The 1,056,326-nt window shown below is 42.5% G+C and overlaps 2 protein-coding genes and 2 pseudogenes across 5 annotated transcripts; 2 read left to right on the forward strand and 2 right to left on the reverse strand.

Moving 5' to 3' along the window:
* Positions 1-36,997: 36,997 nt before the first annotated feature.
* On the reverse strand, positions 36,998-37,115 carry LOC126189070 (5S ribosomal RNA; annotated as a pseudogene).
* A 16,157-nt stretch (positions 37,116-53,272) lies between these two features.
* LOC126188683 (fatty-acid amide hydrolase 2-like) lies at positions 53,273-494,557 on the forward strand. Its single transcript, XM_049930290.1, has 13 exons — positions 53,273-53,462; positions 53,547-54,375; positions 103,522-103,625; positions 307,729-307,913; positions 421,313-421,529; positions 443,312-443,529; positions 452,039-452,150; positions 452,242-452,399; positions 452,495-452,638; positions 458,386-458,487; positions 462,799-462,966; positions 472,781-472,963; positions 494,346-494,557. Exons 1-13 carry the CDS (start codon positions 53,354-53,356, stop codon positions 494,445-494,447), a joined length of 2,631 nt encoding a protein of 876 aa, XP_049786247.1. The 5' UTR covers positions 53,273-53,353; the 3' UTR covers positions 494,448-494,557.
* Positions 494,558-496,705: 2,148 nt separating this feature from the next.
* On the reverse strand, positions 496,706-929,676 carry LOC126189000 (myosin heavy chain 95F). Of its 4 annotated transcripts, none has more exons than XM_049930805.1 (26): positions 929,605-929,676; positions 838,466-838,529; positions 689,260-689,294; positions 602,473-602,678; positions 592,341-592,414; positions 589,802-589,931; positions 589,251-589,415; positions 584,393-584,655; positions 584,083-584,232; positions 583,091-583,350; positions 570,926-571,083; positions 570,657-570,821; positions 570,331-570,554; positions 569,285-569,482; positions 568,947-569,171; positions 563,559-563,766; positions 556,412-556,536; positions 554,581-554,697; positions 544,208-544,428; positions 538,271-538,361; positions 536,536-536,678; positions 523,351-523,398; positions 515,592-515,712; positions 508,811-508,928; positions 497,742-497,966; positions 496,706-497,635 (listed from the first exon to the last, which is right to left on the reverse strand). In XM_049930805.1, the coding sequence occupies exons 4-26, from the start codon at positions 602,666-602,668 to the stop codon at positions 497,481-497,483; spliced, it is 3,780 nt and encodes a 1,259-aa protein (XP_049786762.1). In that variant the 5' UTR covers positions 602,669-602,678; positions 689,260-689,294; positions 838,466-838,529; positions 929,605-929,676; the 3' UTR covers positions 496,706-497,480. The 4 variants fall into 4 exon arrangements, with proteins under 4 accessions (XP_049786762.1, XP_049786760.1, XP_049786763.1 ...); XM_049930803.1 differs by having other exon boundaries at positions 523,351-523,401; positions 929,605-929,675; XM_049930806.1 differs by lacking the exon at positions 523,351-523,398.
* On the forward strand, positions 699,789-699,906 carry LOC126189142 (5S ribosomal RNA; annotated as a pseudogene).
* Positions 929,677-1,056,326: the final 126,650 nt, after the last annotated feature.

A 1,056,326-nucleotide genomic window follows, 5' to 3' on the forward strand; every position in this document is an offset into this window, starting at 1 on the left:
ATGAAGATATGAAGACACCTACAACTTTCGCCTTTTTGCCGTATTTTGGTGACATGTCGTCAAGAATCGGAAGAGTCCTCGAAAGATACGGAATTAACTGTGTTTTTCAACCACCTGCAAAACTGAGAAAACTGTTAGGTTGGACTGAGGAAATGTGGTGTGTACAAGATTCCTTGTCAGTGTGGGGCAGCGTATATAGGCCAGACATGCTGCACAGTACAAGAACGCTGCGATGAACATCAGCGTCATGCACGCCTTCGCCAACAGGAAAAGTCGGTAATTGCGGAACACTGCCTGAATACAGGACATTGTATGATTTATGAAAAGACGGAAGTTTTATCCCCGTCATCATCTTTCTGGGACTGCGTCATTAAGGAAGCAATACACATCCGTACAGCCAATAATCTCATCAACAAGGATACGGGATTTCAATTGAGCACAGCCTGGAATCCCGCACTGGTTGCTATTAAATCACGACGTGAAAATCAAGATTCTTCGATAACAGGTCTGTCATAACACTGGACTAGTACGGCCATTGGCGAGTAACGTCTTGACGCAGTTGACAAACGCAGCATACAGCGCACGCGCGGGATAGCCGCTCTGCGATTTTCGGCAGAGGCAGTTTGAATATGGCAAATCACTGCGCATGCGCGATTTCCGAGGCTGCGCATTCTTAGTGCGTGTGTTCTGAAAACAGGGCATCGGTGTGCGGATACCGTCAGTCGTACCTAGCCACGAGCAAGGTTGAGCCACCTGAAGATATCGGAATGTTGCTCCGAGGAAATATTGTGGAATTTGCACAACGTGATCCGACGGCAAACCCATGAAGACTATTTACAACACATCCGCCGAGAAAGCTTGTAGAATCATACATGCTTATTATAACATTTTTACTACTTATTTTCTCTTAAACAACACCCCCAGTTTATTGTGTCGTTTTGCCCGACCGAACTATGTTGCAGGAAATTAAAATAATTTTTGAATCCATACCGTATCTGGGTAACACTATTTACGGACTTGGCTCTTGTATGAAGAAGGTATTGTAATGGCATCTCCTCAGTGTCTTCATTGCAAAACAACATTGTATAATGTCTGAGAAAACTGCACAAGACACAAGTGGCAAGATTCACACTCTCTGTATGTTCTGGTCTGAGACAGATCTTGTGGTAGTAAATCCTAATTTTTGGCACAATATTCCGAAAGCATTTTCTAAAATACTTCGAACTCTGTTACGTCTGTAACTGTGTATTTTTTTGATTGGCTAAGTACCAGGGTAAGATCTCATCAATTCGGTTTTTAATCAGAAAGGTTCATCTCTAACAACCACATGAGGCAGTCGAACCCTCATGCCTGGTAATTCTTTTAGCTCTGGCGTATTCAGACATTGGTTTCCAGTTTTTCTGCTAAATATGACCCTGAAAAGACCACTGTATCCAAGGTCACCAATTTTCACATATATAACTTTATTCTTATCTTCTGCACATGTCCTTTCACTTTCCTCCATTTTGCTCGGAGGTTGACAAATGACTTAAGTAAAAAAATTCCTACATGTTGTCAAGTCGCTGCAGTTCAAATGCAGTATACTAAACAGAATCGTATCATGCTACGCCGCTCTGCTGCAGTGCAGTTCCGTTCATGTAGTCTTTATGTAAACACAGAAATCACGGAGTCATTTGTCTGTGACCAAAACATTGTGAGCAGTGCATGTGTATTGCAGTGTTATTCATCGAAAACTATGTAAAAATTATGAAAATATGGTTATTTGTGTTACCTGCAGATGCATGAACTGAAACGGAGAGTCTGTTGTTACTTCTTGTAGGTAAATGCATTAGCTAAAATAATACTTTTGGTTAAAATATTGACTATTCGTTTCAATGTTTTCACTCACTAACTTTTATGTTTACAATATGTAGGTTCACAAAGGACAGCACAAGTAAAAGCTTGTGGACTGGCTTTGCAAAGAAAAATAGCACATCAGTAAAATATATCACAATATGTTCAGAGTCTTACATTTCTTTTATCATTTCTCTCACACATGCAGAATGTAAGTTGCAGCAAATTTTTCATAAATGAATGTATGATATCTATTTATTTAACAGAATTTGATGTTAAACTTGTTTTCATTTGTCGCTGGCAGCTGGGGTCACAACATCTATCACGTTGATGTAAGTGTGCAATAAGTGCAGCAGACTGTGTCTGTAATTGGGAGGGTTAGGAATAACACTAATGTTAGGGAGAAGAGAGTACTGCTGCTAGGTGTCAGTCTGAGCAGATGAAGTTAGGGGTGGAGTATCGGGTCACCAGCATTTTCAAGCCAAATACTGGGCTGGATCAGTTGATCGAGGGTTTAGGGCTTTTGTGTAAGAGTTTCACGAAAGATGATCAGGTAATGATAGTGGGAGGACCAAGGAACAGCCTGGACAGGGCCAAGGCATGAAACATAGGTGGGGTCTTGAATAGATAGCTTCCCTACCTGGTGGCTCCAACAGTGGCATGACCAGCTTCATCTTAGCAGTGCTGTAAGGCATGTCAGCTTCGAGCTGGAGGTGGTGATGAGGACTACAGGCTGGGCACACATGTCTTGGTGCCAGTGGGGACTACCAGGAGATGGGGCTACATTAGACATGGTCTGATCCTCAGCGGGTTTGGGAAAGAGTGGTTGGTGGAATTGATTAGTGAGAATATAGTAGAAGGGTGTCAAGGCACACATGATCAAATATCTATTAAAGGACATCATCAAAACACCATGAGCTGCACTTGAAATGTTTGTTTGCCAGACTGGGTTTTTGGGTGTATAATACATCACCAGTGGCATCTGATACAGAGGAAAAGAGCGAGAAAGTAGAAAAAATTAAGTTTATAACCTTAACATACTGGCGTCACGTTTCTGATAGATTAAGCAGTTTGCTTCGAAAAATATCCTGAAAATTGGCTTCAGGACAGAGTACAAAGTAAGATCATCTCTTATACATGATATAGATAAGAGCAAATAATATAACATGTCAGTTGTATATAAAGTAACGTGCAATGAACATGATAAATTTCATGTTGGGCAAATGGTGAGAAGCTTCAAAACGAGATTTAGAGAACATACGAGGGTTGGAAGTTGAATAGTGGCAACTATTTATTCACAACCGATACAGAAGGGTTACATGTTTGCACCTGTTACTGTCCTTTGAAGTAGTCACCAGCATTGTGTAAAACCCATTGACAGCAATGTGGAAGGCGTAGTATACCGTTAGCAGAGCCTGTTCTCGTGTACGACTGTGATGGTGTTATCCTAACACATTACGTTCCTCCACAACAGACCATCAATGCACAGGATTACTGTTCGTTTTTAGAGCATCACCTGCGACCAGCTTTGCAAAAGAAGCAGCGACACTTTCTGTGCAACCCACCCATCATTTTGCACAACAATGCGCTGGTGCATACAGCACAAGCTGTGCCTACTCTGTTCGGTTGATGGGACTGGGAAGTACTGTACCATCCACCATACTCCCCGGAATTAAGTCCTTGTGACTTTGATTTTATTACGACGATGAAGGAACCACTTTGTGGCATTCGTTTCAGAACTGTTCCAGAAATTCGACAGGCAGTAGACCACTCCATTCGCAACATCAACAGAACAGGCTCTGCTAACGGTATACTATGCCTTCCACATCGCTGTTAACGGATTCAACACAATGCTGGTGACTACTTTGAAGGACAGTAACAGGTGCAAACATGTAACTCTTTTGTATCGGTTGTGAATAAATAGTTGCCACTATTTAAGTTCCAACACTCATATTAATATTAGTGAAGCCAGTCCCTCAGCAGTGAGTACTCATTTAGGACAATACAAGCCTTCTGCTAATAACATTAATAAAAATAAATCACCATTCTTCATAAAGCAGAAAAGGCAGATTATTAAATAGTCTAGAAGAAATTGAAATATACACCCATATGATGAAACAACCAAACAACATACTTTGTGAACAAACTGAGTTCACTATAAGATGTGTATACAAAACTGAACAATGTTCAATGTTTTAACTGAATAAGTTCGCTTTGGAGTCTCCATATTCTGCGTGTAAAACTGTTTAAATTGACATATTATGTTGGATTATTTTGCAATTTTATACGCTTTGTGTTCTACCTTCATGTATCAACAGTCCAAAGATTGTACTCCACATATATGAATGTATGTCACAGATGTATATGATCTTAGAAATAACAAAAGACAGGTAGTCCCTTTGACTTACCAGTTCCGTATTTATGTTACATGTCAGTTATGTCAGATCTCATCAAGACTTGTCGTTATCTGACTGTTCCTATATATATAAAGTTGTCTTGTTGTAGAAAGTGATGTACATACAGTTGTTTGTTTGTTGTATCAGATGTCACTGACACCTGAATACTGGTTTGGCCAACAAACATTTCAAGTGCAGCTCATGGTTTGTTGAAGATGTCTTCTAATTAATGTCTTAAAGCGACACAGCACCAAGCATTCAAGATTTTTGGTCGAATACCTGTTGCCATGGGTAGAAGAACTAGGCCTTTTTTGTAGAATAAACAATGACAATAAGATCTCCTCTCTTAAAAGTGTCTCAACCAGCTTAGAGTTTTCTACACCATGTATGTGGGAAATAGAATGCACCACTCAAGAGTGTGTAAGCAGTACAGAACTTCACTCAGATTTATCTGTTATTCATCAAAATGTGCAGTTCAGTAAAAATTAAGTGCATGAGCTTGGAGCTGTCACATTCTTTGAGGAGCACAGTAGCATGCATTACAGAGATGATGAATTGCAGCATATAGTATAGATAAATATTTTGAATTGTCATCCATTGAAGTAACAAAGCTAGATGCCCATAAGAACTGTTCATTCCATGTCTTGTCTGATGATAATGGGAATACATTTTAGAGAAATTAAATGTAGGCCTGGAAAAGGTCTCAGGCTTCAAGAGTAGCATAATAATATGTGGAGGCATGAATATTAATACATGTGTTGAGGGCTCCAAAAGCCCATATCGATGATGTTTTGTTGAATGGTTCACACACTGACATTTGTTGATGACCCAGATTGAAATCTGTCATGCTGAAAGATTATCTTCAGTCGCCGTTGGTCCCATTCTTGCAGGGTCTTTTTCTGGCCACAGTGATGTCGGAAATTTGATGTTTTACCGGATTCCTGATATTCATGGTACATCTGAAATGGTCATATGGGAAAATCCCCACTTCATCGCTACCTCACAGGTACTGTGTCCGATCGATCGTGCACCGACTATAACACCACGTTCAAACTTTCTTAAATCTTGATAACCTGCCATTTCAGCAGCAGTAACCAATCTAACAACTGCGCCAGACAATTGTTGTCTTATACGGGCGTTGCCGACCACAGTGCCGTATTCTGCCTGTTTACATATGAAGGGCTTATTTCAATAGTGGTACAAGTCCATTACCTCCACTTTCCTGTCTACAATGCTTTTGCAATTAATGATCCAAACAAACAGACAGAAAGGTTCATCTCTAGCTAGAAGCCATGTGCTTGGATATTTTTGGTATCTCATCTGCAGATTTTTCAGCTCTCATTTAACGTTAGGACTCTGTATCTCACAATGAACAAAAATGGACTTGTACCACTATTGAAATAAACCCTTCATATCTCTGTATTTGAATATGCATTCCTTTACCAGTTTCTATCGGGCTTCAGTGAACATGGATAACTGCAAATATAAAAAGGTCTTCATAGACACTTAAATTTCTCAGTTCCTTGCAAAAGTACTGCACTTGTCCGCAGCTCCTTGGATACTATCATAGGTATAAAAATATGTAGGTGTTTACTGCAAAAAAACGTTCAGTGACAAATTAAGATGCAATGAAGGAAATAAAAGCAAAATAGTGTGGGATCTTATAAAACACGAAACTAGAAAATGTAACCACAAGTATAATAACATGCAAGTTAAAACAGGGGACAGACTAATAGAAAGTTCTCAGGAACTGGCAAATTTTGTAGACGATTATTCCTCTGCTACTGTGGAGAAACCGGGATGGTTCCTGTGAAAGGGCGTGGCCGACTTCCTTCCCCATCCTTCCCTAATTCGATGAGACCGATGACCTTGCTGTCTGGTCTCCTCCCCCAAACAACTCAACCCCTTTACTGTGGAGAAGCTGCTCTTTATTTTTTGTTTTCCTTTCTAATACAAAATTGACAAAATGAATACCTAGGCAATGCCGAGTTTGACAGCTAGTAATAATAATAAAAAAAGATCTTAAAATGTTCTGAACATAACCATAATTACAATAAAACTAGCCATGTGAAGGCAGAATAACTCATTCCCCATCATTACGATTTATCATGTAAGTGATGAAAATACAATTAACTATTAGCAGCCGCAAAAAAAATAGCCAACTGAAGGGCATCTCACCATCCCACCACATTGTCAGTTAGTGATAATTCCAGATGTTAGTAAAAATTACGAGAAAAGTATTAGACATATCTGTTTTTAGTCTAGAATATAATGGAGTACTTTCCTAACAAAATTCTTACCAGCTACTACTAAAAGAAAGTTATGCTACAAGAAAAACTGAAGAAAATTTTTTTATATTAAATCTGTGGAAAGAATGGAATTACTGAGATATTTGGAGTGAAAATAATATATGAACATTCTCAAAGTTTATAGATTCATGTTACTCATATTTTATTGTTAAAACATGAAAGTATTCAGAGTTAAAAAATAAAATATCGCAAGAGTTGAGAAACTGTTCCACCTGTGTAACGAAAACTGTCTTTACTGACGAATTTGCTCTCTGTTGGGTCTTGTACAAACTTACAGCGAGAAAATTGTTAAGAAAGCTATGAAGTTAATTTTGATAATATATAAGACTTTATTAGGGTATTGGAGCAACTGCATGCATGCTTGTTTGCTGCCACTGGGATTTTAGTACTGACAGCTCTCTTTGATAGGACTGAGAATATTCCCAACCACCCAAAAAATTATTTGCACCTCTTACTGACCCTTTGTCCTTCCACCCATCACCCATATCGCCGATGGATGCTATACAAGAGTAACTGTCGGTACTCTCAGGACAATATTTGCGTTAAAGTAGAGAAAAATATATTTTTTACATGTAGTTCTGTAAGACCCAAGTTTTATTAAAAGTATACCACAATACTGTTGTCCTTAGCAGCAGTCAGTGTGAGGTACACAAACTTCGTTCTTGATGCTGCAATGTCTTCATTAATATTTTCGTCTATTTTTACACTTTCTGAATCAAAAACCAAGTGAGCAGAGAAGAGAGAACAGCGGCCCCTGAGCCAAAATAATTAATTTCTTCATGGAGATCGCTCTGTATTTTTCTCCTCTGTTGTAGTATCGAAGTATTGTTCTAAACTCTCACATTTTATCAAAATCGTAAAATTCTGTAATTTCTGTTTAATTTATATCCCTTGGAGAATCAAAACTTGTGCTCATATGTAGAGATTCTGTCGATGTTACTACACTATTAATATTGAATACAATCCATTCGGAAATACCACAAGTTTTTAACTTTATCTTACGAATTTGCGGATAATTTATATTGTTTCTGGCTTTTTCACTGTTGGCCAAATCAGTAAAAAAATCTTCACTACATTCGATACAACAATTTTAGAACTTTTCGAGTGACTTTTCATCCTTTATGCACACTGGCGAGAGCTGCACTACATGTGGGACCATGCTGCTGTATTTCGCTCATGAACACACTGAAACCACAGATGTACGCATGATACTGTACAGAAACACAGAATATTCAGGTGCTTACCTGTTACACTGTTAATAGTGTACATGTGCTAACAAAGCTATGAGGCAGACGAATCACAGTGCTTAGTGTTGGTGAGCAGCAGTTAGTGGGTGTGACCTTGAGTTGTCTAACTAACTACCTAATTACAAGTCAGATTTTTAAAAAAAATTAGTTATTGTGACTTTTGGCCTGAAGGATACAAACCCATCTCTCCAGATGATTGTGTAAACATCACTGACTGGAAGTTATATTTGGTGTTAGTTCAGAAACTGAAATGTGTTCATAACTCTGTTGTATTGTGTAGTTCTTAACTTGGATCCACGAAAGGAGTTGATTTGTTGATCTAAGTTAGAACAAAATATGCCAGGCAACCAGTGCTACCAATTCTAAAAAGTATGGTGTGCCAAATCTACACTTTTAAAATGCCAAAAATATGCTAAATTTTATGGAAAAATGCCACAATAATTACCTTAACTGCCATAAAAACTATACCAATAAATAATCCTAGCAAATATTATTTGTACCCAGTAACATCTGTACCATTTATGAAGATTACTGCACGAAAATTCTACCATAAGCATCTCTACCATTGAAACCTCTATCGAATACAGTATCCACAATAAATATGCCTACAACTTTTACACTCTACTAATCACAACCTTAGCATAAACATGTCTGCCAAATAGTAAACCTACCAACATGAGACTTCATTAGAATAATTCTATATTGCTAAACATCTTTACAAAAAAACCCTAGCTTAAAGTAACTTTACTGCTTTCTAGCTCTACCATAATTCAAAGCAACCAGAAAATCCAAATTTTTTTATCATACATTTGTGTATCATGCAAGGAAAAAGCAGAAAATATTAATTAGCTTGTGTAAGAGAGAGAGATATCACGATATACAAATTTTATTTTGTAAACTGAAACAAAACTTAAATATGCTTGTTGATTAAAAATAAGCATAAGAAGTACATATTTAATGTCTTTTAATAACTGAATTACCTAAAAGTTAGGATAAACAGTACTTCCTTAATGTTTTACAGCAACTGAATTACTTGAACTTGTAAAAAAAATTTTTTATTAATTTATTTTATGTAGACCTGTTACACTTGTAAAATGTATAAAATATTCGACATAAAATTAATAATTATAAATAATGATTCACTGTAATATATTATTCTAATAAATAAGTACATAAATGATACTAAACTTTTATCACTCCACGAGAATAATGTTCATTTGTTAAAGTGCAATATATTACTTTATACATAATTTCGACTGACATCAAAATCTTATAACTAAAATAATATTTATCTTCTATTAACATTTTGGGGTGCATCTATAGCCTAAGCCTTAACATTAAAATCTGTCATTTTATGATACAAATAAAATATTTAGACCCCCATTTGTGTTTTCTTGAATAGATGCAGCTGATGGGTCTGCTGCAGAAGACATGGACTCATACATCTCATGTGTTCCTACAATTTGTAAGACAAAGTTCATGACATCAAAAGTGTGATAATATTTGTTTATCCTTTTAAATCCAAATTTTATGTATAAAACTGCATTTAATGTTGAGGTTGACAAATTGTTCCAGAGTTCAGTTTTAACCAAGTTGACTGGGCTGAAGACACACTCAGTTTTCACATCTGAATGTGTTGAAGTTAATAATTTTGGTACAAATCCATCCAGTGCTGAAAATGGATTGCTTTCAGCACCATCTTTATAGTTAAGCATGCCTCAAGAAATTTCAGTAGTGATTGAAATACACTGCCATTATATATGGACAATGTTTTGTCATTGATATGTAAGTTCAACAACTGTCACATCCATTTAAAATTCCTGCGATATTTCGACAATTGATGGTTTGATAACCTTCAGGCTTTCTTGTACAAAAGGGATTGACAGTTTTCTAGAACAGCAAAGTTAGTAGGCAATCTTGCTTGTAATTCGTTGACAAATTTTGGAGTAAAATTTACATATTGTTGTTTAATGTTTTGCACCACTTCATGTGTTAGATTATATTCACTTAACTTTCTCTCGAAAGCATACCCATATACAAAGGTGGATCAGGTAATAATGTAATGTTAGTGCATTAATTTGTAATTTTTCCTCCTTATCTACGTAATTCTGTAGCTCTCAATTCGTTCGAGCAATCAGTCATTCATGATATGAAACACAGTCATAGCTCAGTCACTCAAAATGATTCTGAAATTTTACTTGTTAGAATGAAATCAGGCGATGATTCTTCTTCTCTGCAGGCTCGTGCTTTGCGGCAGTCTGCTAATCTGTACAAATAAAATGCCTCGTAATTTTGGGAGCGTTGTATAATCAGTCGGGAAACCTCAGATCAAGCGGATATTTGGCTTTGATGAAGTTTAACCTCCCGAAGAAGCAATGGAGCTCTTGGATTATTAAATGCAGGTTCGTATCCAGTCTTTCGGAAGTCCCTTCTGATTAACAACTACGCAATATATCGATAAATATCATTAATTCCCAAATGTCACATACACACCTTTTTTTGAAGGAGCAATATATATATACATTTCCTTTTTTAATCGTACAGTTCGTATCAGTTATCTTCTGTGATAAATCTCAATAATCAAATTACAGTTCTTCCAAACCAAGCTCATGCTAATCGGCACGAAGACAATCTCGGAAGCTTCCTTCTTTCTTTTCTTTCTTTCTTTTTTTTTTTTTCAACAACCACCAGAGAGAGTACTACAAAGAATAATTATGCGCTCATGACATAGCTATTGTATGAAACTATTTTGCGCATGGATTCTGCGAGTATGAAGATAGAAAATTTGTAAACGTCATTCAAGGGTAGAATTGTATCAGAATAATTCATCGAATATAAAGAGATATTGCAATTGCCCCTCGCAGCGAGCAAAGTTAATGATAATACACTTTGCGAGCTAACAGGAAAAATTTGTTGGGTTGTTTATTCAAAAGAGGAATATTTTGAATTAATAGAATTTTACTATAGAGAGTATGGGTAACATGTTAAGACAATAAGTTACGAGAATACCTAAGTTGTAGCTTTTACATGTACCGGGGTATACCCACATCCCGAGTACATAACCAGGGAAGATGTAGATTGCTGTAATTACGAAAAAAGGTCTACCCATTTGGGAACTGGCCTTCACAGGGAAACCCTGGAAAACCCGGAAGAATAGACCCCAGCTCAGGTATTAAAGAAGATAGGAAAGCCTAAATCCAGTAATTTTGAAATATATAAAAGCTCCATAGATTAGATCGAAGGAAAAGTGCCTCATAGCCAAAAAAAAAATTTACAATATCGCTCAAAAAAAATTTTCAAAATTCTTCTTTCGACGATGTAGCCGGCGATCTCGTTGTGAAGTCGATGGAACAGGAACACTGGGTACGGACACCGGGTAGGCGACGTACAGCGTTTGGTGGAGGCGGCACGGACGACAGGCGATGGCTTATGGTACAGGATAGAAGCTGGTAATGTGCCGTAGAACAGGAAGATGATCTCAGGAACATGAAACAGGTTTAAAGTGGAATAAGAAAAAGTTCTGACTGAATAAATCCCTGGAAGAGAGTGGATTAAGGCAACGAAGTCCATATTTCATCGTTGAACTCAAAATCGGAGTGGATTCTTATATTCTTCTATCTGTACTAGACTGGAACATCCATCAGTCCTGACAACCGCAAATTTTTTTGTAGTCATCAATACCAAAGTTGTTTTGCATTACAACTGCTGATTGTCCAAAACATTGCCAAATAGACTGTGGGCATTTAAATTTTGTTGTAGCTCATATCGAATGTATTCCTCTCAAAAAAGTTTTTAGATCTAATCTTCGGTTCGTTATAGTGCAGGTGGAAGTAGGGCATTGAATCTCTCCAAGGTTTGCTTTCAATTACGAAATTATGGATAAAATTTAAGTTTACACCTGATGAAAAATTTTAAACATAGGCATATGACACTGACTCCACAAAAGGAATAATTTGAAAAATTTTCATTATTCTTATAATTAACTGATTTATAGATCCACTTGCAAATAAATATTATTACTGATGACGTATGTTCATTTAACAAATCATCCACTCGCAGAATCTTCTTCATCCTCTCATGAACATTTATGGAAATATATTTCAACAATTATGTTCATAATATGAAACACACAAACTGCTATTCTTAAAATGTTAATTAAAATTCTTAAATTAATTCTCCTGGTAAAGAAGGCATAATGAAAAATCTAAAAATTATAATAATTTTCTCTCGCGCAACCAGAGAGTTTCTTCAATTGTTTGCAACAGTGACATTATCGACTGTTGCTTCATTTCACAGTTCATTTGGTATCTTGCGCGAACAGCGCACATCATACATACAGCGTATTTACCTACATATCCCACACTGTTCAAGTTTCACACGCAATTCTCACATAAGTGCCATGTCTTGAGGAAATGTAGATGCACTTTCATTCTATATCACTGTGGCTTCTGCTCATAGTCCACACTTACAAACACTAGTAATTAACAAATTCTTCTACCTATTTTAAAATTTTTGTGCTAAACTATCACAGGAGTAATCTCACTGTCTCTTAACCTATCACAGGAGTAATCTTACTGTCTCTTAACCTGTCACAGGAGCAATCTCACTGTCTCTTAACCTATCACACGAGTAATCTCACTGTCTCTTAACCTATGACAGGAGCAATCTCACTGTCTCTTAACCTATCACAGGAGCAATCTCACTGTCTCTTAACCTACCACAGGAGTAATCTCACTGTCTCTTAACCTTTAGACAACATAAACTTCTTGATATTTATATACACATTCGACTCATAGTCAAATTCCACTCTAAATTCTTCTCCATATTTGGTATCACAGATCTACGATCCTTCAAAAAATTTCTTAATATCATTATGCGGAAATAATCCCTTTATTCTTTTCGATTCGGGATATGCCAACAAGTATGATCCAGGATTTGGTATATTTACAATAACATATGGTCCGGTATAAATAAGATTCCATTTCTTTATGTTCTTCATCAGTTTCGAAGAATGGATGTGTCGCCTCAATAAAACCTTTCCTCCAAGATGAAACGTCTGAATCCGGTGAATCCATTTATCATATGTCAATTTCCGTTGTATTGCCCTTTTAGTTAAATTGACAAGTGCAAGTCGAATCTTTTCCTCCCATTTTAAATTCTGGTCTTCATACTTTGGCAGATGGTTTATACATAAGTTCTTTTCAATCTGACTAAACATAAGCTCTGTTGGAGTAAAGTTAGTTGAGGTATGTGTCAGATTATTAAATATTTGTTCAAATTCTGACAAATAATCAGCCCATGATGTTTGTTTACTGTGACAGTATTTACGCATAAATCGGTTTAATTCTCGAAAAACTCGTTCTATTGGACTACCTTGTGGATGGTAACATGATGTCAAAATTTGTTGAATACCAAGTTGTGTTAGTGTTTGCTTCCATTTAAATCCAGTAAAAATTCTGGCATTATCTGTAATTATGGATTTCGGTAAACCTACATGCGGAAGATAGTCACGCACCAATCTCACTACAACAGCTCTGGCAGTAGCACACTTTAATGGATATAGTTTTACATATTTTGTAAACACGTCAAAGAATCCAACAATGAATTTGACTCCTCCTCTTGATCGTGGGAGAGGGCCGCAGATATCACACGCAATTAACGCCCTTGGCTTTTGTGGAATAATTGAATGCAGAACATACTTACTACCTCTATTATCCGGTTTTGCCTTTTGACAGAGTAAACAGTTTTGTATGTTTTGGTGCACTTTTCTCCGAATATTCGGAAAATAACAGTATGCTCCTATTTTATTGGCACATTTAATTACACCAAAATGTCCCCATGATAAGTGGGTAAACGAAATTAATTTTTCCTCATATTCCTTCGGGATACATACACACCACCGTGGATTATTGTCCTTCCCACGTCTGAAGAATAATACTCCATTTACTAATTTATAATGATCTAAACTAGCCCTTGAATTTTGTTGTTCCTTTAGCTGAATTATCTTCTTCCATCGAGGGTCTTTTCGTTGTAAATTTCCCATATCTCTACAAAGATGTACATAATAAGTCTTGTAGATATTGTCCAGCAACAGTAATACTGGAAAATCCGAAGTATTTACTGATTCTATTTCCGGCGTTAAACCTTCTGGGGATCTTGACAGCGCATCCGCAATAATATTTTCTTTGCCAGACACATGAATAATTTTAAATTGGTACTGTTGTAGTGTCATTGTCCAACGTGACAGTCTAGGATGTAATAATTTACATGTTTGCAAAAAGGTTAGTGATTGATGGTCACAATACACAATCGTTTTCGAACCATATAAATAATAGTTAAACTTCTTGAATGCCCAGATAACCGCAAGTGCTTCAAGTTCTGTGGCCATATAGGCTCTTTCACAGGGCGATAACACTCGACTAGCAAATGCTATCGGACAGAATGTTGGTACCCCTTTTATTTTCCTTATTTGGAAGATACAAGCACCTAATCCAACATCCGATGAATCCGTGGACAGACAGAACTCACAATTCATATCAGGGTGATATACTAAGGATGCGTTAACGAGTTGGTCTTTAATGTCTCGAAAAGCTAGTTCACATTCTTCAGTCCATTGCCATGGCACATCCTTCCGTAGAAGCCGGTTTAATGCCTCAGAATTCATGGCTTGAGTCTTTATGAAACGACGGAAGAACGATGCCATACCTATAAATCCCTTCAGCTGTCTTTTATTCCGTGGTGATGGAAAATTTCGAATTGCACTTATCTTCTTTTCGGTAGGCAGGATACCTTTCGCATCTATCATATGTTCTAAGAACTTAATTTGTGGTAAAGCAAAATGAGACTTTTGTAAGTTTACTGTAATTCCGGTTTTCTTGAAAACAGCAAAAATCCTTTCCAAAATATGCATATGCTCTTCCCATGTTTTCGTGGCTATTAATAAGTCGTCAACAAACACAGTTATACGACTACGTAATTCTGGTCCAAGAACATAATCCAACGCTGAAATAAATATTCCGGCACTAATATTAAGTCCAAACGGGACAACTCTAAATTGGTAACTTCTCCCATCATAGATAAATGCGGTATATTTCCTAGATTCTTCATCCATTTGGACCTGCCAGTACGAACTTCTCAAATCAACACTAGTTAAGTACCAAACATCCTGGAAATTTTGAATTTATTCATCTATATTTTCCGGATGAGTTTTTACAGGTACTATTATTTTATTAATCTCTCTCGCATCCAGAACTAATCTAACGTTACCTCCAGGTTTTGGGATGACTAAGAGCGGAGAACAATATGGACTAGTTGATGGCTCAATCAAGTTCCATTCTAATATTCTATTTATCTCCCTTTGAACAGATTGTTTTAAACGCCAGGAGATCGGATAGTGCGTGTAACAGTAAGTCTGATGTGGCTTCACTTGTAGGTGACAAATATACCCTTTAATAATTCCTGGTTTTTCATCAAAAATCTCTTCATATGCCTCTAACAAATAATGAAGCTGCTGCCTTTGTTCTCCGGTAAGCTGATTTGATTCACTAGCATTTATCATTGTTGTTTGGTTAAAGTCCTCCTGTTGTATCAAATCCTTTGAAAGCTCCTTCCAACGACCGTTTGTAGTGTCAATTAATTGAATTATGGCACCGCGACAATATTTCTCATGCACCGTTCCCTTTCTATTTAAATCCAGTGCTATCTCTTCTCCATTTAATCTAAATTAACTATTCCTTCCGAAAAATCAATCTGACAATCGTACTCCTGCATACTCCCAATACCAAGAATACAGTCCACTAATAACTTCTCCACTACAAGGAATGTGCATTGTATTGCTACATTTCCCATTTTCATCTCTAATTGTGTTTGTATTTTGACATTGGGAGAGCATGCTCCAACATCTCCGATGATTTTGCAGTTCTGTACTGGCAAAATTGGTACCTTCTTCATCCTAATAATTCTCCGAAAAAGAGCGCCTGAGATGACATTGGCGGAAGCGGCGGTGTCTAATACCACATTCGTTGGAACTTCCTCTATTTCAACAAATACTTCCGATACCGGAACACTCGATCCGTCATTATGACACATTATTAAATCCTTTGTTAACTCTTCAGTTAACAGCTCACCATCATTATATCTTAACAATTGTAATTTTTCTGTTTCGCCCCTAACAGATCCCCTGACCGCTCCTCCGGGGCACGATGTGGTCATGTTTAGTTTGACTGATTGTTGGTCCGATTGGTATTTGTCTCTTCAGCTACTTCAGTGATTATCGGTTGTTGTGGTGAATTCCGTCCATGTTGTCTTGCTTGATTCGTGTAATTATTGTTGTTGTTCTGCTGGTGTTGGTAGAACTGTCCTGTGTTGCCATACATTGGATTATATCGATTAAAATTCCTATTGTTCCTAAAATAGCCCCTCGCTGCACCATTACTAAAGTTTCCATTATGGTAATAATTATTGTGTGCATTTTGTCCATTTCTAAGTCTCCTCGGAGAGTGTAGTTGGTTATGATTATTGTTACTGCTACCATTACTGCCATTCCCATTCGCATTGCATCTCGCATTCGCTTCTATTACTCTTCTTTGATATGACATTTCTCTTGCCCTTTTATTGTCCTCTTCAATTATATCAATATGATCAACCGTAGTCATAAATGAGTCTATATCCTTATCATTTATATATAACAGTTGATTCCTTATACTGGTGGGTAGTCTGGACTTGAGTATCCTAAGTATATCCGGCAAAGGAATCGGTACATCCCAATACAAAGATTTATTAATGTATTTCTCAAAATATCTCTTTAGAGATCCTCTAGAAAATGAGAAAGGCTCAGGATATAATACTTCTTGCCTAAGTCTTTCTTGTATTCCAGCAGACCAATGTTTTGCTAGAAAAGCCTGCTCAAATTCTTTGTAACATTTACAAGAAGATGTTTGTTCGGATACCCACAGTGCTCCTGATCCTAGTATATATCCAGATACAAAACTAATCTTTTGCCATTCTGTCCAAGATCGTGGAAATAGACCTCTGAAACTTCGAATAAAGACTACAGGATGAACATTCTTTTTGTCAGGGTTAAAGATTTGAAATTTTCTCTGTTTAATCATCTTTTCCTCAACGGTACTACGATTCCAAAAATCATCCTGTTTGTACTTTTCCCTGTGGCTATCCGTTATATCGAATCTAACTTGTGACGTTCCAGTTCTGTCTACATCGGATCTTGACGTGGACGGAATGTCACGCGCAAATTGAGAGTTTTGTTTCCTACTTCTCGCTGTTCCTAAATCCTGCTGCGAGAGATTTAGTGATCTTTCGATATTTTCTTTCCAACGCGAGAATTCATTGCCAAGTTGTTCACGAACTTCCTTTAACCCTTTGTTGAAAAAATTCTCCTCGGAACTCTCCGAAATCGACTGTAAAGCTACTTTCACAGTTTCTTCTATCGTTTCCGAAGGAAAATTTTGCCGCTCTAATTTCATTTCTGAAAACTTTCCCGCAAGTACATTCATTCTATGTTCCACTGTCTCCTGTTTTTCCTTCACTTCGTCAAATTGCTTCTTTAGATTATCTTGGGATTCTATAATTTCTGGTATCATAGCTACGGAACACTGTATGTCCTCTTGAGCTTGTATTACTTGAGGAAACAGTTCTACTTGTTTTTGTATCATGTCAATTTTGACGGATACATATTCGGTTAGTTCCGCTTTTAATTTACTATTGTTTTCTTGGTATTGTTGGCGGACGTGCTCAATTTGAGCAATCATATTCTGTTCGGTCTTTTCTGCCTGTTCTGTTATTTCCTGTGTCTGGGTAGTTAAACTCTGATCTAATTTGGTAAAGGTTGCTCTTAATTGATTTTGTAATTCTGTTTGATTTACGGCTAATTGATTTTGGAGGTCATTTTGTATAACGGATAAGTCTCGTTTTACCTCCGCTTGGCCTTTGGCTAATAGAGACAACTGTTGCATAATAACAACTAATGTGTCAACAACAGTCTGATCAGCTGTTGTATGACTGTTTTCTGAACCAGCGGGATTATTTATATTGCTACCGCTAGCCACAACAGTCTCAGAGTTGCTATCCGTGTCCTCTGCTTCTGCGCAAACAGCTGAAGGCTGTTGCACGTCTCGTTGCTGATTCAATGACATTTTAAATGCCGCTCTAGTTAATACCATTAAATAACTGTCAATATCAGGTTCTAATCATTAAATACAGTTTCAAATTTACTGTCGTAGACACACTTAACTTTCAAATTACTTCACAGATGGTATAAAGTTCAATGTCCAGATACGAAAATCACACAATATATAGTTCTACAATTTAACTACTATCTGGAAAAAAGTCCTCTCTAAATTTATTTCAAACTATTTTAACTACAGGATAAAAAATTAGATTTCTCTGGCCTTGTTCTGTAGTCTCGGTGTTGTCCAATAGTTGAAATCGTTTCTTGGTATCAGCAATCTTTTACTATGGGCACCGAATCTCTCTTCAGATTAGCTACCTCTCGTTCTCGTTGGTTTTCATGAAACAAAAAAATACATATATTATATAACAATCCAAGAGAGTCCTGTCACACTGTCGCCACTGTAATTTTTCCTCCTTATCTACGTAATTCTGTAGCTCTCAATTCGTTCGAGCAATCAGTCATTCATGATATGAAACACAGTCATAGCTCAGTCACTCAAAATGATTCTGAAATTTTACTTGTTAGAATGAAATCAGGCGATGATTCTTCTTCTCTGCAGGCTCGTGCTTTGCGGCAGTCTGCTAATCTGTACAAATAAAATGCCTCGTAATTTTGGGAGCGTTGTATAATCAGTCGGGAAACCTCAGATCAAGCGGATATTTGGCTTTGATGAAGTTTAACCTTCCGAAGAAGCAATGGAGCTCTTGGATTATTAAATGCAGGTTCGTATCCAGTCTTTCGGAAGTCCCTTCTGATTAACAACTACGCAATATATCGATAAATATCATTAATTCCAAATGTCACATACACACCTTTCTTTTGAAGGAGCAATATATATATACATTTCCTTTTTTAATCGTACAGTTCGTATCAGTTATCTTCTGTGATAAATCTCAATAATCAAATTACAATTCTTCCAAACCAAGCTCATGCTAATCGGCATGAAGACAATCTCGGAAACTTCCTTCTTTCTTTTCTTTCTTTCTTTCTTTCTTTCTTTCATTTTTTTTAACAACCACCAGAGAGAGTACTACAAAGAATAATTATGCGCTCATGGCATAGCTATTGTATGAAACTATTTTGCGCATGGATTCTGCGAGTATGAAGATAGAAAATTTGTAAACGTCATTCAAGGGTAGAATTGTATCAGAATAATTCATCGAATATAAAGAGATATTGCAAATTCTGACAGGAGGTTTCAGAAGGCGACCACTTATAAATTCTGTTAAGGCTCTCAGGTCTTTGTAAAGTCTGGCTATTTCAACATCAGTGCTTTAAAAAAGTGTGTTCACCACTTGGAACTTGTGTGCTATTGGCTTGATATAAATGATATATAACGGGTTTTTAAGGTCACTATACATGCTGTACAACATATCTGCCATGTAACACTGTTCATTTCCTCTGGCAACTCGAAAGGAAAGTTTTAATTCATTCCACTATTCCAAAATGTGACATAAGATGGCTCAATGGAGATCCATCTAGTGTGTATAGTTGAGGAATATTTTATAGACCCTGACCCACAGTTTATGGTTTTATATAAATCTTTGTAATCTAGTTACCACTTCAATGAGTGACTAAACCATTTATATATTTCCCAAACTAGAAAATCAATATTCCTGGATAACCACTCTTCCAAGGCATACAACATAGCTAATTGTAAGAAATGGGAGAAACAGTGTATTAATATTAAGCTTCAGTTACTGATCTCATTTTTAAGTAATTGCTAGACGCTGTTGTTTGTTCTTGTCATAACAAAGGCATTGTCTGTACCAATGCCAATTAATTTTTTGATGTTAAAGTTTAATCTGGACAATTTTAGCTGGACAAATAGTGAGTATTGTGACGAATACAGGGATTAGTGACCACAAGGCAGTTGCTACTAGGATGAATACCGTAACACCTACAACCATAAAAAAGAAACGCGAAGTATATCTATTTAAAAAAAGCTGATAAAAATGCTCTTAACGCCTTTTTAAGAGATCTGATCATGTAAGTGTAGAAAAGCTGTGGAATGTTTTCAAAGAGATAGTATAGACAGCAATTGAGAGATACACTACTGGCCATTAAAATTTCTACACCAACAAGAAATGCAGATGATAAACGGAAATTCATTGGACAAATATATTATACTAGAACTGACATGTGATTACATTTTCACGCAAATTGGGTGCATAGATCCTGAGGAATCAATACCCAGAACACTACCTCTGGCTGTAATAACGGCTTTGATAAGCCTGGGCATTGAGTCAAACAGAGCTTGGATGGAGTGTACAGGTACAGCTTCCCATGCAGCTTCAACACGATACCACAGTTCATCAACAGTAGTGACTGGCGTATTGTGACGAGTCAGTCGCTCGGCCATCATTGGCCAGACGTTTTCAATTAGTGAGATATCTGGAGAATGTGCTGGCCAGGGCAGCAGTCGAACATTTTCTGTATCCAGTAAGGCCCGTACAGGACCTGCAACATGCGGTCGTACATTATCCTGCTGAAATGTAGGGTTTCGCAGGCATCGAATGAAGGGTAGAGCCACGGGTCTTAACACATCTGAAATGTAACGTCCACTGTTCAAAGTGCCGTCAATGCGAACAAGAGGTGACCGAGACGTGTGGCACCCCATACCATCACGCCGGGTGATACGCGAGTATGACGATGACGAATACACGCTTCCAATGTGCGCTCACCGCGATGTCGCCAAACACAGATGCGACCATCACGATGCTGTAAACAGAACCTGGATTCATCCGAAAAAATAACGTTTTACCATTCGTGCACTCAGGTTCGTCGTTGAGTACACCATCGCAGGCGCACCTGCCTGTGATGCAGCGTCAAGGGTAACTGCAGCCATGGTCTCCGAGCTGATAGTCCATGCTGCTGCAAACGTCGTCGAACTGTTCGTGCACATGGTTGTTGTCTTGCAAACGTCCCCATGTGTTGACTCAGTGATCGAGACGTGGCTGCACGATCCGTTACAGCCATGCGGATAAGCTGCCTTTTATCTCGACTGCTGGTGATACGAGGCCATTGGGATCCAGCACGGCGTTCCGTATTGCCCTCCTGAACCCACCAATTCCATATTCTGCTAACAGTCATTGGATCTCGACCAACGCGAGCAGCAATGTAGCGATATGATAAACCGCAATCGCGATAGACAGAAATCCGACCTTTATAAAAGTCCGAAACGTGATGGTAAGCATTTCTGCTCCTTACATGAGGCATCACAACAACGTTTCACCAGGCAACGCCGGTCAACTGCTGTTTGTGTATGGGAAATAGGTTGGAAACTTTCCTCGTGTCAGCACGTTGTAGGTGTCGCCACCGGCGCCAACCTTGTGTGAATGCTCTGAAAATCTAATCATTTGCATATCACAAAATCTTATTCCTGTCGGTTAAATTTCGCGTCTGTATCACGACATGTTCGTGGTTTAGCAATTTTAATGGCCAGTAGTGTAAAATATTGGTTAATAAATTAGCCACATCCTTTTAATAAACAGACAAAAATAACTTCAGTGTTCTTCAAGATAATTCAGCAATTAAGAAGATTCCTGGGAATTGTGAACTGTCAATGACACCTATTGGGAGTGAAAGATACTCTGTCAGGCAATGACACCACAAGCCAACGTCCTCTGCACTGGATACCTGAGATGCAGTGTATCTTCAAAAAAGTAAAAGCAAACTTACAGAAAGCAATGCTGTTCTCTCACCCAGTCTAAGATGCACCATTAGCTGTAGTGGCAGATGCTAGCCAGTAGGCTATCGGCACAGCTCTCCACCAGTTCGTCGGAAAGAGTTGGAAGATCTTGGGTTTTTTCCTTCTGTAAGTCCACGAAGGCTCAGAAGAAGTGGATCGCATATGACAGAGAGCTGTCAGCCATGTACAAAGCTGTGTGGCGCTTCAACCCTTATGTTGAAGCTAAACCATTTGTAATTTATATGGACCACAGACCAGTCACATCTGATTTTAGTACGCTCAAGGATAGCTGTTCTCCACGACAGTTTCGTCAGCTAGAATTTATAGGCTAGTTTACAACAAAAATAAGGCGTGTAAAAAGGGCAGAAAACAAGGTAACAGATTTCTTTATCGAGAAGTGGAGCCATCTTGTGTGCCATTAATTACAGTACTCAGTGGAGAGCAAGCTATGTATACTAAACTGCAATAATATTTACAGAGCAGTTCGACCACTCTGTAGCTTAAGCAAGTGCAGTTATTAGTTGGTGAATACTTTACTTGGGCTGATATTTCCAGACCCAATCCCAGACCTTTTGTCCCTGAAACACCATGTAAAACCGTTTTTGACATATCCAGAACCTCTCGCCCAGCCTAGTACAAAAGCAAGCATTAAGCTGATGATGGAGAGGTTTGTGTGGCCCAATAGAAGAAAGTTGGTTAAGTTGATAAAGAGTCTACAACCTCATATTTTTAATTTCTCCAATAATTCTACAGATGGTGCTACATGCATTATGATATTGCTTCCTTAACGCGCTCTGCAGGTATGTCTGTTGAATTAGAACCACGTGGTCATTTTGTTTTGTTGTGAAGAGGGGCTTGGAAGTGGATAATGTTTTTGTAACAATTTTTCCGAGAGTTTAATAAGCCCCATATAAGTAATACTTTTATTTTAATGAATATTAGATGACCCCTCTTAAGCCTTACAAGTTTACAGATGCTTTAATGAAATTATTCCTCTAAGATTTTGGGTGTGTTTAAGTCTGTATCCAAAACGTCGACTGCTGTTAAGATGGTGAATTAGCAGAGGGTAAGATGACGAATTCATCGTCTTATTTGTCTCTTTCTATTGTCATGCTTCTAATTCCTATGTTATTGTATAGTCATGTCAGTTAGATTACAGGCTACATAATAAACAATGGGGAAAGTGTATATAAGTAAGACAGATCGAAAGAAATGGGACAAGGAGTCAATTAAAAAGGCAATGCAGCAATTAATAAATGGAAATATTATTAATACTGCCGCTAGTAAGTTCAGCCTCCCTGAAGCTATGTCACGTGGCTAAGTAAAAAAATATACTGATGAAGCTACCATTGCTTCTATTCACATTTAAATGAATTTGGAAATCTCATTTAAAATTAACATTTTATCTATTTATTTTTCATTTAAAGCAAAACTAAAATAGAGTCTCTGTCATTCAATTTTTCTAAAATCTCATTGAGGACCTAATAATTCACACTGATTATTTGATTTCAGGATTTGCCACAAAATGCAAACAGGCATAAAAATACATTTAACGATGACCATTTACAAGAACTGAAGCAATATGTCATCGGTTTGTAGAGAAGAACTTTTGGACTGACAAGGTCTGACTTCACTCGAATTGTCTACAGTTATACTGAATTTAAAATATACTGCGCAAATTCAGCAAAGCTAAAAAGATGATGGGGAAAGATTTTATTCAAAATGTCATGATACAGTTTAAATTTTCTTTTCGGAAGCCAGAATATATGACAACAGCTATATTGGCTGCATTTAATAAAGTGAATGTAGAGGGATCCTTTAATGGTAGTAGAGAAATAAGAACAAAATACAAATTTAAGCCCACCAGATTTTTAATGTTAAGGAGACAGGATGTTCAACTGATCCCACAAAGATACATCAGTACAGAGTTGTATTGGCAAAAGAAGGGTAATAAAGGTTTCCTCTACTGAGAGGGGAAGAAATACTTTACCATCGTCACCTCAAGCTGACCAAAGGGAGGTCCAAGAAACCGAAGAAATAATTTTCGATCTCCAGACATAACCAGCATATCCGAGAAATTCTCTCCGGAAGAGACAAAGGAAAGAGGACAATGAGAAGAAGAAACAGGAAAGGAAAAGACAATACAAACGCCAAGGCAAAAAAGGAAAGGTCCGAAACATAATCTTGTGGGGGAGATTTTGGCATGAAAGAAAGAAAGGATACTAGAACAAACTCCTGCGATTCATCTTCAAACTAATCCAACGAAACTGAGTGCTGTGACAGTGGTTCCGATTCAGTCGATGAAAGAGGCTGCATGTTTTGTGGTGAGGTTGGAAAGACAGAAATGTGGTAACAACGTCTCCGATGCCAAGAGTGGGCTCATGGTCAGTGTACAGGCTTAAATTACAGGGAAGCCAAGGAGAAATGTTATATTTGTGACTTTTGTGATAAATAGGTAATCATCAATAAAATGTCTTTTATTTGCTAAATAAAATGTTCATTTCGTCATCTTATCTATATCCCAAAGTCATCTTACCCTCCAAATAGTGTAGTTGAAGACTGGTACTATTACTAACAAAGCAAGTCCATCCAAAAATCTTTAGTTTCAGGAAATGTTTAAGAGCTTGAATCTAAAGGGAATACATGAATTAATAATTTTTCCATAAATAGGCAGTTTTACTTCAAAGTAAAGGCCAGAAAAATCGTATTATATCTTAATGTCGTCAACTTACCTGACCTTTCTCTATAAACAAAGACTGCTGTGAATGGGTGAGAACATGCGTAGCTTGTCATCGGTGCAAAGTGCGCATATATCGACAAAAAATGTCTGGAGAATTCCCAGAGCCTACAGATCGTTTCTCCCATATCCACATAGACATTGTGCGTCCCTACCGCCATCAGAAGGATATCGTTACATACACTGAAGAGCCAAAGGAACTGGTACACTTGCCTAGTATCGTGTAGGGCCCCTGTGAGCAAGCAGAAGTGCCACAACACGACGTGGCACGGACTCGACTAATGTCTGAAGTAGTGCTGGAGGGAACTGACACCATGAATCCTGCAGGGCAGTCCATAAATCCGTAAGAGTACGAGGGGGTAGAGATCTCCTCTGAACAGCACGTTGCAAGGCATCCCAGATATGCTCAATATGTTCATGTCAGGGGTGTTTCGTGGTCAGAAAGTGTTTAAACTCAGACGAGTGTTCCTAGGGCCACTTTCTAGCAATTCTGAACGTGTGGGGTGTCACATTGCCCTTCTGGAATTGCCGAAGTCCATCGGAAAGCGGATTGGACGTGAATGGATGAAGGTGATCGGACAGGCTGCTTACGTACGTGTCACCTGTCAGTGTCGCATCTAGACATATCAGGAGTCCCATATCATTCCAACTGCACAAGCCCCACATCATTACAGAGCCTCCACCAGCTTGAACAGCCCCTGCTGATATGCAGGGTTCATGGATTCATGAGGTTGTCTCCATACCTGTACAAGTTCATCTGCTCGATAAAATTTGAAACAAGACTCGTCCGACCAGGCAACATGTTTCCAGTCATCAACAGTCCAATGTTGGTACTGACGGCCCAAGGCGAGGCGTACAGCTTTGTGTCGTGCAGTTATCAAGGGTACACGAGTGAGTCTTCGGTTCCAAAGGTTCAAATCTGGTTCAAATGGTTCAAATGGCTCTGAGCACTATGGGACTTAACATCTGAAGTCATCAATCGCCTAGAACTTAGAACTACTTAAACCTAAGTAACCTAAGGACATCACACATATCCATGCCCGAGGCAGGATTCGAACCTGCGACCGTAGGGGTCGCGCGCTTCCAGACTAAAGCGCATAGAATTGCTCGTCCACAGCGGCCGGCTCAAATATGGTGATCTTTGTGGCCACGTAGTTTCGAACAATCGGCCAGTGATACAGTTTTCCCCAAATGTGTTGCGGAGTAACCGAGTAATCCCATGAACAGTGTGAGGTGGAGCTCCACCGTGCATCAAAACAGTAGAGGCCAAATCATCTCTCTCCCGTGGAGCAGGATCACATGCAGGCGAAGCAGATGACAGTAACGTGTGTCATTCACGCTGCATGTCCTTGGTCCTTATGATCTGAAAAATGGACCGATTATCAACTGTGTCATGAAGCCACACCACACAGTGGCTTGTTCCCTGTGGAAGGGAACTTCACGAACGTCCGTTGGCGGTGACGATCCCCAAACGCAACAGTTGTGAGTCTTCACTACCTCAGTGAGCGTAAAGTGTACTTCATCACTGCACAAAATGTTCGAAGGTCACATGTCGTCAATTTCAACCCGCGAGAGAGACATAAGAGCAAATTCTACTCGAACGACTGGGTCCTGTGGCAAACGTTGGTAGTGTGAAGTTTGTACAAATAGCATTTCACAATCGTTCGCAGCAGTTTTTGAGCGGTGGACCATGAAATGTTTAGCTGTCGTAAGACAGCTTGTACACTGTTTGAAAATCGCACATTATCTCCAGCATTCTCATCCATGGCAATAGTAACTTCTTCAACAATTTGTGGTGCAATTGGCCGATGGCCTCTTCAAGGAGCTACTGCCAAATTGCCAGTTAATTTGAACTTCCGAATCACGTCTTCATCCCCGGAGCGGAAGGAGGACCTCTCCGTATTCCTTTAATGCATCGATCCTCGCGAAGACCAGCAGCGCTATTGCTGTCGTTTTGATTAAATAGCTCCACGAGTAAAGCTGTGCTCACTTTATTGACTGCCTGTAATTATAATGCACACTGATGCTTGTGTTTCTACGTCGCCATACCAGTACCGGCACTAATGGCAAGTCATGACACGTACTAAAAACGCATATCATGCCGCGTACGGTCTGAACAGCGTCGACACTGGTTCAAGTAGCGAATGTTTAATTATAACCAAATGGTTCAAATGGCTCTGAGCACTATGGGACTTAACATCTGAGGTCATTAGTCCCCTAGAACTTAGAACTACTTAAACCTAACTAACCTATGGACATCACACACATCCATGTCCGAGGCAGGATTCGACCCTGCGACCGTAGCGGTCACGCGGTTCCAGACTGAAGCGCCTAGAACCACACGGCCACTAGCGGCCGGCTTAATTATAACCACCCACAGCATAGATACCGGATATCTCTCCCATGGAACGTCAGGAGCAAATTCCTCTGATGGTTCGGCAGATACGTGCAATTTAGTTTTGCAATGTGTAGCTGGAGTTAGTCCAAACAAATCCTGCTCATGTCTTTCATACGACGTTCAGGGTCGACAGGAAGTTCGGTTTGTTTCCCATTACAAACGAAATCATTTTTAAAATGAAAATTTACGAACATATTTGATTGTGCGAACCCAAATTATGATAGTGTGGTACTTGTTTTACCGATATGTATTAACAGGGACAGCAAAAGACGAAGAACAACCCGAACTCCAGCAGCAACCGAGTAGCGCTGTTGCATGGCGGTAGCAACCAGTGCCGGCCAGGGCGGTGCTGTCGCTACTGGAATACTGGTTATTCTGTGTGTTTCACTGGCTCTGCTGGTACATATCCATAAAACAAATATCACACTACGCTAATCTGGGACCGCTCTATCAGACTGGCAGGTAAAATTCCTCTACAAAAATAATTTTGTTTGTAATGAGAAACAAACCAACTCGTTCCGTCTACAATGGGCTTTGCATGAAAGACGCGATGAGTAGTATTTGTTTCGTCTGAGTCTTGCTACACATTGGGAAAAAGAAATTGCAAAGATCTGCCGGAACACCAAAGAAAATGCGCAGGAGTATATGGTAATTGTGAACTTGTGATTACTAGCCTCTACTGTCTTCCGTATGAAATAATGTCCTAGTTAGCACACACGTATTTGAAATGTTAGTTAGTCGACTAAATCCCCAGCTAATTGGGCTCAGCCGGCCGGAGTGGCCGAGCGGTTCTAGGCGCTACAGTCTGGAACGGTCACAGGTTCAAATGGTTCAAATGGCTCTGAGCACTATGGGACTGAACATCTTAGGTCATAAGTCCCCTAGAACTTAGAACTACTTAAACCTAACTAACCTAAGGACATCACACACACCCATGCCCGAGGCAGGATTCGAACCTGCAACCGTAGCAGTCCCGCGGTTCCGGACTGCAGCGTCAGAACCGCTAGACCACCGCGGCCGGCGGTCACAGGTTCGAATCCTTCCTCGGGCATGGATGTGTGTGATGTCCTTAGGTTAGTTAGGTTTAAGTAGTTCTAAGTTCTAGGGGACTTATGACCTCAGAAGTTAAGTCCCATAGTGCTCAGAGCCATTTGAACCATTTAATTGGGCTCAAATTTCCCCAACAGATTACGTTGAGGAATGTTCTACATGTACGACAGGGGGGGGTGGGGGGCGGCAGATTTTGCTGCTGATATACACTGAAGCGCCAAAGAAACTGGTACAGGAATGCGTATTCAAATATAGAGGTAGGTAAACAGGCAGAATAAGGCGCTGCGGTCAGCAACGCCTGTATAAGACATGTGTCTGGCGCAGTTGTTAGAGCTGTTACCGCTGCTACAGTGGCAGGTTAGCAAGATTTAAGAGGGTTTGTACGTGTTGCTATAGTCGGCGCACGAGCGATGGGACACAGCATCTCCGAGGTAGCGATGAAGTGTGTTGTAACTACGACCGGAGCGGTCGCGGGGTTGAAGTGACGGAAGTGACGGAAAGCGCGGCGGGACCCGCGGAGCGGCCCGCGAACAACACAAACGGGAGAGGACGGACACGACCAACGAAGGACCTTACGAACTACAACAACATCGAAACAACGGAGCCACAAGACTAACTAGACAAGTACGTCCACTCGTACACAGAACAAGAAAGTAAATTCGCTGTCTAAGGCGAGGCGATATTTCCAGCGACGTACGCAAGATTAGACTGGCCGGCTGACTCAGTCACTTAATGCACGGACTGAACATCGAGTCCGAAGGTGCAGGAGTCTAAGCAGCGAAGCTGCTGTTCCTCCATGGTAGGCAATGGTGGTAACGAAGGCCTCTGGTTCGGATGGTCCTCAGGCTACTTTCGAAGATTTTCGAATTAGGCGATTGCGGCTGCGTCCTCTGGGGCAGGTTGTTTTCTGCCACTCCTCCTTCAGCCACTTCTCGGCGACCTGGTAGACTTGCTACCAGTCGTCGGGGGTTAAAATGGGGAGGGCGTTGATTGCTCGTAGCTCCTTCCGAGACACCATCTCGTGCAACAGGCCACGAGTGTGGCGGAGGTCGCACGGGCGGTGGGGAAGGGGTGGCTTGGATACGTCTGGCGGCGTAAAAGGATGTGGGTTGTCCCCGTGATGGTATGACCCATCCTTTATGGACGCCGCGATATTCTTAAGGAACGGCTGCACACTGCGCTCATCTGGGAGTGGCAAGCACAGGGGCAGCTCCTCCTCCTCGAAAGTCTCTTCCTCGACGTGGGAGGTGACTGGCGGCGCCTTTTTCCTGGTTCGTGGGACTGCCACCACAGCGGGAGGCAGTCCAGGTGACTCGACGTCCATCGCCACCCGTATTTCTGAAGGTGGCGAGTCGATGGGCGTCTGCACGGCGGCGTCCACCCCCACCGGGCGCCCCGCAGGGGAGGCGGGCGCGGGAGCAGGCACCTTCTTCTTCAAAACTCGCAACTCCTCACGCAGTTGCTGGAGCTGGCGATGAACACTTACGAGCTTTTCCTTAAGCGCGGTCCGCAAAGGCTGAGCGAGAGGCCGGCGCTTAAATACATGATCGGGGGGGGGGGGGGGGGGGGGGCGCTATTGGCCACCGGGACCACGTGTCCCACTGCGACGCCCTCACACTAAATGTGGGCCAGGAGGCGCGCGCTGCCACGGCTTACGGTGCAGAGACCTCTAGGGGTCTTCGACGTCCATGTCGTTTGGCGCGGATTCAAATTCGGCGGCGCGCGCTACCAGAAAGTGGGGATTTTCCCGTACGACCATTTCACGAGTGTACCGCGAATATCAGAACCCCAGTGAAACATCAAAACTCCGACATCGCTGCAGCTGGAAGAAGTCCTACAAGAACGGGACCAACGACTACTCAAGAGAATCGTTCAACGTGACAGAAGTGCAACCCTTCTGTAAACTGCTGCTGATTTCAATGCTGGGCCATCAACGAGTGTCAGTTTGTGAACTATTCGACAAAATGTCATTGACATTGGCTTTCGGAGTCGAAGGCCCACTCATGTACCCCTGATGTCTGCACGCCTTGCCTGGGCCCGTCAATAACGACATTGGACTGTTGATGACTGGAAACATATCTTGGCCGGAAGAGTCCCGTTTCAAATTGTATCGAACGGGCGCACGTGTACGGGTACGGAGACAACGTCATGAATCCATGAACCCTGAACGTCAGCAGGTTACTGTTCAAGCTGGTGGAGGCTCTGTAATGGTGTGGGACGTGTGCAATTGGAGCGATATGGGACCCCTGATACGTCTAGATACATCTCTGACAGGTGACATGTTTGTAAGCGTCCTCTCTGATCACCTGCATCCATTCGTGTCCATTGTGAATTCCGACGGACTTGGACAATTCCAGCAGGACAATGCGACACCCCACATGTCCAGAATTGCTATAGAATGGCTACAGGAACCCTGTTATGTGTTTAAACACTTCCGCTGGCCACCAAACTCTCCAGACATGAACATTATTTGAGCATATCTGGGATGCCTTGCAAAGTGCTGTTTTACAGCCCCTCATACTCTTATGGATTTATGGACAGCTCTGCAGGATTCATGGTGACAGTTCCCTCCAACACTACTTCAGACATTAGTCGAGTCCATGGCACATCGTGTTGCGGCACTTCTGCGTGTTCGCGGGGGCCCTACACTATATTACGCAGGTTTCTTTGGCTCTTCAGTGTAAGATAACATGTAACTGGTCAGTACGGTCCAAGATAGAAAGGTCGATGGAGGTCTGCACCTTGACTTCCAAGCTCACCTGTCTGCAGTCCTCTGGGTCTTTGCGTCTGCGATTATCTCAAAAATGAAGTGTACAGCATTTCCGTTGATACTGTTCAAAAAATGGAGGAGCCAATTGTACAGTCTTGTTAGCATTTGAGAGATGATCCAGGTTTGTGTGAAAAAATTCATAACTGACTGCAGTGACGAATGCAGTGTTATGAAGAAGAGGAAGACACGTGGAACGCTTTTTAAACCGTAACATGTAACATGCTGAAATTAAAGTGTATTTCTTGTTAACGTAGACCTTGGGTGAAATTCGAAGAAAATTAGATCAGGACTCAATATAATAGTTTCTACTTCAAATACAGGTGTACTGACCGGGAAAATGTTTTATACTCAAGACATTGGCGGCTCATAACAACAAATTCGCAATCGTGATCCCACAAACGGCTCGACTGCGGACCCCTGTTTACTGGAATGTTTTTGGTTCTCTTATGGTACAATTCCGGCCGTGTCGGTTTTCGCTGTTAATTATCATACATCCTGTATATAAACTTAGCACTCCCAGCTTAAGGACCCAAGTGGTCGCTTGTTCCTTAAACGGACCTGTTTTTATAACTTATTTCTAGTGGCCAATTTGAAAATGGTCTTACAAAGTACTTCACATTCATCCAGGCGTATATTGCTCCTTAGTTACACGTTATAGAAGCGAGTAAAAATGACTTCCAACACTTTATTTATGATTTTCAATGTTAAAGAATAGTAAATGGAAACTGTGCAGTAAATCCATTTACATGAACAAGGGCGAATGTTTGTAAGCAGTATCATGGACAGATGGCCATGGAACTGAATAAGTTTCCTGCCGTTTCAGTTTTGAGAAATATTGATCAAACTCACTTTTGACTCGTTATTTTTGCTGATACCCAAAAGATTTTTCTCATTGTTTTGATTTTTTCTGTTTCCAGTTTTTAGTTTCAATCTAACATTCATGGTACACAATTAAAAATTTATTTTCTTAACATTTTACTGTTTTATTTCCAACGTCATTTGTCATTTTCTTGGATACTTAGCAGGCTTAGTTATGCTATGGTTAGATAGTAAACTTAAAAATGTTTCACCTTCATATTATTTATAGTTCTTGTGGAGTTATAAATTTCCAAACCAGCCAACTCAGTTATATAAAAAGTAGCAACTTCGAAGCCTTCCCCTCTCCACCTTTTAGATAAATTTTTGCGAACTTGCATAATAATAGTGTACACAGTGTTGCAAAGAGAACGATTCATTCTGGAAGACGCTGCACTCATTAATTTTAGCTGTGTGGCACTTCTTTATCTTTCTCTAGTTGTACACCGTGTTGTAGTTGCGAAGAATTTACAAATTAAAAAACTTCTAGTGCAAATGCAGACAGTGCTCAGAAAGCTAACAAAGAAAGATTTCGAAAGTGCCAGCTTCGCTGGGACCGGAATCTAGAAGCAAAAAGGTTTTGTGAATGTTGTACTGTTGAACAACATCTGGATAGGGTGTAACGGTTGTTAATTAATATCGCGAGAACTTTTGGATAGTATATCATAGTGCAAGAGGACAACAAAGTAAGGTATATACCTTGTTTCTTTGAAGTAGACAATCCTGTTAATACTACAACATGCATCCAGAAAACAAATATTTACATTTAATAGTTCAGTTTATCGAAATATCAAATCATCAGAAAATATTTCTGCAGCCACTGACCCCTTGCGTCACTTACGAAGGCCAGTGTAGTCACATGGTTGGAACGCAGGCTGTTCACAGAAGATCAATATTTCTTGTTTGACAGTATTTTGTCGGCACCACTTCATCTTGCTTGTTGACTGCTTCTCCAAACATCGACAGCAATGGACCGAGCTCTGTTCTCGGAATTCGCGTGTTTCTGCTAACAATCTCACGCACGCGTGCTGTTTGCACTGTCAACTGTTAACTCTCAAATATTTTGCAGGCATAATTATTTAAAAGAACATTTGACATCCACCTGCTATGGAATATAGCGACAAGCAAAGCACAATAGTGTTACCAGTGGACAAATAGTTGTTTCAGGGAGGAGGACTACTCACTTAAAACTTTCTCTGTCAGGCGATTATCACTTACTAAGCATATCCCTCCGTCGTTTACTGTCCTTGTGGATAATATTCTGCACTGCAGCTTATTATTCTGTTTTGTTTACTGCTTTATTATCCCCTGTCCTCCTCGAGACAGACGACAAGCTCCCGGTATCTGGTAGTTACCATTTCTGGCTGCTGAGAGAATTCGGTTGTCAGTGACATCTTCAGATAGATCAGGAGGTGGAATCTTTCTAAAGGAGTCCTGCAGCGTGGAAAGGATAAATGGAGCCTCGAATTAATTTGCTCTAAACAGTGGACAACGCTACCATTTTTCTTTTCTCCTATTTGTTAATGAATGAAGTAGGAGAAAATTGCCGACTCAACGTGAAACTATAAACAGAAATTCTGAAAGAAGGTTGAAGTGTCGTCACAGGAAGCTAACAAAAGTTGCAAAAGAGCAATGAAATACGAGTAGCCACTCACTTTCCGAACTTTCAAATTCAGTGATTTCACGAAAGGTAACTCGCCTCTAGATCCTTCCATTGTTAGGTATGATATGAAGTAAATAGTTATTATACGCCTGCGTCTTTCTGTAGATCATCACTCTTTCACCTGGTTTGGTGCTGTCGTCCATATATTCCTGCCTTGTGTTAATCTCTTCGTACGTATTACATACAGCATCTTCGGTAACCTGTTACGCATTTTCTAGCCTTAGCCTGCATCTATTTTTTCCTCTTTGCTGTTCCTTCCAGAGCTAGGTTAACAATTCCTGCAAGTCGTGGAAAACGTCCCATTAATTTGTCTCTTCTTCTGGTAACAGACTTATAAACTCACTCTTTTTTTTAGTACTTCGTCCTTTTGTACTTTATGCGTCCACTTAAATTTTAACGTTCTTTGTTGAAATGATTCCAGGTTCCTCTTTTCCTGACTCCCGATGATCCACGCTTAATATCGATAACTGTTTGTATACTAAACTATTGCCTGAATACGTACTGAATTGAAACTGTGCGTCTTTGGCAAAATAAAAGGCAAAATAAATCGTAACACTTACAGGAATGGAAGTTGCTGGAAATATGTTAATAATGATACATGTTACTACACGGCCTAAATGGTGCACAGTGCAGGGGCACATGGTCAGTTGCAGGTGGCCTATTTAACGGCTTCCAGAGGCAACAACAATTTGATTTTCAATATTTCATACAATTATTGACAAAATTTAAAAATTTAAAATGCTGTCTTAACCTATTCATTAAGAGGTATAATCTTACGATACTGATTTAAAACAAAACTCAACTGTTAAAGTTTGAAACTGTGAAAATGTTTTGAGGCAGCGCAAGTGACGGCGCAAAAATTGCCCCGACTACTTTCATGCGATGAAACTTCCTGGCGAATTAAAATTGTGAGCTGCAGAGTGAAAATTTCGTTCTGGAAACATTCCCCAGGCCGTGGCTAAGTCGTGTCTCCACGACATTTCACCCATGAGTGCTAGACTTGCTAGTTTCTCAGGAGAACTTCCGTGAACTTTGGAAGGTAGGAGACGAGGTACTGGTGGAAGTAAAGCTGTGAGGATGAGTCGTGGGTTGTGCTTGGGTAGCTCAGCCTGTTCGAGTCTGCCTTTGGTAGTGTAGCGGCACGGACGTCTTGCTTACATCCTCGCCACAGGGCTCGCAATCGGAGGTGTTTTTGTGATTCAGCCATCTTAGTGCGCTATATTTTCTGAGAAGAAGAATGGCTTACTCCCACCGCAAATCCACACTGAAAACCAGCTTTTATATTGAATATGCAACGACTGTAGGCGCTTGAAATAGTACAGATCATCAGATGTGAGGTAAATATTGGTTACAACGATATCATTGGCGTCCATCTGTCTATAGTAAGCAGCGTGGTGTATATGAATCTGTTTAAAGACGAAGTATGTCACAGAGTTTTACGTGCAACTATAAGTGGTCTCAAATTCCATCACTCGGACGGACACATCAGTATGTAACTGTGGAACATGAGGGACGTGGACTGCGGACAATCCGTGTATCTGAACTCCCTTCTCAGGTCCCTTCAGAGATTGTGGTATCCGCATTCTGATCATATGGTAAGGTGATTTGCCATACAGCTGAAAAGTGGGCTCAGTTTACCACACATCCAGTTCTCAACAGAGTGCTACAGATCCAAATAGTGCTGACCAAACATGTGCCGTCCTTCTTATATATTGGTGGGTGCCTTGTCATTATAATCTCTGATGGCCAGCTGAAGACATGGTTGGGATGTGGTCAAGAAGGACACCTCCGCCCTAGCTGTAATCCAGGCTCACACAGTTGCCACCTAAGGAAGAGCAGGTCATGACCGCCCCAACGGCGCTTCCACTGGCGCTTGTCAAGGTTCTCCAAAACGACCTCCAGTGGCAGTCCATGCTCACTCTTATGCTGACCCATTGCCATCTCCAGTAGTATCTCAGGGTGTTGTGAACAGATCAAAGCCTACATCTTTACCCCCTGCTACACAGTGTATCTTGAGTGGTAGTGACCAATATCCAGCGGCGGGGATGAACCTCGACTCTACGTCCATACCTACTGGTGCTATCATTCCTGACTGTGAGGACTCCCAGGTGCCTTCGGGCACTGAAGACCACATGCGTAATCAACAGTCGCCGAAGTGACATCGGAAACGTCGGATTGCACTGTCTAACACCTGCCAGACACAATGGATGATTTCCTGACAGAACAAAAAGCCCGCCCCCTGTCGAAGGAGAAACCTTCATCGCAAGCACCCAGGGCTGCGCCTATGGACGTTGAACAACAGCTGGGACACCGACAATCTCTCACACAGACACAACACTGCCTTCTAACTCGACAGGGGCTCTGCAGGATGCAGTGGATTCACGCAATTCTGCCTGCTCTTATGATGCAGAAAACGAAACACCCGTGCTAGTCACAGTAGCGAAACCTGCTGCTCTTACCCACGACTGTTAATCGACAGGTACTGTATGGGATGAGCCGCCTGCTGGGGCGACAGTTATGTACTTTGCTGATCTTCCTGTTTCAATGAACGTCTCAATAGTCACAATTCCGCGACAAGCTTACAGGATTGGCTCAGTCAATGTCAACACCATCGGTATGCCTGCCAAACTGCGATTGCTGTGCGAAGTGTTGCGGGCGAAGGACCTCGATGTTGCTCTCCTGCAAGAAGTTCGCCTGCCTATGCTGTTTATAACTGCCATGTGCTGCTAATGTTAGTGTGACGGCTATATTCCTAGAGGAAATCATCGAGGTTAACGAAGTGGCTTAACTTCAATCGGCTAGAGGTCTTGTGGTGACCTTCCATAGTGCCCGAATCATCAAAGTTTACGCTCCTTTGGGCGTGGCCAAGTGGTGGGAATGGGTGCAGTTCTATTCGGAATAGGTCGCCCCTTGTGGGCCGTCACCGCCATATTACAGTGAGGTGACAAAAGTCATGGGATAGCCATAAGCACATTTACAAATGGCGGTAGTGTCGCGTACCCAAGGTATAAAAGGACAGTACACTGGCAGAGCTGTCATTTGTACTCAGGTGATTCATGTGAAAAGGTTTCCGATGTTATTATGGTCTCAAGAAGGGAAGTAACAGACTTTGAAGGCGGAATGGTTGTTGGAGCTAGACGCATGGGACCTTCCATTACGGAAATCGTTTGGGAATCCAATATTCCGAGATACACAGTGTCAGGAGTGCCAGACGGCTTTCAATATATGACCGAGAGCAGCTGCGTGTGCGTGTTGTTGTCAGACAAGTAACACTGCGTGAAATAACCACAGAAAACAATGTGGGACTCCGAAGAACTTATTTCTTAGGACAATGCGTGGAATTTGACGTTAATGGGCTATGGCAGCAGACGACCGATGCGAGTGCCTTTGGTAACAGAACATCACCTGCAGCGCTTCTCATGAGTTCGTGGCCATATCGGTTGGACTGTAGACGACTGGAAAACCGTGGCCTAGTCAGATGAGTCCCGATTTCAGTTGGTAAGAGCTGATGGTAAGGTTCGAGTGTGACGCAAACCCCACGAAGCTATGGACCCAGGTTGTCAACAAGGCACTATACAAGCTAGTGGTGGCTCCATAATGGTGTAGGCTGTATTTAAATGGAGTGGACTGGGTCCTTTGGTCCAACTGAATCGACATAGCTCTCCGTCTTCAGGCCACGAGTGGCCTACCGGGACCATGCGACTGCTGTGTCATCCTCAGTGGAGGATGCGGATAGGAGGGGCGTGGGGTCAGCACACCGCTCTCCCGGTCGTTATGATGGTATTCTTGACCGAAGCCGCTACTATTCGGTCGAGTAGCTCCTCAATTGGTATCACGAGGCTGAGTGCACCCCGAAAAATGGCAACAGCGCATGGCGGCCTGGATGGTCATCCATCCAAGTGCCGACCACGCCCGACAGCGCTTAACTTCGGTGATCTCACGGGAACCGGTGTATCCACTGCGGCAAGGCCGTTGCCCGAATCGACATAGACTGGAATTAATTTATGTTCAACTACTTGGAGATCAATTGTAGCAAAACGATTGAATTTTTATGGATGACAATGCACTAAGTCACTGGACACGACTGTTCGCAGCTGGTTCGAAGAACATTCTGGACAATTTGAGCGAATGATTTGACCATCTAGATCACCCGAAGTGACTCCCATCCAACACATATGGGACATAATCGGGAGGTCAGTTCATGCACAAAACCCTGCACTGGCAACACGCTCACAATTAAGGACGGCTATAGATGCAACATGGCGCATTATTTCTGCAGGGGACTTCCGACGTCTTGTTGAGTCCATGCTACCTCATGCTGCTGCACTGCACCAGGCAAAAGGATGTCTGAAATGAATTAGGGGGTATCGCATGACCTCTGTCAATTCACTGTATTCTTGGCGGTGGCTTCAGTAGTGTGTTAGCCCAGGAGGACCAAAATTCCCACCATACCAGGAACTCAAGATTCTAGCATACTAACAGAACCTTGCCAAAACTTGAGACCACATGCATGGTAATTGGCCCAGCTATATATATGTCAGCAGCCATTCAGCGAGTCGTCTTGGCCGTGTCTATGTTTCCCAAGGACTCACATCCGCCACACCTGATGTTGAGTTGTAGCTGACAGAGCTGACAGACTTCTCCGACCATGTCGCCTACATTTACACTGTTCCCTCCGGCGGCAGAGGATGGGCGAGTTTGAGGTACTTGGAAGCTGCTGACTGGCACCTACCTGCAAGATACAGAATGCTGGTGGTTCATAGAAACTACTTGGAACATCGGCAAGAGACGTCTATCAACATATCCCTCGATCGTCCAGTGATGGCTTGACTACATCAAGCCTGCTTTACGTCGATCGACCATAGATTAGGGTCGTGACAAAATGCAGTAACAACAACATACGACGTTCCATGGAATACTATTTCACTTTACTCCACGAGCTCCCAGGCCATGCCCGCTCTATTCAATATCTTGAAATTCAAGACATTAAGGAGAAAATAATTTAGCTTAAACATCGCCACCTTGATTGAACCATAGATGCCAAGACTAGGTGTGAGGAGAAGCCACGTCCATCCTTCATATTATCCAATCTGAGAGAAGCAGAGCTGTTGAGAAACGTTGGTCCATGCCAAATGGTCGCCGATTGAGCCCCAGAAAGATATCACAGGCGTGTTTGCGGACCTTTACACACAGTTCTTTACAGCAGTAGACCAGGACACCACAGCAATGGCTGATGTCTGTGTACCGTTGACGGGCACCCTTGATGGAGTGACTGTGGAGATTTTCACAGTGACGACTGCGGATGATGATTTCGCTGAAATTCTCCCAAAGGGAGTAGTGAACAAATCCCTGAGCATGGGTGGCTTTACATTGGAGTTCTACCGCGCAATCTACGACATCATGGGTTCACACTGGACTGAGATGTATCAAGAACTGATGACTCCTGACATTCCCCTCCCATCTGGATTCGTAGAAGGTCTTATCCTGGACCCCAAGCCATCAGGGTGTCAGAGAGTCAGATATCATTGGCGGTTGACCATGTTAAACAGTGACTTCAAGATTTTTATACGGATTCTCACCACCCGCCTTCGGCGGTTCCTCGCTCAAGGCATCTCTATGGATTAAACGTTCTTTGGTGTTGAAAGGAACATTCATATGGTGCTCAGCATTTAACGTGATATCACAGCCATGGAAGAGGCCTACCTTATACACAGTGCCTTAGTGACAATGGACTTTGACCATGCCTTTGACAGATTTAGTCATAACGTTCCTGAGACAGTTCTCCGACAGATGACCACCCACCGCACATTTATACACATCATCTTACAACTTCTGTGAGGTGCCACTTTGTGGGTGCTGGTCAATGGCCATGCAGCGGGCCCTGCTTCGATCACTTGGTCAATCCGTCAGGGATGCCCGCTGTCGATGGTACTTTATGCCATTGCCCTTGAGTCACTGTTATATGGTTTGCAGAAACGGCTGACAGGGATCACAATGATGGAGCATGCATTCATCTGTCGTGTGCACACAGATGACTTTATGTTCTTGGTTCGACTGGGGGATGAAGTGTGAATGGCACTGGACTGGTTCAACCAATATGGGACTGCTGTGGGAAGCCACATGAATCTGACAAAGTCATTTGCAGAGCGTCTGCTCTGTTTTCTGTATATCTGTGTATGTGCTTGTACAGATATAAAAGATAACTGCACTGTTTGTGTAAAATGTGTATATATTGTAGTGTAATGTTACTGTGGCTTATGTTGTGGCATGACCAGAGAAAAAGAGTGTGTGTGACCTATCGCAATGGACGTATAGATTCAGCACAACAATAACTGTGAGGGGATGATAGAGATTTTAATGTGGAAAATTGTGTGTGCTACAGATACAGAGATTCGTTCCAGAACCACAGCTGTCAAGAGGAGAAATTACCTGTAAATCGATCGGTGTCAGACTGCAGCAGCAATTGTAATATTTAATTGTAGTTACACTGTAAATATGTTCCTGGTTCGCAATATTCTTGTGAGTCTTGTATGTATTTGAAAGGGTGGACAGTGCTCCCACGCCGGCAACAGCAGCAGTTTGACAGCTAAGTTCAGTGACGGACAGGCTGTCCTGTTAGGATTGCTAGGAAGAATGCACCCTGTGGTATTCTGGGAAGCACTGCAACATCTCTCTTGGCGCTGGACCCGCACTGCAGCTATGCATCATCATGCCAGCAACACTGCCTAGGTTAACAGGTGTTTCAACAGGAATTTCTAAGGTGTCGAGTATGAAAGAGATGCCATCGCTTCATCCTTGAGGGACCCAAATTGACATCAACGCTTCACTTGGCAGCTCACGACCGTGGCATCAGTTTGCGGGGACCACTGGTGCATCCCAACTCCTGGGTACGGGTACAGAGTCGGTGGTGTTGGGCATCGAGTGGCAGGATATGTTTTTTATTAGCTATCTTTTGTTTAAACTATATTCCATCAATTTCACTGACCAATGGGATGGCGTGAATTAAAAAAACTACCCCATACATGTGAAGAATATCGATTTAATTAATTTGTATAAATTTTTTATATCAATGTGGTGTTAGCTGCACAGTAGTTAAGGTGAAGATGCGTATGAGTGGGTGACATGGAGCAGAACAGCAGGTTAAGTGCAGAACGCTAGGTAAATTTTCATAATTTTTTTATGTAAAATGCAGTACAATAGTTTAAGGGGGTGGGTGACAAAGAAGAATGCGCCAGAAATGGCGTTCAAAAGCATGTGAAATTCGAAAAGTGTACCATAAAATGGTGGGAGGACATAACTAATTACTTAATTTGGTATTATGGTGGTACACTAGTTTAAGGAAATGGAGGTGATATGGAAAACCCTTTAACAGAACAATAGGTTAAGTGCCGACAAAGGACCAATCATTAGGTTAAGACACCTGGAGTACAATGCCAAACATTAGATTATGCAACATGTTTGCCCCATGTAATTACTTCTTACAAGACCTACATGTTTCCAAACAGCACATAATGATGAGCAAGAGAAATCCAACCCGCCACAAACTTAATTTTCTTGTAAATAAACAATATACCATAGAATTTCCTGTTATGAGATTCTTCCTCTCCACCACCAGACCGCCATCTTGGATTACATCACAGAAGGGATAACAGTGCCCTCTGGTGGTCATACTGTGTACTAGGTCAGTTGGACTCCAGATCTTGGGGTGAACACACTTGATGGAGGTATTGCCTCTAATTGTTTAAATAAAGACAGAAAATAAAGACTTATGTCCAGCACAGGCCGAGTCCTTTTCCAGCCAGTTCCTAGGAAGTGGTGACGGTTGAATGACTTAGGTTAGTGGAGGTAGCCCGAGTGCCCTTTTTCCCACCATTTTCTTAAGTTAGTGGAGGTAGCCGTGGTATGTTGCATTGTCCTTATGGAATTTCAACTTCCGCCATTTTCTGGAGGATGGGGGGGGGGGAAGCAGGATGGGAGGGGCTTTACCAGTGGGTGGGAGGTTAATTAATTGATCAATTTAACTAAGTAGTCAATCAAATTGGTAAGAGAGAGAGAGGGGCCTCTTCCAATAACTCAGGCCTGAAAGTGTTCCTGTAGCAGTGAGGGGGGGAGGGGGTTGGGAAGGGGGATGGGGTGGGGGAACAATAGGTTAAGTGCCTGTCAATCAAAAGGAAGGATCCTTTTAGCAGATAAATACGTTAAGTACCTGTCAATCAAAGGAGAACAATGGGTTAAGTACCTGTCAATCAATAGAGAACAATAGGTTTGCCCCTGAGTGCATACCTGCCCCTGATGTAAGCAACCCACACTAACAAAATAAGCTGAAACGAAGGTAGTACCTCTACTCTTGCTAAGTGCTTCAGGAAGATATTTCGCATCTCAAAATTCTGGATAATGCTTCCCAATGTTTGTAACTGCACATCAAAGGATGGTCCAAAGTTATGATGGAAATTAGCTTTTACCTTCTGCGAGGAAAAGTTAAGTTTACGTTGTTGTCTTTCTACGTTATTACTGAATTGTAATGCACACATTTCTAAGACGAATTTTGACAGTCTCCACTTCTTGACATATCAATTCTAGCTTTCCCTGAAAGAGACATTCTCCATGTTTCTAGTGATGCAGAACAATTAATATTAGGTCGTCAGCATTACGGATCTGTGTTAGGGAAGCATTGCAGAATTGTGTCGGGGAAGTAGGTGATGTACAACCTAGAGCTTTTTGGAGGCAATACAGGACCTTGAGATAATCTCTTTTTTTACTATGAGTTACTAATTTGAACTACACCCACTGCTGGTTTAGAAAGAGCGATCTGTAAGCATGTTATTTACGAGTGTGATCAGAGTTTTGTTTGATTCTGGACTCCTGAATCCATATAAGATTTGTCAGTGCCAGTATCTATTCCAGGATTTCTTATATCAGAAACCGGATTGGTATGCTGAAGCTGCTTTTTTAGTATTCCCTGAAGACCGATGGCTGTTAAGCGTTCCAGGTGTTTGAGACAGATGCTAGGTAATGCTTTGGTACTATATTTTGACGTGTCATTGTATGATTTACCACAGTTAAGGATCTTTATGCTAAAAGCTATCTTGAATTCTGAAGGAATATTCCCAGCATAAAAAACACAATCGATTATCTCTTCTGGAATTTTCTACCACACATCCCAATATGTCGAATAAAAGTCATGATAGTAGTTGGGCAACAAGGGCATCACCCCACATTGGGGGTTGCCTACATCAGAGCAAACCTATTGTTCTCTTTTGACTGACAGGTCCCTAAACCTATTGTTCCTCCGCCCCTCCTCCTCCCCTTTCCCTCTGGAACTCCCCTCGCCAATACAAGCTGACTTTTGATATCACATTGATTGACTAATTAATCAAATCAATCAATTAATTAAACACCCCCTCTGGGAAACCGTGCAGGCCTCCCCCTGCCCCACCCAGAAATTGGCGGGAAAAAGGCTTGGTTGATTGGCCATTTGGAGGGAAATGGATTGGCAGTGCATGGAATATTGTTTAAACAATTTAGACAATCTGCAGAAAATTCTTTATTTAAACAGTTTATGGGCTGCAAGACTATGTATGAAAATAGTTTATTTATTTATTTAAAGAATTTGATGGAAAATCGATTGAAGTGTATGGAATATTGTTTAAACAACTTAGAGAATATGTGGAATATTGTTTATTTGAACAATTTATGGGATATGAGGTTATGTATGGAACATAGTTTATTTATTTACGTAAAGGATTTGATTGGAAATCGATTGCAGTGCATGAAATATTGTTTAAACAATTTAGGCAATGTGTAGAATATTGTTTATTTAAACATTTTATGGGATGCAAGGAAAATGTATGGAATATTTAAACAATTGCGATGCATTTTCGTTCCGATTGTGTAAGGAATCACGTATTTACGCTTTCACAGACCGCTTTAATATGTACGAGAAACTTTCTCGCATCTTGCCATGTGCGCAGGCTGGGATTTTGGAAATGCCAGAAGGCTCGCCCCACCGCTGTAGTCTGTCGACTGCCGTCTTAAGTGGCCTGTATTTGTGAACCAACCTGTCGGATAGCGGCGCATGCGAGAGACACCTTCCTTGCAAAGCAAATAGCTGATTGGGTATCGATCCTGAAATACTGCTGAAGTTAATAAAAATTAATTTCCGGTCACATGATCCTGATGTAGGGAATATAAAGCGGACACGGTAACTATTGTACACACACACACACACACACACACACACACACACACACACAAACTGACGACGTCACAAAAACTAGTATGTAGGAAGCTGACACGAAATACACATAACAAATGGATCGTTGCATATAAAAGAGAGAGGAGAGAGCTGTAGTTTGCTTTGCAGACGACATAGGAACTACCATGAGATATTTCATTCCACCATGGACCGTAAACTGTCCCAGCCTTCCTGCCGCACTTCCTTGTGGTGCAATTCACGAACTGCTTCAGGAATTATTGAATCCAGTGTGGAATATCACGTCTTGAAGATGTCACAGATGTTGTTTCCGAAGATGTGCCACGGGAAATATTAACTAAACAGTGTTTACACGGTTTGTTTCACACAGTTTAAAACTACTCGAAATAAAAAGAAAAAAGATCGACACTGGACAGTAGTTTGCTTGCATGAACAACAGTATTATGTTTTTGACGAGAAATTACATTAAATAATCCAAATCTATTATTATTTGGTGGCCGGCCGGAGTGGCCGAGAGGTTCTAGGCGCTACATCTGGAACCACGCGACCGCTATGGTCGAAGGTTCGAATCCTACCTTGGGCATGGATGTGTGTGATGTCCTTAGGTTAATTAGGTTTAAGTAGTTCTAAGTTCTAGGGGATTTATGACCGCAGCAGTTAAGTCCCATGTGCTCAGAGCCATTTGAACCATTTTTATTATTATTCGGTGTCACGATTGGAAGCGATGAAGTGTGAAATGATAGTTGGAAATTCAATTTTCGAACTGGTCACTTCGCCGGCCCTCACTGCCGTGGGCAAGATAAGACAGGTCGGCGCATTCTTTGCACTCGTCACAGGCTGAGCTAATATGCAACTTCCGGTCGCTGAAGGCTCGTGACCATCCTTATAGGCAGCCGTGGTGCACTGCAAAACAAGCAGCTGCAGCTTGGACGTGTACACTGTACAGTAGTTCTAAAGAATTCCATCCCGACATAGACCCATCAGTTTAAGAAAACCTACTTTACCCAATCTGAGGCAGCGATGTTGTTGACCATACATTCCGAATTTCTCACTTGACGTGTAGATTCTCCCTTTTATACGAGTCATTTTCGAAGGCAGAGGAAATCGAGGCATACACGCATTCTCACATCGCTAAAGTATCTTTACTTGTGAAAATCCTGAAACAGTATGGCATAGTCTACATTTAATTTTGTCATTAGGTAGGAAAAAACCTTTTCTTATCTGTTACGTCATGCATCACAGCACTAGAATATTAAATATTTTGACTCATGACAGAGTGCTAAGGTCTACCTCTATCACAGGACGCTTCCTCAGTTTCGAGCTCCCTTAAAGTAACCAAATGCCTAAAATTCAAATGGCTCTGAGCACTATGGGACATCTGAGGTTATCAGTCCCCTAGGCTTAGAACTACTTGAACCTAAGTAACATAAGGACATCACATACATCCATGACCAAGGCAAGATTCGAACCTGCGACCGTAGCAGCAGTGCGGTTGCGGACTGAAGCGCCTAGAGCTGCTCGGTCACAGCGGCCGGCCCATATGCCTCGCTACATATCGAGAAGTTGTAAATATCAGGTTTATAACACGTATCATTTTATAAATTCGGTAACACATCTTATTTTATTACGATGGTCGTCTCCCCATGTGAAGGAGAGAGACTGAAATAGCGCTAAAAGATATCGCCGCAACGAAAAAAACTCTTGTTTACCCTCCAAGTCAAGAATCATATCTGCTGTTCCCTAGCCTTCACTTCCACGCGCCAGGTGGCACGTCATTGATAGGCTAATTAATTAAATTGGTCTGAGAGTCACTTTTCATGGTGAGTAATTTTTTCCAGCAGTCGGATTACACTCACCAGGTAGCTCATATGGGAATCCCTGGAGTGAACACTAAGTTCTTTTCGAGGAATACTATTGAGAACCGACATTTGAAGCTGACTGCAGCAGAATTCTACCGCCGGCAACGTACACTTCGCTTAATGATCGCGTTATTAAAAACACGATCACAATGACTATAGTGTTGTCACCTGCATAAAAAGCGGTCTTGGTTCTACAGTCACACACAAGAGCCGCTAATAGTGTTACGCTTTCTGGTACAAATGCTGTCCGGAATCAAGTCTAGCCATTCAACCACATGGTTGCGTTGGATTCTGTGGAGATGTCTTTCAATGATTACAAAAAAAATGGTTCAAATGGCTCTGAGCACTATGGGACTTAACTACTGAGGTCATCAGTCCCCTAGAACTTAGAACTACTTAAACCTAACTAACCTAAGGACATCACACACATCCATGCCCGAGGCAGGATTCGAACCTGCGACCGTAGCGGTCACGCGGTTCCAAACTGACGCGCTTAGAACCGCACGGCCACACCGGCCGGCTCAATGATTACAGCCACTGATAAATCATATTCGTGGCATTCTCATATCTAGAAACGAGTCATCGTTTTTCGAACCAACAGGGTGACAACTATTGAACTATATGAAAAAACGTAAATTAGTTACGAACTACGGCGTGCACACTCTTTATTCAACATGTAAACCTCACTACAGGAATTCGGATTTAGGTTATGACATGTTCGATATGCCTGCCATCATTGGCGATGACGTGGCAATTCTGCATGACCCACCGAAGTGTCGGAACATGGATGCTGTCGATGATCTGAATGCCTGGTTTCAGCTCAGCAATGGTTTTGAGGTTCTTGCTGTACGCCCTGTCTTTAATACAGCCCCACAAAAAGGAGCCATTGTGTTCAGATCCAGAGAGTATGGCGGCCAATCGAGGCCCATGTCAGTGGCCTGCATGTACCCCAGAGCCATAATGCGGTTCTCAAAGTGCTCCTCCAGGACATCAAACACTCTCCTGCTTCGTTGGGGTCTGTCTTACATGAACCACATCTTGCCGAAATCAGGGACACTGCGGATAATGGGGATGAAATCATCTTCCAAATCCTTTACTTAACGTTCGGTAGTCACCATGCTCTCAAGGAATATCGCACCGATTATTCTGTGACTGGACATTGTACACCACACAGTCACTTGTTGAGGATGAAGAGACTTCTTGATCGCAAATTGCGGCTTCTCAATCCCCCAAATGCTCCAATTTTGCTTATTTACAAACCCATCCAAATGAAAGTGGGCTCTCTCGCTAAACCAGACCATAGTCGTATTCTTATCTGGCGAAATACCCTCATACTCCAAGAAGAAAATCATAATTCCAGTTCCAAAGAAACCAGGTACTGTTTGTAATTGTTACTGCAAAATACTTCTCTGGTAATAGTAAGAGTCCACAGATTCCCTCTAGGAAACTTTTTGTTATTTATAGAAGCCTAGATGTATTATTGAGTTACCTTTCAGATAGGAAGAAACAGTTAGTAGTTTTTGGAGCTTTCAGTGTAGAAACAATGAATTGAAATTATTATTTGGGTGTTTCATTCTAATTTCAGTACTGAGTTTTCCGTCTCTTGTGCAGCAAAATAGTAGGACTGATTGATTACATTTTTACAGACAGCGCTCAGGCTGAAACAATTAATATGTACCTAACTGCTAACTTCCAAAAAATTATTCAGAAGATCCTTTAAAAAACAAGTAAGCTGTGGATAACTAAGGGAGTTAAAATCTCGTGCAAGAGAAAGAGTTAAATTCATGTAAAGGCCAGAGGAAGTCAAGATTTGATATTACTTGCATACCACAAAAAATACTGTATTATTTTAAGGAAAGTCATTACAATGTCCAGAAGTATGCTTGTCTTAACAGAAATAAATAATGTAGATAACCAGATGAAACTGTGCGGGACATTGCCAAATTGGAGATTCAAATGGTTCAAATGGCTCTGAGCACTATGGGACTTAACTTCTGAGGTCATCAGTCCCCTAGAACTTAGAACTACTTAAACCTAATTAACCTAAGGACATCACACACATCCATGCCCGAGGCAGGATTACAACCTGCGACCGTAGCAGTCGCGCGGTTCCAGACTGTAGCGCCTAGAACCGCTCGGCCACCCTGGCCGGCTCAAATTGGAGACTGGACAGCCAGTCAGAGTACGAGATTTCATAACAGTTACACTAAATGACAATTTTATGACTGATGATTCACAAGCTGTAAGGACTTTTAACAATCATTTTCTAAACGTAGAGCAAATATCGGATTAAATGGTTCAGTTGAAGAAGCAAGAGAATATATTAAAAGTGTCATTCTACAAAACTTCAAGCGACTGGAAGTAGCACCAGCAGCCTTCTCTGAAATTAATATAGTTATAAAAATTCTAGTTGAAAAGCTGTTCCAGCTTAATAAGTAATGTCCTTAGCGATATACGCAATGCGTCACTGGCACAGGGACTTTTACCAGATAGATTAAAATATGTAATTGTATGAATATCAAGAGCTCAGATGGAAAACCAGTTCTAAGCAAAGAAGGGAAAGCAGATAGGTGGAAGGAATATATAGAGGATCTATACAAGGGCGATGTAATTGAGGACAATATTATGGAAATGGAAGAGGATGTAGATGAAGATGAAATCGGAGATATGATACTACGTGAAGAGTTTGACAGAGAACTGAAAGACCTAAGTCGAAATAAGGCCAGGGAAGTAGACAGCATTCCATTAGAGCTAGCCTTGGGATAGCCAGCCCTGACAAAACTCTACCATCTGGTGAACAAAATGTATGAGACAGGCGAAATACCCTCAGACTTCAAGAAGAATATAATAATTCCAATCCCAAAGAAAGCAGGTGTTGACAGATGCGAAAATTACCGAACTATCAGTTTAGTAAGTCACGGCTGCAAAATACTAACGCGAATTCTTTACAGACGAATGGAAAAAACTGGTAGAAGCCGACCTCGGGGAACATCAGTTTGGATTCCATAGAAATGTTGGAACACATGAGGCAATACTGACCCTACGACTTATCTTAGAAGATAGATTAAGGAAAGGCAAACCTACGTTTCTAGCATTTGTAGATTTAGAGAAAGTTTTTGACAATGTTGACTGGAACACTCTCTTTCAAATTCTGAAGGCGGCAGGGGTAAAATACAGGGAGCGAAAGGCTATTTACAATTTGTACGGAAACCAGATGGCAGTTATAAGAGTCGAGGGACATGAAAGGGAAGCAGTGGTTGGGAAGGAAGTGAGACAGGGTTGTAGCCTATCCCCGATGTTATTCAATCTGTATATTGAGCAAGTAGTAAAGGAAACAAAACAAAAATGGGAGAAGGAATTAAAACCCATGGAGAAGAAATAAGAACTTTGAGGTTCGCCGATAACATTGTAATTCTGTCAGAGACAGCAAAGGACCTGGAAGAGCAGTTGAACGGAATGGACAGTGTCTTGGAAGGAGGATATAAGATGAAAATCAACAAAAGCAAAACGAGGATAATCGAATGTTGTCGAATTAAGTCGGGTGATGCTGAGGGAAATAGTTTAGGAAATGAGAAACTTAGAGTAGTAAATGAGTTTTACTACACTCCTGGAAATGGAAAAAAGAACACATTGACACCGGTGTGTCAGATCCACCATACTTGCTCCGGACACTGCAAGAGGGCTGTACAAGCAATGATCACACGCACAGCACAGCGGACACACCAGGAACCGCGGTGTTGGCCGTCGAATGGCGCTAGCTGCGCAGCATTTGTGCACCGCCGCCGTCAGTGTCAGCCAGTTTGCCGTGGCATACGGAGCTCCATCGCAGTCTTTAACACTGGTAGCATGCCGCGACAGTGTGGACGTGAACCGTATGTGCAGTTGACGGACTTTGAGCGAGGGCGTATAGTGGGCATGCGGGAGGCCGGGTGGACGTACCGCCGAATTGCTCAACACGTGGGGCGTGAGGTCTCCACAGTACATCGATGTTGTCGCCAGTGGTCGGCGGAAGGTGCACGTGCCCGTCGACCTGGGACCGGACCGCAGCGTCGCACGGATGCACGCCAAGACAGTAGGATCCTACGCAGTGCCGTAGGGGACCGCACCGCCACTTCCCAGCAAATTAGGGACACTGTTGCTCCTGGGGTATCGGCGAGGACCATTCGCAACCGTCTCCATGAAGCTGGGCTACGGTCCCGCACACCGTTAGGCCGTCTTCCGCTCACGCCCCAACATCGTGCAGCCCGCCTCCAGTGGTGTCGCGACAGGCGTGAATGGAGGGACGAATGGAGACGTGTCGCCTTCAGCGATGAGAGTCGCTTCTGCCTTGATGCCAATGATGGTCGTATGCGTGTTTGGCGCCGTGCAGGTGAGCGCCACAATCAGGACTGCATACGACCGAGGCACACAGGGCCAACACCCGGCATCATGGTGTGGGGAGCGATCTCCTACACTGGCCGTACACCACTGGTGATCGTCGAGGGGACACTGAATAGTGCACGGTACATCCAAACCGTCATCGAACCCATCGTTCTACCATTCCTAGACCGGCAAGGGAACTTGCTGTTCCAACAGGACAATGCACGTCCGCATGTATCCCGTGCCACCCAACGTGCTCTAGAAGGTGTAAGTCAACTACCCTGGCCAGCAAGATCTCCGGATCTGTCCCCCATTGAGCATGTTTGGGACTGGATGAAGCGTCGTCTCACGCGGTCTGCACGTCCAGCACGAACGCTGGTCCAACTGAGGCGCCAGGTGGAAATGGCATGGCAAGCCGTTCCACAGGACTACATCCAGCATCTCTACGATCGTCTCCATGGGAGAATAGCAGCCTGCATTGCTGCGAAAGGTGGATATACACTGTACTAGTGCCGACATTGTGCATGCTCTGTTGCCTGTGTCTATGTGCCTGTGGTTCTGTCAGTGTGATCATGTGATGTATCTGACCCCAGGAATATGTCAATAAAGTTTCCCCTTCCTGGGACAATGAATTCACGGTGTTCTTATTTCAATTTCCAGGAGTGTATTTGGGGAGCAAAATAACTGATGATGGTCGAAGTAGAGAGGATATAAAATGTAGACTGGCAATGGCAAGGAAAGCGTTTCTGAAGAAGAGAAATTTGTTAACATCGAGTATAGATTTAAGTTCAGGAAGTCGTTTCTAAACGTACTTGTATGGAGTGTAGCCATGTATGGAAGTGAAACGTGGACGATAAACAGTTTAGACAAGAAGAGAATAGAAGCTTTCGAAATGTGGTGCTACAGAAGAATGCTGAAGATTAGATGGGTAGACCACGTAACTAATGAGGAGGTATTGAACAGAATTGGGGAGAAGAGAAATTTGTAGCAAAACTTGACTAGAAGAAGGGATCGGTTGGTAGGACATGTTCTGAGGCATCAAGGGATCACCCATTTAGTATTGGAGGGCAGCGTGAAGGGTGATAATCGTAGAGGAACACCGAGAGATGAATACACTACGCAGATTCAGAAGGATGTAGGTTGCAGTAAATACTGGGAGATGAAGAAGCTTGCACAGGATAGAGTAGCATGGATAGCAACATTAAACCAGTCTCTGGACTGAAGACCACAACAACAACACAACAATTGTTAAACCATTTCACAAGAAAGATGACAAGACAGACTTAAATAATTATCGTCCAGTTACTTACTGATATCTTTTTTCCAAGATATTCGAAGAATTAATTTGGTAAAGAGTTGTCACACACTTAAGTGGAAACAATCTACTTAACGTAACAGCGTTTAGATTCGAGAAAGGCCGACGACTGAGAACATCATTTATACATTCCCACATCAAATAGTACAAGCCGTAAATACTGTAATAATATATTGCCAATTGGCATTTTTTGTGATCCTTCCGAGGCGTTTGACTGTGTACATAATATTACTGTCTTAGAAAGACTCACTTTTATGGAAGTGATAACATTAAACACAGCTGTTTTGAATTATAATTAACAAACATCATGAAAAAGTGGTGCTGAATAATCCAGACATAGACAGAAAGGTAGAAAACTCTAGTGACCGGGGAAAAATCAAAGGGTTCAATTTTGGGTCCACTCCTATTCCTTATATACTTGCGTGTACTTCCACTTAATACTCAACAAGCACAACTGGTTCTTCCTGCAGACGAAACAAGTACTGTAATAAATCCCATTAGAGAAAAGCAACGGAAGAGTTAGCAAATGATGTTTTACAGAGAATTATTAAGCTGATCTCTGAAAATGGACTCTCCCCAATTTTGAAAAAGCACACTACATTCAGTTCTGTGCACTGAACAAAACTTGAAGTGGAAGAAGCATGTTACTGCACTTCTCAAACAAGTTCAGCTACTTCATGTAATTTCAAACATTGGAAACAAACGTATCAACCTCCTGACCTATTCTGCATACTACCATTCAACAAAGTCTTACGAAATAGTTTTGGGGTAACTCACAAGTTAGAAAATACTGACTGTACAAAGTTGAGCAGTAAGAATAATATGTGGTATTCACCCACCGACGTCATGCAGGAACCTCTTCAAGGAGCTAGGCGTTTTAACTAAGCCAACACAATGCATATATTCGCTAATGAAATTCGTCATAAATAATACATCACAAGTTGAGGGGGACAGTGATGTTCTTGAAGGAACTCTCCAGGCAACAAGACCATTGGGCCGATCTCGTACAAGGTGGAAAGATGACATAGAGAAGGACATCGCAGCATTAGGAATACCCGCAGGGTAGAGAGAGGCTGCGAGAGATAGAAGGCGGTGGAAGCAGATCGTTGATGCAGCGCGTGGTCTACAGGGACTGTGATCGCTAAGAAGAGAGAGAGAGAGAGAGAGAGAGAGAGAGAGAGAGAGATGTTAATACCTACAACACTATAGGAAACAATGACCTTAATTACCCGTTGTTAAGGCTGTCAGTAGTAGTCTTGCGCATAATAGTTCGCGACTGGGAACGTTCAGTTTAGTTCGCGGTTCCGTCGCTCTTTTAGTTCGTTAGCTCCCATCTCGATTTCCAGAAAGACAGTTCGCTCGCTTAGCTACCGCTACTGCACACGCTCTTTATTCGTTATGCTAGCCTTTTAAATAATGGTCAGTGTTGCCAATGCCTGTATTATTACAGTTTTATGTCGAGTAATTAGACTTCGAAAGGGCAAATAAACCAGTTATTTACACAAATGGGTAAAATGTGGTAGTCAATTACTTTACTTTACATACAGTGCACTCATAGTATTTTAATTTTAAAATATATTTATTTATATATTTATTTATTAGTTCATTGTAGGAATATTACTTACAGAATATGCTAAATGCGGTTTTTTGTGAATAAAAATACACTTTCATAAATAATCGACTTTTTTAAACTTTTGGAAATAACCAACAAAAAATATTTCTGCTTTAGGTACAGGTTAAGTACTATATGGCACAAACAATAATACCTTTATCATTAACAGAAAAAACACTAACTCTTATAATTTGTTACCAAACAATTAGACATAGAAAAAATAACTATGAGCCCTGAGTGAGATCGTATTCTAAAGCATACTTTTTGTGCTTTGCAGTATCATTCTTTAAATAATCAGTCTTCTAATTTTCAAGTGAAATATTACAAAAATTTACATATTATTATGTAAAAACATTAATTTGGAAACATTGTTCGTTGATAACAGTGTTCTTCGTTCATTAAGGATTTGTCCCGTCGCCGAAAAAACGCGTTCGCAGGGCACTGATGTCGCTACTATGCAAAATCTCTTTAACAAAAAAAATGGCTCAAATGGCTCTGAGCACTATGGGACTTAACATCTATGGTCATCAGTCCCCTAGAACTTAGAACTACTTAACACATTCCGGTCGTTGCCCGTAGAAACTACGAGCGCGCATTTATTGCCGTAACAGTCGGCGCTCGGAGATTCTCCGAGCGCCGCCTTCTCGATTATTATTTCAGGTTGCGGCGCATTATATCCGTGCAGTGACATCTGGAGTTGAGTGTTTTGGTCTTGTAGTACATCGGACGACCTCTAGATGGTGTTCCTGCATCCTCTAAGTGCTATGTCACTCAAAAAAGGCGCCAAAACAATTCCCGCGCATTCACTCTTGCAGTGTGCTTATGTAGTTGTCTTTATCGCAAACGTTTGTCGTAAAATGGGGGACAGTTTGACTGAAGAGGAAATTCTGAGGCTGCTGGAAGAATCTGGATCTGAAATTGACGATGATGGATTTCAAACTGAAAATAGTTCTTCTGAAATAGATGGTAATTATAATGGTCAGTCATTGTGTTTACGAATCACAATTATAATCTCGGCAGTTTCACTGACTTATGTCATTTATTTCGAAGGTAACAACGAGTGGTCCGAAAATGAAAATGAGCCATCAGACGTATTAGAAGAGTGTGAAGCTCCCATTCAAAAAGGCAGAGGCAGAATACAACAACAGCAGTCCCAAAACAACGTTGTTGAATGGGTAAATGACGATGTCCTACAACAATTACCGCTCTTTGAAGGCGTAAGTAATGTCTTGGCACCTTTGAGCGCCGAAAGCACTGAATTTGACTGTTGGAGCGTCTTTATTGACGCAAATGTCATCAAAAATATAAAGACAGAAACAAACCGCTACGCTGCAGCAACAATTTCCAAATTGCGGATGCAAAATAAAATAACTTCCAGGTCGCTTTGGGCCAATTGGTCTGCTGTGAAGCTACATGAGATGTATCAGTTTTTTGCTATAATTATTCACATGTGCCTTGTACACAAACCAAATATTACGGACTATTGGAGCAATGACCTAATGCTAGATTCCTCCTTACCTGCAAAAATCATGAAAAGAGACAGATTTAGGTCAATTTACTTTATGCTTCACGTAAATAACAACGACAATTATGTACGAAGGGGTCAACCAAACCATGATCCTATACACAAAATCCGACCTTTTTTTGATAACTTTGTACTGAAAAGCAAGAACAGTTTTTCTCCTGGCGAGAATCTCACAGTTGATGAAGGTTTATGTCCATTCAGAGGGAGAATTCGATTTCGAGTATATATCAAGAACAAACCGAGCAGGTATGGTATAAAATTTTTCATTCTAAGTGATTCAGCAACAGGATATGTTTTGAACTGTGAAGTGTACACCGGTGCAGGTGAAAAAGACAACAGTGCAGATTCAGTGGTGCTACGTTTGTGCAACAGTTATCTATGTAAGGGTCATACATTGTACATGGACCGCTTTTATACTTCTGTAAAATTATTTGAAAAGTTGTTTGATGAGGGCACATCTGCTGTTGGCACAGTAATGAGAAACAGAAGAGGCCTACCACAGGAATTCAAACAGAATAAACTAAGAAGAGGTGAAATCGTATTCAAGAGAAAAAATTCCGTGCTAGCAGTTCACTGGAAAGATACTAGGGATGTGTTTGCCCTTTCTACCAAACATAGAATGACAAGTAGTGTTACTAAGACAAAATCTAAGGCTGGAATGGTAGAAAAACTGAAGCCTGATCTCATACTTGATTATAATAAAAATAAAACTGGTGTTGATCATGGAGATCAGCTGGTGACCTACTATTATTTTCAACGACGAACAATGAAATGGTGGAAAAAGGTATTTTTTCATGTATTTATGATGTGCGTGGTCAATTCTTACATTCTGTACAAGAAACTTCGGCCTGTCTCTCACAAACGAACCAGCTTGTTTACTTTTATGGTGAACCTGGGAAAACAAATACTGGAGAAATCCGGCGAAGTTTTCAACGAAAATGAAAAGCAGGGTTCAGCAGCAAACAGGCTAACAGCAAGGCATTTCCCCACTCACGTCCCATCGACAACAAGCAAGAAATATGCATCAAGATATTGCCTTGTTTGCCCTGAGAAGGGCGCACGGAGTACTGGCAAACGAGTGAGAAGGGAGACGAGATGGTGGTGTGAAGAATGTAATGTAGGATTGTGTCTACCTGACTGTTTCAAGCAATATCACACAAAGACAAATTTTACTCAATGAAAAGAGTTGTAAAAATTCAATGAAATAATTTTGTACATTTATTTTATAATAAATTCTGATTTCTTGCAATTTCAAACTTTTTTTCTACCTCTGAATCATCTAATTTTCAAAATATAATAATTCTGTAAATATATGATATCTTACAAAAAACTTTAAACAAATGTTTAGATATAGGATGATAACACACACATCAGTTAAAAGGTTTTGCTTTCCTTCATTACCTTTTGGTCAGGAGCCATGTAAAAAAGGCGCAAAAGTCTACGACTTCTGAGGGATTGCAGTAGTATCTGTGGCCCGACTGCAATGTGTTAAACCTAACTAACCTAAGGACAGCACACAACACCCAGCCATCACGAGGCAGAGAAAATCCCTGACCCCGCCGGGAATTGAACCCGGGAACCCGGGCGTGGGAAGCGAGAACGCTACCGCACGACCACGAGATGCGGGCTCTCTTTAACACATATGCATATACATGAGGATATAACTGACGACACTCGTGCCACCACTCGAGCGGATCTTTTTCTCGATCTAAATACTCTTCATTGAGGTATTTATCGAGTTCGCGAATACCAGCAGCAAGTTGGTTATCTGGTCTAGTGATTTTTCCTATTTGTTGGTCATACTCGTCCCACATAGAGTCTTTTTTATTTTCATTACTGCTGCTACTAGAACAAGACGCCGAAGGGTCGCTAGCAGTACGATCAGCCACTAAAATATCTCGATTCTCCGTCTGAAGTAACTGCACTCTGCCAACTTTATTTTTGAAGCGTTGCATTGCAACTTCACAAGCTTTTTGATTTCTAAAACATCTCTGTCTAAATCGGGGGTCCAGAATATTACACTCAGCGTATAGGATGTTATTCTCTAAATCTTTAAAACGGTCTTCCATGCCTTTCTTGAGCACTGATTGCGCAGCGACAATTTTTTTATTGTTAGAAGCATGCTTCTGCAGAAAACTGTTGAGCAGGTTACAAAACACAATAACATTTGACAAAGTCACATTTCTTTCGGCACTTATTTCTACCGTAATTTCTGTTATTTGCCAGTCACTTTCTTTTATTGTTAGGTCAGAGCGCAGAAGTGCTAACGTAGCAATCACTGCATCCTTTACCTTCATTATTTGCTGAAGCATGTCAAAAGTAGAATTCCAGCGGGTCTGGACGTCCTGTTTGAGCTTTAGGACAGGCAGATTCATTTACTGTTGTGTAGCAATCAGTTTTTTTTGGCCTTGTGTACTACGATTGAAAAACTCGACAATATTTTTAACTTGCGCCAAAACGTCAGGTATTTCTTTAGTAGCTTCTTGTACAACAAGATTTAGAGAGTGCGCGAAACATGAGACTGATCGCCACTCACCAAGTCTGACAGCAGATAAGCTATTTGCAGCATTATCGCTAACAATAGCAGCAACTTTGTGGGAAATATGCCAGTCTGTCATAATGTGTTTCAGGAAATTGCACAAGTTTTGGCTGGTATGCCGCTCTTTATAATTAATACAACCAAGTAATGCCGACTCAAGTTTAGTCTCTTCATCTATAAAGTGGGCTACAATGGCTATATAGCTTTCATTATTCCTCGACGTCCAACCATCAGTACTGAGAGATAACGCAGATACAGCTTGCACCTTCTTTTGTACTTCAGCCATTATATCATTGTGAACCCTTGATATTAAATTTTCCGATAACGTTTTTCTTGATGGAAGTTTTTTGGCCAATGAGAAACTAGTTCTATCAGTTTTCGAAAATCTTTTACTTCCACAATTCGTAGAGCTTGATGCCCTTTAGCTACCATCTTGACAACTTGTCTGTCTATTTCTTTAACCTTTCGGACTGACGGTAGTCTTCGAATATATTGGTTCATTGATTGTTAGGAGGCTGATACCGAAATAACATTCTGCAATAAGGATGTAGTTTGATTTGCTTGCAGTCAGTTTAAACTAGACATTATCAGTGGTTGTCTTTCCATCGTTATTGGGATTAAAGCGTGTTTTGTTTTCATATGCCGGGTTAAATTTCCGTTTGAGCCTCCTGCAATACTTCTTAATGTTGAACAGTGGTTACATTTTGCTTTTCTTTTATCTGTCTTCAGTGAAACGTGTCCACAAGGAACTATGTTTCCTTTTTGATGACATAGTAATAAACAGCCTAAAACAAAACATAGTAACCCTACAATCAACCGATACGCATTACCGTATGTTATGTGATGATATCATGTTACATTACACGTTTTAGGCACTTACCTAACGCTGTGTACGATTTTACTTCTTGACACTATGGTTATATGTCAGACACTGCAGTGCAGAATACCGTAAAACAGAAAATTCGCAGCACTGCAACTATGTAACTGCAGCTGGCAGACGATCAGCACGATATGACGCTCATTGGCGTGGGGGGGGGGGGGGGAGGTCGTGATTTTCTTGAAGCCTACTGCCTACTGCGGGCTCTCGCTCCGTCGATCTTCGTAAAAGAGCGAACGAACTAAGTAGCGAGGTTATCCGTGAACTAGTTCGCGTAGTTTGCCTGTGGGAGTGCTCTTCCGAACTAGTTCGTTCGCCAACTACACAAGACTAGTCAGTAGCTCAGAAGGAGTTCAGTCTGCAGCAACAAAAGTTTTTGATCATTTTCTCAATAATATAAAAAGTCTGACAGGTAGCGAAGCAAGTTTTAAAGCTAATTTAAAATCGTTTTTCCTGCCTTCCATTTTATTGAAGAATGTGTACTTAAAAACTGACGGCCACTAAAAATATGTAGTTGCATAAGTAGGACTAAAAAAAAAATAAACATTCATTAATGTGTTAACACTAATAATTTATACAGATCCTGTAAACTCACTCGTTCCACATCATTTCCATAAAAGAATCATTCATATGATCTACGGAACATGTTACTAACTAACTGAGAGGGGTGAATATTACCGAACTGTTAGTTTAATAAGGCATGGTTGCAAAATACTAACGCGAATTCTTTAGAGACGAATGGAAAAACTAGATGTAAAATGTAGATTAGCAAGAGGCCAACCTCGCGGATGATCAGTTTCAGTTTTGGAGAAATGTAGGAACAAACGAGGCAATACTCTATGACTCATCTTAGAATACAGGTTAAGGTTAAGGGAAGGCTAACCTACGATTATAGCATTTGTAGACGTAAAGACAGCTTTTGACAATGTAGACTGGAATACTCTCTTTGAAATTCTGAAGATATCAGGGATAAAATACAGGGAGAGAAAGGCGATTTGTAATCTGTACAGAAACGAGATGGCAGCACAAGAGTCGGGGGGCATGAAAAAGGAGAAGCAGTGGTTGAGAAGGGAGTGAGACATCTCTGACGTTATTCAACCTGCTCATTAAGCAAGCAGTACTGGAAACCAAAGAAAAATTTGAAGTAGAAATTAAAGTCTAGGGAAAAGAAATAAAAACTCTCAAGTTTGCCGATGACATTGTGATTCTGTCAGAGACAGCAAAGGACTTGGAAGAGCAGATGAACAGGACGGGCGGTGTCTTTAAAGGAGGATGTAAGATGAAAATCAGCCAAAGTAAGACAATGATATCGAATGAAGTCACATTAAATCAGGTGACGCTGAGGGAAAAAAATGTTCAAATGTGTGTGAAATCTTATGGGACTTAACTGCTAAGGCCAGCTTACCCACTACTTAACCTAAATTATCCTAAGGACAAACACACGCACCCATGCCCGAGGGAGCGCTCGAGCCTCCGCCGGGACCTGCCGCACAGTCCATGATTGCAGCGCCTGAGACCGCTCGGCTAATCCCGCGCGGCGCGCTGAGGGAATTAGATTAGGAATTGACACACTGAAAGCAGTTGGTGAGTTGTGGCATTTGGCCAATAAAATAACTGATGATGGCCGAATTAGAAATTGGAAATTTGTGGTAAGTTCTATGGGACCAAACTGCTGAGGTCATCTGTCCCTAGGCTTATACACTACTTAATCTAACTTAAACTAACGTACACTAAGGGCAACACACACACCCATGCCAAAGGGAGGATTCCAACCTCTGACGGGACGGAGATAAACCGCCTCAAGGCGCCTGAGACCGCTCGGCTACCCCGCGCGACGCCGAAGTAGAGAGGATGTAAAATGTAGACTGGCAGGAAAAGTGTTTCTGAGGAAGAGAAATTTGTTAAAATCGAATGTATTTTTAAGTGTTTGGAAGTCTTTTCTGAAGGTATTTGTATGAAGTGTAGCCATGTATGGAAGTGAAACATGGACGATAAATAGCTTAGACAAGAAGAGAATAGAAGCTTTTGAAATGTGCTACAGAAGAATGCTGAAGATTAGATTGGCAGATCATGTAACTAACGAGAAAGTACTGAATAGAACTGGCGAGAAAAGAAATTTGTGGCAAAACCTACTAGAAGAAGGGATCGGTGTAGAGGGCACATTCTGAGACATCAAGGGATCACCAATTTAGTAGTGGAGGGGAGTGTGGGAGGTAAAAATCGTAGAGGAAGACCAAGAGATGAATAAGTAAGCAGATACAGAAGACTGTAGGTCGCAGTAGTTATTCGGTGACGAAGAGGCTCGCACAGGATAGAGTATCATGGAGAGGTGCAAGTCTTCAGACTGCAGACCACCACAGTAACATTATTATTAATTCAGTTCCCAATGAAAGGACTGATTGGCAGTTGGTATAAAACGTTCTTCAGCCTAAATTTAACAAAACGTTTAACTATGTAGAACATGAGAAATAAATTTTGCAAAATATATACATTAGCGAAAAATTTTGTAGTTTTAAAAATTTTAGGTGAATTTGCGCAAAAATCAAAATGTAAACGCAGATGATGTTAACACTGTTACGCTATAATGTTGTTGCTGGTGGATCAAAATGGTCATGTTCATAATGGGTGTGGAATGTTGAGTTATACAATGGGACCCTGTGAACCGGAGAAAGCAACTAACAGTTATCGAGGAGGAGGTTGGAGGAGGGAGAAAATGGAAGGATGGACTGAAGTGGAGCGCTGTTGACTAAGAGTGGAATAATACATTTCTCACGACGTATTTCATCGTTGAGTATTGGGCGTTGGTTGAAGTTATGGTGGGGTAGCATAATGGGTGCTGAGTTAAGATTTTTCTGATTAACGTATTGCGTCCGAAGGTGCTCCTAGAAGAGAAGAAGGTACCGGAAGTGGATAGGTTGGTTGAAGGTGCGAGATGGGAAAGAGAGGTGGATGCTGAACGCGATGTAGTCACCTTATCTTTGTAGCATTTTAAGGAATTCGTAGAGTGCAGGAAGGGTGATGATTCAGGCAATATTAACGTAACTTAAGATGGGATAGGTGAGGGATTTATAGGTTCAAATGGCTCTGAGCACTATGGGACTTAACTTCTGAGGTCATCAGTCCCCTAGAACGTAAAACTACTTAAACCTAACTAACCTAAGGACATCACACACATCCATGCCCGAGGCAGGATTCGAACCTGCGACCGTAGCGGTCGCGCGCTTCCAGACTGTAGCGTCTAGAACCGCTCGGCCACTCCGGCCGGCGGATTTATAGGTGAAGACAATAGTAGAAGCATGTAGGATACATGTGGGGTCTCTTAGCAGTTTTAGTTGTTTTCGAGCTTTGTACTGGTTGACAAGCAGGAATCATTCCCAGGACAGCAGTATGTGGATACAGAATTATACATCAACGACGAGCATGTTTTTGGCTTTTACATAGGCAATTGATCCCTGTGCTGTTGTGACGCTGTTCGATCTTCCAGTTCCGTCTGTGACTGCGGGAGGTTTTCGTTGGTTCCAAGTTAAATGACAAGAATGGAAATCCGTTAAAAATATTTCCCATCGGCGGTCGCCTTGCGCTCACTGCCAGTTTCACAGTTAAACAGGAGCGCCATTTTACGAATAGGATAAAGAATGAAACGCGAAAAAATTAAGGCATACCACGGAATAATCTCGTATTAGCAGTTCGCTGGGAATCAGCCACCGACGAAGTAGAAGCAAAGTAATGGAACTTACATGTTCCGCCTGCCCGCTGCTAAATCTTTCATCAGGTACATTATAACCGGACATTGCAGCAATGAGATGTTGCAGTAATGAAACTGGTATGACGAGATGTTTGTCTGTGGGATTTTCGCAGTCCCTGCGGTAGGCATTTGTAATCTTCAGAGCACAGTACCTTTATAATTGCCAGCTTTGAGAAAGGAAGTTTTCTCATGAAACAGCCAAGCATACTCTGCCTCTGTATCTACGCAGGTTGGGCTACGCTACCTTAAGTATGGTTTATGTTGTTAGAAAAATCAGTAACGTGTCTGTTCCGATCGAGAGTAACTAATATTCGTTACTAGCCTCTTTCACAGCGAACAGTCTGTTGTGCTCGCAGACGAGCCTTGTCTATGTTTCAGCATTCTGTCCACGAATTTCTGAAGGTGTGCTATAGAGCTGTAGGGGCTTTACTCATGAAACGGATTTCCATGCTATCTTATCGGTTCACTGCATGCAGTCATCCATTTTGGAATATCAGCTCATATGCTCTAAACATTATTGAAGAGATTACAGAAGTGGCTCCCTCCCTCTCTGTGATAATGAAGATATCATGCACCAGAGTACTGTATATTGCCTCGTCCTGTGATATTTTTTCTTAAAAAAGAGTGCTCTGTTGAGTTTTGCAATACTAAACTGATAGTTCAGGAAATTATCGTTACTTAAGGTTTAGTTAGCCATCTAGTACGTCAGCGTGCCTGGTTCGACGTATTGCTTAATTCTTTGCCACTAGACTGGCCTTCAAAAATACACTACGTGATCTTTTGATCCGGACAACCCTGTATACTGCGGAAGCAAGATGTCACAAGAGGCAGACCAGCCAATATGTAAGGAGGCGTAAAGCACTGTGTCGTCAATATGGAAACAGTAACAGCAGTACTCAGTGAATTCGAACGTGGACAAATCATTTGATGTCGCCTTAGTAAGAAATCCATCAGGGACATTTCAACTCTTCTAGAGCTGCCCAGGTTGACGGCTGGTGACGTAACTGTGAAGTGGAAACGCGAAGAAACAACCACAGCTAAACCAAGATCAAGCCGACGTCATTTACTGACGGACATGGACCGGAGAGTGGTTGTTAAAGGTCGCATGAAATTAGCGAACTAAACCATTTGCGAGTTCGAAATTGCAGCCGGAAGTCCATTTAGCACAAAAACTGTGTGCAGGGAGTTAAAAAGAATGGGGTACAATGATCGAGCAGCTACTGATAAGCCACAAATTTCTGTGCCTGCAGAGGATTGCTTGCCATCATGGATGTGTACTCCCAACAGTGAACTACAGAAGACGTGGTAGTACAGTATACGGAGGCTTTTTATGAGTAGGATTTGGCCCTCTTATTGAACTTAAGAAAACTCTAAATGGAGAAGGATATGAAAACGCTTTACAGCGTTGTGTGCTGTCTACAGTCGAGGAACAATACTTAGACGATGAGCGTTCTTATCAGCATGACAACGCATCCTGTCATAAAGTAGCATCTTGAGGCAATAGTTTGTGGATAATAGCATTCCTGAAGTGGACTGGCCTTCCCAGAATCCCGACGGAACCCAGTGGAACGCCTCTGGGATGGGCCAGAACGTCTACTTCGCTCCAGATCCTACCATCCAACATCACTACCAAATGGTTTTTTGGCTCTTAAGGAAGAACTGGATGCTAATTATCCATAGGCATTCTTACACCTCATTGACAGTGTCCCTAGCACAGTTCAAGCGGTCATAAACGGAAGAGCCAAAAAATCTGCACACCTGCCTAATGTCGTGCAGGGCCCCCCGCAAGTGCGCAGAAGTGTGGCAACACGGCATGGCATGGACTCGACAAATGTCTGAAGTATTGCTGGAGGGAACTGACACCATTAACTCTGCAGGGCTGTCTATAAATCTGTAAGAGCACGAGGGGGTAGATATATCTTCTAAACAGCACGTTGCAAGGCATCTCAGATTTTATCAATAATGTTCATGTCTGGGGAGTTTGGAGGCCAGTGGCAGTGTTTAAACTCAGATGAGTGTTCCTGGAGCCACTTTGTAGTAATTCTGGACGTGTGGGGTGTCGCATTTTCCTGCTGGAATTTCCCAAGTCCGTTGGAATGCACAATGGATATGAATGGATGTAGGTGATCAGACTACGTATGTGTAACCTGTCAGAGTCGCATCTAGACATATCAGGGGTCCCATATCACTCCAACTGCACACACCCCAAACCATAAATCCACCAGCTTGAACAGTCTCCTGATGACATGCAGTGTCCATGGATTCATTAGATTGTCTCCATAGGCGTACAAGTCTATCCGATCGATACAATCTGAAACGAGACTGGTCCGACCAGGCAACATGTTCCCAGTGATCAACGGTTCAATGTCGTTGTTGACAGGCACAGGCGAGGCGTAAAGCTTTGTGTCGTGCAGTTATCAAGAGGAAAAAAGTGGGCCTTCGGCTCCGAAAGCTTAGCAGCCTCACACATGTTGATGGCTTAGCATTGAAATCTGCACCATTTTTCTGAAGGGTTGCACTTCTGTCACGTTGGTACGATTCTCTTCGGTCGTCGTTAGTCCCGTTCTTGCAGGATCTGTTTTCGGCAGCAGTGATGTGGGAGATTTGATGTTTTGCCGGATTCCTGATATGCACAGTACCCTCGTGAAATGGTCGTACGGGAAAATCCCCACTTCATCGCTACCTCGGGGATGCTGTGTCCCATCGCTCGTGCGCTGACTATATAACAGCACGTTCAGACTCACTTAAATGTTGAAAGCTGCCATTGTAGCAGCAGTAACCGATCTAACAACAGCACCAGACAGATGTCTTATACAGGCGTTGCCGACCGCAGCTCGGTATTCTCCTGTTTACATATGTCTGTATTTAAATACGCATGTCTATACCACTTTGTTTGGCGTTTCAGTGTAATAGCGTAGTATTCGAGAATAACAGATAATAACTATAATATTGCAAAAAAATTGAGATTAACTTCCTTCATTTTCGTCCTGCTAACCACCTTCTTTCATCAGACAACTGTTAAATTAATCCTACGTATGGTCAGTGGAAAACGAAGAAAGAAGAAAGTTTAGTGGTTCGCGTTAGGAATGGAAAAAACCAACCGGTTAAAACCGATTCGGGTAATTTAGTTCTGGATAATCGGTAGTTTATGGTGTTGGTTTTGTCTCAGTTTTAACAGATATTTCCATTTTCAATAATAACTGGGTAAAAGCAGCAGCTATCAACATGAAACAGCAGCAGTGCAAAAACATTTTTTTAACTTCCTCAAAACTTCTTTTTTAAACGAACCATGGAACCATGGACCTTGCCGTTGGTGGGGAGGCTTGCGTGCCTCAGCGATACAGATAGCCGTACCGTAGGTACAACCACAACGGAGGGGTATCTGTTGAGAGGCCAGACAAACGTGTGGTTCCTGAAGAGGGGCAGCAGCCTTTTCAGTAGCTGCAAGGGCAACAGTCTGGATGATTGACTGATCTGGCCTTGTAACAATAACCAAAACGGCCTTGCTGTGCTGGTACTGCGAACGGCTGAAAGCAAGGGGAAACTACGGCCGTAATTTTTCCCGAGGGCATGCAGCTTTACTGTATGATTAAATGATGATGGCGTCCTCTTGGGTAAAATATTCCGGAGGTAAAATAGTCCCCCATTCGGATCTCCGGGCGGGGACTACTCAAGAGGATGTCGTTATCAGGAGAAAGAAAACTGGCGTTCTACGGATCGGAGTGTGGAATGTCAGATCCCTTAATCGGGCAGGTAGGTTAGAAAATTTAAAAAGGGAAATGGATAGGTTAAAGTTAGATATAGTGGGAATTAGTGAAGTTCGGTGGCAGGAGGAACAAGACTTCTGATCAGGTGACTACAGGGTTATAAACACAAAGTCAAATAGGGGGAATGCAGGAGTAGGTTTAATAATGAATAGGAAAATAGGAATGCGGGTAAGCTACTACAAACAGCATAGTGAACGCATTATTGTGGCCAAGATAGATACGAAGCCCACACCTACTACAGTAGTACAAGTTTATATGCCAACTAGCTCTGCAGATGACGAAGAGATTGAAGAAATGTATGACGAAATAAAAGAAATTATTCAGATAGTGAAGGGAGACGAAAATTTAATAGTCATGGGTGACTGGAATTCGAGTGTAGGAAAAGGGAGAGAAGCAAACGTAGTACGTGAATATGGATTGGGGCTAAGAAATGAAAGAGGAAGCCGCCTGATAGAATTTTGCACAGAGCACAACTTAATCATAGCTAACACTTGGTTTAAGAATCATGATAGAAGGTTGTATACATGGAAGAACCCTGGAGATACTAAAAGGTATCAGATAGATTATATAATCGTAAGACAGAGATTTAGGAACCAGGTTTTAAATTGTAAGACATTTCCAGGGGCAGATGTGGACTCTGACCACAATCTATTGGTTATGACCTGTAGATTAAAACTGAAGAAACTGCAAAAAGGTGGGAATTTAAGGAGATGGGACCTGGATAAACTGAAAGAACCAGAGGTTGTACAGAGTTTCAGGGAGAGCATAAGGGAACAATTGAAAGGAATGGGGGAAAGAAATACAGTAGAAGAAGAATGGGTAGCTCTGAGGGATGAAGTAGTAAAGGCAGCAGAGGATCAAGTAGGTAAAAAGAAGAGGGTTAGTAGAAATCCTTGGGTAACAGAAGAAATATTGAATTTAATTGATGAAAGGAGAAAATATAAAAATGCAGTAAATGAAGCAGGCAGAAAGGAATTCAAACGTCTCAAAAATGAGATCGACAGGAAGTGCAAAATGGCTAAGCAGACATGGCTAGAGGACAAATGTAAGGATGTACAGGCTTATCTCACTAGGGGTAAGATAGATACTGCCTACAGGAAAATTAAAGAGACCTTTGGAGATAAGAGAACCACATGTATGAACATCAAGAGCTCAGATGGAAACCCAGTTCTAAGCAAAGAAGGGAAAGCAGAAAGGTGGAAGGAGTATATAGAGGGTCTATACAAAAGCGATGCACCTGAGGACAATATTATGGAAATGGAAGAGGGTGTAGATGAAGATGAAATGGGAGATACGATACTGCGTGAAGAGTTTGACAGAGCACTGATAGACCTGAGTCGAAACAAGGCCCCCGGAGTAGACAACATTCCATTGGAACTACTGACGGCCTTAGGAGAGCCAGTCCTGACAAATCTCTACCACCTGGTGAGCAAGATGTATGAAACAGGCGAAATACCCTCAGACTTCAAGAAGAATATAATAATTCCAATCCCAAAGAAAGCAGGTGTTGACAGTGTGAAAATTACCGAACAATCAGTTTAATAAGCCACAGCTGCAAAGCACTAACGCGAATTCTTTACAGACGAATGGAAAAACTAGTAGAAGCCGACCTCGGGGAAGATCAGTTTGGATTCCGTAGAAATACTGGAACACGTGAGGCAATACTGACCTTACGACTTATCTTAGAAGAAAGATTAAGGAAAGGCAAACCTACGTTTCTAGCATTTGTAGACTTAGAGAAAGCTTTTGATAATGTTGACTGGAATACTCTCTTTCAAATTCTGAAGGTGGCAGGGGTAAAATACAGGGAGAGAAAGGCTATTTACAACTTGTACAGAAACCAGATGGCAGTTATAAGAGTCGAGGGACATAAAAGGGAAGCAGTGGTTGGGAAGGGAGTAAGACAGGGTTGTAGCCTCTCCCCGATGTTATTCAATCTCTATATTGAGCAAGCAGTAAAGGAAACAAAAGAAAAATTTGGAGTAGGTATTAAAATCCATGGAGAAGAAATAAAAACTTTGAGGTTCGCCGATGGCATTGTAATTCTGTCAGAGACAGCAAAGGACTTGGAAGAGCAGTTGAACGGAATGGATGGTGTCTTGAAGGGAGGATATAAGATGAACATCAACAAAAGCAAAACGAGGATAATGGAATGTAGTCGAATTAAGTCGGGTGATGCTGAGGGTATTAGATTAGGAAATGAGACACTTAAAGTAGTAAAGGAGTTTTGATATTTGGGGAGCAAAATAACTGATGATGGACGAAGTAGAGAGGATATAAAATGTAGAATGGCAATGGCGAGGAAAGCGTTTCTGAAGAAGAGAAATTTGTTAACATCGAGTATAGATTTAAGTGTCAGGAAGTCATTTCTGAAAGTATTTGTATGGAGTGTAGCCATGTATGGAAGTGAAACATGGACGGTAAATAGTTTGGACAAGAAGAGAATAGAAGATTTTGAAATGTGGTGCTACAGAAGAATGCTGAAGATTAGATGGGTAGATCACATAACTAATGAGGAAGTATTGAATAGGATTGGGGAGAAGAGAAGTTTGTGGCACCACTTGACCAGAAGAAGGGATCGGTTGGTAGGACATGTTCTGAGGCATCAAGGGATCACCAATTTAGTATTGGAGGGCAGCGTGGAGGGTAAAAATCATAGGGGGAGACCAAGAGATGAATACACTAAGCAGATTCAGAAGGATGTAGGTTGCAGTAGGTACTGGGAGATGAAGAAGCTTGCACAGGATAGAGTAGCATGGAGAGCTGCATCAAACCAGTCTCAGGACTGAAGACCACAACAACAACAACAGTGTTTATCTGTAAAATTCCATTGCCTTCCAATACTGTATTATTATAGAAACTGAGAAAAGCGATCAGCATTTTGATAACAACGCCTGCAGTTAGAAACTAGCAACAAACACGTGACATGAAAATCGATACAGCACTGCAGAGACAATAGTAAACCTGTTGCCGTCTGGTGTGGCCTATTAGAAGGTACAAGTGTATGTGCAATTTGCAAGACTTGTACAGACGTGTTTCATACGATAGTTTCGCGCTGTCGTCCTGAGACATCAGCTGCAGAATGGTATCATCCCTAGTTTGGAAGCATTTTATGGAGTGGGGTAGCAATGACGTACAATGCTCGATTTGCTTTAAAAGATTAAAAATTGGAGAAGCCACAACGAATTTGCGACATCACAGTAAGGAGAAAACATCCACAGTGTTACACGTCTAAATAAATACTCCGGAAGCCACCATATATGTATATGGTGCGAGGTGGAGGGTACCCTGTACCGCTACAAGTCATTTTCTTTTCTGCAAATACTCCGAGAGAAAAACGACTGTTTACATGTCTCTGTACGAACCATAATCTCTATAGTCTTATATTCAGGGTCCTTAATCGAATCGTTCGTTGGAGGCAGTTGAATCGTTCTGCAGTCAGCCTCAAATGCCGGTTCTCTAAATTCCCTCGAAAACAATGTCGCCTTACCTCCAGTGATTGCTGCCTGAGTTCCCGAAGTATCCCCGAAATACTTATGCTTTGTTCGAACCCATCGATAAGAAATCTAGCATCCCGCCTCTGAAATGCTTCTGTGTCTTCCTTTAATCCGTTGACCGCACTTTACTAAAATGCTCCCAATAAACCGAAGTTGACCATTCAACTTCCTTATAACAGTCCTTATATCCTCATTCCATTCCATATTGCTTTTCTACATTAAGCCTAGATATTTAATCGACGTGACTGTGTCAAGAAGCGCACTACTAATGCTATATTCGAACATTATGGGTTTGTTTTTCCTTCTCATCTGTATTAACTTACATTTTTCTACATTTAGAGCTAGCTACGATTCATGACACCAACAAGAAAATTTGTTTAAGTCTCTTGAATCCTCCTACTGTCACTCAACAACGACACCTTCTCATACACCACAAAATTATCAGCAAACAGCAGCAACCTGCTGTTCACCTTGTGCGATAGTTGATTTATGTCTATAGAAAAAAAAAAACAGCGCTCCTATCACGCCTCCCTGGGGGCACTCCTGACGATACCCTTGTCTCTGATGTACACTTGCGGTCGGGGACACTGGGTTCTGTCACTTAAGAAATCCTTGGAAGAAAAATTTGATTGATTTACTTATAACTTTCTTGTCATGCTAAAAACTATGCATAACGACTGAACCTTTAATTTTATGGTTGCTTGAGAGCGAAAAATTGGTAACATCCAAAGTGACGGTGCAGGAAGTGATCAGCTTGTGACCTTTCGCTCTCGCTGCCACCACACCTCCATCACATGGGGACAATGAGACATTTCTGCCGCAGGCTGAACTACGTATCGCTCGCGACCTCCTTGTCCTTCACCTTCATTAGAGTTTTTCATTCTTTGTTAGAAATTTACTTTTATTACAGGATTCTATAGCAATAACAAAACCGAAAATCAATTGTTTCAGAAATCGGTTATTTTGAGCGAATTTAATAGTCAGGTTGAACTCGAGAGGAAAAGACCCAGTGTAATGAAAACCGCCTATTCTGCGATAACCACCATATAGGGATGGGAAAAACTGACCGATTACAATCTATACTAGTACAGGATGTTTATAAATGAATATCGTGGTTTTAACGCTTTACAGTATTTATTACATTAAAGTTACAGTTATAAATGATATGTCAAATGAAAGAGCAACTCAAACAGTTGTGTTTCACGCCAGTTCGCATGCGCAGTATGTAATCCGCTAGACAGCGGTAGTAACGAAGATGGCGACTAGTGAACGGAAAGCATTTTGTGTTTTGCAGTTTGGAAAGACCGAATCTGTAGTTACTGTGCAACGTGCATTCTGGCTGAAGTTCGGTTGTCATCCTCCAAAAGTCATAATAACATTCGTAGATGGTATCATCAATTTGAAGATACCGGCTGCCTTTGTAAAAGGAAGAGCACTGGACGACCAAGAGTTGACGAGTGAGAGAATCGTTCACTCGAAGCCCAAAGAAATCAGTCCGGAAGGCTAATCTTGAAATAGAAGTTCCCATGTCGACTGTTTGGGAAGTTTTAAGAAAGCGCGTGCAACTACGTCCTTACCGTTTACAGTTGTTACAGGCTCTAAAGCCGGCAGACCATGGACTACGTGCCAACTTCGCAAAGGAAATGTTGTTTCACGACGATGAAGGTTTTCTGAATCATGTTGTCTTCAGTGATGAATCGACCTTCCACCTTAGTGGACATGTTAACACTCACAATGTGCGCATCTGGGGCTCAGAAAAGCCTCACGAGGTGGTACAAATGCAACGAGATTCCCCTAAAGTGACTGTTTTATGTGTCGTATCCTGGCAGAAAGTTTATGGTTCCTTCTTTTTTGGTGAAACTACTATAACTGGCACTTCTTACCTTGATACACTAGAGCAATGGCTCTTCTCTCAGTAGGAAGAAGATGAGCCAGAGAACTTCAATTCCCAGCAAGATGGTGCGCCACCTCACTGGCATAGCGAAGTACGCGATTGGTTGAACTTCACTGTACCCAATCGCTTGATAGGCCGCAAGGGACCCAATGACAGGGCTTGCTTTGCATGGCCTCCACGTTCACCCGACCTAACGTCATGCGATTTCTTCTTTTGGGCCTTCATCAAGGATCATGTGTACATGCCTCCGCTACCAGCAGACCTCCCTGAATTAAGAAACTGGATTGAAGCAGCTGTTGCTACAATCACTGCAGACACACTTATCAGTGTTTGGGAAGAGCTCGGCTATAGAATTGATGTGTGCCGTGTGACAAATGGTGCTCACATTGAACATTTATAAGATTCTTGGTAAAACTGTTTGAGTTGCTCTTTCATTTGACACATCATTTAAAACTGTAAGTTTAATATAATAAATATTATAAAGCGTTAAAACCCCGATATTCATTTATAAATACCCTGTATTTTAGTACTGAATAATTGGTATTTTTCGGTATTTGTTTGGCTTTGGTAGAGAAGTCATTTTCATTTTTTAAAGATAACTGAGTATAAAACCGATAAATCAATTTGTCATAGCAGTTGTGCTACAATTTTTGGCTTTAAATGCAATTTTGTTTTTTAAAAAAGTGTTTCATAGGAAGTTCTTTGGTTTCTGAAAGTTTCGTTTCGTCTTTGAATTATATTGGTGAAAGGAGTCAATTTAATGGTCAACGCATTATAGAATAACTATTTGTGAACAGATTGGACCATAAATATTGGCCAATGGATTAATTTATTATTGAAATCTTAACTATTGTCATGTAATTGTTACTGTTACTATCTAAATTATTCAACTGAATTTTTTAAAGAGCAGTTTCGGTCTTGTCAACAAAAAATCAGTTGTATTCAAATCCCCAGTATAAAGTAAAGACATATATTTGAGTAAAACGTCGATTTTTCGTTCTAAATAACAGAGGAAAAAATAATGCTACAAGTTTTACACAAAATCTTATTATTTGCCTGTCATTTCCGTGAAATAATAAAAGTGAAAAGAACTTAGTCGCAGTAATAAATAAAAAACCTAATTCATTCATAGCTAACAAAAAAAATTGAAAGTAGGCAGTCTGCTGCTGTTTCTGCGTAGTAATATGCCTTAATCTGCGTGCAGCACTCGGAAACGGACAACTTAACACGTAAAACATTTTCCACCTTCAGTTTTCATTCTTTAGCACAGACTACACGTAATTCCCAAATCCTTAATTACAACATGTTTTTTGAGCACAAATTTAAATCATTGGAATCAGTAGGGAACGTAGAATGCGAAAGTCTGACAGAGTCTTAGAATCCTTCAATCTTTTTTCGATGTCTATGTTTATTTCTGAAAAAATATCAATAAGAGCCGAAAATTGGTTATTTCAGAAAACTGTTATTTCGAGCGGCTTTAATAAACTGGTTGAACTGGAGACGAAAAGAACAGATGCAACCGAACACCGGTTATTCCGCCATAACCACCATCCGTAGTCTTCCCGTCGTCATCAGAGGCGGAGCACAAGCCCATATTCTTTCGGGGATGGGGAAGAAAATAGGTCACACCCTTTCAAAGGGACCATCCTGGCTATTGCCAGGAGCGACTTTGGGAAATCGCAAAAAACCTATATCTGGACTGTCGCAGGCAGATTTGAATGGTCGTCCCGCCGAATCGCTCGGTTCGCTCGGTGCCATTGAGATCTCAAGACTGACGACGAACGAAAGAATATGGCTGGCCATTAAAATTGCAACAGCAAAAAGGATAGCAAGCAACGAAAGTTTACTTCTTGTAGGTACATAATACAGGAGGAAGCATTACTGATTAAAGCTGTAGCTGATAAGGTATTCCAGAATTCGAACTAAGAACAACTGGCCACATAAGTAACATATAAGTAAGCCCGCCTGCGTTAGACCGCACGGCTTTCCGGGCGGGAAGAAGCGCCTGGTCCCCGGCACGAATCCGCCCGGCGGACTTGTGTCGAGGTCTGGTGAGCCGGCCACTCTGTGGATGGCTTTTAGGCGGTTTTCCATCTGCCACGGCGAATGCGGGCTGGTACCCCTTATTCCGCCTCAACTACACTATGTCAACGATTTCTGCGCAAATAAGTTCTCCACGTACACATACACTACCATTACTCTACCACGCAAACATAGGGATTACACTCGTCTGGTGTGAGACGTTTCCTGGGGGGTCCACTGGGGCCGAACGCACAGTAACCCTCGGTTCGGTGTGGGGCGGCGGAGGAGTGAAGTGGACTGCGGTAGTGGTCGTGGGCTTGTGGACCACTGCGGCTGCGGCGGGGACGGAGCCTCTCCTTCGTTTCTAGGCCTCCGGTTCACATACAATATAATACAATACAATATATAAGTAGATGTCCTCGGTGTAGCGAATCAGCCTAAATCTGTTGATAAAGGAAAGGCCTCCAGCCCAGACTGCATACCAGTCAGGTTCTTTTCAAAGTATACTGAGACAATATCTTCATTCTCACTTGTCGAGTGATCCGTACCTACAGATCGGAAAATTGCACAGTTCACACGAATATCCAAGAAAGGAAACAGTAATAATTCTCTGAATTACAGACCCATATCGCTAAAGTCGATCTGCAGTAGGATTTCGGAACATCTACTGTGTTCGAACATTATGGTGTATCTCGAAGAAAACGATTTATTAACAAACAGCCAACACAGATTCCGAAAATATCGTTCTTGTGAAACTCGACTAGATCTTTATTCTTTCGAAATAATGAGTGCTATCGAAGGGTATGTCAAATTGATTCCATATTTTTAGATTTACAGCTGGCTTTTGACGCCGTTCCTCATAAACAACTACCAACCAAATTACGTCCATATGAAGTATCGTTTCAGTTGTGCAACTGGATTCGTGATTTTCTGTCAGAAAGGTCATAGTTCGTAGTGACTGACAGGAAGTCGTCGAGAAGAACAGAAGTCAATCTGGCGTTCTGCAGAGAAGTGTTATAAACCCTCATGAGTTCCTGATCTACATAAACGACATAGGAGACAATCCGCATAGCCCTTCCAGATTGTTTGCAGACGATGCTGTCATTTTCCGTCTTGTAAATTCATCTATTGATTAAAAGCAATTGCGAAATGATTTAGACTGGTATGATGCAAAAAGTGGCAATTAACTCTAAGTAATGAAAAGTGTAAAGTCATCCTCATGAGCACTAAGGGAATCCACTAAATTAAAAGTTACACGACAAAACACGCAAATCTTAAGGCTATAAATTCAACTAAATACTTAAGATTACAATTACGAATATCTTAAATTGGACGGATCTAGTAGATAATGTCGTCGGCAAAGCAAAGTAAAGGTTGCAATTTTTTTGGCAGATCACCTAGAAAATGCAACAGGTCAACTAATCTGACTGTTTTCACTACGTTCGTCCTCTCCCTTTTGGAGTGCTTCACACAGCAAAGGGCCTGGAAGAGCAGCTGAACGGAATGGACAGTGTCTTGAAAGGAGGATATAAAATGAACATAAACAAAAGTAAATCGAGGATAATCGAATTTAGTCGAAATAAATCGGGTGGTGCTGACGGATTTAGATTAGGAAATGAGAAACTTAGAGTAGTAAATGAGTTTTACTATTTGGGGAGCAAAATAACTGATGATGGTCGAAGTAGAGAGGATATAAAATGCAGACTAGCAATAGTGAGGAAAGCGTTTCTGAAGAAGAGAAATTTGTTAACAACGAGTATAGATTTAAGTGTCAGTAAGTCATTTCTGCAAGTATTTGTTTGGAGTGTAGCCATGTATGGAAGTGAAACGTGGACGATAAATAGTTTAGACAAGAAGAGAATAGAAGCTTTCGAAATGTGGTGCTACAGAAGAATTCTGAAGATTAGATGGGTAGATCACATAACTAATGGGGAGGTATTGAATAGAATTGGGGAGAAGAGAAATTCGTGGCACAACTTGACTAGAAGAAGGGATCGGTTGGTAAGACATATTCTGAGGCATCAAGGGATCACCAATTTAGTGTTGGAGGGCAGCGTGGAGGGTAAAAATCGTAGAGGGAGACCAAGAGATGAATACACTAAACAGATTCAGAAGGATGTAGGTTGCAGTACGTACTGGGAGATGAAGAACCTTGCACAGGATAAAGTAGCATGGAGAGCTGCATCAAACCAGTCTCTGGACTGAAGACCACAACAATAACAAATATTTAGTTGAATTTACAGCTTTCAGATTTGTGTGACTTATCGCGTAATCGAAATTTAGTGGATTTCTTTTAGTACTCATGTGAATAACTCCACACTTTTCTTTATTCAGGGTCAATTGCCACTTTTCGCACCATACAGATATCTTATGTAAATCATTTTGTAATTCGTTTTGGTCATCTGATGACTTTACAAGACGGTAAATGACAGCATCATCTGCAAACAATCCAAACCGGCAACTACATTGTCTCCTATGTCGTTACTATAGATCAGGAACTGTAGAGGGCCTATAACTCTTCCTTGGGGAACGTCGGACATTACTTCTGTTTTACTCGATGACTTTCCGTCTATTACTACGAACTATGATCTGTCTGACAGGAAATCACGAATCCAGTCGCACAACTGAGGCAATATTCCATAGGCACGCAGTTAGGTTAAAACACGCTTGTTAGGAACGGTCTCGAAAGTCTTGTGCAAATCTAAAAATATGAAATCAGTTTGACATCCCCTGTCGATGGCACTCATTACTTCGTGAGTATAAAGAGCTAGTTGTGTTTCGCAAAAACGATATTTTCTGAATCCATGCTGACTGTGTTACTAAATCGTTTTCTTCGAGGTACTCCATAATGTTCGAATACAGTATATGTTCTAAAACCCTACTGCAAATCGAAGTTAGTGATATGGGCCTGTAATTCAACGGATTACTCCTACTTCCCTTTTCGGGTATTGGTGTAACTTGAGCAATTTTCCAATCTTTAGGTACGGATCTTTCTGTGAGCGAGCTGTTGTGCATAATTGCTAAATATGGAGCTATTGTATCAGAATACTCTAAGAGGAACCTCACTGATATACGATCTGGACCGGAAGCCTTGCCATTATGAAGTGATTTAAGCTGCTTTGCGACACAGAGGATATCTACTTCTATGTTTCTCATATTGACAGTTGTCCTTGACTGGAATTCAGGAACATTTACTTCGTCTTCTTTGATGAAGGAGTTTCGGAAAATCGTGTTTAATAACTCTGCTTTAGTGGCACTGTCATCAGTGACTTCACCGTTGTTATCGCTCAGTCTAGGGCGATTTGCCACGGTTCGCGCGGCTCCCTCCGTCGGAGGTTCGAGTCCTCCCTCGGGCATGGGTGTGTGTGTTATCCATAGCGTAAGTTAGTTTAAGTTAGATTAAGTAATGTCTAAGCTTAGGGACGGATGACCTCAGCAGTTTGGTGCCCTAGAAGTTACCACAAATTTCCAAATTTCGCGCAGTGAAGGTGTTGATTGCGTCTTGCCAGTGATGTGCTTTATGTTTGACCAGAATCTCTTTGTGATCGTTCACATCGGAGTCTCCTCTCACGGGTACGTCCACAATGACGTATACCTCCGACTGGAAACAGATGTCTTGTTGATCATAATATCTATGTGATGTCGCTTATCACCATAGTCGGGTCAAAATAAACTTGTGCCAAAAAATGGCTCGCCAGACATCGATGGCTAATCAGTTTAATGAAGATTTGCTGAAGTGTATTGGCACGTGGTCTGAGTTCTCATCTGCTGTTAGGCTGCACTACACCTCTTGTGTAGAAATTAAAAGCTGAGTGTCTTAATCACCAGGTGCTGATCCACTTAGAAACGACAGACAGAACTACACTCGGGTGAAAAGGGTCATGGGATACCTCTTAATATCGTAGCTGACCTCCTTTTGCCACGCTTACTGCAGCAATTCGTCGTCGCATGAATTCAAAACGTTGCTGGAAGACCCATGCAGAAAAAATTGAGCCATGTTGCCTTTATATTCGTCCATAATTGCGAAAGTGTTGCGGTGCAGAATTCTGTGCACGAACTAATCTCTCGATTACATCCGATAAATGTTCGATGGCATTCATGTCGGACGATCTGGGTGGCTAAATGGCTCTGAGCACTATGCGACTTAACTTCTGAGGTCATCAGTCGCCTAGAACTTAGAACTAATTAAACCTAACTAACCTAAGGACATCACACACATCCATACCCGAGGCAGGATTCGAACCTGCGACCGTAGCGCCTAGAACCGCACGGCCACTCCGGCCGGCAGGGTGGCTAAATCATTCGCTCGAACTGTCCAGAATGTTCTTCAAATGAATCACGAACAATTGTGGCCGGGTGACATGGCGCATTGTCATCCACAACGAATGCCTGTAAATGGTCTCCAAGTACCAGACATGACCCTTTCCAGGCAATGAACGGTTCGGTTGGACTAGAGGACCCAGTCCATTCCATGCAAACACATCCCACACCATTATGGAGCCATCACCAGCTTGTACTGTGCCTTGTTGACAAGCTGGGTCCATTGCTTGATGGGTGCGCTATTCTCGAACGATACTATCAGCTGAAATCGGGACTCATCTGACCAGGCCTCGGTTTTCCAGTCGTCTTGGGTCCAACCCACGTGGTCACCAGCCGAGGAGAGGCGCTGCAGGCGATGTCGTGCTGTTAGCAAAGGCGCTCGCGGCGGTCGTCTGCTGCCATTGCCCGTTAACGCCAAATTTCGCCGCACTGTCCTAACGGATATGTTCGTCGTATGTCCCACATTGATTTCTGTATTTATTTCACGCAGTATTGCTTACCTATTAACACTGCCGCTGCTCTCGGTCGTTAAGTGAAGCCCGCCGCCCGCTGCGTTGTCCATGGTGAGGGGTAATGCGTGAAATCTGGTATTCTCCGCACACTTTTGACACTGAGGATCTCGGAATATTTAATTCCCTAACGATTTCCGAAGTGGAATGTTCCATGCGCCGAACTCCAACTACCATTCCGCATTCAAAGTCTATTAATTCCCGTCGTGCGGCCATAATCATGTCGGAAACTTTTTCACACGAATTACCTGAGTACAAATAATAGCTCCGCCAATGCATTGACCCTTTATACCTCGTGTGCGCGGTGCTATCGCCATCTGTATATGTGCATATCGCTATCACACGACTTTTGTCACTTCAGTGTAAACACACGCAGGTTTGTCTGGAAGCTGTAACTCAAGTACAGTTGGTGACACAAATCGCGAGATCCCTCGACTTATCGTTATACTGAACGGCATAGCTCTGCCGTCTGTTAACACATCGTAAGATGCAAGGAGACGAAGTGCTACCAACATAATAGTGTATTTAAACGTGAAGTCGAAAAACTATACGAACATTGTCAGACTGTTTTAGATAATGTGCGAGACTATATTTCTGCTAATTTATTAATTTTATATGTTTGCAATTTTCAATAAACTTTCAAAGAATGCTGTTTAGTATGCACTGTACTAACACAAATGAATTACAATTTATTATGACAATGTTATGATAATAATGATTTTTAAATATAACAAAGTATCCCAAACTATCACGAATTAGCAGTATAACACGTACTTTCGCCTTCGAAGCGATCTGTCTCTACGTTCAGTCGACAGTCATATTGAAGTAGTGTTACAGCAATACCACGGAAGTATGCAAACGTAGCAGTGGGGTAGAAACAACACAAAATCAAGATAACAAATTATTCAGTGTCACTCTTTTGTCAATGCAGGTGACAGAAGCAGAGAAAGCAGACGCTAACAATTGTACAGTTAAGCACATCTTTCACCTTTAGATCTACAGGGTTCAGAATCAAGGTAACGAAAACCATGTATGGGACAGGATTGTCTCAGGATTTCTTTAATGATTGTCCAACAGCCTGGAATTTCCTCTCTCACAGAAGACGCCAGCATACAACTGTGTCAAACAGTGCTCCCTTCTTGTCTCAATGATCATCAAGACAGAGAATTCTCAACGTAAATGGCGGTAAGTTGCACTTTCTATTGGAACGACTTTCCTAGACTCAAAACAATGAAATTCCTAACAGCGAAAAGCGCCTGATGAACGAGTTTTCAGGCAAATTAAGACAGAGATGAACGAAAGTAACACGAACAGGTTATCCTTGATAAGCGTGGGACGGAATTTCTATATGGTATCACGAAGTTGGCGCATTTCACTGTAATTTATTTCTCTGCTGTTTCTCACTAACGACCCTTCTAAGCTATCACAACGTTCATATGCGAATTATCGAGGTGTAATCGTTAAAATGGTCTGCTCTTTTAAATATTAATGCACTAGTGGACGGATCTGACTCAGTGGACAATGCTAATTGTAATCTTATTTCATCTTACAGACTATTGGAAAGGCTTAATAACGCTTTCAAGATGTTCAGTCTGCACATGAACTTGCTTTCTGAAACCATTACTCATTGGCTCTTGCTTCACGAAAACGTTTAGCGTTACATGAATAGGGTAAAACCAGATGGACAAATTGGCATGGAGACTAGACAGCTCATTCTTCATTATACCATGGAATAACTTACAAAGTTAAGCATTGGTAAGCCAACGAATTTAGATGAAATAAGATTGATGAAATAAATTAAACATTTCGAAAGGAAACCTAAATCATTTCTTCCTTAAGTATTCCCTTTTTGAAAAAAAACGCCAAAGCCTTGTAACTTAAGACCTCTTCGAGTCGTTCTAAACATTTTGCTAACTCGAGGTCACAGTGGGGAGTGTCTGCTACCCGATACTGTTGTCATTCCAGTCCCGGTGCGATGCGATCCCCAAAGAGTATCCTACAATTCATCGAAAAGCTGAGCAATGATATAATTTCAGGAAGAGAGTGAAAAAGAGAGAAAAAAAGTCCATAACTCACAGGAGATGAAACATGTCAGTTTCCATGGAACTAATATGATTTAATGTTACTTTAACAAGTCTAATTACATTATAGTAGTCCTGTGGAATGCGGGTTGCGATGATTAATTTCCATAGAATATTAATTTTACATGGCCAATATTTGGGGCCCATAAGTATTGGCCGAGCAATGTTTCTGGTGTGGAAATACTGCAAGAACTCCATGTTCCATATGCTTCACGCACGGACATGGAGTTACGCTAGCAGTTAAAAAAAAGAAAATGTTCAAATGTGTGTGAATTCCTAAGAGACCAAACTGCTGAGGTCATCGGTCCCTTGACTTCCACACTACTTAAACTAGCTTAAACTAACTTACGTTAAGAACAACACACACACCCATAGTGGTACGCAATAGTTACTACGCGCGGCAGCTGTTTCCGGAAACCATATCTTACAAGCACGGGCGGCAGTATGTCGCTCTCCAATACAGTCGAAACTTTGCTTGGCGAAAGTAAATGGATACTTATTATATCTTAGGTGCCAATAGTTAGTAGTATCCGAGGAAATGACAGTCAAAGTTTTGATTCTACTGTGAGGTTGCAGTATGGTGCCTAACAGCACCGGTTCGAGTTTTTGCACTCCGTGTACAAATCCAATTTTATGTTGCTATTTTTTTTCCTTTGGTTGTCGCTGAAGTATGTGACATTACTGACGTCAGTGTTTTTGTGACATCGAGAAATACGATGCATTTATTTACAAAATAAATAAGCGTTTCAAATTATCATCACAGATCTTATGCATTGACTGAAAAAAATCGCAAAACCAAAAAATAGTTAATGTAGAATAATGAAATTTCAGGAATACATTTCCCTAGGTAACATACTGTATTTAAGTGATAAGCGTTACAAGATCACGGGTTAATTTAAGTGCGAGAGAAGCCGTTGCAAATGTGAAATGCTGATACATCAATAAGCGGTGTAACTGTCAGAATGTTGAATGCAAGCATGCAAACGTGGATGCGTTGAGTTGAACACTTGGCGGATGTTAGTTTGCGGGAGTTCCATCTCTGTTGAACTTGGTCGGTCAATACAGGGACTGTTAATGCTGGTTGTGGATGATGTGCTAGATTGGAGAAAGATCTAGTGATCGAACAGGCCAAGGGAAAATGTCAACACCCAGTAGATCATGTCGTTCGTTCTGGATGGTTGATTGGTTTGGTGGAAGGGACCAAATAGCGGGGTCATCGGTCCCATTGGATTAGGGAAAAATAGGGAAGGAAATCGGACGTGCCCGTTCACAGGAAACATCACCGCGTTTGCCTCAAGCGATTTAGGGAAATCACGGAAAACCTAAATCAGGATGGCGCGTCGCGGGTTTGAAACGTAGCCCTCCCGAATGTGAGTCCAGTGTGCTAACCACTCTCTCGGTAGTACATCGTGTCAGGTTACAACAGAGGTATGTGGGCGAGTGTTATCCTGTGGGAACACATCCCCTGGAATGCTGTTCACGAATGGCAGCACAACAGGTTGAATCACTAGAATGACGTACAGATTTTCAGTCAGGGTGCGTGGGACAACGAGAGTGCTCCTGCTGTCTTGAGAAGTCGCTCCCCAGGCCGTAACTCCAGGTGGAGGTCCAGTGTGTCGAGCATCAGGCAGGTTGGTTGCAGGCCCTCAACTGGCCCACTTCCTACCAACACACAGCCATCATTGGTGCCGAGACAGAACCAACTTTCACTAGAGAACGCATCAGATCTCCACCCTGCCCTCCAATGAGCTGTCCTTGAAGTAACCGATTTGTAACAGTTCGTTGTGCCACTTCGGTGCCAACTGCTGCTCAGGTTGCTGCTACATGAATTCATAAGGTTATTATCTCCATACCCGTACAAGTCTATCCGCCCGATACAATTTGAAACGAGACTCGTCCGACCACGCAACATATTTCCAATCATCAACAGTCCAATGTCAGTACCCTATTGTACAGTCCATACTGTACAGAAACGGCTCAATTTTTATGTAAGGTCATAAACCTTTGTCCAAAAATTGATGATAGGTATTATTTGCGACCTTTCAGATTTTGTAGCTGTTGCGTACCACTACGATGCTGTTCCATTGGCTGGTTTACATCTTGTTGCATTCGACGACCAATTTTGCCACTAACTTCTTGGAGGCAAACAAAAACTGTTAGTAACAATTTTTCTGGAAGTGTCAACTTGTACTGGGACGCGAACGAGCGCGTAAGATCGCAAGTACAAAACAGACATCCGCAAGCTTTCACTTGACACCTCTGAAGTTGCAAATGATGATGGTCTGGGGTCAGGGCATCTGGCTCAGAGCTGTGTGCAGTTATAGTGATATGGGACCCCTGATATGTATAGATACGACTCTGACAGGTGTGCATTCCGACGGGGAATTGCAGCAGGACAATGCGACACCCCACACGTCCAGGATTACTAAAGAGTGGCTCCAGGAACACTTCCGCTGGCCACCAAACTCCCCAGGCATGAACATTATTGATCATATGTGGAATGCCTTGCAACGTGCTGTTCAGAAGAGATCTCCAGCCCCTCGTACTGTTTCGGATTTATGGGCAGTTCTGCAGGATTCATGGTATAAATTCCCGCCAGCACTACTTCAGACATTAGTCGAGTCCATGCCACGTCGTGCCACGTCATGCTCGCGGAGGCCCTACACGATATTAGGCAGGTGTACCAACTTCCTTGACTCTTCAGAGTAAACACGCCCTTTTAACTCCATGATTCATAGAATCCTAAAGTTACTACTGGAATCAGATTGTACAGCCACCGAAATGCAAGTTGCCGCATACCTTATATAAAAATTTGAAAAAGAAACTGAATAAAGGTGCAGCGGTAAGGTTCCCAAAAATAAAGTGAAGTTCACTAAAAAATAAATACCTATGGTTTATAAAGGAAATTTTCTGACATAATTGAACGGCAATTCCATAAATCTAATATTTCAGTAGTTTTTCAAACAACTTCAATATTTTAAATGACGGCATAAGATCGGAGAAAATAATGAATATAAAAAGTCTGATGTGTATAAGCTAGAATGTGGTCAATGTAAAGAGTTCTATGTTGGTCAAACAGGTCGATCTTTACTCGCCGGATATAGACAACATGCTGGGAAACTTAATAATATATATCGGCGATCGTCTGTGAAACTCAAACCGCAGCATTACCAGCATCAGTATTAATATGGAAAATCTTCACAATGCCCCTAAAGACAAGAAGTAGTAAGATATTCTGGAGAATTTACAAATGCGGGTATATAGTCATAAAAACGATAGAGAAATAATGTTCTTACCTGCCATTTACATTTTACCGGTAAAAACTTCGTTAAAATATTTAATAATATACTATAACTGCAATTTCTTTTGCTTTAGCTCCTTTTTTTAGGCTTCATGAATAATAGTCATAAAAATATGTAATTAAATGCTGTAGCATATTTAGCGCCTTTTTTGGTTTTCAAGTGTCATCAAACGAGACCATGAGCTATGGATCACGTAGTATTCTTGACATTTCACGATACCTTAGAGCTGAATGTCACCCTGTTTCATGCGTCTTAAGCTGGACTATGCATGGACTTATCAGTCTGCTGTGACCTTTATGTACCTATATCGTGCTTTTTGTCCTTGCTTGTATCCACACAGGCATTATATCCCGTATTTACGCGTCATTCTTATGACTAAATTCCTGCTTCATATAACTCTTTTAGTGTCTCAGAGAATTTATTTGTCACCACTGCTGTACTATTATTTTGTTTCGAGAGTTCAGTGTTTTCCCATTTGTAACGATTGTTGAGAGTCCAAAATCAAACGTAGACTGCGAGCTACGTACCATGTATTATATCTAAGAGCTTTTTGGTGCTGGTGACTTTTAGTTTCTAAAATAATTTTAGCTTCTATCTGCTACAAAAAATTATACAGTTGTGTATCAGTTACCACATATTTATACTGCAGTTTTAACAACGTGTTTTATTTTTAGATTGATTGTTTCACCTTCATGGTTACGTAGGCTCTTTCTGTTTCTACAAAATATTTTATCACGGCTACGGCTGACTGTAGCCAAAAGGGCATTCAGCTGTTCGCGAACTGAGGCCAGCTCCTCCTGCATCCGCAGACAGCATGCACACATTCTAACCATCCTAGCAAGACTAACTAAAGAAGCAAAATATGAAAGCACACAGAAAACTATTATACAACTTGCTGCCCTCAAGACTTGCCACTAATTGACGTTGATGCCTTAATGCGCTATATAGATGGCTGTTCAGAAAAAATGAAAACTGCGCTACATACTTCCTGAACTTAAATTTTACAGTTAAAAACGCGATATTAAGCCTCTTAAATAGAAGCACACGCACAGAATTTAAGAAATATATTACTAGGAAAATGCAGGAAAAGTTAAATATGTAACTTTCCGAACTGTAGATATGTGACAGGCGACAATTGTAGCCTGGCTGGTGTATGATAAAACCTGGTTCTGATACAGAGCCTACTTCTTTTGAATAGCACCAAGGGGGCCAACGGTCTTTACGTCGCTATCTGACAGACGAATCACCAGTAACAGTGTCACTTCACCTCATTCCATGACACATTCCGGAGAGGTTTGGACTTTAATCCAGGCTACTGGCACAAAGTTTGTTGATGAGGAACTGTACGTCACCACTTCCCCTCATCTGCTCGTCAAATACTGGCGGTGAAAATATCACCAATCGCAAGGATTCGAACCCGATACCTCCGAATCGAGATCCAATACTCGGGTGTACGAAGTGACCTCGGCTACTATGGCGACAGTGTTGATACAAAACTACACGCCTCTACGTGGGCTGTGTTACTGCCCATGGAGGGTATATCACAGATCTTTGTATCTACCTGGTAGACGACTCCTCCGCATACCGGACAGGCCGTGGTTGCAGCCGCCCCACGAGGAGAACGCGTGTAAACGGATCTCATCAAAACAGAGATGTTTACCTTGGATGGACTGGGATGTTTACCACGGAGTTACACGTCACCTCCACAGCATCTGGGGGCGACAACTAGCAGACGGGCAGTGCGCCTGTCGCGAAAGGACGTTGTCGGCAGGGCAGTGTCTTGCTACGGCAGGTCACGTGCCCTCGTAGCACCACGCGGATGTCCATCCGTGCCCCACTATTTAGGCCGACGGTGGACCATGCGAAGTCAGTTACGCTCTGTGCCTCAACTCACAGTACCAGCAATCCCGTTCGGCTGCATCAGCCGTTCAGTTTCAGCACTACCAGTTGGCAGTTTCGTCCGATGCTTTGTGTCAGCAGACCGGGCCCAGTTCGTAGTGGTCTTCACGAGCAGCATGTCACCCGTCACACGCTGTCAGCACTGTCCCATTAATGTCCCAGGTCTTCACGCCACCGCCTACCACGACTCTAGGGTTCGCCGTCACAGGAGAGAAACTTGTTTTATACAGATGTTGGATATTCGTTCAGGACATTATAATTGAGTTTCGTCTGTTAATAAAGTTATTCTTTTAAAAGTGTCTTCGATAACTCCTCAGTATGAGCATGCGTCGCAGACCATGTGTAATATCCCCAAATCGGTAATGTTTGCATCTAGTAAAATTGGTCCATGACACGACCGCTGTAATCATTCACACGTCATGGACACAGGAATCTGCTGCCAGATCAAGTGCATCAGCACGCGTGCAGTACCCTGCTGGAACGGAAGCAGGGAATGTTTAGAGACAGCGCAGAAGAGCGTAATGGAGGATGGAAAAACACATCGTGGCCCCATTTAAGAAACATCCTGGTTTCCGCTCCAAGGTTCTTGGAGAAAAGAGTAGAAACGTAAATCATGAGAGCCAGATAAGATTAGAATCATATTCCTCACATAAACGAGTCCAGTACTTAACCACCACTACCTCGTTCGTTGGGACCTCCAGGAGACCTGAGCGTTCTGCAACAGAATACACTACGTTACTTTCTGCCGAATTCAACCTCTACAAGGTACCTTGTACTATAGCTAATCATTCCCTTTTCTGTTCCATTCGTGAATGGAGCGGCGGTCCTTAAGCGAAATGTAGGTTAGCAGCAGTGAGACTTTTCTGCAGTCAGCCGCAAGCGCCAGTTCTCTAAACTTTCTGACTGGTGTTTCGCGAAAAGAAAGTCGTCTTCGCTCCAGGAATTCCCATTTGAGTTAACGAAGCATCTGCACAATACTTGTGTGTTGATCGAACCTACTGCTAATAAATCTAGCAGCACGTTTCTGAATTGTTTCGATGTCTTCCTTTAATGCGACCTGGTGGGGATACCAAACAATCGACCAGTATTCAAGAATGGGTCGCACTAGTGTTGTACACTCCGTCTCTTTTATAGGTGAGCTACACTTTCCTAGAATTACCAGTGCCTTAATGAAATCTCTACGGCTTTAAAGATAAATGCCTGATCCTTGACGTCGTCTACCGTTAGAATGGTTGATGACAACTGGGATGCTATCAAGAGGACTATACTAACACTTGAAATAAGAACAACTGAAACAGTATTTGTAAACAGCAGATACAGCAGAAACAGCAGAAACAGCGTCTCACATTGGCGTCTCGGGCTCTAGTGGTTCGGAGTTGGACAAAACACGTGGAACAAACAAAAGATTTATTAATACTAAAATCGCTTGTAGTTAAGTTCATACCTTTAAACGACTTAAATTTTACTCCGAGGTAATCCCGAATGGCGATTACAGCAGGGCCCATTCTCCCGCACTCCATCTTAAATTTTTCCCTAGTTTTATATTTTATTTCTCTCCTTAGTTTCTCTTAGCTACTTTTAATCGAGTTATATCAAGCTTTTCAGAGACGGGCAACGCCGTGATCGGCGTGAAGCTTGTCAAGGAAGATTGTGCACTACTTGACAAGGGCTAAGGAACAGACATTGATGGACAGAAATAATTAGAGGCAATTATTGACGATATGAAACACAGTACATACGTAACAGGGGTGGACTGGTATATTTTTAACGAAAAATGAGACTCCCATCATAATGCTCGATACCGGGCTCTCAGTAGCCTAAGGAATAATTCCTCCTCGGGCACTGCTGCACGTATTCCACCGTCATTCATTCTGGCAATCAAACTACTGAATTGTCCTTGGTGGCTATTGTACCATCCCTCCCTGTTGTTCTTGAACAGTTCGGGCAGGGGTGTTCGTTGAGAAACTCGTCTGCCAGGAGCATCCCATGCATGTTCAATAAGGCTTAGGTCCTGGGAGCACTCAGGTCATTCCGTACGTTTGATATCTTCACTTTCCATTGTGTCCGGTGCCCTGTGTGTGTGTGGTGGGGGGGGGGGGGGGGGAGGGAGGGAGGAGGATAGAGGGGGGGGGCTTGTCGTTCATAAAGTCGAGATCTACCGCACCCCTAAACAGATGGACACCATCCAGAATAATCTCACTCCAGTACCGCTGTGTTGCAACGGTGCATCATGCAAAGATATGCACTGGAATTCGGCCATTGTGCGTAATGCCTGGCCGCACCATTAGGTCTAGGCCATACCGATGACGTCTTTAACATTCAGCGATATGTAACCTGTTCCCGTCTCTCCCCACACTAACTGTTGGCCAAAATCACTTGCCACAGTGCAGCTATATTCGTCAGAGAACGCCACTCTGCGCCACAGTTGCTGACCCCGTCCAACATGCTCCCTACACCAACGAAGTCCTTTTCGAAAAAGACGTGGGTGAAGTGGGGTGCATTTGACAGGCCTGTGAGCATACAAACCAGCCCGATGTAACCACCGTGCAGAAGTTGTGGCAGAGACATATGTACCGGCAGCAGTTGGAAGATCTGCAGCGATCTGCCTAGTGCTAAGATGATTGTTCTTTTTCGCCACTAGGGCTACGAATCGAGCCTCTTGCGGTGTGGTGGTTCGTCTATGACGACCGTCATACTTTCGCATGGCGTTTACACCTTCAGTGGCCTTTTTTAATCGCGAGATGACAACTTTAGATACACTGAAAGTTGGACGTTAATATTTATTTGCAAAGTTGACCAGTGATTATGCTGTGATGTGCATACACAAACTCTGAGTCTGACATGCAATTGAGAGGAGTCGGAAGCGGTCAGAAGTAGGAAGCAGACTGCGGTGGTGAGAAGCCGCGCGACATGAGAGGTAGCAGCTTGCCGTGGAAATGAGCGTACGGCATTGTGGGCCGGGAGTCCCCCATTCGGGCAAGTACTTATTGCATTCGACGCCACAATGAGCGACTTGCACGTCGGAGATGAGGATGAAATGATGATGAGGACAACACAACACCCAGTCCCTGCCCGTCGGGAATCGATCTCGGGCCCCTTGGCGTGGCATTCCGCTGCGCTGACCACTCAGCTAACGGGGGCGGACGCAGCTTGCCGTGATCGTGCTAGTAGCGGAGGAGGAGACTTTGGTATTAATTGAGGCTTTTTTGCCTTTTGTTGCAAGAAGTTCTTGCTTGTATGCGCACTGGAGGGATTTTGTCAGATTTGTGTACGCATACATTGAGAGTAATATTCTTATCTTTGTTGTGGCCATCGACGTGTTTATTGAGTAATAGGCATTGTGGACTAATTGAGGTCTGTGTAAAGTCTGTCAGTGTTTAAATAATCTATTTAGAGAGTACAGTAAATTTAAGTCTTTATTGGTTTCTTTCATTTTTTACACAGTTTAAGGCTAGTTCAACGGCCTTGTCGTAGTGGTAACACCGGTTCCCGTCAGATCAGCGGAGTTAAGCTCGTCGGGCTGGGCTAGTACTTGGATGGGTGACCATCTGGTGTGCCCAGTGCTGTTGGCAAGCGGGGTGCACTCAGCCCTTGTGAGGCAGACTGAGGAGCTGCTTGACTGAGAAGTAGCGGCTCCGGTCTCGGAAACTGACATACGGCCCGGAGAGCGGTGTGCTGACCACATGCCCCTCCATATCCGCATCCAGTGACGCCTGTGTGTGAGGATGACACGGCGGCCGGTCGGTACCGTTGGGCCTTCATGGCCTGTTCGGGAGGAGTTGAGCTTTAGTTTTAGTTTAAGACTAGTTGACCAAACTCCTCCTTATCATTGAATTTCTATATAAAAAAATGGCAATAGTTGTTGCAGTTATTATGACCATGCATGGCGCTCTGCATGGATTGCAGTATTGCTTTTGAAATATTTTTAGCATCTTGTTGACCACGCAATTGCTGCGGCAAGACGAAGTAAGTTCTCGGTTGTGCACAAGAGCATTGCACGTTAGAGACTATTTTAAAACTTAGTCAGATACTTGAGAACTAATTCCTTTATGATTTGTAGGAAGCGTAATTAATTTCTGTTTCTTTTGTTCTCAACCAGAATTGTATTATTGTCAGAGATGCAACGTCACATATTTCCGTACGTCTTTTAAACTTGGCAGGTTCAACACCTCTTACACTGGCTACAGAAGAGACACTTTGACCGGCTTCGATCCGTCCAACTGCTCGTCTGCGACCGTAAGCACTCAAATGACGTCTTGCAGACGTGTTGTCGTAACACACGGAATGTTGTATCCATCGATTCCACAACAACCTTCGCCCAACACCGTAAAGCATCAATTGTCGAATGCATACAAAGCGTTCGAGCTCAGGCTTCGCTGCAGTCAACACGTTCCGCCATTTACTATCACTGCCCAGGTGTTCCGTAGCAATCGTCGGGTGCTCCCTAGTAACTGGAAATTGTTCCTTAGCAAGTGTCAGTTGTTTCTTAGCATTTGCCAAGCAGTGTGACGTTAGTGGCGTATTTACATAGGCTGCAGGAGTGAAAGGATTTTAAAATAGGGGGAAAAAATAAAAAGAATGAAAATAGTTTGTATTCTCATTTTCGTTTGGTTTTCTGACTGTTTTAATTTAGCAGCATTCTCCTTTGATTTATATGTACTTTGTTTTATAATCTCTAAGGAGGAGTGTACTACTTTACAATAAGTGCAGCTTTCTACGCTGAACGTAACTGTATTTAGGTTTATACTATACTGAAACGCCAAAGAAACTGGTATAGGCATGCGTATTCAAATACAGAGATATGTAAACAGGAAGAATACGAGGCTGCGGTCTGCAACGCCTATATAAGACAACATGTGTCTGGCAGTTGTTAGATCGGTTACTGCTGCTACAATGGCAGGTATCACGATTTAAGTGAGACTGAACGTGATGCTATAGTCGGCGCACGAGCGATGGGACACAGCATCTGCGAGGGAGCGATGAAGTGCGGATTTTCCCGTACGACCATTTCACGAGTGTAACGTGAATATCAGGAATCCGGTAAAACATCAAATCTCCGATATCGCTGCGGCCGGAAAATGATCCTGTAACAACGTGACCAACGACGACTGAAGAGAATCGCTCAACGTGACGGAAGTGCAACCCTTCCGCAATTTGCTGCAGATTTTAGTGCTGGGCCATCAACAAGCGTCAGAGTGCGAACCATTCAACGAAACATCATCGATATGGGCTTTCGGAGCCGAAGGCCCACTCGTGTACTCTTGATGACTGCTCGACACAAAGCTTTAAGCCTCGTCTTGGCCCGTCAACACCGACATTGGAGTGCTGCATGGGGGCTTTATTATAATAAAGATATAAGAATGCAATGCAAATACTTTTTAATTTTCTGTCGCTGTATGTCCGATTACGCTGTTTCGTAAACGGCTGGCCCTGACTAGTTTTTGTACGCAATCTGACTGCATGTAACAACCACAAAGAATGAAATGAAAATTTCAGTTAATACAAATAATTAATTAAGTCCCCAGCAACTATAAAACCTACGAAACCAACAAGGCACAAGTGTAGCTGTTCTGTATGTGGTAGTATGACTCAACGCACATCTGGCACGGTTCTTCTTCAACAAGACAAGAATTTTTAAATACCAATTATCCTGACGTGATAAAAGAAAATTACAAATACTATAATTGTGCAAGAAAACCAAAATTACACTCTAATACAAGAACACACGCCAGATGCTTTGTTGACTGAACCTGTAATGACACATTATTCAGGTCACTGAAAGAATAAAAGAAAATACCTCCATATATATTGACGAAATGCACTCTGACCATTACAATATCTCCATTAGAACATCATCATCTCTCCCATCAAACCACTGCATAAAACATGGAACAACACTCTCCACTACCGCATCTCACTCTGACTTCAGCTACAAGCAGTGTCCACCACAACTTCTCGGCAAGAACTGCTTGCCGCTACGTCTCAATAATCACTGCCGGTGGAGGCGGCAGAACAATACTCTCTGGCGCGATTTCTGGCGCTGTGGCTCAGTGTAGCCACCTTTCATATGCCCTTCCTCCACGGGCTAGAATTTGATGGTATTTTTGCCAGCATTGGTGGTGAAAATACCACCAAATTCGTCAAAAAAAAATACAGACAAAAATAAAAGATAATATTAATACGTAAGTATCATATAACTAGATAAAATTTTGGCTTTGCACTGACCTTTCAATAGCCTAATATATAAAATACACTAAGCAATACAAATTCTTTCATACATGTGACTTTACATAATAGTTTACACAAATATCATGTGGTTAAACAGTTCAATCAATAGCGTCAGCAATGACGAATATGTACAGGTAAGAGTCTCATAACTTTTCACAAACAGTAATACACAAAAAATCAGTTTATACAAATATTCACAACAAGTAGTTGACAGTTCCAGCAGTAGCACCCAGCACTGTTGAATAGGTGCTGCAGCAACAAGTGACATCATCTCAGTAGAAGCAGTTCATCAGTGGACCCAGCAATGTCGAGTAGGTGCAGACTCCAACAGGTGACATCATTTCAGTAGAAGCAGTCCATCAGTGGCACCCAGCAATGTCGAGTAGGTGCAGACACCATCAGGTGACATCATTTCAGTAGAAGCAGTCCATCAGTGGCACCCAGCAATGTCGAGTAGGTGCAGACACCATCAGGTGACATCATTTCAGTAGAAGCAGTCCATCAGTGGCACCCAGCAATGTGGAGTAGGTTCAGACTCCAACAGGTGACATCATTTCAGTAGAAGCAGTCCATCAATGGCACCCAGCAATGTTGAGTAGGTGCAGACACCATCAGGTGACATCATTTCAGTAGAAGCAGTCCATCAATGGCACCCAGCAATGTTGAGTAGGTTCAGACTCCAACAGGTGACATCATTTCAGTAGAAGCAGTCCATCAATGGCACCCAGCAATGTTGAAGAGGTACAGACAGCAAGAAGTAACATCATTTCAGTAGAAGCAGTTCCATTTGTGGTACCCAGCAATGTTGAAGAGGTACACACAGCAACAAGTCACATTTCTCAGTAGAAGCAGTTCATCAATGGCACCCAGCATTGTTGAGTAGGTGCAGACACCGACAAATGACATCATTTCCATAGAAGTAGCTCCATCTGTGGCACCCAGCATTGTGGAGTAGGTGCAGACTCCAACAGGTGACATCATTTCAGTAGAAGCAGTCCATCAGTGGCACCCAGCATTGTGGAACAGTTGCAGACTCCAACAGGTCACATCATTTCAGTAGAAGCAGTCCATCAGTGGCACCCAGCAATGTTGAGTAGGTGCAGACAGCAGTCCATAATATTCACTATCACTGATCACACAGTTCATCAGCAGAAATTAAACATGTCCTAGTGGCACCAATCATGTAGAAAAAGTACAAGTAACAGTCCATAATATTTACTATCACTAATCAGACAGTTCATCAGCAGTAATTAAACATTTCCAGGTGGCACCCATTATGTTGAACAAGTGCAGGTAACAGTCCATAATATTCACTATCACTGATCAGGCAGTTCAAGCATGAACAATAGTTTGAATGCACATACAAATGCTTTTACAATGCTCTTACAATGCTCTTACACTAAACATACAAATCATAACAAACACACAAATGATATCAGATAATTGTCATATTACTATTACAAATACACAAACATCAGTAAACCTATAATATTTATGGGTGTCAGTGCAAGCCACTACAAACAAATAAAATAATATTTAGGAGATAGGTGGGTAGGATTAGGAAAGGAAAACACACAAAACACGGTCACTCATCTTTCATCCACATTAAGTACTACTGTGTAATTGAATAGTGTTAACTGTGTGAATCCACTTCTGTCAAAATTTCATGTTCATCATGTGTATCAAGTAGTAGTGACAGCAATGTATAACAGTCAATAATAGTTAAGTCAACGCCATAGTCATCATGTCAAGACCAATGTTTGCCAAGCCAGATCAAAATGTACGGTTGCTGAACAACTGTCAGTGCGCCAAGATATGCAACTTCCTCTCTCCAAAAAAAAAGTACATACTGCTTAGTGATTTAACAAAGTGTGTGTAGACAATCTTCCTTCCATTTTAGTGTTCTAGTCTGCTATCTTCATCCTCCTTGTTCCATATAGACCAACAACAAAAAAAAAAAAAAAAAAAAATATGCACCTCACTTATTTTACCTCTTATACACCATAACTCCAATCAACTTCATATAATCTCAATACCTCCATAATACCTCTTCAATACGTCGATACATATAAACCTTATTGCCAGTATCATTTCACTTCCATAACAACTCTTTCCTCTAGTCAGTCTCCTCGATCGAGTACAGATAAAATCCTAATGCAAACCTCCTCATCCCATACAATCCGAAGACACACTGTCAACACACAACCTCTGTGTAATCCATCTGACCAAAATCTTCTACTCATTATGAATTATAAACAAAGAATGCATACATGACCTCTAACAGACTTAGTTCGAATAACTCTCAGTAATTAAGTACGATTACGGAGTGTGAATGATCCTAATATTTCACAGTGTGTACACCACTTCAAGAATTATGGCAAACAGAAGCAAACATGTGGAGTATTTCTTGTGTCAAGTGTCACTTCCTATTTCAATTGCTCACGAAAAATGCAGTGTAATAACTGTGTTGGTATGTCATGTCGTTAGCTTCCTTCCTATTGGCATACATTTATACAGCTTTCATAAAACCTCCAGCTCATGTGACTTCTATGATGTTTCTTGTACTAAAGTCGCTCGTCGAATTACTGCAGTTCATTTTCTTATGTTAAAATATAAAGCACTGAGCGTAAGCAAAACAAGCAACAGCGAGTAAATATACCAGTAGTGAACAGAATGTCAACAAGTGGATGCAGCACAATTTCTATAATGAGGCTTCGCCAAGCGAACAATCCGTAACCCATACCAAATCGTAACCCACACTCCATGTCCGTAAACTGTACATCAGCATTGCTATATACCAAATTAAAGTATAGTTATGACAACAAGCAGAAATGTGTAAATGTGCAATCTATACGCATAGCAGTAAACATATATCTTACGTACTAAACAGGTCATTAGCATCGTATCTTAATAAGTGAACATGAAGGCGCAAGCAGATAAATCACAAAGTATAACTTACATACCTAACCACATCAGCACAATTAATCAGGTGACAATTATAATTTAAATAAATAGGCACAGCAGGCACATAATTAAAAATATGACATCAGTGAAAAAGCAGTGCAGTCAAGCGATGCATAATATACACAAGTTACAACCCAGTTCATTAATAATCATTGTCAAAATCAGTTAACGTACGCAAGCACGTCGCTTCACAAGTAAATTCATAGAACATGAAATTAGTACAAAGTATGAATCACGTAATCGCGAGCAGCAAATTACGTCTAAAGTACGTACCTAAGTGGAAATATGTTACCTGAAAAATAAACTCAATTAATAATTACCTTTTTAGTTTATTACTTTCTTCTTCGAAATGACATTTTTCCTGAAATTTCCTCGATAGCAAGTCGTCTTAACGTCGGACACGCACAGAATTTACCTGAAGTTCTTAAATATTTTATAGAACCGTATCCTGAAAAATACTGAATGTTAATAACAGAATTCATCAAGTCACTATAGCTTTATACTGAATTTAGTCGGAGAAATTAGACTGTGTATTTATTTACGGCTGTCAGTGCATTCGCACTGAGCGCTCGATCAGCTGTAGGCGTGTGACGTAGGAAGTGATTGTTTGCGGTCAACGACTGCCTTGTGCGGCGCGCAGACTTGACTGTTGCTTTGAGTATATGCCGCCGCCAAAACACAGCGCGGTATCCTTGTACTCTCCGTGTGTTTACATACAACTGTTAGTTTCTCACAAGTATGTCATTCTACAAAAATTTTGACGTTTGATATATGATGTATTCCCTTAGAGCGTCGTGATTTAAGAGTTTCTACTTCGACAGTGTTATCATGAATAATTTTGCGAATTCTATATGGGCCGCTATAAAGCAGAAAAAATTTGCGACACAAGCCTTTTCCTTTGTGAGACAAACGATGAGACTTAATTAACACTTTCTGACCAACTGACAAGATTTTTAAACGACCAGGACGCTTAGCTGATTTCTCTCTTCTAGCAGCCGCAGATGCAATATTTCGTAGAGCCAGGTTGACAACTTCAGAATGCCGCAGTTTCCGTGAAGGCGGAAAAGGAACGATTTCAGAAATGCGATTTGTCGGTGCTTTGTTTTTTAATATCAGTATAGGTGGTAAAGAAGTTGAGTCGTTAGGAAGTTCATTCGGAATGTTTTGAAAAATATGAAGATACTGATCCCAAGTTCTGTGATTCTGATGACAATAAAGACGACACAATTTATTGATTTCCTTCATCCATCTCTCTGAAGCGTTAGATTGAGGGTGAAAAAGTGAAATGAAAATTGGTTTAATTTTACGACGCTGTAGAGTACGAAGCCAAATTTTAGAACGAAACTGTGATCCATTATCTGATATAACCTTATCAACATGACCCACTTCTTTAAGAAAATGTTTGATGAAAGCGTTAGATACTGAACGAGCTGTTGCTTTGCGTAACGGTGTAAAACACACATATTTTGATGTCAACTCCACTGCTACGAAAATGTACGCAAAACCATTAGTAGATCGAACCACTGGACCGAACAAATCAACTGCAGCCATGTCCTTTAATTTTGCTGGAATGATAGGAAACAACGGTGCTCTGTGAGAAACTGTCGGCGGCTTAGCCTTTTGACATAATTTGCATTTGGCAAGAACAAATCGAATACGTTTTTCCATATTATTGAAGTAGCAATTTTCTCGTAATTTATGAAAGCATTTTCTGGGACCAAAGTGTGCATAACTGAAATGCGTATACCAAATCAGCTTATTAACCCACTCATCAGGAATACAAACTAACCAGACAGAGTTGTCGACCGATTTTCGTTTAAAAAGAATGTCATTGCGAACTAAATAATGCTGTCTAATCGCTACGCTTTCCTTTCTCTTCCACTTCTCCTTAATGTCCTTCCAGATTGGATCCTTATTTTGCTCCTTAGCAATGTCCTGGAGCGAAGACGAAATAAAGTTCTCAAACGCAACACCTTGAATATACATCAACAATAATTGTTTTCCTTGCAGTCCTCTTCAGCACTTTGTTTCAAACCCATAGGTGCACGTGATAAAGCATCAGCAACAATATTTGAAGAACCCTGTATGTAAACAATACTAAAATCAAATTCCTGTAGGTACAACACCCATCGTGACAATCTGCCATGAGTTAATTTTGTCGACATAAGAAACTCCAGAGCTCGATGATCGGTGTAAACCTTAGTATGTCTGCCAAACAAAAATGTGCGAAATTTTGTAAAAGCCCAAACAACAGCCAAAGCTTCAAGTTCCGTAATCGAATAATTCTTTTCTGATTTCGAGAGAACACGACTTCCAAATGCAATAGTCTTTTGTACTACAACGCCGTTTTCTTCTATCTCTTGAAATAAATGTGCACCTAGGCCTTTGTATGATGAGTCCGTCGCCAAACAAAAATCTTTAGATAAATCCGGGTGTGAAAGAAGTGGAGCAGCAACTAAAGCATCACGGAGTTGTTCAAATTCTGACTGAGCTTCCTCATCCCAACACCAATTAGATTTCTTTCCAGATAGTTCACATAAACGAGGTGTGGCCAAATCGTCCAATCTAACAAAGCGTCTAAGAAAATTACAGACACCAAGAAAACTACGAACATCACGTTTTGTAGTAGGAACAGCATAATTACGAATAGCGTCTAATTTTTCTGGATCAGGAAGAATACCTTCTGTAGAAATAATGTGACCGAGAAATTTCACCTGAGAACGACCAAATTCGGATTTTTCTAAGTTCACTGTAATGCCAACTCTTGCAAAGATACGTAATAATGAATCCAAAATTTTGTTGTGCTCACTCCAAGAATGTTTAGCAATAAGAATGTCGTCAACATATGAAGTAATATTGTCACGAAGACAAACAGGTAAAATTTCATTTAAGCTGCGAATGAATGCTGCTGAAGATACAGTAAGTCCAAACGGTAATTTCCGAAACTGGTAACAGTTACCAAAGGCTAAAAAGGCAGTATATTTTCTACAATCAGGGTGGAGTTCTATTTGCCAAAAACTTGCGCGCATATCAATCGTGGATAAAACTTTAATTCCATGAAAATGTTGAAGAAGTTCATCTAAATTTTGTGGACGGTCAGTTTCAGGAATGATGATATTATTTATCTGTCTGGAATCCAGAACTAAACGAATTGACCCATCCTTTTTAAGAACAACGTGTAATGGGCTAGTATAAGGACTGACTGCAGGCTCAATAATCCCCTGATCTAACATGTACTGAAGTTCATTCTTAACCTTGTCTCTGTAAGCCAAAGGAATAGCGTACGTTTTCCTGCGAAATGGTGTGTGTTCTTTTACTTTAAATAAATATATAAAATATAAATGATGATATTATTTATCTGTCTGGAATCCAGAACTAAACGAATTGACCCATCCTTTTTAAGAACAACGTGTAATGGGCTAGTATAAGGACTGACTGCAGGCTCAATAATCCACTGATCTATCATGTACTGAAGTTCATTCTTAACCTTGTCTCTGTAAGCCAAAGGAATAGCGTACGTTTTCCCGCGAAATGGTGTGTGTTCTTTTACTTTAAATAAATATTGTAAGCCTTGTATAGTTCCCGTGTGATGACTAAACACTGTAGCATGTGAAGTCAAAATTTGGTGCAGCTCTTCTCTTGCAACGTCATCTGGCACTTCAGCTTTCTTAACCTTTTCATTAATCAGTTCTTCGCTATTAATTATATCATCCATCGCGTCTCTGTATCTATTGTCATTGTCATTGTCATGAATAAACACATTGTCGTCATAATGCTCAACGAAAACATCAGAAGTAAGAAACCTTAAACATTTTGTATCTGACTCAGATCTTGTTAAACACTCGAAAAATTTCAAACATTTCGGCATTCCGGCAACAGTCAAATTCACACTTCCCTCTTTAAAGTTCAAAATTGCCTTATGTGCGTTAAGAAACTCCATACCTAATATAATTTGTGTACTGAGTAATGGAACAATAATAAAATTAGCAGAAAATTCGTATCCTTGACAATTGAAATTTAGGTTGGTCTGTTGTTTAACTTCTACACCCTTTCCAGAAATCGCTCCTCGAATTGTAGTTTTAGAAATAGGTAACACAGGACAGGCAATAGTTCTTTCACATATACGAAAAACTGATTCACTAATGACATTCAAAGGGCTCCCAGAATCTAAAACTGCAGTGAACTTATTCTTACCCACACATACTTCAATAACAGGATGTAAAAATGCGTCTACATTATTTTCCTTTTCGTCTAACAAAATGTCTCTCATGTCTTCCAGGCGTACGTAGTGTAAAGCCGTAGTGTCATTACTTTCTGAACCGTCTATATTGCTGCCAGAACCCGAAGCTGCTAGTCATTGTCGATTGTTTGCTTCACGTCTTTGATTATTCGCGTCATTTCGCGGATCCATTTCTACGACTTGCACTTGTCTCTCTGAAGTTCTGTCACGTGGAGGATGCCAATTAGGTCCCTCCTGTCTGTTAGATACAAATTCTTGGTTGTGTCTGTTATTAAAATTTCTGTTTTCCTGTCTGTCTGCATAACTACTTGTTGTATAATTTCGACTGTCACTTCTGAAATTATTGTTGTATCTACTACCCTGATTATTTCTGTAGTAAGAATTTCTATTACTGTATGAATAATTTCTGTCTTGGTGATACCGATTACTGTTTCCATATGATTGATCATTCCGGTACGAATTACCGTTTTTTATACTTGTCTGTGTAATTTCTGTTAGAACGTCTGTTATTGTCATAAGGCTGGTATCTATTGTCCTGTCTGTTACGTCTGTCATTGTCAAAATTACCCATATAACGCCCGTTCCGATCACTATCCCTTTTCTCTGAAAATCTATTGTAATTACTGTTACTGAAAAAGTTACAAGAAGTTCCGTCGTCGTTGTCATACTCAAGTTCTTGCAACAAAGTCTTAAAAGTCTCAATGTCGTCTTTACATCGTCCGGCTAAAGCAATTTGTCTTATGGATTGTGGCAGCTTAGTTAAACAAATGCGAATTAATTCAGTCGGGCTATAAGGGTTGGAAAGGAACTGATTCTTTCGAATCATGTCTTCAAAATATTCCGCTAGCGTGCGGAATTCAGACTGTTTGAAATTACGCTGCATGATAAGACTGTGTTTGACTCTGTCTTGCGTGTTTTCGGACCAATATGCCGATAGGAATGCATGATAAAAATCATTCAGATTATTACAATCTCTAATGAGTGCGCGCATCCGCGTCGCCGGTTCGTTTTCTAAATATCCACACACAAATTCCAGTTTGTGACTTAGTGGCCAATTTGGTGGAAGTGCGTACATAAATTGATCTAACCACGCACATGGATGTATGTCATTCTTAGAATTGCGGAAGATCTTAAATTTCCGAACAGTCAAAAAGTGTTTATAGTCAAAGTTTTCGTCTCGTGGCGACAAAGACCTACCGCGTCTGTCCCAGTCCCAATGTCGATTATTGTCAAGTTCGCGCGCCTGGCGCTCTCTTGTTGCATCCCGTAAATGAAACAAATTACTTTCTTCAAACCCCTCTGGTATCTGTGATTCTAAATTTCTTTTGCCGTCTTTTCCTACGATTTCGCCTTCAATTTGTTTGACTTGCTTTTTTAATGCCTCAAATTCCCTTTTCACGCGTTCATTAAATTTTCCCTGATTTTCAACATGTTTATTTATGTTCTGGTACTCTTCGGTTTCTGAAAATGGCAATGGAGCTGTATCATCTGAATCTCTGTCCCCATTTAAGCTAAGACTTGTCAATCTAACTGAAATCTCCTCAACTCTTTCCGGTAAATCACCTAATTGTTCTTTCTGTTTATTTACGTCTTCCGTAAGTGTCGCGACTCGGGTTTCGGTATTGTCACATTTAGTCGTTAACTGTTCACACTGTTGCGTTAGGTTATTTATTCTGTCATTTGGTACGGATTCCTCGATTCTCTCAAATATTTCTTTCTTATCGTGTGCACGTTGTAAATTTAACTCTGAAAATTTTTGTACTATCACGCGATCTCTTTCTTCCTGTTCTCTATCCTGTTCCCTTTGTCTAATCTCTACTGCAATTAATCTATTATTGTGAGAGTTCAAAATCGGTTGTACTTCTTCTCTGATTTCTTTCTTTAACTCATCTTTCATATTTTTGAAACATGTCCCTATTCGTGAGTCTAACCGTGTTTCCATTGTTCCCATTTGTGATCCCAGTGAGTCTAACCGTTTTTCCATTGTTTCCCTATCTGTTTTTAATTCAGACCGTAACTGTGATCCCAGTGAGTCTAACCGTATTTCCATTGTTTCCCTATCTGTTTTTAATTCAGATCGTAACTGTGATCCCAAATTTAATATTGCACTCATCAACTGCTCCATATCAGCCGGTTCGAAATTCTTTTCGCCCCTAACATTTCCCACAAAACTAACTTCCTTCTGCATAGCTGTAAAGCTATCTGTGTTCGATACTATTCCAGAATCTTCTATCGTCAATCTCGTATTCTGTGAATTTTCTGAATGAGAAAAATTTTGAAATGGTTCCGGACTATTTTCCCGACTTATTAAATTGTTTTCAACTTCATTATTCATCACACTGTTCTCCTGTGTTGGCGAGTTCGCCATATCAACAATTTCGTCATTCTCACTATTCATCATTTTTGCCTTTTTCATTGATCGCGTAATCATTTACAAAATATACAAAACTCGTCACTATATGAAAATTACACACAATGACACTTTATCATCAACAATACCATTCACACGAAATATTTCCCTCAAACACGATTAATCGAACAATTGAAATAATTGCACCAAATCGTCAAACGCGTATACAAGGCAATAAAAATTAAATTTTGAAAAATATCATTAGAAGAATGCCAATTACCAAATCTGCACATGCAAAATAGACTACAGTTACTAAACCACAAATTACTACAACAATACTACTGTCTACTATTTTTACAATCAGAAGAATTCCAAGGGACGATCCGAAGCAGCGGTCGCCACGTGCATGGGGGCTTTATTATAATAAAGATATAAGAATGCAATGCAAATACTTTTTAATTTTCTGTCGCTGTATGTCCGATTACGCTGTTTCGTAAACGGCTGGCCCTGACTAGTTTTTGTACGCAATCTGACTGCATGTAACAACCACAAAGAATGAAATGAAAATTTCAGTTAATACAAATAATTAATTAAGTCCCCAGCAACTATAAAACCTACGAAACCAACAAGGCACAAGTGTAGCTGTTCTGTATGTGGTAGTATGACTCAACGCACATCTGGCACGGTTCTTCTTCAACAAGACAAGAATTTTTAAATACCAATTATCCTGACGTGATAAAAGAAAATTACAAATACTATAATTGTGCAAGAAAACCAAAATTACACTCTAATACAAGAACACACGCCAGATGCTTTGTTGACTGAACCTGTAATGACACATTATTCAGGTCACTGAAAGAATAAAAGAATAAAAGAAAATACCTCCATATATATTGACGAAATGCACTCTGACCATTACAATATCTCCATTAGAACATCATCATCTCTCCCATCAAACCACTGCATAAAACATGGAACAACACTCTCCACTACCGCATCTCACTCTGACTTCAGCTACAAGCAGTGTCCACCACAACTTCTCGGCAAGAACTGCTTGCCGCTACGTCTCAATAATCACTGCCAGTGGAGGCGGCGGAACAATACTCTCTGGCGCGATTTCTGGCGCTGTGGCTCAGTGTAGCCACCTTTCAGTGCTTACGACTGGAAACAAGTCGCTTGGTCGTACGAGTCTCGTTTCAAATTGTATCGAGCGGATGGACATATACGGGTATGGAGACAACATAATGAATCCATGGAAGCCCGCCTGGTTGGCCGTGCTGTCTAACGCACGGCTTTCCAGAGCAGGAAGGTGCACCTGGTCCCCGGCACGAATCCGCTAGGCGGATTTGTGTCGAGGTCCGGTGAATCGGCCAGTCTGTGGATGGTTTTTAGGCAGTTTTCCATCTGCCCGGCGAATGCGGGCTGGTTCCCCTTATTCCGCCTCAGTTACACTATGTCGGCGATTGCTGCGCAAACAAGTTCTCCACGTATGCCTACATCACCATTACTCTACAACGCAAACATAGGGGTTACACTCGTCTGGTGTGAGACGTTCCCTGGGGGGGGTCCACCGGGGGCCGAAGCGCACAATAACCCTGGGTTCGGTGTGGGGCGGCGGGGGGTGCAGTGGACTACGGTAGTCGTCGTGGCGTTGAGGACCACTACGGCTGCGGCGGGGACGGAGCCTCTCCGTCGTTTCTAGGTCCCCGGTTAACATACAATACAATACAAATCCATGGAACCTGCATGCCAGCAGGGGATTGTTCAAGCTCATGGAGACTGTGTAATGCTGTGGGGCGTGTGGAGTCAGTGACATGGGACCCCTCATACGACTCTGACAGGTGACACGTACGTAAGCGTCCTGTCTGATCACCTCCATCCATTCGTGTCCATTGGGCATTTCGACGGACTTCGGAAATTCCAGCAGGACAATGCGACGCCTACACGTCCAGAAATGCTACGTAGTGGCTCCAGGAACACTCTTCTGAGTTTACACACTTCCGCTGGCCATCAAACTCCCCAGACATGAATATTATTGAACATGTCTAGGGTGCCTCGCAACATGCTGTTCAGAAGAGATCTCCACCCCTCTCGTACTCTTACGGATTTATAGACAGCCCTGCATGCTTCACGATGTCAATTCCCTCCAGCACTACTTCAGACATTAGTCGAGTCCATGCCACGTCGTGTTGCGGCACTTCTGCTTGCTCGCGGGCGCTCTACACGATATGAGGTAGGTGTACCACTTCCGTTTTGGCTCTTCAGTGTGTAGTGTATTTAGCTTTACATTATTTAAAGAGCTGCGGATAGTGATGTGTTGGCAGATGTGCCAACACCTTGTAGTTAGAGGAGGCCGAAATGCACGCTACAATCTAACGCAGACTGGCGTGAGGTCTGGAACAGGATACGTAATGAATGCTATAAAGAAAAGTACGTAGCTGCTGGAATACTTAACTTTAATCCATCATTTGTATACAGCATTCTTGATGATACAAGTGAGACTCTCTCTAGACATGGTTAATGGCGCCTTGCTAGGTCGTAGCCATGGACTTAGCTGAAGGCTACTCTAACTGTCTCTCGGCAAATGAGAGAAAGGCTTCGTCAGTGTAGTCGCTAGCAAAGTCGTCCGTACAACTGGGCGAGTGCTAGTACGTCTCTCTAGACCTGCCGTGTGGTGGCGCTCGGTCTGCAATTACTGACAGTGGCGACACGCGGGTCCGACATGTACTAATGGACCGCGGCCGATTTAAAGCTACCACCTAGCAAGTGTGGTGTCTGGCGGTGACACCACAGATAGCTTCCTAGTAATTGCGCTGTACGATTACGCTTCGTGATGATCTCAAAGACGCCTTAATCGTCGTCATAGGCAGTTTTCCTGAATTTTCAATCGTTTAAAGACTACTGCTTTACGCATCTGGTAAACTGCGAAATTTTTATTAAAACACCCCAAGAATGCCAGTTTCTTTCGCGAATATCAACACTGAGATAGTTGCCCTGTTCCTACCCTAAACGCAGATGCTGTGCCGGTGGTAGGATTGCCTGAACGCTTGAGCTCGTGCGCTAATCTGCCTAACACTACCTCCGTGGCCTGTGCATGGTGCGCGTTATTACCCGTCGCCGTGGATGCCGCTACGTCCTTTGTACGCCGCCGCCGCTGCCGCTGCCGCTGCCGCTGCCGTAACCACAACCGCCGCCGCCCCGCCAGTTGTCGGAGGCCTTCTGGGAGGCGCAGCGAGGAGGTGAGCTGGTCGCGGAGGGGCCCCCAGTCCACTAGTCCACTGCCGGGCGCCGTCGCAGCAGCAGCAGCAGCAACCGCCGCGGCCACACGTCACAGATAGCAGCTGGACTCGCAGCTACTCGGCGCCTCCCGGTAAGTCGGCGGTCAGTGCAGCCGGCAGCGCGAAACGCGCGACTTTCGAGGAACTGGACACAGGCGGCACCTGGACACGATTACTTTAGCTTGCGACAAAATTTCGCGTCGGAGGCCAGCGACCATTATACGCAAACATGGACAGGACTATAGTGATATATCGTGCATCTAATATTTATAAACTGGCCAAATGCGAGTAGGACTCGCGCATTGAGGGTTTCTATATAGTTCATCTATCCTGGGAATCGAGAATCTCTACGATTTTTGCCTGTTATCGATATCGATACTGCCGGCCGCGGTGGTCTAGCGGTTCTGGCGCTGCGGTCCGGAACCGCGGGACTGCTACGGTCGCAGGTTCGAATCCTGCCTCGGGCATGGGTGTGTGTGATGTCCTTAGGTTAGTTAGGTTTAAGTAGTTCTAAGTTCTAGGGGACTTATGACCTAAGATGTTGAGTCCCATAGTGCTCAGAGCCATTTGATATCGATACTGGCAAGATACTGGTCCCGGTAATTCCGAGACCGTATCAAAATCTCTACAGTAGTTCCTCAGGCTAGAACGGACATGCAAAAAGAAGCTAGCAGGAGACTACACTGTATATATGTAGAAAGAGGAGAGATAATAAAACGTTGGTTATCTGCGTACTAAAACGTGACTGCAACTTACATTTTATATTTGCATGCAGTAATGTTCGCCTGTTATGCTCTTGACGGATGATGAATGCAACTATGTTCAAATGACAAGAGATATTTTTTTATGTTATAATCACAATTTTAACAAGATTCAGATTTTTTACTATACCATTACTGTGAAATATTGCTTCTTGCTGAATTTCATGGATCTAGTAAACATACAGATTTTGATGAGTGAGTTTGCGAGTATCAAATCATATGACACAAAGGGCCATATCTTTTTACTAAATTGACTTAGAAGCTTGTAATTTTTACGCCGCCAAGGGACCGTAGAGCTTAGTGTGTGACATGAATTTGAACTTGATACGCCAAACTGTTCCAGGGAAAGACGGTCTTAACAAACGAACAGAGAGACAGATGGTTAAAAAAAGACAAAAAATATTTTTTCGTGTAATACAACTAAAATTAGCAATTTTCGGGCTTTTTCCTTTACTTGTACTGTGAAATCTTACTTCTTGCCAAATTTTATGATTCTAAGTCAACAGGAAGCACCCTGTCGGTTTTGATGAGAGAGTTTTCGAGTATCAAAATATACGAGGTAAATGGCCATATCTTTTGAGTGAAGTGACGTAGAAGCTTCAAATTTTTACTCCTCCAAGAGACCATAGACCGAAATGTGTGATACAAGTTAACTTGATACGCCTGCTCGTTGCTGAGAAAAAAGGGTTCTTAACAGTCGGACAGATATACAGGTTGACAGACAGACGGAAAACGAAGTGATCCTATAAGGCTCTCGTTTCTATAAGTTTAGGCACGGAACCCTAAAAACCAATATTTCTTTGTTCATCTCCTATGCGTACCCATATTATTCGTTCGATTGCGATGAAACTTTGGAGAGCTGTTGTGACATGCTCGCGAATGTTTCTGTGGGGGGAAGAACCACCTGCCACCACTAGGGGCGGAGACGAAGACGGGGTGACATGAAAGCTAAACTCGGGAACTTCTGGAGCATTTTCAGTTAAATTTTGTATATACATGACTCGTTATTTGTGCAATTATTTGTATAAAAATATTGTTGCGATAATATAATACAACCACTCTTAGGTGTGGAGGTGGGGTAAGGATATGTGACATGTAAAAATATTTGATAACGATCGATATTAACAGGCAAAAATAACACCTTTCGGGGTCACTACACTTACTAGCTACAGTCACGATGATGGGCTCAAATGGCTCTAAGTACTATGGGACTTAATATCTGCGGTCATCAGTCCCCTAGAAATTAGAACTACTTAAACCTAACTAACCTAAGGATATCACACACATCCATGCCCGAGAGTCACGATGATGTTTCATGCCTACTGCTGGGGTAGGGGGTGAGAGGGAATGCCACGATATTGACATTTCTCAGCATCTCTCTGTAACGCCTGAAAGAATTTGTATCAAAATTGGCACACGTATCAGTTGCTGTCTGTAAAAATTTACGGCATCACCCCGTGGCTGAGGGTTTGGGGTGAAAAGGCGTCACAGAAAATCACACCTCAGGAACGTCAGCAGCAATTTCAACCAAATTTGGTACATCCATTACTCACTGTTTACAATGTAGCAGTGAAGTATAAAAAAATTGGTATCTAAATTTTTATATCTACTACCGTTGGTGGGACGGGAGGGGAGGGGTGGTGGTGACGATGACAAGGGATGACATTTAGAAACGTCTGAAAACCATCTGTCGGCATTTCTTTCCTGTAATTAATTGACTTGGAATACAAAAGTGTAAAATACAACCTGTCCCTCATTTACGATTTTCAACGTATCATCCACATTATGGTCCGGGACCAAAAGTCATACCACATGACTCAGCACGTCAGATACATTTAACGTCGTCACCAAAATGGCATGGTGCAAAACAGCAGAGAATCAGAGAGTTACCAGTGATAGTTCTTTTTTTCGAGACGACAATCAGTTACTGGCAGAATTTAAAGTTTCCTCAAAATTAAGATGAAACGCAGGGCGAATTCGCTAGAGATACGTATTAGATATATATACAAATATGTGTGAAATACGTTAATGTATGTGATTTCCTTTGCACATCCATTGCATGCGTGTACCAACTTACAATGCATGCCGGGCACGCTAGTAATATTTAAAAAGTATATCCCATTAAGGTTACACCATCATGCCTGTACTAATAGACGCAGATGACAATTTGCGCAAGCTGTAACAATGAAAATGTCTGCAAAAATGAGATAAATATAAATTTGGCGTCTCCTTGGCACCGCACGATACGCAGTGGAGTTGATATTATTCAAAGCGCAAAACAGCCTCGATTTTAAAGAGAGACTGCATTTCAGTGACTTCGATGTCAGTATGTTAGATGGTTGCCGTATTACTGAACTGTACTACGGGTATGCGTATCATTGACACTTTACGGTACATGTTTCGTTGTCTTCTTTATTTTTGTTGACCATGTAACACTTGAATGGAGGAGCTGCTTAAGGTAACATTTCTTGTGATTCGGAATCAGCGCAACAATTGAACTACTACCTATCGGCAGCATTATACAGATGTACAAATACTATTTGCATTGTAATGCGTTGTCAGTGTCGTAAAATATACAATGCGTCACGTTTCGTGATCTTGCTGCCTCGCAATGTGAAGGTCATGGGTTCGAGTTCCTCTCGGTCATGGGTGGGTGTTTTAAATGCGCCGTTATTGCGTCAGTCCTATGACAGATACAAAATATGTGATGAGAATAAGAAAATTTGTAAGTATTAATGCGTCCAGAGAGACAAAATTGCAGTATGCTATGACTGTGATTTAAGATATCAGAAGCCAAATTAAAAAAAGAACCCTTTACAGTTACATTCAGTCAAGCCCGTATTTAGGCATGGTAACAAAATCCTCGAAGTGGTCAAATTTCTAGATGATAAAAACAATGCGAATGCAGGCAATTCAGAAAGCAAAAGGGAAATAAATACAGACTTCTCATCTTCTCAGCGCCACCCTATATACCGGTAAGCTGATGTAATACACAGAATGAAACAACCTCTTTCTTAAAGAATCGTCGCACTTCCACCAGATAACTTCAACATTACTTCTGTATAAATCCACTAGAAAGTTACTATCGTAGGGAACTGCAATGCTGGTTAGCGATTAATCAATTTTAGCGGTATTTTTACAGTGAAGCTTATATGCATATACCGCAACCAGTGTCAATGTTTATGGAATTTCAGTCTTATAAAGTTGACTTATTTGCCGCGAATTTCGAGCCACTGATGCTCATCTTCAGGCATGATGGCACAATGCGAAAGAGAAACGTGTGTTAGGAAAGTGTTGCAAAGTGAGGATAGATAGCCGAGCAACGCAACAGTCAGTGGGCGTACATGTCTTAAGTAACCAGTATAATATTACCAAAAAATATTTACAGATCGCCACGTCTTTTTGGCAAGAAATATACCACACACATTATTCATTTACTATATAACGAGACGTACCACAAGGACCTAATGAAGACTCTGGCAACTCAACAAAATGGCGATAATACAGTTAATAGACTTAGAAAAGTATGCTTTATCTCCTGCAGATGATCGCCCATGACTCTAAACACGTCTCAAATAAATGAATAATCAATAAGCATTGTGACTGGTTGCAGTAAATACATACAATCTCGTATGCATATCATATTTATTTTAAAGTCTCGTTCTCCGTTCTCTTTCTCCGTTATTCTTGTGATACTGTAGTGGAGGGAATTTCTCAGAATTGTATTTCCTGTGCTACAGCTGCAGCGCGGAAGCTGATACACGGTATTTCGGCAGCCTTATGCACACTGGTATAAATTATTTGTTTATTTCCTGTTGTAGGGTGTCATCAATATTACTGAGGACAAATCGCCGTTCATGCACCGCATAATGGAAATTGTGAATGCGAATTCCGCCCGAGTATGGATGACAGTTTTAAATGCTCCATTACTTCGTCATTTCCGCATTGACACAGAATATGAGACGGAAATAAGGAAATTTAAATAGTGCACTCACAGCTGACGAGATTGCAACAGCTGTGAATAATGTGTGATTTCGGATATCGAAGGCCAATTTACAAAAGGACTGCCATGTGACTCATGGCATCGTGCGAGACCTAGCGCTACTTCGGAAGTTTGTGGGTCAGGTGTCTCAAGTGTAACTACTAAGTGGAGGTGCTTATGAAGATTGCATCAGCAGTGCACTGGCGTGTTTGTGTTGTTGACGGTGGGAAGAAAGGGAGAGCGGGGCTACCGCTGCCGGCACACCCTTTCGACTTTCAACAACGGGCCGCAATGCTTAACGCACACGTCATACGGACGGGTTACTGCCAACAGTCGCACATTCCCTCAATCTGTGAGACACTTTGCAGAGATTTGGACTTACATCTAGAGTCTTGGTACGCAGAACCTACCCATCACTCCCTCTAATTTCTCGCTCCAATTCTACATCTACATTTATACTCCGCAAGCCACCCAACGGTGTGTGGCGGAGGGCACTTTACGTGCCACTGTCATTACCTCCCTTTCCTGTTCCAGTCGCGTATGGTTCGCGGGGACAACGACTACTGGAAATCCTCCGTGCGCGCTCGAATCTCTCTAATTTTACATTCGTGATCTCCTCTGGAGGTATAAGTAGGGGGAAGCAATATATTCGATACCTCATCCAGAAACGCACCGTCTCGAAACCTGGACAGTAAGCTACACGACGATGCAGAGCGCCCCTCTTGCAGAGTCTGCCACTTGAGTTTGCTAAACATCTCCGTAACGCTATCACGCTTACCAAATAACGCTGTGACGAAACGCGCAGCTCTTCTTTGGATCTTCTCTATCTCCTCTGTCAGTCCGACCTGGTACGGATCCCACACTGATGAGCAATACTCAAGTATAGGTCGAACGAGTGTTTTGTAAGCCACCTCCTTTGTTGATGGACTACATTTTCTAAGGACTCTCCCAATGAAACCCAACCTGGCATCCGCCTTACGAACAATTACTTTTATATGATCATTCCACTTCAAATCGCTCTGTACGCATACTCCCAGATATTTTATAGAAGTAACTGCTACCAGTGTTTGTTCCGCTATCATATAATCACACAATAAAGGATCCTTCTTTCTATGTATTCGCAATACATTACATTTGTCTATGTTAAGGGTCAGTTGCCACTCCCTGCACCAAGTGCCTATCCGCTGCAGATCTTCCTGCATTTCGCTGCAATTTTCTAATGCTGCAACTTCTCTGTATACTACAGCATCATCCGCGAAAAGCCGCATATTACAGAGGACAAATCGCCGTTCATGCACCGCATAATGGAAATTGTGAGTGCGAATTCCGCCAGAGACCTGTAGAGGACCGACGCTTGCTCAGGGAGTGGCAATTGACCCGCAACATAAACAAATGTAGCGTGTTGCGAATACACAAACGGACAGACCGTTTACTAGCGTTGAACATTTCTTGCAAGGCATGGATGGTACAGACCACCTCCAGTCAGCAAGGCGCGTTATAACTGTTTGTCGAACCGAGACTCGACCGTGGACTCTCGAATTTTGTGGGAAATTCAGGCGAACCTCTGGGAAGCTTGGCAATCAGAAGACGGGCAGGGACGGCGAGGCAGGGCTGGTTACATCAGCCAGTGCTATCGCCGTCTACACCTACGTTAAATTTTTAAGTTCGTGCCCCGGTCCAGAACACAGTCTTCGTCTCTCACAATGTTTTCACTGCAGCGTACGCTCCGGAATCTAAGAAGCATTCGTAATAAATTTCTGATATTAGAGTAAGAAACTACAGAATTTATTTCGTATGAAACTGATGGTGACAGTTACTGCTAGAGTGGTCATTAAGACAAGGAGACAGTAGCATTTAGCGCATCTGATACTCTGAAACATAAGAAAAATATCTTAGGAATCCATGTTTAGATCTATACATATTTAAGTGGGATTTATTAAATTAGAATGGAATAAGAAGTGTGGGTCTGCGCAAGAACGACTGTATCGGGGCAAAGATTTGTCTCAGAAGGTCTCTCCAAAATGAATCAGATGAACGAGAACTTTTTACGAGAAGTTAGCAACAAAGATTCCGCAAACGACGACTGTCCGAAACCCAGCTCGCTCCTCTGTTTGTCTACGAGACGAGCAGTACTGACGCCGTAGTAGAGTCCGTGTTCCTTGACTTCCGGAGGGCATTCGATGCGGTTCCGCACTGCCACCTAATGAACAAAATACGACCGTATGGAACAGCGGACCAACTGTGTGATTGGACTGAAGCACTTCGAGCACACAGAACGCAGTATGTCATTCGGAACAGAAAGAAACCTTCAGACGTAAAAGAAACTTCGGGCGTGCCTCAGGGGACAGTTATAGGACCACTGCTTTTCACAATGTATGTAAATGATCTCGTAGAGAACGACAGAAGTTCCATGACGCTTTTCGCAGATGATGCTGTTCTATATAGAGAAGTCGCGGCACTAGAAAATTGGAAGACCTGTAGAGAATCGACGCTTGTTCAGGGAGTGGCAATTGACCCGCAACATAAACAAATGTAGCGTGTTGCGAATACACAGACGGACAGACCGTTTATTATGTGGTTAAACAATTGCAGAACAGTCACTGTAAGAAGCTGCTTCCATAAACCGTGTAGGAGTAGATGTACGGAGCGATTTGGAATGGAACGACCACATGAAGTTAATCGCGAGTAAGGCAGATAGCATATCGAGATTTATGGAAGAATCCTGAGGAAATGCAGTCCATCAACAAAAGTAGTTGTTTGCAAAACACTCGTTTGACCGGTACTTGAATATTGCTCGTGAGTATGGGATCTGTAACAGTTAGGACTGGTAGATGAAATAGGGAAAATCCAAAGAAGACAAGCGCGTTTCGTTACAAGTTCATTTAGTAAGCACGAAAGAGTCACAGAGATGATCAACGAACTCCAGTGCGTTGCGGTGTGATCCAGTGTCAATGTTCCGAGAGTGAATGTTTCTAGGGGAGTCAACAAATATATCTCGTCAAAAGACCATGAAGATTCGAACGCACACGGAGTATTACTGGCAATCGTACTTCCCGCGAACTATTCGCGACTGATACAGGAAAGGGGGGAAGTGACAGTTACACAAAGTACGCTCCGCCACACACCGCCAGGTGGCTCACGGAGCACATATGCAGATTTCGACGTAGAAGATCAACCGCTTTATTCTTGAGTTTAGGCTGCAATTTCTGATCCTCTTTTAAGCTATTCGGAAGGACATAACAAATTGCGACCACTGAGCAGCAGATAAGTGGAAGAGCACTAGAGCAAGGATTCTGCATGAAACTGATCGACACTGTCGTACACAGATTCAGACGAAATTTTTCTGGGCCCAGAGAAGCCTTCGTTATAAATGGACCTGCATACTTGCTGCCAGATTAAAACTCTATGCCGGACCAAGAGGCGAACACAGAACGAAGCCGTTCTCTGTCAATAATTTAAGCGGCTGGACTATCCAGGCACGACTGACGACCAGTCCTCACAGCCTGTCTTCCGCTAGTACAGAAGATAGGGTGAGTCAGGAAGAAAGGTACCTGCTTCGAGGGGCGACAGTATTGGTGATTCTGAACAAAAACTTGAAATCAAGATATGCCCTTTTTTTAATCATATCCGACGTACAGCTGTTTGAAAATCACGAACGTCAGTCGCATTTCCTTCTTCACCAGCACTGACGTGCGAATAAAATAAAAAAGACATTAGGTTACGTAGTGTATTCTCTACGGACCACATCAATGTGCACTAATTATTGGTGACCAACTCATCGGTCCAGTTATTTTACATAACCGTCTCAATGGAGTATGATATCTTGATTTCCTTCAAAGCGTGTTACCAAAATAATTGGAAGACATCCCTTTGGCAACACAACGTCGTATGTACTTTCAGCTGGACGAAGTTCCTGCACATTCCGTACGGCCAGTGACACAGTACCTCACTGAAACGTATTACATAATCTGGGTGCTGGATCCGTCTCCGTCTTACTCCATTAGATTATTGTTTGTAGGGTTGGCTTAAGAGCGAAGTGTACAAGCGCAGAGTGGACACAAAGGTAGAGCTTCTCACTTGTGTTTTACATGCGCGTGCTCCAGTAAAGGATACTGTCGCCTGATAAACAAAGTAAGAGCCTACGGAATATCAGACCAACTGTATGGCTGGATTGAAGAGTTTTTAGCAAGCGGAACACAGCATGTTGTTCTCGATGGAGAGACGTCTACAGACGTTAAAGTAACCTCTGGCGTGCCACAGGAGAGTGTTATGGAACAATTGCTTTTCACAATATACACTCCTGGAAATGGAAAAAAGAACACTTTGACACCGGTGTGTCAGACCCACCATACTTGCTCCGGACACTGCGAGAGGGCTGTACAAGCAATGATCACACGCACGGCACAGCGGACACACCAGGAACCGCGGTGTTGGCCGTCGAATGGCGCTAGCTGCGCAGCATTTGTGCACCGCCGCCGTCAGTGTCAGCCAGTTTGCCGTGGCATACGGAGCTCCATCGCAGTCTTTAACACTGGTAGCATGCCGCGACAGCGTGGACGTGAACCGTATGTGCAGTTGACGGACTTTGAGCGAGGGCGTATAGTGGGCATGCGGGAGGCCGGGTGGACGTACCGCCGAATTGCTCAACACGTGAGGCGTGAGGTCTCCACAGTACATCGATGTTGTCGCCAGTGGTCGGCGGAAGGTGCACGTGCCCGTCGACCTGGGACCGGACCGCAGCGACGCACGGATGCACGCCAAGACAGTAGGATCCTACGCAGTGCCGTAGGGGACCGCACCGCCACTTCCCAGCAAATTAGGGACACTGTTGCTTCTGGGGTATCGGCGAGGACCATTCGCAACCGTCTCCATGAAGCTGGGCTACGGTCCCGCACACCGTTAGGCCGTCTTCCGCTCACGCCCCAACATCGTGCAGCCCGCCTCCAGTGGTGTCGCGACAGGCGTGAATGGAGGGACGAATGGAGACGTGTCGTCTTCAGCGATGAGAGTCGCTTCTGCCTTGGTGCCAATGATGGTCGTATGCGTGTTTGGCGCCGTGCAGGTGAGCGCCACAATCAGGACTGCATACGACCGAGGCACACAGGGCCAACATCCGGCATCATGGTGTGGGGAGCGATCTCCTACACTGGCCGTACACCACTGGTGATCGTCGAGGGGACACTGAATAGTGCACGGTACATCCAAACCGTCATCGAACCCATCGTTCTAGCATTCCTAGACCGGAAAGGGAACTTGCTGTTCCACCAGGACAATGCACGTCCGCATGTATCCCGTGCCACCCAACGTGCTCTAGAAGGTGTAAGTCAACTACCCTGGCCAGCAAGATCTTCGGATCTGTCCCCCATTGAGCATGTTTGGGACTGGATGAAGCGTCGTCTCACGCGGTCTGCACGTCCAGCACGAACGTTGGTCCAACTGAGGCGCCAGGTGGAAATGGCATGGCAAGCCGTTCCACAGGACTACATCCAGCATCTCTACGATCGTCTCCATGGGTGAATAACAGCCTGCATTGCTGCGAAAGGTGGATATACACTGTACTAGTGCCGACATTGTGCATGCTCTGTTGCCTGTGTCTATGTGCCTGTGGTTCTGTCAGTGTGATCATGTGATGTATCTGACCCCAGGAATGTGTCAATAAAGTTTCCCCTTCCTGGGACAATGAATTCACGGTGTTCTTATTTCAATTTCCAGGAGTGTATATATAAATGACCTAGTAGATAGTGTCGTAAGTTCCATGCGGCTTTTCGCGGATGATGCTGTAGTATACAGAGAAGTTGCAGCATTAGGAAATTGCAGCGAAATGCAGGAAGATTTGCAGCGGATAGGCACTTAGTGCAGGGAGTGACAACTGACCCTTAACATAGACAAATGTAATGTATTGCGAATACACAGAAAGAAGGATCCTTTATTGTATGATTATATGATAGCGGAACAAACACTGGTAGCAGTTACTTCTGTAAAATATCTGGGAATATGCGTACGGAACGATTTGAAGTTGAATGATCATATAAAATTAATTGTTGGTAAGGCGGGTGCCAGGTTGAGATTCATTGGGAGAGTCCTTAGAAAATGTAGTCCATCAACAAAGGAGGTGGATTACAAAACACTCGTTCGACCTATACTTGAGTCTTGCTCATCAGTGTGGGATTCGTACCAAGTCGGGTTGACAGAGGAGATAGAGAAGATCCAAAGAAGAGCTGCGCGTTTCGTCGTAGGGTTATTTGGTAAGCGTGGTAGCGTTACGGAGATGTTTAGCAAACTCAGGTGGAAGACTCTGCAAGAGAGGCGCTCTGCATCGCGGTGTAGCTCGCTGTCCAGGTTTCGAGAGGGTGCGTTTCTGGATGAAGTATCGAATATATTGCTTCCCCTTACTTATACCTCCAGAGGAGATCACGAGTGTAAAATTAGAGAGGTTCGAGCACGCACGGAGGCTTTCCGGTAGTCGTTCTTCCCGCGAACCATACGCGACTGGAAAAGGAAAGGGAGGTAATGACAGTGGCACGTAAAGTGCCCTCCGCCACACACCGTTGGGTGGCTTGCGGAGTATAAATGTAGATGTAGATGTAGACAGCACGAATGAACTAAGATCAGCCAAGCAGCAGCTGCCTACAAGAGCTGCAAAGTGCATTGTAGTTGACAGTGGACTTTTCAACATCTTTTGTGAGGAAAAGTAACAATTAAAGCATTAGATCACAACTTTTCATTTACTACCACCCACATTTGTCCTATTTCCCAGTTTTCATTAGTTCACTCAGAAACTGTTAAGAGCAGTACATATGTTCATGTGACGTTTTTTGTTCAGAAAAACCCCTAAAAGCATGTACCTCTCCTTCTGACTCGCCTCGTATGTACAGATATGGGTGCATGTGGTCCGACACAAAGTTTTAATTTACCAACGAGATTCAACTTTTTTTATTCTTCTCTTGCTCGCCATCAGCAATGGGTGCTAGCTTTTGTTGCAACCAGGCTGTCTCTGGATCCGGAAGTTGGGGCAGTTACATTGTGGTGTGTACGCCGTGAAGTGTTGGTTCCGCTCTAGGTAACGCACATATTCATGGCTACTCCGTCCTTTCATTTTACGTTGCAGGACAGGTCTCTGACTATGATTCCAATGATGTTGCCGAAATATGGCGTCTCCTTTCTCCTGATATTTCTGAGCGATCACCAGCTTACCATTTAACCGCCTAGCACTAAGTCATTCCTCGTGTGGTGTGTCGAAAAAATTATTAGCATTCGAGGATGTCGCCATAACTAAAAGACGTTGTCGGTCACTGTCCCACCCTCGGCGCCACATTTAAAAACTGCAGGCACCAACACCAGAAGAATTGCATGTGGGTTTAGAGTCCTTCACACTGATTTCTCAGGTGGATAAAAGCGCAGTGGAACTTCTCGGTGCAGATGTTAATCCCATGAGAGTTACTCCCGCTATTACGTACAGTGTATCTCAATTAATTACATGTTTTTGATCTTTAGATTGCTCTTACGTTGCAGGATGAGTCTCTGAAAGTGATTTCCCATGACGTGGAGGAAACGCTTATTTTCCGCTTCTTACGTTTAACAGTTTTGTATTAATGACATGTGACGTAATCACAGTGAATGTCACAGTGACCCAATGTTGAAAATTTGTAAAATTCCGAACAGTCTCTGATCGCTTAATGTGGCATGTCCACAAAATTGGAAAACGTTAAAGTGTCGCCATAACGGGGAGACGTTAACGGTGACTGTTTTTGCTCAGGCACCACAATTTGCAATAAATGGCAAATTGGGAGTTGTACAAATTTTGTTTTAAGTAAATGCGGATTTCAAATTTTTGCCGACATTTATCGCTTAATCTGTTCAGTCCTCCTGCAATACTCGTCATTAGAACTGTACCAACTGCGTGCCTGGTATTTCATAGGGAAATGTGTATTCTTATAGGACGACTATCCAATGAGTTCCACCCAATAATATTCGAACACAATTTATTAAATTGCCAATACTAAACACTTTTAAATAACAACAAATTCATATAACTTACAAAACTTAACAAATGGTTAAAGAGTGAGCTTTAAAAACAGTAACGGCGGCTTGCCACCATAAAATCAAGAATTTTTTACAATAGTGCTTTTAGAGTTTATCCAAAAGACGAAATCCAATAATAAGTTAACTTGGCAATACAATTTAAAATGATTTATATAAAAAAACTTTGAGAAAGATAATGGCGCTTGGCGCCATAAAATGAAAGAAACGCAACACACAACCAATAAATATAATAACAAAATAATAATTTGATACAACCAAAGGGCGAGGGCAACTCCCAACGCAATCGCTGACGAGCGAGCTCTCAACACTTCGGAGCCTTCCCACTAGAAACGGTCCCCGAAATAAACCGCTGAGAGCTCCCCGACATGCCTTCCACAACTGCCCATCACTTACGCACCCTGGTTATGTTCTGTAACACGCGACAGATAATAGCAACACAAGATAAAATTCAAAAATACAGTATAACATCCCGACAGCACATGATAACCACAGCGCCGTTAACTCGGGCGCTCTTAATAAGTGCCGGAAGCCAACACACACAAATCTCAAACAATTCTCGCTTCCTAAAACGAAACAATAAAAGCCAAACGCACATGAATAGTCAAACCACAGTCTTAGAAGTGCCTTAACGACACCAAACGCGACTATTCCACCAAGTTAATAATAACACAGTAAAAAAATACAGAACATACTACTAAATGCTGATACACAACCAAATTGACTAGATCGTGTTGTTTAGGTCCCAGAAGACCACATATACCAAGCAGCAGTAATTCACTATGTATATACTGTACAAAACCGCCCTTCTTAGGCAGACTTTACCTAACACATCGACTGCCAAATGTACCATACATGAACGCAACTCCGGGCAGGACTACAGTTGAGCAATAAATTAATACCAACAAATATCGTAACGAGCCACACACACAGCAAAAAGTTCCAACAACACTGTCCTACATCAGAAAAGTTCAGAAACCGCTGCTGGAGCTTCCAGGGGAAAATCTGAAGAGCCAACCGAGCCCACACCCTAACCTGGAAGACGACTCCAAAATTCAGCAACTAGTTGTCTCCGGGCCAGAGTATCACAGGACCCCACCGGACCTCCACATCTGACAGGCAGAAAGAACAAGTACGCCGACTCCAATTAATCACCACCGCATGACCAGCACAGCGGCGAGTCGTCTCCGCCTCAGACCACTCTGCTCATATTGCGAGACACAACCTTAGCGCTAGTCACTAGCCGGTCAGGCAGAGCGAACTTCACGTTCCGTGCAATACCCGGAAAACCAACTACCCCCTCGCTTTCCGCCAGCCACCGCAAACACACGCCAGCGGCGTCATAGCAAATCGCCACCGGAGCGACACCCGCACCAGGACAGCGAACTATAATCGATTACAGTGCGCGCTCTAACCAAGATCACAGGTTTGCGGCGAGCGCCATATCACATAGGTACGCCATTCACTAAGATACTGTTGAGCAGTAGATATCTCACTGCTTCTCTGGACATCATGAATGAGCTCGATGAAGAACTGTGAGTTTAGCAGACAAGATGATAAGGCCAGCTGCCTAATACAAAGGTTCATGCCAGCCCCGTTATTGTTGCTTGCTAATGTATTGAAACGTCCCCTTTGAACAATTATACATGACTGTGTTTAAACTGACACACAATATTTTTAGCGCAACGCAATCTGACTTTCAAAAATCCCTACAAAAGAATGGCCCTGACTAACATTAACCTATACGTTTCAGAAATCACTTACCTCACAAAAATCTTGGTTACTCGAACTACTGCAATACAGCGAGCGCCACTACTGCCAGCTAAATAAAAGATTCAAACTACTGAAGGCACTAACTACTGATAGGCATAGTTAGCAAATGAAAGATTTTAATAGAGAACAAACAATGTATTTACCTTAATCGTGTTGAAAAATCATAATATACATAGCAGTTCATGACATCCAGTCTTACAAATTTCAGAACTCCGCCATTTCTCTCCCCACATCCACCACTGCTGGCGGCTCACCTCCAACTGCGCATTATAGTGATGGGGAGCTCGTGAATGAGTCGTTCAAATGAACGCTTCACTCCAGTGAAGTGTGAACTAACCACTCAATTTCAATGAACTGGTACTTCAAACTCTTCACAGATAGCACACTCCACACTTTTTTCTAGTTCACTCACTCTCTCCCCCTCTCCTTCTCCCACTACATCGGCGCTACGTCATTCATCCTCCCGTCACTTCAGTCCTCCCTATACTGCCTGTCGAAGAATCGCGCGGTGTTTATGGGGAACGATAGTTTTTCGAGGGGTTGGGGTGGTGAGGGCCGAGGGGAAAGCAGCGTCAGTTGCTTCCTGCAGTGCTGGCATCATTACCCGTGACTATCGCGTCTACGGGTAGCCTACCGTTGGCAGCGCTTGCAAACAAATGAATATTAAAGATACATACGAAGAGGCTCGCTGTGTGAGCACGCACAGCCAACATGAAAATAAAAGGTTTGTTAATAACACTGAAAGAGGGATTTTACCTGAAATCGTACCAATGACTACAGGTGACAGTTTACGTTTTGAATCTGGAGGGTTATTATTCCCAACAAAAATAAAATCTACAGGAAAACTTCTGAATAATTACTTAACGTAGGTATATAGACTTTGTGACATTGGTAAACATACTCATTCTATTTTGGATTAAATTTTAAAAGGAACATAAAATTGGACTGCATTTCGTTGGTAGCCCTAGTTTTCAGTCCATGAATATAACAAATAATGTTTCATTTGGCAGATAGACTTTTTTGGGCGCTTCATGAGAAAATGCCGAGCAAGATTAAATGTAATACCTTCTTTATATGTGAGAGGCTTCTCCGTTTATCTTTCCTTCGTCCCCTTCCACCATGCTCTGTTTAAATCAGACGCTGTAAGAGCGCAAAACGTTGCGTGTACGTTACTGCATAGTTCGGTCATCTGTTGGTAAAATTATGAAGTATTACGAAGCTATATTATACGAGCGAGGCGAAGCGAGCGTAGCCGCGGCTGAGCGGCGAACTGGGCAACTTCGCCAGGCTTCCGTACTTCATGAATGAACTACTTCATTTGAACGCTTCACGGCAAAGAGTGAAATGAATGAAGTAGTTCACGGGAATGAACGAGTTCGACCCATCTCTACTGCGCAACGCTACGCGCTGTTCACATCCAGCTGCGCAACACTACAATGGCAGACAACAATGCAAACTAGCCACAGACTGCACACAGCACAGCCAGTGATGTTCACATCCAGCTGCGCAACACTACAATGGCAGACAACAATGCAAACTAGCCACAGACTGCACACAGCACAGCCAGTGATTTTCATACAGAGCGCTACGTAACGTTGCCAATAAGAAAACATAAACAGCCTACTTACAGTATTAGTAATGTAAAGTCTCGAGTGTTTCGTCATACATATGGATGCCAATTATGATCTATATGTCTCTCTGTGTGATGTCCCATTTTGTCTACCTCCAGCGGCCTTGCCTCCTGCTCAGCACGCAGGTTTAGAGGCCTGACGATTTTATTGTGTAGTGTGATATACAGAGGTATACAGTTGTGTACTGGTACACGAAACTCGGAGGACAGTTAATTGCGACGGCGCCAGGAAACTTGGAAGCCTATTGCAAATAGCCAGGAGGAGAGTGGGACGACGTCACTCTCACGTGAAGAACCACGCTACCTACTGTGAAATGTTCTCTCTCTGGGTCGTCAAGACATCAGCCCGTAGCAGCAGCAGCAGTGGTAGCAGTCATAATGTGCTGAAGGATAATGACAGGAAATATATCCCGAGAACCAAGGAGATCGAGCTTGTTGTCCAAATGGTTCAAATGGCTCTGAGCACTATGGGACTTAACATCTATGGTCATCAGTCCCCTAGAACTTAGAACTACTTAAACCTAACTAACCTAAGGACAGCACACAACACGCAGCCATCACGAGGCAGAGAAAATCCCTGACCCCGCTGGGAATCGAACCCAGGAACCCAGGCGTGGGAAGCGAGAACGCTACCGCACGACCACGAGATGCGGGCACTTGTTGTCCCAATGTTAGCATACTGTATGAAAGCCATTTCCATGACGAGATACACAGCCTCTGCAAAACTATAAGCCGAACAACTAAAACAACAGTTATAATAAAAGTAATAATAATAACAATATTTTATACACTGCTAGAATAAATAAATATGAATAATTCAATATTTTAATGGATCATTTCGAATAAACTAATCAAGCAATAAAGGAAACAAAAGAAAAATGCGGAGTAGGTATTAAAATACATGGAGAAGAAATAAAAACTTTGAGGTTCGCCGCTGACATTGTAATTCTGTCAGAGACAGGAAAGGACTTGGAAGAGCAGTTGAACGGAATGGACAGTGTCTTGAAAGGAGGATATAAGATGAACATCAACAAAAGCAAAACGAGGTTAATGGAATGTAGGCCAATTAAGTCAGGTGATGCTGAGGGAATTAGATTAGGAAATGAGACACTTAAGTAGTAAAGGAGTTTTGCTATTTGGGGAGCAAAATAACTGATGATGGTCGAAGTAGAGAGGATATAAAATGTAGACTGGCAATGGCAAGGAAAGCGTTTCTGAAGAAGAGAAATTTGTTAACATCGGGTATAGATTTAAATGTCAGGAAGTCGTTTCTGAAAGTATTTGTATGGAGTGTAGCCATGTATGGAAGTAAAACGTGGACGATAAATAGCTTAGACAAGAAGAGAATAGAAGATTTCGAAATATGGTGCTACATAAGAATGCTGAAGATTATATGGGTAGATCACATAACTAATGAGGAGGTATTGAATAGAATTGGGGAGAAGAGGAGGTTGTGGCACAACTTGACTAGAAGAAGGGGTCGGTTGGTAGGACATATTCTGAGACATCGAGGGATCACCAATTTAGTATTGGAGGGCCACGTGGAGGGTAAAAATCGTAGAGGGAGACCAAGAGATGAATACACTAAGCAGATTTAGAAGGATGTAGGCTGCAGTAGGTGCTGGGAGATGGAGAGGCTTGCACGGGATAGAGTAGCGTGGAGAGTTGCCTCAAACCAGTCTCAGGACTGAAGACCACAATAACAACAACAACAATGTAAACATATTAACACATTAACATACGTAATCTGTAGTACACTAGCACATTAGTAAAACAGTAGCCGCAGGGCATGCAAATGTATTTTCAATTCAAAATGATCGACAGTCACCTGAAGTTGTAATTTAGACATAGGTTTAAGTGACTTGCTGTAGTACATAGACAACAGGTTAAACACCTGCAACTGCAAATACACAAACGAAAAGGACCTCGCGTTGACAGCAAAACTCTGCAATAACCCCTCGTCGTACATGCATACGCGTTTATTTAATTAGAATAAAGTACCTACGATGTGTATATTTGTTTCCTCCAGGGGAAATCGTGAGATGTTTGTGTTGACGCTATTGGAGATTAACTGCACTATGTAAATCAACAAATTGGATATCTCAGACCGCCTTTTAACTCAAGATGAGTTCTAATCTACCAGTTTTGCGTAAATATGTGTCGTACCTCAGGATACAAAATAAAATTACCTTTAAAGTTTTTGTCTGTTTAACTTTGTAGTGGAAGTTCCCATTCGTCGATTTAAGAGATTATCAAATGAAAGAAACAAGAAAGGTTAGAGTTTATGCCTCACGAATGCCGAGGCCTAACTTAATCGTAAAAAGAGAATGAAACACCATGGGTTGTCTGAGCAAACATTCAGACATTCGTCTAAAGTGATTTCGGGGAATCACCAGAAACATAAATAACTGAGGGGAAAAGGGCATAGTTTCGGCCGGAACTTTTTGATCACACTGAAACAAGTCGGGACCGGAGATTTAAAATAGTACACGTGCATTAAATGGCAGCATGACTATAAATTGCCCCTGAGACTCTTGTACGGAAGTTCGTGTTCAAATGTATTGCTTATTTGTAGAAATGAATAAGAACTTAAATCAATCCAGTTGTAATACAATTCAACGAGCAAAAGACAAATGGCGTTTAAAGCATTTTCTAAACGTCTAACTCAGTGTGTCATGACACACCGTGTTTTGTTTTTCCCAACTCTTCGAGAAATCGAAGTTATGCGTGATCCCAATAGGCCAAGAATATTTTCATCATCGTTCATCGCTAAATGCTAAATCATCTATTAATTAATACTGGTAACACATTCACAGAACAGCTAAAATGCAACTGAACTTTGTGGCAGACAGCAGATGAAGACATGTCGTCACTGGTACGAATACTACCTTATTGTGCCGATATCCATCTAGCAGAACTTGGGAGCATAGCAATACTGCTACGGGAACAGACGGTAGCACATGTTGTTTATATTAAATCTTGTGGTTTTATTGTTTTGATTTTCCATTGTAAGTTTCATCACAGATTTTCAAAAATCGAAACTCGTTATTTCATGGTTGAGGCAGGAGATGGCTGTGTCATTGAAAAGGTGGGTTCCGGTACCTAAAATTTGAGAAATTAAACTCTGGTGGCGAAACTCGTGGACATGAATCCACCTGGCTTTGTGTAATTCACAGTTATCCTTTTTAACGACTCCTAATTCATGTATTTCGAAGTTAATAACACTGTACGACTGTTAAAGTAAACTGGAATGAACTTCTCTTACGACTCTCAGTGCATCAAACCACTCTTCGGTAGTGAATGCTTTTAACAACGTAGTTTCCGTCTCTGTTGCACCATTATAAGACTATTCGAGAACAAGACTTTATGGGAGACTAAATCTGTGTGCCGTACCGGTGCTCCAACCCGAGTCTATACGTATCGGCTGCAGTATTCTAACTGACATCAATACAGGTACGACTCGACTTCACAGCTTGAATTCTTCTAGTGTTGTTCTCTGTAGCAACAAAACAAACAGGGTGCTTTCTGTGAGCTTTGGAAAAAGGGGAAAGAAAAAATGGATAGATCTGAATCTCGTGAAAGTTATCTGTAGGTTGTTAGTTGTATGCTGAAACTTCGTGTAGGTGGATTTCTCGCTAACAATCTGAAAACTGTCTGATTTTTTAAATTCCAATTACAGATTCAGCTTTGGAATCGGCGTAGCTACCGTACTTTTGAACATGAACTTATTTATGCCACTTTTTAGGAACGTGATTTTAATTAATCTGAAATGCATCTGACTGTCTATAACTTATGTTGCATAAAAGAATGATTCACAAGAATACTCAGAATGACTATTATGTAATCTAAATCTACGCCATTACAAAAACGCATCGGTTAAATTTACATTAAATTCCACTGTTTCAAAACTGTTCCTAATGTTATGTCAAAAATGTTCATTTAGGCCCCACAAGAAAGTCTTTTCTTGCAACAGATAACTTGACTGTGCCTTGGCTGCACTGCAAATGATAATTTGAAATGAACCACTTGCCCGCCGTTGGCCTTCTTCTTTCTTTTAAGTTGATGTTTTAGCAAATTAGTTTCTGATTCTCTTTTCGAAACTATTAATTATTATTCATGCAGAAGTGCAAGGCGTGACAGTTCATATTTTATCGAACATTTTGCACTGAACTGTGGGGATATGCTTTGTGGATTATCTATAAATGACAAAAGGAAGTTTCTTGAAATTCAGTCCTTTTAACGACAAAATTAAACTCCAACTAATATGAATAATTAGCAATATGTCTCTTTACATTGTCATATACGATAATGTCTTCCTCTACAAAACATTTCTATTACAAAAATTTGTTTACTTGAATCCTTAAGTCAGTATTACGTCAGTAATCCAAATGGGGGAGGGATAGTTAGAATACTTAACACATGATTGATAGTTCTCCCTTATTGTGGGCCGGAGTGGCCGAGCGGTTCTAGGCGCTAGAGTCTGGAACTGCGCGACCGCTACGGTCGCAGGTTCGAATCCTGCCTCGCGCATGGATATGTGTGATGTCCTTAGGTTAGTTAGGTTTAAGTAGTTCTAAGTTCTAGGGGACTGATGACCTCAGAAGTTAAGTCTCATAGTCCTCAGAGCCATCTTCTTTATTACGAACATGTATATATTCTTGGACACAATGAAGCCTTTGCACAGCAATAACTTGCGCTTGCCGCTAACAAGCTAAAAATAAGTTACCGTTTTATGAAGTGCTGTCCCTTTGTACAATCATCTTAAAAATCATCCTGCATGCTCAGGTTACACATCATGGAACATCTAAGAATAGAAAGCTCTGGGTATCACCTCCATTATCCAAATTACTCATTCCGCCATGATACAACACCCTCTGTCCACGACTACTGCTCTGCAAGGCTGCGATTCAACTCGACTATTACTTACTAGCTTGCCCGCGCTTTCCTCAATATTGCAACTTTTGGAAACCAGAGACTGTGTATTGCTCTTGTGTTTAGCATTCAAAGATATTTTAAGTGTTAATATTCCGAATAAACAGAATATTTTTATTATATTTTCATTGAAATATGCACCAAGTAGTAATATAATAAACTAACTATGATTTACTCTCATTTCTTTCAGTGTATTAACCTTTCAGTACGAAGGCGAGTCGGTAAGAGCATTATAGGAGGAAGCAGTAAATCCTGATTAGAGCTTCGTTCTGGCACACCGTTTTAATGTCACAAAGGGTCATACTTCCTGTAAAAGTGGAAGATTCATCTCATTGCAGAGTAATTTAAACGTATCCATACTGAATACGTGTTACTAAACATCTAAAAGGTTCATCTGGTCCCAGTTGCAGGTAGCCTAATTAAGGCTTCCAAGGGTAAAAAATTTAATTATCAGTATTTTATATAATTACTAACTGAACTTAAAAATTTAAAGTTCCGTCGAAATCTACTCATGAAGAGGTATAATGCTACGTTAAAAAGTTAACACAATCAGTCGGATATTAAAGTTACAAATACTATATGTCTTGAGCAGCGTTAACTCATGGCGCGCAAAGTAAGGAGACTATATTCATCTTGATTTTGAGAATGAGAACACTTAGCGACTTTCAAACAAATTATTTATTTTCAAACCTTTTCGAAAAATTTTCTCGCTGACATCTCCCCCGCCCTCACACACACACACACACACACACACACACACACTCACACACACACACACACACACACACAAAATAATGAAAGAGAAAAAAATTATCAGGACATTTTCGCTGTTCATATAGTAAGGCTTCAGCATTATGCAACACGTTTCAATGTATTACTTATGTACTACTTATTCTGGTCGCAACACATTTTACGAACGGTGTCCTTTCAATGTGCGGGGGTAGTTACTAGTTTTGAAACAAATTACAAATACATCCATGCACACATTGATCTATTTCACCGCGCCACATTTTGATTGTCTAGTCGTTTATCTTTTGTGAGATAATTGGTTTTTTTGAACAGGAACACAGCTATAGATTCGGAAAACTTTAGCGAACCGCTCATTATTCACTTTCTTTGTCGCATTGGAAGTACTTGTAAGCTTCACCGGAAGAACAGTTAACGTACTGCTTCAACTAAGTATGTGATGCTTCCACAAGGCCTCACAGCAATAAATCAAGTGATGGCATGATGCCAGGACTATAGTTGCAGCCTTGAAGGATAAATTAGTGGCATTGTGCGCTCGTCGGCCATGGTAAAATTGAAAAATAATGTATTAAACTTTTCTCTTCTAATGGAACCCTATGTCCTAGCGACAATTAAAATATTGTTAATTATTGACGTAATAGAAGTACAGTTACGGTTATAGAATTGATTAAAATTAATTGCGAAGCATGGCTCCTAATCTCTTTTCGATACCGCTGAATGCTGTGGAAAGTCATTTATTGAGAACAATATTCATGAATTTTCAACAATATTCATCTTTCTGTTCGACACCGTAGTTGGCTGATGCTGTAGTTGCTGTGGCGCGTTGTTCTGAAAATAAATGGGGTATAATTTCGCCGAGAGTTTTCCTGGACCTTGAAAGTGTTTACGAAGAATACGTTAATCTTCAACTTTTGTGGTCCTGTTGCCCTCAGTTGTATGTAACATTGCGATATGTTGATAACTTTTACTTTTGGACCGTCTCATTACAACTGAATAAAACACAATTTTCGGCCCATACCCGTTTCGCCTTTATTCTTTGCATGGCACCTTCAGTGGCTTGGAATATGTACATATTTGTGTTTATATTTAGCCTGCAAGTAGAATTTAAATTATTACTACGTCATAGAAAAGCCAACCATCAGAACTGTTTATAACCTATACATAAATTTTCCCGAAATGTAAACTAAATAATATAAACAAAAAGATGTACATATTCCAAGCCACTGAAGATGCCTTACAAAGAATAAAGGCGAAACGTGTATGGCACGAAAATTGTTTCATTCAGTTGTAATTATACTGTCTAAAACTAAACATTATCAACGTACCGTAATTGGAATATGTTAATTAATTAGAATATGTTAACCGTCTTCTCACTCTCAGTATTTTGGCGTAATTGCTTCATTCAGTAAAGTCATCAAGAAAGCATTTCTGTCTTCTGCTAAAAACGTCTTTAGCAGGTATTAAATGTAACTTCTTTGAAATGAAACACCAGTTAGACTCATATTCATATTATTCTTCACTTTTAAATAACCGCAAAACTATTTTTCCATGTACTTGTAAGTTGACAATGTATAACCCACAAAAGTACATCAGAAATCAGTTACATTTCGACTTCTCTCCATCACAGCTCACAACCAACTCTCCGCCTATGCTAATAGCCAGAGAAAACATAAACCAAAGATACATAAGCCCTACATCGATACTTATACAGTACAATACTCATCGATTTTTAAACACAAATAAAACTTAAATAGAATATGTTACGTCATATTCTAATTGCATTATCTTAAAATTTGAACAATGAATTAATTTTGCAGTCTTTCATAGTAAAAGAAGATAAACACGAAATAAAAATAATGTGTCCCTAAAAATAGAAATAAACTAAGAAATTCACATCGAGAAAATGTGTATTACCAACGTAACAAAAAACAAAGGGCAGAAGTTGTATCGCATCTACTACACTCCAGAGTCACACATGTGTGGCCTACTTATATCTTGATTTCCCCTGATAACCTTAAGTAATTAGTGGAACCTCGATCCATATTCGTCACGTTGCCTGCGGCGAAGATCAATTGCCTGAACTCAGCTCCGTGTAAATAATCCAGTTTTATTGATCGGTTCAGACAACGGGACACTCCTTGAATTATGAAATGCTGACCTTTCCAATATGACGTTAAAAAGATTGTGGATTACAGTTCTCACTGAAGCTCCATTACATTTTTCTACAGACAACATTCATTACTACAAAAATGGGGAGTAAACTGGCGTAACTTGTACACACCAACATTTTAACAGCACTGCATCCTTCCCATCAATGTTTATTTCTTGTCACTTGGCGTAATTAGCTTTGCGAGTTGAGTACAGCGATCTTACGAACTTCGGCACATCTGGAACGCCAAGCGTTAGTCAAATAACACACAATGCCTGACCGTTGGTGAAAGTCATTTTTACTTTCGAGCTGCGTCGCCTCCATCTGAAGCCTCGAGCATGAATCACCTATGTGACAAATTTAGAACAACGTTACGCGGCGGAAGTCGCTGGACTTCATGTTGGGGGGAACAGAGTTCAAACTCTGGCTTCTTCATCTTCAGCTGATATCATGTGGTTTTCCACATCAGCTTCAGGTAAATATTTGCTTGCTTTATCGTCATCAGCATCACTAATCCCTCCTCCAGCCTTCCGAATTATATTTCCCTTCGTTAATATGGCCGGGCTTTCGAGAGCAGCGCGGTTCAAATATACATTCTGACATCTTGACTAAAATTTTCCGTGATTTATCTACGTCATTTACAGCGAATGCCGGAATAATTCGTTCCCTAAGTACACAACGTATTATTTTCAGCCGCGCGGGATTAGCCCAGCGGTCTGAGGCGCTGCAGTCATGGACAGTGCGGCTGGTCTCGGCGGAGGTTCGAGTCCTCCCTCGGGCATGGGTGTGTGTGTTTGTCCTTAGTATAATTTAGGTTAAGTAGTGTGTAAGCTTAGGGACTGATGACCTTAGCAATTAAGTCCCATAAGATTTCACACACATTGAACATTTTTTCATTATTTTCATCGTCCTTCTCCAACAAATTTAAAATTCCTCCCCTATTGACCTTGCTGTTCTTCCTGTCCTTCTTTCTCCCATCCCTTACTTCTAGAAACAGAGCCATGGGGTAATTAGACCGCGAAGGTAGTGAGAGTAGGGCATAATCTTGTTGCACGTACCAGACGTTCGCTTAAAATGATTTAGTGAAACGATTTAGAACCTGAATTAAAATATATCCACAGAGAACTGCAGCCACCCTGTTATGAGTAATTGGATATGAATCAATGTACCAACGCACCCGATTTATGAAATGTCATGTCGTGAACAACTACAGTGCACTGAGAATTCCCCATACCGCTAGGTCAGTGTACTGAATACTGTAAATTGCAGTGCTTAGAAAAAAAATATCATGTCTCCAGCGGACCTGTGTATCACACAGAGTTCTATGCGTTTCCATGTCCTTGACATCTCGAGGACCGTCCCAGAACTTAAGCTTCGAGGGGCGTTCTCCACACTTTTGCTCTATTCTTCGATAGTCTTGAACCGACGAGTTACACGAGACTTGCGTATTCCCTGTAACGAGTTGTATGGCCCGGTGACCATTTTAGTGTTCCTGTTGTAATACAAACATCCGAATAACCGAGCGTGCTGGAGCTCCGTTCTGGTGTAACCATAAATGAGGATTTCCATTCATACATTCTGCAAAAAAATTTGGTCCAAACTGGTATCGCAAGGACATCCTGGCCCATATCACAATTTGAGGCGTGTTCCTTTCCAACTCTTGCACACAATGAGCGTACAGAGGGAGGCACGATTCTGTTTTGGTAACAAGGTTGGTACCACTTTGGTCCACTTTTTCGCTGGCCAGAGATGGTGTTTGCTCCCTCTGGCTGTATCTCTGTTTTCTCGCGGCTCCGGGCGGTGGCAGAGAGACATTGCTGTGAGCCAAACAGAGTGCGAGCAGCAAAGGACTCCAGCACTAGAGGTAGTTCGCTCTCCTATCTTCGCAACGCACACTTGACGTTTTAGAACGGTGGCTGAGAATTATGACATTTTGGACCCTTAATTGTGTGACCCGCAAGTGTATGGCTCAGCATGTGCGCCTGAAGATTGATTTTCGACCAAGTACTTTAAGCTGGTGTCTGCTATTATCCGCGCAAACGAAGTTGACACTCGGCGCGGTGGATAATGGGAGCGACTGTAAAGGCATTTCCCATTTACAGTCGCTCCCATCAGCCAGCGCGCCAAGTGTCAACTTTGTTTGCGCGAGTAGTAATTCTGCCCTCGCCTTCGTGGCTCTGAGCACTATGGGACTCAACATCTTAGGTCATAAGTCCCCTAGAACTTAGAACTACTTAAACCTAACTAACCTAAGGACATCACACACACCCATGCCCGAGGCAGGATTCGAACCTGCGACCGTAGCAGTCCCGCGGTTCCGGACTGCAGCGCCAGAACCGCTAGACCACCGCGGCCGGCCTCGCCTTCGTGGAGTGACTTAACTTCGGTGATAATCTGTTGTTAGATGAAGTGGCCGTTATTTATCAGGCCACATGTAGCAATGAATATTAATTTTGTTGCCTGTTAGAATGTGCTACTATTGTAAATCGCTTCTCAGACGACAGTGTGTGCTGATTTGACTAACCACATGTTATATGAATTACGTCTTTGTAAGAGGTTTCTGTTCCATTTTAGCTATTTGGAGTCACCAGAGTGGGGTACGTTGAAAACTGACGTTAATATGTTGTGTCCTGTGTCTAATATTAAAATGTTTCAGTAATTTTATATATGACATGAATGATTTAGTGTTGAACCAAATTACAAAGCATGTCTACTCAAATCAGGTAGATGTTTAAAAGTAGCCACCTTGAGCAAGATACGCTGGGATCTTCATCAACATCTACATCTAAGTACATATACCACAATCTGGATTACTAACATTTTCTTTACTGTTCCACTCGCAAACAGAGCGAGGGAAAAACGACTGTCTACTTGACTCGTGTGACACATAATTTCTTGTACCTTATCCTCACGCTCCGAAATGTATGTTGGCGACGGTAGTATCGTTCTGCAGTCAGCTTCAGATACCGACTCTCTGATTTTCCGCAATAGTGTTCCTCGAAAAGAACGCCGCCTTCACTCCAGAGATTCCCATTTGAGGTTCCGAAGCTTCTCCGTAACACTTGCGTGTTTTTCGAACCTAGCAGTAACAAATGTAGCAGCTCCCCTCTGAACTGCTTCAATATCTTCCTTTAAGGGGAGTTGGAACGCTCTATCCCGACAATGTTACATTTAGTGACTCGGATGCCCTGTATTTCAGGAACCACTGTAGCCACTGACATGAAACTTTTACAGGACATTAAAGTGTATGTTCTGAGTCTACTGAACTACAATAATTACATTTCAGCCACTGCTTTGGGAAATACAATTTTTTAATTACACGGTTACAATTTTGCGTACTTTTCTGTTCGTTATCCTAAATAATTTTAATTATATATAACATTATGTTCTTTTAGCTCAGTAGACTCAGGATATGTATGTTATTACTCCCTGAAAATTTGAATGCTCTACTCGAAGTGGTTTCTGAGATTTAGGGGAAAATGCAACAGCAAATGTAAATTTTCAGGAACGCCTTCTAAAGTTTCAGAAGACTGTAACTCACTTAATGTATGCATAATTTTTTATTTTTAGTCACTCAGGAGCACGCTGCACCGTACTGTATACCATCCTCTTAATCTTTTTCCAAGTTTTCTCTTCTTTTCTTCTTTCTGGACTCTTTAGCGGCCAGCTATGCTGCATACTCTGCTTTATCAATGCGAATCTTGTCCATCCGTTCAAGTTCTCTGATGCAGTTTACTCCAGGGTTAATTCCCATATGCTGTAGCACTCACACCCTACCAATGTTGCCATCATTAAAAGCAGTAGCAGCATCATTGACTCCCTACTTGAGTGTCCAACGAAAACATTTTTTGGTAAGCGAATCCATATAAGATTATTGAACGACCCATTGGGATTTTGAGTCTGACCATGCAGACACTTCTTCATTAATTCAGGATTTGCCAGGTCTCTGTAAATAGGTTTTATGATATCCATGACTGCTACTGGGATGGAATGTGTACGGCTGTATGAACAGTCTGAGTACTAGTCATTGCGGTAATTGCATCATGAATCAGGTCCAGGAGGGCAAAGGTGGTGTACTGGTTTTTCATCAATTGACAGTCTGTGGAGGAAAGTTGCCCATACTGCCTGCTTTATTTTCAACAAATCCTCAGTATTATTTCTAATGGCCATCCTATAACACTGCTGTAGCTCGTCAATCATTTTGTCTGTCAGCCTGCCTCTTATAGTTTTACCTTCAGAAAGTTTGTTGTCTCTCAAACTTTGTTTCAACTTCCTCAACCTGGTTCCCATCCTCTTCTGGACATGATCTTTATAACACAGCAATCCATACCCTTCTATATAAAAAATTACCAATTTTATTAGATCTTGAAGTAATGCACGTAAAAATTTTAAAATTAATTTTTATATTAAAAAAAAATACTTCCCATGTGACTTTATAAGTGATTTATATATATATATATATATATATATATATATCATTATAAAATTTACAATTTTCCGAATAAAATGATATATATATATATATATATATATATATATATATATATATATATATATATATATATATATATCTCATTTTATTCGGAAAATTGTAAATTTTATAATGATATATATATATATATATATATATATATATATATATATATATATATATATATAAATCACTTATAAAGTCACATGGGATTTTTTTAATATAAAAATATATAATAATATATATATATATATCATTTTATTCGGAAAATTGTAAATTTCATAATGAGATAAAAATCCGAAAATGTAAAAAAATTCTTTTTTCAGCTCTAACTCCCCTTAAAGAGAGCTCGTGCGGATCCCAAACGCCCGAGTAGCTCTCAAGAATACGTCGCACCATCCTCTTTTACAGATGAACCATACACTCCTAAAATTCCCTCAATAAACCGAACTCGACCACCTTCCTACAACAGTCCTAACATGCTCGATCTATTTCATATCGCTTTGTAACGCTACGCGCAGATACTTAAACGACGTGTCCGTGTCAGGCAGGACACTACTAACGCTATATCCGAACATCAGAGTATATTTTTCCTACTCATTAGCATTACCTGACATTTTTATACCTTTAGAGCTATCTGCCGTTCATCACGCCGACTAGAAATTTTATCTAAGTTATTCTTGTATCCTCCTACAGCCACTCAACTTTGACACCTTCCCGTAAACCGCAGCATCAGTAGACGACCGCAGATTGCTGTCCACCATGTCCGCCAGATCATTTATGTACATAAAAAATAGTAGCGGTCCTATCGCACTTACCTGGCCACTCCTGGCGACATCCTTGTCCGTTAAGGGGAGGCTGCCTCCTCTTGTCATCTTCTGTAATTATTTTCATTTTCTGTTTTAATATTAATTTTGTAACTATAAAACTATATTTTAGAAAGTTGTGGTTTTTGTCAGTGTTTCCAAGTTAAACTCCATTGGTACTTTCTAGCGGTTTGAGTAAAATATTTGTGAGCCTTGTTTTTACTATATTGTTTTAAAGTATAGTTACTGGAGTTGAAATCGTGTGTTTTATGTGCTGTGGTCCTACTTGAATAAATTTTCGAGATTTGTAATTGATAACTCAACTCATTCAATCGCCTCTAACCACCTTTCTTACTGCCCATGGGGATTTTCCTCAGACTAGAAACTTTCATTCCTTCTTTGTGATCTCCGATGTATTGCATATTCATCAGAGTGAGAGGCATTTGGCGACTGTGCCAACACGGAAGGCTGTGTACGTGTCAGAATGGATTAAGGAGCGTAAGAGGAATCTGTTCACTCTTGCATATGGAATGAAACAGAGCGCTGCCAAAAAAAAGTAAATAAATAAAAATTGGAGATTTATTCTCCTTCTCCTATTCTACGGGGTACACTGAGTCTATCGTCTGCTACGACCACATAGGGAACCGCTCATGGTGGCGGATAGCATTTCGCACTCAATGGAAGGAGCAGGTGGACACGTCCATAGGGTAGGAGGGCTGGTAAACAAGAGACAGATTCACTGCTGCGGCCACTGTCTCGCCTCGCAACCCGCACACCCCACGTGACCGATCTCTACTCTCCCATTGGTTGGCTTTGAGCCTTCTGAGGGCGTTACTTGGCAGCCCCGGAGACAGCGACCCTAACTCGGCGGAACCGAGCGTGGAATCCATCTCTGTTGTCACAGAGCTGCTTACGTAACCTACATCATGCCATTGAGATCCAGTGGTAGCAGCAAAAAAAGTACTGCAAAAATTGAAAAAGAAAAAAAAAACAAAAAAAAAAGGAAAAAATGCTGCCGGCCAGAGTGGCCGAGCGGTTCTAGGCGCTTCAGCCTGGAACCGCGAGACCGCTATGGTCGCAGGTTCGAATCCTGCCTCGGGCATGGATGTGTGTGATGTTCTTAGGTTAGTCAGGTTTAAGTAGTAGTAAGTTCTAGGGGACTGATGATCCAGACAGCCCCATAGCGCTAAAAAAAAAAAAAAAAAATGCTCTTTTCTATCCTTAACACCACTTTGGGCTGCACAGCTGCAACTCGCTGCTCCATGTCGTTATCAGATAATTCATTCACAAACGTCGGTCTAAATCCTTTCGTTTTCAAATCATTGCTGTAGTCATTCAATGTTGACTCTAGTACTTGAAGCTCAGTGAATCTTTTGCGTGTAGCTTTCACTGGACGCTGCTTAGCTGACTGAGAGACGGTGAAACACGTTTCCTCTCGTGTTTCCTTACGTGGCACTACGCGGTCTGTCTTTGATACCGCCTGAAACAAAAGCACGTTTCTCACAAACAAGTATGATTGCTTTACAAGGTGAGATCTTGCCAAAGTGGTCTCATTACCTCTGTCACTGCGGACGTTCGTGCGCCTACACACACGCCATTAATCGCTCGTCAGCAGTGTAGCTGTGTCCGCTCGCATCAACCGTGGCTCCATGACTAAAAAAATTCAGTACTGAAACAGAACAATACAACAGGCACCTACTGTCAACAACACTCACCGCCAGCTTAAAGGCAATATACCAATAACACAATTACTTATTTCTCCTTATGTGTAAAGTCGAGAGGAGTACGGGACTTCTTGGACGCCATATACGATACCATCAATGTGTGGTTCGGGGAATTTTAACCCTTGGCGATGACGTTTTGAATCTGCTAAATAACTCATCTAAAAGACATTTACAATGAAGCGAGATGTTGTTCATTACTGCCGCCGGTGATTATCGTTTCGGAGACACTGCATTACCATCGGAGATATCTTCTTAATTTGTCTGTAAGAGACTATAGGTGTGGTGTCAACGCCAGACACCACACTTGCTAGGTGGTAGTCGGACCCGCGTGTCGCCACTGTCAGTAATTGCAGACCGAGCGCCACCACACGGCAGGTCTAGAGAGACGTACTAGCACTCGCCCCAGTTGTACAGCCGACTTTGCTAGCGATGGTTCACTGACAACTACGCTCTCATTTGCCGCGACGATAGTTAGCATAGCCTTCAGCTACGTCATTTGCTACGACCTAGCAAGGCGCCATTACCAGTTACTATTGATGCTGTAAAACATGTACCGTCAAGAGCGATGTACACCAATTATGGATTAAAGTTAAGTATTCCAGAAGCTACGTACTTTTCTTTATAGCATTCATTACGTATCCTGTTTCAGACCTCACGCCAGCCTGCGTGAGTTTAAGCGCGTGCCTTTCGGCTTCCTCCCATTGTGTCTAGGCTGTCTTGTCTAGACACAACAATAGGAAGGACCATATGTAGTATATGAGACAGGTCGCTATTGATGTACAAAATCATCCGATCTGATGATCTAGTTTATAACAGAAACCAATATCCTTTCGAAAATTCGAATGTTGAATCTTAGTCTTGTGGCTGTCCACAGTGAAACCTGTCGGTGTTTTACTGCTTGTGATTATTGATCTGAGCTACTGACTGATGCACAGTATTTTAATTGGTATTTCATGCCGAGAACGAGGATGAAATTTGAGAGAATAATGTTATGTTATGACAATATGAAGGCGATGGCACATTGTTAAGCACACAATACACATTTATTGTGTACAGAGTGAAAAAGAAATCTATCGATAAAATTTCAGAGACTGTTCATGGATATTTTCTGAGTATTTTGGCATAAGGAACCCATGATCTCCGATGCCTCGTCACGGAGTAATGATGTGATTATCACTTTTCAGTATGTCTCCCTATTAACGTTATTTATGGAAAAATATTGGGTCGGTGCATAAGTTCCTAGCGTTTTACCATAAGTTTAACAAACACAACAAGTACACATAACACAGACTTTAGTCACCAATAATACATTTTCCTTCACTATTTACAACAGTCTTCCAAGGCTGGGGCAGCTTTTCGATTCTGCGACTGTAGAAATCACGTGGTTTTGAAGCCAAAAACTCATTGAGCTGTGTTAGGAGCGCATTTTCATTCGGAAAGGAAGTTCCTTGACAGCCGTTCGATACAGAGCGCTAAAGGTGAAAATCTGAGGGTGCGGAGTGAAAGTTCACGTGAATAAAGTAGGTGCGGAATGACCTCCCAATCCATCTCCAGTAAAGTGTTCTTGAAGTCTAGAAGAATGCGGACAGACGTTATGGTGGAGTACCATCACTTCATGCACTATTCATGGTCGTTGTTCTTGGATTGCTTCTGCAAGACTTCTCAGTTCAAATGTTTCAAATGGCTCTGAGCACTGTGGGACTTAACTGCTGACGTCATTAGTCGCCTAGAACTTAGAACTACTTAAACCTAACTAACCTAAGGACATCACACACATCCATGCCCGAGGCAGGATTCGAACCTGCGACCGTAGCGGCCACGTGGTTCCAGACTGTAGCGCCTAGAACCGCTCGGCCACCCCGGCCGGCACTTCTCAGTTACTGACAATAAATCTCAGCAGTAATAGTTCAACCTCGGGCAAACAATTCCTAGTACACCACACCGCCGCTGTTCCATCAGATGCATAACATTATGAGGATGCGCGCATGTCTTCTTACGGCTTTGCTTGGGCTCAGCCATTCCTTCTTTCCCTTATATTAGCATAAAGCCACGATTTCTCGTCACCAGTAACGATACAGACTAGGAATAGTCGGTGTTGTTCACGAGCCAATTGATGACGGGCGACCAGAGATGCACGTATGGCCACCCTCTGATTTTTGTATAATTTTGGTTTAGAGCATTTTTTAACCTTCTCCATTGCACGCAAATGTCGCACGATGGTAACGTGATCAAAGTTCATAACATTTACCAGTTCTCGAGTACACTGACGTAAATCATTATGGATTAATGAGTTTAAACGACTTTCATCTACATCTGCATGATTACTCTGCAATTCACATTTAAGTGCTTGGCAGAGGGTACATCGAACCACAATCATACTATCTCTCTACCATTCTACTCCCGAACAGCGCGTGGGAAAAACGAACACCTAAACCTTTTTGTTCGAGCTCTGATTTCTCTTATTTTATTTTTATTATCATTCCTACCTATGTAGGTTGGGCTCAACAAAATATTTTCGCATTCGGAAGAGAAAGTTGGTGACTGAAATTTCGTAAATAGATCTCGCCGCGACGAAAAACGTCTTTGCTTTAAAGACTTCCATCCCAACTCGTGTATCATATCTGCCACACTCTCTCCCATATTACGTGATAATACAAAACGAGCTGCCCTTTTTTGCACCCTTTCGATGTCCTCCGTCAATCCCACCTGGTAAGGATCCCACACCGCGCAGCAATATTCTAACAGAGGACGAACGAGTGTAGTGTAAGCTGTCTCTTTAGTGGACTTGTTGCATCTTCTAAGTGTCCTGCCAATGAAACGAAACCTTTGGCTCGCCTTCCCCACAATATTATCTATGTGGTCTTTCCAACTGAAGTTGTTCGTAATTTTAACACACAGGTACTTAGTTGAATTGACAGCCTTGAGAATTATACTATTTATCGAGTAATCGAATTCCAACGGATTTCTTTTGGAACTCATGTGGATCACCTCACACTTTTCGTTATTTAGCGTCAACTGCCATCTGCCACACCATAGAGCAATCTTTTCTAAATCGCTTTGCAACTAATACTGGTCTTCGGATGACCTTACCAGACGGTAAATTACAGCATCTGCAAACAACCTAAGAGAACTGCTCAGATTGTCACCCAGGTCATTTATATAGATCAGGAACAGCAGAGGTCCCAGGACGCTTCCCTGGGGAACACCTGATATCACTTCAATTTTACTCGATGATTTGCCGTCTATTACTACGAACTGTGACCTTCCTGACAGGAAATCACGAATCCAGTCGCACAACTGAGACGATAACCCATAGGCCCGCAGCTTGATTAGAAGTCGCTTGTGAGGAACGGTGTCAAAAGCTTTCCGGAAATCTAGAAATACGGAATCAACTTGAGATCCCCTGTCGATAGCGGCCATTACTTCGTGCGAATAAAGAGCTAGCTGCGTTGCACAAGAACGATGTTTTCTGAAATCATGCTGATTACGTATCAATAGATCGTTCCCTTCGAGGTGATTCATAATGTTTGAACACAATATATGCTCCAAAACCCTACTGCAAACCGACGTCAATGATATAGGTCTGTAGTTCGATGGATTACTCCTACTACCCTTCTTAAACACTGGTGCGACCTGCGCAATTTTCCAATCTGTAGGTACAGATCTATCGGTGAGCGAGCGGTTGTATATGATTGCTAAGTAGGGAGCTATTGTATCAGCGTAATCTGAAAGGAACCTAATCGGTATACAATCTGGACCTGAAGACTTGCCCGTATCAAGCGATTTGAGTTGCTTCGCAACCCCTAAAAAAAAGGTATCTACTTCTAAGAAACTCATGCTAACAGCTGTTCGTGTTTCAAATTCTGGAATATTCCATTCGTCTTCCGTGGTGAAGGAATTTCGGAAAACTGCGTTCAATAACTCCGCTTTAGCGGCACAGTCGTCATCAAACCCGGAAGGTTTTCCTGAACGTGGGGAGTCACTAATGTCAATACGATCCTTCTTAAAACGAGAAAACAATTTTCTTGACGTTCTCTGTCTAATGGCATTGTCCCCATACAAGGCGCAAATGTTTCTGTCTGCCTCGACTTCACCCCTCTACTGACTGAAACAGAAGAATATGTCGGAAATGTTCCGATTTCTCTACTTGGAGCTCCATTTTCTTGTGCCCACAGTTCCACTCACTATCTCTAAATGACAAAATGACAACATGTTAACTCAAATAGCAACAAACAAAAAAATGACAATCTGCAAACAAAACCTATAACAACCGGAATACCAACATGCAAAACAAAAACGCTACGAACTTATGCACCAACCTAATACCTTCACAACAGTGAAAAAGTACGTTATGCAACAACTCAAATCAAATCCATACCTTCCCACGTGCAACTAACACACTACACACTTGGCATTAACGTACCACCTTACCTTGCAAAGTTCCTACTTGATGGGAGCGTAGCATCGTTGTGCCTTTCTTCCATTGCACTCAGCGAACCCGTTCACGAGTTGCATTTCGACAAACTCGCCGTCAGTAATCCTCTTCGTACTGCTGTGTATCACTGTTAAAGAGCAACTAACTCTACTGGAAAAATAAAACGAGACAGAACCGAGCAGTACCGATTGCAGTCGTGAGATAGAAGAGTAAATTGGGCTTTAGTGTTGTCGACAAGTAGCGTGAGTGAAAGTAACTAGTGTTTTCAAACAAGACGCACAGTGCATATCGTGAATATTTGCAATGTTATGGAGATACTTTCAATGCAATGAAGATGCAAAGATAAAGGAGGGCAGTAAAATGCAATTACTATGTAATGAGCCAAAGGAGACCCCCAAATATACAGAAAATATTCCTGACCACCCTCCGGCATTTTGTCGAAGGAGTTCTGGTTCACTCCGTGTAGTGCAGGTTAGACAAGGATATGAATGGACGAGATAGTGATGAATCTGTCGACATAGTCACTTGATCGAGCGACTGAATACAGTTTGCAACTACTTGCGAACCCGGCGGAGTCCCACGGCTTCGCTCGCTACACAATGTTTGTGGACCAAAGAATGAGGCTAGAATGAAATTTCTGGCCACACGTCATTCCTGCATATGCGGTAAACATGGACTAAACATTACCATTCCACCATGTGTCTTTCTCTTGCTTCAGTGATACAGGGTGTTTCAAAAATGACCGGTATATTTGAAACGGCAATAAAAACTAAACGAGCAGCGATAGAAATACACCGTTTGTTGCAATATGCTTGGGACAACAGTACATTTTCAGGCAGACAAACTTTCGAAATTACAGTAGTTACAATTTTCAACAACAGATGGCGCTGCGGTCTGGGAAACTCTATAGTACGATATTTTCCACATATCCACCATGCGTAGCAATAATATGGCGTAGTCTCTGAATGAAATTACCCGAAACCTTTGACAACGTGTCTGGCGGAATGGCTTCACATGCAGATGAGATGTACTGCTTCAGCTGGTCAATTGTTTCTGGATTCTGGCGGTACACCTGGTCTTTCAAGTGTCCCCACAGAAAGAAGTCACAGGGGTTCATGTCTGACGAATAGGGAGGCCAATCCACGCCGCCTCCTGTATGTTTCGGATAGCCCAAAGCAATCACACGATCATCGAAATATTCATTCAGGAAATTAAAGACGTCGGCCGTGCGATGTGGCCGGGCACCATCTTGCATAAACCACGAGGTGTTCGCAGTGTCGTCTAAGGCAGTTTGTACCGCCACAAATTCACGAAGAATGTCCAGATAGCGTGATGCAGTAATCGTTTCGGATCTGAAAAATGGGCCAATGATTCCTTTGGAAGAAATGGCGGCCCAGACCAGTACCTTTTGAGGATGCAGGGACGATGGGACTGCAACATGGGGCTTTTCGGTTCCCCATATGCGCCAGTTCTGTTTATTGACGAAGCCGTCCAGGTAAAAATAAGCTTCGTCAGTAAACCAAATGCTGCCCACATGCATATCGCCGTCATCAATCCTGTGCACTATATCGTTAGCGAATGTCTCTCGTGCAGCAATGGTAGCGGCGCTGAGGGGTTGCCGCGTTTGAATTTTGTATGGATAGAGGTGTAAACTCTGGCGCATGAGACGATACATGGACGTTGGCGTCATTTGGACCACAGCTGCAACACGGCGAACGGAAACCCGAGGCCGCTGTTGGATCACCTGCTGCACTAGCTGCGCGTTGCCCTCTGTGGTTGCCGTATGCGGTCGCCCTACCTTTCCAGCACGTTCATCCGTCACGTTCCCAGTCCGTTGAAATTTTTCAAACAGATCCTTTATTGTATTGCTTTTCGGTCCTTTGGTTACATTAAACCTCCGTTGAAAACTTCGTCTTGTTGCAACAACACTGTGTTCTAGGCGGTGGAATTCCAACACCAGAAAAATCCTCTGTTCTAAGGAATAAACCATGTTGTCTACAGCACACTTGCACGTTGTGAACAGCACACGCTTACAGCAGAAAGACGACGTACAGAATGGTGCACCCACAGACTGCGTTGTCTTCTATATCGTTCACATCACTTGCAGCGCCATCTGTTGTTGAAAATTGTAACTACTGTAATTTCGAAAGTTTGTCCGCCTGAAAATGTACTGTTGTCCCAAGCATATTGCAACAAACGGTGTATTTCTATCGCTGCTCGTTTAGTTTTTATTGCCGTTTCAAATATACCGGTCATTTTTGAAACACCCTGTATTAGCACGACGGTGGCCGATGTCTTTCTAAGTACAAAGAGGGAGGACTATTTAACTAAGAATTTATATGTGTGTGATCAAAGAGCGTGAGATATGATAAAACGAAATGAAACATGGTGAAAGAAACTGAAATAGACTGCTTTCAGTACCCAGCGCAGCGGCTGGCTGGAGGTTCTGTATCGAGTTTACTAAAAGAAAACATTGTTTGCAGTAGGCATTAATGAAGACAATCTTGATTTAAATCGCGCGATTAGCTAATTTCGATGACTTGTCACTTTCAAGCATATGTAAAACCATAATGAAAGAGAACCACATTTTCTGCAACATCTCCACACCTTCCCACGTGTAACTAATACACTACACACTTGGCATTAACATACCACCTTACCTTGCAAAGTTCCTACTCACATATGTAATATTACGTATTACATGTCGTAATTGTCAAATTCTTTTTCACTACACGTAAAAAAATAGACGTTATATTGCATACTCACATGTGAATGGATCCACACTAACGTGACAACCTTAAACATCATATTGCGAACTTTGTTCTAAGTACCACAGCCTGACAACTGACAGCGGCTGATTTTTCGTTGTCAAAGATACACATACATTCAAAAACCGTAAGACTATCGACAGCAGACGTCAGTGGTACAATACACAGGCGTGCCAGGCTTAGTTAATGTGTTATATATAAGACAATTAGCGATCAAAGACTACTTAAGGCCTTACAAAGAGACACAATAAAATATTTTATACTGTACATTAACAATAATGTATGAAATGAGTACAAATTTCACAAAATATTGAAAAATAAACAATCCATCCATTGCCGGCAATATGATGTTTAAAGTTGTCGCGTAAAGACGGAGATGTAAAGACGGAATATAACGTCTACTTTTTCCACGTGGGGAAAAATATGTTGACAGTTACGACATGTAATATTACATATGTAAGCAGGAAATGAAATGAAAGTATCCTGTGGCACTGTAGGTTCAAATGGCTCTGAGCACTATGGGAGGTATCTGCGTGTCACCAATCTCGAGAAAACTGATCTCATGTGGCACACTCATTTGTGATCGCGCCGCGCCAGCGATAAAGACAGAGTGAAATATCTACATCATTCCTCATATTTCATAAACGGTTTCAGTTATCGAAATGAGATTATGGAAAATGGTTCAAAATGGTTCAAATGGCTCGAAGCACTATGAGACTTAACATCTGAGGTCATCAGTCCCCTAGACTTAGAACTACTTAAACCTAACTAACCTAAATCGTTTCAGGCAAATGCCGGGATGGTTCCTTTGAAAGGGCACGGCCGATTTCCTTCCCAATCCTTCCCTAACCCGAGCTTGCGCTCCGTCTCTAATGACCTCGTTGTCGACGGGACGTTAAACACTAACCACCACCACCTAACTAACCTAAGCACACCACACACATCCATGCCCGAGGCAGGATTCGAACCTGCGACAGTAGCGGTCGCGCGGTTCCAGACTAGCGCCTAGAACCGCTCGGCCACACCGGCCGGCTGTGGCACTGTTGGCGGGTGACGCCACATTGGGCGACTTGCGTGTAGGTGATATTGAGATAATGAGGACAACATAACACCCAGTCTACGAGTGGAGAAAATCTGCAGTCCGGCCTGGAATCGAACCTGGACCCGCTGCAAGGTAGGCAGATACGTTACCACTTAGCGAAGCAAGCGGACATGAAATCAGGAATTTTGCATAGTAAGATGATACGTTAAAGTGAGGTGTGTGATCTGTTACTTATATATGGTGAGCATGGAAATGTATGCAGACAATGCAATACTCTTTCAAGTTGGTTTTACAGGCGCTCGGAAATGACTGACAGTCTTTCAAGTTGGTTTTACAGGCGCTCGGAAACGACAAGTCATCGAAATTAACTAACCGCACTATTTAAATAAAGATCGTCTATATTACAGTCTACTACGGATCATATATTTCTTACTAAGCGTTCGGAGGCTGTGGATAACCACAAAAACAAAATTCTATATCAAGTCACTGACGATTATACATCTGCTATTCAGATGAAAAACAGCCGACCAGTTGCAAAGGATAAAGTAAACTTTACCTAGGTTTCAATAGGTTTAAACCTATCTTCTTCAGAAGACGGCCTGAGGAAAATGAACATCATGTTTTATATGAAAGGTATACACATAGGTCAAGTTTAGAGTTTAACATATATTAGGAGGCACTTGTGTTACAAAATACGAGATAAATTTCTTGTACTTACAGTATTACATTAACATGGCATGATACGTCGTTGCAATTTTAACAAACATCTCCATAGCTCCTTTAGTTCAAATACAATATAGCCCTACGAGTAGGGTTCGTCAAATAAATAAAATTAAGTACATGGAGGTCGGAGCGCGTATAAGCAACTGAGTAAAATCGGCCTGCGTGGTAGCAATGCGGCCAGGGCAGGTGGCGCTCATGTCGCGTACAATGTGCCGATTGGCGTACTGAAGCAACATGTAAAATATAAATATTAGTTGCGTCTTTAGAAGAAGTGACAGTGAACAAACTGAAAGCGTTTAACATTCCCATTATAACAATGTGGGAGCCTTAGAAATAGTAACGTAGAAACATATATCAAAAGGCAGGTGGCGCATACGCCATGAGTTACATACAGTGGCATATACAGCCAAAATAAAATTATATTACCACATTAGTGAAGCACACAGAACCATATAAGTCAAAACGTTAAGCATAAACAGTAATGGCATCTCAAGACATAAATTACGAAAACTGGTGCACAGTTTAGTTATTATACATTCACTGGGATCCGAGGCTTTAAGATAAGCGAGAATTACAAGAGGGCTAGTGTAGTGGCAGCCATACATCATGAGTAAATCACATTGCATAAAAGGTAGTGAGCTTAGAGATATAAAAGTGCATTATAGCTTCCTGAGGAAAAAGACTACTGAGGTTAACAACATTAAAGTTATGAATTAAATAATACGGGTTTAAAGCCTTCCAAAAATTGTCTACTGGCAAGGTTCAACTGATCGTTGAGTATGTTGCCGTCTTTTAGCTCCAGATGTTTAAAAATAAATAGCTCTTCCCACAGATCTAATCTCCGTCCTTTAACTTGTCTGTGTAGGATAACCGTGTCTTCTAACTGTTTAGGCGTATGGCCGGCTAACCAGAGGTGTTCAGCAAAAGTAGAGTTGTGAACACTAGTTCCTTTTTTTCTTAATAGATGTTCTTTATATCGTGTTTTAACAGCTCTGCCTGTTTGACCAATATAATATGAGGGGCAGTTACTACAGGTTATTTTGTATACACCTGAATTAGAAAACCAATCGTTAGCAATTTCTACTGAATGTATAAGATTTCTTTTTAAACTGTTGTCTGTAGAAAAGGAGACGTTACAGTTATATTTTTTAGTTAGAAGACGTTTAATCCTATATGATATGTTACCCAAGAAAGGGATGGAAATAAATTTTTTAGTTTCTGTGGTATCAGTGGGGAGGTTATTACTCAAAGTCGAACAATTTTGGGAAGATTTCTTATTAAGCAGGTGATCGATCATGTTCTGGTTGTATCCATTATTAACAGCGATCGTTTTGATGACATTCAATTCTTTTTGTTGATCCGCAGGTGATAAAGGTGTGGTTACCATTCGGTGAATGGCGGAATGAAAAAATGCCAATTTATGCGATTTAGGATGAGTCGAGTCAGCAGGAATGACATTATCTGAATATGTTTCCTTGCGGAAGATATTGAAATGGAAGGTATTATCTTGTATAGAAATTGTTAAATCTAAGAAATTCAGTTCATGTTTATCATTTTGAAGTTCTTTAGTGAAGGAAATTTTTTCATGTAGACCATTGAAAGTGTTGAAGAGCTGCTCTAACTCATAGTCAGTGCCATCAAAAGCAATGAGAATGTCGTCCACATAACGTGTATAATAGCGGATTTTTTGATGTAATTCTGAACTAGACTTGAAAAATGCTGTTTCCAGGGCGTTAATGAAAATATCTGCTAGAATACCGGCAAGGGGGCTGCCCATAGCTAGACCATCTGGCTGTATATACATTTTCCCATTAAATGTAAAATAATTGTATTTTAATATGACCTTAAGCAAACCAATAAGTTCAGCAATCTGAGTTTCACTTAGTTTTTTATGCTTCAAAAGATTTTCTTTTACAAGGCCTATGGTTTCATCAACCGGGACATTTGTATAGAGGCTGACGATGTCGAAGGACACCAGTCTAGTATCAGGTGTACATCTTACAGATTGAATATTATTAATTAATTCCTTACTATTTTTTATAGAAAAATTATTTTCAAATGTGAAGGCATCTTTAATTTTAAAATGGAGGTGCCTAGCAAGCGTGTGATGTGGACTACCTATACCATTCACTACAGGGCGGATCGGATGATTTTGTTTGTGCAGTTTAAACTGGCTTCTGAGCACAGGTGGTTTCGGGTTCATATTTATAAGCCATTTCTTTTGAAACTTATTAAACAGGCTGACGGAATTAGATAGGGTACGCCGGATTTCATTTTGCAGTTCAGCAGTTGGATCTACGGTAACCTCAGTGATGTCGTTTTCCTCAAAAAACTTTACAGTTTTCTCTATATATTCGTTTTTATAAGCCACGACAACGGTATTACCTTTGTCGCTCTTAGTGGCTAAAGCGTCATGCTCTCTAAGTTTATGATTAATGCTTTTTACTATACTATATTCTCGCGACTGACAATTAGGAGATAATTTAATTTCTTTCTCTATTATGTTATTACATTCGTAAGCAAATTTAACTTGCTCAGTTTTCTCTAATTTCAGAGAAGGAAACATATTCAGATAATGTCATTCCTGCTGACTCGACTCATCCTAAATCGCATAAATTGGCATTTTTTCATTCCGCCATTCACCGAATGGTAACCACACCTTTATCACCTGCGGATCAACAAAAAGAATTGAATGTCATCAAAACGATCGCTGTTAATAATGGATACAACCAGAACATGATCGATCACCTGCTTAATAAGAAATCTTCCCAAAATTGTTCGACTTTGAGTAATAACCTCCCCACTGATACCACAGAAACTAAAAAATTTATTTCCATCCCTTTCTTGGGTAACATATCATATAGGATTAAACGTCTTCTAACTAAAAAATATAACTGTAACGTCTCCTTTTCTACAGACAACAGTTTAAAAAGAAATCTTATACATTCAGTAGAAATTGCTAACGATTGGTTTTCTAATTCAGGTGTATACAAAATAACCTGTAGTAACTGCCCCTCATATTATATTGGTCAAACAGGCAGAGCTGTTAAAACACGATATAAAGAACATCTATTAAGAAAAAAAGGAACTAGTGTTCACAACTCTACTTTTGCTGAACACCTCTGGTTAGCCGGCCATACGCCTAAACAGTTAGAAGACACGGTTATCCTACACAGACAAGTTAAAGGACGGAGATTAGATCTGTGGGAAGAGCTATTTATTTTTAAACATCTGGAGCTAAAAGACGGCAACATACTCAACGATCAGTTGAACCTTGCCAGTAGACAATTTTTGGAAGGCTTTAAACCCGTATTATTTAATTCATAACTTTAATGTTGTTAACCTCAGTAGTCTTTTTCCTCAGGAAGCTATAATGCACTTTTATATCTCCAAGCTCACTACCTTTTATGCAATGTGATTTACTCATGATGTATGGCTGCCACTACACTAGCCCTCTTGTAATTCTCGCTTATCTTAAAGCCTCGGATCCCAGTGAATGTATAATAACTAAACTGTGCACCAGTTTTCGTAATTTATGTCTTGAGATGCCATTACTGTTTATGCTTAACGTTTTGACTTATATGGTTCTGTGTGCTTCACTAATGTGGTAATATAATTTTATTTTGGCTGTATATGCCACTGTATGTAACTCATGGCGTATGCGCCACCTGCCTTTTGATATATGTTTCTACGTTACTATTTCTAAGGCTCCCACATTGTTATAATGGGAATGTTAAACGCTTTCAGTTTGTTCACTGTCACTTCTTCTAAAGACGCAACTAATATTTATATTTTACATGTTGCTTCAGTACGCCAATCGGCACATTGTACGCGACATGAGCGCCACCTGCCCTGGCCGCATTGCTACCACGCAGGCCGATTTTACTCAGTTGCTTATACGCGCTCCGACCTCCATGTACTTAATTTTATTTATTTGACGAACCCTACTCGTAGGGCTATATTGTATTTGAACTAAAGGAGCTATGGAGATGTTTGTTAAAATTGCAACGACGTATCATGCCATGTTAATGTAATACTGTAAGTACAAGAAATTTATCTCGTATTTTGTAACACAAGTGCCTCCTAATATATGTTAAACTCTAAACTTGACCTATGTGTATACCTTTCATATAAAACATGATGTTCATTTTCCTCAGGCCGTCTTCTGAAGAAGATAGGTTTAAACCTATTGAAACCTAGGTAAAGTTTACTTTATCCTTTGCAACTGGTCGGCTGTTTTTCATCTGATTACGTGGAACCGTTGCTGTTACGCAGCTATGTTTAAAATAATAAAATTAAAAAAAAAAAAAAAAAAACATCTGCTATTGACTAGGCGCTGCATTCGAACAAAAATCCAGTCTTTGCAAAAGGAAATCGTTTGCTCGAATTTTTAACTTTTTACATTAAGGGCTGTATCTTATTATTTATTCGAATCGGAAAAAAATATAATACATGGTTTTTACCATTAGAAGCAAATGAAAGACAGAATAAACAAGTTACTGTACTCAAAATCTTGCAACATGAATTGTGCTTGAGTTGCGAGATACAGGTCACAATTGACAGTCCGATATGTGATGCATGGTCTGTCGTTCTCCGCAGTCACAGTTAGTGGTATCCACAGGAAAATACTATTTGTGGAGGATCTTCCAAATCCACAACGACGGCTGAGTGACCTCCATACGAACAAATTCTGTTCCTGCCCAGGTGGGAGGGTTTCCGAAGGGAGGCACCATGTAGAGTTATTTTCACGTCGAGAAATCCACAGTTGTTTCGTTACTGCAGCAGCTGTTGTTTGTAAGACTAACGTGGTCTTAAGGAAACTTGTTCTGGACCTCAACCTCTGGGCTGCTGCGTCGTACTCATGTAACGGACGGATTTCCTGATGAGCCTGATGTATACTCCCCGCGTTAGCAGCTACTTCACGATGATTGTCTGATGACGCTATGACTGCGAGCTGGTAGAGTTTCACAAGTGACGTGAGTTTCAAACAGAATGGAATGAGCTTACACGTTTCGTTTAGCGCCTTGTCAACTATGTTTGCGTGGGAAAATTTGTATCAGACTGTGCACACGTACTCTGCTGCACCATAACATGTGGCCGGCCGAAGTGGCCGTGCGGTTAAAGGCGCTGCAGTCTGGAACCGCAAGACCGCTACGGTCGCAGGTTCGAATCCTGCCTTGGGCATGGATGTTTGTGATGTCCTTAGGTTAGTTAGGTTTAACTAGTTCTAAGTTCTAGGGGACTAATGACCTCAGCAGTTGAGTCCCATAGTGCTCAGAGCCATTTGAACCATTTTTGAACCATAACATGTTGTTAGTGCCGTCGTCCTCGGGTTCATGGTCGATAGCCCTGCGAGCTACCAGTGATCTTGCGGAAGATATTACACTACTCGCCATTAAAATTGCTACACCACGAAGATGACGTGCTACAGACGTGAAATTTAACCGACAGGAAGAAGATGCTGTGATATGCAAATGATTAGCTTTTCAGAGCATTCACACAAGGTTGGCGCTGGTGGCGACACCTACAACGTGCTGACATGAGGAAAGTTTCCAACCGATTTCTCATACACAAACAGCAGCTCACCTGCGTTGCCTGGTGAAACGTTGTTGTGATGCCTCGTGTAAGGAGAAATGCGTACCATCACGTTTCCGACTTTGATAAAGGCCGGATTGTAACCTATCGCGATTGCGGTTCATCGTATCGCGACACTGCTGCTCGTGTTGGTCGAGATCCAATGACTGTTAGCAGAATATGGAATCGATGGGTTCAGGAGGGTAATACGGAACGCCGTGCTGGATCCCAATGGCCTCGTATCACTAGCAGTCGAGATGACAGGCATCTTATCCGCATGGCTGTAACGGATCGTGCAGCCACGTCTCGCTCCCTGAGTCAATAGATGGGGACGTTTGCAAGACAACAACCATCTGCACGAACAGTTCGACGACGTTTGCAGCAGCATGGACAATCCAGTTCGACGACGTTTGCAGCAGCATGGACAATCAGCTCGGAGACCATGGCTGCGGTCACCCTTGACGCTGTACCACAGACAGGAGCGTCTGCGATGGTGTACTCAACGACGAACCTGGGTGCACGAATGGCAAAACGTCACTTTTTCGGATGAATCCAGGTTCCGTTTACAGCATCATGATGGTCGCAGCCGTGTTTGGCGTCATTGCGGTGAACGCACATTGGAAGCGTATATTCCTCATCGCCATACTGGCGTACCCAGCGTGAGTGTATGGAGTGCCATTGGTTACATGTCTCGGCCACCTCTTGTTCGCATTGACGGCACTTAGAACAGTGGACGTTACATTTCAGATGTGTTACGGCCCGTGGCTCTACCCTTAATTCGATCCGTGCGAAACCCTACATTTCAGCAGGATAATGCACGACCGCATGTTGCAGGTCCTGTACGGGCCTTACTGTATACAGAAAATGTTCGACTGCTGCCTGGCCAGCACATTCTCCAGATCTCTCACCAAATGAAAACGTCTGGTCAATGGTGGCCGAGCAACTGGCTCGTCACAATACGCCAGTCACTACTGTTGATGAACTGTGGTATCGTGTTGAAGCTGCATGGGCAGCTGTACCTATACACGCCATCCAAGCTCTGTTTGACTCAATGCCCAGGCGTATCAAGGCCATTGTTAAGGCCAGAGGTGGTTGTTCTGGGTACTGATTTATCAGGATCTATGCACCCAAATTGCGTTAAAATGTAATCACATGTCAGTTCTAGTATAATAAATTTGTCCAATGAATACCCGTTTATCATCTGCTTTTCTTCTTGGTGTAGCAATTTTAATGGCCAGTAGTGTATTTCTGGTTTCCCCCTTCATTCTGGAACTGTTGCAGTGCCTCTCGTAGGTAGAGTACGATCCAGAAGCAAGTCAATAATCAACGTGGTTAGTAAAAATGCTGCTTTGAGGAAAAACGAAATATCATCACAGACAATATTGATGGTCTTTCATCCAACAAGGAAGGCGTACGAAGTCAGAATTGTGATTTAATTGGCATTCAGGAGCTGTATCTGTTTCCTTGCATGGATATACAGGGTGATTCACCTACCCCTACCATTGGGTTTTATGCAACCTGCAAAGCCTTCAAATACCACGTGAAAGATTTTCATAATCTCTCTGCTCGCTACGCGCACCCTGTTACACCTACAGAAAAAATGAACAGTACCTTTTTGTTGGAAATTTAATGTAGTTCAATTTTGTACTGAAATGCGTTTTCGCTAGAGGTTGTAGTTTTGGAATTATTCAAGAAAAACGTACAAAAGTGACCTTCAAAGGCGTTTTTCTTGAATAACTCAAATCCATGGCCTCCAGCGGAAACATATCCCAGTGAAAATTTAACTACATTAATTGCCTACAAAAGATCCCGTTGATTTTTTCTGCAGGACGGAACCACGACGAATCTCTTGGACAGACCCCTTGGAGTTTAACGTTACCTGTGTACTACGCGTTACCTTGTACAACGGCAGCAGACATAACGCTCGCAGCAGAAATTTGCAGTATATGTAACTCGTAAGCTTGTGAAACGTGGTGACGATAATCTCACAGTGGACCCACGGGAACTAGTTTGATTACAGGTGGCCTGTAGCTATAAGTATTCGTCTTCGGAGTGTGAGACCCTTGACGATAGTGATTTTCCTGGGATAGTTTCCGACGCAGTGCGTGGAAGTTATGGTGATAGGTTAAGTCAGACATGATTACAGAGTGATTGAAAGTGTAAAGACAGAAAATTCGTTTTGATCCCGGGTTGTTTAGTTCCAGGTACAGCTCTGGACGGTCTAAGCTCCTCTGTAAATGAAAAAAATGATATTATGGGATACTTTTCGGGGCTAAGCACATTCGCGTACCATCTTAGTTTTTTAGTTACCCATTCATATATGTGTTGCCTCGTACCTCAGCGACAGTGTTAGAATGGGATATTCAATTGACGTTGGAGACGCAAACGTCACAAACGCATTATAAAGACACTCCACACATCAAAAAATAGTTGTGCATTACCTCGGTTCCGAGAGTTTCGGAACCTGTACAGAAAATTGGGATAGAGATCAACATAAACATCATTTCCGCCCTTTTTATTGCTCACGAAAACCACACATTGCGTGTTGCACCACCATACAATGAGCCCTTCAGAGGTGGTGGTCCAGATTGCTGTACACTCTGGTGCCTATAATACCCAGTAGCACGCCGTCTTGCATTGATGCCTGCCTGTATTCGTCGTGGCATACTATCCACAAGTTCATCAAGGCACTGTTGGTCCAGATTGTCCCACTCCTCAATGACGATTCGGCGTAGATCTCTCAGAGTGGTTGGTGGACCACTTCGTCCATAACAACCCTTTTAAAACTATCCCAGGCATGTTCGATGGGGTTCATGTCTGGAGAACATGCTGGCCACTCCAGTCAAACGATGTCGTTATCCTGAAGGAAATCATTCACAAGATGTGCACGATGGGGGCGCTAATTGTCGTCCATGAAGACGAATGCTTCGCCAATATGCTGCCGATATGGTTGCACTATCGGTCGCAGGATGGCATTCACGTTTCGTACAGTCGTTACGGCGCCTTCCATGACGACCAGCGGCGTACGTCGGCCCCACATGATGCCACCCCAAAAACAGCAGGGAACCTCCACCTTGCCGCACTCGCTGGACAGTGTGTCTAAGGCGTTCAGCCTGTCCGGGTTACCTCCAAACACGTCTCTAAGTATTGTCTGGTTGAGGGCATATGCGACACTCATCGGTGAAGATAACGTGATGCCAATCCTGAGCGGTCTATTCAGCATGTTGTTGGGCCCATCTGTACTGCGCTGTACGGTGTTGTGGTTGCGAAGATGGACCTCGCAATGGATGTCGGGAGTGAAGTTGTGCATCATGCAGCCTATTGCGCACAGTTTGAGTCGTAACACGACGTCCCGTGACGGCACGAAAAGCATTATTCAACAGAGTGGCGTTGCTGTTAGGGTTCCTCCGAGCTATAATCCGTAGGTAGCGGTCATTGACTGTAGTAGTAGCCCTTGGGCGGCCTGAGCGGGGCATGTCATCGACATTTCGTGTCTCTCTATATCTCCTCCATGTCCGAACAACATCGCTTTGGTTCACCCCGAGACGCCTGGACACTTCCCTTGTTGAGAGCCCTTCCTGGCATAAAGCAACATTGCGGGCGCGATCGAACCTTGGTGTTGACCGTCTACGCATGGTTGAACTAAAGACGACAAGAGGCGTGCATCTCTTTCCTGGTGGATGACTGGAACTGATCGGCTGTCGGACCCCTCCGTCTAATAGGTACTGCTCATGCATGGTTTTTTACATCTTTGGGTGGGTTTAGTGGCATCTCTGAACAGTCAAAGGGACTGTGTCTGTGATACAATATCCACAGTCAACGTCTGTCTTCAGGAGTTGTGGGAACTGCAGTGATGCAAAACTTTTTTTGGTGGGTGTGTAACTGCTGTTGTCAGTTTTCAATGAAAAAAAAAAGAGCTGAATCATGCTTATTGGCGATTCCCACAACACAAAGAGGGTGACTAGAAGACAGGAAGAAAAGTTAGACGTTTCTTCAATAGAGACCGAGTACATGTCTTTCTACTAAACAAAAGGAATCACTGTGAACACATTTTCTTAAAAATTAGCTATTCAGTGCTGAAAGTATGAGCCTAGAGTCAACCTGTTTACCCACATGGGCAATAACAGCCACAAAAGCTACAGACAAGCCATGTATCAAACAATGATGCTGTTGAGCTTTCAGGCCTCGTAATGTGTCATTCAGCTTTAACAACTTAGTAATTTATTACCCATGTTTGATACACTTTCAGCATTCTATGAATTTAACATAATTTTAGGTAAGTATCCAATACCGAATCTAATAGAGGAGTTTGTTATATCAAATGTCGACAATTCTAGGCATTACTTGTGTCTCTGAAATGGCGCTGTCAGTATATTTTCTATGCTAAACCACTCTCATCAGCTTCCTCACTATTAGTTACTATTAGTGATGTGCTTGTCCAAATCACGTGTTTTCCGATGGCACACGTCGTTCATGGAGGGCCGAGAGGAGATCACCGACGAACCTCGCAGTGGACGGCCATCAACCGCACGAGTCGACGAAAATGTGACGCGTGTGCGCGATTGTTTGAACTCTGACGGACGGCTGAGCCTTCAATTGATAGCACAAATTCTAAAAATGTCTAAAACAACCGTTTTTAGCATTGTGACCGAAGATTTGAACGTGAGAAAGGTTTGTGCCAAAGTCGTACCAAAAGTGTCGACCGATGAACACAAGCACATGCGAGTGCTTCGGTGGCGAGAAATGTTGAAAATGTGTGAAAATGATCCTCATTTTTTAAACTCAGTTATCACTTGTGAATTTTTGAGTACGAGTCTGAGACAAAAAGGCAGAGTTCAGAGTGGCATACTCCATCTTCGCCCTGTCGCAAGAAGGTCCGCATGAGCAAGTCCAGGATCAAAACCATGTTCTTTGTCTTTTTTGACGTCAGAGGCATTGCCCACCACGAATTCGTACCTACCGGGACTACAGTGAACTCAGCTTTTTACTTGGAAGTGCTCAAAAGACTGAAAAGGAGGGTCTCGCGCTTCCGAAGCGACATCAAGGACACGTGGAAAGTTCACCACGACAACGCGCCGAGTCACAGCGCCTTCATTGTCAACGACTTCCTGGCCAGGACCAAGACCCCATTGGTTCCCCAGCCTCCCTACAGTCTTGACCTGGCTCCCGCTGACTTTTTTTTTGTTTCCTCGGTTAAAAGGAGTCATGAAAGGAAAACATTGGGACACGATTGAAAGCATCCATCTAAAGGACATTCCGGAAAAGGCATTCCAGGATGCCTTCCAGGCATGGAAACACCGCCTCCAGAAAGGTATCGACGCAAGAGGGTGCTATTTTGAAGCTTTTTGATTATTTGTACGAATATATTCGATAAATGATTTCTTATGGATTTGGTCGCATTACTTATGGATCGCACCTTGTATATACGCGCACCAGAGTCGCACTATGTTGCATATGCGCTTCAGCAGCGCTCTCAAACGATAAATTTTTGATCGCCCCTTACACCAACATCAGGTGATGTTTCATCCCGATGAACACGTATACAGTCTTGTATTCTTTGAGCCATGAAAGCAAAAAGCCTCCGAATGTTACCTTGTTCAACTTTTTTCTCATGTCTGTGTCAGTTCATGAAAAGTGTTAGCTAGAGGCCGGTATGAAAGTATGCGTCTTCCCATCACATCACATATATGTTTTATGGATGACAAATCAGGGGACGTGGGAAGCCAATCAAGCTCCATACATTTCTAAAGGTTATCTGCGATGTGAACTGTAACGTAGGGGCTTGCATTATCCAGCTGGACTATGCCTTTTGATATCCTGGTGATGAAGGGTACGACAACTGGGTGTACCATTATTGCCACATACTGGCGAGCATTCAGCCACCCATCAACAATTACCAAATAAGTCTTGTCATATCCAGTACCACTCTGATCCCAGGAGTTGGAGAGGTATGGGTCCCGAGAATCGCAATTTCCTGCGACCTTTCACGGAGTCATTGTAAGAACTCGTTAGTGTCAGTGTGGTCGCCACAAGGAGAAGCAAGGCTCATTGCTGAACACCACAGATTGCCACTCAGTGTCGCGCTTCACGCTGGCTCTACATCATGCAAGTCTGGCGTCAGTGGTGAAATACGGATGACAACTCGTGATCTCAAGCCAGCTTTGAGTAATCTGTTACCGGCAGTTTGTGGCGACACACTGCGTGCAACCTCTGCCCGGAGTTCAACTGCTGTCATCTAGCCGGCCGCTGTGTTCGAGCAGTTCTAGGCGCTTCAGTTCGGAACGGCGCTGCTGCTACAGTCACAGGTTCGAATCCTGCCTCGGGCATGGATATGCTTGATGTCTTTAGGTTAGTTAGGTTTAAGTAGTTCTAAGTACAGGGGACTGATGACTTCAGATGTTAAGTCCCAGAGTGCTCAGATCCATTTGAACCATTTTTTTTTTCTGTCATCTGTGTACTTGTCAGACCCAGTTCAACAGTGCTACGTTCTCGTGGTGTAGTTCTTCTCGTCAGACTGTTCTTCTGAGTCCATCTCGTCACTGCTTGTTCTTCAGCCATTTCTCTATAGCCAAATGTCTGTACGATGTTTTGGTATGATGCTCCCATGTTCCTCCGACCAATGGACGAACCTTTCTCAAAGTTCGAAAGATGGCGATAAGCCACACGTGCACGTCCTGTGAGCATGTTGTGTTGCGATCTTCATCTAGAAAGTTCCAGTAACGTTGGACATTCCCAATAGCCGTCATGTATTCACACAATTCTTCATCCTTAGGAAAGACTTCTTCCTGTAGTGACAATAAGCTCATACCCGGATGCAGTTTCGATGAACATATCCTACAGCATGAAAATACTGATGTATCAGTATGGTGGCATTCGGTCAAGCTGTTCGTCGTGTGACATTCCCCGTCAGTGTATATTCTCAAACGTTAAGTTTTATCGTTTTTACTAGCTCTGATCAAGAGCTACTGAACCACTGTTCATGTAAGCCAATGTAAGTCGCAGTACGCAAGATTGATGATCTTAGCCAATAAAAATAGTAACACTCAGTTGAACTAAACAATACAGCAGCCTCGCTACATCGAAATATCCAATTACAAGTAGCGATAATAAGAGACTTCAGTATCTCCGCCGAAGCAAAACTGCAGTTCGTATTACAGTTAGAAGCTTTAACTCGATGCAGTAAATCTTGATTAGATAGCGAAGTGTGTATCCTCGTAGAACTGGTAGAGTAATTAAGCACATCTTCTAAACAAGACAAACTTGTCTCTGAAGTAACCTCGCATGACGATGAGGTGCAGAATAGACAAGTAGGAGGAAACGGGTATGCAGATCTGATTGCGTAGCGCGAAAGGCGAAGACGTATAAATTAACAAAATGTTAGCGTCCTTCAGTTGAAATGGTGTGTTGTGCAACATGGTCTGGTGTGACCATGGCTAGGAGATTAGAGTTTATCGCATTTCAGTATGTAGTGATACGAGAAATGTAGTCTACCGTATACGTAAGTTATTTTCACATTCCTCGACTCACAGTGTCAAGTGTATCTGGCAGATAGTGCATCGTTGAAGAGAATGACTAACCACCTCTTTTGCACGACCTCAATGCCCACGTCGCTGTTGCCTCAATTTGGCCTGATAATGGTCTACTGACAGAAAGCGCTCACGACAGTAAAGTAAAGCGACTTAGACTGGTTTTTACAATCTATTTCAATTACGTTTGAGTAACTAGGATAACATTACACACTGGAGTCAGTGGTGGCTTGTAACCACACATTCTGCTTCTAATTTCGTGAACCTTCATCCGTGTCAGCATTCGCTGTTAATTGCGATACACCAGTCGAAGGTTGTGAAGCAGGAAATAAAACCTGTTACAGGTTTTAATTGAGGTGTAGGAAACAAGTATTCAGATATGACAGCGTAGCGCTAAAGACGTATAAAAGAGGAGTCTGAGAGCGTAATTCGGATGAAATTGTCTGTTGTGTAACATGGTTCACATTCCTCGACACCATATACAAATTGTGGTGTACATGTTAATGAAGCACATGCTCAAGAAATTTTACAAGGTATGTTATCGATAGTAGACATATTTTAATAGCGCCTCAGCAAGATATATGATATGGACTCTACAGAAGTTTTATTTATATTTGTCAGATAGTATGGATCTGAGTCCAATAACTGTATGAATTTTGGTCCCCCCCCCTCCCCCATTTTTGGGCACCCACTTCTTCAGGCTACCCCCCCCCCCCCCTCCCTCTCGATTCTCCTCCTTCCTTGTTACCACTGCCACAGCCACTACTATCCAATATGAATAATGTCTCATGTTCTGTTACCTCCACAGCTGCATCCATATTAATTTCCCCTCCCCTACCATTTCGGCACTATTGCGTTGTGGTTTTCCTGTTTGAGGCTGCTGGTGTAAGGACATTTGGGAGTATTTGCGTACTGCTGTTGCAATCTGTTACGATACATATTAATACTCACCTATTTAATGCACCATGTTTTACATAATTATCTGTATTTCAAGACAGAAAGTTCATGCCTGTCACAAATATATTACGCTAACATACTTCACGATGGTTACATGTGAACTTTATTGGTCGACTGTACCAATGTAAGCAAAGATAATGTATTTATCACGCAAAACAGTTCACCTACCTTGTTCCCTAACACACCGCAGACTGCGTTTTGCAAACTGATGTCTGTCCAAGGAGATCTTTGGAAGATCGTTCCATCTACTTCCATGTCACCTGTTGTTCAGACACAATAGTGTAGCGTATACCTGTTTATTGGTTAGCAGTTTCGTATAACAGCTGTGCTATATGGTCCACAAATGAAAGTTTGCAACATATTTAGGCGTTTTAAAGGTGTTCTCACTTTTACAAGTGATAGATGCGCCCTGATATAAGTTTTCAACAAGGACTTGTATTTTATACTAGTCTTGTGTGTTCTGATACTCAAATACGGTAAAGAATCGTGGGTGCCCTGTTTCCTGCTTTTGTGAGTTATACTTCTAGTATCTATTCCAGTTTTTATACTTGAAAAAGGCCTATGACCTAAGTCTGGATCCTGTAAGAATAAAATACAAATTATTGCAGTCAAATGGCGACAGCGTCATTAAAGAAGCCAGTATCAAGTGTTTTAATTGTTGGTATGCTTACATTTTGGTAGTGCAACGGTTCTTTTTTTCTAAAGGATACCTTCGTTATGCAATCAAGCATAATCATTACTGTTCCTAGACACACACACACGGGATAAATTTTGCTAATATACTTCCTAACATGAAATCAGCAAAATCGTTTGTCCCAACAAATTTATTTATAGAGCCTACAACAGAGAAGAAAAACATATAGTTGTAACGTTTCTTCACTAAAGAAAAACTAGCCGTGTCTGTAGACGAGTGCTGGAAGATCGCAGCCGTGGCCACTGAGAAACATCCAGCATTGGTCTTCAAGTAATTTGGGGAATCATGGAAGCCTAGGTCAGAGTCGCCAGACGGGAATTTGGACCCCCCTCCCCCTTCCCCCCCCCCCCCCTGCTTCCGAAACCGAGTCCGTTGTTGCAGTTACTGCGCTGTAGCTCTATAGTTGCGGTTCTTTCTCTTGTTAAACTCAGTTCTGTGTAACCAAAAGGTTTTCTGAATATCCAGTGAAGAATTTCACTGGATAAGACGCTTACGACGTACGGCATTTTCTTATCCATGTTGTTGATTTTCCAGAACGAATTTCCAGAATGAATACGTTCACGATTCGAGCAGACAAAGTTTCCGTATTTTTATAATCAACCAGGTTAATAATTAAGTCGATAATAGTCGTACATGCGTGAACGACAGAGAGAGAGATCTATTGTTCTGTAACAGATTTCATGCACAAGCCTGTGCTGCCCTCGTTGTGCCGCGAACCTCCACATGTTGGTAGATAACAATCATGTAGGATACACATCTCGGAGACTGGTCACAATATCAGCTACGGTACTCCGTTGTAAAAAAGATGACTAATATCTTATGCACTATCTGACCAAAAGTATTCGGATGTCTATTGATATTAATAAGAGGTTGTGTTCACCATTCAGCTTTATAACGGCCTGAAATCTGCTGGGGACACTTTCAATGAGGCATCTGAATGTTTGTGGAGGAATGGCAGCCCATTCTTCCTCAAGAGCCGAAGCGTTGGTCGTTTAGGTCTGTAGCGAAGTCGATGGCCTAACTCATCCCATTGGTATTGCACTGGGTTCAGGTCGGGAATCTTAGCAGGCGAGTACATTTCAGCAAATGTTATTGTCCACAGATGCTGCTTTATGACAAGGTGCAATGTCGTGCTGATACAATCATCGTCTTCGAACTGTTTTCTACTGTACCCGGCACACAAGATTCAAAAATGTGTTCCCATCCAACGTATTTAGCGTTTTCTTAAGCGCAAGAAGTGGACGACACCCTATTCTCGCCCGCATCTCGTGGTCGTGCGGTAGCGTTCTCGCTTCCCACGCCCGGGTTCCCGGGTTCGATTCCCGGCGGGGTTAGGGATTTTCTCTGCCTCGTGATGGCTGGGTGCTGTGTGCTGTCCTTAGGTTAGTTAGGTTTAAGTAGTTCTAAGTTCTAGGGGACTGATGACCATCGATGCTAAGTCCCATAGTGCTCAGAGCCATTTGAACCATTTTTTGAACCCTATTCTCAAAAATACTCCCTCACCGTAAACCATCACCTCTGTACTTCAGTTCCAGTTGTACATGAGGTCTGCCTAACCTTCGGTTAGCTGCTGTTGTTCCTCCACGTTTCCACTTCACAATCAGATCACCAACAGCCGACTTGGACAGTTTTAGAAGAGTTCGAATGTCCCTGACTGGTTTCTTAGCCACTTGACATCCAACGACTGCCCGCAGCTCGTGGTTGTGCGGTAGCGTTCTCGCTTCCCACGCCCGGGTTCCAAGGTTCGATTCCCGGCGGGGTCAGGGATTTTCTCTGCCTCGTGATGACTGGGTGTTGTGTGCTGTCCTTAGGTTGGTTCGGTTTAAGTAGTTCTAAGTTCTAGGGGACTGATGACCATCGATGTTAAGTCCCATAGTGCTCAGAGCCATTTGAACCATTTGAACCATCCAACGACTAGTCCACGTTCGAAGTCATTCGCTTCTCTGTCGACAACTCAGCCCTTTTACAGTGACTAGTCCGTCTCTCGTGGTATCTGGTGATCAATTTCAAGTTACATATTGATGTTCAGACATCTATGATCAGAAAATATGGTTTTTGATGAAACCATTGCTCGTTATCGTACTGGATTAAGAACCAAACCTATTTTGAAACGTCTTTTGGAGTAAGGACATAAGAACACTGTTCTTAGCAATTCATCTATCGGATGGAGAGTTGAAGCATGAAAACATGTACAAGGTTTCTCGACAGGAATAGACTATGTGCGTGAAGCCATTTCGTTCTCCGTCTATTGTAATGAAGTTTATCACATGCTTGGATATGCAAATGACTGGCATTCCATGCGTATTCAAATACAGAGATATGTAAACAGGCAGAATACGGCGCTGCCGTCGGCAACGCCTACACAAGACAACAAGTGTCTGGCGCAGCTTTTAGATCGGTTGCTGCTGTTACAAACGCAGGTTCTAGAGATTTAAGTGAGTCTGAACGAGGTGTTACAGTCGGCTCACAAGCGAAGGGACACACATCTCCGAGGTACCGACGAAGTGGGAATTTTCCCGTACGACCATTTCACGAGTGTGCCCTGAATATTAGGAATCGGGTAAAACATCGGACCTCCAACATCACTGCGGCCGGAAAAAGATTCTGCAAGAATGGGACCAAAGACGACTGAAGAGAATCGTTCAAAGTGACACAAGTGTCGCAAATTGCTGCAGATTTCAATGCAAGCCATCAACAAGTGTCAGCCAAGAAACATAATCGATATGGGCTTTCGGAGCCGAAGGCCCACTCGTGTACTCTTGATGACTGCACGACACAAAGCATTACGCCTCGCCTCGGCCCGTCAACACCGACATTGGACTGTTGATTACTGGAAACATGTTGCCTGGTCTGACGAGTCTCGTTTCAGATTGTATCGAGTGGATGAACGTGTACGGGTATGGAGAAAATCTCATGAATCAATGGACCCTGCTTGTCAGCAGGGGACTGTTCAGGCTGGTCGAGGCTCTTTAATGGTGGGGGCGTGTGCAATTCGAGTGACATGGGGTCCCTCATACGTCTAGATACGACTCTGATAGGTGACACCTAAGTAAGCATTCTGTCTGCTGGTCTCCATCCATTAATATCCATTGTGCATTCCGACTGACTTGGCAATTCCAGCAGGACAATGCGACATCCCACACGTCGAGAATTGCTACAGAGTGACTCCAGGAACACTCTTCTGAGTGTAAACCCTTCCGCTGCCCACCAAACTCCCAAGACATGAAGATTTTTGAGCATATCTGGGATGCCCTGCAACGTGCTGTTGAGAAGAGAGCTCCACTCCCTCGTACTCTTATGGATTTATGGACAGCCCTGCATGATTCATGATGTCAATCCTCCAGCACACAGCTCGAATCCGTGACACGTCGTGTTGCGGCACTTCTGCGCGCTCACGGGGGCCTTACTCGATATTGGCAGATGTACCAGTTTCTTTGGCTCTTCAGTGCAGTGACGGATACATATGGGGCCGCTCGCATTGCCACACGCGCCGCCCTCCCCACTCAGCCCGCACGCTATTCGTTCGTTTCTTTCGTCAGTCGACTCGACTGAATCGAGTTATCGAGTAGTTGTACTTTCCTATGTACCACGCGCGTCCGCGTCATCGTATTTTATACGGTTCTGTCTGGCACATAGATAGCTAACACATAGCTACGAGAAAAGTCGCTGCCATTCTAATGATCTCGATATGTTATTCTCTCTGGCATTTGTTCGAGAAAAGTTGCAAATATTCTACTGTTTTCTTTTGCAGAAAACCTTCGATAGGTAGGGTTATAAATACGGACTAATGGCTCTGAGCACTATGGGACTTAACTGCTGAGGTCATCAGTCCCCTACAACTTAGAACTACTTAAGTCTAACTAACCTAAGGACATCACACACATCCATGCCCGAGACAGGATTTGAACCTGCGACCGTAGCGATCGCACGGTTCCAGGCTGTAGCGCCTAGAACCGCTCGACCACACCGGCCGGCTAAATACGGACTATTCGCTCAATGGGAAGCTAGTTTACATTCAGAAGCAGAAATATTATGACTGAAGAATGATCAAGTAAAAACTCCTAGTTGTAGCAACTGAAAGTGTAAAGATTAGTCAAGAGTGAGAGTGATCAGTAGATTGTGAAGTATTAATAATAGTAATTCATAGTAAGTTCTCAGTAAAAATATTGTTATGAGACTCGCAACAATACTTTTACTAATAACGTAACAGTGGTTTGCCATACCTAACTCGTTAGGTATGGGAAACTATTGATGCTTATATCTCCGGTAATAGTGATTTTCGAGAAGATTCCTAAAAACGCATTGTTACTAAAAAGGAACAGAACCGACAATAATACTTCCACACACATGAATTGCCGGACGACGTCATCATTGGAAACTCGCCCTTATATCATGCGACGTAAGGTTCATATTGGCTTGTCACTTTCATAGTAGGTATTTGTCCACACTCTATAGAAGTCTGGAAGCGAACATTCTGGCAGCGAAGTTCACGAAGCAACCGAGGAGAATGGAAAGCTTTTCTCTGTCACTGCCTGGTAGTCAGTTTGAAAACAACAGTCGTCATAATAACTTGGAAGTGATAAAAAGTGTACTGCGATTATTGGCTATTACCACGGACTTCAGTCAGTGTTGTGCTTAGTGATATTAGATATACGCGGAGTGTGACGGTGGGTGTTTTAGTGTTAAGTGTACTAGTGTTGCATTTTTCAGTGCGACTAAAGTGTTTATTCGAGAATAATGTTGATGGTGACGGCAATTACACGAAAGATTTTTGGGTTTCGTTGACATCCATTAAGACAATGATTGTAGTGGAAACATTGACGATGAACCTCAAGAAAGTCAAGATGAAGAGTGTAGCGTTACTGGTGGAGTACTAGGTACTACGATTCTAAGGAGAATGGAAAGCTTTTCTCTGTCACTGGAGAACTCTGTGGGTATAGGCTATGATGGTTGCTCACTTAATATGTCAGAATTGAAAGGACCTGTCGCTGCAATAAAAAAGAAAGTTATCAACGTGCAAGTAGCACCGCATCGAAATCATCAGCTCAACTTCGATGTCTCTTGCAGTTGCAAAGTAAAAATTGTGAGAAACTCGCTTGGTACTATTGAAGAAGTAGTATCGTTCTTTACAGCGCCTAGCAAGCGGTTCGCAACATTTAAGAGTCCCCTAAAACGCTGCAGTCACATTGTCAAACGAGATGGATTGAGTGACATGCTGTTATTCAATTCGCAGCTGATCTCGGAACAGTTTGCAAAGTTCTTAAAGAAATACAGTGTTGGAGGGAACGAACAACGGCTGCCAAAGTCAATATTGTCCTTCGAGCTCTCTCTAATTGCGAGTTTATCATCACTCTGTTTACTCTGAGTGACATTATGAGCACAACATACCCAGTCAGCAAAATCTTACAAGACCCTAGCTTTGACGTTGCGATGGCAAAAGCAAAATTAGATTCGACGTTCAAGGTGTACGACGGCATGAGAGCTAATGCTGATAGCCATTTCGCTCGTATTGTTGAAGAGGCGAAGGCAGTTATGGAAGAGTTAGACGTGGAGATGAGTGTTCCTCGTGTTACAGGCAGACAAAGAGACAGAAAAAACTTCGATCATAATGAAGATGCTATGACATATTGGAAAAGAATTGTTTTTATTCCAGTACTATACCATGTTACGAGTGACATGAGAGAACGTTTTGCTGAAAAAAATATTTATCATTTAAAATTCAACATACTTTTTCTGCGCCGTGACATACATAACGTCTGCAGACAAACTAGACTGGGTACAGAGCATCACAGGAACATTTGACGTATTCATGTGTCTCTCACGTGCGACACCTTTCGACGGATGAGAAATCATGTTATCCTATATTACTCGAATATTGTGTAATACCCTAAGTTCACCTATCGTGCGGAAACTGGTGCAGAGGAACTGACAAACTACAACTGAAGATAACCACCTCCGTAATGATTCACTGGTCCGCGAGATAAAAATTTTCATTCTTCTCTGAATTCTAGAAACATTGTCATCTCTCGATTTTAGTCACTAATGCAATGAGAAATTACTTTGTACAACGCTGGATACCAGATTTTACTCATGTGTCGTAGACCAGATTCATAGGAACGTGGCGTTGTTGAAAGTGATTGGTTCAAGTGGCTCTGAGCACTATGCGACTTAAGTTCTGAGGTCATCAGTCGCCTAGAACTTTGAACTAATTAAACTTAACTAACCTAAGGACATCACACACATCCATGCCCGAGGCAGGATTCGAACCTGCGATCGTAGCGGTCGCTCGGTTCCAGACTGTAGCGCCTAGAACTGCACGGCCACTCCGGCCGGCTGTTGAAAGTGAACTGACCATCGTAGTTGGACGTTAAATTGGGTGACCACAAGGTGAACGAGTTACAGTGGTACCGGCGTTCACCATCTCAATCTTCCTTTCACTCATAGATTTGCACCTGACACAAGTGCAACGCTAAATGCTACAAGACTTCCTTGAGGTATTTTCTCCGTATAGGTTTAGCTTCGCTGAAGAAACCAGTTTTAGATCTAAGCGCTTTCACTTGGTCGGGTAATTGGAATGCGATCCACTGTGCCTTCGTGTGCAGACTGGAAAGACTATCCCGATTTCTGTAGATTACAAAATTACTGAAAACGACGTGTACTGGACACTTTATTACTTTACCGAGACAAATCTGCATCAGAAAACTAGCGACGCTGGAATACATTCAAATGTTCCTCAGTCGTCCGCATGGTCCAGACTGTGTCGTTAGTCAGTGTTTTTATTTTTTACTCGTGTCAGAAACATAAACTATAACTTACAGGATATCACAAACATTAACAAAGATGCTCCAAACAGATTGAGATTATAGGCGTTATTGTTTTTACTAGCAGTTAACGGTATGGGCTGATTATTTACTGCACAAATACATACTACAAAGGGCGCGACCAATGTGCAGCTAATTCTCATGGTTCTTTGGTAACATCAGCCACATTCTTTAGACACCATGTAGTCGGACACAACTTGCAGACCAGATGGTAGCTCATTGTCTCATCTACACAACATTCGCATAAGGTAGAGTTGCAGGCAAACCAGCTGTTTCCTCATCTTGACCTTCGTTCTGCCAACTTCAGAGCGCAGGCTGTTGGCGCTTTGTGTATAAGCCAACTTTACTCGTGACCTAAAGGAACGTTTTCAGAAGACATCGTCCATAGTGCAACGTGGCTGGATATAGACTGCCATGAATTTATTACAATGTGTGAGGATGGTTCAGTGAGACTTTCTGTCACATGAACAAGGCTCTTCCTCGCCTTGAACCTCTGAGTTATCTGTTGATACCCATTTAATGTATGGGTCCTAAAATTAATATCCCTTAGATTTCTCCAATCTGGATGCGTACTCTTGGCGGGTACCTGGTGGTGGTGGTGGTGGAAGACCTACTAGGTAGTAAACTTTTTCACGTGGTGTAGATCTGTTATGAATCAGCAAGTCTCATCAGAAGCGACATCTCCTTGATTGGCGTGAATGGTTAGTGTTCTGAGACCGACAGAATGCATCTCGTATGGGAAAAATGGCAGAAGTGTTAGTAACAGAAACATCTGTAATAGAGGGCTATTGGCAGACTGGAGACGAACTCAGGTAGACGTAACCAGCCGGCCGGAGTGGCCGTGCGGTTCTAGGCGCTACAGTCTGGAGCCGAGCGACCGCTCCGGTCGCAGGTTCCAATCCTGCCTCGGGCATGGATGTGTGTGATGTCCTTAGGTTAGTTAGGTTTAATTAGTTCTAAGTTCTAGGCGACTGATGACCTCAGAAGTTAAGTCGCATAGTGCTCAGAGCCATTTGAACCATTTGAAGACGTAGCCAGGTTATAGGATTATCGGTAATTCTGTTGTAGCGAGAATGTGACAATTGATGACCGCAAGATTGACGTTTGACATGCTGAGTCAAGAATAAAAAAAACCCTACACAAGTGCAACAAAGACGGCTATTAATTCTACATGTACATCGAGACCTGTACACCGCAAGTCGCGCGGGATTAGCCGAGAGGTCATGGGCTGTGCGGCTGGTCCCGGCGGCGGTTCGAGACCTCCTTCGGGCATGTGTTTGTCCTTAGGATAATTTAGGTTAAGTAGTGTGTAAGCTTAGGGACTGATGACCTTAGCAGTTAAGTCCCATAAGATTGCACACACATTTGAACATTTTATGGATGTGTGTGATGTCCTTAGGTTGGTTAGGTTTAAGTAGTTCTAAGTTCTAGGGGACTGCTGACCTCAGAAGTTAAGTCCCATAGTGCTCAGAGCCATTTGTACACGACAAGCCCAGCACGGTGTGTGCCAGAGGCCGCCCCCCCCCCCCCCCTCCGCACCTTCCCTTTTCTATTCCATTCGCGTATGGTAAGTGGGCAAGAAGACCGTTGGTGGTACCTCTCCATAGGAGCTCGAATTTTTATAATTTTGGCGTCGTAATCGTTATCCGAAATTAATGCTGGAGGGATTGGTATGTTTCTTCATTCGCTCTGGAGCGTGGGCTTTGGAATTTCGTAATCAACGCCCTTCGCTAAGAATGAACATGGACGCATAACTTTATACATGAGGAGACAAAATTCCAAAATTGGCATTTTTTATGTAAGCCATTCGATGAGTTTCAGAAAGTATCACGCTCGAACAACTAAATTGGACAAGATGAACAAGAAACTTATTATACACTGACGAAAAAAATCGCAACACCAAGAAGGAGTTGTGCGACATAAACGATGATTGGTAGGCTTGTTTCTACATCTGAAAAGTGGTGTCTGTTCAGATTTCGCACCAGTCGCATAAGAGTGGTGCTAGTAGCGCCGCTATGAGGATGTCAATAAGGCTTGCTTTAAATACACGTTGTAATGGTCGTGAGCGAAGTTACCTTTCAGATTGGATGCGGTGAGTTGATGTTATTCAAGAATGACTAAGGCGACAAAGACGTCATTAACACCACCTCGATGAGTTTGAACGAGGTCGTGTAACGGAATCATGACAAGCTGTACGTTTCTTCAGCGATTTGCAGGAAGACTTGGCAGGAATTTAGCCGCTGTACACGGCTGCTGGCAGCGGTGGTCACAAGACTGTACAGTCGCAAGGAGACCAGGTTCCAGACTGCCACGTGGCTCTACAGGGAGAGAAGACCATCGTGTTCGGAGTATGGCTCTGGTGCATCGTACTGCACCTGCAGCAGTAATCTGAGCAGCAGTTGGCACCACTGTGACACAACGAATTGTTACAAATCGGTTACTTAAAAGACAGCTCCGAACCAGTCGCCCTATAGCGTGCACTCCACTGACCCCAAACCTGTATGTAGTATCAAGTGAGGGCTCACTGGAGGGCAGGGTGGAGGTCTGTTGTGTTTTCTGATGAAAGCTAGTTCTGTCCCGGTGTCAGTGATGGCCGTACGTTTGTTAGGAGGAGGTCAGTTGAGGGCTTGCAAACAATCCGACTGCGTGCTGGACACACTGGACCTACACCTGGAGTTATGGTCTAGGACATAACAGCATTCCAGGGGGTGTTTTCCAACAGGATAACTCTCTGCTGTAACCCAACATCCTTTACAGAGTCTCTGTTGATCCATTGTGGATGTGGGACAGCGGCTGGTCAAATATTTAACGAAGAACGAAATTCACCAAATAGCCGTGCAGAACTCCGTACCACAAACTGACATCCGTCGCCTGTACAACACAAAGCATGCACGTCTGCATGCTTCCATTCAACATTCTGGCGATTACCAAGTTATTAATGTACCGGCATTTCACATTTGAAATGGCTTACCTCGCGCTTGCATTTACCTGTCATGTTGCATTGCTAATCACTTATTTATGTTATATACACAAACGTATTCTCGAAATTTCATTACTCTGCCGTAACTGTTTTTTGGTGTTGCGATTTTTTCTAAGTCAGTGTATCTCAAATGTTTAGTAACTAATCAACAATTCTTTTCAGTTAGACTACTTTGATGCCTGAAACGGTAAATATAATATTTAGGATATGCAAAGTACGTCGTTTTTATGTTAGTAATATGAGTATGGACACTACGTTTGTCAATTAACAGCCTGAAATTACATCCTTGTGTCATTAAACCAAATGTTCCAATGAGTTGGTAAATAGAAAATAATCACAAAAGTGATTTTTATTGATACAGCTATAATTACATGGAAAATTAAAAATCTGAAACAGAAAACAAGTCTAATCTATTAATGCAATACTGTTAGATAGCAACAAAAATAACCCTCATAAAATGCCAATAGTTGATTCTAGAAATAGACTCTTTAAAAAAAATTCGATTCAATCTTTAGCAATTTTTCCTTCCTTCAAGACTTAACATGTCATCATGTTAATAGACCGATGCATTATTTTCATGTTTCCTATATATTAATGCTGACTGGCGTAAGAAAAGCTGAACGAAATGTTTTCCATTTCTTTGGTTGTTTGGGGTAAATTTAACCCAGGACCAGCATTCAACGAGACGAACGTGGAAAACCCTCAAAAAATGTCTCAGACTGGCTCGTAGACCCGACGTAACAGCCGAGGCCTGAATTAGGATGCTGCTCCCCAGTTTGACATATTATTGTGAAGGCTTGCCAAATAGACAGCAGAATTCGAAATTACACTGAAGCGCCAAAGAAACTGGCATAGGCATACATATTCAAATACAGAGATGTGTAGGCAGTCAGAATACGGCGCTGCGCTCGGCAACGCCTATATAAGACAACAAGTGTCTAACGCAGTTATTAGGTCGCTTACTGCTGCTATAATGACGGGTTATCAAGATCTCATTGAGTTTGAACGTGGTCTTATAGTCGCCGCACGAACGGTGGGGCACAACACCTCCCAACTCCGAAATAGCGACGATATGGGGATTCCCCGTACGACCATTTCACGAGTGTATCGTGAAAATCCTGAATCCGGTGAAACATCAAACCTCCGACATCGCTGCGGCCGGAAAAAGATCCCTCAAGAACGAGACCAATGACGACTGAAGAAATTCGTTCAAAGTGACAGAAGTGCGACCCTTCCGCAAATTCCTGCAGATTTCAATGCTATTCATATTTTTTTTATTTTTTATTTATTTTGTAGTAAATGAACATGATTCTTCCTGTACTGCACCACTTATGAAGCAAGAGCAACTTTTTTTTTGGGGAGGGGGGGCATCAACAAGTGTCAGCGTGCGAACCATTCAACGAAACATCATCGATATGGGCTTTCGGAGCCGAAGGCCCACTCGTGTACCCTTGGTGACTGCATTACACAAACCTTTACGCCTCGTCTGGGCCCGTCATCACCGGCATTGGACTGTTGATGACTGGAAACATGTTGCCTGGTCGGACCAGTCTCGTTTCAGATTGTATCGAGCGCGTGGACGTGTGCGGGTATGGAGTCAACCTCATGAATTCATGGACCCTGCATGTCAGCAGGGGCTGTTCAAGCTGGTGGAGGCGCTGTAATGATGTGGGGCGTGTGCAGTTGCAGTGATATGGGACCCTGATGCACCTAGATACGACTCTGACGGGTGACACGTAACTAAGCATCCTGTCTGATCGTCTGCGTCCATTCATGTCCATTGTGCGTTCCGACGGACTTGGGCAATTCCAGCAGGACAATGCTACACTGCACACGTCCAGAATTGTTACAGAGTGGCTCGGGGAACAGTCTTCTGAGTGTTCTTCCGCTGGCCACCAAGCTCTCCAGACATGAACGTTACTGAGCATATCTGGAATGCTTTGCAAAGTGCTGTTCTGAAGAGATCTCCACCCCCTCGTACTCTTACGAATTTATCGATAGCCCTGCAGGATTCATGGTATCATTTCCCTCCAGAACTACTTCAGAAATTAGTCGAGTCCATACCACGTCGTGCTGCGGCACTTCTGCGTGCTCGCGGGGGCCCTACACGATATTAGCAGGTGTACCAGTTTTTTTGGCTCTTCAGTATTTATGACTGCATGTAGCATTGTGTTGCATCTCAGAGAGTTGGGGAATGTTCCAGCTCTTACAAACGTCATATATTCCACCTTAAAAATTCACTGATTTTTTTCTTCTCTACTAGTGCAAAAAATGGTATTTATTCTTTTCGTCTGATTCACATATGAGCACTGCACTGTGTAGCAAGGCGGTGTCCTTCAGAGGCCACTTCAAACGTTCTGCCACGAATGCATTCTCAGCTCGCCTAGGAACATCTTGTTTGTCAACAAACAATTGGTAACCGCAGTTGTGATAAAGTTGTGCAGCATGAGAAGGGTAACGGTACCATGTTTATTTTGTGAAGGGTGTTGAAATGTTCCTTTCTGCAACCTGATAAGTGATTTGTGAGCACGACGCTTTCCGTCGACTCTGGACATCGCATGAAAGACGTTACGAGCAGTATTTTTTGGGGCGACTCCAGCTACTCACTGCAATAAATAAATTGCAGATATCTGCAGAAATACCAGAGAAAAAATGTCTGACGGCTCCTGAAAGATACACTCTGAATAACAGTAAAAAAATTAAGGAAATTGTGTTCGAGTTCCAAGTGGACTGTCGTAAAGTTAACAATTGTATGCAAGTAATAAGAAACAGAGATAGTGTTATACGACGTTTCGTCTCATTTTTCTAGATTTTTATGGGGCAGAACGACACTAACCACTGGGATAATAGTGTTGTAATCACGCGCGGATCTGTCCTGGAACTACTGGGACTGAAATGTTTGTTTCATAAACAGTGACCGTATTCAAACATTTAGTTCGTATGAATTAATGAATATAAACCATGGGCTTTATACCGTCTTTCAAATAGAGATGACTATTCTTGAAACTACACTCCTGGAAATGGAAAAAAGAACACATTGACACCGGTGTGTCAGACCCACCATACTTGCTCCGGACACTGCGAGAGGGCTGTACAAGCAATGATCACACGCACGGCACAGCGGACACACCAGGAACCGCGGTGTTGGCCGTCGAATGGCGCTAGCTGCGCAGCATTTGTGCACCGCTGCCGTCAGTGTCAGCCAGTTTGCCGTGGCATACGGAGCTCCATCGCAGTCTTTAACACTGGTAGCATGCCGCGACAGCGTGGACGTGAACCGTATGTGCAGTTGACGGACTTTGAGCGAGGGCGTATAGTGGGCATGCGGGAGGCCGGGTGGACGTACCGCCGAATTGCTCAACACGTGGGGCGTGAGGTCTCCACAGTACATCGATGTTGTCGCCAGTGGTCGGCGGAAGGTGCACGTGCCCGTCGACCTGGGACCGGACCGCAGCGACGCACGGATGCACGCCAAGACCGTAGGATCCCACGCAGTGCCGTAGGGGACCGCACCGCCACTTCCCAGCAAATTAGGGACTCTGTTGCTCCTGGGGTATCGGCGAGGACCATTCGCAACCGTCTCCATGAAGCTGGGCTACGGTCCCGCACACCGTTAGGCCGTCTTCCGCTCACGCCCCAACATCGTGCAGCCCGCCTCCAGTGGTGTCGCGACAGGCGTGAATGGAGGGACGAATGGAGACGTGTCGTCTTCAGCGATGAGAGTCGCTTCTGCCTTGGTGCCAATGATGGTCGTATGCGTGTTTGGCGCCGTGCAGGTGAGCGCCACAATCAGGACTGCATACGACCGAGGCACACAGGGCCAACACCCGGCATCATGGTGTGGGGAGCGATCTCCTACACTGGCCGTACACCACTGGTGATCGTCGAGGGGACACTGAATAGTGCACGGTACATCCAAACCGTCATCGAACCCATCGTTCTACCATTCCTAGACCGGCAAGGGAACTTGCTGTTCCAACAGGACAATGCACGTCCGCATGTATCCCGTGCCACCCAACGTGCTCTAGAAGGTGTAAGTCAACTACCCTGGCCAGCAAGATCTCCGGATCTGTCCCCCATTGAGCATGTTTGGGACTGGATGAAGCGTCGTCTCACGCGGTCTGCACGTCCAGCACGAACGCTGGTCCAACTGAGGCGCCAGGTGGAAATGGCATGGCAAGCCGTTCCACAGGACTACATCCAGCATCTCTACGATCGTCTCCATGGGAGAATAGCAGCCTGCATTGCTGCGAAAGGTGGATATACACTGTACTAGTGCCGACATTGTGCATGCTCTGTTGCCTGTGTCTATGTGCCTGTGGTTCTGTCAGTGTGATCATGTGATGTATCTGACCCCAGGAATGTGTCAATAAAGTTTCCCCTTCCTGGGACAATGAATTCACGGTGTTCTTATTTCAATTTCCAGGAGTGTATATTTAGATCCAACAGGAACATGTGTACACTTTCCCATGTTTATCTGCATGTGAGTTCTATTGCCTTCTTCCATAGATCGGAGGAAGGCAATAGCATCTACCTCCAATAGGATCGTGCGTAATAAAATACTGTGGTATTCAAACGGACTTCAGCTTTATCTGAAGAATTTCGACCGATTTTCGTAAAACTCAAAATGTAATTATTTATTTTCTACAAATAAATAAACCCAAAGGCTACAGTGAGAAGATTTATTGATCTATTGGTTCACAAATAGTTTCGTGACATAAAGAGGATGCAAAACAACCTTTTGTTCAGCTACATAAGGTAAAATGTATGACAAAATTTTAATAACACTATAAATAACAAAAGGAAGACGTGAGACCTCCTCTTAGGCATGAAAGCCGTCTCTCAATGAAACATAAATGCCCCTTATGCTCATGCTGACTATAGCGTAAAAACGCAACGGTCAAAAAACTTGATAGTGAACTGCATCCGAGATGTAATCTAAAACACAAAGGAATACTAAGAACCCAATCAAATTATAACAACCGGCCGGAGTGGCCGAGCGGTTCTAGGCGCTACAGTCTGAAACCGCGCGACCACTACGGTCGCAGGTTCGAATCCTGCCTCGGGCATGGATGTGTGTGATGTCCTTAGGTTAGTTAGGTTTAAGTAGTTCTAACTTCTAGGGGACTGATGACCTCAGAAGTTAAGTCCCATAGTGCTCAGAGCCATTTGAACCAAATTATAACAGACTCCCAGTGATAAATAATGACACCCAAAGGAAATTGAAAATACATTCTAAGAACCCCCAAAAATAAATTTTATGGCGGCAGCTGTTGCTTGCTTTGCTTACTTAGTTCCTGTCGTTCCCTCTGGAACATAGGGCCGTGACGAAATTCCGCCACCTGGTACGATTTCTAGCAAGTCTCTTCACTTCACTCCACGTTTCCCCAACCTCTGCAGCTTCTCTCTCGATCGTCCTTCTCCACGTCTGTTTCGGACGACCATGTTTTCTAACTCCGCCTTAACGTAGCACTGTCCGAGCGGGTGAGGAGGTTTGCGTGCTCTGGATCCGGAGGGCTATGCCGCCGATAGCGTAGCTACCAGCAGGGTCACCCATGTCGGACAGGCCGAAGGGGACGAGTCAGACCAAGTGTGTCCCACAACGACCTATCGAAAAAACCTATCTCTTATCTTTTTCCCATCCCTAGCCCATCCTTTTTATTTTCCTTCCCATTTCCCCCACATAACCGGTGCTGGCATTAAACCATGTATAGGGGTGCGGAGGAAATGCCAAGCCCATATGTCGGACATCTGACAAATCTTCAGTGCCTGGGCGATAAGGTGGCAGCCCCACCAAGGCAATCGGAAGCGGTCGGCCAATCACCCGCCAATCTTAAATAACCTGATTACTGAAACCGAGACGAGAATACAAAACCGGATGGATAAACTGGCACCTGCTGCGGTTGTTTATTTATTCAGATAGATTTAGACAGCCGCGGCTGCCCCACTCAACAAGGGATCTGTATTCATTTTGTGCCATCTATAAAATGTTTTCGTCAGAGTCTCTTTTTTTTGGTGGAAGTGGGAGGGGATCCGTTCCGTTCCGTTTTTTGCGCGTTCAGTAAATAATGCAACACATTTTTTTCTCGGCCAATTTCCCCTTCAGCCATTGTACTTTCATGACGTTCCGATTGGTGGCGGTTCTACACGTATCCTTCAAAATGACGTCTGCAAAGGAGGTGTGTTCCAAGCAGAGACGTGCCATTGAGTTTCTTTAAGTGGAAAACCAGAGCATCACAAATATTCATAGGCGCTTGCAGAATATCTGCGGAGTCCTGGCAGTGGACAAAAGCACGGTGAGTCATTGGGCGAGGCGTCTGTCATCACCGCAACGAGGTCGCGCAAACCTGTCCGATCTCCGTCGTGCCCGCCGGCCGCACACAGCTGCGACTCCTGCAATGTTGGAACGTGTGGACACTCTCATTCGAGGTGATATACAGATCACAGTCAAACAACTCGCTGCTCAATTGGACGTCTCTGTTGGTAGTGCTGACATACACCAGTTCGGATACTCAAAAATGTGTGCCCATTGGGTTCCTCCCGCCTAAAAGATGCCCATATAGAGCATTATCTGTGCGGAATTGCTTGCGCGTGACGAGGCTGATTGTGACAATTTTTTGCCGAACATCGCCACAGGCGATGAACTATGAATTCATCACTTCGAACCGGCAACACGACAATCCTGGGAGTGGTGACAAGCCACTTCTCCTCCTTAGAAAAAGTTCAAAGCCGTTCCCTCACCCGGTAAAGTCATGGCGACCATCTTCTGGGAGTATGAAAGGCTTATCCTGTGTGCACTCCCTCCTGACTTAACAGTTGTAAGTAGGCTGTTTAGGTGTAAGTAGGCTGTTTAGGTTTTTTATGTTGATAACGCCACGTAGCGCTCTGTATGAAAATCACTGACTGTGCTGTGTGCAGTCTGTGGCTGGTTAGCATTGTTAGAATATTCGCTATTGTAGTGTTGGGCAGTTGGCTGTTAACAGCGCGTAGCGTTGCGCAGTTGGAGGTGAGCCGTCAGCAGTGGTGGATGTGGGGAGTGAGATGGCGGAGTTTTGAGAGCGGATGATCTGGACGTGTGTCCATCAGAGAGAGTAAATTTGTAAGACTAGATGTCATGAACTTATATATATATATATATATATATATATATATATATATATATATATATATATATATATATGTGTGTGTGAGTGTGTGTATGTGTGTGTGTGTGTGTGTGTGATAACTTTTTAATATTAATAAGGTAATTACATTGTTTGTTCTCTATCAAAATCTTTCATTTGCTAAGTATGTCTATCAGTAGTTAGTGCCTTCAGTAGTTAGAATCTTTTGGTGTTGTCCTCATCATTTCATCATCATCCAGGAAAGTGGCGAAATTGGACTGAGCAAAGGTTGGGAAATTGTACGGGCGCTGATAACCACGCAGTTGAGCGCCCCACAAACCAAACATCATCATCATCATCATCATAGAATCTTTTATTTAGCTGGCAGTATTGGTGCTCGCTGTATTGCAATAGTTGGAGTAACGAAGATTTTTGTGAGGTAAGTGATTCATGAAACGTATAGGTTATTGTCAGTCAGGGCCATTCTTTTGTGGGGATTATTGAAAGGCAGATTGCGTTGCGCTAAAAATATTGTGTGTTAGTTTAGTGTTGATCAGATAAGGAAAGAGAGAAATGCCTGAGTACGTTCAGTACTGCTCAGCTGTTTGAAAATCAAATAACGTAAGAGGTTTATTAGCACAATAATTCACTAATTTTTCTAAGGGGACGTTTCACAGTCAACTCTGAATTGTACTGCGCAACCGTCAGGAAACTGAGGAAGCGACTTCAGTGTATTTGTTGCCACAAAAATGCAAACGAACTCCTCCTTTTCCACGACAAAGCAAGGCCTCACTAAAGTCGGTGCACTCTAGAGGAGCTTACAAAGCTCATTGGACCTGTTCTTCCACTTTCACCCCATAGCCCGTATCTCATACCATACAACTTCCACCTATCTGGCCCAATGAAGGATGCATTCCACGGGACGCAGTGTGTGGATGATGGGGAGGTTATTGATGCAGCAATACGTTGGCTCCGACGTCGACTATAACATGAGGGCATAGAGGCCCTGCCAGTAACGTGGCGTAAGGCCGTCGCAATGAAAGGAGATTATGTTGAAAAATAGGATTTTATAGCCGAAATAGCGAGGAAAGGTGGGAATTTAAGGAGATGGGACCTGGATAAACTGAAAGAACCAGAGGTTGTACAGAGTTTCAGGGAGAGCGTAAGGGAACAATTGACAAGAATGGGGGAAAGAAATACAGTAGAATAAGAATGGTTAGCTTTGAGGAATGAAATAGTGAAGGCAGCAGAGGATGGAGTAGGTAAAAAGACGAGGGCTAGTAAAAATCCTTGGGTAACGGAAGAGATACTGAATTTAATTGATGAAAGGAGAAAATACAAAAATGCAGTAAATGAACCAGGCAAAAACGAATACAAACGTCTCAAAAATAAGATCGACAGGAAGTGCAAAATGGCTAAGCAGGGATGGCTAGAGGACAAATGTAACGATGTAAAGGCTTATCTCGCGAGGGGTAAGATAGATACTGCCTACAGGAAAATTAAAGGGACCTTTGGAGAAAAGAGAACCACGTGCATGAATATCAAGAGCTCAGATGGAAACCCAGTTCTAAGCAAAGAAGGGAAAGCAGAAAGGTGGAAGGAGTAGATAGAGGGTCTATACAGGGGCGATGTTCTTGAGGACAATATTAAGGAAATGGAAGAGGAGGTAGATGAAGATGAAATGGGAGATATGATACTGCGTGAAGAGTTTGACAGAGCACTGAAAGACCTAAGTCGAAACAAGGCCCCGGGGGTAGACAACATTCCATTAGAACTACTGACAGCTTTGGGAGAGCCAGTCCTGACAAAACTCTACCATCTGGAGAGCAAGATGTATGAGACAGGCGAAATTCCCTCAGACTTCAAGAAGTATATAATAATTCCAATCCCAAAGAAAGCAGGTGTTGACAGATGTGAAAATTACCGAACTATCAGTTTAATAAGTCACAGCTGCAAAATACTAACGCGAATTCTTTACAGACGAATGGAAAAACTGGTAGAAGCCGACCTACGTTTCTAGCATTTGTAGACTTAGAGAAAGCTTTTGACAATGTTGACTGGAATACTCTCTTTCAAATTCTGAAGGTGGCAGGGGAAAATACAGGGAGCGAAACGGTATTGACAATTTGTACAGAAACCAGATGGCAGTTATAAGAGTCGAGGGGCGTGAAAGGGAAGCAGTGGTTGGGAAGGGAGTGAGACAGGGTTGTAGCCTCTCCCCGATGCTATTCAATCTGTATATTGAGCAAGCAGTAAAGAAAACAAAAGAAAAGTTCGGGGTAGGACTTAAAATCCAGGGAGAAGAAATAAAAACTTTGAGGTTCGCCAATGACATTGTAATTCTGTCAGAGACAGCAAAGGACTTGGAAGAGCAGTTGAAGGGAATGGACAGTGTCTTGAAGGAGGATATAAGATGAACATCAACAAAAGCAAAACGAGGATAATGGAATGTAGTCGAATTAAGTCGGGTGATGCTGAGGGAATTAGATTAGGAAATGAGACACTTAAAGTAGTAAAGGAGTTTTGCTATTTGGGGAGCAAAATAACTGATGATGGTCGAAGTAGAGAGGATATAAAATGTAGACTGGCAATGGCAAGGAAAGCGTTTCTGAAGAAGAGAAATTTGTTAACATCGAGTATAGATTTAAGTGTCAGGAAGTCGTTTTTGAAAGTATTTGTATGGAGTGTAGCCATGTATGGAAGTGAAACATGGACGATAAATAGTTTAGACAAGAAGAGAATAGAAGCTTTCGAAATGTGGTGCTACAGAAGAATGTTGAAGATTAGATGGGTAGATCACATAACTAATGAGGAGTTATTGAATAGAATTGGGGAGAAGAGGAGTTTGTGGCACAACTTGACCAGAAGAAGGGATCGGTTGGTAGGACATGTTCTGAGGCATCATGGAATCACCAATTTAGTTTTGGAGGGCAGCGTGGAGGGTAAAAATCGTAGAGGGAGACCAAGAGATGAATACACTAAGCAGATTCACTGCAGTAGGTACTGGGAGATGAAGAAGCTTGCACAGGATAGAGTAGCATGGAGAGCTGCATCAAACCAGTCTCAGGACTGAAGACCACAACAACAACAACAACAATATGATATATTGAAATTCTGTACAAAACCAACCTGCTTTTAAAGAAAAATGTGTTGCATCATTTATTGGACGCCCCTGGTATTTATGATGAGGACAGCAGGCCTTCAGAAAAGGATCTTGCTCTTCAGCCATGTCAATTTCGAGTCCCATTTGCGGTTTGGAGATTAGGGCTAGGCCGATGAGGTATCTTATGCAGATGGACCACCTCCCAGCGCTGACAGCAACACAACGAGCGCTGCCTTCACGGGCCCGGCACGTAGCGACAGAGTTACGCAACTGCCTCCCGTTGTGCTCTGACCTCGGTGATTGCATCGGAGGTTGATTTAACGTTAGGACCTTTTTTGTGTGTGTTGCGTAGGGCAGTGGCAGATGAACGTAATGCAGGCACGCGCTTCCTGTGCCTGTGTCACTAATTGTGGGAGATGGTCAGATTCGTCTGTCAGGCATTCACAGAGGCCGGAAGTCACGGAAACAATGCAGACTAATTCCGAGAAATTTCTAGCTGCAAGCACTGGACTCGCGGTCTGGAGGTGGGATCCGGTTCGAGCCTCACTCTGGTCATTCTTTCTTTACATTCTTACAATTAGAGGTTTCCCTCAGTAAACCAAAGGAAGTGGCGCGAGGGTTCTGTTGAAGAGAACACGGCTTTGCTCTTCTACTTCGTTCCTAGTGAACTCGAGATGCTTCTTACCTTCCTGCATTCCTCCTAAATGCGAATGGAAGACCCTAAAAAGATAATACACGCCTATATTTGGTCAGTTTGCTTGGCTTCCAGCGAACCGGGTCTCCTCGAGTTGAATAACTGGCAATATTTTTGGACGCCAGAATGGTAGCCTTTGAACAGCAGTGAAATTTGGGATGAAGTAAGATGTACAAAGAGAAAACTGCAAAGAAACATAGAAGAAATACTTCGGTTGATCGGCGAATGAAAGAAGTACACCACCGCACAAAAAAACATAAATACATCAATATAGACCACTTAGTGATGAAATGAGGAGGAAATGCAGGGAAGCTAAAGCGAAATAGCATTGGAAAGACGTGAAGTAATCGGAAAAAATGGTCGCAAGAAGCACAGATACAGCATACAGAAATGTCAAATTAGAACAAAGGCGAGAACGTTAACATTGCGTGAGCAATTTCATTACCAAACACATACGAGACAGCCGGCCGTGGTGACCGAGCGGTTCAAGGCGCTGCAGTCCAGAACCGCGCGACTGCTACGGTCGCAGGTTCAAATTCTGCCTGGGGCTTGGATGTGTGTGATGTCCTTAGGTTAGTTAGGTTTAAGTAGTTCTAAGTTCTAGGGGACTGATGACCTCAAATGTTAAGTCCCATAGTGCTCAGAGCCATCATACGAGAGAGTGGATATGTGGAAAGAGAACACCGAAGGCCCTTGCAAGGGGAAAGAACTGCCTGATGACGTAGCGAAAGAAAAGAAACTGGCGTCGATATGGAAGACATAGGCGATCCATTAATTCCGTCGGAAGTCACCGTCTAAAGTCACCAAACGACTATTGAAGTTAGTGTGTACAATCTATGAGACTGGAGACGTACCATCAGACTTTCGAGAAAAATACCATGAACAAAATCCCGAAGAGAGCAAGGCCAGATAAGTGTCAAAGCTGTCATAGAATCAGCTTAATAGTTCATGCATCGAAGTTGCTAACAGAAATTATGTACAGATGATTGGAAAAGAAATTTGATATAAATTAGATGACGATCAGTTTGGTTTTACGAAAGGCAAAGGCTCCAGAGAGGCAGATCCGATGTTGCGCCTGATAATGGAAGCCAGACTTAAGAAAAATTAAAACATGTTTATAGGTTTTCAAGAACGAAGAGCTGGGATTAAAATAGGTGTAAGACAGGGGTGTAGTCTGTTGCCCCTACAGCTCAATCTGTGCATCGAAGGACAAATGACGGAAATAAAAGCAACGTTAGATAGATATATTAGTTTTTCGTTCCATAGATCCGTGCTGAGGAGATCCTCGTGGATGTGGAACATGTCAATTTTTTTAAAGCTGAAGTAACAATACTAATAGTATGAGTATATACAATACATCATTTCTTAAAAGCTGAAATAACAATACTAATAGTATGAATATATACAATACATCATTTGTTCCTATTAAAAAATTCGTCAATGGAGCAGAAGGAGTTGGCCACTAGTAAGTCTTTCAGGCTCCTTTTAAACTGATCTTTATTTGTAGCTAAATTTTTTATGTTTGCTGCCAAATTATTGAAGATGAGTGTTCCTGAGTAATGGACCCCTTTTTGAACTAAAGTAAGTGCTTTTAAGTCCTTGTGCAGATCATTTTTGTTCCTGGTATCGTATGTATGAACTGAGCTGTTTGTTGGAAAAAGAGATATATTATTTAGGACAAATCTCATTAAGGAGTAAATATACTGAGAGGCAGTAGTTAGTATACCCAGTTCTTTGAAGAGGTTTCTACAGGACGTCCATGAATTTACTCCACAAATAATATGTATTACACGCTTTTGGACTCTGAAAACTTTTGTTTGATTTGAAGAGTTACCCCAAAATATTATACCATATGACATTATGGAATAAAAGTAGGCAAAGTATGCAAGCTTTTTCATTTTTATGTCGCCTATGTCTGCTAACACTCGAATTGCAAATACAGATTTGTTAAGGCGTTTTTGCAGTTCTGTGGTGTGCTCCTCCCAACTGAATTTATTATCAAGTTGTCATCCCAGGAATTTAAAAGACTGTCAACCTCTTCTATCTGCTCTTCTTCATACTTTATGCATATGCTGGGTGGAAACCTCTTACAGGTTCTGAACTGCATATAGTGAGTCTTTTCGAAGTTTAATGTCAGTGAGTTGGCTTTAAACCATTTATTAATATCCATGAAAATATCATTAGCAGATCTTTCTAGAACTACACTCGACATACTATTTATTGCAATACTTGTGTCATTTGCAAACAAAACGATCTCTGCTTCTGGCTGTGTAACTGATGAGAAATCATTAATGTACACAAAAAAGCAATGACCCTAAGATGGATCCTTGTGGGACACCACATGTAATTTCTTCCCATTCTGATGACGACTGATGACTTAATTCACTAGTCCCTTGCACTGACACCCTTTGTTTCCTGTTAGCGAGGTATGACTTGAACCATTTTGCAGCACTGCCTGTGACACCATAGAATCTAATTTATTTAAAAGGATGTTGTGGTTCACACAATCAAATGCTTTTGACAAATCACAGAAAATACCTGCTGCTTATAATTTGTTATTTAATGAATTAAGTACATTTTCACTGTAGGTGTAAATAGCCTTCTACGTATGAGAACCCTTCAGAAATCCAAACTGTGTTCTTGATAGTATGTTATTTGTGGTCAGATGGTTGAGAAGCTGCCTGTACATTACTTTTTCTAAAATTTTTGAGAATGCTGGCAAAAGTTAAATCGGTCTGTAGTTTGATGGTATCTCTTTATCCCCTTTCTTGAATAGAGGTTCAAGAGATGGATTAAAATTCAGGGTGACAAGATATCAATGTTAAGATTTGCTGATGACACTGATATCCTCACTGAAAGTGGTGAAGAGTTACATGACCTGTTGAATTAAATGAACAGTCTACTGAGTACAAAGTATGGATTGATAACAAACTGAGGAGTAATTAGGGGTAGTAGAAATTAAGTTAGCGATAAATTTAACATCGAAATTGGTGACCGACGAAGCAAGGAGGACATAAAAAGCAAACTAACAAAGGCAAAGAGGGCACTTCTGGTCAAAAGAAGTCGACTAGTTTCAAACATCGGATTTAATTTGAGGAAGAGATTTTTGACAATGTACGTCTGGAGCACAGCATTGTATCGAAATGGATCATGGACGACAGGAAAACTGACAGAAGAGAATCGAGGAGTTTGAGATGTGGTGCTAAAGAAGGATGTTGAAAATTAGGAGGGTTGCTCAGAAAGTAATGCACCGCACTTTTTTTTTCTTCAACAATTCTTGAGAATTACACGTTTGAGAGAATGGTGTTTTACCCACACACCCTATTTTTCCACGTGATCTCCATCCCGTTCTATGGCATCCCTCCAATGCGAAACTAGGGTGTGTATGCCCTGTCGGTACCAATCGTTGTCCTACTGGCGGAGCCAGTGCTTCACTGCGTGAATCACCTCATCGTCCTCAAAATGTCTTCCGCGAATGGCATCCTTTAATGGCCCACAGGGGAGATAGGTCAGGGCTGTAGGGTGGATGGTGTAACACTGTCCAGCTCTGTTTAGCGATGTGTTCAGCAGTCCTCAGACTTGTGTGAGGCTGAGTTATCACGTTGCAGCAAAACATCTCCTGGGCTGCTGTGGCGCCGAAGTCGCCGGAAGCTCGTCTTGAGTTTTGTTAATGTGTTGACATATGCTTCTGAGTTAATAGTGCCGCCTCTTGGCATCACATCAATGAGAATCACACCTTCACAGTCCCAGAACACGGTGATCATGACCTTACCGGCTGAAGCAGTTGCTTTGAATTCTTCCTTCTGTGGGGAGTGGGAATATCGTTATTCCATCACCTGTCACAATCCGGGACAAGAAGGCCTCCCCCTCAGCTTCAAAACTTTGCAACAAATCAAGACAATTTTTTTTTTCTGTGCGATTTGTGATCCACCGTTAGACACTGTTGGACTCATCTTGTACACACTTTTGAATATCGAAGAGTGCGGATAATTGCATCCGCACTTGCTCTGCTGATTGACAAGATGCAGCGCCAACTGCCGAGTCGTAATGCGTCTGTCCTCGCGAATGACAACATGTCAGGTGTGACAGCCGTGGATGGTTTCCCGGACCGCTGCAAATCGTGGAGATCCACCGAACCGCCTTCTGATGACCTCACCCTCCGTGACCAGCGACTAAAAGCACTTCACCCGCCCGGTTAGCCGTGCGGTTTCACGCACGGCTTTCCGGGTTGGGAAGGAGTGCCTTGCCCCGGCTCGAATCCGTCCGGCGGACTCGTGTCGACGACCGGTGAGGCGGCCAGCCTATGGATGGTTTTTAGGCGGTTTTCCATTTGCCTCGCCTAATGCGGGCTGGTTCCTCTTATTCCGCCTCAGCTACACTATGTCGGTGGCTGCTGCGCAAACAAGCTCTCCACGTACGCGTACATCACCATTACTCTACCATGCATACATAGGGGTTACACTCGTCTGGTGTCAGAGGAGGGGGTGGGGGGTGGTGGGGGGCGGCACCGGGGGCCGAACCGCACAATAACCCTGAAAGAGTGAATCGGTGTGGGGCGGCGGAGGGGTAAGTGGACTGCGGTAGTCGTCCTGGGGTTGTGAACCACTGCGGCTACGGCGGGGACAGAGCCTCTCCGTCGTTTCTAGGTCCCCGGTTAACATACAATACAATACAATACAACTGCACTTCTGTCGACAGCAGATGCTCCATAGACTTTGCACAAGCGTTTCTCTGCAGAGGGAAGTTTAATGACGGCACATTGCTTGTAATGTACATCACCTACAAACGCCATTTGGAACTGTCCTTCAGCTACGGTTTCTGTCGGAAGTGACGGAATCTTAGCGAGCTCACTCAGGAGACTTCCAATTAATACACACGTAACGTTTCGCATTCGTAACACTGTTTTCACCTGAGGAAAAAAACGTGGTGCAGTACTTTCTGGGCAACACTCGCAGGTGGTCTGATATGGTAAAAACTTAGCAGTTTATTCGCAGATTTGGCGGATATAGGATGATATGGAGAACACTGATAAGAAGGAGGATAGGATACGTGTTAAGAAGTCAGGGAATAACTTTCACGGTGCTACAGGGAGCAGCAGAATGTAAAAACTGTAGGGGAAGACAGAGATTTGAATAACTTATTGAGGATATGGTGGGCAAGTGCCCCTCTGACATGAAGAAGAAGAAGTCACAGGAGAGGAAGTCCTACCGGGCCGCATCAAACCAGTCACAAGACTGATGACGCAAGAAAAACCTCCTTACTAGTTTCTAGGATTCTGGAAGGCATACGTCAGCAACTGTATGGTTTACCAGATTATTCAATAAATTGCAAAAAACCGTCCAAGTTGCAATATTAATTTTCTTTACTGATGACTAGCTCCGGCCCTAAGTTCATTATCAAATCGTCCACTAAGCTGTACAAAACCATCCATTACGACAGTCACATGACTGTTCATTTTCGTTAAATGTATCACTGTAAAATAGCTCAGGACTGAATTTTATTTATCTAACTAGGTAAAATGACACAAGACGTCCAAAATTCTCATAAAAATTGTTATAAGCTATAGAGAAAGCTGGGGAATACACAGTATATACAAAACCGAGAAGATTAAGAATGGAAGACCGAGAACGAAAAGCTCGGGTTAAAAAGGGTGTAAGACAGGAGTGTAGTCTTTCGCCCCCACGACTCAGACTAAGCATCGAAGAAGCAATGATGGAAGTAAAAGAAACGTTCAAGAGAAGAATTAAAATTCAAGGTGAATGTAGTTCAATCCTGCACTACTTTGTAATGCTATTTTTAACTGAAATGAACAGTCATGTAGTTGTCGCAATGGATGGTATTGCATAGCTTCAATGATGATTCGATAATAAGCTCAAGGCTCGAAACAAATCATCAATAAAGAAAATTAATACTGAAACTTCGACAGTTTTTTTGCAATTTATTGCATAATTTGGTAAAATAACCTCTGTTGTAATGAGTGCCCTTGGTAAACACTTTAAATCTGTACACAGTTCCGACAAAACGACTATATTCGCAATCGTCTCCGTTAGGAGAGTAACCGTCTGTCAAAAAGATGACGGATTTAAATGCTGCAGTGGACGCACTCTATGAACAGAGATTATTTCGGTGTCAACGCTAACACGTCCTCCACAACATTGTATTTCATTTGACAGACTACCTCTGCATCAAGAGCACGCTTCCAAAAGTTGCTGAGCAACGCGAATATGTAAGAAAGCTGACAACACACATTACAATATCCGCGGCCTCTGTGATAACTGATTGCCAATACTTTGAACCGTGACCTAGAAAGCATTTCTGCACAAGCAAAATCTTGTTCTTGTTCTTAAGGTTGAGTGTCGCCAGCGCTTATTTTTCGGTATTACTGTACTTGTTGTGAACTGGTATTTGGTACAGCAGTTACTGTGCGTTAACAGGGAAAGACCACAATTGACCGAATTTGGATATCCAGCATCGACTTTCTAGAGGACTGGAGAAGAGGAAGACTGCAAAAATGCCATGCCTGGGAGAACAATAACGAGACTGAGATTCATAGTAACAGACAAGCTAGATGGAGTTGTAACACTGTTGTGACAAGAGGGCAGTTTTTAGTTTACGACTAGTATTCTTCGAGGCACTTGTCGGACGCTACAATATTTGATGACATCTGTGTTCCATATTAAGGGAGTTTTGATTATAAATTCCCTGTGGTTACACTACAGTGTACCAGTTGTTAATATACGTTAATTACGTTCTAACATATGTTTCCATAATATTTAACCAGAACATGCTCAGTTATCTTTTAGTAACAGAAATTTCATTATACTGTAACGTTTTTAAAACACATACTTAACAGGTCGACAGATCTCACTGCTCGAGTTTTCGTACTGGTGGGCAGAGGAATTCAAGTCTTGCACCCGTAATCCTGATTTAAGTTTTTCATGTTTACCCAAGCTTCTTCAAATGACTGCCCTCCATCAAAAACAAGGCAGATTTCCCTCCTCATGCTTGTCCACTTGAACTAGAATCAGTCCATAAAGTTATCGATGGGACTTTGAGCTGCAACCTTCCTTCTTTCTTTAACAAGGACGCTGCTTATCTTTCCGAGAATTAGAGCTTGCGAAGTTGACTGAAAACCGCTCCACATGATCTTCCTCCAGATAAATCTGAATTAGTCACCGCCACACTCTGCCATTAGCAACGCGGGCTGCTAATTACCTAGAAAACGGCGCCGTGGAACGAGTAAAAGCTGCGGTAATGTGTATTTGTGTGTAACTGTAGCCTACTGAAAAAAGAGCTAAACAGAGTTCAGGATGCATATACACAAAGACAATGTTACTGTAACAGTGGCAATGCAAGAGAATTTATAAACAAGAATTAGATGCCCATGTACTATCAAAAAAGGCTCTTGATATTGAACGATAACACGCTTGTTGGCAGGAGCGCCCTGGACTTTTGGAGTAATGGTTTTTACTGTTCTTTGAAAAAATACACATGGGTCGCATCCCTTCCATTTTCTTTTGAAATCTGCAGATACGGTTATTATTTATGCCTCTCTGGTGCAAATGGATAGGTGTTTAATCAAAGTTGGCATGCATTCTTACCAGAATAGTTACAAGTTCCTGCTCGCCAAAACTTTTTGAAACCATCAGGAGTTCATAAATACTCTTGGAAAGATTGAAGAAATCGGCAACCAGTTGCATTACATAGGTTTACTAGAGCCCTTGACCTAGGTTTCGATAATTACCAAATTATTTTCTACAGAAGCAGATGTAATGCCTATAAATTACGCGTTAGGTTTCTAAATACAGGTTGTTTTACAGCTTTGTACTCCCTTCTATGGAATGTTGAAATTCATGAATCCATAGCCCCTTTTTCACCGTCTTATTTGCGTTACCTCGTCGTCCAGTTCAGTATAGTGCAGGGGATGTGCCAAAAATCGGAGAACGGTCAAAGACAGTGAGCGGCCCTGGGACATTGTTCCCTTGTGATGGACTCAAACGGCGGCGAAGGTTCCTAATGACACTCCCCAAATGCTGTGGCCATACTGATAGAATGCAAGATATTATTCAGCGGAGCATCACTATCTACAGCTGGATACTGTGCCCGTGCGACGAGTACCTGGTGACAGTCACGTACTGCGAAAGGCATATATCCAGCTGTTTCTCACGTAATGTCCCAATAATGACTGCACTATCTACAGGGCCGATTATATGATGAACTCACGAGTCGGCAGAACGAGTATCTGGAGCGCGAGAAAGGCCTAGTGGCAGCGTATGAATGCCCTTTATTCGCCAAGGAATGACACCATGCCAGATGTCTTTAAAAAAAAAAAAATTGTTCAAATAGCTCTGAGCACTATGGGACTTAGCATCTGAGGTCATCAGTCCCCTAGAACTTAGAACTACTTAAACTTAATCTAAGGACATCACACACATCCATGCCCGAGGCAGGATTCGAACCTGCGACCGTAACAGACGCGTGGTTCCGCGCCTAGAACCGCCCGGCCACAGCGGACGGCTCGAGTGTTTCACGCGAGGCCCGTCGTCAACGGTTAACGTCGTGCAGCAAAATGTCATATAAAGTGTAATTTTGTGCATTCAGTCAATAGAATAGACTCAAAGCTATACGGGATGAATCACCTAAAACTTGAACTGCAAATATTGCTGAAATGGAAAGTGCTACTGATGTGCGGTTTCATAGAATGTATTGGTAGTCAGGGACTCGTGCTGTTAGCCAATAAACAGATTGTAATAATACTTAGAAAGCGAATTTTTTGCGTAAATATAAACTTTTTTTAAAAGGAACAGTGCTGGATAAATTTGAATGTAAGTGGTGTTTATAGCAGGATTCTAGTGCGAGTCGTTTACGAGATATCGTATTTTGAAAAGTCTCCACATTGACACTTGTTTGTGCCATTTAACATGCATAGTTGCTAGATACGATGTTGTTATGTTTGCTTACAGTGTGCTTGTATGTTCCTTGAGTGTATTGCGATTTGCCAGTCAGTTATAAGCGCTACAGTCCAAGCAGTAGGTCCTGAGTGGGCAACGGGATTTAACAATGCAGAAAAAGCCGACCTGCTCGGAGTCTATGGAGAGCGTAGGAAGAATTCAGTTCGTTCTTGTATGGTGTATTCGGAAAGATATCCAATAGATGTCAACCATGTCGGCAAATATTTATCACCTCTCCAACCAGTTACGTGAAAGTGGTAGTTTAACACCCAGACAGTGTAATAGAAGGAAACAAGTGGCGACAGAAGAGCGAGAAATTAAAGTTCTTGCAGCTATTCCGGTGGATTTGCACGTTAGCTCCCGCGCAATTTCACGGAGAAGTGGCATGAATCAGGCAAGCATTCTACGCTACGAACCTTATTCTGTTCCACCCAATCACACTCACATATTACGTACCATGTTGAAAAAAATAATACCATAGTAGTGAGACACCCGTAACACCTCTACGGTTGCAGGTAAAAGAGATTGAGAATAAAAATAATCATAACTGGAACACCTAAATATTTTAACCAAACTTATCACACTTACGTTGTAAGTAGGCTGTTTATGTTTTCTTTATGTAAGTAGGCTGTTTATGTTTTCTTATTGGCAACGTTACGTAGCGCTCTATATGAAAATCACTGGCTGTGCTGTGTGCAGTCTGTGGCTAGTTTGCATTGTTGTCTGCCATTGTAGTGTTGGGCAGCGGCAGCTGGATGTGAACAGCGCGTAGCGTTGCGCAGTTGGAGGTGAGCCGCCAGCAGTGGTGGATGTGGGGAGAGAGATGGCGGAGTTTTGTAATTTGTCATGAACTGCTATATACACTCCTGGAAATTGAAATAAGAACACCGTGAATTCATTGTCCCAGGAAGGGGAAACTTTATTGACACATTCCTGGGGTCAGATACATCACATGATCACACTGACAGAACCACAGGCACATAGACACAGGCAACAGAGCATGCACAATGTCGGCACTAGTACAGTGTATATCCACCTTTCGCAGCAATGCAGGCTGCTATTCTCCCATGGAGACGATCGTAGAGATGCTGGATGTAGTCCTGTGGAACGGTTTGCCATGCCATTTCCACCTGGCGCCTCAGTTGAACCAGCGTTCGTGCTGGATGTGCAGACCGCGTGAGACGACGCTTCATCCAGTCCCAAACATGCTCAATGGGGGACAGATCCGGAGATCTTGCTGGCCGGGGTAGTTGACTTACACCTTCTAGAGCACGTTGGGTGGCACGGGATACATGCGGACGTGCATTGTCCTGTTGGAACAGCAAGTTCCCTTGCCGGTCTAGGAATGGTAGAACGATGGGTTCGATGACGGTTTCGATGTACCGTGCACTATTCAGTGTCCCCTCGACGATCACCAGTGGTGTACGGCCAGTGTAGGAGATCGCTCCCCACACCATGATGCCGGGTGTTGTCCCTGTGTGCCTCGGTCGTATGCAGTCCTGATTGTGGCGCTCACCTGCACGGCGCCAAACACGCATACGACCATCATTGGCACCAAGGCAGAAGCGACTCTCATCGCTGAAGACGACACGTCTCCATTCGTCCCTCCATTCACGCCTGTCGCGACACCACTGGAGGCGGGCTGCACGATGTTGGGGCGTGAGCGGAAGACGGCCTAACGGTGTGCGGGACCGTAGCCCAGCTTCATGGAGACGGTTGCGAATGGTCCTCGCCGATACCCCAGGAGCAACAGTGTCCCTAATTTGGTGGGAAGTGGCGGTGCGGTCCCCTACGGCACTGCGTAGGATCCTACGGTCTTGGCGTGCATCCGTGCGTCGCTGCGGTCCGGTCCCAGGTCGACGGGCACGTGCACCTTCCGCCGACCACTGGCTACAACATCGATGTACTGTGGAGACCTCACGCCCCACGTGTTGAGCAATTCGGCGGTACGTCCACCCGGCCTCCCGCATGCCCACTATACGCCCTCGCTCAAAGTCCGTCAACTGCACATACGGTTCACGTCCACGCTGTCGCGGCATGCTACCAGTGTTAAAGACTGCGATGGAGCTCCGTATGCCACGGCAAACTGGCTGACACTGACGGCGGCGGTGCACAAATGCTTCGCACCTAGCGCCATTCGACGGCCAACACCGCGGTTCCTGGTGTGTCCGCTGTGCCGTGCGTGTGATCATTGCTTGTACAGCCCTCTCGCAGTGTCCGGAGCAAGTATGGTGGGTCTGACACACCGGTGTCAATGTGTTCTTTTTTCCATTTCCAGGAGTGTATATTATGACTATTAAGGTAAATACATTGTTTGTTCTCTTAATATCTTTCATTTGCTAACTATCCCTATCAGTAGTTAGTGCCTTCTGTAGTTTGAATCTTTTATTTAGCTGGCAGTAGTGGCGCTCGCTGTATTGCAGTAGTTCGAGTAACGAAGATTTTTGGTGAGGTAAGTGATTTGTGAAACGGAAAATCACTGGCTGTGCTGTGTGCAGTCTGTGGCTAGTTTGCATTGTTGTCTGCCATTGTAGTGTTGGGCAGCGGCAGCTGGATGTGAACAGCGCGCAGCGTTGCGCAGTTGGGGGTGAGCCGCCAGCAGTGGTGGATGTGGGGAGAGAGATGGCGGAGTTTTGTAATTTGTCATGAACTGCTATATATATTATGACTATTAAGGTAAATACATTGTTTGTTCTCTATTAATATCTTTCATTTGCTAACTATCCCTATCAGTAGTTAGTGCCTTCTGTAGTTTGAATCTTTTATTTAGCTGGCAGTAGTGGCGCTTGCTGTATTGCAGTAGTTCGAGTAACGAAGATTTTTGGTGAGGTAAGTGATTTGTGAAACGGAAAATCACTGGCTGTGCTGTGTGCAGTCTGTGGCTAGTTTGCATTGTTGTCTGCCATTGTAGTGTTGGGCAGCGGCAGCTGGATGTGAACAGCGCGCAGCGTTGCGCAGTTGGAGGTGAGCCGCCAGCAGTGGTGGATGTGGGGAGAGAGAGATGGCGGAGTTTTGTAATTTGTCATGAACTGCTATATATATTATGACTATTAAGGTAAATACATTGTTTGTTCTCTATTAATATCTTTCATTTTCTAACTATCCCTATCAGTAGTTAGTGCCTTCTGTAGTTTGAATCTTTTATTTAGCTGGCAGTAGTGGCGCTCGCTGTATTGCAGTAGTTCGAGTAACGAAGATTTTTGGTGAGGTAAGTGATTTGTGAAACGTATACGTTAATGTTAGTCAGGGTCATTCCTTTGTAGGGATTTCGAAAGTCAGATTGCGTTGCGCTAAAAAAATATTGTGTGTCAGTTTAAGCACAGTCGTGTATAAATGTTCTAAGGGGACGTTTCAACGTCTAAAATAATTGAGAAAACTTGCTGTGGGAGCAGGACAAGCGTATAAACCTAGAAATCGTCTAAAACGATCAATATTAGTGTAACATTGACGGTTTGTGGTCGTTAGTTTGACTGATGGCAGTAGAGATGACACTGAAGTATAATTTTAATCGAACAAAATAAATAAAAGTTTATAGGAATATCTGGGTAGAGCCTACAAGAAGAAATTAAACGTGTAACAAATTGTTTTCCCAGACCATTATGTTCTGAAAATTCTGTCTGCATTTTATACATATACCCCCTAACAATGACATTTACAAATTGAGGTACGATAGGAAATGAAGTGGAGCGGGGGATAAATATATAAATCTAAACTGCCAGATAATCCTCTAGTTCGTATGAATGATGCAGTTGATATCCAGACCATATTGCATAACTTACGTACCTCGGACGAAGTAATGCCACCTTTGAAAATCTTGTTGTTTATGAACGTTGCCTGTACTCACGGCCTTGGCCTTATGGAGCAGCTTGCAGGCTAGAGACCATGGAGGTCGTCGGTGCGATGTTCGGCTTAAGGATATTGATTGACCGTAATAGCAAAACACGAAGAATAGTCAATATCTGCTGCAGCGTTTGAGGAAGTTCACTGCCCGTGACACGACATCTACATCTTATTCATCTCTACTGGGAATATCGATTGTTGCTCCTGTTTTGCTGATATCGTTAATAAATATCCTTGAACTAAATGTCAAACAAGAACATACAAATTTACAATTTAAGTTTTGTTTGTAATGTTAATAAAAAAGACGTATCTCGTTAGCAAATGCCAAACTGGTTTCTGTGGTATACCATCGAGGTGTCAGTAAACACCAGTGAACCCTCGAATCTTTAAAGAATCGAGCCTCCCTGTATAGAACTGTTTCAAAGTCTGATAACTTCACAAATGTGCTAATGTGTTAAATATTTGACGTTAAGCATGTAATCGAGAAAAAGTTTAGAAACATACGAAATTATGTTTAAAATTTGTTGAAGGTCGCTAAATGTTCCTATTAAGAAGCACCGCACCGTGTGAGTAATTTGAGCACCATTTTTAGCATAGCTAGTTTTTCACGCATCTCAATGCTTATTACGTGATCTCTCCTAAGCTATGTATCGTATAATGCTGGTACATTCAATGGTAGGATATTGTCTGCAAAACGTGTTGCGATTAGAGTTAGTAGTAAAGATGTAATAAATTAAAAATGTCACTCCTGATACTGAAGTACCACTGCATTTTCCCCAGCGTTACAGAGAAACAGTTCAATAAAGGATTGAAATTATACTTAAAGTTCGTTTGAAGTAGTTAAGTACTCACATTCTCAAATACTGGATGAATGCAGTCGGCTAATCTGCGCGTAGTGAGTTACGCTGCATTAATCCACACACGCAGTTCGCAACACTGGCCTTACTGTGTCGAACCTTTAACAAAAGACTAGACCTGTTAATGAGGAGAGTATGACAGTATTTTACACTTTTAAATTTGGTCAATGATTATGTGAAATACTGAAAATCAAATTTTTGTTGCCCCTGGAAGCCGTTACAGTGGCTATCTGCAACTGGACCTTGAACCCTGAACCATGAACCGGATTACTAAATAACTTATAAAAACAGAGTTTAAAAATCTGTTTACTTTATAGAAAACACTGTCCATAAAGATTATTAGTGTTACAGATGGGTTCAATTGCTGCCATTACAAACATTATTGTCCAATTTATTGTAGCATTGTTGCGGTCTCTGCCAAAAACCACTGAATATTTCATTCTGCCTGCAGTGGTTTACCTTGTGTTGTGCGTTAGACATAGACAGTCACACCAACATCTTGTATGGCCACTATTACGAAAACACAAACACTGTGCGCAGACGGAAATATTCTGCATCTTTGTCACGCAGATGACTAGAACTCTATGGTAAATGGAATAGCAATATTTGCAAAGACAGCATCGGATATAAAACCCATAAATTTATTCTTTTGTGTATACAGTAACGCACAATTTAGGTTGAGTGTTACTTAATTTTTTTTATATCTCAGTTGTGTGGACCGCCTGAGGTTATGTTCCCAGTTAGTAAATTGGTGGTGTTCTTTGCTGTTACCAGTCTGTTATGAAGTCATTAGAGACAGAGCCTAAGCTAGGGTTAGAAAATCCGCCTTGCCCTTTTGAAAGGAACCATCCCGGCATTTGCCTTAAACAATTTAGAGAAATCTCGGAAAACTCAAATTTGTGTGACCCGACGAGGTTTTAAATTGTCGTCCTCCTGAATGCGTGTCCAGTGTGCTTAACAAGTGCGGTACCTATCTCGTTAGTAATTCCTAAAATTAATGTTTTAGTTTACGTACTAATTAGTATTGGGTACTGTAATGCAACAGTCTTTCGTAATGTTAATCACATAATTGTAATGCAGCTGACTAAAATTTACATCTTTGACTTCTTCCCATATCCGAATTAGCTCGCTGAATGAGAATTCCTTGTCGTCAGCTGTATTATGTATATGTCTACTGCACAATAGTGACAACTGAAAATTTGTGCCGGAACGGGACCAAACCCGAATTTCCTGCTTGTGGTGTCGGCTATCCGTGAACGCTTCCCGGAGCGACCCAAGCTTCCGTACGGCAGGAACTCCCAGTTGGGAATAATTAAGATGGTATTTACAACTCCTGCTTGCGCCTGATAACCAATGAAAATCTTGCGAAAACCTTACAAGAAACCAACTTACTTTCATTTATTTCTGAGAGAATAATGTCCATTATGTATGTGTATGTGTATTTTGAAAATCATGATAGATGTTTTTAAAAATTCTATTCCTTCTCTACGGAGAGTGGTGTATTTGAGTAACGACCTATTTAGAGTCAGGGACTTTACAGCCAAATTCTGGGCGAGCTCATAGTTTGGCAGAGAGAGTTCCAATGCGGAATAAACGAGGGGAATCGTCAGTCCGGGAATCTGACTCACAACCAAGGGAAACATCGTGGAAAGTTTGATCAGAACCGGAAGATTGGATCTATTTTTAATTTAATTCTGTGACAGTATTTCCAAGACAAAATATTAAAGCATATTGTAAGTGAGAATACACTTGCTAATGATTATACAGATTAAACTCGATAATTTGCCCAACACATACAGTGTAGCTACGTCACTGACGACGCTACAATACACTTAAAAAAAAAGCTACTTCTCATTCCTTACCTTTAAATGTAGAATGGTCTGTGCCAGTAATGATCGTTTTGAGAGTCAGGGACTTTTCACCAAAATATCCTGCCTAATAAAAAGCATCTGGACACCGTATGTAATGCAGAATAAACAACTGAATGTCACACGAGACGGACCCGCCAATTTGAAAGGGAGCGGGGAATGTTGTGTTGTGATTAGTAAGTCAGTGGCGCGGTAAGAGTAGCTCAGTGAATTCGAAGTGGAGCAGTCATTGGGTGTCGCCTGAGTAACAGGCCCATCAGCAACATTTCACATTGCAATCCTCTTCTACAACTTCCCAGATCGATCGTTCGTGTTGTGACTGAAGTGATTATGAAGTGGGAACACGAAGGAACAACCACACCCAAACCAATACCAGTCACGCCCCATATACAACAGGGGCCGTGACGCATTGTGGAGAACGACTGTACGCATTTTGGTAGCGAATGCTAAACGACGCTTGAGATGATGTAAAGAGCGATTCCACGGGAGAGTGGACGACAGTGGATGGATTTGGACTGTCCAATCAAGCCGTTCCCTGACAAATACGATGGAATAGTTTGGGTTTGGCAAGTGCTTGCTGAACTTCACCTGGTATCATGTGTACTGTCAACAGTGCAGTACATAGGAGGTGGTGTTATGGTATGGGGGAGTTTCCCGTGGTTAGGGCGTGGTACACTTATTGCTCTTGAGAAAATGCTAAATGAGCAAGGACATGAACACATTTTACGGCACTGTGTACTGATTACAGAAAAGGAACAGTTCGAAGACGATCTTTGTATCAGCCTGACCATGCACCCTGTCATAAAGCAAGCATCATGTGTGTTGCATTGACTGGTTGACAATAACATTGCTGAGAAAGACTCGCCTGCCTAGAGTCCCTACCTGAAACCAATGGAACACCTCTGGGATGAGTTAGAATGTTGACTTCGGTGCAGAGCCGAGCTTCACTTGAGGAAGAATGGACTGTCACTCCTCTACATACATAATCGGTCAGCTCACTGTAAGCGTCTCCAGCAAAGTTCAAGCCGTCATAGAGGTGAAGGCTGTACACAACCCGTATTAATGTCCAATAAAAGGTGTCCAGATACTTTTGTTGGCGCGCTGCAGGCTGGTGTTAGGCGGCGTCCTTTTCAGTCAGCTGTAATTAATGCTGTTTTGGTACTGTTTATTTGTAATCTTAGGTTCCTATTTTGTTCGGACATAATATGTGAAATTGATGGATTGGGGGAAGATGTTCGTGGCATTCGCATTGTGGCCGAAGAAAAACCTCCTTTAAGAAAAATCACTGCTGGGACTGTTCTTTTATGCCAAACAAAAATTGTGTCTTGTTGCTTTGGTTGGTCTAATGAATATATTAATAATCCCTATTGTCGGGACCTCTGATCTTTTCTATGCCTCGTTAGATCATCACACGTTCCAGTTGGTGTACCTGGTACATGAAGGATAACGGTTATGTACGACGTAGCTTCCAGAATGACGTGAGGGGCGTATATGCATTTGAAGTGTGTTTAGCTGGAGGTCCTAGTTTCGTGCTGAAGGAGAGATTTCATTGATCCAAGGTATTGTTACAATATGCACCACTGTCTCTGGTTTTAGCGATTTACCTGACTTTATAGTACTCTGTTAAGTTCGATTAAGGCGAATGGCGATCACAGTGTGGAGGCAGTCAGGAGCACGACGCGAATTGGAAGCAACGCAATTTACCTGAGACCAGTCGAGCGTAGGGCACATTCAGGAGCCACTTAATATTGTCTCCTTACACAACGGAGGTCGATACAGAGACGGTCGCGTGCGGCGGTATGTAATATTTTATGATTAACCCTTATTGACGCACTCTGAAGTCTTAGCCCATGTCTCTCTGTTTTACGAAGACTGCAGAGAGCTTGTCTGAGTGATATCGTACTATTTGAGCCTCGCTTTAAAGCTATTCGTCTGTACTAGTTACGAAGACGAAGACATATTTTACCACAACTTCTCACTGATATAATACACCGACTACCCTCTACCAGGTATACACAGGAATACACTATCGGATCAAAAGTGTCCGGATACCTACTAGTGGACATTGAGAAGGGGCGTATCCACGCTTCGCCTTTGTGAGAGCTTGAACCCTGCTGAGGACATTTTCAGTGAGGTGTCTGAATGCCTATGGAGGAATGGCAGCCCATTCTTCCTCGAAATCCGAAACCAGAGATGGTAGTAATGTTGGACGCTCGAGTGTGCAGCGAAGCCGACGTTACAACTCATCCCAAATGTGTTCCATTCGTTTCAGATCGGGACTCTGGACAGAACAGTACATTTCAGGAATGTTATTGTCCACGGACCATTGCCTCAGAAATGGTTCAAATGGCTCTGAGCACTATAGGACTTAACTTCTGAGGTCATCAGTCCCCTAGAACTTAGAACTACTTAAACCTAACTAACCTAAGGACAACACACACATCCATGCCAGAGGCAGGATTCGAATCTGCGACCGTAGCGGTCGCGCGGTTCGAGACTGTAGCGCCTAGAACCGCTCGGCCACTCCGGCCGGCGACCACTGCCTCACTGGAACTGCATTTTGTCATGGTGCGTTGTGATACTGATGCAAAAAAAATCATAGTCTCCTAACCATCCCTTAATTGTATGCAGAACACAAATGCGTAAAAAGTGTTCACATCCTTTCGCATTAGCTTAGTGAGGAGAGCAAGATCTAATCATAAAAAACACCGTCAAGCCATAATACCACGTCCTCCGTACTTCGGTGTTGGCAATACACACAATAACAGGAAAAGTTCTCCAGATATTCGCCAAACTCAAACCATTCCATTGGATTGCCCCAGGGTACGGCGTCATTCATCAATCCAAATCACTCTTTTCCAGTGATCCACTGCCCAGTGGCGCCAATCTCCACACCAACTTAATGGTTGAAATGTCCCTAATGGACTTTTACTCAGCTGACATCCAACACCTAAGCTCTCCTAACCGATCATTCTGCTCTTATTGCTCCTCTATTGACAACACAAGGCGCCCCACCTGCTTTTGTACTGGAATTGGCCGGCCGGAGTGGCCGTGCGGTTCTAGGCGCTACAGTCTGGAACCGAGCGACCGCTACGGTCGCAGGTTCGAATCCTGCCTCGGGCATGGATGTGTGTGATGTCCTTAGGTTAGTTAGGTTTAATTAGTTCTAAGTTCTAGGCGACTGATGACCTCATAAGTTAGGTCGCATAGTGCTCAGAGCCATTTGAACCATTTTTTTGTACTGGAATTGTCTTACGAAGTTCATTCTCTAAATGTCGTTCTGTGTGAGAGTCGTGATACTGAAATCTGGTTGCCTACTAGTATTTATTATAGCTTTAGATCTTGTAGCCGTTTTTCCCTTGAATGCTGTAACCTTTGTTTTGTTAGGTGTTCGTGTTTTGAAGCCAACAAATTACGTTTGTAAATGGCTCTTTGAAGATGATCTTCATTTTCTTCAATTATTATTAATCGTTTACATATAGTACAGATATATTGTTTTCAAGCCACGGTATGGTCATCTACGTAGAAATTAAATAAAGTTGGAGACAGCCAACATCCTTTTGTAACTCCCTGTGTTGCTGTTAATTGTTTAGACAGGCTGTGTTAATATTCGGTTACAATTTTGTCTCTTTGTAAAGAGCTTATGCAGGGTTGATTAAATACGTGTAGTTCCGTAATGTGCCACAATATACGTCTACTGACTTTGTCAAAAGCTTTTTCATAATCTACAAACGCTATGTGCATCCTAAAAGTTAAATCCTTCCTTTTTCTCTACCACTTGTTTTAGACTGAAAATACTATCAATGCAAGATAGTTTTTTATGAAACGTATTTGGTTTTCTAATACTTTTGCGTTAGGTATAGGGCGCACTCAGATAGTGCTATAGACTTTATAGCCTGTGTTACCGAGACTACTATAGTTGTTTCGGCCACTTCTGTTGTCATTCTGGAATATGGAGAAAATTTCAGCGATGTTTCACTTCTCAGGTACTTTAACCGATGTCTGTCACAGGTTAAAGAGATGTAGCATAAATTATTCCAATGAAAATCCTTCGAATTTAAATAATTTATTCCTGGTGGTTTTATTGCTTTTCTATTCTTGAGTCTTTGCGGTCACACGTCCAGGAACTTCTCCCAAAATATCACACGAAAAAAATACAGTTAAAACTATAACTAGCTAAAAGCAACAGGAATCGTGAGAACGTTTCATAAAATAAACTGAAAATGATATACATGGGCGACTGTCAATAGCATACAAATTAATATAATAAATGAGCCGAAATGATAAAGATACAGCCAAGATAAATAAAATAACTTTAGAGTAGTGGAACAGCATGACAAAAATCTCTTGGTTGACGATTCAGTAGCGGGGGAGTACTCTGAAAACTGTTCAGTCACCAGAAACAATTTGTCTAAGAGGAAAAGAACACTACGACCAATATTTATAGGCTTTTATAGTTACACAGAAGTGATAATTTAGTAGTTGCTGGCTTTTATAAGATCTGACTGTGAATCGAAATGCGATCTGCGAAGAGTACATGAAGCATAATGAATGTTCACAATTTGAAAAACTGCTCATTACGGACTAGAAAATTTGGCAATGTACGACAATGATACGTAAATTAGGTGACTGACGAAATAAGGTAAATCTGTGAGAATGGAGGCAAAGTGAGAACTGGGGAACGAAAAGTGCTGCTGCTACTGGGTGTAACTGTGGTACAGGATTTGAAAATGGTTCGTTCTCTACAAGTTGAAACGTTCGATACTAAATTCTGTTGTCAACAGAAATCAAACTGATGACCGCCACATTCCCACATTTCTGGTGATTTCTCAAAAATCGAGAGAGATTGTCTAGTCGATTTGTCCACCTTACAGTTGTGACTTCCAACATCAGGTTTCCTTTTGTTTTCATACCAACAAAATTATCTTAATGATGTGAAGTTCACTTCAGAAGAGTGCTGTGTAATAATGTTTGCAGTTTTTGGAATTGCTGCCTGAACAAGTGAGGGATTCTGCCTTTACAATCGCTCTCATCAGCCATCGCTCCGAGTGCCGGCTTGGACTGCACGAATAATAAATGGTTTTCCTGCTCCGTTTTGCAATCGGCAATATAAATGCAACTAAACTGTAGGCTTTGAAACACGCTGACCACCTCGAAACTACCGGTTCATGTTACTAATCAGTTATGAAATGCATTTTGTTCCGCGTATCGTGCCAAAACTATGACAGGTCTACAGGTCGTACGAAATGGGTTCAAGTGCTGCTGACAACCGCTTTAAATGATTTACTGCATCAACGTGAAACCTGAACATTGAGGCCCTGCTGCAATTTTGAGAGCTGCTTGTCCTTAATGCCAGGCAGTGAGACTGCGAAGAAAACTCGGCGCGATGCAACATCCTCAGTGATACGCTGCTGGAAATGTTAGCATGCTTGCTTGCTGATGCCCCGTTATTGAAATGATTATTTCACACGACAAATCCGAGGTTTTCCTAACAACTGGCCGGACAAAATTATGGCTGACACATCATTTCGTTTGTAATAAATAATGAAAACGAGGTACGCTTTTGTCATACGCAGTCTTTGTCTGCACTGACTCTACAACTACAAAACTGCAAATAGTTGAAAATAACATGAAACGCCATATACAAGCGTAGGATTCTACAAGGGGAGGAGAAAAGGGGGGGGGGGGCTAGAGGTTGCCTTCGGCCCTCATGCAATCTGAAGATACAGATTTCATCCTTTTTTATAAAATTATCGCCTATTTCGAAGAACGATTGTCTACGACACAACTAAATCACAGCAATAGCATTGCTGAGCGTGACAGAAAATAGTTTATTTTTTAAGTTTATTTCTTTTTTTTTCATTTTGAAGAGCATTAATTTGTTCCTGACCATCTTTGTTGCTGTGTAACAAAATTAAAAAATGTAACAAATCTCCTAAAGAGACTGCCTACACTACGCTTGTGCGTCCTTCTTTTAGAATACTGCTGCACGGTATGGGATCCTTACCAGGTAGGACTGACGGAATGCATCGAGAAAGTTCAAAGAAGGGCAGCGCATATTGTATTATCGCGAAATAGGGGACAGAGTGTCACTGAAGTCATACAGGATTTGGGGTGGACGTCATTAAAACAAAAGGATTTTTCGTTGCGTCGGAATCTTCTCACGAATTTTCAATCACCAACTTTCTCCTCCGAATGCAAAAATATTTTGTTGCCGCCGACCTACATAGGTAGAAACGATCATCATAATAAAATGAGGGAGATCAGAGTTTCCACGGAAAGATATAGGTATTCGTTTTTTTTCCGCGCGCCTGTACGGGATTGGAAAAATAGAGAATTAGTGTGAAGGTGGTTCGATGAACCCTCTGCCGGGCACTTAAATGTGATTTGTTGTCCATGTAGATGTAGTAGGAGATTGATTTGCTCAATGGTTCTGTCATTTTCTATTTCAGATTGTAAATTGGCGGTGACAACACTATTGGTGTATAATACAAATATTACCTGTGAATAACGTGTTTAAAATTCTGGTTTTAATCATAAGAAGGATGGAATGTCATCTCGGTAAATAAAACTGATTGCATTTGATATTAATCATTAGCATACACTAATTGCTTGCTATTTCTGTATCAACGTAATCTACTTAAAAACATTCCATGGGCATCTGTCAGTTATTTGGCACAAAACGTTTTGGATAGTTCGTGTCAAATTTAGTTCCTGGGACACTCTATACGTTCTCAAATTCATCGAATCAGTTATATAAAAAATGGCATTTTTAGAACATTGTCCCCTCTTGCATATATTTCTGCGGAGTCCCGTGGATATCTATAGAATAGCGCCACATATGGTGACCATAAAACGGTACTCGAAATTACGACGGCGCGCAGAACAATTATGACAATCATTTTCGGAGCGACTTCTTGTCGAAATTCTGCCTGTGGCATACGTTATTAGGAAAGATGTCTATAGATGGGCGTTACATAATGTGAATCGCGCTGTACAAACAAACGGCGAGAAAAGCTTTCACGAGATGTTGTTTACTACACAACAGCCATCCTCTTGCCTAGAGGAATTTGGCACTTGCTCAGGTGATGGGAAGTTCGAGCGCAGTTATCAAACAGGGCCGATATCGGTACACGTGCTCTCACATCTTACCAAGCTCAAAGGAAAAAAGCTGGGTGGAGATACTTTCTACAGAGGATACTCAAGTTCAAGAGGTGGCGATAAGACAAGGTGGAACACTTTTACGACATTGCAATAAGAACTTCTGCCAGGACTAATAAAATGCATGAGCAATGACGATGATTTCGTAGGAAAGTGGTTAAACAAACGTTCTCTTAGTAAATGAAGTTAACACGGAAAGGTAGCGTTTTAGGAATTTTCCTGTGTTTTATAACATCACTTTTCGGTAAACCATTGTAACGTATAATTTTAGAATGAAATGATAATTTGATTACATGTACACTCTTTGACATAAAACTTGACCGGCGGCCGGCCGCTTCAGAGGCTAAATCCGCGCCGATCGCGACATGGGACAAAGAAACTGGCCAACTCGCTAATTCTCTAAGTCCGGTTATCTGCACAATCTGGCAACACTGTAGACTGCGGCACTTCCTGGAGGAAAACTTGTCCCAAGATAGAGAGACTCTAGGCTGATTACGCCTGTGGTCTAGCGGTAGCGTGCGTTGTTTCTGTTCATAATGTCAGTGGATCGAGAGCAGCTGGCATAAAATATTTTTATAGCCTCTTCTGTCTGAATGCTGAAGACGTGAATGTAATGGTAGCGCAGATTCAATCTATTTCGCTTTGTGACACACCGATATCAAAATTTTATCTAGTAACGATTTTGCGGCAGATTTCCTGCAGACTGTCCTCCTCTGGACGCCGTATGCGGCAAAGCTCCGGGATCCATTTGCTGGCTACTGGCAGCGGCCGTGGCGACAGCAGCGGCGCTGCACTCCCCCGTTCTTTATCGAAAGCGCCTGCTACCGCTCATCGCTTTTGATGATTTGAAACGCTTTATTATTAAATGTTGCTCCACAGAAAATTTCTACAATTTCCATTCACGCTCAAAAGCAACGGAGACAGACGCCCTGATTAGTAGGCGGGTAATCGGCAAGAGCTGAGTATGGCCCGAAATTAATTTTATAGACTGGGACGAAATTAAACCACCTCACTACATTCGATGAATTTATAAATGCTTCATACCTCGTTTCTTTTCCTTTCAAACTTAATTATTTGTGCAACTTTTGGTCAATGATTGGATGTTTTCGTCAAGCCAAAGTGAGCGTCTGTGGTGTAAAATGTATTACAGTTCTTGTTTCATTCCTTATGGTAAGTCTATGCGATAAACTGTGTGAATACCTTGCAATGCATGCTCTGTAGCAGTGCAGGCACACTGCACATTTGGAGTTCCATGTATGGGTTCATGAAGTATTTATTGTTGATCGGAAGTGATAGTTAAGGTCATCAGATTTAATCCAGATAAATTTGTCGTTTTGAAGGTTCAGAGAACGGAAAGGAATTGCTAACGCCGGTGTTAGAAAACGTCTACAGTTAAATGCTATTGCAAAAATTTAGAAGATGTGAACTATATTAATGAACATGTGCACTTCATAAACAACCTTCTGACATGTTAGACCTATATGACGAACAAAGCTCAAATTTATATCGTTGACAGTCGGTTTGAATCTTTTCAGGACCAATTTTACAGTGAAGCACCTTGGAATTTGCAAAGCAGAAATCCATGATATTAACTTAATTTACTAAGTCGAAATCGGACGAAGATTGATGTTTAAAGGCATTCTTCAGATTTCGCATAAGAAATGTTTACTAGCAGTTTGCAACTCCATTAATTAAAATGGAAAATAAAATGTTTTAGTCAGCGGCTTCTACCGTGATTCGAACTTATAGTACAAGCACTGCAACGCACAAGGGAACCTCTGAGCTAACGACACACTGGCGACCAGAGGCGGACTATAGTCACTGCGATGTTGCCTGAGCCTCAAAACGCAACCTTAAACACAGAAACAGAGGAGGTGGAGATTACTGTTTTAACGTCCCGTCGACAACGATGTCATTAGAGACGGATCACAAGCTCGGATTAGGGAAGGATGGGGAAGGAAATCGGCCGTGCCCTTCCTAAGGAACCATCCCGGCATTTGCCTGAAGCGATTTAGGGAAATCATTGAACACCTAAATCAGGATGGCCGGGCGCGGGATTGCACCATCGTCCTCCCGAATGCACACACAAACAGGTGTTACTTATGTGAAGAACGCCGTTCTTGGAGTCCAGAAATTAAATATACTTTCTAATTGTGTCATCTTGCAGCGGATTATATCGTACGAGTCTTCGATGTGGAAAACGAATGTTAAGTGAATTTAGCGAGGTAACGCCGACCTACACCCGGAAGTAAATGCACTATCAGAGTGTTGACAAATACTTGCTACGACGCTGCCATTTCTCGGCTCTCTGACGAGGCAGCTCTTCAGCGAAATGCTTGCCGTGATTCTCCGATACGGTTCTTCAGAGTGGAGACGCGCGCGCACGTTTGGTTTTTATGCGGCATTCTCCCCTGGTGGTTTCTGACGTCGCCTTGTGGGCTATGTATACATATGAGACATTCAATTATCATTAATCCAGAATGATACAAGTTTCAGCTTCCGGCGTGGAAGAAGGCTGTTGACGCCGACATTATATCATTTCAACGTAGGGAAAGCAAAACGGATCATTCAATGTTTCTCATTCAACATAAAGCATGTGAGATAAATTTCCGTAACGTTCATAATCATCTAAAAATACAAACGAAGTAAAAATACACCGGAATCTTATTCGAATTGAATATAATGTAAGATACCAAACGCTTTGCACCTCGATGTCGAATTTGTCCACTTGCAATCGTTTGCAGCATGCACATAGATTGTCATGATTACCACGAGAATGAAGAAATATGTTGGTAAGGATGGAAGCAAGAAGAGACGCAGTCAACAAATATTCTATTCCTCATGGCATTCATTTCATTTGACACGTAAGAAGAGGTAAAGCGGGAATTTACTTTCGTTAACACGAAAGATATGCCGCACATATTGATAACGAGGAAGTCTGCGTCTTCATACGTTTCCTCCTTGAAATCTGTATGCTCTATTATATACTAAGTAGCCCGATCATTGTTTCAGTAATGTGACCCTCTTGTTTGACCCCGTAACGATGAACAGATTCCAAATGCATGTCTCTGCGTGAAAGTAGCTGTTCGAACCCTTCCTGGGTTGTTTTTTGTGTTTTATTGCTTGGAATTCCTGAAGCAGACCACTGTGCCTTCCCCCCTCGTGGGTTAGGTCTCAAAACTAAACCGCTTTGTGTCCAATGGCATAATTTATTCATACAGCATCAGCATAAGACTCTTGCGAGTGAGAGAATGACAATAACAATCGTAACAAGAACAAGCAAATAATGAATGATGTTTATTCCAACGCAGAACGAGAATGGCTTTAAATATAAAAATCTATATCTATATCCATATCTATTGATCTTTGAGTTGGCACAATGAAAATATATTCTTAGCATTTAGTTACTGAATTTAGTTCTGGATGTTTGCAGAGAAAAGGAAAAGTCGGTACTTCTCGCTAGTGTAATATAATGTGAACCAGCAACTACCCTTTCCTTAGAACACGACTCAAGCAGGTCCTCAAGTAGGCACTGCTGCACTCTGTTCCCTGACATTGCTCTGATGACGGTTAATGCAGATAGTTCCGATTATGAAATACAAAACGTATTGCAGGTTAGTTCCTAAGATAGTAACATTAAATTTGCGTTGTAGACGGCACATGAACGTGACGACTATCCATATTACTCATCAATATAAAAAGACAATATTTTGGGAATTTAACAGGATTACTCAAAATGAATTCTGAAATTGGGTGACTGACCGCACAGGTGCTAAACGTCGTCAAGAGTATACGATGTCCTAATCGCATTAGGAATATGAAGATCGTCTTCGACAGCTCGCAACTTTCACATTGCTATCCCCACCCTACTCCAGACAGCTCTCGGTGGAGTTGCACTACGTTGCCGATGTTATGGAAGGCCTTCAAACCGACAACAGACCACATATTGAAAAATACAAGCGAATTCTCTTGCAGCGTAAGCTCATTGTAACTAATCTAAAAATTATTGGAGAGGAACATTGTCCTATTCAAAAAAGTAAAATGTTACACACTGTTGACGTCAAACGGACATTATCTATGTCCTGTCTTGTGTCCTACTCATCTATAATATCAAGTGTACTATGAAAATGATTATATATAATGGATTATAAGGTAATGCATTGATACCAGATGGTGGGGGCCGGCCGATGTGGCCGTGCGGTTCTAGGCGCTTCAGTCTGGAACCGCGTGACCGCTACGGTCGCAGGTTCGAATCCTGTCTCGGGCATGGATGTGTGTGATGTCCTTAGGTTAGTTAGGTTTAAGTAGTTCTAAGTTCTAGGGGACTGATGACCTTAGAAGTTAAGTCCCATGGTGCTCAGAGCCATTTGAACTATTTAACACAAAATGACATTAAAAATTTAAGTTATTCACGAGCAGCTAGTTGAGAATATGTATGAACATTAAATGACACGACGAACCGTCATGTTCTGCATATGGATTCAAACCCAGCTCATGCAGACTAAGCAAAGATTTCGTGACTGACGGAAACTAACAGTCATTCCTGATTAGGCATACAGAGAGTGATATACCTCGATTTTAGACAGTATCAGTTAGCGAATATCAACTTTAAATTGCATAACGCAAACATTTTTAACAGACGCGAATTCCTACCCAGCATCTATTGTCCCTGTTAACGAACTACGAGAGATGTTAAATATTGCTTCTTCACAAGTAACTTACTTGAAATGCCGTGAGGTAAAGCTGTGTGTTGGACACGGATTCGAACCCGGAACCTAATCGGATTGCTATCGAAGCACAGTCAAATGTGACATATCGGAATTTCGCGGCAGTAACTAGATGTTATAACTGAAATGACCAGACGAAAAATTAATTTTTTCCTTCCCAGGACTCCAACCCGGCACCTATCGCTGTTATATTCTAGAGAAAACTAACGTTAAATATGGGTTTGTTGCACCAGCAGTGACATGTGAGCATGTTTGAACTGAAATAATATGACGAAGAGTTCAGCGCTCACTGGGAATAGAGCCCCACACATATCGTTGTTGACTACACACAAAGAGACGTCAGCTACCGAATTTTTCTCCACCAGCTGCTCAGAATAGCATCTTGAACTTACAGTCATCTCGCAAATAGTTCTGTGTCTCACTGGGAGTTAAAAACGTCAGATATCGTTAGTGTGACAGCGAATGAAAATACATTAAAAATCAAAATTATTATCCACCAGCAGACAGGTGTTCTCATGCTAGAGCTTGATAATACATAATTAAATCTTTAGTGCCGGGCCAGGATTCGATCCCATTCACGCATAATATGTGAAGGTGTTGAGGAATCTGCAGTTTTGAACAAACAACAAATTGTAGCCGAGCTGTATTGCCACGAAGGGATCAAATTCCGCGTTAAGGGCGGTCTGAGTTGCATTCCCAGTTCAGAACCAATTTTATCGACATACAGAAGCTCAAATAAAAGATGGAATAAGTGTCCTGTGACCATACATAGCGTTTGTGTCGTCACTTGAAATAAATAACTAGTATAAGAAAGGTTACTGGTGGTAGAGTTTCTACATGTCGCCACTCCAGACTTTATTGTGGTTCAACCTACCGTCTACTTGGTAAAGAAGGAATATCATCTTTAATGTGAATTTTCTGACCACGCAGCCATTATATCTCCTTCACTTGGTGTAGCCAGGAGAGAATGGAATCTGTCTCTCCCTATCTAAAATCATTGACAGAAGTGGGAATCGAACCCAGACCATAGGTATAACAACCTACCATCCGTCCAACAGACCACGAAATCCTCTTCTCTGCGAGTCATTTTTCTATCGTTACGCAGTTGTGCCACACTGGATGAGAATTCTGACACACAGGCTCCCTGTAGTAATTTGCAGCATGTTCAGTAAATTCATTTACTTGGTTGACCGAATCACCATGAACTAGCTGCCTCGGCTGCCCAGTGCATACATTCGACTATTTTGTAATCACAGAAATAAAATCACGTTACTGCCACCTACACACAACTGCCAACATTGTAGGATGCAGAAGTTTAAATAAGAAGTGTTCCTTTTCACTTGAGCTATTCTATTGCGCTATCTGTTACTAGAAAACGTCGTTCAGTCCAAAAGAAAAGCTGTAACTGTTTGTCTCTCAGAAGTCAACACATGGCCATATGCATAATCTCACAGTGCTGTGGAATCCAAAAGTTCTGAAGGAATAGTTGCCGAGCTCTGGAGCTGTTGTAGTTCCGTGTCAGCTTGTAGCATAGATAAGATGTCGCGAGTTCGAATACATTCAGTGCTACATTTTTTAAAACGCAATTCTGCTCTCTGCTGAAGTTATCAATCTAATGGAACTTTGAACAAATTCCCTTCACTTCTCAACCCAAAGTAGTCGCATGTGGAAAAAGGACTAACTACTGTGACATTTTGTCCTATTCAGGTTTAATAGACAGCAGGCAGCAGATGCATCTCGAAGATGTGCAGGGAGAGCGCATCGTGCCATAATATGTCAGAAAAGTATTTTCTACATTAGCCGTCGTGTGGTAGTGATATTTTATTCTTCTTCAAACTTTGATTGACAGCTTTAACTCAGAACAAATTTTCTACATGCATGTAATCAATAAACTGCATGTGCATTGTCAGACTGTCATAGGTAACATCAGAGAATTCGCATATATCGTTGATGATTAATTTCTCTCTCATGTTTACTATTGTTTTAACAACACTAAAGGAAACCTTACGAAAATTGTGCACTGTATTATAAGAAATGAAATAAAACTAACGATGATAACCTTACGACGAAAGTATCTGTACACAAGCATGCCTCTATCGACACGAATTAGTAAAATACTACTCACTTAGATTTTGATAGGGTCTGTGTTTAATTGGTATGCTGTGTCATACTCAAGAGGTATGCAAATGTGGCATTTCATAAATATAGTTACGTATTCCTAGAAACCCAAAATTCGCTTGTCAGCAGCGGAAAGAGGCGTTACCTGTTGTGCAGCATTGTAAGTTTTTCAACATTGCACTATGAGCTGAAAGCATTTTCTTGCGATTTCCGTATTGATGTTTGATCTGACTGCTTGTAGCTCTTTCACAGAAGGGATAAAAACGTTTCAGTCAGTGAGACTGGAACTGCGAACCGTAACAGACGCTGTTTCACAGGTCAGCACGTTACCACAGAGCTGGCGAGGGGGAATGGGTCTCAGCTTCCTATTACGACGGCAATAGTAACTAGAACGCGTAAACCGCTATTTAAAGGTCGAGATTAGTTGCGATTTCCACCTGCAACGACTTTCTTGGGCTGAAAACCGTAAATTTTCAATCTTTTGTTACCCTTCAAGCTATAATAACTCAGATTATTCAATGGAAATGACAGGTAAAATCAAGTGAACTTTGAGGCTTAATTCCGTGCACACCAGGAAGTAACTCGTCGATCACAGAGTTGCCAAACATACGTTGCCTTGTTGCCAAATCTCAGTTACAGTACCAGCAGGAAGAAGACGAACCGATGTGATCCTACAGCGGTCTGGGAAGTGACCATAGCTGGTGTCTCCAAGTCGCGGCTGCTACGGCCTGGAATACGTAATGCGTCTGATTCGCTTTCTGTAACTAGGTTTAGGGACTGGAGCGTAGTTACTAATAATACTCAGAACTGACTGCAAACTGAGCATCATAAATCAGTAACTCTCATTGTTGTTTTTATATTTCTTTCGTAAGTGCACTCAAAACTAAGAAAGTCATTCACAGGCGTTTTCCTGCCTCGCCGATAGTCGAGCAGAACATACAAATAAAAATAAAAAAGAATGTGTGTGTGTGTGTGTGTGTGTGTGTGTGTGAGAGAGAGAGAGAGAGAGAGAGAGAGAGAGAGAGAAATAAAAAGCAATGAGAGAGTGTGTAAAAAATTGTTGTAAAGAAATTGAATCATGGTATTTAAAGAAATCTTTCATTAAAATGACACGTTCCACATCATTACGAAATGTCGTATTCATGATCTATGGAACAAGAGTTAATCTAATGTAATGTAATCTAATCTAATCACATCATATTGATTATTAGCCATGAAGAGTCATGAACTACCGAAAGTTTTGCCAATACCAGTAACCAAATCTAAACTTGAAAATAAAAGACGACAATTTTTGTAATAAACCGTGACTCCTATCAAGACCCTTTCATCCCTGTTATCTAACCACGAAAGATGTCTGATATACCTCCATTCTGAAGTAACAAAGTGTGCATGCATTTCAAGATGAAGTGCATGATGTGAAGTTCTGTGACGGAGATACGAACCCAACACGTAATCCGATTGTTAACTAAGAAAAATCAAATGTTACGTATCGGTTTTTCTTACGAGCCGCTAGGTGTCTGAATCTAAAATAAGGATACAAACTTTTGTGCCTAAGCGACAATCGAACTGCACACCTACCGCGCATCCACGAATATAGCTTAAGTATCAGTTGCTTACTCATGAACAGTAAGATGTGTGCGTGTTTGACCAGAAATAACGACACCTGTTGCGATTGTTGGCAACACATGAACAGACATTGAAATTGCGCGTTAATTTTCACTAGCAGGTGGGTGTGCACTTGATAAAGCTAGAAATGAAATTATGAATATTTTTGTACTGGATCAGGTTTCAGACCCACATATTTACCTTTGGAAGAGAGCTAGAGAAGATTGCAGTCTTGGGAAAAGGAACGAAATGACTGAACTATACTGTTCCGAGAGATTCAGATCCTCGAAAGAGGAGATACGAATTCGAATCACAGTCCAGCACCAAATTTTTAAACGTCTCTAGTTCAATCAAGTACAAGTAAAATAAGAGCCCTGTCCCTTTAAATGGCTATCGGTTCATCAAATAAAATAAAATTTTCTAATGTAAGTAAGTTTACTGGCGACTATATTTCTGTTTACCATGACTTCCGCTTTGTCATTTCCCAACGAAAACTGGCTCTGCTCAGTTGGTTATGAAGGAACGTGATGTTTAATGCGGATTCTGGATTATAACGTCTTTCTCTTGAGGTTACCAGAGGTAAAATAAATCTGTTTGTGCCTCTTAAAAGTAAATGCCTGAACCCACGCATTGCACCTGTGATAGCTCGTTCCACCAGACCATTGTGGCCACATTACCCAGCCCCAGGAGTGTGCTGTAACGGATGATGTGCTTAGCTTACAAAATTAGTCACGGTGGAAAAAATGCGAGTCTATTAAATGGTCAAGTAGAAGCAAGCTTCCGACGCAGAGATTATGCTATTCTCATGTCAGCAGGATGTAAAGACTCTTCTAGGCATCATAGGCTGGATGTGAAGCCATTTTGATTTTTCCAAAACCAGCAAATTTCTTAGTTCGAGAAAATCCACTGTGAAGTGTGAAGTTGCCGGATAATTCGATTATTACTGTTATTATTAATATCATTTTATTCGTACCGCTGATGGAACACGACCGTAGTCTTGAGGTAAAACGCGAGACCAGCTAATATGACGTCTGGCGACCGAAAGCACATATCTACAAAATTTTTATCGCCCCTTTCCTCTCGGTGCTGAAGCTATGAGTGTAATTCAAGCGAATCTACAATATCATATTAGCTGGTCTCGCGTTTAACCTCAAGACTACGGTCGTAGTCTAGAGTAATGTACTAAGACTGGTGTCAAGACTTCCTCTGGGTAGTGCCGCAGTCTACATGTTGCTAGATCGAGCATATTGCCAGACATAGAATTCTGAGAGGAGCATGACTGTATTGTCCACCTTACGTGAACGACTCGGCGGTCAATTTTTTGGTCTGAGACTGTATCTACAACACATATTGCTCGCTTAAGACCCAGAAGAATTTAAAAAAAAAGTAGTTTATGAGAGCAACGTTAACCATAGCGTTCGAAGTATTCATAGTATTGTATACGTGTGTGTAAACGCCTTCCAGTGACCACTCAAGAAAGACAAGGATACACAGTCTAGCTTCAATATTATAAATACGCCTCAGTTTGTGGATGAACTCAGACTTAAGTTGATAATAATTTTGAAAATATAGCAGCACTGTACCCATTGGTGTTAAACTCGTTTTCAACCAATGATTCCCACAGCTACAGGGATACTACTTGTGATACCTCTTAGACAAAATACTTAAGCAGTGTTATCAGACGAAAAGATCAACCTGACACAAACTGTGGGAAGTTTGTTTTACAACCTTCGTACCTGGATATTCAGCTTTTTCCTATTTGAGATATCTGTGAACGTTGCTGCTTAAGACGATTTAAGCAGAAAATAAATTCCCTCAGCTTCGACAATGTTTAAAGAAATCGTCTTATCGGCACTAAATCGTGATTTGTGATTTGTTTACCGGCTGTACTCTTCCGTATTTTGCCGGTTGGAAGGCGAAAGCTTATTGACAAATTTCACACAGAAATTACTGTTACAGTGTACTTATGGAGCCAAATGAGTCAATTGCGTATTTTCCGGTGAGAAAGAGCACTGGCAAACAGTCTTCGCTACATTAGGTTATTTAAACTGGTGTCACTCTGAGCTAGAATTTATGGTCAGCGACTAAGTGTAAGGTCAACGTTTCGGATGCGAGTTTTGCGACTGTGAAATACTTTTATACATTATAGAAGCGAATATTAAATGTGCACTAATATTGCGAAAATTTTGTACTTGGACAGCTTAGAATGAAAATACTTCTGTTTATTGCAAAGGGAAACAATAGATTTTCTAAAACACTGTCTGTCATACACTACTTGAAACAGGTCATGTCGACCAAATCATGTGGAAGAACTAACAGCAACGTATATCGGAAGGCAGTAAGATCTCTTGCCTTTTGGTTTGTCAGTACTCAATAGCCACTTCTAGGCGAAAGTAAATGAAGAAAGGCAGTGCGTTTTTGTTACCAAGTAACGTCTTCGTCAATTACTTTAGTTTTAATGTAATCTACGAGTAATTGCTGGTGTTTGATATTAACATGAAAAGGATTCCGTAGACAGGGAAAGAACCTGTTCTTGGGAAACTACTTCTATAGTGACCAAAAGATACTAAATGATGTTCAAGCACTTGTGTTACAGCAGCAGTATGAATAAAATGATATTAATAATAACAGTAATAATCGAATTATCCGGCAACTTCACACTTCACAGTGGATTTTCTCGAACTAAGAAATTTGCTGAATTTGTGAAAAATCAAAATGGCTTCACATCCAGCCTATGATGCCTAGAAGAGTCTTTACATCCTGCTGACATGAGAATAGCATAATCTCTGCGTCAGAAGCTTGCTTCTACTTGACCATTTAATAGACTCGCATTTTTTCCACCGTGACTAATTTTGTAAGCTAAGCACATCATCTGTTACAGCACACTCCTGGGGCTGGGTAATGTGGCCACAATGGTCTGGTGGAACGAGCTATCACAGGTGCAATGCGTGGGTTCAGGCATTTACTTTTAAGAGGCACAAACAGATTTATTTTACCTCTGGTAACCTCAAGAGAAAGACGTTATAATCCAGAATCCGCATTAAACATCACGTTCCTTCATAACCAACTGAGCAGAGCCAGTTTTCGTTGGGAAATGACAAAGCGGAAGTCATGGTAAACAGAAATACAGTCGCCAGTAAACTTACTTACATTAGAAAATTTTATTTTATTTGATGAACCGATAGCCATTTAAAGGGACAGGGCTCTTATTTTACTTGTACTTGATTGAACTAGAGACGTTTAAAAATTTGGTGCTGGACTGTGATTCGAATTCGTATCTCCTCTTTCGAGGATCTGAATCTCTCGGAACAGTATAGTTCAGTCATTTCGTTCCTTTTCCCAAGACTGCAATCTTCTCTAGCTCTCTTCCAAAGGTAAGTATGTGGGTCTGAAACCTGATCCAGTACAAAAATATTCATAATTTCATTTCTAGCTTTATCAAGTGCACACCCACCTGCTAGTGAAAATTAACGCGCAATTTCAATGTCTGTTCATGTGTTGCCAACAATCGCAACAGGTGTCGTTATTTCTGGTCAAACACGCACACATCTTACTGTTCATGAGTAAGCAACTGATACTTAAGCTATATTCGTGGATGCGCGGTAGGTGTGCAGTTCGATTGTCGCTTAGGCACAAAAGTTTGTATCCTTATTTTAGATTCAGACACCTAGCGGCTCGTAAGAAAAACCGATACGTAACATTTGATTTTTCTTAGTTAACAATCGGATTACGTGTTGGGTTCGTATCTCCGTCACAGAACTTCACATCATGCACTTCATCTTGAAATGCATGCACACTTTGTTACTTCAGAATGGAGGTATATCAGACATCTTTCGTGGTTAGATAACAGGGATGAAAGGGTCTTGATAGGAGTCACGGTTTATTACAAAAATTGTCGTCTTTTATTTTCAAGTTTAGATTTGGTTACTGGTATTGGCAAAACTTTCGGTAGTTCATGACTCTTCATGGCTAATAATCAATATGATGTGATTAGATTAGATTACATTACATTAGATTAACTCTTGTTCCATAGATCATGAATACGACATTTCGTAATGATGTGGAACGTGTCATTTTAATGAAAGATTTCTTTAAATACCATGATTCAATTTCTTTACAACAATTTTTTACACACTCTCTCATTGCTTTTTATTTCTCTCTCTCTCTCTCTCTCTCTCTCTCTCTCTCTCACACACACACACACACACACACACACACACATTCTTTTTTATTTTTATTTGTATGTTCTGCTCGACTATCGGCGAGGCAGGAAAACGCCTGTGAATGACTTTCTTAGTTTTGAGTGCACTTACGAAAGAAATATAAAAACAACAATGAGAGTTACTGATTTATGATGCTCAGTTTGCAGTCAGTTCTGAGTATTATTAGTAACTACGCTCCAGTCCCTAAACCTAGTTACAGAAAGCGAATCAGACGCATTACGTATTCCAGGCCGTAGCAGCCGCGACTTGGAGACACCAGCTATGGTCACTTCCCAGACCGCTGTAGGATCACATCGGTTCGTCTTCTTCCTGCTGGTACTGTAACTGAGATTTGGCAACAAGGCAACGTATGTTTGGCAACTCTGTGATCGACGAGTTACTTCCTGGTGTGCACGGAATTAAGCCTCAAAGTTCACTTGATTTTACCTGTCATTTCCATTGAATAATCTGAGTTATTATAGCTTGAAGGGTAACAAAAGATTGAAAATTTACGGTTTTCAGCCCAAGAAAGTCGTTGCAGGTGGAAATCGCAACTAATCTCGACCTTTAAATAGCGGTTTACGAGTTCTAGTTACTATTGCCGTCATAATAGGAAACTGGGACCCATACCCCCTCGCCAGCTCTGTGGTAACGTGCTGACATGTGAAACAGCGTCTGTTACGGTTCGCAGTTCCAGTCTCACTGACTGAAACGTTTTTATCCCTTCTGTGAAAGAGCTACAAGCAGTCAGATCAAACATCAATAAGGAAATCGCAAGAAAATGCTTTCAGCTCATAGTGCAATGTTGAAAAACTTACAATGCTGCACAACAGGTAACGCCTCTTTCCGCTGCAGACAAGCGAATTTTGGGTTTCTAGGAATACGTAACTATATTTATGAAATGCCACATTTGCATACCTCTTGAGTATGACACAGCATACCAATTAAACACAGACCCTATCAAAATCTAAGTGAGTAGTATTTTACTAATTCGTGTCGATAGAGGCATGCTTGTGTACAGATACTTTCGTCGTAAGGTTATCATCGTTAGTTTTATTTCATTTCTTATAATACAGTGCACAATTTTCGTAAGGTTTCCTTTAGTGTTGTTAAAACAATAGTAAACATGAGAGAGAAATTAATCATCAACGATATATGCGAATTCTCTGATGTTACCTATGACAGTCTGACAATGCACATGCAGTTTATTGATTACATGCATGTAGAAAATTTGTTCTGAGTTAAAGCTGTCAATCAAAGTTTGAAGAAGAATAAAATATCACTACCACACGACGGCTAATGTAGAAAATACTTTTCTGACATATTATGGCACGATGCGCTCTCCCTGCACATCTTCGAGATGCATCTGCTGCCTGCTGTCTATTAAACCTGAATAGGACAAAATGTCACAGTAGTTAGTCCTTTTTCCACATGCGACTACTTTGGGTTGAGAAGTGAAGGGAATTTGTTCAAAGTTCCATTAGATTGATAACTTCAGCAGAGAGCAGAATTGCGTTTTAAAAAATGTAGCACTGAATGTATTCGAACTCGCGACATCTTATCTATGCTACAAGCTGACACGGAACTACAACAGCTCCAGAGCTCGGCAACTATTCCTCCAGAACTTTTGGATTCCACAGCACTGTGAGATTATGCATATGGCCATGCCTTGATTTCTGAGAGACAAACAGTTACAGCTTTTCTTTTGGACTGAACGACGTTTTCTAGTAACAGATAGCGCAATAGAATAGCTCAAGTGAAAAGGAACACTTCTTATTTAAACTTCTGCTTCCTACAATGTTGGCAGTTGTGTGTAGGTGGCAGTAACGTGATTTTATTTCTGTGATTACAAAATAGTCGAATGTATGCACTGGGTAGCCGAGGCAGCTAGTTCATGGTGATTCGGTCAACCAAGTAAATGAATTTACTGAACATGCTGCAAATTACTACAGGGAGCCTGTGTGTCAGAATTCTCATCCAGTGTGGCGCAACTGCGTTACGATAGAAAAATGACTCGCAGAGAAGAGGATTTCGTGGTCTGTTGGACGGATGGTAGGTTGTTATACCTATGGTCTGGGTTCGATTCCCACTTCTGTCAATGATTTTAGATAGGGAGAGACAGATTCCATTCTCTCCTGGCTACACCAAGTGAAGGAGATATAATGGCTGCGTGGTCAGAAAATTCACATTAAAGATGATATTCCTTCTTTACCAAGTAGACGGTAGGTTGAACCACAATAAAGTCTGGAGTGGCGACATGTAGAAACTCTACCACCAGTAACCTTTCTTATACTAGTTATTTATTTCAAGTGACGACACAAACGCTATGTATGGTCACAGGACACTTATTCCATCTTTTATTTGAGCTTCTGTATGTCGATAAAATTGGTTCTGAACTGGGAATGCAACTCAGACCGCCCTTAACGCGGAATTTGATCCCTTCGTGGCAATACAGCTCGGCTACAATTTGTTGTTTGTTCAAAACTGCAGATTCCTCAACACCTTCACATATTATGCGTGAATGGGATCGAATCCTGGCCCGGCACTAAAGATTTAATTATGTATTATCAAGCTCTAGCATGAGAACACCTGTCTGCTGGTGGATAATAATTTTGATTTTTAATGTATTTTCATTCGCTGTCACACTAACGATATCTGACGTTTTTAACTCCCAGTGAGACACAGAACTATTTGCGAGATGACTGTAAGTTCAAGATGCTATTCTGAGCCGCTGGTGGAGAAAAATTCGGTAGCTGACGTCTCTTTGTGTGTAGTCAACAACGATATGTGTGGGGCTCTATTCCCAGTGAGCGCTGAACTCTTCGTCATATTATTTCAGTTCAAACATGCTCACATGTCACTGCTGGTGCAACAAACCCATATTTAACGTTAGTTTTCTCTAGAATATAACAGCGATAGGTGCCGGGTTGGAGTCCTGGGAAGGAAAAAATTAATTTTTCGTCTGGTCATTTCAGTTATAACATCTAGTTACTGCCGCGAAATTCCGATATGTCACATTTGACTGTGCTTCGATAGCAATCCGATTAGGTTCCGGGTTCGAATCCGTGTCCAACACACAGCTTTACCTCACGGCATTTCAAGTAAGTTACTTGTGAAGAAGCAATATTTAACATCTCTCGTAGTTCGTTAACAGGGACAATAGATGCTGGGTAGGAATTCGCGTCTGTTAAAAATGTTTGCGTTATGCAATTTAAAGTTGATATTCGCTAACTGATACTGTCTAAAATCGAGGTATATCACTCTCTGTATGCCTAATCAGGAATGACTGTTAGTTTCCGTCAGTCACGAAATCTTTGCTTAGTCTGCATGAGCTGGGTTTGAATCCATATGCAGAACATGACGGTTCGTCGTGTCATTTAATGTTCATACATATTCTCAACTAGCTGCTCGTGAATAACTTAAATTTTTAATGTCATTTTGTGTTAAATAGTTCAAATGGCTCTGAGCACCATGGGACTTAACTTCTAAGGTCATCAGTCCCCTAGAACTTAGAACTACTTAAACCTAACTAACCTAAGGACATCACACACATCCATGCCCGAGACAGGATTCGAACCTGCGACCGTAGCGGTCACGCGGTTCCAGACTGAAGCGCCTAGAACCGCACGGCCACATCGGCCGGCCCCCACCATCTGGTATCAATGCATTACCTTATAATCCATTATATATAATCATTTTCATAGTACACTTGATATTATAGATGAGTAGGACACAAGACAGGACATAGATAATGTCCGTTTGACGTCAACAGTGTGTAACATTTTACTTTTTTGAATAGGACAATGTTCCTCTCCAATAATTTTTAGATTAGTTACAATGAGCTTACGCTGCAAGAGAATTCGCTTGTATTTTTCAATATGTGGTCTGTTGTCGGTTTGAAGGCCTTCCATAACATCGGCAACGTAGTGCAACTCCACCGAGAGCTGTCTGGAGTAGGGTGGGGATAGCAATGTGAAAGTTGCGAGCTGTCGAAGACGATCTTCATATTCCTAATGCGATTAGGACATCGTATACTCTTGACGACGTTTAGCACCTGTGCGGTCAGTCACCCAATTTCAGAATTCATTTTGAGTAATCCTGTTAAATTCCCAAAATATTGTCTTTTTATATTGATGAGTAATATGGATAGTCGTCACGTTCATGTGCCGTCTACAACGCAAATTTAATGTTACTATCCTAGGAACTAACCTGCAATACGTTTTGTATTTCATAATCGGAACTATCTGCATTAACCGTCATCAGAGCAATGTCAGGGAACAGAGTGCAGCAGTGCCTACTTGAGGACCTGCTTGAGTCGTGTTCTAAGGAAAGGGTAGTTGCTGGTTCACATTATATTACACTAGCGAGAAGTACCGACTTTTCCTTTTCTCTGCAAACATCCAGAACTAAATTCAGTAACTAAATGCTAAGAATATATTTTCATTGTGCCAACTCAAAGATCAATAGATATGGATATAGATATAGATTTTTATATTTAAAGCCATTCTCGTTCTGCGTTGGAATAAACATCATTCATTATTTGCTTGTTCTTGTTACGATTGTTATTGTCATTCTCTCACTCGCAAGAGTCTTATGCTGATGCTGTATGAATAAATTATGCCATTGGACACAAAGCGGTTTAGTTTTGAGACCTAACCCACGAGGGGGGAAGGCACAGTGGTCTGCTTCAGGAATTCCAAGCAATAAAACACAAAAAACAACCCAGGAAGGGTTCGAACAGCTACTTTCACGCAGAGACATGCATTTGGAATCTGTTCATCGTTACGGGGTCAAACAAGAGGGTCACATTACTGAAACAATGATCGGGCTACTTAGTATATAATAGAGAATACAGATTTCAAGGAGGAAACGTATGAAGACGCAGACTTCCTCGTTATCAATATGTGCGGCATATCTTTCGTGTTAACGAAAGTAAATTCCCGCTTTACCTCTTCTTACGTGTCAAATGAAATGAATGCCATGAGGAATAGAATATTTGTTGACTGCGTCTCTTCTTGCTTCCATCCTTACCAACATATTTCTTCATTCTCGTGGTAATCATGACAATCTATGTGCATGCTGCAAACGATTGCAAGTGGACAAATTCGACATCGAGGTGCAAAGCGTTTGGTATCTTACATTATATTCAATTCGAATAAGATTCCGGTGTATTTTTACTTCGTTTGTATTTTTAGATGATTATGAACGTTACGGAAATTTATCTCACATGCTTTATGTTGAATGAGAAACATTGAATGATCCGTTTTGCTTTCCCTACGTTGAAATGATATAATGTCGGCGTCAACAGCCTTCTTCCACGCCGGAAGCTGAAACTTGTATCATTCTGGATTAATGATAATTGAATGTCTCATATGTATACATAGCCCACAAGGCGACGTCAGAAACCACCAGGGGAGAACGCCGCATAAAAACCAAACGTGCGCGCGCGTCTCCACTCTGAAGAACCGTATCGGAGAATCACGGCAAGCATTTCGCTGAAGAGCTGCCTCGTCAGAGAGCCGAGAAATGGCAGCGTCGTAGCAAGTATTTGTCAACACTCTGATAGTGCATTTACTTCCGGGTGTAGGTCGGCGTTACCTCGCTAAATTCACTTAACATTCGTTTTCCACATCGAAGACTCGTACGATATAATCCGCTGCAAGATGACACAATTAGAAAGTATATTTAATTTCTGGACTCCAAGAACGGCGTTCTTCACATAAGTAACACCTGTTTGTGTGTGCATTCGGGAGGACGATGGTGCAATCCCGCGCCCGGCCATCCTGATTTAGGTTTTCAATGATTTCCCTAAATCGCTTCAGGCAAATGCCGGGATGGTTCCTTAGGAAGGGCACGGCCGATTTCCTTCCCCATCCTTCCCTAATCCGAGCTTGTGATCCGTCTCTAATGACATCGTTGTCGACGGGACGTTAAAACAGTAATCTCCACCTCCTCTGTTTCTGTGTTTAAGGTTGCGTTTTGAGGCTCAGGCAACATCGCAGTGACTATAGTCCGCCTCTGGCCGCCAGTGTGTCGTTAGCTCAGAGGTTCCCTTGTGCGTTGCAGTGCTTGTACTATAAGTTCGAATCACGGTAGAAGCCGCTGACTAAAACATTTTATTTTCCATTTTAATTAATGGAGTTGCAAACTGCTAGTAAACATTTCTTATGCGAAATCTGAAGAATGCCTTTAAACATCAATCTTCGTCCGATTTCGACTTAGTAAATTAAGTTAATATCATGGATTTCTGCTTTGCAAATTCCAAGGTGCTTCACTGTAAAATTGGTCCTGAAAAGATTCAAACCGACTGTCAACGATATAAATTTGAGCTTTGTTCGTCATATAGGTCTAACATGTCAGAAGGTTGTTTATGAAGTGCACATGTTCATTAATATAGTTCACATCTTCTAAATTTTTGCAATAGCGTTTAACTGTAGACGTTTTCTAACACCGGCGTTAGCAATTCCTTTCCGTTCTCTGAAACCTTCAAAACGACAAATTTTTCTGGTTTAAATCTGATGACATTAACTATCACTTCCGATCAACAATAAATACTTCATGAACCCATACATGGAACTCCAAATGTGCAGTGTGCCTGCACTGCTACAGAGCATGCATTGCAAGGTATTCACACAGTTTATCGCATAGACTTACCATAAGGAATGAAACAAGAACTGTAATACATTTTACACCACAGACGCTCACTCTGGCTTGACGAAAACATCCAATCATTGACCAAAAGTTGCACAAATAATTAAGTTTGAAAGGAAAAGAAACGAGGTATGAAGCATTTATAAATTCATCGAATGTAGTGAGGTGGTTTAATTTCGTCCCAGTCTATAAAATTAATTTCGGGCCATACTCAGCTCTTGCCGATTACCCGCCTACTAATCAGGGCGTCTGTCTCCGTTGCTTTTGAGCGTGAATGGAAATTGTAGAAATTTTCTGTGGAGCAACATTTAATAATAAAGCGTTTCAAATCATCAAAAGCGATGAGCGGTAGCAGGCGCTTTCGATAAAGAACGGGGGAGTGCAGCGCCGCTGCTGTCGCCACGGCCGCTGCCAGTAGCCAGCAAATGGATCCCGGAGCTTTGCCGCATACGGCGTCCAGAGGAGGACAGTCTGCAGGAAATCTGCCGCAAAATCGTTACTAGATAAAATTTTGATATCGGTGTGTCACAAAGCGAAATAGATTGAATCTGCGCTACCATTACATTCACGTCTTCAGCATTCAGACAGAAGAGGCTATAAAAATATTTTATGCCAGCTGCTCTCGATCTACTGACATTATGAACAGAAACAACGCACGCTACCGCTAGACCACAGGCGTAATCAGCCTAGAGTCTCTCTATCTTGGGACAAGTTTTCCTCCAGGAAGTGCCGCAGTCTACAGTGTTGCCAGATTGTGCAGATAACCGGACTTAGAGAATTAGCGAGTTGGCCAGTTTCTTTGTCCCATGTCGCGATCGGCGCGGACTTAGCCTCTGAAGCGGCCGGCCGCCGGTCAAGTTTTATGTCAAAGAGTGTACATGTTTGGCTTGAATTCTCGTCTTTCGTGATGAGTCGGCCGTTGTGGCCGAGCGGTTCTAGGCGCTTCAGTCCGGAACCGCGCTGCTGCTACGGTCGCAGGTTCGAATCCTGCCTCGGGCATGGATGTGTGTGATGTCATTAGGTTAGTTAGGTTTAAGTAGTTCTAAGTCTAGGGAACCGATGACCTCAGATGTTAAGTCCCATAGTGCTCAGAGCCATTTGAACCCTTTTTTTCTTTCGTGATGGAGATATTCAGTGAACAAAAGGCTAACAAATAAAATAAAGAATGTATGCTGCAACCTGTTGTCTTCAACAAGAATCCTTTTAAGGACAAAAATAATTTGTGTAACAAAAATGTCTCCGTTCATCACATTCAATTATAGATGCAGACCCTAAGATTATATGCAGTTATCATGGTTCAAATCAGACAGTTCTTAATGTAAACCTTTTGTAACAGAAATATTTTAAAAATGCAATGCATAAAGAACTATCTATTTTCAAGCAACGCCTTTGGAAAAACTCTTTAGTCCCCAGTAAATGTCGACCGACAGAACTTCATAAGTTGCTGAGGTATTCGTTGTGGGAAATACGCAAAACATTCTTAAGAAACACTTAAGAAAACATGCAGTCTGTTGTTAGCATTATACAAGCTTGATTTGTCACAAATGGTAAATGAGTGAATAAAAGTAAACAATATCAACGTCATGGAGCTAACGCTAAATAGCAGCCGCAAAAAATGAGGAGTACATTTGTTTTTTGTGTTTCATATTTTGAGTGCTGCATTGTGAAAAATCCTGCTCTTTCACAAAGAACTAAATTCTGAAAAAAAATCATTTAGAAAGGAGCGCTACAATACGATTCAGAGTAGAAAACTTAAACAGGTGTACCGGCTTTCACAGACAATTGTGCAAGTCAAACAAACACATGCTCGCTAAACAACTGAAGTGAAGATGCGAAACCTGCTTTCTAGGAAGAAAGGGAAAGGATGGATTGTAAAGAAGATTTGTATCTTGTATTGTATCGTATGTTAACCGGTCACCTAAGAACGACGGAGAGGCTCCGTTCCCGCCGCAGCCGCAGTGGTCCACAACCCCACGACCACTACCGCAGTCCACTTCAGCCCTCCGCCGCCCCACACCGAACCCAGGATTATTATGCGATTCGGCCCCCGGTGGACCCCCCCAGGGAACGTCTCACGCCAGACGAGTGTAACCCCTATGTTTGCGTGGTGGAGTAATGGTGGTGTACGCGTACGTGGAGAACTTGTTTGCGCAACGATCGCCGACATAGTGTAACTGAGGCGGAAAAGGGGAACCAGCCCGCATTCGCCGAGGCAGATGGAAAACCGCCTAAAAACGATCCACAGACTGGCCGGGTCACCGGACCTCGACACAAATCTGCCGGGTGGATTCGTGCCGGGGACCAGGTGATCCTTCCCGCCCGGAAAGCCGTGCGTTAGACCGCACAGTCAACCGGGCGGGCTAGATTTGTATCTTAGTATGCTTCTCAACAATGTAGAGCGTCGCACATATGACAAATTGGTGCACCTTGTACATGAAAGTGCTCGAAAGAAGCCAATACTTTTTTCTGTACATTATTGTCATCGAATAGCACTATTTTTCCCAAAAGCGTTAGTTAATAGGAATTTCGAAAATATAGGCCACAACACAAATATCTTTCCATTTTGAGTGATCGCTGGTCGCAATATGGAGAAGGTACTGCTGTGGAAAGGGTCTTCAGTTAATATCATTGGTTATTTGTGGGGGCGAAGTGATATCGTTGCCCAACTGTTTTCCGAGCTCAAGAACGTATTATATCGACACTAAAAACTTTATGTAAACATTTCGGTATTTCTAGACGCATTCTTATTCGTGACTAAAAATTTTCCTGCTGTTGGCTTCGTGGTGCTGGAACAACATCGAAAGAAAAACCAGTTGACCGACCTCGGAGCGTTAGATACCCTGAAATGTAAAGGTTGTCGAACAAAAACTCTGCAAAGCGGTTTGCAAATAACAAGTCGCTGCCCTTGATACAACCGTTCGAGGTATTTGGCTAATGTTGCTCCAGCATCTTGAGATACTGTCCAGCGGAAATATTTTAGCCAGGAAACAGCGAGATGAACTACAAAACCCACGAAGCTCTTGTCTTGGAAGATGAGCAATATGCTTTCCATATATCTGTTGTGTTGTCTACTTACGAGAAGCGAACACAAAAAATAATACACAATGATTAGTACGTAAGCCTCTTAACTTCGCGGAAGTCCGTCATATATACTGTGTGTCAGCTTTTGGTGCACAATCGCCAAATTCAGTCGCCTCCGTAAACAAGGTCCCTAACGGAAGTATGGAGTCACTTGTCCCGGAGGTGGGGGTTTCGTATCTGGTGGTGGAAAAAAGTCATCATCAGTATTTTTTCAAGGAGAGACAGAATGTTAAATTGTTTATGTAGATACGTTCGTTGGACGGGTCTGTTGAACTCAGCGGATTGTTAGCTGCTTTTATTCATACAACAGAGCAGACAGTCAACGACTTCTCTGCGCAATAGCAATGGACATACTATCGGCGACAGTGCTGCGAAAGTGAAGTTACTGAACACAGCCTTTCGAAATTCCTTCATCAAAGAAGACGAACTAAATATTCCAGAATTCGAACCAAGAACAGTAGGTAACATGACTAACTTAGAAGTAGATCTCCTCGGAGTAGTGAAGCAACTTAAACCATTTAACAAAAGCAAGTCTCCTGGTTTAGATTGTATACCAATTAGGTTCTTTTCAGAGTGTGCTGATGCAATAGCTCCATACTTGACAGTCATATACAATCGTTCGCTCGACGAAAGATCCGTACCCAAAAACTGGCGAGTTGTACAGGTCACAGCAATATTCAAGAAAGGTAGTAGGAGTAATCCACTAAATTACAGGCCCATATCATTAACGTCGATATGCAGCAGGATTTTGGAACTATATTGTGTTTGAACATTATGTATTACCTGATAAAAAATCAACACGGATTTTGAAAACTTCGTTCTTGTCAAACACAACTATCCCTTCACTCACACGGTCTAGCGGTTCTAGGCGCTCTGTCCGGAACCGCGCGACCGCTACGGTCGCAAGTTCGAATCCTGCCTCGGGCATGGATGTTTGTGATGTCCTTAGGTTAGTTAGGTTTAAGTAGTTCTAAGTTCTAGGGGACTGATGACCACAGATGTTAAGTCCCATAGTGCTCAGAGCCATTTGAACCACTTGAACCTTCACTCACACACGAAGTGTTGAGTGCTATTGACAAGGGATTTCAAATTGATAGCATATTGCTAGATTTCCAAAAGGCTTTTGATACTGTTCCACGCAAGCGGCTTGTAGTGAAACTCCGTGCTTCTGGAATATCGTCTGAGAAGTCACAGTTCGTAGTAATTGATGGAAAGTCATCGAGTAAAACAGATGTGATTTCTGGCGTTCCTCAAGGTAGTGTTCAGGTCACAAGTTTTTTCAAACCTAGTGCTGGACTGGGGCAGGTTACAGAGGATTTAGGTTCACTATGTAGAGGCTTTACTAAGGAAGATACCGTGGTTATTGTGGGTGGGCCGGGCAACAGTATTGACAGAGATCCGGGGTACAGCATAGAGTGTGCCTGGCAAAGATTGCATCAACATCGAGTCATACCAGTGTTGGGTTTGTGTCGGTTCTGGAGCGCCACGACCAACCTCATTTGAGCTCTTCTATCAGGAGAGTTAATTTGGAGTTGGAACGGCTACTTGGATCTGGTGCAGGGTCACACATTGGTGTGGTTCCTGTTGATTCACTCTGTAGGTGAGACTATACTAGACATGGCCTTCACCTCAACAAGAAAGGTAGGGTAAACTGGCTCGGCTGATAGCAGGAAATTTAAAGAGGGGAGGAACTACATCTCATGGTGGAAACTCTTTTTTAGTGTAAGACCAGTGTCCAGTGGGAAACTCAGCCAGGCAAGTACTAAAGATGTTAAAGAAGTTCAAGATACTCTCAAAAGTAAAGTGAAAAATAATGTTAATATATTTCATCAAAATATTGGGGGATTGCAGAATAAATCTGATGAGCGTCTGCTTTGTTTAGAAAATATAGAAACTGAGAATGTAATAGATCTACTATGCCTGTCTGAGCATCACATTGTCACTGATATTCAAAAGGTTAGCATCAATGGGTACAAATTAGCTGCACATGTAAGTAGAGATAATATGATGAGAGGAGAAGTTGCCATATATGTCAAAAGCTTCCACAGTGCAAAAAATTTAGAAACTAAAAAATTTTGTGTAGAGCAACATATGGAAGCATGTGTCACTGAACTAAAACTTAATGATGGCACTTGCATAATAGTAACAGTGTATAGGTCCCCCTCAGGGAATTTCCAGCTATTTCTAGAAACCTTGGATGCTTTGTTGTGCTATCTGTCCGACAGGGGGAAGCAAATTATCATTTGTGGGGATTTCAATGTTGATTCCTTGAAAGAGTGTAATAGGAAGAATGACCTTGTAGTATTACTCAGTTCTTTCAATTTGAGCTCCGTCATTAATTTTCCTACTCGGATAAGAAAGAACAGCAGGACATTGATAGATAACTTTTTTATAGACCAAGATAAGTTTAAGGACATAAATGCTTATCCTGTTGAGAATGGTCTTTCAGATCATAGTGCACAGCTAGTTACAGTACATGACATAGCTCCATGCAGTATATCAAATCAGAATTTCAAAGCAGTTCGTTCAATTAACAATATAAATATTGCAAACTTTAGGGAAAGCATAAAGCAGCTAGACTGGAATGAAGTGTATAAGGAACCCGATGCAAACTTGAAATATAACTTATTTCACGATACATTTTTAAGGGTATTTGAAAATTGTTTTCCCAATAAAATGGTTAAACATAATTCCAAGAAAACATATAAAAAAACATGGCTAACTAAAGGAATAAGAATATCTTGCAACCGTAAAAGAGAACTGTATCTAACAGCAAGAGGGAGTACTGACCCTGAAATTGTTCAATATTATAAAAACTATTGTGTGGTACTAAGAAAAGTTATTAAAAAGTCCAGAAGCATGTGTATCATGTCTGAGATCAGTAACTCTGATAATAAAATTAAAGCAATTTGGAATATTATTGAAAGGGAAACAGGGCAACCAAGAGCACAGGAAGACTTTAGTGCCATAAAACTGAATGACAAGTGTACTAACAAACAATCAGAAATTGAAAATATTTTCAATAATCTTTTTTAAATGTTGTGGAGAAAATAGGATCTAGATCTTCACTAGAAGAGGCAAGGCTTCTAATAGAAGAGGCCATACCTGTGCAGTTTGAAACAACTGTATTTCCACTAACCTCTCCCCCTGAAATCAGTAAAATAATAAACTCACTGAAAAGTAAAAGCTCTTAGGGAATTGATGGCATTTCCAGCAAGATACTTAAAGTTTGTTCCCCACAGATAAGTAGGATTCTCAGCCTCGTATGTAATAGCTCTTTGGAGCAGGGTGTTTTCCCCAATAGACTGAAATATGCCATTGTAAAACCATTGCATAAAAAGGGGGATACGTCGGATGTCAACAACTACCGCCCAATCTCTCTTCTGACAGCTCTATCAAAAATTTTTGAGAAAGTAATGTATTCAAGAGTAGCCTCCCATATTTGTAAAAATAAAGTACTAACAAAATGTCAATTTGGTTTTCAGAAAGGCTTTTCAACAGAAAATGCTATATACACTTTCACTGATCAAATATTAAATGCTCTGAATAACCGGACATCACCCATTGGTATTTTTTGTGATCTCTCAAAGGCCTTTGATTGTGTAAATCATGGAATTCTTTTAGATAAGCTAAATCATTATGGTTTGAGGGGGGCAGTGCACAAATGGTTTAATTCATACTTAACTGGAAGAATGCAGAAAGTTGAAATAAGTGGTTCATGTAATGTTAAAACAACAGCTGATTCCTCAAACTGGGGGGCTATCAAGTACGGGGTCCCACAGGGTTCGGTCTTAGGTCCTTTACTGTTATTGATATACATTAATGACTTACCATTCCACATTGATGAAGATACAAAGTTAGTTCTTTTTGCTGAGGATACAAGTATAGTAATAACATCCAAAAACCAAGAACTAAGTGATGTAATTGTAAATGATGTTTTTCACAAAATTATTAAGTGGTTCTCAGCAAACTGACTCTCTTCAAATTTTGATAAAACACAGTATATACAGTTCCATACAGTAAATGGCACAACTCCAGTAATAAATATAGACTTTGAACAAAAGTCTGTAGCTAAGGTAGAATTTTCAAAATTTTTAGGTGTGTCCATTGATGAGAGGTTAAACTGGAAGCAACACATTGATGGTCTGCTGAAACGTCTGACTTCAGCTACGTATGCTATTAGGGTTATTGCAAATTTTTGTGATAAGAATCTCAGTAAATTAGCTTACTATGCCTACTTTCATTCACTGCTTTCGTATGGCATCATATTCTGGGGTAACTCATCGGCGAGTAAAAAAGTATTCATTGCTCAAAAACGTGTAATCAGAATAATTGCTGGAGCCCACCCACAGTCATCCTGCAGACATCTATTTAAGGATCTAGGGATCCTCACAGTAACCTCACAGTATATATATTCACTTATGAAATTTGTTGTTAATAATCCAACCCAGTTCAAAAGTAATAGCAGTGTGCATAGCTATAACACCAGGAGAAAGGATGATCTTCACTATGCAGGGTTAAATCTGACTTTGGCACAGAAAGGGGTAAATTATGCTGCCACAAAAGTCTTTGGTCACCTACCAAACAGCATCAAAAGCCTGACAGATAGTCAACCAACATTTAAAAATAAATTAAAAGAATTTCTAGATGACAACTCCTTCTACTCATTGGCTGAATTTTTAGATATAAATTAAGGGAGGGAAAAAAAAACAACTTAAACATTTATGTCATGCAATATTTTGTGTAATGTAATATCTTGTACAGACATCTTTTATTAACCTGACACGTTCCACATCATTACAAAGTGTCGTATTCATGATCTATGGAACAAGTATTAATCTAATCTAATCTCTAATCTATAGGTCCTCTGCTGTTCCTTATCTATGTATAAGATTTAACAGACAATGTGAGCAACCGTCTTAGGTTGTTTGCAGATGATGCTCTCGTTTATGTCTAGTAAACTCATCAGAAGATCAAAACAAATCAAATAACAATTTAGAAAAGATATCTGAGTGGTGCAGAAATTGGCAATTGACCTTAAATAATGAAAAGTGCAAGGTCATCCACATGAGTTGCTAAATGGAATCAGTTAAGCTACGGTTACACGATAAATCAGTCTACTCTAGAGGACGTAAATTGAACGTAATATCTCGTAATTGCAATAACGAACAATTTAAATTGGAAAGAACAAATAGAAAACGTTGTGGGGAAGGCAAACCAAAGACTGCGTTTTATTGGCACAACACTTAGAAAATGTAACAGATTTACTAAAGAGACTGCCTGTTTTGGAGTACTGCTGCGCAGTCTGAGATCCTTACCAGATACGATTAACTCAGTACATCGAGAAAGTGCAAAGAAGAGCAGCACGTTTCGTATTATCGCGGAATAGGGAGAGAGAGTCATGGACATGATACAGAATTTGGGATCGACACCAGTGTAACAAAGGCGTTTTCTTTGTGGCAGAATCTTCTCACGAAATTTCAATCACAAACTTTTCCCTCCGAATGTGAAAATATTTTGTAGACGCAGACCTAATAGGTAAAAAAGAACACCATAATAAAATAAGGCCGCGCGTGATTAGCCGAGCAGTCTAGGGCGCTGCAGTCATGGACTGTGCGGCTGATCCTGGCGGAGGTTCGAGTCCTCCCTCGGGCATGGGTGTGTGTTTTTGTCCTTAGGATAATTTAGGTTAAGTAGTGTGTAAGCTTAGGGACTGCTGACCTTGGCAGTTAAGTTCCATGAGATTTCACACACATTTGAACATTTTTGAATAAAATAAGGGAAATAAGAGCTCGCGCGCTATTGGAGAGTGGAATAATAGAGAATTAATGTGAACGTGGTTAGATGAACTCTCTGCCAGGCACTGGTCGTAGACGTAGAGGTAGAGGTAGAGGTAGAGGGAGCGGAGGGGAGAGGAGAGATCATACCAGCTCCGGCTTTGTCCATTTGTAACGTACATTTTATGTATTGCTACATGTAAATTATTGTGTATTTTTTTATCTGTTGATTTAAAAAAGAATATATTTGGTGCTTGAAACAGCTTCGATAGAAAGTTCCTATATGAAATAGATAACCCAAACACTAGTCGCATGTGAAGATATAGACCCTGGCTGAATGATATGAAGCAGGAGAAAAAAAAAGTGGCGTCTGGAATAGCGCTCTAAACAGTCAAATGTATGTGTCATTGCAATAAAGTTTTGGAAAACTGTTGAATTCACTAACGTGTTTGTATTGCGGAATCGGCCAAAGTAAAGTTGTGAACATTAAAAAGTAAATTATACACTTGTGAAATGTGAATTTTCGAAACTCGCCGACAGAATATGCTTGCAATGGGCGAGACTGTTTCATAGCAAGAATCGGTGAAATATGTAAAAGCTAAACGAGCAAATACTCTGGATCCTCTACATTGCTAGAATCATTTCTCATCTCTTTAACTTATTATATTTAAATAAAAAATCACCTGACAAATTTACAAAATTGCAATAGCGTACATATCGAAGAACAAGGCCAAAGAAATTATTACCGCTGCACAATTGTTCTCAGTCTTAAGGTAAACGATAGCCTGAATTTTCAAGACGACGTGGGTTGTAATATTCCCATCGTAAACAGCTGAAGTATCTCACGACGTGCACAGGAGTCTAATAAAAGTAATTCCAACACAGCAGTTACAAGTCAGTCAGCCTTAACTCGATATCCGCTGCAGAATTCTGCCATTTTAGGACTTTTAAGTGTTCTGCTTAGTCCGGGTCAATTGCTATTAAAAGTACACTGAAGCGCCAAAGAAACTGGTATAGGCAAGCGTATTTCAACTGCTGCTACAATGGCAGGTTATCAACATTTAAGGGAGTTTGAACGTAGTGTTACAGTCGGCGCACGAGCGATGGGACACAGTATCTCCGAGGTAACGAAGTGGGGAATTTCCCGTACGACCATTTCCAGAGCGTACCGTGAATATCAGGAATACGGTAAAACATCAAATCTCCGACATCGCTGCGGCCGGAAAAGATCCTGCAAGAACGGGACCAACGACGACTGAAGAGAATCGTTCAGCGTGACAGAAGTGCAATCCTTCGGAGCCGAAGGCTCACTCGTGTACCCTTGATGAATGCACGACGCAAAGCTTTACGCCTCGCCTGATCCCGTCAACACCGACAATGGACTGTTAATGACGGGAAACATGTTTGCCTGGTCGGACGAGTCTCACTGCAAATTGTATCGAGCGGATGGACGTGTATGGGTATAGAGACAACCACATGAATCCATGGACCCTGCATGTCTGCAGGGGACTGTTTAAGCTGGTGGAGGCCCTGTAATGATGTGGGGCGTGTGCAGTTGGAGTAATATGTGACCCCTGATAGTTTAATTGCTACTCTGATACGTGAGAAGTACATAAGCATCCCGTATGATCACCTGCATCCATTCATGTCCATTGTGATACCGCAGGACTTGGGCAATTCCAGCAGGACAATGGGACACCCTACACGCCCAGAATTGCTACATAGGGGCTCCAGAAATACTCTTCTGAGTTTGATCACTTTCCTTTGCCACCAAACTCCCAAGACATGAACATTATTGAGCATATCTGTGAAGCTTTGCAACGTGCTGTTCAGAAGAGACCTCCACCCCCTAGTACCCTAACGGATTTATAGACAACCCTGCAGGATTCAAGGTGTAAGTTCCCTCCAGCACCACTTCAGGCATTAGTCGTGTCCTTGGTACGTCGTAATGTGGGGCTTTTGCGAGCTCGCGGCGGCCCTACATGATATTGTAGGTGTACCAGTTTCTTTGGCTCTTCAGTGTATTTTTGGTCAACCATCCTACAGTTATGTTTCTCGGAAAGTGTGCTAATGTTCTTTTCATTTTCGTTCTGAAATTTTGAAATTTATTAAAGCTAAGTCATAAAATGAAAGAAGTCAGATGAGTTGCGGATCCTTTGGGATTATGGTTGAGAAGTTACATCTGCAAAACCGAGTTGGTGCTCTTTATTTGCCTGATAACATTACTACAACGCTCTACGCTACGAAATAAATTCGTGGATAAAAGAGACCTTAATCATTTTCACCGAACATGGTGACTTAATATTTCGGAGGAGCAGAATGAAAATCTCTGTTCGGTCATTCTAATTTAGCCTTCTGTGGTTTCCCTGGATGACCTCATCCCGATACCGTGCTGGTTCCTTCAAGAAGACCACGGACGAGTTTCATTCCATCGTCCTTGTCCAACATGGATAATGTTTCTTTGCCTTGATAGCGATGTGAATTTAAATTGTAAGGTTTATACCTATTTTCTGGTGCATTTTCAGTTACGTGTTCCTGCTTTTATTTCCTCAGCATGTTGCGGAAAGCTGTGCAGGACCCACCTTGTTCAGCAAGATTCGAAACCTTTTTTCTGTATTTATATTAATTCGAAAAAATTCATAACATATACTCTCTTTCCTATTAGTCTGGCTTAGCGCGCGCACACACACACACACACACACACAGTCAGAAGTATAGAAAGACAGACAAGAAAGACTTACAATGTTCGTTACTGCAATTGTTTCTCGGATATGTTCTAAATCGATTCGTTGATATTAGCTTTGATCCCATATTTTGTTGCGTGCGCCGCTTCAGGATGTGTGTGCCCTTTCTGAAATTATTTGCGCTTTCGAGGACAGATCTTTCGTCAGTACGAGGCACAGACATGACATTACATTCCGCATGTGGATGGTCAGCCAGAAGGTGATAATCGATGGTAAACAACATATGCCGAATGACCATAGGTAATAACCTACCAATGCTCTTTGGAAACGCTGGGCAGAAACGAGCAGAATTTACTCTCCGAACTCTTCGACTGCTTGGAGATCGTCGGGTATATTTACTTACCTGGGTTCGTCGTTTAACGACTCGTTCGCGTGTGTGTCATAGGATAAAAACTTGTTTCTTCCTTTCGCTGTGCTTTAACGCCTCGTCGGTAGTGAAGTCATCTCGCACCTACCTCATCACAAAAAGAAGGAGTAAGAAATCTGTCATACTAATAGTGAAGCGAATTTTGAAAACTACTTAAAACGTGATTTAAGAAGCGCATTTTCATGTTTTCGCTGCGCAATTATTGATCCATTATTATTGTTGTAGTCTTCAGTCCGAAGACTGGTTTGATGCAACTATCCATGTTACTTTATCCTGTGCAAACTTCTTCTTCTCCGTATAACAACAGCAACTTGCATCCGTTTGAATCTGCTTACTGTACTGATCTCTTGATCTCCCTCCACAACTTTTACCCCCAATACTTCCCTCCAGTACTAAATTGGTGACCTCTTGATGTCTCAGACTGTCTCCTATCAACTACTTCCTTCTTCTAGTAAGGTCGTACCACAAATTTCTTTTCTCCCAATACCTCTTCATTACTTACGTGATCTACCCATTTTATTTTCAGCATTCTTCTGCAGCGTCACATTTCAAAGTCTTCTATTCTCTTCTCGTCTAAACTATTATCGTGCATGTGCCACTTCCATACATGGCTACCTCCCATGCAAACACTTCCAGAAAAGAGTGCCTAACACTTAAATCTATATTCGATGTTAACAAATTTCTTTCTATAGCCAGCCTACATTTTATATCCTCCCTACTTCGACCTTCATCAGTTATTTTGTTCTCCTAATTCCCTCAGCATCATCTGATTTAATTCGTCTATATTCCATTATCCTTGTTTTGCCTTTGTCGATGATCATCTTTTATCTTCCTTTCAAGACCTCGTCCACTCCGTTCAACTGCTCTTCCAAGTCCTTTGCAGTCTCTGCCAGAACTACGAAGCCATCGGCAAACCTGAACTTTAATTCCTACTCCAAATTTGCTTTACTGCTCGCTCAATCTACAGACTGAATAACATCGAGGACTGGCTACAATCCCGTCTCACTCCCTGCTCCATCACTTCTTCCCTTCTCGTGCTCCTCGACTCTTATAACTACCATCTCGTTTATGTACAAGTCGTATACTCTTTATACTAATTCCACCTTTCATCTTACCCTTCTTTGCTCAAGAACTTCTTTTCTACAAGAACTCTTTAATTTTCCTGTATGCGGTGTCTACCTTTCCCCTAGTGAAATATACAAACATTTAAATTTATCCTGTAGCGATTCCTGCTCAGTCATTTTGCACTTCCTGTCAGTCTCATTTTTTAGGCGTTGATATTCTCCTTCTTCTGCTTCATTTGCTGCATTTTCATATTTTCTCCTTTCATCATTTAAATGCAGTGTCTCCTGTGTTGTCCAGTGATTTCTACTAGGCCTTTTTTCGTACCTATTTGATCCTTTGCTGCTTTCACTATTTCGTCTCTCAAAGCTACTCATTCTTCAGTTACGTATTCCTTTCTCCTTTTCTAGTTAACCGTTGCCTAATGCTCCCTCTGCCCGCGGGGTAGCTGCGCGGACTAGGCGCCTTGCCACAGTTCGCGTGGCTTCCCCCGTCTGAGGTTCGAGTCCTCCCTCTGGCATGGGAGTGTGTATTGACCTGATCGTAAGTTAGTTTAAGTTAGATTGAGTAGTGTGTGAGCCCAGGGACTGATGACCTCAGCAGTTTGGTCCCATAGGAACTTACCACAAATTTGGGAAAATTCCGAATGCTCCCTCTGAAACTCTCAACAACCTCAGGTTCTTTCAACTTATCCAGGTCCTATCTCCTTAATTTCCTACCTTTTTGCAATTTCTTCAGTTTCAGATCTACAGTTCATAACCAATAAATTGTGGTCAGATTCACGTCGGCCCCCTGGAAATGTCTTACAGTTTAAAATCTGGTTTCGAAATCTCTGTCGTATCATTAAATAATCAACCTGAAACGTGCCGGTCTTTCCAGGTCTCTTCCATGTATACAACCTCCGTTCATGATTCTTAAACCAAGTCTTAGCGGTGATGAAATTATGCTCTGTGCAAAATTCTATCAGGCGGCTTCCACTTTCATTCCTTTCCCCAGTCCATATTCAGCTACTATTTTTCCTTCACTTCCGTTTGCTACTGTCGAATTCCAGTCTCCCATCACAATTAAATATTCGTCTCCCGTAACTATTGAGTCATTTCTTTTATCTAATCATACATTTCTTTAGTCTTTCCATCATCTGCGGAGCCAGCTGACATATAAACATGTACTACTGTGATGGATGTGGGCTTCTATATCTATCTACATCTACGTGGTTACTCTGCTATTCACAATAAAGAGCCTAGCAGAGGGCTCAATGAACCACCTTCAAGCTGTCTCTCTACCGTTTCGCGCGGGAAAAACGACCGCTTAAATTTTTCTGTGCGAGCCTGATTTTTCTTATTTTATCGTGATGTCCGTTTCTCCCGATGTAGGTAGGTGCCAACAGAATGTTTTCGCAATCGGAGGAGAAAACTGGTGATTGAAATATCTTGAGAAAATCCCGTCGCAACGAAAAACGCCTTTGTTTTAATGATTGCCACTCCAATTCACGTATCATGTCTGTGGCACTATCTCCCCTATTTCGCGATAACACAAAACGAGCTGACCTTCTTTGTACTTTTTAGATGTCATCCGACAGTCCCACCTGATGCGGATCCCACACCGCACAGCAATACTCCAGAACAGGACGGAGAAGCGTGGTGTAACAAGTCTCTTTAGTGGATCTGTTGCACCTTCTAAGTGTTCTGCCAATGAATCGCAGTCTTTGGTTTGCTCTACCCACAACATTATCTATATGATCGTTCCATTTTAGGTTATTTGTACACTACTGGCCATTAAAATTGCTACACAAAGAAGAAATGCAGATGATAAACTGGTATTCATTGGACAAATATACTAGAACTGACATATGATTACATTTTCACGCAATTTGGGTGCATAGATCCTGAGACATCAGTACCCGGAACAACCACCTCTGGCCGTAATAACGGCCTTGATACGACTGGGCATTGAGTCAATCAGAGCTTGGACGGCGTGTACAGGTACAGCTCCCCATGCAGCTTCAACACGATACCACAGTTCATCAAGAGTAGTGACTGGCGTATTGTGACGAGTCAGTCGCTCGGCCACCATTGGCCAGACGTTTTCAATTAGTGAGAAATCTGGAGAATGTGCTGGCCAGGGCAGCAGTCGAACATTTTCTGTATCCAGTAAGGCCCGTAAGGACCTGCAACATGCGGTCGTGCATTATCCTGCTGAAATGTAGGGTTTCGCAGGCATCGAATGCAGGGTAGAGCCACGGGTCTTAACACATCTGAAATGTAACGTCCACTGTTCAAAGTGCCATCAATGCGAACAAGAGGTGACTGAGACGTGTGGCACCCCATACCATCACGTCGGGTGATACGCCAGTATGGCGATGACGAATACACGCTTCCAATGTGCGCTCACCGCGATTTCGCCAAACACGGATGCGACCATCATGATTCTACACTCCTGGAAATGGAAAAAAGAACACATTGACACCGGTGTGTCAGACCCACCATACTTGCTCCGGACACTGCGAGAGGGCTGTACAAGCAATGATCACACGCACGGCACAGCGGACACACCAGGAACCGCGGTGTTGGCTGTCGAATGGCGCTAGCTGCGCAGCATTTGTGCACCGCCGCCGTCAGTGTCAGCCAGTTTGCCGTGGCATACGGAGCTCCATCGCAGTCTTTAACACTGGTAGCATGCCGCGACAGCGTGGACGTGAACCGTATGTGCAGTTGACGGACTTTGAGCGAGGGCGTATAGTGGGCATGCGGGAGGCCGGGTGGACGTACCGCCGAATTGCTCAACACGTGGGACGTGAGGTCTTCACAGTACATCGATGTTGTCGCCAGTGGTCGGCGGAAGGTGCACGTGCCCGTCGACCTGGGACCGGACAGCAGCGACGCACGGATGCACGCCAAGACCGTAGGATCCTACCACCACCACCTAAAGAGAAGGCCGCGGCGCGCTCTTGTGACGTCACGCAAAGCGGGCCAGGCTTGGATTGGCGCTGCGCTTAAAGAATCGAGACGCACGGCCTGCAAATCTTTGTTAAACGGTTTTACAGAACCTATTCCGTAAAAAAATAATTAATTTCTGAAATATTTTTAGCTTTATATGGCAGCTTCATGATGAAGTGCCAATCATTTCGATAATGGTCATAACTATTGTGGTATTTCACAGATGAGTATCAAATTTGAGAACGTTGCCATCAAAAATTGAGGTCGCTATGAATTTGTGTTTGATGCATATTACACATTCTATTGCTGAGTATGAAATACAGATGAAGTTTTGAAATTTCCGTAAAACTTTGGATCAATATCTGCTTCCAAACTCGAAAAAATGAGCATCTGCAGCAACTTCACTTCCGATCGCAACGCACGGGAATGAAATATTCATAACGCCTGTCATATCTCGTAAACCGCTGGAGATAACGAAACGAGATCTTTGCAAATGATACCACGCAAAGAGGAGAGTACTTTGCCGAATGGTTAAAATAAGTAACTTTATCAATCGCGATATAGCAGAAACATTAGTTTATAATTCTTTTTTACCGGTACTGTAATTGCATAAGACTTATCAATAGCCAGTGAAAACGTACGAGTGCGGGATGTAAATAATATTGCGATATACATGGTAAAACACGGTACATTTGTGAAAAATGCACTGTGATAAAGTACATTCTTTCTGGACCAGACAACTGTTATTTACACTCACTTGAAAAATTCTGCACTAATACAGTGTATAATATTAAATTCCTCTGCCTTCAGTATCCTAAATAAATATTGTGTAGCTGTTTATAGAGCTCCCTCAGGAAAGCTGAGTACATTCCCCAAGCAAACAATCACTTTTAACTCACCTCACAAAAACAATTATGCGTTGTTATTGTAATGTCAATTTTCTTTCTTGTAAAAATATGGCAGATTTTGAGCATAAGTCAACAGTGAAAATCTACAAACCTTCAGCAGACATTTGCAGCAGTTGGAATGAGACAATGTGTCAAGCTAAAAACGTCAATAATAAATTTAACCTATTTCTAGATTAATTTGTTCCATTGTTTGACACATCGAAAAATAACACAGATATGCTTCATACAGAGAGATAGCTTTTTAAACATGAAAACAGCAGTTTCAACATTCGTTAGCACTCATGCTAACTAATGCGAGGGTAAAAAACAACACCCACTCACAAATAGAGGATAAAACGTATCGGTAATGCGTAACAAAATACGAACTGCAGAGAAATTTAAACACGAATAAAAAGTAACACGAGCCACAAATTAATATTTCGTTTTCAAAATCAAAATAAAGCCACTTGATAACGAATACTAGGCCTACTTACTGCGAACTTTTGCTCACAATTTTAGTCTAATGTATCCAAAATGCAAGATATTCCACCAGAAAAAATAACAATTGTACTAGGTATATAGTTTTTACATACCTTCGTGTGCTCAGTGGGTTGGAAATTGTCCCGATGAATCGCTGAAAGACATTTCCAACGCAGATTCGCACCTTTCGGAAAGGAAAACAACATTACTTTCGGTCGAGTTCCGTAATTCCCACGACACCTTGGCACATAGCACTTGTAAACCATGTTCACAGTAGCTTCAATACAGGCAAACACTGTAATCGCTAGTTTTAAGCACGAATATAGCACTCGATCCAACAAACGTGTAGATAAACAAACGCTTCGAAACACAACATGGTGGCCCGCTTGGAGTGACGTCACGACCTGCTATGAATTTCGCGCCGCGGCCTTGTCTCTAGGTGGTGGTGATCCTACGCAGTGCCGTAGGGGACCGCACCGCCACTTCCCAGCAAATTAGGGACACTGTTGCTCCTGGGGTATCGGCGAGGACCATTCGCAACCGTCTCCATGAAGCTGGGCTACGGTCCCGCACACCGTTAGGCCGTCTTCCGCTCACGCCCCAACATCGTGCAGCCCGCCTCCAGTGGTGTCGCGACAGGCGTGAATGGAGGGACGAATGGAGACGTGTCGTCTTCAGCGATGAGAGTCGCTTCTGCCTTGGTGCCAATGATGGTCGTATGCGTGTTTGGCGCCGTGCAGGTGAGCGCCACAATCAGGACTGCATACGACCGAGGCACACAGGGCCAACACCCGGCATCATGGTGTGGGGAGCGATCTCCTACACTGGCCGTACACCACTGGTGATCGTCGAGGGGACACTGAATAGTGCACGGTACATCCAAACCGTCATCGAACCCATCGTTCTACCATTCCTAGACCGGCAAGGGAACTTGCTGTTCCAACAGGACAATGCACGTCCGCATGTATCCCGTGCCACCCAACGTGCTCTAGAAGGTGTAAGTCAACTACCCTGGCCAGCAAGATCTCCGGATCTGTCCCCCATTGAGCATGTTTGGAACTGGATGAAGCGTCGTCTCACGCGGTCTGCACGTCCAGCACGAACGCTGGTCCAACTGAGGCGCCAGGTGGAAATGGCATGGCAAGCCGTTCCACAGGACTACATCCAGCATCTCTACGATCGTCTCCATGGGAGAATAGCAGCCTGCATTGCTGCGAAAGGTGGATATACACTGTACTAGTGCCGACATTGTGCATGCTCTGTTGCCTGTGTCTATGTGCCTGTGGTTCTGTCAGTGTGATCATGTGATGTATCTGACCACAGGAATGTGTCAATAAAGTTTCCCCTTCCTGGGACAATGAATTCACGGTGTTCTTATTTCAATTTCCAGGAGTGTATAAACACAACCTGGATTCATCCGAAAAAATAACGTTTTGCCATTCGTGCACCCAGGTTCGTCGTTGAGTACACCATCGCAGGCGCCCCTGTCTGTGATACAGCGTCAAGGGTAACCGCAGCCACGGTCTCCGAGATGATAGTCCATGCTGCTGCAAACGTCGTCGAACTGTTTGTGCAGATGGTTGTTGTCTTGCAAACGCCCCCATCTGTTGACTCAGGGATCGAGACGTGGCTGCACGATCCGTTACAGCCATGCGGATAAGATGCCTGTCATCTCGAGTGCTAGTGATACGAGGCCGTTGGGATCCAGCACGGCGTTCCGTATTACCCTCCTGAACCCACCGATTCAATATTCTGCTAACAGTCATTGGATCTCGACCAACGTGAGCAGCAATGTCGCGATACGATAAACCGCAATCGCGATAGGCTACAATCCGACCTTTATTCAAGTCGGAAATTTGATGGTACGCATTTCTCCTCCTTACACGAGGCATCACAACAACGTTTCACCAGACAACGGCGGTCAACTGCTGTTTGTGTATGAGAAATCGGTTGGAAACTTTCCTCATGTCAGCACGTTGTAGGTGTCGCCACCGACACCAACCTTGTGTGAATCTCTGAAAAGCTAATCATTTGCATATCACAGCATCTTATTCCTGTCGGTTAAATTTCGCGTCTGTAGCACGTCATCTTCATGGTGTAGCAATTTTAATGGCCAGTAGTGTAATTGTAATCCCTAAGCATTTAGTTGAATATACAGTCTTCATATTTGTGTGACTTATCCCGTAATCGAAATTTAGCGGATTTCTTTTAGTACTCATGTGAATAACTTCACACTTTCCTTCGTGTCTATCTTGGCTACGATAATGCGTTCACTATATTGTTCACAGTAGCTTACCTCCATTCCCATTTTTTATTCGTTATTAAATCCATTCCTGGATTACGCCTATTTGATTTTGTATTTAAAATCCCGTACTCATTTGGCTAGAACTTCACTAATTCCTATTATATCTAACTTCAACCTTTCCATTTCGTTATTTAAATTTTCTAACGTACCTTCCCGATTAAGGGATCTATCATTCCACTCTCCAGTTTTGTTGCTCCTGATGACGACATCCTTCTGAATAATCCTCGCCTGGAGATCCTAATCGGGAACTATTTTACCTCCGCATTATTTCACCCAAGACGACGTCGTCATCATTTAGCAGTACAGCAGAGCTGCATGCTCTCGGGAAAAATAACGGCTGTAGTTTCTCCTTGCCTTCAGTTGCTAGAGTACCAACAAATCAAGACCGCTTTGGTTTATGTTACAAGGCCAGATCACTCAATCATCCTTACTGCTGCTTCTGCAGCTACTGAATAGGCTGCTGCCACTCTTTGTGAACCACGTGTTTGTCTCGCATCTTAAGAGATACCTCCATTGTAGTTGCACTATCTGTATCGCTGAGGTACGCAAGCCGCCTCGCCAACTGCAAGGTCCATGGTTCATTGGTGGGAGGGGCTGTTTGCATCAGATGCAATATTTCAGCCGAATACAGTATCTGATTACAAGTAACCGGACACCTATTGGTGGACTTTAATATGGGTTGTCAATCCTTCATCTTGAAGATGGCCTGAGCTCTGCTAGGGACACTTTCAGTGCAGTGAGGTGCCTGAATGTCTGTGGAGGAATAGCAGTCCTTTATTTCTCAAGACTCAAAACAGTAAAACCTAGTCATGTTGGGCGTCTGGGCCTGGAACGAAGTTCTAACACGTCCCAAAGGTACTCCACTAGTTTCACGTCGGGACTTTGGGTAGGCCAGTCCATTTCAGAAATATTATTGTCCACAAACCATTGCCTCAAAGATGTTGTTTTATGAGAGGGTGCATTGTAATGCTTATGGAAAAATCGTCTCCGAACTGTTCCTTTATTGTACGTAGTACACAATGCCGTAAAGTGTGTTCGTATCCCTCCGCATTTAGCATTTTCTTAAGCGCCATAAGGGGACCGCACCCCAACCACGATAAACGCCTCCATACCGTAAAACAGCCCCCCTCCGGACTTCAGTGTTGGCACTACACATGATGGCAGGTAACATTCTCCAGGCACTCGTCAAACCCGATTCACACCATAGGACTTCCACAGGGTGCAGCGTGATTCACCACTCGAAATCGTCGCTCATTACACACCTTAAGCATAGCTTAGCATATACGACAGCTATGCGCGGTTTATGAGGAGCTGCTCTATCACAGTACCCCTTCTTTTTAACTCAACACGCGCACTCATTGAGTCAACTGGACAGCTCTTAGCTGTTTAAAACCCACAAGTGATTCTTTGCGCCGATTTCATGAGATTTTTTGTTGGAATCAACGACCGCGATGCTCGACGGTCCGTGTCCATCAGTAGGTGATGATGAGCTCTTGGTCTAGATTTAGCTGTTGATGTTCCTTGGCGCCTCCACTTCACAATCACGGCACCAAAGATCGACTTGGGCAGTTTTGGAAGAACTGAAATGTCTCTTATGGATCTACTGCTCAAGTAACATCCATCGGCTAGTCCACATGCGAAATCACTCAGCTCTCCTGTCGCTGCTTCTTTTGAGATAACGCAGACGCTGACGCTGAAAAGACGAGCCTATCCTTGGCTCGAGATGGTGCAGTTTGGAGAAAAGTTTGTTATTCCTGCGGTTCCTCTGGGGGAGGGGGGGGGGAGAGAGAATAGATCTTACCATTCTTGTTGATTTGTCCTTGCTGGTGGAAGGGATTAGTAAAACTTAATCCGTCAGCATATCAGGCCAACGCGTAGTTGGCCTGTGATGAGGTTGTGTGCCGCTTTCTCGTATAACTTCTTGGCGATGGCGAGAATCCTGTCTCGGAGAGGCTGGATCCCGGTGTCCTCGTGGAGTTGGCGCGTCGAGAAGTGCCTCGGAAGATGCATGGCAGTCCTCGGGGCGCGGTTCTGTATCCGCTGCAGAGCCACAGTGTGAGGATCTGCGGCTTTCCCCCAGATCACAGCCGCATACTCTAACAGTGAGCGGGCCAGTGTTAGGTACAGTGTGATGCCGTGTTGCAGTGGGAATGACGACTGCGAGTTTAGCAGCGGATACAGGGCGCGGAGGCGTGCTATTGCTCTCCCTTTCACATCACGGATGTGAGCCTGCGGTCTAGGGTGACCACTAGGTATTTCGCCGTCCCACTCCATGGGACAGGTTCTCCCAGGATTGTGACTGGCGTAAGCGCTGGCGGCAGAAGTCTTCGGATGAAGACAACTGCCTGGCTCTTCGTAGCTTTGAATTTCAGCCCCCATTTTGTTGCTCATGAGTCAAAGGCGTTGCACCCGCGTTGGAGACGATTTCTCAGCACTTGGGCGTTCGTGTTGCTAGTGAACAGGACCGTATCATCCGCGTACAGCGCCAGTTCAACTCCTGCCACGTTCGGGGCGTCGGCAGTGTACAGGGAGTACAGCGAGGGGTTGAGTACCGACCGACCCCTGCGGCACTCCTGCACGTATCTGCCGGTCTGTGGACGTACCGTCGTCGGCCCTCACGTGAAACATTCGTTCAGACAGGTACGACCGCAGTAGCGTCATGTGGGACGTCGGTATCCCTTGTTCAAAAAGTTTGAACTCGAGACCGTCGTGCCACACCGAGTCAAACACTCGGGAGACGTCGAAGAACACTGCCCCAAGGTATTCCCTTGTTTCCAGTGCCCTCATCGCTGGTTCTACCACCCGCAGGAGCTGGTGGGAAGTGGCATGTTCTTCTCGAAACCCGAACTGTTCGTTTGGGATGATGCCCACCTGGGTGACGTGTCGCATCAGTCTTCTCGCGTACAGCCTCTCGAAAACCTTCGAGAGGGACGGGAGCAGGCTGATGGGTCGGTAGCTTAGATGCCTGGCTTGAGTCTTTGCCGGATTTCAGAATGGCCACAACCTCTGCGTGTTTCCACGCAGAGGGGTAGACACGTGATCGGAGGATCTTGTGACAACGCGATACTCCCTGCCTCCTTTTATACTGGCGGGTCCGCGTCGCATGACATCTAGCAGTCAAGTCCGCGTTACATAGAGGTGTCCGGGTACTTTTGACCAGATACTGTGTAGCTACATTGTGAGGGGATGTTTAGATGGAGAGCTGGTCACCTCATTTACTAATAATCCCATTAAAGTTTACGGTAAATTCTTTACACTGCGAGAACAGAACAATTTCATTTAGTTGAAGCAAACGCCTGTTTCGCCGTTCACGAGTAGTACTTCTGCTACCAATGTCCTGCAGCCGAGAGCCAGCTGGAAGCAGATAGCAGTGGCTTATGTCTTCTTGCCTGACGAATTTTCCAGTTTCGCAAGGACTCAAGGAAGTTGAATTTTATCGAGCACTCGCTCCAGTCTTTCGCTTTTGTCTTTAGGTTACAGAGAGCTGATGGAATCTTACACAACGACATACTTATCGATGATGGAGGGTGGACCTGAAACACATGCACTACGGGCAAGGAGGTATAGATGAAAGCGACAGAGCAGCTACACGGTTTTAGAAGGAGAATGGTACTTTGTTGCTTATAACTAAGGTACTCTTATCAATAGAGTGGAAATAGTTTTATTAAATTGTGAGGTTTTATAAGTACAAAAAGGTATCATGCCTATAAAAAATTATCGATATCAATGTTTACTTATAAAGATCTGCTCCTCTTTCTGATTGATTCCTTTACATTTTCAGAGTGCGTCATTGTCTTGACTACCCTTTTAGTCTCTGTAGCGGGACTTCAAATGGTTCAAATGGCTCTGAGCATTATGGGACTTAACATCCGAGGTCATCAGTCCCCTAGAACTTAGAACTACTTAAACCTAACTAACCTCAGCACATCACAAACATCCATGCCCGAGGAAGGATTCGAACCTGCGACCGTAGCAGCAGCGCGGTTGCGGACTGAAGCGCCTAGAACCGCTCGACCACAGCGGCCGGCTTGCAGCCTTTACGGTGTTGTCTCCTTATCTGCACCCTCAATGTTTCTCTTACTCGATTCCTCACATGTTAAACAGTGCCCGCCTTCGTAACCGAGGACGCTAACGCACGTCTGCGCGGTGGCACCCGACTCGGGGGTAAGCCGGCAAGAATCCCGGCCGGATTAAACTGCCACTGCCAGTAATTGGCTGGCAAGGAGAGGACAGGAGAGATCGTGTGGCGTAAAGCTCCTCATCATCAGACTTTGCGACAATGTTCAGGATTGAATTCGAAACCTCTTCGCAGTGTCTCATGAAGTGAGGGCTTGTGTCACTGTTGATGTGATGAAACAGATCCAACCAAAACACTTCTAGAACACATTTGCCTCGTAAATCATGGAACCGCTTGAACAGAATCAGGAAAGGGCATACCAGAACGAAAGCTATGCTTTTTAAGTGGAAAATGTCTGAAAATCTTCAATACGACTGTGGTCCTGCAGAACTAACAGTACAACACTTAGGACTGGAGTGTCCACACAGGAAATTCCAAGGGGATTCGGGACGACCTGCAAGCAGAAACAATTGAAGCAATTAAATGACTGAATTCACTGGACGCCGCGCTGTAGCAGACACATAAGAAAAATTAAGAGCTACATAAAAACTAGATTTGAATGAATGTTTAAATAATATATCACTACTAAACATTCAGTATCTTTTAAATTTTATTTGTAATACCTGTCTTTTTGCCAATGCTTTATAGTCCTCAGTACATACATGTTTTATTACCTCCGTAGACACCATACGATAAATAATATAAAACTGTTCATGGTGACACGTCCGTCGGATAGGGACTTCGTGTTATGAGAGAGGAGAAGGCTATTTGCTGGAACTGGGTTTCACTCTCTCCTTTCTCTCACCACCACCACCACCACTACCATCATCATCACCATCACCATCATCATAATTGTCGTCATACAACACAAACATAACATTATGCTTTCCATGCATGCATTATATTCATCTACAATCTACAAATACACACAAGACAAACATCTCACGTGTTTGCACGGAAAGGAGCCAATATGTGTGTCCGCATCTATCCCTTTGAGACTCCCGGCCAACAATGCCAAACGACTTTAGTTTACTGTGTTAAATAGTAAATAAATTGTTACATAGTACTACTGAGCTAGTTATGGAGTGATGTGATTCCTTTCTTAGGCACAATTGGTGGATATGCATTTGTAACAGAACAATATCCACAAAGTTCGAATGGTTGTAGAGTAACAAATGGAGGATAGGAACCGATATCCGGAAACATCCAGTGACGGTACTGAGCGCCGAAGTTACTGAGGCAAACGCCTGTCGCTAAATTACCATTTCAGGCTACAGATGACTGGTGAAGGACTGCTTCGGAGATGTGTACGCAAACAGATGTGCAACTCGAGCAACTGACCGCCCAACTGAACCAAGGGGCAACAAACAGTGTCTCCTTAATGACTGTTGAGCAAACGTTGCTGTGTATGGGCCTCTGCAGAAAGCGCCGGTTTGATGCATCCATGGTGACTACTGTTCATTGGCGACGAAAGCTTGGAATTTTCACGCTAATACCGCGACTGGGCAACCACTGAGTGGCAACAAGTGGCTTTTTCAGATGAATCGCGTTTTCTGCTCCATCGAACAGATGGCCGACACCTTGCAACAATCGTGGGAGGGTCCAGGCTAGACGAGGGAGCATTATGGTCTGTAGAATTCCCTGGGTGATTTAGTCGTTCTGAAAGGCACAATGAATCAAAACAAGTAAGCATCTTTCCTTGGGGACCATGTCCATCCTTACATGCAATTTGTTTTTGCTCGGCTCGACAACGTCTACCAGAACGACAGTGCAATGTGTCACACAGCTCGCAGTGTACTTGCGTGGTTCGGAGAGCACCAGGATAAATTTACCGCTCTGCCCTGGCCACCAAACTCCCTGGATTTAAAACTAGTGGAGAATCTGTGTGACCACCTCCATCGGGCTGTCCGAGCCACGGATCCTGAAGTGAGAAACCCATCACAGCTGGCCACGGCACTTGGCACGGCTCCACGTCCCTGTCGGTACCTCCCAGAACCTCACTGACTCTCTTCCTGCACATCTCGCAGCGGTCCGCGCTGCAAAAGGTAGTTGTTCAGGGCTTAGACAGGTGGTCACAATGTGACTAGACGAAGTACCGTGTCATCAAAAAGTCAGTATAAATCTGAAAACTGAATAAATCACGGAATAATGTAGATAGAGAGGTACAAATTGTATCGAGCGGATGGACGTATGGAGACAACATCATGAATCCATGGACCCTGCATGTCAACAGGGGACTGTTCAAGCTGGTGGAGGCTCAGTAATGGTGTTGGGCGTGTGCAGTTGGAGTGATATGGGACTGTTGATACGTCTAGATGCGACTGTGACAGGTGACCTGTACATAAGCATCCTGTCTCAAATGGTTCAAATGGCTCTGAGCACAATGGGACTTAACATCTGAGGTCATCAGTCCCATAGAACTTAAAACTACTTAAACCTAACTAACCTAAGGACATCACACACATCCATGCCAGAGGCAGGATTCGAACCTGCGACCATAGTGGTCGCGCGGTTCTAGACTGAAGCGCCTGGAACCGCTCAGCCACACCGGCCGGCTGCATCCTGTCTGATCGCCTGCATCCATTCATGTTCATTGTGCAGTCTGATGGACATTGGCAATTCCAGCAGAACAATGGGACTTCCCACAGGTTCATAATTGCTACAGAGTGGCTCCAGGATCACTGTTCTGAGTTTGGACACTTCCACTGGCCACCAAACTCTCCAGACATGAACATTATTGAGAATCTGGGATGCATTGCAGCGTGCTGTTCAGAAGAGATCTCCACCCCTTTGTACTCACACAGGAGTCATGGTGTCAACTCCACCCAGCACTACTTCAGACAATCCGCAGCTCGTGGTCGTGCGGTAGCGTTCTCGCTTCCCGCGCCCGGGTTCCCGAGTTCGATTCCCGACGGGGTCAGGGATTTTCTCTGCCTCGTGATGACTGGGTGTTGTGTGATGTCCTTAGGTTAGTTAGGTTTAAGTAGTTCTAAGTTCTAGTGGACTGATGACCATAGATGTTAAGTTCCACAACGCTCAGAGCCATTTGAATCATTTGAACTACTTCAGACATTAGTCGAGTCCATGTTACGTCGTTTAGCGGCTCGCGGGAGGCCTACACGATGTTAAGCAGGTGTACCAGTTTCCTTGGCTCTTTGGTGTATATTAGCGAGCGAGCTGATGTTAGCTGTAGTGGCGACAGGAGTTTCATAGATTGACTCGTGGCGGAATAAGGAAATGCTGTTCGTCAGTGTAAATGCGACCCACTGTATGCAAACGAAGTTCTAATAAGTACAGCGTAGTCAACATTTAGCAGTTGCAGCGATCGGTCACGCGGCCTTGATATTACCGTTTACTTCCTGACATTGTTCAGTTACCGAGTTTACTCATATCGTGATCGTATTCCGTTCGTGATCGTCAGTGTTAATTCTTGTGTACGTTTGTCAACGCTATATCTGTAGTGTGAAGGAAAAGTATACTGCTGTGGAACCATACCCAAAAAAGAGTACTGTCAGACTGGAATTTTCAAAGGACAACGAGCGGCCAACACCGCAGATATCCAGAACTGGGTAACTACCATTCTCAAACTTAGTAAAGTTCAAGTGTAAAACTCGATACTATTGAGTCTATGCTTTTTTTCAAAATTTAGTCTAACTTAACTGACGAAAGTGTTGCTCAGGAAGGTTGAGCCAACTATAAAATGATACTTACTTCCATATTTGCAGTTTTCTGTCAGTGCAATAGAAAGCAACTTGATTAATGTGAAAGTGTTTAATATACCAACGGAATTTCCAAACAAGGTTTCAAAACAAAATTTTAAAGTTTATGATAATATTTGTGGTATTCGGAACAAGGTATGGGTTGACTTCTACCTGTTTCCCCTTCCAAACGGTCTACGATTAGTAAAAATCGATTAAAAACCCAATAAAAGTGATAAACATAGGTGGCCATCAGAGCTATGTAACGTACATGGGTCAACCCCCAGCGCGTTTCATATGCAACAAAATCGAACATCGCGTTTCATATGCAGCAAAATCGAACATATTAATGGGGACTTCACGAAACGAAAATTTCGTATGGAAATGGTGCGCAACATCAGCGTCTATTTTCAAATTTGATTACGGGCACACACAGAGATTCGGTTATTAATAAGATACTATCCTAGATGGGAACAACGAGGAGGCTGTTAGTAATCCTGTTGATGGGGTGAGTAGTTTAGAACATCACAATGACGGAAATAATGTTTTAAATGGGCACCCACCGTTGCCACGAACATAGCTTGCAAAGAAACGACCCGACGTTGGTAAAAATAAAACAATTCCGGCAACTAGACCTCGAAATCAGTGTAGCAACGTACAGGGGTTTGGCAAATATATGGAAACAGCGAGAACTGCATGCAGGAACATAAATGCAGTTACTAGGAAAAAAACGAAGGGAAGATTGGGTTTAATGTCCCATCGACATCGAGGTCGTTAGAGACGGAGCACAAGCTCGGATTGTATTAAGTATGGGGAAGGAAACCAGTCCTATCCTTTCAAAGGAACCTTCCTGGCATTTGGCTGGGGTGATTTATAGAAGTCAGAGAAAACCTAAATGTGGGGGCCGAACACAGGTTTGAATCGCCGTCCTGTTGAATGAAACTTTAGTGGCTAGGCAGTCATAGAGGTTGCCCTGTTGTATTCACCACGGACGGCACCTGTACAATATTCTCAATACGTTGCAAGTATCAGTTGCCGTCAGAAAAGTGTTCTGTGTAGTTGTTAACGTATTATGTCGAGCTACGTGACTTCAAACTTGGGAAAATTGTTGGTGCTTGTAGGATATCACATGAGACATTCGCCCTTGGCATGGTCACAACACAAAGTCCCTCGGGAAAACAACTCAGGTGCGACGCATCTCAAGCATAGCCGAACACAATGACAGAAAAAAAAACACCAACCACACTATCAGTGAGCGAAAAGATGACCAAGTCTTGGAAAAGTAAAACAAACCAGACGTCCATAACATGGAGTAGCATGATAACTTCTCCCACATAACAGTCAACCTAATGAAAAGAAAGAGAGCATACTTCTATGTGATCATGTCAGAAAAAAATTTATTTCCGATATAATTATGATGAGTCTGCACCACATCTGTTAATCCTTTCTATCAAAACAATATGATAAAAAGACAGGTTCAGAGATTGTAAATAACGTTCACGTCCTTATGAAGTGAATGTCTACCTGTGAGCGTCTACTTGTGAACTGAATTCTAGTTACCAATAACAACATTCCGATATTTTTTTTAATTTGTGGTAAGATCTTATGGGACAAAACTGCTGAGGTCATCGGTCCCTAAGCTCACACACTACTTAATCTAGCTTAAACTAACTTACGCTAAGGGCAACACACACACCCATGCCCGAGGGAGGACTCGAACCTCCGACGGGGGGAGCCGCGCGGACCGTGACAAGGTGCCCTAGACAGCACGGTTACCCCGCGCGACAACATTCTGATGATGCTCATCATTAACTAGAAGGCAACCACATATTAAGACCATCTTCCAACTCAATTTTTATTATACAATAACAAATAAACTGTTGTTGTTGTGGTCTTCAGTCCTGAGACTGGTTTGATGCAGCTCTCCATGCTACTCTATCCTGTGTAAGCTTCTTCGTCTCCCAGTACCTACTGCAACCTACATCCTTCTGAATCTGCTTAGTGTATTCATCTCTTGGTCTCCCCCTACAATTTTTACCCTCCACGCTGCCCTCCAATACTAAATTGGTGATCCCTTGATGCCTCAGAACATGTCCTACCAAACGATCCCTTCTTCTGGTCAAGTTGTGCCACAAACTCCTCTTCTCCCCAATCCTATTCAGTACCTCCTCATTAGTTATGCGATCTACCCATCTAATCTTCAGCATTCTTCTGTAGCACCACATTTCGAAAGCTTCTATTCTCTTCTTGTCCAAACTATTTATCGTCCATGTTTCACTTCCATACATGGCTACACTCCATACAAATACTTTCAGAAATGACTTCCTGACACTTAAATCTATACTCGATGTTAACAAATTTCTCTTCTTCAGAAACGCTTTCCTTGCCATTGCCAGTCTACATTTTATATCCTCTCTACTTCGACCATCATCAGTTATTTTGCTCCCCAAATAGCAAAACTCCTTTACTACTTTAAGTGTCTCATTTCCTAATCTAATACCCTCAACATCACCCGACTTAATTCGACTACATTCCATTATCCTCGTTTTGCTTTTGTTGATGTTCATCTTATATCCTCCCTTCAAGACACCATCCATTCCGTTCAACTGCTCTTCCAAGTCCTTTGCTGTCTCTGACAGAATTACAATGTCGTCGGCGAACCTCAAAGTTTTTATTTCTTCTTCATGGATTTTAATACCTACTCCGAATTTTTCTTTTGTTTCCTTTACTGCTTGCTCAATATACAGATTGAATAACATCGGGGAGAGGCTACAACCCTGTCTTACTCCCTTCCCAACCACTGCTTCCCTTTCATGTCCCTCGACTCTTATTACTGCCATCTGCTTTCTGTACAAATTGTAAATAGCCTTTCGCTCCCTGTATTTTACCCCTGCCACCTTTAGAATTTGAAAGAGAGTATTCCAGTCAACATTGTCAAAAGCTTTCTCTAAGTCTACAAATGCTAGAAACGTAGGTTTGCCTTTCCTTAATCTTTCTTCTAAGATAAGTCGTAAGGTCAGTATTGCCTCACGTGTTCCAGTATTTCTACGGAATCCAAACTGATCTTCCCCGAGGTCGGCTTCTACTAGTTTTTCCATTCGTCTGTAAAGAATTCGTGTTAGTATTTTGCAGCTGTGGCTTATTAAGCTGATTGTTCGTTAATTCTCACATCTGTCAACATCTGCTTTCTTTGGGATTGGAATTATTATATTCTTCTTGAAGTCTGAGGGTATTTCGCCTGTTTCATACATCTTGCTCACCAGATGGTAGAGTTTTGTCAGGACTGGCTCTCCCAAGGCCGTCAGTAGTTCCAATGGAATGTTGTCTACTCCGGGGGCCTTGTTTCGACTCAGGTCTTTCAGTGCTCTGTCAAACTCTTCACGCAGTATCGTATCTCCCATTTCATCTTCATCTACATCCTCTTGCATTTCCATAACATTGTCCTCAAGAACATCGCCCTTGTATAGACCCTCTATATACTCCTTCCACCTTTCTGCTTTCCCTTCTTTGCTTAGAACTGGGTTTCCATCTGAGCTCGTGATGTTCATACAAGTGGTTCTCTTATCTCCAAAGGTCTCTTTAATTTTCCTGTAGGCAGTATCTATCTTACCCCTAGTGAGATAAGCCTCTACATCCTTACATTTGTCCTCTAGTCATCCCTGCTTAGCCATTTTGCACTTCCTGTCGATCTCATTTTTGAGACGTTTGTATTCCTTTTTGCCTGCTTCATTTACTGCATTTTTATATTTTCTCCTTCCATCAATTAAATTCAATATTTCTTCTGTTACCCAAGGATTTCTACTAGCCCTCGTCTTTTTACCTACTTGATCCTCTGCTGCCTTCACTACTTCATCCCTCAAAGCTACTCACTCTTCTTCTACTGTATTTCTTTCCCCCATCCCTGTCAATTGTTCCCTTATGCTCTCCCTGAAACTCTGTACAACCTCTGGTTCTTTCAGTTTATCCAGGTCCCATCTCCTTAAATTCCCACCTTTTTGCAGTTTCTTCAGTTTTAATCTACAGTTCATAACCAATAAATTGTGGTCAGAGTCCACATCTGCCCCTGGAAATGTCTTACAATTTAAAACCTGGTTCCTAAATCTTTGTCTTACCATTATATAATCTATCTGATACCTTTCAGTATCTCCAGGGTTCTTCCATGTATACAACCTTCTATCATGATTCTTAAACCAAGTGTTAGCTATGATTAAGTTGTGCTCTGTGCAAAATTCTACCAGGCGGCTTCCTCTTCCATTTCTTAGTCCCAATCCATGTTCACCTACTACGTTTCCTTCTCTCCCTGTTCCTACACTCGAATTCCAGTCACCCATGACTATCAAATTTTCGTCTCCCTTCACTATCTGAATAATTTCTTTTATTTCATCATACATTTCTTCAATTTCTTCGTCATCTGCAGAGCTAGTTGGCATATAAACTTGTACTACTGTAGTAGGTGTGGGCTTCGTATCTATCTTGTCCACAATAATGCGTTCACTATACTGTTTATAGTAGCTTACCCGCGTTCCTATTTTCCTATTCATTATTAAACTTACTTACTTACTTACTTACTTACAAATAAACTGAAACATAATAATCCTAGCGTAGCTGAGCCTGCATGATATAACTTAACATATGGTCTAATATGACATATGTGATGTACTCCAATCAATTTCTTGGTTTTGGTGGATTCCAGTTTCACTGCATTTGGATGCACGACCTTCCGAGTATGCATAGGTCCATTGCAAACTGAAAAGAATCTGTGCCACAGTTTTTTTTTTTTTAGTTGGTAGCTGTAAGGACTTTCCTAGAACTTCTTGACCAACATGGAACTCGCTTAATCGTGCCTTCTTGTCTTAGCGTTCGTTCCATTTCCTGGCCACAAAACGGATCTTGTGGACTGCTTGCACATCTCTTTATGTTGCTCTCTTGTCTTTAGCGGGAAGTCCACGACTTCTCTGATACGATCTCTTGCATGACTGTTCCTTAATACTGTAACAGAAGTCAGCATCGAGGCACCGTGGGAACCTCATTCATTACCTGCTGGAAATCCCTCAGGAAAATATCTCATGTAGTGTACCGCTTTGCACAGTACATTCTACAAAAATGGTCTAGCTCTTTTATTACGCTTTCTGGTGGGTTCAAAGCCAGGTGATGTGAAAAGATGCAAATCGGTTCTATCCTGTGCCTCTTCGATGTAGGCTTTCATCTTTCTGATCTAAATTGAGGCCCTTTTTCTAAAATAATCTTATCCACATGTCTTATTAATGCAGGAAGTCCTTGCGTAAAGCTCTTGACACAATCACAGCCGTTGGTCTCGGCAGTGATATAAGAGTGACGAATTTGAATGTCAGCTCCACAACTGCCATTACGTAGCAGAATCCTCCGCATGTGTACAGAAGAGGCCCCATTGTTTTAGTTTCTTGAGCATGATAGAGTACAATGCCTCCTGCTTTTTTATTGTTGATGGGACTGAAGATATCCTGCCACCATGACAATGTGCCCTAGAAATTTTACTCTGTATGACTATATATTCAAGTCTATAAACCGTGGAGTACACGCGTCAGAAGTGGTTTTGTTAATGTGTACACTGCAGCGTCTGTCATTATGTGAGATCTGTGAGCCTGACAGATTTGGTGAGGCACCTATAATTATCAGTGCCGGCCCGTGTGGCCGAGCGGTTCTAGGCGCTTCAGTCTGGAACCGCGCGACCGTTACGGTCGCAGGTTTGAATCCTACCTCAGGCATGAATGTGTGTGATGTCCTTAGGTTAGTTAAGTTTAAGTAGTTTTAAGTTCTAGGGGACTGATGTGTCCAGTTAACGGAAGTCTACATATGTTCTCTGTGATCAGGAAGTTTTGTAATTGACTCCCATTGTTGTTAGTCGTAGTGTCACCAAGCAGGATACGTTTGGGCTTGAAGTCTTCCATTATGATATAATGTTGAAGGTTTGTCACATGGCGTAGAAGTCAGTTGGGATATCGATCAGTGGTCTAACGTAAATGCTCAGAGCCATTTTTTATAGTTATCAGTCTGTGCAGTAGCCCTTCATGCCAGATCTTTAAAGAACGCACCTTCAATAAGTCTCTCTGCGGTGCCGTATGACTGTTAGCCGCTCGTGCCGTATGCCGCAGTGAATATACCGAAATGAAATTCAGTGAAATACAAGTTATTAATTTATTGAATATTCCTTTTTACTGAGATAAACGAAACAGTGGAATGTTGGGAGAGTCCACGTGAAGGGAAGTAATCCAGGCAGGCGAACAATCATATGGCACGCGCGGCTAACAATCATACGGCACTGCGGTGAGACTGTTTGAACACCCCGTATATCTAAGAAGAATGCCGGTGTGCAACGTATTAAGTTTGATAGACTTGGTAGTAAGTCTGAGTATGTGGTCACTAGTTGATTTGGGTTGTCTGAAGCCTGCTTGGTGATCAGGGAGGAGGTAGTGTAGTTTTGCAAATTTGCTGAGTCTGTCGGCCAACATCCTTTCAAAAGTCTTCCGAATGACATCGAGGAGGGAGATAGGATGGTAGGACTTTCGGTGTGTAAGAGGTTTACTTGGTTTGAGAATTATTATTGTTCTGGACTCATTCTAGGGGTATGGTTTCGTTTAATAGATAATAGTTTAAGAGTGTAGTCAGAAGTGGGATGATGATAATCATTGGGGCTTTACTAAGGTTTAGGCAGATTATGCCACTGCCCGCAGGGGAAGCATTTCGTCCTGATATGTCTGTCACCTCGTCCTCTGTTATTTCGTGAGTTAAGAGGTCGTCTGTCTCTGTTGTGTGGCAATTGTTCGAATGCATGGAAGTTCTCTAGTCACTAGTTGTCTGATGTTGTCGTCAAACTGGTCGGCCGCGCGGGATTAGCCGAGCGGTCTTAGGCGCTGCAGTCATGGACTGTGCGGCTGGTCCCGGCGGAGGTTCGAGTCCTCCCTCGGGCATGGGTGTGTGTATTTGTCCTTAGGATAATTTAGGTTAAGTAGTGTGTAAGCTTAGGGACTGATGACCTTAGCAGTTAAGTCCCATAAGATTTCACACATTTTTTGAACAAACTGGTCGTCCTGCTGGAATGAGTGAAAGGATTGCAGTGTCTCTCTAAAGGCCTCCGCTTTTTCTTTGTCGTTGGCGGGTGGAGCGCTGTTGTTTCAGCCTACATCATTATCGTAGATAAAGATTAGACTCAATACGTCTCAAGAACATCGGCTGTAAATGTTAGGCTTGTCCTGTCAGGGTTTTGAATTTCTTCCAGAATTTTCGTTCTTCCTTAAAGTCGAGTATTTGACAGGGGTCGTCCCACTGTTGCGTTTAATTTGGGCGTTGAGTCTGTTCCGCGTGGTTTTAGAATCTGTGTTATTAGTCCTTTTAATTTGCCGTTATACTCGCCTCTTTTCTTGGATTAGTCTGAGGACGTTTTACGGTATAGCCGGTCTGTAGTTTTTTTTTTAACAGTGATTTTGAGAACTGCTTCGCCCGTAGCTAATTGTAGTGTCTGTTCTATCTTCTTATTGATTAGTTCCATGTCTTGGTTGTTGGTGATGGTCACGAGGAATTGAAGCTGTTTTTGTATTATGCCTTCGCAGGTCTCCCAGTTTGCTGCTGCTAAATGCCTAATTGAACGTTCAGTGAGTTTTGGGGGGGGGGGGGGGGGGAGATACGTTCATAACTGTGATTTTAAATATTATGAGTAGATGATCACTAGTTATGCTGTTGGCAGTTCTCGGGTCAAATGGTTCAAATGGCTCTGAGCACTATGGGACTTAACATCTGTGGTCATCAGTCCCCTAGAACTTAGAACTACTTAAACCTAACTAGCCTAAGGACATCACACACATCCACGGCCGAGGCAGGATTCGAACCTGCGACCGTAGCGGTCACGCGGTTCCAGACTGAAGCGCCTAGAACCGCACGGTCACAACGGCCGGCGTTCTCGGGTCATTTATGTGGTGAGTAAGTTCAGAGCTGAAGAGGATGGGTCCTGGTAGGGAATGTTCTCTGTAACTTACGAAGTCTGGTCCAGTTAACAGAAGTCTACATATGTTCTCTGTGATCAGCAAGTTTTGTAATTGACTCCCATTGTTATTAGTCGTAGTGTCACCAAGCAGGATACGTTTGGGATTGAAGTATCACATTACGATATAATGTTAAAGGTTTGTCACATGGCGTAGAAGTCAATTGGGATATCGGACAGGGGTCTAACGTAAATGCAGATTAGCATTAATTTAGGTCTTCGCAGTTTGTTAATGCAAACCATTATCGCCTCAGTGTTCCGGAATTGTGGCAGCTGGGAACGTCAATAGCTGGGGGTTCTGTTTGGGTATAAATTACCACTTCATCTCAGTTGTCTCGCCTGTGAGGGGTCAGTCGTTACAGTGTGCGCAAAATGCCGCTAGATGCGTAGTCGGCTGGGGAAGCGTGGGGAGTGCGGCAGTGGTGGGGGGTAGCTCAGAGCGCTGTACGGGAAGTGCCTTTCTAAACGGAAGCCTACGCTCACATTTTTTGTAAATATTAAGTGGGGCCCCTCCATGCCCCCATCTGCGTGGTGAGCATTCAAAAAGATCCATTGTCACCCCTGCTTTCGTTAGTATCTAAAAAGAACTCCGCCGAATAAGCAGCGATTTATTTTCTCCTTTCAGAGAAGCGTCATGAGTGGCGAAATTTGAGTAAAGCCTACGTCCTACACATATCTCTGGTTGCCATGTCAAAATTTGCATCGTTTCTCAAAACACAACGGAGCTACATTGTCTCACCTCACTAACATGTTGGGCAGACACAACTGAGAGAGAATTCTGAACAGTGGTTTATTAGGTGAGGAACTGAGGAAAAAAGTCAATAGCTTATGAAAATGCACATCCTTGCTAAAAAAAAAAGGTTTAATGTCTTCACGTATGTTGTTCCAAAACCCATAGCATTTCTCGTTTCACCGGCTATCGATGGCCCTTAAAAAGTACGTTCTTTCACCGAAAAAGTTGTAGTTATTGGAATAACACGGTAGATAATGAAGTTTTACATAACAACGATATGGTAAAATAGTCTCCTCTTTGCGTGCTATCATTTGCCATAATCTCGCCAGCCGTTGTGGCCGAGCGGTTCTAGGCACTTCAGTCCGGAACCGCGCTGCTGCTACGGTCGCAGGTTCGAATCCTGCCTCGGGCATGGATGTGTGTGATGTCCTTAGGTTAGTTAGGTTTCAGTAGTTCTAAGTCTAGGGGACTGATGACCTGAGATGTTAAGTCCCATAGTGCTTCGAGCCATTTGAACCATTTGCCACAATCTCATTTCGATAACTGAAACCGTTTATGAAATATGAGGAATGTTGTAGATATTTCACTCTGGCTTTATCGCTTGCGCGGCGCGATCACAAATGAGTGTGATACATGAGATCAATTTTCTCGAGGTTGGTGACAGGCAGATACCTCTAACCAAGTCTAAAGAAAAATTCGATATGTTAGCTAAATTTCATATGCAACAACATATCATGTAATATGCACAGACACAAAATCATAGCGACCTCTATTTTTCATTGCACACTTTTCCGAATTTCACGCAGATAACTACGACCATTAACAAAATGATGGTCACTTCATCACGAACCTGACATATAAAGCTACAATTGAAGCAAAAATGAATTTTTTTTTACCGAAGAGTTTCCGTAAAATTGTTTACAAAAGATTGTAGGGTGCGCGCCTCGATTCTGTCGTCGCTAATCGACCGAAAGGGGAAAACACAGTCGGCCTCCCCTTCGGAATAAACGAATGAACTTCCCCAGCGCTTTGGACAAAAACTGGTCATTGTGCATCGGCCACTGTACATACTGTCCGCCCCTGGTAGCTGGGTGGTCAGCGCGACAGAATGTCAATCCTAAGGGCCCGGGTTCGTTTCCCGGCTGGGTGGGAGATTTTCTCCGCACAGGGACTGGGTGTTGTGCTGTCCTTATCATCATCATTGCATCCCCATCGACGTGCAAGTCGCGAAGTGGGGTCAAAACGAAAGAATTGCACCCTGGCGGAGGCCCTAGTCACACGAAATTTACATTTACTGTATACAGGGTGAGTCACCTAACGTTACCGCTGGATATATTTCGTAAACCACATCAAATACTGACGAACCGATTTCACAGACAGAACGTGAGGAGAGGAGCTAGTGAAATTGTTTAATACAAACCATACAAATATGGACGGAAGTATGTTTTTTAACACAAACCTACGATTCTTAAATGGAACCACGTTAGTTTTGTTAGCACATCTGAACATATAAGCAAATACATAATCAGTGCCGTTTGTTGCATTGTAAAATGTTAATTACATCCGGAGATATTGTAACCTAAAGTTGACGCTTGAAACCTCCGACGTTCAGTTGCGTGTTGTAACAAACACGGGCCACGGTCGGCGAGCAGCATCTGCAGGGACATGTTTACGATGACGACCGTTCTCGTGATCTTACACCTCTGGACTTCTTTCTGTGGGGTACGTTAAAGGAGAATGTGTACCGTGATGTGCCTACAGGGTTAGGGTTAGGGTTTTTTTTTTAACGTCCCGTCGACAACGAGGTCATTAGAGACGGAGCGCAAGCTCGGGTTAGGGAAGGATGGGGAAGGAAATCGGCCGTGCCCTTTCAAGGGAACCATTCCGGCATTTGCCTGAAACGATTTAGGGAAATCACGGAAAACCTAAATCAGGATGGCTGGAGACGGGATTGAACCGTCGTCCTCCCGAATGCGAGTCCAGTGTGCTAACCACTGCGCCACCTCGCTCGGTGATGTGCCTACAACCCCAGAAGATATGGAACAACGTATTGTGGCAGCCTGCGGCGACATTACACCAGATGTACTGCGGCGTGTACGACATTCATTACGCCAGAGATTGCAATTGTGTGCAGCAAATGATGGCCATCACATTGAACATCTATTGGCCTGACATGTCGGGACACGCTCTATTCCACTCCGTAATTGAAAACGGAAACCACGTGTGTACGTGTACCTCACCCCTCATGGTAATGTACATGTGCGTCAGTGAAAAAGACCAATAAAAAGGTGTTAGCATGTGGACGTAATGTGCTGTTCCAGTCTCTTCTGTACCTAAGGTCCATCACCGATCCCTTTGGATCCCTACGTAATTCGGTGCTCTCCGATACACACGATCGAACAGCGGAGGAGTGATACTCAAGCGTCAACTTTAGGTTACAATATCTCCGGATGTAATTAACATTTTACAATGCAACAAACGGCACTGATTACGTATTTGTTTATATGTTCAGATGTGCTAACAAAACTAATGGGGTTCCATTTTTAAAAAAACCGTAGGTTTGTGTTAAAAATCATACTTCCGTGCATTTTTTTATGGTTTGTATTAACCAATTACACTAGCCCCTCTCCTCACGTTCGGTCTTTGGAATCGATTCGTCAGTATTTGATGTGGTTTACGAAATATATCCAGCGGTAATGTTAGGTGACTCACCCTGTATACTGGTCACTTTGGTCCAAGTATTGTGTCAGTCGTGCCACATCTACGTTGTTTTGATCACGACTCTGGGATGTATTGTATGTTGTCGACCTTGCAGTCGTAACGTTGTGGCATGTCAGAAACACTTTATGTGCCTTCGAATGATGGTTCAAATCATGTAAGCAAATAAGGTGCCGGATTTAAAGTTGACTTACATCTTGGAATTTTAAAGAGTAGTAAAGAATGAAATTTCGTTCAGTGGCCTTCTTACGTCACTAACGTATGAGTACAGTCTTTCAACTGCTACACACGATTTCAATCATCGTTCAAAGGCATATCAAAGTTTCTCTAATCTGTTCACCGTAACATATGGTTTCCAAGTAATGGTTCAGGAGGGGGGGCGAGAATTTCACTGAGGGATGAAATTCTAATTTTTTTACATAATGGATCCATGTAGCATTATTAACAACCGTGGAATAGGTCTTTAAAACAATATAACAGTGAAACAAACGTGTACATGTTTAAAGAAGTGCCCTGAAAAAGAGATTGCGTGATAAACATGTGGTTTAAATCGGTCGACAACGACAGTTTCAATTTATTTAGAAAATTTTTACGTGACGACAGAAATGAAATTGCTCTGCGCCTGGTAACGTTAGTAGACACTATATTTTGCTAGGCAAGGCATTTCATTCGGTAACTGAACGATAAGCAGTTGTTATCATCTTATTCGTACTCAGACAATGAAAGGACATCATTTAATTCCAATATGAGGGACGTAGTGAATTATGGCAGATTTTAAACTGAATGTTAATCGCGCTCTGGAGAAGTATATAACGAGTTAAATAGTTTAAGGACGGAAAAGGTCCACCGTAGTTTAGTAACGAAATTCGAAAAACGCTTAAGAAGACGAGATTGTTGCACACTCGGTAACAAAAGAACGCAGAAATGTCGACTGACAGAAGTTAGTAGAAGTTCGTGCGTCTGAAAAAGATCGATGCCAGAAGCATACAACAACTTTCACCGTCATACGTTAGCCGAAAATCTTGCCGAGCACCTGAGAAATTTGTCGTCCTACGTAAAAGCATTCAGCAGATCTAAGGATTCCGTTCAGTCACTCGTCGACCAGTCTGGAGTGCCAATAGAAGACACCAAAGGAAAAGCTGAAGTTTTAAATTTCGCGTTTAAACAATAATTTATGTAATGGGAGCATCCAGACGTACCATCGTGTCTCTGTCGCACAGACTGCCCTATGGAGAACACAGGCATAGGCATCCCTTGTGATGAGAAGCAACTGAAAGAGTTGAAAACATACAATTCACCAGGCCCTGGTGGCTTCCCAAATCGGTTTTACAGAAGTGCACTTCGACATTGGCCCTTTACTTAGCTTGCTTTTATCATGAATCTCTTATCCAGCGCAAAACCCAAAGCGGCTGTAAAAAAGAGCAGGTGACTCTTGGACGATGGTTGGAACTTTAATAGTGGCAACTATTTATTTACAGCTCGCACAAAATAGATACATGTTTCAAAGTTTTACTGACCTTCAGAGGAATCACCAGCATTGTGTATAACCCGTTGCCAGCGATGTGGAAGTCGTAGGATATTCTTAGCAATGCCATTCGTGTTGGCAGTTCGAACGGCCTCGGTCTATTGCCCGACGAATTTGTAGCAGTTCTGAAGCGAATGCCGTGAAGTGTTTCCTTCAGTTTAGAAATCGAGTTGAACTCACGATAACTTAAGTCAGGAGAGTGCAGTAGATGGTACAGCACTTAGCAGCCCCATCAGTCAAACAGATCAGTAACAGCTTGCACTGTACGTGCTTGAGTATTGTCCTCCAAAATGATTGTTAGGTCCTGCAGAAAGTGTCATTGCTTCTGTCTCTAAGCTAGTCGTAGGTTGTGTTCCAAAAATGAACAGCATGGAGACAGAAGAGATGATACTTTCTGCAGGACCTGACCATCATTTTGCAGGACTATGCTCAAGCACGTACAGTGAAACGCGTACGTCGCGTATGTATTCTGTAACAGCGATGGCGAGGCATGACAGAATCTCTGACCAGAGAGTTTTTTATCGTTGCTAGTCTGCGCTTGACCGCGCGAGTGCGGAGTTGCACTCTGCAGTAGTAGTCAGTCAGTAGTTGTGAGTGAGGAGTCGGCGGGCGTCGACATGGGTCTCTGGTCACGGTTCTGGACGAGGTATATTGTTATCGAAGGTAATGAAGCAGCATTGCGCCCAGCTAACAACAAATGTTAATTGTAATTAATTTGTTTAAGAATTGCCCCAATAATAATTTTCTTTTAAAGTAACTGTTTTAAACAAAAAGATTCATTTCAAGTTAAATAATATTTCCCATGCATTCCCTCCAAGAATCAAAATTAAACATGGGCCAGCATTGCACAAAGCTGTGCCAAAAATGAGAGCAGATAGACATACAGTTTTACCGAGGTAAGAATTTATCAGGTTTGATTATTTCACAGGGCCGTAGATCAGCGCTGCTGTGCCTATAAAATTTATCAGGTTTAATTATTGCTGTTCAGATGTTACATTCAGTTCATGCTTCATTATTTAATTAACATTATTGTGAGTTTAATGAGCAATCTTTATTCCGTAATTTTGTGGGAAGACAACATTTGGCTCATTTACATTTTTCTTAACATTGACTTTCATAATTTTGCTGCGAGGTTACATACATATATTACTGACTTTTTAAAATTTTGCGGAGGCGGAGAGGTTACAACAGTGCAAGCTGTTGCTGATTTGTTTGACTGGTGGGGCTGCTAAGTGCTGTACCACCTACTGCACTCAAGTCCTCGTGAGTTCAACTCGATTTCTAAACTGAAGGAAACACTTCACGGCATTCGCTTCAGAACTGCTACAAATTCGTCGGGCAATAGACCGCGCCGTTCGAACTGCCAACACAAATGTCACTGATAAGAGTATCCTACGACTTCCTCATCGCTGGCAACGGGTTATACACAATGCTGGTGACTACTTTGAAGGTCAGTAAAACTTTGAAACACGTATCTATTTTGTACGAGCTATAAATAAATAGTTGCCTCTATTCAAGTTCCAACCCTCTTATATAAGAAAGTTAAAAGAACGGACCAGCAAAATTATAGAGCACTATTGTTAACATCAGTTTGCTGCAGAATTATGGAGTGTATTCTCAGTTCGAATATAATAAATTTCCTCGGCGCAGAACAGCTTCTGTCCACAAATCAGCACGGATTGGAAAGCATCGCTCATGCATAACTGAGCTTGCTCTTTTTTCGCACGATATTCTGCGAATCATCGATGATGGGTAATAGCCAGATTCTGTATTCTTAGATTGCCGGAAGGCGTCTGTCACAGTGCCCCAGCGGGGACTGTTAACGACGGTCCGAGCATATAGAATAGATTACCACGTATGTGAGTGGCTCGAAGACTTCTTAAGTAATAGAAAGCTGTACTTTGTCCTCGACGACGAGTGTTCATCAGAGACGAAGGGTATTGTCACTAGTGCCCCGGATATGTGCGATAGGACCGCTCTTTTCCTCAAAACAAACGATCTAATGGATAGGGTGTCCAGTAATCTGCGGTTGTTTCTGATGACGCCGAATTGTACGGGAAGTTGCAGCTTCGTAGGGTGACTACAAGAGGATACAAGACGGACAAAATTTCTAGCTGGTGTGATGAATGGTAGGTAGCTAAATGTAGAAAAATGTAAGTTAGTGCAGATGAACAGGAAAAAGCAACCACGTAATGTTGGAATGCAGCATTAGTAGTGTGCCGCTTGACACAGCCACGTCTCTTAAATAACTAGGCGTAACGGTGCAAAGTGAACTGAAATGGAACGAACGTGTGAGGATCGTAGTGGGGACGGCGAATGATCTATTTCGTTTCATTCGCAAAATTTTAGGAATGTGATCCATCTGTAAAGGGGGCAGCATATAGCAAAACTAGTGCGATCCATTCTTGACTACTGCTCGAGTGTTTGGGATCCCAAACTGCTCGGGTTAAAGGAAGACATCGAAGCAAACCAGAGGCGTATTGCTAGAAATGTTTCCGGTAGATTCAGTGAACACACGAGTATTACCGAGATGTTCCGTCAACTCAGCTGGGAGTAGCTGTAAGGAAGACGTCATTCTTTTTGCAAAACTCTATTGAGAATATTTAGAGAACTGGCATTTGTGGCTGACAGCAGAATATTTCTAAAGTCGCCAACGTACGTTTGACGTAAGGACCGCGGAAACAAGATAAGAGAAACTAGGACTCGTACGGATATTTTCCCTCACTCCAATTCGGAGTGGAACGAGAAAGGGAATAACAAGTAGTGGCATAAGGTACTCTGCCTCATATACCGTATGGTGGATTTTGGAGTTTGTATGCAGATTCTGATAAGTCAAATACGATAAATATTTCTGCTATTACGTACTAGTAAACACAACGAAATGCAGATACTGACCTGAGAATGAAAATATTTTGAAGCAGCCCAACAGAAGACATTACCTGTCAAGCTATACTGTTATGAAACGAAAGAGATACCGTTTGCGAGAAACAGCTTATTACGGAAAACCACGCAGTGCTAATGAGATGTTTAACCGCGAACGCTAAAAACTTCCACACCCAAAGCGGTGTATAGCAGTCCCATTTGGCGGTAATGCCTACAGGACATTCCTTGGCTCAGCTGTAGTGTTACGTGTGCAGCAGAAACTGTAGCTACTACATAACCTGTAGACCCGAATCGACCTTCTATCTACAAAACAGCTTCAAACTTCTGGGTACTTTACAGCTCAATTTAAGAGTAAAATATTTGACGTTCAGCATAATAAGTGAGAAAAAGTTTTAAAAAGTTTTGATAGTATGTTTAAAGTTTTCAGGGGATTCTTTGATGACACTGATCATTATTTAATCTGCAGTGAAATTGGGATTGTGAGGCCGAAAGTGCAGGAGGTCAGGTCCATATGTAGGAGGATAAGAGTGGAGAAACTTCAGGATAAGGAAATCAGGCACAAGTACATAACAGCGATCTCAGAAAGGTACCAGTTAGTTGAATGTAGTCTATTACAGTCATTGGAAAAGGAATGGACAAGGTACAGGGACACAGTACTAGAAGTGGCTAAAGAATGTCTTGGAACAGTAGTGTGTAAAAGTAGGATGAAGCAAACAGCTTGGTGGAATGATACAGTCGAGGCAGCCTGTAAAAGGAAAAAGAAGGCGTATCAAAAATGGCTACATACCAGAACCCAGGTAGACAGAGAAAGTTATGTTGAAGAAAGAAACAAAGCCAAACAGATAATTGCAGCATCGAAGAACAAATCGTGGGAAGACTTTGGAAACAGGTTGGAGACTATGGGTCAAGCTGCTAGAAAACCATTCTGGAGCGTAATTAGCAGTCTTCAAAAGGGAGGTAAGAAGGAAATGACAAGTATTTTGGACAGGTCAGGAAAACTGCTGGTGATTCCTGTGGATGCCTTGGGCAGATGGAGGGAATATTTTGAAGAGTTGCTCAATGTAGGTGAAAATGCGATCAGTAATGTTTCAGATTTCGAGGTAGAATGGGATAGGAATGGTGATGGAAATAGGATCACATTTGAGGAAGTGGAAAAAATGGTCAACAGATTGCAGTGCAATAAAGTGGCTGGGGTGGATGAAATTAAGTCGGAACTCATCAAATACAGTGGAATGTCAGGTCTTAAATGGCTACACAGGATAATTGAAATGGCCTGGGAGTTGGGACAGGTTCCATCAGACTGGACAAAAGCAGTAATCACACCAATCTTTAAACATGGAAACAGAAAAGATTGTAACAACTACAGAGGTATCTCTTTAACCAGCGTTGTGGGTAAAATCTTCTCAGGTATTGTTGAAAGGAAAGTGCGAGTATTAGTTGAGGACCAATTGGATGAAAATCAGTGTGGGTTTAGGCCTCTTAGAGGTTGTCAGGACCAGATCTTTAGCTTACGGCAAATAATGGAGAAGTGTTATGAGTGGAACAGGGAATTGTATCTATGCTTTATAGATCTAGAAAAGGCATATGACCGGGTCCCTAGGAGGAAGTTATTGTCTTTTCTACAAGATTATGGAATAGGAGGCAAACTTTTGCAAGCAATTAAAGGTCTTTACATGGATAGTCAGGCAGCAGTTAGAGTTGACGGTAAATTGAGTTCATGGTTCAGAGTAGTTTCAGGGGTAAGACAAGACTGCAACCTGTCTCCACTGTTGTTCATATTATTTATGTATCATATGTTGAAAACAATAGACTGGCTGGGTGAGATTAAGATATGTGAACACAAAATAAGCAGTCTTGCATATGCCGATGACTTAGTTGTGATGGCAGATTCGATTGAAAGTTTGCGAAGTAATATTTCAGAGCTAGATCAGAAATGTAAGGACTATGGTATGAAGATTAGCATCTCCAAAACGAAAGTAATGTCAGTGGGAAAGAAATATAAACGGATTGAGTGCCAAATAGGAGGAACAAAGTTAGAATAGGTGGACGGTTTCAAGTACTTAGGATGCATATTCTCACAGGATGGCAACATAGTGAAAGAACTGGAAGCGAGGTGTAGCAAAGCTAATGCAGTGAGCGCTCAGCTACGATCTACTCTCTTCTGCAAGAAGGAAGTCAGTATCAAGACTAAGTTATCTGTGCACCGCTCAATCTTTCGACCAACTTTGTTGTATGGGAGCGAAAGCTGGGTGGATTCAGGCTACCTTATCAACAAGCTTGAGGTTACGGATATGAAAGTAGCTAGGATGATTGCAGGTACTAGTAGATGGGAACAATGGCAGGAGGGTGTCCACAATGAGGAAATCAAAGAAAAACTGGGAATGAACTCTATAGATGTAGCAGTCAGGGCGAACAGGCTTAGATGGTGGGGTCATGTTACACGCATGGGAGAAGCAAGGTTACCCAAGAGACTCATGGATTCAGCAGTAGAGGGTAGGAGGAGTCGGGGCAGACTGAGGAGAAGGTACCTGGATTCGGTTAAGAATGATTTTGAAGTAATAGGTTTAACATCAGAAGAGGCACCAAAGTTAGCACTGAATAGGGGATCATGGAGGAACTGTATAAGGGGGGCTATGCTCCAGACTGAACGCTGAAAGGCATAATCAGTCTTAAATGATGATGATGATGATGATGATGATGATGATGATGATGTTTAAAGTATGTTGGAAGTAGATAAGAGCCCTCGTTGGCAAACACTGAATGAGTGTATTCAGGGTAATTTGCGCTCCAATTTAAGCAAAAGCTAGTTTTTAACGCATCTCAATGTTTATGACGTCATACCTCCTGACCCAAGTGTCGTACAATGATACAATTTTGCAAGTACACCCAGTGCTACATGTAGACACTGTCCGAAAAATGTTTTGTGAACACAACTCCTAGCAATGAAGAAATACATTAAAACGTCATGGCTGATACTGCAGTTTTACTACATCATCAGAGAAAATTTAGTAAGCAGTAAGCTTTTCTTCCTTTTATCATTTTGTGGGTCGTTCCAGCGAGAAAAAGTTTCATAAAGGTTTACAATAACGTATAAAGTCTGTTGGAAGACCGTAATTGCTCTCATTATAAAATACTGCACGGATATAGTCTGAGTATTAGCGCGCATTGAATTACGCTGTTACCAAGACATATGCACAGTTTATAACTGCAGTACTTGTCTTATGGGTTGAACTTTTCATGTAAGATTATACCACTTAATGAGCATTTACGCGAAATATTGAAAATCAAATTTTTGTTGCCCCTGGGAGCCGTTAGATCTGATACCAGCAACTACACTCGTGGAAATTGAAATAAGAACACCGTGAATTAATTGTCCCAGGAAGGGGAAACTTTATTGACACATTCCTGGGGTCAGATACATCACATGATCACACTGACAGAACCACAGGCACATAGACACAGGCAACAGAGCATGCACAATGTCGGCACTAGTACAGTGTATATCCACCTTTCGCAGCAATGCAGGCTGCTATTCTCCCATGGAGACGATCGTAGAGATGCTGGATGTAGTCCTGTGGAACGGCTTGCCATGCCATTTCCACCTGGCGCCTCAGTTGGACCAGCGTTCGTGCTGGACGTGCACACCGAGTGAGACGACGCTTCATCCAGTCCCAAACATGCTCAATGGGGGACAGATCCGGAGATCTTGCTGGCCAGGGTAGTTGACTTACACCTTCTAGAGCACGTTGGGTGGCACGGGATACATGCGGACGTGCATTGTCCTGTTGGAACAGCAAGTTCCCTTGCCGGTCTAGGAATGGTAGAACGATGGGTTCGATGACGGTTTGGATGTACCGTGCACTATTCAGTGTCCCCTCGACGATCACCAGTGGTGTACGGCCAGTGTAGGAGATCGCTCCCCACACCATGATGCCGGGTGTTGGCCCTGTGTGCCTCGGTCGTATGCAGTCCTGATTGTGGCGCTCACCTGCACGGCGCCAAACACGCATACGACCATCATTGGCACCAAGGCAGAAGCGACTCTCATCGCTGAAGACGACACGTCTCCATTCGTCCCTCCATTCACGCCTGTCGCGACACCACTGGAGGCGGGCTGCACGATGTTGGGGCGTGAGCGGAAGACGGCCTAACGGTGTGCGGGACCGTAGCCCAGCTTCATGGAGACGGTTGCGAATGGTCCTCGCCGATACCCCAGGAGCAACAGTGTCCCTAATTTGCTGGGAAGTGGCGGTGCGGTCCCCTACGGCACTGCGTAGGATCCTACGGTCTTGGCGTGCATCCGTGCGTCGCTGCGGTCCGGTCCCAGGTCGACGGGCACGTGCACCTTCCGCCGACCACTGGCGACAACATCGATGTACTGTGGAGACCTCACGCCCCACGTGTTGAGCAATTCGGCGGTACGTCCACCCGGCCTCCCGCATGCCCACTATCCGCCCTCGCTCAAAGTCCGTCAACTGCACATACGGTTCACGTCCACGCTGTCGCGGCATGCTACCAGTGTTAAAGACTGCGATGGAGCTCCGTATGCCACGGCAAACTGGCTGACACTGACGGCGGCGGTGCACAAATGCTGCGCAGCTAGCGCCATTCGACGGCCAACACCGCGGTTCCTGGTGTGTCCGCTGTGCCGTGCGTGTGATAATTGCTTGTACAGCCCTCTCGCAGTGTCCGGAGCAAGTATGGTGGTTCTGACACACCGGTGTCAATGTGTTCTTTTTTCCATTTCCAGGAGTGTAGATTGAGGCTCACATCACATCCCAGACACACACACAACGATGACACACAAACACACACACACACACACACACACACACACACACACACTTTTGTTTTTACTTGTGACTGGGACAACGAACAACATTGACCCAGAAGTAATTCTAATGACCCAGTTTCAACCAAGGCTCCTGGCGGGTTTCCTTCCGTTGTAAGGCAGATACTGGGACAGATAATACTCTCCTATTTTATTCCCAATTTGGGAACTCTTCTGCTCCACTATTAGCTCGTCTTGTTTTTGTCTGAAAAGAACCGGGGCTTTACGATGGTTCAGAATCAAAAAGTCCACTCTACCCTGTGGTGGTTCTAAGTTCGACGTAAACAAACTGTTAAATTATACCATAACACGACAAATCCATTTCTGTCGGTTTCAGCAACAAATATTGATGAATTATGCTGGCTGCAGTTCATTCCAGGAGTTTGATCCCAGGGTTCACCTGTGCCATGTCCCATGAGCCAAATAGTAGGCAAACACATGTCTACTTAGAATTACATTTACTACCTAACCACAATTCACAAACACATTCACAAAATCAACAGGCACAGGCCGTATTTTCCCAGTGATGTCATCCTAACTTGAGAACGCAGTCACAAAAATAAAGGTGTCAGTCACAACGACATACCTCAACATTTAGTCTCTTAAACTACTACCACTAATCGTTCTGGCATCTCAGCAAAATAATTAATCTAACTTTTAGAAATTTAAAACGACATGTGTGAAAGATTTCATGTTAAATAAATTTTTGTGCTGATTCCAAAACTGGTATATGATTTCGTGCATCTGTAATATTTTCTAAGTTATGAAGAATTTAAAATTATAATTAATATTTTATTAGTGTTCATCTAAAACGTTAGGTTGCAGTTCTATAGTGTAACACATGATCTTTTGTTCTCTAGTATTACGTGAATGGATGTTAGTTTTTAAAACAGTCCTTTAATTGCATTTCAGTATCGCATCATAAATTTTCTCGTTGGTATTTGACACAATTTTGGAACAAGGAAATGAACAGGTCACCCCATGAAACACATTCCCTATTAAGATCTATGCTTATTATAGATTCTCAATTTATGGTAGCTGAATTTAACAGGTTCTTACATGATTCCTAGAATACAATTTTAGAAGGAATATTTGGTGTATATGGAATAATCCAGTATTAAGCAATGTTGTGCTGTTGTTATACACATCTCATATATAAAAAATAGATTTTTTGTGACGTCAGTTTAGGTTAGGGTCAAAGAGGCTATTGCTAGTGCTCACGATTGACTTTCGTTTAATAATCGATAGTCGACTATGAACTTCGTGGATGAATTCATCTCACAACCAAATGAATGAAAAAAGGAGACTTTTCCTCGGCTTCCCTACATAACGTTATTGACTCATGGTGACAGTAGTAATGCAGAACAAACACAACGGTTAGCTCCTGATCAAACGACCATAAGACGCCTTGACGGCTATCACCCACCGTGCGGACTACAACAATTCTCAAATCGTCAACTTTTTCATTATTTACTGTGGTAAAAGAGAGACATTCACTGTCGAGGTAATAAGAGTAATATAGTCTGCTACCATTTTAATTCCTCTAACCGAATTGGTCTCTGAATTTACTTGCAAATAAGTGAGCAATCACAGAAAATATTGTCATATTTGTTATCATTTCAACATCGGACACTATTTTATTTGTTTACTTACGGAATTCATATCGTTTGAAGGTACAGAGAGGTCAAATAAGTACAGTTATTTGCTAGCTGAGGCAACACATGTAATGCAGGTCACCGGCTGGTGCAACTCTTTCGAGTTGACGTCACTTCATCGTCCTTAGTTTCAATGTGACTGCTTACTTACTCATGGACCTTTTCATTTGTCCTCACATGATTGCAGGAATCCAGTTACATACCTTCTCACCAGTAACAAAACAACAGTTAGAGTGTATCGCAGCAACCACTACTGTATCTGTGGCCAACGAAAATGACAGGTTGAACAGAGACGTTATCGATTGCTGAGGCTAACTGAATATAATAACAATAATTTCAAAATCGAAAGGTACAGCGAAAAACCACCCAGTCTCTAGAGAAAAAAAAATGCGAAAGGATATGATCTCTTGCACTGTCTAGTTACGAATGAACTTTACAATATTATATTTAAAAAAAGCAGTGTAATTTATATTGCGAAACAAAGACACAGAACATACTTTGGAGGAAATAGCTTACTTGTAACCGCCTAGAACTTAAATTAGACAGAAATGTTTGGGCAGCGTGGCTGTCCAACATCGAGCTGAAAATCTTAGATCACAGGAATGGCGGCTTAGTCCACTGACAGTCATTCAGCCAACTGTAATTTAACGATTTATCTGAAACGTAGCTGCATATGAAGAATAATTTTGATGTTAAATGTAATAAATGTGCACCTGTTTTTAGAAAGAACTCCCAGTTATTTCATTTGTGAAAAATAACAACAAACGAAGAGCACTGCTGTAAGTGAAAGCCGTGTCGTTAGTTTCACGGGTCACTTCTCCTACTATTCTGTAACGGATGCAGTCAGAACTGCTTAATATCCCCGTAACGAAAGAATGTAAAAATTGCAGTTCTTGTTTACGCGACAGGTCTTTGATTCGTTGAAACAGTTAAAGATAAACTTGCAGATTCTAGCTGGGCCTCAGACGTGCGTGTTGCCATTTTTTATGGTCCTGTGGTGATAATTACGAAAAGAATTGCAATAAAAAATATTTCAAAGTCTTTATTTAATATCCGATATGCAAAATAAATTATTATCGCCATCTTAACATTACTAAGAGGGTACTTCAAAAAGTAATTTCGGCGTGTACTCCCACATTAAGACCACTACGCTACAAGAGTGGCGCATTGTCAGAAGAGTGTTCTACTACGGTATGCATAACAGGTGTACCATCGTGTGGGAAGTGGAATGGTGCGCCAATTGGAAATGCACACAGATTCACCGAGAAATCATAATGGTATGTGCAATTCCTCACCCAGCCTTATTATGAAATGATGCCAACAATTTGACCGAAGCCATGCAGACGTGGCTGATGTTGTTCAAGACGGAAAACGTCGAATCGGCAACAGACGACAATTACTATACAATTGAAAAACTGATTCACAGCAAATGCAGCTCTTCCGAAGACGAAGACACAATGGTTCTCGAATGATTCCCTGACCGAGGAGAGGATTTCTAGCGTCGAGGAACTGAACAGTTCCAGAACGTTCCGATCGTATTCTAGAGGGACTTGCTGACTGTGCTGAAAAACAGTGTCAAGTATCTGTGTTACTCTGAAAAATAGTGCAGTCTTCAGTAAAGGTTACTCGGACTGCCATAATATTGTTTAACTTACTTTTTGAAGTCCCTTCGTATTATTCGGTTTTCAGCACATAAAGTTCCTAACTCTAGTCATAATGGAGATACATCCATACACGTCAGAAAGGACAGGGCATCGTACTTCTTACCAACACACGCACTGCAATATCGTATTTATCCGCCGGTACCAGGCTAGATTTCAGATTAAATGTCTCCCCTGTACGGAAATGGACGAGTGCAGGTTTATGACACATGTACGAATACATGTGGAAGTTTGGGTAAGACCGTGAAGCGTGCACGGATAGCCGATATTGCTAAGGCGATAAGGCGCTTGCATTAAGCGGGAAATGCAGGTTCGAATGCTGGTTCGGCACAAATTATCAGTGTCATTCCAGTCCACATCTAGAGGTTGCCTGTATTCGCAACTGCGAATACATTTCCTTTCTTAGAGAAAAAAGTCTCAGTTATAGCAGCAAACATGCATTTTCCGTGCAATGCGAAATATGTCGTTGATTCACTTACCAATATTTTGTGCGCTTAAATCAGCACAATCATTGATGTTTCGAGAGAGTGGGTCGCCATTAGCTCTTGGACACAGAATAGCGTCATTTCACATCAACGCTCAACAGTTGATTAAAAGACAGATGAATAATATTTTCCAAAGCGGTGGTGGCAATAAACAAAAAAAAAATGCTATAAAATACACTGAAGAGCAAAAGAAACTGGTACAACTGCCTAATATAATGTAGCCCCCCCCCCAAGCACGCAGAAGTGTCGCAACACGACGTGGCATGGACTCTACTAATGTCTGAAAAAGTGCTGAACGGAAATGACATCATTACTTCTGCAGGGCTGTCCATAAATCCGTAAGAGTACGACGAAGTGGAGATATCTTCGGAAAAGCACGTTGCAAGGCATCCCAGATATGCTTAATAATGTTCATGTCTGGGGAGTCTGGTGGCCAGCGGAACTATTTAAACGCGGAAGAGTGTTTATGGAGACAGTCTGTAGCAATTCTGGACGTGTGGGGTGTCCCATTGTCCTGCTGGAATTGCCCAAGTCCGTCTGAATGCACAATGCACATGAATAGATACAGGTGATCAGACATTATGCTTAAGTACGTGTCATCTGTGAGAGTCGTATTTAGACCTATCAGGGCTCCCATATCACTCCAACTGCACACGGCCCACTCCATTTCAAAGCCTTCATCAGCTTGAACATCCCCTGCTGACATGCAGGGTCCATGGATTCATGAGGTTGTCTCCATACCACGCAACATGTTTCCAGTCATCAACAGTCCAATGTCGGTGTTGACGGGTTCAGGCGACGCGTAAAACTTTGCGTCGTGCATTCATCAAGGGTACACGAGTGAGCCTTCGGCTCCGGAACCCCATAGCGATGATATTTCGTTGAATGGTTCGCACACTGACACTTGTTGATGGCCCAGCAATGAAATCTGCAGCAATTTGCGGAAGGATTGCACTTCTATTACGTTGAACGATTATCTTCAGTCCTCGTGTGACCCGTTCTTGAAGGATCTTTTTTCGGCCGTAGCGATGTCGGAGATTTGATGTTTTATCGGATTTCTGATATTCACGGTACACACGTGAAATGGTCGTAAGGGAAAATCCCCTCGTCATCGCTACCTCGGAGATGCTTTGTCCCACCTCTCGTGCGGCGACTATAACATCACATTCAAACTCACTTAAATTTTGATAACCTGCCACTGTAGCAGCAGTAACCGATGTAACAACTGCGCCAGACACTTGTTGTCTTATATAGGCGTTGCCGACTGCAGCGTCGTATTCTGCCTGTTTACATATGCCTGTATTTGAATACGCAAGCTTATACCAGTTTCTTTGGGGCTTCATTGTGTATGAATAATTCAGTGGGTTGAAGCTGCTATAAAACTTAACCTACCATACAACCCCAGAGCCTGCAAAAGTCGTCTAATGACAAAATTGCTTTCGTTGTTGTTGTCTCCTATAATAGTGTCTTTTCGTCCATTCGCAGTTTGAGATGTGATGGTTCAAAGCGCACTTTAAAAGTTCGGTGAATGATCTCAGGAAATAAAGGTGACATGAGTTGCACACAAAATACCTTCTCCGAGCTTCGAAGCTGTCTTCGGTTGTAAAGCTGAACCTGTCAGCAAACGCTTTTTGTGGAATCCCTCGAAGCACCGTGGTCATGTATTGTTGGATATCCTCCGTATTACAGGAGATGAGACCTTGTGTTATCAGCACGATCCGGAGACTAAGTGACAGTCACTGTTCATCGTCTACCCCCTCCCAAAAAAGTAGACTGACAAAATCCAATATTAAGACGATATTAATCGTCTTTATCGACGGCAAGAGTTTGGTCCAACATGAATTTTTACCCTGGGAGGTGGGGAAGAACATGAACACCATGCCATTTACTGATGCTTTGTCGCCAGACCTTATTGGTATCTCCAGGTCTCCTCACCTACAGGTGGTGCTGATATCCAGCAACGAGTGACCACGGTGCTTCGTGAGATGCCACAAGAAGCGTTTGCGTGATAGGTTCCAACGGCTTTACAATCCATATCGGAAGTGTGTTGTAGCTAATGCCGATTACATTGAAGGCCGTTTTTTCCCCTACATTTGAGGCTTTAATGAAACAAATTGGTTACACATGCATCATTCAAAGTATTTTCCATCGCTGGCCACTACTTTATCACATTTTTCGGGCAGAGTACGAATCCCGTGTGGAATAAATTGTTCATCTTTTGAAGCGATCCACAAATCGATCCAATTTGTGACTTCTTGATGAGATCGGAAGTGTTGATCAGCCAGGCCATGCGCCATTGATCTAAACAGGTGACAGAGGGAGCAATGTCTGGAGAATACGGCGGGTGGGGCAGGACTTCCCAATTTAACGTTTCCAAGTACATTTTGATCTCTTTTGCAACGTGGGGTCGGGCGTTGTCGTGCTGCAAAATCACTGTATCGTGCAGTCGTTTGTCTTTCAATGTTCTGATCAAACGCATTAACTGCGTTCGATAACGAGCACCTGTGATTGTTTTACTCGGTTATAACACCTCATAGTACACGACGCCGAGCTTGTCCCACCAAATGCAGAGCATGACCTTGGAGCTGTGAATATTCGGTCTGGCCGTCGACGTGGAAGCATGGCCGACATATCCCCACGATTTTTTGCGTTTAGGGCTATGGGAAAGAACCCGTTTTTCGTCCCCGGTCACAATGCGATGCAGAAATCCCTTCCGTTTTTGCCTCTAAAGCAACTGTTCACAAACACACAAACGCCGTTCAACGTCTCTTGGTTTCAGTTCACACGGAACCCAAGTTCCTTCTTTCTGAATCACGCCCATACCCTTGAGACGTTTTGTAATGGCCTGCTGTGTCACTCCCACTAATCGTGCCAATTCTTCTTGAGTTTGACGCGAGTCTTCACTCAGCAATGTCTCCAATTCTGCATCTTCGAAAACATTCTCTCTTCCACCACTAAGCCTCTCTACGACGTTAAAATCACCGTTCTTGAAGAGTTGAAACCACTCACGACACGTTCTTTCACTAATAGCGTCTTTACCATATGTACTTCAGAACATTCGATGAGACTCATCCGCTGCTTTCTTCATACTGAAACAAAACAGTAACACCTCCCTCAAATGACGAGAATTAGGCTCGTAAACTGACATTTTCAATCAAGAAGAACATTATGACGCAGACACAAATCGACTAATGTTTGAATGAGGTTATGCTGACCGAGGTCCAAGCTAACTGTCTGACGTCTGCCATCTGTTTCTGTCGAAAGCTACTTACTGTTGTCGCCACCTATCGGCAAACGGCGGAAGCAAAGTTGTACACCTTGTATTTTGCTTATAACTTTTGTTTCCTTTATTTTCTGAAACCATTCATCGATCTTTTCAGACCCGTTTTGTAAAATGACGCCCCTTTAGATATGGCAAAATTACTGGCTCAAGACAACGAATACTAGAGAAAGGAATTAATTCTGTTTTTGAATCCAGGTTTAAGTTCTGTCAATGGACTATGGTGTAACGATGCATTGAGACTGGCAGTATCTCTTTGAAGAGTTGCTTTGAGTGTAAATACTTGGCTAAAGGTTCTCATCGATAAAATTTGGATATTCATTCCCAACTATTAGTTCCTTATCTGAAAATAATTTAAAACCCTCTACTCCGTATAAAATCAGAAAGTAAATGAACGCCACTGTCGTGGTCTACGAGGACAAAACACTGCCTTCCCTTTTGCTTGTGCCACCTTTTGAAACCCGTGACATTATTTATTCCTTTGGTACAATAGCAGACGGCCCCGCGAAGCTAAGTGGGCCTTGTTCCAGTTTCTCCGCCAAGGAAAAGTCGCCGGAGAAGCCAGAAATCGCACTCAAGTCCTTCATGTGGCAGTCTACATCCAGACCACGCAGTTACGAAGTGCTCTGTATTTATTAAAATCATGACCTCATTAGTGCCACTAGGTGATTGTGCAACAAGGAGATCAGCAGGTCAGTATAAAATGCGGCTCAGTGACGCGCTTCTCAGAGCAAGCAGTCGTGTTGAGGCTGGTCGTGAGGTATGCCTTTAATCTATTCGTTTTTGTCGTAATACTTTATCGTTCAACACGCAACAAGGCAGTTTGTAGTTGAATTTAGTTTTTCCTTCGTATCTTGACTCAGACTACTCATTTGAGCTTTTTATTCTTTGTTACTGGATTCTAAATACTCAGCTCTGATTTCACACTACTGCTGATTTTAGTTCGCCTGAATTTTGGGCACAATATGTGGATTCAATATGGCACGCCCACATGCAACAGAGTTTTCTGCACAGTCTGACTTGCCACTAGTCCTGAATCATCGAACTACTCACTTTCATGGACTGATACTTCTTCCTGCTATACTTTTCTATTCAAGTTACCATCTTCCCTGTACACTATCCTAGCCAGTTGGTTAAAAGCAATCAACAAAAAATATAAGTATTCTTGACTTAACTTACGCTGTCTTTACCGACGTGTGATGCCGGAACACGCTACCAACAGACGAGATTCGACGACATGACATGACTGAAGCAGCAGCACACACTATCTTCTGGTAAACCTTCCGGGATGTAAGGTCGTGGTCCATGAAACTCTTCAGCTCGTAACGTTTCGTCCAGAGCTGCGCTGGACATCTTCAGAGGAGAAACACCCCTCTGAAGATGTCCAGCGCAGCTCTGGACGAAACGTTACGAGCTGAAGAGTTTCATGGACCACGACCTTACATCCCGGAAGGTTTGCCAGAAGATATGTCATCCGGTCGTGAAAGCCTTCATACTATGAGCAGCACACACTGTTGCTTCGTCGACTGGTGCTGGGGTCGCCTACTGCAGTAAGAGGTAGTCTACGCACTTTCGCCTTATACTTACTGTCCACCAAGCAACAAGGCAGCTTGACGATGAATCAAGTTGTGCCTTCATATCTTGATTCAAACTGCTCATTTCAAATTTTATTCCTTCTTTAATCCCTCCTTACTCATTGCAACTTAAAATTGAAACTGTTCAGTTCTGATTACGCATTGCTCAGTTCTGATTTTCACTAGTGACTCCCAGCCTGAATTTTTTGGAATATCGTACCTGAACCCAACTGGCATCCCCAATTAGTGACAGTTGTTACGGGTGTTTCTTATCAAACAACTGTTACGTTTAAGAGTACTTTAAGGGGTGTGCTGGTATTGCCTACTGCAGTCGTGAAGGGGCAGGGGTTGGGCACTGGCGTAGCCCTCCTATTGGACCTGTAATAAAATAATTCTACACTAATGGTCATTAAAATTGCTACACCACGAAGATGACGTGCTAAGGACGCGAAATTTAACCGACAGGAAGAAGATGCTGTGATATGCAAATGATTAGCTTTTCAGAGCATTCACATAAGGTTAGCGCCGGTGGCGACACCTACAACGTGCTGACATGAGAAAAGTTTCCAACCGATTTCTCATACACAGACTGCAGTTGACCGGCGTTGCCTAGTGAAACGTCGTTGTGATGCCTCGTGTAAGGAGGACAAATGCGTACCATCACGTTTCCGACTTTAATAAAGGTCGCATTGTAGCCTATCGCGATTGCGGTTTATCGTATCGCGACATTGCTGCTCGCATTGGGCGAAATCCAATGACTGTTTGCAGAATATGGAATCGGTGGGTTCAGTAGCGTAATACGGAACGCCGTGCTGGATCCCAACGGCCTCGTATCACTAGCAGTGGAGATGATAGGCATCTTATTCGTATGGCTGTAACGGATCGTGCAGCCACGTCTCGATCCTTGAGTCAACAGATGGGGACGTTTCCTAGACAACAACCATCTGCACGAACAGTTCGACGACGTCTGCAGCAGCAAGGAGTATCAGCTCGGAGACCATGGCTGCGGTTACCCTTGACACTGCATCCCAGACAGGAGTGCCTGCGATGGTGTACTCGACGACGAACCTGGGTGCGCGAATGACAAAACGTCATTTGTTCGGATGAATCGAGGTTCTGTTTACACCATCATAATGGTCGTAATCCGTGTTTGGTGACATCGCGGTGAGCGCACATTGGAAGCGTGTATTCGTCGTCGCCGTACTGGCGTATCACCCGGCGTGATGGTATGGGGTGCCATTGGTTACACGTCTCGGTCACCTCTTGATCGCATTCACGGCACTTTGGACAGTGGACGTTACATTTCAGATGTGTTACGACCCGTGGCTCTACCCTTCATTCGATCCCAGCGAAACCCTACATTTCAAATGGTTCAAATAGCTCTGAGCACTATGCGACTTAACTTCTGAGGTCATCAGTCGCCTAGAACTTAGAACTAATTAAACCTAACTAACCTAAGGACATCGCACATAACCATGCCCGAGGCAGGATTCTAACCTGCGATCGTTGCGGTCACGCGGTTCCAGTCTGAAGCGCCTAGAACCGCACGGCCACACCGGCCGGCTAAACCCTACATTTCAGCAGGATAATGCACAATCACATGTTGCAGGTCCTGTACGGGCCTTTCTGGATACAGGAGAAGTTCGACTGCTTCCCTGTCCAGCACATTCTCCAGATCTCTCACCAATTGAAAACGTCTGGTCAATGGTGGTCGAGCAACTGGCTCGTCACAATACGCCAGTCACTACTCTTGATGAACTGTGGTATCGTGCTGAAGCTGCATGGGCAGCTGTACCTGTACACGCCTTCCAAGCTCTGTTTGACTCAATACCCAGGCGTATCATGGCCGTCATTTAGGCCAGAGGTGGTTGTTCTGGGTACTGATTTATCAGGATCTATGCACCCAAATTGCGTGGAAATGTAATCACATGTCAGTTCTAGTATAATATATTTGTCCAATGAATATCCGTTTATCATCTGCATTTGGTCTTGGTGTAGCAATTTCAATGGCCAGTAGTTTATATAAGTCATTTTCAATATATAACTCATTACCATACAAATGATAATTAAAAAATATTAAGTCCTAACAAAATAGTGAACGTGTTGAAACGAATGTCATTTACTTCGCCCAAAACATCGATACAACAGCGTGCATCGAAAATAGACTTTTGCAGATATCTCAAAACGGCTACGTACGCTGATAGAGAATTCATTTTAAAATGCTGGCATCAAATTGTGATCAAAATCGTATTTACCGTTTTCAAGTTACTTTTCATACCAGTCTGAAAATAAGGTATCGAGAAAAAAGCCTTTAATCTTTTGCGTCACTTTTTTTGTAGTTAAACATACCTTCAGTCAGCGATCCCTGGACCATACGGACACCCTTCCCGATCCAAATCGTGATGCTCTTCATCTTCTTCATGGTCATGGTAGGCCTGTGGGCCTCTTCGACAGCTTCTGTCACCCGCTGCTCTGCTCCCTCGATACTTTTCCCTCCCTTTTTGCAAAAGCTGTAACATGCTGTCCCTAAAGTTCGACCATGATTTCCATAATGCGTTTTTGGGTGTCATTGAAATTACACGCTGCCAAACAGGCCGCGATGTCCACTGTTTTTTTCCCGCGGTGAGTGTTTTCCGGAGACACCTTTTCACAAATCGTCTTGCAATTCGATTATGGATTTTCTGGCAAACTTGGGATGAACTCTGCAATGAAATAGACATCCCGGAGAACATTTTAAGCAAAAAAAAAATCGAAGAGGAGTACCCCCTTAAGTAAATCATGGAGAACCCAATTCCGAGTGGCCGGCCGGAGTTGCCGAGCGGTTCTAGGCGCTACAGTCTGGAACCGCGCGACCGCTACGGTCGCAGGTTCGAATCCTGCCTCGGGCATGGATGTGTGTGATGTCCTTAGGTTAGTTAGGTTTAAGTAGTTCTACGTTCTAGGGGACTGATGACCTCAGAAGTTAAGTCCCATAGTGCTCAGAGCCATTTTTGAACGAATTCCGAATGACCGGTCGAGAAAATAAGCACATGTCCATTGAATGCGAGCATCAGTACTTTTATTGCGTCTGCGTTTGCTTTCCTGGATTATAATTTTCAGTGGAGTTAAGCAAATTCATACAGCTTTTTATGGAGGGTAAAGATTATCTTTAAGACAAATTTAAGTTTGGTCTTATCACAGCTGAAACTTCACGTCTTTAGAGAAACATCCCTAGAGTAGGTTTTGCGAAGTGCAACTATTATCTTGACAATGAATTCTCTGGAGATCAAGAAGGCGCAGTTGTCAAGGTACTAGACTCGCATTTGGGAAGATCCTGTATTAATTTCCCATTCAAATTTAAATCGTCTATCTTTTCCATTAATAAGGCAAGGCGAATACCGCCATGGTTCCTCTGAATATATTAGCACCGACTTCCTGCTGTGATCCTGTTCAAATGAAAACTGACTGTTGCAACTTACAAAATTACATTATCATAATGTATGATGAACATGGTACTACGTAGATATGATGTCAGTGGTTAAATGGCGGGAAGCTATTTACGTCACCCTTAGTGGGTAGGTGGGCGAGTATTTTCTTTAACATAAATAGAGGTTAACATTATCAACTACAAACCTAAAGAAGCTGAGGTGTTAGCGTTCCAATTTTTGCAACGAATTTTATGAGCCAGTATCATACTTTTCTTCTTTCGTGCTACCAGTATCTTTTATACTTGAAACGAGTTCCCCCATAACACCAAATAGATTCGTGAAGAAAAAAGAAAGTAAATGATGTGGCAATCAAGAAGAGTATCGGAAATGGAGTGATATTTGGGATATACTGGATGAGTGAAAGCGATGTAAGCATTGTAAAATCCGAAAGCAATTCACAGTATTTCAGAAGAAAACGTTCCGAAATTGTTTATCATGTAGTCGGTAATTGTAATGTGATTTTTCATGAAACGTTAACATGGCATTTACCAAGTATGCGGTGTACGGAAGTGAAACTCAGTTGCCGAGCTGTTTGAGGCGCCATGTTACAAATTGCGCGGCCCTTCCCGCCGGAGGTTCGAGTCCTCCCTCGGGCATGGGTGTGTATGTTGTTCTTAGCACAATTTAGTATAAGTTAGTTTAAGTAGTGTGTAAGTCTAGGGACCGATGACCTCAGCAGTTTGGTCCCTTAGGAAGTCACACTCATTTGAACATTTTTGAAACTCAGATCTGGAAAAAAACATAAAAGTAGTGTGCTAGCGAAAGCCTCTAGTCTGTAAGAATTTAATTGTTGATTATGAGACATGCCATCAAAGGTAACCGCATACGTCATACTCAAAGACGTATACAACATTCGATGTGAATTTACCAACCACTTAATTCCCTTGAATTGTAGAAAAGAAATATGACTGTAAATTTTTGTATTTAATTTGTTAGTAGAATAATAGTGATTACTTGCTTTATTTCCTCGTCACATTTCTAATGCATTGAAGTATGAACAAATAATCAAACAAAAATTTTGGTCGGATATTTAGATTTCTTTAAAACATTCACTTATAAAAGGACAATAAATGTATCGTATGATCTACTTCTGCACATATTTCGAACTCAGTTCATACACGAGATGTATTCAATGATCAATGATGTCGGAGGAGCTTAATAAATGTCTGGGAAAATGAATTATTTATGCAAACTTAAAAAAGGATCATGTTTGTTCAAATGGTTCAAATGGCTCTGAGCACTATGGGACTTACCTTCTGAGGTCATCAGTCCCCTAGAACTTAGAACTACTTAAACCTAACTAACCTAAGGACATCACACACATCCATGCCCGAGGCAGAATTCGAACCTGCGACCGTAGCAGCAGCCCGGTTCCGGACTGGAGCGCCTAGAACCGCTCGGTCACAGCGGACGGCACGGCCCTCTTCTCTCGACTGGTTGCACATACGCTGTTGAAGCAGCGTCCTCTATTGGAGCCGCAGGCTCAAGAAACGACAGACCCATCTCCTGGAGACCAATCATTCTGCCCCGTTCGAACGCACTTACATGCCTGCATTTCACCCTGTGATGTCGGCGAGGCATTGTGGCACTTGGTTACGTTTCCACCTGATATGACGCCTCCGCACCAACGGAGTGTTGCGTAACACTGACCTGTCCGGTCACAAAAAAGAGGGCGCTGTTGGGCCTACAAGCACACCACCTCGCTGCCATTTAAATCACATATTATAGTTCCGCTGTTCTACATGTCTTCTTATCGTGGCCTATTGCAGACGATTCCTTCTGAGCGTTTCACTTATTACAAGCAGAAGTGTATACACTATTGGCCATTACAATTGGTACACCAAGAACAAATGCAGATGATAAACGGGTATTCATTGGACGAATATATTATACTAGGACTGACATGTGATTACATTTTCACGCAATTTGGGTGCATAGATCCTGATAAATCAGTACCCAGAACAACCACCTCTGGCCATAATAACGGCCTTGATATGCCTGAGCATTGAGTTTAACAGAGTTTGGATGGCGTGTACAGGTACAGCTGCCCATGCATCTTCAACACTATACCAAAGTTCATCGAGAGTAGTGACTGGCGTATTGTGACGAGCTAGTTGCTGGGCCACCATTGACCAGACGTTTTCAATTGGTGAGAGATCTGGAGAATATGCTGGCCAGGGCAGCAGTCGAACATTTTCTGTATCCAGAAAGGCCCGTACAGGACCTGCAACATGCGGTCGTGCATTATCCTGCTGAAATGTAGGGTTTCGCAGGGATCGAATGAACAGTAGAACCACGGGTCGTAACACATCTGAAATGTAACGTTCACTGTTCAAAGTGCCGCCAATGCGAACAAGAGGTGTCCGAGACGTGTAACTAATGCCACCCCATACCATAACGCCGGATGATACGCCAGTATGGCGATGACGAATACACGCTTCCCATGTGCATTCACCGCGATGTCGCCAAGCACGGATGCGACCATCATGATGCTGTTATCAGAACCTGGATCCATCCGAAAAAATGACATTTTGCCACTCGTGCACCCAGGTTCGTCGTTGAGTACACCATCGCAGGCGCTCCTGTCTCTGATGCAGCGTCAAGGCTAACCGCGGCCATGGTCAACGAGCTGATAGTCCATGCTGCTGCAAAAGTCGTCGAACTGTTCGTGCAGATGGTTGTTGTCTTGCAAACGTCCCCATCTGTTGACTCAGGGATCGAGACGTGGCTGCGCGATCCGTTACAGCCATGCGGATAAGATGCCTGTCATATCGACTGCCAGTGATACGAGGCCGTTGGGATCCACCGATTCCATATTCTGCTAACAGTCATTGGATCTCGGCCAACGCGAGCAGCAATGTCGCGATACGATAAACCGCAATCGCGATAGGCTACAATCCGACCTTTTATCTACGTCGGAAGCGTGACGGTACCCGTTTCTTCTCCTTACAGGAGGCATCACAACAACGTTTCACCAGGCAACGCCGGTCAACTGCTGTATGTGTATGAGAAATCGGTTGGAATCTTTGCTCATGTCAGCACGTTGTAGGTGTCGCGACCGGCGCCAATCTTGTGTGAATGCTCTGAAAAGCTAATCATTTGCATATCAGAGCATCTTCTTCCTGTCGGTTAAATTTCGCGTCTGTAGCACGTCATCTTCGTGGTGTAGCAATTTTAATGGTCGGTAGTATATTACTTGTTAGAAATGTAAATGGGGAGTCAGGCAGGTGGTTATATAGGCGAGTTCGGGAAATTGCATAAAACCACACTTAGTCTGAGGTTATATCACCAGCGTTTCTCAGTTCGGTGCACGCATTCGATCTGAGTCTGCCACACCACTCTGTCTTGCAAAGACGGTGCTCTGCGCTTTAAACCATACGAGAAGTTCTTAAAACAAGTTTCTTGTTGACAGCAGTACACTCTTCTTCCTCTTTCTTTCTCCGTTATGTGCAGTTAAAGAGCGCATCTGAACTCGTTATCGTGCTCTGACAGCATCCTTTTCCTCTTCTCTTTCCAAAATCTCTTTTTGAATTCGCTGTATTGTTTCTCGCGCTTTTTGCAAACTGTTTACAAATGGTTCAAATGTCTCAAATGGCTCTGAGCACTATGGGACTTAACATATGAGTTCATCAGTCCCCTAGAACTTAGAACTACCTAAACCTAACCAACCTAAGGACATCAAAGGGCATCACACACATCCATCCCGAATCCCGACTGAAGCGCCTAGGAACGCTCGGTCTCAACGGCCGGTCAACTGTTTTCCAGTGCTATTTTTAGCTTTCCCTGTGAATGTGCGATTTGCAATTAGGGTTCCAAAGGCTTTGCGTTCCATGGTGATATCTTCTGTGGCGTTCATTTCTCGTAAGTTCTGCTTAATTTCTTCTAATCCTTTTTTAGGATTCCGTCCCTCAATTTTTAATATTCGTGTATTTAGCCTGTCCTCTCCAGCCGATTTGTTATTGTTGAGTGGTTGAATTACCTCTTCTATATCTTGAATTGTTGGTGTAAGGGGCTCTGGGTTTGGTATGGATTTCTCAGTATGTGACTTAAGAATTACAATTCAGTAAATTCTGAAGGTGATCAGTTCTCTTTGTTGTCTGTCCCCAGTTTTCCATTAATTTGACGAATGCAGAATGTTAGTAGTTGGTACCCAAATAAATCATCTACATAAACTATTATTATACATATCGTGGTTTTGTTTCATTGTGAGGCTCCACAATAATTACGATTAACACGTGATTTACCACGTGATGTGAAGGACTGAGTTCCCTGCTTGTAACAGCAGTGCTGGGCTCCACGACTAACTGTCCGCGCCGATTTAGGCTACAGTTGTTAGCATTTAAGTTATTCTTCACATTAGGGGGACGGTAGACAGAACGATCAGAATGCAAGAGTAATCTTCCACTCGGAATATTTCCGTATTTGTGTTCGGGGCAGATACATCGGTGTTTTTCGAAGTCGTGCCTCCTACTTCATCTCCTTCTCATCTCATCTAATTCCATCTGAGACCTTCGCTGCATGCCAGATAACGTAATGGAATCTCACGGATGAATAACAGATTGTAAGGAGGAGAGTACTGGTGGTCTGTATCAGCGTGGGGAGAGTTGTAGTGTACGAGTCGCAGGGTTGCAAGACCGTCTACGACCACAAGCAAAGAGCAAAGGATTTCCATCATCATTAAACTCTAAAAGCATTTGACTAAGGCTAAAGGCTAGACAGATTTCTTCACCAAAACAAAACTCGTGAAAAGTGCTCCAGAGCCACAGAACAGTATTTGGAAGTACTCTGTGGAAGGTGGTGGTGTATTCTACCCATCGTACCGTCCAGAACTTGCGCCACGTGACTTTGTGCTATTTGCTCGGCTGGAAAAGCGTTTAAACCTGGGTCTGTTTACGGAGCTGGGAAGGAGAGGAAGGGATAGATAGTTTCGTCGATATTACATCATTAGATGGATGGAGGAGAGGATGGAGTATTAGAGTTTAACGTCCCGTCTACAGTAAGATCGTTAGAGACGGAGAAAATGCTCGCATTTGGAAAGGATGGTTAAGAAAACAGGCCGTGTCCTTTTTCAAAGGAACCATCTCGTAATTTTGGAAACCCACGAAAAACCTAAATATGTACTTGTATGGCCGTACCGGAATTTGAATCATCGACCTCCAGAATGAGATTTCAGTGTTTTACCTCTGCGTCACTTAGTTCGTTAGGAAGGAAGGAGTATTAGACCAAACATGCCTCGTTGACAGCGCAAGAAAACGCGCTCGGACGTCACACCCACTCACTTACCGACAGAGGGTTCAGAGGTTAAACTGCTGCAGCGCAGAGCACCAACCAGAGGCAAGCTGAGTGCCACGTCAGGTTTGAGGTGACCAGGAAAAAGCCACCCCCGATTCCTTAAAAAATCGAAATCCCTTGTGTAACACATCATATCTCCCAAACTATGTGCCGTACAGTGATATAATTTTGTAGGTACTTTCAGTGGTGTACGTGAGTACTGCCTGCAAAACGTATTACGATTAGAATTAGTAATAAAGCAGTAATAAATTAAAACGTTATGCCTAATGCAGCAGTTTTACTTTACGAAAAGCAAAAATGTAGTAAGCGACAAATTTTTCCGTCCATCATTTTGTGGAGGGGGTTTCAGCGAGAAAATGTTTCTAAAAGGTTTGAAATTATATGTGAAGTTTGCTAGGAGTCACTAAGTACTCTCATTTTCAAATACTGGATGAATATATGTCTCAAGACATATACACAGTTTTTACCTGAAATACTTGACTTATTGTGTTAAATCTTTAACGTAAGAATGAAGCTCTTACAAGAGAATTTAAAATTTTTAAATTCTGTTAGTAACTGTATTAAACACCTAAAATCAAATTATTGTTCCCTTGGAAGCAGTTTAGTATACAGGATGATTCGAACCTAACTGTACACACTTAGTGGGTGTAACGTATGCATCAAAATAAGCGTAAAATGTTAAATAAAGTTTTGTCTGAGACTACTTTATTTCGGAGTTGTGTTGTGTAATGTCTTTGGTGGTAGGCATTACATCATGGACAAGTACAGGGTTCTGGCGTATCGTGTTCACCTGCTGGTGCTTTTTCGAGGGCGCCCCTACACATTTCAGTTAGGAGGCAAGAGAATATCTCAGAGTCGCTCATCCCGATAACTGCACAGGTCGTGCCGGACTAGTTGCTAAGCCCGCCAATCCTGGACTTCTCTCAAGGACCTCGTGTACGGTGTTGCAGTTTAGAATGTAGCACGACTACAACTACGAATTGAAAATTGCTGTGTAAAATGGGATGAACGGAGCCTGCTACATTTTGAGAGGATTAAGAAGTCGAGCATTAAATTGTTTTCGTCTACACCGACATCATTTTAAACATGTCCTGGGGTAAATGTACACTACGTAATTGAGCTGAATTTCGGGTCTCTTCGTGCCGTTGCTTTCCGAGAAGAATTAAATGTTTTTTGTGTTGCACTTGTGATCACTACTCACCTGCATAACTCCGAAATAAAGCAATTTCAGACAATACTTTATTTAACTTTTTATTCTTATTTTGATGCATACATGACACCCACGAAGTGTGTACAGCTGCTTTTGGCATCACCCTGTACAGATTAGCCGAGTGCTAATCTAGCCGTGTGCGGCTGCTCTCGCCTCTGATGCAAGAGAGCGCCTCGCCTCATTAAGTCTCTGTTAAACGCGTTAAGTGCGCTCAGTAAATTAGAAAGTACTGTCGGCAGTACTGTTATGCAAGGACGCTTGGCTAACAGCGGAATATTCCTCAGATATGGGTGGGCAGCAGCGTTCCCCGCAAGTAGCCTTAAAGTAAACCCTTGAGGTCGCAGTATAGATTTGGAATTTCGATCTCACCGATCTGATTCTCCTTAATCATTTTGACATAAATGTGATAGGTTAATGTTTCGTGGATGACAAATCTTAGCATATTATACGCACTATTGTTGCTATGCCTGTGTCGGAGCGAGTTAAAGTTAGTGACAACCTTGATGAACACTTTGGGGGCATCTTGTGGTGGAACCTCTCTTTTTGTCCGTGCTTGTTTCCTTATATGCGATTATGGAACAAAACAGAGGGCAATCAACACTAACACAGACGAAACGCAGCACGTCTCGATTCTCTTAACATCATTATTGATCATATCTGGGACGCTTTACAACGTGCTGCTCAGGAGAGATCTCACCCCTCGTACTCTTACGTTTTTATGGTGTCAATTCCCTCCAGCACTGCTTCAGACATTAGTCGAGTCCATGCCACATCGTGTTGCGGCAGTTCTGCGTGCTGCCACCTGCTGCCAGGTACTCCATATCAGCGACCTCAGTAGTCATTAGATATCATCCATGAGCAGAATGGGGCGCTCCGCGGAACTCACGGACTTCGAGTGTGATCAGGTGATTGGGTGTCATATGTCTGTACGCGTGATTTCCGCACTCCTAAACATCCCTACGTCCACTGAACTGGGAACGTGAAGGCACACGTACAGTACGAAAGCGTACAGGCCGACCTCGTCTGTTGACTGACAGAGACCGCCGACGTTTGAAGAGGTTCGTAATGTGTAATAAGCAGACATCTATCCAGACCATCACACAGGAATTCCAAACTGCATCAGAGTCCACTGCAAGTATTGGGCTATTAGGCAGGAAGTGAGAAAACTTGGATTTGATGGTCGAGCGGCTGCTCATAAGCCACACATCACGCCGGTAAATGCCAAACGACACCTCGCTTGGTGTAAGGAGCGTAAACATTGGACGATTGAACAGTGGAAAAACGTAGTGTGGAGTGACGGATCACGGTACACAATGTGACGATCCGATGGCAGGGTGTCGGTATGGCAAATGCCCGGTGAACGTCATCTGCCAGCGTGTGTAGTGCCAACAGTAAAATTCGGAGGCAGTGGTGTTATGGTGTGGTCGTGTTTTCCATGGAGGGAGCTTGCACCCCTTGCTGTTTTGCGTGTCACTATCGGAGCACAGCCCTGCACTGATGTTTTAAGCACCTCCTTGCTTCCCACTGTTGAAGAGCAATTCGGGGATGGCGATTGCATCTTTCAACACGATCGAGCACCTGTTTGTAATGCACGGCCTGTGTCGGAGTGGTTACACAACAGTAACGTCCCTGTAATGAACTGTCCTGCACAAAATCCTCGCCTAATCCTATAAAACACCTTTGGGATGTTTTGAAACGAGGACTTCGTACCGGGACTCATCGACCGTCATCGATACCTCTCCTCAGTGCAGCACTCCGTGATGAATGGGCTGCCATTCCCCAAGATACCTTCCAGCACCTGATTGAAAGCATGCCTGCGAGAGTGGAAGCTGTCATTAAGGCTAATGGTGGGCCAACACCATACTGAATTCCAGCATTACCGATGGAGGGCGCCACGAACTTGTAAGTCATTTTCAGCCAAGTATCCGGATACTTTTGACCACAAAGTGTAGTTACGCTGGCGACGAACACGTTTCTCCCAGCGAGAGACCAGTTTGTTGATAACGCCACTGTTGAACGTTTGACTTCGTTGACAGAACCGCAGCCTCACCTCTGCTTGCATTGCTTCATCACTATCGAAGTGAAGTCCTCGGAGATGTTCTTCAAGTTTTTAAAGCATATGAAAATCGGATGGGACCAAGTCGGGACTGTATGGGGGACGATCGATGACAGTAATCCAAGGCGTCGGATGGTTGCAGACGTCGAAGTAGTCATGTGTGGTCAGCCATCGTCATGCTGCAAGAGAGGGTGCTCCACGTGTTAACGCAGTCTTCGAATTCGAAGCTCAATTACAGCACTTTGTATCTCACGCGCCGACATAGTTACGATGCACACCACCTTGTTACAAGCTACAATTATGAGACCTCTACGAGAGAGTGCTGGAGGTAAGTACACTACAGGCCATTAAAACTGCTACACCACGAAGATGACGCGCTACAGACGCGAAATTTAACCGACAGGAAAAAGATGCTGTGATATGCAAATGATTAGCTTTTCAGAGCATTCACACAAGGTTGGCGCCGATGGCGACACCTACAACGTGCTGACATGAGCAAAGTTTCCAACCGATTTCTCATACACAAACAGCAGTTGACCGGCGTTGCCTGGTGAAACGTTGTTGTGATGCCTCGTGTAAGGAGAAGAAATGCCTACCATCACGTTTCCGACTTTGATAAAGGTCGGATTGTAGTCTATCGCGATTGCGGTTTATCGTATCGCGACATTGCTGCTCGCCTTGGTCGATCTCCAGTGACTGTCAGCAGAATATCGAATCGGTGGGTTCAGGAGGGTAACAGGGAACGCCGTGCTGGATCCCAACGGCCTCGTATCACTAGCAGTCGGGATGACAGGCATCTTATCCGCATGGCTGTAACGGATCGTGCAGCCACGTCTTGATCCCTGAGTCAACAGATGGGGACGTTTGCAAGACAACAACCATTTGCACGAACAGTTCGACGAAGTTTGCAGCAGCATGGACTATCAGCTCGGTTACCCTTGACGATGTATCACAGGCAGGAGCGCCTGCGATGGTGTACTCAACGACGAACCTGGGTGCGGAATGGCAAAACGTTATTTTTTAGGATGAAATTCAAATGGTTCAAATGGCTCTGAGTACTATGGGACTCAACTGCTGTGGTCATAAGTCCCCTAGAACTTAGAACTACTTAAACCTAACTAACCTAAGGACAGCACACAACACCCAGCCATCACGAGGCAGAGAAAATCCCTGACCCCGCCGGGAATCGAACCCGGAAACCCGGGCGTGGGAAGCGAACAGTTTTAGGATGACTCCAGGCTCTGTTTACAGCATCATGATGGTCGCATCCGTGTTTGGCGACATCGCAGTGAACGCACATTGGAAGCGTGTATTCGTCATCGCCATACTAGCGTGTCACCCGACATGATGGTATGGGGTGGCATTGGTTACACGTCTCGGTCACCTCTTGTTCGCATTGACGGCACTTTGAACAGTGGGCGTTACATTTCAGATGTGTTACGACCCGTGACTCTATCCTTCATTCGATCCCTGGGAAACCCTACATTTCAGCAGGATAATGCACGACCGCATGTTGCAGGTCCTGTACGGGCCTTTCTGGATACAGAAAATGTTCGACTGCTGCCCTGGCCAGCACATTCTCCAGATCTCTCACCAACTGAAAAAGTCTGGTCAATGGTGGCCGAGCAGCTGGCTCGTCACTATACGACAGTCACTACTCTTGATGAAGTGTGGTATCGTGTTGAAGCTGCATGGGCAGCTGTCCCTGAACACGCCATTGATTTTTTTAAATATTTTTTGGTGGGCGGAGGGGGGGGGGAGGGACCTAACAGCGTGGTCATCGGTCCAATCGGATTAGGAAAGGATGGGGAAGGAACCCGGCCGTGCCTTTTCAAAGGAACCATCCCAGCATTTGCCTGATGTGATTTAGGGAAATCGCGGGAAACCTAAATCAGGATGACCGCACGCGGATTTGAACCGTCGTCCTCTCGATTGCGAATCCAGTGTGCTAATCACAGAGTCATCCCGCTCGGTGCAGATAAGAAGACTTGAAGGATAAAGTTGTAGAACGTTAATAACGTTTCTTTACTTAAAAAGCTCTATTTCGGTGGCATTGATTTTCAGCGCGCCCTCGTACTGTTTACAGCGTTCCAAAGTCATCAGTGTGATTTTTGAAAAGGGTGACTAGTATTTTGTCCGGTGAACTTGTGTTATTTAACAAAACAACATTTAGAGAAGCCTTTAGCCCTAACCTCATCGTGGTCTCCCATTGATTGCCGTGTTTTCTTAGGATATACTGTCTCATGATACTACATCTACCTCACTTTAAGAACAACTTTAACGAAGGAAAAATATAATTCAGAAAAATTATCGTTGTGTAAAAGTGTGCAAATTTTCCAGTTTAAAGATCTGTACTCCCAATGTACAGAAAAGCTTCCTAAATATTTTGGCATTGTCATTTGTTTTACGTTCCGATCGGCATCGATATTACGGCTGTTTGTTCCTTGAAAACATCTGAACGACGTATAGCGTCTGCAATTTATAAACAATGGTAGACTTCCGTGTCCCAGTAACGGAAAGAAGGAGCGATGTTCATTTTCCGATGTTTCCAATCCGGTTCTCGTGAGTAGCTACAGAAACTGCTATTCGTCTGTTCCTTTCATCTATGAAATGCGGACGCTAAGTCGCGTGTGCAGAAGATAAGCTTGCAAGTAAGTGCTGATAATTTCAAACACATACAGTACGAGTTTTCCAGTGGTCATTGTGTGTTCTATCTGTTATGAGTTCGAGTATGATAATGCCTCTGCTTTTCGCTTAAATCTTGATGGCGATGTATGGTGACTATAATTTTGAGCGTACCCGCGTTCTAGATTAGGAGAGAAGAGTGGTAGCAAAAAGTTACGAAAATGTAGCATATGATACGTAACCTTCATTTTATTCTTGAGTTGCTGTAAAAGATACATTCGAATTTAAACGGGCTGAACATCAAAAAATGAATACACTATTCATACTGAGAAATATGCAAATGTTTTACGGTTTCCATAAAGATGAGGAATGAGTTTTCACATCAGTTCTCCTTAATAATTAACAGCTAAATATGTTTACTTTATATTATTATTGAAAACTTGTTCTAGATTTGATGTCTATTGTGCAGTAAGTTAAATTTGTTTGTTACTCGTCAGGAGCCAGTATGTGTAATAGTTCACTCATGCAGAAGGCGTTTTTATGGGTCAAATGGTTTAGATCGTACTTACGTAATTTAATGTGGTATCGAAAGTTATTTCTATTTTGAAAAGAAATGCTGTCAGTAAGGCTTCCATTTCCTCTCGCATTTTAGTGCTAATCGTTTTGATCTAGGCCTACACTGATTATGTACACTACCGGCTCTGCAACAGTATATTACAGATAATTGTATAAAATATCTTTCTAATTTTAAAAAGAGTTAAAACTCTTGTTTTAAATTCTTATTGGTGATTTACTATGAACTATAAAACACGTAAAAAGATTGGAAGTTTTTGTTAAAATTCGAAGAATCATAGAGCGGCGCATAGAATTTTATGATGGGAGTACCATGGTATGTTGAGCTTATGGAAACAGATAAGACATGCTATGAATTGACAATAGGATTTTTGTGTTAATAAAGGCACATTTTCGAAGTAGACTGCGGAAGATGGCTCACCAGTCAAAGAAAATCAATATTTGATCATTTGTGATGAGCAAAACTATGTTGATATGTCACTGCGATGCAGCGATGGATCTGCATGGATTTTGTGGTATAGGGCACTGACAAGCCGCCCGTCCCAACGGTAGGTGCAACTGCATTATCAATGTCTTGTCAATCAACAAGCTACTGACAGGCAATGTGAAGTGATGTTGCTGTGTATAGTTATAATATAGCTGCAGAATGGTTAATAAGTGTTACTCCGGAATACGTCGTAGCATCTTCTCGTATAAGCTCACGTTACTGTGCTTCAGACTTTCGCAGAATCTTCTCAGACTACATATGTGTTCCATCCACCCTCCCTGAGACTGATTTGAGAAGTCCATCCCATTTTATATTGGAGGCTCTATGTCCTAGCTTTTGTCCGACATTTGAAATGACTTAGCCAGACAGATGCAGGGAGACCTACAATTTAATGTGGACTCCAATGCACGATCCAGCACCGCACTGTTCACATTAAAAAATCGTTGCCAAAGATGAATCAATCGATAGGCGACACAAAAATCTCCTAGTAGCGAGTGGGATTCAACCCCAGACTACAGGGTTGCGGTTTGGCGCTAAGTGATTGCGCAGTCACACTTACCCTGAGGTTCGAGATATGAATTATAAGACTCCTTTAGTACAGATCAAGTAGCTTCTGTCACCTTCGCTTTCCTGTCAGTATTCGCGTGTTGCCGTTAAGCGTTGTCGGGCTTAAATATTAATGGTGTTTTTCAGGATGGGCATTCGCGCATAATCACTTCGATAAAGGATATTACGTTGTCGCCTCTCCCTTTTTGGCGGCTACATGATTTGGTACTTACCGGCCATACCGTGGCAACTGCACATAGCATTGTGCCTCTTTGCTACTCGAAAAACACCTCAGGCCGTAGATGCTCTTCCTGTGTGAGGAAATCATTAATGCACAGATGCGCAAAACTTAATACGAAAGCAACTTTCACATGCCAAGTAACATAGCTCAATGAAACTTGGACCATACATGAAAAGAGCTAATGCAGTATAATACAGAAGGTAACTGAGACGAACAGAAACGACACTTTGATTCAAGGATAATAATTACACTGGAGTCAACGTGTTTTCTATGGTCAGCTGGACATAACGAAGGCTAGAATATGGTTCTTAAAAAGCGATGCGATGATCATGAACGGGAATGCATACCCTGGAACGTGCTCCCATGATGATCATAAGCTTGGTAAAGAGTTCGTGTCGTTGGACCTTCAACTCCTCCACCAGCGTGGTTGATGACTAGAGCAAATGGACGTGCTGCATTATGTCTCCCCAACGCATCCCATATGTGCTCTATGGGATTTAAGTCATGGGAACGGACAGGCCAGTTCGCTCGCCAAACATCGTTTCGTTGCACGAGCTTTTCCAACTGCACAGTTCGATGCGGTTGCGCGTTGTCATCCAGAAGAAAGAAGTCAGATTTGAATACACTCCTGAAAAGACGCACTTGCGGAAGGACAGCAGTGTCACAATAATACTGACCTGTGAGTGTACTGTGTTCAAAGATTTGGGTGTCAGTACGCTCACGCAACATTATGCGTCCCCACATCATAACATTTGGACCTCCAAAATGATCACGTTCGACAGTGCTGGATATACCCCCTTACGGCGAGAGGCTGGAACACGTAATGGACTTTGAGATGTTACCGAACATGATCATTTTGCTGGCCCAGATGTTTTGGTGTGGGGAGGCATTATGTTTCATGGGCTTGCTGACCTTCAAATCTATGAACACGGTGCACTCACCGGTCAGCATTATTGTGATACTGTTCTTTTTTCCCGTGTGCGTCTTTTCAGTGGGACTTTCAGGACAGATCTCGTTTTTGTGGATGAGAGTGGACGGGTGGAAGAGCTCGTGGCGAGACGATATTCAGCGAATCGACTGACCTGCACGTTCCCCCGACTAAATCCCTTCGATCACGTTGGGGATACTCATTGTAACACCTCCACATGCACCAACGAACATCCAGCAACTGTCAACCAAGCTGGTGGAGCAATGGAACATCCTTGCACAAGAAGTTGTGGCCAGCATGAGAGCGCGTTGCAGAGTATGGGCTCACAACTGAGGTCATCACCCATCTTATTGGCAATCATGTCCCGCCGTTTTTAATGTCCAGGAAACTATCACGAACCACGGTGACTTCAGTGTTGTTATTATTTGAATAAAAGCGTCATTTCTGTTTCCCTTATTACGTTTCAGTTACCTTCTGTACTACACTGTATCAGTTCTTTCTACACAACTGGCCATTAAAATTGCTTATCACGAATATGACGCGCTACAGACGCAAAATTTAACCAACAGGAAGAAGATGCTGTGATATGCAAATGATTAGCTTTTCAGAGCATTCACGCAAGGTTGGCGCCGATGGCGACACCTACAACGTGCTGACATGAGGAAAGTTTCCAATCGATTTCTCATACACAAACAGCAGTTGCCCCACGTTGACTGGTGAAACGTTCTTGTGATGCCTCGTGTAAGGAGGAGAAATGCGTACCATCACGTTTCCGACTTTGATAAAGGTCGGATTGTAGCCTATCGCGATTGCGGTTAATCGTATCGCGACACTGCTGCTCGCCTTGGTCGAGATCCAGTGACTGTCAGCAGAATATGGAATCAGTGGGTTCAGGAGGATAATACGGAACGCCGTGCTGGATCCCAACGGCCTTGTATCACTAGCAGTCGAGATGACAGGCATCTTATCCGCATGGCTGTAACGGATCGTGCTGCCACGTCTCGATCCCTGAGTCAACAGATGGAGACGTTTGCAAGACAACAACCATCGGCACGAACAGTTCAACGACGTTTGCAGCAGCATGGACTATCAGCTCGGAGAACATGGCTGCGGTCACCCTTGACGATGTGTCACAGGCAGGAGCGCCTGCGATGGTGTACTCAACGACGAACCTGTGTGCACGAATGGCAAAACGTCATTTTTTCGGATGAATACAGGTTCTGTTTACAGCATCATGATGGTCGCATCCGTGTTTGGCAACATCGCGGGAACGCACATTGGAAGCGTGTATTCGTCATCGCCATACTGGCGTATCATGCGGCATGATGGTATGGGGTGCCATTGGTTACACGTCTCGGTCACCTCTTGTTCGCATTGACGGCACTTTTAACAGTGGACGTTACATTTCAGATATGTTACGACCCGTGGCTCTACCCTTCATTCGATTCCGGCGAAACCCTACATTTCAGCAGGATAATGGACGATCGCATGTTATAGGTCCTGTACGGGTCTTTCTTGATACAGAAAATGTTCGACTGCTGCCCTGGCCAGCACATTCTCCAGATCTCTCACCAACTGAAAACGTCTGGTCAATGGTGGCCGAGCAACTGGCTCGTCACAATACGCCAGTCACTACTCTTGATGAAGTGTGGTATCGTGTTGAAGCTGCATGGGCAGCTGTACCTGTACACGCCATCGAAGCTCTGTTTGACTCAATGCCCAGGCGTATGAAGGCTGTTATTACGGCCAGAGGTGGTTGTTCTGGGTACTGATTTTTCAGGATCTATGCACCCAAATTGCGTGAAAATATAATGACATGTCGGTTCTAGTATAGTATATTTGTCCAATGAATACCTGTTTACCATCTGCATTTCTTCTTGGTGTAGCAATTTTAATGGACAGTAGTGTATATTACTTGGCTGTGACACATGAAGCGAAACTGTTTTGTCCTTAAGTTTTGCATACCAATACACATAGCGCTCGCCGTTCACAGCTGTGTGAAGTGAAATTACAAATACTAATGTGACCGGATAAGATAGTAAATACTGCTAAATGAAATAAATTGGAAAGGATTCGTCATAAGGCATTAGCATTAGAATTCTAAATAAGACGTTAAGGCATATCGTAGTCAAAACATTTGTGGTGCATAGCCCATCGCCTCAGCAATCCATGACTTGCGTTCGTACTATCCCTTTTTCAACTACGCTAGGAGATGAAGCGATAGTGTGAGGTGCAGCGTACCGTTTCTGGCTGGAGTGATGGCTCAGAGTTACGATGATCGCTTTACGCTTATGAGCCATTGATTTAGAAACATGTCGTTAGTAACGCGTGCCTTTTTGCCCTAATGATAGCAGCGGCGGGTTACCGCATGGAATCTACGAGAAGCCGAAGCACTGGGATGCCTTCTTGAGCCATAAACACCCAATCGCTGTCCGCAGTTCACTGTCAAGGCCGTTACGGGCTGATGTGCTCTCTTCTACTTCGTTCACATTTATAGGCTTTGGAGGTCACTGCCCAGACATCAGTATCCTAAAGTAGTACGACGCCATTCTCTACAAAACTCGATAAAACCGGCTTTGAACATTTAAAGATTTCAGAACTCATTGAAATACAAAATATTTCAGGCAACAGAGCCGCCAACATCTGAGTGGTAGCTTATAGGTCTTGTAATCGCAAAGTTGTTGGTTCGTATCTTCCTGGTACTAAAATTAGGTAAGTTGTGTTTTGCGATAAGTGAACTACTCTCATGAGCTGTGAATGTTAAATCCTTTAACTTTGAAGTTATGCATTAAGTATGAACTTCCGAGTCCCCGAATGAAAATTGAGACGCAATTTGGCCCTTATTGATTAACGGAATAGTCTAACACACTCACAGTCTTATATAATTTAGCGCAGCTGCAACTGGGTTTCGCGTAGTAAGTAATAATTCACTAAAAAACTAAACGTATATTAAATCAGTGTTTGGTATCTGCTTATGGCGTCCAACAGTGCTCATGAGGATGTCCCCTCTAGAACGTAGTCGATGATTCTCAGCATGAAAGAACAAACTAATTCATCAAAATTAACACATAATTTATGAATTGCATTTGCATCTAATATCTCCGTAAGGCGCTACATCATTCCACATTGCATTTAGCAAGGGCCGATCGCCGTAACCGCAGTCGGCGACCTACATTTCTCCAATTGAAATGAAATTTCGTGCTAAGAGAGAATACGTATTTTAGTGAGTGGCCGCTGATGCATAAGAATATTCACGAACCGTGATTATTATCAGTAAGTTAAAGTGCAGAAATTTATCAGGCAGCCTCGAAATAACCTAACCAATTCACCTACGCTTCACCACGGCAAGTAACTGAAATAATCTCAATTTCTTCAGCAGCAAGAATATCCAAACCAGCTCAGATCGTCATCAGACGCAGCCAGCCTCCTTCCAAAGGCAGAACTCTCACCAGTACAAGGACAGAACGCAGCAAGCCAGTGATTCACAATCAGAATGGCGGAAGTGCACTCTAACAAGGAAACCGTCGTGGCTTCCAAACCGCGATTGTTTTCCATTGGCTAGTAAACAAACCGACCTCCCAAAGATCCGAAAGGTGCCTCGGTGGCAAAGCAAAGAGTTTTCTCAAAGAGCTTACTTCGATCAATCAAAGCTGAGTATAGAAGAGACAGGCACAGTACTCCAAAGGCAACTAAAAGCAAAATATAGTGAGTAAAAAATGAAACTGCCGTATGAAAAGGAAACTTTTAATATCTTTTTTTCTTTCACTTGAATTCCATATTTATTATCAAATGGAAAGTTAATTAACAAATACTGAATCACAATTTTTTTTTGAAAAAGGAATCATTTCAGTTTAAGTTACTAACTGCATGAATGTGAGTATTCAGAATAAATTAAAATTTGAAAATCTGTCCAAAATCAGACACTATAATTCCATCATAAAATAAGAAACATTTAAAGTTTTGGAGTGTCTTATTTTAATTAAAAAGGGAGAGTTGCAGAAACTTGAAAAGAAAGAAAGGAAGATTCTCGGGAAAATTAGGGGACTACAGAAGATTACTGATGGGACTTGGAAGAATAAGGGAAACGAGAAGCTCTACAAGTACACCGAAAAGATCAGGGATAGAGTGCGGAAACGAGGGTTGAAATTTTATGGGCACCTAGTAAGAAAGGACGAAAACAGACTAAGCAATAATATCTTCAATTACATCACGTCGTTAAAGTCCACTTCCAAGTGGACAGAATAATTTAAAAGAGACACGCAAGAAACTGGTATTATTACACTATAGATTGTCCGAAACAGGAAAGAATTCTGAAACAAGGATGACAGCACAAAAGCATTTGAAGAGAAACCACTAAAAAAAGAAGGTAGATGTATTAAATTTCCGGGTGTGGGAGATTGAAAACAGGTGAAAGAATGAAGAGGTTTTGAGGACAGAAGAAAACAAGTAGCCTTAAGATCTATGCGATCAGTATTAGTAAAAAAAAAAAAAAAAAGATTTGACCATAAGGCCATAGCTCGAATTACGTTAGCTAAGGAAGATTTCAATAGAAAGAGAAGCTTACTACGTAGAAAGCTAGATAAAAAGCTCAGGAAAAGACTAGCTAGGTGTTTCGTTTGGAGCGTGGCACACGATGGAGGTGAAACGTGGACACTGGAAGAGAGGACTAAAGGAGGTTGAGATGTGAGCGTGTGGGGTGGAAAGGATCAGTTAGGTGCAGAAAGAAAAAGACAGATGAATATACACACTTGTTTCCAGGGCTCTCGGGTGTGCAGCCGAATGCGATCGTTGAAGTCCCACGATATTTCGTCGAATAACCTTTCCGCCATCATCAGGTGGTTCTGATGGAATGGTCTGTCTGCGACAATGAGCTGAAATATCGTGGGACTTCAACGATCGCATCCGGCTGGACACCCGAGGGACCTGGAAACAGCACGTACGTCTGGAAAGCCTCCGATCACATATCAAGAATATACTTGGTCATGTTGCGACGGGACTGTGGGACTATTTGATCGCGGATACATTGGAAGGATGGATGTGCGAGAAGAATCAAAGGAAAGAGAAAATACAAGATTTTAGATGACGTTAAAGCAAGTGCAAGCCACTTGAAACGAAGAGAGCAACAGAACACAGAACGACGCGCAGAGAAATCTTGTGAGGTGCTGACTTAGGACAAAACACACAATAATTATGATACAAAAAAGTGAAACTTCAAATATGAAATAAAATACACTGTTATATCTACAGATTGAACAGCATTATTGATATAAATATATTTTCGTTGACAATACGTCATTTCTCATTTCTGTACCAAATTTTTATTGCTTTATGCAGTTGGTAATTAAAAGTAAAAATACATTGTATCTGCATGGTGCGAAAAGAGGCAGGTGACCCTGAACAATAAAAAGTGTGAGGTCCTCCACATGAATACTAACAAAATATTGTGCATACATAGAAAAAAAATCAATTACTGCAAAACTACACTATTGATGTGATAAATTGTTGGAAATAGTATTTATCGTAAAATAGTGGAATGCCCACATAAAACAAAATAATATGGAAACTGATGCCAGTCTGAGGTTCATAGGAAGAATCTTATGGAAATAATGTAACTAATTCACAAAATAAGTTGCTTACGTAGAGCTTGTTCGGCCGATTCTCGAGTTGTGTTTATCATTCTGGGGCCGTTACCAGGTAGGAGAGAGAGAGAAAGAGAGAGAGAGAGAGAGAGAGAGAGAGAGAGAGAAGATCCAAAGAAGAGCGGCGCGTTTCGTCACGGGTTTGTTTAATCGGCGCGAGAACGTTGTGGGGATGCTCAACAAACTCCAGTGGCAGACGCTACAAGAGAGGCGTTGTGCATCACGAAGAGGTTTACTATTGAAATTTCGGGAGTCCACTTTCGGGGAAAAGTCTGACAACATGATACTTCCTCCAACTCCAAAATACATCTCGCGAAATGTCCACGGCGATGTGCTCAATAGAATAGAGATCGGTGAGCCACACAAACATCCTGCAGTTCTTAGAGTTTTCCCCAAAACCATTATCTCTCATTTTGGAAGCGAGTTGGTGGTTTAGTGTTTTACTTAAGTTACAAATCGCCTCCAGGGTTCTTTATCGTTTACCCGTAGGAGACGATGGCAGACCTATTAGAGGGCTTTTCCCTTCCCGTGTAAACATCCTCCATATATGTAAGAGAATAAACAATTCCTGTATTTTCAATGTTTTGTAAGAAGTCTTTTTCGGAGTAGTTGGCGTCTATCTCCCAGTTTCTGACAGTTCAGGTTTTTCAGCATTCCGTGACGCTCTCCAGCAAGTCAAGTAAACCTTTGACCTATCATGCTACCATCTTTGCATGCGTCTCTCGTTAGTCCTATTTAGTATGGGTCTCACACGCTTAAGTAGTACTCTAGAGTAAGTAGCACAAGAATTTTGTAAATAATCTCATTTACGGACTGACTGAATTTTCTCAATATCCCACGAGTTAAATGATTCCATTTGTGACTTTGTAATGTTTTAGCCGTAGCACATTGAAACGATGGTGATTTTCCCCGAATCGAGGTCCTAACGTTATACGCTTGACACTGCGCTACGAGAAAAGCCAGTGCTTGCCTGACCTCGGAGAAGGAGTATCGTTTGCGTCAGGCAACCACGAGCTGGTGGCAATCAAGTAAGCTGATATCAGCCGTCTTGGTCATGCCGCACTAGCTGTGCAGGGTCCAGTAGCGTGAAACGCTGAAATATCCCATTCGCTGTCGTAAGATGAGCGCTGTGCCTCTGACATAGCAGCAGCTATTTCTAACTTAGCTGCTCACGAGTATTCCAAGAGTGCGTTTTCTGATCATGTCAATGGATTTTCTGCCTGCTAGTATAATTCTTTGGTTAGTCTCTCTACCCATCCTATCATCTCTATGTATTGCTCCAAACATTTTTCTGAGGATTTTACGGTCTATTTTTTCTGTCTGTGTGTTACCTAATAATCCAATTGCGACCGTTTCTGATGCGCAGTGTTCTTCTGGTAACACAACTGTATTGTAGAACCTGAGTTTGGGCTGTTTTGATATGTTTTTTTACTGTAGTTTGTCCATATGAGTTTGTACGCTTTTTGAAGTTTTCTGTTCTTTCTGTGTTGGATGCTTTTTTTGATCCTCCTATTATTTTGTATTCCCCTGGATATCTGAATTTTTCCATTCTTTTAACTTTTCCATATTGTACGAGGCGGGTTTTTAAGTAAGTACCGTTTTGAAACTAAAAAAGACGTGCTAATATATCTCAATAATTTTATTTTTACATGAAAGCCTTTACCTTAATCTACGCATTGACGCCATTACAGTCTGATTCTTCCTTGTTTACGTTGTGTACTGAGTGTTTAAGATGTCTGCGATAATCGTGAGTCCCGCCGACTGTGAAGTACGGGCTGTTATAAGATTTATTCGTGCTAATGGCCTAAAAGCGATCGATATTGATCGTTAGATCTGTGCAGTATACGGAGAAAATATTATGAGTGATGGAATGCTAAGAAAGTGGGTGAGAGCATTTAAAGATGGCCGCACAAATGTGCATGATGAACAACGGAGTAGGCGTCCTTCGGTCGTTAATGAAAGTTTTGTGCAGGAAGTGGACAATAAGGTGAGAGAAAACAAACGCTTTACGATTTCCTCCTTGCGGGATGACTTTCCTAATGTTTCTCATAGTGTTTTGTATGGCATTGTGACCGAGCACTTGAATTACCGAAAATTTTGCGCACGTTGGGTACCGAAAATGTTGACGGATGTGCACAAAACCAAACGTTTAGACAGTGCATTGACTTTCCTTGAGCGGTACCACAACGACGGTGATGATTTCTTAAGCCAAATTGTAACGGGTGATGAAACATGGGTGGCCTACGTCACACCAGAATCAAAGCAACAGTCCATGAAAGTTGAGCAAGGGCATCGTTTTGCTGCAAGACAATGCCCGCCCGCAGTGGCGAATCAGACCAAAGATCTCATCACATCTTTTCGATGGGAAACTCTAGATCATCCTCCGTACAGCCCTGATCTTGCGCCCAGTGACTACCATCTGTTCCTGCACTTGAAGAAACACATGGGCGGTCAGCGTCTTCAAGACGATGACGAAGTCAAAACAGTGATGATGCAGTCAGTCAAGTCAGGCGGCAGACTACTATGAGGAGGATATTCAAAAACTGGTACAATGTTATGACAAGTGCCTCAATATTGTCGGAAATTATGTAGAAAAGTAGATTAAGGTACAGGTTTTCATGTAAAAATAAAATTATTGAGATATCTTAGCACGTCTTTCTTTAATTTCAAAACGGTACTTACTTAAAAAACACGTCTCGTATGTCAGGGGCATGTGCGTAGGTATTCTTTCTTTCCTTGTAATAAGCTTTTGATTTGTAGTAGCAGAGACTTTTTGTAAGTGTTCCAGTGCTTCTCGTTTATGGTTCCTGAGTATTGCCAGCTCATCTGCAAATGCCAGGCAGTTTATTATTTATGATATTAAAACATTTCATACATAAGGGGTGATCAAAAGGTTTCCGTTTAAGGGCGTTGCTGCAGCGTATATGCAATCGATCGCGACTCCGATGCGGGTATACAACCACCGACGTGTAGGCAAGGGATCAGTGTGGTCTTCGAACGGAAACTTTTTGAACGCCCCTTATATATTACGAGGGCGTGTTGAAAAATAACGCCTCCGAATTTTTTACGTGAAAACTCCCAAAGCTTTTTAAATAAAACCAACGGCATTAACAATCTACATTTTTATTGTTCATTCTACATATTTATTACACAAAATAGTCTGGTGACGAACACATTTCTCCCAACGAGAGGCCAGGTTTTGATATCGTCAGTGTAAAATGTTTGACTTTGTTGACGGAGCCACAACTTCACGTCTGTTTACACCGCTTCATCACTATCGAAGTGAGGTCCTCGGAGAGGTTCTTTAAGTTTTGGAAAGAGTTGAAAATCGGATGGTACCAAGTCGGGTCTGAATCTACATCTACATCTACGTGATTACTCTGCTATTCACAATCAAGTGCCTGGCAGAGGGTTCAATGAACCACCTTCATGCTGTCTCTCTACCGTTCCACTCTCCAATGGCACATGGCAAAAACGAGCACTTAAATTTTTCCGTGCGAGCCCTGATTCCTCTTATTTTATCGTGATGATCATTTCTCCCTATGTAGGTGGGAGCCAACAGAGTGTTTTTGCAATCGGAGGAGAAACTGGTGATTGAAATTTCATTAGAAGATCCAGTCGCAACGAAAAACGCCTTTGTTTTAATGATTGCCACTCCAATTCACGTATCATGTCTATGGCACTATCTCCCATATTTCGCGATAATACAAAACGAGCTGCCCTTTTTTGTACTTTTTCGATGTCACCCATATGGAGGATGCTCGATGACTGTGAATCCAAGGCGTCGGATTGTTGCCGTGTATAGTCTGCCACTGCCATGTTGAAGGAGAGGATTCTTCATGTGCGGACTAACTCTTCGGATTCGTGCTTTCAGTTTTCTGTGGGTCTCCCACGTGCCGACATCGTTATATTACACACCATCGCATTAAGCGCTTCAGTTTGGAGTCCTCTAGAGGCAGAGGGTTGCAACTTGCGTCAGCAATGCAGGAAAGTCGACCGAGTAATATACGTGACATGCAATACCACAGTCGATATTGAAAACAGAACAAATAACCCAGAGACATTACTTTTCAGCACGCCCTCGTATATTGTTATACTCGAAATTGTCATAATGTAAATCATGGAATCATAGAATACTTCTAGATAAGCTCAAGTACTGTGGTATGAATGGGACAGCGCTCAAATGGTTTAAATCATACCTTACTGGAAGAATGCAGAAAGTTGAAATAAGCAGTTCACATAATATGCAAAAAACTGGTGATTTCTCAAACTGGGGAACAATCAAGAATGGGGTGCCGCAACGTTCGGTCTTGGGTCCTCGACTGTTCTTAATATATATTAATGAATTGCCATTCTATATTCACGAAGATGCAAAGCTGGTACTTTTTGCCGATGATACAAGTATAGCTATCACACCCAAAAGACAAGAACTAATTGATGAAATTGTAAACGATGTTTTTCAGAAAATCATTAAGTGGTTCTCTGCAAATGGGCTCTCATTAAACTTTGACAAAACAGTATATACAGTTCCACACAGTAAATGGAATGACACCATTAATAAATATAGACTTCGATCAGAAATCGGTAGCTAAGGTAGAATATTCAAAATTTCTAGGTGTATGCATTGATGAGGGGTTGAACTGGAGAAAAAAAACACTGAAGAACTGATGAAACGTTTGAGTTCAGCTACTTATGCTACTAGGGTCATTGCAAATTTTGGCAATATACATCTCAGTAAATTAGCTTACCACGCCTATTTCCATTCTCTGCTTTCGTATGGCATCATATTCTGAGGTAACTCGTCATTGAGTAAAAGAGTGTTCATTGCACAAAAGCGTGTAATCAGAATAATTGCTGGAGCTTATCCAAGATCATCCTGCAGACACGTATTTAAAGAGATAGAGATCTTCACTGTAGCATCACGATATACACTCCTGGAAATGGAAAAAAGAACACATTGACATCGGTGTGTCAGACCCACCATACTTGCTCCGGACACTGCGAGAGGGCTGTACAAGCAATGATCACACGCACGGCACAGCGGACACACCAGGAACCGCGGTGTTGGCCGTCGAATGGCGCTAGCTGCGCAGCATTTGTGCACCGCCGTCGTCAGTGTCAGCCAGTTTGCCGTGGCATACGGAGCTCCATCGCAGTCTTTAACACTGGTAGCATGCCGCGACAGCGTGGACGTGAACCGTATGTGCAGTTGACGGACTTTGAGCAAGGGTGTATAGTGGGCATGCGGGAGGCCGGGTGGACGTACCGCCGAATTGCTCAACACGTGAGGCGTGAGGTCTCCACAGTACATCGATGTTGTCGCCAGTGGTCGGCGGAAGGTGCACGTGCCCGTCGACCTGGGACCGGACCGCAGCGACGCACGGATGCACGCCAAGACCGTAGGATCCTACGCAGTGCCGTAGGGGACCGCACCGCCACTTCCCAGCAAATTAGGGACACTGTTGCTCCTGGGGTATCGGCGAGGACCATTCGCAACCGTCTCCATGAAGCTGGGCTACGGTCCCGCACACCGTTAGGCCGTCTTCCGCTCACGCCCCAACATCGTGCAGCCCGCCTCCAGTGGTGTCGCGACAGGCGTGAATGGAGGGACGAATGGAGACGTGTCGTCTTCAGCGATGAGAGTCGCTTCTGCCTTGGTGCCAATGATGGTCGTATGCGTGTTTGGCGCCGTGCAGGTGAGCGCCACAATCAGGACTGCATACGACCGAGGCACACAGGGCCAACACCCGGCTTCATGGGGTAGGGAGCGATCTCCTACACTGGCCGTACACCACTGGTGATCGTCGAGGGGACACTGAATAGTGCACGGTACATCCAAACCGTCATCGAACCCATCGTTCTACCATTCCTAGACCGGCAAGGGAACTTGCTGTTCCAACAGGACAATGCACGTCCGCATGTATCCCGTGCCACCCAACGTGCTCTAGAAGGTGTAAGTCAACTACCCTGGCCAGCAAGATCTCCGGATCTGTCCCCCATTGAGCATGTTTGGGACTGGATGAAGCGTCGTCTCACGCGGTCTGCACGTCCAGCACGAACGCTGGTCCAACTGAGGCGCCAGGTGGAAATGGCATGGCAAGCCGTTCCACAGGACTACATCCAGCATCTCTACGATCGTCTCCATGGGAGAATAGCAGCCTGCATTGCTGCGAAAGGTGGATATACACTGTACTAGTGCCGACATTGTGCATGCTCTGTTGCATGTGTCTATGTGCTTGTGGTTCTGTCAGTGTGATCATGTGATGTATCTGACCCCAGGAATGTGTCAATAAAGTTTCCCCTTCCTGGGACAATGAATTCATGGTGTTCATATTTCAATTTCCAGGAGTGTATATATTCACTTATGAAAATTGTTATTAACAATCCGAACGAATTCAAAAGTAATAGCAGTGTACATGCCTACAACACTAGGAGAAAGGATGATCTTCACTACTAAATCTAACTTTAGCTCAGAAGGGGGTAAATTACGCTGCCACAAAAGTCTTTGGGCACTTACCTAATAGCATCAAAACTCTGACAGATAGCCATATAGCATTAAAAGGAAATTAAAAGAATTTCTGAATGGCAACTCCTTCTATTCATTAGATGAATTTTTGGATATAGTAAGTGGGTAATTTCCCCACGCCCCACCCAACAAAAAAAAGAAAATTAACTGTCATGTAATATTTTGTGTAATGTAATATCTTGTATAGACACCTTTTATTAACCTGACACGGTCCACATCATTACGAAGTGTCGTATTCATGATCTATGGAACAAGTACTAATCTAATCTATACACGTTTATGGCACCTTAAAAGTAGGGACGATGAGGTGGATCCGCACCCGAGCGGAGTCCAAAGTTTTTATCTTTTAGACTTACATTTTACTGCATGTGTTGCAGGAGAAAAAGCAGTCATGGAGATCGGGGTGCGGCTGATCGGCCTGCTGCAGCTGCTGTTGCGGCTGATGTTGCGGCCCCTGCAGTACCTGCGTTCCCTGAGGCCGGCTCCTCGCCTGCCGCCTATACAGAGCCGCCTGCTCTTCCACAGCGCCTCGCAGCTCGCAAAGCTCATCCGCACGCAGCAGGTAACGTCACCACTGCCAGCGACCAGACGCACACACATAGATAGCCTAAAAGAATGATGAACCTAATGCATATTTTTGATATACACTACCGGCCATTAAAATTGCTACACCGAGAAGAAATGCAAATGATGAACGGGTATTCATTGGACAAATATATTATATTAGAGCTGGCATGTGATTACATTTTCACGCAATTTGGGTGCATAGATCCTGAGAAATGAGTACCCAGAACAACCACCTCTGGCCGTAATAACGGCCTTCATACGCCTGGACATTGAGTAAGACAGAGCTTGGATGGCGCGTACAGGTACAGCTGCCCATGAAGATTCAACACGATACCACAGTTCATCAAGAGTAGTGACTGACGTATTGTGACGAGCCAGTTGCTCGGCCACCATTGACCAGACGTTTTCAGTTGGTGAGAGATCTGGAGAATGTGCTGGCCAGGGCAGCAGTCGAACATTGACTGTATCCAGAAAGGCCCGTACAGGACCTGAAACATCCGGTCGTGCATTATCCTGCTGAAATGTAGGGTTTGCAGGGATCAAATGAAGGGTAGAGCCACAGGTCGCAACACATATTAAATGTAACGTCCATTGTTCAAAGTGCCGTCAATGCGAACAAGAGGTGACCGAGACGTGTAACCAATGGCACCCCATGCCATCACGCCGGGTGATACGCCAGTATGGCGTTGACGAAAACACGCTTCCATTGTGCGTTCACCCCTTGTCGCCAAACACGTATGCGACCATCATGATGCTGTAAACAGAACCTGGATTCATCCGAAAAAATTACGTTTTGCCATTCGAGCACCCAGGTTCGTCGTGGAATACACTATCGTAGACGCTCCTGTCTGTGATGCAGTGTTAAGGGTAACCGCAGCCATGGTCTCCGAGCTGATATTCCACGCTGCTGCAAACGTCGTAGAACTGTTCGTGCAGACGGTTGTTGTCTTGCAAACGTCCCCATCTGTTGACTCAGGGATCGAGACGTGACTGCACGATCCGTTACAGCCGTGCAGTTAAGATGCCTGTCATCTCGACTGCTAGTGATACGAGGCCGTTGGGATCCAGCACGGCGTTCCGTATTACCCTCCTGATCCCACCTATTCGATATTCTGCTAACAGTCATTGGATCTCGACCAACGCGAGAAGCAATGTCGCGAAACGGTAAACTGCAATCGCGATAGGCTACAATCCGACCTTTATCAAAGTCGGAAACGTGATGGTACGCATTTCTCCTCCTTACACGAGGCATCACAGTAACGTTTCACCAGGCAACGCCAGTCAACTGCTCATTTTGTATGAGAAATCGGTTGGGAACTTTCCTCATGTCAGCACGTTGTAGGTGTCGTCACCGGTGCCAACCTTGTGTGAATGCTCTGAAAAGCTAATCATTTGCATATCACAACATCTTCTTCCTGTCGGTTAAATTTCTCGTCTGTAGCACGTCATCTACGTGGTGTAGCAATTTTAATGTCCAGTAGCGTACATCGAGTTGACAAAGGGCATGGGATACCTCCTAATATAGTATCGGGCCTTCTTTTACCCGGCTTAGTGCAGTAAAACGACGTGGCCAGGACCCAATAACTCGGTGAAAGTCCCCTGCAGAAATATTCACGCATGTTGCCTCTATAGCAGTCCACAATTGCAAAAGTGTCACCAGCGCAAGATTTTGTTCACGAATTGGCCTCTCTATTATGAACCATAAATGTTCGATGTAATTTATGTCGGGCGATCTGGGTGGCCAGATCATTCGCTCGAATTGTCCAGAATTTCTTCAAACAAATCGCGAACAACTGTGGCCCGGTGTCATCTACAGAAATTCCATCGATTTTTGGGAACATAAAGTCCATGAATGGCTGCAAATGGTGTCGAAGTAGCAGAACACAACCATTTTCAGTCAGTGATTGGTTCAGTTGGACCGGAGGACCCAGTCGGTTCCATATTAACACAGACCACACTATTACGGAGCCACCACCAGCTTGCACGGTGCCTTCTTGGCATCTTGGCTCCACGGATTCTTGGGGTCTGAGCCACACGCGAACCCTGTCAGCAGCGCTTACCAACTGAAATCGGGATTCATCTGACCAAAACACGGTTTTACAGTCGTCTGGGATCCAGTCGATATAGTTATGAGCCCAGGAGAGGTGCTGGAAGCGACGTCGTCCTGTTAGCAAAGGCACTCGCGTCTCTCGTCTTCTGCCATAACCCTAACATTAGATTTCGCTGCACAACCCTAGCACATGCGGTAATCGTACGTCCGATATTTGTTTCTGCGGTTATGTCAAGCGTTATTGCTAGTGGGTTAGCGCTGACGATCTACACAAACGCCGCTTCTCTCGGTCGTTTAGTAAAGGATGTCGAGCACTGCATTGATCGTGGTGAGAGGTACTGGCTGAAATTTGGTATTCTCGGCACACTCTTGACACTATGTCAAACTATGTCCAAATTCTGTATTCCCTAACGATTTCCGAAATGAAATGTCCCATGCGCCTAGCTCCAACAACCATTCTGCGTTCAGAGTCTCTTAATTACCGACGTGCGGCAGCATCGCACGTTTTCACGTGGATCACCTGTGTACAAATAACAGCTCCGACAATGCACTGCTATTTTATACCTCGTGTACGCTATATTATGGCTATCTGCATGTGTGCATATCGCTATCCCATGAATTCTGTCACCTAAATCTAAGTTTCTGTTTTGCTAACTAGGTTATGATGAGACCAGCGATAATACGCAGAGATCGGAAAGTGATCTACAACTTCCATAAAAAGCAGCCTGCAGGTATGGGTTGGCAAAATAAATCTGTCCTAGAAAATATTTCAAGCACCCATGGACAGGAAAATCAGACTTGCATCACCCGAATCAGTTGCAAGTGATACAAGTTGGATTGCCTATCTTAAGTTCTATTAAATGTCGCCAAAAAAACAGTAGATGTGATGTACATATACAAACAGATGATTACAATTTCAGAAAACCGAATAAAAATGTAAATGTTGTGTGACTAGGTGTAGTCTTATAGTCTTATACCGGGTGTCATGCATAGTTCCCAAGATTAAGACGGCTGATTTATTTTGGTATCTAATAATTGGCAAATATGAATACTAATTAAGTACCTAGGCATTAAGTTGACGTTGGAACCAAAATTCTGTTACAAGAATCAAGTTGGTTGCATGGAAGAACAAATGCTTTTTCATGTTGAATCACAGCGATACAGACATAGCAATACAGCCATTCAACACCAATATTATTGTTGGCAATCTTTATACGTCAGGAGTCCTCAGATGCATGATCACTAGTGCCATCGCTGTAATAATTGTAAGTATTCATGACTCTGTAAAGTACATCGATATGAAAAAATTATTTTAAAGCTCGTTACAGGACTGTGTTCCGCCTTTTTTAAAAAGCAGACATTCTTTCTACATTAATAATTGTCCCCAAAACTTTTTCACTTCGTCTATGCCAACTTCATTAAGCTCTTGTTTTATTGCAATCATAATTACTGGTTGATTAGGTTTTTAGAACCTTATTAACTTGCTGGACAGCTTGTCGTAATTTGTTTAGAGATTCTTGTCATCATGCACATGTTCCTCATGTGACGATGGAGACGTGACAATCGCTGTACATGTTATTATTAGTGGAAGCACCCACATGATTTTCATAATCATTAGCTTCAAACAAACGAGTATAAACTATGTATTTCAGTATGAACATTGTGCCTGAAGCTAAAGCTTGACAAAACTTGTTAGTAAAAATAACATATACACGAATGTGAACCTCCATCGTCACAGAAGAAGTATGTGCATGATGACAAGAACTTCAAAACAAATTCTAAAAATTTATCCAACCACTTAAGAAAGATTCTACAAAACCTAAGCATCAATAGTTAAGATTTCAATAAGTCACGTAGCCCATTAACTTGTTTTGAAAGGACAACTGCTCTTAAAGCATCGGAAGTCAAAGAATGATTATTTTTAAAAGCATTCACTAACGGAATAATTTAGGAGGGAAACCGAATATCTTCAAGAAGTTTAAGGCTGTGTAGCATCTAATACGTCGTTGCCAAAATTCTAGGGAAAGACCATAGACAAATAATATGCGATTCTCCGTTGACAAAAAAAGCGCTTAATTGAGACAGTCTGCCAGAATGCGATACGGTGAGATGAGTTCAAAAATGGTTCAAATGGCTCTGAGCACTATGGGACTCAACTGCTGTGGTCATAAGTCCCCTAGAACTTAGAACTACTTAAACCTAACTAACCTAAGTACAGCACACAACACCCAGCCATCACGAGACAGAGAAAATCCCTGACCCCCGCCGGGAATCGAACCCGGGAACCCGGGCGTGGGAAGCGAGAACGCTACCGCACGACCACGAGATGCGGGCTGAGATGAGTTCCTGACAAGCTTCGCGCCCTGGTGTGACCGTGAAAGGAAGCCATGTGGCAAAGGCCAATGAACTACTCGGAGCACGTTAATGTGACCTCATTTTATCTGAATGACTCAAGAGCGTCAGGGTCGAGTGGTCGGTTTAGCGTTACGAATCGTATTGTCTACCACTTCCAACCGCTTAAACTGCAACTATCCCCAGCAGTCACTTCACAGGATGTAAGTCCATTCTGCATTGAGACACGATGAATGTGCTTTCGTCCGCTGTATCTGATCGTTCTTATCACGGACTTACATGTCTGTGGTGTCCAGTCAACAATCAAAAAATGTTGCGTATTGCTTTATTGTCAATACTGGGCATAATAGAAAGAAAGCTGATTTTGTCCTTTCAGTAAGTCAACAAAAATAAAGAAGATCAACACATTACCACTTGATAAACACAAGCAAAAAAAGCAAAAACAAAACCATACAAAAGATTCCACTGGAAGAACCACACTTTCTTCTTACTGTCGTCTTGCGTAACACATTGTTTATGAATAATTTGGCCATCCTTGTCACAGGAGACACATTATAAGTGGTTAGGCATATCCCTTACCAAATCATCCAGAGAAGACTGTGGAATATTTTCTCATTCCTCCAAAGCGACCTCTAAGGTGCCCTGTAAGGTCTCTGACGGGACAGAATGGTTGCAAACCGCTCGTTTTTGCGTGGCGCGTGCATTTTCAATGCAGTTGAGGTCTGGAGAACATGGAAACCATTCCATCCGACTGATTCTGCGCTCCACTAATAAGGTGTTCACAAAACGTTGGCGATGTGGGTGTGCATCGTCGTTCCTCGGCGTGAATCCCAATCCCATATGTACACCAAATAGAGGCACAATGCTTGCAACAGTGACGTCCCAATACTTCACACCACTCATCCTTCCATCTATTGGAGCAAGGGGTGTTCTGCGGCCATGCTTGATTCCACCCCTAAACATGACTGAACCGCCTTCATAGGGGCGGTGGCCTACGATAGTGTTAGGGTGCCCGTTGTCCTAGTTATCTCCACACACCAGTATCAGTATTGTCAGGATGGAGACTGATACGGGTGTCACAGAGTTGTGTCTCACTGCTGCCTAGCCCACAAAGAATGGTTTCGTGCCATTACGACAAGAGCCCCTCTCCAAACCCAATTTGGAGGAGAAGCCGGAAGAGGTCTTTTGGCACGTAATCCCTGCTCGTGGAGCCTATTTCGTATCTTTTGTGTAGACACCTGCTCTCCTGTAGCTGCTTTGAACTGGGGCCCTAGACGTGCATTACGTTGAGGGTTTCTGAATGCTGTTATTCGCAGATATATTGGTCCTGCACACTAGCTTTTTTTCATCAGCTGTCATTTCTGTGATGATCCTCAACTGATCCTGTCGCTAGAAACTTGTTCCAGACTCTAGAGACATCACTTTGATTTACACTAACATTCGCTGCTATGTCCACCTGTCTCAATTCCTTCTCCATTGGAGCGACTGTACGGATACTCTGACCCTACTTAAAGCTGTCCGAACCATCCTGAAGCAATATAGCTCTCGTACTGGCACACAGCACAAGTACTGCAATGTTTACAGGTGACGCGGTTGCCGCAGACTGCACTTACTGCCCCTTAGCAGTGAACCATAGACTGTTTCAGCTAGAATTACATTACAAACAAACCAATGTGTTGATATCACAGTGTATTGCTAGATCAATAGTTCAATGATAAAGTTACGGGAACATGCATCATTTATTTTGACCATTGTATATTGCTTCCTCTTCTAACAACCCCACCACAACAAAGGTCAAAAATTAATTATGATTGTAGTGTTGCTCACGCTGCTAAATATTGCATTTTCGGGCAACAACAAAGTTATATTATGTGACAGGTGTCATTAGAGCACAGTTAATAAAGTCATTTCTTGAAATAATGGATAAACTAGGCACTCATCTTTTCGTGTTTCCCACGCTGGTCTCGTTGTGAACTCATGGCTCAATCGTCGAAAATCTAGGTAGTGATGATTCCAAGCTCAGATGCAAAGAGGCCTAGTTGTCATTCTGCGATATTCAAAAGTTTTATAGATGTGTTTCATAAACCATTCTTGAAGATTAAACTTTTGCAAGTTAGGACAATGGTGATGTAAAAAAGTAATCAGTACTCCGAATTTAAATTACACTTCTTTTTCATTACTTTTGTTGCAATATCACTTAACTCGTTCCAAAACATCACTTCACAATATAAAACATACTTGAAAATATCTTCCTCACTGTTAAAGTTCACATTTCATAAACTGACTACAATTTGCGTCTTTTTAACATGACGACCAGAGCTTGACTCTCTAGTAACCGCTTACGCGCCCAAAAATCAATTACAAGTACGTCAAAGATCATAGTGACAAAAGAAAGAATACACATAAGAATAATATCATTGGAATATATACATATCGATGTATCGAAGTACCTCTACATTAATGAAATCAAATCTGAATGTTGTCACAGAAATATGTTAACTATTTTACAGAAACACAGTGGAATATTGCTGGTATGGAGAGGTTGAGGTGAGGTGCCGTAATGGTTACGTAATTCAAGTACCATTACACTTTCAACATAAATTTAGTATCGTGATTTCTACAGCACTTTGTTGTCGTCTCATGAAACCTGCCTTTAAAATATGAGACGAATTTTGTAAAAAAAAGTACGGCGGAAATTATGTCACTTCCGCTGACCACTGATCACTATTTGTACCCAAATTTGATCACTGACTGTATATGATGCTAACGATTTGTGCTGGACCGAAATTCAGACAAATATTGGTAGCAGCTGTGACGTGACTCCAGTATGACACTGCTTTTCATCATATATATAAAAGACCGAAATGAAGAAGATAGACTCTTGGTGGAAGGAATAGCAGTTGATTTTCAAAATAAGTAACACATTGCACTTAAATACGCGAAAACACTCGTTATTGGTTCAAATGGCTCTAAGCACTATGGAACTTGACATCTGAAGTCATCACTCCCTTGGACTTAGAACTACTTAAACCTAACTAACCTACGGACATCACACACATCCATGCCCGAGGTAGGATTCGAACCTGCGACCGTAGCAGCCGCATGGTTCCGGATTGAAGCGCCTAGAACCGCTCGGCCACCCGTTATTATTTGACTACATAATTGCAGAACAATCACTGTAACAGCCAAATCATTCTATACCTGGGAGTATGCGGACTAAAGTGGAACGACCACATGAAGCTAAACGTATGAAAGACAGAGCCCACACTAAGATTCATTGGAAGACTGTTCAGGAAGAGCCGTCCACCCACTAACGAGAGGTAATTTACAGCATTATCATTCAACCGATACTTAAGTGTTGTTCTGTAGTTTGCTACCCTTATCAGATAAGAATCATAAAGGCAACAGAGAATAACCAAAGGAGGACAGTGTTTTCGTCACAGTTCCGTTTAGTAGCTGTCACGGAGATGCTAATGCTCATTTGACTCCAGTGGCAGAAGTTATAAGTTGTGCATCACGGATTGGTTTACAGTTAAAATTCCGAGGGTGAATGTCCGTACAACATCAGCTGCTGAAAAACCATTAAGGTCAAAAATGAGCGTTCAGAGCTCAAATGAAGATTTACCAACAGTCATTCTTCCTGCGCGCCCTTCCTGGCTGGATCATGAGAGGGGAAATGAGACAGAATTAACACTGTCACAGGAAATAATCGAGAACTAGATCTATTAACATCGAATTCATAGTTTTCTAACCTTCTGCGCTGATTGATCACAGACCCGACGATACTTAACCGTTAGGGATGGGTATGGTGATACGAAGAGCTGGCAACTGATGTATAGCCTGGAACGGAAGGAGAAATTTGAACCAAAACTGGTACACAAATGACTTAGTGTCTGGAACAGATAGCACTTCTAGAGATAGATGCGTGGACAGGGGAGGTAAGGGGGCGATTATGGGCGTTCTTGAGTTATGCTACCACAAGACAGGGATAAATAGGCAACCGATCAGTGGTGGGTAAGCAATTAGTAACTTCATAAAAATGGAAGGAAGTCTTTAAGACATAATAAATCAACGCAGTTGGGTGAATGAATAACCCGTAACCTACTCACATAAACATCTTGGCATTCGCAAGACGTTACACTGAGGGAAATGGGATACCATACACCGTGAAACATCAGTCTGCTATTTATCAAATTTTGTGGAGATCTTCATCTCATAAAGGGCATTAATGGTCAGACTTTCTTTCCTTTTGGAACAAATGTCCGTCTTCAACAATCGTAAGATGTGAGACTCCCAGGGGCACGAATGCAGTCTTTTATTCGCCGTAGCATGAAAGCAAACAGCCCCCGAATGTAATCTTCAGTAATTTCTTGCCATGCTTGAAACATTTGCTGTGCCAGTTCATGACTATTGGTGGTTGGAGGCTGATATGAAAATATAGTCTCCCCATGGCGTCCCAGACATGCTCTGTGGGTGACAAACTAGGAAATCGAGAAGGCCACTCAAGGACTCGAACATTCCTCAAGGCATTTGTGCTGTGAACTACAGTGTGAGAGGTGGCGCAGTGGTTAGCACACTGGACTCGCATTCGGGAGGACGACGGTTCAATCCCGTCTCCGGCATTCCTGATTTAGGTTTTCCGTGATTTCCCTAAATCGCTTCAGGCACATGCCGGGATGGTTCCTTTGAAAGGGCACGGCCGATTTCCTTCCCCATCCTTTCCTCACCTGAGCTTGCGCTCCGTCTCTAATGACCTCGTTGTCGACGGGACGTTAAACACTAATATCCTCCTCCTCCTCCTACAGTGTGAGACCTTGTATTATCCCTCTGGAATATGCCATTTTGCTCCCTGTTCTTGAGGAGTATAACAGAGTTCAGCATGCTTGCAACATACTGGCGATCATTCAGCCACCTCCTAATTAACAAATTAGTCTTATTACCATATCCAGTAGCACTCCTTATCATGATTCCAGGAGTTCGAGAACAAGAATCCCGAGTTTGCTGCATCCTGTGACCTTTCACCAGGTCGTCTGCGGACACATTGGTGTCTATCCCACTACCAAAAACAGGAACAAAACTCATCACTGAACGCAACAGAGAGACACTCAAGGTCCCAGTTCACTCCGGCTCTATCCCATGCAAATCTCTCTTGTTTGTGGTGTGTTATCAGCTGTAAACGATGCATTTCACCCTATCTTCCAGTAATCTAATCTACACTCCTGGAAATGGAAAAAAGAACACATTGACACCGGTGTGTCAGACCCACCATACTTGCTCCGGACACTGCGAGAGGGCTGTACAAGCAATGATCACACGCACGGCACAGCGGACACACCAGGAACCGCGGTGTTGGCCGTCGAATGGCGCTAGCTGCGCAGCATTTGTGCACCGCCGCCGTCAGTGTCAGCCAGTTTGCCGTGGCATGCGGAGCTCCATCGCAGTCTTTAACACTGGTAGCATGCCGCGACAGCGTGGACGTGAACCGTATGTGCAGTTGACGGACTTTGAGCGAGGGCGTATAGTGGGCATGCGGGAGGCCGGGTGGACGTACCGCCGAATTGCTCAACACGTGAGGCGTGAGGTCTCCACAGTACATCGATGTTGTCGCCAGTGGTCGGCGGAAGGTGCACGTGCCCGTCGACCTGGGACAGGACCGCAGCGACGCACGGATGCACGCCAAGACCGTAGGATCCTATGCAGTGCCGTAGGGGACCGCACCGCCACTTCCCAGCAAATTAGGGACATTGTTGCTCCTGGGGTATCGGCGAGGACCATTCGCAACCGTCTCCATGAAGCTGGGCTACGGTCCCGCACACCGTTAGGCCGTCTTCCGCTCACGCCCCAACATCGTGCAGCCCGCCTCCAGTAGTGTCGCGACAGGCGTGAATGGAGGGACGAATGGAGACGTGTCGTCTTCAGCGATGAGAGTCGCTTCTGCCTTGGTGCCAATGATGGTCGTATGCGTGTTTGGCGCCGTGCAGGTGAGCGCCACAATCAGGACTGCATACGACCGAGGCACACAGGGCCAACACCCGGCATCATGGTGTGGGGAGCGATCTCCTACACTGGCCGTACACCACTGGTGATCGTCGAGGGGACACTGAATAGTGCACGGTACATCCAAACCGTCATCGAACCCATCGTTCTACCATTCCTAGACCGGCAAGGGAACTTGCTGTTCCAACAGGACAATGCACGTCCGCATGTATCCCGTGCCACCCAACGTGCTCTAGAAGGTGTAAGTCAACTACCCTGGCCAGCAAGATCTCCGGATCTGTCCCCCATTGAGCATGTTTGGGACTGGATGAAGCGTCGTCTCACGCGGGCTGCGCGTCCAGCACGAACGCTGGTCCAACTGAGGCGCCAGGTGGAAATGGCATGGCAAGCCGTTCCACAGGACTACATCCAGCATCTCTACGATCGTCTCCATGGGAGAATAGCAGCCTGCATTGCTGCGAAAGGTGGATATACACCGTACTAGTGCCGACATTGTGCATGCTCTGTTGCCTGTGTCTATGTGCCTGTGGTTCTGTCAGTGTGATCATGTGATGTATCTGACCCCAGGAATGTGTCAATAAAGTTTCCCCTTCCTGGGACAATGAATTCACGGTGTTCTTATTTCAATTTCCAGGAGTGTATTACAGACGGTCTTTGGTGAGACTCCGCCTGTACCCTCTACCCGGATTTCAGCTGATGTCATCCGCCTATGCGTCAGAGCCAGTTCATGATCTTCTGTTGTTTTAGTCCATCTGGGAGCAGCTGTGTCTACTCATTTTGTCTTCCTGTTGTCCTGAGAGCCATCTCGTCACCATTCATTCTACAGTCATTGCACTACAACCAACTCTCTGTGCGATCTGTCGCTAAGTTAATCCAGTGTCCCTCAAGTTAGTGATTCAGCCTTTTTCAAAACGGCAATAAGCAAATTTGTATAACTTCTTGGCGGACTGAAAATACTGTGATGAAATTTAATCATCATACGTCAGAGGTCATGTTGCTACAGGAAAAGATGGCAGGTGGTCAAAAAAAGAACTAAATTGGAGCGCAATTTACCAAAAAAGACAAAGGCGACGATCGCCGGATAGCTGGGACAAAAACGTAAGAAAGATAGCCAGATTGAACTGGCAACGGGAAGCTCAAAATCGGAAGAAATAGAAGAATCTGCTGGGACCTTATGTGCCACTCCGACTCAAAGAAGCCAAATCACTAACTGATCGAACTAGCTTATGAACATGATTATGATTATGATCTCAGAGGTATGGAACTATGGAGTACATTTTGGGAGCACTCTATCAAGGCGTCCGAGGTGTAACACTTCCCATTTTTTTAATTGCTTCCTATGTACCTACTGTCTCCTTTCATGTAATAGGTCGTGTTTATAACATTTTTTGCAATTTAAAAGACGCCCACTGTTTTTTGAGTATCCAACACGCCTAAATGTTGAACTTGTTGTCTTGAGTCCAAAGACTGATTTGATGCGGCTTTCTATGTTACTCTACCCTGTACAAGCCTCTTCATTTCCGAATAACTACTGCGACCTACATCCTTCTGCATCTGGTTGCTGTGTTCATCTCTCTACAATTCCCCAATTCCCCCCCCCCTCCCCCCCACACACACACGCACACACTTCCCTCCAGTACTAAACTGGTGATACAGTGATGTCTCAGAATGTCCTATAAACCGATCCCTTCTTTTAGTCAAGTGCCACAAATTTCTTTTCTCACTAATACTATTCAGTAGCTCATTATTAATTATTTGATCTACCCATCTAATCTTCAGCCTTCTTCTGTAGCCCCACATTTCGAAAGCTTCTATTCTGTTCTCGCCTAAACAGTTTATCGTCCATATATCACTTCCATATCTGTCTACATTTCAGAGCAATACCTCCAGGAAAACCTTCCTAACACTCAAGTCTATATTCAATGTTAACAAATTTCTCGCCGGCCGTTGTGGCCAAGCGGTTCTAGGCGCTACAGTTTGGAACCGCTACCGCTACGGTCGCAGGTTAGAATCCTGCCTCGGGCATGGGTGTGTGTGATGTCCTTAGGTTAGTTAGGTTTAAGTAGTTCTAAGTTCTAGGGGACTGATGACCTTAGAAGTTAAGTCCCATAGTGCTCAGAGATATTTGAACAATTTTTTGAACAAATTTCTCATCTTCAGAAACGCTTCTCTTGCCGTTGCCAGTCTACATTTTATATGCTCTCTACTTGGGCCGTCATCAGTTACTTTGCTGCCCAAACAGTAAAACCCGTCTACTACTTTAAATGTCTCATTTCCTAATCTAATTCTGTCAGCATCACCTGAGACAATTCGACTAAATTCCATTATTCTGGTCTCGCTTTGTGACGAAGCAAGCTGGGATAGTTTTACTTCCTCTCTTGTTTTGCCATCTGCCTTCTTAAAATTCATTTTTTAAATTTTTGACTAACTATTATTAACATACGTGAGTATAATCTGCATTTCCATAAAAGAGAAAGGTTGTCCCTCAGTTTAAAGAATATAGTACCAGATCTAATTTTGTGATAAGTTTTATGTATGTAATTGATTTCCTAATTTATTTTGACTATTCCTAGTTAGTATTTTTCGTTATAGGGTGAAATCAGTAATTGTTTTATAACAATTCTATTGTTGACTTACAAACAAATATAAATTCTGTACTAATTATAAACATTTGGAGGAACAACTAATAGTATTCTTAAAGGATCTATTTGGCTCTATTCGAAAACATGTTAGCAAAGCCAGCTCTTAATTAATTCCAAAGTAACTACCAGTTTTGTTAAAAGTATTGTTTGCGTAACTATATCTGTTAGTTTCATCATTTAAACAAATAATTCTGCTTAACCCTCATAGTAGAAGAAACAATTAAAAAGAACCAATTTTTCGATGTATTCACTTAATTTAATGAGTTAAGTTTTAATTGTAATTTCTTTAAATTAAACATCAAATAATGTGTAGTTTTAGTACCTATTAATGTGATGATATATAAAGGCCCGATTTTTGGTCCCGACACTGTCAGTCCACGGCCGATTTTCAGGCGAGAAACTCGTGCTGGTTAGGTCAACCACAATGCATCAACTTCACTGTGAAATAAGTGTAAGGCAAATAGGCCATGTGTTAAAACAATGACAGTGTCTGTTCAATACGTACCGTATTATTCTGCAAGAACTGTGTGGTTAGGTTTTTACTGCTCATAGATATTCAACAGTAAACTATTGTAGCAGTATGTCGATGTCTGCTTGCAACCCATTAATGAGGCTTATCAAAGTTAACCAATAGTGGACTGGCCATATAATTGCGTATTATTGGGAGGGAGGGGGGGGGGATGTGAACAAGGAAAGTAATGAACTGTGAAAACGCAAATGTGCACCTGTTGGCTACATCATTTAAAGTAGTCAGTGTTGAACTCTCCCCCCCCCCCCATTTTTCAGCCAGTATAGCAACGCAGTACGTCGACACCGAGGACAATCAACAAGGAAATAAAGCAGGCAAACGTCACAGCTTTTGTTGACGTTCATCTTACAGCCTCTTTACAGGAATCTGTCCAGTCCGTTTAAATGCTCTTCCAAGTCTTTTGTTGTCTCTGTTAGAATTACAATGTCATCAGCAAATCAAAATATTGTTTGTTAAGTCTTTGGTGGGGCTATCTTTCATCCTATAATACGGACTTTCCATAGCAGCGAGTTTCCTATTGAAGAGATACATTCTCTGCCTTGTCCTGGGTGCCAAGTCATCTGAATTCTCAGAAACATTAATTGGCTTTAGCACTAGCTTCTATCACAAGGAACAACGCACCACAGAACTCTAACTACCGGACTTCAGATCAACTGATCAAGGATTGAATTTTACTCAGTGCTTCCTGGTAAGTTTCTCTTGCAGGATACATGACGTGAGTGACTGCAGGAGAAAGGATAGCGTGCTGGTATGCATATTGGGACAAATTTTAAAGAACTAAATTGAATCTGAGAGAATATTTCTTCAAAAGTGGAGTGCACTCATGAACTGCATTAAACATGGAACATGTACAAAATCCTAACACTATGGTTCCGTAAGAGCAAAGTGTACTGATCGTTATTTTCAGCTGACATTAGACTGGGACAGAAGGCGCAACCTGGACACACGTAAACTAATATGCAAATTCTCAGACGAGGTAATATTCACCATTCTCTAGCCAAAGTTGAGTCGTCAAAACTGGCTTGTGCCTCGCAGCGGCAACAAAATACGGTGCGTAGTGAGAATCAAGAGGCACGGAGCGAATCGTGACTGGGTAAAGGACTAGTTCTACTCCATCTGAATTTGGTTAAATAATCGCAAAACTGTCACTGGAAAGAGTCACGTAACGATTGTAACAAATGGCTTCAAAGTTACAGATGGCTCCCGATTAGAAAAATCTGAACTGATTCCCGTTCAAAATAATCATCTACTTGTGCACAGAAGTGACACATCGCATTCACGAGCACAGAGACTCGGCTCTTCTGCACTTTGATAACTTCTGCTTAAAATACAGTCTGCCTATCCTCCGGGCACAGAAACCGAAAAAAAACCTGTAGGTGGTGAATTGACCAATTAACAACACGAGTTCTTTCGTGGTGCCAGGCATCTCCTCCAGTCAGAAGAGAGGAGAGCAAGACGTCTGTTTACTCATGTCCAAAAATTTTCCATCGATTCGACGTCTGAGATTTGAACGAACGCGTCCCTCGCTCGTAGCTCTGAGAGAACCAGTCACAAGGGCGCCCATTACGAAAACCCGCGCAGAGAACAGTCCGAGGCGCCGCCTCAAGCCAGCTTTGAAGGCTGAACTCAACTGCTGTTTCCAAGCCGCCGCCACAAAGCTAGACCAAGAAAGTCTACCCGAATTCGCCCAGTTACATGGGTTTGCAATTACACCGACATTCAGTCAATCCAGAGATCACTTCCGTTAAGAACGGGTTTACAGTTACATGTTGTGGTGAATAACAAATGTAATGAAAGTGAGAATGAAACACACTCAATTTAGGTACCCAGCGTCGTTTTCCTCCCTGGCATGGAAAAATATGAAAAATAGCAGGCAGAGAAAAGACGATCTGGCGTGCTTGATAAAGCCATAGAATTATAAAAACCCCAAAATTATATGAAAGGTGGATCGACTGCCGCCTTTCAAGTTATTCCATGTTTTGGCTGATTACAAAGTTCTTCTTCTTCTTTTCAGGTATTAGGCGAGGTTGCCTATTACGATACCCATCGTTGCCAAGGTCTTCCTTTATCTCCTCTTCCTTGGAACTTATAATTTCTTTCCTTTAAAGGGAGTCTCTCACCCTCCATTCTTTCTACGTGTTCTTTCGATTTTCTTCTGTATTCTAGATTTTTACCATTTAGTCAAATGAAACTGTGTTGTTCCAGAGTCCTTTCCAAATCTCCAACATCTATGCTATATGTATGCAGACTGAAGAGACGAATGAAAGTTTGTACCGAGGCCGGGATACGAACCCTGGTCTCGTGTTCACAAGGCAGATGTGCTAACCACAATGTCACCGTGGCACAGTAGCTTCACACGGAGCCACCGACTAACCTAGCACGCCTCCCTCCTCAATACAAATTCCCATTCGCTCCTCAGCCAACTTGGTATTCTCCCTACACTCGAACAGTATTGTAGAGGCTCTCCAAATTGGAAAAGCACCTCAGCATGTAACGAAACAGGGGATCCATTCTGAAAAGCAGGCATAGGTGATTGATTTTAATCAAATGAAACTATGTGAGTCCAGAGACCTTTTCAAGACTCAAATATCTATGACGTATATATGCAGTCCCGGGTTCAAATCCTGGCCATGGTACAAATTTTCGTTCGTCTCTTCATTCTGTATATATACATCATAGGTGTTTGAGAGTTAAAAGGTATCTGGAACCATATAATTTCATTTGATTGAAAGCATTTGTGCCTGAGTTTCAGGCAGGATCATCTATTTCGTTCGATGCTGAGGTGTTATCTCAAAGAGTTGGAGAGCCTCTCCAATGATGTTCAATTTTAGGGGGAATACCAAGTGGAATGAGGCGTGAATGGCAACTAAGGACAGAGGCATGCTAGGGTAATCTGTACAGCTGTGCAAAGCTGCTGTGCCAGGCTGACGTAGTGATTAGCGCGTCTGTCTAATGAGCACGAGACATGGGTTCGCATCTCGGTCTTGGTGCAAATTTACATTCGCATGTATTTGTTATTTGGACTAAAGAATTTTATTTCTTCTGTAACATCTTGATTCCTTAGTCTGTCGTCTATTGTACAAGTTTGAACTCATCGCAGGAATTTCATTTCTTGAGCCTGAATATGACTTTCTTGCTTTTTGCTAATCATCCAGGTCGCTTCCATAGAGCAGTGTGGGGACTGCAACTGTTTTGTAGAATTTAATTTGAGTATCTTTCCTACTTTTGCTTTTAAGTTTTCTGTTAATTGCTCCACATACCCGGTTGAATTTACTAAGCGTAGTTTCTACATTTCTACTGTAGCCATATGTCTCCTCAGGTCCTAGGTAACTGAAGTTGTTCATTTGTTCTAAAATCTTATGATTTTCTATTATTTTGGTTCTAATTTCTTCTTTCTCCATGAAGGCCATTGCCTTAGTTTTTTTTCTCTTGAGATCTCTGTGTCAAATTTCGCACTTATTTATTTCAGTAAGTAAATTCCTTTCTGAAGGTTCTCTTCTTTATCTGTTAGGATCACTGCATCGTCAGCATCTAGCAAGTTATTTAAAAGAGTCCTCCTGTCTGTGTGTGTATCTTTTTGAAATTCTGGTTTCCATATATTCATTTTGCTTTCCATATATGCACTATTTCATATATGCAAATGTGAAACAAAATTGGGGAGATATAGCAGCCTCCTCGTACTCCTTTGTTAGCTGGTATCTCAGTAATTATTTTTCCGTTGAAAACTAGAATGATAGTCGTGTTATGGTACAAGCTTTTCATCGCATTTATTAGATATTTCGTATACCAGCGTCATTATATTCCAAGTTTCTGTCTATTGACATTGTACTTTTTTTGCATTTGTTAGATGTTTCGAATATCCGCGTCATCATATTCCAAGTTTATGTCTATCGACATTGTCAAACACTTTTTTAAAAAAGATCGATAAAAACAATGTGTGTTTCTTTATTCTACTCTCTTCGTTTTTGTACTACCTGCTGTAGAATAAAAACTGCATCCATCGTAGAGCGTCCTTTCCTGAAACCCATTTGTTCCTGAAGCAAGTCTTTTGTTTAAAATCTTAGCATATATCTTCTATGCTGAATCCAGTAAACTTATACCTCTGTAGTTACTGCATAGGCTTGTGTCTCCTTTTAAAAAAATTGATATCGCTCTAGCGATCTTCCAGTCTTTGGGGATATTCTTGCTCTTCCAATTACAAAGTTGTGTCTCGGAATGATAATATTAATAATAACAGTTTCCATTTCCGTCATTGTATTTAAGTAAATAATAGAAATTCCCAAGTAAAGATGGCCAAACTATGATAAAAAAAATACGATATCTGTAGCACCAGGTCGCTTTGTGTGTGCTAATAAAATATTCTCTGCCATTTTGGATGTGCGGGGAGAGTCAAGCAACGCCGAAGCATCATCACTGATGTGAGTTACTATCTCCCTCGCCAATAATGATTTTCAGTGGGATATATGTGTTGTTCCTTCTGCACAACGAAATGGATGGGACGTTTGCTAAGAGTTTGTAGTGAGGTAACTTGTACAGCTCTCTAGAAGGGGAAAAACTATGTCAAAACTTAACGTGAAAATTCATTTTATACCTGTGTCTGGCGGTTGTGATGCTCGCAGAGTTCTTGTAACACTTGTGCGCATTCGAATGTATTGTGTTACAATTTGCGCATGCGAAGTATACCTGCTGATGAAATCCGATGGTGCTCAGAGACACTTCGTGAGACATCTTGCAGTGTTCCGTTTAAATTAGCTGGCATTTGACATCGAGCTGGCTTAACTTCCCTCGACAGCTGTAAGCCTTTGGGAGCCTCACAGTGTCGGCTCCCACTACGTTGTCACATCCGCTGCGCAAAACACACTACCTGCCAGCTGTTGTTGAGTAGCAAATTTTTCCGGATTCGAAAATCTCTCCAACTTCACTGAAAATCATAACGTAACTAACATCAAGGACCTATTTGCCTATTTAAAAGGAAATCATAACCTTAATAAATATTAAGGGCAGAATTTTTACACACTGAAAGACTTTAAAGAGTTCCATACAACAGGTTAATTTCAGAATTTTTACTTGATTTTTTTAGGAAATATTCTATTAAAAGCCTGTACCTCCATATACGTCGGTGCACGGTGGTAGCTGCCTGCAGACAATACCCGTCAGACAACACCATAACTTAAGACCCGAAAAACCAGATTCCAACTAAATTAAATCATAGTACTGTAGCAGTAGGGGAAGTGAGATGCCACTGCAGGCAGAGATTTAAACATCTTCAACAGAAAACGATTTTATACAACTGAAGGCTTGCTGTAAATAAGGGACTTTTACTTTGGGAGAATCTTTACTTAGCAGATGAAATACACTGACAGAAGCGAATTCAAAGCAACATAGGGGTACTTGTTGGACAAGAACGTCATAGAACTGAAAACATGTTCCGTGGGCGATAGGGCTGTAAGTGGCTGCTTCTGTGTTGGCAGCGCTGTGTAGCGCTTTGCATAGGATCTCTGGCTACGCTTTCTTTGTAAGAGACTCTGTGGCTGGTCGGAATCGTTGTTGTATGTTAATCGCCAATAGTGTTGGGCAGTTGGAAGTTAGTCGCCAGCAATGATCGTTCAAATGGCTCTGAGCACTATGGGACTTAACATCTGAGGTCATCAGTCCCTTAGAACCTAGAACTACTTAAACCTAACTAACATAAGGACATCACACACATCCATGCCCGAGGCAGGACTGCCAGCAGTGATGGAAGTACTGTTGGGCAGTTGGAGGTGAACGGCCAGCAGTGATGGATGGGTGTTAGATGATGGAGGGTAGATCTCTGAAGTGTTAGCGTAGGCTAACGATCTGTACATGTTCGACTTGGAGACTGAACATTATTCATGATTTGTACTAGATGTCAATGACGATTTATGTTTGTGTCTGAACTGGATGTCACAGTATTAAGGTAAAAACAATACATTATTTGGTTTGCAACGAAATCTTTCCTTTGCTAACCACGTCCCTATTAGTAGTTAGTGGCTTTAGTAGTTAGAATCTTTTATTTAGCTGGCAGTATTGACGCTCGCTGTATTGCAGTAGTTCGTGTAATGAAGATTTTTATGAGTTAAGTGCTTAATGAAACGTATAGGTTATTGTTAAGATTTCTGTTTAGTCAGGGCCATTCTTTTGAATTAATTATTTGAAGTCAGGTTGTAATTTTTTTTAGCAGTCAGTTTGCGTTGCGTTAGAATATTGTGGATCAGTGTTGACATGATAAGAATAAGTAAAGAGAAAGTAGGTTCGCTTGCATTCAATTTCACTAAGCAGTTTAAGTAAAATATTTTAATAAAGAAGTTTCAGGGCTTGCCACAAAGTGCTCAGGCTTCGAGGACGAATTTACAACGACAACGACGGCAATTAGTCTGCGTTTATTTCGCATAAAACCAAAGTGAGCTTCAGCAGACCTCAACTTGCGCAGAACTTGTTTTCAGTTACGTGACGTCCTTGTACAACGTAGCGCCTTGTGCAAAACCTGCTAAGCTGCATTTCAAACCTTGTAGCCGTTTTTGGAGTATAAAATGTTTTCCATGTTCTGAAGGCTAGTGGCATTCCAATTCTTCTCCACATTGCATTATGTGCAACTTTTCTCCCGTCATTGAGATTCTTAGCAATAATAATAATAACAGTAAACGCAAATGCCAATCATGGATTAGGTCTTCGACCTGTTCCAACTGGCCGACTGCAGCCTTTAAGTCAATGCGAGGAGCAATCTACGATCGTGATCAGCATGTCACCAGCTTCTCCAGCCATTATTGACAGTAGATGACTTCTGATGATGACGCTACTTTATTCAAGTAGCCCCTCATTTGGCTTCACGAAGCTCCCTACCTCAGAAATATCCGAGGAGGGGCCGTGAATACAACCTGGGCGTTTCTGCGCTGAGCGCAGCTATGCCAAGCATTTGGCAAAAGAGGCAGTCGAAATGACAGTAATAATTATAATAAGACTTGAATTGCAACGAAAAATACACTCATGTGCGAGGAAATATAGAATCATAAAAAAAAATTGGTTCAAATGGCTCTGAGCGGTCATCCGTCCCCTAGAACTTAGAACTACTTAAACCTAACTAACCTAAGGACATCACACACATCCATGCATGAGGCAGGATTCGAACCTGCGACCGTAGCGGTCGCGCGGGTCCAGACTGAAGCGCCTAGAACCGTTCGGCCACACTGGCCGGCTAGAGTCATCAAATACACAGATTATACTCGTATAGATTCACTGATTACTTATAAAGTTTTAGATAATACTTGCCATGGCGGCACAGACGGAAAACAAGTGCCCAGAATATTGTTCGGTGGCACTGAACACGAAATTTCTCAACGGACTGGAGATTTGACTGCCCGTCGACATTGGATATTTCAGCATTGCTGAATACGAGTATCATGTGACCGATGTCTGGTTATGGCAGCTGAAACGTTCCTTTTGAAAAATTAAGAATGACTCTGCTGGTAAACTTCTACGTTATTTGATTTTCAAACAGCTTAGCAAAACTGAACGTACTCGGACATTTCTCTCTTTACTTATTCTGATCATCACTAAACTGACAGTCTGGAACCGCGCGACCGCTATGGTCGCAGCTTCGAATCCTGCCTCGGGCATGGATGTGTGTGATGTCCTTAGGTTAGTTAGGTTTAATTAGTTGTAAGTTCTAGGGGACTGATGACCACAGAAGTTAAGTCCCATAGTGCTCACAGCCATTTGAACCAACTAAACTGACACACAATATTTTTCGCGCAACGCAATCTGACATTCAATAATCCCTTCAAAAGAATGGCCCCGACTAACAATACCCTATAACTTTCATGAATCACTTACCTCACAAAAATCTTCGTTACTCGAACTACTGCAATACAGCGAGCGCCAATACTGCCAGCTAAATGTTCAAATGTTTGTGAAATCATATGGGACTTAACTGCTAAGGCCATCAGTCCCTAAGCTTACACACTACTTAACCTAAATTATCCTAAGGACAAACACACACACCCACGCCCGCGGGAGGACTCGAACCTCCGCCGGGACCAGCCGCACAGTCCATGACTGCAGCGCCTTAGACCGCCAGCTAAATAAAAGATTCTAACTACTGAAGCCACTAACTACTGATAGACATAGTTAGCAAATGAAAGATTTTGATAGAGAACAAACAATGTATTTACCTTAATAATGTTCAAAAGTCTATTCATTACATCCATCTTCACAAATTTTCTTTTTCTGGCGGACACACATCCAGATCGTTTGCTTATAGTAACCTCTCGAAGCTCTGGCGTCTCTCTCTCCACATCCACCACTGCTGGCGGCTCACCTTCAACTGCCCAACGCTACGCGCTGTTCACATCCAACTGCCCAACACTACACAAGCGAATATTCCAACAATGAATCCAACCAGCCACAGACTGCACACAGCGCAGTCAGCGATTTTCATACAGAGCACTACGTGGCGTTACCAACATAAAAACCTAAACAGCCTACTTACACAGCTTAAATCACTCAGTCCTACTAGAAGACACATTAGCAATCTAGACAAAATTGTTGCAGACCCATACACTTTCTGACCACAAGTATGCGGAATTGATCAGTAGAGGTCACGAGAGACGGACATGCCAGTGTAAAAGGAAGCCGGAACTATTGTGGTGGCTGGCCAGAGTGGCCGAGCGGTTCGAGGCGCTACAGTCTGGAACCGCGCGACCGCTACGGTCGCAGGTTCGAATCCTGCCTCGGGCATGGATATTTGTGATGTCCTTAGGTTAGTTAGGTTTAAGTAGTTCTAAATTCTAGGGGAGTGATGACCTCAGACGTTAAGTCCCATAGTGCTCAGAGCCATTTGAACTATTGTGTTGTCAATATACGAGCAGTAACAGCAGAATGGATCGTTCGGTAGAGCTCAGTGACTTCGAACGTGAACTAGTCATTGGATGTCACTTGAGATACAGTAGGGACATTTTAACCCTTCTGCAGCTGTCCAAGTCGACTATTGATGGCGTCATTGTAAATTGGAGCCTTGCGGGGTAGCCGCACGGCCTACGGCGTCTTGCCACGGTTCGCGCGGCTCCCCCCGTCGGAGGTTCGAGTCCTCCCTCGGGCAAGGGTGTGTGTGTTGTCCTTAGCGTAAATTTGTTTAAGTTAGATTAAGTAGTGTCTAAGCCTAGAGACCGATGACCTCAGCAGTTTGGCCCCACAGTAACGTACCACAAATTTCCAAAATTGTAAGTTGGAAATGTGAATGAACAACCACACTTAAACCACGACCAGGCTGACCTCATAACTGACGTACAGGGATCGTCATGCATTGCAGAGGGTGGTTGTAAAAAATTGCATAAAAATCAGCAGAAGGAGTCACTGTGAATTCCAAAGTCCTGCTAGCAGTACAACTAACGCAGAAACTGTGCAGACAGTAAAAAAGGATGGGGGTTGAATGGTCGAACAGCTCCTCATAAGCCAAGCACTTTTGTAGTGAATGCTAAGCTTGAGGTGGTGCAAAGAGCGTCACTACTGGAGAGTGAATAATTGGAAACGAGTGTTTTGGAGTGATGAATCACACTATACCTTGTAGCAATCCGATGGAAGGGTTTGGGTTCTGCAAATACCTGGAGAACGTTACCTGCCATCAGTGTAGTGCCAGGAATGAGGGACGGAGGAGGCGATGTTATGGTATGGAGTTGATTCTCGCATCTGGCATTGTGTACTACCAGCACGACAACACGCTGTCATAAAGCAGCATCTGTGGAGCTGTCATTTGACCTTCGCCGAGTCCCGAGCTCAACTCAGCGGAACACCTTTGGGATGAGTTAGAACATCAAGTTCTTTCCAGACCCCAATGTCCAGCAACACTACCTTCTCCGGTTTTCGGCTCTTAAGGAACAGTTATCTCCTATTCTTCCACAGACATTCACACACCTCATTGAAAGTATCAAAAGCAGAGTTCAAGCAGTCATAAAGACGAATGGTAGACACACCACACATTAATGTCCGCTAATAAGTGTCCGGGTAATTTTGAGCAGATAATGTATAGGGCTATTACAAATGATTGCAGCGATTTCACAAATTCACTGTAGCTCCATTCATTGACATATGGTCACGACACACTACAGATACGTAGAAAAACTCATAAAGTTTTGTTCGGCTGAAGCCGCACTTCAGGTTTCTGCCGCCAGAGCGCTCGAGAGCGCAGTGAGACAAAATGGCGACAAGAGTCGAAAAAGCGTATGTCGTGCTTGAAATGCACTCACATCAGTCAGTCATAACAGTGCGACACTTCAGGACGAAGTTCAACAAAGAGCCACCAACTGCTAACTCCATTCGGCGATGGTATGCGCAGTTTAAAGCTTCTGGATGCCTCTGTAAGGGGAAATCAACGGGTCGGCCTGCAGTGAGCGAAGAAACGGTTGAACGCGTGCGGGCAAGTTTCACGCGTAGCCCGTGGAAGTCGACAAATAAAGCAAGCAGGGAGCTAAACGTACCACAGCCGACGGTTTGGAAAATCTTGCGGAAAAGGCTAAAGCCGAAGCCTTACCGTTTCGAACTCATTGATGGGGACATGCTGCGCCGAGTGTGGGAGGAACTTGATTATCGGCTTGATGTCTGCCGGATCACTAAAGGGGCACATATCGAATATTTGTGAATACCTAAAAAAACTTTTTGAGTTTTTGTATGTGTGTGCAAAGCATTGTTAAAATATCTCAAATAATAAAGTTATTGTAGAGCTGTGAAATCGCTTCAATCATTTGTAATCACCCTGTATATACTCGTATATGTTCAAGCCACTGACTGGCAACGCACGCCTAATTTTCCTTATTTATCTGAAACTTGCCTCGAAAGTATCGTCAATACAGTCACACAAATTAGCTATATTACATTATTTCTTCATTACGCGGTGTCTCGATATTAATCAACACAAAAAGCTCAACTTACTAGTATAATAACTATAATTAGATCTTCGTGGTACTTACCTATCAAAGTATTTTTTTTTCCTTTGACGAGTTTTGATACGTATTCGTAGCAGCAACAGTTCGCAGTGGGAAACAGGGCAAATGTGTGTAATATTTAGGATTTAGGTCTTAGTGCAAAATGCAGTCAACGGCGTCATACCAAAGTAAAGTGACTATTTAGGTATGATGCTGCGGACCTAGTCCCTCCATAGGTACCCCTGCCTTATGTGCGGGGTACTAGAGAACTTATGTTTGATAGTACACCAGAAGTAATTAATAAAGTCTTGATGTTACTAATACTAGAAAATGGGTTTGGAACTGAGATCGTGCGAAATAAATGCACATCTACACAAACAGTTGAGCTTTCTTGTGTAATATTATTTATATTTCCTTACACAGTCTTTTAGTCGGTTTCAGTGTCTTCGCCTGAGTATTTGTATTCAGAAGTCATGCACAGGTGTGTGCTGTCTTCAAACATCATCTGTGACCGAAAACCTGCAAGAAGCGATACTAAAATGCTGCACGTATTACACCAATATAAATGTGGGTACATTAATTTGTGTACGAAAGTTATCCCTTGAATTTAAGCTAGGAAGGTATGTAATGAGTGCTACAGTGCGCAGTGAGAATGAAGAATAGCTGCCAATATAAGCAATTTGGAAGTTGATACTCTCGGTGTAAGTCACATAATAAAGGCAATTTTTTTCTGTCCAGATTATATACCTATTAGGTTCCAATCGGAGTATACTGATACAATAGCTTCATTTTGAGGAAGCAATTTCAATCTTTCGCTGGACGAAAGACCTACATCAAAGGTTAGAGGCGTGCACTGTTCTCACCAGTACACTAGAAAAGAAAGACAAGTAATCCGCTGAATACTTGTAGAAGGAGTTTAGAACATACAGTCTAAGAAAAAAATAAAGATGCACTGTCAAGGAATTATCCGAATGGAACAGATATCTGTAGATATGATGATTACAATCAGAAGAAAGAGCTTCACAAATTGAGCGAGTCAAGAAAGCTTTGGTCCACCTCTGGCCCTAAAGCAAGCAGTTATTCGACTTGGCATTGACTGATAAGATTGTTCGCTGGTTATCGGTTTTCGAAGCGAGACTCATCACTGAAGATAATTCTACTCCTGTCAATGAGATTCCAGGTCGAAGACGTGTATGGAGACGCCCTGGACAGCAGTGACGTACCAAACTGTCTGTCGCCCGCCATACGGCTCAAGAACCAGGAGTGACGGTGTGTGTGCTGTCTCTTTTCGTAGCAGGACCTCTTTGGTTGTCATCCGCAGCGTTCTTACACTACAGCGGTACGACGACGATATTCTACGCCCCGTTGTGTTGTCCCTCATGGCAACCCATTCTGGGCTTACTTTTCAGCAAGATAATTGCCGTCCGCACACGGCGAGAGTTCTTACTGCTTGTCTTCGTTCTTGTCAAATCCTACCTTAGCCAGCAAGATTGCTGGATCTCTTCTCAATGAGAACGTTTGGAGCATTAAACTAGGGCCCTCCAAACTGCACAACCTAAGGCGCCAATTCGGCATGATATCGCTCAGGATCGCAAAGTTTTGAAGAGCATTTGAGGTAACTCAGCCCCATCTACTTCGGTCTTCTGCTATTGTGTACTAGTTACTCGGATCGATGTTCAAGTTTTTCAGATTTTTCTTGTACTGATCCTTATAACGTTTGAGTGGGGCACCTCGTGGCCTTTTACCTGTGCTCACTTCGCTGTACGGCATTTGGTGTGGAAGTCTGTCATTTTTCATCCGCTGGACATGTCCGACCCATCTGAGTTGATGCCCAATGATAAGAGCTTCCATGCTATACATTTTTGCTTTCTGAAGAACAGCCGTATTGGATATGAAGTCATCCTATTTCAGGTTCATGATATATCTTAGCTTCTGTTGGTTGAAGCGTTCTATTTTCTTCAGATCACAGCGATATAACGTCCAGGTTTCGCAACCATATAGCGGGGTGGAAATGACTACAGCTTTGTACACCATCAGTTTGGTGTACAGTGTTAGGTCTTTATTCAGGAAGATACGCTTTGTAAGACGTCCTAATGCTACATGGGCAGCGCGTAATCTATTCTCCACATCTTTTCCAGATGAGCAGTTAGATGACAGTATGCTTCCCAGGTAGAGGAAATGGTCCACTTGTTCCAAGGGTGTATCATAAATGGATATGCTGAAGTCAGGAACGGAGGAGCCAGGAGCTGGCTGCGCCATCACCTTTGTCTTTGGAATATTGATGGAGAGACCAAATCGTTCGTACGCCCTGCTGAAGGAATCAACTGACAGCTGCAACTCTGCAGGTGAATGAGCTGGAGAAGCATTGTCATCAGCATACTGCAGCTCTGTCACACGAGTGGTACTGGTGAACCTTTTTGAATGGAGTCGGGACTGGTTGAATAATCCTCCATCAAACCTGTACTTTAGTTCTATTCCTGCACTGTTTACGATTGTCTCGTAAAGCATAGCTGCCAGATACTATGCAAATAACGTTGGTACGCATCCTTGTTTAAGCCCACTTGTTATTGGGAATTCACTAGTCGTTTCATTTTGGCAGAGGACCTGTCCAGTCATATCATCGTGGAGAGCTTCAATCAGGTCAACAAAATGTTCAGGGCAGCCGAAGCGTTTTAAGAGCATCCACATGGCTTCTCTGGGAACTGTATCAAAGGCCTTTTCTAGATCGTAGAAAACAAGTAGTAAAGGCTTTTGCTGTTCTCTGCATTTCTCCTGTAGTTGTCATGCACAGAAAATCATGTCAATTGTCCCTCTTGAAGGTCGAAACCCGTACTGAGACTCAGGTAGTATAGTCTCTGAAAGTGTCTGGAGGCGATTTAAAAGGATTCTTGCAAAAATTTTGCCAGTGACAGAGAGTAGAGATATTCCCCGGTAGTTACCACAGACGCTTCTGTCGCCCTTCTTGAAGATGGTGACAACTTTGGAGTTCTTCAAGTCTGCTGGTACCTTGCGGGTTTCCCACATTCATAGAATGAGTGGGAAGAGTCTAGTTTTCAAAAGCAAGCCGCCACCCTCAATAAGCTCCATCGGGATGCTGTCAGGTCCAGGAGCCTTCCCAGGTTTCACACTCTTGAGTGCCTTGCAAAATTCTTGAAAAGTTGGAGGATCAGCCATCCAGGGTTTTGGAGGGTGCTGTGGGACATTTTTGAGAAAATCTCCAGCGGCAGTAGAAGGGCGGTTTAACAGTGAGCTGAAGTGCTCTTTCCAACGATTTAAGATGTCCTGACTTTCAGTAAGAATGGTGAAGTTGTCAGCAGTGTTCCTGATGAGGAGCGGATAGGTCCATACAGCTCTTTAATACCAGCGTAGAAGCCACGCAGGTTCCTTGCACCGGAAAGATTTTGGAGTTCTGTGGCTTTCTGTTGCCACCATTTGTTCTTGATTACTCGTATTTCACTTTGACATTTCTGCTTGAGTTCTTGAAAGTGTGCTTTCTTTTCTGCGCAGGACGGATCTTGAGCAAGGGGTAGGTAAGCATTCCGCTTTGCATTGATGATGGCTTGGATTTCTCCATGGTTGTTATCAAAACAGTCACTTCCTTTCCGTGCACTAAAACCATCAACATTCTCAGCAGTTTCTTTGATGATGTTCTTTAATGTGGTCCATTCTTGTTCGACGTCATCTGTGGTTGCTGGAGCTTTGTTAAGTTGTTCAGACAGTATGTCTTGGAAGTGTGAGCGAACGTTTTTGTTGTTCAGGTTGCTTATGTTGAATTTTCTGCGTGGTGGGTTTGAAAAGTGGGATCGCGGCTTGCGATACTTTGGTATTCTCAAACGGCTGACTAAAAGTCTATGGTCAGTCCAGCACTCATCGATGTTTAGTGCTGCTTTTGTGATGAGAATGTCTTTCTTGTGCTGTCCTTAGGTTAGTTAGGTTTAAGTAGTTCTAAGTTCTAGGGGACTGATGACCATAGATGTTAAGTCCCATAGCGCTCAGAGCCATTTTAACCATTTTGCCTTTCTTGTCACGCTGTCGCGTAATCACGTAGTCTATAAGATGCCATTGTTTGGAGCGTGGGTGCATCCATGTAGTCTTATAGCGGTTACGCAAACGGAATTGGGTATTGGAGATGAAAAGCTCGTGCTCAGCACATAGACCAAGAAGTAACAACCTATTTGGATTCCAGTTTCCCACCCCTTGTTTACCCATGACGTCTCTCCAAAAACGGTTGTCCCTTCCCACTCTGGCATTGAAATCACCAAGTAAAATTAATTTATCTTATCAGCTGGAACGTCGAAGAATGGAGAATGACAAACGCCGGTGACGTAAACTCCTCCAGGCTCAGCCACGTCCTCCACCTCCCATCAGCTGTAATGTCTGTGGCCGCCTGTTCCACGCTATGATTGGATTGCTAAGCCATCAACGACACTTCCACGCCTGAACCGCGACAAAGGAAATCTCAGGAGAGAAATGAAAACTCGGATACGAGTATCAGCCGACGACGCTCAGGAAGACATCCGACAATTATATCAGTCAATACCAAGCCGAATAATTACTTTCATGAGCGCCAGAGGTGGACCAATACTTGTTGATTTTCTCAGTTTGTGAATCTCTTTCTCTTGTATAAATCATTCAATTTCTTGCGAAATTGTAATCATTTATTTGTCAGTACATGTACATTACATCTAAGTATTTCCGTCCAATTTGACAAATTTCTTCGTGGTGCGTCGTTTTGTTTTTTTTTTTCCTTAAGAGTGTATATAGTATTCCTGCATTATGAGATACCAAGAAGAAAATGATCTAATGATGACACATAACCAGCACGATTTCAGAAAATATCGTTCTTGTGAAACACAACTGGCTCTTTATTCACACGAAGAAGTAAGTGCTATAGACAGTGGAACTCTAGCAGATTCCATATTTCTAGATTTCTAGAAGGCTTCTTTGACACTATTTCTCACAAGCGGTTTCTAATGAAATTGCGTGTCTATAGAGTAACGTGTCAATTGCGCTACTGGATTCATGATTTCCTGTCACAAAGGTCACATTTCGTAGTAACTTACGGAAAGTCGTCCAGTGAAAGCGAAGTGATATCTAAGGTTCCCCCAAGGAAGTGTTCTCTGATGTTATTAATCTATATAAAAAATTCAGGACACAGTGTGATCTGCCACACTGCCTAGTAAAGTCGTGGAAAAAATTGACAAAGTTACTAGAAGATCAAAATAAATTGCAAAATTATTTAAAGAAATATCTCTATGGCACGAAAACTGACAATTGACCCTAAACAATAAAAAGTGTGAGGTACTCTACATAACTACTAAATAAATTCGTTACATTTCTGTTATACCATATATCACACTAATTTAAAATTTGTTGACCTAATTAAATGTCTAAGTACTGAAACGTTCGCTTAGAAAAATTATTAATGACTGTGTCGGTAAACTTCTACGTTATTTGATTTTCAGACGGCTGAGCAAAACTCTACATACTCAAACAGTTTTCTCTTTACTTATTCTGATCATCACTAAACTGACACAATATTTTTAGCACAACGCAATCTGACTTTCAATAATCCCTACAAAAGATGGCCCTGACTAGCAGTAACCTATAACTTTCATGAATCACTTACCTCACAAAAATCTTCGTTACTCGAACTACTGCAATACAGCGGGCGCCAATACTGCCAGCTAAATAAAAGATTCTTACTTCTGAAGGCACTGATAGGCATAGTTAGCAAATGAAAGATTTTGATAGAGAACAAACAATGTATTTACCTTAATAGCGTTCAAAGCTCATATATATGATTGTGTGACATCCAATTAAACAAATTTCCTTATTCTGACGGACACACGTCCAGATCGTCCGCTCAAAACTCTGGCATCTCTCTCCCCACGTCCACCCCTGCTGGCGGCTCACCTCCAACTGCACAACGCTACGCGCTGTTCACATCCAACTGCCCAACACTACACAAGCGAATACTCTAACAATGAGTCCAACCAGCCACAGACTGCACACAGCGCAGTCAGTGGTTTTCATACACAGCACTACGTGGCGTTACCAACATAAAAACCTAAACAGCTAACTTACAGTACTATTATCACAAACAACTTAAATTGGAATTATCACATAGAAAATACTATGGGGAACGCGAACCAAAGACTGCGCTTTATTGGCATAACACTTAGGACATGCAACAAATCTTGAAAAAAAAAAATGCCTATACTACACTTGTCCGCCCTCTTCTAGCGCACTGCTGAGCTATATGGGATTCTTATCATACAGAGTTGACAGACGACATGGAAAAAGTTCAGAGAAGAGCAGCGCGTTTTGGCTCAAATGGCTCTGAGCACTATGGGACTTAACTGCTGAGGTCATCAGTCTCCTAGAACTTAGAACTACTTAAACCTAACTAACCTAAGGACGTCACAAACATCCATGCCCGAGGCAGGGTTCGAACCTGCGGCCGTAGCGGTCGCTCGGTTCCAGACTGTAGCGCCTAGAACCGCTCGGCCACTCCGGGCGGCGCAGCGCGTTTTGAATACAACTAACTAAATTGATGAGAGTCACTGATATTATACGAGTGTTGGGGTGACAATCGCTAGAACAAAGGCATTTTTCGTTGCAAAGCGGCGTTTCACGAAAATTCAGTCACTAACTTTCTCCTCCAAATGTCAAACTACACTCCTGGAAATGGAAAAAAGAACACATTGACGCCGGTGTGTCAGACCCACCATACTTGCTCCGGACACTGCGAGAGGGCTGTACAAGCAATGATCACACGCACGGCACAGCGGACACACCAGGAACCGTGGTGTTGGCCGTCGAATGGCGCTAGCTGCGCAGCATTTGTGCACCGCCGCCGTCAGTGTCAGCCAGTTTGCCGTGGCATACGGAGCTCCATCGCAGTCTTTAACACTGGTAGCATGCCGCGACAGCGTGGACGTGAACCGTATGTGCAGTTGACGGACTTTGAGCGAGGGCGTATAGTGGGCATGCGGGAGGCCGGGTGGACGTACCGCCGAATTGCTCAACACGTGGGGCGTGAGGTCTCCACAGTACATCGATGTTGTCGCCAGTGGTCGGCGGAAGGTGCACGTGCCCGTCGACCTGGGACCGGACCGCAGCAACTCACGGATGCACGCCAAGACTGTAGGATCCTACGCAGTGCCGTAGGGGACCGCACCGCCACTTCCCAGCAAATTAGGGACACTGTTGCTCCTGGGGTATCGGCGAGGACCATTCGCAACCGTCTCCATGAAGCTGGGCTACGGTCCCGCACACCGTTAGGCCGTCTTCCGCTCACGCCCCAACATCGTGCAGCCCGCCTCCAGTGGTGTCGCGACAGGCGTGAATGGAGGTACGAATGGAGACGTGTCGTCTTCAGCGATGAGAGTCGTTTCTGCCTTGGTGCCAATGATGGTCGTATGCGTGTTTGGCGCCGTGCAGGTGAGCGCCACAATCAGGACTGCATACGACCGAGGCACACAGAGCCAACACCCGGCGTCATGGTGTGGGGAGCGATCTCCTACACTGGCCGTACACCACTGGTGATCGTCGAGGGGACATTGAATAGTGCACGGTACATCCAAACCGTCATCGAACCCATCATTCTACCATTCCTAGACCGGCAAGGGAACTTGCTGTTCCAACAGGACAATGCACGTCCGCATGTATCCCGTGCCACCTAACGTGCTCTAGAAGGTGTAAGTCAACTACCCTGGCCAGCAAGATCTCCGGATCTGTCCCCCATTGAGCATGTTTGGGACTGGATGAAGCGTCGTCTCACGCGGTCTGCACGTCCAGCACGAACGCTGGTCCAACTGAGGCGCCAGGTGGAAATGGCATGGCAAGCCGTTCCACAGGACTACATCCAGCATCTTTACGATCGTCTCCATGGGAGAATAGCAGCCTGCATTGCTGCGAAAGGTGGGTATACACTGTACTAGTGCCGACATTGTGCATGCTCTGTTGCCTGTGTCTATGTGCCTGTGGTTCTGTCAGTGTGATCATGTGATGTATCTGATCCCAGGAATGTGTCAATAAAGTTTCCCCTTCCTGGGACAATGAATTCACGGTGTTCTTATTTCAATTTCCAGGAGTGTATTTTGTTCGTTCCCTCATATTTAAGGAGGATCGCCCATCGTACTAAAATAAGGAAACTTAGAGCTCTTATAGGAGAAACAGGTGTTCGTTTTTCCTCACCTGGTATTCGAGAGGAGTACAGTCTGAAATTAGTTCTGTGAACCCTCTGCCAAACATTCAAGTGTGAATTGCTGTCATATAGATGTAGTAGTGCACTATCTGATTAAAAGTATCTGGACCCCGTATGTGGTGCGGGATTGACCATCAGATGTCACTAGAGGCCGATTCATCAGTATGAATGGTGACGGGGAGCGTTGTGTTGTCAGTAGAGATACTGCTTCAGCAGAATGGGTCCGTCAGAAGATCTCAGCGACTTCGAACACGGACTGTTCACTGGATCTCATCTGAGTGAAAATCCATCAAGGATATTTCAGCCCTTCTAAAGCTGCCCTAGTCAACTGTTGGTGGTGTGACTAAAACGCGGAAATGCGGAGGGACAACCACAGATCTCGTGTAACGACAAACACAGACGCTTGAGCATTGCAGAGGATGACTGTAAGAAATCACATGAAATCAGCAGACAGAATCACTCGTGAGTTCCGAAGTGCTACCGTGCAATCCAAGTAGCATAATGACTCTGAGACTGGGAAGTTAAAAAAAAAAGTGGGGTACTGTGGTCCAGCAGTCCCTCGCAAGCCACACATTTCAGCATTCAATGCTAAGCGACTCTTGATATGGTGTAAACTGCGACGTCGCTGGACACTGGGTGACTGGAAATGAGTGATTTTGAATGATGAGTCATGCTATACCCAGTGGCAATCCGATGGAAGGGTTTCAGTTTGGCGTCGGCCGCGGTGGCCGAGCGGTTCTAGGCGCTTCAGTCCGGAACCGCGCGACTGCTACGGTCGCAGGTTCGAATCCTGCCTCGGGCATGGATGTGTGAGATGTCCTTAGATTAGTTAGGTTTAAGTAGTTCTAAGTTCTAGGGGACTGATGACCTCAGATGTTAAGTTCCATAGTGCTCAGAGCCATTTGAACTTTTTTTTTCAGTTTGGCATGCCATCATGTGGAGTGCCAGATGTGAACTATGGAGGAGATGGTATTACGGCATGACGGTGTTTTTCTTGGTTAGGGTGTGGTTCACTTACTGCGCTAAATGCGGAAGGACATGAACACTTTTTCAGTAGTGTATGCTGTTTGTAGTAGAGGAACAGTTGGGAGACGATGATTGGATCAGTGTGACAATGCATCCTGCCATAAAGCAGCATGAGTGAGCCAGTGGTTTGTGGTCCTGAAATGGTCTGGCCTGCCTAGACTCCCGACATGAACCCAATGGAACACCTTTGGGGTAAGTTGCTATACAGTGTGTTACAAAAAGGTACTGCCAAACTTTCAGGAAACATTCCTCACACACAAATAAAGAAAAGATGTTATGTGGACATGTGTCCGGAAATGCTTAATTTCCATGTTAGAGCTCATTTTAGTTCCATCAGTATGTACTGTACTTCCTCGATTCACCGCCAGTTGGCCCAATTGAAGGAAGGTAATGTTGACTTCGGTGCTTGTGTTGACATGCGACTCATTGATCTACAGTACTAGCATCAAGCACATCAGTACGTAGCATCAACAGGTTGGTGTTCATCACGGACGTGGTTTTGCCGTCAGTGCAATGTTTACAAATGCGGAGTTGGCAGATGCCCATTTCATGTATGGATTAGCACGGAGCAATAGCCGTGGCGCGGTACGTTTGTATCGAGACAGATTTCCAGAATAAAGGTGTCCCGACAGGAAGACGTTCGAAGCAATTGATCGGCGTCTTAGGGAGCACGGAACATTCCAGCCTATGACTCGCGATTGGGGAAGACCTAGAACGACGAGGACACCTGCAATGGACGAGGCAATTGTTCGTGCAGTTGACGATAACCCTAATGTCAGTGTCAGAGAAGTTGCTGTTGTACAAGGTAACGTTGACCACGTCACTGTATGGAGAGCGCTACGGGAGTACCAGTTGTTTCAGTACCAAGTACAGCGTGTGCAGACACTATCAGCAGCTGATTGGCCTCCACGGGTACACTTCTGCGAATGGTTCCTCCAACAATGTGTCAATCCTCATTTCAGTGAAAATGTTCTCTTTACGGATGAGGCTTCATTCCAACGTGATCAAATTGTAAATTTTCACAATCAACATGTGTGGGCTGACGAGAATCCGCACGCAGTTGTGCAATCACGTCATCAACACAGATTTTCTGTGAACGTTTGGGCAGGCATTGTTGGTGATGTCTTGACTGGGCCCCATGTTCTTCCACCTACACTCAATGGAGCACGTTATCATGATTTCATACAGGATACTCTACCTGTGCTGTTAGAACATGTGCCTTTACAAGTACGACACAACATGTGGTTCATGCACGATGGAGCTCCTGCACATTTCAGTCGAAGTGTTCGTACGCTTCTCAACAACAGATTCGGTGACCGATGGATTGGTATAGGCGGAACAATTCCATGGCCTCCACGCTCTCCTGACCTCAACCTTCTTGACTTTCATTTATGGGGGCATTTGAAAGCTCTTGTCTACGCAACCCCGGTACCAAACGTAGAGACTCTTCGTGCTCGTATTGTGGACGGCTGTGATACAATACGCCATTCTCCAGGGCTGCATCAGCGCATCAGGGATTCCATGCGACGAAGGGTGGATGCATGTATCCTCGCTAACGGAGGACATTTTGAACATTTCCTGTAACAAAGTGTTTGAAGTCACGCTGGTACGTTCTGTTGCTGTGTGTTTCCATTCCATGATTAATGTGATTTGAAGAGAAGTAATAAAATGAGCTCTAACATGGAAAGTAAGCGTTTCCGGACACATGTCCACATAACATATTTTCTTTCTTTGTGTGTGAGGAATGTTTCCTGAAAGTTTGGCCGTACCTTTTTGTAACACCCTGTATAGACTTCACTCCAGACCCCAGCATCAAACATCACTAGCTTCTCTGGTATAGGCTCTTGAGAAAGAGCATCTCACTGGCAATATTCCCAGCAAGGTTCAATCATTAGTAAAGGCGAAGGGTGGTTACACCCTATATTAGTCCACAATTAGGCATCCCTGGATGCTTTTGATCAGAGAGCGAAGATTATTGTTCTCCCTGTAGAAGAGCGAAGCTGTCTCTAAAACAGATCTGAAGCTAGGCCGAGCATGCAGCTGGAGCGCGGTGCGGTCGGGCGCGTTATAACTGGCGGCCCTTCGCGTAGGCGAGCACACAACAGCTGGCCTCTCTCAATTGGAGCTTCCGCTCGCCGCCACACGCTCAATCTCCGCCGGCTTACCGACGCTGCGGCACACCGCACATCGCCGGGCATGTTCTGCAATCCTTCACTATCTCAACACATTAGCTCTCGGCTCATCATATATTTTACTTTGATATGCCACACGTGACCTCTCAAGTTTTCTTGGCGTAATTGATTAATTGGATGCTTTACGTCTGCAGCCGGAAGGAAGATTAGGTTTTAACGTCCGGGCCGGCCGGAGTGGCCGAGCGGTTCTAGGCGCTGCAGTCTGGAACCGCGTGACCGCTACGTTCGCAGGTTCTAATCCTGCCTCGGGCATGGATGTGTGTGTTGTCCTTAGGTTAGTTAGGTTTAAGTAGTTCTACGAGGGTAGTTCAATAAGTAATGCAACACATTTTTTTTCTGAAACAGGGGTTGTTTTATTCAGCATTGAAATACACCAGGTTATTCCCCAATCTTTTAGCTACACAACATTATTTTTCAACGTAATCTCCATTCAATGCTACGGCCTTACGCCACCTTGAAATGAGGGCCTGTATGCCTGCACGGTACCATTCCACTGGTCGATGTCGGAGCCAACGTCGTACTGCATCAATAACTTCTTCATCATCCGCGTAGTGCCTCCCACGGATTGCGTCCTTCATTGGGCCAAACGTATGGAAATCCGACGGTGCGAGATCGGGGCTGTAGGGTGCATGAGGAAGAACAGTCCACTGAAGTTTTGTGAGCTCCTCTCGGGTGCGAAGACTTGTGTGAGGGCTTGCGTTGTCATGAAGAAGGAGAAGTTCGTTCAGATTTTTGTGCCTACGAACACGCTGAAGTCGTTTCTTCAATTTCTGAAGAGTAGCACAATACACTTCAGAGTTGATCGTTTGACCATGGAGAAGGACATCGGACAGAATAACCCCTTCAGCGTCCCAGAAGACTGTAGCCATGACTTTACCGGCTGAGGGTATGGCTTTATACTTTTTCTTGGTAGGGGAGCGGGTGTGGCGCTACTCCATTGATTGCCGTTTTGTTTCAGGTTCGAAGTGATGAACCCATGTTTCATCGCCTGTAACAATCTTTGACAAGAAATTGTCACCCTCAGCCACATGACGAGCAAGCAATTCCGCACAGATGGTTCTCCTTTGCTCTTTATGGTGTTCGGTTAGACAACGAGGGACCCAGCGGGAACAAACCTTTGAATATCCCAACTGGTGAACAATTGTGACAGCACTACCAACAGAGATGTCAAGTTGAGCACTGAGTTGTTTGATGGTGATCCGTCGATCATCTCGAACGAGTGTGTTCGCACGCTCCGCCATTGCAGGAGTCACAGCTGTGCACGGCCGGCCCGCACGCGGGAGATCAGACAGTCGCGCTTGACCTTGCGGCGATGATGACACACGCTTTGCCCAACGACTCACCGTGCTTTTGTCCACTGCCAGATCACCGTAGACATTCTGCAAGCGCCTATGAATATCTGAGATGCCCTGGTTTTCCGCCAAAAGAAACTCGATCACTGCCCGTTGTTTGCAACGCACATCCGTTACAGACGCCATTTTAACAGCTCCGTACAGCGCTGCGACCTGTCGGAAGTCAATGAAACTATACGAGACGAAGCGGGAATGTTTGAAAATATTCCACAAGAAATTTCCGGTTTTTTCAACCAAAATTGGCCGAGAAAAAACATGTGTTGCATTACTTATTGAACTGCCCTCGTAAGTTCTAGGGGACTGCTGACCTCAGAAGTCCCATAGTGCTCAGAGCCATTTGATGTTTTAACGTCCGGTCGACATTGAGGTCATTAGCGACAGAGCACAAGTTCGGATTGTGTCGATTATGAGGAAGGACATCGGCCGTGCCCTTGCAAAGGAACTATCCCGCCATTTGCCTGGAGCGGTTTGGAGAAATCACGGAAAACCTAGACAGGGTCGCCGGACACGTATTTGAACCGTTGTCCTCCCGAATGTGTACAGCCGAGTTACTGATTCCATTTTATGCGCGGTGTTTCGACGACGGATCCAGTCGTCTACTTCAGGTTCTGTGATTTCTTCATAAGTTTGGACAACTTGGTCCAGAGGAGTAAAAGCGATCTGGTGATACAACTAGGTTAAAACAATAACCTACGCAAAGGTCTTTGAAGATACCGAGCTGTACCGTTACTATCACTACAGTCGGCGTCCCTGTTTGTACTTATCTGATTTCTTGGCTACCATATTGGTCACTGGTTACCTTGACAAGAGCGTCACTTCAAGTACCCAATAGAGGGCACTCATTTAAGTTACGCACATTATGGAGCCAGAAAATGTTTTCTTATACTGAGACAGAACTGTTATTCTGCCAACATGGGGAAACCAGTTTGACGAGTTTTATCGTCATGCAAAATCTGCCAGAAAGCTAAATCAGACACGTCTTCACATATTGCTCCGCTACTTCCCATTGTACCGGTTAAATTGAGACACATGTCCGCTGTAGGCATTTTTGATCCGATTCCTAGATCTAATACAGGTTTTTGTTACATCTTTGTCGCTGTTGAACTCACTTCGAAATTTGTTACCTTCACTCCGTTACGAAAAGGTACTGCTAAATCTATTTCGAATGAGTTTGTAAAACATTTTCTATTTCATGTGGGGCAGTTACACTGCGTTATCTACATATTTATTTTCGGAATCGAATGCAGTTATTTTCTAGTTGTGTGTCACGTTATGCCAGCAGGTATATAAATATTACTTTTTTTATTTTATTCTTTTGCTTATTGGTTGAAAACTGTTAAGAACGACATCTTTGTAACTCGTACCAATGCCATTAGGCAGCGGTTCAGCTTCTTCCAATCTGTAACCTCACTAATTTTATCATAAGGAGGCTACATGTCTGATGATATGTAACTATTTACCAAACTGTCTACTCGTACCTGGTGTAAGATACCTTATTTTGTAAATTCGACATAACATCAACATCTCACATTCTGTGAAAGTTTTACCCTTAGTTGGGGCAGACGTAGAACGTTTTCGGCGCGAAATTTGCACACTACTTAGTCCATGGCTCCGCAGTCATCAGTCAGCAATTTACAGTCGTCTTGTCGCGTGTGCATCCGAGAAGCCGCCAACAGCAGCCAGATGGGGAAATGCTATATCGCTGCTTCACTACACTTTTCTCTAACGCCATACTCATCAGACATTCTGTAACTCTTATGTTCTTGTTATTTTCTGAAGATGACTTCTATCTGACGTCGAAACCGGTCATTAATAAAATGTTATTGCAATCTAGACTGTTGTCGTAACCCAGTCTTTGAACTGTGTTGTCAAGCGTATTTTCTGTCTGGACTCCAACCAGTATTTGAAGTATTCTTGTTGTGGTGTCGCTGCTTACAACCGAGTTCGATTCCCGGGCTAGATTTACAATTTAAACAAGGCTTGGGATCCTGCTCTCAATTTATTAAGACCTTCTTAGCCATTTTATCCACCAGAGCTGGAAAACGCTGAGAGACTGAGAGTTTCGCGAAATAACATTGAGGAGGCTGAAAAACAAATGAGAGTTGAAGGGCGGAGAGGGTGCCAGTAATCGAGCTCTGCAATGAGACAAACGGTGCTTCAAAAAATAAGACAACGGCTCGGACTTTTATCAAAGGACACATCAACAGCTATTCAAACGAAATGTTGTTGTTGTTGTGGTCTTCAGTCCTGAGACTGGTTTGATGCAGCTCTCCATGCTACTCTATCCTGTGCAAGCTTCTTCATCTCCCAGTATCTACTGCAACCTACATCCTTCTGAATCTGCTTAGTGTATTCATCTCTTGGTCTCCCTCTACGATTTTTACCCTCCACACTGCCCTCCAATGCTAAATTTGTGATCCCTTGATGCCTCAAAACATGTCCTACCAACCGATCCCTTCTTCTAGTTAAGTTGTGCCACAAACTTCTCTTCTCCCCAATCCTATTCAATACCTCCTCATTAGTTACGTGATCTACCCATCTTATCTTCAGCATTCTTCTGTAGCACCACATTTCGAAAGCTTCTATTCTCTTCTTCTCCAAACTAGTTATCGTCCATGTTTCACTTCCATACATGGCTACACTCCATACAAATACTTTCAGAAACGACTTCCTGACACTTAAATCTATACTCGATGTTAACAAATTCCTCTTCTTGAGAAACGCTTTCCTTGCCATTGCCAGTCTACATTTTATATCCTCTCTGCTTCGACCATCATCGGTTATTTTACTCCCTAAATAGCAAAACTCCTTTACTACTTTAAGTGTCTCATTTCCTAATCTAATTCCCTCAGCATCACCCGACTTAATTCCACTACATTCCATTATCCTCGTTTTGCTTTTGTTGATGTTCATCTTATATCCTCCTTTCAAGACACTGTCCATTCCGTTCAACTGCTCTTCCAAGTTCTTTGCTGTCTGTCACAGAATTACAATGTCATCGGCGAACCTCAAAGTTTTTACTTCTTCTCCATGAATTTTAATACCTACTCCGAATTTTTCTTTTGTTTCCTTTACTGCTTGCTCAATATACAGATTGAATAACATCGGGGAGAGGCTACAACCCTGTCTTACTCCTTTCCCAACCACTGCTTCCCTTTCATGCCCCTCGACTCTTATAACTGCCATCTGGTTTCTGTACAAACTGTAAATAGCCTTTCGCTCCCTGTATTTTACCCCTACCACCTTCAGAATTTGAAAGAGAGTATTCCAGTTAACATTGTCAAAAGCTTTCTCTAAGTCTACAAATGCTAGAAACGTAGGTTTGCCTTTTCTTAATCTTTCTTCTAAGATAAGTCGTAAGGTCAGTATTGCCTCACGTGTTCCAACATTTCTACGGAATCCAAACTGATCTTCCCCGAGGTCGGCTTCTACCAGTTTTTCCATTCGCCTGTAAAGAATTCGCGTTAGTATTTTGCAGCTGTGACTTATTAAACTGATAGTTCGGTAATTTTCACATCTGTCAACACCTGCTTTCTTTGGGATTGGAATTATTATATTCTTCTTGAAGTCTGAAGGTATTTCGCCTGTCTCATACATCTTGCTCACCAGATGGTAGAGTTTTGTCATGACTGGCTCTCCCGAGGCCATCGGTAGTTCCAATGAAATGTTGTCTACTCCCGGGGCCTTGTTTCGACTCAGGTCTTTCAGTGCTCTGTGAAACTCTTCACGCAGTATCTTATCTCCCATTTCGTCTTCATCTACATCCTCTTCCATTTCCATAATATTGTCCTCAAGTACATCGCCCTTGTATAAACCCTCTATATACTCCTTCCACCTTTCTGCCTTCCCTTCTTTGCTTAGAACAGAGTTGCCATCTGAGCTCTTGATATTCATACAAGTGGTTCTCTTCTCTCCAAAGGTCTGTTTAATTTTCCTGTAGGCAGTATCTATCTTACCCCTAGTGAGACAAGCCTCTACATCCTTACATTTGTCCTCTAGCCATCCCTGCTTAGCCATTTTGCACTTCCTGTCGATATCATTTTTGAGACGTTTGTATTCCTTTTTGCCTGCTTCATTTACTGCATTTTTATATTTTCTCCTTTCATCAATTAAATTCAATATTTCTTCTGTTACCCAAGGATTTCTATTAGCCCTCGTCTTTTCACCTACTTGATCCTCTGCTGCCTTCACTACTTCATCCCTCAGAGCTACCCATTCTTCTTCTACTGTATTTCTTTCCCCCATTCCTGTCAATTGTTCCCTTATGCTCTCCCTGAAACTCTATACAACCTCTGGTTCTTTCAGTTTATCCAGGTCCCATCTCCTTAAATTCCCACCTTTTTGCAGTTACTTTAGTTTCAATCTGCAGTTCATAACCAATAGATTGTGGTCAGAGTCCACATCTGCCCCAGGAAATGTCTTACAATTTAAAACCTGATTCCTAAATCTCTGTCTTACCATTATATAATCTATCTGATACCTTTTAGTATCTCCAGGATTCTTCCAGGTATACAACCTTCTTTTATGATTCTTGAACCAAGTGTTGGCTATGATTAAGTTATGCTCTGTGCAAAATTCTACAAGGCGGCTTCCTCTTTCATTCCTCCCCCCCCCCCCCCAATCCATATTCACCTATGTTTCCTTCTCTCCCTTTTCCTACTGACGAATTCCAGTCACCCATGACTATTAAATTTTCGTCTCCCTTCACTACCTGAATAATTTCTTTTATCTCGTCATACATTTCATCTATTTCTTCATCATCTGCAGAGGTAGTTGGCATATAAACTTGTACTACTGTAGTAGGCATGGGCTTTGTGTCTATCTTGGCCACAATAATGCGTTCACTATGCTGTTTGTAGTATCTTACCCGCACTCCTATTTTTTATTCATTATTAAACCTACTCCTGCATTACCCCTATTTGATTTTGTATTTATAACCCTGTAATCACCTGACCAAAAGTCTTGTTCCTCCTGCCACCGAACTTCACTAATTCCCACTATATCTAACTTTAACCTATCCATTTCCCTTTTTAAATTTTCTAACCTACCTGCCCGATTAAGGGATCTGACATTCCACGCTCCGATCCGTAGAACGCCAGTTTTCTTTCTCCTGATAACGACGTCCTCCTGAGTAGTCCCCGCCCGGAGATCCGAATGGGGGACTATTTTACCTCCGGAATATTTTACCCAAGAGGATGCCATCATCATTTAATCATACAGTAGAGCTGCATGTCCTCGGGAAAAATTACGGCTGTAGTTTCCCCTTGCTTTCAGCCGTTCGCAGTACCAGCACAGCAAGGCCATTTTGGTTAATGTTACAAGGCCAGATCAGTCAATCATCCAGACTGTTGCCCCTGCAACTACTGAAAAGGCTGCTGCCCCTCTTCAGGAACCACATGTTTGTCTGGCCTCTCAACAGATACCCCTCCGATGTGGTTGCACCTACGGTACGGCCATCTGTATCGCTGAGGCACGCAAGCCTCCCCACCAACGGCAAGGTCCATGGTTCATGGGGGGAAATGTTAGCTCATACATATGTTAGCTCATACATATAAGACGTTCTTTAGACCAATTCTCGAATATGCAGTGCCTATCTGGATTGGTAAACCAACCAAATAAAAACATTATCCGGCACAGGAAGAAGAGTTCTAAAAATAGCTACAGGATCAAGTACACTTACTCCAAACCCCGCCGCATCTGAAATAGCCAACATAAAACCTTTAAAATACCGACTCACCGAACTTGCTTGTAAAATCGGACTGAACAGACTGAGTACCAATATACTAACAAGGGACCTACTTAAAAATAAAACGATACCTTTCAAATTTCCAATATTTGATTGCAGTTACCCGCCACACATCACAGTCCAATGCATGCAGAAAACAGGCGAATACTACAACGAAAGAGAACAGCTTACAGGAGGATAAACCATGTCATATTAGAAAACCGAGAAAGAAAAACTAGGCAACCTAACGTCCACAACATACACAACATAATTCCCTGTGAGGTTTTAGTGGCTTATCAGCACCACAAAACCAAAATAAAGAAATAGTATCAGAATCAAAATAGAAAAAGAATAATAGACGATAAATTTAAAAGTCTGTTTTTCCCCGTTTATAAATATATGGAGTCCAAATAAAACAAACAAACCTGCATCTGAAAAGAGCATAAGTTTTCTTCAAGAGACGGAACGAAAGATTTTTAAAAAAATACTGTCTGGTTGCTTTATAGGGCACCGAGTACGTCGAAATATTGTGCGTGAGATGGGGTCAATAACTCCGCTCTGCACCCTAAAACACACCTTTAAAGTACCATGTTTGTGTATACAGGTATTTCCTGCAGAAATGATCTGTACATGCGACATGGTCTGTGAGCAAGACTTCAATCTCGGATAAACTGACGAAAAAATAGATCATTGTATTCTTTCGTCTTTTTTCTCATTTAGTTACGATTTAAATATTGGATATGTCAGCATCATAATAGCAAAAGTCAAATATAAAGTGAATATAACACATAACATTTTACGTTGGTCTTCAATTCAACTTGAAAAAATAACTAAAAACTTTAGATGTTTCAGCTCCAAAGGCTTGGTATAAATGGTGCTATTTGATTCGGCACTGAGAAGTTCTGTCCTCTGCTTGTGCGCACTTGCGTTTAAGGCGAGCTGCATTCAATCAGTCAAGTGGATACTACCTTTCGGACGTTCTGTTTCCTTACAGCACTCAAAGGTGGTTGTTTCCTTAAATAACATAATCGTTTGGGAACAATTTGATAGTCATCGTTATAACGCTGTGTAATACTGAACCATCCATGATGAAGCTGTTACAAAATTTGTCGCATATGCGTGGTTAAAACAGAACGATTTGATGATTTTGCAACGTTAAATAGGAGCTGACATATTGTTACTTCTCAGGGCACCATTGGTTATGACCGTTATTGTCACTGGATTGATTTTCTCCCCACTCTCCTTGATAAGCTCTGCTGCTGTTTCAGCGGCTCACGTGTGAAGTTTAGTTTACCTTATGCACAACGAGACGTTGTCCATTAATGGCCCGCATATTGCCGTGAGCCGATCGCAATTTACTCCTGTATCACCGCATGATGTAGGCCACAGACAATACCAGTTAACTTGTACGAATGTGTAATTTCCCGGAACCGCGCGACCGCTACAGTCGCAGGTTCGAATCCTGCCTCGGGCATGGGTGTGTGTGACGTCCTTAGGTTAGTTAGGTTTAAGTAGTTCTAAGTTCTAGGGGACTGATGACCTCAGCAGTTAAGTCCCATAGTGCTCAGAGCCATTTGAACCATTTTTTTTGTAATTTCCCTTGCCTCTCTATGCCAGTGTTCTCACTTAATGAGCATCAGGGAATGACCCACAACCAGCCTTTTCCGCTTCAGTTCTGCCAAACTGTCTGACCCACGTTCCAAACATCATAGAAGCTCTCCTGCACGTCTGCAAAAGTTAAGGTCCCGACATCGGCTCACGGTCGCCAAACACAAACTCAGGGCGGAACAATAGCAGCTCTTAGCTGCTTACTTGCATTTATCTTCCATTTCCATTTTTAGAAGTGAGATGTTTATTGTATTATTGTTTTACATACATATTGTGTCGGTTGGAGGAGGGGTGGTACTTCTCAGCGTAGTGAGTCCTAAGGGACCCCTGTCTGCCTCTGGAGTACACGCCGTCCCGATATTGCCCCCTTTTTTTACATTTCTTGATATTGGTCGTTATTCTCAACACTGTCACTGCTGTAGACGACTCTGTCCTATTAATTTACATATGACATGGTAACAGTTTTATAACCTTAATCGAAGAAATTATAAATGGAAAGCTCCTGGTTACAGTGAAACATACCAGATAAGTTTCATTATCATCAACTAAGATTCACAAAGGTATCAAAATGGCGAGAAGATTCCCTTGAGCCAACCATGATTCAGATCACAGCTTTCTATTAGCAAACATACAAACAAGGCTGAAGCATATTAAAAGAAGACAACCGACAACAAAACGGGATGTAATTTGAACCCAGAAGATTCTAATGATCATGCTCAAACCATTGAAGAAAAACTGGAAAAATTCGACAAACATACCAGTGTAAGAGAACAAAGGAACAGGATAAAATTATAATTTTGAAAACCTTAGAAAAAATAATAGGAGAAGCAAGGAATGGAAATAATATAATACGTCAAGTATGATAAATAAAAAGGATGAAAGTATGAAGTGAAAGAATAACCATCTATGGATTGGAAAAAAAGGCAGTGCAAAAAGACTAACAGTGAACTAAGAACATTGATCGCGGTAGACAGCAACAGATAAAAGACAGTTTGAGAAGTAACTGAAAAGGCAATGTAAATTAGAAGAAACTTACAGACAATTAAGAAACTAACAAAGATCCAAGGAAAGTCAGCAGACAGTGTTTACTCAATAAAAATGGAAAAATGGCAGCGTGTGTAGAAAGGAGTAAATAGACATAGAAGAAGATAATACAGAACTAAGATTGGAGGAAATAAGCTTACACTCTACTTAATCCAATTTAAACTAACTTTCGCTAAGGACGACACACACACAGTCATGCCCGAGGGAGGACTCGAACCTCCGACGCGGACCGTGACAAGATGCCTCAGACCGCTCCGCTACCCCGCGGGATATATCCCAAAATGGAACCTTGTGGCACGCTGGCGCTTATAAGGTAGACACCAGAGACGGTGTCAGTATTAATGTACTATCTGTAAGATATCGACTACTTAATCTAACAACGTACCGTGGGAATTGCAATTTGATTAGCTTATACAGTAAACTATTATGCCATACTACGTCGAAGGCTTGAGCAATGTTCAGGTATATAACTGCCATGGATTGAGCATCATTATAACCATCTGTAATTGCTTCCACAAGCCATAGTAACTCTGGAGGAGCTGAATGTTTCGAACGAAATCCAAACTGCCTATTGGGTGAACTGATATTTTGTTGCTTGCTTTGCGGAGTCGAAGAAATATGACCCACTCCGCTACTTTAGAAGTGGATGATAAGAGACGAATTGGCCTGTAAGTTTCGGGATACCTATAGTCTTTGGTTGGTTTGGGTATAGCAGTGACGTCGGCTTACTTCCACTGTAACGTCCCCTTAGAAAAATTATTGAATAACTGTACTGATAAACATCTTACGTTATTTGATTTTTAAACAGCTGAGCAGAACTGAACGTACTCAAGACATTTCGCTCTTTACCTATTCTGATCAACACTAAACTGACACACAATATTTTTAGCGCAACGCATTCTGACTTTCAGTAATACCTACAAAAGAATGGCCCTGACTAACAATAACCTATAACTTTCATGAATCACTTACCTCACAAAAATCTTCGTTACTCGAACTACTGCAATACAGCGAGCGCCACTACTGCCAGCTAAATAAAAGATTCTAACGACTGAAGGGACTAATTACTGATAGGCATAGCTAGCAAAATGAAATATTTTGATAAAGAACAAACAATGTATTTACCTTAATAGTGTTCAAAAGTCATAATATATATATAGCAATTCATGACATCTAGTCTTACAAATTTACTGTCTCTGATGGACACACGTCCAGATCATCCGCTCTCAAAACTCCCCCATTTCTCTCCCCACATGCATCATTGCTGGCGACTCACCTCCAACTGCGCAACGCTACACGCTGTTAACAGCGAAATGCCCAACACTGCAGTAGCGAATATTACAACAATGCCAACCAGCCACAGACTGCACACAGCACATCCAGTGATTTTCATACAGAGCGCTACGTGGCGTTGGCGTTACCAATATAAGAACCCAAATAGCCTACTTACACCACTGACTGGGAAAATGCCTTAATTTTAACACTGGATTAATGATGATGACCAACACTTTTCGGGCGTTGCGGGGGTGGGGGGCAAGTTTCGCAACATCATGTTGCTTATCCATCAGTACCAGACGGTTTCGTGATTTTAGGTGAGACAGGATTTTGTTAATTGCCCACAGATTAGTGAAATCGATGCGCCTATTTTCAAGGTCGATGTAATTGGTGAAAGAATTAGTAACAGCAACAGTGTTGTATGTATCGAAGCCGCAGAGCTTAGAGTAAAGGAGCCTGTACATTTTCTCTTGATGAAGTAGCCACAGTAGGTCCGTCATAAAGTGGTGGAACAGCAGTCGGCTTGTGAAAGATTTTCCGAGTAATGTTCCACACAGAATTTGAACCTGGGTTGATCGGTTTAAGTCTATAGTACCAAGCGTCGTTTCCTGATTTCCCTAGTTAGCCTATTTAATTGAGTTTTTACTGCTGGATTATGTGTCTGTTGGCAGAGTTTCCCTATGTAATTCTTAGTTTTGTTTAACCAAAGAAATTTCGGAAGAAATTCGGGGGTGTAATTTGTGCGATAGGTTCCAGGTCTTCAACAGTCTGCATATGAGGAACATCATTCGTTGTTTCAAGCCGCTGGTTGTAGAGTTCCCAGTCAATATTCCTATGCAGCTTCATTATCTCTCTGCCATACGACGTATCTCTGTGGGTACTAATCATGAGTTATGATCAGAATTTAGGGTATAATGAGATTCATGAATGTCAGCACATTTTTATAGAGAACGACGTCCAGAACGTCTGGTAAGAACGCAGTATTTGCGGGTTAATAATAATTTGGTGAAAAAGCCGCTAGATTGAAGGTATTATAATAGGCAAATAATATATTTCCGTTAGGGTTTGTAGGGTCCGCGCAGAATACCGTGGGCAGTAGATGCGCAGTCGACGGGGCACACTTTGGGGAGAGCGTTAGTGGTGAGGGCTGCGGGCAGGCGCTATAGGGGAAATGCTGAGTGCTGGAGGAGAAGTATCTTTCTAAGCTGAAGCCTACACTCACATTTTTGTAAATATTAAGTGGGGCCCCTCCACGCCCACACTTGCATGTTGACATACAGAAAGATCTGTGACTCTTACTTTGGTTTGTATCCAAAAAGAATTCCGCCGAAAATGGAGCCATTTATTTTCGCCTGGCTTTTTAACCATTTGTATCCTTCACAGAAGTGTCAAGAGTGGGGAATTTTCGGAAAAACCTACACATTTCACTTGTGGCCATGTTAAAATTTGCTTCCTTTGCCAAATCACAGCGGAGTTTACACTAACAAGTAGTGCAGACGCAACTGCGAGAGAATTCTGAGACAGTGGTTTATTAATTTTAACTGACGAACAGACGAAATGTAACGACAGTATTGTATGAAAAAGCACATCCTCGATACGAAATAAACATGTAACGTCTTCACATATGTTGTTCCAAAACCACAGCATTTCTCTTTTCACTAGCAATCGACGGCCCTTAAAAATTACATTCTTTCGTCGAAAAAGTGTGTAGTTAGTGAAACAACTCGGTAGATAATGAAATTTTGGGTAATAGTCATATAGAAAAATATTCTCCTCTTTGCGTGCTATCATTTGCCAAAAACTCACTTCTATATCTGAAACAGCACATGAAATATGAGGAATGTTGTGGATATTTCGCTCTGGCTTTATCGCTGGCGTGGCGCAATCGCACATGAGAGTGCTATGTGAGAACAATTTTCTGGAGGCTGGCGATGGACGTCCACCCAAGTGTAAAGAAAAATTCAATATGTTACCTAAATATCATACATATAATTAAATATGTACCAAACGCAGAATCATAGCGACTCCTATTTTTCATTGCAAACTTATTCAAATTTCGCGCAGTGTCATACTTCCACGTAAATATCACAATAACTATGGCCATTAACGAAATGATGAGCACATCAAAATTAACCTGACATATAAAGCTACAAGAAAAGCAAAAATTTATTTATATAAAATCGTTTGAGAAAGATTTCAGGGCGTGCGCTCCGATTCTGTCATCGCCGACCGGCCAAAAGGTGACAGACAGTGTTGTCCTCCCCTACTGAACAAACGAATGAACTCGTCCAGCGTTTTGGTCGACAACTGGTCACTGCGAATCCGCCACCGTATCCTGCACAGACTCTAATACATTACTGGCCATTAAAATTGCTACACCAAGAAGAAATGCAGATAATAAACGGGTATTCATTGGACAAATATATTATACTAGAACTGACATGTGATAACATTTTCACGCAATTTGGGTGCATAGATCCTGAGAAATCAGCACCCAGAACAACCACCTCTGACCGTAATAACGGCCTTGATACGCCTGAGCATTGCGTCAAACAGAGCTTGGATGGCGTGTACAGGTACAGCAGCCCATGCAGCTTCAACACGATACCACAGTTCATCAAGAGTAGTGACTGGCGTATTGTGACGAGCCAGTTGCTCGGCCACCATTGAGCAGACGTTTTCAATTGGTGAGAGATCTGGAGAATGTGCTGGCCAGGGCAGCAGTCGAACATTTTCTGTATCCAGAAAGGCCCATACAGGACCTGCAACATGCGGTCGTGCATTATCCTGCTGAAATGTAGGGTTTCTCAGGGATCGAATGAAGGGTAGAGCCACGAGTCGTAACACATCTGAAATGTAACGTTCATTGTTCAAAGTGCCGTCAATGCGAACAAGAGGTGACCGAGACGTGTAACCAATGGTACCCCTACCACCACGCCTGTTGATACGCCAGTATGGCGATGACGAATACACGTTTCCAATGTGCGTTCACCGCGATGTCGCCAAACACGGATGCGACCATCATGATGCTGTAAACAGAACCTGGATTCATCCGAAAAAAACGACGTTTTGCCATTCGTGCACCCAGGTTCGTCGTTGAGTACACCATCGCAGGCGCTCCTATCTGTGATGCAACGTCAAGGGTAACCGCAGCCATGGTTTCCGAGCTGGTAGTCCATGCTGCTGCAAACGTCGTCGAGTTGTTCGTGTAGATGGTTGTTGTCTTGCAAACGTCCCCATCTGTTGACTCAGGGATCGAGACGTGGCTGCACGATCCGTTACAGCCATGCGGATAAGATGCCTGTCATCTCGACTGCTAGTGATACGAAGCCGTTGGGATCCAGCACGGCGTTCCGTATTACCCTCCTGAACCCACCGTTTCGATATTCTGCTAACAGTCATTGGATCTCGACCAACGCGAGCAGCAATGTCGCGATACGGTAAACTGCAATCGCGATAGACGTACAATACGACCTTTATCAAAGTCGGAAACGTGATGATACGCATTTCTCCTCCTTACACGAGGCATCACAATAACGTTTCACCAGGCAGCGCCAGTCAACTGCTGTTTGTGTATGAGAAATCGGTTGGAAACTTTCCTCATGTCAGCACGTTGTAGGTGTCGCCACCGGCGCCAACCTTGTGTGAATCCTCTGAAAAGCTAATCATTTGCATATCACAGCATCTTCTTCCTGTCGGTTAAATTTCGCGTCTATAGCACGTCATCTTCCTGGTGCAGCAATTTTAATGGCCAGTAGTGTACTTGAATGCCGCATGGGATGTTTATAATTCGGATCACCGTTACTATTACCGTTCAATAGTGCCATCCAAGACGCTATTGACAAGAGCCGGTAGAAGTTTTCTCTGGGGTGGCTAGTATATGGAAACTAATGTAACGTCACGTTTGTAACTTCACAGTTGTTGCTTACAGGTTAACTGTCTGCAGCAAAAGAATTTCTCAGTGCTGTATGTTTTGCTGGTCGGGTATGGCAGTGCCCACCCCTCGTCAGAGCTCTGTCAGTGCGGTAGCGTTTAAATCGTGATAACTTGAAAGTTTCTGAAGGCCGAAAGTGAGTTTCACTGAGCAAGATTAGCTCAGGTAAGATTTCACTGATGAAAAGTTCTAGTTCGTGAACTTCGTTTTTTATGCCGCTTGCATTCCAGATAATGACTTCAAGGTTTTCCACTGCTACAATAACATTGTTTGCCATTTAAGGATTATTGATCAGTAGATGTAATAAGATTTCTGAAACTGACGTATTTTGCGGTGAACTGATAATTGTTGCTAGACTTTTACAGAGTCTTTTTAAAAGATCTTTTACTCTGGAATGCGCTAATATTTGTAAAAGATTTGTTAGATTAGTATGACATCGTGATATTTTCTCAGAGGAGGAGTAGAAATATATAACAGTTCGGGAGAACGCAAGTTTGGCCATGGAAGGTGTTGGTCACCTGACCGTTGCGGGAGACTGCCTTTCGTCATGTCGGCATATGATGCACTCTTCCAGGACAATGAGTTATAACTCGGTTACTAAGCCGGAGTGGGCATGTTTTGTATGGTACTGGTGGCTGTTCGTGGCAGTATGGCTGCTCCTGCTGCGCGAATGCGTTTACTTAGCGCGAGCGCAGTTGCTGGTAAATAGCGCAAACTTTGTATGACGCAGGATGGCTTCCGCAACAGTTAATGCAAGAGGCTGGAGTGTCTGTGTTTTTTACAGTCTGAAGCCAGGTGACTTCGAGTGCATTTTACACAAATTAATTCCACATTACAATGTACTGACGAATGATTAAATCACTTACTGCAAAGGATGGGACCACGTGATCTGTAAACTTTTACAATTAGACCTCAAATACAACATAACTTTGGCAGGAAGTATATGTCTGCAGGTTTAGCATTACGAGATAATATTACTAAGAATAAGAGATATGGTCGTTTGTCATATGGCGAATATATTCGTACTACAGAATCTATTTCATGTCCTTTGTTAGTAAATTCAACAGATATCTCCTCAGATGTTGCGATTTGTAGCCCCCTGATGACTGCTTTTAGCGGTTTGTTGGTCAGGTCTATTTCATAAGAGTAAAATTCTATGTGGTTCTCTTCCAAGAAACTAACACAATTCCTGTAATCGTCACGGATTTCAGTCACAATGCTTATAGCATCACGTCGTGATCTATCCAAGTACGGATGAAAAAGGACCCTCTACAAATCATTTGCTAGACCTTTCCACTTTTTACTGTCGTATATAAATACTGGAGGAATCTTGGCTTTCGAAGGTGGCTGCAAAGGATTTTTATTGACAGGAGGTTCACTTTCTCTGGCACAAGAATTTGCAATAACTTCAAAGCGATTTGAACTGGCAGGTTATACTGTACTCCTTGATGCCACTGCCAAATACCTGTCGAATGGATAGCTGATGTCTGTCGTAGTTGAAGGGGTAGTTGCTGAACCAGTTGGACGTTGTGGGAAACTGGCGGCTGACAGTGCATCTCCATGTCGTCGGTTGGCGACGGTTGCCTCCTAGTAGCAGAGGCTGAACGCACTGCTGTTGATACTGGATGCTGTTCGGATCTTGAACAAGGTGAAGCACCAGTGCAGTCGGTTGTACGTTGTCGTCACGTTGTTCTGAAAAAATGGCTCTGAGCACTATGGGACTCAACTTCTGAGGTCATCAGTCCCCTAGAATTTAGAACTACTTAAACCTAACTAGCCTAAGGACATCACACACACCCATGACCGAGGCAGGATTCGAACCTGCGACCGTAGCGGTCGCGCGGCTCCAGACTGTAGCGCATAGAACCGCTCGGCCACACCGGCCGACCACGTTGTTCTGAGAACATGTGTGGGCCTCGATGCTGTTGGTAGTGTGGACGTGGTCGTGGACGGCATTACGGTGAGAAATACCTTCCGGAAAGTACGCAGGATTATTTACATAATCGCTATCTTCGATAACTTTCGTAGTTCCTTTACGCTTTGTTAACGGATCACGCATGTGCACCACTAAATCTGAAATTGATATCGTGGATATGACATGATTTAGTGAACACACTTGCTTAAAGGCGTTAGCGAATGGTAAACAACCTTGCAGTCAACAATGTGCACCTGACAGCTACTAGACCCGGGTTCGATTCCCGGCGGGGTCAGGGATTTTCTCTGCCTCGTGATGACTTGGTGTTGTGTAATGTCCTTAGGTTAGTTAGGTTTAAGTAGTTCTAAGTTCTAGGGGACGGATGACCATAGATGTTAAGTCACATAGTGCTCAGAGCCATTTGAAGCCATTTGAAGACTCGGAATGGGTTTATATTCTAGAAGTGAACGAATAATGACGTCCGTGCCGAAATGACAGCTCCCTCGCTTTCCCAGCGCTTATCCTGTCGTACAGGGTTGACTAATTTCATGATTTGGGGAATTTACTTTGATTTAATGTTGCCGCCGCAACAGTCTTCAGTAAACCAAGGGAGGCTGGTCGCTTGATTTGGGAGAGGTCATCGCTCCCATCGGATTAGGGAAGGATGGGGAAGAAAATCAGTCGTGCCCTTTCAATGGAATCACCCCGGCATTTGCCTGTAGTGACTTTGGGAAATCACGGAAAACCTAAGTCAGTATGGCCGAATGCTTGTTTGAACCGTCGACCTACCGAATGCGAGTCCAGTGTGCTAACCATTGCGCCAACGGTCTCGGTTAACCAAGGGGGGGAAATTTTGATCGCCGTCTGTCTGCATATTGTATAGCCTTCGTTCTGTTGCCCATATTTAAATTGTTTGGCTGCAAGCCCAGCCTTTGCCTAAACGAGCCTGTAAAAGGGCCTAAAAACAACTCTCAGGCTGACCGGTTGCACCGGACCAATGACTGTTAATCCGCAGCCCGGGTTCTATTCGGGGTCTGGTTTACCTTCCTTTCTCTCAAGCTAGTGCAATCCGTGTTAAACTGCGCCAGCAGCTCTTGTTCCGAAATGACTGCAGTCCTTACAAAGAAGATGGGCGTATATAAATATCTTTAACAATATTTCTGTAAGCTCATTGCCACCAAAGCAGCATATAAATTGACAATCAAATTTGATTCATTGGCAAACTACGCATTAGTCACGTATGCCATGTCAATGAAAGAAGAATTTCTGGTGTGGTGGATATATTATTCAATTTTAAACAGTTGTCCTGGTATATAGTGGGGAAAAGTAGTATACTTGATATCCGTAAACTTTGCAACCCATAAATAAACCATGCATTTTAATAGTGGGCACTGTATGAAATTTCTGAAACCGGTACACGCATCTTCCCGTAATTTCCGGTGGATGGTGTGAACAGTACGTCTAAAATTCGGAAGCTTAAGAAAGGAAATAGCCCACCATTACTTTGGAACTGTTGTTCACAATGATCAGAAAACTTTATTTTAATAACAAGCAACTTCTGACGAGAACGAATATTCAAATAAATCATTACTGAAATAGCGAGCCAGCCGCAGTGGCCAAGCGGTTCTAGGCGCTTCAGTCTGGAACCGCGCGACCGGCTACGGTCGCAGGTTCGAATCCTGCCTCGGGCATGGATGTGTGTGATGTCCTTAGGTTAGTTAGGTTTAAGTAGTTCTAAGTTCTAGGGGACTGATGACCTCAGATGTTAAGTCCCATAGTGCTCAGAGGCATTTTTGAAATAGCGATTTTATTCCACCGTGACTAAAGAAAAGTGTATCATTCATAATGACAATAATATGCTGGATAGTTACAGGTCTATTATTTACATTTCTCTGCAACTGTTTACCAAGACAGTTCAGTATTCATATGCAACTCAATTATCTTTACAGCAAATGCTCTTTGTTTCTGTTAGCCGGCCGCGGTGGTCTAGCGGTTCTAGGCGCTTCAGTTTGGAACCGCGTGACCGCTACGGTCGCAGGTTCGAATCCTGCCTCGGGCATGGCTGTGTGTGATGTCCTGAGTTCTAGGGGACTGATGACCACAGATGTTAAGTCCCATAGCGTTCAGAGTCATTTGAACCATTTTTTGTTTCTGTTATTACGGAGACATATGGCGCTGCAAGTGATGATTTATGTTTGTTCAGTTTCTTGTAATGTGAGCTTAGTATTTTTTTTATTTTGTGCTTGTTATGTATGAACGGCTTCAATTTTTTCAAATTTATTTTTTTTGTCGTTACGTATGTTTTAAAAAATCACCGCATCTACATCTGCACCTACGTCTAAACTCCGCAAGTCTCCTACGATGTGTGGCGGAGGACACTTTGTGTACCCCTGTGATTTTCCTCTTTTTCCTGTTCCAGTCGCGAATGATATTCATGAAGAACGATTGCTGGTAAGTCTCCGTGTGAGCTCGAATCTCTCTGATTTCGCGTTCATGGCCTTTTATCGAAATTACGTATATTCGTTGGCTCTTCTTGGAACGTACGGTCTTGTAACACAGTGAAGCAGAACGTCTCTCTTCCAGCGTTGCCACTGGGGTTGGCTGAGCATCTCCCTGAGGCTTTAGTGCTTATTAAATGATCCTGTAACGAAAGGCGCTGCTCTTTTTTCAATCTTCTCCATTTCCGCTATCAGTCCTACCTGCTACGGATCCCGTACTCACGAGAAATATTCAAGTATTCGTCGAACGAGTGTTTGGGAGCATCTTCCTTTGTTGATGGACTACATTTCTGAAGATGCTTCTAATGAATATCAGTCTGGCATCGCCCTTACTCGCGGTTAATTTTATGTGGTTGTTCCATTTCAAATTGCTTCGTACGCATACTCCGAGGTATTTTATGGAAGTAACTGCTTCCAGTGACTGTTCTGTAATTGTGTAATCGAACAATAAACAATATTTCTGTTTGTGTATTCGTAATACGTTACATTTGTTTATGTTGGGTATCAGTTGCCACTCCTTGCAACAAGCGCCGATAATCTGTAGCCGGCCGCTGTGACCGAGCGGTTCTAGGCGCTTCAGTCCGGAACCGCGCTGCTCCTACGGTCGCAGGTTCGAATCCTGCCTCGGGCATGGATGTATGTGATGTCCTTAGGTTAGTTAGGTTTAAGTAGTTCTAAGTCTAGGGGACTGATGACCTCAGATGTAAAGTCCCATAGCGTTCAGAGTCATTTGAACCATTTGATCCTCTGCAGGTCTTCCTGCGATCCGCTACAATTTTCTAGCATCTCCACTTCTCTGTATACAACAGCATCACCCGCGAAAAGCGTCATGGACCTTCCGTAGTTCTGTACTAGGTCATTTATATAAATTGTGAAAAGCTGTTGACTGTTACGTCCCATTGGGCACGCCTGAAGTTACACGCCTGAAGACTTCTCTCCGTTCGGGATGTTCTGTTTGCTGCAAATGCTTCAGTCCAATCACACAGTTAGTCCGATATTCGGTACGCTCGTACTTTGTTCATTAGGCGGCAGTGCGGAAGCGTATCGAACGCCTCCCGAAAGTCAAGGGAACCGGCATGTACCTAGGCACCTGTATTTACTGCTTTTTGGGTCGCGTCAACAACCAGCTCGAGCTAGGTTTCGCACTGTCATTGTTTTCGGAACCCATGTTAACTTCTACAGAGGAGATTTTCGGTCTCCAGAAATATGATAATACGCGAACATGAGCACCTTCCAAAATTCTACGACAGACCGCCGTCACAGGTATTGGCCTATAGTTTTCTGCGTCTATTCGACGACCCCTGTCGAAAATGGGAACGCACACAGATCATTTGTGCAAATTAAAAGCGGAAACATAGACAACATGACACACACAGAAAATGAACACGTAGAAACGCAAATAACCAGAGATGTAATCTCACAGATCATCAACAGAGAATAGATATTACTTACTCATAGTAGGCAACATTTTTGTAATACACTATAAAGAATATTGACAGCGCTCATATTAATTACATGATTTCTTTTCTACACACTATTAATTTTGCAAGTCTTATTAATATTATTGAAGCTTCTGAAGGATTTCAGAGTGTCACTTTCTAGTTTTCATTTAGAACTTTGGTTTCATATTTTTTCTTATTTCAGTATATCTCCAGTTGTTTCTTCAAATATTTTTGTTGATTATGTTGAACCACTGTATTTCTTTAATATTTTTCCCGTTTCCAAAGTTGTGCCCAGTGTTGGGTGCACGCGTGTCTATAGCAGATCTCGTTTGTCATATGTGAAAGCACTTTCCGTATTCTGAATACCTTATGTGGAACTCCCGGGCGCTTTATCTCAGACACAACACGGAATTTTCCTTGCATTTGATTTTATAGATTCCAGCATCTAAAAATGGATAATGAACAAAGCGTACAGTGCTTGTTACCTACTGCTGTAATTTGTTAGACGAAGAGAATCCTGAAACTTCCTGGCAGATTAAAACTGCGTGCCGGTCAGAGACTCGAACTCGGGATCTCTGTCTTCCGCAGGTAAGTGCTCTTCCGACTGAGCTACCCGAGCACGACTCAGATGCCGTCCTCACAGCTTCAATTCCGCTAGTACCTCATCTCCTAACTTCCGCTGCAGAGTGAAAATTTCATTCCGGAAACATTCCTCAGACTGTGGCCAAGCCATGTCTCCGCAATATCCTTTCTTCCAGGACTGCTAGATCCGGAAGGTTCGCAGGATAGCTTCTGTGGAACATAGAACACGAGGTACTCGCAGAATTGAAGCTGTGAGGACGGCTTCTGAGTCGTGTGTGAGTAGCTCTGTCGGAAGAGCACTTTCCTTCGAAAGACAAAGATCCCGAGTTCGAGTGTCGGACCGGCACACAGTTTTAATCCTCCAGGACGTTTCATATCAGCAAACATTCCGTTTCGGAGAGAAAATTTCATTCTACAACAGAATCCTATTTTTTCTGCGTTTTCGCATGGTTTGCAATCTTGTGCCTCGAGTATCTATGTTGCTAACATCGTTTCTGTATAAGCTTACGAAACCTCGCGATCACTTCTTTGAAATACATTCGCACGAAGAATATTATTGTGTTGCTGTAATGCGTACTCATAGACAATAAGACACAAAAAAGAACTATGTGAGTGCTTTATTTGCAGTAGCAGGAATAATACGTGTGCATGCTCAAGTGTTTCATATTGGCTAGTCACTTCATTGTCACAATACCAGAATGCCTCTGGAAAAAAGCACTGGATATTTCTCTAGTTTGACCCAATGGTTTCGGAATTATCATTCTGTATTCTAGTGCAAGTATTGAGAATGTAGTGGACAATAAAGAGTCAGTATCAAAACCATATTTTTACAAAATTAAACCTCTATTGTGTCCGCAAAGCAGTTGATGAGAAAACCGTGCCAAGGAAAATGTTAGTGGGATAGCTACGTCTATGCAACATCGCTGCATACCTTGCAGCGAGAGCCGGACTGAGTAGGTAGCCTACGTGTTGACCTAGGCATCCGTGTTGCATAACGTGCGGCATTGGGGTAAGCTACGCGTCGAATGCAAGAGCAGCTGGCCGCATGCAGCACGCAGTCAAAACACGCTGTGCGTCACCTCACTCCGCCCACGGCGCTGGGAATTCTGTGATTACGTTGACCTTGTCCCTACTGCACGTTTCTGTCCCCTTAGGTCACGTCTGTCCTCATCTCTCTCACCCACTGACACATACCACAAAACACGTCAACACGTAGTAAGGCATCCGAATGTACGCTCACAACAACGAAAGTATTTGCAGGAAAAGCTGAATAGGGATTATTTGTAACAACGTAGCAAGCTCTCAGGGAAGATAGAAGTACAGTGGGAATGATTGCATGATTAATGTACAAACTGTCACGGCACTATCGAATTAACGGCGAGTGACTGCCACTTATCAGTGAAATTATTTTTACTGGAAATAAAATCGGTTGGCTTGCTTGACTGGGAGGCCGTAGGTGGATAGGTTCAACTGCAGAACGTTTTTCTAGCTGCACAATTTTTAGTATCCAGCCGATTTAACGATTCCACTATTGTGCACAATATTGCAACTTCTTCATGTGGCATGAGTAGTAGTCGTACAGCGAAAAGGGACTACCAACATCCACCGAAAGACTGAACGCTACCTGGTGGCGTTGCAGTCGCGTAACACCCTGAGGAAAGTACACTGACGGAAAAGAAAAGAACAACACAAATGTGAAATGTTGGTACATTAATAACCGGTGTAACCATCAGAATGTTGAAGGCAAGCACGCGAAAAACATGCTTGGATTTTGTTGTATATGTGCCGAATGTCAGTTTGTGGGATGGAGTTGCCGGCAGCTGTGACCGTGCGGTTCTAGGCGCTTCATTCCGGAACCGCGCGACTGCTACAGTCGCAGGTTCGAATCCTGCCTCGGGCATGGATGTGTGTGATGTCCTTAGGATAGTTAGGTTTAAGTAGTTCTAAGTTCTAGGGGACTCATGACCTCAGATGTTAAGTCCCATAGTACTCAGAGCCATTTGAACCATTTTGGGATGCAGTCCCATGCCTTCTGCACTTGGTGGGTCAATGCAGTTAATGTGGATGACGCTGGAGTTGTCGTCCGATGATGTCCCAGATGTGGTCGATTAGAGACACATCTGGCGATCGCACATGCCAAGGCAACACGTCGACACTCTGTAGAGCATGTTGGGTTACATCAGCGGTATGTGGGCGAGCGTCATCCTGTTGGAAGACACCCCCTGTAATGTTGTTCATGATTGGCAGCCAGCAGGTTGAATTACCAGATTGACTTACATATTTGCAGTCACGGTGCATGGGATAACCATGAGAGTTCTCCCGCTCCCAACCGAAATCGCACCCCAGATCATAACTCCATATGTAGCTGCACTGTGTCTAGCACGCAGACAGGTTTGCTGCAGGCTCTCAATTGACCTCCTCCTAAACAACACACGGCCGTCACTGGCACCGAAGCAGAAGCAGGCTTAATCAAAAAACACAACAGAACTTCACCCTGCCCTCCAATGAGCTCTAGCTTGACGCCACTGAAGTCGCAAATGGGGGTGGTTTGGGACCAGTGGAATGCACGCTACAGGGCGTCGGGCCCGGAGCTGTCCTTCAATTAACCGGTTTGTAACAGTTCGTTGTATCACTGTGGCGCCATCTTCTACTCAAATTGCTGCTGCAGACGCAGTACAACGGACCAAAGGCATACGCCAAACACACTGGTCTTCCCCCTCGGTAGTGCCATACGACCGTCAGCAGCCCGGTCTTCTTGCGACTGTAGCTTCGCGTATCTCTAACACATGACCTCATTTAAACTCAGTGAGGTGTTGATAATAGCGTCTTTGTCGCCTTAAAGGCGTTCCTTACTAACATCAACTCACCACGTTCAGTCTCAGAGATAACTTACGCTCACTAGCGCCACTCTTATGTGACTGGCGCGAAATTTGAATAGGCATCATCTTTGAGATGGAGAAACAATCCTAGCAACTTTCGTTCATATCGCATAACTCCTTGTTGGTGTTGCGATTTTTTTTCCGGTAGTGTATATAAGCAGAGTTGAGAATCATCCTAACGACGATACAGGTTCCAGATACGGCCTACTGCAGCACTTTCAGCCCTAGGAGGAAGTTGTGCACCTACTGATAATTCTGAACAACGTACAACCATACCATTTTCTATCTTTGGCTTTGTACACAAAATGACTGGTGAGGTTACCACCCAGCCGTCATATCCGTGGGGCAGCTTAGTATGATAACCCAGAGCACATTACTGACGTAGTAGTATGGGGAATCTGTTGTTAAGAAACAGCTAGAGCGCTTTTCAGAACCAACAAATTTTGATAAATGTGTATGGTCTGAAGAAACCCAAGTCCGAGGGTAGAATAATACATATAGTCATAGGTCCACTGTATTTAACATGTTTCGACAACATTTATGTTCTCGCTCGTCTCTGATGGTTCCAAACAACTTCAGAACATGACGCATCAATTGTCCGCCCTACATATTTCGGTCTTATTGATCCCGTAATGGAGCATCAGACTAAGGGTTCAGCGAATGTGGTACGGACAAATTCTTAAAACGTGAGTATATTAAACTGTGTAGCTTTCAACCACGATATCCAGATTCGATGATAGGAATATTGCATGCAAAAATATTCCTAAAAATTATGGGAGACATGAAGTGGAAAGTTGAAGCGAAAATTAACGTGAGACTGCGTTATAGGACTTGAAGCCGTGAATTGAAGGTTAACAATTTTGTTGTGGTACCGGTCTGTTTCTGCGTCTCCCGATCAGAATCCTTACTAGCAGATACAAACCCCTTTCCAATGGAAGAAGTTCTGATGTGAGACTTTTAGCCTCAGTTTATTCTGTCTTATGAAATTTTGTCACACATATAACATGGAATAGCAATACGAAATACCGTTCATTAAAGGAGACCTGAAACATATCTCAAAAATTAATAAGCATCAATATGAACACGGCGACATTTCGCTTTCGGATTTCCAGTTTTATTTTCTAAAGAGTTTAAGAGTCGCTAACATATTATGGAAACTTCTGTAATTCCATATTGTGTAAATGCAGTGGGCTGGCAAAGACTTGAAGAAAATAGGCACCAGCAGCTGTAATTTTATTTAATAATTTTATTTAGGCCCCAATACTTTAGCTACATAAATCGTCTAAACGTTTGTGCTAACGTAGAGAACATTATATTCGACTGGTTTCTGTAGGCTTCTTTTCGGTAGACGTGGATCCTGACGAACAAATAGGGGTCTGAAGATGGTGCCAATGCCCGGCAGCTAAACAAAATAATTAAATGGAATTACTGCTGTTGGGTCTCCTTTCTTCAAGGCATTATGAACACATTTTGTGGTTTGCTTCTAATATTGTTTACTAACATCTCCGGAAAAAATAACCGTAACCTAACTTGCTCTCTGTTTAGTAAATAATCTGACGGAAACGGAAGCCCTGGACTGATATTTATCAAACTTCGTGAACATCTTCATCATATAAAGTGCATTAAATGACTAAACATTGGTTCGATTTGCAGCTAACGTCCATCACCAACATCACGACAAGGTGTGACCCCAACGGGCACGAATACACTCTTGTATTCTCTGTGGCGTGGAAGCGACAAAAGCCGCCGTATGTCATCTTCAGGAGTTTCTTGCCAGGCCTGAAACACACGCTGAATCAGTTCATGCATATTGCTGGCTGTAGGGATGTATGAATGTGTACGTCTTCCTGTAGAGTTCCAGACATGCTCTATGGTTGGCAAATCACAGGACTGGGCAGACCAATGACATATCCATATTTCCCTCACGTTATCTCTGATGAGAACTGCTGAGCGGTCTAGCATTATCCTGCTGGAAAATATCATTTTAGTATTATGCTCGTAAAGGGCACGACAACAGGGTTCAACACTCTTCTCACATGCAAGCGAGTATTTAGCCACTCTACAACGATAACCAAACCGTCTTGTCATATAAAACAACTCCCCGTACCAAGGTTTCAAGAGCCGGAGAAGTATACAGCTCGCTACTTTCGGTGACATTCACCAGCACATTTACGAACCCGTTGGCATCGATCTGACCACTACAAAGAGAAGCGAGCATAATCCTCATAAAATGCCACTTAGTGTCCCAGCTGACTTTGGCTGTACTCTAAGCAAGTCTCTGTCGTCTGAGATATGGCGTCATCGGTAAACGATGTATGAAAACTGGAGATCTAAATCCAATTACCAATACTCTGTTCCCGATATTTCGTAGCCTCTGCCTGGATTTCAGCTGTTACCATCCATCTATTGGACAGAGCCAGTTGAACAAAAAAAATGGTTTATATGGCTCTGAGCACTATGGGACTTAACAGCTGAGGTCATCAGTCCCCTATAACTTAGAGCTACTTAAACCTAACTAACCTAAGGACATCACACACACCCATGCCCGAGGCAGGATTCGAACCTGCGATCGTAGGAGCAGCGCGGTCGCGCGGTTCCAGACTGTAGCGCCTAGAACCGCTCGGCCACTCCGGCCGGCGGATTTATAGGTGAGGACAATAGTAGAAGCATGTAGGATACATGTGGCGTCTCTTAGCAGTTTTAGAGCTTTGTACTGGTTCCCGGCCGGCCCAGTCGAACAATTCTACGATATTCTGGTTGTGCAGTCTTCTTTATGGATTCTTCCGTTACTTCATGGTAGAACAATTCCATACTTAAGGTTGAATAACAAGTACACAGTTTTTGTTCTACTGGTTTTTGTTTATTTCGAACTACTTTTCGGCTTACTGGCCATCTTCAAGAAACATCAGGCTAGCGTCTGGAAGAGACCCAGATTCTAAGGTAGCCAAAAAATATAGGCGAAGATACAAGCATTTGCATAAAGTGTTGTGCATTGTAACGTTGTTGCTTTATTTTGTTGTGTAAGCGGAACTGATAGACAATAAAAGCGGGTTAAAAGCTGTGAGCTGTCTGGGGAAGTTAACCTTGCATTACTGCGCAACTGTTTCACCAGGTATCCAGTCTAGCTTACCAAATTCCCAACCAGACTAACATTAATTATAATCTTTTAATAGTCATACGACATCCAGTGATATATATATATATATATATATATATATATATATATATATATATATATATATATATATATATATATATATATATATATATATATATGAGAATTTAAATAAAAAGAAATAAATCAGTTTATATTTGGAAATTTATTTTAACATTGATCATTAAAATTTCAGTATATTAAACGTGAGTCATAACTAAGCTGGTGCCTTATTTAGGACTGTGAAATGTGGGTTTGTAATCTTACGGAACACATCAAATATGGAGCCAAGATTGGGAGACTGCATACAACACTGCATTCATAAAATAACACACGAAGAACGTTGAAACATATGCAAGAGGAAATTAACCACAACCAACCGATTCAATTTTCACCCAAAGAAATTACGTTCGTAGCACAATCCTGTCCGTCAGGTAATTACCACACACTGGTATACTAAATTCATACTAACTCTCTGTGAAATCTTCCCAAAAAGAATAGCTGAGGGCTACTTTGATGATTACACCACATGCTTCATGTGGTCAACTTGGTTTACACAAAGCGTGTAACTCCACAATAATTTTGATAATTAAAATAAATTAGATCGAAAAGCAATTTACAAAAGAAAAACCTCGAACTGGTTACTAACGTCCTACTATTAACGTGATGGGTCAAACAATTATATAAGCACGTGGTAGTGGTCTCACAAAGTACACCCCACGTGGGTTGAACATAAAGAAAAGTTGCTATATTGAAAAATATTGTCAAGACAAGATGTTATAATCTCACGCACACTCACATTTAAGATTGATGATCTTAGTTAGAGTTACTGATCAACACGTGGTTCCACTTTACTCACAAAGTAGTAACAAAGCAACTACCAGAAGATATTCTCAACTTCACACGCAAATTAAACTGCGTTGCAATTTAAGATAACATTAGATATTTTAGAGCTAAACCTGAAATAAAGGTGATTAAATTTTCAGTTAGGCTGAACTTAAGAAATCCATTGTCTTACGGACTTAGTAGACACGCTCTTAGCTGGAGATCTTACCACTTCAGACGCTCGCCACGGACAGACTGACCTGGTCCCTTCCTGAGGGGGGGCTCACAAATACAAACGGAAGTGGCCAGAGGGGCAGCTTCCTATACCAACATGACAAGCGACGGACAGGACCATACTAAGGATAGAAACCTCTTTGCTTTTAGAAAGCGTAGCTACCTGTTCCGACGTTGGTCCTACTGTTCTCTAGCAGACAAGCTTGTCTGCTACCCTCAAGCATGCAACTAGAAATACATTTGCTCATTCATCCTCTCACACAGAAGGGGAGGGAGATGACAGTATCTTATCATATACAGTATATAAAAGAAAGCTGATGTAGGTTCCGTATGAGACTGTGTTACATGAATTACATATAAACTGTGTTTTAAAGTGTAGTAGTGTGACAGATCGTTCTTGTTTATGTGTAAAAGTAACACGTTCCACTACTCAGTCTCCTCCCAGATAGTCAGAAACGCCACAGTAAATTTAGAAGAGGAATTTATGCCGTAAATGACAACAGATTTAAGAAATTAACGTGAAAGGAATCCAGCAGAGACCTTTCAGCATCAAACTTGTTTCTTAATACTGAAATTATACTTTACACAATTGACAATGTTAAGCTCAATAAATAATTAAGCCGCACAGTATTACAGGTTAAATGGACTTTTTAGGTACTGTTAAACTGAGTATTTTTCATTTATGTTGTGCAACAAACGTGGTTTTCTTATGCAGTGGGCAATATTGAACACAGTACATCGTTAAAATATGCAGTTTTAAAGTATTGCAAGTTATATTGTTGAAGTTTGTGGGGTAAGGAATAGGAAAGTCTGTTACATTTTAATCTGGTGCAACTATATGTCATTCTGGCGGTTTTTGGGTATGTGACTGGTTGATAGCATCATGTGAAGCTTAAAAGTGGAGATGTGCCCATCTATAATTGATCATTTAGAACCAGCTGGAGATCTTGGGCTAAATGTCTGTTTATCTCAGGTGCTTCTAATAGGATTAACTTCCTTCCTTTGTTGGCTACATGTAGTATTTCTGTGTGCAGAATGAGATTTTCACTCTACAGCGGAGTGTGCGCTCATATGAAACTTCCTGGCAGATTAAAACTTTGTGCCCGGACCGTGAACTGTGAGGACGGGTCGTGAGTCGTGCTTGGGTAGCTCAGTTGGTAGAGCACTTGCCCGCGAAAGGCAAAGGTCCCGAGTTCGAGCCTCGGTCCGGCACACAGTTTTAATCTGCCAGGAAGTTTCATATTTCTGTGTGGATTTGGTATTTGTGTCCTTCCTTCAGCACACGTTCGGAAAAGGTGGAGTCTAATTTGCGCAATGTCCAGCTGCGTTTGTGTGCAATCAGCCTAGTTGTGATGTCCCTGCCTGTCTGACCAATGTTCAGTTTGTTGCAGTCATTGCAAGTGATTTTGTAAACACCACTGTTGTGAGTCTTCCTGGAAGCAGCTGTGCTTTCTCTTCTTGCCGCACTGTTGTCCAGGGCCCATATCGTCAGCACTTGTTTGGCGGCTACTGCACTGCAGATGGTCTGTGCAAAATGCTCACTGCTCACTTGCCTCCCCCTCCCCCCCCCCCTCCCCTGCACGTGATTCGACGTATCTCAGATGTCGAAACATGGCAATAAGTTGCACGCGCACGTTGCCTAGGGATGTTGTTGAGTGATTCCCATATGGGAAGTTCCAGTAATTTCAGGCGCCCATTAGCCATTAATTACTCGCGTCGTTGTGCGTATGTAGGTATGGCTTCTTTTTGTTCTGAAAATAAGCTCACGAAATGGTAAAATTTTCGTTACTGCAATTTGTAAATATATGTATACTGTAGAGGGCAGAGCATAAATATCAATATAAGAATTAATTGTAAGTTTAGTTTTGTAGCATTGATTACTGTAACACTTTACATATCCGTCGGAGTATAATGAAACATCTTACACGCACAAATTACCTCCCCCCCCCCCCCCCCCCCAGGAGCATCCTGTCGTCTTCCCCACCGACTAAGCTCGTTTCCAAACAGAAGTCCACTGCATTATCCACTATGAGCCTTTGCACGGTGCCGCAGTTGGAGACTCTTCTGTAACTGACTATCGTGGCGTGCAATACGCTGTCTGATCTATACAAAGCAGGAGGTACTGTACTTGCGCGTGGCGAAACGAGTCTAGGTTTCTTGCGGAAAAAGCATTTCCGTGTTCCAGAACCGGTTACTGTCTTGTCAGTTCCTCGTCAACCTTGGACGCCAGCATGTAGCAAACCAGCTCGCAGTTCCTCGAACAGAAAGTTTCATTAAATAAAGTTACCAGAATGAGTTCTTTACTATGCAGCCGGGTGCACATTGCAGTAAAATTTCCTCGCAGATTTAACTTTAGTTACAGGCCGAAGGATAATTTTTGGCGGAGTTGATAATGTAAAACAGAGGCACTGAAAGAGCCTCGAATCAGACTAGGGAAGCGCGTTCGCGTCTGTTAGTTATAAGAGAATTACTTGCGAAAGGCACAGCTTCAAGCCACCATGTACCACATTCATTTAATCTGTAAGGAAATAGGAAATATAAACGTGTTTTTGAGGGATGACTTATTTATTTAAGTACTATCGAAATGCTAATCATGACACACCTCTCTCTTACCATATTTTTTAAAAAGTATGCAACGACTGTAACTGACAGAGCATCCACATATTTTCGTTACTGCAATTTGTAAATATATGTATACTGTAGAGGGCAGAGCATAAATATCAATATAAGAATTAATTGTAAGTTTAGTTCTGTAACATTCAAAACTATTGCTTTGGGGATAAAATTACAGTTATATTTTACACTAGTTCGTCTCCATAAATTCGGCAACAGAAAAATAACATCAATTGATGACATAAAATATGTAAATGAGTCCACGATTGTGTTATGGCACTTTATTTGTCTTGGTCACGTAAAATATACAATTCGCAGTTGCCGGTTTCGGCAATTGGGATCTTCGGATCTGTTACAAATAGAAAAACAGTGCTGACACTGTAAGCTGAATTAGCTGAAGCAGTTTCTACAACATGGCTAGTAATACATAGGAAAAACAAAAAACTACTATGGTGATTAACAACAACAGTGCTGGAGTATTAAATTGGTGACCTTTTTTTTTTTTAAATGAGCGTGTTAATTTATTGTTAAGTATGCTGCGTATGTACCTTACATTGTCACAGCAGCTATTCTGTCTCTAAACTTGTCAGATGAATGCACCCGCTAGTGGGGATGTATTGAGAATACATAGAAAGAAGGATCCTCTATTGTATGATTGATTATATGATAGCGGAACAAACACTGGTAGCAGTTACTTCTGTAAAATATCTGGGAGTATGCGTGCGGAACGATTTGAAGCGGAATGATCATAAAATTAATTGTTGGTAAGGCGGGTGCCAAGTTGAGATTCATTGGGAGACTCCTTAGAAAATGTAGTCCATCAACAAAGGAGGTGGCTTACAAAACACTCGTTCGACCTATACTTGAGTATTGCTCATCAGTATGGGATCCGTACCAGGTCGGGTTGACAGAGGAGATAGAGAAGATCCAAAGAAGAGCGGCGCGTTTCGTCACAGGGTTATTTGGTAAGTGTGATAGCGTTACGGAGATGTTTAGCAAACTCAAGTGGCAGACTCTGCAAGAGAGGCGCTCTGCATCCCGGTGTAGCTTGCTGTCCAGGTTTCGAGAGGGTGCTTTCTGGATAAAGTATCGAATATATTGCTTCCCCCTACTTATACCTCCCGAGGAGATCACGAATGTAAAATTAGAGAGATTCGAGCGCGCACGGAGGCTTTCCGGCAGTCGTTCTTCCCGCGAACCATACGCGACTGGAACAGGAAAGGGAGGTAATAACAGTGGCACGTAAAGTGCACTCCGCCACACACCGTTGGGTGGCTTGCGGAGCATAAATGTAGATGTAGATGTAGATGTGATGATCACGTACATCATTATTTGTTTCAAATAGATATCGATCCTTTTTACAGTTTTACTGTCTCCAATACTTTCATGCATAGGATAGACAGTATCCTCCGTTTTTTGAAGTTAGGCGTACGTGGCAATCGTATTATGATCTTCAGAATCGTTTTGGCCTGTAAACTATTTTCTTTTGTACTGACTGCAGAAAGGAATGTCATATGAAATGGCAGAGTTAACGGAAGCAAAGTACACAACTGTAATGGTAGTCAAGTCACATTTTGGACTGAGCACTCTAAAAGCACATCAGTGGCCGCTCAATTTAGATAGCAGTTTATCTCAGTTTATACCACGAACATTTCTTTTTCTTTTCGGAATCCTTTCCGCTGTTGTAATACACGAAAATAATGACACCGGGTTACGTGGACCAATGGTTAAAGGACTAGATTCATGCTGGGACGAAGTAGGCATCGAATCTTGATTCTGTCTATATCCTAAACTACGCCAAGACGTCACTGATATAGGTAACTCAGCAGGTAAAACGAAATAATCTTCTTGCAGTCTAGATGGTGCCCTGCCTTAGTACCAAAACCACATCGAAATTTGTAATTTGCTATTAATGGACCAATTCAAAGAAAAGAAAAAAACGTGGAAGTAGTTTAACCCTTGATTTTTAGGCTCAGAACTGGTACTATTGCCTCCATCTTTTGGCAAAGTACGGTATGTGCTGAATAAGGCCGGCTCCCGTCGACGGTGAAAGGTCTTTTGCCTTTGCGTGATCAGAAAATAAACCCATTAGCCAAATAACGTACAAAATAACAATTTATGATTTGTCTCTTCACTTTCATAAAATTGAAACTAAAATTTTCTGTTTCCATCGGAAGTACTTAGATACAATCTTTTACATATTCAGCTCCTCAAACTTGGCCAGAACGTGCTTTTAAATTGTTTTTAAATGGTGTAAGCTACTGCAGTACTGTCACTGAGGCTGTGTAACGAGTAACGACGGTGAAATGTGTTTGACGCCAATCCTAATCATTACAATGATATTCTTCTCTTCAGTACTCAGTTCATTTAAAAATATTTTCATTTTGCACCTTGGTGTTGATTTTGTATAACTTTCTAAAAAGGGGCATTCGCCATTTCTCGACGAACAGATTTCTGCGGTTGCTATGCATTGAATTCTCTTGCCTTTCTGATCAGCTCCGTCAGACCTTCCGGTCAACAGTGACCTAGTTTGCTACATGTCACCGTAGTTTCAAAATTACCACCTCGCAGTTACTGTGCGTGAAATTAACTGCGTTTCTCATTTCATTGGTACATTTCCGACATCTTTTGTTGGTCTGTTCTTCTAATTAGACAGTGAATTAACGTGATGTTTTCGACAGATTCTAAACAAATAATTATTGTTATTCCTTGAAGCTTTTTAGAACTGGGTCGGTAATCAAACTAATAATTTAAGTGGGTGGATTAATCATAAGTGGCATACCTGACGATTAATAAAAAGCGTGTTAAGGGCATCGTAGCAGCGTACCATGGTTGCAACTATTAAACATAATTATCGAGGAAAAACGTAGGAAACAGTACAAAGACATTTATATCTTCCTAAGCGAAACTGCTACAAAATCTTCCACTTATACTATAGATTCGCTAAAGTAAAGATTAAGCACGACATAGATATAACATTATCGTCCGACAGATGGTTCGTGGGATGGCTCAGAAGTCTTTCGTAAAAATACAATTAATTATATGTGAAGGTTACAATATCTTAAAAATTTCACGATGAATCTGTTCCCTGTATTTCTCAATGCGAGGATAATAGTGATATCATGTAGTGAGAAATTGGTGTATGATCTTGGTTAGTGGCTTAAAGAAAGTGAGTCTCTGAACGCGATAGGCTCACAAGAAACGTGATTTAAATCACTTTCTAATGTTCATTCACACGAACAAGTAGTCTGTGTACTTAGCTAATCGACAAATTCAACTTCCCATTTTTGCAAAATATGTTAAACTTTATTTAAAATATTTTATAACACATTAATATTCACTTAACTTGTATGTTATTCTTGTGCAGCACAGATACAGGTATTCTCCTTTCAAACACTTTCAACATTTTTTCGGTTGAAAACTAAGCGCAATCTAGAAGAAGGAAATAAAACACTCTGGGAGACTAGTCTCTTATGCAGTATGATACGTGTTAGTTTATCCTTGGAGTATAATACTTTTACGTATTTCAAGTGCACTTCATTACTATCGATTTACCTTCAGAGTTTCTATCTGTTAGTCTGTATAAATGCACTGGACTGCATTCATGTAGCAATCGAATTCGAACTATAGACGTAATGTAGAATGAAATATTCACTCTACAGCGGAGTGTGCGCTGATATGAAACTTCCTGGCAGATTAAAACTGTGTGCTGGACCGAGACTCGAACTCGGGACCTTTGCCTTTCGCGGGCGGAATTAAAGCTGTGAGGACGGGGCGTCAGTCGTGCTTGGGTAGCTCAGTCGGTAGAGCCCTTGCCCGCGAAAGGCAAAGGTCCCGAGCTCGAGTCTCGGTCCGGCACATATTTTTAATCTGTCAGGAAGTTTTATAGACGTAATGTTTTCCAAGTATGATTTTTCTGAACTTGACGATTAACCTTAGCGGGAAGGGGGCGGGACAGGGGGGCTGGGGGCCAACAGATAATCACAGGAATTAAGGAAATACGTCAAATGTTAGATATGGATGAGTCTAACGAGTGTTTATGAAGCACATTTCGAGTGTTGATGCAGGTGTGTGTAGAACGAACGAAGGGGAGGGGAGAGGGAAAGGAGGGCAGGGTAGAGGGAGACGGAAGGAAGAGAGAGAGAGACTGAAAACCGAGTTCTGGAAAGTAGTATGCTCCACTCAAAACTAGCCAAAGAGTGGGCCGAGCTTAGCGTCCCCATCTGACGGACTGATGGCCATCAATAGTGTCATTGTATTCACTCCATGAGACTTTGCTAAGAAACGACTAAAATGTATACACCACTATGACTTTTCTTGCTACAGCCAATTACCCGTGAATATTTATACCAGGATCTGAATTAGAATACCCACCAATGGGTCGAGAGCTATAGTGTTCAAATGTGTGAATTCCTAAGGAACCAAACTGCTGAGGTCATCGGTCCCTAGACTTACACACTAGCCGGCCGCGGTGGTCTAGCGGTTCTAGGCGCTCAGTCCGGAACCTCGCGACTGCTAAGGACGCAGGTTCGAATCCTACCTCAGGCATGGATGTGTGTGATGTCATTAGGTTAGTTAGGTTTAAGTAGTTCTAAGTTCTAAGGGACTGATGACCACAGATGTTAAGTCCCACAGTGCTCAGAGCCATTTGAACCATTTGAACTTACACACTTCTTAAACTAACTTATACTAAGAACAACACACACACACACACACACACACACACACACACACCGATGCCCGAGGGAGGACTCGAGCCTCCGGCGGGACGGACCGCGCAGTCTGTGAAAACTACAGTGGTAATGAAACCTTAACCTGATATAGTCTTTTTTCGCATGTCAGGTAAAGAAATCCTTTTTACGAATGTTGTCTTCGCCTTTCCGATTGGACGATAAACCGTCAAAGTCTGCCGTAACTTTCTGACTGGGTAAAGTTTAGGGTAGTAGCTTATTCAATAACATGATTTCTTACTTAACGAATGGACACCAAAATTATATGTTTAACTGTTACACCATGGGGAGTACCTATCGGTGCGTGGAAGTAAAACCACTGCTTGGACGCAGTAGCTGTCACGTTTTTCTCGTTTTGTCTGACAAGTGAGACGAAGTCAGCAGTATGGTTACATCTGATCTGTATAATTATCTCTATTATCGAGACTCCAGTTTCGGGAGGTCAGGCTGCGCCTAGCCCACCGCCGTGTGTTGTGTCTGCCTGCCGGTGATATAACTGCTGCCATTTCCCTAACGGGTCTGGCGACCTTGGTTTTGTAACGATCCGTCAACAACCGTCTAACTAACTGGACCCGTGATACACCCAACAACGCGCGCAAGACGAAACTCGCTTGAAGTTCGCAAACGGCGGAGTTCGCACTGGTTGCGAGCGCCATTTCAAGGAAAGAGTGATTTGCCTGAATGTATATGACGTAATTTCACACAAGAGAGGACACTTGAAGCATCGAGATCGGTTGCACTGCTAGTTTTCCTAACTAATCACTGAGTAAACTTCATGTATAGACTGTTCAAGCCCCTCTATTGACAGCTTCGTGAAGGATTGGTCCTTCGGGTTGCAAATTTATTGATGAGTCTCCAAGTTAATGGATAAGCAAGGAAACCTAATGCTGGATTCTTCCTGGAAACTTATAATATGGGAAGAATATACAAAATAAGTTTTTGAAGACGAGATACGAAGGGAAAGAGGATGTAGCAGTGTATGGTCCACCCGTTGTTAAAATTGAAGTGGAATGTGCAAAAATTGAGGAAATCGTCCGCTCCAGATGCCATGCCAGTGAAACTCCTAAGAGTGGAAACTGATAAACTGCAGGTACTTGCTGATGTAATTAGTACTTTGTACGAAGCAGGGCTCATTCCAGCAGAATGCCTAAAATCCACTTTTGTAATGGTGCCAAAAAAGATTAATGCTAAAGAATACTCCGAACATAGAACGATAGGCTTAATGTCGCATATTTTAAAATTTTTTCTCCGTATCATTCACAGTCATATATACAGTGTACTATAATACAATTTAAGTGAAAATCAGTTGCAGAACTAGCACTCCTGGAAGAAAGGATATTATAGAGACATAGCTTAGCCACATAGAAATATCGTTTCCTCCAGGAGTGCTAGTTCTGCAGGGTTCGTAGAAGAGCTTCTGTGAAGTTTGGAAGGTAGGAGACGAGGTACTGGCAGAATTGAAGCTGTGAGGACAGGTCGTGAGTCGGGTTTGGGTAGCTCAGTGACAGAGTACTTGCCCGCGAAAGGCAAAGGCCCGAGTTCGAGTGTTGGTCCGGCAAATAGTTTTAATCTGCCAGGAAATTTCATATCAGTACACACTCCGCTGCAGAGCGAAAATCTCATTCTGCACTCAATAAGTCTTTGGACGTCCTCTACAGAAATATTGAGCCATGCTGCCCGTGTAGCCGTCCATTAATTGCGAAAGTGTTGCCAGTGAAGGATTTTGTGTACAAACTGACCTCTCGATTATGTACCATACATACTCGATTTGATTCATGTCGGCAGATCTGGATGGCCAAAACATTCGCTCGAGCTGTCTGGGATGTTCTTCAAACAAATCATGAACAACTGTGACACGTTGACAAGGCGCATTGTCATCCATAAAAATTCCATAGTTGTTTGGGAACATGAAGTCCATGAATGGTTGCATATGGTCTCCAAGTAGCCGAACATAACCACTTCCGGTCAACGATCAGTTCAGTTTGACCAGAGGACCCAGTCCATTCCATGTAAGTACAGCTCGTACCATTATAGAGTCATCACCAGCTTGCTCAGTGCCTTATTGACAACCTGGATCCACAGCTTCGTGGGGTCTGCGCCACACTCGAACCCTACCATCAGCCCTTCTATCTGAAATCGGGACTCCTCTGACCAGGCCACGGTTTTCCAGTCGTCTACGATCCAACCGATATGGTGACGAGCCCAGGAGAGGCGCTGCAGCCGATGTAGTGATATCAGCGAAGGCTCTCGCGGCGGTCGCCTGCTGCCATAAACCATTAACGCCAAATTTCGCCGCACTGTCCTAACAAATACGGTCATCGTACGTCCCATATAGATTTCTGCGGTTATTTCATGCAGTGTTGCTTTCCTGATAGTACGTCGGCCGATACTTTAACTCAACGTGGTCTTTTCGAATAGGTTTGTACTTCAAAAAACTTTACATTTGAAACTATAGTTACATTTGTTTCTACTAGAGGGGATAACGTATCGTCTTCCTCCAGCGAAAAAGGGCGGCTAGGGGAGGGGAGGAAGGTCCCTAATGAAACGTATTGCCACGCAGAGTTCATTGGCCACTGAACTATAATCAGTTGGTCAAGCATAGTGGAGGAAATTTGAGTCAGTGGTGTTATATAAGGGATCATCCAGCCTTTAGCGTGAGGAAAATCTAAATCAGGATGGCCCGATGGAGACATGAGTAGCGCTCCACCCCATCTCAAGTCTACTTTCCAATGGCTTCATATCTACGCAGCTTCTACTGGGGACCTCCAATTTAAAGAAAGGATGGAAGAAGGAAGGTTAAGGCTTACCTCCCATAGAAGTCTAGGTCAACAGAGGCGAACGCAAGCTCCTGTTCGTCGAAATGAATGTTTGTGAGAATCTAGTTATGTTCGTGCGGCTGGATCTCCCAGTCCCTTCATTAACCATGAAAATTCCGGACTGAAATGAAAATTAAAATATGGTAGTCAATAAATATGAAAACAACAAAAATCTCTGTAACCAAAATAAGGTATCACAACCGTCTTTCATATGGGATGTCGTTGTACATGTGCACTTCTGACTATCCGCTAACTCTTTGTTCACTTCAAAACGCAATTAAGCGTTTTAGCAAAGTCATGGGAACCACTGTATGTACAGCCTTAAGTACTGCTGAGTAGATTACGACTCCCTGATACTCTAGCTCGCACAGTTCACCTCCCAGCTTCAGAATCTGGACGCACGCAGTTCTCTGACTCGCTCATGCTTTTGATGACCAATAAGAATTCTGCCTGTTCTCAAATAACTAAGAAAATCCTTCAGCTGGCCTATCACAACTCTTAAATAAAATTGATGTTAATTGTCAAAATATTATTGCCAGTGTGTTAAACGTACTCGAAAAAAAAAAAAACATTTTTACTCGTCATATCGACCGGCGTAAAGCTAGTGGTTTACCGATATAATCACTGGCTGTTTTCAGATTATTCCTTTCACACAGTGTATGTGACCCACTCCACCACTGCAAAACCTTACGAGTATTTCACACACTAAGACATTCGTAATTGCTCACACATTCAAGATTATTTCTTCCCATTCGCTCTAAAAACATTCTAATAATGCCGCGCGAACCGTGGCAACGCGCCCGAGACCGCAGGGCTAGCCCGTGCGACGCTACTATGTACCCTATCCGTTATAACCTGTACTACCTGGCCCAAAGTAACGTAATCTTCATGCAACTAAATCATCCCTTTCGAAGATTTGGCGGAAAATGGTCCTGGTTTACATTTAGAAATAGTTCTTTCTCGGGAATTAATTTTAATGCATACCATGCCTACAATAACATCGCCTGAAACATCGGTGTTGAAAGTTAATCATTAATTATGCTTTGACCTGTTGTTGCATCTACGCGGTTTTGTAATTCTCTTTGGGTTTCCAGAAGCACACTGCAATTTTGATAACTCCAAATAAATTTCTGTACTGCGCCTTGTTGTAAACAAGCATCGTCCGGCAGGCTGTCCGTAGTCCCTCGTCACGAATTTGCAGCAGTAATTCTTTTCATGTAAAACAGCTTAAAATTTTAATACTTTACTAATCCGAACCACTCAGCAAAATTGTTTGCCTACCTTTTCATTATTACTTATTGATTTCCTGGTTAGCCCTCCTATTCCTATCAACACGGAAAAAATACAAATAAAAAAACTGCAGACTATATTGAGACTTGAACACCGGTTCTCTGCTCCCCAGCCGGATGTATTGATAGCTACACCAGAGGCGCTTACCTTGGTAAGCGTAAGGGCAGTCGTACAGTTTCTTTCCTCTATTTTTAAGAAAATATTGGCTTGCCGGCTCCTGTTATGACGACGAAAAATATTGAGTTTTCAACTGTTTATCGATTCTGTTCATTTTAAGTGGATTACGCGTCATCCAGCTTTAGGCGTATTCTCAAAACCGAAGCCGCGTTGAGCTAATATACCTTAGTCTTCCATTTTGGTTTGTACGCTAGCGGTCTGCCAAATATGAGCCGAATCGGTTGGCCGTGTATGAGTCCTTCCCCTCGGCAGCCTGTGGACACGTACGGCTGAGCACAAACACCAGTACGTGCTGGATCTGGGCGCCAGGCCCATTGGCAGCGGATGGGAGTTACACCGTTAAGCAGGATGGCTCTGCTTCTAAATGCTGTCGTCTCAATGAATGCTTCCCTCTACAGAAAGATGTGGCGCAATGCACAAATGTTGACTTTCATCAGCAAGACATCCTATACGCCACTTTCGACTTTCTTTCTTCAGTTCTCAAAACAGTACAAGTTTCGCTATTAATGCACTGACAGAAAGATAACCACAACACCAAAAAATAATTAATGTAGGGTAACGAAATTTTGGGAATACATTTGTCTAGGTAACACATTTAAATGGCTAACATTTCAAAATCACAGATTAATGTAAGCGCGAAATAAGCCATTGCAAATATAATATGCTGGTACAATAATAGCCTGTGTAGCCGCCAGAATGTCGAATGCAAGCATGCAAACGTGCATGCATTGTTGTGTACGCGTGCCGTATGTCAGTTTGTGGGATGGAGTCCCAGACATGCCGCCCTCGGTCGGTCAATACAGGGACGATTAACGTGGATGTCGCTCGAGCTGTCATCCGATGATGTCCCATGTGTGCTCGATTGGAGACACATCTGGCGATCAAGCAGGCCAAGACAACTTGTCGACACACTATAGAGCATGTTGGGTTACATCAGCGTTATGTGGGAGAGCGTTATCCTGTTAGAAAACAACTCCTGGAATGCTGCTCATGAATGGCAGCACAGGAGGACGAACCACCAGATTGACTTACACATTTGCAGTCAGGGGATAACCACGAGAGTGTTCCTGCTGTCACACGAAATCGCAGCTCAAACCATAGCTCCAGGTATAGGTCCAGTGTGTCTAGCACGCAGACAGGTTGATTGCAGGGCCTCAAATGGCCTCCTCCTAACCAGCACACGGCCATCACTGGCACAGAGGCGGAACCACCTTTCATCTGAAAACTCAACAGACCTTCGCCCTGGCCTCCAATGAGCTCTCGCTTCCTCGCTTGACACCACTGAAGTCGCAAATGGAGATGTTTTGAGGTCAATGGAATGCAAGCTGCACGGCGCCTGGGTCGGAGCTGCCTTGAAGTAATCGATTTGTTAGAGTTCGTTGGGCTGCTGTGTGCCAACTGCTGCTCAGATCGCTGCTGCAGATGCAGTACGATGTGCAAGAGCCATAAGCCGAATGCGATGGTTTTCCTTCTCGGTAGTGCCACGTGGCCGTCCGCAGACCGGTCTTCTTGCGACTGTACATCCTCGTGACCATCGCTGCCAGTAATCACGTACGTGGCCACATTCCTGCCAAGTCTTCAGCAGTATCGAAGAAGGAACGTCGAGCTTCTCGTATCCGTATTGCACGACTTCATTCAGTGATGTGTTAATAATCGCGTCTTGTTGCCTCAAAGGCATTCTTGACTAACATAAACCACCATGAACAGTCTCAAAGGTAACATACCCTCACGACCGTTACAGCGCGTATTTAAAGCAAACTTGATTTGCGTCATCATAGTGGCGCTGCTAGCGACACTCTTATACGCCTGGCGCGAAATTTGAATAGATATCATGTCTCGGATACAGAAACACGACTTCCAACTTTCGTTTGTGTTGCACACCTCCTTCTGGGTTCTGCGATTTTTTTTCCGTCAGCGTAGAAAGGAAATTAGAGACTTAAGTTTTTCAGTCGATATAGCTGCCACCATGCTTCCACAAAATAATTACACGACTATAGTAATTGTTTCCGTGCCTGAAATCACCGCGAGCCTTTTCGTTTCTTCTCGTAAACGATCGGTTCTCGCTTCCATTCGGTTTTATTTCTCTTTTCCCTCTCACTCCTCCCCACTGTCTTCTCATATGGTTCCTCCATACCCACGATTCAGCTACCCTCCTTTCCTCTCCACCCTTTTCCGGTCCCTTCGCTCCGTTCTATCACTCACACTTCCGTTCACGTTTATTTCTTGCTCCTGTACATCTACTTTCCCGTTTCTTCTCTGGCTGATAGATCATCATGTTCATCCACTTCATGACATCACTGCTTATCAGTGTACAATATCCTAAATCAGCGTTTAACGTCCCGTCGAAGAAATCGTCATAGAAACTCGGAATGATGGGGAAGAAAATCGACCGAGGCCTCACAAAGAACTCATCTCGTCATGTGCTTTAAACGATTTAGAAAAATCACATACATTTGGATGCCAGACGGGGATTTAAACCACTGCTCTCCAAATAAGTCTAGTGTCTTAACACTACGCCACCTCGTCTACATCTACATTACTATTCCGCATTCACATTTAAGTGCCTTAGAGAGGGTTCATCGAACCACCGCTCTCCAAATAAGAGTCTAGTGTCTTAACACTACGCCATCTCGTCTACATCTACATTAATATTCCGCATTCACATTTAAGTGCCTTAGAGGGGTTCATCGAACCAACTTCAGACTACTACTCTACCGTTCCGCTCTCGAACGGCGAGAGTTAAAAACGAGTACTTAAATGTCACCGTGTGAGCTCTGATTTCTCTTATTTTATTACGATGATCATTCCTCCCTATGAAGGTGGGCGTCAACAGATTATTTTCGCATTCGAGGAAAAAAGGTGATTATTCAAATTTCGTGAAAAGATCTCGTCGTAACGAAAAACAGCTTTGTTTCAATAATTACCATTCCAATTCACGTATTACGTCCGTGAAACTCTCTCTCTCCTGTTCCGCAATAGTACAAAACGCGCTGCCCTTCTTTGAACTTTTTCGATGACCTCCGTCAACCCTATCTGAAACGGATCCCACATTGCACAACAGGACTCCAGAATATGGCAGACAAGCTACTGTAAGCGGTCTTTTTAAATAGACCTGTTACATTATCTAAGCGTTCTGCCAATAAAACGCAGTCTCTGGTTCGTCTTACTCACAACATTATCTATGTAGTCGTTCCAGTTTAAGTTATTCGTAATTATAGTCCCTAGATATTTAGATCAACTGACACTCTTTAGAATTGTGCGATTTATCTTGTAGCCGAAATTTAAAGGAGTTCCGCAGCTACCGAAGCACACATCAATTATTAGGGGTCAATTACCTGTTTTCGCACGATATAGATATCTTGTCTAAATAATTTTGGATCTGGATTTTATCTTCTGATGACTTTACTAGACTGCAAATTACAGTGTCACTTGAAAACAATCTAAGATATCTGTTCAGAATGTCTCCTAAAACATTTATATAGATGATAAACGGCGAAGGACCTATAATACGAGCTTGAGAAACGGCAGATGTTACTTCTGTTTTACTCGATGACTATCCATCAATTACTATGACCATCTTTCTGACAGAAAATCGCGGTCCAGTCGCACAACTGAGACGATAATCCATAATCACGCAATACGATTAGAAGTCGCTTGTGAGAACCGAACTCCCATTCACTGCAGGTTTTAAATTAATCGAAACACGTGGCATTTACTTTGCACGCTCCACTTCTCTGATCTACGCCATCGCTAAAGATCCAATAGTCAGATAGACTGATCAGACCAGTCACGTGTTTTATTTCCCGCTGTCAGTAACCACGTTGGTGACTCAAAGCTCGAGAACATTAATTTTGAAGGAGACAGTCATCCACGTATCTGGATGCGTAGAGTCTGGTGTGGAAGGTATCGTCAATACCTTAATATTTCACTGTATGTTCTTTGCTTGCATTTTTGAGTCACCAACATGACTAATTCCAGCAATAGTTTTGTGTAAACACACATTTTTTGAGAGTCGCGGAAAGCGCATACGAAGTTTTCTTGTTGAATCTCCAATGACTTGGTTTAACCAATGATACTGCAACATGTCGTTAACGCCTTGAATTGTTTTAACCATAGGATTTGTAATTCGTCGCTAATGACTATATCAGGAGATGGACCTGTACGTGGTCCCTTGCAAACGTATTTAGTCTTAATTTATATTTAGCACATGGGAGAGTTTACACACAGTTGAAATTCATTTCCCTATTCAGGTCAAATACAGTATACTGCAGTACTTTATCGGTCACATTAACTGATACACATACATTCACTTGGCCTTCACATCTTTGTCTGGAACGAAAACAACTAAAAACGGACTCCAGTCGCCATTTCCTACCAGGTTTTTCCGGACGATAGTCATTTAAGTAATGAAAATCAGAGAACAGTTATTCCCCTCCCACACATTCCGAAATGGGAATCCCTTTGCCTCGCCCCAGCTCTTTGAGGTTTGGGTGACAAGAACCGAAAGTTCTTCAATGGTCTCCGCTCCCCTGACCATTTACGCAGGAATCAAAGACGCCGAAGCTATCCATTGGTCGCCAGGTTCTTTGTTTTAACTTTAGTGAAGAGTCTGTAGCTGTCATTCACTGATTACATTGCTGCTGTAAAGTTCTTGGTGTCGCGAGTATATTTGTTTCGAATTTTTATATGAAAAGTACTACACATGTAGTTGTTCGAAGAAAAGAGAGAACATGTAAAGCAGTTATTGAAAGAGCCATTGTAAGGCAACTAGTATTAAAATTCTAATTCTTTATAAATCCAAGTTATTTGAAAAATGTATTTGCCCATCTTGTTGTTATTCCTTATTTATTTCCATTTAACCCTCCTATTCCTACCAACTTTGATACGGAAAAAAATACGAACAAAAAAACTGTAGACCGTGTTGAGAATCGAAAACAGGTTCTCTGCTCCCCAGCCAAATGTCTTGGTCGCTACGCCAGCGGCGCTTTCCTTCAACAGTGTTTACTTTATGAGTACATAATCGGCAGTCGCAACAGTTTTTTTACTGGATTTGCGGACGTGATGAAAAATCCTGTTTTCAGTTACCTATCGATTCCGTCAATTTTGAGCCGTTTCAGCGCTATAAACTTTAGGGACGATTTTGTCAAAAACGGGGAGATGTTGACCCAAAATATCCTACTGTTTCATTTTATGTTGCACACAAGTTATCTCCCAAATAGAGCCGAAGCGGTTGGCCGTGTCTGAGGCTTTCCGCTTGTGAGAATGGGCACTTTTAACCACGTAGTACACTACATGTAATGTTTAATAATGTTGATTAATGAAAAATACTTTCTGTTATATATAGCAAAGAGAGAGAGAGGGGGGGGGGGGGAGGGAGGATTTTGCAAAATGTTAACATCAGGTGCCGCACATCGATAAGAGGATAAATTTCGTCTGTGTAATTGTATTAAGTATTTCCTGTCAAATAGTAAATGTCTGACCCATGTTGGATTCCCTATGACTGCCAAGGTTGAACTCAAGAACCAAGTAGGGGAATTCCGACTATGTATTAGCTGATAATCGCCCCATCGTATGATGCAATATCAGTGCGGGTAAACAAGTGCTAAATGCTCTGCAGGTATAAGACGACGTAGAGGTTGCACTGCTGTGAAGTGAAGGTCACTGAAGACCACTTTAAGTGTAGTAGCCCGTTTCAAAACTCCTCCGAATATGAAAATATTTTGTTGACTCCCGCCTAATAAAATAAGAGAAATCAGAGTTCTCACAAAAGACTTAAATGTTCATTTTTCTGATGTGTTGTTAGAGGGTGGAACGATAGAGAAATAGTCTGTAAGTGATTCTATGAACCCACTGTCAAGTACTTATGTGTGAATTACAAAGTAGTCGAGTAGATGTAGACGTAGACGAATTTGAACGCGGTGCGAAGGGCACGTGGCCAAACGTTATTAGCGCCAGTAGGATGCAAGAAAAGCCTTTCTGCATGCTGCACATGAATTTTTCATTTTATTTAAACACAGAGACGCGTTTCCCCCTTTTAACAAGACATCTTCAGTGGATGTGCTGGGATATTACATGTTTTTTGATATTTATTTTCATATATTCGCTTTAGATTTAAAATAGTTCATGGAAATATAATAAAATGAAAACGTACTTACAGTAAAGCGTGTAATTTATTATTTGAAAACCGCGAAGTTTTCCCCCGCGTGGATTGATCCGTTGAAACCTGTATGATTTTCTAATAGTAAATTAGATGTTTTACTGTAAGTATGTTTCCATTTTGTTATAAAATAATTTCGTGAACGGTTTTAAATCTAACGACAAACATGTTGAAATGAAGAAATCATATGATATACCAGGAACCCCACCGAAGACACCTCGTTTTTTGGCGAAACGCGCCTGGATGTATAAATCTAAAAACAAAAATCATGTGCCACATGCAAAAGGTCGCTTTCTTGTAAAGTGCTGCAATTTATTATAACTGCTGCCACTACAAGAAACTCACTGTTATTTGCGGTGGAAAGTAAATCACGCCCGGAGCAGTTCCGCCATAGTGATATTCCTTAGTCGTTTCTTCCGAGAAAGTCTATCTGTCCCTGGATTCGAGTCCATATGACATTATGTCTTTTACTCTGTTCAGTCCGCTTTCGACTCTTTTTTTCTTGTACATCAATAACACGTGAGATTTAGCTTTGAATGGCTTTAGTCACAGCCTCAAAGTTTCCTCAGTATGAAGAGAAGCGTTGAGCTAGGGGAGAATCATTAGCAATCTGAAGCTTCTGGCAATTTTTATATGGCTCACTCGATAAAGGCATTGTCCGTGAAAGACATACAGTCAATCTCGAGTCCAACCCGGCAAATGATTTTAATCGGTCCGGTAGTTTCACAACAAAGTACACTCCACAGGGGAGTGAAACATTCATCCTCTATCTAATTACTATCCAAAGATTTGTTGCAGTCACTATTTTATGCCAGCTGCTCTCTTTCTGGGAAAGGTGGCTTTGAAAATTCTCACATAATCCTGCTGGAGTTCATAAGGATATCTGATGAAAAACGATAGCACACTCATAGGTGCAATACGACCGGAAAATGACCAGTATTTTAGTAAATATAGTACATTTTTATTCGCAATACGCTTTGTAAAATGTAAGACCTGGTTCACAGTTGAGTTTGGCAGCACAAGTATTAACTGTATGAAGCTGTCGGAGGTTGAAAGACGTCAGCACCTTCTCCCATGTTGCCTGTTTGTTAACGTTATTTCGCACTCCGATCCTCCATTAGCTCCGAGCAAACTTCCTGAGTGTCAGAACACTAAGGCAACATCCATACTGTTTCCTTTAGTTATTTGGATACGTCAGCGTAAGGCTTTTTAGCAGGTCCTCTCGTTGTCACGCGGACCATAAACGGCCTGTAAGCTTGCACAGAACCGCGCAAATTGATTAGACTCACTGAAGCATGCATGCTATTTCATCCCTGTGATTAAACATCCTCTCTACAGATTTCAGGAAATGGAATCGCACCATACCTAGTTGAATAACATTCTGCAATGCAGAAAGGTAATTAGTACTCTCGATTTTGTTGCCAATTTTCGCAACGCATTTCGGGGAGAAATTAATGTCCGTCTTCGGGTGACATTCTTTTGATTGCTTCGTATGCAAAACAGCTTTGCTGTATCAGTCCATTCTTTTGTTGAGTTGATCTTTCCAGCTCCTTTTTACATGTATAAAGATTCTTGATGGGATTACGGGTTAAACACTCTCTACTTCCAGCGACTGCAGGAAAACAGTGACGCAAATCTGTGTTGATCTGTTTTATGTGTATGATATTGCTGCTGTTTGAAATTGCGGAATGTTTGGCTGATAGCCTTATCTTTACCAAAAAATTTTACACTCATGGGAAGGGTTCGGAATTGGCAACTCAATAAATAATAAAACATTTACAAAATTGTCTAAGTGCAGCAATAAAAAATAAAAAATAAACATTGGATTAACCCATTCAGGTACATAAGAAAACTAAAGTGCTAGTGATTAAAATTTTTGTATCTCTGTGGTAACTGGAGGTTTTATAAACAAAATATGTTATTATTTCAAACATTTTTATTTGTACTACTAAAAAAAAAGCTGGGACGTATTTGTCCCTGTGGTCCTTAAAGGATAGTTGCAGAACACATTACACTTAATACATCGAAAAATTGCAGAGGCTGTGTATATGTTGTCTATTTGATGTGAAATTCTGCAAAACAGTTTCTGATTGAAGTAAAGCATAAATTAACACCACACTGTTCACAAATATTGTAAGTGCGATTTTCAACACACTTTGAAGCACAATGAACACATCTCTTCCTTACGTCTCATTTTATCATTCAGTGCTCTGGACTCTGAATTGCAACTGGTCTGCAACCTTCTTGATGTTTTCACTACTGTTAATAAATTCCTTTGTCAACTTGAATAATTTCCAATTAGATTTCTCGCAGTGCATTGTCTGAACTCTAGGGATGATAGTGCTGATTTGAATCCTGATTCTTCTGCCAATTTTGAATATATTACATACGTATTGTTTACATCAATGTCAAGAAGATCAAAGAAAATTCTCAGGTAATACTTAATCTTTGCCTTCCTGTCGATCTCATAAGTCACTTTCTTCTGGTCCATAAGGTGCACCTCTTCCATCCACTTGTTGTACTTTCTTATCATAAGAGGACACTGAACATTGACCTTTTCAGAAGAACCAGACTGACGCCTCTTCACTCTCGTACATGGTATTGGGGAAATAAAATTAGTCAGTAGAACAACTGGCTTGTTATTCATCCATTTGAGGATTGTCAGACCATTGCTACTGAGACTGTATCAATCACCTCTTTTCATTTCCTTGTCTGGAGGGAGTGTCTTTGGGATGTTTTTACGATTGGTGTGCACTGTTCCACATGATCTGATATTTTGTAAACCAAGGTAATACTGCAAAGCTGGAGAGTTAAAAAAGTTATCTATGTAAATTTCACATACCAGTCCGGATAGTGATTTTGTCAGTTGCAGAACTACTGACTCACCAAGCCCTACTTCAAGACCTGAGTGTTTTTTGGCTGTGTATAAATCACACTCAGACAGGTAGCCAGTTTCCGAATCACATCTGCACCATATTTTGAAACCCCATTTGACTGGCTTATTTTTGACATACTGTCGCATAATATTATGTCCTTTGAATCTGATCATATGCTCATCTACAGATTGAGCCCTAGTTGCACTAAGAGATTCCTGGAAGGTTATGTTCAAATGGGTAATTACAGGTCTCACTTTGTATGTGCGGCCTTCCTTTATTGACTGATCTGCATTGTTGGAAAAATGTAAGTACTTTCGAATCTCTTCAAACTGATGTAGTGGCATAGTCTGAGCTGTATAAGGAACACCTAAATCGGATTCAGTTGCCCAGTAGCTTCTAAATGTAGGCAAAATATGGTACCCCATTACCAGGTTCATACCAAGAAATGCCTTGATTTCATCTTCATTTGTGCTGAATGCGTTGCATGATTATTCTGCATACCGAATGCGTACAGGAATTAATATATCATGCACCAAATCTTTTAGGCCAATAGTGGAAGAAAAAATTTCAAGTAGCTGTGGCATTTCACGATTTTCACTGACACTAAACAAAAGCACTTTCCCAAATGCGTGATTCATGTTATCACTGAACTGTCTTGGTTGGTAAGTTCTAGACCATTTAAATTCTGGTAAATCTGGAAGGGAATCAGGTACCTCAGCATTTGGTTCTGATATTTCGTCTGTATGCCTTCTTTTGCTAGGTGGGCTACGTATTTCTTTTTCGGGATCTTCTATAGTAACATGCTCTCTTTCATCTTCCATATCTCCCTGAAGAAAAATTTTATCTTCTTCATCCAGTAACAGATTATCTTCACATCACTACTGCAAGCCTCCAGAATCTGCATAACACTTTCATGAAAAATTCTCTTTTTCTGGAGCACATGACCTAAAAGCAGATTTGAAATTTTACCAGAACAAATTTTTTCCGCTTATTTAATAAAATGAAAGATAATATATTTTCAATCGAATTTTAAATACCATTCTGCTCGTTTTTTTACGTGATAGTAACAATTTCATGACATTCAAAAACAAGTACACAAACTACCATTGTGGTACATTGGGACAACTATGTCCCAAACAATGAAAGTAAAGATTTCCACTGATGAAATACAGTTATTTTCTAAATGAATGGTCTATAGTAAATGAGAAACTTACTTGAATATACTTTCAAGCTTTGAGAGTAAGGCAGAGAACACAATACGCACACAATAAGTGAATAAATTTGTATGTCTGCTCTAAGTGAGAACCACCAACAATAACCGACGACTAATGGTAGTTATAGTAATTGTTGCCACCAAAGATGTACGATATTAAGAGAAACAAATATCTCTGCTTCAAGTAGAGCATCTGCAGCACATCAACTGTGATTACAGTCCAATTAGTAAGGTGATTTATATGTGGGGACAAATGTGTCCCATGTACGTGAAAGGGTAAACGTGGCAGGGCCGGCCGGGGTGGCCGAGCGGTTCTAGGCGCTACAGTCTGGAACCGCGAGACCGCTACGGTCGCAGGTTCGAATCCTGCCTCGCGCATGGATGTGTGTGATGTTCTTAGGTTAGTTAGGTTTAAATAGTTCTGAGTTCTAGGGGACTGATGACCTCAGACGTTAAGTCCTGTAGTGCTCAGAGCCATTTGAACCATTTAACGTGGCAGGCAAAAGCACAATTGAATTCAGAAGCGCTGTCGATGCCAAAAGTTTGCCTGAATGCTCCAAACCCCTATTTTTCCGAACAGCGGGAAACTACCAGTTACTGTCCCTTTTTCATCTAGTGCAGTTTTGATGAACGAAAAAATCTAATGCGTTTTACGTTTTATAATCGATAACAAAGATGTGAAATTGGTCAGCAGGTCTGACCGCCATGTGGAGGACCTGAGTTCATTTGCTGGCAGTGCCAGGGATTTTTCCTTGGTTCAAGAACTGGAACAGGATCCCCACATCTTCGTGATGCCAACTGAGGTACTGTTTGAATGAGAAGTAGTGCTACAAGGTCTGGAAAGTCGATAACAGCCTAGAGAGCAGTGTGATGACCCCATGCCCCTCCATACCCCATCTCCATGGTGTCGTATGGCAGAAAATGACACGGTGGTCAGCACGGTCGTCTGGATCTAACCTGCATATGCTTTCGATACATATATTGCACATCCTCCTCCCGCTCTCTGTGTACGCATCCTCCTCCTCCTCCCTCTCTCTCTCTCTCTCTCTCTCTCTCTCTCTCTCTCTCTCTTTCTCTCTGTCCACCTCATCCACCTCCCTCTGTCTGTCTATCGCCTCCTCCCCATTATCTGTGTCTCTTCTTTTCTCCTCCTCCTCTCTTTGTCCATTTCCTCCACCCCCCTTCAAACCATATCTTGTTCCCCCCTACTCTGCCCTTATCCTCCTCCACCTCTCTCTTCCCATCTCTGCTGCCTCCTCTTCCATTTGCACCTGCCTACTACGCCTCTATACATTTCATCTGCCTCATGCATCTACTCCTCTTCCACTCTCTCTGTTCATTATCTCCTCCACATCGCTCTGTCCATCACATTCTCTAGGCATATCAACCCATCCCCAGCCTTGCTCATTGGTACATGTAACCCCTGAAGTACAGGTCAGTAAAGCACTACTCCCACAACCCAGCTGTCGTGTAGGGCAGACAACACATCACATGAAAATCATTTATTTGTCCATGATGTACTGGTAGCCATGCAAAGCCGATACTGTTCTCACACAACATGGCTGACATGCAGGGCAGTCTCTTCACCAGGGTGTTGAAAACACGTTTTTGTCCATATCACTGCTCCGGTCTGAGCTATAATTTTATAAACCCCACAGTGCTGATACTCGTGAGGCCTGCTGTTTCTGTGTCGAGTTTGGTTGAAATTGATCGAGCGGTCTGGAAGGAGATCCCAGACATACATCCATAAACTCTGCTATATATACCTGTACAAAAGATAATGGGTACAGCACATAACTTTTCTGCACCTCTTTGGTCATTTATCATTAATTTAATAATATTCAGGGATAGGTTGTAAAGTTTCTGCTAGGAACTTATTTCATTTACAAGGCGAACAGTAATCAAACCAACGAACTGCAGGGATGGATTCCCGACTTGAAATAGATGAAGAAAGGTCCTGTGAACATGTGTCTGGAAATTGATGTGTTCCATGCAACAAAAAATTGTCCCATAACACAGAACAGAACTGCATCGCACCTACATCACAACAACAGCGGCCTCCATGGGATGCAATGCACACGACCTCACGTCACATCATGGATTGTCACACTCTTTCGTACGTTCTGGCCTCTCTCTGAATAGTGTCACAGAGTCGTGAACACGCTATTGAAGGGTCTGTACATCAGGAACCGGTTCAGCACACAAAACGCTTTTCAGATGGCTCGGAGATAAAAATCCATGGGGGTGATCTAGCATGTATGATCTACAGGGCCTCTGCGTCCTATCTAGCGTCCGGTGAAGATATTGTTGACGTGTTGGCGAACTGTAATGCGACCAGGGAAGATGATGTTGAGGTGTTGACTAACTGCATTGCTTCATCATGCAGAAACCACATAACGTGTCGCTCTGCCAAAGGCATATTCTCAAGCAACCCAGCCAGAGTATACCGCAGGAAGACCAGGTACATTCCTCCACGAGGGGGTGTGCAATAATAACTGGTCCAAGTATGTGGTCGCCAAGAATTCCTGCCCACACACTGATGCTGAACCGATGCTGACGAGATGCATCAACCATTCCCCAAGGATTGGCTGTGAGGCACAGATAACGATTATAAATTACTGATGTTACCAGTTCTGATAAAGGCTGCTTCATCGGTAAAGAAGACTGGTGACAGAAATCCCGTAATTGTGATGGTCTCTCCAAAAACCACCGAAAAAATCTTTCCTGTAAAGGGAAATCCGCTGCTGATAATCCTTGCACTCGTTGCAGGTGATAGGGATAATAGCGGGTGTCATACACATAATCGTAATTTGGCTTACACCGTGTTGGCGGAGCATTCGCCTGGAGCAATTTCTAAGTTCGTCTCAATATCCTGTAGAAACTGGAACTCCAAATCTAGTGCACGCACAATGTGCCGCCTCCCGGCACGTTCGTCTGTCTGAAAGGACCCACGATCACACAACCGCCCAAAAAGGGCTTGAAATGTGATGTGGTTGGTGTCTTTGAGGTTACTTGTTTTGGTGTAGCTGTGCTACCTCTCGACTGTTTCCATCTGCTTGGCCGTACACGAACACCATCTCGCCTTGTTCACGAAATGAATACCGGACCATTCTGCTGCTTACAGTACGCTGTGTCAACCACACACCCTGCAACACACGGCACGTCGTTACAAGAACTGTCATTCGTCAGCGCCATCTACCGTAGCGACGATGCATTTGGTTCAAATGGCTCTGAGCACTATGCGACTTAACTTCTGAGGTCATCAGTCGCCTAGAACTTAGAACTAATTAAACCTAACTAACCTAAGGACATCACACATATCCATGCCCGAGGCAGGATTCGAACCTGTGACCGTAGCGGTCGCTCGGTTCCAGACTGTAGCGCCCAGAATCGCACGGCCACTCCGGCCGGCGACGATGCATTTCCGGACACATGCTCATCAGACCTTTTTTCCTCCATTTTCAGTCAGGAATCTGTCGTCATTGTGTCGGCTATATTAATGTTCACCCTGTATAAGCTACACCAGTACAGCTACAGTTTGCCTGGCTCTTGCTTTGCTTACTGCGTAATGTTTGTGCTTTTATATGACTCTGATAAGAGACCTTAGAATATTTTACTGATTTGACTGTTTCATTGAACTAGGCTGATGCACTCGAGCGGCATCAGAGCTTGTCACTAACATCAGCTTATTGCTTTACCCAGACATATTTTTTACGTCCACTCACCTGTCACTTCAGCCTCTAATTTCTGTAAGCTAGACAGTTTTGTGGGGACAACACCTCACAATAATCAGTAACGTGGTCAGCTAACAAACATATACAATTAAATTTCAGCCACTTGCGGCTTATATAAAAGACAATGTAAGACCTTTAGTCAACGACATGGTTATCAAAGACGCAGTCAGAGTTCGAACTAGACAAAGAAGTGGAAGAAAATCAGCCTTATTAATACTGCGATGCCAGGTGTTCTGCCAGGTTGTTGTTTCCATATTATGTACAATGTTTCGATGACCGACCCTGCGAGAATTGCTGCTGCCTACTCGCTGCTCTGACTCCACCCAAACCGCAAGTGCACATAACAGCAAAACTCGCAGCACCTGAAGAAGATGAAATACTGTGAATGAAGTGGAAACAACATCTCGATGGAGCACACGGAAGCACACCATTAATCAGTAGTTCAACCTAAGAGCTCAAGCCAACCGTACTCTTTCTTTAAACGATTTAGGGGAACCGACTGAAACACAGCTCTGGATGGTCATAAGGGGATTTAAAAACCGTTTCCCCGGAATGCGAACTTGAGTGAACTAACTGCTGTTCCACGTAGCTCGATTTATGGATTATTAGCATCATGAACAGAAATAGGTACCGTCATGCTTACGGGCAGGCTTAATTTTACACATTTGTTTTTGTAACATATCACATTGGAGCAAAATCCTCTTTTATGCAAGCAAACTAATCCACAACATATTACACATCATCCAGTTAAGCAGTCTTCAACATTTGAAGTTCTGTTCCAATGCATTTTATGAACGTATAACGTAACGTCTGAAATCCACATCCACGTCCAAGGCGGGTTTCGAAATCATAATCTGAGCTTTACGAGGCAGAAACTTTATCTCCAGATAGGTTAGTCGGCGCCCAGTCAAATATTCGATAGGTATCTATTCTATTTCTCAAACAACTATATACAATTGGCCAAATGTCTTCAAGGAGTTCAGATTCGGTGAGCCTGTATGAGTCAGTCTATGATATTATTTTGATGTATTCGTGCCTTTCGAGCATCACCACCGAATATACTCTGTGTATTATTTACAAAATGACACACCTTCAGTTGCCGTCAGTGTTGCGTTCCTTGGAAACATAAATATGCACATCGAGAGCTTACCTCAAACCAAACGTTCGCACGTCTACATCTGCTTTTTTCGAAGCATATATCAAGGGTCCTCCTCTGGTCAAAAGAAGGTGCTGCTGACGCAGGCCAATGGTTGAAGCCAGTGTGCCCTTGAAGCCTTCTTCACCTGTTAGCTGAGAAAACACGGTGGTATTCGTGTGTTTGATAAGTGGCTTCAGAAGCATCCTGTTTGAGCTCTCCTCGTCATGAAGAGAAGACTTTTCAATATAAGACAGCAGACAGTGACAAATGTTAAGTGTTTGCACTGACAGTCGAGGACATATTACGTAGGAGCTGTCTGAGATGAAAATAGCGTTTTCACTATTGTGCGCCACAATGATACGTAGTAGCACCTGTTGCTCGAAGCTGCCCTATCAATATTGACTCGACGGAACATATTACGTGTAAAGAGAAGAGCAGAGCATAGTGCTCTGAGCACTATGGGACTTAACATCTGAGGTCATCAGTCCCCTAGAACTTAGAACTACTTAAACCTAACTAACCTAAGGACATCACACACATCCAGGGAGGATTCGAACCTGCGACCGGAGCGGTCGCACGGTTCCAGACTGAAGCGCCTAGAACCGCTCGGCCACACCGGCCGGCAGAAGCAATGACGATGCTCATTCTTCAGGCACAGAAGACTGATCCAAAATGGCTTAAAACATCTCTTTAATGTTGTTCAGAATGAAGATGAGCTATTACTTTTAAAAAAAAAGCAGTTTCCGTTTTACGTGGTTTCATTAACGGAAAATAAAAAATAAAGCAAATAAAGGCGACTACTCCGTTTGACAGGCCGAGTCATGTGGTTGAATTTCAGTGTTACAGATATTAGACGAACACTAGGAGTCAAAAGGATCGAAAAGTGCCCGTGGGCGCGAGGTTTTGATAACGTAGCACTACTCAGTTGGGAAGAAATACGATATGAAATAGGCTGTGAGCATTTTGAAGAACCCACTGTAGCGTTAACCTGAAGAGATCCAGGAAACTACCACGGAAAACTTACGCGAAAAGATTCTATTCCTCCAGAAGTTGAGTCAACCCCGCCCGGCGGCATCGGAGTTAGCTGGCGCAGCTACTGCTTTCCAGTAAAATGGAGGACCCGCAACTCTTGACCTCTATAGTTGCAAGCCACTCAGAAAGATGTCGATGTTCCTCGATAGCTAAAAAGATCGAAACTAGTCACGCCAGTACTGTGACAAATCCGTCCCTGCCAATGTCTATCGCCTGATACGTTTACCAAACTGTTTTCTGTCATTGGTTACCTTCATATGCAGTTTAGACTCAAAACTACGTCAACCACCAAATAATATGGTCTTTGCGCATCGGTGATACAGCACTTGTGAGAATTAGAGTATGTACGTACTATGATCATCTACATTTTCAAAATATCGATGTTGGTCATTGAAACGTGAGTGTGACAGTACCAATATTTACATCCTTGAAACAGTGAAATATCGAGGTCAAAAACAATATGTTGTCCTTGATGTTGTAAAAGAAATAGTAATTGTTAAAATGGCTAATATTTTTTTGTCGCTTAATCGATTCTTCTGTGAACAAGTTTCATTCCAGTACAAGAATTATTATGGTAACTCACGTGTTGAATTCAAAAATATCCAGCATGAAAACACAACAGGTAATGAAAGTCTGAGCAATAGCAACATAACAAATTACGACGCACGTAATATCAACTGAATACGTTACATTTACCCAGATCAGCGTTGATTGATACTAGATTCAAAATCATACACCTTCAAGATGCTTCTACATTTCATAAGGAAATCAAAACCGTTATTTATTTGGTTGTAACTACTGAGATGACTCTTAGCGAAGGCTAATATCATACTGATATATTCTAGAAAAAAATGAAACTGAATTCAATTTGTGAACTAAGAAGTATATAGCACAACCAAAAATAATTTTCAAACTGGAACAGAAATGAGCGTACCATCATAGATTTAAATGCTATCTGGAAGACCGCCTTCTCGGCGCTAGACATCCATTAGAAGTACTGTGGCTTGTCCCTGCAATTACCTTACCATAAATACAAAACGTGGTAGTAAATATTTGCCCTCTGTAATCAAATCGGTAGCTTTCGAAAGACCGTTCTCAAAAGCGGGATGAATTCCACTGTCTATTCGATTCTACATACAATATGCTAAAGAACTGCTCCACTTCTAACAAGGATCTATCGTAGATGAATAAAGTTTTCAAAATGATTGAAAAAAATGGGCAAATCATTTCAATTTTCAAAAAGTGTCGTCGAAAAAATGCTTACAACTATAGACCTATATATCTACGTCAGTCTGGTGTATAATTTTGGAATGCGTCTTATGCTCGAAAATTATAACCGTTCAGCCGATTGAAAATATCCTCTTTGAGAATAAAAACGCATTTCGTCCGCCTCCATAGCTGAGTGGTCAGCGCAGTAGAATGCCATGCGAGGAGCCCGGGTTTAATTCCCGGTCGGGTCGGAGATTTTCTCCCCTTTGGGACAGAGTGTTTGTCGTCCTCATCATCACTTCATCCTCATCGACACTCAGCCGGCCGATGTGACCGAGCGGTTCTAGGCGCTTCAGTCTGGAACCGCGCGACCGCTACTTTCGCAGGTTCGAATCCTGCCTCGGGCGTGGATGTGTGTGATGTCCTTAGGTTAGTTAGGTTTAAGTAGTTCTAAGTTCTAGGGGACTTATGACCTCAGATGTTAAGTCCCATAGTGCTCAGAGCCATTTGAACCATTTTTGAACACTCAAGCCGCCCAAGTAGCATCAACTAAAAAGGCTTGCACCAGGCGACTGGTCAACCCGGCGGGAAACCTAGCCACACGCACATTTCGTTTCAACACGAATTCCGCAAAACAAAGTTCGCGTGAAACCCAGTTCGCTCCGTCCGTAAACGACGGTGACTGGTGATCAGATTGCTGTCGTTTTCCTAGATTCCGTAAGGCGTTTGATACTCTTGGCTAATGAATGAAATTTTAGAGGACGGAATACCAAATAAGCTTTGTTAATTGAATTGAAAAGCTCTTAACAAATAAAACACAACAAGCCATTCTTAAAGCATAGAAATCTTGGGGCGTGTGCTTTGGGCATACCTCAAGGGAGAGTTAAAGGCCGCAATTTTTAAATTATATAGTGCAAAACATCAGAAGTTCCATTTGTCTTTATTCGACGTCCACGTGCAATTATCACTCACGGACGGCATGTGGCAGCACTTGCAATGGAGGGTATATAAAACGTGTCGGGGGAGGGGGAGGGGGGACGCGAAAGCAGTGCACTCATTCTAATGCGGAAACGGAGCGATTTATCTTACGCCCAAAACGGCTAAGTTTGTGCACTGTTCGCGTGCCACTGTGGTAAAAGCATACTGTGCATGGCGAAATGGCGCTATCCAAAACAGGCGCTGAGGGAAGTGTGGTGCACCATTGGCCATATGGGCGAATAGACGTGCAACTGTTGAGCAACTGACAGCCCCAACAAGAGGCTACAAACAACGACTCTATAGCGACAGCTCAGCGAACTTTTCCGCCTATGGGATTCCACAGCAGCTAACTGCTGTTTATCGGCAACGAAGGCTGGAATTTACAGGCCAGTACCGCAACCAGTCATCTTGCCGAAGGCTGGAATTTACAGGCCACTAACGCAACCAGCTGTCTTGCCGAAGGCTGGATTTTACAGGCCAGTACCGCAACCAGACATCTTGCCGAAGGCTGGAATTTACAGGCCACTAACGCAACCAGACGTCTTGCCGAAGGCTGGAATTTACAGGCCACTAACGCAACCAGACGTCTTGCCGAAGGCTGGAATTTACAGGCCACTAACGCAACCAGACGTCTTGCCGAAGGCTGGAATTTACAGGCCCCTAACGCAACCAGACGTCTTTCCGAGGGCTGGAATTTACAGGCCACTAACGCAACCAGACGTCCACTAATTGGTGACCAGTGGCCTTTTCAGATGAATTACGTTTTATGCTCCATCGGACAGATGGTCGTTGGCGTATACGGTCCTGCAACAATCGTCGGACAGGTCCAGGGCAGATGAGGGAGCGTTATGGTCTGGGGAATAGTTTCGTGGCATTCACTAGATGATCTCGTCGTTCCGGAAAGCACAACTGATGCTATATATGACGGTAGTATCTGTTCCCGAAAGAACAGTTACCGTGGATGACCATGCAGCTTTGCTAGAAATGAAATGATAATTAAATGGACACCCTAGCTGCAAACAGGCGTTGATGTACTTCATTGGGGACATGTTGAAAATGTGTGCCCTGACCGGGACTCGAACCTGGGATCTCCTGCTTACACGGCAGACGCTCTATCCATCTGAGCCACCGCGGGCACAGAGGATAGTGCATCTGCAGGGACTTATCCCTTGCACGCTCCCCGTGAAATCCACGTTCCCAACATGTCCACACCACTACATTCGTAGTGCCTAATAGATGTTTGCCCATCATACTCATTACTCGTGGCAGATTCTACCAAGTCCCGTACGAGTTCGGGCATAGCGTGTGCGTTCGCACAAGAAGGTCAATTGCCGGGAAGCCATATTTTAACTATATATGACGGTAGTATCTGTTCCCAAAAGAACAGTTACCGTGGATGACCATGTAGCTTTGCTAGAAATGAAATGATAATTAAATGGACACCCTAGCTGCAAACAGGCGTTGATGTACTTCATTGGGGACATGTTTTTCGTTATTATTCTTATGGCTGTTTTTTGGAGTTTGAAAATTGTGTTCATATTTTGTGCACTTGTTCCCCAAATAGAACGTCATAGCTAATAACTGAGTGTACATATGAATAACATGTAACTAATTATCTATATACAAAATTAAGTTTGTGCGGAACCCTCAGTGCGGGAGTCCTTCTCGCACTTGGCCAGTTTTTACTCCAGCCTAAAAATCATTATTTAATCTCCATATTAAACGACGTCGATAGTTTAGATTCGCTTATTATCGATCATAATTGTTTAGATGACGATGTAGATATCGAAATCCGTATCAATGACTAACCAACTTCGCACATCGCTAATTTCGACGCTCACTTGCGCCGACTGTTCGTGTGCATGCCTCCAGCATCTGCTGAAGGAAGTCTGACATAACAAAGCGAAGGAGATAATCGTTCAAGTCCAAAGCCGCGACAAGTCATCGCTGGTGGCAGGGGAACTCGGAGGCTGCCGCGTGGCGGCAGCACCTGTTACGCCAGCAAACGGTGCCGCTGCTCGCGGCCTTGGCTGGGCGGCCTTGTCCCCACTGCGGGTAGCGTGCTCCGACATCCCAATCAGCTGGCAGTGCGGCCCACCGTACCGTGGCCTGTAGCCGTCCAGCTGTCGCATTCTGTACTCCGCCAGTGACACCTTTGCAACGGAAACGTTTCTATTTACATCCATACCCCATCACCACCACTAACCGTACTACTGGATGGTTATAATTATTAAATTACGGTTACTCGTGGAGGTCCTATATGGGCAGTAATTATCGTATGACAGGGAAACTAGATAGATATTGTAGTGCGTTAATGCGGAACCGATTTACCCTGGAAAAAATAGTCCTCATTTTTGCCACCAGGTGCAATTCTGGCGCTATACAGCTGCCCGAGATTAGGGAGCCTGTATAGGGAGAGAGTGGCCAACCGGACGATACGGCGGCCATTTTTCTGCCAAACTGCGGGCGGGACTTTTGAATGGCCAGTAGTGGAGTACATACTCACCGAATCAAAAACACAAGACAATATGGCGAAATCATTCGTTAAATGCCTTTCTTTACAGCTATAACATACTCATAGTAGCCTACTACGTACAGCACAGGAGAATTTGATACAGTGGCTGTAAAAATTATTCGTTACTTGCATTTATCTCCTTTGAGGTTCGTTTACTAGACATATTGTAATGAAAGTAACGTAAATATAAAAATATAGTGTATAGCATTTGTTATGTAGCGGAAGTGCATAACGCTAAAGATTTAACGTACGTGTATTACGTCAGATGAATGAAAGTCGTAAGCAGTTGTTTACTTGTGACATGCAAAAAGTGTGAGACGTATTAGTTATACTGAATACCTCTTGTAGGCCGACCGGAGTGGCCGAGCGGTTCTAGGCGCTATAGTCTGGAACCGCACGACCTCTTGGGTCGTAGGTTCGAATCCTGTCTCGGGCATGGATGTGTGTGATGTCCTTAGGTTAGTTAGGTTTAAGCAGTTCTAAGTTCTAGGGAACTGATGACCTCAGAAGTTAAGTCCCATAGTGCTCAGAGCCAATACATCTCGTAGATAACAAACGAGAAAGATTACAAAAATCGGGTAATGTTAAATGTAGGCTACTGTAATAACGACCAAATATAACAAGAAATCTACCGTATCCCTTCTACCCCACAGTAAGTAGGCTTATTAAAAACTGTCTTCAAGAGTACCTACAATTATTTACTACGAATAATGTTTCAGCAACTGCAAAAAACGTGCTTACAACTTGCCTGCGTCAACAGTCAGACAATAATACTGAAACCAAAATAATGCCTAGTGTTATTCGGAACGAAATAAAGTTTGACGCTACAAAGTTGAATGAGCATGGCACAACAATTAGAGGAACTTTCAGTTTCCACCAAGGACTGTCATATATTGGCTTCATAAAAGCTTGTGATGCTACAAGTATGCACGAACTGTTAAAGAAATAAGAGCTTAAAAATGCAGTAAATTGTAATAGGCCTACCTGTTTTGCGTGACTAAAAATATTTTTAAAAACTGACACCTTAAAATGCTAACATGCGAAATCCACCTTCGCCTCTATTGGAACAACCAAATGCAGCACAACCTAGCATCGTTTACGAACGTCTGCAGAACGAATTACAGATGTTAAAAACAATACTGTACAACTACTAACGTGTCTACTTCAAACATGTAGGCCTACCGACTTCATCACAAAACTCTTCATTATTTCAACTCGTATTTAAGATCGCAAACGCTAATTACGTACTAAAAAGATATACAACTAAATCGAACATGCATGCACAACGCATAACAAGTCTCTCAATAATTCAAATGTCTTTTAATCGTTTCCAAAAGTCCTCTGAACTTCAATTCAACTCAAAGGCGCGGCGAACACAGGAAGCGCGAGAGATGTTTGGCAGAAAAATGGCGCCAAAGCTAATCAACCAATCACGGGCAACTTCACCTATGGCCACTCTCTCTGTATACAGGCTCTCTAGCCCGAGATAAACTCTGCAGCCCTTTTTATACGTTTGGGGCCAAACGTAAGCAATTGCCTGGCGAATTCCACTTAAAAGGCAATGTGTGTAATGTCCAGATTGGTGTTATTTGCAATTAAGGACAAAGCTTCCTTATATGTTTCATATTTTTTGTTTGGGAGCAAAATAATACCAAGGGGAAATAGGTTTTTCATTTACGCCATGAATTATAAATATTTGATGGAAAAGCGTAGGCCACTTTTTGAGCGTCCTATCTATAACTGACATGAGAGACTCACAGTATCCCTTTCAGAGTCGTTCACAAATAAAAAATTTCACACCTGTTCGGGTAGAAAACATTTCTCGTCAGTGCATCATGTAATTCTGGTAAATTATCGAGCAACTTCGGACGTTTATCGGTTGTGAATCCTGGATACATCAATGTATACTACACATTGCTCGTCACAAGTAAAGCGGACCGTATCTCAACATGTATTGGTTTCTGAACATATTATAGGAACTTTTCTTCTAGTTTTGATCAATACTAACTCCTACAGGAAATGTGACACTTTATTAAAAATACCCTTATGTAGAATTAAGTAATATCTTTGTAAACTTGTCGTAGGAAGTCCAGTTAAGCTGTTTTAAGAGCAAATTTTTCTGTAATGTTCGAGCTCTTTTCTTGTAGTATCACCCATGCACTTTCTTCTGGAATATCTCTTTCTTATGTACAGTCAGTTTGGCGATTGACTTTTGCTAGCGACCTCCCTCGACATTGAATTACACTTCCTTAGATTCCGTCGCTAATGATGTGGTCTCGATGAGGAGGTAAGTCTTCATCTTATTTCTTTTCCTATGATTCTTCCGATCATTTTCAGTCTGCCTTCACCGATAACTACACTTTGGTCTTTGAAACCAAGGAATGTCTCTGATTAATCCATTCTTGGTTGAAATGGCTCTGAGCACTATGAGACTTAACATCAGTCCCCTATAACTTAGAACTACTTAAACCTAACTAACCTAAGGACATCACACACATTCATGCCCGAGGCAGGATTCGAACCTGCGACCGTAGCGGTCGCGCGGTTCCAGACTGAAGCGCCTAGAACCGCTCGGCTCCTGCGGCCGGCAATCCATTCTCGGAGGATGTGCAGAGCAGAACACACGCAATAAGTAACGTACTGAAAAGATTCGTTTTATGTAAATTTCAGTCACAAACACACACACAAACGAAATGAACGTATAAAATCAGATGTCATTATGTATTTTCGATATCAAAGATCGTACAGTTGGCTTGTGAGTGAGTCCAAACGATGCAAAATGGTCAGTCCTTTAGGATCGAGTTTTCCGTATCATTGTGGCCTGCACTGGCTGCTACAAAGAAGGTGGGTCGCTCTATGTAAGAAATGGCTCTGAGCACTATGCGACTTAACTTCTGAGGTCATCAGTCGCCTAGAACTTAGAACTAATTAAACCTAACTAACCTAAGGACATCACACACATCCATGCCCGAGGCAGGATTCGAACCTGCGACCGTAGCGGTCGCTCGGTTCCAGACTGTAGCGCCTAGAACCGCACGGCCAATCCGGCCGGCGCTCTATGTAAGAGGGTTACACACAGCGACAGGAGGATACTTGACCACGTAATTTGGCTATAGCACATGTTGGACACTGTTTTATCAGAAGAAGCGTAACGGCCCATGAAGCTATGTCGTCAGCGTTGGCGAGACTCTTGAAGCAACGCAATGTTTGTGGCCATCAAATGAGTTGACAGTTTGACACGGTCTACTGGTGGCACACATGCGTTGGCTCCAGTTATCAACGACCAGAAACCATAAACTTCTCAGACTAGAGCTGTTTAGCAGATGCTCTTAACTGACGAGTAGAGTGCGTACAAAATACCTCGGCTCGTACCTGCGCAAACGGCGATAGGATTTAAAAATCCCGTCCACTTTCTAGGGTCATAAAACAGCATGGATTTGAATTCATGGGCTGGCGTTCTGTCAGGACATCTGTGTACCTCTGCTGTAGCACAGAAAACATTTTGGCTGCGGTAGTTTAGTGTCTCTGCCCACAGAGGACAGTAAACAACAGAGAGTCGTAATCAGTGGCGGCTCGTGAGTATACATTCTGGGTGTTCACAAATTTTTAGATTCAGATAAATTTTTGGAGTGTGAAATTAATAGCATCTGCTGTGCAACAGCTATGCTTATCAAAAAGTTTATACAAGTACAGCCACTGCCAATTTTGATGACAACAGTAATAATAATAATAATAATATTCATAACTTCTCTGACAAAAGAAAGAATTTTTTTGTGGATTTTTATTGTTAATTACAGTTTAGGGCAATTACTACGAAAGTGTAAGCTTTCGCAACTCTCCATTTCGGATTTTTCTGTAAGTGGGAGTTTTCGTACTGTTCCATTTTTTTGGTTAATTTTTTTAAGATCCCTAACAGATGTATTAGTCCACGAACTTACTTCCGGGCTGAAAATCAGATATTCTTACGCTGCACCCACACAACAGCTTGTGGTAACTGTACACTTCCATGTTAACGCTCGCTTGTAATCACGCTTATTTGATATCGTCACTCTTGCAATCAAAGGATCTGTCCTCGAAGGCCTTAGTTCCTTTGCGGCTTACTTTTCCCGGTAATTTACTTTTCCGTTCCCAGAATGACATTTTCACTCTGCGGTGGAGTGTATGCTGATATGAAACTTCCTGGCGGGTTGAAGCTGTGTGCCGGACCGAGACTCGAAGTCGGGACCTTTGCCTTTTGCGGGCAAGGGCTCTACCGACTAAACTACCCAAGCACGACTCACGACCCGTCCTCACAGCTTTACTTTTCTGTTAGTATTGCAAACGGATTCAACATAGTTCCTGTTTACACTGCACACGAAAGCCGATTCCCGCACAGTAAACAATCAAAACCAAACACAAAGTGCCGTTTTTTGGAAATGATTAAACTCATGTAGTAATGCCAACAAACGAGGGCAATTGATTAGAATACAAATGAGCCGCTGAGATCGATGAGGGCCTAAAGCACACTGCCGTCGATCCCGTATTTAAGTGAATATCAGAGAAACCAGTGGTACAGCGTTTCGTAAGTTTTCATTAATACAATGTGGGCCTACAGCACGGATAAACCTGACTTACCGTAAGATCGATAGATGTCAGAAGTGTGAATAAATGTACAATCTTACAATCACCAGAGATGTGCTTTAGGCCATTATGATTCTCATCGCCTCAACTGGATAACTGTATGATAAAATTCATAACTTAATATGCTATAACTCATTCAGAAACTCACAAAACAGGTTTACTGCCAGTACAGCTTTAACATATACTGACGTCGTATCTAATTTTACTACAGTATATAGTGAGAGAATTAGCCTATCTGACATGTGTACTGTCATCCAGCAGGATTTATGCCGAGCGAACGGGGATAAAAGTCTGGCGCAGTGCGCTACCTCCTGGTGGCATTGATGTAAACTTCTGCTTGAGTGGTAAGGGCTAGCTGTGCACACTGTGGACCGTGCACATTGTTTATCAAATCATAATGTATTTGGCCGATAAGGCAATTACGTCACGCGAGTTGCGTATGCGCAAAAGCTCCTTAAAATGTGCACAACTGAAGGTGTGCTCACGACTGTGATGCCAAGTTTCGCGGACTCTAGAGAGGCAGTAGCGCTGTAGATTGAAGTGCTGTATCTTTCCGATTGCAGCATCTACGTTACGTTTAACAGCATTCAGAGAAAAATAACCAATAAATCCGTAAGGCGTCGAAAGTTATGGTGTTCACATGCCCTTGTCCTCTTACACAGCAGCCACCACTGGTCGTAATGCTGTGTTGCTTACATCGTCCTAAGAGTTTGTTGGCCCTAATGACGTGAAAGAAAGTTATTGTATGTCGTTTCACGTTACAATCTGGTTTTGCATTGTTTTAGTTAATGTAAACTAATAATAATGAAATAATGTTCTTTGAATTTAAGTAACGTTGTAAAATGTGTAAGGATATTTCTAGTACTGTCAGGACATCAAAGACATTTTTGTGCACGAGCGTTTTTCATTGCACGTGGCTTTTTTCGCAAATCACGACATAGTTACATGCTTATCACTTTGCTTGAATTGTTTATTTATCACTTACGTTAAATTAACATGTTCATTTATCGTGGTACTATGTTTTTTTCCTCAGATTCATTAATGTTACGAGAAGAGTAATTTTAAAGCTGACAAAACGTACGAGGAACAAAAACTCAGTGGTATATTTCGATAATTACGTCCCTTCGTTTGCTTGAAGTTCTGAAAGCATACGACAGTTAGAACAGAAAGAAATGGTATGCCTCAAATGACAGAAGACACATAATTAAAATGAGTTGGCTTTGACCATAGGATTGCTAATTTGGGTATATCTGTGTTCAAGTGGAAGGACAGTAAAACTTTTGACACTTAACTCCTATCGCCATGGGAAAGAAACAGCCACTGCTGCTAGAAAGCAAGAGTGGTGCAAAGGTAAATATTCCTTGTCTCAGCTTAGAGATTAAATGAAAGAAGCGAGAGGGGCAGATTATGCAGATCAATTCAGATCTTTGCACATTGTTGATCTTAAATCGCCATAATTGTGGCACAGAATATTCTGGGCTATTATTGATACAGTATATATCAATGGATATGCAGTTTATTGTAATTTGTATGAAACAGTGCCTGTCTTACAATCCAGAAGACAGGTTCCTCTGGGGTTGATCGGCAAGAAAAAACTGGAAGTGGTGGAAGAAAAGGGAAAAAAATTTGAAGGGCAGCACCAAGAGACAGTCCTGGCATTATGAGCCAAAGAAATGGTAAAATGAAATAGTTTTTCTCTGCCTAAGTTTGTTACCCTAAAAAATCAGAGGAGCGCATTGGACGGTGTATGTGAAAAACAGAGGACGTTGAGAACAATATTTAATCACTACCGCACATAAAACGCAAAATGTGTAAAGTTTTCCTGTGCTTGACTGAGAAGAAATCGATTTTCGGTGTATATCATGATATAATAATAACTATGTTCTCTGTTTTTCATAACTACTTCCAAAGTGTTACTAAGTAAATAACGTTACCAGATACGATGATTATGTCCTGATTGGGCGCAGAAGTCCCACTTGTGCTTTGTACTTAAGCAAAATATGTGTATTACAAGGCACTACTCTATTTTCAGTTGCTTTGGTAATGTTCTTACCAAATATAAAATCCTTTATCACAGTTTTTCATAGATGGCCAGGAAAGGGTTAACAGGTTACTTCAGCACAACAAAATATTCGACGAAAACGTACATACTTTCAAAGCCAACAGTTTCTCACTGCAGCACTGAAAAAAGGGAAAGGACCAATCAAAGAAAGTCTGACCACTTGGTGTCATCAGGAAAAATCACGAAACAAAAAAAAGGTAAAAAAATGTAGCGAAGCAGATAACCTTGCTTACTACAATGCTAACAATGTAATATAAAGAAGCGGAATGATGTGGAAATCTTGTGTCAGTCCCTTGGCAAGCTGTACATTAATGTCACGTAAAAATAAAATGTTCTTCCTTTTGGGCATCTTTCTGAAGTATCGAAGCCTTGGGAAGTATTTGTACCTATGTTCCTCCTCCCCCATTACTTGTTCTCTTTATTGAGTGACTGGAATAATTAGCGGCTTGTACAGTCCTCTCAAGCAGACTTTATAACGAAATTTCGCTTATTCCTTTGTCTCTTCCAACAAAAATGTAATAGTGTTGCACATAATCACAGGTGCCTGAGTGTGAAGAACTTTCACTGGGCCTATAGCGCGTAAGACTGCAGTCCCATGATACGTAGTAAAGAGACAGCAGCAAGAACGCTCAAGAGGTGCAGGTCACTAGATGACACTCAACTGAGGTAGTGTCCCTTTCAGAACAACGGGATGAACTCACCCATCGCTCATGATAAGAATGCGTTTCTGATGGGTTATCATATTATTTTGCGCGAACTCGTAAGTATGAGGTTGCGATTAGTGTCTCCCTCCAGAAAGCTGGTGCTGACTTAGGAGGCAACGAGGAAATTGGAGCAGGCCGGAGGAAGCGGAGGTGGAAGTCGTTTGTCCAGAGTAGAGCAGCAGTAATTGTCAGCTAGTAATAGCGTAAACTCTATTCAAGAATCACAAGAGGAGGAGGTGTACTTGGAAAAGGCCTGGAGACACAGGAAGATTCAATCTAGATTCATCATGGTCAGACAGAGAATTCTGAAATCAGATATTGGATTGTAAAGCGTACCGAGGAGCAGATATAGACTCAGATCACAATTTAAAGGGGAGATCGAAAAGTTTCCGTTTGCGGGCGTTGTTGCAGTGTGTATGCAACGTTGCACGACTCCGATGCCGGTATCTAAGAACCTATATACAAAGGTTCAGTGTAGCGTTCGTGTCTTTCTAACGTGCATGTGGTTAATGCAGAAACGTGAACTACGGCGATGTTATTACCAAATGCGTCCGAACAGGACCAACATGTTGTTTTTTCTTTTCTTGGCTACCAAAGGACAAAAACCGTGGTTCGACACAAGACGCAACACTTTCCTTGCCCACACTGCTGCAGGCGAAGAAAGCTGGTGGGAGACACTCAAGCACCCGCCTATAGCCCTGGTCTCTCCCCATGCGATTATCACGCTTTCGGCCCCTTAGAAAGGCCCTGAAGGGGCTGTAGAACGAGGATGTGCAGCAGGTAGTTACGAACTTCTTCACGTAGTAGAACATGGTGTTTTACCAAACGAGTATCTTCAAGATCGTTTGTCAGTGGGACGATTGTTTCAATGCTCATGCCGATTTGGCCTGATTGGCATACCGATTCTGGACTGTACGGCCTTCGAACGGAAACTTTTTGATCACCCCTTATAGTAATGACGAAGAGTAGACTGAACGTTAAGAGAATATGCTGGAAGAATTGGTGTGGAAGGAAGTGGGATACCGAAGTACTGAGGAACGGTGCTAAAAACGTGGCTACTCCCAATAGGAATATCACAGTAGGCAGTTCAGTTGAAGAGGGGCGGTCATCTCTAAAAAGAGTAATCTGTATACACAAATGGAATGTTCACTCAGAGTCTAGGTATGGTCGCTAAAATAGGAAATGTCTCGTAGTGCCCAAAAAAAAAAAAAACGAGTCCCGCGAGGCAATGGTCAGTGGTAAGCAGTGGCTCCACATTACGACGGCTGAGCAGTTCGACGACGTCCAGAGAGGTCGTGGTCGGCGGGTGAGCAGCGGTTGTACGGTGACGGCAAATCAGCTCGCGAAGTGCACGGAGATGGACCCACGATGGAAGGCAGCGACCGCTCGGGAGCGACGGCGAGGCGACTCGGTAGCGTGCTGCAGGCAGAGTCCTTCGAGGCTGTGGTCAACGGTTGGCTTGTCCTCGGCCGGCAGATTGTATGCACGCCCGGCGGAAGACTACACGGTCGGATTTTAGGGGGCACGTGACCGGCGTAGGAAAATAGTACGGTGATTGTGGTGCCTCCTTGACGCCGCTGTATTGTGCGAAGCTTCCCGTAAGTCTGTCGGTATATATGTTTATGTTTGCCGACAGTGGATGTGGAGTCTCTTAGTGCTATAATCTGTGGCGAGCCAGTCGCTGGCAGGCTGAATGTCTTGCGGTACAGCCGAATTTCAAAGGGGCAACGCAGTGGGATAACCACAGGTACAAGGAAGGTGATTGCGAAGAAACCTTGGGTAACAGAAGAAATACTCAAACTGATATGCGAAAGAGGTAAGTACAAAAACATTCAGGGAAATACGGGATTACAGCAATATAAATAACTCAGGAATGAAATAAATAGAAAGTGCGGAGAACCCAAGGCGAAATGGCTGCAGGAAAAATGTAAAGAAATCGAAAAAGAAATGATCGCCGGAAGGATTGACTCAGTATAGGGTAAAGTCAAAACAAACTTCGGTGGTAACATTGAGAGTGCAATTGGAATTCCGCTATTCAACACAGATAAGTGAAGGATAGGTGGAAAGAGAACACTGAAGGCCTGTGTGAAAGAGAAAAATTGTCTGATGACGTGATGAAGAAAAAACTGTAGTCGATATGGAAGACATAGGAATCCACTATAACATAATTTAAAAGAGCTTTGGAAGACTTGAAATTATATAATTTCTAAAATTATTGGAGGAAGTGGCAACCAAACAACTATTCAAGTTGGTGTGTAGAATTATGATACTGGCGGGATACCATCAGACTTTTGAATAAATGTCATCCACACAATTCCAAACATAGCAAGAGCAGATAAGTGCGAGAAGTATCACAGTCAGCTTAGTTCGTGCATCGAAGTTTACTGACAAGGATAATATACAAAAGAAAGGAAAAGACATGGAAAATATTGAGGCGATCAGTTTGGCTTTAGGAAATGTAAAACTCCACATAGGCAGTTCTGACGCTTGCTTGATAATGAAAGCAAGAGTGAAGAAAAATCAAGACAAATTCACACGATTTGTTGATCTGGAAAAAGCGGTCGACAGTTTAAAATCGTGCAAGATGTTAGAAATTCTGGAAAAAATAATAGTAAGCTATAGGGAAAGATGTACAAGAATAAAAACGGAACAATAAGACTGAAGGACCAAAAACGAAGCCTCAGATTAAAAAAGGTGTAAGGCAGGGGTGGCGTCTTTCGCCTCTACTGTTCAATCTATACATCGAAGAAACAAGAACAGAAATAAAAGAACTGCTCAAGAGAGGTATTAAAATTCAGAGTGAAAGCATATCAATGATAATATTTTCTCATGACATTACCATCCACAGTGATGGTGAAAAAGCATTAGAATATCTGTTGAATGGAATGAACAGTCTAATGAGTACAGAATATGGACAGAGGGTAAACCGAAGAAATACTAAGGTAATGAGAAGTAGCAGAAATGAGAATAGCGAGAAGCTTGGCATCAAACTTGGTGATCACGAAGTAGACAAAGTTGAAGAATTCTGCTACCTTGGAAACAAAACAACCCATGACAGCCGAAGCAAGGAGGACATAAGAGGCGGACTACCACAGGTATAGAGGGTGTTTCTGGTCAAGAGAAGTCTACTGATATGGAACATAGGCCCTTAATTTGAGGAAGAAATTTCTGAGAATGTACGTTTGGAACATAGCATTGTATGATAGTGAATTATGCACAGTGGAAAAACCGGAACAGAAGAGAATCGAAACGTTCGAGATGTGGTGCTACAGAGGAATGTTGAAAATTTAGTGGACTGATAAGATAAGGAATGAGGAGGTTCTCCGCAGAATTGGTGAAGAAAGGAACCTGTGGAAAACACTAACAAGAAAACGGTACAGGATTACAGGACTTTTCTAAGGCATCGGGGCATATCTTCCATGGTACTGGAGGGAGCTGTAGAAGGTAAAAACTATAGAGAAAGACAGAGATTGGAATATACATCCTCAAATTATTGAGCAGTAGGGTGTAAGTGCTACTCTGAGATGAAGAAGTTGGCACAGGAGACGATATCGTGGAGGACTACGTCAAACAAGTCAGAAGACTGATCGGATGCCGACTTGTTGACTAGTAGTGCTCTGAAACCAGAATGACACTGTCGTTTTTTTTTTTATAGGAGACTATGAGCAAAAGGGGGTGGCGCTCAGTTGACAAAAAAGAAGCGAAAAATACTTCTACCGTTCCTCTGAAACATTTGTTGCATATCTGAACATCTATTTGTAAGGTAAGCTGTCTTCATCCTCAAATCATTGCCAGAAGTGAAACAAACGGTAAATAACGAACAAAATCCTGGGACCTGCTGGGTATCGAACTCCAGAGCTTTGTATTCGAAGTCTGGTACTTACTCACAAAGCCATGCCATTTCTTTCTTTTTTTTTTTTTTTTTTTTTAATCTCATTTTGTTCGTGTTTGTTCGTTGCTTCTGCTCGTGGCGGACGTCGCAAGACACCCGTTTCAGTTCGTCGTTGATCAATTAACTCAGTTTTTTTTATTACAGAGGGCAGCTAACCCTCTGACCGAACACGCTGAGTTAACCGTGCCGGCTTATTTTGGAAATGATTAAGCGACACCGTTTTGATGTAACTAAATGTAATTTATACCCAATTACGACTGTAAAAGTACTCTCAGAGAAAATCCCTCTGTATGTGGCACGCGAAGAATACAAAACCACAGCCGCTGTGAATTTCTTGAGGGAAGACATTTTACTGCGTAGGCTTTTTTATTTTCAAATAATCAATTTACTTCATAATTTAGCAATTAGCTAATTTCGTCCCCTTTGGCATTTATATAGCATCACACCAGGTGCAGACGTATGAAACCGGAATTTCCATGTAGATGGTGCTAGCCGTCAGTGTACGGTCCGTGACACCGCGTCTGCAGCGCCTTCTGCTCCAGTGACGGCTAACGACGAATGTCAACACACATTAACCCAAGTTCCATACTTCGGTATCCGTTTCAAACCCATAAGCATGTCGAGTTTTGTGCCTACGAACTACGATTAGCGGACAGCATTATTTTTCTGTTATCATTTGAAGAAAACTGCAGCAGAATCGCATCGAATGCTTATCGAGGGCTGGCCGCTGTGGCCGAGCGGTCATAGGCGCTTGAATCGGGAACCGCGGTGCTACTACGGTCGCAGGTTCGAATCCTGCCTCGGGTATGGATGTGTGTGATGTCCTTAGGTTAGTTAGGTTTAAGTAGTTCTAAGTCTAGGGGACTGACGATCTCAGATGTTAAGTCCCATAGTGCTTAGAGCCATCTGAAACATTTTGAGCTTGTCGAAGCTCTCGGCGAACATGCTCTTCGGAAAACACAGTGTTTCGAGTGGTTTAAAAACTTCAAAAGTGCTGATTTTATGCGAGAAACGATGAACGCGCGAAACCATCGAAGAAGTTAGAAATCAACGAATTGCAGCATTATTGGATGAAGATGATACTCAAACTTAACAGCAACTCACGGAACAATTGAATGAGACGCAGAAAGTCGTTTCTCTTCTGTTGAAAGCTTGGGAAAGGTGCAGAAAGTGGGAAAATGGGTTCCGCATGAACTGAATGAAAGACAGCAAGCAAATCGAAAGACCACTTGTGAAATGCTGCTCGCCAGATCCAAAATAAAGTCGTTTCTCCATCGAGTAGTGACAGGTCATGAAAATGGATATATTTTGAGAATCCCAAGCGTCTTAAGTCATGGGTGAATCCAGGCAAACCATAGACATACACTGCAAGACCAAATCGCTTTGGAAGTCAATGCTCTGTGTTTAGTGGGATCAGAAGGGTGTCATCTATTATGAGCTGCTAAAACCTGGTGAAACCGTTAACACTGATCGCTACCAAAAGCAAATGATTGATTGAAATGGAGCATGACTTGAAAAACGACTGGAATATGGAAAAAGGCAACACAAAGTCCATGATAACGCCCGATCACACACAGCAAAAAGGGTCAGGGAAACGTTCGAGGCGTTCAGTTGGGAAATACTAGGGCATGCGGTTTATTCTCCAGACTTGGCTCCGTCCGATTATCATCTGTATGCATCATTGAGACACGCTCTCTCTGAACAACGCTTCAATTCGTATGAAAATGTACGAAAATGGCTCGCTGAATGGTTCGCTTTCTAAAGAACTATTTTTTTGGCGTGGCATTCATAGCCTGCCGGAGACGTGAGAGAAATGTATAAATAGCAATGGAGATTATTTTGAATAAAATACTGTTTATGACTTTCATACTTCTACATCTGGTATATTGCACAGGTGTGAGACAGGTGTGCCCTATCACGACTGTGAGAAGCCGTTATTAAGAATACCATCACATGTTGCTTCCTCCACCTTCCTCCACCCAGATGTGTTGAATACATGATGCTACGTACGTATATGCTTACGATGTTTTACTGTGAAAGAAGTAACACAGTCAGCATGAAAATGCCCAAGCAAGCGAAATTAGCTAGTGGATATATCATGAAATAAAGTGATTATTTCCAAATAATACTGCTTATGCAAGACATTAAAAAGATTTCAGATAATTTCCTTCTGTTCTGCATGTCTAGTCCCTCTGAAGCGCAGAAAAAAGGATAACTTCCAAATATTTTTACAGCCAAATGTATTTTCAGCCGGAAACAGAAGGCAATCGGTTCATTTCATCTGTTTGAACATCTCGCTTTTCGTGTCCAACTGGAACCGAGCCAGACTGTGCATTGGTAGGACACTGAACTTGTAGTTGGCAGGACGGCGGTTCAAATTCCAATTCGACCACGGAGATTTTCCTGAACGGCTCGAATGCCAGAATGGTTCATTTGAAAAGGGGAAGCCAATTTTCTTCCCTTTTCTACCCCCATCCAAGCTTCTGCTACGTTTCTAATTACGTCCTCCTCAATGCAACGCTAAACCCTTATCTTTCTTCCTTCTTTCCTTTGTCCAGCCAGAATAAGTCGGAGACCATGACTGAACACGGGCAAAACCTCTGCTCCAGGAAAATTCTTTCCATGACGAGCACTGACTCAAGTTGCAGTAGACATGTGAACGTTATCGCCAGTAGTTTAGTGAGTGCCTAAATATGGCTTCTCGGACGAATACTGATGTAACCTATCATACGGATACTTCCACATGTGTGTTACAGGGTTTCGTGATGGTAGCAATCTAGGAGGCTGCATTGTTGAGAGACGTGATCATTAAAATGGTTCAGTTGCTTAGCAACGATCGTTCAATATAAATTGCCAACTAAGTTCGCTGAGCTAATCGTCTTGAATTACTTGGATTAATCTAGAGCAAAGTGCTCGATCTATATCCTTGCTAGAATAGCCATTCTTCCCCAAAGTTGACTGTAGATGTTCAATCTCATCTTTTAAATAAACAGGTTCACAAATTTTGTACGCCCTGTCTACCAAGGTTTTCATTATACCTCTTTTTTTGCCTATGGTGGTGGTTTGAATCTTTATGTAGATAACGATCAGTATGTGTGGCCTTTCTATACACCTTATGGCCCAACGTTCCGTCCCGTCGTTTAACCACAGACACATCCAAGAAATTCAATTGCCCATTCCCTTCCGTCTCCATAGTAAATTGGATTTTCGGATTAATGCTGTTTAAATGTGTCAGGAAGGCATCCAACTCCTCTGCTCCGTGTGTCCATACTACGAACGTGTCATCGGTATAGCGATACCATCTGGCTGGCCTCTTACTGGCAGTTTTCAACGCCCGTTGTTCAAAAGTCTCCATAAATAAGTTAGCCACAGCAGGACTAAGAGGACTGCCCAAAGCCATCCCGTCAATCTGTTCATAAAAGTTATTATTGTGTTGGTTGTGGTGAGGCCGTGTCAGAATAATGCCACAATATCGGTAGGAAAAATATCCGCCACGCATAAGATAGCTTCGTTTACCGAAATCATGGTAAATAACGAAACAATATCAAAACTGACGAGGATATAATCCAGGCCCACGCTCTTTTCCTTTAACTTGTAAACGAAATGAGCTGAATTTTTAATATGACTGTCTGTCCTACCAACATAAGGCTGCAGCAATGAGGCAAGGTGTCTAGCTAACTCGTGTGTTGGTCCGCCTATAGCGCTGACAATTGGCTTCAACGGAATCTCAGGTTTATGCACTTTGGGTAAGCCATAAAGTCTAGGTAGATACGCTTCTGTTTTACAAAGCAGCTTCTTATCGTCGGAGGCGAATGAAGACGCTTTCACCAGTCGATTGGTCATTCTTAAAATCTTCATAGTCGGATCTTTCTGGAGTTTTTTGTAATTGGAGGTAACCAAAATATTGATTTTTCCATGATAGTCCTCACTGTTCAGTATGGCGGTGGCCTTACCCTTATCTGCATTAAGGACAATAATGTTTTTATCAGCATTTGTATCCCTCAGCGCCAAAGGAAGGCGGTCGATTGCTTTCAATCGAGAATGTTGGCATTACCAAAGACATTAAATTCCATGGAGAAGAAATAAAAACTTTGAGGTTCGCCGATGACATTGTAATTCTGTCAGAGACAGCAAAGGACTTGGAAGAGCAGTTGAACGGAATGGACAGTGTCATGAAAGGAGGGTATAAGATGAACATCAACAAAAGCAAAACGAGGACAATGGAATGTAGTCGAATTAAGTCGGGTGATGCTGAGGGAATTAGATTAGGAAATGAGACACTTAAAGTAGTAAAGGAGTTTTGCTATTTGGGGAGAAAAATAACTGATGATGGTCGAAGTAGAGAGGATATCAAATGTAGACTGGCAATGGCAAGGAAAGCGTTCCTGAAGAAGAGAAATTTGTTAACATCGAGTATTGATTTAGGTGTCAGGAAGTCGTTTCTGAAAGTATTCGTATGGAAGTGAAACATGGACGATAACTAGTTTGGACAAGAAGAGAATAGAAGCTTTCGAAATGTGGTGCTACAGAAGAATGCTGAAGATTAGATGGGTAGATCACATAACTAATGAGGAGGTATTGAATAGGATTGGGGAGAAGAGAAGTTTGTGGCACAACTTGACAAAAAGAAGGGACCGGTTGGTAGCACATATTGCGAGGCATCAAGGGATCACCAATTTAGTATTGGATGGCAGGGTGGAGGGTAAAAATCGTAGAGGGAGACCAAGAGATGAATACACCAAGCAGATTCAGAAGGATGTAGGTTGCAGTAGGTACTGGGAGATGAAGAATCTTGCACAGGATAGAGTAGCATGGAGAGCTGCATCAAACCAGTCTCGGGACTGAAGACCACAACAACAACAACAACAACAACCAAAGACAATCATATAGCCGACGCCACGTGATCGACAGTGGCGCCGTCTGTACTGCCTACATAATCAGCGCTTCCTTGCGTTCTCTTCGTAGTTCGCCGCTGTACCTCCGAGAATGTCTCCCGCAGTCGGAGACGAAACGTCAGGGGAGAGTTTAATACTTCGACCACGGCCTGTCAACCCGAAAGTTTTAACTGAAGACAGTACCGGCCGTGAAAGCTTACACTGTATGATCAAGAATAGTAAATATTATAGAATATTACACCAGTGTCTTGTGTGTTTTCATTCGTAATGTAAAAAATTATATATTTTTTTTTTTTAAATAGCGTGTATCGTGTGAGCAGCGGCGACTTGTTTCGTACTCAGGTGAGCAGCGAGGAGGTGGTGCGGGCGTACGTGGAGCGTATCCGCGCGGTCAACCCTTTTCTGAACGCGTTGGTGGAGGAGCGCTTTGAGGCGGCTGTGGAGGAGGCGCGGGAGGCGGACCGCCTGGTAGCCCAGCGCGGTGCCGCAGGTGACCTGCACAAGCTACCGCCGCTGCACGGAGTGCCCTTCACCGTCAAGGAGAGCTGCACACTGAAAGGTAAGACTGCAGTACGACCACGATGAAGGCCATGGACGGCTGAAGGCTAACGCAGCCGCGGGGGCCGCAAGCTGCGGGGGGGGGGGGGGGGGGGGGGGAGTGCGGGCGGACTTGAGCCCTGTAAATATTTCTTCACACTTCATTCACTCTTGATTCCCGTTAAAAGAAAGAAGTTCTTCAAATTTAGAGTGTTAACAGGCCCCATTCACACTAGCCCTGCCAGAGCGCTTTGATTGTTGATTCTACACTACTGGCCATTAAAATTGCTACACCAAGAAGAAATGCAGATGATAAACGGGTATTCATTGGACAAATATATTATACTAGAACTGACATGTGATTACATTTTCACGCAATTTGGGTGCATAGATCGCGAGAAATCAATTCCCAGAACAACAACAACAATAACGGCCTCGATACGCCTGGGCATTGAGTCAAACAGAGCTTGGATGGCGTGTACAGGTACAGCTGCCCATACAGCTTCAACACGATACCACAGTTCATTAAGAGTAGGGACTGGCGTATTATGACGAGCCAGTAGCTCGGCCACCATTGACCGACGTTTTCAATTGGTGAGAGATCTGGAGAATGTGTTGGTCAGAGCCGATTTTACACTGTCTCACCTCACTAACATGTTGTGTGGACACAACTGCAACAGAATTCTGAAACAGTGGTTTATTAAGTTTATTAAGTGAGGAACCAAGGAAAAGTAAAGTCAGTAGCTTATGAAAAAACACATCCTCAGTGCAAAAAAAAAGTGATATTTTCACATATGTTGTTCCAAAACCCATGGCATTTCTTGTTTCACCAGCTATCGGTGGTTCTTCAAAATTACATTCTTTGACCGAAAAGGTCTGTAGTTATAGGAATAAAACGGTAGATAACCGAGTTTTAGATAACAATGATATGGTAAAATACTCTCCTCTGTACGTGCTATTGTTTGCCAAAATCTCATTTCGATATCTGAGCCGGCCACGGTGGCCGAGCGGTTCTAAGCAGTTCGGTCCGGAACCGCGCGACTGCTACGGTCGCAGGTTCCAATCCTGCCTCGGGCATGGATGTGTGTGATGTCCTTAGGTTAGTTAGGTTTAAGTAGTTCTAAGTTCTATGGGACTGATAACCTGAGATGTTAAGTGCTATAGTGCTCAGAGCCTTTTGAACCATTCGATATCCGAAACTGTTAACGAGACATGAGGAATGTTGCAGATATTTCACTCTGGCTTTATCACTGGCGTGGCACGATCGCAAATGAGTGTGCTACATCAAATCAATTTACTTGTGACTGGTGACAGATACCTCCACCCAAGTCTAAAGAAAAATTCAATATGTTAACTAAATTTCATATGCAACAACACATTATGTAATGTGCACCAAAAGCAAAATCATAGCGACTTCTGTTTTTCATTGCAAACGTCCCGTATTTCGCGCAGTCTTACTTTCACGTAAATATCACAATAACTGGGACAATTAACGAAATAATGGTCACATCATCATGAACCTGACATACAGAGCTATAAGTAAAGCAAAAACTATTTTTTTTACAAATAGTTTCTGTAAAATCGTTTGAGAAAGATTGCAGGGAACACCCCCTCGGTTCTGTAATTGGTGACAGCCAAAAGGTGGAAAACACTTATCGGCCTCCCCTTCGATCAAATGAATGAACTCGCCCATCCCTTCGGACGTAAACTGGTCACTGCGCATCGGCCACCGTATCCTGCTTGAGCTATAATCCATGGGCAGGCGCATTGGACTAAAGGGACAAAGTTTCCTGTATCTTGGTTCAGCAACTTAGTCAGGTGTGAAGTACGAAGGCAGTCTATGGTCTGTGTCTGGTGCTATCGGAGCCTGTGATTTGTGTTATGCTAGAGTGTAGAATGGATCACAAATACACTACTGGTCATTAAAATTGCTACACCAAGAAGAAATGCAGATGATAAACGGGTATTCATTGGACAAATATATTATACTAGAACTGACATGTGATTACATTTTCGCGCAATTTGGGTGCATAGATCCTGAGAAATCAGTACCCAGAACAACCACTTCTGGCCGTAATAACGGCCTTGATACGCCTGGGCATTGAGTCAAACAGAGCTTGGATGGCGTGTACAGGTACAGCTGCCCATGCAGCTTCAACACGATACCACAGTTCATTAAGAGTAGGGACTGACGTATTATGGCGAGCCAGTAGCTCGGCCACCATTGACCAGACGTTTTCAATTGGTGAGAGATCTGGAGAATGTGTTAGTCAGAGCAGCAGTCGAACATTTCCTGTATCCAGAAAGGCCCGTACAGGACCTGCAACATGCGGTCGTGCATTATCCTGCTGAAATGTAGTGTTTCGCAGGGATCGAATGAAGGGTAGAGCCACGGGTCGTAACACATCTGAAATGTAACGTCCACTGTTCAAAGTGCCGTCAATGCGAATAAGAGGTGACCGAGACGTGTAACCAATGGCACCCCATACCATCACGCCGGATGATACGCCAGTTTGGCGATGACGAATACACTCTACCAATGTGCGTTCACCGCGATGTCGCCAAACACGGATGCGACCATCATGATGCTGTAAACAGAACCTGGATTCATCCGAAAAAATGACGTCTCCGAGCTGATAGTCCCTGCTGCTGCAAACGTCGTCGAACTGTTCGTGCAGATGGTTGTTGTCTTGCAAACGTCCCCATCTGTTGACTCAGGGATCGAGACGTGGCTGCACGATCCGTTACAGCCATGCGGATAAGATGCCTGTGATCTCGACTGTTAGTGATACGAGGCCTTAGGGATCCAGCACGGCGTTCCGTATTACCCTCCTGAACCCACCGATTCCATATTCTGCTAACAGTCATTGGATCTCGACCAACACGAGCACCAATGTCGCGATACGATAAACCGCAATCGCGATAGGCTTCAATCCGACCTTTATCAAAGCCGGAAACGTGATGGTACGCATTTCTCCTCCTTACACGAGGCATCACAATAACGTTTCACCAGGCAACGCTGGTCAACTGCTGTTTGCGGATGAGAAATCGGTTGGAAACTTTCCTCACGTCAACACGTTGTAGGTGTCGCCACTGGCGCCAACGTTGTGTGAATGCTCTGAAAAGCTTACCATTTGCATATCATAGCATCTTCTTCCTGTCGGTTAAATTTCGCGTCTGTAGCACGTCATCTTCGTGGTGTAGCAATTTCAATGGCCAGTAGTGTACTTGTATGGCACCGACGTTTATCATCAAAAGTACGATCATATGGGGTATCAAGCGAAATTTGTGACTGGATTGAGGGCTTTTTGGTAAGGAGAACACAGCATTTTATCTTGGGTGGGAGTCATCGACAGATGTAGAAGTGATTTCGGATGTACTCCGGGGGAGTGTGTTGGGACCCTTGCTGTTGTATATTAAAGACCTTACAGACAATATTAGTAGTAAAATCAGGCTTCTTGCAGATGATGCAGTTATCTATACTGAAATACTCTCTCAGAGAAGCTGCATAAATATTTAGTCAGATCTTGATAAGATTTCAACATGGTGCAGAGATTGGCAACTTCTCTAAATGTTCAGAAATGTAAAATTGTACACTTCACAAAACGAAAAAACGTAGTATCCTATGAGTATAATATCAATGAGTCATTGTTGGAATCGGCCAACTCGTGTAAATACCTAGGTGTAACACTTTGTAGGGATATGAAATGGAATGGTCTCATAGGTTCAGTCGTGGATATACCAGGTTAATTGAGTGCAATCAGTCTACTAAAGAAATTGCTTACAAATCACTAGTGTGACCCATCTTAGAATATTGCTCAAGTGTGTGGGACCCGTGTAACGTAGGACTAACAGAGGATATTGAATACTGAAGAAACTGAAACGACAGACTCTTGAAGACAGACGTAAACTATACCGAGAAAGTCTGTTAACAAAGTTTCAAGAACAGGCTTTAAATAATTTCTCTAGGAATTTACTACAACCCCTTACTCATCGCTCACACAGAGATCATGAAGATAAGATTATAATAGTTACTACACGCACAGAAGCATGCAAACAATCATTCGCCCCTCGCTCCATACGTGAATGGAACAGGAAGAAATGCTAATAACAAATATAATGGGACGTCCCCTCCGCCATGCACCTCACGATGGTTTGCAGAGTATAGATGTAGATGTAGTGTCGATTTTGGGTGCCAAAAAGGTGTGACAACATAAAAGAGCGTTGTGGCAGAAGTGTTCACCAAATAAATTTTTAAACTGAATTAGTAGTGCTTCAGTGAATATACAGTGTGATGTGAAAGGATGTAGTGATGCTGAAGTTTCATCAGTTGATAATGCTGAAGAATCGTACATTTCAAGCAAGCAAGAACTAGTGGCTGATGAAACTGTTCCACTAGCAGAAATAGTTGACAATAATGTCACTGCAGGAGAAACCGAAGCAGGCCAAGATCTTCAAGACGAAAGAAACTCATCTAAAGAAGGTAACAGCTTTCAAGCTGTCGATGATCTTGGCGATATGGGAACCTGGCCAGATATTATAAATGATTATTTTAGGATGAGACCAATCAAAGAAGGTAGGCAAGATATTGGTGAAAAAATGTCCTATGGGTAGAGAGATAAAGTGTTTTACTGTTTTTCATTGCTTCTGTCATCTTTCAAATAATGAAAAAGTTAAGCGAATGTGCCTTGTATATTCTCCAACAAAAGATGCTGTTGGCTTTGTTGCAAGTTGCTCAATTCGAGTGCTGGCGCTATCACAACAAATAATCTCAGAGATTGGCAAAGCTTATCAGTAGTTTTCTCTAATCATAACTACCCCACAGCCACATTACTGAAATGTGCAAGTGGAAAGTGCTTTCATAGAGCATTAAAAACTCAAAATTAATTGATAAGGCAACTCAAGATCAAACTCATCAAGGAAAAGAGAGGTGGAAATGAGTTTTGTTAAGATTATTTTCCGTAGACGTTTCCTCATAGAAAGAAATCTTGTATTAAAAGGCGACCATGCAAAGTTGGGATATGCAGGCAATGGACACTTTTTGGATGAAGTAGAATTAATGGCCAAGTTCAGCCCTATATTAAGTGATCATAGTAATAATGTGGATAAATCTGTAAGGTTGGTTAATTTCTTACCTAAGTAAGGACACACTAAATGAAATCATTATCATGTGATGAGATTGTATCTATCATGAAGGATGCCATACTCAAAAATAAATACACTCATGCCCATAAATTAAGGATAATTGCAGAATGTGGTGCCACACAACGTGACACTACACAATACTGGCGCTAATAGCATATGCACATAGAGAACACACACGACACAGATCTGTAAGTCCATGGTATTGGTGATAAGTTGAGAAAACTGTTCCGAACCACATGTGCTACAAAACGCCACTGTTTCCTGCGCATGTACCCCAACATCAATATGGGATATGATCATCATGCACACATACACAGGCCACACGAGTTGGCATACTCTGGATCAGGTGGTCGAGCAGCTGCTGGGGTATAGCCTCCCATTCGTCTCACTATGATACTGAACGGGCGCTGAAGACCTTGCTGTCGTGCGCTCACACAACCCTTCTACTACTACTACTACTACTACTACCCATTCTTGCACCAGTGCCTGTCGGAGCTCCTGAAGTGTCGTAGGGGTTTGAAGACGTACAGCGATACGTCGACCGAGAGCATCCCAGATGTACTCGATGGGGTTTAGGTCTGTAGAACAGGCAGGCCATTCCATTCGGCTGATATCTTCTGTTTCAAGGTACTCCTCCACGATGGCAGCTCAGTGGGGCCGTGTGATATCATCCATCAGGAGGAAGGTGAGACACACTGCACCCCTGAAAAGGCGGACATACTGGTGCAAAATGACGTCCCGATACACCTAACCTGTTACAGTTCCTCTGTCAAAGACATGCAGGGGGGTACGTGCACCAATCATAATCCAACCCCACACCATCAAACCACGACCTCCATACAGGTCCCTTTCAAGGACATTAAGGGGTTGGTATATGGTTGCTGGTTCACGCCAAATGAAAACCCAGCGAGAATCACTGTTCAGACTATACCTGGACTCGTCCATGAACATAACCTGGCACCAATGTTCCATTGACCATGTACGGTGTTCTTGACACCAGGCTTTACGGGCTCTTCTGTGACCAGGGGTCAGTGGATCGCACCTTGCAGGTCTCCGGGCGAATAAACCATGTCTGTTCAGTCGCCTGTAGACTGTGTGACTGGAGGCAATTGTTCCAGTAGCTGCAGTAAGGTCCCGAGCAAGGCTACCTGCAGTACTCCGTGGCCGTCTGCGGGCACTGATGGTGAGATATCGGTCTTCTTGTGGTGTTGTACACTGTGGACGTCCCGTAGTGTAGAGACTGGACACGTTTTCTGTCTGCTGGAATCGTTACCATAATCTTGAGATCACACTTTGTGGCACATGGAGGGCCCGTGCTACGACCTGTTGTGTTTGACCAGCCTCCAGTCGCCCTAATATTCTGCCCCTCATAACGCATCAGTATGTTTTCTTTGAGCCAGTTTCAACACACAGTCACCATTAGCACGTCTGAAAACGTCTGCACTTACTCGCTGCACCGTACTCTGACATGCACCAACACGCCTCTGCGTATGTGGACTGCTGCCAGCGGCACCGTGCGACGACCGCAGGTCAAATGCACAGCATGGTCATAACCTGAGGTGATTTAAACCCGCAAACCGCCCACCCCACCAGAGCGTTGTTTCACCATGTATCAGCATTATCCTTAATTTATGAGCATGAGAGTATGATTCAATAATACTGGACAGTACACTACACTTAAGTGACAAAGAACAATTAAGTGCGATCTTAAGAGCGATAGATGTGTTTTCCATACCAGCTGCAACAAGAGGAGTTTTTTTTTATATTTTTTAAAGCGAGTGACTGTACTGCAAAAGGTCTTGCATAGTTGTTGCTTCAGATGATACACAACCTTACCATATTGCTTACAGGTTGTAGGCGATAATCTTACGACAATGGGAGCAACATGAAGGACAAGAAGAGTGGAACTCAAGCTCGTATCATCGAAGAAAATCCAAGAGCTCGCTATATCCCTTGCTGTGTTCATAGCTTGAACTTGGATGTTAGTGATTGCAGTTAAATAATCTATAACTGCGCTGCTTTTCTTGGTGTAGTTCGAAGATTGTTCACATTATTTTCTGCCTCTGTGAAGCGCTGAGAAGCGCTCAAGAATCACATAAGCCTAACTCTGAAGCTGCTGTGTGTTACAAGATGAATGAAGTGTTCGGATTATAAGTTCTGAAAAGACTTGCCTTGACAGAGTTAAATAACGCATGTAAAAATGATCTGTTGTGTTTCAGCGAAGAATCTAGTCTCTTGAAAGAAATCTCAAAATTTAAGTTTTCTTTGTGTGCTATGATATAGCATAACGTCCTTTGCATGTCAACAGAGTCAATAAAGCAGTTGAGCAAGAAGGTAGGCAGTTAGGCACTACAGTGAAAATAATAAAATCAACGCTTAGTGTTATGGAAGAATATAGAGCCAACCGTTTTGAAAAGGTTAAGGAAGAAACAGAGGTATTAGTTGCATCTTTAGGAAATGTTGCTAAGTTAACAGAACCCAGATCTGCAACCATTAAAAGCGAATTTTCTTATGAAAGTAAGGAAGAACCGCTTAAGAATAAACTTCTTCTCTGTTGTGGCAGACACCACTGTTGTCTTTGAAGGAAAAGTTTCAGCAGCTCAATAACTGCTGTGACGTGCTGTGACGTTGAGTATTTGGCAACAAAAAAATACTATATCAACATATGAAGTAGAAATATTGCAGAAGCTTTGAAAAACTTTAAATGTATTCAGGAGACATAAATTCGGAGGATTTTGAAAACTAATTGGAACTGTTGTCTCCTATGCTTCCACAAATTGCGAACACGTTTAAAATTACTTCACTACATCTTCGAAATGAACATTCAGGACGTTTTCCCATATGTAACAACTACGAGAAGAATATTTTTGTACATGCCGGTATCTGTGGCTTCTGCAGAACGTAGCTTTTTCGACTTAAAGATAATTAAAAACTGTCTCAAATCTTCAGTGAGAACCAGCCATAATGACAGCGGGATGGCAGATTGCACAATTGCTCGACATGGAGAAATTAGTGAAGATCTTCGCTGCTCAAAAAGCAAGAAAAGTGAACATTTAGAGGAGTAATTTTTAAAACAATGTCTCTACAATCTAGTAGGCTTATCCCTGTTGTATTTAACGTAGCCAGAATTTATTCAATTTATATGCCTAATTTTCCATGGTTTTAGCTCTGCATTTAAAAGTTACTACTACCATTGCAAACGGGCTTTGCTCGCAACTATTGTGAACTTATACTAAAGTATGCTCATCAACGATGAAGGATGACGAAAACAAAATTTAAGAACGCACAGTTTATTTCTACGGCAGCTCTCACTGGCTGTTTGTCGTGAATGTAAAAATACACTCCTGGAAATAAGAAAACCGTGAATTCATTGTCCCAGGTAGTGGAAACTTTATTGACACATTCCTGGGGTCAGATACATCACATGATCACACTGACAGAACCACAGGCACATAGATACAGGCAACAGAGCATGCACAATGTCGGCACTAGTACAGTGTATATCCACCTTTCGCAGCAATGCAGGCTGCTATTCTCCCATGGAGACGATCGTAGAGATGCTGGATGTAGTCCTGTGGAACGGCTTGCCATGCCATTTCCACCTGGCGCCTCAGTTGGACCAGCGTTCGTGCTGGACGTGCAGACCGCGTGAGATGACGCTTCATCCAGTCCCAAACATGCTCAATGGGGGACAGATCCGGAGATCTTGCTGGCCAGGGTAGTTGACTTACACCTTCTAGAGCACGTTGGGTGGCACGGGATACATGCGGACGTGCATTGTCCTGTTGGAACAGCAAGTTCCCTTGCCGGTCTAGGAATGGTAGAACGATGGGTTCGATGACGGTTTGGATGTACCGTGCACTATTCAGTGTCCCCTCGACGATCACCAGTGGTGTACGGCCAGTGTAGGAGATCGCTCCCCACACCATGATGCCGGGTGTTGGCCCTGTGTGCCTCAGTCGTATGCAGACCTGATTGTGGCGCTCACCTGCACGGCGCCAAACACGCATACGACCATCATTGGCACCAAGGCAGAAGCGACTCTCATCGCTGAAGACGACACGTCTCCATTCGTCCCTCCATTCACGCCTGTCGCGACACCACTGGAGGTGGGCTGCACGATGTTGGGGCGTGAGCGGAAGACGGCCTAACGGTGTGCGGGACCGTAGCCAGCTTCATGGAGACGGTTGCGAATGGTCCTCGCCGATACCCCAGGAGCAAAAGTGTCCCTAATTTGCTGGGAAGTGGCGGTGCGGTCCCCTACGGCACTGCGTAGGATCCTACGGTCTTGGCGTGCATCCGTGCGTCGCTGCGGTCCGGTCCCAGGTCGACGGGCACGTGCACCTTCCGCCGACCACTGGCAACATCATCGATGTACTGTGGAGACCTCACGCCCCACGTGTTGAGCAATTTGGCGGTACGTCCACCCGGCCTCCCGCATGCCCACTATACGCCCTCGCTCAAAGTCCGTCAACTGCACATACGGTTCACGTCCACGCTGTCGCGGCATGCTACCAGTGTTAAAGACTGCGATGGAGCTCCGTATGCCACGGCAAACTGGCTGACACTGACGGCGGCAGTGCACAAATGCTGCGCAGCTAGCGCCATTCGTCGGCCAACACTGCGGTTCCTGGTGTGTCCGCTGTGCCGTGCGTGTGATCATTGCTTGTACAGCCCTCTCACAGTGTCCGGAGCAAGTATGGTGGGTCTGACACACCGGTGTCAATGTGTTCTTTTTTCCATTTCCAGGAGTGTAGATCAAATTTTCATACAGTCTAGAAACACAGCGTTGACCCTGCCGCTATTGCTTCTTTAAAGTTAAAAATTACGATGAAATGCTCAGTCGCTGCAATATTTGTAGTAATTTGTGATTCCCTCAATTTATATGAAACACTGTAAATAATTTTTTTTATAAATTTCAAAATCGCCATATACTTGCTTGCTGTTAAATCTGTGAGTTAAAGAAAAACATTATATCGATCATTATTATTCCGGACGTACTTTTCGGGGATTATTTTGCAAGTGACATTGCGACAATGAAGTTGTACTTTCTACCATAATTTGACATGGAGGGGATTTTTCCAGAGGTGAAAACTATTTTGACATATGGAAGGATGGCCGTTCTGAAAGAGTTAGAAAAATGTGTAGTAATTTACCATAACATACACAACTAAAATCAGTTCATAATTGGATCAGTATCACTGTAATGTCAGGAATGACTAATAAATTTTTAGATTTCTGTTTTTCCAATTCTATTTGGTGTTGGTTTTAGGTACAGGCTCATTCATTTTAAGTGCATATTCCTGGTGTATATTTTCCTTATTTTAGTGCTTATTTCGGGTGTTTTTGTGCATATTTTAATGCATAAGTTCTACCATTTTATACAGCAAAGCCAACTGGCCACCTAGCCGGAGCAGCAGCACCATCTGGTCTACATTTAAAAAAAAAGATGAGTGGAGATGTGAAATCTTACACTATCCGGTAAGCATCAAAGAAACCGGCATAGGCATGCGTATTCAAATACAGAGATATGTAAACAGGCAGAATAAAGTGCTGCCGTCGGCCATGTCTATATAAGACAACAATTGTCTGGCACAGTTGTCAGATCGGTTACTGCTGCTACAAAGGCTGGTTATCAAGATTTAAGTGAGTTTGAACGTGGTTTATAGTCGATGCACGAGCGTTGGGATACAGCATCTCCGAGGTACCAATGAAGTGGGGATTTTCCTGTACAAACATTACACATGTGTAGCGTGAATATCAGGAATATGGCAAAAAATCAAATCTCTGAAATCGATGCGGCTGCGAAAAGATCCTGTAAGAAACAGACCAACGACGACTGAAGAGAATTGTTCAACATGATGGAAGTGCAGCCCTTCCACAAATTGCTGCAGATTTCAATGATGGGCCATCAACAAGTGTAAGCGTGCGAATCATTCAACGAAACATCATCAACATGGGCTTTCTGAGCCGAAGACCCACTCCTGTACCCTTGGTGACTGCATGACACAAACCTCTACATCTTGCCTGGGCCTGTCAGCACCAACATTGAACTGCTGATGACTGGAAACATGTTGCCTGGTTGGACGAGTCTCGTTTCAAATTGTATCAAGCGAATGGACGTGTATGGGTATGGAAACAAACTCATGAACCCATTGGATCCTTCACGTCAACAGGGGACTGTTCAAGCTGGTGGAGGCTCTGTAATTGTGTGGGGCGTGTGCAGTTGGAGTGATATGGGACACCTGATATGTCTGGATACGACTCGGACAGGTGACACGTACGTAAGCATCCTGTCTGATCACCTGCATCCATTCATGTCCGCTGTGCATTCCGACGGACTTGACTAATTTCAGCAGAACAATGCAACACCCTACACATCCAGAATTGCTACAGAGGGGCTTCAGGAACACTCTTCTGGCCATCAAACTCCCCAGACATGAACATTATTGAGCATATCAGGATGTCTTGCAAAGTGCTGTTCAGAAGAGATCTCCACCCCCTCGTACTCTTACGGATTTATGGACAGCCCTGCAGGATTCATGTGTCTCTCCAGGCATTAGTCAAGTCCATGCCACATTGCATTATGGCAATTCTACGTGCTTGCGGGGGCCCTAAATGACAGACAGGTGAACTAGTTTCATTCGCTCTTCAGTGTATAAGCAAAAATCTGAAAAAAGTGCGAAAATTTTGATATCTTTTTGAATTTTTCGTTGTGAAGCCGACCTGCTACAAGGCACCAACTATGAAATTCGGATTCAACACCCCCAGGAAACACAAAGAACAGTTGGGGAAAAAACTTCTGCAATATTGCTATTGGAAAACCACCATTTGACTGGACTATTCAAGACTGCAATTTGCGACTTCGTGACATTACTGCTCATTTTGGTAGGGATCCTGTGACTGTCATGGAAATGTGGATGGAATCAATGGCTTCTACATGTCCACACTCACAATACCATGCATGTAGCACCTGAGGGAACAGACATATAGTTCTCCCAGCTGTGTAGAACCACACAGGTAAATCATGTAAGTTTACTCAGTTAAACGGGCTTGTTTGAAGCAAGGCAAGTGCAGAAACAGACTGTGTGATGCCAGGAGCAAAAGGGACTGTCAGTACGGTAGTCACTGTTGCGATTTCATTTGACACAGAAGCAGACGGAGGTGTGCTGACTGTGGTCCACCCAAAGACAACATTGGACACAGAAGTGATACCACATTGCATTTTCTGATGGGTCCTGGTACTGCTTATAGGATCACAAGGGATGTATCTGTATGTGGATCTGAAGAAGGTTTTGGCCGAAAGCTAAATGTGTAACAGTCTTTTCGTTGTACCGCCTCTAGTTCAATGTGTCATCTTTACAGTGAGTAGCAATCTACCCTTTTCCTAATACTGTTATAGAGAATACATTGCATTTTTTATTGATTCCCAGTGTGCTGCGCACAGCTTTCTAGTCTGTATTTTGTGGATACAGCTATAACACCTCAATTTCTTTTCAAATCACTGGCCTTGCCATTGAAATATAGCTTTGCAATCTCAATGTGTCTATAAGAGTCTTATAAATAGCAGTGCTGCTGGTTCCCTCAAGTCTTGCTGTAAATCGCATGAAGGGGAGAGAGAGATTACCTATACGAAATGGCAAGGGACGTAAGTATTTCTGTAAAATAGGTACCAAATGGCTCACAAAAATCAAATTAAAACTTTCGCTGCACATTATCTCATTATGAATAAAAAAAAGGTCAGTTGGAGTCCTGTTTTTTGTAATTATTACTACTGACTTCCCTAGAATCTCTGCTTCCCTAAGGCAGAGGCTTCAGAATGCTGATCACTGTAAAAGCAGAGAGTATCAATGTTTTTTATTTGTATGGTAACCCTTTTTTAAAGTAAGTGGCAACTAGTGTTTTGACTCCACTTTTCAGAGTGGTTTTAATTTCTTGAATAACTCTATAAATTGACATAAAGCCTTTACTCACCATGGCCACAGCAAAACAAAACAAAACATCAAAACCACAGTTAATAGGTACATAGGCCACAGCCAGCTAACCATATTGCCATACAGGACTATGAATGATCCATCAGATTGCACATGAAATACAAGCAATCAGCAATTTACACACATATGTGTAATATATTGATGAATCACATGACTGGCAACATATTGTTGATATCTGTCACTCGAGAATAAGGCACTTCGATAATGGCACTGCCATTGTTGTAGACTCTCATCATAACAGCAACTAAATAATTCACAGTTATGATTTCATGTTTATGAACATACAGTAAAGCTTAATTTATACGTTTTTCACTTTACATTTTTCTCACTTACACATTTATTTTTCATGTCCTGGCGAAATATTCACAGTGAGCACAAGTTATGATGCAGTGTTTCAGAGTGGGTTGCCAGGAAGTGGATTGGTAAGGTCAATATTAGACTACAATAAAATTTGATAGTATAATAAAGAACTTTTTCAAAGTTAGGCGTTGGTCAAATTTTCTTTGATCAAATCCAGCGCCTCACCTTATATTTGATCAAAGGAAGCGTTCGTCTTATGTTTACTGCGTAGAGAAATCAATCACTGCATCAGTCTGACACACAATGTTTGTCAATATGATTCCCAAATTTACATGGCGCGTCGCATGGTCGATTGATAGTGACCGGGCCAAATATCTCATGAAATAAGCATCAAACGAAAAAACTACAAAGAACGAAACTTGTCTAGCTTGAAGGGGGAAACCAGATGGCACTATGGTTGGCCCACTAGATGGTGCTACCATAGGTCAAACGGATATCAACTGCGTTTTTTTAAATAGGAACCCCCATTTTTAATTACATATTCATGTAGTACGTAAAGAAATATGAATGTTTTAGTTGGACCACTTTTTTCGCTTTGTGATAGATGGCGCCGTAATAGTCACAAACATATGGCTCACAATTTTAGATGATCAGTTGGTAACAGGTAGGTTTTTGAAATTAAAATACAAAATGTAGGTACGTTTGAACATTTTATTTTGGTTGTTCCAATGTGATACATGTAGCTTTGTGAACTTATCATTCTGAGAATGCATGCTGTTACAGTGTGATTACCTGTAAATACCACATTAATGCAATAAATGCTCAAAATGATGTCCATCAACCTAAATGCATTTGGCAATACGTGTAACGACATTCCTCTCAACAGCGAGTAGTTCACCTTCCTTAATGTTCACACATGCATTGCTACAACTGCCTCATGATTACTGATACCAGCTTTGATGCCGACATACTCAAAGAGGTTAGGTCTATTTTTTTGCCATTACATGTAGTATAATACCATCGTGAGTGTGGTTCCAAACCATCCATCCTAGGTAATTTTCAGAGAAGACATTTAGTAATGTTTCACTGGATGTCTTCTCATTTCAACCATTAATAAAACTGTAATTATCCCTGTTGTTTATTGAATGATTAAAGTCTTTTCCAATGATCACAGTATGATTGGGGAGTGTATGTACTATTGAATTGAGGTTTTCTTCAAAATTTTTGTTTCGTCAGGAGGTGAGTCTGGTGGTTGACAGAAGGATCCAATTGTAGTTTTATGCCCACACCTGGTACTGAGCCTTACTGAAACAATCTTGGTTGTACCTTAAATTCCTATCTTGATAGATGTGAGTTTTTTATCTGCTGCAGCAAATGCACCACCTTAATTTCTCATTAGCCTATCCTTTCAATATACAATTAAACTTTCCTCAAAAGTCTCATTGCTATCAGCTTTGAGTCTTAACCAGCTGTCTGTATCTAGTATTATATGAGCTTCATTGGCTTTTTTATGGGACCACTTCAAGCTCTGGCACTTTGTTACCACTGCTTTAACATCTAACCACTTGAATTTTAATATTCTCACCTATGGTGGGCATTTCTTTGGATCTTACTCTGATACTGCTGTATATCCTATTACTATCAATATTTGGACTGGATGGATATTGCCTGTTCTAAGAACCTCTGTGTGCATCCCATAAACAGTCAGCTGCCTTTGTAGCAACCTCTGATGTGTAATGCACACCTGAACCATTTAGGGGAATCCTACAGTGATCACAGCCTACCTTTTCACAGAACCTTAATAGCGTCTGGTTCAAGCGTTCTTCCACTTCAAATCATAATCAGAGACACTGGACTCACTTGTGGGAGGACAACATTTCAAACCCACGTCCAGCCATTGTGATTTAGGTTTTCCATGATTTCCCCAAATCACTTCAGGCAAATGCTGAGACAGTACCCTTGAAAGGGCATGGCCGACTTCCTTCCCCGTCCTTCCCTAATCCAATGGGACCAACGACATTGCTGTTTGATCCCTTTCCTCAAGCCATCCAATCAACCATAACCAGAGGACCACCATCTGTTCTGGGGACAATGACACAAACTGTGAGCTTTGTTGAAACTCCATGAGCTATGCTGGTATCCTCAACATTCTCTGCCAGTTTGTGGAATGATTCAAATATGACCTTGGAGCTCAGACTACGCACATCGTACATCCAAACACGAGCCAGAATCTGCAGTTGATTACACTCGACTCCTCAATGGCTGCTAGAATAGTCTATTCAGCATGCTGAATGAGGCACCTGTGCATATGCACTAAGTGCATATGGTGTTCCTTCCCATCCCTTACTGCCATTCCAAAGGGGTACCACTATGCACCATACATTTGAACTTCCAATGATTAATAGACCCCCCACTTTAGTGTTTGCCTCCCTTTGGCATGGGACTCAGAAGCTTTAGAAACAGGTGAAGTGAGTCCCACTGGCTTAGTTTAGGTTTCAATGGAAGATATCGCCTCAAACTTTTTAGTTATGGGTGTGTGTGTAACATCTTGATTTCTCTCTGGTCACTGTCTCCCCTGTATAGGATGCCTAGGTCTACCACTAACGTGTCTGTTACTGTCAAATCAATGAATAGTGGTACATCCTATATTGAGACAATGTCCACAGAGAGGATAGTACTTGAGATACCTTTCATGTCTCTGATACGTGACTCTTGGTAGCCCTCCCAACATGCCCATTTACAGCGGTTTCCAATTGCATGACAGTAGTCAGGACAATTTCCATCTCCTTACAAACAGCAAGTAACTCATTCCATGCCTGAGAACATCATTCACAGTGGGGCTGCATTATTCCTGGTGCAATATTTTACAGAACAGTAAACAAATAACCTTAAACTTCGCTTGCTGATTATTTTTAAATTTATGGATCAGATATGCTACAAATGTTAGGCTACCAGTAGCCTTTTAAAAATGTATTGATTAACTGTCAAAATAAGGTAGCTACTACATAACAGAAAAACTAGCTACAAAGTTTAGTCTTTCTTTGAAACGTTTTCCATATTGTGGTCACTAACAAATTCAACAATAGTGTTAATTTACCAACATTGTAGGCAATATACACTCCTGCTCAAAGAGAAAACTGATATGACATGACATGTTAGTTATTTATAGTAACTGCAAATCACAGACACCAATTTCCTATGAAATTGGTTATGCACAATACCCACACTGTATAAAAATTCACGAAAATTTACATTTGCAAGCATCAAAAAATTCTCAAAAATATACCATACCTTTCCCACAAATATGTAATGAAATTAGGGAAGGATTTGTTTTTAATGAGGATACAGTGGATAAAAGTTTCTAAAAGGCACAAAATAAATTTACAATTCATGACATGGTACAAGTTTTTTCACTGAACTCACAAATGTTTGAAAAACAAATAAACACAATGCTGACACAACAATGAAAGATTATTTGAAAATGACACAAACAATATTGTACAATGTTAGAATCTAGAACTTAAATTGGACTCAACTGGCACACGTGGTCTCACACAAAGGAAAATTCATAAGTCTGCTTATATATGTAAATAAGTGCAAATTGCACAGATTTTTAACTAAGCTGGATCTGTGACAACTTCTACACTGGCATGCCAAAGATGAACTCTGCAGCATCAGTTTACCTCAGTGAAAATCACAAAAATTGTGGAGCACCAGCAAAGCATGTCTTCTGCCTGTGGCAGCTAACAAGCATAAAACTCACAGGTTTCAGTATTTTTTGTGATATCAGCTTTATGATTCACCCTCAGTGAACATAAGTGTTTTCTTCAAGAACATAGCTTCAATAATAGAGAAACTAATAAAATAAAAATTGTCTCGGATCTTAACTGTAAAATTTTTATGAGTTAATACATCTGTGATCTGGAGGTTAAATGCTCAACCAGGCTAACAAATCATAGTAAAAGTTGTCTTGATCAAGTAGCTCATGACACAAAATGCACTGCATGTTCCATGAACTTAGGATTCTCTGACCTCATTGCATCAGTTACGGATAAATCTGCCAATGAGCAAGCTCTAAATTTAAAAAAATTGTAAACTCCTGTGAAACAATTTGCACATAAGTGGGATAACTGATAAGACCCTGAACCAGTCCCAAACAGTAAATAGCAAATCTGAAGCTTCTTGAAATACTTTCTGCTATTACTTCAGCTACCTCTTCCTTCAAAAGCAAATATATTCATATATGTAACAACAGTAAACATTTAAAGTAGACCACCATAGGTATCATCAAATCAGATAAAAGAAAGAGGTACCTTCTTTCCCCGAGAAAAACCAAATTTGTCATTTGTGAAGAATTTAAGGGGAACTGCAGTGCATATAATAATATCTACAGTATGGTTACCTGCTGAAAATATCATCAAAGAAAATAAATTCATGTGAAACCTACAAGTACAAATACTGGTAGAAATAAACAGCCATCAAGTAGCATTAATGTAAAAGTGAATTAGGAGACTAGCTTACAATAAAAAAGAAATTGCAGATAAATTCAACTCCTACTTCACTAAAACTGTTGAAAATCTATCAATACCCTCAAAAATAATTATCTCTCAGAACTGGACCACACACATTTCTTACCTGCAACATCAGAAGCAGAAACAGAAAAAATAGAAAAAGTGCTATTGGTCATGCCCACATCTTGGTCCATCCTTATGTCACTTTCATTCCCTACCATTTGCTACAAGGGTCATATCCATGTGGAAGACCCAGATGTAAGATCTGCATGATTCACTCAGTCAACACATCCTATTCTTATGTTATGTTATTATGTTATTCATGAGAGGCAGGGCAACTTTTGAAAGCTACCATGACATACACCAGCTCTGCTGCAGTCTCAGCACAGCATTTTACATGGTTGTGATCATCAGTCAGCTGCCCACCAGAGTAAATGGCGACTGCCAAACTGTGACAAAGAGCAGATTTAACTGCCCAGTAGGCTATACATGCTGCTAAGCACAACATTGCTGTTTCACAACCCATGCCATCTAGATCTTTCCCCCAGCACCAGCTTTTCTGAACTATGTGGATGGGAGTTATTCTTGTGGCACATCCTTTGTTTTCATAATCCTCCTGGCCTCGATCTCCACTAACCCAATGTACCCACACCTTCTGCCCAGCAGTCTCTCTTTTCTCTTTCCTGTCATTCCCTCCCAGTCCACTTCCCCACATCATCATTGTGTGCCTGTGTGAACCCACTGGCTCTGTTGCCCGTATGTCACATTCCTGTCCTATGCTTCTGCTGCCTCTCCTTCCCACATTTCTATTCCACACACTTGCTACCTCCTTCTGAGTCATTAGCTACCATTCCCCAACCCTCCCTTCCACTTCTCCCTCCACTCACCTGATCCGACATAATCCTGCATCCCAGACTACCTGCCAAACTGCAGTTCTGGCACTGTGTGTTCAGCCATCACATTGTAGCTGCACAGGGGTGTGTGTGTGTGTGTGTGTGTGTTTGTGTGTGCGTGTGTGAGAGAGAGAGAGAGAGAGAGAGAGAAAGAGAGAAATAGCAGTGGAACAAGTAAACGTGCCTGACAAAATACTGGACTACAGTGCCCCAGTCAGACTCTATCCCTCCCCTACATTATTGCTTTTATCCAAAACTATCTTCTGTGTCTGTTTTTGTGGTAGGATTTTAACCAGTTTCTCACTGCCTCTGTGACACCATAAGTGTGCTTTGTGGAAAATATTTTTGTGATACACACAACTGAAAGCTTTTAAAAGATCACAAAATATACCAACTGCCCTTTTTTTTTGTCTGTAATGAAGATGGTGCAAGAAGAGCCCTGGCAACTCATAGCACTGTTGCCAGCTTTCGACTGTAAAGTGCTGAGAGCTGCAGGTGGAAACAATGGCCATTTACAGAGTTGTGACAACACTGAGACATTGCCATAGAGACATTTACAAGTGTGTTATTGGTTGAGAAAGGACCACGGTGCTGCCATGCCTAGCCCACTGCAACTGTCAGTAATTGATTTACGGTGACTCAACTACAGGGATTCCAGTAAATCATTCATGAAAGAAAATACAACTTCAGTTGTGAATATTCCTTCGCAGAATCACAACTAAGTTTCATTGATGATATCAAAGTTTCAGAGGTGTCTCACACTTCTGAAGTATGATGTCTTCTCACAGACCTCTGTGAACGTGGTCATAAAAGAGATGCAACAGTAGTTCGTTACTTGTGTCATACCTCCTTTCTGTGGAAAGGCTTCTTTATAGCAAGTTTTGCTTAACTGATCTGAGCAGGGTTTTAGAACCTTACTGGAAATATTTTCTACACTTGATGATCCTTTGGTTTTCAAAGAGGCCATGGTTTTCTTTGCTTCATTTCTAGTTATGGAGGATATTCTTATATCCCACTTATAGGATTATGAAAATGGTGCTTCAGTAGTCCCATGGCACTTGAAAAGGAGTCATTGCTGCCTATTTGTTCATCAGAATATAAAAAAATGATCATTGAAAATTTTACAATTATCTCTTGGTTGCTTATTCACTAATGAGCCAAAACATTATGACCACCTGCTTAATACCTTGTGTGGCCATATTTGGAATGAAATACTTCACTGATTCTGCATCTCAGGGATGTGACAGTTTGTTGGTAGGTATATGGAGGTATTTGGCATTAGATGTCTATGCACAGGTCATGTAATTTGCGCAAATAATGAACTAATGATTTGTGTAAGTGGTGATGGCACCCAATAGCAACCCACATGGGTTCCATAGGATTTACATCACGCAAACTTAGTCATCAACACATCAATATGAGTTCACTATAATGGTTCTCAAACCTCTGTAGCAGGGTTGTGGCTCCAAGACATAGACTATTACACTGCTGAAAGATGACATCAGCATTGGGGAAGACATCAAGCACTAAGAGATGCATACAGTTCGCAGCTGTCAGCATGTCTTTGTAGGTCCCATGCAAGTGCAGGAGAATGTCTCCCATAGTATAATACTGCTCCCTCTAGCCTGCATCCATGGCATGCTGCACATTTCAAGCTGCTGTTCAACTTGATGATGGAGAAGACCATTGATCTAGTGTAGCAAAAATGTCAATTCACTCGAAGAGCCAACACATTTCCATTGATCAACAGTCAAATCCTGATGGTCCTGTATCCACTGCAGTCGTAATTGACAATGTCATTGGGTCAACATGTGAACATATAGGGGTGGTCTGCTGTGGAGCTCCATGTTTAACAATGTACAATGAACGGTGCACCCCAAAACACTTATGTGTGCGCCAGCATTGTGCTCTTTCAGCAGAGGTGCTACAGATGAGCATCTACCCTACTTTACAGAGCAGACAAACGTTCAAATCCCACATTCTTTGAAGAGTCATGCACATCCAACCATTTAGCACCTATTGATAGTTTCGCTGTCCTTTTACCTCTTTCTGTAGATGCTCATAATACTAGCACTGAACATTTGGCCAGCTTCACCATTTTTGCAATACTTGTTCACAGGCTCTGCATAATAATAATCTTCCCTTTGTCAAAGTCACTTATCTCAATTGATTTTTCCCATTTGCAGCTCAAATCTTTGCTAGGGTGATCCCCTGTCTGTATCTGCACTGCTTACATGCTTTTGTTACTACGTCATGTGTCCACAAAGCCACCAGGTGGTATCCAGTATCACGATGGGCAGTGGTCATAGCATTTTGGCTGATCAGTGTGTATTTCTCATCAGTATTTAAAACTGCCTTTGGTAATCAACATAGATCACTAAGTTTAAGTTTGGTGGCAGTGTTGTAACACTAATATATCCACGAGACAAAAATGGCTCAGAAATACTTCTATGTGGGATTTCACAGCTGATAATTTTGCATGTATTTCACTGTTAGGGTCTTCCCTTCATTTTTATAACATACTTTGGCATACTCTCATCTATCAAACAAATATCTTTTGTGATTCCCCTTACACCAGAATTGAAGGCCTGAGATAAATCTAGAAAAGTCCCAATGGCTTTTCTTCACTTTTATTCAGTCAAGAAACCTCTCTCAATTCCCTCACCCCACCTCAGTTTATATTTAGAAAGTTATTGCATGAAAACATAATTCATGTTTTGCAACTGATGTTTCATTGTGTACATTGAAGTATGTGTTATTTTATATTATATTGTTTTGTTTTTGTTCTTTTTTTGTATGGTTGTGAATTTTTCAGACACTGTCATGTTCTATTTTATTGTTTTTGTGGAGAAAAAAACTGAATTCATTTGATGATAGATGCCATTGCTTAACTGCCATTAATTAGCACATATATTATATGGTGAAAATAGTTTCAGTCATCTAGCAATATTATACTTTCAGGAATGAGCTGCTGTGTTGGTTCTGTCCCAAGAAAAGGTATGAAGGCAGACAAAGATGGACAGGTGGTTGCTCTAATGAAAAAGGCTGGAGCTATTCCATTAGCAGTAACAGCCACACCAGAACTATGCCTTAGTTGGGAAACAAATAATCTCATCACAGGAAAAACATGTAATCCATATGATCTTCTCAGAACCAGTGGTGGATCTTCTGGGGGAGAGGTACTATGCATTTATAATACATGCAGGTGCTTAACTTACAGTAAAATTTATTAATTTGTTTGTAAAAAAGTAATGGTCCAAATAATTAAACAATGGGTGGTGGAGAGGATAACAATTAAACTTTAAAATGTTATGATGATACAAATTTTAACCACTTTCTGTTTTTAAATTTATATTTTAAAAATATGATGTATCTCCCTGCAACAGTCCATTCACAACATTAACCATTAATTTTGTTTCAAAATTGAACAATGATTCTGTTTTAGTGACTTAGTGACTGTAACACTTTGTATCATAGTTCTCTTACATCATACTTATTATAAAAATTTTACACCACAAATTTGTTTTCATTAAAATTTGTAGACTTGTCTTTTGTAAGGAAGGTTTAGAAGTGCATACTTATCTTCAAAATAGTACCAACTACAATAAGAGTGGTGGAACATAAATTAGTTTAAGAAGACAAATACTAATCTACTGGATCTTGAAGCCTTTTCATTTCAAACCAACAACAAAATTTGAGATGTGGAATGCAGTCTAGCATACTATTAGAAGAAAGCAAAAGTTACTTAAGCTGTTGGATCCAAAGTGAATGTGTACCTCTCACCTCCTCTTGGCATTTTTTTAAGTTCATTTCCCTTTTCACTTCTCATAAAAATATTCGTTTGTGAAAACTTCATTTTTTTGTGGTCCTCTCAGACCTCCTAAGTGCTGCTGTTCGTGAGTGCAGGCAAGTGGCTCTCAGCTATTTAACACTGATTTGTACATCCAGTAATTATTTTCATCTTTAGGAGTTGCAACTTTTGCCCACAATTAAAAATAAATAGTCAGCTTGGAAGTTCAGTACCAGATCATAGTTCCTTTCCTCAAAAATAATTCTGGTATTACACCTATATAAAAATTTGATAATTCTGACCAAGTGTGCATTCACTCATTATATTATATATATCCCACTGTGAAGCACAACTTATGGATATGTGAAATGAGTCAATTTACATGTTGGCAAAAGAAAAGCATTTGTTTTAAGTATGTATGTATGTATACACTGCATTAAAAATAAGTTATCACTACACCACAATACTGTATCTATGCCCACTCAAATTACATTTGAAATACTAATATAGAGGAACCTCACTTAGCAAGCATAATTCATTCCAGAATCTTACTTGTAGTGCCAAACATTGGCTAAGTGAATCAATTTAGTCCATATTAATTAATATAAAATACGATAATGCGTTCCATGCATAAAAAGTGCTAGAAGTGTTATCTTATTCAGGCCATTTATGTTAAGAAAATTATACCTGCAGTATACAGTATTATGTACTTTATTATTCTGTATACATAACTAATACTTTTTTACTAGGAAACTATCTGTAGTCATTTGTTTGTGCTGATGCTTCAACGTTTGGCCAAAATGTGACATGGCACTGTTGTCAAATAAATTTGTAGCACGTGTAGCGGCTGCTTTATTGGGACGATGATCTTCAGTGTACGATGCAGTGGATTCTCATGCTTTCAGCATTTCTCTTATTGCACCAGAAAATTGCTGCTTTGCTGTTACTGCCCCCTCCTCCTCCTCCGAAGAACTCTTCTCCACAACTTCCTGCTGTGATCTTCCACAAACTCATCGATATCATTGTTATCCACTTCCAGTCCCATGCTCTTGACCAAGAACACAATCTCATTGATTACACTCCACAGGTACTGACTCAAATGCCTCAGAGTCACATTCACCATTGCAATCTGGCCAAAGATTTTTCCAAGCAGAAGTGAGAGTTATCTTGGTAACCTCTTCCCAAGCCTTTTCAATTATCTTGATGCAGGCAACAATGTTGACGTGATATTTCCAAAACTTTCTAAGAGTGAGGTTGCTAGCTTCAGTTAACTCAAAGCAACACTCAAAGAGGGCTGTAGTGTAGAGCTTCTTAAAGTTAGAAATAATATGTGTGTCCCCTTAGGGGTCCGCCGGCTCTTTCTAGGGGGTCCACGGCCACCTTTCACCAAATCAGGTAAAATAATGAGTAAAATTATTGAATAAAAATGTGAAAATCAAATTCATCACTGTTTTTTTTTTCATGTGAAAAACATGTGTACTTTTACTTCAGGTCGTATCCCCAAGCAGCCTTTGCAGTTCCTCAGTGAGAACGTATACACAGTTTAGTGCCGGAGAATGCAGCTTCTCTGATCGACTGTTTAGCAACAATACGGGGTCGTTTGTGCGCTGGCTCACAGCACTAGATGCGCAGAAACCTTTTACGCATGCGCGGAGCAAGCTTTGTCGACCAATCACATCTCTCGCTGGCACGTAAGCGGCCCCAGGCATCATTATATGTTAAACTTGCCTTGTCAGTGCACTACCCGTTACACAAGTCAATTTTTGACCAGTTTATTACTTCTAACATCGATCGGTGGCTGAAGTCAGGATCATTGAAGAAGGCTGCAGTTTCTCCATTGCCTTCACAACAAGGGAAGTTTCCAGTTGAAATGAATGAGGAGGGAGGATGACCAAAGGAAGACTTTACATACATTTGAACATTTTTCTTCGGATTTCACGAAAAACCACACACACACACACACGACTGTTGTGAAATATGCATGCTCCTTACACAACAGTAGCCAAACAGTCAAAGTGAACAGACCATAAGCAGCAGCTTGTCAGCAGCGAACAGTTTGGATGTGACGTTGATTGCTCTTGGAGGAAGAAAGCTCCATCGTGTGAAATTTCAATTACCAAGTAATTTTAAACAGGCTATAGTGTGTTGAACAAAGAGAGTAAATCCACTAGTAAGTGTCAGTATACAGTGGGAATTCAAATTGGATCGTTAATTTCAAGTTGTTTTCATTCATCTCTAAACCAAAGACTATTGATACTTTGGGGGGGGGGGGGGGGGGGGGTCATTGGGAACATGGCACCTGCATTAAGAAGCTTTCAGTTCCCATGGGTTTCGCCCTGAAATTTGAAGTTACTGTGCTGTTGACTGACTAGGAGGTCTGCCATGGATTTTCGACTGAAGAAGGGGTCCGCCAGCTGAAAAGCTCGGGAAGCCCTGGACTAGAGTAACAGAGTGGTGTTGGGAGGCAGAAATTGGAACTTGATGAACTGAAATTTTTCAAGGAGGTTTTCCTGTGGGCATGGAGAATGGGCAGGAGTGTTGTCCATAACAAGCATGACATGGAGTGGCAGATTCAGCTCAAGCAAAATATTTTTTCACTGAAGGACCGAACACTTCATTGATCCAGTCGTGAAAAAAATCAGGTGTCACCCAAGCTTTGTTGTTGGACTTCCACATCACATTTAACTTGCTCTTCTGGGCTTTACACTTTGTGAAGGCTCGTGGAGTTTCTGATTGGTAAACAAATGGTGGTTTAATTTTCAAATCACCACTTGCACACTTGCATTGGCACAGAGTAGCAGTGTGAGATGGTCTTTCATTGGCTTGTGACCAGGCAATGTCCTCTGCTATTATAAATGTACGCTTTGGGGCATCTTTTTCCAGAATAGACTCATCTCATCATAATTAAAAACCTATTTTGGTAGATAACCCTCAAAATCTATGAGCATTTGAAGTTGCTGATGAAGTTCTCTGCTGCCTTTGTGTCAGAGCTGGCTGCTTCATCTTGCCTCACAATGCTGTGGATGCCGGTTCTTCTCTTAAACTTCTTGAACCACCCATGGCATCCCTTAAACAATTCTTCAGCCACTGATGATCCTGACATCTTCTTAACAAGGTCAGCAAAAATCATTCTCACCTTCTCACAAATAATTGACATTGTTCAGAATATGAAACAATTGTTTAGATACTCTTGTTACTCCCTTTGAAGCATCTCTCTGCTTAATCTTGTCCTTGATCTTGCAGATAGTAGATGTAGATCGATTGTATGTGCATGCTAAATCAGCAATGCTCATATTATGTTTTTGTTTTTCAATGATTTTATGTTTTATTTCTAGGGTCATTTTCTTTCTTTCATGGTCATCTTCTTGCAGCTTTATCTTTGGGGACATTTCTACAAAGGGTATTAAAATTTGCACACAAAAAACACACTGTGTGAACACAAGTTTAGAAAAATGTGTGATCACAAGCAGCACCAAGATGGTAGCAGAAAGATTGCTAAACCCACACTGCAGGACATACTAAAGACATTGTTCATATGCCGCTGCCGACATTGAAAGGTGTCCACATTGTTGAATGTTTCCCCCTTTGCATATGAACGGCTAGTGATGTCACACTAAATTGTCATCACTTGTTATGCAGAACATTTCTCATTAAGTAAGCACTTTTTTACAATTTGTTTTGCTTGTTATGCAAATTGTGCATTATGGAAGGTGCTTATTAAGCAAGGTTCTGCTCTGTTAACATCAGAGGCATAACTTATAAAAAAACCATTGCTTCCCCATATGTATTAAACTATTGCTGATTGTATCCTAGAGCTGACTTAAAACAGGTGTTCAAAAAGTCTCTCCACTGTGCCGTATGATTGTTCACCTGCTTGGGTTTTTCAATGAAACAATAAATGCACAATGATACTGCAGTGATATTCTGTACCCATTCATAGGAGAACTTGTGTCAAGTGAAATACTGAATGATTATTTTCAACAAGATGGTGCACCCACACACACAGCTCGTGTTTCAATGTCAGTGCTAGCTGATGTTTTGGTGATTGCATAATTTCACAAGGACTTTGGTCTCCAACATCACCTGACCTAACACTACCTGACTTTTTCTTCTGGGGTGCAGCGAAAGCAACTGTCTGTAAAAACCGTCGAAAATCCATCGATGAATTGAAAACTGCAATATTTACTTTCACTGCTTCTGTTACAGAAAAATGGTAGAGCTTGTGTTTTGAAACTTAATTAGATGAATTGAATTGTGTATTCAACAACAGGGGGGAACACTTTCAACATTTAATGTGAAAATTTGTAAGTAAAAATGAATATTCAGTCAATTAATAACTTGTATTTCACTGAGTTTCATTTCGGTATATTCATTGTGGTATACGGCACATGCAGCTAACAATCATACGACATTGTGGAGAGACTTTTTGAACACCCCTTATATGTACGACTACATTAACTTTTATTGAAGAATCGCGTAAAGTTGGATCAGCAACAACAGAGGACTAGAGGTGTTACTACTTGTCATGAATTTAACAGGTATCTTCAATCCTTGACTGTAGATTACCAGATAATATGTAGAGAAAGTGGTTAGTAAGGCATACTTTCCATTTTGTTTTGAATTTAATAGAATTTCCAGTTTCTTGTTTTATGTTCAGTGGGAGCTCATTGGAAGCCTTTGCACCAGAATACACCCAGCTCTAAGAACTAGATAAAAAGCCAGGATATACGTGGAAATTATTTTGTCTTGTTCTGTAATTATTCCAAGCTACTGGAAAAAAAGAAAGGAAAAAAACACTGTAATATGGTGGTTATGTATTACATGCAATGTTCTTACTGCTCACTGTTTTCTGAATAGATTCTTTATTTTTTTTGCTCCATACAGAAGTAATAGTATGAAATGCAAACATCCACATGTGTCCTAAAGTCAAAATGTGATTCATTCACTCTCTTCCTGGCGCCAACAGGTCTCTGTTATTTCTTTGAATCTGCATAATGAGAGTAATGAGTAGTATAACAGGAGAGCAGGTTCCCTCCACTCCATAAGAGCAGCTTTTCTTAATTATTTAATGCACTAACTGGCTGCCTTTTCACATTTAAAATAGGAACAATTTATGGTATGTGGCATAAATAAATAATGATAGATGTGCACCTTTAATGATAATTATTATTGCAGCCTAAAAGAAGGACTTATCATAGCTGCATATCTGCTGTTCCACTTTCCAGTGGATTCTCTCTAATCATGAGAGCTATGAACATGGAGTGCAACTAAATAATTAATTAATTTTTGAATGAAAATCCACTCAGTTATAGCTAAATAGGTGAGTCACTAGACAGGTACCAATATAAACTATCACAGTGATACTTGTAGTAGCCTCTGCATCTTTATAGACTGTGAGAGGAGCCAGTCAATAACTGATTGGCTGCAGTTTAAAATATTTATGGCACCCTTTTGTGGAGAATTACAAGGAACATATAGGGAGTCAGATATTTATCTCCTGACGATGAGAAAAGTGGTAAAGATTCTCAAAAGATGGAGTACAGAGTTTAACTTGATTGGGCCTTTATATAAAAAAAACTTTATGCTACTAGCTGCTTCTTTCTTTCTTTATTTGTTTCTTTATGTATAGAACTTCTTTGTGTTATGGGAATAAAAAGAGTAAACACTCTTGGTTATCATCTTACAACTAGTGTCAATAGTAAGTAGTGTAGCATTCTTAAAGAGCTTATAACACTAATTTATAATTCAAACCATTCCATATTCTTGAAAGATCTCTTTTATGAGAGAATCTATGCAGCCTGATATGTAATAAATACAGCAAGAAAGTATTGCTGCAGACAACAACACCACCAATTTTTGAACAATGAACAACTGTCAGTTCAATATTATTCTTTAGCACTTGGCCTGTACTCGTTGGAAAGTTCATAACAAAGAATAAATTACATGATAGCACCAGTGGCTTGTATAATATGTTGCAATTGCTGCTGTAGTTTGTTAAGAAAACAGTTATTATATTGTCAGTGGGAAATATCTTTTTACAGTAAGCAGGTACATAGCCAAGGAAATTATTAGACTGTAGGAAATATTGCAGTCAGCCACAAGCTTTTCAGAAATGATTTTATTGTACCATTACTAGTTTCTGGTGTGAGCCCATCATCAGATGGTAGTGTTGATTTCTTGGCAAGTTTAATATTTGTCACCTACAATATAACAGAGTTTTTGTGATTGCATTGTTTACAAAAGGTTTTACATTGTATATAAGCTCTATAAATTATACTTACTCCATGAAAGCTCTCTATTACATGTTGTAGGAGAGAGGTTTCTCTTTCTCTATGCATGCTGATCCATGAGCTAAACTAAATAGAAGATGGCAAATACATTTGTATCCATCTTAAGATATGTAAAGAAGTACTTTTCATGAAGTACATACCATTTAAAAGCTTTTGTAAACTATGTAATCATGAAAGTTTTATTTTAGGACACAAATGTAAAACTTGCCAAAAAATCAGTGCTGCTGTCTGACAATGGGTTCAGGCCTGAAACTAGTAATGGTACAATAAAATCATTTCTAAAAAACTTGTAGCTGTTACAGTATTTTCTACAGTATAATTTACAAATACAGATGTGGTGTTACCTAACCATCATGGATAAAATAAAATAAATGAAAAGCACCAGTTAGCTTTTGTTCTACAATATTACTTTTATTGTAAACTGGTTTTCGGCTTACAAGGCCATCTTCAGACATTTACTGAAAAATACATTATTATACAGGCTTAAGTTTTAGTCATAACAATAATGGAAATTCGTGGATGAAAAAATATGTAAAATAAGGGAAGGGCAGCCACTGTTGTAGTGGTCTGCTATATGTGAGTGGTTGCCTTTCCCTTATTCTACCTAAGTTTTAGTCACTCTTTTCGAGTATGTTAACAAGTACATAGCTTTCAGGCATATGAGGTATGATAATAGAGTTTGTGGACTGATTGTATTGTGGGTACAATAGCATCATGTTGAATGCAGTAACTCTGTGCTTGTTAAGTCTCCAAATTATCTTTGAATTACTGTCTGATTTTTAGTGAACATAATAGTGAAAGCAGTTCTCTTTTTGTACCAGTATTTTTTATTAATTTATTTATTGGCAAAGGAAAGTGGTCACATTTTTTAAGATTCTTCAAATGATGAAACCTCCATATGGAAACTGTTGTTTGAAGAAGAGAAGTTAGTTCTTCAAGTGATAGGAAATTCAGGCAGGAGACAAGCTCAGTATGGGATGGGTGAATGAACAGGGCATCCAGCTACCAGGCATATAATCATCTTTTCATCTGTGTGGGAAAGGAATTGTTTTTCAAGAATGGTTTCTTGGAGGTCAGTTGGTCTCTTCTAATTACAATTAGGAGGTAAAGAAATGTTTACATGAAAGAGACCCAATCTGCAACAAGTCAAGTAATGGATGCTTCACCAAAACAAAGCACCATCTTACATGGACATTACTTAGTAACAGTTTGCAGCCAGAACAGGCACTGCTGTTCTCAGCTGCCCCTACACACTGGATATATTACTGTAGTTTGTCTGAGAAGTCACCATATCTTGATTCTAGAAGCTGTTTAGAAATCAATGTCAGAGGAATTGTTGGGGATAGCAAAAGAACAATTTTGCAAATGCTTCAAAGACTAAAAAGTGAATGGAGAAATCAATTAAAGTGCAGGAAGGAGGTCTTGAAGTTGTGATGAATAAATATACAACATTTTTGACAAAGTGTGTTTTCTATCACTATTCAGCAAACTTCATTGTGATATCTCTAGTACTTCAAGTATTCAATGAACTTACTTTTTCCATAAGTAGTGATTTTAGATGACTATCAGTGAAATAAAATATCTGATATTTTTATAATATTCTCACAGGCTGCTCTGTTAGGAGCTGGAGCATCTGTTATAGGTGTTGCTTCTGATATTGCTGGTTCTATCCGCATACCTGCTATGTACAATGGAATTTTTGGCCACAAACCTACTCCAGGTAATTTGTAAGATGTGATGCATGAAAATGATTATTTGATACAGACATGCAGAAGCAGCTTTAGAACAGTATCTGCTGTTTTATTTTTCAGGGTATATATCAATTGAAGGACATTATCCAAGTGCTACTAGTGATGAGTTCAAGCACTACCTAACTGTGGGGCCACTTACACGTTATTCTGAAGATTTGAAACCAGTGTTAAAAGTAATGGCTGGTGAGAAAGCATCTGGTCTTAGACTAGATGAGGAAGTATGCAACATTTTATTTTCTAATGAAATGAAACATTTGTTATTACATATTTTTGTATATTAAGTGTATGAGGTAAAATATCCTCTCCTTTTTAGGTTAACATGAAGGATTTAAGAGTCATTTATATGGAAGAGGCAGGATTCTCATATGTTATATTACATATAGACAATGAGATCAGAAAAGTATTACAAAAAGCTGTTAATTTTTTGCACAAGAAATTTGACATACCTGTTCAGAAGGTAAGTTTCCTTCTTAGAAGTATAAGAAATAGTGTAGTATCTGCTTTCATTTTCAGATTATGTTGCTGGGGTCATCTTGGATACCAATAATTCTGGCGTCACTGTCTTATTTTTATCTGCATTTTTGATACAAACCATTTCTGAAATTATGACAGAAAGCTTGTGTAATGTTGATCAACATTAATTTTTAGTGGTAAATTTTATTTGAATATTATCCTTTCCTTTTATTTATTTTCTTAATAAATTTTATAGATCTTACTCTCTGGTGTTTTCTCTATTGTTTATTCTTGTAGAAGAAAGAGCCATTATGTTTCATGCATGTCAAAGATGTCAAAGAACCTTTCCTTTCATTAACCTTCTTTTTTTAAAAAAAAAAAAAAAAAAGGAAAAAAGAAAAGTTAGAGTCGCATACCTTCCATCTGTAAGAAAGGAGGTTAACAACTCATATGCAATTTCCAGTTAATGTTTAAGTTTTTTTACATTAATTTCTTCACCATTTTTTCAGTCATCAGGGAAAAAGCATGTAAAAGATTTGTAGAACTGATTTAACTGGTTAACATTCTCAGAATTCACTCATGTGTTATAAGAATTTTAACTGGCTTTCGTTCTAGAACATCGAGCAGGTGCCTCTTGCAAAAAATTGTTATTTTGAGAACTGTTTTGCATCCGTTCATTAATGTCTTTAGTTGTTGATTTTGTGTTGCCCAAATTAATGTAAACTGCATGCATATAATACTAAGTTCAAAAACAACTTCTTGAGCTTCAATGTTGCTGCAGAAAGGAGTCAGGTATGCCAATGTACCAGATACTTTTAAATGACTTGAAGGTGATGAACTGAATTTAAGACTGACTCAGAGAACTTTTTATAGCATAACTCTTTCTACTCCATCAGAAATTATCCTCTTATAAACTCTTAAAATGTGTTAAGGTACAATATAAGCATTACAATACTGTGAATTTTCATAAACTTAAGTTGTTTCAAAGTATAACACTTAATTAAAATATATGGCTTTGATTTCTTCCCAAATTCCAGAGACTTCTCTCAGTGAGGTTCATTTAACATGATTACTGTAATACAAAGAATGTAAAGATAGGGCCATCTCCATTATTGTTTCTCCCTCACATTAATAAGCTGATTTTGCTTGTTATTTTGAATATAATATAACTCTGTAATAATCTTTATATGATTTCCTTATTCTTCCCTATCTTTTGACTGATACTACAAAAAAAGTAAATAAATTTAGACAGTATGACTAATATGAGGATTGGGAACAAAGTAAGTTTCATGCAAGTAATTTCCATTAATTTATTAAATCCCATTCTTGTACAATAAAACCTGGATGAAGACAGAACCACAATTCACAGGTTGAGTGATGAGGAAATTGGAGAAGTTTTGACAAACAATATCAAATCAAATGAAAATCATAAATATCAAATAAAAAATGAGAAAGGTGCCAGTAGCCTGTAATGTCCTAAACATGTGACAGTGTGCTGAATGCAGAAAAGGTGTCAGTACAGTATCATGGAAATCCAACACGAACACAAATACAGGAATGGTGTATAGAGCACTGCTCAGTTAACAGATTCCGCCAGGAATGAATAGCCTTCTGCTATTTAATTTGTGCGTTATAAAGGTTCAGCACAGTGAAAGCATGTTTCTTACAACATCAAATCTACAAATGGGATCTAAAGTTTGTAACTGGTACAATAACATATTGCATCATGACTCTAGAAAACACTAGCCATAACATCCACTATGAAGGAAAACTGGTGATTGACATTGCAACATCTGCAAAGACACTATTGGGTATTACAACCAAAATGCCATTAAGGCAGTATGCAACAAACCTCAAACTGTTACAAAGTGTGCTACATGCTTGGATATGCAAATGACTAGTGTTTCAGCACAACTGCACTATGCGGATAGGAATAACACCATCTACATCCTGTATATAAAGAAAGAATACACAAAGGTTTCACATTCAAAAATCACATTTGAATGTCAGTTGTTTGTGAAAATGTTTCAGAATCTGACAATGTTAGGATCATCACCTAATGAGACATTGTTTTACCATTCTGTGATACTGCTGCTCATGTTGCTCACAACCCCACAGCTATAATGTGAATATGGAATCAATGGACGTAGGGGGCTCACGCTCACTGCCATGCAGTGCCTCAGTGACCCCACACAAGTAGCACTCAAGAGGATAGATTTATAGGATTTACAATCATTGACACCCACACCTTGAGTCAGAAAATGGGCTTGTTTGCAGTAAGACACATATCTACATCGACAATATGATGAAGTATGGAGACCATGGACTGTCAGCACAGTAACCACTGTTTGGCTTCCCTGTACATGGCAGCAGAACTTGGCATGCCAACAGTGGTGTCCTCAATGACAATGCGGGGCACAGGAGTTGCACTACATCTTTTCTTCAGCTGGGTCCCATTACAAATATATGGTGCCATGCCATTATTATTGATGAACTCTTCCATAGACTTTAATCAGCAAGAACTGACATATTTATATCTTTCACCCAAGTTCAGTTCAACTCATTGCTGAGTTGTTGTTTCTGCCAGATGTGGAAGCTCTGTGAACTAAATATCCCTCTCTCTATATCCCAGATCACCTACAAATTTAAACAGGTTTTCTCTCCACTCAACTAAATATACAAGTAAATTTTTGTTATTTGCTATCCTTGTTAGTGCTGCAGTTTTAATGGTCACCATGTAGTAGTCATGGTTTCAAACATCACAAAGTTCATGATGTCCTATTTCATTGTGTGTTCATAAAGCAGCTGCCTAGTACCTGACTCCTCAACAGCAACAGGTTGGTGCAGGCGATCAGGTCTTATAGTGCATGATAAGGTAATCCCTTCCTTGAAAGAATAACATACTGGTCCTCTACTACCAACCAGAAAATTTAGGTGTTGAAGTTCTAAGACCAATCATTAACAAGGAAGGTTAAGGTGACTCCTGTTAGAGATAAAAAGACATTAATTTGGAGCATTACATGTTGCAATGAATTGCTATCACAGAGACATCATACTCAGATTTAAAAATTTATCTTTTCTCCAGAATAAAATCAATCAGACATGGACTGATGAAAAATTTATCTTTTCTCCAGAAAAAAATCAATCAGACATGGGCTGATGTGTGCAAAGTTTCTGTTGCAACATGACACTACATGGCTCATGCAACAGTTGTGACAATCCCAGACCTGAAGTTACTATATTCTATCACATTCAACAGACATTTTCTCAAGTGATATCCATATATCTAGATCACTCAAAAGAAACACTGGGTGACAGTTCGTTCTGATGAACAGGTATACTACGCAGCATACAAGCAGTTATGTGGATTTCCTAGCAAATTCCTTACTGTGGTAATCCAAGCATTTTTTAAGTGTTAGTAAACCTGCTTCAGTTGTGAGGGGTATTATGTAGAACAATTAAACAACTATAATAATCAATTTTTGACAAACATATCAGGGGTACAGCCATGGGAACCAGGAGGCTTTTTCCTGTGTCAACCTTTTCAAGGGTCACTTGGAGGGGGTTTCCTGTGATCCATCAGCCTTCAGCCCCTGGTTTGGTTGTCATCTTTGTCATATGGACTCACAGTGAGGCTGACCTGTTAAAATTTCTGGAGCCTCTAAATACCTTCTCTCAATGAAATTTGATGTGGTCCTATTCTCAACCCCATGCCACTTTCCTTGACGTTGATCTAATCCTTACCAAAGGCCAGTTACACACTTGTGTTCACATTACACCTACTAACATACAACAGTACTTACATTTTGACAGTTGCCATCTTTTCCATGTCAAATGTTCCCTCCCATACAGTCTTGGCATTCAGGGCAAATATATTTGTTCAGATGCAGACTCTTTACAGCAATACACCATCATTCTCACCTCAGCCTTCACTAGATGTAATTATCCCACCAGCCTAGTTCAAAAGCAGATTTCCCAGGCCATCACATCCAATTCAAGTACTGCTGATCCCTCCAAAAACTAGCTTCAGGGCACATTACTTGTCACACAGTATTATCATAGTCTTGAATGTATTAATCAGCTACTTTGACAAGGCCATCACTTTCGAAACTCATACCCTAAAATAAGATCCGTTCTATCTGAGGTTTTGCCCACCACATCTAGAGTAGCTTTTCGTTGCCCTCCCAATCTCCACAGTATCCTTGTCAAACCCTATGCTCCTTCTGCGTCCATCTCCCTACCCTACAGCACCTACCTCTGTGACCATCCCTGTGGCAAAACTTAACCTACGTACCCACCTTCCCCACCTATACCAGCCATGTAACTGGCAAAACATATACTATCACCTGTGAAATGACATGTCATAGACCAACTGTTATGTAAACACTGGCCCTTTGCATCAGCATGACTACCACCAAGTTATCATTTAGGATGAATGGGTTAGGCAGGGGGGGGGGGGGGGTGTATACCAATAACACACAGTTTCATGTTACAGAGCATGCATTAGTCTTGCAGAGCATGCTCTACAACATGACAGTCATGACCTCGGTGCCTGTTTCACCACAAGCACCCTCTGGGATTCTTCCCCCAGACACCAGTTTCTCAGATCTCCGCAGGTGGGAACTAGTGCTACAGCATGTCCTTGGTTCTTTCCACACACCTGGCCTTAATTTGTTAATTTCTTTTGTCTCAGCATTTCTTCACAGTAACTTCTTCTTTCTTCATTCTGTTTTAATTCTCTATATATTTCATTTTCTGCTCCGTCTATTTTTCGCCATCCCCCTTCCACATCTATTATATACAATGCACTTAGCTTTTCACTCTTATTAATCCATGCACAGTATTTTAGCAGTAATGTCTGTCTTAATAATGCTCTGTCTTCCACCTTTAAGCTCTCACGTTTTCTAATCTCAGCTGGTGCAGTCCTGAACAATTAGTCTTTCCTTCTCATCCTGTCCAGTAAGTCTCCCATGACCTGAGGTTCTGAGTGGCTTTCCTGAACTCCTAAACCTTTTTTACAGCCTCTCTAGTCCTTTTCCTTCACCCCTCTTCCTTCCCCTTCAACCCTTCTGCCAGAAGAAGGAGAGGAGCCACTGGCTCCAAAACCTTGCACTTGTAAAACCGTTTTTATATGTGTGTTCTCCTGCCACTATTTGGTGAGTAGATTTTTTTATCTATCCAATTACATTAAATTGTACAACTTTGTAATGCATGTGAACAATCCGATTCTTCCTCACAGAACAGATTAAATGGTAATTTCTTTTCTAAATCTTATGTAGGACACTTCCATTTTAAAGGTGCACAGAACCCAAGCAGTTTCATTCTTCATGCTGATTTAGTTTTGGCAACTGACTTATCTGCCATTTCTAAATTTTTAGGTTTTTTAATTTTATCTGTTGAATTTCATTTTTTATTTTCCCCCTCAAATTGTTCAAGTGTACCTCTTTCAACCCAATGGCCTGAGATGTTTATGCATGTAATCTCTGTACAGTTTTATTTCTTCAAAATTCCCCCTGGTTCTCAAAACTAGCTAATTTGCTATATTTCATTCATGTTTTTGTTTCTCTACTTTTTTACTGTAGTTTCATGTTGAGGTACTTTTCTGTACTATTCTAATATTGTATTATGCACATATGTTTCTTCATGGTTTTATAAATGACATTTTTGTTGTTTATCACCCCATGTATAGTGTGTTATCATATTATCTAATGATTTCATGAAAAAATTTAGCAACATTTTCCTTTATTTTAGGGGAATATTGAAGAAATGTCAGACTCTGTAGAAATGAGTGCAGCTGTTTTCTTTGGAATGCCAGGAATACCAAATTTATTGCAAAATGAAGATAATCCAAAGGTAAATTATTGGTAAATAAAACAAATGTAACATAAATTTTAAAAGACCACTTCCTCACCTAAAATATCTATTTTTTTTATTAACTGAGTAATTTAGTCCACCTCTGAAGTAATCATCTATTTCTTCCTTCCTCATTTACATTTTTTATTTGAAATGTTGCAGTTTCTCTGTAACATCATTACTTTTAATATTAGCGTATTTTTCCTATGTGACCACTGAAGTCTTAGGTATCAGTTTAAACCTTTATTTAAGATTCCTTGCTAAACTAAGTTGCACTGCACTGTTAACAATATTATGTGACAGTATTCTGTGATATTAACGGAACACCAGTAATGTTCACAAAGTTTAGTACTAAATAAAAATATATCATTTTCAAATTATCATGTTATCCTGCATGGACTGTTAAAGCATGTGGCATCAGTCTCCAGAAGGTCACGCAATTTCGTCATCAGCAAACTTGCCTCCATCTCCCTTCTAATTTGAAAGAGGAAAGCTAACTACTCACTGTGTAGCTTGGCACTGAGAAGTTGAAATGCACATAAACAAGAATGAAACTGTTGCTGAGCTTTCAGATAAAACACACTTTACTGTACTTTCCTGGCCAACTACTCAACTCATCAACCAAAACAGATAAGTTTAGCGTAGTAACTAATATCCAGAAATGTGCCACTTCCTCACTACATGCAAAATACTGCAACACACATTCAAATCTCCCACATTTTTGGTGCCACTGACTAAGGTGTTGTGTATCATTCACTGATTACTGGGGGTCCCATCCCCACCACTGGTTTGTTTGCATATCATTCAGTAGAGTTTGTGATGTGTGTTCTCATCAGTTGTGTCTTGCAGCAGTGATAACAGCAACTACCAGCACATGAAGATGTCAAGCAGTTGTGTCAGTGAAATATTGTGGGATTTACACAATGCAATCCAGTGGCAAACTCAAAAAGTGTATTTACAGTTTTATTTCTGCTTTAATTCAGTTGTCAGTAGTCAACACAGAAACACCATGTGCCATCCTTATTCTTCACAAGTACCAGAGGAGAGGATGAAAGATGCTCCAAAAGTTCAATAATATCATCTTGCAGGATCTTCTCTACTTCCTCCTCAATCACCCATTGTTCATCCAGTGACAAATTAAATGAGCACTGGCTAATTTGTAGATGATCCCAATGTTGACAGCGTGTTTTATCATGGGACACTCAGTCTGTCTTTCTTCATCCCAGATGTGAAAGCATCCAAAAATTGAAACAGAATGGCCACCACTTGCCAGTGTTGTTCCTCGGTCAGGCCAGATCCTATTGGCAGTTTGATAATAGCTTCCTCACCCACATTTTCTGCAGTGATAGCGAAGCATGATTCTTTGACAATGACACTGAGATACCCTTCCTGGACTAGTTTGGCTGTCCCTTCACACATATCTTTAGAGATGAGTTGTGGTTGCTTATGACAATTAGTGATCCAAAATTCTCCTTGAGCATGCATAATGCTTATGATCATCACTGGCATGTAGATTTCTTTTGTGAGACTGAGTAACATTCGGTTAAAATGACACCTTCAAAGGCCCATTTTCTGTCATTGATATCTACTCATGCAATATGTGTTCCTGTCAGTTGGACGTATTTCCCATTTGTGGCTTTCAGCCAATCAGTTTCATATCATGGAACATAGTCATTTTTTGCTGATGATGATAAGCATCTGACATTACAGAAAAGGAAGCCCCTGAGTTGACTTAACACCCAGAGAGGTTGGCTGTCAATGATGATGTCAATGAGATTTTTTGATATCTTAGTGACTTTCATCCAGGGAGGATAAGCATCTTTTATGGTCTCTCCTCCACAGCTGATCAGCTTTGCTTGGTTTTCATGAAGTTGGCAGCTAGGCAAGTAGCCATATGGTGAGGGAGAACGGCAAAGACATGTTGGGGAGTGATCTCGTCCTGGGTATTGCACGGGGTTTTATCCCACAGTTCTACTACAGTCATCTGCAGCTGATTGATGTGAATAGAACTGATGTGTTGATTGATGTATGGCTGTTGAAAACTAGACTTCTATCTCTGCAGCAGCACACAATTTGTCCCATGTATCAACAGTGGAAAAACAGCAGTGTGTTGCCCTCTGTCCTCCAAATGTCTATTCTTCTGTGGGGCATTCTACTTGGTTAGATCTGCATTGATTGGGTGCTGGGTTGTCATTGATGGCTGCAGCATTAGTGTCAGTTGGCTGGTCCATTCTTCTCAGTATGTTCAGCTGGTGCTAATGACTAATACGCCTCCTCCTCAACATTTTCTATTATCTGCTGACATACCGGCTTGACATTCAAGGCTGCTGTCTCTTGCTTACTTGGTCTGATATTTCTAGATGCCATACACTGTTGTATCTGTTCTCATACTATCTGATGTTGGAGAGAGGTGGATTCGTGGTGGTCATCTCTAACTGCCATAGGGACCATATTTAGAGTTAATCATATCTCCTTTGCCCAAGACTTTTCCATTGCATTTAATTAATTCACTGGTGCTACTTGATAGATTCCTCTGTTGTGGTGAAATCCTTTACCAGAAGAGCTTAGTTATGTCTTCAGTGACTCCATTCATCAAGTGTGAGATTTTGTCGACTTCTGTCATGTTAGGATTCATGATGTTGCATAGGGCCGAAACGTGTGTATGACTGTGTCATTCCCCAGTGACATCAGGCTGTGTCCTTCAAATGTTCTTCTGCTAATCAGACTTGCTGCCAGTTCTTGCGAAATGTTTTCTTCAGTTCAGGCTGGAATTTGTCCCAGCTATTAAGCTTCTCTTCATTGTTTCTTGAATCACTGTTGGGCTGCATCAGCCAAGTAAAAGTAGACATTTGCCAAACACATGTCATTCCACTTGTGGTATTTGGCACCCCAGTCAAATCCTGTCAGCTATTTCATTGGGTCCTGATCAGTGCCTCTAGAAAATATTGATTGATGCCGGATGTGCAGCTGACTTACTATTATTTTTGAATCTACCTGCCTCCTGAATATACAGAGCTTGGTAATGATATACTACTTGTATTCTATACATGAAATGTAATTGCAGTTGCAAATATGGACAACCATCAGCTGTATAATGGAGTGACAACAATGAAAATTTGTGCTGGACTGAGATTTGAACCCAGATTTCCCATTTATCATGAGTGGCCACCTTACCATTAGGCTATCTGAGCATGACTTATGGCCAAACCCAAACTTCCATACATCATCAACCATGTGCATGCATGTCTGAAGGAACATTGTGTCATATTTCTGAGTAAAACAGGCACTACAATATCACATTTTTGTATTCTAGTTTCTGTCCATTTAGTTGGCAGTTTTCACATTGCTTAATTGTAGCTTTGATGATGTAGAATTCTGAAGTACTCACTAAATCCACCAAACAATTTCACACCTGAACCACACTCAAGTCCAAAACTGAAAGGAGGGTCTTCAGTGAAATACAATACTTAGCACTCAAAGCAAATTAATTACTGACACCAGTCAACAACCAGAACACAGCTGACCTCGTGGACAGAGAGTGCAGCTGCTTAGACATATAAGATATTCCAGAATGCTGACACTGAATAATCCAGAATATACAAACATTACAAACGTAGTAACAAATAATTGCTTGTGATCTGTTTTGAACTGATGGCCCACAGCATGCCAACCAGTGATGCTAAACCCTACACACACTGCATGCACCACAGCTCATGGCAATATCATTTTCATATAAGAAAGCAAGAAGTACCAGAAGATGTGTTTGCTTAACAAAACAGTTAAACTAACTTTGTCTTTCCCTTCTGATGAAACACAATTTATGTTTCACTGATGACAGTTAATATATCACTTCCACACATAAAATAAATAAGTTGACAGTAAATGTACCACTTGAAAATATCAGCATTATCTGTATACTGTTGCATTCGGACTCACAGATCTCTACCTTCAGAGGTATCTGACATTACAAACATTAATACGCAGAACACTTTCAATAAAAGTATAGACCTGGTATTTGAGACTGTTACTTTGCTTTATTTGCTACAACTTGAAAATACATTTGCAGAATTAATTGGTTAAAGCATTAAATTTTTTGGAAGGTACTGAATGAACTCACCACATTCACTGTTGTAATATTTTCATTCACATGACTGGTTTTGAAATTTTGAATCTCATTCTCGTTGCTTCATAGATTATTTAGCCATAATGACAAATATTAAGATATCAAAGTGCTGTGTTTAACAAAGAACTACAATTAAGTTCTAGGTTAACTTCATAGTTTATATTTTATATCTATTCTTTACATTTCAGGAGAGCCATAATCTATTTGTGGAAATACTGAAGTCAATATTTGGTATTTCAAAGTACTCGCCAGCAGCACTGGCCTTCTATTTGTTGAAGGAAATGAATGTGTTAATACCACGTTACAAATACAATGATTACTGTGCTCAGAGAAATGCTTTAAGGAAGAAATTTGTGGTAAGAAAATTGGCTTCTTTATAAGATTTTTCATACAACCAGTTACACATTTGGGAGAGATATTTTTAAAAAAGTCTGATCCATTTTTATAACCCTCTTTTTCAATAGCACAGACTTGTTATAGATGTGATAATTTTTTGACCAATATTGTTGTCTTATAACAACATTTCAAGGCAATTTAAACATATTGTGGAAAGAAGTCTCTGGCCATAGACTTAAATGTTGCTTTCATCTTGGATATTTTTGTGTTTATTTATACATCAAGATGTTGTGAATTGTATGGATGTTGTCAGCACAATAATGTACATAATACATAAATATAAGTGTATACGGACGTGTACATAGATACATGACATATTATGAAAAGGATAGATTGCTACTTGCCATGTAGAGGATATATTGAGTCGCAGACAGGCACATCGTAATGACTGCTGTACATTTAAGCTTCTTCTGAAATGGAAAACACACACATCCACAGAAGCCCAACTCACAGACACATGACCACTGTCACTGGCTGGAGGCAGTGGTCTTGAGTGTGTGTGAGTTGTGCTTGTTTGTATGTGTGTGTCTTCTATTTTGGAGGAAGATCTTTTCATTGTGGCTGTCTTGACTCAACATCTCTTCTATACAGTGATTAGCAATCTGTGCTTTTCATAATATTTTTGTTACTCCATCCTTGTCTTACCACTGTTTAAGTAGATTTGCTTTACTATGTTACATGTTTGTACATCATATTTCACTATTCTATTAAACATGTCACAAAATTCTTCTTAAATATAACAGTTAATTATTAGCATAATTTTCAGCATTATTTACATATCATTTCAGGTGATCTTTGACACTATAAGAATGCTTATCTAACAGATAATTTTTCGGATCATGTTTGTTGACATTGTCAATGTTAGAGATGAAAGATCTACATCTACAGCTACAGCTGTATTCTGCAAACCAAACCACTGTGAGTGCATGGCAGTTATTAGGATTTCTTCCCATTCCATTCGCATATGAAGGACAGGAAAAATGATTGTTTTAATCCCTTTGTGCAAACTGTAATTATTCTAATTTTGTCCTCATGATCCCTCTGTGAGCAAAATGTAGGGGGTTGTAGTATATTCCTAGTATCATCATGTAAAGCTGGTTCTTGAAACTCCATTAGTAGATTTTCTTGATATAGTTTATGTCTATCTTCAAGAGTCTGCCAGTTCAGTTTCTTCAGCATCTTGTGACATTCTCCCTTGGGTCAAAGAAACCTGTGACCATTCATGCTGCCCTTCTCTGTTTATGTTCAATATCACCTGTCAGTCGTACTTGGTATGGGTCCCATACACTTGAGTAATATTTTAGAATGGGGTACATGAGTGATTTGTAAGCTATCTTCTTTGTAGAATGACTGCACTTCCCCAGTATTCGACCAATAAACTGAAGTCCACCACCTGCTTTACCCATGACTGAGCCTATGTGATCATTCCATTTATTCCACTTCATGTCCCTACAATGTGTGATACCCAGGTATTTGTATGAGTTGGTCGATTTCAACTGTAACTCATTGATATTATAGTCATAAGGTACTACGCCTTTTTTGTTTTCATTTTTTGAAGTGCACAATTTTACATTTCTGCACATTTAAAGCAAGTTGCCAATCTCTGCACCACTTTAAATTTTATCTAGCTCTGACTAAATATTTGTGCAGCTTCTTTCAAACAGCACTTTGTTATAGATAACTGCATCATCTGCAAAAAATCTGAGGTTAGTATTAACATTGCCCACAAGGTCATTAATATATAACATGAACAGCAAGGGTCCCAACACACTTAACTGTGGCACACCCGAAGTTACTTTTACATCTGACAATGACTCTCCATCCACGATAATGTGCTGCGACCTCCATACCAAAAAGTCAGTCCAGTCACAAATTTCATTTTATACCCCATATGCCTGTATTTTTGACTGTAAGTGTATGTGTGGTACTGATTCAAATGCTTGTTGGAAATCAAGAATTAGTTATCTACCTGACTGCCTTGATCCAAATTTTCAGTACATCATGTGAGAAAAGTGTGAGTAGTGTTTCACATGATCAGTGTTTTCAGAATCCATGCTGGTTGGCATGGAGGAGGTCATTCTGTTCAAGATATCTCCTTATCTTTGAGCTCAGAATATTCTCTAAGATCCTACAGCAAATCAATGTCAAGGATGCTGGATGGCAGTTTTCTGGATCATTTCTACTACCCTTCGTGTAGATGGGCGTAACCTGAGCTTTCTTCCAACTACTGGACATGGCTTTTTGTTTGAGGGACCTACAAAAGATTATAGTTAAGAGGGTCTAACTCAGCTGCAATTTTAGTATAGAATCTGATGGGGTCCTATCAGGCCCTGGAGCTTTGATCAGTTTTAACGATTTCGCCTGACACCACTGACACCAATACTTATTTCATTCATTTTTCAGTGGTATGAGAATTAAATTTGGGAAATTCTCTTGGGTTTTCCTTTGTAAAGAAGCAATTGAAAATGGAATTAAGAATTTCAACTTTCGCTTTGCTATCCTCATTTTCAGTTCCTGTCTCATTCACTATGGACTGGACACTAACTTTGGTACCACTAACGCCCTAACATATGCCCAAACTGTCTTTGAGTTCTGTGGAAGATCATTTGACAACATTCTCATATGGTACTCACTGAAGGCTTCACACATTGCTCTGTTGACAGCAAAACTCGTTTTATTCAGCATCTCTTTATCTATAGCCCAGTGCTTTGTTTTACAGTTATTATGCAGTAGTTTCTATTTCTCTAGTTTCTTTACAGTGACTATATAACATGGAGGTTCCCTCCTACTATGAACTTTTCTACTGAGTACGTTCAATAATCCTTTTAAACTTGGACCATAGTTCCTCTATATGCTTCTGCCCTGTGCTGGAAGTTTGAAGTTTCTCATTGAGTTTTCATCTAGTTTACTGAATATAAATAACTTCCTGCTTGTTTTAGTTACCCTTTATACTTTGGTAATCATTTGCTACAACCACATAATGGCCACTGATACCAGTTTTGATGAGGACATCCTCCAAAAGGTCAGATCTCTTTGTTGGCATTACATTCAATATACAGGGTTATTACAAATGATTGAAGCGATTTCACAGCTCTACAATAACTTTATTATTTGAGATATTTTCAAAATGCTTTGCACACACATACAAAAACTCAAAAAGTTTTTTTAGGCATTCACAAATGTTCGATATGTGCCCCTTTAGTGATTCGGCAGACATCAAACTGATAATCAAGTTCCTCCCACACTCGGCGCAGCATGTCCCCATCAATGAGTTCGAAAGCATCATTGATGCGAGCTCGCAGTTCTGGCACGTTTCTTGGTAGAGGAGGTTTAAACACTGAATCTTTCACATAACCCCACAGAAAGAAATCGCATGGGGTTAAGTCGGGAGAGCGTAGAGGCCATGACATGAATTGCTGATCATGATCTCCACCATGACCGATCCATCTGTTTTCCAATCTCCTGTTTAAGAAATGCCAAACATCATGATGGAAGTGCGGTGGAGCACTATCCTGTTGAAAGATGAAGTCGGTGCTGTTGGTCTCCAGTTGTGGCATGAGCCAATTTTCTGCGGGCTATGCGTGAAACTTGCCTGCACGCGTTCAACCGTTTCTTCGCTCACTGCAGGCCGACCTGTTGATTTCCCCTTACAGAGGCATCCAGAAGCTTTAAACTGCGCATACCATCGCCGAATGGAGTTAGCAGTTGGTGGATCTTTGTTGAACTTCGTCCTGAAGTGTCGTTGCACTGTTATGACTGACTGATGTGAGTGCATTTCAAGCACGACATACGCTTTCTCGGCTCCTGTCGCCATTTTGTCTCACTGCGCTCTCGAGCGCTCTGACGGCAGAAACCAGAAGTGCGGCTTCAGCCGAACAAAACTTTATGAGTTTTTCTATGTATCTGTAGTGTGTCGTGACCATATGTCAATGAATGGAGCTACAGTGAATTTATGAAATCGCTTCAATCATTTGTAATAGCCCTGTATTTCCATCATGAGTGGGGTTCTGAACTACCAGTTCTACGTAGTTTTCAGAGAGGGCACTTACTAATGTTACCACACCCACCATTAACGAAACTGTAATTGTCATTTTTTTGTATATTAAGGATTAGAAGTCCTCAAAGTCAAGACTGCAAACAATTTTTATTGTGATTACTAGTTTCAGCTGCATACAAACAATGTTCAGATCTAAAACTTAAAGTTAAATATAAGAATATAGCAAAGTCCAGCAGCATACAGGAATCAAAAGTGTAGAAACTGCACGTAAAATTACAACAGTGTCCAACGAGATGTAAGAAAATGTTTACAGAACACGTACCACAAAAACAGTCTTGATTAGTGTAATTACCATAACAGCTTAACACATTGTCATAAAAGATTTTTGAATGACAAAATTAATACAGAATATACAGTTGGAATAATCTGACATGTCATTCGTCTTCCATCAATTAGAACAGAGGTCATAAAATTGGAAGTTGGAAGTTGGTTAAGGAAGAAGCAGTGAAAATGAAAGACTCATATTTACAGAAGTCAAAATTATCGAATGGAATAAGTTTATATGCAGTGAGGTATCATTTTACCTGAGCCATTACATCATTAAAGCTTAGTCACTGACACATTCAGTCTGTATTTGTGTTGTTTCATAGCAGAGATCATTGTGAGTACGTTATTACACCATGATATATGAAGATAGCATTACAGTTGATGACCAGTACAGCAGACAAGTAATACAATATTTGTTATACACACCATGTAAACATGAGTGGCCAGTATTATTGTGAATAGAAAACACAGTCTCTAAGTTCAATAAGCTACTTGAGATGATGATTCCTAGATGGCATTAAAATTGAATTTGTAATTTACATATGATCTTAATATTATTATGAATTTATGATCTTAATATTATTATAAATTTAGCTGAAATACAGGATACCAATGCGCTTATAGCTAAATTATTAACTTAAGTGCAGTTCATATTAATAACAAACAGGACATCAACTCATAATATTATAATAATTGTAGTAATTTACAAAGGTTTACTGGCCATTGTCACAGTTTTGATTTTTTTAACTAGTGTTCAGTGTAAAATATAACAGCGGATTACATGTCTTCTTAATAAACCAAAGTGTGGGGAACATACAACCTTATGGAACATATCTGGGATCAAAGTAGTGTTAAACTAATTTCATCATATTAAAAGCACTACATAGTTATGGTGTCAGATTACTTAAATATTAAAAAGGAAATAACACAAAAGATGTGAAATAATCCAAATAATATAAAAGAAGTTTATTATTAATGTAATACAAACAGCATGTAGTTCAATATCTAGATGACTATCATTTGCAGTTTGCTGTATAATTTAATTATATAGCACACTATTTTGCATTTTTGTTTTGTATTTCCTACTGACATGTAAGTGGTGAGTGGATCTGGTTCCATATTCATGTAGAGACCATTCATTGGATACTAGTCGATGTCTTTCTTTATGTGGATCGCATGAAACAGTCAGGATTCTCTTACACCTAAACAGCTCAGTGCAGCGAGCTCTCTTGCTACTTTTTATTATAATTCATATAATCCTTTTTTGTAGCCTAAAGATTGTTTGTATATTCCACGTGTTTCTTCACTAGAACGTTATGCCACAATCAATTATAGAATGAACACATGCAAAAAATATTGTTCTAGTGCTATTATACATTGAATTTATTATTCTAAGTGCACAGCATGCTGAAGCTACTTGCTTCATGAGGGCACTGAGGGCAATTATCACTTTTGGTTTGTTCCCTACAGTAATTTTCCCTACAAGAACAGTAGGGCATTTTTATAAAATATAGATGAACTCATAGCAAATGGTTCAGGTGAATATAATGGTCAAATGGGAGTGATAAAGCATCCCTCTCAATTCTGTTCAGCTAACAATGGCAAAGCCTTGTTAAACCGAATTATAAATGCTGGCCCAGTTACAATGTTAAAGAGAATTTACTGGATGAACACTGGGAAGTAGTTTACCAAGGCTGCACACTAGATGACAAGATTAATTTTTTCCTAAAATATTCTTACAATGCTGTGAATTCAGTTTTGCTGGTTTGGTGGGTAGAGGTAGTAACAGTGGAATCCATGAGAAAGGATGGTTATTATCTATGAACCAAGTATGTTGTGGCAGCAAAAGAGAGTTTTATTTCTTACAGAGAATTATTTCTAATCAATACCAGTAATATTGCAAAATTGTGCTTCATCCCACAAAAATGGCACAAAAATGGCATAAAAAATTAAAAATTTTAAGAACAGAGGAAAAATAATTTGTAGATTACCAAGTACAATTGCAACTGATGACAGTAGCAGAAAGACAGATGAATTAAACTGAAATCATTGTTCACTAAATTAGATGACTTCTTCTTAACAGTTGCTGGAAAAAAAAGCAGATCTAAAAAATGGATCACATAATGCTGATCCTTTAGATTTATTAAGACAGGCATTGCATACTTCACCACCTGAGATCAGCCTTGCCAAGTCAGTGATACCACAAAAATCATTGGGCTACTGAAAGATTGTAGCACTTCTATTCTTGATTGTATTTCATCCAGACTACAGAAATCTTGTGTTTACTTGATGTTGCCGCCTTTGAGTTAGGTTTGTTTCTAAGCCAATGAGTCAAGGCACATTTCCTGAAACACTGAAATAGGCAATAGCAATATATGTTTAAAGTGGATTTGTGAGTGCTCAGAAGTTACTGAAAAGCTAACTTGCAATACTGGACCACATATCTGATACTGACCTTTTAACAGCATCTCAGTTTGGCTTCCATAAAGGCTTCTCTATAGAGAAAGCAATATATGATCTCACAAATTCTGTCTTGGTACAACAAAGCAAGAAAAATTATCATATTCACATTTTTTTATAATCTTGCTAAGGCCTTTGATTGTATAATGATAAAATTCTACAAAAAAAATCAAAATATTATTGATTAAAGCAATCCCATTTGCATGAATGGAGTCATATCTGGATGAGAGGAAACAGATGATTAATATAACAAATAGAGGTTCAGTGCTGGTTTGTACCTGTTCTTCACCTCCATAAGTGAATTACTATTGGACTTTTGGAGGCCTCCTCAAAATTGTAATGCTGGTAACGCAAGTATCCTGTTAAAAGGCCTAAACACTTCCATACTTGAAACACCAGGAAGAATAATGGAACAAGCTTACAGCAACTTCACAGCTAACTGCTCAATTATGTTCCCACAAAGACTCGCATTACGTAATTCCAAGCAAATATATTATTTAAGGTACCAGAAGAGTGTTTCAGTGGACACATGTTGGGTGAGGCTTCATGTTTGAAGTTATTATGTACCAGTAGAATGCAGAGAGTTAAATGATTCAGGGTAGATAAGTAATCCAGCATATTCAGAGTGAAGAGAAATCGTATCACTTTGCTATAGAGATTAGTATTGAGTCTGCTTTCATTTGTGTTGTATAAATGTGATCCTCTCTTTGCTGAGAGTACATAGTGTAGAGCCACTTCAACAATTAAAAAAAAAAAAAAAAAAAAAAAAAAAAAAAAATTTGTTGACAGTTCTGAATTGATTCTCAGAAAATGATTTGTCACTAAACACTAAACTAGAATAAAATTTAGTACACTCAGTTATGAACCTTAGGTATGACCATGCACACCTCAACAGGATTGCACATCAAAAATTAAGACCTAAAACATCATTTACAAAATTTTTGAGTATGTATGTTGAGAATAATTTGAATTGCAAGTAATATATTATAAGGACTTTGTAAATGTCCTAAGTTCACTTTCTTTTGCATTATAAGCAATAATACACTTTGCAAATGAAACTGACAAAAATTAATACTTTTTATCTATTTCCTTTCACTAATTCTTCACTGTGTAACATTGTTTTCCTTTTCACTTATGAATAAAGTAATTATTGGACCAAAAGATGTAATAAAAACAATGTTATTTCCATGCTAACAGATATAAAAGCCAACTCCTTCAACAGTCAGGCATACTTAAAACAGTTTCAGAACAAAATTATTCTTTTGTGAAGTTTGTTGTCAACTGCCAGCTACAGTTAACAATAGTTAAGTTATACAAACATAATACCCAAGGTAAACTGACCCACACTGTTAATTTACACAGCTTCTGTGTGTGTGTGTGTGTGTGTGTTTGTGTGTGTGTGTGTTTGTGTGTGTGTGTTTTCCTACACTAGCAACCCTAAAATATAGTTTTCATAATTATTCAATAAGTACAAATATTTGACTGTCTTCTAGTGACCAAAGAAACTCTTGAAAAAGGTATGGGGCACATTGGCCTTACAACACACTGCAACATTCAACATCATAATGAATTATTAGATATTTATCCAAGGAATAAATAACAAACGGCTAACTTTATCTGTCTGTCTATGCCTGCATTGCTGGCCAAAACCTCTCATGCTGGTTTTTAGCGTGTAGTGTACATTTATAGTGAACTTGGTTCCAATTATAAAACACATTTATGCATACATACCTATTCAAAATTTTTCCATCCATGGCTTATAATGGATGACCTACACTGATGCAAATTTTAATATTTTCCCCCTTGTTTGTCACCTCTTTCAGTTCACTGGAGAGACTGTGAATGAGTGTTGTGGGTTTTGACTAATAAATGCAAACAAAAACATTGACATTATTGTTTGAATTGGTTATCCACATTACAATAAAGCAAAAAAGAGGAAAAAAGGTATGCTATGTGACTGTGCCCCAGACATTTTATTAACAAGTCAACACACTGCAGAATGTAATTTTCACTCTGCAGAAGAGTGTACACTGATATGAAATCTGTCTTCATGGCTTTAATTCCACCCACCAGTACCTCATCTCCTACCTTTCAAATTTCACAGGAGCTCTCCTGCAAACCTTGTAGAACTAGCACTCCTGGAAGAAAGGAGTTTGGAAGGTAGGAGATGAGGTACTGGCAGAATTAAAGCTGTGAGGATGGGTGGGGAGTCATGCTAGTGTAGCTCAGATGGTAGAGCACTTGCCCGTGAAAGGCAAAGATCCCGAGTTCGAGTCTCACTCCGGCATACAGTTTTAATCTACCAGGAAGTTTCAAGTCAACCCATTGATTACTGAATAAAATGTTATGATTATAAGTTTCTCCATCATGTAAAATAACATGACATGTTTATTTCTGACTAACTATTTCAGTTAAAGCAGTTACCTATTGTTATATTAAGCTATACTTATTTTTGACTCTTCTAAAATACTGAATTATAAAATAGTTGAGTGTATATCATTTTATGCCAGTTATTGAATATGTATCTACAGAGATTGAAAAATATTTTTGAAATTAGAAAGAGAAGCATTTGGTGCCAAATTGTTTTGTATTCATGTAATTGTGAGAAAAACTCATCTAGGAATGGTTTGATGTACCAAATAGTTTCTTTTTCTACTACTGCTCATAAGTCTAATTAAAATTTATGTTTAAGCTTCTTGCCATTCACAAACTGACCCTCAGTGTATGACCAGCAATGATTTTGGCCAATGCATAGTCCTGCAAAATACCTTATTTCACTAAGCAGCAAAATTTTTTGAGACCCAAAGAATAAAAATAACGTATATAGAGTACATGCAGGAGACATAGTGCCAACAGAAAGCTCTGCAGAAGATTTCAGATATAACTTACATTATATCTTCTACAAGTTGTCCCTTTTTTCCTCTTCTTTATCTCATAATTATATTATTTATAAAGCAGAATAATTATTTTTGATGTTTTTCATTTTTCAGGATATTTTAGGAGACAGTGGGGTATTTATATACCCAACCCACCCAACAGCAGCCATATATCACAATGATTCATACATAAAGACTGCTGGTGTTTTGTATACAATGGTATTTAATGTCCTTGGTATGCCAGCAACACATGTACCACTCGGACTTAACAGTGAGGGACTCCCAATTGGCATACAGGTAACATTCATGAAAATAACTTTTTGTGGATAGAAAACAAGAGGAATAATAAAAAGATGTTTTGGCTGCTGAGTATACGGTGATCTGGGACTGTTTGACTGACCTGTTACAAAAAATGTTGTATGGGTATTGGAGAGTCATGATCTACAGGGTGGAGATTTACCAACAACAAGATATTAACCATAGAAATATTTTCTTCATGATGAGTGCTGCAGTTGCTATGTAGCCTACAGTGGAATTGGCAACACATTGATTCCAGTGTAGGTGCACTGCTTCTTTATTTCTTTCCCATAATTAGTTCTGGGCATTACACATTCTCCAGCAGTGATGCAAAAATTATCCGTCCATAAAATAAAAACTAGTGACATTAGTTGGAAGAACATAATGCCCTGTGTTTTTGATTAGTCATCTGATCTGTCCTGTATGTTTGGTAGTCTTGTAATCAATGATGTTGTAAGCTGCACTTTTCACTTCAGTTAGAAGGTTAGTTATCACCCAAACTCAAAAGGAACTGGAGAGGAGATGTGTGGGGAATATAACACCATGAAAGAAACTGAAACAAAGCCAGAAAAAATAGTGTAAATAGAGATAAGGTGGATAGTGGGAGCCAAACTCATTTTGGAGAGCCAGTTTCCTTTTCTGAACTCTGCAGCCACTTGTATAAGAAGTTGGGATCCAAGTGATAAAGTGGTATTTATGTTCCTGCTGAGACATGATGCCTTAAAATTACACAGAATGACTTGGGTACATAGATCTTTTATATTTCTGCCCAGTCTGAATGATACCCTACCTGAAAATGAGAGGAGTATTCCTTCATTTCATAATTACATCCTGGACGGAAACATGATCAGCTGGCACACCAGATGCATAACTTTCTAAACTCATGCTTTGGTATTAAGATAAACCAATCAAACTCCTTGGTACATGTCCTGCAATAACCTTCCTACCAAATGTTCAGGCTCATTGCAAAACCTACCTTGCACATGCTGCTATTACCACATATGGTTATAATAATTATTGTACAGTTCAAAACATAAAGTTACCATTCGGCTGTACATTAACAATCAGAAGGAATCCTTACAAGCCACTCTTTAAGTATACTTTGGTTGTGTTGAAGTCTGTCACCTTCCAATTTTTCTTTCCATTTTGTTTAGTCCATAATTTGCACATTTACATTTGGTTGTCAATTATTAGTATACCTTTAACTCCTACATAAATTAAGTGCTAATTAGTCTGCCAGCAGATCTGGACTTCTATTAGCAATTTGATGGATTTCATGTCACCATTCCCATCTGTGGCAATTCTGGGATTGCTGCACTTTACTGTAAAAGACTCATACAGTCTCCAGAAAATGCTCACTGAGATAGAGATACATAGTGGCAGTTACACAGTCAAGAAGTCCCTTGGCAAAAAGCATGCCAATAACACTGCATGATTTCATACTATAAATGTGAGCTCGAAGTGTCAAGAAACTGCGTTTCTCCCACACTAGTGCAGCATACTCTAGCACTGATTAAAGCAGAGACTTGTACACAGTGATGCCAAAATGTTTCAATAATTATGTTGGGTGTAGCAGTGAGTATAGGTGCTTGATGGAACCCAGCACCTTCCCCTGTAGTTACTTTATGCACTGGTGCCATCTTAATTAAGTGTAGAATGTGACATTTGGGTAACACTCAGTTCTGCTCCATTGCACTAAGTTTCTAGAAACATGGACAGTCTGTAGGTTGTCTGTGATGTTCAGCCAACTAATGATAATGGCTTGACTTTTGTCTCTGTTGAAAGGTAGATGCCACTACAGGGTCAAAGATGTTATGTGATCAACCATATTTTGGTGTTAATGAAGGTGCCAGGTGCTCATTTATAGTCCAAAGACCACTTTATCATCTGCATACAGTGCAGGGTGCATGCGGTCTGCAGTTCAGAGATTGGCTCCAGTACTGACCCTCACTGTGCATTATCATTGATGTTGCTGTGTGAGGAGGATCTGTGCTGGATATGCACAAGGAGTGTTCTTCCTTGGCAGCATGTTGAAAGCAGATAGATGCCTGACACAGAGACCTCATGACAAAAAGGTGTGAAGAGGCAGCTTTCATGTCACATGCTGTTGAATGTATGAGAGATGTCCAGGAAGACTCAGAGAATTCAGTACTCCACTGAGTCTATCACCTCCTCCACCAATTGCAGAAGTTGATAGCTCATGTAGCGGCCTCACCAAAATCTGAACTACTGCCATTTCTGGCAGTAGGCTGATTAGTCAACAACTCTTTGGAATCCACAAATTTTTTTCTGCCTTTTGAGGTGGCCACCATTAGGCACATTTCCAAACCTTCATATAGTACACAATATGGAGCATATCACTGGAGGTGGCTGTGATATATTGGACCACATTCAGGAGGAAGTAAGATTAGGGATTTAATGTCCCATAAAGTCATTAGAGATGAAGTATAAGCTCAGATTATGGAAGGATGGGAAAGGAAATTGGCTGTCACCTTTCAAATGAACCATTCCATCATTTGCATCAAGTAATTTAGGGAAATCACAGTTAGTTGAAACCTGGGTGTCTTGACAATAATTAGGTCCATCATCCTCCTCAGGGCATGTTCTGAGGCATTAAGGGATCACCAATTTAGTATTGGAGGGCAGCGTGGAGGGTAAAAATCGTAGAGGGAGACCAAGAGATGAATACACTAAGCAGATTCAGAAGGGTGTAGGTTGCAGTAGGTACTGGGAGATGAAGAAGCTTGCACAGGATAGAGTAGCATGGAGAGCTGCATCAAACCAGTCTCAGGACTGAAGACCACAACAACAACAACAACATCCTCCAGAATGTGACTAGAGTGTGCCAGCCACTGCACCATCTGACTTGGTGCTGCATTCACGGGCAGCTGCTATAGATATTGATTGGTCAGCTAATCGGTACCTGGAACCTTTTTGGCATTCCACCTCTTGTGACGAATGACATCTATTACATTGGCAGCATGCTGTACAGCTAAAAAATGTGGTAATCACTTTTTGACCAATTGTGTGCTCTGGTTTGTTGATGTAGACGAAATTTGTGGCCTCAGCAACTAGCTGAATCACAGACTCTACTTCCTGAGGTGATGGTATCTTCTGTTGGTGTTTATGGAAATAAGCCTTTATTGTCTGCCAGCAAATATGTTTTGGGAGCCTTCACCTGATTCCGTTGTTTGTCAACAGTGTTTTCTTTTCCTGTCACAGCTGATCCATTACCACTTCATATGACAGTAGTATCTGTTCCCAAAAGAACAGTTACCGTAGATGACCATGCAGCTTTGCTAGAAATGAAATGATAATTAAATGGACACCCTAGCTGCAAGCAGGCATTGATGTACTTCATTGGGGACATGTTGAAAATGAGTGCCCCGACCGGGACTCAAACCCGGGATCTCCTGCTTACATGGCAGACGCTCTATCCACCTGAGCCACTGAGGGCACAGAGGATAGTGTGCCTGCAGAGACTTATCCCTTGCACGCTCCCCGTGAGACCCACATTCACAACATGTCCACACCACTAATATGGCTTCCCGGCCTTTAAACTTCTTGTGCGAATACACATGCTATGCCCAAACTCGTACGGGACTTGGTAGATTATTCTGCCATGAGTAATGAGTAAGATGGGTAAACATCTATTAGGTGCACTACGAATGTAGTGGTGTGGACATGTTGGGAATGTGGGTCTCACGCGGAGCATGCAAGGGATAAGTCCCTGCAGGCGCGCTATCCTCTGTGCCCTCAGTGGCTCAGATGGATAGAGCGTCTACCATGTAAGCAGGAGATCCTGGGTTCAAGCCCCGGTCCGGGCACACCTGTTCAACATGTCCCCAATGAAGTACATCAACACCTGCTTGCAGCTAGGGTGTCCATTTAATTTTCATTTCATCACCACTTTGTTCCTGGGTCTCTGGGTGGGTGAGATCCATGACAGTCTTAAATTGTTTGTAGCTGTCATCAAGCAGATGTGGTGACAGGTGTTGTGAGCGGTCTTGCCTGACCCCTTGTAAGTGGTGGTAATGCTGCCTCTGCTGCTCGTGTTGTTATCTCCCTTAGGTAATTAACTGATTGCTCCACCTCAGCATTTTGAAATTGAACCATGTGTCTCATTTTGTGCCAAAATGTGAAGCCTCTTAGATGACACCTTCAATATGTTGTGGAAATATCATTTGGAATGGGCTCAAAGTTGATGTTGAAAATTGTCAGCAAGTGGAGAGAAAAATGAGTGTTCAGATTTGTTGTGTACAAATACTTTGGCAGCACTTAATGATACCAACATCAGCCATGTTTGGCCATGTGCTGCCTGTTCAGTAGATGGTTGGCTTTTTATGTACAGTACGATGGTGTTGTTTTGCTTCACAATGCACAGTCGTGAGAGCAGTTGATGATGTTTGTTATTCTGGAATTCCAGTCTCCATGATCTGCATTAACATCTCCACCAGTGAAAACTTCGCAATGGAGGGACAGTAATTTCATAAAGTCAGCTAGTTGGAGTAGACCAACAGGTGGATAATACACACCGATGAAGGTAATTTGTCAGTGTTATGTCTCAACAGTGATGCCTGTTGTTTCCATGGCCTCTAATTGTCATCGAGAAATTGCATAATTTCTTCACATCGCACATGAATGCTGTTTGAATTCCACACACAGATTGACCTCTTATTAATTATGGTAGACATGCTGGACTGTTTGTTGCACCCTAACAATTGTCTTGATGACTGTCTGTGCACTGCAGATACTATTTCCTATGGAAGATCCAACATCAACTGTGTGTTGGTGTTTAGTAACACATTGTTTTGTGGCAGGGTTACTCTGAGGTCAGAAGATGTAGGTATCAAATTGCTGTCGAATGTGGGGTCAGTCAGTTGAAACTACAGCTTTGAGATTAGAGGGCATTATTTAAGGTATTTTGAGATTTTGCTGGCACTGCTGCTCTTTAGGACCTCTATGCTACCACCCAACTTCTTGAGCCTTCTTCCTAGTTTGTGTCAAGCAGATGCCACCAAACTTTTTACATGGTGCTCCCAATGACTGACAAAATAACAAGCCTGGGTCAAATTATTCTTGTGAACAGTATTTACAAGCCAGAACAAAACATCTGTGAAAAAAGCTGAAAAACTAAGTTCAAACTTCCGTGTTACTCATGAGCAAGTGGCATGCAATGCTTAAAAACAAGAAAAAACAACAGATTTATTTTGCAACAAAGTTATCAATGAAGGCAATGTTAGTAAAAACATAGTACCATCAGATATACTATGCACATAGCCAAATATGACAAACTAAGCAGCAAAAAGAGTTGGTGAAATGTGAATAACTGACATTTGTCTGCCTACATATCACCAATGTTTGGTTTGGTATTACTTATCGAATCAAGAGAATTGCCTTCAGATGTTCATTAGTCAATCTCATTTGATGTTCTGACTTCTGAAACATTATTTTTGAAAACTTTTACTCATGGGCATAATTTGTTTCAAACATTAATGCACATACCACTAGCAAATTCCTTCAAGTTTCGGAAACTCAATATCATGTAAACAGCAATAAAATTCAACAAGTTTTTTCTCTTTGCGCTTCTCTTTCAGCAATGCATTTGCCTTCAAAACAATGAGATACAACTGCAGTCCAACTGGCACATCATCTAGGTTACAATCACAGATTCTGGAATGTCACTCTCAATTCTGTCTAGATCTGAAAATCTCTCCAAAAATGCTTATTCAAGTCAGGATATTTATTTATTTCTTTTTTTTTTATTTATATACCTAAAAACAAAGATGATGTGACTTACCAAATGAAAGTGCTGGCAGGTCGACAGACACACAAACGAAGACAAACATACACACAAAATTCAAGCTTTCGCAACAAACTGTTGCCTCATCAGGAAAGAGGGAAGGAGAGAGAAAGACGAAAGGATGTGGGTTTTAAGGGAGAGGGTAAGGAGTCATTCCAGTCCCGGGAGCGGAAAGACTTACCTTATGGGGGAAAAAGGACGGGTATACACTCGCACACACACACATATCCATCCACACATATACAGACACAAGCAGACATATTTAAAGACAAAGAGTTTGGGCAGAGATGTCAGTCGAGGCAGAAGTGCAGAGGCAAAGATGTTGTTGAATGACAGGTGAGGTATGAGTGGCGGCAACTTGAAATTAGTGGAGATTGAGGCCTGGTGGATAACGGGAAGAGAGGATATATTGAAGAGCAAGTTCCCATCTCCGGAGTTCTGATAGGTTGGTGTTAGTAGGAAGTATCCAGATAACCCGGACGGTGTAACACTGCGCCAAGATGTTCTGGTCGTGCACCAAGGCATGTTTAGCCACAGGGTGATCCTCATTACCAACAAACACTGTCTGCCTGTGTCCATTCATGCGAATGGACAGTTTGTTGCTGGTCATTCCCACATAGAATGCATCACAGTGTAGGCAGGTCAGTTGGTAGATCACGTGGGTGCTTTCACACGTGGCTCTGCCTTTGATTGTGTACACCTTCCGGGTTACAGGACTGGAGTAGGTGGTGGTGGGAGGGTGCATGGGACAGGTTTTACACCGGGGGCGGTTACAAGGGTAGGAGCCAGAGGGTAGGGAAGGTGGTTTGGGGATTTCATAGGGATGTACTAAGAGGTTACGAAGGTTAGGTGGACGGCGGAAAGACACTCTTGGTGGAGTGGGGATCCATCCTTCATGAAATCCTCCCCACTCCACCAAGAGTGTCTTTCCGCCGTCCACCTAACCTTCGTAACCTCTTAGTACATCCCTATGAAATCCCCAAACCACCTTCCCTACCCTCTGGCTCCTACCCTTGTAACCGCCCCCGGTGTAAAACCTGTCCCATGCACCCTCCCACCAACACCTACTCCAGTCCTGTAACCCGGAAGGTGTACACAATCAAAGGCAGAGCCACGTGTGAAAGCACCCACGTGATCTACCAACTGACCTGCCTACACTGTGATGCATTCTATGTGGGAATGACCAGCAACAAACTGTCCATTCGCATGAATGGACACAGGCAGACAGTGTTTGTTGGTAATGAGGATCACCCTGTGGCTAAACATGCCTTGGTGCACGACCAGCACATCTTGGCGCAGTGTTACACCGTCTGGGTTATCTGGATACTTCCTACTAACACCAACCTATCAGAACTCCGGAGATGGGAACTTGCTCTTCAATATATCCTCTCTTCCCGTTATCCACCAGGCCTCAATCTCCACTAATTTCAAGTTGCCGCCACTCATACCTCACCTGTCATTCAACAACATCTTTGCCTCTGCACTTCTGCCTCGACTGACATCTCTGCCCAAACTCTTTGTCTTTAAATATGTCTGCTTGTGTCTGTATATGTGTGGATGGATATGTGTGTGTGTGCGAGTGTATACCCGTCCTTTTTTCCCCATAAGGTAAGTCTTTCCGCTCCCGGGACTGGAGTGATTCCTTACCCTCTCCCTTAAAACCCACATCCTTTTGTCTTTCCCTCTCCTTCCCTCTTTCCTGATGAGGCAACAGTTTGTTGCGAAAGCTTGAATTTTGTGTGTATGTTTGTGTTCGTTTGTGTGTCTGTTGACCTGCCAGCACTTTCATTTGGTAAGTCACATCATCTTTGTTTTTAGGTATATTTTTCCTTCATGGAATGTTTCCTTCTATTATAACCATATCATTATTTTTTTTATTTATTTTTTATTTTAAAAATCAAGGTTGAAACTTCAGGTATTGTAGCACTAAACCCTTGAAAACAGTGAAAATGGGAAAAGTTTTCTCCTTCCAAGTGTGCTTCAAATAACGACAGTTTTTCCTAAATCCATTGATGATTTTGTAGAGGTCAGAGATGAGGTTATCTTTTCCCTGAAGTTTCAGATTCAGGTAGGGTTTGATGTTGACAAAAAATAAAAAAATGACAACTTCAACAGCCAGGTAGGATCCAGCAGCAGTGGCCCTGTTCTACCTTTTTCAGTGAGAAAGACAGCTACAGTATTTCATTTGGAAGAATGTGAAAATGAAACAGGACTTTAGTTTGCACCTGAGCCACCTTGCTGCTGTGTGATTAGGAAATCATAGAATTAAGAATCACTTTCTTCAAGAAAAGCTTGAAGCAGATGGTGATTGAGTACATGTCATATGAATTTCATGCAGGTTAACACGGGCAGGAGACCATGTACAATGTTTGCAACAGTGGTTTGACAGAGTCTTTACATAATATGACATGATGACACATCCATAGATCCTTGTATACAAAAATATTTGGACCCATATAACAGGCAAATTTTGGAGATGCAACTCTTGACTTACTGTAGTAGGAACAGAGGTTCTTGTGACGGGTGGCAATGTTGCTGCTCAAAAAATTCTGAATGGAGTCTGAGTGGTTCACCATACATGAATTCTGCTGTAGCAGCCCCAGTGTCAGGTTTAACAACTGCACATAGTCCTAGAAGCACAGGAGTAGGTCAGATACACTGTATGTCTTGTCAGATTCAATGAAATTCAAGTACCATCGATGGGCTGGATGAACTGACGTTGCGGGCCAGATAAACTGACATCATGGGCTGGATCAGGTCTGCAGGCCATAGTTTGGTGGCCCCTGGTGTAGAGTATTCTGCTCGCTGGCTGCTAGCAGTTCTTGTCAGCTTAATCACTACTGAGTGCAGGTCGATTCATTTTAGTGAGACTGCAGCTGTTTATCTTACCCTGGCCTTAGTTACAGCTGTCTTCCAAGCAACTTGTGCCAGAGTATGTTACCAGTGGTGGTTTTCCCACTCCTTTTGTTATGTTTGAAAGCAACTGGTCACACTTATGATCTGCAGAACATGCTGATTACTAACTAGCATGCTCTCCTTCCTGGAATGCCTTCTATTGTAATTTACACAGCACTTCAGCAGGATGCAGAGGCATACTACGTTTCCAGCATCATGGTAGCTGTAGGTTTGAGGTGGCTCTATATAGCCCATAGCATTTCAATAACAACTACCAGTAACAGTGGAATGTCCTCCTTTGTCTTTGAGGGTTTAACTTACCTTGTTCTATCAATAGTGGTGGCGACAGAGTACCAGTTTTATTAGCTTCATGGGTGTCACAGTATGCATGTAGTATAGCAGTTGCTCTAATATTACCACCTCTGTGACTTGCAAGTAACTGTTGGACAGCCTTAAGCAAACCTTATATGTATTTTTTGCTCATCAGTTTGACATCTTCACAGTCAGGCTCTAAATTTTGAGCGATTTGCCACAGCAAGCTGTCTTTAGCAGTAAGTTCTAATGCCATGTGGCTGAACACACTGAGGAATGCAAGGGCAGGCACTCAAGTAATTTTTCCAATGTTTTTATCACCGGGATTTTTCTGTGCTTTTGACCCAGTATCTACTCTTATTTTAAAATTTTTGTAAATTTGTAGGTTGTTTTGTGCTGTTACACATTTATTATTAGTTTCATACTTTTTATGTATTCAGTTCAGTTTATCTCGCCTAGCTCCTCTGGTCACCATTCCTTCCATCCTCTTTTTTTTCTGCTTTTCTGTACATGAGGGGAAGTCAAGCTAAGACCTTAAATATTTTTAAAAAATATTTATCAAACGAAAATGGGGCACAAGTGTATCATTTTTTGACATTGGCTCCTTGTCATTCAACACACATCTTCCGACACATAGCAAGTGCAGGGACTCCTCCAAACAAGAAAATTCTTCTGGTTGTTTGCACAGCCACTCATGTACTGCCTACTGCGTCTCTTCATCGGAATAAAATTTCTTTCCTACCATCACCTCTAAGTGGTCCAAATATGTGGTAATCACTTGATGCGTGGTTTTGTTGGTGTGGTGGATGTGGCAGAATATCGAAGTGTGAGGCCGAGCATTGTCATGTTGCAAAATGACAACATAGTCAGAGGTCCATGTCACTTTGATCTTATTGCATGCCATAGCTGGTTTTTTAACATATTGGAATATGATGCACTGCTGGTGGTGTTTCTGTTAGTTGAGTAGTATTCCAAGACAGTGTCTCGTTCATCCAAAAACAGAAGTCAGCAAAACCTTCACAGCAGATTGCTGCATCCAGAACTTCTTGGGTTTTGATGATGAAGAATAGCACCATTCCTTGCTTGCTTTCTTTGTTGTGTGTTGGTGGTAGTGTACCAAAGTTTGTCTCCTGTAACGATTCTCACAAAGAAGCCATCATCTTCTGATCCAAAGCACCACAGATGTTCTTCACAGACATCAATGCATCACTGTTTCAGTTCTGGCGTGAGCTGCCATGGCACCTATCTTGCAGACACTTTGTGAAACTTAAGCACTTCATGGATGGCGTGATGTGTTGAGCCATAACTAATGTTCAAATTTGCGACTATTTTGTCCACTGTCACAAAGCAATTTTCCATCACAATCTCTTCAACTGCTACAGTAGAGTCTGGTATCACAACATGGTGTGCCAGACCCAGGCACTGAGTGTCTGTTGCAGAAGTCATGCCATTTTCGAACTCTCTATTGCACTCATACATTTACTCCAGTGATAAACATGCTTAACCACACTGGACCTTCATCCACAGATGGATTTCATACCTCCACTGCTCAAAAAACATATGACAGAACACTGTTCTTCCTTGATGCAAACCTCAAATGGGGCAGCCATTTTGAACTGGTATTGTGCCTGAGTTTCACTTGTCTATAGTATGCTGCCACCTGTAGGGCCTTCCTTGCATCATTGGTAACTGTACTGCCAACTTAGAGAACAATGGCACAAAATGATGATTTTTTTATTATATTTTTACAGTTTTCATTTCACTTCCCCTCGTATTTCAGTTTCATCTGCGTTCTACAATCTCTTTCAACACTATACTTTGGCCTTAAGGAAAACATTAGTAATTGGAAATTTGAATCCTAGCTGCCAGTCTTGTGTTCATTGTGACTAATTTTTTCAGGCACTTGTAAGACCTGGGTACAGTCCCCAGTACTGCCACAGAAATTATCATAGAGGAAGGACTGCAATAGAATACTATTAAAATACTGGAATTAGAAATATGGGTTTGAATGCTGACATTAACAGCTAGGAAAGTGGCATGTAGATCATGTGGCCTGTAGTACCATTTTCCAATGACAATTTCAGCACAGGATGAAACAGTGGGCACTTGGAGGGTTTGTGGATCATGGGATCACAGTAACATGAGAGAGCATACTTTAGTTTACATCTCCTTGCTTTGATTATCATCATTCCATCTATTCAGTACATATACAGATCTGCTTTATTTTTCCTGACCTTCTGTCTAGAGCAACTTCTTTTGCATGAATCAAAGTATTTTCAGAAAATAAACATCTATTACCTGTTTAGCCAACTTCAGTTGTTTCTGACCACATAGTTCTTCATAGTAACATTCTTGAATAAATGCTTCGTGGCGTTCTTGTCACATCACATTTGTCAATCACAAGCTTTCAACAACTTCCTCTGTTGTCATCGTACGGACCTGAGATTTTAGTATGCTGTTAGGTACTTTAGTTGGCCAGATTATGTCATGGAGACATCACGAATTCACGGAACTTCCATATTCTACCTGATACTATGTTAATGTCTATGACTAAAGAATGTTCACAATAATGTTGATTTTATTGGATGGAGGATGACTCAGTTGATTTCTCTATTACCTTACATCATCAAGTGCCCATTTCCATGCAGCACTGAGGATGTAGCCACTGCCTCAGTTTAAGTTGAGATCAGTATGTTTAACAATAACTTTAAACAAGACAGAGGTTACAACCTCAGTGCAGCAATGAAATGGGTGCTTGATGCTGAAAGGCAACAGAGAAATCAATTAAGTCATCCACCGTCTAATGAAATCAGCATCACTACCACTGTTCTGCAATCAAAGACATCGGCACAGTCTCTCGTGATGCATGGAAGATCTGTGATGCCTCCATGACATAATTCAGCCAACTAAAGTATCTTATTCCCTTATGATGTCAATGGAGGAAGTTGTTGAAAGTTTGAGATAGCCAAATCTGATGCAGCAAGAACCCTGTGAAGCATTTACTCAGTTAACCACTTTTGATAACATTGTTGGAAACACTGGGATCTACAATGAAATTTAGAATAAATAATAAGTCTTGCTCACTAAAATATTTTTTAAATATTTTATTTTAATGATGACTGGTTTCAATCTTGAAGATTATCATCAGGCCGTTACATGTCTCTGGAATGGATATAACATTTTCCTTAGAGGGAATTAGGAAAAAAAGTTAAAACAACATTTACAACAAAAGTTACAACAAAATATAGAAAGATTTATACTCTTAGATGGTATACAGAGGTGCCGAGTGATGCATGAACATGTCAAGAGACGTATTCGTCAAATGGTAGAGAATGGAGGAATATTAAATTGGTGGAGCCCCACCAATTGCCTACTGCATGACTACAGAAGGAGCCAACAAGATACAGTTATATATGTAAACAAATAATGAAGAATAACATAGAAAAACATTAGAAATCTGTTATGATGACCGTGCATAGAAACATGACACAAAGATGAATGTAGTAGTAGTAGTAGTAGTAGTAGCAGTAGCTTTATTCATCCATAGATCTCTTTTTACAAGCATATAGGACATGTCAAAGTATTTACAAGTTTAGACCAATTTAAAATAAGCTAATTCATATACACATACAATTACAGACTAGTTGGAGACATTCATTAGATTTACTCTTGGTATACAATACTTTCGTTACAAATAACTTATTACATCATGTAATGCCACACTGTTCACTCGTATCTCACTATCAGTCACTGCACACACTATACTCACTCACTCATTACACACACACACACACACATACACACACACACACACACACTTCAGACCCCTACTCTATTTTGTCTAAGTAATCCTTCAGTGTACAAACTGTATTGGATAACAGGTACTTCTTAGCTGCCTTTTTAAATAAATGTATGAAATTTCTTTAATCTCTTTTGGCAATTTATTGTACAGTTTTATTCCTTGCTAGAAAACACTGTTTTGAGTTTTATGTTTATTTTTCTTGGTAAATGTAAGTTGAGTCTAGCTCTTGTTCCATGGTCATGGACAGAGCTGTTCGTGCAGTAATTACCAATGTTATTTTTGATGTGTACAACTGACTGGTAAATGTATTCACACACAGTGTTTTGAACAGATCTTTACAATGAGCTCAACTATTATTTTTGGTTATTATTCTTATGGCTCTTTTCTGGAGTTTGAAAATTCTGTTCATATTTTGCGCATTTGTTCCCCAAAAAAGAATGCCATAGCTAAGAATTGAGTGTACATGTGAATAGTATGTAACTAAAAGACACTGCATGTTACACACTGATGATAGGATTCCAAGGGAATAACATGCTGCTGACATTCTGTTTGCTCATACCTCTGTGTGTTCACACCACTTCAACTGGGAATCAATATTGATTCCTAGAAATTTGCAAATGTAGACGAAACCATCAGTTTTCATGGAGATGGGTGGCATGGGGCTTATTGACAAACTGCTTAGGTGGTAAGACAGGCAAAAAGTCAGTGATGTACTGGCAACAGACGCCATCGGTCACCATCGAGAGAAGAATACCAATGAGCCAAAGACGTACTGGCAATGAGCCAACCTGTTCCTGTTGCTTCAGAAGTAGTCAGCCTAGAACTCTATGATAATGGTGTATCAGCAGCAAAAAATTGTCTATTAAAATGTCACATTAGTCACATTGTTAGGATGATGAATATTGTATAAGTTCTAGTTAAAATTATTTAAAACAAGAGATAAAAGAACAAACGAGTAGCAATCTAATACAGCAAATCATCAAATAGGTGGTAGAAATGTTTCTCTCCAACAGGAGTCCAGGAGTTTGTTTCATAAGTTAAACAGATGCTTTTAGTAATGTGCTTAGATTTAGATTTCTTCAGGGTTGTTTAGCAGGTGCCCCTCAGGAGCATTATGCAAATATGCAAAAGACCAATTTGCCTGTTGCTTTTCATGTGCAACAAAAGAGCAGGCTATATTGAATTAAATCCAAAATTATGGCGGCCTACAAATCTACATATATCTTAAATAACAAAATGCATAATGTGCACTTCCTTTTAGTAATCAGATTTCTCCTCTAATTTATTCAATGTTGCTCATATTTACAGAGGAAAAGCTAAATCTCTTGTGAAATTTCACTTGTGGTAGACACCACAAGAAAATTAACTTTCTGATAAATAGAGTAATGCTATGCAGGAATCTACAAATAACGCACAAGTTTAATTCTAAAGTCATTCATTGCACAGATGTGTAATTCAGTAAAGCTAAAGACAGAAATTAACACCAATTTTAAACCAGAATAGTATAAAACATATAATTCCTGAGGTTAAAGTTGCAACTAGATCTACAACACTCAACAAGTCCACATACTAACAAAGAGAAAAGTAAACAACAGTTAAATAGCAATCTTCATATTGCAAACAGCTTAAATAATAAATTGCCATCGGTAAAGCTATTGTAACTATGTATGGCAGATAAAGTGAATACCCTTGTCATCACTAGAGAAGATGAGTATTTATCTGAAACTATTCAATTTTTTTAACGAAAATGAGTTGAATGAAATTAATTAGCAAAGGTCCAACCTGATAAGTTTGAAACTAAACTTAAGAAGTTAATTGATATTAAAAATTCTTTATTCCTGCCATGAGAAAAGGTCTCTTTGAAAGTAATGAATCCACAATTATTGAACCTTAGGCCCAGATAAAATCACGTGAACAAAATGAGCCAATACATCCAATCATTAATAATATGTTGTCCATCTTACAAACTTACACAACTGCTTCAAAATTTGTTAAAATGATGTGTACAGGCAATCTGATTTTAAAAAATGTTAATAAATACAGGCAGAACTTAAGCATTTACCATCAGTAACCTCCTCCAAAAAGAGTTTAAACATACATTTGGCAAGATAGCATATATTTCAACTCTGGTGCCAACAATGTTCTTTGTACGACTGTACCAACAACGCATTGGACAAACAGGTCATAACTTTCTCATCCATTTTAAAGAGCATACAGCGGGTGCTGCTTGAGATAAATTATTGTTTGGCCTGCACAGGAATGAACATTCTATGGCCCATTTGATGATTTGGTGTTGTACATTACTGCTCTTGTTATTGTAAATACTTTTACACTCCATTTTATTCTTCTCTTACATTTACGCATTTTCAGGCATTAAGCTTGTGTATCTTCATTGGTCAGTTGTATACTCCCTGGCGAGTATTGTCACTTCAATACATACTACCAATACTTTAATAAGTCCTCCCCCCCATGAACCATGGATCTTGCCGCTGGTGGGGAGGCTTGTGTGCCTCAGCGATACAGATGGCCGTACCATAGGTGCAACCACAACGGAGTGGTATCTGTTGAGAGGCCAGACAAACGAGTGGTTCCTGAAGAGGGGCAGCAGCCTTTTCAGTAGTTGCAGGGGCAACAGTCTGGATGATTGACTGATCTGGCCTTGTAACAATAACCAAATTGGCCTTGCTGTGCTGGTACTGCGAACGGCTGAAAGCAAGGGGAAACTACAGCCGTAATTTTTCCCGAGGGCATCCAGCTTTACTGTATGGTTAAATAAATGATGATGGAATTCGAGTGTAGGAAAAGGGAGAGAAGGAAACATAGTAGGTGAATATGGATTGGGGGTAAGAAATGAAAGAGGAAGCCGTCTGTTAGAATTTTGCACAGAGCATAACTTAACACTTGGTTCAAGAATCATAAAAGAAGGTTGTATACATGGAAGAATCCCGGAGATACTAAAAGGTATCAGATAGATTATATAATGGTAAGACAGAGATTTAGGAACCAGGTTTTAAATTGTAAGACATTTCCAGGGGTGCATGTGGACCCTGACCACAATCTATTGTTAATAACTGCAGATTAAAATTGAAGAAACTGCAAAAAGGTGGGAATTTAAGGAGATGGGACCTGGATAAACTGACTAAATTGGAGGTTGTGCAGAGTTTCAGGGAGAGCATAAGGGAACTATTGACAACAGTGGGGGAAAGAACTACGGTAGAAGAAGAATGGGTAGCTCTGAGGGATGAAGTAGTGAAGGCAGCAGAGGCTGAAGTAGGCAAAAAGACGAGGGCTAGTAGAAATCCTTGGGTAACAGAAGAAATATTGAATTTAATTGATGAAAGGAGGAAACATAAAAACGCAGTAAATGAAGCAGGCAAAAAGGAATACAAACGTCTCAAAAATGAGATCAACAGAAAGTGCAAAATGGCTAAGCAGGGATGGCTAGAGGACAAATGTAAGGATGTAGAGGCTTATCTCACTAGGGGTAAGATAGATACTGCCTACAGGAAAATTAAAGAGACCTTTGGAGAAAAGAGAGCCACTTGTATGAATATCAAGAGCTCAGATGGAAACCCAATTCTAAGCAAAGAAGGGAAACCAGAAAGGTGGAACGAGTATATAGAGGGTCTATACAAGGGCGATGTACTTGAGAACAATATTATGGAAATGGAAGAGGATGTAGATGAAGATGAAATGCGAGATATGATGCTGCATGAAGAGCTTGACAGAGCACTGAAAGACCTGAGTCGAAACAAGGCCCCGGGAGTAGACAACATTCCATTAGAACTACTGACGGCCTTGGGAGAGCCAGTCCTGACAAAACTCTACCATCTGGTGAGCAAGATGTATGAGACAGGCGAAATACCCTCAGACTTCAAGAAGAATATAATAATTCCAATCCCAAAGAAAGCGGGCATTGACAGATGTGAAAATTACCGAACAATCAGTTTAATAAGTCACGCCTGCAAAATACTAACGCGAATCCTTTACAGACGAATGGAAAAACTAGTAGAAGCCGACCTTGGGGAAGATCAGTTTGGATTCCATAGAAATATTGGAACACGTGAGGCAATACTGACCCTACGGCTTATCTTAGAAGCTAGATTAAGGAAAGGCAAACCTACGTTTCTAGCATTTGTAGACTTAGAGAAAGCTTTTGACAATGTTGACTGGTATACTCTCTTTCAAATTCTGAAGGTGGCAGGGGTAAAATATCGGGAGCGAAAGGCTACTTACAATTTGTATAGAAACCAAATGGCAGTTATAAGAGTTGAGGGGCATGAATAGGAAGCAGTGGTTGGGTAGGGAGTGAGACAGGGTTTTAGCCTCTCCCCGATGTTATTCAATCTGTATATTGAGCAAGTAGTAAAGGAAACAAAAGAAAAATTCAGAGTAGGTATTAAAATCCATGGAGAAGAAATAAAAACTTTGAGGTTCGCCGATGACATTGTAATTCTGTCAGAGACAGCAAAGGACTTGGAAGAGCAGTTGAACGGAATGGATAGTGTCTTGAAAGGAGGATATAAGATGAACATCAACAAAAGCAAAATGAGGATAATGGAATGTAGTCGAATTGAGTCGGGTGATGCTGAGGGAATTAGATTAGGAAATGAGACACTTAAAGTAGTAAAGGAGTTTTGCTATTTGGGGAGCAAAATGACTGATGATGGCCAAAGTAGAGAGGATATGAAATGTAGACTGACTGGCAATGGCAAGGAAAGCGTTTCTGAAGAAGAGAAATTTGTTAACATCGAGTATAGATTTAAGCGTCAGGAAGTCGTTTCTGAAAGTATTTGTATGTAGTGTAGCCATGTATGGAAGTGAAACACGGACAATAAATAGTTTGGGCAGGAAGAGAATAAAAGCTTTCAAAATATGTTGCTACAGAAGAATGCTGAAGACTAGATGGGAAGATCATATAACTTCTGAGGAGGTATTGAATAGAATTGGGGAGAAGAGAAGTTTGTGGCACAACTTGACAAAAAGAAGGGACTGGTTGGTAGGACATGTTCTGAGGCATCAAGGGATCACAAATTTAGCATTGGAGGGCAGCATGGAGGGTAAAAATGGTAGAGGGAGACCAAGAGATGAATACACTAAGCAGATTCAGAAGGATGTAGGTTGCAGTAGGTACTGGGAGATGAAGAAACTTCCACAGGATAGGGTAGCATGGAGAGCTAGATCATACCAGTCTCAGGACTGAAGACAACAACAACAACAACAACTTTAATAAGTCATATGCTTATGATGGGGCATATGATCTAATGTTTCACTAAATACTGACTTATACAGCATTCATCAGCCTAACAGCAAGTAATATGATATTTTAACAGACTCTTTCTTGCCACTGTTACACTAACATCGTCAAGTTCTGGGCTGACTACATATGAACCAACAGAAACTTCTGGGCTTATTGATGTTCTCGTCTCCATGCTGACCAACAGTGTCCTTTGCTGGTACATCTTTGGTTCATTGATGTTCTTGTCTCAGTTGTGTCTGACAAAATCCATTAACAGTATATCTTTGGCTTGTCATCTGCCTTATCGCATAAGTGCTTTATCAATATGCTCCATGCCACCCATCTCCATAACAACTGATGGCATCATCTACATTCATCTTTACATCACATTTCTATGACTTTGTTTTTATTTTCACTTACTGCTATAAACACTCTTTTAATTAAGAATGATGTTGTCAGGCTTAGTTCCACATAGGGGAGAAGTGATTGATAATATCAGAAATAGTTAATGGCATTGAAAAAGTTTTAATTAAAATTATCAATATATAATCTCTCATCAGAGTAACGCCCGCAGGAAAGCAGCACCTCAGGCAAATCAAAGAGGGTTTAACGTGGCTACTTTTGTTTATAAATCCTACTATATAAACCATTAGGTGGTATTGTTAGCTGTCTTGTCTTGTGTTCTGCACCCAGAATAAGTCTACATATCTGCGGCATACGATGTAGTGGACATTTCTGTACTGTATGCTACGGAAGGGATCAGGACACTTTTGTTAAATAGGATCTGTGGACTATACGCAGGGACGTTAAATTGAATATATGAACGGAATTGGATACTTAACTTTGAGAAAGTAATGGCATACGAAGTTTGAATAACTGTATCGAAGTATAGTAATGGACCACAGTCCTTGCTATAATATATCTGAGTAACTATAAAAATCACGGACATTGTAGTTGCCATAATTTCTGAGAGTAATTGTAGGATCAACCCTCCTTTTCCCTCTATATATAATGCAATCATTCATGATCATTTAATTATTATTGAATATCGTTAATAAAAAACTAAAGTGATTTCCATAATTACTTGTGTATTAGTAATTAATAAATAACATATAAGACATTATTATCTATCTTGTATTTGGTAATGTAGCAACAAATGAAGGGTGATTGACTGAGCAAAAATTTAACATTAATTATCTTGAAAACCCAAAATTTAGTAGACATTACAGGGAAGATGTTTGTGGCTGCTCAATCTGAGTTACAGATATAACAGTGAAGAATATACAGTAGATAACGACATAAATATTGTACGTCAGAGAAGTTGACGACAGCAGATTGACAGAGGGTGGCTACATTGCCCATAGGTAGCAGTTATTGTTTTCATAACCAATTTCTATTGGTTATCCACATAATTTTTAATTACTTTTTAATAAATGTAACTGTAGTGTACAGTGGTCATTTTATGTATTTTACCTGCTATTTTATATTTTTTCATTTATAATGCAATTGGGTTGATTATTCTAAGCTTTTTCATGTTATCATCATACATCTCACATTAGACCTATTGGCTCTTTCTATGGTCATGTTGTATCTCTTGACATACATTCCTGCTCCACTCAGCATCTCTGCACATAGCTTTCTAAACATTGCTACAAAATTTATTGTACATGTTGTTATTGCTTATTTCTCCTTGTTCCTGATCAACTCTAAGGAAAATGGTATTTACATTTCAGAGACATGTAATGATCTCACGATGATACTAAAGACTAAAACCTGTAACCATTAAAATAAAATATTTTAAAAATATTTTTGCAATTAACACTGATTATTTATTTTAAATTTACTCACATTATTTCTGTTGGTGTTTCTTCTTTTTTATTCAAGAAGTGTTACACAGGCCATAATCTTAATTCTGCAAATAGCATATCGGTTCTAGGAATCAATATTGATTCCGAGTTGAAGTGGTGTGGACACACAAATAGCATATTGATTCCTAACATCTTTTAATCAAAGGCTGTAATGACCTGATAAATGTATACATGATGTTTACAAAACTTCCTGGCAGATTAAAACTGTGTGCCGGACTGAGACATGAGACCTTTGCCTTTCACGGGCAAGTGCTCTACCAACTGAGCTATCCAAGCACGACATGCGACCTGTCCTCACAGCTTCAAAGCATGAGATGAGGTACTGGTAGAATTGAAGCTGTGAGGATGGGTCATGAATTGTGCTTGGGCTGCTCAGTTGGTAGAGCACTTGCCCATGAAAGGCAAAGGTCCCGAGTTCAAGTCTTGGTCCAGCACACAGTTTTAATCTGCCAGGAAGTTCCATATCAGCACACACTCTACTACAGAGTGAGAATTTCATTCTGGATAAAGATATCTTTACAGTTTGGTAATTATTGGGTTGATGCATAAGTTTTTAGCATTTTTCCATAAGTTTAATAAACACAACAGATACATGTAACAGAGACTTTAGTCATCAGTAATATATTCTCCCTCACTATTCACAAGTCTGCTCACACTGGCGTAACTTTTCAATTCTGTGAAAGTAGGAAACACATGGTTTTGAGATGAAGAACTTGTCAAGCCCTGCTTGGAGTGCATTTTCATCAGGCAAGGAAGTTCTGTTGTGATTTTGGCTTACAGCATGCCATACTCACAAAACATTCCCCCATTGCATGCAGACGTCAAACAATGTGGAATGATCACAGTTCATCACATTTGCCAGTTATTGAGTACACCGACATGGATCACTGTGGATTAATGTGTTTAAACCATCAAATCCCAAAGGTCTTCCTAAATGTGGACAGTCACTAATATAAACATGATCCTCCTTAAAATGAGAAAATCATTTACGTGGCATGCTACGTCCAGTGGCACTAACCCCTTACATGGCGCAAATGTTTTGGGCTGCCTCCACTGCAGTCACTGCTCTACTGAACTCAAAACAGAAGAATATGTTGGAAATGTCCCAATTCCTCCACTTGGCACCCTATTTCCTAGTGTCCACAGCTCCACTCATTATCACCAAATGAAAAAATGACAGTATGTAAATTCTAATAGCAACAGTGAACTACAAATAAAAAATGACAATTGAAAATAGACCCATAGAAACCAGAACACCAATATGCAAATCGAAAATGCTGTGAACTTATGGGCCAACCTATTATTGTCCTGACTGATTGAAACAGTTCAGAAGAGTTACATCCATATTGGAGAGTGCTATTAACTTTCTTTTCATTTTGTGATGGAAGAGGACACTTTTTTTAAATCTAATCTGCCTAAGGAGATATACAACTGAATCTAATGGAACCTTTGTTTCAATGTAGGTGGTCGCAGCTCCACACCAAGACAGGCTGTGTATTGCTGTAGCACAAGAATTGTCAAAGGAATTTGGTGGCTGGGTACCACCACCTGAAAGCAGTTATTAACATAGTATTTCTGCACATCACAATGTAATTATATTGTAAATAATTATATATAATCTGTGTGTGTGTGTGTGTGTGTGTGTGTGTGTGTGTGTGTGTGTGTGTGTGTGTGTGTGTTTAGTGTGTGTGTGTGTGTGTGTTTGTTTTGCTGCACATGTGCATGTGTTTTTGTGCAAATAAAATAATAAAATGTGTAAAACACCAAAATTAAAAATTGTGTACCATGTTTGCGTCAATAAGTGTACTGTGGTTGTGTCAATAAAATATGTTTATTTAGACTGCTGTTTGTGTCATTTGGATTGAAAAAGAACACAACACTGACACATATGTGAAGAAAAAACATTAACAGTCAGTCACTTTGGGCAACAATACTCTGTCCTCAGTGTTTGAACATACTGTGGATCTCCTCATAATGTCTGAGGAACTGGAACCAAGGATCTCACACACCCGACATTAGCATTAGGTACCCAAAATGAACAATGTTAAGGAATTACTTACTGACTGGAGCATTACTGTAACTGCAAGTTCTTTACTTTTAAGAAAAATGCAAGAGCCTGTTATTTTCATATTAATTACATTGATAACAAATGCGTAAACAAAAACCATACCAGCTCAGTGCCTAAAAGGAGTAACGGCTTGGTGGCTGGAATGTTCTGGTGGATAAATGTGGGCACTTTTTTGTTTATGCAGGATTAGCTGATACTTACTTAACTCTTCGTTGTAAGCTTATACAGAAGGGTCCAAAAAAAAAAGTCCATAACTTGCAAACTAATTGACAGAGTTGTCTCATTTTTGGTGAAAGTGTAGCTTAAAGTCCAACTTAAAGATATCACTGTAGATGTTCAAAATGGTCACCATTAACATCCACACACAAACTATGCCGCAGAACTGCAGCACGAACTACTGACTGCAACGTGTTCAGTTGGATATTTGCACATGAATGTACGATGGATTCTCGAAGTTCATCCAATGTGCGTGGCTTTTGTTGATAAACGACATCCTTTGGTGTTCCCCACAGGTAAAAGTCCAGATGAGTTAGGTCTGGGAAACGTGTGGATACTCCACACCACCTCTATGGCCTATCCATCCTTCCTGGTAGATTTCCGTCGAGATATGCCCTAACACGATTTTGGTAGTGGGCTGGGGTACCATCTTGTTGAAAGTAAACTCTTCTGTCTCCACACAAGTCTCGGATGGCAGGTAAAATGGATGTCTGAAGCTTCTGAAGGTACACCTCACCGGTAACTGTGCCGTCAAAGAAGAATGCCCCAATCAAGCCCTGGTAAGACAACCCACATCACACATTTACTCCTGGCAAATTCATGGCTTTGTTTACATGGATGTTCAGATTTTCGGTGGCCCAGTAGATGCAATTGTGGCGATTTACTGTACCATTGAGTTTGAACTGTGCCTCATCAGACCATACAATCTTCTCTGCAAACTCTTCATCGTTGCACACCACATTAATAAACCATTCGCAGTACTGCATTCTGCGATATGGATTGTCCTTGTTCATTGCTTGTAGCAATAATGGGATGTAGCACTTCCACTTTGCTGTCTTCAAAATTCGCCGAACACTTGAGCGACTCACACCAGTTTCACGGGCACACTGTCTCACAGACTTCTGTGGTGAGTGAGTGAAATGTTGAAACACACTTGTTACTGTTACAGGTCGTCCAGATCATTGTTTGTGTACATCTTTAGCACAGCCTTCGACTTCAAATTTGTCTCGAATGCGACGAATCGTTAAACATGTTGGTGGCTCTGTTTGATACTCATTTCGTCATTGCCGTTGAACCTCATTAATATTTTCGTACTTCAAATATCACTTCAAAACTGACTTCCTTTCATTGAATGTAAGCCTTGCGCCAGCCATGTTTACTCAAGTAACTAGGTGCAACTAAGAACAAAACAGTGACTATCTGGCGACTGTCCTCTGACAACACAAAACAATGCAATACAACACTTGTGTGGCGATTGCCGGAACTAAAAGCTATTACACTATCAAAGATGAGACAACTCTGTCAATTAGTTTTCCAGTTATGCACTTTTAAACAGTGGATACATTTTTTGGACCCCTCTTTTACAATACCAGAGTTTAACATTTCAAAATGATGTACAGTGTTTTAACACACTGGTATAAAAACCACTCACTGCTCCATGTGCTGTGTGCTCATTAGGTTTCATGTGAGATGCCAAATTACCAGGTATTCATTAATTCATAATCACAATATACCTCAGCTCAAAAGAAAATCAAGGCATTTTTATAAACTCAGAAAGTCAAATTTATTTAGATTATGCATAAATACATGTTCATCAGACAGATAAATAGTATAGGTGACTAGTTGAATGGAATGTTTAAATATCAAAACTGTCTAACTTTAAGAAAGATTTGTTGCACACCTGGCTTTTACGTCTTAGTGTAAAACAACAGCATCTGAACAATGACAACAAAAATTAATGTACAATCTTTCAACACACAGTATGTTTATCTTAATACACAGTCACTTTAAAAAATAAATTATTTCTTGATACATAGGCCTTTTTTGACTTGGCAACAGTATTACAATGATTAGCTTATCAACGTGCAGCTCATGTGTGAAAATAAGGTGACCTCAGAAAGTACTAAATGAATGACAGGAATAGAGAGATGCAGTTCTGTTACAAGCTGCAGCATGTCATTTTATGCTGTAAAAATATTTTCTAAACACACACACACAGGCTTAGGAACCAAATGCAGTGTACTGCCACACCACACAAAGGTGCAATGTCCCTTAAGTAACAGGCAAAATTAAGTCTGTTCTCTTCAGTAAACTCATAATGTCAGATTTACTTATAGTTTAATGGTCTGAAGTGCACCATATATTTATTCCAAAAATATTATAAATCTATTTTACTCTTTCAAATGAATAAGCAGTCATAAAAATATATTTACATCCATAAAACTGAACATTGCAGAAACAAAGCCTTCACCAAAAGCACTTCTCATGTTTCAAGGGACACTGCCATACTATACAAAGCAAACTAGTTTTGAGTTTACTGCCTTCTACGATCAGCAGCTTTAACATATGGCTTGCCACCATTGCGTTCCCATTCTTTTTCAAATTCTTGCTCTAGAATTTCAGCACCTCTTCTGCGAGTTAATCCAGTTTCTTCAAGGCTAAGTTCACACATCTGCATATCATCAATGCCTGCAAACAATATAGTAAATGTTCATGTATTTAGCCCAATGCGTAAGTACACATTAGTACAAACTTAATGAGAATTAGTTTTAAGAAAAGTGTTTCTGCAGCCTACCTGCCACAAGAAGTATAGGTGGTTTGTCAGGATGTAGCTCCATTTGTCTTGCAACATACTGTCCATCAAAGTGTGCATACCACAATCCACGTTTATCTCCAACAGATGTTGAGGCTTCTCCCTGATTATTGTTGACTGTAGGAGGCCGAATGAATGGAATGCGGAAGTAACGTTGAGTACTTGTTGATATTGGTGCTTTCTGTACCACTTTTGGGGTTTTTGTTGCTGCAAATGAAAATTATAAATAAAGTAGGTGGAAGTAATCTTATTTTCAAGAAAAACCAGAAAAAATGACAATATATGCCATTCATTTTAGACTTCTCTTATGTTACTTTGATAACAATAATATAAAGAGGCACAATTTATTACATTACACAATAAAAATCTAGGCACTTCGCATTAAATTCTATCAGTCCTAGTTCATATTTTTCAGTTAATGCAGTCTATTATACTATCACACCAGAAGACAAAGATTTAATCTCTCCTGCAGGAAAATTTCACAGAACAAACCATTGACTGATATCTGCACTGTGTATCTGCACTGTGCTTAAATTGTGTCAGCCACAACAATAACGAAATAATCACTTAACAGACTGCAAAAATGAAGGTAATTATTATGTTCCTAGTCAGCTAAAGACGAGTGAAGGACTTTCACACTCGTGCACAAAATTTTCCACTGTTTCCATAACAACATGAATTTCTCAGGATGCTAACTTCACTGATGGCTTTGAATTTTAATGCAAATATATTGCTGTTGGTGAAAATTAAACATTTGCAAGGAACACAATGTCAAACATGAAATTTACATTGTAAAACATGACGTTTTCTAGATGATTGCACTACAGCACTACCTGGACATGTACTTACAACAAACCACAACCTTTGAACTATTTAAGCACAGGTCTAAATACTGTAGAAACTGCTATATTTTAAAAGAGATAAAGAAAAATTTTTCAATTTCACGCAGCCTGTTTCACTTCAGGCAGAGGATGTATTGCAAATAAGTAACAGACACTGAGTGACATGAACAAGCTGTGAGTACAATCTTGAAGATGATAAGTTATCCAATTATCTGAGCAAGGTAGAACAGTGATTAGCATACTGGACTTAATTTCAAGAGGGCAATGATTCAAATTCCCATACAAGCATTCAGATTTAAGTATTCTGTGACTTCCCCAAATCGCTGCATACAAATGCAGGGATAGCTGTAGTTTCTTGGACCACGACCTCACATCCTGAAAGGTTTACCAGCAGCTGTGTCATCCAGTCATGAAAGCCTTCATTCTAAAATACAGGGATGATTCCTTTGTAAAGTCCATGGCCAATTTCCTTCCCCAAACTTCCCTATCCTAAGCTTATGCTCTATCTCTAAATGACCTTGTTGTCAATAGGATGTTCAACTCTTAACACCACAGTTATCAGCTAAGATAAGTACAGTCACAATGTGGCATCAAATCTTTCCACAACAAAAGTGATGTGAAGGTGTTGCATTGCCATCACAGGTTTCTTAGTAACAATCACTGGGATATATGAGTATACAACAGAGATAGAGATTGTGGTATGTTAATAAGCATGGTTTGATATTATGACTTACACAAAGGACTGTTGCTGTTCAGCATATATTAAATCTGGTTATTAATCTCTGATACCTCCAGCTGCAGTGAACTGAAAACTAAAATAAAAGTGGTGATGTGCTGATGTATCTGTTTGATGAAAAGAGGAGGAAGACCTAGAAACAGGAATTCAGCAGTGTCCTAGTGTTGAAATAATTATAATATAGTTTGCAATAAAATAACACATTTGATCGACGCACACTTGTTGATCCCTCATTACTTGCAAATACAAAGGCTATCCAGAAGATAAACTGTTTCCATGGCATCAAAAGAAGTGGAGGGAATCTAGCAGTTGCTACACATGACTCATACAGTAGTTCAGTGTGCTCAGAACTGTGACAGTGAAAAAAGCCACATTGCATCTCATTCACCACAGCAACCATGCCAAATGAACATTGTTTCTGAAATGTTAAATTTTAAACGTGTTCTGTAAGATGGTTTATAGTGGGGGAAAAAGAAAAAAAAAGCTATTGACATCCATCACTAAATTTGTGCTGTATATGGACAGAATGGGATGACTGAAGGTGTTGTGCATCAGTGGTGTCATATGGTTAAGAGTGAATGACAAATGTTCATGATAATTCTGTTTCCATGGTATCAAAAGAGGTGGAGGGAATCTAGCAATTGCTACACATGACTCATACAGTAGTTCAGTGTGCTCAGAACTGTTACAGTGAAAAAAGCCACATTGCATCTCATTCAACCACAGCAACCATGCCAAATGAACATTGTTTCTGAAATGTTGCAGCGAAATGCAGGAAGATCTGCAGCGGATAGGCACTTGGTGCAGGAAGTGGCAACTGACCCTTAACATTGATAGACAAATGTAATGTATTGCAAATACATAGAAAGAAGGATCCTTCATTGTATGATTATGTGATAGCGGAACAAACATTGGTAGCAGTTACTTCTGTAAAATATCTGGGAGAATGATTTGAAGTGGAATGATCATATAAAATTAGTTGTTGGTAAGGCAGGTGCCAGGTTGAGATTCATTGGGAGAGTCCTTAGAAAATGTAGTCCATCAACAAAGGAGGTGCCTTACAAAACACTCGTTCGACCTATACTTGAGTATTGCTCATCAGTGTGGGATCTGTACCAGGTTGGGTTGACAGAGGAGATAGAGAAGATCCAAAGAAGAGCAGCGCGTTTCATCACAGAGTTATTTGGTCAGCGTGATAGCATTACGGATATGTTTAGCAAACTCAAGTGGCAGACTCTGCAAGAGAGGCGCTCTCCATTGCGGTGTAGCTTGCTGTCCAGGTTTCGAGAGGGTGCGTTGCTGGATGAGGTATAGAATATATTGCTTCCCCCTACTTATACCTCCCGAGAAGATCACAAATATAAAATTAGAGAGATTCGAGCGCGCATGGAGGCTTTCCGGCAGTCGTTTTTCCGGCGAACCATACGCAAATGGAACAGGAAAGGGAGGTAATGACAGTGGCACATAAAGTGCCCTCCGCCACACACCGTTGGGTGGCTTGCGAAGTATAAATGTTAATGTAAATGTAAATAATAACATCAGTGGCCATCATTTTATAGTCAGCAATGAACTCATAAGGAAAAGTGACAACAATATTTGCTGTAATTCACATTTCTTGATAACTCACCTGTCAGACAAAATTTCACAGATTTTTGATATCTCATCTGTCAGGCAAAATTTCACAGATTTACCAGACACTTTTGCATGAGATCATGGCTAAAAAATTAGGACACCACTTGTACGGAGGCCCGAAAAATTGTTTTTGAAAACTACAAAACTAAATGGATGACTGCTTCTTTTTTTCATTACAGTGCTGAAGGAGAAAGCCTACTGTGAAAAATAGTGACCAATGATGGATGAATTAAGGTTTTCTTATGCTGGTGAGGTGGAAAAACACCAATCATTTACATGAAGTCTTGCCACCTCACCCAACAAACAGCCAAATTCTCACAGCAAGCCAGATTATGAACACCATTTTTTGGGACTCTAAAGGAACCTAGTTTGTGAATTTTGCTGAATATAAAGTTCTGAAGCCTAATGAGAGTCATACCATCTCACCCAACGAACATACAAAAGCGTATCAAACTCTGACATCACTCGTGCAACTGAGACAGACAAAATAAAAAAAAAAAAAAAAATCTATCAAATTTCCTCAAGAAAGGAAATGAGAGGTTAATATGAGAAAAGCAGTACTGTGTGCATCAAATCCATCAAACATAAACAGAACAAGACTCATAAAATGGAGATTATAAAACTGCTTCAAAAGGACATTCAGACATTAAAAGCTGAAATATTAACAACAAAGGAAGAAAATGATAGGCTATTTTTAAAAAAGCTGTCCTATGAGTGTGGAATCCATCAAACAGATATACAAGACCACAAAAATGTGTGCAAGTTTACGAACTCTAAAAACACAAACAAGCCAAGAATGAGCAGATAATAATACACTAAAGTGACAAAATTATGGGATAGCAATATGCACATATACAGATGGTGGTGTAGTAAAGTGTACACAAGGTATAAAAGGGCAGTGGGTTGGTGGGGCTGTCATTTGTACTCAGGTGATTCACATGACAAGATGTTCGACATGATTATTGCTGCACAATGGGAATTAACAGGCTTTGAACACATAGTGGTAGTTGGAGGGAGACACATCAGACATTCCATTGTGGAAATCATTAGGTAAGTCAATATTATTCTGAGATCAACACTGTCAAGAGTGTATCAAGAATACCACAGTTCAGGCATTACTCCTCACCACAGATAATGCTGTGGCCCATGGCCCTCACTTAACTACTGAATGCAGCAGCATTTGTGTAGAGTTGTCAACGTTAACACACAACTAACAATGCATGAAATAACTGCAGAAATCTATGTGGGATATAGGACAACTGTATCCATTGGGACAGTGCAGCAAAATTTGGTGTTAACAGGCTAGAGCAGCAGACATTGCCTGCAGCATCTCTTCTTGGGATCAAGAGCTGGCTGAAACACAAAGCAGAAAGCTCAGAGATATTTAGCAAGTTAGGGAACCTATAGTGGAAAAACTCAAGGCCGTAGAAGGAGTGTTCATTTCAGTTGACAAAAATATTGTCTCTATTCAGGTCAAAGTTCAGTGTGACAGTGAAGTTATCTGGTCATGTATAAAAGGTCTAGGTGAAACCAAGTTCATTGTTGGATGTTTTTACTGGTCACCCGATTCTGCTGAGGCAGTTCTAGTCATTCACAGGAAGTCTATGGACAGTAGCGTGTAGGGACCCAGATCATGCAATACTACTTGGAGGTGACTTCGATGTACCAAGTGTAAACTAGGATAATTATGGATTCATTGCAGGGGGTACAGACAGACTTTCATGCAAAGTACTCTTGAACACTTTTTCTGAAAACTGTCTTGAGCAGTTAGTTCAGCAGCCTATATGCAAAGGAAATATCTGAAATCTTGTAGCTGCAAATAGGCTGGGCCTTATTGACAGTGTCACTATAGAAATGGGGAATAGTGATCATGATGTCATCATAGCAACTACGGTTATGAAAGTTAATAAATCAGTTAAGAAGGCTATAAGAGTGTTTCTACTAGAGAGAGCAGATAACCAGTTGTTAGCATCTCCCATAGACAGTGAACTGACAACACTTAGTTCCAACAGGATGGATGTAGAGGAATTACAGGCAAAGTTTAAGCAGACTACAAATTTTTTCCCATGAAGTGTACAACAACTTCCATCATTATACATTAGCAAAAGATCTGGCAGAAGATAAACCGAGAAAATTCTGGTCTTGTGTAAAATCACTTTGTGGATCTAAAGTTTCCATCCAGTCACTTGTTGACCAGTCTTGTGCAGCAGTTGAAGGTAGCAAAATGAAAGCCAAAGTTTTAAGTTTCACATTCAAGAAATCATTCACACAGGAGAATCATAGCAACATACTATCATTAACCCAGCATAGTGTCCTCAACAGTGAATGTTCATCATGGACAAGGGTATCACCACGAGTGTCCCAGAGAAGTGTGGTACGACTGCTGTTATTTTCTATATGCATAAAATATTTGGTGGAGAGTGTGGGCAGCAATCTGCAGTTCTTCAGTGATGCTGCTGTGGTTTACAGTAAGGTGTTGAAGTTAAGTGACTTCAGGAGGATTTAAGTTGACTTAAAAAAAATTTCTAGTTCGTGTGATGAACGGCAGCAAGCTCTAAATGTAGAAAAATGTAAGTTAATGCAGGTCAGTATGAAAAACATACCCATAGTGTTCAGATACAGCACTAGTTGTGTCCTGCTTGACACAGTCACATTGTTTAAAATTACAAAGTGATATGAAATGGAACGAGCATGTGAGGATTGTGGAAGGGAAGGCAAATTGTCAAGTTCAGTTTTCTGGGAGAATTTGAGGAAAGTATGGTTCATCTTGGGTACTGCTCGAGTTTTTGGGATCCATACTAGGTTGGATTGAAGAAAGACATTGAAGCAATTCAGAGGCAGGCTGCTACTAGATCCATTACTGGTAGCTTCGAACAACATGCAAGTGTTCCAGACGTACTTAGGTTGTCTGCAGAATAATTTTACTGCCTCCAATAAACATTACGTGTAAGCACCATGAAGATATGATACAAGCAGTTAGGGCTCATATGGAAGCATGTAGGCAGTCTTTTGCCTCACTCTATTTGCGAGTTGAACATGAAAGGAAATGACCAGTAGTGGTACGGGGTACCCTACAATATGCACCGTATGGTGGATTGCAGCATATTTATGTGGATATAGATGTAGATGTAGATGGACAATTCAAGTGCAGATTTAGCCATGCAGATCACCCAACGTGAATCCCACTGAACATTTATGGGACATAATCGAGAGGTCAGTTTGTGCAAAAAGTCCTGCACCAGCAACACTTGTGCAATTGTAGACAGCTATAGAGGCAGCATGGCTCATTATTTCACCAGGAAACTTCCAATGACTTGTGGAGCCCATGCCACCATCGAGCTGCTGAAAATAGATATGAAATAATAATTGAATCTTTCTAGTATGCACATCTGTAAAACATAAATGCACAAGTAAAATTTTATAAACTTGTGCTTATTGTGATAGAAAAGATTTTCCTGTATCAAATTTCATTGACAAACTATTTCTTCATCACAATTAAAGTCTGAATGTATAATCAAGGGAGGTCACTTGGTCCTAACATGTTTTGAGATTAGAGTTTTGTTTCTTATTCAGATCGAGCATAGTGGTTTTGCTCGAGGATTGAAGAAAGACATTGAAGCAATTCAGAGGCAGGCTGACCAAGATCCCTATCATCAATTTTCTGCAGATTGTTTGAACAGACTCTCAGATAGAATATAATAAATTTTCTTGAGTCTGAGAATCATAATGGTTTTAGAAAGCATCGCTTTTGCGAAACTCAGCTTGCACTTTTCTCACACGATATACTGTGAATGATGGATGAAGGGAAACAGTGGAAGGGAAGACTTTAACAACAATGCATGAGTCATTGGCCTGCAGTAGCACAAGCGAAATGCAAAGACATGAAAGAAAAGTGTAAAACTGCAGGTACCAGTGTCTGCTAAGCTCCCAATGAACCATTTAAACCATCATTACTCATGTGTACTTAACCATTTATAGTCACAATCTTGTAACATCAAATGTAAAATGATAAATTGTGATGACATGTAAAAAGAAAAATGGAAAAAGACTAATTGATAAGCTCCGCAGAATTACTTGTTGGTACAACACCAACGGACATAATAACAATGCACGAGTTGTTGGCCAGCAGTAGCATGAGCGAAATGCAAAAACAAATCTTGGTGACATAAAGTGAAGGAACCATAATCACAGTTCACCACAAATGAACAAAACTTGAGTATTCGAAAATAATAAAGCAGCGAACGGACTGCATCTAAATGCTATTTCACCATGATAAATGTTATGAGAAGAAAAAAGTGCATATCTGGAATAACAGAGACTGGTCCACGACTTTACGTGCTTCCAGATATTGTGAGTGTTGATAACTGTCTTATGCCATTTTTGATTGTTACAGGTTCGCTTGCTGGAGTACCAAAAGCTGTCCATCACAGGCTACCAATTATACAACGAGCAAAAGCCATAGAGAAAATGATGCCACTGGGCTCAGCTGTTAAGCCGCCAGCCACAGACCAAGTGCGTTGGCCCATCTGTGCACTCAAACTTCTTGAGATCATCGATCTGGCTACTACAAAAAGAGGACAGTACAAGAAGTGACATGAAAGAAAAGTGTAAAACTGTTTGTAAAATAAGAAATAATTGAAGTTTATAGTAAGCAACCTTACGGGCTCATTTAGTTTTAAGTTGCCATACTTAAGGAATGAAAATTTTTAATAGAGCAAATTGTTAGGCTCACAACAAACTTTGAGAGCTTAGCCTAAAATTTAATGAGTATGATATCATGGCTCCTTCTGGACTCAGGCCAGCAGAACAATTATTCACTGTCCCCAGTTGGGGAGCAAATGGAGCCACTCTTATATGGCCATAAGCCATGATTTTAAATAACTTGATTAATATTTTTGTATAATTGTGAATTATTTGAGAATAACCATTTCAAAATAATAAGTAGTGTACTTAAAACTTTTAGGATTAAGAAGTTATATTTACATCAACTTCTGTTTTGTATAAGTCTATAAATAGTTGAGACAAAAGTGTCTCACTGTCATTTTGTCTCAGCTCATCTTGTCCCATGTAGTCTGTACTGTGTTAGCTTGTGTGAGCACTTAATTGTGAAAATATACAGAATGAAAGTAATAAAAACTTTAATTTCAGAAGTACATTCCACCTACCCTGAAAGTAATCGTCTTTGTGAGAGGGAAAATTTTTATTGTTAAAAAGAAGTGCTAATTCATATTTTAAATGAGATCAGGGAAGTGAGATAGGGAGTTTGTGTGGACAGGGCTTAATTCAAAGCTTAATCTGTGATAACTTTAATTATTTTCGATTGCTATATTACACAACACAATGCAGCAATTGGTATTTTTTCGTCAAATCAAACAAAAGTTAATGTAGACATAGATTCTTTGGCTGCCAGCATTAATGAACACTGACTTTATAATAACCCACAAAAATAACATTTGACATGCTTTTAACTTACGTGCAAGAGTGTAAAATTCTTTTGGACATGACTTGCTTAAAGATTATTGTCCTTATTCACTGACTGATCCATCAAAGTTAAGGAGCAAAAGATGCTATGGAACATTCATTTACACTACAAACCCTCTACTATGATGAATTTTAAGGATACTAAACTGTGGCATCTTCTTGCAAAGAAATTAACAATTACCATGCCTTGAGATCAGACAGAACAACAAAGAAACAATGGCTAACCACTATCAACTAGTCAATAAATATCAAGATTATGAGAGCTGCCCCAGAATTAACATTTATTGCTTTGAATGCAAGGCTTAGCAGACTGCTAGCTATTGCTGGTGTTTAATGGCTGACTCTGGAGATGTCTTATTAGGCTGAGGACACAATCAACCCAAGCTGGAGTGTGGCATGCCAATGTTTTTGATAACACTACCAACATATGACTAACAGTCTGAAATTGGTAAATTTATCACTTTCTTAACTTTTCCATTAGTCTGCGTGTTGATGCACACAGACTGTCAACCATGTTTAGTGGAATTTTTCTATCTGTACTCATGCAGAATCTGTTACAATTTCTCGAGAAGCGCTGAAGGATGGTAAAAGGATCGTAATTGCTTTCCCATAACTGATAATAAAAAAGGTCAACAGCTTTCATCAGGGCTATGTGCCTACCTATGAGGATGCTTTGGTAGTGGGAAAAGAGGGACTAAAGCATGAACTGTTGGAATATCCATACTGTTCACCAGATTTGATACTTGTAATTTCTCTCTCTAATTAAATTTGTGAGTGGAAAACATCTTGAGTGCAATAAAGAGGTAATGGTAGCCACAAATTAATATTTTGCAGATCTTCCAGAATCGCACTTCAGGACTGGAATTTATTCACGTTGAATACAATGGACAAAGGGCAGTGACCTAAAATGTGCAATTTTTTTTTACAAACAAAGCATAAATTTTCTTCTTGCTCTTGTTATATGTTGCTCTTGTAGGTGATGTTTTGCTTTGAATGTAACGGTATAAGGACATTCGATTTTCAGGAAATATTTGCTGTAATTTTGTCACAAAATAGCTGCTATGTAACTACAGAAGACATAATTATATCACTGTTGGTATTGATTGGGTGTCTCCCTATTGGTAATAGCATGAAAGCAGATCCAATGAGTGAACAAGCAGAATCCAGTAATCTTTCATGAGAAAATGTCAAGAAGTTCCAAACCTGCCCAATGAAATTGCATCTCTCACCAAAAAGCAAATCAGATTCAGAGATTCTCATTGATTAAAGTATATTATCACCTGATTGGCTGAGAATCGAGCAATATGCAGGATCAGTATGCCAACACTGTAACTGAACTTTTTCTCAACTTGCCCATTTCTGTGTATCAGAGAAAAACACTAGCACTGCATAAAATATATGTGATGTCAATATAATAGGATACTAAATGACAAACTCTGGTGGTTGTAGCACAGCCATGCTAGGAACCAGCCCAATACCAACCTTATAGTCAACTGGCATTAAGAACCGAAGCTAGAAAGGTGATGGAAATCACTTGCCCGAGCAGAATATGGCACAAGAAGAAAAGTATAAAATAAAAAAATAGTGTATGGTCATTTTAAATAGTTATAAATTAGTAAAAAAGTCTCATTGATACTGTGTAGTGATATCTTCATAAAGGCTCAACATGCTACATAAAAATGATACTGCATAATTAAAAAGAAGGTTTCAGATACCCTGTTATTATAAGATATATCAATAATAACATTAAAATTACAGTACATGTTGTAACTACAGCAGAAGAATCTCAAGAGACAATTACTTCATCTTCATACCTAAACATCATAATTTTACACAAGTGAGTTTTTATTCCTTTTCCACTTTTTGATAACCACTCCAGGGGCATAATATTACACCTATTTTAAAACCATTATCCTTCTTGTAATCATTGTAAGAGAGTCACTGTTACAAGTTACCATCTCCAGTACAAGTATTTAACTCAATAACTACTTCATGCATTTGAGGTTCTGTAAGATCAATCAGTAGTTAACCTCAAAATTTCATACATCCATTAAATCTTGAGAAATTTTAGGTCTATGCCATCTGAAATAAGTATCTAAATGGAAAAACTTTTAACAATGAAAATAAAATAGCCGAACAACAGAACAATTAACTATCATAATAGTATTTCCGCTACAAAAATTGTGCACTGAATGAAGCAACAAAATGTGCCTCATAGTGTAATATCTTTTGGTTTTCCTTCTAAATTAATATTACAAAGAACGCTGAAAAAATTTTGTATAAAAAAATCTAGAGATATGGAAGTACTGACACATTAAAGAGTACTAATAATGCTTGAGAAAATCATTTAAAGGGCTTACCTGCATCCATAATTGAACGTGGAGCCCTTTCATTTTCCATCATTGTTGTGCGTTTCCTATTTTTTGCTTTCCAAGCATGATAAACCTTCAGACGGCGATGAAATTCCACTCTACATGCCTGGGAAAATGTTGAAAGGATTAATCACGCAAACTGGCATTTTTATATGTGTATAACACTGAGTTATAATCGTATGCATAGAAAAGTGTGTTTGCAATGAACAGTCTTTAAAAAAAAAGAACATTTGGATGCTGGACTGCTCTGACATTGACTAAAGCTGACCTGAGTGCCTTCAGAATTGTAAGCCAGGCAATCCGAAACTACTGGCAATCTTGTAAACTGTAGCATTTCTTTAAGGTAAAGATTTCTTCAGCTCTAGGTGTATATTCTAGTGCTGCAAATGCTAATTGTCTAGTGGCAAGGTGCATGTAAGTTGCGTAAAGCGCATCACTATTTGCATAATTTTTTGACACTAATTTCCTCTGTACGCTAAAAGTACTTGTCTAGTGGGAAGTGTAATCACAATTTCACTTTCTGACATAAAAAATGGTCATCATTAATAGCAGATCCATCCCAAAGTATTTTTGTGACACAGTTCCTGGCTTGCATTCCATCCCTAAACTATTTATACTTGTGGGTTTGGGGGAATCTGACACAGGACTTTGTCTGATAGCGTAATAATACCCAGCTGTCTACTTTTAAACTTGCCTGTCTGCCAATGAACGTTCCTGTATGTGTTGATTAGCAGTCTACTCTAATCCATATTGTTGTTAACATTACAAAATATGAATACTTGATGCTAATTAGCAATATATTATTTCAGTATTAATAGATTGCAATTTACAACCCCAGTCACCAGCGTAATGATGCTGAGAATGGTTTATCAGCCAATAAAAAATTAATCTTATGCCTATGATGCTAAAATCACTTGATTGCAATTTGATAGTACATCTGGGTGATGGTTATGAGGTCACTACCACCTAGATCTAACAGTACTGGTTGTCTCTGGATGAATAATGAAAATAAATGAATAAAAGTAATTTAGTATATTAAACATACACTGTGCACTCTTGACATTATCACACTTGAAAGGCATGTGATGAACAGTTTATAAAGACACCATGATTTGTTTAAGTAGACAGAGTAGCTCTAATGTAAAACAAAACTGATGATTGTGGCTTAGATAATCATGCTCTGTGCAGCCTTTGACTTCCCAGAAATTGAGTTTTTATTTCAGGGATGGGGGGTATATGAAACCAGTATTATATTGTAAGTCATCAGAATCTTCTCCACTGAAAAATTGTACTCCAGGATTCCTCAGAAAGCAGAAGAATACAAATTTATGAAACATAAGAAATAAACTAGGGGACATTCCAAACTCTGGAGTTTGGAAAAGACAAGTGAGTTTCTTGACAAAGACAGATAACTTATGTAGTGATAAAGTGACAAAATACACCCTTTAAGGGTTCTTCAGCTTAATATGATATGTAACATTTACAGCTGGTTCTGTTTGAAGCAAAAAAAGCAGTTAGATTTGCATGCTACCACAAAACTTCCTATATCCACACATACAATCTTACCACTTTTAATTTCTTATTTATGGTATTGAAGATATTATGCTCTTTGGAAAATTAGCCCTCAGTAATTTTACTAACTAATGAAATAAGCAATTCAGAAATTATACGTAATTTTACTAACAGATGGACTGAAATTGAAACTGACACCACCAAATTAGTCACATTCAGTCACAAGTGGACAACCAATTAATTACAATGAACAATTTCTGTATGAATAATCAATCAGTTCATACTAACTATGTCTTAGAGCCTATGGAACTTCTATCGGGAACTAAATTCAAAGAAGACCTTACCAACTATGGGTTGCTATGTAGAAATCATACCCCAAGCTCAACTTTGTAAATTTACTGTCCTCATTGTTGTTTCAATTTCTTTCTGTCATAAAAGTACTGAATGGGATATACTGGAAATTACTTCCAGTGTTTTGTGTCCTTTTTTAAATGTTTTGATAAGTCCTGTTTCTCCTTCTATTGTCTCAATGAACATAACAGGACATGCATTGCCTTTTACAATAATCAGTGTGATCCACATTTAGTTGGCATATTCAATGTGAAAGGGGTGCTCAAATGGATCTGAATACATCATATGAATATAATACCTAAAGCATTAAAATAATGTCAACTGCTTAAGTCCTTATCTGTCACTGTAACATGCATTTAGTACACTATACTTGTGCAGTGAGGTACTCTCTAGTAACTAGATTAGATTTATTATGGATGGGCAGTACATGCCACTCACTCATAATATGAAACACGAACCAGGTCTACAAACACTGAAGAAAGAAAATATATGGTACAGGGTAAATGCTACTCACTTCAGAGCCACTTCCTTCTGCGACACTATTTTCAAGTGGGCTGTGGTTCATGGAAGTGTAACTGGAATCACCCAAGATCTAATTATATTTTCCATATTACTAAAATTAAGCTCACTTTTTCAGGCTTCCCTAACAACGGTTTTTGTGAGGCATACAACATTACTCCACTCTTCTGGCATTATTTGTGCCACTGCTCTTCCTAACAATTTCTAAATTTCTACCACTGTGAAGCTTTTATTATTAGCTACCATGTAATGTTTGATCTATACTCAAACTATTTTGATAGTGCTAAACTGGCAGTGGTATAGTGGAAGCTTGAGAACATCTCATCAACAACTTACAATTAAAACTGTGATTTACATTGTTTCATAAATTCCATGAGTTCACTGCCATCACTGGAGCTTTACCTTAAATAAATGAACAGTGTGAGATATTATCCATTACAAAGAAAGATGGCTGATTTAAATTTTTCAATAGTTGCCCCTTGAACCACTTCAGAAAACTATCATGGTTCATCTCCTCATGGTAGTTACTTGTTTTCCTCAATTTGTAACCTAGAGACAGTTCAGTACAAAACCAGAGAAAGTTCCAGCATGTAGGACAATAAATCTTCTGTCCTATCCCACAGGAACAGGAAGTTTCACATGCCACATATACTGTCATCTGTCCAGTCTTTTCTGATGGACATGTTCATTGAGCCACACAATGTCTTCAAACATCACCTCAACAATCTCTCTAAACAACTGACAATGCTATGCAATGATATCACTTCTCTCCACTGTAATTACACATCAATTAATTTTTTTGTACCTGAAACCAAGAGCTCTGAAACTGTTAAAAAAGAAGTCCTACTGACATTGAATAATTCTGTCTCATGAAGAAGCTTTTTTATGACTGGTTGTTTTTTTTCTCTTGTAATATCCATGTACATGGTGGCACACGATAAGTCACCTGATTTGTTTCATGAATAATACATCTGTTGTTGATAAGCTTTGTAATTTATTGATGTAGAAGTAAATAATACAGCTTGAAAATACAACCTAATGTATCACATGTTCAACATGACTGCAATTTTGGTCTACAACTTCTTCAAGTTGCACACATGCATTTGTGACGACTCTCAGACATGAATCTTCTGGAATGGTGCAGCATAACTCCACAATGATGGCTCTAAGTTGAACTGCATTTTCGCGTTTTCTGTGGTACACCTTCTCTTTAAGGAACCCCCAAAGGAAGAAGTCACATGGGTTAATGTCCGGGCTATGGGGTGGCAACATTACTCCTCCTGTATAACATTCTGGAAATCTGTTTGACAATACCCTAAGGCCAAGTCTTTCATGTAGGATATCAAGCACAACACTGGCAGTATGGGGATGTGCTCCATCCTGCATGAACCATTGTGTCTGCAACGGAAGACATGAGGCCATGAGTTGAGGAAAGAACTGGTTTTGCAGCATGTGTAAATAGCATTCACTGGTTACTTTAGCATTGAAGAAGAACAGACCGATGATTCTATGGCTTGACATCACTACCAACATGCACACTTTCTTCCCTGTAGGTGTCTATCATGTGGATTATTCAAGAAGGTTCACATACCCAGAATCGAACATTCTGTTTGTTCACAACATCGATCACATAAAAATAAGCTTCGTCAGAAAACCAAGTGTTGTGTAGCACTGCCTCTTGGTCTTGCTCGATCGCTCACCTTGCTAACTGCAGTCTCCGCTCCTTATCTCCCGCAGTAAGCTTATGCGTCAGTCATCTTGTATGGATACAAGTGAAGGTCGGATTCAATAATTCTTTGTGTAGTACAACGTGTAATTCCCATCTCGACACTGGCTCTTCTTGTTGATTTACTTGGACTACAAGTCAAAGCCACTCAAAGTGCTACAATGTTTTGCAGCGAATGTATTGGTACGTGCATGTGGTCGCTGACACTCCAAAACAGATCCAGTACCTTTTGATGTAATCTGTGTATTGTCTATGGGCTGGGAGCTCACTGTGTGCTGAAATAAGCATGAAACCTTTTCTGTGTCAATGTAATGCCATTCGTCACTGCGAACAATAACACAATCTGCAACTCTTGTGCAACAGTCAACCGTCCTTTGTCCACCATCGGCAAACTGAAATGGCGCACTCACAATGGAAGTGATGAACTTGCAATGGTATCTGGCATAATTTCCATGAACTGCATGAAGTTGAGCGCACAATAGTATAATTGTAAGATCAAAATTCAATCAGGTGACTTATCATGAACCACCCTGTATCTGAGGATTCAGAGCATCTTTTTTGATTGAGTCCAAGTTTGTAACTCATTGGTCTGTCTTCCTCTTTTTACTGGGTGTCAGCATCTTTGACTATACAGCCCCTTCCTGGACTGCACAGTTTTGTTCCTTATAAACTCTAAGGACAGTAATTTTATGAATCTTCAAAGCATCTGCAATTCTTTCAACTACCTTGGTTGGAGGCAGTAGAGTCACATTATTGTTTCTCTCCTCCTTGAAATATTCTGGTACTAAGCATACAAACTCACATCTGTCCATGCAAAATGTGAGCACATCATTGAACTTTCCATTTAGCAACCATACTTTTCTGCAATATTCCGCTGAAAGCTTCTGGGATTTTGTAACACAAAATAAATTTTCTGCACACAGAAACAAAGCACACAATGAAAACAAATCATAACTGTTGGGTTACCAGCTACAAAGGTTGCCTGAAACTAACTGAAACTAACTATTAGCCACTGCAGCCACTACCTGCCACAGCAGAGCAATTTGTCAACAGTGAACAGAACATATCACTATCAGTTTACATACTTCAGGACTCCATTCCACTGAAGTCAGAATTAGAGAGTCTGTGTGATTTTCCATTAAACTTACCCTGTGCATGGTATTCACTCAGTTTATTGCAGAAATTTTCCATGGGCACTCACAAAACAAAAATAAATACCTTAACATTTGTCGAAATCGGAGCAGTAGCAGACATTCTATATCACAGATGCTAACTGCAGTACAAAGTGAATATCCAGACAGTAGTTAGTGGCCATAAGATGGAGTCTGGCACCCACAGCATCAAAGGTAAATTCTCATGTACAAATGATTCACAGCTGGACTATCAGCAAGGAACTATGTCACAGAAATATTTTTAAATGGTCATGTTATTACTCTCGTGTGAGAAAGAGAAATACACTGTGACTTTGCTTGCATTAGAGATGTACTTTTAATATACTGATCAAATGCGGCATAAAAAATGTATGCAAACAATTGCCTCAAGCACTGGCCTTGTGAATGCTTAAGATCACACACTGAATTTGCTGTTTACACTGTACATCATTTGCCATCAGACCACTAGGACAAACAGCACTTGACAACTGGAGAAGAAGAAAACTTTACCTAACAAATTGCTGCAGCCTAGAATGTCTCCAGCTTGTGCATACTGGTGGACTTAGTGTGTCTAAGTGTGGTCATTTTTATTGTCACATAATTAGTCAGGTAAGCCATTTTCAAGGCAGCAGCCAGTTTTTATTTTGAATAATGTACATAATGAAACATAGTTCACTTTTCAAGCACAGAACATTTTAATACTGGGTGATTACCTTTTACTGTTTCCAATGAGTAAAACGAGACAAATAATTCAATTATAGAGCTGCACATAGCACTAAATCCTGTTCCCATCCATTAACTACAAAAAGTCACTGCACTGGGATCTGCACAAATTATCCACCAATACACCAGATGTACTAGATACATAGGAAATGCCCAACTAGGCATAAAATATGAAATCCAGCATACTGAACTCACTTGCTGTGTTTACTGTTATAATAATAATAACATGATTTATTATCAGAAGATGTATCAAGAGGATTTGGTTATGTCATTTCTAGTAATTACAGACCTGTTCCAACTGTACAAAATTTTACGGTTTGCCCTGTTTCTTCATCTAAGTACAGAGAGAAAAAATTAAGTATTCTGTTTGAACCAGACATTTTTTAATTTGGAGACAGAGGCAGATAGGCTTACAAAATTGAAAAGAAAACAAAAGATAATTCATGAAACTACTTTTGGATGGAATGGCACTTGACAAAATTATAGACAAGGATGCAAAATGTACAGGTAGTATTTTCTCCAAATATATTTTCGACCTTGATTTCATTTTTACTAGTTCAGCATTTTCTTAGTAAGCACTTGCCCTCTGTCTTGCACAGTGTGCACCCAGGAGGAAACCATAGCTGGCTCTTCTCAAATTCTTAGCCTTAGCAATATGACATCAAAAGAGCACTTTTGCAAAACCTATAGCCAAAGATACCCGACTAGTTTATTTACTCTGTAGTTAAATCATGAGGCAGACGATGGGAAAGAGAACAAAAACAGTTATATTACGAAAAATTCTCACCTCCAGTAGTTCAATATCACATGAAGTATTAATTGTGTCTCTTAGTTCTGAATATTTCCACTTTGAAAGATCATATTTCTGCTTCCCTTGACTTCCTTGTATTGAACGAGCTAGCTCTGACCTGAAATTATGGAAAAAACTAAGTAATATTGTAAATAACATACATAAAACAACAACAATAGCACTCCAAACTTCAGAACAACAGGTTATTCTTCATGTAGGAAATATGCATTGATTGGCAAAGGCATGGGACAGGAGAGGGAAGGTCTACCAACAACTAGGCCATTAGAGACAATGCACAGGCTGAGATTGGGGAAAGAAGATGGGCTGCATCCTTTTCAAAGAAATGATCCCTAAATTTATATAGTCATAAGGGGACTTTAACCATCACCTTCAAAAATGCACATCCAGTATCTTACTACTGCACAAGAACATTTGGTCTTGAGCAAAATGTGTGAATCATCAGAGCAAACATACATGTAATAGTTAGTCCACATCATTTTCTGATATTCTGTACCAGCAAACAATACCCAGGTGCAGATATTGAGACAGACAGTGTAAAGCTGAACAAAAATGACAAAATTTCTGAGGTAGTTCCAGGATATCTTCTGAGTATTCTATTTTAAGTGACACGTGGTATCCACTAGCTCATTACAGAGTAATTGCATTCCATTTGATTTCCTATCATCATTTAATTTGTATCTGCATTACACAGAAAATACCTACACTGAAAATGTCAATGGTATGCACAGTGCATCTTGTTTGGATGTGAATTTGTTCCATTCACTCGTGGTACCTGCTGTTGACAACACTAATAACCACTTTACTCTTCATCCTCAAGCCTGTATTCAGTGCTGTTTTGTTATCCCTTGAGCTTGTGTCTATGGCAGTGTTAGTTATATGTTAACACTGATGTGATGCATAATAGTATGGGTAGGATTCACTCACGGTACCTGCTGTTGACAACACTAATGCCCACTTTACTCTTCCTCCTCAAGCTGTATTCAGTACTGTTTAGTTAAGCCTTGAGCTTGTTTCTATGGCAGTGTTAGTTGTATCTTAACACTGATGCATACTAGTATGGGTCGAACTACTGATGAAGATGTGGCTGTTGTGCACAGTGTGTATTGGTTCTTTGAATGCAATGGAACAGTGGCACAGTGATGTTACACAGTTTGTTTCCACACAGTGGCAGCGACTATATCACAGCAGTTTTATATTTGTACACAGGCCCCTGTGAGAAGCCAGATGGTTCCTGTGTTAAATGTGGTGATTGCAGATTAAAGTCTTTTCACTGTTGTAAAAGCATTTCCACAGAAACAAAGGTAATTAGGATAACAAACTGAATAAATCATTATACTTTATTACTCTGTAATGAGCCACCAGAGATCGTGTGTCAGTGGAGTGTGGAGTTCAGGTTCACTCCGTATTCAGAGTGAGCTGTAACAGGATCTTACTTAGATGTCCTGTTGTAATTTATTAACCATATAATTGGTTAAGTGATGGCTTGTGACTTGACAAATACAGTAAATTTGCTGCAGCCCACAATTTTTTTTTAACTGAACACTGATGCATCACTATTTGGTGTAATAGCAACCTAATTTATAAGGCATCTTTCAGATTTTTGATTATTATTTTTATTTTCCACTTCATAAACATGGGAGAAAATTTCACTGTATCTGGTAAGCCAAAGAAAATAACACAATTATAAAAAGAGAGAATAATGAAATTCAGGGAGGGTTGTAAATTTCAGGAAGTAAATTCAAGCTCAAAAGAAGAAGAAGAAGAAGAAGAAGAAGAAAATGAAAAAAATTCCTTGCATAAAATAAAGTACATACATATTGGTTGATTCCTGGATTACAAGTTGTTCTATAACTATTAAACTGAAAAATATTTTCTTGCAAAAACATAAACTGAGGATTCCAAAAGCATACGAAAATCCCCAAGGCATTTAAATGATACTTCCACTAGTGTTCACTTCATTCACAGTACCACTCACAGTTACATTCCCGAGAAAAATAATGCTTTTAAAATATAATGTACATTATACAAGATGCAGTGACAAGGTCTCCAAACACAAATATGCAAACATTTGCAAAGCATGTTTCCCAATGTAAATTTTCCAACAGGTTGAAGGATATTGTGCAGCAGCCATTGACAGTTTGTTTTCAGACTCAGTTACCTTCTAATTGGCTTATCTGATCACATACATTGAGGTGACAAAAGTCATGTGATACCTCCTAATATCGTGCTGGACTTCTTTTTGCCCAGGGTAGTGCAGCAACTCCACATGGCATGGATTCAACAAATCAATGGAAGTCCCTTGCATAAATACTTGCTGCTTCTATAACCAAACATAATTGTTAAACTGTTGTTGGTGCAGGATGTTGTGCACAAATTGACCTCTCAGTTATGTCTCATAAATGTTTGATGGGATTCATGTAGTGCAATCTGAATGGTCAAATCATTCACTCAAATTGCCCAGAACGTTCTTCAAACAAGTTGCGAACAACTATGGGCCAGTGCCATGAAATTGTTGTTTCAGAAAGTGAAGTCAATGAATGGCTGTAAATGGTCTTAAAGTAGCTGAACATATACATTTCTGCTCAATGATCAGTTCAGGTGCACCAGAGGATGCAAATCATTCCATGTAAACAAAGCTCACACCATTATGGAGCCACCACCACCTTGCACAATACCTTCTTGACAACTAGGGTCCACAGCTTCGTGGGGTCTGCACCACACTTGAACCCTACCATCAGCTCTTACCAACTGAAATCAGGACTCGTTTGACCAGGTCATGGTCACAAGCCAAGGAGAGGCACTGCAGTCTATGTCATGCTGTTAGCAAAGGCACTCTAGTCAGTCATCTGCTGCTAGAGCCCATTAACACCATTTTCTGCTGCACTGTCTTAACAGATACATTCATTGTACATCCCTCATTGATTTCTGTGGTTATTTCACACTGTGTTGCTTGTCTGTTAGCACTGACAGCTCTACGCAAATGTTGGTGCTCTTGGTCGTTATGTGAAGGCTGTTGGCCACTGCATTGTTCGTGATGAGAGATGACACCTGAAATTTGGTATTCTCAGCACACTCTTGACACAGATGATCTCTAAATATTGAATTCCATAATGATTTCTGAAATGGAATGCCCCCTGCAACTAGCTCCAACTACCATTCCACTTTCAAAGTCTGTTAACTCGCATTGTGTGGCCATAATCACATTGGAAACCATTTCACATGAATCAACTGAGTACAAATGACAGCTCCACCAATGCAGTGCCATAGGCATTATCTCACATTTATCCGCATTTAAACTACATTTATCCACGTTTAAACACAGCTGCTGTTTATTAGACAGTGGAAATCTAGTCCAATGCTTCCTGCTAATCCTTACAATTGTCTAATAATGATACTGTCCTGTACACAGCAACATCATCATTGAACAAATCTTATAGTACTGCTGATCCTGTCCAACAAATCATTTAAATATACTGATAACATTAGAGGCACTTCTTCGAGAAACACATGACGTTACTTTTCTTTCAGTGAACATACTTCATTCAGTACTGCATACTAGTTTCTGTTAGTGAAATTTCATAGAGTCACTCAAGTATTCTTCATGTTATTGTATCTTTTATAGTAGTCAATGATGTGGCACAGTGCAGAACACCTTTTGGAAATCTGTTACTTGTCCACCTGCATCTATTGTTTGTGAGATGCCATGTTTCAAATGATTGGATTTTCCTGAATCCATGCTGATTCTCTGAGAGATGTTTGTTTTCTTCTAGGAGTGTCTTAATGCTTAGAATGTGCTCTAGGATCTTGCAACAGACAGACATCACAGAAATTGCAAAGGCCACCTCTTCGAATAATGTCACTGTTAACCAAAACCTGAAACTTCCAAATCATAAAGAAGTAGAATCATCTTACAGTGAAAACGAACAGCACAATACCTGTAACCTATAAGCAATGCCATTTCAGAACAGCATGTTTTCTGAATTCATCACCAATCCACCATTATTTAGCATTCATGGAATCACTTGCACAAAGCATGTAAACTATCTAAGTGTGGTGTGGGTGTGCAATAACAATAATTACAGTCATACCATCATGAAATGGTCAAGCTTTACAATCAGTTGATTTCCAGGAAAGCTTCAACATTGTTTCTTGTTTTCTGCTTTGCAGTATATTAATATGGCTTCCCTTGCTTTATTCTGTGGTCAGATTAGGCTGTTTTCATGCGTGGTGATGCTAATGTGCAATAACAAAACTTGGAGTGGTCTACGCCCACTTGCAATGGGTGAACACTGTCATCAAGTGACCTTTAATGATAACTTACAGGCTGGCATTGTCAGCAAGAACCTCACCAGATTCTTTTTCATCCAGTTCTTTTGCCCATCTTTACTGATAATTTTTAGAGGACATACAGCCCATTCATTTGGAGGTCATGGATTTGTAACACACTAGCATCTCTGGTACCAGTACTACAAAGACTGTGCACACATCTTAATTTACTGGTCCATTCTGAGCCATTACATACTTCAGTAAAATATTGGATACATGACAAGTCAAATTTGATAAACAGAAAGTGTTGGTTAGTGCTAGATAGGCAAAGGGATACCAATGGGGTGGCCCCCACATTCCTTATACATGACACTACCTTTTTTTAAAGCCTCCTCAGTATATTTCTATATAAGACCCTGCATGACACATATGTTGAACTTCACAAATAGGCTACTGATATAGTTCCTATCATTTACAACACTCACAAATCTGTCATGGCATATTATATATACAGCTCACCATAATTTCTGCACCGAATCTGGTGTTGACTACTTTCAACAGTTAATGTACATCACACCTACTGATTCGAACATGGCTGGCAGAAGTGGCCACATTACTAAACTTCACTCTCTCAAAAACTGTTAGTCTCAAATTATTAAGTATTAGATCACATTTACAGCATATACACATTAACCTGTATGAAATTTTGTAAGAAAATAAAATGTCCAAGAAACATTATTCATAGAATTGGCCTATAACTGCATACAGGTTTCAGCTAAATACATTTGCAGTGTGGCTGCTACCCTTGTGAATTGCTATACCGTGTTTCACCTCCAAGCATTTGTACCTATGAGTCACAAGCACCCTGATTTGCAAGTAATTATATGAACATATAAATAAATTCCAGTATCTTTTCACTTCGTGGTAATCTAATACAACTAATATCAGTGTAAAATGATCAGTTTATAAACATCTACTACCTCAATTACTGTTGCCTAAATGACATGTTTTCTGATAAATAATTTCATATCCTGAAATCAACACTACACTACCCTGAACTATGCTAAGTGGTGAAATATAAGTAATTACAGAGGGAGCATGCACTCAGATTGGGCAAGAGCAAAGCAACTATCCCATCATTTGCTTTAGTGAGAGTGCAAGTTTTGCAAATGAACACATACTAAAAACATGAGCCAGACTGTTGTTTCCTCTGTTTATGTGTCTATGTATTGCTCAATATCTCACCTATGTTTTACTCATATCACAATTAAATATTTACACAGTCATGAATCAATTAGATACTGAAGTTATCACGAGTTGCCTATCTAAAACCAAATGTACAAAAGCATTTGAAATGTATGACAGAAATTCACTACAGCTTTGAAGCCCAAATACATCCATACAAAAATAGTTTACTCAGTATTATCTACTTAGAGTATAAATTCCATCTCTGTGACTAAATGAAAGGCAGTTTGTTTAGCTGACAGATGTGTTTCGCTTTCCAGTCTGTGATATACAGATTACACATTCTAGCTCTAAATCAAATGAGTACTATCACAAACTTGCTATATTAAAACAAGTAGCTGTGACTAAAGATTAAAAACCAAAAGACGTCAAAAACTTGCATAAGAAGTTAATTAAGAAGGTAGATGGGCAGTGTAGATGGAAAAAAAGAGTAGTTCTCCACACTGACAGCCAACATAAAATTTGGCATAAAGAGTTGTTCATAATAAATACTCAAAGTCAGACATATACAAGATAAAATCTGGTGCCTGTCTGAAAGTTTATGCAGGCTTAATGAGCAGATTTTGTAAGTCAGCTTTAGAGAACATTATAAAGTAGGTAATAATAAAACAGCAGACATAAAAGAGGATGCATGGATCAACATCTTGATATTTATCACTATGTTCCTTAAGGATGCTATTTGAATGTACTTTAAAAGCTTGAACTTTTCACTAATTTAAAAATTGCCCACAACAGTTGTTAAATTAATAAAGAGGTTTTTTAAGTATTTTTTGATCTTTCATGATGTTCCTTCTCCAAGTTTTTTGTCTTTTTCCTAAGTTGGGGTTCCTTTTTCTCACAGCTTGCATTGGGCTAACAGTAGCTTGATTCACCAGTTCTTTCTTACTGGATGTTCAGTGTAAACTTGTGATTGCCAGATACTAATTTATTACTCACAGATTGTGCCTGCAGATGGGTGTCATCTATCTTCTAGTGCATGTCTAGATAATCTACACCAGTAGTCAAGTAATTTTTTATTATTTCTCAGTTTGAGAAGACTTTTTCTTGAAAATCAATTTTACATTTACAATTGAAGAGTTACCAACCTCATATTATTACACAGTCAACTATAGGTTTCTGTTTCAATAATAAGATCACCAACATATTTGCACTGTGAGCATCTCTCTTGTCCTCCTCAGTTTTTTAGTATTTTACTACTCTTTTTTTCTTTCACTTTAATCAGAAAATCTAATGATATTTTGGTAATAAGTTGAAATTGGGAATGATACCACTATTGTGACCTGAGGCTGAAATATAAGATCTCCCCCTTCGCCAATATGGTCACCAAGTTTCCCCTAAGAAAGCATTCCTACTCTGTGACACCAAAATGTGACTGGAAACCAAACAACCTGCCTTCCATTCAGTCAAAAAGAAGGAATTTATATTCAAAGGAGGTGCAAATATTCTACTTCATCACTGTGCAATGACAAAAGCTACATAATGACAAGTTTATTCATGCTGGAATGTGCAGCATATGAACTGTGAAAATGTTAACACAATAACCCCACCACAGTTGCACTGTATTTTATTTATTTCGCTACGGCTAGTTCTGGGAATTGCTATTATCAAGCAGTGTATGCACCGACCATGTGTAAGACTTTAGAATGTAGATGGTACAGTCACCATGTCACGTAAATGCTTCACTAAGAATGGGTTTCTGTACTTAAACCTTGATTACAAAGCCACTGAGTGCCAAACCTGCTTGCAAGCCATAAAATTGCTCTTATGTTCAGGGACTTCTACACTCATGGATAGTTTGTGCATATTTCACTTCAGAACGAGCAGTAAACATGAAATAAATAAAGAAGTAGTGCAGCTTGGGTACGGGTATGGTGTATCTTTCTCACAAATACTTAAGTACAAGGAACACCCATTCAATAATCCTGGCAATCAATTAGGGCTGTTACAAGACCATGACAGGAAAAAAGAGAGAGTTAATGGCAACAGTACAACAACATTTTACAAGTGTGCGGTAAAATTAGCAACAAATGTTACAGCTTTTGCAGCAAGTGAAAAGAGAGCTAATCATTAGTGCAAGGCAATAGTGAAATGATATTTTTTACAAATGTACAAAAAGTAGTGACAAAAAGAGTTAAAAGAATCACCAGAGACAGTAGTAGGACATGCAGAGTGCAAGAAGCTGTGTCACTATACATATAGCACAGTGCAATGTGATGGTATCTACCTGTTGAGTTTACTTGGCGTTGGACTTCTGACTTCATTGTAGACAGGCCTACTGTTGGAGAAACAACCATACATGGAACTGTACACAGAATATTTTTACATTTCAGTGTTTACAGAACATCACAGAATAATTCATTGTCACACTGCCCACATGGAAACACAAATATTGCAAGCAGGAAAACTGCAATGAACAAGCTATAGTCACTTATATACTATAAATATTGAAGGCATCACATAACAGTTGTAGAAGTAATAGACAGACAAATTAGATATTTTTCAGGGGGATAAATTTCATAACTTATTACCAAGATTCATTACATATTACCAAGAATTTCTGATAAAGACTGCAGAATTTCTTGACTCAAATTGATTATGTGTATTTGTATCTATTTTATCTAATACTGCATTATTCTCCCAGACTGTTATATTCACTGTTTACAGAAAAAGTGAACTGCAAACAATGAAGAGTTAAAAATATTTTTAAAATGTAATAAAAATATTTCTTATAGTTGAAAATTCTTGATTTATTTAGTCATCCCTGTGTTAAGAAACATAAAAATATTAAAATGTCAAAAACATAACTTCACAGGCTCAACACTTTTACAACATGTATGCAGAAGCAGTAAGGACATACACAATGATCACAGCCACCTCTGTTGTGTTCACAACCACTGCCACATCAAGAAGTAGCACCTCTTGCAAGCTAGATAATTGTTAAGGGTTATCTGAAAAATAATGCCTAGTTCTGTCCCTTTAAACTTTCTGCGACAGTCCTTATCTAAATCCCAAATGTAAAAGTAAAGCAGTCTGTGATTCAAGACATTGTGATCAACCTGTAGAAACACTTTAAACAGTTTCTACTAATATAACCTACTAACTCAAGTATGGGATATGACTTTTGAATGGAAAAAAATTCTATTCTTTGAAACCAAGGTTTGTGCTGATTTGAGGCTTACAAGCTGAGAAGAGAGACTCATTATTCATTAGCACTGATGCATCAACACGCATGTACACAAGACTAACAAGAAATCTGGTGCACCCTACTGTATGTTACATTGATGAGTCAATCCTTTTTTCAAACTGTTCATATTTGAGTTCCCCTAATTCATAAAAATACTCTAAGCTAGGACTGGAAACTTCAGAGAACAGGAACTGTTGAACCACAATTAGCAAAAATATGGATCATCCTCAACACCATTTACCATGTATAGGAATCAGACAAAGAAATCTAAGGAAATCTATTTTGATACCAAATGAATGTTGAAATCCATGTGGTTTATCATACCAGACACAATTCCTTACATATAATGTCCTATAAACTGCCTTTTCCTTCATTATATTTTGGCTAAATTTTGTAATTCTTGAGGGCGTCTTGCAACATGTTTGTTGAGTCTGCTTTGGTGATCTGTCACAAAAGATTAGATGTAAATCATAGCACATCATAACTGCTGTGGAACAGGTCACTTTCTCATATTGCACTGCTTACATCATATCCATTGCTTACATAAGTCTGCTCCAACATTTTGGGTTACTTTTTACCATATCAGTGGATATGTTGCTTTTCTATGTGATTCTTCTTTTAGTTTGTAACTAACATGACAGTCGCTTATTGCTTTCATGTGGGACTTTATGAATTTAATAGGATGCTTAGTAGCTAAACCCAAATCATAGCTGGAGTTATCATAGTGTGCTGGGTACTAAAACAGTTAATGGTTTAGCACATGTCACTTGAACATTTAAGAAAAATCTGTGCAATAATATGAAGTTATGACATTTATTATATCCTGACAACAGGCAATATCTTAGGACAAATATTGTTAAGCTGTAGCGATTATTGAATTAATCAAACCATATATCAAAAATCATTTACTCCAACTATTTTCCCACTTTTGATGGACACAAGAACTTACAGATCTGAAACTAGCACTTTTTATGACTGCAAGTCTGTCTGGCACCACTACATCTTAAGAAGTTTTCAGTCTATATTCTCTTGATGTTCCACATTAGAAATAAGTCTCTTGTGGATAGTTACATTGGTTAAACTATCTAGTAAAACTAGATCATAGTGTTGAAAAGATTGACAGGAATCCTGGTCACAGACAATAGTCACACTTGTTTTCTGATTATTGTTAGTTAGTTCAAGTAGCACATAATGCTGAAAAGACAGACAAGAATCTTGCTCGTACACAATGATCACATTTGTTTCATGACTATTGTGAATTTGTTTATACACTTTTAAAACACTACAATGAAGGGACATGATCTTATTAATACTTCACTATATCAACTAATCAGCTAGAACACACACACACACACACACACACACACACACACACAGAGAGAGAGAGAGAGAGAGAGAGAGAGAGAGAGAGAGAGAGAGAGAGAGAGAGAGAGAGAGCAGTTCAGTAGGTTTAGAAAGAAACAGGAAGAGCTAGCAGCTTGGAGGAAGACAGCAGAGCAGGTGGGCAGGCTAAGAATGTGGGAGGAAGTGGTGTCAGGTACACAGGCTAATGACGCAACACCTGGGTACCAGAGTTAGTGAGGTGGGGCATGCAATGGTGATGTGGAGGCATGGGCTTGGAGGGTGACAGAACAGAGACAGGAGAAACTGTTGGGTAGAGGGTGTGAAGTCAGTGGGTTAGTGGAGATTGAGACCAGGAAGATTATGGGGGTGAAGGATGTCTTGCAAGGAGAGCTCCTGTTGATACAGTTCAGAAACACTTGTTTGAGGGAAGGATCCAGATGGCATGAGTTGCGAAGCACCCATGTTGTGCTCAACAGTGTCACATACCTATTCCTCAAACCATGCCCAACACTCAGCTGTAAAGGAGCACAACACTCAGCTGTAAAGGAGCACTCCCCCCCCCCCCCCCCCCCCCTGTTGCCCAATATTGTTCCGATCAGGAGCAAATGAATAATATCCCTTGCCAGAGCTTTGATTACCTATCATCACGTCCAAAAATGTGGTACATGCTATCCAAGCTCCTTCCCATCCCTCCTAAAGTAAAACTCTGTTGCCCAGTTCCCCACTCAACCTACACAACATCCCAGTCCATTCCTACACCACTTCCATTCCAATCCCTTGCCGAATGGGTGCTACACCTGTGGAAGACACAGGTGCAAGACCTGCCACATCCTACATCTTTTCAGTCATCAGTCTTCTGACAAGTTTGATGCAGCTCACCATGAATTCCTCAACTGTTCCAATCTCTTCATCCCAGAGTAGCACTTGCAACCTACGTCCTCAATTATTTGCTGGATTTATTCAAATCTCTATCTTCCTCTACAGTTTTTGCCCTCTACAGTTCCCTCTAGTACCATGCAAGTCATTCCCTGATGTCTTAACAGATGTGTCCATCATCCAATCCCTTCTCATTGTCAGTGTTTTCCACATATTCGTTCTTGGCCATCCGCCCTTATTATTCCCTCTTGGCTCTTGTACATATTGTACATTACCCATCTCACCCTATAGCTTACCCCTATTTTTCTCAGAATTTTGAACATCTTGCACCATTTTACAGTGTTGAACACTTTTTCCAGGTCAACAAATCATATGAATGTGTCTTTATTTTTCTTTAGTCTTGCTTCCATTATAAACTGCAATGTCAGAATTGTCTCTCTGGTGGCTTTACCTTTCCTAAACTCAAACAGATCATCAACTAACACTTTCTTAGTTTTCTTTTCCATTCTTCTATACATTATTCTTGTAAGCAACAGCTGTTAAGCTGATTGTGAAATAATTCTTGCACTTGTCAGCTCTTGCACTTCTCCCAATGATTTTAGAAATTCTGATGGAATGTTATTTATTCCTTATGCTTTATTCAATCTTAAGTTCTCTGAAGCTCTCTTAAATTCTGACTCTAATACTTGATCCCCTGTCTCTTCTAAATCGACTCCTGTTCCTTCTTCTATCACATCAGGCAACTCTTCCCCCTTATAGAGGCCTTCAGTGTACTCTTTCCACCTATCTGCTCTCTCCTCTGCATTTAACAGTGCAATTCCTATTGCACTCTTACTGTTACCACCCTTGTATTTAATTTCACCAAAGGTTGTTTTCACTTTCTTGTATGCTGAGCCAATACTTCCGACAATCATTTCTTTTTTAATTTCTTCTCATTTTTCATGCAGCCATTTCATCTTAGCCTCCCTGCATTTCATATTTATTTCATTCCTCAGCAACTTGTATTTCTTTATTCCTGAATTTTGCTGAACATTTTTGTACCTTCTTCTTTCATCAATCAACTGAAGTATTTCTTCTGTTACCCACAGTTTCTTTGAGGTTACCTTCTTTGTACCTTGTTTTTCTTTCCACCTTCCATGATTGCCCTGGTTAGAGATGTCCATTCCTCTTCAGCTGTACTGCATACCGAGCAGTTCTTTATTCTGTATCTGTAGCCTTAGAGAACTTCAAGCATAAATCGTCATTCTTTAGCACTTCTGCATCCCACTTCTTTATGTATTGATTCTTCTTGACTAATCTTCTAAACTTCAGCCTACTCTTCATCACTACTACATTGTGATCTGAGTCTATATCTGCTCCTGGGCATGTATTACACTCCAGTATCTGATTTTGGAATCTCTGTCTGACCATGATGTGATCTAACTGAAATCTTCCCATATCATCCGGCCTTTTCCAAGTATACCTTCTCCTCTTGAAATTCTTGAACAGAATATTTGCTGTTACTAGCTGAAATTTATTACAGAACACCATCAGTCTTTCTTCTCTCTCATTCCTTGCTCCAAGTCCATATTCTCCTGTAACCTTTTCTTCTATTCCTTTCCCTACAACAGCATTCGAGTCCCACAAGAATATTATATTTTCGTCTCCATTTACATACTGTATTACCCATTCAATATCCTCATATACTTTCTCTATCTCTTCTTCTTCAGCTTATGATGCTGGCACGTATACCTGAACTATCATTGTCGGTGTTGGTTTGTTGTCAATTCTGATAAGCACAATGCTGTCACTGACCTGTTCACAGTAACACATTCTCTGCCCTACCTTCCTATTTGTAACAAATCCTACTCCCATTATACCATTTTCTGCTGCTGTTGTTATTACCCCAGTTGACCAGACATGCGTGTCTCTCTTTCCAATTCACTTCACTGACCCCTATTATATTTAGATTGACCCTTCGCATTTCCCTTTTCAGATTTTCTAGCTTCCCTACCATGTTCAAGCTTCTGAAGTTCCATGCCCCAACTCATAGAATTTTATCCTTTCGTTGGTTATTCAACATTTTTTCTCATTGTCACCTCCCAAAGATCTAGTGGGAGACTATTCTGGAATCTTTTGCCAATGGAGAGATCATCATGACACTTTTTCAGTTACAGACCACATGTTCTTCGGATACACATTATGCATCTTTAATGCAGTGGTTTCCATTATCTTGTGCATCCTCATGCTTTTGATCAGATATCAGATGACAGCACCACATCAGGACCTGCGTGCACCGCTAATGGTCAGCATCACCTCAACTCACCAATCAAGAAACTAACTTCATATAACCTTGGAGCAGAGAGCATGCTATCTCATTGCATTATTTTATTTTGTTGCAGTAACTTGGACTCCACTCTTGTGGTGAACTGTGATTTGTATCATGTACTCGACTTAGCTTGTATCCTGACTTGTATGAAATACTGTAACTGCGTTCACATTAAAATGTTTAGAACTTTGTGTACATTCTTATTTCTGTCTGGAATTACTACACAAGTGGCAACAATAGTAGTTGAGCTTTCATGTTTGTTTCTGGCCAATTTGACAATGACAACTGGTGCACACGTGGAGGTGGTGCTTCAACGTTTACTCCAGCAGAAGCTGGAATTCCACTGGCATTTGGAATTGCAACTGCAGGGACACATGGCCATGTTGGACAGGCTGCTGACCAGACTGCTGGCAAAGCCACAGCAGCTGCCAGCCCATCTGCCTCCCTTCCCCACCTTATGACGAGTCTGTCGAGGACAGGGAGGTGTACAAGTAGCATTTATAGCATCACTTTGCCATCTGCTTCAGGAACCCGTTTTTCTCTCATTTCAAGAAATGTGTCCCTTACTGACAGCTTATTACCACCAATCTGCTCATGTTATTTCCTCAAGGGCTGAGTTTAACAGTGAAGGCAGCACCCCATGAATTGTATCATGCTTGGGTTGCCGAGTTGCAGGGTCTCAGTCAAAAGTGCCGCTTTGTTACCTCTCACAAGGAATCCCATGACTGTGAGGTCACAAGTTCAGCCTTTAGTAAGGCTCATTTGAAAGTGTTGTGCTAATGATTAGGACAGGAAAAATATTAGCTGCTAACGACTCACCATGTGCATCAGGAAGGCGACAGAAAATGAGTGTCTGCGAGGTGGAGAGATCAACCTTCTATGGAATGTATGTATTACACTTCACAAAATGGACATTGTCTACATTCAAGAAATGCTCAAAACAAACCATTAACTTACACCATGAACACTGAATGAAAAATAGAATGCCACAGTGATCCAAAGGTTCACATTATCAAGACTGAAGACAAACTCCTTGGGAGTTACAAACCATGCAGGGTGTTCAGCTATGTATCCACTCTTAGTAAATGCATATAGAATCATACTCATGTAAGGGGCTGATGAGAACTGATGGCCTGTGATGGCTTGTAACTAAATGAGAAATAGTCTGTCATGGACACAAACTTGGTATCCTTTTAGGTGTACCTGTAACAGTATGATAGTATATGTCTTATAGGCACAGAGAAAACAAACATCCAGGGCCTGAATTTGTCCAGTGATTATAGGTGGTATAAATTGTAATCTCACATTTCAGGAGGGACAGTTTGCTCTAAAGGAGTACGAATTTTATACACATTCCAGGAAACATGCAAAGGCAAGTTATTTTGATGAGCTATTGGCCAAAAGCAGTTGTAGATCTCTTATGCTCACTTTTCCACTCTCACTAGCTGTGACAAAATCTTCCCTACTGCTCTTGCAAGGTCATGCACACAAGAGACAATCATAGGGGCAGAGCAATTCCACCTACCAAAACTTTGCTTACTACATCCAAAAACAAATTTCTATCTTAAGAATCAAATCACTCTGCAAACAGACTAACAATAATTACAAATTTTGAAGGAATGTTGTATGTGGTTCAAGGGCAGTTCAGAATGGAAGAAAATAAGAAGTACCTGTTAAATTTATTTACACCATATTCATTAACAGAATTTTCCATCAGTACTCAGCAGAACACGGTAACTAAATTAAACAGGAATTTGGATAAAAAGAAATTTCGTTTCAGAAGACAGTGATTGACTTTTTATAAGGTTGTGTTTATTTCTTGACACAATCACTTCATTATGGCACAATCATAGGCAGTGTCTGCCACAATAGCCACCTACAGATGTCAAAAGTGCCGCTATCATACACAAAGTATTTCCCTTTAAAAGACTCATCAGCTTTAAAAAAGCAAGATTGTAGAGTTTTAAAGAAGAACTAGACCAAGAAATTGTGCTGTTGGAACATTGTATCAATTTGTCTGTTAACTTCGTTCTTCCAGTAAAAAAAAAATACAGGAAATACAGGCTGAGGGCCAGCAGGACTGAATATATTGTGGACCTTGAAGGAGGATCTAAAGAACTTCTAGAGCAGTATCAATCAATGTTCAATGATGATCCTTTCTCAGAAAACACTAATCAAACAGGCAAAGAGTTTCTACAAGCAGTATCAACAGTGTGAATGGAAAGATGGTCTAAACTGAGATGAAGCAAAATAACTGGTGAGCTTGGAAGTTAGTAAAAAGTATCTGCAACAAACCTATAACTCCAGAACCTAATCTCATTGGGGTACCTACTGACAGAAGAGGAAATACTATCTAAAGTGAAAATTCAACATGATATGAGTAATGAAGTGGACATCTTTGCCAGACCATTCAGTATTGGAAAGTTAAGATGATTGACTCACCAAGTGCAAAGCTGGCTTGCATGATATCCACACTGAACAAATAAAGCATTTTGGGCTTGCTGCCCTAAAATTGAGTGTATAGTTAATTGGCAGTGGTATCACTATCATGCACATTCTCTGGAGAAAACCCAAGGTGATAGCCCCTCTAAAACCAGGGAAAGAACCTAAGGATTCACAAAACTTCAGGCCTGTGTCTCATCTTCATCATGTCTACCATGCATTTGAAAGTATGGTCCATGAGAGAATTTTTGGCTCAACAGAGATGAAAGTCATAACAGAACTAACAGAATCTATGCCTCATGTGTCATGTAGTGGCCAAATACTCCATCTAACCCAACACAAAAAGATGGCTTGAAATGGAAGCCGATAACTGGAGTCACTTTTATAGACCTCTCAGCTGTCTATGAGATTGTCAGGCAGCAACAGCTGCTCATTAAATTTTATAACATGACTGAGGACTTCCAGATGACAAAATTTGTGGAATGTCTCCCGCAAAACAGATGTTTTTATGTGGCACTACATGAGAGGAATAGCTGCCAGAGAAAGCAAAAGAATGGCCTACTTCCAGGCCGTGTTCTGTCACTAATTTTATATAACAACCATACAAATGACCAGCCTATAAACACTGATACGAGACAGTTTATATACGCCAATGATACTGCCATGACTGCACAAAGAAAATCATTTGAGGAAGTGGAATGGAAACTTATGTAGACTCCTGAAGACTTAGTTACCTACTACAGAGAACAATTCCCCAAGCCAAATCACTGTAAAACTCTGGTGTGTGCCTTCAACCTCAGAAATAAAGACACACATAGGCAACTGAAAGTAATGTGGCAGGATCAGGAGTTGAACCATGATGACTTATCAATATGTTTGGGTATCCAACTTCACAGGACTCTCGAAATTTCAGATGCATGGTCAAAACGCTAAGGGAAAAGTACGTGTGAGGAATAATACCATCCAAAAACCAACCAGCATCAAATGAGGAGTTCAGTTTCAGAATAATGGCACTTGCGCTATGTTTCTCTGCACCACAGCATGCAGAAGCTGTGTGGTACAACTCTGCACACACCAAATACATCATATACATCTATGTGCCAATAATGAGACTGTGTGCATAGTTATCTGGCTGTCTAAAACCAACGCCAGTTCAACAATTTCACCCCACTGTCAGCATAGCTCCAGCCACAATCAGAAGGAAAGTTGCAGCTGAGTTCAAAAGGAGAAAACAGTCTGATGATCACAGACACCCGCTATACAGCAACCAAATACAGCACAGGTGATTAAAGTCCCAGTGATGTTTTATGTGAATAACCAATTCTTTAGATGAATCAAATGAAATATAGTGAGTATATTTATGGCAAACCAGTATTAATCAGACACTAATAAATCCCAAGGAACATCTGGCTGCTGGGAATCATCCACCATTTTCAGCATGGATGGCACTTAACTACTTAGAAACTGGTATCACATGGTACAGAACCAACCTGAGGAAATGGGGCTACGAAGAGAGTGACTCTTGTGAGTCTGGTGTAACACAGGATCATCAACATCCATCAATATACCCAAAAATAGGTAAAACTTGCACAGTGACAGACTTTATCATAGCAAATGAGAAAGCCATCCATGTGGCTGATTACTGCAAATATGCAGTGTAGCTGGTGACCCAGATATGTAAAGTAAGTAAGTAAAAGTGGCATTTTGTGAACATGTTCATGTGTTATCAAACTGACAAACGGTCAGTTTGACTATCTATGAACATGTGTTCACCAAATACTGCTTTTAGCATCTGAAGATCACCACTGTGATCAAAATTGGTTATGATTGTGTCATAAAATGGTTTCTTATTTAATATTATTATATCATATTCCTTTATCTCAATGGCCATGGAAACAAATTCTTGAAAACTGCCACTAGTATGGTCAGTACAAAAAATTTTATATAGAAGACCCTATTTTCTCATATATTTTCTCTTGAACTCTCACGCTGTTGAACAGACATAGATGTACTTTGTCATTATGGTGTATGTGTATCAAAACAGTGTTACTGCAAGTCCACCAAGGTGCTCCTAGTCTACATCTGGACACAAGTGTCAATGGGTAAAATATGACCAGTATAGAGAACTACTTTAAACATTGCTGAGATCTGAAGACTGTAATATCACACAGCTGTAGAAGTCTATAAGGCAATAACAACAATAGTTAGAAATAAAAGTTTGAGTTGATTTAAAAATAGATGATATACATGCATCAATGAAACATAGTAAAATGTCCAAGACAGTTATATGAAATAGCTTAAGGTTAAAACACTCTTATGCCACATAATCATTACGTTTTATAATCTTATGTCATTTTCCTTTCCCCATTCATCTTACCAGATTTCATAAAAGCTATTTCAGGCATGAAATTCTGTTAATTTGCAAACCTCTTTACATACCCTGGTGTCCAAAATTGAAGCATAACCAGGAAAATTAAAAAAGAAAGGTACAGTAAGTGACCACTGGATAGCAGTCAATATTTACCCTTATCTGGAACTGTGCTTTGGGTATAGAAAAGGAGAAGATTCTGCTTTGAATAAACATTTGATCCAAGGACAATAAAAATCAGTTCATAAGGACCAATGGGTGTCAGGTATGGTTGCACTTCTTCTGAGAGCAGCACAATGCTGTAGAGATTCCATATGGATTTTGCTTTGTGAAATAGAATCATTGCACACCCTGAAGCTGTCAGACGCACATTTAAGTCTCAGTAGTAGTAGTAGTAGATGAAGGAAAAGAAGAAGAAGAAGAAGAAGAAGAAGAAGAAGAGAAGAGAGTGAGCACAAAGTGTTATTTCAAGATTTTGATGATAGTTTTGAGATACAGGAAATGTTCCCCAGAGGCAAGGTTGACCAAGGAGGGATTAGGCTACAACACAGCCAATATCTAATGTTTTGAATACAATTTTCAGCAGAGTTTACAGCCGAGATAGCAGTGAAGTGCAGTTTTTCCAAAAAAGTGTGTACTGGTCCATGTGCCTGATGTCCAGCAGCAGGTGTCCCCTCCACAGGAGTGCAGAGACAAAATCGTTCAATTTAAAAGTAGTACATTCAGAAATGTTCATGAATTAATAGAGTAACAAGCTCTTTAAGATGAATTCTGTTCTGGTTTTGCAGAATGATCCTTGTGGTACATCTTGAGGGATAGTGGTAGCCAATAAAATCACATTAACAATGTGGAAAGTTACCATTTTGGTAATGTTGGGGCCCTAGCATGGGGAAGCATCATGCTGGATGTCTGTTTGAAGTTTGACATCTTGAGGAATACCTTTAATGCTCAGAGGAGTAGGTATGAGGTACTGCAACCAAATGTATGACTTATCAGCGGTGCAAGTAGTCCATACTTCCTTCTCATGATCAGTCAGGACTCTCCAGCTTGAGCTGCAGTGGAGGATCAGTTCCTTGCAGAGAAATGTATTTTTAACATATATATGATGACCAAGGTTGTGAGGGGTTCAAAAGGTCTGCTGTGGTTCTATAGCTACACTATGTGATCAAAAGAATCCGGACACCTGACTGAAAATGACTTACAAGTTTGTGGCATTCTCCACCAGTAACGCTGGAATTCAATATGGTGTTGGTCCACCCTTAGTCTTGATGACAGCTTCCACTCTCGCAGGTGTATGTTCAATCAGATGCCGGAAGGTTTCTTGGGGAACGGCAGCCCATTCTTCATGGAGTGCTAAACTGAGGAGGGGTATCAATATTGGTTGGTGAGGCCTGGCATGAAGTCAGCGTTCCAAAACAGCCCAAAGGTCTTCTATAAGATTCAGGTCAGGACTGTGTGCAGGCCAGTCCATTACAGGGATGTTATTGTCATATAACCACTCTGCTGCAGGTTGTGCATTATGAACAGCTGCTCAATCATGTTGAAAGATGCAATTGCCACCCCAGAATAGCTCTTCAACAGTGGGAAGCAAGAAAGTGCTTAAACATCAATGAAGGCCTGTACTGTGATAGTTCCAAGCAAAACAACAAGGGGTGCAAGTCCCTTCCATGAAAAATGTGACCACACCATAACACCATTGCCTCTGAATTATACTGTTGGCACTACGCACACTGGCGGATGATGTTCACCGGGCATTCGCAATACCCACACCCTGCCATCAGATCACTACATTGTGTACCAAGATTCATCACCCCACACAACATTTTTCTACTGTTCAATCGTCCAATATTTATGCCCCTTACACCAAGCAAGACATCGTTTGGCATGTACTGGTGCGATGTGTGGCTTATCAGCAGCTGCTCAACCATGAAATCCAAGTTTTCTCACCTCCCACCCAACTGTCATAGTACTTGCAGTGGATCCTGATGCAGTTTGGAATTCCTCTTCCACTGTTGGCAGTCTCTGTCAGCCAATAGACGAGATCGGCCTGTACGTTTTTGTGCTGTATGTGTCCCTTCAAGTTTCCACTTCACTATCACATTGTAAACAGTGGACCTAGGGATGTTTAGGAGTGTGGAAATCTCATGTACAGATGTACGATACAAGTGACACCCAATCACCTGACCACGTTCGAAGTCTGTGAGTTCCGCGGAGCACCCCATTCTCCTCTCTCACAATGTCTAAAGACCACTGAGGTCACTGATATGGAGTACCTGGGAGTAGGTGGCAGCACAATGCACCTAATACACAAAACATATGTCTTTGAGGGTGTCTGGATACTTTTGATCACATAGTGTATGTCGGTAAGTTGCTACAAAGGCAAAGAGTGCTTCATTACTAGTTTAAATGAAACAAAAGTCTTGTTGACATCAGAAGTTGAACGAAGCCCAGATGAATAAAAAGGAACTAATGCAAGAAGCATTCAGTTAATTGAATTTAAAAAAGAAAAGAAAAGAAAGAAGCTGAAAGATCTATCAGTTTACCAAAAATTTGAGAAGATGTGCATCTAACTCCAAAGGCACACTCTACAATAGATGTGCAGAACAGAGGTTTGTTGGGAAAGACATTATTTGGTTTAGTGATTTTTTAAAAATTTATGCTTTGTTTTCACAGCTCTTTTAATTACTTTAATTGGACACTGTTGTATGCTGTAGTCTTTTGATTAAGACTTACCTTGTTGCTCTCATTTCACACATATATTTAAGTTACAGACACTAGCGTAGTTGTATCCATTACTCCTTCATAGCAACTTATACACCATAATTTTATCCATAGTTAATGTATCTACAGAACTAAAAATTTGCCTCACTGAGCTAAAGAAACCTACCTCGCAGCAGATGGTTGAGGCATATCCTCAATCTGTTCATTTGTTTCCTGAGCCAGTCTGAGTGCCAGCTCATGGTCTCTCTTTTCTTGCTCTAACTGTTCACGGTACTTTGCATCTTCCAAAGCTTCTTTTTCCAGTTGCTTCTGCAAATATATTTATTTTAAGTAGTTAATAATGGAACTATAATTTAGTCAGTAAATTGAGTTTTCACAAGAATTGGCTTTTGTATCAACTACAAAAGGTATAACATTCATCAGTTTCCATATCACTACAGACATGAATCTCACAAACAATAACTGGTAAAATTTTCTAGGTAGTTGGAATAACAACAATAAGAATTTTGCAGGTGCAAACTCTCCCTGCAATATATCCTTTTTTCCTGTTACACCCTGGCCTCAATCTTCACTAATCCCTGTCCTTTACCCACCTATCTCCTTCACTGCTCCCACTCCAGCACTGAACAGCCTTCTGTTCCACTAATGCATCCAATAGTTCCTCCTCTCCTCCACTACTTCTCCCCTTTTCTGCCCCCCCCCCTCATACCACCCAACTGCACCAAGATGCCACACCCTGTCGCCGCCATGTAGGTGCATGCTCCTACAAGCAACACACCCTCCCCCATCCCTACCCCGCTATTCCTCCCCCTCTCCACCCCAAACACATCCTGAACCCCTTCATACATGGATTGCTTCTCCCATCAGGTGCAGCTGCTGCAGTCTAGCCTCAGTGACCAGAGTTAGTGGTCCTGCACGTGTGAGATTGTTCTTCCGTGAATGGGTGTGTTTTCTACCTTAGAAGAAGGCCTTTTGGCTGGAAGCTTAAATGTAAAGCAGTCTTTTTGTTGTGTCTGTCTGCAACTCAACAGCTCCTCTATTGGTGAGTAGCAATGTATACTGCCACTAAGCCATCCTGGGTTGTCAATATGAAATAGATATATTACTACTCACCACACAGAGGCGGCACTGAGAACCAAAAAGGCATGTACAAAAAAAGTCTGTTAGATACTATCAGCTTGGACTAATTCCTTTTGTCAGATGTAGCGAAACACACACACACACACACACACACACACACACACACACACACACACACACAGCCACTGTCATCTGCAGATGGTAATATATAACTAACAACATACTCTTACAAATGGCTGGCAATAGATTTATCACACTTGACAAACTTTTTAGGTTTCAGTTTCAACTCAGACACAACTGACTTAATGTTGAGCATAATTATTGTCTTTTTCTGTCCCTGTGCCCTCCAAGAAAACCAAATTCCTTTTCCTGCAATTAGTTGCAGAGGGGTCTTCTAGGGGATTCTTAAAAATCCATTGGGAGATGGCACTTTAAGCAGACAAGAAATAGTAATGGTGCTTTTAGCATCTCTAAATTCAGTTTCTAACAGCAATGGATCTTTACACCAATTTCCTCAATGTGTATAAGAAGTAATAAAGAATCAGTTGATTTTCTGCCACCTAAAGGAAACGTATGTACAGAAAAATATCTGCAACTGTTTCTTCAGTACTAAAGTAAAAATATAGAGGAATTCTTTACACATGTATTATATGGCTGTTACTAATTATGTTTTGTAATTCTCTATGTGAAGGACAAACATTTTTTTCTTCTTCAAAGCATAAAGCAGTATTAATTTGATTAACACTTGATAAAGAGATGACAAGTAATTCACAGAAAATGTTACACTAAAGAATGAAAATTTAACTTCTTTTAGCATTCACCTGAAGTGCTGCAGCAGCTCTCCTGTCTTCCTCCTCTTGTTTTTTCCTTGCTTCTTCCTCAGCCTTTCTCCTAGCTTCCATTTCAGCCTTTCTGAAAATTTCAGTGAAATCAAGAGTGTAATGCTTAAATTAATTTCATACTACAACAAAATGTAATAAAGTTTCTTAGCCCTTACAAAATTATTATTGGTATAAAATATAAGGTAGATTTAATTATTTCAAATACATGCATTACACATTCTCCCAAAAACATTACAGTTATACATACATATAAGGTGACATCAGGCACACACATACAAATAAAAAAACAGTCTACAATTTGGAAACAGAGGTTTCTTCACACAGATGAAGTGTTTTACAATAATATTTGATTGTACTTTCATTTTGTAAATCCTTTCTTTGCCATTGTTTTCATAATGTTTATAGAGTACCACTCTACTGAGGAATAGCAGTTATAAAAATAAAAGACATGAAAAAGTGGGATTTGATGATGAGAAGTGTGGCTGTTGGAAACAGCATGCTGTTGTGCCTTTTTCTATGTGCTTATACAGTACTCATGGGTGCAGAAAACAGTTAATATAAACTTTCAATGAAGTGTAACAAGTACAGGTAAACATGCCAAGGGAAAAAGCAGCTTAAAATTGCATTAATAATTAACTATCATTAAACTACTACAAATCATGTGTAATTTTTCAAGGTAATGTTGATATAACAAAACCAAAAGAAAAGCTGGTACTTTTAAAGAAGATGTTGCTTCCTCAGTTATGATAAACAGTTGCCATTTATCTCACACTATTAGTGTAGCAACAAAATGATTATATTGATGTTTATCACATAAAAGTTACACCTACATTTTTAGCAAATGATGCACAATGAAAACAAAAATTACAATTGTTTCATTGTTAGCAGAGAATTTTTAATCCTTCTGTCTAGATTATTGTACAGTTTTAAGGAATAATTACAAATCATGTAACTGATTTTTATTTGAAACTATAGAGATTCCCAATTCCAGCTTTAAGTCCAACTGGAGCTTGTTGGTAGTGAGTTGCTTGAAAATAGATGTTGATAATATCTTTATAAAAAGATCTAATCAAAACCACTAGTCAATGGCCTGTAAGAACATGACATGTAGTTGCATATATTAAATGATAATACTGATAATGATAGAAAATTTACTAAATTTGAATTTAGGAGGGTAATCAGTAATCCAAAAATTTGGCTATTTTAGGAAACCTCTCAAAGGCACGAATTGGAGTGGTTCAAAGAGGAAAATGTATGCCATGTCAACAAATACAGCATATTTATTAATAAATTTGTCTTTATCTGAAATTAGAGTAAAGGTATCTTGTGAGATAAAAAGGAATTGTATCTGTCAGTGAGCTCATAATTAGACATACTCCACACATATACACAAATTTATTATGAGCGGAACACAGTCCCACCAAGTACAGTAACAAAAGAAAGACAGCATGGGCATAGTGAAGGAGGAGAATGGTAGAACAGAGACAGGAAAATGTATGTTATGTTGATCATTGTTCGGGCAGATATCTTTTAACAGTAACTGATATGTTGGCACCAGATGTGTACAGTATTGTAAAACTTTTTAACAAGCATTTTGTAACTTTTACTCAAAATATGGGGATGTCAGGCTCACTAGATACCGCCATGGAATGTCTTGGAAAAGCTGTTACAAATAACTTCAGTAATATGAATATGATCTTCACAACATCAGGAGAGGTAATGTTCCCCATGAAATCTTTAACACAAAAAGAATATCTAGTGGTTATAGCAAGTATAAACAAAGTTTATATGTTAAACAATGAAAAACCCAGGTTGGAATATCAACAATATTACGAAAAGGATAGATTGCTACTTACCATAAATATGACACAAAGAGTTGCAGAGAGGCCAACAAAAAGACTGTTACACATTCAGTTAAAGCTTTCCTCAGAAAGGAAAACACACACATTCACACAAGCAAGTACGCCTGAAGCACACATGACGACTATCTCTGGCTGCTCTGGCCAGAATGCAGCTTTGTCACATCAAACAGAAGCAGTAATCCTGAGTGGGGTGGAGAAGGGGGATGGGCTGCAGGGTATGAGTAGGTGAAGAAAATTCAGTGTACCCTAGAGCAAAATGTAAGGTTTAGATGGTAGTCAGACAAGGCTGCCATGTGTAGCATGTAGGAGAGGAGCAGATAAGAGGAGAAAACTGCATTGTCAGACGGCAGCACACAATGAAGGTGAAGGGACAACATGGATTGGGAGGAGGTGATAGGACAGAGTGGGTGGAAACTGTTGGGTGGAGGTTGTGGGGATACGAGATTACCATGAGTTGTGGCTGGGATGATTTCAGGAACAGAGAACCTGTTGTAAGGGTAACTCCCATCTGGGCAGTTCAAAAAATCTGGTGGTGGAGGGGAGGATCAAAATGGCTTGGGTTGTGAAGCAGCCATTAAAATCAAGTATGTTATGTTTGGCTGCATGTTGTGCCACTTTGCTCTTGGCTACCATCTGGCAGTTGTCATTCAACCTGGTGGGCAGCTAGTTGACAGTCTTACCAACATAAAAAGCAAACAATTGCTGCATAGCTGGTATATGGTAGGCTTCTTTCACACATGGTACAGCCTCTGATGGAGTAGGGTAAGTCCGAGACATGGCTAGAATAGGAAATGCTGGGCGGATGGATCGGGCAGGTCTTGCATCTGGGTCTTCCACAGGTATATGACCCCATGGCGTGCTTCCCAGCAAACTTCTCCCAGAGGCTTCTTCAAAGATCTACGAATTTCAACACTTCGTTCTCAGTGCATTTACTCTTTGATGGTATTTGATGCATACAACAAAAAACAACAGTTTCACTTAATTTGTGGTTTGCACAACCACAATACACAATAGAGAAATATACAACTTTTTTATTTCCTTTCCTACAGTTTAATGGTTCATAGTGGACACAGTTGGATTCTGGCCAGAGCGGTCAGAGATAGGGGTCATGTGTGTGTGAGGTGTGCCTGCTTGTGTGAATGAATGTGTGTGTTTTCCTTTCTGAAGGGGCTTTGGTCAAAATCTCATTGTGTAACAGTCCTTTCTTTGAGACTGTCTGCAACTCAAAGGTATCATCCTTATGGTACATAGCGATCTATCCTTTTCATAAAATTGTTTGAAGCTAATTTGTTTTATATTGAGCTTAGTAAGACATTAAGCCAGTAGAAACACTACCAAAATCTGAGTAAATACCTACTGTTACAAAGGAGAAGAGACAGGGAAACATGCGTCACTCTGACCATAAATTGATCACAACTAATGAATAACCAATGTCCTGTTATGAGGACACAATTTGCTTTATCATCTTGTATTTTGTTTATATCTGTCTTATTTTCACCAAGTTTCCCAGCACACATCTCCTAGAGGCCTCTTCAATGATCTTGGAATTCCTACACTTACTTCCCAGTGTATTTATGCTTTGATGCTATTTTAAGCAAATAATGATAATAATAAAAATAATAATAAACAGTTTCACTTAAATTGTGGTTTACATAACCATAATGCACAATAGAGAAAAATATTGGTTGTAGTATTTATTTCCTTTCCTATGATTCAGAGTAGGTTTGGTATTCTGGTGGAAAGGTGTTCAACAAGGTCCCATCAACATAAAACAAGAACTTAGGAGTCCAATATACTCAGAATAAAATCAACAACATATCTCATTAGCTATTCCCCTTACAAATTATCTGATTATCTTGATTCAAGACTCCTGTTAGCTACATGACAAGTAGCAATTTTTATCGTAATTAGAGCTCTACCATAACAACTCATGGATAGTTACCACTGTATGATAAATATCAATGTGACCATGTAGATATAGTAACGTTCACAAGAGAGATAAACAACAGCTAATAACATCATGGAAGAGCACCAGCTCCCAATACCTCCTAAAAAAAGTGACTTTTCTGTTTATTCTACTGCTTTACATTTGTTTGGGCAATTACAAATAATTTATATTAGTTTAATGGTAGTAAAGTATTAAATCAGTTTCACTTTGATGATTATACTTTGACTCATTTCACATGTATGTATATTACCCTGCACGAAAGGAATAATAAAACTCAGTGAAAATACTTATTGCACAACAAATCAATTTGTAAAATTTTCATTAAGAGAAACGTGTAAGTTTTCGGGGGATAAAAACGATCCCTATGTACTTGATATGTAGGGGACCGTAGAATATTCCTAGAGTCATCATTTAAAGCCAATTCTTGAAACATCGTTAATAGACACAACAAAAATCAAAACTTTTTTTAGTAGGTTAAAAAATGTATTAACAGATAAAAGTAACAGTATCAAATTGTTATTATCACGAGTGGACAACAAACAAATGTGCCTCAAAGCTGTTGCAAATTGCAATTTTATTCCCATGTTTTTGTGTTGGTATGAAGATCTGCGAGAAATAAACTCAGACCATGTTTTATTTAACATGCTAATTGTTATTCAAAGCTGTCAGAACATCAGCATATCATGTAATTATTAGACTGTGTGTTTTTATCTATTACACAGAGTCAGATTTGTGATTCATAATTTCAAATATTTCTTTAATATGCTTTTCGCCAAATCACAGCTCTAACAGCTGTGTGTGGGACTATATTCAGCATACAATAACATTTGCAAGTTTTAATACCACACAAAAGTGTGGTGATTCTTCAGGAAAACACTGGTGGAACATCAATATAGTCAGAAAGCCAATATGGTGGAAAGGTGCAAACAAAAGAGCACATAGAAGGAGGAGAAGGAGGAGGAGGAGAAGGAAGAGGAGAAGGAAGAGGAGGAGGAGGAGGAAGAAGAAGAAGAAGAAGAAGAGAGCGAAAAACAGGAAACTGATACCACATGGGTAGTAATAGAAAAAGAGTACAAACCAATCCAAAATTCATCACATACTTCTCTATATCTACATCTACACTCTGCAAACCACCATGAGGTGCATGACAGAGGGTTTCTTCCTGTTACATTCACATATGGAGCGCATGAAGAATAACTGTTTGGATGCCCCTGTGTGTACAGTAATTATTCTAATCTTATCCTCATGATACCTATTTACGTGATATGTAGGGGACTGTAGGATATTCCTAAATTCATCATTTAAAGCCAATTCTTGAAACATCATTAATAGACTTTCTTGAGATAGTTTATGTCTATCTTCAAGATCTTCCAGTTCAGTTCCTTCAATATTTCTGTGATACTCTTCAACAGACTAAATAAACCTGTGACCATTCATGTTGCCTTTCTCTGTATACATTCAACACCCCTTGTTAGTCCTATTTCTTATGGGTCCCATGCACTTGAGCGATATTCTAGAACCAGTTGCAGGAGTGATTTGTAAGCAATCTCCTTTGTAGACTGACTGTACTTCTCCAATATTCTGGCAATAAACTGAATTCTACCACCTGCTTTACCCACGACTGACCCTATCAATCTATTTCATATCCCTACAAATTGTTACACCCATGCATTTATATGAATTGGCTGATTCCAAACGTGAGTCAGTGCTATTTTAGTCATAGGATACCATGTATTTTCATTTTATGAAGTGCACAATTTTACAATTTTGAACATTTAAAGCAAGCTGTCAATCTTCGCACCAACTTGAAATATTATCAAGATCTGACTGAATATTTATGCAACTTCTTTCTAATAGTATTAAATTAGACATAACTGCATAATCTGCAATAATCTTACTAATAATCACAGAATTTTTTCTCACAACAATCACATGCAGTACCAACAGGTAAAAACTTTGCTTGTTGAGATATTCTGAAACAAAGATTTTTCGTTCACTCTTGTATTCCCTTCATCTTTATTAGAGTTTTCCATAATTATAGGAGGTACTTTAACATGAAATGTAATACTTTTTTGTGCATTCACTTTAAGAAATGTTGTTACTCACTTCCTTCTATTTTCCTCCTCTTCTCTTTTCTTTCTTTCTTCTTCCTCCTTGCGCTTTCTTTCTCTCTCCATTTCTTCTTGAATCTTGCGCAATCGTTCTTGTTCTTCTGCATTCTTTTGCTGTTGCAGTTTTGTCTGTAATTGGCTCATTTGCTCATTTATTCGATTCATCAGCTGAAGGTGTAGACTGTCCACCTGGGCTGTAGTGATTGAGTCATCAGTCTGGAACAGGAGCATATTTAAAAGTAATAATAGAATTGTGATTTGCTATTTAGTTATACCAGTTTACTTGTGTTGTAAAAATAGTTCTTACCAGCATACATGTTTCCTCACATGTTACTCTATATCAAAGTTGCTTAGTCAAAGTTTTTTAATTTTTTGAACAATAAATTCCTTTTAAAACATTTCACCATGAAATTCATTCGGTAAGCTGAGGATGAGTTTGCTATATTGGCAGCAAAATGACTGATGATGACTGATTTAGAGAGAGCATAAAATGAAGACTGGTATTAGTAAGAAAAGTGTTTATGGAATTGAGAAGTTTTTACATTTCTTGTAAATTTAAGTGTTATTTCTTCTTTTCTGAAAGTGTTTGTCCAGAGCGTAGCCTTGTATGAAAGTGGAACTTGGAAAATAAACGGTATGCACAAAAAGAGAACAGAAGCTTTTGAAATTTGGTGCTACTGGGGTGCTACTGAATAAGGTTGGGGATAGATAGGTAGATACAATAGCTAACGAAAAGGCAATGAGTTGTGTCATGGAGAGAAGAAATTTCTGGTACAATTTGACAAAAAGGAGGGCACATTTCATAGGCCACAGCCTGAGCCATCTATAAATAATCAAAACAACCTTCCCCAGCTTGGTGTGGATAGCACTAAGTATCTAGTCAGACAACTTGTCTGGCATAGCAGTTATTTTGTTTATGGGCCGCTGAATAGAGTTACGATTAAAATTCAGACAACAATGTTAGCTAACTGAATATCACCATTTTCATACATCTTAGGAACTCTTCAAGGAAGGAAAGTTCTCTGGAGGCTGAATGTCACCTGTTCCCCACTTCTGGAGCGACACCTCATGGCAATAATGGAAGCTGTGAGCTACCATACAACCCAGTCTGCCCAACTGCAGTACCAGTTTGACACGAGCTATGGCCACTTGCTGGCTGCCCGACTCGAGCACCAGTCCAGTGTGAGTCACATTCCCTGTGTGACCTTTTACTGCATTTTCCTTCACGTCCCTTAAACATTAACTCTGTACCAATAAATCTGTTCTTATCAGCTTCTTAATCAATACACGCTGCATCTTAGTTCAGTCAGGATGTCGGTGGCAGCTCACAATGACTTCCGGGTAGTGGCAGCTCGTACCAGCCTGGCACTGCAGTCAGGCAACCTTGCACCTATCTGCTGGGCCTACAAAACTTCATCATCAACCAAACTATTTATTAGTTAAAAAATTGGTCTGATGTGAGTACAACATGCACTCTGAAGGTTCTATGCACATTAGTTATGTATACAGACAGCTCATCCATCCTGGGAATCAAGAATCTCGACAATATTTGCCTGTTATCAACATTGATACTGGCAAGATATTGGTCCCAGGGATTCCAAAATTTCTGAGAAAGTTTTGATTTTAAGTTTTACTTTGGATAACAAATGAAAAAAGAAATCTTTTGTGTGATTTAATTACAAATTAACAATTTTTGGATTTTTTTCCTTTACTTGTCCTGTGAAACAATGTTTTCTGCCAAATTTCGCAATTCTAGGTCAATGGGAATTGCTGATGATGAGATCCCATCATCCAAGGAGCATAGGGGACAATCCAGGAGACCTGCACCACCGACTAGGCAAGTTCCTAGCGGAGGTGGTTTGCCCTTGCCTTCCTCCGACCATAATGGGGAGGAATGATAATGATGATGAAGATGACACAACAACACCCAGTCATCTTGAGGCAGGGAAAATCCCTGACCCCACTGGGAATCGAACCCGGGACCCCATGTGCAGGAAGCAAGAATGGTACTGCAAGACCACAAGCTGCAGACCAATGAGAACTACCCCATAGATTTTAATGAGTAATTTGCGAGTATCAAAACATGCGGCATCAATGGCCACATCTTTTGATTGCATTGACTTAGAAACTTACTTTCATTCCACCACCAAGGAACCTTAGGTCTTAGTATGTCATACAAATTTCAACTTGATATATAAACCCATTCCTGGAAAAAAGGCATCTTAATAGACAGATGGACAGACAGACAGTCAGACAACAAATGACAAAAAATACTTTTTTCGTGTGATATAATTAAAAACTAACACTTTTCAGATTTTTAATTTACTTTTACTGTTAAACCCTGCCTCTTGCCAAATTTCATAATTCTAGCTCAAAGGGAAGTATCCTATAGGTTTTGATGGTGAGTTTTCAAGTATCAAAATACGTGACATAAATAGCCATATCTCTGGACTGCATTGACTTAGAAGCATAATGTTTTCACAGCAACAAGAGACCATAGGTTTTAGGATGTGACATAAATTTCAACTTGATAATTCTACCCATTCCTGAGAAAAATGGGTTTTAATAGACAGACAGACAGACAGACAGTCGGTCAACAAATGGCAAAAAAATTATTTTTTTTCTTTTGAGATGACTACAAATTAACAATTTTTGAGTTTTTTGCTTTAGTTGTGCTGTGAAACCTTGCTTCATGTCAAATTCCATAATTCTAGGTCAAAGGCAAGTACCATACAGGTTTTGATGAGTGTGTTTGCGAATATCAAAATACATAACACAAATGGCCATATTTTTCAACTGCAGTGTTTTAGAAGCTTACTTTTGTTACACCACCAAAGGACCTCAAACCTTAATGTGTGAAATAAATTTCTACTTGATATGTCTAAATGTCTCTAAGGAAAAGAGGTCTTAACAGACAGATGGTCAGACATTCTATAGAAAATTTATATCTTTCCATCAGTCCCTATACCAGTTCCAAACTGAACAATCCATTGCCCTCACCCACCTAATCCTTCACCTACACATCAACTCAGCCAATCAACACACCCTTCAACTCCTATCCTTAATAAAAGTCCTCAGTCTTTCCTCTCCCACATCCATGCTGGCTGTTCAGAGCATCCTCCTACAGGCCAACCGCAAATTAGAACAGCATGCCACCCTCCACCTCAAAAAACTATCCAATCTCCTGGTTTCCCACCTCCGGAAAGGCAACTCACTCACCCTTCACAACCTTTCCAGCAAACCTCAACCTCCTCTCATTGCACACAGGCCCAGTCTCTCCCATCTACTCAATCTCCCACTTCCAGCTCCACTCCCCCCAAAACCTCAAAATTCCAATCAACACAATCTGGAACCACAACACCCTAATTCAGTAGTTAACCTTTCCTCCAAACCTCTCTCCCAATCCGACACCTCTGTCCTATCCAAAGGCCTCACCTTCAGCCCCACTCCCAGATTCAACCAAACAGCCCTTGTCAAAGATTTACTGTCCTACACCCGTACTCTCTGCTGGAAATATCACTTTGCCACGAAGAAAAATGATCCTAATCCTACTCCTAATGATCCAACTCCCAAAGACACTATCCAAATTGAACCCTGCCTGGAACAGTTCCGTCCTCCGTCACAGCGGGACCCACCTCCTCTTCCTCAAAATCACCCTATCCAAACTTTCCAGGAATTTCTGACTTCCAGCCTAGCCTCTCAATCCTTCTTAAAAAACCTTAATCCTACTCCCAACATCACCACTGCTGAAGCCCAGGCTATCCGTGATCTGAAGGCTGACCGATCCATCGTCATTCTTCCGGCGGACAAGGGTTCCACGACCGTGGTCCTTGATCGTCGGGAGTATGTGGCTGAGGGACTGCGTCAGCTTTCAGACAACACTACATACAAAGTTTGACAAAGTAATCCCATTCCTGATGTCCAGGCAGAGCTTCAAGGAATCCTCAGAACCTTAGGCCCCCTACAAAACCTTTAACCTGACTCCATCAACCTCCTGACCCCACCAACACCCCGCACCCCTACCTTCTACCTTCTTCCTAAAATTCACAAACCCAATCATCCCGGCCGTCCCATTGTAGCTGGTTACCAAGCCTCCGCAGAACGTATCTCTGCCTACGTAGATCAACACCTTCAACCCATTACATGCAGTCTCCCATCCTTCATCAAAGACACCAACCACTTTCTCAAACGCCTGGAATCCTTACCCAGTCTGTTACCCCCGGAAACCATCCTTGTAACCATTGATGCCACTTCCTTATACACAAATATTCTGCACGTCCAGGGCCTCGCTGCGATGGAGCACTTCTTTTCACACCGATCACCTGCCACCCTACCTAAAACCTCTTTCCTCTTTCCTGACCCACAACTTCTTCACTTTCGAAGGCCAGACATACCAACAATTAAAGGGAACAGCCATGGGTACCAGGATGGCCCCCTCGTACGCCAACCTATTCATGGCTCGCTTAGAGGAAGCCTTCTTGGTTACCCAGGCCCGCCAACCCAAAGTTTGGTACAGATTTATTGATGACATTTTCATGATCTGGACTCAGAGTGAAGAAGAACTCCAGAATTTCCTCTCCAACTTAAACTCCTTTGGTTCCATCAGATTCACCTGGTCCTACTCCAAATCCCATGCCACTTTCCTTGACGTTGACCTCCACCTGTCCAATGGCCAGCTTCACACGTCCGTCCACATCAAACCCACCAACAAGCAACAGTACCTCCATTATGACAGCTGCCACCCATTCCACATCAAACGGTCCCTTCCCTACAGCCTAGGTCTTTGTGGCAAATGAATCTGCTCCAGTCTGGAATCCCTGAACTATTACACCAACAACCTGAAAACAGCTTTTGCATCCCCCAACTACCCTCCCGACCTGGTACAGAAGCAAATAACCAGAGCCACTTCCTCATCTCCTCAAACCCAGAACCTCCCACAGAAGAACCCCAAAAGTGCCCCACTTGTGACAGGATACTTTCCGGGACTGGATCAGACTCTGAATGTGGCTCTCCAGCAGGGATATGACTTCCTCAAATCCTGCCCTGAAATGAGATCCATCCTTCATGAAATCCTCCCCACTCCACCAAGAGTGTCTTTCCGCCGTCCACCTAACCTTCGTAACATCTTAGTTCATCCCTATGAAATCCCCAAACCACCGTCCCTACCCTCTGGCTCCTACCCTTGTAACCGCCCCCGGTGTAAAACCTGTCCCATGCACCCTCCCACCACCACCTACTCCAGTCCGGTAACCCGGAAGGTGTACACGATCAAAGGCAGAGCCACGTGTGAAAGCACCCACGTGATTTACCAACTGACCTGCCTACACTGTGAAGCTTTCTATGTGGGAATGACCAGCAACAAACTGTCCATTCGCATGAATGGACACAGGCAGACAGTGTTTGTTGGTAATGAGGATCACCCTGTGGCTAAACATGCCTTGGTGCACGGCCAGCACATCTTGGCACAGTGTTACACCGTCCAGGTTATCTGGATACTTCCCACTAACACCAACCTGTCAGAACTCCGGAGATGGGAACTTGCCCTTCAGTATATCCTCTCTTCTCGTTATCCGCCAGGCCTCAATCTCCGCTAATTTCTAATTTCAATTTGCCGCTGCTCATACCTCACCTGTCTTTCAACAACAACTTTGCCTCTGTACTTCCACCTCGACTGACATCTCTGCCCAAACTCTTTGCCTTTACAAATGTCTGCTTGTGTATGTGTATGTGCGGATGGATATGTGTGTGTGAGCGAGTGTATACCTGTCCTTTTTTCCCCCTAATGTAAGTCTTTCCGCTCCCGGGATTGGAATGACTCCTTATCCTCTCCCTTAAAACCCACATCCTTTTGTCTTTCCCTCTCCTTCCATCTTTCCTGATGAAGCAACCGTTGGTTGCGAAAGCTTGAATTTTGTGTGTGTGTTTGTGTTTGTTTGTGTGTCTATCGACCTGCCAGTGCTTTCGTTGGGTAAGTCACATCATCTTTGTTTTTAGATATATTTTTCCCACGTGGAATGTTTCCAAACAAAGATGATGTGACTTACCAAACGAAAGCGCTGGCAGGTCGATAGACACACAAACAAACACAATCATACACACAAAATTCAAGCATTTGCAACCAACGGTTGCTTCATCAGGAAAGAGGGAAGGAGAGGGAAAGACGAAAGGATGTGGGTTTTAAGGGAGAGGGTAAGGAGTCATTCCAATCCCGGGAGCAGAAAGACTTACCTTAGGGGGAAAAAAGGGCAGGTATGCAGTCGCACACACACCCATATCCAATCGCACATACATGCGGTGTATGTGCGAGTGTATACCTGTCCTTTTTTCCCCCTAAGGTAAATCTTTCTGCTCCCGGGATTGGAATGACTCCTTACCCTCTCCCTTAAAACCCACATCCTTTCTTCTTTCCCTCTCCTTCCCTCTTTCCTGATGAAGCAACCGTTGGTTGCGAAAGCTTGAATTTTGTGTGTATGTTTGTGTGTCTATCGACCTACCAGTGCTTTCGTTTGGTAAGTCACATCATCTTTGTTTTTATATCTAAAAAGAAAGATGATGAGACTTACCAAACAAAAGCGCTGGCAGGTCGATAGACACACAAACAAACACAATCATACACACAAAATTCAAGCTTTTGCAACCAACGGTTGCCTCGTCAGGAAAGAGGGAAGGAGAGGGAAAGACAAAAGGATTTGGGTTTTAAGGGAGAGGGTAAGGAGTCATTCCAATCCCGGGAGCAGAAAGACTTACCTTAGGGGGAAAAAAGGATGGGTATACACTCGCACACACACACATATCCATCCGCATGTACAGAGACACAAGCAGACATTTTTTACAAATGTCTGCTTGTGTCTGTGTATATGCGGATGGATATGTGTGTGTGTGCGAGTGTATACCCGTCCTTTTTTCCCCCTAAGGTAAGTCCTTCCGCTCCCGGGATTGGAATGACTCCTTACCCTCTCCCTTAAAACCCAAATCCTTTTGTCTTTCCCTCTCCTTCCCTCTTTCCTGATGAGGCAACCGTTGGTTGCAAAAGCTAGAATTTTGTGTGTATGTTTGTGTTTGTGTGTCTATCGACCTGCCAGCGCTTTTGTTTGGTAAGTCTCATCATCTTTCTTTTCAGATATATTTTTCCCACGTGGAATGTTTCCCTCTATTATATTTACATCTTTGTTTTTAGATATATGTATTTATTATTCTGTGTGATATAATTACTCAAAGTCGACATACTTCAGAAGGAGGCCAAACAAACTTATAACTTGGAAACATCCTAATTGGAGAAAAGGAGAATGGCAGCTGTATCATGTATTTATGGACAAATTCTTTCACAGAGAAATCTACATTGTTAAAGTATTAAGAGGGGTAGATACAGGTTCAGACATTACATTGTCAAAATCAAAATTAAGCTCACACCACTAAAAAAGAATCCAAAATGCAATAAACAAAAGAGGAACTTCGATCCCCACCAATTAAATAGAAATGATAAATATTATGAAGTCACACAAAACATAAAACTGACAGATAATTTAGAAGAACTGGTTCAAATTCTCAGGCAACAAGCAGAAAATTTAGACTCATTGAACCCACATAAAAGACATGTCTGGTGGAACTCAGAATATGATAAAATTCATGAAGAAAGACATCATGCATGGTTAAAATTTCAAACACACAAAACAGAATAAAATGCAACCAACCTCAAAAATATCAAGAAAAAGTTCACACAGATTATCAGGCAAACCAAGAGACAATCACAGAGACTTTTATGAAATGTCCATAATGACAGTCAAGGTGTTAGATTAAATAACTTTGATAAAAAAAAGGATTTCTAAACTTCTTTTTTGATAAAATTGTTTAAAAATGAGAATTATTTTGGACTGTCCTTGGATCAAACAATATCTGTGTGCAGTCTTTTCAGTGACCTCCGCAAAGTCCATGGACTTGCAACAGTGTCTCCATTTACGGTGTCTCCTCCTTGTCTTCCACATAATTAATTTTGTCAGTATCAGCCCACACATAAGGTCAACATAAGTATTCAAGAAGCTAGCTCCAAATTTCATTTCTACTCAAAGGAGCTGGTATCCATGTTGTGGATTAAATCCATATGTTCACACCTCAATTTATTCATTCTGTGCAGCACTTTTTGGTATTATGGAGGAGAATGTCAGCATAAAGTTGTATATTTACAGTGGAAATGATGTTACATACTCTGTGATAAGTCTACTTGTCATGTTTAAGGCGATTCCACCTATACTGTGTGCACAGACCTATACTAGATAAAAGCAGAATACTGCCTTGCCAAGCAGATTGTTACGGTCTGGAGGCTCGACATGAGCATTTCAGAAACTGCATGACTTGTTGGGTGTTTGAGGAGTACTGTGGTTGATGTCTTCAACATGTGGTGAAACCATGTCCAGACATCATAGGGTTGGGCAGCCACCCATCATTAGTGATGTCGGATGTCGTAGGCTGGGCTGACAGGGACCGGCGGCAAACTGTGCCACAACTAACATCAGACTTTAATGCTGGGCAGAGTGCAAGTGTGTTTGAAAACAATGCACTAAACACTCCTAACGATGAGCCTCTGCAGCTGATGACCCAGGTATGTGCCAATGTTAACACCTAGACATTGGCAACTATGACTGAAATGGGAACGTGACCATCGGTACTGGACATTGGCACAGTGGCAGAGCGTTGCATCTTCTGATAGGTCATGCCAATGGGAGGGCACAAATTTGCCATCCTTCAGGGGAATAGCTCCTTGACACCTTTACTGAGGGACGGAGGCAAGCTGGCGGCAGCTCTATTATGCTCTAGGAAACACTTATATGGTCATCCATGGATACAGTGGAGCTCATGCAAGGCACCATGATGGCCATGGAGTATTGTAGATTGGTGCAGAACATGTACACCCATTCATGACGATCATGTTTCCCGATGGCAGTGGCATTTTTCAGCAAGATAGTGTGCCATGACACAAGGCCAGGAGTGTGATGGAGTGGTTCAAGGAACAGAGTGGTGAGTTCCAATTGATGTACTGGCCCCTCAACTCACCATATCTGAACCCGGTAGAACACATCTGGGATGTGATTGAATGTGGCATCAGAACCCATCGCCCCCTTCCCAGAATTTAATGGAATTAGGTGACTTGTGCATGCAGATGTGGTGCTAACTCCCTCCAGCACCCTACCAAGGCCTCATTGCTTCCATACCATGACAAGTCACCATTGTTATCTGGCCAATGGTGTACATCCTGGCTGTTCGGTAGGTGGTCATAATGTTGTGGCTGATCAGTGTATATTCTTGTACTGAAAACATCAGATTGTCAGCATAAGAAAACTTCCCATAGCACCCACACTTGTCAGCTATTTGTAAACACATTAAAGAGGTTAGGTGAAAGCACACTATTCTGTGGGAGTACATATTTTTGGTATTTCCACTGACTTTGTTGACCCTCTGGTCTTTTTGTAGGCTTTTATGGAGTGGTATGATTTCTTCATGAAAGCTGTTTGCTTTATTGTGTCCTAAGCTGCAGTCAAATGTACAAACATAGCTTCAGTAAGGTTCTTTTCTAGGCATTCTCACAGGGCCAGTGCTGCATTAGATTGAGGATTTGGATTTGTGAGTTCTGTGGCTGAATTTTTTTTTATATGAGGAGGGATTCTATTTCTACTGATTACTGCTTCAGAATCAATCATCCAATCACTATGTACAGAAGCTCAGCAAAGATATTGACCTACAGTCATTTGGATCAATTATAGGCTCACCTAGGTTCAATACATGCATAACATGGACTTGCCTCTAGATGTTCCCTATATCGAATTTATTCAGACATTCACAGTTAAACTGAAAACTATTCCTTTGTTTTAGGGACAAAATGTTTGGTCCACTTGATCTGGATTTCATCAATGCAGCCTCTTTTTCAATTCTTGCACCAGTCTATTGTAGATCCTTCTTTGTGTGCTGGGTTTCATTCTTTTTTCTTATTTCTTAGTATTCTTGGTTTCTACTTGTCTAACTGGTCTCATTTGTATTCAGCCTTATGATTTAAAAGAACCTAATATGCAATTTTATGTGTACTGTGTAGTGTTTATTTGTCTTCATCAACAGCAGCATAACAAACCCAGTCTGCAAACTAATCAGTCCACTGATTACATTTAAAACACAAAATACAGCTGTTAACAAACACCAGCAAGATGTAATTTACTGTCAATCCCCACCCCCCTGCCCACTGACTTACACAACAAAATTACTTGCTATTGGTGTTTCATACCCACAGAGAGAGAGAGAGAGACCACATTAAATATTTCATGCCTCAATAAATGACAAATAACAGAATGTTTCACAACTGATACACCTGTAAATACTACCAACCTTAATTTTTTTCAATGCTGTCTCAATATCACTGTGGAGTTTTTTTACTTCTGCTGCACTGGATTCTTTGTCCTTTTTGAGCTGAGGAATAATTTTCTCCATCCTACTAAGATTGTCCTGAAAAGAGACAGAAACAGCTTATATCATGTTGAATAACAGTGGCTCATAAATCATTGCATAAATTAAATAGCAAACAAGAACTTATCTTAACCAGATAAGTGATGATTAAGAACAGTGCATTTCTTAAGCAAAAGAAGAAATAATAACAGAAATAGCAGAAACGAAGATATTAAGAATTATGCATCAGAAGGCAAAGAATGAGAAATCAGGAACAAAATTAACAGCAGAAAAATGGGTCAAGCACATGTTATTGGCTATACAGTCATTCTCTTCAGTTACTGTTGATTCATCTAGAATGCACTCATTCATTTAGAAATCATGTTTCAGAAATGTCATTGAGAAAGAGCGTCATCGAGACTGTAATGAGTGAAGTTACGAATTAGCAGGCAGAAGCTGCTAATGTAGGCTTGTAGTGTCATAAAATTGCTTATACTAATGTTCGTACTCCTGCAGCTAGTGCAGTCACAGGTAATGGCTTATTAGGGTCTTATTTTTTTAATGGACAATTATTTAATACATTAATTTTTTTCTTTCATGAGGAGTTGATTCTTGTCGATCTTTATTTTAATTTAATGGAAGGCTAAATCAACAAAAACCATATTAAACAATACTAAAAGCATAGAACATTCAGGCTTCCTATTACTGTCCTGGCCCAAAATCTGTAAATCCTAAACTTGGATTGCAATGGAGTGAAAACAACAAATTTATATTGTTGAAAAGTGAATGGATCCTATATCTCGTTCTCATAAACTCATCAGTGACATTAAATACTAACGGAAATGCATATTTTGGCCCATTTCCACAGATGATGCAACATAAGATTATTAATTTGATGGGAGTATGTACTTCCAATTCAGTCTAGTATACAGATGTAGCTTTGAAGATTCTTTCTGTAAGAAGAAGACCCAGTATTAATAATATTGGGTAAAAATTCTATTAACTGAGACATTATAGGACTGATGAGGAGTCAGCTAGAGGTTTGTCAGTTTCAGATGCTAACAAAATGCTAATCAGTCAAGTGCTGAACTTGATGGGATACCCATAGGAAGAATTTTACTGCAATGTAATGAGTGTTGACATGTCAGATGAGACTGTCAAGTGCTGTTCCCTCTTTGTGTGTCAAAGGTTAGTGCACAGATGTGTTGTCACTCTAACAAATATTAAAAACACATAAATTTGTGTTTGAAAGGATTCTGCCTTGAGCAAAACACAGTTATTCCTTTACTTCTATACCCTGACATGTTTCACTGCAGTTCAGTATCATCAGTGGGCCTTTATTTTTACCAAATTTTGTTATACATTAGCAAAAGAAAAACTTGACAGGTTTTACACAGTAGCAAAGGAAATGAGATGGCAACAATTTTTTCTGAGTTAGCTGCCTTTTCTCAGAATGGATTAAACCTGCTACTGGAAAAAAAACCTCAGAAAGACAAATACCACATGTTAGTTCTGAAAAGTATATTAACAACCAATTATGAAGAGTGGTAATCCACTCACAATGATAATTATGTGAATTACTTCATATATAGAGGGTAGCTGCTTTACAAAAACTGCTGGTATTTCTATTACACAATTCAGCTGCTATTTTTTTCTACTAATTCGTGTTAGCTGTAATGGTAGAAACAAACAGCAAATATTTTTGCAACATGTTCAGGAGACGATCTGAAAGACTGTACAAATCTATGATAATCTATATATCAAAATGTTTTACCTTTAGCCTGTTGATTTTGGTGAGTCCCTTTATTCTAGGTTGATATTTCTTCTTAACCAAAAACATTCGAACATTCTTCTGTATTACAATTAAGCAATGTCTTCTATATAATATTTTATATTTCACTGAAACAGTTGACAATAAATCAGTACAGGATATCTCGATTATGTAGTAAACTGGTACGATAAAGGCTTATAAATACATTAATCTATGTTACTAGTTGGCTGGCTTTTGTTCAACTGCATTTCATTTTCAGATACAACATACAAGAATTCACATTCAGCACAGACATTCATTGATGAAGGAACATGAAAACCTTTGTTTTTACCTACATTGTTCCAATTTCAGGACAATCTTTCATATTAAAACTAAGTTTAAGGTATGTGATTGTACGTACGAAAGAGCACTTAAACATTAATCATTTAAAAATGAAATCTTAAATTTTAAATCTCAGAAAGGAAACTTGAATTATTTATCTCTTTACCTGTACATAAGCACCAACTGATGGTTAAATCTTTTAGTTTGTTCCTGTTCGAGAATTTACAAAATCACAGGTATATTCTGCTGCTTTACCTGTGACCAGCTAATTCAAATGTTAGTAGTGAAAACAGTTTTCATTGTTGGTGTATAAATCATAGGACATGACAAACAGCAGCAGATGGGGTCATTCCATGTCAAGTGGTCTAGGGCTGCCTGCTCGATCCTCTTGGATTTTGCTGAAATTTCGTATGTAGGGTACCACATGTCTCAAATGAACTTTGATTATGTTTAGATTTTCCAGTGGAATATTTGTTGAGATACAGCCGTTTGTTTGACCCCATACCCTGACCATATACAGTACGACACTGAGCTTTCACCAACTTTGAGGCCTGATATCTCTCTTGGTACTTTTTTTTTTTTTTCAAACATGAAACTTAGCTGGTTGGTGCTCTTTTTGACACTGTATGCCAGTGTTAGGATGTTCAAAACATACTCATTCTAATAAGAGTGGTTCTAAAACATTTCTAAAAGACACTTTTGTGCAAAATGGGATTGAAAATACCCTATTTTAGCCATTTTACAAAAATCGTCAACTTTACACTAGGCCAACTGTGACACAATTTATCTACTTATGGCACACACAGAAATAATAATTGTTACTACCATAAAATAGACTGCAAAATGTTGTACAAGCTAGCCAAGTTCCATGCTTTAAAAAATACCAAGAGAGATATTAATTCTCAAAGTTGGTAAGGTCTCAAAGTTGGTAAGTGCTCAGGGTATGGTGTCAAACAAGTGGTTGTATCTCTACAAGTATTCCACTGGAGAAATTAAAGCTTGATCAAAGTTCGTTTGAGACATGAGGTACTCTATATACAAAAATTCATCAAAATCCAAGAGGGCAAGTGGGTCACTTTCAAAAAATTAGACATGAAATGTCCCTGTAGTTTCTAGCCATCAACCTACAAACATCACCCTACATTAAATCTACAGCATCTTGAAGGAGAAAACATGAAATAATGTTGGTAATTCTTTAGTTCTTGCTGGGAGTGTTAGTGCTTGTAGTGCTCTTTAAAGGATAAGTTGCAATGAGTATTTCATACTGCTTAAAATGATTTTTAAAGCTCATCAAAAATTACATTCATCCTAATGGTAAAAATAACAACTCCCCATGTGGCAGCAGGAGAACACACTGTCTCCAACAATCAGTCTTTCTTTTTCATTCCATCTGGTAAATTCCCTTGACTCAGGGTTCTGGGCAACTTTTCCAAACTCTATCCCTTTTTCTAAACCTCTCCAGTCCTCTACCTTTACCCCTCTTCCTTCCCCTTCAGAGAAGATTTTTTTTATCTATCCAATTACATTACATTCATCGTAATGGATATCCTTACAACAATATCAATCCAAATTACAAGGATTTTGAATTAATAAGTGGAAAAAATTGTCAGTTCCCACTTTATATATTTTAGAGCCTTTGGCAGACATTTACTCAAAATGAAAGAAAAAATGGGCACTAACAATAACTGCAACAGAACAGGTTAGTCCTTTGGGCAGCTACTAAAAGTATAATAAATATATATTTTAGTTCTACTGCCTTCATCAATACTGAGGCCAAAAAACAGTACAAGGGTTATGAACAGATGCAGGATGGGTTATTTGCACCTCTCTCAAGCTAAGGCAATAATGACTTCCCTTCCCTTCCACATCTAGTCCACTCCTATATATCAGTGATCATAGGAACTTAATTATTACAATAAATAAATTTATATTTTGGATATCAAATACCATATTATATACTCCTCATAGCAAAAAAAAATTTACAAGCAGATTATAACAAGAGTAACAACAAAATGTATTGTAAGAGTATAAAGTACACATACTCAAGCATTCTTTTACTAACATACTGTGCTAGAGAAGCCCAATGGCACCACTCCACAGATTAAAAAGCAATAAGCTCAACTTCCTCTACTTCTGCATAGCTTTTGTACATAACAAGATGTAGGAAGACAAATAACCCCCTAACTGACAAATCAAACTGCAACCAATCAAGAATATATACTAAACACAATTAATTGTTTTATTTTATACACCAGCTTCTGTTTTATCAGTGGTGATTGGCGGATGTAGCTAGATGTTGTGGTTTATAGAGGAACTGATGTAGTTTCTTAAAGAGACAGGTACAATGTATTGGTATGAGTGTGCACATGCATTTAACACATACCTGTAGAGTGTGTAGCCCTTCCCAGACAAATCCTTGAGCAAGGTTTTTATTAGATTCATTGTGACTCAATTCTTAGCTGCATAAAAAGTTCCATACAGAGCTTTACGATGTCAGCATACTGGACCAAAAATTAGCCATCCTAAGGAGACATCAAGCTAATACTGTGTAACACTCCCTCTAGCAGTAATGGCCTTCACTCAGTCTGAAGGTTTCTTCAGGTATGCCATACCCACCCAAAGCCATTCACTGATGGTTGGATCTTATGGAGTTACCAGACTGCGGAGTGCTGATAACTCTGTTCCACTCACTTGACCAAATAGCTCCTACACGTTTTCTATGAGATTAAGACCAATGATTTAGCAAGCTAGTTGAGGTGCAGTAGGCTGCCTGAGTGCGCATCAAACCATGAACATATGCTTGCATCTCTGTGAATAGAGATGTTGCCATCTTAGAAGACTCATTTTGAAGATTCAGAAGAAAGCACAACATATGGTCATTAAGGATGTTTAAATAAACATCTTGGTTCTGTTCACGGTAACCTGAATAAACAGGACCAAGTTATGGTGTGGGGGGGAAAAAATAAAAAAAAAAATTTAAAAAAATTGTCAGTAATATGATGGCCATTACATATTACTGAGTAACAACTCTGTGTTTACGTTTTACTATGTATGTCAGAACATGTCCCAATTGTACTGTAATTCATTTCCATGCCTAATTTAATCAAAACTGTATTGTTAACAGTACTCTTACTGTTTTCAACTGTTGAGAATATGTAAAAGCACTGGTGGCTCCGCCCTTCCAGGTGGTATGTTAAGTGAAAGTTTGTGTTAGGGTCAAAGTATAACTGTGAATGTACTATGGAAAAAGTATTTGGTTTCCATTAAACTTTAATCAAAATCAGAAGTACTGTGTACATTATTGTTATCAATGTGCTGAACTAATGTTCCAGTGAATTACATGATCAATGGTGGAAGATGCAGCAAACAGATTTTGACATCCATTATCAGCATTATAATGAAGGTACAAGTTAAGTAATATGTTACATTATTGTAACATCCCACTACTGCTTTCACTAAATTTGTAGTATGCTTCATTTTCTTATTTTAAAGAATCAGTAAACAAATAAATAGAAATTATGACTCATAGAGTTGCATTGGTAGGTGTGTAGTTAAAACTTGATTTACTGATAGCAGCATTCCATTGGGTTTAACAATCGACAAGGTGTGACACATGTCTCTGGTTAGTTATAATCTGTTTACGACCACTATTCTTATGCCATATTACATAGCTGTGAGTGATGCTCCATTCCTTGTAGACAGGAACTACTCTACTTTGATACAAAAACAAATGAAGCAATTTCATTTAGGGTGTGGTCATGGATGCATCCAAACATGATAGTTCCTTACTGCACTGATTCCATACAACCTACAGATACATACACATCATTTCAGTCCCAAGACTTATGTCAGAAGTGGAGAATCACACAGATAAAGTAACCAATGTGCCCTTTTAATGGGATGGGCTTTGTCTGGTGACCTTATTTATTTGGTTTTAAGACAATTACTGCCTGAAACACACATGGATAAGAAATTTACTCTTGCCTTCATCGATGGTAATTTCTTCAGAGAGGGTATCTGAACAATGGGCATTAGCACTAACAATTTCCAGTAGAAGTCTACCTTGTGCAGTGCATCACATAATCTGTACTGAAATAGGAAAAAAGACTAGATCTGCACTGTTCTCATCTACACTGGAGATGCTGCACTGTCCAGATTTTCTAAGCAGACTTCAATAATGGTAGCATGGATGGTTTTAGTACAATCTCCCTCGGAATCTGTTTGATATAAAGTTCTCACTCTCTCCCTTAGTTTTCAACATCTTGAGGCACAATATCAAGAAAACTCTATCTAATGCTTTGTTTTCAACATTCTTCAAGAACACAGTCCAAGCTATCCTCCAAATTATCCACATTATCATCTTCAAAAATATCAAGCCATTTTCTGCAAAATCACAAAATATTTCATGAACAATTTCATCATCATATCAAACCTTCCCTTGGCATGTTGATACAAGTGAGCTCATGCAGCAGAAATGTGCCTCTGCACTAATGCACAAGGAGAAAATGTACATACTTCCATACCTTGACTGTACGACCTGTGGTCTTTCAAAATTACTTTACGAATAACAGCTACAAAGGAAAATTGGTGTATGAGGTCCATCAAGGCAAACAGTTTGAGCATTATGTACCTACAGCATCAACAATTTTTGTAGAAAATGATGCCAAACATTCTGTTGTTACGGACATGATGCGTAGTATAGCAGAAGTGAAAAAGGACACATGTACCTTCAGCTCAAAACACTGAAGTAAGTGATAAATTTAAAAAGCAGAACTTAGGATCTAATATCTCTGAATAAACCACAGTTCCCCATATACTAAATCTATGTGCTGACAAAAGCATACAGCCATACAGTCATTAGGCTGTCACCTTTTTCACTGTCATTTCAACCCAACAGAATTGTATTGACCCAGTTTAAAGGATATGTAGCCAGCAATAACAATCATCAAAAAATTTGCTGTCTGCAGTTCAGGCACTCAGCAATGAAGCTGTTAGGGAAGTCATCTGTTATGCAGCACATAATGGAAAAAGCATAGTAAAATGGAGTATTTTAAAAAATTATAACAGGAAGCGATATGTTAGTGAACATTGGCTGTGACAATATTACTTCAAGCATAAATGCAACGAGAGTAATGTCAATATAGTTTTTCCATTGTTATCACACAGAAGATCAACAGGTGGATTCAACTGAATTTTTGGTATGTGCAGATTAAATGCCTGAATATAAAAAATATGTTTTTATAAGTTGTGATCATTATTATGAAATCAAACAGGTTGCCAAAGAGGTTCTGATGCATGAATGCAGCATTGTGCATCACATTTACCTCAAATTATAGCATGTTAGAGATCTCTGGGTGAGTCACAGTTTAGAGCATATGAAAATATGAATATTCTTAAGATCTCATTTGCATAACGTTTCATTTAAATTCAGTAACAAAATAGTGTCCTGCATGTCAAAAATCACCACCAGAAAATGGTTTTTTGTAAAGATTCCGTATGTTGTCTAAAAAGTTTAGTGTGACAAGTAGAACCAAAATGAAAACATACTGCAGCTTTTCCAGAAGATACTGATGCTACTTCCAACTCTGCAGACCGAATAGTTTGAACATGTGAGTGAGTTGAATGAAATGTAAAATTACGTGTGTGTTCTGTGCAGGATGTGGCAAGTCAGCTTCATGCCTTCACATGTTCCTACTAAAATGTCAACTATAAAGCAGCTTTGAATCAATGCACGAACTACAGTCTCCACTGAACAGCTCATAGAAGGTAGATCTGTAAGTACATGAATAGGAAGAAATAAAATCACTAAGAAATTGTGCCAGAAAAATTATGGGCACTGAACTTTTAGGCAGGCCAACTGTGCCCAAATTTTTAGTGGTCCTGGGACCAGAGTGGAAACTCTTTCTCATTTGTGAGTAGAACCCTTCTCACCCTTCTATAGTATATGTCCACCTTTGTAGCTGACTGGTCAGCATGACTGACTGCCATGCGGGGTCCCATGCTTGATTCCAGTCATGGCTGAGATTTTTTGCTGGTGGGAGGATTGGTACAGGATGTACTCAGCCTCATGAGGCCAACTGATGAACTACTCAACCAATTAGTAACAGTTACAAGATCAAGATACACAACAAAGACTGGGAGAGCAGTGTGGTGATCACATGTCCGTCCATACTGCATCTGATGATGCCATTGGCTAAGTGTTACACAGTGATTGATCGGGCCTGGTTGGTCTGTCTAGTGACAGAAGGCAGAATTTCACAATTATATTGTTTATCTTGCTACATCTCAATTTACTAGTGCTTGTGTAGAACATATATATTCTTAAATCCTCCATGACTGTCAATCTCTTTTATTTCAGTGAGCCCTATTATTTTTTCCCTCTGTCAATTTTAGTTTCTTATTATCAGTGATAAAACACATTTTTATGACATACTTATGTAACAAGCTGCACACAAAAACAGAGTGTCAGCTTTGAATGGGAACTGCTGAATTCACAATGTAAATAAATAAAACGTTTACTTATTCACTGCATGGCATGAATCAATAATGGCTTTGTCGATAAGGTGAGTTATATGCTTCCCACATCTACAAAATTGTTTCACAGAAAACAGACATCTGTTCTACTTAAAAATAACATTTAACACACAACTATCTATTTTATTTGGTGTTAATTTGCAATAGTCAGCTATAAAGGAAAATTTTTTGCTTCAGAGGTCAGTTGGTTAGTGCTGTTTAAAAGCCTGAGAGTGAGGTACAGGACAGAAATACTACTCATGCAAAGCTAATTTGTGAAGCAAGTCATGCACGAAACACAATTTGATATACATACACTTTATCACTGACAGTGAACACCATTGGGCTTTCTTCCATTGTGAACTGAGTAACCATTTCTTAATTTTGTTCACCATTGCTGATATGTTTTCAGGATCAGATTTCATAACTGCATCAAATTCTGAAAACTTGCCTGGTCTGAAGAACACTTTTGTTACACCAAAGCGGTAATCATCCTCTGTCATTCCTAAAGCCTTGAGCAATGCCTGTGAAAGTAGCCAAAATTACACATAAATACACAACATAATGTTAGTAGATAGATACCTCATTTGAAAATTATTATCTGCAATGCATAAATTGATACAGTGGATGGACATACGTCACTGAATGATGTTTCTTAAGAGCAACAAGTACAATAATGGTGTGGGCTACTTAAATTCAGGGCAACCATTTACTTGTTCTCCACCTAAGAATGTGATTTCAGCATTAAATATGAGGATCAGCACTTACAAGCAGATGAGCTTCTGTTTATTGATTTTTGGTTGCTACTTTGCAACACACAGTGCAAACTTGCTTCATATCCAGGGTTACAAAGTACTAACCAATTTAAGAATTTTTACCTCTACTTCATGCAAGTCTAAGGTTATAGGGTAACATTTCTTACAAATTTTTCCCTGCTTGTCATTTTTTAGTGACATTCAGGTTAAATTTATTGGTGAACAACACATTTAAACTCAACACATTTTGGGAAATGAGACTCCCTCCAAGAAGAACTTTCAATCTAATACTGTATGCATGTTCCCCTACTCATTTCTCCTAAGGACTCTATTCACAGTTAACTTTGAATACTCTACTGTAAACTGCACCTTCCCTGATCAAGGATTTAGGTTTCTCATTACAAAGGAACATTACCAGGTCCTGAGGTCTCTGTTAAAATTGTTTCTTTTTTTAAGGGCTGGTAAATACACCATCACCTTCTGTTTCATTTATTTTTATTATTCATTTTTATTCGAATTTTATGTTATCAAATTATAATTTGTTTATTTCATTAAAACTTTTATTTCAAATAATACAATAATTTTTTAAAGTATTTAACATTGATTACCTATAATCATGAAAATATTTAGAGCAGATGGGTTGTTGTGTATACCAAAATTGTGGGACAAGTGTACTGAAATAGTGACATTATGAGCAATACAACACTGACTGTGTAAAGCCCATTCAACATGCCACAGGAATGAGAGATCAAATTTTGTGGTTGTATACTGCATATAACTAATCAGTATTAAAAAATCGCAAGAGAAGAAGGTATACAGAAAAAAGCCTGGATGGTCCAACAAAGATTCCAAGATCGAATATTCGATTTTAAAGTGTACCCAGGAGCAGGTAAAACTTCAGATGACAGCTTAGTATTGGTGAAGAGAATCTTCCAGGAGAATCATTGTGGAAAGAAATGAGATACTGAAATACTGAGTAATGATGAAATCTGTCTTAAGGTCTCTTAGTTTGTAGATACTGCAATAATGAATACCAAATTAGGCAGTTCAGTTGAATAGGAATGGACATCTCTAAAACAGGAAGCCACAGATATTGGACAATCATAAGTACAAGGGTGAACACTTGATGGGTTTGAATCTAACGCACTTGCATGAGCCAACCTTGAACCTTCATGTGCATGCATGAATTTTTTCACGCCTGTCAATAACATCAGTTGCTGTTGAGTGAGGTGTTGTGTAGTACTTGTGTCAATTTTTCATTGCAAGGAAAATAACGGAACGATTGCAGCAGCGCTGCTGCATCAAATTTTGCCAGAAACTGGGAGACAGCCAGATGGAAACCATTCAGGAAATTCAGATGGCTTTTTATGATGATGTTAAGAGCGTCACATAGATTAAGAAATGGTACAACCAGTTTAAAGATGGCTGCAAATTGGTGGAGAGTAAGACAAGCTCTAGTCAGCCATCAACATGCAGAAATGACCAGGTCATTGCCAACGTGAACACTGTGCTGATGCAGGACCAACATGTGACTATCAGAGAAACTGTGGAAGAGTTTGGCATCAGCACTTTTTCAGCACATTCCATTGTGACCGAAGATTTGATCATGAAGAGACAGTCAGTGAAATACGTGCTGGAGCTGCTGATGGCAGTGCAAAAGCAGCTTCATGCTGAAGTTTCACAGGATATTGTGGACTCCACAAAGAGAGGCCCCAACTTTGTGAACACCACAATCACTGGTGACAGGTCCTGAGTGTACGGGTATGACCCGGAAATCAAATCCCAGGTGTCATAGAGGAAGCACGGCTCATCACCTAGACCAAAGAAGGCCTGCCAGGTATGCAGCAACATCAAAGTGATGCTAACCACTTTCTTCAACTCTCATGGTGTGGTACTACCATGAATACACACCACAGGATGAAACTATCACCAAAGAGTACTACAGGGATGTTCTCCTTTGCCTATGTGATGTGCAGTGCAAGAGACTGGAGTTGTGGTCAACAGGAATTGGCACCTCCATCACAACAATACTCCAGCACAGTCCTCGCACTTGATTCAGACTTTTTTGAGAAAAAACCAGATTCCTGTGCTTCAACAGGCTTCTTACTCTCCTGGTATGGCCCCCTGTGACTTCTGGCTCTTCTCCAAACTCAAGATGCCATTAAAAGGAGTGCTATTCCAGACAAGAGAGGACAATATGGCAGCAGTGGCAGGTGAGCTAAACTCCATTCTGAGAGAGGCTTTTTCGGTATGTTTCCAACAATAGCGGCACCACTGGGAGAAGTGTGTGAAGTCCCAAAGGAACTACTTTGAGGCTGATTAGGTGTCCAATGCTCCAGATCAGCCAGTCCCCCCCCCCCCCCCCCAAGCCAAGGGTCAGATACTTTTCTGGCAGATCTTGCATAAAGTACTTAGATATGAAATAGATAGAAAGTGTAGGGAAGCCAAGGTGAAATAACTGCATGAAAAATGTGAAGAAACTGAAAAGAAATAGCATCAGAAGGACTGATTCAGCATGTAGAAAAGTCAAAACAACCTTCAGAGAAATTAAAAGCAATGCCATCAACATACTGAGACCAGTGGGAATTTCACTATTAAATGCAGGAAAGGAAGCAGATAGGTGGAAAGAGTACCCTGTAGGCCTCTATTATGGAGAGGAGTTATCTGATGACATGACTGAAGAAGAAATGGGTGTCAGTATGGAAGACACAGGGAATTGAGTATTGCAGTCAGAGTTTAACAGAGCTTTGGAAGACTTGCGGTTAAATAAGGCAGGTGGGATATAGGCAACACCTACTCAAACATTCTAAAATCATTGGAGGAATTGGCAACCAAATGACTATTCAAGTTGGTGTGTAAGATCTATGAGACTGGAGACATACCAACAGATTTTCAGAATAATGTCATCCTTACAGTCCCGAAGACGGCAAGGTCGTCTAAGTACGAGAATTATCACACAATCAGCCTTGCAGCTCATACATCCAAATTACTGACAAGAATAAGATACAGAAGAATGGAAAAGAAAACTAAGGGTCTGTTCAATGATAGTTTGGCTTTTGGGAAGGTAAGGATACTAGGAGGCAGTTCTGATGTTGCAGTTTATAGTGGGAACAAGACACGAAAAATCAAGACAGTTCACAGCATTTGTTAACCTAGAAAAAGTGTTCTGAGAAAAATAGGAGCAAGTTCCAACGAAACATGGAAAATATACAAGATGTACAAGATCAGAGAGGGAACAATAAAAATTAAGGCCAAGAATGAAGTGCTTAGGTTAAAAAGGACGTAAAACAGGGATGCATTCTTTTGCCTCTACCGTTCAACCTAAACATCGAAGAATCAATGATAGAAATGAAAGAAACTTCAACAGTGGGATTAAAATTGATGATGAAAGATTATCAGTGATAAGATTTGCTGATGAAATTACCTTCCTCAGTGATGGGGAAAAAGATTAGAGCATCTGTCGAATGGAATCAACAGTCTAATGAGTACAGTATATGGACTACGAGTAAACTGATGAAAGACAAAAGTAATCAGAAGTAGCAGAAACAAGAACAGTGTGAAACTTAACATCAATAAATGACCGTAAATAAGACAAAGTACAGGAATTCTGCTACCTCATAATCAAAATAATATGTGCCACATGAAGCACAGAAGGTATAAAAAATTGACTAGCACAGGCAAAGAGGGCATTCTTGGCAAAAAGAAGTCTACTAATACCACACATAGGCCTTAATTTGAGAAAGAAATTCCTGAAAATGTATGTATGGACCACGGCTTTTATGGTAGTGACACATGGACTCTGGGAAAATTGGAAAAGAAGAGAATAAAAGGGTTTATGATGTGGTGCTATGAAAGAATGTTGAAAATCAGGAGGATTGATAAGATAAGGCATGAAGAGGTTCTCTGCAAAATTAGAGAAGAAAGGAATGTATGGAAAACACTGACAAGAAGAAGGGCAAGATGACACGATATTTGTTAAGACACCAGGGAATAACTAACATGATACTAGAGGGAGTGGTAGAGGGTAAAACTGTGAGGGAAGACAGGGACTATAATACATATTAACAAATAAATGAGAATATGGGATGCAAGTGCTACTCTGAGGTGATGAGTTTGGCACCACAAGAGAGGATTTTGTAGTGGACCAAATAAAAAAGGTACTTGTTGTGTAAACTTATCACGTAGGACGTAGGTACAGGAGAGTGCTGATGCATATTGATCAATTTGTGCAACATATACAGCTTGGAGAAAGAGTCCTGCCCACTCATTTCTTTCTGCAGCATTTAAAATGAATTTGATGTCAGTGCAATGTAACATTCAGCGACACACCTGTACTGCTGCAAATAATGGAATAATTATAAGGTACAATCCTGTAAGTTTCCATGAATGAGCTGCCCCTTACTGTGAGTTTCCATGCATTACCCTTCCAGAATTTATTGCTGATTTCCCTGTCTTTTCAGTCTTCCGCGTCTGCCTTAATTCAGGGTTATTCCTTTTACCAAATGAACACTAGCATTTTTTAAGTAATACGTCTGCTGCTATTTGGCAAAAGAAATCTTTAACACATTCATTTCATCAAACACTCTGTAGTGAGAGATTCAGCATGAAATTTGCCAAATTTGTGCAAAATACTGTGTATGGGCCACCAGAAATAGTGTGTCAACAAAAAATTTAAAATTTTCAAGTTTCTTATACAATCATTACTTCAGCATTGAACAACAAAACTAAAATTAATCATAGGTGGTGTACTTCTTTATATCTAACAAAACAGATATAAAAGGAGCATTTTTTTCATGACATGGAAAGGAAATATGTGAATAGATCATTTATGGGCTGTACCTACACCATATAAATAAGAAGGCTAAAAAATCTTTGTTCAAACACAACTTGCTGAAATGAAGACATTCACTGCTGATGCATGTAAGAATTAACTGTGAATGAATACATACCTTACAGAACATACGAGGTGGTAAACTTCTCAGTTTTTCTGGTAAATGTTTGTTATACATGCTGTGTAGTTCACTGAAGGGAACTCTTGATGGAAAACCATTCTGCATCAACTCAAGTACAGACACCATACCAGAGCACTCAAGCTGTGATAGTACTGAGCCTCCTTCAAATTGGTGATCAACCATCTTTTGATTTGGCTTGATACATCGAATGAAATTAGTACCCTGAAAAAAGAACAATATGTGGTAAGTAATTACTTCTACAATGCAAACATATTAATACTATGTCTAGTTTTAAATTATATGACTAAAAAGGTTCACTTCGAATGACTACTTACTGTGCTCTTAAGCTTTTCCATCAGTTCAGACAACTGATTTTTGAATTTCATTCCAACACTGTCAAATGCTAATTTTCCTTTTTGATGGCCAATATCAGCTGTTGGAAACAGACCTTGAAGAAATTTGTTCTTGCACTCCAGAATCAGTCCTTCCAAGGAAGCATGCAGAGCATCATTGTTCTTTTCTACAAAGTGTGCCTTTAAAAAAGAAAAGGTTGTCACTCATTGATTCATTGTGTTCCATAGATTCCACCATAAAGAAGAATCTGCAGAACTATGTAAAAAATTGAGGTACATACTGACATAGAGAAGCACCTGTTTGGGGCTCCATTAATAATTTATAATTGTCATAATTATAATAATAATAATTATTATTATTATTATTATTATTATTATTATTATTAATTGCTATAAATCATACATGTTTCTTGCTTTAAACCAACAAGTTTATAATGATATTTAGCAAAGAATATTAGCTGTCAATATACTGTGCAGCCACAGAATTGTAAACAAAACACAGTTATGAGATTGGTTGAGGCAAATGTGTGAAGCAACCACATCAGGCCCACTTTTCTATTAGGGATTTTCTCTCATCATACAGACTATAGTCATGCAGTTACCAGGAAATTCAACTGAGTTTCCGTTAGTCAGTCATAAAATATACAATTATTAAGCAGAAACAAATAATGTCCTAATAAAAAAAATTAAAAAATGTTCACTTGGCAGTAGGAGCACTACAATTAATATTTCAGTGTTTCATTCATGGTTTATGGATCCGAATATTTCTCTTTTTTTAACTACCAGTACTTAATAAAATCCTAGTTCATCTAATTAATTACAGAATGAGTTCAAAATTAGTTGAAAGACAAAACTGTATATGAATAAAGAGAATGAATAACAACAGTGTTGCATAATTTAATAATAGTAGTACCAGTGCTGCATACAGAATGGAACAATGGACAAAATACACTCTGCTTTAATAAAATTCTACAAATGTTATAGTCTGTAGTATAATATACAAAAAATTGGTTTTACAAGAAACTTACAGTCTGGTAACAAACAGCACCTGCAAAATGTCGGATCATGAACCCTTCAGAATCTCTAATTTCCCTATGTGCTTTAAGTTTGGAGTCGCGTGTTTTCGCTAGTCGGAAGTGATTGGCCCAGTGTCTGTGGACTTCATTTGTGAAATGTTCTGAAGATGGCTTTGGAAGTTTAGATTCCTCATCCAAAAGGTTAAATATTCCAGAAGCTTTTGTTTCTATGAGATCTGGATAAATAGAAATACAGGTTATACAATTAGACATATAAAAATAAGACAGAAGAAACATTAAATTTGCAAATTATGGAAGTTTTGTTGTAAGGTTCTTACCAATACAGTCTTGGTTGTCTCTAAATTCAATCTTTGGTACATTTAAACTCTCCTTCTGATATAATTCTTGTTCATCCTTCAATATCCGTTGATTGAAAAACTGCTGCAGTTTCTCATTGCAGTAGTTAATACAAAATTGTTCGAAGCTGTTGACAGTGAAGTATTCTGGAATGGTGTAAGATTGGAAACAATGCACAAAGCATTATTAATGTTTCAGTCAACTGACAAAAAAAGTGACTTCTTTGTGTAAGGTAACTCACTTTACTTACCAAAACCAGCAATATCTAGGACTCCAATATAATAGCTAGATGCTTTGAAAGGGATTGATTTATTAATTCTCTGAACTATATAATCAAACAGTTTGCTATATAATGCTTTAGCCAAAGCATCCCTGGCATTATTGGCTTCATAGACTTTAAGTGGCACCCTGTTAACAAGAAAAGAGAATCAGATTACTGGGAATAACGCTTAACCTGTATCTTCGATAGATCATATTTTTCCTAGATGAGATGGAGTTTGTAAAGAATAAGACAGACCACCTATAATTCCTACATAATAGGTAGAACCATAAATGTAGGCACATGAACAAAAGAAAATTACTGAATGCATCAAGACATGTGACAGTAATGATACATAAAAGTCCAAAGTGGAAGAAATTTCCAATAATAGACACTACAAATAAGTGAACACTGAAAGTACTAATTGAAACTTAATATGTAAGAGAGCAAATAACTGAATAACAATCAGTTAGAAAACAGTGAACAAAGATGTCCGACATTTGGCAGTGGTATCAGTATAATCACTGTACGGATATATTAATTTCAGTCTTCTCACAAGCCTCATTTACGTGGGGTTTAGTGCTTGTTACCAAGAAGTTATCTTCATATAAAATGGTAGTAGTACATTAACTGACTGTACAGTGAGATGCAACCTCACTGTGACAATAAATGACCATGTAGAACAATTGCTACTTAATTATTTATCCATCCATCCCATGATCATCTTACAATGATTTGGATTTGTCATCATTACACAATGAAAATAAATACGTCAAAAATATACATACACACAGAATACATAAGTATGCTTTACAAGTATAGAACACACAGCATATATATTATTACAATGATTTTGGTGTATACACTAAATAAATTATTACGCAGTTTCAGCTGGAAAACAAAAAGTAGAAAATGTAACCAAAGCACAGGTAATAAAATGACTTTGTGAATGTCAGTTCCAAACACAAGTCTACATCTACATCTACATACATACTCAGCAAGCCACCATATGGTGCATGGCAAAGGATGCCCTGTACCACTACTAATTGTCTTCTTTCCTGTTCCGCTCACAGATAGAGCGAGGGAAAAACCACTGTTTACATGCCTCCGAATGAACCCTAATTTCTCATATCTTATCCTCATCGTACTTACATGAAATTTAAGTTGCCGGCAGTACGGTCATTCAACAGTCAGCTTCAAATGGCAGTTCTCTAAATTTTCTCAGTATGTTTCCTCAAAAAGAACATTGCGTTTCCTCCCAGGATTCCCATACGAGTTGCCAAAGCATCTACGTAACACTTACACGTTGTTCGAACCAACTGTTAACAAATTTAGCTGCCCGCCTCTGAATTGCTTCAATGTCTTCTTTTAATCCAACCTGATGCATATCCAAAACACTGGAGCAGTACTCAAGAATAGGTCGCACTAGTGTCCTGTATGGGATCTCCTCTACAGATGAACCACACTTTCCTAAAATTATCCCCATAAACCAAAGTCAATCATTTGCCTTCCCTACCGCAATCCTTACAAGCTCATTCAATTTCATACAGCTTTCCAATGTTATGCCCAGATATTTAAAAAGAAACTTCAAAACAGAACACAGGAAAAGACCTCAAATGACCGCACTGGAACATGTTAACAACTGTCTGACTTGTAAGCAATCTTATATAACCTTCACTCCTAGAAACTGCTTGTTCATGGTTTCAAAGAAGGTTTTTCATGACTCGTCAAATGTTTGACAGTTCTGATTTTTAATAAATTCTGTGACACCTTTCTATAAACCAAACAAGCCAGTCACCAGTGGCACCAATCTCTTTTATGTATGCTAGATTCTCCCTATTATAACAGTCATATACAGTTCCCACATAACACACTACTTTCTGTCTGTCCAGAAATCCTTCACTTAATTACAATTTTAACTAGATATCCCACAAAAATGTTTGTTCTTTAGCATCTGTCTGCACAGCATGGACCAAAAAGCTTTTTGCAAATGAAAAACACTACTTCAAGTTGCCTATCTTGATTCATGACTCTAAGTATATCATGTAAAGAACACAGGTTGGACTTCAAATCACCAGTGTTTTTGGAATCCGTGCTGGTTGGCACGGAGAAGACTATTCTGTTTAAGGTAAAATGTTATAGAAATATATTATAGATAAACTTCAGCATGGTGATTTTTCAGGATCTACTCTCCCTTGAGGTAACAGATGACCCATGCTGTCATTCACTAACTGGGAACTATTTTCTGCTCAAGGAGTCTGAGTGTTGTTATTGTTAAGGGTAGAGTTAATTCACGTGCAAATTCCGTATAAAATATAACAGACATTCCACTGAATCCTTGTATTATCCTGATGATTAAGAAGTTTGGTTTAGTTGTTATTAATCATCATTGGTTTGATGTGCACATTAACATTTTTGGAATGGAACGCTAACTGAATGCTAAACTGATTACTGCTTCTCTTTGCAAAGAATGGTTGAAAACATTGTCTTGTTTAAAGTTAGCTGCTCATTACAGCACAGTTGCTTTCAAAAGTGCTTTTCAAATCATATAATATCAATCTCCTCCTCAACACCCACCTCCTAATTGTTCAGCTGGGAACTATTTCTACAAAGGATTGTAGCACACAAGTCTTGCACTTTCCAACTCTCACTGATTCTGCTCATTCAGTCTTCCCTTCTTTCCCAGTTCTGTTTCTATTTCTCTCTTTTGTTGTTTCTGTTTCTTTTATTTTATCTTCATTATGTTTCCTTCGGTCATTTGTGCCATTTTTTACCCAGTTTCCTGTTTCATGTCTGCTCATACACCCTTCTCCCCCATGAAATGACATCCACACCAGACCAAAGGCAGAACACCAGCATGTAGACATCCACATCAGACCAAAGAAGGAAAATCTAAGGACACTTTAAGTGGGAGAGGACTGCAGATGGAAAGCCTGGAACAGATCATGGAGGAGGGGAATAGCCTTAGATATAAATACTGGACCCATTTCACTCAACAAGCTGTCTCAGGTGGCACCTGACGAAAATAATGAGTCACATTATCTGGCAGAATACCTGATACCTCAAGATGTCAACAGATCACCATAGGTAGGATGGGGAGAGGGGAGAGGGGAGGGGGGGGGGAGGGATACCTGAAGAATTACACCAAGAGATTCTACAGGGAGGAGATGTACCAAAATGTAAAGAAGCTCGACAAGCTTTGATGGAGAAAAGGGAGGGTGCTGAGTACTCTCAGATTCATGTTGAGATGGAGATGTAGTACCAGTTTTCACCAGGATTGAGCATCACACTTCAACTCTAGAAATGTAAAAAGTCAGGTCAGCTTGTCACTTGTGAGAGAGAAGATACGAAGTATGTACCACAGGCCAGATGCAGTAGCCAGTAACTTTTACACCTCCAAAAGTATATGGTAGCCTCCTTAGCAGGTGAAGACTCCAACTAGGTCACTGCCTCTTTGTCTCTAGTGGAGTGCACCAGGAAAATTGTCTCAGTGTGCCAGTCTTTGAAGTTTGACCGCACGAGTAAGAAGGTGCAGTGGATGGAGGACACTGACACTGTGATTAAAACCTAAGTGGTACACAGTTTAACACAAAGAGCATCAGAGTGACTCCCGATTAAGATTAAAACAGGGAACTAAATCAACCATTACCAAGCACTGTCTCGAACTACATCACTCCATGAACTATCATGAAATGAGGGTTCTGGCACAGACTTTCAGATACTAAGGCAGTGATATAAGAGAGCATAGAAATATAGGTGATGGACAACCTCATGATCATGACACTGAGTACAGACTCAATAGAGCCTGGGATCCTGCGCTGGAGTTGCTGAAAATGCAATGGGGGCAGCTGCAGAACCGAAGATGGAATGCCAGCACACTGGACCAAAGGAGGACCTAACAATCCTTATAGCAGGAGCAGACTACAGATGGAATACCTGAAATGGACCATGTAGGGGGAAGGCCACAGGTACAATACTGGACCTGTTTCACTCAAAGAGCAGTCTTAGGTAGCAACTGATGAAGATAATGAGTCATGTTGTAGAAATATGTGCATGAACAACACTGATATTTGGTAGAATACTCAACACCTCAAAATGTCAACAGACAGCCAGGAAAGACTAAAAAAAATGACAACTGTTTTCTGTTACCTCTAGGAGTCATCCCTGCATTCTGATATCACATGTTGTCCTCCTCCCACTCCTCCTCATCCCTTCTACAACCACATCCCTCACTTTTGCAGTTTTCCCAATTCCACTCATCCTATTCTGAAGAAGAATATGATTTCAAAGGCTTGTAAGTATCACTATACAGGGTGTTTCAGAATGAATAGTAGATATTTTAGTTGGTAGTAATATAGAAGAGAGGAAGATTAATGTTTAACATCCCATCGAGACTGAGCTCATTAGAGACAGAGCAAAAGTTCTGAATGTTTTCTTGGATGGGGAAGGATATTGGCTGTGCCCTTTCAAAGAACCACCTTGGCATTTGCCTGGAGTGATCTAGGGAAACCATGGGAAAACTAAATCTGGATGGATGGAAACAGATTTGAACCATCATCCTCCCAAATGTGAATCCAGAGAGCTAATCACTTATTTCAGTGAAACATTCAATATAACATGTGTCCAATTTGTACTGGTTACAAACATATAGCTGGAGAATGTAACCTAAACAAATACTCACAGAATTTGTTAAGCAAAGGCAAATGATTAACTTCAAAGTTGATTTTCAAAAATTCCACCTCCAATATCAACGCACTTCCAAATTCTCTTCAAAACACCACAGCTGCTCTGAGGTTGTTTGAGTGTTATTTTATTATGGCAGCCCTATTCATAATCCAAATGATCAATTTGTCTCTTGCGTTTACCTTTTATATTTAAATGTCACCTTTCCTCCAACCCTACAGGCAGAAATCTAAAGTTGCAAGGTGTGGGGAACATGGTGGCTAAGAAATGTGACCATATCTGCTAATCTATGTTCCAAGGAATGTCAGAATTAAATTATGTCTGAACGAGTGCCAGAATGTGCAGGGACCCTGGCACACTGGAAGAACATACTCATCGTTGCATTCAAAGGAACTTCTTTCATTGATGCTGGAAGCTCTTTGTCCAGAAAGTCTTAATAACAGGGCCCTGTAAGATGACATGGTAACACAAAAGCTCCAATCAGTTAATTGCCTATCACACCAGACCACACATTTACAGAGAAGCATTCCTAAAAATGTGTTTTGACAAAGAGATGTGGGTTTTCATTGGAAAACTAATGTGAGCTGCAGTCCATGCAGAATATATTGTCTGGTATGTATCCAAAGCACTGGACAAGTTTATTCGTTTGTTTGCAAGGGGAGATCGACATTTTCTGCATGCTTTTGGCTGGTTAGCAATGTGCTGCACAAACGGAAATGAGGTCCACATCCTGTAATCTTTCTCAAATGATTTTACAGAAAGTAATTGGCAAAGAAATTAATCATTTTTGTATTACTTATAACTTAATATGTCAACTTCCGATGATGTAAATATCATAATTTACTTGTCACAGGTATTGTAATATGGTGTTTAAGTAAGGCACTGCACAAAATTCAAAAATGTTTATATGAAAAATAAGAGTAGCTAAGATTTTGCATTTGGTGCATATTACATCATATGTTGTGTGTATGTGATTCACTGAACATATTGAATTTTTATTTAGATTTGGGTGGAGGTCTATCTGTCACCAAATTTGAGAAAATTTATTTTACATAGTGCACTCATTTGCAGTAACGTGCAACAGCAATAAAGAAAATATGAAATACCCATAACATTCCTCGTACCTTATAAATGCTTTGAGATATTGAAACAACATTTTGGCAAAAGATAGCATGCAAAGAGGGGAGTATTTTGCCATAAGCTTATTGCACAAAACTTATTTACCTACCATAATATTCCACTAAATAAAGACTTTTTCATTGAAATAATGGAATTTTTAGGGGCCATCAATAGTTGTTGAAACAAGAAATGCTGTGGATTTTTGAACAACGTAATAAGTAAAGACATTACACATTTATTTTGGTATCAAGGGTGTGCTTCTTCATAAGCTATTTACCTTACCTGTCCTCAGTTAATATACTTAATAAACCATTGTTTCAGAATTCTGTTGGAACTGCACCTGCACAACATGTTAATGAGGTGACATTGTGTAAATTCTGTTGTGTTTTGGAAAATAGGCAAATTTTAACACAGTAACAAGAGAAATATACGCTTTACTCAAAATTCACCACACATGATGCTTCTCTGAAAGTTATAAATGGTTAACAAATGAGGCAAAAATAAATTGCTGTTTTTTCTGCATTTTCAGCAGAATTCTTTTTAGGTACTAACCAAAGCAGAGGTTACAGTAGATCATTTTGGATGTTCACCATGCTAGTGCAGGTGTGGGGAGAGTCCACTTAATATTTACAAAAAATGTGAGCATAGGCTTAGGTTTAGAACAGCATTTCCCCTCCAGTGCTAGACATTTCCCCTACAGCGCACTGACTGCCTGCCCACAACCCCTACAAATACCATAACACTTTCCTCATGCTTGCCCAGCAGACTGCACATCTTTTGGCCATGTTATTCTGCATACACTCTACAAATGTATTAGTACCATAGTACTATAATGAGTGAAAGTGATTTCATCAATAAACAGTATTCATGGGACTACTTGGCAATCGGAAATTAGCCAACAACAAAATTCCAATTGTCTACCTTCATCTATTTCTTGAAGGTATCGAATATGCTGTAAATTACAACCATAGAGGCCATGTACAATTAATATCCACCATATTTAAGTGTCAGGAAGTCATTTCTGAAAGTATTTGTATGGAGTGTGGCCATGTATGGAAGTGAAACATGGACAATAAATAGTTTAGACAAGAAGAGAATAGAAGCTTTCGAAATGTGGTGCTACAGAATAATGCTGAAGATTTGATGGGTAGATCACATAACTAATGAGGAGGTATTGAATAGGATTGGGGAGAAGAGGAGTTTGTGGCACAACTTGACAACAAGAAGGGATCGGTTGGTAGGACATGTTCTGAGGCATCAAGGGATCACCAATTTAGTATTGGAGGGCAGCGTGGACGGTAAAAATCGTAGAGGGAGACCAAGAGATGAATACACTAAGCAGATTCAAAAGGATGTAGGTTGCAGTAGGTACTGGGAGATGAAGAAGCTTGCACAGGATAGAGTAGCATGGAGAGCTGCATAAAACCAGTCTCAGAACTGAATAACAACAACATATTCTTGTATGTGGGACACCAGTACTTGGGGCTTGGGATTCTCCAGTGGGTAAATGAGGGCCAATCCAGTTATGTTCAGTTTGGTATCAGTGGATTTATTTATTCAATCTAGTCTATAACAGGTGGGGGAGAGGCATCAAATCCTTAGACCCAGCAGTGAATCATTGTCACATATACACCTATGATCGCCATGCTCAGTGTGTCTCAGTAGTAGGATGAGCTTGTACAGTAGACACTCCAGGTGGACCTGCATCAAGTGCTGGAGCTGCAATCAAGCACAGCAGAGCTACTAGCAGGTAGAGGGTGGAGGCCTGCCCCAGCCTTGGTTAGTGACAGATGCATAGATATCTGGGGAATAAACATAGCTTCAATCTCTGGCAGGCAGTGACTGGTGATGGTGGCTGCCCAGCAGATTGGCAGCTGTTAGGATTTCTTTTCATCTCTTGGCCCACTGGTACAGACGCTGGACTCCCAAGGCTTGTGGCCCCATAGGATGGCGAAAGGGGGTGACTGCTTCAGTGGATGGTGGGTGACCAGTGTTGCTTCTGAGCCTCATGACAGTAGGCCACTTCACAGGAGTCATCAATTTGATACCTATAGCCACCTGGACAGCCGCTATATATATGTGTCAGGATCACAGTGTTGGTAAGCTGATCCTCAACTGTCACACATAGACCCCTTACTGCAACATTGGTAAAGTATCCCGGATTTTGGTAACACCACTGATAATCAACAGAGTGATCATGTCAGTGTACCAAAGCATGTGCAGTGATGAAACAATGCGACCAGCCATCACTGTTACATTCTACCCTTCTTTGAAGAATACAACTATCTGAATCCCACTCTGTGATCAAATCTGAAACTTTTCTGCATTCTACACATTTCATGGTGGATACACTTTTTGCAAAGTCTTGAACTCCTTATTTACATTGGTCATGCTATTATGTATTAAAGAGACATACTGGGATTTTCCCAGCTATCATGCCATTTCTTCGTGACTGCTGACACCGTAGGTATATGCGGGAGGACAGTGAGGACAGCATTTGGATGACTCTACGCTTGTGGCAGTAACAGACAGGGACCTTTGAGATCAGGGCTCAGAGTTTGGCTGACATAGACATTCCTAATACAAGTCAATGCTGAAGCTCTCTGCAGTACTCCTTTATATGTCCCAATAGTTGTTCCATCACAATTCAATTATCTTGGCCAGCTGCCATTTACTCTTGGAAGGAGAGAAGCATTGAATCTAAGGTGGTGTTTACAGAGGAGAGATTTTTGCTTGGCAGGATCTCTAATGGAAGGTCAGGCAGGTAAGATAATGAATAGGTGTTGTTCACTACCATGGTTCCTGTTTATGTTTGCAGGCAGTTGAAAAGAGGGTCCCAGTACACCACAACTAATACCATTGATCATCAGACCCTTACCCTGTAGTTACAGGCATTGCGTTTTACTTAGGTGAGATTATATGTAACACATGCAAAGTGTGATTACCATTTCTGCCACTGCAAAGAGTAAACAGCCCACCCATTTTACAACAACTTCCTGCACCGAGGTTTCCTGAAGTTGCGCCAAACATGACCACAGTGATAATGTGTCACTTCACCATTTAAGACCACCCTCTGGATATGGTCATTGTATCTATTCCTGCCAAAGACATTGTAGTTGCCACAGCTTCATTTAAAGACTTTGGAAACTCTGCTATACCTTGTGGGAAACTTCAGCTGACGACCCCTGCAAGATTGGACCTACTGCCCTCTGCTCTGCATCCTGCAGAATGGCTTTGTTGGCATTGTCATTGCCTCTAAGTTCACAGGTATCAACATTTAATTTCTTAATTCTGTCCCCAAAATTTTCTATGGACTCCCTTTCTCTCTGTGCTATATCATTTAGCTGTATCTAAGGGTATTCTTCCCCCAACAGTATTCCAACAACCCTTCCTGCGAGGCATGCAAGGGGAGCATTCTACAACTTTTCATGGTACATGACATATGTCCTTGCATCTCCTGTTATCGAGCCATACTCGACAACTGCTCATGATTCCAACCCGCTATTCTGCAGCCATATATAGGTCATCCAGAAAAGTCAGAATATCCATCCCTGGACTACCACAAAAGGATTAACTAATGTAGCAATGCTAGTGTGTAGGAGAGGTAGACACAAATAGAAGGGGACAGTTCCCTTCTCTAGTTCCCTGTGAAACTAAGTTGTCAGCTTACATTTCAGCAGCTTGATCCAGTTTAATACACTTGATTACCTTCTGGGTACAAACCTTCTTGCCCCAGTACCTGATGGAATCTTGCACAAAATCTGTCACTACCAGAAACCAAAATAAATAAGCATAACATATTACTTAGTTCTGAAAGGGAAAAGGAAACAAATGATCCTGTAAGCCCATACAATGCTAATAACACTAGTCAATAAATGCAAACTTTTATCTCAGTGCTTCTTGGGAGCGGAGCGACTTTGCATGGTTTGCATCCTAAGCAGAGCTCTGTCAAATGCTGGCACTGGGATCAGGCACAGCTAAGTTGCTATCGATGTGGGCTGGTGGCCTGCACCAACCTTGGTGAGTGACAGAAGCATAGAAAACCGGGGAACGATTATCACTCTTAACGTCTAGCTGGCAGTGGCAATGGTGGACAAACAGCAGATTAGTTGCTGAGAGGGTCTCAGTTCAACCTGTTAGTGTGGACGCTTGACCTCCAAGGCAAGTGTTCACAAAAAGAAGGCAAACAAAGACAGCTGCTTCACAAATGGCAGGTGAGTGACAATATCTCTTCAGCCTCACAGCGGTAGCCTGCTCCTCAGAGATCACCAATTTGATACCTCTAGATGGCAGGATGAACGATTTGGCACACTGCTAAGCAGACACTCCAGCTGCCACGTAGACCCTTTGCCGCAATGTTGCCGAAGCATCCAAGATTTTAGTAATGCCACTGGTCATCAACTGAGTGGTCGCACCAGTATATTGAGGAAGGTGTTGTGGTGAAATGCTGCTCTAGCATTTTACCGCAAGCAGCATGATTATGCAAATGAGTGCTTACACTGGCCAGTGCCATTACAATGTCTAAGAAGTTATTTATTTGCTTGTTGAAAGACTACATTGTACAGTCTGAGTAATCTTTTACTTTATCCACACTGTTCATTTGCACATTCAGTTGAGATATGACTACTGAGCACTGCATCAGTCTCACACAGTTTAGTGGAAACACAATAACCACTCTTGAACCAGGTACTCCACAGTTAGGAAGCAGTTTACCATATTCTCCACAAGTAGCTGTGTTTCCATTACAAAACTAATGCACAAATACCATGTCATCATGCACTGCATTATTAAATATTTGGCATGGTTAAATGAAACAGTCGAATTATTCAATAAACCACAATTACAATTGAAAAATTCAATTACGTAAACTTGTGTACAACTTCACAAGTTGAACTTCAAAACAAAAACGACAGCCGATAAATAAACCCCATAACAACTGGAGTATTAATGTGCAAAACAAAAGCTTATCTCTAACCAGGTGTATCTGTTTAAAAATTAAAAACCGAAAATACAAACAAGTGAAAATTCATGATGGAATGTAACAATATAATGAAAAGGATAGTCGCTAGTCATCATATTGCGGAGATGCTGACTCTCAGAAAGGCACAACAAAAACACTGTCAGAAAGTTAGCTTTTGGCCAACACAGCATTTGTCAAAAATAGACAAAACACAAACACACACACACACACACACACACACACACACACACATATGACCACAGTCTCTGGCAGCTAGAGCCAGTCTGGCTAGAGACTGTGGTCATGATGTGTGTGTGCATTTCATTTGTGTGTGTGTGTGTGTGTGTGTGTGTGTGTGTGTTTTTACAAAGACCCTGTTGACCAAAAGCTAACTTTTTGACAGTCTTTTTGTTGTGCCTTTCTGAGAGTCGGCATCTTCGCAATATGGTGACTAGCGACTATCCTTTTCATTATATTGAAAACTGGAAACACTTAAATAAAAGGTTTACGATTTTGAAATACCCTGTGTTTTAGGTGCCTGTTTGTGGTTAAGCATATTATTAACAATGGTGAGTTGTGGTCCATGATCTCAGTCATTATTTATATCCCATTCACTATGTTAAAGTGCCATAATGATTTATAATAGGCCACTGGAAATCAAGTTGAGCTCCTGACTCACAGAGGCACTGCAGCGAAGCCATTTTGAGCATGTGCCATACACCGGCTCTAACATGCAACATTTGGAGTTAGTTGTCAGCTGTACACAAGTGATAACATGCATAGATAATGATGGGAAAAACTGAAACTGCCACAAATGTCAGAAACAGGCAACAATTTTTTTTAAAAAAATATAGTGAACAATACAACAACAGATAGTTACTGTCAGATGAGACTAGTAAAGAGGTTGCATTTGTTTGTTATTTTTTAAAAAAGTTTCCATTATTACAGCACAGATTTTTCTGATTGGCAGTCATAGATCCTAGTCATTACTTTGCATGGCAATTCATCATGACAAGTACTGCATATCTAGACAGCTTCAAGCACAGCAGAACACACAGTTTCCACAGTTAACTATGACATCTTTGGGAAAAAAAATGAAATTCATTAGCACTTAGAAATTATTCATGAAAACAACTGAGAATATTTATACTTGTAAAAACATCAAAAGTATGTAAATATTGTATTACCTATTTATTTCACAGTTACCACAGAGCTTGTGTTTCTGTCACTTGTAAGTATTAGAAGAAGCTATAACTGTTCAATATTAAACAGTAAATACAGCTAAAGTGTAATTTAAAAGGCAAAATAAAGGAAGATAGAAATTATCACAATTTATACTGAAATATTATTGCAGAAAATTAAAAACTAACAGTATGCATTAGTGCAAAACTCACATTATAACAGTTCCTTTGAGGCCACCACGACTGGTCTGCATGACTTTAGAAACAAGGGCTTGTCTAAGTTCCTCTGGATCCATTCCCATCAATTTAGATGCTATTGTTAGTGATTTTTCTGATGCTGCAGTGATCCTACAGCCTCCTTTTGTATCCTCTGGGTTTTCTTCAAAGGAGACATTTCCTAGATGGAGCACTGATGCTACTGTTGTATATATGTTTAGCCTTTCTGCATCATCCAGACCTATTCGAGATAATGCCTAAACCAACGGAATATTAAAAATGCAACTTAGGTAAATATACAAATTATAAAATTTGTAATGGAAGGCATGATGTCTGTAATCGCCCAAAAGAGAACATGATCATACAAAATAAACCACTTTCACATTTTTATCTTCCTGTGAACAACAAGCTTTTCATAGTTATGCATAGTCATGTATATAGTTGTGCATACGAATAACTCTTTCTGGGGCATGAGAATTTCCTTTCCACCGACTTTTCTTGGAAAAACTGCTTCAGTTGTAAAACTGAAGTTCTCCAGATCAATTAACTTCAAGTAACAGCAAAATTACAACAAATTTATGTGTTTCTGTTGTCCAGGTAAATACATATTACATTTGTGAACTGAACTATGAATAGAAAGGACACTTAACCTCTTGATTGCTGATGATGCAGCATACACGCATGAGAAACTGGTAAAGTAAAGTAGTACTTGTGAAAATATATTTTAGAACACTCCCAAAAACACTATCTGTCCTCCAAAGGAAAGAACAAGTGATAAAAAGAAACTCGTAACCCCCCCCCTCCCCCCTCATGCTAGTTTCATTGTTTGCAACTTTTATTTCAATTAGAACTTCATGAGATTGGTGTCTATCATACAGAGGTAGAGGTATAAATTTATTGCGAAATAACCATGAGTACTCTTTTGAGATACAGGGATAAAATCTCTTTTAATGAAATGCACGAATTTAGAAAAGACAATATTAACATACCTGATCCAGGGTAGTGAAGTCCTGCACATCATCCAGTAATGGATCCTTTAGGCCTCCCTTTTTAATTTGACTCTGAGATTTTTGACTGTTGTTCAGTTTCTTCTCTGTTGTGTTGTTTACAAAATACTGGGTGCATCCTTGCTTTAAATACTGTTAACAATGATAACAAAAATGGAACACTAATTTAAAATCTGCAGCTCTCTTTCACACGACAGGCATGAGAAAAATGTGTGACCACAAAAGTTTCAGCTACAACAAGAACAAAGTAGCTGAGCTATAAGCTAAACAAAATCCTCAATAAGAGACTTACATGGAAGTCATCAGGTTTGGTGATATTTAGCTGGGCTCGAAGTTGGTCAGGTGCACCCGCACACAGTAGATAGAATACATGGTAATTTCGCTCCTCAGGGCCTTGCACACAAATGCGGGATTTCTCCAGAAGATAATGAGAGATGTAGCCACCAACAACCTGATATTTGTTGTCAAAGTGGACTTCCATGAATTTTCCAAACCTACTGCTGTTATTGTTTCGTGTTGTTTTTGCGTTTCCAAAAGCTTCCATGATTGGATTTGCTAGAAATGTACAAAGAAAATGTTAGTTTTGCTATCAAGTACGGCTGATGCTGGCAGGACACAAGTGCAACTAATTAACAAAGATGAATTCTTAATCAATAGTTCCCAAAGAAAAAATTCTAGAAGACCACCAGACCCCTTTTACAGTACTTTGGAAACATCTCCACATATTCCCCAATTGCCTTTCTAATTGCATACAACATAGCACTTAAACTGCGTTAACATAATCAGTGTGCTCATTTACTTAATTCTGTCGATTCACTGTTTTTCATCAGCAGGTGACATGTTTTAATATGAAGCAGTGATTAGGCATCAGTTTGTCACAGTATTAAATGCTGGAAGCCCGATGATAATATCACAGTCACACATCATGGATTTTCTCTTCCTTAAAGCACCCACAGCAGACTTAACAGCAGGCCCACTGGTTGCACACCCAGGGCTGGGATTCCTGGGAGGTTGGCAAAATAATTATAAACTTTTGCCTATTTTCTGCACACCACCCCACTGTTTGTGGTGGAAGTATTTCATGTATCACTGTCACTCCCCCCCCCCCCCCCCCACTTCCCCCTCCCCCCTTTCCCTGACCCAGTTGTGAATGGTGTACAGGAAGAAAGAGTGTTGAATAGCTTCCATATGGATCTCTCTGAGTATACCTTCCTAGCCCTTTTTGCAAGATAAACACAGAAGGAAGGGATATGTTGACAGACTGTTTTATGAATGTGTCCTGTCAGGATTTTAACTCCAAATCACACTGTCATGGACTCTTTGATGATTTTACACTTGCTTAACCAACCCATGATGAAACATAATGCACCACTTCCTTGCATCTACGAGGGGCGTTTGAAAAGTCCGTGCAAAGTGCAAGAGACAGTGGGCCTGCTGCAAAGTCCGAGAGACAGTGGGCCTGCTGTTAAGTCTGCTGTGGGTGCTTTAAGGAAGAGAAAATCATGATGTGTGACTGTGATATTATCATCGGACTTCCAGCATTTAATACTGTGACAAACTGATGCCTGGAGACTAGAAATCTACTCTGTAGGAATCAGCATGGGTTTCGAAAAAGACGGTTGTGTGAAACCCAGCTTGCACTATTTTTCCACGAGACTCAGAGGGCCATAGACATGGGTTCACAGGTAGATGCCATGTTTCTTGACTTCCGCAAGGCGTTCAATACAGCTCCCCACAGTCGTTTAATGAACAAAGTAAGAGCTTATGGACTATCAGACCAATTGTGTGATTGGATTGAAGAGTTCCTAGATAACAGAACGCAGCATGTTATTCTCAATGGAGAGAAGTCTTCCGAAGTAAGAGTAATTTCAGGTGTGCCGCAGGGGAGTGTCGTAGGACCGTTGTTATTCACAATATACATAAATGACCTTGTGGATGACATCGGAAGTTCACTGAGGCTTTTTGCGGATGATGCTGTGGTATATCGAGAGGTTGTAACAATGGAAAATTGTACAGAAATGCAGGAGGATCAGCAGCGAATTGACGCATGGTGCAGGAAATGGCAATTGAATCTCAATGTAGACAAGTGTAATGTGCTGCGAATACATAGAAAGATAGATCCCTTATCATTTAGCAGGTCAGCAACTGGAAGCAGTTAATCCCATAAATTATCTGGGAGTAGGCATTAGGAGCGATTCAAAATGGAATGATCAAATAAAGTTGATCGTCGGTAAAGCAGATGCCATACTGAGATTCATTGGAAGAATCCTAAGGAAATGCAATCTGAAAACAAAGGAAGTAGGTTACAGTACGCTTGTTTGCCCATTGCTTGAATACTGCTCAGCAGTGTGGGATCCGTACCAGATAGGGTTGATAGAAGAGATAGAGAAGATCCAACGGAGAGCAGCGCGCTTCGTTACAGGATCATTTAGTAATTGCGAAAGCGTTACGGAGATGATAGATAAACTCCAGTGGAAGACTCTGCAGGCATCAGGTGGCTTGCGGAGTATGGATGTAGATTTAGATGGCACCACCAACACGTATCCAGGTCATGTTTAGTTAGTAGCATCTTTGGAAAGAATGCACACTAAGTTTCAGCCATATTGGTCTATTTCTTTGTGTTTGGCATTCGTGAGAATCAGGGAAGCTGAGTGATTGTCAAAACATGGACGAAAAAAAATTTCATATGGAGATTAAACATTACTTTATGAAAGGAAAAACGCCTCAGGAGACTAAAGGGAAGCTTGATAAACATTATGGTGACTCTGCACCTTTGATTAGAACAGTTTATAAGTGGTTTAAAAATTTTTGGAATGGCCAAATGGGCACAAGTGATGCTGAACATTCTGGACGCCCTGTGGAGGTTGCGACTACAGAAATCATTGATAAAATCCATGATATGGTGATGAATGACAGAAGAGTTACGATGCGCGAGATTGCTAGTGCTGTGGGCATCTCGAATGAATGGGTATATAATATTTTGCATAAACATTTGGACATGAGAAATCTATCCACAAGATGGGTTCCACGACTGCTCACGCTTGACCAAAAACGGAATCATGTGAAGTGTTGCAAGGATGGTTTGCAGCTGTTCAGGAACAATTCGCAGGACTTTAAGCATCGTTTTGTCACTGTGGATGAAACATGGGTACATTACTATACTCCTGAGACCAATCTAACCAATGGGTTACCAAGGGTGAATCTGCACCAAAAGAGGTGAAGACCATTCCTTCGGCCGGAAAGGTTATGGCGACTGTCTTTTGGGATTCACTAGGGATAATCCTTATCGACTATATGGAAAAGGGTAAAACTATTATAGGTGCATATTATTCATTGTTATTGGACTGTTTGAAAACTGAGCTCCAAGAAAAACGCCGGCGATTTGATAGCAAAAAAGTCCTTTTCCATCACAACAATGCACCAACACACGTCTCAGCAGTTGTGGTTGCCAAATTATTGGAAATAGGATTCCAACTCGTTTCACATCCCCCCTATTATCCAGACTTGGCTCCCTCGGACTACTATTTGCTCCCCAATTTGAAGAAATGGCTGGCGGGATAAAGATTTAATCAAACAAGGAGGTGATTGCAGCAACTAATTGCTATTTTGCAGACGTGGACAATTCCTATTATTCGAAAGGGATCAGCAAATTAGAACAGTGTCAGACGAAGTGTAGAGGTCTAAAAGGAGACTATGTTGAAAAATGAAAAAGGTTTACCCCAAACACGTCAATAGTTTTTATTTTTGCACAAACTTTTCAAATGCACCTCATAATCTATTTCTTCTCTCAATCCTACTTGGTAGTGGTCCCAGACTAAAGGGCAATACTCTAATAAGGATTGAATAAGTTGGTAGAGCACTTGCCCGCGAAAGGCAAAGGTCCCGAGTTCGAGTCTTGGTCCGACACACAGTTTTAATCTGCCAGGAAGTTTCATATCAGCACACACTCCGCTGCACAGTGAAAATCTCATTCTGAAAACATCCCCCAGGCTGTGGCTAAGCCATGTCTCCGCACTATCCTTTCTTTCAGGAGTGCTAGTTCTGCAAGGTTCACAGGAGAGCTTCTGTTAAGATTGGAAGGTATGAGATAAGGTACTGGAAGAAGTAAAGCTGTGAGGATGGGGCGTGAGTCGTGCTTGGGTAGCTCAGTTGGTAGAGCACTTGCCCGCGAAAGGCAAAGGTCCCGAGTTTGAGTCTCAGTCCGGCACACAGTTTTAATCTGCCAGGAAGTTTCATTGAATAAGGTCTTAGCAAGCTACTTTCTTCATGTGTCACCTACACTTCCTCACAGTTCTTCTAATGACTCACAGACTGCCATCTGCCTTTCTTATGGTTAGTTTTATACAGACACTCCTCTTTAGCTAGCTTCACTTGCATATCTCCAGATGCTTGACAGATGTGATTGTTCCATCACGTAATCAAACAGTATTGAAACATTACACCTATTTTTGTTCAGTATGCTATATTTGTTTATGTTAAGAGACAACTAACAAAGTCTGCATAAATTGTTCATCCAAAAAAATATTATCGTTTTTACATAGTATTTTTTCCCAACAAGCCTCTGGCTACATTAAAATCAAGTTGTCTAGAGTTATGTCCAATTGTTTGACTCTCATTGCTCAGAAAATTTGAAATCTGTTTCTTATCAAATTTGCTAACAAGACATATATTCCTACTTTTCTTAACATTTCTATTAACACTCATAGTAAATGTTGTTATAATGGCCTTATCATCAATGATTCCAAGTTTTTTGATAAATTAATTGAAAAGTTTGGCACTGTTTGTAATCTCAGTAATTGCTCACCCTAATCACTTCATCTCCTTTACTATAACTGTTGAGTTCTTCCCTCTAATCTCATTCAGCACCAAGATTCAAAATGGTGAACTGCTGCTTGAGCATGAATGTAATATCATTAGTGACGTTGATTGCAGAGGCTGCTATAGTCCTTTGGAGACATGGAAAAATAATCTTTGAGACTCAGTGACCCCACAGGAGACTACTGGTCTTGGAGAACTATGCTATGAAAACTATGGATTTATGTGTATGACTGTTTTGCTCTGCTTGTCTCAAACTGCATTACTGTATCATAACCAAACTGAAATACAGTACTATAAACAAGAGTTACTAATTATTTTATTATATATGTTACCATCCAGAATCTTCTGTTCAATTGGCCCTGCTGTCGTACCCCAGAGATCACACAAATACCGCAGCAGATATTTTGTAGATTCAGTCTTCCCAGCACCTGATTCTCCAGACACTATTATTGACTGTGATTGCTTCATGACCTTCATGTCACGGAATGCTTTGTCTCCTGTGAATAGCAGAAGCAGCATTAGAAATTTATTCTCAATATATCAGAAGCTACAATAAACAAATAAAAAGATTATCATGCAATTACTTGAACTGCCTTCATTTTGGGCCAACTTAAAAAACCCATATGCTATTCCTTAACTATTTGAAATATAAGTTTCTGCATGTTGTTTCAAACTGTATATATTATGCAACAATACATTCTGAGATACAGCTCCATCATCTTCAGATAGTACTGTATGAGTTCTTGGGTTCACAAAACCCAAAGTTGCTAAAGAATTTAGATTTGTAATTATGTAGAAACCTTTATGTGTCATTCCAGAAAGTTAAAGGATTGCATCAAGGATGCTAAACAGTCCAGTAAATAGGAAAGGATATCATACATACCGATTGCAAAAACATGTGGAGGCATAACACCTAACGACTTTCCCTGGTAACTCTTTATAGTATTTTTTGAATAAAGATCTTTGATTTCAAAGTATGGATTCACAGCGAGAAGAATATTGGCGACATATGTCTGAAAAAGAAAGAGAAAATATTTTTTAAAAGAAAATTTTACAAGAAGACTAACCACTCTAATTGCAGTCTTTTATTTAATCATTTGCAACTTCAGATGGCAGTTTTCACTTTGTTCTTCTTAAGGTAATTTGGGTCAAATACACTATGTAATGAAAAGCATCTGGACACCTATTAGTGAACATTAATATGGGGTGTTTCCACACTATGGCTTTGTGATGGTTTGAACTCTGCTGGGGACACTTTCAATGATATGTCTGCATGTCTGTGGAACTTTCAACAACATATCTGCATGTCTATTGAAAAATGATAGTCCATTCTTCCTCAAAAGTCAACACCAGCAAAGATAGTGACATTGTACACTGAGGTCTGAAGTGAAGTTGACATTCTGACTTATCCCAAAGGCTCGGTTCATGTTGGGACTCTGGGCAAGTCAGATCAATACAGACCTCTGAATCATAGATGCTGCTTTATGATTGGGGCATTTTCACACAGACAGAAGCAGTCACTCTCTCTGAATTGTTCTTCTATTGAACTCAGTATGCAATTCTGTAAAACGTGTGCATATCCACCTGCATTTAGCTTTTTCTGAAGCCCAGTACTCCACAATCACATCACCAACAGTTGACTTGCGCAGTTTTAGAAGGGTTGAAGTGTCCTGATGTATTGTTACTTAGGTGACATTCAGTGACTGTAGTTGAGTTGGCATTAAGTTGATCCCTGACATTTACAGTGGACTGGGCACAGCAGCTTCAGTCATCTACATCAACCAATAATGTAACCCGATCTTGTAAAAGTCTCTATGGCAACACTTCATTGTTGTCACATCCACATAGACAGTTACTGCTGTCACCTGCAGCCATTAATGCTTTGCAGTTGAAAGCTGACAAGAGAGCTACACCTCGTCACAGATCATCTCAGGCCGTCTCAACTATAGTCCATGTTTGAAGCCAGTGAGTCCTCCAGTTTGACCCATTCATCTACAATGCGTGCCTTGATCGACTTTACTATCCAAAGCCCTGGAAGTTAGCAAATGTGATCTCTTTGCCTAAGCCAGGCAAGCACTTACTGCTTCTGCAAAATTATAGGCCAATTTCCCTCCTCTGCTGTCTCGGTAAAACCCTCAAATGCATTCTGCAGTCCTCCAAGACTTTCTGTCAGCCAGAAACATCATCATTACTCAGCAGTTCAGCTTCCACAACAACCACGTAATGGTTCACTAACACTTTAACTGGCTGAGTATATTGTTTGACTTGTCAAATCGAGCTCAGTACTGGTGCTGTATTTCTATACATATAAAGAGTTTTTGATAAAATTTGGCACATCAGGCTTATCTATAAACTTATCTTTCAAGACTTCCACTTCATTAAAATCACCTTTTGCTTCCTCTGCAACAGGCACCTCTACTGACGACACAATACTCCCAGCCTCCTTTTACACTGGCACCTGCCTCTCTTGACATCTAGTGGTCAATTCCACATTATAAAGGGGTTTCCAGACACTTTTGACCAGATAGTGAATGTCTGTGTTCTGTGGCATCAGCAGTGCCCAACTGCTGAGATACTGCATGGCAGTAGTATTGTCCTCCTGACTCTATTTTACATTCTCATGACAGCTATGGCATTCATATCAACATGAACAATGATATCACGGAATATGTATATTGCAGTCTCTATACTGCCACCGACAGGCTGGTTCATGTTTATCCCTCTTATAAGAAACATAACATGATCTTCTCACAAGCAATCTACAATTCAAATGTGATATCTGAATATACAATGTTGCATAGTCTTTCCTTACATACAGACTGTAAATGCTGTTTCTGCTACACACTTTCCCCAATTGTACTGAGACACTAATCATTTGCATATACAAACATGTAGCACACTTTGAAGTTTGTTGCATGAGTTTCAACTTTAATGGCCAATATATCATATGTAAGCTTGAGGGCATAGTTAATATTATTTTCTTGGTGGTTAACCCACAGATATTCCATAAACATTCTGAATTTGATCTGTGTCTATAAATATCTCCATGTGTAGGAGAAAATTTTCCATTATGTCTCTTGAGAAATTCTCAAGGTAATAAAAATTCAGGTAATGACACATATGGAGAAAGCTCCACAATGGTTAATACACACAGAACTCTTGTGTATACAAACATTAAGAAAACCTACAGTATTGTCTACAGAAATATCTTGGAACAGGAAACAAAATATGTATTCCCTACATGACATTGTTCACTCGGTACAAAAAAGTGTACAAATACAAATTCTGTTCTTATCCCTTTATGTGGTTTCCTGTATGGAAAAGCAATAGGCAAACCATAAATATAACAGACTGTTTACTCATGTATGTAGTATGGGGAATTCGTTTACAAAATACTACTAATAGAAATGGACCATACTTACATATATCTTGTCTTTGTAGTAACGAAGGCGAACATTGTGAAGCAGTGTTGCTGGATTTAAATACATTAACCCACCTATAGAAAAAAGAACATAACATATATCTATCTGTCATCATAGAGAAATGGTTATTTGAAGAAAAATTTATACACAAACAAAAATTGTTAGTGGCCTCATAATGCCAAGGTATTTGTACATTTGACTCAATAATGCAGTCACAGAAATAACATCACATATCCTCTCAACCTGTGAAGCTTCAATACATTTCATCCTCATATTCTGGGCACTTAACTTTTTTTTGTCAGGTAGTACATTTAATAATTCGTATCAAGGCCAAGTGCAGTTCAATACAACCATAGTACTAAACATATTATGACACCAGTCAGATGACACTGTCCAGTCGAGATTAACAGAACAAACTATTTCCAATGCTCTGTTTATGAATAAAACGCATAAGTGATTAGTGTTTGTCATGGCACATAACAAATCATAGCCATTTTGTAGACTGAAATTGTTCAAGGTATTAGTCTTAGCAGTTGCTGTTTTGATGGCTGAGTCTGGGTCCATCATGGATTCTAAACTGTTCAACTAGCCTACATACCAGAGATCACTAACATACACTTATGCAGTGGTACTCAACACTGAGATAGCCAGATAGAATCTCGGTGGTCTAAGAAATTTTCGTTGCCAGTTCTTGACCAGGAAGGGGAAAAGTGACATGATGACATGCAGTTTATGATAATCAGACACTGTTCTACTGTCCTAGATTACATTCCAAACCATTACATAGTGATGGTGTGTGAGTTTGTTGACTGTGATTCGTCCGCCAGATGAGACCATTAAGCTCAGTGCCTCCTGGTGCTATTTGTGAGGAGCAGACTGTGTGCCAAGACAACAGTTCATCCTCTCTATTCCACTCATTGTCATCAAGAACAGAAATATGACACTAAAACTCCACATGCTCTCATCAGAATCACCTACATTGGACAGATACACCATTTGATCAAAAAGTTCGGAGGCATGTAAGTAACATCAGTGCAGTAGCTAAGGTGGCAGCTTCTACTGAGAAGTATAGAGTGAGGTAGCACATTGGGCTCACATTCAGGGGAATAATGGTTCAAATCTGCATCTGACCAATCAGATTTAGATTTCCTTGAATTCCTTAAATGCTCCAAGCAAATGCCAGGATGATTCCTTTGAAAGGGCACAGCCAATTTCCTTCCCCCTACTTGAAACTGTTTGAGTTTGTGCTTCAATCACCTCTAATGATCTCAATGTTGGTGTGATGGTAAACCCCTAATATCCTTCATTCATTCCTTGAACTAAGAAGTGCAAACAACAGGTGTGCAAGCAGGCAGCTTTAAGCAGTGGACATGTAACCATTGTGTGTCAATGTCATTGTGTCACAACTACAATATGGAGCAACATCTCTAAAACAAAAAGACATAATCTGGAATGTTCCAAAGAAGAAAAAAGTATGCACAAAGTTTTCCCGCACAGCCTGACTACCGAACAAAAACAAGGAAGCATGGACACCTGCTGAGACTTGACACAAATGCAGAATGCACACACTTTTATGGAAGAAATCATCATGGGTGACAAGACTTCTTGTTATCAATATGAACTGACCACAAAAAAACAAAGTGCAGAAATTTGCATGAAGGTTCAACACATAACATTATGGACCTTATTGTAGTGAATATTTACATTTTTTGTGTAAAGTTAATTGTTACCTATTAAATGAAAATATGTTTAAAATTCTTTTTTACTGATTCCACATCCGAGAGGGCTGGGATCTGTGGAAGGTACATTAGCGTATTTATGTTTTTTATACATATTTATTGTGTATTCTTGTTTTCTGATATGTTCTACATCCTAGATGATCTCCTCACAACGGATCTACTGGAATGAAAACTACATACAATCTAATCAAATTCTCAAGCCAATGTGACGCACAAGTTGAACAGCATCCCAAAGAAGGACTTTTCTGACACTTTCACATGGCTGTATGAATGTTCTCTGGATGGTACTCAAGTAGAACACATCAAGCATTAAAATCACTGTCTTACCATTTCTCTACTTTTTTTTTAATCCCGTCTCAAAGATTTTTGGACTGACAGGTTATATTAACACTTGTGAAGGAAGAACAACCTCTCAGTTCACTTCCAACTAACAATGTCTTACAATTTTAATCTGCCATGAAGTTTCAAAATAATTTACCCTGTGTTGTAGAATTAATGATTTAGTCTAGTACGGATTTTATCTTTTTGTGAATTTACTGACATCACTGACATGTTTTTGTGTTACAGTAAAATGAGGGGCAACGAAAGAGATGTTCAACCTTTATATGAGCTTCACTTTTCAACCTGGAGACATCTCCCTCTACATCCATACAAGGCAAACGTTTTTATAATATGTGGCAAAGAGTACTACTTCTATCACTACCATTCCACCTCTCCTCACCCTCTTTTCCCTGTTAAAGTCGTGAATGAGAAGTGTGGAAAAACAGCAGTTAGTAAACCTTCTCATGAACTCTATTTTTTCTCATTTTTCTAACAATAACCAGTTCACAAATGCAATCTACTGATCAAAAGTACCTGTACACCATTGTGTAATGTGGACTTGACCACTAAATGTCATGAGAGGTGGGCCTACCAGCATAAAAGGAGGCAAGCAGTATTGTGTCACTGTAGAGAAGCAATAACAGTAGTACAACGGGTCAGCCAGGGGGGCTTAGTGACTTCGAACGTGGGCTAGTCATTGGATGCAACCAGTTTAACAAATCCATAAGCGACATTTCAACCTTTCTAAAACCAATCACGACAACTGCTAGTAATGTGATTATAAAATGGAAATGTGAATGTGAAGTTGAAACGTGAATGAAAAACCAACAGCTAAACCAAGACCAGAAAAACCTTATGTACTGACAGACAGCATTGAGGAGGGAGACTGCAAATTATTACATGAAATTAGCAGGAGGAGATTGTCAGTTCTGAAGTCCTACCAGTAGTCCAGCCACCACAATGACTGTGTGTATAGAGTTAAAAGGAAAGGATACAATGGTCTAGCAGCTCCTTATAAGCCACACTTTCCTGTAGTCAGTGTTAATTGGTGTAAAGACCAACACCATCAGACTGTGGGTGACTTGTAACAAGTGATGTGGAGCAATGAATCACTTCTGATGGAAGGCTCTGAGTTTGGCAAATGCCTGGAGAGCGTTATCTGCCATTATGTGTAATGATTACAGTGAAGTACATACCGGTTAGTGTTGAGGTGTGGGAGTGTTATTCATTGGTAGGCTCTGGTCCCCTTATTACACTTAAGAAAACACTAAATGCAGAAGGATATGAATACATTTCACAGCGTTGTGTACTGCATACGATGGAGGAACAGTTCAAAGACTACAAGACTGTCTACACCAAAATGACAATGAACCTGTCATAAAGTAGCATATATGAGACAATGGTTTGTGTACAAAAATATTGTTGAAATTGACTGGTCTACCCGGAAACCTGAGTTGAACACAGTGTAATACCTTTGGGATGAGTTAGAACGTCGACTTCATTCTAGACCCCCATCATCCAACATCCCTACGTTCTCTGGTTTCAGCTCTTGAGGAAGAATGGATTGCCATGCTTTCACAGGCATTCAGACACCTCACTGAAAGTGTCCACAGCAGATATGGAGCTGTTATAAAGGCTAAGGTTGGACACATTCCATATTTATGTCCTGTAACAAGTGTCTGAATACTTTTGATCAGAAGGTATGGAAGATTAATATTAACCTGACTCTTCTTGGGACATTTGCTATCACAGTTTTAATGGTAAACCTCTCCTTGCAGCACAACACTAAACTAGTATTGTCTGCATTGGAGTATGAGCACCTCCATAATGGATGAATCACAGTTCCTGAAGATTCTTTTAATGGACCTCAGGGTATTATCTGTTTTTTATGAAACTAGTTGTATGTGACCATTCGACTTTAGGATGCACGGGTCGATTAGTCCCAAATATTTCATAGTACATTATGTTTATTTACATTAAGGGTGAAATGCCAGCCCCCACAGATCTTCCTGCACTTCACACCACAACTGGACTATGGTATGATCATGGCACTGTATTGATGTATCAAGAAACTGTGAGTATTCATTTGAACATGTTGGGACTGGAAATCAGGATGTGAAGATAATAGGTTTTCTTGGAATCCATGGCTGAGAAGTTTAGTAATTCATATCCATTTCTTTCATTGCTATGGGCTCAAACCAAGTGTCTATAAAGACAGTTTGAGGAAATACAGCCTTCACTTGTGTAGCATCTTCAGAAGGTGTAGACATGAGGAACAGTCAGTTTTGGACCTTGTATGGAACTTGTGCAGTGATTTCTTCAGGATGCTGTAATGTTTGCACGGCATTGCAACAGCTGTATCCAGCACAGCTTATCACTACCATATTTCAGAAAGTATCACTGTGTAGTTCACGCAGGACTTTTTGCCTGCCAGAGCTTTCATCTGACTTATCTGCCTTAATCCCCCTTCAATAGAACAATGTGAACACATGAAGAGTGGTACGCGTAACTTGAATAGCCATGACAGCTGATGACAACCAATGATGTGTCTCACAACGTTACACAATCCTGACGTGTTTGACAATGCTGTAGGCTCACTGCTGGGAATGGCATTAAAATCACATAATTAGGCTCAGGACAGAGTAGTTGATGATGTGTTGTACGCAGTTGATCATCACATTTGCGGCACCAGGAAGGGAAGCAGATAACGAGATTTCACTTACTGTGCATGTACTGTATAATAGCAAGAGCACAAGATTAAATTTGTAGGTGATATGGCAGTACACAGGGTGCAAAATTTAGACACACAGCTGCTACCTCTGGTAGCAACAACAGCTGGGCCTCAAGTAGAATTAAGCTAGACTGACACATTCGGCTACATCACTCAATGCTGCTTCAACTCTGCTCCAAAGTTCATCACTCCTAGAGGCTGATGAGTGGTGGTGTCCCAGTCTCTCAGCCACTTATGACCAGATGTTTTCGATGGGCGGCTGATCTGGAAAATGTTCTGGCCAGGGCAATAGTCAAACACTGTCTGCATCAAGGTAGGTCAGGACAATACAGGCAACATGCGATCTCATGTTATCTTATTGAAAGATAATGTCATGGAGAAAATGATGATATGTCACAGCCACCGGTCTCAACAGTCAGCACAGTAACGGGTGCTGTCCAAAGTACCAGCTGTGTAAACTGGTGGTAGCAGTCCTGTGAATCTAATGGCACCTCAAATCACTATGTCAGGCAAATGTCAATGATGAATACAATTTAGAATCATTCATTGTTCTCAGAATCTCTACACACAGATACATCCATCATAATACTGTATATGCAGAACAGGAACTCATCTGAAAATATGATGTGTTGCCTATCCTGCGTCCAGTGCTGTCATTAGGTGCACAACTGCCTTCACACCTCTCTGTGTTGCTGTTTTAAGGGAAATGCCAACAGTGATTTCTATGTTGACAGTCCTTGGGGCTCGACACATTGTCTATGTGGACACCTGTCTTACAGGAAAGAAGCCCATTTCGTGACGAGTTACATGACATGGCTGTTTGATCCTGCATGTGCAAATGAATTATACATCTGTCCTCTTGGACACTAGTTGCAAGGGCCACTGAGATCTTTCACGGCATTGAGTTGGCTGTTCTAAGCCAACCAATTCCACACCCACGCGGCAGCTGCTGGATCTTGACCATTGAGAGCAATCACATCATTGCACTGTAAATTGCAGTCTCTATACACCACAATTGTGCCACTCTCTAATTCCAACAAGTCCGGTCTGATGTTTCTACTGCTTACTATACATGAGGCATTACCCGTTATGCAATCTTTCCTTATATACAGAATGTGTATAACATTATTTCTATCTCTTTTGTGCAGTTGTGCTGAAATGTTAAAAATTTGCACATCAAAGCAAGTAGTACAGTTCAAGCTCATTTCATGTTTGTTGCATACGGTCTTCACAGTGCAGCAGTTTTAACAACCAGCAGTGTGTATTTATTCTAACACATTTAACAAACTATAATTTGCCTATGGTTGTTGTTATTCATTCTTAGAACCTTACCTCATCAGCATAACTCAAAAGATGGGTTGAAAAGATACATTACTTAATTTTAAAAAAATATATTCATTGCATGTACAGCCTACAGTCCCTCAAAGTTTGTGGCTATGAGGTCGTGAAACATCCTTGTGGCACAAAAAACACAACTGTGCTCTGTTGCACCTGGATATTTATTGGCTGCTGAAGTTCTTTTCATCCATAACACTTCCAGTCTTTTTCCCTTTCCTCTCTGAGGTGAATGATTTATTCATACGACTAATAACAAAAATAATGACAGGTTCTATTTAGTGTTTTGCAGTCTGGTGACACACCTATAGACTTGTGGATCATGAGTTTCATCACTTGGAAACAAAATCCAAGTTTATTGGATGATGGTCGAGACTTGTGATAAGATTCATGATTTCCTAGCTGATAGAACTCAATATATTAACCGTAACAGAACAAAATCAATGAACGTAAATTTAATTTTGGTAGTATTCCAAGGCAGTGATAATTACATTGTACCTGATTTACATCATTACCAATCTAGTGCATAAAGTTGCAAGCTCTGTGAAGCTATTCACTCACACTATTGTCTTTAAGAATGTGAAACAACAGAAGACTGTAGTGAAATGCAGGAAGATCTGCAGAGGATCAGTGATTGGTGCTTATAAATAGGTTAAGATATCCAGTACTATCAGTTAAGTGAGGTTTACTGCTGCATGTTCCAAAAAGAAAAAGGCAACATATTATTTCCTTCCACATACATCTCAAGAAGTAACCACAATAAAAAAAAGAAAATTTATGTCACATGAAGAGGTTTACCAATAGTTGTTGTTCCTACACACCATGCAGGAATGAAACAAGGATGAGGAGAAATAGTTGTACTCTTCATCAGACATGGTAAGGTGGCTTGCACAGTATAATGTAGACATGGATGAAACTCAAATGACTGATGAAGACTGGGAGTGTTTATGTTGATAAGGGAGACAGCAGCCATTCTTCCAGATTTCCTTAGCACGCTGGGGTGCACTTTTTTGTAACTTCATTGAAAAAATTTTATGCAGGCATCAGTTGTAACGTGACACAGGTCTAAATGATATTCTCTTTCAACCCTCTACCTGCGATTGTTGTCAGATGTTACAGTTAGAAGTGGATCCACTTTATGAGGTCACCATTGGGTAATCTTCTTTACATATAATTGACACTCATAGGATGAAATGTGAATACGAGGTTTCACTATGTCTTTCATTATCGGATGCTTTTCCTGTGAGGTATAATGTGACCGTCACTCCAAGGAAGCAGTATAGCCACTGTGCAGAGATGTAGCGACCAGCAGGCAGACATCAGCATACAGTCGAAATGCTTAAAAGGGCTCCAGGATGACCATGACCAAATGCTACCTGTTTGCAGCTACTGATCATCACTAGCCCTGGGAATGAACAAATGAACAGTCTCCTGGGGTGAGTGAGACCCATCATCTGTATGACATATAACATTGTCAGCTTCTCAGATCTTAGAGCCGCTACTTCTCATCTGAGTAGTTTGTAACTTGTCAACTGGCCTCATACGGGTCGGTAATCTCTGCCTCAGTCCTCCCACCAATGGAAAATCCCTGGCAGTTCTGGCTATTGGGCATGGGTCATCTGCATGGAGATCAGCTCTGCCAATCAATTATCAAAGCGGACATAGTATATATGACGCACTTACAACAATCCCAAAATACTCTCTACAGTTCACATTTTAACGTCATGGATTTGCAATTTCTGATTATGTTTTGAGTAAATTGATCAGCATATTGAGAGTATAAAAACAGTTTTAAACTAAGCTGACATGTGGTGATAAATTAGTACACTGAGATGATAAAAGTCATGGGATACCTCCTAATATCATGCCAAACCCCTTTTTGAACAGCATAGTGCAGCCGTTTGACAGCCGCTGCAGAAAAATTGAGTCATGCTGCCTCTATAGCTGTCCATAATTGTCAAAGTGTTGCTGGTGCACGATTTTGTGCATGAACTGAGCACCCAATTATGTCCTATAAATGTTCGATGGGTAGCCAAATCACTCACTTGAATTGTCCAGAATGTTCTTCAAACTGATCACGAACAGTTGTGGATCTGTGACATGGCACATTGTCATGCATAAAGATTCCATTGTTGTTGTGGAACATGAAGTCCATGAATGACTGCAAATGGTCTCCAATAGCCAAACATAACCGCTTCCAGTAAACGATTGGTTCAGCTGGACCAGAGGATCAAATCCATTCCATGTAAACACAGCCCACACCATTACATAGCCACTCCGTTTGCACAGTGCCTTGTTGACAACTTGGGTCCATTGCTTCATGGGGTCTGTGCCACACCGGAACCCTACCATCAGCGCTTTCCAACTGAAATTGAGATGTATCTGACCACACCAAGGTTTTCCAATCATCTAGGGTCCAATCAATATGGTCACGACCCGACGAGAGGTACTGCAGGCGATGTCATGCTGTTAGCAAAGCTACCATATGTCTGCTGCCATAGCCCATTAATACCACGTTTTGCTGCGCTATTCTCATGGATGCATTCATCGGACATTCCACATTGGTTTTTTGCGGTTCTTTCATGCAGTATTGCTTGTCTGTTAGCACTGATAACTCTATGCAAATGCCGCTGCTCTCAGCTGTTAAGTGAACACCATCGGCTACTGCACTGTCAGTGGTGAGAGGTAATGACTTTTGGCACCTCAGTGTATAAATTTTTGTATCAGGGCTGAGTTACATATAAGTGTTTCAATCCCAAAAGTTAAACTACTCTTATGTGAAGTGCAACTGCATTGCAGGATACAAATTCATATTCATTTATTTTTAATCTTTCATTCCCAGATTGTGAGAGCAGGGTGGGCCATTGTAGCCCTTTATCTTTTTCAGTCAAATATTCCAACAGGTTGAGGGTGGGCCAGAGGCAATCCCAATTAGCAATATTTGGGAGCGGGTTTCCAATTTTGACATTCACCTGATAACCACGGAAAATCTCCCAAAACCTTTAGTCAGATTGGAGAACCAGAAATTCTTTCCTCCCTGTGGATTTTGAAGGGTAGTGTTATATGCAGGTAATGTAGCATGCGAGAGAGGCAGTCAAAAATTGCATATTCACAAGGTACAAGTACAACTGCATTGATCTGGATACTAATGCAGTGCATCAGAAGATATCATTGCTACTACTTGTCAAGGATGCAAATTTTCTACTTGTTAGGAATTCACACAAACTACTTCAGTGAGCATTGTGAATCATGATATTAAACTTCCAGCAAATGGTAATGCTTGAAGGCAATTACTAATCAACTGACATCATGTAGCAACAATAGCAGCATGAAGCAGCATCAAAAATATCATTAAGCTTGTCCATATGCAATTTTTCTCAGAGACAAGTAGTACGCAATGCTTTTAAAAGACAGTGGACAGGAGAGGTTATCATTCATGCACTGCTGCACACCTGCCTTGTTGCATTCAGTTCAGGAGCCACTCTGAGCCTTAACCAAGCGAGGTGACACAGTTGTTATAGCACTTGGTTCTCATTCACAGCCAACCATCCACATTTATATTTTCCATAGTCTCCTTAAGTTGATGAAGACCTTATCATCGATGGGATGTTAAATCCTAATTCTCCTTCCTCCAAAACTACAGACTTACAGAGGTGAGCCAAGCATCACTGGCCGTGCTGGAAGAGACTATTTGTCTTCCTTTGTTGGTAACCAAAAGGCGAATCAACTTCATATACTTGAAACACAGAATGTATGCCTGGTCTATCAGGACTTATCATAACTGAACTGTACTGTGCAACTATAAGAGCTAAACAGCCATAGAACATGTTACTATCTGGGCAATAATTATTTTTAATTACACAGAAATTATTTATCTTTATGTGCTCCTGAAACACTTTTCAAATTATTGAGTCTTTATTTTCTTTGTTAGTTTTGCAACTTACAGTAGATGAGATTTGTAAGCAGGCAACACTAGAAAAACAGCATGGAAATGTTGTTAACTTACAATTATCATCCACTTCTTTGCTGTCGTTGTCTTCTGCATAATGAATTCTGTCTAAGCTGCATGTCTGCTTGGAATGTTTGCTATCAAATGGTAACACTGTTGCTTGTCCACTGTAGCCAAGGTCAATGATCTGCCCCAGTATAAACCCCTCCACGGGGTCAGGGACCCACACTTTCTGCTTCTCCATGCTGTTCATTGCTTCACACCTACGAGCATAAGAATGACACAAATAAGTAACTGTTACATTTATGAAATGTGAGGAGGAAGACTTGACAGGTATCATTTATTTATTTATTTTGGCTGTAGGCAACAATGAGCAAACAGCAAGCAACAGTTAAAACTGCACAGAGTTAACATAAAACTTTGAGTTACAGTAAACTGACAGAATAAGCTCAGCCTTGTGGATAGTACAATATACTAAACTAAGGAGATTACATTATGAAAGATACTATTCTTAGAATAGTTTCATATGCAGTAGCTTATTCAAGATTGTGTGGGTCTGTAGATACAAATGTAACTTCTATATTAAAAAGTATACTAAGATGTGACAGTTTCTGTCCTTACGTACAATTATATGTTCTTAATTCAAAAAAATACTCGAACCAAGTGGACTTAAAGTGCAAATTTTAAAACTGTGTAACAGCTTCTTTTAAGTATTCCGATATCACATTGTATATATTCACATCAAATCTGCAGAGTACGGATGTAACACACCTATGTAGGGAAAACTACTTGAAACCAGTTTGCAGCATAGCACTTCTTATGCTTCCTTGTACTCTGTGTGTGCCAGTATTATATGATTAAGATTGGCCACGTCAGGTTGATCCTGATCACAACTTTCAGAAAGTAGAATTCATATTCGCTGTGACTGTGTAGAGTAAACTCTGTCATTTTGCCTTGCTTCTTTGACATTCCCAATATATCCAATTTATATCTGTGAGTCTGCTTGAAGAATTTTGGATTTTTCAATTCTTGCGAAACACTATGGCCGTTCATGAGTATCAATATACAAAAAACGTACATGAAATGTATTCGCAGTTGTGAATGTGGAGAACCATCACCTGTATAATGGAATCATGACAACAAAAATTTGTGCCAGACTGGGACTCGAGCCTGGATTTCCTACTTATTGTGAGTGGTTTCTGAACAGGAAGCAAGTTAAATAAAACATATTTATCTGTAAAAGCATCAAAACAATGTAAAGGCTGCCCTTCCATCAGAACAAACATTAGACACAACACCCGAGCAAATGTGCAAAAATCTTTCTTAACAAAGGCCTGGCCACGTTGTCCCCAGTACCACTACCGGGTAGAAGCGCACAAAATGAGGGCGGAAGCCAAGGAGGAGGGGACAGTAGAGTTGTGGGAAATCCCAACTTGGTCTGGTATATTACATAAAAGAAAGGGGCATGTGTCCATGCACCTAACCGATCATGGAATACGGTATAAAAATGTAGCATAGGGAGGGAGTCTCAGACATCATCTGATGCAGATGGAGGGGGGCAGTGCCAATCAATTGTCCATCCACCTGAGGGGGGGGGGGGGGATGTAAAGATCGTGCAAAGGTAGTTGGCAAAGAAAGTGCAGTAGTACGGTTAGTGCTCAATTTCTCTGTGGGGGGTTTGTAAGTACTGCCAAAAGTCAAGACAAAATGTATTGCCATCAGTGTACAGATAAGTGATCATCCATCCCTTTGACCCAGTTTCTAGATGTCACTGGTGGTAGCACAAGTCAGGTGGTGGCCATCGTCATCCACTAGGTGGCAAAGGGGTATGTCCAACAATCTGACTGCATGAAAACGTTGATTTGTGACGAATTTTCCACATGCGATGTGGTGCCATGTTATCCAGACGTTGGAAGGAAGGAAAGGCTGGTGGACATGACACATAACCATGGGCCACTGCATTGATGGATATTTGACATCATTGTGGGTTTGCAGTGAGGCAGTGGATGTAGTGTGATACAGAAGTCTTTGGTTTGAGGAAGGCGCGTGCTCAATAAGTGAATGTGAGAGTAACCGAAGTCGACAATGAAATCAGAAATGTGCACCACATGGGGCGTGATGTGACCTACTGGTACCAGTGGGGATATGTACATGAGCATAAGAATGTCCAGAAACCTGTAAGGGAGGCATCCCTGTTTCACTGCTTATGCATGGAGGGCATGTACAAGGATGCCGCTCAAAGTCACACATTGGCAAGGCCAAGGAGTGTGAGAATTTTGTAACGGACCTTATAGGGTGTATCAGCCATTAGAAAGTATCCAAACGCAACCTGGAGACTGCGGCCGATAGCTGATGGCAGTGAGAGTGCCTGTGTGATGTGGACCCATCTTCGACCCCACATATTGACTGAGGTATCCGACACGTTGTAAATAATTGAGTCATCGGAGGAGATCATGTCGAACTGCCATGCGGCTGAGTTAGAGAGCATGCGGAAAACAGATGGCAGTGAAGTGTCACACAGTGAACGTCAAAATGATACAATGGTTTCATAGGTTCCGTACGCACGAGAAAGGTGATAAGTCATTATGTGAGAGGCCATGTCCAATGGGCATCGATGAGGATTTAGCCACATTCATGGTAATGCCCGCTGAAGTTCCGTGCGTTGATACCACATCAACTATCATTAGGCTATACAAGCATGACAGCCAGACTCAGACTTCCGTATGTCATCAACTATATGGCTACAACCTGTACCAAAAAGAGGAAGAAGCACTTTCGAGAACAATTGACATCGGGAAAGTGGAAGCAAAATCAGACGACATAAAACAAATTGAAATTCGAATAGACAATTCGCGACTCGAGGAAGCAACAGGAGCGATAGAGAACTACTAAGACATGCCGCTAATCCCAGGTACAAAAGAAGAGCAAAAAAATTGTTCAACACAGTGTCATAGTCTAACAAAAGGTACCTGAAAGCCTGCAACAACTAAAACGGCGTGCAGGTCTTCCGTCGAAAAACGAAATATATACGAGGGTAATCCCAAAAGGGAGGTTTCCTATTTTTTTAACAAGTACAGAACTCTATTTGTGTGGCAGTTGGTCACACTGTTATGAAGAGTGCTTCACGCGCTGTGTGTAAACATGCGCGCGTTGAGGCGCTCAGTCTTGGGTTGGCAGCCGTTGAGAATGGAGCTCCCGTTGGATGTTACCGCCAACTGCGAATTGCGCGCATTTATTCGGTTTGTGAACGCAAAGGACTCAGCGCCGACTGAAATCCATTGTCAATTGACGAAAGTGTATGGTGAGTCGTGCATGGATTTCAAAAATGTTCGTAAGTGGTGTAGAGAGTTTGCAGCTGGTCGGACCGAAAATCACGACTAAAAAAGGAGCGGAAGACCGTCAGTTTCTGAGGACACTGTGTTGAAAGTTAAGCAAAGCATGCGCGAAGATCGGCCGATGACCCTGGATGATCTCTGCACGTTGGTTCCTGAGGTTTCCCGAAGCACCGCTCACAGAATTTTAACGGAAACATTGAACTACCGGAAGATGTGCGCAAGATGGGTACCACGCATGATACCTGAGGACCCCATGTGGCAACGAGTTGATGCTTCCCGTGCATTTCTTCACTTCCTTGCAGCCGAACAGGAAATCTTTCTGGACTCAACTGTCACGGATGACGAAACCTGGGCATACCACTTGACACCTGAGACCAAGCAACAATCACGCCAGTGGCGGCATCCTCCTTCGCCAAAGCCGCGGAAATTCAAACAAACACAGTCTGCAGGTAAAATCATGACAACCGTTTTTTGGGATCGAAAAGGGTTATTGTTGGTCGACTTTATACCCACTGAGACCACAATTAACGCTGACAGTTACTGTGAGACTCTGAAAACACTCAAACAGGCAATTCAGAACCGGAGAAGAGGAATGTAGGACAAGGGCGGACACATTCTCGATGACAAAGCTCGCCCACACATCGCTCGGCAAATCGTTGCTCTCCTGCAACAGTTTCAGTGGAACATAATCATTTACCCACCCTATAGTCCTGAATTGGCGCCCAGTGACTATCACTTGTTCCCTAGGTTAAAAGAACATTTGGCCGGAAAGTGATTCAGCTCCGACGACGAGGTGAAAGAAGATGTTCATAACTTTCTGAACAGAATGGCGGCGAGCTGGTATGACATGGGCATATAAAAACTGCCACAGCGTCTACAAAAATGCATCGACAGAAATGGTGATTACGTCGAAAAATAGCTAAATGCTCAAGCTGTAAACTGATGTAAACCAAGGTAGAAATAAACAGGTCTATGCACTTATAAAAAAAATAGGATACCTTACTTTTGGGATTACCCTCGTATAAGAATATCTTCTGTGTAAGAGAAGGAAAGAAACTAGTGGAGGAAGCCTCAAGAGACCCATATATTGGGTTATGCCCCAGAAAACGAACTGAAGCACATTACATCTATATGAAAATGTAGGAGACGCACTTCGATAACATATGAACAAGGAAGGACTAAAAGGGAGACCAGACGGTAGACAGGACACAACGCGACAAACAACTACTGAATGGGTCCCATTGGCCACAGAAGAGGTCAAAGATGTCATTAACAGCACCAAGAACAAAAAAGCTGCACGCCCTGACAGACTTTATAGCGAACATTTATAAGATACTGCCCCAATACTAAAGCCAATATGGACAAAACTCTACAATAAGTGCTAGAAACAGCCTCCACTCCAAAATACGTGAGTGAAAACGTTAAGTGAAAACAACATATGGACCCGAATCATAGGCGCAATACTGCGATGGAACGAAATATGGATCTCGCATAACTTCTCCCTACCGGAGCCTATATTCCTATCAAACGGAGTCCTTCAGGGAGATCCACTGAGTCCTCTGTTATTTATCCTTGCAGCGGAAGAAACTGTGAGAATATCACAAAGGGAGGGTGTAATCTCATATGCATATGCAGACGATATTGTAACAAGCCCAACGGACATTGCAAAGTTACAAGAAGCTATAAACGATGTGGAAGACTGGTGTGTCGAACACGGCTTCGAAATAAATGTGGAAAAAAACAGAAATGATGACACTCCGAAATGTAGGAAGAGCACCTGAATCAGCCGAGGTCTTCATACTGAAGAGAAAACTGAATATCGTACCAGACTTCAAGTACCCAAGGGTGACAATATAAACAACCGAAAAATGTTTCGCGAAACATGTGACAGGGAAGGCAATGCAAGCAATAATGGCAATCCATGACATACAATACATTAGATCCCTTAGCCTACGGACAGCAACGGCACTACTTAGAGCAAAAATCTTACCAATACCGACACATAGTATAGAAGTTATAGGACCACATCTTACAGCGAAAAAACTACCGACACTAGGAAGAGTAAAGGCGACCTATATAAAGAAAGCAATAGGAGTGTCCAAAACAACACGATCCAGACTTTTATACTTGCTGGCGGGGGAGCCCTTCCTCATTGACGACCTACGGATAAGCCTAATGTTATCCAACACGAGCGCTTTGGAAAGTCTACAAAAACACTGAAGGAAAAAACCTTCAAAATTTTTAGCACAGGCGCCACGATTGACCAAACATGGACAAAGGAAAACTTCTTAATGAGACACGTGATCAACAGAATGGCAATCCATCTTAAAAAGGAGAAGCAATGTGTTCTATAACTAACTTCACAAGAAATCTGATGCAAAGGTAAGCGCTGTCGGATAGCACATTTAGCGAATTCAAATGGAAACTTCGACAGAGCAGAGGAAAGTTAACTAAATACAAGTGAAACTTCCTGGCAGATTACAAGTGTTTCACTAGCCGAATCCTAACTACAGGGCACACACCACAAGGCACAAACACTATCTGTGTACTTATTTAAAGAGCTAGGGATCCTCACTGTGGCCTCTCAATATATATATTCACTTAAGAAATTTGTTATTAACAACCCGAACGAATTCAAAAGTAATAGCAGTGTACATGGCTACTACACTAGAAGAAAGGATGATCTTCACTACTCAGGGTTAAATCTAACTTTGGCTCAGAAGGGGGTAAATTATGCTGCCACAAAAGTCTTTGGTCACTTACCTAATAGCATCAAAAGTCTGACAGATAGCCATATAGCATTTAAAAGGAAATTAAAAGAATTTCTGAATGGTAACTCCTTCTACTCATTAGATGAATTTCTGGATATAGTGAGTGGGTAATTTCCCCAACCCCCACACACAAAAAAATATTAAGTGTCATGTAATATTTTGTGTAATGTAATATCTTGTATAGGCACCTTTTATTAACCTGACACGTTCCACATCATTACGAAGTGTTGTATTCATGATCTATGGAACAAGTACTAATCTAATCTAATGAATCACAATAGGCTGGAATGTTCTGAGAAGGAGGCTATCCACGACACGACGACCGGACACTTTAATCACATCGCATATCGGCCATCTTGAACAACTCTCGCAAATATGACAGCACTGGTGTAAATCATGGAATTACTTTAGATAAGCTAAATCATTATGGTTTGAGGGGGCAGTGCACAAATGATTTAATTCATACTTAACTGGAAGAATGCAGAAAGTTGAAATAAGTGGTTCATGTAATGTTAAAACAACAGCTGATTCCTCAAACTGGGGGGCTATCAAATACGGGGTCCCAAGGGTTCTTGATATACATTAATGACTTACCATTCCACACTGATGAAGATGCAAAGTTAGTTCTTTTTGCTGATGATACAAGTATAGTAATAACATCCAAAAACCAAGAACTAAGTGATGTAATTGTAAATGATGTTTTTCACAAAATTATTAAGCGGTTCTCAGCAAACGGACTCTCTTTAAATTTTGTTAAAACACAATATATACAGTTCCGTAGAGTAAATGGCACAACTCCAGTAATAAATATAGACTTTGAACAGAAGTCTGTAACTAAGGTAGAATTTTCAAAATTTTTGGGTGTGTCCACTGATGAGAGGCTAAACTGGAAGCAACACATTGATAGTCTGCTGAAACGTCTGAGTTCAGCTACGTATGCTATTAGGGTTATTGCAAATTTTGGTGATAAGAATTTCAGTAAATTAGCTTACTATGCCTACTTTCATTCACTGCTTTCGTATGGCATCATATTCTGGGGTAATTCATCGTTGAGTAGAAAAGCATTCATTGCTCAAAAACGTGTAATCAGAATAATTGCTGGAGACCACCCACGGTCATCCTGCAGACATCTATTTAAGGATCTAGGGATCCTCACAGTAACCTCACAGTATATATATTCACTTATGAAATTTGTTGTTAATAAACCAACCCAGTTCAAAAGTAATAGCAGTGTGCATAGCTATAACACCAGGAGAAAGGATGATCTTCACTATGCAGGGTTAAATCTGACTTTGGCACAGAAAGTGGTAAATTATGCTGCCACAAAAGTCTTTGGTCACCTACCAAACAGCATCAAAAGCCTGACAGATAGCCAACTAACATTTAAAAATAAATTAAAAGAATTTCTAGATGAAAACCCCTTCTACTCATTGGCTGAATTTTTAGATATAAATTAAGGGAAAAAAAAAAACAAAAAAAACAACAACAACAACTTAAACATTAGTGTCATGCAATATTTTGTGTAATGTAATATCTTGTACAGACATCTTTTATTAACCTGACACGTTCCACATCATTACGAAGTGTCGTATTCATGATCGATGGAACAAGTATTAATCTAATCCGATGTTGTAATGATATGCAGATCGATGTCCTGCAGTGCAGTGCTTCACTGTAGAGTAGTGGGTCTACATCGGATTTTTTAGTTCCTTCTGCAGCCAGGAACAAACTACTGAAGTCTGTTCCAGCAATACCTATTCCATGGGCAGGTCATTTTTCCGCGATGACAGATCAATTTCTCCGAAATATCTCGTCGTTGCACACAGTATGATGACCGGCGAGCAGGGAAGCAGCAGGTGGGAGACTCAGAATGGGCTGTTTCAGCGGGAATCCCGTTAACGCGGCACGGCGTACGGCTTCGAGCGACAGCTACACCCACGTCACAAGCCTGCACCGTCTCGCCTGCACCGACGACGGCCGGCGGCGACCACAGCGCACCTTTCGACAGACGTGTTTACCCCTCAAGACACCAAGACCGCGACAGTTACTTCCAAAATTGGCAGGGACTTTGTTACGTACACTATCTAATCAAAATTATCAGGGTAGCTATCAGTGGTCATTAATATGGGGTATGTCCGCCCTTCGCCTTCGTGATGGTTTGAACTCTGCTGGGGACACTTTAATGACATTTCTGAATCTCTGTGGGGGAATGACAGCCAATTCATCCCCAAGAGCCGAGACCAGAGAAGGTACTGATGTTGGAAGCTCTGGTCTGGAGCGAAGTCGACACTGCAACTCATCCCAAAGGTGTTCATTGGGTCCAGGCCTCTGGATAGGTCAGTCCACTTCAGAAATATTATTGTTCACAAACCATTCCACCGCAGTTCTCGTTTTCTGACAGGGTTCCTCGTCATACTGACGCAAACAACCATCGTCTCCCAACCGTTCCTCTACTATGCGCAAGTACATAATATTGTAAAATGTTTCATAACCTTCCGCATTTAATGTTCTCTTAAGCGAAGTACCAGAAACACCACAATTCCGTGACATCACCTGTAATAATGTGTGTGTGTGTGTGTGTGTGGTGTATATACGAGGGGCGTTTGAAAAGTCCGTGCAAAGTCCGAGAGATGGCACCACAGGCGCGTATACAGGTCATGTTTAGTTAGTAGCATCTTTGGAAAGAACGCACATCAAGTTTCAGCCATATTGGTCATTTCGTTGTGTTTGGCATTCGTGTGAATCAAGGAAGTCGAGTGATTGTCAAAACATGGACAGAAAAGAATTTCGTGTGGTGATTAAACATTACTTTATGAAAGGCAAAACGCCTCAGGAGACTAAAGGGAAGCTTGATAAACATTACGCTGGCTATGCACCTTCGATTAGAACAGTTTATGAGTGGTTTCAAAATTTTCGGAGTGCCCATATTGGCACAAGTGATGCTGAACGTTCTGGACGCCCTGTGGAGGTTACAACTCCAGAAGTCATTGATAAAATCCATGATATGGTGATGGATGACAGAAGAGTTAAGGTGTGTGAATTGCTAGTGCTGTAGGCATCTCGAATGAACGGGTACACAATATTTTGCATAAACATTTGAGAAAGCTATCCGCAAGACGGATTCTACGATTGCTCACGATTGACCAAAAACGGAATCGTGTAAAGTGTTGCAAGGATTGTTTGCAGCTGTTCAGGAAGAACCCGCAGGACTTTAAGCGTCGTTTCTTCACTGTGGATGAAACATGGATACATTACTATACTCCTGAGGCCAAACAACAATCTAAATAATAGGGTACCAGGGGAGAATCTGCACCAAAAAATGCGAAGACCATTCCATCGGCCAGAAAAGTTGTGGCGACTGTCTTTTGGGATTCGCAAGGGATAATCCTCATTGACTATCTGGAAAAGGGTAAAACTATTAGAAGTGTATATTATTCATCGTTATTGGACCGTTTGAAAGCCGAGCTGCAAGAAAAAACGCCAGCGACTGGACCGCAAAAAGTCCTTTTCCATCACGACAATGCATCAGCACACACCTCAGCAGTTGTGGTCGCAAAATTAATGGAAATAGGACTACTATTTGTTCCCCAATTTGAGGAAATGGCTGGCAAGACAAAGATTTTGTTCAAACGGAGAGGTGACTAAAGCAACTAATAGCTATTTTGCGGCCGGCCGGAGTGGCCGTGCGGTTCTAGGCGCTACAGTCCGGAACCGAGCGACCGATACGGTCGCAGGTTCGAATCCTGCCTCGGGCATGGATGTGTGTGATGTCCTTAGGTTAGTTAGGTTTAATTAGTTCTAAGTTCTAGGCGACTGATGACCTCAGTAGTTTAAGTCGCATAGTGCTCAGAGCCATTTTGAACCAGCCAGCTATTTTGCAGACTTGGACAATTCCTATTATTCCGTTGGCATCAACACATTAGAACAGCGTTGGACGAAGTGTATAAGTCTAAAAGGAGATTATGTCGAAAAATGAAAAAGGTTTACCCCTAACACGTAAGTATTTTCTATTTTTGGACAGACTTTTCAAACTCGCCTTGTAGTGTCTTGTTCATGTTGTACATAATGCGATAAGGGAGAGGGTGAAAACCAGTACTGGCACATATTGTACTCCTCTCGAAAAGTATCGAAGGCGCTTTCGAGCTTAACGTTCCCATCCGACGTACGTATCACCATCAACAGTATCAAATGCCCTCACTTCGTGACACAATGCGGAAACGTTTGGAATTTAATCCAGGACGTTGGTACAACGTCAGGTGATTAGGGACTTTACACCGCCACCCCTCCCGTCTCCCCTGCCGTAAATGCAGACGGCAAATTGCCAACAGCGAGCGACGTACCCGAAAGGTCACCCATCCAAGCACTGGGCAAGTCCTATGGCGCTCAACTTCGGTAATCTGACGGGAACCGGTGTATCCCCCTTTGGACGGCCCATATCTCAACAGGTATTGGTTCCTTGACATATAATTGAGGGAATTTTTCTTCTGGTTTTTGCCAGTTCCACCTTCTACAGACACTTTTTCCTAAACATACTATATACCGATTGAATAATGAGGGGAATATTATACAATCCTGTCTTAGTTCCTTGTCAACTATGGCCCCCCTTTCACGTCCTTTGACTTTGAAATTGCAGTTTGGTTTTTTTGTAAGTTGCAGATAACGTTGTGCTCTCCGTATTTTATCCTTGATGAATTTAGAATTCCTAAGCAATTATCGAAGTGAACATTGTCTAAATCTCTTATATTCATATATTTCTTCGGAACCGAAAGCGATCTTCTCTCACAGAGGCTTCTAAGCAAGCATTCCATTCTTCTGTAGATAATTCCTGTCAATATTTTGCAACAATGACTCATTCAACTGCTCAATGTAATGCACCTGACACCAGCTGCCTTTACTGGTGTTAGAATTATTACACTGTTCGTGATGTCTAGAAGTATTTCGCCATCCCATGTATCCAGCATACCAAGTGGAACAAGTTTTTTAATTGTTGGTTCTTCCAGGAATATTAATAAAAAAACGAACAAACACCGACCGAACAGGCCTTGAAGGCCCAACAGGCCGACCGGCCGCCGTGTCCTCCTCAGCCCTTAGGCGTCACAGGTTGCGGATACGGAGGGGCATACGAGATGCGACAATAAAGTAATGAGACTGATGTAAAAAAAAATGTTGCTTACCGTTTTAGTCAAGTTTAGTATTGTCTCCTTCAAAGTAGTTCACTTCTGATTGCATACAATTTTTCCAGCGTGTCTGCCATTGATGGTAACTTTTCTGGAACTCATCTTCTGTAATATCCTCCAAGACCCTCGTCATAGCTTTTTGGACATCTTGTGTTGTTTGAAAATGGTGTCCCTTGACCGCCGTTTGGCTCTTGGAAATATAAAAAGATCGCAGAGAGCGATATCTGGTGAATAAGGCGGCTCTGATAGTACTGAAATTTGTTTTGAGGTTAAAAATTTCTGTACTGACAGAGCAGTATGGGATGACGCAATATCGTGATGCAGAATCCAATTATCAGCTAAATGGCACAGACACAAAGAAGTCTTTTACGAAGTCTTTCTAAAATTTCTTTGTAATAATATTGGTTAACTATTTGTTCAGGAGGCACCCACTCTTTATGAACAATTCTCTTGGAATCAAAGAAGCACACAAGCATACGTTTAACTTTTGACTTTGACATGCGAGCTTTTTTTGGTCTGGGTGAGCCCTTTGAGCACCATTGTCTGTGGATCGTACTAAAAAAACCAACTTTCATCAGCAGTGATAACACGGTTCAACAATTCTGGATTGATTTTCGTTTGCTCTAAAGATGGGCTGCAACATTTTTCCGTGTTTCTCGCTGTTGTGGTGTGAGATTTTTGGGGACCATTCTTGCATAAATCTTTTTCATACCAAGATCTTCAGTTGTTATTACATGAACCGTTTCTCGATTGATGTTCAGTCCTTCTGCAATCATTTTCACAGATAATCTTCGATCAGATCGTACGAGTTCACGCACCCTGGCCAAGTTGACATCCGTCCGTGAGGTTGATGGTCGTCCACTGTGGTCTTCATCTTCAACATTCGTTCTGCCTTCACTAAACATTTTATGCCAACGAAAAACTTGAGCTCCTGACATAACCTCCTCTCCAAAAGCCTTCTGAAGCTTGCCGTAAATTGTCGTCGCGTTTTCATCCAATTTAACGCAAAAAGAAATGGCATACCGTTGCGCAATATTATGCGGTTCCATTTCCGTGACGAGAGAGACAAACACGTGTTAACTTACCACAGCACAACTCACGACTGGGCAGTTGCATCGATGTGCCACTTGGACTAGAAGCAGCTTATTTACCAAGGTCAAAGATATTGTGCCTACGCAAGCCTGCAGGGTTGCCACATCTCGCAAAGAAAATCAGTCTCATTACTTTATTATCGCACCTCGTATTGTCATCACACCACTTTCCTGGCCGTTGTCAGTTTTCAAGACCGGCGCCGCTACTTCTCAATCGAGTAGCCTCACAAGGCCTGAGTGCACCCCGATTGCCAACAGCACTCGCCCGACCCAGACAGTGACCCATCTAATTGATAGCCAAGCCCGACAGGGCCTAACTTCGGTGATGTGACGGGAACCGGCAGGGTCGGTGGCTCAGGGCTCTAAATACCATCTAAAATTCTGTAATTTGGCCTTTGCAGCAATTGAATAGCCGTGTTTGAATGGCCTAGATGTAAGATTACGGCTGGTGTGGCGGCGCCGTGAACTGAAGCGGCGCCGTGAGAACTATGTGCAGCCCTGCGGTCTCGCGCAGCGGTTTCGGGTTGTGCGCGGAGTGCGACACGCCACGCCACCACAGAGCAGCAGGCAGCTAGCGACAACCCGAATAATAATACCCCGCGCAAACCACAGCGCGAGGCGGGCAGAATGCGGCATCGCACAGAGCGCTCCACAGTTCCTGTTGTCTAGAGTATTCAGTATACAAAGTTTTGATCACGAACCCATGTCTGAAAATGTACTGATTGGACATAACATGAGGTACGATGAAAAAGAAACGGATTATTTTTGTTTTTCTTAAAAGAATATTTATTTATTCATCATCAACTTTGTGCCCTTCAAAGTAATACCACTCAGATGTATTACACTCATGCTCATAAATTAAGAATAATTGGAGAATGTGGTGTCACACAATGTGGCACTACACAAAACTGGCGCTAATAGCATAGGCACATAGGGAACACACACGACACAGATCTATACGTCCACGGTATTGGTGATAAGTTGAGAAAACCGTCCCGAAACACAAGTGCTACAAAACGCCACTGTTTCCTCCGCATGTACCCCAACTTCAATATGGGATATGATCACCATGCACACGTACACAGGCCGTACAACGGGTTGGCATACTCTGGATCAGGTGGTCGAGCAGCTGCAGGAGTATAGCCTCCCATTCTTGCAGCAGTGCCTGTCGGAGCTGCTGAAGTGTCGTAGGGGTTTGAAGACGTGCAGCAATACGTCGACTGAGAGCATCCCAGACGTGCTCATTGGGGTTTAGGTCTGGAGAACAGGCAGGCCATTCCATTTGCCTGATATCTTCTGTTTCAAGGTACTCCTCCACGATTGCAGCTCGGTGGGGCCGTTCGTAATTATCCATCAGGAGGAAGGTGGGACCAACTGAATCCCTGAAAAGGCGGACATACTGGTGCAAAATGACGTCCCGATACGCCTGACCTGTTACAGTTCCTCTGTCAAAGACATGCAGGGGCGTACGTGCACCAATCATAATCCCACCCTACACCATAAAACCACGACCTCCATACAGGTCCCTTTCAAGGACATTAAGGGGTTGGTATCTGGCTCCTGGTTCACGCCAGATGGAAACCCGGTGAGAATCACTGTTCAGACTATACCTGGACTCATCTGTGAACATAACCTGGGACCACTGTTCCTATGACCGTGTACTGTTTTCTTGACACAAGGCTTTATGCGCTCTCCTGTGGCCAGGGGTCAGTGGAATGCACCTTGCAGATCTCCGGGCGAATAAACCATGTCTGTTCAGTCGTCTGTAGACTGTGTGCCTGGAGACAACTGTTCCAGTTAAGGTCCGGAGCAAGGCTACCTGTAGTATTCCGAGGCCGTCTGCGGGCACTGATGGTGAGATATCGGTCTTCTTGTGGTGTTTTACTCTGTGGACGTCCCGTACTGTAGCTCCTGGACACGTTTCCTGTCTGCTGGAATCTTGAGAGCACACTTTGTGGCACACGGAGGGCCGGCGCTACGACCTCTGTGTTTGACCAGCCTCCAGTCGTCCTAGTATTCTACCCCTCATAAAGTCATCAACATGTGTTCTTTGAGCCATTTTCAACACACAGTCACCATTAGCACGTCTGAAAACATCTGAACACTTACTCGCTGCACAGTACTCTGACGTGCACCAACACACCTATGCGTGAGTGTACATTTGTACCAGCGCTTTTCCCAATCTTGGAAGCACTTCTGGGACTCACTTTCGTTATGGTATTCTGCTCCTTCAGCCATTCTGTTTTCATCTCATCTGTGGTGCAAAATAACGTCCTTTCGTGGAAAAAGAAGTGGTGGGGGCCATGTCCGGTCAATACGGTGCCTGAAGCAGCATAACGTTGTTTTTCTTCATTATATTTTTACCAATAGATCACGAACAAGCATTGAGGTTCAAATGGTTCAAATGGCTCTGAGCACTATGAGACTTAACTGCTGTGGTCATCTGTCCCCTAGAACTTAGAACTACTTAAACCTAACTAAGCTAAGGACATCACACACATCCATGCCCGAGGCAGGATTCGAACCTGCGACCGTAGCGGTCGCGCGGTTCCAGACTGTAGCGCCTAGAACCGCTCGGTCACCCCGGCCGGCAAGCATTGAGGTGTGGGCGAGAGCATTACGGTGATGCAATTTGCCACATTTCTGATCGTTTCCTTCCGACTGCTTGACGGAAACGGTGCATAACTTCCAGGCAGTATTTCTTATTGACCGTACGACCATTAGGCACAATCCTATGGTAATCGAAGAAAACGGTGAGAAGAACCTTCACATGTGATCGAACTTGACGAATTTTTTCGGCCTTGGCTCTACAGACAGTTTCCATTGGGACTATTGGGTCTTGAACTCTATGTCATATCCGCATATTCATGTTTCGTCACCTTCTTTGCCGGCCTCTGTGGCCGAGAGGTTCTAGGCGCTTCAGTCCGGAACCGCGCGACTACTACGGTCGCAGGTTCGAATCCTGCCTCGGGCATGGATGTGTGTGACTTCCTTAGGTTAGTTAGGTTTAAGTAGTTCTAAGTCTAGGGGACTGATGACCTCAGATGTTAAGTCCTATAGTGCTTAGAGCCATTTTCCACCTTCAAAAGTTTTCGATTATTGCTGACTTCACTCAGCTGTTCCTGAGCGATGTCTAAGCAACTTCGTTTTCGTTCGAAATTCAACAATTTCTGAACAAACTTTGCTGCTACACGTTTCGTGCTCAAAACATCCGAAAAAACTGCTTGGCATGTGCCAACATCATCAGCAAACCTCTCTGTTGGTAGATCGGCGATTTTCCAGTACCATTGTCTTTACATCTTCCACATTGTCGTCGTAATTGTGCTAGAGCGTCCAGGCCGGTCGTCATCTTCAACGTCTTGTCGGCCCCCTTTAAAACGTATACACTACTAGCAAACTCTTGTCTTACGCATTGTAGCTCGCCAAAAGTAACAGTAAACATTCCGGACGCGGTGCTGCAGTTTATTCCATTTTTCAAGCAAAATTTAATGTAAATTCTCTGATAAATCTGTTCCGAAAGTAAAAGTTCGCCCCAACACTTGAAAACACACATAACCTTTTCGACTGTTTACAATAAACTAAGTATTAAAAGAGCTGAAAACGCAAACAGTCATCACGAACATCTTAATCAATGATACAGATTACCCTCCCAAGAGCCCTCATATTGCCAAACATTCGAATACTACAGTTTGATACTAATTATTATGCGAATTACGCAGCAGTTAATAAGGACGTTCTGATTAGAAGCCAAATAGGAAGATCATGACTACATCAGATTCAAGTATACTTAATATCCAGACAATATAATTAGTAGGAATATTTTTTGTTAAGACTGAAGCCACTAATTAGCTAAATTCCTTAATGACTATCAATGTTCACTAGAATTTACATTTGCTTCATATTCTGTTCGCATTGTATGCACTTTTTCATCAAAGTCTGCAGTATAATAGGGGAGCAACGTAAAATATGTGCATCATCGCTTGTAAGTAAAGAGAAATTATGCAGTCCTTTATTACAAATGTATATTTTCAGCCCTAGCAATAATTTGGAACATTATGGCACACTTAATTTGTAGCTCCAATGTGTGTAAGGAAACGATGCAACTTAGATTTTGCTTATAAATTAATCAAATGCAATTCGCGTTGTTAATTTCCGTATAGTATCTTGTTTCAAGCTTCTAAATTTTTTATTTCGCAAACTATCTATACATACTTATCAGGAAGTAACGCACCTAAATTACGCTATCCATAGTTTATCTCTGAGTATTAGTTTTGTAAATTTGCATCTTAAACAACACTATTCATTGTTACTAAAAGTATAAATACACGTGCAGCAGCACTGTCATAACGCAGATTGTAGCCATTTTTAACACCAGATCACTTTAAAACGTCCCGTTTCACAGCGCGCACACAAAATGAGACAAGGGCGCGCCGTTGTCAGGCACTGTTAGGGTTGTGACGTCACATATCATATTCGTCCGACTACTACAAAGGCTGCTAGAAGTCTGCAACTATAGGAGGGTTCACTGTGGGGCTCCGCAGAAGCGCCGCACTCTCGACTTTGAAGAGGACGTCCTTCGTCACGCACGAGAGAGCCCGGAGACGAGCACTCGAAACTATACACATGTAGTCGGCTCTTGTAGAGCAAACAGCTCGTTCTACATCTACATACACACTCCGCAAGCCACCATATGGTGTGTGGCGGAGGGCACCTTGTACCACTACTGGGGTGGCCGAACGGCTCTAGGCGCTACAGTCTGGAACCGCGCGACCGCTACGGTCGCAGGTTCGAATCCTGTCTCGGGCTTGGATGTGTGTGATGTCCTTAGGTTAGTTAGGTTTAAGTAGTTCTAAGTTCTAGGGGACTAATGACCTCAGAAGTTAAGTCCCATAGCGCTCAGAGCCATTTGAACCATTTGTACCACTACTAGCCACTTCCTCTCCTGTTCCACTCGCAAGATGAGCGAAGGAAAAACGATTGCCTGCCGTCAGTTTGCCCCGGCAACAGCAACGCTTCCTCCCTAGGCTGTCAGCAATGGAGGTTGGGGATGGCCTTAGCCCTCAATACATTTTATCACAGACGATCGCACATTCGTGAGTCAGAAGTTATAATGGATATAAATGTTGGGAGTGGCTTTATTCGGTTTAAATAGAACCTCTAATATTTTGACTTGAAGCACCTGAAGACGCAAATTTAATTTGCCAAACCGGTCTTGTTCTCCAATCAAGAATTATAAGAGTCGCAGCAGTCTTGTTTAGCAACCCGCCTCCGAATTGTTTCGATGTCTACCTTTAATTCGACCTGGTGGGGATCCCAAATACTCGAGCAATAGTCAAGAGTGGGTCGCCCTAGTGCTCTATACGTCGTATTCTTTACGAATGAACTACACGTCCCTGAAATTGTCTCCGCTGTATGCGTTCCGTGAAGCGAGAGATTTGAAAGATATCCGATCTTCAAACTTATTTTAGATCCAACTATACATCTCCGGACATGGGTTCCTTGCCGAATGTTATCTACAAATTCCCCTTTACAATCCATGGAGCATGTAACAGGAATTGTGAAAAACCCGACTTACTGCCGCGTCGCAAATAGATTCTTTTCATATTAAGGGAGTTCAATTAAAATTTTCATTTCCAAGAATACATTTTTAGGGCGAGCTATTAAATTACTTTTGCCGACTTCGCAACTTCTCCGTCAGTGACTGCGGGCTCTGCGTCCCATCTGTGAGGGGAGAACTGTTGCATTATTCCAGGTACGGCTACTGTAAAGCGCTTGACCCAATGTATTATACGTCTCTGTAGAGTTTGTTTCGGAATATATTTAGTGGTCTACAGAGTGTATTTCTCTTCTAAGTAGCCAGTTGCCACACCACTAAATCTATTTCATAGTTCCTACAGAGGGATTGTTTCTCAGGGAAAACACCTAAGGATTCTGCTGGTAGGTGGACAGTTGGAGTGATTTTCAGGTGACAACCCCACCCGTCTAAGCTGCCCCCGTGGAGTGTGAAGGAGAGTTCGCACTATCGTAATTTCGAACAGCGACGAAACAGAACGGCGTGCCTCCTGCTACTGGCTGTTTCTTCTCTGAAAATGTTGGCTATTTTTCTGAAGAGAAAACTTAACTTTCTTTCTGAAGGATTGGTTTGTTTTATTTGCTGAGAGGCAGTATAATACAACATATCCGTTTGTTTTCTAAATAATGAACATAAACTGATATTATAATTAGACAGGCAAACACAGCCCCATTATAGGATCAACAGGAAGTTCCCGTACCTCTGCGTATCTTTTTCACTTCATTAATAAATAATAATTGAATATCATAGTCGTAATCAGTGACACTGTTGGACAGTTGACCACAGTGTAGTACTAGGAAGAGCCATGCATCCCGTTTGGCTTTGACGTGTTCTTTCGATGGTTGTCTCTGTTATCAACCTCTAAGTCTCATTAAGAGCGCTGCAAGAAGTTCTAGTAATAACAGGATTTTATATACTAGATAGTTTATACAGGTTTGTCGGACATCGATATTTCAAAAGCATTTCCAGGCATCAAAATTAAGCTTTCACGAAATGATGAATCTGGAAAGGCGTGAGTAGCTTGTTGCGTAACTACCGCAGTTTACCAGCCAAAATATTGATAAAATTATGCCAGTCGGTGTGGCCGAGCGGTTCTAGGCGTTTCAGTCTGAAACCGCGCGATCGACACGGTCGCAGGTTCGAATCCTGCCTCGGGCATGGATGTGTGTGATGCCCTTAGGTTAGTTAGGTTTAAGTAGTTCTAGGGGACTCATGACCTCAGATGTTAAGTCCCATAGTGCTCAGAGCCATTTGACGAAAGTGTGATTTTTCCCTCCAAAATAACATTATGTACTTAATGACATTCTAAACTACTTGATGTTTAAGAACTTTCCAAAACTATCTGGTAAACGTACTAAATGTGACGCCAAAGTCTGTCGACACAACGCAGTTTCGTTAATGTTATTGTTTTCAAGCAACAGAAGATCAAGGTCATACTATTGCAGCTCCCTTGTCATGCGACAATGGTTATTATAGATAGAGTTGTAGTTCCACTGAAATGTCTAGTGGCGTTGCATACAGTACAGCACTATCAACAGATGACCAAAAATATCATCGTAAGTAGTATCTTTTTAGATATGTTTTCGGCTCAAAATATTTTTAAGTTACTGATGGAATCCAGTACGCTCTGGTGGAATCCAGTACGCTGTACTGGAAGGTGAATGAATGTTCAACAGCAACTGAAGTGATATCGACAGTGCTGGAAGAAAACATAATACGACCGCTCAGTTCTCAATATAGACTGCCTACCAAAAAAAAAAAAAAAAAAAAAGTTAAGCAAGCAGAAAGGGAGCAGGAAACGAAATGAAACTTCGTTCAGAGGGTATGAGGTATTGTCTCAGTGATTACGAAATTGAGTCCAATTTACAAAGAAGTTGGCAGCAAGAGCCCACTTATTAGTACGATGTTTATCCCGTCTGGCCTGGATGCATGCAATGATTCAATTGGGAAGGCTGTCGCAAGCCATTGCGTGCTCTTGGGCAAGCTAACCCTTAACTGTCATATTTGACCCTTGATATTCTGGATTTCAGTATCTGATAACTAATCTTTGGTTGTTATGTTTATCCAAGGAGCTTAGAGTGCATTATTTTAACCTCCTAGTGTTTATCTACGCAAACATCTGTGTCTTCGTTCAAACATCGTGTACTTCGTGTCTGCACGTATCGTACACCCATTTGCCACATGGGAAGCTTCGTCTCGTGCATAAAGGGTAAGTAAAGCATCCATCAGATGCTTATTCTTAGTAACAATCCCGAATAAGTAATTCTTACAGGTATATTTTATGTTCAGCGGATTTTTCACAATCAAATACTCGACCGTAAAAGCTAGATAGATAAAAATGTAAATTAACGTGGTAACACGTCATTATGAAGACTTGCTCGCTAAACATACTGTATAGTGCCATTACGTGGCAAAGATATAGTTGCGACTCGTAGAAAACAACCAAGTTGTGATTGTTGTCTTCAGTCTGAAGACTGGTCTTATGCAGCTCTCCACGCTACTCTATTCTGTGCAAGCCTCTTCGTCTACGAATAACTGCTGCAACCTACATCCTTCTGAATCTAATTACTGTATTTTACCACCCACACTTTCCTCCAATACTAAATTGCTGTTCCCTTGATGTCTCAGAATGTCTCTTCTCAACCGATCCTTTCTTTTAGTCAAGTTGTGGCGTAAATTTCTCGTATCCCAATTCTACTCAGAACCTCCATAAATTGTAAATACTGTCGCTGACCTTGTGATGGAAAGATATTCAGCGAAACTAAGTTTAAGGTATAGCGGGAAACACCAGTGTCTGCTACAGTAAACGACATTGTGAGATAGATAGAGACTTAAACCAAATGTTTCAATTTCTGACTTCGGAGTTTTACATATTTTGAGTTCAGTAAATTTTTGAACCTACTGCGCAAGAACTGAACTGCTGCTGGACGTTTCTAAGGTAAGCAACGGAGTTTATATTGAACAAAAATTTTGATCATTGAATCTCCAATGACATGAAGTATTTCTTCCTATATATTCTTCTTCTTTTCGTTAGCGTTCACATCGTCTAGGATGGGTTCCACAGTACTAAATTTCTGGCAACGGCTTTTTTTTCGTATGGCCAACGGGTCTTTGTCTCAAGACGGTACGTCTACGTAGCACACATTGGAAGAGTTGCAGCACTGAGCTAACAGCCACAGTTTATTTTTCAGGATTTTGGACAGGTATCAGTTCTTTGCATCGATGGCTTAGTGAAATGTTAGATATTCTGAAGAACAAATCAGCCGAGCTATCCAAACAGTTATTCACACGATAACAATTGAATCAACAGTTGCGAAAGCCCAAATAATTCGATTAGTTCTGCGAATTTTTCGTAGATAATCTCCCGACGTAAAGACAACAGGAGCGACTGGATGCACCATCAGAATCGGATTCGTCGCGGATTCTCGCACGGCTGGTCTGAATTCCACCAGAAAATCGCGCCACGTGGACGGTTTTCTCTGCCGTAACCGTGACGTTTTTGTTTCGTTACAGGAAATACATTCCGCAAAAAGGAAATCCGTTTAGTTAGGTACTAGAAAGTCAGATTGCGTACCAAGTGGACGAAACACCAGCGTGCAAAAGAGTCATAATCAGACATCAAATTAGATTTTTAAGGCTGTATTTACTTAATTCGGCCTCCGTTTATTTTACGAAGCCGCTTAGATACTGTTCATATTATTACATGACTGACCACAGTATCTAGCGATTCTGAAGATCTTTCCTCTTTAATCGATATAGTCGTTAACGGATGAAGAAGCAATTGAGAGTTACGTCAGTATAATCAGACACTACCTGTAACAATCTCTGTTTGAGAAAAAGTAGAGCCTCTGGAAATCCACTTCAAGACTAGGCCATGCCTACCGAACATTTTTTACGTTGTTCTGGCACTTCATCTAGCCCGCTTAGTGTTAGTAAGCGAGATTAATTCTGGTTCTCTTACACTATAATTAGTGGCAATATGGCAATATTTCTGTTTTTCATGTGGCATCCGTTTAGTACCATAAGTTTTGGACCCTTGACACCGCCTTCGTCGTCACTATCAAACGAGTCGCTCGCGAGCTTGGCGAGCACTGAAGCATAACTAGCATGGAAAATATATGTTGTAGCAGTTTCTATTTTTGGAATGCTATTACTGTTACCGAGGTCTGATCCCATCTATGGAGATCAATATAGAGAGAAAATTTTGCCCTCTTGCGCTGTGAGACAATACAACAGGCTTTCGAAATATGAGGCAAGATGTCGAAGTATTGATAAGTTCATCTCTTGGGTCCTCTTGGTCTATATGTCACAGAAACTAACGAATGAGGCGCTCATCCTCTCGTATTCATGTGTAGTAATTTTAAAAGACATAATCTACATGATACGTGTTGAACTCGGCACTTACAAATGTTACCAGGGCTAAAATGATAACGTCTCTTCTAAATTATCTAGATGTAGAGAAGCTTTTCGCTAGCAAAATATTTCAGCGGATTTACAAATAGGGATAAGCACTGTACTAGCACTGTTAGTTTTAGCGAATTTAAATACAGTTATTTAAGAACAAATAGAATTGAGATCACTTCTCAGTTGTTTAGTTATAGAGGAAATATCAAGGTACAAAATATGCTAGAATTATTGCTTAGAGCTTTAGAGGGTCTAATGTAATGGGGGAAAAAAGGAATTATCACACAAGATGAAGTTGAAATGTTTATTTTAGCAATACTAGACGTTACTACTGATACATTTTGTGTCGTCGTGAAAACCTACAAAAAAAATTATTAATTTAGAATTATCTGCATTACCCTCTCTGACATATATAGTGTACACATGTGAAGTTCACCCTGCTACAGGGGAGACATATACACTGATGAGCCACAACATGGTTAGACACTGAACTCGCATTCGGGAGAACGACGGTTCAATCCCGCGTCCGGTCATCCTCATTTAGGTTTTCCGTGATTTCCCTAAACCCCTCCAGGCAAATGCCGGAATGGTTCCTTTGAAAGGGCACGGCCGACATCCTTCCCTAATCCGATGAGACTGATGACCTCGTAGTTTGGTCTCTTCCCCCGAACAACCCAACCCAAAACAGCCTACCGCGAGGTTGAACGCTTTCTGGTGGCGTTACGAACACGCGACGCAGTAAGGAAAGAATGTAAGCGAAAGAGAGATGAATGGGCGCTCATTCTAGCGAAGATACGGGCCGCAAATGCGGAAATTCACTGATATAAGCGGGTTTGACAAAGAGCACATTGTTATGGCCCTGCGGCTGGAAACGAGACTCTGAAACGGCGAAGCTGGTCGCCTGATGGCGTACTACTGTCGTTAGCACCTATGGAAAAAGATTTAAGGATGCTGAGATAACGAGTAGCCCGTATGGCGTCGGACGACTAAGTCTCATCACAAAACGCAGAGGTCGGAGGATTCCCATCCAGGATAGACGGCGATCTGTGGCAGAACTGACGATAGAGTACAACGCTAGTGCAGACATAAGTGTTTCAAAGCACACCGTTCAAAGGCCGTTGTTGAACATGGAGCTCCGCATCACACGACCCCTACGAGTTCCTGTGCTGACCCAACGACATCTTCTGTTACAACTGCGGTGGGATCAGCATCACTGAGTTTTACCTCGATCAATAGAAATGTGTCGCCTGTCGAATGAATCGCGTTTCTTGTTACACCAGGTCGATGATTGAGTCCTTACACGCCGTCATCCAGGCGAATGGCTGCACGAAGGCAGAATTATGCTATGCGGTACATTGAGTTGGGCTTCCATGTGATCTGTGGTGGTAATCGAAGGCATCATGACAACAGTAAACTACGAGGGACGTTTGAACAATCCGTGCAAAAATAAAAACTACTTACCTGTCTGGGGTAAACCTTTTTAATTTTTCGACATAGTCTCCTTTTGGACTTATACACTTCGTCCAACGCTGTTATAATTTCTTGATCCCATCCGAATAATAGGAATTGTCCAAGTCTGCAAAATAGCTGTTAGTTGCTGCAATCACCTCCTCGTTTGAATAAAATCTTTGTCCCGCCAGCCATTTCTCCACATTGGGGAACAAATAGTAGTTCGAGGGAGCCAAGTCTGGGGAATAGGGCGGATGTGCAACGAGTTGGAATCCTATTTCCAATAATTTTGCTACCACAACTGTTGAGGTGTGTGCTGGTACATTGTCGTGATGGAAAAGGACTTTTTTGCCGTACAATCGCCGACGTTTTTCTTGCAGCTCGGTTTTCAAACGGTCCAGTAACGATGAATAATATACACCTGTAATAGTTTTACCCTTTTCCAGATAGTCAATGAGGATTATCCCTTGCGAATCCCAAAAGACAGTCCCCGTAACCTTGCCGACCGAAGGAATGGTGTTCACCTTTTTTGGTGCAGATTCTCCCTTGGTAACCCAATATTTACATTGTTGTTTGGTCTCAGGAATATAGTAATGTATCCATGTTTTATCCACAGTGACGAAACGGCGCTTAGTCCGAATCTGTTTCTGGTCAAGCGTGAGCAATCACGGAACCCATCTTGCGGATAGGTTTCTCATGTCCAAATGTCTATGCAAAGTGTTATGTACCCATTCATTCAAGATGCCCAAAGCACTATAAATCTCACGCACCTTAACTCTTCTGTCATCCATCACCATATCATGGATTTTATCAATGATTTCTGGAGTCGTAACCTCCACAGGGCGTCCAGAACGTTCAGCATCACTTGTGCCCATAAGGCCACTCCGAAAATTTTGAAACCACTTATAAACTGTTCTAATTGAAGGTGCTGAGTCGCCGCAATGTTTATCAAGCTTCTCTTTAGTCTCCTGTGGCGTTTTGCCTTTCATAAAGTAATGTTTAATCACCACACGAAATTCTTTTTCGTCCATGTTCTGACAATCACTCGACTCCCTTGATTCACACGAATGCCAAACACAAAGAAATAGACCAATATCGCTGAAACTTGGTGTGCGTTCTTCCCAAAGATTCTACTAACTAAACATGACCTGGATACGCGCCGGTGGTGCCATCTCTCGGACTTTGCACGGACTTTACAAACGACCCTCGCAGGTGAACATATTGCGGATCACCTTCATCGCTTCATGCTTCAAGTCTCTCCCCACGGCAATGACTTCTTCCAGCAGTATAACTGCTGTGTTGCACGGTCAGAATCGTGTAACAGTGGTTTGAGGCTTTATTGTGAACTCACACTGATGTACTGGCCAGCCAGTGTGCCTGATCTGTAACCACTGGATCACATATCGGGCGCCAGCAGCCTGCCCGTAACCACCATCCCGTAATTTGCGGGAACTGCTTGACCTGCGCCTAGACATCTGCTGCCGCATATTTCTGGAATCCTGTCAAGGACTTGTAGATTTCACGCCTAGAATAATCTCTGTTGTACTGGGTTTGAAAAGTGGAACATCACGCTAGTAAACAAGTGGTCATAGCATTTTGGCTCATCGGTGTAAAAACAATAATTTTGTCTTGGAACTCTTCATTTGGTCCGTGTTTGCATACAAAAACAACAGTATCAGGAACTGAGTCCGCCTTAATGCAAAACGCCTTGTTATACGTTTATTTCTTTATTCTCCCAAACAAGTTTCGGCGACAAGTATCACCATCATCAGTGGTTTTTATTTAATCTAAAACACGCAGAGAACAGCATGGTTATACAAACACAGTGGCACATTATTACATTTTTACTATTCGTTTTTTGAAATATAGTTTTCTATGGATACTTTCATACTACCTTATTTATTGCATTTTACAGCATGTTTTTGAGAATTATTGTCGCTGTTTGCGACATACTTTCTGTGCGCTTTTTTTCTGTTGCCGTTTTTACTCAGCGAACATCATGTCATCTGCAAGTGTGTGAGCGGCTGTTAGTAAACGAATAGAAAAGAACAAGAAACTAAATTTCTTGGATCTTACAATCACAAGAAACAACCAGCAACATGAATTCTCCATCTACAGAGTCCGCCTACTTAGCTGGGTGGTAACGTGCTTGCCTCCCATGCAAGCGGGCCCGGGTTCGATTCCCGGAGGGGTAGGAGATTTTCTCCGTTCGGGAACGGCGTGATGTGTTGTCCTTCTCATCATTTCATTCTCATGTCTCTCTTCATCTACAGAAAACCCATATCCACAGCTCAACCAACCACCCGACAGTGCATAAATACGTCAGTTTCACACACATGCTCCACAGGATAAACAGGACACCTCTTATACCAGAAAACTACACACAGGAACTAAATATAATCGAACAAATTGCTGTTGAAAACTACTACAAAACAGACATCATAAACAAACTCAACAACAAGGTAAAACTGAAACATGCAGTGCACGCAGACAACACAGCAGGCCACACCACTTCAGGAAAAAGAGAGAGATGGTACAAACTAACATACAATAACAAAATATCACATAGAATAGGGAACATCTTGAAAAAGCAAGGGATCCCAATAACATTCAGAATAAACAATACAGTTCAGAAAAGACTAAGACTAGTCAGAAACACCTCAGACAGATTCAGCAACGCTGGAATATATCAACTCACTTGCAACTCGTGTCACGCCCAGTGCTTAGGACAAACAAGCAGAAACTTCCGAACAAGGTACACAGAGCACATGAGAGCTCTAAAGAGTGGCCGGCCGAAGTGGCCGTGCGGTTAAAGGCGCTGCAGTCTGGAACCGCAAGACCGCTACGGTCGCAGGTTCGAATCCTGCCTCGGGCATGGATGTTTGTGATGTCCTTAGGTTAGTTAGGTTTAACTAGTTCTAAGTTCTAGGGGACTAATGACCTCAGAAGTTGAGTCCCATAGTGCTCAGAACCATTTGAACCATTTTTTTTTCTAAAGAGTGACAGCACACATTCAACTTTTGCAGAACATCTAATGAACAAAAACCATAACCCCACTAATGTCGAAAACGATCTAGACATTCTGAAAAACAGTCTATATGGACAACTAACAATAGAAGAAAATTACTACATACAAAAGGCTCTAATCGAAGGGAGAAATGTAATAAACGAAAACACATCACTTTGCAACAACAGCCGGCCGGTGTGGCCGTGCGGTTAAAGGCGCTTCAGTCTGGAACCGCGTGACCGCTACGGTCGCAGGTTCGAATCCTGCCTCGGGCACGGATGTGTGTGATGTCCTTAGGTTAGTTAGGTTTAAGTAGTTCTAAGTTCTAGGGGACTTATGACCACAGGTGTTGAGTCCCATAGTGCTCAGAGCCATTTGAACCATTTTTTTGCAACAACACACTCTTTACCGCTCTGAGAGAATTGACCAAGGACACAGAACAGAAAGCACACACACGCATAAGAACCACTTCCCCATCATACACAGAGACATAAATAAGGAACAGAAGTCGTCGTAATTCGAGCTACAGTTTTCATAGCCACGCTATTCCCTGCATGTTTTAGATTTAAAAAAACAAAAACTAATGATGGTGATATTTGTGGCCGAAACTAGTTTGAGAGAATAAAGAAGACTCAGTTTCTGATATTGTTGGTGTAAAAACAACTAAACTGCAGGTTCAGCCACAGTCCTCCACCGCCTCGTTCCTCGAGTATCCTATTTTCACATAATACGTAGGATATCCTCTGATAGTATTGCTCGGAAATCATAGTGACAACGAAAGGTCTGAGTGTGGCCAATGGACTTGCTCAGATAGCTAAATTGCTAGCGAAAACAAGGAAATCCGGGTTCAAGGCCTGGACGTGCATCGATTATCAACTGTCGCTATATACTGAGGTGACATATTACGGGATACCTCCTAATATCGTGTCGGAACTCTTTCTGCCCGGCGTAGTGCAGAAACGCGATGTGGTATGGACTCCAAAAGTTGTTGCAAGTCCCCTGCAGAAGTATTGAGCCTTGCTGCCCCTATAGACGTCCCAATAGCGAAAATGTTGCCGATGTAGGATTTTGTGCAGGAACTGACCTCTCCATTATGTCCCATAATGTTCAATAGGATTCATGTCGGGTGATCTTGGTGGCCATATCATTCGCTCGAATTGTCCTGAATGTTCTTCAGACCAATCGCGAACAATTGTGGCCCGGTGACATGTCTGATAACGTGAAGTCCATGATTGGTTGCAAAAGGTCTCCTAGTACCCGAACGTAACCATTTCCAGTCAATGGTTGGTTCCATTCCATGTAAACACAGCCCACACTGGCTTCGTGGGTATGCGCCACACTCGAACCCAACCATCAGCTCTTACCAGCTGAAATCGGGACTCATCTGACCAGCCGACGGTTTTCCAATCGTCTAGGGTCCCACGAGCCCAGAAGAGGAGCTGCAGGCGGTATCGTACAGTAAGTAAACGCACTCGTGTCGAGCCGTCTGCTAGCCCATTAACGCCACATTTCGCCGCACTGTCCTAACGGACACGCTCTTCGTACGTCTCGCGTTGATTTCTGCTGTTATTTCGCGCAATGTTGCTTGTCTGTTAGCACTGACAACTCTACGCAAATGTTTCTGGTTCAAATGGCTCTGAGCACTATGGGACTTAACATCTATGGTCATCAGTCCCCTAGAACTTAGAACTACTTAAACCTAACTAACCTAAGGACAGCACACAACACCCAGCCATCACAAGGCAGAGAAAATCCCTGATCCCGCCGGGTATCGAACCCGGGAACCCGGGCGTGGGAAGCGAGAACGCTACCGCACGACCAAATGTTTCTGCTCTCGGTCGTTTTGTGAAGGCCGTCGGCCACTGCATGGTCCGTGGTGGGAGATAATGCCTGAAACACTGTATTCTCCGCACACTGTTAACACTGTGGATCTCGGAATAAGGAATTTCCTAATGATTTCCGCGTTCAAAGTCTGTTAATTCCCGCCGTGCGGCCATAATCACGACGGAAACCCTTCCACGTGAATCATTTGAATATAAAAGAGAGCTCCGCCAAAGCAATCTCCTTTTGTACTTTGTGTACGCGATACTATCGCCATCTGTACAGGTGGATATCGCTGTCCCATAACTTTTGTGACCTCAGCGTATTGTTGTTGTTGTGGTCTTCAGTCCAGAGACTTCTACGATGCAGCTCTCCATGCTACTCTATCCTGTGCAAGCTTATTCATCTCCCAGTATTTACTGCAACCTACATCCTTCTGAATCTGTTTAGTATATTCATCTCTTGGTCTCCCTCTACGATTTTTACCCTCCACGCTGCCCTCCAATACTAAATTGGTGATCCCTTGATGCCTCAGAATATGCCCTACCAACCGATCCCTTCTTCTAGTCAAGTTGTGCCAAAAATTTCTCTTCTCTCCAGTTCTATTCAATACCTCCTCATTAATTATGTGATCTATCCATCTAATCTTCAGCATTCTTCTGTAGCACCACATTTCGAAAGCTTCTATTCTCTTCTTGTCTAAAGTATTTATCGTCCACGTTTCACTTCCATACAAGGCTACACTCCATACAAATACTTTCAGAAACGACTTCCTGACACTTAAATCTATACTTGATGTTAAAAAATTTCTCTTCTTCAGAAACGCTTTCCTTGCCATTGCCAGTCTACATTTTATATCCTCTCTACTTCAACCATCATCAGTTATTTTGCTCCCCAAATAGCAAAACTCCTTTACTACTTTAAGCGTCTCATTTCCTAATCTAATTCCCTCAGCATCACCCGATTTAATTCGACTACATTCCATTATCCTCGTTTTGCTTTTGTTGATGTTCATCTTATATCCTCCTTTCAAGACTCTGTCCATTCCGTTCAGCTACTCTTTCAGGTCCTTTGTTGTCTCTGACAGAATTACAATGTCATCGGTGAACCTCAAAGTTTTTATTTCTTCTCCATGGATTTTAATTCCTACTCCGAATTTTTCTTTTGTTTCCTTTACTGCTTGCTCAATATACAGATTGAATAACATCTGGGATAGGCTACAGCCCTGTCTCACTCCATTCCCAACCACTGCTTCCCTTTCATGCCTCTCGACTCTTATAACCACCATCTGCTTTCTGAACAAATTGTAAATAGCCTTTCGCTCCCTGTATTTTACCCTTGCCACCTTCAAAATTTGAAAGAGAGTATTCCAGTCAACGTTGTCAAAATCTTTCTCTAAGTCTACTTATTCTAGAAACGTAGGTTTGCCTTTCCTTAATCTATTTTCTAAGATTAGTCACAGGGTCAATATTGCCTCACGTGTTCCAACATTTCTACGGACTCCAAACTGATCTTCCCCGAGGTCGGCTTCTACCAGTTTTCCATTCGTCTGTCAAGAACTCGTGTTAGTATATTCACTGTAAATAGCTTCTTTCAGAGCTGCAAATTCGAGCACCAATTACTGTCATTATTTATTGAGTGTCGAAGGCTTCTTTCAGAGTTGCAAATTCTATACCTGTACGTCGTTCGCTCAAAGCCACCCTTCTGCAGACGACACATTAGGACTCCACGCAAAGGATACCTCCATAAAAAACGAAACTTTTGAAATGCCCGTTATTTCTGTTCCAGTCAGTAGGGAGCACTGAACGTTACACGACTTCATCTGTTTTCTTTGTGGATAGTAATCGAGCGCTTCAACAGCAGAAGAGCGTGTTGCCACAGTACAGACTTTTAACAAATGTAGTGAATGTTGTGTACAGACTGTTCGAGACACCGTAGAATGTTTGGTCAACGTAATGTATTGAGTAAATCGATTGAGAGGTGATGAGACTGACTGCTAAATTTGAGAAAATCCGTTTCGGTTGTGGGTATTAATAAAACTTTAGGGCGTTCTCGTGCTAGTCGTTCTGCGGAAAACATCGTCTTCGCGATTTGCAATGTTGCCGTACGTCCGGTGAAATCTGTTCGTCGGCTTTCACAACAATCGGATATCCTCCGAAACAGCATGCAACGAATTCTCCAAGGAAATCTGCACGTTTGGGCTATAAAATCCAGCTGACATAAAAACTGAAGCCAAAGGATCACGATAAACGCCGAACATTTGCCTCGTGCTTGCGAAAGAAAGGCCGGAGAGTTTCATCAAGAGCAATGTTAACTCGGTTCTAGGCGCTTCAGTCTGGAACCGCGCGACCGCTACGGTCGCAGGTTCGAATCCTGCCTCGGGCATGGATGTGTGTGAAGTCCTTAGGTTAGTTAGGTTTAAGTAGTTCTAAGTTCTAAGTGACTAATGACCTCAGATGTGGGTGGTGCTCAGAGCCATTTGAACCAGTAATGTTAATTGTTGAGCTCTTTCTGTTGAATGGCTGCGCGAACAAGGAGAAGTGCAGAACTGGGACACAGAAAACGCCGAGTAATTACGGAAAAGCCAATAAATACATCCGTAACGAGTGACTGTGTAGTGTGGCATTTAGGCTGAGGGCGTAATTGGGCCATACATCTTCGCAGATGGCGTCCGGAAACGCATAAACAGTGGACGCTGACCGCAACCGCAATATGGTTCAAATGGCTCTAAGCACTATGAGACTTACTTAACAGCTGAGGTCATCAGTCCCCTAGACTTAGAAATACTTAAACCTAACCAACCTAAGGACATCACACACATCCATGCCCGAGGCAGGATTCGAGCCTGCGACCGGACTGAAGTACCTAGAACCGCTCGGCCACAGCGGCCGGCCAACCGCAATATGTTGAGATTTTGTGTGGTCTTTAACTGCATCGTGTGAATGCTGACGAGGTTTGTGTTTTAGTACGATGGAGCAACCGGTCATACATCGATTGCAACAATGGATTTGTTACGAGAGAGGTTGCGTGGCTGGGTGTTTTCTTGCAATTGTGCCGTGACATGGCCACCCAGATCTAGTGATCTGACACAATTTCATTCCTTGCTGTGGGGGTATTTGAAACCTCGTGTGTACTCTATCAAATCACGATCACTTCCAGAGCTCAAGGCCGAGATTCAGTGTGTCATTTCAGAACCAAAAGTGCAAGTACGTTGAAAATTATGGAAAATTTCATCGAAAGAACGAAAGTCTGCGTACAGAGTAGTGGAGGCATTTAAGTAAGACCACACTTAATATATAACACATTATTTATAAATTACTTAATTTCATTAACGAATTTATGTTATTATGCACTCAAAAGTTACGTTATTTGTGGGACACCTTTTGCAAACTGAAATGAGCGAGCAGCCTGATCATAAGGCACTTGCGAATTAAAATAAAATCGCTTTTTTTGTGCACTTTACACAACTGGATTGTCGTACTCTAAGCACATACAGTAGCAAGACCATGTATGGCCATGTTTTTACCTACACTACTACTACTTTTGCACTGTCATTAGAAGGACCCATTGGCCAATGGGGAATAATTATTGTCCATCATTTGGCTTTGTGTACACCGACAAAGAAAATCTGAACCTCTGTCTAACGCATCCTGGCATGATTCACACAAAGCCAAATCGTCAAAGTGGCAGTAGATGCTTTGTACGAACGTACGTTTCTCGTCGCTTCTATTAGCCTGTAGTTGAGGGTAGCGATTAAAACGTATTCGCCACCGGATGTGGCCGGACCACCAACCTTTCGCCTAACTGCCTTTCTTTAGTCGTCTTCCAAAATAAACCATAGCGTCAGTATTGTTTCACGTGTTTCTATAATTCTCCGGATATGTTTCATACGTATAGAATTTGTAGTTCGTGCCTGTGTTATAAAGTGAGAAAATCGCTTTTGAATATTAGAAGATCCCGAGTGCTCTCAAGAACTAAATATTTGCAACTTATTAACAGAGGCGCTGGTAGTAGACTGTGTCGCGTATAGGTCTAAAAAAAAATAAATAAATAAAAAAAAGACTGGTCCTACCGAGAATTGAACAGGTCTGTGACTTGATATTACAGGAAAACCACGCTGTGTACTCAACTACCCAGTACCTCAATTAATAAGTTAGAAATGTTTTTTACTTAACACTACTCGGAATTATTCTAACCTTCAAAGTCAATTTTTTATCACGTTTTTATTAGGCCGCCTTCCGTCTTGCCTGTCTGCCTGTCCGTCCGGAACAAATTTTGCAACTTATTTTAATCTAAGCTCTCGCTGAGCTAGAGACTTAAGCTCTCAACATAGCTCAGAACTGGATGACAATGCAATATTAACTCGCCTTCTTGTCTGGTGTGCGACGACGTTTACTTTGTGTACCAGTGCCATTTCCACCTTTTTCTGGTCTAGTTGCAAATGGTTCGCGGGAAAAACGTGTGAGGTCGAATCTCTCAGGTTTTATCTTTACGGTCTTTACTCGAAATATATGTAGAAAGAAGCAATATACTGGTTGGCTCAGGTGTAGAGAAACTGAAATAAATCTGATATTTACATCTCTTTGTTATAATCTCATCAAAATGTTTGAAAGCTATTGGGAAATTTCACACACCTAAGTCTAAAAAGCAGAAAATCATTATTAAAATAAAAATAAATTTTTAAAAGACCGCGTTTTTAAATCGGACTAACCAATATAAAATAATTTTTCCTATCTCCATACAAATTCCTAATCTCACACAGATAAAGCTGAAAATTTGACTGTGAATTTCTAATACCTATGAAAATACTTGTAATATTTAAAACGAGAAACGTAGGTCCCATGCAATACATAATTGACGCATGACTAGTTCACCTCCTTGCTATTATCTACCGCATGCGCTACACGATTTCGTTATAAATAAGTATTTTCATAGATATTAAAAATTCACAATGACGAATTTTGCTTTCTATATGAGCTAGGATAAATTATTTTATACTTTTTAGCCCGACTTTATGTACTTCTCGTATAGCCAGGAGATCTAGAACGATTGTCTGGCTGCCAGTTTCGTTGCCTTCTTAGCACCACCCAGGGGTCACGTGTGGGGCAAGTTTCAGGTTTACACCCACGGACGTGAAGCCACATCGACCCCATTTAAATCACACCTTAAAAAGCAGCTGCCAAGGTGAGAACAAGAAACAACCTCATCCATAAACTCTGCGGAACCACTGCAACAACTCTGAGGACGTCTGCACCGAGCCTGATACACTCTGCGGCGGAGTACTGTGCACCAGTATGACTAAACAGTAGTCATGTGAACAAAATCGATGTCGAACTTAACAACACCATGCACATCATTTCAGGAACAGTTAGGTCTACCCCTAACATATGGCTACCAGTGCTGAGTCATATACCACCACCAAAAATACACGAGAAGCAGCCTTGGTCAGGGAATACAACAAGATCGAAGCAAGCCCTGAACTACCGGTACACATCGATATACCTGATCTGAGTACCAAAAGGCTTCGTTCAAGACATCCTCCTCTTGCTCTCGACAGCCTCACTGGGTCTGACATCAACTCTTGGAGAAGAGAATGGCTCCAGAATGCCCCAACAACTTGCCACCTAATGCCTTGTATTACCGAGGCAGTTCCTGGGTTTGATCAGCCCCGCAAGATCTGGTCAACTCTGAACCGATCAAGAACTGGACATGGAAGATGTGCTGACTCACTCTTCAAATGGGGACTGCTGTCTTCGCCTGCATGTGACTGCGGCGCGCCTAAGCAGACCATCCAGCACATCAGAGAAGAATACAGTGCTAGAGCGTTCAGTGGTGACTTTGAAGAATTCCTCGTGGCATCCCAAAAGTCCATCGAATATATAAAATGACTAGATGTTTGTCTGTGAATATATGTAATTTTATGTACTGTAGAATAACGTGATCCAGTACTGAAATGTACTTAAATTCCATACGCTAAATAAAATTCCGATTTTAAAACGTGGCATATCAAAAATTTATCGTAATTTAAATAATTATTTCAATTGCGTCATACTGCTTTATTAAATTTATGTCCAGGCCGTGACCTTCAAATACAATAAACAGGAAGAAAATCGGAGACTGCTTATCCTTAAGATTTCCTTGTTAGACTTAAGTGCCACTGACTTCATGTTCTTCTGTTGATTCCTTCATGTCATTCTGCTTTTTTTTTCTCCTCCAGTTGGCATAAAAAAACAGACTATCTTTCGACAAACGTCCCCCACCATTAAACAACGTGAACAGTTGTAAAATGAAGGAAAATCAATCAAGCAAGGGCTAAATAACCGCTTGGCCTCAGACGACAGAGGGATAGAGAAACAATTAAAATCGCTCAAAAGAAGAAAGGCCGCTGGACCTGATGGGATACCAGTGCGATTTTACACAGAGTACGCGAAGGAACTTGCCCCCCTTCTTGCAGCGGCGTACCGTAGGTCTCTAGAAGAGCGTAGCGTTCCAAAGGATTGAAAAAGGGCACAGGTCATCCTCGTTTTCAAGAACGGACATCGAACAGATGTACAGAACTATAGACCTATATCTCTAAGTCCATCAGTTGTAGAATTTTGGAACACGTATTATGTTCGAGTGTAATGACTTCTGCAGACTAGAAATCTACTCTGTAGGAATCAGGATTGGTTTCGAAAAAGACGATCGTGTGAAACCCAGCTCGCGCTATTCGTCCACGAGACTCAGAGGGCCATAGATACGGGTTCCCAGGTAGATGCCGTGTTTCTTGACTTCCGTAAGAGCCGGCCGGTGAGGCCGTGCGGTTCTAGGCGCTTCAGTCTGGAACCGCGTCACCGCTACGGTCGCAGGTTCGAAACCTGCGTCGGGCATGGATGTGTGTGATGTCCTTAGGTTAGTTAGGTTTAAGTAGTTCTAAGTTCTAGGGGACTGATGACCACAGATGTTAAGTCCCATAGTGCTCAGAGCCATTTGAACCATTTTGAACTTCCGTAAGGCGTTCGATACAGTTCCCCACAGTCGTTTAATGAACAAAGTAAGAGCAGATGGACTGTCAGACCAATTGTGTGATTGGATTGAAGAGTTCGTAGATAACAGAACACTGCATGTCATTCTCAATGGAGACAAGTCTTCCGAAGTAAGAGTGATTCCAGGTGTGCCGCAGGGGAGTGTCGTAGGACCGTTGCTATTCACAATATACATAAATGATCTTGTTGATGACATCGGAAGTTCACTGAGGCTTTTTGCGGCTGATGCTGTGGTATATGGAGAGGTTGTAACGATGGAAAATTGTACTGAAATGCAGGAGGATCTGCAACGAATTGACGCATGGTGCAGGGAATGGCAATTGAGTCTCAATGTAGACAAGTGTAATGTGCTCCGAATACATAGAAATAAAGATCCTTTATCATTTAGCTACAATAAAGCAGGTCAGCAACTGGAAACAGTTAATTCCATAAATTATCTGGGAGTAGGCATTAGGAGTGATTCAAAATGGAATGATCAAATAAAGTTGATCGTCGGTAAAGCAGATGCCAGACTGAGATTCATTGGAAGAATCCTAAGGAAATGCAATCTGAAAACAAAGGAAGTAGGTTACAGTACACTTGTTCGCCCACTGCTTTAATATTGCTCACCAGTGTGGGATCCGTACCAGATAGAGTTAATAGAAGAGATAGAGAAGATCCAAGAGAGAGCAGCGCGCTTCGTTACAGGATCATTTAGTAATCGTGAAAGCGTTACGGAGATGATAGATAAACTCCAGTGGAAGACTCTGCAGGAGAGACGCTCAGCAGCTCGGTACGGGCTTTTGTTGAAGTTTCGAGAACATACCTTCACCGAGGAGTGAAGCAGTATATTGCTCCCTCCTACGTATATCTCGCGAAGAGACCATGAGGATAAAAATCAGAGAGATTAGAGCCCACACAGAGGCATACCGACAATCTTTCTTTCCACGAACAATACGAGACTGGAATAGAAGGGAGAACCGATAGAGATACTCAAAGTACCCTCCGCTACACACCGTCAGGTGGCTTGCGGAGTATGGATCTAGATGTGGATGTAGATGAAGATGAACTGCAGAATGGGCTACTAGGAGAAAGGGAGTTGCTGCGTTTCGCACCTGAGAAGCGCGATGATATATGCAGACGCAAAGCCAGCTGAGGTGAGGGGTTCAGCGCTCGGCCTTCGCTTTCACTGTGCTCGCGGCCCGCCTCTCTCGGACCGTTACTCACGCTGAGCCTCGCCCGCTTCGCAACGCCTGGAGTTCACTGTACTTGCTGGGAGACTATCTCCGGGCCATCTGTAGCCAGTAAACAGAGCAGCAACGCCACCTGCGCTGGCGCCAAACAGACAAAGGCTAGCACAGAGCTGTCAGAATGTTCGAGATTTTAAGTACAAGCTATGAAACATTTTGTACAACGCAGAAAGAAAGGTACTTCGTGCTATTGTTAATGGCCCCATTTTCTGTTCTACTCGCGAATCCTTTGTGAGAAAAAAAAGGAAACAAGTGAGCTGATAAAGTAATTAAGAGACGGTACTCTCATTCGGGTGGACAGCTGTCCAAATCCCTGTTCAGCCATCTAGATTTATGTTTTCCGTCGTTTCCCTATATCGTCTAATGAGATGTGGGATAGTTCATGTGAAAGGTCACAGCGGTATCCTTCGCTGTACTACCCCTATCCAAGCGTCTGCTCCGATTGTAATGACCTCATCGTCGACGGGCCATTAAATCTCCATCTTCGTTCCTTTTCTTCAAATCCTCGACAATAGCCGTCTGGTAAAGTTTTCTGGAAATCCTAACGAATTGCCAAATGATTTACATAAATTAGATTTAAATTTCGGTCACACTATGAATGACGAAAATTAAATGTTGTAGATTCCACTAGGCACCTAAGGATTACAATTACAAACAACTTAAGCTGGAATAATCATGTAAAATTTTGTTGTGACGGCAAACAAAAAACTGCGTTTTATTGGCAGAAGTTGCTGCGTTTCGCATTTGTGCTGCATGGTAATACACTACTGGCCATTAAAATTGCTACACCACGAAGATGACGTGCTACAGACGCGAAATTTAACCGACAGGAAGAAGATCCTGTGATATGCAGTGATTAGCTTTTCAGAGTATTCACACAAGGTTGGCGCCGGTGGAGACACCTACAACGTGCTGACATGAGGAAAGTTCCCAACTGATTTCTCATACACAAACACCAGATGCCTGGTGAAACGTTGTTGTGATGCCTCGTGTAAGGAGGAGAAATGCGTACCATCACGTTTCCGACTTTGATAAAGGTCGGATTGTAGCCTATCGCGACTGCGGTTTATCGTATCGCGACATTGCTGCTGGCGTTGGTCGATATCCAATCACTGTTAGCAGAATATGGAATCGGTGGGTTCAGGAGGGTAATACGGAACGCCGTGCTGGACCCCAACGGCCTCGAATCATTAGCAGTCGAAATGACAGGCATCTTATCCGCATGGCTGTAACGGATCGTGCAGCCACGTCTCGACCCCTGAGCCAATAGATGGGGACGTTTGCAAGACAACAACCATCGGCACGAACAGTTCGACGACGTTTGCAGCAGCATGGACTATAAGCTCGGAGACCATGGCTGGGGGTAACCTTGACGCTGCATCACACACAGGAGCGCCTGCGATGGCGTACTCAACGACGAACCTGGGTGCACAAATGGCAAAAAGTCATTTTTTCGGATGAATCCAGGTTCTGTTTACAGCATCATGATGGTCGCATTCGTGTTTGGCGACATCGCGGTGAACGCACATTGGAAGCGTGTATTCGTCATCGCCATACTGTCGTATCACCCGGCGTGATGGTATGGGGTGCCATTGGTGACACGTCTCGGTCACCTCTTGTTCGCATTGACGGCACTTTGAACAGTGGACGTTACATTTCGGATGTGTTATGACCCGTGGATCTACCCTTCATTCGATCCCTGCGAAACCCTACATTTCAGCAGGATAATGCACGACCGCATGTTACAGGTCCTGCACGGGCCTTTCTGAATACGGAAAATGTTCGACTGCTGCCCTGGCCAGCACATTCTCCATATCTATCACCAACTGAAAACGTCTGGTCAATGGTGGCCGAGCAACTGGCTCGTCACAATACGCCAGACACTACTCTTGATGAACTGTGGTATCGTGTTGAAGCTGCATGGGCAGCTGTACCTGTACACTCCATCCAAGCTCTGTTTGACTCAATGGCTAGGCCTATCAAGGCCGTGATTACGGCCAGAGGTGGTTGTTCTGGGTACTGATTTCTCAGGATTTATGCACCCAAATTGCGTGAAAATGTAATCACATGTCAGTTCTAGTATAATATATTTGTCCAATGAATACCCGTTTATCATCTGCATTTCTTCTTGGTGTAGCATTTGTAATGGCCAGTAGTGTACATACAGACACAAGGCAAGTGGTTCGGATTGACGGAGGACATCGAAAAAGTTCAAAGAAGGTCACATCGTCTTATATTATTGCTAAATAGAGGAGAAAGTGTTACGGATTTGACAAACATATTGGGGTGGCAATCATTAAAAGAAAGTATTTTTTCGGTGTGGCGAGACCTTTTCATGAAATTTCAATCTCCAGCCTTCTCCTTCGAATGCCAAAATATTTTGTTGACCGTCACCTACATAGGAGAAATGACCGTCATAACATAATCAGAGCTCGCACGGAAAGATTTAAGTGTTTATTTTTCCCATGTGCTATTCGAGAGGGAATGTTCGAGAAATGGTCTGAAGGTGGTTCTGTGAATCGTCTTCCAAACACTTATGTGTGAATTGCAGGGTAATCACGTACATACACACGTATCGTAAATATTCACTCTCTAAATTTACCCATACGCCAGAAACATACGGAGTTTCTGTCACGGTCACCCATTTAAGTTACACTGACCAGGAATGTTGCAGCCCTTCCAGCAACACTTCAATGTTCTTCTGTCTCTTCGGGTAAACCAAATGTTACGAGACTCACACACGCATGTGGTACTTATGATGAGCACGCAGTTGCCGATACACTGCACTTCCAAGAGTTCTCGCAATACATCAAAGTCTTCTGAATTTTATCCTCAGTTGAGATATAAATGCAAACTTGTGAAGTGACGCTCGATTCGGAGGTAGCTGGTTCAGATCCTGGCGGTGGAAGAAACTGGCCGGCAATCAGAAATCTTGTACGAAGTAGCGAAATACTTCTGAGACATGCTGTATTTTTCCCAAAGGCACAGAAGAATGTTAAAGAGTAGAATACGGAGATAAAGTTCGAAATGATAAGATGTAAAACGGATTCAGAATATAAACAAATCTAAAAAGCTCTAGACAGGAGGGACATATTGGAAGAAAGTGAGATAAAGAATTCAGCAATAATTAAAATGAGAGGGATAAAAAGATTTGAATATGCTGCTGCCCATGGCAATGAGCCTTGGAAGTGTGGGACTAGGCCGGCTCAACTTTCTCGCAAAGCGGAACAAAGAAGCAGCGCCATTGCCGGTTTTAGCTGTGAGCCATTCCTGCGTGGGTTCTCGCGTGAACGAGCCTTCCAGGCCGTCATTCCTAGACAACAGCGGCGCACGCGACAAGCCTCTTGCAAATCAGAAGCACTCTAGCTGTGAAAGATGTTTTCCAAGGACGTTTCGTCTCACGGTTGAAGCTCGTCGCGACAGACTCGTACAACAGCACTACACACGAACACCACTAATGCACTCTGGTGTCCTTTTTATCTGTCATAAAGTATTACAACTCTAATCATTTACATGGCCGCCGATGCCGTGTCTGTGCACGAAGTTACATCGACATCTGACCGTGTTTTCCAGGTACTGAACTTTTTTTTGTTCAAATGGCTCTAAGCATTATGGGACTTAACGTCTGAGGTCATCAGTCCCCCAGACTTAGAACTACTTAAACCTAACTAACCTAAGGACATCACACACATCCATGCCCGAGGCAGGATTCGAACCTGCGACCGTAGCAGCAGCGCGGTTCCGAACTGAAGCGCCTAGAACCGCTCCGCCATAGCGGCCGGCGAACTTTTTTTGTCAGGCACTATAATATGTGTCCAGTTTCTGCCAACGTCGCAAATCTAACAATAACACTTCGGTAGCTCAGATGGTAGAGCACTTGCCGCGAAAGGCAAAGGTCCCGAGTTCGAGTCTCGGTCGGGCACACAGTTTTAATCTGCCAGGAAGTTTCATATCAGCGCACACTCCGCTGCAGAGTGAAAATCTCATTCTGGAATAACAATACAGTTTGTAGCGTAGTAGCGATTACGCGTAGCTTGAATAAAACAGTTTTTTGACTGACATTCCAGCGGCTGCATGTAGTGCTGCCGGCGTGCAACCAGCCATACTTCACTGAGCTCGGCTTGCTCCCCGTAAGAGGTAATACATGGAGAACATGGCGCTCGAAAGAGAACTACTGTTAGCTAGTGACAGTCTCTTGCCACCAGACTCGTTGAACCATCGTCCACGAGTAGTGGCTGCCGGTTTAATTCTTTGGACAGGACTGATGAAGCAACTTCGGATTCATCGCAGGCGCTACCAAAAACTTCTCGGAGCAGAAGGCTTACAGTGCACAGGGAAGTCAGTTCCAGTTTCGTCGATTATCAGCATGAAACACAAAGCACGTGCGCAGTGTTAGCACGAGAGACTTCTCGCTTCACCCCTCCTCAGCTTACTGCAGTCAGTGTGCTGGACGAATCTTGCTTCTTCAATTTCCATTTCTAATAACGTTTCGTAAAATAGGACTCAAGGTCAGTTCCGTTAATTGTCAGTGAGAGTCACGGAGAACACATGAATCCCACATTGCTTCCCCGGCTAGGTTTCAGAGGAGTTGGCTTGCCACTGACTTCCTCTGGCCTGTTACTTAAGGCGAATATATATGCAGTCCCCTTGATTTGCAACTTAAAAAAAAAAAAAAAAAATCTCGCACAATTTCGAACCATTTGAAGACATCTTCAGGAGCGGCACCTGCAATCTGCATACGTCCTTTTAACGACCTATTGTCTATAGTGCGGCAAGTTACACAATTTTGTGTGCAATGGCAAGTCTATGATAACTGGGAAAATACATCCCAATATAATGAATAAGATAAAACTGTTAATGATGTGCCAAAGTTGTGAAGCTGCATGTGTGACCTAATCAGTGCTTGTTAACTAAAAGGACGTCTTTATGTTGTTATAGATAAGAACGAAATTTTGTTTGGCTGGCTCGGTGGCTCAGTGATTAACTGCCAGACTACAAATCCAGAGGTCTCGGGTTTGATCTCTTGTCAATCCTAGAATCTGTATCTGTCACCTATCACTTCTTTCAACCCTGGTAATGTCCACTGATGTAAAAAAGGCCGAAACCCACTTTAAACTGTGGGTCTACCTATAAGTGGCTGGTTTAAACCGGTTCAAAAGTCGGAGGAAGGCAATGGGATACCACCACGAACAGAACCATGTTTAGTAAAGCGCTGTGCTGTTCAAAGCAATCTCCAGACTAATAACTGCTTTACTTACTTATCTTTGCACTGTCTGCTATATTGATGTAGACTGTTACTTCATGAAACTACAGTCACGGAATGGAAAATCGTAAGACCAAGAAGGAGTTGTTCGACTCAACAAAAGTTGGTTACGTGTGTTTCTACACCTGAAAGATGATGTCTATTCATATTTCGCGCCAGTTACATAGGAGTAACGCTGGTAGCGCCTCTATGAGGATGCAAACCAGGTTTGCTCTAAATACACGCTGTAACGGTTGTGTGCGTTAGTTACCTTTGAGATTGGACGTGGTGAGTTGATGTTTGTCAAGAAATACAAAGACGCCATTGTCAACAGCTCACTGAATGAGGTCGTGTAACAGGGCTACGAGAAGCTGGATTTCCTTCTGCGATGCTGTAGAAAGACTTAGCAGGAATGTAGCCATTACACGTGATTGCCGTCAGCGGTGGTGACGAGATGTACGGTCGCAAGAAGACCGGGCTCCGGACGGCAACGTGGCACTAGCCAGAGGGAAGACAATCGCGTTCGGCGTATGGCTCTGGCGCATCCTTCTGCAGCTGCAAACAGTTGGCACCACATTGTTACAACGAGCTGTTACAGATCGGTTACTTAAAACTCAGCTCCGAGCCAGAGCCCTGTAACGTGCAATCCACTGCCCCAAACCAAATCATTTGCGACTTCGGTGGTGTTAAGCCAGAGCTCACTGGAGGGCAGGGTGATGTCTGTTGTATTTTCTGATTAAAGCTGATTTTGCATCGGTGCCAGTGATGACCGTGTGCTGGTTAGGAGGAAGCCAGTTGAGAGCCAACACTAAACCTGTCTGCGTGCGAGACACACTGGACCTACACCTGGAGTTATGTCTGGGGTGCGATTCCGTATGATAGCAGGAGCACTCTCGTGGTTATCCCACGCACCCCGACTGCAAATTTGTACGCCAATCTACGAGGTACATTCAAGTTCTAAGGCCTCCGATTCTTTTTTCTCCGGACTGGAAAGAGATAGAAACATGCGCATTGTTTTAAAATGAGGTCGCGTTCATTGTCAGTACGTCCCAGAGATGGCAGCACCGTACGGCAGATGGAATTTTACCGCCAGTGGCGAGAATGACAACTGTTTTAAATAATTAAAATGGCGACGTTCTCCTTACTTGAACAGCGCGCAATCATTCGTTTTCTGAATTTGCGTATTGTGAATCCAATTTAAATTCATCGACAGTTGAAGGAGACATGTGGTGATGGAGTTATGGATGTGTCGAAAGTGCATTCGTGGGTGCGACAGTTTAATGAAGGCAGAACATCGTGTGACAACAAACCGAAACAACCTCGGGCTCGCACAAGCCGGTCTGACGACATGATCGAGAAAGTGGAGAGAATTGTTTTGGGGGATCGCCGAATGACTGTTGAACAGATCGCCTCCAGAGTTGGCATTTATGTGGGTTCTGTGCACACTATCCTGCATGACGACCTGAAAATGCGAAAAGTGTCATCCAGGTGGGTGCCACGAATGCTGACGGACGACCACATGGCTGCCCATGTGGCATGTTGCCAAGCAATGTTGACGCGCAACGACAGCATGAATGAGACTTTCTTTTCGTCGGTTGTGACAATGGATGAGACGGGGATGCCATTTTTCAATCCAGAAACAAAGCTCCAGTCAGCTCAATGGAAGCACACAGATTCACCGCCACCAAAAAAATTTCTGGTAACCGCCAGTGCTGAAAAAATGATGGTGTCCATGTTCTGGGACAGCGAGGGTGTAATCCTTACCCATTGCGTTCCAAAGGGCACTACGGTAACAGGTGCATCCTACGAAAATGTTTTGAAGAACAAATTCCTTCCTGCACTGCAACAAAAACGTCCGGGAAGGGCTGCTCGTGTGCTGTTTCACCAAGACAACGCACCCGCACATCGAGCTAACGTTATGCAACAGTTTCTTCGTGATAACAACTTTGAAGTGATTCCTCATGCTCCCTACTCACCTGACCTGGCTCCTAGTGACTTTTGGCTTTTTCCAACAATGAAAGACACTCTCCGTAGCCGGACATTCACCAGCCGTGCTTATATTGCCTCAGCGATTTTCCAGTGGTCAAAACAGACTCCTAAAGAAGCCTTCGCCGCTGACATGGAATCATGGCGTCAGCGTTGTGAAAAATGTGTACGTCTGCAGGGCGATTACGTCGAGAAGTAACGCCAGTTTCATCGATTTCGGGTGAGTAGTTAATTAGAAAAAAAATCGGAGGCCTTAGAACTTGAATGCACCTCGTAGTGATTCGACCTGTTGGCTGCCATTCATGAACAGCAATCCAGGAGTGTTTTCCAACAGGATAACGCTCGCCCACATACTGCTGTTGTAACCCAGCATGCTCTACAGATCGTCGACATGTTGCCTTGGCCAGCTCGACCACCAGGTCAGTCTCCAATCGAGCGCATTGGGACATCAGCGGACGAGAACTCCAGCGTCATCTGCAAACAGAATTATCTGTCCCTGTATTGACGGACCAAATGCAACAGTCATGGCTCTCCATCCCACAAACGGACATCCGGCACTTATACACACAATGCATAACCGTTTGCACGCTTGCATTCAACATTATGGCGGTTACACCGGTTATTAATGTACCAGCGTTTCACACTTGCAATGGTTTAGCTCGCACTTATTAAATATGTTACCTGCACAAACGTTTTCCCGACATTTCATTACTCTACTTTAATTATTTTTTGTTGTTGCGATTTTTTTCCGCCATTGTACATTCCACTGCCAATCACCAGATGTCCAGATCATGTAATGAGCATATTGCCGTTTTAGGTAGTAATTTTGAGGGTCGAAACCGCTAACGGCTCTCTTTATCTAAAGTAGGTAGGATAGATCATAGCGACTGGTTGCTCTCTTAATTTCAGTCAGAAACTCGCGGATATCTTATTTCAACTCGTCGAATTTCGACGAATTATAGATTTTGTTATAATGGTTCGGATGTACTGGTTAGTGTCTTTTTAACACTAGAAGAGCGAAAGGGGAGAAAAAACACCGCTCAACTTTTACTTCCTCAGTAGCGGGTTCATATTTTAACAGTTTCGTTTGGCATAAATTCTGTAAACCTGCACCTTACTTGGCTTCAAAATAACAGCTCTTCAGTTGTAATATTTTCACCAGAGCGGTAACAGCGGAAGCAGTTTTCCACGAATCTATTACATGTTTCTGAAATAATAGCTATCTTGGCAACAATGAACTCGGGATGGCTTCTCATCGGAGCGGAGGAATCTGAAAAGTTCGCGAAGTCTCTCTCCTCGCATCGTACACCTGATAAAATTATGCCCCCATGTAGAAGAACAGAGGTCCTCCAAGAACCCAGTTTAAAAACTCCACTTATAAACAGTGCTTACACAAGTGGCAGTGAGAGGACACGCGTGGAGCAAGCCAGCCCAAAGCACAGCATGTTCTGAAAGTTCATGAGTAGTATACGGAAATACCGTCTGTCACGCATGCGCGGAAAGGTGCACCAGGCTCAGCCAAGTCTTAGCCACGATAGTCATCAGATGTGGTGGAGAGCCAATTTAATACAAATTAGAATTAAAAGTGCCTGTCAGCAAAGAAGGTAAGTGAACATCTGTACAATACAACACTGATACCCAAAACGTTAATAAAAACCATGTACTGTACCTTCCCCTAACATAGACGGTCCACTGTGTGGAGAGACTAATATTTACGGTGATGTATCTCCTGGTGGAAAAGTAAATACGTTCTATGAGTGAAGACGTATCAAATCAAAGAGTTGTCTCGTAATAAAATGAAAATAAATGTAAAATAACGGGATTGTGTCCTGCCCAAGTGTTCATAGAAGACAAAATTCCAGTCGAGTTAACCATGAGGTATTACTGCAATATATACAGGAACCAACTGACAGTAGTGTGGCTTTCACATACAAAAGATCAGTTACATAAATTTCAAAAATTACTGATTAACAATGGTTAGCAAAATACCAATGCAGTAATGTTTATAAAATTTGAACAAAATTTTTGGTAGTCTGAGAGTTACTAACAAGATCGGGGACAGACATAGCTAAGATGGAAAATCAAGCTACAGATACCTGAGCACAAATAGTAATTGTGTTTAGAGAAAGAAACACAGTTAAAATGGATATATTGTCTAACATCGGAATCATGATCATGGGTCTTAATATACCTATTTGTTCTAAGCTACTACTCCCTCGCAGTCCACTCGCAAGTTGTTCACGGTAGAATTCATACGATATGATCAGCATCAGGAGAGGGGTCATCTATGTCTAAAAACTGGCCCATAGTCTTTCAATAATTATTTATAGATAATGAAAATTTTGTCATATATAGTTCATCTGTGTAGGTTAACAATAGATCTGTATAAATCTTCGTTAGGTCAATTGTTTGGCAGATGTGGACATCTTTAGCACGAAAAGCGCCTGTGACGTGCATTATAGCAAGTTGTGGACGGCTGCAGAAGTGGCATTCAAATACATTTGCAATGCCTTTAGGAGCAAGGCCGACAGACAGACAGCCATAAGGAGAGTATGATGTAGTTCTTCGCCTCATGGAATCATTTATAAACGAAGGAAGAAACATGACAGACAATTTCTTTACATTCCTTCAGCTTTCGAAGAAACTTCAACAGAAGAACAAGTGGGAACACGAACAAAATTCGTAGGGAATCACCCGAATGCGTGAAGCAGAATTGTACTGTCTTAAAAATCCATCACCATCTTGAAAATACTGACAAGCTACTGTGTACCCTGACAGCTAGAAACTAGAATAAAATGTCTTTATTCTCAGCAGACAACATCCTGAAGCAGCATTGAGTGAAGATGGAAAAAGAAATCAGAAACAGTTATCTTCTATAAAGCCACAAAGTATGCTATGGGCGTCGTTGATCAAAATATTCGTATACACTCAGCTAAGGTTGCTTATAGGAGATGGGCGACGCATTTATTTAACAGTAGCCCTGATATGAATGCTTGGGTCATTTACAGTCAAATACCCAAAAATATAAGGGGCGATAAAAAAGATTCTGTTCGAAGACTGTACACACCAAAATCGGTATGCCAATCAGGCAACACTGTGGCAATCAACCCACCACGCACAAGGCTGAGATACCCGTTTGGTAAAACACCGTTTCCGGCTGCGTGAAGAACTGCTGCTGCACATTTTCACTCGACAGGAACCGTCGACCCTTCAAGGCCTTTTTTAAGGGACCGATGGCGTGACAATCGCATGGGGCGTAACTTCTGCTTTGCGACATTTGCGATACGGGTACGTGAGTTATCGTGAAGTAGCAGCAATCCTTATCGTAGTTTCCCACAACGGTGGGTTTCGATTGACATGCCCCCCCCATACACATTCTTCATTCTCCGGTGTTTGTTCTTCGGCATCCATGAAAAGAATAACAGCACGTTCGTCCTGTTGGGACGCATTTGGTAATAAAGTCGCCATAGTTCACGTTTCCACATTTACCGCACGCATTTGCCTACATGTCGCTACTTATATCCACATCGAAGTCGCGTCACGTTGCATATATGGAGCAGCAGCGCCCTCAAACGGAATATTTTTATACGATCCGTACAAGATGGAGAGGAAGGCGTTCATTCTTCAACTAGTAAATGAAATTAATATGGAACAAGAAAGAGCCAGACAGGAGCAAGGAAGCCAATAGAATGAAGGAGCGGTTCTTGGAACAGATAAACGAAGAAGACGAAAGAAGTGTAAAACTGGAATGCGCAAGGGTAACGAGACTAGCGACATCCTTCAGAAATACAACTAAGCTGTCTGCAGAAAATGTAACACCGTCTGTTAAAAAAAAAAAAAAAAATTACGAGGGTGATTTATTCCTGGCGTACAAGCGACGTCAGCGCACTATGGTGTGAGCTTGAATGAACAACTGTAAACAACATATGTGAATTCGACCAGTCAGTTGTGAGCAGGCAGTCTTAAATAGCGGATGTGCGATTGTAGTTTGTCAAAGTTGTGTTACAAATCGCATTACTGACGAACTGAAGATCTCTAAAAGCCTCGTGGTCTAGGGCGTCTTGTCACAGTCCGCGCGGCGTCCCCCGTTGGAGGTTCGAATCCTCCCTCGGGCATGGGTGTGTGTGTGTGTTGTCCTTAGCGTTAAGTTAGATTAAGTAGTGTGTAAGCTTAGGACGGATGACCTCAGCAGTTTGGTTCCATAAGACCTTACCACAAATTAAAAAAAAGAAAAGAAAAGAAAAAGAAAAAAAACTCCAAAACAAGTTTTCACGGCATTCTGCAGAATGTTTTGAAGAAGAGTGAAGTGTGCGAAGTTTGTCCTGTACCGCTTGATTTGCGGCCACTCAGCGTGGCGATGCGGAATTGAACACCACCCCAACAAAGAACTTTTCTTGCAGTTTCACACTGTTGTATGAACGTTCTGTGCGTTGTACTCAAGTGTGTGGGAACTATGTAAAACACCTGAAGTATTAAAACGAACATCTTAACTTCTCTCTAGTTTTTATTAATCCTGTCTCAAAACTTTTTGGAATGATGGAGTACGCGAAAAATACTAATAATCCGCTCAAAAAGTAACTATTTCTTTAGAAACAAACATTTGAAAGAAAGCAATAAATATTAGGAACTTCAGAAGTAAGCCACATCGTGCTCGATAGACAAGCAATGTGTTCGCAACCAACACAGTAATCCAAAAGAGTTACAACTTCGACGTGAAACTTTGATTGTAATGTGTACGTGCTATACGAATGTAAGGAAAAATATGGGACATAACGATACCCATGTTGTGAATTCTAATGCAAATGTCATTAGAGGTCAAATAACCCATTTTCGCTGTTCTGGAGGTACCACATTTTCCGCTGTTCTAGTATGTAAAATTTATCTATATCAATATTAGACAATAAATGAAAGCTCTCCACATAATTTCTCGAGGAACGCAGTTGGCAGCAGTGCAGAACAGGAACGCGAGTCACACCGCTGTCCTGTTGAGCTGGCCATGTTTGCTCTTTGCGAAACAATCGGCGTGTGCACAGCTGTGTTGGGCGTGAGCAGCAAAAAGCGACGGTGCTGCCTCAACTGAGTCAGCGGTGATGCAAGCGGCGCAGGAAGGTCATCTGGCCCGCGCGCCGCTAGGGAAGCTCCCTGCGACTGCTGCCAGCACCGGCCTGCTCCAGAACTGCACTTCCCGGCGGTGGGAAGTCTACTAACACAGCTGACTGGCGGCGTTGCAACTGTTAAAAACCGTCCCTACAAGGGATGAGGCCGCTGACGTCGACGTGGACACGGACGCAAAAACCGAACGCACGAGACAATGCGCCCGCATCATATGATAACGTGCTCATTAACGTGTTTTCAGCGCTGTCCAGCGACAGGTGTCGGTTGTATCTGGTTCGCAAGTCACACATTTTGTTTACGAAACTGGACGAGCGTAAAATTCCTATGTTAGCTCCATTAAAAACCACATTTCCTCCCTTATCCATATGCTAGTCAGGTTGTTGTCCAAATGGCTCTGAGCACTATGGGACTTAACATCTGAGGTCATCAGTACCCTAGAACTTAGAACTACTTAAACCTAATTAACCTAAGGACATCACACACATCCGTGCCCGATGCAGGATTCGAACCTGTGACTGTAGCAGTAGCGTGGTTCCGGACTGAAGCGCCTAGAACCGCTCGGCCACAAAGGCCGGCTTATTTTGTGATTTCAAACCTGTTTGTGACAGTGTCATTGCTAAATTTAACCATTTAACTGTACTAGATACTGCTACATAATTTTTGTGGAGCTGAATGCTTGTTAATTTTATTTCTTTTCTTCATTTAGGACTCTAAAATTTGATTTTAGTGCCTGAAGCATATCAAGTTGTTGCTAAAATGGAAAAACAAGATCAAGTTAATGTATGCAATACTGATTCCCCATGCCATTTAACGACATACAATGCCTTAAAAGGTCTAAAAGCTGTAAAGGAACTTTCCTTAGAAGAACAAGAATTACTTACAAGACGGGGTTTCCACTCTACTGAAAATGCTCAACTGTGCTTCCACCATGAAGCTTTACTCCTACAAAGGTCTGAATTTTTGCGAAGGTCATGCTGCGACCCATTTATAAGAAAAACCATACTGCACGAAAAAGTTTGCGCTCAATCAACATAGAAACAGCTGATCTGCTAAAGAGGATAACCATGTCTGATATTAAACCAGGCCGAACAATGTGCCCTTCCTGTAGAAAAGAATTTAATTTAATTTGTGGGAAGTTCTATAGGACCAAACTGCTAAGGTCATCGGTCCCTAGGCTTACACAGTACTTAATCTAACTTAAACTAACTTACGCTAAGGACAACACACACACATGCTCAAGGGAGGACTCGAAACTCCGACAGGGGGAGCCGCACGAACCGTGGCTAGGCGCCTAAAGGTCGGGACACACACGTCCGGGCCGTGTCAGGGCCGAGCGTCGGACGAGCGACGGCCGTGCTCCTGTCCGTTCCTGCAGGGGCCACACTTGACCGGGGCACGTCCGTGTCTCTGTTGTTCCGTGTAGTGACTCGGACGCGGTGATCTGTGTTTCTGTTTGTGAAAGCTGTAAAACATGTTCACTAATTTTCGTAATAGTGAATTAGGACTTATAGCACTTGCTTTAGACGAAGAGGAAAAAGAACGAAGGCAAACAAGAAGAAGAAAATTATGGATCCACAGTGCCTGGAAAACAAGACTAGTACAGGGAGAGTTTCGAACATTATTTTCTCATCTCATAGATGATGAGACTAAGTTTTATGAATATTATAGGATGACGCACTACAGCGTCTGTGAACTTTTAAAGAAACTAAAACCAAGACTGAGAAAATAGGACACTTTCTGGAGAGTATCAGTTTCACCCAAAGAACGACTGGCGTTTTTTTAAGGTAGGTTAAAGAAACGTACACAGAACACAAATAAATATGAAGCTTTAAGGACAGCATTTTTATTTTATTACTTTAGTAACTGAAAGATAAATACATAAGTTAGTAAATAATACAGTTAAATTTCTACTACCCTAAGAAAAACAAATGAGGACTATTCAGTGAATTAGTTTCTGAAGCTGATGAGGATGCAGGGGAACTTGGAGGATGATCGCTTTGGTTATTTATATACGAATTGTGGGAATCCCTTTGCAGATCCAAAAGCTGCTGTGTAGGTTCTGTTGACTCGTTTTCCACAGGTGAAGGATATGGTGTTAAAACAGATTTTGCTGAGGAATTGGAGGATGATGGAGTGAATTGATGGACTGATACGTCATTCATGAGTTGCTTCACCTCAAAGTCTTGTACAATTGAAAAAATCCTCTTTTAGCTTGATGACAAACTCTGTCTTTGTACTCGATATTCCTGTAGTTTTCACTTCCCTGATCGTAAAGAACAGGAAACTTAAGAACTTCTTCTATTAGTCGTTCCACATCCATGTTTTGTACACAGAACGGTCTTGCGCAGTTGCACAGCTCACAAGACAGTTCTACCGTCAGGCCGTGTCCGTCACGTGAAAAATTAAACACGGCGAATCCCGCCCGGCCCGGCTCCGGCCCGTTGACGTTCCCCGTGCACGGCCCGGTCAAGTGGGGCCCGCTACATTTGTTTTAATGTTGTATTTCGTTGTCCGGGTGACGGCCGATACTCGGACGAGTCTCGGCACGGCCACGGTCCGGGCATGTGTGTCCCGACCTTGACTGCCTCGCGAGGCGAAAAGAATTTGGTACACTGAAATATTCACATATGGAAGTTACACCTCAGTCAGATGAAGATGATTAGATCAATGTTGCTCACAATTTGAATACATGCTTAACAGCTGTTGGAATATCACCATTAAAATTTCAACGAATTGCTGCAAGGGATCCAAAAGGATATGCAAAGCGCAAAATACATCAAGTTGAAGGTGCAATTATTAAGAAAACTGTAGAAGTGGGAGGACTTGATCCCAGTGAAATGAAGCAACCATCCATAAGCAAGCAATGCTTGAGTTGTTCAGATTACAGTCAGCTGATCCAAGAATTGAAAGACAAATTACATATATCAGATCATAATGAGAAAAGCTGGTCTATCAAAAAGGCTATAGAAAAATTTCCTTTTTCAGAAAGAATGGAAGGAAGACTGGAAGATTAAAAGCTGAACAGGGAATATTGGCACACACCAAAGCTAAATGTGTGAAAAAAGCTTTCTGAGGCTGTGAAGGCGAGAGTCATGGAACATTTTTATGATGAAGAGTTTAGTCGAATTTGTCTAGGAAAAAAGGATTGTATTACTGTTCGGACTGATGGAGAAAAGGTTCAAGACCAAAAATACTTATTACTTAGCAACTTAAAAGAAATGTTTGTTGCGTACCGCAATGAAAATGGACCGGAAATTGGATTTTCCAAATTTTCTGAAATAAGGCCAAAGTGGTGTATGTGCCTATAGGCACACCTGCCTCACATTCAGTTTGTGTCTGCACAAAACATCAAAAAGTGAAACTAATGTTGGCACATAGCCCAATAAAAGAAGATTACAAAATATTACTGAGCAAAATTATTTGCAAACAAATTATTGCATGGTTCATCACTGTGAAGTATGTCCAGGAACAGAAGCTCTAAAGGAATATTTGGAAAGCGCTTTTGCAGATACTGATCCCGAGGATACAATTCAGTTCAAACATTGGACTCACACTGACAGAGATACACTTGAAGCCAGAGAAATGACAGTTGAAGAATTCATTGAACTATTAGTTACGAAATTTTTGGCCCTTTCTACTCACCACTACATTGCAAAGCATCAGAACAACCATTTACAGTTCACTAAAGAAGGTCTCAAAACAGGAGTATTGATTATATTAATGAATTTCTCTGAAAATTACACCTTTATTGTCCAAGACGCAGTCCAAAGATTTCATTGGGAAAATAGTCAAGGTACAATACATTCATTTGTCATTTACTACAAAGATAATGAAGACCTAAAAAGTGTCACATACTGCATGATTGCCTCCAACATGACACAGTTGCAGCGCATGTGTTTTTAACGTACTTGATCAAATCCCTGAAATGCATCTGTAAAGAAATTCAGCATATTCATTATTTTAGTGACGGTTCTGCCGCACAATACAAAAATTTAAAGAGCTTCCTAAATCTTTGCCATGATAAAAAACATTTTGGCATTACTGAAGAATGGATTTTTTTCGGAACAAGACATGGGAAATCACCACGTGACAGAATTGGGGGCACAGTTACGCGTTCAGCTCCCAATTGACAACGAAATCTTAACACCAACTGATCTGCTTGAATATTGCCAAAAAAATTTGCATGGCACTGAATTTATCTAGATTAAAAAAGAAAGCCATCACCATTTTGTGCCAGCTGATGAAAAGCGACTTCAGATTCATAGAGCATCAAATGAGACATTGTCCTTTGTAGCAAATGTTAACCGATATGCTTAAGTCGCTCCTAAACATGCTGCCATTACTTAACTACAGCCCGGCCAGTATGTCGCTTGCATTTATGATGGAAAATGGTGGATAGGAAATATCTGTGAACTTTCATGTGAAGAAAAAGATGCCTTGATTAATTTCATGCATCCTCATGCAGCTGCTCAATCATTTCACTGGCCAGCTAGAAGATACATATGCTAGATCCCAGAACAACAGATAATAGCTATCGTACCAGTTCCAGCTGCTTCAATGATGGGACGGCAATACAGTTTGCCAGAAGCAATATGTTTTGGACATCAACAAAAAATTAAAAGCATTTAAAAACTGAAGAATTCTGCATTATGGCTTGGGAATCACAAAGAAACCCAAACAAGGCTTGGGAACCTGTTTGATACCCACTTTCAGGCTTGGGAACCTGCAATAAAGAAAGCCACCCGTGGCTGACCTTGCATGGCTATTGGGCGTGGCCCCTTGGCGATGGGGCTACCAGTCACTGAGGTTGGTAGTGGCATAGCTACCATGGACCACTGGAAGCATTTTTCTCGAATTACAAAAAAAAAAAAAAATCAATAGTTTAGGGGCAATTTTTGCACATTACCCAAAGAGACACCAAAATGAAAACAAGTTTTTCTAATAGAATGAAATGTACCCTGTTGAATGGTGTGAATGAATGTAATGTGGTAGATATCTATTTGGAGACACGTGACTTTGAACACAGGTATATTTTGATACATTCATGTTTCTTAGCAACTTTACAGGATGGTATCACAGTAATTAAACACACAAGCCAGGCCCAAATTTGTGATATACTAAATACCCATACAGACAGTAGTTTGGCAAAAGACCAGGTCCATAGCGTACTTTCTCCACTACTTACGCCTCGTTAAAGTATGGGACAAATTTCTCGCGACGTTATTCGTTGCCCACTTTGAACTGACATTATGCCAAATGCAATTGCTTTCTGAACTCTACTTCCATCATTTTTGTGTAGAGCACAAAAAGTTGTATCACTATACCCAGAAGCAAGAGTCTAGCTCTTTTATATTAAGAACAGGGGAATGCCAAACTAGAAGATTTATTCGCTACTTTTCGGTCTCGGTAAAAGTAGGCTTCACAAAAGTGGCTCTAGCACCTCAACCAATTTACAGGTGAGCCTGAATCTTTGCATAAGTTCACGTAGGACCCTCAGGTACATACTGTACAAAATTCATCAAAATTGAAGATGGCTGAACTGGAAGCCCTAGTACACTTCACGTGGAATGACCCACGTGTCAGATTTAAGCACAATGAACAAAATATTAGATACTACCTTAAAGATATCGTTTTGGAGCGCTGTACATGGTGTAGGACTGACACCAGGCAGTGATTTGAACCTCCTCCGCAAGCCATGGCAGTGGAGTCCTGAGTATGCGCCAATCAGTCGTATGGAATCAGCGCAGTAAAGCCTGGTTTACACCAGAGCGAATGGAAGCTACACAATGAACGATCATTAGCAGACTATTCACCAGTGTTTACTACCATTCGCTTGCATCTGTGAACAAGCATCTACACTAGAGGGAACGGCCCACAACACCAGATGACGAGCACAGCCTATGAACGCTACGTTATTGTTTTTCGGCGCTAATAATCAGCACATAGGATACAACACTACATAGCCATGATGCAATAGATTGATATCCACACAGAATTATTTTGCATGGTGGGCCCACAGTTGTTGCCGAAGTAAGCCAAATGGAGTGGCAAGAGTTCAGGCGTCTGTATTTGAGGTAAAGCTACGTTTTCCTAGCTGCGGGAATTTCCCGCAACGTGCTACGTAAATTGCTCGCGAGACAGCGCTCCCCACTCGCACAATGCAAACATACCAGACCGTTTTCCTAGGGTACGGGCTACGCAGTGTCCCTCCGAGCAACGCTTGCTAACTTCCGGAGTTCGGGAGGAGTCTGTCCCGCGAGTCGCAGCGAATTGCTTGGTTGGAGGAGGGGCTGAAGTCGAACTAAGCAGCAACGAGTACTGACAACATCGCACCCGCCTCAGATTTAATGGTAAGATAGCCCAGTGGAAAGCCGTCAAAAACTGAACACAGACGAAGCATGAAAACAGGAAGGTCTACTATACTGTGAAAAATGAAGCAAAACAGAAATAGTCAACGGTCTAAGCTTAAGATGGGCAACATCGAACAATTTGGAAAATCGGCGGCGGGAGATCTGTGTTCAACTCTCCCTCGAGTCCGATTTCCCCCCCCCCCCACCTCCCCCCCCCCCCCACACACACAAAATTATGGAATGTCCGCCCGGTCACTGGCGTGTCTGTTCGCTGTACTCAAATTTGTGACTGTGTCCTGGTGTAACGTCCGTTTGCAACAGAGAATTAGTAAGAAAGCGATCTATAATGAAAGTTGATTCCGCACAGCTACTATATTAGGAGCCGAAAGGATGTAGCTCTCGAATGGGAACCGAAAACGCTTGATGACAAGGCGACAAGTCAACCGAATCCTTCACTGGTAAACACGTCTGGCGTGCCATACACGACAGTGGTAACAGTATGTATGACCCTGTGATTGTAATCTCCTACCGATGCACCCAACTTGTGCGCCTGGTGAGTGAGTAAGATATGCCTCCTTGCCTGATTTAGGTGTTCATATGAATTGGAATGTGATCACTCCCACAGAAATGATGAAAACGTAATAGTTTTTCACATAATTTGCGACAAATGAGCGCAACAGTATCACAGTCACACAGTTTTCTCTGTGCTCCAACAAAACATACGATTCTAATGTTATTGAAATAACAAGAAACGTGATTCATCGGACCGGGCAACACTTCTCTATTGATTCACGGTCTCGTCCCAATGACCCCGTGCGCAATACAAACGTAACTAACTATGTCGTTGGAACAACATGGGACACAGGTAGTCTGCTGCGGAGCCCCACATTCTACAACTTGCTGAATGGTGTGCTCCGAAATACTTGCATGTACCAGTACTGTACTCTATCGTCATATCTGCCACAGACAGCTTCCTATCGTGCTCTTCAGAGCGGGGTAAGAGTCCGACCTCCTCGTTTCTGTGGTAAGGCATGCGCGCCTAACACCTTGTCACCTACTCGTCGTTTCATCACCTCAGTCACTTTACAGAGATATTCAAGCAATTATCAGTATTTCGCTGCAATGGTACAAAGTAGGCAGGAGTACGAGGTGCATTCAAGTTCTAAGGCCTCCGATTTTTTTTCTAATTAACTACTCACCCGAAATCGATGAAACTGGCGTTACTTCTCGACGTAATCGCCTTGCAGACGTACACATTTTTCACAACGCTGACGCCATGATTCCATGGCAGCGGCGAAGGCTTCTTTAGGAGTCTGTTTTGACCACTGGAAAATCGCTGAAGCAATAGCAGCACGGCTGGTGAATGTGCGACCACGGAGAGTGTCTTTCATTGTTGGAAAAAGCCAAAAGTCACTAGGAGCCAGGTCAGGTGAGTAGGGAACATGAGGAATCACTTCAAAGTTGTTACCACCACGAAACTGTTGCGTAACGTTAGCTCGATGTGCGAGTGCGTTGTCTTGGTGAAACAGCACACGAGCAGCCCTTCCCGGACGTTTTTGTTGCAGTGCAGGAAGGAATTTGTTCTTCAAAACATTTTCGTAGGATGCACCTGTTACCGTAGTGCCCTTTGGAACGCAATGGGTAAGGATTACGCCCTCGCTGTCCCAGAACATGGACACCATCATTTTTCCAGCACTGGCGGTTACCCGAAATTTTTAGGTGGCGGTGAATCTGTGTGCTTCCATTGAGTTGACTGGCGCTTTGTTTCTGGATTGAAAAATGGCATCCACGTCTCATCCATTGTCACAACCGACGAAAAGAAAGTCCCATTCATGCTGTCGTTGCGCGTCAACATTGCTCGGCAACATGCCACACGGGCAGCCGTGTGGTCGTCCGTCAGCATTCGTGGCACCCACCTGGATGACACTCTTCGCATTTTCAAGTCGTCATGCAGGATTGTGTGCACAGCACCCACAGCAATGCCAACTCTGGAGGCGATCTGTTCACCAGTCATTCGGCGATCCCCCAAAACAATTCTCTCCACTTTCTCGATCATGTCGTCAGACCGGCTTGTGCGAGCCCGAGGTTGTTTCGGTTTGTTGTCACACGATGTTCGACCTTAATTAAACTGTCGCACCCACGAATGCACTTTCGACACATCCATAACTCCGTCACCACATGTCTCCTTCAACTGTCGGTGAATTTCAATTGGTTTCACACCACGCAAATTCAGAAAACGAATGACTGCACGCTATTCAAGTAAGGAAAACGTCGCCATTTTAAGTATTTAAAACAGTTCTCATTCTCGCCGCTGGCAGTAAAATTCCATCTGCCGTACGGTGCTGCCATCTCTGGGACGTATTGACAATGAACGCGGTCTCATTTTAAAACAGTGCGCATGTTTCTATCTCTTTCCAGTCTGGAGAAAAAAAATCGGAGGCCTTAGAACTTGAATGCACCTCCTAATGCCATCTACATTCTGTGTGCAAAAACGATTATGCAGCGTGTTTCTCATTTAAATACGACATTTGGACTTTTGCTTGTCTGTAAAAAGATCGTGTTACGTCTCATAAAAGGAGAAACCTCTATCAGCACATGCTAGAATTCGACAGCGACAGGATCGTGGCCTACTGAGAGTGCTGTTAATTGTTCCAAGATAGTGCTGTTTGCGTTGGTCAGAATCCATCGACTGTCATGAGAATATGGAAGCGATGTGATCTGAAGGACTATAGGCAACGCCATGTGGGATTCAACGGCCCACGCTAGTAGCGCCCGAGAGGACAGGCAATTTCGTTCGCTCGGCCGTTCAGGATTGTAAAGCCACATTAAGACAGAAAATAGGCTTGTTTTCCACAAGACAAGAATTCCTAAGAACAATGACATGACCTCTGGTTCACTAAGGACTGATAGGTCAGAGACCATTGTTGCGGCTTCCCACGAAGCAGTGGCAGAGATAGGCAAGCCTCGTGTGGTAGGTCCAAACAACAGTGGATACAGGAGTAGCACCAAGTCGTTCTTCACACGAGTACAGCATCACATTGGACGTATCCGCTTTTGGAGCTCTGACAAGAAGGAATGTTGTCGAATTTCATGCATCATCATTATACGGGCCCAGCACCTGACGTATTAGTATTGAGTACCACTGGCTGCACAACACTATCACCTATTCTGGTTCATACAGTCGGTAGTTTGGAGAGCAGGCGCTATATTTCTGACTTGTGAAGGCCGCTCGTTGTGCCCTATGTTCAAGGTTACTAACTTCATTTTTCCAACACGATAACACGGGACCACATACAATGCTCGTGCTTTCATGACCCATCTCAATAGAGAGTGTGCTCGACTGTAACCCTAGTCAGCACGTTCTTCTGGTCTCTCACCCACTGTAAATATGAGTTGCCGAGGGACTGAGACGCCACCATTCGCTAGCCGCTAGGATTGATGAACTCTGGCGGAGTATTGAAGCAGCAGGGAATGACGCAGCAGTATCATCCACGCTGAGTTCGACTCGATGCCCAGCTGATGCTGCCAGAGCTGACAGCAAGATATATTAAATTTCGCACCCTATATACTAACAAACCACGTACAAATTTGTTATTTGATAGCCTTGCTGCTGTTGCAGTTTCAATGGTCAGCAGTGTAAACAACTCGCCACTGCAGTAAACTCATAACCTAGTATGAACGAGACCACGGTATCACTCAGCAGCCTCGCCTCAGTGCCTGCAGGTATTACAGTCCCTGCAGCGGCACTTCCCGCGCCTTGGGGTTGGCCGTACAAGAAAAACAAGAGCGTTCCTTCCCGTGCCAGATCAGCGGCAGCCTTCTCTCACGCCCTCAGTCCCCCCCCCCCCGCTCTTGTTTCAGTCGTGATGATAGAACGCGCATGAGCTGTCAGAACTGCTAACACCTGTGCAGTATTTGAAGACAGTCATATTTTTGTCCCACCGGGAGCAGCTGATAAAACAAATCGATATTTGGTACCAGTTTCAATCAAAAAGACTGTAAACAACACAATTTTTTTAGAATAAAAAGTAAACCTGTCACCAACCCGAAGATTTGTTTTTACGCCACGGTGTTTTGCTAGGCATAGTTGGAGGTGAAGTGCCTTTGCCTTTCCCCTACCTTTGAACTGTCATTACTCAGTCAGTTATAGGTGGACATTCAGTTTTACGTGGCCTCCAATTCACTGTGCAACACATTTTTCATATCTATAAACGTGAGAAAAATGGCAAGTGCCACATAAAATTCCGAGACTGGCCGGGGATCGAATAAGAGGCCACTGAATTCGTAGTCTGGCAATTAACCACTCACAAGGAGATCGTACGAACTTGCCCTCACTGCTTTTATTCACGACTAGGACTTCTACGTACGTATACAGGATCAGTTTTGAGAAAAACGAGTTTGAAAATTTTATGCGACTTTATACACTTTGTATGAAAGTAATTACTCAGCCAGGGCACAGCCGACAGAAGAAGCGCACAATTTCACATGCACGAAGGCCCGGAATCGAATGTCGCTGTTTGTACTTTTCCCATTGCCGCGTAATTCGAACAACATCAATATTTAATGACTCATTATTATTTTCGTAATGTGTATACTGAAAGAAGAAGAACTTAAAAAGAAATGCCAGAACAGATAAGAGTTCTTACTGACACTAGCGGTTCAGCTGAGTTAATAGTTTAGTTTAAAAACCGGCATAATATAGTGTACTCTCGTGTACTTACAACCGAAGTCAGTGGACACACAGTCCTGTGTGTTCATAGGGCGTTTACAGTGCAATTCACATTATGTTTATTTGTACCAGCTACAAAACTGAGCAAAAAAAAGAAAAAAAAATCAGCATTAAAAAATAAAAGTGAAAGTGACGGGAATGTTAGAGAATCATGTCAACTCTCACTGTAACAAGCGCTGTGAGTGTCCTTTGCTGCTGTCAGTAGCTAGTATTGTTTTCACTTTGCGAACCCGAATCTTTGCCTTACGCGGAAATCGTTTCAGTTGATAAGGGGGTTTCCTGCAAACGGTAAACGTCCTGATTCGAGATCCAACCATCTTCCTGACGAGTCGGGTGCCAACCTGGCAATCTAAGGACGCCACAAATATGAGAACTAGGTGCTAAGTTACATCACAAGCTACTTGTCCTCGCGTCTGAAATCCTGCAGAGAGTCGCAGACTGTTAAATGTTCGTCGCGTGATGGTGAAATGCGGTAGCTGGGGCTGGGGTGGATGGTCGGGTGGAGGGGGGGGGGGGGGGGGGAGGCAGCTGCAGTACTCACAGCCGTCTGCGAATAGATAAAACTTAGTGTGCGGTGTTTTACGAGCTTCACAAACTTTAGCCGACTGCAGAGGCACACGGGGCTTCCGCGCAGTTTGCTAGCATTCCTCACCATGCAGCTCTGTCGTATAACTAACGAGTAAGTACACTGCTAGCTCAACCATAATAAGTGCGCGCTATGTGGAAGAAAGGTAATGAGAGTGTTTATCTTAAGAACGAAGATAACAGTATAACCAAATAAATTTTTCTTGGATTACATAACTTCAAAGTAACTACTTCAGTTCTACTTAATACACCGCAAACAGCAATGTCTCAATCTCCTCGGTTACGCCTTGCTGAATATTACTAATTGACCCGAAATGGTATTCATCAAGTAGATTTTCTATTTCCAGAAAATAACGCAGTCATTCAGACTGATGAAAGGGGAGAAGGAATATTGGCGCCTTCCTAGCCCATTTTTTCAGAACACGGATCCCCTAACACTCGCCCTTGTGTGATAACTAAGAATGAATGCTTGGAAGCAGAGGAAAAACAGTGGACGATTGTTTGTTCTTGAGGTATGTACATTTTCTTAACTATTCCCTTCCGTCAAGAAATCAGGAAACTGCATTTTAGGTTTGCTTTTCCCTGCCGTTATGGAACGTGGGGCAACTCTAGCACCCTACTGCATAAATATTGGTTTGGAGCAAAAGTTCGTAGCGTTTTTCCATAAACACAACACATACACATAACAAGAGACTTCAGTAATCAATGCCAGCCGATCAATGCCGGCCGGAGTGGCCAAGCGGTTCTAGGCGCTACAGTCTGGAACCGCGCGACCGCTACGGTCGCATGTTCGAATCCTGCCTCGGGCATGGATGTGTGTGATGTCCTTACGTTAGTTAGGTTTCAGTAGTTCTAAGTTCTAGGGGACTGATGACCTCAGCAGTTAAGTCCCATAGCGCTCAGAGCCATTTGAACCATTTTGAACCTTGATACTCTGCCATTGTAGCAGCAGTAAGCGATATAAAAAGTACGCAGACACTTGTTGCCGACCGCATCGCCGTATTCTGCCCGCTTACAAATCTCTGTATTTGAATACTCATGCCTATAAGAGTTTCTTTGGCGTTTCAGTGTATATTTCCTTTGTGCTAATGGGGTCATATTAACCCCAGTGGTACTCGAGAGTGAGTTACGTTTTGCCCGGTCAGCTTATGAGGCAGGGAAGTGCAGAGCCGGCTGCCTGCGGCTGTGCAGTCCAGTAGGCAGGCAGTGCGTACTGTATAGTCGGATCGCCGCTTCCATTGTGTTCCGAGGCCGTTTCGCCTCGTTGCGCTTCCGGCAGCACTGCCCGCCAGCGGCGCCACATGCGGAGATGACTTTGAACTTCAGCTCGTTCCCGGTGTACGGTTACCGCTGTCTGTGCCGAAAGCCGCTATCTATACCTCAGTAACCCTAAAGCCTCGTGTGTGACCAGTCATCTCACCAGACAAATATTTGCGACAGAGCGAGATCATCCTCTGGAGGGTCATTACGAAGACGATAACACATCCACAGAGGACTAGCGGTTAACACTATTCGCAGTGAGCGCTGAAGGAATATTTCACTCTGCAGCGGAGGGTGCGCTATTGCGAAATTTCGTGTCAGATTAAAACCGTGTGGCAGACCGACATTTGAAGCCGGAACCTTGCCTTCCTCGAGCAATGCTATTACCGACTGAGGTACCTATGCGCAATTCTCGCCCCACTATTCACTATTCAGCGCTTCAGTTCTCCCGGTACCTCTTCCCGTTTTTTCCAAAATTCTCCTGTCCTCCTTGTCGGACGAGCACTTGTGGGAGAAAGAGCATCGCAGAGAAATGGCTTGGACACAGGCCAAGTGATTTTTCACTGCCGGCCGGTGTGGCCGTGCGGTTCTAAGCGCGTCAGTTTGGAACCGCGTGACCGCTACGGTCGCAGGTTCGAATCCTGCCTCGGGCATGGATGTGTGTGATGTCCTTAAGTTAGTTAGGTTTAAGTAGTTCTAAGTTCTAGGGGACTGATGACCTCAGTAGTTAAGTCCCATAGTGCTCAGAGCCATTTGAACCATTTTTTGATTTTTCACTATGCAACGGAATGGATGATGCTTCTAAACTTCATGGTTGGATACAGCTGTGTACTGTATCGAGTGACAGTCCTAAGTCGTAGCCGGATAGCTTCACTGGTTGCGCCATTGCCCGCTAAACGCAAGGTTCCGGATTCGAATCTCGATCCCCCCCCCCCCCCCCCAGTATTATTTCGCCAGGAACTTTCAAAAGAACGCATACTCTGATGCAAAGTTAAACATTAAATCGTGGAACAGCAGGTGTTATGGGATGAGTTCTACGCAGCCACGTCTTGCTTCCAAAACTAAAAAGACTATTAGAGAGAAATTGTACACTACTGGCCATTAAAATTGCTACACGACAAAGATGACGTGCTACAGACGCGTAATTTAACCGACAGGAAGAAGATGATGTGATATGCAAATGATTAGTTTTTTCTGAGCATTCACACAAGGTTGGCGCCGGTGGCGACACCTACAACATGCTGACATGAGGAAAGTTTCCAACCGATTTCTCATACACAAACAGCAGTTGACCGGCGTTGCCTGGTGAAAAGTTGTTGTGATGCCTCGTGAAAGGAGGAGAAATGCGTACCGTCACGTTTCCGACTTTGATAAATGTCGGATTGTAGCCTATCGCGATTGCGGTTTATAGTATCGTTGCTGCTTGCGTTGGTCGAGATCCAATGACTATTAGCAGAATATGGAATCGGCGGGTTCAGGAGGGTTGTATCAGTAGCAGTCGAGATAACAGGCATCTTATCCACATGACTGTAATGGATCGTCCAGTCACGTCTCGATCCCTGAGTCAACAGATGGGGACGTTTGCAAGACAACAACCATCTGCACGAACATTTCGACGGCGTTTGCAGCACCATGGACTATCAGCTCGGAGATCATGGCTGCAGTCACCCTTGACGCTGCATCACAGACAGGAGTGCCTGTGATGGTGTACTTAACGACGAACCTGGGTGCACGAATGACAAAACGTCATTTTTTCGGATGAATTCAGGTTCTGTTTACAGCATCATGATGGTCGCATTCGTGTTTGGCGACATCGCGGTGAACGCACGTTGGAAGCGTGTATTCGTCATCGCCATACTGTCGTATCACCCGGTGTGATGGTATGGGGTGCCATTGGTTACACGTCTCGGTCACCTCTTGTTCGCAATGACGGCATTCTGAACAGTGGACGTTACATATCAGATGTGTTACGACCCGTGGCTCTACCCTTCTGGTCAATGGTGGCCGAGCAACTGGCTCGTCACAATACGTCAGTCACTATTCTTGATGAACTGTGGTATCGTGTTGAAGCTGCATGGGCAGCTGTACCTGTACACGCCATCCAAGCTCTGTTTGACTCAATGTCCAGGCGTATCAAGGCCGTTATTATGGCCAGAGGTGGTTGTTCTGGGTACTGATTTCTCAGGATCTATGCACCCAAATTCGTGAAAATGTAATCACATGTCAGTTCTAATATGATATATTTGTCCAATGAATACCCGTTTATCGTCTGCATTTCTTCTTGGTGTAGCAATTTTAATGGCCAGTAGTGTAGAAACGACGTATCTAGTGGATTAATTCCGAACACAAAGACTATTTCTAGGTTAGTTTGGTTCGAGCTGTGCTCAAGTTATTTCCATTTACATCCTCCGCTTTTCTATAAATGAATTTCGTCATGTTGCCGCCAACCTGATGTGATGACACTTCAGTGGCTTTCACGTCTGTTCTAACAGTTAATCATTTCGCCTCGCCACAGGCCATCGACGCTAACCAATAGACCATAGAGGCGGTCAATTCTCGAAATCTCTTCTGGCAAATGGGAGAACTGTTCGTTCTACGGAACTACGGTCGACTGATTCCTCCCACGCTTATCCAATTTAGCAGCTGCTCCATCACTAGTGGCGTCGTTCTTGACGGAACATTAAATGCGAGATGTACCTTCTTTTGGACAGAAACTCTGTTAACCGCCACTGCTCCCACGCTGGCACGTCGCGAAACGATGCAAGGCCATGAGAGCTGAACAGGAACATTTTCCAGCTGCATCAGACGAAGTGGAAAGGGAGAGACAGTCAAGATCCGCTAAAATTACCGTGTTCACCGGGCGGTACAGTTTACCCCTGAACATAACATCAGAGAACATGGTGGACTGCAATTTAATTTTTAAAATTATACATGTTGCTAAGTTGAAATCTCCCTGTGCGTTTTACTGTTCAAATGTGTATGAAATCTTATGGGACTTAACTGCTAAGGTCATCAGTCCCTAAGCTTACACACTGCTTAACCTAAATTATCCTAAGGACAAACACACACACCCATGCCCGAGGCAGGACTCGAACCTCCGCCGGGACCAGCTGCATAGTCCACGACTGCAGCGCCTTAGAGCAGACCGCTCGGCTAATCCCGCGCGGCGTGCGTTTCACTGTCTCTGTGTGAAAGCTAATCTCGGAACTATTGCAGGGATTTCGATACGGTTTTTACTAATAGATAGACTGATCACGATGTAGGTTTGTGTCTATAATTTATAATTATAGTAGTGATGAGTGTGTAATATATGTATTGCTATCTGTTCCGTATTTAATTGGCGTTTCGTGCGACATCTCTTGGCGAAGATCGGAGCCACGAGCTGGTCAGCTACAGAGAATGCAGTATTTGATGGGAAAAGCAGTGAAGTAAACAGCCGCCGTAACTCTAGAGAGCGGCGAAACTTGTCCAGTGTCTATACATATCCATACGTTTTATAAATTAATGTCCCCGGCCGCGTTCTTCTGTCTGTTATGGGAATGTATACCGTAGAAGCTATTGTAGGGGTTTTGATATGGTTTTCACTACGAGATGTGTCAATGATATTCCCAACCTAGAGAGCGCGCGTCCCCTTGGGGGGGGGGGGGGGGCGTGGGAAATTACCGCAAGGGGGAGGGTGGTAGACATCTCAGAAGAAAGCAAAAACATGCCTCAGACAAGTCAAAATTTCCATATTCTTATTAAAGCTTTGCCTCGCGCGTCACTCAGTTATTGCTGACCCCTAGTTCTGCAGTCTGTGTCATGCATTCTCAACTTGGTCTTACGCTGCTGTGCTATGTAGAAGTAAACGGTATTTTTATTGGTTCTGTGCCTTGAGTGAAAATATCTGCTAAAAGAGGATTGCACAGTGAATAATAAATTAAGAATCGATTCACGTTTATAAAAAGAAAGGTCCAACTGCGACAGCGTGTTGTGTGTCATAATGTCCTCAGTGACGACTCATTGCGGCCTGTGTGTCTGAAATGTCTAACAATAGCTCATCTGGCATTGAAAAATAAACCATAAAACATAAAATTGCTTCCTTAATAGTAAAAAATAAAACACCTCATACTATTGGTGAGATGCTAATCAAATCTCCCATTCTTAAAGCAACCAGGATTGTTTTTGGAGACGATAGTAAGCGAAACATGGACAAAGTTCTCTTTCAAACAAGTGTGCAACATAGGAATGAAGGAATGGTCCTGAATGTGAAAGAACAGCTACCTAAGAGTCTGAAAATGTTTCTATTTTTGGTTGAAAATGTTTGTCTTGAGACGTATTTATAGGACTTTGTACTGACAGGGCACGAGCCGAGTTACATTCACGTTCTGACTTCGTAAGTATCAAGAAAGGAAAAAAAATCCTAATCTTTTGCCGAATCTTCTGTGAGGATCTCAATTGTGAACACTGATCTTTTAATATTTCACACACAACTCTTATGCCTTTCGACGGGCAATGTGCTCAGCAGTTTGTATGAACTGAAGTCAGAGGTAGAACTATTTCTTTTGAGTCAAAGGAAAGCTGAGCAACATTCATCACTGATGGCAGCTTCATACTTCCGCTAACATACATTGCGCATTTCTGTGAAAACCCGAATAATCTTAATTCGAAAGAACGATGTAGAAACACCACAATAATGGATGCCAATGATGCCATATGGGCCTTCTACGGAAGCATTCCCTGGATGTTCCCATTACTAACTTCTCGTCAATCCCTCGATTCAATGAACATCAAAATCGGCAATAGTGCGATGTGAAGGAGTGGAGAGTTATTATGAATGAACATCTGGAACAACTTCAGGAAGAGTTCAAATTTTATTTTCCTCATTTGTCTTCAAAAGACTGGCAGAGCAAATTAGCAAGTTCAGCCATCTCAACTAAAAAATGGCTCTTAGCACTATGGGACTTAACATCTGAGGTCATCAGTTCTCTAGACTTAGAACTACTTAAACCTAACTAACCTAAGGACATCACACACGTCCATGCCCCCGGCAGGATTCGAACCTGCGACCGTAGCAGCAGCGCGGTTCCGGACGAAGCGCTTAGAACCGCTCGGCCACAGCGGCCGACCCCATCTCAACTGATGTGCAGGTACTTCCTGATGAAATGCATGAGGATGCAATTGCATTGAAATGTGATTAGAGAGCTAAACAACAGTTTCAACAAATGGAGTTGGAAGAATTTTGGGCAAGTTTCATCCCTACCCATACAAGACTAGTAAAGGAAGCCGTGAAAGCAGTCGTACAGTTCTCCCCTACATACTTCTGAGGGACTGGATTCTCAACACTATCCATCTTGAAAACACAAAACCGCAGTCGCATGAACATGGATGGTGATCTTAGATGTGCTTTATCTAGTGTGAAGCTAAACATGTAGGAGCTGATTAAAGAAATCAGTGTTCTGAATTTTTCTTGTAATTTTTAAAATGTTTAATATCAAAAGTGTTGTTCAAGTAAAAACAATATTATTAGGTATTAAACTAAGACAAAAAGACGTTTCGGCCTCCAAGTCCTATGAAACACTAGTTTTGTATTACTCTACCTATGATAACTCCACTTTATTAAAACGCGAACTGTCGATTATTGTGAAATAAAATCTTTCGAAAAAGTAAAAAAAATAGTAAATAAATAACTAAATAAAACAAATAATAGCAGGAGACCTGAGATATTCTGTGATTTCAAAGGTGGCCACCAGGCATACTTAAATTCGTTTCACAACAATCGTCTATTAAAGAGGTTTTCACTCGCTCTACAAAACCAATAAATATAATGTTTGAGAGTCACCTTGGGTTTACTGCCAGACCCTAAAATCAACTTGATTCGATATACCGATGGTCTATCTCTTCGCCATCTTCTCCTGAGATTGGTGGACTGATGGAGTGCCGAAATATCGAATCATGTTGATTTTAGGATCCATCAGCGAAAGCGAGAAGATTTTCTAGAATTATTATGCCCCGGGAAAGTCTAAGAAGTCTCGAAGTACTGTTTACTTCTACAGAGCACAACAGATGTAATACAAAGGGCACAAAACCAAGCAAGGTGGCGCAGTGGCTAGCACACTGGAATTGCATTCGGGAGGACGACGGTTCAATCCCGCGTCAGGCCATCCTGATTTAGGTTTTCCGTGATTTCCCTAAATCGCTCCAGGCAAATGCCGGGATGGCTCCTTTCAAAGGGCACGGCCGCCTTCCTTCCCCGTCCCTCCTTAAACCGATGAGACCGATGACTTCCTTGTTTGCTCTCCTCCCCCAAACAACCCAACCCCAACAAAGGACACAAAGAAAGTTTTGCAATAACGCAACAATAAGTCACAGGAGGCTGATTATTGCTATGCTCTGAGAATGCTTCATACTTACATTGTAGGCGCTGTGCCACGTATATGGGCACAGTCATTCACTAGCAGAGTTAGTTCGAAGTGTTTGCTATGGCATCGTGGTCACGAAGTGAGGTTTGGGCAGTTTTGCTGTACAACTTCGCGCGCGGTTTAAACATAGACCTGTTCTTCGAAGAAATGACTTGCATCCGGTGATGTGTGGCCACATCGTACAACTATATTCAGATGGTAAAGATCATTCCAATGAGGAAATTTCACTCTGGAGGCCGCTGAGAGGGCGGGAAGACCACGATAATCATTTACGGAGAAGACCATTGATGCTGTGAGGAAAATGCTAGACGAAGCCAGGTGAGTGACCTATAAGCAGATAGAGGATACCTTAGAGCTAAATGCACCAGCAATTCGTTTGATTCCGCATGGTCATTTGCAAGTAAAGAAACTTTATTGTCTCTGGGTACCGCATAGACAGAAGGAAGAGCAGAGGACATTACGTGTGATTTGGTGCCGGGGGAAGTTAAAGAAATTTGCTAAGGGACAATCTCAGTATGTGTATAACATTGTGAGAGATGACGAGACTTGTATGTGCTATTACGGCGTGCAGACCAAGACTCAAAACAAGGTTTGGGTCTTTGAAGATGACGACACAGCTGTAGCTATCGGAAAATCCAGATCAGTAAAGAAGAAAATCATAGCTTTTTTTTTCAAATCGAGTGTAATTATGGAGCGTGTTGTTTTGGACACACAGAAGACAGTCACAGCTAATTGGTACACTGAGCAATGCCACACAAAGTTATCCAATCTTTGAAGAACCTGCGACTGAAGCCAGGAATGGGCACTTGGTTCCTCCAGCATGACAACGCTCCAGCTCACCGCGCCAAAGCAGGCACCGAATATTTTCGGGGTACAGGACTGGAACTTCTTGAGTGTACTCCTTACAGTCCAGACATTGCTCCTTGTGACTTTGCACTGTTCCTGCATGTGAAAATCTGCTGAAAGGGGTTCAATTTTCAAGTGCTGAGGACTTCTTGAGGGCTTGAGACAAAGCGTGTGCGTTAGTCCCTTGAGAAACTTGGGACTGGTTTAGGGATTGGTTTCAGAGGATGGAGAGGTGTATTCACAGTGGCAGAAATTCTTTCGAAAAAATTAAGTAAATAAAGCTGTATTGCAAAGCTTTCCAAATGCCATTTGCATTGGGCTAAGAATGGCGACTGCAGACTAAAGAACGTCTTGTGTCAGCAATAACTTCGTGATATGTGAGGAAACGCTGATGCTGCCAATTTCACAAAAAATGGACACGCTAACTGTATAAAGATTATGAATTTTTTGAGTTGTCTGACTGCAAGTTTCTGCTTTATTCTGAGCTGTCTGTCTCTTCCACCCCGCCATCCCCCACCATGCTCCAAGTGGCACACTAGGTTGTGAACCATTGAGGGTGGGGAGGGGGGGAGGGAGGGAGAGAGAGAGCAAGAGAGAGAGAGAGAGAGAGAGAGAGAGAGAATGAAAAACAAGCAGAAATATTTTAGGACCTCATTGTACTGAAGGAGGAACATACAGACTATAACAAAATAAAGAAACTGAAAATTATAAAGAAAATAGCAGAGGAGCTGAAACTGAAACAATAAAATGGATAGGTCCAATAAAAGAAGAACTGAAGAAAATAGGAATATCTCAACTTGATGTGCCACACTGAAAAAATTTTAGGCGAAAAATCCACGACTCTACCGTTGACCTGATCGAAGAACCCAAGAAAGACCGGAATAACTTCGAGTGGCGATTGAGAATGGGTCAATTCTGAGAGAACTGAAGTAATATGGGCACAAGGGAAAGTTACAAGTTGCCCTTCGTTGTAGATAGCGTTGGCTAGTAGCGTGCGACCTGTCTTTGGGCCAGTACTACCTTGCCAGCTGCCGCTCAACACCCTCCTGCTTATGACACGGTTCTGCAATACCATTCATTTTACACTACTGGCCATTAAAATTGCTACACCACGAAGATGACGTTCTACAGACGCGAAATTTAACCGACAGGAAGAAGATGCTGTGATATGCAAATGATTAGCTTTTCAGGACCTAATTGTACTGAAGGAGGAACATACAGAGGAAAGTTTCCAACCGATGTCTCATACACAAACAGCAGTTGACCACCGTTGCCTGGTGAAACGTTGATGTGATGCCTAGTGTAAGGAGGAGAAATGCGTACCATCATGTTTCCGACTTTGATAACGGTCGGATTGTAGCCTACCGCGATTGCGGTTTATCGTATCGCGACATTGCTGTTCGCGTTGGTCGATATCCAATGACTGTTAGCAGAATATGGAATCGGTGGGTTCAGGAGAGTAATACGGAACGCCGTGCTGGATCACAACGGCCTCGTATCACTAGCAGTCGAGATGACATGCATCTTATCCGCATGGCTGTAACGGCTCGTGCAGCCACGTCTCGATCCCTGAGTCAACAGATGGGGACGTTTGCAAGACAACAACCATCTGCACGAACAGTTCGACGACGTTTGCAGCAGCATGGACTATCAGCTCGGAGACCATGGCTGCGGTTACCCTTGAAGCTGCATCACTGACAGGAGCGCCTGCGATGGTGTACTCAACGACGAACCTGGGTGCACGAATGGCAAAACGTCACTTTTTCGGATGAATCCAGGTTCCAGTTACAGCATCATGATGGTCGCATCCGTGTTTGGCGACATCGCGGTGAACGCAGACTGGAAGCGTGTATTCGTCATCGCCATACTGGCGTATCACCCGGCGTGATGGTATGGGGTGCCATTGGTTACACGTCTCGGTCACCTCTTGTTCGCAATGACCACACTCTGAACCGTGGACGTTACATTTCAGATGTGTTACGACCCGTGGCTCTACCCTTCTGGTCAATGGTGGCCGAGCAACTGGCTCGTCACAATACGCCAGTCACTACTCTTGATGAACTGTGGTATCGTTTTGGAGCTGCATGGGCAGCTGTACCAGTACACGCCATCCAAGCTCTGTTTGACTCAATCACCAGGCGTATCAAGGCCGTTAATACGGCCAGAGGTGGTTGTTCTGGGTACTGATTTCCCAGGATCTATGCACCCAAACTGCATGAAAATGTAATCACATGCCAGTTCTAGTATAATATATTTGTCCAATGAATACCCGCTTATCATCTGCATTTCTTCTTGGTGTAGCAATTTTAATGGCCAGTAGTGTAGATTTGGCCACCCAGGTCGCCTGAAATGAATCCCATCGTACATTTCTGGGGCATAATCGAGAGGTCCGTTCGTGGGCAAAATCCTGCACCGGCAACATTTTCTCAATTATGTACGGCTATAGAGACAGCATGGCTCACTATTTCTGCAGGGGACTTCCGACGACTTGTTGAGTCCACGCCCCGTCGAGCTGCTGCACTAAGCTGGGCAGAAGGAGGTTCGACACGATATTAGGAGGCATTCTGTTACTTTTGTCAACTCGTGTAGTTCTCGTTCAAGAACAGTTGCGAGATTCTTATTTCATTCCATGGCACAGAAAATCCTTGGTCAAGCATTAAGATCGCATTTACCTTTACGTCACTTAACTTTTATCTGGATAGCTAGGTCATTATCTTTCGTAGGCATGCAGTGCCAATCGAGTCCTAAAAACAGGTAAAGACCCTGTGAAGATTTAGTTATACTACCACAACTGTACATAGAGACGATCGATCATTCACTGCCGCCACGCTGTCTCCGTGAATAGAAGGATAAGTTATCACAATACCCAGTACAATTAATTGCACCCTCTACCACGATTTCTACAGTAATTGGCAAAATAGGTATGTAGGTTATACGACTACTATCCTTATTCAGTCTTACTGGACTGTGAGTGGTACACCACTCCTCGTGTAGACACTATGGGTCGACCAGGATCACGGTCTGGCCACGCGCACCTCCTAACCCAACAGCTCGTGTCTATCACTTCGACACGTTTCCATGTCGACCCAGCCTATTGCGTTGATTCCACTTCACCGCAGAAACTTACGTCACCGGTGGAGGGTCCCATGACCAGCTAGAGCAGTGGTTCCCGAGCTGGAGGTTATCAGCCCCCGAGGAGTGAAATGTAATTTTCTGAAGGGTAAAAACAAAAGGATTCAACTGCGTTTAGTTCACTAAACCAAATTATTTGTAACATATGACGCATTGTTGTGGGGGTTACTGTTTATGGAATGGACATACGAACGCCATCTTTCTCATATACACCACCCACTACACACATACTTTGTACCCTGCATCTATGAGAGTAAAATTGAAACATATACGTCACATATGCTTAAATATCTCATGAATATGACTCCTGTGAGTTGTAGGTAGTTCCTGCAATATATCAGAAACTGCTTCGTTATTCACTTCGCAACAATAAGCGAACTAAGTGACAGCACAACAGCAACTACGTAAATGGCTACTATACTGCTGTAAGGCCTACATTGTATTATTATTATTACTATTTTTATTACTATTATTAGTGGCAGTCGCTTGACACAAGGCATTGGCAGCCAGTTCAGGAAGAGTCCTGCAGTCAAGTGATCTAAAAACATTGAAGGTGTACACATTTTAATTCGGTAGATTTTAAACGGAGATGCAGGAGGTGGGTTTAGCAAGTGCCACCAGACATTTTAATTCGGTAGATTTTAAACGGAGATGCAGGAGGTGGGTTTAGCAAGTGCCAGCAGGGAGAGTACTGGTCCTGAGGAAACGTGTTTTCTAATAAGTATTTACCTGAATGTCGATAGTTAGCTTTCTTTTGTGACAAGTATTTTCTGGTAATACTCGCAATGCACTTGGATATCTTTATCATTTTATAAAAAAGGTTGTTCGAAATACGCCGTACCTATAGTCTCACTGACTCGGTGATCTTGGTGATGATGCAGTGAGGGGGATGGGGTGTATCTAGTATCTGATTGCACTCAGGGGTAACGGTCTCAGAAAGGTTGGCAACCACTGAGCTAGATCCAGTTCTACTGCACTTACAGCGCTTCAAAGCGAAAAGGGTAGTCTTTTAAGGCGGTGACTAATATTTTTTTTTTCGTTTTTCGGGGGAGTTTAAGGAAGCGCCAATAGGAACGACATATGGAGGCTAACGCCGAAGCTGTGAGTGACGCAAAGACAAAAGTAGTGCAAGGCTCAGCAGTTACTCCGCCGTCGCTTCTCACTCGAGTAACGAGGCGTTTTGTTCCATTGTGCCGACTAGAGCGGCGCAACACGCCGTGAAATGGTGCTAGGACGCGGCTGTTGCTTCCGGCGGGCGAAATGAAAGGCGAGGTGTCTCGAGGCGCTATACGCCGCCAATTAGATACGGGAAAGCGCGGGCTGCAGTCCGCTATCGTGGCATCGCCCGTAAAATGTAACAGGGAATGTAGGCAGCCGGAGAAAGTGCTCGGATTAAACTGGCTCTTTCTGAAGAAGTCGGCAAAATTTAATATGCGAGCGCATCTCCTCCAATAAAAGAGGACGAAGAAAAAATCAATAGAAAAGTCAAAGTACCTTACGGGAAGTTTAGTATTTAACGTTTATACTGAAAGTCCTGACGGTGAATCTAATAACTCTGACAGTATCAGTCTTTTTCATTACCACTTTCACGTTTTCTAGGATTATGTGGATTTATAGACACGTTAAATTATGCAATGGTTATTTTCATTACTGTTTCAGCGAGAACTTGGATAGCGGGAAAGTGTAAATATCAAATCATGAGACAAACAAAACTAACACTTCCACATCTGGAAAACGGTTGGCATTATGCGCAACTGATTAAGAAATAAACGAAACATTAGATTTTAAAATGCGTTCAGGCAGAAGCAATGTCTTCGTTTACGTTTGATATGAGAACACGAATCAAAAAATGGTTCAAATGGCTCTGAACACTATGGGACTTAACATCTGAGGTTATCAGGCCCCTAGAACTAAGAACGACTTAAACCTAACCTAACGACATCACACACATCCATGCCCGAGGCAGGAGTGGAACCTGCGACCGTAGCGGTCGCGCGGTTCCGAACACGAATCAATGCCTCCACTGAAGTGTAACGTAATTCTCAAATGCAGCAACAGCCCCCACACAAAAACTAATAATTGAAAAAACTGTCAAATACAAAAAAACGTCATGGTTGAAGGGAAACAAATAATAAATAAATAAACAGCTCTTTGCAACAGAACTCTCTTCTATGCCCTCAAAGAACTGTCGGACAACACCAATCGATACATACACCAATTCACCCCCCCCCCCAAATCCCTTACACACACCAAACGAAACAATTAAAGAAAAGCCACAAACCTTCAGCGACTTACACACACAAACAATTCAAAAAGACACAAAAAATAAATAAATAAAGCAATAGTAATTAAGTAAATAAAATCCTCACCTATTCTCTCTCGCTCTCGTTCTCTGTCACACGCCACGCACACGCACGCACGCACGCACGCACACACACACACACACACACACACACACACACACACACAATATCTTTCACATAGAATTAGTGTTAGGCCTAACCATAACATTCCCAATCGTATAATTTCGATGTAAATAACTTTTCTACATTAGCTTCTATATGGTTCCAAATGACGAACTATGAAAGAAAGAAAAAATGCAATTAAAAAAAATAAGAAGACGAGGAAAAGCACAGCACGTGGTAACGAGGTGTATGTAGAAAACTTTGTTTGCTTTTCAATGACAAAGTTGTAACTACTGTCTTAAAAACAAATTTATATGTGCACAAGTAGTAAAGAGCATTTTTCGTATATAACAGAAAGAAATAACGATGATGATGTTTGGTTTATGGGCGCTCAACTGCGCGGTCATCAGCGCTCATACGAAGACCCAATTTTTTTCACACTCCAATTTTTAACATACTCACTCTAGCCACTGTCACAAATGGTGATGATGAAATGATGAGGACAACACAAACACTCAGTCCCCGGGCAGAGAAAATTCTCAACCCGGGCAGGAATCGAACCCGGAACCCCGTGATCCAACGGTAGCAACGCTGCTAGACCACGAGCTGCGGACGACAGAAAGAAAGCTACCTCTATAATGATGCTGAAACTTCAGCGAAACATGTCTGGGAAATAGAAGAAAAATAATATTATGTTTTGCTCAAAGTGAATCCCGGCCACAAACAAACCATCTGTAGTTAAATATATGGTCAAAGACGTATTTTACTATTTTACGTTTACGTCCACTAGGGTAATGACCGCTCCATTGTAGCTGTCGGATGTGACGTCACGCAGTGGATGTGGGAAGGGGCTCTGCAGAGCAAGGGAGGATTCACTCTGTTCCTCGTGGCCCAAATTTATTTAACTCATAGGATACTATCCTACATCCATTTAAACCTTAATATGTAACACCAAGCAAATAAATGAACCCACTGAATGGCTCTGAGCACTATGGGACTTAACATCGGAGGTCATCAGTCCCCTAGAACTTAGAACTACTTAAACCTAACAGATCTAAGGACATCACACACATCCATGCCCGAGGCAATTCGAACCTGCCACCGTAGCGGTCGCGCGGTTCCAGACTGAAGCGCCTAGAACCCTTTCGGCCACTACGGCCGGCGAACCCACTGACGATGGTGAAAATCCACCGAAACATGTTTGGGTTTTAAAGAAGAAGAAGAAGAAGAAGAAGAAGAAGAATATGTGTTTGCTCAAAGCAGAACCATATTTCCATGATTAATTGTTTGAAAGTAAAAATGGCAAAAACACAAGAGGGGTGAGCAGTAAAGGTATATACTACGGTGCTTATGAAGTTCTATTCCCTGAACAATTACGTTTCTTGCTTTGTTAGGGGTCTGTGTGCCGTGCAAGCAAAGTCATTAAAGAGTGAGCATAGCCCAGTCTGTCAACGGAGGGAACTAGTCATACACACTTAAAAGAAACGACTGCAGCGTTTACATAAAATATTTGAGGGGGAACATCAGTCACTATTTCGCAGTACCCGCCTACGCAAGAACATTCCCTACAGCACTTATGAATCATTCAAGGAAATACTGTCCGTTTCAGTCGCGACGTTTCGCACTTACTGTTCTTCAGACGTACAGTCACAGTCGTTGTGATGCTCTGGGAATTAATTTTCCGTTTTTTTGTTTTTTTTCTTCTTTGCATGAGGCATGCACATTTTGAGTGTGACGTTTCCCAGGCCAATTGCTCTTCCCGTGAGCTAGTTGACGGCCAGTGCCCTCGTCCATTTCCTGTTGCCTAGATGACGCGCTGACGTCGCGTCTGCAGTCCTTATGTAGTGCATCAGCAGACAAATACACAAAACAGTGCACTGGGGAACGTGGTTCACAACAGCATTACCTGGGAATACGGGAGAGCTGTCACACTGCACAGCTATACACCAGTGATTCTAAATACAGCGTCATCGTAAAACCACGAAACATTTTTAAAAATTCGGGACAGGGATGTGACTAAACATAACGTAACTAATAATAGAGTAGATGAAAGACAACGTGGTGCTGGGCAAGTGAATTCGTGAAGCCACCGACAGAGGCGCCACCGTCCGCAGTAGATTCGTCAGATTCGACGCCTTAACGGTATCGTTTATGTTCCACCTCTAACACAGAACCCCGAAGACTTGCGACACTACCGCAGCAGATATTCTTACCGCCACTCCTGATGTGCGGGTTCGGGTGTGAGCAGAACTGGACTAGCTATTAGATGAGTACTGTGTGATGGAGGGTGGACACACAAGGCATTTATATATAAACACTGAGAGAAGAAAAAGCTAACTTACTTTGAGAGTTTCTTTCACACAATGTACCATTGTTGTTGTTGGTCGTATAGATATTCTGAAATGTTTCATGGACTTCATAATTACTCCCTACAAGGGCCCACAAAGAGACCGCGAAGAAAAGCTTAGACTAATTACAGCGCCCAGTAGGGCTGTAACATTCGTCCTCCCTGCAATCCATACTGCAGATGACAATGGAAGAAACCTTAGCCTGAGGCACAATGGTAAGTTACCTCTGCCATGCACTTCACAGTGATCTGTGGAGTATAAATGTAGATCTAGAATTTCTCTGCTTTTACCGTAGTCACCATTGTGCGAGGTAAAGTCGTACAATTCTTGACTCCGACTGAAACGTTGGCTCTCGAAATTAGAAGAGCAACGCCCCCTGAAAAGTACAACGTCGTTCTTAAGGCGACACCCACGGAATTTGAGAATTTCTGTGACGCCCTCACACTGCCCAAACGAAGCCGTGACTAAACGTGCACGTCGTCTTTGAATATTCTCCATATTTCCCATCTATCCAACTAGGTAGAGTCCCACACCTACACGAGCAATATCTCTTTCCTGCCTAAATAACACTGCCTTACGAGTTTTCCGATAAATCTTTATCAGAAACAAACTTATGTGAACTTCCTGTAGTGAATCTAACTTTGGTGCAGAAACGAGTGAAATGCATAGCTATAAACCTCTTGGAAAATTTGTCCACGGAAAAAAAAAAATTGACAAACATCAGATGTGTTTTCAAATGTAGTGTACATTAAAGCTGTTTTTTCTTAACAGCTCCTTCTTCACTGCAGAGCATATCTTGAATAGAAATGAGCACCCACTTACAAGCATATATATGTATACAACGGCTCTGCATTCAGCAACAAAGCAGGCAACAAAGAGATCACGTGGCACGCAACAACTAAACTGGGTGAAACGTGATCCCCGACTTAACGCCAAGAACACGCAAGCGCCATAAACCGAATTCCCAGAAGCTTCGCTCAGGAGAAGGAACGTCAAAATAAATGAATACATGTCTGGGTTTATCTGTAGATACTCTACCTTTTCTGGGAAAACTAGAGTGAAAGTTTTCTTTGCCTTTTAGCGCATAGCAAGACCAAACGAAGCGGTAGTACAGCACCTAGCGTTCCATTTATTGTTTTTATTTTGTTTTTTATTGTTTGTAGTATATTAGGGTGACCAAACGTCCCGGAAAACCGGGATTGTCCCGGTTTTCATCCCTGTGTTCCGGTGTCCAGCAAATTTGTTTCGGGACGCTCAAAAGTCCCGGAATTCAGTTTTTAAATACATTTCGTGAAACTTTCTCAAATTTTTGGGACTTCGCTATATTAAAGGAAATACAACACAAGAAATTAATGTATTTTAGCTTATTTGTCTAAAACCTCCATTGTCTCATACTAGTAATCACAGTATCAATATTGATACACTCAGGCAATAGCTTACTTTGAGCGGTACTTTGGCCAACAAGTAGTAAGTTGTATTACTGTAACAGAGCTATGAAACCGTCCGATTGTCGCGCCACTTACTCATACACTCATTGTCAGAACAGTGTAGTAGTTGATGTCTTGTCAGACAAACTGCAATAGTTTTTTCTCATATTAGTGGTATTATTGCTGCAGTACTATGAAACGCAATGCCGAAACGTGCCTGCAAGTTCAGTGACTGTTATTCCAAGGAATGGAATTTCATTAAGAAAGGTCGTTTTGATTACGAAGCAGAGTGTTCCGTATGTAACTGTTTTATTAGTATAAGTCATGGTAGACGCTCCGACATAGTTGATCACATCAGGTCAAAGAAACACATTAACAGATACAGTGCATCGAGCTGCAGTAAAACTCTACAAAATTATTTTGTACAACATCAGTCAAGTGAAGAGACGAAAGTTCGAGCAGCCGAGCTTACACTAGCCTACCACACGGTAAAACATCACCAAACTTATAGATCTAGTGATTGTACTAATAAGCTTAACAGCAGTATGTTTGATGATTCTTCCACTGCAAAAAAGTTTAGTTCAGCAAGAACTAAAGTGTCAGCCTTAGTGAAAGGAGTTATTGCTCCCAGAGTGTAAAGGAAAGCCTTGAATACATCAAAAAGTCTTTTTTCTGCAGGATATCCACTGATGCCATCAATCATAAGGCCACTAAAATATTTCCGTTTTTTGTTCAGTTTTTCGATATTAATCAGGGAATTCAGACCAAAGTTCTGAAGGTGAGTTCCCTACCTAATGAAACATCTGACGAAATTTCAAGATTTTGTATGAATACTATCGAAATGTTTGATCTTGAGAAAAATTGGTCGTTTAAAAAGACAAGGCAAATACAACGTATTTACCAAATTAAAGGCAACATTGCATGAAAACACTGAAGGCATAGGGTGCCCTGCACATGTTTTACACAATAGCGTGCAGACATCTGCTGACAGTTTAAGCTGTGATGTTGAATCTATCGTCATGAAGGTATACTCACACTTTTACATATATACTGTTAGAAGAGAGATGTTTAAAGCGCTTATGTGGGAACTGAATACATGAATGTAATGTGTCACTCGAAAACTCGCTGGTTATCACTGTTTCCAGCAGTTTAAAGAGTAATCCGCCTGTTTGAACCGTTAAAAGATTTTTTTCCTAAATGAAGACAAAGCCCCCAAAATATTGGTTCAGTTTTTCAGTAACCCTTTAAGTGAAGCCTACTTATGGTTCATTCACAGTCAGCTTAGCACTTAGCAGCAAGGGATAAAGGAAATTGAGGGAAGCACGAAAAGTGTAACAGAGGTAAATGATGTTTTGAAAAATATTCTGGAAACTGTTACTAAGAGGAGAGAACAGCAGTTCATTTCTTTTAATGTTAAATCTGTCCTTTAAAGAGCAGAAGTATCAGAAGCAGCGAAAAGGAGTTTTAGAGAAGAAGTTAACAAGTTTTATGACACTTGTGTAGAATATCTCAGCAAGTGGAGCGCCTCATATTTACCCTCATCGCCGGTGTTTGAATGGATGTTACTGAAGAGAGTGCCAAAATGGGAAAGTGTTGAAGAGAGTTTCTTATTTGAAGAGTAAAGAGATTGAAATCGATAATTCCATTCTCTTTGATCAGTTCGGCATACTGACAAATTTTGTTGAAGAAAGTCTTCACAAGTGGAATGATGAAAAAAAGACACCATTGGAATGTCATGAGAAGTGGGTGAGTTTTTTTAAAAGCTGTGACTGTATTCAGCATTACTCTGAGTTGGTAATAATTGCAGGGTATTTATTTGCAATCCCAGCCCGTAATGCCAATGTGGAAAGAATATTTTCGTTGATGAATATCCAGTGGACTGATGAAAGAAACAGAATGGAGGTGGACTCTCTTGAAGCAATCATGCAGATCCTGTACAACTACAAAATGGATTGTGCCGAATTTTATCACTGTGTCTCAAAGAACAAAGACATGATCAAGAAGGCTGGAGGCAGTGAAAAACACCCTTGTCTCCAAGGACAGTCAATTCCATCTACAAGTGCTCAGTTATATTAAAGCTCATGTTAATGTTAATTGATTAAAAGTTGAATGGCTGTAAAATTTTGTAAAATCGTAATACATTTCTTTATTACTGTATACGTTTATTAAATGTCATTAATTATACAGATAATCTAGATTATATCAATATTTTGTATCCTCTTATAAGTTATAATAATCGGATTAACAAAATGTATCAACAAAACATTAATATTTAAAATTAAGAAACCTGGGTACATGTGGAATGAGGTGTCCATTGGCACCCGGGTGAATGTGTCCCGGTTTTCACCGAAAATAATTTGGTCACCCTATAGTATATCTACCCTTGTCCGTAGAAGATTCCAATAAGAATGTGTAAAACGATAAATGAATGCACCAAATCTTGCTGCAGAACAAATATTACGAATAAAATATAAGAATTAAGAACTGATATAAAAATAAAATATAGGACTATGAGGATTTAAAATGATTGTAACCCCTGAAAATACCACACACACATCTATCATGTAATAAATGTATGACATTTATTGTGAAACCAAGTTGTACTTCGACACCTGATTTAACGCCCTTGTATCCCCCAAGTTGATAATAAACATTCGTGCACTAACCTTCAACAGGCATAGGTAAATAATCGAAAAAAATTAAAAAATACATTAATTGGATTTCGAACCCGGGTCGCGACAGTGTGAAGACGTTACACAAGCCACTGTGCAGTCGGCTCGGTTGAACTGATTGCGTTTTTGGCATGTAAAGCACATCTAAGATTTTGAAGGTCGTTTTCTCAGAAACGTTCGAGTATCTACGAATAAGACACATATTAGCTTAATCTGACCTCTCTTCCACTGGTCGAAGTTACTGTGAAAATGGGCTATGGCACTTGCCGTGTTCTCCTAGTTAGTATAATCGAACTATAGCGGGTAAGACTCTGAAGTCGATTTCAGGACGAGAGAGGATCAAATTCTCCTATTACCTAGATTTAGATGTCCAGTTTTATTTACGTCTCTCCACGCAGATGTCCGGATTGTTATTCTATAAGGGCAAGACCAATACCTTCATCCAACTGCATCCGGCTCAGCCCTTGATCAGTCACTGGTAATGTGGATGTCTCCGAAATTTTAAAACCTTTAGACTCTCAAAGAGAAAAGCAAATGTGCTTGGGGCATAAAAAAAGTTTAGGCATTTGAAAATTTTAAAATCAAGACAACCTTTTCTGATCAACAAAAATTAAATATCATCGGTATTCGAAATTTATGAAACATAAGCATAGCTTATGTCAATCATAAGATGTTCCACGTCGTGCTGATTCTGTCCCAAGACTGTAGTGAAGAAATGATGTCACGAAGAGATTTTTTATTTTCCTTCTTTCCGACAGTATTTAATGTCATTCATCACATTTATGACTATTGTCAGAATCATACCAATGCTCTGGGCGCTTCAAACTGTCTAGAAACGGTGCAATACGCACATTTCCGCTTGTTATCTTGTTGATAACGGTAACGTTTTAAGAGAGTATATTATTTTTGTTTCTTAACCAAGCATGCTTCACCTGATTTTTTATGCATCTTCAGTCTTCACGAGGCAAATGATTAATAGCATAATTAATTGCTTCTCTGCAAATAATTTGAGTTGTTTGATTTCGATAAGTAGCATCTCGAAGCAGTACTTCTAGTTAGCTCATCATATATGTTAGTAGTAAGAATAGCAGCTTTGAACTAGCAAATGAGGAAGATAGATCAAATATTACCGACATAAGAACATCTTTATTTCGACAGAAGCAGCATGAATGCATTATAATACAGCAGTTTATAAACATATTTTGCAGCATAGCAGCTCCTTGACTAAGCAATAGAAAAGAAACTGTGGTTCCTACATGCAGTATGCAGTTATAACTATGTTCATGAGTGACAACATGTAGAGATGAGAGGATGGGGGGAGCCACCGCGTTCACAACCCCGTTGTGTAACTACGGAATTTTCCCAAGGAAGTGTAGCAGCGTGGATTCCCAACGGTAAGCTCCCGCGAGGAAAAGACTTGGGTACCTGTTGTCTCTTCCTACATTCATGTTGTCTTAAATGACAATGAAAACCTTCTTTTTCGACTGCTGCTTAAAGTACGTCTCTAAAAAAACTCTGTATTATACTGAACACAGTTTTACACGAATTAACGAATACAGTCAGCGTCTTGACTACAGTCACTGCAATGATATTCAGATCTAGAATTGAAATTTGGCCACAACGTCTCGCGTTAAATAAAGTGGCTCGATACATAATAAAATGTTTCCCATATCTACTTAAATGTCATGCATGATTACATACACGACTTCAAACTTAACAAGCAAATGTTGATAACACTTCGCTATTTTAATGAGATGAATTCCAACACCTGTGTCACGACATTAATGTTCGTATTACGCTACGAAAAACGGAGCACAGGAAACTCGAAAACTTTGATACAGGACAGCAGACTGGATTCAGACATACACTGAGGTGACTGAAGTCGTGAGATGGCAATGTGGACGTATACAGATGGCAGTAGTATCGCATACACAAGGTCTAAAAAGGCGGTGCATTGGCGGAGGAAACATTTTTCATGTGAAAAGGTTTCTGATATGATTATGGTCGCACGATGGGAATTAACAGGCTTTGAACGCGGAATGGTAGTTGGAGCTAGACGCGTGGGGCATTCCATTTCGTAAATCTTTAAGAAATTAAATATTCCACGGTCCATAATGTCAAGAGTGTGCTGAGAATACCAAACTTCAGGCACTGCATCTCGCCACGGATAAATCAGTGGCCGACGGCCTTCACTGAACGGCCCGGATCAGCGGCATTTGCGTAGATTTGTCAGTGCTAACAGACAGGCAACACTACGTGAAATATTCACAGAAATCAATATGGGACGTAAGACGAAAGTATCCGTTAGGGCAGTGCGGCGAAATTTGGCGTTAATGGGCCATGGCGGCATATGACAGACGCGAGTGCCTTCGCTAACAGCACGACTTCGCCTGTAACGCGTCTCCTGGGCTTGCAAACATATCAGCTGGATCCTAGACGATTGGAAAACCGTGACCTAGTCAGATGAGTCCCGATTTAGCTGGTAAGAACTGATGGTAAGGTTCGAATGTGACGCAGACCCGACGAAGCCATGGACCACAGTTGTCAACGCACTGTGCAAGCTGGTGGTGGCTCTATAGTGGTCTGGGCAGTGTTTAGATGGAATGGACTGGATCCACTGGTTCAACTGAACCAATCGTTAATTGGAAATGATTATGTTCGGCTACTTGCCATTCATTGACTTCATGGTCCATGAATGGCATGGACGACGATGCGCCATCTCACCGGGCCACAGTTGTTCGCGACTGGTTTTGTAGAACATTCTGAAAAATTCGAGTGTATTTTTTGGCCACTCAGATCGTCCGGCATGAATCCTATCGAACATTTAAGGGAAATATTCGATAGGTCAGTTCGTGCACGAAGTCCTGCGCCAGCAACACTTTTAGCAATTATGGACGGCTATAGAGGCAACATGGCTCAGTATTTTTGGAGGGAACTTCCAGCGACTTGTTGAGTCCGGGACGGTGAGTTGTTGCGTTACGCCGGACAAAAGATGGTGCAACACGATATTAGGAGGTACCTCACGACTTTTGTCATCTCAGTGTATAATTTGCATCGCTGGTATGCGAAGCCTCACTGGTGCATACACGCGGTGCTCTGTAAGAAGATTTAGCATGAGCCTACTATCCTAGGGCCGCGTCGGTCATGAAGTTTGTTCGGTACAGTGTGTTCACTTTTAGCTGTCACAGCACAACTGTTTTCATTCGATTACTAACGTCAGTAGAAACTTTGTCAGAGACATTATATGGACAAACATAGCGTATAAGGAATTAGCTACAGACAGCGACCAGCGCACTATACTGATTACCGATGTTGTTAAATTCTGTAAAATAGGATCATGTACAGAAAATAACAAAATGAACAGGTGAAGAGAGTGATTAAAACATTAATTCCGCGCTGGTTTCACTGTAGGACGTTCTAGATTACCGTTACACAGCGAGTTATTTTCTCTGTCACTTGATTGCCTCATCTCACGAATGCACGCGACGACTATATACGTAACCTTCTTTGATCACTAAATCATGGTTTGTTACTCATTAAACTCCTGGTTTGTTACTTATTACGGTTTAAGAAATTCGTTACTTTTAAATCTTCGTTCTATTGCTGGAATTATTGTAATGGTGATTCAGTGTTCTACTTCTGCTTTCTCTTAGTACTTAACGAGGTGTGATCTCTCAGACCGCTCAAAAATTTTCGCTCACTGACCAAGGAATTCTTCTATACTCCCAATATTCTTTTTAGATCGTCTACCCTACAATCTTTGGCCATCTGCTGCATTATAACCTTCTTTATTTGTTGTTGACCCTTGTTATTGACACATGTTGGGCCGGCCGGAGTGGCCGCGCGGTTCTAGGAGCTACAGTCTGGAGCCTCGCAGATTCGAATGCTGCCTCGGGCATGGATGTGTGTGATGTCCTTCTAAGTTCTAGGCGACTGATGACCTCAGAAGTTAAGTCGCATAGTGCTCAGAGCCATTTGACACATGTTGTGGTTTCCTAGATCGCGTCTCGTGAACTACATACCTGTTTTCTGCAAGTGTAGTACGAAGTGTGTGCACCGGAACGTGTCAGTTTTAACGATCCTAGGTTTGAGGAAATTGTTAGTCGGTGGATGGAGGAAGATGTCAGTAAAACAATCGAGAAACGCCCGAAGAAGTGGGCGATTTTACAATAGCCAATGATCACAAGTCTGCTAGTGAACAAGAGAATCATTCAGTGGATCTTCAAGAAAACTGTGTTTGGGACCTTACTGTTTCTCCAAAATAATACTTAAAGCGTTAGTTAAAATCATGTGTGTTCTGAATGGTGATAAAGAAAATTGTAGTTCCCATCGTTACATTTCAATTGCAGACTTTCTTTTTTTTATACCTGTCGTGGGCAATTTTTAAGCGCAAACTTAAACCTTGTAATTTAATTATACGTGAACATTTACTTGTTACAGAGACACTATAATTTTTCAGAATGTAAAATTCTATTCTATAACAGTTCCTTTACGTGCACTTCTTAAAAATTCATACGGAAGTATGTTATTTTGTGTGATAAAAAATGAAGTACTACAGGCTCTATTTAATGTAATAAAATCAACGAGTATTTAAACATCACTTAAATAACTGTACAAATAATTTTTATATAAAAATTACAAATGATGTTGTGCCTTAAATCTCGGTTTGAATACAGGGGTCCCAGAGATCTATCTCTTCTGTATACACTACAGAAAAGTCATCTCGTGAATTAAGGGTAGTTGCTTTACCACAAACTAGAACTACATTATATTACGAGAAAGATTAATGAAATGAAGAAACGTGTAAAAATAACGAAGATGAATCAATCGTTGCAGTTATAAACATGTGATCAAGTAGTTAACTATTGACCATCAGCCATAGGTAGCAAAGATCTTCGCTACCTCTGACTGCTTCTGGAACAGCGCATTTCTCTTAAGTAAAGGTGTGATAGAAGTAAAAGAACAGCTGGAGATACGCCACAAAACGGTGTCGCATTTAGCATTTATGTTGCCGATCGATGAGTGAACTACATTCCTGCTCTGTAAGATAACTTCACTTGGTACAAAAGAAGTCCACCACGCAAATAAAAAACAGGGTGAAACTGAAATATGCTAGAACTAATTAAGTTACTATAAACATTAAAAAGGGACGTCAGTTCTGTTTCTGACGACATTCATTGCAGAAATTAGAATCAGGTAAAAGGTCTGCCATATTTTCTGGAAAAGAAAGGTTCTAACATTTCAAACTTTTACCTTATGTTTAAATAGGAAACTTGTAAAACAATGCAAATCGCTTCTTATTGAACTGTCTGTGAATTAGGTAGAACATGAGGCTACTGATTATTACGTTCTCGTACGAAATGCAGAAGAGTTTTGCATGTCCTACGAACGAAAATGTGCATACAAATGTGGAAGACAAGCATAAAATTCTTTGTAAACTATTCCAACGTTAAACGGTAACTTACCCACAGCTGGTGTGTTATACAGGACTGTCCTTCACCTGTAACAATGAAGAAAACAATATTAGATACAAAGAAAGAATAAGGACAAGGTAGGTGTAAAGTTTAAGATGGCCACGAACTGTGTTTCGTAGTACCAGAAAAAAATCTGTATCCGGAATGCAAGCGTCTTGTGCTACCGACCAATGACTAGGATTTAGCTTGAAGTACATTCTGGGCGGGCAGTTCGCGATACTTAAATTTGAATGTCGCTATTGTCAGCTTGCCGCTTCGACAATGGTTAGTGTCTCCAACAATGTCCACCGATGACCTTATCTTAACTCAAACGATGTACAATGATGTGGATGCGTTATTCTGCGAGGATTGTTTGGCTGCTTGTACCACGGTTTTTAGGTGTATAGAAACGTTCATATGCACACTAATCTCAAGTCCTGTATCAGATATGATACTGAGTGAAGGATTATAAGCGAAAATATGATAATTTTGGGTTTGTTTTCTTTCCGAGCGATAAAGCGTTGCGAAGCAAGTCAACTCTGCATACATTACCTCCTTGTCATCATCGGGTCACTATCAAGCGATTACACAGCACGCGCCCAACAATGAACTACGCTAACGTTAAGATAATTTATATGAGTGTAAGAACGTCTTCTGATGACGCGCCGCCCTGGAACCTTCTTATGCAGTGAGGTTCATTTTAGCGTTGTGTATCCATTAAAGTTCGGCTTATTACTTCGATATTTAACTAACAATGGATTTCTGATAGATGTTTCCTGTAGTGTACGATGTACGATTTCTCATTACACGTGGTTATGGTTCAAATGGCTCTGAGCACTATGGGACTAAACATCTGAGGTCATCAGTCCCCTAGAAATTAGAACTACTTAAACCTAACTAGCCTAAGGACATCACACACATCCATGCCCGAGGCAGGATTCGAACCTGCGACCGCAGCGGTCGTGCGGTTCCAGACTGTAGCGCCTAGAACTACTCGGCCACTCCGGCCGGCACACGTGGTTATACCAGCAGCTGTACTGTGGGCTGTCTAACAATCATTCTCAGCTCTTCATGTTATGGCTCGATACGTAACCGTCTTGTCAAACAACACATAACATTAACATTTTGTGCTAGTTTGGGTAATTTATTGAGCGGGTGAAATGTCAAACAGTGACCACGACTTGCGGTGGTTCTACGTCAAAGGAAAAGATGCAAAGAGTTCAGTTGCCAAGAAGTGAGAAATTCAGCGCAGTCTTCAACAATGTCACACCCACCACGTTTACATGGGGCTCCCAAAACTGGATTCGTAAACCATTTCCCAATACCGCTTCTGGGTGGTCAAGCAAACACTTCAAGATCGATTCTGGAAATCCGCTTCTGGTTGCCAGTTTTCCAATGTTGCAATCGATTTTCGCTCCCATGTAAACACAAGCGATTTTAAAACATGCTTGGGCTGTTAGGTTCGTCTTGATTTCACATATTTTCGGCTAATATGGACGGAGTAGCTTTATGTACAGTGAAGGATAAGTATATATATTAGATTGAAGCTGTTTATACCTCGTCTAATGGAAGACAAATAGCGATTGTGTTGATTAAATCATAAACTGTAACAGCTGTTTTCCAGGCGCCATATTTAAGTGGGCTAGCAAATACGCTTCAGGCCTTAACATGTAAATGAGACAGGGAAAACGGTTCCCGAAATTCGGTTTTCGTCTTGAGGCACCCCACACGTCCAGAATTGCTCCAGTGGCTTCAAGAACACTCTTCCGAGTTTAAACACTTCCGATGGCAACCTAACTCCCCAGATGTGAACATTATTGGGCATATCTGGGATGCCTTGCTACGTGCTGTTCAGAAGAGATCTCCACCCCCTCGTACTCATACGGATTTATGGACAGTCCTGCAGGATTCATGGCGTCAGTTCCCTCCAGCACTACTTCAGACATTGGTCGGGTCCAATGCCACGTCTTATTGCGGCACTTCTGCATGCTCGCGGGGGCCCTACACTATGTGAGGCAGGTGTACCAGTTTCTTTGACTCTTCAGTGTAGATTAGAGTGCATTATGTTCCTTCTCATTTAAATGCTCTTCTTTGACAGTATTTTAATTTTGCTTTTATTATGACACTTAGGGATGCAAATGGGGGATAACCTGAGGCTTGTGTACACTAGTTTCAATACACCTGAAAAATTGTTATTGTTATGAAGGTTACCTAGGCACCCCAATGTGGGCACAATGGTTAAAGAAACATATGAAATATAATAGCATATTAATAAAATGAATAGTATCCCTTCACTCACGAGGTGTGGTCTCTCAGACCGCACGAAAATTTTCGAACTCGCTCTCCAACGTTCAGTTGTAGCGGAATGCTTCCATACTACGCCTACCCTCCTTAAATTGCCAACCCTACAATGTTTTGTTGTATGTTGCGTCATGACCCCCTTTGTTTGTTGTTGACACGTGTTACTGACATGTGTTAAAGTCTCCTAGATCGCGCCTCGTGAACTACATACCTGTTTTCTTCAGTATAGTACAAAATGTGTTCGCAGGAACGTGTCAGTTTTAACTTTCTCGAGTTTGATGAAATTTATTAGTCGGTGAATGGAGGAAGGTATCAGTGTACACAGATACAAGAAATAGCCGAAAACGCCGACGATTTTGCAATAGCCAGTGATCATAGTTGTACTATGAACAAAAGTATCATTCAGAGCAAAGACTTCAGGGCAGTCGTGATGGATATCTTTCTGTTTCTCCAATAAAATACTTGAAAGTGTTAGTTAAAATCAAATGCGTTCTCTGTGGTGATAAAGAAATCTGTGGATTCTATCACTGAATGCCAATTTTGCCGACTTTCTCTTTGCACCTACAGAGTGGAATTTTTATGGCAAGTTTAAACCATGGAATTTAGTTTTATGTGGAAATTAACTATAATTTTTCAAAATGTAAAATTCAGTCCTCTAACAGTTCATTTATGTGTACTATTTAAAAAACCACACAAAAGTATGACTTTGTATGTTGAAAAGTAAAATGCTGCAGGCTTTATTTAGTGCAGTAAAATAAACAAGTAGCATTTAAATAACACTTACATAAGGCTTATCTCACTAGGGGTAAGATAGATACTGCCTACAGGAAAATTAAAGAGACCTTTGGAGATAAGAGAACCACATGTATGAACATCAAGAGCTCAGATGGAAACCCAGTTCTAAGCAAAGAAGGGAAAGCAGAAAGGTGGAAGGAGTATATAGAGGGTCTATACAAGAGCGATGCACTTGAGGACAATATTATGGAAAGGGAAGAGGATGTAGATGAAGATGAAATGGGAGATACGATACTGCGTGAAGAGTTCGACAGAGCACTGAAAGACCTGAGTCGAAACAAGGCCCCCGGAGTAGACAACATTCCATTGGAACTACTGACGGCCTTGGGAGAGCCAGTCCTGACAAAACTCTACCACCTGGTGAGCAAGATGTATGAAACAGGGGAAATACCCTCAGACTTCAAGAAGAATATCATAATTCCAATCCCAAAGAAAGCAGGTGTTGACAGATGTGAAAATTACCGAACAATCAGTTTAATAAGCCACAGCTGCAAAATACTAACACGAATTCTTTACAGACGAATGGAAAAAGTAGTAGAAGCTGACCTCGGGGAAGATCAGTTTGGATTCCGTAGAAATATTGGAACACGTGAGGCAATACTGACCTTACGACTTATCTTGGAAGAAAGATTAAGGAAAGGCAAACCTACATTTCTAGCATTTGTAGACTTAGAGAAAGCTTTTGATAATGTTGACTGGAATACTCTCTTTCAAATTCTAAAGGTGGCAGGGGTAAAATACAGGGAGCGAAAGGCTATTTACAACTTGTACAGAAACCAGATGGCAGTTATAAGAGTTGAGGGACATGAAAGGGAAGCAGTGGTTGGGAAGGGAGTAAGACAGGGTTGTAGCCTCTCCCCGATGTTATTCAATCTCTATATTGAGCAAGCAGTAAAGGAAACAAAAGAAAAATTTGGAGTAGGTATTAAAATCCATGGAGAAGAAATAAAAACTTTGAGGTTCTCCGATGACATTGTAATTCTGTCAGAGACAGCAAAGGACTTGGAAGAGCAGTTGAACGGAATGGATGGTGTCTTGAAGGGAGGATATAAGATGAACATCAACAAAAGCAAAACGAGGATAATGGAATGTAGTCGAATTAAGTCGGGTGATGCTGGGGGTATTAGATTAGGAAATGAGACACTTAAAATAGTAAAGGAGTTTTGCTATTTGGGGAGCAAAATAACTGATGATGGACGAAGTAGAGAGGATATAAAATGTAGACTGGCAATGGCAAGGAAAGCGTTTCTGAAGAAGAGAAATTTGTTAACATCGAGTATAGATTTAAGTGTCAGGAAGTCATTTCTGAAAGTATTTGTATGGAGTGTAGCCATGTATGGAAGTGAAACATGGACGGTAAATAGTTTGGACAAGAAGAGAATAGAAGCTTTTGAAATTTGGTGCTACAGAAGAATGCTGAAGATTAGATGGGTAGATCACATAACTAATGAGGAAGTATTGAGTAGGATTGGGGAGAAGAGAAGTTTGTGGCACAACTTGACCAGAAGAAGGGATCGGTTGGTAGGACATGTTCTGAGGCATCAAGGGATCACCAATTTAGCATTGGAGGGCAGCGTGGAGGGTAAAAATCGTAGAGGGAGACCAAGAGATGAATACACTAAGCAGATTCAGAAGGATGTAGGTTGCAGTAGGTACTGGGAGATGAAGAAGCTTGTACAGGATAGAGTAGCATGGAGAGCTGCATCAAACCAGTCTCAGGACTGAAGACCACAACAACAACAACATAATTTTAAAAATATATATTGCATGATATAACTTACAAATTTCAAATGATTTGTACCTTAAATCTCGGTTTAAATATAAGGTCCCAGAGAGTCCTCGTTGTATACGTTATAGAAAAGTCTCCTCGTGAGTTAAGGGATATCACCGGAAAATCATGCTCTACTTTTGCAAAGTTTCTGTCTAAAGTCGACAAAAAAACTGCCGAACCTGAACTTAAAATTGCCTTGTTGCTACCAGCATTCGTTTTAACCGGCCAGGATGGCCGAGCGGTTCTAGGCGCTACAGTTTGGAACCGCGCGACCGCTACGGTCGCAGGTTCGAATCCTGCCTCGGGCATGGATGTGTGTGATGTCCTTAGTTTAATTAGGTTTAAGTAGTTCTAAGTTCTAAGGGACCGATGACCTCAGCAGTTAAGTCCCATAGTGCTCAGAGCCATTTGAACCATTCGTTTTAATACCACTGACCATTTGACAGCTACGTTAAAAAGTGCGTTTCCTGGCTCTAAAATAACACAAAATGATATTCTGATTAGGAACAAAAGCACGGCTATTAAAAGAAATGCTACTTTCACCTTCTCATAAAAATGATCTTACTTCCAAGCTTCAAAAAGTAAAATTTTCAATTTTGACTCATGGAGGAGCCGATATAACAAAAAGAAATTGTGTGCTTATGTGTTCCAGTAACCTTAGAGAATTAACATTTGGAAAACCAGTCTTACAGTTATCTCTAGAATTATATTAGGCCGCGTATTTACCGGGTAAATTCCATTATACGTACAACAACTATTTTCTTTTAGGTTTATCAGTTAATGTGCTATCAGCAGGACAGTCACTACGGAGTCTGGGAAGGAGAGAGTAGCTGGTGACGAGGAATTATGTAAGTGTAAGTGTAAGTGTAAGTGTGTGTGTGTGTGTGTGTGTGTGTGTGTGTGTGTGTGTGGAGGGGCGGGAGGGGGGGGGGGCAGGGGCTGTGACAAACGTTAACTCCGCAAGACAAGTTATTGGTGTCAACAACATAATTCTTTGCTGCCTGAATGTCTTAAAACCTTTTCCTCTCTAATGTCAGGCTCCTGTTCATATGACCTTAACTGTCCTGACTTCCCTCTTAGGAAATCTGAAGGCCTGGAAATTTCAGTAGCCTCTCGAATGACAGGTATTTTTTATTTGGAAGGGGAACTTGCTTTCGCCAAGTACTGTTCACTACACTAACACAAAAAATAAACCTTTGCAAAGAAAAACGTCAATTCATCTGGTAGAAGTAAGTCAAGCTAAAAGATTTTGTCTTTAAAATCACTACATTTTCTGTTAGCGACGAATTTAATATCAGATTCCATTCACAGGATCTCCGAATGTTTGTTGAAGTACTTTTACTGCGTTCTGCTGCTTTATCACGGTAAAAGCTGGGAAGCGGCTCACAAGTACTTGTTCCATTGTTGTTGTGTCGTGTTGGATCGAGTGTCTGCATCTTTGCACTTATTATTCAGCTTGGTGACGCCTTTGGATGGCAGAGATCTGGATGTCTGGTTATCTGAGACTGAACACGCCTATCATTCTTTGAGAACTTCCTATCGCATTGGCTTCCATATCAGAACAGAAACGGAATCATGTGGGTGACTGATGAGTACCTTCGAACTTCAGTGATGTATTAGAGTCATCACGCATGATTGTAAAAATGAAAGGAAGAAAAATAATGAACACTTTAAGTCCTCATCTGACAGACGAATCCCCGTCAGCAGTGATCATAACTTGTATATCGCCATATCTCAGTTCCCCTCCAGATAAAGGTTGTCACTGAAAATTTTTTCCCAGAATAAGAACACTAATCGACAACAGTCACGAAGGAGAAGCGCTTTCGTTCGCTACTGGAAAACTGAAAGTTTATGTTAATACACCGCGCTGTAAACCTTTGTCAGTTGAGTCTTTTGGACTAGGCCAGAAAAACAGTGCGCCACACCCAAAAGAACTGTCACACCACTTGCGAGGATGCCAAATTCGAATCTTCATCACCAATGTGCCACAACGCGACGAGTTTCTACAGTTCACATTTATTTAGCGTATAGCTAATACAGACATATCATGAAATTAAATTACATATACATATGTACATATTGAGACGGAAGAAACTTAAGTTTGTCTTTACAACTGAATATCCAGTCCTTCAATCCAGCGCACTGCATGTGGAGTTGCTAGCAGGAAATACTCCTCAGCACCGTGATAAGCTGGAATCCTGCATTCACTGACAATGTGGTGAACAGTCTGGTATGGAGCCCCACAGTCACAGGCTGGATTAGGCAGCTTCTTCCACTTACAGAGAGCATCCCTGCATCGGCCATGGCCGGTACGGATTCTGTTGAGAGTAGTCCAGGTATTGCATGGTACGTCGAATCCACTTGGAAGTTTAGCACCTGAGAAGATGTTATGCAGGCGCACATCTGTCACTGCTTCTCACCGACCTATCCATTTTTCAAGAGGTTTGAAATCCTTAGCAACCATGTCAGAAGCATCGCACAGAGTTGGATGGCGTGATTTCAATCTCTTACGATTTAAAAGTGGCAGGTCGCTATGCACATGTAGGTTAGAATTCCTGGAGATCTTGTGGAATTTTCGCATAAGGGTAGTACATCTGCGTAGATCAGGAGGCATTATACCGGTTAACAGTGGAAGCCAATAAACTGGAGTAGATCTGATTGCGCCAGATATTATGCGCATTGTCTTATTCATCTGGGTGTCACCAAGCCTTGTATGATGACTGTTCATCCAAACAGGTGCACAATACTCAGCGCTTGAGTACACCAAGCCCATAGCTGAAGATCGCAGGGTGGTTGCTGAAGATCCCCCGGTAGTTCCGCATAGCTTATGGAGGATGTTGTTTCGAGTCCTCAACTAAGTTAAGAAGGTGTTGTTTGAAGCATAGTGTACGGTCCAGGATGACACCAAGATATTTTGGGTTCCAATTATGATGAAGAATTCTGCCTCTGAAACTTATTTCCAGTTTTACGTTCGCCAACCGATTATTTAAATGGAAGCAACACTTCTGTTTTACTCAGACTGGGTTGGAGTCTCCAGATTTTGAAGTAATTATCTAATGCAGAGCCGGCCGGGGTGGCCGAGCGGTTCCTTGGCGCTACAGTCTGGAACCGCGAGACCGCTACGGTCGCAGGTTCGAATCCTGCCTTGGGCATGGATGTGTGTGATGTCCTTAGGTTAGTGAGGTTTAAGTAGTTCTAAGTTCTAGGGGACTGATGACCTCAGAAGTTAAGTCCCAAAGCGCTCAGAGCCATTTGAACCATCTAATGCAGACAGGTCATTGGTTAGAATCTATTCTGTTGTCTTCATTTCCTGGTGTCGTGCGGCTAGAGCCAGGGCATGGATGTGTGTGATGTCCTTAGGTTAGTGAGGTTTAAGTAGTTCTAAGTTCTAGGGGACTGATGACCTCAGAAGTTAAGTCCCAAAGCGCTCAGAGCCATTTGAACCATCTAATGCAGACAGGTCATTGGTTAGAATCTATTCTGTTGTCTTCATTTCCTGGTGTCGTGCGGCTAGAGCCAGGTCATCGGCATAGCAGTATTTTCTGGACGAAGTGTCAGGTAGATCAGATAGATATAGGTCGAACAGTAATGGTGAGAGAACTGATCCTTGAGGCAATCCGTTGTTCAGCTTCGTCTCCTTACTTGTGTTGCTTCCAGTGATTACCTGGAACTTCCGATCGCTTAGTATCCTGTTAATCAGTCGAGCCATTGTTCTGCAGGGTATGATGCGGAGAAATTTGTAGATAAGGCCTTCCCTCCATATAGTGTCGAAGACGGCAGTTAGATCAACAAACGCCACAGATGTTTTCTGCTTCATTTGGTATCCTGACTCTATGAAGGATTTGAGAGACAATACTTGGTCGTAGCAGCTACGCCCTGGTCTGAAGCCTGCCTGATCAACTGTAACGTTCTCTAGGATAGCGCCACTTATTCTGTTATATACTAGCCTTTCAAAAAGCTTGTAGCAGCAACTAAGTAGGGCAATGGGGCGATAGCTTCCTACCATGTTGCTGGGTTTGCCAGGTTTCAGAACAGATATTATCTTCGCCTTTTTAAACTCCAATGGAAGTTGACCAGTCAGCAGGATGTCAGTGAAGAATTCTGCCAGCCATTTCTTAGCTTTTCCTCCCGTATGGATCAGGAATTCTGGATGTTTACAAAACTGTCCCAGTGCAATAACGCAGACCAAGGACACCGTCTGGTCAATTAATGTGAGCATCTGTCAAAAACCTGAATAACCGCCTTTTCGGCAGCGGGGGCCGCTGCTAGGCGTGCAGGAAGAAAGTCAGTGATGTTCTGGGAGGTTCCGACAGGGATGTGGACTGTGGAGCCCCGCCGACTCCATGGCTGTGGCCAGCTGCGCTAGGCTTCTCGGTGGAAGATCCATACCACCAACAGCACAATCGAGGTGGTCCCACAAATACTCAGTTGGGTTTAAATCTGGTAAACCTGGGAAGTCTGCTGGCCAGGGGAATAAGGTAAACTCGTCCTAGTGCTCTTTGAAACATGCACCCACTCAGCGAGCTGTGTAACACGTTGCATTATCCTGTTGGTAGATGCCATCGTGCTGGGGAAAAACAAACTGCATGTAGAAGTGGTGGTCTCCAAGGATAGATGCGTGTTTGTATTGAAACATTGTGCCTTCCAAAATGACGAGATCACACATGGAATGCCACGAAAATATTCCCCCGACCATAACGTTCCCTCCTGTGGTCTGGACCCTTCCGACGGTTGTTGCAGGGCGTTTGCTTTGAGACGATTCATGCCATACACGCTAGAAGTCATCTGTCCGATGGAGCATAAAACGTGATTCATCTGAAGAAATAAAAAAAACACCTATCACCACCCAGTGGGTGTCCAGTTGCCGTATTGGCGTGCAAATTCCAGCCTTCGTCGTCAATGAACAGCGGTCAGTATGGGTGCATGTAGCAGGCGCTTGCTGTGGAGGCCCACACGCCGTAATTTTCGTTGAACAGTCGTCGATGAGACACTGTTTGTGGTCCCTTGGTTCGTCTGGGGAGCCAGTTGCTCAACTGCTGCACGTCTATTTGCCGGGAATCATCTCCGCCGCCATCTTTCACCCCTGTCATCAAAGTTTGTGGTGCACTGCAGTTGCCTCGGCACTGGTTTTGGACAGCGCCATTGTACCATGCGCGGTATACAGGGTGTACATAAAGTCCGGGAACACTTTCAATTATTTATTGCACAAGAATGTTCAAAAAATGTTCAAATGTGTGTGAAATCTTGTGGGACTTAACTGCTAAGGTCATCAGTCCTTAAGCTTACACACTATATAACCAAAATTATCCTAAGGACAAAAACATACACCCATGTCCGAGGGAGGACTCGAACCTCCGCCGGGACCAGCCGCACAGTCCATGACTGCAGCGCCTCAGACCGCTCGGCTAATCCCGCGCGGCTATTGCACAAGAATAAAACATTGTACAGGCATACATATGTCAGTTTGAAGAGAAGCCCTGAAAGTTTTTTTTCATGTATGCCGTCACAGCGTAGTTTGATAATCTGCCGATAGTCTGCGCTAGTCGCAAACATGGCGAGTTCAGGTGCGGAGAGAGCTTTCTGGATGCTGGAGTTCGACGGATGTTTACAACCAAGTACGGTAAGAAGCCACCAACAATGACACATTAAAGATCTGGTTTATTTACTGCCTCTGGGCAACGGACTTGCCGCAGTGGATACACCGGTTCCCGTCAGATCACCGAAGTTAAGCGCTGTCGGGCGTGGCCGGCACTTGGATGAGTGACCATCCGGGTCACCATGAGCTGTTGCCATTTTTCGGGGTGCACTCAACCTCGTGATACCAACTGAGGAGCTACTCGACCGAATAGTAGCGGCTCCGGTCAAAGAAAACCATCATAACGACCGGGAGAGCGGTGAGCTGACCACACGCCCCTCCTATTCGCATCCTCAACTGACGGTGACACGGCGGTCGGATGGTCCCGATGGGCCACTTGTGGCCTGAAGATGGGCCACTTGTGGCCTGAAGACGGAGTGCTCTACCGTGTGATGTAGCAGAGCTCCGGGAGAGAATATGGGAAGCGACTGCCACTGTCGACGGTGCCATGCTGAGATGGGTATGGCAAGAAATCGAGCCGGGTCACTTATGGTTAGCATATCGAACGTTTGTAAAAAAAAAAAAAAAAAAAAACCTTCAAAGTTTCTCTTCAAAATGCAGTATGTATGACTTCTCTACAATGTTTAGTTCTTGTGCAATAAATCATTGAAAATGTTCCTGGACTTTATGTACACCTTGTACTGTAACCACGGTCGCACGCGAATAGTGCAAGTGCATCATTGGCCCAAAAAGCAATGATCATACCCTTTTGGACGTCAGATAAATCGCTCCATTTCCTCATTATGACAGTAATTGCACTGTTTTCTGTGTCTCCCTGACACGCTTTATATATCCTCCACTGATAGTGCTGTCACCTGTCACCAGTGAACGGTTACTGCACGTTGACGTCGAATATACGCGGTGGTCACATTAACATGACTGGACCGTGTATAATGCATCACTTCTATTTGCTTCAGAGCACAGCCTCGTTTTCCTCTGTCACTCGTTTTACTATTCTTTGATATTTTTAAAGCATGTAACAGAGAGAATTGCCGGCCTCGGTGGCCGTGCGGTTCTAGGTGCTCCAGTTCGGAACCGCGCTGCTGCTACGGTCGCAGGTTCGAGTCCTGCCTCGGGCATGGATGTGTGTGACGTCTTTAGGTTTAAGTAGTTCTAAGTCTAGGGGACTGATGACCTCAGATGTTGAGTCCCATAGTGCTCAGAGCCATTTGAACCATTTGCACAGAGAGAACGTCCACCAAAGCCGAGTGTCACTATAAGAAATTTCCATAGGCCGAATTAGTCAGGAAAAGAGAGCAGGGTTGATAGGGTAACGAGTTTTATAGTGAGAAATCTCTCTCAGTAAGACCGTTCTACAAATGCATGCAGAAAATCCGCATTGTTGCTATCGCGAGCTAGTAATTATGACATTATCCTGGTTTTTATATGAAACCTCACGACATTAATTCTGTATGGTTAGCTTTAAAAAAAGTAGATCACCTGCTGTTGCGATGGGTGACTCCTGAGTTGTATTAGCAGCATCGAGTAGATAACAGGGCTGTTGATAGAAAAATCCGGTTGCCCGCTATCATAGCACGATTACGAGATTAGTGAGTAAAGCAAGACACGCCTGTTTGCTCGGTGTAACCATCTCATCGGTGACGCTTTGGGCTACAGGACTGTTGTCTACGACTTCATACACAACGGTAAGGTGAGGGGAGCTACAGGGTGGTGCGGCAACAGTCATCGTAGGAAAGCTAGACAGGAGCATAAATTATTGGCGAACCAGTTAACACAGTAAACAGAAGAGTTGCTTAACTTGTATTTCTCCAAGCGAACGAAAACCCGTTACAAATAATGCAGCAATAAATAAAGAGCCCAGCTACCAATGTCAACAAGGGTGAAGTTCTCAGAACAAAAGTACGAACTACTGTGTTAGAGCTGTGACTAGGCGGCGTCTGAGTAGGATCACATAGTGAAATGGGGCCGAGCGCGAGTGGGGTGTCCGGCCGTCCTATAATGCGGCAGCAGAGGGCGCTCGTAGTACGGAGCCACTGAAGGGATGGCTCTGTGGCCGCGCGCCACTGGATCCGCCAGATCCCGCTCTAATGCTATGGGCGTCTGACGGAAACTTGCAATTCCGTTGCCAGCTTGAAGATGACAGTAGCGTGGTATCAATACATGATACCATAAGGACAACAAACAACTCGATGCTAAATGTACCTCCTGAATACTGCAGAAAGAGGTGGAATCAAATCTTACTCATACCAATCGACTTCCATGCAAACATCTTGGAAGGAGAGATGACTAGGTCCTTAGAGACAGAGCAAGAGCTCAGACTGCAGAAGGCTAATTGCCCGTGTCGTTTCAGAGGAACCATCCCATCATTCACCTTACTCTATGTAGGGAAATCATGGAAAACCTAAATCTGGATGTCTGGACGAGGACTTGTTCCGTCGTCGTTCTGAATACGAGTCCAGTGGCGCCACTTCACTCGATCTATCAGTCTTGGAAAGTCAGTGACAGAGGAAACCATGTATCTCATGAAATGGAGTATTAATGTTTTGAAATTTTATTCCATGTGTCACTGATTTTCACTCTCTCTTCTGTACTTCCCAGAACCGAGAATGCATATTGCGAAATCATGATGCAAGGACAGGAAACGGTATGCACAGCAGGATCGTTTTAAAAATGGGACCAAAAAGGTAACTAAGGAAACGCTTGGAGTCAAGGAGAGGAAAAAGTAAAGAAAGAATGGGTAACACCAGATATGATAACCAAGATGGATGACCGCAGGAAGAAGGTGAGCGCAACTACAAGAAGTTAAATAATGAATTAATAAGGGAGACAGAAAAAGCAAAGGAAAAATGGCTGACAGAAAAGTTTGAGAAGATAGAGAAATTAGAGAAAGAAGGAAAATATGATTTGATGTACAAAGAAGCAATGAGTTTGACATTCAGGGAAAAGAGAAACGACAATAGACTAAAGGAAGTAGAGGCAGCAGATGACAAAATGGTGAATGAACTCCAAGAAATAATGAGAAGATGGGAAGAATATATAGAATGGCTGTACGCTGCAGACAGCTGACCGAGTGAAGAAGAGCTTGGGGTAGAAGATTAAGAAGAAGTAGATAAAGTTGCAGATGATTAGAAAGGAAATGCAATGCCAACTGGTGAGATTGAAGCATCTATGAAGGAGATGAAAAATGGAAAGGCAATGGGAATTGATGACATTCCTGTGGAACTGTTAAAGGCATTTGAGAAAGAAGGGAAAAGGGAGGGGATTGAATTGTGTAATCAAATATAGCCTACATGACAGGAAAATGGCCAAAGGACTTTACAGAAAGTATATCAATACCTATAGAAAAGAAAAAGAACAGACAAAAGTGTGAGGAACATAGAACAGTGAACCTGATATCGCACGCAGCCAAAGTCTTGCTGAGGACGCTCAACAGAAGGCTATATGGAAAGCTGAATTGCATTATAGGGGGCAATTTGGTTTCAGGCGAGGGGTGGGAACTAGAGATGCCACTGGGCTACTGAGAGTGATAGGGGAGAGGTACATGGAGAAGAAAAGGAAGGTGTGTGTTGTGTTCATTGATCTTGAGAAGGCTTTTGACTGTGTCAGGTGGGACAACCTGCTGGAAATACTAAGGAAACATGGAGTTGACTGAAGGGATAGACGGCTAATTAGAATTATATATTTGAACCAGAGAGCAAGAGTGAGAATAGGTGATGTGACGAGTGAAGAAATTGAACTGGGGAGAGGTGTAAGATGAGGTGGTTGTTTATCACCAACACTGTTCAATATCTATCTGGAGGAAATTATTAATGAAAGTTTTGATAGAAGGAGAGGAGTTTGTATAGGGGGTCGGAGAGTGGAGTATAAGATTTGCAGACAACATTGTTGTGATGGCAAAGAGTGCAAGAGAGATGAGATAACTATTCGATGATCTAAACACAAAATTAGAAGAATATAGAATGAAGATTAACAACAAGAAAACGAAAAGCGTGGTAGCTGGAGGAAAGGGGAGAAAATGCCGTATGAAAATGGGGGGAGAGGAAATAGAGCAAGTGAATAAGTTCAGTTACTTGGGAAGTGTAATAATGGATGATGTGTATTGCTCAACAGAAATTAGGAAAACAAATGCAATGGCAAACGAAGGGTTCAAGAGGAAACAGAAATGACTTTGCGGACCACTACACAAAGATCTGAGGAAAAGACCTATCAAATGTTACATCCGGAGCGTTGCACTGTATGATGCGGAGACCTGGACATTGTGGAAGGAAGATGAAAGAAGATTGGAGGCATTACAGATGTGGATATGGAGAATACTGGAAAAAGTGAAATGGGAAGACCAAGTAAGGAATGAAGAAGCATTAAGAAGAGTTGGAGGAGAAAGAAACATGCTGAAAGCCATCAGAAAGAGAAAACGGAACTGGATTGGACATTGTTTGAGGACGGACTGTTTATTGAAGGAAGGAATAGAAGGAATGGTGCAGGGAGAAAGGGGAAGAGGAAAAAGAAGATATCAAATGCTGGACAATATCAAAGGAGACAAATGTTTAGAAATGAAAAGACTGGCTATGGACAGGCAAAAGTGGAAGAGGCTTAACCCATAACAATACCTGCCGTCAGGTAGAATACCATACTACAACTACTGATTTTGGTATTTTTTTCTAATGCTACAGTTTACATAAGCATGACTCTTGAAATGCTGTTATGGTAATTCCGTGATACACAAACACAATACTGTATTTTTTACTTTATCAGTACATGTGTGGCCATTAGTGAGTGACTTGTAAAATTGTGAAAATATACCAGTTCTGTCAAGTTCGTGAACATTAGCTCTAAAACTATTTTTCCAAATTGGTAACAAAGATCAAGAATTCTTTAAAAATACCTTTTTTCGATTTGTTAAAACAGAGTTTAGTGTTAATTATACAAACGTATAAAAACGATTATACAGACACAGTTTTTGAAGTAATCCAACAATATCTGCTGGAACAGTATAGAAAATGATCAAAATGTATGACAATAATTTATTTTTGTGGAGGGCAGAATTCTAAAATCAGTATTTCTTGCAAGCACAACCATCAAATAATGACCATAAAAATTAAATGATGCAAATATGGTGTTTGACAAGTAATGGTCAAAAATTTTAAACTGCAGCGCAGGAACCTGAACAATCCAAGATAGTTTCAGTACACAGTACTTTGTACGCGAACCATTTACGAATTACACTGAGGTAACAAAAGCCATGGGATAGCGATATGTACATATACAGATGGCAGTAGTATTGCGTACACAAGGTATAAAAGAGCAGTGGGTTGAAGCTGTCATTTGTACTCAGGTGATTCATGTGAAACAATTTCTGACGTGATTATGACCGCACGACGGGAATTAACATGAAGAATGTTAGTTGGAGCATTTCATTTCGGAAATCGTTAGCAAATTCAATATTCCAAGATCCACATTGTCAAGACTGTGCCGAGAATACCAAATTTCAGCATTACCTCTCACCGTGAGCAACAGTGGCCGACTGCCCTCACTTAACGACCCAGAGCAGCGGCGTTTGCGTAGAGCTGTCAGTGCTAACTGACAAGCAAAACTGCGTGAAATAACCGCAGAAACCAATGTGGGACGCACGACGAACGTATCCGGTTACGATAATGCTGCGAAATTAGGCGTTAATGGGCTGTGGCAGCAGATGACCAATGCGAGTGCCTTTACTAACAGCACGACATCGCCTGCAGCGCCTCTCCTGGGCTTATGACCATATCGGTTGGATCCTAGACGACTGGAAAACCGTGGCCTGGTCAGATGAGTACCGATTTTAGTTGGTAAGAGCTGATGGTAGGGTTCGAGTGTGGCGCAATCCAATGAAGCTGTGGACCCAAGTTGTCAACAAGACACTGTGCACTGGTGGTGACCCCATAATGGTGCGGGCTGTGTTTACATGGAATAGATTGGATCCTCTGGTCCAACTGAATCTATCATTGACTGGAAATTGTTATGTCCTAGTGCTTGGAGACCATTTGCAGCCCTTCATGGACTTCATGTACCCAAACAGCGGTGGAATTTTTATGGATGATACTGTGCCATGTCCCCAGTCCACGATTGTTCGCGCTTAGTTTGAAGAACATTCTGGACAGTTCGGGCGAATGATTTGGCCACCAAGATCGCCCGATATGACTCCCATCAAATATAATCGAGAGATGAGTTCGTGCAAAAAATTCTGCATCAGCAACAATTCCGCAGTTATGGACGGCATAGGGTGGTGGTGGTTGTTGGGATGTTTAAGGGGGACTAAACAGCTAAGGTCATCAGTCCCCCATTCCAAAAACAGGCGAGACATAAATGCACGAAGCAGGTAAAACCCCAAGGGGAAGGAGACTCCCCCCAGTCCCTAAAAGAACACAAATGTGGTAACGAACACTACAGACACGAAGAGTACAGATGAACACCAAACAAAAAGAAACAGAAGAAAAGAAGATGGCCGGAGACTGGTTGACTGACCACGACGACAAAAAAGGGAAAGAGTCAACCAACCGACTACACACTAAAATCTGCAACCAAATATGAGAGACTCGAGGACAAGAGACACACAAAGGGAAAGGAGCAGGACCTCCCTAAAGGGAACCATAAAAAGGACTACCACGGATAAAATTTAAAACGTCATCAGCCATGGAGGCAGGGGCAACGTGAGTCATTATTTCTGCAAGTGGCTTCCAACGACTTGTTGAGTCTACGCCATGTCGAGCTGTTGCACCACGCAGGACAAAAGGTCAGACGCAATGTTAGGTCGTGTCCCTTGACTTTTGTCACCTCAGTGTACAGTAGTTATCACGTACATTACATCCACGGTACTAATGTATGACACGTGCACGTTCTCCCTTTTGAACATGCTACGAAACTGCAATAACGAGATGCTGGCATCAGTTTCAAATGTGTCAAGGTGAACGACATTGCAAACGATACAGTACTTTCTAGAGACCAAGATAATCAAATGGTTCAAATGGCTCTGAGCACTATGGGACTTAACTTCTAAGGTCATCAGTCCCCTAGAACTTAGAACTACTTAAACCTAACTAACCTAAGGACATCACACACATCCATGCCCGAGGCAGGATTCGAACGTGCGACCGTAGCGGTCCGAGATAATGATTTATCACTTTTTACCCCAGTTTTTAAACGTAGCTCATTTCCACAACAAATTAGATTCACGCTTTTTTAAATTTCCTCAATCACAATGGTGTGTTTCCATTCCAGGATAGTGCGATACTAAGTCTCGATGCCATGTCTCTGAAGTCTACTCATGTGAGGTTCTAGGTCGATCATATTTAGCCACAATCGTGATGATTTGCTATAGGGAATACACGTGCTAGTACATGCTAGAGCTACAAACTGTAGACTAACAGCAATTTCAATACTTTTTTATCCACTCCACGAGTTGTGAAATGCTTTGTTGCAGAAGCTCTTCGTCCAGAAATGTTCGATCAGAGTATCGAAACGAAAAATACAAATAATGCGTGATCGAGTCGTGGTTACGAGAATATTATCAACGTATGATATTATTGTTTGTTTGCCGGCACAAACATTAAGTTTATTTCGCTCAGTCGTCTTACTTTATTGGACTAGCTTAGTTTTGCTATGTAATATTTCAGTTATATAACGCACTCATGCCGCGCGGGATTAGCCGAGCGGTCTCAGGCGCTGCAGTCATGGACTGTGCGGCTGGTCCCGGCGGAGGTTCGAGTCCTCCCTCGGGCATGGGTGTGTGTGTGTGTTTGTCCTTAGGATAATTTAGGTTAAGTAGTGTGTAAGCTTAGGGACTGATGACCTTAGCAGTTAAGTCCCATAAGATTTCACACAACATTTCTGAACGCACTTATGAAACTATACCGAATATAGTTAGAAAATTTATCAGAATACTGCCTCCAATGTTCGTTAAGTGCCACGGATGGTCCTTTTAAACATCGTTTGTCATTCAGGGGACGCAACCAGAATACCTTCTGTTTCCTTCTTCGCCTTCTTGGCAACACAGAGCCCTATTGCTAGTAACTCCGCGGAATTCATTTCACGTCCGATTGCAGCGAGAAACGACGCAAGAGTGATTTTTAAGTGTCCGTATGGGCAGACGTCAAGAAGGTTTTAAAAGCGCCAACGGCGTCATTTAACGCAACGCTTTTTTAACTTCGTGCGAACGATGCCTTATACAGCCAGAAAATCACAGTGTGGTGTCATCTCTTCAGTGGCCATAATCGGACCTTTCTTTTTTGAGGTTCAACATGGACGAGCAACCACAGTCACTTTTTGGCGGTATGCTGCCATGTTTGACACATTCTTTGCACCTGCATTTGAACAGTTTCCTATAAATATTGGTTTTAGCATTCATGGAATGGGGACATTTTGTAGTCTCCCAGATCTCCCGAGTTATCGGTCTGTGATTACTTCCTTTGCGGGTTCCTGAAACACAGGGTGTATGTTACACGTCTATCCTCAATTACGGAACTGAAAGAGTCCATTCATGCAGAAATCAGAAACCTTGCTATACAGATGCTTGAATGTGCCGTGAACAATTTACGTCGCATATTGTATGAGTATCAACGCACCTACAACACACCATTTTTCAAAACATGAAAACTTTGTGAAATGAAAGTACGCAAGTATTTCGTTGTTGTGGTTTAAAGTGTTTTACTACATAATCCTCCGCCTGTTTCGCTATATCCATATCGTCCCGTTTTTCTGCCACACCCCGTATTTCAGTATTAGTGACCCGCTCCAGCTTCGCACAGGTAGCGAACACCTTGTCTCCGTTGCGCAAATAAATTTTGTACACAAAACCTCCTCTGAAAAGAGTCTTGTCTATTAGTAGAAACCGTATCAAACTCCCTGCCAGTAGTTCCTGAGATTAGCCTTCGCATAAAGTCAGAAAAAGGCGACGAGGGATATTTACTAACAGGCATATACAGATAGCACCCAAGTTTCACTGATCAGTGTACGGTGTTTCCCAGCCCGATACCCATCCCTCCGTAGCACACTAGCCCGTGAGTCCCACTTTTGCAACGAAATCTCACTCCAAACGCCAATGAAATATGGAGCAGATAACAGTAGATACATACATCATTACTGCACTGAATCGCCGAAGAAACTGGTATAGGCATGCGTATCCAAATAGAGAGATATGTAAACAGACAGAATTCGGCGCTGTGGTCGGCAACATCTATATAGGACGACAAGTTATGGCGGATTTGTTAAATCTGCTATTGCCGCTACAATGGCAAGTTATCATGATTAATGTCAGTTAGAACGATGTGTTATGGTCGGCGCATGAGCGATGGGACACAGCATCTTCGAGGTAGCGATGACGTGGGGATTTTCCCATACGACCATTTCACGAGTGCGCCATGAATCGGGTAATACATCAAACGTCTGACATCGCTGCGGCCGGAAAAAGATCCTACAAGAACGGGACCAACGACGACCGAAGAGATTCGTTTAACGTGCAGCCCTTCCGCAATTGCTGCAGATTTTATTGTTAGGCCATCAACACGTATGAGCGTGTGAACCATTCGACGAAACATCATCGATGACTGCATGATACAAAGCTTTATACCTCGCCTGGGCCCGTCAACACCGACACTGGACTGTTGATGACTGGAAACATGTTGCCTGGTCGGACAAGTCTCGTTTCAACTTGTATCGAGCAGATGGACGATGTACGGGTATGGCAACCTCATGAGTCCATGGACCCTGCATGTCAACAGGAGACTGTTCTAGCTGGTAGAGGCTCTCTAAAAGTGCGGGGCGTGTGCAATTGGAGTGATATGGGACCCCCGATACGCCTAGATACGAGTCTGACAGGTGACACGTAAATAAGCATCCTGTCTGATCACCAGCATCCATTCAAGTCCATAATTCCGACGGACTCGGAAGGAGGACAATGCGACACCCACACGTCCGGAATTGCTACAGAGTGGCTCTGGGACCACTCTTCTTAGTTTAAACACTTCCGATGCCCACCAGACTCCCCAGAAATGAAAATTATTGAGTATATCTGGGATGCCCTGCAACGTGCTGTTCAGAAGAGATATCCACCCGCTCGTAGTCTTACAGATTCATGGACAGTCCCATAGGATTCATGGTGTCAGTTCCCTCCAGCACTACTTCAGGCATTAGTCGAGTCCATGCCACGTCGTGTTGCGGCACTTCTGCGTGCTCGCGGGGGCCCTACGGGATATTAGGCAGGCGTAGCAGTTTCTTTGGCTCTTCAATGTATAGGCCCGTACACAAATCTTCTGCCTGAATCAGTCTATCGTGCGACTGCTACGGTCGCAGGTTCGAATCCTGCCTTGGGCATGGATGTATGTGATATCCTAAGGTTAGTTAGGTTTGAGTAGTTCTAAGTTCTAGGGGACTGATGACCTCGGATGTTAAGTCCCATAGTGCTCAGAGCTAATTTTTGAATCAGTCTATCAGTGAAAACAGTATCAAAACCCTTACAGAATTTCCTGCGATTGGTCTTCACATGCAGACAACGCGGCAGTGGACTGTAATTTATAATATATATATAAATTTGATAAATGGATACACGGAACACGATGAGTACTGCTTTTACCGCCCCGGGCATTACTTTTGGCACCGGCTGTACTCCCTGCGGCAGTGACTGGAGATTCCGCGCACGTCCCGACGCCTAGCCAGTGGCTTGCAGGCAGCCTGGCACCTGCCGCTAGCTTCTGCTGCTGCTGCTGCCGCCGCCTTGTCATTAGCTTGTTTTTGTGGCGGCTGCTCGCGCTCCGCGCCCGTACCTGCCGTGACGCAACGGCCGCCGGCCGGGCGCAGAGCGCTGCACGCTAGAAAGCGACGCGGCGAGTGAACTTTCCGCGGCTGACTCATCTGCAGCGTCGCCGACACGGTCAACCCGGCAGCGAAAGCAAGCCACCCGTCCGCGACCGCGGCGTTTTGCTGCGGGAGCCGTTTGTGATGCGACGTCCCGGTCCCCAGGCGATATCCTTTCCCTCCAGAGAAACTCGTTTCTAAATGACATCCATGACCAGAAGCAAAAGTCCAGATAAATGAGGTCAATATCTCAACTGTAGTCACATTCATCGCTGTGTGTAACAATAAACCTGTCTGTATAATACGCCAGCTTGTTCGACAACGCGATGCTCCACGCGAGTACCAACATGTGCACTGAATTACGAGGGTCACTCCAAAATAAATGAACACTATTTTTGTAAAAATACAGTTTTCATTCTGCATGTATGAAAGTTTTACAGTGTGTAGATACATCTTTCCCGCTTGTTTACAAACTTAGTTCAACCAAAGCGGGCACGGCAATATAGAGGATTGTCCTCGCAGCGGCAGGCCACGTACTGCACACATTTCAGGCAACGTGCAGTGAGTTAACGAATTTGTGACTGCTGACAGACACATCACAGTGAACGAATTGTCGCTCTACGTTGGGACAGGGCAAGGAAGTGTTTGCAGAATACTGAAAGTGTTGGCGTTGAAAAAGGTTTGTGCCAGGTGGGTTCCCAGGATGTTGACAGTGGCTCACAAAGAAACGAGAAAAACGGTATGCAGCGAACTTTTGGAATAGTACGAGAATGGTGGAGATGAATTTCTTGAAATAATTGTAACAGGTGATGAAACATGGCTCCATCATTTTTCACCAGAGACGAAAGCAATGGAGTGGCATCATGCAAATTCACCCAAGAAAAAAGAAATTCAAAACCACACCTTCTCCTGGAAAAGTTATGTCTACGGTGTTTTTCGATTCTGAAGGACTCTTGCTTGTGGACATCATGCCAAGTGGAACCACCATAAATTCTGATGCATATGTGACGACACTGAAGAAACTTCAAGCTCGACTGAGTCGTGTTCGACCACATCGGCAAAAGCAGGATGTTTTGCTGTTGCACGCCAATGCACGGCCACATGTCAGCCAAAAAACCATGGAAGCGATCACAAAACTCGGATGGACAACACTGAAACACCTGCCTTACAGTCCTGACTTGGCTCCATGTGACTATCATCTCTTTGGGAAACAGAAACACTCTCTTCGTGGAACAAGGTTTGAAGATGATGACTCCTTTGTGCACGCTGCCAAACAGTGGCTCCAACAGGTTGGTCCAGAATTGTACCGTGCAGGTATACAGGCGCTGGTTCCAAGATGGCGTAAGGCAGTTGAGAGGGATGGAAATTATGTGGAGAAATGAAATTATTGTTCCTAAAGGATGTATCTACACACTGTAAAACCTTCAAACATGTAGATGGATTTTTAAAAAAAACTAGTGTGCATTTCTTTTGGAGTTACCCTCGTAATTACCGTTGGTTTCGTAGTTTCACTTTATCCACTATAAAGCGGACGTGGAAAATACCATGACTATATGTATATACAGTAATTTTACGAATGTTGTTTATTTTTAAGGAGCACAATGCGTTTCGAGACTATCCTCATTTTCAGTTCCTTGTTCCTACATCTGTACATACGAGGGTGGTTTGATATGTCTGGTAAATTTCCCTGAAAGAATGGAACATTTTTGTTGCGCTTTCATGATGGGTAAACTTCATTATTCCATTGATCGTACGAAGAATTTCAACAATGTACAGGGTACAGTTCATTGTTGACAGCTGTCTGAAATGGTCAGTTGTCGCTGAAAATTGAGAAAACCGAATATTTTGGATTAGGCTTTATCGTGACTGTTGCTGACATTAAATCAAACAACAAGTTTACTGTTACCAATCACTCTTTGTTTATCTCCAAGACGCGTTTCGAAGGTTTAAACCTTCACCATCAGGTGGATTTAGATTTGTTAGTATGACGAGTACGAGTGTGTGTGTGTGTGTGTTGTGTTACGATTATTTGGAGGAATTTGTGGCATTGTATCCAGTGCTCACAGGTTCCTTTCACTGTCGTAACAAAAAACAAAATGGTTCAAATGGCTCTGAGCACTATGGGACTTAACATGTGACGTCATCAGTCCCCTAGAACTTGGAACTACTTAAACCTAACTAATCTAAGGACATCACACACACCCATGCCCGAGGCAGGATTCGATCCTGCAACCGTAGCGGTCGCGTGGTTCCAGACTGAAGCGCCTAGAACCGCTCGGCCACTCCGGCCGGCACTGTTGTTAACACATCACATGTATACTCTCATATTTTGTAAATCCACCTGATGATGGAGGTTTAAACCTTTGAAATGGGTCGTGGAGATAAATGAACAGTGAATGGTAACAGTAAACTTGTTGTTTCATTTAAGGAGAAAACCGAGTTTCGTGCTGTTAAACATTTTGATTTGAAGGATTGGCCTGCCACACAAATCAAAACAGAATTGGATGAACTTCACACGGACTCTGCACCATCACTAAAGACCATTTCCTTTTGGATTAATGAATTTAAACGTGGTCAGACGAGCGCTGTGGTCGAACAAGCGCACTCCGACCGTCCAGATGAGGTCACCACGAAGGAAACCATTGCCAAAATCCATGACATAGTAATGGGAGACCGCTGAATAAATATTCATGAGACTGCTCAGAATGCAGGCATCTCAACCGAGCGAGTGCATAACATCCTGCACGGAGAATGGGCAATAAAGGAGCTGTGAGCGAGGTGGGTGCTGCGATTGCTCACAGTCTACCAAAAGCGCATCCAGCACAGCCTTTCAACACAAAGTCTGGCGGTTTCTAACCGCAACACACAAAACTTTTGCGTCTATTTGAGACTGTTGATGAACCTGGATCCATCGTTATACACCGGAGTCAAAACACCAGTCAAAACAATATACAAAGGTTGGTGAAAGTGCACCGCAAAAGGCAAATGCCATTTTGTCAGCTGGTAAGATAATGGCCACTGTTTTTTGGGATACCCAATGAATAATCCTCCAAGATTACTTTGAAAAAGGCAGATGCGTAACTGGACTCTATTATGCTTCGTTGATGAATCGTATGAAACTTGCGCTGACTGAAAGCAGAACGAGGTTGGCAGCATGCAAGAAAGAGCTCTTTCACCAGGATAATGAAGCATTCCATACAGCAGCGACAACGACGACGAAAGTGCAGGAACTGGGCTTTGAGTTGGTTCCTTATCCACCCTGTTCACCAGGCATAGCCACCAAGTGACTTTTTCCTGTTTCCTAACTTCAGACTTTGCCTGGCTGGGAAGAAATTTTCTCAAATGAGGAAGCGATACTTGCAGAATTGACATAGGGTAACCAGTTTTTCGACGGGATGAAGAACCCGGAGGATCGCTGGACGAAGTGTATAGCCCTCAAAGGAGACTAAGTCGAGAAGTAACGTGAGTTCAGGTTACCATCCATTCGGAAAGTGGGTGCACTCAGCGACTGTTATGTGGCTTATAAATTATAGAGTGCAGCAATCAGTCGTCCTTTTTTAGATTTTATTACACAAATCCAAGTTTCGACTAGTGGCTAGCCATTCTGAATGCACTATTTTCTATCATGTAAGTACTTCTTTGAGTACTCAAAGAAATGTGACTGACGCCCGAACAACAGGGACTTACATGCATCGAGAATAGAAAATAGTGCATTGAGAATGTCTAACCACTAGCCGAAACCTGGATTTGCGTAATAAAATCTAAAATAGGACGACTGATTGCTGCACTCTACAATTTATAAGAAACGTGAGTTCGTTACGAAGCAAACATTTTTACTTGTTTTTCACCAGACTTATCAACCCACCCTCGTATTTTAAACTTAAGTTCCCTGGCGCGTTTCTTGGTCTGTATGCAAATGCTAATCTTAGGAACTTCTGTAGACATTTTGATATGGTTTTCACTAATAGAGAGACTTATTCGCGAGGAAGGTTTAAGTAGATATTTCATAATTATAGTAATGACGAGAGTGTAATATATGTGTAGCTTGTCTATGCCATATTCCACATTCCAGTGGTGTTTGCAGTGATATCTTGTGGCAAAGATGTGAGCCACGAGCTGGTCAGCTACAGACGAGGCGGTATCTGGCAGGAAATGCAGTGAATATCCGTCCCCACCTCCAGAGAGCAGAATGTATACGGATCTATCTACATACCACTACATATTATGAATTAAAGCCTCACACTGCACTTTTATATCTGTTTGTGAAGGTTAATAGCAGGAACTATTGAACAGATTTTCGTATGTTTTCACAGCTATATAGCGTGGTTCAACAGGAAGGTTTGCGTATATAATTTAAAAATATTTTGTGGAAACTTGTTGAATTATGATGAATAAAACACCCTCGCTGCCTTTTTCTGTCGCTGCTGCCAGCCCACCCCAGATGGGGCGTTGAAACACCTGTCTGTAGTGAAAGCTAATCTCAGGAACTAATGTAGGAATTTTGATACGGTTTTCACTAATGTTGTTGTTGTTGTCTTCAGTCCTGAGACTGGTTTGATGCAGCTCTCCATGTTACTCTATCCTGTGCAAGCTTCTTCATCTCCCAGTACTTACTGCAACCTACATCCTTCTGAATCTGCTTAGTGTATTCATCTCTTGGTCTCCCTCTACGATTTTTACCCTCCACACTGCCCTCCAATGCTAAATTTCTGATCCCTTGATGCCTCAGAACATGTCCTACCAACCGGTCCCTTCTTGTTGTCAAGTAGTGCTACAAACTCCTCTTCTCCCCAATTCTATCCAATACCTCCTCATTAGTTATGTGATCTACCCATCTAATTTTCAGCATTCTTCTGTAGCACCACATTTCGAAAGCTTCTATTCTCTTCTTGTCCAAACTATTTATCGTCCATGTTTCACTTCCATACATGGCTACACTCCATACAAATACTTTCAGAAACGACTTCCTGACACTTAAATCTATACTGGATGCTAACAAATTTCTCTTCTTCAGAAACGCTTTCCTTGCCATTGCCAGTCTACATTTTATATCCTCTCTACTTCGACCATCATCGGTTATTTTGCTCCCCAAATAGCAAAACTCCTTTACTACTTTAAGTGTCTCATTTCCTAACCTAATTCCCTCAGCATCACCCGTCTTAATTCGACTACATTCCATTATCCTCGTTTTGCTTTTGTTGATGTTCATCTTATATCCTCCTTTCAAGACACTGTCCATTCCGTTCAACTGCTCTTCCAAGTCCTTTGCTGTCTCTGACAGAATTACAATGTCATCGGCGAACCTCAAAGTTTTTATTTCTTATCCATGGATTTTAATACCTACTCTGAATTTTTCTTTTGTTTCCTTTACTGCTTGCTCAATATACAGATTGAATAACATTGGGGAGAGGCTACAACCCTGTCTCACTCCCTTCCCAACCACTGCTTCCCTTTCATGCCCATCGACTCTTATAACTGCCATCTGGTTTCTGTACAAATTGTAAATAGCCTTTCGCTCCCTGTATTTTACCCCTGCCACCTTTAGAATTTGAATGAGAATATTCCAGTCAATAGATACACTAATAGATACACTAATTCACAAGGAGGGTTTCTGTATAAAATTTATCACCACCGCGCCAGACGAGTTGCCTGGTCGTAGATACTAAGTGTTATCCGTACGAAGCCAGTGCGGGTCGCTAGCATAATTTTTTATATGTTCGTTTAGTCGTGTTACACACACGTGGAAAATGAACACCCTGAAGAAATGTAACAACATAAATGAAGTCTAACTCGTGTTTTATACAGATTGTACTCTGTATAAGATCATGCAACCATAAACAGGAGGTCTTGCACAATGTTTTCAGTAGCTTACATAGCCTCTTGTAGCTTCAGTGCAGTTCTACAATAATGGATAGAAGCTATCATAAAGTTATCTGATATCATCTTGGGGAACAGTCCTCAATACGATTTCTACCTGCTGACAAAAATCTATTAATGTACGTTACCTATAATGCAGACAGGGCTTGGTACTGGCTCATCATGTTCCACACATGATACAATGAGTGACATGTGCGGTGAACATGTTATTCAGGACAAATGACGAACATTTTGGAGATGCACAAGTCAAAGCGGTCACCTTTGCTCGGCACTGGAAAGACGATAAAAACTTTGAGTTCCATTCGATGGAAATTCGAACACGACTATCTCGAGCCCAAAGCATCTCCTATGACAGCTCAACATTTGACATTTTAGCCAGACTTACAATAGGGACCGAATGGCTTTTAGATCAGTAAAGAAAATTCTGTCTGCTGAGCATTCTGATAGTAACACTGCTCTAGTTGGTGTTGAGCCTTGGTAAGACTTCACATTACCATTATTTGCATCATAGTTTTCAGAAATATTTCCATTAATGTACTGGAGAACACAAGCCCAGCGGAGAACATTATATAATATACTCACGACATTCACAAGAAAACTACGTTAAGGCTTACGAAAATTAACACTGTTTATGATTCCCTGCAGAAGAATTGCCTTGCCTGTGATTGGGCCGCACGCGCAGTACGGCGTGACCGGCCATCGGAAGCGTGACCCCATTCACAACTGGTGGTTGCCGACGTCAGTAAAATGTTCCCTAACAACAGAGGCTATTCGAGTTCAGTTAATGGCAGAGACAACCGTTACCTCTTGATAAAGATGTAAATTAGCTGTAGACAACACAACTCTCAAGTGCAGGGATACTCAGGAGGAGCTACAGGAACATACGACGACGAAGTCATTTGCCACGGGCACAGGCTCTTAAGGGGTAAGTATGAGGAAGAAAATCGGCCATGTCCTTTTCGAAGGAACGATCCGGACGTCTGCCTTAAATGATTTGGGAAAACCGGCATTTTGCGATTTAGCAGCGTCTGCTTGAATGCTTTTCGTTTATTGGGGCAATGAGTGTGCATCCATTGTTTGGACTGTTCCTTACCTTCAGAGTCCACATACAACACCATGTATCATCAAAAGTCACGATTCTGTTAAGAAATACCTCCCATTCCTCACTGTAGTGCTGACGGAATGTCAAGGCCGAACCCATTACTTCAGTTTTATGAACACTGGTTAGACATTTTCGTACCCATCATGCACAAACCTTATGTTACCCTATCCTTCCTACGACAATGTTAAAGAGGGTTGTCTTTGAAATTTGAGGCACATTTTTAGAAAGATAATTTCACTAACATGTTGCACAAGTTAATCAGTCAGATCTGAATGTCATCCTCATGCACATGTGTGCAATATGCGTTGAGTCTCCTGCACCACTCCCCCAGAACACACATCACTCATAGCCCCATCCCCATACACACGACACAATCGACGATGAATCTCGGCGGCACTGATTCCACATGCTAGCTGAAAGTGAATAATAAAACGTACCTCGCAACTGCCGGTAGGCACATTAACACCGCCCATTTCAGCCGCTTGCAGCTTACATGCTAACGAAAGACAGTGAGCAGGCTGACGCAACGTGAAGTGACCTTCATGGTCCCCTTTTCCAAGCACGCTACCACCAGGAAGCTACAAGCATTGGCGTATTTTTAATAGCTCTTCAGAGGTTAATTTATAAATAGCTCTCTTACATTCAGCTATTCACTGTATGGTGGCTTGCGGTGTCTACTTGTATACAGGGTGTCTCAGAAGGAATGGTCAATATTCAGGCATATGGCAGGAACAATCATTCAAAGCAAAAAAAGTTTAATAAAGATGGGCTCTAACATGTGTATCTTAAGAGCTATGAGCACTTCTTCATCTTCGATGCGGTGAAACAAATCTGTTCTGCTAAAAGCTCTTTGCTTTCCATATTTTGGGACGAGGTAGTATGAACCAAAACAAGAAAAAATTAGTTCCGTAAACATGGGATCTAAAATACATACCTTAAGAACTACAAGCACTTGTTCAGTAGAAGACATGTGTTTCACAGTTGCGCAGATAAATAAGTACTCATAGCTCTTAAGTTATGCATTTTAAAGCCCAACTTTACTAGACTTTTTTGTTTCGATTGATCTTTCGCGTCATATCCCTCAATGCTGACCATTCCTGCTGGGACGCACAGTATTTACATTTAGAGCTATATCGTTAACAAATAGGCAGAATCAAGCAAATTTTGTAACAGTTAATTGTTATGTGATTTAAAAGATACTTATACTTTTCACAAGCAGTCCTGGTAAACAAGAGAATCAATCTGGCATTCGATAACATGCAACATTTTGGAAACGTTAGAAGCTAGATACACTACGATAAGGGTGAATGCAACCACCTGAAGACTGGTCTAATTCACGGAAACCATTCATGACTTACATTATAGTTGACGGTGGCAATTATGAGCTATTTATGTTATCGTTTATGTTGCTTTCCCCTGAGACAGAGACATTATTCGTAATATAAAATACGCACATACGTTCTCACAATAAATAAGTACATTTCTTATGAAAATTTACGTCCTCCATGTAAAGTAGCATAATAGGCAGATTTTTATATAAAACCACGATTACCGGCCAACCGAACTGTTCGATACCGCTTCGCGATATATACGCGAAGCAGGAAAACTCTATTGACACATATTGCAATGGTGCTGAGTGGCTGATTTAGCCTTGTCTGCATAGTTACAACGTAATTATTATTGTCTATAATTAAAATATGGTGAGATACCACTTTTTTCGAAAGTATGTTGAGAAAAAATAAAAAAAACAGAAGTCATATTTATAAAATGTATACACGAAAACCAATTAGTAATTAGTGTACAGCTTAACGAAAAGCCCTAGGAAATATGTTAGCAACAAAGTCCAATCTCTAACTAAAAAGTTATTACATTTTGTAAATTAAGTATTGTTGTAAAAAGTTACCTTAAATATTTTGGAATGACAACTGTTTCATTTGGGGAAGTTTGTTTTTCGTAAGTAACTGTCATGATTTATAAATACAAACTCCGTAACTTTTTCTATAAAACTATTCAACTTTTGATTGTAAATCCGAAATTAACACTCTAAGCAGTGCTTGTACACAGATTGCCATTATTCTCACATTTAACGTTAACAGTCATATATCTATGACACTTTGTCATTTTAATATTCAGCTGTTCTATTGCTCAGACTCTTTGATTTCACTGTCATTACGTTTTAAGGACACGTGCTCATCTTTTATTTACCAACGTAAGACTGTTTTCACTATATATGACTTGCTCCCACGATTATTTACTGATCTGTCAAAAGATGGTGATTTTACATCAGGCATTTCATGGGGAGTTGGACAGCATGTTAAGTGTTCTGCAATATATGTTAAATGGCAAATGGCTCTGAGCACTATGGGACTTAACTGCTGAGGTCATCAGTCCCCTAGAACTTAGAACTACTTAAACCTAACGAACCTAAGGACATCACACACATCCATGCCCGAGGCAGGATTCGAACCTGCGACCGTAGCGGTCGCGCGGTTCCAGACTGTAGCGCCTAGAACCGCTCGGCCTCTCGGCCGGCTATATGTTAAAGACACAAAATGTAAGTACATATTTCGTAATTATACATCAATTTATATTGATTGTCTAAGACATTTTACATCTTTCGAAATTTCACGTGATCTTGTTGTATGCAATTTTGATTTTAGGAAATACTTGAACATGGCATAAGAGGCCGAAACCTGGGTTGTACTTAAATAAACAATAAAACAGTCAAATGGCAGCGTGATCTTTTTAAAAAAGAATATATAAGAAACGGCGTCAATAGCCGGAGGTAGGCAGTGTTCTCTCATCATTCAGCTACGAAACTTGTGTCAATCTAAGACGCGAATAAATAACAGTTCTAAAGTAATAGGTGTTTCGGTCACATCATTTCGTAGAACTGATTACTAAAGACACGCAAGTCCTGAAAAACATTCTTACAGGTAAATATATCTGCAGCGAAGAGATACGCCCTATCTTTAATATCAAGAATCTCAGTTGAGTATTATCCAACACAGCCCAACAAGTGGTAATGTTACATCCGCTTCCAGAATATTGATTTTGCGTTGCTGTGCGATTATTCAGTACGGTTCTAACAAGGGCGCCGGGAGCAAAGTTTGAGTTTTAATCAGCCTGTCAGGGTAGATGGCAGTGCAATCTGAACTACAGTCGACTTGATGTAACGGGAAGAGCAATCAGTGTTACATTGAGTTCCGTCACTCACCTCAGCGTTAAGCGAGAATCGTGTGGTGTGTGTCTCGTCGCCTCAGTCAACTGAGCCGGCAGCTGGTAGCAGAGAGGAGTTCGCGTCCGAGACTCGGCGGTCCACCGCGAAGCGTGCGGAATCTGCCGGCGTTTAGCGGTCCGCCCGTCCGCTTTCTCCGCCGGCAACTTGGCGGATATCTGTGCCGTCCCGTCACACAGCCTGCACAGCTCTCCTCGCCAGCGGCCGCTTGGCGACCACAACTCCCACCTCAGCGTCGCTTCCCAGGCGCCGGCATTCGCCGAGACAATGGGAGGTCCCCGCCGCGTCATCCGCCTTCAACCCCCTCCCCTCACTCCCCCTCATCTCGTGCTACTGCTGCGCTCGTCTCTTACTCTCACCTTCGGTCCAGACGCTTTGTCAGGCTGGAGGAACGTTTCCTATATTTATTTCTACTTTGCATATAGGCCGCCGCCGCCGACGACCGAGCTGTTTCATTCGCTCAACCTCAGTACCTTCGTAGGTCGCATCGGGACTCAATTCGCATTGCTACGCAATACGTCGCACTGTTCTCTAATCTTTCACAGTGATAGGCGTCGCCTCACACCTTAGTTAGCGATGAGGGAACGTTAGTCATTTTATAAAGGGGGGTCCAGTAATCGTGACCGGGCCAAATATCTCACGAATTAAGCATCAAACGAAAAAACTACAAAGAACGAAACTCGTCTAGCTTTAAGGGGGAAACCAGGTGGCGCTATGGTTGGCCCGCTAGATGGCGCTGCTATAGGTCAAACGGATATCAACTGCGTTTTTTTTTAAATAGGAACCCTCATTTTTTACTACAAATTCGTGTAGTACGTAAAGAAATATGAATGTCTTAGTTGGACCACTTTTTTCGCTTTGTGATAGATGACGCTCTAATAGTCACAAACATATGGCTCACAATTTTAGATGAACAGTTGGTAACAGGCAGGTTTTTTAAATTAAAATACAGAACGTAGGTACGTTTGAACATTTTATTGTGGTTGTTCCAATGTGATACATGTACCTTTGTGAATTTATCATTTCTGAGAACGCGTGCTGTTACAGCGTGATTACCTGTAAATACTACATTAATGCAATACATACTGAAAATGATGTCCGTCAACCTCAATGCATTTGGCAATACGTGTAGCGACATTCCTCTCAGTTCGCCTTCCGTAATGTTCGCACATGCATTGACAGTGCGCTGACGCAAGTTGTCAGGCGTTGTCGGTGGATCACGATAGCAAATATCCTTCAACTTTCCCCACAGAAAGAAATCCGGGGACGTCAGATCCGGTGAACGTGCGGGCCATGGTATGATGCTTCGGCGACCAATCCACCTGTCATGAAATATGCTATTCAATACCGCTTCAACCGCACGCGAGCTATGAGCCGGACATCCATCATGTTGGAAGTACATCACCATTCTGTCATGCAGTGAAACATCTTGTAGTAACATCGGTAGAACATTACGTATGAAATCAGCATTCCTCCCATAATGCCGCACCATACATTAACCCGCCAAGGTCGCTGATGTTCCACTTGTCGCAGCCATCGTGGATTTTCCGTTGCCCAATAATGCATATTATGCCGGTTTACGTTACCGCTGTTGCTGAATGATACTTCGTTGCTAAATAGAATGCGTGCAAAAACTCTGCCATCGTCCCGTAATTTCTCTTGTGCACTGTGGCAGAACTGTACACGACGTTCAAAGTCGCCGCCATGCAATTCCTGGTGCATAGAAATATGGTACGGGTGCAATAGATGTTGATGTAGCATTCTGAACACCGACGTTTTTGAGATTCCCGATTCTCGCGCAATTTGTCTGCTACTGATGTGCGGATTAGCCGCGACAGCAGCTAAAACACCTACTTAGGCATCATCATTTGTTGCAGGTCGTGGTTGACGTTTCACATGTGGCTGAACACTTCCTGTTTCCTTAAATAACGTAACTATCCGGCGAACGGTCCGGACACTTGGTTGATGTCATCCAGGATACCGAGCAGCATATATAGCACACGCCCGTTGGGCATTTTGATCACAATAGCCATACATCAACACGATATCGACCTTTTCCGCAATTGGTAAACGATCCATTTTAACTCGGGTGATGTATCACGAAGCAAATACCGTCCGCACTGGCGGAATGTTACGTGATACCACGTACTTATACGTTTGTGACTATTACAGCGTCATCTATCACAAAGCGAAAAAAGTGGTCCAACTAAAACATTCATATTTCTTTACGTACTACACGAATATGTAATAAAAATGGGGGTTCCTATTTAAAAAAAACGCAGTTGATATCCGTTTGACCTATGGCAGCGCCATCTAGCGGACCAACCATAGCGCCATCTGGTTTCCCCCTTCAAGCTAGACGAGTTTCATTCTTTGTAGTTTTTTCGTTTGACGCTTATTTCGTGAGATATTTGGCCCGTTCACTATCAATGGACCACCCTGTATATTTGTGATGCGAACACGGGCAAGAATTAGTACATGTCATTTGATTGCTGTTAACCACAGAACTACAGATTGGACATCACTGAAGTACTCAATTGGTTCCTGTAATAAAGTGTATTTTAACCAGATGTGCATTCTGTGTTGTAGTGAGAGAAACCAGCCACCCACCTGTCATAGCCCCCTCTCCTCACCCAGTCAGAAACCACAAAACATTACAAGACGGCACAGCCTATACTTCGTTACTAACAGTCTATTATATCTACGTCTACACATGTATTCCGCAAACAGAGATTTTGCGAAATCCATCTCGCTCTGTTCCGGCATGAGCGAAAAAAAAAAAAAAATGTACAAGCTTACCAAGTCTCGTACCAGATTTTCATTGGATTCAAGTCTTTCTTGCAAAGAGAGCTCTTAACGGAACAAAATCGACAGATGTAATTTCCGGAGTACCTCAAGGAAGTATTACTGTTTACATTGTATGTAAGTGATGTAGCGTAAAGCGGCGGATGCCTTCAAGACGGTTCGCAGATAATGCGGTCGTCTATATTAAAGCAGCAGCACCAGAAGACTACCGATTTGCAGAACGACCTACAGTGGATTGATGAAGGGTGCAGGCTCTCGCAGATGATCCCTAATGTAAATAAATGTAAGATTGCGCGTACATAGGAAAAGGAATGTACAACTACGCTATTGCTTACAAATTGCTGGAAACGTATCTACCGTAAAATATCTAGAAATAACCACCGAGAGCGATCTTAAGAGGAATATAAAAAGTAGGAAAAATCAGATGCCACACTTACATTCATAGGAAGAATCTTAAGGAAATGTAACTCTTCCAATAAAGAAGGGGTTTACAAAACACTTGTCCGATGGATTCTTGAGTATTGCCCGTCGGACTGGAACACTTACAGGTAGGACTAATAGAAGAGATAGAGATCCAACAGAGAGTAATGCGTTTGTTCACATGGTCGTTTCCTCGGCACAAGAGCTTTGCAGACATGCTCGACACACTACAGTGCCAGATGCTGCAAGAGAGGCATTGTGCGTCACGGAGTGATTTACTATTGAACTTCCGGGAGAGTACGTTCTGGGAATAGTCGAACGACATTACTTGCTCCCACATAGGTCTCGTGAAATGACCACAAGAAAATTCGAGATATCAGAGGTAATACAGAAGTTTACCGACAACCATTCTTCCCACGCACCATTCTCGAATGGAACAGGAAAGGGCGGATCGGACAGTGGCACCAGAAATACCCTCCGCCACACACCGTCGGCTGGCTTGCGAAGTATTGATGTAGAGTTACATCTACATGTACATGATGTAGTTCATAAATCAATGTCCCCCGGCACGGTTTCAGTCTCTATGTAAAGGCTAACGTCATAAACTACTGTAGGGATATTGATGCGGGTTTCAGTTTTCACTAACAGAGAGACTGATTCACCGTGAATATTTGGATATGTAACTTATAATTATAGACGAATGGAAAAAATGGTACAAGCCGACCTCGAGGAAGATCAGTTTGGATTCCGTAGAAATGTAGGAATACGGGAGACAATACTGACCCTACGACTTGTCTCAGAAGAGATGTTAAGGAACGATAAACCTACAGTTATAGCATTCGTAGACTTAGAAAAAGCGTTTGACAATGTTGACTGGAATACTCTCTTACAAATTTTGAAGGGGGCAGGGCGAAGGGCACGAAAAGGAAGCAATGGTTGAGAAGGGAGTGAGACAGGGTTGTAGCCTACCCCTGATATTATTCAATCGGTATATTGAGCAAGCAGTAAAGGAAACAAAAGAAAAATTTGGAGTAGGGATTAAAATCCAGGGAGAAGAAATAGAAACCGACGACATCGTAATTCTGTCAGAGATAGCAAAGGACTTGGGAGAGCCATTGAACGGAATGGACAGCATTTTGAAAGGAGGATATAAGATGAACATCAACAAAAACAAAACAAGGATAATGGAATGTAGCCAAATTAAATAAGGTGATGCTGAGGGAATTGGATTAGGAAATGAGACACTTACAGCAGGAGATGAGTTTTGCTATTTGGACAGCAAAATAACTGATGATGGTCGGAGTTGAGAGGAAATAAATGTAGGATATAAAATGTAGACAGGCGATGGCAAGAAAAGCATTCTTGAAGAAGAGAAATTTGTTAATATCGAGTATATATTTAAGTGTCAGGAAGTATTTTCTGAAAGTATTTGTATGGAATGTAGCCGTGTGTGGTAATGAAACATGGACAATAAACAGTTTAGACAAGAATAGAAGTTTTTAAAAATGTGGTGCCGCAGAAGAATGTTGAAGATTAGATGCGTAGATCACGTAAATAATGACGAGGTACTGAATAGAATTGGGGAGAAGAGAAATTTGTGGCAGAACTTGACTAGATGAAGGGATCTGTTGATAGGATACATTCTGAGGCATCAAGGGATCACCAATTTAGCGCGGGGGGGGGGGGGGTAAAAATCGTAAAGGGAGACTAAGAAATGAATACACTAAGCAGATTCAAAAGGAAGTTGGTTGCAGTAGTCATTCGGAGATGAAGAGGCTTGCACAGGATAGAGTACCATGAAGAGCTGCATCACACCAGGTTTTGGACTGAAGACCACATCAGGAACAGTAATGACGAGTGTGTAACATAGGTATTGTTATCTGTAACGTATTTAATTGGTGTTTGAAATGACATCTCGTGGCGATGGTGGGAGCTAGGAGCTGTTCACCTACAGAGGCGGTATCTGGCGGGAAGAGCGGTAAAGTAAACAGCCGTCTCAATTTCAGGGAGAAGTGAAGCTTGGCCACATTCTTTGTCGAGCGTGGCGGTTTGGCTGTAAAGCGCCTGGTTGGGAACAGAGAGGTAGTGGGATCGAATCGCATTCGAATTGCCGACTTATCAGTCTGCATTTTAACCTAACGCTCACCACTCAGTGATGTGAAGGTTCGCCAGAATCGACGCATGGTTCGAATGCCACGTAGAAGTGACAAGTCCTCTTTTCCAGTTTGATAACTGGTGTAGGTGAGGGACACGCAAGTTGCCAAAGTGGCGCCCCCTCGAAAGACATCTCCAGGCCATTGAGACAAAAGAAATTATTATTGCCGGAATCTATACATACCTCTTTCTTCGATTCATATTATAATTTGAAGTCCTCCACCGCGTTTTTCTCTTGGTTTGTTAAGGCTAATTTCAGGAGCTACTGTAGGCATTTTGATACGGTTTAGGTATTGTGCACTAAGAGGTGGACTGTTTCATGAGGAAGGGTGTGGATATAATTTATTACAGCTACACCAGTCAAGTTTTCCGGGTTTAGGCTTGTCGCTAATAATAAATATGAATTATTTGATTGTAGTACAACTAACCTGAAATAACGGAATGTTTTGTTGAAAGCTTTGAGGAAGTTGCGCGGTGAGATTATGGCGAGAAAGTGAATACCACTGGAAATAATTTGTTGTTGTCGTTGTTCTAAGATTTTGTAGATGAGTCGGCGTAAGTTGATCCCTGACAGTTGCAGTGGAATGCGCGCGGCAGCTTCGCGGGCCTACTTCAACCAATAAAGTTATGTGATTTTGTAAACGTCCTTTGGCAACGCCTTAGTCTTGTCGCAACTCTGTAGACGGCTACTGTTTACGCTAGGACTGTTGATATTTTTAAAAATATCCGGTATCCGAAATATCGATATTTAAAATAGTATCATCGTAGGCCTTCGATATATCGAGAAAAGTATCGATACACAGCGGGAAAAATATCGACATGCCTGTTAAAATATCTACACGGCGAGAAAAATATCGACATGCCTGTTAAAATATCGGCTGCTCGTTGTAAATATACTGCCAGTTTTAGAGCTGTACATTTAAGTATTGATTTATTATTAAGTATTCTGTACATCAACAAGCTATCAGCCTTCCTATCTCCCTTAGAGCAAGTATTGAAAGGAAAACGATACACATTCGCGCTTGGCGATAGCCACTTTACTTACTGTGGTAACTGTATGCAAGTGGCACAATAAAACATGTCTGATGGGTCCGTCCTTCGGTTTTGCGATATAGCGGATTTGTTCGGAACGCTTGATGTCGTCTTCCCCGTCTATTCATTTCTACCAACGCCAATGACCTAGCAGTTAATGGTGTCAAAATTCCATGGTGGATCTAAACGTCGCAGTTACTGTTGGTAGGTCCGAGCGCCGATTACGTCAGCATTTCCCCTCACGCATATCTGCCCACCCCAAAGACCAGTCTTGTCATTTGCATTTTTGTTCATCATTTATAGCAGCTGTTTTTGAAGGATGCCGATGTGAAGAACTAGCACACTAGTATCGTTAAAAATTGGTTTTTAACGCCATTCCATTCACCCCTCCCCCCAGTGCAATCGGACTTCTCCTTCTGTGCCACATATACAGGGTTATTACAAATGATTGAAGCGATTTCACAGCTCTACAATAACTTTATTATTTGAGATATTTTCACAATGCTTTGCACACACATACAAAAACTCAAAAAGTTTTTTTAGGCGTTCACAAATGTTCGATATGTGCCCCTTTAGTGATTCGGCAGACATCAAGCCGATAGTCAAGTTCCTCCCACACTCGGCGCAGCATGTCCCCATCAATGAGTTCGAAAGCATCGTTGATGCGAGCTCGCAGTTCTGGCACGTTTCTTGGTAGAGGAGGTTTAAACACTGAATCTTTCACATAACCCCTCAGAAAGCAATCGCATGGGGTTAAGTCGGGAGAGCGTGGAGGCCATGACATGAATTGCTGATCATGATCTCCACCACGACCGATCCATCGGTTTTCCAATCTCCTGTTTAAGAAATGCCGAACATCATGATGGAAGTGCGGTGGAGCACCATCCTGTTGAATGATGAAGTCGGCGCTGTCGGTCTCCAGTTGTGGCATGAGCCAATTTTCCGCGGGCTACGCGTGAAACTTGCCCGCACGCGTTCAACCGTTTCTTCGCTCACTGCAGGCCGACCCGTTGATTTCCCCTTACAGAGGCATCCAGAAGCTTTAAACTGCGCATACCATCGCCGAATGGAGTTAGCAGTTGGTGGATCTTTGTTGAACTTCGTCCTGAAGTGTCGTTGCACTGTTATGACTGACTGACGTGAGTGCATTTCAAGCACGACATACGCTTTCTCGGCTCCTGTCGCCATTTTGTCTCACTGTGCTCTCGAGCGCTCTGACAGCAGAAACCTGAAGTGCGGCTTCAGCCGAACGAAACTTTATGAGTTTTTCTACGTATCTGTAGTGTGTCGTGACCATATGTCAATGAATGGAGCTACAGTGAATTTATGAAATCGCTTCAATCATTTGTAATAGCCCTGTACTTGCTTCACACAGCGAAAGTGGTGAAAGCTCAAGAAGTAGTAAGACTCCTTCGCACAGTGAAAGCAAAGGTAGGTTTTCCTACATTTTCAAAAGAACAGCTTCAAATATTTACCGAAAATTATGAAAAAAATATAATATAAAATAAAAATATCGTCACTTGACATTGCCGTCTTGATATCGATATATGGTAGTGAAATATCGCCGATGTACATCGACATTCTTTGAAAAATTATCGATCTGTCGATACCTTATCAATAGCCCTACTTTGCGCCTGCATCCATTAGCGCTTCGCTGTTGAAAGCTGACAACAGTGCTGCGAGCTGTCAGGTGTCTCCTTATGCTGTCTCGACTACAGTGTACCGTCGATCACTGATTGTATTTCACAATATTGCTTCTTTAAATAGTCCAAGATTTTTCTCAGTTGCATTTCCTGCTGGCAGCGCTACACTTACTGAAACATTACTTCATCACTAAACTACACTAGAATGAAACACTGCATCGCATCGCTTTGCAAATTCGCCATTGAGTTTAGCTCTCGACAAAGCGAACTGCAGGTCCGCCGGGAGCTGCAAGTAACTTGGTTACGTGACTAGGTACAGTCAAAGTAATACACGTTGCTATTCTGCATTGCAAGCATGGAAAGTGATTGCAGAAAATGTCTTCGTTGGCAGCTGTGACAGCTTCCTGTTAACGTCCTTAAAGTTACTGAAAATGAAGAGGAGAAAGGAGTGAAAGTGCTGAACGACAAGGTGACAAAACGAGGAAGCAAAGTGTTAAAGTAAGCAGGTCAGAAGTATGCCAATTACTGCTAGAGGGATATAATGTTGAGCGGAGAGGGAATGGAGTATCTACTCAAAAGAAGATGGAGCGAAGTTCACAAATTAATACTGCACTGATAATGTGGATAAAAATGTTATTAGGCAGCAATGTTTTTGAAATATTCTGAACAATACCAAGAAATACGAACTTTGTAAAAACTTCACAACTGTTGTCGCACTGTACAGGACTTCAGGACTAGTAAGAAAACTCAGAGAAAAATTGTTCTGTGTGTGGGATTTGATTTTAAAAAGTGCCAGAGTCGACAACTGTGCGAACAAGAGGAAATACCCTGGGATGACAAAAGTCATGGAATAGCGATATGCAGATATACTAATGGTGGCACTTTCACGTACACAAGGTATAAATGGGTAGTGCATGGGCACAGCTGTCATTTTTATTCGAGCGATTCATGTGAAAAGGTGTCCGCCGGGCAAAAGGAAGCCAGACACGATATTAGAAGGTATCCGATGACTTTTGTCAACTAAGTGTAGTTTAAAAAGAACACTACATTAAATTTTTACGACAAAGTGAAGCATCTGTTTTGGTACGAGCATCGATTTATCCAGACGAAAGAAGGATTCACCCGTAATTACACTATGGAAGTACTGTCAAACAAAAGTGCCTGTTATTGTTTGATTTTTGTGCTACGCGAGTCACTGCCGTACAGACACGTAGCGGAATGAACGTAATAATCCTCCTCTCCCTGTTTCTCAGCTGCCCAGCTTGGGCAGGCTTTCAGTTAGTTTTGTCGTGCAAAATGTAGTTACGCAGCATAATCGCAATACTTCACAAGATATATACGAGGGTCACTCCAAAAGAAATGCACACAATTTAAAAAAAAAATACAGTTTTCATCCTGCATGTGTGAAAGTTTTACTGTGTGTAGATACATCCTTCCCGCTTGTTTTCAAACTTAGTTCAACCTGTTCCCGTGAGTGGCGCCGTCACAGCATGTCTTCAAGATGACTGCTACACTTGACGTTCGTCAGAAGCAACGTGCTGTCATAGAATTCCTGTGCTGTGAAAACGAGACAGTGGGAAACATCCACAAGAGGTTGAAAAAGGTGTAGGGAGATGCTGCTGTCGATCGCAGTACAGTTAGTCGGTGGGCAAGCGGGTGACGTGATGAAAGCGGGCACGGCAATATTGAGGATTGTCCCCGCAGCGGCAGGCCTCATACTGCAGACACTCCAGGCAATGTAAACAGAGTTAACGAATTGGTGACTGCTGACAGATGCATCACAGTGAACGAATTGCCACACTACGTTCGGATAGGGGAAGGAAGTGTTTGCAGAATACTGAAAGTGTTGGCGTTAAAAAAGGTTTTTGCCAGGTGGGTTCCCAGGTTGTTGACAGTGGCTCACAAACAAACAAGAAAAACGGTGTGCAACGAACTTTTGGAATAGTACGAGAATGATGGAGATGAATTTCTTGGAATAATTGTAACAGGTGATGAAACATGGCTCCATCATTTTTCACCAGAAACGAAGAGGCAATCAATGGAGTGGCATCATGCAAATTCACCAAAAAAAAAAAAAAATTCAAAACCACACGTTCTGCTGGAAAAGTTATGCCTACGGTGTTTTTCGATTCCGAAGGACTCTTGATTGTGGACATCAGGCCAAGTGGAACCACCATAAATTCTGATGCATATGTGACGACACTGAAGAAACTTCAAGATCGACTGAGTCGTGTTTGACCACATCGGCAAAAGCAGGATGTTTTGCTGTTGCACGACAATGCACGACCACATGTCAGCCAAAAAACCATGGAAGCGATCACAAAACTCGGATGGACAACACTGAAACACCTGCCTTACAGTCCTGACTTGGCTCCATGTGACTATCATCTCTTTGGGAAACAGAAACACTCTCTTCGTGGAACAAGGTTTGAAGATGATGACTCCTTTGTGCACGCTGCCAAACAGTGGCTCCAACAGGTTGGTCCAGAATTTTACCGTGCAGGTATACAGGAGCTGGTTCCAAGATGGCATAGGGCAGTTGAGAGGGATGGAAATTATGTGGAGAAATGAAATTATTGTTCCTAAAGGATGTATCTACACACTGTAAAACTTTCAAACATGAAGAATAAAAGATGGATTAAAAAAATAGTGTGCATTTCTTTTGTTGTGACCCTCGTAGAAACACTGTCAAAGCCAGCAACAGAGCAGTACATGGTGTAAATTTATAAACAGTTATTGACAGCGCAGTGGTCTTTGAACAAAACATCTGCTGACTTATAGCATCTGCATACGCACGATGGGGATCTGAAGCTGATCAAGTACGAATTATAGTCTCACCGTAAAAAAAGTGCAACTGAGACAAAAAAATGGTACACAAAGCTATTGGTAAACACGGCAAATGCAAAAGGAGCTAATTCAATTTATGAACATGGGGCATGAAATACTTTAAAACATCAACACTGTTGCTGAACTCTCACGACATATATGCCAGCTGTAGAGATAATGTATTTCTGAAAACCTTTCAATTTTTGTGCGAGCAACGCCTGGAAATGGGCGAAACAAGCTCGAAACGCGTCTCTGTGTAATAAAATAAGACATTAACATAGAATAATAATAATGTTGTTCTCAGTCCGAAGACTGGTTTGATGTAACTCTCCACATATAACATGGGACGTATTTACAGAACAGGCGTCAGGTAGGCCGAAAGTCTTGGTACGATAATTAGCTAATAACGTAAAGATTAACTGATTAGAAGAAACTAGGAATTTGGAAATCTGAGGTAAGATCTTACGGGACCAAACTGCTGAGGTCATCGGTCTCTAAGCCTGCGCACTACCTAATCTAACTTAAACTAACTTACGCTAAGAACAACACAAACACCCATGCCCGAGGGAGGACTCAAACCTCCGATGGGGCAGCCGCGGGGACCGTGAAAAGGCGCCTGAGACCTCGCGGCTTCCCCATGCGGCGAAGGAACTAGAGATGATGTGCAAGACAGGAAAGACTCCCACAGTATACTTCATCACAAATCATGTACGGTTTATAACGTTAGTAATTAAGTGAAGATTCACGGAGATTCTTAAACATACAGATTGTTTCAAAAATGACCGGTATATTTGAAACGGCAATAAAAACTAAACGAGCAGCGATAGAAATACACCGTTTGTTGCAATATGCTTGGGACAACAGTACATTTTCAGGCGGACAAACTTTCAAAATTACAGTAGTTACAATTTTGAACAACAGATGGCGCTGCAAGTGATGTGAAAGATATAGAAGACAACGCAGTCTGTGGGTGCGCCATTCTGTACGTCGTCTTTCTGCTGTAAGCGTGTGCTGTTCACAACGTGCAAGTGTGCTGTGGACAACATGGTTTATTCCTTAGAACAGAGGATTTTTCTGGTGTTGGAATTCCCGATATGCATGTGGGCAGCATTTGGTTTACTGACGAAGCTTATTTTTACCTGGACGGCTTCGTCAATAAACAGAACTGGCGCATATGGGGAACCGAAAAGCCCCATGTTGTAGTCCCATCGTCCCTGCATCCTCAAAAAGTACTGGTCTGGGCCGCCATTTCTTCCAAAGGAATCATTGGCCCATTTTTCAGATCCGAAACGATTATTGCATCACGCTATCTGGACATTCTTCGTGAATTTGTGGCGGTACAAACTGCCTTAGACGACACTGCGAACACCTCGTGGTTTATGCAAGATGGTGCCCGGCCACATCGCACGGCCGACGTCTTTAATTTCCTGAATGAATATTTCGATGATCGTGTGATTGCTTTGGGCTATCCGAAACATACAGGAGGCGGCGTGGATTGGCCTCCCTATTCGCCAGACATGAACCCCTGTGACTTCTTTCTGTGGGGACACTTGAAAGACCAGGTGTACCGCCAGAATCCAGAAACAATTGAACAGCTGAAGCAGTACATATCATCTGCATGTGAAGCCATTCCGCCAGACACGTTGTCAAAGGTTTCGGGTAATTTCATTCAGAGACTACGCCATATTATTGCTACGCATGGTGGATGTGTGGAAAATATCGTACTATAGAGTTTCCCAGACCGCAGCGCCATCTGTTGTTGAAAATTGTAACTACTGTAATTTCGAAAGCTTGTCTGCCTGAAAATGTACTGTTGTCCCAAGCATATTGCAACAAACGGTGTATTTCTATCGCTGCTCGTTTAGTTTTTATTGCCGTTTCAAATATACCGGTCATTTTTGAAACACCCTGTAAAACTGGCAAGAAAGAGTCTGAGGAGCAAATGAATAAATGGAGTGAATTCATGCAGAAATCTTTCGATGATAAAACGGCAAAAATCTTCAGGTCAACTAACAAATTTAATTTTTTAAATTTTTTAGGGCAAACTGAACATATGAAACACATTCCACTGTCGGCAATCATATAAATAAATATTCAAGTAGAGACACAGTTTCTACATTCAATCACAAGTGCTTCAATAATACAACTATCTTTCAAATTTTAACCAAACGAGCCTAGTCGGACGGTCACATTGTGCTAATCATTTGTTATGAAAGTGTTTCGGTGAGCAATTACGAAAAATTCGAACTAACTACATCTTCATTGTAAAGGAGAGCAATGGAAAACCTGGACGGTCGTATGAGCATGTTTCATATTCTGCTTGAGGATGATGTCTTTCCCTTCACAGCTACTTGCGCATGTACCTACAGATCAAAGTGAAATCCGAACTAAGGCAGCGACATGGCGTTTATCATAGACACAAAGCACTCACAAAGATAAAACTGACACTATCCACAAAATACTGTAGTTTATTAAGTTTCTAATTTGGAATTTAGGCAAGTATCCAGAATTTTATTTCCAAGATTTTATGGACCAAGTGTAATGTAATTCATTTTGTGGCTGTCTCTTTTATGACACCCATCGGATAAATAATCAACTCTGATAATGAACATTTATTCACCTTTATTTTATTTCAAAGCTTTCATTTCCCACGCAAGCGAGCAGAAAATGCTGTTTGGGGAACTGATCTATAGTGGAACTCAGTTCTTTTCAGTGACCTACCCGTTGGCTCTCAGTAGGGTAGATGAACTTCCAACTGGAAATATTTGGAGGGTAAAACTTCCTCGCAGTTGCCGAATTCGATTTACAGCCCGGAACCTTGCCTTGAACCAGGAAGGCGGCTCGCGAGACGAGCCTGGCTGGCTCAGTCGATAAGAGCAGTACCCGCGGAAGGCAAGGTTTCGGGTTCGAGTCCGAGTTAGTTACACAGTTTTTAATTTGTCAGGAATTTTTGAAACTCTCCGCTGCAGAGTGAAAGATTCATTTTGGAAATTTAGTGGATAGTTGCCACTGCTGGAATTTGCCTTGCAGTCAGCTCCTAAAAACATTGACTGAAATCAGAGGGCTGGAAATAATTTTAATTCTCTCCTAGTGAAAAAGTATGTAAGCCTAGCGTATGTACGACTGTACGTGTAACTTTTTGTGTGTCTCGGCTGTCAAAGTCGATGAACCGCTCGAAACGTATAGGGATATTCCTAAGAATCCGACGTTCCAGAAGACGACTGCTTGAAAATTACAGTGTATACAGAAAAATGACACATATCACCCTCCAAGTTTCGATTCGTAATACGCGCCTTGGCGAAGTTGCAGAGCGCACCGCTAAGGGGCAGCCGTGTGAAAACATGGCGCGTAATGGTGCAATGCGTGCGTTTTGTGTCCTCGAGTCCGCTAAATGCGAGTCAGTTGTGACGGGAAGCGACGATTTTATACCAAACACCAGTTAAAAGCTCCAGAAGACATAACAATCCGTGGGTGAAGCTTCCTGGCAGAAAGAATCCACCGTGCTCCCCAGCATGATTCTCCTCTTCTTCAGTGAGCCCCATGGTCACCTGAGTTACATCCATGTGATTTCTTTTTCTCCAGTTTTCAAATATAGTGTGTTTGTGCCTCCACTGCCAGTTAATTTGGAAGAGTTATATGGAAGGACCATTCATGCAGTCACTGATACTGACCGTAACATCTTGGGACATGTATGGCAAGAGTCTGACAATCGTATTGACGTTTACCGTGTCACAGACTTTGCCCACAATGAGCATCTGTAATGTGAGTTAAAAACATGGAGTGATGATCTATTCACTGCTATGTCACTGTTTTCTGTATGTTTCGTAGTTTTCGCACAGTCGTCTTCTGAAACTACGGAGGAACAACCGTGTATCAGAGTTTAAAGGGGCCATTACGTATTCCTCTTATAGTCACGCTTGTACACTGCAGGGGTTTTCAAGAATAACGTACACGAGTTTTATCACAGATCAGTAATGAACCTCAGCTTGTCTGGCTGCCCACTGACGGTCCAAGTTTGATCTCCAGTGTCACCTTTAATGGATCGACTCAACGTCAGGCGACGACTGAAGGACAATTAGTCATTCCGGTTGTAAGATCAAACGTAAACTTCCGATAGAATCCTGTGTCGATCACACGACCATTGATACTGCCGTCCAACAACGCCTCAGCCACAGAATGAAGAAATCGTGCAGTCCTCAAGGCCTGATCACAACTGTAGTTAATTAGTTACTCTATGAAATGGATTAATGGTTATACACTCCTGGAAATGGAAAAAAGAACACATTGACACCGGTGTGTCAGATCCACCATACTTGCTCCGGACACTGCGAGAGGGCTGTACAAGCAATGATCACACGCGCGGCACAGCGGACACACCAGGAACCGCGGTGTTGGCCGTCGAATGGCGCTAGCTCGCAGCATTTGTGCACCGCTGCCGTCAGTGTCAGCCAGTTTGCCGTGGCATACGGAGCTCCATCGCAGTCTTTAACACTGGTAGCATGCCGCGACAGCGTGGACGTGAACCGTATGTGCAGTTGACGGGCTTTGAGCGAGGGCGTATAGTGGGCATGCGGGAGGCCGGGTGGACGTACCGCCGAATTGCTCAACACGTGGGGCGTGAGGTCTCCACAGTACATCGATGTTGTCGCCAGTGGTCGGCGGAAGGTGCACGTGCCCGTCGACCTGGGACCGGACCGCAGCGACGCACGGATGCACGCCAAGACCGTAGGATCCTACGCAGTGCCGTAGGGGACCGCACCGCCACTTCCCAGCAAATTAGGGACACTGTTGCTCCTGGGGTATCGGCGAGGACCATTCACAACCGTCTCCATGAAGCTGGGCTACGGTCCCGCACACCGTTAGGCCATCTTCCGCTCACGCCCCAACATCGTGCAGCCCGCCTGCAGTGGTGTCGCGACAGGCGTGAATGGAGGGACGAATGGAGACGTGTCGTCTTCAGCGATGAGATTCGCTTCTGCCTTGGTGCCAATGATGGTCGTATGCGTGTTTGGCGCCGTGCAGGTGAGCGCCACAATCAGGACTGCATACGACCGAGGCACACAGGGCCAACACCTGGCATCATGGTGTGGGGAGCGATCTCCTACACTGGCCGTACACCACTCGTGATCGTCGAGGGGACACTGAATAGTGCACGGTACATCCAAACCGTCATCGAACCCATCGTTCTACCATTCCTAGACCGGCAAGGGAACTTGCTGTTCCAACAGGACAATGCACGTCCGCATGTATCCCGTGCCACCCAACGTGCTCTAGAAGGTATAAGTCAACTACCCTGGCCAGCAAGATCTCCGGATCTGTCCCCCATTGAGCATGTTTGGGACTGGATGAAGCGTCGTCTCACGCGGTCTGCACGTCCAGCACGAACGCTGGTCCAACTGAGGCGCCAGGTGGAAATGGCATGGCAAGCCGTTCCACAGGACTACATCCAGCATCTCTACGATCGTCTCCATGGGAGAATTGCAGCCTGCATTGCTGCGAAAGGTGGATATAAACTGTACTAGTGCCGACATTGTGCATGCTCTGTTGCCTGTGTCTATGTGCGTGTGGTCCTGTCAGTGTGATCATGTGATGTATCTGACCCCAGGAATGTGTCAATAAAGTTTCCCCTTCCTGGGACAATGAATTCACGGTGTTCTTATTTCAATTTCCAGGAGTGTAGTTTAAATTGCCGTCAGCGTCGGGGTCACTCAAGTCGGGGCGCTAACATAATAGTGGAAAAATGCGAAGGAATTGGGTCTAATTGAAACAACTATCCTGATTTTTATATTCCAAATACGAAGGCAAGAAAAATTAAACGTTCAATTTATGATGAGATCATTACAGACGGAACACAAACTACGACTGAAGGAGGATGGGAAGGGAACCGTCCATGACCTACAGAAGGAAGGTCCCCACAATCATCTTAAGTGATTCAGGGAAATCAAGGAAAACTTAAAACATCATGGCCGAACGGAGATTTCGACAACAGTCCTCTGGTAAATGAATCCACTGTGTTACCACTGCGCTACCTCACACGGTCACCAAATACGGTTCCACATTATTAACCACGCCATCTAATTGAATTCTTACGCAACATTAAAAGAGCAGTAACTCTATATTCACGAAAGGCTGAAGGCAAGTTTACAAGTTTCTATGATCAGCTTATATTTCTTACTGTTCCTCCTGCAACGTACTATGAACGTGCATAGATGGAGACTTAGCTTTCAGATTCTCGGAAAGACGTCGTCAGCATTACTTACCATTGGCTGATAACACAAATGCCTTCACAAGGCTTATCTTTCCAGATATGTCGTCCGATAAAACGTTTCTTGACAAGTGAATTAAATATTTTATCTCTGACGCTGCCAACATGAGCACTGTGCGACTAACATACACCTGTATTGCCCAGACAGATGAAGCGAATGGCTGTAGCTAAATGTGTCCAGGAATTTTTTAATCTGATATAATGACATGTCTCCCGCTAAAGGTGTAGAAATGCTAACAATTAAGCGAAGCCAGCACATGTCGACTTGGGTTGTACTACAGGTTCGTCATAACTACTGCGATGACAAAGTTGCAAAAAATGGCTCTGAGCACTATGGGACTTAACATCTGAGGTCATCAGTCCCCTAGAACTTAGAACTGCTTAAACCTAACTAACCTAAGGACATCACACAACAAAAAAATGGTTCAAATGGCTCTGAGCACTATGGGACTTAACATCTGAGGTCATCAGTCCCCTAGAACTTAGAACTACTTAAACCTAACTAACCTAAGGACATCACACACATCCATGCCCGAGGCAGGATTCGAACCTGCGACCGTAGCAGTCGCGCGGTTCCGGACTGCAGCGCCTAAACCGCGTGGCCACCGCGGTCGGCCATCACACAACACCCAGTCATCACGAGGCAGAGAAAATCCCTGAGCCCGCCGGGAATCGAACCCGGGAACCCGGGCGCGGGAAGCGAGAACGCAAGGGAGAGAGAGAGAGCCGCCATGTCCGTTTCATTCGTTAAACACCTCCAGCCAGCTGATGTCTCCACACGCTATTACGCAGCTTCTCCCTACGGATTAAGTTCATACACACTAGACAGCAACACCCTCCTTGAAAACAGGCTAACGACTGAACCAGTACGCACATCAGAGCACGGCAACGCGCTCTCCAACTCTTTTGTAACACTACGCACGAGGAGAACCATACCACTGCTCACTGACTCCCAACTTCCTAGATAGGCTCCGCAAAACTTCCTTCGCCCCAGAGGGAACAAATCTGGATTCGTGTTCCCGCGAAGCTGCTGGACGACACCGAAAGACGCTCCATGACATGCAGATCTTTCGGCCAATGAGCTTCCAGTGCGGAATGTAGACACTCACAGTGGTTGCTGCAAGGTGCTGCTTGTTTATAGCCCTCTGAGTAGAGCATGAGGAAACACCGTCTACCCTACGGAAATCAATCGCGTTTGAAAACGGCACGGTCGGTTGAGGCCACTACTATTTAGCGGGGTTAAGGGAAGATCGGCCTATTATGTCCAAGTTGAATAGGCTTGGAGAGCCCTCTGAGAAACCGGTTGCAGGATTAGCAACAGCGACCAGGATTAACCGACGGCCGCGACCAGCAACTACTGCACTGAAACTACTGCACTGAAATTAAATTCGAAGAGAAATAAAGGAAGATTAGGGGTTAACGTCCGGTCGAGAAAGAGGTCATTAGAGACGGAACTCAAGCTCGGATTATTTCAAGGATGGGGACGGAAATCAGCAACGCTCTTTCAGAGGAACCATCCTGGCATTTGACTGGAGCGGTTTAGGAAAATCATGGAGAAACTGTATCTGGACGGTCGGACACAGTTTGAACCAACGTCCCCCGAATTTAACTTGCAGCCGATGTCGAAATCATGAAGAGGAAGAGAGGGAGACAGGCAGAGAGGAATATGGAGAGATAGAGAGAGAGAGAGAGAGAGAGAGAGTGAGAGAGAGCTGAGAAGAATCTGGGAAGGAAGTGGTCCCGACAGCCACATGAAACGAGGCAGGGGAACAGGATAGCGGAAATCAGGAATCAGTGTGACCAGATGGAAATACACTGACGGGAAAAAATCGCAACGCAAAAAAAGAGAGATAAGCCATTGCAAATGTGAAAGGCTGATACATTAATAACTGGTATAACCGCCAGAACGTTAAATGCAAGCATGCAAATGTGAATGCATTGTGTTGTACAGGTGCCGGAAATCGGTTTGTGGGATAGAGTTTCATGTCTGTTGCACCTGGTCGGCCAATAAAGGGACGGTTAATGCTGGTTATGGATAATGCTGGAGTTGTCGTTCTATGATGTCCCATTTGTGCTCGATTGGCGACCGATCTGGTGATCGAGCAGGCCAAGGCAACATGTAGACACTCTTTAGAGCATGTTGGATTAGAACGGCGGTATGTGGGCGAGCGTTATCCTGTTGGAAAACAAACCTCTGGAATGCGTTCATGAACGGCAGCACAACAAAAAAGTGGTTCAAATGGCTCTGAGCACTATGGGACTTAACTTCTGAGGTCATCAACCCCCTAGAACTTAGAACTAATTAAACCTAACTAACCTAAGGACATCACACACATCCATGCCCGAGGCAGGATTCGAACCTGCGACCTTAGCGGTCGCGCGGTTCAAGACTGTAGCGCCTAGAACCGCTCGGCCACTCCGGCCGGCCAGCACAACAGATCTAATCACTAGATTGACGGCAAATCCGCAGTCGCAGTCAGGGTGTATGTGATAACTACGAGAGAGCGTCTGCTGACATACGAAATCACGCCCCAGGCCATAACTCCAGGTGTAGGTCCTGTGTGCAGCACGCAAACAGGTTGGTTGCAGGACTTCAACTGGCCTCTTTCTAACCATCAGATACCCATCACTGGCACTGAAACAGAACCAGTTTTCAGCAGAAAATACAACAGACCTCCACCCTGCCTCCAATTGTTCTCGCTTGACACCGGTGAAGTTGCAATTGGCGGTAGTTTGGGGTCAGTGGAATTCTCGCTACAGGGTGTCTGGCTCGGACCTGTTTTTAAAGAAACCGACGTGTAACGTTTCGTTCTATCACTGTCGTGCCAACTGCTGCTCAGATTTCTACTCCAGATGCAGTACGATGCGCCAGAGTCATACGCCGAAAACAATGGTCTTTCCTCTCGGTAATGCCACGTGGCCGTCCGGAGCGCAGTTTTCTTGCGAGCGTACATTCCCATGACCACCTCTGTCAGCAATTATATACAGTATCTGCATTCTTGTCAAGCCTTTCTGCAATATCGTAGAAGTAACGCCAGCTTTTCACAGCCCCGTTACACGACCTCGTCAAAACCAGTGAGGTGTTGATAATAGCGTATTAAACGCATTCCTGACTGACATCAGCTCACCACTCTCACAGGTAACTAGCGCTCACGACCGTTCCAGCGTATACTTAAATCAAACCTGTCTGGCGCGAAATCTGAATACACGACATCTTTCAGATGTAGAAACACCCTTCCAGCTTTTGTTTATGTTGCGCAACTCCTTGGTGCTGCGATTTTTTTATCTTTCCACCAGCATATGTGTCCACTTCCGTAGCTACTCTGCCATTCCCTAACTCATTAATACAGATCACCGAAATAGATGGGCAGAGAAAAATTCTGTAAGTGGAAATAAATGCCGAAATTGTTACAGAAGTTTCGAAAAAGGCATCAGAATAACAGATCACAAGGGACACTGCTATGCTTTACATAATAGTGTAAAAAATAGGTGTCGATAGAGAAGAGAGGACACTGAAATTTCAAATCTCTTGATGTTTTGTCTGGAGTGGACTGATTTGGGGGAAGAGGCCAAACAGCGAGGTCTTCGGTCTCACTGGATTAGGGAAGGATGGGGAAGGAAGTCGGCCGTGCCCTGTCAAAAGAACCATCCCGGCATTTGCTGAAGCGATTTAGGGAAATCACGGAAAACCTAAATCAGGATGGCCGGACGCGGGGACTGAACCGTCGTTCTCCCGAATACGAGTCCAGTGTGCTAACCACTCTTGATGTGTTGTGTGGACTGTATGTATATGTTTGTGTAGGGTTTTGCAACGAACCAGTGATAAGTACGAGCAGAATATTTCAGTGGCTGCTTGCACATTCTTCTCGTATCAGAGTCGATGAGTTACCTACGTTGGCGCCATGCATTCAGAGATTATGAAGAGCGTGATGTAACGTTAAGTAGCACTTATCATCTAGAAGCCATGAAAGCACTTGGGAGCTAATGGACTCAAAGACAGTGACAGTTGGTCACGATCCGTATAATGTTTCGTCTGTCTGCAAAGAGCTTTATTAAAGTTTAACCAAATTACGAAATAAATTGGAACTGTTTGAAACAATAGGTAAGATCTGTAAAGATATTAGCACAGTAAATGAAACAGGGAAATAAGAGAATCGAAGCATTTGAGAGGTGGTGTTACAGAAAGGTGCTGAAAGTTTTAAGTGACCTGATACGTTAAGAAATTAGGAATGTCTGCTCGGAATCGGCGGAGAGAAATATTTGAAAAACACTAACTAGAAAAAGTGTAGGACATGAGTAAAGACATTAGGAATAACTTCACGTGGCATCAGAAGGAGCTGTAGAAGGCAGAACCTGCTGAGGAGATAGGTTTAGAATTGAGGAAATTGGGTGTAAGTGCCACTCTGAGATGAATAGATTGGCACAAGTGGCGAAGTCGTGAGAAGCCCAGTCAAACCCTTCAAATGAGTAGTGAAGATAATAAAAAAAGAAGAAACAAAGAAATAAGTAAGCTACCAGTGCTACGACTGGTTTCTTTCCCTATGCGTATGAAGTCGCAAAAGTAAATAGTAGATCTCACAGCCAGTACACTCTTAAGACAAAAGAAATGCACCAGGGAAGAATAATCCGAATGGAACATAAATCTGTAGATGTGATGTACACGTACAGATCAGAATTTGAGGAAAATTGGAAGGTTCATTTTATTCAAGAGAAAGAGCTTCAAAAATTCAGCAAGTCAATGACGCCTTGGTCCACCTCTGGCCCTTATGTAAGTAGTTATTTGGCTTGGCAGTGACAGAGTTGTTGGATGTCGTCCTGAGGATTATCGTGCAAAATTCTGTTCATTTAGCGCGTTAGGTAGTCAAAATCACGGGCTTGTTGAAGATCCCTACCATTAATGCTCCAAAAGTTCTCGACTGGGGAGAGATCCAGCGACATTATTGGGCACGGTAGTGTTTGGCAAGTATGAAGACAAGCAGTAGGAACTCTCACCATGTGCGAGCTGGCATTATCTTGCTGAATTGTAAGCCCAGGTTAGCTTGCCATGAAGGACAATAAAACGGGGCGCAGAATATCGGCGACGTGCCGCTGTGCTGTAAGGATGCTACGGGTAACAACCAAAGGGGTCCGGCTGCGGAAAGAAATGGCACACCAGAGCGTTACTTCCAGTTGCCGGTTCGTAAGGCGGGCGACACTCAGATTGGTATTCCACGATTTTCAGGACCGTCTCCAGACTGGATTCTCACTGACTGAAATAGAATTATCTTCACTGATGAGTTCCGCTTCGAACTGAGCCGCAATGATCAACGAATTGCCGACTGGAAAGATCAACAGTAACCAAGCGAATTTGCACAGTAGTAGAATACTAGACTCGTGTACGGGCGGACTTCTGACCATCTAGATTTAAGTTTTCCATGATTCTTCTACACCGCTTAAGGCAAATGCCGAGATGGTTTTTCTCTAAGAACATGAGCGATTTCAGATTTTGTGCTCCATCTCTAATGACCTGGTCAACGATGGGGCGTTAAACTCTAGTCTTTCTTTCTCTTTCGAACAAGCAGCTAATATACACTACTGGCCATTAAAATTGCTACACCAAGAAGAAATGCAGAAGATAAACGGATATTCCTTGGACACATATATTATACTAGAACTGACATGTGATTACATTTTCACCCAATTTGGGTGCATAGATCCTGAGAAATCAGTACCCAGGACAACAACCTCTGGCAGTAATAACTGCCTTGATACGCCTGGGCTTTGAGTCAAACAGAGCTTGGATGGCGTGTACACGTACAGCTGCCCATGCAGCTTCAACACGATACCACAGTTCATCAAGAGTAGTGACTGGCCTATTGTGACAAGCCAGTTGCTCGGCCACCATTGACCAGACGTTCTCAATTGGTGAGAGATCTGGAGAATGAGCTGGCCAGGACAGCAGTCGAACATTTTCTGTACCGCCCGTACAGGACCTGCAACATGCGGTCGTGAATTATCCTGCTGAAATGTAGGGTTTCGCAGAGATCGAATGATGGGTAGAGCCACAGGTCGTAACACATCTGAAATGTAACGTCCACTGTTCAAAGTGCCGTCAATGCGAACAAGAGGTGACCGAGACATGTTACTAATGGCACCCTATACCATCACGACGGGTGATATGCCAGTATGCCGATGACGAATACAAGCTTCCAATGTGCGTTCACCGCGATGTCGCCAAACACGGATGCGACCATCATGATGCTGTAAACAGAACCTGGATTCATCCGAAAAAATGACGTTCTGCCATTCGTGCACCCAGGTTCGTCGTTGAGTACACCATCGCAGGTACTTCTGTCGGTGACGCAGCGTCAAGGGTAACCGCAGCCATGGTCTCCGAGCTGACAGTCCATGCTGCTGGCCGGCCGGAATGACCGTGCGGTTCTAGGCGCTACAGTCTGGAGCCGAGCGACCGATACGGTCGCAGGTTCGAATCCTGCCTCGGGCATGCATGTGTGTGATGTCCTTAGGTTAGTTAGGTTCAATTAGTTCTAAGTTCTAGGCGACTGATGACCTCAGAAGTTAAGTCGCATAGTGCTCAGAGCCATTTGAACCGTGCTGCTGCAAACGTCGTCCGCAGTTCGTTCGTGCAGATGATTGTTGTCTTGCAAACGTCCCCATCTGCTGACTCAGGGATCAAGACGTGGCTGCACGATCCATTACAGCCATACAGATAAGATGCCTGTCATCTCGACTGCTAGTGATACGACGCCGTTGGGAACCAGCACGGCGTTCCGTATTACCCTCCTGAACCACCGATTCCATATTCTGCTAACAGTCATTGGATCTCGACCAACACGAGCAGCAATGTCGCGATACGATAAATCGCAATCGCGATAGGCTACAATCCGATGTTCATCAAAGTCGGAAACGTGATGGTACGGATTTCTCCTCCTTACTCGAGGCATCACAACAACGTTTCACCAGGCAACGCCGATCAACTTCTGTTTGTGTATGAGAAATAGGTTGGAAACTTTCATCGTGTTAGCACGTTGTAGGTGTCGCCACCGGCGTCAACCTTGTGTGAATGCTCTGAAAAGCTAATCATTTACATATCACAGCATCGTCTTCCTGTCGGTTAATCTTCACGTCTGTAGCACGTCATCTTCGTGGTGTAGTAATTTTAATGGCCAGTAGTGGAATTGTTATATTGCAGCTGGCTTTTCGTCCCCAGGTGTAAAGCGTGAAGAGGGCATTCCTTTTCCGTTCGCTTTAGTCTGAATAGGTATCACTGGGGAGGGAAGGAGGAGGGAGAGGGAGAGGGAGAGGCAGAGGCAGAGAGAGAGAGAGAGAGAGAGAGAGAGAGAGAGAATCGAGAGACTGTCTCACATCTTCACATCTGTCCTGTTTGTCAGACTTACTGATCAAAGCCTTTGGCGGTTGCTCGCCTGTTAGTCATAGTGCATACTTTTTTGGCAACTAAAATGGCCAGCAATATCTAGCTACAGACTCCACGTCTGCCTGTACGTTCACTCATAATTCACTGGGTGAGCTACTTCTCAGCTCGTAGGATCTTAGCATTGTGCTGGCATAAGCACTTCCAAGATAACAACACTGCATTCGTATTCGCGACCATAGGCGTCCGAATCTCCTTTCGACAATCCAGGTTTAGATTTTCCGTGCTTTGAAAAGGACGCAGTTCCCAAGTCTACCCAGTCTGATCATGTGCAACGTCTCTGCTGAATTGCGGCCGGAGTGGCCGAGCGGTTCTACGCGCTTCAGTCTGGAACCGCGCGACCGCTACGGTCGCAGGTTCGAATCCTGATTCGGGCATGGATGTGTGTGATGTCCTTAGGTTAGTTAGGGTTAAGTAGTTCCAAGTTAAACCTAACTAACCTAAGGACAGTACACACATCCACGCCCGAGGCAGGATTCGAACCTGCGACCGTAGCGGTCGCGCGGTTCCAGACTGTAGCGCCTAGAACCGCTCGGCCACCTCGGCCGGCCGGCGAGCCCTACTGGCACTGTAGTGAAGTGTTACAGGGAAATTATGGACAAACTAAATTGGAGTGGGCAGAAAGCTTTTTGAATCTAGATCCTTCTGAATAAGAGCTAACAAAACGCATTTTAACTACTAATTACTGCTGAGTATTCATTTCATATCGTGAGTGAGTGGAAGAGAAAACCACCTTACCTACCTGACTGTTGTTGCTGGTAAGCCACCTTTCTTCCCCGTGAGTAAAGTCCCTGAAAATTCCTGACAGAAAGGTGCCTGCAACGAGGTCCGCAACGTCACCCTATTGAGCGATTCAAAGACGTTTCCCCCGCAGCAGTAATATCCGGTCACGAACCCTGCCGCTCGCGTTTCTGCCTGTAGTGTTCTGCGCCCAGGTTGCTTCTCGCAATGCGGATGTGCAGTACACAGTCGATACCAAATAGACATTTCATCCAAAATACGTCTATGATCAATGATCTAATTTTACGTCGATAATGGCATCCATAAATGTATTCGTATAGCCCAGGGGTCTCCAAACTAAGGCCCGCGGGCCGAAACCGGCCCGCGTTAGCTGGCCGGACATACCCGGTATCCGGCCCGCCAAATATTTGAGGTGGTACCTATACTGCCAACAATTGAGTTTCGAGGCCTATCGCGACCAATACACCGCGACATTGGCTCTGCTACTCGCTTCGCTACAAGACTACATAACTAAAACTATTGTTGCGCCGCTTGAAATAACAATGCGTTGACATACTCTACCTCCGTTACGTCTTGCAGTAATAGTGTTGCTAACAATGATTTTGAGATTTCGTTAACTTTGCAGGACGCTTTCGTGAAGGATGTGCAGTGACATACTTTTTTGTCGGTGAAATTCGCCAGAATAAAATACGCCAGAATTACGGTCAGGTACGTCCACCAATCAAAATTATGTAATTAAATAAAAATCTTAGTTTCAGTGCTAGCTATTCCCACAACCTTAGATTTTTGCGATTTCATCTTTCCTTTAGCCTTACATTACGGTGATCATGGAGTGTTAGGGTGCTTTAATCCCCCTAGGTAGATCTTGGCCCTTATGACTTCGTGGAGGAGTCAATGTGGCCCGCGGACTAAAAAGTTTGGAGACCCCTGGTATAACCTAACGTGCAGCGTAAAGACTTGCAAGCCTGAGGGGGAGGGGAGGGGGTGCATACAGGAGGGATCGTATCTGGGTGCCAGACTGGCAGCCGCTGAACTGATACACAGGTCAGCATTAGCTGATTCCCAAAATCACTTCAGGCAATAGTGGATTGGCTTCCTATTGTGCCTCAGTACAACAATATATACCGACAGAAACAGACGACTGGGTGTTGTGTGATGCCCGAGGCAGGATTCGAACCTGCGACCGTAGCGGTCGGGCGGTTCCAGACTGAAGCGCCTAGAACCGCATGGCCACAGCGGCCGGCTGATGCTTTTATAGACTGTCAGCTTAAGGGCCGATAGCGGCAGGACTCTTCCTTTTTTTTAAAAAAAAAAAAAAGAGAGAGAGAGAGCAAGAGAGACTCTGAGAAGATAGTGGCATTCCCTGATCATGAGGCCCGCATCTCGTGGTCGTGCGGTAGCGTTCTCGCTTCCCACGTCCGGGTTCCCGGGTTCGATTCCCGGCGGGGTCAGGGTTTTTCTCTGCCTCGTGATGGCTGGGTGTTGTGTGCTGTCCTTAGGTTAGTTAGGTTTAAGTAGTTCTAAGTTCTAGGGGACTGATGACCAAAGATGTTAAGTCCCATAGTGCTCAGAGCCATTTGAACCATTTGAACCTGATCATGAGAGAAGATTTCAGTTTGCCAACTATCGAATTAGATGGCCGCATGATTAAAACTGTTAGCAGGGACAAGGATTTATTGAGAATGTTCTGAACGTATCTTCATAAAATCGTTAGTTAAAGAACCCTCTCAGAGCTCGTGGTAACGTACCCGAAATTTTTTGGCTCGTCTGACGCACAGGAAGAATAAATGCACGTAAGGTTGTAACAGCAATTAAAAAATTACGAAGATATTTTGTGTGACCGAAGAGAGATCATCTGACCAAGCAACATCAGACCTTCATCTCTGGGGACGAAAATGTTGAGTACCATTGGATAAAGAGTCAGATCTATTATAGAATAGGCTTTATACGTGTATGTGGCGAGCAACGCTGCGTAGAATGGAAAGGACCTGTCGTGATTCAATAGTAGTGTCAGAGTTGTTACGAAAGACAAGTGAGCTTTATCCCAGATTTAAGCGAACGAAACTAGAGGACGAGGCAATAAAACTGTATTTCCAGTCTCCATCTAATTCATAGATTTTGAGAAAACTTCTGGATCATTTTCAACATAACTTGTATCCAGAGTGATTTTTTCACTGTATAGACTCTAGGGATTGATCGATGAGAGGATACGGGACAAAAAAGGTCTTATGAACGTATGTTCGGAAACGCATAATTTTCGTACTAGAGACCATTTATTCAATCATACATTCTTACAAAGATTGTGGTCTAATACCACTGCGCCGTGCAGCCACATATACAGTATGCGTTGAAAGTGGTTTCTACTTGCCTCCGGGCATGCTTGTATGCGCTGTAGCATCTTCTGTCTCAAATGTTCACATCTGCCAGGCTACATCTGAACGGTGTCAAAGGCAGCATGGATAGGCTGCTCCAGTGTCTCCACATCCAGAATGGGCTCTGCATATACGATACTTATGAGATGGCGCAGAAATCGCACGAGTTGAGATCCGGTGAACGGGCAGGCCATGCAGCTGGACCCCCTCGTCGGATCCATCGACCAGGGAAGACACGATTGAGACTCGTCCGGACGTTAACGGCGAAATGGGCTGGAGCACCATCATGTAGAAGCCTCATAACCCGAATCATCAATGGCGCTTCTTCCAGCACGGGAGACAAAGTCGCCCGCAAGGAACGCCGGTAGTTCCTGCCTGTTAAGCGACGTGGAAGGAAGAGTTGTCCCAAAATGCTGTCGCCAATTATGCCGGACCACACATTTCGGCTGCACCGATACTGATGACTCGCTGTAACCATACCATGGGAGTTCTGCGTACTGTCCCACAATGACTGTCATGAAAGTTGAAGATACTACTCCGCGTAAAGGTGGCCTCATCTGTGAATAGGATGGATGATATAAATCGCCTGGAATCATGGTTGCCTGGTAAAAAAAAAAGTGACAAGACTGCTCCCGATGCGGAAAGTCTGTCCCTAGTAAGCCCTGCACACGCTGTAAGTGATAAGGGTAGCGGCAAATGCCATGGAGAATGTTCCACACGGTCATCTGGCTCAGCCGGCCAGAGTGACATAGCGGTTCTAGGCGCTACAGTCTGGAACCGCGCGACCGCTACGGTCGCAGGTTCGAATCCTGCCTCGGGCATGGATGTGTGTGATGCCCTTAGGCTAGTTAGGTTTAACTAGCTCTAAATTCTAGGGGACTGATGACCTCAGAAGTTAAATCCCATAGTGCTCAGAGCCATTTCAACCATTTGTTTCATCTGGATCACTGTTTACTGGCGGGTCAACTGCCTAACTGACAAGGCGGTCGCCCTCCACAGTGTTAACCACATTTTCCTCCAAACCTGGGGTCCCAACATTTCGGGTACGTCCTTCATGATTTCCTGCTTCCTGAAACGACGCTGTCTCAGACAAACGGCGAAATGCTGTTGCAAACATTGGATGCTATGGTTGTTGTCGGCGGGGAGATGTTTCCTGATTTAACCCTGCTGCCTGCCGCCATTTGTCTTTCCGTAAGTAAACACCATGTCAGCAAGCTCTTGATTGAAATACGGAACCATTGTGTACAACGCTGTATCGCATCCACTACAAGGTGAGTCAGCAAGAGAAATGAATCGGACACAACATTACCAATGGCTGTGGCAGGAGAGGGCGCTAGGGCACGACGTATGAGGAACAGTATCGCCCTCTAGGAAGGCCACCCGGAGTGGCCGAGTCGTTCTAGGTGCCACAGTCTGGAACCGGGCGACCGCTACGGTCGCAGGTTCGAATCCTGCCTCGGGCATGGATATGTGTGATGTCCTTAGGTTAGTTAGGTTTAAGAAGTTCTAAGTTCTAGGGGACTGATGACCTCAGAAGTTAAGTCCCATAGTACTCAGAGCCATTTGAACCATTATTGTTGACAAAGACCAATGGCCGAAAGCTTTAATTGTGAAAGTCTTTTTGTTGTGCCTATCTGCGAGTCAACATCTCCGCTATATGGTGAGTAGCAACTTTCCTTCTCATAATATTGTTTCATAGTGAATGACAGTTGTAAATTATCAAGGAATCCTGTGGCAAAGAACTGTGGCAAAATTTAGTAAATTTTTTATTCATTTTTGTAATGAAGTGAGTCACTATTTCATGTGTTCTAGTTTGATGATCCTACTACTCCCAGAGCAATCAAAGAACCCACAGTTATGGCCAAACGAAAGTAGTTTCGTCTGATCACAACACTATCAGTATTTGTGAACACTTTTTATTGTTGCAATGCCAAATCATTAACCTGAGGGTTACTCAGCGGACATGAATGCATGATGGGATGATTTTAGGAGAGGCAGAAAACAACACCGAACAAAACATGAGATAACAGCCTGGAGTGCAAGACGTCATCGCATCACCAAAGATAATGAAATGCAGGTGGCCAGGAAATTTCACCATGAGAATGGATGATGGATGGATCAAGGATGTTTGTTGCTGGTTTTAGAGAGATACGAAAAGATAGAGCTGTGTAGACGACATAAATTGAGGAGCAACATGAAAAAGTCTTGGGGTTTCTGTTCAGCAGTGGGTTTCGAGGGGCTGTGACGAGGATGACGTGGATTTGACGTAAACATATTTTTAATTGCCACAACAGAACAGTGTGAAAATTTTTTCTAACATATTGGTTGGAAATCGATCCGAAACACTTCTGAGTGTCAGTGCGATGTCGAATATTGTCAGTGGGAGTGGACATGAAATGGCTGTACCACATGTTCTAAAACAGGTGAGCTTTAGAAATCGGAACACACATTTGTTGCTCAAATTTCGTTCATATTCTACGATTCTATATGCCTACAAAAATTTAAAAAGCTGCATTTACAATAGGAGGTCAACGTACTGAACCGTACTCTCACTGTGTACACAAATTTACTAAAGGCTACAGTGAAAAGATAAGAAAATAGGGGCCACAACGAAACATTAAAATATCTCTATCGAAGGATCAACCCGGTACAATATGGAGCCTTCACGAACTACTCTATATGTTGTTAAGCTGCTTATTCTTTCCAACTTCGTGTGTACGCAGTCTCGGAACTGTATAGCACACTGTCCGTAAGAGCGGACCTGTGCGGCTGGCAGTCGTTGCACCGCGCCCCGATATCGCCATGCAGTCATAAAAAGTAATGCGGAACGGGTGTGCGTTTAATTGTGGGAGCAAGCCCACTTCCGGGTGGCCACTGGCCGTGGAAAGGGAAGGGAAGCGGGGTGCCCGCCCTTCCGGGTGCCAACCTGTCACTTGAACAATGGAGTACTGCACGGGAGCAGTGCCAGCCGCAGCTTCTGGATCACCTCTCCCGTCTCTTCTGACAGCAAAAGCACACACCAACACCGCGGTCTTACGTTCGACCGAATCTCTCTCAAGTTCCGACTACGTCACGCAACAGGTATCAACTGATCGTATCTCTTAAAACAATAGTAATCCAATATACAGATAATTCCGAGTAACGCATTGTCACGACCCGCTGTCTGTTGAACAAAAATATATTGGAAGCTGAAGCATCCCCAACTCTCTTGTGGTTCCCTTTTTAGGTACTCCACGTCGAAGTCTGCTCGTAGATACGTATCGTCGGTAGGTTTTCCGGCTTTACTTCCCGACGTGACGGCGACGACTCTCCGATGAGGTGCGGGCCTATTACTGCGAATCTTGTAAATATCGCTTTTATTTAGTAATTTGTCCGGCTAAAACTCTCCCCTTTTATGATTAAGACAGCCTGCGCCACCTTTCGGAGGGAGTTGAGACGTCAAAGAGTCACAAAAGTTCATATTAAGCAGTCCGTAAAACACGTAAACGTTCACTTCAGTTAGCGCGTTAGTTAATGCCTACGCTTTCCGCTAGATGGTGCTGACGTACTGCTGAATAGCTTTGGTTCCGTAAAACCTTCACTGATTAGTACTAAGTAAATGAAATACGTAGAACACTCTTGTATTTCTCTTTCGCTCTATATTCAAGGATTAAGATGGCGATGGATGATAGTCTATTTAAAAGGTTCCTAGCCCGGAGGAATCTAAATAGTCCGCAAATGCCGATATGCAAGCGCTCTACGTCCAGATTCGCAACTAACGGCACACGACACTTTCAAAAGTCCACACGTTAATATCTGAATACCTGTACCTCTGAATTCACTCGTATCAGCAGATAATTTGAGTTTCTGTCGTCTATATGTCCGTAAAGTTCCAATCTAGCACTAAAGTCCTAAAATATCCTTAATACTCCGTTGCTACCAACAGTCAGAGATCGTACACTACATCACTTTTAATCTCCGTAGATGAAGAAGCTTGCACAGGATAGAATAGCATGGAGAGCTGCATCAAACCAGTCTCAGGACTGAAGACCACAACAACAACAACAATATTCTAACAGTTTATCGTGAATCTTAACACGTTAAAGTCCAATGTAATTATTGTCTCGCTGACTGACACGGGTTCCCCGCCCTTTAACGAAACAATCAAGGAAAAAAGGCGGCAATAATGACGATCAGGCCTTTTTATAGGTGTTTCATCACAAGAGTGTAACGTCACTGCCTTCTCCATAACGGAGCTTCCGTGGCTTTGCTGTACTTAGACGTTAAACTACTTGCTGATATACTATAATTTTGATCTACAATTACCGAACTCTGATTCTACGCTATTTTCCCCTCTAAAAATTATATTCTTAATGTTATATTATTCTTTCTATAGCTTTTATCACTGTAAACTGAACCGAGGTGTTACAAAGCGCTTGCTACGTTACAAAATACCTTTACAGTTCTTCAGTATAATCTCCATTCTCGCTTATGACAGCTTCAAAACGTTTCGGGACTTCTACATTCCGAATAGGAGACCTCCACTGTTGAGCTGTCTGATTACACGGGTCGCCTGACTGGAAACTTCATCAGTTGTATCAAAACGTTTTCCTCCCAGTTGTTCCTTCAGGTTTAGAAACAATTCAGAGCCTGGTGGGCTCATATCAGGACTGTATGGTGGGTGCGGAAATATTTGTCATCCATATTTGTCGAGCGTTCATCTCAATATGCGGTCTTGCATTAGCGTGGAAAATGAGGTCCAGTTGGAAGCATGTCGTGCCTTCTTTGACGGATTTTCGGGCGCAAAACATTTTGCAGAAACATCTCAGAGTACGTGATTGTTACAGACGTCCCCTGGGACACTGTATTTGTAGCTATGAGTCCATTCATGTAATACGCAAACATCGTTATCAGTTTCACCATTGATTGTTGGCGGACGAATTTTTTCTGGCGTATACAGTCGGAACTCTTTCATTGTGACGAGTGAGACTTCGGCTCTGGCTCAAAATCTCGCATCCAGGTTTCAAGTGCAACAGTCTTCAGAAACTGTTTTCCTTCTGTTCGATAACGTTCAAGCAATTCTTCTGTAATTCTTTTGCGACCTGTTTTCAGCTCTTCACTCGGATCACGAGGAACCCATCTGGCAGCAAGGTTTCCCATCTTTAACTTTTCAGTTATGATTCTCTACGTTGAAATGACAAGACATTCTGGCTTCATCTGTAATATTCTCATCTCATACGTTTTTTGTCGATCCTCTCGCAAAGTGTCGTTAACAACATCCTGAGAAGTGTTGCAGGTGATTTCCTTCCACTTTTTGGGTTCTCCTCAGTGCTTACCCGACCTTCACGGAAATGAGCAGACCACCGTGATACTGTGCTACGATCCGCTACACTGTTCCCATACACTTTCAAACCATTGTAAATCTTTCCATGAAGCGATTCCATTTTGATGTAGGAACGCTTGTCACAAAGTGTAATCCGACTTGAATAGGTTTCAGCTTCCATTTTAAAAATGAATTACGAGACAGTCAAGCCATCCACCAAACACATGATAGACCCTCACGCCTAAAGACTACTTCACAACTGACATGAATTTCAACTTGATCACGCCACCGTAACGGCCGCGCGTGCTGAGTGTGCAGGAACTTTGAAATGATCCTCGTACATACAATTATTTGTACTTTTGTTTTACGCACCACGCAGTTTTGTCACCCTTCGCAGTTTTTATAACTTTAACGATCTAACGTCTTATTCCAAAAGCGCAATCATAGTAACAGTGAAATTGTACATGGAGAAATGGTGTATAAAAGGCAGAATGGGTGAGAGACTGGGTATTGTAATCCGTCGATATGATGGAGACGCTGAGATTGACGGCTGCTCGAACACCAGTAGTTTGTCACTAATCTTGTTATAGGATACAGTCAGATATTCTCTCTCTCCCTCCCTCTCCCTCTCTGTCTGTCTGTCTCTACACGCACTATTCGCTGCTTACACTATATAGTTACACTTAAGAGATTACATTCTCACTTCAAGTTTCCCATGGATTCCTTAAACATAGCTTCAGGCGAATGCCGAGACAATTCCTTCATGGACGTAGCCGATATCGTCAATCACCCTTCTACAACGGAGCAACACCTTCGCCTCTACCGACCTCAATGTCAACGCGATTTTAAAAATCTTCAGGGAGGACGATTTTGCAAGCAGGGAAACGACATGTAATGTAAATTAATGGTAGGTTAATGTCCACTTTCTCAGCCACCTCCTTGCATACGAAACTATTTTAAAAAAGTAGTGGCACAAGTTTTTGTGGAGAAAAGTACTACAGACATGTTTTCAACCAATTCTAAAAGTAAAGGAGTTCGAATAAACAGTTGTAAAAAGTAACATACTGAATATAACAACAATACGAAGAGATCGAAGGAGAGAAGCGTACAAGGATATCATAAATGTGACAGAGAAAGGTAAAACAAAATAAAGACAAAGGAAGTCTAAAAATGTTGAATGCAGCTTAAACCAAAGTGTTGCGTTCAAATCTCTAACTTGTCTGCCGTTTGATGTACAGTTAACAGAGATACACGTATATAAGTGTGGCTTCTGTTTGCCGGTGTTACCTACTTGAAACTTTTTCTTGTGGGATTACATGAACAGTATTTTTTACGTGTTCCCTGTATGGTCGGAAGAAGATCGGGTCGCACGGGCAGTGTGTGTGGCAAGATTATTTACCGAACATCTGGTGTGTCTGACTGAGTACATCAAAACATCCTGTGCTAATGCAATTTGTGCAGAGGCTTTCATATCGAACAGGTTTTGTAGTAATTTTGCAAGAAACAGCGGAAGTTGAGTTGATTTGGCGTTCGATTTAACAGGGAAAAGGATAGTTTCTAGACTTTCTTTCTATGGAAAACTCCGTCAAAGAGTTTCCTTTGCGTCCTCTAGAACAGCGTCATGGAAGTTGTCTAACATTCAACTGTTAACGCAGCAAACTGCAGCGCCGTCGGTAGCTTGTGGGTATTCTGTGTATGGCTCATATGATAACTACGTACTCAACTTTTGTGTCAGTTATTGAATGTTTTCCAGAGTTATTGTGTTTTTCCTAATATGTGTACATTACACCGCAAAGATGAAAAAAAAAGTTGTGTGGCACATCACAATGAGTGCTGTCACCTGAGACTGGGTTCTGTTATACGCTCTGCTTACGTAGGCATTGCTTATCGCTCGCGCAGCTGGGAAAATCTGATAGTCGTCGCAGTTTACCCAGTAATGTTTGTAAGATTGCGTCACACAGTTCGCAGGGTCGATTTCACTGCACAAACAGGTCGCAAAGACTTAGTCTGACTCTTAAAGGCGAAGTATCAACAGTGAAATACTCTTATTTCGAAGCTTGGTTTGGGCTTCCATCAACGATACCATACAAAATTTAGTACCTGGCACGGCCACAGTTAGGAAAGTGGCTGTCGGGGATACAATTGTGTTCGAACAAGTGCAGGCCTTAGAAACGTTTCAAAGGTAGTAATAGCGAAATACATATGGAAACCAGGTTATAATTGGAAATCTCCAAATATCTGGAGGTATCTATCGGCACCGATTGAAGATGGAATGATCACGTGAATCGACAGGTGCCAGAGAGAATCGCTGGAAGATCCCCAAGAAAGTGTAATTCATTAAGGAAGGAGTTCTCTTACAAAATAGACGTCCGAGTGATTCTCGTGAACGGTTCGTCAACTGAAGACGTCTATCAAGTTGGGTAACAGAAGAGAAGATCCAACAAAGAGCTCTGCAGGTCGTAATCGCTTTATTCGTATATGCAACAGCAAGAAATACAGCCATTTTTATGCATTCGGTTCTCGTTATGGCAGTTTCTTCGAAAACGAGCCATGACTAGGAAAACTTTAAGTAATAGTTTGGGTTAATCGCAACAGCTCTCCAAACAACGTTCAGAGTAAAAAATAAAAGAGAGTGGCGCAGATTTTGTCACTACCTCCGTCTTCCACGATATTACACAAGAAGTAGCACAGGAAAGAATTTCTATGTCTTACTTCCATAAAAAACCCACGAAGGAGTTATGCAAATTGGAAATTGGTCACAAATCGATGTTCATACAGGTATCGACGGAAAATGCAAAATTTTGGCGGTCGCTGGATAACTGTGTGATGCTTCAGCGCAATTTCACCGCGCAGCTGGTAAGGATGGCAGACAGGGGACATGTCGATACCACGGCAAAAAGTCTTTGCGAATTGCATAGCGTGTACTCAGACAGTAATTGTGATTCACAGACAGGCGCGTGAACAATATAAGCGGATGTGAGCATCTGAGAGTGAGTGTGTCGTTGGGCTCAAGGAAGCCGGTTGGAGTAACTGGCGAATGCCTCGGCATTTGAACAGCAGCGATGCCTCTATTTGACAATTTTGGAAGGCATGGGTGAACGATTACCAAACACAGCGTCAAGAAAGAAGCGGTCGACCTAGAGAGACGATAGGACGAGAGGACCGGGCAATTGTCAGAGGGGCACTCAAACCCCAGATTCATCATCATCCTCGATCTGACGTGCAACTGGCGCTTTAGTGACCACAAGGATCATCAACATGCGGCTCACAGAAGGGAGGCTGATCTCACGGTGTCTCTTTGCGCCGTCTACCATTGACCTCTTTGCTGTGGTGTCCGGCACATTCGGCCTGAAATCTCATCGCCTGGAATAGAATTTTCTCCAGGGGTGAGCCCCGCACAATTGTCTCCTGGGATGAGTCCCACTTCGAACTGAGATCCGATGGTCCGCGAAGACGGCTCTGGAGACGCTCTGGACAGCAGTGATCCACCAACCTGACTGTCTCCCGCCATACGGGCTGACAACCAGGTGTGATGGCCTGGGGTGCCACTTCTTTTCATAGCAGGACCGATTTCGATGTCATCCGTGGCACCATTACAGCACAGCGGTAGGTCGACGATATGCCACGCCTGGTTTTGTTGCCCTTCATGGCAGGCCGTCTTCGGCTTACATTTCGGCAAGATAATGCGCCCTGCAGACGGAAAGATTTTTTACTGCTTGCCTTCGTGCTTGCCAAACCCTTGGCCAGTGAGGTCGCCGGACCTCTTCCCAACTGAGAACGTTTGGAGCACTACGGCCAGGGCCCTTCAACTAGCTCGGGATTTTGACGATGTACATCTGCATCTACATCTACATGGATACTCTGCAAATCACATTTAAGTGCCTGGCAGAGGGTTCATCGAACCACCTTCACAGTTCTCTATTATTCCAGTCTCGTATAGCGCGCGGAAAGAACGAAGACCTATGTCTTTCCGTACGAGCTCTGATTTCCCTTATTTTATCGTGGTGATCGTTCCTCCCTATGTAGGTCGGTGTCAACAAAATATTTTTGCATTCGGGGGAGAAAGTTGGTCATTGGAATTTCGTGAGAAGATTCCAAAAAAATGGTTCAAATGGCTCTGAGCACTATGGGACTTAACGTCGGTGGTCATCAGTCCCCTAGAACTTAGAACTACTTAAACCTAACTAACCTAAGGACATCACACACATCCATGCCCGAGGCAGGATTCGAACCTGCGACCGTAGCGGTCACGCGGTTCCAGACTGAAGCGCCTAGACCGCACGGCCACATCGGCCGGCGAGAAGATTCCGCAGAAACTAAAAACGCCTTTCTCTTAATGATGTCCCGCCCAAATCCTGTATCATTTCTGTGACACAATCTCCCATATTTCGTGATAATACAAAACGTGCTGTCCTTCCTTGAACTTTTTCGATGTACTCCGTCAGTCCTATCTGGTAAGGATCCCACACCACGCAGCAGTAGTAGTCTAGGCAGTCTCCTTAGTAGATCTGTTAAATTTTCCAAGTGTCCTGGCAATAAAACGCACCTCTTTGGTTAGCCTTCCTGACAACGTTTTCTACGTGTTCCTTCCAATTCAAGTTGTTCGTAATTGTAATAGGTATTTAGTTGAATTTACGGCTTTTAGATTAGTCTGATTTATCGTGTAACTGAAGTTTAACGAGTTCCTTTTAGCACCCACGTGGAAGACCTCACACTTTTTGTTATTTAGGGTCAATTACCAATTTTCGCACCATTCAGATGACTTTCCTAAATCGTTTTGCAATTTTTTTTATCTTCTGATGACTTTATTAGTCGATAAACGACAGCGTCATCTGCAAACAACCGAAGACGGCTGCTCTGATTGTCTCCCAAATCGTTTGTATAGATAAGGAACAGCAAAGGACCTATAACACTACCTTGGGGAACGCCAGAAATCACTTCTGTTTTACTCGATGACTTCACAAATACAGTCACATAACTGAGATGATATTTCATAAACACGCAATTTCACTACGAGCCGCTTGTGTGGTACAGATTAGATTAGATTTGTGCTTGTTCCATATATCATGAAGACAATACTTCGTAATGATGTGGAACGTGTCAAAAGCCTTCCGGAAATCGAGAAATACGGAATCGATCTGAAATCCCTTGTCAATAGCACTCAACACTTCGTGTGAATAAAGAGCTAGTTGGGTTTCACAGGAACGATGTTTTCTAAACCCATGCTGATTGTGTGTCAATAGACCGTTTTCTTCGAGGTAATTCATAATGTTATTGATTGGCGACTCCAAGTCTGCACAACGACCATATACGTGAAATTACAAGGAAGATCAGCGTTGGCCGTAATGTTGATGGTTTATTGAAAGCAAAATCGATTTTCAATCACATAGTGATCATCTTCAGTGCTGTAGTGTACAAATTAAACTCATGGGCACTGGCGTCAAGTTATTATCAGTAACCAAAGTTATGAAACAATCACAAAGCTTTGGTTACTGATAATAACTTGACACCAGTGCCTATGAGTTTAATTTGTATACTACAGCACTGAAGATGATCACTATGTGATTGAAAATCGATTTTGCTGTCAATAAACCATCAATATTACGGCCAACGCTGACTTTCCTTCTAAATTCATAATGTTCTAAAACAATCAAAACAAAATCATGCTGCATATCGACGTTAACGATATGGGCCTGTAATTTAGTGGATTACTGTTCAGATGTTCAAATGTGTGTGAAATCTTATGGGACTTAACTGCTAAGGTCAACAGTCCCTAAGCTTACACACTACTTAACCTAAATTATCCTGAGGACAAACGCACACACCCATGCCCGAGGGAGGACTCGAACCTCCGCCGGGGCCAGCCGCACAGTCCATTAGTGGATTACTCCTGCTACCTTTGTAACACGCCAGTTGGACAGAATCTGGTACGATATCCCCCAGGAGGATATCCAACAACTCTAACAATCAATGCCAAGCCGAATAACTGCTTGCACAAGGGCCAGAGGTGGGCCAATGCGTTATTAACTTGTTCAGTTTGTGGAGATCTCACTCCTGAAAAAATTATTCAATTTTTCTGAAATTGTAATCATTTGTTTGTCTGTACATGTGCATCATATTTATCGATTTCCGTCCCAGTTGGATAATTTCATCGTGGTGCGTCGTTCGTTTTTAGTGTCTTACTACGGTACTGTTTTTTGCTCGCGTATCATGTCATTTCTGGAAACCCAGAATCTACTCTGTAGGAATCAACATGGATTCCGGAAACAGCGATCGTGTGAGACCCAACTCGCTTTATTTGTTCATGAGACCCAGAAAATATTAGATACAGGCTCCCAGATAGATGTCATTTTCCTTGACTTCCGGAAGGCGTTCGATACAGTTCCGCACTGTCGCCTGATAAACAAAGTAAGAGCCTACGGAATATCAGACCAGCTGTATGGCTGCATTGAAGAGTTTTTAGCAAGCAGAACACAGCATTTAGTTCTCAATGGAGAAACGTCTAAAGACGTTGAAGTAATCTCTGGCGTGCCACAGGGGAGTGTTATGCTTTTCACAGTATATATAAATGACCTAGTAGATAGTGTCGCAAGTTCCATGCGGCTTTTTGCGGATGATGCTGTAGTATACAGAGAATTTGCAGCATTAGAAAATTGCAGCGAAATTCAGGAAGATCTGCAGCGGATAGGCACTTGGTGCAGGGAGTGGCAACTGACCCTTAACACAGACAAATATAATGTATTGCGATTACATAGAAAGAAGGATCCTTTAATGTATGATTATATGATAGCGGAACAAACACTGGTAGCAGTTACCTCTGTAAAATATCTGGGAGTATGCATACGGAACGATTTGAAGTGGAATGATCATATAAAATTAATTGTTGGTAAGGCGGGTGACAGGTTGAAATTCATTTGGAGAGTCCTTAGAAAGCGTAGTCCATCAACAAAGGAGGTGGCTTACAAAACACTCGTTCGACCTATACTTGAGTATTGCTCATCAGTGTGGGATCCGTACCAGGTCGGGTTGACAGAGGAGATAGAGAAGATCCAAAGAAGAGCGGCGCGTTTCGTCACAGGGTTATTTGGTAACCGTGATAGCGTTACGGAGATGTTTAACAAACTCAAGTGGCAGACTCTGCAAGAGAGGCGCTCTGCATCGCGGTGTAGCTTGCTCGCCAGGTTTCGAGAGGGTGCGTTTCTGGATGAGGTATCGAATATATTGCTTCCCCCTACTCATAACTCCCGCGGAGATCACGAATGTAAAATTAGAGAGATTCGAGCCCGCACGGAGGCTTTCCGGCAGCCGTTCTTCCCGCGAACCATACGCGACTGGAACAGGAAAGGGAGGTAATGACAGTGGCACGTAATGTGCCCTCCGTCACACACCGCTGCGTGGCTTGCGGGGTATAAATGTAGATGTAGATATAGATGTACTGTGCACATAGATATTCCTGCAGTTGTTGCTGTGGCCAGATATATTTTGACAAATGCCTAAACATGTGTCGGAACTGTTCTGGGGCGTCGCAAGTGCCTTACGCACAGCACCACGTCGGTCGGTCAGTTCCGACAATACTGGGAGTATCGGAAATCTTGGTTATTCGTTTGGGTATCGCCAGCGTCTCTGCGGAATATTCGCGGGCTGCTATTGGAGCCTTGCTTGACGCAATCAGTGAGGTGACGCAGCAGCGGCGGGTTATCAGCGCTTCGTCGTCACCAGACACCTGATGTCGGTTCCAACACTACTGCCTGCCTACCGTGTTGCCACGCGGCTTTCCAAGGCGCCGCCTTTTCCTTGTACACCGTCCTGAGTAACAAGTGACATGTCTCTGCCAGTTGACGACTTGGGAATGTGAGTAACACCGCTATATTTGCTGAACCCCCAAAAGCGGAATCAACTGTTTTAGGTTTTCTTCACCCGCACGGAAGCGCAGGGGCTGTCATTTACGCGGCGCACTGCATCTACATTTATACTGTGCAAACCACTATAAAGCGTTTTTCAAGGGTACTTGTTGTACCATTTATTAGGGCTACAGTCCATCCTATCCGCGTATGAAGTATGAGAAGAGCGATTGCTTGAATCCCTCCCTACGCGATTTAATTAGTCTAATTTTGCCTTCGCGATCCCTACGGGAGCTATATGTACAGGGTCGTAATACAGGGTGAGCACAAAATCTTGCCCTGATTGTAAAAATTTATACCAGAATAACCGTTTGCCATAATAAGTTACATTTGATTTTTTTTTTTTTTTAACCTCAGCGTGTGCTCCCTTGGTAGCTCGGAGAATGTCGTGGCTGTATTCCAGTTCCCGCCAGGTGTTTCGTAACATGTGTTCTGTCACAGTACCCACAGCAGCTTGTATCCTAGCCTTCAGTTCGTCGACGTCAGCAACTGGTGTGACGAAGACTCTGTCCTTGATATAGCACCAGAAAAAAAAGTCAAGGGGCGTAATGTCTGGAGAGCGGGGTGACCAGGATGTTGGCCCGTTCCTTCCAATCCACCGATCCGGACATTACTCCCCTCTCCAAACACATTACGCCCCTTCCTGCTCTCTACCATTTTGAAAGCCAGTTTGTGTTAGAGGTTAAGCAAATTGATCTCGCGTACGAGTGGCTAAATGTGTGTTACATAAGAAATTCTAAGGTCTGGGGTTCAGTCTTTTATCACTTCGTTCGTCTCTGGTAATGATTTAAAGATGTGCAACATGCCAATTTCAAGGTGATTCGGAGTCCACGTTAAAATATATGTCCCCTTAGTTCAAAGGACAGAAGAAGGCAATGGCACACCACCTCCAACAGAACCATGACTAGTAAAGCACTTCGGTGTCAAAGTAACCTTCGTGTTCAGTGCAGCTTTGAGTTCGCCTGAAGATGACGAGGAGGAAACTTGTCGAAACGTTACGACAACACGACGCCACGACTCAGCTGTTAACCAGAGAAGATTTCGTCAATGATATTGGCCTAGAAAGCCTGCATTCCCATACAGCTTACAGAATCAAGGGTAGTTTAAGAGATTGTAATCTGCACATATAATTGATTCTGCATTCCCACGGAGAGTATCTGTACTATCAAACCGGCCGTCCGGTGAGAGTATTGCTTGTTTCTACCTTACGGAAGCTGTCGTATCGCCATAAGGTTATCTCACAATTTCGATTCGGAACAAATTATTATATTTGTGCTGTGACTTGCATAATACAGCAACAGGTTGCAACAAGATTTTACTTTAATCTGATTTCGACGTCGGCTGTGGATATCTTCATCAGAAAATCGAAACAATTAATGTAATAACAGATGAACATATTTAGGAGCAAAATGCTCTCGTCTTCTGAAATATTTAATAAGAAAACAATATTCAAATAGTATAAAAATCACAGACATTGAAACTGGCACAAAATTGGGAACTGTCAGTTTCCTCTAATAGCCCCAAGCGGTGAACAGTGTGCTACGTCATGTATCCATAATTTTATTGACAATTACCAGTTTTATCTCAGTTCGAATTTCTCTAAATTTTATATGGTTTTAATATTATCTTCTTATGGAGTATTTTAGATGACGAGAGCATTTTGCTCACAAATCCGTTCATCTGTTACGACATGTAGCTATTTGGATTTTCTAATGAAGACACCCATACTCGATTTCGAAAGCAGATTAAATTAAGATCTTGTTGCAACCGGTTGTCTATATTTTACAAATCATATTCTTGTACGGTTGTTGTATTATAGCCAAGTTTAAAATCGTAAGATTTTTACCAGCCCATGTATTTGTACTGTTGTTTACATTTTCCCGTAATAATCAAAATGAAATTTATTTGTTGTTATGATCTGTTATCAACGACTAAGTGCTCAGTGCGTCCTACCCTAATTGTTTGTTATAAGAGTCGAGGGGCATGAAAGGGAAGGAGTGGTTGAGGAAGGAGTGAGACAGGGTTGCAGCCTATCCGCGATGCTATTCAATATGTACAAAGAACAAGCAGTAAAGGAAACCACAGAAAAATCTGCAATAGGAATTAAAGTTAAGGGAGAAGGAATGAATACTTTGAGGTTTGACGATGACATTGTAATTCTGTCAGAGACAGCAAAGAGCTTGGAAGAGCAGTTGAATGGAACGGACAGTGTCTTGAAAGGATGATATAAGATGAACATCAACAAAAGCAAAACAAGGATAATGGAACGTAGTCGAATTAAACCAGATGACGCAACGTAAATTAGATCAGGAAACGAGACACATAAAGTAGTAGATGAATTTTGCTGCTTGGACATAATAACTGACGGTGGCCGAAATAGAAACGATATAAAATGCAGACTGGCAATAGCAAGAAAAGTATTTTTGAAGAGGAGAAATTTGTTAACGCTGAATTATAGATTGAAGTATTAGCAAATCTTTTATGAAAGTATTTGTCTGGATTGTAGCCATGTATGGAAGTGAGACATGGACGATAGACAGTTCAGATAAAAAGAGAATAGAAACTTTCGAAATGTGGTGCTACAGAAGACTGCTGAAGATTAGGAGGGTCGATCACGTAACTAATAAGGAGGTACTGAATAGAACTAGGGAGACAAGAAATTTGTGGCACAACTTCACCAAAGGAAGGGATCGGTTGATAGGACACATTCTGAGACTTCAAGGGATCACCAATTTAATACTGGAGGAAAGTGTGGGCTGTAAAAATCGTAGAGGGAGACCAAAATATGAATACAGTAAGCAGAATCGGGAGGATGTAGTTTGCAGCAGTTATTTGGAGAGGCCCGCACAAGATAGAGTAGCATGGAGAGGTGCATTTATCAGTCTTCGAACTGAAGACCGAACAACAAACACAATTATGCTTTTATCTTAATGAGTGCCCCTGTGTATAAAATGCAGCCTACATGGTACATAAAAACAACCTGTAAGAATCTCAGGGAAACTAGGTAGAGGTAATACGGCATAGTTTCTGGCCTTATGCTCGTTGCCACACACTGATACCGTGGACGTCGGATGGAAGCGCCTGATGATGACGATGGTGAAATTTGGTTTGTGGGGCGCTCAACTGCGCCCTTATCTGCGCCCGTACAAATTCCCAGTCTTTACACTATCCAGTCTCGCCACTTTTCCGAATGATGATGAACTGATGAGGAAAACACAAACACCCAGTCCCCGGGAAGCTTCTGAGCCATGTTACATTTGCAAATACACACAATGCACCTGGAACACTAATTACAGCTTCCAGATTCCAAATGGCGGGTGCGGACATGATTCACGGGCATTCGAATTCTGTTCAGACTTACCGACGACCGACGAAAGCATAGTTTTCCACCTCGGTGAAACCATAACGGCGAGTTCTCGTTCACGCTATTCAGACTTCTTCGTTTGTAACTTCTTCCTGTCCGCCCCCGGTAGCTGAGTGGTCAGCGCGACAGAATATCAATCCTAAGGGCCCGGGATCGATTCCCGGCTAGGTCGGAGATTTTCTCCGTCCAGGGACAGGGTGTTGCGTTGTCCTAATCATCATCATTTCATCCCCATCGACGTGCAAGTAGCCGAAGTGGCATCAACTCGAAAGACCTGCACCCGGTGAACGCTCTACCCGACGCGATGCCCTAGTCACACGACATTTACATTTACTTTTTCTTGTGGATAAACTCAATGTGAACAATCTCAAACCCTACCACAGTTGCGCTAATCTATTCGAGCTGTTACAATGGACTTTCCGATGCACGAAGTACTGAATAGTAACATGTATTTGCCGAACAGATGTGAAAGTCTCACTATTTTGAACACGTAGCCAGCATAAGATATGCTTCATAGTCCAAATGTTTCACTTTGAAATTGACAGTTCCCCATCACACTGTATAAAGAGTATATACTACCTCAATCGCTTCACAGATACGGAAAAGTGAGATGAATAATTGTCTGTGATCACGTGGTAAGAATTTTTGCTTACTGATTCAAAATTACGTGGTACGACTTCTAGCCTCGTCTTCCTCAATCTACTAGCGCTGCCTGTGTGAGAAAATTAAGCCAATAGTGACTGCTTAGTGAAGTGGAGATGTCAGTATCAACTTCATGAGATGCGCCTGTGGAACAGATATGAAGATCAATGTTTCCCGTTGCGAAAGCGACTGCTCGCGCTTGACGACCAGTGCATTCTCTTGTCGCGATAAGGGACTTTTTCCTCAGAAATCGCACCTGTCAGCTGAAGCCCCTCTAATAGCTCATATCAACTGTCAGACAATCACTGAATTGACTGGATCGTGTGATGTATCTCTTATTATATAGTAATAGTTTTTTATGTAAATCGATAATGATCCTTACAGCAAAGGCGAAAGAAAACCACAGTAAAAATATGATAACGCATTTATTTATAGTTCAACCTGTTGACTACGTTTACTTAGCCTTTGAATGCCTAACAGGTGAAATTACCCTCTGGGTATCACTTATTTCGATGTGATTTTTTAAATTTTTTTTAAAATTTAGAACGGCGCCTTTGTCTTCTTATTCATTTACTATTACTTCCAGTTGCCGGTTCGTAAGGCGGGCGACACTCAGATTGGTATTCCACGATTTTCAGGACCGTCTCCAGACTGGATTCTCACTGACTGAAATAGAATTATCTTCACTGATGAGTTCCGCTTCGAACTGAGCCGCAATGATCAACGAATTGCCGACTGGAAAGATCAACAGTAACCAAGCGAATTTGCACAGTAGTAGAATACTAGACTCGTGTACGGGCGGACTTCTGACCATCTAGATTTAAGTTTTCCATGATTCTTCTACACCGCTTAAGGCAAATGCCGAGATGGTTTTTCTCTAAGAACATGAGCGATTTCAGATTTTGTGCTCCATCTCTAATGACCTGGTCAACGATGGGGCGTTAAACTCTAGTCTTTCTTTCTCTTTCGAACAAGCAGCTAATATACACTACTGGCCATTAAAATTGCTACACCAAGAAGAAATGCAGAAGATAAACGGATATTCCTTGGACACATATATTATACTAGAACTGACATGTGATTACATTTTCACCCAATTTGGGTGCATAGATCCTGAGAAATCAGTACCCAGGACAACAACCTCTGGCAGTAATAACTGCCTTGATACGCCTGGGCTTTGAGTCAAACAGAGCTTGGATGGCGTGTACACGTACAGCTGCCCATGCAGCTTCAACACGATACCACAGTTCATCAAGAGTAGTGACTGGCCTATTGTGACAAGCCAGTTGCTCGGCCACCATTGACCAGACGTTCTCAATTGGTGAGAGATCTGGAGAATGAGCTGGCCAGGACAGCAGTCGAACATTTTCTGTACCGCCCGTACAGGACCTGCAACATGCGGTCGTGAATTATCCTGCTGAAATGTAGGGTTTCGCAGAGATCGAATGATGGGTAGAGCCACAGGTCGTAACACATCTGAAATGTAACGTCCACTGTTCAAAGTGCCGTCAATGCGAACAAGAGGTGACCGAGACATGTTACTAATGGCACCCTATACCATCACGACGGGTGATATGCCAGTATGCCGATGACGAATACAAGCTTCCAATGTGCGTTCACCGCGATGTCGCCAAACACGGATGCGACCATCATGATGCTGTAAACAGAACCTGGATTCATCCGAAAAAATGACGTTCTGCCATTCGTGCACCCAGGTTCGTCGTTGAGTACACCATCGCAGGTACTTCTGTCGGTGACGCAGCGTCAAGGGTAACCGCAGCCATGGTCTCCGAGCTGACAGTCCATGCTGCTGGCCGGCCGGAATGACCGTGCGGTTCTAGGCGCTACAGTCTGGAGCCGAGCGACCGATACGGTCGCAGGTTCGAATCCTGCCTCGGGCATGCATGTGTGTGATGTCCTTAGGTTAGTTAGGTTCAATTAGTTCTAAGTTCTAGGCGACTGATGACCTCAGAAGTTAAGTCGCATAGTGCTCAGAGCCATTTGAACCGTGCTGCTGCAAACGTCGTCCGCAGTTCGTTCGTGCAGATGATTGTTGTCTTGCAAACGTCCCCATCTGCTGACTCAGGGATCAAGACGTGGCTGCACGATCCATTACAGCCATACAGATAAGATGCCTGTCATCTCGACTGCTAGTGATACGACGCCGTTGGGAACCAGCACGGCGTTCCGTATTACCCTCCTGAACCACCGATTCCATATTCTGCTAACAGTCATTGGATCTCGACCAACACGAGCAGCAATGTCGCGATACGATAAATCGCAATCGCGATAGGCTACAATCCGATGTTCATCAAAGTCGGAAACGTGATGGTACGGATTTCTCCTCCTTACTCGAGGCATCACAACAACGTTTCACCAGGCAACGCCGATCAACTTCTGTTTGTGTATGAGAAATAGGTTGGAAACTTTCATCGTGTTAGCACGTTGTAGGTGTCGCCACCGGCGTCAACCTTGTGTGAATGCTCTGAAAAGCTAATCATTTACATATCACAGCATCGTCTTCCTGTCGGTTAATCTTCACGTCTGTAGCACGTCATCTTCGTGGTGTAGTAATTTTAATGGCCAGTAGTGGAATTGTTATATTGCAGCTGGCTTTTCGTCCCCAGGTGTAAAGCGTGAAGAGGGCATTCCTTTTCCGTTCGCTTTAGTCTGAATAGGTATCACTGGGGAGGGAAGGAGGAGGGAGAGGGAGAGGGAGAGGCAGAGGCAGAGAGAGAGAGAGAGAGAGAGAGAGAGAGAGAATCGAGAGACTGTCTCACATCTTCACATCTGTCCTGTTTGTCAGACTTACTGATCAAAGCCTTTGGCGGTTGCTCGCCTGTTAGTCATAGTGCATACTTTTTTGGCAACTAAAATGGCCAGCAATATCTAGCTACAGACTCCACGTCTGCCTGTACGTTCACTCATAATTCACTGGGTGAGCTACTTCTCAGCTCGTAGGATCTTAGCATTGTGCTGGCATAAGCACTTCCAAGATAACAACACTGCATTCGTATTCGCGACCATAGGCGTCCGAATCTCCTTTCGACAATCCAGGTTTAGATTTTCCGTGCTTTGAAAAGGACGCAGTTCCCAAGTCTACCCAGTCTGATCATGTGCAACGTCTCTGCTGAATTGCGGCCGGAGTGGCCGAGCGGTTCTACGCGCTTCAGTCTGGAACCGCGCGACCGCTACGGTCGCAGGTTCGAATCCTGATTCGGGCATGGATGTGTGTGATGTCCTTAGGTTAGTTAGGGTTAAGTAGTTCCAAGTTAAACCTAACTAACCTAAGGACAGTACACACATCCACGCCCGAGGCAGGATTCGAACCTGCGACCGTAGCGGTCGCGCGGTTCCAGACTGTAGCGCCTAGAACCGCTCGGCCACCTCGGCCGGCCGGCGAGCCCTACTGGCACTGTAGTGAAGTGTTACAGGGAAATTATGGACAAACTAAATTGGAGTGGGCAGAAAGCTTTTTGAATCTAGATCCTTCTGAATAAGAGCTAACAAAACGCATTTTAACTACTAATTACTGCTGAGTATTCATTTCATATCGTGAGTGAGTGGAAGAGAAAACCACCTTACCTACCTGACTGTTGTTGCTGGTAAGCCACCTTTCTTCCCCGTGAGTAAAGTCCCTGAAAATTCCTGACAGAAAGGTGCCTGCAACGAGGTCCGCAACGTCACCCTATTGAGCGATTCAAAGACGTTTCCCCCGCAGCAGTAATATCCGGTCACGAACCCTGCCGCTCGCGTTTCTGCCTGTAGTGTTCTGCGCCCAGGTTGCTTCTCGCAATGCGGATGTGCAGTACACAGTCGATACCAAATAGACATTTCATCCAAAATACGTCTATGATCAATGATCTAATTTTACGTCGATAATGGCATCCATAAATGTATTCGTATAGCCCAGGGGTCTCCAAACTAAGGCCCGCGGGCCGAAACCGGCCCGCGTTAGCTGGCCGGACATACCCGGTATCCGGCCCGCCAAATATTTGAGGTGGTACCTATACTGCCAACAATTGAGTTTCGAGGCCTATCGCGACCAATACACCGCGACATTGGCTCTGCTACTCGCTTCGCTACAAGACTACATAACTAAAACTATTGTTGCGCCGCTTGAAATAACAATGCGTTGACATACTCTACCTCCGTTACGTCTTGCAGTAATAGTGTTGCTAACAATGATTTTGAGATTTCGTTAACTTTGCAGGACGCTTTCGTGAAGGATGTGCAGTGACATACTTTTTTGTCGGTGAAATTCGCCAGAATAAAATACGCCAGAATTACGGTCAGGTACGTCCACCAATCAAAATTATGTAATTAAATAAAAATCTTAGTTTCAGTGCTAGCTATTCCCACAACCTTAGATTTTTGCGATTTCATCTTTCCTTTAGCCTTACATTACGGTGATCATGGAGTGTTAGGGTGCTTTAATCCCCCTAGGTAGATCTTGGCCCTTATGACTTCGTGGAGGAGTCAATGTGGCCCGCGGACTAAAAAGTTTGGAGACCCCTGGTATAACCTAACGTGCAGCGTAAAGACTTGCAAGCCTGAGGGGGAGGGGAGGGGGTGCATACAGGAGGGATCGTATCTGGGTGCCAGACTGGCAGCCGCTGAACTGATACACAGGTCAGCATTAGCTGATTCCCAAAATCACTTCAGGCAATAGTGGATTGGCTTCCTATTGTGCCTCAGTACAACAATATATACCGACAGAAACAGACGACTGGGTGTTGTGTGATGCCCGAGGCAGGATTCGAACCTGCGACCGTAGCGGTCGGGCGGTTCCAGACTGAAGCGCCTAGAACCGCATGGCCACAGCGGCCGGCTGATGCTTTTATAGACTGTCAGCTTAAGGGCCGATAGCGGCAGGACTCTTCCTTTTTTTTAAAAAAAAAAAAAAGAGAGAGAGAGAGCAAGAGAGACTCTGAGAAGATAGTGGCATTCCCTGATCATGAGGCCCGCATCTCGTGGTCGTGCGGTAGCGTTCTCGCTTCCCACGTCCGGGTTCCCGGGTTCGATTCCCGGCGGGGTCAGGGTTTTTCTCTGCCTCGTGATGGCTGGGTGTTGTGTGCTGTCCTTAGGTTAGTTAGGTTTAAGTAGTTCTAAGTTCTAGGGGACTGATGACCAAAGATGTTAAGTCCCATAGTGCTCAGAGCCATTTGAACCATTTGAACCTGATCATGAGAGAAGATTTCAGTTTGCCAACTATCGAATTAGATGGCCGCATGATTAAAACTGTTAGCAGGGACAAGGATTTATTGAGAATGTTCTGAACGTATCTTCATAAAATCGTTAGTTAAAGAACCCTCTCAGAGCTCGTGGTAACGTACCCGAAATTTTTTGGCTCGTCTGACGCACAGGAAGAATAAATGCACGTAAGGTTGTAACAGCAATTAAAAAATTACGAAGATATTTTGTGTGACCGAAGAGAGATCATCTGACCAAGCAACATCAGACCTTCATCTCTGGGGACGAAAATGTTGAGTACCATTGGATAAAGAGTCAGATCTATTATAGAATAGGCTTTATACGTGTATGTGGCGAGCAACGCTGCGTAGAATGGAAAGGACCTGTCGTGATTCAATAGTAGTGTCAGAGTTGTTACGAAAGACAAGTGAGCTTTATCCCAGATTTAAGCGAACGAAACTAGAGGACGAGGCAATAAAACTGTATTTCCAGTCTCCATCTAATTCATAGATTTTGAGAAAACTTCTGGATCATTTTCAACATAACTTGTATCCAGAGTGATTTTTTCACTGTATAGACTCTAGGGATTGATCGATGAGAGGATACGGGACAAAAAAGGTCTTATGAACGTATGTTCGGAAACGCATAATTTTCGTACTAGAGACCATTTATTCAATCATACATTCTTACAAAGATTGTGGTCTAATACCACTGCGCCGTGCAGCCACATATACAGTATGCGTTGAAAGTGGTTTCTACTTGCCTCCGGGCATGCTTGTATGCGCTGTAGCATCTTCTGTCTCAAATGTTCACATCTGCCAGGCTACATCTGAACGGTGTCAAAGGCAGCATGGATAGGCTGCTCCAGTGTCTCCACATCCAGAATGGGCTCTGCATATACGATACTTATGAGATGGCGCAGAAATCGCACGAGTTGAGATCCGGTGAACGGGCAGGCCATGCAGCTGGACCCCCTCGTCGGATCCATCGACCAGGGAAGACACGATTGAGACTCGTCCGGACGTTAACGGCGAAATGGGCTGGAGCACCATCATGTAGAAGCCTCATAACCCGAATCATCAATGGCGCTTCTTCCAGCACGGGAGACAAAGTCGCCCGCAAGGAACGCCGGTAGTTCCTGCCTGTTAAGCGACGTGGAAGGAAGAGTTGTCCCAAAATGCTGTCGCCAATTATGCCGGACCACACATTTCGGCTGCACCGATACTGATGACTCGCTGTAACCATACCATGGGAGTTCTGCGTACTGTCCCACAATGACTGTCATGAAAGTTGAAGATACTACTCCGCGTAAAGGTGGCCTCATCTGTGAATAGGATGGATGATATAAATCGCCTGGAATCATGGTTGCCTGGTAAAAAAAAAAGTGACAAGACTGCTCCCGATGCGGAAAGTCTGTCCCTAGTAAGCCCTGCACACGCTGTAAGTGATAAGGGTAGCGGCAAATGCCATGGAGAATGTTCCACACGGTCATCTGGCTCAGCCGGCCAGAGTGACATAGCGGTTCTAGGCGCTACAGTCTGGAACCGCGCGACCGCTACGGTCGCAGGTTCGAATCCTGCCTCGGGCATGGATGTGTGTGATGCCCTTAGGCTAGTTAGGTTTAACTAGCTCTAAATTCTAGGGGACTGATGACCTCAGAAGTTAAATCCCATAGTGCTCAGAGCCATTTCAACCATTTGTTTCATCTGGATCACTGTTTACTGGCGGGTCAACTGCCTAACTGACAAGGCGGTCGCCCTCCACAGTGTTAACCACATTTTCCTCCAAACCTGGGGTCCCAACATTTCGGGTACGTCCTTCATGATTTCCTGCTTCCTGAAACGACGCTGTCTCAGACAAACGGCGAAATGCTGTTGCAAACATTGGATGCTATGGTTGTTGTCGGCGGGGAGATGTTTCCTGATTTAACCCTGCTGCCTGCCGCCATTTGTCTTTCCGTAAGTAAACACCATGTCAGCAAGCTCTTGATTGAAATACGGAACCATTGTGTACAACGCTGTATCGCATCCACTACAAGGTGAGTCAGCAAGAGAAATGAATCGGACACAACATTACCAATGGCTGTGGCAGGAGAGGGCGCTAGGGCACGACGTATGAGGAACAGTATCGCCCTCTAGGAAGGCCACCCGGAGTGGCCGAGTCGTTCTAGGTGCCACAGTCTGGAACCGGGCGACCGCTACGGTCGCAGGTTCGAATCCTGCCTCGGGCATGGATATGTGTGATGTCCTTAGGTTAGTTAGGTTTAAGAAGTTCTAAGTTCTAGGGGACTGATGACCTCAGAAGTTAAGTCCCATAGTACTCAGAGCCATTTGAACCATTATTGTTGACAAAGACCAATGGCCGAAAGCTTTAATTGTGAAAGTCTTTTTGTTGTGCCTATCTGCGAGTCAACATCTCCGCTATATGGTGAGTAGCAACTTTCCTTCTCATAATATTGTTTCATAGTGAATGACAGTTGTAAATTATCAAGGAATCCTGTGGCAAAGAACTGTGGCAAAATTTAGTAAATTTTTTATTCATTTTTGTAATGAAGTGAGTCACTATTTCATGTGTTCTAGTTTGATGATCCTACTACTCCCAGAGCAATCAAAGAACCCACAGTTATGGCCAAACGAAAGTAGTTTCGTCTGATCACAACACTATCAGTATTTGTGAACACTTTTTATTGTTGCAATGCCAAATCATTAACCTGAGGGTTACTCAGCGGACATGAATGCATGATGGGATGATTTTAGGAGAGGCAGAAAACAACACCGAACAAAACATGAGATAACAGCCTGGAGTGCAAGACGTCATCGCATCACCAAAGATAATGAAATGCAGGTGGCCAGGAAATTTCACCATGAGAATGGATGATGGATGGATCAAGGATGTTTGTTGCTGGTTTTAGAGAGATACGAAAAGATAGAGCTGTGTAGACGACATAAATTGAGGAGCAACATGAAAAAGTCTTGGGGTTTCTGTTCAGCAGTGGGTTTCGAGGGGCTGTGACGAGGATGACGTGGATTTGACGTAAACATATTTTTAATTGCCACAACAGAACAGTGTGAAAATTTTTTCTAACATATTGGTTGGAAATCGATCCGAAACACTTCTGAGTGTCAGTGCGATGTCGAATATTGTCAGTGGGAGTGGACATGAAATGGCTGTACCACATGTTCTAAAACAGGTGAGCTTTAGAAATCGGAACACACATTTGTTGCTCAAATTTCGTTCATATTCTACGATTCTATATGCCTACAAAAATTTAAAAAGCTGCATTTACAATAGGAGGTCAACGTACTGAACCGTACTCTCACTGTGTACACAAATTTACTAAAGGCTACAGTGAAAAGATAAGAAAATAGGGGCCACAACGAAACATTAAAATATCTCTATCGAAGGATCAACCCGGTACAATATGGAGCCTTCACGAACTACTCTATATGTTGTTAAGCTGCTTATTCTTTCCAACTTCGTGTGTACGCAGTCTCGGAACTGTATAGCACACTGTCCGTAAGAGCGGACCTGTGCGGCTGGCAGTCGTTGCACCGCGCCCCGATATCGCCATGCAGTCATAAAAAGTAATGCGGAACGGGTGTGCGTTTAATTGTGGGAGCAAGCCCACTTCCGGGTGGCCACTGGCCGTGGAAAGGGAAGGGAAGCGGGGTGCCCGCCCTTCCGGGTGCCAACCTGTCACTTGAACAATGGAGTACTGCACGGGAGCAGTGCCAGCCGCAGCTTCTGGATCACCTCTCCCGTCTCTTCTGACAGCAAAAGCACACACCAACACCGCGGTCTTACGTTCGACCGAATCTCTCTCAAGTTCCGACTACGTCACGCAACAGGTATCAACTGATCGTATCTCTTAAAACAATAGTAATCCAATATACAGATAATTCCGAGTAACGCATTGTCACGACCCGCTGTCTGTTGAACAAAAATATATTGGAAGCTGAAGCATCCCCAACTCTCTTGTGGTTCCCTTTTTAGGTACTCCACGTCGAAGTCTGCTCGTAGATACGTATCGTCGGTAGGTTTTCCGGCTTTACTTCCCGACGTGACGGCGACGACTCTCCGATGAGGTGCGGGCCTATTACTGCGAATCTTGTAAATATCGCTTTTATTTAGTAATTTGTCCGGCTAAAACTCTCCCCTTTTATGATTAAGACAGCCTGCGCCACCTTTCGGAGGGAGTTGAGACGTCAAAGAGTCACAAAAGTTCATATTAAGCAGTCCGTAAAACACGTAAACGTTCACTTCAGTTAGCGCGTTAGTTAATGCCTACGCTTTCCGCTAGATGGTGCTGACGTACTGCTGAATAGCTTTGGTTCCGTAAAACCTTCACTGATTAGTACTAAGTAAATGAAATACGTAGAACACTCTTGTATTTCTCTTTCGCTCTATATTCAAGGATTAAGATGGCGATGGATGATAGTCTATTTAAAAGGTTCCTAGCCCGGAGGAATCTAAATAGTCCGCAAATGCCGATATGCAAGCGCTCTACGTCCAGATTCGCAACTAACGGCACACGACACTTTCAAAAGTCCACACGTTAATATCTGAATACCTGTACCTCTGAATTCACTCGTATCAGCAGATAATTTGAGTTTCTGTCGTCTATATGTCCGTAAAGTTCCAATCTAGCACTAAAGTCCTAAAATATCCTTAATACTCCGTTGCTACCAACAGTCAGAGATCGTACACTACATCACTTTTAATCTCCGTAGATGAAGAAGCTTGCACAGGATAGAATAGCATGGAGAGCTGCATCAAACCAGTCTCAGGACTGAAGACCACAACAACAACAACAATATTCTAACAGTTTATCGTGAATCTTAACACGTTAAAGTCCAATGTAATTATTGTCTCGCTGACTGACACGGGTTCCCCGCCCTTTAACGAAACAATCAAGGAAAAAAGGCGGCAATAATGACGATCAGGCCTTTTTATAGGTGTTTCATCACAAGAGTGTAACGTCACTGCCTTCTCCATAACGGAGCTTCCGTGGCTTTGCTGTACTTAGACGTTAAACTACTTGCTGATATACTATAATTTTGATCTACAATTACCGAACTCTGATTCTACGCTATTTTCCCCTCTAAAAATTATATTCTTAATGTTATATTATTCTTTCTATAGCTTTTATCACTGTAAACTGAACCGAGGTGTTACAAAGCGCTTGCTACGTTACAAAATACCTTTACAGTTCTTCAGTATAATCTCCATTCTCGCTTATGACAGCTTCAAAACGTTTCGGGACTTCTACATTCCGAATAGGAGACCTCCACTGTTGAGCTGTCTGATTACACGGGTCGCCTGACTGGAAACTTCATCAGTTGTATCAAAACGTTTTCCTCCCAGTTGTTCCTTCAGGTTTAGAAACAATTCAGAGCCTGGTGGGCTCATATCAGGACTGTATGGTGGGTGCGGAAATATTTGTCATCCATATTTGTCGAGCGTTCATCTCAATATGCGGTCTTGCATTAGCGTGGAAAATGAGGTCCAGTTGGAAGCATGTCGTGCCTTCTTTGACGGATTTTCGGGCGCAAAACATTTTGCAGAAACATCTCAGAGTACGTGATTGTTACAGACGTCCCCTGGGACACTGTATTTGTAGCTATGAGTCCATTCATGTAATACGCAAACATCGTTATCAGTTTCACCATTGATTGTTGGCGGACGAATTTTTTCTGGCGTATACAGTCGGAACTCTTTCATTGTGACGAGTGAGACTTCGGCTCTGGCTCAAAATCTCGCATCCAGGTTTCAAGTGCAACAGTCTTCAGAAACTGTTTTCCTTCTGTTCGATAACGTTCAAGCAATTCTTCTGTAATTCTTTTGCGACCTGTTTTCAGCTCTTCACTCGGATCACGAGGAACCCATCTGGCAGCAAGGTTTCCCATCTTTAACTTTTCAGTTATGATTCTCTACGTTGAAATGACAAGACATTCTGGCTTCATCTGTAATATTCTCATCTCATACGTTTTTTGTCGATCCTCTCGCAAAGTGTCGTTAACAACATCCTGAGAAGTGTTGCAGGTGATTTCCTTCCACTTTTTGGGTTCTCCTCAGTGCTTACCCGACCTTCACGGAAATGAGCAGACCACCGTGATACTGTGCTACGATCCGCTACACTGTTCCCATACACTTTCAAACCATTGTAAATCTTTCCATGAAGCGATTCCATTTTGATGTAGGAACGCTTGTCACAAAGTGTAATCCGACTTGAATAGGTTTCAGCTTCCATTTTAAAAATGAATTACGAGACAGTCAAGCCATCCACCAAACACATGATAGACCCTCACGCCTAAAGACTACTTCACAACTGACATGAATTTCAACTTGATCACGCCACCGTAACGGCCGCGCGTGCTGAGTGTGCAGGAACTTTGAAATGATCCTCGTACATACAATTATTTGTACTTTTGTTTTACGCACCACGCAGTTTTGTCACCCTTCGCAGTTTTTATAACTTTAACGATCTAACGTCTTATTCCAAAAGCGCAATCATAGTAACAGTGAAATTGTACATGGAGAAATGGTGTATAAAAGGCAGAATGGGTGAGAGACTGGGTATTGTAATCCGTCGATATGATGGAGACGCTGAGATTGACGGCTGCTCGAACACCAGTAGTTTGTCACTAATCTTGTTATAGGATACAGTCAGATATTCTCTCTCTCCCTCCCTCTCCCTCTCTGTCTGTCTGTCTCTACACGCACTATTCGCTGCTTACACTATATAGTTACACTTAAGAGATTACATTCTCACTTCAAGTTTCCCATGGATTCCTTAAACATAGCTTCAGGCGAATGCCGAGACAATTCCTTCATGGACGTAGCCGATATCGTCAATCACCCTTCTACAACGGAGCAACACCTTCGCCTCTACCGACCTCAATGTCAACGCGATTTTAAAAATCTTCAGGGAGGACGATTTTGCAAGCAGGGAAACGACATGTAATGTAAATTAATGGTAGGTTAATGTCCACTTTCTCAGCCACCTCCTTGCATACGAAACTATTTTAAAAAAGTAGTGGCACAAGTTTTTGTGGAGAAAAGTACTACAGACATGTTTTCAACCAATTCTAAAAGTAAAGGAGTTCGAATAAACAGTTGTAAAAAGTAACATACTGAATATAACAACAATACGAAGAGATCGAAGGAGAGAAGCGTACAAGGATATCATAAATGTGACAGAGAAAGGTAAAACAAAATAAAGACAAAGGAAGTCTAAAAATGTTGAATGCAGCTTAAACCAAAGTGTTGCGTTCAAATCTCTAACTTGTCTGCCGTTTGATGTACAGTTAACAGAGATACACGTATATAAGTGTGGCTTCTGTTTGCCGGTGTTACCTACTTGAAACTTTTTCTTGTGGGATTACATGAACAGTATTTTTTACGTGTTCCCTGTATGGTCGGAAGAAGATCGGGTCGCACGGGCAGTGTGTGTGGCAAGATTATTTACCGAACATCTGGTGTGTCTGACTGAGTACATCAAAACATCCTGTGCTAATGCAATTTGTGCAGAGGCTTTCATATCGAACAGGTTTTGTAGTAATTTTGCAAGAAACAGCGGAAGTTGAGTTGATTTGGCGTTCGATTTAACAGGGAAAAGGATAGTTTCTAGACTTTCTTTCTATGGAAAACTCCGTCAAAGAGTTTCCTTTGCGTCCTCTAGAACAGCGTCATGGAAGTTGTCTAACATTCAACTGTTAACGCAGCAAACTGCAGCGCCGTCGGTAGCTTGTGGGTATTCTGTGTATGGCTCATATGATAACTACGTACTCAACTTTTGTGTCAGTTATTGAATGTTTTCCAGAGTTATTGTGTTTTTCCTAATATGTGTACATTACACCGCAAAGATGAAAAAAAAAGTTGTGTGGCACATCACAATGAGTGCTGTCACCTGAGACTGGGTTCTGTTATACGCTCTGCTTACGTAGGCATTGCTTATCGCTCGCGCAGCTGGGAAAATCTGATAGTCGTCGCAGTTTACCCAGTAATGTTTGTAAGATTGCGTCACACAGTTCGCAGGGTCGATTTCACTGCACAAACAGGTCGCAAAGACTTAGTCTGACTCTTAAAGGCGAAGTATCAACAGTGAAATACTCTTATTTCGAAGCTTGGTTTGGGCTTCCATCAACGATACCATACAAAATTTAGTACCTGGCACGGCCACAGTTAGGAAAGTGGCTGTCGGGGATACAATTGTGTTCGAACAAGTGCAGGCCTTAGAAACGTTTCAAAGGTAGTAATAGCGAAATACATATGGAAACCAGGTTATAATTGGAAATCTCCAAATATCTGGAGGTATCTATCGGCACCGATTGAAGATGGAATGATCACGTGAATCGACAGGTGCCAGAGAGAATCGCTGGAAGATCCCCAAGAAAGTGTAATTCATTAAGGAAGGAGTTCTCTTACAAAATAGACGTCCGAGTGATTCTCGTGAACGGTTCGTCAACTGAAGACGTCTATCAAGTTGGGTAACAGAAGAGAAGATCCAACAAAGAGCTCTGCAGGTCGTAATCGCTTTATTCGTATATGCAACAGCAAGAAATACAGCCATTTTTATGCATTCGGTTCTCGTTATGGCAGTTTCTTCGAAAACGAGCCATGACTAGGAAAACTTTAAGTAATAGTTTGGGTTAATCGCAACAGCTCTCCAAACAACGTTCAGAGTAAAAAATAAAAGAGAGTGGCGCAGATTTTGTCACTACCTCCGTCTTCCACGATATTACACAAGAAGTAGCACAGGAAAGAATTTCTATGTCTTACTTCCATAAAAAACCCACGAAGGAGTTATGCAAATTGGAAATTGGTCACAAATCGATGTTCATACAGGTATCGACGGAAAATGCAAAATTTTGGCGGTCGCTGGATAACTGTGTGATGCTTCAGCGCAATTTCACCGCGCAGCTGGTAAGGATGGCAGACAGGGGACATGTCGATACCACGGCAAAAAGTCTTTGCGAATTGCATAGCGTGTACTCAGACAGTAATTGTGATTCACAGACAGGCGCGTGAACAATATAAGCGGATGTGAGCATCTGAGAGTGAGTGTGTCGTTGGGCTCAAGGAAGCCGGTTGGAGTAACTGGCGAATGCCTCGGCATTTGAACAGCAGCGATGCCTCTATTTGACAATTTTGGAAGGCATGGGTGAACGATTACCAAACACAGCGTCAAGAAAGAAGCGGTCGACCTAGAGAGACGATAGGACGAGAGGACCGGGCAATTGTCAGAGGGGCACTCAAACCCCAGATTCATCATCATCCTCGATCTGACGTGCAACTGGCGCTTTAGTGACCACAAGGATCATCAACATGCGGCTCACAGAAGGGAGGCTGATCTCACGGTGTCTCTTTGCGCCGTCTACCATTGACCTCTTTGCTGTGGTGTCCGGCACATTCGGCCTGAAATCTCATCGCCTGGAATAGAATTTTCTCCAGGGGTGAGCCCCGCACAATTGTCTCCTGGGATGAGTCCCACTTCGAACTGAGATCCGATGGTCCGCGAAGACGGCTCTGGAGACGCTCTGGACAGCAGTGATCCACCAACCTGACTGTCTCCCGCCATACGGGCTGACAACCAGGTGTGATGGCCTGGGGTGCCACTTCTTTTCATAGCAGGACCGATTTCGATGTCATCCGTGGCACCATTACAGCACAGCGGTAGGTCGACGATATGCCACGCCTGGTTTTGTTGCCCTTCATGGCAGGCCGTCTTCGGCTTACATTTCGGCAAGATAATGCGCCCTGCAGACGGAAAGATTTTTTACTGCTTGCCTTCGTGCTTGCCAAACCCTTGGCCAGTGAGGTCGCCGGACCTCTTCCCAACTGAGAACGTTTGGAGCACTACGGCCAGGGCCCTTCAACTAGCTCGGGATTTTGACGATGTACATCTGCATCTACATCTACATGGATACTCTGCAAATCACATTTAAGTGCCTGGCAGAGGGTTCATCGAACCACCTTCACAGTTCTCTATTATTCCAGTCTCGTATAGCGCGCGGAAAGAACGAAGACCTATGTCTTTCCGTACGAGCTCTGATTTCCCTTATTTTATCGTGGTGATCGTTCCTCCCTATGTAGGTCGGTGTCAACAAAATATTTTTGCATTCGGGGGAGAAAGTTGGTCATTGGAATTTCGTGAGAAGATTCCAAAAAAATGGTTCAAATGGCTCTGAGCACTATGGGACTTAACGTCGGTGGTCATCAGTCCCCTAGAACTTAGAACTACTTAAACCTAACTAACCTAAGGACATCACACACATCCATGCCCGAGGCAGGATTCGAACCTGCGACCGTAGCGGTCACGCGGTTCCAGACTGAAGCGCCTAGACCGCACGGCCACATCGGCCGGCGAGAAGATTCCGCAGAAACTAAAAACGCCTTTCTCTTAATGATGTCCCGCCCAAATCCTGTATCATTTCTGTGACACAATCTCCCATATTTCGTGATAATACAAAACGTGCTGTCCTTCCTTGAACTTTTTCGATGTACTCCGTCAGTCCTATCTGGTAAGGATCCCACACCACGCAGCAGTAGTAGTCTAGGCAGTCTCCTTAGTAGATCTGTTAAATTTTCCAAGTGTCCTGGCAATAAAACGCACCTCTTTGGTTAGCCTTCCTGACAACGTTTTCTACGTGTTCCTTCCAATTCAAGTTGTTCGTAATTGTAATAGGTATTTAGTTGAATTTACGGCTTTTAGATTAGTCTGATTTATCGTGTAACTGAAGTTTAACGAGTTCCTTTTAGCACCCACGTGGAAGACCTCACACTTTTTGTTATTTAGGGTCAATTACCAATTTTCGCACCATTCAGATGACTTTCCTAAATCGTTTTGCAATTTTTTTTATCTTCTGATGACTTTATTAGTCGATAAACGACAGCGTCATCTGCAAACAACCGAAGACGGCTGCTCTGATTGTCTCCCAAATCGTTTGTATAGATAAGGAACAGCAAAGGACCTATAACACTACCTTGGGGAACGCCAGAAATCACTTCTGTTTTACTCGATGACTTCACAAATACAGTCACATAACTGAGATGATATTTCATAAACACGCAATTTCACTACGAGCCGCTTGTGTGGTACAGATTAGATTAGATTTGTGCTTGTTCCATATATCATGAAGACAATACTTCGTAATGATGTGGAACGTGTCAAAAGCCTTCCGGAAATCGAGAAATACGGAATCGATCTGAAATCCCTTGTCAATAGCACTCAACACTTCGTGTGAATAAAGAGCTAGTTGGGTTTCACAGGAACGATGTTTTCTAAACCCATGCTGATTGTGTGTCAATAGACCGTTTTCTTCGAGGTAATTCATAATGTTATTGATTGGCGACTCCAAGTCTGCACAACGACCATATACGTGAAATTACAAGGAAGATCAGCGTTGGCCGTAATGTTGATGGTTTATTGAAAGCAAAATCGATTTTCAATCACATAGTGATCATCTTCAGTGCTGTAGTGTACAAATTAAACTCATGGGCACTGGCGTCAAGTTATTATCAGTAACCAAAGTTATGAAACAATCACAAAGCTTTGGTTACTGATAATAACTTGACACCAGTGCCTATGAGTTTAATTTGTATACTACAGCACTGAAGATGATCACTATGTGATTGAAAATCGATTTTGCTGTCAATAAACCATCAATATTACGGCCAACGCTGACTTTCCTTCTAAATTCATAATGTTCTAAAACAATCAAAACAAAATCATGCTGCATATCGACGTTAACGATATGGGCCTGTAATTTAGTGGATTACTGTTCAGATGTTCAAATGTGTGTGAAATCTTATGGGACTTAACTGCTAAGGTCAACAGTCCCTAAGCTTACACACTACTTAACCTAAATTATCCTGAGGACAAACGCACACACCCATGCCCGAGGGAGGACTCGAACCTCCGCCGGGGCCAGCCGCACAGTCCATTAGTGGATTACTCCTGCTACCTTTGTAACACGCCAGTTGGACAGAATCTGGTACGATATCCCCCAGGAGGATATCCAACAACTCTAACAATCAATGCCAAGCCGAATAACTGCTTGCACAAGGGCCAGAGGTGGGCCAATGCGTTATTAACTTGTTCAGTTTGTGGAGATCTCACTCCTGAAAAAATTATTCAATTTTTCTGAAATTGTAATCATTTGTTTGTCTGTACATGTGCATCATATTTATCGATTTCCGTCCCAGTTGGATAATTTCATCGTGGTGCGTCGTTCGTTTTTAGTGTCTTACTACGGTACTGTTTTTTGCTCGCGTATCATGTCATTTCTGGAAACCCAGAATCTACTCTGTAGGAATCAACATGGATTCCGGAAACAGCGATCGTGTGAGACCCAACTCGCTTTATTTGTTCATGAGACCCAGAAAATATTAGATACAGGCTCCCAGATAGATGTCATTTTCCTTGACTTCCGGAAGGCGTTCGATACAGTTCCGCACTGTCGCCTGATAAACAAAGTAAGAGCCTACGGAATATCAGACCAGCTGTATGGCTGCATTGAAGAGTTTTTAGCAAGCAGAACACAGCATTTAGTTCTCAATGGAGAAACGTCTAAAGACGTTGAAGTAATCTCTGGCGTGCCACAGGGGAGTGTTATGCTTTTCACAGTATATATAAATGACCTAGTAGATAGTGTCGCAAGTTCCATGCGGCTTTTTGCGGATGATGCTGTAGTATACAGAGAATTTGCAGCATTAGAAAATTGCAGCGAAATTCAGGAAGATCTGCAGCGGATAGGCACTTGGTGCAGGGAGTGGCAACTGACCCTTAACACAGACAAATATAATGTATTGCGATTACATAGAAAGAAGGATCCTTTAATGTATGATTATATGATAGCGGAACAAACACTGGTAGCAGTTACCTCTGTAAAATATCTGGGAGTATGCATACGGAACGATTTGAAGTGGAATGATCATATAAAATTAATTGTTGGTAAGGCGGGTGACAGGTTGAAATTCATTTGGAGAGTCCTTAGAAAGCGTAGTCCATCAACAAAGGAGGTGGCTTACAAAACACTCGTTCGACCTATACTTGAGTATTGCTCATCAGTGTGGGATCCGTACCAGGTCGGGTTGACAGAGGAGATAGAGAAGATCCAAAGAAGAGCGGCGCGTTTCGTCACAGGGTTATTTGGTAACCGTGATAGCGTTACGGAGATGTTTAACAAACTCAAGTGGCAGACTCTGCAAGAGAGGCGCTCTGCATCGCGGTGTAGCTTGCTCGCCAGGTTTCGAGAGGGTGCGTTTCTGGATGAGGTATCGAATATATTGCTTCCCCCTACTCATAACTCCCGCGGAGATCACGAATGTAAAATTAGAGAGATTCGAGCCCGCACGGAGGCTTTCCGGCAGCCGTTCTTCCCGCGAACCATACGCGACTGGAACAGGAAAGGGAGGTAATGACAGTGGCACGTAATGTGCCCTCCGTCACACACCGCTGCGTGGCTTGCGGGGTATAAATGTAGATGTAGATATAGATGTACTGTGCACATAGATATTCCTGCAGTTGTTGCTGTGGCCAGATATATTTTGACAAATGCCTAAACATGTGTCGGAACTGTTCTGGGGCGTCGCAAGTGCCTTACGCACAGCACCACGTCGGTCGGTCAGTTCCGACAATACTGGGAGTATCGGAAATCTTGGTTATTCGTTTGGGTATCGCCAGCGTCTCTGCGGAATATTCGCGGGCTGCTATTGGAGCCTTGCTTGACGCAATCAGTGAGGTGACGCAGCAGCGGCGGGTTATCAGCGCTTCGTCGTCACCAGACACCTGATGTCGGTTCCAACACTACTGCCTGCCTACCGTGTTGCCACGCGGCTTTCCAAGGCGCCGCCTTTTCCTTGTACACCGTCCTGAGTAACAAGTGACATGTCTCTGCCAGTTGACGACTTGGGAATGTGAGTAACACCGCTATATTTGCTGAACCCCCAAAAGCGGAATCAACTGTTTTAGGTTTTCTTCACCCGCACGGAAGCGCAGGGGCTGTCATTTACGCGGCGCACTGCATCTACATTTATACTGTGCAAACCACTATAAAGCGTTTTTCAAGGGTACTTGTTGTACCATTTATTAGGGCTACAGTCCATCCTATCCGCGTATGAAGTATGAGAAGAGCGATTGCTTGAATCCCTCCCTACGCGATTTAATTAGTCTAATTTTGCCTTCGCGATCCCTACGGGAGCTATATGTACAGGGTCGTAATACAGGGTGAGCACAAAATCTTGCCCTGATTGTAAAAATTTATACCAGAATAACCGTTTGCCATAATAAGTTACATTTGATTTTTTTTTTTTTTTAACCTCAGCGTGTGCTCCCTTGGTAGCTCGGAGAATGTCGTGGCTGTATTCCAGTTCCCGCCAGGTGTTTCGTAACATGTGTTCTGTCACAGTACCCACAGCAGCTTGTATCCTAGCCTTCAGTTCGTCGACGTCAGCAACTGGTGTGACGAAGACTCTGTCCTTGATATAGCACCAGAAAAAAAAGTCAAGGGGCGTAATGTCTGGAGAGCGGGGTGACCAGGATGTTGGCCCGTTCCTTCCAATCCACCGATCCGGACATTACTCCCCTCTCCAAACACATTACGCCCCTTCCTGCTCTCTACCATTTTGAAAGCCAGTTTGTGTTAGAGGTTAAGCAAATTGATCTCGCGTACGAGTGGCTAAATGTGTGTTACATAAGAAATTCTAAGGTCTGGGGTTCAGTCTTTTATCACTTCGTTCGTCTCTGGTAATGATTTAAAGATGTGCAACATGCCAATTTCAAGGTGATTCGGAGTCCACGTTAAAATATATGTCCCCTTAGTTCAAAGGACAGAAGAAGGCAATGGCACACCACCTCCAACAGAACCATGACTAGTAAAGCACTTCGGTGTCAAAGTAACCTTCGTGTTCAGTGCAGCTTTGAGTTCGCCTGAAGATGACGAGGAGGAAACTTGTCGAAACGTTACGACAACACGACGCCACGACTCAGCTGTTAACCAGAGAAGATTTCGTCAATGATATTGGCCTAGAAAGCCTGCATTCCCATACAGCTTACAGAATCAAGGGTAGTTTAAGAGATTGTAATCTGCACATATAATTGATTCTGCATTCCCACGGAGAGTATCTGTACTATCAAACCGGCCGTCCGGTGAGAGTATTGCTTGTTTCTACCTTACGGAAGCTGTCGTATCGCCATAAGGTTATCTCACAATTTCGATTCGGAACAAATTATTATATTTGTGCTGTGACTTGCATAATACAGCAACAGGTTGCAACAAGATTTTACTTTAATCTGATTTCGACGTCGGCTGTGGATATCTTCATCAGAAAATCGAAACAATTAATGTAATAACAGATGAACATATTTAGGAGCAAAATGCTCTCGTCTTCTGAAATATTTAATAAGAAAACAATATTCAAATAGTATAAAAATCACAGACATTGAAACTGGCACAAAATTGGGAACTGTCAGTTTCCTCTAATAGCCCCAAGCGGTGAACAGTGTGCTACGTCATGTATCCATAATTTTATTGACAATTACCAGTTTTATCTCAGTTCGAATTTCTCTAAATTTTATATGGTTTTAATATTATCTTCTTATGGAGTATTTTAGATGACGAGAGCATTTTGCTCACAAATCCGTTCATCTGTTACGACATGTAGCTATTTGGATTTTCTAATGAAGACACCCATACTCGATTTCGAAAGCAGATTAAATTAAGATCTTGTTGCAACCGGTTGTCTATATTTTACAAATCATATTCTTGTACGGTTGTTGTATTATAGCCAAGTTTAAAATCGTAAGATTTTTACCAGCCCATGTATTTGTACTGTTGTTTACATTTTCCCGTAATAATCAAAATGAAATTTATTTGTTGTTATGATCTGTTATCAACGACTAAGTGCTCAGTGCGTCCTACCCTAATTGTTTGTTATAAGAGTCGAGGGGCATGAAAGGGAAGGAGTGGTTGAGGAAGGAGTGAGACAGGGTTGCAGCCTATCCGCGATGCTATTCAATATGTACAAAGAACAAGCAGTAAAGGAAACCACAGAAAAATCTGCAATAGGAATTAAAGTTAAGGGAGAAGGAATGAATACTTTGAGGTTTGACGATGACATTGTAATTCTGTCAGAGACAGCAAAGAGCTTGGAAGAGCAGTTGAATGGAACGGACAGTGTCTTGAAAGGATGATATAAGATGAACATCAACAAAAGCAAAACAAGGATAATGGAACGTAGTCGAATTAAACCAGATGACGCAACGTAAATTAGATCAGGAAACGAGACACATAAAGTAGTAGATGAATTTTGCTGCTTGGACATAATAACTGACGGTGGCCGAAATAGAAACGATATAAAATGCAGACTGGCAATAGCAAGAAAAGTATTTTTGAAGAGGAGAAATTTGTTAACGCTGAATTATAGATTGAAGTATTAGCAAATCTTTTATGAAAGTATTTGTCTGGATTGTAGCCATGTATGGAAGTGAGACATGGACGATAGACAGTTCAGATAAAAAGAGAATAGAAACTTTCGAAATGTGGTGCTACAGAAGACTGCTGAAGATTAGGAGGGTCGATCACGTAACTAATAAGGAGGTACTGAATAGAACTAGGGAGACAAGAAATTTGTGGCACAACTTCACCAAAGGAAGGGATCGGTTGATAGGACACATTCTGAGACTTCAAGGGATCACCAATTTAATACTGGAGGAAAGTGTGGGCTGTAAAAATCGTAGAGGGAGACCAAAATATGAATACAGTAAGCAGAATCGGGAGGATGTAGTTTGCAGCAGTTATTTGGAGAGGCCCGCACAAGATAGAGTAGCATGGAGAGGTGCATTTATCAGTCTTCGAACTGAAGACCGAACAACAAACACAATTATGCTTTTATCTTAATGAGTGCCCCTGTGTATAAAATGCAGCCTACATGGTACATAAAAACAACCTGTAAGAATCTCAGGGAAACTAGGTAGAGGTAATACGGCATAGTTTCTGGCCTTATGCTCGTTGCCACACACTGATACCGTGGACGTCGGATGGAAGCGCCTGATGATGACGATGGTGAAATTTGGTTTGTGGGGCGCTCAACTGCGCCCTTATCTGCGCCCGTACAAATTCCCAGTCTTTACACTATCCAGTCTCGCCACTTTTCCGAATGATGATGAACTGATGAGGAAAACACAAACACCCAGTCCCCGGGAAGCTTCTGAGCCATGTTACATTTGCAAATACACACAATGCACCTGGAACACTAATTACAGCTTCCAGATTCCAAATGGCGGGTGCGGACATGATTCACGGGCATTCGAATTCTGTTCAGACTTACCGACGACCGACGAAAGCATAGTTTTCCACCTCGGTGAAACCATAACGGCGAGTTCTCGTTCACGCTATTCAGACTTCTTCGTTTGTAACTTCTTCCTGTCCGCCCCCGGTAGCTGAGTGGTCAGCGCGACAGAATATCAATCCTAAGGGCCCGGGATCGATTCCCGGCTAGGTCGGAGATTTTCTCCGTCCAGGGACAGGGTGTTGCGTTGTCCTAATCATCATCATTTCATCCCCATCGACGTGCAAGTAGCCGAAGTGGCATCAACTCGAAAGACCTGCACCCGGTGAACGCTCTACCCGACGCGATGCCCTAGTCACACGACATTTACATTTACTTTTTCTTGTGGATAAACTCAATGTGAACAATCTCAAACCCTACCACAGTTGCGCTAATCTATTCGAGCTGTTACAATGGACTTTCCGATGCACGAAGTACTGAATAGTAACATGTATTTGCCGAACAGATGTGAAAGTCTCACTATTTTGAACACGTAGCCAGCATAAGATATGCTTCATAGTCCAAATGTTTCACTTTGAAATTGACAGTTCCCCATCACACTGTATAAAGAGTATATACTACCTCAATCGCTTCACAGATACGGAAAAGTGAGATGAATAATTGTCTGTGATCACGTGGTAAGAATTTTTGCTTACTGATTCAAAATTACGTGGTACGACTTCTAGCCTCGTCTTCCTCAATCTACTAGCGCTGCCTGTGTGAGAAAATTAAGCCAATAGTGACTGCTTAGTGAAGTGGAGATGTCAGTATCAACTTCATGAGATGCGCCTGTGGAACAGATATGAAGATCAATGTTTCCCGTTGCGAAAGCGACTGCTCGCGCTTGACGACCAGTGCATTCTCTTGTCGCGATAAGGGACTTTTTCCTCAGAAATCGCACCTGTCAGCTGAAGCCCCTCTAATAGCTCATATCAACTGTCAGACAATCACTGAATTGACTGGATCGTGTGATGTATCTCTTATTATATAGTAATAGTTTTTTATGTAAATCGATAATGATCCTTACAGCAAAGGCGAAAGAAAACCACAGTAAAAATATGATAACGCATTTATTTATAGTTCAACCTGTTGACTACGTTTACTTAGCCTTTGAATGCCTAACAGGTGAAATTACCCTCTGGGTATCACTTATTTCGATGTGATTTTTTAAATTTTTTTTAAAATTTAGAACGGCGCCTTTGTCTTCTTATTCATTTACTAGGTTTTATTTTTGTTGATCATTTTCGAATTACAATTAAATTTTTCTCATTCACAATGCTGCAGTGCGGCATAGCACTAAATTATTAATGTTTGCATGCATTTCACGAAAACTATCCTCTCTTGATACGACCCTTACAAGGCCACAAACAGAGGATTCAATACCAAGACTCGGTCATACGGCTTCGTTTATGAAAAACGCATTTCTAATAGCCACACTACGACGCCACAGCACCGAAGCTAGAAAAAATTTGTAAATTTGGTTCGGGGCCTTCGACGCTGCTTTCCTAGGCGCCGGTTCTATGTAAACACACGCGTCATCAGCTTCATCAGCCATATGGCATCCACAACTGGACGAAGTCCTTGTGCAGTATCTCTCTACATTTGCGGTTTTTAACTGCACGCAATTACGTTGCCCCTGAATGTTTCCAACTGCCTTGCACTCACCTTCCATTATGTCGTCGACCATCTTTCGTCGTCTTTTGCTATCCAGCAAAGAACTTCCGTGGTTCACCTGCCTACATGTTCCAGCCACCTTAATTTCCTTTTCATTACAATCATAATTACGTCTGTCGTATATGGATGACCTCGGCTGTCTCTGGCACTGAAACGCGAAGGCCTGTTTCCTTTGGTTATTTTGGCTCTTTATCCCGCTTCGTGTTACATTTTTGGGCAACACTGTGCATTCACACAGATTATTCTTAGCATGGAAAATGACGGTGAGACATCTGTGATGTCAGATCAAGAACTTCGTGTAGACCGTTGTTTGTGTGTCGCGGAAAGGTAACTCTGGCGCTCGTGTACACAGATTGTCCAAAAATTCAGTGTCCAACCCAGCAGGAACGATACAGGAGACAAAAACAAATATCTTTCGCAAAGCAACCATGTGCCGGAAATCCATACTGTGTGAGCACTGAGCATGCGTAATGCTTACGTAATACACAGATGGAGCAGATAAGTCGTTCCGTCTAACGTTGTTACACCAAATGTTAGTTTGAGATACGAAGTATATTGTGATGTCATGCTCTTCGACACCGAGTCAGTAAACAGCAGGTAGTTCTAGTGCCTACATGACAGTTGCAGTGCCAAAATGAAGCGCTACACATGGGAAGAACTGTGAGACATGCACTTTGTTCACGGTGCCGTTGAAGGCAGAAGACAGGAGAAGGTTGTGGTTTCAGCATGACGGGGCCCCAGCGCACATTGCAGAACCATTCCGAAATAATGAGTACTTAAAGACAATCGGTGGATCAACCGGGGAGGACCTGTACATTGGGCTGCAAGATTCCCGGACACCACTCCACTCCACTACTCCGGGACTAGATGAAAGCAAAGGTGTATTCCACCCCTGTTGACTCGGAGGCGGAATTGGTTGCAAAAATACTTGTAGCAGCCGGACGTTGTGGCCGAGCGGTTCTAGGCGCTACAGTCGGGAACCACGCGACTGCTACGGTCGCAGGTTCGAATCCTGCCTCGGTCATGGATGTGTGTGATGTCCTTAGGTTAGTTAGATTTAAGTAATTCTAAGTTACAGGGAACTGATGACTTCAGATGTTGTGTCCCATAGTGCTCAGAGCCATTTGAAGCCTCTTTTTTTTTTTTTTTTCCTTTTAATTGTAGCAGTCACAAAAATACAGAACACACCACGCATTTTCCAGCGAAAGCATGGCCCCAGGCTACGTTGACACAGGCTCTGTGCTGAGGTTAATGGTTTTCATTTTCGACATTTATTCTAATGTAATAGTAATTAGAACAATAAACCAATTAAAAACATTTAACATCGTCTTATTCTCAATCGCACACAATAACCTCCTGCGTACTCAGTACTTCAATAATATATGTTACACTCCTGGAAATTGAAATAAGAACACCGTGAATTCATTGTCCCAGGAAGGGGAAACTTTATTGACACATTCCTGGGGTCAGTTACATCACATGATCACACTGACAGAACCACAGGCACATAGACACAGGCAACAGAGCATGCACAATGTCGGCACTAGTACAGTGTATATACACCTTTCGAAGCAATGCAGGCTGCTGTTCTCCCATGGAGACGATCGTAGAGATGCTGGATGTAGTCCTGTGGAACGGCTTGCCATGCCATTTCCACCTGGCGCCTCAGTTGGACCAGCGTTCGTGCTGGACGTGCAGACCGCGTGAGACGACGCTTCATCCAGTCCCAAACATGCTCAATGGGGGACAGATCCGGAGATCTTGCTGGCCAGGGTAGTTGACTTACACCTTCTAGAGCACGTTGGGTGGCACGGGATACATGCGGACGTGCATTGTCCTGTTGGAACAGCAAGTTCCCTTGCCGGTCTAGGAATGGTAGAACGATGGGTTCGATGACGGTTTGGATGTACCGTGCACTATTCAGTGTCCCCTCGACGATCACCAGTGGTGTACGACCAGTGTAGGAGATCGCTCCCCACACCATGATGCCGGGTGTTGGCCCTGTGTGCCTCGGTCGTATGCAGTCCTGATTGTGGCGCTCACCTGCACGGCGCCAAACACGCATACGACCATCATTGGCACCAAGGCAGAAGCGACTCTCATCGCTGAAGACGACACGTCTCCATTCGTCCCTCCAGTCACGCCTGTCGCGACACCACTGGAGGCGGGCTGCACGATGTTGGGGCGTGAGCGGAAGACGGCCTAACGGTGTGCGGGACCGTAGCCCAGCTTCATGAAGACGGCAGCGAATGGTCCTCGCCGATACCCCAGGAGCAACAGTGGCCCTAATTTGCTGGGAAGTGGCGGTGCGGTCCCCTACGGCACTGCGTAGGATCCTACGGTCTTGGCGTGCATCCGTGCGTCGCTGCGGTCCCGTCCCAGGTCGACGGGCACGTGCACCTTCCGCCGACCACTGGTGACAACATCGATGTACTGTGGAGACCTCACGCCCCACGTGTTGAGCAATTCGGCGGTACGTCCACCCGGCCTCCCGTATGCCCACTATACGCCCTCGCTCAAAGTCCGTCAACTGCACATACGGTTCACGTCCACGCTGTCGCGGCATGCTACCAGTGTTAAAGACTGCGATGGAGCTCCGTATGCCACGGCAAACTGGCTGACACTGACGGCGGCGGTGCACAAATGCTGCGCAGCTAGCGCCATTCGACGGCCAACACCGCGGTTCCTGGTGTGTCCGCTGTGCCGTGCGTGTGATCATTGCTTGTACAGCCCTCTCGCAGTGTCCGGAGCAAGTATGGTGGGTCTGACACACCGGTGTCAATGTGTTCTTTTTTCCATTTCCAGGAGTATATATATATATATATATATATATATATATATATATATATATATATATATACATATTTATTTGTGACCATCATCAGCCTTTTTAGTTTGGGCACTGAATTTTTGAACACCCTATATATATATTCCATTATGGGATTTGTTGATGACAATACGCACTCAAAAGACACTGCAAGATTCGTTTAATGAGCAGAAAAACGACATGCCCTTGGTTAACGTTTATTTAAGCATTGCACTATTCAGGAGGTATCATTTTCAATAAGCTTCCAACAGAACTTAAAAAAATTTAAAGTAATGAACTCCTTCATTTCAAATCAAAGTTGAAAGGTTTCCTTGTGGCACACGCCTATTCTGTACAGGACTTCCTCGCAGTAGCTGACAGCTTTTGTCTGTAATGTGTTATTTATTCGTACACTTTTGACAATGATTTTCACGTTTTATTAATACTTTTGTTTATAAAATTTGTCAAGAGTATACTGTAAACTCTCTATAGACTCTGCACATAAGCAACTAGTTCTGGCTAACATTGTCCCACGAAACATGAGAAATAAATTATTAAATAATCTGCCACCTGATTCACTTGTTTGTTTTGTCGAGTCTCGACGATAACCCCAACACACATGTCTCACATGCTCGATAAGTAAACCACCATTTTTTGAAGCTAATTAGTTTAAAGAGCTATTTAAAACCATGACACATATATCTGTGATGGTTGACAAAATACAAATATAAAATAAATTAAATACTGTAAGAGACCACTGGACTTCGTTTTTACAAATGTTAGACGTGCTACAGCTTTCAAAAATTACTCAATTTCCCACCATCTCAACACAACAGGTAACAACTTCAGATCTTTTATTGTTCGTGTGCCGAAAGTGAAATTAGGAGACATGTTTTTCGGCGCTTTTACATAATTCGATAAAAACAGTTACTGGCCTGCTTAACCTGAAGTGAAAAACCAGAATTGAAAAACGATAAAACCATCTGTAGACATGCAAGACTCTGTGCACTTGTAACCTTCACTGTTACAAATAAAATAAGGAGAGTTGCGATACGAGCGCCTGCACGTCTTCCCATCGACGTATTACTTTGCAATCCGACTCCATAGTCCAGCTGAGTTCGTTGCTAAGCGGACGTAATAATTGAACAAGTCAGTGGCTTAAACACCTAATGTGTACAATTGGCAGAGCAGGAGATATGTAGACGTACATAACATCCCTACACGTGCACAAATATCGTCCTTTTTGAATACAGCTCGGCTTGTATCATCCACGATACTTACTGTTACTGCAAGTTACTGTGCTCGGCGATCCTCATGTTTAACGAGGAGTAATGCGCTCTATGACTTAGCATTTACTTCCAGTGAATTTCCCGTGTTCTCTACCATCAACGTAGTGCATTCGAAAAGACGATTTGTTGCCAACGGGTAGTCACTGTCTGTATTAAAAGAGATAACTGATGCTAAGGAACAGTCCGTTTGGCGTCAAGCTGTTTAATAGAAAGTAATGCATTCACGCAGTGAAAATCACTGCGGACGCCATCAAACTGTGGGGGGAATATCTGCTGCAGTACTTTAGTTTTGTGCCAGCAGCCGCCATAAAGTTCTGCGGTTCCTCATTGCCATGAAGATGGGACGTTTGCCTGAAGTACCCGTATGTAACAATTGTCTATAGACTCATCCACTCTTCTCTGCCTTAATTCTCCTACAGATACGTCACTGTACACTGATCGGCCACATTCATGCGACCACATAAGAAAAACAGGAATAGCCACAGTTTGCAGAGCGGACCGCTGCGAGACATAGTGGGAGAGCATCAGTGAGGTCCTGGAAGGTACCAACAACGCATGAACCTGTGTTCAGTGTACGCCGCCTTTAGAATCTGAAGACGGTCATTGTATGGCCGAAACCAGATATGACTGTGTCATAAGAATGTGGTTGCATCTACAAATAGTGCTACCACCTGCCAGTCTATGAGTGGTTACTGCACGTTGACGTCGAACATAGCCAGTGGTCAGAATAATGTCACTGGACCGCGTAGAAAAGATAGTAATTTTACACCCAGCATGCACAACAGCGTCACGATGCGACTAAATGTATTATCGAAAGCCGACCATTCGCGCGAGTTCAAGTATTCCATGCGGCGACCGTGGGCAACAGGGCTTAGTGATCTCTGATGAAGCATCTACTGCCAGATGACTATAACACGCAACGACACACAACGTCCGTGTTTCAGCTATAGATCATAATACTTGAAACGTCCCCTTATAACAATTATACAAGACTGTGCTTAAACTGACACACAATATTTTTAGCGCACCGCAATCTGACTTTCAAAAATCCCTGCAAAAGAATGGCCCTGACTAACATTAACCTATACCTTTCACAAATCACTTACCTCACAAAAATCTTCGTTAATCCAGCTACAGCAATACAGCGAGCGCCACTACTGCCAGCTAAATAAAAGATTCAAACTACGGAAGGCACTAACTACTAGTAGGCATAGTTAGCAAATGAAATATTTTAATAGAGAACAAACATTGTATTTACCTTAATAGTCATAATATATATAGCAGTTCATAACATCCATTCTTACAAATATCAAAACTCCGCCATTTCTCTCCCCACATCCACCACTGCTGGCGGCTCACCTCCAACTGCGCAACGCTACGCGCTGTTCACATCCAGCTGCCGCTGCCCAACACTACAATGGCAGACAACAATGCAAACTAGCCGCAGACTGCACACAGCACAGCCAGTGATTTTCATATAGAGCGCTACGTAACGTTGCCAATAAGAAAACATAAACAGCCTACTTACATAAAGAAAACATAAACAACATAAACAGCCTACTTACATATAATAGTCATAATATATATAGCAGTTCATAACATCCATTCTTACAAATATCAAAACTCCGCCATTTCTCTCCCCACATCCACCACTGCTGGCGGCTCACCTCCAACTGCGCAACGCTACGCGCTGTTCACATCCAGCTGCCGCTGCCCAACACTACAATGGCAGACAACAATGCAAACTAGCCACAGACTGCACACAGCACAGCCAGTGATTTTCATATAGAGCGCAACGTAACGTTGCCAATAAGAAAACATAAACAGCCTACTTACATAAAGAAAACATAAACAACATAAACAGCCTACTTACATACTACACAGGGTCTCTCAACTGGCAAAGTTTTGACATTACGGAACGTGACAGAAATTGTCAATTGAGCCGGCCGTTGAGGCCGAGCGGTGCTAGGCGCTTCAGTCTGGAACCGCGCGACCGCTACGGTCGCAGGTTCGAATCCTGCCTCGGGCATGGATGTATGTGCTGTCCTTAGGTTAGTTAAGTTTAAGTAGTTCTTAGTTCTAGGGGACTGATGACCTCAGATGTTAAGTCCCATAGTGCTTAGAGCCATTTGAACCATTTTTTTTGTCAAGTGAAGCAAAAAGTATGTATACATAGACATACGCTCTTTCAGAATGGTTTCGGAGACAATACATTTCATGTCCTCTATTTTCTTGCGGCTAAATTTACACACGAACAGTAACAAACGAATAGTTGTTGGTAGTAGTATGACATCCGAAGCGACAGAATGGAAATAAATGTACAGTTTCGTTTCTCCATCAATGTGTGACGCCGCTTAATCTATAATATGTTGGGAGGATCGGATGAGAAGACAGAATAACGCATTAACAAAATCTCGTTGAACAAGTAGATGTTGCTCTGTTATCCACTTCGAATACAATGTACCACTTCGCTGAACACTTCCAGTGTGATGACGCCTCCCTACATTCTGTCATTCGTGCGAGACGAACTCTCTGCTTTCTGTAATCGGTGGGCTGTTAGATGGTAATACTACTACCTAGGCATCAAGATTTCAAGACCTATCCTGGTTAGATTTGTATTTATATAGATGATTGCAAACAGATTTCTAAAATAAGAAAGGTGCAAACACAAGATAAATTGCTGTATTGCATCATAAAAGATAGTTGAGATTAATCAACACAAGCAACGTTATACGCTCTGAGAGCGTGAAAGAGTTTTTAAGTAGAAAACTGACATTTTTGACAATATAGTGTAAATGTTTAAATTTGGTCGTGAGCTGTAGCAAATTTTCTTGCAGACTATTAACAATGTATTACGAACTACTTTAAATTTGTGACCTGACAAGCAAATGTCTACATAGTTTTCTTCCTTTTTGTTTCTAATGCTTATTTATGCCGTATCGGAAATGACCAAGATATATGATTGACATCCACATACGTTTTCAAAGTCGATAACTGATTTATATACATAACAGACATTGTTATCTTGTTCTTGTCTTCGACCTCGACATTTTCTAACGTTATTACACGCAGGAAATGCAGCAAGAAAAGCACCAAAGCTGTCCATCTCAGCCGGCCTCGGTGGCCGAGCGGTTCTAGGCGCTACAGTCTGGAACCGCGGGACCGCTACGGTCGCAGGTTCGAATCCTGCCCCAGGCGTGGATGTGTGTGATGTCCTTAGGTTAGTTAGGTTTAAGTAGTTCTAAGTTCTAGGGGACTGATGATATTAGAAGTTAAGTCCCATATTGCTCAGAGTCATTTTTTGTCCACTCTCGATATTGCTCAGAGCCATTTTTTGTCCACTCTCGTTGCAGGTTTAAGTAGTTCTAAGTTCTAGGGGACTGATGATATTAGAAGTTAAGTCCCATATTGCTCAGAGCCATTTTTTGTCCACTCTCGTTGCAGAAGGGCGGTGTCCATCTTTAGCAACAGAGGCGCCTGGCTATGCTGTGTCTGATGAGAGACTTCGGATGCCCGTCTGATGCTTCTCTAATGGCAGTTAGGTCGATTCCCTCACAGTCATTTTCAGTCCAGCTGGATAAGTCGCTCCGTAACGACCCGATAAAGAGGCTATACAAGGCTGTTAGGCCTCCAAGAAACAGACAGCAATGCACACTCACCGCGCTGTTGATAACGTGGCTACCTATCTCAGTACACTGGATATTTCCACTGTACTGAGCTTGTCATAGAGGATGCACTTTAACGTAATGCATAAACTAAATCTTTTTCTTCTTGTTCTTCTGCCTTCGTACCGCATCGGAGCAAGGTCGGCATGGCTGTCAACGGATGTGGCGTTGTTAATTTAAGGAATGGCCGAATTCCCTTCCTGTTGCCATCCTGTTACCCCTCGGGACGAATGCATGTACCCCAACTGTTCGCGCGTGAAAGCGAGCAACAGTTTTCTACTAAAAGTTTGCAAATCGTGTTAACAGAGGTAAGACTTGGGTACCAATCCAGTTTTCACCTAGTGAGTTGTGGAAAACCGCCTAAAAACCACATTCAGGCTGACCAGCACACCGGCCCTCGGCGCTAATCCACCGGGCGGATTCGATCCGTGGCCGGGACATCTTTCCGTCCCGGAAGTGGCGCTTGACGCGCACTGCTATCTGGGCCGATATAGCTGCACTACATATGTCATTTCAAAATCTTATCTACCGTAAACGATATTTCCGGTTTACATGAATTTTATATTTGTTTCTAGATAATAACTCAGGGTGCTCGGTTAAATTGGTCAAATGGCTCTAAGCACTATGGGACTTAATATCTGAGGTCATCAGTCCCCTAGAACTTAGAACTTCTTAAACCTAACTAACCTAAGGACATCACACACATCCATGCCGAGGTAGGATTCGAACCTGCGACCGTAGCAGCAGCGCGTGTCCGGACTGAAGCGCCTAGAACCGCTCGGCCACAGCGGCCGGCGTTGCTCGTTTATTCCAATATTTCATTTATTAATATTTTTAATCTGGCAAGACTAGGGCCATCGACACCTCTCTTACACTTAACCACGTGTTCTACATGTTTTATATTACATATATTACAATAAATGTGATCGAAAGGTCCACGGGTATACTGCCTCTTCATTATGGCCGCCCGGAGTGGCCGCGCTGTTTGGCATGCCATGTCACGGACTGTGCGGCCTCTCTCGCCGGAGGTTCGAGTCCTTCCCCCTGGGCATGGGTGTGTGTGTTGTTCTTAATATAAGTTAGTTTAAGTTACTTTAAGTAGAGTGTAAGTCTAGGGACCGATGACCTCAGCAGATTGATCCCTTAGGAATTCACACACTTTTGAACATTTGTTCACTATGAACTGGTAGAACACCCGTGGATTGTTCAGTCAAATAACATGCCGCGAGAAACTGAAGAACCACGCGCTTTTTATAAGTTACATCTAACACAAAACACTACTTTTGTAAATTACAACGTTACATGTAAAAACGCGTAGTTTACATTATTTGATGGTGAACAGACAATAAATACAAATTGTCAGAGCTAGCGGCAATGAATGAGGGGCGTTCAGTAAGTAATGTAGCGTATTCTTTTTTCTGAAACCGTGTTGGTTTACTTCGGGATTGCAATACACTATATTACTCCCCACTGTTTTGGCTACAAAAGTCTATTTTTCAACAAAATTTCCATTCAATGCGACCGCCTTGCGCCACCTTACTGGGAAAAAATAGATGCCTACGTGGTACCACTCTACTGTAGAGATGAGAGAAAGCGACTCGTTAACATCGGTACCAGTATTTTAGCACTGAATAATCGGTATTTTTCGGTATTGTTTGGCCTCGGTTACAACATGTGCTTTTTATTTTTTACTAAGAACCGGGTAAAAAAACGAAATATCGATAACCAATGCAGCAGTAGTGCTAAAATTTTTGGTTTTAAAATAAAGCTTTTTTTTTAAAAAAAAAAGAGAGAGTACGTTTTAATTTCACTGCTTTCAAATGTCGCGTTATAACAGAAAAACGGGAAAAGCTATAGGTGGCGTTTTAATTAGAATGCCGGCAGAAACGAACGACAAACACATGGCATGAGATATAGTGCAGCGTGACTGAGACAATACTGTACCTGTTACCATGTGACGTGGTCTATTAGCTGGTAGCTTGTACATGCAGGGTGCATGACATGTCCCATTTGCTCTAGATGGTACTTTCTCAGTGTCGTCGTCGGACATAATTTGTATTACAGAATGGCACCGTCGCTAGTCTCCACGACAAAAGTGAGACATTTGAGGAGAAAACTTCAAACTTAGCAATTCATTCATAGGTTAGACAAAAAGAGAATGTAGCTGACCTGCTGACTATGTCTACGTAATATACCTTTATCTGCTTGTAGCCCCTGTAAACGGACAAATTAACACGAAAAATAGAGTTCTTCAACCTCAGCTTTTGCCCTTTAGCACTGATTATTCCTAATGCCCTAAAAATGGTATCATCCTCGATTACAACATGATTTTTGAGCAGAGCTTCAAAAAATTAGAATCAGTATAAGAATACTAGAGATCTTTTGTAGCATTCGACCACTTCGAGAAGAGCAGCGAGCGGTGGACGGATTAATTTCTCTTTTATTTGCTTATTTAATTTAGTATTTTGATTCTACGTGTCTTGAAACTGAGGGAGTCAAAAGTTTTCAATCTCTTTTCAATACCTGTGTTTATTACAGGAAATAGTAGGAATAAAAAGCGAAAACTGCTTATTTCAGAAACCGGTTACTTTGAGCGATTTTAACAGTCAAGATAAACTGGCGTCGAAGAGAACAGATATAACCGCAAGCCGGATGTTTCAGCGATAAACGCCATCCCTACCCTACTGGTCGCTGTCGGAGTCAACGTTTTGCTGCAACAGTAATCTCCCTGTCATCCACGCAGCGCTTGCCGCGGAGTGGTCCTTCATTGGGTCAAGCAGATGGAAGTCGGAAACCGAGGAAGCCAGCGGGCACACGTTTTTTAGTAACCCAACTGATAGTCGAGTGTGTCAGTACTACCAACAGAGACGTCCAATTGAGCAGCGAGGTATTTTATTGTCACCCGGCGATCACTTCGAAAGAGAGTATCCGCACGTTCCAACATTCTTCAATAAGCTCGAGGCCATGGGAGTGGATCCGGTGCAGCAGCCGAGTAATGATGAATCCTGGACGGATGTGTTGACACAGGCTATGAGCCAGTTCTCCAGCATTAGTATCACGTGTATCTTTTGTGTTTATTAAACTTACGAAAAAACGCTACGAACGTATTATGTGTCATACCCTTCACGTCTGCACCTCACCTTGCTGTCGTATTTTTATTAAATCGAACATTATTACTTTTTGCCTATCGTCGGTGCATGAGATGATAACAGCAAAAGCAGACCATGCGTCATAGCCATTTGTATCTTATCGCAATAGTTTCGGACGAGGTGTTGTTATCAAAACAATATGCAATGAGCGAGATGTTGTAGATAATGCTAAACTTCAACATTTCCTTTTGTCTTTCTCTACTGGGCACTGTCACAGGCTACTCCAAAGTCAGAACACAATACACACATGCCATATTAATCTACATAAATCAATCTCATTATGGTTCAAATGGTTCAAATGGATCTGAGCACTATGGGACTTAACAGCTGTGGTCATCAGTCCCCTAGAACTTAGAACTACTTAAACCGAACTAACCTAAGGACATCACACACATCCATGCCCGAGGCAGGATTCGAACCTGCGACCGTAGCAGTCGCACGGTTCCGGACTGCGCGCCCAGAACCGCGAGACCACCGCGGTCGGCAATCTCATTATGGAAACCTTCTACGAGCGTTGTGGAAATAAATGAAATAAATAAACAGTAAACTTTTTCAGTCGATGTTGTATACGAGGTGAACCCGAACTCCACAGACTGAATGCAAACTCTACCGACAAAATTTCGGAGGTTGTTAAGGGATATTTTATGAGTATTTTAGTATACGTAATCTGTGTCCTCCACTGGTTCGATACAGAGGAGTTTTATTTCGTTTGATTTCCTACACCTATTTATTTTTGTATCTGCCTTATCTGCACAACACTGAAAATGTCAACGGTATACGCACTGTGTGTCTTGTTTGCAAACTACCTCGTTCCATTCTGTTACGGTGCTTCCTCTCGACAACAGTAACGCCAAATTTACCCTTCACCCACAAGTCTGCATTCACTACAGCTGAGTTCTGTCTTGGGTTTATTTTTGCAGCAGTGTTAGTTGTTTATTAAAAGTGAAACTCAGCAGCATGGATGAGTTTACTGATGACGAGCTGATCGATATGCACCTCGTCCACTGAATGCAACAGAAGAACAGGACAGAAACACGATGCTGAGCCATTCACGCTACATATCAACCACATCACAGCACTTCTGCATCTGTGTTGTGTGTTGTCAATTTCGATGATCGCGTATTATTAACCTTTTCACTGTTCTGAAGGTATTTTCACAGAAACGTAGGTAATCGGCGGTAACAACCCCAATACATCATAACTACATTATTCCTCTAACGAATCGCCGAAGACCACCGGTTCACTACGCCAAATGCTCAGAAAATGTCCCTGTCTCGTCCCACACCAGCACGATATGCCCTGCAAATGAATTGTCTTGGAACATGTGTGGTGAAAGAAGTATTAGGCGACGAGGTTTTACACTACTGGCAATTAAAATTGCTACACCAAGAAGAAAAGCAGATGATAAACGGGTATTCATTGGATAAATATATTATACTAGAACTGACATGTGATTACATTTTCACGCAATTTGGGTGCATAGATCATGAGAAATCAGTATCCAGAAAAACCACCTCTGGCCGTAATAACGGCCTTGATACGCCTGGGCACTGAGTCAGAGCTTGGATGGCATCTATAGGTACAGCTGCCCATGCAGCTTCAACACGATATCACAGTTCATCAAGAGTAGTGATTGGCGTATTGTGACGAGCCAGTTGCTCGGCCACCATTCAACAGACGTTTTCAATTGGTGAGAGATCTCGAGAATGTGCTGGCCAGGGCAGCAGTCGAACATTTTCTGTATACAGAAAGGCCCGTACAAGACCTGGAACATGCGGTCGTGCATTATCCTGCTGAAATGTAGGGATCGCAAGGATCGAATGAAGGGTAGAGCCACGGATCGTGACACATCTGAAATGTAACGTCCACTGTTCAAAGTGCTGTCAATGCGAACAAGAGGTGACCGAGACGTGTAACCAATGGCACCCCATACCATCAAGCCGGGTGACACGCCATGAGTATGGCGATGAGGAATACACGCTTCCAATGTGCGTTCACCGCGATGTCGCCAAACACGGATGCGACCATCATGAAGCTGTAAACAAAACCTGGATTCATCCGAAAAAATGACCTTTTGCCATTCGTGCACCCAGGTTCGCCGTTGAGTACACCATCGCAGGCGCTCCTGTCTCTGATGCAGCGTCAAGGGTAACCGCAGCCATGGTCTCCGAGCTGATAGTCCATGCTGCTGCGAACGTCGTCGAACTGTTTGTGCAGATGGTTGTTGTCTTGCAAACGTCCCCATCTGTTGACTCAGGGTTCGAGACGTGGCTGCACGATCCGCTACAGCGATGAGGATAAGACGCCTGTCATCTCGACTGCTAGTGATACGAGGCCGTTGGGATCCAGCACGGCGTTCCGTATTACCGTCCTAAACCCACCGATTTCATATTCTGCTAGGAGTCATTCGATCGCGACCAACGCGAGCAGCAATATCGCGATACGATAAACCGTAATCGCGATAGGCTACAATCCGACCTTTATCAAAGTCGGAAACGTGATGGTACGCATTTGTCCTCCTTACAAGAGGCATCACAACAACGTTTCATCGGGCAACACCGGTCAACTGCTGTTTGTGTATGAGAAATCGGTTCGAAACTTTCCTCATGTCAGCACGTTGTAGGTGTCGCCACCGGCGCCAACCTTGTGTGAATGCTCTGAAAAGCTAATCATTTGCATATCACAGCATCTTCTTCCTGTCGGTTAAATTTCGCGTCTGTAGCACGTAATCTCCGTGGTGTAGCAATTTTAATGGCCAGTAGTGTAACTGTAGCAACTGTCAATACAAAAATTAGTAATTAAAAAGAAAGGATATGAGGTAGGATGCAATATGACATTAGAGACGGGAAAATTTAGCAAATTGCGGTTGGTTACGATGTGCGATCGTTTTTTATACTCACAATTAACAAAATATTGCGGCTGTTATGCCGTGGTCTTACGGATTTCACAATAAAACCCAAGATTTCGTCCTCATCTGCGGAGGACATTTTCAAAGGGGATCGTAGCTTCTTTGAGTGTCCGATTTACACCATGGCTCGCTACTGACTGCAGCAAACTTCCGTTTTACGCGTGCTCCAGCGCAGTAGCGTGACATTACATGTTTTAAATACCCGGCGTAATTGGCCGTTGTCGGTTGCTGTCGTCTGCTGTTGCTCTCACCCCATGGTGGAAGACAGGTATACATCTTCCTCAGCACCGGGATCAAAACGTCATTCAGTTTCATGCCCTCTTCCCTTCAACTGAAATTCCTGGGATGTTTAATAATTTCTATGGCCTCTCTGTACAACCTTTCATAGGATCCGCTTGTGGCTGCCGTTACTTGAGTCGTATCAAAATGAATGTTGTGGTCTCTTGGCTGGAAAGCATGTTCCGCAACAGCTGACCTGTCAGTGTCTCCTTTCTACAGATGCCCTTGTGCTCCTCCAGTCTTGTTATGGCCGTTCTTTTATGTAGTATCCGCGTACAGCTACCCACAAGTGCATCTTACAAATTCCTGCTTTTTCCAGCGGTTTGCGGCCATCCTTGGCCAATTTTAGGTGATGATATATCTTCCGTGAAGGTCTATACATTATCGCCAAGTTCCGTTTTGTCAAGATTTGTCCCATGCGGTCAGTAAAGTCCTTAACGATAGACAGGAAACTTTTTTTATTTCGCACGTGCTTGTGGATCGCTATGATTTTTGACGGCGATCTTAACGCTCTCTTTATCTCAGCGAACGAATAACCATTCTTGAGCAAAGCATTGGTGAAATGTTTTAATTCCGCCTTAACCAGCTATGATTCGCAATGTTACTTGCTCTCTTCCCAATGTTTTTACATCGACCCGGCTTTGCTGTGGGTGGTAATACCGGTGTAGGTAACTGTCTGTGTCCGTAGGTTTTCGGTAAACTGTTTAGCCTAAGATACTGTCTTCTTTCTTGGAAAGTAGCACATCAAGAAAATTTAATCTTTGGCCTGCCTTTTCATCCATGGTAAAGTGAAAAATATGGCTCTGAGCGCTATGGGACTCAACATTTGAGGTCATCAGTCCCATAGAACTTAGAACTACTTAAACCTAACTAACCTAAGGACATCACACACATCGATGCCCGAGGCAGGATTCGAACCTGCGACCGTAGCAGTCACGCGGTTCCGGACTGAAGTGCCTAGAACCGCACAGCCACCGCGGCCGGCATGGTAAAGTCCCTTTGAGATGCTTCTGAAAACGACCTAGTTTCTTTCTGCCATTCCTCCACAAACAAACGTATCATCTACGTACCGGAAATAAATATTCGGCTTTGTGTTGGCAGTTTCCAATGGCTGCTCCTCGAATTATGCCATAAAGAAATTCGCTCTAACTGGTCTTAAGGGGTCTCCCTAGTTACGCTAAGCGTGTGTTCATAGACATAATCGTTCCAGTTGAAATACACATTCGTGAGGCAGTATTTAAACAGCTCTGCAATATCGGGAGGAAACATCGTAAGCAGCGATACCACATCAAACTAAGTAATATATACTCCAGTTGGATCACTATGCCGTTCAATTTACTGATAAAATGTGCCTAATTCTTGATAAAGGAGCCCGATCGGACCTAATACAGTCGTAATAATGTTGTCAAGAAATTGGCAACCGAATAAGGGCTGCGCGGGATTGGCCGATCGGTCTAAGACGCTGCAGTCACGAACTGTGCGGCTGGTCCCGGCAGAGATTCGAGTCCTCCCTCGGGCATGGATGTGTGTGTTTGTCCTTAGGATAATTTAGGTTAAGTAGTGTGTAAGCTTAGGGACTGATGACTTTAGCAGTTAAGTCCCATAAGGTTTCACACACATTTGAACATTTTTTCGAATAAGGAGGCGGAGCAGTGGTACTGACTATAGATCTCAGAGCAACACTTTGGCAACACATAAAGGCTTGATGGTAGCGCAACTGAATTGAAGACTTTCCTGAATGCTCTGTTAGACAGAGGACTTTATTATCAACCACGTAACAGTTCTAAGAACGTTTTTATACTGCAGTCGCAGTTCTGAGCGGGGGAGCGAGTGCCTGCCCCATTTGTCCATATGCTGGTGTACAGTACCTGGCGAGTGGTGACGTCCAGATGAGTGTAAGGAAATCCGCTCGCCCGCGTGAAGAGTCGGCGGTGTGGCAGAACCAGGAGGTGGCCGTGTGCAGCGCAGGAGGGCGGGTCCTGGTGCTCGCACAGGCGTGCCGCTTCCACTGCCGGCGGCGGGCAGATAGCGGCGCCGCGACACGGCCGGCCGGCCAGATAAGCCTATCGCTATCAGCACCCGCAGAGCGTGCCTTCACCCGCAGTGCCGCGCGGCAGCGCTCAGGTGTGGCGGCGGCTGACGCCGAGCCGCGAGTCCGCCTACGTTTGCAAATATCGCTCCCTGATGAGGCCGTTAAACCGCCAAAACGCTTTACTGTTCTTATCTGGAGGGCAACACATCGAACCCTAGTGCTGAACAAGTCATCACCGCAAGGATTTACTAGACAAAAAAATCTAACATTCTGTGTGTGCATCGAGTTAGATAAATAACGGCGTCTCTTTAGAAGAAAAATACAGTAAAAAAAAAAAAAAAAAAAAAGAACGCTACTGGCAATTAAAATTGCTAAACCAAGAAGAAATGCAGATGATAAACGGGTATTCATTGGACAAATATATTATTGCACTGACATGTCATTACATTTTCACGCAATTTGGGTGCATAGATCCTCAGAAATCAGTACCCAGAACAACCACCTCAGGCCGTAATAACGGCCTTCATACGCCTGGACATTGAGTCAAACAGAGCTTGGGTGGAGTGTACAGGTAGGTACAGCTGCCCATGCACCTTCAACACGATACCACTGTTCATCACTGGCGTATTGTGAAAAGCCAGTTGCTCGGCCACCACTGACCAGACGTTTTCAATTGGTGAGAGATGTGGATAATGTGCTGGCCAGGGCAGCAGTCGAACATTTTCTGTATCCAAAAAGGCCCGTACAGGACCTGCAACATGCGGTCGTGCATTAACCTGCTGAAATGTAGGTTTTCGCAGGGATTAAATGAAGAGTAGAGCCACGAGTCGTAACACATCTGAAATGTAACGTCCACTGTTCAAAGTGCTGTCAATGCGAACAAGAGGTGACCGAGACGTGTAACCAAAGGCACCCCAGTATGGCGATGACGAATACACGTTTCCAATGTGCGTTCACCGCGATGTCGCCAAACAGGGATGCGACCATCATGATGCTGTAAACAAAACCTGGATTCATCCGAAACAATGACGTTTTGCCATTCGTGCACCTAGGTTCGTAGTTGAGTACACCATCGCAGGCGCTCCTGTCTGTGATGCAGCGTCAAGGGTAACCGCAGCCTTGGTCTCCGAGCTGATAGTCCATGCTGCTACAAACGTCGTCGAACTGTTCGTGCAGATGGTTGTTGTCTTGCGAAAGTACCCATCTGTTGACGTGGCTGCATGATCCGTTACAGCCATGCGAATAAGATGCCTGTCATCTCGACTGCTAGTGATACAAGGCCGTTGGGATCCAGCACGGCGTTCCGCATTACCCTCCTGAACCCACCGATTCGATATTCTGCCAAGAGTCATTGGATCTCGACCAACACGAGCAGCAATGTCGCGATACGATAAACCGCAATCGCGGTAGGCTACAATCCGACCTTTATCAAAGTCGGAAACGTGATGGTACGCATTTATCCTCCTTCCACGAGCCATCACAACAACATTTCACCAGGCAACGCCGGTCAACTGCTATTTGTGTATGAGAAATCGGTTGGAAACTTTCCTCATGTCAGCACGTTTAGGTGTCGCCACCGGCGCTAACCTTGTGTGAATACTCTGAAAAGCTAATCATTTGCATATCACAGCATCTTCTTTCTGTCGGTTAAATTTCGCGTCGGTAGCCATGCTGGATCCCAACGGCCTCGTATCACTAGCAGACGAGATGACAGGCATCTTACCCGCATGGCAGTAACGGATCGTGCAGCCACGTCTCTATCCCTGAGTCAACAGATGGGGACGTTTGCAAGACAACAACCATCTGCACGAACAGTTCGACGACGTTTGCAGCAGCATGGACTATCATTTGATCCTTGAGAAACCTACATTTCAGCCGGATAATGCACGACCGCATATTACAGGTCCTGTACGGGCATTTCTGGATACAGAAAATGTTCGACTGCTGCCCTGGCCAGCACATTCTCCAGATCTCTCACGAATTGAAAACGTCTGGTAAATGGTGGCCGAGCAACTGGCTCGTCACAATACGCCAGTCACTACTCTTGATGAACTGTGGTATCATGTTGAAGCTGCATGGGCAGCTGTACCTATAGACGCCATCCAAGGTCTGTTTGACTCAACTCCCAGGCGTAACAAGGCCGTTATTACGGCCAGAGGTGGTTGTTCTGGGTATTTATTTCTCATTATCTATGCACCCAGATTGCGTGAAAATGTAATCACATGTCAGTTCTAGTATAATATATTTGTCCAATGAATACCCGTTTATCATCTGCATTTTTTCTTGGTGTAGCAATTTTAATGGCGAGTAGTCTATAAATGACCTAGTAGATAGTGTCGGAAGTTCCTTGCGGCTTTTCGCGGATGACGCTGTAGTATACAGAGAAGTTGCAGCATTAGAAAACTGCAGCGAAATGCAGGAAGATCTGCTGCGGATAGGCACTTGGTGCTGGGAGTGGCAACTGACCCTTAACATAGACAAATGTAATGTATTGCGAATACATAGAAAGAAGGATCCTGTACTGTATGATTATATGATAGCGGAACAAACACTGGTAGCAGTTACTTCTGTAAAATATCTGGGAGTATGCCTAGGAACGATTTGAAGTGGAATGATCATATAAAATTAATTGTTGGTAGTGCGGGTGCCAGGATGAGATTCATTGGGAGAGTCCTTAGAAAATGTAGTCCATCAACAAAGGAGGTGGCTTACAACACACTCGTTCGACCTATACTTGAGTATTGTTCATCAGTGTGGGATCCGTACCAGGTCGTGTTGGCAGAGGAGATAGAGAAGATCCAAAGAAGAGCGGCGCGTTTCGTCACAGGGTTATTTGGTAAGCGTGATAGCGTTACGGAGATGTTTAGCAAACTCAAGTGGCAGACCCTGCAAGAGAGGCGCTCTGCATCGCGGTGTAGCTTGCTTTCCAGGCTTCGAGAGGGTGCGTTTCCGGATGAGGTATCGAATATGTTGCTTCCCCCTACTTATATCTCCTGAGGAGATCACGAATGCAAAATTAGAGAGATTCGAGCGCGCACGTAGGCTTTCCGACAGTCGTTCTTCCCGCGAACCATACGCGACTGGAACAGGAAAGGGAGGTAATGACACACCGTTGGGTGGCTTGCGGAGTATAAATGTAGATGTAGATGTAGAGAGATCCGGTGACCTTGCAGGCCAAGCAGCAACGAAGACAAGCAATAGTAAATGTCGCCGTGTATTGGCGAGCATTTTCTTGCCGAAATGTAGGCCCAGGAGAGCTTGCCTTGGAGGGCAACAAAACGGTTTGTAGAATATCGTCGATGTACCGTTGCACTGTAAGGGTGCCGCGAATGACAACCAAAAGGTTCCTCCTATGAAAAGAAATGACACCCCAGTCCATCACTCCAGGTAGTCGGGCCGTATGGCGGGCTACAGTCAGGTTGTTATCCCACCACTACCACTGTCCGGGGCCTCTCCAGACACATCTTCGTTGGCCATGGAGGCACAGATCCAAGCGGAACTCTTTGCTCAACAGTTCTACTGCAGTCAGTGAGGTTCGAGGCCGGACACCTGTCTCGACACGCCCCGAGCAACGGTGGGATATCAACTCGACTGTCGTCCAAGATTACGGCCGACAACCAGGAGTGATAGTCTGGGATGCCATTTATTTTCATAGGAGGAACGTTTTGGTTGTCATTCGTTCTACAAACCGTTTTGTTGCCGATCGTGGAAGGCCATCCTGGTCTTACATTTAAGCAAAATAAGCCTGCCCGCACATGGCGAGACTTTCTGCTGCTTGTCTTCGTGCTCCCCAAACCTACCTTGGCCAGCAACGTCGCCTGATCTCTCCCCAATTGAGAACGCTTGGAGCATTAACGCCAGACCACTCCAATCAGTTCGGTATTTTGACGATCTAACGTGCCAATTGGACAGAATTTGCCATCGTATCCCTCAGGAGGACATGCTATACCAATCGATCATACAAAGAAGGCTTTCACGATGGGACGTTTCAGCTGCCGAGAGTTCTCCAGGGTTGTACGACCGTGGTCCATGGAACTCTTCTATCCCTGACGTTTCGTCCAAAGTTACGTTGGACATTTTCGGAGGTGCTGAGTCTTGCACAACCAGGAGCACCTCCGAAAATGTCCAACGTAGCTTTGGACGAAACGTCAGGGATAGAAGAGTTCCATGGACCACGGCCACACAACTCGGAAGAATTCTCTACCAATCGATAACTGCTTGCATACCAGCGAGAGGTGGACCAACGCGTTCTGGACTCGCTCAGTTTGCGAAGCTCTGTCTCTTGAATAAATCATCCAAATTTCTGAAATTGTAATAATTTGTTTGTATTTACACGTTCCTCACATCTACCAATTTTGGTCTCATTCTGATAATTCATTCGTGGGGCGTCCCTTTTTTTTTTTACTGTAAATTGGCTTAAGATAAGCTTAAGTCCAGAATCACTTATGTTTAAATAATTCGCTCAGTCGAATGAATTTAAACATTTTTGCAGCGTTATTCCTCATCCGTATAAATGTAAACAGTCACTGACTTACCGGACTATAGGACCTGATTTGTGAATGGGTTCTTGCAGACGGAATTCAACAATTCCTTCTTAACGGGACAAAATCGACAGATATAAAAGTCATTTCAGAAGCACCCATAAAAGTGAGATAGAATCGTTACTGTTTACGGTATACAAGGTGTCTGACTGTTACAGGTACAAACCAAAGGGGCGAGTAGAGGGTATTGGAACAAGCAAATAACCTTCATGAGCATCAGTTCGGAAACCAATGGTTTCCCCTATACGAAGTATCCACAAGACCAGTCATGGCAATGTTACAACACTGGTAATGTCCAAGCCTACGTTCTACAAATGTTCCTTATTGTAAAAGGATGCGTGTGTCGTACATGCGTGATGGTGCTCTGGCTCAATTTAATGTGTCTGCTCGGGGATACGTATCACGAATCTTCGACAATTACATCGGTCGTGGCTCGCCAATACCATACCCTCCCTGCTCTCCCGACTTTAACGTGCTGGATTCTTCATTGTGGGTATATTTAAAAGCTTTAGTGTATTGCAGCCTTGATGATAGTGTCGATGAACTCTGGGAACGCAATGTGAATGGTTGTCAGTCATTCGGAACGCGCGTGGAATTTCTGAACGTATGCGGACATCGACGACGAGACGTGCTGATGTCTGCCTTCACAGGAACGGTGGCCTTGTCGAACACGCTTGTAATGTGTTTGTTCTCAAATGCGCATCTGTAGTTAGGATTCTCGGGAACAGTGTTATTAGATGTTCATGTACTCAGTCGTAAGCCGGCCGGGGTGACCGAGCGGTTCTAGGCGCTACAGTCTGGAACAGCGCGACCGCTACGGTCGCAGGTTTGAATCCTGCCTCGGGCATGGGTGTGTGTGATGTCCTTAGGTTAGTTAGGTTTGAGTAGTTCTAAGTTCTAGGGGACTGATGACCTTAGAAGTTAAGTCTCATAGTGCTCAGAGCCATTTGAACCATTTATTACTCAGTCGTAAAACGTTGTATTGGAGAAACCATTGGTTAGTTGAGCTATTTTCATTACGGTTTTACTGTCCTCTACTCGCCCCTTTGATTTGTACCTATAATAGTCAAACAGCCTGTGCAGCTACTCATAGAGGTCCAGTGCGGGCTGTAATTATCGTATGGCAGCGAAACTTGGCAGATTAATGCGTTATGCTAGAAAAAATTAGTTTCAGTTTTGGCGACCAGGTGCAAAAGTTGGCACTGTGAATGCTAGAAAGACATATAAAAACGTTTCCATATGTGAAGGATTAGAAACGAGACGTGGGCAAAAAAGGTTAAACACGTGAGAAAGGCATAGTGCTGGTTCTATTATTAACCGCCACTTACACAATTTGTTAAATATGAGCATCAGAGACGTCGACGAGATGCCGTACAGCGCCAGATTTGCAGCTGGTGCCAAACCTGAAAATATTTTTACCCCAGCTACACTGCTTCTTCATTAACGCATTAACATATCTACCAAGTTTCGCTGCCATACGATAGTTACAACCTGTACTGAACATCCGTTAATGGCTGCATTTTCGTTACAACTACCCGGTAAGATGTAATGAATAACGCCGAAATCTCCTTAAGGCTGTCCGTAAATGATGCGGTTGTCTGTAAGAAGGTAGCAATTGCAGAAGACTGTAGCGAATTACGGGAGTACCTCCAGAGGTTCGATGATTGGTGTACGGACGGCCATTTGACCGTAAACGTAAATAAATACATCGTACTACGCAAAAATAGTTGGAGAAATACACTACACGATTACGTAATTGCCGATAAATCAGTAGAAACAGGAACATAAAGTACACAGGAGTAAAGAAGGCACGCACATCGAGGGGGAACACTTGAGGACTGTCCACCACACGTGAGCAGATCCGATGGCAACGATAAGAGCCATTCAGTAGTGAGCTGACCTACGATAAATGCAACATCCGGAAAGAGCTACTGTCGTTAGCAGGCGGCTGAATGACGCAGCATTCGCCAGACGCCAACCATTACGAGAGCTACCACTCACCTCTCCACAGCGTCGCGCCTTGTATCGACTATATGGTGGACATGGTGCCCTGCAGACTGGCAGCAGGTCATCTTTAGTGACGAGTCCCGCTTCTGTCTTGGAGGTGACAACCACCGGGTCTGTGTCTGAAGAAGCGGCACAGAGGGTCACGAAGAGTGGTTTATGTTCTCCTATCACACGTCCCGTAAGACTCATGAGATACCGAGCGGTCTAAGGCGCTGCAGTCATGGACCGTGCGGCTGGTCCCGGCGAAGCTTCGAGTCCTCCCTCGGGCATGGGTGTGTGTGTGTTTGTCTTTAGGATAATACAGGTTAAGTAGTGTGTAAGCTTAGGGACTGTTAACGTTAGCAGTTAAGCCCCATAAGTTTCACACACATTTGAACATTTTTGAACTAATGTGATGGTGTAGAGTGCGTTATCCTATGGTGCCCGTCCACCATTAGCATTCCCAGCGGGCTCCGTGACAGACGTGCGCACATGGATGAGGTTCTACAAGCGGTAACTCTGCTCTTCATGAACGCTCACACCGACGTCCTATTTCAACAGGACAGCTGTCGTTTTCATGCCGCTGCAAACTCCCCGGGCTGCGTTGGACACGCTGACATGGCCAGCCGCATTCACCAATCTCTCCCCGATCCAAAATGTGGAGGATGCTACAGAACATGTCATTAGGGCCGGCCGGGGTGGCCGAGCGGTTCTAGGCGCTACAGTCTGGAACCGCGCGACCGCTACGGTCGCAGGTTCGAATCCTGCCTCGGGCATGGATGTGTGTGATGTCCTTAGGTTAGTTAGGTTTAAGTAGGTCTAAGTTCTAGGGGCCTGATGACCTTAGAAGTTAAGTCCCATAGTGCTCAGAGCCATTTGAACCATTTGTCATTAGGATTCCACCTCCACCCACCAATCTGTGGGATCTACGCGCTCTGCAAGCAGCATGGGATGGATATCACGTCATTTAGTACGTGTGGTACCAACGTCTACCTGCCTGCCAACAATGATCGCAATCCGCTTTGTCCTTTTAGGCGCAGCTCTTTTTATGACGATGTTTGTACATGTACATGTACGAATTCACATTGGAATCCGATCATGTCTTACTTTGTCAGGCAAGCTATCTGCTAGTGATGGGACACAAAGCAAGTATAGAAAATTTCGTTACTACTACCTTCCAACAAATTACAAGAAGCCAGTTACACAGAAGAAAGAATGGGAGAGAGAAGTTATCTACATACATTGATATGAAATTCAGACGACCTAAAGAAGGAAGGAAGCTTAGGGTTATACGTCCTGTCGAAGACGAAGTCGTTAGAAATGAAACGCAAGCTTCGACTGGGGCGAGTTTGCGAAGGAAATCAGCCGTTGATTGTCGCAAGAACCACCTAGGCGTTCTCCTTAAACGACTTAAGGAAATCACCGACACCCAATATTTGTATGGTCGGATGGGGATATGAATCACCATCCTTCAGAACATAATATCAGTGTCTTCCCACTACGCCATCTGGCTCGGTGTATATTATAAATGTAGTTTACAGGACGAGGTCGGCTAATTTCTCCGAACTTAGGACCGACTGAACCAGCGTGGGTGATACAGGCCGAAGGACTGCAGTCCTTGTACAGTCACCTCGGATCACGCCCCCCCCCCCCCTGATGAAAAATGTTCCCGCACACTATGATGGATGGTCTCAACCACAGCACTTCCTGCTGTTAAGCACCCCTTATCACATTATCATCCCACTCTGGGGCGGGCTGGAAGCCAGTGGTGGAGGGAAACCACAAACAGTTACCCGGAATTAATTGCTGGTTTTCCTGTATACTTTGTACGTGTATCACTGTATCACGTGTGACAATGCTGTAAAGGCACATTTTAGTAAACATATTAAGGATGTAACTCATGTTGTAGCGTGATTTTCGAAACTCTCTCAACATGTGAACACGAGTGTAGGAAGCGGTAAAACAACGGCAAACGACAACCGCTGATATCTGGCCCATCATACGAAGTGGTCAGGAAGTTTGAAAAGCTTGTGAGGGTGTTGCAGCGCAGGTTGTGCCGAGAAACAATTGTTGCGCCGTTTCCGAGTAAATTAGCATTGAAGTTACCCAATCAGGCCATTGCGAGCGCAAATTCAAGCAGCCCGACAGAGACGATGCCGTCAAACGTAGTCATCGTTTGGTTTCCTAAAACCGAACAGTAGAGCGATACAAAAATTGGACGTGGGACGGTAGTAAGGATCTGGCCCGAGCCAAAGGCTGATCATTAAATGTATTCGCACTTGCGAATGTGGACAACCATCAGCTGAAGAGTGGATACATTGCACACCACGAGTTAGGACATGAGGTTAAATGCAGGGTTACAAAACGCGTCATCTGCGGCAGTTCAGTCATTTGTCACTTAAAATCAGCTGTCGAAAGATCATCGCCCAATTACGTCATACCAATTCCGTAATTTTAATCGAGCTACAGGTTAAAGTTCATAAATTGGAGATTATTTTCGAAGAACCGTACTTCCAATTTTGTACCTTTGAAGGCTCGTTTAATGCTACGGTGGAAAAGTGTGAACGTTGAAAAGCAAAAAAGAAAAAATGAGCCACCTGTAAGCACTTGGCAACGCATAGCAGACGTTCAGCGTTGCCAGCTGATTGCTTTGGAGCAGGAAAAGTGATTTACGGCTTGATAGGAGCTGATGTGAGTCAGTCCGTACTCGCATCTGCCTGATAACCGATAACGTTTACTGTTCCGGTAGAGTTACCTGCTACAGCAGACTATGTGGGTCACGCACTTGTTTATTAATGTGTTGCCGCTTCTACATTTCACTGGAATAGCGTCTTGTAGGAGCATGACTAGGCAGCCATTCAGTCTGAGGTTTTTCTGTGATATCCCCCGATCACTTGAGGCGAATAACGGCGTTTCCTTTCTAGTAGAAGGTTGTTTTCTATCGCAAGAAATTAAATCTCTCGTCAGGTTTCTACGAAAGTAGATGTCTTGTTTTAGTAGTCACCTGACTAAAGTCTCTTGTCTGCTCTCCACTATAGCATTTCGCTTTTCCGATTTGCTCTCTTTTCACGACAGTGATTGAAGTACGGATTTATTGCATAATGGGCCAGGTAGGTGGCTGCAATAATAGTGTGCGCGATAAGGCAGCCCATTTTGAGTAACGAAGCGTGATTTCCGTTCATTGCGCGTCTATGTGACTGATACTAATTGGGCTAAAAAAAAATCTCAGGTTCATCTGTCATTATTGTGTGTCACTATTTCTAATAGGATTCTATACAGGATGCTTACAATTGTGCGCGAAGCAGCAAAGCAAGTAGACTTTAAACCTAGTCCTGTTCGGAGCGCATTTAACTTCCCGGAGGCTCGTAACGTGATTGATTCCCGGAGGCTCGTAACGTGATTGATTGCTTCAGTATGGCCGCTGAGGGCGCTTCCGTTCACCTTAGTCCAACTGACCCAGTGCTCTGTCTAGAGTGACTTTGATGTCTACGGGCATTAAGTCCCAGTCTCCATTCTTTTTCTTCACTGCTTAAGACTAGCAAATAAATAAATAATTATCCCCAACTTTGCGGACCCACGACCTGTCCTTCACCGAACAGTGGCAGTCTTTGTGTTTCTATAACTTTTCACTACCTGACGAACTGACTAATCCAATCACTGTGAGCTACATGGCTGAATGAGACTGTCACGAATAATCCACCACACGGCTCATGCTAAATGATGACGAAGCAGCTGTATTTCAGTAAAGAACTAATTTCAACTCGCAATTTTTTTTCAAGGGACGATGCAACTTTGTGTGAGTACTACTCCAACATTCCTGGCAGATGGACTTCGCGAAACGCACACGCGCAAAGGGAAACTTCGATTTTTTTCTGCCCACAAACGGCATCATATCTCCGAGACTAATAATTCGATCCGAGTGCAGTACGTGTTGTCCTCAAAATGAAAATGTGTGCTACAACTCTTCCTGGGCTTAAGTTGTGACTACAAAAAATGACACAATGCTGTAAATTTGAAAAACTTCGAAATATACAAACTCTCTTAAAATGACGTATTTAAAATGGTAAAGTAAAAGATGAGCCATGGTTAAAGCATGGACGTGGATTTCACCGTTGGTACGATGATCCCTCCATTAGTTCCACTTACCATTTTTAAGAAGCACTGAGAATAATCTGAAAGCGACTTGTATCCTACATCACACACTATTGTTCAATGAACGCAAGTTGCATATTAATTTAACAATTCACAACAACAATTTTATTACTTCGCAATAAATTCGCTGAATGAGAATAACCTGGCCAAAGCTGTTGTTACGTACTGATATACAACCTATTGTATGGCATGTAGCCGGGACTCGAACCCGAATTTCCCGCTTAACGCTTGTGGTCGCCGTAAGCGTTAGGCCTGCCCGATCGACCCAAACTTCCACATGTCACACTGTCTACACTCCTATACCATAACAGGTGTATAAGTGTGAAACCGGAATTTGGTTGTAATAATAACATGTTTTTTGTTTGAAACTGACGAACAATTTTTATTCAGAATAATCTCCATTGCTATATATACATTTCTCCCACCTCTCTGGCAGTCTACGAATGCCATGCCAAAAAATCAGTTCTTCTTTTGAAGCGAACCAGTCAGCGAGACACTTTCGTACATTTTCATACGAACTGAAGCGTTGTTCAGCGAGAGCGTGTTCCTGTGTTGCAAATAGACGCATCAAAAAAAGTTTTGCATCACCCCGGTTCTCAGATCCCCTGAAGATAGACGTTGGCTGTGTCACGGATTGTGCGGCCCCTCCCGCCGGAGGTTCGAGTCCTCGCTCGGGCATGGGTGTAACTTATTAGCATAAGCGTAGCTTATTAGCATAAGTTAGTTTAGGTAGTGTGTAAGCCTAGTGACCGATGACCTCAGCAGTTTGGTCCCTCAGGAATTCACACACATTTGAACATTTTTGTTCAGAGACGTCACTAAAGCCGCCCGAAGATGTAAACAACCATGCATGAGCAGCGCCTATTAGACGGAGGAGGTCCGACAGCCGATCACTTGCAGTCATTCCACCAGGAAGGAGGCATGCGGTTCGTGTTGTCTGTAGTTCAACCACACCTAGGCGATCAATACCGCGGTTCGATCGCGTCCGCATTGTTACTTTGTGCCAGGAAGGGCTCTCAACGAGGGAAGTGTTCAGGTGTCTCGGAGTGAACCAAAGCAATGTTGTTCGGACATGGAGGAGATACAGAGAGACAGGAACTATCGATAACATGCCTCGCTCAGGCCGCCTAGGGACTACTACTGCAGTGAATGACCACTACCTACGGATTATGGCTCGGAGGAACACTGACAGCAACGCCACCATGTTGAATAATGCTTTCCGTGCAGGCGCAGGATGTCGTGTTACGACTCAAACTGTGCGCAATAGGCTGCATGATGCGCAACTTCACTCCCGACGTCCATGGCGAGGTCCATCATTGCTACCACGACACCATGCAGCGCGGTATAGATGGGCCCAAGAACAAGAGGAATGGACAGCGCAGGATTGGCATCACGTTATCTTCACCGATGAGTGTCGCATATGCCTTCAACCAGACAATCGTCGGAGACGTGTTTGGAGACAACCCGGTCATGCTGAACGCCTTAGACACACTGTCCAGCGAGTGCAGCAAGGTGGAGGTTCCCTGCTGTTTTGGGGTGGCATTATGTGAGGCCGACGTACGCCACTGGTGATCATGGAAGGCGCCGTAACGGCAGTACGATACGTGAATGCCATACTGCGACAGATAGTGCAACCATATAGGCAGCATTTTGGCGAGGCATTCGTCTTCATGGACGACAATTTGCGCCCCCATAGTGCACATCTTGGGAATGACTTCCTTGGATAGCGACATCGTTCGAATAGGGTTGCCAGCATGTTCTCCAGACATGAACCCTATCGAACATGCCTGGGACAGATTGTTTATGGACGACGTGACCCACCAACCACTCTGAGTGATCTAAGCCGAATCGCTGTTGACGAATGGGACAATCTGGACCAACAGTGCCTTGATGAACTTGTGGGTAGTAGGCCACGACGAATACAGGGATGCATCAATGCAAGAGGACGTGCTAAAGTATTAGAGGTACGGGTGTCTACAGCAATCTGGACCACCACCTCTGAAGATCTCGCTGTATGGTGGTACAACATGCAATGTGTGATTTTCATGAACAATAAAAAGGGCGGAAATGAAGCTAATGTTGATCTCTATTCCAATTTTCTGTACAGGTTCGGAAACTCTCGGAACCGAGGTGATGCAAAACTCTTTTTGATGTGTGCAGATGATAATCGGACGGAGCCAAGTCTGGAGAATAAGCCGTATGCCGTAGTATTTTCCAACTGAACGTCTTGATCGTTTCCCTGGCACATTTTGCTGTGTGTGATGGGGCATTATTATGAAAAAATGTGACTTTGTGTTGCCTTTTGCCATATTACGGTCGTTTTTCAAGTAATGATTAATTTAAATCGATCATTTCCTGTTGGCAGCGATCAGTGTTAACGGTTTCACCAGGTTTTAGCAGCTCATAATAGATGACGCCCTTCTGATCTCAAAAAACAGAGAGCATTGTCTTCTTTCCAAAGTGATTTGGTCTTGCAGTGGATGTCGATGGCTTGTCTGGATTCACCCATGGTTTACGACGCTTAGAATTATGAAAAAATATCGATTTTTCATCATCTGTCACTATTCAATGAAGAAACGACTGGCGAGCTGCATTTCACAAGTGGTATTTCGATTTGCTTGTTGTCTTTCATTCAGATCATACGGAACCCATTTTCCCACATTTCGCACATTCCATATAGCTTTCAACCGAAGAGAAACGGCTTTTTGCGCCACATTCAATTGTTCGTCGTGTTCCTGTGGAGTTTGAGTATTCATTTCTCACATCAAAATCACCACTTTTGAATTTTTTTAACCACTCGAAACACTGTGTTTTCTCAGGAGCATGTTCGCCGAAAGCTTCGACAAGCATTCGATTCGATTCTGCAGGAGTTTTCTTCAAATGATAACGGAAAACCAATGCTGTCCGCAAATCGTAGTTCGTAGGCACAAAACTCGATATGTTGACGGGTTTGAAAGGGATACCAATGTAACTTGGGTTACTGTGCGTTACGTAACAGGTGGCGCTGCAGACAAGGTTTCACGGGCCCTACACTGACGGCTAGAACCATGTATAGGGAAATTCCGATTTCATGCTTCTATAGCCGGTAGTCTCCTGAATTCATCAGTAAATACTCGCAACCATACTTAGTGTAGCCTAATGGTGCCGACACGGTAGCTCAGCGTGTTCGGTCAGAGGGTTTATCTATCCTCCGTAATAAATTAAAAAAAACTGAGTAAACGGATCAATGAACAACGTGAACGATTATTATCGGACGTCCACCACGAACGAATTCAACGAACAATATAGAACAAAATGAGATTTAAAAAAAACCTGAGTAAACGGATCAAGGACGAAACTGAACGAGAGTCATCGGACGTCCGCTACGAACAAATTCAACGAACAATATAGAACAAAATGAGATTAGAAAAAAAAAAGTTAAGGCAACCTTCGCATTAAGCGGGAAATACGGGATCGAGTCCCGGTCTGGCACAAAAATTTTGACGCTACCAAAGGTAATACATCTGTACCTAACACAGCTGAAGCCAAGTTACTCGCGTTCAGAGCAATTATTTCGAAGTAATTTCGGATGGCAATCTTTCGTCAGCAATGTTCATTGAGACATGCAAGTAAAAATTTTACTGCATACTTTGAAAACGCTACACGCCAACTGTTCTTTCCAGGAAAATAATTCCGGCTCCGTTTGATACTGCCAATACTGTTTTTCTGTTCAAATGGAGCGCTGTAATTTTTGGCAGCATTTCAGAACGCTTCAAACCAACAGTAGAATGATATGTTTGTCAACGATTCCTGTGCTGTGCATCGAATAATGCGTAGACTGGAGGTCCAGAGTGCCACCTCTTAGCAATTTCACTTCTAATGGCAAGTACGTATCCTACAAAGAGATGACGTTTGCTTCGTAACGCTAAGATTTAGCATTTTTCTTGCCTTTTGTTGCGAAAAATTTTGCGTGAAGTTTTAACAGTTATAATCTTCTCTTCTAAACATGTCGCATACTGTTAGTAATACCACTGTTAAATTTTTAAAGACATTGTTCCAATATATCGAAAGTATAGGCCTACACCTAATAGTAATACTGCAGGGGAATATGAAACGGAGTGCTCACGTGGAATTATTAGTAGGGAAGGTTAATGGACTACTCATGTTTTTTGGAAGCATTCTGTAAAAGTGCATGACGTTTGTCAAACAGGGTTTTTATCGAGGAAACTGTATGAAAAACGTTAGTATGATGTGTTCCGTGGTTTCCTGTAACATTCAGTTTTTTATAGTATCGTAACAGGTCGACGTAACCGCTGCGAATGCGTAACATAGATGCTCAGGGAAGAGACAAGCAAGTCTTTGGAAGAAAGGCGACATTATACTCACGAGTTCCACGAGAACAGAGTTTGAGAACCGGTGTTAAATGTATGCTGCACTTCTACAGCATTCATTGTACACGGGTTGGCAAAAAATATGGAAATACGGCGAGAAATGCATGCTTGTTGATGCTAGCCAAGCCTGTAGGTTGCGTGGTTGTATCTGGCCAGAAACGGCACCTGTACTATGTCTTCAATATGTTGTAAGTGTCAGTCGTGTTCAGAACAGTGTCCTGTGCAGTTGTGAGTGCATTATATCGGAGCTAAGTGAATTCGAACGTGGGGGAATTTCTGGTGCTCGTACTGTGGGTGCTTCCGTAACGTAGGGAGCCGAAGTGTTTGATGTTCCTAGAGGCACCATATACAAGATTTATACCGCAAACAACTTACGGCCGACTTTACGAGGGGCGTTTGAAAAGTCCGTGCAAAGACCGAGAGATGGCACCACCGGCGCGTATCGAGGTCATGTTTAGTTAGTAGCATCTTTGAAAAAAAAAATGGCTCTGAGCACTATGGGACTTAACAGCTATGGTCATCAGTCCCCTAGAACTTAGAACTACTTAAACCTAACTAACCTAAGGACAGAACACAACACCCAGCCATCACGAGGCAGAGAAAATCCCTGACCCCGCCGGGAATCGAACCCGGGAACCCGGGCGTGGGAAGCGAGAACGCTACCGCACGACCACGAGATGCGGGCATATCTTTGAAAAGAACGCACACCAAGTTTCAGCCATATTGGTCTATTTCTTTGTGTTTGGCATTCGTGTGAATCAAGGAAGTCGAGTGATTGTCAAAAAATGGACGAAAAAGAATTTCGTGTGGTGATTAAACATTGCTTTATGAAAGGCAAACCGCCTCAGGAGACTAAAGAGAAGCTTGATAAATGGTCCAAATGGCTCTGAGCACTATGGGACTAAACATCTGTGGTCATCAGTCCCCTAGAACTTAGAAAGACTTAAACCTAACTAACCTAAGGACATCACACACATCCATGCTCGAGCTTGATAACCTGTGGAGGTTACGACTCCAGAAATCATTGATAAAATCCATGATATGGTGATGGATGACGGAAGAGTTAAGGTGCATGAGATTGCTAGTGCTTTGAGCATCTCGAATGAAGGGGTACATAATATTTTGCATAAATATTCGGACATGAGAAAGCTATCCGCAAGATGGGTCCCGCGATTGCTCATGCTTGACCAAAAACGGAATTGTGTTAACATCTACATCTACATCTATACTCCGCGAGCCACCTTACGGTGTGTGGCGGAGGGTACTTATTGTACCACTATCTGATCCCCCCTTCCCTGTTCCATTCACGAATTGTGCGTGGGAAGAACGACTGCTTGTAAGTCTCCGTATTTGCTCTAATTTCTCGGATCTTTTCGTTGTGATCATTACGCAAGATATATGTGGGCGGTAGTAATATGTTGCCCATCTCTTCCCGGAATGTGCTCTCTCGTAATTTCGATAATAAACCTCTCCGTATTGCGTAACGCCTTTCTTGAAGTGTCCGCCATTGGAGCTTGTTCAGCATCTCCGTAACGCTCTCGCGCTGACTAAATGTCCCCATGACGAATCGCGCTGCTTTTCGCTGGATCATGTCTATCTCTTCTATTAATCCAACCTGGTAAGGGTCCCATACTGATGAGCAATACTCAAGAATCGGACGAACAAGCGTTTTGTAAGCTACTTCTTTCGTCGATGAGTCACATTTTCTTAGAATTCTTCCTATGAATCTCAACCTGGCGCCTGCTTTTCCCACTATTTGTTTTATGTGATCATTCCACTTCAGATCGCTCCGGATAGTAACTCCTAAGTATTTTACGGTCGTTACCGCTTCCAATGATTTACCACCTATGGCATAATCGTACTGGAATGGATTTCTGCCCCTATGTATGCGCATTATATTACATTTATCTACGTTTAGGGAAAGCTGCCAGCTGTCGCACCATGCATTAATCCTCTGCAGGTCTTCCTGGAGTACGTACGAGTCTTCTGATGTTGCTACTTTCTTGTAGACAACTGTGTCATCTGCAAATAGCCTCACGGAGCTACCGATGTTGTCAACTAAGTCATTTATGTATATTGTAAACAATAAAGGTCCTATCACGCTTCCTTGCGGTACTCCCGAAATTACCTCTACATCTGCAGATTTTGAACCGTTAAGAACGACATGTTGTGTTCTTTCTTCTAGGAAATCCTGAATTCAATCACAAACCTGGTCCGATATTCCGTAAGCTCGTATTTTTTTCACTAAACGTAAGTGCGGAACCGTATCAAATGCCTTCCTGAAGTCCAGGAATACGGCATCAATCTGCTCGCCAGTGTCTACGGCACTGTGAATTTCTTGGGCAAATAGGGCGAGCTGAGTTTCACATGATCTCTGTTTGCGGAATCCATGTTGGTTATGATGAAGGAGATTTGTATTATCTAAGAACGTCATAATACGAGAACACAAAACATGTTCCATTATTCTACAACAGATTGACGTAAGCGAAATAGGCCTATAATTATTCGCATCTGATTTATGACCCTTCTTGAAAATGGGAACGACCTGCGCTTTCTTCCAGTCGCTAGGTACTTTACGTTCTTCCAGCGATCTACGATAAATTGCTGATAGAAAGGGGGCAAGTTCTTTAGCATAATCACTGTAGAATCTTAAGGGTATCTCGTCTGGTCCGGATGCTTTTCCGCTACTAAGTGATAGCAGTTGTTTTTCAATTCCGATATCGTTTATTTCAATATTTTCCATTTTGGCGTCCGTGCGACGGCTGAAGTCAGGGACCGTGTTACGATTTTCCGCAGTGAAACAGTTTCGGAACATTGAATTCAGTATTTCTGCCTTTCTTCGGTCGTCCTCTGTTTCGGTGCCATCGTGGTCAACGAGTGACTGAATAGGGGATTTAGATCCGCTTACCGATTTTACATATGACCAAAACTTTTTAGGGTTCTTGTTTAGATTGTTTGCCAATGTTTTATGTTCGAATTCGTTGAATGCTTCTCTCATTGCTCTCTTTACGCTCTTTTTCGCTTCGTTCAGCTTTTCCTTATCAGCTATGATTCGACTACTCTTAAACCTATGATGAAGCTTTCTTTGTTTCCGTAGTACCTTTCGTACATGATTGTTATACCACGGTGGATCTTTCCCCTCGCGTTGGACCTTAGTCGGTACGAACTTATCTAAGGCGTACTGGACGATGTTTCTGAATTTTTTCCATTTTTGTTCCACATCCTCTTCCTCAGAAATGAACGTTTGATGGTGGTCACTCAGATATTCTGCGATTTGTGCCCTATCACTCTTGTTAAGCAAATATATTTTCCTTCCTTTCTTGGCATTTCTTATTACACTTGTAGTCATTGATGCAACCACTGACTTATGATCACTGATACCCTCTTCTACATTCACGGAGTCGAAAAGTTCCGGTCTATTTGTTGCTATGAGGTCTAAAACGTTAGCTTCACGAGTTGGTTCTCTAACTATCTGCTCGAAGTAATTCTCGGACAAGGCAGTCAGGATAATGTCACAAGAGTCTCTGTCCCTGGCTCCAGTTCTGATTGTGTGACTATCCCATTCTATACCTGGTAGATTGAAGTCTCCCCCTTTTACAATAGTATGATCACGAAACTTCTTCACGACGTTCTGCAGGTTCTCTCTGAGGCGCTCAACTACTACGGTTGCTGATGCAGGTGGTCTATAGAAGCATCCGACTATCATATCTGACCCACCTTTGATACTTAGCTTAACCCAGATTATTTCACATTCGCATTCGCTAATAACTTCACTGGATATTATTGAATTCTTTACTGCTATAAATACTCCTCCACCATTGGCGTTTATCCTATCCTTGCGGTATATATTCCATTCTGTGTCTAGGATTTCGTTACTGTTCACTTCCGGTTTTAACCAACTTTCCGTTCCTAATACTATATGCGCACTATTTCCTTCAATAAGAGATACTAATTCAGGAACCTTGCCCTGGATACTACTGCAGTTTACCAATATTACGTTAACTTTTCCTGTTTTTGGTCTCTGAGGACGGACGTTCTTTATCAACGATGATAATGTCCTCTCTGGTAAGCCGTCAGGTATTTTATCGTTTCGCCCAAGGGGGGGTCCCTCTAACCTAAAAAACCCCCGTGTGCACGCCACACGTACTCTGCTACCCTAGTAGCTGCTTCCGGTGTGTTAAGTGTTGCAACGATGGTTTGCAGCAGTTCGGGAAGCATCTGCAAGACTTTAAGCGTCGTATCGTCACTGTGGATGAAACATGGATACGTTACTATACTCCTGAGATCAAACAAAAATCTAAACAATAGGTTACCAAGGGAGAATCTGCACCAAAAATGGCGAAGATCATTCCTGCGGTCGGAAAGGTTATGGCGACTGTTTTTTGCGATTCACAAGGGATAATCCTCATCGACTATCTGGAAAAGGGTACGGGTACAACTATTACAGTTGAATATTAACATCGTTTGAAAATCGAGCTGCAAAAAAAAAACGCCGGCGATTGGGCCGCAAAAAAGTCCTTTTCCATCACGACAATGCACCAGCACACACCTCAGCAGTTGTGGTCGCAAAATTAATGGAAATAGGATTTCATCTCGTTTCACATCCCCCCTATTCTCCAGACTTGGCTCCCTCGGACTACTATTTGTTCCCCAATTTGAAGAAATGGCTGGCGGGACAAAGATTTAATCAAATGAGGAGGTGATTGCAGCAACTAATAGCTATTTTGCAGACTTGGACAATTCCTATTATTCGGAAGGGATCGACATATTAGAACAGCGTTGGACGAAGCGTATAAGTCTAAAAGGAGACTATGTCGAAAAATAAAAAAGGTTTTCCCCAAACACCTAAGTAGTTTTTAGTTTTGCACGGACTTTTCAAACACCCCTCGTACGTTCCAAGGGTGAAACATGGCCTGGGCTCGGTGACGACTGGATAACGGTATCGCTACTCTGCAAGACCGCAATACTGCCAAGGATTGTGTGGACCATTTTGGATGGTCAGTTCCATCACATGGTACAATGTTTGTTCCCCAAAGGCGAAGCTGCGTTCCAAGACGGCAGGACTCCTGTTCACACAACTCGCATCGTCCAGGACTGGTTTTGTGAGGACGAAGATGAATTGCCGCATCTTCCTTCGCCACTATAGTCACCAGACCTCAATATTATTGAGCCTTTTCGGTGTGCTTTGGAGAGAAGTGTCCGTGATCGCTATACGTTTCCACCACAGTTATCTGAACTTGCAAATATTTTGGAGGAAAACTGGTATGAGTACCTTGAAAAACAAACAGGACTTATATTTAACCACTTCGTGACGAGTGGAAGTTGTTTTGAATGCCAACGGGTTTCCTGCGCCGTATTAGACATGGTAATGTGTTGTGTTTTTGGTGTTTCTATATTTTTTTCCATTCCCTGCATGTCTCACGGAGGAAAGGTGACGATGATGCGTAGGAGCCATGCATACAGTCATCTTTCCCTTGGTCCGGACACAAACTGAGTAGGACAGGAACATGATACTACTGCTCAAGTAGGTATCTCAATTCACAGACAGTAGCTGCAGCGTGTCTAATTATGGAGATGTTGGAAAGTTGCGAGTACTTACTATTAAGAAAAATACTCAACTATTGGCGTAATATCACTTGTCGAAGATCATGCTTCGTTAATTTCAGCAGTGAGATTGTGTAATGGAAGGTCGGCCAGTATTGGACAGCGGATTGCTTTGTACAAGAGGTGTTTCCAAACTAAACTCCTGCGATAGTGAAAGCACTTGTCGCGTCACAGCAGTGCGAATTATTGAGGAAAAAGACCGATCACGCAATTTTGAATCAAAACTAGTGCTTTCCCGATTGGTAACAGGTTACCTGTTTCTAGGAATGTTGGGTTTTGTTTGCAAGTAAATACTATTATATTTTTATCGTATATTTAGATACTGTAGGCTCTGACAATGCCTATCCCAAGTAACAACGATGGGAATGTTAGACTAAAACAGCGGTACGTTCGGGTAGCTTTGGGCAATGCAATGTCAGGCTGTGCCGGACAAGACACGAGCAAAAAAAATTAACGTTTTTTGTATTTTTTTATCAAGCAAATATGGAAAAGTTATGACAATAATAGGATTAAAATAATATGAAGGAAACCGTAGAAAAAGACAGACGTCTTGAAATGAAAATCAGGGAAGCAGATGAAAAATATTCAGTTCGGAGAAGTACACAGATAACAGACATCAAGCTTTACAGGAAAACAAGGAGGTGGCCATGAAACTCGTTGTAGGGAATAACAAGAATTTTCCGAAAACATTCAACAATGAACAGGAAACAATATTGTACGAGAAGAAGATTCGATTCAGTGTTATGCTTGTGAGGATTGGGGCCATGAGAATGGTGCCCATACGGTGTTGAACAGTCTATCATACGTATGTATGCTAAATGTGTCACAACATGCTAAATCAATATTTTGATTTAGGCCTATTCTGTTGTAAAGTAACTTAATAACTTCATTATAATTTTTGCGTATTTCAGTCAACTTTCTCCCAATGTGAAAAATTAGTACTAAGATTTATAATTTATACCTACTTTAATGTTTATAATCATTTTCTGTCCAATTAAAACTTTTTTTTACAAAAATGACTTTTTTTACACGTTACAATTATCCAAAAAGTTAAACGACAAAAATATAAATCGTGGAAAAATATTTTTAAAATATCAATGAACCTATATTCCTATGACATTGATTTTTACAATTCTATTAAGTAACGTATCATAATCTTGTTTAGTGTGAAGAATGTTTCAGTGCAACAATCACAAAAAATGTAAACTCGCAAAAGCTTACGTGTCTGATAGTACCAGACTTTCCTCTACATGGAGCCGAATTATCATATGGACAGGGAGCAACCAAAACCTTAGAAGAAAGTTAATGTTTTCGGATACGGTAGCCTTAGTGCGGTAGATCAAGCGATGAGAAGTTATATGCCCCTCCCTTGCGTAGGGTTAAGGCTGTCGGTTAGCCAGATATTCTGATGCCTACTACCATGGGTGTTCTCGAGTTAGCCCTTTCTCTCATATAGATCAGAAAAAGCAGGGGTGCATTTAAGCACTGCCGATGATTTCAAAGTTAGTTGCCACAGTTGCACGGTAATGTGGATGTAGCATAGTATCAAAATGGCTGGCTTCTGCAGTCAGACTTCACCAACGTGGCGGCTGGTATCTCTCCGTACCAGCTTATCTGTCGGGACAGATTTGCGCTGTTGTGGGAAGCGATAACCGAGCCATCTCGCGATTAGCGTGAATGCGTGTAACATGAGCAATTACCGCCGAGTACACGATGGCGTCACGCCGCGAACTGCTACACACAAAGGCTCCACGCTCCAGATTCCTGTACCACAGGCGGCGGCTCAGCGCTGACGCCCGCCGCACCAGGCCTCTCAGTTCCTTCACTGTTGAACTCGTCTGCTTCTTCTTCTTCTTCTTTTTCTTCGTCCTCTTTTGTTTCTTCTTTGAGTGATAGGCAGAGGAACCGACACTTTGTTACAAGGCTTTCCCCAATGGACCATCTCGGTTACGCTCTGTCGACAATCTGAAGCCATCTTTTAGTTTCTGCGTAGACCACTGCATCAATCGTCCTCAGCCCTCCATACCACGGCGAAAAAACGTTCCCGTAGGTAGAAACGTCGACAGTGAGTTTCCAGATGTGCAAAATGTGGTCGTCAGGCGAGAGGCATCCAACTGAGTCATTATACACTGAAGAGCCAATATCGTGTAAGGCCCCCGCGAGCACGCAGAAGTGCCGCACCACGACGTGGCGTGGACTCGACTAATGTCTCAAGTAGTCCTGGAGTGAACTGACACCATGAATCCTGCAGGGCTTTCCATAAATCGGTAAGAGTACGATGGGCAGGAGATCTCTTCTGAACAGCATGTTGCAAGGCATCCCAGATATCCTCAATAATGTTCATATCTGGGGAGTCTGGTGGACAGCAGAAGTGTTTAAACTCTGAACAGTGTTCCTGGAGCCGCTCTGTAGCAATTCTACACGTGTGGGGTGTCGCATTTTCCTGCTACAATTTGCCAAATCCGCCGGAATGCACAATAGACATGAACGGATGCACGTGATCAGACCGGATGCTTACGTACGTGTCACCTGTCAGAATCGTATCTAGATTTATCAGAGGTCCCATATCACGCCAACTGCACACGCCCCATATCATTAAAGATCTTGAACAGTCTCCTGCTGACATGCAGGGTCCATGGTTCATGAGGTTGTCTCTATACCTGTACACGTCCATCCACTCCATACAATTTGAAACGATTCACGATAAAGGATGACAGCCAAAACGCTGTGTGGCACTAGGACACAGGTAAATTGGTTCCATATTTTCTGTTTTACATAAATGTTTTTAAATGGTCTGATATGTTTTATTTAATAAGACAGAAGATTTGAATTAGCACAACTTTTAATAATTTTGATGCGCTTATGTATGTATCCATGGATTTTAATGTGTGCGAGTGTCTGACACATACCACAAGTGCCCTCTCTCGGCGAAACCACCTGCCCTAGTGCTTTTACGCTCTTGTCTTGATAGTTCATAGGCGAAGTACTGGTGCTAAACTGTTCGCATTGACCCTGTGCGCCGGCCGGAGTGGTCGTGCGGTTCTAGGCGCTACAGTCTGGAACCGGGCTACCGCTACGGTCGCAGGTTCGAATCCTGCCTCGGGCATGGATGTGTGTGATGTCCTTAGGTTAGTTAGGTTTAATTAGTTCTAAGTTCTAGGCGACTGATGACCTCAGAAGTTAAGTCGCATAGTGCTCAGAGCCATTTTTTACCCTGTGCCTATAGTCATGTTGTACAAATGGAGATGATGTCTTAATTATTGACGACGCCTTTGGCACAATTGTTTTATTGATCTCCACTGCATGATGTAATTTTAGTAAGTAACTAAAAGATTTCGTGCCTGTATTGCTTTGGTAATTTCACTGTTACTTAAGCATTAGTGTTTCTCATTTCCGATACTAATGAAAGTGTCTTCCTGTTCAGGATTTTTTACTTCTGCTGAAGATATATTTATATATACCGAAACCTTGGTCAAGAATTATAATAAATTTTTATCCTGCAACTGTTTTGGCTGTCATCCTTTATCGTGAAGAATTTCAACAATTGCTGTTTCAGCCATGTTTAAGATCTTGAATTTGAAAAGAGACGTTCGACCACGCAACATGTTTCCGGCCATCAACAGTCCAACGTCGGTGTTGACGGGCCCAGGCAGGGCGTAAAGCTTTGTGTCGTGCAGTCATCATGGGTAGACGAGTGGGCCTTCGGCTCCGTGCCGATGATGTTTCGTTGAATGGTTGTACTTCTGTCACGTTGAACTATTCTCTTCAGTCGTCGTTGGTCCCGTTCTTGCAGGATCTTTTTCCGGTTGCAGCGTTTGTCGGAGATTTGATGTTTTACCGAATTCCTGATATTCACAGTACACTCGCGAAATGGTCGTACAAGAAAATCCTCACTTATTTGCTGCCTCGGAGATGCTGTGTCCCATCGCTCGTGCGCAGACTATAACACAACGTTCAAACTCACTGAAATCTTGATAAACTGTAGCAGCAGTAACCGATCTAACAACTGTGCCGGACACTTGCTGTGTTATATAGGCGTTGCCGACCGCAGAGCTGATTTCTGGCTGTTTACATATCTCTGTATTTGAATATGCATACCTATGCCAGTTTCTTTGGCCCTTCGTCCGCCAGGTAGCTAAACAACGTTATCTGGATAACTGTTTTGTTTTATTTTCCTTCTGAACGAAAAGATATCTGGGTAGTGATGATAAATTAGGTACCGTGTACAGCAGCATGAGAAAAAAAAAAATGACAATTATGCTCGTAAGCCCTTGTTTGTGTATTACCTTTTTATAGATCTTTATTACTTATGCATATGTTTGTAAGGCTCAGTAGTTAAGTGGGTTGGTTTGTTTTATTCGAACCGCGTTTCAATGAACCTTGTTTTGTGGAAATTAATAGTAACTTCCCGACACAGTCAAGTTCAGATTCCAAAATCTTGTCGTAGTGCGGGAAGCAAGTGAACGGTGGACACGTCCGATGCTGATATCCACTAACAGGTGTCCCGATTCTTTTGGTCGGAGAGTGTATTTCAGAGATACCTGACAAGCAAACCGCCCAAGCAGTGTCAACTAAAAAGACCTTCATCAGGCCGTGAGCCAGACGATTAAATAAATAACGCAAAAATTCAGGAATTGAAAAAGATAGGATTAAACGATGTTGACACGCTACATACCTGCCGTTACCCAGAACATGGTGACTTGCGGAGTAGCGATGTAAAAATAGTACCTATTCCTCGAGCAAAGTAACCGCAGATACCTGCTAGTTGGTCATTAGAAGCACGTAGTTGCTAGTGCAACCAGACACACAATGTAGGGATCATTTTCGCTGAACTGGTGGACAGAAATGCTTGGCACGCAGGAGACGGCACCGCGAGATGTGCCAAGAAGAGCGTGGCTTTGCGGAACGGCAAGCTGCGTGTCTCTCCAAGTCGTGACGGTCGCTGAACTTTGGAGCTGGTTCTACCCCGCGGGAACACGGAGCGAAGCCTTGGCGTTGATGCGCTTTCTAAGCAGAAAAGATCTCTGCAAGCAATCTACAGCATGTATCCGGACCACCATCCGAGAACAGGGTTGCAGCCACAAATAGGTCCGACCGCAGTCACGTGAACGCCACAGTCCACTGCAGACAATAGCTATGCTGCTACGGACTACATAACTTAAGTTCAGAACATTTCATACCACCTCAAAAACTCAGATCAAGTATTCCACATTTCCCAGAAATGTGGAGACGTTATGGACGACCGCGCATTTTGATTTCCCGATGTTATCGAGCAATGGACAACTCATTCGAACGAACAGGAAATTATGCACAGGTGGCTTTATAAAAGAACTCAGCATTCACCGAAATTAATCAGGACGTATGAACATCAGTTGCGGTTACATACTCGAAATTTATTTGCGAATATCTAACTAGTATCGTCCTAAGAGCTCTGTTCGGTGGTAGGTACAGAAAACAAAATTAGGACTTAACGTGCAGTGGGCGGCAAGGTCATTGAAGAGGGAACAAAACCTCGGAAGGATTTTCAAAACAACCATTCCGGCACTTGTCTTAAGACCAGGTTCTCATTGAAAATGGTCGAAAATTCGAATTTTTTATCGCATTTTCTGAAAGGTATATATGTCTAGAATGTTGTTCGAAGCAGTGTCACGGCCGCTATGGGACGATCTCGGCGGGAGACGCCCGGCTCAGGTAGAAAACTTGTCGTGACGTGACGTACGTCCACTAAATGACTTACACTGCAGTATTGATACACTCGTAGTCGCCGAAAACGCTGGCGAACAACGTTTGCAGCCTGCCAAACGCAGCATATCCAGATCAGACAGATCGGCTCTTCTCGCCTCGAAGAATGAGGGAATTGCTCTCTAGGAACAATTCGAGATAGAGAAAGGGTTGATGTACCCTCCTGGAATTGCAGACTAAACGTAAGTAACGAAAACATTTTTTCAGATAAAATTCTGGTCAAAACTGGTAAAAACATAATTTTTGTTTCGCCATATTGGATTAGCCATTTTGCATTTTGAAAATCTAACTTCAGATTTGTTTTCAGCGGTATCAAAAATGTGTAATAACATGTAGTTTTTATGCAAATTGAACTAATAATAAATACAAAAGCCTTCCCTAAACTTTAAACAGGTTTTTCTCGAGAAAAGATTTTTCAAAACTGCGTGCAGCATAAAAGAAAAACGGTTCAAACTATTAACCATTGACCCGCGAAAAGTGAACACTTTTCTTGGAAGCTTATACCTATAATACATGAAATTTTTTATGTTAACTATTTTTGTAAAGCAATAAAGAGTTACGTGAAACTTTTTAATACTAACAATTTTTGGTAAAGCCATAAGAGTGGAAATTGAAAATTTGTGGTAAGGTCTTATGGGACCAATCTGCTGAGGTCATCGTTCCCCAGGCTTACACACTACTTAATCTAACTTAAACTAACTTACGCTAAGGCCGACACGCACACCCATGCCTGAGGGAGGACTCGAACCTCCGACGGGGAAAGCCGCACGGACTGTGACAAGACGCCCGGCTACCCCGCGCGGCACGTAAGAGTGACAGAAAAAACTAACACAAAGTTCGAATTAGCACCCTATCGTTAAATTTGTTATTTCATTGCTGTCATTTATAGGCTTCCATAAATTTAATGTAGCATCGACTGATGTTATCCATTTTTGATTTCACGTAATTCCTACGGGGCTACACTATACGCAATCTGTGTACATCAGACTCGCAGGTCCTAGATCAAAACATATTTCCGGGCGCCGTTTTGTCTTTTTATCGAAAATCAAATTACAAAGTATGATCAATCATAATCCCCAAACAGACCCTTTGTATGTCTTTTCATTGTCTCAAGAAAATTTCCAAACTTTGCCTTTTTTTTTTTTGCTCATTTGAATGAGAACTTGACCATAAGCGATTTACAGAAACTACGGAAAGTATGAATCTGGATGGCCAGATAGCGAATTTGAAGCGTCATTTTCCCGAAGCGAGTGCTACGTGCAGACCACTGCACCATCTCTCGGTGCTAGGGAGAAAAGTCAAGGAAGTATCAATAATACTACACCGACGGAAGAAAAAATTGCAACACCAAGGAGTTGTGCGACATAAACGAAAGTTGATCGGCGTGTTTCCGCATCTGAAATATGACGTCTATTCAAATTTCGCACCAGTCGCATAAGAGCGACGCTAATGCTAGTCAGGTTTGCTTTCAATACACGCTGCAACGGTCGTGAGCGTTAGTTACCTTGGAGATAGGACTGGGCGAGTTGATATTAGTCGGCCGGCCGCGGTGGTCTAGCGGTTCTAGGCGCTCAGTCCGGAGCCGCGCGACCGCTACGGTCGCAGGCTCGAATCCTGCCTCGGGCATGGATGTGTGTGATGTCCTTAGGTTAGTTAGGTTTAAGTAGTTCTACGTTCTAGGGGACTAATGACCACAGATGTTAAGTCCCATAGTGCTCAGAACCATTTTTTTGATATTAGTCAAGAACGTCTTTGAGGCGACAAAGACGCCATTATCAACACCTCACTGAGTTTGAACGGGGCCGTGTAACAGGGCTACGAGAAGCCGGATGTTCCTTCTGCTATGCTGCAGTAAGACTTGGCAGCAATGTAGCCACTGTACATGGCTGCTGGCGGTGGTGGTCATGAGAATGTACGGTAGCAAGAAGACCGGGCTACGGAGGGCCACGTGGCGCTACCGAGAGGGAAGTCCATCGTGTTCGGCGTAAGGTCTGGCGCACCGCAGTGCACCTGCAGCAGCAATCTGAGCCGCAATTGGCACCACAGTGACACAACGAACTGCTACTAACGGGTTACTTCAAGAACAGCTCAGAGCCAGACGCCCTGCAGTGTGCCTTTCACTGACCCCAAACCACCGCCATTTGCGTCTTCAGTGCTGTCAGGCGAGAGCTCGCTTGAGGGCTGGATGGAGGTCTGTTGTGTTTTCTGATGAAATGTGGTTCTGCTTCGGTGCCAGTGATAGTCGTGTGTTAATTAGGAGGCGGCCATCAGAGGGCTCGCAACCAACCTTTCTGCGTACTAGACACATTGACCATATACCTGGAGTTATGGTCTGGAGAGCGATTTCGTATGACTGCAGAAGTCCTCCCGTGACCCCAAGCTCGCTGATTGCAAATTTTTGCGTCAATCTGGTGATTCGACCTGTTTTGCTGCCATTCGTAAACAGTATTCCAGGGGGTGTTTTCAGACAGGTTAACCCACATATCGCTGTTAGAACCCAACGTGCTCTACAGTGTGTCGACATGTTGTCTTGGCCTGATCAGTAACCAGCTCTGTCTACAGTCGAGTACATATGGGACATCAGCGGACGACAGCTCCAGCGTCATCCACAAACAGCATTATCCGTCCCTGTATTGACCGACTAAGTGCCACAAGCATGGATCTACTTCCCATAAACTTACTTCCGGCACCTGTACAACACAATGCATGCACGTCTGCATGCTTGCATTCAACATTCTGGCGGTTACGTCGTTTATTAATGTAGCAGCATTTCACATTTGCAACGGCTCGTTTCGCGCTTACATTAACCTGTGATCTTGCAAATATATAATGTTATGTAGACTAATGTATTCCCAATATTTCATTACTCTGCATTAATTAGTTTTTGGTTTTCAAAATATCCACGGGTATGCTGCCGGTCTATAGTGTCCAACGGGCACAATATTTCGGCGATCAAACATGTCGCCATCATCAGGTGAACTGACGGACTGAGCTCCTGTGAACGTGCCGGCACGGAGATCCGTACGCTATGGCTGCTCAGAGGGAACTGGGTTCGGTCGCGGCGGCGGCCGATTTAAATACCCTCCGCCCGCGGCGCGCTCCCTCCGCCGTCCGCGCCCAGCGCCACGGTCGCGCGGTGGAACAGATTGCGACGGCGTCTGAGATGACGTCGGTGTGATGGCTCTGTCCGCCGTGGTCGTCACAACTATACGTCTGCTCGATTTACTCTTGATTAACCCGATCGCTGGTTCCCAAGCCTTGCTAAGATTATAGCCACAGTCCCGGTTTATGAGGTCGTCATTGGTGCGAATTTCGATGGCCTCTCTAACAACGCTGTCCCAGTATCTCGACGTCTGTACCAGAATCCTCGTGCGGTCATACTCCATGGCGTGATTTTCCGACAAACAATGTTCAGCGACCGCCGACTTGCTCGGATACATCAGTCGAGTGTGCCTCTGGTGTTCACGGCATCGATCCTCGACGGTACGCATCGTCTGACCAATATACGACTTGCCACATTGACACGGAATCTGGTACACGCCGGCCTTCCTCAAACCGAGGTCATCTTTGGCGCTCCCCACTAGTGCACGAGTTTTATTTGGAGGACAAAACACAGTTCCGACCCGGTGTTTCTTCAGAATGCGGGCGATTTTCCCCGAGAGTGCGCCTGTGTATGGAATAAATGCAGTGCCTACCTCCTCCCTCGTGACTTCATCCATCTCAACAGGTTGTGCTGCAGTGGTTGGGCGGAGAGCACGTTGAATCTGCCACTCTGAGTACCCATTTTTTCGAAATACAGTTCTCAGATGTTCCAATTCCTGGGGTAGACTCTCTGCGTCAGAGATAGTGCGCGCCCTATGTACTAGAGTTTTAAGTACCCCATTCCTCTGTGAAGGGTGGTGGCAGCTGTCTGCATGCAAATACAGATCAGTGTGCGTAGCCTTCCGATACACCCCATGACCTAGGGTGCCGTCAGCCCTTCTCTTGACCAAGACGTCAAGGAAAGGTAATTTACCCTCCGTTTCAGTCTCCATAGTGAATTTGATGTTGGGGTGTATGGAGTTTAGATGTGTAAGGAAGTCAAGGAGTTTATCCATACCATGTGGCCAGATGACGAACGTGTCGTCCACGTAACGGAAAAAGCAAGTAGGTTTCCATACGGATGACGACAGGGCTTCCTCCTCGAAGTTCTCCATGTACAAATTCGCTACCACCGGTGAGAGTGGGCTACCCATGGCGACTCCCTCCGTTTGCTCGTAGTATTCTCCATTAAAAAGAAAATACGTGGAAGTCAAGACATGCCTAAAAAGTTCAGTGGTCTTCTCATCAAACTTCTGACTAATCAATTCTAGTGACTCTCGCAGGGGTACCCTCGTAAACAAGGAAACGACATCAAAACTCACCATGATATCTGACCGTGGCGCTGGGCGCGGACGGCGGAGGGAGCGCGCCGCGGGCGGAGGGTATTTAAATCGGCCGCCGCCGCGACCGAACCCAGTTCCCTCTGAGCAGCCATAGCGTACGGATCTCCGTGCCGGCACGTTCACAGGAGCTCAGTCCGTCAGTTCACCTGATGATGGCGACATGTTTGATCGCCGAAATATTGTGCCCGTTGGACACTATAGACCGGCAGCATACCCGTGGATATTTTGATTATCAAATACGCCGGGAGAAACTCAAGAATCACAGTTTTTGGTTTTGCGATTTTTTCCGACAGTGTACATCCAAGCGTAAGTAAGAACAAAAACGACAGCTATCTAATTGTTTACACCTGCGTTACTCTCTTGTTAACTAAAAGACTAGATTTGGCCGCTATCAGCAATTGGACATGTTGACTTTTCAAAGAATCTGTCCGCCTTGCCGAGCACTGTTTCCACATTTTGTAAGATTTTAAAACTGTTTCATTGTTTGTTCCTATGATCACATTTACACAGTTGACTGGCTGTGAGAGAGCCTGCGAGCAGACAGCCACAATCTTGTGAGAATTTCTTTCTGTGTATTAGTATATTAACAGGAAACATTTTATAAGTATTAGCTTCATTTCTAGGAAAAATAATTTGTGTAGTAGTTAGTAACCTGGCATTTTGAAAAATTTGCTCTAGGGAACAACGATCTTATAGTACTATAATTGCCGGCCGGAGTGGCCGAGCGGTTACAGGCGCTACAGTCTGGAACCGCACGACCGCTACGGTCGCAGGTTCGAATCCTGCCTCGGGCGTGGATGTGTGTGATGTCCTTAGGTTAGTTAGGTTTAATTAGTTCTAAGTTCTAGGGGACTTATGACCACAGCAGTTGAGTCCCATAGTGCTCAGAGCCATTTGAACCATTTTTTTAATTATAATTATTTAGTAAACACAGTCGTGGTCGCTTATAAGTTGTTACTTTTTATTTGCTGATCGATCTACTACAAAGATCATCATCAGATCTACATTTTTTGGTGGTAGTAGGAATCTCTGACGTGGAGCAGGCTCGTCAGTGCTGACGTTCTCGATGACAGCACGGACATGGTAATAAACATGATTCGCAACGATAATAATAACTATGGCCTTACTGTTTTAGCTGTTGAAGTAACAGCTTTTTTTCTAAAAATATAGGCTTTATTTGTTTTCATTCAAATTCAGCTGCAGACTGCTGTGACAAAAGTAAAAAAGAACGACACTTGGGAAGATAATTGTGAAAGAAGGAGTGCAAGAATTAAAGTGAGAGTGGAAGAAAGAGAATTACGTTGGAATGAAGCATTCTCTACCTCGGCAATAAGTTAAATCGCCGATATATAATTCCATTTATAAGTGTGGCATTCTTTTTATCACTATTGCTAACGCATGCACACATTGCAGTTGACTGCTTCTTTACTAGGACTTTTTTACACATTCCTCGTTGAGCGCCCCTAACAAACAAAAGAAAACAAACGAACAAATACACACACGCACACATACATACACACACAATTTCCTACCGTTAACAAAATTTATTCGTGGATCATTTAATTTATTAAAGTGCAATCTCAACAATTTTGTGTGTATTTCCGCCCTGCACCTACGTCAACCGGTAGCTATACTAAATGCTACAACTTATCTTTCTTTTCATTAGTATTTACCTTCAATGATCTTGGGGAAACAGGCTCCGTCCTCGATTACGTCACTACTGACTGGGCACCAGACCTGCGAAGAAAGGACAGAAACCATAAGTTTGCAGATCAAGTTAAAAGTATAACAGTATCCCCTTATTCTTTGTAAATCTCGCGAAAAATAAAGCTTCGCCGCAACGACAGGTAGATACAAATACAAGTTTGATTTTACCCATAATGGATTCGAGGAAATGGTGTTAAAATCAACGTAAAAATGTAGGCTTAGCGACCTATTAAACGCGAAGGCACTAAAACTGACACATTTAGAAGGTGCAAGCCTTCATCATCATAATTACTGTACAAGAATCACGTGAAAGTGATAACGATAAAAATATTGAAAATTCGTATTGACTTCTCTTGTAACCGAGACACGCGTTATCTTTGCAAACGCATCTGCTTTGTGGATGGACACAGCTGGGATATAAATAACTGTCGAGCGTCAACTGCTAATCTTGCACCAGACACTGGTCATCCGTAAATCTATATGCATTTCGTAACCATCTTCCAGTACATAACTGTGTTGTCTGCATACAATCCCACAGAGCTACAGACGTGGTAAAAACATTAGAGCTTCCTGTTCGGTGGGCACTTAGAAGCAATTTGCATGTGGCACTCTCCAATGACGCGAATCTAAAATTAGTGCGAGCAGATTCGCTACTGAAATTGGACGCGCTGACTGCCAGGTGTAATAGACTAGATAGTCAAAAAATGGTTCAAATGGCTCTGAGCGCTATGGGACTTAACTGCTGAGGTCATCAGTCCCCTAGAACTTAGAACTACTTAAACCTATCTAACCTAAGGGCATCACACACATCCATGCCCGAGGCAGGATTCGAACTTGCGATCGTCGCGGTCGTGCGGTTCCAGACAGTAGCGCCTAGAACCGCTCGGCCACTCCGACCGGCGATAAAGGATGAGTTCCAAGCTTGACAATGCATGTTTGCTGCTGGGGTTTCACTTTTGGCGGTGTCTAATGGCACAGAAACTTCGAGGTATGTGATAGTACAGGGCAATATAGGTATTTACATGGCTGACAGTATGTGTTTTAGTACTGCGATGTATTGATTTGTTTCTTTGTTTTATGCCACTTGATAATGAGCTAACGCTGTCCCAAAACATGTTGTGATAAATATGTCACACATACACTGAGATGACAAAAGTAATGGGAAACTTCCTGATATCGTGCCCGGCGTACAACAGCAACTCGACGTCGCATGGACTCAACAAGTCGTTTTAAGTCCCCTATAGAAATACTCAGCCATGCTGCGTACCATAAATGTTCGATGGGATTCATGTCGCACGATCTCGGTAGCCAAATCACTCGCTCGACTTGTCCAGAATGTTCTTCAAACGAATCGCGAAATGGTGTGGCCGAGTGACGTGGATTCGAACCTGCGACCGTAGCGATCGCGTGGTTCCAGACTGTAGCACCTAGAACCGCTCGGCCACCCCGGCCGGCACTGCAAATGGTCTCCAAGCAGCAGAACATAATCATTTCCAGTCAACGATCGATTCAGCTGGACCTGAGGAACCGATCTCATCTATGTAAACACAGCCCCACCACTATGGAGTCTCCACCATGTTGCACAGGCAGCCACACTCGAACCCTACTATCAGGTCTTACCATTTGAAATAACGACTCATCTGACCAGCCCACGGTATGTCAGTCGTCTAGGGACTAACAGATACGGTCACGAGCCCAGGAGAAGCGCTGAAGGCGATGTGGTGCTGTTAGCAAAGCCACTCGCGTCGGCCGTCTACTGCCAGAGTCCGTTAACGCCATATTTCGCCGCACTGTCCTGACGAACAGGTCCGTCGTACGTCACACACTGATTTCTGCGGTTAGTTCACGCAGTGTTGCTTGTCTGTTAGCACTGACAACTCTTCACAAACGCTGTTGCTCTCGGTCGTTAAGTGAAGGCTGTCGGCCCCATCGTTGCCCGTGGTGAGAGGTAATGCCTGGAATTTGGTATTCTCGGCACACTCTTGACACTGTGGATATCGGATTACAGAATTCCCGAGCGATTTTCGAAATGGAATGTCCCATGCGTCTAGCTCCAACTACTATTCCGCGTTCAACGTCTGTTAATTCCCATCGTGCTGCCATAATCACGTCGCAAATCTTTTCATATGAATCACCTGGTTACAAATGACAGCTCCGCCAATGCACTGCCCTTTTATACCTTGTGTACGAGATACTACCGCCATATGTCTATGTGCTTATGGTTATCCCATGATTTTTGTCGCCTCATTGTAAACCAATGGGGGCAGTATTATTCTCCGGGGAACGTTCACCTGAGCTTCGATAGGACCTGCGGTAATAACTGAAGGCGAGTATCTGCGCTGCAACGCTCGCTAAACATAGATTTGCGCACAGCAAACGTTGCAGCGGGTCGTTTGTGGGGACGCTGGCATACGCCGTGCCGTCTCCTGTCGCCAAGGGCAAGGTCCTGACCGTCACAGCCGCGCCACTGGCTGAGCGAGGTCGCCCACTACACTGTACTGTACCGTACGTGCATCGCTTTGCAAGCGCCGCCGGTTCTCAGCCGTCGCGGGGGCGCTGCACTCCACGACAATGCGACGTTTAGCTCCCCTTCAAACCTCATCCCAAGCGAGAAAAGTTTTTTCACGGCTGACTTATCTGCGAATGTGTGTTGCTTTCGATTCGGGGAAGGCAGATACGGAAAGAATAAACATTATGAAACCAAAACAGATTATAAGTAACATAAGAGAATGCAGGCAGGTGATGTCGTCCACAACCGCCAATATTTGGACATGAGTATAAACTACCGCTTTCAAGGCAACTGCAGCAAGTAAGCGCTGTGCAAGCGAATTTAGAACCACGGTTTCCAGAGAAACTCCGGTAAGACAGACACACACAAACACACACACACACACACACACACACACACACAAACACAAACACACATACAGTAAACATTAGCTCATCACAAAACAGTGATGGCTGGCGTCAAAAATTATCGATGGCGAAATCAATAATCAATGGCTGAGATAGGATTAACCCTGATCCTATGTTTTTGGTCAAGGAGGAGAGCTGGATTCCATGCACAATTTAAACAAAAACTGCCATCTCTATTAACAACGTTACTTGTTAATTTAATTTCAACTGATTCATTAATACCACTTTCCCCATAGCTGGAAGTAGATGCCAGATTCTCCGTGTTTTATATTCTGCAGGATGACCGGTGTCAAGGCAATTTTCTGCAATGGCACATTTGCTCAGGCTCGGTACACCAGTCCTCCACAGTCCTGATGTTATGTTATGTTGTGCTAACCGGGGACCTAGAAACGACGGAGATGCTCCGTCCCCGCCGCAGCCGCAGTGCTCCGCAACCCCACGACGACTACCGCAGTCCACTTCAACCCTCCGCCGCCCCACACCGAACCCAGGGTTATTGTGCGGTTCTGCGCCCTGTGGGCCCCCCAGGGAACGTCTCACACCAGACGAGTGTAACGCCTATGTTTGCGTAGTAGAGTAACGGTGGTGTACGCGTACGTGGAGAACTTGTTTGCGCAGCAATCGCCGGCGTAGTGTAACCGAGGCGGAATAAGGGGAACCGCCTAAAAACCATCTACAGACTGGCCGGCTCACCGGACCTCGACACAAATCTTCCTGGCGGATTCGTGCCGGGGACCAGGAGCTCCTTCCCGCCCGGAAAGCCGTGCGGTAGACCGCATGGTCAACCGGGCGGGCCACAGTCCTGATAGTCTGACCAATGTATGGTATGCCACAATTGCAAGGAATAAGATGTACAACCGTCTTATGCAATCCAAGATCATCTCAGTGGAACCTAAATGGCCCCTGATCTTAAACGGTGGTCGAAAGCCACATTTCACATCATGGCAAAATACGACCAATTCTGTTCGAAATGCTCCCTGCGTTAGGCAAGAAGGCTGTATCATCACCGTTCACACGATGCGCAATTGGTCGATAGGGTAACGCACTTGTGATCTGTCTTTCACGGCAACCATTCTGACGAAAAGTGACCACGAGGTGGGTTAACTCAGCCGACAAACCCTCATGGTCCGAGATGACATGGGCCCTGTGAAGTAAGGTACGCAGTACTCTTTCATGTTGGGCCAGAGCTAGCCGTTGTCAGCCTGCAAATACAAGCGAGTGTGAGCAGGCTTCCTATAAACTGCATGTCCCAACGTACCACCAACTTTCCTCCTGATCGACACACCAAGGAAGAAAAGACAGCCATCCTTTTCCACCTCCACCGTGAAACAAATATTCGAGTGACTGAATATAGGTGTTCTAAAAAGTCGTTCATATTCTCACTGCCATGAGGCCAAACAACAAAAGTATCGTCCACGTATCTGAAAAAAACACGCAAGTTTCGAAGACGTCGACTCCAAGGCACGTTTCTCGAAGTCTTCCATAAACAGAGTGGCGATAATAGGTGACAACGGGCTTCCGATCGTAATTCTATCTGTCTGTTCGCAGTGCTGGTCACTGAATTAAAAGTAAGTAGAAGTCAACATATGTCGAAATAGGTTCGTCAATCCAACACCAAACCTAACCTCAATCACCCGTAACAAATCAGACAGGGGAACACGAGTGAAAAGAGAGACCACATTAAAATTTACTAGAATATCACAGTCATTCAAAGGCATTCCCTCGCGTAAGAAGTCCGCCGAGTTCTTATTGTGATGCTCTCACCGACCTACTATAGGGCCCAACAGAGTAGCTAGGTGTTTTGTCACACGATGAGTTGGAGCACTGATGTTACTCACAAACGCCCACGTACACACACACACACACACACACACACACACACAATTTAACGAACATTTTATCACTAGATGGCGCCGTAAGCGGCAGAATATGTAAAATAACAGAAGCGAGGTACACGGCTGTTCCTCAGTTTGTGTCTGATTCAGTTTGAGGCCTTCGGCATGAATGTCTCAATGCAGGGTCACGCGCTGCTGGTAAACGTCGTTTACAAGAACGGTGACTATGCGCCATTAGCCCTGCATAAGTTCCGGGCACTCAGGAGTGTGATGTCTGCTAAGTGTCTGGAGAAAATGATTACGAAACTCGAAAAGACAGATTATTCTGAAGTGCAGTGTGGCAGGAGGAGGGAAACAACCGTGTAGAAATTGCAGATTCTTCCACGCAAGCTAATTATACGAGGGCTGGAACGTTAATAGTGGCAACTATTTATTTACAGCTCGTACAAAATAGATACGTGTTCCAAAGTTTACTGACCTTCAAAGTAGTCACAAGCATTGGGTATAACCCATTGCCAGCGATGTGGAAGTCGTAGGATACTCTTAGCAGTGGCAGTTGTGTTGACATTTCGAGCGGCGCGGTCTATTGCCCGTCGAATTTGTAGCAGTTCTGAAGCGAATGCCGTGAAGTGTTTGCTTCAGTTTAGAAATCGAGTTGAACTTACGAGGGCTTAATTAAGGGGAGTGCAGTAGGTGGTATAGCACTTAGCAGCCCCATCAGTCAAACAAATCAGTAACAGCTTGCACTGTACGTGCTTGAACACTGTCCTGCAAAATGATGGTCAGGTCCTGCAGAAAGTGTCATCACTTCTGTCTCTAAGCTGGTCAAAGGTTGTGTTCACAGAGACAGAAGTGATGACACTTTCTGCAGGAAATTTTGTTGCTTTCAGATGACAAGCCCAAAACGCACCGGAAATGTGTTATATGACGCAATCTTACTGCCAGTAATCCTGCAGATTCAACCGCGATCAATCACGTATTAGAGATAAGGAACAGTTTCCGAACTGCTTTGCCGCTTTGTTAACAGCGACGCCCCTTGGAATGAATGAACTGCTGATGGCGTTATGTGAGGCATGTAAATAGAAAGATGGAAGAGAGTGGGACTGGTGTACGCCTGGAGAACACCTGCCATCATGTGTAGCGCCAACAGTGCATTAGAGAAACAGCTCGAAGACAATGGTTCTTTCAACATGACAATTCCCCCCTGTCATAGAGCAGCATCTGTGAGGCAATGATTTATAGGCAGTGACATTCCTCAAATGCACTGGCCTGCCCAAAATCCCGATCTGTATACGCTGGAATACCTTTAGAAAGAGTTAGAACGTCGGCTTCGTTTCACAACATCACTACCTTGTCAGGTTTGCTCTTCTCCTTAAGAAGACCGGACTGCAATTTCTCCAAAGACATTCACATACCTCACTGAGAGTACGGTGGCATCGAGGCGAAGAGAAGACACACTAATAAGTGCCCGCACACTTTTGATCAGATAACGTACTAGTAAATGTTGATGTTGCAGTCTCCGTTCACGCGATGTTACCACTCTTTGCATCAACCCCGTTAGCCGCGTGAACGTTCTGCTTCGATGACCACGCAGAAAATTTCTGAGTTACCTCAGCACCAAATTGCAAAGGGTGTATCTCTAATGGTAGTACACATTCCGTCACGAATAATGTCCGGTCGACCGACTCGATAAAACGCCTAGCTTTCGGCGGCGGTTGGGAACTTGGTTTCGAGTTCCACATTGTTCTCAGCACCACTCGTGGCACCGAGGGCTGAAATCGATCCGCGCCGTGCAGACACGTCGTGCATCGGGTTACCCGTCTTAGTCACCACGGTCGATACCCATCAGGATCGACACACAGCCGCTGTCGATGACCTGTACCGTCGAAACCCATCCTGCGACTCCTCTGTGGTGCAGGCGTAATGTGTGACGCGCCTCTTTAGTTACATCTGCATTCTGCGTCTTACTTAGAGGCAATTGGTCTCTTCTTAGCCACATCTGTGGTCTGGCGGACAGTTTTGATTGTCACATAAATACTGAATGTCTCAAAATCAGTCTCCGTTACTGTATTACTACTATTCTGCTGGTGCCAAGCGAGAGCAGTTATTCATCTCAATAATAACTGATCAATGAAAGACGCAAACTTGAAATTTTCAACTATTATAAACTCTCTCAGTATGTGAGAGTTTTACCAAGGACTCGAGAAAAGTGCTCGTGTCCTGGAGCACGTGGATTAAAATGGTAGAGTTTTTTAAATTTATGTTTTTATAGTAGGAAATGATTCTCGTATCGAACTGGAACTTGTTCAAGGAATGAGGTGCAAAATTGGACTGTTGCGGGTTTTGTTTCATCTCAGGATGAAGAGCGACGTATGTCAGGAAAAGTACGAGTCCAGTGACCACCATCTATGTTCGACGTCAACGTGCGATAACCATTCACAACCAGCAGGTGGCAGCACTAGAGCTGAGGGTATATAAAACGTGTTGGGGGACGCAGAAAACAGTGCAGTCGCCGTAATGCAGAAGCGGAACGATTTATCCGACGTTCAAGAGCGGATGATCATTCGCTTTCGTGGTAAGAGTGGAAGCATTTCTGAAACAGATAAATTTCTAAACTGTTCGTATGACAAAATGGCGCTATCCAAAACCGGTACCGAGGCACCTGTGTTGCACGGCGAGCCCCATTTCTGCGCACATCAATCACAACGAAGTCAGATCGCATTAATATTCATTCTTGGGTCAAAATGTCGCATAAAAATTGTCAATTTTCGGGACATTGCTACTGAGGCTACACCAGTTATGTACTCAGTTTTAGTTTTAAAAAATGTGTAGTAGGCTTTAAACTTCCGTACAAATTCTGCTTTCGTGGTGGTGAAATTCTTTTTGACGTCATGTTGCGGGATCACAAACGCTTGCCTCATCCAGTACTGACGAAACGACAGCTTCAAAATGAAATCTAATTTAGAAAGGATAACTGGTATTGCTTTTTGCTCGATAAGCATATAATAACAAATTTTCATATCGTGAAGATTTAGCTTCTTGGTCGCACCACAAGGATTGCATTGCCTCGCTGACTCACGTGCCATCGCCGATGAGGTCATTGCACACGGAACACATCCTCGGATTGAACAAGAACTGGAACGGGTTGTGTCTGTTTGCAGGAATCATTCTCAGTTTCCCTCAGTAGATTTGGAGAAATCACAGTAAAACTAAATCTAGATGTCTATGGAGGGATGTCAACACCGTTACTCGCGAAGACGAGTCCAGTGCTTTAATCTCGGTGCCAAGTAGTTTGGTTTTCAGTCGGTGTGGACACTGTTGTGGCGTAGCAAGACAGCCACGCCACTCGGAAGTAGCCGAAATGCACGCGTTAAGCTCACGCAGATGGGCGTGAGGTCTGAAACAGGATACGTAATGAATGCTATAAAGAAAAGTACGTAGCTCCAGGAATACTTAGCTTTAATCCATCATTTGTATACAGCATTCTTGATGATACAAGTGAGACTCTCTCTAGATATGGTTAATGGCGCCTTGCTAGGTCGTAGCCATGGACTTAGCTGAAGGCTATTCTAACTGTCTCTCGGCAAATGAGAGAAAGGCTTCGTCAGTGTAGTCGCTAGCAACGTCGTCGTACAACTGGGGCGAGTCCTAGTAAGTCTCTCTAGACCTGCCGTGTGGTGGCGCTCGGTCTGCAATTACTGACAGTGGCGACACGCGGGTCCGACATGTACTAATGGACCGCGGCCGATTTAAAGCTACCACCTAGCAAGTGTGGTGTCTGGCGGTGACACCACAGACACAATCAATTTATTTTGAATAAAGTAATACCTAATGAAGATATTCACGTTCTACATCTACATTTATACTCCGCAAGCCACCCAACGGTGTGTGGCGGAGGGCACTTTACATGCCACTGTCATTACCTCGCTTTCCTGTTCCAGTCGCGTATGGTTCGCGGGAAGAACGACTGTCTGAAAGCCTCCGTGCGCGCTCTAATCTCTCTAATTTTACATTCGTGATCTCCACGGGAGGTATAAGTAGGGGGAAGCAATATATTCGATACCTCATCCAGAAACGCACCCTCTCGAAACCTGCCGAGCAAGCTACACCGCGATGCAGAGCGCCTCTCTTGCAGAGTCTGCCACTTGAGTTTGTTAAACATCTCCGTAACGCTATCACGGTTACCAAATAACCCTGTGACGAAACGCGCCGCTCTTCTTTGGATCTTCTCTATCTCCTCCGTCAACCCGATCTGGTACGGATCCCACACTGATGAGCAATACTCAAGTATAGGTCGAACGAGTGTTTTGTAAGCCACCTCCTTTGTTGATGGACTACATTTTCTAAGGACTCTCCCAATGAATCTCAACTTGGTACCCGCCTTACCAACAATTAATTTTATATGATCATTCCACTTCAAATCGTTCCGCACGCGTACTCCCAGATATTTTACAGAAGTAACTGCTACCAGTGTTTGTTCCGCTATCATATAATCATACAATAAAGGATCCTTCTTTCTATGTATTCGCAATACATACATTTGTCTATGTTAAGGGTCAGTTGGCACTCCTTGCACCAAGTGTCTATCCGCTGCAGATCTTCCTGCATTTCGCTACAATTTTCTAATGCTGCAACTTCTCTGTATACTACAGCATCATCCGCGAAAAGCCGCATGGAACTTCCGACACTATCTACTAGGTCATTTATATATATTGTGAAAAGCAATGGTCCCATAACACTCCCCTGTGGCACGCCAGAGGTTACTTTAACGTCTGTTGACGTCTCTCCATTGAGAACTAAATGCTGTGCTCTGCTTGCTAAAAACTCTTCAATGCAGCCACACAGCTGGTCTGATATTCCGTAGGCACTTACTTTGTTTATCAGACGACAGTGCGGAACTGTAGCGAACGCCTTCCGGAAGTCAAGGAAAATGGCGTTTACCTGGGAGCCTGTATCTAATATTTTCTGGGTCTCATGAACAAATAAAGCGAGTCGGGTCTCACACGATCGCTGTTTCCGGAATCCATGTTGATTCCTACATAGTAGATTCTGGGTTTCCAAAAACCACATGATACACGTTACGATGCTTAAGCTGAAATTTCACAAGTCTGATACGATTCTTGGAAATGTGCTTGGCATTTGATTACAGTGTGATGTTGTGGGTGAATATCAAACATTATCACTTGGATAAAGGCTTCATTGACCTCTTACTGCGTCAGATTTGTATGGTAACTGAAGCTTTCGACACCTTCTTTGACGCCATCGCCAGGACGTTTCTGTAGGCCGAGTGGTACTTTATTTAGTTGGCCGAAAGGGAACACACATTTCACAAGTATTTCTGCAAATGCGACTCAAAATCAACAACCGCTTTCGACTTTCGTTAGCGTTCGGTACGGGCGTCTCACAAAACCTTATGCACATTTATCAGAGATTTATAAAAACACACCGTTCTTCGTACGATTAATTATAATTATTGTTATAATTAAAAGTCATATAGGTTGTTATCATCAATAATTTACAAATTAAGCATGAAACACACTTCAACGTACAAGCTTTCAAGACGTGCTCTGGTAACCAAGACAGGAGATTAATAAGTCCTAGCGTCATGATAATGTCGTTGTTTGTGTAATCGAAGGATGTAGGTTCGCATCCCGCTATACGCATTTTTTTTTCGTCTTAGAGTTGTCAACACATTCTGGGACTTCCTTACGAATGTAACACAACTATGTTCTGCAGTATTCGATGGTACTTACATTTCCGTCTGATTAGAGAACAAAGGGTGAAATAAATATTTGGAAATTTCCGAGGAAACTAAAAGGACAGTTTTAATGGCTGCGAATGAAAACAGCAGCTTAAAAATTCATACATTTCCTTTTTGCAAATATTTGGCTCTTTATTTCCGAATATATGGCGATTTCCGAGTGTGTGGTTAGGCAGGAGCCTAAGAGGACATTTTAACTTGCTGTGAGTGAAACGATGAGCAATAACATTCATATTCTTCCTTGTCAAAAGCAGTTCCTATAGCTGTCGATATCGCGCGAGATGACGTCACGTCTGCTGAGAGTCTTGTGAAATGGGTTATACCCTTGATCGAATTGTGTCTTGGAGACGTCACGAAGTCACGAAACTTGCATATACGAGGGGCATCCAGTAAGTAATGCTGCACATGTTTCTTTTTGTGAACTTAGGTTGGTTTCATTCATCCCAATACACAATATTACTCCCCACTATTTTGGCTACAAGACCCTATTTTTCAACATATTCTCCGTCCCATGCGACGCCCTTAAGCCACCTTACTGTGAGGGCCTGTATGCCCGCAAGCTACAACTCTACTCGTCGACGTTGGAGGCAACGTCTTCCTCCATCCATAACTTTCCCATCATCCACGTACGGCTTCCAGCGGAGTGCGTCTTTCAGTGTCCCGGACAGATGGAATCCGGCGGGTGCGAGATCCGGGCTGTCGGGTGGAAGAGGAAGAACAGTTCAATGAAGTTTTGTGAACTTCTTTCGGTGGAACAGCGTGTAAGCGCCACCAATAGGAATGTGCAGTTGAGCAGCGAGGTGTTTGACTGTGAACTGTCGGTCACCTCGCATGAGTGTATCCGCAAATGCCTACGAGTACATTGCAGGAGTTACAGCTGTGTGCGTCGGCCGGCAAGCGGGAGATGAACAGATTTGAACGATCTTGTTGCGATGACGGACACCTCATCCAACGTACAGCTCAGCCATCTATCGGACTTCATGAATCCTTGGGGGCTGGAGCGGGAATATCCTACGATGTCCTCAAAAAATTCCGCATTATTTCAACCGAAATTGGCCGAGAAAAAAGAAAGTATTGCATTACTTACTGAACGCCCCTCGTAGAGAATACGTCGATGTTATCACGGAGGAATATCAGTACCCGCCAGGGTAGCCGAGCGCGCTAACTCCGGTAGGCGCGCCGGCCCCGGATGGGATCCGCCCGGCGGATTAACGACGAGGGCCGATGGGCCGGCCAGCCTGGATGTGGTTTTTAGGCGGTTTTCCTCATCCCGCTAGTTGAATACCGGGCTGGTCCCCACGTTCCGCCTCAGTTACACGCGTCGCAGACATTTGAAACACGTCCGCACTATTTCACGATTTACACTAGACGTGTACACTGATTCCGTCCTGGGGGGGTACGGGATGGCGGCAGGAAGGGCATCCGGCCATCCCTAACACTAACACTGCCAAATCCGTTGTAACGACGCCGACCCTGCGATCACTGCGGGACTATGGCGTAAGGGAAAGAAAGAAATATCATAGAAGAATATTAGTAGCGATTTTTATTAAAAATGGAATTCCTCCAGCTGTGCTTAAGATTTTATATTTACTTCGGTACTAGTTTCGACGTTGCGTCAACGCCATCTTTAGGCCCGTACACTTTGATCAAATCAGTTGTGTGTGGCTCAGTCTAGAAGTCCGTGGTGAGACCAACACGTGCTCCACATGGATGGCGGGCAGTAACTAGTGTGTCCCACCTTCATCCAGTTTAAATATGGCTGTACGAAGATATTAGTAGCGATGTCGACTTCTTTAGGCGCTGGATAAATCGGCTTATTTATCTGTAACCTTTCAACGTCAACCGTGTACCACCAAGGGCGCACAGAGAAATAAGCAAAATTACCCATCGTCTAACGAAATAAAGATCGCTACTAATGTGCCTCCGTCACAGACACCGACATAATTTGTAGTAGTCTGTGCAAGTTCCGTGACTTCGTGACGTCTCCATGACAGAATTTGGTCAACTAAATAATGAGACAATACAGTCTACAGATATCTCCTGACGATGAAGATGGAAGAAGCTGTCGCAAGCTTGAATTTACTCGTACATACAAATGTAACGTGGTAAGAAATCCGTGAAACATTTACCCAAAAATGTCACCGCGAAAAACTACGTTCTCGTAAGATTACTTCTGCAAAACATATTCAGTGCACCACTGTTCATTTGGTTTAATCATTTGATACGAAATGTTCATTATAGCTTTTCAACGTAAAATTGTCACATTGGAAATTTTAGAATTTTTTCATTAATTCCTTTCTCTTAGTTCCCATGATTTACAAATTTCCAGTTTTCAACGTTGTTAACGTCGTACACAGTTCAAACGTAAGTCCAACTCACTGGTATGAAATACAATTTACTGTATTCCGATTACTACTGTTTCTTTTGAGCTACATGACATCAGCCGACCGGTGTGACCGAGCGGTTCTAGGCGCTTCAGGCCGGAACCGCGCTGCTGCTACAGTCGCAGGTTCGAATCCTGCCTCGGGCATGGGTGTGTCTGATATCCTTAGGTTAGTTAGGTTTAAATAGTTCTGAGTCTAGGGGACTGATGACCTCAGAAGTTAAGTCCCATAGTGCTCAGAGCCATTTGAACCATTTTTTGAACATGCCATCAGTTGACAGATGAATGATTGTCAATTCCGAACTCGTAACACTGAAGTCTTAGGTTGAGCCTCATACTGAGTTAGAATATGTTGCCTAGAAAAGTAATGTTAATATACAGTGCGAGGTGGCACAGAGGTTAGCACTCTGGACTAGTACAGTATTTTTCACTGTTCACATCATCGTCCAACCACTTAGGCTTAGTATAACTGTGGTTTTCCTACACTACTTAGGCAAAACAGGGGATGGTTCTTTTGAAAAGGCATAACTGGTTTCCTACCTCAGTCCGAGTCTGCTCTTAGTCTCTAACCACCCAGTCGTCGACGTGACGTCGAACTACACTCCTGGAAATGGAAAAAAGAACACATTGACACCGGTGTGTCAGACCCACCATACTTGCTCCGGACACTGCGAGAGGGCTGTACAAGCAATGATCACACGCACGGCGCAGCGGACACACCAGGAACCGCGGTGTTGGCCGTCGAATGGCGCTAGCTGCGCAGCATTTGTGCACCGCCGCCGTCAGTGTCAGCCAGTTTGCCGTGGCATACGGAGCTCCATCGCAGTCTTTAACACTGGTAGCATGCCGCGACAGCGTGGACGTGAACCGTATGTGCAGTTGACGGACTTTGAGCGAGGGCGTATAGTGGGCATGCGGGAGGCCGGGTGCACGTACCGCCGAATTGCTCAACACGTGGGGCGTGAGGTCTCCACACTACATCGATGTTGTCGCCAGTGGTCGGCGGAAGGTGCACGTGCCCGTCGACCTGGGACCGGACCGCAGCGACGCACGGATGCACGCCAGGATCCTACGCAGTGCCGTAGGGGACCGCACCGCCACTTCCCAGCAAATTAGGGACACTGTTGCTCCTGGGGTATCGGCGAGGACCATTCGCAACCGTCTCCATGAAGCTGGGCTACGGTCCCGCACACCGTTAGGCCGTCTTCCGCTCACGCCCCAACATCGTGCAGCCCGCCTCCTGTGGTGTCGCGACAGGCGTGAATGGAGGGACGAATGGAGACGTGTCGTCTTCAGCGATGAGAGTCGCTTCTGCCTTGGTGCCAATGATGGTCGTATGCGTGTTTGGCGCCGTGCAGGTGAGCGCCACAATCAGGACTGCATACGACCGAGGCACACAGGGCCAACACCCGGCATCATGGTGTGGGGAGCGATCTCCTACACTGGCCGTACACCACTGGTGATCGTCGAGGGGACACTGAATAGTGCACGGTACATCCAAACCGTCATCGAACCCATCGTTCTACCATTCCTAGACCGGCAAGGGAACTTGCTGTTCCAACAGGACAATGCACGTCCGCATGTATCCCGTGCCACCCAACGTGCTCTAGAAGGTGTAAGTCAACTACCCTGGCCAGCAAGATCTCCGGATCTGTCCCCCATTGAGCATGTTTGGGACTGGATGAAGCGTCGTCTCACGCGGTCTGCACGTCCAGCACGAACGCTGGTCCAACTGAGGCGCCAGGTGGAAATGGCATGGCAAGCCGTTCCACAGGACTACATCCAGCATCTCTACGATCGTCTCCATGGGAGAATAGCAGCCTGCATTGCTTCGAAAGGTGGATATACACTGTACTAGTGCCGACATTGTGCATGCTCTGTTGCCTGTGTCTATGTGCCTGTGGTTCTGTCAGTGTGATCATGTGATGTATCTGACCCCAGGAATGTGTCAATAAAGTTTCCCCTTCCTGGGACAATGAATTCACGGTGTTCTTATTTCAATTTCCAGGAATGTATATTTTTCCTTTCTTCAGGAGTGCTAGTTCTTCAAAGTTCGCAGAAGAGCTTCTGTGAAGTTTGGAAGGTAGGAGACGAGGTACTGGCGGAATTAAAGCTGTCAGGACGGGGCGTGAGTCGTGCCTGGGTAGCTCAGATGGTAGAGCACTTGCCCGCGAAAGGCAAAGGTCCCGAGTTCGAGTCTCGGTCCGGCACACTGTTTTAATCTGCCAGAAAGTTTCATATCAGCGCACAGTCCGCTGTAGAGTGAAAATTTCATTCTAGAAACAACCCCCAGGCTGTGGCTAAGCCATGTCTCCGCAATATCCTTTCTTCCAGGAGTGCTAGTTCTGCAAGGTTCGCAGGAGAGCTTCTGTGAAGTTTGGAAGGTAGGACACGAGGTACTGGTGGAATTAAATCCGTGAGGACGGGGCGTGAGTCGTGCTTGGGTAGCTCAGATGGTAACGCCGGCACGGTAGCTCAGCGTGTTCGGTCAGAGGGTTTAGCTACCCTCTGTAATAAAAAACTGAGTGAACGGATCAATGAACAACTAGAGCAAGTGTCATAGGACGTCCGGCACGAACAATCTGGCAGAAAGTTTTATATTTTTCCTTACTGTTTCCCAAACTCAGTCAGTGCTTCAGATCAGAAATACACGCGTTACTTTGATAAGCATGTTCAACTCTGATGTCATCATTCGCGTACAACAGCCACGCAGTTCTCGATCACTGAAACTGGCGCTAGAGAATAGCAGTGTCTGGTGTCGCGCATAACACGGAAGCCGTACAGTAGGGGCGGGCGTCAAAGCGTGAGGCTGATAACTGCGGCTGGTGCCTCCTTTGACTGCCTCCGCGCAGACAGCCGGTGACAGCATGATGGACATGTCGATGGGTGCGTTGGGTGTGGCCGCCAGATAACACCTGCATTCACCGCCGTGTCTCCATGGCGACACTCTCGTGGGCCGTTCCTTTCCTGCTGATAAACACTGGCTGCCTTTAGAGGTTGGGGAGAGAGAGGTTAAAAAAGTACTTAATACTTATCTAGCGCCAACCTTGTACAAGGAAAAGAACCTGCATGAGACCCGTAGGTAACACAATGCAACGTACGGTGCTGGTTAAAAAATCGGTTCTGGGAAAAAAGTTACATTATTACTGTATCCTTTTATTTTAGGGAATGGACCATATTGTACGAGGCGTGTGTTTTAGGCCGATATTAGACTATCAAATTTCTTTGTCAAAGATTTAATCAAAGATGTGATCAAATATATTTGACAAAGATCTTTGACGTAGCGCTAGAAAGGGTATTACACTGCCATTATATTTTTCGTCAAAGTTCAAGATGGCTGACAACAACAACTTGTTATTAACCACAGCAGTTGCATGTACCACAATTGCACTGTGTGCACATGCGGAAGAGAAGTGGGGGAAAAATGGAAACATACCTGGGTGAAGCCGTGGGTTTTACGACAACACGATAAAAGCATCCAACAAAACTCGTTACGTGTGCTTATAGTGGAGGACGTCAAGTCGTACATCAATTACTTAAGAATGGATGAGCATATATTTCTGTATGTGCTCAGTGAAGTGTATCCTCGTATCACAAAGCACAACATTCACTTAAGAACTGCTACATCCGCAGAAGACAGGCTCACTGTAACACTCTGATTCCTTGCTACAGGAGAGGGCTAGGTTAGGTTTGGTCAGGTCTCCAATCTTCTACTCTATTTTTGTATAAACACTACAGACGACAGAACGCTGCAGCGATGCTAGCGCTCCATGTGGTAACATGTCACATTGCAGTGAACAGAAGACAAGCGACTTCTTTGATCAAATCTACAGCGAGGCCCTAGATTTGATCAAATATTGCAAGACATTTGACAAAGTTCTCTATTACACCATCAAAGATTTTTGACAAAGATATTTGACAAAGAAGTTTGATAGTGTAATACCGGCCTTAAGTAAGGTCCGTTTTGTTGTTGAAACTAGCAGTTCGCGCGCATACCGCAACGAGCGCGTGCGTCGTGTACCGGCATGCCTCGGGAACAACTGTGCTCAGTTTCAGCTTTGTAGCTAACCTGTATGGTTTTGTTCTGTGCTTTCAAAATGTTTAAGACTATCAACTCGCCCGCCGCGTGTGAGGTTCGCTCATTGATAATGGTTTTTGTCAGCAAGGAACCTGTCTGCTGCAGAAATTCATCGACAGATTTGCGAAGTGTACGGTGATACTGTTATGAGCGAAAGCAAAGTGCGTTAAGTGGGTACGAGAATTCAAAGATGGCCGTGACAACGTCCATGATGAGGACCTCTCCGGTCGCCCTTCTTTGATTACAGATCACAGTGGCTTCCGTTGAAGCGAGGATCCGTGAGAACAGGCGCTTCACACTAACAGGTCTCTCAAACGAATTGTATGACGTGTCGAGATCAGTGCTGTACAACATTGTTTCTGAACACCGAAAGTTTAGGAAACTGTGCTCCCGTTGGGGCCTGAAACTCCTAACAGAGTACAAAAAAACCAAAGATTTAAGTGTGCGATGAAGTTCTTGACTCGTTATCACGAAAAAGGTGACGGCTTCTTGAGTCATATCGTAAGTGGAGACGAAACATGGGTTTCGCGTATCACGCCCGAATCGAAGCAACAGAGCATAGTACGGAGACACACAACCTCGTCTGTAAAGGTGAAGGCCAAACAGACTCTGTCCCAGCGCAAAATCATGGCGTCGGTGTTTTGGGATAGGCATGGTGTTTTGTTGGTCGACTTCATGCAACGAGGAACCACTATCAATGCAGGAGCATACTGCCAAACCCTGAGAAAGCTACGCAGAGCGATTCAAAACAAAAGACGCGGCATGCTGACAAAGGGAATTGTCCTTCTCCATGACAATGCAAGACCTCACACTGTAGGTCAGACGTGCGATTTATTGGACAGTTTTGGCTGGGAAGTTTTAGACCACCCACCCTACAGTCCTGATCTTGTGCCGAGCGATTACCATCTGTTCCACCACCTCAAACAACACCTCAGTGGCAACTGTTACAATGATGACGACGATGTGAAAACGGCACTGAATTCTTGGTTATCGGAGCACGTGGCAAGTTTTTATGAACAGGGTATTTTAAAATTGGTTGAGAGGAATGATAAGTGTTTCAAAAAACTTGGCACCTATGTCGAAAAATAGAGTGAAGTATGTACTTTCTGAAAATAAATTTACTTTTTTGAAATAACCTTTCGTTGTGTACTTACGTTCAAATGGACCTTATTTAAGAAAATACACCTCGTACATTAAGGGAACAGTCATGAAATTGATCGAAAATGTCAATTTTCAATTTATTTTTATTTATTAGTAGAAATCACGGGCAAAAGTTCGCAATGTTTCAATAATGAAATCCCACGCGAAGTGCCTGATAAATAAATGCTTGACGCGACCTTCCTGCCACACCCACTTTTTGAGGTAACACTTCAATACTAGCGCGGTGAAGAATGATTCCGAGGATTACTTTCAAACAAACTTGCAGGCGAAACAGGTAGGAGGTTGTGATATACACTCCTTGGTTTTATAGATCATCTGTGATTGTTCTGCATATTGGACACAGCAGCAAACCAGATGCTTTGTTTATGAAGATGCAATTCTTGTTTTGCTACATTTTCATTTGGCGCGGTTGGCGTCAAATCGAAAGACTTTCACCCGGCGAACGGTCTACCCGACGGGAGGCCCTAGTCACACGACATTTACATTTCCATTTGGCGCGGTTGTCAGAACTGATGTTTATGTTGTTTTTAGTGATGGGAACGTAGGGAGGGTGAAGGTATTAGAGAGAATGGCTCTTAGGATAGAAAATTTCACTCAGGACATCTTGATAAAAATTGATTTACAGCAACTTTCTGCAGCTGAATAGTCAGTGAAGATCTGGTAAAGGGCAGAAGGCAGAAAACAAGAAAACAGAAGAGAAGCCTTGAAGGGAAAGAGGACTCTGAGTACAAGTCTGGGGCCTTCTGAAGAGGTGATAAGATGAAACAATAGGTTGAATTTTTAATTGAATTTATTGAGAATTAAGTTTTTTAAATTTTATTTACCTTTTGCTCAGAATCTATGAATGCTAGAATTATGAAATTTTGGATACTCATTTCTATAAACCCAATAAATGTTGTCTCCAAAGTAAATTTTGAAATTCTGATTGTAAAGAGCTTGGAATTTTGCATAAATTTTACTTTATACTTATAGAATTCAAACTAAAAAATATTAAAATTCTCCTATTCCATATAGTTCAGAAACTTCATGAGAGAAGCTTACTATATGTAAAGAGTTTTAACATCTTCAATTATTTATTGCACAAGGACATAACATTGTACAGATATCATACTTATTTGCTTTTGAAGAGAAAACCTGAAAGTTTTTTTTCGTATATACCGCCACAGCGTAGTTTGGTAATTAGCCGATAGTCAGCGCTAGTCGCAAACATGGCGAGTTCAGGTGCGGAGCGAGCTGTTTCATGTAATTGTAATGGCCTCCCGGATCACCGGATCTCACTCCGTGTGACTTTTATCTGTGGGGGTACATTAAAGATCTGGTCTATGTACCGCCTCTACCACGTGATGTAGCAGAGCTCTGGGAGAGAATACGGGAAGTGACTGGCACAGTCGACGATGCCATGCTGGGACGGGTATGGCAAGAATTCCATTACCATATTGACGTCTGCCGGGTCACTCATGGTTCGCATATCGAATGTTTGTAAAAAAAGCTTTCAGAGTTTCTCTTCAAAATGCAATATGTATGACATCTGTACAATGTTTAGTTCTTGTGTAATAAATAATTGAAAGTGTTCCCGGACTTTATGTACACCGGCCGGGGTGGCCGAGCGGTTCTAGGCGCTACAGTCTGCAACCGCGTGACCGCTACGGTCGCAGGTTCGAATCCTGTCTCGGGCATGGATGTGTGTGACGTCCTTATGTTAGTTAGGTTTAAGTAGTTCTAAGTTCTAGGGGACTGATGACCTTAGAAATTAAGTCCCATAGTGCTCAGAGCCATTTGAACCATTTTTGAACTTTATGTACACCCCATATTTTACAGTATTGGGACCAGTACCTTCCTTCAGGGAGAACGTTCTCAGATGACCTCCATCGGCTGTGCTGTCCTTGAAAGTGAACTTAGAACCTACGATTCCATAGAAGAAAGGCGATGAACATGGTCAAGTTGAAGTCCTCGGTCAGGTTGTAGCGCTTAGTTAACGATAGCCGAGGGCTGACAGTGTCGTATGCTGCTGATAAGTCAACAAAAACACTATATTTTCCTGGTTCTAACAAAAGATGGCAAGCCTTGAATTTTCGATTCTTTCCCTCATTTCATTTTTACTGCTTGCTCTAAGCAGAAACTGAATAGCATGAAGGGTAGGGCACAAATCTGTGTCCAGCTGTCCCCAACCCCCCCTACCCCCTTATCAATTACTGCTACCCTTCCATATACTTGAAACCTTATAAGCTTTTAGTAGCTGTAGATAATCTTTTGCTCCCTGTATTTTATCCCTGATAACTAAAGAACATGAAAGAGTGCATTTCGGTCAACGTTGTCGAACTGTGTGAAGTGGCTCAATGGTAAGACACTAGTATAGGAGAGGACGGTAATTGAAATCCCATATGCTCATTCAGATTTGGTCCGTCTCCGTGAGTGGGTAGCCAGCGTAAACGGCTGCCATGCGGAGGATCAGGATTCGATTTCCAGTACCGTCAATTATTTTTTCTTGGTGGGAGTACTGGTACTTTTTCTTGGTGGGAGGACTGGTACCGGGTGCATTCGGCCTCTTGGTTCCAACTGAGGTGCTACTTGAATGGAGGTAGTGGCTCCAAGGACTGAACGTCGACAAAAGGGAAGGGAGAGCGCTGTGCTGACCCCATGCTCCTCCATACCGCATCAGCATTACCCCGCATGGCAAAGGAAGACACGTCGGCCGGTGGACATCCTTAGCGGCTTCAGGGACTGGACGAAGGGCGTATAGAGCAGTGGTTCCCAACCTGGTGGTAACTACCCCCTGAGGGGTAAAATAAAATTTTCTGAGGGCTAAAAACTAAATGAATCTATTCTGTTTTAGCTACGAAACTAAAATTATTTTCAAAAGATCATTACTATTATCACAATATTGTAACACTCTAATATTGATTATATAAGTTGTCAGTAATTACTTTATCTCAATTAGTTGTATTAATACGATGGAGGTTACAGGTTCCCCACATAGTCCACCCACTAGACACATACGTTGTGCTTTGTCCCGTACATTGCTGATGGTAAAAGTGAGACATACGAGATGTGACAATAAAGTAATCAGACAGGTTTTCTTTGCAAGATTTGGCAACCCTGCAGGCTTACGAAGGCACAATATCTTTGACCTTAATCTATAAGCTGCTTCTAGTCCACGTGGCACATCGATGCAACTGCTCAGTCGTGAGTTGTGCTGTAATAAGTTAACACGTGTTTGTCTTTCTCGTCATGGAAATGGAACCGCGTAATATTGCGCAACGGTATGCCATTTCTTTTTGCGTTAAATTGGGTGAAAACGCGACGACAACTTACGGCAAGCTTCAGAAGGCTTTTGGAGAGGAGGTTATGTCAAGAGCTCAAGTTTTTCATTGGCATAACATGTTTAGTGAAGGCAGAACGAATGTTCAAGATGAAGACCGCAGTGGACGACCATCAACCTCACAGACGGGTGTCAGCTTGGCCAGGGTGCGTGAACTCGTACGATCTGATAGAAGATTATCTGTGAAAATGATTGCAGAAGAACTGAACATCAATCGAGAAACGGTTCGTCTTATAATAACTGAAGATCTTGGTATGAGAAATATTTGCACAAAAGTGGTCCCCAAAAATCTCACACCACAACAGCGAGAAACATAGAGAAATGTGGCAGCCGATCTGTTAGAGCAAACGAAAATCAATCCAGAAAATTGTTGAGCCGTGGTATCATTGGTGATGAAAGTTGGTCTTTTCAGTACGATCCAGAGACAAAACGCCAGAGTACGCAATGATGCTCAAAGGGATCACTCAGACCAAAAATGCTCGCGTGTCAAAGTCAAAAGTGAATTGCATGCTTGTGTGCTTCTTTGACTCCAAGGGAATTGTTCATAAAGAGTGGGTGCCTCCTGGTCAAACAGTTAACCAATATTACTGCAAAGAAATTTTAGAAAAACTTCGTAAAAGAGGTCTTCGTGTCTGTGGCAATATTGCTGATAATTGGATTCTGCATCACGATAATGCGTAATCCCATAATGCTCTGTCAGTAGAGCAATTTTTAACCTCAAAACAAATTTCAGTACTACCACAGCCACCTTATTCACCAGATATCGCCCCGTGCGACTTTTTTCTATGTTCAAGAGTCAAAACGGCGGTCAAGGGACACTATTTTCAAACAACACAAGATGTCCAAAAAGCTGTGACGAGGGTCTTGGAGGATATTACAGAAGATGAGTTCCAGAAATGTTACCATCAATGGCAGAAGCGCTCGAAAAAGTGTGTGCAATCAGAAGGGAACTACTTTGAAGGAGACAACACTAAACTTGACTAAAACGGTAAGCAACATTTTTTTTCACAACTGTCTCATTACTTTATCGTCGCACCTCGTATACGTAACAAATTCTAAATGTCTGAAGAAAAGTCTTCTGCAAATTGTAGATAATAGCTGCAATAGCCCAGAGATCGCTTCATTACTCGCTTCAAAACAGATAAGTGAATTATTTGACAGCACGACACAGTAGTAACTACATACGAGCTACTACAGTGCTGTACTCAGTATTGTTATTATTACTACTATTACTATTAGTGGCTGTGGTCAGATGCCAAGCATTAACAACCTGAAGTCTTCCAATTTTTGCCAATTCAGAAATAAGGGGTGCAGCAATGGAGTGATTTACGAAGAGTAAGTATAGCACACACATTTTAACTTAGTTGATTTTAAATGGGGTTGCAGAGTGCAGGTCAAGATGCTGCAATAAAAAAAAATTAAAAATCGTCCGAACAAGCCTTGAAGGTCCAACGGCCCAACGGTACCGATCATCCTCAGTCCTTAGGCGTCACCGGAAGCGAATATGGGGGGGCACGTGTTCAGCACACCGCTCTCCTGGCCGTTGTCAGTTTGCGTGACCGGTGCCGCTATTTCTCAATCAGGTAGCTCCTCAACTGGCCCCACAAGGGCTGAGTGCACCTCGCTTAACAACAGCACTCTGCACATCTGCATCCAAGTGCTAGCCAAGCCCGACAGAACTTAACTTCGGTGAACTGACGGGAACCGGTGTTACCACATTCAAACACACACGCGCGCGTGTACACACACACACACACACACACCAACTAAATATCATTCATCTTTCATCAGTTTAAAAATAAAAGTGTTCCAAGAAAAGAAAGTCTTTCATTCTACGATTTAGTTAGGTGCTCAAGTTGGTGTTTATGTGTATGTGTGTGGGGGGGGGGCGCAACAGACGGTATGAGTGTGGGGGGGGGGAGGTGGGGTTATTAGCTAATGTGTAATTGCACTCAGGGGTAGTGATCTAAAAAATGTTGGGAACCGCTGATATAGAGTTATGTTTTCCGTAGTTTCCATCAATCATTAAGGCAAGTGCCGGAATCGTTCCTTTGAAAATGACGCGACCGACATCCTTCCCCAGTCGAAGAGCAATCTCCGTCTCTCATGACCTCGATATGCAAGTGACGTTGGCCGACCGCTGTGACCGAGCGGTTCTAAACGCCTCAGTCCGGAACCACGCTGCTGCTACGGTCGCAGGTTCGAATCCTGCCTCGGGCATTGATATGTGTGATGTCCTAGGTTAGTTAGGTTTAAGTAGTTCTAAGTTCTAGGGGACTGATGACCTCAGATGTTAAGTTCCATCGTGCTCAGAGCCATTTGAACCATTTGCAGATGCAGCGCACCTGGTTAGTAGGCCCTCGTAGTTCGGTGAAATTTCAACGTCTCTGAGCCGGCAAATTCAATAAAAAGTCGCTTATCGTCACCGGGAAGTGTCGGCGAACATTCTGTCTCGAACAAAACTTGTCCAGCACGACTGGCACTTGATGCAAATACTTGCAAACGCCTTGTATATAATCTGCAACTAGTCGCAAATCGGAGTTGGAGATCAGACGCTAAATGATCAAAGCGCCCCGTGACCGGAGACGCAGCGGGACCGAGGTAATAATCTCTTCGTGATGCCTCCCACTCAGTCGGCTGCTAGTGACAGCGGCCTCTGCTGCTGTCGGCTGCGACGTGGTGGGATTTTGGCCATCGGTTTCCCGATGTGTCTGAGACGGGGAAATCTCCGGATGCCCTCATTCGTCTTGCCTTTAAATCACACCTCAGATCGCACTCTTTACTTGAATGTACTTTTATCCGTTTTGCCTCATTTCGAAAGGAATAACACTGTAGGAGGAGGAGATTAGTGTTTAACGTCCCGTCGACAACGAGGTCATAAGAGACGGAGGACATGCTCGGGTTAGGGAAGTAAATCGGCCGTGCCCTTTCAAAGGAACCATCCTGGCAGTCACCTGAAGCGATTTATGGAAATCACTAACACTGTAGGTTCCTAGTGAAATTTTTTAACGCCTTCCCTTAACCTTGAATCATGACGATTGTATCATCGGACCAGGTACCACAGTTACAACGCATTCAGCTTTGGTGTGAAATTCTCTGTGGCGTACGCGAAAGGTTGTAAGTGAAAGGTGCGTGCTAAATTGAACACTGAATTTTTTTTCCAGTGCACACTAATGTGAAGTATCGGCGGTGAACACAGTGAGGGGATGAAGTTGACGTCGATGACATAAGAGGAAGAATGAAGATTTATACGGAAACACAGAGAAACTGAAAGCACAAAAAAAAAACAAGATTAAAATTTTACGAACACCTTCGCTGTCTGAAGAAAAACTAACAAAAAATTTTTTCGACTTCATTTCCGAATTAAAAAAAAGGCCACTGGCAGGCTAAACCCAACAAAATGGAACTAAGAAGACTCAAAGACAGGGCGACTTCCGCAAACTGATTAATTCTACAATATTTACGACTAAACACCAAAATCCAAAGCTAACAGACTGATGTCATTTGACAGGAAGTCAGCCAACGTACGAGGAAGTTCTGGAAATAAAGAAGAAAACTTGCTGTACCAGATTCTTCAGTTACGGGTCGTCTAGAAATACTCGAATTCTTAATTTAAATAAATAAAAATCTGTTAATAACAGGATGAGAAGTAACAGAAATGAGAACAGCGAGAAACTCTTATCAGGATTGATGATCACGAAGTAAATCAAGTTAAGGAGTTGTGCTACCTAAGATAAAAAGCACACTAGCACTGGCAAAAAGGGCATTCCTGGCCAAGCGACGTCTACTTGTATCAATCGTAGGCCTTAACTTGGGGAAGAAATTTCTGAGAATGTACGGTTGGAGCACAGCGTTGAATGGTAGTGAGACATGGACAGTGGGAAAAACGGAACAGAAGAGAATCGAAGCCTTTGAGAGGTAGTTCTACAGAAGAATGTTGGAAATTACGTGGGCTGATAATGTAAAGAATGGGGAGGTTCTGCGCTGAGTCGGCGAGGAAAGCAAAGTATGGAAAACACTGACATGAAGGGACAGGATGATAAGATATCTGTTAAGATGTGAGGGAATAACTTTGACGGTACTAGAGGGAGCTGCAGACGGTAAAAACCGTAGAAGAAGACATAGATTGTAATATATCCAGCAAATAATTGATGACGTACGTTGCAAGTGCTACTCTGAGATGAAGGTGTTAGAAAAGGAGAGGAATTCGTGGCGGTCCGCATCAAAACAGTCAGAAGACTGATTAAAATAAACACAAGTAGTCTCTCTCTCTCTCTCTCTCTCTCTCTCTCTCTCTCTCTCTCACACACACACACACACACACACACACACACACACACACACACACACACACGAACAGATCATAGATATCACAAAAACACATTCAACAGTTGGCAATAAAATTCGATCCTTGGCAATAACATTCGACAGCTGGTAACACATACCAAGATACATCAGAACAAGTATTCAGTTCCTAGTTCTGTGAAGCTTGAAAAACAAACTTCCAAATAGCAATTATAAGAAGAAGAACAGCGCTAAAAATGGAACAAAAACACAACATATAGAACAACATCCACGAAACCTGTGAGTACCACTTTTCAATTATTGCTACAACAAAGAAAAGCAAACTGCCAGAACTGTTTCTAACCAATACACATCGTCCCAAATTTGTATCACATAGTATGAACAAAAATATGGACGTATTCCAGGCCACTGAAGATGCTTTGCAAATAATAAAGGCGGGACGCGTATGGTACCAAAACTGTGTTTCATTAAGTTGTAATTAGACGGTCAAAAAGTAAAAATTACCAACTTATCGTGATATTATACGCAACTGATGACGGTAGGACTACAAAGTCTGAATACGTCGTGAAATTTAGGAGGACCTGCAGACCAACAAGCTTTGTACAAAGACTGATGGCGACCACTCAAAATTAGTAAATATAATTTAGTTTGCATAAATAGGCGAAAAGACTCAATAATGTTTGACTTCAACATTTGTGATCACATGTCGCCTGTCATGGGGGGATCACTGTAATGATTTCAGATGGAAGAACAACAAAATCCTTGCTATGAGGAAGGCAAATGCCAGCCTAATGCTCATTGGGAGAATGTAAAAAGCAGCAAGAATGAAATCTTTCAGTCTGCAGCAGCTGTTGTGAAACTTCCTAGCAGATAAAAGCTGCATTCGGGTTCGAGTACTGGTCCACATTAAACATTCAATATTGAGACCGCTAAAGCAATTTACGAGTCGTGTTCGGATACACAATCCGTAAGTGCATTGCCCACGAACGGTCTAGGTTCAGGTCCTGGCATGGCAAAAATTTTTAATACCTATGTCGGGAAGCTTCACATGCAAGTGACCTTGTTTCATTTATGTGGCCGCTTACGAAACCCTAGTCAAACGTATTATTGAATACTGCTCGGCAGTCTTGGATCCACGACAATCTGAATTAGAGGAAGAGACGGAGAAGAGCATTAGAAGTTGCGTGGGTAGTCAGCGGAAGTGCATCATGGAAATACTTGATTGGTGCAAAGGCTACTGGGTAGATCAGTGTGTTGCTACAACGGCTTACTGTTTAAATGCAGCGAATGAACGTCCCAACCTACAGTGATCAGCGGGATCTGTGCCCAACATGCAACCGCTCACCTCTGCCGTCGTTTCGCCATTCCGCTTACTTTGATACAGGGTAGGAAAGTGCTTCCTTGTATTTTGGGCCAATCAGAGCCCTCCGTTTTGGTGCCTATGTATGTGTTGCCTTCTGGAGTCGACCAATGATCGTCTTCATACCTGGCTAATGTAATACCATATCACCAGGGGCGCTGCGCTGTACTCTGTCCCCCACTTTATTTACCCTCTCTCTCCCGATCCAGAGGCAACATATTGCCCAACATTGCATAATCTTAAGTATCGCTCAGTTGAGCAGTCTCTATTAAAGTAATCATTATAAATTGTCCGCCACAGCCACTTCCCCAGGTGTGGACTCCAAGCCATCAATGCCATATGATCATTTCATTTCATCCAGATTTTTCGGTCAACAAGTGTGCTTTCTTCTGCATTTGCGTGATGCTTCTGCTGTGTTTACTCCCTTCTTCCAAGATGACAACAAACGCATTCACTTGTGCGGAATTAATTTTAATGTTTATCTGCCGTGGCAAAACACCCACAAACGACATCGGCCACAGCTCGCCATTAATTGCGTCCATACGACTGCAGAGCCCACAGCTTATCGTTCCACAGCAGCGTTGAATTCCCAAGCGTCTCGGTTTCACCACCAGTTCATTTCGACAGAGTGCCAAAATTATTAATTCACAATTCGGACCATCCGGACCCTAACACTCTGCCGTTCCGTCTTCCTCGCTCGGTACGGTCCAACCCTCCTCTCTTCGTAGCCAGAGGGCCACTCGGCGCCAACTCGGCGCCCCAGTATCTCTGGCGAGGCCAATACCGACCTTAACACTCGAGGCCGGAACACAATCGAGCCGAAAATCGGCACACACTGGGTTGGTCCCCCAAACCACCCGATATTAATCCCATAGAAAATGTCTGGCGCTATTTGGAGCAGCTGTTAAAACTTAGCAGTAGTTCCTCACAGTGTAATAGCTCTACGCGATCTACCCGTCAATGAGTAACTACAGCTATATATGGCATACCTGAAGAAATGTGTAGACTCTCTTCGTCGCCACTATCAAGTCTAGAGGTTGTGTTCCAAAAATGAATAGCATAGAGACAGAAGTGATGACACTTTCTGCATGACCTGACCATCATTTTGGAGAACAATGCTCAAGAACGTACAGTGCAAGCTGTTACTGATTTGTTTGACTGAGGGGACTGCTAAGTGTTATACAACCTACTGCACTCCGCTGACTTGAGCCCTCGTGAGATCAACTCGATTTCTAAACTGAAGGTAACACTTCACGGCATTCGCTTCAGAACTGCTACAAATTGGTCGGGCAATAGACCGCGCCGCTCGAACTGTCAACACAACTGGCACTGCTGAGAGTATCCTACGTCTTCCACATCGCTGGCAACGGGTTATACACAATGCTGGTGACTACTTTGAAGGTCAGTAAAACTTTGAAACACGTATCTATTTTGTAGGAGCTGTAAATAAATAGTTGCCACTATTAAAGTTCCAACACCCGTGTCTGAAAGAGAAGGGACCAATGTGGGCAAAGCAAGAACACCCTTTCCGACAAGGCGAAATCCACCTCCTTGGGATTTCCTAGTCAGCAATGCCGCAAGGCGTTTACGTTTACGTGGACTGTGGGAAAAGCTGAAGAGAGGAGAGATGCGGTGCTATAGAAACACGTTGAAAAACTAGGAGGACATGTTAATATAAAGAAATAGGCTGTTCTTTGCTGCATCGGCTAGGAGAGGAAGACACTGACAAGAAGATAGGATAATAGAACATGTGTTAAGACATCAGAGAATAGCTTCCTTGGTGTTGAAGCGAGCTGTAGAGCGTAAAAACTGTTGGGGAGACAGAGACTGGATTACGGACGACAAGTAATTGAGGACATAGAGTGCAATAGCTTCTCTGAGATGAAGAGGTTAGCACAAGAAAAGAATTCGTGGCGGAACGTATCAAACTAGTTAGGAGACAGATGACAGAAAAGAAGAATGAGAAAGGAACCACCATCGTTTAATCTTAAGATATCCATCCAAAGGACAGAGTCACCACTCTACATTTTCTGACTCAGCGGAAAGCTTTGAGGTTTCACTCAGAAAATTAACGCAGGCCACAGAGATGAGGAACTATAAATCAGCTCTTCTGTCCTTATGAGCCACGAATTCACGATGAAACTTTCTCGCACCAACAGGATTACAACGTGATTACATCTGAGTTAGCGCTACCCCACTGTTTAGTGTTAGGCCGGTATTACACTATCAAATTTCTTTGTCCAATATCTCTGTCAAAAAAATTTGATGGTGTAATAGGGAACTTTGTCAAATGTCGTCAAATATTTGATCAAATCTAGAGTCTCGCTGTAGATTTAATCAGAGAAGTCGCTTGTCTTCTGTTCACAGCAATGTGACATGTTACCACGTGGAGCGCTAGCATCGCTGCAGCGTTCTGCCGTCTGTAGTGTTTTTATAAACATTGCCGGTAAATACAATTGGTGTGTACCGACAACGACAAAATTAATAGAGATGTATGAAGCTGATGAGGCGCTTTACAACGTGAGGCACCCTGAATACAAAAATAGATTAAGAACATTGGAGACCTGACCTAACCTAACTCTCTCCTGTAGCAAGGAATCGGAGTGTTACAGTGAGCCTGTCTTCTGCAGATACAGCAGTTCGTAAGTGAGTATTGTACCTTGTCAAATGAGGATACACTTCACTGAGCACATACAGAAATGTATGCTCATCCATTCTTAAGTAATTGATGTACGACTTGACGTCCTCCACTATAAGCTAACATTACAAGTTTTGGTGAATGCTTTTATCGTGTTGTCGTAAAACCCACGGCTTCACCCAGGTACATTTCCTTTTTTTCCCCCGCTTCTCTTCCGCATGTGCACACAGTGCAATTGTGGCACATGAAACTGCTGTGGTTAATACCAAGTTGTTGTTGTCAGCCATCTTGAACTTTGACGAAAACTATGATGACAGTGTAATACCCCTTTTTAGCGCCACGTCAAAGATCTTTGTCAAATATTTTTGAGGAATATTTGATCACATCTTTGATCAACTCTTTGACAAAGTAATTTGATAGTGTAATACCGGCTTTAGTGATCTTGGCTGCAGAGGTGAGTTGTTGATCGTAGAAGGAGACATAAAATTTAAAAATACTAATTCTCCTTGTAGATATATGAATATAAAACTTTCATGGAAGAGACAGGAGGGATAGTTTTCTGGTTAAATAAATAAATAAATTTGGAGACTTTTAGATGGTTCAAATTTCTGTAAACGTCAGAAGATTGTAGCAAAGTGCAATAAGACGTGCAGTAGGCGTCGGTAGGTGTGCGGTCAGAGCGGCGTAGTGCTATAGAAGGGGCGCAGGTTCGATTCCCAGTCGGGTCAGAGATTTGCTCAGTTCGGGGTCTTGGTATTGTGTTGTCTTCACATTCATATCGTTATAACTGACATTCTGGTATTGAGTGGTTATACGGGCAGGTCCCGAAAGCCATTGCATGGTCAGTGCTTGGTGTTGTACCTGACCTTAACGTAAATGTACCGCGTAATTACGTACTAGGAGACAGCGGGGGGGGGGGGGGGGGGGGGTTTGGTTCAAATGGCTCTGAGCACTATGGGACTCAACTGCTGAGGTTACTAGTCCCCTAGAACTTAGAACTACTTAAACCTAACTAACCTGCCCGAGGCAGGATTTGAACCTGCGACCGTAGCGGTCTCGCGGTTCCAGACTGCAGCGCCAGAACCGCGCGGCCACTTCGGCCGGCTGGAGGGGGGGGGGGGGGTTCATTAAGTTATTGCAACACTTTTTTCCCTCTCTTTTGGCTACAAAACCCTATTTTTCAAAATAATCTCCGTTCAATGCGACCGCCTTCGCCACGTGAGTAGGAGCGCCTGCATATCAGCATGGTATCAGTCTGCAGGTTGACGTCGGAGCCAGCGTCTCGCTGCATCAGTACCCTCCCTATCGTCCACGTATTGTTTCCTGCAGAGAGCATCCTTCATTGAGACAAAAAGTTTAGCCCGCATCTCGTGGTCGTGCGGTAGCGTTCTCGCTTCCCACGCCCGGGTTCCCGGGTTCGATTCCCGGCGGGGTCAGGGATTTTCTCTGCCTCGTGATGGCTGGGTGTTGTGTGCTGTCCTTAGGTTAGTTAGGTTTAAGTAGTTCTAAGTTCTAGGGGACTTATGACCACAGCAGTTGAGTCCCATAGTGCTCAGAGCCATTTGAACCATTTTTTGAACAAAAAGTTTGAAGTCGGGAGGTGCGAGATTCGGGCTGTAGGGTGGATGGGGAACACTCCAGTGAAGTTTTGAAAAGTACTCTCGGGTGTGCAGGATTCTGTGGGGCCTTGCGTTGTCATAGCGAAGGAGACGTTCGTTTGCATTTTTGTGGAGACGAATACACTGTAGAAGTCACAACTGTGTGCGGCCGGCCAGCACGCGTGGGATCGGACAGGTTTGGGCGATCTCGTTACAACGATGGCAGATGCCCTGCCCAACGACTCACCGTGCTTTTGTTCACTGACTGGTCTCTGCGGACATTCTGCAAGCACCTATGAATATCTGCAATGCTACGGGTTTTCACCAAAAGAAACTGAACGACAGCTCTCGGCTTGGACCGCACCTCCATTACACACGCCATTTTGAAGGTTATGTATAGAGTCGCCACTTTTCGGAACTTCATGAAGTTATAGGGACTAATGCGGGAATATTCCACGTTGTTCCACAACAGATTCTGCATTTTTCAACCGAAATCAGTCGAGAAGCAAAAGTACTGCATTTTCACTGAACGCCCCTCATATTATTTGTTTACAAATGGTTCAAATGGCTCTGAGCACTATGGGACTCAACATCTGTGGTCATCAGTCCCCTAGAACTTAGAACTACTTAAACCTAACTAACGTAAGGACATCACACACAGCCATGCCCGAGGCAGGATTCGAACCTGCGACCGCAGCAGTCACGCGGTTCCGGACTGAGCGCCCAGAACCGCACGGCCACCGCGGTCGGCATTTGTTTACACTATTGGCAATAAATAACTGTAAGCAGTAGCGATTGTAAAATATCTACGAGCATTGGACTGCGACGATTTAAAACGGAGTGACCAAAAAAATCTAATGCAGGAAAAGCAAGCACTAAACAAGTATTAATTTGAAGAGTTTCAAGTAATTGTCATTCACCCAGGAGAGAAGCAGTTTATAATATGTTCACAGACAAATTCCTGAGCACTGCTCGACATTCTGGGACCCTTACCAGATAGGGTTAATACAGAAGATGCAGAAAGGAGGGGCGCGTTTCTTCAGGGGCTACTGAGTGATGTGGTGCTGTGATAACACATGAACACAGTGAACTCGTATTAGGGGAAATGGCGATTTAGATTCTTGTCCACACATTCCGATTTTTGATTTCGAGGACCGCCTAAATCGTTTAAGGTGAAAGCCGATGTATTTCCTTTGTAAGGGCACGGCCGGATTTCTTCCGAGATCCGAGATCGCTCTGTCTCTGACCTCGTCGTCGAGGTACGTAAAATCCTAATCATCTTTCCTTCCTTTCGTGAAGCGTTAGTTTATTTTACACGAGAAAGTCACAGGGATACTTAATTATACTCCAGTGCCAGGCGCTGCTAGAGAGATGTAGAGAATCAAGGTGAATCGAACCCGGGTCTCCTGCTTACTACGCAGGTGCGCTAGCCACTAAGCTACCTTGGCACAGCAGATCACACACCTGCACGGATTGCCCTGGCACGCCTCCTTCCTCGATCCAAATTGCCGGCCGCGGTGGCCGAGCGGCTCTAGGCGCTACAGTCCGGAACCGCGCGACTGTTACGGTCGCAGGTTCGAATCCTGCCTCGGGCATGGATATGTGTGATATCCTTAGGTTAGTTAGGTTTAAGTAGTTCTAAGTTCTAGGGGACTGATGACCTCAGATGTTAAGTTCCATAGTGCTCAGAGCCATTTGAACCATTTGAACTAGCTCCAGTTTACTTTAAATTCCCCTTTATACACGAACAGAACTGCCGACGCTCACCATATTCTGGAATAACACCTCAGCACAGAACATGCGCCATTTCATTTGTACAATTACCTGCACCTGCGTTTCGTTGGATACCCATTTAAGTTTGATGCTGAGGTGCTTTTCCAGAACATGGAGAGCCTCGGCAATTCCGTTTGTGTGTAAAGGGGAAACGTAGAGGCGACAGTGAGAATTTGGATCGAGGACGGTGGAATGCCAAGGCAATCCGTGCAGGTTTGTGTAGAGCTGTGGCAAGGTGGATTAGTAGATAACGCACTTACCTAGTGAGGAAGAGACCCGGGTTCGATTCCCGACCTTGGTACAAATTTTCACTCACTGATTCATTATTAAATCATATCTGTATGGGACCAGTAAAAAGTCTCTGAATTTGTGTCACTTCAATGAACGAGAATTTTATGTGTAAAACAACGCATTACTTTCTCCCAAATACACTACTGGCCATTAAAATTGCTACACCACGAACATGACGTGCTACAGACGCGAAATTTAATCGACAGGAAGAATTTGCTGTGATATGCAAATGATTAGCTTTTCAGAGCATTCACACAAGGTTAGCGCCGGTGGCGACACCTACAACGTGCTGACATGAGGAAAGTTACCAACCGATTTCTCATACACAAACAGCAGTTGACCGGCAGCTGCCTGGTGAAACGTTGTGATGCCTCGTAAGGAGGAGAAATGCGTACCAGCACGTTTCCGACTTTGATAAAGGTCGGATTGTAGCCTATCGCGATTGCGGTTTATCGTATCGCGACATTGCTGCTCGCGTTGGTCGAGATCCAATGACTGTTAGCAGAATATGGAATCGGTGGGTTCAGGAGGTAATACGGAACGCCGTGCTGGATCCCAACGGCCTCGTATCACTTAGCAGTCGAGATGACAGGCATCTTATCCGCATGGCTGTAAGGGATCGTGTAGCCACGTCTCGATCCCAGAGTCAACAGATGGGGACGTTTGCAAGAGAACAACTATCTGCACGAACAGTTCGACGACGTTTGCAGCAGCATGGACTATCAGCTCGGAGACCATGGCTGCGGTTACCCTTGAAGCTGCATAACAGACAGGAGCGCCTGCAATGGTGTACTCAACGACGAACCTGGGTGCACGAATAACAAAACGTTATTTTTTCGGATGAATAGAGGTTGTGTTTACAGGATCATGATGGTCGCATCCGTGTTTGGCGACATCGCGATGTACGACATTGGAAGTGTGTATTCGTCATCGCCATACTGGCGTATCACCCGATGTGATGGTATGGGGTGTCATTGGTTACACGTCTCGGTCACCTCTTGTTCGCATTGACGGCACTTTGAACAGTGGACGTTACAAAATGGTTCAAATGGCTCTGAGCACTATCGGACTTAACTTCTGAGGTCATCAGTCCCCTAGAACTTAGAACTACTTAAACTTAACTAACCTAAGGACATCACACACATCCATGCTCGAGGCAGGATTCGAACCTGCGACCGTAGCAGCAACGCGGTTCCGGACTGAAGCGCCTAGAACCGCATGACCACAACGGCCGGCAGTGGACGTTACGATTCAGATGTGTTACGACCCGTGGCTCTATCCTTCATTCCATCCCTGCAAAACTCTTCATTTCAGCAGGATAATGCACGACCGCATGTTGCAGGTCCTGTACGAGCCTTTCTGGATACAGAAAATGTTCTGCTGCTGCCCTGGACAGCACATTCTCCAGATCTCTCACCAATTGAAAACGTCTGGTCAATGGTGGCCGAGCAACTGGCTCGTCACAATACGCCATTCACTACTCTTGATGAACTGTGGTATCGTGTTGAAGCTGCATGGGCAGCTGTACCTGTACACGCCATCCACGCTCTGTTTGACTCAATGCCCACGCGTATCAAGGCCGTTATTACGGCCAGAGGTTGTTGTTCTGGTTACTGATTTCTCAGGACCTATGTACCCAAATTGCGTGAAAATGTAATGACATGTCAGTTCTAGTATAATATATGTGTCCAATGAATACCCGTTTGTCATCTGCATTTCTTATTGGTGTAGCAATTTTAATGACCAGTAGTGTACATGCTGTGAGATGACCATAACTGGAACATTGGTAAATTTCAATTCATGCGGACGTTCAGAAGCAGTCGTTCTCTCCGCTAACCGTTCACGAATTGTACAGGAAATAGGCGAAATGATGGACCTCTACGAAGTACCATCAGCTACACACAGTGATCCCAGACGCAGATGTGGTAAGAGGAAATGTTGGAACGCCAGTCAGGTGTTGTGTGTGTTACGTAAGGCGGTATCGACTGGTGCAAGGTCGCGCATCGCGCCGTGCCGGGCTTCGCGTGTCTGCCTGGCTATATTTGACCACGTCGCGTCCGAGTCAGCCCGGAGGAGGTGAGGTAAAGGTAACCAGCGGCGCGGCTGGCCGCCGCCCCCCACCACGCCTCGTCGGTCTGCCCATACGTGTTTCCCACTCCCTGCGCTCTCGGCATTCCCCATTCAGTGCGCACAGCAGCAATCGCATAGCCAGGGAGGCAGGGGGGGATCATAAAACGGGCATTTCAGTGGAAACGTTTATAGTTTCACATACATCAGCTTGTAAGCTTCGCAGCCAAATTTCGTAACTAAACTAACATAAAAACCAAGAATCTGGATAACGGAAAGGAATTCTCGAAATTAAAAACTGTGTTCAACACTGGATACTTTTCAGTTGCGAGCGTGAGAGTGTGCCGTGGATGTGTTTGCGGTCTGACAGCTGAAACTCCAGCCAGATTATGGAGCACGTTCACAGCCTGACCCTGTCTGCCGTCAACAACAAATCCAACACGGAAATAAAGTAAGAAAAGACAGAAAATCTCTTCGGTAAAGAAAAAAAAAACTGACTTCACAGGCATTGCTGGAAACGACCTAAATCTGAAAGACTAAATGGAAATTTAAATTGCATATCTAACGCGAGTTCAGTTTGAATAACTGTCCCACCAAGTCAGTCTCCCAAAAGAAGGATAGAAGAAAAAGCAGGAATGCTTTGTCTTCGACATCATCCTTGCGCTTCCTTTAACACTGGTTTTATCGATGACTGTAAGTTTTTTCTCAGCATATATTTAATGCTTTTAAAATTCCGTTATATCATCAAACAGCTCTAAACTGTCTGGGCGAATTTCTACTGCTTTTACATTTGCCTTTCTAATTGAAAACAGATTTCCATATTCTGACTGTTTGGAGACCGGGGGCGAAAAGGGTGGTAATACCTGACATCTTAGGTGCCCTGCGGGACGAGTGTGTTGTGGGGGAAGGATCGGAATGTTTTCCAGACGGCATGCGAGCGCGCGGGCAGAGCTGAACAGACAGAGGGGGTAGAGGAGAGGGATATTGCTTTTAATTGCAGCTGATTTTAAACCAACTTCTCCATGGGCTATACACTTGAAATTTTAAGCATAGCTCAGATCTGGATTTTATTATTATTCTGGATTTACAATGTGAGTACATTTTTCCAGCACCTATTCTAGATTACAGTAAGTCACTAATTATTGTTCTCCACTCTTCTCTATTTGTCCATAAATCTTCAGGAATGTTGTTCTTCCTCATTGCTGACTGAACTCCCTGTTTCCATGTATCAGGTGGTCGTCCCCTTTTTCTTCTTCCAATTGGTACCCAGTCGATTATGCATTTTGGTAGCCTTTCCTGTTCCATTCGTCTGATGTGTCCATACCATTTAAGTTGTTTGTGCTCGATGAAATCAATAATTGAATTTTTACATTTCATCTTGTCTCTGATTACTTCATTTCTTATTCTTTCTCGTCTTGATATTCTTGCTGAACGTCTCCAGAAATCCATTTCTGTGGCTAATAATTTTGATTTCAGTTGCCATTTTGTTGTCCACACTTCTGAACCATATGTAATAATGCTCCTAACTATTGTTTTAAAAATCCTTATTTTGTTATCAGTTGTTATGTGTTTGTCCCAGAGAATTCCATTCAATAAAGAGATTGTCGTCTTTCCAGAATTTATTCTTGATCTAATTGCTTTGTCCTGTTTCCCATCATTTGTAATTTTCACACCTAAATATTTATATTCCTCAGTAGCTGTTATTGTTCCCATCCCTTCTTCTAATATTAAGTCTCCATTCACTCCAACAATTACCATGTGCTTTGTTTTATTCATGTTTACATTTAGACCTGATTTTTTATATTCTTGAATCAATTTTCTGGTCATATACTCTATGTCCTCATAGTCTTGGGCTATAATCAGTTGGTCATCTGCAAATTGTAACGAGTATATTGTTCTATCATTTATTGGTATTCCCATAGTGTGACATTTTTTCTTCCAATTCTGTAAAGTTACTTCTGTATATATTTTATACAATGTAGGAGAGATGCTACATCCTTGACGTAATCCTTTTGTGACTTGGAATCCATGTGATAGATATTTACCAATTTTTATTTTTGAAATAGAATTTTTATATAAATCTTGAATTGCTTTAATTATTCTTGGATTTATTCCTATTGATATTAAAGCTTTCCATAAACTGGATAAAGGCACACTATCATAGGCTTTTTCTATATCTATGAATACTAAATGTATAGGTTGTGCCCGAACCATTTTTTTTTCAATAATTTGTTGTAGGCAAAAGATATGATCAATTGTTGATCTTCCAGCTCTAAAACCTGCTTGTTCTTCAGCCTCCTTTTCTTTGTATTCTTGTTCTAACAAATATTTAATAATTCTTCCATATAATCTACTGAAGGTATTGGTCACTGTTATTCCCCTATAATTTTTACACTCATCTTTCGCTCCTTTTTTATGTATCACTGAAATATATCCTACTTTCAAATCATTTGGGACATCTTCCCCATTTAAACATCTTTCGAAAAGGTTTCTTAACAATTCCATTAATTTCTTTGTTCCTAATTTTAATAATTCTGCATGAATACCTCCAATGCCTGTAGCCCTTCCATTCTTTAAAGATTTTATTGCAGTTTTTACTGTCTCTATTTCCAAACGGATGTAATTCTCTGCTTGTAGATCTATCATTTCATTATATTCAGGGTTTCCCAAGTATTCTTCCCTGTTTTATATTAATAAACTTTTAAAATATTTTTCCCAAGAGTCATGAGTAATATATTTAATATGTGTTGTTTCTTTGGAATTCCTTCTTAAATTTTTTATAGTTTTCCATGCTTCTGTGTTTCTTTTACCACCAATATAGGATTCAATTTTTTGACATGACTGTTCCCAAACTTTGTTTTTTGCTTCTGCAACCTTTTTTCCGGATTTTCGCTTGTTGTGCATTAAGCTCTATTTTATCTTGAAGATTTCTGGTATTTAACCATTTTAAATATTTTTCTTTCTTTAATTTCACTTCCTTTTTAATTTCTTCATTCCAGCAGTATAATGGATGGTTTGTAGGTGTTTCTTCTGTTTCTCCTAAAGCTTCCTTGGCGGCTTCATGTAGTTTATTTACAATATAATGATATTGATCTTCTGTATTATCAAACTCTGTTTCTACCAGTTTTTCATCTAATCTCTTTTGATATAAAAATATTGTGCTTTCACTCTCCAAACTATTCAAATTATATTTAGGAATTTTGATTTCTGTTTGTATATTTTCTATAGGACAATTTCGATTTTCTTCAGTGCTTTTTCCTCTGAAGGGGAATAAAAATTTGGAATTTACCAAATAATGATCGCTAAGAGTTACCCCTCTATATACTCTTATGTCATGTATTTTTATCCTCGTTTGCTGTTTAATTATAATATAGTCTATTATTGATTTTTGATTCAATGTATCTTTATGCCATGTGTATTTATGTATTTCTTTATGTTGATAAAAGCCATTTAATATTTTCAATGAATTTTCTTCACAGATATCAATAAGTCTATTACCATTATCATTTATAACATTTTCTCCAAATGGTCCTATAATTTTATTTCCAATTTTACTTCCAGTTCTACTGTTAAAATCCCCTGCAATAATAATCTCCCTGTTTTTCCCGATATCCTCTATGATTTCATTTAAATTATTATAGAAATCAGATCTGATTATTATAGATTATCAGATCTGATTATTATAGAAATCAGATCTGGATGACAATGCCATATTAACTCGCTTTCTTGTCAGGTGTGTGGCGGAGAGCACTTCGTGTACCACTGCCATTTCCTTCTTTTTCTACCCCAGTTGCGAATGATTCATGTGAACAATGAGTGCTGACAAGCCTCCATGTGAGCTCGAATTTCTCCCATTTTTATGTTCACTTTCTCTTCGTGAGATATACGTAGGAGCAACATATTGGTTGAATCAGGTGAAAAGGAACTGGGATAAACCCGAAATTTACGATATGTCTCCGTTCTAATCTCTAATAATTTTTGAAACTGATTGAAAATTTTCAGGCATAACAGACTAAACAGCAGAAAATAATTATTTAAAAAATGAATTTTTAATCTAATCTTGGGCTAAAAACTATAAAATAATTTCTCCTTGCACCATACAGAATCCCAAAACCCTTACAAACAGTCCTGAAAATTTGCGATTCTGATTTTTTAATAGGTAAAAAAGTACCTTTAAAACGTAAGACAAAAAACGTGGGGCACATGCAACAGAAAACAATAAGGAGGTACACTATTCATGCGTCAGTTATGTATCGCATGGGCCCCACGTTTTTTTCTTTTAAATCTTACAAGTATTTTCATAGCCATGAAAATTGTACAATCACAAATTTTCAGGACTATCTGTATGGGGTTAGGTATCTGTATGGGGATAGGAAATATTATTTTAATAATTTTTAGTAGGACGTAAAAAAGTGGTATACTAAAAAATAAATTTCATTTAAATAATTATTCACATCATCGGTCTCGTTCATATTCATCATATGCACAAGTCAATGAAACACGTAGAAAAGAAATACACTTAACATTTTCGTAATTTGCGGTCCAGGAAATCTCTTCCGAAAATAACAAACCACATGATGTTTTACAGTACTGGCTATTAAAATTGCTACACCAAGAAGAAATGCAGATGATAAACGGGTATTCATTGGACAAATATATTATACTATAACTTACAAGTGATTACATTTTCACGCAATTTGGGTGCACAGATCCTGAGAAATCAGTACCCAGAACAACCACCTCTGGCCGTAAAACGGCCTTCATACGCATGGGCATTGAGTCAAACAGAGCTTGGATGGCGTGACCAGGTACAGCTGCCCATACAGCTTCAACACGATACCACAGTTCATCAGGAGCAGTGACTGGCGTATTGTGACGGGCCAATTGCTCGGCCACCACTGACCAGACGTTTTCAATTGGTGAGAGATCTGGAGAATGTGCAGGCCACGGCAGCATTCGAACATTAACTGTATCCAGGAAGGCCCGTACAGGACCTGCAAAACGCGGTCGTGCATTATCCTGCTGAAATGTAGGGTGCCGCAGGGATCGAATGAAGGCTAGAGCCACGGGTCGTAACACATCTGAAATGTAACGTCCACTGTTCAAAGTGCCGTCAATGCGAACAAGAGGTGACCAAGACGTGTAACCAATGGCACCCCATACCATCACGCCGGGTGATACGCCATTATGGCGATGACGAATACACGCTTCCAATGTGCGTTCACCGTGATGTCGCCAAACACGGATGCGACCATCATGATGCTGTAAACAGAACCTGGATTCATCCGAAAAAATGACGTATTGCCATTCTTGCACCCAGGTTCGTCGTCGAGTACACCAACACAGGCGCTCCTGTCTGTGATGCAGCGTCAAGGGTATCCGCAGCCGTGGTCTCCGAGCTGATAGTCCATGCAGCTGCAAACGTCGTCGAACTGCTCGTGCAGATAGTTGTCTTGCAAACGTCCCCATCTGTTGACTTAGGGATCGAGACGGGGCTGCACGATCCGTTACAGACATGCGGATAAGATGCCTGCCATCTCGACTGCTAGTGATACGAGGCCGTTGGGATCCAGCACGGCGTTCCGTATTACCCTCCCGAACTCACCGATTCCTTATTCTGCTAACAGTCATTGGATCTCGACCAACGCGAGCAGCAATGTCGCGCTTCGATAAATCGCAATCACGATAGGCTACAATCCGACCTTTATCAAAGTGGGAAACGTGATGGTACGCATTTCTCCTCCCTACACGAGGCATCACAACAACGTTTCACCAGGCAACGTCGGTCATTTGCGGTTTGTGTATGAGAAATCGGTTGGAAAATTTTCCTCATGTCAGCACGTTGTAGGTGTAGCCACCAGCGCCAATCATTTGCATATCACAGGATCTTCTTCCTGTCGGTTGAATTTCGCGTCTGTAGCGCGTCATCTTCGTGGTGTAGCAATTTTAATGGCCAGTAGTGTACTTTGCCGTCTAACTGAGTCCACTCTTTGAAGTGAGTTACGTGTCGAGAACTGGAAAGTCAGTAAGTCAGTCTGCTTCCCAACAGTGGATATCCGTTCCAGACCGTTGCCCTAGAACCTTACGGAACGGGTGTGCAAGTTGCCACCAGGGAGTAAGAATCTCATTACCACAGGCATCTTATCCGCATGGTTGTAACGGATCGTGCAGCCACCTCTCGATCCCTGGATCAACAGATAGGGACGTTTGCAACACAACAACCATCTGCACGAACAGTTCGACGACGTTTGGAGCAGCATGGACTATCAGCTCGGTTGCCCTTGAAGCTGCATAACAGACAGGAGCGCCTGCGATGGTGTACTCAACGACGAACCTGGGTGCACGAATGGAAAAACGTAATTTTTACGGATGAATCCAGGTTGTGTTTACAACATCATGATGGTCTCATTCGTGTTTGGCGACATCGCGCTGAACGCACATTGGAAGCGGATATTCGTCATCGCCATACTGGCGTATCACCGGGCGGTATGGTATGGGGTGCCATTGGTTACACGTCTCGGTCACATCTTGTTCGCAATGACGGCACTTTGAACAGTGGACGTTACAAAATGGTTCAAATGGCTCTGAGCACTATGGGACTTAACATCTGAGGTCAGCAGTCCCCTAGAACTTAGAACTACTTAAACCTAACTAACCTAAGGACATCACACACATCCATGCTCGAGGCAGGATTCGAACCCGCGACCGTAGCAGCAGCGCGGTTCCGGACTGAAGCGCCTAGAACTGCATGGCCACAACGGACGGCAGTGGACGTTACAATTCAGATGTGTTACGACCCGTGGCTCTATCCTTCATTCGATCCCTGCAAAACCCTTCATTTCAGCAGGATAATGCACGACCGCATGTTGCAGGTCCTGTACGGGCCTTTCTGGATACAGAAAATGTTCGACTGCTGCCCTGGCCAGCACATTCTCCAGATGTCTCACCAACTGAAAACGTCTGGTCAATGGTGGCCGAGCAACTGGCTCGTCACAATACGCCATTCACTATTCTTGATGAACTGTGGTATCGTGTTGAAGCTGCATGGACAGCTGTACCTGTACACGCCATCCACGCTCTGTTTGGCTCAATGCCCACGCATATCAAGGCCGTTATTACGGCCAGAGGTTGTTGTTCTGGTTACTGATTTCTCAGGATCTATGTACCCAAATTGCGTGAAAATGTAATGACATGTCAGTTCTAGTATAATATATTTGTCCAATGAATACCCGTTTATCATCTGCATTTCTTCTTGGTGTAGCAATTTTAATGGTCAGTAGTGTACATTGCGGTGCGTCACGAAACTACGTCGGTGCGCGGGAAAGAGCGTGCTGTAATCGAATTTCTAAACGCAGAAGAGTTTGTCCACATATGGAACACCCTCTCCTTCAGCATGACAAGACAGATCACACACGGGCGCTGCGGCATCTGCAGCAATCCGACGCCTTTGGTTCACTGTCATCGATCACCCTCCATACAATTGTGACTGGGCCGCATCTGTTTCCAAAAGCTCAAGAACACTTTGAAGGACTTCACTTTGATAGTGACGAAGCGGTGCAGTCAGTGGAAAGATTGTGGCTTTCTACAGTGACGATATCAACAAACTGGTCTCTCCCTGGGGGAAATGTATTCGTCGCCAAAGTGACTGTATTGAGCAATAAATATGTAGAATTTAATAATGTTTGTTTTATTTAAAACGGTTTAAGAGTTTTCACATTAAAAATTAGGTGGCATTGCTTTTCAGCTTACTCTCGTAGTTGCAAGACATCAACAAAACTTCTAATGTTGGCTGAAATGATCACCGAATAGTAAATTGTGTGTGAAAAGACAAATGAGTTTATGAGGTCGGTCAGCATTGTTTTACGGAGAAAAAAAAAAGAGGCGTTTCCAAATTTTAAAGTCCCTATGTACTCCGTGTGAGATTATAGTGGAATTTCGTCTATATGGACTACGCCACCTCGATAATCCTTGTCCGCCGCTCGTGGTCTCGCGGTAGCGTTCTCGCTTCCCGAGCATGGGGTCCCGGGTTCGATTCCCGGCGGGGTCAGGGATTTTCACCTGCCTCGAGATGACTGGGTGTTTGTGTTGTCTTCATCATCATCCAGGAAAGTGGCGAAATTGGACTGAGCAAAGGTTGGGAAATTGTACGGGCGCTGATAACCACGCAGTTGAGCGCCCCACAAACCAAACATCATCATCATCATCACCTCGATAATCCGGAAAGCCCGAGGAATTAGAATGTCATTGCTTAAATGCCATAAACACACACTTCATATTTATTTTCACGTAAACACCCAAATTATTCATATGTTGATCAGATGTTGGCAGACCACACACGAGCACTGCGACATCTGCAGTAATCCGACACCTTGGGTTGAGTGTCACCGATCACCATCCAAACAGTCCTTACTTCGCTGCATCCGATTTGAGTTTTATACTCTGAAACAATCGCCGGCCGAAGTGGCGAGCGGTTCTAGACGATTCAGTCTGGAACTGCGAGACCGCAACAGTCGCAGGTTCGGATCCTGCCTCGGGCATGGATATGTGTGTTGTCCTTAGGTTTGTTAGGTTTAAGTAGTTCTAAGTTCTAGGGGACTGATGACCTCAGATGTTAAATCCCATAGTGTTCAGAGCCACACTTAAACAATCAGTAAGTTTCTTTTGAGCCAGATTCGTATGTCTTTTATGTGCCGCACGATCATGCTGGCGTTTCACCAGAAACAGTTCGGTCGAAGCTGCTTCCGTGTAGCGTTCCAAATTAATCATTACAGGGCTATTACAAATGATTGAAGCGATTTCATAAATTCACTGTAGCTCCATTCGTTGACATATGGCCACGACACACTACAGATACGTAGAAAAACTCATAAAGTTTTGTTCGGCTGAAGCCGCACTTCAGGTTTCTGCCGCCAGAGCGCTCGAGAGCGCAGTGAGACAGAATGGCGACAGGAGCCGAGAAAGCGTATGTCGTGATTAAAATGCACTCGCATCAGTCAGTCATAACAGTGCAACGACACTTCAGGACGAAGTTCAACAAAGATCCACCAACTGCTAACTCCATGGTATGCGCAGTTTAAAGCTTCTGGATGCCTCTGTAATGGGAAATCAACGGGTCGGCCAGCAGTGAACGAAGAAACGGTTGAACGCGTGCGGCCAAGTTTCACGCGTAGCCCGCGGAAGTCGACGAATAAAGCAAGCAGGGAGCTAAACGTACCACAGCCGACGGTTTGGAAAATCTTAAGGAAAAGGCTAAAGCAGAAGCCTTACCATTTACAATTGCTACAAGCCCTGACACCCGATGACAAAGTCAAACGCTTTGAATTTTCGGCGCGGTTGCAACAGCTCATGGAAGAGGATGCGTTCAGTGCGAAACTTGTTTTCAGTGATGAAGCAACATTTTTTCTTAATGGTGAAGTGAACAGACACAATGTGCGAATCTGGGCGGTAGAGAATCCTCACGCATTCGTGCAGCAAATTCGCACTTCACCAAAAGTTAACGTGTTTTGTGCAATCTCACGGTTTAAAGTTTACGGCCCCTTTTTTTTCTGCGATAAAAACGTTACAGGACACGTGTATCTGGACATGCTGGAAAACTGGCTCATGCCACAACTGGAGACCGACAGCGCCGACTTCATCTTTCAACAGGATGGTGCTCCACCGCACTTCCATCATGATGTTCGGCATTTCTTAAACAGGAGATTGGAAAACCGATGGATCGGTCGTGGTGGAGATCATGATCAGCAATTCATGTCATGGCCTCCACGCTCTCCCGACTTAACCCCATGCAATTTCTTTCTGTGGGGTTATGTGAAAGATTCAGTGTTTAAACCTCCTCTACCAAGAAACGTGCCAGAATTGCGAGCTCACATCAACGATGCTTTCGAACTCATTGATGGGGACATGCTGCGCCGAGTGTGAGAGGAACATGATTATCGGCTTGATGTCTGCCGAATCACTAAAGGAGCACATATCGAACATTTGTGAATGCCTAAAAAAACTTTTTGAGTTTTTGTATGTGTGTGCAAAGCATTGTGAAAATATCTCAAATAATAAAGTTATTGTAGAGCTGTGAAATCGCTTCAATCATTTGTAATAACCCTGTATATTGTGCAGTTGCGTTGACGCCTTTGCGTGTGCTATAAAGTCTTCAGACTGAGCGTCAATTTAGTCAGCGAATCCATATTCACCGTCTGCAGACGAACAAACGGCGATAATTTCACATCAGAAATCATACTGTATCCTGTGTAATTATCATTTCGGGGTTAAGTCATTTAAGTGTACAGAACCTACCGGGTGATCAAAAAGTCAGTATAAATTTGGAAACTAAATAAATCACGGAATGATGTAGATAGAGAGGTAGAAATTGACACACATGCTTGGAATGACATGGGGTTTTACTAGAACCAAAAAAATACAAACGTTCAAAAAATGTCCGACAGATGGGGCTTCATCTGATCAGAATAGCAATAATTAGCATAACAAAGTAAGACAAAGCAAAGATGATGTTCTTTACAGGAAATGCTCAATATGTCCACCATCATTAATCAACAATAGCTGTAGTCCCGGAATAATGTTGTGAACAGTACTGTAAAGCATGTCCGGAGTTATGGTGAGACATTGGCGTCGGAAGTTGTCTTTCAGCATCCGTAGAGATGTCGGTCGATCACGATACACTTGCGACTACAGGTAACCCCAAAGCCAATAATCGCACGGACTGAGGTCTGGGGACCTGGGAGGCCAAGCATGACTAAAGCGGCGGCTGAGCACACGATCATCACCAAACGACGCGCGCAAGAGATCTTTCACGCGTCTAGCAATATGGGTTTTTTTTTTTGCTCTAAAAAACCCCATGTCATTCCAAGCATGTGTGTCAATTTTTACCTCTCTATCTACATAATTCCGTGGTTTATTAGGTTTTCAAATTTATACTGACTTTTTGATCACCCGGTTTGTCTGAGCATCCTAGTATCTTTGTAAATGCTCCAACACGCAATACAGCAAAATTTTTTCCATGGACACAATCATCTTCTTTATCTTTCGTGTTAAACTTGGAGCAGTACAACTCCACGTCAAGATGGTAACTTACACATTATCAGGATGCCTACAGTGATTGGATGAATTTCAGTTTAACGTTTATGGTCGTTCTTTATATGTGAATGCGAAACATAACCTACCGTAGTAAGTAAGTAAGTAAGTGCAAACGACGAAGCAGACCTACACCGGGCCAGAGTTATTCGGCAAATACCGCGCTTACTGTGGGTCTACTCCACGTGCAGGCTCACGAGACAAAAGTGATTACGACTGTCTGAAGCCACAGGAGTGCGCGAGTGGTAAGTCGCTTCCTGAAGCCTTCACCGGCAGACAGAGCCGCACAGAGCAAACACTGGGGCGCGAGAGCCGCTTAACGTTACAGTACGTCACCAACGAGGCACCACCGGCGAACGGTTAAAAACGATCTTTAGTACAACGAAGAAACTAGGCTAAGAAACATGCACGTTACGTTATTGGACGTGAAGAAACTTTGCGAAGAAACTTGTGTTCTCATACAACAGCAGAAAAGAGTATTTTTATAGCCGGTGATAATTCATAACAATGACCTGAAGACCTGTACTAAACGGCATACGCTTTTACAGAAAGTAAAGGTTCTCTTCACTATATCTGTTAAGACACACTACAAGAACAACGTACAAGTCACACATATTCTTGATACACTGGCAGTGTGAAAGACAGAACAGACTGAAATGTCGTCCTAAACCAGCGGTTCCCAATCTTTTTTAGATCTTACCCCCCCCCCCCCCCCATCTCCCACATTTTCACCAACTTTAGCACCTAACCAACCTATAGATTGAAAGACTTTTCTTGAAACACTTATTTTTAAAATGATGAAAGATGTGAAAGATGAATAATATTTAGTGTGTGTGTGTATGAGTGTGTGTGTGTGTATGTGTGTGTGTAATGACGAAGCGATTTGTGGTGCATTGCAAGTGCTACCCACGACTCCTTCTCGGATAAGAAAGTAAACTGTCCACAGTATGGGTAGAACTTGTTACGAAACATACTTCCCCTGTGTTACTCCTCTCCATTGTGGCATCTGCTTGAACTGCACGCTGCAAACCCATTTAAAATCAAATAAGTTCAGATGTGTGCACTATACTCACTTGATTGTTGGACTCCTTACTTCTGAACTGGCACAAATTGGACGGCTTCAGACTGTTAACGTTTTGTGTCTAACCAGTCTAATAATAATAATAATAATAACAATAATAATACTGTGTACATCCTTACATAGTTGCTGTTGTGTTGTACTGTCAATTACTTCATTAACCTGTTTCGAAGCGTGCAATGAAGCAATTTCTTGACGATTCCTGATACTATCTACAACTTGGAGAACACATCTGCTCGAGATATTTAGCATTTGTTACGTATAGGTCTCACTTTTATCATCAGCAATGTACGGGACAAATCACAACGTGTGTGTAGTGGCTGGACTATGAGAGGAACCTATAACCTCCATCCATCCATCGCTTTTGTCTTTGTCCCGCAGTTTTCGCATGGTCGGCAAGGTTACAATCGGATTTGGCATGGTTAATGATAAGGGGTGACCGGATGCCCTTGCTGCAGCCACCCCATAACCCCCCCCCCCCCAGACGGAACCAGTGTTCCCCAACTGTCTACGTCCAGTGTAAGTCATGAAAGAGTGCGAATGTGTTTCAGATGTCTGAGAGTCGCGTAACTGAGGCGGGACTTGAGGACCAGCCCGGTATTCACGTAGTGGGATGAGAAAAACCGCCTAAAAACCACATCCAGGCCGGCTAGCACACCAGCCGTCGTCGTTAATCCGCCAGGCGGATTCGATCCGGGACCGGCGCGCCTACCAGAGTCCAGAAAGCAGAGCATTAGCGCTCTCGGCTACCCTGGCAAGTAGAGGAACCTGTAACCTCCACCGGATTAATGCTACTAACTGGAAAAAAGTAGTTACTGATAACTTATATAATCCATATTAGTCTTACTAAATTGTGATAATAATAATGATCTTATGAAAATAATTTAGTTTCGTGACTGAAACAGAAGCGAATCGTTTAGCTTTTACCAATCGGAAAATTTCATTTTACCCCTCAGGGGATAATCACCCCCAGGTTTGGGGTGCATTTACAAAAAAACTGAAACACGCATTTTTTTATTTCCAACCCACAAGTCAAATACTGATTTTCATAGATGTAGCGCACCGAGCGAGGTGGCGCAGTGGTTAGCACACTGGACTCGCATTCGGGAGGACGGCGGTTCAATTCCGTCTCCGGCCATCCTGATTTAGGTTTTCCGTGATTTCCCTAAATCGCTTCAGGCAAATGCCGGGATGGTTCCTTTGAAAGGGCACGGCCGATTTCCTTCCCCATCCTTCCCTCACCCGAGCTTGCGCTCCGTCTCTAACGACCTCGTTGTCGACGGGACGTTAAACACTAATCTCCTCCTCCTCCATAGATGTAGCTTTAAAAATACTTTATTAATTCTTTAATAATGATTCATTTAAAAAAAATTTGGCCCACTACATGTTTGAATGTCCAAAAATGACGAAACACGTATTTCTTTATTTCTGACCGAGAAACCAAATACCAATTTTCGTAGATGTAGCTTCAAAACTGCCTTACTAGGGACATATTTTCAAAAACCTTTCGTCCCTTATTTCACCACCTTAGGGGTGCAATTTCGAAAACTCCCACTTTAAACGACGGCTAACTATGAGATGAACACCCTCTACAAATTTCAAGTTTCTATCCTTAGTCGTTTGGGCTGGGTGGTGATGAGTCAGTGAGTGAGTCAGCCAGTCGGCACATTGCTTTTCATGCAGAGATTATAACCGCAATTAAAACGAGATGGAGACGGGCGGAATACAAAGCCAGGCGGATGAATTCGTCCATAAACCAAGGAGGTTCTTACATGAAGAAAAGATTACATCTATTATTCTCTGCACACCTACTGTGAAGTGCGTGGCAGGAAATACGTCCCATTGAACCAATTATTAGGGCTTCTTCGCGTTATATTTACGCATGGAGCGCAAAATCAATGATTGCTTAAAAGCCTCTACGCGTCCTGCAATTAGTCTAATCTAGTCTTCGCGACTCCTATGGGAGCGATACGTACAGGACTGCAGTATATTCCTAGATTCACCTTCTAAAGTTGGTTCTAGAAACATTTAATTAGGCTTTCACGGCATGGTCTGCGTTTATCCTCAAGCGCCTGCCAGTTCAGTTCTTCCAGCATCTCTGTGACGCTCCCCCACAGGTCAAACAAACCTGTGATCATTCGTGCTGCCCTTTGTATCCGTGCAATATTCCGTGTTAGTCCTATCTGGTATGGGTCCCGTACACTTGAGTAATATTCTAGGATTGGTCACACGAATGCAGTCTCCCCTGTAGACCGATTATATTTCTCTAGCATTCTGCCAATGAACTGCAGTCTGCCATCTGCTTTACCTACGGCTGACGGTATGTGATCCTTCCATACCAAATTCCTGCATATACACTCCTGGAAATTGAAATAAGAACACCGTGAATTCATTGTCCCAGGAAGGGGAAACTTTATTGACACATTCCTGGGGTCAGATACATCACATGATCACACTGACAGAACCACAGGCACATAGACACAGGCAACAGAGCATGCACAATATCGGCACTAGTACAGTGTATATCCACCTTTCGCAGCAATGCAGGCTGCTATTCTCCCATGGAGACGATCGTAGAGATGCTGGATGTAGTCATGTGGAACGGCTTGCCATGCCATTTCCACCTGGCGCCTCAGTTGGACCAGCGTTCGTGCTGGACGTGCAGACCGCGTGAGACGACGCTTCATCCAGTCCCAAACATGCTCAATGGGGGACAGATCCGGAGATCTTGCTGGCCAGGGTAGTTGACTTACACCTTCTAGAGCACGTTGGGTGGCACGGGATACATGCGGACGTGCACTGTCCTGTTGGAACAGCAAGTTCCCTTGCCGGTCTAGGAATGGTAGAACGATGGGTTCGATGACGGTTTGGATGTACCGTGCACTATTCAGTGTCCCCTCGACGATCACCAGTGGTGTACGGCCAGTGTAGGAGATCGCTCCCCACACCATGATGCCGGGTGTTGGCCCTGTGTGCCTCGGTCGTATGCAGTCCTGATTGTGGCGCTCACCTGCACGGCGCCAAACACGCATACGACCATCATTGGCACCAAGGCAGAAGCGACTGTCATCGCTGAAGACGACACGTCTCCATTCGTCCCTCCATTCACGCCTGTCGCGACACCACTGGAGGCGGGCTGCACGATGTTGGGGCGTGAGTGGAAGACGGCCTAACGGTGTGCGGGACCGTAGCCCAGCTTCATGGAGACGGTTGCGAATGGTCCTCGCCGATACCCCAGGAGCAACAGTGTCCCTAATTTGCTGGGAAGTGGCGGTGCGGTCCCCTACGGCACTGCGTAGGATCCTACGGTCTTGGCGTGCATCCGTGCGTCGCTGCGGTCCGGTCCCAGGTCGACGGGCACGTGCACCTTCCGCCGACCACTGGCGACAACATCGATGTACTGTGGAGACCTCACGCCCCACGTGTTGAGCAATTCGGCGGTACGTCCACCCGGCCTCCCGCATGCCCACTATACGCCCTCGCTCAAAGTCCGTCAACTGCACATATGGTTCACGTCCACGCTGTCGCGGCATGCTACCAGTGTTAAAGACTGCGATGGAGCTCCGTATGCCACGGCAAACTGGCTGACACTGACGGCGGCGGTGCACAAATGCTGCGCAGCTAGCGCCATTCGACGGCCAACACCGCGGTTCCTGGTGTGTCCGCTGTGCCGTGCGTGTGATCATTGCTTGTACAGCCCTCTCGCAGTGTCCGGAGCAAGTATGGTGGGTCTGACACACCGGTGTTAATGTGTTCTTTTTTCCATTTCCAGGAGTGTAGTTGCACACAGATATTTGATTGAGTTGACCGATTCCAACAATAACTCACTGATATTGTAGTGGTAGCGTACTACGTTTTTTTCGTTTTGTGAAGTGTACAATCTTACAATTCTTGACATTTAAATCGAGTGCCCAATCCCTACACCATTTTGAATTCTTATCAAGATGTGACTTCAATTCAGTCGCAAATCTCGTTTGATATCCCATACGATCGTACGTTGGACAATAACTGTATGTGTGGCACTGAGTCAAATGTCTTTCAGAAGTCTAGGAACACCCTGCATCTGAGTGCCTTGATACATGGCTTCCCGGACATTACGTGAGAAAAGCGCGACTTAGGTTTCACATGATCGATGGTTTCCGAATGTATGCCGGTTTGGTGTGAAGGAGGTTTAAGGTAACTCATGACATTTGCAGTTAGAATATGTTGTAAGATTCTACAGCTGATGGATATCAAGGATATTGGCCGGTAGTTTTGTCGATTGCTTCTGATGCTCTTCTTTTAAATGGGTGTGACCTGTGCTTTCTTCTGACCACTGGGGACAGTTTCTCCCTCGTAGCTCCATCAGCAGGACGAAAAAAATACCTTCTGGGTTCTTCTCGTCAGGTATTTAAGATCAGGAGGAGTCTGTAATACATTTTGGCATTCCCTGTCATAAGTTCCTTTGCCGGCAATGTGATGGAAATATGTTTTTGTTTTCCCCACTTCGTAATTCTGGTAAACAGTGAAAATTACCTTTCACATTTTGGCGTCCCACTGATCTATCTCTGAGGGCATCTCATTGACTCACGTTCACTTTTTAAAGCTCGTATCATTCATTTGAATCACAGTTATGAATGCCATAGAGGACTTTCATAGTGCGTGTTAGCAGCAACGTTTCACTGCAATGGACCATGTTGCTTTTAGCTTTACAATCACAATAAAATCAGAGACAGTTTTGGACTGGCGTTTTTAATGAATATAAATGATTATTACTGTAATTTTTTAAAATAATTGACATCTTTATGAATGAAAACACTGATATAATATTCTACAATATTTATTATTTATTTTACAAACCCGTTTCCGGCTATTACGCCATCATCGGATACAAAGATAAGTATGTGGTGCAGTGAAATTTTGTTGGATCAAAGATTTTAAACTAGTGCACCTACAGAGTATCTACATTTCCAGACATGAAAAATGTTAATGTTTGATTTAACAATAAAACAAACGGGATTATTTCAGTGTAAATGCGATTAATGTTATTTAACTAAGATAAAATGTGTGACACATTAACTAAGAGACTACACACAAATCATAACAGTTGTTCATAGAAGAAAATAAATTGAACAAGAAACTTGGCTGGCATGTTCCAAAGCTGTGGTTGAACAAAATACTCTTGTCTTTAATATGTTCTAAACTACAAACGGATAAATTATACTAGTGAGATTAAGCAAGTAAGTGAAACAGCTGTGATAATACAAAATTAATTTTTTTAAACACAACTATAGAAATTATAGTAACTGAAACAAAGGAAAAAGGGGCATGTGTGTGAAAGAAGTAATTTACAACATGGCCTGGTTCGTATTATGAGTAGTATTTGCAGCTAGACGTGGCGAATAAGGGAATTGTGACTGGTCATGCAGTACTAAGCTCGGGCTGATTGATGAACATATGTTTATTAATTTCTGTTATTTTAAGAAAGTTCATCTTCCTTCCCTTATGGATGTGATGTAATACTTCATGTTTCACTTTGTATCTATGGCCTCGTTTAAGCAGGTGGTCTGCGAGGGTAGAACCTGCTCTTCTAAGTTTCCAACTTCTGTGGTTTTCCTTCAAGCGGGTGCGTATTATGCTGTCAGACTGACCTGTATAGAATTTATCACAATTACAAGTGATTTTATATATTCTACTCATTTTCAAAGATGGAATGTTGTCTTTACCATCAGGAAAAAAGTGTCGAACAGTGTTGTGGACAGAAAATAATATTTTTACTTTCCTGGATTTAAGCTTTCTGGCTATACCTAGTGAGACTTTTCCTAAATATGACACTGTGCACCATTTACTGCGTTCTTGAGGTGGTGAGTCTAGAATAGGATGGAAGAACAGAGTACACCTGTTGTTTCTGCTTTTTGTGCATTATAGTGTCCACCAAGCCCACTGTCTGAAGCTATATGTCTGATTTTATTTAATTCCATTTATAAATTGTCATGCGGATGGACATTCAGCAATCTATCACTGAAGGAAAGGCAGCATCTTTATGGGTCATTGGAGTTGAGAATTGGCAGGTATTACAATATCTGTGATGGTAGGTTTCCTACAAATCTTGAAACTATAATTATCGTGACTTGTGCCTATGGTTAGATCTAAATAATACACTCCTGGAAATGGAAAAAAGAACACATTGACACCGGTGTGTCAGACCCACCATACTTGCTCCGGACACTGCGAGAGGGCTGTACAAGCAATGATCACACGCACGGCACAGCGGACACACCAGGAACCGCGGTGTTGGCCGTCGAATGGCGCTAGCTGCGCAGCATTTGTGCACCGCCGCCGTCAGTGTCAGCCAGTTTGCCGTGGCATACGGAGCTCCATCGCAGTCTTTAACACTGGTAGCATGCCGCGACAGCGTGGACGTGAACCGTATGTGCAGTTGACGGACTTTGAGCGAGGGCGTATACTGGGCATGCGGGAGGCCGGGTGGACGTACCGCCGAATTGCTCAACACGTGGGGCGTGAGGTCTCCACAGTACATCGATGTTGTCGCCAGTGGTCGGCGGAAGGTGCACGTACCCGTCGACCTGGGACAGGACCGCAGCGACGCACGGATGCACGCCAAGACCGTAGGATCCTACGCAGTGCCGTAGGGGACCGCACCGCCACTTCCCAGCAAATTAGGGACACTGTTGCTCCTGGGGTATCGGCGAGGACCATTCGCAACCGTCTCCATGAAGCTGGGCTACGGTCCCGCACACCGTTAGGCCGTCTTCCGCTCACGCCCCAACATCGTGCAGCCCGCCTCCAGTGGTGTCACGACAGGCGTGAATGGAGGGACGAATGGAGACGTGTCGTCTTCAGCGATGAGAGTCGCTTCTGCCTTGGTGCCAATGATGGTCGTATGCGTGTTTGGCGCCGTGCAGGTGAGCGCCACAATCAGGACTGCATACGACCGAGGCACACAGGGCCAACACCCGGCATCATGGTGTGGGGAGCGATCTCCTACACTGGCCGTACACCACTGGTGATCGTCGAGGGGACACTGAATAGTGCACGGTACATCCAAACCGTCATCGAACCCATTGTTCTACCATTCCTAGACCGGCAAGGGAACTTGCTGTTCCAACAGGACAATGCACGTCCGCATGTATCCCGTGCCACCCAACGTGCTCTAGAAGGTGTAAGTCAGCTACCCTGGCCAGCAAGATCTCCGGATCTGTCCCCCATTGAGCATGTTTGGGACTGGATGAAGCGTCGTCTCACGCGGTCTGCACGTCCAGCACGAACGCTGGTCCAACTGAGGCGCCAGGTAGAAATGGCATGGCAAGCCGTTCCACAGGACTACATCCAGCATCTCTACGATCGTCTCCATGGGAGAATAGCAGCCTGCATTGCTGCGAAAGGTGGATATCCACTGTACTAGTGCCGACATTGTGCATGCTCTGTTGCCTGTGTCTATGTGCCTGTGGTTCTGTCAGTGTGATCATGTGATGTATCTGACCCCAGGAATGTGTCAATAAAGTTTCCCCTTCCTGGGACAATGAATTCACGGTGTTCTTATTTCAATTTCCAGGAGTGTATATGCGTTTACCTCCAAACCCCATTGTGAATTTTGTACTGTTGTGTTTGGGATTTAGTTGCTTGAGGAGTTCCTCATCTGTCATAAGCACAACACATCATCAACATATCTAAACCACTATCCAACCTTGGTAGAGAGTGGTTTACTTTCCAAAAACTGTTTTTTGAAACTGTCCATGAAGATTTCAGCAATGTCTCGACCAACTGAATGTCTGTATTTCCTGCTATTGAAACGGAAATAATTTACTGTTAGGTAAGTTTGTGGACCTAATCTTATGTCATCTGTGACTACTGGGTTAACTCCTGATTTATCTAGTAAGTCTGTGAGAATTTTTAGGCGCTCTTGATCAGGTATATTACTGAACAAGTTGTTAACATCTAAAGAAACTAGCTTGGTACTAGGGGGGATTTGCACTTAACTTTCTGGTTAATTTGTAAAATGGAGCTGAGAATGCAGACACCTCAGGGCGGATTGGGATGTTATCTTTATGGAGTTTAGGGAGGCCATGAAGTCTGGGAGCTATAAGATTTATGTTGGTGAGAAAGTAGGTATCAAGTCTAATATTATACTTTTGCACTGCTTAACAACAGTTTTAATTTTATCATTATAGAACCTGAAGATCTTTCTGTATCTGTTGGAAGTTGGTGGAGTTTAAGAAATCTTCCACTTTGTGAACGTAGTTGTATTTGTTCATTAAGACAACAGCATTTCCTTTGTCTGATTGGATTGCAGTAACATTATAATCCCTCATTTTCTTCTTGAAATTGTTTAATACTTTCTGTCTTTCGCTGGTGGGGCACTAGAAACGAGGTTAGACGTTACCAGGTATTTAGTGGTGAACTCATCACATTATGCACATTCTTAATCTATTTTTATTGCTTTCAAATGTTTTTCAGAAGCTTTTTGTGATGAAATAAATAACAAATATTACAGAATATTACACAAGTGTTGTGTGTGTTTTCACTCCTAATGCATAAAATATTCTACCAAGAACCTACGGAACAATCAATCAATGCAGATTGATAGCTAATGCTTCGGTTATTTAAACATGTGTCTTGGGCTGATAGTGTTCATTGATTGCCGGATGCTTCGAAAGCTATACACCATGGGCTGAAAAATGCGGTCAGAGGCGTCTTGTCCACTTCTGGTGGGAGAAGAGGGATGGAGTGGTATAGCCACTTGTTGATAGCTGTGTTCCGGTATTCAGGAACTGCGATTGCTCCGAGCTGTTACGTAAATACCTTTCTGACAGTTGGCTGCTCAGACAATGGCACGCGATGAGAATATAAATCAAAATGTAAAGAAATCGGATCTTCGCGTGTCTTTGACAACGCCATGCGGTTCGAATTCCTTACGATATCTAGGTACGAACCAGTGACATTGGCTTTTCCACAGTTTTGAAAATTGACTTAAGCGATTAGCTAGGCATATTCTTTATCTAGCTAAACAGCGGTATTGACGAATATCTTATATCTGCAGCTTTTTGGAAGGGTAAAGAATCCGTAAGGCAGAAACTACCAGCTGCAACTCAGTAATCTTGGAGGCAGTGATTATGCAGAGGTGAAAAGACTTGCAAAGTACGGAGTAGCACGGACAGCTGCGTCAAACCAGTCTTCGAACGTATGACAACGAGAACAAGAAGGTTACTTCTCAAGAAGATCAAGAGGAAAACAAATTAAATTTAAAGGTAACAACAACTCTACTGTTGGTAATTTTGTCCAAAGTTTTCTGTCATTGTTTATTTAATATACGAGTTCTACCATCTATTACCATGAAGCAGACTGCAGAAATGTAAAAGATCTTCTGTCTAATGTAGAACAATCACAAGTAGTAATTTTTTCTGATAAGACTAGTATTGTATTCAGTCCAAGAATACATACAGAAACAGAAGAATTTCTGTACATCTATGGGCATTACACCAATCACAAGCGTAATACGTGATGAGGAAATAATAAATAGGGTGGAAACTTCAAAAATTTTAGATGTCCATATTGATGAGAATCTAAAATGCTAAAAGCACATTCTGGAATTCTTAAAACAACTTCGTTCAGCCTCATTTGCACTTAGAATCATTTCAAATCTTGGAGATAGGCAAATCAGTAAGTTTACATTTTTGCATATTTTCATTCAATAATGTCATGGGATGTCGTGGGATAACCCACCTTTAAGAAAGAAAGTCTTCATTGATCAAAAACGTTCTGTAAGAATATGTGATGCACACCCATGATCATCTTGTACAGATCTGTTGAAGGAGTAAAATGCAACACGATCTCTAACGGAGGTATCAAGAGCCTTCAGACTGGCGCTAAGTGTTCTGGGTGGGTGAATTAGTCAGAGTCTAGAAACAAACTAGTAAGAAGTTTTAGGATGCTATAAATCCCCAGGATACTTGTTAAAATCTGTATTACTAAGCGACTATCCTTGTAACCCATTACCACTTGCAGGACTGCCCACCTAAAGGCTTCCAAGGGCAGCAAAAACTTTATTTTCAATATTCCGCGTTATTATTGACTGAACTTGAATATTTAACATGCTCTCACAATTTACTCATTAAGAGTTATAATCTTATGTTATAAGTTTAACACAATAAGACCAGTATACAGTTGAAACTGTGTGTTTGTCTTGCAGCGTATCTGAAGACGCGCAAATAACCGGACTTGATTCGTCCAGTATTTGAGGATGAGAGCACTTAGCGACTTCCAACAAACTTTACGCATAATTTCAAACTTTTCTGAAACTTTTTCTCGCTGACACATTTTTCAGGCAGTATTCGAATACATCACTCAATGTACCAGGAAAATTAAATCACTGTACGAGACTTAATTCAGGAGATATGATGTCATAAACACTTAATGTGTTAAAAACTACCACATCATGCATAATGTTTAAATTGTTACTTTTTAGCTACTAAGGCTATTCGCAACACTTTTCGCGGACAGTACCCACATTTGCCACTGAATAAAGCTACAAAAATATATCATTGTTCGACACTTAATCCAGGAGGTACCATATCATAACCATTAAACTACACGAAAATGAATCTGCATTGCAAAATTCGCTGACTTACAGGTGAAATATGGCTACAAATGTGTGTCAAAAAGGTTAAATATTTGTGAAATATATTTGACATGTGTGTATGTGAGCAAGACCAAGAGTAAAAAACTCATCCTAAACCCCTGGAACAATTTCAATCAAATTTGGTGCACATATTAGTTACAATCTGGAAAGAAACACTGTAGGAGCAAGAACCACCAACCTACTACTGGGGTGAGTGTGATAACACGGAGAGAGGAAGATGAAGAGTAAGACAGACAATGTGGGGAAAGGAAGAGAGAGGCACAGTTATGAGGAAGAGGAGCAGGAGGAGAACAGAGATAGGTGAGGGGGAAATGGACAGAGAGAGGGGAGAGGAAATATGTACAGAAGAAGGAAAGAGGAGAAGATGGAGAGAGACAAAGAGAGGAAGAATACTTGAAATTTGTGGTAAGTTCCTATTGGACCAAACTGTTGAGGTCATTGGCCCCTAGGCTTACAAACTACTTGATCTAACTTAAACTAACTTACACTAAGGACAACACACGCACCCATGCCTGAGGGAGGACTCGCAACTCTGACAGGGGGAGCCGCATGAACCATGGCAAGGTGCTTAGACCGTGTGGCTACCCCGAGCAGCAGGAGAGGAAGACATAGGCAGAGAAATGAGGAGGAGAAGGTGAACACACAGAGGGCAGGTGGGAATGGATAGAGAAAGGAAGAGTAGAAGATAGCCAGAGAGACAGGGGGCAAGAGACAGAAACAAAAAGGAAAGTGGAGGATATGGACAGATAGAGTGGGACGAGGTGATGAACAGAGAGAAGGAGGAGGAAATGGACAGAGAGAGGAGAGGAGGATAATGACAAAGAGAGGGGGATGAGGAGATGAACAGAGGGGAAAGAGCGGATGGGCAGAGGTGGGAGGACTAGATTACACAGAGAGCAGAGAGGAGGAGATGGACAGAGAATGGGGGTGGAGGAGGTGGACAGAGAGAAGGGGTGGTGGAGGTGGACAGAGAGAGGGGTTGGCGGGGTGGACAGAGGTGATGGACAGGGACAGGGGGGGAGGAGGATGGATAGAGAAAGGAGAGAAGAGGTGGAGAAGGAAAGAGGGGATGAGTAGAGAGAGGGGGAAGATGGAGGTGGATGGAGGGTTAACGAGAAGTGCATAGAGAGAGGGAGAAGAAGGAGATGGACAGAGAGACGAGGGAGTTGGAGATGGAGTAATAGAAGAGTGGGATAAATAAATACCCAGGCAATGCTAGATTTCTCAGCTAGTACGTTTATAAAATCACAGTTTGCTGTTGGATACTTTGTTACATGAAAGATATTCTCTAGTACACTAATAATACTTTACTGGTGTGAAAGGAAACGCCAAGTTGCGCCGTGCTTATAAATTCATAGCTAGCCGTAAGCCAACTTCTCGAATTGCTGTGTGGCCCAGTTCTCAAATGAGAGGAAGGCAAGGCATATCCCCTTCAACAACATGATTTGTAAATACTTCGATGCTTAAACCATCGGTCAGACATGAATGTATTAATGGTGTTCGTGTAGGAATACATTACATCACAGTGCCCCAACAGAAGAAGCCGTACGCCACCTGGCAGCTACAATCGATTCGCACGCGGCATCGACCTGCGGTGGCGACCTTGGCGCGGTCGACTTGCTACTGCCAGACCCGATTGCACACATCCTGCCACACCAGCCGCGTGAGAGGGGGCGAAGGGGTCCAACAGCTGACTCGGTGACTACACAGGAAGGCAGCCTGCACTTTCTCTCTACCCGCGCCGGCAATGGTGGCGAAGAGCTACATCGTGGGCGGGTTTCTCATGTTCGAGCCACGCTGCGTCACCAAATGGGTCTCACTTCGCAAAATTGCGGGTTCAGGCGGAATGGAACTCAATCCGACTGCTAGTGCTCAGTTTCCTCCAGCGATGTTCTGGGAGGAATCACTATGGTATTACAACAATTCTATTAAGTAATCTTTTGGAGTATTAGCGATATCGCATTTTGTTTAGCAAGCTTCAGGTTAGGAAGTTACTGGTGTTCTTCTGCAAGCGAACAGAATTTGTTATGGATTAAGCCTGTCAGGCTAATAAGAGGAAAACAGTAATTTTCCTGGGAATAGTTGATTATTTTCCTTTAATTTCTTGGTTGTCTTGTTCTCTACCCGAAGCGCTCAGAACGTCTTGTGAAAGCCTCAGTGAAACGTAAGCGAGAGACGCCACATTTCTGAACAACAAAAATTTATTTTCAAGAGAGCCATTACAATAGCTACACATTCAGCTCAGTTCGTCTCCAGATATCTCCTGTCTTCACAGAAGTTGTCTGGCTTAGACTATGTCATTGATTGTACATCTACGTCTATATTCCGCACGCCACCTTACGGTGCGTGGCAGGGAGTACTTTGTGTGTCATTGTCTGTTCCCCTTTCCTGTTCCACTCGCGCACGGTTCGCGGGAAGAAGAATTGTTGGTAAGCTTCCGTGTGAGCTCTAATTTCCCTAATTATACCTTCATGGTCTTTTCCCGAGACATACGTAGGAGGAAGGAACATATTGTTTGGCTCTCCTAGGAACGTACGCTCTCGGAACTTCGACAGCAGTGTACGGAGTGATGCAGTACGCCTCATTTGATGCCTCTACCACTGCAGCTGGCCTAGCATCTCCGTGACGCTTTCGCTCTTACTAAATGAACCTGTAAAGAAACGCGCTGCTCTTCTTTGAACCTCCTGTATTGGGTATGGATCCCAGACTGACGGGCAATATTCAGGTATTGGTCGAACGAGGGTTTTGTTAGCTGTCTCCCTTGTGGTTGGACTATATTTCCCGAGGATTCTTCCACTGAATCTCAGTGTGGCATCTGTATTATCTGCAATTAGTTTTATTTGGTCGTTCCACTTTAAATCGCTCCGTATGCATACTTGTAGAAACTTTATGGATGTGACTGCTTCCTGTGACGGTTCTGCAATCGTGTAATCGTACAATAAAGTGTCTCTCTGCCTATTTATGTGCAAATGTTACACCTGTTTATACTGAGCATCAGTTGCCATTCCCTGAAGCAAGTGACAATCCTCTTCAGCCTCTTCCTACAATTTATTATAGTTTTCTAGTGCGACTTCCCTGTGTACAACAGCATCATCCGCGAAACACCGAATGGCACTTCCGGTGTTATCCACTGGGCCATCTATATATATTTTGAAAAGTACGAGGAGTACCCAAGAAAACAAGAATTTTTTTAAGCTATATATTTTCAAATTCAAAATACTTCCCATCAAAACTAATACATTTTTCCCATCGGTGTCTCAACGGTGCTTCCACTGTTCGAAACATTTTTTGTAGTCATCTTTAGAAATGGTTGACAACTCCTCCTTCGTTTTTTTTTCTTGGCTTCTTCAATGTTGTCGAACAGCTGACCTATCATGTAAATAAGAGAACCTCGCACGGAGCAGGTGAGATGCATGGGACAGCGGAGCCATGCCGTTTTTAACCAAAAACTGTCTAACAGAGACGGCTGTGTGTGTGCAGATGCGTTGTCGTGGTGGAAGAACCTTTCCTGTCTGCCTCAAATCGGGTCGTTTTTGACGAACATTGTTGCGCAAGCTTCTTAAAACTTCCAAATAAAAGGTTTGGTCATGCTCTGCATTTGGTGGGACCAGCTCGGCGTCGTGTACTATGAGGTGTTAAAACCAAGTGAAACAATCACAGGTGCCCGATATCGAACGCAATTAATGCGCCTGAGCAGAGCATTAAAAGAAAAACGGCAGCAATACAGCGAGATGCACGACAGAGTGATTGTGCAGCACGTCAACGCTCGACACCACGATGCAAAAGAGGTCAAATCGTACTTGGAAACATTAAAATGGGAAGTCCTACCCCACCCACAGTATTCTCCAGAAATTGTTCCCTCTGACTGTCACCTGTTTAGATCAATGGCGCATGGCCTGGCTGACCAACACTTCCGATCTCATGAAGAAGTCACAAATTGGATCGATTCGTAGATCACTTCAAAAGATGAACAATATTTCACGCGGAATTCGTACACTGCCCGAATGATGGGAGAAAGTAGTGGCCAGCGATGGAAAATACTTTGAATGATACATGTGTAACCAATTTGTTTCATTATAGCCTCAAATGTTGGGGAAAAAACGGCGGAAGCAAAGTTGTACACCTCGTTTCAACAGTCGTTCTTCCCATGTCCCATTTGCGAACGGAAAAGGGGAGTGAGAAAATAATAGTGGTACCAGAGAAGTAGCCTCTGCCACAAATCGCAAGGTGACTTGGTAGAAAAAAAACCTCTGATAGAATAATAACGAAATACACGAACATTCAGTATTTCAAACAAATACGGCAGTCGCATCATAAATGTTTCATCTTATACACTGACGCGAGAAAAATCTTGGGACATTCCTAATATTGTGTCGGACCTCGTTTTTCCCGGTGTAGTGCAGCAACTCGACGTCGCAAGGACTCAACACGTCGTTGGAATACTGCAGAAATACTGAGCCATGTTGCCTCCATAGCCGTCCGCAATTGCGAATGTGGTGCCACTGCAGGATGTTGTGCACGAACTGATCTCTCGATTATGTCTCATAAATGTTCAGTTGATTCACGTCGGGCGATTTGGGTGGCCAATCATTCGCTAGAATTGTCCAGAATGTTCTTAAAACCATTCGCGTGCAATTCTGGCCCAGTGGCATGGCGCCTCTTTGTTTAGGAACATGAAGACTATGTATAGCTGCAGATGTTAATTAAACTAATGCGTGGTTAAACGGGCAGTTCTTAATTGAAAATATTCCCTCTTCCCTGAATCCAACATAGTAAGTGTTGTAGACTGAACAATAATAGTTAATAACCGCTCATACGAGAGTTTAGTAAGCGACCACCTTCGTCGATAAAGAAAATCTTGCGTAAGATTTTTAAAGAGCCCTTCCGTCGACGAATGACACCACTTTATTAACCGTCCAATGAATTTTAGTTCTGCACCTGACTTCTCTTGACTAGATACATGTGTTCGTTCTATCTTAAAATATTCTGAATGGATGTCCTAACTTTTCGAAGGTTGTACTACCTCTGGTGAGAATTCATCGATGATATAAATTACAGGAGCATGCTAAAGTAAGCACTGTAGTAGTTAAACTGTCCTACCCCGGTAGCTGAGTGGTTAGTCGCCGCGGTAGCTCAGCGTGTACGGTCAGAGAGCCGGTTGGCCTCTGTAATAAAAAATTGAGTGGAAGGATCAACCACCGAACTTGAACAGGATGTCTTGCGACGTCCGCAACGACCTAACACAACGATCAATAACGAACAAAATGAAAAAAAAAAGTGGTCAGCGCGACGAATGTCAATCCTAAGGGCCCGGGTTCGATTCCCGGCTGGATCGGAGATTTTTCTCCGCTCAGGGACTCGGTGTTGTGTTGTCCTAATCATCATCATTTCATCCCCATCGTCGCGCAAGTCGCCGAAGTGGCGTCAAATTGAAATACTTGCACCCGGCGGACGGTCTACCCGACGGGACGCACTAGTCACACAACATTCAGGATTCAAATTAATTTTAATATGTTAGCTACTTTACCTATGCAATAAAAAATCTACCCGAACATTGTGAATTAAATAAGTCGAAACCAGCAGCAACATATCACTTCCCTCATGTTGAAGTTTTAAGCTTAGACAGGCAGATGCGAAAGATTTCCAACATTTCTTTTCTTTTTCCTTCTCTAATCTTTACAGTTACATCTTATATTTCGAGCAGTGAAATTCTCCTTACCTAGGAAAGGGTTGTTAATTAATTGCAAGACAGTGCAGTTTCTGGTTACACTTGGAAATGAAATTGTTTGCGAACTGCCTTAGTTTTTCTAATGCGTGTTACGCGTCAGGTTCGATGAAGACCAACGTTCTAGAACAGATGATATCCGTTTTTGTTTCTTTATGGTAATTTTAAATCGATAAGCACTTTGAAATGATTGCGATGTAGAAACAGGCAATGTATGGCATTTGTCTACTGAATATCGGTTATTTTTATACGTAGTTTTGCGTAGCATTTAGGAGCGAATGGTAATCAAATTACAAAGTTCCATCTACGCCGAGGTGTTGGTGTTGTGTGCACCATAACAACTGACGAACGGAACACGCACGAGTACACACAATGCTGTATCAACCATGGCTGATTGAGAAAACATCCCAAGCGTATTATGGTATTGTAAAATTTATTCGTTCATATACTACAGAAACGTTTTGTACGATTTTAGGTACAAATATCTTCAGTAGACAGCAGATTTTTGTGTTGGATACAAAGTGATGCAGAGAAATAACACTCCGGATTGTTATCAAGATTACTTAACGCTGTGAATATTTAGGCTACAGCCTACTCCAGTACTATCGTAACCTCCATCTAAATTTGGGTGCTGCGAAATTATCAGATTTCGTTCCGCTAAATAAACAGCGCGTTTCTTCCAAGTGGTGCCATTAAAAGTAACTGACAGCGTTTGTTATCCTTTTAAGTATTCTGTGGTCTTTTTAAATTCATTTATTTATTATTATTAACAGAATTTACACTTCGTTATGAGTGTTGACATTTTATCGTTTGAGGGCTTCATCATGAAAGAATACGAAAGACTTTTGTAATCACTAATTAATGTTTTCTTTAATTTACAGAGATGTAACTAATGGGGAATTTAATGCAATTTATTCATCGACCGCTTCCAGTCCAGGGCCATCTTATTCATGGTAGTCAAATACGCAATTGTAAAAACCAACATTACATGTCACACATCTTTCAAAATCCTAGGTACACAATTCAAGTCAAGCCGACCAATTCTGAAAACAGTAACTATGCGGCATGCAGGCGCTAGCTATAATATTCAGAATTATTCTGCTTGACACAGTTAAAGTGTTCAGAACTATTCCGCAAGACTTAAATTATGTACCTTGGATTTTGAAAAGTGTATGATTTGTAATATTGGTTTTAGAATTGCATATTTGACTATCGTGAACTTGGTCTTGAATTGAAACTGGGCCGCGCGGACTGGCCGTGCGGTTTGAGGCGCCATGTGACGAATTGCGCGGCCCCTCCCGCCGGAGGTTCGAGTCATCCCTCGGGCATGGGTGTGTGTGTTGTTCTTAGCATAAGTTAGTTTAAGTAGTGTATAAGTCTAGGGACCGATGACCTAGCAGTTGAACATTTTGAACTGAAACTGGTCGGTAAATTAGTACATTAAAGTCAGCATTTGCATTATGCATTTCCTACAGCATATGTGTAATGATACCTGCCTAGACAAGATGTTTAGTATCTGTTTTGTTTGTCACAATTACTGTTATATGATGAGTAGAGTCCAAGCGTTTCATAGCGTAATCTACCGACCTGCGTGTCCTATGAGAGACAGAATGCTGGGGAAAGAAAACAATTTTCCACTGAATTTGACGGCAATACAGAGACTATAAGCTGTATTTGACGGCACTACAGAGACTATAAGAGGTGAAATTAGGACATGACAGAGAGATTAACGACTTTCGAAAAGCAGGTATGGATAGTATTGAAGGAACCCACTCAGTTAAAGCAGCGAATCACGAAACTGATACAAGCTCGTTAGTCACAACAGAAAACACAGTACTCACAGACATGTATAAAAAGAAATGAAATGAGAAAGATGAAAGCTGCAAAACAGTGGGTTTTAACTACAGAAAGAACAAGAAAGTGAACTTTTATAGAGTGAAGCCCTCATTCAGTTACTCTTATGTAAGCTTTCAGTGATTTCACTAAATCACTGCAGGTAAATAGCGATAATTACTTTAAGTAGCTAACATGCGCTGCCTTTTCTCTTCAAGTGTCCTATTAGAGCTACTAAGCCTTTTGTGTAGCGCCGGCCGGAGTGGCCATGCAGTTCTAGGCGCTACAATCTGGAGCCGAGCGACCGCTACGATCGCAGGTTCGAATCCTGCCTCGGGCATGGATGTGTGTGATGACCTTAGGTTGGTTAGGTTTAATTAGTTCTAAGTTCTAGGCGACTGATGACCTCAGAAGTTTTAAGTCGCATAGTGCTCAGAGCCATTTGAATCATTTTTTGTGTAGCCGCAGAGCATTACATTGTAAGACCAGAAGTTATTACACTTACCATCCCTGTTTCTCCATGGGCATCTAAAAAAAATGGATGCATGCAACCAATTTTACTCGTAGTAGAAGTTTAGAGTAAGAATTTACTATCTCAAAACACATGAAAATTCATATCACCGATGTCAGTGTACTCCGAAGAGTTTCTAGAAACCATAATCAGACCTCGACGACTTAAATTTTAGGTACAGACAGCTTAATTCTTTGCCTTTTCCAGCTTAATACGCCGCCTTTTCTGTCAAGATGTATGATATATTACATTACTCTCTTCTGGTAACAACTATTTGCTCAAATTATTCTGTTAATACAATACAAAACTTTGCTACAGTGGTATATGATTCTTCTCTATCGATATTTTATACAGCTTCTCAAGCGCTGGAATCAATCAAGTAATGTTCATATTCTAATCTGAATTAACGAAAGCCAGCAGAATTTAAACATAAAGACAAACCATTACAGGTGTCCTATAAATGTTTTCGCTAAGACACAAGTACAATAATAAATTCTGCCGGTACCCTGAGGGGGGTGGGGGGGGGGGCGGTTGCTTAGTCTTAGCATAACTTTCGCCTCTGATGATATTACGCCTCCTGAGATTCTCCATGATTCTTATTTTATATTAATCTGTCGATGTACCCTTAAGTACACGCGTTATACACACTGACGGAAAAAAGTCACAGCACCAAGAAGGAGTTGTGCATCTGAAAGATAATGCCCATTGAAATTTCGCCCCAGTCGCGTAAGAGTGGCGCCAGTAGCGCCACTACAAGGTTGCAGATCAAGTTCGCTTTAAATGCAGACTGTAATGGTCGGGAGCTTTAGTTATGTTTGAGACTGGAGATGATGTTCGGAGTATGCCTGTGGCACATCGCGCATTCCACTGACCGCAAACCACCACCATTTGCGACTTCAGTGGAGGCAAGCGAGAGATCATTGGAGGGCAGGGTGAAGGTCTGTTTGATTTTCTGACGAAATTTGGTTCTGCCTCGGTGCCAGTGACGGCTGAGTGTTGGTTAGGAGGCCAGTTGAGAGCCTGAAACCTACCTGTCTGCGTGGTAGACGCACTGGACCTCTACCTTGAGTTACGGTCTGGGGTGCGATTCCGTATTTTAACAGGAGCTCTCTCGTGGTTATCCCTAGCACCCTGACTGCAGATCTGTACGTCAATCTAGAGATTCGACCTGTTTTCAAGCCATTCCTGAATAGCATTCCAGGGGGTATTTTGCAAGAAGGTAACGCTCGCCCACATACCGCTGTTGTAACCGAACATGCCCTACAGAGCGTCGACATGTTGCCTTGGTCTGATCAATAACCAGATCTGTCTTCAATCGAGCACATACGAGCCATCAATGGTTAACGACGCCAGCGTTATCCAGGACAGCGTTAACCGTTCCTGTGTTGACCGACCAAGTGCAAGGCGCATGGATCTCCATCCCACCAACGGACATCCGGTTCCTTCGCATGTTTGCATGCTTGCATTCAACATTCTGGCGGTTAAATCGGTTATTAATGTACCAGCATTTCACAACTGCGATGTCTTATCTCGGGCTTACATTGTAAGTAGGCTGTTTAGGTTTTTATGTTGGTAAGGCCACGTGGTGCTCTCTATGAAAAGCGCTGACTGCGCTGTGTGCAGTCTGTGGCTGATTGGACTCACTGTTGGAATATTCGCATGTGTAGTGTTGGGCAGTTGGATGTGAACAGCGCGTAGCGTTGCGCAGTTGGAGGTGAGCCACCAGCAGTGGTGGATGTGGAGAGAGAGATGCCAGAGTTTTGAGAGGTTACTATGTGCGGACGATCTGGACGTGTGTCCGTCAGAAAAAGGAAATTTGTAAGACTGGATGTCATGAACTGATATATATAATGACTTTTGAACACTATTAAGGTAAATACATTGTTTGTTCTCTATCAAAATCTTTCATTTGCTAACTTTGCCTGTCAGTAGCTAGTGCCTTAAGTAGTTTGAATCTTTTATTTAGCTGGCAGTATTGGCGCTCGCTGTATTGCAGTAGTTCGAGTAACGAAGATTTTTGTGAGGTAAGTGATTCATGAAAGGTACAGGTTATTGTTAGTCAGGGCCATTCTTTTGTAGGGATTATTGAAAGTCAGATTCCGTTGCGCTAAAAATATTGTGTGTCAGTTTAGTGATGATCAGAATAAGTAAAGAGAAAACTGTTTGCGTACGTTGAGTTTTGCTCAGCTGTTTGAAAATCAAATAACGTAGAGGTTTACCAGCACAGTTATCCATAATTTTACAAAGGGGACATTTCAACATTAACCTCTTCAACATTAATCTCTTAAATATATGACTTAGACAAATGTGTTCTCGAAATTGCGTGACTTTACATTATTTTTTGGTGTTGCAATTTGTTTTCCGTCAATGTAGATTATGGGTCGCAGTGAATTCATTACTAGCGATGCTCTTTTATATTCAGATCAATGTTCCCATTGATGACTTAACTGTTTCCATTTGAGTAGTACTCGTAATGTAAAAAATCATGGGGAAGCTATTGCCTGTTAAAGTTTGGTTGGACTACTCTTATAATATCTGTATATTTTCGATATGCTCAACGTAAGATATAACACTAAATTTGGCATATAAATTAAGAAAAATCTACTGGCTATGATTTCTGCGAGAAGACTGATTGATCGACTGATTAATCGAGAGGGTTTATGGGACCAAACGGTGAGGTCATCAGTGTCGCTAATTGAAGTTACTCACAGAAGAAACAGGGTGCACTAAACGTGGACGGGTCCAGTCAGGGGAGCCAAATTATAAAATAATGAAGTTAAAAGATACACAGTAAAAGGCATAAAAGGTGAGACCAAATCTAAAAACTGGAAAAAAAGAAAACGGCTGCCACCATTAACACCACAACACAAACAGCTGCGGTTGGAGTGGTGCCGTGACCAACTAACATGGACTACTGATGAATGGTGGTGCACCGTGTTCAGCGATCAATGGCGATTCTGCACTGTCCCGGACGACCGTCGTCGACGATTATGGCGGCGACCTGGCGATTGGTCTCAATATTTCAACATTTTGGAGACGCACAATGGTGTTACACCTGGCGTTATCTACATCTATATCTGTTCTCTCCAAAAACCGTGAGGTGCATAGTAGAGAGTGTGTTGTCTACGAAGCCTGCATACTCGGTTAGCTAGACAAACATTCAAATAAATAGTATTAACGAGTTTTATTACAACAAGACAAGTACAAATATTTAACTTTTGCAATTACACAGATGTGTCGCAGACAAAGGGCGACGACATACGAAATAATCCGAAGTCTGTGCAACACTAGCGTGGACGCTGCTATCCAGGTCACTTGTCTTGAAGCTGCTACTGAACTGGATGTCACCAGTCGGTCACGGCGCTTATGTCCTCTTCACATTAGGGGCCGCTGCTCTCCCGTTGTCATCCTGGAGGGAGCCCTGGTCAGCGTGCGATTGGCTGACTTCTTCTCGCAGCCTTCTCTGCTTTGTCGTTCCCGACTGGCCTGCCGGCGTTTGACATTGCGCCGTAACAGAGGGTACGTCCCATTGTACCAGTTACTAGGGTTACTTTCTGTTCCTTTCACATATAGAGCGCGGGAAGGATTGTTTTAAAACATCCTGCCTCTATGCGTGCACTAATTATTCTAATCTTACCCTCACGACCCCTATGAGAACGATACGTAGGGGGTTGTAGTGTATCTCTAGAGCAATCATTTAAAGCCGATTCTTGAAACTTCGTTAACAGACAGTCTCGAGGTAGTTTACGACTGTCTTCAAGAGTCTTCCAGTTTGTTCCTTCAGTATCACTGTGACACTCTCTCAAGGACTAAACAAATCTGTGACCATTCGTGGTTCCCGTCTCTGTATACGTTCAATATCCTCTGTTAGTCCTATCTGGTACGAATCCCACACACTTGACCAGTCTTCTAGAACCGTTCGCACAAGTGATTTGTAAGCAATTTCCTTTTGTAGATTGAGTGCACTTCCCCACTATTCTACCAATAAACCGAAGTCTACCACCTGCATTACCCACGATGAACCTACGCGATCACTCCATTTCGTATCTCTACAAAGCGTTACATCCAGGTATTTGTATGAGTTGGCCGATTCCAGTTGTGACTCACAGGTGTTATAGTCACAGAATACTGCGTTTTTTTTTTTCGTTTTGTGAGGTGCAACATTTTACATTTCTGTACATTTAGAGCGAGTTGCCAATCTTTGCACCACGTTGAAATCTTATCAAGGTCTAACAGAATATTTATGCAGCTTCTCTCAGATAGTACTTCATTATAGATAACTGCATCATCTGCAAAAAGCCTCATTTTACAATTAACATTGTCTGCAAGGTCATTAATATACAACATGAACAGCCCTCCAAGACACTCCCTGGGGTACATCCGAAGTTACTTCTATAACTGACGATGACTCTCATCCAAGATAACATGCTGTATCCTCCCTACCAAAAAGTCCTCAATCGAGTCACAAATTTCGCTTGATACCCCGCATGTTCGTACTTTTGACAAGTCTAAAAGGAATCCAGTAACTCCGGTTACACGATAAACGAGACAAATCAAAGGCCGTAAATTCAACTAAATACCTAGTAATTATAATTACAAACAAATTAAATTGGAAATAACACATAGAAAATGCTGTGGGGAAGGCAAACCAAAGACTGCGTTTTATGGCAGGAGGCTTAGAAAATGTAACGGATCTACTGAAGAGACTGCCTACACTGCGCTTGTCCGTCCTCTTTTATAGTAGTGCTGCGCGGTGTGGGATCCTTATCAAACAGGATTGACGGAATACATCCGGAAAGTTCAAAGAAGGGCAGCACGTTTTGTACTATCGCGAAATAGGGGAGAGAGTGTCACTGAAATGATACAGGATTTGGGGTAGACATCATTAAAACAAAGGCGGTTTTCGTTGCGGCGGAATCTTCTCACGAAATTTCAATCACCAACTTTCTCCTCCGAAAGCGAAAATATTTTGTTGACGCCGACCTACAAAGGGAGAAACGATCATGATAATAAATTAAGAGAAATCGGACCTCGCGTTGAAAGATACAAGTGTTCGTTTTCTCCGCGCGCTGTTCGAGAGTGGAATTATTGTGAAGGTGGTTCGATGAACCCTCTGCCAGGCACTTAAATGTGATTTGCAGAGCATCCATGTAGATGTGGACGGACATAAGCGTAGGTGTGGAACTGAGTCAAATGTTTGTCGGTAATCAAGAAACACCACATCTACCTGATTGTCTTGGGCCAAAGCTTTCAGTATGTCACATGAAAAAAGTGCGAGTTGGGCTTCAGATGATCGTCTAAGATTCTACAACAAATCTATGTCAAGGATATTGGACGGTAGTTTGTGGATCACTTCTACTACCATCCTTATAGACGGGTGTGACCTGTGACTTATTCCAAGAACGGGGCACGGTTTTTGTACGAGGGATCTACGACAATTATAGTTAGAAGAGGGGCTAACTCAGCCGCGTATTCAGTATAGAATCTGACAGGGATTCCATCGAGGCCCGGAGCTTTGTTCCATTTTAAACGATTTCAGCTGTTTCTCAACACCACTGACACTAATACGTATTTCATTCATCTTTTCAGTGGTACTTGGATTAAATTTTGGCAGTTATCCTTGGTTTTCCTTTGTAAAGGACAAGGTGTGGGGAGCCATCGGATATGGCTCCATATCATGACTATGTGGGACGAACTCTGACGGCACATTGGTACGTCACAGACATTCTGCGTCCTCATATGGTTCCCCCCATGCGAGAGTATAAGATTACGATTTTTGAACAAGACAATGAAAGTCCACACGTGGCAAGTGTCTCTATGAACTGTCTGTATGATTATGAGGTATTCCCGTGGCCAGTGAGATCCACTAATCTGTCTCCAGCAGAACACGTGTTGGATCAGCTCGAACGTCAGCTCCGTCGCACAGTCACTATCCAGGATATCAAGAACCGGTTACAACAGTTAAGTGCCAGTTTGTCTCAGGAGATGATACAATGGCCTTATGACTCCTTTTCCAAACGAATCAGTGGATGCATTCAGACCATAACAGTGGGCTCATACTGTCCAGTACGTTGTAAATTTAACTCTGTTTTGTAATCACTGCAGAAACACATACCGTCTCAATCCGTGACGTTCGTTTTCCCCTCTCCTTCTGTGTGCTTCTTTTCTTTCTTTTCTTTTTCTTTTTTTTTTTTTTTGTTGTTTTCCAGGCAGCGTATATACACGACTCTCTTAAGCGAAACGAGTGCAAACCGTGCACCTCACAGCCCCATATGGTACAATAATCGATATTAATGTGCTTTCCGTGAAGCCAAAAAGTAACTGTGATAAGTTTGGCGGGATAAAAATCGCTTTATTTACTTACGTTATCTATACGGGAGAGCAGTAGAAGAAATGATGAGCGCTTCATGCAGTTTTAACCACACCCAAGAAATATAATCGGCGGAGTTCTCATACGTCAAACCAAGTTAAGTTATTCCAGCTATCTAGTGTCAAATGAATGTATTCGCACGCCTCCCTGTCAAGTTACCTCCGTTGGCGTGCTTCTGGTACCATCACTCACGCAGGTCTTCTGGTGCCGTATTCCAACAATTTCCAATCCTTCGTCAGTGACGTCATTGCCCCGGGTCTTACTCAGTTGACGTGGATATAACTCTTTGTATTATTACCTCTCCATTAACGGAAACGTTTTTGCTGAACGTCGGTGGTCAGGACAATAAAATCAACCGCCACCACGTCCTTGATCAAAACTGATATCCTCCAGATAACTCCGAGGCTCTAGACGGACGACGTAGGATGGTCACATCAACAAATTATCAGTTATCAGAAAGGACAAGGCTCACAGCAAATACTGGCATATGATGGTTAACGTAAGATAGTTAATCCAATGCGTGTGAATAGATAAAAAAAAAGAAGTTGTTTCATTTCATTAACGCCGATCGGCCATGAGAATCGACGAAATGTCGATGGGTAACTACACTCCTGGAAATTGAAATAAGAACACCGTGAATTCATTGTCCCAGGAAGGGGAAACTTTATTGACACATTCCTGGGGTCAGATACATCACATGATCACACTGACAGAACCACAGGCACATAGACACAGGCAACAGAGCGTGCACAATGTCGGCACTAGTACAGTGTATATCCACCTTTCGCAGCAATGCAGGCTGCTATTCTCCCATGGAGACGATCATAGAGATGCTGGATGTAGTCCTGTGGAACGGCTTGCCATGCCATTTCCACCTGGCGCCTCAGTTGGACCAGCGTTCGTGCTGGACGTGCAGACCGCGTAAGACGACGCTTCATCCAGTCCCAAACATGCTCAATGGGGGACAGATCCGGAGATCTTGCTGGCCAGGGTAGTTGACTTACACCTTCTAGAGCACGTTGGGTGGCACGGGATACATGCGGACGTGCATTGTCCTGTTGGAACAGCAAGTTCCCTTGCCGGTCTAGGAATGGTAGAACGATGGGTTCGATGACGGTTTGGATGTACCGTGCACTATTCAGTGTCCCCTCGACGATCACCAGTGGTGTACGGCCAGTGTAGGAGATCGCTCCCCACACCATGATGCCGGGTGTTGGCCCTGTGTGCCTCGGTCGTATGCAGTCCTGATTGTGGCGCTCACCTGCACGGCGCCAAACACGCATACGACCATCATTGGCACCAAGGCAGAAGCGACTCTCATCGCTGAAGACGACACGTCTCCATTCGTCCCTCCATTCACGCCTGTCGCGACACCACTGGAGGCGGGCTGCACGATGTTGGGGCGTGAGCGGAAGACGGCCTAACGGTGTGTGGGACCGTAGCCCAGCTTCATGGAGACGGTTGCGAATGGTCCTCGCCGATAACCCAGGAGCAACAGTGTCCCTAATTTGCTGGGAAGTGGCGGTGCGGTCCCCTACGGCACTGCGTAGGATCCTACGGTCTTGGCGTGCATCCGTGCGTCGCTGCAGTCCGGTCCCAGGTCGACGGGCACGTGCACCTTCCGCCGACCACTGGCGACAACATCGATGTACTGTGGAGACCTCACGCCCCACCTGTTGAGCAATTCGGCGGTACGTCCACCCGGCCTCCCGCATGCCCACTATACGCCCTCGCTCAAAGTCCGTCAACTGCACATACGGTTCACGACCACGCTGTCGCGGCATGCTACCAGTGTTAAAGACTGCGATGGAGCTCCGTATGCCACGGCAAACTGGCTGACACTGATGGCGGCGGTGCACAAATGCTGCACAGCTAGCGCCATTCGACGGCCAACACCGCGGTTCCTGGTGTGTCCGCTGTGCCGTGCGTGTGATCATTGCTTGTACAGCCCTCTCGCAGTGTCAGGAGCAAGTATGGTGGGTCTGACACACCGGTGTCAATGTGTTCTTTTTTCCATTTCCAGGAGTGTATAAGAGCAATGCGAGAAGAAATTACCATCTAACCGCTTTGTGGGGAAGACAGCTGACAAAATAAAATTCTGTGGGGCAATCCTACATATCTCACGCCTAGACTAGACACAGTTAGCCTAATGGTAAGATGGCCCTTCACGATGGCGGGAATTTCAAGTTCGAGTCCCGGATCGGCACAAATTTCCACATGTCACCAACAGATAGAACATCTGAACCTAATACAGCTGACACCAAGTTATTCGCATTCAGAGAATTGAATTATATCTAATTTCGAACTGTTGTCAATCATCATCAATGTAAATATCACTTCTTCCACGTATCTGTCACTTGCCGGCCGGAGTGGCCAAGCGGTTAAAGGCGCTACAGTCTGGAACCGCGCGACTGTTACGGTCGCAGGTTCGAATCCTGCCTCGGGCATGGATGTGTGTGATGTCCTTAGGTTAGTTAGGTTTAAGTAGTTCTAAGTTCTAGGGGACTGATGACCTTAGAAGTTAAGTCCCATAGTGCTCAGAGCCATTTGAACCATTTTATCTGTCACCTAACGACCATTAAAAGTGATATCAGAGTATTCCTGTCTTATTTGGTGACTTATGGACAGTGACTGTTGTACACCATACGTGAAGACTGGAATAGGACCGAAATGTAAGATGTACCGCATGTTTTTCAGAATGAAGACTGTTCGTTTAAAGTTCGTCTGGAGATAAACATGAAAAAGACCAAACTAATGGTTATTAATCGACAAGGTTAAGATAAAGTCCAACTTACAAGTTGCTGAAAGGATCGGGAGGCAGTGAATGGTTGTGTATATTTAGAATCTCCGATCAATCACAAACGCAACTGCGATGAAGGAATAAAACGACGAATCGTCCGTGTCCGAGGCGCGAGATCACTAAAATCTGGCAGAACCGATCATCATCCAAAACAGCGAACATCAGCTTGGTGAAATCATTTGGTGTTCCCTGTGCTTTTGTATGGCTGTGAGGCCTGGACCTTGAAAGCTAGTAACAACACCCAAATTGATGCCTTCGTGATGTGGCATGTTATGCGTACTTTGCGTCATTTGAAGTTATCTTGCAGTGTCAGTCAAAAATGGTTCAAATGACTCTGAGCACTATGGGACTCAACTGCTGTGGTCACAAGTCTCCTAGAACTTAGAACTACTTAAACCTAACTAACCTAAGGACATCACACACATCCATGCCCGAGGCAGGATTCGAACCTGCGACCGTAGCGGTCGTGCGGTTCCAGACTGTAGCGCCTTCAACCGCTCGGCCACTCCGGCCGGCCCAGTGTCAGTCAAAGCTAGTTCCAGTTCCTTGGGAAGAAGGGGTTAATGCACAACAGATCACCTTGCAAGGAAAAAAGGACAAACAGAAGGCAGAAACCACGAGGAAGAGCAGCAAGTAGATGGCTGGATCAAGCGAAGAAGATTACTCGTCTACCTCTTCACATTATATTAAGAAGGGCTAAAAATCTCTGTGGATGGTGACGTCCAGTCGAATATTCAATTAATTAAGAAATGAACGAAGACACGAGGTCGCGAGACTCAGCAATGAGTAAATAGATTAATGATGATAACGCTTTGTGCTTCCCTTCCCGTAACACATCTCTGGTAGCTTGCCATGTGTGAGCCAGATGTAGATGATAGTCTCGGTACATTCTTGACGCTGTGGGTTGATAAATGTTGAAAGCCCCAACAACAGATGTATAATGCTCCCTGTGTCTCACACCGTCTACTATTCAGCATAATTAGGGCTGTGCCGGCCGAAGTGGCCGAGCGGTTCTAGGCACTTCAGTCTGGAACCGCACGACCGCTACGGTCGCAGGTTCGAATCCTGCCTCGGGAATGGATGAGTGTGATGTCCTTAGGTTAGTTAGGTTTAAGTAGTTCTAAGTTCTATGGGACTGATTACCTCAGCTGTTAAGTCCCATAGTGCTCAGAACCATTTGAACCAATTCGGGCTGTGTAGTTCCGCATAACTCTCTCTGTGTAGCAACAATCACGTCGGCAAACATTTAATAAAACACTCATGAGGCCATCTGAAAGAGATATGGCGTTTGTTGACGATAAATATTTATTTTGCACTGTTAAGGTATACATAAAGCATACATACCTACACAAACTACGACATGGTCGCGAACTGAACAGTGACCCGAATATAGAATACATTTCCGTTACTTCACGTCTATGTTACAAATTTTTTGTCGTCAGACTACCGGTTTCGGTCTATAATGACCATCTTCAGATCTGTTTTTTTTTTAAACATGTCCTAATATACTGGAGCCACTATGGCTACAGTATATTATGACTATGGCTCCAGTATATTAGGACATGTTTTTAAAAAACAGATCTGAAGATGGCCATCATAGACCGAAACAATTGGTGACCATACACTTCGACAACCAACTAATCGCGTTGTCCAGAAAGTTCTGTGTTTACACAACACGTCCTAGGAGGCGAGCACCAAATTTTGTTGTGGAGATAACCATTATAAATCGGACACGAAGTTTCTGGATTATTGTCACAAAAGGAGCTACAGAAATCAAAATACCTCATTACGTTCTCGACAAGGATGGTGGTATGCAGCTCAGCAATACTACACGAGCGTGATGGACAAGGGGCGAAACTTTATTGCTATATCCGGCTACGGAGCAGCACCATTGACGTACGAATCTAGGCTACAGTAGTTACATTGACAAGGAGAAGACCTAAGACACGGCCCGCCGATTCGGCTCATGTTTGGCAAGTCAATGTCATACTCCGCAAACCACGTAATGGTGTGTGGCGGAGAGTACTTTTTGTACCATTAACTGAGACCTCCAACCCTGTCTACTGTGAACAGCACGTGGGAAGAATGATTGTCGGTAAGTCTCTGTATTGGCTAATTTCTCGAATTTTCTGTTCATGGTCATTACGCGAGACGTATCTGGGGGAAGTAATATGTTGTCCGAGTCTTTCTGAAAAGTGCTCTCTCGAAATTTCAATAGTAAAACTCTCCGTGATGCACTACGCCTCTCTTGTAACGTCTGCCAACGGAGTTTGTTGAGCGTCTCCGTAGCCCCATCGTGCTCATTAAACGATTCCTTGACGAAACGTGCCGCTCTTCCTTGGATCTTCTCCATCTCTTCTATGAGTCCTATCTGATCGGGATCACAGATAGATGGACATTACTCAAGACTCGGTCGAACAAAATCCTTATAAGCCACTTCCTTCGTGGATGCGTTACATTTCTTTAAGGTTCTTATTGTGAATCTGGCATGTGTTTTTCAAAACATGGTTCAAATAGCTCTGAGCACTATAGGACTTAACATCTGAGGTAATCAGTCCCCTAGAACTTAGAACTACTTAAACCTAACTAACCTAAGGACATCACACACATCCATGCCCGAGGCAGGATTCGAACCTGCGACCGTAGCGGTCGCGTGGTTCCAGACTGAAGCGCCTAGAACCGCTCGGCCACACCGGCCCGCATGTGTTTTTCGCAGTGTTTGTTTTATGTGGACATTCCACTTAAGGTCGCTCTGGATAGTTACTTATAGATATTTTATGGTAGATAATGTTTCCAGCAGTTTGTCATCAGTCGTGTATATCTTTTCCTACACATGCGCAATGCGTTACATTTATTTTCGTTAAGGGTCAACTGCCAGAGATTGTACTATTCATCAATTCTCTGGAGATCATTCTGCAAATCGTTACAATCTTTTGGCGCTGCTACTTTGTTATGGACAACTGTATCATCTGTGACCGCCTTAGAGAACATAAGACGCTTTCTACTAGTTCATATATATATATATATATATATATATATATATATATATATATATATATATTGTCGCTGGTGTACGACCTAAAATGAAAAATTCTTAAGATATTTTGGTTCGCTTCCCTTCTGCTTTTGAGAAAAACCGCGAATGTCTTGACGAACAAGACTCAGAATTGAGCGTTTTTCAACTTACATTGGGTTCGCAAACAAAAGTTTTCCGAGAAATCGAGAAAAGAAGCTTTTACAATTGCTACTTATGTACCCATAAGGTTAACACCCTTCAACGAATGCGGCTCTGGCCGAACGACCAAGGCGCCTGGCTGTGTTTGGGGTGGACCTGTGTTTGATTTCCATTTGTATTCCGCAGGTTTTTTCGTATGTATCTTTTTCCTTGTTATCGCTGTGGCTGACTGCTAGCATCTGTCGCTCCAGGATGGTTGTGTGCAATGTAGTTTACGAGCCCTTGTTTAAGTCAAGAGGCATAGTTTCCACACCTTAGGTTGTAACTGGTGGTATTCACATATTGTAGACATTAGCCTTCAAGTTATTTGGAACATGCTTGTGGGTCAGTATGAATTTTAATTTGCGGAATGCTGCCCCGCTCAGTTATACTCTACGAGAAATTTCTGCATTGTTAGTTTTTTCCCCCTAGTTTAATTTTTCAACCAAGGTGGATATATTCATCAATGGTCTCGACGGTAAGTGGTTGGTTGTTTGGGCTCAGTATGTTTGTTTTACTGCTGTTCATATCTAAACCAGTCTTCATAGAAGCAAGTTTTAGTTGCAGGAGCATACTATTCAGTTCTTTCAAATCTTCATTTTCGAGCACAACATAATCGGCGACGCGCAGATAGTTCAAATACGAGCCATTGGTTTCTATTCGTTTGTTATTCCAGTCTAGTAGTCTGAATACATCTTCCAATGCTAGAATGAACAGTTTGGGAGAGATGGTGTCACTTGGCGAACTCTTTCACTTATCCCTGACAGGGTATCATTCTTACCCGCTGGTAGACACTGAATATTTTGTCCTGGCATTTTACAGTGGGCCCTCATAATTGCCCAAATCTCCACGGAGTTGAAAGCTTTGCGACAATCAGTAATAATAATCCTGAAGGTCTACTCGGTTGTTTTCTCAAGGATTAGGCGAAGTGTCTGGATGTGATCCAAAGTAGACGGTATGTCCTACCTCTTTTATCTTGAATCCAAATGCACAAAATTTATTATGCTAGGAATAAAACAGTAGATATGTATAACAAAAGTACAGACAACTACAAAGCATCATGTGGCTCATTTTTCTAATGATAGACGACAGGCTGATACGGAGTGCTTTGGATGCGGGCACACTGTGACACGGACGGTTTGAGTGGCCTGCTACAAGCACGCCTTGTGTAGTCGTTCCCACATGGTGAAAGAGTGAAATTTACTGTCTGGTCTCTGATAATACAGCCTTATTCGCCGGTGTGTCGCGTTCACACAGATTATTTGAGGTTGTAAGTTTCTATGGGATCAAACTGTTGAGGTCATCTGTCCCTAGGCTTACACACTACTTAATCTAACTTAAACTAATTGATACTAAGGACAACACACACACCCATGCCCGAGGGAGGACTCGAACCTCCGACAGGGAAAGCCACGCGAAACCTGGCAAGGCCCCCTAGACCGCGCGGCTAGCCCGCGCGGCCGCGTACTGATTATCCCAATTAGTAAGTGCAAGTAAAGGTCAACCGTCATACTATTTTTAAATTAAGTTAAAGCGTTAGTTTTTATTGTTTTTCAAACTTATTTTCCGGAATGTCAGTAAAAAGGCAAGTAAGTATCGTGGAACCGCTGTGTTCTGCGGAACACAGATTAAGAATCGCTGGTCTACACTGTCATGAAGTCTGAACCTAATAGGTTTCTATGTATAGAACATTTAAAGTCCTTAGTCCAGGCAAATGCGAATGATATAAGAAGATGCTTCATGAATGCAACGTGGTTACTTAAGGTACCGTTCGTAATCAGTCTAGAATTTCTGAAAAGGTGCCACATTTCATGGAACAAAAGTGTACAAGGCTACTATGGAGCTGTGGAGGGCATTTTGAAGATTTGCTCTCTGCCACTGCTACAAATACTCAAATTTAGTTCCTCATTCGTCATTGTTTTGCACTCATAATGCTAAATTTATAGCATTACTGATATGACACATTTGTACATACGAGGATTGTACCAAAAGTAAGGTTCGCATATTTTTTACAAACAGAAAACATTGTTTACTGTTATTAATTTATACATCGTAGAAAAGCTTACACTTTTGTCTATTTTTCAACATAGTCTCCATTTTTTCGACACACTTTTGAAGACGGTACTCCAGCTTTTGTTTTCCTAAGACGAGGAAGTCTCCCGCCAACCCGCTGAGGAAGCGTGTGACCTCTGCTCGGACTTCATTGTCGCTCTTGAAGCGTTTGCCACCTAAATGTTTCTTTAGCTTGGGGAATACGTGATAATAGCTGGGGACTAGGTCCGGGCTGTACGGGGGATGGGGCATAACAGTCCACCCAAATTTCTTCAAAAGCTCCTGTGTTTGATGAGGAACGTGGGGTCGAGTGTTGTCGTGAAGAAGCAGTACTTCCTCTGTCAGTCGTCCTCTCTGGCGATTCTGGATTGCTCACCGGAGTTGGGTCAATGTTTCACAATATCTGTCTGAGTTTATTGTCGTTCCAGGTTGCATGAAATCGATGAGGAGTACCCCCTTCCGACCCGAAAACACAGTTGCCAAACCTTACTTGTCGACTGCGTTTGTTTGAATTTCTTTGGTGGCGGTGGACTGGAGTGATGCCACTGATAAGACTGTTGTTTTGTTTCGGGGCTGTAATGAAACACTCGCGTTTCATCTCCCATGACGATAGTCTAACTTCTCCTTGTTACCTCCCCCCTCACACTGTTGAAGAAACTTGCAAGCACAGTCAAGGTATTGCTCCTTGTGTCTGTCAGTCAGCATCTGGGGGACCCAACGTTTCTGCCAAAGTTCTTTCAGTTGTGCAGTGGGAAGCTTCAGAAATGCTTCAACAAGTTCATGGACAGTGACCCTCCGATCTTTAACCACCTCGCTGTTGATCTCCTGGACAATCGCATCCGAAACGGGCAGTCGTCCACTTCGTTCTTCATCGTGAACTTCCATGCGACCCTCAGCAAAAGCCCTGCACCATTTGCGGACGTGCTGAACGGACATGCACCTTTCACCATAAATCTCAGTCACTTGCTGATGAATCTCCACAGGCAGTAACTTCTTTGCGTGGAGAAAAAGGATTACTGCTCGAACATCGCACGTGGCGGGATCGGCGATTAACACTTCCATCTCTGACGGCTGCCAAGCCAACACTGTTGCGAATCGCAGACAGGTGGGCTCGAGAGTGGGGGAACCTCTGTGCATGGCACTGTTGCCGGATTTAGCCTAGCACCTTCCCTCGAGGCTGCAGCTCATTGGGAAACTTACTTTTGGTACAAGCCTCGTATAAACCAGATGTTTCCAGAGAATGTTCACATAACATTTCTCCCTTCTTGGGTGTGAGAAACTATCCCCAATCTATATACACTGGTGTCCAAAACTAAAGCAACAAACCGTTATTTCCCCATCCCGTGTCTAATTCACGATATAATCATACAAACTGTCAACAGATGTCTGAACGATCGTGTTCTTCACGGAAGATGGCACTCTGGTTATTGTCGGAGACCTGCAGTCTGTTTACCTCTGGTGCGTCTTCACAGAAGAGAATGTCTAGAGTTGAGCTGAAAACATGCTACCTGTACAGTCGAAGAGTGGGCCAGTATTGTTTTCACAGACGATTCCCAATTTGGCCTGGAGAGTGATTCCGGCGGGCTCGCATCTGGAGGGAACGTGGAATATGAGTTTGGGACCCAGACATTGTGGAAACATACCAGTATCGAGAAGGATCCCTAATGGTGTGGGCAGGCATTACGTCGACCATTCAGATACCTCTTTATGAAATTTTGCAGGTGAACTAACAAGGTTCAACTGGTGTCACGCATCGTGACGAGATCTTGAGATGGTTGCTGAAAAGTGCTGTGGGCCCAGACTTCATAATGATGGACGATAATGCTCGACCTCATAGAGCACGGGTGGCTAATGTTTTCTTGGAAATGGAAGATATTGCACGCATGGCATGGCCTGTTCACTCTCCCAGTTTGAATTCCATGGAGGTTGTCTGGAATGCATGCATGCATCATCAGTATGCACTAACCATTCTCCAAGACTTGTGAGCAGTTCTGCAGGAAGAATGTGCGTCAATTGCTTCTACATAAAACTGATGAAATCATTCGCAGCGTGCCCAGTCGTTGTCAGGGATGTATTGCTGCCAGAGGTGGTCACACGCCATATTGAGCAAATTAACCAGTTGTCGGAATGTGTGTGCAAATCCGTTAAGTTAGAAAAAACGAAGAACATTTTTGTCTACCGTTATGTGTGTTGCAACTGTGTATGCCCCGTAATTTTTACATTTTTTCTACTTTACTGTTACCTGTTTATAATATTTTGTGGCAAGATAAACGCAACCTTGCAAAATTTCTGTTTGTTGCTTCAATTTTAGACACCAGAGTATTTCAGAGACACTCTAACACACACACACATAATACATTAATAGATCCTGGCTGACGTGAACTACAGTAGTTGTAAGAAACTCTACGAAAAATGGCTTTTTAGTAACTACGTTGTACAGTTACTTTGACGACTCATTGTGACTTCAGCTAGCGCATTTCCAGCGCCGACTTTTTTTTTAAGTGTCGATTCGTAGCTCGGCTTTCTCACTGCCAGCTCAGCTGCGTGCTAACAGAGCTCTAACGACCCACAAAAGAGTAAGCACCTGCATGGCGGCACCTGAAAAAGTGCCTTCTTGCACGCTGCGCTTCAGATAACAAACGATATGTTTCCTATATACAATAAACAGGTTGAATAGGCTATACGTACCACTGCGAATCTTTCCAAAATCAGACGATCAATATGTTGTGTTGTTTTCACAGAATGGAAGTACGCACGCAGGAACTTTACATGCTAACCTTTGCGACGATTCCACAAACAACGATGTTTTATAGCACCACGAGTTGATTACCTAAATATAATAATGCATCTTTTTGCAACGAAATAGAATGTAAATGATTTGAACCACTCTGACGTCTTTTCAAGATTCTAATAACAACACTCCCCGAGTTATTTCACTACTTCAAAAGCGTTATCCGTTACATTGCAGAAACACCACTAGTTTCGATAGTTTGCTTTGTATTAGTACGGTAGTCCGGTTAGTGCTTGTGAATTTTGCGCCTGCCTATTTGTAGACAGGAATAGATACGCAGCAGTCTCAAAGAACACAAACACTATTTTGCGAGCCCTTTCTTGGAACAACAAAAAGGGCGCAGCGGGAAACGAGTGAACAAGTAAACTCTACTGGTCAAGTTACAATACCACACTGCAAATAAGTTTACTCGTTAAATTAGTGCATACATACAGACATACATTAATCCTTGTTCCACAGATCATACTTTTAATACTATCTGGCAAATGACCAAAGATTTTTGTGGCAGCATAATTAACCCGTTTCTGTGCCAAAGTGAGATTTAATCCAAAATAGTGAAGATCATTCTTTCCTCTAGTGTTGTAGTTATGCACTTCGCTGTTATTTTTGAACTGAGATGGGTTATTAATGACAAATTAATGAGATAGAACTCTGTTACGCAACGGAATTTTCATTTGTTTTCGTGTGGTACCAGGATCTGTTTGTGCCTATATTTTCGTCTTAACAATAGCAAAGTAACTCATCACTTCTTTATGTCAACGTAATAATAAAATCATTTCCTGTTTGCTAATGTAGCCACCATATTCAAGCGTCACAGACTTCATGAATACGTAAATAATTGTTCTTCTCTTCAACAGAATGTTGGGTTTCGGCACAGTGGTTTAGTGGCCTTCGCCCGTTATATTTTTAATGTTATGTTAGTATTTTGATGACTGTAAAATAATAGAACTATGTAAAGCTATGACGGAGAAGAGATTCACAACAAAAAATACCTAATTTCAGTTAAAACTTCAGTCGAGATCGCAACAACATTGTTTTATTATGAACGGTTTCGGTTTATGTTAAGGCAATCCTCAGATTTTTTGGGCCCCTTATGGCTGGTGCACGATCTTGGTATCACCTGAAAAACCGAAAAGCAGCCAGCAGCAGCGATACGGAGGCCACAAAAATCTGAGGACGGCTTTAACATAAGCCGAAACCGGTCATAATATAAAAATGTTATTGCGATCTTGACTGTTGTTTAGGTGTAGCACCAGATCGGTGCACTCCTCGGACATTGTTGTCTAAATTTGTGAAAAAAAAGAATCTTATTCTGTCGCTGCAGACATCCTTTGGTGATACGATTAAAACGCTACAAGGTTTTCACTAAGCTGAAGACTTCATAAGGTGTCAATTTTTGGCAAAAACATAAAAAGAAGAGTCATATCATTCAAAGATGGAAAGTTCGGCTGTAATGTCATGTCGACAATGAGATCTTTAGAGACGGAGCTGCATAGTCCAAGGATGTGGAGGAAAATAGGTGGTGTCCTCTCAATGAAACAATCCCAGAATTTGCCTTAACCGTTTTACGCAAACAATGGAAAACGGTGGTTGCACGGATAATTGGACCTAATTCTTCAAGAATGTGAGCCCTGCTTGCTGACAACTGGATCACCTCGCTTAGTTATCTGTCAAGTAATCATCTACAGCCAAGAACGTATCTCTTTATCTCTGCAAGTAGCTTTGCCAACTGGAGTGGAAAAATGGTTCAAATGGCTCTGAGCACTATAGGACTTAACTGCTGAGGTCATCAGCCCCCTAGAACTTAGAACTACTTAAACCTAACTAACCTAGGACATCACACACATCCATGCCCGAGGCAGGATTCGAACCTGCGACCGCAGCGGTCGCGCGGTTCCAGACTGTAGCGCCTAGAACCGCTCGGCCACGCCGGCCGGCACTGGAGTGGGAAATGAATTCTTCGTGAACTAGTTTTTATGCAGCCATGGGAAAACAGCAACAGGTAATGAGTACAAATGTGTAAAAGCTATCAGGGTGCGACAATACTGAATTGTGGAGAACATCTAACAAGGGGAGGTGTCGGGATCACAGACTTACTTCAAACTTTGTACACCTTTGCTAGGCCATTAAAACAAAATAATGTAAAAGTAGTAAGGTGCGCTACTCTGGCAATTCCAAGAAAATTGCAAGAGAAATTTTGCACGTCTCTTAAGTAAATGACGTACCAATGCAATGGCGCCGGCTGCAAGAAGTCATTGTGGTCATGTGGTAGACATTAGTGCTTAGCGAGCCGGCCGTGGACGAGGCAAAGGTTCTAATCCAGCTAATACTAATGTTTCAATCTACATTTTTTTCATCACTGGTCACAGTATTTAATTTATATGACAGAGTAACAGAATGAAAATAAACAAAAAAATGGTTCAAATGGTTCGAAGCATTATGGGACTTAACATCTGAGGTCATCAGTCCCCTACACTTAGAACTACTTAAACCTAACTAAACTAAGGACATTACACACATCTATGCCCGAGGCAGGATTCGAACCTGCAACCGTAGCAGCAGCGCGGTTCCGGACTGAAGTGCCTAGAACCGCTCGGCTACAGCGGCCGGCTGAAAATAAACCACGTGCATTTTCATGCAGTTGTAGGGAATTTCATATGTTATTTCACTGTTTCCTATTTGTACTTCAATTTTCAAAGATGAGGGACTCGCTTGGAAAGTCCAAGTCAAACCTCGATGAATAATGAAGCGAATGAAATTATTGACAGTCAGTAGTATAGCAAGTCACAGTGTGCCAGACCACAAGAGTAATGTAGAATTACTCGTCCGATGTGCTCTTGACATCACACGTTGCAGGATGTTATTTACCATACAGACATGGAAAACACAAATTGAGAAGGTTGGAATGGCTCTGAGCACTATGGGACTTAACTTCTGAGGTCATCAGTTCCCTAGAACTTAGAACTACTTAAACCTAACTAACCTAAGGACATCACACACATCCATGCCCGAGGTAGGATTCGAACCTGCGACCGTAGCGGTCGCGCGGTTCCAGACTGTAGCGCCTAGAACCGCTCGGCCACCCCGGCCGGCCACAAATTGAAACTTCATACAAATACTTTGTACAAATAAATGTGTTTTTTCCCATCATATTACCTCTCAAATGCCTTATAAATTAAATAATACGAGCAGTGATGAAAAAAATAGATGAACTATTAAGTTTGGGCGAGAGTTGAACCGTCGGCTCACACACGTTCGTCTTACGAAGTTCGAACGCTATTCACTTGATCGTCTCGCTCCTACGCACAGATTCATAAGCCACATAATAGACGCGTAAAACTTCTCTTGCGATTTTCTCGGAATTGCCCGAGTAGTGCACATTATGTCGTCTTAAGTGTGTACTAAAGGTTTGCAAAGTTTGAAGTAAATCTGTGATCCCAACATTGTGGCCTCCCGTTGTAAGTTCCAGACGGATGCACCTTTATATGTCCATGTAGGTGGCACAGGCGTATATCCCCAGACCTCCCAAGATCATTTTAGAACAAGATTTTGTATTGTTAACACAGACAAATTTATCAACTAGCTTTCAGAGAATAAAGTAGCATGGGCACTAAGAGCTGATAATGGCCATGGACTCTAGAAATCGCAAGCTATCGCAGGATAAATCTCAGTTTCTTGCCTGAGGCCTAGTCCACGTGGAGGGGGTTATGGCCCGATCGCCTGCAGCGAAGATTCGAGCCAAGTAATGGCGCTCTTCACCGACTCGTGGTGCTGGCGGTCAAGAATAAATGGGAGCCACTTCGTGAGTCCACATGCAGAACCGCACCCGCCATTGTAGCCAAGGTCGCCAACGAAACCAGCGCAGCGGCGCTCGCCTCGGGCCACGGTAGTAGAAAACTTTCACTGCCAATATTTAGTCAGCAAGATTGGGTAAAGTTCCTGATAAACAGCCTTTGCGTCACTGTCCCTGGATTAAGTTCCAAACCTGTCCATCTCATGAAGTAAGAGCATGCGACACCGTCGATGGTGATCCATACGTCAGACTGGGATGTCAAGCTCGGCGGTCCCTTGGAGTGTTCGAGAGGAGTAGACTTGTAACGGGCACCGGGTTCTATTATCTTCCTTCCCTTCATCCATAACAACACAAACACAACACGACATTACACACGCCCTCAGTCATCCATACGACGCAGATACACACTTGATGCTTCAAACAGGTAGGCAACGACAAACCACCTCCAGTAAGAGCTTGCTTAGAATGGCGGTTCAAGATTCCTGCATCTTCTCCCCTATGCTCAGTCCCTGAGTATGGGATTAGATGACTTGACACGCGCAACCGGCAAACCAGAGGACTGTTCACAGGCAAGTCAGCAAAGGAAAGGCCGTCCCATAAGAGAAGAGTAGTGAAAAGACTGCCTTCCACACGTAGGCAGAAACGAATGGAAAATACGTACGACACTACTCGTTTACAAACTCGCTCTGGTTCTTTTCTTTCAATAAATGATTTAAAAGTCGGTATTACGCAGGTTTTTAACAAGGTCGGAACGTGAGCATTTTTATGGCTGCTTAAAAGTCACCATTCATCGTCCAAAATATTAAAAATACACCATAGCCCCACGACTGCCCCCCCCCCCCCCTCTTGGGTGTGACAGTGTCGAGTTGTGAGTTTCGCTGTTATTACTTCTTAAATCAATAGCATGACTTGCACATCCCAGGTTTTTGGACATGACGTATTTCTTTGAGGGGCAATTTCTTGGTATTTAGGCTAAGACAATGAGCAAAATACAATTGCAAACAAATTATTATTATTAACAATCCTAGGAGTCTCTAACATGTTAAGTGATGATGATGGCAAGATTTATTTGGAGGGGAAGAAGAACGTAACAAATTGTGACCCTCTCCCCAAAACTGAACCCTACATCTGCGCCTAGTAGGCAACGGCGAATTATAAGAACAAGGTGATAATGTAATTACCATAACAACAATCAATCAAAGAATGACCTTGGTCACATTTGCTCTTCTGTCTACCGTTGTCATATCGCTCTGCTACCTCAGGAGCTCGTTGCCGCACACTGTTGCAGACGCTTCAGGCCGGAAACGTTAACAACTGTAATACGTTTCCGTCTGCATTATTTGTCGGTCCATTGTGTTTTATTTTACTCCACAAAATGTCCTAAATTAGTCGGTCAGAAAAGTGCTAAATTACCATCATGCCGATCAGACCCAGTTCTGGCGTAAACGGGCAGCTTACGAACGTATCTAGAACGGATACTCCTAGCTGATACTGCCGCAGCCATATTGTATGCCTAGACAAACGTGAACTGACATCGGCCCCCTCATTACTTGACTGTCACTCACTTTGTTTAACCGAGGTACAGTAAAGTTATTTCTCTCAGTCTCACCTAATTGGAGCTTGACAAATTCACAAGGTCGATTATTACATACTAGTTATGCGAAAACGCCTTTGGTCTTATCTGCTGCATTGAGATGCGCTTGATGCAGCACGATTCCCTATTTCAAAGAAATTGCGACTTTTTAATATGTACCTCGCTGTGGACGGTTCCACGTAACCAGTGCATATGCACTAGCGTGAAGTTAAAATTTTGCACTGATTTCACTTTCATCAAGAAGTAGGAAAGGGAAACCGATAAGCCTTAAACGTTTGTACATCCCTTGAGAAGCGTGGCAGCTAACGCGAAATGATGTAGAATGATCAATGATGACGCACGGCTACTAAAAACTTTATCCGGCCACATATAAAGGCTGCGTACAGTATGTAATAAGCTGAGCTGTCCTTTTCTTTCGCCTGTGATCTACGAACGTAATGATGGCTCTCTCGCGGACGTTTTCATTACGAAGAGGGGACTCTAGTTTCATTGGAAGCAACAGTCAAGGTCGATTATAGTTGTAGCTGAACCCAGACTGACGCCATCGTCTGGAGGCGGAAGCACACTTTTATCCTCCTACACGGCAGGTCACTGTATGACTGTTCTAAGTCAAATTATAACTGGCGGTTTCAGGTATTGTAAGCAGAAAATGCGATTTAATACGTGCGCTAGATCTGACAACAGTTTTGACTGATGCTTTAGCGAATGACAATATACATACAGAACGCTGACAGGTTACATTTACGCACAAAGCAGGCTCCTTATAGAAGGTTTGTCAGTGAGAGCGTATTACTGAGATGAACAAAACTGAAATGTTATGAAGTATTGTACAGATTTTTAAGCTCAGAGGTTGTTTGGAAGAATATTTGAGCATCGAAGTGTGCACTGACCATTATCAATAGTCAGCCTAGAAACACATGCCAAGGGAAATGATGACGCACGGAAGATTAACTCAATTGTTAACCATTAATTTTTGAAGGTGTCATTTCACATCGTCGTGCGTGTTTTCAGCGGATTTTGCGTCCTGCCATAACGTGAAAGTAAAGTAATTTATCTCAGTCTCAGCTTATTGGAAGTTAACAAATTCACAAGGTCGGTTATTACATACTGCTTATGCGCAAATGCCTTTGCTCTTATCTGCTGCTTAGAGATGCGCTTGATGCAGCACTATTTCCTATTTCAAAGAAATTACGACTTCTCAATATGTATATGTACCGCGTTGTATGCACTAGCGTGAAGTTAAAATTCTGCGCTGATCTCACTTTCATTTACTACTCGAAAAACAGACTAGCGGACACTTGACACCTGCTACATATGTTGTTCTAATGAGAAAGAGCAACCACAAACTAAGCTAAGAAGCTCGCACTTAATTCGGTCACGTCAGATGTACGTTACGCCCAGGATGCGAACACACTCTCTTTCCAGTTGTCGAACACAAGCTGTAGTTTTGTCCCTCCCACGCGGAAATTACTTTTCCCTGATAAACACACTCATCTCCCACTCCGACCACCCTTCCTTTCGTCACGCGTCAGAAGTAGCAGTGCACGGGAAACCGTGCATTCTATTAACTGCCATTGGTAGCGATAAAACAAACCGGAAGAACGCCAAACGGTACAGGCAATATTCAAGGTAGTCCCTGCCACAAACTTGTAAAAATAGCTTGAAAGGGTTTTCGTTAAGGCAATGACGGCAACATGTAAATAGATGGAACTGGTGGGGAAATGAGTGGGCAATTTCGAATGATTAACAATGCAAAAAGGTGTAGTTCTTATCTGCCATTTTCGCACGTCTTGCGAGAGGTGATCTATGTGGATTTCGGTGTAGCAGGAGAAAGATGACGGCAGAGTGGAACTTGGCGTCACTCAGGAAGACGCAGCCACATAGTTCAGCTAAAGGAACAAAGTTTGAAATGGCAATTGTTAGTGTAGAGCTCCGTGTGTCCGTTTGGCTCACTGATCTTAAAAGTTCACCTGGTGCCAATGTTCGTAGAGCCTGACTGAAGACAAACGCAGCGGTGCGAAGCTGACCTCCGTCAGTTTGCAGCACAGCTGACAAAGCCGACGGTTGGCGGGCGCGCGCGCGCGCGGCAGGTGAGTGCGTTCCAGCTGCGAGGGCGCAGCGCTGCGCGGACTCACCAGACAGGCGAACGTGTTGCTGCGCCAGAGGTCCGCCGCCGACTGGCGCGCGCCTCGGCAGAGCCCTGCCGCCGCCGACTGTCTCTTGTCCGCCGCGTCAGCCACGTACTGTTCCAGCGGTTGCAGGGCTGTCCACCGGGCGCCACGGCTCGTGGCCCTTCGCGAAACGCGCCGCCATTTGCATACCCGGCAACTGCCCTCCGGAAGCGTTCTGTAGGAAGCAAGACCTGTAGGAAGTCACCACCATCAGTTCCTGAAAGCGTCTGTAGTAAGCAGAGGCTGTAGGAAGTCAGCTGTGACAGCCAACAGCATCATCAGTTCCTCTTGAAGCAGAGAACATTTTAACACACTGAAGCGCCAAAGAAACTGGTATAGGCACGAGTATTCAAATACAAAGGTATGTAAACAAGCAGAATACGGTGCTGCAATCGGCAACACCTAAGTAAGACAAGTGTCTGCCGCAGTTGTTAGATCGGTTACTGCTGCTACAATGGCAGGTTATCAAGATTTAAGCGAGTTTGAACGTGTTGTTCATCATCTCCGATGGAGAGATGAAGTGGAGATATTCCCGCATGACCATTTCATGAATGTACCGTATGAGGAATCCGCTAAAATAAATGAAAAGCACCAGTTTGCTTTTCTTCTACAATATTACTTTTATTTTTAACCGGTTTTCGGCTTACAAGGCCATCTTCAGACATTTACTGAGTAAATGACATTTACTTTTATTGTTAACCGGTTTTCGGCTTACAAGGCCATCTTCAGACATTTACTGAGTAAATGACATTTACTGAGTATATGTCTGAAGATGGCCTTGTAAGCCGAAAACCTGTTAACAATAAAAGTAATATTGTAGAACAAAAGCAAACTGGTGCTTTTCATTTATCATAATGTTGTTCTATCAAGAACCGACGGAAGGTTCTGTTAACATAATTCGGTAAAACATCAAATCTCTGAAACTGCTGCGCTGGAAAAAGATCCTGCAAGAACGAGACCACGACGGCTGATGAGAATCGTTCAGCGTCGCAGAAGTGCAACCCTTCCCCAAATTGCTGTAGATTTCAATGCTGGGCCATCAACAAGTGTCAGCGTGCGAACCATTCAACGAAACATCATCGATATGGGCTTTCGGAGCCGAGGACCACTCGTGTACCCTTGATGACTGCACGACACAAAGCGTTACCTCTCGCCTGGGCCCGTCAACACCGACATTGGACCGCTGATGACTGGAAACATGTCGTCTGGTCGGACGAGTCTCGTTTCGAATTGTATGGAGCGGATGGACGTATACGGCGCCAACCTCATGAACCCATGGACCGTGCATGTCAGCTGGGGAATGTTCAAGCTGGTGTGGAGCGTGTGCAGTTGGAGTCATATGGGACCCCTCATACGTCTAGATACGACTCTAACAGGTGTCACGTACGTAAGAATCCAGTCTGATCACCTGCATCCATTCATGTCCATTGCGCATTCCGGCGGACTTGCTCTATTCCAGCAGGACATTGCGACACCCCACACGTCCAGAATTGCTACAGAGTGGCCCCAGGAGCACACTTCCGAGTTTAAACGTTTCCGCTGGCCATCAAACTCCCCAGACATGAACATTATTGAGCATATCTGGGATACTTTGCAACGTGCTGTTCAGAAGAGATCTCCACACCCTTGTAATCTTACAGATTTATGGGCAGCCCTGCACAATTCATGGTGTGAATTCCCTCCAGCATTACTTCAGACAACGTCGTGCTGCCGCACTTTTGCATGCTCGCTGCGGTCCTACACGATATTAGGCTAGTTTCTTTGGCTCTTCAGTATAGGAAGTGCAGACTTTTCACAAATAATGTAGATGTCTGTAACGAAAGCTGAAAAAACTGAACAAATATTCAGTCCATCTTGATAAGATGCAGGGCCGGCTCTAGTTCGAATCCTGCCTCAGGCAGGGGTGTGTGTGATGTCCTTAGGTTAGTTAGGTTTAAGTAGTTCTAAGTTCTAGGGGACTTATGACCTAAGATGTTGAGACCCATAGTGCTCAGAGCCATTTGAACCATTTTTTGAGGGCGCACCGTACCACCGCCCAGGCCGGAGTGTTTGATGGGGTCGGCAAAATTTGTAGTTTAATATGGTTCCAAAGCGATGGATGAAACAAAACAATGGAAGTTTCGTATAAATGAAGAAGTCTGAGAATAAGCTGGAGATGCAAATCGTTCATAAAATCTAGTATCCTACCGGAAACTGTCTACGGTATTGTGAAACAGGCGACTAAGGAAGCGTAGGAGATGGTCACCTTGTTTGCCTCTCTTTCAAAATAGCAAAGGTTGCTAGCGGCAGTGTTGCCAACTCAATTTGTACCATGTGTCGACACATCACTTGTGGACCTACCTACGTCAGCTTGAAAGACCCTACAGAAGCAAAAAACTTTATAATAAAGAAATGAAGATAAACGTCAGTAAATCTTGGTCTAACAATTCCTTAAATACCTATAGCATTATAGCTGAGAAAAACCCTTTCTAATAAACAGGTAGAGTAACTGAAATATGCACTGCCCGTCAAATGCTATAGTCCTTAGAATCCAGACACTGTGATTAAGGAGCATTTACTCGTGGAAAGATGTATGGCATCCTTCCTCACTACGCCCACTCCTTTGGATGAATACCACTTACATTCTTGTTCTTTTGGTCACGCTCCTCTAAATTAATTTTTTATGTAACTTCTTTTACTATTCCCTCATTCCCATTTCTTTCTCGGTGTTGAAGCCATAATCAATTGATACTATTGCTAACAATAAGATAAAACGGAAAACAGCTACCAAACCTTAATTTGGGGGTGAAGCAACTAACCAGCACTCCGCGAAGTGTTTATCCAATTTCGTTTCATTTCACACTCTTCGAGTTTCAACAACTTTGTTTAGGATATAACTGTTAATTTTCGCTACAGTAAATGATGAAAGTGGTTTCAAAACTTCTTTAGGACCATAAACCATAGTCGTGGCATGTCGGAAAGCACGACTTTAAATATTCGACCATAGCCGTTTTTCCTTTGTGTACTATGGACGCACTAAACAGGTAGTGACGATGTATACACTTTTTTTTCAATTAATAAAGCATTTACATGTAAGTGATTCGCTGTTCTATGACCTTTCAGTTTGTGCATCACAAGCGAGACGTGCCGTGACAATGCAATACTCAGCTGAGCTGGTCGTGCTACCGGTTTCGCACCGCACGCTCCCCTTCGCTCAGGGAACTTAATTAATTTTGGAGTTATAACTCAAAATGTATTATACTGAAAACGTTTCTCTTCCGTTTCATTGACTGGTGCTCCGTACCTGGCTCTGGTCGTAAAGACGTACTCAGTCAGAAACATGTGTGAGCAAGTGTGATGTGTACAAATAAGACCTCGCAGATGAACGACATTGTGAAAAATGTTGACTCTGTGTGGAAGTACAAGAAGTGGGACCGGCTGGGGAGGGGAAAGGGGGGGGGGTGCAGGGGAGCGACACTTGAAAATTCTGCACGGAGCGGCAAACTCTCTGGGGCCGCCACTAATAACATTTCAAAGTTGTGCAAAGACTGGCGCCTTAAATGTTTAGGAATGTAAAACTGTGCACTTCACAAAACGAAAAACATAGTACCATATGACTAATGTGAATGAAGTACAACTGGAATCGCTCAACTCTAATACCTCGGTGTGACAGTATATGGGGATATGAAATGAAACGATCACATGGGTGAAACATGCAGCAGACTTGGTTCATTGCTAGAATAACAGGAGAGTGCAATCAGTTAACAAAAAGAGACTGTGTACAAAACACTCGTGCCATCCATCGTACAACACTGCTCAAAAGTGTGCCACCCATACGAATTAGGACTAACAGGGGAAAGGAATTAAATGTATACAAAGACGACAGCCTTAAACCCACCAGGGTAGCTAATGCGCTGCTTCCTGGACTCGGGTAGGCGCGCCGGCCTCGGATCGAATCCGCCCGGCGAATTAACGACGAGGGCTGGTGTGCCGGCCAGCCTGGATGTGGTTTTTAGGCGGTTTTCCACATCCCGCTAGGTGAATACCGGGCTGGTCCCCTCATTCCGCCTCAGTTCCACAACTCGCAGACATCTGAACGCGTTCGCACTATTCCATGAATTACACTAGTCGCAGACAGAGCAGGGGTATACTAATTCCGTCCCGGGGGGGGTACGGGGTGGCGGCAGGAAGGGCATCTGGCTGCCCATTTCCACTAACCTTGCGAAATCCGTTACTAACAATGTCGAACCTGCGCCAGTGCGGGACATGGCACCAGTGAAAGAAAGAAATATGACAGCCTTAAAAAAGCAGTGTCTGACTTGTAAGTGGAACACCCAGAGGGGGAGAAGGGTATAAAGTGAAGTTTCGTGAGTTGAAGGGATACGATGTTATGTTGGTGATTACAAAATCGAATCAAATTTACAAAGTCCACTTATCAGTAAGACGCTGCACCCCCTCTGACCTGGATGCATGCACTGATTCGTTTGAGAAGGGTGTCATAAAACCGTCGTATCCTCTCCTAAGACAATAAGACAAGCTGGCCCACGACTGTTGTAACTCGTCGTTGATATCCAGGATACTGGCACTGGGACGGAATTGGGATCCGGGCTGGTCCAACATTATGTTCTATCAGGGTTAGTACTGGGCATCTTGGTGGCCACATAAGTTTCTCAGCATCACAGAGACATTTGTCAGATGCGGACATGTGTAGTCCTGTTAAAGAATGGCACCGCGCTACTGTCGTATGAAAGGTTACACGTGGGCTCTTAGGATGCCCGTGACGCACCACTGAGCGAGGTAGCGCAGTGGTTAGCGCACTGGACTCGCGTTGGGGAGGACGACGGTTCAAACCCGCGTCCGGATATCCAGGCTTACGTTTTCCGTGATTTCCCTAAATCGCTCCAGGCAAAAGCCGCGTTGACACCATCCGAGCTTTTGCTCCGTCTCTAATGACTTCGAAGTCGACGGGACGTTAAACACGATATTTCTTCCTTTCTCCCGTCCTTACGTGCCATTGTGCCATCAGAGTTCCTTCAGTCACTGCCAACTATCACTTTGTCATAATCGCTAGCTTTCTCCTCCATGACGAGAGCAGGAATACCGCTCTGCCTCCCAGAAATATTTGAAGGATTAGATCTCTTTTCCAGATCGCCGCCATACTCCCTGATGATGGCCACATGGGGTAGCGCCATTCATCAGCAGTCCATACATTCTGGTCGCACTACCGCTCCAAACGCACTGTTCGTGTTGTGGTGTCAACAACAGCCTACGCCCTAGACAGGCTATTGATAGTCAACTAATGGTGTGGGATGATGCAGAATTCTGCAGGGGGATCCGTTACTTGTTTACAGATGGTAGTCGCAGATGTGAAAGAGTTATGATGTCCTTTGTACACAATACGGTGATCCTCCCATGTGCTGGTTAGACGTGGTCGAGCGGAACATTGGCGACGTATGTGTCTGCCCTCACGATTCCATGCAGTGCACACCAACATTGACCCACTGTCACATCCAAATGGCTCACAAATCTGGATATTTGAGGATTCGACCAGCTGGCCGATGGAGACCCACAGTGAGGCCCCATTCAGACTGTCGGGTGATTATAACGCTGTTCACGCGCATACGCGACATTTCCGTGTCCTTCACAGTGTTCACTCAAAAACTTACGCTGTTCGCGCCCCTTATATATCCTACCAGGCCTGGTAACAATACTAAACATGGAAATGTTACTGGATACGATGAGATACCCGTAACATTCTACAGAAATTTTGTGACAGAACTGGCTCCTTTTCTAGCAGTAGTTTATCTAGGTCCCTGGATTAATGAAGGCCACCTAGCTATTACAATAAGGAGCAGCTCATTCCCGTTTTAATGAAGGGTCGTCGTACACATGCGCCATTTTAAGCCTGTGTCGTTGACGTCAGTCCGTTGTAGAGTTATGGAACATGTTTATGCTCAAGCATTATAACGTTTTCAGAGATAGCACTTCTCCTCTATAAAAATCAACAAGGATTTCAGGATTCTTGCGAATAAGGCTCCATACAGTACCGCATCTGTCGTTTAGTGAAAAACATATAAACTTGAAGAGTATCGGATTAGCGTTTGTAATTGGATTCAGGAATTCCTTACAAACAGAACACAAAATGTCGTTCTTAAAACAGAACGCAAAGAGTCGTTCTTAAAGGGACAAAATCGGCAGATGTAAACGTGATTTCAGGGTACTGCAACCGTGTATGACGGGGTCATGACTGTGTACAATATGTGTAGTAATTATCTACAACAGTGATAGTCAACCTGGGTTCTACCCATTAGTGGGTGTTCCAGCTTTCATGGTGGACGGCAGGAGGTTGGGATATTAAACAATAGGTTTTCATTAATTTTTGATATAAAGTAATTGGTAAGTAGAATTGGTTCCATTCCATACCGAGCGCCTGGGGCAGCAACCGGCTATGTACACTACTGGCCATTAAAATTGCTACACCACGAAGATGACGTGCTACAGACGCGAAATTTAACACACAGGAAGAAGATGCTGTGATACGCAAATGATTAGCTGTTCAGAGCATTCACACAAGGTTGGCGCCTGTGGCAACACCTACAACGTGCTGACATGAGCAAAGTTTCCAACCGATTTCTCATACACAAACAGCAGTTGACCGGCGTTGCCTAGTGAAACGCTGTTGTGATGCCTCGTGTAAGGAGGAGAAATACGTACCATCATGTTTCCGACTTTGAAAAAGGTCGGATTGTAGCCTATCGCGATCGCGGTTTATCGCATCGCGACATTGCTGCTCGCGTTGGTCGAGATCCAATGACTGTTAGCAGAATATGGAATCGATGTGTTCAGGAGGGTAATACGGAACGCCGTGCTGAATCCCAACGGCCTCGTATCACTAGCAGTCGAGATGACAGGCATGTTATCCGCATGGCGGTAACGGATCGTGCAGCCACGTCTCGATCCCTGAGTCAAAAGATGGGGACGTTTGCAAGACAACAACCATCTGCACGAACAGTTCGACGACGTTTGCAGCAGCATGGACTATCAGCTCGGACTCCATGGCTGCGGTTACCCTTGACGCTGCATCACAGACGGGAGCACCTGCGATGGTGTACTCAACGACGAACCTGGGTGCACGAATGGCAAAAGGTCATTTTTTCAGATGAATTCAGGTTCTGTTTACAGCATCATGACGGTCGCATGCGTGTTTGGTGACATCGCGGTGAATGCACATAGGAAGCATGTATCATCGCCATACTGGCGTATCACCCGGCGTGATGGTATGGTGTGCTACTGGTTACACGTCTCGGTCACCTCTTGTTCGCATTGATGGCACTTTGAACAGTGGACGTTACATTTCAGATGTGTTACGACCCGTGGCTCTACCCTCCATTCGATCCCTGCCCAACCCTATATTTCTGAAGGATAATACACGACCGCATGTTGCAGGTCCTATACGGGCCTTTATGGATACAGAAAATGTTCGAGTGCTGCCCTGGCCAGCACGTTCTCCAGATCTCTCACCAATTGAAAACGTCTGGTCAATGGTGGCCGAGCAACTGGCTCTTCACAATACACCAGTCACTACTCTTGATGAACTGTGGTATCGCTTTGAAGCTGCATGGGCAGCTGTACCTGTACACACCATCCAAGCTCTGTTTGACTCAATGCCCAGGCGTATCAAGGCCGTTATTACGGCCAGATGTGGTTGTTATGGGAACTGATTTCTCAGGATCTATGCACCCAAATTGCCTGAAAATGTAATCACATGTCAGTTCTAGTATAATATATTTGTCCAATAAATACCCGTTTTTCATCTGCATTTCTTCTAGGTGTAGCAATGTTAAAGGCCAGTAGTGTATTTCTTGAAATGAGACAGTCTCTGCTGCTATTTTTTCACTTACAGAAATAAAAAAATTGCAACCGAGACTGTCTCATTTCAAGATATTTGGCAAATAATTATTATTATCTGCTTTAAATTGTTGTAACTCTGCTTTATAAATTTTATTAAGCAAAGCTACTTCACACTTTACAAAACACTATTACCGTGAAGCTTGAAAGTTGTCTATTTCAATATTTGTAATTATTATTGTTCAGGCAAAAGACCTACGGAAATGTGTAAGGCTCCATCTCAGATGATATTAGTACTATGAGAAAAAGAAGAAAAGAAAAAAAAAGAAATTTATTACTCTTCCTACAAATCATGAAAAACCAAATTCTCTTCTACTTCACTGCTATTATAAAAATATCTTCTAACGTCTCCTAACAATTAATACAGTAATGCTCCTGCACGGAACAGACAACTTACCTCGTCTTGCCGCTGCAAATGCGTGTATACTCTACAACCAGCAACACGCTAAACTAATTCAAAAGAAATACTGTGATCCACGCAGAATGCGATGCATGGTCAAAACTGCTGACACAACTGCTGCAATTTTTTTATACAGAAACTGAATGATCAGGAGAGGTTTAGTCAACAAGCCTTAGGCGGTATAAAAAAATGAAAGAAACCAATAAAAACTTTTAATTTTCTGTATTCTGAAAATGGACAATTTAAACACTGACGAACTTTACTCTGACCTTTCCTTTTCCTAGACAGTTCGAATAGCAACAACTTTAATTATTCCACAATTTCTTAGATCAATTACCACGTAACTGGTCATTACAAAGATACGAGTATTACTGTCAATGTCTGCATCCAGAAATCTGACAAAATCACTCCAGTGCGCAAGCAAGCAACAACTACGTGCAGCAAAAAAGCAAATTAGCAAAAATCCTCAATTATTGCCAAAGTCTCCTCCGGCGTTAATAGCACGGTTACGGCAGGCTGAGCCTTCATTTGTCACGCGTTTTCTCTCCACCGTAGTCTGCGTCCGAATACTCTCAACAACTGTTCGTACGCTACCACTCGCGATAATATCTCAGACTCAGAGTTTGTGTACGCACACCACTGCAGAATCAGTGGCCAACTTTCCAAAGGCTTACTAACACCGTGTATAAGACATCGATTTTCGCTTTGTCTGCCTCAAGCAGAATGGTTGAAGCTTTGAAATGGTTCGAGAGAAAATCAATAGTTTTTATTCTCCATGAAAAATGTTTCGCAGCTGAAGTCCCCATTTCTTCTAATACTGTGGAAGCTACAAGAAGGTAGTCATGTACCGCGTTCCAAAACTGCATTTGTTACAAGATTTTAGTGAGAGAGACCTGTGTGACACTAATTACGTCATAGATTGTTTTAGGCATTAGGAGCTGTCAGTCAGTCGTTGACACATCGTCGCTAGTGTATATTTAAATTGGACGTGATAACGTGACTCAACACTTCAGTTCTAAAACGTTTCTGGTATTAAAGGTCATCTCGATTCGTTGATATTTCCACTTCATCTCATGGCATACATTACAGTCGCTTAACACGTTTTTGCCTCAGTTAACTTTCAATTATGAATTCTACTAATTAGATTGTTGTGAAACAAACATACTTCAACAAGCTAGAAAAATGTAATTAATAAATTAAGCAAAAGAGAGTGTAACATATATGTCAAGCTAGGCAGAACATATATTTTAAGTGAAATACATGACAGTAAATAAAATACTGAAGATTATGTCATCGGTATTATGTTTCGGTAACAGCACTCTTGTACTGTGTAACAGAACGAAACTCTGTGCTCAATCTAACATGAAATTTGCAGCACGTTGTTCTTGGAGTTCCTTTGCAGTTTTCTTCGGCGCAGTGTCTTCTTTTCTTAGCTACCAGAGATTGTATCTGACGTCATGCTGCGCTCTACCTTGATATGAAGTATCTGCAGGGCCACCAGAACCTCTAAGGATTTTTGCATTGGAAGTCATGTAACATTTCACAACGTAACGCCAAAACTGTAGTTGTGGCATAATCATAGCTGTCTTTCCGTAGGGAAGCGACAATAACGTACATACACATCCAGTAACCATGTAAAAATTAGCCACCATCATTTCTTTCCTGTGACGCTCATCGTCATTCTAGTTTCATCCATTCGGTCAGGTCCCCCATATTTTCGTTGTATTCTGCAATAACATGTGATCGGGGTACAAGGATTCTTTTCTTCTCTTATCTGGAGTATATGCCCACAGAGCTCAAATGATTGATACCTTGCCTTGTCAAAGCAGTTGTTACTGCATAATTTTCTAGCCATCTGGTAATAATTTTTCCACTTTCCTTGCTTCTCTCGTAATCTAAATCTCCTTTCTTATTATTTTTGGATATTGTCTTAGAGGTTATAAGATGACATTTTTTAGGCATATGGTTCTCACGAATAGTTCCAGTAGCATCATAACCTCGTTCTTTTAGGAGAACCAACAATGTTAGGGATGTAAATAGGTGGTCAAAATAAAACCTGTTGGCGGTGTTTAACTTTTTTCAGGAAGTGAATTGATAAAAATTATTTCTCAGGCTGAAACTGGAGAGAAAACACTTTTCCTAGCGTACCTATTAGTGGACGAAGTTTGCACATTCTATCAGTTATATTGATTTGTGTGTTATCACAAGAGTGAATGAATCTCATAATTGTGGCAAATCTGCCGCTTCTCATGTTGTGTACCATTTCATTTCTCACGTCCAACACTGAATCCCAGTAACATCTTGTCACAGGTAACAGATTATAGCGCGAGGGAATTAGAATTCTTAAAAACCTTTTTATCTCATCGTGCATTATTTTGGGATCCTAGGACTTCTTGAACAAGGCGTATTTTGTTGATTCAATGATGACAAATTTAATTATGTCACCATTCCAAAATAATTCAAAGCACTGAACTGGAGACAGGCTTCTCTATTTATTATGATCTCTCTCAGGAAATAAAGCGTGATCACTTTGCAGATCCTTCCTTCTCCATTCTCTGATAACAGTTTTTCAGATCTGTAACTTTCCTGTTTCATTTACTTGACAGTTCCTGGTTTATCATCGTGAGGGCAATCAGTCATAGGTTCACCACATAACCTGTTTATGTTTGGCAAAACATCTTCTTCACCAACATGATACAGGATTTGGGATGGACACCATTAAAACAGACGCGTTTTTCGTTGCGGCGGAATCTTCTCGCGAAATTCCTGTCACCAACTGTCTCCTCCGAATGCGAAAATATTTTGTTGACGCCGAGCTACATAGGAAGAAACGATCATTATAATAAAATAAGGGAAGAGCTCGCACGGAAAGATATAGGTGTTCGTTTTTTCCGCGTGCAGTTCTAGAGTGGAATAATAAAAAATTATTGCGACGGTGGTTCGATGAACCCTCTGCCAGGAACTTAAATGTGATTTGCGGAGTATCCATGTAGATGTAGGTGTATATGAAGGCGCCTTGGTTCAATGTTGTCTATCTTTCCCTCCCCCCCCCCCCCCCCCCAATCTTCTTCACCAGAATCACCTGACTCCATATTAGCTTCAGGAGACTCAATAAATACATGTGTTGCCTCGTCTTCTCGCTCCTCAAGAATAGCTAGGATGTCATGCAGAGACAGACCTCTGAAAAAGAAGGATTCATCATACTGACTGTTCTGCGTAGCATAATAGCGTAACATATGTGCAAAAGAAATTAAATAGTGGATTGAGGACCATAACTATGAGTTGCATTTTGTGGCTATCCTATATCATAAACTTAAACCTTTGAAATTATAAATACGCAAACACTTTAAAAATTATGTGATATATTGCTACAGAAAATTATACTTACTTTTTATCTTAAGACATAGTGTTATTCAGGAGAAGTCTTCATAATGGAAACACCAGTCACTGCCCTGCTGGTTTCTACTAGCAGAAATCAACAAGGCAGCGTTCTTATCAGAGAGACATACAACAATAGACATTACAAGTGTACGCATTATTGACAACAAGAGAAGACAATGGCATAATGTTTCAGAAGTAATGGTCAATATTCAGAAATGATCATTCAAAACAAAAAAGTCAAACATGGGCGCTAAAACGCATACCTTAAGAGCTATGAGCAATTCTTGATCTTCGATACTGTGAAACAAATCTCTTCTACTACGAGCTCTTTGCTTTCCATATTTTGGGAAGTAGTAGTATGAACAAAAACCAGATAAAATGTCCAATACACATGCGCTCTAGAACGCATACCTTAAGTGTTGTGAGTACTTGTTCATCATCGCTACTTTGAACCATAACTCTTCTAATGAAGAAGTGCTCTTAACTTTTAAGGTATGCATTTTAGAACAGATATTTACTAGACATTTTTTTCTTGTTTTGGTCCGTACTACCACTTCCCAAAATATGACAAGCAAAGAGTTTCCAGTAGAAAATATTGGTTTCACAGTACTGAAGATCAAGAATTGCTCATAGCTGTTAAGGGGGGTAGGACGTCAAACGGGCCGACTTGGAGCAGGAGAGGCATCAAAGGACATTTTAATTTCCAGTGTCTATATTTTTACAAATAAATTCATAAAACTTTGTCAGCATCACCATGAAGGATTCAGGATTCACATTCATTGCAGTGGAACTTCGAAAACATGACAATTCTATTTTTTTTTTTTTTTACTTGTGAAATTTCATCATCTTTTCACTTACTAATGGCTGCATTTGTTGCTATGGGTACACTTTTCTTCATAAGTTAGAGAGATTCTTCGATGAATTTTGCACAGCATACATACCATACTTACAGGTGTATGAAACTCTAGAATTTATTTAATTTATGAAAAAACGAATGAGCTGCTATATTTTAAAGTTCATGTTTAGGAAAAACACAAATTTTATAGTTAATTACCTCAGTTCTTACCACAGTTTTTAATAGATTTGGAAAATCTAGAGTTTCATACACCTTTAAGTATGGTTTGTGTGCTGTGCAAAATTCGTCGAAGAATCTCTCTTACTTATGAAGAAAAGTGTACCTATAGCAACAAATGCTGCCATTAGTAAGTGAAAAAAATGAAGAAATTTGAGATGTAAAAAAAATTACTTCGTCATGTTTTCGAACTTCCACTGCTCTAAGTGTGAATTCCGAATCCTTCCTGGTCATGCTGACAAAGTTGTATGAATTTATTTGTAAAAGAATAGACAGTGGAAATTAAAATGTCCTGTGGTGCCTCTCCTGCTCCAAGTCGGCCCGTTTGACGTCCTACCCCCCTTAAGGTATGCGCTTGAGAGCCCATGTTTCTCGACTTTTGTTTCAAATGATCATTCCTCTCATACCCCTGAATATTGACCATCACTTCTGAAACACCCTGTATATGTTATGTTGTTGTTGTGGTCTTCAGTCCTGAGACTGGTTTGATGCAGCTCCTATCCTGTGCAAGTTTCTTCATCTCCCAGTACCTACTGCAACCTACATCCTTCTGAATCTGCTTAGTGTATTCATCTCTTGGTCTACCTCTACGATTTTTACCCTCCACGCTACCCTCCATTACTGAATTTGTGATCCCTTGATGCCTCAGAACATGTCCTACCAACCGGTCCCTTCTTCTCGTCAAGTTGTGCCACAAACTCCTCTTCTCCCTAATTCTATTCAATACCTCCTCATTAGTTATGTGGTCTACCCATGCAATCTTCAGCATTCTTCTCTAGCACCACATTTCGAAAGCTTCTATTCTCTTCCTGTCCAAACTTTTTATCGTCCATGTTTCACTTCCATACATGACTACACTCCATATGAATACTTTCAGAAACGACTTCCTGACACTTAAATCTATACCCGATGTTAACAAATTTCTCTTCTTCAGAAACTCTTTCCTTGCCATTGCCAGTCGACATTTTATATCTTCTCTACTTCTACCATCATCAGTTATTTTGCTCCCCAAATAGCAAAACTCCTTTACTACTTAAAGTGTCTCATTTCCTAATCTAATTCACTCAGCATCACCCGACTTAATTCGACTACATTCCATTATCCTCGTTTTGCTTTTGTTGATGTTCATCTTATATCCTCGTTTCAAGACACTGTCCATTCCGTTCAACTGCTCTTCCAAGTCCTTTGCTGTCTCTGACAGAATTACAATGTCATCGGCGAACCTCGAAGTTTTTATTTCTTCTCCATGGATTTTAATACCTAATCCGAATTTTCTTTTATTTCCTTTACTGCTTGCTCAATATACAGATTGAATAACATTGGGGAGAGGTTACAACCCTGTCTCACTTCCTTCCCAACCACTGCTTCCCTTTCATGTCCCTCGACTCTTATAACTGCCATCTGGTTTCCGTACAAATTGTAAATAGCCTTTCGCTCCCTGTAATTTACCCTTCCCACCTTCAGAATTTGAAAGAGAGTATTCCAGTCAACATTGTCAAAAGCTTTCTCTAAGTCTACAAATGCTAGAAACGTAGGTTTGCTTTTCCTTAATCTTTCTTCTAAGATAAGTCGTAAGGTCAGAATTGCCTCACGTGTTCCAGTATTTCTACGGAATCCAAACTGATCTTCCCCGAGGTCGGCCTCCACCAGTATGTTACGCTAGGCAGAAATGGGTTAAGCGAGATCGGTGGGTTTAGGAGCGGGTCTGGGTGTTTGAGAAGGTCTTGGTCCAGCAGCCAAGCTTCCTATGCATGCAGGAGGCGCGCCAGAAGGCGGCCGTAGCATTGTGTGTCCCTGGCTGTACCGTCGCCCACAGCCGGCAGACAGGCAGACAGTACGTTGACTGCAGGCGGCAGCGTGGCGTGGCGCCGTTTTCCGGTCCCCGGAAGTGCGGGGTGGCCAGCTGTTTCCCTGAACAGACTCGGCACGTCGCCACACGTGCCGCGGTTGCCGCTTCTGTCGCGTTTCTCCCTGCTCTTCCATAGTCCTATAAAGACTAAAATAGAGAAAGTAGCTGGTATTTTACGATTACAAGATTACTGGTGAACTAAGGGAGCGCGTCTAAACTTTTAAATATCTAGCTACAGAAAAATAAAAGGTAAACTCTGGGACGTAAGCATTGTACCCGCGAGAAAGATTCCCGGGACTCATTTGATAGCGCGTTAAGTGGATCTAGGGCTGGCCCGGAGGCACTGGAACGTTGAAAAATCACCGCTCCTACCCGGAATTCAATCCAGGACCTCCACGGCCGGAGCCTAGCGCTCTGGCCGCTAGACCACCACGGCCAAATAGTATTATAGAGAGATACGAAATAGAACGGACCAATGAAATCAGCAGTACATCTACAACCAATATACAGGGTGGTCCATTGATAGTGACCGGGCCAAATATCTCACGAAATAAGCATCAAACGAAAAAACTACAAAGAACGAAACTCGTCTAGCTTCAAGGGCGAAACCAGATGGCGCTATGGTTGGCCCGCCAGATGGCGCTGCCATAGGTCAAACGGATATCAACTGCTTTTTTAAAAAAATAGGAACCCTCATTTTTTATTACATGTTCGTGTAGTACGTAAAGAAATATGAATGTTTTAGTTGGACCACTTTTTTCGCTTTGTGATAGATGACGCTGTAATATTCACAAACATATGGCTCACAATTTTAGACGAACAGTTGGTAACAGGTAGGTTTTTTAAATTAAAATACAGAACGTAGGTACCTTTGAACATTTTATTTCGGTTGTTCCATTGTGATAGATGTACCTTTGTGAATTTATCATTTCTGAGAACGCATGCTGTTTAAATGCTCAAAATGATGTCCGTCAACCTCAATGCATTTGGCAATATGTGTAACGACAATCCTCTCAACAGCGAATAGTTCGCCTTCCGTAATGTTCGCACATGCATTGGCAATGCGCTGACGCATGTTGTCAGGCGTTGTCGGTGGATCACGATAGCAAATATCTTTCAACTTTCCCCACAGAAAGAAATCCGGGGACGTCAGATCCGGTGAACGTGCGGGCCATGGTATGGTGCTTCGACGACCAATCCACCTGTCATGAAATATCCTATTCAATACCGCTTCAACCGCGAGTGAGCTGTGTGCCGGACATCTATCATGTTGGAACTACATCGACATTCCGTCATGCAGTGAAACATCTTGTAGTAACATCGGTAGAACATAACGTAGGAAATCAGCATACATTGCACCATTTAGATTGCCATCGATAAAATGGGGGCCAATTATCCTTCGTCCCATAATGCCGCACCATACATTAATCCGCCAAGGTCGCTGATGTTCCACTTGTCGCAGCCATCGTGGATTTTCCGTCGTCCAATAGTGCATATTATGCCGGTTTGCGTTAGCGCTCTTCGTGAATGACGCTTCGTCGCTAAATAGAACGCGTGCAAAAAATTTGTCATCGTCCCGTAATTTCTCTTGTGCCCAGTGGCAGAACTGTACACGACGTTCAAAGTCGTCGCCATGCAATTCCTGGTGCATAGAAGTATGGTATGGGTGCAATCGATGTTGATGTAGCATTCTGAACACCGACGTTTTTGAGATTCCCGACTCTTGCGCAATTTGTCTGCTACTGATGTGCGGATTAGCCGCGACAGCAGCTAAAACACCTACTTGGGCATCATCATTTGTTGCAGGTCGTGGTTGACGTTTCACATGTGGCTGAACACTTCCTGTTTCCTTAAATAACGTAACTATCCGGCGAACGGTCCGGTCACTTGAATGATGTCGTCCAGGATATCGAGCACCATACATAGCACAACCCGTTGGGCATTTTGATCACAATAGCCATACATCAACACGATATCTACCTTTTCGGCAATTGGCAAACGGTCCATTTTAACACGGGTGTCACGAAGCAAATACCGTCCGCACTAGCGGAATGTTACGTGATACCACGTACTTATACGTTTGTGACTATTACAGCGCCATCTATCACAAAGCGAAAAAAAGTGATCCAACTAAAACATTCATATTTCTTTACGTACCACACGAATACGTAATAAAAATGGGGGTTCCTATTTAAAAAAACGCAGTTGATATCCGTTTGACCTATGGCAGGGCCATCTAGCGGGCCAACCATAGCGCCATCTGGTTTCCCCCTTCAAGCTAGACGATTTTCGTTCTTTGTAGTTTTTTCGTTTGATGCTTATTTCGTGAGGTATTTGGCGCGGTCACTATCAATGGACCACCCTGTATACTCTACAGTAGGAAACACCGTACTAAAATTATAAATTTTCTTTGTTTTTCCATTCGCGTATTGCTCTGTGGAGGAATGGAGCCCATGGTTCTTAAGATCCGAAAGCAGATGTAATATTTCTGGCTTTACAGCCATCACATTCAGGTACAAGAAGCTCTTCTTATAAGCAGTAGAGAAAGCAGCAGTGGTAAGATGACGCAATGCGGTGTGAGGTACGGATGACGGATGATTTATTCGGTATGGGTATCGTGAGAAATATCGCCTAAATTGTGGTCCTCTTCCGCAATTGGCTGCTGTATTCGGGAGTTGCGCGCCAAAATAATAATTTTCTCTTATTAATATTAGGCAGAATAAACAGTGTATTATTTTGCAGTTCAAATTAAAGCATTCTCAATAGCCAGCTATCAATCCATTATTTCACAAGTGTTAATAACGAGCAGAATGAAAAACAACTGCTAAACGAAAAGGCCGACGAAACACTTCGGTGATCTTGGGATCGCGCCTAACTTGACGCGGGCGAAGGGGTTCGTCTGTAAGATCGGAGCTGGTTCGGCAGTCTCGGCGGACGAACATGTTGTCCGCTGTGGTATCAGTTAAAACTTGCAATGTCTAGTTTTTAAATGTGAGAGCTGGTTGGGCAGCATCTGAGGACAGACATGTTATCTGTTGCAGTCGGTGTCAAGACTTTTTTAGCAATGTATGGTTATTTGGACATATAATTGAGAGCAGTATTATACTCATTTTGGAAGTACGCAGTTCATTATTTTATTGAAGATTGGAAATTATTTATGACTCTAAAGTGGAATGTAATTGTGCAGTTTCTCGTGTTCTGCCAATAAAAAGCGAGTGGCATCCCATACAAACAAACTAATTGGAATTTTTCTAAAGTGACAGTTCCTCGCTAGGAGTTTCTTACAGCCTAAAGATAACAGATTCACGATCTACGTGCTGTTTTTTGCGCAGGGCACAACGACGACTGCAGGCTGTGAACATTTGTAGAACTTATGCATTCCACTCAGGGCGGTGAAAGCAAATAGGCACCTCGCGTGTACTGCAATCGTAGTACAAATGAGATCAGTGAGACGTTACCTGTGGTAGCACAGAGTAGATATGAAGGAGAGAAATTTTTGTTGGAAAAGGTTTATAGTACTCATGTAAATATCACCCTACTCTCCCTCTTACTCTCCCTTTTCAGAGAAGGTGATGATGATCGACGCTGAGGTCTGGAGAGAAGTCGGCGTTCTGCCTTATCCCAATGGCGTTCCATTGGATTCAGGACAGGACTCGGGGCAGGCCAATCCACTTCGCGTATGTTTCTGTTCACAAACCATTGCCTCGCAGATGCTGATTTATCGCAAGGTGTACTGATATGTTGATATGAACAGTCATCGCCTCCAAACTGTTCCTCTGCCATACGCAATACACAATGCTGTTAAAAGTGTTCAGATCCTTCTGCATTTAACGTTTTCTTAAGGGAAATAAGGAGATCACACCATAACCACGAGAACACCCCCAAACATACTCTGAGTTCAAACGTAATGAGGCACCTCTAGCAGAACAACCTCCTCCATGCCAGCCAGCATGGATTTGCGAAACATACCATGTGAAACCCAACTCGCAATTTTCTCACATGACATCCTGAAAGCCATGGATCGAGGCAGTCAGGTAGACGCAGTATTTCTCGATTTCTGAAAAGTATTTGACTCAATACCACACCTAGATTATTATCAAAAGTGGATCATATAGGGTATCAGGCGAAATGTGTGACTAGATTGAGGATTTCTTTATAGGGAGCACGCACCATATTATCTTGGATGGAGAGTCATCGACAGATGGAGAAGTAACTTCAGATATACCTCAGGGAAGTGTGTTGGGTCCCTTGATGTTCACGTCGTATATTCAAGATCTTGCAGACAACATTAATAGTAATCTCAAACTTTTCGCAGATGATGCAGTTATCTACAATGAAATACATTTTGAAGGAACCTGTACAGTTATTCAGTTAGACGTTGATGCAATTGGAGCAGGGATTAGCAGCTTGCTTTAAATGTTCAAAAATTTAAAACTGTGCACTTCACAAAACGAAGAAGAAAAAACACAGTATCCTATGAATAGAGTGTGTTTGAAAATGAACTCCCGAGTTTTAATGTGTCCTAGAATTTGTACAAAGTGACATACGCTATTCTAGTTTGTGGTGTTTGATTCATCAACTCTCCAAGTTTGGCTCCCCTGCAGTTGGCAAGTCTGCTTGGCCTTGAGATGGCACCAGTGCTGTTTTTTTCCTCTGTTCCCTCAGTTCATTCCAGGCATATGTGCAGTGCAGCGCAGAGCAACTCAGCAACAATGTGCATTTTCCAACAGAAAGCGCAGTGTGTTATTTGGCTTGTGAAAACTGAGTCAGTTAAAAGAGTGCAATGTAATTTTAGATGTCAGTATGGTGGTGAACCACCCTCAGGAAAAACTATCCGTCATTAGCAGTCTTTCAAGGAGACAGGCAGTGTTTTAAAAGCAAAATCAACAGGTAGACCGAGAACTTCTCAAGATGTTGTTGAACTGATCCGTGTTTGAGGCGGAAAAGGGGCTTGCATTTTTCCAACAAGATGGCGCCCCACCTCATTGCTGTAACCATGTGCGTGCGGCTCTTGACACTCACTTTCCACGAAGATGGATAGGCAGGGCTGGCCCAATACCTTGGCCGCCACGAAACCCAGGCTTAACCCCACTGGAGTTTTTCTTTTGGAGCCACTTAAAAAGTGTTGTGTACAGTGAAAAGATGAGAGACATGAATCATTTATGGGAATGAATCATCGCGGCGGTTGAGACAGTTACACCTGAAATGTTGGTGAATACGTGGAGGGAAGTGGAATATCGTCTCGACGTGTGCAGGGCAACAAATGACTCCCATGTTGAAGTGTCCTAACACTAAACAAAACTCGAAGGAATTCTCTTTCAGGGTATGTACTCATTGATGTAATGTTTAATTAATTTCCTCATTAAATTTATACTTAAAACTAGGGAGTTCTTTAAACACCCTGTATAATACTAGTGAGTCACAGTTAGAAGTGGAACGATCACATAGGCTCTCTCGTGGGTTAAGCAGGTAGCGGACTTCAGTTTATTCGTAGAATACTAGGGAAATGCAATCGCTCTACCAAGGAGATTGCATCCAAGTAGCTCGTGCGACCCATCCTAGAATATTGCTTAAGTGTGTGGGACCTGTACCAGATGGGACTGGCAGTGGATACTGAACATATATACAGAAGGGCAGCATGAGCAGTCACAGGTTTGTCAGATTCGCGGGAGAGTTTGACAGAGATACTGAACGGGCAGACTCTAGGAATATACTAGAACCCTGTACATACCGCTCCCATAGAGATCTTGCGGATAAGATTAGATTAATTACAGCAAGCACAGAGGCATTTAAACAATCATTTTTCCGCACTACATACGTGAATGGAGTGAGGAAAAGCTCTAATAAACGGTACAGTGCACCGTACCCTCTGCCATGCACCCCACAATCCTTCGCAGAGTATAGATGTAAAAGTACTGTACCGCCAACTCCGCCGTGGTTACTGTTGGCACTACCCATGATAGCAGGTAACGTTCTCCACGCACTCGCCAAACCCAAACCCTTACATCGAATTGTCACAGGGTACAGCGTGATTCTTCACTCCAAATCACTCGTTTCCAGTCATCTACTGCCCAGTGGCGTCGCTCTTTACACCACCTCAAGCGCAGGTTAGCGTTGATTTTCTAGCAAACACGACACAGCATGTCATTGTGAATGGAGGGAAGTATTCAAACGTAAACGTAGCTTCTGGCTTACACCAGGAGAGTGTTACAGGACCATTAATTTTCACATGTAAATGACCTAGCGGCTAACGTCGGAAATTCCGACGTTGTATACGGAGTAGTCGCACAGCTGGAGGATTGTAGCGAAATGCAGGGAGACATGTAGAGAATTTACACTTCGTGCAGGGAGTGGCAATTGACTCACAGCATAAACAAACGTAACGTGCTGCGTTTTTTTTTACATAGATAGACAGACTCGTTATTGTGTTATTATACGATTGTAGAACAGTCACTGGAAGCAGTTACTCCCATTACACGTCTAGAAATACAGGTACAGAGGGGTTGGAAATGGAAGACCACATAAAAATAATTGCGGATAATGCAGATACCAGATTGAGATTGATTGTAAGAATCCTCAGGAAATGTAGTCCATTAACGAAGGAGGTGCTTACAAAACACTCGTTCGACCAATAAATATCTGAATATTGCTCATCAGTCTGGGTTCCATAGCAAATAGGATTGATAGAGGAATTAGAGAAGATCCAAAGAAGAGTAGTATGTTTCGTTACAGGTTCATTTAGCAAGCACGAAAGCGTTACAGAAATGCTTAGCCAACTCCAGTAGCAGACGCTGTAAGAGATGCGTCCTGCTCGAGGGCGTTCACTGTTGAAGTTCTGAGGGCATACGTTCCTGGAAGAGTCAACAAATACAGTATGTTGCTTCCTTCTATGTACATCTCGAGAAAAGAAGGTGAAGTTGTAACTAGAGATGTACGAGCTCACACGGAGGCTTACCAGCAATCATTATTTCCGTGAACCATTTGTAAGTGGAACAGAAAAAGAGGGAAGTGATATTGGTACACAAAGTACCCTCCATCACACTCCGTGAGGTGGTTTGCGGAGTACAGACGTAGGTTTAGTTAAGGAAATGTGTGGCTTGTGAGGGGTTGCTTGGTCATTGTACTCCCTACTCACAGACATTGTGCTAGCTGGACTGTTGATAGCACTTCGGAACCGACAAGTGATTCCTTCCTCTAATTTCACGCACTTTTTTTTACAGCCATCCTCTGCAATGCCCGACGGTGCCTGCAGGTCAGTACATGAGGTCTGTCTGGTGTTGGTTTTGCTGTGGATGCTCTTTCACGTTTTCACCTCACAAAAACAAAGACTTGGGCAGCTTTAGAAGGGTTCAAATGTCGCTGATGGATTAGTTACTCAGGTGACGCCCAGTGCCAAGTCCACGTTCGAAGCCACTGAGCTCTCCCGACCGACCCTGCTTCTCAGCTGACAATACATTACTCCCCACCCGCATAGATACTGGCGAGTCCGCCTATCGTAATACCAGTGGTTAATTCCGCATTACATAGAGGTGTCCAGATAGATTTCATCAGATGGGCTAATGTACTGCGGTTGCAGCATTAATGTCGCACAATGCTCTTCGGATACAGCTTCTCTAAATTTATCCAACACCGCTTTCTTGAGAACTATGTTATCTTTCTTCCGACGATTCTCATCTAAGTTCCTCTATGACTTCTGTTACACACCCGTGTGGGCTATACCCCCTTGTTACGGTCGTAAAACCACGTCTCTGAATTTTTCTATGTCTGTTATCATGCCGACTTGATAAGGACTTCAAACACTGGAACAGTACTCTAGAATTGGTCGCGCTAGCGTCCTGTAAGCGATTTCCGTGTGGATGCGATGCATTTTCTCAGAGCGCTTCCAGTACATCTAAATCTTCCATTCTACTTCCCGAATACTGATCTTACATCATCATCCCATTTCACATTGCTTCTTAGTACTGCCTGCAAATATTTATACGATGCGGCGTACTTAGATGTTCACCACTGATCTCATAATGAGATAATACATGGTACCTTTTTCTTTATTACAGGCGTTATCGTAAATTTATCCACATAAAAAGAGAGCTGTCGTTCATTATACCAACTGGAAATTTTGTCCGTGTCCTACACCAGAAACTTTTTTTTTTTTTTTTTTGCATGGTCATGCTTTGCAGCAACAACTGTTATCAGTTTTTCCCTCTTAAGCTAACTGAAAACAATTAAAGAGAATTTTTCTCAGGTGCTTTTCATTTTTATTTGTAAAGCATCTTCTGCGGTAATTCTGGAAATTTGGGTACCGTACATACTATGGCTGTACATTTTAGTATTTATATATTAAAAATGGTATTTCCTTATAAAAATTGCATGCATTTTACTCACGGTGTTTTTGCTTCTTGATTTGAAGTATTCTTTCGTATTGTGGGTGCGTGCAGCGAACTGCTAGGGCTCTGCAGTGTACTGTGGAAACTGTCTACCACACTTACGTACTCAGCATAGAAACGTTACTCAAGGCAGTGTAGGTTTTGAATAACATTAAAGTAACTGCGCTAGTTATAGCAGCTGAAAATCTGTATACTGTCAAAACTGTGATAAATGAAAATCAGAGCAATTCTCATTCGTCATTAGTGATGTAAATGGAGTAAATTTCCTATGGCAAATATTAAATGTTCGAAGTTGGGACACTTGTTTTACAATTGAACGACGCCAAGGTGACGACACGATGGAGCTGTGCAAAAGAAGGCGGTCATATTTTCTAATTAAGATTCGCCTGACCAGAACAGTTGTAGGGCGAAAGCAAAAACACTCCTAAGCTTCAACGTACGCAACGAATCTATATTGTTCCAAACACCTATCCAGCTTTCAGACATATGTGATGTATATATGCAGACTGAAGTGATGAATGAGAATTTGTACCAAGGCCGGGATTTGAACCCATGTTTCCTGCTCACTAGGCAAATGCAATAACCACTACACCATCGTTGCACAGTAGCTATGCACAACTGCACAAGCTACCGTAGCACGCCTCTCTTCTCAATCCAAATTGCTGTTCTCGCATCAGCCCACTCGGTATTCCACACAAAACTCGAACAGCATTGGAGAGGCTCCCCCACTCTACTGGAACAGCACCTCACCATCGCACGAAACGGGGGATCCTGCCTTCAACCCAGGCGTAGCTGCTTTAATCAGTGGGGATTCGAACTGAGGAAGGAGGCGTGCTAAGGTAGTCCCATGCAGTTGTGCAAAACCACTGCGCCAGGGTGCCATAGCGGTCACTGTGACCCGTTCGAATCCTGCCCTTGGCAGAAATTTTCATTTGTCACTTCGGTCTGCATACATACAACATAGATGTTTGAGACTTCAAAAGGTCTCTGAAACTATAAAATTTCATTTGATTTAAGCACCTGTGCCCGGGTTTCAGGCGGAATATCCCATTTAGTTCAATGCTGAGGTGCTATTGCAGTACACCTGGAGAGCCTCTACAGTGCTGTTCGAGTTTAGGGGAAATACCAAGAGGGCTGAGGTGTGAACGGGAATTTGGATTGAGGAAAGGTGCGTGCTAGGGTAATCCGCGCAACTGTGTAAAACCTCTGTGCCTGTGTGGCGTCGTGGTTAGCGCATCTGCCTAGCTTAACGTATGAGTTTATCTTTCTCAAGTCTGTACCAAAATTCAATAATTTACAGTTAATTATTTAAACAAAAGGTGAATGTCAAAAATGGTTGCTCACTTGAATCTTACAAATATAATGGACCTCAAACCGTCGATGTATGCAAAAATATAAGTGACAGCTCGAGCGAAGCTCAATTGGTACAGAATGTACCGTTAACAGCTGGTTGGTACCTCAGACTGTACGCAAGATTGCTACGGAACTGTGATTGGCTTTCTAAATCTGTACAACTCACAAACACAAGTTAAAAATTGATCGAATATCTAAGGAAGTGAAATTACAGAGAAAGCAACACAAGTTGCGGAGTAGACTTCATAAGTTGTGACTTGCTCAGAGTAAAATCAGCGCTAACGCAAAAAGCGACGCTTACTCAAGGCTCAGCGAAGTACGCAAGACAGCGACCAGGTGCCTCACGGCCATGTGTCTCCACCCAGTCTTCGTTATCTTATACGTTCCTCTCTTCTCCCATAAACTGCCATTCGGAGGGAAAGATTCACAACTTTTACCATGATGATGAGCAACAATTTCCCTGAATACACCAAAATTTAGGGGAAGCCTGCCAAAACTTCTCCACCTTTGGAACTTTCTGGAAGATTAAAACTGTGTGCCGGACCGAGAGTCGAACTCTGGACCTTTGCTTTTCGCGGGCAAGTTCTCTGTCATCTGAGCTCCCCAAGCACGACTCACGACCCGTCCTCACAGCTTCAGTTCTGCCAATACCTCGTCTCCTGCGAACTTTGCAGAACTAACACTACTGGAAGAAAGGATATTGCGGAGACATGGCTTAGCCACAGCCAGGTAGGAGATGAGGTACTGGCACAACTGAAGCTGTAAGGACGCGTCGTGAGTGGTGCTTGCGTAGCTCGGATGGCACTCGCCTTTCGGCACGCTAGCAGCACGGACGTCTTCTTTATGTCCTCGCCGCACAGCTCGCTCGGGGAATTGTTTACGTGATTCTGCTGTCTTAGCGCGCTATATTTTCTTCGAAAGAGAATGGCTTATGCCCACAGAAAATCGACACTGAAGGTTAACTTTTCACCTGAATATGCCCGACCAAAAGCACATGAAATCGAAGAAGCCCGCGTCCTGGCGAAACAGCCTCTCACTTTCAAAAGAAAGATTAGAGAGGCGATAGAAATAGCCAAAAGACCCGCCAACATGAATAGAGAGGACGGGTACAAGCTTCCGAGGTCTTGGCTGCCTGCTATAGCAGGGCTACGTAGCGGCGGCAGAGCCGTGGCGGCCCATGCAGACACGCGGAGAGCCGCAGTAGTGGTCGCGAGCACGCAAAGCAAAGGCACGCCGCAGCCGGTTTCTGCACAGCATGTAAACAGTGTGACGTCACAGCCATCACCTGTTCGCTATTCGTCCGTCTCCTCCAATGGGGTGGATTAATATAAAGACCAATAGAAAACAGCTATTTCAGCCAATGACAGATAATAAAGGAAACACCAATAAAGCATACCTTTCACCCCTCCTCCTCCCCCCTTTTACAGCCAATCAAGCAATGACACGGTTTTCTCGTGCAGCTATTTAAGGAACCAAGTGTGTTTCATTTAGCAGTTTAACGTAAGGCCCTGATGAAGGCTAGCTGCAACGCTGGCCGAAACGTTGGCGCATTTTAAATTATGACAATGCGGTCTGATACCCTGAAGAATTTTATTGAAGATGAAATCGAACAGTTTATCAGAGTTAAGTCAAGACTGATTGCAACGATCTTGTTGGCATCTACCTGTCTATAGTGAGCAATGTGGTGTACGTCAAATTGGTTGACGAAGACATATATGACTAAATTCAAAACTCTGATGGACACATCGCTGACGTAACTGTGGAACATGCGGGACTTGGACTGCGGACGATCCGTGTATTTGAACTCACTTTCGAGGTGCCTTCAGAGGTACTGGTATCTGCATTCACCCATATGGAAAGGTGAATAGTCATACAGCTGAAAAGTGGGTTCAGTTCACTACATACCCGGTTCTCAATGGAGTACGACAGATCCATATAGAGCTAACAAAACACGTGCCGTCCTACTTATATACTGGTGGCCGCCATGCAATTATAATTTATGCCGGCCAGCCGAAGGCAACCTCAGATGTGGCAAAGAAGAACACCTCCGTTCCAGCTGTCTGCGACGCAGAATCACGCGGTTACCGCCTGGGGACCTGCAGGCCACCACCGCTCCGACGACGCTACCGCTGACGTTTGTCGAAGTTCTCCATAATGAACCCCGACCGTGATCACCTCTGGCTTCTACTACTAGCACCTCATCGTGTCCGGTAATGTCTCAGGCTGTTGCGGACGGTCCGATGGCCTTGCCTCCTCCTCCCGTCATGTGCAGTGGTGAGCAATCTCTAGTGCCCTTGACTCCATGGTTGTGCCTACGATGCTTTTGTGCCTGACAATCCGGATCCCCAGGCGTCTTCAGACACTGAAGATCACGTGCACAAGCAACGGTCGCCGAAAGACGTCGGTAACGGTGAATCCCCCCGTCTGACATCTGCAGGACGCAGTCTCAAGACAATGAGGATCACAACTCTCAAGATGTTCTCCCGATGGACGATTCCGTGGTGGAAGCACCAGTCTGCACCCTGTCGGAGGTACAACCATTTTCGCATGCACCACGCGCTGTACCTATGGACGTTGAACAGCAGCTGAGCAAGCACCACTCTTCCACCGCCGACGTGACACTGCCTTTAGACTCCGCAGGTACTCCAATGGACGCACACCATCCAAGCACCTTTGCGTGATCTGACGATGTTGACGACGAAACACCCACCGTTGTGACAGCAGCGAATGGTACTGCTCCAACCCACGGCTACTAATCGACAGGGTTACTGGATGGGGACGTGCAGCCTGTTGGAACAACGTTGTTGTTCGCTGCTGCTCTTCGTGCCTCCATGGGCGTCCCAGTAGCCCAAATTCCGCGACAAGCTTACAGGATTGGCTCCATCAATGTCAACACCATTGGCACCCCTGTCAAACTATAATTGCTCCATGAAATGTTGAGGGCGTCGGACCTCGATGTTGCCCTTCTGCAGGAAGTTTGCCTAGCGACGTTTCTCAGTATCTATGGCTTTGTTTGTTAGCTCACGCCGTGTGCTGATGCTGGCAGTGGGACGACTAACCTTTTAAAGGAAGGCATTGAGGTAGACGACGTGATTTACCTATCATCGGATAGGGGTCTTGCTGAGGCTTTCGACGGTGTCCGAATCATAAATGTTTACTGTCCCTCGGGCACGGCCAAGCGACGGGAACGGTTGCGATTTTATTCACAGGTCGCTGCTTTGTTTGTGGGCCGCTACAACCATATTATTCTTGGCGGCGACTTCAATTGTGTGTTATCCCAAAAGGATCAACATCCCCATTTCACCACATGCCAGGAATTCAAGCTTGCTCGTGCATGAACTGAACCTCACCGATTTTTGCAACCGGGTGCATGGTAATGGACCTGAATATACGTACGTCACCAGCCATTCAGCAAGTCGTCTTGACTGTGTCTACGTTTGCCAAGGAATCGCAGCTGCCACGCTTGACGCTGAGTTATGGCCTACCGCCTTCTCCGACCATATCACCTACATTTGTACTGTTTCGCTCCAGAAGGAGAAGGTGTGGCGCGGTCGAGTGCTGTGGAAGCTGAATGTCACCCATCGCAAGGACCCGGAATGCAGGCAGGTCGTAGAGACGACGTGGAACAACTGTGTGAGACGCCTTCCAGCGTATCCTTCAACACTCGGGTGTGGAAGGGGTCTGCACCATTTCTACTTTAAGTTGTTCGATGATGAATTACGGTCACAACAAAATTCTGTGGCAGCGACATACCATGGAATACTATTTCACAATTCTCCGCGAACTCTCCAACCATGCCTCCTCTGTTCAACGACAGGTTGAAATTCAACGGATTAATGCGAAGATAATTTCTATTATGCGTCACTACCTTGAAGGCACAGTAGTACGCGCAAGATGTCACTATTCTGTACTAGGAGAGCCTCCATCCATGCATCATATTATCCGAGAGAAGCAGTGGTGTCTGAGAAAGTTGGTCAACACCCTCGGCATGCCAGATAGTCGCCGATTGACATCCCAGAATGATATCGTAAACGCCTTTGTGGATCACTACAAACAGTTCTATGCAGCAGAGGACCAGGACATGGCTGTAACGACTGACGTCCTCCGTTCCTTGACACGTACCCTTGACGGGGCTGCTGCGGAGTTTCTCACAGCGACAGTTACGGCTGAAGACGTCGCTAATGCTCTTCATAAGGGTGTGGCGAGGAAAGCCCTAGGTCCCGACGGGTTTCCAATGGAGTTTTATCGCACATTCCACGACATCAAGGGCTCACGCTGGACTGCAATGTATGAAGAACTGATGAACCCTTACCTTCCTCTCCCACCCGAATTTGTAGAACGCTTGATTATCCCGATCCCCAAGCCATCGGGAGGCTGGGTAGTTGGACATTATCGGCCGTTGACCATTTTAAGAGGTCAAGATTTTTATCCGGATTCTTGCTACTCGCCTTCGGCGTGTCATCCCTCAAGTCATTTCTCTGGATCAAACGTGCTTTGGTGGTGACAGTAACATTCAGACGGCACTCGGCGATTACTATGACGCCATAGCCCTGGCCACGACCTACTGCAGTCGCGGTGCCTTAGTGACACTGGACTTCGAACACGGCTTTGTTAGAGTGAGTCATGACTTTCTAGAAAACGTACGCCGGCAGATGACCTTCCCCCACAGATTTATACACATCGTCTTGCGGCTCCTCCGAGGTGCCACGTCGCGAGTGCTGGTCAATGGTCATGTGGCGGGTCCAGTAATATCATGCGGTAGGTCCGTCATGGATGTTCGCTGTCGATGTTCCTTTTCGCCATCGCCCTTGAGCCACTGTTACACGGTTTGAGGAGCCGGTTGACAGGGATGACAATGAGGGTGCATGCTTTCATCTGCCGCGCCTACGCAGATGACGTGGTGTTCTTGGTTCTGTCAGAGGATGAAGTACGAGAAGCACTGGCATGGGTCACCCAGTACGGGATTGCTGCGGGCAGCCGTGTGAACCTAACGAAATCCAGTGCTATGTTCGTCGGTCGAGGTCGTCTAGCAGAGAGTGTGGCTCCACTGCCATTAGTGGACAAGCTCAAATGTTTGGGATCACTTTCACGTGTGATATACAGCGCATGATCTCATTTCGCTATAGTCGCCTCGTGCAAGCTATCTGCACGAACGTTCGTGGGCAACCTCCTGAGAGCAATGGACATGTTACAACGTGTGGATTTTGCTACAACTCATCTAGTCTCGCGACTACCCAATTCAGAACAGATTTTACCGATGCCAAAGGCAATGGCACATAGACTGCAGACGGCGTTCGGCTACTTTGTTAAGCGCAGGTCTTATCTTCAAAGTCCGCTACGACACGCTGACACTTCCTCCTCGAGATGGTGGCGCCGGCCTTGTCAACGTCCAAGCGAGAGCAGCTGCCCTTTACGTAAGTACGATGGTTAAATCGTGGATCCACCGCCGAACCGGATTATCTGGAAGCCTGATTGACGAATTGGCCCCTCCCTCTCGAGTGGCACCCGTTGCAGTAGCCCACATTTCTCCCTCTCTCTCACATGTCAGGACTTTTTTCATCGAATACAATTATGTCCATGCCGACTTGCCTAGTACCAGGAACCCTACAGCGCGTGATGTTTACCGCCTAATGATGAGAAATCATACTCTGAATGTTGTGGAAAGCCGATATCCTACGATCGAATGGCTCGTGGTTTGGCGTTCTGTGCACCACGTCCTCCTCGATACGAGCGCTCGTGATGCCTGGTATCTGGTCGTTAATGGAAAATACGTGACACAGCTCCGTCTACACGCCATAAAAATGACAGATTCGCCGCTGTGACCTCGTTGTCACACGTTTGATACTGACGATCGACTGACCTGTGGATCTTCTGCAGAGGTGTGGCAGCTGATTCAGAAGATGCTTGCCTTCCTTCTACATATGGCTCCACATGCCATTATACCGAAATCACTTCTGTTCCCAGATGAGATTTATTTCCCACGTACGAAGACCAACGCTGTGATCTGGATAAAAGGCCTCTCGATCTCTTATTTGTTCCACGAAGGCGATAAGAGTGTTCTTGATTTTTGGACGTTCCTGCAAGATCGCTTTACTTTTCTCGTACGCCATCCGCGATCAATATTATGCCAACTTTTTGGGTAGTGCCATTTTCGATGCCCCCCCGTGCAGCTGCGGTGTCCCATGTATGAGAAGGTGGTGTCAGTGTCATTGTGTAATATCAGGACTTGGTCCAATATACCGGCAAAGTGGAATTTTCTTCGCGAAGACGTGCCTGGAACATGCCTGACTGTCTTGGGATTCAGAGTACGACTACCCACAAGTTGGCGGGCCGCGGATGCCATTTTGTTTGTTCTGCCAGGAGGGCATTTTCTTTAATTCCCTTCATTTTTTTTATATTGATGCTAATTACACATCATTAAATTTCGTCTGGAGTGCGTTCTATGCGACTAAAGAAAAAGTATGGTAGAGCACTTTCCCTCCAAAGGCAAAGGTCCCGAGTTCGAGTCTCGGTCTGGCACACAGTTTTAATCTGCCAGGAAGTTTCATATCAGCGCACACTCCAAGGAAGAGTGAAAATACCATTCTCCACCATTGCCTACTGTGTTGGAAAGTAGCAAGACCTTGCCACCATACATTTCACGTTCCTTTATATAGTATTTGCAGTAATATTAGATCACTGCTTACGATGCAAAATTGGATTATTAATTATGTCATTGGCTGATACTGGCTATCACCACGTGCTAGCAACATTTGTAGTACTGCATGTCTGGGAGTTAATTAGAGCTGAACACTGTCAAAAGGGTAAAGTGGGCCACCTGTTCCTCAGAAACTACACTACTGGCAATTAAAATTGCTATACCAAGAAGAAATGCAGATCATAAACGGGTATTCATTGGACAAATATATTATACTAGAACTGACATGTGATTACATTTTCAGGCAATTTGGTTACATAGATCCTGAGAAATCAGAACCCAGAGCAACCAGCTCTGGCCGTAATAACGGCCTTGATGCACCTGGGCACTGAGTCAAACAGAACTTGGATGGCGTGTACAGGTACAGGTGCCCATGCAGCTTCAACACGATACCACAGTTCATCAAGAGTAGTGACTGGCGTATAGTGACGAGCCAGTTGCTCGGCCACCATTGACCAGACGTTTTCAGTTGGTGAGAGATCTGGTGAATGTGTTTGCCAGGGCAGCAGACGAACATTTTCTGTATCCAGAAAGGCCCGTACGGGACCTGCAACACGCGGTCGTGCATTATCCTGCTGAAATGTAGGGTTTCGAAGGGATCGAATGAAGGGTAGAGCCACGGGTCGTAACACATCTGAAATGTAACGTCCACTGTTCAAAGTGCCGTCAATGCGAACATGAGGTGACCGAGACGTGTAACCAATGGCACCCCATACCATCACGCCGGGTGGTACGTCAGTATGGCAATGACGAATACACGCTTCCAATGTGCGTTCACCGCAATGTCGCAAACACGGATGCGACCATCATGATGCTGTTAACAGAACCTGGTTTCATCCGAAAAAATGACGTTTTGCCATTCGTGCACCCAGGTTCGTCGTTGAGTACACCATGGCAGGCGCTCCTGTCTGTGATGCAGCGTCAAGGGTATTCGCAGCCATGGTCTCCGAGCTGACAGTCCATGCTGCTGCAAACGTCGTCGAACTGTTCGTGCAGATGATTGTTGTCTTGCAAACGTCCCCATCTGTTGACTCAGGGATCGAGACGTGGCTTCACGATCCGTTACCGCCATGCGGATAAGATGCCTGTCATCTCGACTGCTAGTGATACGAGGCCGTTGGGATCCAGCACGGCGTTCCGTATTATCCTCCTGAACCCATCGATTCCATATTCTGCCAACAGTCATTGGATCTCGACAGCCGCGAGCAGCAATGTCGCGATACGATAAACCGCAGTCGCGATAGGCTGCAATCCGACCTTTATCAAAGTGGGAAACGTGATGGTACGCACTTCTCCTCCTTACACGAGGCATCACAACAACGTTTCACCAGGCAACGCCGGTCAACTGCTGTTTGTGTATGAGAAATAGGTTGGAAACTTTCCTCATGTCAGTACGTTGTAGGTGTCGCCACCGGCGCCAACGTTGTGCGAATACTCTGAAAAGCTAATCATTTGCATATCAGAGCATCTTATTCCTGTCTGTTCAATTTCGCGTCTGAAGCACGTCATCTTCGTGATGTAGCAATTTTAATGGCTAGTAGTGTACTATCGGCCGACGATGGGCTGGGAAGAGAGTGGTGTTCTACAGAGGTTGACATTTACTGCCCTGCGAGAGAACAGAGCGTGGAGGCGGCGGTTTACAGCGCTGGAGGTAGCAGAACGCCCGAAGCATGGACAGAGCACCATTCTGTGGTGGAAAGAAAAAAATTTGAGTAGCGTATCTGGAGAAAGAGCACTGGGGGCGGAACAAGGCGAAAAGACATCCTTTTAGTATAAAGGAATGCGCGGGATCACAAACGATGGTGGCGAGCTAACCTCTGAGGGATTTTATGATGGAAAGCACCGGGGCACACTTCCCGCTGAAAAGCAAAGACATATTTTTGATTGATGAAGTGCTAAGTAAGTAGGATGGTAAATAGAAACTTCCAGAAAATCTACCGAAAGGAGTATGAGCATCAAGTGTTTGGTTGACAGATTCATGACGCATGTAATGGGAGGTAATGGTATTGTAACAGCCTCTGAATAGTCGCCTGAGCGCAAACATAGACGCCACATGTCCAGGAGGGTGCGGAGTTTGACTTGAAGAGAACACTTCCCTCCAGGGATCGATCGAGGGCACTTCCCTTCCGGGATCGATCAAAGACAGTTCCCTCTAGGGACTGACCTAGAGACTTCGCTGGCGAAAGCCACAGTGGACAACCTGTTTCGATATATGGAGCACATGGAGTCGTTTCTCTGTGACAGAGTTGTTATCCTGTTTATTCGAGTGACTATTCTTTAGCTTTCTGTGGAATATGACACGCAATGAAGTGCTTCTTTACGGATGAATACCTGAGTCGAATTTCTGTTCCTGGCTAGAGAGCAAATAGAAATCTGCACTCGTGTTCTGTCTTTTACTGAGGTAGCTTCAGCCCTGGGGGGTTTACGCCCCAGTGAGCAGATCATAGGTGCAGTACAGTACTACTGCTGCCCATACCACAATAGGTGACAATCGCACTCCGGTTTGGCGGATAGGAAAAAACTCACAGCAAATCAATTGACTTCCGTTTCACTGTCCACTCAGCTTCTTCTGGAAATGCCAGTCAGATTGAAGGTCTTCCGTTTCTCTCCGCTAACCAGTATCAGCCAACTTTGTGTCCGTCTAATAACGGGGGAAGGCACTGTCTAAGAAAGTGAATACATGTTAAAAAATCAAATGGCTCTTACCACTATGGGACTTAACATCTGAGTCATCAGTCCCCTAGACCTAGAACTACGTAAACCTAACTAACCTAAGGACATCAGACATATCCATGCCCGAGGCGCGATTCGAACCTGCTACCGTAGCAGCCGCGTGGTTCCGGACTAAAGCGCCTAGCACCGCTCTGTCACAGCGGCCGGTGAACACATGTTGTGCCAATCTCGAAATTACATATATGGTACTCGAACATTATGAATCACCTTGAAGAAAATGACTTATTGATACATAACCAACATGGATTCAGAATATATCGTTCTTGTGCAACGCTCTTTATTCCCATGAAGTAACGAGTGCTGTCGAGAAGATATCTCAGATCGATTCCATATGCCTAGATTTCCAGAAGGCTTTTGATACCGTTCCTCACAAGCGACTATTAATCAAATTGCGTACATATGGAGTATCGTCTCAGTTGTGTGATTGGATTTGTGATTTCCTCTCAGAGGGGTGACAGTTCGTAGTGATAGACGGTAAATCATTGAGCAGAACAGAAGTGATATCTGGCGTTCCGCAAGGTAGTGTGATAGGCCCTCTGTTGTTCCTGATTTACATAAATAATCTGAGCAGGCCTCATAGATTGTTTGCAGATGACGCTGTAATTTACCGCCTAGTAAAATCATCAGACGATCAATTCCAAACACAAAATTATCTAGGGAGAATTTCTGTGTGGTGCGAAAAGTGGTAATTGGCCTTAAACAAAGAAAAGTGCGAGGTCATCCACATAGATACTAAAAGAAATCCGATAAATTTAGGGTAAACGATAAATCGCACAAATCTAAGGGCTGTCAATTCGACTAAATACCTAGGAATTACAATTACGAGAAACTTAAATTGGAAAGATCACATACACAATATTGTGGGGAAGGAGAAACAAAGACTGCGGTTTTATGGCATAACACTTAGAAGATGCGAGAGACCCACTAAAGGGACAGTCTACAATACACTTGTCCGTCCTCTGCTGGAATACTGCTGCCCGGTGTGGGATTCTTACCAGGTAGGATTGACGGAGGACATAAAAAAAGTGCAAAGAAGGGCAACTCATTTCGTGTTATCGCGCAATAGGGGTGAGAGTCTCACTGATATAATACGCGAGTTGGGGTGGCAGTCACTGAAACAAAGGCGGTTTTCTTTGCGGCGAGATCTATTTACGAAATTTCAGTCATCAACTTTCCCTTCCGAATGCGAAAACATTTTGTTGACACCCACCTAGATAGGGAGATATGCTCATAATAATAAAATAAGAGAAATCAGAGCTCGAACGGAAAGATTTTGATGTTTCTTTTTCCTACGCGCCATGTAAGATTCAGAAATTTTCTCACACTGGACACGGGAAAATGGCGGTTTTGCGTGTTTCCATCAAGCCTACACGACGCACAGATTCATCGCGCAAGCAATACTCAGGGGACCAGCGGGCGCTATGCTCTAATTTCAAGGCCCATGCCGGCCTGTGGAAAACTGGGTCAGCTTACGGCCGAACAGTTCTGCGAACCCACAGCCCAACAGGGTGTTGTAAATCAGACCGTATTCAAAGCTCCAATACCATACAGGAATTCCGCAACGCATCCACTCTGGCCTGTCTCAGAAAACAAAACTTTCAGAATCTTGCGCCTTGCTATATATATCCCCAGAAAAGTTAAGACAATACAGCTACGGAATTTCATTAATATCGCAAAGTAATATGTGGCAGTACTGTCACAGTTTATATATTCTCCAAACCACTTCTTTTTCAGTGTAAATACTCAAAGTTGTAAACAATAACTTTTTTGAAATAGTTATTTTTTCATTCCATGTATCGGCTTTCGAACCTTTTCAGGCTCAGCATCAGATGGTGTACAGGAAGTTACATTCCTTTGTCAAGTATAAGGCTGGATGCCGGCTTGTGACAGAATGGGCGATTTTTGTTGTTAGTATCCATCCGTCTGACTCCACTGCGATGGCCAGCTGGTAACACATCACTATTTTTTACACAATATGTATGCATATAAACTGTGATAACGAAACTTTGCCAGCATCCATCATGTGCTGTACAACTGTTACTTGTTACAAAGATCTTCACACATGCTGGATGCTGGCAAAGTTTCGTTATCACATTCCTTTGTGTTCTGTGTGGGTTGTGAGTGTAGGCAAGCTGAGAAAGCATCTTTTTGTCTGTAGTTGTGTGTGTGTGTGTGTGTGTGTGTGTGTGTGTGTGTGTGCGCGCGCGCGCTTGTGTGTGTGTGTGTGTGTGTGTGTGTGTGTGTGTGTATGTCTGCGCGGGTTCGCACTTCTACAGTTCTTTATGATTATCGAAGGTTGAAGCTTTCCTGTACAGTCCAGCATACTGAGCGTGAAATCCTATACACTGAGGTGACAGAAGTAATGGGAAACCGATGTGCACATTTGTAGATGGCAGTAGTATCGCGCACACAAGGTATAAAAGCGCAGTGCATTGGCGGAGCTGTGATTTGTACTCAGGTGATTCACATGAGAAAGTCACCGACGCGACGGACTATGGCCGCACGATGAGAATTAACAATTTTAACTCGGAATGGTAGTTAGAGCGAGACACATGAGACATTCCATTTCGGAAATCGTTAGGAAATTCAGTATTCCGTTACCCACAGAATCACGATTGTGCCGAGGACACCAAATTTCAGGCATTACCTCTCACCACGGACAGTGTAGGGGCCGAAGGGCTTAATGATCGAGAGCAGCGGCGTTTGGTAGAGTTGTCACTTCTAACAAGGGAACCTCCCCATCGCACCCCCCTCAGATTTAGTTATAAGTTGGCACAGTGGATAGGCCTTGAGAAACTGAACACAGATCAATCGAGAAAACAGGAAGAAGTTATGTGAAACTATGAAAAAAATAAGCAAAATATACAAACTGAGTAGTCCATGTGCAAGATAGGCAACATCAAGGAAATTATGGGCTCAGTAACGCCGTGGTCCCGTGGTTAGCGTGAGCAGCTGCGGAACGAAAGGTCCTTGGTTCAAGTCTTCTCTCGAGTGAAAATTTATACTTTCTTTATTTTCGCAAAGTTATGATCTGTCCGTTCGTTTATTGACGTCTCTGTTCACTGTAATAAGTTTAGTGTCCGTGTTTTGCGACCGCACCGCAAAACCGTGCGATTAGTAGACGAAAGGACGTGCCTCTCCAATGGGAACCGAAAACATTTGATCGCAAGGTCATATGTCAACCGATTTCTCCACAGGAAAAGACCTCTGGTATATTCTATACGACACTGGTGACGGCATGTGCGTCACATGACAGGAATATGTTGTCGACCCACCTAACTTGTACACTTGGCGAATGGGTGAAAAGATTCTTCTACCTTGCCCGATTTTGGTTTTCTTGTGGATGTCATAATCACTCCCAAAAAAGTGATGAAAACATAAGAATTTGTCACATAAACTGCAACAAACAAATGCAACAGTTTCACAGTCGCACAGTTTTCCCCGTGCTCTGTCAAAACATATGTTTTTAACGTTTTCAAATTTTTCCGTGTGTAGACTGTCAAATCCTGCATATGTCCAAGCAAATTTGAACATGTCCTGGAATTTTGGTGAGCGAAGTTGATTATGTGTGAGTACCTGAACTTTGATAATTGCCTCAAAATAAAAAATTAAACTTTTCACTCGAGGGAAAATTTGAACCAAGGACCTTTCGTTCCACAGCTGCTCACGCTAACCACGGGACCACGGCGCTACTGAGCCCAGAATATCCTTGATGTTGCATATATTGCGCATGGACTACTCAGTTTGTATATTTTGCTTATTTTTTTCATAGTTCCACACAACTTCTTCCTGTTTTCTCGATTGATCTGTGTTCAGTTTTTCAAGGCCTATCCACTGTGCCAACTTATAACTAAATCTGAGGAGGGTGCGATGGGGAGGTTCCCTTGTAAGAGACAAGCAACACTGTGTGAAATAACCACAGAAATCTATGTGGCACGTACGACGAACTATGCGTAGGACATTGCGACGAAATTTGGGATTGATGGCCTGTGGCAGCAGAGACCGACACGAGTGCCTACGCTAAAAGCACGACACCGTCTGCAGCGCCTCTCCTGGGCTCGTGAAGATATCGGTTGGACGCTACACAAATGGAAAACTGTGGCCTGATCAGATGAGCCCCGATTTCAGTTGGTAAGGCGTGATGGTAGGGTTCGAGTGTGACACAGACCCCACGAAACCACGGGTCCAAGTCGTCAACAAGGCACTGTGCAGGCTAGTGGCGGCTCCATAATGGTGTGTGCTGTGTTTACAGGGAATGAACAGGGTCCTTTGGTCGAAGTAAACCGATCACTGACTGAAAATGGTTATATTCGGGTACATGCAGACCATTTGCAGCCGTCTCATATGGCATATTTGTTGGTGACAATGCACCATGTCACGAAGCCACAGTTGTTCGTGATTGCTTTGACGAACATTCTGGACAATTAGAGTGCATGGTTTGGCCACCCAGATCGCCCGACATGAATCCCATCAAACGTTTATGGGACATAATCGAGAGGTCAGTTCCTGCACATAATCCTGCGCCGGTAAACGTTCGCGGTTATGGACGGTTACAGCGGTAGCATGGCTCAGTATTTCTTCAGAGGACTTAAAAGACTTGAGTCCACGACACGTCGAGTAGCTGCACTATGCCGGGGAAAAGGAGGTCCGACACGATGTTAGGAGGAATCCCATGACATTTGTTCAAATGGCTCTGAGCACTATGGGGCTTAACATCTATGGTCATCAGTCCCCTAGGACTTAGAACTAGTTAAACCTAACTAACCTAAGGACAGCACACAACACCCAGTCATCACGAGGCAGGGAAAATCCCTGACCCCGCCGGGAATCGAACCCGGGAACCCTGGCGCGGGAAGCGAGAACGCTACCGCACCATGACATTTGTTACCTCAGTGTATTTCTGCTGGTCCTAGCTGATAAAAGAGTTTATGCACATTAGAAAAGTTAGAAGTGATACTGCGCTTCCTTGGAGCACAGCCGAAGTTTCTTCCGTTTCAGTGGAACATTCACCGTCCTGTGTAATGTACTGGGTTCTGTTAGTCAGATATTCCTCTGGTCAGTCAACGATGTGGAACAGGAAGACGCAATCTACCTGTTCACCAGCATCTAGCTTTTACAACATGTCATATATGAATGAAGCAAATTGTGTTTTACACGGTTAGTTTTATCATGTTTGAAGTTACACGATCCGACAACAGACGGAGATCAGTGATACTGGTCTGTAATTCTGTGTCTTTTCTATAAACAGGAATGGCCTGTGCTCATTTCCAGTCAAGCATTTATGATAGTTTCCCACGAGTTTCGCGATAAGTAGGATGTAGAGAAGGAGCTAATTCCGCGACATATTCTATGTAAAATATAACTGGAATTTCGTTAGGACCCGGTGTCTTGTTCACTTTAAGTCGTCTTAACTATTTTTCAATACCGGGAATGCTAACATCGATATCTCTCATTTATGACTGTTTCGTTTTGTTTTAGGGCGCAAAAACAACGAAGGTCATATGCGCCCACGTCAGAACCGTAGAACACGAAGACGCAAAAGGAGTTAAAAGCGACTACACGTTAAGCCCAATCGACGAAAGGAAAGACAGCTAAAAACAGGGGCTTCCTGCTGGACAAAGGTCCTTCAAATATGCCATAGACACAACGGAGATCCTGAACTTAAGATTAAGTGTCCTTCGGCGCATTGCCACGATGGATAAAATGTATAACGCGGTCGACAGCCCGAGCGTGGTACGCTAAAACGGCCGATAACTCAGACGGCAAACGTAAATTAGAACGTAAGTGATTAAAAAAAGGGCATTCTGTGAGGAAATGGCGAACCGTCAAAGGTTGTTGACAATAGGTACAAAGTGGTAGGGGATCACTTAACAAATAGCGATGGCTAACACAACAGTGACCAATACGCAACCTTGCTAAAATGATCTCGCAGCGACCGGCCGTTGTGCCCGAGCGGTTCTAGGCGCCTCAGTCTGGAACCGCGCGACCGCTACGGTCGCAGGTTCGAATCCTGCCTCGGGCATGGATGTGCGTGATGTCCTTGGGTTAGGTTTAAGAAGTTCTAGGTTTTAGGGGACTGATGACCTCAGATGTTAAGTCCCATAGTGCTCGGAGCCATTTGAACCATTTTTGATCTCGCAGCGAAAGGGCCGAGGGGAGGTCCGCTAAGCTTCTGGAAGAGGTTTAATTCCCCGGAGCTTATTCCCATGAAGGGAAGACCAGTGGTGATGCCAAAGTGACACCACCTGCTGACAGACGGCAACACGGAGATCGCCGGAAGGAATGAAAGAACTAGCGGGCCGAGGTAGGAGGACTGCAGCCTTAGCAGCAGTGTCGGCGGCCTCGTTTCCCGTCAGACCGACGTGACCAGGAAGCCACATAAACATCACAGCGGCTCCCTCAAGAGTGAGCAAGTGACAGCTTTCCTGGACCCGTTGCACTAAGGGGTGCACTATATGCAGCACACAGAGGCTTTGAAGGGCATAGACAGTCGGAGCAAATGACGCAAATGAAAAGCCTGTGTCGTCGAATGTACTGTGTGGCCTGATACAGGGTGGAGAGCTCCGCTGTAAATAGTGAGCAGTATTCCGGAAACCGACACCGAAAATCGTCGGTGCCAAAGACGAAGGTACACACCAGTCCGAGAGCCATTAGTGTACACAAAGGTACTATCGCAAAGCTCCGTGCGTAGGTCGATACACTTAGGCGATAGAGCGAGTCTCTAATAGTATCTTTAGTAAGCGAATGAAGTCCCAGGTAAGCACGGGCCGCCGCACGAAACCAAATTTATATAAAGATAATAAGTAAGTGTTTAAGGGATTTGTTTTCACACAATGTGCGTAGCGTAGGAATTATGAGAATAAGAGAAGAGACATTAGGGAATGCACTGGCCATAAAGGGAGCGTTATTTCCGTGGTTCCAACCGCGAATGCCTTATAATACAGATCGACTGGTCTTCTCTACTAAAAAGCACAATTCATTACACAATGAGACTTGTCAAGCAAATGTCCACAACCCGTTATTTGGAATGACAAACAGCAGAACGGCTGGTGGAATTACGACATGGTGGTGAAAGGACTGTTAAAGTGAGAGTGAAGCAGCATTACGGCGTAAAAGGAAATGAAGGTTTCCACATACTTGCGAAATGGAAGTTCGCAGTAGGGGAAAGAAATATGACCAGGTTCCGTGTGCTGACCTCCAGCTTACACGGCTGCAGATGAGAGTCGTCACCTGGAACAGCCAGCTACGTCTTGTGTCTAACAGTCTGAGTGGTGACTGTTCTTTCGGACATGTGCATGTGCATCTGCATAGTAAGCAGGGGATCCGGGTTTGAATGCCGGCCTTGGTACAAATTTTCATTCGTGGCCAATCAATTCTTTCATGGCCCGAATGCGGCAAAGATCAGAATTTCCTTTTTCTGAACATAAATTGCGTCTCTTCTCTTGAACATAAATTGCGTCTTTTCATATCAGTATAAGCGGCGGCACTATGTGGAAATGGACCTGAATATTCTGTTACGACAGTGGGATGGCGCTTTGTCGTGTACCGCAGGAACTTACTCTGCTTTACTCACGGAAAGATTTTTCTTTTCTTTTTTTTTTTTGAAAAAAGGAGAAAAAAAAGACCATCCATCGATTCTAATGAACTGAATAACCATTGTGCAAGTAGGATGTGCGGAGAACTCTAATGTCTCCATTCGCTCTTTTCTGCTGTTACAAGAAACATCTTGTTTACCACAGCGTCAAAGGGATACTACCAGTTCTTGATTTCTAAAATTTTAGGTGCCAGAGTACATCTCTTTCACTATACAACCTCACCCAATCACCCAATTCCCCCCCCCCCCCCCCCGGCCACCCACCTATAAAAATCACAAGTTCCAATTTTTCAAGACGTGTGATAAAACCTACAATGACCTATCATTCTTTACAAACTACTGTTCTCGACTCAGGGGAAACTGTAGTAACACTGCGATTTAATACACGTGAACTATTTCAAATCTACGGTGCCAACATGTTCAGGTGAACTAAAAAAAATTCCCCGGGAAGTGCCGGAAAGGGGCCTTAAAGGTCATTTCTTTTTTTTTTTAATTAACATCTCGAAAACCGCAGCTTTGTACTCAGGTACAAAATTAAACTACAATAATTTCTTACAAAAAAGTCTTGTTTGTTTTTTCTCTAGGACTAATAGTTTCTGGGTTGCAGGGGATGTAGAAGCTGCAGATTCTTAAAAATAGCAGTTTAATGGTGTAAAATAAATGTACATTATTAAGTAGTATGCGTACAGAACAAATGTTAACTGTTTGTACGACATATGAACGCAGTACAACCGAATTAAGGGATAAATTGTGTTCTGGGAGTATAGCAGGGTTGAAAGGTGGAGGTCGACGATAGAAGTGTGAGGAGAGGTATGTGACCGGATAATGGTCATGCATTTGCCTCCTTCAAAGGCCTGAAAAATGAAGAACAAGCCGACGATTCCCCTTTCTCTCTACCACACAACGTCACAGAAGCAGCTACAGGGTGTTTTACAAAGTTAGAACGACCTTGCCGAAACTCGCCTTATGAATCACTGGTGACACAGTGCGCAGACACCCTGGGCAGGTGGGAGTTTGATGTGGGTGGAAGTGTTTACTTTCTGTGAAGAGTGTTAACACTACATTTGTAAGTAGGCTGTTTATGTTTTCTTATTGGCAACATTACGTAGCGCTCTGTATGAAAATCACTGGCTGTGCTGTGTGCAGTCTGTGGCTAATTTGCATTGTTGTCTGCCATTGTAGTGTTGGGCAGATGGATGTGAACAGCGCGTAGCGTTGCGCAGTTGGAGGTGAGCCGCCAGCAGTGGTGGATGTGGGGAGAGAAATGGCGGAGTTTTTAAATTTGTAAGACTGGATGTCATGAACTGCTATGTATATTATGACTTTTGAACACTATTAAGGTAAATACATTGTTTGTTCTCTATCAAAATCTTTCATTTGTTAACTATGCCTACCAGTAGTTAGTGCCTTTAGTAGTTTGAATCTTTTATTTAGCTGGCAGTAGTGGCGTTCGCTGTATTGCAGTGGTTCGAGTAACGAAGATTTTTGTGAGGTAAGTGATTTGTGAAACGTATAGATTAATGTTAGTCAGGGCCATTCACTTGTAGGGATTTTTGAAAGTCAGATTGCGTTGCGCTAAAAATATTGTGTGTCAGTTTAAGCACAGTCATGTATAATATTTCTAAGGGGACGTTTCACATTGAATACAGATACGAGTTGCTAATAATACAAACGCAAGAAAAGCATATGGACAGATTCCACGTGAATCTCTACACACTGTTCAACACTGCTACAGGGAAAATTGATTCTCAGTCATCCTGTACAGTACTTGTAGTGTTCTTCTGGAAAAGATGACGTCCTCCACCACAAGCGCTGCTCTGTTTTCCGTTTGCAGACACACTATATTTCCCCTGCGTTTCCTGTCCAGTTCTCTTATGTAAGTAGACAAAATAACTTCACTAAACTCGTGATCATATTGTGGAGTCATTTTATGTTTATTAAACTAGTAGTTATCATTTTTAAGTGAGCTTTTATCTGATATTCGTTTCTATAAACAATGACTGAGAAGTGCTTAATCTGTAAGTGTGATGTTAGTGATCTATGTATTGTTGGTGCGAAAGGGATTGGATTGGTAAATGTGGCATCTTTCTGCTGTCTGTCGCTGACAGCACACTGTAAACCTGTGTAACCATGTTGCAGTCACTTAGTGGTGAATGAATGAATAACCTGAGAATTACTGCACTTTTCTCACCATTAACTGCGTTACTGGCAGACTGCATAAATCTCTTCCATTCATGAATTGCTGGCACTGGTAGAGTGGGCTACACTGAGAGGAGCCACTTACAACACATCCACAGAATATATTCTAAGTGGGTGTCAATACGCCTGATGAAATAAGACTGATCACGTTTAAATGTGGGACAGCAGTCTGCTGTTATGCATTGCTTGACTTGTGCTGAAATATCTGAAGTTCCTTAATTCCTGTTTAGGAGATAGCCGGTTTAATCCTGTACACCTCTTCAGACGGTGGGACAGCTGAGGCTGAGGTGATGCATTTGTCGAATACACACTGACAGCATGTTGCATCTGGGACAGGCTCTTCAGTGACATAGACAGCTGACACCTTCAGCTGTTGAGCGTTTTTGCATAATAGCTCATTGAACAACTGCAAATACTCACTTAATAAACTAAAAATAGCTCTTCTGTATAAAGATATGTCCAGTGAAATTATTTTATATAGTCACATGACAGAATTGCTCAAGAAACGTTGGGGAGGTATAGCAAGTCTAAACTGAAATGTGTGCAGCAGTTGTGGTGGGGTAAGCTGCTTTTCCCAGAGGAACATTACACGTTCCAAAGAGGACGAGTAAAGCTTCCTGGCAGATTAAAACTGTGTGCCGGACCGGGACTCAAACTCGGGAGCTTTGCCTTTCACGGGCAAGTGCTCTACTATCTGAGCTACCCAAGCACGACTCATGCCCCCTCCTCACAGCTTTACTTCCGCCAGTACCTCATCTCCTACCCTCCAAACTTCACAGAAGCTCTCCTGCGATGCTGCAAAACTAGCACTCCTGGAAGAAAGGATATTATCGAGACATGGCTTGCCAAAGCCTGGGGGATGTTTCCAAAATGAAATTTTCACTCTGCACCGGAGCGTGCGCTGATATGAAGGTAGGGGACGAGATACTGGTGGAAGTGAAGCTGTGAGGACAGGGCGTGAGTCGTGCTTGGGTAGCTCAGGTGGTAGAGCACTTGCCAGCGAAAGGCGAAGCTCCCGAGTTGGAGTCTCGATCTGGCACACAGTTTTAATCTGCCAGGAAGATATATGTCAGCGCACACTCTGCTGCACAGTGAAAATTTCATTCTGAGGACGAGTAAAAATCAGTTTCACTTCTAGAACCGCAGTACCGAGTGCAGAAGTTTATGTAGGTTCCGTCCATATGTGTTTCTTGCGTTAGTGTTATTAGTAATTTCGACCTGTATTCCACGTAGCGTTAACGCACTTTATGAGAAATAAACACCTCCAGACATGTCTGCACACCACGTCGCAAGTGATTCATAAGGTGAGCTTCGGAAGGATCATGCTCACTTTGTGAAACGCCTGTAGTTGCTTTTTATGGCGTAGAGCGGTAAAAAGAATGGGGAATCCTCGGCTCGCTCTTCTTGTTGCATACTTTTAAAGGAGACAACTGCATGACCACTATCGGGTAACATACACTATGTGATCAAAAGTATCCGGACACCCCAAAAACATACGTTTTTCATATTAGGTGGATTGTGCTACCACCTACTGCCAGGTACTCCATATCAACGACCTCCGTAGTCACTAGACATCTTGAGAGAGCAGAATGGGGCATTCCGTGGAACTCACGGACTTCGAACGTGGTCAGGTCATTGGGTGTCACTTGTGTCATACGTCTCTACGCGAGATTTCCACATTCCTAAACATCCCTAGGTCCACTGTTTCCGATGTGATAGTCAAGTGGAAACGTGAAAGGACACGTACAGCACAAAAGCGTACAGGCCAACCTCGTCTGTTGACTGACAGACACTGCCGACAGTTGAAGAGGGTTGTAATGTGTCGTAGGCAGACGTCTATCCAGACCACCACACAGGACTTCCAAACTACATCAGTATCCTCTGCAAGTACTATGACAGGTGGGAGGTGAGGAAACTTGGATTTCATGCTCGAGCGGCTGCTCATAAGCCACACATCACGCCGGTAAATGCCAAACGACGCCTCGCTTGGTGTAAGGAGCTTAAACATTGGACAATTGAACAGTGGAAAAACGTTGTGTGGAGTCACGAATCACGGTACACAATGTGGCGATCCGATCGTAGGGTGTGGGTATGGCGAATGCCTGGTGAACGTCATCTGCCAGCGTGTGTAGTGCCAATAGTAAAATTCGGAGGCGGTGGTATTATGGTGTGGTCGTGTTTTACATGGAGGGTGCTTGCACCTCTTGTTGTTTTGCATGGCACTATCACAACACAGGCCTACATTGATGTTTTAAGTACCTTCTTGCTTCCAACTGTTGAAGAGAGTGGGCTGGGCGATTGCATCTTTCAACACGATCGAGCACCTGTTCATAATGCACGGCCTGTGGCAGAGTGGTTACACGACAATAATATCTCCGTAATGAACCGGCCTGCACAGAGTCCTGACCTGAACGCTATAGAACACCTTTGGCATGTTTTCGAACGCCGGCTGCTTGCCAGACCTCGCCGACCGACATCGATACCTCTCCTCAGTGCAACAAGCCATGAAGAATGGGCTGCCATTCCCCAAGAAACTTTCCAGAACCTGACTGAACGTATGCCTGCGAGAGTGGAAGTTGTCATCAAGGCTAAGGGTGGGCCAACACCATATTGAATTCCAACATTACCGATGGAGGGCGCCACGAACTTGTAAGTCATTTTCAACCAGGTGTCCGGATACTTTTGATCACATAGTGTATTTCCAGAGCCAGAACAGTGAGCACGGGGTATTTCCGATACTTCGCTCATTGCCGAATATCGTCCAATTGAGATCAAATGGTTCAAATGACTCTGAGCACTATGGGACTTAACATTTGAGGTCATCAGTCCCCTAGAACTCAGAACTACTTAAACCTAACTAACCTAAGGACATCACACACATCCATGTCCGAAGCGGGATTCGAACCTGCGACCGCAGCGGTCGCGCGGTTGCAGACTGAAGCGCCTAGAACCGCTCGGCCACAACTGAGATCGCGATCGTATTATTTAATTGTAAGTATAGTGATAAAATATATATATGTAGCCAGTTCCTAGGAATGATTCTCTCTGGGTGTGCGTGGTGCGCGGTGGTGGTGGCCTGTGGCGGAAATGGTTCACGTTTCTGGCTAATGGCAGGAGCTGTGCGAATGGGAAGACCGTTTGAGGTACAAGAATGTAACTGTTTTAACCCTGTCGCACTCTAGACGTCTGAATAATGACCTAATACGCACTATGTATTGGACAGCTTTCGTGATCTCGTGTGTTCTCTGTGGAAATTTGAGAAGATTCAATATGGACGTGTGTTTGTGCTCGACCATTATTCCGCCCCATGTAAATTGTCCGGTTGACTGCTTTTGTACATATCCCGCCTTTATTTGGTTGAGAGATCACCTATTGCTGTGTGTGCATCTAGCAGGTGAAAGACAGGTGGAAGATACGATTGCTGGTTCTCTAGACATAAGAAGCATCTTAGTCGACTTCGTAAATTATAGTAATGATTTGGAATCTGTTATATCACCAACATCGGTATTCACGAGTGGAAACAACAGTTTCCTCTATTTTTTTCAAGTTTTCACGTAAAGATCTTCGTAGACGGGATTAATTTCTAGTTACTCAGTGGTTTAAAGCACGCTGCACCTCGCTAAAGCTTTGGGTTTCTAGAGAAATAATTTCTAGTCTGTATCTTCTATGCTTGATACAGAGAAGTGTCGCGCAAATGATATGATATTCTGGCAAACCATTTGAAAATATATATGTTCTTGTAATCTCAGAGTCTGGAGATTGGTGTAGAAAGCAAGCAAGCAAGCAGGTTGTTGCGATAAACACTAAAGCCTTTGTGTCGAAGGGAACCGACCCAGCATTTGTACAAAAGTTTGGAGAGTAACCTTGGTCTGCTAAGGGTGTTCTGGTCATGCATTGAGCCAGTGTGTGTGCGGGGACAGATTAGTTGTGACCATCGGCTTCGATGGATGACCTACCAACCTCGTGGGAAACATCTAGTGCTGCGAGGACAATATTCGGTCCATGTGTTAATCCTGTCTTCGCTGTATATATACAAGGGTCTTGTGGTCACTAGATGATGATTTTGTATGGCGCAGGATACAAATTGCGTGTTTACTACGTCGATACAGTATGTGGTGATATACGGCCGGGTTCGAGATCGGTTTCACGCTGAAATATTCAAGCTTCCGTCTCAGTGGCAAAGCAATGTAACTGAGGAAGTGTTTTCCCGTATTTGACGATCTGTACACCACTTTTGCAGGTTTCAAATTTCAGTTCTATACGGCGATCTGAGCAAAATAGTTTTGCCTCTGAAAGTCCCGTCTGCAGAAAAAAAGGCGGACAGTGCTTCCACACCAGCGGCATCAGTAATTTGGCGGGTAAATTAAGTAAGAGCCAATCAGAATGCTCCATTCATTCACAAGACATCGTTTGTGCTGGGTCATAAGGGCCTCTGCAGACTGGTTCGAACAGTTCTGAGAGTGTTGAAGAGTTCGAAGACAATTTCAAGCAGACCATTCAGCTCTGACGGGATGCTGTCCCTCATCCGCCATTGCGGCATTAGGACATCTCCATACCAACAACTGCAGGACACTGAAAATTCCAGACAATTTTCTCTTCTGAAGGACAGTGCTTCGAATTCTGTTTGCATAATTGTTCTGATTTTCCCGTCTGTGCTTAGACTGTGCTCTCGTTCCAAAAAATAAGAATGCTTTTATGATTAATGGTGTTTTCAAAAGTGTGCACATACAAGATGAAGGAATGGTGAGAACGTTTACCATTTCTGAGACGCATGTTGAAAGTAGGACGTCACGATTTCCAGGAAGGGTAGCACATGATGTCTCGTTAGGAGCTTCAGGAAGAATGCATTCTGTTTTACTCTGGATTATTTTTGTAAACAAGTACTGTTAGGGCAAGAATTACCATGCAGACAAGCTGAGATGTCACAAGAGCTCCTAAAACAACGAAAGTGACCGGTAACTACACTCCTGGAAATTGAAATAAGAACACCGTGAATTCATTGTCCCAGGAAGGGGAAACTTTATTGACACATTCCTGGGGTCAGATACATCACATGATCACACTGACAGAACCACAGGCACATAGACACAGGCAACAAAGCATGCACAATGTCGGCACTAGTACAGTGTATATACACCTTTCGCAGCAATGCAGGCTGCTATTCTCCCATGGAGACGATCGTAGAGATGCTGGATGTAGTCCTGTGGAACGGCTTGCCATGCCATTTCCACCTGGCGCCTCTGTTGGATCAGCGTTCGTGCTGGACGTGCAGACCGCGTGAGACGACGCTTCATCCAGTCCCAAACATGCTCAATGGGGGACAGATCCGGAGATCTTGCTGGCCAGGGTAGTTGACTTACACCTTCTAGAGCACGTTGGGTGGCACGGGATACATGCGGACGTGCATTGTCCTGTTGGAACAGCAAGTTCCCTTGCCGGTCTAGGAATGGTAGAACGATGGGTTCGATGACGGTTTGGATGTACCGTGCACTATTCAGAGTCCCCTCGACGATCATCAGTGGTGTACGGCCAGTGTAGGAGATCGCTCCCCACACCATGATGCTGGGTGTTGGCCCTGTGTGCCTCGGTCATATGCAGTCCTAATTGTGGCGCTCACCTGCACGGCGCCAAACACGCATACGACCATCATTGGCACCAAGGCAGAAGCGACTCTCATCGCTGAAGACGACACGTCTCCATTCGTCCCTCCATTCACGCCTGTCGCGACACCACTGGAGGCGGGCTGCACGATGTTGGGGCGTGAGCGGAAGACGGGACCGTAGCCCAGCTTCATGGAGACAGTTGCGAATGGTCCTCGCCGATACCCCAGGAGCAACAGTGCCCGTAATTTGCTGGGAAGTGGCGGTGCGGTCCCCTACAGCACTGCATAGGATCCTACGGTCTTGGTGTGCATCCGTGCGTCGCTGCGGTCCGGTCCCAGGTCGACGGGCACGTGCACCTTCCGCCGACCACTGGCGACAACATCGATGTACTGTGGAGACCTCACGCCCCACGTGTTGAGCAATTCGGCGGTACGTCCACCCGGCCTCCCGCATGCCCACTACACGCCCTCGCTCAAAGTCCGTCAACTGCACATACGGTTCACGTCCACGCTGTCGCGGCATGCTACCAGTGTTAAAGACTGCGATGGAGCTCCGTATGCCACGGCAAACTGGCTGACACTGACGGCGGCGGTGCACAAATGCTGCGCAGCTAGCGCCATTCGACGGCCAACACCGCGGTTCCTGGTGTGTCCGCTGTGCCGTGCGTGTGATCATTGCTTGTACAGCCCTCTCGCAGTGTCCGGAGCAAGTATGGTGGGTCTGACACACCGGTGTCAATGTGTTCTTTTTTCCATTTCCAGGAGTGTATTTCTGCGACACTTTACGATTTCCTAAAGGGAGACTTAGCTATTATGAATATTTACATAGACATGTGACGTCAGTATAACACTGACAAACTTTTAGCTGCGCCTGCGAGGCTGAGCCGCTATGCAGACATCTCCCTTGGCGCTGGACCTGCAGCTCTGAAAGTTATGCATCAGCTATGGTGGCTAGCTAAACACGTGCAAAAAATGGCTCTGAGCACTATGGGACTTAACTGCTGTGGTCATCAGTCCCCTAGAACTTAGAACTACTTAAACCTAACTAACCTAAGGGCATCACACACATCCATGCCCGAGGCAGGATTCGAACCTGCGACCGTAGCGGTCACGCGGTTCCAGACTGTAGCACCTAGAAACGCACAGCCACTCTGGCCGGCAAACACGTGCACTGCTAGAGGTGTCTCACATGTTGGGCAGGCTGTCCCATTAGGATTGCTAGGAAGAATACATCTGGTCATTATTCTGCCTTTGAACTCTGTAGGGAACAGTTCACTGATATGTCTCGGTCGAATTTTTTAACCACAGTTCGAAAGCATTTTTAAGTGCAATGAGTGTTTGTGCAGTTCATTATTTCGGTTGTTTAAGCGTTGTGAGTGTATTTGCAGAGAGTAACACATCCATTATATTCGACAATTTTACACCTAGGGTACGTGTCTCTTGCATTATTTTGTGAACAGATCTGTAGGCTGTGCAGTGCATTATTTCGACACTTTATAATTAGTGAGAGTGTTTGCAGAGCATTTTGCATGCACTATTTTGACAATTTACGAGTTGTTTGCTTGTCTATACATCAGTGTACTGCATTATTTTGGTGATTTACGAGTAGTGTGCGGGTATGTAGGCTATTTACTGTGACCTCAACGATGTCAGGGACGAGTGTTTTGTATCAGTGTAATAAATGAACTACGTTAAATCCGTCCCTAAATAAATAGTTCCAAAATAAATAAAATACACTCCTTCCCCTCTCCAGCAGCTGGACACAGACTGAGTCCTTTTACCACTATTTTCCCCAGACTGCCATGGGGGGACAGCACCCTCGGGGGGCAGTACTGTGTACTAGCTCTGTTGGACTCTGAACCTCCTGGTGAGCACTCTGGATGGAGCTACTGCCTATGATAATTCAAATTGTTTAAATAAACAATGCATACAAAATAAAGACTTACATCCATCCTATCCAGCACAAATTGAGTCCTTTTCCCGCTAATTTCAGGGAAGAGGTGGTTGTCAGATGACTTAGGTTAGTGGAGGTAGCCCAACTGACCTATTTTCCCACCAAAATTTTCCCACCACTTCTTCCTTAGCTTAGTGGAGGTAGCCCAAGTGACCTTTTTCCCGCCAAAATTTGAACTTCCCGCCATTGTCGAGGAGGGGCGAGGGGGTTAGGTTAGTGGAGATAGCCCAATTGACCTATTTTCCTGCCAAATTTCCACTTCCCGACATGACATCATTGCAATTTTGCCACATCTACCGCCGCCATCTTGGATCCGCCATCTTGAATAAATTTGGCAACAATGCAATGTGAGGTGACGTCCTTGCTGCCCTACTACTTGTATATCTAACCAGGATTACGGGTTAGGTGAGGACTTCTGAATAAGCAAGACATACTGGTAGCATGCTATTCTCGACGAAGAGCCTTTTACAGACACAAAAATTATTTCGGGGTACTCCAAGGTTACTCAAAGCAAAGTGTACCAAGTTCCCGTCATATTTTTTCAAAATAACAGTTTGGGCAGAGATTGCAGAGAGTGCTCTCTGCTTGACGAAACATAAATGAAGTAGTTAATAAGTGTCATCAGGAGGTATTTCCGTCACACGAATACCTCGAACTAACAAAGGGCTTGGAAAAACGCCTAAAAATAGCTAAAATTACTCGAAAATGTTGGGCACTGGTTTTCAGTTTGAATCTATCTTCATTATCCATCCTTTACCTTGGAGGCAGTGACGATAAGAAGGAGACCCGTAAGAGATCGAAATCTTAATACACAGGATGGCTGTAGATATTTGTAACGAATATCTATTAGAGGGGTCGGAAAGCGTTAGACGTCGGACCCAAAAAAGGCAAAACGTTGCTACAAACATATGTCGCACAAAACGCTGTTTGGCTATACTAGCAAAATCTTCTGAGTTATTTTCGTTTTCTATTTCTTAAACAAATTCGACGTTTCGATTCTGATGTTTTCTTTACTCAGCACGGTCGAGAGGCAAACCCGCACTTTCTCACTTGTTCTGAAGAAGTGGAAGTATTGTGTAAAAATTTCTGGGGCGCTGATTGGTAGGCCTTCGTCAGGACGAGATTCTGGATTGATGTTTACATCCACCACACTCTGCAACTTTTTACGGAGTTACACGCTACAGAACGCACACTGATTTATTTCATGTGGTCAGAGTGCCTGCTATGAGTGGCAGTGAATATGTGGCAACGTGTGCGAAACAGTTCGACAAATTTACTCAGATCCTGAGGAACCAGAGCAGCTTACGCCATCCTTTTTGTGTATTCCCACAACGAAACGTCCAGAGGATTAACGTCAGGAAACTGGGCAGACCAATTCACTGGCCCTCGACGCCCTATCCACTGTCTTCTGCATCTACTACTATACTCTGCAGACTACCGTAAATTGCATGGCAGAATTTACTTCCCATTGTACCACGTATAAGGGCTCCTTATCATCTTGTTCGTGGATGGAGAGCGGTAAGAACGACTGCACACTCCGTGTGCACTGCAATTAGTGTAATCTTGTCTTCGGTCTGAAAACCTACTTTCCTCGGAACTGAAGTACACGGAGTCCCAATCGTGCTTCAACCAAATGTAGCGAGCTATTAGGGACACATACGGCAATAAGTGCCATCTGAGTATTATACATTCGTAACGAATCAGGTTTGTTTCGTACGACACGTAAATGCTACAGTCGTCTGCACAACAGATGGATCATAATAATTCGTTTCAGTAGTGATACATGTTTTCATAGTTTATGGCAACCTTTGTGCACTAGCACCAACGTATTATAGCACGTATGTTCAAATGAACATGTTTGTATGGTTTTGATAATAGGAATCAAGCTCCGACGTTTCCTTCAGATTTTCACAACTGTAAAATGTGCTGTCATCTACGCAGATTACGGTGATCAATAAAGTCTTGCTGTAGCCGTCGGCAGGCCGCTAACCAGACGAAATAGGTATGGTAATATACTGTTGTGGAATCACCACTGGTCGTTATATTAGCTACCAATAAATTAGCCTGCTACATATTGTGAAATGTAGTTCATACAGACAGTGAAAACGCTGCTATTAGGGTATAAGAAGGACGAAAACCTTATAAAATAAATTCTTATAAGCAAATCTTCGTCAACGTGCTGCGGGAATGTTGCTCGTCACATTTGTTGCTGTATGTCATCTGGAACGTTTTGGCACCGCTAAATATCACGGTAACCTTTTGCGTTGCGACACGGTTTATATGTCACTAGAGCGTAACGATTGCGCGAAAAAGCTAGCAGAGGTATCAGGAAGTTAAATACGTGTAACGTGTCGTATTTAGTTCGACGTGTGATCTCATCGTCGCCATTTTAGTTACCAGTACAGCAAAAGTAAACATTATGTAAGACTTACGCTGACGTTTGTTGCAGATAAAAAATCTGGAAAGATTTGTCCGAGCAAATCGAAACCTGTAAGATTTGTAGAACAGTCTACTAATAATAAATGATTAAGAGCACTGAGGCATGTACTTCACGCAGGCACTCTCGTCTGACTCATTCAACGAAGGGCCGACAAAAGAAGTGAAAACGAGACAGCAAATTTCAGCATACGTGGGCGACATCGAAGGGGCCAATTTCAATGCATTAATGAGTTCATATGGGTAGAGAAATGGTGTTGCTAGCGTAACATCTCCGCTTAAACAAAACTGATTCTGTGGGAAGTCAATGACTATAGGAAATCGTACACAGTGATGGGTGATATTTTGTCGTGCAATATTACCACAGCAAGGGACGACTATCATGCTATCCATATGTCGTAAGTGACCGACAGCTATGTCCACAGTGGCTCAATGGTTGAGCACGGCACCTGGTGTGAGCCTGTCTGCTAGCTGCTGCGAACGCGGAAGAGTTGATAGAACTAGTGTGTAAAGAAAGAAGTTAGCACAATTATGTGAAGAAAACACTCAGTGACTCAATATAGCGAAGGAGAGCCAAAGAAAGAGTACTCTAATGCTAAGGAAACCAAAAATATCTTAATTACAGGAATTATTGTTCTTACTTAATACTTGTAGCCAGTGATGACAAAATTATGAAATTACTGCTCGTAGACAATAAAATTAATATAAAATCAAATTGATATTGAGCCCAACAAATTAATTTACTTCTGATCTTTCTTGATACTTGAAAACTGCCGCGACATGGGTTCTGTGGGGCTACTGAAGCAACTTTTGAAGTTTTCTCTTACTGTGAAGGCGTGAATTTTAGATTGAAGTGTCGTGTGTTACAAAGTCGGATTCCAGTGGCAAAACGCAATCAATACTTTCACTGATGACAGTGCCACTAAATCAGAGTTATTAAACACGGTTTTCCGAAACTACTTCACCAAAGAAGACGAAGTAAATATTCCTGAATTCCAATCAAGAACAACTGCCAAGATGAGAAACAGAGAAGTAGATATCCTCGGAGTAACGAAGCAGGTTAAATCACTTAATAAAGGCAAGGCATCCGGTCCAGACTGTATACCAGTCACATTCCTCTCAGAGTATGCTGATAAAGTTGCTCCTTATTTAGCAATTATATACAACCACTCGCTGACAGGAAGATCTGTACCTAAAGACTGGAAAATTGCTCATGTCACACCAATACCCAAAAATGGAAGTAGGAGTAATCCGCTGAATTACAGGGCTACATCACTAATGTCGATTTGCAGTAGGGTTTTGGAACATATACTGTATTCCAACATTATGAGGTACCTCGAAGAAAACGATTTGTTGCCGGCCGCGGTGGTCTAGCGGTTAAGGCGCTCAGTCCGGAACCGCGGGACTGCTACGGTCGCAGGTTCGAATCCTGCCTCGGGCATGGATGTGTGTGATGTCCTTAGGTTAGTTAGGTTTAAGTAGTTCTAAGTTCTAGGGGACTGATGACCACAGATGTTAAGTCCCATAGTGCTCAGAGCCAAAACGATTTGTTGACACATAGCACGGTTTCAGAAAATATCGTTCATGTGAAACGCAATTAGCTTTTTATACTCACGAAGTAATAAGTGCTATCGACAGGGGATGTCAAATTGATTCCATATTTTTAGATTTCCAGAAGGCATTCGACACCGTTCCTCATAAGCGTCTTGTAACCAAACTGCTTGCCTACGGGGTATCGCCTCAGCTATGCGACTGGATTCGTGATTTCCTGTCAGAAAGGTCACAGTTCGTAGTAATAGACGGAGAGTCATCGAGTAAAACAAAATTAATATCTGGCGTTCCCCAAGGAAGTGTTATAGGCCCACTGTTGTTCCTGATCTATATTAACGACATAGGAGACAATCTGAGTAGCCGTCTTAGATTGTTTGCAGATGATGCTGTCATTTACCGTGTTGTAAAGTCATCAGATGATCAAAACGACTTGCAAAATGATTTAGATATCTGTATGGTGCGAAAAGTGGCAATTGACCCTGAACAAAGAAAAGTGTGAAGTTATTCACATGAGTACTAAAAGAAATCAGCTAAATTTCGATTACGCGCTAAATCACACAAATCTGGAGGCTGTAAATTCAACTAAATACTTAGGGATTACAATTACAAATAACCTAAATTGGAACCATCACATAGGTAATATTGTGGGTAGAGCAAACCAAAGACTGCGATTCATTGGTAGAACACTTAGAAGGTGCAACAGGTCTACTAAAGAGACTGCTTACACCACGCTGATCCTCCCTGTTCTGGAGTATTGCTGTGTGGTGTGGGGTCCGCATCAGGTGGAACTGACGGATGACATCGAAAAAATACAGAGAAGGGCAGCTCGCTTTGTATTATCGTGAAATTGGGGAGATAGTGTCACAGACATTATACGTGAATTGGAGTGGCAATCATTAAAACAAAGGCGTTTTTCGTTGCGACGAGATCTTCTCATGAAATTTCAATCACCAGTTTTCTCCTCCGATTGCGAAAACATTCTGTTGACACCCACCTACATAGGGAGAAATGATCATCACGATAAAATAAGAGAAATCAGGGCTCGCACAGAAAAATTTAGATTCTCGTTTTTCCCGCTTGCCGTTCTAGAGTGGAACGGTAGAGAGACAGCTTGAAGGTGGTTCATTGAACCCTCTGTCAGGCACTTTATTGTGAATAGCAGAGTACTCACGTAGATGTAGATTTCTTGTAACTGTTCAGTATCAATAGCGGTAACTGCGAATTTACTGGCAGACAACTGTAGAACACAAACGTAGCTTTCAGCACATCGCCTGCAGACTTTATTTTACCTTCGAAAGGTTTCCTGAATAGTTCAAAGTTGTTACCTAACTACTCAAAACCAAATTTAACAACTCTTTTCACTCACAGAAATTTGTAATTAAATAATTTGTTGCTATACTCATAATAAACCAGTTGTTACTGGAAATGTAACATTAAACTGCCAAATAAAGGAAATGATTCATCCCTCACGTCATCATACAGCAATATTTCCACTTAACCGTTTACTTGGTCTAGTACAATTAATTCAACTGTTCCAAACCTTGTATTAGCACTTAACAAACCGTTTGCAAATTCATTTCCATCGTTAAATCAAGCCATAGAGCTTACATCAGCTGCAGTAAACGCATAGTTCGTTTCAATTGTCGCTGTTCCGAGGCCGGCCGTTGTGGCCGAGCGGTTCTAGGCGCTTCAGCCCGGAACCGCACCGCTGCTACGATCGCAGGTTCAAATGCTGCCTCGGGCATGGATGTCCTTAGGTTAGTTAGGTTTAAGTAGTTCTAAGTTCTAGGGGACTGATGACCTCAGATGTTATTTTTGCTGTTCCGAGCCTCTTAAGGGGATTATGGCTGCTGTATCTGTACCTACATGAAATATGATGAATGTTATGAGTAATTTGCTCCTTCTGTATCGTGGCGCAATCGGACGGAAGTGATCGCACCATATACAATTTATTTTTGCGAATTTCGGGATGGGTATAAGCTTCCCAGTTTAAAAAAAATCAGTATTTTAGCTAAACTTGGTAAGCAGCAATGCGCTGAACGTTTACTGATTATAAGTTCATAGCAACTCCTAGTTTTCGCTACAAAGTATTCGAATTTCGTGTAGTTGACTATTTGACTTCGAAATATCAAAGTAACTACGACCATTAACGAAAACATAGACAGTTCACCATGAAGGTGGCATTAGAGGATATAAGATATGAAAGAATTTTTTTCAGAGTAGTTTATTTAAAATAGTTTTAGATAACTGGCAGAGCAGCTCGCTTGCTGGTATCTCCGTTTCCCCATTGTAGTGAATTGGTCAACGGCCACGCTGAAGCAGACGAAGAATATTTCGCTCTAGATGCGGTCAAACGTACCAGGGCCGTGTCAGGATCTAGTGTCGGACGAGTGACGCTCACGCTCCGGCCCGTTCCTCCAGCAACCACGCATAAGGGAGGCTGGTCCGCACTTCTGTTGTTCCTTGTAGTGACTCTGACGTGGTGGTCTACGTTTCTGTTTGTGAAAATTGTAAATATGTTCGCTAACTTTTCTAATAGTGAATTAGGCCTTATAAAACTTACTTTAGAGGAAGAAGAAAAAGAAGCAAGGCAGAAAAAGAAAAATGAATTGGATCCACAGTGTCTGGAAAACAAGACCAGTACAGTACAGTGAGAGTTTTGAACATTATCTCCTCATCTTATTAATGACGAGATGAAGTTTTATGAATATTTTAAGATGATTCAGCACACATTCTGTGAACTTTTAAACAAATTAGAACCGAAATTGGGAAAATGACACATTTTCTGGAGACTATCAACTTCATCCAAGGAACGTCTGTCTTTTTTTTTAAGGTAGGTTAAAAAAAATTTTCAGCGTCCTACTTCGAATTCGTAGGAGATAGCAGATGCTGTATTAGCTGCACGAAATCAACTTAAAAACTTCCTAAATTCTTTAAAGAGAGTCTGCAATGGCACGAACGCATCGCCTTGGCGATATATTGAGGACAAAAAGCAAAAACTTCTGTTTGTTTGCAAAATAGAAAGTACATAAATATATTTCAGCTATTAAATTTTGTATAATTTTCATCTTACCTTTGGCAACCAGATCTGTTGCAGCTTTCTTCCAGAAATTTTCATTTGTCTGGTTGTAAAGCACAGAAAACTTAAGAACTTCTTCGTCTTTCCACGTCCATTTTTTGTACACAGAACAACCTTGCACAGTTACACAGCCTACCGTCGTATCGTCCGTCACGTGAAAAACTAAACAGAGCAAATTCCGCCCGGCACGCTCTCTACTCACTCATGTTCCCCGAGCACAGTACGAACATGTCTGAACAGCTACATTTATTTTAAAGGTGTATTTCGTCCTTCGGATGATGACCGATATTCGTACATGTCTCGGCACGGCGATGGCAGGGCATTTGTGACCGGATCCTCCTTCCGGCTAGCTGCCCGGCGACTCGTCTCTGCTATCGCCATTCTTTCGTGTAGGCGAAATACGTACTACCCAACCACGATATTATTGCGCTTGGACTCCCGTGGCCGTCATCGGGAACGTACGGTGACATTACAGTAAACAAAAAGCACATCACTTTTTTTCATCTGTCGTATACGCTTTGGAAGTCCGAATAGCTTAACGTTCAAGTTGCGTGGTCGTTACAACAGCAGACCACATTCTGATTGGCTTCAAAAGCACAGGTAAACACACGAGCCACCACAGCGGCCTCACTCCCAAGTGCAATAACATTCTGGTGTTTGGTACTCTACACTGTTTTTGAGTGTTCAGAGTATAGGAAAGTAATGGAATCTTCTTCGAAAACAGTCAGCAGTGCAATAAAAAGACGCAGGAGGTACGATGTAAGTAACTCAAACAAATTCACTTCTTATCCTAGGAATTTGTTTCTGTTATTATAATTTGACGATAACTCCATTTACATTAAAACATGCCTTCTTATTAAATCGATTTCTGCTGTAGGATACCACCACCCCAAGAAACGATCTTTACAGTGAGCAAACACCACATGAACACAGTAAAGTAATTTTAAATATGGACATCCTTCTGAAGATGAACCTGTAAGTTCGAAACTGGTAACGGTCCTACTTATTTCTAATAAATAACATTACAACAGTGGCTGCTCGCTGTTTTTATTTCATTGTATTTTCATACGCGCACGATCTCACCTACCAAAATAATTTCCATTTGAGCTGTAAAATATTTTTGTACATAGCGGCATATCAGCCCTAGACTTCAGGGTTGCAAGTTTATGCTTGAGGTTGCAGTCTGTAAGAAAATAGCCAGTTGACCACTTATTGGCAGGTCTCTTATTTCTAGGCGACCGACCATAGCAAGCCGTTGAAAACAAGAAATTATGATAACAGTGCTGGCGCTATCACTGGTAATTTCCTCAACGTACTGAACGACACTATGATAACTGTGCGTCCCGTATTTTTTTCAGCCCAAAGTATGGACAAACACATTCCCGGCTCACAGAAAATACTAAACGTGACGCTTGGGCAACTCTATTGCATATGAATGATGCGATAGCCTTTTAATCAACACTCTACGTGTTTTGTTGCTGTCTTCCAAAGTGATCTACTCCCATTCCAATTAATCACGTCTCGAATGATATCGTAAGGAATGTGGGGGTCAAGCCTAATTTCGAGAATTATGCGACTTTTGAAAAACTATAGAGCGACTATGATTCAGTGTTGTCCCGAAATCCTTCCAGAGTTTTGTGGGATCCTCGCATGACGAGATGTTGCTGTCAGTGTGACTACATGGTGTGTTACATTCTACTGGAAGGCATCTCTAATTGTCCCTAAGCTTTTTAATCCTCATTGTGTGTTGCTTTCTGAAGGAGGATTCTGCGTTCCAGGCATCATGTGAAGGGGAAGTATTTTGTCTGAAAGTCATCCCAGAAATGTGTTTCGCCGAGTAGTAGTTACTACTGGAAGTATCAATTGTGATTTTATGTTTCCTCGAATTCATTACATCTGTCATTTGTCAAGTACATGGTAAGTCAAAAAGGATATACAAGTTTATTGAGATAACTTATACACTCCTGGAAATTGAAATAAGAACACCGTGAATTCATTGTCCCAGGAAGGGGAAACTTTATTGACACATTCCTGGGGTCAGATACATCACATGATCACACTGACAGAACCACAGCCACATAGACACAGGCAACAGAGCATGCACAATGTCGGCACTAGTACAGTGTATATCCACCTTTCGCAGCAATGCAGGCTGCTATTCTCCCATGGAGATGATCGTAGAGATGCTGGATGTAGTCCTGTGGAACGGCTTGCCATGCCATTTGCACCTGGCGCCTCAGTTGGACCAGCGTTCGTGCTGGACGTGCAGACCGCGTGAGACGACGCTTCATCCAGTCCCAAACATGCTCAATGGGGGACAGATCCGGAGATCTTGCTGGCCAGGGTAGTTGACTTACACCTTCTAGAGCACGTTGGGTGGCACGGGATACATGCGGACGTGCATTGTCCTGTTGGAACAGCAAGTTCCCTTGGCGGTCTATAAATGGTAGAACGATGGGTTCGATGACGGTTTGGATGTACCGTGCACTATTCAGTGTCCCCTCGACGATCACCAGTGGTGTACGGCCAGTGTAGGAGATCGCTCCCCACACCATGAAGCCGGGTGTTGGCCCTGTGTGCCTCGGTCGTATGCAGTCCTGATTGTGGCGCTCACCTGCACGGCGCCAAACACGCATACGACCATCATTGGCACCAAGGCAGAAGCGACTCTCATCGCTGAAGACGACACGTCTCCATTCGTCCCTCCATTCACGCCTGTCGCGACACCACTGGAGGCGGGCTGCACGATGTTGGGGCGTGAGCGGAAGACGGCCTAACGGTGTGCGGGACCGTAGCCCAGCTTCATGGAGACGGTTGCGAATGGTCCTCGCCGATACCCCAGGAGCAACAGTGTCCCTAATTTGCTGGGAAGTGGCGGTGCGGTCCCCTACGGCACTGCGTAGGATCCTACAGTCTTGGCGTGCATCCGTGCGTCGCTGCGGTCCGGTCCCAGGTCGACGGGCACGTGCACCTTCCGCCGACCACTGGCGACAACATCGATGTACTGTGGAGACCTCACGCCCCACGTGTTGAGCAATTCGGCGGTACGTCCACCCGGCCTTCCGCATGCCCACTATACGCCCTCGCTCAAAGTCCGTCAACTGCACATACGGTTCACGTCTACGCTGTCGCGGCATGCTACCAGTGTTAAAGACTGCGATGGAGCTCCGTATGCCACCGCAAACTGGCTGACACTGACGGCGGCGGTGCACAAATGCTGCGCAGCTAGCGCCATTCGACGGCCAACACCGCGGTTCCTGGTGTGTCCGCTGTGCCGTGCGTGTGATCATTGCTTGTACAGCCCTCTCGCAGTGTCCGGAGCAAGTATGGTGGGTCTGACACACCGGTGTCAATGTGTTCTTTTTTAAGTGTCATTCTGGTTCGATGTGACTACCATTTACGATGCAGCAAACATCCCACCGGTAATCGATTTCCTCCCACACACGTTGCAGCAAAGAGGGCGTAACTTGTGTAACTGCAGCGTAATTCGATTTCTCAGATCGGCTAAATTGTTTGGTACGGGGGGAACATAATCACGGTCTTTATTGAAACCTCAGAGAAAAAAATCCACTAGTGTTAAGTCTGGGGTGCCAGGCGGCCATGCGATTGGCCCTTCACGACCATTCCACCGACCTGGGAAGCGAGTATCGAGGAAACCTGATCTTCCGTGAGGAAAGAGGTGGTGCACCGTCTTGCTGGTAGCAAACCATCCCAACCCGCTCGTCTTAATTTTTACGGCCTGCGGACAAAGCTCTTCCTAACCTTTGGACATAATCATCGACACGCGGGGCACCTGGTGATTTATCGTCTCGCAGTGAACAACCCGTCTCAACAAAGTTCTTGTGCCAAATAAATTGTAGATCTGCTTGGAGGTTCTCCAGAGTAATCGGTGCGAAATTTACACCGAACAGTTGTTGCAGAGTTCGTTTCATGAAATCAAAACACATAGCGGACACTCTCCGCACCAATGAAAGTAGCCATTTTAACTGTGCACTACGCTGGGGCTCATGGTAGTGTGAGTCGAACTTGAGGTTGTTTGCTACCAAATGACACGTCTACCGATACTCTAAGTTATCTCAATAAATTTCTATATTATTCCAGAGCTATAAAGTCCTTTTTTGATTCACCCTGTAGTATGCTCCTGATGCATACAAAAGTACAACGTCGCTTGCTGTGTGTTCCAAGTTCTGTTTAAACCGTTTAGTAACCTCATAGAATACGCATATTTGGCTCACCTAGCGTGTATAGCTATAATCATATAATAATATCACTAGAGCATAAACAGTATCTGGTTAGTTTGGGTTAGATTAAATTATATGTAATTTTGCAACATTGCACGCAGTTGTCATCAGTGTATAATTAGTTCTTAATGTTGTCTACTCCTCTTGATTTCTGGTTCAAAAAGTCCCCTTCTTCACTATATCCAATACTGTCTTTGCACTGTTACCTGGTGAGCCTATCTTTTTCTCTAAAAGTGTTTGCTTTGATGTTTGTGTTATTACCTTCAGTATTTTGCAGTATCATCAGTACAATAGCTGTTTCTGACTGACACCTACAGCAGACTTTGGTTTAATCTTGGTTTTGATTAAAGTAGCTTTCAAAAAAGGCAAGGACTTTATTAATAAATGTATTGTATTTTTCATTCATGTCATGAGCACTGTATGCATCACTGTAGTCCATTATCTTTGAAGATTTTTCTAAAATAATTAATTTTTACTTACTGACTATCCTCCACAACTTAGGTTTAGTACATTTTGTATCCCATTTGGCATTAATTTTAGGAACTGTACGTCATAATCTGAGACGTCATGGAGTATTGGTTCTGTAATACAGTTTTATTGATTAGACCTTTCTTTAAAGATATCGTCAATTAGCTATCCTATTTGGGAAGTTTACAGTCGGGATTAAGTTCATTGATAATGTTGCTGAGTGTCGTAAATTCTTGGTAAAAAAGTTTTTAAGGAAATATGTAAAATCGCCAGCTGCCAATGTTTCTTCGTTTTTCTCTCTTCAATAGGCCAGTAGATCTCGAAGATGATTTATGAACCTGCAGGTGCTTGATATACACATTATTGTAAATAATTCATTATCAAATTTTAGTTCTGTGGTACACGCTTCCATATGCCCCTTTAAGCAAAATTTAATGACTGTCTTTCTTCTTAAATTTATCAGAATTCCTCTTAATTGCAGCAACTACTTCATTTTCGATTTCTGCTCTACAGAAGTTAGATGCTAACGTAAATCATGTAACACTTAACATATCTATACCAGTGGTCACATGAAATTTACAGAGGCAGATTATGTCATCTAGGTTTGACAACTTTTAATTCATCAACACAAATAAGTAGTTCATGAATTTTACTCTTTAGCCTTCGAATATTCTGATGCAGTAAAGGAGTCGTATTTTACACTGAATAAGAAATCAGTTTCATGTTTTTCTGATGATTCCTTCATCTTATTTGCTGTTGAGCATTACATATATGTTGTTCCAGTATAAAGGTACGAGTATTTCGGCAGGTGTGAATGGAGATCTTGAAGTCCAAATAACCTTGTAGGTCCTTTAACCCTTCTTCTAAATGCAGATTGAATCTCTGAATCTGCAAGTAATTTATCTGCGGTAAAATACCGAACGATTTACGTTTATGTAGAGTGTGCTTAGAATGTGGAAAAAGTTCGGCCTGTAGGAAGCAAGCCTTTATTATAGTGCATAGCAATTTTATAGCGTGACGTATGTATGCAAAACTGTGCAAAAAGAGAAACGTTTTGACACACTAAAATATCTACTTCGCTCATTTTCTACACTAAATAGTAAGCAGAGCAATTAAGCCAGGTGATTTACAAATGGATGAACTGCGGTAGCCGGCCGTGTGACCGAGCGGTTCTAGGCACTTCAGATTGGAACCGCGCTGATGCTACGGTCGCAGGTTCGAATCCTGTCTCGGTCATGGACGTGTGTGATGTCCTTAGGTTAGTTAGGTTTAAGTAATTCTAAGTGTATGGGACTGATGACCTCAGATGTTAAGTCCCATAGTGCTTAGAGCCATTTGAACCATTTTTGAATTGCGGGAAATCACACTTCTGCAACGAGCAGTAGACACAGGGCTCGACAGACGAGGAAATGTAGTAAGTGCCTCTGGAGACATGCGATGATTCATCATGTAATTTATCTAAATCGTTAAAACGTTTTCTCTTGACTGACAGACAAGGTCGGGAAGCCAGAAATCAACTATCTAGGCGAGTGAACGTGAAAAGATAAGAAGAGGAGATAAAGCGAATTGAAAATGTATAAAAGTAATTTGTAGGCGAAGGAATCGAAACAAGGTTGTTCTAAAATCTATTTTATTGCACACAGGCTGTTAATACAGTGTTTCAACTAATACAGGTAATCCACCTGAAATGAAGAAATTTTAAGCATTTTGTTTCTTCGAAGTAACCCCCGGACGGACACATTTTTTCAATACTAAAGACAAGGGTTACTTGCTGAATCTTTAATCAGCTGTAGGTTCTTTTCAATCTAAGGCAAGAGAGATAGGTAAATTTATTTGTGTAGCCAGAGAATACCATAGCGTAACTATGATACAGTGGCCAAAAAACTGAGATAACTTATATCGAAACTTGGGTTTTAGACCTGTATGTTTTTCAGCTTGACAGTTCTTTTTGTTTGCATTAGCATCGGTTACCTAACCGAAACGAGTGACGTTTCGGTTATTATTTCCAAAAGCATTGCAAGTAGTCTATAATTAAACTGTATTTACGAATAGCATTTTGTAATTATTTTAGAACATACGTTTTTGTTGTGGTCTTCACTCCGAAGATTAGTTTGAAGTAGCTTGCCACTCTAGTCTATCCTGCTTACTGTATTTAAGTTTTGATCTTCCTCTCTTATTTCTACTCTCCACCCTTCCCTCCATTAGCAGACTGAGGATTCATTGGTGCCTATCAGCCGATCCCTTCTTTTAGTCAGGTTGCGTCGTAAATTTCTTCCGCGACCCCCCACCCCATTTCGAATCCGTCCCTCCTCATTAATTATTCGATATATCCACCTAACCTTCAGCATTCTTCTGTAGCTCTACGTTTCAAAAGGTTCTGTTTTTTTCTTGTCTGACTGTTTATCGTCCACGTTTCACTTCCATACAGGGGTTCACCTAAACAGATACCTTCAGAAGAGCCTTTCTAGAATTTAAATTTATGTTCAATGTCAAAAACCTGCAAAAGAGACTTTCTAGAATTCAAATTTATGTTCAATGTCAAAAACCTGCAAAAGAGACTTTCTAGAATTTAAATTTATGTTCAATGTCAAAAATCCCTCTTTTTCGGAAATGGTTTTCTTGCTGCTGCTGGTGTGCATTTTATATCCTCTCCACTTCGGCCATCAATTATTTTGCTGCCCAAATAGCAAAACTCATCTACTACTTTTAGTGGCTAATTTTCTAATCTAATACCTTCGGAATCGCCTGATTTAATTCGAGTACTCTACATTCGGTTCAACTGCTTTTCCAGTCCTTTGCCGTTTGTGACAGGATTGTAATGTCAACAGCAAATGTCAAAGTTTTTACTTCTTCACCCTGAACTTTGAAGCCCTTTCCAAATTTCTTCTAGGTTTCTTCACAGCCTGGTACATATAAAGGTTGGACTGCAACCCTCTCAACTATTGCTTCGCTTTCATGTCCGACTCTGCACTCTGGTTTCTGTACGAGTTGTGAATAACCTTTCGCTCAGTATATGTTATTGCTGTTATCTTTAGAATTTCGAAGAGTGTATTCCAACAATGCCAACAGGTTTTTATAATAAACAAACGCATAAACGTAGGTTTGCCTTTTTTAACTTAAAGATAGGTTGTAGAGTCAGTATTGTTCTTACGTTTCTCAGCAGCTCAAACAGATCTTCACGGAGATTGCCTTCCTTCAGTTTTCCCATTATTCCATAAATAGTTCCTGTGTCAGAATTTTGAGATCACGTCTTATTAAACTTGCAATTAGATAATATTCACATATCTTAGCAAAAGGCTTTCTTTTGGAACTGGAATTATTACCTATTCTTGACGTCTGAGAGTACTTCTCCTGTCTTATATGTATTGCACGCCAAGTACAGTACTTGCGTCGCGGCTTGGTCTGCCAAGTCTCTATAATTCTGAGGGAGTGTCGTCCACTGCAGGGGCCTTCTTTGGACGTAGGTACTTCGGTGCTCTGTCAAATTCTTCTCGCTGCATCATTTCTTCCACCTCGTCTTCGTTTACTTCCTTTACCATTTCTGTAGTATTGTCTGTAAGTGAAAAATAAAATGATCGTATGGCATTGTTGGCCGGGAGGCGCCATTATTTCCCTAACATATCCCTTCTATGTGTTCTTTTCATTCTTCAGCCTTCCCTTCACTTGCCACGGGCTTGTCAGCTGAGCTCTTGATATTCTTACAGCTCTTTTCTCCCAACGTTTTTTGTTTTTCCCGTAGCTGCGTTTAGCATGGAGCATCATGTGTGTCTCTCCATTCTTGCATGTTCCCTTTAGCCATTCCAGCTTAGCCATTTTGCACTTGATGTCAACATCATTTTTAGACGCCTTTGTTACCTTTTGCCTATTTCATTTTGTAACTTTGTATACTTTCTGCTTTTGTCAGTTAAATTCAGCATCTCTTATGTTTGCCAAATATTTCTACTGAGTGTTGTCTGTTTGCGTATATTTCATCTCTCAAAACTACCTGTCCGAATTCTGCTGTATTCCTTTATCCAGTTTCAGTCAGTTACTGTCCGATGCCCCCGTAAGTTTCGATTACAGTTCATATCAAATAAATTGTGGTCAGAGCTCACATCGACCTCTGGAAATGCCTTACAATTTGAAATCTATTTCGAAGCCTCAGCTTTTCCTTTATAATATAATGTATTTGAAATCTTGCGATGTCTCCAGGTCTCTTCCACGTACAGAACCTTCTTTCACGATTCTTAAACCAAGTGATAGGAATAATTAAATTACGCTCTGTGTACCATTCTACCAGCAGGTTTCTTCTTTCATTCCTTTTTCTCAGTTCATGTTTTCCAACCTTTTTCCTTCTCCTCCTTTCCCTGCTATCGAATTCCAGTTGCTATCACAAATTTTTGTCTCCCAAACTATCTGAATAATTTCCTTTATCTCATCATACGCCTTTTGAATCAGTTCATCGTCTACACTAGTAGTTGGTATAAAAACTTATACTATTGTGGTGGGTGTTGACTTCTTGTCTATCGGGGGCTATGATATTGTGTTCACCATACTATTCACAGTAGCTTACCCACATTCCCATTTTCTTATTCATCATTAGACCTACTCCTGAACTGCCTCTATTTGATTTTGTATTTATCAGCCTGTACTCACTTGAACAGAAGTCCTGTTCCACCTGCCACCACAGTTGTCTCTATATCTACCTTCACACTTTCCATATCCATTTTTAAGTTCGCTAATCTACCTGTAAGTACCCACCACGTTAAGGGCTCTAACTTCCGACGCTCCGAACCGTAGGAACCACTTTTTTTTATGACGATATCCTCCACAGTAGTATTCGCTTGGAGGGATATTTTACCTCCGGAGTATTTTACACAAGAGGATGCCATTATCATTAAGCCATACAGTAGCATTGCATGTCCTCGTGAAATACAATGCGCATTAGTTCCCCCTTGCTTTCAGCAGTTCACAGTACCAACACAGCGAGGCCATGATGGGTAATATTACGTGGCCAGAGCAGTCAATCATGCTGAGTTAATCATCTTCCTTATTGTTGACCTCCGCCTCCCTGAGGACACCATAAAAAGCCATCACTGACCAGAGCTCCACTTTCGGTGCTTATACCCCTTTTCTATTAAAACGTCTCTCCACTTCAAATTTTACCACCTGCAAATCGTGCATTTGTGGTGCTGAGAAATACTACTCCCAGTATAGTGGCTCTTTCCTACTTTCGTTAATCCCTCTTATCTCTTTAGGTTGTGACACTGTTCTTGAGCTGTGAAAGACCGGCAGGCTTTGGTTTGTTGAACATGTTTAACACTCTGTCTATTGATTGGTGTATGTCCTCTTTGACAGTTTGGAGTGTTTTTGTGTCTTTGTCATTTGCGAATTCTTTGTTGGTGTGTAGAGTTGTTATTCTCACACGATGCAGATAGTGCTCTTGCAGTGGACCTCTTGTGCTTCTTTTAGCCGGACTTCAACTTTTTTGTTGAGTATGTTCTATGGGACATGTCGCAGCTGGGATGGTGCTTAAAACACTGGACTCGTATTCAACTGAGTTAAAAATATTTTCCCACCATCATGACTTAGGTTTTTGTGGTTTTGCTAAATCACTACAGGAAAATACTAGGATGGTTGATGGAGGTAAGGCCAAATTTCCTTCCCATCCTTATCTCTCTGTCTCTAATGGGCACGAAGAGAAATAAAATCCTAACTTTATCCGTTCTTTGTTCAGATTATTTGCTACCTGTTTGACACAACTATTTTTGGTAGCAAGTTTTTCATCACCTCGCTATTCTTTTTTTGTAAACCTGGACGAGATGTTTCTGTGGGAATAGCAAATATTTGAGGAGATGCTTGAAAGTCTGCCAGGCATGTAGCCAGCCAGTGTGATATATCGTTGTGGAACAAATTTCCGAAGGCATAACGTACCAACATCATCAGGTTGCTCCTGCTGATGTATATCCTGGACCATTAAGCACGATATATGTATGCTGCACGCAGAATACCGTGGCCGGTAGATGCGCAGATGGCAGGACTCACATGGGAAGAGCGGCAGTGGTGCGGGCTGCGGGCAGGCGCTGTAGGGGAAATGCCGGGAGTTGGAGGTGAAGTGCCGTTCTAAATGAGGCCTACACTGACATTTTTTATAAATATTAAGCGGGGACCGGCCAGAGTGGCCGAGCGGTTCTAGCCTCTACAGTCTGGAACCGTGCGACCACTACGGTCGCAGGTTCGAATCCTGCCTCGGACATGGATGTGTGTGATGTCCTTAGGTTGGTTAGGTTTAAGTAGTTCTAGGTTCTAGGGGACTGATGACCACAGATGTTTAGTCCCATAGTGCTCAGAGCCATTTGAACCAATATTAAGCGGGGCCCCTACACGCCCACACTTGCACGGTGACCATTCAAAAAAAGATGTCACCTCTGCTTTGGTTAGCATCTAAAAAGAATTCCACCGAAATTGCAGCGATTTATTACGTCTGTCTTGTTAACCATTTGCAACTTTCAGAGAAGTGTCACGAGTGGCGAATTTTCAGCAAAACCTACACATTTTTCGTGTTGTCATGTTAAAATTTGCTTCTTTTGCCATAACTCAGCAGAGTTTATGCAGTTATCACTTCACTAACATGTGCAGTCGCAATTGTGAGAGAATTCTGAAACAGTGGGTTATTAAGTGAGGAACTGAGGAAAAGCATTATAAGGTGGCAGAATAAATGATGGTCAGATTCGCACCTTGCATGAGAGCTTTATACATCACAACGGGAAGCTGAATATGACACCTAATTTAATTTGGTGGTAATGAGTAAATTTGCCTATCAGTATGTAACACAAAAAGAGACGACACTCAATTGACAGTAATTAACACACCGTTCCTATAATGCATGTTTGAGCGGAAGGTGAAGCAAGCAGCGAGAGGCGTTTTAGTTTGGAATTCAGAGGGACGAGGGCAGAGGCAAGGCCGCTCTGCAGCGGGTACTACGGAAACCACGTAAAGGGGTGTCCCAGGCGGAAAGTCACAGGCCGACCAGGCGGCTCAGATGGGGAGACCGACTATAACGGCCCATCTGATGGAAGACAGGAAAGAAAGCTTTTAGAAAACTGCATTTAGGAATTCCAAATGGATAAGAAACAAGACCAGTGATGCATTTTCTGTCATGTGTCCACCGAGTGGTACACACGTGAGAGAGTAAATGTGCGCATTTAAGTGTCTGGAATGGGCACAAAACGTCCGATTGGTGGAAACGCGCTGGGAAGGAGAAAAGAGCCAGAGTTTCGACGCAATTTAATGGTAAGGACCTTGCAACTGGTAGAGAGGAACGCTCCTATTGGTCGAAAAAAGGCGTGACGTGGGGAGACAATTCGGCTATGGGTAAGACAAGACGGAAATTTTCAGGGACAGATCAGAGTGCATAACGCTCTGTACGACGCAGAGCAGAACTTTGTGTGAACACTGCGTTCACAGCGGCTGACATTCAGCTAGAAATTAGCTGTAGCATCGTTTAGCTCCAACTGTGGAGAAACGAACCAACTATTTAGTTAATTGTTCTCGTGAGAACTGAGAGGACATTGTAATATGCACACTGCTTCGCTCATGCGCATGTATATTGCCACATTCTAAGACTAGGGATGAGTACATGTTCTCTTGCATAACGAGAAACATAGGGAAAGTTTCTGCTGGCAAGTTCAGCAGAGGTGTAAGTAGTTTTATAGGAATTTCAGCGGAAGAGAGCGGCCTAGCAGACTATAGCTTATCGCAGCTTAAGGTAAATACCGTGGACAAAGGTGTAAACTTCTTGGTTCACCAGCTTGTTCAGTTTGGAACCGCGCGACCGCTACAGACGCAGGTTCGAATCCTGTCTCGGGCATGGATGTGTGTGATGTTCTTAGGTTAGTTAGGTTTAAGTAGTTCTAAGTTCTAGGGGACTGATGATCTCAGATGTTAAGTCCCATAGTGCTCAGAGCCATTTTTTCGCCAGTTTGGGTCCACTGTAAACTCGAGCGACCTTGGGTAATCTTTTGCTCAATTTGTCAATAACTAACCATCCACCGTGGACTTCATTGTCATCCTAAAAATAGTACCGAGCTTTGAACCGGAATCGGACGATTTTCGTAGTACTGACCAACTTCATAACGTAAGTGTAGGAACAATTCTGTAAAGAAACTTCTAGTTAAACTTTAATATTGTCGAGTTTACGATAATTTAACCTTCTGAGAGTTAATATTTAATGTTGTTGTGTTTAGAATTATTTCACTTATGATGTTGACGAGATGCGTTATCCTGACAACTGTTTTTTGCTAGCACATTGAAAACTGTGTAAAAGCGTGCATTTTTGTGCTAATTTTGCGACATTAAACATGTAATTTCAACTTACACAGTTGTCTTCAATCTTAGAATAAGTAAACCACAAATATTGCAACTTAAAGCATTTTATGAAAAAACACTTCCTTCGTACAAAATAAACGTGTAATGACTTCACTTATGTTTTTCCAAAACCCATACTATTTCTCGTTTGATCAGCTATCGATGACCCTTAAAAATTACATTCTTTCATCGAAAAACTCTGTAGTTAGTGGAATTACACAGTAGATAACGAAGTTTAGCGTAATAACTCTCTTCTTCGTGTACTATCATTTACCAAAATCTCATTTCGATCATTTCGACATCTCAAACCGTTTATGAAATATGAGAAATTTTGTGGTAATTTCACTCTGCTTTTATCGCTGGCGCGGTGCGAACGCAAATGAGTGCCCTACGTCAGGGCAATTTTCTTGCGATTGGTGGCAGATAGAGACCTCCACCCAAGTCTAAAGAAAAATTCGATACGTTAGCTAAATTACATACGCAGCAACATATTACGTAATACGCACCAAATCCAAAATCATAGCGACCCCTATTTTTCATTGCAAACTTTTTCGAATTTCTCGCAGTGTCTTACCTTCACGTAAACATTACAATAACCATGGCCATTAACCAAATGATGGGCACATCATAATGAACCAGACTTATAAAGCTACAAGTAAAGCAAAAACGTACTTTTTATCGAGTAGTTTCCGTAAAATCGTTTGAGAAAGATTTCAGGGCGTCCGCCTCGATTTTGACACCGCCGACTGGCTACAAGGTGGTAAACCTTGTCGGCCTCCTCTTCAGAACGAACGAATTAACTCGCCCACCATTTTGGACGAAATCTGGTCACTGCGCGTCGGCTACCGTAACCTGCTCGGACTTTTCTACCGGTCGTCTACCCCCTCCACTGACCCCCTGTATGGACAGCGCGACGTGCCCGTCGCGGTGGAGGGGGTAGCTCGCGCTCGGGGGTCGACTGGCGGTCCTCAATCTACACTTCGCTTTCTCCGTGCTCATTGTTTCGTTTCCGCTGCGTTTGGAGAATTTTCAGTGCCGGAGCCCACCCTTGACTAAATTGAAATCCATTGTCCATGTTGATGAGGTTCTCATGTAGCCGGATTTCGATTGTCTCCTTGTGTGCACAGTCCCAATACTAGGATGTGTTACGCAGAATTTTTTTAGCTTTTTATTTCATTTTGTGGTTGGTTTCAAGGCAATGTTTAGCAACTGCTGATTTTGTGAGCTGCTGGAGGTCGGCGTGTCGATTGTGTTCCGTACAACTTTCTTCAGTTACGCGAGTCAGCAGGAGTAACTTTATGATGATGGCACGTTACGTCTTCGGAAAGCATATTCGCCGGGAAAATCTACGAAACACGTCTGAGGAGATGATAGCATAGACGAATTTGAATACGAGTAGATCATTTCATATAACATGTGTCCAATGTTTCTTGGTTGCAGAGATGAAGCCTTTAGAATGTAACCCAAACAAATACAGAAATATTAAGCAAAGGCAAATGATTAAATCCAAAGTTGATTCCCATACAGTCCGCTCTGACTTACACACATTTTCGAGTTCTCTTGACAATACTACGTGTAGCCCTTCTGAGGTCATCTTGGCGTTCTTTTGTGAAGGGAGCACTATTCGTCTCTTGGGTTTACTTTTCCGTTATAAGCTTCGCCTTTCAATCACACCCACAGGCAAAAATCTAAAAGGATAAGGTCCAGAAACCTTTATGGTCAAGAAACGTGACCATTTCTCCCAATCCGTCGTTCGGGGAGTGTTAGGTTTCGATGGTACGTCATATGACTACTAGAATGTGCAAGGGTCGCGTCATGTTGGAAGATCATATCCATCCTTATAGTTAAAGGAACCTCTTCCAGTAACGCTGGAAGCTCATTTTCAGGATTGTCTAGACAAAAGGGACCTTACGACGCTGCAGAACAGGCCGAATCAAGTGACTATCATACTGCAACACACATTTACAGAGAACCATTCTTGAACATCTCTCTCCACAAAGGCGTGTGGGTTTTAATCGGACCACCGCTGTGAGTTACGAGTGTTATTGACGAAGTCACGAGTGAAAGTGGCTTTATCAGCAAACAGTGTAAATGGGATTACTCTTCGATTTGCTACTAGCCAGTGACAAATTACTATCGTTTACCCACATCTCCTTCTAATGTGTTGAGTCTGCTATAAATAATAAAGACAGAGACAGTGCTTAACGTAATGTCTGTCATGTCCTTTCATGTGGGACACCGTGTAGAAATTTTCGGGTGCTTGGTGGAGAACTACGTGCTACCAGCTGAATAATGTCTTCTTCTTCATCCACACTCTGTTCGTTTGCACGTGCAGATGAAGTATGACTGATGGGTACTGCTCCAGTCACAGACAGCATAATGAAAACACGATTAAACACTCTTTAATCTCGTACTCTGCGTTTAGGACATCGTGTACCCTATTCTCTACAAATAATAGCAGTGTTGCCATTCCAAAATCCGTACGAAAATATACTGATATACTTAGCATCTGCAAATACGTGTGGGATGCTTAAACGATACAGTAAAACTGGCCAACAAATCACAGTCAGAATCACAGTTGAAGAATTCAGTTTTGCAAACTCAAACACGGCTTCACGACTTGAACTTCGAAACAAAAATGACAATCGACAAATGTTTTATTTAGAGTATGGCTAATACCGACATATCATAAAATTAAATTACATACACACATGTACATAATTACACACAAGAAACTTAAGTTTGTCTTTACAACTGAATATCCAGTCCTACAATCCAGCGCACTGCATCTGGAATTGCTAGCAGGAAGTACTCTTCAGCACCGTGATAGGCTCGAATCCTGCATTCACTGACAATATGGTGAATAGTTTGGTATGGAGCCCCGCAGTCACAGGCTGGATCAGGCAGCTTCTTTCACTGAAAGAGAGCATCCCTGCATCGGCCATGGCAGGTACGGATTCTGCTGAGGGTAGTCCAGGTATTGCATGGTAGGTCGAATCCACTTGGAAGTTTATCACCCGAGATGATGTTATGCAGGCGTACATCTGTCACTGCTTCCCACCGACATTCTTCGAGAGGTTTGAAATCCTTAGCAACCATGTCAGCAACATTGCACAGAGTTGGATGGCGTCATTTCAGTCTCTTACAATTTAAAAGTGGCCGGTCGCTATGCACAGGTAGGTTAAAATACCTGGAGATCTTGTGGAATTCTCTCATAAGGAAGGTACATCTGCCTAGATCGGGATGCATTATACTGGTTAACAGTGGAAGCCAATAAACTAGAGTAGGTCTGATTGCGCCAGATATTATGCGCATTGTCTTATTCAGCTGGGTGTCAACAGCCTTGTATGATGACTGTTCATCCAAACAGGTGCACAATACTCAGCACTTGAGTACACCAAGCCCATAGCTGAAGATCGCAGGGTGGTTGCTGAAGATCCCCCGGTAGTTCCGCATAGCTTATGGAGGATGCTGTTTCGAGTCCTCAACTTTTGAACTAAGTGAAGAAGGTGTTGTTTGAAGCATAGTGTACGGTCCAGGATGACATCAAGATATTTTGGGTTCCAATTATGACGAAGAATCCTGCCTCTGAAACTTACTTCCAGTTTCAAGTTCGCGAACCGATTATTTAAATGGAAGCTACACACTTCTGTTTTACTCACACTGGGTTGGAGTCTTCAGATTTTGAAGTAATTTAACAAATAAACTCATGTTGTTGTTACTGTTGTTGTCGTTGGGGTCTTCAGTCCTGAGACTGGTTTGATGCAGCTCTCCATGCTACTCTATCCTGTGCAAGCTGCTTCATCTCCCAGTACATACTGCAGCCTACATCCTACTGAATCTGCTTTTATCCTCCACCCTGCCCTCCAATACTAAATTGGTGATCCCTTGGTGCCTCAGAACATGTCCTAGCAACCGATCCCTTCTTCTCGTCAAGTTGTGCCACAAACTCCTCTTCTCCCCAATTCTATTCAATACCTCCTCATAAGTTATGTGATCTACCCATCCAATCTTCAGCATTCTTCTGTAGCACCACATTTCGAAAGCTTCTCTTCTCTTCTTGTCCAAACTACTTATCGTCCATGTTTCACTTCCATACATGGCTATACTCCATACAAATACTTTCAGAAACGACTTCCTGACACTTAAATCTATACTCGATGTTAACAAATTTCTCTTCTTCAGAAACGCTTTCCTTGCATTGCCAGTCTACATTTTATATCCTCTCTACTTCGATCATCATCAGTTATTTTGCTTCCCCTCTCTACTTCGACCATCATCAGTTATTTTGCTTCCCAAATAGCAAAACTCCTTTACTACTTTAAGCGACTCATTTCCTAATCTAATTCCCTCAGCATCACCCGAGTTAACTCGACTACATTCCATTATCCCCGTTTTGCTTTTGTTGATGTTCATCTCATATCCTCCTTTCAAGACACTGTCCATTCCGTTCAACTGCTCTTCCAGGTTCTTTGCTGTCTCTGACAGAATTACAATGTCATCGGCGAATATTAAAATTTTTATTTCTTCTCCATGGATTTTAATACCTACTTCGAATTTTTCTTTTGTTTACTGCTTGCTCAATATACAGATTGAATAAAATCTGGGATAGGTTACAAACCTGTCTCACTCCCTTCCCAACCACTGCTTCCCATTCATGTCTCTCGACTCTTTTAACTGCCATCTGACTGCTACGGTCGCAGGTTCGAATCCTGCCTCGGGCATGGGTGTGTGTGATGTCCTTAGGTTAGTTAGGTTAAAGTAGTTCTAAGTTCTAGGGGACTTATGACCTAAGATGTTGAGTCCCATAGTGCTCAGAGCCATAACTGCCATCTGGTTTCTGTACAATTGTAAGTAGCCTTTCGCTCTCTGTATTTTACCCCTGCCACCTTCAGAATTTGAAAGAGAGTATTCCAATCAACATTGTCAAAAGCTTCCTCTGAGTCTACAAATGCTAGAAACGTAGGATTGCCTTTTCTTAATCTTTCTTCCAAGGTAAGTCTTCTAAGATAAGCCGTAGGGTCAGTATTGCCTCACGTGTTCCAATATTTCTACGGAATCCAAACTGATCTTCCCCGAGGTCGGCTTCTACCAGTTTTTCCATTCGTCTGTAAATAATTCGCAGCCGTGACTTATTAAACTGATAGTTCGGTAATTTTCACATCTGTCAACACCTGCTTTCTTTGGGTTTGGAATTATTATATTCTTCTTGAAGTCTGAGGGTATTTCGCCTGTCTCATACATTTTGCTCACCAGATGGTAGAGTTTTGTCAGGACTGGCTCTCCCAAGGCTGTCGGTAGCTCTAATGGAATGTTGTCTACTCCCGGGGCCTCGTTTCGACTTAGGTCTTTGAGTGCTCTGTCAAACTCTTCACGCAGTATCATATCTCCCATTTCATCTTCATCTACATCCTCTTCCATTTCCATAATATTGCCCTCAAGTACATTGCCCTTGTATACTCCTTCCACCTTTCTGATTTCCCTTCTTTGCTTAGAACTGGGTTTCCATCTGAGCTCTTGATATTCATACAAGTGGCTCTCCTTTCTCCAAAGGTCTCTTTAATTTTCCTGTAGGCAGTATCTATGTTACCCCTAGTGAGATAAGCCTCTACATCCTTACATTCGTCCTCTAGACATCCCTGCTTAGCCATTTTGCACTTCCTGTCGATCTCATTTTTGAGACGTTTGTATTCCTTTTTTCCTGCTTGATTTACTGCATTCTTGTATTTTCTCCTTTCATCAATTAAATTCAATATTTCTTCTGTTACCCAAGGATTTCTACTAGCCCTCGTCTTTTTACCTACTTGATCCTCTGCTGCCTTCACTATTTCATCCCTCAAAGCTACCCATTCTTCTTCTACTGTATTTCTTTCCCCCATTCCTGTCAATCGCGCCCTCATAGCACCTGGAATACCAACACGTGAAATGAAAACTTATCAGTATAACCAGTTGTGCCTCTGTAACCAATAAAAATTGGTCGTACGTTGTATGGAATGTTTTACTCGAATTATGCTGTACTATCACGTCGTAAATACACTGACAGAAAAAAAATTGCAACACTCAGGAGTTGCGCGACATGAGCTAAGTTGGTAGGCATGTTTCTGCATCTGAAAGGAGACGTCCACTGAAATGTCAAGCCAGTGGCATAAGAGTGGCGCTAGTGGAGCTACTATGATGGATGCAAGCCAGGTTTGCTGTATTGGAGAAAGACTCGTCAGAAATGTAGCCACTGTACATCATTGCTGGTAGCGTTGGCCAGAAGAATGTACGCTCGCAAGAAGACCGGACTCTATACGGCCACGTGGCACTACGGAGAGGTAAGACCATCGAGCTCGGCGTATGACTCTGGCGCATTTGCAGCAGCAATTTGAGCCGCAGTTGGCACCACAGTGACACAACGAACTGCTACAAGTCGGTTACTTCAAGAGCAGCTCCGAGCCAGACACCCTGTAGCGTGCATTTCACTGAGCCCAAACCACAGCAATTTGCGACTTCAGTGATGTCAAGTGCAACATGTATGGAACTCCATCCCAAAAACTAACATCCGGCACCTGTGTAGCACAATGCACGCACGTTTGCATGTCTACGTTCAAAATTCTGGCATCTGCACCGGTTATTAATGTACCAGCATTTCATGTTTGCAACGGCTTATCTCGCGCTTACATTAACTTGCTACCTTGCAATGTTAATCACTTAAATATGTCACCTAGACAAACGTCATTACTCCGCATTAATCATATTTTGGTATTGCAATTTTTTCCGTTCGTTTATTTATTATGTCTTTGAAACACGGTGCACATTAACTGGACGTTTGTACAGGGTATTCTGAAACTATTCGTCCAAATTAATGCATGAGGTAGAAAGCATCAAAAGAAATATACACACATCAAAAAAAGTTTTTCATCACCCCGGCACCCAGAATTCCTGAAGATAGACGTTGACTGTGGATATTGTATCACAGACACAGTACCTTCGACTGTTCAGAGATGTCACTAAACCCGCCCAAAGATGTAAACATCCTTGCATGAGCAGCGCCTATTAGACGGATGGGGTCCACCAGGAAATTGGTACACGGCTCGTGTTGTCCGCAGTTCAACCATGCCTAGACGATCAATATCGCGGTTCGATTGCATCCGCATTGTTACTTTGTGCCAGGAAGGGCTCTCAGCGAGGGAAGTGTTCAGGTGTCTCGGAGTGAACGAAAACAATGATGTTCGGACATGGAGGAGATACAGAGAGACAGGTACTGTCGATGACATGCCTCGCTCAGACCGCCCAAGGGCTACTACTGCAGTGGGTGACCGCTACCTACGGATTATGGCTGGGAAGAAACCTGACAGCAACGCCACCATGTTGAATAATTCCACAGGACGTCGTGTTACGACTCAAACTGTGCGCAATAGGGTGCATGATCCGCAACTTCACTCCAAACATCCATCGCGAGGTCCATCTTTGCAACTACGACACCATACAGCGTGGTATGCATGGGCCCAACTACGTGCCGAATGGATCGCTCAGGATTGGCATCACGTTCTCTTCAGCGATGAGTGTCGTATATGACTTCAACCAGACAATCATCGGAGACGTGTTTGAAGGCAACCCGGTCAGGCTGAACGCATTAGACACACTGTCCAGCGAGTGCAGCAAGGTGGAGGTTTCCTGATGTTTTGGGGTGGTATTATGTGGGGCCGAAGTACCCTGCTGGTGGTCATGGAAGGCTCCGTAACGGCTGTACGATATGTGTTTGCCATCCTCTGACCGATAGTGCAACCATATCGGCAGCATATTGGCAAGGCATTCGTCATCATGGACGACAATGTGCGCCCCCATCGTGCTCATCTCGTGAATGAATTCCTTCAGGATAACGACATCGCTTGACTAGAGTGGCCAGCATGTTCTCCAGACATGAACCCTATCGAACATGAAAAGAGCCGTTTATGGACGACGTGACCCACCCAACACTCTGAGGGATCTACGCTGAATCGCTGTTGAGGAGTGGGACAATCTGGACCAACAGTGTCCTGATGAACTTGTGGATAGTATGCCATGACGAATACAGGCATGCATCAATGCAAGTGGACGTGCTAGTGGGTATTAGAGGTACCGGTGTGTACAGCAGTCTGGACCACCACCTCTGAAAGTCTCGCTGTATGGTGGTGCAACATGCAATGTGTGGTTTTCATGAGCAATAAAGAGGGCGGAAATGATGTTTATGTTAATCTCTACTCCAGTTTTCTATACCGGTTCTGGAACTCTCTGAACCGAGGTGATGGAAAACTTTTTTTATGTGTGTATTTCGAAGAGGAATATATACACTCCTGGAAATGGAAAAAAGAACACATTGACACCGGTGTGTCAGACCCACCATACTTGCTCCGGACACTGCGAGAGGGCTGTACAAGCAATGATCACACGCACGGCACAGCGGACACACCAGGAACCGCGGTGTTGGCCGTCGAATGGCGCTAGCTGCGCAGCATTTGTGCACCGCCGCCGTCAGTGTCAGCCAGTTTGCCGTGGCATACGGAGCTCCATCGCAGTCTTTAACACTGGTAGCATGCCGCGACAGCGTGGACGTGAACAGTATGTGCAGTTGACGGACTTTGAGCGAGGGCGTATAGTGGGCATGCGGGAGGCCGGGTGGACGTACCGCCGAATTGCTCAACACGTGGGACGTGAGGTCTCCACAGTACATCGATGTTGTCGCCAGTGGTCGGCGGAAGGTGCACGTGCCCGTCGACCTGGGACCGGACCGCAGCGACGCACGGATGCACGCCAAGACCGTAGGATCCTACGCAGTGCCGTAGGGGACCGCACCGCCACTTCCCAGCAAATTAGGGACACTGTTGCTCCTGGGGTATCGGCGAGGACCATTCGCAACCGTCTCCATGAAGCTGGGCTACGGTCCCGCACACCGTTAGGCCGTCTTCCGCTCACGCCCCAACATCGTGCAGCCCGCATCCAGTGGTGTCGCGACAGGCGTGAATGGAGGGACGAATGGAGACGTGTCGTCTTCAGTGATGAGAGTCGCTTCTGCCTTGGTGCCAATGATAGTCATATGCGTGTTTGGCGCCGTGCAGGTGAGCGCCACAATCAGGACTGCATACGACCGAGGCACACAGGGCCAACACCCGGCATCATGGTGTGGGGAGCGATCTCCTACACTGGCCGTACACCACTGGTGATCGTCGAGGGGACTTTGAATAGTGCAGGGTACATCCAAACCGTCATCGAACCCATCGTTCTACCATTCCTAGACCGGCAAGGGAACTTGCTGTTCCAACAGGACAATGCACGTTCGCATGTATCCCGTGCCACCCAACGTGCTCTAGAAGGTGTAAGTCAACTACCCTGGCCAGCAAGATCTCCGGATCTGTCCCCCATTGAGCATGTTTGGGACTGGATGAAGCGTCGTCTCACGCGGTCTGCACGTCCAGGACGAACGCTGGTCCAACTGAGGCGCCAGGTGGAAATGGCATGGCAAGCCGTTCCACAGGACTACATCCAGCATCTCTACGATCGTCTCCATGGGAGAATAGCAGCCTGCATTGCTGCGAAAGGTGGATATACACTGTACTAGTGCCGACATTGTGCATGCTCTGTTGCCTGTGTCTATGTGCCTGTGGTTCTGTCAGTGTGATCATGTGATGTATCTGACCCCAGGAATGTGTCAATAAAGTTTCCCCCTCCTGGGACAATGAATTCACGGTGTTCTTATTTCAATTTCCAGGAGTGTAGTTTCTGATGTCAATTTGTAATTTATTGAACACTTTTTTTAGTGGTGCTGACGCAACCTTTTGTGTCTGTCTCGGTGACTGCAAATGTGTACTGACGTTCAATATCAACAGTTCGTATATTCGTGCACATGCGAATCCACACTTTACTCGACCTCTTGCTCATAACAGCGCTGCGGTGTTATTGTGTGGGCCGACATTCCCGGTGATGTGTTGATTGGGTCACACATTCTTCCATTCCGCCTCAACGGACAGACATATCGCGTCTTCGTGGACTCTGTGTTGTCAGAGCTGCTGGAGGATGCGCCTCTGAATGCTAGGCATAGGGCCAGCCGCTGTGGCCGAGCGATTCTAGGCGCTTCAGTCCCGAACCGCGCTGCTGCTACGGTCGCAGGTTCGAATCCTGGATGTGTGTGATGTCCTTAGGTTAGTTAGGTTTAGGTAGTTCTAAGTCCAGGGGACTGATGACCTCAGATGTTAAGTCCCTTAGTGCTCAGAGCCATCTGAAACATTTTGAAGCTAGGCATAGGAGGTACCTCCAGCACGATGGGGTGCCAGCCCATTTGAACACTACCGTGAAGAATCATCTGAGAGCCACCTTCGGGAATCGATGGATCGGCCGAGGTGGCCCTGTGAGCTGGCCATCCTGGTCCTCTGACCTCACGCGTGTGGATCTCTACCTCTGTGGGCATATGAAGCAGCTGGAAGGGCGTGAAACCAGTGTGGAAACAGAAGAAGACATCGTCGTTACAATTGCTGTCGCTGCTAGTACTAGTGGGGACAAGCCAAGAATCTCCGAATGGACACGACATTCAATGCTCCCAAGATGTACTTCATTCATACAGGCCAATGTCGCGTATTCGAGCATTCCCTGTGAAGGCCTTGTTTTGATGTTCTCTACCTCCTGTATTAATTTGAACAAACAGTTTTGGAACACCCTATATACTCTGCCCGTTTAGGTCGATAATTCTTTAATATAGCAATCACAAGATAAAAGAATGACATTTGGAAATTTAGTCATAGAGGCAAACGTTTCTTAGCACAGTAACCCACACAGCATAGCATACAATTCTATGCTTCCAAGAAAGTTTACATCACATTTATCCAGCTGCAAAATGGTAAAATAAAGTTTGTTTTATATCTCGTGCGAGGTCAAACATAATCCCAAAGTATGCCCATCATGTTAACACGGCCGCCCGGTGTGGCCGTGCGGTTCTAGGCGCTTCAGTCTGGAACCGCGTGACCGCTACGGTCGCAGGTTCGAATCCTGCCTCGGGCATGGATGTGTGTGATGTCCTTAGGTTAGTTAGGTTTAAGTAGTTCTAAGATCTAGGGGACTGATGACCTCAGAAGTTAAGTCCCATAGTGCTCAGAGCCATTAGCCATGTTAACACGCGCATACTACTCACACAATTACGTTAATAAAATTGTATAACTGCTTCATAATCTGTGCACAATGTTAATGAGTATCAGGCGAAACGACATTTCCTAAACCCACTGTCCGAGCAACATGAACTTCAGCGACTGGTATTATCTGCTGAGGCAATGCACCTAACGTAAGTAAAGTATTTACTTAGGAGAAGGAAGCAATAAGAATATTGTATTAGCAGACAACCTCGTTCGCGGAGATTCCGCTTTTAGAAATAACAACTGATGATTTTGGAATGCGTTTTTGAGGGAGTTTCTTGTATATGTTTAAGTGTATAATGGACTGCTTCTTTATCACTGCCTCATAAATACAGCATATGAATGGTTAAAATAAACAAACGGGGGCGTTTGTGATTCTCCAATTCTCTATGACATTACGTACATTAACGTAAAGCGACGTTGTGGGGTCAGTCATTGAAAGAAGTTGAAACGAATAGTCAGGCAAGAACTAGAAAAATATGTACCCAACAGAATAATTAAAGATTCATTAGACTCCCGTGGTATACAGACAATAACAGGAAGCAACTTAAGAAAAAGCGGCCACTGCACAATATTAAAAAAAAAATCATAAATCCGTAGATAGGCGTATGTTAATTACAACGCACTCAGCTACGTGTACAGCAATGCTCGAAGCATCAATAACTATCGTAGCAAAATATTGTCACAGGACCTGTCTCAACACCCAAAGCAGTTTTAACCATACGTTTAGGCTGGCAGTGGCACAAAAGTCAGTGGCCAGGTAATAGTAGACGATACAGGAATCTAAATAGAAAACAGTACAACAAAACACGAAATGATGAATTATACGGTACCCCTGCTAAGACAAGTGACCTGTTAATCACTGCCATTGGTGTTGAAAAGCAAGTTAAATCGCTAAAGTAAGGCCCCAGGGTCCGATGCCAGGTTGTATACAGAACTTGTAAATAAATTAGTGCCGTTCTTAACCATGATTTACATGAGATCCTTTGAGCAGAGATATTATTCCGTGATTGGGAAAGAACACAGGCCACTGACAACTGACCCACAAAGCTTCCCTCCTGTATCACTCACATCTGCTTGCACCAGAATGGTGGAACGTTTTCTGACAGCAAAGGTCTGGAAGAAAATAACTTTCACCATGAAAGTCAAAATGAATTCCGAAAACATCGATAATTTAAAAACCAACTTGCGTTATTCACACGCTATAATCATTTCCATTGGCAGAATACAGAAAGTTCCCGCGCGGGATTAGCCGTCTGAGGCGCTGCAGTTATGTACTGTGCGGCTGGTCCCTGCGGAGGTTCGAGTCCTCACTCCAGCATGAGTATTTGTGTTTGTCCTTAGGATAATTTAGGTTAAGGAGTGTGTAAGCTTAGGGACTGATGACCTTAGTAGTTAAGTCCCATAAGATTTCACACACATTTTTGAATAAAGAAAGTTGGTTCGGTGTTTTTATAATTTCGAAAAGTTTTTGATTCTATAACGCATCGACGTCTTCTAAAGAAATAAGTTGTTTTGCAACACTTTATTCTCAAGGGACGGTCATCGATAGACACTGCCTCATTCGAATGTAACACGGTACTATCGTTGTTGTGCGCAGCTCGTGGTCGTGCGGTAGCGTTCTCTCTTCCCGCGCCCGGGTTCCCGGGTTCGATTCCCGGCGGGGTCAGGGATTTTCTCTGCCTCGTGATGACTGGGTGTTGTGCGATGTCGTTAGGTTTAAGTAGTTCTAAGTTCTAAGGGACTGATGACCATAGCTGTTAAGTCCCATAGTGCTCAGAGCCACTATCGTTGTTGTTTACATTGTGTACAAGGGGACTTAAAGAAGTAAGTTACACATTATAGTGGCAGACCAAGTAAATTTTATTTTATTTCATTTTACAGTATTTAATTTAACATTAAGACTTTCACCTGATCGCATCACAAAACAGCAAACAAACTCATCTTGTAAATAATTATGTACTCTACAACACACTCAAATTTCAATTTTCAGTGCAGAAATCTGGAAAAAATTGTACATTGAGTAATTTCTTAGACGACAGATTTGTATAATTCACGTTACAGTTCTTTTGAGGGAGAATACATATTTAATTATTTAGTTAATTTCCTGTAATTTGTGGTGTTGCGGAGTCATACACAACCAGAAATCTTCTTTACTCCTGTCCCTTTTTAAGAATAAGTAAATCACGGTGTGTCCCTCTAACCAGTTGACTACATTTTTCTTCATGTTCGAGTAAGAGTCTTCATCTGGGTGTAGACTGCTCGTCGGTCTTATGGTGTTGGGCGGTGATCCTTGATATTTGCAAATTTTTTCTGGTGAACGACGATACGTTGTTTGCCTTACCGCATACAAATTTGTGTTCTTCGTTATCAATAGGGCTGCAGGTGGCTAATAGTAGAGAATCTGCCAGATGAATTGAGTGTAGTCGTGAGTTTGTTGAGATTTCCCAGTTGACACCGTAGTATCTCTTTGCCGTTACGTTTACTGAACGCTGCACTACAGTTCAAAGTGACACACTTACAGGATACTGTTTTTCTACATAGTCATCAAGTCTCTGATTATAACGGTTGGAACGTTCTGCCAGTATTTCAATTCCTCGACGATGGAAATCCGCTTCTTGGTCACGGGACTTTAAGAGTACCGCTGTGTGGCTGTCCTCATAGCTCAACCCCCCCTCCCCCCCCCACCCCCTCCTCACCCCGCCCCGACGTTCTTTCTTCTTGCCGAAATGATGGAAATCACATGGTGCAATATCTTCCTTCCTTCCTTCTTTCCTGGTCAGCATCGCCCACCTGTGTGTGACAGAGTCAAGTTGTTGGCGCCGCGCGGGATTTGCTGAGCGGTTTAAGGCGCTGCAGCACCACAAGGTCGGCTGACGTCCACACAACGACGACGCCCCGCCATGCTGTATTCGGTGATATTGCGCCCGCTCCGGCCACTGATTAATTTGTTGGATCACGTCGGCAAAGTTTCCACGAGGGTTTCATGGGTCGTGTATTGTAGAATTCTTCTCGCACTTCGCATTTCGCCTGGGTCAGTCGATATGAATTACTTTTGAGTTATCGCGCTTTACTCCACGCAAACGCAATTTATTAGCACTGCCTGATAGGAGAGTCTTGTATGTGATGATTGAAGGTCGGGAGTTAAAATAAATTTGTGCTAATCGAGTGCATCTGTTTTCAATCAAGTAGTTGAAATCCCAGGTCACTTTCTTAATTAATTTTATGTTCAACATTTGCATCTGGTGTTCAATAGCTGAATATAACATCAATGTGGACCCCTTTTTAATTAAAAGTGATCAATTCTGAATAAATTAATGTCAACACTGCCACTGCAGTTCAATCAGGAGTCACAGGGCCATATTACTTTTTTGCGTTATCCGATATTGCGGCAGTTTTGCACTCTCAGTTGATTTGTTAGTCAATTAGTTGGGGTGAACACACACCAAAACCAGCTAAGTGACGGGTGGGGTGTTACAACGTCTATCTTGCATTCACAGCGTGAGGTTTGCATCTGGTGGCCAAAATTGGAATTATTTTTTTCCAGTGTTAATCGGTTACACATTATAGCGCATTAGAATATCTGCCAAGTGTCGTGTCGTTGCCATATAATTATAGCACACACTGGGTCTCTGTGAGTAGCTGTACTGTGATTATAACCACTCGGTGCTTTAGATAATGTTCTAATATCAACATTTTCGTTGTCGCTCAGTTCCCTATACTTACAGTGGATGTGGGTGACGTTGCACTGGAATGGCTTGGTACCTTGAAGTACATACCACTGAAATGTGTTAACGTGTTGGACAAGCGGCGGCGACGGGAGAGGCCCCATTTAACGGGCAGCTCACGTTGCGTCAGCAGCAGCGGCGGCGGCGGCAGCGCCTGCCTCTGCCACGGGCAGGAAGTTCCCAGCGACGGCCGTCGCATCACGGATGCTGCAACTCTCCGGTGAAGCTGCGGGCACGAGACAGCACGATCCGTTAACCGATTTCACTTGCTCATGGCCATATCGCTGCTCTCACTTTTCCTGTCATTCCTGTCTAGGTTATTTATTGCGTACCGCTTCCTTTTCTGAGTACATATAAAGGTGGTTTACACCTGTGCGCCTTGCGGGTAGATGCAGTGCGGCTGTAGCTTTCCGCACAGGGAAGTAGTGGAGCCCAGTGCGAACAAAGCTGTGAACGGAATCACTCTCACACACATGTTGAGGAAGAGGCATGCAACCTATGCGCTCGCCTCTAGTTGGGTGTGGGACAAATACAGTCGCACGGCGACCAGACGCAAGGTGCATAAGTGCTAAAGCACCATTTTTTTTTTTTTTGGTCATCAGTCTACTGACTGGTTTGATGCGTCCCGCCACGAATTCCTTTCCTGTGCTAACCTCTTCATCTCAGAGTAGCACTTGCAACCTACGTCCTCAATTATTTGCTTGACGTATTCCAATCTCTGTCTTCCTCTACAGTTTTTGCCCTCTACAGCTCCCTCTAGTACCATGGAAGTCATTCCCTCATGTCAGCAGATGTCCTATCATCCTGTCCCTTCTCCTTATCAGTGTTTTCCTCATATTCCTTTCCTCTCCGATTCTGCGTAGAACCTCCTCATTCCTTACCTTATCAGTCCACCTAATTTTCAACATTCGTCTATAGCACCACATCTCAAATGCTTCGATTCTCTTCTGTTCCGGTTTTCCCACAGTCCATGTTTCACTACCATACAATGCTGTACTCCAGACGTACATCCTCAGAAATTTCTTCCTCAAATTAAGGCCGGTATTTGATATTAGTAGACTTCTCTTGGCCAGAAATGCCTTTTTTTCCATAGCGAGTCTGCTTTTGATGTCCTCCTTGCTCCGTCCGTCATTGGTTATTTTACTGCCTAGGTAGCAGAATTCCTTAACTTCTTTGACTTCGTGACCATCAATCCTGATGTTAAGTTTCTCGCTGTTCTCATTTCTACTACTTCTCATTACCTTCGTCTTTCTCCGATTTACTCTCAAACCATACTGTGTACTCATTAGACTGTTCATTCCGTTCAGCAGATCATTTAATTCTTCTTCACTTTCACTCAGGATAACAATGTCATCAGCGAATCGTATCATTGATATCCTTTCACCTTGTATTTTAATTCCACTCCTGAACCTTTCTTTTATTTCCATCATTGCTTCCTCGATGTACAGATTGAAGAGTAGGGGCGAAAGGCTACAGCCTTGTCTTACACCCTTCTTAATACGAGCACTTCGTTCTTGATCGTCCACTCTTATTATTCCCTCTTGGTTGTTGTAAATATTGTATATAACCCGTCTCTCCCTATAGCTTACCCCTACTTTTTTCAGAATCTCGAACAGTTTGCACCATTTTATATTGTCGAACGCTTTTTCCAGGTCGACAAATCCTATGAAAGTGTCTTGATTTTTCTTTAGCCTTGCTTCCATTATTAGCCGTTACGTCAGAATTGCCTCTCTCGTCCCTTTACTTTTCCTAAAGCACCATATTAATGTTATGTATCATGCTCCTTACGCAGAGCAAGTTGGAGAACATAATTTCACAAAACTTATCATTTGCCCCCGCCTCCTCCTCCTCTCTCTCTCTCTCTCTCTCTCTCTCTCTCTCTCTCTCTCTCTCTGTCTCTGTCTCTCGTTACCCTCGTACACTTTCATCCAAGTCAGTGTTCGCTACTATAGTCAGATTAAAACTACTTGAGAGGTGACCATCGCTCCGTTATAGGCGACATACAAACACGGCGGGTCACTTCACAAATCTCCGTCCCCGGTAGCTGAGTGGTCAGCGCGACAGAATGTCAATCCTAAGGACCCGAGTTCGATTCCCGGCTGTGTCGGAGATTTTCTCCGCTCAGGGAGTGGGTGTTGTCCCAATCATCATCATTTCATCCCCATCGACTCGCAAGTCGCCGAAGTGGCGTCAAATCGAAAGAATTCCACCCGGCGACCGGTCCACCCGACACGAGGCCCTAGTCACGCGACATTTACATTTTACGTCACAAATCTTGTTAATGTCTGACGCGGAAATGCGAAATGCTCTCTCGGCAGCTGATTTTAAGTGGTCAATGATTGAAGTACGGCAGACGATACCTTTTGCAGCCGTGAATTTAAACTCATATCCTAACCTTACCGCAACCTCTTGATGTGCAATGTATCCGAGAAAATAGCGGGCAACAGTCTGCGGCAGAAATAAAAGTCACAATCGCTTTGTTCACGGCGATTAAAGGTAAACTCTACGAGCAAATTCAAGGCAGAAAAAAATTCAGTTTCAGCACCAAAATGAAACTGTTTTTTCGCGGTATCATTGGTTATGTGAAACTATCTTCACGTTCGCTACACGAGCTGCCACGTTACCAACCGATGAGCAGTCCTCGTTGGCACTTGGTGGTAGATTGTAGGCAACACAGGCAGATTTCAAACGAAAAATGAATAATATGAAGAAAAATAAGAATAAATAAAAATGTCAATACTATAATGAAAATGGGGCGACGAACTATTATAAATAAAACAATACATTTAAAATAATTAATTGAATAATAATAATGAAAATCTTTTGATTAGGTTTAGAATTAAAAAAGGAATTAGTGACCTTTGATAAGATTCGAACCTATGACCTTAGATACGTAACCATTACGCTATGCCACAATCCTAGTAGTTATGTTTATAACTGTCGTGTCCCAGTCGCAACGACGAGTTGCAACCTTCAAACGTTCGGCTTCACACAATGTCATGCGAACCTTATCTAACGTAACTCGATCTCTGTGATCATGGTAACTGTATATATGACGCTAAATCACGTCTTCTGCTCGGGTACCCAGTAGTGTTTGGTTAGTGCTGTGCATGAAATGTGTGTATTTCATTACATCGTTGTGTGTGTGCGTTGTTGGTTTTGGTTTGGTTATCATGTATGATGAAATACGAAATAAAAGTCTCAGACCCATGAATCAGGATCCGAAAACATCAAGAAAGAGAGCCGGACAAGGAATTGGAAGTAACGTGACCAATTGTTCTGGCAGTTTGGCGACGGCGTACTGTTCGGGCGTGACGTTGAGGACTCTGATTGGAAGAACACAGCTCCAACGCGTGAAGTGTTAACTACCAAGTATTTTTAATTGGACTGTGACTGAAGTGCGCACTATATACAAATCTCGCCCTTGGATGCGCCCCCCCCCCCCTTCGGCTTGGCACTCCAAGCAGTCGCCACTAATCTCAACAGTTCAGGCGCCTCTGGAGTCCCTCTCACCCCTGCGTCCCACGCGTCGACTCGTGTCGCTTGGGCCCTAAGCCGGACCTGGTCTTATGTGACCGATGGTCAGTTTCGTAATACTATTGGGGTGCATATGATACGAAAACTGTTAAGGGGCTCCAAAAAGGCTCAAAATCATGAAAAGTTCAAATTTTACTTTTTTGCGTTTTCTGAATCTGCAGACTATTACCTTTTAATAGATATATAATTTATTCAATTCCGAAGACTACAACTATTTTTAAATTTTTTTTGAAATGTGTTCTACATGGGCGTGACCCACTGTGGCGCTGTTAAACTGCTGTCAAATGGTGTTATTATTAACGTCCGTGTTCATCAGGTACATAATGGAGGTGATAAAACCTATTTTCAGAGACTTAGCAGCACCTGAACTGTTGAAAAAGTGTATTCACGCAAAAACTCAAAACCCCAATGAAAGTGTAAATAGTGTTATATGGTCGAGAATCCCCAAGACTGTATTTGTTGGAATAGAAACACTTCACTTTGGTGTGTATGATGCTGTTGCGACTTTCAATGATGGCAACATTGTAAGGTGCAAGGTATTTAGAAATATGGGAATGAAGATAGGTTCTAACATGGTACGAGCGATGCTTGCTTTAGACAAGGAACGCCTTCGGGCTGCAGACAGGGCTGTAAAGAGTCTAGAAATACAAGCAAGAGTAAACAGGAGGAGGAACAAGAGGAAGCTGGAGGAGGAGTTTGCAGAGGATGAAGATAATCCATCCCATGGACCTGGAATGCACTAAAAAGTTAATCCAATCTTTTTCGCTCGATTCCCAAAACTTTTATTTTCTCATACTAATTACATGTTTTCTAAGGATCTTCCAAACATATTTGTTTCAAACTTTCAGTAAAGGTTACACAGTACCTTCTGCATAATTTAACACAGCCTTTTTCCAAAAAACTGTATATTTTTGAATATATAAATAAAAAATTGCAAAAAAATGTTGTGAATTTTCATTACAATTGAAAAAAAAATCATCTTTAATAACTGAACTAAAATTTTGTAAAATCCCTGTGTTAAGTTGTAGCCCATATTCCAATAAATAATCTGTAAAAAGTTCAACTTCCTACCTCAAATACTTTGTGAGGAAAGATGTAATTTATAAGCGTTATTTTAACATTGCAAGTATAGGGCGTTCCGGAGCCCCTTAAGGGCGAGATCATAATCTGTGTTTTGTTGAGAATCAGTTTTTACGGTTCTGATCACATCTGAAAATCAGGAAAGAGAGGGCCGAGGTAACACGGGTCCCAAATGAAAAGTATGAATATAAGAGTTCCTCAGCCTAGTGCCTTAGCATCGTGACTTTTCCAGACAAAATTAGACAAGGGAAAAAATTCTCTTTTTGGCAATCACAGCAATATTTTAATTACAGAGACAGCAAAGGAACGCCTTGTATAGAAAGCAATTCAAAAATCTGGAGGTACTTACTAGTAATGAACTTCAGTCAACTAAAAATGAAAAGGAAGAAACAAAAAATAGCACGGATTTCATCCTAAAGAGGGAAAGTAATACAGTATATGCACTGAAGAGCCAAAGAAACTGGTACACCTGCCTAATATCGTGTAGGGCCCCAGAGAGCACGCACAAGTGCCGCAACATGGCGTGGCGTGGACTCGAATAATGTCTGAAGTAGTGCTAGAGGAAACTGACCCCCTGAATCCGTAAGAGTACGAGGGGGTGGAGATCTCTTCTGAAGAGCGCGTTGCAAGGCATCCCAGATATGCTCATGTCTGGGAAGTTTGGTGGCCAGCGGAAGTATTTAAACTCAGAAGAGTGTTCCCTGAGCCACTCTGTAGCAATTGTGGGCGTGTGGGGTGTCGCATTTTCCTGCTGGAATTGCCCAAGTCCGTCGGAATGCACAGTGGTGATCAGACAGGATGCTTACGTAGGTGTTACCTGTCAGAGCCGTATCTAGATGTATCAGGGGTCCCATACCACTCCAACTGCACACGTTCCACATCATTACAGAGCCTCCACCAGCTTGAACAGTCCCCTCCTGACATGCAGGATCCATGGATTCATGTCGTAGTGTACATACCCGTACACGTCCATCCGCTCGATACAGTCTTAAACGAGACTCGTCCGACCAGGCAACGTGTTTCGAGTCAGCAATAGTCCAATGACGCTGTTGACGGCCCAGGCGAGGCGTAAAGCTTTGTGTCGTGCAGTCAGCAAGGGTACACGAGTCGGCCTTCGGTTCCGAAAGCCCACATCGATGATGCTTTGTTGGATGGTTCCCATGCTGACACATGTTGATGACCCAGCACTGAAATTTGCAGCAATTTGCGGAAGGGTTGCACTTCTGTCACTTTGAACGAATCTCCTCAGTCGTCGTTGACCCGTTCTTGCAGGATCTTTTTCCACCCACAGCGATGTCGGAGATTTGATGTTTTACCGGATTTATGATCCGGTACACTCGTGAAATGGTCGTAGGCTACTTCAGAGATGCTGTGTCCCATCGCTCGTGCACCGAGTATGGCACCACGTACAAACTCACTTAAATGTTGATAACCAGCCATTGTAGCAATAGTAAGCGATCTAACACTGCGCCAGACACTTGTTGTCTTATATAGGTGTTGCGGACAGCGCCACCGTATTCTTCCTGTTTACATATCCCTGTATTTGAATACGCATGCCTATACCAGTTTCTTTGGCGCTTCAGTGTATATGTATATGATAATTCCATACATTGTTTAAAATAGTAATTTTTTACGGATTATTACTGACTGTCAGCTGAAAGAGTACTCAAACATGCTAGCAAAATTTGACATTGTATTATGCCCTTCAACTCCTATCATCAGTGTGAAACAGCAAGTGCTGTACTCTTTTGGGAGTTAAATGCACAAAATATGGACATAATTTTCAAACTACAGGGAAATGTAATAAGAATAACAACTAAAACAATAATGGGACTCAATGCAAAGATATGTTTAAAGAATTGAGGATTGTAACTGTATTTTCTGAGTACATGTACCAATCCAATATGCACATTAAGAATAACAGACACACATCAAAAAACGTTTTGCATCACCTTGGTTCCCAGAAATCCTGAAGATAGACGTTGACTGTGGATATTGAATCACAGACACAGTCTCGTTGACTCTTCAGAGATGTCACTGAATCCGCACAAAGATGTAAACATCCTTGCATGAGCAGCGCCTATTAGACGGAGGGGTTCGACTGCTGATCAGTTCCAGTCATTCCACCGGGAAGAAGGTACACGGTTCGTGTTGTCTGTAGTTCAACCATGCCTAGACGATCAATGCCGCGGTTCGATCGCGTCCGCATTGATATTTTGTGCCAGGAAGGGCTCTCAACAAGGGAAGTGTCCAGGCTTCTCGGATTGACCCAAAGCGATGTTGTTCGGACATGGAGGAGATACAGAGAGACAGTAACTGTTGATGACATGACTCGCTCAGGTTGCCCAATGGCTACTACTGCAGTGAATGACCGCTACCTACGGTTTATGGCTCGGAGGAACCCTGTCAGCAACGCCACCACGTTGAATAATGCTTTTCGTGCACCCAAAGGAGGTCGTGTTACGACTCAAACTATGTGCAATAGGAAGCATGATCCGCAACTACACTTCCGACGTTCATGACGAGTCCATCTTTGCAATCACGACACCATACATAACGGTACAGATGAGCCCAAGAACATGCCGAATGGACCGCTCGGGATTGGCATCACGTTCTCTTCACCGATGAGTGTCGCATATGCCTTCAACCAGACAATCATCGGAGACGTGTTTGGAGGGTAACCCGGTCAGGCTGAACGTCTTAAACACACTGTCCAGCGGGTGCAGCAAGGTGGAGGTTCCCTGATGTTTTGGGGTGGCGTTATGTAGGGTCGACGTACGCTGCTGGTGGTCATGGAAGGCGCCGTAACGGCTGTACGATGTGTGAATGCCAGCCTCCGACCGAAAGTGCAACCATATCGGCAACCTATTGGCGAGGCATTCGTCTTCATGGACGACAATTCGCGCCCCCATCGTGCACATCTCGTGAATGACTTCCTTCAGGATGGCAACATCGCTCGACTAGAGTGGCCAGCATCTTCTCCAGACATGAACCCTATCGAACATGCCTGGGATAGATTGAAAAAGAGCTGTTTATGGACGACGTGACCCACCAACCACTCTGAGGGATCTATCCCGAATTGCCGTTGAGGAGCGGGACTATCTGGACCAACAGTGCCCTGTTAAACTTGTGGACAGTATGCCACAACGAATACAGGCATGCATCAATGCAAGAAGACGTGCTGCTGGGTGTTAGAGGTACTGGTGTGTACAGCAATCTGCACCACCACCTCTGAAGGTCTCGCTGTATGGTGGTACAACATGCAATGTGTGGTTTTCATGAGCAATAAAAAGGGCGGAAATGATGTTTATGTTGACCTCTATTCCAGTTTTCTATACAGGTTCCGGAACTCTCAGAACCGAGCTGATGCAAAACGTTTTTTTGATGTGTGTAGGATATTACAAAAAATTCAAAACAGTGTTTTGTACCAGGCAATCAAACTGTCTAATAAATTGCCCAAGGATATTAAAGAACTAACTAAAACCAACATATTTAATGAGGTAGTTGTGGTAAATCTCTTAATTAGTACACACTGAACTGTAAAGGATTGCTTAGTTAACACAAAGTAAGAGCCGGTGAAAACGTGACATCAATGAATAGTTAAAGATTCCGCTATTCCCCAACATATTTTCACCGTCCAGTGCATGTACTGTGGTGGAGAGGACTAATCTTTCGTCATCTTCCTGTTCTCAAAATCTCCACCATCAGTAACCTCATGTTGAAATAGTCATCTTAGCAATAGCCTATAGCGAGTCTACTAAACTACGGGTATTTAAGTCGACTACACTTGCTCGATGACTAGCTGTTGTTGGTGTCTCATGTCTTATACAGACTCGGTGACTTGATAGCACTGTGCTTGCGAGTCCGATAATTTGGGGCCAGTAATGTGATATCGATTGCTTGTGATCGGCAAAATTTTCAAAGAACGTAACTGCATGGCCAAGCAAACTGAATAAAAAGAAGTCAAATAAATGTTTGCCTGGACAAACTAGCCCAGCAGTGCTTAGAAAAGCCTTGCGCATTTTCGTTAGTTCAGTCAGCGGACTTCAAAAATGGTTCAAATGGCTCTGAGCACTATGGGAGTCAACTTCTGAGGTCATTAGGCCCCTAGAACTAGTTAAACCTAACTAACCTAAGGACATCACAAACATCCATGCCCGAGGCAGGATTCGAACCTGCGACCGTAGCGGTCTTGCGGTTCCAGACTGCAGCGCCTTTAACCGCACGGCCACTTCGGCCGGCTCAGCGGACTTCGGGCAAGTGAGATGGAGCATCAACTTTGTTTCTCAGGAGGCGAGAGTCACTTTATAAAAGTCACTCTATAAAAGCCACCTATTAGTATGGAGAGTAACCGCAGTAACAAGTACAAATCTTGGGTGAGCTGAAAGTGACTATTAAGTGATGGTAAAACGAAGATGATATCTGAAACCGTTCTTTATCCATGTCATCACAATGTGAAATGCGAACACAATCGTGAGTATCTTGATACCACATCATCACTGCCCATCATTTGACATACCTCAATTATGCACTGTAAAACATCTTATTTGGAAATTGTTGAATTCGTGTTACAATCTGACTTAAGTGTGTTGTTACGCCATATGATGCTTTGAACGTGCTTCCTCCTCCCTTCGCCCCCCCTCCCCCTCCCCTTGCGAAGGTATCGCACCATTCCCAAGTTTTAGGGTACCGTACGTCAATCGGCAAAAACGGAACCCTTATGGGATCGTTTTGTTGTCCGTCTGTCTGTCTGACTGTTTAAAACACTTTTTCTTAGGAACAGATAGGCGTTTCGGGCTGAAATTTACGTCACATACTCAGGTGTACGGTCTCCTGTTGCTGTAAAAAATTGAAGCTTCTAAGTCAATGCAATCAAACGATACGGCCATTTATGTCACATGTTTTGATACTCGCAAACTCACTCTTCAAAGCCTACGGTGTACTTTCTGTTGACCGAGAATCATGAAATTTGGCAAAAAGGAATGTTTCACAGTACAACCAAAGGAAAAAAACCGAAAACTGGAAATCTGTAATTATAATCACTCGAAAATCTATTTCTTCGTTTCTTATCTGACTCTCTGTCTCTTCGTCCGCCTATTAGACCGCTTGTTCTCAGGAACGGATAGACATATCAAGTCAAAATTTATGTCAGATACTAAGGTTTGTAGGCCATTGGTGGTGTAATAAATGTAAGCTCCTAAGTCAATGTATAAAACCTGCGGCCATTTAGGTTGCACATTTTGATACTAGCGAAATCACTCATCAAAACTTACGAGGTACTTTCCGTTGCCCTATGATCGTAAAAATTGTCAAGAAGCTAGGTTTCACAGTACAACCAAAGAAAAAATCCGAAATGCGTAAATCTGTAATTATATCACATGAAAAAAAAATGTCATTTGTTATCATACTGTCTGTCTGCCCGTCCGTCTATTAAGATCATTTTTTTCCCCTCAGGAACAGGTAGATGTATCAAGCTGCACTTTGTGTCACATATTAAGGTCTACGGTCCCTTGGCGATGTAAAAACCTGAAGCTTCTATGACAATGTAGTCAAAGGATGCGGCTATTTATATCACATATTATGATACTCGCAAACTCACACATTAAAACCTATAGCATGCTTCTGCTTCACATAGAATCATGAAATTTGGCAAGAAGAAATGTTTCGCAGCACAAGTAAATAAAAAAATAGTTAATTTGTAATTTTATCATACGGAAAATGATTGTTTTTTCATTTGTTATGTGACTTCAAACTTTAACTTAAAACATTCCCGAAGAGGCAAAAATGGTCGAGGTTCTCTGTTCCCAAAATGGATGAGCTGTCTATATAAGTAATTAAGTTTATAGAGAACCCTCAGAACTAGATTCCTACAGGTATCTGGCAAATTATTAAAAATTTGTTTTAATTTCGCAGTTTTTCAGGTGTGCCCCTCTTGTTAAAAATGTTCACTTTCAAAATTATTAATCAGTGTCTGATGCTAATAGGCATCAGCCTCAGGGACAAGATGAGAAACGAGGTCATCAAAAGAAGAACACGGGTAACACACACCGTCGACGGAGCCACCAGCCTGAAATACCACTGCCCAAGACTTCAATAGGTGAAGCAATGAGACAGCTCACCAAGAACCTGGGGACACACAAGCAGCCATGGAACCCCGGGAAAAATAACTCGATGACATCAGCACGACTCCTATCATCAGCAGGACTGCTATAACACCGTGGAATCTGAGGGCACTGGAACTAGTGAAGTGGAAGAATACGTAACAGATCTTCACTCAGTAGCCAGCCGGAATGGCCGAGCGGTTCTAGGCGCTACAGTCTGGAACCGTGCGACCACTACCGTCGCAGGTTCGAATCCTGCCTCGGGCATGGATGTTTGTGATGTCCTTAGGTTAAGTAGGTTTAAGTAGTTCTAAGTTCTAGGGGACTGATGACCACAGAAGTTAAGTCCCATAGTGCTCAGAGCCATTTGAACCATTTTTTTTTTCACTCAGTAATAGCTGGATAATGGCTAAGAAGAAGGAGAGGAGAGATGAGAAGAAGAAGAAGCTGTAACGTCCCATCGGTTAGTGGGTGGTTAAAAATGGTTTAAATACCTGTGAATATCTTGCCTTGGTGTCCCTCGACGACTGCATACATGCGCTAAACTTTGCTTGTTCAATAAATACAGGATACCATAATGGATATCACTACAATGATGTAGGCCACAACGTAGATTTATTCGCTTCAAAACCTGTATCGTATGAGCTCATGATAAATCTTCGGTGTAATAAGCCTCGTTGTTACTACTATAGTTAACCGATAGTATCACATACTACACTGGCGATATTAAGTAGTCCAGATGCAGTAATTTGATAGAAATGCATGTGTGAGGTACATTGCACTGTTCAACACCAATACTCAACAAAGTACGAATATAAAGTCACATATCGTTCTGCCTTTTGCGATATAAAATCAAACTGTTTAAGTCTCCGAAATAATCCGTCCCTTTACTGTTCTAATATGCTGTTTTAGACAATGTCCAATACACGAGTTGGTCTATTGTAAATCCAAGCCTGAATCAAGCACCAAGCACTTATCTCAACTGTGTGCACAGATCTGTCCTCTGCCCTAACAATACTCGAGGCAGTTTATTTATACTCTTCCTACAATGTACTACTGGTTATAATAATGCAAAACATAATTTATAATATGAAATAGTTTAAAAGCTTTATCAAACACTCTATAATATTCCCTACTTTGCTAGAACAAGTTTAAGACATTTTCTAAACACATAAAAATCACATTAATATTGAAATTTCAGAAATAAGCATTCTAACAATGCTAAACGACCAACTATGTATATTTTGTTAATTGAGCTCGAGATTTAATTCCCACCATTTACAGATGATGAGATCGAGATATATTATTCTTTTATCTAAACATTTTACATATATTAATATCCTGAATCTGATTTTGTTTGATTATGGTACAAAGGGTATTGTAACTACTATTGTTTGGTATTGTTATTATTCTTATAAAGGAATTTTTCCTATTATCGAAAAGTAATTGAATTTTATTATTTCTGGAGATATAAGAGTATTGATATAGTAATACATAATGCAGGGGTGGTAACCATAAGCCTGGAATGTTAAAAAGTCTACCGCACTTCCTGTTATACGACGAAGTTGTAATTTTGTGTCCATACACGATGTGTCCCCATTCTGTTAGGAATCTTGTGTGAAATTCCAAACAACAATGCTGTATTAGTAGAAGTTGCAGCATTACGATCTTCGAAGTTTCCACAACAGCTGTGTAGAAGGCCAAAGAAATAGCAGTAGCACACGTCCTGGTCGCACATGTAAGAGAACGTGGCTGATACTCGTCGGAAAATGGCGGTGGAGCAGCGAGGCTAAATCACATTTTTTGCTAAGGTTTTTGTTTCTGGGCGAGAATTCGACCAGAATACCAAGGGGCAGGTTCATGATTGCGTCTCCATGACAACGTGCCAGTCCTCAAGGCGAAGATTGTGCACGGGATTTTGGCCAGCAAACGGATCACTCGCCGGATTTGGCTCCGGCTAACTTCTGGTTGTTCCACGAAGCGAAGGTGGCAATGAAAGGACCCGTTAAGACGCAATTGAACATCCAACAAAATTTATTGCAGTACTAAATTCAGTTACAAAAAAAAAAAAAGAACTGTAGTGAGTGTTTCAAAAAACTTTTACAACGATTGCACTGTGTATTGATTCAGGGGAAGACTATTTTGAATAAATACAGTGATTTTGTGAACATAAGCAATGGCTTTTATTTTTCTTAGCTACAGTCCTAACGGGAATGGGACACAATGTGTATAAGTAAATGAAATCGATGACAGTGCAGTATTAGAATTCTAAATTATTTAAGACAGAGGATCCAAGCGGGTGGGAGACAGAGTAGAGAGGGGGGAGGGGCACTCCCACATTTGCTGCAGGATTAAGCTCAAATTCGAAACTGCGTATTTCAGAGTCACACAGATCAGGATTTCAAAGCAATTCAAAATAAAATTAATTGCAATTTTTCTTTTAGCACCGTATTTTTAATTAATTATGAACGTCTTTATGATTCAGAGAACAAGCACAAATTATTTTATAAACGTATCAGGAGACTTCACTTCTTTGGAATTCGCCTCCGTCGTTCGAGGACTGCGTGTTTGACTAACATGTGGTGGGCCAAGGTTCAATTGCCGGTACCGTTAGGGATTTTTCTGTGGTGGGAGGATCGGAATTGGATACACTCAGCATCGAGAGACCAATTAAGGAGAAGGAGCTAGTTCAGTTAAAAGTAGAGATTGCAAGGTCTGGGAAGCTGACAAGGAGTGGGAGAGCGCTGTGCTAGATCCCACGCCCCTCCTTAGCAGACTCAAATGATGCCATGTTCCAGAGGATGGCACGGCAGTCGGTCGGCACCACATACTCCTCTTGATAGATCGCATACGTTTTCCATTTCTTAGAAGTGACCAGAATACGTATTAAACAAAACTGAAAAGCATTTAAAGTAAGTATATTTTTTTCTGAAGCCATTTTCGCTCGTTAAGGAAGTGGATACATCTCTTTTTCAGAACAGAGTTTGGCTAAATGTACAGGGTGATTCAAAAAGAATACCACAACTTTAGGAATTTAAAACTCTGCAACGACAAAAGGCAGAGCTAAGCACTATCTGTCGGCGAATTAAGGGAGCTATAAAGTTTCATTTAGTTGTACATTTGTTCGCTTGAGGCGCTGTTGACTAGGCGTCAGCGTTAAAAATAAAGTTTTTGGTCCCTTTTTCTTCGAAGGTGCTACTGTAACTGGACTACAGTATCTGGAGATGTTAGAGAATTGGCTGTTCCCTCAGCTCGAACAAGAAGCACAACAATTCATATTTCAGCAGGATGGAGCGCCCCCACATTGGCACTTATCTGTCCGTAACTACCTGAACGTCAACTACCCGAGGCGATGGATCGGCCGCCAGGCAGCCCGTGACAGAGCACTTCATCACTGGCCTCCAAGAAGCCCTGATCTTACCCCCTGCGATTTTTTCTTATGGGGGTATGTTAAGGATATGGTATTTCGGCCACCTCTCCCAGCCACCATTGATGATTTGAAACGAGAAATAACAGCAGCTATCCAAACTGTTACGCCTGATATGCTACAGAGAGTGTGGAACGAGTTGGAGTATCGGGTTGATATTGCTCGAGTGTCTGGAGGGGGCCATATTGAACATCTCTGAACTTGTTTTTGAGTGAAAAAAAAACCTTTTTAAATACTCTTTGTAATGATGTATAACAGGTTATATTATGTTTCTTTCATTATACATTTTTAAGGTTGTGGTATTCTTTTTGAATCACCCTGTATTATGATACTGGAAATTCCTTCTATTAGTTGAAACGAGTCGCTTTTTATACCAAAGAGCGTTTTAAAAAATCAAGCCTGTCCATCGCGTTAGCACGAATTGATGTTTGTTTCGGGCGAATGTTCGGTTTTGAGTACTCCAGTATATTTAAATGCATTGTATGAACACATCAAGAAGAGCTGCGATTCTGAATTATATGAACACATCCAGCCCCCTTCCTGGAAAACGCCTGCTCGTCCTGGCACTGACCCTCCCCCTCCCGTCATCCTGAGGGGTGGCATCCGACAGTTTGAGTACATAACAGTTGGACTTTTACAGCAGCCTCACGCAGAACTACCCGGGAGTGAATTTCTCGTTACAGTTTATGAAGTTCCTTTAACGGAAATTACTGCACTAATGTGCTCACGCTAAGTCTAAGGTATGTGATTTTCATTAATATTTATTGTGCTTCTGGCAGTAGATAACAGGGAGTAGTCAAAATTGGTTCAAATGGCTCTGAGCACTATGGGACTTAACATCTGAGGTCATCAGTCCCCTAAAACTTACAACTATTTAAACCTAACTAACCTAAGGACATCACACACATCTATGCCCGAGGCAGGATTCGAACCTGCGACCGTAGCGGTCGCGCGGTTCCAGACTGAAATGCCTAGAACCGCTCGGCCACACTGGCCGGCGGGAGTAGTCACCTGTCAGCTTGGAGGCTGTTTCAAATGGCTTTGAGCACTATGAGACATAACATCTGAGGTCATCACTCCCCTAAAACTTAGAACTACTTAAACCTAACTAACCTAAGGAAATCACACACATCCATGCCCGAGGCAGTATTGGAACTTGCGACCGTATCGGTCGCGCAGTTCCAGACTGAAGCTCCTAGAACCGCTCTGCCACATTGGAGGCTGGTCTCTTGTATTAGAATGGTGCATAAGTTCGAGGCGTTTCTGTTTTGCATGTTGATATTCCAGTTGCTATGAGTTTACCAAGCTGCGACATGGTAGCGAATTGAACAGTGACCCGAATATAGAATAAATTTCCTGTACTTCACGTCTGTGGTCACAATATTTTTGTCAACATACTACCGGTTTCGGTCTATAATGGCCATCCTCGGATCTGCAACAAAATATGGGAAAAATACAAATAACCTAGCAGATTGTCTACAGATTAAAGTAATAAAATAGACCATAATGAAAAGTACTATTGACATACATGTCCATTTGTGCGCTTTAAATATGAAGAGGCATACCTATTTTATAAAAACATGTCCTAATATACTGGAGCCATAGTGGCATCGTCAAAAGCTACACACAAAATCAGCGCCAGTATCGTCAAGTATATGTAAATAATAGTAATACACTCCTGGAAATGGAAAAAAGAACACATTGACACCGGTGTGTCAGACCCACCATACTTGCTCCGGACACTGCGAGAGGGCTGTACAAGCAATGATCACACGCACGGCACAGCGGACACACCAGGAACCGCGGTGTAGGCGGTCGAATGGCGCTAGCTGCGCAGCATTTGTGCACCGCCGCCGTCAGTGTCAGCCAGTTTGCCGTGGCATACGGAGCCCCATCGCAGTCTTTAACACTGGTAGCATGCCGCGACAGCGTGGACGTGAACCGTATGTGCAGTTGACGGACTTTGAGCGAGGGCGTATAGTGAGCATGCGGGAGGCCGGGTGGACGTACCGCCGAATTGCTCAACACGTGGGGCGTGAGGTCTCCACAGTAAATCGATGTTGTCGCCAGTGGTCGGCGGAAGGTGCACGTGCCCGTCGACCTGGGACCGGACCGCAGCGACGCACGGATGCACGCCAAGACCGTAGGATCCTACGCAGTGCCGTAGGGGACCGCACCGCCACTTCCCAGCAAATTAGGGACACTGTTGCTCCTGGGGTATCGGCGAGGACCATTCGCAACCGTCTCCATGAAGCTGGGCTACGGTCCCGCACACCGTTAGGCCGTCTTCCGCTCACGCCCCAACATCGTGCAGCCCGCCTCCAGTGGTGTCGCGACAGGCGTGAATGGAGGGACGAATGGAGACGTGTCGTCTTCAGCGATGAGAGTCGCTTCTGCCTTGGTGCCAATGATGGTCGTATGCGTGTTTGGCGCCGTGCAGGTGAGCGCCACAATCAGGACTGCATACGACCGAGGCACACAGGGCCAACACCCGGCATCATGGTGTGGGGAGCGATCTTCTACACTGGCCGTACACCACTGGTGATCGTCGAGGGGACACTGAATAGTGCACGGTACATCCAAACCGTCATCGAACCCATCGTTCTACCATTCCTAGACCGGCAAGGGAACTTGCTGTTCCAACAGGACAATGCACGTCCGCATGTATCCCGTGCCACCCAACGTGCTCTAGAAGGTGTAAGTCAACTACCCTGGCCAGCAAGATCTCCGGATCTGTCCCCCATTGAGCATGTTTGGGACTGGATGAAGCGTCGTCTCACGCGGTCTGCACGTCCAGCACGAACGCTGGTCCAACAGAGGCTCCAGGTGGAAATGGCATGGCAAGCCGTTCCAAAGGACTACATCCAGCATCTCTACGATCATCTCCATGGGAGAATAGCAGCCTGCATTGCTGCGAAAGGTGGATATACACTGTACTAGTGCCGACATTGTGCATGCTCTGTTGCCTGTGTCTATGTGCCTGTGGTTCTGTCAGTGTGATCATGTGATGTATCTGACCCCAGGTATGTGTCAATAAAGTTTCCCCTTCCTGGGACAATGAATTCACGGTGTTCTTATTTCAATTTCCAGGAGTGTATATACAAGAGTCATTTTGTCAGCAGCACTACTGTTCAAAACAAACTGCCGTGCAGTAGCCACAAAATGTTTGTGTTGCAAGTTCGTCAGATGTCGCTACTGTTGGCGTACACATGTCCTCCAATGATTAATTATAGGATGTAAGTTAAAGGGGGATACAATCTGCAATGTGCTTGTAAGGTGTAAGAGGTATTACAGCAAAAAAAAAAAAAAAAAAAAAAAAAAAAAAGAAAAACATAATACGACAAAAGTTAGAGCGTTAAAAAGGAAATACTTAATACACAATAATTAACATATTCTAAAGGTGGCAGCGGTAAAATACAGGGAGCGAAAGGCTATTTACAATGTGTACAGAAACCAGATGGCAGTTATAAGAGCCGAGGGCCATGAAAGGGAAGCAGTGGTTGGGAAGGGAGTGATACAGGGTTGTAGCCTCCCCCAGATGTTATTCAATCTGTATATTGAGCAAGCAGTAAAGGAAGGAAAAGAAAAATTCGGAGTAGGTATTAAAATCCATGGAGAAGAAGTAAAAACTTTGAGGTTCGCCGACGACATTGTAATTCTATCAGAGACAGCAAAGGACTTGGAAGAGCAGTTGAACGGAATGGACAGTGTCTTGAAAGGAGGATATAAGATGAACATCAACAAAAGCAAAACGAGGATAATGGAATGTAGTCGAATTAAGTCGGGTGATGCTGAGGGAATTAGATTAGGAAATGAGATACTTAAAGTAGTAAAGGAGTTTTTCTATTTGGGGAGAAAAATAACTGACGATGGTCGAAGTAGAGAAGATATAAAATGTAGACTGGCTATCGCAAGGAAAGCGGTTCTGTAGAAGAGAAAGTTGTTAACATCGAGTATTGATTTAAGTGTCAGGAAGACGTTTCTGAAAGTATTTGTATGGAGTGTAGCTATGTATGGAAGTGAAACATGGACGATAAATAGTTTGGACAAGAAGAGAATAGAAGCTTTCGAAATGTGGTGCTACAGAAGAATGCTGAAGATTAGATGGGTAGATCACATAACTAATGATGAAGTATTGAATAGAATTGGGGAGAAGGGGAGTTTGTGGCACAACTTGACAAAAAGAAGGGACCGGTTAGTAGGACATGTTCTGAGGCATCAAGGGATCACAAATTTAGCATTGGAGGGCAGCGTGGAGGGTAAAAATCATAGAGGGAGACCAAGAGATGAATACACTAAGCACATTCAGAAGGGCGTAGGTTGCAGTAAGTACTGGGAGATGAAGAAGCTTGCACAGGATAGGGTAGCATGGAGAGCTGCATCAAAGCAGTCTCAGGACTGAAGACCACAACAACAACAACAACAACAACAACAATTAACATATGCTCAAGTGGCGATATTATAGATAATGACATAAATAATAAGCAGCTTTCCGAGTACACAGAATAATATAAATTAAAAGACTAATAGCTAAAGTAGCCCAATGAATGCAAACCGACTGCCAGACAGCAGCGATATCTGGCGAACTTGGAACACAAACATTTTTTGGCTACTATACGGTAGTTTGTTTTGAACAGTAGTGCTGCTGACGAGATGACGATTGTATATACTATTATTTATATACACTCCTGGAAATTGAAATAAGAACACCGTGAATTCATTGTCCCAGGAAGGGGAAACTTTATTGACGCATTCCTGGGGTCAGATACATCACATGATCACACTGACAGAACCACAGGCACATAGACACAGGCAACAGAGCATGCACAATGTCGGCACTAGTACAGTGTATATCCACCTTTCGCAGCAATGCAGGCTGCTATTCTCCCATGGAGACGATCGTAGAGATGCTAGATGTAGTCCTGTGGAACGACTTGCCATGCCATTTCCACCTGGCGCCTCAGTTGGACCAGCGTTCGTGCTGGACGTGCAGACCGCGTGAGACGACGCTTCATCCAGTCCCAAACATGCTCAATGGGGGACAGATCCGGAGATCTTGCTGGCCAGGGTAGTTGACTTACACCTTCTAGAGCACGTTGGGTGGCACTGGAAACATGCGGACGTGCATTGTCCTGTTGGAACAGCAAGTTCCCTTGCCGGTCTAGGAATGGTAGAACGATGGGTTCGATGACGGTTTGGATGTACCGTGCACTATTCAGTGTCCCTTCGACGATCACCAGTGGTGTACGGCCAGTGTAGAAGATCGCTCCCCACACCATGATGCCGGGTGTTGGCCCTGTGTGCCTCGGTCGTATGCAGTCCTGATTGTGGCGCTCACCTGCACGGCGCCAAACACGCATACGACCATCATTGGCACCAAGGCAGAAGCGACTCTCATCGCTGAAGACGACACGTCTCCATTCGTCCCTCCATTCACGCCTGTCGCGACACCACTGGAGGCGGGCTGCACGATGTTCGGGAGTGAGCGGAAGACGGCCTAACGGTGTGCGGGACCGTAGCCCAGCTTCATGGAGACGGTTGCGAATGGTCCTCGCCGATACCCCAGGAGCAACAGTGTCCCTAATTTGCTGGGAAGTGGCGGTGCGGTCCCCTACGGCACTGCGTAGGATCCTACGGTCTTGGCGTGCATCCGTGCGTCGCTGCGGTCCGGTCCCAGGTCGACGGGCACGTGCACCTTCCGCCGACCACTGGCGACAACATCGATGTACTGTGGAGACCTCACGCCCCACGTGTTGAGCAATTCGGCGGTACGTCCACCCGGCCTCCCGCATGCCCACTATACGCCCTCGCTCAAAGTCCGTCAACTGCACATACGGTTCACGTCCACGCTGTCGCGGCATGCTACCAGTGTTAAAGACTGCGATGGAGCTCCGTATGCCACGGCAAACTGGCTGACACTGACGGCGGCGGTGCACAAATGCTGCGCAGCTAGCGCCATTCGACGGCCAACTCCGCGGTTCCTGGTGTGTCCGCTGTGCCGTGCGTGTGATCATTGCTTGTACAGCCCTCTCGCAGTGTCCGGAGCAAGTATGGTGGGTCTGACACACCGGTGTCAATGTGTTCTTTTTTCCATTTCCAGGAGTGTATATTTGACGATGCTCGCGCTGATTTTGCGTTCCGCGCGGTATGCGGCGCCATATCACGGACTGCACGGCCTCTCCCGCTGGAGGTTCGAGCCCTCTCTCAGCCATGGGTGTGTGTGTTGTTCTCAGCATAAGTTAGTTTAAGTAGTGTGTAAGCCTAGGGACTGATGACCTCAGCAGTTTGGTCCATTAGGAATTCAAACACATTTGAACATTTTGATTTTGTGTTTAGCATTTGACGATGCCACTGTGGCTCCAGCATAATAGGACTTTTTTTTATAAAGCAAGCATATATCTTCATATTTAAAGCGCACAAATGCACATGTATGTCAGTAATACTTTTCATTATGGTCTATTTTATTGTTTTAAGATGTAGACAATCTGCTAGTGTATTTGTGTTTCTCCCACATTTTGCTGCAGATCCGAGGATGGTCATTATAGACCGAAATCAGTAGTAGTCTGACGACCAAAAAAAAAAAAAAAAAAAAAAAAATTGTGAGCATAGACGTGAAGTAAAGGTAGTTCGTGGTAATTTCCTATGGGACTAAAGTGCTGAGGTCATCGATCCCTAGGCTTAACCACTACGTAATCTAACTTACACTAACTTACGCTAAGGACAACACAAACGCCTAAGCCCGAGGGTGGACTCGAACCTCCAATGTGGGGAGCCTTGCGAACCGTGACAAGGCGCCCGAGACCACTCGACTAACCCTGCGCGCCGTGAAGTAAAGGAAATTTATGCTACGGGTTTATATATCGCTTCTAAATTTTTATTTGTAGTTCACTGTTTTTATTTGAGTTTACATGTTGTCTTTTTGGCATTTGTAGATAGTGAGTGGAGCTGCGGAAGATAGAAAATGGTGTGCCAAGTGGAGAAATCAGAACATTTTCAACATATTCTTCTATTTGATTTCTATAAAGGGCTTATAGCAACGGAAGCAGCCAGAAACATTTGCGAATGAATGGGGATAATGCCACTGGACAGAGCACGGCAAGAAAGTGGTTTTCTCGTTTCAAAGAGTATCGTTTTGACATTAGCGACTCTCCACGTTGAGAAAGATCTTCGGCGTTTGATGGAGATCGTTTGAACGCATTAATTCACAATGATCCATGCAGTGTACTTGAGAACTGGCAAATGTGATGAATCGTGATCATTACACCATCGTGCGACATTAGCATGCAATGGAGAAGGTTCAAAAATCGGCTGTATGGGTACCACGTACTCTAAGCCAAAATCACAAATAATCAGCGGGAGGGGAGGGGGGGCGTATCTGCATCTGTGTTTGCTTGTCATCAACTGGCTCATGAACAACACCTACCTTTACTGTCTTGTATCGTTGCTGGTGACTAGAACTAGAGTCTTCATACCAACATAAGGAACAGAAATGAAACGTTGAGCACACACAAAGCAGCAACTCCCCGCCAAAAGATCTGTGCGCATTGACAAAGCATATTGTTATGCATCACAGCGACGGTGTGGTGTACTACGAATTGGTTTCCCGAGGTGTATCTATCGCTGATGACATCTATTGTCAACGACTGAGACGTGTAGCAGACGCATTCCAAGAGCAACGACCGGGAAGACTGCGTGAAGTGATGAGACTGCACGATAAAGCCCGCCCGCATTCTGCACGACTGACGAAAAACTCTGTACATCACCTCGTTCACCTCATCTTGCGCCCTCAGATTTTTACCTTTTCGCTATCTATCGCACAACCGTCAAGCTACTTCCTTTCCAGATGAAAATGCGCTCCCAACATGGCTCGACGAGTTCTTCGCCTAAAAACACGTGATTTTACAGTTGCGGAATCGAAAGGTTACACTAGCGTTGGCAGTCTGTTTTATATAGTGAAGGAGAATATATTATCGATGACTAAAGTCTCTTTTATGTGCATCTGTTGTGTTTTACGGAAAAACGCAACGAACTTATGCACGAACATAGTAATTCAAAAGTTCGAGTCAAATCCAGACACACATCCTGGATGTGATGTGTAAGTCCTTACATAACTGATAGAAACAAGACTTATTTTTCAGTAAAAGTGATACAGTGCAGAAAGAAATCGCTTTATTTTGCTTTACTTTACGCCAAAACGTCCTTTGGTTCAAATGGCTTTGAGCACTATGGGACTTAACATCTATGGTCATCAGTCCCCTAGAACTTAGAACTACTTAAACCTAACTAACCTAAGGACAGCACACAACACCCAGCCATCACGAGGCAGAGAAAATCCCTGACCCCGAAAACGTCCTTTCCTACAGCGGCAGACTTAACAGGCATTGCTCGTGTGCAAAATGTGTTAGCTCCAACTTATCTTTTGTATCACTGTCAGTATTTGATATGTCTTTTAAGAATTTCTGCGTTAACGGTAGATAAACATTTTTTTATATAACGAGGACTCTTCATGTGCACTTTTGGAGGAAATTGAGTTTCATCAGCAGCAGATATCGCAGTGTACATACATTAAAAAGCAATGCGTACTTATCTGCTATATGTGGCCGTACCGTATGCGGTAATGGCGAGATATGTTGCAGATAAACCTTTTAGCAGCTTGAATAGCTGTCAAGGAAAGAGAATGAGGAAAATTAGAGAAAACTTCAACTTGTTATACAATTTGCTTGTAACAAGGTAAAGCTGCCACCAAACTGAAGGTTGGTTTGTACATTACCGTGCTTAACTATAGTCTGATTACAATTAGTTGACACTTCGCCGGCTGGATCTGGTTTCACCAATCTGAGTGCTCAGCGTCACGCCCGAACCGTTCGCCGTTGCCAAACTGCCACAATAATTGGTCAGTTCCCCTTGTACAGCTTTCTCTCTTCTTGTGTTTGGATCCCGAATCCTGATTTCATACTTCATCACACATGATAATGACACACACACACACACACACACACACACACAGACACACACGCACGCACACGCACGCACACACACACACACACACACACACACACACGACGCTTACGACTTACACGCGTTTCACGCAAAGCACTAACCAAATACAGGGTGTTTATAAATGAATATCGGGGTTTTAACGATTTATGGTTCAAATGGCTCTGAGCACTATGGGACTCAACTGCTGTGGTCATAAGTCCCCTAGAACTTAGAACTACTTAAACCGAACTAACCTAAGGACATCACACACATCCATGCCCGAGGCAGGATTCGAACCTGCGACCGTAGCGGTCGTGCGGTTCCAGACTGTAGCGCCTTTAACCGCTCGGCCACTCCGGCCGGCTTTAACGATTTATAATATTTATTACATTAAACTTACAGTTATAAATGATATGTCAAATGAAAGAGCAACTAAAACAGGTGTGTTTGGCACCAGTGCGCATGCGCAGTGCGCAAGGTTTCCGCCGCAATCCGCTAGACAGCGGTAGTAGCGAAGATGGCGACTAGTGTTCCTCCAAGTGATAATAACATTCGTAGATGGTATCATCAGTTTGAAGATACCAGCTGCCTTTGTAAAGGGAAGAGCACAAGGCGACCAAGAGTTAATGAAGAGACTGTTGTGCGAGTGGAGAGTCGTTCACTCGTGGCCCAAAGAAATCAGTCTAGAGGACTAGTCGTGAAGTTCCCGTGTCGACTGTTTGGAAAGTTTTAAGAAAACGCATACAACTACGTCCTTACCGTTTACAGTTATTACAGGCTCTAAAGCCAGCGGACCATGGATTATGTGCCAACTTCGCAAACGAAATGTTGTTTCATGACGATGAAGATTTTTTGGATCATGTTGTCTTCAGTGATGAATCGACCTTTCATCTTAGTGGACATGTTAACACCCACAATGTGAGCATCTGGGGCTCAGAAAATCCTCACGAGGTGGTACAAATGCAACGAGATTGCCTAAAGTGACTGTTTTTTGTGCCGTATAGCGGCGGAAAGTTTATGGGCCTTTCTTTTTTGGTGAACCTACTGTAACTGACACTTCTTACCTTGATACACTAGAGCAATGGGTCTTCCCTCAGTTGGAAGAAGATGAGCCAGAGAACTTCATTTTCCATCAAGATGGTGCCCCACCTTATTGGCATACCGAAGTACGTGATTGGTTGAACTTCACTGTACCCAGGTGCTGGATAGGCTACAAGGGGCCCAATGACAGGGCTTGCTTTGCATGGCCTCCACGTTCACCTGACCTAACGCCATGCGACTTTTTCCTTTGGGGCTTCATCAAGGATCGTGTGTACGTGCCTCCGCTTCCAGCAGACCTCCCTGACTTAAGAAACCGGATTGAAGCAACTGTTGCTACAATCACCGAAGACACACACTTATCATCGTTTGGGAAGAACTCGGCTATAGACTTGAAGCGTGCTGTGTGACAAATGGTGCTCACATTGAACATTTATAAGATTTTTGGTAGAACTGTTTCAGTTGCCCTTTCATTTGACATATCTTTTATATCTGTAAGTTAAATAAAATAAATATTATAAAGTGTTAAAACCCCGGTATTCATTTATAAACACCCTGTACTATAGGATCCTTCCGTACTAGTCGCGATTCAGCGTCACATACACCGTTATAATCAGAGAAATTGGCTTACATTAGAAAAGTTTCGCACGACATTACGTGACACCAAATTTTTGAAGGTTGCAATTCGTCTTTGCTACTGCGATATCAGAATTAATGTTACAACTTCAGGCATTGTAGTGTCGAGCTTAGAGGTTGGTACATTAATATGCCGTTTAGAAGGTCGTAGGTTCGAAATTCGTAATACGTAACAATGTCCTTTTTTTTAAATCTAATCAAAAAACTTTCATTATTATTTTTATTCTATCAATTGATCAAATGTAATTTTTTTAAAAAAAATTTAACGCTTTGCCACATAATTTTCCGTATCAAATAGTGTTTTTTATTCGCCATTATTTTTCTTCCCATTATTGTTTTTTCATTTGGAATCCGCCAGAATCGTCTATAATCTATAGCAAGTGCCAACCAGGACTGCTCATCGGTTGGTAAAGCGGCTGTTCGTGTACACAGTGTAAGGATAGTTTCAGGTAACCAATGAATGATTGCGAGAAATTACAGTTTTTTTTGGCTCTGAAACTGAAAATTTTTTTTTGTTTAAATTTGTTCGTAAAGGTTAGCTTTAATCGCTCTGAACAAAGCGGTCGTGATTTTACGAGTAGTTCCGTTGATCATTGTTTTCTCGGATACGTTGCACACCACGAGGTTCTGTTAAGGTTAGGGCAGGAGTTTAAATTCAGGACTACAAATCGCGTCCTCTGGCGCTGTTCAGTAATTGGTCAGCTGTCTACAAAGCATCTCTCATTTCCGTCATACATCGCAGTGGCCGGTTCCAACATTGCTCGGCGTTGTACATTAACAGCATTTGTGAAGTGGCACGCCGTGTTTGTTTGTCGCTTACAACTAAGGGGTTGCCTGTAGACGATGTGGCAACACTGTATCAGTAACGGACATACGTCAACCATCAAGTGATTTCAATAGGACTTTTTCTTTGAGTCATCAGTCTTCCGACTGGTTTGATGCGGCCCGCTACGAATTCCTCTCCTGTGCCAACCTCTTCATCTCAGATTAGCACTTGTAACCTACGTCCTCAATTATTTGCTGGACGTATTCCAATGTTTGTCTTCCTCTACAGTTTTCGCCCTCTACAGCTCACTCCAATACCATGGAAGTCATTCTCTGATGTATTAACAGATGTCCTATCATCATATCCCTTCTCTTTGTCAGTGTTTTCCACACATTCCTTTCCTCTCCGATTCTGCGCCGAACCTCCTCATTCCTTACCTTATCTGTCCACCTAATTTTCAGCATTCATCTGTAGCACCACATCTCAAATGCTTCGGTCCACTTCTTTTTCGGTTTTCCGATAGTCCATGTTTCACTCCCATACAATGCTGTGCTCCAAACGTACATTCACAGAAAATGTCTTCCTCAAATTAAGCCCTCCGTTTGATACCAGCGGACTTCTCTTGGCTAGGAATGCACTTTTTGCCAGTGCTAGTCTGGTTTTGTTGTCCTTGCTCCGTCCGTCATAGATTAATTTGCTGCCTACGTTGTAGAATTCCTTAACTTCACGTGCTTCTTGACCATCAATCCTGATGTTAAGTTTCACGCTTTTCTCATTTCTGCTACTTCTCATTTCTTTCGTCTTTCTTCGATTTACTCTCTGTCCATATTCTGTACCCATTAGACTGTTCATTCCATTCAGCAGATCATGTAATCTGTCCTTACTTTCACCCAGGATAACAATGTCATCAGCGAATCCAATCATTGATATCCTTTCACCTTGAATTTTAATTCCATTCCTGAACCTTTCATTTATTTCTATCATCGCTTCCTCGATGTACAGATTGCACAGTAGGGGCGAAATACTACAACCATGTGTTTCACACTTTTTAATCCGAGCACTTCGTTCTTGGTCATCCACTCTTATCATTCCCTCTTGGCTCTTGTACATACTGTATATCACCCGTCCCTTCCTGTAGCTCACCCCTATTTCTTTCAGAATTTCGTACATCTCGCACCGTTTTACATTGTCGAACGCTTTTCTCCAGGTCAACAAACCCAATGAATTTGCCTTGATTTTTCTTTACTCTTGCTTCTGTTATCAACCGCAACGTCAGAATTGCCTCTCTGGTCAAACTGATCGTCATCTAACACATCTCCAATTTTATTTTTCCTTTTTCTGTATGTTATTCTTGTTAGCAACTTGGATGCATGAGCTGTTAAGCTGATTGTGCGACTGGATTTATAGACACAGTAATGATGGCGATGACACGACCCTGAACTCACTTATCCAGCCAGGTATGGGAAGAATCTACATCTTAATGTGAACTGCCAACCTTGGTGCAACTTGAAATGTTTAACTTTTAGTGATGCCAGAGTTTAAAAAAGCCTTTAGTGTCAGAATAAATCTATGGACTCATGTACTTCTGAACTCAAGAACTTTGCATTTGTAATCTGACACTTTTTTTTTTAAATTTTATTTCTCTATTTACGTACATCAGTACTGGCGCAATAACTAAACGGTTCCTATCATTATGGACTTTATAGCCTTTCACCGAGAAACAAAGACAATTCGGTTCCTATAAAAAAGGAAATTTTTTCCGTGCAGATAGGAATAACTACACATAGGGTCTCAGAATATCCATCATTCCTATCGCTTGAGGCATAGTCTAAGCAGTCAGTGCTAGTTTCCTGCTAGCCCATTTCCATGTATGAATTGGTTCCTTGCGAAAAAAGCAATGAGCGGTGCTGCTCTCGAGACTGAAGAGATTAAATTCCGTGTCAGGTGTAGTTTATTTACAGAGCGTATATAATTTTAGGGATTTATTCTTGATACGAAAACATTACGGAAAGTTGATATAAACATGAGTTTGAAAATCATTCGTTAGGAAGATATGAAAGGAATTTCGTGCAGTGACTGCCGATTGTATAACTTATCTCAGATGTGAATTTCTAATCAATTTCTTGTTTGCAGTTGGTCACGGAACTTGTTTTGGTTTATCTGTTTGTCGTTTATTCTGTTTTAGAACAGTTTCCATCACAATGCATCACAGTGACGTATTCAGCGCCTGAATGATGGCTTCATGTACCTCTAGACTTTGTCCAACGGACGTGGTTGATCCACGATGGTGAGCCACCTTACTTTACACGGATGGTTAGCCAGTAACTCGCTAACCAGTTTCTGAACAGGTGGATTTGCCAATGGGGGTCCATTGCATGATATGCCCGATAGCCAGATTTGAATCCAGTGTTTTTCTTTACCTCTGGGCACGTTCAAAACTCTTGGTGTATTCAGTTGTCGATGTTCTGAGGGTGCGTATGAAAAATGGATTGGATCAGATGTAGAACAGACCAGGAATTTTCCACAACGTGCTGTAAAGTGTGGAACGCAGGCTCAAAGGATGCAAGTCAATTCGAGCAGTTTTTGTAATTGTATATATCTTTGGTAAATCTTCCATTTTCGCGCCATGGTTCAAATGGCTCTGAGCACTATGGGACTTAATATCTGTGGTCATTAGTCCCCTAGAACTTAGAACTACTTAAACCTAACTAACCTAAGGACATCACACACATCCATGCCCGAGGCAGGATTCGAACCTGCGACCGTAGCAGTCGCTAGAACCGCTGAGCGCCTAGAACCGCTAGACCACCGCGGCCGGCCTTCGCGCCATGAATAACAAATCATTTCAAATATGTAAATATGTTTGGTAAACGGATAATTTTGTGGCATGAGTAATAAATCTTTTCATACCTCACTAATAAAGGATTTTAGGACTCCTTGTTCATATGAGCTTTTTGTAATATTTTTATATCGAGAACAAAGTTTTGAAGTTTCCGATCAGTATTTTTATACAACCTTTTTGCACAACCTGTATTTGCCATCGGATGTCGGGAGCATACCTGTGACTACATCATACGAAATGGCTTTGACATATGTACGCAGGTGGGGACAAAGAATATTTTTCCAAACGAAGGTTCGATCTGTCGATGACACAGGATGCTGTAGAATCTTCCGTATCTGGACGTTGCCACAGAATCAAACTGATACAACACTAAGCAATTCAATTCTGGCAGACTGGTCAGTAATTTCCAGCACACCATCTAGATTTGGGTGCTATTTCGTTTCTTGAAGTTACTACATCCAAATAACTGGAGCTAGGGGGCTATATTGTTTTCAGATTCCTTTCAAATATGAAAATATTAACAAATGAATAGTTTTAAAAGCATTAACAGAATACTTTGGCCTTTTCACGTGGTTAGTGGATCACATGTAAGAGCCTACAGCAATTTTGGCCACGTCGCTGAGCGGCGTGCGACCAACTGCAGGCAGCTCGGGTATCCCTCCGCCTCGTTAGCAGTGATGTATGCGGCCAGGGGAAGCGTTCCGCCAGCGACACGAGTTATCTGCGTAATGAGAGGCCAGCAAGCAGTGATTTATGGCGTCAGCTCTCTTCAAGAAACCCCTGCCAGCCTGCTTTTAGCAGCTCCACTTCCGATCTGTGGATGTGCGTACACATGTGTGTGTGTGTGTGTGCCCAAATCATAGGTTCCTCCTTCCTCGGCCAGAAGTTGTGGTAATTATTTGCTGCTCGAAGGACTGCACGATGTGGACTTTTTGTTAACTATACTGCCTGATAAGAGCTAATTGTGATTGGGCAGACGACATCGAGAGAGTAATCTTATTACAAGATTTTTAAGTGATCACCAGAACGCTGCAATCAGGTTTGATAATCCAATGTAATTTCGCTGTGACACTGCTTCAAAAAATCGATTTTTTGTATTTCATCTGAAATCGATTTTTAGTGTTTTTTGAACATAATTGTGGTTAAAATAACAATTCCAGAAACGTATACTACACAGCTGATTTTCAAGCTCACAGCTCTGTTACTAGATACACTTTGCTATGATCTTATCTTTCCCTCGTATGTACACACATCAAAAAAAGTTTTGCATCACCCCGGTTCCCAGAACTCCTGAATATAGATGTTGACTGTGGATATTGTATCACAGATGCAGTCCCTTTGACTCTTCAGAGATGTCACTAAACCCTCCCAAAGATGTAAACGACCATGCATGAGCAGCGTCTATTAGACGGAGGGGGTCGAACAGCCGATCAGTTCCAGTCATTCCACCAGGAAGGAGGTACACGGCTCGTTCAACCATGCCTAGACGGTCAATACCGCGCTTCGATGGTGTCCGCACTGTTACTTTGGGTCAGGAACGGCTCCCAACAAAGGAAATGTCCAGGCGTCTCGGAGTGAAAGGGAACCAAAGCGATGTTGTTCGGACATGGAGGAGATACAGAGAGACAGGAACTGTCGATGACGTGCCTCGCTCAGGCCACCCAAGGGCTACTATTGCAATAGATGACCACCACCTACGGATTGTGGATCGGAGGAACCCTGACAGCAACGCCACCATGTTGAACAATGCTTTTCGTGCAGTCACAGAACGTCGCGCTCCGACTCAAACTGTGCGCAATAGGCTGCATGACGAGCAACTTCACTCCCGACGTCCATGGCGAAGTCCATTTTTGCAACCACGACACCATGCAGCGGGGTACAGATGAGCTCAACAGCATGCCGAATGGACAGCTCAGGAATGGCCTCATGTTCTCTTCACCGATGAGTGTCGCATATACCTTCAACCAGACAATCGTCAGAGACGTGTTTGGGGGCAACCCGGTCAGACTGAACGCCTTAGACACACTGTCTAGCGAGTGCAGCAAGGCGGGAGTTCCCTGTTGTTTTGGGGTGGCATTACGTGGGGCCGACGTACATCGCTGGTGGTCATAGAAGGCGCCTTAACGGCTGTACGATACGTGAATGCCATCCTCCGACCGATAGTGCAACCATATCGGCAGCATATTGGCGAGGCATTCGTCTTCATGGACGACAATTCGCGCCCCCATTGTGCATATCTTGTGAGTGACTTGCTTCAGGATAACGACAGCGCCCGACTAGAGTGGGCAGCATGTTCTCCAGACTTGAACCCTATCTAAAATGCCTGAGTTAGATTGAAAAGGGCTGTTTATGGACGACGTGACCCACCAACCACTCTGAGGGATCTACGCCGAATCGTCGTTGAGGAGTGGGACAATCTGGACCAACAGTGCCTTGATGAATTTGTGGATAGTATACCACGACGAATACAGGCATGCATCAATGCAAGATGACATGCTACTGGGTATTAGAGGTGGCGGTGTGTACTGCAATCTGGACCACCTCTGAAGGTCTCGCTGTATGGTGGTACAACATGCAGTGTGTGGTTTTCATGAGCAATAAAAAGGGCGAAAATGACGTTCATGTTGATCTCTATTCCAATTTTCTGTACAGGTTCCGGAACTCTCGGAACCGAGGTGATGCAAAACTGTTTTTGATGTGTGTATATATTTGGTTTCTGAGCATTGTTTTCCTTATGGACTCCTCTGTAGTTCGAGCTGCAGCTATTTTGTCTTTCTCGAAAGATATTATGTCTGCAAATTGTTTTAATAACGGGCAGGTAGCAGGTGTGAAGTTCTAGAGCTGCTAGAAATATATTCTGGTTTTAATATGAGACAATCACTCTTGGTAGTTGATTCCATGACAGTGGCCGAAGCTGAAAAGTGGACCATTGAGGCAACTGTAGATGCCAGAATAACAAGGAGAAACAAGTAAAGGAAGAGGGAAGTTGAGGAACATGTAAACCAAGAAGATTATGCAACTGGAATGTATTATGAACAAAAAGGTCAAGGTAAATAAACCTTTGAATAAATTTTCCGAGAATTAAATTTCCTGGCATGTTTATTAATGCACAAAAAATCTATTAGAGTTAGGGGTCTGAAATTTATTGGGATGATTCAGGGCACTGTTTGGAGGAAAGTAGACTACACACACGTACTATCAACAGGAACAAAAATCAATACCGATTGATTATAAAAAATAACCTTAGTTTTTATTATCGAAATGTAAATATTTCTAGACTGAGAAGTTGAGCCTGAAATGACATGATTGTAGTCTGCTGTTTAGATAGACATGTTGTTTATGTGTACTTAAATTTCAAGCGGTTGTGTAAGTTAGTTAGTCAGTGCATAGGTTCCACTATGAACCGATATATAAAAATGTAATTAACTGATCTTTACAAAAAATTGTAATAAAGTGAACGTGAAAATTAATCTGATGAATTGAATATCCGCAAGAAACACTCGTTTTGTGCTACAATTTTTATTCTACAAAGTTCAATTTCATAGTTACAGCAGTATAAACTTTACGAAAAATGTTTGTCTTTGCAGGCGTTCACAGGTAAGTTACCTTAAGATGCCAGCAGACAGCTGCTTTGGAGGCCGTATGCTATGACATCGTACAGAAACACCGAGACGTCCGTGGAAAGTGGTGTTTCAGTGCAAAACGCCGAAACAGCAGTAAGGATACTTACTCTCATGAAACGTCTGTACAGCAAAAGATGTTATGATGCATACTACGTACAGAAACTTCTAACATTATTCCATTATTGAGCAGGAAGTCAGCCTTTGATTGAAGAAAGGCTCATTACAGCAAATACTAAATGTTTTGGTTACAGAGACGAATCATGGTGGAGAAATTAGTAATTGTTTATCCCAGCAGTCGTTTTCCTACGAACTGTTAGAAATCCAGCCAAGGCAGCGTGGAACAAAGAATGGCATGAAACCTCGAGATGTCGGTTGATTGGTTGGTTGATTCGACGGAGGGAGCCAAACAGCAAGGTCATCAGTCCCACCGGAACAGTGAAGGAAGTCGGCCGTGCCCTTTTACAGGAACCATACTGACATTTACCTAAAGCAATTTAGGGATATCCTGGAAAACCTAAATCAGAATGCCCGGACGCGGATTGGAACCGTCGTCGTCCCGAATGCAAGTGCAGTGTGCTAACCACTGCGTCACCTCACTAGGTCCTCAAAGAAACAACAGCATAACAGCATTATATCGATTTTACACAGACTCTATTATGTGGCGAAAAGGAGATCACCACACATATCTCCTTCGGTTGCCTTAATTGCTTTGATGGCAGAAAAGTATTGTATTGGGAGGTCTACCGACCTGAAAAACGTTATCACTGAAGTACAAGAGTAAGGTATACTTATATTTACACAGAGAATTTCGAAAACAAACTGACTTTAAAAAAATGTGTGTGAAATCTTATGGGACTTAACTGCTAAAGTCATCAGTCCCTAAGCTTACACACTACTTAACCTTAATTATCCTAAGAATAAACACACAGCCGGCCGGGGTCGCCCAGCGGTTCTAGGCGCTACACTCTGGAACCGCGCGACAGCGACGGTCGCAGGTTCGAATCCTGCCTTGGGCATGGATGTATGTGATGTCCTTAGGTTAGTTAGGTTTAAGTAGTTCTAAGTTCTAGGGGACTGATGACCTCAGAAGTTAAGTCCCATAGTGCTCAGTGCCATTTGAACCATTTGATAAACACACACACCCATGCCCGAGGGAGGGCTCGAACCTCCGCCGGGACCAAACTGACTTCAGTAACTAAATATAATATTTCGTGAATACTGTCCTAGGCGTTTCGGGACTTAACTCTCATCATAAGGTAGTTCCGATATACACCTGATGTAAAGCATTATCGTCTATCTTTGTTACCTGTAACCAGTGACATTTTAAATTCTTAGATTTACTATAATTTTACTTTGCTGTGTCGTGTTATAAAAATAGAAGTCGGAAAAGGGGATGTTCTGTATCAGGTCGCCGAATGTTTGTATTTACATTCTGCTGCCGTTTCAGTATGTTCGCAATAATATTACGACTAACTTACACTTAAGATGCTGTTAGTTCAAAGTACTGGAATCTATGAGACGTAGCTCGTAAGGATATATAAACAGACTGATTAATGCACTAACGATAAGCATGAATGTCACCAGTCTCCGAGATTAATTGGCCACAGTTGCAATTACCTGTTCTGTAAATAATTGAAGTGTTCAAACGGCGTGTTTCATTAATTCACATCCCACACCGCTTGTCCTACTAATGTAAAGAACTCTGACTACCTTAAGGACGTTACAAGGCCTATCGTCTGTGCTAAACAGATTACATTAATAAAAAAGAGCTTAATGATTTAACGCTTCTTTTTTTAACTGACACGTGTTGCTACGGTTTTCAGTCCGAACACTAGTTTGATGCTCTCTACGGTAGTCTATATTTTTCAGGCCTCTTCATCCTTGCATAGCTACTGCAGTACGTTGCTGCGGTAATGGACTCTCGAGTCCGGTATGACCAGTGAGTGTATGTGTGTGTGTGTGTGTGTGTGTCTGTCTTCATCCTTGCATAGCTACTGCAACCTACATCACCTGAACCGGCTTACTGTTGTCACGCCCTGGTGTCCTAAAATTTTTACGCCTCACACGTTCTTTCATTGCCAGACTGATGACTTATTGACCACTCAAGAGGTGCGCAATCGCCCGATTTCTTCATTGAGGCAAGTGGTGCCATAAATATAATTTCTCCCCTACTCGATTCAGTGCCTCCTCATTAGTCGTATGATGTATGTGGTGTCGTCTAAAAATCGCTGTGCCGTAACAAAGTCAGTGCATCTGATCGATACCACAGAAGATAACGATGTTTCGCTACAGACGGCAACGGCGAATTGGAGGTGCTGGTGAAACCACATCCTCTCTCAGCTTCGCAGCGCCACCATACCTAGACGCCGATATACAGCAAAGAAAGAGGAACGCTCAGCTCCAGTTTCTGATCAGCGATTAACACGACACCGACACCTTAAATACTGCATCAGAGTGTTTCATGTGTATTTGCGATCTTTTGCTGTGAACGTTATGTCAGCTTACTCAAAGTGAAGAGCCTTGCAAAATTGTCTGTAATCAGTGATACTTTAATTTTCAGAGATAGGTGTAAATACTCAGAACATTCCCGCGGAATTGGATTATAGAAAGATAAGTAAATCTTCATATGTATCTTGTAATAAAATGGATTAATATTTTATATGTTCTAATTTCCATTCGTTCTCCTCTTGGAGTAAGTAAAGAACCTTCAGTTGTACTGACGATTGTATTTTCGCCAGGTCCAACGATGTACCCATCTAATCTTCAGCATTCTTCTTAGCATCGCATTTCAAAAGCTCCTATTCTCTTCTTGTCTGAACTGTTAATCAGCCACATTTCACTTTGGTACAAAGCTACATTTCAGACAAAAACTTTTAGAAAAGACTTTCTAACACTTAAATATATATTCGATGTTAACAGATTTATCTCTTTAGCCAAGTTTTTTTCTTTATGTTCCCCTTGTTTGTTATTTGTACTTTGCTGCCCATAGAGCAAAACTCTTCTATTTATTTTTGTGTCTCATTTCCAAACCTAATTCCAACAGCATCACCTGATTTAATTCGACTACCCTTGTTTTGCTCTTGTCGATGTTCATCTTATAATTGCCTTCAAGATAGTTCAACCCGTCCTCGAAGTTCTTTGCCGTATCGGATAGAATTAAAATGTTGTCGACAGAGCTCTTAGCTTTTATTTCTTCTCCCTTAAATTTAATTCGTTTCCAACTTTCTCCTTGGTTTCCTTTCGTATTTGCTTAGTGTGCATATGAATGGCATCGCGGATACGCTACAACCGTGTCTCACTCCCTTCACAATTCCTTCTACAGGACGGTTTCAGTACGAGTTGTAGATAGCCTTGTACATAGGCTTTGGCTCCTTGTATTTTATGTCTGCTATTTTTAGAACTTCGAAGTGTATATTCCACAGAATACTGTCAAAATCTTCTTTTAAATCTACAAATGCTGTCAAGGTATGTTTTCTTTCCTTCCTTCAACCTATCTTCTAAGATAAGTTGTATGATCAGTGTCGCTTCACCTATTCGTATCTTTCTCTGTAGTCCAAACAGTTCCTCCTCCACATCGGCTGTTACCAGATATTGTATCCTTCTGTAAACAATCCGTGTTAGTATTTTCCAAACACGATTTATTAAAATGATGGTTCGCTAATTCCATTCCATGTTGAACAGTTTTGTCTTGGTTGGTTGTTTCTCCCAATGTTCTTAATAATAGAGACGTAAACGATATTACTATCAATGCCATCGTTGGGACCTAACTTTACCACCATTGTTTGATATGGGCATGATTCCAAATTAACTTGTTTCAAGTGAAATGCCGCGTTGGAAAGAGTTGTTATGATTCCTTCATCGGAGCAAAATTGGGTAATGATACGGTACTGTAGTTGTATTCGAGGTGTCTCGCAATCATATTGACTTTGGCTATCCCAGTTTCAATTTTCCGCGGTTTTTCTCAGTCACTTCAAGATAGAGATGGACTGCTCCTGTTTACAAATTTATTTGTTGCTTCGACTTCTCCTGTCTGAAACAATTAGAGATCTATCCATAAGACGCCAATTAATATTGCTATTCAAGTGTAGTAATTTTATTTTGCGTTAGTATAAATCTTAAAAAGAGGAAACTGGATCACAGTCTTAATGAATTCGTGAGTTAATACTATACTTACATACAAAACTGCAGCGCTGTCCTTTCGAATCACTTGTAAGAGGTCCGAGCAGATGTAATTTTACGTAAGAGGTCCGAGCAGATGTAATGCAGATGTAATTTTATGTAAGAGGTCCGAGCAGATGTAATTTCGATGTATTGCTCATGCGCTGCCTGCGATATGCAAGGTATAAGAGAATCGCTGACCAGAGAGCAGTGTTGACTGAGTAGGAACTATGTAGCTGTAGCAGTAAGTTGTTGCTAGTGGCTAGTCTGCGCTAGTCTGCAGTCTGCTCTGGTCTGCTATAGCGTATCGTGTTGGCTGGCCGGTCGCGGTGCAGCGATGCCGGAGCCTGAGTATTATTGTATAAGGTAAAAAGCAGCCTCGCGCATATCTAGTAATGTTATCTGAACTCCCATGTAAATGTTTTAAAAATGTCCTAATAATAATCTTTGTCATATAAAGTAATTTTTTTACAAGCATTCATTTCAATTTAAAGAACTTACTAATTTCTCCAATCCATGATCACTCCGATTGTTGCAAAAGAAAAATCAGTTGCTTCCTTTCATAAATGACAAATCTATCGGCCAGCATTGCACAGAGCTGTGCCGGAAAAATTTATTGTAAGAGCAGATATTTGGCGACTTTATTGAGGTAAGAATTTTTTGCTTTTTTATTCAGAATGATCTTACAGTGCCATGACGCAGCACTGCTGTCGTCCAAAATTTACCAGGTTACTGAATTTATTTTTTATTACGAGGTTTAGGAATTTTTCTGTTTCGAGCTTACATTAAATGAGAAAAGAATTTTGTGGGTACATTAAATGGGAAACAAATTTTGTGTGGAGGTTAAACGTGAAAGAATGAATTTTGTGGGGAGGTTACACTAAAAAGTAGAATCACTATCCATAATATTTATTATAATATTTTTTGTGGGGAGGTTACACACTACAAACTGCACGTCAGATGGCACCGCATGATATAAATTAGTCATTCTCTTAGTTCGCATTTACTTCATCTTTACAAACGTTCCGTCAGTGGTGTAAAACTGACGTTAGCTGGATCAGGAAAATAAATGGAAATAGCGCAAGTAGCGTACACAAATTTTCGCATGAAATTTGTTCAGCAAGAAATTCATATAAAAAGGCAGTAGAGCGATTGCTTAGCATTTTCCTTCATTATGAAGCTTATAATTTTTATAAAGCGATCTGGAAAGTTAAAGGCGGGAAAAGCGACATACGTGAATAGGAAATTTGTTGACACGGCATTGTCTGTCTATAGGGAGTAGTAATAGAACAGTGGTAGATTCAGGGATCTGTATAGTTCAGTACAGAATCTGGCCTTGGAATCAATTGGGAGAGGAAAAACATGCAAAAATGCATAGATAATTTTATCGTTCTCCGGATACAACAGCAACTGTTTAAGACTGTTCGATAAGAAATATCAACAACCGAGAGCCTGGTTTTACCATTTCGTTTCCATTGGAAGGAAGGAAGATTAGCGTTTAACGTCCCATCGACAACTAGGTCATTAGGGACGGAACACAAATTCCGATTGTTTTAAAGTTGAGGAAGGAAATCGGTAGTGCCCTTACAAAGGAACCAACCTGTTGTAACTGCGACCGGAACGGTCGCGGGGTTGAAGTGACGGAAAGCGCGGCGGGACCCTCAGAGCGGCCCGCGAACAACAACACAACGGGAGAGGACGGACACGACCAACGAAGGACCTGACGAACAACAAGAAGATCGAAAGAACGGAGTCACAAGAAAACCTAACTAGACAACTACGTCCCCTTGTACACAGAACAAGAAATTGAATAGACTGTATAAGGCGAGGCCATTATGTCCACAGACGTACGCAAGATTATACTGGTCGGCTGAGTTTTTTTTTCCTTTATTGTAGTTTTTATACCTATATATAGGTAGGCTGGCAGCAGTATCCTACGCTGCTCTTCAGCCTTCGAGTCGACAATGAGATAAACATGAAGAAGATACATAATAGATACATTGACGGGCAAAAAAACAGTAGACACAGAAATACAAAAAACGGAGCCGTTCACACTCGATGAAAATTACACTGAAACACGTTGGCACGGCACACAAACACTGATCATTCGACGTAACAGGTGAACGTTGGAGTGTGACAGTGAACACTAACACAAACACGATGGCAAACACACGAGAAACTGATGGCGATGATCTCCGGCGCGCGAATGTACACGTAGCGTGTACGAGTCCGGGGACCTGCCAAGAGGCAGAGAAGGGGGAGGGGGAGGGAGAGGGATGAGCAAAGATGCCAATGGCAGAGGAGACGGGAGTAGGAGCGGAGGAATGGGGGTAGGGGAAGCCGTGGGGAGAGAGGGAGAAGGGAGAGAAGGGAGAGAGGGTGCCCATAGGAACAAAACAGGAGGAGGGAGGGAGGATCAAAGTTGGTAGGAGGGGTAGATGGAGGGGAGGAGGGTAGCATCAGGGAGGGGGAGCTGGCGGAAGCCACCTTGGGAGAGGGTGTGGAGAGTGGAGAGTGGAGAGCAGGTGGGACATGGAAGAACAGGCACAGCAGCGGACGGGGGCGGGAGAGGATGGGAGAGACCAGCAGGTGAGGAGGATCGTTTTTGCGGGAGGTGTAGAGGATGTGTATCCTTTTGAGGAAAAGGAGGAGGTGGGGGAAGGGAATTAGGTCATACAGGATCCGCGTGGGGGAGGGGAGACGGATGCGATAGGTGAGGTGAAGAGCATGGCGTTCTATGATCTGAAGGGATTTGTAAAAGGTAGGGGGAGCGGAGATCCAGGCAGGGTGGGCGTAGCAAAGGATAGGGCGAATGAGGGATTTATAGGTGTGGAGGATGGTGGAGGGGTCCAGACCCCAAGTTTGGCCGGAAAGGAGTTTGAGGAGACAGAGGCGGGAGCGTGCCTTGGCTTGGATCGTCCGGAGGTGGGGGGCTCCAGGAGAGGTGACAGTCGAGGGTGACACCAAGGTACTTAAGGGTGGGGGTGAGGGCGATAGGATGGTCATAGATGGTGATGCAGAAATCGAGGAGGCGGAAGGAAGGGGTGGTTTTGCCTACTATGATCGCCTAGGATTTGGCAGGATTGACCGTAAGCAGCCACAGGTTGCACCAAGCGGTGAACTGGCGAAGTTGGGATTGGAGAAGGTGTTGGGAGCGCTACAGGGTGGGAGCAAGGGCAAGGAACGCAGTGTCATCGGCGTACTGGAGAAGGTGAATGGGTGGTGAAGGCAGCGGCTTGTCCGCCGTATACAAGAGGTACAGAAGAGGGGAGAGGACGGAACCCTGGGGCACACCGGTGGAGGGGAAAAAGGTGTAGGAATCCGCATTGTGGATGGTGACGTAGGAAGGACGTTGGAAAAGAAAGGAACTGATCAGACAGACGTAGTTAATAGGAAGGGCGAAGGTTTGGAGTTTGAAGAGGAGACCGGAATGCCACACGCGGTCATAGGCTCGTTCAAGGTTAAGGGAGAGGAAGATAGCGAAACGACGGGAATGAAGCTGTTCGGAGAGGAGGTGAGTGAGGTGAAGGAGAAGGTCATCGAAAGAGAAGGACGGCCGAAGGCCACACTGGGTAACGGGAAGGAGGCGGTGCTGGCAGAGATGCTGGTGGATGCGTTGGGTGACGATGGATTCCAGGACCTTGCTGAAGACCGAGGTAAGGCTGATGGGACGGTAGCAGATGGCGGTTTACTGGGTTTAAGGAACACCAGGATACGGGAGGTTTTCCACAGGTCGGGGTAGTAGTCGGTGGACAGGACTACATTGTAGAACCTGGCCAGGATGGAGAGGAAAAAGGCAGGAGCTTCACAAAGATGGCGATAGGTGACACGATTGTGACCAGGAGCGGTGTTGCGATTTGTGCGGAGTGTAGCGATGAGATCCTGTGTAGTGATAGAGGCATTGAGTTCTGTGTGTGCAATGGTGTCCAAGTACTGGAAACCAGGTGCAAGGGAAGGGACAGAGTTGTCAGTTCGATCGTGGACATCTGGGAAGAGGGAGTAATCGAACTGGGGATCGTCAGGGATTGTAAAGACACTGGAGAGGTAGGAGGCAAAGTGATTGGCCTTACTAATGGCGTCAGGGAAGGGTTGGTTGTCATGAAGGAGAGGATAGTAGGGGGGGGGGTTTAGATCCGGTAAGGCGGCGGAAGGCTGACCAGTAGTTTAACGAGTTGATAGGAAGGGTAGAATTTAAATGGGTGCATGTCTGTCGCCAGTCTCGGCGTTTCTTAGCTGCGAGCAAGTTACGGATGTGTCTCTGGAGCTGCCAGTGGTGTTGTAGTGTGTCCGGGTCACACATGCGGAGGAAGGCATGGTAGAGAGGATTCACGGAGGAGGGGGACAGCCTGTGGGGGTAAGGTAGGACAGTGGGGGTGGATGGCGACAGAAGGGAGATGGGCCTCC

This window comes from Schistocerca cancellata, chromosome 5, assembly GCF_023864275.1.
Source record: "Schistocerca cancellata isolate TAMUIC-IGC-003103 chromosome 5, iqSchCanc2.1, whole genome shotgun sequence".
Classification (NCBI taxonomy): Eukaryota; Metazoa; Arthropoda; class Insecta; order Orthoptera; family Acrididae; genus Schistocerca; species Schistocerca cancellata.

Bases quoted from the DNA above. Each gene is read 5' to 3' on its own strand.
- LOC126188683 (XM_049930290.1), top strand. From the start codon at position 53,354: ATGGGGGACAGTTTGACTGAAGAGGAAATTCTGAGGCTGCTGGAAGAA. The intron at 103,626-307,728 runs GTAAGTCGGCGG...CATGTGTTGCAG, and splicing joins CAGCTACTCGGCGCCTCCCG to GAGAAAAAGCAGTCATGGAG. The intron at 452,400-452,494 runs GTATGCAACATT...TCTCCTTTTTAG, and splicing joins GTCTTAGACTAGATGAGGAA to GTTAACATGAAGGATTTAAG.
- LOC126189000 (XM_049930803.1), bottom strand. From the start codon at position 602,668: ATGAACAGCATGGAGAAGCAGAAAGTGTGGGTCCCTGACCCCGTGGAG. The intron at 592,415-602,472 runs GTAAGTTAACAA...TTTTTTCTATAG, and splicing joins CAAAGAAGTGGATGATAATT to GTGGGTTAATGTATTTAAAT. The intron at 583,351-584,082 runs GTATGTTAATAT...CCGTTGGTTTAG, and splicing joins ACTTCACTACCCTGGATCAG to GCATTATCTCGAATAGGTCT.